Source organism: Macaca thibetana, chromosome 14 (assembly GCF_024542745.1).
Source record: "Macaca thibetana thibetana isolate TM-01 chromosome 14, ASM2454274v1, whole genome shotgun sequence".
Lineage (NCBI taxonomy): Eukaryota > Metazoa > Chordata > Mammalia > Primates > Cercopithecidae > Macaca > Macaca thibetana.
The window spans coordinates 45,278,874-46,432,306 of record NC_065591.1 but is presented as its reverse complement, the minus strand read 5'-3'; the positions used below and the strand labels follow the sequence as shown (position 1 = coordinate 46,432,306).

General features: G+C 43.5%; 7 protein-coding genes, 1 non-coding gene and 1 pseudogene across 22 annotated transcripts; 2 read left to right on the top strand and 7 right to left on the bottom strand.

Moving 5' to 3' along the window:
- Window positions 1–19,851: 19,851 nt before the first annotated feature.
- On the bottom strand, window positions 19,852–25,792 carry MRGPRX2 (MAS related GPR family member X2). The gene is made up of 2 exons (XM_050755457.1): window positions 25,694–25,792; window positions 19,852–21,819 (listed from the first exon to the last, which is right to left on the bottom strand). The coding sequence occupies exon 2, from the start codon at window positions 21,792–21,794 to the stop codon at window positions 20,802–20,804; it is 993 nt and encodes a 330-aa protein (XP_050611414.1). The 5' UTR covers window positions 21,795–21,819; window positions 25,694–25,792; the 3' UTR covers window positions 19,852–20,801.
- Window positions 25,793–78,915: 53,123 nt separating this feature from the next.
- ZDHHC13 (zinc finger DHHC-type palmitoyltransferase 13) lies at window positions 78,916–132,129 on the top strand. 3 transcript variants are annotated; one of them, XM_050755392.1, is made up of 17 exons: window positions 78,916–79,058; window positions 97,863–98,008; window positions 101,403–101,525; window positions 102,819–102,896; window positions 104,444–104,588; window positions 105,989–106,053; window positions 107,396–107,558; window positions 107,797–107,922; window positions 111,019–111,152; window positions 114,167–114,269; window positions 119,073–119,195; window positions 120,060–120,122; window positions 120,812–120,905; window positions 122,038–122,121; window positions 126,181–126,338; window positions 128,812–128,909; window positions 131,534–132,129. In XM_050755392.1, the coding sequence occupies exons 1-17, from the start codon at window positions 79,032–79,034 to the stop codon at window positions 131,670–131,672; spliced, it is 1,869 nt and encodes a 622-aa protein (XP_050611349.1). In that variant the 5' UTR covers window positions 78,916–79,031; the 3' UTR covers window positions 131,673–132,129. The 3 variants fall into 3 exon arrangements, with proteins under 3 accessions (XP_050611349.1, XP_050611351.1, XP_050611350.1); XM_050755394.1 differs by having other exon boundaries at window positions 78,922–79,058; window positions 97,868–98,008; XM_050755393.1 differs by lacking the exon at window positions 78,916–79,058 and adding an exon at window positions 79,356–87,196.
- A 5,988-nt stretch (window positions 132,130–138,117) lies between these two features.
- CSRP3 (cysteine and glycine rich protein 3) lies at window positions 138,118–158,379 on the bottom strand. Of its 2 annotated transcripts, XM_050755484.1 has the most exons (6): window positions 158,262–158,378; window positions 148,306–148,445; window positions 144,179–144,347; window positions 141,962–142,094; window positions 140,697–140,790; window positions 138,118–138,459 (listed from the first exon to the last, which is right to left on the bottom strand). In XM_050755484.1, exons 2-6 carry the CDS (start codon window positions 148,415–148,417, stop codon window positions 138,383–138,385), a joined length of 585 nt encoding a protein of 194 aa, XP_050611441.1. In that variant the 5' UTR covers window positions 148,418–148,445; window positions 158,262–158,378; the 3' UTR covers window positions 138,118–138,382. The 2 variants fall into 2 exon arrangements, with proteins under 2 accessions (XP_050611441.1, XP_050611442.1); XM_050755485.1 differs by lacking the exon at window positions 144,179–144,347 and having other exon boundaries at window positions 158,262–158,379.
- Window positions 158,380–178,868: 20,489 nt separating this feature from the next.
- On the bottom strand, window positions 178,869–196,155 carry E2F8 (E2F transcription factor 8). Of its 3 annotated transcripts, none has more exons than XM_050755378.1 (13): window positions 195,993–196,155; window positions 194,594–194,717; window positions 192,357–192,635; window positions 191,820–191,976; window positions 189,246–189,560; window positions 188,862–189,023; window positions 187,027–187,164; window positions 185,415–185,618; window positions 185,029–185,116; window positions 184,240–184,774; window positions 180,518–180,650; window positions 180,007–180,401; window positions 178,869–179,628 (listed from the first exon to the last, which is right to left on the bottom strand). In XM_050755378.1, exons 2-13 carry the CDS (start codon window positions 194,606–194,608, stop codon window positions 179,446–179,448), a joined length of 2,604 nt encoding a protein of 867 aa, XP_050611335.1. In that variant the 5' UTR covers window positions 194,609–194,717; window positions 195,993–196,155; the 3' UTR covers window positions 178,869–179,445. The 3 variants fall into 3 exon arrangements, with proteins under 3 accessions (XP_050611335.1, XP_050611334.1, XP_050611336.1); XM_050755377.1 differs by lacking the exon at window positions 195,993–196,155 and adding an exon at window positions 195,035–195,471; XM_050755379.1 differs by lacking the exon at window positions 178,869–179,628 and having other exon boundaries at window positions 180,027–180,330; window positions 195,993–196,086.
- Window positions 196,156–228,717: 32,562 nt separating this feature from the next.
- Window positions 228,718–229,817, bottom strand: LOC126934693 (proliferating cell nuclear antigen-like; annotated as a pseudogene).
- Window positions 229,818–299,663: 69,846 nt separating this feature from the next.
- NAV2 (neuron navigator 2) lies at window positions 299,664–1,066,291 on the top strand. Of its 10 annotated transcripts, XM_050755343.1 has the most exons (41): window positions 657,596–658,651; window positions 778,233–778,350; window positions 788,146–788,198; window positions 812,042–812,114; window positions 822,611–822,869; window positions 827,363–827,431; window positions 835,524–835,684; window positions 876,209–877,310; window positions 882,702–882,814; window positions 888,792–888,900; window positions 891,064–891,453; window positions 927,668–927,790; window positions 980,337–980,475; window positions 988,351–988,642; window positions 989,334–990,036; window positions 993,090–993,557; window positions 994,193–994,258; window positions 995,647–995,691; window positions 998,434–998,594; window positions 1,000,124–1,000,312; window positions 1,000,865–1,000,958; window positions 1,002,704–1,002,708; window positions 1,006,317–1,006,369; window positions 1,012,847–1,012,870; window positions 1,012,985–1,013,059; window positions 1,022,054–1,022,137; window positions 1,022,499–1,022,610; window positions 1,024,595–1,024,740; window positions 1,027,526–1,027,698; window positions 1,035,681–1,035,834; window positions 1,037,010–1,037,172; window positions 1,037,904–1,038,004; window positions 1,040,439–1,040,534; window positions 1,042,346–1,042,514; window positions 1,046,069–1,046,304; window positions 1,048,407–1,048,561; window positions 1,048,799–1,048,870; window positions 1,050,665–1,050,861; window positions 1,052,398–1,052,516; window positions 1,059,215–1,059,418; window positions 1,062,820–1,066,291. In XM_050755343.1, exons 1-41 carry the CDS (start codon window positions 658,385–658,387, stop codon window positions 1,062,943–1,062,945), a joined length of 7,458 nt encoding a protein of 2,485 aa, XP_050611300.1. In that variant the 5' UTR covers window positions 657,596–658,384; the 3' UTR covers window positions 1,062,946–1,066,291. The 10 variants fall into 10 exon arrangements, 9 of the variants coding, with proteins under 9 accessions (XP_050611295.1, XP_050611297.1, XP_050611292.1 ...); XM_050755338.1 differs by lacking the exons at window positions 657,596–658,651; window positions 1,000,865–1,000,958; window positions 1,002,704–1,002,708 and adding exons at window positions 299,664–299,746; window positions 304,824–305,478; XM_050755340.1 differs by lacking the exons at window positions 657,596–658,651; window positions 827,363–827,431; window positions 1,000,865–1,000,958; window positions 1,002,704–1,002,708 and adding exons at window positions 299,664–299,746; window positions 304,824–305,478.
- LOC126936710 (small nucleolar RNA SNORA1) lies at window positions 545,114–545,248 on the bottom strand. The gene has a single exon (XR_007719530.1). It is a non-coding gene; the product is annotated as a small nucleolar RNA SNORA1 (small nucleolar RNA).
- LOC126934688 (uncharacterized) lies at window positions 655,613–658,143 on the bottom strand. The gene has a single exon (XM_050755473.1). It carries the CDS (start codon window positions 658,141–658,143, stop codon window positions 657,286–657,288), a length of 858 nt encoding a protein of 285 aa, XP_050611430.1. The 3' UTR covers window positions 655,613–657,285.
- Window positions 1,066,292–1,101,307: 35,016 nt separating the features above from the next.
- DBX1 (developing brain homeobox 1) lies at window positions 1,101,308–1,105,631 on the bottom strand. Its single transcript, XM_050755452.1, has 4 exons — window positions 1,105,113–1,105,631; window positions 1,104,344–1,104,445; window positions 1,102,197–1,102,399; window positions 1,101,308–1,101,729 (listed from the first exon to the last, which is right to left on the bottom strand). Exons 1-4 carry the CDS (start codon window positions 1,105,477–1,105,479, stop codon window positions 1,101,367–1,101,369), a joined length of 1,035 nt encoding a protein of 344 aa, XP_050611409.1. The 5' UTR covers window positions 1,105,480–1,105,631; the 3' UTR covers window positions 1,101,308–1,101,366.
- Between the last annotated feature and the right edge of the window lie 47,802 nt (window positions 1,105,632–1,153,433).

The following is a 1,153,433-nucleotide window of genomic DNA, read 5'->3' as shown; positions in this document are numbered from 1 at the left end:
GTCCTAAATTCGTATGTGCCTAACAGCATAGCAACAAAATATCTGTGGCAAAAAAACTGATAGGAAAGTAAGGGAAAATAGATAAGTCCACTATTAGCATTGGAGCCTTAACACCTCTCTTTCAGTAATTGAGAGATCCAGTAGGCAGGAAATTATTAAGTATATATACAATTGAATTGAACAGCACCATCAATCAACTGGATCTTGTTGACTTCCAACAGATTGATCCAATAACAGTAGAATGCATAGTCTCAAGTTTACATGGAACATTCAAGATAAATCATATCCTGGGCCATGAAACATACCTTAACAAAATTAAAGAATATAAATCATACAGCATGTGTTTTCATACAATAATACAATTAACCCAGAGATCAATAGCAGAAAGACAGAAAATCCTCACATTTGGAGGATTTGAGATTAAACAACACACTTCTAAAAATCACATGGGTGGCTGGGCGCAGTGACTCATGCCTGTAATCCCAGCACTTTGGGAGGCTGAGGTGGGTGAACCACCTGAGATCAGGAGTTTAAGACCACCCTGGCCAATATGGTGAAACCCCGTCTCTACTAAAAATACAAAAATTAGCTGGGCATGGTGGTGTGCACCTGTAATCCCAGCTACTTGGGAAGCTGAGGCAGGAGAATCGCTTGAACTCAGGAGACAGAGGTTGCAGTGAGCCAAGATTGCACCACTGTACTCCAGCCTGGCGGACAGAGTGACACTCTGTCTCAAAAAATAAAAATTAAAATTAAAAAAATCACATGGGTTGAAGAAGTCTCAATAAAAATTTTAAAATATTATCAACTACATAAAAATAAAACATCAAAATGTGTGGAATGCAGCAAAAGCAGTTAATGAGTAAAATTGATAGCAGTGAAATCATGTAATTACAAAAAAAGAAAGAACTAAAATCAATTATCTAAGCTTCTACCTTAGGAAATTTAAAAAAAAAAAAGAGCAAATTAACTGCAAAGTAAACAGATAAAGAAAAAACAGATCAGAAATTAGTGAAATTAAAAATAGGAAATTGATAGAGAAAATCAATGTAACCAAAAGTTTTTCTTTGAAAATATAAATAAGATTGATATACCTTTGGCCAGCATAACCAAAGGGAAAAAAAGACACAGATTATTAATATCAGAAAGGAAAGAGGAGAGTATCACAGGTGATCCCATGGACATTAAAAGGACAATAAAGGAATACGATGAATAACTTTATGCCCACAAATTGGATAACTTGGATGAGATATAATTCATGAAACATGTATCTACTAAAATTCACACAGAAGAAATAGATACCGTGAGTAGACCTATATCTACTTTTAAAATTGACTCAATAATAAACAACCTCCCAAAACATAAAGCCCCAGGTCCAGATGTTTTCACTGCTCAATTCTATCAAATATTGAAAGAAGAAATGATACTATTCTCTACAATCTCTCCCAGAAAATAGAAACAGAGTAAGTATTTCCTGTCTCATTCTGTGAGGCCAGCATTACCTGAATACCAAAACCCAAAAGAGACATTACTAGAAAGAGCATCTGGCTTTTCATCTTTATGTGTGATGTTAGTTGCTGATTAATCATGTTTTAAAATGTTTTCCTTACTTTATTATGCTTTGACATCTCAAAACCATACTGACCTGGGAGATACTGCCCCTCCCCAGGTTAGGTAATTCTTAGGTATAGAAAACTACTCCCATGAGAGCATTATTTTTATTTGTAAACCAACCAATCCTAAGCCTGTATCCCCAACCATCTCCTTTAAGAAGCTCCCACCCTTGAAGACAATATTCTCCTGCCTTAATCAACCAAGTCCAGATATTGGACAACATTACTAAAACTAAAATATTTGCTCTGCAAAAGACACTACACTCTTAACAGAATGAAAACGTAAGCCATGAACTGGAGGAAAATGTTTGCAAAATATATATCTGAAAAGGACTAGTATCCAGATATACAAATAACATTTAAAATTCAACAATAAGAAAATAGACAACACAATTTAAAATGGGCAAAAGATCTCAATAGACTTATTACCAAAGAAGTTACAAAGATGGCAAATAAGCATGTGAAAAAATGCATACTATGATATGTCATTAGAGAGTTATAAACAAATGAGATACTACTACATACCTATTAGTGTTTGAACCTGAAATTTGAAACACTGACAACACTAAATTCTGGGGAAGATGTGGCACAAGAGGCATTCTTACACATAGCTGGTTGGAATACAAAATAGTAAAGCCACTTAGGAAAACAGTCTACAAGTTTTTAATAAAGACAAAGTTAGGCTTGTTATAAGATCTAGCAATCATGCTCCTAGATATTTATTCAAATGAGTTGAAAATTTATATCCACACAAAACTTACACAAAAATGTTTATGGCAACTTTAGTCATAATTACTAAAATTTGGGAGCAATCGAGATATCATTTAATAGTGAATAGAAAAACTGTGGAATATTTATAATGAAGTATTATTCATCAATAGAAGCTATCAAGCTATGAAAACATAAGGAAGCACTTTAAATGCCTATTGCTAAGTGAAAGAAGTTAGTTTGAAAGAGCTACATACTGTGTAATTCCAGCTATGTGACATCTAGAAAAGGCAAAACTATGGAAATAGTAAATAGAACAATGATTGCCAGTGGTTTGAGGATGGCGTGGTGGGGAAGAATGAATAAGTGGAGTAAAAGTTGTTTTTAGGGCAGTGAAACTATTATGTACATTACTGTAATAGTAGATGCACGACATTCTGGATTTGTCAAAACCCATCAAACTGTACAACATAAAGAATAACCCATAATGTAAACTATGGATTTTAATTTATAGTAATACATCAGTCTTGGTTTATCAATGTTAACAAATATACCACACTAATTCAATCTGTTAAACATAGAAGAATGTATGGGAGTGGGGATAGGAAGAGGGAGTTTATGGAAACCATTTGTATTTTCTATGCGTTTTTTGAAAACCTAAAAGTACTATAAAAAATATTGCATTAAAAATAAAGGGTGGCCAGGTGCAGTGGCTCACTGCTGTAATTCCAGCACTTTGAGGCCAAGGTGGCCAGATCACTTGAGCTCAGGAGTTTGAGACCAGCCTGGGCAATGAGGTGAGACCCCATCTCTACAAAAAAAATAGAAAAATTAACCTGGTGTGGTAGTATGCACCTGTAATCCCAGTAATCCCAACTACTTGGGAGGCTGAGGTAGGAGGATGGTTTGAGCCCAGGAGGCAGAGGTTGCATTGAGCCAAGATTGTGCCACTGCACTACAGCCTGGGCCACAGAGCTGGACCTTTTGAAAAAAAAACAAAACAAAAGACGTCATCAACAACATGCAACATGTTGGAATAGGAGGCTCTTGACTATCTCTCCTCCCACTGACATACTGAGTAAACACCTACGTATGGATCAGTTCAGTCCAAGAGAAAGATAGAATTTAGTTGAAAGACTGCTACACATCAGAATACTGAGGAAATTCCCACATCAAATTTGATAGGAGAAGCAGAGATACACTTGTACACTAGCCCCACCTTGAGCACAGCACCTTACGATCCGGAATGAATCTCCAACTCTTAGCTTCTTTCTGAGGGGCCTGGGGTTGTACCACACATATGATATACAACTTTTACAGTTCCTGTCTAAGGACTTGGCCTTTAAATCTCCTTGCTTGAGGAACAGTATGGAGAAAGATTTTCCTCAAACACAAAAAACAAAGCAGGGCTTTGAACCATGAAAACATTCCCAGCACCTGTAGTCCCCAGGACCAACACATTTTCCAAAATCCCCTAGAAAGAGTTGACTTCACACTTTTCTGGTAGTTCCCTGTGGTTCTGGCCTCTAACAAGCTAGTATCTTGGGGGTTATATAGCAAATAAAGAATAAACCTACTCCAGCCTAAATGGCAAGGATGGCAACTTGCACCTTCTTCCCTGGCTTGCTTCAGTGATAATTCCCTGCAATTTCTCATTGCAAGGAGACAGAGGGAATATCACCATGGCCTAAGGGGAAAGTGGGCACTCCCCACACCTTCTTCCCTGGATTACTCCAGCAATAATTCCAGCCCTGCAATCTCTCTGTGGAAAGAGAGACTCCGCCAACAAGAATGGGAAGGACAGGACTGCCTGTGCTTTCTTCCTCAGCTTGCTCCAGAAATATATCCCTGCAATCTCTCATTGGAAGAAGGCTAGCGAACCTCCCCATGCCTAAAAAGGAAAGTCGGCACCCCTTGTGTCTTCTTCCTTGGCTTACTTCAGCAATAACTGCAATTCAGAAGTCTCTCTCTGAAAGGAGGGTGGGAGCCTTCTGCTTGCTTAACCAGGAGAGTGGGCACTCCCTATGCCTTCTTCTCCAGCTTGCTTCAGTGATAACTTCCAGCCCTACAGTCTCTTCCTAGAAAGAAGTCGGAGGTCTCCGCCAGCAGGAACAAGAGAGATGGCACTTTCCTTGCTTGCTCCAGCAAAATATCTAGATGTTCAGACTATCTCTGGTAGTATTTTCTGTGTGCATTGAGTGCCCCAAGTTTTATAGCTCCTAACCGAGGGACTGGATCCTAAATCACCTGGCTCTGGGAGTTGATGAGGCTCACACTCAGTGTCCTAGACCACAGAGAACAAAAAGGTATTTTCTAAACTACAAACATTCAGCATCTGTCTCCCCATGTTCAAAGTGAGCATTTTGAACAAGAGTATTGGCATCTGCCACAGATCCTCTTTTTGGTGTACAGCAGAACAAGTGGAAGGTAAACTCTGGCACTCAGCTTCTCCACAGGAAAGAAGGAACTGGAACACGCATCTAACACTCCAACTTCTCCAGCTGCATCCTGAGGGACTGGATTTTAACCCACCTATCTCAAGGCAATAGAACCATTGGTACTCTGCAGTCTCTTGGGGCCACTAAGAACGAAGAGTGTGTTAGACAATCCCAAACAGTTTAGAGGCACTTAGAATCTCTGGCAGAGCTTACTGGGGAGGAACATATACATGAGACCAGTTTAACAAGTCTAAAGAAGGTTATTGTCTTATCTAATGTGCAGACACCAGCATAAAAAGTAAAGGAAAATGAAGAAACATGAAAATAGGTTCCAAATAAAAGAACAAGATAAATCTCCAAAAGCCAACCCCAATGAAATAGAGATATATTCTTTACCCGGCAGGGAATTCCAAAGAGCAATTATAAAGATGTTTACTGAGGTAGGGAGAGCAATGAATGAACAAATAGAAAATTTCAACAAGAAGAAAACCTAAAAAGGTGCCAAACAGAAATCAAGCTAAACAATACAATAACCAAATTCGAAACTTCGACACAAGGATTCAATAACAGACTACATCAAGCAGAAGAAAAGATTAACAAACTTGAAGGCTGGTACTTATAAATCATCCAATATGAGGGGCAGAAAGGAAAAAAATGAAAAAGTCACTTGTTATGTACAAGGGAACATGTGAGACTATCAGTGGATTTTTCAGCAGAAACTTTGCAGGCCAGAAGGAAGTAGGATGATATATTTAAAAAACGTAAAGAAAAAAAATACCCCTGTCAATAAAAAATACTACACTTAGCAATTCTGTCATTAGAAAATGAAGAGGAGGTAAAAACTTCCTGAGGCAAACAAAAGCTGAGGGAATTTATCACCATGAGAACTACCTTATAAGAAATGTTGGGTGGAACTGAGATGGCTGAATCGAGGCAGCTCCTCTCTGCTTCTCCCACCAAGAAGGACAAAAACTGGGAGTGAACGCTGCATCTTCAATTGAGGTACCAATGTTCTCTTATTGGGACTGACTGGATGGTTGGTGTAACCCACGGAGGGCCAGCAAAAACAGGGTGGAGCAAGATCCTACCCAGGAGCTGCAGGTGGCAAAGGGAACTCATTCCCTCAGCCAAGGGAGATAGTGAGGGACTGTGCTTCCCCTCCCTGAAAACCAGGCTTTTCCCATGGATCCTGGCAACCTGCAGATTAGTAGGTCCCCTCCTGAGCCCCCGCTACCAGAGCCTTGGGTCCCAAGCATAAAGCTGTGAAGAATCATGGTGGCTAATTGGGTGGGCGGCGCTTTGAGCGGATACTGAGACACTGGAGTGTTTGCATACTCTGGCTCTGGGAACTCCCGTGAGGCAGGAGATCTCTGTTCACTCTCTTGGGGAGGGGGTTGAAGCCAGGGAGTCAAATGGCCTCACTCCCACGGAGGTCCACAAGCTAAAACCCACTGGTTTGGCATCACTGCCGGCCAGTGCACCTAGCTAGAAACTGCCTAAGAAGACTGAGGTACCGAGGGGAAGGGTGGCCACCATCATTGCAGCTCCAGTCAGCCACTTTCTTTTGCCTGCGAGATAGGGAGGGACCTGGATTCACTCCTTCTCGCTGGGAGGGGATTCCCTGTGGGAATCTCAGCATCCCCAGCCAGGGGTTTATGGATAGAACACTGATACCCCTGAGAAGAGCCCCTAAGAGGAGGAGGAGCAGCTGCGTACTCTGGATAAGCGATCTTTGTCTTTTCTGCCTGCTGGCTCTGAAGAGCCAGGGAAGCCCAGGTGAGGGAGATTTCCCCACAGGGCAGCATGCCCGCCCTGCCAAGGGGCAGATAGACTGTTTATTTAAGTGGGTCTCTGAACCTCCTCCTTCAGACTGAGTGAGACCTCCCAATAGGAGTCTCAGATACCTTATACAAGAGCCTTCCTGCCTGCATCAGGCCAGTGCCCCTCTGGGACAGAGCTCCCAGAGGAAGGAACAGGCTGCCATATTTGCTGGCCTGCAGCCTCTGCTGGCGATATCTCCAGGGCAGGAGGGACTCAGGTGAATAGGGGCTGGAGTACACCCCAAGCAAACCACAGCAACCCTACAAGAATAGAGGCCTGACTGCTAAAAGAAAAACAAATGGAATGCAACAACATCATGAAAAATAAACCACAAAAAACCATCCAAAAGTCAGCAGCCTCAAAGATTAAAGGTAGATAACCCAAGAAGATGAGAAAGAATAAATGCAAAAATGCTAAAAACTCAAAAAGCCAGAGTGCCTCTTCTCCTGCAAAAGATCACAACATGTCTCCAGCAAGGGCACAGAACTGGGCTGAGGCTGAGACGGATGAATTGACAGAAGTAGGCTTTGGAAGATGGGTAATAACAAACTTCACCAAGCTAAAGGATTGTGTTCTAACCCACTGCAAAGAAGCTAAGAACCATAATAAAACATTATAGGAGCTGTTAACCAGAATAACCAGTTTAGAGAGGAACATATATGACCTGATGGAGCTGAAAAGCACAAGAACTTCATAATGCAAACACAAGTATCAATAGCCAAATAGACCAAGTGAAAGAAAGGATATCAGAGCTTGAAGACTGTCTTGCTTAAATAAGGCAGGCAGACAAGATTAGAGAAAAAAGAATGAAAAGGAATGAACAAAACCTCCAAGAACTATGGGATTATGTTAAAAGACCAAACCTCTGACTGATAGGGGTACCTGAAAGAGATGGGGAGAATGGAACCAAGTTGGAAAACATATTTCAGGATATCATTCAGGAGAACTTCCTTAACTTAGCAAGACAGGCCAATAGTCAAAATCAGGAAATCCAGAGAACCCCAGTAAAATACACCATGGGAAGATCAACCCCAAGACACATAATCATCAGATATCCAAGGCCAAAATGAACGAAAAAAATGTTAAGGGCAGCCAAAGAGAAGGGTCAGGTCACCTACAAAGGGAGCCCATCAGACTAACAGCAGACCTTCAAGCAGGAACTCTGCAAGCCAGAAGAGATTGGGGCCAATTTTCAACATTCTTAAAGAAAAGAATTTCCAACCTAGAATTTCATATCTGGCCAAACTAAGCTTCATAAGTGAAGGAAACAAAATTTTTTTAGATAAGCAAATGCTGAGGGAATTCAGCATCACCAGGCCTGCCCTGCAAGAGCCCCTGAAGGAAGCACTAAATATGCAAAGGAAAAACCATTACCAGCCACTGCAAAAAATACACTGAAATACACAGACCACTGACACTATGAAGCAAATATGTAAACAAATCTGCAAAATAACCAACTAGCATCATAATGTCAGGATCAAATTCACACATAACAATATTGACCTTAAATGTAAATGGGCTAAATGCCCCAATTAAAAGACATGGAGTAACAAGCTGGGTAAAGTAAAAATCCATCAGTGTGCTGTATTCAAGAGACCCATCTCATATGCAAAGACACACATAGACTCAAAATAAAAGTATAGAAGAAAATTTACCTAGCAAATGGGAAGCAGAAAAAAGCAGGAGATGCAATCCTAGTTTCTGATAAAATAGACTTTAAACCAACAAAAATCAAACAAGACAAAGAAGGGCATTACCTATTGATAAAGGGGTCAATTCAACAAGAATAGCTAACTATCCTAAATATATATGCAACCAATACCTACACCCAGATTCATAAAACAGCTTGTTAGAGACCTACAAAGAGAGACTCTCACACATCAATAGTGGGAGATCTTAACACCCCAATATCAATATTAGACAGATCATCAAGACAGAAAATTAACAAAGATATTCAGGACTTGAATTCAGCTCTGGATCAAGTAGACCTGATAGATACCTATAGATCTTTCCACCCCAAAGCAACAGAATATACATTCTTCTCAGTGCCACATGTCACTTACTCTTAAATTGATCACATAATTGAAAGTAAATCACACTTCAGCAAATGCAAAAGAACTAAAATCATAACAGTCTCTCAGACCACAGCGCAATCAAATTAGAACTCAAGAGTAAGAAAATAACTCAAAACCACACAACTACATGGAAATTGAACAATCTGCTTTTGAATGACTACTGGGTAAGTAATGAAATTAAGGCAGAAATCAGTTCTTTGAAATCAGTGAAAACAAAGAGATAACATGCCAGAATCTCTGGGATACAGCTAAAGCAGTCTTGAGAGGGAAGTTTATAGCACTAAATGCCCACATCAAAAAGCTAGAAAGATCTCAAATTGACACCCTAGTGTTACAACTGAAAGAACTAGAGAACCAAGAGCAAACAAACCCCAAGGCTAGCAGAAGACAAGAAATAACCAAGATCAGAGTGGAACTGAGGGAGATAGAGACTTAAAAAATCCTTCAAAAAAATCAATCCAGGAGCTGTTTTTTGGAAAATGTTAATAAAATAGACCACTATTTTATTAATAAATAGGCCACTAGCTAGACTAATGAAGAAAAGAAAGAAGAATCAAATACATACCCTAAAAATGGTAAAGAAGATATCACCACTTACCCCCAAAATATGCAAACAACTATTACAGAATTCTATAAACAGCTCTATGCAAATAAAGGAGAAAATCTAGAAGAAATGGATAAATTCCTGGACACATATACCCTCCCAAGAGTGAACCCAGAAGAAGTTGAATCCCTGAATAGAGCGATAACAAGTTCCAAAATTGAAGCAGTAATAAATGGCCTACCAACCAAAAAAAGCCAATAACCAGATAGATTTACAGCTGAATTCTGTCAGAAATACAAACAGGGGCTGATTCCATTTCTTCTGAAATTATTCCAAACAACTGAAAAGGAGAGACTCCTCCCTAACGCATTCTATGAGGCCAGCATTATCCTTCTACCAAAACTAGTGGAGATACAAAAAAAAGAAAAAAGAAAAGAAAAGAAAACTTCAGGCCAATATCCCTGATGAACATCAATGCAAAAATTCTCAATAAAATACTGGCAAACCAAATCCAGCAGCACATCAAAAAGCTTATCCACCACAATCAAGTTGCCTTCATTCCTGGGATGCAAGGCTGGTTCAACATATGCAAATCAATAAGCATAATCCATCACGTAAACAGATCTAAAGACAAAAACCACATGACTATCTCAATAGACAAAGAAAAGGCCTTTGATAAAATTCAACACCTCTTCATGTTAAAAACTCTCAATAAACGAGGTATTGAAGGAACATACCTCAAAATAATAAGAGCCATTTATGACAAAACCAAAACCAATATTATACTGAATGAACAAAAGCTAGAAGCATTCCCCTTGAAAACCAGCACAAGACAAGGATACCTTCTGTCACCACTCTGATTCAACATAGTTTTGGAAGTTCTGGCCAGAGCAATAGGGCAAGAGAAAGAAATAAAGGGTATTTAAATACGAAAGGATGAAGTCAAATTGTCTTTGTTTGCAGATAACATGATCCTATATCTAGAAAACCCCATTGTCTCAGCCCCAAAGCTCCTTAAGCCAATTAGCAACTTTAGCAAAGTCTCAAAATACAAAATCAATGTGCAGAAGTCACAAGCATTTGTATACAGCAACAACACGCAAGCAGAGAGCCAAATCATGAATGAACTCCCATTCATAATTGCTACAGAGAGAATAAAATACCTCGGAATACAGCTAACAAGAGAAGTGAAGGACCTCTTTAAAGAGAACTACAAACCACAGCTCAAGGAAACCAGAGAGCACATAAACAAATGGAAAAGTATTACATGTTCATTTATAGGAAGAATTAATATTGTGAAAATGGCCATACTGCTCAAAGTAATTTATAGATTCAATGCTATTCCCATCAAACTACCATTGACATTCTTCACATAATTAGAAAAAACTATATTAAAATTCATATGGAGCCAAAAAAGAGCTTGTAAAGCTAAGACAATCCTAAGAAAAAAGAACAAAGCTGGAGGCATCATGCTACTGACTTAAACTATACTATAAGGCTACAATAACCAAAACAGCATGGTATTGGTACAAAAACAGACACATAGGCCAATAGAACAGAACAGAGAACTCAGAAATAAGATCGCACATCCACAACCATCTGATCTTCAACAAACCTGACAAAAACAAGCAATGAGGAAAAGATTCCCTATCTAATAAATAGTGCTGGGAGAACTTACTATCCATTTGTAGAAAATTGAAACTGAGACCCTTCCTCCCACCTTATACAAAAATTAACTAAAGATGGGTTAAGACTTAAATGTAAAACCTAGAAGTATAAAAACCCTAGAAGAAAATCTAGGCAATACCATTCAGGATTTTGGCAAGGATAAAGATGATAAAATCACTAAAAGCAATTGCAACAAAAGTAAAAATTGACAAATGGGATCTAATTAAAGAGCTTTTGCACAGCAAAGAAACTATCATCAGAGTGATATGCAAACCTGCAGAGTCAGAGAAAAACTTTGCAGTCTATCCATCCAACAAAGGTCTAATATCCAGAGTCTACAAGGGGCTCAAATTTGCAAGAAAAAAACCCAACAACCCCATTAAAAAGTAGGCAAAGGACATGAACAGACACTTGTTAAAAGAATACATTCATACATCCAACAAACGTGAAAAAAGTTCAACATCACTGATTATTAGGGAAATGCAAATCAAAACCGCAGTGAGATACCATCTCACACCAGTCAGAACGGCCATTATTAAAGTCAAGAAACAACAGATACTTGATATCAAAAACATAAATTGTGTGGTAGGAGTAAAAGTGTAGACATTGTGCAAATGATCAAAGTTAAGTAGTTATCAGGTTAAAATAAAATAACCTCTTATTAGTTAAGATGTTTTATGTAAGTCTCATGGTAACCAGTAAAGCAAAAATCTTTACTAGATACAAAAAAAGATATAAAGAAATAATTCAAAGTATACAACTACAGAAAATCATCAGACTACAAAGGAAGACAGCAAGAAAGAAAAAGAGAAACAAAGAATTTATAAATTAAAAAATTAACAAAATGGAAGCAATAAGTCCTTATGAATAATTACTTTGAATGTAAATGGATTAAATTATTCAATTAAAATGGCTAGAATGGCTGAATGGATTTTTTTTTTTTTTTTAAAGATCAAACCATATGCTACCCATGAGAGACTCACTTTACCTTTAAGGACATACATATACTGAAAATAAGGGATGGAAAAAATATTCCATGCAAATGGAAACCAAAAGAGAGCAGGGGGTTGCTATACTTACATCAAACAAAATATACTTTAAGTCAAAAACTTGTTTTTACTTAAAAACAAGTTTGTTTAATAATGCTCAAGTGGTCAATCCATCAAGAGGATATAACAGTTGTAGATAATGTATATTCAACATCAGCTCACCTAAATATATAAAGCAAAGTAAAAGATCTTATTGGAAACATAGACTGTAATATAATAATAGAAAACTGCAATACCGTACTTTCAACACTGGACAGATCAAACGGACAGAAAATCATTAAGGAAACAGAAGACTTGAACTACACTTTAGGCCAAATGGACCTAACAGTAATTTACAGAACATTTCATCCAACAGCAGCAGAATATACTTTCCTCTGGAGCATACCAGGAATGTTCTCCCAGGATAAATGATGTATGTTAAGCTGCAAAGAAAATCTTAGTAAATTAAAGAAGATTGAAATCATGTCAAATATCTTTTCCAATTACAATGGCATGAAACTAGAAATCTGTAACAGGAAGTACCTTGGAAAATTCATAAATATGTGGAAATTAATGGGCTTCTGAATGGTCAATGAATCAAAAGAAAAAAGGAAAATTTAAAATATCTTGAGGCAAATGAAAATGAAAACACAATATTGCAAAACTTATGGGATACAGCAAAAGTACTCTTGAGAGAAAATTTTATAGAAATAAATACCTATCAAAAAAGAAGAATGACCTCAAATGAACAAGCTAATGTTATACCTCAAATAACTAAAACAAGAAGAAAGTAAACTCCAACTTAGCAAAAGGAATCATATAACAAAGATCAGTGCAGAAATAAATAGACTACAAAACAATAGAAAATACAAAAAACTAAAGTTTTTTGAAAAGATAAGCAAAATTGTTATATTGTTACCAAGACTAAAAGAAAAAAGGAAACAATAATCAAAATAAGTCACAAATAAAAGAGTAGACATTACAACAGATACCACAAAAATATAAAAGATCAGAGATGACCATAAACAATGATACATCAACACATTGAATAACCTAAAATAAATGGGTGTATTTCTAGAAACATACATCTACCAAGACTGAATCATGAAGACAGAAAAATCTGAACAAACCAATAATGAATAAGAAAATTGAATCAGTAATCACCTAAACCTCTCAACAAAGCCCAAAGACTTCACTACTAAATTCTACCCACTATTTGAAGAACTAACACTAATCTTTCTTAAACTCTTCCAAGAAATTAAAGATGAGAAAATACTTCCAAACTCATTTTACAAGGCCTGCATTACTCGGATATAATAGCCAGACAAGGACAGTACAGGAAAACAAAACTACAAGCCAATATTTCTGATGGACATAGATTGAAAAATTCTCAGTAAAATACTAGCAAAGCAAACTCAGCAACATATTAAAGAGATCATTCACCATGATCAAGTGAGATTTCTCCCTAGGATGCAAGGATGCTTCAACATATGCAAATTTATAAATGTGATACCATATTAACAAAATGAAGGCCAAAACCTCACAATTACCTGAATAGATGCAGAAAAAGTTTTTATGAAATTCAATATCTGTTCATGATTAAAATTCCCAGTCAGATAGGTATAGAAGGAATGCACCTCAACATGATAAAGTACATATATGACAAGCCCACAGCTAACATCAAACTCAATGGTAAAAAATTGAAAGCTTGTCCTCTAAGAACAGGAACAAGACAATGATTTCTTTCTTGCCACTTCTATTCCATATGGTACTGGAAGTCCTAGCCAGAGCAGTTAGGCAAGAAAAAGAAATAAAAAGTATCTAAATAGGAAAGGAAAAAGTGAAATTGTCTGTTTGCTAATGAAATGTAGAAAACCCTAAGGATTCCCCCAAAACTGGCTAGAACTGATTCAAAATCAAAGTTTCAGGTTACAAAATCAACATACAAAAATGAGTAGCAATGCTATGCACTAATAACGAAGTATCTGAAAAATAAGAAAACAGTTTCCATTTACAATAGCATCAAAATTAAAATAATTAGAAATACATTTAACCAAGGAGGTAAAATTTTGTACATGGAAAACTCTGAAACACTGATGAAAGAAACTGAAAATACATAAATGGAATGATATCTCATGTTCATGGATTAGAAGAATTAATATTGTTAAAATGTCCGTGCTTGTAGATCACCCAAAGTGATCTACAAATTCAATGCAATCTCTATCAAAATTCCAATGTTATTTGTTACATAAACAGAAAAAAATAACCTTAAAATTCTTATGAAACCACAAAAGCCCCAAATAGCCCAAGAAATCTTGAGAAAAAGAACAAAGCTGAAGGTATCAGACCCTCTGACTTCAAAATATATTATAAAGCTATTGTAATAAAAACAGCATGGTACTGGCATAAAAATAGACACATCAACCAATGAAACAGGATAGAAATCCCAGAAATAAACCCAAGTATTCACAGTCAATTGATTTTCAATAAAAGTATGAAGAATATACAATGGGGAAAAATAGTCTTTTCAATAAATTGTTTGGGAATACTGGATATCCACATGCAGAAGATAAAATTAGACACTTATCTCTCACCACATACAAAAATTAAAATAGATTAAAGACTTATATATAAGACCTGACACTGTAAAACTACTGGAAGAAAACATAGGAGAAAGTTTCGTGACATTGGTCTGGACAATAATTTATTGGATATGACCCAAAAAACACAGACAACAAAAGCAAAAATATACAAATGAGATTACATCATACCAAAAGCTATTGCATAACAAAGGAAACAATTAACAGAGTGAAAAGACAACCCATGAAATGGAAGCAAATATATGCAAACCTCTCTCTATTGCAGAGTAGGATAACTAGAGTATTGTATATACAATAATGTATTGTATATTTTAAAATAACTAGAAGATACATTTTTGAATGTTTTCATCACAAATGTGTTTAAGGTGATGGATATGTCAATTATCCTGATTTGATCATTACACAATTTGTTTAAGTATTGAAACATGATGTTGTATCTCATAAATGTGTACAATTATTATGTGTTAATCGTATGTTGAAAAAAAAAATATTTACAAACCATGCATATGATAAGGGCTTCTTAGCCAAAATGTATAAGGAACTCAAACATCTCCTTGGCAAGAAAATGTATAACTATAAAAATGGGCAAAGGGCCTGAACAGGCATTTCTCAAAACAGGACATACAAATAGCCAACAGATATATTTAAAAATGCTCAACATCTCTGATCATCAGGGAAATGCAAATTAAAACCGCAATAAGATGTCACCTCACATCTGTTAGAATGGCTATTATAAAAAAGATGAAACATAACAAGTGTTGGCAAGTATGTGGAGAAAAAAGAACCCTCGCATACTGTTGGTGGGAGTGTAAATTAGTATAACCATTTCGGAAAATGAAATGGAGGTTTCTCAAAATACTAAAAATGGAATTACCATATGATCCAGCAATCCCACTTCTGAGTTTATATCCAAAGGAATTGAAATCAATATGTTGAAGAGATATCAGCAACCTCATGTTTATTTCAGCATTATTTACAATAGCTAATATATGAAAGCAACCTAAGCATTTGTTAATGAAGGAATAGAAAAATAAAATGTAGTATATACAGTGGAATACTATACAGCCTTAAAAAGAAAGAAGTTTTGTCATTTGGACAACATAGATGAAACTGGAGGATATTATCCTAAGTGAAATAAGGCAGGCACAAAAAAATAAATACTGGGCTAGGCGCGGTGGCTCACGCCTGTAATCCTAGCACTTTAGGAGGCTGAGGCCGGCGGATCACGAGGACAGGAGATTGAGACCATCCTGGAGAACACAGTGAAACCCCGTCTCTACCAAAAATACAAAAAAATTAGCCGGGCATGGTGGCGGGCGCCTGTAGTCCCAGCTTCTAGGGAGGCTGAGGCAGGAGAATGGCGTGAACCCAGGAGGCGGTGGAGCTTGCAGTGAGTGGAGATCGCACCACTGCACTCCAGCCTGGACGACAGAGCCAGACTCCATCTCAAAAAACAAAAAAAAAAAAACCAAAAAAAAACAAATACTGTATCATCCCACTTACATGTGAAATGTAAAAACATCAGTCTCAGAGTAGAGGCTAGAGAGGGACAGAGAAATGGAAAAGGGAAGATGATTATCAAAGGGTACAAAGTTGCAGTTAAACTGGAGAAATAAGTTTTTGTGATCCATTGCATTACATTGTCACCACAATTGATAACAATGAATTGTGTATTTCAACATTGCTATAAGAATAGATTTTTTGCTATTCTTATCAAACTACCAATGACATTCTTCATAGAACTAGAAAAAACTGTTTAAAAATTCATGTAGAACCAAAAAAGAGCCAGAATAGCCAAGGCAATCCTAAGCAAAAAGAACAAAGCTGGAGGAATCACATTACCTGACTTCAAACTATACTACAAGGTTACAGTAACCAAAACAGCATGATACTGGTACAAAAACAAGCACATAGACCAATGGAACAGAATAGACAGCCCAGAAATAAGGCCATACATCTACAACCCATCTGATCTTTGACAAAGCTGACCAAAACAAGTGATGGGGAAAAGACTTCCTATTCAATGAATGGTGCTGGGATTACTGACTAGCCATATGCAAAATATTGAAGCTGGACCCCTTTCTTATACCACATACAAAAATCAACTCAAGATGAATTAAAGACTTAAGTGTAAAACACAAAACTATAAAAACGCTGGACCTAGGAACGGGCAAAGATTTCATGACAAAGACACCAAAAGCAATTGCAACAAAAGCAACAATTTACAAATGGAAACTAATTAAGCTTTTGCACAGGAAAAGAAACTATTAACAGTAAACAGACAACCTACAAAATGGGAGACAATATTTGCAAATTATCTGACAAAGGTCTAATATCCAGTTTCTGTTAAAAACTTAGACAAGTTTACAAGAGAGAAATAACCTCATTAAAAGTGGGCAAAGGACACTTACAGATACTTCTCAAAAGAAGACATACATGCTGCCAACAAACATATGAAAAAAGCTCAATATCACTGATCATTAAGGAAATTCAAATCAAAACCATAATGGGATACCATCTCACACCAGTCAGGATGGCTACTATTAAAAAGTCAAAACAGAACAAATGCTAGCGAGGTTGCAGAGAAACGAAAATACTTGTACACTGTTGGTGGGAATGTAAATTAGTTCAATCATTGTGGAAAGCAATATGGTGATTCCTCAAAGAGCTAAAAGCAGAACTACCATTCAGCTGAGCAGTCCCATTACTGGGTATATACCCAGGGGAATATAAAGCATTGTATCATAAAGACACATGCATGTAAATGTTCACTGCAGCACTATTCACAACAGCAAAGGCATAGAATTATCCTAAGTGCCCATCAATGACATTGAATAAAGAAAATGTGGTACATATACACCATGGAATACTATGCAGCCATAAAAAGAATGAGGTCATGTCTTTTGTGGGAACGTGAATTAAGCTGGAGGCTATCATCCTTAGCAAATGAACACAGGAACATATAACCAAATATCACATGTTCTCACTTACAAGTGAAAACTAAATGATGAGAACTTATGAACATAAAGAAGAAAACAAGAGATATCAGGGTCTACTTGATGGGAAGTGGGAGGTGGGAGGGGAGCAGAAAAGATAACTATTGGGTACCCGGCTTAATACCTGGGTGATGAAATAATTTATACAGCAAATCCCCATGACACATGTTTACCGATGTACCAAATGTTCACAGGTACCCCCAAACCTAAAATAAAAGTTTTAAAAAATGAGGAACATATGCACCATGGAATACTATTCAACCATAAAAAAGAATGAGATCATGTCTTTTGTGGGAACATGGATGGAGCTGGAGACTATTATCCTCAGCAAACTAATTCAGGAACAGAAAACCAAATGCCACATGTTCTCACTTATAAATGGGAGCTAAATGATGAGAACTCACAACACAAAGAAAGGAACAACAACACTGGGGTCTACTCGAGGGCACTGGGTGGAAGGAGGGAGAGGATCAGAAAAGATAGCTATTGGATACTGAGCTTAATACCTTGGTGTTGAAATAATCTGTACAATAAAGCCCCACAACATGAGTTTATCTATGTAACAAACCTTCACATGTACCCCCCGAACCTAAAATAAAAGGTTTTTTTTCTTTTTTAAAGAAGAAGAAGAGATTCATCCATGTGCAGTGGCTTATGCCTATAATCCCAGCACTTTGAGAGGCTGAGGCAGGTGGAGCACTTGAGGCCAGGAGTTCAAGACCAGCCAGGTCAACAAGGTGAAACCCCATCTCTAAAAATTTTTAAAAATTAGCCGGGCATGGTAGGGCACACCTGTAATCCCAGCTACTTGGGAGGCTGAGGCATGAGAATCACTTGAACCCAGGAGGCAGAAGTTGCAGTGAACCAAGATTGTGCCACCGCATTCCAGCCTAGGTGACAGAGTTGAGACTATGTCTCAAAAAAAAAAAAAAAAAAAGATGTTAAATTTTATTTTTATTTTTATTTTAAGTTATGGGGTACATGTGCAGGATATGCAGGTTTGTTATATAGATAAATGTGTGCCATGGTGGTTTGTGTACCTATCAACCCATCACCTAGGTATTAAGCCCAGCATGCATTACTTAGTTTTCCTAATGCTCTCCCTCCCCCCACCCCACTCCACCCCCCAACAGACCCCAGTGTGTGTTCTTCACCTCCCTGTATTCACGTATTCTCATTGTTCAGTTCCCACTTATAAGTGAGAACATGCAGTGTTTGGTTTAAAGAATAGATTTTTAACCTTCACATTACACACACACAAATAAGTTGGTAAGGTGATGGATATGTTAATTAGTTTGATTTAGTCTTTCTACAAGGTATAAATAGATCAAAACATCACATAGTGCCCCATAAATACATGTAATTGTTAATTAAAAATAAATAAATATGTAAAAATGAATAGGCAAACCACCAGCTGGATAAGTATAATACACATAACCACCAAAGAAATCATTCAGCATATGAAAAAATGTATACAAATTAATAATGAAAAACACAAATACTTAATAAAAATAGGCAAAACTTAAGCAGACACTGCCAAAAAAAAGAGTAGCTAAAAACACATAAAAGATGCTCAATTTAATAAGTCATTATGGAAATTAAAACACAATTAGATACTACTTAACACTCATTACAATGACTAAAATTCAAGCACTGGCAAAACCATGTTTGTTGGGAGCATGTGGAGCAACTGGAGCTCTCATACATTGCTGGTGAGTATGTGAAATGGTATAACCATTTTAGAAAATAGCTTGATAATTTCTTATAGAGTTAAACATACATCTTTCCATCATTCTGCAATTTCATTCCAGGTTGTCTATACAAGAGAAATGAAAACATATATCTACAAAAAGACTTGAATAAGAATGCTTACAGCAGCTTTATTTAAAATAGCCAAAAAATTCATAAAACATCACACGTGTCTGTCAATATGAAAATAGCTACACCATAGTACACTCACACAATTAAATAGTACTCAGCTTTATGAAAGGAACAAACTACTGATATATGAGATGCAATAACATAGGTAAATCTTGAAAATATTATGTTGAGTGTAAGAGCCAGAAACAAAAAATACACGTATTATGATTCTAAAAAGATACAGTTAAAGGTCAGGCAAAACTAATACTTGTTGATGGAAATAGAAACAATGGTTGCCTCTAGGGGCAGGAGGAATGACTGGGAGGAGCACAGGGGAACTTTCAGAGATAATGAAAATATTTTGTCTTGAATAAAGTTTGGGTCACATAGGTGTATTCATTTAACAAAACTCATTAAGCTGTACATTTATGATCTGTGCATATCATTCTCTTAATAATACCTCAATTAAAAATAATAAAAACTTATTAAAAGATGCAGCATTTACAATTAGTATTTGATTTTGTGGAACACATAACTTTTAAAAATATGTGCAATTTAATTAATAAAATATATGCTCTGAGCTCTTTGGAATAAAAGGTAAATCTGACATAGAGCCTGTCCTCCAAGAACATAGAGTCTATAAGACCATTGGAAACTTCCAGGACGAATTAGAGAGCCCCCGGAGAGGGAGGATTAGGGCGAAGGCAAAGGGGAAGGGATGGGAAGAAGTGTAGCTGGGATTTTAAGGGATGGCATGTGAAAGGAAACCACAGGAAGACAGTCTACCTCAAACTTTAAATATGTGTTGACATTGATTTATCTAATTATAAAACTTAATTTCATGTTTGCAAAATTCAAAAGCAATAAATTTAGACAGTTACTCAGATCTGGTAAAAAAAACTTTTCAGAGGTTTAAAATAAAAATTAACCAGTTTGTTCATTTATTAAGCCATTTATTCAACAAAGATTTATTAAGCTAGGGGCATATTCTAAGGTCTACCAAAATGAAAGACAGCTGCTCTTTTGGAGCTAGATTTAAATTTAATTCTAATTTTGTTGAGACAGGAATTGTATGGAAGAGAAAAAGAAACTTATTAAATATATAACATTCTTTGAGTCCCTATCAAGTGCAGTGACCAAAGAAATGTAGACCTTTTCTGCATTGCTTTCAGCCTTCTGTCAAAGGTAGGATTCATTAAAAGTGGGAACAGTTCTGGACCCCAGAGTTGGCAAAGCTCTCATGGGGATGTGGTGGAGGCCGGTGAGTAAGGCAGTTCCATAGACACTGCACTTAGTGTTTGTTTCGTAGGCACAGTCTCACTTAATCCTCACAAGGACTATCTTAACTGTTTTAAGATCAGGGCTGAGAAAGTTTAGCAAATCAGACAGACAGGGGCAAAGTTGCCTCTCAAAGCCACATATATCTGATGGAAGTAGAGGCTGTCCATCTCTACACCAGACTGCTTCTGGACATCTCCAGGGTGCCCTGACTGAAGCATCCTTCACTGTGATCCACCTCAGCAGTGTCCTGCAGAGCCCTCTGGAGAGCCAGCTTGAGGATCGGCTGCCGGAGCCGCCACTGCTTCCTAAAGGAGCCCACGAAGAAGTAAATGATAGGGTTGGCACTGCTGTTAAAAGACGACAGGACAACTGAAATTGGATGAATATGACAAAATAACACATCAGAATTCTTCCAGATCCATAATATTAGGAACCACTGAATGCCGAAGGGCAGGCCGCAGAGGAGGAAGATCAGCACGGTGAGCAGGATGGTCAGGTACAGCCTGGTCAGTGGCAGACTCCGGGAGCCACAGAGGATCCTGACCAGCAGGGCCAGGCTGGATCCACAGAGAACCACAAATAAAAACATCAGCCACGCTGCTGTGATGAAATCAAATGTCTGACACCAACCAGAGTCATCATCACTAAATAAGAAGCCACAGAACTTCCCTTCCAAGATGCTCAGCAGCAGGGACAGGGCCCAGAGCAGGACACACATGACCGCTGACAGGTGTCTGGGGCGGCGGCAGCGGTACCAGATGGGCCACAGGACGGACAGGCAGCGCTCGGTGCTGATGGCGCTTAGCATGCTCAGGCCTGCAAGGTAGGCACAGGTCATCACAGTGGTGAAGAAGCTAGGGAAATTGATGGAGATGGAACCGAAGAAGTTAATGAGGTATGCCAGGCAATTTGTCATCTGGAAGCAGAGGAAGAGGAAGTCGGCCCCGGCCAGGCTGAGGACGTAGACCGAGAAGGCGTTTCTGCGCATGCGGAAGCCCAGGAGCCAGAGCACAAACGCGTTTCCTACCAGCCCTACCAGGGCAATGAAGAGGATCAGGAAGACCGAGATCATGGTCTCCTTGCCACAAAGCAGAGGAAGGGCTTGATCATTTCCATTCATTGTTGTACTTTCGGTTCCCCAGGCCGGGGTGGTTGGATCCATGCTCAGAAAACCTCCACTGGCGCCCCTGGGAACAAAAACAAGACTTGAACACCTGCTGCATGTTCACTGATTGTCATGACCAGCCTGTTATGTAGTAATTACCTCCCCTGTTTTACAGGAGAGGAAATCAGAGGCTTGAAGAGATTAAGTCATTTATTAAAGGCCAGGGAGTTCTAGCACCTGGATTCAAACTCATTTCTTGCTGACTCTAAATCCTGGGCTCTTTCTATTACAAGATAGATCCTCTACTGATATGGAAATATTCCAAGGCCCAAACACCCGCACTCACTGTCACCATGTCATGTCTCCTAGAGGCAGGAGGAGAAAAGTCTAGGCAGAATATGTGGGACAGCAAGAGACAGGACTTAGAGTTCAGCATCCTTTTTATCCTGGCATACAGATTTCCTCTCAGGGGCCAGAAGAAATGACCCAGGCCATGACCCATGGCCACCCATAATGACTGAGAGGGGTTCATTAACAGTTAGAATGGAGATCATGATTTAGGGTCATAAAGGAGATGTGACTTCTTGCTAGGACAGGTCTGAGGATGGCCAGGCCTGTCAGGCTAGAAATGGCTCAGTGGGTCAGCTTTATGAAAACAGGAAGAATTTTTCTCTTATCCATTTCTGTGTCCTCAGTGCCTAGTTCAATGTGAAGGCATAGTGGAGAGTCAAGAAGTTTTTACCACATATGAATGAATGAATGAATGAATGAATGAATGAATGAATGAATGCATGGGGAGCCAAGAGTAGTTGAAAATTTGGGCTAAATGGAACACCAACATTTTAAAATGAAATTAGTCACTAAAAAACACACATGTAAAGAAATGAAGAAAACATCACTCCTCATGTTTCCTTCTGGGAAAGCTCTGGTGTATTTGAAGGGATTGCTTCTGCCTGCACAGACAGTGAATAATGGCCACTGTCATATCTTCAGTCCAGGAAGGGCTAGTATATGGCTTTTGCTCAGCACCCAAAAGAGTTTTAACTTCCAGTTTATGGAAAGGATTCAGGGTTTATCTGAATTTTTCTGTATCTTGGAGGAAAAGGGGGCAGTTTGGGAAAAGGAGAGAGAGGCGGCAATTCAGAGTGTCTAGTGTCTAGAGGTGACTAGAGGGTGTTGAGGTATGAATACATGTAAGGGAGGGGACCCATTATTTCCCCCAGATGATTTTGAGCTTTCTTTGCGAATTAAAGCACTTGTGAAAAAGGATCATTTGGGGAAGGGAGTGGGAAATTAGGAAAAAAGAACCACGTTTACACTGTGCAGGGCTTTGGGGGAAAAGCCAGCTGCCTATGTCAATTACACTTGGGAAGGAGCCCTTACTCACAGTGGGGTGCACAATAGCAGCTGGCTGAGTGCTCCTCAGGTATAGCCTCTTTAAATCCTCTTCAGAGCCCGGAGAAGTCAGTACTATTATTAGTCCCATTTTACAGATAAGTAGATTAAAGCACAAATATATTGAGTACTATGCTCCAGGTCTCACAAACAAGTGGTAGAGCCTGCATTTGAACCCACAGATCTGTGTCAGAGGGCTTGTTCTTAACCAGCCTTGCAGCCCCATTGCAAGGGTTCAGTGCCGACTACACATGAAGAAAGGAGAAAAGCAACAAATAATGCTCATATCAAATCCAAAATGGAATGTCAAAATTGCAGTTTTTTAAAGCCTAGATTAAGCAACTTTAAGAAACAGGAAGATAAATTAATCAAATAAGGAGATGAGAATAGAAGCCAACTGAAAATAAGCAACTGAGAACAAGCAACTGAATGCAAGAGCTCTTTCTTGCTTCAGAAAAACAGCTGTCAATCACTCCACACTGCAGAAAACTCTCATGGGTTGGAGGCCTCAAAGGGGAAAGTGAATGAGTCCTCCATGGGGGTACAGGATTGGCATCAAGGACTGAATGCATCCATCACATGCTGTCTTAGTTCCTGTAGGCCTGGTTGGCCAGATGAGGATATGGAGGAAAACCACTTCTGTTGTTGTCCCTCAGTGCAGGTTGGCCTTTTTATTTGTGGCACTGAACACAGTCTGCACCTGTATTTTTAAGTGTATGTCTGTTTTTTCTTTTATCTCCCTCATTAAACTCAACATTTTTGTTGTGGTTGTTCACTATTGCATCTCCAGCCTCCAGCACATGTCCCTTGGAGGCCATCGATTGTAATATGCTCTTGTAACAAAGAAAGAAAGACAGGCTTAATGTGTACAAAACCGTTTTCTGAATCCCATGGTGAAAAGCAGGTCCAATACCAACTCCAGTCTCCTGGGGCCCTGTCCTGGGTTTATTTCTGTTCCATGCCTACATCATTCACTATTTGTGAGGCAGTCTTGAGAAAAATCTCCATTTGAGCACAGATGCTAAAAGAGAATCAGGGGCTATAGAGACTGCTAGTTGCCCCAAAAGCCATTCTCCTTTTCTCACACATAATAATTCTGAGTCTTAAATCAGAAAAAAGTCCATTTCTCAGCTTCCCTTTATGCTGATGGCACCACGTAACCATATGTGATGGTCAAGGGGAGGTGAGAGAAAGTGATATAACCAGCTCCTCCTGTACTCTTTCTTTCTTTCTCTTCTCTCAGGCTGGAATGCTGCTGCGTTTGGGAGCCAGGTAGGACCACAAGGGTAAGTGTATCTCTTTAGGGATGGGGAAATAGAAATTGGAAGGAGCCTTGATGTTTGATGTCTTGGAGTCATCAGCCCAAATCTAATAAACATTCTTTTTGATTATCACTATAATAGGTTTCTTTTTAAATAAGCCAAAATCATAAACTTAAATTACTTATACCTGTGTATTTATACCTGGGAGTACCTATGTATTCCCAATCCCTTTTTTTCCAACCACATTCCATTCTCAAGGCATTTATGATGATGGTGAGAGACTAGTCCAAAGAAGTGACACTAGATGGGAAGGTCAAACAATTAAAAAAAAAAGGGAGGTGATAGAATGAGAAATTGATTCAATCACATTAATAGAGAAAGTCTCAGGAAATACAAACTGAGAAGAGGCTATGGGAAGAAATGGATTTTTCCTATTTGCCGTTAGGATCTCATGTCCACCCTTCTCTACCTGCCTTTGCATCCTGGGAGGAGACATGTCTGTGCCTCATCAATGGGCTACCTGGCACTCAGGCTCCAAAGGGACACCTTGACAGGAGATTGAAGGGTGATTTTTAAAAAATGTCCTGGCTCTCTCCCTGCTCCATGAAGGGCTGTGAGTTGGCAGTGGCGGTGTTCTTCTACCTAAGGACATAGGCCTGTCTGGTGGCCCGTTTCCGCAGCTACAGTTACAGTTACAGCTACAGCTACCACTACAGTACATTCTGAGTTCTCAGAACCTCTCTTTCTCCTTATCACTTCACACCTAGCAATGGTAACAGCCCTCCACTATCACTTGCCTTTGAGGGCTTCAACATTCTTTAAATATTTCCTTAATCCCTATTCACACCTTTGTAAACAGTCTCTTCACTAAACTCTTCTAAACTACCCTGTTAGAGTGTGTGATGTGTGTTTTCTGCTGAGACAATGACAGATATGAAGAAAAAAACCTTTTGAATAACAAGAAAATCGGTGCAACCTGAGGTTATTAATAACAATTTAGCTTAGGGAAGAAATGCCTTCATCCTACCCTGCCCCTAAATTAAAATTAGCAAATTTTTTCTCTCCATAGTTGCAGATTTGAATGGTTGAAGAAAAGGGGAGAATATAGGTAGATAGAACAGAAGTGGGACGAATCTCTGCCTGACCCCATTCGGATCTCCCACCATCTAAGCTGCCAGCATCCAAAGCTCCCTCAAAGGCGCTTCCTGTCTCCTTTTCCTGATGAATTCATCAGGATGTGGACCAAGGTAAAAACCAAAACTGCCTTTGAAAGAAGATGGTTCTTGAACAAACTCTTACCTTAACACCCTTCTTTCTACTGGAGTTGGTGAGTTGAGAAGTGCTTTCCTGGGACTGGCAAACAGCTGAGGATGGGGAGATGCCTGCAGGAGCTGGAGTGAAAACTGATGACTAAGTAAAGCTTATCAAGACGCTCAACAACCCTGTGATTTCCTGTGCAGAGGGTGCTGGAAAATAAGAGTACGACACATGAAACCACATGAGATGTTTCTCAGCATTTGCCCTGACTCCAATCACTTCTCTTGGTTTTTCCCCTACCCTCTCTGGCCCCACTCCCTGCAAGGAATCACCATCCTGAAGTCTTTTGTTGCCCACAAGGAGCCTCTGCAGGAAGCAGATGAATCAAGCAACATGAGCTTTCATAGCTAAAGAATAGTCTGCCCTCTTCTGGTTGGCATTCAAGGCCCTGGGGCTCACTTGATCTTTTAAAATCAGGTTTATTTCAAATGACACTAAGGTGTATAAAATGAAATGTAAAGTCTCTCCAAGTCTCATTCCCCAAAAGCAACCACTGCATACTGTTGCCATTCTTTTTTTTTTTTTTAAAAAAGCTTTGCATAATAAAACAATGTTTCTATTTTTGATTTATCAATGTTAACAACTGGATATATTGAGTCTCCTTATAAATATAGGGGACTTAGCACATCACATGCACCATCTGTCACGTTTCTCCCTCTACATCATGATATTTATTAGCTAGATTATTTTTAGATCATCTAGAGCCAACCAATATTTTCAGCCTTATCTCCTATGACTTCCTTTCATGTGCCTATGCTGCAGCCAAATTGAGTTATAAGTAACAATTATGAAGCATTTAAGACAATCAGAAGAAACTATTCACTCATTTATTGATTCATTCAACACTGTTTATTGTTTGCCTATGATATGCCAGGTACCGTTGCAGGCAATGAAGACACAATGATGAACACCATACAAGATCATGCCCCTTTGCATTCCAGAGCAGCTGGGTGACCTCAGACAGGGAACATGTGTTGATTGAAGAGAGTTCTGAGACTCAGCATTTTCTTGTATTATACTCTGGTGCAGTGGGCAAAGCATGCATTTGTCCCCAGAAATCTGCTCTCCTCACGAGTAACACCAGGACCTTAGTAAGCTTTAACCTCTGTTACCGTCTAACCTACTGTGCTCTATTATTTTATTTTGATTCTGTTTCCCTCCAACAAATGATACACTTATTATTGTTTTAAATAGTCAATGTTTGTACAGGTTTATCCACATAATCACCAATGCTTTTGCTCATCCTCCCATTTTACATCTCATATCTTCCATTTCTCAAAACACATTCTTCAGGAGTTCCTCTTGTGAGAGTCTCTGCATGGTAAATGCCTCCTTTTATCTGTCTGAAAATGTTATTGTTTCACCCTCATCTTCTAAAGATGGTTTTTCCACTCATGACATTGTAGGGTGATAGTTACTTTCTTCCAGCACACTGAATATCCACCTTCCGACTGCCAGTGTTACTGCTGTGGCCATCAGTATGGTTACTGTTGCAGCCATCAGTCAGGTTGCCATTCACTTGTGGTGATCTGCTTTTTTTTTCTCTAAGAGCTTTTATTTTTCTCAGCTATGGTACAGTCTCACCAAAATGTATCTAGTGACTCTTTTTCAAATCTTGTTTGGGATTTGTGGAGTTTCTGAGATTTTACAATTATCATTTAACATTTTTAGACAATTTAATGCTATAATCTCTTAAAATATTACATAATGGTGAAGAACACAAGACCAGGCTACTTGGCATTTCTCCTATGGGACCTTAGCCAAATTTTCTAACTCTTGTGTTTGTTTCCTCATCGGTAAAATGGGATAACATTATTAGTCTATAGGTTTGCTGTGAAGATGAATAATTTAATGTATATAAATGATTTACAATAGGAGCACATAGTAAGTACTATATAATTATTACCTCTTATGATCACTTTTAGTATTATCTCTTTCTGGAAGTCTAATTCAACATATGTTAGACCTCTTCTTCTATCATCCTTATTTCTTAACCTCTTCCTTATGTCTCATCTCTTTGTCTCTAAGGCTGCTTTCTGGGTAATTTCTTCAGATATATCTTACAGTTAACTAGATTCTTTCCATTCTGTCTAATCATCTGTTTAATCTATCCACTGAAGTTTAAATCCAATTTTTATATTACTGATTTCTAGAAGTTCTATTTGATGTTTTAAAAATTATACTTTAAGTTCTGGGATACATGTGCAGACATGCAGGTTTGTTACCTATGTATATACACGCCATGGTGGTTTGCGACACCCATCAACCCGTTATCTACATTAAGTATTTCTCCTAATGCTATCCCTCTCCTCGCTCCCCACTCCACAACAGGCATGGGTGTGTGATGTTCCCCTCCCTGTATCCATATGTTCCCATTGTTCAGCTACCACATGAGTGAGTACATGCGGTGTTTGGTTTTCTGTTACTGTGTTAGTTTGCTGAAAATGGTGCTTTCCAGTTTCATCCATGTCTCTGCAAAGAACATGAACTCAGCCTTTTTTATGGCTGCATAGTATTCCATGGTGTATATGTACCACATTTTCTTTATCCAATCTATCATTGATGGGCATTTGGGTTGGTTCCAGGTCTTTGCTATTGTGAATAGTGCTGCAACAAACATACGTGTGCATGTGCCTTTATAGTAGAATGATTTATAATCCTTTGGGTATACACCCAGTAATGGGATTGCTGGGTCAAATGATATTTCTGGTTCTAGATCCTTGAGGAACCGCCAATGTCTTCCACAATGGTTGAACTAGTTTACAGTCCCACCAGCAGTGTAAAAGCATTCCTATTTCTCTACATCCTCTCCAGCACCTGTTGTTTCCTGACTTTTTAATGATAGCCATTCTAACTGGTGTGAGGTAGTATTTCATTGGGTTTTAATTTGCATTTCTCTAATGATCAGTGATGATGAGCATTTTTTCATGTTTGTTGGCTGCATAAATGTCTTCTTTTGAGAAGTGTCTGTTCATATTCTTCACCCACTTTTTGATGGGTTGTTAATTTTTTCCTTGTAAATTTGTTTAAGTTTCTTGTAAATTCTGGATATTAGCCCTTTGTCAGATGGATAGACTGCAAAAATTTTCTCCCATTCCTTAGGTTGCCTGTTCACTCTGATGATAGTTTCTTTTGCTGTGCAGAAGCTCTTTAGTTTAATTAGATCCCATTTGTCAATTTTGGCTTTTGTTGCATTGCTTTTGGTGTTTTAGTCATGAAGTCTTTGTGCATGCCTATGTCCTGAATGGTATTGTCTAGGTTTTCTTCTAGGTTTTTTATGGTTTTAGGTCTTACGTTTAAGCCTTTAATCCATTTTGAGTTAATTTTTGTATAAGGTGTAAGGAAGGGGTCCAGTTTCAGTTTTCTGCATATGGCTAGCTGGTTTCCCCAACACCATTTATTAAATAGGGAATCGTTTCCCCATTGCTTGTTTTTGTCAGGTTTGTCAAAGATCAGATGGTTGTACATGTGTGGCATTATTTCTGAGGTCTCTGTTCTGTTCCACTGGTCTATATATCTATTTTAGTACCAGTACCATGTTGTTGTGGTTACTGTAGCCTTGTAATATAGTTTGAGGTCAGGTAGCATGATGTCTCCAGCTTTGTTCTTTTTGCTTAGGATTGTCTTGGCTATACAAGCTCTTTTTTGTTTCCATATGAAATTTAAAGTGCTTTTATCTACTTCTGTGAAGAAAGTCAATGGTAGCTTGATGTGGATAGCAGTAAATCTATAAATTGCTTTGGGCAGTATGGACATTTTCACAATATTTATTCTTCCTATCCATGAGCCTGGAATTTTTTCCATTTTTTTGTGTCCTCTCTTATTTCCTTGGGCAGTGGCTTGTAGTTCTCCTTGAAGAGGTCCTTCACATCTTTTGTAAGTTGTATTCCTAGGTATTTTATTCTCTTTATAGCAATTGTAAATGGGAGTTAGCTCATGATTTGGCTCTCTGTCTGTTATTGGTGTATAGGAATGCTTGTGATTTTTGCACATTGATTTTGTATCCTGAGACTTGTAGAAGTTGCTTATCGGCTTAAGGAGATTTTGGGCTGAGACGATGGGGTTTTCTAAACATATAATCATGTCATCTGTAAACAGAGACAATTTGACTTCCTTTCCTCCTATTTGAATACCCCTTATTTCTTTCTCTTGTCTGATTTCCCTGGGCAGAACTTCCAATACTGTGTTGAATAGGAGTGATGAGAGAGGGTATCCTTGTCTTGTGGCATTTTTTAAAGGGAATGCTTCCAGCTTTTCCCATTCAGTGTGATATTTGCTGTGGGTTTGTCAAAAATAGCTCTTATGATTTTGAGATACGTCCCATCAATACCTCGTTTATTGAGACTTTTTAGCATGAAGGGGTGTTGAATTTTATCAAAGGCCTTTTCTGCATCTATTGAGATAATCGTGGTTTTTGCCACTGGTTCTACTTATGCAATGGATTACATTTACTGATTTGTGTATGTTGAGCCAGCTTCACATCCCAGGGATGAAGCCAAGTTGATCATGGTGGATAAGTTTTTGGACGTGCTGCTGTATTCGGTTTGCCAGTGTTTTATTGAGGATTTTCACTTCGATGTTCATCAGGGATATTGGCCTGAAATTTTCTTTTTCTTTTTTTTTTTTTTTTTTTTGTCTCTGCAAGGTTTTGGTATCAGGATAAGGCTGGCCTCATAAAATGAATTAGGGAGGAGTCCCTCTTTTTCAGAATAGTTTCAGAAGGAATGGTTTTAGCTCCTCTTTGTACCTCTGGTAGAATTTGGCTGTGAATCTGTCTAGTCCTGGGCTTTTTTTGGTTGGTAGGCTATTAATTACTGCCTCAATTTCAGAAGTTGTTATTGGTTTATTCAGGGATTCAGCTTCTTCCTGGTTTAGTCTTGGGAGGGTGTATGTGTCCAGGAATTTATGCACTTCTTCCAGATTTTCTAGTTTATTTGCATAGAGGTGTTAATAGTACTGTCTGATGGCAGTTTGTATTTCTGTGGGCTCAGTGGTGATATTATTATGTCTTTTTGATTATTCTCTTTTTTCTTCTTTATTAGTCTTGCTAGTGGGCTATGTATTTTGTTAATCTTTTCCCAAAACCAGCTCCTGGATTTATTGATTTTTTGAAGGGTTTTTCATGTCTCTATCTCCTTCACTTCTGCTCTGATCTTAATTATTTCTTGTCTTCTGCTAGCTTTTCAATTTGTTTGCTTTTGCTTTTCTAGTTCTTGCAATTGTGATGTTAGGGTGTCGATTTTAGATCTTTCGTGCTTTCTCCTGTGGGCATTTAGTGCTATAAATTTATCTCTAAACACTGCTTTAGCTGTGTCCCAGAGAATCTGGTATGTTCTGTCTTTGTTCTTATTGGTTTCAAATAACTTATTTATTTCTGCCTTAATTTTGTTATTTACCCAGTAGTCATTCAGGAGCAAGTTGTTCAGTTTCCATGTAGTTGTGTGGTTCTGAGTGAGTTTTTAAATCATGAGTTCTAATTTGATTGCACTGCAGTTTGAGAGACAGTTATTATTTCCGTTCTTTTGCATTTGTTGAAGAGTGTTTTACTTCCAATTATGTGGTCAATTTTAGAATAAGTGCAATGTGGTACTGAGAAGAATGTATATTCTGTTGATTTGGGGTGGAGAGTTCTGGAGATGTCTATTAGGTCCATTTGGTCCGGAGCTGAGTTCAAGTCCTGAATATCTTTGTTAATTTTCTGTCTCGTTGATCTGTCTATTACTGACAGTGGGGTGTTAAGGTCTCCCACTATTATTGTGTGGGAGTCTAAGTCTCCTTATAGGTCTCTAAGAACTTGCTTTATGAATCTGGGTGCTCCCATATTGGGTGCATACGTATTTAGGATAGTGAGCTCTTCTTGTTGCATTGATCCCTTTACCATTATGTAATGGCCTTCTTTGTCTCTTTTGATCATTGTTGGTTTAAAGTCTGTTTTATTAGCGACTAGGATTGCAATCCCTCTTTTTTTTTTTTTTTTTGCTTTCCATTTGCTTGGTAAATATTCCTCCGCCCCTTTATTTTGAGCCTATGTGTGTCTTTGCACATGAGATGGGTCTCCTGAATATAGCACACCGATTGTTCTTAACTCTTTATCTAATTTACCAGTCTGTGTCTTTTAACTGGGGGCATTTAGCGCATTTACATTTAAGTATAATCTATTTGATATTTTGTTTTTCAACTTTCTTAGTCATTTTTTCATTTCTTGATGCTGGTTTGTATTGTCAATTCTTTCTTTTATGTCTTTAATCCTATTAAGCATGGCAATATTATAATTATCTGGTAATTCTAGTGCTAAAGTCTATGTGTGTCTGACTTTACTGTCTGTGATTTCTTCTGGCACTTTCATGTGGTGCTTTATTTTTATAGGTTTGTGATTTTTGACTGTGAGTTGCCACTTTCCTTGGGAGTTTATTTGTGGAAATTCTTTAAGGCCTGAATTGTAGCTGAGTTCGTTTAGAGAGAGCTTGTGTTTTCTTTTTCTGGTTGACTGGAGGAACTCCGCAGTGTGCTTTCATATATCAGGTTGGACTCAGAAACCCCATTTGTCTTTTGAAATTTTAGGTAGACCACAGGTTGTATGAATTTGGATCACACTGTGATACTGACTTATGGTTATAAATTCTCAAGAAAAGCTTTATGTTTTGTTTTGGTTTGGTTTTTGTTTTGTTTTGTTTTGTTTTTGTCCCAGAGCCAAGTGTGCATCAGGCAGTTTCTTGGCAGTTGTATTTCTCATGAATGAGAATACACTAAAGTTTCGGTCTTTTGAAGTCCTGCATTTTCATGAGGTTTTCCTGTTAAACTTCCCACCATGAGTTGTTCTAAACTCTTTCATTCCTTTTAGGCTTGTAGCCATAATACGAAATGAGAATCTCCTTCTGAGAGGAAAAGATAACCATTTAGGAAATGAAGTGATCAGGTCTGTGCTTCAGAAAAGTCTTATCAGACTGCTTAGTGTACAAGATACAGAATATAGATGAAAGCATAAATCACTGGTTATACTTCTACACAGAAACAGCTGCATAAATACTTTAGTATATGCATACAAAATATACAATTGATATTGTTTTATAATATGTGGTTTATTTCTAATTTGGTAATTAATGATTGTGGGACCTCCAACATAAATGACAACTCTTTTGATCTCAGTTCCCCATCTGTAACATGGGATGCCTTACAGTTGTGATGAATCTGAAACTAAGAGAACCCTGGAGCCTATGGAGGTTTCTCTCATCCAAGTGCCAAAGGTAGTAGAGACCTCAAATAGGCCTCTCTCTGAGGCCAAACTTGGGTTCCAGGATGACTCTCATCTTTTAGATCCTTAGTGACTTCCAGAGTTTTCATAACTGTGATGAAGTCATCAACCTAGGCCCCTCTCCATGGCTTACAATGTGATATTTCAATATATGTATACAATGTATAATGATCAAATCGGGTTTATTAACATATCCATCACCACAAACATTTACCATTTCTTTGTATTGGGAATATCCAAAATATACTCTTCTAGCTATTTAAAAATATACAGTAAATTGTCATTAATTATAATCACCCTACAATGCCATAGAACTCTAGAACTTATTTCTCCTATGTAGCTGTAATTTTGTATCTGTTAACCACAATTAGGCTATCTACCTCTCCATCCTTCCCAGCTTCTAGTAACCTCTATTCTACTCTCTATTTCTATGACATCAACTTTTTTAGCTTTCACATGTGTGAGAACATATGGTATCTGTCCTTCTGTTCCTGAATTATTCCACTTAAAATAATATCCTCCAGACTTATCCACGTTGCTGCAAATGACAAGATTCGTTCTTTCTTGTGGCTGAATAGTACTCCCTTGTGTCTATGTACCACATTGTCTTTATCCATTTGTCTGTTGATGGACAGTTTGAGTCTGTGTCTTGGCTATTGTGAATAGTACTGCACTAAGCATGAGAGTGCAGACATCTCTCAACATACTGATTTCCTTCCCTTCGGGTATAAATCCAGTAGTGGGATTGCTGGATCATGTGGTAGTTTGATTTGTAGCTTTCTGAGGAAGCGCCATACTATTTTCCATAATGGCTGCACTAATTTCCATTCTCACCAACTGTGTATAAGAGTTCTCTTTCTCTGCATCCCCACCAGCATTTATTTACTTTTTGTCTTTTTGATAATAATCATTCTAACTGTATTAAGATGATATTGTAGTTTTGATTTGCATTTCTCTGACGATTAGTGATTTTGAGCATGTTTTTTCATATACCTGTTGTCTATTCCTGTGTATTCTTTTAAGAGACGTCTATTCAGCTCATTTGCTCATTTTTAAATTGGATTGTTGGTGGGTGTTTTTGTTTGGTTGGTTGGTTTTTGCTTTTGAATTGTTTGAGTTCCTTGTATATTCCAGATAGTACTCCCTTGTTGAATAAATAGTTTGCAAATGTTTTCTCCCATTCTGCTAGTTGTCTCTTCACTCTGATGATTGTTTCCTTCAATGTGCAGGAATTTTGTAGTTTGATACAATCCTATTTGTCTAGTTCTGCTTTTGATTCATGTGCTTTTGAGGTCCTCTTCACAAAGTCTTTGCCCACACAATGTTCTAATATAGTGTTTTTGTTTTCTTCCAATAGTTTTGTAGTTTCAGGTCTTGTATTTGAGTCATTAATTCACTCAGAGTTGACTTTTGTATATAAGAGATAGGGATCTAGTTTAATTCTTCTGCATATGGATATCCAATGTTTCCAGCACCATACTATTAATATTTGTTCTCTTAATGGTGTTCCATAAGTCTTATAGGCTTTCTTCACTATTTTTCATTCTTTTTTTTTTTTCTCAGACTGGATAATTTCAAAAGATCTATCTTTGAATTTAGAGTTCTTTCTTCTGCTTGATCAAGTCTGTTGTTCAATTTCTCTATTATATTATTTATTTTATTCATTGAATTATTCAGCTTCAGGATTTGTTTATTTTTGAAAATAATATCTACCTTTTGTTAAATTTCTCATTCATATTATGAATTGTTTTCCTGATTTTGCTAAACTGTCTATCTGCATTTTTTTGTATCTCACTGAGTTTCCTTAAAATCATTATTTTGAACTCCTTTTCCAGAAATTTTTAAATTTCATTTTTGGCAGGGTCTGTTACTAGAGAGTTATTGTATTCCTTTAGTGGTGTCATATTTCCTTGCTTGTTTATGTTTCTTCTGTCTCTGCATGATGTTTCTTGTATCTGTGCATCCTATGGAACATTTATCTCTTCCAAACTTCTAGAATCGTCTTTGTAGAGAAAGACTTTCACCAGCAGTTTGGTCTTAGTGTGCTGGTTGGTAAGGACAATTCTGTTTTTGGGTAAGTTGAGTGATATAATCTCTATGCAGCTTCCTCAGCTGTATTCATTATTGGCTCATTGAATAACTGTGGGTGCCTCAGTGACTTAGGTTGTAGAAGTTCGTGGCGGTGGCAGTAGTGGTGGAGGCTGTTAAAGTCTTCATGGGCGAGGGCTTTTGGGGTTCTCTTATTCTTATTTCCCCCACTATGTGGAGACTTAACTGAGAGAATCCCTCTTAGTATCAGGTCAGACATGGCCTACATGCAGCTGCAGTGGTACTAGCTTCCAGGTGAAGGTGCTTAGAGCATTTGTGGGGCTGGGGTCCTAGACTCAGGGTACCACAAACCTATTGTGTCACCTGGGTCTTGTGGTGCAGATTTGCTGTCTGTGTTTATTGGATGTAGGTTGTCCAGAGAGCCATGATATGGGACACTGAGGCACCATTAGCAGTTTGGGCTCGGGGCTGGGTTGTAGCTGCAATTCTACTTCTGGGGGCCAGGGCAAAGAACTGATCTGACTCAGGAGAAGAAGGAGGGCTCTAGAGGTTTGGGCCCCAGAAGCAGAATATGGCTGCAATTCAGGAACCTGAGACAATAGGGCTTGGTGGCAACTCAGGCATCAGGGATGCAGAACCATGTGGTGACTCTAGATCCTGGGGATGGTGAGGTGTGTTTTAGATTCTGTGAGGCCAGGTACAATGGCAGCAAGGACCCTAAAATGGCAGATCACAACTGTGGTCTTGGCCCTGCGGGGCAAGGAGCAGCACAGCAAAGACTCCACTTCCTGGGGAGTGAGGTCTGACTCTTAACTTTTTGCAATACTCATTGTGTGACCTTTAAGAAGCTCCTTAACTTTCCTGGATCTCTATTACTCATTCCTAAAATAGGACTATTCCTGTAGTTCTCCAAGGGTGTTTTGAGGGTCATTTGGTTAACTTTTGAATGCTTCATAAATGAAGGTATTGATTAGTCCTGAGTCTTCTGCATAATAACTCTTTGATATTGAATAAGCCGTTTTCCCTCTCAGATCCCCAATTTTGAAATCTGTTAAATGAGTATAAGATATGCCTTATAGAAGTATTGAATTAAATTGTAAATTAAACAATATACTGCAACTGGTACAATGCCTAGCTTATAGATGCTCGATAAATAGTATCTTATTCTAGTTCAAATTTCACTGTCGTTTCGAGTTAAATTTAGAGCTTCAACTTCGTCAATATTTTACTGTTATAAACTTTAGTGAGGAATTTTTTTAGGGATTCTGAAGCCGGGAGCAACAAAGAGCAAGCTCTTAACATTTTGGCTTCTGGTTACTGAAATATTTAACATCGCATCGGATTCAGAAGGGATAGAAATGTAACATTACCACATTACGCCACTAGGTGGTAGTCAAGGATCATTGCTTTGTTAGTATGAGTTAACCCTTGACTGGCCAGCAGGGGGCGCATGTCAATGACATCGCTGGAAAAAGCCTGGGATCTCAAGCCCACGAGTATTTGTGCGTGGTGTGTGTGCATGCGCGCAAGAGGGAATGGGGAGGGAGGGCAAAGACAGAGGGAGGGGACAAGAGGATGAATCCAAGTGAGAAGAATGCTCTGTGAAGTTTGGGAACCGGTCTCTACCCATTTCTTTTTTCTCTTTTCTCTTCTTCTCTTTTTTTTTTTTTGACAACGTTTCCCCCTGCACCCAGGCTGAAGTGCAGTGGCAGGATCACAGCTCGTATCTCCAAACTCCTGGGCTCAAGCTGTCCTCCCACCTCAGCCTCCCAAGTAGCCAAGATTACCCATCCCAATTTAAAGTAGAACAATGAAGGGGATCCATGTAATTTTTTGCAACCTGAGCATTCATGGATGGCAGCATGTACAGCAGCTGCTGCGAGCATCTATTAAATCAACCACTGAAATGCTGGTCTCAAATCCTGATCTACTAAGTCTATGAATCCTAGTTAGGGTTACTAATTTAATCTTATTAACTGTCACGTTGCTTAGCCTCACCAGTCAGTCCTTGGCTTCCTCATCAGTAAGGTGGCTGTTGTGAGGTATTTAGGGTGCACACAGGAGTGATTAGCACATGCTTAAAGCTCTGTGACGTCAGAACGTGCTTTCTGTCATCGTCAGGACCATCGTTATTATTTCACCGACTTTCCCAGTCTTCCACAGGGTCTCTGAAACTTGCTCCTAAAATCCCAGTCCTCAAGGCTAGCAGGGTCTAAAACTGCTCAGCACACGCCTGCCACGTTAGGCTTTGGGGCAGGGCAGTAGCCTGCGGACAGCAGATGGAAGCACTGGGTAAAGACGTGGTGCCTGCACCTGCTGCTATGCGATGCAGGGAGGGATGCCCCAGGTTCCCTTCTGTTCCTGCTTCTCTGTTAGAGTGGATACCTCATGTGACCATGGGCTGGAGACTGGAAAGCCCTATAATGATGGAAAGGGTTATTACCTCTGGTATAATTCTCTCATTTCTTGGGAAACAAAAAGAGTAAGACTTACTGCCCATTAGGTCTCAGTAACAACAACTTATCTCCACGTCTTTCTGACTTTCAGGGAGCCCTAGTGACCTTCATGTCACCCTCTTCTCCCCAGGTTCCTTCAGGCCTGGCTGCCATCTGGAAAGGCCAGTCCGTCTGGTTTTCCCAGGCTTCCCTGCCAGTATTTGACCAGGGTGGATCCGGGAGAGGCTGTGGGGACCAGCTGCCAGGGGTGGGCAGGGTGTGTCTGACCCCGCGGTAGAGGGTTGGGCAGCCGGGGAAGAGGGCAGAGGGTGGAGCTCTGAGTCAGTGAAAACTTGGATCCAGTGAAGGCCTATAGCTCAGGAGGCTGAGGGCGACTCCCTGAAGGCTGGGCTGGTCTCAGGCTTTGCTTGTTGGATTGAGGAGACCTGTGGGGCCTCTGTGTCCAGCCCAACTTTAGAAAATCAGTGTGGGGGAGCCAAGCTCACCCCAATCCATAGATAACTGCAGTTTGGAGTTATGCTTTGAGAGAGTGAAGGGAAGGGCTTGTGTTCAGAATATAAGGATCCAAACAGTGCGAGCCGTTTCTCACATTCCCCTCAAGTGCTAACCTGCTCAGCCTCCAAGCCCATGTTTCACAGGCCTCCGTGCTCTGCACTCCTCTCTCCTCTCTGCCTTCTGGAGTCCCCTTTACCTGTCAGGCCCCAGAAGGCTCCCCTTTTGGGGTGTAACCCAGCTCCTAGGGCACTCCCCTCATCTGAAGTCTGTAGCTGCTGCAGCTGTCTCCTCTGTTCCTCTAGGCTGAAAGCTCCCTGAGAGCAGGGCCTATGTTATTCATTCATGGATTCACTCATCCATTTCTTCAATGAATATTGACTGTGCACTCCTTGTTACTTGATAGGCCTTGTTTTAGGTGCTGGAACTGGCACACTGAGTGAGGTCTGAAATTCAGCTCCTGACTCCTGGCCCAGTGCTCCTCCCAACAGATTCCCATCCCCACCTACCTCACCCAGAGCCCAGCCTCCTGGAGGTAGGTCAGGGAAGCAGTGTCCAGAGCCCCACCTTCCCCTCAGAGTCCTGATAGGATATTGCCTGCAGCATTTTCCAGCAGGCACAAAGGGCTGAGAGGTACATCTTTGCAGTTTCCTTCTTCCCCTAGGACATTCTGCGAACCAGAGGGATATGCATTACCCTTTCCTTCCTTTTGCAGGGTCGCGACAGAGACCAGGGCCACACTTACTGAGCCTAGGGGGAACCCTGGTTCAGACACTGCAGGCTACATGACCTCAGATGACTCCTGTAACCCCTTTAAGCCTTGGTTTTCTCATCTCTAAAAAGGTGATAGCGATACAGGAACTAGAAATAAATTATTTAGGCAGATAGTGAGGGTAAGAGAGTCCTCAGTAAGGTTTCCTTTTAATAAAAAGCAGCCCCTAACTCATTTCTTTTCTAACAGAAAGCAGCCTGAAAAATCAAGCCATAAGCATAGATAAGCAAGCTAAAAGCTTACATAGGTAAATACTGGTAGCTGTGCCAATAGAAAAGGGGTATCTGGAAGCCAGGTATATTCAACATGGAGGTTTCCTCTTCCCTTTTCTTTGTCACCACATGTGCAGTAAAAAGCACACCACATGGCACCAGCCAGGGAGAAACCCCATCTGCATAATAAAAGATTAGGATGGGATGACCAGCTTCTTTGCATGCTATGCAAACAGCACACCTGGTTCAGCCAATCTCTCATGCCCTATGTCAGTCAGACACTCCCTCCTCAAGCTCATCTATAAAATGCCCCCATGCATTTCACCATGGGACTGGAAGACCCACCCCGGAGCCCCTCTCTCTGCAGGACAGAGGTTTTCTCTTTTCTCTTTCTTTGGCCTATTAAACCTCTCTCTTAAACTCACTCCTTGTGTGTGTCCGCGTCCTCGATTTCCTTGGCATGAGGCAATGAACCTTGGGTATTGCCCCAGACAAATGACACCGCTTCGATACCAAGAGTATCTTCTCCCTAAAGTGTTTTGAGAATTCTTCAATTCTGTGCCTTCAGTAAATGGTAGCTCCTGTCCTCCCTGCCCCCACCCCACAAGCCTGAGGACTGAAGTCAACTCTCATCCATGGCAAATCAGGCTCCAACTTAGCAGACTCGGAGCTATAGAAAGTCCCATCTCCCTCTTTTGGCACTCAGCCCTAGCGAGAGTAACAACAACGATAATAGTTATTATAACAATGTTGATCTTTTTGATAGCACTTGCTTTGTACCAGGCACTGTTGTAAGCACTTTACATTTACTAACTCATTTACTCTTTGGTACAATCATATGAAGTGGTATCATTATCATCCCTCTTTTTCAGATAATGAAACCTAGAGAGATTAAGCAACTTGCCCAAGATCACACAGCTGATAAGTAGCCATTAGAAATCAAGAGACGTGGCTGGGCACGGTGGTTCATGCCTGTAATCCCAGCACTTTGGAAGGCCAAGGCAATCGCTTCTCGGCCTTTTGGCTAAGATCAAGTGTGGAAGACCAAGGCAGGCGGATCACCTGAGGTCAGGAGTTCGAGACCAGCCTGGGCAACATGGTGAAACCCCGTCTCTACTTAAAAATACAAAAATTAGCCAGGCATGGTGGCGCGTGCCTGTAATCCCAGCTACTCAGGAGGCTGAGGCAGGAGAATTGCTTGAACCTGGCAGGCAGAGGTTGCAGTGAGCCAAGATCGCACCATTGCACTCCAGCCTAGGTGACAGAGCGAAATTCTGTCTCAAACAAACGAACAAACAAAACAAAACAACAACAAAACACGAAATAAAGATCTATTCTGGACAGTTGTCAGGCTACATTTGCATACAGTTGGTTGCCACATCAATGGCCAAGGTAAAAAGGTGAGTTGAGAATATACAAACTGGGGCATAAATGATGTGAACACAGCTAAGGACTTTCCCAGGACACTTGGACACCAGGCCTCTGCCGACTCACTCTCTTTTTGTGCCCACTGAGTTGTGCTGCCTGGCACCTGAAGGGGGCGCATCAATGTTCTGGAGAAGGAAAAGGGTGGCAGGAGAGTGACTGGTCTCTGCTCCCTCCTTGGGGCACACAGGGCTTCCAGAAATTCTCCCAAATGTGCCTGAGCCCACAAAGGTGCTCTAAAGTAAAAACCACAGAGCTCACTCACACCCCAGGAGTGTTCCCAAATACATTCCCCCATGAAAATTTTCTCTAATACATTTAACTCTACCCGCCCCCCTTCTCAATTGCTGATAACAATTTAAAATGCTATTTTCCATTCTGCCTCTGTTCTCATTTGTAGAACAGGGGAAGCCAGAGAAACATGGGCTGAGGGAAAATTCATGAGGACTCAGCTACCCGGGAGGTGTTTCTCAAGAGCTGCCAGCGACGTTGGCTCAGTCAGGGCTCTTGGTGACACGGAGACAGAGCCAGGAGGGCAGGGCTCATGTCTGTTATGTCTTGCTTCATTCTTAGGTTCTGTGTAAGAGTCCATTTGGAAACAGTTTCTGTGCTAAAAACAGAATTTGAGGGCTGTTGGGCTAGATAATCCCTAGATTCCATCTTGACTTCTACCTCCTAGGGCTCATTCATTCATTTGTCAAATATCATGCAAATGCCAGGAGCTCTGCAGACACTGAGGATCCAGCGGTGAATAAGAGTTAAGTCCCTGCCCTCGTGGACCTCAAATCCCATGTGAAAAAAGATGAAAAATAAGAAAATAATGAATAAATGGAATAATGGCACATTATCATAGCTGCCACAAAGGAAATCAATAGGACAAGGTGATGGAGAGTCACTTGGGGTCTCCTTTGGATAGAGTGGTCAAGGAAGGATTCCCTGAAAAGTTTAAGCTGAGCCCAGGAAGATGAAAAGGAACCAGATTTGTCAAAAACCAAGGAAAAAACTTTCCTGGTGTAGGGAACTACGAGTGCAAATGCCCTGAGGCAGGAAAGGGATTAGAGTTTACTGTGGCTGGAGCAGAGGGAGGGAGAAGCCAGACCTAAGAGGAGGTTTATTCTAAGTGCAAAGCCATCGAAGAGTTCTAAGCAAGGAAGAGACACTATGATTTTCTCATTTACATTAAGCAGATCACTTTTCTGTGGAGAGGAGAATGCCTTGCAAGGGGCAAGGAGATCCACTAGGAAGCTATTGCAGAAGAGGGTGATAACTCAGGCTGGGAGTGGCTAGGGGGATGAGGGAAGTGGATGGTTTGAGGCAGAGCCAACTGGATTTGCTGAAGAACTGGCTGTGGGAGGTGGGTGCAGGGCTGAGAAGTAAATTTCCTGAAAGTGTAAAACAGACCCTGTTTTCCCACTTGGATGAGATAGGTGCTCCCAGAGGTGCCTCACCCTCCATCCTCACTCACTGGATACTTCTGTTTGCTTTTGCCACTTGCCACACTGGCTTCTCTGTGCTGGACACCCTGAACTCACTCCTATCTCGAGGCTTTGGCACTGCCTGGGCTGGTTGCCCTGACCTTCCCGTGGTTGGTAACTTCTTGACACTCGAGGCTCAGCTCAGTCATCTCCTCTCCCCTGAGCCAGCTGGCCTTTCTTGAACACATAACTTGTAGCCTGACCCACATCCTCCTCTACGCATTCCATTACATTACCTTGTTTTATGCTCTTTACTTTCATGATCTGGAAAGATCTTGTTCATTTATCTGCTTGGGATTGTCCCCATCTGCTTCCACTAGAATGTAAATTCCACGGGCAGGCGGCCCCTTGTCTGTCTCATTCAGCAGCTCTGAAGGGCAAGGCTGGCTGGGGGTGCAGTGCTAGGCCTCGCCCACAAGAGGGCGCCCACAAAGTTCCTTTTCTGCTTTTTTCTATAAAATCTCCCTAGGAGTAAAATGATCAGAAAACAGACTCAAATTGCACTCTTTACCTAGCTAGGTACACATGCTCTCATTTTCTTTTGTAGGATTTTAATGTTTTGCTTGAGAGTTTAAAAAATGTTTTTCTGTGGAACTTCAGATGTTCCCCTGAGACAAGGAAAGGGGGGATACATAGGGACTCTGTTCCCCTTGGGTACCTCTCCATCCTGTGCTATGCTCAGTCTGGCTTTTGCGCGAAAGAACTTGTACTTACGTCTCCACTAACTGTAGCCAGTGATCTCCAAACAATTGGGACATAAATTAACATTTCCTTGATCCTAAGACCATACTTGGCAATGACCCAAAGATTTCTCAACCAACTGGGTAACTCTGAGAATGTTTCAGTTCAGTTTGATGAAAACAGGTGAGGGTTTAACATATGCAATAATAAAGAACAGACAGTGCTGGTTGGTTATTAATCATTGCTCTAATTGGAGGTAGCTTGAATTAGTGGAAAGAGCACTGGGCCATGCCAGAAGATGTGGGTGTGAGTCTTCTTTTGAATCTTGGCTCTGTCCATTTCTAGCTGAATGACTATAACTCTGTGAGCCTGTCTCCTTCATTTGTGAGGATGACCAAGCTTCCATAGACATAAAAGTTATTTTGTAAAGAAGCATGCAGATGGTGGTGGTAGCACGTGGCGTGTTTATAACAATTGCTGCTAGCACGGTCATATTTGAGACCCCCCACACATGGGCTGAAGGTGCCCCATGAAATGTGGAGTTGAGAGGGGAGGTGAGGAGTGTCTGAATGTGTCACCTAGGTAAGGAGGAGGGCCAGAAGTTGGTGCCTGGAGCTGGAAAAGGGATCCAGGGAATCCCAGAGCTAGGAAAAGCAGCACAAGAAGGAATGGGTCAGGCAAAAACGATGATTCTGGAAGAATATTTATGACTGTTTCCTGCTGCTGGCACAGGATGCATTTAATAGCTAGGCGTGGACTGGATATTTTCTAAATTTTTGTCTAATAGGAAGTGTGTTGGCTTTCACAGAGGAAGCTTGGGATACTTATTCATCATTAGTAGGCACTTGGATTGTTTTTCAAATCTGCCTGGTCATTTTTATATTCTCTTGCTCTTGACTCATTTTTTATTCTTTCTTTCTTGAATTAGTGGAAAGAGCACTGGGCCATGCCAGAAGATGTGGGTGTGAGTCTTCTTTTGAGTCTTTCTTTAATATGTTTCTTTAAACATATTAAACGTAATTGTTCTATAGTCTATATTTTTCTCAATATCTGAAGTGTTTGTGGCCCTGGTTCTATAATTTGCTGTTTCCGCTGCCACTGGCTCATGGTGGTCTGTTTCCTTGCATGCATCATTTTGATTGTGAGCCTCTAGTTTTTGGAATCTTATGACAATTCTCTAAGGCTTGGCTTGAGAGTACATTTCTGCAGGGAAGTTTCCTGATTGCTTCTGTCAGGCATCAGGACATACTGATAATAGAACAGAGTCCACTTTATTTTTTTCTTTTTCAAGGTCCACTTAAATTCAATTGATCATCTTGAGGGTTTTAAGACCATGTGTAAATTAGTGTCATTTCAGAATCCCTAGTTACGCAATGGTCAACCAGTAGCACTAAAACGTCAGGGCACTATTTTCTCCCCCAACTACCCTAAATCAAGGTGGACACAGACACTTTTCCTTGCTGCTTAGTTATACTGTGCAGGTTTTATGTTTTGTTCATTTTATTTTTCATCAATCAGCCTTTTTCTCAGAGAGTATAGCTCTTTCTGAGTCCTGGCTTTATGCAGAGGGCTCTCCAATATGACTCCCTGCATGGATACAAGGATTAGTGCAGTGTCACCCCTTCATTCCTAGTAAAGTTCTGTGTGTATCAGGTCTAGGCCACCAGACTGTACAGAATTCCCCAGAGTGTGTGATAGTTTCTTTCCATTTATTCACTTGGGCCTGACTTCACTTCTGGCCTTAGGTTCCTCTTCCTTTATATGTTAGATCCTCGCAACAATCCCCAAAGGTATTTGTTTTAAAGAAAGTACACTAAGGATCAGAGATGTTGAGTAAATTTCCAAAAGTCACAAAGCTAATGAGTTGTTAAGCTGAGATTTGAATTCAAGCCTTCTGATGCCTCAAGGTGTATATTTTCAGCTACATCCATCTCTTTAACTTGGAGGACTTAGTCTTGTGAAGGGTTGTCTCAGGGTTGATGCATTACCAGTGGTGGTGGAGAGGGCTGTACATGGCCCTGTGGCTCCAGAGGACGGACCCTTGAGCAGTGGGTGAGAATTACACAGAGATAAATGGAGGCTGGAGATCTGGAGCAGCTTCCAGCAAGTGTCTGACAATGAGAGGGAGTGAGTTCCCCATCGCTGGGGGTGTGAGATGACCATCTCTTCAGAAGGCCCCAAGAAACCCCTGCCTGGAGTGGCTGCAGAGAGCAACCTCTGCGTTTCCTTTGGCTCTGATAGCCTTAGCCACTGTCGTTCTCTTGGTCAGCCCTGGACATCCCTGGAGAGGATGACTCAGCCATCCATTTTAAACAGGGTGGTTCAGAAGAATACGTTCCTGGTTATTCGAGTTTCTAGGGAGTCCTTGAGAAAGGCTCGGTTGATGAGGAAATCGTTGGGAGTGATTAACAACTCTTGGATCAGCTCCTTCCTCCTTTGCCAGCCTCACCCAGCAGCCTTTCACAGGGGCCTGTTTTCTTCTAAACACACAGAATGAAAGAATGTGACACATCAGGTTTTAATCTTGGATCTCAGCCCAGAAAAAAATTTGAAACCTGAAACAAGTGAAACCCATTAATTTACAATTAAATTTCAAAGGGCTGTTCCCCTAAAATGCCCTCTTCCAACCAAATAATTTGAGCTCAGAGCTGTAAATTATGTGATGTGTTTTGTCACCAGCCTGCAAAGTGTGCTGGGCTAGTAGCCAGCCTGGGGCTTCCAGCTATCTCCTCCTTCAGACTGAAAATCTTCTAAACCATGAATGGTACCAGTAATGATTCCCATTTGTACAGAAGTTGCAATTGACAGAGCACTTCTGTGTTACTCATATTTGAGCCTCCACAGACTCCATGTGGGATAAGGCATTACATAGATGAGGAACACAAGTCTTGGGGAGATGGAAAGGTTGAGGGACTTGAGCAAGGCACACAGTTTCTAAGGAGCAGATCCACAACCTGAATCCAGATTTCTTGATTCTCTTTTCCAAGAAGATAATTTAACTACTTTCATCAGTGCAGCCTCCTCAGAATAATTAAATCTTATACAGGAGAAGAGTTTAATGTGTATAACTGGAAACAAAAATGCTTCAGTGGATCCTCTTAGGCTACAACCATTCCCAATCTCCCTCCATCACTCCTCCACTGTATCCCAGCAGAAAACTCTTTTAGGGCTCTGCTCTGGTTATAACAATGTGCATTCCTCTTCTCACAAGTGACAACAGTGTTGCGTGGTGGCTAAGTGCACAGGGCCAAGTCCTGCCTCCTCTTCAGCTGTGGCCTTGGACAAGTTAGCTAACCAACCTGAAGCTCAACTTCACACTGCTGACCGTGAGGGGATGTGGTGAGGACTAAATGACATAAAGTGCTGGAGAGCTTAGCACGGTCTGCATCATGTAAGTGCCCCATAAGTGCAGATTGAACATAGCTATACAAAACAAGACTGTAGGTCAAACCCTAGGACTGCAAAGACTCCATTCATTCCAGCAGCTTTGACTGAACACATGCTTTGTGCCAGATGCTTCCGTGCCATTACTCATTGACTCCTCACAACAACCCTATGAGGCAGGTGTTATTATTCCCATTATACATCTAGAGAAACTGAGGCTTACTTGCCAGCTACTTTGCTTTCATCTGTGTCAGAGCTGGGATTTGAATTCAACTCTGTGTGACTCTTGTTCCAGTACTCTACTGTGCAGTATGCAGAGATTTGGATAGCGTGTATAGATTAGGAGTGGTGACAGGAACCCCTAAATTGGGGTGTCTAGGGACTGGACCTGAGCTGTGGCTCTCCCACGCTTGCTCTGCAGTTTTAAGCCAGACGCATCAGTTCTCTGGGCCTTGGTGGCTTCATCCGTAATGCAAAGAGGTTGGAAAGATCATCTCAAAGATCTTTTCCAGCTCTGGCCTGCTAAGAAGCTCCTCAGACTTCAGAAAAGACTCAGGGATATGATGCTGGAACAGAGGAAGCATATCAGTGGCCCCTGAAGTTTCAAATCAGTTTTGCCTTTTGAACTCATGCGTTTCTGCATGAATTCAGAATCTGCCAGAGGAAAACTCTCTAATTATCCTATGGAGATTAGCCCAGCTAGTAATTACCCACATTATTTTTAATTGTATTTTATAAGGTACCTTTCATCCAAGATCTCAAAGGGCTTCTCAAATGTTCATTAGCTGAGCCCCACCTCCTCCCTGTGTGGATATGAAAGACAGAGACTGATTTTAATGTCAGAAAGAAGATGTGGCAGGGAGAGAAAAAGGGACTGAGATCCTGGGAGTAATTTTACCTCTGAGTTTAAGGGAGTGAAGAGCAGAAATATGCCAGAGAAATGCTCACCTTTGGAAGGAGTTCATGGGATATTTAGTCAAGAGCAGATGGGTCAGGAAATGGTCCTCCTTTTTAAAAAATCAACTCTGCCAGGCATGGTGGCTCACACCTGTAATCTCAGCACTTTGGGCAGCTGAGGCAGGAGGAACGCTTCAGCCCAAGAGTTCATGCGATCAACTGGAACTCCTCTTTTGTTTTGTTCTGTAGAGATGAGGTCTCACTACTATGTTGCCTAGGACATAGTGAGACTTCATCTCTATAAAACAAAACAAAAACAAAAACAAAAAATTAGCCAGATGTGGTGGCATGTGCCTATAGTCCCAGCTATTTGAGAGGCTGAGGCGGAAGGATCACTTGAGTCCAGGAGTTAGAGGCTGCTATGAGCCATGATGATGCCACTGCACTCCAGCCTGGGCAACAGAGTAAGACCCTAACAACAAAACAAAGCAAAACAAAACAAAAAAACCCAAAAACAAACAAACAAAAACTTGTGTCTGTAAGTGCTTAAGAGAGGGTCATTTTGTTTATTGCAGTTCAATTCCATTGGATCATTGGCCTTATTTCACTTTAGACTTATTCATCATCAGCTCTCCTTTGAGCAGTCACCAGCATTCAGACCTGTGCTACATAATGTGAAGGATGTAAGTGAAGCAAGATTGCAGATTTGGGCACATTGGTGTAAGCAGCAAATGCCACAGGAACCTCCCAGGAGAGCCCAAATAGGCTTCCTTAAATATATGACTGAAGTCAAGGCCAAGATGTTCAGCATGTGGCCAATGGTTGCCACAATATTTCCCTGGAAGTAGGTAGAGAAAAAGTAAATTTGGGCACATATGCTAAGTCCAGGAACCCGACTGACAAATGACATCTGAAGATCATTTTGAGTAGCTCATCATGGGGCCACTCCTCTCCTTCACTCCCAACTTCCCTCCATCAAGGACCTAGGGTACTGTTACTAAGTTCCCATCATTCTTGTTCCAATGAGTGGATAGAGGGTGTCACTATGGAGTCCAACAAGCTTCACTCGGGTTGGATGAGGAGCCAGCAGTCTTCTCACCTAGTCTGTGAGTTCCTGAAAGATAGGACTCTGCCTATCTACTCACCATTCTTTCCGCAGCACACTAGCCGTGTGCAGAAGGACAGATGTTCAGGACATATTTGCTGGCTAAAGGAAGGGATCATGAAGCTGCCACCCTATTTCTGGCCTTGCAAGGTGGTCTGAAATAGCCCGAGGAGGATCCTTTCCTTCCTCAGCTTGGAGATGTCTAGATCCAAAGGACAGCCAGGGCCACACAGCTCCAGTGACTTCAGAAGCCAAAGATGGAAGTCATTGCTAAACTAGGTCCCAGTGACGCAGTGACTGAGGTGGTGTGGAAGGCAAGGCAGGTGCTGTGAGGTAGCAAAGAGGAAGACTGTCCTGGATATTGGGTCCTTTAGCAGGAAGGTTGGGACCAGTGGGGTAGGACTTTCAACTATTTCACTGTTGGGGGCACTAAGGACCCTAGTTCTCTTGTTGGTGCTCTTGGGATAAAATGGCCTAGAGGGATATGGGTGACAGAGAGAAAGATGCGTCATGGTCTTGCCCCTGAAGAGCCAGTAGTTTTATTTTGGAGATTAGACTCACACAGAGAGCAGTTAGAGCACAATGCAAGAAGGATATTTGTCTCTGACTAAACTGGGAGTTCCCTGTGTGGAGAGAGAGGGTCTTATTCATTGCAGTATTTCTTGTTGGGCCTAACAAAGGCCTGGGCACTTTTTCTGCTCCAAATACACCTAATGGTTAGTTGTCAGGTTGCGTGACCTGAAAAGTTAAATGGCATAAGTCAGAAAGTCAGCATTTGAAAGCCAAATGTTGGCGAAGGCTTGGAGAAGGAGGAAGAGCCACAGATGGGTGCTGAATAAGGGACAAGTGAAAAGCATAAGCCTCACTTTGTCAAAAAACTTTCACATCACAAGAAATCTATGCAGTGAGGACTGCTGTGGGAGGGAGTTGAGAGGCTCCAAGTGGCAAAGGAACTGCCTTGTAGTCACCCAGCAAGAGGACTTCTGAGGTTTTTGCCTGCCCAGCATCCATTCCTTTCTCTTCTGGGAATGCCATCCTGTCTTCACTCTGAATCTATGCGTTTCATTGTACAAGACATCACCTCTGGACTTTGTGGGTGGGTCCAGGGCAGACCTGACCAGTTGGAGAACTGTACCCTCTGCCACAGGGTTTGTTCAAATTGCCACAGGATTTGTTCAGGGATGAGCAAATGACTTAAGCTGGGCCAATGAGAACCCTCTCAAGAACTTTTTCTAGGACTCTTGGGGGAAAGACACTCCTTTGGAGGTTGCAAAGCTGGAAGAATGTAAGGCTGGAGCTGCTGGTGGTAAATCTGGCCACTGGATGGGGAAAGACTATGTAAGGATGATGTTAACATGAAAGAAATCAGAGCTGCAAGACAAAGAGAGACCTTTGTAAACTCATGATAATTTTTCAGATATATTAGTCAATACATTTCTTTTTTATTTGCCTGTTTGCTACTTTAAGTTTCTGTAACTTGTAACTGAAAAAATCTTTGCTTATATGTTTAGCTGATAAATGATGTTGCAAACCAGATCCTGGGTCTCCTAGTTCTTTGTCAAGCTCCCTCCTGATGATTTTACCCATTCATCATCCATCCATCCATCCATCCATCTTTCACCCACTCATCCATCCATTCTAGTCATCCATCCATTTACTAAATTATCCTTCCACTTATCCATCCTTCCATTTATTCATTCATCATCCATCCATCCATCTTATATACATTTAATGTATATAGAAGTTGCTCAATGCACATTTTTGTATGAATTAATGAATAACTAATTTGTCATGATTTAATGGCAAAGATACATCTACCTGCCTTTTAATCCTATGTGGAAATTGGTTGACAAAGGGCAAACCAAGTTATAAACTCAGAACTTGGAACTCAGTCAGGAAATCAGTCTCCCAAGGCAATACTGAATTTCATCAATGTCACCAGCACACAGCCAGACATGAGCCTTCCTTTGCCAACATGATTTGGTCATGCTGATGCCACAGACCAAACAGGAGGGTCTGAAATGTCACTGACAAACATGTGGGTTTTCCTGTTGGAGGTCATGCCAATACTGTGAGCTGTCTAGTGACATGAGTAAGAATTGCCAAGGAGGACTTACTACCTATTTTGCTCTTTGTATCTCAGTGGCCACATTAGGCACAGAGCTGCCCAAGAACCACAGAGATGAGAGCCAACTCTTTCAGGATGACTCTGTAACACTTCAATCAGAGCATGTAGAAATAAACCAGTCATCTATTTCAAACTCCTGTGTTTCCAAGGAAAACTGCAGCTCCCAAAGAAAAAGGGATATGGCCAAGGGCACATAAAGAATTACAAGGAGAGACTAGATCTGAACTCCTGACTTCCAACCTAGTGCTTTTCCTACTATGCTACTCTCCATCCTTGGACCACATTCCCAAACAGGTGGAGTACATCTCAAATGGTTCATTTCCTCTTTGGAAATGTGGTCCAGGGTAAGCTGCAGGCACTAGACTATATTTCAAAGATGTTCTTCACATTGCTGTCATCTGCTTGTGAACCACATGCCACAGTAAGGATGCATGAACATCGAGGTCATAGGATTGGTAAGATGGGACCTCAAGAGTCACCCTTCCCAATTTCTTTCTGATGTTTGGATTTCCTCTATAGCACCCAGCGATCTGCTTGTTAGATTTATAGGTGACAGAGATGAGGGGGGGAAAACTGTGCTCTTGGTCCCCTTTGTCTCCTGACTCCTCCAGGATGTTAATCCATCAGTTACCTCCTCTCTCCCTCTATAAAATTTTCTGCCTTTTCCTCCTTCAGTCTTTCCTCTTGGTTAACAAATATTGTGGGTCTTCTTCTCTTCTTTTTCATTTTATTTTATTTATTGAAATTTTCAATTCAGAGGTACACGTGCAGGTTTGTTACATATGTACATTGCGTGATGCTGAGGTTTGGGCCTCTAATGATCTCATCGCCGAAGCAGCAAACATAATACCTGATAGGTAGTTTTTCAATCCTTATTCCTCTTTCTCCCTTCCCCCTTTTGGTATCCCCAGTGTCTACTGTTTCCATATTTGTGCCTGTGTGTACCCAATGTTTAGCTCCCACTTATAAGTGAGAACATACATTATTTGGTTTTCTATTTCTGTGATAATTCACTTAGGATAATGACCTCCAGCTGCATCCATGTTGTGCAAAGGACATGACGTTATTTTTTTTTATGGCTGTATAGTATTTCAGGTGTGTATGTACCAAATTTTCTTTATCCAATTCACCATTGATGGGCACCTGGGTTGATTCCATGTCTTTGCTATTCCGAATAGTACTGTGATAAACACACAGGTATCCTCTTAAAGAAAATAAATTGATAAACAATAATTCTTTTGATTTTACATGTGCCCAGTTACCTTCTCATCACTCTCATTGTTTCCAACAAATTTTTTGAAATAGTCATTTATGCCTGTTGTCCCCTTCCTTATGATCTACCTGTTCCTTAACTTTTGGTATCTTCTTTTCTCTCAAGGGTCACTAATGACCTCCCCATTGTGAAATCTTTTTGCCTTTTGTGTGTGTCTGTGTGAGACAGAGTCTCACTCTCACCCATCTTGTGAGATCTGTGTGTGATCTCGGCTCACTGCAACTTCAGCCTCCCGGGTTCAAGCAATTCTCCTAACTTAGATTCCCAAGTAGTCAGGATTACAGGCATGTGCCACCACGCCCAGCTATTTTTTATATTATCAGTAGAAACAGGCTTTCACCATGTTGGCCAGGCTGGTCTCGAACTCCTAACCTCAAGTGATCCTCCCTCCTTGGCCTCCCAAAATACTGGGATTACAGGTGTGAGCCACTGTGACCAGCCCTTTTTGTCTTTTTTTAGCCTTAAATTTTCTCGTTGCCTTTGTATCTTTTCAGATGTTGATCACCCAGTACTCAATCTCCCTTGATAGGTGGTTACCCCAATTCTCTTTCTTTGCCTTGGGTTTTGCTTTTTATTACATCTCTGTGTTCACTTCCTTGGATCATTTGTTTTAAGGCTCTTCCAGAGACCCTGTCTATCCATTGATAGATTTGTCTATTCTGTTCTTAACTGATCGTGAGGTACTGTGCCAGGAACCGGAGATTTAGAGTGAATCACACGTCATTCTTGACCTCAGTGAGCTTACCTTCTATTGACAGAGACAGCTAAGTTCATCCCAATACCAGGTGATGCTATATGCTGGACCAGTTACTTCATAGATTCAAAGAAATGCAGAAATGGGAGCTGAAAGGGACATAGAAGAGATCTCTAATCCAGGTGTCAATTTTACAGAAGAGGAAATTGAGGCACAGAGAGAGGGCATCAGTTGCATGTGGGCCTACAAAGAGTTGGTGAGGAGGTAAGAAAAGACCTGAAGTCTCTTCAAATAAATTCTTCAGAGAATGGCCAATGATTACTTTTCTAGTGAAATAAGAAGGGATTGGGATGCAAAAAAGTATCTGGAGTTTGCTCTGACTTACAAATACATTTCACTGAGTTCTTTCTGTAACCCAAGACCCACCATCAGACCCGTGTCTTCCTCCAAATACTCCAGCAAGAGGTCATGTGGTACAGATCCCAGAATTGGGCCTTTTTTTATCGAAAGGAAGAGGAACAATACTTACTCAACATGTAATCTGGGGCAAGGAAATTAAGGCCCTAAAGTTAGGTGACTCACATCAATTTTAAAGCAAAACCAGGACTGGAACTCAGATTTCCTGTTCATTGCCTCTTGTTCCTTTCATGAGGTCAAGAGCCATGAACTGACTGTGTGTGCTGGAATGCTGGGCTACCATCTGCCCAGGGAAGAGGCTGTGAGCCTGCTGAGTGTGGTGGCCCCCCTGAAGATGCTATGTGTGCATTTGGATAAGAACCTGCCCCAATCCTTACCCCTAGACAGAGCCAGTATCATGGGCATGCAACCTGTGATGTTGCATGGGACCACATGCTTAGAAGGACCCTGTGGTTGGCTTAATGTTGCCATCTTAAAATTCTTGATGATTTGTAAAAAATGAGGTCCTGCAAATTATGTAGACATTTCTGCTCCCAGATTCTAGCTTTTATTATTGCCATTTAAAGCACTTTCCAGGTCTTATACCTGAATAGTTCAATCCTCTCTGCCCATATCCCTCTAGGAAGGGCAATTGGAAAGATCACCTGAAAGTGAGCTAATGCTAGGCCAGCCAGGTTGCTGTCTGGATTCCCTGGACTACTTCCTGGAAGGGTTTTAGCCTTCCCATGTTACCGGAAAGGGGTCTCAGTCCAGACCCCAAGAGAGGATTCTTGGATTTTGCACAAGAAAACATTTGAGGTGAATCCATAAAGTGAAAGCAAGTTTATTAAGAAAGTAAAGGAATAGAAAATGGCTACTTCATAGGCAGAGCAGTGGCAGAGCCCACTCAGCTTGTTATACTTATTGTTACTTCTTGATTATATGCTAAACAAGGGATGGATTATTTATGAGTTTTCCAGGAAAGGAGTGGGCAATTCCCAGAACTGAGGGTTCACCCGCTTTTTAGACCATAAGGTAACTTCCTGATGTTGCCATGGCATTTATAAACTGTCGTGGTGCTGGTGGCAGTGTCTTTTAGCATGCTAATGTATTGTAATTAGCATATAATGAGCAGTGAGGACAACCAGAGGTCACTTTTATCACCATCTTTGTTTTGGTGCATTTTGGCCAGCTTCTTCACTGCATCCTGTTATATCAGCAAGGTCTTTATGAGCTGTATCCCGTGCTGACCTGCTGTGTCATCCTGTGACTATGAATGCCTTAACCTCCTGGAAATGCAGCCCAGTAGGTCTCAGCCTTATTTTACCCAGCCCCTTTCAAATGGAGTCACTCTAGTTCAAACGCCTCTGGCACATAGACATTATGAAACTCTGGACCAGGGTGTAGAGTGTAGAATTCATCTATTTAGCTTCACCAGACCAAAAACCAAGCCATCTATCACTTCACTCCTTTTCTTTGGTTCAAGAGCTCTTGGTGGCTCCCAGCTATAGGACAGTCCAGCCTCCAAAACTGTTGTTCCAATATGGTTTCAATCTACCTTTGCAGCATTTTCTCTCAGTACTCACATATAGAGTCTCTTCTCTGACCACAGTTTCTTCTTTTCTTTTCCCAGGTCCACCTTAGACATTGTGACTTCTGCACAAGGAAAAAGCTTTCCTTTTCCATTGTGGTGCACCATCCCCATCCTTCTCACCAGCTGATATTCCTCCTGTCCTTCAAGGCCCTGCTGTGTTCTCATTTCCTCTGGAAAGGGCCTTCTGTGACCACCCCTTCTATATCCTCTCCCCCAACAAGACTGCACACTTATTGAAGACAGAGCCAGTGTCCCACCTCCATACCTGCCCCTTCAAGCCACACATCCAGCAATGTTCAGTGAATAGTTTCTAGTGCCTTCTCACTGGAGGGGAAAAGGCAAGAACCCCATTTCCTTGTGAGGCTTGATTACATGCTTCCAGACCCAGCTCACCTGCTGTTGGAGGATGAGTCAGGGAGGGCCTTGTCAAACCTGTTTCCCCAGCTAAGACTCTGGGTTCAGGCCTGTCTCCATTGCTTAGGGGACAGTGGGGGATGATGTTTGGCTGAAACATTCAGAGAAGGGAGGCAGGTTCCCTAATAAGGCCAAAAGTATGTGTGGATGCTAGGATTAGAATTTCCAGGCTCCAAGAAGGACAATTACTATTCTCTGGCTCATCAGATTTTATCCAGTTTGGACTTCACATAATTACATTAAAAGTAGGAGGTAGAAGGGGTATCAGGAAGAGGAGGGAGAGGAAAGTCATGCTAAATGGGAAGTGGCTATAGGAACTTGGAGTTAGTGAGTTGAAGAAAAGAAAGCTTGAGAGAAGGGAGAATCCTTTAATGTCTTAGACAAGGTGATCCATGTCTTTAAGACTGTTGAAGGCTGCCTGGACTAGCAGAGGTGAATCAGTTCTGTGTGGTCTCTCAGGACCGAAGTTGGTCCAAGGCAGCAAAGTTACAGGAAACAGAGTTTTGTTCAAGAAGGGCTGTCAAACCTGGAAGAGTAACAAGAAGGAAGGAATGAGTTGGCTCTTCCTCATTAGGAATGTCCAAGTGAAGGTTCCAATCACAATGGTTCCTGCAACACAGCCCTCAATTCCGTTTCTCTGCATGATTCCCTCACTTCATTTCTCAAAGCCATCTTTAAAACTGTGTCTTCCTCCTTAAATCTCAGATTCTACCCCATTTTAAATGCATCAACCATGTTCCACCACCACGGCCCCCATTCTGGTTCTGTCATCTCTGGCAACAGTCTCTAACAGTCTAACCAGTGCTCCAGCCTGCCACCTAGAATCCCACCAATCTGCCTCTATGCTTCCAGAATGAGATTACTAAAATACAAATCTGGATCAGTTACACACCTGCTCAAAACCTCCAGTGGATTCTGGATGTCCTTATGAAGTGGATGAATTCCTTACAGTGACCTTCAAGGTCCTTCATGGCCTGACCTGGCCAGCCTATCCCATGCCCTTTTCCTTTCACCTTACACACCAGCTATACTGGAGACTCTAGATCACATGCCCACCATGCTCACACTCACCTCTGAGCCTATGTGTGCTGTTTCTCCCTGCCTGGAAGACTATTTCTTACCACTCCCCCCACCCCACCCACTCCACTCTACCTAGCTCTTTGCTATTTATCTATTAGGTCTTAAGTTCAGTGTCACTTCTTCTGGGAAGCATTCCTGGATTTCCAAAGTCTGAGTTATGTGTCCTTGTAGTATATTCCCTCAGCAACCTATCACTAACTTTTGGTGTACAGTATTATATGTGCCATATTATTACCTGTACTCCACCCTTCCTCTCCCACTAGAGGGCAGGGACCATGTCTGTTTCGTTCACTCTCATCTTCATTGCCTAGTTTCTGACACGTAGTAACTACTCAACATATATTTGTTGAATAAAAGATTGTTCTTCTTTGCAGAGAGGCTGTATAAGTGACTCCTGCTTTGGGCCCTTTCTACCTCCAGGTCCCTGAGGCTAAGGACACCTGAGGTAAGACACACCTTTTCCTACCTTAAATGATATGTTACCATGTGTAACAGGAATTTCCCATGTTCACTTCCTGCTTCAGAGATTCGCTCCAGGCTATGATGCAAGGGGCAGTAGGAGCTTCCTCGAGGATCCAGTATGAATCCTGTGTTTGGTTGAACAATATGATTACAGAAGAAAGACTCACTGGTGAAATATTTGGTTTCCATAGCATGAAGCTCATTCTAGATACACATGGGAAGGTAATTAATTTCCTGCAAGGGGCTGGACAGACGTCCTGCCTCCCTGTATGTCACCTTACTTCTGTGATTCCTATAGAACCTGGTGTTACCTCATTTGGCAGAAACAACGAACAGAACATCAACAGCCAACAAAATGCACCTTTACCTGCCCCTCACACTTTGTACACGAACTCAAAATGGATCACAGATCTAAATGTAAAATGTAAAACCGTAAAACTTTTAGAGGAGACCATAGGTGAAAATGTTTGTGATCTAATGTTAGGAGAAGAGTTCTTAGACATGGCACTAAAAGAACAATCCAAAAAATAATTTTAAAAAATTAATTCACTGAACTTCTAAAAACCTTTGCTCTGTGAGTCAGTTAAGAGAACTAAATGAAAAGTACCAACTGAGAGAAAATATTTACAAATTACATATCTGACAAAGGACTTGTTTTCAGAAGAAATAATTCTCTAAACTCAACAATCAAATTAGAAAATGAACAGAAGACTTGGACACTTCACTAAAAAAGTGGCTATAGTTTTTCTGTATATGGTGGCTGCCACCATACACAGATGGCAAAATAAACACATGAAAGGTGTTCAACTTCACCAGTTTTTATGGAAAACTAGTGATGATGCTATATACCCATCAAAATGGTCAAAATAAAAAAAACGAATAAAACAAATGCTGGCAAGAATGCAGAAACTTGATCTTGTATATGTTTTTGGTAGGCATGTAAAATGGTACAGTCACTCTGGAAATCTGGCAATTTATTTAAAACTTAAACATGAATGTACTATTAGGTTGGTGCAAAAGTAATTGTGGTTTTGCATTAAAAGCAATGGCAAAACCACAATTACTTTTGCACCAGGCTAATATATGACCCGTCAATCAAAATCCTGAGCATTTCTGTCCACACAAAAACCTGTATGCAAATGTTCATAGCTGCTTTATTTGTAATAACCAAAAACTGGAAACGACCCAAGTGTCCTCCAATGGGTGAAGGTTCAACAAACTGGTACATCCATACCATGGAACCAGAAGTAAAAACGGAATGAATTATTGATACGATGAAACAAGTTGGATGGATCCTAAGAGTATTGTGCTGAGTGGAAAAAGCCGATCTCAAAAAATTAGATATTAAAAAGATTTCATGTATAAGATAGTCTCAAAATTATAGAGATGGAAAAGAGATACGGTGTTGCCAGGGGTGTGGGAAGAGGAAGGGGCTGTGACTGTAAAGTGGCAGCACCAGAGAGATTCTTTGTGGTGATGGACAGTTCTGTGTCTTGACTATGGTGGTGGTTCTACCAACCTATACATGTGTAGATATATAAAACACATGAGTGCATTCAGCAGCTGCTGAAACTGTATTGTGCCAATTGATTGGTGATGCATTACACCTGTAGGGAGATGGGTCCATGGGACTTCTCGATACTCTTTTTATAATTTCTCGTGAGCATAAAATTATTTTAAAATAAAACCTTTAAAAAGTAGTCTGGGATAAAGGCGGTGAAGGAAGCTCTTACTTATTATATGTTTAACTTGTGCTGGGTGTCTTAAGTGTTTTCATTTATTCAGTGCATTTATTGAGTGCCTTCTGTATACCAAGTGCTATACCTAAGAATACAAAAGTAAGCAAAATGTTACCACCTTTTTGATATTTACAGTCTATCTCAGAAAGGTTAAGTAGCTTGTTGAAAATCACACACCAGTAAGTGAAGAAGTTGAATTCAAACCTACACAAAGCCAATGCTACCTCTAGAATTTAAGTACCATGTGGCCCTGTGGCCCTCCTCCCCCTGTTCTCTTTGAGCCCCTGCTAACTCCATGTCCCCAGAATGTCCTAGAGCAATTAGTAATCCTTTTCCTAAGGCCAAGATTTTGACCCTGTCAGAGTTTTTGTTTCATTTTTGTTTTTTTTCTGTCAGATTGTCCCAGCGTTTTTGTCACTGAAGCAGAAGGCATCAAGGAAAGGCGTTGGAACAAGAAGTGATTTTTGGTCAGGCACCGTGACATGAGCCTGTAGCCCCAGCTACTTGGGAGGCTGAAGCAGGAAGACCTCTTTTGCCTAAGAGTTTGAGTCCAGCCTGGGCAACATGGCAAGACCCCTTCTCCAAAAAGCAACAACAAAAGCCTGATTTTTGTTTCCATTTGTTTCTTTACATAAGACTTTGGACAGCTTTATTAAAATTTTAAAATTGCTTGTTATAGTTAAAAGTTGGTTTTCAACAAATATTTCTATTGTTAAGTCAAGAATGAATACTTATTTTAAAGCTTCCATGAAAGGAAAGTTATATTTGTAAAACATAAAGACATTCTTGGCATTTCGCTGCAATCTCTGTGGAATGAGAGTAATTAGAGGTACTCAGAGGAGTTCCTCTTCGTTTTGTATGGGGATTGTGGTCTGTCTGACTCATGGTCCCGACAGCTTGTGCTGTCAACTGGGAGGTGTCTATCTCTCCTCCCTTGAGAGTTAACCTGCTCCAGTCCTATACCCTCTTCCCATAGTAATCACGTGTGTTGCAATGTCTATGTGCAGACGTCACCTGACCCTCAGGATGGGGTGGAACCAAGGAGCCAAACTCATGATCACTATTAGTATGTGTAACAAAATAATCCAAACAGTGCCAGTCGTCAAGGAAAGATAGACAGTGCCTCTCCAGAGCACCCTTAAAGCATCAGCACACCATTCCTTTAATCCTGAAGTTTCTCTTTCTGTTTTCCCTTCCCCAAACGGCAATGGCTTTGTGTTTTCTGATTATAAAAGTAATAGACACACTTATTTTCTTAAAGCATATAAAGATATAGAAAAGAGAGTAAAAATCAACCAGAATCTCACTATATCCTTCCAGATATTTCACTATTATGTTTCCCTTTTCCAGACCTATAATGTATCTGTAAGTACAGAGGCCAATATTTAGCAGGTTAAGCAAAAAGTTAGTTTAAATAAGAAATGATGATAATAATAAAATAGAAGTGTACTTTAAATATTTTATTTTAACTTAAAATACGTCAATGTTTTAATACACTCTTTAATATAGACTCAGTCTGCTGAAGGGAGTTCACCTTTGTATTTCTTACAAAGATATCATAATATTTTGTTTTCAAGTTCTTGTTTTGGCTTCTTTCAATAAGAAAGAGAACTTAAAAACATTTGTGAAGCACTCTGAGAGGGGAAACTTGAATTTTTATTATCTTACCTCCATCCTTTTTGGCCACCTTACCTACTACCCACAAGATAATAGCTATTGAGTTTAGTTCTTCAAAACATTCAACTTAGTTTTTTTTAAATAGCTTTTTTGCTCTTATCTCCTTTTTTCAGTGTATATAATATTTAACTATGTAATTACAGTAGCAAGTAAATTGGCATAAGGAGAACTTCACAGAGAACTATACAACTGACTCCTACTAAGCGCACAAGCTCCCTGCTGGGAGCAAAAGTGGGTAGGTGCGAAAGCTCACAGCCTTCCCTCCAGAGCCGTCCATGGGCCTAAGCATCAGACTTTCCAGGTGGAATGGAGAAGACTGACTCAACTGTTGAGTCAACTAAGTGGTTGGAGGTCAATTAGGAGAGTTCACATCTATATAAATACATATACACCCAAAATAATTTATTTACAAAAGATGGGATTGCATGTTACATGTAGCCCATTTTTGTTTATTATGTTATTGACATAACCATGACTATAACTGACATAATCACTTTAAATGATTGCATATATTCCATTGTGTGAATATGGCATCTTTACCTAGTCTCCAACTAAGATCTGTTAGACTTTTTGTTTTGTTTTGTGCTTGTTTGTATTTTTATATACTTGTTGGATTATTTCCTCAGGATAAATTTCTAGTAGTGGAGCTGCTGCATTAAAAGTTATTCATGTTACAGCCAGGCACAGTGACTCATGCCTATAACCCCAGCACTTTGGGAGGCTGAGGCGGGTGGATCACTTGAGATCAGGAGTTCGAGACCAGCCTTGTCAACATGGTGAAACCCCATCTCTGTGAAACATACAAAAATTATCCAGGCTTAGTGGTGCATACCTGTAACTGCAGATACTCAGGAGGCTGAGGCAGGATAATCACTTGAACCTAGGGGGTGGAGGTAGCAGTGAGCCGAGATCGTGCCACTGCATTCCACCCTGGGTGACAGAGCAAGACCCTGTCTCAAACAACAAAAAAGAAGTTAATCATAGTATTAAGATTTTTGTTGCACATTGCTACCAATTCCCCAAGAAAATGTGTCCTAATTTACATACCTCCAGTAATAAAACCCCCAAATTTTCCTGTTAACCTCATGGCTGTTCCCCTCCTTGCCCAGCTTCCTGGTGAGTAATAAGGACTCTCCGTGGCAAAGGTTTGGAGGGTAAAGTGAGGGCCCCCCCAATAGAGGTGCTAAATGGGCTGAACTGTGCTACTTAAATGGTAAACTCATTAGAGACAGAAAATACTGGGAGTGGGGAAGGAGTGGAGTGAGACTTACCTCTTTCTTTCCTGGAATCTCAGTGCAGCATGGTGTGGCAGAGAGGGCCAAGGATGAAATTCAAAGAGACCTGGGTGTGATGGATGGCTCTGTCATTTATATATAAATTACCTTCGGGCAAGTCATTTAACTTCTTGGAGCCTCAGTTTCTTCACCTATAAAATAAAGTTATCCTCTGTTAGAGCATTTATCCCAGTTGGCCTCACATTACAGCAATACATGTTCTAGCCTGACCCTCAGCATGGAATTGTTGTCTTAATGTGGGGAAGAAGCTGACCTTGGACTTTGTTCTTACAACCTGGGTCTTGTCTAGTTCCTAACAACAAGTCCTTGATTGCTATTACAGTTTGGGTTTCTGCCTTGCGCTTGATAACCACATTGCCCAAATTGTCCTATCAAGTGGGTCTAGAATCACAGCTGGAGACTGTGCTCTTCCACCAATGGCAGGGAAAGAACAAGTGACGAACACCTGTTCTGTATCCAGCATGGTCCTAGAAACATTATATGTACCGTTTTTACTTTGCACTTAAGAGCAAGAGCTATGACAACAGACAGGGAAATGGAGAGAATTATGTCCTAGTATGAAGGTACTATGTTGACAAGATGGTGGTTAAAATTGTGTTGACAAGATGGTGATTAAAATGGAAGCACACCGTATGAAAGCATGACTGAGACACAGAGGTGTTAACCAAAGGGCAGAGCCTCTCAAAAGTGTATCTTCCTCCACAAATGATAACTCCTTTGATCATGCAGTCTCAATTCACACTGCATTCTCTGAATGCCAGTGGTTCCTTGCCACATCAGTTATGGTCCCTGGTAAGCGCACAACTTCCAATCTTATCTATCCTCTTTGGTCCCTATCCCTTAGAAACTTGTGCATCAGTGGAAGTCATCTTCCTGATCTCTCAAAAACCTGGAGTTTGAGGGAGTGGTTCTTGCACACTTTCTTCCTGGCCTTCCCCAGCTCCCTTCAGTATCCTTTTTCCAAATATGATAGCACTAGAGCAGGCAAGCAAGTCTGAGACCTAGTGAGTGTCCAGTCAAGGGATGGGATGTGAGTCTCCCCTTTTTAGTAGTCATCAAATATTTCTATTAGTTATTGCCTACAACCTCGAGAGGCAGAGGGGGCAAGTGTTCTACTCCCTTCTCATTTCACAGAGAAGGAAGCTGAGTCTCAGAACATGTCAAGATCACACAGCTGGTCTGTAGCAGGACCAAGCTTGCAACCAGATCCCAGTAAAAGCAGCCAAGCCAGAGTCATTTCAGGCACCAAAATGTTGAGGGAGTATCTTCTGACTTCAAAGGCAGGAATGAAAAGAGGAGACACTTTGAAATCTGGGAGGGGAATTTATAGTATTCACTTAGAGTCTTTTTGGCAAGAGTCCATAAAATACCTGTGGAAACAGGGATGGAGTTGCCCCTGTTCCTATCCTAAGTTGTCCCTGTTCCTGCACATGCATTTGAAATGCATATATAAAGTGTACTGAGGTTTAGAGTTGGGGAAATACACTTCCTATCAGGGAAGACTTTCTAGAGGGGTGCATTTTCAATAATCCTCAAAGGATCAATACAAAATTGAACAGACAGAGTTGAGGGTGCCTGGATACCTGGCAAGTGTATAGTCCTGACATCAGGTCGACACATACTAGATGGCTATTATGAGCAAGGCAAGATAGTAGTGCACAATTTACATGCTTAGTGATGTGATTTTTAAGCTATCCTTACTGAATATTTAGATTATGTTTGCTTATGTTATTTTATTGGGTGAATAAAGGGAAGAATTACCATCTAGCAGGGGTGTCCAAGGGAGAGAATACAGTCATGGGTTCTTAGTTTCTGTTTCTGGTTGAGTCAGTAAAGCCCCTTCTTCAGTCCTCTTTTCTGCTTATCACTAGACACAGAAAATAAAAACTATGGCTTCAGGCTGCTAAAAGCCTAAAACAAAACAAAACAGAACAACAACAACAACAACAACAACAACAAAATAAGGTAGGTTGGACAAGCTTGATAAAGTTCAGACCTAGCCTCACTCACCACTCTGAACCTGACCTTCACAATCTCCTTGCAATAGAAGCCCTCTAACTTTCTAAGCAGAGGTCTCCCAGACAGTCTCCCCATGAATTCCTGTTGGGAACATAGCTTCTTTATTTAGCTGTCTGCTTTAGGATTCATAAAGTGTTTTCCATCCATTATGTCATTTGATCCTCACACTGTCCCTAAGAGATAGATGTGCTTGTACTATTCTTATTTACAAATGAGGAGACTAAGAGTTCAAGATAGGGGTGTCAAATAGGGTTAAATTCACAATTACTTCCTGAAACACTATATTAAGGATTCTGGAGTCAAGTCCAGGGGTTTAGCAAAAGTTAGTGCTGTGACCAATTAGCAATGTCTTCCTTAGGCACAGAAAAGGAGGAGAATGGCACGCATGCTGGCAAGTTAAGGGACTCAGGTTTTCTGATTCCCTGCCCAAGGTCTTTTTCTCACTGCTTGTTCCTCACAGAAGGCTTGTGGGAGGAGGCACGGCTATGTAGATCAAGGTGAGGACATGGCACAGAGTAAATGCTCAGTGTGGTGGAGTAAAAAATGGCCCTCCAAAATACATCCATGTTCTAATCCTGGAATCTGAGCATTGCTTTATATGGCAAAAGAAAGGGGATGAGTCTTTGCGGATGTGGTTAAATTAAGATTCTTGAGGTGGGGACGTGATTCTGGATTAACCAAGTGGGCCCTAAATACAATCATGTGTATACATAGAAGAAGGAGGCAGAGAGGGATTTCACACACAGAAAGGCCGATTTGATTTGAAAATGGAGCAGAGGGATTTGGAGATGCATCCATACGCTAAGGAATATGGACAGCCTCTAACTAAAAGTAGGAAAAGACAAGGAACAGAGTTACTCCAGAGCTTTTGGCAGGTGCACAACCCTGCTGACACCTTGATCTTGGCCCAGTGCTACTGATATCCGACTTCTGGATGCCAGAACTGTGAGATAGTATATTTCTCTTGTTTTAAGTCACCAACTTTGTGGTCATTTGTTACAGCAGCCACAAGAAACTAATACACTCTGTAAATATTAATTTTCCCTCCTTTCACAATCTTTCTGAGTTCCATAAAACACACACTCATACACAAACATATTGTATTAGGCCATTCTTGCATTGCTACAAAGAAATACCTAAGACTGGGTGATTTGCAAAGAAAAGAGGTTTAATTGGCTTATAGTTCTGTGGGCTGTACAGGAAGCTGGCATCTGCTTGGCTTCTAGCAAGACCTCAGGAAGCTTACAGTCATGGCATAGGGCAAAGGGGGAGCAGGCATATTGCACAGCAAAAATAGGAGCAAGCAAGAGAGTGGGGGCAGGGTGCACACACTTATAAATAACCAGATCTTGCGAAAGCTCACTCAACACTATGAAGACAGCATCAAGCCATGAAGAATCTGTCCCCATGACCCAAACACCTTCCACCAGGCCCCATCTCCAGCACTGGGGATTACAATTCAACATGAGATTTGGGTGGGGACAAATATCTACACTATCACACCTTATATAACAAATAATATGTATTTCCATATATATTCCATTAATGATAAGAAAAACCTCTATGATGAGTCGATATGTTTTAAGTAGAAACCAATGCTTACTAAGAATGTGCTTAGATGCTTGCTATATGAAGATGTTTACTCTACATGGGTACTAATTAAGAATCAATCTGTCTGTTCCATTTCCTCCAAGTACAGTTATTTGTCCAATGCTTTCTTCAGTTCATTTTCAAGCCAACGGATAGAATAGCAGCATCATGAACAAATGTGAGCCTTTCATTCTAAGAGAAAGGCTTTGTCTCCATATCCTGGAGGAGGTTTTTTGTTTATTCATTTGCTTGTTTTCATTTTGAAGGTGTCAGGGCTGCAGTTTTCTTCCTCTAGGAAGAAGCTGGTAAATAAGCAGAAGTTTAGTGTGCCATAAAATTAGTACACAGGCAGAACAGTCCAAGGCCAACAAACTGAAAGCAATAAATCATGTAACCTCAGCTCATTGCCTATGGAGCCTGAGTTAGAAAAGAAAATCCATTATGAAAAATGACATTCTTAATAATGATATCTTATTCATGGATGGATGGATGGATGTTGGGGAAGCTATGAAATGTGGCTTCAGAGAGGCTTGGAATGTTAATATCTGAGGATTCAGGAGATGGCTGTCGTAGATAATCACAATACAAATATTAGATTGTGAGTCACTGGGCCACTTGGAAAAAAATATTCTACACACGCATTACTCAGTAGAAAACACCCGTTGCAAAAAGTCACAGAAGACATGGAGCTGTCAGAAAAAAAATCATTGTCAGAAGAGCTTCAGTGAAGATTTTTACCAGTCTAGACATGCTCGATAGCTAGTAGTTCTTGGTGCTCTATTTGAACTGGAAGATATGTTAAAATGTATTTAACCCAACTCTTCCTCATCCCCCACCCCACTTCACAGATGAGGAGACTGAGGCTCAGAGAACCTCAGTTCAGCAGTGTGTAATGAATTAGTGTGCGGTAGAAACTTTACTCCTGGACCCATGCCTCTTCCCATTCACCATGCTGCCTCCTAGAACATCCCTCAACACACACACACACACACACACACACACACACACACACACACACACACACCTGCTCACCTTGTCAGAGCCAGTATGGGCCTTATCTCCAGCCTTCCTTGTGTACTTGCTGAATCAAGTTAATCTATACCAGGTATTTATTGTGTGGAATTGAGAAATCTAGCCACTTTACACTTGGCTGGATAAGAAAAAAGTGCCATTTAGAGTGTGTTTATCTGGTTTATTAGACTCTACCCATTACTCTTGGGAAACAAGCTTCAAGTTGAATTGGGGCACCAGGACATATGGAAATGAAAGGACTTCAGTGGTCCTTTGGTTGAACCAAGTCTTCTCTGGTCTAACGTAACTTCAAATCACTCTTGCCTTTATATACAGAAACCCTAAAGGAACCTCACTTGAGCTGAAGCATCACACACCTTCATTACTACCTCAACCTCAACATGATCAAACTCCTCAGTCCTAAGTAAATGCAATAGTATATCCAATATGTGGGTGGGTATCCTGTTTTTGAGACTGGGTGACTTATTTCAGTAACTGCAAAGTCCTGAAAACAACGATGGCTACTTTTTCAATGTGGTACTGGCAAGTCCTGGGGTAAGTACAGCCGATGAAGTCCCTCAGGTGGGTACAGAGCAAGTGCTTAGCAAGGATCTCATGTAAGCAAATTAACATTTTGGCGGGGGGGGGGTGCAGTATCTCAGCAAGTGGTCACCAGTGTCCTCCCTGCACTAGGTGGTGGGCCTGGTGACGATGCTTATAGTGGAGAGCCTCTACCCTTCTGCAGCTCCAAACTCCCCAATAAATGATCAAGTGGTAGAGGAAGAATGAGCAGCATTAGTGACTTTTTATTTGTTGTTTCATTCATTCAACCGATCCTCCTGGGAATTCTCCTTTCTCCTGGCTTTGCGTTTTTTGTGGAGGGAGTTTGAAGTAACGCTTCTCTCCTCTCCACTCTCTACTTCCCCCTCCCCGTTTTTCTCCCTCACCCCAAAAAGAGGAGAAAAGACTTATAACAGAGTTTGGGAGACAAGCTTTCATACTCAAATCAGCCTTCTGTTTTTCCCTCTGAGATCTGCCTACCTTTTGCTCCATTCCATGCACTCAGATGCTTGCAGTGGTCCAAGACTGCTGGAAAATGTGATTGGGTAAGTCTCCAATTAAGGGGGTGAAGTATTAGAAGCCTATTGGCTAGAAGACCTAAGCCCCTTCCCTGATATCAGTTTTCATCACTAATGAAGTTGGTATTTTTATCTCTTTGTGTCTGACTTGTGTGTGTGTGTATCCTAATGGGTTCTGAATTTGGGTGGAGAAAAGAAGATATTATTTCTTCACCCCCACAACTCCAAAAACAATGAAGCATGTGCTTCATGTAAGAACTGTGCAAGAACAAACATCAGATTGAGCAGAACAGGATCCCATATTTCCACCTCTCATTGAGGGACAAAGAAAAATAGGGTGACCATCTCGCTTCGGTTTTAGCATTGAAAGTCCAGTGTCCCGGCCAGGTGCAGCAGCTCATGCCTGTAATCCTAGCACTTTGGGAAGTTGAGATGGGTGGGTTGTCTGAGCCCAGGAGTTTGAGACCAGCCTGGTCAACATGGAGAAACCCCATCTCTACTAAAAATACCAAAAATTAGCTAAGCATGGTGGCGTGTGCCTGTAATCCCAGCTACTTGGGAGGCTGAGGCATGAGAATTGCTTGAATCCGGGAGGTGGAGATTGCGCCACTGCACTCCAGCCTGGGCGCCAGAGTGAGACTCTGTCTCAAAACAAACAAACAAACAAACAACAACAACAACAAAAAACCCTAGAAAGTTTGGTGTCCCCTGTTTCAGGAAAACTGTGATGGTTGGCCACCTACAAGGTGAAGAGTTCATTACAGAAAAATGCAATAATGTAATAAAGGAGCATGCAGAACCTGAAGGGGGAACAGAGAAGGAAGTCATGACTTCTTGGAGAGATCAGGGAAGCTTCCAGATGAAGTCCTAATTTACCAGGGCAGGGATGCGGGGGTGTAAGTGGGAGAACTGGATTGAGTAGAACTAGTTACTACCCTGGCTAGCTCTCTAGTATACCCAAGAGGTAAAGTTCAAAGAAGGTGGGCACTTTTTTTTTAAGGTCACATGATGAGTTAAGCAACCTGCAAACTAAATCCACACCGCCAATTCCGTAAGCCAAGCCCTATAACTCTCAAGACCCAAAGCCAGTTTTCTAATTAAAGAAATTCCTTCTAATTTGTCAATGGATGACGAAGAAATCATACTTTATTCCTGTTACTCCTTCCAGGAGTATCTCTGACCCCTGGAATTAAAATACCGTAGCCTTGAAAAAACAGAAAAAAAGAAATTCCCCATAGTCAAAGTATGTATATAATCTGTCCCAGGGACTGACTGGTACAGATGTATGAAGCTCACCTCCTTTGCCTCAAGAACTGGCAAACTCTGTGGTTCAGCTGACACTCCAGAGCTTCCAGTGGCATCAGGCTGAGACTAGATTTGGCCTGAAATCACATCCTTGCTTTGGTTGTTTGTTCTCCCTTCCCTGTATTAGTCACGATTTTACAGAGAAACAGAACCAACGTGAAAGACAACAGATGTATTTTCAGAAATTGGTTCATGCAATTGTCAGGACTGGCAAGTCTGAAAGCCGTAGGGTAAGTCAGTGGGCTGGAGGCTGAATATTCAGGTAAGAGTTGATGTTGCAGTCTTGAATATGAAGGCTGGAATTTCTATGGTGCCCTCTGAAGGCAGAATTCATTTCTCTCTGGGAAACTTCAGCCTTTGCTGTTAAAGCTGTCGACTGATTGGATAAGGCTCATCCATACCATATAAAGTATCTGCTTCACTTTAAGTCAACTGGTTTTAAATGTTGACTAAATCTCAACTAGTGTTTGACCAAGCAGCTGGTCACCATAATCTAGCCAACGTGACATAAAATTAACCATCACATTCCCTCACTTCCTAGCAGGTGTTCCTAAGAGCACTCCCTTAATAAGGCATTTGCATAATAATCCTCATCTGGTGCTCGGCTTCTAGGGAGTCTGCACTGAGACAAATAGTGCTTGGTATCCTGGTTTGTACCTTGCTTGCCTATGGGCTTGCTTTTGTATTACTTCTCATTCCCTCTAGAAGCAAGCTGTTGGAGAGTGGATTTTTGTCTGTCTTGCTTACTACTATTCCTCCAGTCCCTAGAATGAGACCTAGCACATTGCACAGGGGGCTGTCTTTTGCCTGATTACTCTCAAATTTCATTTCCACTGCTTTGTTCTGCTATGGGTTTTAAGGAGGCTTGGACACTGGAATTACATTCTCTGGATTCTCTTGGCAACTGGCTTTCAGATAGAAAACCAGTGAGGCCTTCTATAAGCCTAATAAGGCACTGGTGGGAAACTGGAAGACAAGAGGAAGAGAGAAGAGGCTCTTTTCCTGCTTCAGACTTCTGTTAGCAACCTTCCGACAGGCACAGAGCACAGCGGGTGTTTTGGGCACTTCTAGCACCCACCAATGGAGCTACTTCCTCAGAGCCTAAGCAGATCTCCAGTCAACATGCACAGTGCCCTCCATGGTCTTGGCGCCAGCCACCTGTGGTCAATCCACCAGCCCAGGCCTCCTAACACGGTGTAAGCACTTTCTTATGTTAAATTCCCTCTGTTTAAAATATCTAGAGAGATATATGTTCTTATGACTGGAACCTGTGAACCCTGGCTAATATTTAGGCCCTCAATAAATACTTGTTGAATAAGCAAAATTTAGCCCCAAGTTTATATTCTTAGAATTCAAAATAGTTCAAAAGAAAGAAACTTGGCTTTTACAGCATCAATAGATCAAATTATATGAAAGGACTCTTTTTGGCCCTGTTTTGGGCACATGCTCCCCCCAACCTCACCCCTACAGTCCCCCTGGACAAAATGATGGTGTACCTTGAATGGTCAGGCCTGGCTCAGGGACTCAGCCTTATGGCTCATAGCAGGCAGGGTACTGAAATTGACAGTCCCACCTAAACTACTTGGGGTAACGGAGAGGCATTTCCCCAGTGGAAGATGGGCAGACAAAAAAAGAAATTTTCCCACCACAATGAACTTTTAGTCTCGGGGGAAATAGATTAAAAACTTGTCTTAATATAATGTGGTAAAGCACCAGGTGTTCTGGGAGCAGGGGGGAGCATTTATTCTACAAAGTCCTTTCACATACATGAAACAATTTGTTCCTCACAATGCCAACCACTATGAAGTTGGCATCCTCATCCTCACTATGTAGAATCTTTGGCTTCCCATGATCTGTCTTTTCTCTTTTTGACTTCAAGTCCCTCTTCGTCAAGCTCCCTTAGCCAGGCCACCCCAGCCTCAACTTTCTTTTCATTCCCGGATATCTCAACCTCATTCCTTTTTTTTAATGTAGAATTCTTCTGAAGTGATGGCAAATAAGTTGTCCCTGGTCCCATAACAATATTGTCACCTATTAATATATAAAACACCCACCTTAAGGCTAACACCATACCATATGCTTTACACGCATTCTCTCATTTAGTCTTCTTAACAGCCTTACAAAATAGTAGTAGAAATGCAGAAAGATTGTGTGACTAAGCCAAGGCTACTTGGCAAGAGCTGGGATATAAAGCTAGCTCTGTCTGGCTCCCACAACAGCAGCATTTCCTCCACTTGGTTTCCACACAAATTGAGGGATGGTTGAAAGAGCTGGGGATGTTTAACCAGGGGGACAACACACTTAGGGGTACTGTTATCCATTCAAGTATCTAACGGGCTGTGATGTAGAAGAGAGAATTCACTGGAATTTTTGTGGCGCCATAACCAAGAAAAAAGGACGGACTATAAACATAAAAGAGGGATGGTTGGCCTGGCTCAGTGGCTCACTCCTGTAATCCCAGCACTTTGGGAGGCCAAGGTGGGCGGATCATGAGATCAGGAGATCCAGACCATCCTGGCTAACACGGTGAAACCCTATCTCTACTAAAAATACAAAAAAAAATTAGCCGGGTGTGGTGGCAGGTGCCTGTAGTCCCAGCTACTGGGGAGGCTGAGGCAGGAGAATGGCATGAACCTGGGAGGCAGAGCTTGCAGTGAGCTGAGATCGGCCACTGCACTCCAGCCTGGACGACAGAGCAAGACTCCTTCTCAAAAAAAAAAAAAAGTGAGGAATAGTTCTGTTCAATTTAACCAGTATGATAGAAGACAGTGAGTATCCCGCCACTGTGGATATTCAAGGAGATAGTGACAACAGCTTTTAAGGGATGTGGGAAAGTGAGAGAACTCTGACTCAGGGAGCATATTGGGTAGAGGATTTCTAAAGATCCTACAACTATGAAATTACTCCTTGTTTTCTGCTAACCTCATTTCCTGAAGTTAGAATCCTTGCAAGTCTGACTCAAGATTCTGAATCAATTCCAGAGGGTAAACTGATTTTTTTTTTTTTTAAGTTAAGCCCTGTCACAGTGGCTCATGCCTGTAATCCCAGCACTTTGGGAGGCAGATGTGGGAGGATTGCTTGAGCCTAGGAGTTCGAGACCAGCCTGGGCAACATAGTGAGATCCCATCTGTACAAAACGTTGAAAAATTAGCCAGACATGGTGCCTGTAATCCCAGTTACTCAGGAGGCTGAGGCTGGAGGATCACTTGAGCCCGGGAGGTCAAGGCAGCAGTGAGCTGAGACCACTCCACTGCACTCCAGCCTGGGCAACAGAGTGAGACTCTGTCGCAAAGAAAAAAAAAAGTTAAGCCAAAAGGCACATTGGTTGGAAACAAAACAAAACATGTTGATAATATGAATATACCATAGGGACATTTTGTACATTTTTATGTATCTTTAAGCATTTTAATCTGTCTCAGACATTTGCAGAGTTTTTAGTTTCATGTTTATCATTTTTAAAATACTCCGTTTTTATCCAATTAAGATGGCTCCGCTTGTTTGAAAATATTTTTACTGATTTTAATATTCTGCCTCAGACTCTAAGTGAATTACAACAGGAGCTGAGCTTGTGTTTGGCATGTGGGATCAAGCCCTAACAGCACCACCTTGTTTGCCGTATGTGGCCTTGGCCTGTGTGCAGCTCTGAGGCTAGGCTCTTATATGAAATGGGAGATAAAGCGTTCCTCCTTCCTTAGAGGTTGTCCTGGGAGAGCTTGGCCAGTGGGAGTGCTGCATGAAAGAAAGGACCCGGCTGGGGCATGACGTGAAGGGCTGACAAGAGGGCGGAGTGCCCATGCTCTGAGAGGTATCTTGTAGGTATTTCATTCTGTCTCCCTCTACCTCGCCCATGGGTCTATCACCCCTGACTTTGTGCTAAGGGAAAGATGTGGAACTGTTCCTTTCTTTCTGAGCAGGAGTTCAATTGTCCAATAGGACAATCTGCTATAAGTGTCCATAGATGTTTGGAATCGGGATCAAACTAACTTGGCCTTGGAACTGAGGACTCATTTCTTTCTCATCTGTGGTATATGAGGAGCTACTGTGTCCCAAGTTCCATTTTGCAGGTGAGGAAACCAAGACTCAGAGAGGTTCTCTGTCTCGTCAGAGGCCAGGCAGCTGGTCATGCTGTGTAAAGACTTGAAAGCTGGGCCTCCCGATGCCCAGCCCAGTGCTCCTTTCACTGGTCACACAGCTCTTCCTCCACGTGCGACCTCCCGTCAGGCTGGTAGAGGACGAAGCTGAGCCAGGGAAAGGCGGGTTCTTGCCATGGGCCTTCTGTGGGTCTGTAATGTGGCCCAGCTCTGATCACATCTGGAGGCCTGGCCTCTGGTGCCCTCGAGCCAGGTCCCTAGTGACACTGTGTCTTGAAACTCCTTTCTAATCTGCCCCATCCTGGGGACACGCCAGCCTGAGAGCTCTTCCTGTTGGGGTCAAGTGTGGCCCCCACAGCCTCAGGACACTTGAGTTTCTGATATGACTGGTGTTAGCGCCTGTGCCATGAGCACCACCCTTGATCCCCCAGCTTCCCACAGAAAGGGTGACTGGTGGGCCATGCTACTCCTGAACCAATTCTGAGTGGGGACAGGACATGTGAAATTTGAAAATGAGTCATATGACTAACTGAAATTAGGAACCACTATGTCCCAATTCACCTCAAATTTAGTGCTTCCTTCCCTGTTCCTACCCAACCATGTCCTAAGAATGAGTTTTCTGACAATTTTTACCCCTCATCCAACAAGTATTTATAAAGTACCTACCTGTGTATGTTCTGTACTAGGCTCTGGGGATACAATGATGAACAGAAAGAATCCTTAACTCACAAACAAGCTGCAGGCAGAGGCAGAGGAGTAAACAGGCAGTTACAATATAGCAAGACAAGCACCAGGCCAGAGGTGTAGAGGATATCAGTCACCACAGCCCCGGGGATAAAGGGATGTTTTGCACAAGGGGTAACATCCGTTCCTCCTCCTCCTACTCTTCCCACAGAATTCCAATCTATCATTTTATTCGGTGCTCTGCCTCTCCTGCCATCATGCCTATTGCCCTTGCTTACAACAATCCACATGTCCAGAAGTCAGATACATCAGCAACTCAGTAGCACTGGGAATGATCCCAGCGCCTTCAGGTTGGGAAATCCTGATTTTGCCATATTTCATGATCTATACAAAGCACAATGCAAAATTGTTTTATATAGAAACTGAAATGAAAGGTAACCATTTGGCCTCAGATGGTGCCACCTTCTGTATCTTGAACAACTTGCAACACAGCTGGCCAGCTTGGTCCATTACCGTGGACACCACTGTATCACTATAATTAGAGCAGCAGCCAACAAGAGATTAAACCAGCGCTCATTCTCCCGTGAAAGCAGAGCTGAGGGGAATGCAGCTTTTCTCACGAGCACAAATAATTTAGTGTGTAGAGTAGGCTGGTGATGGAAGGAGAACAATTATTTAATGTCACCTGTTGAAACTATAAATAAATTTTGGTGAATGGATCCTTTGTCATTGTATTTCCTGTAAAGTCATGAATATTCCAGAGCTAGGCTCTGGATTAAATTGGTCATAAGGATCAATGCTAAGGCCAAGTCTTCCCTATGATTTCAGTTTTTCTCAATTGCCTTTATAACAGCCAACATTTGTAGAGCACTTACTGTACTGCACATCATATATATATATTTTTTTGTTTAACCCTTTTATTGAATCCTCTATGAAGTGGGTGCGATTACATTTTATAGATGAGAACATGGAAGCTCAAAGTGGTATAGTCTCTTCCTGGGAGGAGGTACAGTCTCTTACTGGGAGGATGCAGACAGTGAACCTCCAAAACCCTTGACCCACCTTGATTCCCCCAAGTGGGCGTATTTGAAAATATCTTTGAAAAAGTAGCTATATGAAGTTTTGAAAGGCCCCGAATCTGTGGCTAGTCCCTGGGCTCTGAACTTAATTTTTGTCAGGGACGATATTGACAAGGAAACATCACTGCCCTTGTCATTGAATGTTTTTGGCTTCAGTTCTTCAATATTCTCTAGCCTGATACTCTCAGCCAATTGCTTAAACTTCCTGAGCCATGTCTACAAAGTGGGATGCTAATCCCTGTTCTGACTACTTCACAAGGCTGTTACAAATCTCAATCTCAGTGGAAGCAAAAGTGTTTTGCAAACTGTATAGAGACAGAAATGAGATTCTTAAATGCAAGTCAACATTTTTGAGCACTTAGCTTGTGTTAGGAACTGTGCTAGATGCTAGAAATGCAAATACAAATGAATGATATATGGTTGTTTACTCATTCAACAACTGAATATTGAGCAGCTCCCATGCGCCATGTACCGTGCTATTCACTGGCAATGCATCTGTGTCTGAGACAGGCCCAGGTTCTGTGCTCATGGCTTATGGTATGCAGAGAAGATAAATGTTCTCAACCTGAACGCAGCAAAGTAATAATGTTCCACAGGTGCTGTGACAGCAGCACTTCAAAGTGCTATGGGGCACCTAACAGGGCATCCTAACCTGGTCTAGGAGTCCAGGAAGGCCTTCCTGGGGAAGTGATACTTAAGTATCTGCTATGAGCACAGAGACTATGGGGAGATGGGTATATAAATCAACAAATACACAACTATGATAGTAGGATATAGAAGGTGGAGAAGGGAGTCTTGCCACATCTGTATCAGAGTCAAGGTAGATTTATTACCCAATTCTGAGTGTTGCTGTCACAGTTTGGACATAGCCATAAAAAATCTCCATTGATATTTAAATGTATCACTGCAAGGAGATGACTAAGACTCAAAATAGTAGCTACTGAAAGTAGTAGGAATACTTCCTGCTTCACCTTCTCCCTCTCTACACCTCTCTTGCACACACACACGCGCACACACACACACACATAGACACAGAGACACACACACACAAACCCCACCATATTAATCTGGTTAATCTGGCAAGTAAAAAATAAAATGCACACCATGGACTCCTAACCCAGAGAGTAACTGTGGTTCTTAAAATATCTCATGACTAGATCTTGGTGATCTGTATATAAAATGAGTTTTTAATTTTTCATTGTTGAAGCTTTTCCATGAGTAGAAGACAAGAGATTGAGCAAGACTCCTAAGTAATCCCTGTCCATCTCCCAATCCCCAGCCCAGAGCATCTGTGAGTTGGGTTACAGTTAGAAAGCTTAGGCTGCCCAAAGGCTGGCAAGAGAGCCATAGGGGGTCAGAAGAGTTGTCCCAGCCCTATATTCACCACTACTTTGGAAAGTGCATTGTTCAAGTCATTTTCCCTCCCTGAGCCTCAGTTTCTCTTTAGGTAAATGAAGTTGGGAAAGTCCTTTTGAGCTGGTTTTATGACTTTCTGAAGAGGACTCTCTACGCCACTTATCTCCCCAGGCTAAAGTGGGTTCCTGTATTATATTCTTGGCACTTTTCCTTTTTAGCACTTGCCATTGTCTCTAGTTCTTTTTATCTATTTATTTATCTCTATCAGTATTTGCCTCCCTTGGACTGAATTCCAGAAGAGCAGAGGCTGTGGTGTTCACCACTTTACTCATATGTTTAGCCTGGACCTGGTGTATGTTCAGAGCTCAACAAACATTCACTACCTAAAGGACAGCAAGCACTCACACCACCCAGCCCTTCTGGCTTGGTACCGCAGAGCATCAGGATTTCATACCTGGTGTTTGTGAGAAGCCCTCTGCTGACAGATGTGTGGGGTTTTGGGACATTCCAAAGGGTTGTTTTGTTGCCGCCATCAAAATTATTACAACCACAAGTCCCTGGTTCAAAAACCACCCCTGTCCTTTCCAAGCGTATGGAAGAAGCGAGGCCAGAATCAAAAGTTTAGTCAGAACAAAGTCAGCTGATGCTCCTATTTTGACAGTGAGGATTAGTAAACCTTAATATGGAATTTTTTAAATCCAATAGTGGTTAAGCATTGTGAAATCAGCACATCTTAGAGTGATTTATAGAGTTGAGCTGCCTTTAATGTCATCTTATAAACCATTTATTTCAATTGGACTCATTTGTTTCTTCATTTATTTCAAAAATGCGTCTTTTTAGCCTTTACCGTGTGCCAGACCTTGTGCAAAACATAATGAGGACAAATGGATGTGCACCAGCAGCCAAGTGGAGGCTGAGTGAAGGAAAGAGGTGGCCAAGTGGAGGAAACAGGATCTACTTAAGAACTGCAAGGCTGACTATAAAAAGTAAATATTTGTGAGCCCATTTGATGAAAGTCTGTCTCTTACTGCTACACACTAGAGTAAACCCCAGGAAGCCACGAAACAGTTTTTTCTGTCTTGCTCAATACTGAATCCCCAGTGCTGAACAGTGCCTGGTCCATAGAAGGAACTCAATCCATGTTTGTAGAATGAGGGAAACAGTGTCACCTAAAAGAGACTTAAAAGTGCTGGGGGAACTGGAAAGGTAAAGTTTAGTCTCAGCTGGGAAATGACATCATCAGAGCTGAGAGGAACTGTAGAGTTTAGTGCTTCCAGCCTCTGTTCTCATCCCTATTTTACAAACAAATAAATTGTCATTAGAGAGGGAAAGTGATTTGCCCAGGGTCGCACAGTGTAATGAGCTGAATTTTGTCCCCCTTAAATTCGTATGTTGAAGTCTTAACCCCCAGTACCTCAGAATGTAACTTTATTTGGAAATAGAGTCTTTAAAGAGGTAACAATGTTAAAATGGGTCATCAGGGTGCCCGCTTATCCAGTATAACTGGTGTCCTTATAAAAAGAGGAAGTGAAGATATGGCTACACACAAAGAAGGAGACCATGTGAAGACACAGGGGAAGATGGCCATCTACAAGCCAAGGAGAGAGGCCTCAGAAAAAACCAACCCTGTCAACACCTTCATCTCAGGCCTTTAGTCTCCAGAACTGTGGAACAAATTTGTTTAAGCCACTCAGTCTGTGGTACTTTGTTATGGCAGTGCTAGGAAACTAATACACACAGAAAGTGATGGCAAATCTTGAATTAGAAGTCAGGTCTGCTGAATCTCTATCCTTGGCCCTTGGCATGACAGCACCCACCTGGTACTGTCAGTGCCCTCCCCAACACCCACTCCCAAGGATGACAATGGCAATGGTGAGAATAGCTAACATATATATTGTGCCTAGTATGTACAGACCCTCCTCTAGGTACTTCACATACATTAGCTCATTTAATTCTCTTGACAGCACCATGAAGTAAGTACTGTACTGTTATTATCTCATTGTTACAGATGAGGAAACCTAAGGAAGGAAACTGAAGGAGGAAATCTTCGTAACCTGCCGAAGGGCATGCAGATACTAAGTGCTGGAGCTGAGATTCCGGCTCAGGCAGTAGGCTCCAGGAGCCTGCTTCTTCTCCCATCATACTATTCTAGTGGGGTATGTCTACCAGCAAAGGTGTCTTCAAAGATGAGAGCTATTGCTGGCAGTTAGAGGCTATCACTGGGTTTGGTTTCATATAGCCATTAGACATGGATATGCTTGATGTGAAATAGTTCACTGGAAGCATAAAACATGAGCGGAGGGAAACCAGGAGCCTGGCTAAAGAGTGGGGTGTTGGGATTTAGTTGCTCCAAAATCTTCCAATGTGTTAGGATATCAGTGCAGAGGCATTGAAACAGATTTTAAGCTTCCCTCAAGTTCTACAACATCTTTTAAATCAGTCTTTGAAAATGAAAGAAACAAACTACTTCAGCCAAAATGCTTGCAGTAAGAAACCTGGGTTTGAATACATTCTTTACTACTTTACTTGCTGAGTGACTAGGGGTTTATGGAATCAGCCTGAACCTCAGTTTCTCCTCCCAGGAGTTGGGGAAAATAACGCCCATCTCGTGGATGAGACATAATGTATGGAAACACTAGCACAGTGACAACAGATTTTAAGTGATGAATAAAGAAAGCTCTTATTAGTTAAGCAAGATGACCAAACCCAAACATTCTTTCTTCTGTGAATCCTCACCCAATGCCTCATCCTAACCTGTTGGAATTAATTGCTTTTTCCTCTGGCTTTCGGTGGAAGTTGCTTGCACTTCTACTTGTCACTCCATTTGTCCGTGTATTAATGACACACCTGTACATCCATCCATCATTCATTAAAATTGTGCTGAGCATTTTCCATGTCCCAGTGCTGTGTTAGACACTGGGAGTTCAGAGATGGATCTGACATGGTTCCTGTCCTCAAAGAGCTTGGGCTTTTGGGGGCAAGCCAGGGCTGATGTACCCGAAGGACACAGACACTAAATCAACAGTAACACATCTACGATTTTATTGTATCATAGCAATATTTTTCATGAGAAAACTCAGCACTTTGTTGGACTTCTAGATATTTATTTTATGATTTAGTATTATTTTTATAAAATAAGGAAATCATAATGTTTTCAGATCGTTTTCAAATTAGCTTCCGGAAGTCTTAATCTGGTTCCACTTGGCAACAGACACATCTAAGGAACCATTACAAAGAACTGTGTTCAGTGCTGGGCTAGAAAAACCCCAGTGTTTACTCGGGGCTGAGGTAGGAGAGCCCCCACTGCCCCATTGGAGCGCCCCAGTTATCCCTAATGCTTGCTTCATAGACCTTCAAGCTGGACAGAGCTTAAAAATGCCAGCTCCTCCAGTGCCCTCCACAAAGGGTCGTGGAGGTCGGGGGAGGTGCCCTTCAAGTGGGAGGCTTTCGCCCACTCCCCGTCCAGCCTGCGCCGTAGAACTCATTTTTTGTTTCATGTGAGGAAGCAGAACCCCAGCCGGTAGAGGTGACTTGCCCAAGATCACACAAATGGAATGGAAAACATTTAAATAGCTAACATCTATTGATTCCTTTTTATATGTGACGCACTGGCTGAGAGGCTTTACATGCGTTTTCTCATTTAATCCTCCTGATAATTCCATGAAGTAGGTACCCTTATTTTCCTCATTTCATAGATGAGAAAACTGAGGTAAAATAAGAGACTTTCACAAGGTCATCTAGCAGTTAAGTAGCCAAGTCCAGATTTGCTCTCAATAGATGGTGGTTGACGTTGGAATAACAGTCTGATCCTGACCCCGGGCGCACATCTGGGGACCGTGGCACCTGGGGCTGGGGCGCTTGGTCCTGGGCTGGGGCTGGGGGAGCGACAGGCACTCGCGGGCTGGAGGTGGAACCTCTGGCGAACTATTCACAGCGGGTTTCCCTGGAGGTGAGAAAGTCCCGCCCCTAGCCGATGGAGCGCTGGGATTGGCTCTCCGGGACCGATTGACGGCTCAGGGCACGAGCGGGGACCGCAGCGGCGGAGGTGAGGGCGCCAGCAGGAAGTGGGAGAAGAGGCAGCCCAAGGCGGGCTGGCGGGCTGGCGGCAGTCGCTACTTGCCTAGTAACCTCAGCCGCTGTGGGTTCCTGGGGAGATGGAGGGGCCGGGGCTGGGCTCGCAGGTGAGTGCGACCGGGCGGCGGCTGTCCTGGGGGCCAGGAGAGCGACTGCAGCTGTGAAGGAAAGGACGGTGTGGGTGAGAGGCCGCTCGGTGAGGGGGTTTCGGGAGCGGCGGGGCCTGCGTCTGGGAAGCGGGAGCCTGGAAACACCAAGAATGATGCTGGAAATTCTCTCTGAGGTGACTGGGAAGGAAAGGCAAGGACTGACGGGTGAGGGCCCGAGCCGGCCCCTCCAGCCTCCATCCCTGGCCAGGGCGCCCCCTGGGGCCGGTACCCGGAGCCTGGCGGGGACATCTGTGGGCCTGGGGAGGGGAGGATGGCCCTTCCCGGGAGAGGTGTCAGGTTACACACCTGATTCGGACCCTGAAGTCGGAGCGGTTCTGTTGATTTCTTTTTCAGCCCTGGCGCCTTGGCACCCGCCTCCACCCCACCCAGTCCAGTTTTCGCTTCTGTTTCCGTATCCTTGCTTACTCCTTGAAAGAATTAAGGCTGCTTGTTTAGGATGGAGGAAAGGGGCGTGGAGAGGGGAGGTACACATGGGGATCTGCAAAATCTCAAAGGACAATATTCCGTGGAGGAGGTGTTGTATAAAAGCCAGACGGAGTTCCAAAGAAGTGAAGCGGGCCGATCGGGGAAGTTACAGGAGGTAGATGTTGGCTCCAAGAGAACGAGATTTTTGTGCTTTTTGCTTATGGCCCTTTCCTAGTGCCTAGAGTACTGACTGGTATATTGTAGACGTTCACTTAATATTTATTGAATAAATGCAGAATTTCCAGATTCAGCCAGTTTTAGTGAGTGCATAAACCGTGCCAGATGCTTTCATATGCATTATTTTATTCCAGAATTGAAGCATCCTTAAGATATTATCCCCATGTACAGATGAGAACACTGAAGCTCTCTTCAGTCGGAACGAGTTAGGCGGTAGATTCTCAGTTTGGGATAATTGGATTAGTTGATCTGTAAAAACATTTTTCAGTCCCGAGAGTGTTCCTCATGCTCTCCCTTTCCCTTCTTTCAGCAAGGTCTTGTATAGGTTTAAGTGAGGGACAAGATGTCTGGGGAGATGTCAAGGTGTTCTTACTGGTTGTTCTTGCATTTTGACAGGAAAATAAATAGTTCTCAGGCAGACTGGATTTTACCAAAGGGTGTTGAATCTTCACATGGAAACAGCGCCTCATTCTTTTTCTCAGAGAGGCTCAAAGAAAAGTTGGTAGAAGTAACTATTATGTCTTAATTACTGCCACTTATTTACAAAAGCCTTCAAGTGCTTAAAGTTCCTCTCTCGTGCTGAAGGGAAAATTAGCCTTGTCCCAGTTCCGTGGCCTATAGAGAGAGAATGATTCGGTGGTTGAATTTAGTAGGGAAAGGTAGAGACATCATTGTTGTTGTTAATAGTAATTGCTCTTGTTAACTTTTTCAATAATGTGAAGAGCTTACCTATATATACTGCTTTGCAGTTTGCAAAATACTTCCCCATTTTTGATCCTCACTATAATCCTTTGAGGTGGGGAGAAATGATTATTCTGATTTTAAAGATGAGAACTGGATTTTAAAGCTCAGAAAACTTGAATCACTTGCTACAAGTCAAATAGCTGCTAAGTGATAGAGCCAAGACTTCATTCATTCATTCAGCAAATGTGTTTTGAATGTCTGCCTGGCACCGTTTTAGGTGCTGTGATAAATTAGTGAACAAAACGGACAAAAACATTACTGTTCTCATTGAATTTGGTTCTTTTGATTCCAAGATCAGTGCTGTTGGATTTTTGCCAGGATTTGCCTATAGGATCAGGTCTCCAGTTTCCTTTCTGACCTCATCTTTTTTTTTTTTTTTTAAGACAGTCTCTGTCACCAGGCTGGAGTGCAGTGGCACGATCTCGGCTCGCTGCAATCTCCGCATCCTGGGTTCAAGAGATTTCCCTGCCTCAGCCTCCTGAGTAGCTGGGACTATAGGCGCGGACCACCACGCCCTACTAATATTTTGTATAGTAATATGGGGTTTCACCATATTGGCCAGGATGGTCTCGATCTCCTGACCTCATGATCCGCCTGCCTCAGCCTCCCAAAGTGCTGGGATTACAGGCGTGAGCCACCACGCCCGGCCTGACCTCATCTTTTACTACTTTCATGCTTGCCCCGTCATCCCCAGCCACACCAGCCTTACTATTTGCTCTGCCTGGAATGCTGTTTCCTTGTGTGCCCACTTGGTTTATTCCCCCACCTCTTTAAAGTCTTGACACAAGTGACACCTCCGTGTGGCGTTCTGTGACCCGCATATTTAAAATTGCAAACTTTTTCCATCATCAGCACTACCAGCAACGCTCCCTGGCCTCCTTCCTTGCTTTAGATTTCTCCTCAGCATTTAACACCATTTAATGTACTTATTGGTCTTGTTTATTGTTTCTTTCTCCTCCACTGAATGTTAGTGCTATAAGGACAGTGATTTTTATCTGTTATGTTCACTGTTGTGTGCCTGGCATCTGGAACAATGCCCAGCACTGGTGAGTACCTGTAAATACTTGTCAATGAATGAACTTGGAAACTAAACTCTGGAACTTCTGTTAATGAGAACTTTAATGACATGAGAACTTTTAATGACTGTCACATATTTCTCTCTCAGTCGCTCCTTCTCTCTCACTCTCTTTTTATTTGATAATCTGGCAGGATAATGACTGTCATTGGAGTTTGAGTGTGGTTTTCTAGATCTTGATTTTGGCTTAAATTAATGCCCACTGTAACTTTAACAATTCTTGTATATAATTTAGAAAAATAATCGCATTTGTGACATCTCTGTGTGAGAAGTATTACACGATCCCTCAGAACTTAAAGATGCTGTAGTTATCTATTGTGTAAGAAACCACCCCAAAACATAGTGGTATGAAACAGCCTTTGTCATGCTCATGGACTCTGTGTGTCAGGGACTTGGACAGACTGCAGCAGGGTTGGTTTGTTTCTGTTCCACCATGTCTGGAGCCTCAGCTGCAAAGACTCATAAGCTGGAGATGACTTGAGAGCCGGTGCTGGTATCTACGAGTCTTCACTTACATCTGGCAGTTAAGTTCCAGTAGAGACACCTACACGTGGCCTGTGCCTGTGCACAGTATAGTGGCTGAGTTCCATTAGTGACCATCTAATGGAAGAGCCAGGAAGAAGAAACTGCCAGTTCCTAAGGCGTGGGCCTGCAAACTGGAACAACATCACTTCAAAATATATTATTAGTGAGGTAGTCACAGAGCTCAGAGTCAAGAGGAAGGGACATAGACCTTTACCTCTTGATGGAGAAGTAGCAAATAATTTTGAGGCTATGTTGTAAAAATTACCACAAATGTATTCATATGTCTGTTAGATAATTTTCATAATATCTTGTTCTGCTTTTCACTCTTCTGTGGAGGACAGTGAGCTAGCTACATATCTCTTTCTTGTCATCCCTCTTTTTTCCCTCTTTAAATTTTTTTCCCCTGTGTATCTTAATTAAAACAACAACAATAAAAAAAAACATATTATTCTACTATCTTGAGGCAGTTGTAGACTGGAATCCTAGGAAGACTAGAGGAAGTAAAATGGAATGGAATCATAGAATACTTGGAGCTGGAAGGCTTTTCAGTATTACCTAGTTGAGAGATTCTTAAACTGGCATATAGGATAAGCTTCAGGGCATTAGTGAATATCTTGGAATTAGTGAACATCTTGAAAAGTTAGTTTACATGTGCAGTTGTGCATTTCTCTTAAGTAGAGAGGCCTTAATTTTGGAAACATTTTCAAAAAGGTCCATGACATTTGGAAGGTTTGAGAACCATTTATCTAGTCTAGCCCTTTAACTTTTCCCATGAATTCAAGACTCAAAAATAATAACTTACTTTCCAAAGGTTCATAGCAAGTTAGCAGAGCCCAGGTGTCAGGGCTCCTGATGCAGTGCATTTTCACTGCTACTCAGCCATGATAGGATCTTGTTTGATTGTTTGCTGCCACTTGGAGTCCACCCATTCTTTAGTTCAAGGTCTGAGGAGTAGTCTGTATTTTACTCTGCTCTGAAAATGGGGAAGGGAGTATATCCGTAAGTAGAATATAAGTTCCTTGAAAACCAAGGACCTTGTCTGTTGTTCATTGCCATATCGCTGTGTCTACAATAGTGCCCAGCACATAGTAGGCATTCAGTAAATGTCTAGAATGAATGAATTATGGAAGGAATTGTGTCTTATTCATCTTTTATCCCCGATTACCTACTTCTGTGATTTGTATAGGTGTGCTTTATATTTCCCTGAATGAATAATTAATGAAAACTCTTGGGAGTTGGCTGGCATTGTAAGAATTTGCTTAGTCTGTTTTGTTACCTTAACATTGTAGGCAGCTATGTAGCAGTTAAACTTCTTTATCCATATAGTGTGTTCATGCAGTACAGTCTTTACCAGTTCCCAAGTCAACAACGACTATTGTAACAGCTTGGCTTAGGACCATGTAACATGAGACTACTTAGAAGGAGCTTTATGGGTGTATTGATCTGTCTCTTTCCTTTTGCAAATGTAGAAATGAGCCAAAAATAGAGTAGATGATTCGCCACTATCATACAGCCAATGTGGCTGTACTAGGAATCTGGTTATTTGGCCTGTGTCATCAGTGCAATCAGGAGAGATTAGGCTGAGAGTATACTGTGGAAGCAGAGACTCAATGTGTCTTCTTCCCCATCTTTTGAGACTGAAGGTTGCCTGTCTCCTTCTCTGCCATGTCCTTGCCCTCCTTTTCCTGACCTTGCTTCACAGAAAACTTGACAGAAAATAAAAATTTCAGCTCTCTTCTGTTTGAACATGGGGATAGGAGCCGGCTGCCAATTTCATGTTGTCATGGATCATGTTATTGTAAGATTTGACAATGTATTTCTAAATTATATTCATTAACTAATAGCTCAGTATATGCTCATGGCAAGATTTGAATTAAAGATAGTGGTTATAAATCTGCATCAATTTAGCCTTTGACAATTTCGAATTTTTTCCGAGGGGGTACTGACTTGTCAGATTGGATTAGATCATCTTTGTTTATACTTCATGTGTCTGATGAAGAGTTCCTGATCTGCTATTTTCTTATTTGCTTGTGCTTATTATTATTATTATTATTGTTATTATCTCAATTCGTGGCTTCTTTGTAGAAATCAGCTTAAGCTACTTGCTCATTTTGGGAGACGTAATTTAGTTAAACTTTAACAATATAATTTGAAAATAATCCAATGTATTTTGTAAAATGCTGAAGGTCCTACTGTCAACTCTCTGTTTGTGGAAGCTTTCTCTGCCCCCAGGTTACCTTGTAAACAGAGTATAAGGAGTGACCTGCTTGGCATACCAATAAATGAGACTGCCATTGTTAAAAATTAGTAAAGCTTTCCTGCCAGCAGAGGTGTGCTAAAAAGAAAAAATAAATTTGGTAAAGCTTTAAAAACTCAAATTTATAAATTTTATTTTTCCTTTTTAAGTAAAAAGATAAAAGGTTATTATAATAGAAGCTTTAACTTTTTCTCATATTACCTAGTGGGTTACTGCATATATGGCCTTCAGTGTACCTTCCTCACTTTGTAGATGATTGACTTCAAACATAAGCTTTGAATATAGTCATTTTTAGGTTTTACTTTGATCTGGATTTGGGTAAACAATGATGACATGAACAAAATATATCTCCTGTTTTCTAGTTTCTTATAATTGCCATTTAATCATATATATCACGTATTGCTTGCTATTATTATTTTACTCTGTCTCTGACATATCTCCCTTATTAGACTTAAATTCCTGGAGGAGAGACACCCATGTCTTCTATGCCCTTAGCATAATTGTACATCATAAATACACAGTAATTAATTGCCTACTAAACAAATGCTCTTAATTGTGGATAATCTTCACATTAAAACATGTAAATCTCCTCAATTTTATACGTGAAAAATGAAGCTGATGTCCTTAATGCCTTAACACAGTATAAGAAGCAACAAATTTGTATCTAGAATGACTCCATTTTCCCTGATGAAAAATCTGTGTATAAACAAAGGGTCAGGGTCGGGTGTGGTGGCTCATGCCTGTAACCTCAGTGCTTTGGGAGGCCAAGGTGGAAGGATAACTTGAGGTCAGGAGTTTAAGACCAGTCTGGGCAACATAACGAGACCTGTCTACAGAAGAATAAAAAAATCAGCAGGGTGTGGTGGTGCTTGCCTATAGTCCTAGCTACGAGGGTGGGTCAGGTGGTAGGATCACTTGAGCCCAGCAGATAGGGCTGTAGTGAGCTTTGATGGTGCCACTGCACTCCAGCCAGGGTGACAGGTAATACCCCGTCTCAAAAACAAAACAAAAAAGGGTTAATCTTTCTAACCTACAAAGAGAAACAGATATGTACAATTCATTAGAAAAATAAGTAGACTATGAAAAGGCAATCCACAAAAGAGAAAATATGGAGAGCCAATATACCTAACAACAACAACAACAACAAACAAAGCACTCAGAGTCATTAGCAACTAGGGGAGTACAAATGAAAAATAGGATGCCATTTTTAGCCATCAGATTGTCAAGGTTGTAAAAAGATTGATAATATTCGGTTCTGGGAAGTTTTGTAGGGAGAAAGAACATGTATATACATTGCTGTTGGAACTGTGAATTGGGGAGAGTATTTGGTCAGAATCTATTTATATTTAAAATGCACGTTTTTTGACTCAACAGTCCTACTTTGGGGAATCAATCCTATAGAATTAGAATGCCCAGGGTATTGATTGGATTGCGTATAGACGTGAAAGGCTGAAATCAACCTGTGTCTCTAACCAAAGGGGAATGGTTGAATGAATTATGCTATATCTATATACAATGGAACAATAGTGAAATATTACTGAACTGTAGGACTGTACATGATATATTGTTACATGAGAAAAGCAAGTTGAAGAATAATGTATATAATGTGATCCTATTTGTTCAGTAAGTATAAGAAGGAAATGATTAAAAATGTGTGTGTATGTGTATATATAGCACAATATTATATATGTTAAAATATATATACATAATGAGGGAAGATGCACCCAACTGTTATACTGGTTATCTCTGGTGGTACAGTATTGGAGAGGAAATAGTCCAGATTGTTAACCCCGTATTCACTTCTGTATTGCTAGATCTTTAAAATTAATTTGTATCATTCTATAGTTTAAAAATCTAGTAAAAATTTTTTTTATATAAAAATACACTGATTTTTTTTTTGTCAATCTTAGCTGTACTTTTTGTTACACCTGTTACTTACTGAAATTCTAGAAATTTTGAGTATAGTTCAACTCTTTTCCTCAACCCTTTGCCTTCTTCCAATTGAATATACTTACCATGACATCAGGAAAAGCATCCTAAAGTAATGTTTTTATTTACATTTCAATCTAACTACCTACATGTTTATTTTTAACTGTGTGTGATTCTGTGTGTGTGTATGTACGGGGGTATTGATTATTTACCAGATAAATCAGAATTTACCTATTCAGAAAAGCAGGTGGACTGAAGAAGAAAAAGACCGGAATTCAAAAACCACCAAATCAGTAGCTGATTTACTTTTTTTCTCTCTGATTTGCCCCCAGCTTTGACTTGAGCCCTGGAAGTAAGCATCAGTGCAGACAGCGAGTGCTCTATGAGAAGCTATCTAGTTAAAGCTCAAGGAGCCGCAAAGGGATTTCCTGGCAGCACAAGCACCAGAAACACTGAGGGAGAACTTTCTTCTCTGAACAGAGGAATTGTGACCCCAAGACAGTAGTTTTTAGACGTGACACCAAAAGTACAATCCATAAAAGAACAAATTGATAAATTGGACTTTTTTAAAATTTAAAACTTCTGCTCTATAAAACAGACTTTTAAGAGATGGGAAGGTAAGGTACAGACCAGGAGAAAATATCTGCAAATCACGTATCTGACAAAAGACTTGTATCTAGAATATATAATATAAAGAACTCTCAAAACTTAACTGTAAGAAAACAAACAGCTCAATTGAAAAATGGACAAAAGACTTGAACAGACACTTCACCAGAGAAGATATACAGATGGCAAATAAGCACGTGAAAAGATGCTCAACTTCATTAGCTGTTAAGGATATACAAATTAAGACCATGATGAGATGCCCCTATACATCTATTAGACTGACAATCCCAAGTGCCAGTGAGAATGCAGAACAATTGTAACTCTCATAGTTGTTAGTGGCAATGCAAGGTGGTATAGCCAGTCTGGAAAATAGATTAGCAATTTCTCATAAATTTAAATATACCTAACATATGGGCAAGCAGTCTTACTCTCAGAGAAATGAAAGCATGTTCTCACAAAAGTTTGTCCATGAATATTTTTAGCAACTCTATTTATGATTGCCAAAAGCTGGAAAACAACCCACGCAGATTGTTTGGATAGATTAACTGATGCACCGATATAGTGGGATACTACACAGCAATAAAAAAGAAGGAATTATTGATAACATACAACAACTTGAGTAAATCTCAGCACCATTGTGCTGAGTGGAGGAAGCCCCTCCTAAAAGGTTGTGTACTGTATAATTCCACTATATGACATTCTGGGAAAGACAGAATTAATGACAACAGATCAGTGGTTGCCAAGACTTGGTTGGGGTTACAGGAGGGTGTGACTATAAAGGATGATAGTGGTGGTTACATGACTCCATACATGTGTTAAAATTCATAGAGCTGTATACCAAAGTTAATTTTACTGTAAATTAACTTTTTAAAAACAGTGCCCTTCAAAATAACCCCTTGAGGGGTTATGGACTCATTTAAGTAAAACTGAAAATTTTAAAACTTTCTTTTAAAAACTTTTGTTTTAGGTTTGGGGTACATGTGCAGGTTTGTTATATACACAAACTTATGTCATGGGGGTTTGTTGTATAGATTATTTCATTACGCAAGTATTAAGCCTAGTACCCAGTAGTTATTTTTTCTGCTCTTCTCCCTCCTCCCACTCTCCACCCTCAAGTATACCCCAGTGTCTGTTGTTCCCTTCTTTTTTTTTTTTTTGCAATGGAGTCTTGGTCTGTCACCCAAGCTGGAGTGCAGTGGTGTGATCTCGGCTCACTGCAACCTCCACCTCCCATGTTCAAGCGATTCTCCTGCTTCAGCCTCCCGAGTAACTGGGACTACAGGCACAAACCACCACCCTGGCTAATTTTTTTTTTTTTTTTTTTTTTAAAGTAGAGATGGGGTTTCACCATGTTGACCAGGCTGTTCTTGAACTCCTTACCTCAAGTGATCTACCTGCCTTGACCTCCCAAAGTGCTGAGATTACAGACATGAGCCACCATGCCCAGCCTGCTGTTCCCTTCTTTGTGTTCATGAGTTCTCATCATTTAGCTCCCAGTGAGAACATGCAGTATTTTGTTTTCTGTTCCTGCATACGGATAATAGCCTCCAGCTCCATTCATATTCCTATAAAAGACATGATCTCATTCTTTTTTATGGCTGCATAGTATTCCATGGTTTATATGTACTACATTTTATTTACCCAGTTTGTCACTGATGGGCATTTATGTTGATTCCATGTCTTAGCTATTGTGAATAGTGCTACAGTCAACATTCACATACATGTGTCTTTATGGTAGAATGATTTGTACTCCTCTGGGTATATACCCAGTAATGGAATTGCTGGGTTGAATGGTAGTTCTGCTTTTAGCTCTTTGAGGAATCGCCATACTGCTTTCCGCAATGGTTGAACTAATTTACGCTCCCATCAACAGTGTATAAGCATTCCTTTGTCTCTGTAACCTTGCCAGCATCTCTTATTTTTTTGACTTTTTAATAATAGCATTCTGACTAGTGTGAAATGGTATCTCATTGTGGTTTTGATTAGCATTTCTCTAATGATCAGTGATGTGATTAAGCTTTTTTTCATATGCTTATTGGCTGCATGTATGTCTTCTTTTGAAAGTGTCTGTTCATGTTCTTTACCTACTTTTTAATGGGGTTTGTTTTTCTCTTGTAAATTTAAGTTCCTTATAGATGCTGGATGTTAGACCTTTGTCGGATGCATAGTTTGCAAATATTGTCTCCCATTTTATAGGATGTCTGTTTACTCTGTTGATAGTTTCTTTTACTGCGCAGAAACTCTTTAGTTTAATTAGATCCCACTTACCAATTTTTGCTTTTGTTGCCATTGCTTTTGGTATCTTTGTTATGAAATCTTTGCCCATTCCTATATCCAGGATAGTATGTCATAGGTTTTTTTCTAGGCTTTTTATAGTTTTGGATTTTACATTTAAATCTTTGATCCATCTTGAGTTGATTTTTGTATATGGTGTAAGGAAGGGGTCCAGCTTCGATTTTTCTGTATATGGCTAGCCAGTAATCCTAGCACCATTTATTGAATAAGGAGTCTTTTCCCCATTGCTTGTTTTTATCAACTTTGTTGAAGATCTGATGGTCATAGGTGTACAGCCTTGTATCTGGGCTCCCTATTCTATTCCATTCGTCTATGTGTCTGTTTTTGTACCGGTATCAAACTGTTTTGGTTACTATAGCGCTATAGTATTGTTTGAAGTCAGGTAATGTAATTCCTCCAGCTTTGTTCCTTTTGCTTAGGATTGCCTTGGCTATTCAGGCTGTTTTTTGGTTCCATATGAATTTTAAAATAGTTTTTTCCTAGTTCTGTGAAGAATGTCTTTGGTAATTTGATAGGGATAACATTAAATCTGTAAATTGCTTTGGGCAGTATAACCATTTTCATGATACTGATTCTTCCTATCCGGGAGCATGGGATGTCTTTTCCTTTGTTTGTGTCTTCTCTGATTTATTTGAGCAGTGCTTTGTAATTCTCATTGTGGAGGTCTTTCACCTCCCTGATTAGCTGTATTCCTAGGTATTTTATTCTTGTTGTGGCAGTTGTGAATGGGATTGCCTTCCTGATTTGGCTCTAGGCTTGATAATTGTTGTATAGGAATGCTAGCGATTTTTGTACGTTGATTTTGTATCCTGAAACTTTGCTGAAGTTGTTTATCAGCTGAAGGAGCTCTTGGGCCAAGACTATAGGGTTTTCTAGATAGAGAATCATGTTATCTGCAAACAGGGATAGTTTGACTTCCTGTCTTCCTATTTGGATGCCCTTTATTTCTTTGTCTTGCCTGATCTGGAGAGGACTGCGAATACTGTGTTGAATAGAAGTGCTGAGAGCAGGCATCCTTGTCTTGTAAAAACTTTATTTAAAATTAAAAATTTCTAAAAGAAATTTAAAAACTGTCTTTTAAAAATGAAATTTAAGAAACTTTCATTCTTAAAACTTTTTGGAACTCTTGGAGAATTTACTTTGACACATTATTTCAAATATCTTCAGTTTTTTATTCTCAATTGTGTATTCATCCTTAGAGAATGATTTTCTTTTTAAACTGGAAACTTCACAGAAATAGGTTTGGTGATAAGGTAGGTGAAAGCTAGGTAACTTTATTGATGGTAAAAAGCAAGATGAGGTTATAAAATAATAAGTCAGTTTTCATTTGTAGCAATTTTCTACGTACAGTTATACATCCCATAATGTTTCGATCAATGCCAGACCACACATACGATGTTGATCAGAGCAGTAGTTTATACCATATAGCCTAAGTGTGTAATAGGCTATACTGCCTAGGTCTTTGTAAATATACATTGTGATATTTGCACAAGAATGAAATGGCCTAAATATTTGTTTCTCAGAATATATCCTCATTGTTAATGAAAGCATGGCTATATTTGATGTGACCCTTCCACTGAACACACCAAAAAATGCAGGATACAGTATAAAAGCATTTAAAGTATTTTACCTTTTTGATGCTAGTGTAAACTTTTTTTTAAAGATGCCTTAGGATTTTCTATGCATATGATCATGTTTTTGCAAGTAAAAATGGATTTACTTCTTTTCTAATCTGTATGCATTTTTATTATTTTTCCTACTTTATTATGCTATCTGGTACTTTAGTACAGTGTTAATTAGAAGTGGTGATAATGAGCATCTTTGCTTTGTTTCCAGTCTTGGAGTAAAAATGGTCTTGTACCATTAAATGTGATGGTAGCTGTAGATTTCTTGTAAATGTTCTTTATCACATTGAGGAGGTTCCCTTCTTTCCCTTGTATTGAAAGATTTTACAAATTTTGTCATATGCTTTGCATAAATAATTTTCATATAAAGAATTTTGTTAAATGCTTTATTCTATGATGAATATATATTTTTTACTGTTGTATATATTTGAATATATATTTTATTCTGTTAATATGAATATTCACCTTATTCATTAATATGGTAGGTTGCATTGATTTATTTTGAAATGTTTAAGCTAGGTTGTGATGTGTAGTCTTTTTTATATATTACTGGATTCACCTTACTAATATTTTGTTTAGGATTTTTGTATCTATGTTCATAAGGGATACTGGGCCTATAGTTTTCTTTACTTGTAATGTCTTTGTTGGTTTTGGTATGGAGTGATTCTACCTCGTAAAATGAGCTGGGAAGCATTCTCTCTTCTGTTTTCTGACGGAGTATTATTTTTTCCCTAGATATTTGATAGGGTTAACCAGTTAAGTTATATGGGCCTGGAATTTTTTATGAGAAAGGTTTTCATTATGAATGAAATTTATTTAATAGATACTATGTTATTTATTACTTTTAAGATCCATTTTGATAATGTGTGTCTTTTAAGGTGTTTGTATATTTCACTTAAGTTGCTAATTTATTGACATAAAGTTGTTCAAAATATTCCCTTTTTATCCTTTCAAAATTTGCAGGCTCTTGTAGTGATGTCTGTTTTTTAAACCTGGTATTTGTCATTGATACTTTTTCATTTTTCTTGATCAATCTGATCAAAGGTTTCTCACTTTTATTGACTTATTCTTTCTAGAGAACCAGATTTTGGCTTCAATGATTTTCTGTATTGTTTCTCTGTTTTATAGTTTCACAAATGCCTTCTATTTTTATATTCTTCTCGTTGTATCCACTTTGAGTATAATTTTCTTTCTCTAGATTATTAACATGAAAGCTTAGATAACTTACTGTAGGCTCATTTTTTTTTTTTTTTTTCCTAATGTAAGCATTTAAAGCTACAAATTCCCTGTAAACACTGCTTAGGCTGCATACTAAGCTCTTTAAACTGTTGTGCTTTTGCTTTCTGGCTTGCCTTATGTCTGATGAGAAGTCTGAGTGTATTCTTATCTTTGGCTCTTTGAACATATATGTCTGTTTCTTCCAGACTTTTTTTTTTTTTTTTGAAAGGGAATCTCGCTCTGTTGCCCGGGCTGGAGTACAGTGGTGCGATATCGGCTCACTGCAACCTCAGCCTCCTGGGCTCAGTGATTCTTCTACCTCAGCCTCCCGGGTAGCTGGGACTGCAGGTGCGCGCCACCATGCCCGGCTGATTTTTTTTTTTTTTTAGAGTCTCGCTCTGTCGCCCAGGCTGAAGTGCAGTGGCGCGATCTCGGCTCACTGCAAGCTCCGCCTCCAGGGTTCACACCATTCTCCCGCCTCAGCCTCTGCAGTAGCTGGGACTACAGGCGCCCACCACCTCGCCCAGCTAGTTTTTTGTATTTTTAGTAGAGATGGGGTTTCACCATATTGGCCAGGCTGGTCTCGAACTCCTTACCTTGTGAACTGCCTGCCTTGGCCTCTCAAAATGTCCAGACTGATTTTAAGATCTCTTTATTACTGGTTTTTAGTGATTTGGTCATGATATGTCTTGGTGTAGGATTTCAGGGCTTATCCTACTTGGGATCCATCAAACTTCTAGTTACTGTGAGTTTATAATTTTCACCAAATTTGGAAGATTTTTGACTATTACTTCTTCAAATATTAAAAAAAAAAAACTTTTTTCCTTTTCTGGAACTCTAGTTATACATCTTCAGTCACCTTCTCTCTGTGCTGCATTTTGGATAGTTTCATTGTTGTTTCTTCAATTTAAATGGCCTTTTCTTCTATACTGTTTAATCTGCTGTTAATCTCATCTGGTGTAATTTGTATTTTAGAGATTGATTTTTTTTCTCTCTCTTTTGAGATAGAGTCTCACTCTGGTGCCAGGCTAAAGTGCAGTGGTGTGATCGTGGCTCACTGCAACTGCCTCCCAGATTCAAGTGATTCTCCTGCCTCAGTCTCCTGAATATCTGGGATTACAGGCATGTGCCACCATGCCCGGCTAATTTTTATATTTTTAATAGAGATGGGGTTTCACCATATTGGTCAGGCTGGTCTTGAACTCCTGACCTCAAGTGATCTGCCCACCTTGGCCTCCCAAAGTGCTGGGATTACAAGGAGGTTGATTTTTATCCGCAGATATTCTAATCAGATCTTTTGTCATATCTTCAATTTCTTTGCTCATTTTGTTAATGTTTTCCTTTAAATACTTATACATACTTATATTAGCTGTTTTAATGTCTTTTTCAGCTAATTTTGTCATCTTTATAGTTTCAAGGTCTGGTTTTCTTCTGGCTGGGGCTATGGATCACATTTTTCTTGCTTCTTGGCATGTTTAGTGAGTTTTGATTTGATAGTGGACTTTGTGAATGCATGTTGATGAGTATCTGGTATTTGATGCCTTTCTTTAAAGACTATTGAATATTGTTTGGCAGGCAGTAAAGTTAATGTTGCTCAATTTGAGTCCTTTGAAGTCTGATTTTAGGCTTCTCTAGAGTGGTTCTGGGGTAGCCTTTATTCCAGATACAGTTCAGCACTACTTCTAAGGTGTGGCCCTCTGATATCTCCACTGAATAACCCAAGGGGTCATCAAAGACTCTCCGCTTTGGCTGATCAGAATTTGAACATCTTCCTGCTACGTATAAACTCCAGTAATTGTTCAGTTTGCAAATCTCCAGTCATTTTTTGCCTATACTTGTCAAGTTTCCCTCTATACATTGCTTGTCCTAGTACTCTGCAAAGACTCAATGGGCCTCCTATACAGATTTTTTGGAGCCCCTTGGAATGTGCCCACAACTGCCAGCTATCTCAGCCTCTCTGATCTCAAATTTCTGTCTCCTCAATTTAGCAAGGCTTCTGGGCTCTAAAACAAAGTGTTTTCGTCTCAGTGCACATGATTGCAAAATTTCTGGGATGATGGGGCTCACCTTGTGTTTTCTTTTTCCTCATATCTTGGCAATCACAGTCTTACTGTTCTCATTGTCCAATGTCTGAATACAGTTTACTTCATATATTTTGTTCACTTTTCTAGGTTTCTTTAATGATTGTAGAGCAACAGAAGCACTCATACCCCGCAGGGGAAAGTTTAACTGTTACAACCATTTTGAAGATGAGTTAAGCCTATCTTCAAAGCCAACAGTTCCACTTCTAGATATATGCTTTTCAGAATTGTTTACATGTATATATATATACCTAGAGACATGTACACGAATGTGCATAGCAATGTATTTTTTTATAATAGCCCCAAACTGGGAACAATCCAAATATCCAGCCATAGTAAAACAGATAAATTAATTGTAGTATGTTACTGTATTGGAATGTTCTACAGCAATGAAAATGAACCTGTTGTAGCTTTCATAACAACATGGATGAGGCTTGTAAGTCTAATGTTAATGAAAACAAATGATAGAGAATACATATGATAGATTCCATTTGTACAAAGATTAAAAAAATGTAAAGCTGAACTGTACTTTTTAGAGTTGCATACATTAGAGATAAAACTATAAAGAAAAGCAAAAAGTGATTATAACTGAAGTCAGGAAACTGTTCTTTTAGTGTGGGGATATGGTGGAGCATAGCATGTGTCCAGGCAGTCTTCTAAGGTGCTGGCCCAGTTCTATATCTTGACTTAGGTAGTGGTTTCATGGAAGTTCATTTTATATTTATTCTTTACTCTTTACAAAAGAAGAAGTCCATATATATATACACATATATGTTTTATATACTTCACTCTATATAATAAATCATAATATTTTCAGATATTCAGAGTATAAAAATATGAGTCTGTTTTATATGGCTCTGAGGACGGTTTCAGAAAGAGAATTCTGAAAACATTTCAAGGTAATGCCATTGGAATAACTAATAATCTCCTGAGGAGACTAATTTGAAGATATGATTTCTGATACATTTATTTAAAAATCAACTTTTTAAAAATTGCAGATAGGTAACTAAATTTGCTTATTAAGCACTAATTCAGGTCAGGTTTGGTGGCTTACACCTGTAATCCCAGCACTTTGGGAAGCAGAGGCAAGAGGATCACTTGAGGTCAGGAGTTCAAGACCAGTCTGGGCCACATAGTAAGACCTTGTCTCTACAAAAATAAAAACTGAAAAATTAACTGGTTATACCAAAGGATTATAAAACATTCTGCTATAAAAACACATGCACATGTATGTTTATTGCAGCACCATTCACAATAGCAAAGACTTGGAACCAACCCAAATGCCCATCAATGATAGACTGGATAAAGAAAATGTGGCACATATTCACCATGGAATACTATGCAGCCATAAAAAAGAATGAGTTTATTTCTTTTGCAGGGACATGGATGAAGCCAGAAACCATCATTCTCAGCAAAGTAACACAGGAACAGAAAACCAAACACTGCGTGTTCTCACTCATAAGTAGGAGTTGAACAGTGAGAATGTATGGACACAGGGAGGGGAACATTACACACTGAGGCCTGTTGGGGTGGGGGGCAAGGGGAGGGATAGCATTAGGAGGAATACGTAATGTAGATAACAGGTTGATGGGTGCAGCAAACCACCATAGCACATGTATACCTATGTAACAAACCTGCACGTTCTGCACATATATCCCAGAACTTAAAGTATAATAAAAAATAAAAAGGAAACAAAATATTAGCTGGGTATGGTGACATGCGCCTGTAGTCTCAGCTACTTAGGAGGCTGAGGCAGGAGGATTGCCTGAGCCCTGGAATTCAAGGCTGCAGTGAGCTATGATCACACTGCTGCACTCTAGCATGGGCAACAGAGGAAGACCCCCGTCCCAATAAATAAATACATTTTTTTAAAAAGTACTAATTCAGGGAGGTTTCTCTTTAAGGTGTCATTTCTTTAGAGAATGCAATATAATGTGTTTTATTAAAGTTGATTCCTTTCACATGAATCTGTTTCTACTTGGAAATCTGAGTAGCCTATGAGATTAGAAGATTGATTATTATATAAATGAGTAGTCAGAGATATAACTGTGATTAGGGTCACACTGTAGAGTCTTTTAAAAATGTATTTAGAATATATGTAAATAATGTGTACATTTGATATAGTTGTGCTTTTAGGAAACAGAAACTTTGAGCATCCCACATCTTTAGCTGAAGGAGTCCTTCTCTCAAGTAAAACTAAGTCTTTGTTTGGGGGTATTAAAGTGATTTAGTGAGCATCATTTGTGCTAAAGATTTTAACTCCCTCCGCCTGCCTGCTCATCCACCAAATATTTTAGCAAAGTTGTCAACAAGTGTCAAAATTGCTCATCTTAATTGATCATCTACCCATCTGCCCTAGAGGTGATAGTGAACCCAGAAGTCCATAGTAATGGAAAGGAGAAATAAAATGCATTCATAATCCACAGAACAGATAATTGATCTTAGATTTTTGTGGGCTTTTTTTTTTCTTTTTTTCCCCAATATTAGCGAATCCTGTATTGGTTTTCTGCTAAGGTGTAAGCTCAGTGTTTGAAATTAGAAACACTCAAATTAGTTTGAATGACAAATCTGAGATAATTGTTTAAGGAAAATTTTTTAGCTTGCCATTTGCTGCTGCTTCTAATGGGTGATCTGAATGTAACATTCGTTGATTCAGCTAATGGGACTATCTTGGCAATCAATCTTTTTACCCTCACCAAATTCTGCAGTCCTGTATTTGTTACCCATTACTGTATAACAAATTGCCACGCATTTAGTGGGTTAAAACAGCACATACTTATTAGCACTATGCTTTAACCAACTGAGCTAGCAGGCCACCATGTAACACCTATTTATTATCTCATAGTTTCTGTTTGTCAGGAATCTAGGCATGGCTTAGCTGGATCCTCTGCTAAGGGTCTCACAGTTGACATCAAGGCTGAGCTTGGGTTCCTCTTTCAAGTTCATTGGTTATTAGCAGAATTCAGTTTCTTGCGGTTGTATGATCAAAGTCTCATTTTCTTACTGGTTGTCGGGACTACTTTCACTCCTGAAGACTGCCCACAGTTCCTTGTCATGTGGCCGTCTCATATCATGGCAGCTTACTTTTTCAAGGCCAGCAGAAGAATCTCTTGCTTCAGTTGGCTAAGACAGAGACTTATATAACATGATCATGGGAGTAATTGTCTCATCACCTTTGCCATATTCCATTGCCTAGAAACAAGTCACAAGTTCTACCTGTGCTCAAGAGGAAGGGATTATATGAGAACTTGATTAATTGGGGGGTTGGGGGATATTCCTAGGGTATGTCCACCACAACTCCAAGAAGTAGAGGCCTGGCAAACTTCTTACCAAGTCAGTAGCAATGGTCCTCTACCCACTACAAGTAACAAGGTCCATCTATGCCTTTTTAGATGACCTTTGTTTTATGAACAAAATATGTAATTTGGGTTTTTGTAATAGTAAGTATCTTTTCTACTGAACAGAATTAAGATAAAGAAAATCTTCCTTAGGATACACTTTTTTTTTTCTTTAATTTTTGAGACAGAATCTCACTCTGTCACCCAGGCTGGAATGCAGTGGTGCGATCTCAGCTCGGTGCAACCTTCGCCACCTGGGTTCAAGTCATTCTCAGGATACACTTCTAAAACTCCAAAAAATTTAATTTATTAATATAGATATTGTTGATAGTAGCAAATGCTTCATTATGTAATTGAGTGTGACATTAATTCTCTCATGCATTGTCAAATGACTCTTACTCTTCAGTGCAGGAATCACAGCCATGGCCCCCACCCTCCAGGATTTGGTCGATATGGCATCTGTGCACATGAAAACAAAGAACTTGCCAATGCAAGAGAAGCTCTTCCTCTCATAGAGGACTCTAGTAACTGTGACATTGTCAAAGCTACTCAGTAAGTCTTCCAAATGCTTTGGTTTATCCTCATGTTCTCTTGAATTAATAGTAATGTATGTGTAGTTCATGGCTCTTCATATGTTTACCTCTCTTACTTTGTAATGGTAGTTAACACCAGCACCAAGTATATTTGTCATAGCAACACCACAGTACTTAGTAAAGCATACCTAAGCTGTTTATGTACCAGGACGTTCCATTAGATTGTGGACAGCTTCTTAGCAAAAGCATGTCTTCATCTTTGTAGCTCCAGTGCTTTTGCACAGTTCCTTCTTGTATGAGATACCTAATAAATGTTCCTTGAATGAATGGATGATTTTAAATGACACTAAGCCAAACTCGTTATTCGAAATACAAATCTAAGTCTTTTAAAATATACTACAACCTGAATAGGTCGATGGAATGAAAAATACCGACTTAAACATTCATAGATGTTTTAAACAATCATTTATTTCTTGAGTACTTTCCATGTGCTTGTGCTGGATTAACTAGAAGAAAGACAGTAAGTGGAAATATGTTCTCTGACCACTTGAAACACATAGTGTATTGTTTTTCTTGCACTGGATATGGAAGTACATTTTGAAAGTTTCCCCTTAAAATCTCCATATGTGGGTATTTGCATTAAGTCAATTATTCCCAACATTTTCACCTTCATGGATCTTATTGATTATTAACATCTATCACACCTCTTGCCATTGAGCATATTTTGAAGTATTTTGTTCATCAGACTGCATCAAATAGTAATCCATTTTTGTAGTAATCAAACATAAATCTGCCCAGCAGATTGCCCATCAAATATAAATCATGCCAATCTAATCAGCCTGAGGGGAACTAATGTTACCATACTAATTTGATATAATTTCTATCAGAACAAAGATGTTTGGAGATTAATTAGCCTATTTGGCCTTAATATAGGCTAATGTATTGTCTATGTTAATTAAAAAATATATTGACAATTATTTGAGTATTCTAATTACCAATTTATATGAACTTAAAAGACTTGGGAACCACTCTTTTAGGTGAATATTATTTGATATTGTTTATCTTTTATTTATACAATGATGAGTGTATTCTTAATGTAAATGTTTGCTTTAATTAGGATGGAAACATTTAAATCTTTCCCTGTTGCCCATGAAACTCTTAAGATAAATGTCAGAAATTAGGCTCTTTTTAAAGGGAATCTCAGTAAAAACTCACATTTTATGTCTTTCCTAAAATTTTCTTCAGGTCCTGGACCTTCTCAGGTGGTTGTGAGGAGACCTGTAGGTAGTATTTGGGAAGGGCATAGAGAGCTAGGGTGTGTGTGTGTGTGTGTGTGTGTGTGTGTGTGTGTGTGTATGTGTGTGTGTGTGTTTTCTAAACCAGCAAAATCTTTATGAATGTATATTCTTATTATGTTTCTCAAATAAAGGGAGTATTTCTTTTCCAGTAAAATGTTAAAGTTGACATTTAAAAGATGGAGAGTGGGCCGGGTGCTGTGACTCACACCTGTAATCCCAGCCCTTTGGGAGGCCGAGGTGGGTGGATCACAAGGTCAGGAGATCGAGCCCATCCTGACCAACATGGTGAAACCCCATCTCTACTAAAAGTACAAAAAATTAGCTGGGCGTGGTGGCAGACGCCTGTAGTCCCAGCTGCTCGGGAAGCTGAGGCAGGAGAATGGCATGAACCCGGGAGGCGGAGGTTGCAGTGAGCTGAGATCAAGCCACTGCACTCCAGCCTGGGCGACAGAGCGAGACTCCATCTCAAAAAAAAAAAAAAAGATGGAGAGTGTAAATATATGTGTGTCATTCTAAAATTTACTCTTTTAAAAATGCCAAAAAGACACACACACACACAAACACACACACATGCATAGTTTGGTAAAGCAGAAATTGTTCCAATTTACAGTGTGAGAAACAGACAATTCTGCTATTTGGTTTGATTTTTTATCCTTGCGAGCTTATTGAAACTTTCAGGTACTTTTAAATAGAAATAAGTTTTAAAGAAAGTGCTAAAGGATCGGTTGGGACTTCATAGAAATATTGCTAATAAGCCAGGTGTGGTAGCTTACGCCTGTAATCCCAGCACTTTGGGAAGCCGAGGTGGGCAGATTACCTGAGGTCAGGAGTTCGAGACCAGCCTCACTAATATGGTGAAACCTCATTTCTACTAAAAATACAAAAATTAGCCTCGTGTCATGGCACACGCCTATAATCCCAGCTACCTGGGAGGATGAGGCAAGCGAATCGCTTCAACCCAGGAGACAGAGGTTGCAGTGAGCTGAGATCGTGCCACTGCACTCCAGCCTGGACAAAAGCAAGACTCCATTTCAAAAAGAAAAAAAAAAAGAAATATTGCTAATAAATGATTTATCTCTTTATTCTCTATGAAATACCTCTTTTTAATGCTATAATAATTTGTCTACGAAATACCTCTTTTCAATGCTATACTATTTAACTGATTAACTAATAGTTAAATATCTTCCAAGCCCGTCATTCCTTTTCTATTCCTATTGCTTCTCTCTTACTTTAGGCTCTCATTGTCTCTCACCCATATTTATTGCAATAACCTCTAAACTGGTATTTCACTCTCTGTCCTTACCCTGCTGTAAGCAGCTTCCATATTGCCTCCAATGCGATCTTTCTTAAAACTCAAAGTCTGAGTGCTTTCTTCTTTAAAACCCTTTATTGGTTTCCCATTGAACTGTAGATAAAGTCTAAACTTCATAGTGTAGCACAGAAGGCCCATGTGGTCTTTGCCTATTGCTTCTAACCTCATGTCTCACCATTCCCTCTCATGCTTTATGCTTTAGCAATGTTACACTGCTTTTATTTCTCTGAACATCCATGTAGTTTCACATTTCTGATTTTTGTACATGCTTCTTCCTCTGCCTGAAATGCCTTTTGTCAGCCTATAAAACATAGCTTAGTTTCATCTCCTTCAGGAAGGGCTAATCATTTGTTCCTCTGCTATACCTATATTCTTTCCATATTTTGTTGTTGAATTTATCCCATTCCAAGTTTACTTTTAGTCTGTATCCTTTGTTGTGAGATTATTGCATAGGCTTGGTTTGATTCAGCAGTAAGATTATTGTCAGGAATCAGCAGGAGGTGTTTCTGACACACAGTGGAGATCAGATGAAACTTATTGAAGGGAGGCAATGTAAGTTTAAAGTTTACTTATGGAAATCAAGTTCAACTCCAAAAAGATTAATCTGATCAGTAAGTAAACCAGGTTTTCTTTTGCTGTTTGGCTTTATACTGTGTCCTCTCTGTGCATGTCTTTGTTAATTATTATATTTCTCTATTGACTGAAAGGCAGTTTGGATAATGAAAAGATACAGTAAAATGAAGAAATTTTGATATTTGAAATGATTTTAATGGTATCAATTACGCTTTTTTTTCTTATTTGAGATACGGGATTTTTGAACGATGTAAAGAGTTGGTAGAAGCAGGATATGATGTCAGGCAACCAGATAAAGAAAATGTGTCACTTCTTCATTGGGCTGCTATTAACAACAGACTGGATCTTGTAAAGTAAGATGGGATATATGTGTGTTAATTGTGAATTTATAATTTTAGACCTCTCCTTCATTTATCTTTTTCTTTAAGTACGAGTATTGAATCATGTGTAATCCTCGTGTGAAAGAACACCTGAAACTTTTCCTGCCACACATGTTGGTTATTATAAAGTTGAAAAGGACCTTAGAGACCATGCCTGGTTGATCCAAAAAGGAAAATTAGAGATAAAGCCAAGGGGGCCAATCATAAAGTTTAGGAAGTAAAAGTGAATACTTTTTTAAAAAGGAAAAGCATAATAAACTTTTTCAGAATAGAATGGGAAGTCTCATCTAGTTTAGAAGAAACATTGAAATATTTTACATGTTAACACCACGAAGAATAGATAGGTAGGAAATATAACCTTTTTTAAAAAACTAAATATGGAATATACTTTTAAGTGGGCATGTATTGGATTGTATAAAATATTTCCCCTTCATAAAGCAGTAATGCCTACCCATTGTTTCTTTCAAACAGCTTAACATGTAAAATGTACATTTGTATGTGAATGTGTGTATATTTTGTGTTTTAGGATTAGATATTTAAAATCTTTAAAGTTTAAGAAATTTATTAAGGTTTAAAATGTTCTAACACACATGAATACTCACAGGCAAACTCCTCTTCTGTGGAAATAAACTGGCGTGGTATTTAGATAGTACGATGTATGAAGCTCAACTTTGAAGTAATGAGACTAATTCCTATAAACCGTAGAAGAAAATCAGTCTCATTACTTTATATGTCCACCTTATACAGTGCCTCTCATCTCTGTCTCCCAAATGCAGGGCAAAACACTCAAAATGTCTAACTTTTCCAAAAGGATTTTAAATTAATTCTTTACTACTTACTTTTAAAATTCAGTCCCACATAGTAATTCTACTTTTAACCTGTTGAAGGTGACATAATTTTACCTTTCTCCTTCCAGTCAAGTAAGAATATCTCCCTGATCCTAAACCTTTTGAATATAAACAATTTCAAGAGTGCTGCAGTAGTTAGACTATGCAGAGAGTAGTTATGATGTGTTTGGTATGTAAGTTATAATGGAATGCCAATTACAGCAGGACTAATTACTTACATCCTAAGAATGTTTCATCAGGGATTTGTCTGATTCTGCCATGTGAACCTTTCGTATTTCTATAGATCTGGGTGTTTTAGGGATATTACTATCATAATTTGTTCTCCAACATATTTTTACTATGAAAAAATTAGTATTTTCTTTTTCAATATGAAGCTTAAGTTTCAAATCTTATTTTCATTTGTGTCTGCTTTTAACAGGTTTTATATTTCAAAAGGTGCTGTTGTAGATCAGTTGGGTGGAGATTTAAATTCAACTCCTCTTCACTGGGCCATCCGGTAAGGTTTCTTTGAATGCTGAAATTAAATAGCCACATGTAACTAGTGGTCACCATATCGAAAATCAGTTATAGACAATTTGAAAGACTGTCTTTTCTTTTTTTTTGCTCCCTTTATTTAAAAATAAATTACAGTTTTAAAGGTTTTGCAGAAAGAATGTTTTTGATATTTAATTTAGAGCTCCATTATAATTATCCAACTCAAATATGTATATTATAGTTTATTTTTTGTAATTAGAATAAATAATTTTCATACTTGATAACATAAATAAAAGTAGTAGTTCAGTGAACTGCAGACTCAATCAGTTCAGGCTTATGACAGATGTCTATTCAGAAACCTACGATTTTATTTCACAGTCAGTTTCCTCTGAAATGTAAAGTATTTCTCTATGTCTCAGGGCCAAATGAGTCACCTCTTTTAAAAGTTGTTGCAGGATTAACAAGAAATTTCGAGTAGGTCAACTTAGAACATTTATGTTGTGTGGTCACTCTCCTCTTTTCTCTGTTGTATATTGGTCATCTGAAACTGAAGTTAATAAGTCTTGAATACTTACCAGTTTCTTTTTTTAATTTAAACTCCACTCTTGGTGGTTGGTGGGGTTGACAGGAATCTGAAACTGAAGTGAAAAATTGTTCATGTAAGTCAAGGAGTTGAATCTTTTCTCCATAGCCAAGAGTTTTGAAGCTCTAGGGTTAATTCATGCCCCTTAAGCTACTGAGGTACAGTACTTTACATGAAAAATGAACCAGAGTCAAGCTTAAGAAAAGCATATGAATATATAGTTCTTAATATTATCACAGTAAACCCACAGTTTATGAATATTATATTTCTGCATATCTGGCTTATGATTTTTTGATTTTTAAAATGACAGGGATGTCTAAGTGGTCTTAGAATCTTCATCGTTAGCATGTCATAAAAAATTATTATTTACATTTGGTAATATAAGGTTTAAGGTAGATTGGGAAGTTATCAAGTTTATCACTTGCACTCAAGAATGATTATCCAGGCTGGGCACAGTAGCTCACGCCTGTAATCCCAGCAGTTTGGGAGGCTGAGGCAGGCAGATCATGAGGTCAGGAGATCAAGACAATCCTGGCTCACATGGTGAAACCCCATCTCTACTAAAAATACAAAAAATTAGCCAGCGTGGTGGCATGCGCCTGTAGTCCCAGCTACTTGGGAAGTTGAGGCAGGAGAACCGTTTGGACCTGGGCGGCAGATGTTGCAGTGAGCCGAGATCTTGCCACTGCACTCCAGCCTGGGTGACAGAGCTAGACTCCGTCTCAAAAAAAAAAAAAAAAACAACAAAAAACAACAACAAAAAAAAACCCAAGAATGATTATTCATATAGTTCTAAGTTTGCAGCATCTAATCTAAGTAAAAAACGTTTGGACAATCACCATTGTTTCAAAAATCTTACTGTCTTACTGTTAGGAAGTATTTTTTATATGTAACCAAAATCCCTCATGTCTTAGGAATATCAGCTTCTCCCTGACTTTTTGCTTTTTCTGCATGCTACAGAATGGCTTTTTGTCTTCTATTTGCAGACAAGGACATTTACCTATGGTCATATTATTACTCCAGCATGGTGCAGACCCCACTCTCATTGATGGAGAGGGATTCAGCAGCATCCACCTGGCAGTATTGTTTCAACACATGCCTATTATAGCATATCTCATCTCAAAGAGACAGGTATATTCTCAAATGTGTCTTACACTCCAGCTTTTATCATCTGGAAAGGTTGAGGAAATTATTAGTAGTAGTCTCTTCTCATTTTTAAGGTGGAGGTTAATGGATATCCAGATATTCAGATATTAGCCTGGGTACATTTAGCTATTGAATACTGCTTTCCAGCTTCGTGGGAGGGAAAAGGACAAGTCATTTAGCTCAGTAACGTATAATAGATGTTTCTGAAACTTGTAAGCTGGTAATAGTTTTTCTTACGAACCCAGTAATTTGCAGAGTTTTTCAAAAACATGACTTCAAAGCCTGTATTTTTCTTCTAGTTGAATATAAAAATGGTAGTCAAATCACTAAATTAACCCATCATTTGCTTTCATTATTTGAGCCCAAATGGGAGGCCAATTTGAATGCATGTTTCTTATTGTTTTCTAAAGTAATTCCATGAAAATTGACTTGCCTTGAGAGGCACAGGTTAAATTATAGGTTATTGTCAGTTTAAATGTCAATTATACTTGCCTGGAATATGTTTTCCGGTAGCAAAGTAGTTTATGTATTAGCAGACTTTCCTGTAAAAGGCATGAAAACGTGTTTGCACAAATGCTGTTAGAATGGTTGTACTCCCTTTAAATAAGCACTTTCTCTCAGACTTAGCTGATTGAAGTAGAATTATAACCTCCTAGGTTTCATTGTTGGAAAAATATAAATATATGAAGAAGAGTCCTGTCTGCTTCTCTTTGGGCCCCTTCCCAAGTCCTAGTCCTCCAAGGCCCATAAGAATCTTCAGAAGCTGAAACTCTTTTTCTTTGGCTTAGCTGAAACCATTGTTGTATACCTTAAACCTAGACTTGTCTTATTAAAAGGATTATATCCTCATGGAAATATGATTTCCTTTTTTTTTTTTTTTCTGTATTCCAGAAAACAGAAAGGAAATTTTCACTGTTTAAAACTTAGTATGTTAAGTCCAGAAAGAAAAGTTTGCCTCAGAAGATAGGGAGTTCACTATTTACTGGAATTGTTTGAGTAGATACTGAATGACTTTGTATAAGAATTGATAATGTGAATTAATGTGTCAACTAAGGTCTCAACTAGGTGACTTTTAAGGCCTCTACCATCTCTTGTATTTAATGGTAGCTATGAATATTTTACTCTTTCCCTTAGCTGTCTGTGTTCACATCAAGTAACACTTTACATTATATATTCAGATTTTCTTTTTAAAAATATTTTGTAGAAATCCATGGATTTTTACCCTATGGAAGTAGAGCAGAGCATTCTTTTTATCAAATGATATTTGAACCCTTCATGTAGAAATAATGGTGGTACTGAATGTATTAAAGAGATATTTCTATTACGAGAACAAATAGACTTTTGAATGTATTTACAGTTATGCTAATTGTCTTCTTTTTGAATAGAGTGTGAATATGACAGATGTAAATGGCCAGACACCTCTCATGTTATCAGCTCACAAAGTAATTGGGTGAGTTTAATTTAATCACCTCAATCTGATTCTGGTTCCAACTATTTCTTTTCTGTGTGTGTAATTTTGAGTATCTCTGTCTATGTGAGATGATAGTACATTGAAGAAAATAGTATTTTCCACACTGAGACTGTGATAATCGACTTTTAAGATAGTTAGAAAAGCAGCATTGAAATACATTTTCTCTTTTCTGATAGCTTTGGCAAAAAGTTTGAAAGCTACTAATAAGAAAAAAATTTCCTTACCTAACAAGTAGATATACCTTGACATATACTTGTTAACATGACTTGTATTTCTTCCTTTGCCTTTAAGAAAAATGGCTATAATTTTAAATGTTCTCGTAATTTAAAATCTGATAAGTCTGCTTTCTGGAAAATATTAAATTTTGAGATTCTCTGACATCAGTCTTGTCTGCTTTGAAAATATAACTGAAAAGAGTCTTTTTGTGTGTTCAGATTAAGCACTTACATATTTAAGTTTTTCTGTGTATTTATTTCTATAAACACATGATTAATGACACTGTATAATTCGACTTCTGGTATTTAAGCAAATACTTGTGACAGTTCTCACTTTAGCAGTTTGTTTCTATGTTGTATTGAATCTCTGATTTTGCTTGTACTTAGGACTTCTCTTCTAGGAACCATGTTAGTTCTAATGCTATTTCCTTTTTGTTCATGGTAGGATTGGAGGTAGAATTTTATTAAAAAGCATTTTGTCTTTGCTGGTAAATCTGAAGTCAGGTATAATCTCTATAAAGATGTTGATGGAATAAATAAAGTAGAATATTGTTTTATTAAAATAATCTCTTCAGTGGTCATGAAGGAAGGAAAGGTATTGGTAAAGTAAAAATATTTTACTGAATTCTGTCTTTTAGTCCATAACTTTCTAAGATTCACAAATATTATAGGACATAATTTATACCTGCTTTATTTAACAGTTGATTTGATAGTATGAAGTTAGCTCCTCAACTAAAACATACATTTAGTCTTTAATTGAATAAATAGCATAGCATTTAATATTGGCTAAAGTTAAATCTATAATTCAGAGACAAGTGTTAGCAAATAGAACAATATGAAAGGAAAAGTTTGAAAAACAGAAGCAGTTATTTCACTGCATTGTTAAAATTGTCTATATAGCATGTCATTTAATAGATGTCTTTTTTTTTTTTTTGGAATCTCCTATTAGTACCTAGAATATAAGTCAGTACAAAGAAGTTTCTCAGTTCTGAATACTTAACTGAATGGTTAATTGATGGCATTATCTTAAAGGATCATAATTTGCATTTACTCCTTAAGTCATCATCTCTGTTAATGCCTCTTGGTATTTTATTATTTTGAGACAGGCCAGAACCAACTGGATTTCTTTTAAAGTTTAATCCTTCTCTCAATGTGGTTGATAAAATACACCAAAACACTCCACTTCACTGGGCAGTTGCAGCAGGAAATGTTAATGCAGTTGATAAGCTTTTGGAAGCTGGTTCTAGCCTGGATATCCAGAATGTTAAGGTATGGCCAGGTATTTATCTCCCTTAGTTTATTATATCTTGAGTTAGAAGACTGATACATTCACATAAAGATGAGCTATATATTTGTTTTCAGTTACCCCAAGATAGATATAAATGATAATAGCTGGCTATCCTTGGAATAGTGTGTTGAGTCTATGATTCTGGTAAGTTTAAAAAAAGTTTAGCACTCATAATATATTAAAAATATTTTTAAACTTTTTACCCCACTCTTTTTTAAGGGAGAAACACCTCTTGATATGGCTCTACAAAACAAAAATCAGCTCATTATTCATATGCTGAAAACGGAAGCCAAAATGAGAACCAACCAAAAGTTCAGACTTTGGAGGTGGCTGCAGAAATGCGAGGTATTTTCATTTGGGGTCTTTTCTGTGGGATAGATGACTTTTTTGTTCATTTGCTTTTGTTTATTTAGGCATCAGAAGAAACCAGAGAGTTGGCTTTTTGCTGCATTATATCTGCTGACTATATCTTTGCCCTGCATCCTGTTGCCCAAAGTTGGAAATTTGGCACTTTCATTGGCTGTTTATTGTTGGTCCTCAACTAGATGCTCTAAAACTGCATGTTACCTTATGAATAGTATTACGTACTTCCACATTTATTTAATGAGTGTATTGAAATGCAAAAGGTTTTGATTTTTAGAGACACAATGGGAAAAACACCATGTTGCAAAGAGTTTTATAGAAGCTTGTAGGAACAGCTTATTCCTTACTAAATTTTTATTTCTCAAAAAGAAAATAATAACAGTTACAATGTTGCCTTAGAATCATGAGGACTTTAAAAATGATAGTGTTGCAAACTTTAGGCATATGATGTCACTTCATAAAAGAAAACACTGGAATTTTGAGAGATTAAACCCAAATTTTATTCATTTTTTTAGCTTAGCAGTTCTGAGTGGTGTTCCTCTAAACTTTAAAATGAACTGAATAATGGAAAATGTTAGAAACTTCAGCTTATTCTCATGAATAACAAAATCTAAGTCATAGAAGTGAATACTATTTAAATTGTTAAAATGGGATATTGGATTGATTCCACTGTCTCTAGTGTTTTCAAATATGATACCATCATCTTATTAATAATAATTAGTAATTATACTTTCATAGTGATTCTAAATTAGGAGATACCATATTCTTATGTAGAGGATCATAATGAATGCTATACTGCTTTTGCATTAGGCATGTGGAGTGGGGAGAGGAAGAAATATTGGTTACTCCTCAGTATCCTTTGCCAGCTCCTCCACTTCTTCCCCATCTCTTGTTGGTAGGGTGCCCCAGGATTTTGTTATTGAACTTCTTTGCTATTTATTCATTCCCTAAATGTCATCTATATGTTGATAACTCCCATATTTGTCTCTCTAGTCTAGACCTTTCCATACTCATATATCAAATTACCTACTTGATTCATCCACTTTGATGTCTAATAGGCATCTTCTGATACCCTCCCCACCCTTCCCCTGACTAAACCAAGCCTTCCCCATCTCAGTAGCTGGTAACTCCGGCATTCCTCTGTCTTCACCTTTTTTTTTTTTTTGTCATACCACATATGCAGTCCATTAGAAAGATGTGTTGACCAGTTCAGCCTTCAGTTTATATCCAGAATCTGACCCCTTCTTACCACTCTACCAGTGCCATATTGGTTCAGCAGATGAATCTAAAATGTAAGTCAAGTCATGTCACTTATCAGCTCACATTCCTATGATGTCTCCTCATTTCTCCCAGAGTAAAAGTAAAGTCTTTATGATGGCCTCTAAGGCCCTTTGTCATCCAGGTTTTTATATACTATAAAATTGACTTAGCATATTTATCTGTCTATCTTCCCCAGCTAGAATTTAAGTGAGAAAAAGATCTTAAATTCATTGATGTGTCCCAAGTGCCTAGAATAGTACCTTGTATATAATATGCCCTCAAGTATTTGTTGAATGAATAGTGCAGCTTGTCTGTAAGAGTGTTATATCTAGGATTTAGAATTTTGAGATCCATATTTAATTCTTATCTCTGTTCTGAGATTATGTTGCTAGGAGATTCTAAATTTACATTAAAAAAAATCTAAACTAGCCCATTTTGTGTCATCATGCCAATTGGAATTGGAAACATTTTAAAGATTTAATGTCATTTGAAATTATCCACTCCTAGATATGACTTAGAGAAGTGAAAATGGAAGAAGAAAGAAGGAAGCCCTGCTTGCTTTCAAGGTTCTCATATCTTGTCATTAAAGACTGCATTGCACAAACACGAGGCCCAGCTTCAATTCAGTCAGACTGTTGTTTCATAGAAGGTTCATTCTTTTAACTTTGCCAAAATAAACCTGAATTAGTAGCATCACGAGGACATATTTTAATCTTTGATCTCCATGTGACATTTGACACTGAGAACATCCCCCTTCTCGAAACTCCCTTCCCTGGATTCCCTGAAACCTTTCTTTCTGCCGATTCTGATCCTGCCTTTCTGGTCGGTTGTTCTTGGTTATTTTTGGCGACTTTGCTTTTTTCCCTTTAAGTGTTTGTTTTGGCTAAGATTCTGCCCCCTTTCTACCTGCACACAGTCTTTGGGATGTTATTCACTCATGGCTTTACCACCTATGTACTGATAAATTTCAAGTCTTCCAGAATGCTAAACCTGCTTTTGACTGCCTGCTGGATGTCTCCTAGATGTCCATAGGCATTTAAAATTCTACATTCTCCAAACATAGCTCATCTTTTCTGCAGACCTATTGCATCTGACCTTCTCCATTAGGGATGGCATGATGCAGTGCCCAGGTTGGAGTTCTTATAGTTCCCTCACTGAGTCTTGTGTATTAATTTCTATGTAGTCCCTTGAACTTGCTTTATGCTTTCCAATATAGAATACTGTTTGCAAGAAGTTATTTTGAAAAATCTTAGCTTTCATTAACAGTTTTCTAAAAGACCACCATTTCTTCTAGAGAAGAAAAGCAAAACAAAATATGTTTAAGCAACATTTTATAAAATGTAGGGCTTTTAAAAGATTGTTTCCCACTTTGGGAGGCTGAGGCGGTGGATCGCCTGAGGTCAGAAGTTCAAGACCAGCCTGGTCAACATGGTGAAACCCCGTCTCTAATAAATATACAAAAATTAGCCAGGCATGGTGATGGGTTCCTGTAATCCCAGATACTCGGGAGGCTGAGGCAGGAGAATTGCTTGAACCGGGGAGTTGCAGTGAGCCATGATCACACCATTGCGCTCCAGCCTGGGCAACAAGAGTAAAATTTCATCTTAGGAAAAAAAAAAAAAAAAGATTGTTTCCAAGATGTACAATCTCTCAAACCTCAGATTTATCAATCAGCAATTTTGGAGGAGAATTTTGTGTTAGTTCTGTTGTTGTATTAATTGTTATTCTATACTTTGGAAGTAGTTCTCATATTACACTATTATTAGATACTTAAGAGGTGAAATCCATAAAGTTCTAAAATTCTGAATCTTTTAATAGCTCTTCCTGCTGCTGATGCTTTCTGTGATTACCATGTGGGCTGTTGGATACATATTGGACTTCAATTCAGATTCTTGGCTTTTAAAAGGATGTCTTCTAGTAACATTGTTTTTTCTGACATCTTTGTTTCCAAGGTGTGTATGTTAATTTTTGCAAGGCTGGTTATTGTGTTTCTGATTTTATTTCTTATTTCTGTTGTTGGTTAGCTGGAGTCATAAATTTTTATCATGCTGTAAATATTATTCACCATATAACAGCATCCTGAGGGTGGACGGGAGGAAAGAGCTTTGGTAGCATATGATTTGGCTGAAAGCAAATTGCTCAACCCAGTAACTTGGTTGACTTGACAGTTGGTGGAAAATAAATATCCTGGGTCACATTTTAATTGTTATTTTTGGTGAATGATGGGGAGATGTTTGTAATCATTTCATAATTATTCAAGATTTTGTAATCGTCTTGAAGCATTTTTGCTCATTTTTCAGAAATTTTGTTTCCTTTTTCTAAATTTATTTTAAGCTAGTTATTTTTGCTGTCAGTCATTTTTAGTTGAATTAAATTTTGGGAGGTTATAAAATAGTAAATACGGTATGGTTTTATTTTTAGGACAATATTTATACATGATTATATATAGTTAATGGTTAAGAGTCAGACTGCTTGAATTCAAGTCAAACTTTACCACATGACAGTCTGACGTTGAACAAGTTGCTATAAAATGAGGGTTAACTGTCGTGATAATGCCTGCCTCATGGTTAACACATATAAATGCATAGAGCTATAGCTGACACATAGTACTCAATAATCATATCACCCCCCCATCTCTTCTTCTCTCTTTCCTTTCTCAATAAAATGGCATCCAGTTCCTCAAATGAATATGGGTGTCATGCTTGGATTACTGTCATTCTCTCCTCACCTCCCATGTCCAACCCATTATCACGTGTTCCCTGCCTGCCTCTCTCCATCTCCACAACTCGCATCCTAGACCAAGTCTCCTCACAGGTCTCCTGACTTCTTATCCCCCTAGAGTTTACCCCCACTTAGCAATCAAGGGAGTCTTTTAAAAAGCAGGTAAGTTCTTTCTTTTCTCCCTGCTTAACGCCCTCTAGTAACTTTTTCTTGTACTCAGAACAAAATCCACACTCCTTGCCTATGGGATATTATGTGATTTATTCCCTCCCCAGCAACTTCCTCTCTTCCCCTTCTCCTCACTGCACTGTACATTCTTTCTCACACATCAGGCTCATTCCCACCTGGGGCCTTGGCCCTTGCTTGGGTCTTTGTCTGAAGTATTCTGACACCTTATCTTTTCATAGCTGGATATGTCATTCAGGCCTCTCAGTTCAGCTGTCACCTGCTTAGTGAGGCCGTTCCCGACTGACGCTGCTGCATCCCTGTTTTATTTTCTTCTAGCACGTAATCACTTCCCTGCAATGTAAAGCCCATAAAAGCAAGAAACTTGTCTCTGCTGTTAAGCATTTTCATTCACTGAATGAAAGAAAAATGTAATGATGTTGATCCATAGAAAAGGATCTGAAAGGAAATATAGGGTTGCTCTTTGCATGTTATGATTATGAGTATTCCTCTGTCTTTCTGTTGATTGCCAACATTCTCTGGCATAAGCATGTCCTGCTTTTGTCATAAGAGCAAATGAAGTATTAGAGGAATCTTACTACTGTATCACCCAAGAGCGGGACAATAGTCTGGAAATGAATTAGAATATAAATGTAATGTGAAAACTCAAATTTCTGAAACATAGCAAAATGCCTAAAATTGTCTGCTATTCAGACAACTTGTAACTTAGAGATATTTATTCACTTTCCACTAATTGGATTAACTCATGCTCTAAATAAATTTTAAGCCAAATCACCAACGATCAGAGTCATCACTCCTTTTTCAGAGAGGAAGCAAGGGCTGGTAATATCTACTCGCCTAGGATAGGAACATTTGAGATTGTGTTTGGTTATTCGTTTATTGTAGTTGAAGCCTACATTATAAAAATGGGCACAATTCAAATGTGAGTCAAATGTATATGACAACTTTATTCATATATCCTTTATCTCTCATATTCCTCTATAGGGTCCCAATTTCATAGAGGAAAGCAACTGTAAACTATTATTATTATAGGGCAGTTGCTTATTGATCCAGGCTGTTAACCTGACACCTGTCAGGAATGGACACACAGTGGTAGAGACTCTTGTAAATTAATAGTTCATTGTATTATGTAATTGGTCAAATACATTTTTTGCTGTAAGATCTCCGACAGACCACACCCTGGAGGTTGCAAGGGCTTAATTTGGCCTATTTTGGCAGCATGTTGAGCATCTAAAGTTTGGACTCTTTAGTTCTTCTCAAATATGAACTTATCATAATTCTGGTTATGATCCTGGTAGCTAATTTTTTTTAACCCTTCATACCTATTGTTAACCATTGTTTTTTCCTTTAAATAAATTTTAAAATATATTCAGGTAAACTATATTCATGCATAAGATGTCTGTAGTGAGTACTTAGTGTAAAAGACATTTTCTTTTGAAACTGCAGTATTTTGGGTAAATTATATGTGGACCTCAAGTTGCCTGTGACCCAAGTGAGATTGTTAATATTCTGAATGCCAGTATCATTTTTAGCCTTTGTGTATCTTTTTATATGAAGTGTCTACTTCTTAAGCTGATTATAGGATGAATGTGCTTTAGATTGTGTGCATCTGTATGCTTCACAAATATCATTCTAGTCTCTGGAAGAAAGCTTGTTAAATGTAAAGGTGAATCTCTATATAAATTTTTGCATTATAGTGTATTTAAAAATATATGCCAAAAAAGAAATAAAAGTCTATGTCTCAATAGAAATACAAAAGATTCATTGAAAATATATATTAAATTGCTGTAGATTAAATATTGTATGAGTTGGTTAGAAGAACTAGAACATACACTTCTTGAGAGTCATCGTGCTTTAGTTTTCTCATGTGTAAAATGGGGGGATAATGTTGCGTAACTCTGTTACCACATGGAAAGTGACACATAGTAAGCACTCAGTACGTGAAAGCTATTACTTTTGCTGCTGATATTATTATCACTACCATTATTATGTAGGGAAATTTAGAACTAAAATTAATACAAGTCATACTAATACCTTATATTTATCTTTTTCCTTTTAGGTTCTTGGTTGGGTATAAGAACCTTATATACTTACCAACAGCCTTTCTGCTAAGTTCCGTTTTTTGGATATTTATGACTTGGTTCATCTTATTTTTTCCTGATATCCTTTAAGCATCAATTTTGATGCATATCTCATTTTGCCTTTAAAAAAGAGTAATGTCACTGTTAGGAATTTAGGTACTAGAAAAGGCCCAGGGAATGCAACTTATATTTGCATTCATTTAATGGTTCTAGATGAAGATGTTTAATGTTGAAAATCTACTTAATTCGAAAAGTAGTCTCAGAGTACATTATGGAAATGGTAAGTATCTAGTATTTATTACTCATAGGAGGGGAACAGTAGAATGTATTATTGTTTTACTTGTACCATAATTTGTTGGATTGTCTTGAGATTCCTTCAAGGTCAGATGTTTCTCATAACTTGGTCAGCAGTTACAGTTAATTTTAATACATTTTCTGAGTACCAAGATGGACTGCATGAAAGGGATATTGGGGAAAATATGGCTTCCTCAGTAATGGTAAAGGTTAGTGGTATTATCTAAGGCAATAATTCTCAATCCACAGTGAAAATAAATTTACTTTGCCACTCAACATATATGTAAAACAAAGACTGTACTCCTAATGTACTTTTTACCCTATGGTGTTATTTCATCCCATTTCCTTTGTAAAAAATTTTAATCACGGCCCATTTAATTCTTTCATGACCCACTAATGAATAGCAGCCTGAGATTAAAACAAAAACAAACAAAAAAAAACTCATTCAGGAAATAGGTTTATTACTTGAGGATCAGGGCCTAGGACCAAGTCCAACTTAGGGGTTTATTGTTCTCTTAGTGTTGACCAAGTCCTGTCACCTAGAAATGGGGAGGGGGTTACTTGGGCTCTAACCATTTATGACTTCAGGTAGGTGGAAGGCATTTTCAATCTTCCCACCTCTTGCCGGACTCCCTTCTTCCCTTCCAAGGAAGCTCTGATAGCCTTGCTTTGCTTATGGAATAGGAGAAGAAAGAATGTTGTAGATGGAAATATACCTTTTAGTATATTCCTTCAAACTTCCACGTTACTTCTCTAGCATTTCCAAAAAGAAAGAACAGAGTGTTTATGGGAGGCATGCGTAAACTGAATTCAAGAATATTTTTTCCATAGGAATAAATGTGAAATGAGTTGGCCATGTGAGTTCTCAAAGTACATATGTCTACATCCATTATAGCGTATTTTTGCTTTAATTCTCCTTTTGATTTTTGAGCATTATCTCTAATATTTTTCAGATTTCTTTAAATGAATGGCATGGTCATTTGGCTTTTTTCAGATTTTATTATCTCTTGTTTGTCTCATAATTACTGATTTGGAGGCAGTTTTTTAAGCACTAGCCTTATTACCACCACTTAATGAAGGCTTGGATGATATTATTATTACGATAGAAAAATACATGATATTATAAGTAGTCATGAGTGCATCAGATAACAGCACAGGACACAACAAAATCACTTGCAGAAGACCCAAGGCTCATAAATTCTAGGGTAATTGACATGATACAGAGGAAGGAAAGACAGCTGATATTTTTATTTACCAATCCATATGGCAGTGGAATAAAACAGTTTTAAAAATGTGTTTTGGGATAAATTTTTGAAATTTGAGAAACATGTCAGATTTTGCACAAAGCTTTTTCTATTGAATTATTTCAAATTTGTAGAATCAAAATTAACAAAAGAGAACTGATTTCCATAGCTAGACAGAATCTTAAGATGTTGGAATCAACAAGTTGGACTATTTTATTTGCTTGTACAACCTAAAGCCATTTGTTCTAGGCAACCATATGAACCTGCTACTTGTGAGGGCATGTAAGTCAGTAGGTGGCATACTTCACCATCAGAACAATGTTGTTCACACTAAATTTTAAATCTTGGAACTGCCTTGTGGATGAACTGAGATGCTGCCCTGGGTTTAAACTAGCTTTGTCTCAGGCTGCCATCTGGATTGAATAAGGGCATCTGCTTCCACAGATACTGGCCTATTGGGGGAAGATGTTCTGGGGCACTATGGAATAAGACAAAAGGATTTTGAGTTTTAGCTGTTTTTCAGACTAGTTATGTACCGTTGGGGCAAGGTACATAATTTCACCAAGCCTTAGTTTTTCTGTAAATTGGAGATAACAGAAACAAACTCATGGTGTGGCTGCAAGGATTACTATAAAGTGCTCACTAGAGTCCCCATGGCAAAATTGGTGTTCTATAAATATACCTAATATTTTGTTATTAGTTATTCTTATGAATAAAATCTAGATGGAAGGCTGCATGTTGAAACTAATTTCAAGGGCAGTTCTAGGTTGGCTTCTAAGATGATCAGTTTCTTTTGGTACCTTTTATAAGTTCAGCAAGTAATGTCTTTGGCTTTTATGAGGGGGGATTGAGTACAATAAAATAGGACCTGATTGATCAATTTGAAGGTAAAATTCAAATCAGGAGATAAATGGTGGATCTCTGAATATTACGTTTGTGATATTGGCTGTAACTGTGTTAAGTTTAAGAGGGATAAATACATGTAAAGTCCCATACTGAGTTTCAGAAAATCAGCTGTACAAGTGCATGTTATGGTGAGCTATGACATAGCTTCTGGTCAAGTGCAAAGGAACCAGGAGCTTTGACTAAATGCTCAGTGTGGCTAGTGATGCCGCTGTCAAGGAAGCGAGTATATTCTCACATAGTATTACAAGGATTTGAGTGTCCAAGCAAAAGACAACAGCAGCTTCTCTGTTCTCTGCACTGGTGTTTGCTCTGTTTTGAATTATATCCTTTTAAAAGAGAGAATGATAAACGGGAGCATGAACAGAGGAACATGACCAGGAAACTGTTAAATAAGGACAGTGTTGCTATTTATCTTGGAAGTATGATCACTATCTTCCAGTTTCAAGTGTTTAGAAGTCTATCATTTGGAAGCCAATGCACTATGAGGAATGGGCACTCAACAAAAATGTATTGAACAAATGAAAGGATAAGCTTATGTAGATTAGATCTAAAAGACAGCTACAGTACAGATCTAAAGGATCTAATGAATGAAAATCAGTTGGTTGAAGTTAGAGAAAGGCAAATTTTAGCTCCGTTTTGAGAGGCTTAACTGTAAAAGTGTTACCAGCTTACTGGGAAGGCTGATGTGTCCGTAAACTATAGTCCAAGGTCTGAGTGCCACAAAAGCATTCTTAAATTCAGGGAAGGGAGAGAATCATTCTCTCTAGGGAATCAGAAAAGATTCCAAGGAAGGAGGGAAAATATGTTAGGTTTTAATGGCAGTTAGGACTTGGACACCCTAAAAGTGTGGTTTTAGAAGAAAATGAGAGGAAGTAGGGGACATTTTAGGTCAGTGAACCACACTGACAAGGGCACCGAAGCAAGGAATGTCTTCAGCTTTTATGTGAGGTGATAGGGTGCAATTCACTTCACTTGGAGAGTGGGGATACGGTGATTCCCCTGCCATTTGTTTTGTAAGTTAACCAAAATAGGAGCCAAAAAGTCAGTCAGTTCAGCATGCAGAATCATTGCATTATGAAACTGAAGGTATTTTTGAGAACTGAATGTATGTATTTTTGAGTCATATGTGTCAATCAGGATTTCATTAAAAAATTGTGATGTGATTCTTTAACAAAGGATCTTACCCTATGTACCTTTAATAGTGTCTTTCTGCAAACATGTTCCTGATGTATAGGGAAATACTTTTATTTGGAATCTCTGAATCAACAGGGTTGTTTCTTTGGATGATTTTATTAATTCATTCTAAGTAAATGTTAAAATTGAATTTTACACAACTTCCCTGGACTCAACTCTTTCTTAAAGCTAGGCCCACCTGCAGATGAACTGTGATAAATTAAGCCAACAAGATTTATTCCTGCCTGTCTTAACCAGATGTGGTTGTGCTGTCTTTGTGGGTTAGAGCAGGGCTTCTTAAAGTTTAATGTGCATGTTGAAGCCCCTGGGGATTAAAACCCAGAGTCTGGTTCTGTAGGTCTAGGGTGGGTCCTGAAGTTCTACTTTTCTAACAGGCTCCCGGGTGAAGTTGTGTCTGCAGGTCTTTGGACAACACTTTGAATAGAAAGGGTTTAGAGTATTTTGTGGTCACTTTTTCCACATTGAAGTTTGGCACAGGATAGCACGGCAGAACCTTGGAAGGTGTAGACAGTTACTTTGTCAATAATTATTTCAATTGGGCAAGGACGGTTGGTTTATTTCTGGTCTTACTTGATTTACTGCTGCGTGTTCATTTGTCATTCCTTGGAGCAAAATTTTACTTATTATACAGATAATTTGTATCACCTTAAAAACATTTCAATGCAGATAACATTTATCCATGAAACGCTTTTATCATAATTTATCCATAATATGTGACTTTCAATCATTTCACAAGGAGAGCAGTTTGTCTCTAAATTAACTCAGCCTAATAAAAGGATTTGTTACTAAACTTTCAGTGGGAAACTTCTGCAAACATGTATCTAATATATAGGGAAATACTTTTATTTGGAATCTCTGAATCAAGAGGGTTGTTTCTTTGAATGATTTTGCTAAAATGATCAAAGAATATTTTTCCAGATGCTCACAGGAGAGCCACAATTACACCATTAGAGATAAATTTATTTGGTCTTAAGTGTTTGTCACTTTTCAGGATGTTCCTCATAAGTTGCAACTATTCCTATCAGTATTTAATATGAGCTTCAACTAATAAGGAAGCATTAATTATTAGCCAAGTAGGAACAAATTCCAGTAGGATTAGAACATAGGATGGGAAGAGGTTTAGGGGCGGGGACATGTGTACATAAGGAAGGTGAAGTTCTTAGGCGCCAATGATGAAATTTGCTTACATGATAATTATATTATTTTTAAAGGAAGTTTGGTTTATTCCTTAACTTGGCTTTAACATTTAGCAGGAGCCCCTTTCTATTTCAGCTTCATTTTCAGCATAGTAGCCTTTCTGTACTTTTTCTATAAGACTTGGGCAACTGATCCAGGCTTCACTAAGGCTTCTGAAGAAGAAAAGAAAGTGGTGAGATTTCTTTGTTACTGATATTTTTAATAGGAGGGTTTGTAAACTTTAGAAAGTTATGTATGCAGATGTGTTGCTTTTTGTTATGGCTGCATGACATGGGGGGTGATATAGCAAAAATTAGATTTCCACTCTTACAGTTTTTTCGTTTATGTATATGAAAGTTTTAATACATATTTTTATTTTCTGTTAAAGTAATACCCCACCAAGACTTTTTCAGATGTGATTCCTTTTAGGAATATGATCTCCTGCTTCCTTGTAATAACATTTTCATAATGGTCATTTAGCTTACATTTCCCCACTTAATAAATGGAGAGTAACTAGTCAGTGACCAGGGAGAGTCCTTCTGCTTATTGGCTGAGGAAACGCCCCTTCTCTTCCTCAAATGTGAAGTTCTCAGATGACATGGCATGTTTTCCATTGCTCATGAATGTTTAGAAGTTGGAGAATGTTGTCTGTTACCTAAAGCCCGTGTTCCTGAAAGACCCAGCCCTTGGTGCTTGTAACTTTCAGTTTTGATGTATACTGGTGGGTTTTTCTTTTTTAATGGGTGTGTATATGTGCATATTTATTTTTCTCTAGCAGATCATAACTGTGAGATGATTGCCATTCACAGAGATGAGGTGATAGGCGGGAGTGATGGGGTGGTATAATTTTTACGCATCCTAATTTATTAGCTGTTGGTTGAAAATGCAACCTTGAAGAGTCACCTCATTTCAAGCACAGAATGATTTGGTGGCAAGTATTCCAAATTGCTTTTCTAACTACTTCAGCTTGGAGCAAGAGCTGTGAGAATGGTATATAACTGTGCATAATACATTTTCCAATAAAAAGTGATAATAGGTCAAACTTCATGTCTTTCAGAATATCATCACCCTTGCAGAAACTGGCTGTCTGGACTTCAGAACATTTTGTACATCATGTCTTGTGAGTTTTTTCTTTATAATTTTTTTCCATAGTGAGAGCAAATTCTTGGTAATGTTGCTCATGTAAGCATTTGTCAGATCTTCATGGTATATTTATACACCTTTGTTTTTACCCATTTCTAATTTTACATTCCTGTCTGAACAGCTTTCTGTCTTGAACATATGGAAGAATGATGTTTATAATCTCTTGAAGTTGTCTCTGGTTACATCTCTCTGTGGATTATCCATTGTGTGTTTTATTTGCTTTTCTCTGTCATGAAGCATATATTAGAACTAACTTCAAATCAGAGGCTCATAATGACCTTAGAAACCACTTAGTGAAACCTCTCATTTTGCAATTGAGGAATCAAGGGAGGAAGTAAATTCTCCCAAATTATTGGTGCCGCTAAAAATGGAACTTGGGTTTCCTTCTCTTAGTTCTGTGCTTATTTTGCTCTGTGGTACTGCCTCATTTCCACTTAGCCAGTGTGAACAGGCTCTGGAATTCAGATCCCACTGAGTGATGTCCTAATCAAAGTAGACATATGGAAGTAAATACTAATAAGGCATTCCACAGCCTCTGTGTGAATTGATGGTCTGTTTAGGATTTGTGCCAATGCCTTTGTGACCTCAAGTTAAAATTTTGCTTGTGATTTGTTACCACTTTGAGACACTGGTTTTTGCTTAGGCCTATCTTGATTGCCCACTTAGATAAGGAAGCCATTAAGGTCACTCCATTGCCACGTATGCAACTCCTGTGTGGCTCGATACGATCAGCACTGCCTGTGGACTGGACGGTGCATAGGTGAGAGATTTAATTTTTCAATTACTACTATGAAGTTAAGCATATGTTTAGTTATGACTCGCAGAAAAAGTGGAAGGGCATCCTAGGGCTCCATTTTCAATATTCCAATAGCAATGAGCCCATACATCATTATTATGCTACAGGTAATATAGTATTTGCACATGCATCATTCTGTTTGGTAGCCACGGACCTGTGAAGTAGACAGAAAAGGTGTTATCTCCAAATTACTTGTAAAAACGCTAGATCATAGAAGTTAAAACACTTAACTTACAGTGACACAACTAGTAATATGTAAACCTAGGTCTCCTGATTCCAGTGGGTGTTGTTCCTTCTGCCGGGTTTTGCTGCTTCAGGAGAAGGTCAGACCATGATGTAGTAGCTGAGGAGCATTTGTGTCATTAGCACTGAAACGCTCCCATCTCCAGCATTGAGAAGGCAGCTTGTGCAAGAGAAGACTTAGTTGCCTGGCCCTTCCCGCTTCCCTTCTGTAGAAGTTTCTCAGATTGTGGGTTGCCAGTCTTCGCATGTCCAGTAGCAACGTGTAAATTTATTGCTGCTCCTCATATTCGTTTTCTGTGTTCCCCCGATTAAGTCAATCCTTGATATTCAGAAGTGGTGCTTTTACAAACGTGTTACATGGGAGGAGGAAAGATGCAGGGTATGATTAGTCCAAAATCCTGCCTGGTTCCCTTCCTTCCATCACAGGATAGGACAGCCTAGAGCAGTGTTTGCTTAGTTAACTGTATTCTATTCCAGAAGTTTTACTTTTACAAACATGTTACATGGAAGGAAGAGACTATATGATTTGTTTAAATTCCTGCCTGCTTCTCTTCCTTCCATCATAGGATAGGCCAGCCTAGAGCAGTGTTTGCTTAGTTAACTTTATTCTATTCCAAAAAAGTATCTTCTTTTAAGTAAGTAATTAATAAATAATAGTTCAGTTAACATAGACAGTTGACTGTGACATATCAGAAATGTGTGGTTTGATTTAATGGTACTTAAAAGCAAAGCAACAGCTTTATTTCTGTTTTACTTTGGTGAAGACTTTTGACAGGAAAGTGGTTAAGGAGGTCTTATGTTGAAAATCAGAAGAAACGAAAATATTAAGTATTTTTTTTTCTTTTTTCTTTAGGTTTTGGCAATCATCACTATTACATATTCTTCTTGTTTTTCCTTTCCATGGTATGTGGCTGGATTATATATGGATCTTTCATCTGTAAGTGTAAATTTTTCTTACAACAAGCACATACACCTACACCCATTTCTACTTTTCCTTGTAAACCGTTGTATATCACATTCTGGCTGGGTGACTATAAACCATACCCCTAATAAGAACAAAGCAAATGCCTCTAAGACTCCCTCAGCTGCAAGAAATACAAGATGAGGTTAGTTCTCAGTACTTTAGGAAAAAAATGTGATAAATTTGAGAAGTGGTCAAAAATAGAAATTCATTTAAGGCAAATACAGATTTGCTCCCCAGTGAAGAGGGAAAGTCAGTTGCTGAAGTAGAAAGTAGGAGGTGATAAGTAAATAAAAAAATGTTTTAAAAAAGTCAGTGGTAGAGAGGTTGGGGGATAGTTGTCCAGTCGTTAAGGAAGAAACCTCTGAAAGCACATGCCATTCGGTAAGTATCAAGTTGAAACTGAGAACTGATGGGAATACTAACAGTTAAAAGGTTGGAAATAGTAACTTGGAAGAAAACATTAGATCACTTATTCTGTGGCCCTGAGGAATGAAAAAAGCTTTCAGTAGCAGTTTAAAAGAGTATATAGGGTCTCACATAGAGAATGACAGCCAGCTGTTTTGAGGTGGTTGACTAAGAAGGACAGGGTTTAAATTGAAGCAAGAAGAATTTTGGCTATCTCTTAAGAATTGCATGATTACATTTTTCAGACCTTGGAAATAGGTTACCTAACTGGAAAAACCTATGATGTTTGTAGTTTATTTATTTGGACTTTAACTGTTTATTATTTATTTGTTTTGAAGGCTTTGGGAGAATTGGGCTCTAAACACAGAGGCTTCACTTCTAATCTGTTTCCATCCACCCTCCTGTTATGTTCTTGGTCAAATCTTAGACTCTACCAGTAGAGTACTGGTTTGTTGCTTGAGCTGAAGTCTGGGGTAATTCCGAAAGACATTAAGAATGTTTTTTTCCCCTAAGCATCCTAAGCCCAGTACACATACACTTTTTTCCTCTCTTTCTCTCTTCTGTGTCTCTGTCTCTCTTTAGTTTAAAATTTTTGTTAGTTTTTGAAAGGCAATTCTTTGTACACTTGCCCCCCCAGCCTCCCAGTTTCCCTCCCTGGAAATATCAAGTATTACAAATTTTGTTTTGTTTGGGGTTTCATTTTTAGAGATTATTAACTAGTATCTATGTGTAATGAGTTAATTTTTGCCTTGCCATAGGCATGGAGGGCTTCAGTTACCTTGTCAGACCCTTTCCTACCTGACGCCTTGGGTGTCTTTGATCAGTAGGCAATGCTTTTGTAGCTAAATATAACTGTCACCATGTTAAATAGGTCTAGTAGAAGGCTGTAATCTCTGAGCTCAGTTCTTGCCAAAGGCCACCAGTAACCCTGAGCATTCTATTTTTATTTTAATTAATTTTAATTTTATTTGTTTGTTTTTTGCTTATTTATTTACATATTTTTTGAGACAGGGTCTCACTCTGTTGCCCAGACTGGAATGCAGCGGCACAATCATGGCTCACTGCAGCCTTAACTTTTTGTGCTCAAGTGATGATCCTCCTACCTTGGCCTCCCAAATAGCTGGGACTACAGGTGCCTGTCACCATGTCCAGTTAATTTTTAAATTTTTTGTGGAGATGGCATCTTCACCATGTTGTCCAGGCTGGTCTCAAGCTCCACGCCTCAAGTGCTTCTCCTGCCTCAGCTTCCCAAAGTGCCGGGATTACAAACATGAAGTACTGCACCTGGCCAGCATTCGATTTTTAAAACTTCTTAGATTATGTCTTATGGTGTAAAAAATAAAAGAGTTTTTGACAGTGCTTGTTTCTATTGAGAAAGCTTCCTTTCAAAGCCTGACAGTAAAGCATATTCCTGGAAAACCTTTGTAAGTTGGCACATGGACCAACTTGTCTCTTGGACTGAATCCTATGGGAGAGGAGCCAGAGTTTACACCTCTCCTGCCTCTCCTCTCTTCTCTCTCTTCACTAAAAATAGTCACCTTTGTTTGCATCTATGACCAGCATAAGACTGTATTGATAAGGACAGAAGCGATTTTTCATCACATTCAATCTTTCCAAGTTAGTTTTTTATTACACATGTTGATTCTTCCCTCCTCTTTGTCTTTTTTCTCTGGCTGTGAACCAATTTTCATATTACATTTTGTTTCATAAGAACAGTCCCACCTTATATTCACTTACAACTGTATAAACTAACTGAGTGTATTTTGTTACCTTTATTCCATTTATATTCCAGCAATATTTCTTTACACTGAATGAGGGTATTGTGTCATTTATTATTATTTCACAGACAAAACATGAACTTGTGCTCCATTTCTCTAATGAGGCCTCACTGTTATCCCACCTCCCTTGTTTATCATTAATGCTGTATTGCTAGAGCCCTGCTCTATACTCTCCTTCTCATGTGATCCAATAGCTGCTACTTCTGTACAGCCTCCATCCATTTCATCTTTTGTAAGGTCTGTTTACAAGGTGGACAGTAAGTGACTCCAAAAGTGTCCTCTTCTACAAGTTACAGAAAGAAATATTGTAGATTACCATCAGGAAGAACTCTGTAACTATCAGAGCCATCTAAAGATGAAAATGATTGACTTGGAATGATATGAGTTCCTTACCATTAGCCATTGGCCAGCTGATAAGAATGTATTAGCACAAATTGAAGTGTTACATTGCATAAGATAATGTATATGACAACTTGCTGTCATATCTTTGATGTTAAATCTGAAAACCAGTATTCTGAAAACTTCAGTGTGAGATCATGCTGTGTTATCAAAAGAACTCCCAGAAGGGAGCAGTAGAAACCCATAAACTGAAAGAAAATAGACATTCTTTCCCACTCAACAGCTGTTTTCTCCACCTACTGTTGGAAATTATATTCTTTTTTGTGATATCAGGTGCATGAGATGCATCTTTCTTTGCTGTCCTAATGAGACGCTCTAGAGAGAGTGTAATTTGCCTTAACTTGTACCTTGATTGCTACTCTGTGATGATTGGTCTTAGAATGCTTCTGGCATATATTCATGAAAGATGGTTGGGAATCAGAGACTTAAAGAGAAAAAAAAAAGTAGACCAAAAAAAAAGTAGATTTTTAGGATTTAAATGTACAGTTGACAGGAAAGTCATGGACTCATTTTCTTCCTGTCCCTGGAGGTCTTCAGAGCATCATTGGAAAAATGTCCAAAACTATTTATCAAATTGTCAGAGGCATTTATGAAACCTCGAGGTGCAAATCGACAGAATTCTCTTTTAAAAATAATTCACCCTTTATGCATGGCCAGGGTGCCTGTAAAAGTCATTGAATTTACATAACCTTGAAGATCTGTTCCCTTGTTTCTGCTGCTTCCTGTGTGTATTTCTCCTTACTGCTGCTCCTAGCTACATGGGTTAGGAGGTTAATATGAAAGGTCATAGTAAAGTTCTTTAATTGGCACACCTGGGGAGAAACTGAGCTGTGACAATCTGAGTTTTGCTCTATATTCTTTTCCCAGGAGTGTCTGTCTTGTGAGTCTCTTCATCTGGCCTTTCTTCCTCTGCAGATTTAGTTATGGTGTCAGTGCAGAAGTATACCCATGCCTAGCTCCCTGCATGCTATTAGATTGTATTCTGATGACATCTAGGTGCTTACGGGATATCTTGTGCCCGCAGCAATGGCCAGTTCATCTGAACCCTTAATAAGAGTTTATATTCAGTCCTGTAATAGACCCATAGTTGCTATAAACATGAATATGGTAGGGAATGTTCTGAACAAATTGTTAACTTCAAGATAGTGTATCTTATGCTGAATGCAGATTTTAGTAAAGATTTTATGGACTCTTTTTGTTATTCCTTCACTGTCAACTACTTATACAGTGTTATCATAGCCTCAATTAACATTAAGCCACCATTTTGTCATCTTTAGTTTTTGAGCTGTCATGTGGAAAATGAAACCTTAAAATTGAATCATGATCTGTGCCATACTTTCTCTTCTCCCTACACAGAACTGCAGTGATTTTATCTTCTTGGAGACTGATAACTAGTTTATTGCCTGTTTTTTTTTTTTTTTTTTTTTTTTTTTTTTTGGTGAATTCACAGATTGGTCCAATCATTGTGCCACAACATTCAAAGAAGATGGATTATGGACTTACCTCAATCAGATTGTGGCCTGTTCCCCTTGGGTTTTATATATCTTGATGCTAGCAACTTTCCATTTCTCATGGTCAACATTTTTATTATTAAATCAACTCTTTCAGGTATTTATTTCTCTTCTTATAATGGCTTTGAGTAAAATTTCCAAAACTTGTAGTGAGATAGACTTGAATTTAAAATCAGAAGATGTACATTCTGTTTTTACCTCTGTCACTGACTCTGTGGGTCTAGCCATGTCATTTAACCACACTTGAATTTCAGGTATTTTGTCTGTAAAATGAGGACAATAATGCCTATCTACTACATTAAACCACAAAATGGTTTAAAGGTTAGCATAATAAATTATTGGAGTTTAACCTAGGAGTTACCTAATCTGACCTCTTTATTTTATAGATAGAAGTATAGAAAGGTAAATTGAATTGCTCAAGGTCACCCAGTGTGTGGCAAAATCAGAACTGGAAACTTGGGTCTTCTGACAGTCCCATTCGAGGGCTTTTTCCATTGTACAGTTAAATTATATGTTGTGTGTAAGCATAGTATAAGCTGTAAACCATCATGCAAACGTGAGAAGATTGTTTTCCCTCAGTTTTTCCAACCCTGTTTGTTACCTTTATTACTATGCAGTGTTTAAATGGATGAGAGTGGAAAGAAATGAAAAATACATCACTAACCGATGGTCATAGTAATTACATTTTCAGAGAAGGCCATGGCCATTAGAAAGTTCAAGCTCCAGGGCAGTAGTCACCTTCAGCTTTCTCCAAAGCTTTAGTCCCTTCCCTGCTGCCTTCCAACCCCTATGAGCCTAACCTAATTCTCATGATTGCTGTGTCCTGCCCACGTGGAATGGGAAGCAGGTGGTCATCAGTCTGAGTCAATTACTGTAAGACCTCAAAAAATTAGAGCATTACTCAACCAAAGCAAAGTGTATTCCACTTTTATGGGAAAGTAATCAATCTCAAAATAATAATGATGATAATAATAACAAGAAGAGAAGGAAGGGAGGGAGGGAAAAAGAAAGAAATAAAAGAGAAGAAAGAAAAGAGAAAAAAGAAAAAGAAAAAAATGTTTAGGGATGAAATTGAATTAATAATATTGACTAAACTGAGGTTTCTGAACATTCCTCTCAATCTCCTATCACTCTGACATCAATAGACTCCGGCAGCAAGAATAGATACTAGCATCTGTGATAATATTATCATTTGTAATACCTAGTATTTATAATGCTTTGAGACATCATTTCTAATTATCTTTCTTTTTTTCTGGAATCTTAGAATAAGTACAAGTATATGAGGTGATAATATCCTTAATTTTTTAGAAAAAGGTCAATAAGGCAAAAAATGGATTCAAAGTTTCAGATAATTTCAAAAGGAAGAATTCAGAACAAAGCTGTTTTCTTAATGAACAAAACAATCCAGTTCTTTGAAAACGTTTGTTTCCTGAGTGCTCCGGGTAGTCGCGGCTTTGACTGTAGCAAGTCAAGCTAAGTGTTTAGGTGTTGGTTAGGAGCATGGGCTTTATTCTCACACTGACCAAGGAGTCAGTACCAGCTCTCCCACTCTAAGCTGTGTGGCCTTGAATCAGTTACTTCATCTCTCTAATCCTCTGCATTAGGTATTTGATTTTATTTATTTATTTATTTATTTATTTATTTATTGAGACAGAGTTTTACTCTTTTGCCCATGCTGGAGTGCAGTGGCAGGATCTCCGCTCACTGCAACCTCCGCCTTACCATTTCAAGTGATTCTCCTGCCTCAGCCTCCCAAGTTGCTGGGATTACAGGTGCCCGCCACTACGCCCGGCTAATTTTTGTGTTTTTAGTAGAGATGGGGTTTCACCACATTGGCCAGGCTGCTCTCGAACTCCTGACCTCATGATCCACCCGCCTCGGCCTCCCAAAGCACTGGGATTACAGGCATGAGCCACCACACCCTGCCGCGTTAGGTATTTTAAATAGATTATCTCAAATCCTTAAAAAATATGATGAGGGTGGTATGGTGAGCTGTTTTACAGATAAGGAACTTGAGGTTTAAATGAGATGACTCTGAATAGTTATGGTTTTTCATGATTTAAGAATTTTTAAGTTTCCTTAATTCTCAGTCTTCCCCACGTTTTTGGAATTAAATGTTCTTTACTTCTGATTAACTTTTTCTTTGACCCTTTTCAAGGAGATACTAAAGAGAACACACAAGTTGAGATAATTGCACTAATACCGATCTTATATTGTTTTATCTAAAAGTTGCACACTGAATGTGCTGAAAATTAAACATTACCATATGCCATAGCTTGAATTAATATAGCAATTATTTCACAACTCTAAGTCAATGTATAGTTCTTTCTTGAAGGTTAATAAAAATTAGACAATTAAACAATTACAAAATGCCCAGCTACTAGATTTATGTGGGAGAGTATAGTTTAAGGCTGCTGCATCTCTGCATCACCATGATCGTTGATTAGAAAGCTGGGGGATATTGTCTTTAGGGGACTACTGAATGTTTGCCAGTGTCCTGTGATGTACTGCTAAGAGTGATGGAGCTACGATGTGGGATTTTTCATGTACCTTCCACCCTTCTTTTTCAGATTGCCTTTCTGGGCCTGACCTCCCATGAGAGAATCAGCCTGCTGAAGCAGAGCAAGCATATGAAACAGACATTGTCCCTCAGGAAGACACCATACAAGTAAATGAGACCTGTTTTGGACACTGAGTCCTGTGGAAGATCCCTAGTCACTGGTTTCCTAAGCTGGTGCCACTGCCCATGGCCTTGTTGCTGTTCTCTAACTTGCCTTCTAGTACAGTTGATCCCCCTTTTCTTAGAGAAGATTTAGTGATGGGGTGAGTGGTAAAGTCGTGAGCCCCAAGGTGGTAAGAATTTGAGAGTTAGTTTACTGGACACAGCACAAATAGTAAGTGACTTTGAAGTTTTGCCAAAGTGGGGAATCTCTCCAGTCAAGCCACATAGTCACGAGGTTGTCTGTTGCTGGCGTGGAGTCGATGTGAGATAATTAAGTGTATGGCTGAGGGAGCCAGCCACAAGGTGCTCTGTAGAAAGTGTTTGCTTGTGTGTTTGCCAGGATTTTCAGCCTGGCTTTCTATCACCAGTAATTCTTCTAGCCCTATGTTGAATGTGCCGACTTGTACCAGGGAGAAGCCAATTTTTCAGGTTTGGATTTGTTCCCCCTGGAGCATTTGGTTGTATGAAACACGTTTTCAGTTGAAAATGAGAGTATGTGTAGAAAGACCTTCGTCTTATGATATGAAAGATCGGACTTTGAAGCTTATCTCCCTGCCACTTATGGCAGGGTCTTGGAAACTGGGAGTGCTGCAGAGGTGACCCAGAGCCCTCTGGGGATTTGAACGTTCACTGCATATCTCATGAGCAGTCTATTTTAAAGCATGCTCTTGGTACAAGATGAAACTGTTAGGCTGTTAGACAAGGGGATCAGAGACTGGAATATGACTACAATGTGTATTTAGGAGATGAGAGAAATTGACTTAATTGGGAAGAGATGGCTCAAGCAGTGGGGAGTGGAGAGGAGTGTAAACTTGTGATGATAGTTTCACATTGACAGTGATAATAAAGTCCCTTTCTTTGTAGCTTAACCAGAGGAATAAATATTTACTCCACTAAACTATGGAAGCCTGTGGTAGAGTTGGAATTTGAAGCTGAGCCTTGAGAGATGTGGGGCAGGGCACAATGGAGTTGGGAGGCAGGAAGGGCATTCCAAGCCCTAGAGAAGAGTCTGAATAGAGGGACACATGAGAGCTCTAGAGCACGTTTGCTGAGTGATGGCAGCATCAACTAGAGGAACTCAACGGAAAACTGAGTCCCGCCCAAACCAAAGATTTTACTTGTTTTCCTCCCCTAAGTTACTTTTACTCCATACGGTAGTCACCCTTTCTCCACGAGGGATATGTTCCAAGAACCCCAATGGATGCCTGAAACTGCAGATAGTACTGAACTCTGTATATACCATGTTATTTAAGTCTGATAACCCAACAGGCAGGTAGTGTAGACAGAGTGGAAACACCAGACAAAGGGATGATTTATGTTCCAGGCGGACAGAGCTGGATGGCGTGAGATTTCATCATGCTCCTCAGAACGGGAGGCAATTTAAAGCTTATTAATTGTTTATTTCTGGAATTTTTCATTTTAATATTTTTGGGCTGCTGTTGACCACAGGTAACTGAAACTGAAACCAAGGGGAAGGGGACACTAACTAGCTTTTGAGGCAGGCCCTATAAATTTCTAGCATGTGTCCCCACTGCCACCCCATCAACTCCACATAGCCCTCTTCCCAGGAAGTTGCCCTCTGAGTAGTGTTGGTCCTTTAATGGCAGCAATACCATCATCCCCATGCAGAACACAATCTTCTAAACGCAGTCATCCCCATGGACAGGTGTGTTTTGATGTGTGTAAGGGATTGGGTTGGGCACTTAAAAGATAGAACATATGCATAAAAATGAGCATTTCTCATAACTGGAATAGATAGTAGTACTTCTGAAATTTAAAGGAGAAAAAATGATGCCTAAGACAGTGTAGTCAGGAAAGCTCCAGTGGAAATGTGGACGTTGGCCTGGGCCTTGAGAACTGGTAGGACTTGAAAGGATAAGGGGGTTCCTGAGCTAAGTGTAGAGCAGTGTTTGTTCCAGGCCCACACAGCTATGATCGTGGGAAAAACAGAACCAGAGTGCACAGGGAGCTAGAACTTGAGGGATACACTGTATAGAGCCTTGAATACAAAGAGGAGGAATGTTTTTTCAGCCTCTAGGCAGAGGAGTGTCTTTAAAGGGTTTTGATTGGGAAGTGAGGCGCTATGACTATATCAGGGTTTTTGGAGGACAACAGTCTGCAATATGCAAGATGAATTAAAAGGAATTGAGACAGATAATTCATTTAGAGAGTTACTTACAAGGTTTAGGGAAAATCCCATCTTGTTGATTAAGTTGTTCTGGCCTATGTGGCCTTTGAGGTAATCAGGTCTGAATTAGGGAAGTAGGAATAGAAAGAAAGAAACTTATTGATGTCAGTGGCCAGTCCATTAAGTGAGGAATCCAAAATGAAGTGATGACGAAAAGCCCAATTAAGTTACTGAGCAGAAGCCAGAAATCTCAAAATACAGATTCAGGTCCAGAAATAGGTTTCAGTTTTAAGGTCCCAGAAGCCCAGGAACTATCTGATTTACCCCTGGATTTCTGCAAGATGTTCAAAGGACATTGTACCTTATAGATTCTCCATGAATGTTTGTCAAGCTACACAGGAAATATAGTAAGACATATTCTCTTTTTTTTTTTTCTTGGCAGCCTTGGATTCATGCAGAACCTGGCAGATTTCTTTCAGTGTGGCTGCTTTGGCTTGGTGAAGCCCTGTGTGGTAGATTGGACGTCGCAGTACACCATGGTCTTTCACCCAGCCAGGGAGAAGGTTCTTCGCTCAGTATGAAGAAAAGCAACCCAAAACTCTCAATCTGATTTGTTTTTGTTTATGTTGATGCCCTATAGTTTGAAAGTAATGTAAAGATTTAGAGTTCACCTAAGTCCAAAGGAAAACACTGGTGGTTTTTTAAAGCCATTGGGTAAAAAAAGTTCTCAATAAAGGCACTACAATTTTTTAGATTTAGAAAGATGGACTTTTCTGATAAATCTTGGCAGACATCTAAAAAAAAACATTTTTCACAAGAAAACGCAAGTTACTTTTTTTGGAAATAATACTCACTGATTATGGATAAAATGGAGTATTTTCAGATGCTATATTGGCTGTTTCAAAATAGTACTATTCTTTAAACTTGTAATTGTTGCTAAGTTATTTGTCTTTGTTGTATCTATAAATATGTAAAAAATATTTAAATAGATGTACCTGTTTTGCTTTCACACTTAATAAAAAAAAATTTTTTTTTGTAGTTGAGACTTGGTTTCTGACACTTAACACTTCTAGAGTCTTAAATTAAGATGTACATAGGACACAAAGAAATTAGTTCACAATTCCAGGAATAAGTTGAGATTATGATTAATACCAGTAAGCAAGATTTAATTTGATTTTTCATCTTACTTAGAAAAGAGAACATAGAAAGTCTTAAATTTTAATTACAACTTAGTAACCTCAAAATATTAGACTGGTATGACTATAATTACTAATTTCCCTTGTTCTACAGGAAATGCTAATTCAACTTTAACTCTAGTATAGTAACTCTAGTATAGTATTTATACACCCCTGGGCATGCCACCTTCCTGCTGAACAACCTTCCTTGAGTTCCTGTTGCTCTTGGGGTAAAAGCAGAAATTCTCATTGTGCCCGACAAAGCCTTGAAGCATATGATCCTGTTTTGTTTAGCATTGTCAGTGGATCACGTTGTACTCTAATCATGTTGGCCTTTCATTTCAAAGATCCATTCTTTCTTCTACCAGAGATAAGAGATGCAGATAAGGAAACTAAAGCCAAAGAAGTTTTTATCTTCTCCAGGGTCACAGAGATACTAAGTGGGGCTGCCACTCTACAGTCCCAATCACCTAGAATATTGCGTGACACATAGTATTTGTTCAAAAAATATTAGAATTTGTTGAACTAATTTCAGGGTTTTAAGCAAGAGAGGAAGCTATCAGAATTGTGTTTGAAGACTGTGCTGCTCAATTGGGATACAGAAGAGCTTTTTCAAGGTATATTCTTTCTCCCTTCTTCTCTCACCAGCTCCTACCAAGTTAGTATTGTGATCCAGATGGTCCAGAGACTTTAGATCAGAGTCACAGGGCCAGGGTGAGTGTCTGGGGCTCACAGTTTAAAATTCAGTTTCTCCATCTCAGACCTTTCACATCAGTCTCTGGGGAGAGAGTGCTGGAATCCTAATGATTCTTACATGTGCACAATACTGTTTGAGAATCATTTACTTAAGGAACCTTACATTCTCCATTCTCTACATTGTGAAAAGTTATTTTTTTAAGTTTGAGAATCACTGTTTAATCGGTATGCAGTTGTAGTGGTAAAGAGACCAGATTCTAGGGACCCTGGGTTTGAATCTTTGACCTGCTAATTACTGCATAAGTTACTTTTAATCCCTTTGGGCAAATGACATAAATCTCTCGAGCTTCAGTTTCCTCATTTGGATTATGTAGATAATAATAGTAAATACTTTGAAATGTCATTATGTGAATTAAATGTGTCAGTGTTTAAAAGTGCTTAGAATTATACTTGGCATATAGTAAATGTTCAATAAATGCTGGCTATTAATTTAGAAGTCTAACAGAAAACTGATTACAGGAAAGATAAGCTAGAGGTAGAGAAATGCACCGAATCCACCCTTCCGTGCTCTGTGTTGTATGTTCTAGGGCTAGAATTCTGCAAGCTACAGTCTCCCTGCAAGACTTCCCACTAAAGTCTGCCAGTAGACTGCAAGGAGGAGCAGAATAGGGACTTATTTCATTCTTGCCAGCTATTCCTCTCAGTGTTGCTCCAGCGGTGGCCCTTCGCCCTGCAATGACATTTGGAACCAGTGTCCAACTCTTCTTCTTCCCAAAACCTACTTCATCGTGCCCTGTTAGAAGCACTAGCAATAACCAGGCAGGGCTCTCTTCTTTGACATCTGACTTCTGCCCCGGGAGACTTCTTCTCTGGGCATCTGAATTATGATAACCCATCTCTTCTCTTCGTTTCCCTAGCCCCAGGAGTGGTAGCTGCCTCTAGCAATTACTATCTCTGTGTTAGGTCAGTGTGTTCCCTTTTTACTTTTTCAAAAATAACAGCACCTGTTTAGCTAATTCACTCTACTATATTCTCTTTATTAAAATAACTAGTGTGGTTTCTGTTTTTCTGGTGAAACTTGACAGATACAGAATATTAGAAATAAGCTGTTATTGATGGTCTAGGCAAGAAGTAATGAAGGCCTGAAGCAAGATGACGACAGTGGCACAGAGGAGACCCAGCAGGCCCAGATCACTGATTGGATGCGGGGAGTAAAAGAGGAGCCAAAGATGGCTTTGAAATGTTGAACCCAATGAATGAGAGGATGAAGATGCTACTCAGAAATAAGGAACACAGTGCGGGGAGACTAGGTGAGGAGTTTGGTGGCTGGGATCTACTGAGTTTGAGGTACTCGCAGGCTCTCCAGTGGGAAAGTCTAGAAGGCAACTGAAAAGAGGCCAGGACATAGATAGGAACCATCTACATAGATGGATAAGATTGTCACAGGGGAGAGGTAGAAAATAAATGAAAATGGAGAGTCACCTTCCTCACATGGAAAGATGTATGCTAAAAAGAGACCAAAGATAAGAACTAATGCGAACGAACAGACTAAAAAGTGAGAGAAAGGAGAAGGGCAGGAGCAAGAGCTTATGGGATATAGATTTAGGGAGCTAGAGAAGGAAGAAGTAACTAAAAGGAGATCGAGTAGGAGGACAACACAGTAGTGTCAGCCAGGCGCATTGCAACTCCTGTAATCCTAGCATTTTGGGAGGCCAAGGTGGGCAGATCACCTGAGGTTGGGAGTTTGAGACCAACCTGACCAACATGGAGAAACCCCATCTCTACTAAAAATTCAAAATGAGCTGGGCGTGGTGGCACATGCCTGTAATCCCAGCTACTTGGGAGGCTGAGGCAGGAGAATCGCTTGAACCCGGGAGGTGGAGGTTGCGGTGAGCCGAGTTTGTGTCATTGCCCTCTATCCTGGGCAACAAGAGGGAAACTCCATCTCAAAAAATAATAATAGTGTCATAGAATCAAGGGAGGATTCATTTCAGAGAGGAAGCAGTCAATTGGCAGGAACTAAGGAGCGGCTTGAGCAGAAGTTGAGAATAGCTGACGAAAGACAAAAGAGTTTGTGATTAAGAGGTTATTAGTAGGGCCAGGCGCGGTGGGGATTGGCAAATCACTTTAGGCCAGGAGTTCGAGATCAGCCTGGCCAACATGGTGGAAACCCCATCTCTACTAAAAATACAAAAATTAGCCAGGCATGGTGGTGCGTGCCTGTAATCCTAGCTACTCAGGAAGCTGAGGCAAGAGAATCACTTGAACCCAGGAGGCAGAGGTTGCAGTGAGCTGAGATCATGCCATTGCACTATAGCCTGGGCAACAGAGCGAGACTCCATCTCAAAAAAAAAAAAAAAAAAAAAAAAAAGAGGTTATTAGTGACCTCAGTTATTAGTGGTGGTTGAGGATGTAGAGTAGGGGCAAGGAAGACTAAAGAATCTAAAAGACTCTTTAAACTCTAGACTAAGTGGAATCTAGTATTACAGTTTGGCTCTGAAAGGAGAAAGAAGGCAGTAGCTTGTGGCATAATAGCAAGGTTTAGTCTGTTTTATTTTAAATCCAAGATAAACCCAATCATGTTTTTCAGGGCCAGGGGAATGTGACTGTTATGCTATTTTGCCATAACTTCATTCCTTTCTTCAAATATCTGTATAGACACATTGGAGACAGCAAATTTGAATCTCTTTCGCAAATATCAGGCAAAATCTTGATCATGCCCCCTGTGACTTAGGATGGATGCTGGCGCCGTGAGAGTGGAATCATTTGGATGTAGCACAGTCTATGTTTCAGGTGTGTAGTAGTCACGGGAGCTCATGCAATAATAAATATCCTCCCAATCTCGGTGACTTCACACAGTGTTTCTTTCTCATGTCATGGTCTGTTTAGCTGTTAACAGGTGTTCTTCCATGCACTGACTCAAGCTGCTTCCCACCTAGTGGCTCCACCATTTCCCAGGGCCTCAGTATCCACTGGACTTCTGCAGACAGACATATGGAAAGAATGGAGACTCTCCTGAAAGGTCATGGAGGCCAGGACTTCATTGGCCAAACTTAGTCGTGTGTCTCAGTGAACAGTAGGGGAGCCTGGGAAATGTAGTGGAACAGCATGCCCAAGAAGCGGAGGGGAAGTACAATTGCTGAACCACAATAAGCTTCTTCCTTTGTTTTGTTTTTTCTAAACTCATTCAATCCAGTATGTAATAAACTTTTAGATTCTAACAGAATTTGCATTTAGCCTGGCCTATACTCTCCCCTATTTCATTCACTCAACAAATGTTTGTTAGGTGTCTACTGTGTGTCAAGCACTGTGAATGACTTGACATGTCACATTCTAACAAGCCGGCAAATGGGAATTCAAAATTTCAATACAATGACATAAGTGTTATGCTAATTACATACTGTCTATGGGAGTGCAGAGGTGGATTAATTCTGCTCGGGTAGTTCAGGAACAATTTGCAGAGGAGATGGCATTTGACCTGTGACTTGCTTAATAGGAGTTCACCAGGCTAAGAAGTTGGATTAGTGGGTAGAGATAGGGGGAGGTTCCCATCTTCCAAGAATTCTAGGCAGAAGGAACAGCATTAGCAAAGGCATGATGGGGTGTGGGTTCTGGGCATATTTGGAAAGCTCCAAGTCTTTGAGTGTAGCTGGAACTTGTGTGGAAGAGATTGTCTGAAGCTAAGTTGAAGGGGTAAGGCCAAGGCCAATTTGTGAAAGTCTTTATGTGATACACTGTTACAGGCTGAACTGTGTCTCTGCAAAATTTATTTGTTGAAGTCCTAACCCCCCAGTACCTCAGAATGTGATGGCTGCATTTGTAGATAGGGTCTTGAAAGAGGTAATTAAAATTAGGCCATTCAGGTGGTCCCTAATCCAATATGACTGGTGTCCTTCTAAGCAGTGGAGATTGGGACACAGACACCCACAGAGTAAAAACCACGTGAAGACAAAGGGAGAAGACAGCCATCCCCAAGCCAAGAAACGAACACTGCTGACACCTTGATCTCAGACTTGAGCCTGCAGAAATGTGAGACGATACATTTCTATTAAGTCACTCAGTCTGTGATACTTTCTTATGGCAACCCTAACAGACTATTACACATCCTGAAAAGAGGGATGGAGGGGATGTATTCTAGAAACATTTGGAGTCAGAATCCAGGAGGCTTGAGAAGTGAGGCAAGGTGGGGTGAGAAAGAGAGCAAAGCTAAGGATGGCTAAAGTTTTTAGCTTCAGATTTCCTGGGTAGATGGACGGTGGGGCGAGTCACTGTGAAATGCAGCAGAGGAGGAGGAGGTTGCATTGTCCTGTGGTCACTTCTCAAATGTATCTTACCCCTCAGCAAACCTGGAAATCCCAAGCATAGTGCCAAGATCGTATACTGTTTTAAAGCTCATGTAGGGCCTTGTCCAAGACACTACATAAACAGCACTGAATAAATGCTCATTTCAAAGAAAGCCTTTCCCAGGGGACTTGGAGTGTGGAAAACCCCACGGTTTAGCCAAGTATTTTATAGTTCTTATCACTAGATTTTCACTTGCTTTCATGTATTCCAAATAATTCTGAATTGCACAGTGCTGGGAGAAGTGCTGTGGTTGTTAAAAGCAGAAGCCCAAGAAGTGCTTGAGCCGCTGAAACTTGCTGAAGAGGCAGAGAAAGACATTTCTAATTGGCTGCATTTCATTTGCGAGGCTGGCAATTTGACGTAGAAGTCTTAAGAAAATTGCTAAACCCCAGGGAATTGTCCTAGAATAAAAGAAAATCATCCTCATGTCATTTATAATACAGAGGCAAATGCCATGCTTTGTTGTCATTTCAGAGTTTTCACAAGATGTGTAACATTACAAAGCCCACGATAGGACAAAAGGATCAACTCTTCAGCAATTTTATTAGTTTTGATTTTCCTTTTAGATTTTGCTATCATGTTCTCTATTTTCTCCCAGACCCCCTGTTTTCTTCTCCATTAGCAGTAACTAGAAAGACACTTGGCTGACAGATTCTGAAAGACTGCTTTCCTTTGCCCATTGTTTCTTCCTTCTCACTCCTTTCTCAGTTGACATTCAAATTTATTACATTCTCTGCAGCTCGTTTTTTGAACTAGCTTTATGTTTTTTGAAAACTTCTATCTCAAATAAAATATCCAGAGCCATACAAGATAGCACTAAAACATTTATTTATTGCCTCTCCCATTCCAAGCATTATAAATAATAAAGCATTTGTTATAGATTAAACTTCACATAATTTTCTTCCAAAGTCCTCTTCTAACATTCAGTAAAGGCCATGATCACTTCTGAGGAGAAACAAATAATGTACAACTAATAATGTACAAGGAGAGGCTATTTGGGGAAAGGTATCCATCTGTGCAGGATTACTTGGCAAGTGTTTTAGGCTTGCAAAAAATCTGAGAAATGTCGCACCTCTTCATTCTTTCTTTTCCACTTGGTGTGTAAGGCCTCCAAACCCAATACCCGTGGGGCCAAAATTTTTGGCATAGCAAACTGTGAATGAAAAGAGGATAAAGGGAGAGACAATGCATTGGTTAGTGCCATTTTTTTCAGGGTCTTCTGTCTGGGCACAGTCCTCTAAGTATTAGAGACATCCTTTTGATAGATTTATGCATAAGTTGGCTGGGCGTGGTGGCTCACACCTGTAATCTCAGCTTTTTGGGAGGCCGAGGCAGGCAGATCACCTGAGGTCAGGAATTTGAGACCAGCCTGACCAACATACAGAAATCCTGTCTCTACTAAAAATACAGAAAATTAGCTGGGCATGGTGGCGTGTACTTGTGATCCCAGCTACTGGGGAGGCTGAGGCAGGAGAATCGCTTGAGCCCGGGAGGCTGAAGTTGCAGTGAGCCAAGATCTCACCACTGCACTCCAGCCTGGATGACAGAGCAAGACTCTGTCTCAAAAATAAAAATAATAATAAAAAAAGATGTATGCATGAGTTAACTTTTTAAAATAAATTGAACAATACTTATCTTAGATCTGTTAATAAAAATTGTTTACACTTCTTGCCACTTTACTAAATGTGTTTGCAGATATTTTCTCATTTGAGTCAGCAACCTCTGGATTGCCTGCCCAGCCTCGTCCCCTGTTGCCTCCCACCTCTGCCTCCTTTCCTACATTCCAGGCATGCAGAACCACTTGCAGTTCCTGAATGAACCATGATGTCCCAGCTTAAGTGTCTTTGTAATCAATGATCCCTCTTCCTGGAATGCCCCCTCCGAAACCCACATTCACCCATCAAGCCTCAGAGGAAGAGGAAGCAAGTCTTGTGAGAAGCTTTCTCCATTACCCCAAGCTGGTTCCTTTCCTCTTTTTAGGTGACTGCATTGTGAATGTTTCTCTACTATAGCTTTTTTTTTTTTTTCACTTTGAAATGCAATTATTCATTTACATGTTAATTTCACTACTGACTTCAGCAATATTTTAGGGTATTATGAGCAATGAAGGCTGAGGACCCCTATGTCTTCTACTGCCAGGAGACGGCAACCATCTGTCAGATAGTGGGCTAGTTCCCATCCTGTGTCATCACAGGAAAAGCTTTGGCAGCTGATATGGTTTGGCTGTGTCCCCACCCAAATCTTATGTTGAATTGTGGCTCCCATAATCTCCACATGTTGTGGGAGGGACCCAGTGGGAGATAATTGAATCATGGGGGCGTGTTGTTCTTGTGATAGTAAGTCTCAAGAGATCTGATGGTTTTATAAAGGGCAGTTCTCCTGCACTTACTCTCTTGCCTGCCGCTGTATAAGATGTGACTTTGCTCCTCCTTTGACTTCTGCCGTGATTGTGAGGCCTCCCCAGCCATGTGGAACTGTGAGTCCATTAAACCTCTTTTTCTTTATAAATTGCCCAGTCTTGAGTATGTCTTTATTAGCAGCATGAGAACAGACTAATACAGCAATCTACAGTTTTGACTTATAAAGTCTTCCCTCTTAACTCCCTTTCCACTGCTCCTCTCACTTCATTCCAACATACTCCTTTGGAGATTCTGGAGACACCATCATTAAGTGATGAAACTCCACTGAGCAACAGAATAGGCCTAGGCTCAGGGGTGGAGGACACCTTGCCTTGGCCCTAGTGCATCCCTTCCTTTGATAGTATCAAGAAGGAGCTAAGCCTCTCCTGTTGCTCCACAACACCAACAGATTATGGAGGCAGCGAGAGGCAGAGCCGCAAGGACCAGGAGGAAAACCAGATCTGTCCCTATGATCACTAAGTAATGTGCAACATCAACAACAGAACTGTTAGTGGGGTTAGGCAGGAGGGAGATAGATATGTCGTGATAAACTCCAGGGAGGCCAAACTGAGTTCACCCTCCTTCAGTCACCCCCTCTGCCACTCAGGTGAACAGAAAGATGGTGTTTCAGTTTTTGGAAGGGGGTGTGGTGTTAGTTGTCCTGGCCTGAGGCCTCTTCCAAGACCAGAAGCAGGGCACTGTTTCCTCCTCTTCCTCACTCCCCCAGGTGCCTAACTTCGCCAACCACTGAGCGTCTGAAAGCATCTGGTCTCTGCCAGGTTCTCCAATGGAGAGGACCAGAGCTGGGTCAGGTGGGAGATTCCCTCCCCTTAGATGGTTTTGCTCCCCATTCTGAGAACCCAACGCTGCCCAGGCTGAGCAGCCATACCTTCTGAAAGACACAGGAAGATCTCCAGGCGTGAAATAATTTCCCCTCCCAAAGGCCCTTTTAGGGAAAACATATTTCAAGAAAGTCTCCAGAATCACTCACCTTTGCAATAAAGTTCCCCATCTTTGTCAGTGACATTTGTGGACTCCAGACTCTTCCCACAGATGGCACAGCGGAAACAGGTCTTATGCCAAGGCTGAGGGGCACAGAAAAGTTGCATATTTAGTGAGGTAGGCAACACATTCTGTTTCCATTTCAAGTCCCTGACTAGCAGCATCCAGAGGAGTGACACATCTTAACCATTTGCTTACCTAATGGGCCCCCATAATTTCTCCAGGGGTTTGGAGAAAATGAGATGCTGTGGCCTTAGCCAGCACTTCTCAGAAGCCTGTAAATGGATTTGTCATGGTGATTTGCATATGTTTTCCTTCAGAATAGACTAAACAGAAAAGGGCTTCCTCAGGCCAAAAAGATCCAAGGAACGGAACTGGTCAGAGAAGGACTTGGGCGGGGGCACTCGGTGATGTTTATGTTGGATATAAAGTTAAAGAAGGAAAAAAATAAATCAGGCAATTGTCCAGGGAATTCAACCTTGTTTTAACCCTCTGGTTTAATTCCTCTGTGTAATTCTGATGGCAGAGTTGCATAATTTAGATGTTCTAGATCTCCATCCTCCTGCACATCTGCATGTCTACCAGGTACAGCCCAGGGCTTCTCCTATGTCTTCAAATGGCCAGTCTTAGGGTGGAGCCTCCCCTTGTGTTTGAAGTTAGATGCTCTCCACGGCCCTTCCTCCCACCATGTGGTATAAACAGAATTTTTCTCTTTCCTTGGGTCTGACTCCTTTGGTGAGTACCCAGGCTTTGGGCCTGAAACTGGAACTTGCAGAGCACGTATGCATGAGTGTCTCAGACATCTGATGACTTTCCTGAGAGCCAGGAGGTTTGTAAGTGAGGATGCTTCTCACTGCTGTGAGGTGTCTGCTATATCCATTGGTTGTGATGGCAGCAACAGGTTGAGTTAGGCAGTGGTGGGTGGGTCTGGGGATGACATCTTTTGCGGGGATTATTGACACTGGAGGGTAGGGGGGCTTTTGCTTTGTATCCCAGAACTTTCAGTTGGGTGCCTTCCATCTAGTAGAATAATGCTTGCTACATCAAACTGTACCAGTTCCAGCTTTCAAGGGGCAATGCTAGATGACAGACAGCCCCAGCCAGGGAAAGTGGCTGAGGATGAGTGGTTTGTAAAGTGGTTATGGGAGCTAGAGAGAATGACAGCTGCTTGCAGTTCCCAAGTTTTCTCTCATTCCTCCTGAATGGCCTGGTGGAGATAAGCAAATTCTGTCTGGCTCGTACAGAAGCTCTTACCTTGCCACCTCCCATAACCTTCTCAGCAGCATAGACTGACTTGCCACATCGAGGGCACTTCTCGGATTCTCCAAACTTCGCAGTGAACTTGGAAGGGTTGCTGGTGGTAGCTGAGCGTGCCGGCTTTGGGGACCTGTTGGAAATAGACAAATGTAATGTAGATTTCCCTTGGCAAACAGTACAAGAGCTGTGTGGCCTGGAGTAAGTGACCTCACTTCTCTGTGCCTTGGACTCTTCATCTGGAAAATGGGGATAATTGTGGTGTCTTCCTCACAGCGTTGTTGAGACGGTTAAATGAGGTGACATGCGTAAAGCACTTTGAACAGTGCTGGCCTGGCATGCAGTAAGGGCTAATAAATGTTAGCTAAGGCCGGGCACGGTGGCTCACACCTGTAATCCCAGCACTTTGGGAGGCCGAGGGGGACAGATCACGAGGTCAGGAGATTGAGACCATCCTGGCTAACATGTTGAAACCCCATCTCTACTAAAAACACGAAAAGTTAGCCGGGCGTGGTGGTGGGCACCTGTAGTCCCAGCTACTCAGGAGGCTGGGGCAGGAGAATGGCGTGAACCCAGGAGGTGGAGCTTGCAGTGAGCCAAGATCACGCCACTGCACTGCAGCCTCGGTGACAGAGCGAGACTCCGTCTCAAAAAAAAAAAAAGTTAGCTAAAATGGGTTTAGAGCTTAGAGCTTTCCTTTTTGTTGTAAAGCACTTGGCAAATGTCCTAGTTATGTTAGCTTGTGTTATTGTTGTTGTTGTGTTGTTATTACTACTATGCTTATGTTTTTCTGGACCATTTGCAAGGCCACTTGCTTCCTTTCTAAAGAGAGTTGTGAAAATTACAGAGGAAGACAGGATCTTGACAGTGGGTGCTAATCAGTTCCTGATGAACCACAGTCCATGAGCTGATGCACTCCTTAACATAAGCGAGGCTGTCGTCCTGCCTCCAAGGGTCACCTGTCCCAGGAGAACAATGTCCAAAATAGAGGCCTAATAATAGCCTCTCATGTGTTCGTATCTTTTGGTGTTTGCTTGTATATTATATCAATTGAGCTGTACCACAACCCTATAAAGTAGGCAGGGTTGGTTGGAGGAGAGTGAGGATCAGAGGGTGACTGCCCAAGGCCAGGCAGCTCATGACTGATGGAACTAGCAGGAAATCCTAGGTCTTCAGACCTTGTTACTCTTTGCGCAGCATCACTAGGAAGCCCTAATATTGAAAAGTGAACTTCAGTTAAGGCGAGGCAGAGAATGCAGTTGGTATCATATTTTCTTCCTTAACAAGAGTCTCCATTTGAGATTGAGTAATAAGAAAAATTAACAAAAGAAGCCTTCTCTCTAAGATGACTAATCACACATCTCTCCACTTTTCCAGGCCCTCCTGTGGCTTCCTGTCTTTTGAAGGGATCAGCTGATTCCTCAGACGGCCTAAGTGCTCTCTGGGGGAGGCCCTCCATGGGACACTTCCTTGGTTGGGCTGGGCCTTTCTGGTCAATCCCAGTGCAGAGCAGAGCCTGGAGGTCAGCTGGCCAGACGGTATTGTCAGCCCAGTGGCCATCAAAATTTCCTCAATTCTGGGCTGGAGGTCAGTGTGATTATCAAGAAAGTGGACCCAGGGGACCAGACCGGTGGATGGAGGTGACCAGAGTGATGCCCCAGCTTCCCTAGGATAATGTGGTGGGAACTCTAGCACTGTACTGGCAACAGGCAGCCAGGGAACCAATCATGATTGATTGTTTACTCTGAGGCACAGCCCATCCCTGCAGACACACTCCTCCTGCCATGTGGGCATTTGTCATCTTACAATCCAAGAGAAGAAATCTTTTCGTGACAGGCACACAAAGAATGGCCATTGCTTCCCTGCCATATTTCTGTGATTTACACAGAAACTCTCAAAGGGGAAGAAAGGAGACTCCATGCAGTTTTGCAAAGGTCAAACAATGGAACATCTGTACATCCTGGGTTTTCTCTTGACATGCAAACCAAGAGCCATGGTGTAAAAGTAATTGCCCTTTAGAAAGGCAGATAATTTAAAGAGAATCTTTGGAGAGATGACACATTGTTCGAACTTGGTCAGACTGAGTATTCCTATTGTTGGCAAGTCAACAATAGAGTCCATTCTCCCACTTCCAGAAAACGTTGCTATGGGAACGAAATGAACTGTCCTGATAATTGGAGACTTTAACAGGCAAGGGGGAGCAGGGCAGTAACTCACTGTTGGAACTGCAGGCCGAGATGCTCGCCCGTGTCCGTGCTGAGACAGCCAGCGCCTTGTCCATACCCGATCCCTTTGGGACCATATCTGCGCCCATAGCACACTTTACAGTAGATCTCCGACTCATGAGCCGCGACTGTCGTGCTGTCAAGAGCCTTCCTGCAGGCCACTGCCAGGAAAAGGAAGGGTCATGGGATTGGAGTTGAAATCCTTCTCCCCTTCCTTGCACTCCCAATGCCATGCTCGGGGCCACAGACCCAGCACGAGGGGCCCCTGAGCCAAGAATACAATGTTGATTCCGACTGGAGCATCTGTCCTGAGTTGTACACTCCAAGACAGTCCCAATCTCACAGATGACGAAATTGGGTTCAATGGTTCCCAGCTGGAAAAGGGTGGAAGCTAGCATTAGAACGAGATATATAGTCTCAGACCTGCTAAGGACTGCATCCCTGAACCTTCCTAAATGACATCAGGGAAGTGTGTGTGTGTGTGTGTTGGCAGTGGGTGGGTTAAGGTAGGAGAGAAACTTATTTTTTTCTTAATCATAAAAGAGTCGGGATTGAGCATTTTCTATACTTACCATGGCCTTTGAAGGACACTGTGATATTCAAGCAGACAATTGCCATTGAGGCTAATTTTGGTCAAATTCTGGAAGCAGAGGAGGTGGGGAAGGGGATAGACTTGCCTTGTTAACTCCTTAGGCTTCTATTGGCTCAAGCTCCTGGTTATTGTATGTTACCTAATGTAAAGTATCCTCAAATATAAGGCAATCACGCCCTCATTTTTCCAAAGAGAGGATTTATAGAAAGATTTATTTTGCAAATTTAAAAAGAAACTTTTAAAAATATAAATAAAAATGTCAAATATCTACTTATAATTTTAATTTAGTAATATAAATCAACAATATATTGATATGGAAAGGTTACTTTTTTCTAATCTCACATAAATTTGGGGAATAATTGTCTTCAGTTCTGTCTTTGCATTTTCAACATCAGCATCTCCCTCACCACCAGAATCATTTCTGGGGGCAGCTGGCCCAGCTTTTCTGAGCAGCTCACCTTCACTTCTGTCCGTACATTTTAAGAGGCAGCCCTGTTTTATACCTGAGTAGGAGGTTGTCGCCTAGAAATTGCATCTCAACAAGAAGGACCTATTAGCATAGCATTAGGGCAGATTTTTAAAAAGATATAGGATTTCCACCATGTAATGACTTGCTGTATTGCTTTGCAACAATGATTCTTAAAGGTTGTTTATAGTGATGCTCAGTGCTTATAATAGTGAGATAATATCCCAGGAATAATAATATGCAGCATTAAATGTATTTGCCTTTAGAAAAAAAAACCAGTTCCATCAAATGATCCCTATAAGCAATCCAGCATTGAATGAGGTTATTTCAGGCTAATATCCCTTCTTCAAATGATATTTTCTTTTAAAAAAAATAAAGTAATTGAATATGGGAGTGGAGGAAGAAGATAAGGTTGTAGATGAGGTAGGATTAGCCAGGGGCTGATGAGTGTGGGGCAAGGGAGTTTATTCTGGTACTTTATTAGACTATTCTGTCAACATTGTAAGTGTTAAAAAATCTGTACCAAAAAAAGTTTAAATCAGCAAATAAAATAATTGGAAGAATGTCTTACAGCAGGAGAGACTTTATAAGGCTTTAAACACAAGGCATATCTTTTTTATGAAGATGAATTTGGGGGAGAATGTCTTATATTGAGACATAGAAGGCATATACTTGTCTCTACCCTTCTTGTTACTGTCAGTTACCATCCTCCACAATAACTGCTTACATATTTGCTGATGGTCTAGACTCTGAGTTCCTTGAGGGCAAGCCTGTTTTGTCTTAATATTCCCAGAATTTAGCACAAGGTCTGGGCCAGAGTTAGTCCTCTGTAAACATTTATTGAGTACATGAATGAATGAATAAATGAATGCATGTGTCAGTGTAAATCAGTGAGTTGTTCACAATTATACAATAGTAAGTTACAGAGCCACAGCTTACCTCAGCTCTTTTGACTCCTAGTCCAGTGCTCATTCCCATCACTCCAAGACTGCCTATACCCTACCGTGCCCTGGCCAATTCTGTAGCCACTCCCTGGCTTCTGATGAGCTTTTGTGAACAGACAAAGGAGAACCGTGCTATCCAATGCTGTGGCCACAGCCACATGCTGTGCTATAAGCACAAAATGCACATCAGATTTCGAACACTTAGTACAAATGCAAAAATCATGTAAAATATCCCACTGATCATTTGTGTATTGAAGTATACATTGAAAGTGCAATGTTTTGGATATATTGAGTTAAATAAAATGTTTTAAGCTTAATTTCGTCTGTTTATTTGTACTATTTTTAAACTATGGTTACTAGAACATTGAAATTTACATATGTTGCTTGCACTATATTTATTTCTTTTGGACAGCAAACTCACTTTCTAGATTTCATAATTAGTCTAGAGATTTAATTGTGAAGATTTATCTAGAAGTCAGGGGAACACTGGCCTGGGCACAATGTAAGGTAGACCCTGCGTCTCTGAACACCATTTCCAGCAGCTGCAGAGTTGCCTGCAGACAGGCGATTATCTTGTGGTAATAAAATAGAAAAGTGTGCTCCTCTCTGGGGCTCTTCTATCCATCATTCCTGAACTGTATGCTGCTCCAATCCTCATCCCATCAACGAGCTCTCAGGAAATATGAAAGGGTTAAAAGGGATGTACCAAAACAATGCTCAAATCTCTTCTACTATGACTCCTTTGAATAAAGCATCTTCCTGCTACCTGGGAAAGACAAGACACCCCCGACTATGGAAAGCTTCCCTACAATTTCCTGTTCCCACTCAGTTACCAAAGTTGATCAAAGGAGAATACAGGCCTAGAAGGCTGGATTTCCAGATCAAGACCCCCCAGTTTTCTCCTTGTAACAACCTGTGCAGTAGGTATAATCATCTTTGCTTTACAAATGGAGAAATTGAGGCTCACCATGGTGAAATGACCTGCCCAAAATCTCAGTGAGTACGTGGCAGAGCCCAGACTCAAACCTGAGTCCCTTTTACTCTAATTCTAGAATTCTTTCTAATATTCCGAATCCTATTTTTTAAAGAATGCTAGCTCTCTTCGGACAAAAGCTCCAACAGATGGAGTCCAGCCCTTGGAGTTCTTTTCAATTGCATGGATGCCTTGCAGCTACCGGGCTGAAGCTTGGGGGTGCTGGTGTGGCAGTGGGGACTATTTGGGGAGGGGGCTTGGCAAATATCCAGCAGAGCTAGCCCTTAAGCCAGACCTCCTGGAGGGAAGCAGAGAAGGTAAGTGGCCATTTCAAAACCAAGGCCAATTTTGTCCCAAACAGGACTAGGTGCCAGGAAACAGTGTAGAATGCAGTCACGTCAAAGAGCACTGGACGTGGAGTCTAAAGGCAGAGGTGCATGTATAAGGCTCTACCGCAGATGCATATGACCTGGGCTTAGATGTGAGAAATGACTTGTGCAAAGTCACATGAGTCAGGCCAGACTCCCAGAGGACCACAAGGTCTCAAGGTTCTCCCCATTTTTGACATTTGTAAGTCAGTTGTCTAGCGGGTAATGGTCAGGATTCTTTTCATGTAGTTACTGGTGCCCAGGCCCTGAAATGCTTCCCTCTCTGACTCTTACATACAGAGTTGGCATGTGTTGCCCCCCTGCCTGACATAGGTTCTCTCTCAGGCAAGACCAGTCACAGCCGGCTTCAGTCACAGCTGACCAGAAGGGGCAACATAGACAGCCAAATCCATCCTGGCTCTAGATAAGTGCTGACTTCCTTTCTCTGCCAAGTCACATGTTGTCAATGTCGCCATGGGGTCAAAGTTTTCCCTACAGAGAGCAGTGACAGGCTAGTTTGTTCTGACTTTGGGCTACGGGAAAATGAATGGCCTCTGAGCTGGGCAAGTAGTCGAAGCAAGGGTGTTCAGGAGAGCACCATCTTTTCTTGGTGGGGCCCAAGAGTTAAATTTCTAACCAGTTCCAAGGTGATGCTGATGCTGCTGGTCCCGGGACCACACTGTGAGAACTACAGACATACAGTGTTTGTGATTCAGTGTGAACTTTGTGATGCTGTCCGGATGCTGAGGGGCCCCCAGGGTGTCCACCCAACTCACTGCAGTGGAAACACGTCTTGTGGAAACTCCTTCCATTGCACTGGATTTCTTCTGCATGGTAGACAGTCTTTTCACAGGCTCCACATTTTGCGCCTCCGCCCCAGTTTGGCATCTTGAAGACTATCTGGTCAAGGTCAAGTCTAAGGGGACATAAAGCAAACACCCTACATTGAAGTGGTCCCAGGAGTGAACCAATCTCTAATAGTGCAGTGGTCTGAAGACCAGGATCCAGCCCAATTTTTTTTTTTAGTGTTTCATTTATTCATTCATTTAGCAAACAGCTACTGTGTACTAGTCATTCAATAAGCTCAGACACTTAAATGGCTTTGGGTAATCACTTTACTACTTGGGAACTCAGTTTCTTCTCCTGTTACATTTCAATAGCATCTATTCCTATGTATTTCACAGGGCTCTTGGAAGGAATGAATAGGCTGATTTCATGCACATAAAAGTATGTACAAATACTGGTTTTTTTTTCATCTCAAGTTTAAAAAATTATCCCATCAGAACTGGGAATCATCTATGAAGATGGTATTTTCTTGTCTAGCTAAGAGCTTTTCAAATCACCTTAGACCTTGCTAAATACGGATTCTGGTTTGGTAGATCTGGGGAGAGGCAGGAAATTCTGCATTTCTAACAGACTCCAGGCAATATTCATGCTGCTGGCAGTGGACTACATTTTGGGTGTCAAATTCTTAGCTTATCTTGCTGAGAGAAAAGTATATTAATAATATATAAAACCTCCTATTCAGAGTTATTCCTCATATCCATACATTCCTTTTAAATAATATAATCGCCTAGGCTCGCAGTGCCTCACGCCTATAATCCCAGCACTTTGGGAGACCAAGGCAGGTGGATCACGTAAGGTCAGGCGTTCGAGACCAGCCTCAACATGGAGAAACCCCGTCTCTACTAAAAATACAAAATTAGCCAGGCGTGGTGGTGCATGCCTGTAATCCCAGCTACTCGGAGGCTGAGGCAGGAGAATTGCTTGAACCTGGGAGGCAGAGGTTGCAGTCAGCCAAGATGGCGCATTGCACTCCAGCCTGGGCAACAAGAGTGAAACTCTGTCTCAAAAAAAAAAAAAAAAAAAGAATATAATTGCCCAGGGTATAAGATATATTGGCACTACACTAGGTCAGTAGTTGGAAACCTGCTTTCTGCTTTCAAGGGTACCCTCCACCTGCTGAGCATATCAGGATGAACTATATAGCTTAACTTTATACCTGTTTTCTCACCTATACAGTTATTCCTTTCCTTGCTGCTTCAGTGTCCTTTAGAAAATCAAATGACATGATGTGCAGGAAGGTCCCACAGAGTTCACAGTGCTCAACAGGAGCAAGACCATGGTGCTGACCTGTCCTCTTGCATTCTTGGAGACATTCAGCTATAAGGAGCTGCTGATAGCCACAGCCGCAGGACTGTCATTGTCTCCTCACCGCAGAATTACATTGAAGAGATATTAACCAAAGAAAACTATTTAAAAAAATAATTGTCCTCTGTATTTTTAGTAGAGATGGGGTTTCGCCATGTTGGCCAGGCTGGTCTCAAACTCGTGACCTCAAGTAATCCACCCGCCTCGGCCTTCCAAAGGGCTGGAATTATAGGCGTGAGCCACCGTGCCCAGCCTAAACAAAAATTTTTAGCCAGGTGTGCTGGTGTGCACCTGTAATCCCAGCTGCTCGAGAGGCTGAGGCAAGAGAATCGCTTGAACCCAGGAGGTGGAGGTTGCAGGGAGCCGAGATTGTGCCACTGCACTCCAGCCTGGGCAACAGAGCGAGACTCCATCTCAAAAAATAAATAAATAAAATAGTAATAATAATTGTCCTCATCTGCATATGTTATTAGTATGAATCCAAGTTTTCAGTTTCCTCAAAGCAGAACTAAAATAAGTCATTGATGTTAAATGAAATTTCTGAAATTCAGCTGCCCAGGGGAGCTGAATTTTCACTGGAATCCTCTGGTTTCTAAGAAGCCTGGTGTGTCAAGTCACGGAGCACTATCCAGCTATTCTGAGTGGCTACTTCTGACCTTCACTTTCCCTTCTGGGAAGCCAGTCACCTTCTTATAATAGTTGGCGATTAACACTAAGCCCTCCTGGGTCAACTGGTCCGGATTGTATCTCACAGTCTCATAACAAAGGCAGTTTTTTGCTAAGAAACAGAAAGTAAATAGCAAACAGACCGCTGAACCTGATACTAGGTCTAGAAGGAATGCTTCTGTCTAAATATTCCCCCAAAGAGCTTTTCCTGCTTAGAAAAACTGTGAGGTTAGCCAGGAACATCCTATCCTTCCTCTCACAGAAGTAGGATCTTCTGCTAATTCAGTAAAATTTTAGAAAAGAACTTTAAAAAAGGAAACATTGTGCTGGGCATGGTGGCTCACGCTTATAATCCCAGGACTTTGGGAGGCCAAGGCAGGAGGATCACTAGCCCAGGAGTTTGAGACCAGCCTGAGCAACATAGTGAGGCCCCTGTCTCTACTCCCCCAAAAATTTACCCTGGTGTGGTGGCATGGTCCTATAATCAATCCTAGCTACTCAGGAGGTTGAGGCAGGAGAATTGCTTGAGCGCAGGAGTTCCAGCCTTCAGCGAGCTATGATCACACCACTCTACTTCAGCCTAAGTGACAGAGTGAGGCCCTGCCTCTAAAATAAATAAATAAGAATTTCTTTAAAAATGGAAGCATGTAGTTTTTCTGTTTCTATAGTTCAGGTTGTTTAGGAAACTAGAAAGAGTAATGGATTTTGAGTTGAAAGGTTTAGAATTAAAACTCACGTTCATTCGTTCATTCATTCATTCATTCACCCTGCATTTACTACCTGCCTATCATGTGTCAAGCACTGCACTAGGTACTCAGTGACAAAAGGGGGAAAACTTATAAAAATGAGTAGTTTGTGACCCCTGGCATTGAGAAGCCCATGTTGTGTGTGAAAAATAGACAAGATTCAGAATGCTGTGTACCAGAGAAGAGTCTTGTGAGACATGCTACAGAAACTCAAATGACGGAGTGGCTCCCCACATTTAGACTGGGGATGAAGGCAGTGAACTGTTGGAGGGTCACAGAAGAGATCACATTCAAATGGGGTTTTGAAGGGTGAATAGGAGTTCACCAGATACAGAAAAGTGGGAAGGAATAATGCTAATGAAATCATGCAGGAAAAAGAGCAAGCAGAAAAGCATAGAGGTCTAAATAGCCTCTAAAAGAGCCCAGATTTGTTTATTTCGGACTCCATTTAAACTATAGACTTTCAGGGCTGGAATAGATTGTTAAGATTGCCAGACCCTCTCATTTATAACCAAAGTGTATTTCAAAAGTAAGCATTTAGGGATATTTTTCTTAGCCAACTTCTTTTTATACAATCCATTCTTCTCTAATTAAAGGTGATACATTTTCTAGAAAAGAATAGACTCACATAATTTTGCTCATGTTCATTTTGATCCTGAGTTTCAGCATGATATAAAATAGAGGAGAAATGTAATAAATTTCCTCCAGGAATATGGCAGTGACACTTGTAAAATTAATGATATAGAAATTTTCAATGAAAACAACCTGAGGTCAAATTTCTCATTTCAGATTTGCAGTGGAGATTTCATTGGCATGTCTTGCAAGTTAATAGGAGACAGAGATACCTCTTGGGGGATAAAAATACATATATATCTGGGCATGCGCGCGTGGGTGTGTGTGTATTCATTGCCTTGGCATACTTTTCAAAATGAGAATAAGATTACAGATAATACCTCCTTCACAAACTAATGTATCCTAGCACTGGTTGTGTTTAAGTGATCATAAATATCTGACATACATGTATCATCAGGACTTGAAATTTAAAATAGAAATCTGTAAGTATTCTATTAATGATGCTCAGTTCCATTTCTGAAGATGGGAATGTAACCATGGAGGCTAAACAGAAGATGTCTCACAGGTCAAAAAGCAGAGGATATTTTAAAGCATCCTGAATCCAGGCCAGGCGCGGTGGCTCGCGTCTGTAATCCCAGGACTTTGGGAGGCTGAAGCGGGTGGATCACAAGGTCAAGAGATCTAGAACATCTTGGCCAACATGGTGAAACCCCATCTCTACTAAAAATACAAAAATCAGCTGGGCGTGGGGGCACGCACCTGTAGTCCCAGCTACTCGGGAGGCTGAGGCAGGAGAATCACTTGAACCCGGGAGGTGGAAGTTGCAGTGAGCTGAGATTGTGCCACTGCACTCCAGCCTGGTGACAGAGTGAGACTCCGTCTAAAAAAAAAAAAAAAAAAAAAAAAAAAAAAAAAAAAAAAAAAAAAAGCATTCCAGAGACATGGATTCTAATCTCGACCTTGAACTCAGGTAAAAAATGTTGATAATAGTGTCTCCTGGACAGGACAATTGTGAAGGTCATGGGCATATGATGGAATTTAAAGCAGTACTGAGAAGTTATTTTTGCCCACTTCGCTTTAGGTTACTCAAATGGCACCGATGTGCTAATTAAGGCGCTGCGATCTGAAATCCCAGTTAGGTCCTGGCTTATGAACATAACCTTTTCAGCTTCCCACATTGCTTTGGAATTCTTGTGTCCCAACACTGCCCTAGACAGTCCCAGAATGCGAGTTTACCCTGGCCAGGTACCAAGGGATGGGCCATTTGTTTACCAGCGTTGCCTGGTACTGGCAAGGGTCATTGAAGGTGGGATACCAATTATAGGCTTGCCCGTCACTCAGCCGTGTTTGTCACCTGGGTCACAATCTCCATCACGCCACCTGGCACGACTCTCCAGGCCAGTCCCTGAGATGACTATGTTGTCACTGACAAATTGTGGGTCAAGATTGAAATGGGGGACAGTCTGGAATTTGCAAGGATGAGAGAGAATGGACAGCCCTGTGACATCAACTTGGAAGAGGCTGGACTCCAGATTTGGATACTCAGATCCCAGTGAGAGATTACCTTGTGCCCACTTTTAAACTAAGGTTTAACCAATACCATACGAGAGATTTTACTAGGAATATGCTTCAGTGGGGCAGTGGGAGAAGCACTGGATCAGGTGCCAGAGGCTGGAGTTCTAGTTCCATTTTGCCTCTTCGAAGCTGTGTGATCTGGGAAAAACCATTCAATCTCTCTGAACTTCAGTGTCCTCACTAGAATGGGGACAATAGTCCTTTTTATTTCACTATTGCTGGGAGGACCGTATTAGTTCAAGTACTGTCAAATCATTCTGTAAATTGTAGAGTAATATAAAATGTAAGAGTCAATTAGGTTCTGCCACAACCTTAAGTTGTCATTCATCAATCTGAAATTTCAAAAGAATAACTGAGCTGTGTATCTTGGGCACATTATTCCTAATCCAACTATTTCTCCCTTCCTCCCCACCTTCTTCCCTCCCTCCGTCCCCCCCTCTCTTCTTTTCTTCCTTCCTTCCTTCATTCCTTCCTTCCCTCCTTTTTCCCTTCCCTCCCTCCCTTCCTCTCTCCCTCTCTTTCTCTCCCTCTTTTCCTCTTTCTTTCTCCCTTCCTTCCTTCCTTCTTTCCTTCCTTCCTTCCTTCCTTCCTTTCTTTCTCCCTTTCTCTCTCTCTCTCTCTCTCTCTCTTTCTTCTTTCACTACCAATTGCAAAACTGAACAATGATGAGTTAGGGCAAAAGTGGTGGGTACATAAAATGAGCACCCAGGAGGGAACTTTAGGCCATGACTTTGGGCAGAGACCTCAAGCCACAGTGCCACAATGCCACCATTTTCAGCTCAGTGCTGGCTCAGTTGGTCATCCTACTAGAGGCTTGATTTCATGCAGTGAGTTAAATTGTCTACACTTGCTGAAGCAAAGATTTTGGATCATAGGAACACATATATGGAATCTAAGTAATATTAATAGTCATTTCTAACTGTGTTATTGAATCTAACATGCCTGAAGCACTGCCCTTGGGTATCGTTTAATCTTCACAACAACCTTCAAGGTAGGTACTATTATAACATTTACTTTACAGATGAGGAAATGGAGGCTTTGGGAAATTACATTAGTTCAAGTTCTTGGGACTGATATGTGTCACATGAGTAGATTGGAACTTACGTTTCTCTGACTCCAAAACCGTGTTCTTACATTAATATTAGTTACCATTTATCATTTACTATTTGTCAGTTGCTTTACATATATTATATTTTAATACTTACAACAGCTGCCCAGAGCAAATTTTATTTCCATTTTTGTGGATAAGAGAACTGAACAGAGAGCTTAAGTAGCTTTTCTAAGATCACACAGCTAGTAACTAGAAGAGCTGCCATTCAACTCCCAGTTAAGCTGGTTCTGTATCTCATGCTCCTGTTTATAACACTGGAGAGAGGACAAGGGTCAGCACTCCACTACCCAGACTTCCCAGCTGATGGGAATTGAGATGTGATGGATCCATTGTCTCTCCATGGGACACGGAGGATACTCAAGGGTGGGACTAACAGGGAAACTGAATTCATTCACTGGAATCAATGACTTTCTGAGTTACGGCTGTTCAACATGGAAAGGGCTTCCTTGGAACTGGAGAGTTCTCCCATGCTATCGATTTTCAGCACAGGTGGGGACGGACATCCAAGTGGCTGCTATACAGTAAAGCCCCTTCAAGGGTCCTTCAAGCCCTGAGACAGATTTAAGGATCTGAAAAGTGACTGAAACCTCACCTTGCAGAAAAGCTGCCCAATGGGGTACCCTCTCAAACCCTCTCCTTTATTCACTCTTAATTTGGGTAAGAAAGATGACATAGCCATAGTGAAATAGCATGGGCCTTGGAAGAACCAAGCTTAAATTCAGAAACACTAACTGTTGAACGTTGGGCAAGTTGGTCAAATTCTCTGACCCAGTGTCCTCAACGCATGTCCTCATGTAAAGACAATATGAGAAAGCTTGTCTGGGAAGGTTGTTTTCAGGTTAAAGAAGATAATAATGGCTGAGACACTATATAGAATTACTTAATACCTAGTAGGAATTGAATAATTGTAGTTACTTGCATCATGACTGTTATTGTTGTTATTACTCTATCTCCAGTTTTCAAGTCCGTTCTGTTAGAATAAACAACTCACTCCCTGCTTGTTCTCCATGGCTCTTCTGGTTCAGACTGTGAATCAGGTTTGTTTTTCAGCCTTCGGAGTGTGCCATGACCCGGGACAGGTGTGCCCAGTTCAGGGTGAGAGTCGGCCGGCCCCCTTGCATTGTTGGATTGGGTTGGAGGCAGCATGCCCAGCCAGGAGCCCTGTGGCCCAGGGAAGCTCATGCCCTTCAGTTCTCGGTGTAGGACATTCAAGGTCAGTGGCTGCTTCCTCCTGAGCTTCTGAACCCAGATATATGACGTCCTCCAGCCAGAGGCCCTTTTACAGAGCCCAGGAAGCACAGGTTGCTCATTGCCAGCATGGAAATAAATCCGACTGTTGGCTCTCACCCCCTTTTAAACTCAGCCATGGTAGACACACATTAAATGAAGGCTGTAGAACATGGGCATCTTACACCTTTTCTGAAATTACATCTGAAGTGTGGCCAACTTTTACTCCCCAAAACTCACTCTTTGTCCTATTTTGACCTCCACAATTTATTTTTAAAGATCACATCATATCCCAGTTTACCTCCTGGCTCTGCCGCTTTCTCGGCCATGTGATGCTGGGCAATTCCTACGCTTTCTTGAACTTTAGTTTCTTCCTCTGAAAAATGAGTTTTGCAGAACTTTTTGTGACCCCTAAGTAAGGCAGTACTTGTTCCACACCTGCCCAGGGCCAGAAGCAACCATCAGCTCATGATCAACCCTTTCCCACCGTAAAGCTCAGAAAAGGCTCCATCCTCCATGCCCTTCAAGATCATTACTGTCTCCCTTCCTGCCATTCTTCACTGGGATGAATAACTGCAGTTTTTCACATTTGCAGGCATCACATTTCTCTTTGACTATGAAGCCCAGCCCTCTGTACAGTATTTATTCACAGATATCTGAACAGCACACTTGTAACTGGAAATCTGCCTGCCTCGGGACTTATATTTCCTGTGTATTATATTCCTAGCTCTGGGTCTTTCCTCTTGTAAAACAAATTAATTATCTTCTAACTCCTGGTCAGCTTCTTACCCACTCTGACCTCTGGACTTTTATCAGCACGCTTGTACTTAGCAGGAAACCCTCCCAAAACCCATTGGGTTTGGCTGTATGCCTTTTCTCAACGGCCTCACGTAATTGTACGGTTATATTAAACTTCACAAAAGTGCTCTCCTGTACTTTATCTCATTCAATTCTTACACATTCCTTTGATAGAGATAGCCTATCCTTAATTTTATTGTTCAGAAAATGGAAACTCAGAGAAGTTAAGTGATATTCAGAGCTATAATTTGAACTGGCTCTATAACCAATTATCTTTATTTTCTTCTTGAAGTTCCCAGGATTTCTGAGTTTGTATTCTATCAAGATTCTGTCTCCAGTTCCTCCAAGGGGATTTTGGCTATTTGACGGCTGAATGCTGCTGCGGCTCCCTCTTCCTTCCCTCCTCTCTTTCTCCCTTCCGCCCTCCCTCCTTCTCTCTTTCCTTCCCTCCTTCTCTCCTTCCCTCCCTCTCTTCCTTGCCCCCTGCCCTGTGTCTCTTCTGTCTGATGGATGACATATGTGTCTGGGCTGCAGAGCACCTGTCTGCCTGAACCCCAGGGACTCAGCTACCTCCTGCCCAATAGCCTGGGCTCATTGCCACCGACCACAAACGACCAAGTTGTTCAGAAAGGGACCAAAGCCAAGTTAGAAGACGCCCTCACATTTTCTGGGTTGTAAAGCAGTTCTACATGCATTGTGATGAATTGGATGTACCCAGCATTGAGATTCAATCCCAGATATAAACTGAGGACACAGGCCATCCCCAATTCCCCACTCTTCTTGCTGTTTATGTTCACCCTTCCCTGCATAGAGCTGCCTCTACCTCCCTCCAGCCCTGACATAGGAGATGATCCATACATGCTTATTGAATTACATTGAGTTGTATAGCAGAGACAAGGTTCCTCAGACCAGTAACTCAAGTCCCCCTTCTTGGAGGAGTCAGCACCTTGGTTAAGGAACAGGGCAGAAGTTAGAGGCAGCAGCTTGGATCTTTCAGCAGCATTTCCACTCAGACCATTGCTTAATACCACTTCTTATTCTCAGTCACACCTATGTCTGTCATTCACTGGGATATTTTAAAAAGTCCTTGACTAAAACCTAGAGGAAACAATGGGAATCCTGACCACTGGCTGAACTGTCCCTCCCATTTAATAGAGCTTTTAATATATTTCAACATAGCAATGTCTTTTTGGGGTCCAGTTTTGATTAATTTCAAATGATTAAAAGCAAATTTGTTGCTGAACATCTTTGGGATACAAAAATCGATTTTAAATCAACAAGCCCAAAATCTCAGTCATTCACCATGACCTTTTGAATAACACAATTCCAGCTAATTTGAGCATGGGAAAGCTGTCTGATATATTGCATCTAGTACAATCGCTTATCGCTTTGTATCTGTGTAGTACTTTACAGTTAGGAAAAACGTCGCCAATTTATATTGATCCTTGCAGAAGGGGAGACCAAGCCCCGGAGGGCAGGAACCTTCTCAAAGTCTGTCATCCACGAATTATGTGGTGGTTGTAGGACTAGAAGGTCAGCAGACTTTGCATTATTTCCTCCCGCTTTCCAGTTGTTTCAACAACGACGACAGGAAACGTAATTCCACCACATAAGTAATTTTATAATGAGAATAACCCCTTACTCATTTATCTGCCTGTGAGGTCCCTTAAGCCCCCCAAATATTAGCCATCCTTGCAGGAATTTTTTACTACCTGCTAGGTCCACACCAGAGTCAAGCACAACTTGAATCTCCTTGCACAGAACCAGACAGGGTGCTGGCGCTTGAGGTGTGAGATGTGCCCTTACTCTATAGGACCCTTTGCAGTCCAAACCAGCCACAGAACCAACCCACCTCCAGCCCGAATGTCTATCTTGCTCCACTCACCTGCCTGTGTAGTTTCCGTTCAGCTCAACTGAGTCTGAGGGGCTCTTGTCCTCTTTAAATATATGAAGGCTGTCACCAGCCTTGGCCTGCTGGGGGAAGGGCAGGAGGGAGGCCGAGGGAGAGGGTGAATGAGACGTGAGTAGCACAACTGCTATCAGAGGCTGAAAATAGCCTGTGACCAAAGCCCTGAGTTTTGTCTCCCCCAACCCCCCAGCCAGCTGTGAGCCTCTTGGAGAACCATATCACTTGGGTTCTATTTTCACTGCCAATTGCTTATGGCACCAAGGGATCAATTTATGAAGTGTGTCATTTCTGATCAAGTGGTTGGAACAGGAACAAGAGCTAGGGGTTTAACACTGAAAATCATTTCTCCAGGCCCCCACCCCACTGACCTTCCTGGAAATCAATGCAAGGTACCTCCAAATGAGTCATGTGCCATATCTGGGAGCCTCTGGAACTCAGAGCCCCAGGTCACCACACTCGTGAAGAGAACTCAGAGCTAAAAATAAGGGTGATGGGTGTCTGAAACGATACTTAGATAATCTCTTCAAAGAAGCTTGGGGAAAAAAAGGTTGGCACATCACTTGGAACCTGTCGCTCCATCTATCCTAGGAAACGAAATTTTCTCTAAAAAGTTTTGAGTTACTTTGTTATTGTCTTTTTCTGTTTAAGAATGTGACACAGCAGTGCATATTTATCATCATCACATTATATTTATAACGTCTCGACATGTCTCTGTAGACCCATATTTTCTTTGGAGGTCTAATTTCTCTTTGCCTGGAATTCATACAGTTTAGATTTGATCAAGCACCAGGGACTGATATAAATTATAGCATTGAAAAGCTGACAAGAGGTTCAGAGATGTGAAGACCAATTCTTCATGTTATAGATGAGGAAACTGAGGCACCGAGCACCTTTCACTCGTGTTGACCCGGATGTTGAGGTAAGGTGCATGTAGAACCCAACCTGGAGGTTTATGATCCAGCCCTCACACCCAATATTAGCCCTTCAGTTACCTGCTCACAAAGCAATTGGTTGAATGACAGAATATTTCACTGTCAAGAAGGTTGTGGCAATTTCACAAAGACAGCTGTGGTATAGGCTCCTATGAGATATCCTCGGTCTGTGTTTTCACTGAATGGCATCTTCATCATAGAGACGAGGCAATCATGAGGATCTTAGAAAGTTAAAGCTACAAAGGACTTTAGAAATCGTCTAGGATAGTGGCTTTTATTTGTTTGTTTGTTTCTTTGTTTAGAGAAAGGATCTCGTTCTGCCACCTAAGCTAGAGTGCAGTGGCATGATCACAGCTCACTGCAGCCTCCACATCCTGGGCTCAAGCAATCCTCCCATCTCAGCCTCCCAAGTAGTTGGGACTACAGTCACACACTAGCACTCCTGGGTAATTTTTTTGTAGGGATGTGGTTTCACCATTTTGCCCAGGCTGGTCTCGAACTTTGGGTTCAAGTGATCTGCCTACGTCTCAACGTGCTGAGATTACAGGCTTGAGCCACTGTACCTGGCCAACCAATAGTAGCTTTAAAATTTTTTTTGTGTGCGTGTTTGCATTAGAATACTTTTTTCTGTAGATAATCTTAAGAGGAACATCAGTATATAAAGCAGATAAAAGAGGAGCTTCCACTCGTAAGTGGGAGTTGAATAATGAGAACACATGGACACAGAGAGGGGAACATCACACTCCAGGGCCTGTTGTGGGGTGGGGGATGGGTGAGGGGAGGGAACTTACAGGATGGATCAATCGGTGCAGAAACCACCATGGCACACGTATACTTATGTAACAAACCTGCACACTCTGCATACGTATCCCATTTTATTGTTTTAGAAGAAAAAAAGGAAAAAATAAAGTTATAATTAAGCATTAAAAAATAAAAGGAGCTTCCTTGCTTGAAATGAATGGTGCACTTTCACCATCATGCCTTGCCCTCTTTGCACACTCTGAACTTGCCTTTACACACCTGCCCACAACATGATGTGTAGTTTTAGTTTTGGATTGAAATTAGTTTTGTTCATTATGGATTAGTACTTACTTAAACCGAATGATAAACTTTAGTGCTTTCTTCACTCAGTTACTGTTTTCTTGTTTGTTTGTTCATTTGGTTTTGCTTTTTGAGATGAGAGTTTCACTCTTGTTACCTAGGCTGGAGTGCAGGGGCACGATCTCAGCTCACTGCAACCTCTGCCTCCGGGGTTCAAGTGATTCTCCTGCCTCGGCCTCCCAAGTAGCTGGAGTTACAGGCACCCACCACCATGCCTGGCTAATTTTTGTATTTTTAGTAGAAATGGGGTTTCACCATGTTGGCCAGGCTGATCTCGAACTCCTGACCTCAGGTGATCCAACCGCCTCAGCCTCCCAATTACTATTATTTACTTTTTGTATCTTACATTTTTAATTCTGTGTGTGTGCATGTGTGTGTGAGGTAAATCATTCTCGATGAATTCACTGAGAAAGTCTGCCGTAAACTTACTGAATTATCACATAATGCAACAAATGCCATTGACAGGCTGGTTTAAACAACAGAAACTTATTTTTGCACAATTCCAGAGTCTGGAAGTTCAAGACCAAGGTGTTGGCAGGGTTGGTTTCTTCTGAATGTAGAAGGCTGTTTTCTCCCTGTATCTGCACGTGGTCTGCCTTGTGTATCTGTGTCCTAATTTCCTCTTCTTAGAAGGACACCAGTCATATTGGATTAGGACCCACCCATATGATTTCATTTTAACTTAATTACCTCTTTAAGAACCCTACCTCCAAATACCGTCCCGTTCTGAGCTACAGGGAGTTAGGACTTCAACATATGAATGTTGGAGGGACACAATTCCGCCCCTCATAGTCTTCATTTTGCTTTCACTTGAATGCTAGTTTGGTTAAATTTGGGAATCTCTATTCAAAATAATTTTCAGTCAGACTTTTGAAAAAATTCTTCAATTATTTTTAGTAACGTACACGACAGTTCTGGTGCCAGTCATATTCATGTTCCTTTATTGACTTGTTTCCTGTAGAAACGTTTAGGATCTTCTCTTGAATTTTATGACAATTTTCTGTGTTAGGGCCTTTTAAATTTTATTTTGCTTGAAATTTAGTGGATGAGTTCAACTTGAAAACTCACTTTTCTTAGCTTTAGGAAATTTCCTTTTATTATTTCTCTCATTAATCCCTCCCTCTATTTAATCTGTTTCCTCTTGCTGAAACTCTCATTAGAAGTTAGAATTTCTTTGTCCTTTTATGTTTATTCAAGGAGAATTCCTTAGCTCAATCTTACATGGAACTAATTTGCATTTCCTCTTCTTACAAGGACACCAGTCATATTGGATTAGGCCCGACCCATATGATTTCATTGTAACTTAATTACCTCTTTAAGAATCCTACCTCCAAATACAGTCCCGTTTTGAGCTACTCAGCTCATCTACTGATTTTAAAATAATTACATTTATAATTTTTAAGGTACCTAATTTTTTCATGTAGCCCATCCTTGCTTTATAAATGACATATCATCTTGTATCTCTCTGAGGATATTCATTATACTAACTTGGGGGAAGTCTTCTTTGTTTGCTCTACTCTACCAATTCTGTTTTCTTGGATATTTGTTCGTTTTTGTGTTGAGTTTGGTGTTTCACCTTCTTAGTGCTGGTTTTTCAACTATATTTAGGATTTTTGGTTATATGTTTACTATGTCATTTGGGACTTTCTGTTTTCCTTTTGGTGGATACCACCTCTGATTAAAGGAGCTTTCCCGCAGGGACTGTGGGGCAGGGATGGAGCCTGCTACCAGGTGTGTGCAGTGGCGGTGTGTCTCCTGTGCGGGCTCTTCCACTCCCTGTGGAAGTCACTGGTTCTGTGGGAAGTTCCCTGGAATTTCTGGCCCCTTAGTCTGGAGCCACACTGGAAAGTGAGGAAAGCTCCTAGCCCTGGACCCATCTTCTTATCCATCAACTTTGTGATAGCCCAGGGTGCCTCCCACTCTGCACATCCTCTGATTCCAAGTTTGGGATGTCCCAGGACAGCTCCTGCCTGGCCGCACGCTGCTACACTGCCTGTGGCCAGGCCTCTCGCTGTTAATCCACAGCTTTCTGCTTTCTCTCTGGAATTCTTCGAAGTTCCTCACTTGTTAATGGACACTTCTTTTCATGGTGTTGTTTTCAGTCTTCTCTCTGATTTATTTTCTTTTAAATCACTTTCTGGAGTTCTCGGGTCTGTTGGCATTCTCCAGCACTGTGCTGTCCAACACAGTAGCCATAACCGCACGTGGCTATTTAAGTTGAAATTATTTAAGATAAGTAGAGTGTAAAAGTCAGTTTCTCAGTCACAGAAGCCACATTCCAAATGCTTAAGAGCCACATGTGACTAGTGCCTCCACAGTGAACAGCATAGCTATAGAATCCTTCCACTGCTTGCAGAAAGGCCTCTTGGACAGCACTGCTCTAGATCTTCTGCATCTGAAAAGTGAAGAAATTCCTAAATCCCTTTTGAGATGCTATAAGGAATAGATGACAGTAAGCCCGTGTTGGGCACACAGCAGGGTGCTCAATCAGTACCAGCTGAACGCCCACTCAATGGTAAGTGAATTGGTGGTGCTGGGACTAGACCCTGCTGTTTCTGCCTCATTGTTCCCAGAATTACCATAAACGAGTGAACCATTGAGAAACAGAGGGCATGAAGGAGACCAGGCAAAAGCGCGAAGCAGGACAGTGAGCGTGACCTGAAAACACATGCCTTAAAACACTACCTTTATACCCCAAATCAGAAAAAGAGAGCTCATTTAGAAACAGTGATTTATTTAATCATCACAAAAACTTTGTCAGGAAGGCATTATTATTCTTCCCATGGTATGAATGAAGAGTGAAATAAATGCAGTCCACGAAAAATGAGCTAAATCTCTCAGGCCACATAGTTAGGTCAACTGGAAGTTCATGGCTATGTTAGGACTAGAATCCACTGCTTCCCCATTCGTATTCCCTAAGATAACTAAAAATTAGTAAGTCATGGGGAAACACACATCACAAAGGTGACGAGGAAATACAAACCCAAATCTAACCCAAAACACTTCCACAATGTGGTTCCAAAATTTGTTTGATCATGGTCCCCTCATAAAAAATTTTTGAGCAATACACACATGCACAAACATACACACAGGTTTCTATAAAACATATTCACAATGATGCACTAAAAAGATAATAAATAGAATACGAGTCTCAATCTTCTGGCTCATACTCTAGCATTATTTCACATGTTTCCTAGGGGGCTCCCCACCTCCTACTCTCAGAACCACTGATCTAAACCATGCCACATAAAAGAGGGAACATTTTGTAAGAGGGACCTGCAGGCTTGGGAATCTTAGCTTCCATCTGCTCATCTAAACCACTCTGAAAAGAAACGTAATTGGACCATAATGTATTCAATGTCAGCCACATTCTTAGAGTAACTAGGACTTTTCACTATTTCTATGCACCAGTGGTCTGATATTTGTCATTGGCTCTTACTTCAAAAAGAGAATTAACTCTAACCTACCATTCAGAGGTTGCTCCTGACCACGCATTCCATCTGTGAAAGGCATGGAAATGGGCAAAGCAACATATAAGTGCATCAAGATGGTTCTTTTTTTCCAAGAAATAAAAACAAATGTCATCTTTACTGAAATGAAGTGAGACTTGATGAAACAAATGGCTCATTTATTTACATCATCCAGATTTTTAAAAACTGGCCTCCTTGTTTTCATGGCCATTCACTGCTTGCTGTGATAACAGTGTTTTCAGCTTAAAAGCACTATGATGTGTTTGATTCTCTTTTGGGTGCAATTTCTCTCCTCTCTGTCCCTTTATCTCTGTTTCTGCCTCTCTCCCAATCAAAGGGAAGATACAGGTGTTATTATCCCCTTTTTATAGATGAAGAACTCTGTTTGAGAAGTTAGGTTACACAGCTAGTATATGGTAAAGTCAAACCTTGAACCCAGATTCTCTGTTCCAGAGTCAATGCTCTGACGGAAATTTTAACTAGTGGAATTGCTCTAGTCAGAATTTGATCTAGTTGGCATTATGTAGATGGGAGAGAGGACACGGTGGGGCTGAGCACCTGCAGAGCCAAAGTACCAGCTCAACTTTATCTTGCACTGAGAGATTAGCAGGGTTTTACAGAAACAGTATGACAGATTCAGAAGAGGCCGTGCCTACGTTTGCTATTCAGCTGTTACAAAGTCTTTAGGAGAAGCCTGGAGCAGCACAAATCCCCGAAGTGGGTATCACAGGGCCAGCAAATCGACATATGTAAATCAAATTGCAGATGTTCGGAGTGGATCAGTGGGATCGTCTTAGGAGGTGTTTCCATGGGCTGTGTAGTCTTTATAACTCTTCACCTGTGTCAACAACAGGCACTTCAATGTCTTTTGAATTCAGTCCTTCCTTTGTTCCTCCGCTTCTTATTGCCTCAGTTCAGATGTATTGCCTAGACTTTTTCAGAAGCCCCCCGCCCAGTTTTCCCACTTCCCTTCCATTTGTTACACCACCACCAAAGTCATCTTTCAAAACCTGGATCTGATGATGGCACCCTTCAGCTTGCAGACCTCTGTTAGTGCCCCGTTACTATGAGATCATGTTAAAAATTTTGACATCATTTTCAAATTTCTTTGTCTTGCTCCAAATTAACTTTCCCACTTCTTCTCCTACCATCCCACTTTCCTTTATCCTATCTACCAGCCTCTTCAGTCTAATCACTGTTCTCCAAAAATAGCCAGTACTTTCATGCCTCTACGCTTTGCTCATGCTCCCTCCTCTGCCTGGAATGTCCTCCGCCTCCTTCACCTCCTCCCTCTGGTGGAATCTTCCTCATCCTTCAATAAACAGCCCAGATGGCCTCTTCAGGGAAAGCCTCCATCCCTAACCTTTCCAGGTAGGATGTGATACTCTGCGCTGGGACCTTAAAACATGCTCTGGTTATGGGGACCTTTGTCTGGTTGTACACGTGTCTTTTTGGATCATCAGGTGGTGAAATCCTCTGTAAAAAAGAGAGCGTCTTATTCACCTTTGGGTCCTCAATGTTAGAACCTAGTAGGCATTTAGAAGTTGAAGTTGAATTTATTCATGTAAATGAATAATTTTGAAAGGTCTTGAAAGGGCTAAATTCCTACTATATCTGAGATAAGCTGCAAGAGATAAAGCACAAATTCAGCAAAAAAAAATTTACTTACTTAAGTCTATAGCCACTCCATCTAAACATAAAGATTGGATGCATTTTTATAATAGCTGGGAGCCTTTTTTTGGCTTTCCCAGTAAGTTTGTGCTGGGTCTATATTGTAATAACACTGGATAGGTTTCTAGTCTTAGCTTTACTATTAATTAGCTGTGTGCCCTCTGACAAGTCAGTTCTCCTTTCTAGTTCCTTACTTATAGAATATTCATGTGAGGCAAATGATTTCTAAGGTGCTTTCTAATTCTGTAATTTGATAATTCTTATTTTCCAGTTAGGAAAACTAAGTCTTTACTTCCCTTTGAGCATGATGGACCTTAACCAACAAACAGTAAACTTTCTACATTGTCATAAAAACATCTTTGTCCTACTATGACCCTATTACCCAAAAATGTGGGTATTAGAAATGATGCAAGGTATTTTATGAGTGAGATCTCCTGCTATGGGGAAAAACAAACACAAAAAAAGGCAGACACAGCTAACAAACAAAAAACTCCTTATTGCTAAAACATCAGAGCTCTACTCCTTTGAAGTTGGAAGGCCTCACATCAGGAGAAGAAAAGAATCTCAGAAAGATTAGTTGATCTTTTGTGTTCACAAAGATGAAGGAGAGAATAAAGTGGTCAAGCCCCCCTGAAAGATGTTTCAGAGCAAAAGGAGATGCTTGCATGTCGAGTTTAAAACTCGGGTCCTCGGGGAAGGCATTCTACAAAGTGACACAGGTCCGAAGAGAATCAGAATCTTCAAGGTGGTGTCCCTTACTCGATGCTGTGACAATTACCCTTTATATAAGAAGAAATCTGAGAGTCCCCCAATATTCTGAAGTGCTATATTCCAATTTCTTAAAGATAGTCTTGATAGGGTGTGGTGTCTCATGCCTGTAATCCCAGCACTTTGGGAGGCGGAGGCGAGTGGATCACCTGAGGTGGGGACTTTGAGACCAGCCTGACCAACATGGAGAAACCCGGTCTCTAGTAAAAATATAAAATTAGCTGGGTGTGGTGGCGCATGCCTGTAATCCTAGCTACTCAGGAGGATGAGGCAGGAGAATCTCTTGAACCCAGGAGGCGGAGGCTGCAGTGTTCAGAGATCATGCCATTGCACTCCAGCCTGGGTGACAAGAGTGAAACTCGGTCTCAAAAAACAAAACAAAACAAAACAAAAACAAAAAGTTGGTCTTTATATTTTAGAGCAATTTTAGGTTCGCAGCAAAATTGAGTGGAAGATACAGAGTTTCCATATCTCCCCTGCCCCCACACATGCATTGCCTCCCCCACTATCAACACCCTGTCAGAGTGGTACATTTGTTGCAATCAGTGAGCCTACAATGTTACATCATTATCTCCCAAAGTCTATAGTTGACATTAGAGTTCACTCCTATGGTTGTTCATTCTGTGGGCTTGGACAAATGTATAATGAGATGTATCCACCATTATATTATCATACAGAATAATTTCACTGCCTTAAAAATCCTTTGTGCTCCATCTATTCATCTCTTCTTCTCCGCTAGCCTCTGTCAACTACTGATCTTTTTACAGTCTCCATAGTTTTGCCTTTTCCAGAGTATCATATAGTTGACACCACATAGGATTGTAGCCTTTTCAGATTGGCTTCTTTCACTTACCAATGTGCATTTAAGGTTCTTCCATGGCTTTTCATGGTTTGAGAGTGCATTTCTTTTTAGCATTGAGTAATATTGCCCTGCCTGGATGTGCCACAGTTTATTTATCTATTCCACTACTGATGGCCATCTTGGTTGCTTTCAAGTTTTGACAATTATGAATAAACTGCCATAAACGTTTGTGTGCAGATTTTCGTGAGAACATAGTTCTTGTGCAGACAATACTCATTTGGGTAAATACCAAAGGGTTTATTTCTGGATTATATGATAAAAGTACATTTAGTTTTGTAAGAAACTGCCAAACTGTCTTCCCACGTGCCTGTACCACTTTGCATTTCCATCAGCAATGAATGAAAGCCCTTGTTGCTCCGCATCCTCACGAGCGTTTGGTGTTGTCAGTGTTTTGAATTTTGGTCATTCTAATACATGTATAGTGGTATCTCATTGTTGTTCTAATTTGCAGTTTCCTAATCACATATGATATTGAGCATTTTTTCATTTTCTTATTTGCTCCCTGTATATGTTTGGTGAGGTGTCTGTTCAGGTCTTTTGACCATTTTTTAAATTGGGTTGTTCATCTTCTTATTCTTCAGTTTTGAGAGTTCTTTTTACATTTTGGATAACAGTCCTTTATCAGATGTGCCTTTTGCATATTTTCATATTTTCTTCCAGTCTGTTGCTTGTCTTCCCATTCTCTTGACAGCATCTCTTGCAGGTTTTTTTGCAGGACACTGCAAAAATGTTCTTCCTTTTAAAAATATACCTTTTCAAGCTAAACTCTACTTTTAAATTGCTTTAGCAGAAATATTAACTATCCAGAAATGTCTTTCCAGTCCACAGGGATAGGATTTGTTTTATTTGTATTTCCTGAACTTATGAAGTAGTAGAAATAGAAGTTAGAAAAATCACCTGTGTTCAAATTTGAGTTATAATTTTGAATGTGCATTTCAAATATTCATTGAGGGAATGTCTTGAGGTGGCAGACCTCAACCCTGTTTCCTAAATTTTGCTATATCTGATGCCATAGGTTAAGGGACTTCAACTAATATCTCATAAACCCATAGGATATGACATTTATTTCTTACTGAGCATACTTACTGTTATGGCAACGTTCGCCAGCTGGAATGTAGACTAAGTAGATGGTGAGATGCTTAGTCTGAGGAACTAAGCGTGTGTGTGTGAGTGAGGAACACTTTCCTGAGAAGATTAGCCGGAACCTAAGAAAGGTTTCTTGTCTCCTAGAAGATGGGAGGATTTTGCCTCATGAGTATTTGTGAGAAAGTGGTTAAGGCAATAAGGAGCTCTGGTCAAAGGATGACATGGTACTGGAAAGGGGCCAAGTATATAGTATGACAACTGTGGATCTTTTTATTGACGTGGACCCTTTTATAGAGGCTGAAATATGGTGCTGGAAGCTGTGTTATAGTTATTGTTGACTTGTTTGGTGATGTTTCTGTATGAATTTCTTCTAGTGAGTTGTCCCCAAATGCTAGAATTTGAAAGTGCAATAAGAAGTTCCAGAAGCTATAGGGCCAGTACACATAGACCACAAAACTTGATAACCATCAGGCCCTATAATATTTTCAGTCTGTAAAGAAAGATTGCATTATGCATACTCTCCTAGACCTGTGAAGGCAGAAATCATGAAATAAGCTTCATTACAAAAATATTCCTAGCATAGGCTAGGAAAATCAAGTATCATGTTCTATTATGGCAATTGGAAGAAATATTGAAAATGAAGTTCATGTTCCAGGGATTGGTAATCTTAAATACATGTCTATGAGAAATAGTCCAAGGGGCCAGGCACATTTATTCAAAGATGAATTGGTGATGGTAGGAATATGAAAACTTTTAGCAAATTTTCAAATATGTGACGAACTGTCATATATATTAGGAGGGAAGAAATTTGTTCCAAGAAAGGGAGAAACTAGGACCAATAGACATTGCAAATAGATAGACCGACATTGTTTCAATGCAAAAGAAAATGAGCGTCTGAGAAGGTAGTGCATCCTTTTTCACTTTACAGCAATTGGAAAATGAAATAATGTTTACAGTCCATGGTGAAAAAGAGTAGCACAATGGTTCCCACCTGCCTAAGGGCTGAGATGATTAATATCTTGCCAACCTGTAAGCCATTCCCAGCACAGTGATTGGGAAGCTCTGCATTGATGGGATTGCTGGTCTCTGAACATAGTAAATTCCCCACCTTAGGAACCCTTCAAGGAGTGTCTGGAAACAACCTGGATGGGGGTGTTGTAATGGCAGTTTTAAAATGCTTTTAAATCTACATACTTTTTATTATAGTTTCGTAAGTTCTGGCAAATGCACAGATTCACATAATCACCATCATGATCAACACACAGAACAGTCCTACCACCACCCCAAAATTATTTTGAGCTACCCTTTTATAGTCACACCTATTCCCATTCCTAAGCTCTTGCAACCACTGATCTGCTCTCTATCCCTATAGTTTTGCCTTTTCCAGAAGGCCATATAAGTGAAATCACACAGTATCTAGCCTTTTGAATAAGGTTCCTTTCACTTAGCTGAGTGCATTTGAGATTCATCCACACAGTTGACTCGCCCATGGTTTGTTTCTTTTTATTGCTGAGTGGTATTCAATTGTATGGTTGTGCCACCACGCCCATTCACTCACCAGCTGAAGAATACTCGGGGGACTTCTGGCTTCTAGCCCAACATTTTAGATGAGATCACTTTAGGCCAGGTGTAGTGGCTCATGCCTGCAATCCCAGCACTTTGGGAGGCCGAGGCGGGCAGATCACGAGGTCAGGAAATCGAGACCATCCTGGCTAACACGGTGAAACCCCGTCTGTACTTAAAAAAAAAAAAAAAACATAGCTGAGTGTGGTGGCTGGCTACTTGGGAGGCTGAAGCAGGAGAATGGCACAAACCCGGGAGGTGGAGCTTGCAGTGAGCTGAGATCCTGCCACTGCACTCCAGTGTGGGCGAGAGAGCGAGATTCTGTCTCAAAAAAAACAAACAAAAAAAAAGTCACTTTATCTTAACAAGTAAAACACTGAACAAACTGAAAACTAACAGTTCTTCTTAGCTCCATGAAATAATTGAAATCACAGGACAAACTGCTCTACCCGATTTGGGCAGACAGTAGATCAAATAGCCCACAATTGATTGGAGCAGAAATTTCAGTGGGAGCCAGTGTTGAGTTAATTTAACCAGTACTTTAGAGCTGGCTTTAAACCAAAAATTACAAGAACATGCTAATAAGCAAAAAACAGAGTTTGAAGAGACAGAGCAAGCATCATCAGTACCAGACTCAGATATGACAGGGATGTTTGAATTATTACAACAGGAATTTTAAACAATTGTGATTAATATATTAAGGAATCTAGCGGAAAAAGTAGATACTATGCAAGAACAGATAGGTCATGAAAGCAGAGAGATGAAAATATTAAGAAAGAATATAAAATAAATGTTAGAAATCAACTTTGTAATGAAAATGAAGAAGGACTTTGATGGGCTTATTAGCCAAATGGACACAGCTGATGAAAGGATCAGTGAGCTTGAGGCTATGTCAATAGAAACTTCCCAAATTGAAAAGCAAAGGAAAAAAAGACTTATGATAAGTGGACCATAATATCCAAGAACTATGGGAAAATTATAAAAGATTTAAAAAACATACAATGAGCACACCAGAGGAGGAGAGAAAAAGAAACAGAAGAAATAGTTGAAGCAATAAAGACTGAAAAGTTCCCAAAATTAATGTCAGACACCAAATTACAAATACAGGAAGCTCAGAGAACACCATGCAGTATAAAGGGCTGTTACTCAGTTTGTTTCCAGTTTGGGGGCAATTATGAATAAATATGCTACAAATATTAATACACAGCATTGTTTTTTGTAAACATAACTCTTCATTTTTGAAGGTAAATATCTGAGTGGAATTTCTGGGTCATATGGTAAGTCTATGGGCAAGTTCGTAAGAAACTCCCCAGTCATGTGTCAAAGTGCCTGTGGGTTCCCACTAACCACATCCAGTTGCTCTGCATCTTCACCAGCATTTGCTGTGATCAGTCTCATTTTGCTGTTTCTTAAGTTTTAGCCATTTTAACAGATGTATAGTGGTATTTCAGTGTGACGTTAATTTGTACTTCTCTAATAAATAATGATGTTGAGCATTTTTTTAATGTGCTTTTTTGCTAACCATACATCTTCTTCAGTAAAGTGACTGTTCAAATCTTTTATCCATCTAAAAAATTGGATTGTTTTCTTATTGTGGAGTTTTGAGGGTTTGTTTTATGTTCTGGAAACAAGTCAAAGATGCTGTTAAAATCATCTGGAGAATGTTGACTTTTGTTTATTTTGGTAGGCAACCAGGCTGGTTAGGTTCATACCACAAGTTGTGTCTTGCCTTCTGAGGGCGGTGGTTCCAATGTCAAAGCCAAGAGGTAAAGAAGGAAAGAAAAACCCAGTAAACTCACTGGCATACATGCTATTCTTCTCTCAGGTAATAGTGTTTGTATTCTGCCCAGAGATTTTAGTTATAATCAGTGGAGGAGATAGGCTGTAATGGGCTTACTTTGTCTTGTCCAGCACTAGTTCTGTAATGACAATTTATATACTGGATAGCGATTCTCCCAGATCATTAGACATCAAACCTGGCAACAAACCAGAATTACCAGAGACACTTTGTTTGCTTATTTACATATTTATTTTTGAGACAGGGTCTTAGTCTGTCACCCAGGCTGGAGTGCCATGGTGTAATCATGGCTCGCTGTTTCCTCTACCTCCTGGACTTAAGTGATCCTCCCACCTCAGCCTTCTGAGTAGTTGTGATTACACGCATGCACCAGCATGCCCAGGTAATTTTTAAAATATTTTTTTGTAGAAATGGGGTCTCACTATGTTGCCCAGGCTGGTCTCAAATTCCTGGGCTCAAGTGATTCTCCTGCATTGGACACACAAAATGCTGGTATTACAGGCGTGAGCCACCATGACTGGCTTCCTGGGAAGCGTGAAATAATATAGATTTAAGGGTTCCACCCTAGACCAATCTCCATTTTAGAAGCCCAATCATCTGTCAAAGATGCTTTCTGGTGTTTCTAATACAGTCAACCTGGGACTGATTTGGGGGCCCAAAGTTAGGGTTAAGCTTGGAAGTTTGTGAACTCCTGGATAGGACGATCTCCAAGGCCCTTTCCAGCCCTGAGATCCTCAGGCTCTATATTATTCAGAATATCCCATTCACAAAGATGCTTGTTAACGAGGCGCCATTCTATTCAGTTCCCTCAAAATTTCAACTGAAGCTATAGATCACATAGGTCATCTTGACAAAAGTCCCAGAGAAGATTAAAAATATGTAACTGATAGCGGCTGGGCGCAGTGGCTCACGCCTGTAATCCCAGCATTTTGGGAGGCTGAGGCAGGCGGATCACGAGGTCAGGAGATCAAGATCATCCTGGTTAACACGGTGAAACCCCATCTCTACTAAAAATACAAAAATTAGCCAGGCATGGTGGTGGGCGCCTGTAGTCCCAGCTACTCGGGAGGCTGAGGCAGGAGAATGGCGTGAACCTGGGAGGCGGAGCTTGCAGTGAGCCGAGAATGCACCACTGCACTCTAGAATGGGTGACAGAGCGAGCCTCCGTCTCAGAACAAAACAAAACAAAACAAAACAAAAACATGTAACTGATAGCAAGATCAAGGTATTAAAACCGACAGGAGAACGGATAGACTCCCCAGTCTGTAAGATTAGTTTCATGGAAATAACAACTTCTTGCAATAATAGCAGCAATAAAATTTAAATCTGCTTTATATAGTGCTTGCCGAGAGGAATATCATGTGTGCTCAAGTCCAAAGATTAGTGGTTTCATTAAGAGCCTCCTTTCCTCCCTAGGATCAGCTCTTTCCCATACATTTCACAAAATTCTTTTGGTTGAGTGCAGGTTCTGCTTGTGTGCTAGGAATCACCAGAGAGTTTGAATTTGCTTTTCGTGAAAATTTATTTCTAAGGACTTCAGAAATCATCTCCTTGGGCTTGCTTCTGTAAGGATGGAAGAGGAAACCAGCCCTGACAGGTTAAGTGCCTTATTAGGGAGTGCCTTATTAGGTTAACTGCCTTATTAGGGAGGCTGAACTGGGGCTTGAAGTCAGATTTTGGCTCCTAGGATGTGCATGTCCTACTTCTCTGAGTTGAGTCAAGTGAGATGTTGGATGCAGAGCCTCTTCGCATGTTAACAACAGGTCAGATAGCTGCAGCTGGCAGTGGCTGAGCTCCATGCAATGCATTTGTAAAGGGTGTTTTCACCTAAGAATGTTTCAGCTCCTGGATTTGCAGCTATGAAAATACTGGCAACTAAAATGGCTCAGAACTTGCAAAGTGCCAACTTGCTGGCACATCCTGTTCTCTGGGCACTGGGAAGTGAATGGCCCTTGGCTCTCTCTGGAAATTTTTTCACCCCATTTCCTCTCAAAAGTGCCACATGGTATGGTAGAGCCAGGGTTTAATCAAGTGAAGCAGAATCTCTATGAGTTATGAAGTAAACGATTTCTTATAGAAATCAGATCTTACACAATTGTGAGAGAAGCTGGGGAGTAAAGGTTGGAAAGGGCTCGTTGGAGGATTGGAGTCACAAACCGGACAATCTGAGAAGCCGACCCTGTCCAGCCACCACGGAGGGACTGTAGGGGAGGAGCTGGTGGTAGAGGCATATATGGGGGATTGGTGCCTCTGCATCGAAGCTTCTGGTGACAGGGCTGGAGCCGCTGCTCATCAGCAGGACCCGCCCTCAGGAGGAGGCGGTGGACAAAACCTGGAGGACAGCCAGGCAGCTGGAGTCAGGGGCACTTTTGTGTCTGTCACTGCATCACATTGCCCTGGCGTTCTGAGAGGAATGGTGGTTGTTTCCTTTCTCTCTCCAACATGGTGTGCAAACTGCTCTTTGGGGCTCAAAATCACAACCGTAACATGAAGGGGTTTTTGTGAAACATTGTTCTGGCTTAAGAAACTTGATACAGAACAAATCACCTCAAGTATAGAGCCTGAAATAGCAACAGCGGTCATGCCTTGGGACTAATGCCACGGAAGCGTTGTTCTCATTTGCCATGAACAATCTGGAATCAGCCTGCTTCACCACAGTCTGAACACGCATGACGGCGCCAGGCGGCCCGAGCTCTGGAGCGCGGGCCTCAGCTCCAGGCACAGCTGCATGCACACGCTGGCGCTGCACAGGGTCTGTCCCTCAAGCTTTCTGATATTAACTTCCACAAAATTGGGCCAATAATAACTATCTCGCAATATTCTTTGGAAGTAGATATAATAGTAGATGCTCAATAAAAATTATTCCTTTTCTCTCCCAAGTGCCACTTGTTCCCCCGGGTCATCTAGGACCTGTCCTGTTAATCTCTCCAGGTAGAAATGACCTGATCAAACTCAAACTTGTTCAACTCGCCTTATTTTGCTGTTGTTCTGTTTTGTTTTGTTTTGTTTTGTTTTAGGCTTTTAGCAGCCTGAAGCCATGCTTTTTCAGGTTCTGTCTCTAGTGATAAGCAGAAAAGAGGGATGGGAAGGGGGCTTTACTGGTTCAACTAGAAATAGAAACTAAGAACCCATGAGTGTATTCTTCCCCTTAGACACTGCTGGAAGTGTTGAATTTTGATAATGAATGTAGATATGTAATTCATATTTCGCATTCCTGGCATTTCGTCGTGGTCCTAGATTGCCAGTATCAACAAGTTCCAGTTTGTGTGGATAGTGAAAAAAACCACTGATTGGCAAGGGAAACATCTGCCATCAATTTATGGCCTTTTCCTGCAGGAGAGGGATGGAGCCCTTCTTAGGCCATTAGACCAAAATCTATTGACTTGGACATGCAAGATCTATTGGTTTAGAAAAGTGAGTTTGGTGACATGAGTTCCCTGGGGATCGTTCAATTTTCCTGGGTCAGAAGAGATAAATTACCATTCTGTAAAGGTATCTTGCCATATAGGAGGGAAGCAAACATATATATATTCATGAATCTTAACATATAAATACATATCTATATATATTCATATAAAGCAAAAGAGATACTATGTATATTTATAGATATATGTACTTAAAGTAATATAAAAAACATATATACATGTACATGTCTGTCTGAGATATAAATAATACTTAGGATAGAGGGGCAAGACAAGTAGAAGCTGATATCAAATTTGGAGTCACACAACCACAGAGAAAAAATAGAACTTGAAAAGGATAATATTCTGAAGCCATTAATTTGAAGAGGATGTAGACCTATACATTAATTAGCCTCTGAAGGCATTATGGTATCATAGGTGGCTTAAACTGTGTTTGTTGAATTTGAATTTAACAAAGCAACAGTGCTCACGAATTTCTGAAATGTGAATAAAAGGTTAAATTATAGTCAAAGTGCAGTTCTCTAGGAAATGGGAAGTTATATTATCATTTTAGAAAGATTTTAATTCATAATAACAAATAAAATTGTTCTTACTCAGGATGAACTTCTAGAAGATTCACACATAGAGGATACTTTTATTAAACAAAGTAGGATGACATAGGCATTGTTTTGCACAGCACAGTGCCGATCATATGGTAAAAACTGGTAAGTACTTGAAAAAGAATTCAGTGTACACAGGGCCTTTTAAAAATGCACTTGATTACTTGACTGCTGGAGGACACTGATAATATATTCCCTACCTACATTTTTCTGCAAAATGTTGACAATCACACCAAGTCCTCATTTAGCCGCTGATTGGATTGAGCTAGTCACTGGCCTGCGTTCACTCAAATGGGATACTAAAATGCAAAACTACTTTTTAAAAAGTTGACTAAGAGATTGATACCTTTTTTCAATCTAAAATAATAACATGTTTCCTTTGAGCTTATCTCTTATTTTAAGCCCTCAAGATATGAAAACTACTACTGATAAATACTGTAAAGAATCCGCAGTGAACTCACATTCTTTTATGTAATTAGTAGGATTGCTCAGATGGCTTATCTGCTTTAAGTTCTGAAAATCTCTTTATCATTTATCTGCAGGAATACTAATCACTTGGGAAGGACAAGGCTGAGAGAACTTGTTTCAGGCGATTAAAAAAATTTTTTTTTCATCAAATTCTATTGCTTGAGTTTCCTGGGTTTCTTGCATCTCTTAATTGAACTACTTCCCTTTCTGGTATCTTGTATTGTACTTTACATCCACTTGAGCATAGGTGAGTTACTTGCATTTTCTAGTGAGATAAGCATTTCTGAAGGCCTTTTCTATTTATTCTCTGGCTGAATTTTGCCAGGCCCAGGGAACAGGGAACAACTAGTCTGAGAACTAGGAAGCCTTTGCTCTGGGTTTCCTTCTGAGATCTGGTAAGAGCCCTTTGGCTACCAGCCACAGAAATGACTGGCAACATTAAGTAAAAGAAATTCTTGGAAGGATAGCAAAGGCCCACAGACTCAGCGGATGTCTGAAAATCAGGTTTGCAGATGGGCCGGTGCCATGGCCACTTCAGAGGCTGGGAAGCAGGAGCTTCAGCAACAGTTGCAGCAAGAACAGACAGTAAGAACAACACTGCTAGGATGAGATGGAACATCCAGTCCCGGGGGACTGGCGCAGGCTGGATGACAAGTCCACTCTTGCTAGACATGGATGGGGTTCCCAATTACAGTCCACTGGGCTCCATCCAACATGGAAAATGTCATTCCTTAGAGGAAATAAGGAGGCAGTTTGGGAAAAGAAACTTTTCCCATTGCATGCTGGCCAGAGGACTTTGTCCACTACGGTGCTACTACCTAGTATCTTTAAAGTTGCTTCCAGCTTTGAAAACAAATGGAGAGTGCTTCTCCCATTAAAGCCGTTGGAATTACCACATCCTAGGGATGTTTCCATCTATGAATGCCTATGAAACCAATGAACAATAATAGGACAAACTGGAAGACTTTTGTGAACAATGGGGGTTTATGTGGCTGTAATAGTTACCTATCACTGTATAACAGTATTACCACAAACTTATATCTTAAAATACATGTTTATTGTCTCATAGTTTCTGTGTGTCAGGAATCCATGCATGGCTTAGTCTGGGTCCTCTGTAGGGTCTTATAAGGCTGCAATCAAAGTGGAGATGGGAGCTGTGGTCTCATCTGAGGCTTGAATGGGGAAGAGCCACTCTGAGCTCACTCAGGTTGTTTGCAGAATTTGTGGCCATATGCAGGACTGATTTCAGTTTTTTGCTGGTTGTTGGCTGCAGCCTGCCTTTTGCTCAAAGGTTGTCCACAGGTCCTTGCCACTTTGGGCCCTCCACAGACATGGCTGCTTTGATTCCTCAAAGCCAGCAAGGGAGAGACTACAGCAAGATGGGCATCACAGTCTTATGACATGTGACCACAAAACCACACACACAATCACAAATCTCATCACCTTTAGTGTATCCTGTTGGTTAGAAGCAAGTTACAAGTCCCAAACACACTCAAGGGGAGGGGAGAACACAAGGGTGTGAACACCAGGAGGTGGGGATCAAGGGGCAACCTCACAAACCTGTCAGAGAAGCAGTACTGGGTGGGACAGTGTCCAGAGCTGCCTGGAAATCTAACACCTCCTTTCTTCCTATGCATCAAATTTCTCCGGGAGGGTAATTCTTCACATGGAGAATTGATGAGGGGAACAAAACAAAACCTTGGTTTCCAATCTCTCTAGCTCAGCCACAGAGGAGGGGGAGGCAGATGTAAAAACTTCCTGAGAGACACAGCAGCTGTCTGTCTTGGTGTTTCTCTCACAGTTCTGTGTAAGCAATTACATCTAGTAGTCTCTACAAAACTATATATTTTGTCTATATCTACCATTTGGCAACTTGCCCTTTCTGTTTATTGCATGGAAATGCTTTATTCATGTGTACATACTATCTTTCCCAACTATAAGCACCTTGAAGGCAGGGGCCATTTCTTGAATCAGAGACCATTCACCTGTTCTCTAAGAAGGATAAAAACAAAGGCAAAGGTACTTTGGAGGAAATAGTTCATATGGGTTCTCTAGAGCTGCTAGGCATGTCTCTAGAAGTAAATGGGCAATGGATAATGAGGTCCAATAGACATGAGCTGAGTACTTGCATATGCTAGCAGTGTGACCATGGACTTGTTGCTTTAATCCCTGTGAGCCTCAGTTGTAGCTCATAGATATGATACATTTAAAATGTGTAACCCTGTCTACATATAGTAAACATGTAGGAAATAGATATTATGATGCTCCTTTAAGACCCTGACCAGGGAAAGCACTTGTCAATTCTCGAGGTGCAGTGCTTCCCATAAGGGGGTCAAAGAGATGCACACTTAACACATTGGAACTTGTTCCTTCTCTTGGAGCTCCTGGGGGTTTGGTACAGTAGTGTTCCAGGTGTGGTGGACATTAGAATCCTTACTCTTGTTTTCACACCCCTGGAGCTGGGCCATCCAAGACGTGTGTTAAGAGAGCGGGTACAGACCCACCTCTGCATAGAGCAGGAAGCGTGGGACAGATGCTGGTCACGTCAGGGCCCCTAGGCACCTTCTTTTCATTTCTAATCTCCTGGAGTGTGGAAGCACATGGGACTTAGCTGGGTGTCCTTGGCCAAGCAACAGCTTCTCCAAAGCCAATTTTACTTCTGCAAAAGTGGAGCAATCTGAAGGGTCAAAATGGGGGACAGAATGTAGAAACATTCTATAAACTTTGCATATCTAATGGCACCCAGGATGGATACTCTTTACTGAGAATTTGCCTCTGTGATTAGGTAAATTTTAATTTTCTCCCAACAGTGCCCTAACTGGCCAAATGAAAATGCTAACTACATTTTAGAAAAGTTTTAATTTGAACAACTTATGATTAAAAATACATTTTATAAATAATTTTTCCATAGACTTGATTGAGGATTGTTGCAAACTTTACAAAAAGATACACTGCAACAACAGATTAAAGAAATTACAAAAAATATAGCTATACCCCTATTTAAAAATACAACATTATACATCACACAGCGTTTTCTTTGTGCAAAATGTTTAAGGGAATGCTGTGTTAGGCATGTCAAACATATTTACTCAGAGGGAAGTAAACTTTAATATAGTTACTTTGCATAATGGTATAGGCACAGCTAAAATAATGGATTTTTTTCCCCCTAGAAGTTAATATATCTTAGAGTTCAACATTTTACTTTTATTTTGTAGGATTGAAAGCTAAACTTAGCTTTATACAAATATATGTGTGTGTGTATATATATATATATGTACGAAAACAAATATCTGATTTCACATTGAGCAAATCCCCAACGTATTTACAGTATTTTCAGAGAATGTGTTCTCCAAATCAGTCTGTGTACATTTCTCTATTAAACAACTCTTTAGAAAATTAAACTAAGCCAACATCTGTTGATTAATGGACATCCTCTGTTGAGACTTCCAGTTTTCGCTGTGGGACAAAGAGAGTTCCTAAGGAGGTTTTATTAGCACCATCAAAATCCATGCAGAATGAGCTGGTTGGCTTGGTGGGTCCACCTGGGGTACGGAAGAAACTTTCGGCCACTAATTGTGACCCTTTGGGTGTCACAGGAACAGGCTGATTGGAAAGAGAAGAATGGACAAAAGACGTCAACCACACAGATACCTAATCCTACCAGACTTGGAAGATTGGGCTGGATGGATATATTGCACGTTGGGAAACTGGCGTATCTGGAAATTGGCGAGGGAAGCTTTGATGAGTTTTACATTCTCAGTTATTTTTGTTAGGGGAGAGACAAAAATCTCATGATAACCCAATAATATGGATGCCTTGGACACTCTTCCCAGGTTCTGGAAGTAACATAGGCCTTCAGTCTCCTGACTCTCCCATCCTTTCCCTCTCCAAAGAGGGAAAGCAAAAGTGAGTATCTTATGACACAGATACTTGGGACTTAATAATTCCAGGAAAAATTAAATTAAGTAGAAAGCCTCTCACCTGTTGTGCCCCTGTCACAGCAACTGATTGTCCATTTGGCTGGCTCTGGCCTGGGACTGGTGAGTCATAGTTGGTGGCCCTTCCTTGCTGAGTGCCTGCATTTTCTGGTACGACATTAACAGCCTCTATTCTTGGAGACACAGGAACGATTCCAGGCCCAGGGCTGGCAGACATCTGCACACTGGGTGAGATGAGTCCCAAGTGCTGCAGGGTGAAGTTTACAATGGCTGAGCTTGGGTTCTGGATGGGAACGGGGTGGCTTGAAGCGAGAGCCGGGCTGTTCCCGACAGGTACGGCTGCCACGGAAGTTGGTGAGACCATTAGCTTCAAAGGTGTTACATGAAAAGAGGGAAAATTAACAGCAGTGAGTTCAGATGATGTCACTGGAATAACACCTGGAAAGAAAAGGGGGAAGATATCTTAAAAGCACAGACATTTATCCAAGAAGTTGACAAGGCTTAAGTGAACTTGAGACCGGCCCACATCTGGTTAGTGTTTTATGTGCACTCACCTGCAATTGGGGAGCTGTAAATCCTGTGGTTTGGGGAAAGAGCACCTGAGTTTTCTTTACTAGACAAAATGGACTCTGCCCCCAGGGATGAGCACTGGGTGAGAGGGATTAGGTATCCTGATGGGAACAAGGTCTAGAAAACAAGGAGGAAGGGTTTATTTTACACACAAATACAGGAAGAAAAACAGCCACGTGCCTCTTTCAGGACTAACATCCCTTGGTGGTTGCCTCATTGGACCAAAGCCTCCAGTGGTGTGGGCTGCAGGCAGGCTGGTCACCTGGCTCCTAGAGGAGAATCCCCTCCCACCCTTTCCAGTGCTTGCCCCGAACAATACAGAACATGTTTCTTAAATGCCACCTGTGGTCTTAGGACACCTCTGGATGCTGGCAGTGACCCTGCTTAGGGGTAAGGATTCATCCAGCACACCACTCTCACACTGATAACCTAACTCCTGCTACTGGACTCCTTGGTATGATGTAGTAGTAACTGATTGTTCTTGAATTATGTAGAATGGTATTTCCCAAAGAGCATTCTGAGGGCCCCTAGGTCCACGGGTTGCAAATAGGCATTACTTGATTCATGGTCAAATATAATTGGAAAATGCTGAATTAAACAAAGTCAAATCGTGTCTTTATTAGAGGATTTCCAAGAGACTTTAATGGTGGCATGCATTAAAAATCTCCAAGTGGGGCACACAGCAGGTAGCATTTCCCAAATTATATGGCAACAATATTTTCAGTAGGCATTTAAGGAGGACTAGTATTTTAAGGCAACTTTAAATGACACTGATTTAGAGAAAAGGGGGCTAAACTATGGGCCATGGGCCAGTTCCCACTCCCTGCCTGTTTTTATAAATAAAGTTTTATTGGAACACAACCATACTCATTCATTTATGTACTGCCTATAGCTGCTTTCCTGCTATAATGGCAGAGTTGAATAGGTGCAACAGAGCCCATATGGCCCTAAAACCCCAAAAATGTCTACTATCTGGCCCTTTAAAGAAAGTTTGCTGGCCCCTGATTTAAAACAGAAATTATATAAGTGAAGATTTCCTTCTAGTACTGCTTGCTCTAATGATAACAAGCAGTCTTAAAATACACAAAGTACACCAGAGTTAAAAAAATTACAAATAAGAGAATTGATTAATTCATATTAGAGACGCACATGCCATTGAGCAAAAGCTTTAGGCAATAAAGTTGTATCACAAATAGAAAAGGCCGAAGGATACGGTTCCATGTACCTCCCAATATGCCTACTAGATCACTGTACTTTACCAAACAGAAAAAGATTACATGGGTGGCTGAACTGCATGAAAAGTCTGCTTTAGCCTCACCATAAGTAGGACTGGCAAAAGCTAAAAACTGCTCTTATAAACTAGGGCCCTCCTTTTATCTTCCTTCAGACCCTTCTTCTCTCTATTGTCAAAACAACAGTTTAATCTAGTTGTTAATAGGTTTTTTCCTTGGGAACAAGGGAATTCAGAATCCACAAAGCTAAAAGTATACCACAAGTTTTTAATTTTGTTTCTTAGGCACTTGGTACCACTCAAAATCTCTACTAGTAGGTGCCTTGAAAACGACTGGAAGAGATTTTTAAGGGGCAAATTTAGGTGCTTCACGAAGAGCTCCTCTCTGTTAGCTTTAGTTATATTCTCTCATGGTACAAATTATTCTGATTGCTGGTTTAACTCTTTCAAGTCTTCAGTAAAACCCATAGTAATAGAATAATAATTTAAAAATTTCCAACCAACTACATTCATTATAAAATCTTTTAACCTATAATGCCAATTCCCCTTTTTTAAAAAAAATTAGAACTATTAAATTGCAGAATGAATCTGACATATTTGAACTTGAACTCTTCTAGCCCATGGTAACCCTCCCACCCCTTCCTCCTATCATGCCATCTTCATTCCTATCATTCACTACCTGATATGTTTGTGTTTTTTTGCATACTTATCTTCTTTCCACCCCTAGAAGTGTAAATTCTCAGTAAAAATTTGTTGAATGAATTAACACATGAATCTCTCATTGTCTTTGTTTTGCTCAGGTCATACTAAAAAGAAATGGTTAAAAGTGGGTTGGGCATGATGGCATATGCCTGTGATCTCAGCACTTTGGGAGGCCAAGGTGGGCGGACTGCTTGAGCTCAGGAGTTTGAGACCAGCCTGAGCAACATGGTGAAACCCTGTCTCCACACAAAAATAAAAAATTAGCCAGACATGACAGCACACCTGTAGTCTAAGCCACTTGAAGGATCACTTAGGCCTTGGAGGTCGAGGCTGGAGTGAGCTAAAATCATGCCACTGAACTCCATTCTGGGTGACAGAGTAAGACCCTGTCTCAAAAGAAAAAAGAAATGGTTAAAGTTTCAGACATATAAAAAAGAAGCAGGAGTGTATGGAAAATCTATCCACTGAAAACCCTAATCCTGAATAACTATGTAAGCAACAGGAGACCATTATTAAATCATACCCGTTGGCCAAAAGAGGTTATGGACCTCCCAGAATATTGAATCAAGCAAAGTCTTGTGATTTCCCCCTTAGTATATACATTAAATACAAAATGATATTATGTAAGATAGTAGATGTTTTGAATGGTTACCATGAGGCCATCCTCAGGGAAGATTTGTCAAACTCTAAGCTTCGTCTTCAATAACAACAGTAACAGATAATACCTTTTAGCTTATACGACGTCTTAAAAGGATCAAACCCTTTTATGTGTATCATCATGGAATAAATTCACTTAACCCCACAAAAACTATAATATGCCCACAGGCAAGTACCCAAAAGCAATTGCCACCAAAGGCAGGTACTGGGTTAGATTTGATCCAGAGCATAGTGCTTTATACCCAGTAGGTGATGAGGAAAAACTGATGGAATAAATTCTTTACAGATGCGGAAAAATAAGACATAGAGAAGTAAAATACCTTGTATTAAGAGCAGGGGCAAAATGACAGATTAACTTTTACTTGTACATTTAGTGGTATTTATTGGATGATACAGTAATGTCTTTCATATATAATTGTCCTAAGGGACAAAAATGAGATACTGTATGTAAAAGTGCCTAATATCTGTTGTGTCTGCTATATGTGGGTAGGCATCCAATAAATATTAATTCCCTCCTGAACTAATCTCCACTTAGGAAAAAAAATTTATCTTGCACGTCGAAATCTCCAGAAACTAATACATGAACTATATCTACAATTTGCCAAGATCAGTTTGATTTTTCTATTTACATAAAATAGAAATTATGATTTAAATTTTACGTAGAAAGTAAAAACGGGGAGCAATTTATCTTCTAGGCAACAGATGCCAGTTACATGACATCAAACAAACATTAGGTAGTGACTCAGAAAGCAGGAGTTACAGGAACCCTGTGCATCCATTCGTTCATTTGGGCTTACGTCTGCTTGTAAATTATTTATGACTTTCATGACAGGTGTTTCCATTCCAGTGTGTGATGGAGAAATGGACTTAAGGACAACCACCCGTGGTACTTTAAAAAGAGAGCAAATAATCCCTTCCTCCAAAGGTTAAAAATGTCCCTGCTGTCATCCCAGCCAGGGGATTAGTTGTTGAGGGCCTCATTTGGATTATGGGATGCTAAGGAACAGTTCCTTGTCTTCTGACAGAATGCTCTTCAGTAAATTTCACAAGTCACCAATCTTCCTGTAATAGACTAGGGAATTCCTAAAGCTTTGTGCAGTTCAAGGCTGTACTTACTGTGGAGACATTTTCAAGTCCTTTTAGTTCCTCTCTAAATTTCTTTTTGGAACCACTGTCCTCGAGCATGCTTGCCCTCTTTGAGCCTCTTTCTCCAGCCAGCTCCCTGGTTCGGCTCTTTGCCCCTTGCCTCTCTGGTGCTGGCAGTAAGCTTCCAGGCCTGGTAGAGGCACTGGCCTTTGAGGTATCATTGGCTGCCTTCTCAGTGGTGGCATCTGTGGAGTCTTTTGTTCCAGCAGCTTTAGAAGAGTGGGTGGTACAGACTGTGGGGCTCAGGCCTTGGGGTGGCGTCACACTTTGGTGGGCTTGAGCAGGCTGCAGGTAGATGGCATAGGATGGGCCTGAAGGGGCCTGAGGTAGGATCAGGGGCACTGCTGATGACAATGGGCTGGGGATCAGGGGAACCACTCCCAGGGGCTGGATGAGGGATGGTGCTGTTAGCTCCATCTCAGCATTCGCTGGGGGGTCCAGAGGGGCTACTGGTTTGCAGGGTCCAGATCTTGCCAGCTGTACTTTCACTTTCTGTCTGGATTCACTAAAAGACAAGATTTAATACACAACATGATGGATATACATTTTCTCTGAACTGTTCTACAGCTTTAAGCCTCACACTGAAGACATGCTTTTATGGAACATGCAGATAATTTCTGTAATGAGTGAATATGAGATACAGAAAAGATTAGCTCTCCAGTTTTCAAGGCTAGTGCTTCTTTTCACATAAAATAAGTAATCCTAATAATGCAACGTAAAAGTAATTCATCCTGTTATTAAAGAGCATTGCCAACCTACCTCGATTGCTCTTCTAACTGCATTTTACAAATAGCTGCGAGCTGAGCCATTTTACTTGGGAAGGGTGTAGAATTCTGAGAACTCTCAGCTGGTAAAATAGAAAGGAAGAGAGCATCAGTCAAAGCTAAAGAATAAATGTTCACACAGATGAAACCTCACTGAAGTCAGAGGAACAGAAATTTGCATCTCCCCTCAAAGTTGCATAGCAATTAAACAATAAGCCCCATAAATGACTTTTTAAATTTATACATTAGTTAGGCTTCAAGAGGGTTTGGGTATATAGATATTGAAATAATTCTCTGACATCGCAAGGATCAAGTAAGCTAAACAAATTGAGATAAAAGGGAATTCTTCCTAGCAGATCCCTGACATTCCTGAAAACATACCTTTGTTGGTCTTGATAGGGCTACTGGGAGCAGAATTTATCTTTCTCCGATCACTTTCTATACTCTTTACCAATTTGATAAGAGATGGGTGTCGAGTAAAGTTTGGTTTCCCACGTGTGGAAAAGAGATTTTTGGCACAGTTCTCTTTTGAAGACCGTCTCACCTCCAAATCAGAGGGAGTAAAAGGAATGACTGGGCTGGAGCCTGAAACAGAAAACATCTGTGTATTAAAACCTGGATGGCTCAGTTTCCCTTTGGGATATGAAATAAAACAATTTTAGGAATAAAAGTGGCAAGTTACAGAGCACCGACCACGTGCCTATCACTGTTCTAAGGGCTTTACAGAGAAAACCTTGTCTTATTAAATGAATTCCGAGACACAGTATTTCCTATATTAGCATTTCTGAAACTGCACTATATCTTATAACCAGTGGTGTGCTAGAGGGTAGTTATTAGCAATTTTTCTTTCTTAGTGATATAGAAAGAATTGTGCATCTTACAATCAGTGGAGTCTTAGATCTGATGAAATAAGGGTGATCCTCACAGCTCCATGAGGTAACTGTTCCTCAAGAAATGCAGCCCCGTGTCAGTGATGAGAGCTCTGACCCACAGAGACATTAACCTACTGGCTCAAAGTCTCTCAACTGGGAGCATGTGGGCCTGGGATATGAACCTGGTCAGTATGGCCCCAGAACTTTCACTCCAAATTCCTGCACCAAAGGACCTCTCTCTGAGATTATACCAAAATCACAGTAACTCCACTGAGGTGCCATTGTTCTTCCCATTTCACCAATGAGAAAACTAAGCCTCGAAGAAGTAACTTGCCTCAGGCTGCAAAGCCAGAGTGGCAGAGCTGGGAATGGAACCTAAGTTTCCCTCTGTCTCCATGGCCCACGTTCTTGTCATTTTCAATGATTCTGGGCGGGGATCTTTGGTAGAATGCAAAATGTCAGCATCGCAGAGTTAAGATGAAGACTAGAAATATCTACTTTGATACCAGAGTGAACTCATTTCATATTCTCAATGGGCACAGGTTCTGTTGTGGTCACTGTGCCACATAGCAGCAATAGTGTTTTATGCTTTGTGGTGCTTTCAACTTTCCGAATCCTTTCACATACAGACTCTACTTCTTGAACACAGGGAGGGAGGTTGTTATGGATCTTGGTTTGCTGATGGAGCCAGTAGCCAAACTTTCTATACTGCCATTCATCTTAAATCATCTTTTCAATCATATATATCTTTTCCATGTGGGGCTGTGAGTAGGAAGGGGAAGGGAAAATATCTCCCAATGTGCATTAATTCAAAATAATGAAGCAGGATAAAGAAAATGTGGTACATATACACCATGGAATACTATGCAGCCATAAAAAGGAATGAGATCATGTCCTCTGTGGGACATGGATGGAGCTGGAAGCATCATCCTCAGCAAACTAACATAGGAACAGAAAATCAAACACCGCATGTTCTCACTCATAAGTGGGAGTTGAACAATGAGAACACATGGACACAGGGAGGGGAACATCACACACTGGAAATTAAAAATTAAAAACACACACACACATACACACACACACAAATAATAAAGCAAAAGGTGAAAGAAAAAAATACATACCACTGGTATTTGGACTGATTTCTGGGCCGGTCCATTTAAAAGCTGGTTTTCGGCCTCTTTCCTCTGTAACATGAACTTTCTTGATAAGCTCCAGGCTACTCAGAACATTAGCTATATCATACAACCTCCTAATTTTTGCTGGGAAAAAAAGTATATATACCACTTAATGGAATAATGAAAAGATCAAAGAATTTTTCTTCAGAAAGACTTCATGTATATTCTAGGAGCTGTCTTAACCATCAATGTCAGACAGAGAAACATCTGCCTCCTTTTAAGTTCTGGTGATACAGCTTTAATTACCATAAAAAAGTTTTAAATATTTAAAAGACTCAGTTACTGCTAGTACTCAATGCTGAAATGACAATAGGATATGCTGACAAAGAAAAAATGACTTGATGAGATCACCCTATCTGAAACTATGTTACAGACTATTTCAAAAATAAAAAGTCACCGTTCCTGGGTATCTTCTAATGAGGATTCAGAAGAACTTTATGAACAGAGAAATAAAAGTATCAGTGACAAATGTCTTGCTTTTCTGCTTGCAATAGTTTATAACAAAATGTATTTGCTATAGCAGCATGGAAAATTCTGTACCCCATCAACATGTGTAATTTTTAAAATATTGTCTTTATGTAATATGCAAAACATAGATCTGTGAATTTGACAAATCTCACATTATCTTAAAGAGTTTTGTTACAAAAAGTCTGTTTTTACTGCCATCCTGATAGTACAAATTACAAATCAAGTCTCCTTCCTAGCCATACCAGAAGGTTCTGACTTCCCTGGGGATTCAGTAACTTACACCTCTGCAGCTCCTGGAATAGTTTTCAAGGTTATGACTAACCAGTGAAACAAAGATGAAAACTATCTGGTGACTCACAAAAGGCAAGTAACCCCTCAGTAGTATCAGGATGTGTTTTCTGAAACTGCAGATCTCCCAAGCCAAGTGCCCCTCCCCATCCTCTGAGCACTTCTTTCCACACCCTTCCTGCAAAGTCTGGTGTAATGGTGAGGGCGTAGCTCTTTTGTTAGGAATCCAGTCTACAGTCCCTTCTGAATTTTGAGCAGATAATCTAGCTAAAACCATTCCTTCAAAATGGCAGGCTACCTGTGCTGCAGGTCACTTCTGGGGACAAGTTTATGAGTCATTTATAAACCCTCTATATCAGCATCAGTGGAAGGAGACCTGGAGTCCAGATCCACTTTACAATTTACTCTCATTTAGAGCTTACACAGAATAGATTCTTCCAGTGTTTACTTTTAATGAGAACAGTGTTACAATATCAAATGAAGCAATGTGTCAAATAAGAGTAGTGATACTTGGCCGGGCATGGTGGCTCATGCCTGTAATTCCAGCACTTTGGGAGGCTGAGGTGGGTGGATGACCAGGTCAAGAGATTGAGACCCTACTGGCCAACATGGTGAAACTCTGTCTCTACTAAAAACATAAAAATTAGCTGGGCATGGTGGCGCGTGCCTGTGGTCCCAGCTACTCTGGATGCTGTGGCAGGAGAATCGCTGGAACCCAGGAGGTGGAGGTTGCAGTGAGCCAAGGCCGTGCCACTGCACTCCAGCCTGGCAAAAGAGCAAGACCCCGTCTCAAAAAAAACCAAAAACCAAAAAATAAACAAAAAAAAGAGTAGTGATACCTACGTATCATAACGAGTTAGCTAAATCAATATTATCATGGCTTCTGGGAAGAAGTGAAGATATAAAAACATAATTAGAAAAGATCTGTTTATGCACCTATGTTTCCTAATTTGGAAATGAGTTTACGACTGAGATTTTATTGTTTAAGAATAGGTTCAAAAATCCATGGCAGTCATGACACTTACTTTTAAACTTGCTTTTATCCAAATCTTCCACATGGTCCTCCCCAATTAAAATCTTGGCAGCAACTTCTAGGCTTACTATCTGAGGCGTTGACACCAAAAACAGCATCACAAATTTCTGGCTCATTACCCTTAAAGACTTGTCTTTGCGGCTGTTTACGGACGCTTTAGAGAAGGATGAGGATTAGAGAATTAAAATTCATAAAGGGACAAGTGACTTCTAAAGTAACAAGGCTAAAAATACCACCACCTGATCATACAGCTGACAACTGCGGCATTTGAACGTTAAAGGCAGCAGTAGCTTTAGAGCCGTGTTCTCCACAGGACCTTTTCCTTAGACAGAGGACAAATGCCATGCAGCCTGGGGTTTTCACTACCATCTCTCACCTGCCCGAAATTCCACTCCAGGGAGTTCCACGAAACACACGTCTGGGTGTCCATTTGGGCCAGTGTTTGATTTGATGATATGATCCTCTATACTGTAACTCTTAATAAAGTCAAACTCTTGCTCATATTCTTTCTTTTTGATCATCATAATCTGCTCGGCATACTTATTCTCCTCCCCGACGCTCTTCAAGGTGCCAAGGGTTTGGTTGAGGTTGTGTCGCCCGTGCCAAGTGTACCTGTTTTTGGCGAGGCGGCTCACCATATGTAAACTCTCTAGGACGTTCACGATATCGTAAATGCGACGACGTTCAACATCTACAAAGAACGTGCAATTGTGTGTTACAGATTTTTGTAACTTGTTTAGAATTGAATAGCGTTTTCTTCCATGGTTTATTTGTCAGTAGGTCCCGGATAACATCACTTTCCTAATTGTACTGTAAGTGTACATACTCAACAAATACTGTGAAGGTGAGAAAGACATGTCTTTGCTTTCCAAGGGTACAAATCATATGAATTAGAAAGGCAATAATTAATGAGGGCCTAAGATGTGTTACACAGCTTTAGGAAGTTTTCACCCTAAACTTGTGAAGTAGGTATTATGATCTTCACTTTAAAAAGGATGAGAAAGGCTGGGCGCGGTGGCTCACGCCTATAATCCCAGCACTTTGGGAGGCCAAGGCGGGCGGATCACGAGGTCAGGAGATGGAGACTATCCTGGCTAACACGGTGAAACCCCGTCTCTACTAAAAATACAAAAAAATTAGCCGGGCGTGGTGGCGGGCGCCTGTAGTCCCAGCTACTCGGGAGTCTGAGGCAGGAGAATGGCATGAACCCAGGAGGCGGTGCTTGCAGTGAGCGGAGATCCCACCACTGCGCTCCAGCCTGGGCGACAGAGCGAGACTCCATCTCAAGGAAAAAAAAAAAAAGAATGAGAAAACAGAGGCTCAGACCAGCTAAGTAGCTCACCCTCACCCGCAAAGAGCTAGCAAGTAGCAAACCAAGTCTTTAAAACTCTACATCTCACACTTTCCAACCCCTTCCAATACCTACAGGCACACACACACCCATCTATAATGATCATACGATAGAAACAAAATGCTGAGATTTCAGAAACGTACAAAAACCATGATGTAGTTTTTAAAAACTCACATAAAAATAAAATATCCCGTTTTGGGTCTAATTTTGCTTACTTTCTGGCTACCATTAACAATGTGATATTAGTAATTCTGTGACTCTCATCTATCTATTTAAATTGGGTTTTCAATATTCTGTAATGGTACAATTCTCTTCGTTCAAGAAACTTAATTTCAATTTAAATATTTGATGAGATCAGCCTTTCTGGAAAAGTGATCAATAAAACACTATTTTAATAAGGGTGGATCCTACTGACCTCTTGCTGTTCCTGGAATCTGTCAGATATGCACTTGCTTTGTACTAGCTGTTCCTTCTGCCTGGAACCCTTCTCCCTGATATCCTTACAGCTCCCTACCTTGCTTCTTTCAAGTCCTTGCTCAGATGTCACCTTCTCAAGGAAGCCTGATCTGACCACTTATGGCAAAGCACCTCCCCAGCACTCCTGATCCCTTGAGCCTGATCTACAATTTATTTTTTCCACTATGCGTGTTACCTTCTAGCATGTATTATCCTTCCTTACTTCCTATATCCTTTACTCAGTATCTATTGCCCCACTAGAATATAGGTTCTAAGAGAGAAGAGATTTTGCCCTTTTTGTTTATGGATGTATCCCAGGCTCCTACAACATTGCCTGACACATAGTAGTAGGAGATTAATAGATATTTGCTGAACTTCCTACCCAGCTACCATTAAGCATATATGAAGAGTAGATGAATCTAAATGGCATATTCTTAAAATGTGAAATACAGTTGATATTTACAAACATGTATTAGAAGGGCAACTTTTCTTCACGGGGTGATTGCTTTGTATTAAAACGTGTTATCTTGCACAGCACATCTCTTCACAGGTTTAGATTAAGATACCCACATGACTCCAAAGGTACCCCAAATTTGTCACAGGCCCCTTTTTAGCTCCAAATAGATTCAGGTCTTTGAACAGAAGATAAAAAGGGGCAGGAAGGATAACTTGTGCCCAACACAAAACATTCAGAAAACTAGTCCTCAGAATAGTGCTGGAGGTCCAGGAGTGCACAGGTCCTGTTCCCACTCACAGAAGCTGATCCTCAGCGTCAACTAGGAAGATAACCATTCATCAGCCTGATTCTTCAAGAACAGGAAGGCAGAGCAATGAGGCAAAAGTTCACAGTTGTAACTTTGTAAAACAAGTCATAAGACAATATTGCCTTTCTTTAAAGCTTCAGAGAAAACTGCAGTCAGAAGCAACCTTCATTGTGATTTTTTTGCCTCCAAGATTTGCTGAAATTTGCAACTACTTGCCTTCATTCTTAAATTAGAAGAGGGCTTTAGGGATAGAAAATTTCCATGTCGCCTTATTTGTGTCCTTTACAAACACTGGCTAGATGAGCCGGGGTCTGAAGGAGTTAAGTCCATAAAGCCACTTTAATTATTAATTCTTTCAGTGAGTTCTTTGCATACTTACTAAGTTCCTCTGCCACTTCGTCAAGGCAGATGTCATTATTCACAGCAGGGTTGGGATAATTAGGATATCGTGCTAAGAACTTATGACACAATAATCCTAAACTTTTCTCTTTTCGACTTGGCTGGCATTTCTCAAATTCATCTCCAGATAAGTGTTCCTACAAAGGAAAAGGTAAACACTGTCTTATTCTAAAATAAAGTTTGACAGATTTATTAGGGGCAACTGTGCTCGATGACTAACACCAACTTACACACGCTTAGCTTCAACAGCTGCAAAGTCTGGGTGGGAAAAAAGGTTGGTGGCGGGGTGGGGGAGTACAAAACACTTGGCAAACCTGAAAGGAAAGCCTGAAACGAAAATAATGCAAAGATTCAGAATTCCCAGTGCTATATTTCTTGGGGTTCAAACCTTTCTGGTGCTCTGAAGGAAGTTAATAACAGACTTCAGGTGGTGATGCTTTAAATTGCTGGCACTTCTCCAATAGCTACAAGCCCCCCCAACAAATTTCCCAGTCTCCAACCAGTCGTGAAAACCTACGTGTATATAGTCTTTGGCCTCAGGTAATCCACTTCTGTTGTCAAACAACCCCCTTTTCTGATCTCTGTTGCGGATCTCAGGGCTCACAGCACTGATGAGCATTTTCAGGTTGGCTGTCGGTGTCCACGGCTCTCCCTGGGAGCCTTCTTTGGGCTTGGTGGGTGTGGTTAAAGGGCCAAAGTCAGGCTGGATCTCTGTCAACACGATATTTGCTGTGGTGGATTCTTTCAAAGGTGTTTTCATTAGTCCCCTTTTATGTGGCTCACAAAAGAGATTTTCCTGGTTTAAAAAATGTAAATAATTAAATCCATGGTAAAACAGGATTTATCAGACAGCTTGGATTCCAGAAATTGCATAATGAATAGAATCATGCCAAGGAAAAAATGTCTAATGAGATTGTAGAGTTGAGGAAATTAATAACTGTATTCTAATGGTCATGTGATGTGTATTGTCCATTCTAATAATTACACTTCCCATTTTTAATTTTGCAATAAGGCCTAAATGTTTTCACCTTTTGTTTCAACCACTGAAAAAACAACTTTAGTTAGGACTTATAATTGTATTTTGAAATAGTTTTAGATTTAAAGAGTAGCAAAGACAGTATAGAGTTCCCAAATGCCCTTCACTCAGCTTCCCCTAATTGGACTGACAATGTTAAATGATCTCAAACTCCTAGAAATGACTTTTGTTTACTCATGGTACTGTAATAAGTAAAGGCCTACAGGGCAGAAATTCTTATCCACCTAGCATAATGGCTGCATGAAATGGGTGCTAAATAAAATACCACTGAAGAGTCAGAGAGACAAGGAGACAAGGGTGAGGGATAGCATATGGTCAGATTTATCAGGGAAATCCAGAGTGTCCAACAGCAGGATTTCTGACCAGAAAAGTCTGCTCTTTGAACACACACTCCCTCACTTTACAGATAGAGAAAATGGAGCCCAGAAAAGTAAAATTATTAGGTTGGTGCAAAAGTAATTGTGGCTTTTGCTATTGAAAGTAGTGGCAAAAACAGCAATTACGTTTGTACCAACCTAACAGCTACCTAAGACCACAAAGCTAGATCCTGGCAGAGGCAAGATAGCCACTGAGACACAAGAGAAAATTAACAGCAGTTCATAAATAAGGCTAATGGAGACTATGTTCCTTCCAGTTTTGGACACCAGGGACTTCACACACTACTCTCATCTTTATCTATTTTAAAGAAAATGCTTGGAAGAGCAATAAGTAAAAAAATAGGCAGACCAAATAACCAAGAACATGGATTAATGGGACTTGCTGTGACATCTTGGGTTTATCAAGCTCTTTTCTGTTTGTATGTTCATGGAATCCTGCATTCCTAGCTTGCAGAAGAGAAGATGTAGGCTGAGAGAGGTCACACAGGACTGGAACCTGGATATTCTCACTCCGAGTATGGTGCTCTTCTTACATAGAAGTCAGTGTGGTGGACCCAACAGGAGCTCCTTGCAGTATGTGCGTCTGAGATGTGCTGATCTGAGAATAGGCTTTTTCTTTGCCTCACATTATCAGAAGCAATAGTAATTCTCTTATTTGACTAACATCTAAAACTACTAAGAAATGTGCATGTTTAAGTTCACTTTTTTTTAACCTATCAGTAGTTGGACACCCCCCAAAGACAATTCTTTTGTAATTTTACAAAATATTTGCCCCCTAAACAGAGCATTTTGCAGAGCCCATAAATAAGCTGCCAATTTGGTAAAAAATTATCTTAAAAAGAAATTCAGTCTCCAATCATGTCAAACCTCCTTTCTGAATTTCAGTTGTTCAAGAATCCTCAGAAATGTTGTAATGAAACTAATGAATTCTTGAAGAGGGGTAGGTTTGCCCCTTTACAATCTTTCCAGTTTTTAATGATTTGGTAGCTGTCTCCAAGACATACATATAGAAAATATATTTTTAAGAATAATAAAATTTGTCAGTTTCATTACATTTCTGAGGATTCTTGAACAACTGGAATTCAGAAAGGGCATTTGACATGATTGGAGACTGAATTAAGATAATTTTCATTTTTTAAACTATATTAATTAAATTAGTATATATTTTAAACTAGATATTTTTGAAACTATAAGATAAGGTTCATTTTTTCCAGGTTATTACAGAGGCTAACCAAGGATGTGGCATTAATAAGATCTATTGGATAGGGAAAAATTATGGAGTTAAATCCGGATGATACTGAATTTAAAATTGCAGTGATGAATATTGAAGTTATAAAGTACCTTTTCGTTCTCCATTCTGTAAATTCCTCATACATTTAGAGTTTAAAAATGAAAAATCTGGAGTTCCTCCCCAAATCCCGATGGTTCAAGTAGTCCAATCAATTGGACTAAAAGTTTTAATATCCTTAAAGAAAAAAGGAAATAGAAAAAGTTAGAGAAAAACAAGAACCAAAAGATCTGTTGAAAATTCCTTCACGGACAACAGGCTACGGAAACAAAGACTAACGAAAAATGACAAACTATATTTACATTTTATTCTCGACCAGCGATCGCCCCACTGGGCGTAGAACGCCAACAAATGCCAGTAAATTCCTTCAGCAAACGGATCGGCTGTCCTAAGACTTCAAGCAACCCACAGAATTTCTAGTGACAGCCCTCTCCCATCTGTAGAAAAGGCGGGCCATTCTCTGGACCCCAGCAAATACTTTAGCAAGCACCCACCTGTTCGCAGATCTGGGCTCCGGACTGAGCGCACAAGCCCAGGTCCCAGCTGAGCGCACGCGATCCCAAGTAACTGGGTACAAGTCTGCATCTAGATGCCTGGATTTCTCCCCTTACACACACGTGCACAGGCTCAGCAGTAAAGTCATGGGAGGTTGCTTGACAGGAAAGTTCCAAATTCAGTCCCAAAGCTCCAAGCATACAGCTGGGCATTTAAAGAGAGTCTTATAATTAAGACTTTTTTTTAATTTTAAAAAGAGCTTTCTTAAAGATACAAAGCACTATTTAGTCCCTATTCGGGTGGCCAGTTCACACCACGGCGTTAGACTCCACCTTGGAAGGCGGCATTTGCCCAATAAGGCAAGCAGGTACAGTCCCCGGGCAGCCACTAGCTCCGTGCACTTCCCCCTCCTCTGGGCCAAAGGCCCCTCCCCCAGGCCCTGTCTGCCCGCCGCCCGCCCGACAGTTCCCGGACAGCATCATCGTGGTTTCCAGGACAACAATTTCCGACCAACCAGAGGGCCGGAGGCGGGCCTGCGATTGGCCGACGGCGCCAGGGGCGGGGCCGGACCTTCCGCCTTCGATTTAAAAATTTGGCGCGGAAAGTCGGACCGTGGCCGGCGCCTCCCTTTAGCTGCGCGGGGCCTGAGCGCGGGCAAACCCGCGCCCGGAACCACGGCATCCCCGCCCCTCCCCCTCGCTCGCCCCCGCCCCTCTGCGCGGGAGCTCAGCTCCTCCCTCACGGCCCCCAGCGGAGCGGGAGGCGGGAAACGGCCGCCGCTGCGGCCGCCGCCACTGCCACCAGCCCGAGCCTTCTCCCGATGCCGCGTCGCCCGGGCGCCGCGCCGCCCCTCTGCGTCCCGCTGACCTGTCAATCCACCTCACGGCGGGAGCCGGCCGGGGCTGAGCCGGGACTCCTCAGCACCGCTGCCCCTCTCAGGCCCGGGAGTCCGCGTACCTGGCAGTCAGTCAGTCTTTCCGCAGCGCCGAGGTGGGTGCCGGAGAGAGACTCCGGGACCGGGACTGGCGGGCCGGCTGGCGGGCAGAGGGAGCGTGACCGTCCAGGAGCAGCCAAGCCCCCGATTTGAAATTAACCCGCTCCCGGCGCGAGCCGATCCCGCGGGCGGGGAGGGCCGCTCCCCTCCCCCACGCCCGCTAGCTCCGGCCCCGGCCCCCGCGCGCCAATCCGAGCCTCCCGACCGTAGCCGCCGGCGAATCGGTGCAGGCGCCGCCCTCCGCTCCCGCCTCTACGGCAGAGTTGGGGGAAAAGTTCAGCAACTTTTTTTTTTCCTTTTTTTTTTTTTTTTTTTTTTACATACACCCCCTCCCCTTGCTCAAAGTTGGGGAATAAAATTTGGCCCGCCCGGGGCTCGCGGGCTGGGCCGCAGGCGCCCTGCGATTCCCCGCATGGGGCTATCTCACCCCTGCCCAGCTCCAGGCCGGCTCACCTGCCCTCGGACTGCAGCTGGACCTCTCCCCCTTGCACCCCTCGCATGCATGGTTGTGCTGCTCACCGTCTGCCCCGTGCCTTGCAGAAATTGGTGTGAGGAGGGAGAAGCTTGACTACTGGTGCCTAAGCTCCGTGGGCGCGGGGCCTTGGCCCCGCTGTGAGAACTCAGGTGTAGGAGGAGAGGAGGAAGGCGGAAAACCCGCCAAGCCTGTCCCAGCCGTCTTTCCTCTCGGTCTCCCATCCACTCCTCCCTTTCTCTTCCCTGTTGTCTTTCCCTCTTTTTCCGGTCTCCGAGCCTAAGGCAGCTTTAGCCTGGTTCCCTGTGGAGCCCTAGCAGGGTGGGGAGACACTTCGATCCTCCGTCCTCACTTTGCAGAACGGGACACCGAGGCCCGGGGCGGCGGCGCTGCCTCGGCTGCACCTGGATCATTTGCGCCCGCGTTGGCTCCCTTTGCTCTCCTCTGCCTTAGACTTTTCTGCGGATGGGTGCTGAGTGTTGCCCAGCCGCGCCGAGATCTGGGAGCCGGTCTCTGGATCTGGACTCGGTTTGTCTCTTCCTCCTCTGTAATCGCGCGTGTTTAAGCTCCAGCAGGGCCCGGGGCCACGCTCCCCCACTCCCACCACTAAGTTGGGGATCAGTGACTCTCCCATTGCTGACTAGCAGGGCGAGGCATTTTTATTTTCTGCGGAACGCGATGAGGGCGGGGATGCTATGATATTTAGGCTGGGGTCGCAGCGCAGCAGCTGCCAGCCATAGGGCCAAGGGTCTCCGTGTCGAGCGAAGGCTCATCCCCCCACCCCGAAACTCGACCGCAGACTTGCGGGGTGACCGCCCTGGAATGTTGGCGCCGTCGTGTACCTGTCCCCACTTCGTCGACAGCTGAGGTGCAGATCTTGCTTAAGAAGGCGCTTCGACCTGAAAGCGGGCCTTTCAGGTACTGTGCAGAGGGTCAGCTGCCTGTAGCTTGCAGATTTAAAATAAAGCAGAGGTCACTATACAGGGTTCCACCGTTGCTAGCACTGAGCAGCTGGTTCTTACCAAGCCCAGGAACCCCTTTTTTGGAGCAAGGCTGGGTTCTAAATGTATCAACAAAAAGTGGGGATTTGGTGCTTCTGCTTTAGCCACTAGCTGTTGGCCAGATTGTCATCTCCCCCAACCCCCTGAACGGTCAGCACTCCTAAGAGTGCATAGGTTCAGCTATGCCCAATGTACCCGAAGTTATTACAGCCCCGGAGTCCTGTGGGCCATAAATCCCCTTTAAAATTGTTTAGAAGCAGTCTGCCTCATGCACCTGTGTTCAGAGATAGTGACTAATTCGTTCAAATCTGTCATCTACAGGGCCATTCATGCTGCAGATGTCTGAGTGACAATTACCTGTAAGGCACATCATTCAGGGAGCAGCCACCTCTGGTGACACTTGACAGATGGCCTCTCATTTCATACTCAGCACAGGTGTGAAAGCATGGGGTATGACTCTGAGAGGGAAGCAGGGTTTTAAAGTGACAACCCCAAGGTCTCACTGTAAGTAACAGGGCTGGAATTTGAAGCCAAGGCTGTTTAACGCCTCAGAACTTTCCACTGAAAGCTGTGTTCACCACTGTGCGGGGTGCTCATCCTTACTTGCTTCATAGGATAGTTGTGTCCCATTTTATAGAGAAGAAAACTGAGGCACAAAAGGGTTAAACTGATGACCAAGTTAGCTACAGAGCAAGAATTAGAATCCAAGTCTACCTGCTCCAAGTTCATACATCCCATTCCACTGCCTCTGAAAGATCCTATGAGAGCAATGTTAGTGCCAACTGAGGCTAGCCCTTAACCATTTCAACCCCTCCCTAAACACACAAAAAAACAGGAAGGTGAGAATGTAATTCTTGCTTACTGATAGTTGTCATGTCTTACTGAAGGAAGTGAAATTATAGTCAAACTCATTGAGTATGTCGAAAAATGGTTTTATTAAGAGTGAAGTGATACAGTTTTGAAGTCTTAACAACCCTTTCATGTAATGAAAGGTAACGAAGAAAGAAAGGTGAAACAGTTCTACTCGTTGCTGTGTAGAGTATCAGTTTGAAATGCAGCATGAATGTAAAGGAGAGAAAAGACTACTGAAAACTTTTATGTTTACTGCATAACCAAGAAGGAAGGATCAGGACATAAGCTTGAAATCTTTTTTTTTAAATTTTCCCATCAAATATGTTTTCCACTTATTAGTTACATAATCCAAGGGAATATTTGTGTATTTGTTTCTGGCCTTTTGTTCATCATGTTGTGTAATCTGTGTCTCACTGAAGTTAGACTAGTTTTTCTGCTCTGTGATGCCGCCCTTCTGGATTGCACAACTTGGAGGGCTGATATGTTGTGTAACACATTCAGCATTAAATAAAGTATTATGGAAAAAGATATCAAAGGTAAGGGGGAAAGATAGGTATCACTGAGGCGCCTACATTCAAAGGTAACATTTGGGATTCCTGAAGTGTGTCCCTTTTCATAATCACCAAAAAGACAGGCAAGACCTTCCCCTTCTGAGCAGGGAAGGATGAAGGGCTAAGGAATGAGCTCTAGCTAATGGGTTTCTTGACCTTTTTTGTCTCTTGCTGCCCCACCTCCTAGGTGCTTGTATCACCAGCTCTGCTTCCTGACCTAGTGGGGCAATTTGGGTTTGTGCTTTTTCTGCAGTACGTGTTGGCATAGATACCACGAAACAGCTGTCTGGAGCTTAAAACTGCACAAATCCCTATGTGCTGGGTTGGATGTGGCTGCTTACAACTAGATCTTAGCTATTCCTGGTCCTTGTACTGAGCCTGCAAATGAATCATGCTGGGTCCAGTCTGGGCAGGGTTAAAGAGGATGGATACAAGCAAAGCACCCAGGAAGCGGGCATGCCTGGAACTGGCTTGTGCTGACTGTGGAGCTAGACTAGGTCAGAGTATGTCCCAGGCAGCAGCAGGGCTGTGTGTGAAATCCCCTGAGACTCTCCTGTGACCTCCTGTGGGAAATTCCTGATGGGCCCTGATCTATCCTGACGAGCCCTATATAGACATTTGCAGCCCGGGACTCAGCTGCAGCAGTGACAGTTGCTGCCATTTATTGAGCAATTACTGCTTCTGATTTTTTTTTTTTTTTGAGACAGAGTCTTGCTCTATCACCCAGGCTGGAGTGCAGTGGCATGATCTCGGCTCACTGCAACCTCTGCCTCCCGGGTTCAAGCGATTCTCCTGTCTCAGCCTCTCAAGTAACTGGGACTACAGGCACGCGCCACCACACCTGGCTAAGGTTTGTATTTTTAGTAGAGACGGGGTTTCACCATATTGGCTAGGCTGGTCTCGAATTCCTGATCTCATGATCCGGCCGCCTTGGCCTCCCAAAGTGCTAGGATTACAGGCATGAGCCACTGCGCCTGCCAGCTTCTAAAATTTTAAAATACTTTGGGGATAATACAACACAAAATACTGAGAGTCCTCATGTGAAGCTGGAGTCTGAGTTCTGTTCTCATTTTATTATTGCATATATAATCTTAAAATTGTCATAATGTCGTGTAATCCAGTGCTTATCAGTGGGTTGGAAAAACCTGCTTTTCCAGGTTCTAGGACATTAAAGAAGTATATGTAGAGATTCCTAGGAATAGGGTTCAGGGATTTATTACCTAAAATATAGCCCCCTTGGAGCCGGGTGTGGTGGCTCATGCTTGTAATCCCAGCACTTTGGGAGGCTGAGGCGGGTGGATCACTTGAGGTCAGGAGTTTGAGACCAGCCTGGACACATGGTGAAACACTGTCTGTACTAAAAATACAAAAATTAGCTGGGCATGGCGGTGGGTGCCTGTAATTCCGGCTACTTGGGAGGCTGAGGCAGGAGAATTGCTTGAACCCGGGTGGTGGAGGTTGCAGTGAGCCAAGATTGCACCACTGCGCTCCAGCCTGGGCCACTGAGCAAGACTGTCTCAAAAAAAAAAAAAAAAGGCCGGGCGCGGTGGCTCAAGCCTGTAATCCCAGCACTTTGGGAGGCCGAGACGGGCGGATCACGAGGTCAGGAGATCGAGACCATCCTGGCTAACACAGTGAAACCCCGTCTCTACTAAAAAATACAAAAAAATAGCCGGGTGAGGTGGCGGGCGCCTGTAGTCCCAGCTACTCGGGAGGCTGAGGCAGGAGAATGGCGCAAACCCGGGAGGCGGAGCTTGCAGTGAGCTGAGATCCGGCCACAGCACTCCAGCCTGGGCGACAGCGCGAGACTCCCTCTCAAAAAAAAAAAAAAAAAAAAAAAAAAAAAAGTCCCATTCAATGCAGGAATCCTATAACCTTCCTGATCAATTAATGATTGCTGCTCTTTGCTTAAAGCTGGTAGTGAAAGGTAACTGTGCTGATCCCCTCCAGGCAGATTTATCACATCCTGTTCTTGATCATCCCCCTATATAGGCACCTCTGTTATGGATGCTTCCCACCTACACCACTGTGAGCTCCTTAAGGCAGGAAGAGGGACTTCTTCACCTCTTGGTCTTTCCAGTGCCCAGCCAGGTGCCTGACCCAAAGCAGGGGCCTGATAGATGTTGGTTGATGGAGTAAAATTCTACTCTGGAATGTTATCCCAGCAACCTCAGATGATACCTTGTCTTTTAATTTCTTTATCTTCAGTACTGAGTTCAGTGCCTGACACACACTTGGTGTTCCACAATGCTAGGAAAATGAGCTCATAATTACCTCTCCCTTTTAAATGTCAGGTTTTTTACTTTAGCTAGGTTCTTTGGTTTTATGTATTTACTCACTGAAAAGTAGTATACTGAGTGCTATACTATGCCCCTAAACCCTGAATTAGGTGCTAGGTATACACAGTGAGTGAAAGAGATAAAGTCCTTGCCCTTTTGGAGTTTATATTCAAGCAGTAGAAAGTGTCTGGTGCAAAGTGTTAACTTTTACTGTATTTTCTTTTTCCCTGTAAGTGTGAGATTCCTCTGCCATTCCTCAGTTCAATAAATGTGACTTTTTTTTTTTAAATAAATGTTCTACCTCTATAGTACTTTTTAAAAGTTTCTGTAGGTATTTTTCTTCCCTAGGAACCCAAGTTTTCTTTTCTTCTCCTTTCAGCCCATATGTATGGGTAACTTGCTCCAAGCCTAGGGACTCTGCTAGGCCCCAGCTACAGGACACGATGGCTGCCCTTGGGATCCCAGCAATAAAGCCATCTCTTCACTTACTTCCACTTCCCCTCTCTCTTTATCCCTCTTCTGCAGAGATGTGGACTTCATCTGGACAAATTGTGTGCTTCTCTGAGTTCTTTAAGATTATGGCCTCTTGGTCACTGGAGGATGCCCTATTTCTCCTGGAATGATACTGAAGTCAGCATAAGTGGGTTCCTTACACCTCAGTGGCCCTCAGTCATTGTGAATTCAGGTACTGGGAAGACAGAGCAGGCTCTTAATCAGCTGTGTCAGGCTGGGGGCATCTCCCATGTAAGGTTCTAGGCAATCACCAAACATTCTAATAATCCACTCCTCCCTGAAATCTGAAATCTACCTGATTACTTCCAACTTCTTGGCACTAATGAATACCCCTTAAAGTTACGGTTTCCAGGATATGATTTGACCTAATATGCTTCATGATACTCAGATATATTATGGTAGAGTTTTATTGCTTATTGTACTGCTTCATTGTATAATACGGAGACAGAATAAGACCTACACAAATTGATTTTGTTGACAAAAATACTTAAGATTTTCCAAAAGAATTAGATAGCTCTCCTCTTAGCCTTAATCAAAAATGTTTAGGCCAGGTGTGGTGGCTCACGCCTGTAATCCCAGCACTTTGGGAGGCCGAGGTGGGCGGATCACAAGGTCAAGAGATCGAGACCATCCTGGCTAACATGGTGAAACCCCATCTCTACTAAAAATACAAAAAAATAAGCCGGACGTGGTGGCGGGCGCCTGTAGTCCCAGCTACTCAGGAGGCTGAGGCAGGAGAATGGCATGAACCCGGGAGGCGGAGGTTGCACTGAGCCAAGATTGCACCACTGCACTCCAGCCTGGGTGACAGAGCGAGACTCCATCTCAAAAAAAAAAAAAAAAAAAAGTTTAATAAAAGCTCACAGCAGTTATCAATATGGAAATTGACTAGAGTATGTTAATCCACCTGTGGTTATCGTTATTAATGAATTGCATTTGAATTTGCCCACAAAATGTATAGTTCTATATACTCTTTTACAATAGTGCTAACATGGAACATAGTCCGTGATTGATCATATGCTCAGCCATAAAGCGAGTCTCCATAAATTTAAAAAAAAAAATCAAAACCATACCGACCATACTGTCAGCCACAGTGGAATAAAAATAAAAATCAATACCAAGATGATCTTTCAGAAACCACACAATAACATGAAAATTAAACAACTTACTCCTGAATGAGTTTTGGGTAAACAATGAAATTATGGCAGAATTTTAAAAATCTCTTGGAAATATGTGAAAACAGAAATACAGCATACCAAAATCTCTGGGTTGCAGCAAAAGCAGAGTTAAGAAGAAAGGTTATAGCACTGAGCACCTACCTCAAAAAGTTAGATCTCAATGATCTAACGTTACACCTAGAAGAACCAGAAAAATAAGAACAAATGAATCTCAAAGTTAGCAGAAGAAGAGACATAATTAAAATCAAAGTGGAACTGAATGAAATTGAGGCCCCAAATCCATATAAAGAATTAACAAAAACCAAGTTGGTTATTTGATCAGTAGACCACTAGATTAACAAAGAAAGAAGATCCAAATAAGCACAATGAGAAACAACAAAGATGACACTATGATTGATCCCACATAAATACAAAAGATCCTCAGAGACTACTGTGAATATACCTCTATGCACACAAACTAGAAAATCTACAGGAAATGGATAAATTCCTGGAAATGCACAATCTCCCAAGGTTAAATCAGGAAGGAATTTAAACACTGACTAGATCAATATTTAGTTCCAAAATTGAATTAGTAATAAAAAGCCCTACCAATCATAAAAATCCCTGGACCAGATGGATTCACAGCCTAATTCTACCAGACGTACAAAGAAGAGTTGGTACCAGTTCTACTGAAACTATTCCTAAAAATCAAGGTGGAGGGACTCTTCCCTAACTCATTCTACAAAGCCAGCATCACCCTGATACCAAAACCTGGCAAAGACACAACAAAAAAAGAGAACTACATGCCAATATCCCTGATGAACATAGATGCAAAAATCTTCAATAAAATACTAGCAAACTGAATTCAACAGCACAGCAAAAAGTGGATTCACCATGAACAAGTAGACTTCATTCCTGGGATGCAAGATTGGTTCAACATGTACAAATCAATAAATGTGACTCACCACATACGCAGAATTAAAAGCAAAAATCATGTGATTATCTCAATAGACACAGAAAAAGCTTTTGATAAATCCAACATCACTTCATGATAAAAACCATCAAGAAGCTAGTCCTCGATGGAACATACCTAAAAATAATAAGAGCCATCTATGACAAACCCATAGCCAACATCATGAAAACTGGAAGCATTCCTCTTGAGAACTGGAACAAGACAAGGATGCCATGCCTGCTCTCATCACTCCTATTCAACATAGTACTAGAGGTGCTAGCCAGAACAGTCAAGCAAGAGGAAGAAATAAAAGTCATCTGAATAGGAAAATAATAAGTCAAACTATCTCTTCATGGACTATATGATTCTATACCTAGAAAACCCTAAAGACTCTGCCAAAAGGCTCCTGGAACTGTAAACAGCAAAGTTTTAGGATACAAAATCAATGTGCAAAAATCAGTAGCATTTCTATCACCAATAACATTCAAGCTGAGAGCAAAATAAAGAACTCAATCCCATTTACAATAGATACACACACAAATACCTAGGAATACATCTAACCAAGGAGATGAAAGAATCTCTACAAGGAGGACTACAAAACACTGCTCAAGAAATCAGAGATGACACAAACAAATGAAAACATTCCATGTTCATGACTTGGACGAATCAGTATAATTAAAATGGCCAAACTGCCCAAAGCAATCTACAGATTCAATGATATTCATATCAAACTACCAACATCATTTTTCACAGAATTGGAAAAAAAATTCTACAATTCATATGGAACCAATAAAGAGCCCAAATAGCCAAAGTGATCTTACGAAAAAAGAACAAAGCCAGAGACATCACATTACCCAACTTCAAACTATATTATAAAGCTACAGTAACCCAAACAACATAATAGTGGTACAAAAACAGACACATAGACCAATAGAACAGACTAGAGAATTCAGAAGTAAAGCCACACACCTACAGCCATCTAATCTTTAACAAAGTTGACAAATAAGCAATGAGGGAAGGACTCCCTATTCAATAAATGGTACTGGGATAGCTGGCTACCTATATGCAGAAGGATGAAACGGAACCCCTGCCTTTCAAGATATATAAAAATTAACTCAAGTTGGATTAAAGATTTAAATGTAAGACCTCAAACTAAGAATCCCAGAAGAAAACCTAGGGAACACCCCTCTGGACATCAGCCTTAGGAAAGAATTTATGACTAAGTCCCCAAAAGCAATTACAATTAAAAAAAAATTGACAAGTGAGACCTAATTAAACCAAAGAGCTTCTGCACAGCAACAGAAACTATCAACAGGGTAAACAGACAACCTAGAGAATGGGAAAAAAATTTCAAATTATGCATCCAGCAAAGGTCTAATACCCAGAATCTATAAAGAACTTAAATAATTGAACAAGCAAAAACCAAAAAAAACCCATTAAAAGATGGACAAAAGACATGAACACATCTCAAAAGAAGACATACAAGCAGCCAACAAACATATGAAAAAATGCTCCACATCACTAATCAGAGAAATACAAATCAAAACCACAATAAGATACCATCTCACACCAGTCTGAATGGCTGTTATTAAAACGTTAAAAAACAACAGAGGTTGTTGAGGCTGTGGAGAAAGGGAATGCTTATACATTGTTGGTGGGAATGTAGATTAGTTCAGTCACTGTGGATACCAGTTTGGAGATTTCTCAAAGAACTCAGAACTACCATTCGACCCAGAAATCCCATCACTCGGTATATATCCAAGAGAAAACAAATTGTTCTACCAAAAAGACACATGTACTTGCATGTTCATCAAAGCACTATTTAGAATAGCAAAGACATGGAATTAACCTAGGTGCCCATCAGCAGTAGATTGGATAAAGAAAATGTGGTACATATATACCATGGAATACTACACAGCCATAAGAAAGAATGAAATCATGTCCTTTGAAGCAACATAGGTGCCGCTATAGGCCACTATACTAAGTGAATTACCATAGGAACAGAAAACTAAATAACACATGTTCTCACTTACATGTGGGAGCTAAACTTTGGGTACTCATGGACATAAATATGGCAACAGTAGAAACGGGACTACTAATGAGAAGAGGGAGGGAGGGGGACAAAGGTTGAAAAATAAACAGTTGGGTACTATACCCACTACCTGAGTGATGGTATCATTCGTACTCCAAACCTTGGCATCCTGCAATATACCCAGGTAACACACTTGCACATGTATCCCCTGAATCTAAAATGGAAGTTGAAAAAAAATTGGAGCAAGCATTTTTATTTAAAAAATTAGATAAAATAGTGCTAAGCTTTGTTACAGATTCAATCTTTGAGATAACAATTTAAAATCATTTTAAAGTTGATTTGAAGAATACAAAATGACATTACTTATAAATTATTTTTCCTTCTTTTAATTTTAGAGACAGAGTCTTGCCCTGTCTCCCAGGCTGGAGTGCAGTGGTGTGATTATAGCTCACTGCAGCCTTGAACTCCTGGTCTCAAGCAGTTCTCCTGCCTGGGCCTCCTAAAGTGCTGGGATTACAGGCATGAGCTACCACCACTCCTGGCCTAAGATGGCCGCTTTTAAAGAAACTCAGGGTCTGAAGGACACAGAAGTATCTTCTAGTTTGTAATCTTTCCTTGAGATAGGATAAGATGTGGATGAAAATTAGAACTTTGTGGTGAAACAGACCTTGGTTGGTTCAAAGGCCATCTCATCATTATAGCTGTGCATCCTTAGGCATATCACTTAACCTCTCTGAACCTCCTTTCCCCCCACTCCCTAAAATTGGAATTAAAATATACATCCTCATAGGCTTTCATGAGGATTAGATGAGATAATCAATGCAAAGTACTTAGCACAATATTTAGCACATGGCAAGTACTTAATAGCTATTATTATATATTGTTATATATAATATAATCCAAAACCAATCCAGAGAAATGCGTATCTGTCTTTGTGTTTATTTTTGCTTTCTTAATCACGTCATAGAGATTCCCAATAGCTAGACTGTGTCTAAGAACCTTTGGCCAGGAAATTGTTTCTTCTCAGCAGCAGAAACTGTGTCCTCCACGCCTTCCCTGACCTTCCACTGCTCCAGCTGCAGGTGCAGCTATATTCAGTGCTCACCTGAGGGAATGCCCAGTGTTGTTGGAATCCTTACAACTAGAAACCTGCTTTGTTTTTTTTTTTTTTTTTTTTTTTTTTTTTTTTTTTTTTAAAGGAGAAATGGCTTGAGAAAGACATGTTGAAGAGGAAAAAATACGTTAAGGTAACATGTTCTTACCTGTTACTAGAATTAGTCAATGCATCATAATTTAAGGGTTTGTGTCTAGTTTATTGGCTCTATTAGTAAATATCACCTCTCTTGTGCTTCACTTTCCTGTCTCTTTGCTCCCAGCACAGAGATTTCTAAATTGCTCGAAGTACAGGCCCAGGCATAGAATTAGATTTGGTTAACACTTGGCAACTGGCTTAGAATCTGAAGACTCTAACTCTAGTCCCTGGTTCTGACACCTACTAACTCTGCAACTTTAGGGAAGCCACTTACCTCTCTGAGTCTCAGTTTCCTCCTCTGTGAAATGGGCCGGTAATATCTATGGCATAAAGACTTCATTGATTGTATGGGACCAACTGAGGCTACATGTGTAAAAATATTGTTTGAAAATGTTAATTGCTATTTGATTACAAGGACATAGTCTTATCAATATGATCAAATCTCTTGCTAGCTTATTGGTTTTCATAGTAGGAGATGTCACTTGCTGTGTGATCTTGGACAAGTCACTGAACTCCTCTGAGCTGCACTTGTCTCCCCGGTGACATGGGAGGTGTAGAATTGATTACTTAAATTTCCTGAAATTGTACAAGTCTATGCTGATGCCGAGCTTTCCTTGAAAACTGGAAAAAGCACAGGCTTTGAAGTCCGATGGACTGGGGTTAATCCTCTGCTTCTCAGCTTGCTTTCTTTTTGTCTCTCTGTACCCATAAAGGATTGTCTCAGAATGTTCTGGGTATTTTTGAAAAGTAACAGCAGCTTGACTGAAAGGCAATTTTGTCTGTAATAAGACATCAGCTGTGAGCACAGTTCTGCGGTGGCAGAAAACAGATCAGGCAGAGATTCAGGTCCATACTTTCCAAACTCCAGTGGCCCATTTGGTAGAACCAGTTTACATTTGTATGTTGAATTTTTGTTGACTAAATAACAGTGATCCAAGAGCTGAGATGGTTTTTTGGTCCCACTAGGGAGGGTTGTATTGCTGTCAAGGTGTGGATAAAGCATTTCAGGCAGGCCTGCCCCTGGAACCTGGCCCAGTAGTGTGCAGCTGTGTCAATAGGCCTTTGAAGTCCACACACACCAGCCGACTGGTCAGCAGCCCCTGGGATGGTCTGTACAACCTTCGTCACAGGAAATTGGGAAAGGCATGTGGAAGCTAGCATTGCTGGAAGGGGAGGAGAAGAAAACTATTGGGCTCTTTATGAAAACATGGGAGAAATTTACCCAAATTCACAGGCTGAGCCCATCAGCAGGGTCTGGGATTGTTGATCACTGCTCTTCTCTTTCTGGCTGCGGATCAGTGTGATGAGCTGGTTTATCTTTATTCTGACCTGAATATGTGTCAGCTAGCGCTTCCGTGAGGCCTCAGCATAGTGATAGTATACTGGTGGCGCTGATGGTGCTGCAAGATTCACAAAGAGCTTCTGAATCATTAAAATGTGAACAAACCCTGTTCAGGAGAATTGTAATGCAAAATATTTTTCATTTTTATTTGTTCATTTCTGGTATTCTACATTTTGGGGCACTGGTCTCTTCCCCTGCCCCAGGATTTTCCCCATGTGCAGGTGCTTTTTCATCACATGATCTCATTTAATCTTCACAACATCCCTGAGGTATGTTGTCTTCAATCCCTCTTTGGCAAAAGAGGAAATGGAAGCTCTGGGTGGTTAAAACTTGCTGAAGATAACACAGCTTAGCAGGAAACCCTGAGCTGTCTGACTCTCAAGCCTGTGTTGAGAAATCCTGCCCTGTGCTGCCTCTCACTGCATAGATCCTATCTGGATAAAGTGCTGGGTAACCAGGAATCAGAACCTCTGGAGGACGAGTTGGACTTCTTTTCTGTCCCTGCTGCCTGAGTTCAAACTCTCAACATCCTCTCCTCCTCTTCCCTGTTATTGCTGTGTACCAATGCTCTGTCAATGAGTCTTGTCACTTTGGCCCACTGTCCCTGCTTGCACCCCTGCCTTTCTTTTCATTCTTACCCTCGTTGCCACACACCTGGGGCACTGCCGTAGCTGGCAGCTCCCTTTGTCACCAGTCTTTCCCTTTTCCATCTTTTCCACTCACCCTGCCAGACTCATTTGCTTTAACACTGCTTTGTCCTATTTCATTTTAAACATCCCAAGGACTCATGAGATGAAGTCAAGACTCAGTGCTTAACCTGAAACACCCCACAGTGCCCCTAGGTGGACCCCAAAGCTTCTACATTAGTCGCTTTTCCACACTGCTGATAAAGACAGATTCGAGACTGGGCAATTTACGAAAGAAAGAGGTTTATTGGACTTATGGTTCCATATGGCTGGGGAGACCTCACAATCATGGTGGAAGGCAAGGAGGAGCAAGTCATGTCTTACGTGGATGGCAGCAGCAAAAGCGAGTTTGTGCAGAGGAACTCCTGTTTTTAAAACCATCAGATCTTGTGAGACCCATTCACTATCACGAGAACAGCATGGGAAAGACCCACCCCTTTAATTCAATCACCTCCCACCAGTTCCTCCAACGACATGTGGGAATTATAGGAATTGTGGGAGTTACAATTCAAGATGAGATTTGTGTGGGGACACAGCCAAAACGTATCAGCTCCTTTCCAGCCTTGCCCATCACTTCCTGCAATAACTTGATGTTGCCTGGAATTTTCTGACTTCAGCATCTTTGGTCATGAGGTATCTTCTGCCAAGAATGTGACACACCTTCCCACCCAACCTCCCCTCTGCTAAAAATCTCATTATGGTCTGGCTGAAGTGGCCTGTCTTTAATGAAGCTTTCTCCAGTCACCTTGCAGGAATGATTCCCCCCTTGGAACACTTTGAAACACTTAAACAGTACTTCTCGTATGTTGCTTCACTGTAATTATTTGTGTGCCAACATTTCCTCCCTATATACCAATGTGATTATGGAACCCATGTGTGTGTATCCCCCACTGTGGTCATTAGCATAGTGCCTTATATGTAGTGGGCCCTTTGTTGGATGAATACACTAATGAACAGTGAAAAGCAAATAGTAAGAAATAAGTCATTTATTGTTTCCCATGTGTCAGACAGTATTCTTAGTGCTATTCAAAGTAATAATTCCTTTAATTCTTGCAATAACCCTAAGAAGTAGATGATATAGAGATGAAGAAGCGAAGGCATGGTGAGCTGAGCTAGTCAAAGAATTAGTGATTGACCCAGGATTCAAATCTGAGCAATCTGCCTCCAGGACCTAGACTTCCACTGTAGGTACCTTTCCAGGACTCTTTTTCCTCTACCTAGACGGTCCTGGCAGGCTAATAGGTGTACTCCTATAAGAGCTGCCTTGTGGGCTTATGGATTTCTCATTCGTGGCAGGTTCCTGAGGGCCTGAGAATGGTTAGCATCCAGCATTTCTTCCTTAGGCCAGTACACGAAGTCTTGCTCACCTTGGCAATGTGCATCAGGCAAAATGGTGAGAGAATGGAAACACCTCCAAGTGCTGAGGTTCCGCAGATGACAGGTGCTGTGTGAAAATGAAGCATGTTTTTCATGTTCTATAAAACATGGCAACTTCATTACACCATAGTCAGAGTATGGGCCCAGGACTCCTATAACACTCCACCTTTGGCATGAGGTGATTACTTGGTTAATAATCCTTGTCGGCCTAGTGCACATACCCTGTGTTTATCACTCCCATCTTATAATTAACTTTTATATTTTCCTTAACTTTACAACTCAATCTGTGCACCAGAGTGCCTGCAAACCCATATTTATCTAATTTAGCAAACATTTGCATGCACTGCAATTAGACTCACATGTTGTGTGATCAACGTCCTTTGCTAATTGCATAATTCCTTTTGAGTTTAATCATCATATGGCATTCTTTTTTTAAAATGTCTATGTGGTTTGCTGTTGATTGTGAGCTGCATGTGAAATCTCAGGCTGAGGCACCTGCAATCACAGAACCAAAGATATTCGAGAGCCAAAGACAAGGGAGGAACTGGGTTCCTTATTGACAGGTGAAGAAATGGAGGCTCAAGGAAGTTAAGGGACTTGCCTATCCAAATAGCTCATTATTAAGAGTTCCTGAAGATGTGAAGGGATAAACACATCTGCAAAGAATATCTCCCAAACCATCCCAGTGTGGAAATTCCATGAATAATTGAAGTCAGTCCTGACTTAGCATGGAGCTTGAGTCTGGACACAATTAGTCTGGGCCTAAAAGAAATCAGGTTATAGGCAAGGACAAATCTGAGAATATTCTGGAATTATAACCCTTAGCAATTGTTTTTCAGCTTTGGTCTGCATGTTGCCAGCAGACGTTTTGGTATAAGGAAAGCTGGCTAAGCTCTTTTCCTTTTCTTCTGCCTCTTAAAATTATTTTGTTTGTTTGTTTGTTTTATTGTAAATCTAGATTAGAAGAGAGTAGAGGGTTCAACCAGGAATTAGGGATTGGTCTAGAAAGAATCAGAATATTAGAGCTGAAAGTCTATTTAGCTTGTTTTATAATAAAGTTCAGAAGGGCGTGTCCCAAATCACAGAGTTGGTTGCTCACAGGTTTGGGACTTGAGCCCCTGTCTCTTTAGTTGATGTCCAGGTTTTTCTTACTACAGTGCTCTATAAATCAAGAGACTTAAGTGGACAAAGTGCTCCTTGTCCTCTCCTTCCCTCATGCAGCACCTTTACACAGTGGCTTGGATGCCCAGTGCTAAGCAAGGGTGTATGGATGCAGATGCCCAGACCTTGATCTAAGCTAGGATGCAAAAGCAAAGGATGCAAAGGAGAATGGGACCTACCAGGATGAGGAAGGCATCACTTCCCAGTGTGGAGATTTTGAACTCAGAGAGGATTTAAGAGAATGCGATGGAACGTAACACAGTGACTGGCCCATTTTGGGAACTCTACTGATATTTGCCGAATAGACATGTGTACTAGCAAGGGGATGAAGGTAGGGTGATGAGGTCAGAAAGATAAGGACAGACTACTGCCACCTGTAGATTTTTTTTTGCTTGGAAGGCAGAGGAAATCATGAAAGTCCTACCACAATGGACTTTCATCCATTTATCTGCCCAGGAAGAAAGACCTGGTGATTAATGTGGAAGCACCAAGAATCATTGGGGGCTGGAAAATACAGCCCAGCAGTATGCTCAGAAAGAACAGGAGACTGGGTCTTGGCTTCCGCCACGTCTTGTAAACTGGGAAACCTTTCCATTGCTGCTGGCAGCAGTAGAGATTCCCTGCTCTCTGAGCCCACGGCTTGCTTCTACAACAGTACTTGCCATCATCTGTCAGATATATCCTCTGCATCTTTGGCTCTTACGTAACATCTAGAGAGTAGTAAGTGCTCAGTTAATGTAGGTTGAATGGATGAATGAATGGATTGGACACTGTTGAAATGTTCAACTCTCGCCAAGTCTGCAGGGAAAGGTAATGTATGGAATGGCCAAAGTGGTAATAAAAATATTTTAATAGCCTAGATGGATGGACCAATAATATTAAATTTACCTAGAGGAAATGTAACACAAAGTCTATATTTAGCTTTAAAAATGTCAATTACCCAATCAAAGAGTGGGTGAAATATGAAGGAGTGTAGTCCGTATTTTTAAAAAGCCATCAGTGGTAGGTCTTAGTGGACCGTAAGCTCAAGATGAAAAAGTTTGTCATGTAGCTGCTAAAATAGTGTTGAAGTTCATCAGTAGAAGTCTGATCCAGATCAGTGCAAATGACACTACCTGTAGTTTTGTTTATTAAAAAAAATTTTTTTTAGAGATGGGGTCTCACTTTGTTGCCCAGGCTGGAGTGCAGTGGCCATTCACAGGTGTGATCATTGTACACTACATCATTGAACTCCTGGCCTCAAGCAATTCTCCTGCTTCAGCCTCTTGAGTAGCTGGGACTGTGGTTTTTGAGCTGGGTCAGGCCACCTCTGGGGCAGATATTCACTTGGGATTCCTTTTTTTTTTCTTGAGATGGAAGTTTGCTCTTGTTGCCCAGGCTGGAGTGCAATGGTATGCTCTTGGCTCACTGCAACCTCCGCCTCCCAGGTTCAAGCGATTCTCCTACCTCAGCCTCTCAAGTAACTGGGATTACAGGCATGCACCACCACACCCAGCTAATTTTGTATCTTTAGTAGAGACAGGATTTCTCCATGTTGGTCAGGCTGGTCTCGAACTCCCGACCTCAGATGATCCGCCCATCTCGGGCTCCCAGAGTGCTGGGATTACGGGCCTGAGCCACCATGCCTGGCCCACTTGGGCTTCTATTAATAGACCTTCTATTAATGGACCCACATCTTACCCTGGGTCCAGTGCTTTAGTTTACAAAGTGTTTTCCCAGGCATTATCTTGTTACATTGTTCTAATGAGGTGGTTTATATATTGGCAAAAGGCAAGCTGACTTGCTCAAGGTCACCCAGCCAGTGAGTGGCAAATCCTAGTCCTACTAATTCTTGTCTGTATTCTTTCTGCCACATCATGCAGCCTTTATGCAGAACAGAGCCCCCACTGTGCAGCATCTAGAAGTGAGGCCAACATGATGCTTGTCAAATGCTGTCAACAGTGGACACGCTCAGATGGGCACCTCGCAATCAGCCAGACTGACAGTGATGTTTCAGAAACCACTTTTCCTAACTGAGAGGGGCTCTGATGGGCCAGCTCACATTACAAGCACAGTGATCTTGGCCTCTTTCAAAACTGACAGGAGTCAAACACTGAACATCACTGTACCTCTGAATGAGCCCAGGAAAGGACAGATCTCTTTTTGAGACAGGGTTTTGTTCTGTTACCCAGGCTGGAGTGCGGTGGCATGGTCATGACTCATTGCAGCCTTGACCTCCCAGGTAGCTGGGACTACAGGCATGCATCACCATGCCTAGCAATTTTTTTAAAATTTTATTTTTTTATAGAGATGAAGTGTCACTATATTGTCTAGGCTGGTCTCAAACTCCTGGGCTCAAGCAATCTTCATGCCTCAGCCTCCCAAGTGCTGGGATTTCAGGTGTGAGCCACTGCACTCGGTCAGATCCTCATTCTTAACTCCTCATATACTATAGAAAGGATTTGTGAGATGGGGCTGTAAAAGGGGACAGAAGAAAGGGAAAAGAAGTAACATTTTTCAAGTTCCTATTAAGTCCCTGGCTCAAGATATTTTCACATTTATTTAGGTTTCATGTTTTTAATGCTCTACCTGTCTCTAGCCTCACTGCTTACCCTGGTCACCACTTGACTCCTACAATCTCCTAGTATTGGCTGTCATAATATTCACTCACATCCCTATGGTCTTTACCAGAGGCTATCTATGCTTCGAAAAATGTCTTTGAGGTGAGTAGGATAGGGATTATTCTCTTATTTCACAATGAGGTACAAGAATGTCTGTCTGTCTGTCTGTCCGTCTATCTATCTATCTATCTGTCTGTCTGTCTGTCTATCTATCTATCTTTTTTTTTTTTTTTTGAGACAGAGTCTGGCTCTGTGGCCCAGGCTGGAGTGCAGTGGCCGGATCTCAGCTCACTGCAAGCCCCGCCTCCCGGGTTCACGCCATTCTCCTGCCTCAGCCTCCCGAGTAGCTGGGAGTACAGGCGCCCGCCACCTCGCCCGGCTAATTTTTTTTTTTTTTTTGTATTTTAGTAGAGACGGGGTTTCACCGTGTTAGCCAGGATGGTCTCGATCTCCTGACCTCGTGATCCACCCGTCTCGGCCTCCCAAAGTGCTGGGATTACAGGCTTGAGCCACCGCGCCCGGCCTCTATCTATCTATCTATCTATCTATCTATCTATCTATCTATCTATCCATCCATCCACCCACCCACCCATCCACCCACCCACCCATCTACTCATCCATCCATCCATCCACCCATCCATCCTTTTATTCATTGAGCAAATATTTATTAAGATAATTCTATGTTATAGGACGTATACGATGCACTGGGGAAACAAAGATGTCTGGAAAGCTCTTGGAGGAGATGTGTAAACTTATGAGAAAAGGAGGCATCATAGTTGGGGCTTTTAATTAAGGAGGGTGACACAGATAATGGGATGTGTCATGGCAGGCCGTGACCAGTAGGTGGCACTCGGGGTCCCAGAAGGCTCATGAGTTCCTCCAAAGCCAAGCTTTCATTTTCTATTCATTACTGTGCTTAAAATTAAATTCTAAGACATATCATCGAAAAGCTGTATTCAATTTGATTTAAATTCCATTTATTTGCTGTTAATTGTTCCATGCTTTTCTAAAAATGGTCAAATTAAATCTAGTTGTGTCAGGGCTTCTTGGGTAAGTGAAAGTCATGTCCAGGAAATTTAGACTCCTAAATAAGTTAGCACCTCCGCTGATTGGCATTAGGTCCCGAATTCCTCTCTTAGGAAATACTCATGAAAAGTTAATGTTATTGGAAAAACATCTGGAAGGAGACACGCTAAAATGTTAGTTGTGATATCTACCAGTGGCGATAATACAGACGATTTTTAATTTTTTTTTTTTTTTTTTTTTTTTTTGAGAAGGAGTCTCGCTCTGTCACCCAGGCTGAAGTGCAGTGGCACAATCTCGGCTCACTGCAAGCTCCGCCTCCCGGGTTCACGCCATTCTCCTGCCTCAGCCTCCTGAGTAGCTGGGACTACAGGCGCCCGCCATCTCGCCTGGCTGATTTTTTGCAGTTTTAGTAGAGACAGGGTTTCACCATGTTGGCCAGGATGGTCTCGATCTCCTGACCTCGTGATCTGCCCACCTCGGCCTCCCAAAGTGCTGGGATTACAGGCGTGAGCCACCACTCCAGGCCTTATTTTTTTTTTAATATTTGTCTACTTTAGGCATTTTTTTTACAATCAGCATGTATTGTTTGTTTATTTTAAATTTTTCATTAAAGTACAATCTACAACTGGAAAAGTACAGAAGTCTTAAGTGAACACGTAAGTTTTAAGATATATTTATATATACATATAGCCATCACCCCGTTTAAGATACAGAACATTACCAAAACCCCAGAGAGTTCCCTCATGTTCCTTCCCAATGACCCTCACCCCTGAGAAACCACTGTTCTGACTTCTGCCACAAATTGGTTTTGACTGTTTTTGAACTTCATATATATGGACTCATACCAGATGTTTTCTTTTTCGTGTTGAGACTTTTACTCAGTGCTATTTCTTTAGGCCGATGTGTATAAATATATAAAAACTTACCAAGCTGTTCTGTTGTATGTAGCAGCATCTGTTCCTTTTTCATTGATGTGTAGTGTTTCATTGTGTAAATATATTACAAGTAGGTATTTTTATCATCAGAAGAAAAATTTACTAAAAGTAATTAAATATAGACATGGCAACTGCTTCTTTGCTGGAGGCCAGGGAGTCATTTCAATGACAAGATAATCCTCAGGGGATATGGATTTGGACAGCCATGCCGGAATTGGCCTGGCTCAGAAGCACTGGCTCTTTAAGAAAGAAGTAAAAGCTGTGTGGTGTCAGGTGTTCTGACTCAAGAAACATTGACTTCGTTGTTCTGTGGTGGATAGGGCTAGCTCTGGATCTCTGGCTGGGTGTCTGCCTTTAGGGCCAAGTTACTGGAGTTCTCTGTCCTCCCTGAGCCCCAGTTTTCTAATCTGTAAAATGTGTAGGCTTGCCATATTTTGGAGAAAAAATGAAAGAAAAAAATCAAGAGAGCCAGTTAAACTTGAGTTTCAGAAAAACAATGAACAATTTCTCAGTATAAGTATTTCCTGAGCATTGCATGGAACATATTCATACTAAAGAATTACTCATTGTTTATTTGCAATTTAAATGTAACTGCATTTTATCTGGCAATGCTAAAAGCGGGTGTAATACAATATCCTGCTTACACAATAACACGATTTTTTGTGAGAAAGTGTTTGAAAACAGAATAGTATGTACAGATGAAAGAACACAGAGAGGGCTAGAAAGGCAGGGAGGAGAACCACTGTGCTTGGGATTGAGTCCTGTGGGCCCTGATCAAGACAGGAGCCTACCCTCTCTCATCCACCACCAAGACCCCAGTGCCCGGCTCCATGCCCATGCTGGAGAAAGAGACACTGAAACATCATCTGTTGAACAACTGAGTGCATGTGATTTCCATCTCAGGCCCTTAACCTGCTTTTGACCTTAGGTAAGCTATTTAATCATTCTGTGTTTCTTTTATCTTACTGCATTATTCAACTAATCCTTCAAGGTACCAAACTCTTTGCTGGGTAGAGGGACTGATGAACTGAGGTTTCCACCCTCCTGGAGTTTGTATTAATATAAAAAGGGATGAGAGAATGTAAATATGTAAACAAGGAAAAAGATAATTTCTGATGGTAAAAAATGCTGTGATGGAAACAAGGCTGTGTGATAAGAGAGGGTCAGCAATGCTATTTGCATGGTTGGTTGGGGAGGGTCACTCTAAGGAGGTGACCCCCTGAAGAGCCCAGAGGAGGGGCATTCTGGGCAGAGGAAAAACAGGTTTTCTTACCTGAAAATTGAGGGTGAGAGGACCCACTTCTAACAACTGTAAAGGGTCAAATGAAGGAAACTTGACTTGAGACATTTTCAAGTTTCCTACAAGTAAAAGAGATCATGGACTTTTCTCCTGGAGCCTCAACCTCAGTCTCCAGATGACCCAGAAACTCAGGACGACAGTATTTGATTCCTTGGGTGTACTGCAGAGCTCAGTATACTCAAAGAACTGCGTTGTGGGCCAAACTGTTTACCTGTCTGTGGGGAGAATAAGTACAAGCATTGAAGGTGTTTAAAAACTTGGATAGTACCATGACATCCAAACGCATATTGTATTTTGTAACTTTTCCCCCATTTCATTTTTCTGTTATCAATCTATGATAGACTGGGAAGAAGAAGAAGAAAAAAATCCAACTGGTCCTTAACCACAGAAAGTTTAAAAACTGGTATAGTGACTTTCGAGTCAGAAAAAGCTGAGATTTATTACAGTTCAATCTTTTACTGGCTGGTTGACCTTAATTAAGTTGCATAATCTCCCTGTGCCTTGGTTCCTTCTGCAAAATAAGCATAACAGTGCTCACATGTTAAGGCTTTGGAATTTCAATGAGGTAACCTGTGTAAAGCACCCGACACAGTGACTGGTGCAAAAATGTTAATTCCCACTATTATTATTACTAGTATCTTACATTCATTCATTCATTTAACAAATAGTACAGTTTACTGAGTGCCTATTATGTGCTTAGGCCTTCTTCTAGGAATGGGGATACTATAAGAACGATAAAACCTCCCTCTTCCCAGTTTGCATGGGGGAGAAATAATAAATGAACAAGCGAAACAAATGATCTATCAGATGGTGATAATTCCTATGGAGACAAAACAGGGAAGGCAGAGAGGGGAGAGCAAGCCTCACTGAGCAGAGAGGAAAGAGGTAGGGAGGGAGCCCATCAAATGTCTAGAGGGTGTTCTAGGTGGGCAGACAGCAAGTGCAAAAGCCCTGAGGTGGGACCATAGCCTGCCTGGTGTGTTCGGGGAACAGCAAGGAGGCCAGTGTACCACAGTACCACAAACAAATTAGAGAGGTGAAGAGGGGCAGAAATAAGTCAGAGCGGCAGAAGGGGCTTTGTCCTCCTGGCTATCCCTAGAACCGTGGATGTAGCAGACACTTGAGAAGGGCTTGGTTCTTGGTGGAAGCTTTCTCCCTGGACGCCAGGGCCTTGAGTCTTCCCATCACATGTATGGGAAGCATACATGTGATGTTTCCCATCCCCAAATCCAAGGTTGGGGCCTTTAACTCTCCTTGTTGCAATGCTCAGCCCGAACTGAACAGTGGTTCTTACCAGTCGAGCCCGCACTCTAGACTCAGATGGATCTTTTCCAGCTGAAATAAGATCAGTTCAAAAGCTGCTTGTGAAATCAAATCCAGATTTCTGTCACCCGTGCCTTTCAATGTGCACAAGCTTGTTAGGTTCTTAATATATACAGTTGGTCCTCATTTTTCACAGATTCTGAGTCTGTGAATTGATCTGCATGCTGACAGTTATTTGTAACTCCCAAATCAATGCTGGCTGTGCTTTCATGGTCATTCTTGGACATGTACATTGTGGGAGCAAGGGAGGCACCTGTCATGCACATTCGCAGCTGAGGTCCAGCAAGGTGACACTTGCCTTCCTGATTCGGTTATAAACGAGTGTCCTTTTCACAGTTTAGTTGGTACTATGGTTTTGCATTTTTGTGCTTTATGTGGATGATTTTGATGTTGAAAATGACCCCCATCATAGTGTTGATGTGCTGTCTTGTGTTTCTAAGTGCAAGAAGGCTGTGATGTGCCTTATAGAGAAAATATGTATGTTTGAGCACCGTTCAGGCCTGAGTTGTAGCACTGTTGGCTGTGAATTCAGTGTTAATCAACAGAATATAGTATATTAAGTAACGTGTCTTTAAACAGAAACACACATAAAACAAGGTTATGCATTGATTGGTTGATGAAGATGTGACCAGAGGATCACAGGAGCCTAACCCCATGTCTCCCCTAGAAGCAATGGTTCAGAATTCATTAATTCAGTATTACTGGTGACATTATAGAATATAACCACTGTGAATAACAAGAGTCAACTATATGAGGGTAAACTGTTTTCCTGAGAAGTACAATTTATACTGTTATAGCAGGGTCTGGGAATACCAGTTTTACCCCACATCTGCCAGCATTAAAGCGTTAAATATTATCATTAATTTTTTTCTAATTTGATAGGTGAAAAGAGTATGTAGGCTTTTGTTTGTTTGTTTTTTGAGACAGGGTCTTTCTCTGTCACTCAGGCTGGAGTGCAGTGGTGCAATCATGGCTCACTGCAGTCTCGACCTCCTGGGCTCAAGCAGTCCTCCTACGTCAGCCTTCTGAGTAGTTGGGACTACAGGTATGTGCCACCACACCTGGCTAATTGTTGTATTTTTTTTTTTGTGGAGACGGGGTTTCGCCATGTTTCCCAGGCTGGTTTTGAACTCATGGGCTCAAGCAATCCACCTGCCTCAGCCTCCCAAAGCTCTGCAATTACAGGTGCGAGCCACTGCATGCAGCCTAAAAGTATGTAATTCTAATGTGTGTTTTTTGACTGTCAGCAAGGTTGAATGTTTCTCATTGCTGGCTGAAGTTCAGGCTCAGTGCATATAAGACAAATTTCATTGAGTCCCATGTGAGAGGCAGAAAGGATTGAAGTACTTCCAGGTCATCCTGATGGCAAGAAGCCAGCACCAGGGCTGCATATGGCAAGTTATTTTATTGCAGGACTTCCATTAAGTCAAGGGAAACAACAATTGATTGAGTCCCTGGTGTATACAAGCCCTGTGCCAGTCTTCTACATCCAAGCAGGTTACCTTTTCCCTGGGATAACGCAGCCAGCTCCAATATCAGCTCTTCTCCTCATAGTAGTTAGAGCAGAGTTTTTGGGTCAGACTGCCTTGATATGAAAATAAATAGAACCAACTTACGGGCGGTATGATCTTGGGTACTTTCTTAACCAGTGCTCAGTTTCCTCATCTGTAATAATGGAGTTGATGATAATAATACTATCTTACCTCATAGATTTGACATGTGGATAAAATGAGTTAGCACATGAAAATCACCTAGAACAAAGCCCAGCACACTGTAAAACCTCCATGCATGTTGGCTGTTCTTATTAAGTACCAAAAACCATAGTGGGGCATGGAGAATACATAATCCTTGTCCCACACAAGCTTGCCTAGGAGACAAGATTTGCACCCTTGAAATGAAACTCTTTCCATGTTGGCAGGTGTGGCTTAGCAGAAAGAACACCACCTGAGGTGTCAGGAATTCTAGCTCTGCATCCCATTTGCTGATTTCTTGGACTTAAATCACTTTACCTCTTGGAACCGCGGTATATTCACAGGTTAAAAATATACCTAACCCTTAGGATGCATTCTCACCTGTCTTATTTAGTCTTCACAACATTCAAATGACATCCATCTTAATGTTCCCATTACACTGATGAGGAAATTGCAGCTTACAGGCTGAGGTGTCTTATCTGAGATCCTGTAGCTAGTGAGAGGAAGGACTTTGGATCACAGTCCATTGATATTCTTACCACCCCTGATGCCTCTAGTATAAAATGAAGGATTTGGTTTGGAGGCCTGTCTAGCGCCTGCCAGCTACTAGTCTGTGACCATTTAAGAGGAAGAGTGGTGGGTTAGGGGATTTAGCTTACTTAGGAGGTGCATCTTCATGGTTGGTTAAATCTACAAATTCATCTTGATGCTGTCACTTGATGCTTTACTTTTTTTTTTTTTTTTGAGAGAGAGTCTCGCTCTGTCACCCAGGCTGGAGTGCAGTGGCGCGATCTCGGCTCACTGCAACCTCTGCCTCCCGGGTTCAAGTGATTCTCCTGCCTCAGCATCCCGAGTAGCTGAGATTACAGGCATATACCACCACACCCGGCTAATTTTTTTGTATTTTTAGTAGAGACGGGGTTTCACCACGTTAGCCAGGATAGTCTCGATTTCCTGACCTGGTGATCCGCCCACCTCAGCCTCCCAAAGTGCTGGGATTACAGGCGTGAGCCAGCTTTACCTTTTTTGAACGTCACCTCTCTTAGTTTCCCCAGAATGGGTGACTTTCAGCCAGTGTTTCTGCATTGACTTGTTTTCTGGCTGGAGCCTCTTTTGCCTGCCAGTGTGAGCAGGATCAACACATGTGTTCCTCTTCCCTCCTCCTTGCTCCTTCTCTCTGCCGTCGTTTCTGAAGCTGCAGTCAATAAGTCTTGCTCGGGAGTTGTTCTGCAGCTTGAACAGTTAGGCAAGTCTAATCTTTTTGTTTGCAGCCACTTTGGGCAATTGGCTACTGAATATGCTGCCTCTGCTAGCCTTCCCTGCTTGCTGGGAGAATTAAGTTCCCTCCTCCCCAGCTCCTCTGATACTGAGTAGTAGAGCGCACAGTGGCTAACACATCCTCATGACATAATCCCTGCCCTTTGGCAAGGTCAAACATTACTTTGCTCTTTGACACCTGCAGACTAAATGCCATAATTACCTTTTTGTCTTGATAGGAACTGGTATTAGGTTTCGACTTCTTGCTTTTTCCTCAAAATCAAGGCTATTTCGCTGTCATGGGGCTACCCATCCTAAGACAGTAGAATCCAAAATGAACTTTCTTTGCTTATTTGCTGTCATTGCAAGTGGCAGCTCTATGAGAATGGCCTACCCTGCTTGTAGCTGTCACCTCAGCCCATCTCAGGGCGTTGGCTTGTCAGGGGAAGAAGGATTACATGTGGTATTATATTAGGCCATTCTTGTGTTGCTACAAAGAAATACCTGAGACTGGGTAGTTTATAAAAAGAGGTTTAATTGGCTTACTATTCTGAAGGCTGTACAAACATAGTGCCGACATTGCTAGGCTTCTGGGTAGGTCAGGGAGCTTTTACTCATGGCAGAAGGTAAAGTGGAGGCAGGCACATCACATGGTGAAAGCAGGAGCAAGAGAGAGAATAGGTGGGGGCGGTGCGGGGGAGGTTAGGTGCCACACACTTTTAAATGACTATATCTCATGAGAACTCATTATCACAAAGACATCACCAAGCCATAAGGGATCCGCCCCCCAACCCAAACGTCTCCCACCAGGCCCCACCTCCAACATTGGGGATTACAATTCAACATGAGGTTTGTGTGGGAACAAATATCTAAACTATATCAGGTATCAATGGTCCTTTTCTTGCTGAGTCTTTTCTCACTGGTTAGCAATGAAGAAGACAAAGTTAATGGCCTGTGTGTGTGTGTGTGTATGTGTGTGTGTATGCACATGCAGAAATAAATACACTCATTCACTAGTAAACAAATTAGAATCAGAATGCAGTGTCATTTAGTTGGTGAACTTCTACTCTTCTTTTGAGGTCCAGACCAGGGGCCACCTCCCCTGTGAGGCATGAACTGATGCTTAGACTTTTTATGCTTGTCCTGCTCCTGGTGTGGGCATTGACTATAACTGTTAACATCCCTATATGGTAATATATCTCTCTACAGGCTTATCTCTTACTCAACTGTGGACTCCTTGAGATCAGAGACTAAATCTTAAGTATCTTCATTTTTCGATTGTTTGGGAGAAAGCCTAGCACAATAGGAGTTTAATAAATGTTTGTTGAATGAATGAATGAAGTGGTGGGTAGATGCCCCCTGTGTCTGGGTAAGCCATTGTGCCAGTTTAGTCTCTTAGTGGTTACAGCCAAAGCTGAATGTCATCCATCAAATGGATTCTGACTTGCAAACACTGAAAAAGCACATTATGATGAATGTCACTTGCTCAGCCAAGCCCCATTACAAAAGGCCAGTGGACCGCAAATGTAACAGCCTCTAAACCCAAACTGGGCAAACAACTCTCCTGCTTGGAACCTAAACTGAACCGAGTATCTGTCATCTATTGAAATTTCCAACTGAGCTAAAGTTGTTCCCTGCCTCCCTGAATCACCCCCTCCAATGCCTCCTGGCCAAATTTTACTTGGTAAACTAGTTGCAATGGGAATCAAACCTATATTTTATTCCAGAACAAAATAAGAAGTTTAAAAATATTTCCATTCCTGCATAAACCAATACTTCATTTCATTGGCATTCTGCCCTTCTGTGAGTCTGGTTATCTTATGGATCAAATAATGCATCATTTGGCAAATTATGACTGCCATGGAAGTGGGCCGGACTACTCCTTTGTTTTCAGAGGGCAGACCTAAAACCAACTGCCCTTGTCCCTGACACCAGGTTTGGTGTCACCACATGAGGGTGGTTAATTCCTTATCATCTCAGATGCCCCCATCCACAGGGAACTTCACCATGGCATGTTCAGAGCCACTCTCTCGCTCAGTTCCAAAAATAGCCCTGTGAGCTGGGTGGGACCAGGATATTATCCCCATTTTAGAGATAAGGACATGGAGACCCAGAGAGGAGGTCACAGAGGTCACACACACACTTGCCCAAGTGCTAGAGACAGGACTCAAACTTTATTTTGGGGGATTCCAGCTTGATTTCTCTTACCTCAATGACTCAACCATGCCTTCTGAGCACCCAGCCTGCTGCTCAATTGCCTATGTATAATTTGGTTCCCCAAGCATCTTCCCTAAGTGAATGTGTGCAAGTTAAAGAAAACTGTTTAATGGAAAGACTGTTTTGTGCCAGTTCCTCAGTTTTCCTCCTTCCACTGCCAATGCAAGAAAAACCTTGGTTATTTAAAAGTCAGGTTTATTAAGGTGTATTTTACACACAATAAAGTACAATTGCATGGGTTCTGAAAAAAGCATACACTCCTGGAATGATCGACAATCTAGATAAAATATTTTCATCACCCCAAAAATTTTCATTGAGCCCTTTTGCAGCCCTCCTTCCCTACTCACAAGCACACTGTAGGTAAATGAATACCAGCTACTTAATACAGTTAATTGTAATGTCTAGTCACTAGAACTCAGTCCAAGTAATACAAGAAAGAAACCAGTCATTTAATCTACCAAACACAAAATATGCCTTGCAGCATTTACTGGGGATGTTTTAAAGTCTTTCTTTACAACTTCAGGGCCTTTTTGCTTTCTTGGTTGGGTCCAACATACATGGAATTTAAGACATCTTCATCCTTTAAGGGAGTGAAGTCACAAAAAAAGGGTATTTATATTAGAGAATTTTTTTCACAGCCATACTCCTCGGGCCCCATCACACATCTACTGAAACTTCCAAAGCTCTTGTAAAAGACGCCCTAGGCTGAAAAGAAATGTGACCTCTATAGTCTTACAAAGTCCCCAAGACTTTGGGTACATTAGGCTTCTGAAGAGTGTTAACTTTTGCTAACTAACATGACAAAATGATGAAATACATAGGATTTGTTTTACTTTCCCCTGTTTGCTACTTGAGCACAGTTAGAATGAAATAAGCTTGACAGATCCCTCCAGATAACTGGTACCGTACTGTGTTTGAAATATTTTTGACCTTCACCAGGGTGCTCTAGACTAAAAAAGCATTTACATGAAATGGTAGCTTTAGCTGATAATTCAGTAGATACTTGCAACAGTCCTGGTACAAATGAAAGCACTGCCTTGTGACATTTGAAATTCAGGTAACTTTATTTAAATTCAAAAACAATTCTTAAAATTGCATTTAGAGTCAAGACCTTTTTGTATTATAAAAATCACAAGATGTATTTCTAAGTAAGGCAAAACTAGTTCTAGGTTAGCAAGACCAGATTTGACTTTAGACTTACTTTATTCTTTAAACAAGTTATAGAGAATACAAAACCACACAACTACATGGAAACTGAACAACCCACTCCTGAATGACTACTCAGTAAATAATGAAATTAAGGCAGAAATAAATAAGTTCTTTGGAACCAGTGAGAACAAAGAGACAACGTACCAGAATCTCTGGGACACAGCTAAAGCAGTGTTAAAAAGGAAATTTATAGCACTAAATGCCCATATCAGAAAACAGGAAAGATTCAAAATTGACACCCTAACATCACAATGAAAAGAACTAAAGAAGCAGGAGCAAACAAATTCAAAAGCTAACAGAAGGCAAGAAATAACTAAGATCAGAGCAGAACTGAAGGAGATAGGAAAATAGAAAGACATGAAAAACCCTTCAAAAAATCAATGAATCCAAGAGCTGTTTTTTTGAAAAGATTAACAAAATAGATAGACCACTAGCCAGACTAATAAAGAAGAAAAGATAGATGAATCAAATAGACACAATAAAAATTATAAAGGGGATATCACCACTGATCCCACAGAAATACAAACTACCATCAGAGAATACTATAATCACCTCTGTGCAAATAAACTAGAGAACCTAGAAGAAACAGATAAATTCCTGGACACATACACCCTCCCAAGACTAAATCAGGAAGAAGTCGAATCCCTTAATAGACCAATAACAAGTTCTGAAATTCAGGCAGTAATTTATAGCCTACCAACCAAAAAAGTCCAGGACTAGACGGATTCACAGCTGAATTCTACCAGAGGTACAAAGAGGAGCTGGTACCATTCCATCTGAAACTATCCCAAACAATAGAAAAAGAGGGACTCTTCCCTAACCATTTTATGAGGCCAGCATCATCCTGATACCAAAACCTGGCAGAGACACAACAGAAAAAGACAATTTCAAGCCATTATTCCTGGTGAACATTGATGTGAAAATCCTCAATAAAATATAGGCAAATTAAATCCAGCAGCACATTAAAAAGCTTATCCACCATGACCAAGTCGGCTTCATCCCTGGGATGCAAGGCTGGTTCAACCTATGCAAATCAATAAACGTAATCCATCACATAAACAGAACCAATGACAAAAACCACATGATTATGCAGAAAAGGCCTTTGATAAAATTCAACACTCCTTCATGCTGAAAACACTTAATAAACTAGATATTGATGGAACATATCTCAAAATAATAAGAGCTATTTATGACAAATCCACAGCCAATATCATACTGAATGGGCAAAAGCTGGGAGCATTCCCTTTGAAAACTGGCACAAGACAAGGATGCCCTCTCTCACCACTTCTATTCAACATAGTATTGGAAATTCTGGCCAGGGCAATCAGGCAAGAGAAAGAAATAAAGCGTATTCAAATAGGAAGAGAGGAAGTCAAATTGTCTGTTTGCAGATGACATGATTGTATATTTAGAAAACCCCATCGTCTCAGCCCCAAAACTCCTTAAGGTGATAAGCAACTTCAGTAAAGTCTCAGCATACAAAATCAATGTGCAAAAATCACAAGCATTCCTATACACCAATAATAGACAAACAGAGAGCCAAATCATGAGTGAACTCCCATTCACAATTGCTACAAAGAGAATACCTAGGAATACAACTTACAAGGTATGTGAAGGACCTCTTTTAGGAGAACTACAAACCACTGCCCAAGGAAATAAGAGAGGACACAAACAAATGGAAAAAAAATTCCATGCTCATGGATAGGAAGAATCAATATTGCTAAAATGGCCATATTGCCCAAAGTAATTTATAGATTCAATGGTATTCCCATCAATCTACCATTGACTTTCTTCACAGAATTAGAAAAAACTACTTTAACTTTCATATGGAACCAAAAAAGAGCCCATATAGCCAAGACAATTCTAAGCAAAAAGAACAAAGCTGGAGGCATCATGCTGCCTGATTTCACACTATCCTACAAGGCTGCAGTAGCCACAACAGCATGGTACTGGGACCAAAACCAATATATAGACCAATGGAACAGAACAGAGGCCTCAGAAACAACACCGCACATCTACAACCAACTGGTCTTCAACAAACCTGACAAAAACAAGCAATGGGGAAAGGATTCCCTACTTAATAAATGGTGCTGGGAAAACTGGCTAGTCATGTGCAGAAAACAGAAACTGGCCCCTTTCCTTACACCCTCATACAAAAGTTAACTCAAGATGAATTAAAGACTTAAACGTAAAACCCAAAACCATAAAAACCCTAGAAGAAAACCCAGGCAATACCATTCGGAATATAGGCATGGGCAAAGACTTCATGACTAAAACACCCTAAGCAATTGCAACCAAAGCCGAAATTGACAAACGGGATCTAATTAAACTAAAGAGCTTCTGCACAGCAAAATAAACTATTATCAGAGCACACAGGCAACCTACAGAATGGAAGAAAATTTTGCAATCTATCCTTCTGACAAAGGTCTAATATCCAGAATCTACAAGGGACTTAAACAAATTTACAAGAAAAAACAACAACCCCATCAAAAAGTGGGCAAAGGATATGAACAGACACTTCTCAAAAGAAGACATTTATGTGGCCAAAAAACATATGAAAAAAAGCTCATCATCTGTGGTCATTAGAGAAATGCAAATCAAAACCACAGTAAGATACCGTCTCATGCCAGTTAAAATGGCGATCATTAAAAAGTCAGGAAACAACAGATGCTGGAGAGGATATGGAGAAATAGGAAAGCTTTTACACTGTTGGTGGGAGTGTAAATTAGTTCATCCATTGTGGAAGACAATGTGGCAATTCCTCAAGTATCTAGAACCAGAAATACCATTTGACCCAGCAATCCCATTACTAGGTATATACCCAAAGGATTATAAATCATTCTACTATAAAGACACATGCACACATATGTTTATTGCAGCACTGTTTACAATAGCAAAGACTTGGAACCAACCCGAATGCCCACCAATGATAGACTGGATAAAGATAATGTGGCACATATACACCATGGAATACTATGCAGACATAAAAATGGATGAGTTCTTGTCCTTTGCAGGGACATGGATGAAGCTGGAAACCATTATCCTAAGGAAACTAACACGGGAAGAGGAAAGCAAACACCACATGTTCTCACTCATAAGTGGGAGTTGAACAATGAGAATACATGGACACAGGGAGGGGAACATCACACACTGGGGCCTGTTGGGGGGTTGGGGGAAGCAGAGAGAGAGCATTAGGACAAATACCTAATGCTTGCATGGTTTAAAATCTAGATGATGGGTTGATGGGTGCAGCAAACCACCATGCCACATGTATACCTACGTAACAAACCTGCATGTTCTGCACAAGTATCCCAGAACTTAAAGTATGATTTTAAAAAAAGAAATTATAGAGAATAGAGAAAAATAGGTTATTTACAGAAAGTTATACTTACGTATGTACTCAGAAGCATAAATTTGGTGACAGAAAAGACTTTATTGTATACTGGCATGTCAGAAGCAGTTCTGAAAGAGCTTAGTTTTATTTTCTTGAATTTTAAGAATGCCTAAGATCTTTCTTCATTTTCAATATTGGGAGGCAAGTAGTATTTACTTTAAATGTCCCATATTGTCCGGGCACAGTGGCTTATGCCTGTAATCTGAACACTTTGGGAGGCCGAGGAGGATGGATCACCTGAGGTCAGGAGTTCAAGACCAGCCTGACCAATATGGAGAAATCCTGTCTCTACTAAAAATACAAAATTAGTTGGGCGTGGTGGCACATGCCTATAGTCCCAGCTGCTTGGGAGGCTGAGGCAGGAGAATCGCTTGAACTTGGGAGGCGGAGGTTGCAGTGAGCTGAGATCGCGCAAAGCACTCCAACCTGAGTGACAGAGTGAGCCTCAGTTTCAAAAAAAAAAAAAAAAAAGAAAAGTCCCATATTAGCAATGTTATACTCTATAAGGGGTACATCTGCAGACATATCGAGTGTCACTGTAGAAGAGCATGGAATGGCTTTTGTGAAGAAGTTCAGGTACATCAGTGCAAAAGTTAACTGAACTAGTTCTTTCATCTCTATGGTAACAGCTTCCTTCTCTTTATCAACATTACTTATTTGTGACAATTTAATGTTTCTATTTGCAAGTTCTCCAGTTGCAGAAAATTTCACTCCATCTTTTGCACAGGAAATTACTACAGCATCTCCAGTATGACTGAGATCTCGGCATATGCATGCAAATTCACCAGCAGGCATCTTTACTACACAGCTGTACTCTTGTTCTGGAATTCCAAGTTGTTCAGCATCCAAATCCATTAGCTTCATTTTATAATCTGAAACTTTCTCCTGATTTAGTGCTTCAAATACTAGTGGCTAAGGTGTCTGCATTATCTTCAGCTCCTAATGTCATGACATCTTCATTGCCAGCACAGTGTAGTATTTTGAACATACTGGTGAGGTTCATGCCTATGGCCAGGTTGCAGTCGCAGCAGCACGTATTGAAGCCCTTGGAGCAGTGGGTGACTTGCCCCGAGGAGATGCAGGACGAGTCTATGCTGTGCACATTCAGCTGCTTGAGCTAATGTCCCGACAGGCCTCACTGATGAGGTCCTTGAGGGCCTCCAACACATTCTTCAGGATGGAGCCCTGGACCAGGCGTACCTTGAACATGGTGGAGTCACAATGACATGGCTACAGGCAGGTGCAAAGGAAGAAGGTCTAGCCAGTTTTGGCTTTATGAAGCTCAGAGCAAATGGGTAAATGCAGTGAGAAGAGGCTGAGACCTCAAAAGATGATGACAAGTCCACTATGCCTGCAACTGTTTAATCAAGTCTTGGTTTTCTAATGAAGAGCTGGTGTGGGTTCAGGAGCATGAGTGGTGGAATTCACAGATTGCTATCCTCAGAATACCTTCCTGGCAGAAACCCAGGAGCCATGCTGGGATCCACACCCACTCCACCTCCTGCCCCTGCAGTTTCTGCTGGCATCACTGGAGACAGTGGAGACTTGTCCATTACTCTGGCAGGGATTAGACATACCTCCAATGGGTTGTCGCTCCAGAAACCAGAGAGCAAAAGAAGCCTCTGGCTAGGCTGTCACCAGCCCCTGAGTGGATGCATCATGCCCAGGGATTGAGAGTGAGCCATTGAAGCCCCAGGCTGGTGGTAACCAAGTTCCTTGAAGCCTTTACATTGCATATTGCTGAGTGGCACTATTGTAGGCAGGAGAGGAGGGCCAGAGAGGCATAAAGGCTGTCTGCCCCCAAGCTTCTTCCTGGAAGGCCTGCAGGTACCTAAAGTGTCAGAAAAGCCATTAGTGCTTCCTCCCCAGGTGTCCCCAAGTGTCCCCAGTGGTCTGAGAGATGATCTTAGGAGTCACTTGGAGGAATATTGGGTTTTAAATGTAATAGTCATGCATTTTAATGTCTCTTCTATTTATGGCAAGTCATATAGGTTTTCGATTAGTGGTCATAATGGTTTTTTAAAAATAATGTTAAAAAAGTGAATCAGTCTCAAGCCTGTAATCCCAGCACTTTGGGAGGCCGAGATGGGCGGATCACGAGGTCAGGAGATCGAGACCATCCTGGCTAACACGGTAAAACCCAGTCTCTACTAAAAAATACAAAAAAAACTAGCCGGGTGTGGTGTCGGGCACCTGTAGTCCCAGCTATTCGGGAGGCTGAGGCAGGAGAATGGTGTAAACCCGGGAGGCAGAGCTTGCAGTGAGCTGAGATCTGGCCACTGCACTCCAGCCTGGGTGACATAGCAAGACTCCGTCTCAAAAAAAAAAAAAAAAAAAAAAAAAAAAAAAAAAAAAAAAAAAAAAAAAATAGTTTAAAGAAAATTGTTAAGAGAAGCAGCATAGTATAGTAGTTAAGAGAATGAACTCTGAAGACAGATGCATGGTCAGATTTCCAGTACCACACTTACTAGCTGTGGGACAGTGGGTAAATACTTCACTGTGCTGTGGTTTCTTTATCTTTAAGGAATAACAGTAGTACCCACTTCATGAGTTAGTTCATGTAAGCACTTACAACATGTCCCAGCTCACACTAAGCATCACACAGGTAACTGTTAAATAAAATGCAGAAAATCAAGGTGGCAGGGGAGTATAGGGCAAACGTAATGAGGATGGGTCTAGTACAAGAGAAGGTTGTAGGAACGTTTGTCTTCTGCAGTTCTTGCTGTGACAGATGGGTGCCCAGAGCCCAGGGAGCAGAAGGGTTGTATCCAAAGTCATAAACTGACATTGCATGGCAGGGCAGAATGAAATCCCTGCTCACTTGACTTACTATCAACTACAGGGCTGCAGAGGTGGCCCCTTCTATGGAGAAAGACAATTTGTCCCATGGGCCACTCAAAGTGGCAAACATAGTCTTCAACAGAGGTGACACAGACATACCTTGGAGGCAGCCATGCCATTGCTGACCCCTCAGATGGTTGCAGTTTCCCATAGCTCCCTACTTGCTGATGAGATGGCCACGGCCATAAAGCAGTCTTCCAGAGTCTGTCCCAGGTAGATCTCAGGCCTCCATATGCCAGGGCCAGGCCATAGAGGTCATGGCTGGAGCCTCAGGACCTACCACAGAGCTGACCCAGAGAAGCCTCTGAAGGAATGTTTGATGACTCACCAAATGAATGAATGAGTAAATAAATAAACAAATGCTCTTTCATCATCCCCATTACATGGATCAGCTGATCAGCTAAGCAGAGGATATGCTTGTGCCCAAGGGCCCTTTTGGTGCAGTGTGTGTTCTTTCTGTGGGTGAGGCTGTGGAGGTATGTGTCTGCAGAAGGTGCTAGGATAGTCCTGGGTGTGTCACACACGAGGCCATGCCCTACACTTGTGCAGGTTTTCTGTGACCTCTGGGATCTGAAAGATCAGTGTTTGCTAGAGCTGAATAACAGTGAGGTTAGGGGAGTTTGAAGGAGGGAATGGAGGCGTGACATTTCTGGGGCCCAGTCCTGTAGGCAGGTTTAGGGCTTAATGACTATAATCACTTTGGCATGAGCAGCTGACATGGGCTCCTCACTCTATAGTTTACCTAGAGCGCTGCCACTCCAGTTTCATCACTGGCTCCTCAGCACTGCATGAGAGCAGAGCAGTTATTGCAGTTTCTATTTAAAAACAAAGCCTGTTAAATGGCAAAGCTGGATAGAATCAGCTCCTCTGAGCCCATGTCCAGTATGATCTCAAGCCAGGGTGCCTTCGGGTTGTGTATATCCCAGTAACCAATCCTGGCTGTGGCATGGTGCTTAGCACATGATTCTCATCCCCTACCTCCAGGATTGTTTGCCGAAGAGTCAGTGACCAAATGAATAGTGCAAAGGAGAGACAAGAGACCTGGGTCGAGGGCAAAGGGTGTCAGGTCAGGGCTGAAGGGCGCAGGAGGAAGAAAGGGCTGGAAGGAATTCTCTGAAGATGGGCTGCTTCTTTCATGACTACGTTGGCCAGGCCATGTTTTGGCTCAAGCCTTTCCTTGCTTTTAACTTATCAGAAAATTTGTCATTGGTTCCCTAAATATTGAGAATAAATCCAAAGTCCCACCATGGGCCATGAGGTGCCACGTGAGCAGGCTGCCCACTGTCTTCTCTCTTCTACTCTGTAGCCCATGGAATGTCACTCATTGGCTGCCTTTTGCCATTTCTAAAACATTCCAGCATACTCAGGCCTCAGGGCCTTTGCACTTGCTGTTCCCTCTGCCTGATATGCCTTTCCCCCACTATCTACCTCAAATGTACCTCCTCAGAGAGGCCCTCTCTGCCACCTTGCCCCCGTGGTCTTCTTGTTTTTCTCCATAACACTGATCACTCCTTGGCATTTTATTGTATACACATTTCTATCTGTCCACTGGAAATGAAGCATCACAAGGCCAGAGATCTTTGCCTGCTTTGTTCACTGCTGTATGCCCAGTGCCTAGCATGATGACTCACATTTATTAGGCATATTAGATACAAATTAAATGTATTTGAATGAGTTAGTATGGTTTGGAGCTTTTACCTCTCTGAAGCTTCTAGGTGTGCTACTTTCACAGGAAGAGTGATCCTGGCCTAGGATGCTAGTGCCTACAAAGTAGCAGAGCTTGTACTTTATTAGATTCACTATATCCTTACGAAAGAGGAGGCACATTGGATAAGATGCAGCCCCGGTCCCCCAGGCTCTGCCAAAACCAACGTGTCCCAGTCTGAAGCAGATCCTAGTTAAGCTGGATGGTGGACTGGTAGACCAGCATCCCTCTGGCCAGAGCAGACGTGGATGGCAGGACTGGCAAAGATGGGGACTGAGAATGGCTGAGATCAGGACATCAGGGGTCAAAGATCAAGACAGGGATCTGGGGCTGGGACTAGGGCTGGGAAGAGCCAATGGGTCCTTGGTGGGCATTTAGGGGAGCTGGGTAGTTGATATGGTTTGGCTGTGTCCCTACCCAAATTTCATCTTGAATTGTAGCTCCCATAATCCCCATGTGTCATGGGAGGGACCCAGTGGGAGGTAATTGAATCATGGAGGCAGTTTCACCCATACTGTTCTCATGGTAGTGAATAAGTCTCACAAAATCTGATAATTTTATAACGGGAAACCCCTTTCACCTGGCTCTCATTCTGTCTTGCCTGCTGCCATGTATGATGTGCCTTTTGCCTCTGCCATGATTGTGAGGCCTCCCCAGCCACCTGGAACTGTGAGTCCATTAAACTTCTTTTTCTTTACAAATTACCCATCTCAGGTATGTCTTTATCAGCAACATGAAAACGGACTAATAGAGTAGCCAATGTGTCTGGAATGATAATGGGGGGCCAGTTAAGGTGGCTTCTTGTAAGCCGTTGATACTTAGGACTTCTCTGCTGGCCCTACCTGGGCATGAAAGATCCATTTCTTGGCAGGATAAACGACAATATTGTAATATGTAAAGATCCTACATATCTGCTATCTCATAACAACCATGTGTAGTATATTTATTCATTTAGCCGACAAATATGTGTTGATCCTGTGTAAGAACCAGGCACTGTAGATGTTGCCTCAGTCACTGTTTTAGTCCATTTGTGTTGCTATGGACTCAGGTATACCTGAGCCTGGATGATTTATAAAGAAAAGGGGTTTATTTGGCTGACGGTTCTGCAGGCTGTACAAGAAGCATGGAGCTGGCATCTGTTGATGGCTTCTGGTGAGGGTCTCAGGCTGTCTCTACTCACTGCAGAAGGGGAAGGGGAACCGGTGTGTGCAGAGATCATGTGGTGAGACAGGAAGCAAGGGAGGGGAGGGAGGTGGCAGGCTTTTTATAACAATGAGTGCCTCCTGGGAACTAACAGAAAACTCATTACTTCAAGGGGGCACCAAGCCATTCAGGAGGGATCCATCCCCATGACAAAAACACCTCCCATTATGCCCCATCTCCAACACTGGAGATCAAATTTCAACATGAGGTTTGGGGGACAAACATCCAAACTATAGTAGTCACATATAGGCAATCTCTACATTTATAGAGGTAACTAACACTCCTTCAACAAAATAGATGATTGTTTACTAAAATACATCAGTTGCTTTATCATCCGTGCTAAGACTAGTGGTTATTACGTGGTAGATGCTCAATTAATATTTTTGAATTGCTGGATGAATATGTAGGTTAATGACTTCATCCATTTACTGAACAAGGAAGTAACCCAGAAAAATCAGATTTAGAAATCTGGCTCAGGGTGGTTTTACTCTTGAGACCAAATAGTTCTCTCTGATTCTAAGACTTTGAAGGTTTACAGATTTGGTATTAATACATTTCTAAACTGAAAATACCAAAAAATATTGTGGGAAAGTGGTTAAAAGTTGCCAGTTTTTCATTTTTCCAAGTAAGGAGATGGAGAAAGATATTACCAACAATTGTTATTTCATAAAAGGGCATTTAAACACTTCAATTGTGTGAAGGGTGATCCTAGAATTTTAAATCATTGGATACATATTGGTTCTATGAAAAAGTTACTACATTGTTCTAATTTTTTTCCCATTTCACTGAGGATTGGGGTAAACTTCACTAATCCACAGTGAAGAGACAGGTCCGAGCTCACATGGGCATTTGGGAGCCTCTGGCCTGGAGGAACCGGTCACTCAAGTTCTTTCCTCTCTCTTTGTCTCTCTTTTTAGCCCTCTTCCCTTTCTTCTTCTCTTTCTTCTTTCTTTCTCACCTCTTACATACAGACACACTTAGACACACTGAGGCACATTTCAAAATTCCAAAGAGAAGCAGGCCATGCATCAGAGTTAGACCTCAGGTGGAGAAGAAAGACCACCTCTCCTGTTCTGAGCACTGCTTTCCCAACTCTAAAAAGAAAAGGAGAAGGGGGTGGGGGTGAAGGGGAGGAGAATCTTCCCTACCTTCCCATCAACATTCTTTATTATATCTGTTCAAAGTGAAAAAAAAATGGTTTTAAACTCTCAGTGTTAGTTTATGACTCCTATTAATCACATGTAATAACCCTCCCAATTATTAAATTATGGGGACATGTGTTTCCTCAGCCAAACAGAATAATTATTTACTGAAATGAATTAACATATAGAAAAGCCTCAGTTCTATGGAGGTTGAAACTTTGCATAATGAGTTTATCAGCCTTAAAAGCACCAGACGAGGTTTTTTTTTTTTTTTTTTTTTTTTTTGGTGAAATAAATACACTGATTATGGTGAAGCTTATCCGTGCTGGCATCTTGCCATTTGCTATTTCTTTAATAAACACAGGTCGAGTTGTGTATCTGTTTTCAGTTTCATTTATCAAGGCTCCCCTTTGCAATTAACAGCTGTGGTAGAGGTGGGGTGGGGGTAGGGAAGACATGTTCTTACCAGCCTCCTCCTCCAGGTCCCCAAAGTTGCTCATTTGGGGCTCTCTTTGTATTTTAATAGGCTTGCCAATCAGCTGACAGCAGCAGCAGCAGCAGCGATGCACAGATCTGATCTGCGTTGGCAATATACTTATCACTCGGACATGCATCTCCAGGACACCAGCCTTAGCAGGAAGGGGAGCCAATCAAGGGGAAACAATTATGCAAATTTAAAATGTAAACTCTCTGGAGCCCCTGCCACAACCTGGTAAGAGGATGAAGGTCTGCTTTTCATTCCTTTTGCTATTGACAGCAAGCTCTCTTCCCACATATCTTCCAGGGAGATTCCTAAGTCATTTAAGCATCTGCAAAATGGCCCCATGGACATGTGTTGGGAATGAGGATTTATGGGTAATTATATCTAAAAAACTCTTATTTTTCATGGTACTCATGAAGCCACCCAGTCTCCTAAATTTTTTTATCTAGTGATGTAGGGACTGTGTCAAATGTTCACCAAAGAACATTTAGGTCATTCATTCATTCAACAAGCATTTAGTAATGTATATTTCAAAATTGCTGAAAGTAGATTTTAATTGTTCACACTCCTCCCAAAATGAGAAGTATGTGAGGTGATGGACATGTTAACTAGTTGTATTTAATCATTCCATATTGTGTACATATATCAAAACATCAGACTGTATCCCATAAATATATACAATTACTTGTCAATTAAAAATAAAATTTGAAAAAAATACAGGCATGTATTCAAGGGTGCAATACTGGGAGCTTTTGGAGCTTATAGTTTGGTTACTTTGTTTATTCCTTAAAAAACAGATAGCAAACGTCTACTCGGAGTGAGGTACTGGTTTTGGGTGGAGAAAAGACAGATGAAGTTCCTGCAGTCATGGAGCTTGCCTTTGGGGATGGGTGGGTGCAGGAGCATGGCATCAGGCTTCTGATGTGGTTCTCAATAAGAACCATGACTCCTGGCAGTCACAGCCTAGCTCTTGAATGTAGTCTGGACCTAGTGACTTGCTTCTGAGAAATAGAATATGGCAAAAGTGATGGGACGTCACTCCTGATTGGGCTACAAAAGACTGCCTTTTATCTCAACAGCACTCTGTCTCTTGCCCTCTCACTTGCTCTGATGAAGCTTGCTGCCCTGTTGCGAGATGCTCTATGGAGAGGCCTGCATGGCAAAGAACTGAGGGTGGCCTCTGACCAACACCTCATGAGAAACTGAGCCTCACTCCATTGTCCACAGGGGTGAGCTAGGAAGCAGATCTTTCTAGTGGAGCCTTAAGGGCACTTGTAGCCCCAGCCAAAACCTTGATTGCAGCCTGCGAGACTCAAAGCCATAGGCTCTAGCTAGCCACTCCTGGGTTCCTGGCCCATAGAAACTGTGAGATAGTAAATGTTTTTAATGTTAAGTTATTAAGTTTTGGGGCAATTTCTGGCTTAGTCAGGTCTGAGTGCTAAAACAAAATACCATTGACTAGGTGGCTTAAGAACAAATATTTATCTCACATGGTTCTGGAGGCTGGGAACTGGCAGATCCAGTGTCTGGTGAGGGCCCTGTTACTGTCTTATAGATAGCCACCTTCTTACTCTGTCCTCACATGAGCAAAAGACACAGAACTTTAGTGTCTTCTTCTTCGTTTTTTTTTTTTTTTTTTAAGAGGGAGTCTCGCTCCATTGCCCGGAGTCTCGCTCCATTGCCCAGGCTAGAGTGCATGTGATGATCTCATCTCACTTCAGCCTCTGCCTCCTGGGTTCAAGCAATCCTCCCACCTCAGCCTCCTAAGGAGCTGGGATTACTGATGTGCACCACCACACCTGGCTAATTTTTTTTTTGTATTTTTAGTAGAGATGGGTTTCATCATGTTGGCCAGGGTGGATCTCTAACTCCTGACCTCATGTGATCCTCCTGCTTTGGCCTCCCAAAGTACTGGGATTACAGGCATGAGCCACTGAGCCCGGCCATCATTCTCTTCTTACAAGGATATTACTCCTATCATGGAGGTTCTTCCCTTATGACCTCATCTAAATTGAATCACTCCCAAGAGCCCCACCTCGTATTGGGAATTAGGGCTTCCATATATGAATTTTGGGAAGACACAAATAAATAAGCAGTCCATAACAATTTGTTTTATAATAATAGATAATAATATGGTGGCTGGAGGTGGGGAGTGAGATTATAAATTAATAGGCAAAAAGGAAGATATGAGCTGGTGAAAAAGCAGTGCTGAACATGACTGAAAGGTGATAGACATACTGAAGAGTAACATGGTGGCTGCTGAGAATTTGAGTGTCAGGGCAGAACAGACCCTAAAGGTCCTTTGTTCAATACCCTAGATGAAGCCAGTGTGCTCTGTGCATCCCTTCCAACGGGCATCCAGCCTTGGGTCAAATACCCCAAGTGAGGGGGAAATTCACATATATGTTACTCTGTCCCATCTTTGGATGTAAAAAATACTTGCTGCTGGGCTGGAATTTGCATCCCTATGGTTTTGTCTCCCTGGTCCTGGTCTTTCTCTTTGAGGCCGTTTGTCCTCTCTGGTCTTTTGAGCCCCTATACCCTAGACAGTTGTCCAGCGTTTCTTAGTTGGCCCTCGAATTCCCTGACCCAGGTCTCCTTTCTTTCCCAGACTGGTTTCGATCTTTTGATACTGCTTTTGGCCTTTCTGACTCGACTGCCTTTCACACTCCGCTTCCTCTACCCACTGGGTCTCTTCCCACAGTCTCTGTTTGCTCCTATGGTCTGGGGGTCTGTATAGCTTTAGTTAGAAATTCTGCAACTTTGGTCAATGGCCCCTCACAGCATCATGCCAGTCTTCTCTCTCACATAGCAAGCTCTTCTTTTCGCAGAAAATGGTCACCACATGCCAGTTGAGCATTTTCCTCTTCTGGTAAACGTGCTCACCTCTTTGGCGCTTCACCTCCTCCTCCTCCCCAGTGACTTCCTTCCTCCCTTCCCTTCTCTGCCAGCCTCAATTATCACTTCTGCAGAGGACTCCCTGGGGGGTGGCCCTCTCTAGTCAGCTACCTGCTAGACATTGTCCTGTGAGATCCTTACAGCCCCTGGAGCTCAGCGTACCTTCCTTCCTGTCCTCTGACAAATATCCACTGATGCTGACACTGGGTCAGTGTTCCTTCTAGTCGTCGTCCCCTTTCCTCCCCTGCCTGATGAGCCAGAGTCTCCTGTGTCTCCTGGCATTCTATGCTCTAAACTCAGGGACATCCTAGGCTTTTTCTCTTTCCTTCACCATCCATGATTAAATCTGTCATTTGGTTTGCCTTTTTTTTTCCCCCTTCTCAGGGCCTCTTTCATCTGCCCCTTCCTTCTGCCACCCCTGCGGACCAGGTCTTCATCAGTTCACCCCAGACCATAATAATCCGCATCCCCCAAAGAATTTATTACAGGAGACAGTGCTGGAAACTGGAAGTATAGAGACAGGCAAAGCAGATCTGGCATCTGTCCTCGTGGAGCTTGCAGTGAGCTTGTTCATGCATGCATGCATTCACATATTCATTCATTCATTCAAATAATTATTGAACACCTTCCATGTTACTTCGTCTAGTTGTCTCAGATTCCTGATAGTTGGAGGTAACTTTCTAACTTAGTTGTACTGAGGGGGGCAGTTTCCAATAAACAGCTTGACAATTGCTTTGATAATTAGCAGCAGTAACTGAGAAGGACAGCCTGGAATGTCAGGGATACTTTCTCCACCCCACAAAAACCATGAATCTAAGAATTTCTGGGCTGCTGGTCTTATCTACAGGTCTGGCTGATTACCAGATGCCCTGCAGTGACATCTCAGGAAAGGCCAGGACTGGGAAGGCCAACCCCCAGAGCCTGCCTCTACATTCTTGAGACACTGTGGTAGTTCTCCCATCCTAATCCATCTTCTTCCCATCACCTGCAGCAGATCCACGTCAAGCACCTACATCATCCCAGGTAACCTGGTTGTTGGAGATGAGGGTCCTGGCTGCCAAGGCAGGAATTAAGACAAGCAGGCAGTGTCAGAGGGACAGTGTCCAGACAGCTTCCTGCAGGCTCTCAGGGAAGGAGTTCAGGCCAGAGGTGGGAGGAGGCAGTGAGGAATGATGTGGTACAACTGCAGGCTGAAAGGTGAGTGTGTGCATGCTAAGTAGGCTGAGTTCGTGAGTGTGATACCAGCGTTAAGAATATGCTGATTTGGGCCAGATGCAGTGGCTCACGCCTGTAATCCCAGCACTTTGGGAGGCCAAGGTGGGCAGATCGCCTGAGGTCAGGAGTTTGAGACCAGCCTGGTCAACATGGCGAAACCCAGTCTCTACTAAAAATACAAAAACTAGCCGGGTGTGGTGGCTCACACCTGTAGTCCCAGTTACTTGAGAGGCTGAGGCAGGAGAATCACTTGAACCCAGGAGGCAGAGGTTGCAGTGAGCTGAGATCACACCACTGCACACCAGCCTGAGTGACAGAGCAAGACTCTGTCTCAATAAATAAATAAATAAATAAATAAATAAATAAATAAATATAAAAGAATGTGCTGATTTGGGGGATGCCAGAGCCTTTATCACTACCTTTTGTGTCCTTGGGCTAATGAATTAGTTTCTCTGAGTGACATTTGTTTCTTCATCTTAAGTGGGACTAGTAATGCCAGCCTCAGAAGGCTGCTGGAGTTTACAGGAGATAATGTGAGGAATTACCTGGCACAGGTGGTCAATAAATGGTAGCTACTTATTATTAGTATGGTTAGGCTGGTTTCGAGGGTAGGGTCAGGCAGGAAGAACCAGAAAATTGGGGAGGAGCCAGAGTCCTCAGAGGGCATTTAAGTTCAGGCTGGGGAAGCCAAGATCCTTCCACAAATGCTCAGAGCAGGTAGAGGGATGGAAGTAGGGCAAAGCTCAGGTCAGAAGCTGGTGGAAGGTCAGAGAGGTTGGAGAGTCCCTGGGCAGTTGCCAGGATTTTTTCCTGGATTCTCAGCAGCTGCCTTGATCAGCTGTTTCCTGGAGAAGTTGGACAGAGTGGGCAGGAACTGTCACTAGGGCATCAAAATTACTCTTCCCCTGGTTTGGGCCAGAATTGTTTCCAGAACAAAGCAGAGGCTCCAAATGACTGTCAAGTGGCCCCTGGATTAGAGACTGAAAGGCTTGGGGGCAGGGAGCCAGGCAAGCCCATCTAGACCTGGCCCACAAGGTGGGAGGGGATCCCTCCAGGGGGATGCCTCTCTGGGCCCACCTGGAAGCCCTGCACCTCCTGTCTTCCTGGCCAGACTCTTCCAGGTCATGCTCATCTGACCTGTTTCAAGGATGCTTATCTGACAACTCTAGTCCTTAAGGATGACTCCTCTCCCCACATCAGTTTCTCTCTGTTTCTACAGTACCAGGCTAGCTGCTTTATACACATTGTAGCATTTATTCATCAAGACATCCATGTGAGAGATGTTGCACCCATTTTACAGAGACTAAAAGTGAGGCTCACATAGATTAAATAACTTTGTCAGGCTCCTGCAACTGGAAAATGGCAGGGCTGGGATTTATAAACAGATCTGCCTAGTTCTAAAACCCTAAACTTCAAGAGACCAAGATGTTCCACTTACTATGGCTGAGTAACAAATTACTCCAAAATTTAGGAGAAGACAATGTATCAAGCTTATAGATTCTATGGGTCATAAATTCAGACAAGGCACAGCAGGGATGACTTGTTGCTGCTCCATGATGTCTAGGGCCTCAGCCAGAAGACTTGAAGGCTACAGGCTACACCCATCTGAAGGCCTGTCCACTCCCATATCTGGTGACTGAGGCTGGCTTGAGGCTGGGGACCTCAGTTTCTCTCCACATAGTTCTCTCTAAAAGTCCCTCTATATGGACTAGTTTGAGCTTCTTCACAGCATGATGGCACTGCCTCTGCCAACCTGCGAGTGAGGGTCCTTCCAAAAAGAACCAGGTGGAGAGCACCATCTTTTAAGATATAGCTTCAGAAGATGTGCAGCATGTTTTGCTACATTCTGCTTGTCAAGGCAGTCACAAAGGCCCATCCAGACACTGAAGGAGGGGAAATAGACTTCCCTTTTTGATAGAGGATTAACAAGGTTTTGAAAGATGTGTGATCAGAACTATTATGTGGCTGATTACTTTTGGAAAAGTCAATCTGGATGAAGGAACCTGAAGAAACATATCCATTAGATGGTGAGCTCATGAGGACTGACCTTGTCCTAGACTTCTTGGTAACTCTCATAGGCCCAGCACATTAAGACACATATAGTATTTGTTGAATTAAATGAATAAATACAGATTGTCCAAGTCAGGCTGTTTTGAGGATTTTATTATTATTCTTCCAATTTTGCATTTACTGCTTTCTCTTTTACTGTTAAGCTGAAATGTTCCATCTAATGTAGAGGTTCTTTTGCTTCAAGGTTTGTTTCTTCCATCAGAGGTCCAGCAGGATACCATTTTATTATGGGCATTTGCTTCATGTTTTGCAGGAGTCTATAGGAATGCTTTTGAAAAATCTCAAAGACATGTCTTCAAACTTCCTTCAGAGCCTTCAGTTCTTAGGACAACATCACCCTTCTGCTTTGCCCAGCCATGCTCAAAGCATGTTTTTCTCCCCCTTGGAATTTCCAAAGACTCTGCATGAAGGTGACAGGGGATCCTACAACTGTAGTCTAGGGGCTTGTTGTGGAATAAGTATAGGCTTCAATCATAAAGGGAGAATATGGGTAAGACCTGGGTAGTGATCCTTTGCCAATATATGTATTTTTTTGTCTGTCTTTCCTTTTTTCTTTTTTGTAACTTTTCCCCTCCCTCTCTTTCTCCAAAATGCAATCTGGCTTTGTTTGTAGCTCACTACTCCCCAGACTGCTCTCCAGTTCTGTGAAAAATCACAGCCCTGCCTTCATCTTATTGTTCAGTGTGCTGCTGCTGAGAGTTGCTGCAGAAGGAACTCTGATCCGGCAGCTTACCTGGATGGGTAGAGCCAGATGGGGAGTGGGAGGAGGAAGAACATTGGGAAGAACAGCCAATAGATGCTGGGCTTAATACCTAGATGATGGGATGATCTGTGCAGCAAACCACCGGGGCACATGTTTACCTATGTAACAAACCTGCACATCTTGCACATGTACCCCTGAACTTAAAAGTTGAAGATTAAAAATTTAAAACACAACCTTTGGTCATACTTCCAGAACATTTTCTCTCTCTCTCTCTGTCTCTCTGTCTCTCTCTCTCTCTCTCAGTGTGTGTGTGTGAGTTTGTATATACACACATACACAGGTACAAAATATTTTTAACAAAATAAATATGGTTTATACTTTACAAACAGATAACTGGCTTCCTGTGCCTCCCCTGATTTAATTATGAACACATATTTTCATCAATAAACATTCCTCTTTGACAGTGATATGAAGAGTGATTATCCATTTTATGGGTGTAGCATGATTTATTTTACTGATCCCTACTATTTTAGGATGTTTAGGTTTTCTGATTTTCTGTTAGAATCAACAGCATGATGAACATTCCTTCAGCTAAATCTCTTTATCTCTTATTTCCTCAGTATGTATTTCTAAAACAATAATACATTTAGTTAAAGGATATATATACACAACGTGCATATTTATATATGTGTATGTATATGTATATGTATATGTATGTATATATATTAAAGAACTTTTTTTCCTTGAGACAGAGTCTCACTGTGTTACCCAGGCTGGAGTGGAGTGGTGGGGTCTCAGCTCACTGCATCCTCTGCCTCCCGGACTCAAGTGATCCTTTCACCTCAGCCTCCTGAGTAGCTGGGACTATAAGCACTCACCACCAAGCCTGACTAAGTTTTGTATGTTTTGTAGGGACAGGGTTTCACCATGTTTCCCAGGCTGGTCTCCAACTCCTGAACTCAAGCGATCCACCCACCTTGGCCTCGCAAAGTGCTGAGATCACAGGCATGAGCCACTGTGCCCAGCCTAAAGAACATTTTTGAAAAAGCTTAAAAATTGTCTCCCAAAGTTTGTAATTTATGTAATAGCAGCAGTGCTTGGGGATGCTAATAAATCATCATTAACACTTAGTGCTTTCCATGTGACAAACACCCGTAAAGGTTTTACAGACATCATCTCAATCTCTCCACTGACCCTAAGAGAGGACGTTATTATTTCCATTTCATAGATGGGAAAACTGAGGACCAGATGGACAAAGTAACTTGCTCAAGGTCATACAGCCAGGAAATGGCAGATAGGCGATTCAAACCCAGCTCAGACTGACTGCAGAAACCCTCCTCTCCTTTTGCTACCCAGCCTCCCACTTGCACATTCATAAAAACTGGTATCTTAAAAAGTACTTGATTTTTTTTTCACTACCAAACTAGGTGTTCTTACTCTTTTTTTGGCTGCAGTTTCCACAGACTGAAGAGGCTCTAAATGACTAAGAACAGTTTTTGATTAATTAGATTTTTGTTGCCAAAGAATGAATTTGATCCCCCACCCCCTCCCTCTCACTCTAAAAGCACACAACAAAATGATTTTAGCAGCGGGAATAATTACAGAAAACGTGGTATTAACTCAAATGGAATACAAATATTTTAGATTTTTTATTGTGCTCTAAGACCACCAGAGTGGAAAGAAAAGACTGAAATATGCCTCAGCAGACATAAGGAGAGAGCAGACACCAAGCTGAGAACCCCATGGTCACTCTCTGCTTGCACTTTTGATGATCTCAAAGAGAAGCAATCTTGGGATTTGAGCCTGGATCATAGCAGGAGCTGAAGCCTGTTGGAATCACTTGGTAGACTCAGAAGGAAAGGCTAACCTGGCAAAGATGCAGGTGAAGGCAAGGCCCTCCTCCTCTGGTGCCTTCCTTGCCTGGCTGCTGTCCTTTCTCTCTGATGTGCCCTTAACCTCAACCCCATCTGTGTTTCAACTTCAAGGACTGCAGGAGAGACCCTTGATGAAGTGATGGTGGCTCTGCAGGGCAAGCCATACTCACACTAGTGGTCCAGGTTATAGACCTGTAGAAGCTGGAGGACTCCATCAGTTAGTTCTCCTTGACATGGACCTGCCTTGTACTTTCTTTACTTTGTTTTCTTTAGAGTCAGAGTCTGGCTTTGTCACCCAGGCTGGAGTGTAGTGGTGCAATTGTGGCTCATTGCAGCCTTAAACTCCTGGATTCAAGCTATCCCCCCACATCAGCCACCTCAGACTACATCACCCCTGGCTAATTTATTATTTTATTTTTTAAGAGATGGGGTCTTGCTATGTTGCCCAGGCTGGTCTCAAACTCCTTACCTCAAGAAATTCTCCAACTGGCAGTCTTTTTGCCTCAGGGCTCTTTGCTCCTCAGACCCACTAAACCTTTTTCTGCCTCAGGGCTCTTTGCATTTGGGTTCTCAATACCTGGGAGCCTACTCTTTGCCTACATCTTTGCATTTGTACCTACTTCTCTTTACTGTCATGTGAACTCAAAAGTACCTTCCTCAGTCTTCCCTGACCACCCTATCTAAAGTGAGACTCCCCTGCCCCCGCAAGTAACCCACTGCCTTTACTTATCATCTTTATATCACTTACCACTACCAGAAATTTTTTTTTGTTTGCATGTTTACTTGCTTATTACTTCCTCTCCCAAATGTAAACGCTAGGGGTTTTATTTGCTTTTCTACTTGTGATTCTCAAGGCTTAAGCCAGGCCCTGGCTTAAGATATGCAATGCATTTGTTGAATAAACCAATGAGAACAATATTGCCAACTTTATAGTTTTCCTCAGAGGCAGCCTTGAATATTGCAGACACACCATGAGGATCCTTAGACTATACTTTAGAGCAAGGTTCAACAAACTACAGCCCATGGGTCAAATCTGGCCCACCATCTGTTTATATAAAGTTTTATTGGAACACGGTCACGCTGATTTCTTTTTACACAGCATCTATGGCTGCTTTCACCCTGCAACAGCAGAGTTAAGTAGTTGTGACAGAGATCATACAGTCTGCAGAGCTGAAAATATTTACATCTGGCATTTTGTAGGAAAAATCTGTGAAACTTTGCTCTAGAGGGAAGATTCCCTGGATTACCACAGACCTTTGTTTCGTGTGAGTTGATGCCATAATGGTAAGATGCCACATTGCTTTCTCTCACAGAGGCCTCTTTCATGTCAGCGTCTTTAGATAGGCAACTCAATCTTTCTGTTCATGAAAATATTGCCTTGGCAATCTGCTTAATTCAGATGGAAAACTACTCTGACCTGAATTATCCAGAGAGCAGAGATTAGTGTGTTTTCTCTAATTGTTAATTATCAGGATGACACATGGTATGGGCCACTCTGCTTGTCTGTCTTTTTATCTAGAGGAAGGGTTTAGCAAGGCACCTTGGTGGCATGAAAGATAGACTTTAAGTGTAAGATTTTATTGTTTTTATTATTTCCCTTTGCTTAGATCTCTATAAGAATCATGATGTTTCCAAGGCAGCACATGGTTTGGGGAAACTGGAGAGAATACTCCCAATGGAAAGGGATAACATCACGGCTGCCACAACAATGCTATCCAGTGTGCAAATGCCGGATGTTCAGAGGGACCAAGTCATCTTGATTAGAATCGTGGAGGTATGAGTTTCAAAGTGGAATAATCTCATGTTCAATAAATTTGCAAATTCTCTTCACAGTGCAGTGGAAAACGGAACATGCTTAAAACAATTCCAGGGACTTGGCTCCTGGGCTTATTCAGATATGGGAATGATTGTCAGGGACTGGTTTATTGTCTTGCTAGGATGAAGTAGATGCTTTTGAATCTCTTTCTATTGTGCATGTCTGTGGGAACACATGTTTGCTCTTCTGTTTCACCCCAAATATTAAAAAGCTGTTCAAATTGCCAGATCATTTTCTCCAAGATGATGCTTATTTATTTACAAAAATCTTTAAAATTATATTGCAAAGAATGTGTTTATTGTAGAAAAACCAGAACACATAGTTATTTTAATACAAGAAAGCAAAAAAAAAAAAAATCAAACCACCTCTCTGAGATAACTGTTGTTAATATTTTATTATAAGCCCTCCCATACTTTTCCCTATGGACTAAAATAAAAAAATACATATGTGTGTATATATATCCATGTGTGTGTATTAGACATGCATAATACTATACATACTATTCTCTAATCTGCTTTATTTTTCACTGAATAGCATGTTATGAACTTTTTATACTCTACCGAAATTAGAATAGTGTGGTGGTTAACATCATGTGCTCTGAAATCTGGTTGTCTTGTTTGAAATCTTGACTCTATCAATTACTAGCTGTATGACCTTGGGCAAGTTATATAATTGCTATGGTGCATCAGTTTCCTCATCTGTGAAATGAGGATGATAATGATGGAATATACTAACGATATGATAATGATGGAATATACTAACTATAGGTTGTTGTGAGGGTTAAATATGTTAATGCCAAAAAAATTCCATAATACAGTTCCCAGCATATGGGAAGCTCTTGTTAAATGTTAGCTATGATTATCTTTCCATGTTAACTCATGTATTGCCACATCATTATTTTTTTGGCTGCATATGATACTATTGTATTGGTATGGGAACATTCTTTTCTGCTTTTCATTTGGTGTATGGTTGTATATATGTGATTTAATGCTGGTCATGCTTTAATGCTGTTATTTTCTTTCTATCTTTTATTTTAGGTTCAAGGGGGACACGTGCAGGTTTGTTATGTGGGCAAATTGTGTGTCCCAGGGTTTGGTGTACAGATAATTTTGGCCTCCGGGTAATCAGCATAATACCCAATAGGTAGTTTTCCAACCCTCGTGTCCATGTGTACTCAATGTTTAGCTCCCACTTGTAAGTAAGAACATGTGGTATTTAGTTTTCTGTTCCAGTGTTTATTTACTTAGGACAATGACCTCCAGCTCCATCCGTGTTGCTGCAAAGGACATGATCTCATTTTTTTATGGCTGCACAGTATTCCATGGTATATGTTTACCACATTTTCTTTATCAGGTCTACTGTTGACAGGCATCTAGGTTGATTCCGTGTCTTTGCTGTTGTGAATAGTGCTGTGATAAATATACACATGCGTTTGTCTTTATAGTAGAGAGTATACTCCTTTAGGCATATACCCAATAATGGGATTGTTGAGTTGAATAGTAGTTCTATTTTAAGTTCTCTGAGAAATCTCCAGACTGCTTTCCACAGTGACTGAACTAATTTACATTCCCACCAACAGTGTATAAGCCTTCCGTTTTCTGTGCAACCTCACCAGTATCTGTTAGTTTTGACTTCTTAATGATAGCTAGTTTGATTGGTGTGAGATGATATCTCATTATGGTTTTGATTTGCATTTACCAAATTATTAGTGATACTGAGCATTTTTATATGCTTGTTGGCTGCATATATGTCTTGTTTTGAGAAAGCTCTGTTCATATCCTTTGCCCATTTTTATTGGGTTTATTTGTTTTTTTTTCTTGTTTATTTGTTTTATTTATTTATTTATTTTTTATAGATTCTGGATAGTAGACCTTGGACAAATGCGTAGTATGTAGATATTTTCTCCCATTCTGTAGGTTGTCTGTTTACTCTGTTGAGAGTTTCTTTTGGTATACAGAAGCTCTTTAGTTTAATTAGGTCCCATTTGTCAATTTTTGTTTTTGTTGAAATAGCTTTTGCAGTCTTTGTCATGAAGTCTTTGCCTGGGCCAACATCAAGAATGGTTTTTCCTAGATTTTTTTCTTGGGTTTTTATAGTTTTAGGTTTTATGCTTAAATCTTTACTCTATCTTGAGATGATTTTTGTATATGATGAAAGGTAGGGGTCCAGTTTTAAATCTTCTGCACAGCTTGCCAGTTATCCTGGCACCATTTATTGAATAGGGAGTTGTTTTAATCCATTTTCACACTGCTATAAAGAACTACCTTAGACTAGGTAATTTATAAAGGAAAGAGGTTTCATTAATTCACAGTTCCACATGGCTGGGGAGGCCTCAGGAAACTTACAATCATAGAGGAAGGTGAAGGGGAAGCAAGGCATGTCTTACATGGTGGCAGGAGAGAGAGAGTGAAGGAAGCCACACCCTTTTAAACTATCATATCTCTTGAGAACTCACTATCAGGAGAACAGCATGGAGAAAACTGCCTTCATGATCCAATCACCTCGTAACAGGTCCCTCCCTCGACATGTGGGAATGACTATATGAGATGAGATTTGGGTGGGGACAGAGGCAAACCATATCAGGAGTACTTTCCCCATTGCTTGCTTTTGTCAGCTTTGTTAAAGATCAGATGGTTGAGGGTGTGCCACTTTATTTCTGGGTTCCCTAACCCTTTCCATTGCCCTGTGGTCTGCTTTTATACCAGTACCATGCTTTTTTAGTTACAGTGGCCTTGTAGTATAGTTTGAAGTCAGGTAGCATAATGCCTCCAGCTTTATTCTTTTTTTTCCATAGGATTGCTTTAGCCATTTGGGCTCTTTTTTGGTTTCAAATGAATTTCAGATTTTCTTTCTTTCTTTTTTTTAATTAAAAAAATAGAGAGAGGGTCTCGCTCTGTCACCCAGGCAGGAGTGCTGTGGTGTCATCTTGGCTCACTGCAACCTCTGTACCCTGGCTCAAGAGTCCTCCTACCTCAGCCTTCCAAGTAGCTGGAACCACAGGCACGCAGCACCACACCTGGTTATTATTATTATTATTTTTGTATTGTTAGTAGAGATGGGGTCTTGCTATGTAACTCAGGCTGGTCTTGAACTCCTGAGCTCAAGCAGTCTGCCCACCTCAGCTTCCCAAAGTACTGAGATTATAGGTGTGAGCCACTGTGCCTGGCCAGATTGTTTTTTTTCTAATTCTGTGAAATGCTGCATTTTGATATACATGAAATTGGAGTTGTATGGCACATCTGAAGAGACAGCACTGAGGAATCTTTTAGCCCTCTTGCTAGAGAGGTCCTGACGATATTAGTGGGAAGGGAGAGGAAAGGATGGAAGACTTTGTAGCTATGGATCTGAGCAGATAAGAGGTGGTGCAGTGGCTGTGCATGAACTTTACAGGGTCTGGTCTTGGCTCTGCTACTTTCTGAGCATCATATGCAACTTAACCTCTCTACGTCTTAATTTTCACATCTCTAAAATTAAGATTCTTTTTGGTATCTACCTTTTTGGGTTCTTGTAAATTAGATCATTCATGTGAAGAGTTTAGCATTTGTCTGTTACCTGGCAAAGTCTCGATAAATATTAGATATTATTATTTGAAATTGGGGGTTACCATTAAAACATGATGTATTCATGCATGAATATACATTCACGTAGTTTAGCTATGGAACAGTTAGTTGATAAGTTGTACATTTATACCTCTTTTTCCTTCTCTTTCCATTGGTTTCTTGCTACTGTGCCTCAAATTCACACCTACTCTTTAATACTCAGCTTTGTGATTCTGGGATGGGATTCTGCAAACCCCTTTTGCTTTTGCCAAATGGATCCACATTCGATTCTGCTATTAGAAGGTGCTATGTGGAGACTGCTTCCTGGAGGAGAGAAAAGGGATATGCTTCTTCCTGTTTGCTTCCAGTTCCTGCCAGCATCACTCCAGCAATGCTTCTTTGCTTTGGCAGTGGCAGTTCATTTCAGCAGAGCAGCTGGCTCCAGTTTTCATTTTCTTCCACACTCTGAGAACCAATCCCCTTGTCCTTCTTTGGAGATCCCAGCCTTGGCCTGTTGGCATGCCTTCCTCAGAGGTCTGGGCTCCATCTCTGTGAAGGGTTCCTTCATGTCTCTAGGTCCTAGTAGCCCTAGACTCTTCCCTTTGTTCCTCCAGCCATGGTGGCATAGCCACTTTGTACTTATGTCTGTGAAACTTCAGCATTATCCTCTCAGCCATCTCAGTTCTCCAATGCCTGGTGAACAATAATTTACACTAAATTATCTCTGTTAAAATTTCTGATGTTGTTTTTGTTTCCTGAGTGGAAACTTCACCTTCCCTAAATGAACCAGTTGAGAATCAGTTGAGAAGGGAAGATTCATTTCATGAGTAAATGTGTCAATGTTACTCTGAAGGAAGAGGGCTGGGAGTCTAGTCTTTATCCTGATTGTATAATTCTACTTATTGTAGAAGTACCAGAGCCAGCAGACCACCTGGTCCCTGAAGATGCCCTGGAGGCATGGCTTGGGGGGACTGTGCTTTGTGGGCTATGGCTGCTTCCAAGAATGCAGGCAGGGATGAGACCTCAATATGAGTGTCCACATTTGGGAAGCAGAATAATCCTTTAAGACAGACCAAGAGGAGAAGGAGGATGGAAGGAGAGAGGCCTGGAAGAGAAAGGACTACTGTGTTATCAGAGGCAGAATGCAGGGTAAAAAATGGGTCAGCAAAAGCCAGCAGAGGGTGGGGTGTGGAGAGGGAGAGAATCACGGAGACTATTAGTCTTGGTAATAGGACAGTTTCAGCCTTTCATTGTTTACTGATAATAAAAAAGGCCTGCACAATAGGTTGGTCAACACCACTTTCCTGCTTCATTGGTTTCCAAAGAGATTTGATGCTTCCCTGCTGAGAGATTATTTCTAGGAGCCTGTTTCAGGTCACTCACCATAACCTCCTCACTCAGTGATCAGCTGTGTTTGTCTCCCTGTCTGTCTGTCTGTCTCTGTCCATTTGTGTGTCTGTTTCTTTCTTTCTCTGTCTCTGTCTCTCTCTCTTTCTCTCTCTCTCTCCTCTCTCCTCTCTCTCTCTCTCTCACACACACACACACACACACACACACACACACACACACGCTTCTTTATCTACTAGGAGCATTGGAAATCCTGCCCCAGCAGTGGTCCTGCCCAGAGCAGATCTGACCAGCGAGGCTTCAAGAGAGCAGTGGATGAGGCTGCCATTGCCTTCTGACCCTCAGCTCTCTGGATGCACACATGGCCAGGATGCCTTTATTGAGTTCAAAGAGCCAGGTGGTGCTGCTGATGGGGAGAAGGCAGAGTGACTCTGGGTGGGAAGAGGTGAATGGCTCTTACCACCAGGCAACCTGGTGTGGGGTTTTATGAGCTGAAGCAGAGAAGCTCCTGCCCCTGGCTTAAAAATTAACTATCCTGGCTGAAAACAAAATATTCCCTTTGTTTCTTCAGAGAAGATTCAACAGGAAGGACAAAAGCGTCTAATGTCTCCATTGAGATTTTTTAAAAATAAACTTTTTATTTTGGAATAATTTCACTTTTACAGAAAGTTTACAAATTAATACGAAGAGTTCTCATGTTCCCCTCTCCTAGTTTTTCCTGTTGTTAACATCTGACATCACCATAGTACGTTCAGAAAAACTAAGGAACAAACATTGGCATGTTACTCTTGTTAAACTCTGTAATCTTTATTCAGGTTTCACTAGCTTTTCCATGAATGTCCCTTTTTCTGTTCCAGGATTTCATCCAGCATATCAGGTTACATTTAGTTGTTGTGTCTCCTTAGTTATACTTTTTCAGTCTTTCCTTATTTTGGTACTTTGATAATTTTGAGAAGTATTGGTCAGGTACTTTATATAGTGTCCCTCCATTTGGGTTTGCAAAGTGTTTTTTTCATGATTAGACTGCGGTTATGGGTTTCTGGGAGGAAGACCATCAAGGTCAAGTGTCCTCTCATCACAGCCTGTGGGATGTACCCAGGTGCTGTCCACATGATTTACCTGTGGTTCCACCATGATTTGAAGGCAGAGGGCAGGCTCTGAGAAGCCTCCTACAGGATGAGGGTCTTGATTCAGGGTCCTTCCCTCTGGATACACTAGACCATGGATTGCTGATCAAGAAGGACCCTGCAAAGCTGGAGATGGGTTGGAGGGGGGCAGTGGTGCACATCGGAAGAGCCACAGACTAGAAGCCAGGTCTGTCCGGCACTAGTCCTGACTTCACTGCTTCTGAACTGTGTGATGTTGAGTGAAAGTCTTTAACCTTCCTGGCCTCAGTTTCCTCATTCACCAATCAGTATGTATCCCCTTCCCCTCCCTTCCTTCTAGGGTTGGCAACTGGATCAGATGGCATATTAGGTATGAAAAGACTTTAAAAAGTATAAAAGACAGTACATAGATGGGAAGTCAGTCTTTGAAGCCTGCTTTGGATTTTCCAGCATTTCAGCTCCAGCAGGAGGAGAAAGATTTCCTTTCTATTTACTGATCTCTGTTAGCAAGCAAACACATACAGGTCATATGGGTGTTTGTGTGTGTGTGTGTGTGTGTGTGTATCTTTTAACTTTTTTTAAAGTCTGATTTATTGATATATATTTACTTACGTAAAATTCATCCTTCTTATGTGTACAGTTCTGAGTTTTGACAAAAAATACAATCATGTAATCCTCACCACAATTAAGATAGAGAACACGATACATAGAATGCTTCCATGACCTCTTCACCCCCAAATTCCCTCACACTCCTGTCATCAACCCATTCCCTATTCTCAGCCCCTGGCAATATTGACCTGGTTTTTGTTCCTATTTTCTACAACATCATATGAATTGAATCATGTTGCCTTTATTTATTTATTTAGTTTTGGTTTTAAAAACAACAGCATTGAGATATAACTGATATACAATAAAATGTACATACAAAAGTATACAACACATAAGTCTTGGTTACGTATACATTTGTGATATCATCCCCACAATCAGGACAGTGAACATATACCCATCACCCTAAAAGTGTTCTCAACTTCTGCTGTCACTGCTTTTCAGCAAACTGATGGTTCTCTGCATGCACCCTGAGACACAGTGCTCACTCCCACTGTCACGCCCTCCTTCAGGCAGCTTTCCTTCCCTTAAGCTACCACCTGGCCCTTTTGATCTCTCCAAATCCTGCCCATCCTTTAATTCTACGCTTTAGCCCTCCCCACCACCCAATGTCTAAAGGGTCCTTTAAAGTTATCCTTTGAGAATAATTCAGCCCACACTTGCTACTTCCTTTTTTGCTCCTAATGTACTTATAGACAACCTCTCACTGTGGTCTTTCTTTATGTAACAGTGTTTGTATCTTACTGTCCTAAGGTAAGTGGCCCAGTGTTTAGCAGTGTGGTCTCTTGGATTGGATAGTTAGGTTCATACAGTTAACCTTAGGCTCCTGTTTAACCTCTCTCTGTGTCATTTTCCTTATCTGTAAAATTAGGAAGACAATATGGTATCTACCACAAAGGGTCTTGTGAGGATTAATTGGGTTTATCCGCAAAAAGCACTTAGAAAAGAATCTTTTTATACAGTAAGCACTTAATAAATGTCTACTATCATCATCCGTACCATTATCGTTGAAAGCCTTTTTTTTTTCTTTTTTTTTTTGAGACAGAATCTCGCTCTGTCACCTAGGCTGGAGTGCAGTGGTGTGATCTCTGCTCACTGCAACCTCCGCCTCCCGGGTTCTTGCCATTCTCCTGCCTCAGCCTCCCGAGTAGCTGGGACTACAGGCGCCCGCCACCACACCTAGCTAATTTTTTTTTTGTATTTTTAGTAGAGACGGGATTTCACCGTGTTAGCCAGGATGGTCTCGATCTCCTGACCTTGTGATCCACCCGCCTTGGCCTCCCAAAGTGCTGGGATTACAGGCGTGAGCCACCGCGCCCAGCCCGTTGAAAGTCTTTTAGCGGCAAAACCTGTAACTCTCACTGTGCTCACAGTAGTGGGCTTGTGGATGGAGTTCTGATATTTGTTGGGCTTTTGTTAAAGGGACCATTTCAGTGAATCAGAAAGTTCCTGTGACCACTTAACATATTACACGTTTGCTTGTGTACTGCTGTTAGATGATATGAAAACAAATCAAATTCCCAAACCAAAAAGCTGCACTCTTTTTTCTGGGTAAATACAGCCATGACATGTCTATTTCCATGGTTTAGAATATCACCAGTGGGAATCTACTGTGGAAAATTGAGTACAACACTATCATCATATGATTTGTTTTGCTCATATTTGGATGTGCCATTGGCTGTGGAGCCAGACAGTGAACTCCACACAAAGAGGGGCCTGTGAAAATGCAGAGAAGGCAAGAAAAGATCCAGACATTTAGTGAACATCTACTTCAGTGGTGTGTCAGACTCAGTTGCATCAGCTTGTAAGAGATGATTGTTAAATTTGCAGGAGTTTTGTAAGTCAGTTATTAAACACCATCATTATAAAAAAATACTTTAATTAAATTATATTAAAGACAAAGGCAATAAATCATTATACTCAAGTTGAATACAAATACTCAACTAATTATTTCACTATTAACTATATTTTTGAGGCTACTTAATATTTATTGCATCTGTGCAGTGAAAATACTATTTAATCATATGCTATTTCCCATCTCTTGTGTTTGGTGATGTCAAACTGATAGCTTGAAAGTGGCCATGGGAGGAGTATTTACACCACAGATATTGGTAAATGCTTCAAATCAGGGCCTTTGATTCTTAGATGGTTGGTTGTTAAACATTTACTAGCACATCACTGATATTATATACCAGGCATGGCAGTTGAACGTTTTTAGTTCAGGAAACAGAGGATCACTGAAGCTATTTCAGCTAAAGTGAAGAGAGGCTTATGGCAAGGGTGTTTATTAAGAGGAACGGGATATAGAATATCATGGAGATTCAAGAACAGGCTCTACCCCAAGGCCTTATTTTCAAGAATGTCATATAAATTAAATCATGTTGCCTTTATTTTTTCCATTTTAAAAATAGCATTATTAAGGTATAATTGATACAGGATCACTCCAGTGGCCTCAGAACATGGCCTTGGGGTCTGTGGTCTGGTTCATTGCTGTTCTCACAGTGCCTGCTTCTTTCTGTCCTGGTCTCAGCGGGCTTCTTTTTCTTTTACTCTGCATTGTTTCTCTATTATAGCTTCTACTTCCTTCGTTTGTCCCATATCTTTGGCTTGTATTGTATTGATGAATCATAGCCATTACAGCACTTCATTATCTGCTCCCATTGAAGGCTGTGTTATTCTCTTCATTTGGTTGCTTTATTTCTGAGAGAGAAAATCTAATTGATCCAACTCATTTTTTTTTTCTTGCAGGGCAGCATCAGATGGTAGCTGGTTTGTGGTTTACCTGGCCTTTGGTTAGATAACTGTACCTGATCTCTATGGCTAGGAAGGAAGGTAGGGTCACGTACTACAAATTTTGACCTTGTACATGAGGAATATAAAGACAAATGAGCCACCACCAGAATGACTAAAATTAAAAAGACTGACAAGGTTGGTGAGGATATGACACATTGCTCCAAATTTCAAACACTGCTAATGAAAATGAAAATCTGTACAGCATAAGTACAGGCCTACCTCAGAGATATTGGAGTGTTCAGTTCCAGACCACTGCAATAAAGTGAATATCACAATGAAGTGAGTCACACAATTGTTTTGGTTTCCCAGTGCATATAAAAGTTATGTTTACACAATACTGTTGTCTGCTAAGTGTGCAATAGCATTATGTCTAAAATATTCACTTAATTTAAAAATACTTCATTGATGAAAAATGCTAACAATCATCTGAACCATCAATGAGTTGTAATCATTTTGCTGGTGGAGGTTTTGCCTTGACATTGATGGCTGCTGACTTGATCAGGGTGGTGGTTGCTGTAGGCTGGGGTGGCTGTGGTGATTTCTTGACTCTTTCAAAAAAGATTTCTCTGTAGCACGTGGTGCTGTTTGGTAGCATTTTACCCACAGTAGACTTTTTTCAAAATTAGAGTCAATCCTCTCAAACTTCGCTATTGCTTTATCAACTAAGCTCACATAATATTCTGAATCATTTATTGGAATTTCAAAACTATTCACAGCATCTTCACCAAGAATAGATTCCATCTCAAGGAACTACTTTCTTTGCACATCCATAAGAAGCAACTCCTCATCTGTTCAAGTTTTGTCATAAAGTTGCAATAATTCAGTCATATCTTCAGAATCTACTTCTAATTCTCTTGCCATTTTCACCACATCTGCAGTTAACTCCTTCACTGCAGTCTTGAACTCCAAAGTCAATGATCTTAAAGTCATCCATGAGGGTTGCAATCAACTTCTTTCAAACTTCCACTAATGTTAATATTTTGACCTCTTTTCATGGACCAAGAATGTTCCTGTAGACATCTAGAATCCTTTCCAGAAGGTTTTCAATTAACTTTGTCCAGATCTATCAGAGGAATCACTATACATGGCAGCTATAGCCTTATGAAATACATTTCTGAAATGATACTTGAAAGTTCAAATTTACTCCTTCGTCCATAAGCTGCAGAATGGATGCTGTCTTAGCAGGCATGAAAACAACATTTATTTTCTTGTACATCTCCATCAGGGCTCTTGGGTGACCAGGTGCCTTGTCAATGAACAATAATATTTTGAAAGGAATCTTCTTTTCTGAGCAGTAGGTCTCATCAGTGGCCTTAAAGTATTCAGTAAACCATGCTATAAACAGGTGTGCTGTCATCTAGACTTTGCTGTTTCGTTTATAGAGCACAGGCAGAGTAGACTGAGCATAATTCTTAAGCGCCCTATGATTTTTGGAATGGTAAATAAGCATTAAAGCCACCAGCTGCATTAGCCTCTCAAAAGAGAGTCAGCCTGTCCTTTGAAGCGTTGAAGCCAGACATTGACTTCTCTCTAGCCATGAAAGTCCTAGATGGCATCTTCTAACTGAAGCCTGTTTAGTCTGCACTGAAAATCTGTTGTTTAGTGTAGTCACCTTCATCAATCATTTTACCTACATCTTCTAGATAACTTGCTGCAGCTTCTCCATCAGTACTTGCTGCTTCACCTTGCACTTTTATATTACGGAGATGGCTTCATTCCCTAAACCTCATGAACCAATCTCTGCTAGTTTCAAACTTTTCCTCTGCAGCTTCCTCACCTCACTTCGTCTTCATTAAATTGAAGAGAGTTAGAGCCTTGCTCTGGATTAGGCTTTCACCTAAGACACTGTTGTGATTGGTTTGTCTTTCCAGACCACTAGAACATTCTCCATATCACAAAAGGCTGTTTCACTTTCTTATCATTCATGTGTTCACTGGAGTAGCACTTGAAATTTCCTTCAAGAACTTTCCCTTTGCATTCACAACTTGGCTGTTTGGTTCAGGAGGCCTAGTTTTTGGCATATCTCAGATTTTGACAGGTCTTCTTCACTAAGCTTAATCATTTCTAGCTTAAAGGGAGAGATGTGTGACTTTTCCTTTTACTTGCCACTTAGAGGCTATTGTAGAGTTATTAATTGGGCTGTGTTCAATATTGTTGTGTCTCAGGAAATACAGAGGCCTGAGGAGATAGAGAGAGACGGGGGAACAGCTGGTTGGTGGAGCAGTCAGCACACACACAACATTTATTGATTATCTTCACATTTTTGTGTGGGTGTGGTTGTGGTACCCTAAAACAAATACAACAGCAACATCAAAGGTCACTGATCCCAGACCACCTTAACAGGTATAATAGTAATGAAGAACTTTGAAATATTGCAAGGATTACCAAAATGTGACCCCGAGACATGAAGTGAGCCCGTGCTGTTGGGAAAATGGTCCCAATAGTCTTGCTTGATGCAAAGTTGCCACAAACCTTCAATTTGTAAAATATGCGATAACTGCAAAGTACAATAAAATGTAGCACAATAAAACAAGATATGCCCATAGTTAAATTCTACAGATAACTATTCAGCATTATCTACTAAATCTGGTTGTATACCTGCCCCGTGATTCTATTCCTATAAATATCCAAAAGAAATGAGTGCTTTCTTCCATGGCAGGATAAGTGCAAGAATTTTCCTAGCAGCACTAGTTGTAATAGTTCCAAACTGGAAACTCCCCAGAGTCCATCCAGTAAAATGATGGATAAATGTCAAAAACAGTATGCTGAGTGAGAGAGGCCATATTCAAAAGAATGTATATATATTCAAGAGCAGGCATGAATAGAATAGAAGTCACTCTTACAGGAGGTATTGACTGGAAGGGGGCATGAAAGAAGCTTCTGGAGTTCGAGAAATTCTTTATCTCTTGACTTGGGTGATAGTTGCTCAGAAGTAAACACTTGTAAATAGTCTTTGATATATACTTAAGATATGGGCACTTTACTGTATATCAGTGTGCTAGTCCATTTTTGCATCACTGTAATGGGACACCTGAGACCAGGTAATTTATAAAGAAAGAGGTTTAATTGGCTCACGGTTCTACAGGCTATACAGGAAGCATGGTGCTGGCATCTGCTTCTGGGAAGGCCTCAGGAAGCTGACAGTCATGGCAGAAGGTGAAGGGGGAGCAGGCATATCACATGGCCAGAGAGGGAGCGAGAGAGAGAGAGAGAGAAAGAAGGGGGAGGTCCCAGGCTCTTTTAAACAACCAGATCTCATATGAACTAACTGAGCGAGAACTTGCTCATCACCAAGGGGATGGTGCTAAGCCATTCGTGAAGGATGTGCCCCCATGATATAATCATCTCCCACCAGGCTCCCACTCCAATATTGGGGGTCACATTTCAACATGAGATTCAAAGGGGACAAACATCCAAACCACAGCAGTAAGTCAAACTCAATAAAAAGTAAATTACAATAAAAAGAAGAACCAATTATGATTATTGTCCCCAAGAAGTTTATAGCCTTCTAGTAGGGGTGATTGACATCGAGAACACAGAAGTATAGTTGAGAAAGGTAAGTGCTCATTAAAAGATGTATAAAGTGTCATGTCATGTGACCTCAAAGGTTGGAGCAACTCATTCTGCCTCTAAAAAATAAATAAATTCTTATTTATTAAGTCTCTAGTATATGCCAGGTGCTTTAAATTACCTCATACTCTTCTTACAGTATATGAAAGGAAATGTAACTGGGCTTTTGAGTGATACTTTTGAGTGTGGCAAAGTAATGAAAATAATTGTATCAGAATTGTGGAACCGTTTATGATAAAACCCTTTTGTAACTGTGATTTGTTTCTGGAGGCTGCTGCAACAAATTAACATGAGCTTGGTGGCTTAATGCAAGAGAAATGTATTCTGTCAGGGTTCTGGAGGCCAGACTTCCAGACTCCAGCAGGTCTAATCTTTGCCTTTGTTGTCATTTTGCTTCCTCTGCATGTCCTGTATTCTATGTATCTGTCTTATAAGGATTCTTGTGATGGCATTTAGGGCCTACCCAGATAATCTAGAATTATCTCCTCATCTCAAGGTCTTTAACTTAATCACACATGCAAGGACCCTTTCCCCAAATAAGCTGATGAGCACAGATTCTAGGGATTTGTGGTAGATATTGGTCTACCATGAATAGTTTAATAGATTAAAAATATGAGCATGTTTATTTTAAAATGAGTACGTGTTTGCCAGGCGAAGAGGGAAGGGAAGCCTCTTACAGAGAAGAATTCCTGAAATGGGTTCCATGAGGATTATAATATATTTCGCTGTGTACTTGCTCTTGGCCTCAGACCCCTTGTTTATAGGAGTAACGTGTTCATGCATGCATGCAGGCACACATGTAGATTTGGTTTCAGCTGAATTTTGGACTAGTCTTCAATTTCCTGGAGCTCTCCTGAAGCCACCTTGTAGCCCACCATTTTCAAACCACAATATGCCTCTCCAAAGGAAATGTGTTTTGAACTACTATGTGTGTCCTGGACCTTGTTTAGCTACAATCCCTTTTCAAACAAAAGCACATTATGTATAACTGATAGAAGGGCAGCTGCCTTGGCTAAAGCCTGAAGCCCCCTTCCTCTCTCTTAATGTCCTAGTCCCTTCTCCAAAGTGCCCATTTGAAAACCATTATTGTCTTAGATCAGGGGTTGGCAAACATTTCCAGCCATGAGCCAGATAGTAAATATTTAGGGCTTTCCAGTTCATATAGTCTCTGTTGCAACTACTCAATTCTGCTGTTGTAGTACAAAAAGCAGCTATAAACAATACAAAAATGTGGCTTAAGCCTGTAATCCCAGCACTTTGGGAGGCCGAGACGGGCGGATCACAAGGTCAGGAGATCGAGACCATCCTGACTAACACGGTGAAACCCCGTCTCTACTAAAAAATACAAAAAACTAGCCGGGCGAGGTGGCGGGCGCCTGTAGTCCCAGCTACTCGGGAGGCTGAGGCAGGAGAATGGCGGGAACCCGGGAGGCGGAGCTTGCAGTGAGCTGAGATCCGGCCACAGCACTCCAGCCTGGGTGACAGAGCAAGACTCCGTCTCAAAAAAAAAAAAAAAAAAAAAAAAAAAAAAAAGAATGGGCATGGCTGAGTTCCAGTAAAACTTTATGGACAGTGAACTTTGAATTTCATATACATTTCACATCATGAAATTTTTTTTTGATTTTTTTTCAACCATTTAAAGATGTAAAAACTATTCTTAGCTTGAGGGCTGTACAAAAACAGACAGTGGGCTGGATTCAGTCTGCAGGCTATAGTTTGCCAGTTCCTTTCTTGGGTAATGGCATCTGACCTGTGGAACTTTTAAGATTTAAAATCTCAGCACTTCAGGATTGGAAAGGGCCTCAAAGGCTACTAGTCCTTAGTTCCCACCATAACATCCGATTGCTATCCAGTGCTTCAGAGATTGTCATCCAATGCCTCCTTGGTTGCCTACAGCTGCAGGGAACACCACCTCCTGAGCCAGCTCACTCTGCAACCGCCAGGCTGTGCCGATTGCTAGAGTTCTTCCCATGCAGAGCAGCACCTGTCTCCAGTGACAACATCTACAGGATACAGTCAGAACAGTGAAGCACAATATTAACACATCAGGTTAATTTCATGCTCTACTTGTCCTAGGCTGATATTAACGAAAATTAAATTTTGTGCTAATCAGCCTTAGCGTTCAGCATGCACAACACAAATTTGTGATTTCTGGCAAGGGTGGTTAAATCATATTTATACTATTTGTGCGGTGCCCGAATAACAGGGAAATACTATTACTAACAATTAAACTTCCAGGTTGACAGATGTCCCCCTGAGCAGACATAGCTGAGTGCAAATGGATATTTTTTTCTTAGCAAGTTGAAGGCAGAAAGGACATGAACCAGGGAGCTGCAGTTAATTTTCAATTTCCTCCTTCCCTTTGGATGGCTCATTTTGGATGTTTGACCAATGCAAATGATTTTACTCTGTGCCCTGCTTCTGTTTCCTCCTTTTTTCTAGCTTTGAAAAGTAAAATTTCTATAAGCAAGATGGAATTTTTTTTGTTTCCAGGAATCTCTGGGACACCTAAATAGCATTCTTCCTAGTTGCAGGTAGCTTATTGTGTGAGGGCAGTTGACTAGGAATTTAAAGAGGGGTGGTACTCCTTAGTGATTTGCAGAGCTGGAGAAATAAGAGTTGGAAGGGTGAAACTAGTCTGACTCCACGTGTATTTTCCTCTGCGAGAGAGAGATGCTTGCCCTACCTTGTGGTCAGAGCCTCTTGCGTTTTCTGTCTGCTTTCCTTGTGATTAGTCAGTTGCTAGCAGATGGGCTGTGCAAATGCAGTCTCATAGGTTTTATTTCCTGGAGAAGGGAAGAGCCACTCAGTCCCCTGGCTCCAGGTGGATCTCTCTCCACAGTCCCCCATGCTTCATCTTCATCCACAAAGAGGCACCAGGGGAATTGAAAGTCCGTGGGATCTTGGGCACATATTTGATCTAAGACCCACCAAGTATCCTCAGAGTCAGGCTCTTGCGGGGATCTTTCACTCTGAAGAGGCGTGTGTTCTTCTGGTTACTAGGCCGCAGCATCAGTTCTGGGCATAGGGACAGGTAAGGCCTTATGTGTCTTCTGTCTGTAGGGTGACCAACTGTCCCAATTTGCCTGGAACTGAGGGGTTTTCTGGGATGTGGGACTTTTAGTGCTGAAACGGAAACAGTCCCAGGCTGAGTGAGACTGTTAGTAACCCCACCTGTAAGGACTGATGGGACAAGACACGCGGTCCTAGGCCATGGTCTGGTAAGTTGCTAATGGTTCCCTAGGATGTTTTGGTGATTGCTTCCAGATTTTGGTGAATCCACCTCATGAGTCTCTCAGATCCCAGATCTGTTCCTTTCTTCTTAATTATCCATGTGCTCAATTCTCTCCCACAGGAGCTGAAGAATTCACATTTGGGCTGATGGGCCTGGGGTAGGGAAGACCAACAGACCACATGCTTCTTGTCTCTTCTACTCCCTGATCCTGTGATAGGCAGGGCTAAGTGATCGTCTGCTCCTCTCACCCTCCAGCCTCCAAGTGGGCCACTTTTCAAGCATGGAATTCTAGGTGGGTGCTTCCAATAACTTGGCACAATAGATAATACTTATTTGCTGTCAGGCTGAGACATTGCTCCAGAAGCAGATATGACCCAAGGGACCATTGTAGATAGAAATCCATGTGCAGAAAGTAAGGCTTAGCCAGTGAAGTTCCTCAGGCATCAGGCCAGGCAGAGAGTCTGAGGATTGCAGAATCCAGGAGCTATATATGTAGGGTAAGGCTAGCTGAATCTGGATTGGCCTAGGACAGAGCCTGGTTTCCAGGAGGCTATTCATAGTGGATGCTGACCCTGCACAAAGAGGACATGTAAACTGGCTTCAAGGTGCTTGGTCAGGCAGGACATCTGGTATTAACTAGATTCGAGCCTATGCCCTTTCTTTCCTAGGTGCCCTGGCTAAGCAACCAGCCAAGGGGCAGCCAAACAAGCCCCTCTGCCCACTCCTCACTCTTCCTACTCTCACCTGAGTGGGTCCAGTCTCATGACAATAAAGGAATGATACTCACATGCATAGGATGCTACTGTGGGTATGTCCAGGTCTGGAGCATGGGGGCGAGTCAGCCAGCTCAGACTGGTAAGGCAATACTGGTTGCTAAAAGAGTAAAGTGCTGTAACATTGGTTGGTTAAAGAGCCAGTACCCTGATCCCCTGGAGGTCCCCACCCCTCCCACTCCACCTGTTGCCTTGGCCACCTGCCCTTTCGTTCCAAGACTTGCTCTTTACCATCTAGCAATTGAAGGGGTCATGCCTGGCACAGAGGCAACTCCAGGACTCCTCTGTTGGTTCTGATTTAGAATATCAGCACTCCAGTATGATGTGCTGTTCCTAAAGCCCTGGTTGTAACTCTTCCTTTTTTCTCCTACCCAGGAAGGCACATCAGAATACCTGTGATGAGTATTAAATATTTCGTGTTTGTATATAGAGCCATTTTTACATTCAACCCTTTATTAATAGTAGCAAATAATAATATAAACTGACACATTTGTAGTGTTCTAGACGCTTAACATATGTTAACTTGTTTAATCCTCGTAGCAGCCCTATGAACTAAGTACTACTATTATACCCATTTTACAGATGAGGAGACTGAGTTATGGATAAGTTATCTAATTATGTAATTTGCCTAAGCTAACACTGTGAGTTAGCAATAAGTAGAAGTCTCCCAGGGTCCTCCCATGCCCACACAAAGCATGAAAAGCAATAGAATGTGGTCTTGTGCATGAGGACACGGAGACTCAGCAGGCCGTGGGTCAAGGTAACTAGAGCAGCCCTTTATGCGAACTAATGCCTAGAGACCAGGCAGGCCAGGACGGCTCTGTGGATGACAAGGGGACAGGTGATGATCAAGAACATATTTCCCCTCCCTCCTCCATGCATTGACAACCTCAAACAGAATAAAAGAAAACCACCACCACAAGGGATGAGAGGTAGTGAAACACCGGACTAAATAATATCTTATTAAATTGACCGAGATTAGATTTCTCCCAGGTGTTATACAAAAATCCAGAAGGTCACATTTCTTGCAACCATTTCTGCTTAACTTTCCTTTCTCTACTGGGTTCTGGGAAGTAAACTTCAGTCAGATTTGTCACCTGCCCAGGCTTTACCCAGGAAGTGAGCCTCAGTCTCATCTGTTCTCAAATGCCCAACTTATCCTGCCCTGGGGCCTGGCTGGACCAGGGGTTGGGGATGGACAGTGTGCAGGCTTCCTCCTCAGGGGTCTCCCTGCCTTGGAGATCATTGCTTTGCTTGTCCCTCCTCCTCTCACAACAACACTTGCAATTCTTATTTCGTCTGGGGAGTGATAAGGAGCGGTTCAGACTGGTCACAGTTTCTTACAGGTCTGTTGTTTACAGCATCAACTTCATGCCCAGGTTGCTTCCAGGACTCAGGCATCTGAAGCTCAAAAGCCCAGGTCTTGGAGCTCAAGAGTCCGGAAAGGTTTTGCAGCCTTAAATACCAAGTGTTAAGCTCTACAACTCTGCTCTCTTCTGCTGTAATCACCCAATCAGGAGGCAACAGGTGCCTCATGGTCCAGTTTAGCAGCTCCAAGGGAATAACAAGAGATACTGGAGGAAAATACATAACTTAATATCATCCAAGTACCCACTTATTTGCCATTCTCAGGTGAGTCAGCCTGGGCAATACTCCTGCCTACCAGCAATCTTTTCTGCTCCCTCAAGAAAATACCAGCACACCCTATGGCTCAGTGATGCTTTTTAAGTCCCAATTTTATAGATTTTCTAAATAAAATAGCTAATACAGTCAACCCTTCATATTCATGGGTTCTGTACCCTCGAATTCGACCAACCAAGGATTGAAACTACTTGAAGGAAAAGAACAATAAAACAATAATAATAATACAAATAAAAGCCAGTAAAAATTTAACAACTATTTACGTAGCATTTACATTGTATTAGGTATTATAAATAATCTTGAGATAATTTAACGCATATGAGAGCATATGCATAGGTTATATGCAAATAGTATGTCATTTTATTTAAGGGAGTTAAGCGTCCACAGATATGGGTTTCTGCAGGGAGCCCTGGAACCCTGTGGATACCGAGGAACGATTGTATATTTTGAGAACTGAAGCCCAGTGCTGCCCTATTGTAGCTATGAAGTATCCAGGCCACTTGGAGAAAGCTGACACAAGAGCAGGCACACAGCACGAAGCTTTGATTCGCATCCTCTCTCTGGCTGCAGGCCTCAGCTCTTGTGCACCAACTCTGACCAATGACTACGACTGGCTGCTAGAAGTACAGCTGTAGTGAGAAGGATTCTGAGGCTGGGTCTTCACTCAGCAGCAAAGAAATGAAGTAATTGTTTAGTAATGCCTGATATAGGCCTGAGAATCGGGAAAAGGATAATCCTCCTGCCAGGTTTTTGCAGAACTTTCTCAAATTCATTTTCTTTAGAGATACAGTAAGGACCCCCCCCCCCCCCCATCCCACCCCCACCCAAATGGGTAAAAAGCAAAGACTGGTTGCCATTTTTTTGTCAAAGCCTCAGATCACAGGGGCACCTGAGCCATTAGTATCCCAATGGCAGAGCAGGACAGGCTCAGGGATGTGTGTCTACAAATCTCTAGTTTTTTGTTTGCTAATTGTCTTCTTTAAACTGCTTACAGTTTCTCTTCTCTCACTCTCATTTCCACAGGAGGTGTAACACTGGACGAGCGGGCAACTGGCTCTTCAGGCTTGGAACCAACAGGGGGCAGCAGAGAGCAGAGAAGAATTGGTAGGCTTGGGCTGACCCAGACCTAGGAAAACTTCCAAACTTCTTTCCTCAAAACCGAATCCATGTGGACTCACTCTTGAGACTATTGTCCCCACAAGTGGTGTGGTCCGAGGGCACAACAAGAAAGGATGGAGGGAGACTTTATTTGGGGTTCAGGTGGAGAAAAGCCTGTGCTGGATGCCAGGCTGCTCTGAGAACAGGAAGGCAGATAATAATGCTAACAGCAACAGTTACAATTACCCAGCCCCTGTAGGGTGCCAGGCCCTCTGTCAAGGTGCTTTCATTCTCTCAAAGACTGCTTGAGGTGGGGAAACTCCCAGTTTACAGATGAGAAAACAGGATCCCAGAGTGGTTAAATAGCTTGTCCATGATCACATGACTAAGGGAGGGGCAAACCACATTTTAGACCTGTTCTGCCCTCTGTGTTATGGTGCCCTTCCAGGAAGGAGGAAGAAAGGTGCACCTGGAGTTAGAACATCCTTGGGGGTGTCCTGGACCCAAGGGAAGGCAAATGGTCCTTCTGGTACCGACTACTGTCTCCTGATGGCCACGAGTCTCCTGCTAGATTTAGCTAGTTCACTGGCTCACAGGTCTATGCACCATCATCGGCAGAGCCAGGGTAAGGTAGCTAGCCTCGAACAACACCAGAAAAAGGCAAAAAGAAAGATAACAGAAACTTGTATGGAACTTTCAAGTACTCACTACGGAAGTCATTGATTTATCTGCCTACTGTGAGAGGTAATTATGTCACACTGGAAGGTCACATTAGAACGCCCCTCACCTCCATTAGCCTCAGCTCTACCCTGGGCTCAGAGATCAATCCTGGCCTTATTTAGGGAAGCACATCCAAGCATATTTGAAACTTTTGGGATGGGCTTGGGGATATTGGCACCAGGGGCATCTTGCTGTCAGTACCATCCTGATTCTAAGAACTCCACTAATGCCACATTCCTCAACCCAAGCCTGGATCTAGGACTCAGGGTGCTGCCTCACTAAATGCTTTATCTCTTGGGTCACTGCAGACCAGGGCCCTGCCTTCTTTAGCCAGTGCCTGTTTCCCTCATCTGGCAGTAGGACAGCAGTCTACCAAAAGAGTCACATGTTCACATCCCAGCTTAGGTCCAAGTTGTGAGCCAACTGCTTAATGTAATCACTTTTTTGGTATTGCTTTTTTTCTCTAAAAAATATATATGTTTTCTGATCCTAAATATAATATTTTCTGAGCCAGGTGCAGTGGCACACACCTGAGCTACTCAAGGAAGCTGAGGCAGGAGGATCCCTTGAGCCTAGGAGTTTGAGGTTACAGTGAACTATGATTGGGTCACTGTACTCCAGCCTAGACAGCATAGCAAGACCCCATCTCTTAAAAAATTGTTAGAAAATACATTAAAGCATAAAGGATAAAAAATTTCCCGTATCTTTCGTTCTGGATTCATTTTTCTCGACTGCACTTATTACTATCTAACACTGTCCTTTACTTAGGTTTTTATTGTCTCCTTCTCTAGAATGGGAGCTTGACAAGATGAGGGATTTCATGTTTTGTTCACTGCAAGTTCCTTAATTCCCAGAACAATACCTGGCACATTTACAGAATGAATGAATGAATTCATAATGCCATGACATCAGATGTAATTTTATTTAATATTACAGAGGGAGCATTTTTCAATGTCAGTAACTTTTTTTCAAAAGCATCATTTTAAATGGCTGATAATAATCTGGGGTATGGACATCCAAGCATGTCTTGGTATGCCTGCAGTTTTGGATACTGAAAGATTACACAGATTACTTTGATTCCCCATTTATCAAGCTACAGCAGGGCCAGGCTCACTTTGTTGTTTGATTTCTTAGTTTCTTGTTCCTGGTTGAATGAACAGATGAGACTGGTAAATTATGGAGAATTTCTGTCACTGCCGTCTCTAGCCTCGGCATAGCACTGTAGCTCCTCTCTCCAAATTTCTGGGTGATCCAGCCAGCTGGGCTCTATGTGCTGAAGGATAGGCTGCCCAGCGTAAGCAGAATTGGTAACAGGATGCTGTTATGGTACCCACCTGTGTGGCCTTGGGTGTGGGGAACTTACCTTTGTTCCTCTCCTCCTCTAGAAAATCAGTTACATTTCTCTTGCCGTCCTCCCAAGGATGATTTCCTGGGAAGCAAATTAAAAAGCTGAGAAAAGCCTTTAAAAATTACTCAGAAATCTATCACGTCACCCTTTCACCTCCAGTTCAAGTTTAAGAACAGCCCTTTAAAGAAGAAAAAAGTAAGCACTAAAGTCAGGAACATTTTCAATCAGGCTCAAAGAATGCAGGAACTGTGGGGCCAGGTTTCATCTAAAATGCATTTTAGAGTTCACTTGGTGAGATATTCCCCTGAAAAAGCACAGGGACTTGATTCCCCAGCACTGTCCTGCCTCTGGATCTTTGCTCAAGCTGTTCTCTCTGGAGTGCCCTTCACCTCCATGTCTGCTTGATGAAGATTTGCTGCCTCTAGGACCCCTCTTCCAAGAAGCTTTCTGGAACCTTCTCCAAGTCAGAATTATGCTTTTTCTCAGACATTGCACATGGCTTTTGCCCTTCACTGCTGACTGCTTTGCATCAGGGTTCTTTTGGTCTTAGAGCTCTGTAGCTGATTTATTAAAGGTGTAGGCTGCCTACGATGGTGGTTTCCTGCCATGGCTGCACATTAGAACCACCTGGGGAGCCTTGACTCACCTGGCCAAGTGGAAACCAGCATCAGTATATTTCGAGAGCTCCCCAGGTTGTTCTAATGTGCAACCAGGAGGCAGAGCCGTGCACCGAGACCTCCTCCCATCTTATGCGTGGAATTTTTCTTGCATCTGTTCTTGCAACTCACAGGCCCCTTCCCCTCATGACCTGGAAGAAGAGATGAGTTTCCACTAAGACAAGACCTTAGCTCTGACTTGACGTTTTAAGCAGGAGATGTAAAACCTAACTCACAATGTCCGCGGGGTCCTGAATTTCTGTTCCAACCCTTTCAGCCAACTGGCAGCTTGGACTGGAGTTAGTGACAGATGTCTTCTGAGCAGGACGTACAGGTAAGCATATGAGTCCACAAGCTGCCCAGAGAGCCAGGAAGCATCTTGCATCTAAAAGGCTTAGGGTTCATGCTTGCATATGGGCCCTATGAGATGAATATATTGAGCTGTTATGGGCTCAGTGAGCTCCTTCTAGGAATTCAGGGTCATTACATCACTGTAGATCAACAACAAATCTTTCAGCTTCCACAGCAAATGGGCATCTCTGTGTCTGTTGTAGGCTTGCTTAGTCCTAGGTCCTTGTTGAAGAAGTCACAGAACTTGGACTGGTGACATTTTGAGCATATCATTTCTCAGTTATTACCTTCTGTGGCTTCCTACAGCCTGAGCCAAAGAGCCTAAACCCCGCTTGAACCTGGCATTGAAGGCCTCCTACAAACAGAACCTCAACCTACCTTGTCCAGACCTAAAATGATTATTGGAGATCTCTTAGCCCAACAGTTGTTACCTGGGGTCCTTTGGGGGAGGGTGGATGGTGGCGGAAACATCCCTGACATTTTGTGCCAAATATGTATGCATTCTTTTCCCCAAGGAACACAAATCTATAACTTTCAAGTTACCAGAGGGATTTGTAATCCCCCAACCTGGGGGTTAAAGAATCACTGGTATCCTCTAAGTCCTTTGTTTTACAGAGGAAGGAACTGAAGCCTGGAGAAGCAGTGGCTTGCCCAAGGTCACACAGAGCGGGTCTATAGCTGCAGGCCTCCAGGCATCCAGTTGCCCATACCAAGCACCCCTGCATCTGTCGCTGAAGTTCTCAGCTTCCTCAGTGATGTCTGCGGACTGATCATCAGAGCAGTGTGCTGCTGGGTCAGGGCCAGCAGGAGCCTCCACAGGCTTCGGGCCTCTGTGGCCTAGCCTGGATGACACAGGCTGTTCTGGCATCTTCTCTCACCTGGTCCTTCTTGGGTCCCTGGGCATTTGTTCATGCAGTGGTCCATCGAAGTGGGACGATTTCCTCCAAGGAGACCCTTCTGGTCCAACTGTGGCGTGGGTCTCATGCATGCATTTTCTCTTTTTTTTTTTAGTAGGAGAAAAGGCATACAAATTTATTTAATATGTATACATGGAAGCCCTCACAATGAAGTCCCCGTGCATGTGTTTTCTAACACACTGTTTACCTTCTCTGTCCTTTGGCCTGTAATTCACCTTAATTTAGGAGGTCAGATAGGGCTTTCAGGTATTTTTTGTTTTTTAACTAAATACTTTTTTTTCTTAGTGTTTTGGACTTTATTAGGTTACCATCTTTTGATCACTAGGAATTTTAAAAACTTGATGTTTCATTCCATTTGCAACTCCAGTATCCATTGATGATTGTCACATTACAGACAGAAACACCAAGTCATAAAGTCCTGGTAACTGTCTTTGCTATACTATTTTGACGGTTAAATAATATAAGGCATACTAACATGTGATAAATGGGCACCAATTGAATGGTAACATTTTATTGTTGGTGTTATTGTGATGGGTTTAATTCCTGCAGAGATTTTGCAAACTCCTTGAGGTCAGGAATTATGCCTTAAACTTGCATTGCCCCAACTGCGAGCAGCACAACGCTGGGCATTTCAAAGCCCATAAATCACAGTGTGCCGATCTTAAACAGGCTTTACACCAGGTAAAGACTGGGGAGGAGACGCCTGGGAGAAAATTATGCAGGGAAGGATTTCAGCTGGTCAAACCCAGTGTTGTGTCTGCTCCAAAAAGAGTGTGAAAGAGCAACTTGTTGGCAAGTGGCCTTCCTTTGTGAGGAGCAGAGCTCATTTTTTCTCAGTCCCAGAGGCAAAATCAGACTTGGCTTAAGGCCGTGCTGCTGGGCTGTGACTCTGTGTGATCTAAAGAGAGTGGGGAGCCAAAGTCCCAGTCAGGGCTGGCCCTCTGTGGCCACCAGCAGCCACCAGCTGTGCCTCCACTGTGATCCCCAGCATGGAGCCTTTGAACAGACCCTGAGTTATGTGGCATATACAGTGGATGAGGCTGGAAGCCTGGACATCTGGTGATTTCTGACCTTGAGCCCGAGACCTAGGAGGCCTCTTCTCTATAGAGTCCAGAGGTAGGACCTATGGCCAGTGGCACTGACTCCTCACCTGTAGCCAGGACCAGGACCAGACTCCTTGGCTGTGCATTCAACATTCTAAAACATGCTTCTCTTTGCTCTCCTCTCTCTGGCCCATCTCCCTTGGGAGATGGGCACTGGGAGGACCCCACATTTATACCACATCCCTACCAGTTCTGTGCCCTCCAACGCTCCTCACCATTTCCTGCTCCTTTTTGGAGACATTCCTCTCACTCTTCTCTGGGCCAAATCCACCCTTCTCTTCCAGTTCTTCCCACTAACTCTCTTACAAGCTTGACAGTTGTAAAGCAGGTCTGCGGGGAAGGTGAAGGTGAATTTGGGGTTAAACCTCCCTGTAACAATCATGGATTTTGGTGTCAGACACACTTGGGATCAAAATCCAGTTCTGCCACTCACTGCTGAGTGACCTGGGGCGGGAACTTCATCTTTTGTAGGCCCAGTTTTATCTGTAAAATCGTGGTAATAGCTGTCCCATGGTATTGTGGAGAGAATTAAGAGATGCTGAATATGAATAACATCTCAGGCCCGTAGCCAGTCCCTAGTAAATAGAAGCCATTCAAATGCCAAGCCTTCAGATCATGGGTGCTTCTCAAATGTCTACATGGCCAGGCCCCCAATCTGCTCGCGACACCCAAGGGTGAAGCATGTTATTGGCTTCCCGGGGTTTCCTGGTACGATATCATGGAGGCATCTGGGGATTGTGGTGTGATGCTCAGCCAAGAGGCTGCCCTCTGCACCCCCACTTCAGGGAGGTGGGGAAGGGGAGCAGTGTGTGTGGCAGAGATGGCATTGATTGAGAACTGGCATACCTGGCTTCCCTGCCAGTGCTGCCATGTTCCAGTGTCTAACCTGTAGATGTTGGCTGAATGCGAGGAAATTACATACTCTGTGAGCCTCAGTTCTCTGATCTACACAAAAGGGGAGTAGTACCTTTTGGGGTTGGTGTGGACACTGTATGAAGGAGCTGGAATACTGCAGCTATTAGGAGCCATATTTTAGAACCAAACTGCCTGGGTTCACATCCCAGCTCTGCAACTTACTGGCTCTACAGTTTTAAACAAGTTACATCACCTTTTAGTTAGACTTACTCTTCTAAAAAGTAAGGACAATGTTAGTGTCTATCTGACAGTGTTGTCAAATATGTTTTCATATATGAAATACTGAAAACATTGTTTGGCAGTAGGTAAGTACTTGATAAATGTTATCTTCTCTTTTATGATGATGAGAGTGCCTGTTACAGTGTCTGGCATGTCTTAGGGTGCCCAGTAATGAATTTCCTTTCATTCTTCTTCCTGAATCTAAGGGAGTATGGTGCCTGAGACTCCACCATTATTTTTTATTTCCTAGAGTTTGACAATAATATGGAAATGCCCTAATTTGGAGATAATCATACTCTGTGTATTGTTCAATTCACAGTTATATGATAATTGGCTGTTCTGTGCCAGGTGCCAGGCTGAAGCATTCTCATCAGTGATGTGAACTTGAATGGCATGTGATCTCTGCCTTGGGATCACAGTTTTGTGGGGGGTTTATTTATTTGTGCATTTATTCATTTTCACATTTGTTTGGAGCCTATACCACAAATGTACAGAGTACAACAGGTGTTATGATGAGGTCTGAAGGTACACAGGAAAGGGCAGAGAAGTTTTTCTTTAAGGTGATATTTGAGCCAACCTTGAAGTCTATGCCAAAGATGGTCAAACCAGGGCATGGGAATGAGTAATGATGGGGGTGAGAAGGACTTGCCAAACAGCATCAAATTTGGAACAAAAGACTGTTGGTTTGAAAGTGTGCATCGTTTCTTCCATTGTCACTCATCAAGCAGGCAGCATGTGCTGGCACAGTGCTAGGGGCTAAAAATAGAGGGGCATAAGACCCACTCTCTGCTCTCCCAATGCTCATAGTCTGACGGGGGCGCACCTTGTTGTCCAGGCCGGAAGGTTGTACATCTTCCTGTGATCATCCTGCTCCCTCCCCAAGCCTATCAATCACCAAAGCCAGATGGTTACTCAATGTTGATCACTAAGGGTATATATGGGTGATGTAGTTTGAATGTTTGTTCCCATCCAAATCTCATGTTGAAATGTAATCCCAAGTACTGGAGGTGGGGCCTAGTGGGAGGTGATTGGATCATGGGGATGGATTTCTTATGAATGGTTTAGCACCATTCCCCCTTGGTGCTTGTCTTTGCGATAGTGAACTCTTGTGAGATCTGGTTGTTTAAAAGTGTGTGGCACCTCGCTCTCTCTCTCTTGCTCTGCTTCCACCATGTGAAGTGCCTGGTCCTGCTTTGCCTTCCCTTCTGCCATGATTGTAAGCTTGCTGAGGCCTCCCAAGAAACTGATGCTGGAGCTGTGCTTCCTGTACAGCCTGCAGAACTGTGAGCCAATTAAACCTCTTTCTTTATAAATAGCCCAGTCTCAGGCATTTCTTTAGAGCAATGCAAGAATGGCCTAATGCAATGGGAATGATTAGGAAATTTAGGGTGAGCATTAGGTGTGGGAGGTAGGAAGCAGGGTGTCATTGTGTAGACAGAAGAGTCAAATTTAAAGACTTGGGGTGTTGTCTAGCTTCACTCAGAGAATCTGACCACAGCCTTCATCCCCAGGCTGCACAAAGTGTGAACACTATGCTCTGTTGGGGGTTGCTGATGCCATTCCTGGGCCTGAAGGGGATCATCTGTCGGTTACCCTGCACTCAGCCTGTGGACCCAAAGAGAGGCCCACCTTAAAACCCATCTCTTCTATATCATCACACCTGGCTTTGGAGAGGAACTCAAGTAATGGTCTCTGTAGTAGTTAATGAAATCCATGTCAGCCATCAGTCTTGACAAGGATAGGTCTTCATTTAGGATTAACAAAAAGCAAAGAACAAATCAGAACTTTGAGGAGAATCAGGAGCTCAAGGGAAGGTGATCAGGCTGAGAATTCAGAGTGACTATTTCTGTCTGAAACAGGGCTAATGTAGGAAATGGAAGAAAAAGTTTAATGAATATTCTCAGAGGTATTTTAAAAGACACTTAATCGAAAAAATAAGAGAAAGTTTACACAAAATAGAGGAAATCAGGCAACAGAAAAGGATCCTGAGAACAAAATAGAAAAAAGAAATGGAGACAGTAACTTTTAGAAGGGGCATATAGCTAAAAATAAGATTAGTGAATTAGAAGACAACTTAGAGAAATTTCCCAGATTGCAGAGCAAAAATACAAAGATAGAAATTATGAGAATAAATGATAAACTTATAAGATAGAGTTTAGTAGGTCCAAGAACCACAAAATAAATATACTGAAGTAGAGAACAGAGTGCATAAAGGAGAGACAATAATCAAGGAAACATAAAATGTTTTTTTCTTGTAACAGAAGAGATGTGAATTTAGACTAAAAGTCTCACTTTTATCAAGGTATGAACCGATATACATCTGAAATTTTGGAATTCTAACCAAGAGAAAAATCCTGCAATCTTTTACAAAGGAAAAATAAGCCAGTTACAAAGGAAAGAGGGTCATGCTGTTATTGGATTTTTAATCCGCAACACTAAATGCTACAATATGAAGGAACAATGTTTATACAGTTTAGCGGGGAAAAAATAGATACCCTATAATTCTGTAATCATTTTAATGATTCTTCTTATGTGAAGACAAAATAAACAAATATTCAAGACCCAGTCTCAGCAAGTATGCTACTCATGTAACTTTAAAAAAATAACTCCTTAAGGAAGTTCTTCAGCCAACTAAAAAAATAATTACCACAAGATACCCAACAAAGAGGAAGATAAAGCTACATGAAACTTGTGAGCAACAAAATCAACGAAGCATATCTATGGTCTGATGCAGAAGTGGAGAGAGCCGATTATGGAAAAAGACAGCCAGGGCTCCAATCCTTACTCTAGTTCTGTTGTGGTTGGAGATGTTTGGTCCCTTGTGATGGTTAAAAAACCAGGCAATGGCTAGATCCTGACCTCTTCTCATGCAATTGAGGACACATGTGCTACTCAGAAACAGAAGAGGGAATCAAAGCATAACCGTATTAATACTTGTACATGTGCTTGGCACAAGACAGGGCCTTTGGCAAAAGCTGAATTGTAGAGTCTGGCTTAGATTCAGAAGTGGGGTTTTTCCACTTCTCTCTCCAGTTTAAATCGAAATCTTGAGAATAGCAAGCTCAGCTGTGCTGAAAGTTGGAGAGGTCTCTCTCTCTTTCTCTCTCTCTCTCTCTCTCTCTCTCTGTCTCAATCTGCAGAATAGATCATGTCTTTTTTTTTTTTTTTTCAAATACAGAGAAGGTAGAGAGAAAGAAAGCTATGGCCTAATTTTTTTTTTTTTTCCCTGAAGACAAGAAGCCCTAATTGGAGGTAAGAAGGAGAAATGAGCACTCTATAGTTATTGACCTTTAAAGAAAAGTAACTTTATAAAAAAAAATTCCCCACTGAAAATTTTGGGCTCTGACCCATCAGGTTACCAATTCACAGTCCCTTCGGTAATGGCGAGGCAATCAAGGGAGCAGGCAGAGTTGGGAGTCATGGCACAGGGGCTGAAGGGTCCTCTTGCTCTATACCCCCCTCCTTTTGTTCTGTCTTAATCCACTGGTCTTAGCAGTCAAGCCCAAAGTCAGCCTCCAGGGGTGAGGCTGTTCTTATCAGGAGGGTCCTGATCTCACCTTTGTGAGGCTGCTCACCTGAAGTCTCCTACTGCTCCTTTCTGTCCTCCTCAGACCAGGTGTGCAGTGTAGCCTCTGACATGGGCAATAGGAAAGCATTTCTTTTTTCATAATTTAAAAAATTGTAAGAGTACATAGTAGGCATATATATATTTATGGGGTACATGAGATGTTTTGATACAGGCATGCAATGTGAAATAAACACATCATGGGGAATGGGGTATCCATCCCCTCACGCATTTATCAGAAAAGCATTTCTTAACTCTAGGTCACTCTATCTTAGAAACACTCCAGGTAATCCTACATTATCAAAAAATTGCTCTTACATTCAATTTCCATCTCAAATTATGCCTAGCCATGTTGTATATGCTAATACAAAATGTGTACAACAAACCCACATAATCTGAAACATTCCAAATTTGAATGTAAACTCTCATGATTCCATTGAGAAATTAAATTTCAAGATGAAATTCCCTTTGCTTGTAAAATTCTAGAGGAAAAATGCCCACAATGTCTTCCTGTGTGCTTCCTTTTTATGCTTATTCTCAGCTAGAGAAGTCCCACCCAGATACTTGGGTGCAGTCTGGGTTTCTTTTGTTACTTTAGCCTCTGTTATCTTTTACTGTAATGATTGAGCACCTCTTTAGCGCCTTCAATATTAAATTCACCAAACCTAAAATCTCCCATGTGTTGCAGTTTTCTTTTCTAGTTCCAGAATATCGTCAGGGCCTCTAAAATAAGGAATAGATTGACTTGGCTGAGGGATTCACCATCAGCTTCAGATACACCTATACATTCTGTTACTTTATCCAAGGTATCCTTTTAATAAACCACCTAATTCATGAGGATCTATGATTTTCACTATCATATTTTCCAGCATTCAAGAGCACTGGCCCCAAATAGATACACATGATTATAAATGTAGTTGCAAAAGAATTCTGTATAAAATATTAGCAAATCAAATCCAGAAAAGTATTAAAAGTACAACATACCATGACAGAGTAAAGTTTTGTTCCAGGAAAGCAGATATTGCTTAACATTAGGAAGTCTGTTAATGAATTCATTTTACTAATAGGTTAAAGGAGAAAAACCATATGACTTTCTCTTTGAGTGCTGAAACAGATTTTACTAAATTCAACATCTTTTTCTAATTAAAGGTTTTAGTAAGTTTTGAAGAGAAGGAGGGTTTTAAAATATAAAGAGCATAAGAAGGGAGCAAACATCACATTTAATAGTATAATAACAGAGGCCTCACTAGTAAAGATAAGAAAAGTATAAGGACACCTACTAACCCTGGGATTAATCAAGGTGGTGTTGGAGTCTTAGCCAAAGCAGTAAGATAAGATAAAGAAATGAGAGATACAAATATTGGAGGGAAAGAGCCAAAATTATAATTATTTGAGGATGATAAAATTGTTTGGCTGAACTAAGAAGACTGACTTTTAAGAATTTGTACTTAAGGTACTGAATACAGAATAGCAACCTTCCTATATATTAGCATTACCTAGTTAGGTAACCAATGGAGAAAAGGTGCTTATAACAAAAATATCTATAAAATATATAAGAATAATCATAGCTGGAAAATAGAAGAACCAGAAGGAAACTTCGGAGAGTATCTTTCATAAGCTTGGTATAGAGAAAACCCTTCTTAGCATATAACAGACTCTATAATATGATACAAAAGACTGACAGATTTGACTAGCTAAGAATTGTGAATGTCTGTACAACAAAGACACCATAAAGAAAGTTCGAAGTTGAGTGACAGACCTAGAGAAAATATTTGCAACTTGTGTAACAGAGAAAATATTTCTATCCAGAATACAAAAGACTTCTACCAATCAATCCAACAAGTTCTAAAAACCTGATAGAAATGGTCAAAAAGTATTGGATTAGCTAAGGATATGTTTGCTGATGTAACAGACAAGCTGCCAAATCTCATTTGAAATCCAAAAATAGTTGTTCATTATCACCTGGCAGCTCTCCTCCAACCAGTGATTCAGGAACCCAGGCATTGCATCTTACACACTTAGCTTCCAAGGTCAAAGTGTTCAAACTGAAGATACAGCATGGACCTTGCTCTAAATGGTGCTTGTATTTCAGTAGGGGGAGACAGATTCAAGAAAAAATAATTTAAAGAGCAAGAAAATTTCAGAGAGTGGTGAGTGCTAAAGGTGAGGAACCTTACGGTGATTAGCAAAAGTCTCTCCGAGGAGGTGATATTTGAGCTGTGACATTAAGAATCAGAACCAGCCATGTGAGAATCTTAGGAAATAGCCTTTTAGGCAGTGGAATAGCAATAAAAAAGGCTTTGTGGTGGGAATGAATTTGACTTATCTGAGGTGCCCAGAAAATGTTGGTTTGGAGGAGTGAGGAGAGTGGTAGTATCAGATATGGGGGACTTCCATGTTATGTAGGACCTTATAGACAAAGCAAAGGAATTTGATTTTTATCCTGTGTGCAATGAGAAACCAAGATGTCACAGTTTCAGTTGTATCTACATATTGATGCCAAATCAATACTTCATGTTAAAAACTCTCAACAAACTAAGTATTAAAGGAACATACCTCAAAATAGTAAGAGCCATCTATGACAAACCCACAGCTAACATCATACTAAATAAGCAAAAGCTGGAATCATTCCCCTTGAAAACCGGCACTAGACAAGGATGTCCTCTCTCACCATTCCTATTCAACATAGTATTCAATGTCCTGGCCAGAGCAATAAGGCAAGAGAAAGAAATAAAGCACATCCAAAAAGGAAGAGAGGAAGTAAAACTATCCCTGTTGGCAAATGACGTGACTCTATAAGTACAAAACCCCATACTTTCAGCCCAAAAGTTCCTTAAGCTGATAACTTCAGTAACATATTCAGATTACAAAATAAATGTACAAAAATCACTAGCATTCCTATACACCAACAGCTATTAAGCTGATAGCCAAATCAGAAACACAATCTCATTCACAATTGCCACAAAAGAATAAAATACCTAGGAATACAGCTAACCAAGGAGGCAAAAAATCTCTTCAATAACTGTAAAACACTGCTAAAAGAAATCAGAGATGACAAACAAATGGATAAACATTGCAATGCTCATGGATAGGAAGAATCAATATTGTTAAAATGGCCATACTGCCCAAAATAATTTACAAATTCAATACTAATCCTATCAAACTATCAATGACATTCTTCACAGAACTAGAAAAAACTATTTTAAAATTCGTATGGAACCAAAAAAGAGCCCCAATAGCCAAAGCAATCCTAAGCAAAAAGAACAAAGCTGGAGACAACATATTACGTGACTTCAAACTATACTGCAGGGCTACAGTAACCAAAACAGCATGGTACTGGTACAAAACAGATGCACAGACCAATGGAAGAGAATAGGGAACCCAGAAATAAGGCTGCACACCCTCAACCATTTATCTTTGGCAAAGCTAACAAAAACAAGCAATGGAGAGAGGACTCCTTATTCAATAAATGGTTTTGGGATAACTGACTAGCCATGTGCAGGAGATTGAACCTGGACCATTTTCTCACACCATATACAAAATTCAACTCAAGATGGATTAAAGACTTAAATGTAAAACCCAAAACCACAAGAACCCTGGAAGACAACCTAGGCAATACCATTCTGGACATGAGAACAGGCAAAGATTTCATGACAGGTGCCAAAAGCAAATGCAACAAAGCAGAAATTGACAAATGAGATCTAATTTTAGTTACTAAAGGGCTTCTGCACAGCAAAATAAACTATCAGAGTAAACAGACAACCTACAGAATAGAAGAAAATATTTTCAAACTATGCATCTGGTTTAATATCCAGCATCTATAAGGAACTTAAACCAATCTACAAGAAAAAAACAAACGTGGTAAAAAGTGGGCAAAAGGCATGAACAGACACTTTTCAAAAGAAGACATACATGTGGCCAACAAGCATATGAAAAAAAGCTCAGCACCACTGATCATTAAAGAAATGCAAATCAAAACCACAATGAGATACCATCTCACACCAGTCTGAATGGCTATTAGTCAATAGTAAAAAAATAACAGGTGCTGGGGAGGTTGTGGAGAAAAAGGAACACTTATACACTGTGGGTGCAAGTGTAAATTAGTTCAACAATTGTGGAAAATAGAATGGCAATTCCTCAAAGACCTAAAAACAGAACCACCATTCAGCCCATCAATCCTATTACTGGGTATATACCCAAAGGAATATAAATAATTCTATCATAAAGACACATGCAGGCATTGCAGCAATATTCACAATAGCAAAGACATGGAATTGACTTACATGCCCATCAGTGGTAGACTGGATAAAGAAAATGTGCTACATATACACCATGGAGTACTATATAGCCATAAAAATGAATGAGATCATGTCCTTTGCAGGTATGTGGATGGAGCTGGAGGCCATTATCCTTAGCAAAGTAATGCAAGAACAGAAAACCAAATACCACATGTTCTAACTTATAAGTGGGAGCTAAATAATGAGAACACATGGACACATAGAGGGGAACAACAGACACTGAGGGTGGAGGGTGCAAGGAAGGAGAGGATCAAGAAAAAGTAACTATGGATACTAGGCTTAATACCTGGGTGATGAAATAATCTGTATAACAGACCCCCATGACACAAGTTTACCTATGTAACAAACCTGCACGTGTACCGCTGAACTTAAACAAAAGGAAAAAAACAAGACACAGTGAAGAGAGCTTTTGAAAATGCTTTCTGGAAGGCCTTTTTGAACAAATTTGTGCTAGTTCTCCACCTCCTCTTCAGGCTGAACTTTGCTGACTGAAGTCGTTTGACAAGATTTCAGCAGAGCGGAGTGTGTAAATGTTATGCAGAATGAATTACAGGTCTGTAGACATTCATTTCATTACTCTACTTTCTATTAGCAAAGTTCACTTTATGGAGCAGTCCAAAATGATTTATCTAATGCCAGCTTCTTCAGGAATGTTTCAAATCCTGAGCTATAAATGGTTGTTGAAATTATTAAGAGATGTCCATTTTAGCCACTAGGAGGTCTAGTTGTGATTTTGGAATGTGTCTTCAATTTCTTTTTAAAATGCAAACCAGACCATCCAATAGAGCACCTAACACAGTACCCAGCACACAGCCCAGGCTCAGTGCTGATGAAGGAATGCAAATGTCAGTTGTCAGAGTCCTCTCTCCCCAGGCCTGCTTTGGATATGCTCCAGCAGAATGGGGCTGTGTCCCTGATACCTACAACAGCTCTTGGCACATGGTAGGTACACAATCAATATCTCTGAATGACTGAGTGGATGAATGATGAGATTCCTGCACTTCAACCACATTTTCACACACAATGGAGCCATCCATCCATGTGGAACCCTTGGTTTGACAACACTGCTTTGGAAAAGTGGACCAAGGATAAGGACTGTTGTCATGGCAATCTGGCACTGCCCATACCTCCAGCCTCTATTCACATCCTCTTCCACCCTCAACCCAGTACTGTGGCCACTGGCAACTTCTCCCAGGCCTTCTTCTCGAGGCTTTTACAAGTGCTGTTCCTCTATGGTGAAAGGCTTCATCTATACCCACCCTTGCCTTGCCTCGCTGATTGGCAAGTTAACTCTTGCTTATCCTTCAGGTTCCAGCTCAGATGTGGCCTCTTCCAGGGTATTTCTCTGACTGTACCCTCTCCCTTCACTGACTCCATAAGGTTTCCCTGTCATGTGCTCTTATGTACTGTTTTTCTCAGTGATTATCAATGTTTATAATTTTGTTCTGTAATTATTTTAAGGCAGCATTGTGTAGTGATTAAGAGCAGGAACAAATGCCTGCAGGGTTGAAACTTCATCTCTGCTATGTGCAAAATTAACTTGGGCAAGGTATTTCACCTTTCTTTATTCACTTCCTCGTTGGTAGACAGGAGACACCACTACCCACTTTTAGGGTACTTGTGACAATTAAATAAGCTAATACATGCAAATGCCACTTTGAGTTGACCTTTTTTATTTGACGAGTATGTGTCTCCTGTACTAGCCTGTAAGCCCCATGAGGATAGAGTCGGCGTTTTACTAGTCATTGTATTCTCATATTTAGTGGTGTCTCGTCTCTGGTAGGCACTCAATAAATTTTTGTGAAAGAAATGAATGAAAAATCATAAACTTTTTTTCAACAAGAAGGTGCAAGACTAGAGGAGGAGGCCTGCTGCAAAGGATGCAGAAAGGCCCATGCCTCCACCCTCAGTCTGGCTGTCATTGCTAACGTCACTAAGCCATGGTGGCCAGGCAATTGCAAGCACTTTCAAAGCCAACTGAGCACCTACTGTGTGACAAACTCTCAACAGCATCCAGTCCTGGTCCTGTAGGTCCTCGCAGAATAAAAATTTCCTCAAACATATATATGCGGCTCTAATGAGATGTGTTAAAATAGAGCAGTATTTTTCAACTTTTGTATGAAAGCTGCAGGACTTGTTAGAACATAGGCTGCTGGCCCCACCCTTAGTAATTCTAATATTGAAGTAGCTCTGGGTTGAGGTTCAAGAATTTGCATTTCTAACAAGTTCTACCTGCAGAAATAGGGGCATGTTCTTGACATGAATGGGGAAGCAGCATGATTAAATTTGACTCTAGGAGAGTGGTCACAGAGGTGGTGACATTTGAACTGGGCCTAGAAGGATGAGAAGGATTTTGCAGGATAAGGACACAGGTTCCCCACAGGGCATAAGCAAGACAGAGAGAGATGAGAGCATGTGTTTGGCAAATTATCTTATGTGGGAAGAGGCAGAGGCTGCCAAGCCTGCAACATTGCAAGGTCATTCATCCCTTATTCTTGGTCAGCATGGGGAGAGGTAGCCTGGGGAGAAGATGAACCCAGGAGAGGACAGGATAGGCAGGAAGTGCTTAAGCTCTTCAGCTTTGTAGTTAGACAGACCTAGACTTGAATCTTGACCTCATCACTTACCACCTGCAGGACTTTCAACAAGTAATTTACTTTTCTCGGTCTCAATTTTCTCACCTATGAAATGGGGCTAGAATAACTGTTTCATAAAGTAACTGTGGATTAAATTAGCAAATAGATGTAAATTAATTGGCTTTAGGTTTGACCCATAGAGGATACTCTGTAACGGGAGCTATCATCAGTATTAGTCATTAGTATTGGTAGTCTAATGCAGAAGCGACCACACTGAAGATATTTATCCATCTGCCTTCCCCACCAGGCTGGGTTCCCTGGGCATGGTCTGTGACACCTCATCTGGGTTCCCCCACTTCCCGCAGAGCCAGAGCCTGGTGAAGTTCAGATGCTCAAGAGATGTGACTCAGGCAGGGATCTCTGCTCCCATGCAGGGCTCTGGTGGTCTGGGAGCAGTGTCAGGGAGCCAGCAGACAACTAGGAAGAGAAGCAGGATGAGGAAGCCAGAGAAGCTGGAGGAGGCTTCTGCCTATGCCCCAGCATGACCTCAAACAGTTGGCCCAGCCCCAGGAAACTGTAAACCTAAGCCCAACTTTAGGCTGCATGGACCTCTCCCAAGGGAAGAGGGCTTGCCATGGTGCAGCAAATACAGCACTGAGCAAGACAGACAGTGTCTTGCATTCATGGAGGTCAGGAAAGCTGAAGTAGATGAGAAATCAGGCAGCTTTTCAAGGAGCTCATGGGTAATTATACTAGGACATGTGGGATGGGAGCACCTGCCCTTGAGAACACTCTTCCTGGCAGAAGGGCCTAGTTCACTTTTGGTGATTTTGGGATAAAAAACAAGGCACATAAGGTCCTGCTCTTTCTTTCTGCCATTCTGCAGAGAGTGAGCTTGTCCATGGCAAGCTCCATCTGGCTCTGCCCCTCCTGCCCTACCTCTTAGGTGACCCTGCTTCCTAGTCTGCATGTCGCACCCAGCAGCCTTCTTGCCCACAGATATCAGCCACATGTTCTAATATCAACTGTATTGGACATAAAGGTGAGATTTTGTTCTCCCATCTGCCTTGCTTTTTTTCTTTTTCTCTTATTCTGTTATTGCATCAGAACTAACATGGAGTAGAAGGGTACTATTTCGTAGTGCCTCAAACTCTCCAACAAAGGGAGTTAGAAAGTAGGAAGTGCTGTTTTAGATAAGGGAGGTGAGAAAGACCTCTATGATGAAGTGACATTTTGGTGGGGAGATCTGAAAGAAGTGAGAGAGAAAGCCGTGTGGGAGAAGAGCACTCCGGGGAGAGGGAGCAGCCTGTGCAAAGGCCTTGAGGCAGGCATTTGCTTAGTATGTGTGTGGAACAGCAAGGATGGCAATGTGGCTGGAGCATAGTGAAAGCAGAGGGGACAATTCTCAAGGATTCTTGACTTTCTGTGCCAGGCAGTTATTTGTCTAGATTGGATAATGGGCATAGTACAGCTCATAGAAGGAATAAATGCTTCATTCTGGAAGCCCACAAACTATTGTTTTGAGCAACCTGCAAGTTTCCCCACCCCTGCTTGGTGCCAGGACTCCCCTTTGAGAGCCAAGAGCTGGAGAGATGTGCCAGAAACACAGACTGAAAGATGCATGAAATCCCTTGGGAGAGACTGGCTGTAAGGCAAGATCCACAAGACAGAAAGCAGAGATGACCCTCAAGTTGAAAACTTGAACCTAGCTGTGTGATTGATTACCAGGAGACCACCCTGATTTTGTTCTTTAATTACGGTGTTTATTTGATGCATCATATTGGGCCTGAAACGTTAATACCAGCCGGTGCTGTTCATTGTTACAATGTCCTAATTAAGCTTTGATTTATATGCTAATTTTATTCCAAGTGTGTTCAAAAGGGGAAAAGTTATTAGACTTTATTTTGAGATTACATTTTAATCCTGAGGTCTGCTGGAGAGCACCGTGTTTATTCTGTTGGCTTTTGTTTCCGGGATGTTGGTGGCAATTGTGATTATTTCCTCAGAGGGGAAGGATGATGAAGTGGTAAGGAGCTGTTTAGAGTCAGTGGGGCTTCTGCTAATTGGAATTATGTAACCTCTTGCCTTTGCCTTGACAGCTTTGCAATGAGGCTTGCCTTGACTGCCCAGCTGCTTAGGAGGGACAACTAAGCAGCTGCCTTAGGGATGTCACAGGGAATATTTGGAAGGAAGGCCATTGCATGAGGGAGTGATTGGATTTTGGAATGTGAGGGGAAATTGGGCTTTTACTACAGGAGTCCCTGAAATTTGTAACAGTCACGCAAAAACCAGCAAGGGAAGCAGCTGGTCTTTGCTACAGAAAGGATGTGTTTTGTTTGTTTTTATACTGTTATTTTTCCTAAGTGGATGTCACTTGAAATTTCCTGTTCATGGATTAAAAAGTCTTATGAAGCAAATTATCTCTGGATCTTAGAAGGTTCACGTGGCTTCATAAATACTCTGAAATAGTATGAAAAATAGGGTATGCATCTGCATGTGTGCATCGTGCTTGAGTGTGTTGTCTGAGGACCAGTTCAAAGTTTCCATCCAAGAGTACTGGCCCTTCAAAATGTTAAGAATCACAGGACTGGGGAACATCCAGCTTGGATCTGTAATTTAATTTCCTGAGACTGGATATGTGGTCTGAAAACACAAATTAAAAACCAGCAGTTCCTTTCCCTCTACCCATCCAAATCGTAGCTCCCCGGGTCCACAATGGTGCCCAACTTGAGAGGGCCGTGGGGGCAGGTTGAATTGTGAGGGATGCTCACCTGAGCTCAGAGGCATGGGCAAGGACCCATTATCTTTCCTCTGAGTGATCTGAGAGTCCTATTTGTCCCAACTTCTGAGGGAAGAGCAGAGTTGCTTATAAAATAGATGAGAACTTCTAGGTAAACACTCAGAGACATACATTGTTCAAAATCCTTTGTAAACTGGAGCGTATGTACTTCCCATGTCAGTCTCAGTAAAGGGTTCTCCACTGGGCCTCCAGCTTTTCTGATTGGGATTTATTTATTTTTTAATTTATTTTCCCTTCTCCCTTCTCTCTGCCAACTAACAATGAACAGAAGAAAGGTTTAACAGGAGCATATTCGTTTCACTTTCTCCTTTTGTGACTACTGCAGGGTCTGTGGCTCAATGTATATTGCATTTGACATATTTAGTTTAGTCTAAGAAATCAAACTTAGGGATTGCAGTTCCATAAAATTATAGCGCCTAATATTGATCAAGCACTTATGTGCTAAACATCTTATCAGCATTATCTCATTTACTACTCTCAAATCTTCTAGGGTACATTCTATTATCAACCATATTACACACATGGGGAGACTAAGGCCCAGAGAGGTTCAGGGCTGCTTTGGAGTCATATATCTAGTACGTGGTTAACTGGGATCCAACTTGGGTCTGCAAGGCTCTGAGTCTATAGTCAGAACCACTATACTGGACTGTTTCCTCTTGGATTCAATTACTCCTTTTTTTTTTGTTTTGTTTTGAGGCAGGGTCTCGCTCTGTCACTCAGGCTGCAACGCAGTGGCATGATCATAGCTCACTGCAGCCTCAACCTCCTGGGCTCAAGCGATCCTCCTGCCTCCACCTCCTGAGTAGCTAGGACTACAGTCATCTGCCACCATGCCCAACTAGTTCTTTTACTTTGTGTGAGTGTGTGTGTGTGTAGATATGATCTCACACTGGGCTCAAGTGATCCTCCCACCTTGGTCTCCCAAAGTGCTGAAATTACAAGTGTGAGCCACCATGCCCGATGAAGGATCCTATTACTTCTTAAGTGTCTCCTTTTCAAAATTTTCTGCAGAGGCCATTCACCCATCCCCCTGGGTATGAGGACATGGAGAATGGGTCAACCCCTCTAGTCCAGGCTTATATTTTTCAGAAGGGTACCAAGAACCGATTTGTGAAAGAGCAGAACAATGCCATCTAACCTCAGAAGGGAGGTGACCCCCAAGTGGTCAAACTGCCCTCATTTTCTCAGGGTGCCTTGGCTCTGCTCCGGTTCTCAGTCCTGTGTCATCTGTGTCATCTAAGCCTTCCATCTGACCTAGCTGAATTATGATGTGGCTTCAGAAAATTTCTAACACCTGCTTCTGATACATGTATCTTAGCACCTTTGCTATTCTTTGCTGCTTGCCTGTATTTTTAGCTTTACACTTCAGGTTCTGTCAGCTTTACCACAGAATTAAAATGCCCCTGTTCACTTGTGCTGCTCCAGAGGAAGAATATTTGCCATTTTCCATGATAATGGCCCTGGGATGGAGAAGATGTGTGCTTTACTAAGGCTTCTAGATGACCCATAAGAGTTATAGTGAAAACATATTTTAAAAAGGATAACATATTTTTAAAAATCAAGTATTATCTTCCCACCTTATCATAAGGAATTATTCTCCTATTCCTTTTCTTATCTGTCCACCTGCATATAAATTTTACTTAGTCAAAATGATGGCATGCATTTATTTTGTTTGTATTTTATGTTGTGAGTAGGAATTTCACCAGCTACATATTCAAGTGTGCAAAGATGACCATTCTATTTTTCTATAACTTTAACTCTATTTCGAACTCCCTTTACACCTGATAGTAAAAAACAAAGAAACAAAAAACTCACTGATCAGTTCCATGGAAACGAAACCAACGAAAGGTTTCCCAGGTTTTTGTGAGGGCGCGTTCAGTTAATTGAGGGTGTTCTGCCTCCCTTCTTCCTGTTGGGATTGTGATAAATTCCCAGGGGCCTTATAGGGCATCAAGACCTCAGTTGTGACTGAGGAGCCTTCTGATTCTGATTAGTCAAAGTCCAGTTAAGATAAACATAACCAAACATGCAATAGGAAATTGAATACATGGATATAGAAGGGCTGAGATGCCAGACAGGGGACAGGATTAGCTATCGGGAAAACTACTATCACCACGAGGGATAGAGGGACATGAAGAGATGGTAGGGTTGCAGGGCCCAGAAGCCAGGACCCTCGGGCTAGAACCAGGGCAGAGGCTGCCTGGCTGGAGCTATAGGACCTTGTAGGGAGGGTTTATTTGGCGGGAGCTAGAATCACAAAAGAGACACAGCCACCTGTGGTGGTGGAACTTTACTCAAGGAAGGTGGAGTGAGAGCAGGAGAAGCACCCTGACCTCTCCTGCTTCTACACTTCAGCCTCCCCACTGCAAGTAGACTTGCTTCTACTCCAATGCATGAAATCATGCTGGGGTAGGGGCTATGGGGACTATCTTTCTGAGCTACCCTAAAGAAGTGAGTCATGGGTCTCCTTGACTCTCAAATTCCCCCAACCATGTTTTTAAAAATAATTTTTGCTCTTTCCAGGGACTGGCCTTGGGGATGGAGGGAAGGGTAATATGGGTGAAGGCATGGGGCCTCGTTCTCAGAGAACCCACCAATGCCTAACACTTGCACTTTATTTCCAAGTCTTTAAGGAATTACAAGGAAAAAATAATAAAACTTAAGCTAGCATCTCAAAATTTTATTTGGCTACCATAGTGATAAGTGTTAAAAGGACCTTAATCATTCATTTTTGGACATTTAGTTGGTTTTCAGCATTTGACTGCTAATCTGATGGTGGGTGTGCTTAAGGAGGCGGCAGAAAATTCCCACCTGATTCTGTACTTGTGTCCCTGATCCTGCACCTTTTTCCCCCACTGACCCCTCATGAACCTTGGAGGCAGCATGAAGAGGGGCTTTGGGTACTTCAGCCCTATTCATGGCAAAGAGCTGGGCCTTCTCCTTGTCTTCCATTTTGTGCTTTTTCTCTCTACTTCCTGGTCTTGACTTTTCATCTGCTCCTCCCCAAATCCTGGCTAGAGATGTGGCCTCTCCTTCTCAACCCTGGTCCTTGTCTTGCACTATCTCTTTGGTTCTTGTCCTCTGGCTATACCATTTTTGACCATCTCAGTTATCTCCTCAGAGGGAGTAAGGACATAACAGATGTGCTTTAATTCCTAAGACTCATCTTTCAATCCTAAACCACAAACTGTATCTCCAAGGTTTATTTTTCAAATTATGTTTAATTTAAATTAATTTTAAAAGGAATATCTGATTGGTTTAGAAGATGTAGAAAACACAGAAAAACAAATGGACAAAATGAAAGTTACCCCCAGTTCTACCACTCAAAGATAACTGCCACAAATTCCACGAGGGGAAAGGACTTGGCTTATCTTGTTCATTTTGGTAACCCCAGGGCCCAGGTACATAGTAAGTAAGCTAAGTAAATATTGCTAAATTAAACAATAACCTTTTGGAAATTTTTTCCATTCATATACATTTTTATGCAAGTGGAACAATATTCTACCTACCATTTTGTAACCTATTTTTCTGTGTAGCAATGTATCATTAGCATTTCCCAAATCAATAAATGTTCTTCCACATTATTTTAATAGTAGCATGGTATTTGGTTATAAAAGCAGACCATAATGAATGTAAATGGTACCTTAATGTTATATATTTAGGTTTTTATTTTCTAAATTTTTATTCTCCCAAACAGACTTTATATATTTTTTTTTTTTTTTTTTTTTTTTTTGAGACGGAGTCTCGCTCTGTCGCCCAGGCTGGAGTGCAGTGGCCGGATCTCAGCTCACTGCAAGCTCCGCCTCCTGGGTTCACGCCATTCTCCTGCCTCGGCCTCCCGAGTAGCTGGGACTACAGGCGCCCGCCACCTCGCCCGGCTAGTTTTTTGTATTTTTTTTAGTAGAGACGGGGTTTCACCGTGTTAGCCAGAATGGTCTCGATCTCCTGACCTCGTGATCCGCCCGTCTCGGCCTCCCAAAGTGCTGGGATTACAGGCTTGAGCCACCGCGCCCGGCCTGACTTTATATTCTTGTACATATATGGGTGCACAACTGTTCAAGTCAAAGGGCACATACGCACATTTTCAAGGTGTTCCATGCATCTTACTTTCTAGTAGGTATACACATTTCTAGCACAATGAATTATACTAGAATGTTCAATCCATGAAGCAAGGATTTCGTTCATTTATTTCCTGTACCATAGTGAATCTAGCCTAGAGCAATGCCTAGCACAGAGTAGGTTCTTAATAAATATTTGTTGAATTTGTTTCCTTTTTCCCTCACCAGTTATGTTTAACGCTACTTTAAAACTTTTTTTTTTTTCAGTCTGATAGCTAAAATAATGGTCTCTATATTTACAAATTGTAAACTTATCACACCCTCTGGCCCCAAAATGCTTAGTATGCCTGCTGGGATTGGACCTAAATATTTAAAAACTGTTCTCAGAACCAAAGCTAAACAGAAACAAGGTCTCGTGGAGCCAGAATCTCTGGGTTCAAAGATTCCCTGGCATTCGGCATGCTATCACCTGTACCCACTTACACATCGCTTAGAGCCAAGCATCCCATCCCCATGGGAGATTTCTGCAGATAAAGGAAGGCAATAAGATTCATGGTAACAGCATTCATACTGACATTTTTCTCCATGAAGAATACATCTTTGGCTTTTTTTTTCTTTTTGTTTTTTTTATACAAAGCTTACCTACTGACCCAGAAAAAAAGAGTTTTTTTTTTTTTTTTTTTTTTTTTTTTAAATTTTCTCTGAGGATTTAGATGATATAGGCTTCTGTTAGCCAACCCCATGGGAGAAGACAATGGCATCATCAGACTTCAAAGATGTCTTGAACAGTGCTCCCTGGGGCTCTGTGGGTGCACTGCTCTGTGTGTGTGTGTGTGTGTGTATGCATGTGTGTGTGGCTGCAGTCAGGGAGTGCCAGTCAGGAAGTAGCCAGAAATCCCTCCAAAAGAGTCTAAGTGGGAGTTTTCTTCTGTGTGTCCTTGCTCAGCTTAGCCTGCTGGGCTTTGAGTAATTAGGAGGCCACTGGACACACTGTGAGATGAAAGGAAGTTGCATTGACTTCCAGGCCACTTTCATCTGATGCCACAGGGAAAAAAAAAAAAATAGAATGGGTCCCCGATTCAATGGAGAAACAAGACACTGGAAATGCAAATATTCCCAATGTGCTGTGCAAAGGAGCCAAGCCAGTGTCCCCACACCTGTCTTCCCAGGGAAGGTTGTGATCCACACACAGGAAGCTTGGGTGGGCGGGCCTCATCATCAAAGCAAAAAGCCTTCCCTTTGAAGAATTCACAGAAACAAAATGTCAATGAAGAGTCACACACCCAAGAAACAAACACTATTCAGATGGAGTAACAAGCTTTTACTTGTGGAGCACACTCTTAATTTATCAGAGCACCTTTCCCCTGGTATTGTAATCATCTTACAAACAATCCCTCGACAACAGCAAGGACAGATGGCATCTCTATCTTTAGAAAATAAACTTTTAGATAATTTAAACTTGAGGCTCAAAGAAGTTTTAGTTTTTTACCCAGATCCTAGAAATAGTAAATGGAAGAGCTGGAGCTTAAACCAGTCAGTGCAGAAAGTCTCTTTGTGGCTTCACTAGATAAAACAGCAGCAGTAGCAGCTGTGGCAATATTTATTCCTTTTTTCAACATCCATGTTCAAGATATCTTCTCAGTGATATCTGAGCTAGAGTTTAGAGAAGATTTCAACAGTGGTTAAGATCAAGGCCTCAAGAGTCAGACCGCTTGAATTCGAATCCCAGCTTCACCCCTAACTAGCTGTATGACCTTGGAAAAGTCACTTAATTTCTCTGTGCTTATTTCCTTTTCTGAAAAATACGGATAATAATAGTATCTGTCTTATGAGATAACTGTGAGGATTAAATGAATTATTGTATCTAAAGAATGTAGAACAGTGCCTGGGACAATAAGTGGTATGGAGGTGCTGGCTAAGATGACCACTGGGCCTGCCTGTTGTTGCATGCGGCACACAGCACCTCTGCACCTTCCACCTTAGTACACAGCTAAGGCTGGCCTGCCTTAGCCCCACTGCATTAGTGCCTCTGCTTTGATTAAATACCCAGTCTCTCCTACTTGTGGCCTGCCTTAGCCCCACTGCATTAGTGGCTCTGCTTTGATTAAATGCACCCAGTCTCTCCTACCTGTGGCCTGCCTTAGTCCCACTGCATTAGTGGCCCTGCTTTGATTAAATGCACCCAATCTCTCCTACCTGCCCTAGAGGTGAGCACTTGACAAAGAGACAGGAGATAACCCATAGGGTGGCTTGCTATGTTGAAACAACCTGGGCAATCAGACCCTCCTCTGATGCCTGAACTAGGCTACCCAATTAGCAGTGAGAACTGAGGATGAGAGAGTGGGTGGAGTCTGAGAGATACAGCATCTGTCCTTTTATTTCCATCTCCACATCTCTACGTAAGCCACCATTGTCTCTTGCCAGGTGACTTCAGTGACCCAGTTGGTCCCCCTGCTCCCTGTTTTATAATTTAGTCTAAAAAATGCAGCCAAAGCAAACTTCTGAAAATTTATTCACTTAAAATTCTCCAGGTGCTTCCCATTGCATTTGGAACAGACTTCTCTGACTCAATCATGTAATACTGTTTCATTATTTGCCACTTTCTAGCCACACTGGTCTCTTGACTGCATTGAACACATTGTGGTCTCAGGGTCTTCACACTTGCTCTTTGTTCTTTCTTCCCCCACACCTTCACTTGGCCAGTTCCTCCAGGTCTAGTCTAAATTGTCACCTCCTCAGAGAGGCCTTCCCTGGTCACCCTATGAAATGGTGCTCTCCCCAACCTCAGTTACTATCATATCATCCTATGTTTCTTCTTTTGTGGCAGTCATCATTACTATCTAAGATTATCCAGGTCGTATATTTGTTTCTGTGTTTAATGACTGGCTCCATTGCTAGAATACAAATTCCTTGATGGAAGGAAGCTCACCTGTCATGTTCACTGTGGCATTTCCAGTAGTGAGGATAGTGCACTTGATAAATATTTGTTGGATTTGTTTTATGACTTCAGTTTCAACTCCATTTCCAGTACATATATGCCCCCCTTCTTTTCTTAAGATACCTTGAAAACCAAAACAGCCTACTGAAATAAACTTAGAGCTTGAATCTTGTTACCCGTTCCAACCTCCCTGGGAAGTTCCATTCCAAGGCTCTTCCTCCACGTGTGACTCCTCCACAGCCTAACTGACGTGCTCATGCCACCCGTGGGTGCTTCACTGCAGGCCTGTTTTTATAGCATCCTCCCATGTTTGCAGAGATGCCAGCTCCTAGGGGCGAGAAGAACAGAGCCAGCCCACCCTCTGCTTCCACCCCTTGCCAACTGACAATAAGCTCCCTCCCAGCCACTGTCTATTTCAGACAACGCTGCATTGTCCCAACTCATCATCACTTGGGTAAATGGGCTCCTTCCTTCTATTCTAGCCACTCAACCATGGTGGTGCTGAGTAAAGGGTATTAACAGAAATGTTTGAGGAGAACCTGCCAGGAGTAGGAGCAAGAGAGAACCAGAGTGTCCCAGCCAGTTCAATTCTGCCCTTCCCTCCTCCCCACCACAGCCATTCTGCAGATGAAGATACGGAAATCCAGAGAGGAACTAGAAGTGACTTTCACTAAGCCACCCTTCAGTGAAGTTGCAGAAGGGTGGCAACATAAAATAAGGACTGCAGGCTGCCCGAGAAACAGGTGCAAGATAGGTGGGATGATGACTTTTCTTCAAATACAAATCTCTAATTTTGCTGTTATTGGCATTTATTATTTTCAGAGTGAAACTTCAGCTGATTCCCAAAGATCTAGAATAAGAGTCATATTTAGTAGGATAATAACAAACTGGTTTTGTAAAAGTCTATGGAACAGATCCATCCATTCTTCATGATGTACCACTCTGAGTACAAGTTATGCCTGGCTTACTCTCCAATGTGTCTCTAGTGCCAAAACAGTTCCTGGGACAAATTTGTTGGATGAATGAGCCCTGAGTCCCTACTTTGAAAACTTACTATCTGTCCAGATCTTGCTAAGCATTAAAAGGAATAAAAAAGGAGAAATAGATACAGTCTGTTCTCTCCTTCAGCTTTTGATCTGGTTGAAAAAGAACTGCTGCAAACTAGCTTTGTGACCAAAGGCAAGTTACTCAATCTCTCTGATGCTGTTTCTTCCTCTTATCTCCCATGTAAAATAAAGATAACATTACCTATCCTATAGAGTTATTGTGAAGATTAAATTAAGTCAAGTATTTAAAGCAACTGGCATGTTTTAGAGTTGTTCAATAAATTGAAGTTTACAGTTCTCTCAGTGTAAAATATTAGCTATCTATAATTTAAGTTATTTTTGACAATTGAACTTTTTTGGTAGCTCTGGGCTTGTCCCTTAAATTCCATTTAGTCAATTTATTTGAAAAGTTTTCTAGTACACTGAATTTTTTTTCCTGCTCTATAAAACTTGGTTGAATTCAGAGTCAGCATTATGATGGATTCATGTAGTTTAATGAATGGAAGAGGTGTGTAAGATTGATTGTCCATTCACTAAATGGTCCCAGATCGCCCAGATCTTTTGTTTTGTGTTTCGTAGGTCCATTGGTCTCCTCTCTTGCTGTCAGATTGTTGTCTCTTAATTCTTACAGTTGTCAGTTTTCCCAATTAGGTAGGGACCTAATTTGTTGTGGGCTTGAAAATGAATTAACTGGACCCATTTAAAGTGTGAGTAAACCAAGAGCATCAGACCCTGAATGAGGACCTGGGAAGGCTATGGCCTTTACTACAAACCTTGGCATCATCTGTTTTGACTTCTCAGAGATTTCCTGATTCTTTGTGTCTTCTCATCAACGATGTATTAGACAGACATGAAAGTTCTTGGTATATGTAGGCACTCAATAAAATTTATTAAATACATGAATGAAGAAACAAGAAAACGTAATCATATGTATTTAATATACCATAAACTCCAGTGGTATGTGTGAGAATAAGGGTGAGGTGAGAGAATATAGAGTGAGGTTAGTTTGGCATTTTGGAAGAGACTAATTGAGCTAAGTTTTAAAGGAAGAGAAAGATGTTGGGTGAGGATAAAGTTGATATCATGAAGGGGTATAGGAAAGAGAAAGAGTGGATGTTCCCCTGTCCTTGCTATTCTGACAGGCTTGTTTCTTCCCAGGATGATGAGAGCAAGGTATTTCTGAAGGATTCACTAATCCATCCATCCAAACATTTAATGAGCATCTCATGTGCTTGGTTCATTTCCAGTATTGGGGCATAGGAAAAGAAACAAGAAATGACTTCTGCATTGAAGGAGCTCTCCTTGTAACCCAAGTAAAAAAAAAAAATCTAGATATACATGATTTGTTTCCCTCAACCTTCAATCCATTAGAAAGCCTTATTGATTCTGACTCCAAAGTATTCCTCAACTCCATCCATTTGCTACCATCCTGGTCCAGTGGATTCTTGCCTGGACTATGTAATCACCTCCTAAGTGAACTCCCCACTTCCATCCTTGTCAATTCTCCATGAAGCAAAGAGAGTCACCTATTTAATCTTATCAGGTCACTTCCAAACACAGAACACTCCCATGCTTCTAGCAGCACTTGGAATAAAATCTAGTTGCATTTCAGTGGGCTCAGGCTCTATATGAGCTGGCTCTGCCTACTGTCCAAATCCCTCCTGCACTGCTCTTCCCCTCAGTCACTATGCTACAATTTTATTGACCATGTTTTTGCTCCATGAGCACAGCAAGCTTGTAGTGCTGCCATCTGCCTCATGGCCTTTGCACTAGCAGCTGCCTCTTCTGGAATGTTCTTTTCCTTGATCCTGCATGACTGGATCCTTCTCACCATTCAATCATAGTTTAAATTTCTTCTTCTCAAAGAAGTCACCTGCAACTACCCAAATGAAGGTAGCACCTTGTCATTCTCATACCATCTTATTTTTATTCTCTGAATAGCTCTAATTATTCTCTCAAATTATCTGGGTTAAATATTTATTTATTTCCCATCTTCTCCCACTATTACCATGAGAGGTGGGACCTTCCCTACCTGGTTCATTACTCTATCTCAGAATGTTTATTAAGTAAAACAATTTATTGCAGGATCGAGTGAATGATGATTGAATGAATGAGTAGACGGGAGATGAATATGAAGAGAGATGATTACAGTATGACATGGCAAATGCCGTTAAAGAGATGTGAACAAAGAACTATGGGATTCCAGAGCAGAAGGAAACCAATTCTGACAAGGATTTGGAGGGAAAATTCTTAGATTTTGATACCCAAAGGTAATGAAAATTCACCAGTCCAAAAAGAAAAAAAAAAAAAAGTTGAAAATGCATCTCCTTTCCTGGTCTGCTGGTCAACTGACTCTGTGTCCAATTCAGAGAGTGCTAAAGACATGAGAGAACATTTTTGTACTTAAGATTTCACCTCTGTGATGCCCACCCAACTCATGTGCGACAGTGTCTAAGCTGAATCTGCTACTGTGTCTGCTTACCAGAATTCTAAGACTGGTTACTTCTTCCTCAAGTCTTCTCATGATTGGATGGAAGATTTTCTTTAAATTAGAGAAGGAAAGGACATGCTTTAATTTCCTAAAGTGTTTCACATATACTTGCTTTAGATATTCCCTAGCTCTGAAGGAGGGCAACATGGATATTCTTGTTTTGAAGACAAGAAAACTGAGGAGCAGCAGGGGCTCAGTTTTAGGAGTCAGAAGCTACACTGAGTAAGTACTTTTGCCTGTCCTCTTTTTATTGTGTGCTACAAATGTCTGACATTGCTTAGCCATTCTAAAATCCCTTTCTTCTTTTCCACCATTGATTGACCTCCTGACTTGTCCCAAAGGTCAACAACCAATCAGATTCTCTCATGAAAATTTCAACTAAGTTCCAGAGGCTATGAGCAAATTCTGTTAGGTGTTTGCACTGAAAGATCCTGATGTAGACACCTGGACTGGCAGTCATATTAGGCCATGAGGAAGGTGAGTAAACAGAGAAGGAGATAAGGTGCATTCCCCCCAGAAGCCATAGGGGGAGTTTCTGCAGTTCCTAGGCTTGTGGTTCCATTCCCTGGGAGACCTGGTTATAATCTGGTTCCTGTTTTTCAATATCTGAAATTGATGTAACCCTATCTTTAGGTGCTACGGTCAGGTTTGGGGTTAGGATACTACATGGGTAATTGGCTATAATTTTAAAAAATAGGTCATCCTTTATTGAGGCAAAAATGGTGTCACAGTTGGCAATAGGTGTTAAGGTCTTTGTCACTGCAGCTCTCACTTGGGATCACAATCTGTGTGTGTGTGTGAGAGAGAGAGGTGGGGGAGGGAGAGGGAGGGAGAAACAGAGAGAGAGAGAGAGAGAGAGAGAGAAAATTAGAGAGAGAGAAACAGAGGTCAGAATCTCCATGGACAAGACTCTGCTCTCCTGGATCCTAGCATGTAGATGGGGACTAAGGCAAGTGGCATAATGGCAGGAGAGAAAGGTAGCTGTTTTAAAAAAATGTTCCCCAGATTGCCCACCCCTAGTAGGTGAAAGATTATTGCATAGAGTGTTGGGTTGAAGCCATCTATAAAAATAAGACAACACCCACCAGTACTGGGCTTGGGGAAACATATGCATGTGTACCAGTGGCTTCCAGGCTCATGATCACACTACAAATTTGGCCACCTGGTTGTGTCTGCTCCTTGGATTTGCCTGGCAAATCATCATCATTCCAGGAAGGGGATGTATTATTCAGGGCTCTCCAGAGAAATAGAACCAATGGAATAAACACATATATAGAACTCCTTCTTCCTCAGAACATCCATCTTTTTCTTAAGGCTTTCAATGGATTGGATGAGGCCCACCCACATTAGGAAGGATAATCTGCTTTACTCAAAGTCTACTGATTTAAATGTTAATTATATCTAACGGAATACTTTCCCCAAAACATCTAGACTGATGTCTGACAAAAAAACAAAAACAAAGACAAAAAACCACTGGATACTATAGCCTAGCCAAGCTGACACATAAAATTAACCATCACAGAGGCAAAGTGGGCATATTGACAGAAGTCTTTGTCTGTAAGGTACATTATTGTTTACAAAGTTTGTGCTCATCCATGATCACATCAAATCCTTATAACATCTCTATGAAGAGGAATATTAGTTTCCCTATTTTATAGATGAGGAAATCTAGGTTCAGAGACAAGATTACATTGCTGATGATGGTGAAGAGGGGATTTCAGCCCAAGTTGTCTAACTCAGGTCTCCCTTCTTTTAACTATATCACACTCCTTATGACTGGGTTCATGGTGTCACTTCCCTACCATGCCCCTGCTGGTTTTCTTCCTTGCATGAGCTCAGAGAGACTTTCTTGCAAGCGTCTCTGAGCTGACTGGCTCAGAAAGAGCATGGGTTTTATTTTGTGGCTCTGTCTTGTAAGCAGTCTCAATGGGCCCCTCTGGGACAGGGCCCAGGAGTGTAATATATGTGGATGTTTCTGAGTGAGCATGAGCTTCCACCCCAGCTGCCATTCCCTCTCCTCTGCCATCCCCTCATCCTACAGCTGGGCCCCCTTCCTGCAACCAGACCTGGAGAGTGACGGTTGGAGCTGGCGGAGATCCAGCTGGTTACTATCTGGTCCTCATCAATCCCTCCTGCTCTGATGCCAGACAAATGTACCTCCCTTCCTGAGCCCCAATATCTTCCTGCCTCCCAAATAGGGGCCCAGCAACAGCATTGGCCTTCTGCTTTGGTTTGTGTCTTAGGCTCCTGTTCTAACGGGATGTCTGTGTACATAACACCCTGATAATGCTGGACCCACCTGGTCTTCACCAGACGGTGGTATAGAAAGATCTGCTGGGGCTATGGACAGACCCTGCAGCCTGGTGGCACCTGGAGACTTTGGAAAGACTAGGACTCTCTCCTGCCAAGACCAATAGGACTCCTTGCTTTCTCACCTTGGGCACCCTGTGTGATGGGGCAAGTTTTGATTGGGTGATAGGATTGGAGGGGGAGTGGAAAGAGAGGAATGTCCATGCTAGTGCCTCTCCAGACATGTCTGGCTTCACCTTTTACTCCATGTTTTTGGACCTGACCTCAACTTAGGAGAGAAGATAAGTTTTTTTTCAACAGTTCAAGTCTTATTTGCTGTACTGGGTTCCTAAGATCCTGTCATGTGGGTACGTATGTACCAGGTCACTCCATGAAAGAGAGATAAGGAACATGGGGAGCACAAGCCTCCCAGATTGCAAAATGGCCCTGGGTAAGACAAGAAGAATGAATAACTGTTCGGAGATGCATAACCTTGGGGATAGGATGCGTTGCCCTCTAGGTTACAGAAGGTCTGGCTGTTAGGTGGCCCAGAGAGCCTTGTTCTACATGTCTAAGAAGCAGAGACGGGTCTTGGCATGGAGGCAGGTTTCAGTTTGGTGTTGGAAAGAGCTCTACAACCCGGAAGGCAATAAGCACTGTCTTGAGAGCTTCAGAGAGCTCCATCGAGAGAGGTGTTTGGACACAGGCTGGACAGCTCCCTGATGGGATCCTGTCCAGGGGATTCCTGGATTTAGTGGGAAGCTGAACCAGGTGCCCGGAGGCATCTTCTAACTCAGGTTGTCCAACGATGCAGGTCTTCATTAAAGTATCAGGTGCGTCTGTCCCACAGAAGAATGGCGCTAGCAGGCAGGATTGGCATGTCTCTGCCTGGCAGGCCTGCCATCGAATAGCAGCAGCTCCGGAGAGACCCTCTCTCTTTCTCTGGTCCCCTAGCCTGGGAAAGGGCTCAGGACCCTGGAAGGGGACCGGGGTGGCGAGGCCGCCGATTGGCAGCGAGGCGCCATGTGAACTGCACTGGTTGGCTGGTGGGAGGGAGGAGGAGGCGGTTTCCCGGGTAACGGGAGGGCAAGGAGCGGCTGCAGCGGCAGCGGCCGCGGCTGAGAAGCGCGGGCCGGAGTGCGGTGCTAGACCGGCTGGAGGAGGCGGCTCCGCGAAGCCGGTGTGGGCGCAGGTAGGAACCCCTACGCTGCCTCCCCCAGGTCGGGTCGGGCTGGACTGCCCGGTGGCGGGACCAGCCTGGGAAAGTTTGCGGTGCAACTGGATGGGCAAGGAGGAGAGGACTTGGGGATGCTCTGTGCTGAGCTCCGGGGTCCAGAGCAGGGCGGAGACTGCCGTTGGGGAGAGGGCCGGCCCCTCATTGAGAGGCTCGGGGGCCACACCTCTGCTTCGGGACTCTGACCAAGTGCCAGGGCCTCTCAAGCCGCCTGGCCGCAGCATAGATACCGGGCCAGCGGACTCACAGCTACCCCTGCACGATGACGGCCGGCGGGCCCTTGTTCACAGATGCGCTGGGAAACTCTTCCCCAGCAGATGCCGGGCGGGCGCGCGGCGCAGTGCTCCGAGGCTGCTCTGCGAGCTCGGGGGGCGCACTTTCCCGGTCTCCAGCGACACTGCGCACGCCCCCATCCGGAGTGGGTGTGTGTCCCTCTGGGCGTACGTGCTTGAGGCTGTGCCACCTCCTGTGCGTGTTCTTGTGTTTCTGACTGTCTTGTTTGCGTGTCTCTGTGGGTTCCCCTCTGCGCGATTGTGTCTCTGGGTGTATCCCCGCGTGTGGGTCTGTGTTTGCTGTTGGCATGGGTGTCTGTGAACGCCCTCTCCAGGTGCTTGTATCTGAGTACCGCTGTTTGTGGATCCTTCTGTCGGCGTCTCTGTGTTTTCGATCTATGTGCGTCCTCCTCTCTGTGTGCTAGTCTCTAGGTGTATTTATGAGCATGTGTGTTTTCTGTCTGCGCCTGTGTTTTCTAGCTATGTCTGTATCCGAATGTAGGTCCAGTACCTGTCTGCGCGGGTCCCTCTGTGGGGATGTGCTTCCTCGTCTGTGATCTGAGCTTCTGTGGGTATCTGTATATATGGATGTGCGTCTGTAAGTCTGTGTGTGTGTCTGTCTGCATGTCTGCGAGTGTCTGCTGTGCTTTTGTGGGTCTGTGTCTCTTCGCTGTGCCTGTCCGTCCATATGTGTGTATGTGTTAGTGGGCGCGGTGTAGGTAGATCGGGTCCGACCCACGCCGGGGGCAACTAGGCCAGGCCTGCGGTTCCCCTGGCTCTTGCTCTCCCACGCTCCGGTTAGCTGCGGGCGGCGGGCTAGGACGCGGGCGGGGAGGGGGCGCCCGAGCACTAGGAGCCGCGGTGCCTCCCGGGTGTGCGCTCCGCTGAGCCGGCTCCTTTCTTGCCTGCAAAGGGACTCAGGCGGTGGCGGTGGCAGCCCGCGTCGCCCAGCTGGGGCCCTAGTGACTTATTTTTGTGTGTGATCCTTTCTTTTCTTCAGGGAAGAGGCGGTAGCACGCTCCGCTAGCTCGCAGTGCGCAGATAAAGGCGCCAGGGTTGGCGGCTGGGTCAGCCCTGCCTCCCCTGCGGCTTAGCAGAAGTGGCCGCCTCGCGGGCTCCCTTTGGGAGCAAAAAAGCCCCTAGATTAGAAACTCAGCCCAGAAACTACCATGCCTCCTTGGTTCTCTTTCATACCTCTTACGTAACTTATTTATTGATTGATTAATGAAAAGCTAGATTTCCAAGAAGCTCTTCTGTTTCCCCTATTGACACCAAGGGCTAATTAAAAGTGTGATGTTGGTGATGAGTGTTAATTAGACCATTGGAAAGACCCCTCTTTTAGATGCACCCTTCTTTTAGAAGCTTAACTCCAGGTATAAGATGAAACAGGTCAGACCCCCTAACCCTCCAACCTTTAATCCAGATTTAAAAACCAGTTTCCCCAGTACCGGCAGCCACTGGAGAGAGGGACAGGAGTGAGGAAAAGGCCAAAGGGGAATTACCTGATTTTGAAAAATTTGGAAAAATCTAAGGATATTTTACCAAAGCTGGGCTCACAATTCCAATACCCACCACAGAAGGAGTCAGTTATACCTAAGAAGGCCTGGCCTGTGACTTGTCTGGCACCTGGAATCCTAAATTGGCATTTAACAGGGAATAAAGTTTTACTGCAGGAAGGGACTTCAGCGGGTCCCTCTGAAGGATGCCTCTACGTCTAAGACTAGGAAGTTTTTCCTGTACCATCTATGTACTAGGCTATATCTCCAAACCTGTCTTTAATCTCTGCCCCCCCCCACCCCTGGGGGATTGCTCAGAGGAAGAAGGATTTGGGCAGATGTAGAATAGGAGTTTGAAGCCTTTGGAGGCTGTTTGTACCAGGCAGGAAAAAGTCTTGGCAGTGCGTTCAGAAGATCTTCAGTAAGACTGGGCTTGTCGTCTGAACTTTGAGGAGAAGCCAGGGCTTGCCCTCAATGCTCCCCACTCATCTTATGGTGCAGTTTGGCCAGGCCTTCTCTTTTTTCTCCTTTCCCTTGCAGCTGCTCCTGGCTGACTTATGACACAGAGAGGAGAAGCGGCTGATACATTGCTGCATTTAGGGATCAATCCAGCAAGCGTGTTCATTTCTCAACAATTCAGTTAAATGTTCCCTGACTGAGTCCTTTCTTTCAGCTCATTTTCATTCAAGTGTATTTAAACATCCTGAGATTTCCCTGGCAGTAAGAAACCAGAGCTTTTACATCAGGGCATACTCTCTTGAAGTCTCCTCTGCTCAGTCAGGAAATAGACTGGATGTGGCAGCTAGCTAGCTGACAACAGCATCCTTGCTTCTCCTCTTTCTCCTGTGACTCTCTCCTCTCTGGCTCCAGCATAAGGACAGCAACAGCCCCAGAACTGGTGGAGACTGACTCCTAGAAAAAAACAAAAGGCTCACAGGAGGTGTTGAACATCCTCCCACTTCCTGCTGGTTGGGAGGTATTTCTGTGGTGAGAGCGTCTGTCCCCATGTGCACTTGGGGCGTGTGCGCCGGCTGGTGTGATGGGATATGACAGGGTCTCACCCAGGAGAGAGCTCCAGCACAGGGGCCTGGCGCAGAGTGCAGAGCTGTTCTCAGATACAGAGAAAGTCCAGAGCTGTTAATGAGGCAGCCCCAATGGAGAAGGCCTTCCAAGCAGGAGACCCTTTTTGGCACCTGGCTTTTTTTTCTTTTATTATTATTCATGAGGAGGGCTAGTAGCTATGAAAAGTATAGATTCTGAACTCAGCCTGCTTGTGAAAAGCCAAACAACAGTACTTCTTCCAGAGCAGCATGGATATGAGCAGGAACTTTGAAGTCAGACCTAGGTTCAAATTTTAGACCCATACTTCCTTGCTGTGTAACTCTAGACAAGTTACTTACCTCTCTTATCTTCAGTTGTCTCATCTCGAATACAAAGCTAAACTTCTCTATTTGAAGCAAAAGAAGTGACACACACAAGACTTTAACAGAGATTTGCTGAATAAATGAATATATGAAGCAGTAGCTAGCACTCAGCATATAGCAAACATTCAGTACATGTTAGCAATTATCATTTGATCACCTCTTCTGTGTCAATAGGTGATCTCGATCTTTCCAATTTTGTGTGGTATCATTCTCCTCACTTTAAAGATGAGAAAACTGAGATTCAGAGAGGTTAAGTTACTGACTCAGGGTCACACAAGAAGCTGCAGCGTTGAGATTCGAACCTAGGTCTGCCTGAGTCTTTTAGTTTGAGGTTTCAGTTGGATTCAGAAAAGGGTAATGCTTATAGCCAGTTTATCAGAGTTTACTTGCATTGTGGTCTGGAACTAAAAAGAATGATTCTGAGGTTTCACCTTTGCAAGGGATCCCTTGAAGGGGCTGTGGAGAGAGCAGTGGTGAGCAACAAGAGGGTGTCTACTTTTCTCTAAAAACTCAGCTACTTCCTGGGTCAGCAGAGGGCTTCAGTCATTTTGTCTATAATGTCAGCCACTCTTGGATATACAAGATAACCTTCTGAACATTCTGCTCCTCACTGATTTTTACCAAATTCAGAACATCTGTGACTTGGGAATTCACTTGCAGAAATCTGTTCTGGCTGAGTGTTTCATATGTGTGGGAGAAGCCTTCAATTAAGAGGGATGTACCTGTGAAGTCACATCCCCTCTGCAGCTTCTCTCCCAAGCATCTGCTAGTACTTCTCCTCCTCCTCCTCCTCCTCCCTCCTCCTCCTCCTCCTCCTCCTCCCGCTTACAAGCCCTCTGTGGCGGAGTCTCATGTCCGCCTCTTAACCTGCTTTGGCACTGAGCTGTGCGGAAGCCTTTTGTGATAGGGGATGGCTTCGGCCTTATTCCAAAGTAGCCACCAGTCAGGACAGCTGCAAGGGAGGGTCTGTGGGTTTCTGTCTAATGCCGCTGCGGCCGGATCTGGCCACAGCTTTCCCGGAGGCTGGCATGGCCTGAATTGTGGAATGGCTAGTTCGTTCATTACAAATGCTGGCAAGACTAGTGCCTTTTAGTAAAGAGCTCCCCACCCCCCATTCCTTTCCTTCCTGATGGTGCTGGTGCTGTGGGAGGAGGCATTCATGATTACTTGTTGATGCATCTTCACAGGATTCTCAGATATGTCCCCACCTCTTGGACTGTTGATGGGAGAGTGTACCAAGTATCAATATTTTTCTTGGTGCAGAGGTCCCTTCCTTTCTCCTCCCTCCCTGTCCCTCTGAGCTTCTGTGACGTCAGCCAGGAGGTGACTGAGTGTCTGCTCTATCTGCAGGTTCCCAGGCAGGGAATGCAGCTCTGTAGTCAGTTGCTTTTCGTCCCTGAGACAATCTCTGCTGCTCTTTCTCACCCTCCCTGAGGACCCTGGTGTCTTGCCTGCCATACACTGCCTCCTGCAGCTGTAATTGGGGGGAAAATGTTGATGCTTTGTGCTTCACAGACCATTGCTTCCCTGTCTCTTCATACTTTGGTGCCTTATTCCTCTGATGATGATGATGATGATGATGATGATGATGCCCCCCATGGAAGTTTGAAAGATAACTCATTTCCAGCTCCGGTGTGCTTATTTCCAGAACACAAGAAGTGGGGAGCCTGTGAGGCCCCTGGAGGTTGCTTGTCTATTAATGTGCTCAGAGGAGCTTGGAAAAAGATCATCGGCTGCTGCTTGGTTCAGGCCTCACTATGTGGCTCCAGATGGTGGGAAAGACAGCTCAAATCTGTACTTTTCTACAAAAGACAAATCTGACTGTTGAACGTTTTCTCCTCAGGTATGGGTCTTACACCATGAAGGAAGACGACAGCCCAGGAGGGGAGCCACCACTGTGATGAACGCTTGCAGGAGCCATGAGGGGCGGCTTTCCGCGCAGTGTTTGCAGTGATTTATGGGAGTCAGGGGCTGCCAGAGAGGGATGTGGATGTTATCAGCTTGGTGGATTAAATGCCCATTTACATTGTTATTGACATATAAATTATCTATGCCAAGGAGACAGTGAAGGAAAGGGTTTCTGGGGCAGTAATGTGGTGTGTGCCTCAGGATATGGACTTGTCTTTGCCCAAATTTGTCCTCTGGGCTCTCATGAAGCGAGTCTCAGACCTAAAGTAAAACCCCAAGACTTAGCTCTCATGATGCCGGCAGCAGTCACCCTCATTGCAAAGGCAGCGGTGCCGAGTGAGGTTCCCGAGTGGATTTTAAGAAGACAGGAAGACCTTTGAAGAGGTGGTGCTAATTTCCCTGGTTGGTGGGAACTCTGTCTGGCGGTTGCATGCATCACTTTTGTGTGGGTTATTTTGTTCCTCTGTGGATTTGGAAGCATCGCTGAAGGAGAGAGAGGATTTTATTTCTGGGAAATGGAATCAGTTTCTGAGTCCAGCCAACAGCAGAAGAGAAAGCCCGTTACCCACGGACTGGAAGATCAAAAGAGGGTAAGTGGCAGAACTTTGTTGGTTGATTGGATTATGGTGCTGGAATTGCTAAGTATGATTCAGAGAGCATAGGTGGTCATCATTGAGTATGCTTGTCTGTCTTTCTCTCCAGAAGGAGGTAGCATGGTGGCTTGAGGTTTGCTATGTCTTGATGCTGGGTGTCTTGACTTACTGGTAGGCAAGAAGAAAGATAAAGAAAAGGGAAAAAAATTCAGTCCTGGCAGCCAAAAAGGCAAAGATTTATAACTGTTAACTGAGGAAGTTAACAAAAAATGTTGGTGTTCTCAAAGTCCAATACGAGTTTCTTTGTACTGAAGCCCCCTTCGGGATTCACACACTCTTAGCACCTTTTGGAAATGTTGCTCCTGACAGTGGAGGTTTTGTTTGAATTATTCTCTGTGTGGTTGGCTGGCTCTTGTGTTTATGGATCAAAAACATATTCTACTGCACTCTTTGGCCCTATCTGTGAGAATGTCACAGCCGTTTAAAATGGCCTGTTGAGTATAGGTCATTTGCTGTCATTGGCCTGAAAGCTGCAGTCACCCAGGACCTGTCTACCAGTTAAAGTTCAACTTGTCTTTAAAAGGCAGACGCGTTGGGGAGTAGCATAGAGTGGTTGGTTGTCTAGGAAGAAAGTTGAAGCTGTATCTTCTCACTCTTGGGGCGTAGCTAGGACCGGGGGGTGGCAAGGGTTAAATACAGCTCTAGCAGAGTCCAAGCTTGTGTTAAACTGAAAATAATTTCTGATATTTCCTTTGAAATGTTGTAGATGGTAACAAAAAAAAAAAAAAAAAAAAAAAAAAAAAAAGACTTCTGGTGTTCTTTCAGAGTGTTCAGAGTGGTGTGGATATCCCTCTCCACCTGAGTCTCAAAGATTGACTCTTCCCAGTGTGAAATACACATGGAGATGAAAATTGTCCTTCTGACTCTTCCCTATAATTTTATATGCCTCTGTGTGTGTGTGTGTGTGTGTGTGTGTATAAAAAAGGATTTTGGATCGCATTTTCTCTGAACTTCCAAGGATAAAAATAAACAGAAATAAACATTTATAAACATAAATATTGACTCCATTCCTAACAAAAAATTCAATTTCCGAACCTGCCATCACTATAATTTGGGAAGAATGCCCATTATCTTGGGAACCTAGATAAGTGGGATTTGTTTTGTGATGTATGATTTATTAAGTGTATAACCTACTAGACCTGTCTACTCCTATTTCTACAGAAGCTCTCTGAGAGATTGGAGAAAAATCAATAATAGCTGTGAACAGAACCCAGGATTGACTGCATTTGACTAAGTATTAGCCAAGTTTGATATCCAGACACTTAGCGGAGGAACATTTGGGACCTCTGACACTGTAGACAATTTTAATTGGGCTGGTACAGCAAGATAATATGCAATTATGATGGCTTCTTTTTGGCTAGGTGTAGATGTCTGCATTTCCCATCTGTTCTTGGCTCTGGCTGCGTTGGGTCCACATGTACTATGGAGCCTGTGGAAGTAGAATATAACCCCAAGTGAGGCTCTGTGGCAGCTGGGGTAACATCAATTGGTCATGCTCAGCTGACATTCATTTTAACTTGAACTCTAGCCGTCATGGCGATTATTAAATTTATAATGATATATGTAAGATCCATTTTAATGACTCTCCATGCTTGGGTGAGCTCTCACTTGCGCTGGCAAAATAAGGCTTAATAGAGTATTACATTTCATCTTCTACTGAATTTTCTGGGCTGTGGTTGAAACTTTGCTTAGAAAGAATTAGATTGTTTTTCCTGATAGGCATTGTGATCGAGTTCCACATTGCTCAGAGTACAGTTTCTGGGCTTCTAGAAATACCGCCACTGCAGTAGCTTCTGTTGGCGGCAGCAGCTTCTGTTGGTGTGTGAATGTGTGTGTTTGTGGGTAAACATACACCCCATTTGCGTCAAGTGTGAAGCTAAACAAGCCTCTCAGCGTGCAGCCTGGAATGTCTTGTCCACGAAGCTGAAAGGCGACTCTACAGTGTTTTGGCTCATATACTTCGGGTGAGCTGAAAAATCCTCTTTGGGGGGATTGGCTGAAAATCCAACAAAGGCACAATCGAGGCATCTGCTGGAGAGCTGGGAAGTCTCCACCAGCATGCTTAAGTTACCAAGCATTCATTGGCACCAGATCCCCCTGGCATTTCTGTCTGTGTGTAAGGGGTGTTTAGGGAAAGACAATTGTGGGATAAGTCAAGAGACAAGGCAGAGGGCTAGCTAGATTCAATTTTGCTGTATTTCCCAATAAAGCCACTTCTCACGCACCTGGTTGTAGCTTGGTGATTGTTTGGGGGTTTCATATGGATGAAATGGCTAGTTTAGGGCCAACTAGGATCTGGAATTTTGTGGGTACATGTATATACCTTCTGCAGTGAAAAGTGTCATGGACTATAGAACTAGAGACCTGGGTTCAAATGCCAGTGGTGCTCTGTGCTAGCTGTGCAACCCTGGGAAACCTACATAACCTCTCTGATTTTTAGAGTCTACATTTTCAGCATAGGACAATAGGGATTTTATTATAGGGATATTATTAAGATTAAATGGAATAAAGCTGGGAAGGACTTTGGCCCTTGGTAAATATTTAAGAAATGATCTACATATCCTTGGTATAGATTACAATGTGGGCTTTCTTCTTTTCCTTTTGTTCTTAGCAGGCTGCATGTGATTTTGTTTTAAATCTTTAAAAAAAAACTCAAGTAATATATGCACATCACAAATTTGAACATCATAGAGGAATACAGAATATAAATAAATTTCTCATTTCTCTAATTCTATCTAGCAGTGACTGCTATTAACAGTTTGGTACATATTATTCTTGACTTTTTTTGGTTTGTGTTTCTTAATAAAGTGGATTCATGCTATACATATTTTTAGGAAATTTGCTTTATCATTTAAAATAATGTGGGTGTCTGTCTGAGTCATTACATACACACCCAACTCATGCCTTTTAGTCACTGGATAGAGTTGCACTGTAGAAGTGCCAACATTTATATAACCAATCCCTTATAGATGTACATTTAGGATGTTTTCAGGTTTGGTTTGGGCTCTGTTTTTTGATAGTACATAATTCCAGTATTCATCTATTCAACAAGTATTTATGAAGTGCCTCCTTGTGCCAGGCACCTTTCTAAGAGCTAAATATAAACCAGACATACAAAGCCACTTTTTTCTTGAAGCCTATGTTTTAGATCAGCGCTCTCCAATAGAACTTCGTGCAATGATGAGAAATGTTCTATTCATGCACTGTACAAATCAGTAGCTACTAGCCATATCTGGCTACAGAGCACTTGAAATGTCACTAGTGTGGCAAAAGTTTAAATTTTATTGAGTTATAATTAGTTGAAACTTCAATAGCTGCATGTGGCTAGTGGCCACTGTGGTAGACAGTGCCTTTCTGAAAAATCAACAACAGGCAAATAACTACACCATCTATTTCCAGACACTGGCCTATGCTCTAAAGAAAATAAAGAGGGCGAAGTTGGTGTAGTGAGTGAGAGAGGTACACATTTCATATTTATGATTATTCTTGAATTTCCCTTTTAATTGATGCATAACTCAGAGTCAGTAAAATGTGTGCTTTTAAAGCTTACAAATCAATGAAGATGAATTTTTCTACCTTGTACACACCTATGCAGCCACAGATACATAAGATATCAAGATCTAGACCTCTTTTCTTGCCCCAAGAGGATGAACTTTAGTGGGGTGTAAGGGGATGCCTCCCTCAGGAGGTGTCTTCTGAGCAGAGACCTTAGTGGCTGGCCGTGGGAAGATCAGGAGGCAGCCCTCAGATGTGAATGTGCCCACTTGTCCCTTGTGCCAGGAGAGGTTATCATTCAGAGCTCTCAAAGCCCCTCCCTATTCCTTTGAAGACTTATCTGGGTTCCACATATAGATGGCAGCTCTCTATGCATCCCTAGCTCTTGTCAGATTCAAATTCTGTGCTGAAGTGAGGAAAAAGCTGGGGACGCAGGGGGCTTCTGCAGAGAGAAATTCAGTGAGGTAAGTATTGTTCAGTGCTCTAAGAACCTACTTAACTAGCATAGATGGGAGAAGTAAAATTTCCCTGACAGACACTTATTGATCAGTCAAGGGAATGACTTCTTGATTGATTTTTCCCTACTCTTCTTTAGAAGTTTGTCCTTCACAGACAGAGGTTTCCCACAGAGGATGAACACTGTAAAATAAGAATTGTTTTTTTTTTTTTTTTTTTTTTTTTTTAAGATGCTTGATGACTGAGTAGTGACAAAGACGGTTCAGTTTGAATATTCTCCTAGCTGTCAGCTTCTCAGCATGAAAGCATCCTGGAGCCAGTTTTTAAAAATGACTTTGGAGAGTGTGAACTCAGGCTTAGTGTAATTAAAATTTCCAGGGTTGGCTGAACTGCTCTGGATCTGCTAAACCCTGCCCTTCAAAGGGCAATATATTGTCATATTTACCCCGTCAGCCTCTTGTCTTCATTTTTATTAATGGCATTCGCAACTTCCTCGTCACTTGGGTTTGCAACTCAGAATTGTTTGATCTTCTCCCACCTCACAGGCCCACCACCTTTTCATTCAGTCATCAGCCCTACTTTTTCTGTGCCACATGTATCTGGTGCCTGTCTGTGCTTATTTCAGTTTCACTGCTACCACCATAGTTTCAGGTCTGGGAATTCTTGCCCAGGTGGTGGTATAGCCTTCTGGCTGGCTTTCTTGTTTCCATTTCTTCTTCTTAAGTTTATTCTCCATTCCTGGCTAGACTACTTGTCCCAGAGTCCAGCTCTTGTCATCCTACTCAGTGGTTTCCCACTGTGTCTTCCTTCAGAAGGAGCCATCCTCTCTAGCCCTTGGCAATTTACATTGTCACTGACTTCTAGGGTATAATGGATGAAAGCTAGAATCTCACTGGAGTCTCATTGACCTCAGTGTTAAACCTGGAGGCATTCTATACACTCCTGGAGCTGTTTCCCCAGTGGTATTTACATGTACATAGGTTACAAGGTGCTCAGCACTGTGCCTGTCACATAAGTATTCAGTAAGTGGGGATTACTGTGATTACTATATTCTCCGATTCTCTTACCCAAAACTTCTCTTCTTGTAAAGCTCTGATTGCTCTTTCCTGAACAGACCTTACATTTCCGCCTAGTTCTGAGTCTTTGTTTATGTGTCATGCCCACCCACCCAGAAGGCCCTCACTCCCAGACTCCTCATTTATCCTCCATGTAGAATGGATCCTTCTCCTGTTTCTATACCTTGCTTAAGTGCAGCCTGGGTAGGAGTTCACCACATTCTCCTTATGTCCCAGACATTTTCCCACATGTCACATCTCTGAACCAGATGGTTGGCTCCTTGAGGAGGTCTTCTCCATCTTTTCATCCCTAGCATGCAATAGGCTCCCAGTAAATATTGGTTGAATGAATGAATGTTGCTTATAGGATTGAGATTCCTCTTTCCCTGTGGTCATGAGGTGAATCTGATCCTCTTAGATTTAATATGTTGTCTACTCATAGAGAGAGAAGGGAGAAATAAGATTCGAGGGGACATTCAGGAGTTCTCTCCAGTCATCAAAACATTCAATGAAGGAAGTCTAGACTGGGTCTGGTGAGTAGAAAAAGGCATATTGAAGTCACGATTTGAAGGAAGAAGCAAGAGGATTTGCGTTAGTGACTAGACCTAGCAGATGGAGGCGGATGAATCTCAGATGTTGCCAATCTTCAATGCATTGCATTGGTGTCTGACGGGGACTGGCAGCCCTCTGGATGGAGCAACTTGAAGTAATGACACCTTCTAATGCTTCTCATGCTAGAAGTGCCTTTGCACTTGGTTTGTGCCAGTGGAAACAGGGCAATTGTTATTCCTTTTAGATGTAGAAGGAAAACAAGTGCTTTAAAGTAATTTTTCCAAGTACAAGTGGTTAGATTTAGTGAAGTTTTTGGAAAGGATTAAAAACATTAGATCAATGGGGTAAAGACAGGGAAAGTAACTAACTTACATTGAGCAATCCCTGTGTGCCACGGAGGAACGAGCACTCCTTTTACTTTAACTCATTTAGATACCCCAAACCCATGATGCAGGTATTATTAACCTGTTTTACATATGTAAAATCTGTGATTCAGGGACTTCTTTAGGGTTCCACAACTTATGTTGTCTGCTAGACTCCAGGACCCCACTGAAATTTTACCTTGCCAGTAATTAAAAATTATTTTCCCAACTTCTTTGCATCCATGCATAAGTATGTACACACACACACACACACACACACACTCCCACTCTCAATGTGGCTGTTATTAGGACTGCTTTCCAGGGAATAAAATGGCCTTCTTCAATCAGTAGTGGAATTTCTAGCCTCACTGCTACCACCCTAGTTTAAGGTCCAGGAATTCTTGCCTGGATGGTGGCATAGCTTCCTGGCTGGCTCCCTTGTTTCCATTTCTCTTTCTTCAGTCCTGCATGGTACCTGTAGCTGAGCTACTTTAGAGGGATTTTCCTTGGCCATAGTGATATGAGCTCTGGGGTGCTAAAGGTGTGGTTAGGGGTCTGGATTAATGGATACTCACATGTTAGGTGAGGATGAGGCTTCAGCCCCAGCTCCCCAGATGAACTGAAATGCTTGTTTCCTGGCCTGGGCCAGTGTTTGTTGTTGCTCCTTTGGAGCTGGAGGTAGCAGCAGTTACAACTGATCTGCCTTCTGAGAGGTCGCTGCCTGTAGGGCCCACCTGTCTTCCTGGCATGGACGAAGGGAATGTTAAGCAAGAGCTCAGGATGGACAGGGAGGACCTACCACAGCACATTTCACACATCACTGAAGAAGAATGGAGAGAGACTGTAGCCAGATGCAACTCCATTCAGTAAGCTTTGAGACCTGACTCAGGGATAGGGTCAGGGGAGAGGATGGCAAAGGGGTCAGACCAATTCCCTGCCTTCATCTCAATGAAGAGAATGTGAGATAGCACGATTAGTCTTCATTCATTTATTCATTCATCCTACTTTATTTATTGAATACCTACTGTGTGCCAGCCAGCCACAGCATGAGGCACTGGGATCATGATGATGAGCTTAGATATTGTCTCCTGTCTCTGGGCACTTCCAGTGTCTTGGGGGAGGCAATTCGATCAGCAGTGACTGTGATATTAGGTAAGCATCTTTCTGCTTTGGAGAGGTCAGAGAGGGCTTCTCTGGAGAAGGGGGAACTTGAGCTCTGCCTATAAGGGGCCAAATGAAAGGCACACTGAAGAGAGGACTAAATAAGCAGCTCATACGGGAACCATGTTACTTTGGCTTTGCAGCTGTATCCCAAACTGGCTTCCAGAAACCAAACCACTGAATGTGTTCCTTTTAGACTTAATTTTATCCTATTGGTCTGTACTATGTCATTATGTGTTCCTTTCTTAAACTATCCGAAGTATGGTTTTAAACTGGAGGGAGAAAGAGCGGCAATATCACCTAGGTTGTCTAGTATTTTTTAATCACATAACTTTGACACTTTATTATGTGGGATAATTTATTTAACCTTTCTAGCCTCTCCATGTTCATTATGAAAATTGGGATGCTAATAATAAAACCTTTGGTGAGGATTATGAGATATAATGCACTTGACGATTCAACACAGTACTTAGCACATAAGTATTAAATGATATCTATTATAATTCTTATCATATGTTTCCCTTGCATTATTTCACAAAAATCCCTGTAAGAGGCCTATTTAAGGAGTAAAATGGGGATAGGGGATGGGTGGCTGCTACGACTGCATTTGAGTTTCCTTTTGGTTAACTGAAGGTCACATAAAATTCCTTCTGATTTAAACTTGTGTTATGCACATTTTTCTAAAGGAAAGTGTACTTTTCTGTTTTAGTAGTACAGTCAGTGGAGACAACAAAATCTTCCTTTATGTAGCAATCCTGTAATAACTACTTTGACTTCGTCTTTCCACACATTAAATTACAATGCACAGGACCCTGGCATGTAGGGATTAGGTTAAACCTTTTTATGTGTGTCTAAGACACCCCTTACAAGTCGCATTTTTACTTGAAAAATTTTTCGAATTTCATTTGATACACTCTGTGGCATCCCCTATAACCTCAGCACCAGGAAAAAAAACCTGGTTACCTAGAGGTGAGTTACAATTAATCAAGGTTTTCCAAAACCCATCCTAGGTTAGTTTGCTTCTAAAGCTTAGATCAGATTCTTCTATGCCTGGGGTTTGAATCACAATAATGACATCTCTGACTCCCATCCTTAGGGCATTAATTTTTAATCTTCTTTCTCGTTGGGATAATTAGAAAGAGAGGGATGTGGGGGCTGGGAAGAGAAATGAGAGGAGATGCGGATGGCAGAGCAGGAGTGGATGTTTTTTACAATGCAGCTTCTTCCAAAGATGAGGAACAATACTGCAGCCTTGCATGTACATTCTGAGTTCATTTGTGGGGAGGAAGCAGAGGCAAAGATGGGACTGGGACAGGTGGCTGAAGAAGCCAAGTCAGGGTGATTCCTGACATAGGAACTGGAGGTCATTTGGGGAATGAGCCAGAGCCGTGTAACTGCATATGTTAGAGAGGAAAGTTAAGAACTGGGCTTGGGTGTACAGGGGATTTCTTCCTTAAGCTGAGTAAGTAAAGATAAAGTTACCCAAAGCTGTGTCCATTTCCAGCATCTATGTTCCCTTGAATCTCTAGGGTCACAGTGAGACTTGAGGGACAGCAAGATCCTATATCCTTCATCTCTTGTGAAGCCATCATAGAGGTACCAATCTGGATACCTGGGAACACTGTAACTTTACATTCAGAATCCAAGTCTTTGTCTGCTTCTTAGGTGAGTAAGGTTCTTTCAGATCCCCTCTTCCCACCTCTTACACAGAGGTGTTGATTCTAAATTTCAGTCAAAATATTTCTCCTTGTTTCTACTGTTATAATTTAAAAATGCAATAAATAAAAATCCTTTATGATATGAGAAAATCATCATGAGAAGCTAAAAACTAGGACAAAGGATTGTTCTTAGATACCCTTTGCATCTCACGTGTATAAGTCTGTATTTAATTGTTTGCTGAAAGTCTCTCTTTTTTACTAGCCATTCAGTTTCATGTTTGTTTCTGTATTCAGAGCACATATTACAGTGTTCGGCACACAGTAGATGATTAGGAAATACTTGTTGAATGAATGAGTGACAGTCAACATTCCAAATGAGAGGGTAAAAGGGAGAGTTAGGACTCTCCTTTGACTCTTTGAGTTAGATTCTTTGTGGTAGTAGTTCCTTAGAAAGGAGATTGTCTTTGATTTGGGATGGGAGAAACGGTGTCTGGCAGCACTGCTTAGAGGTAAAAGTTCTGCATTTGTGAGTCTTTTTGTGTGTGGAGATTCATAACTGTGAAGACCCAGTTTTATTATTGTGAATCTATTATCCCTGTCACCCCCACTGTAGAGACATGCCTTTTCCCTTTGAATTTCCATGGTCCATGGTGACAGGTGACCTGGAAGGTCATTTCATTGATGTCTGTGTCGGCTGATCATTTAGAGGTAAGATAAGAGGCAAGAACTGTGGCTCAGATGTACCCAAAAGGGGATGTACTGAATAAATCAGTGCAAAATATGCCCTTACATGTTGCAGCACAATGGGGCAAATTGTGAGAGCAAGTAATGAGGAGTCTCCGTTTCTGAGGGCAGAGTCAGTGTCCTGTTGAAGCCCATGGAATGTTCTGAAATAGAAACAAATGATGTCACCAGTGATTTAGAAATGCTTACCCAGAAGAGAAGGTGGAATGGTGTTATTCTTTCCAAAAAATAGAATGACATTCAAGAGAAACAGCTTTGAGCAAACAGATGCTAATTAAGGTTGTTCCTTTGAGTGTCAGTCAGGCTTCAGGAAATCAGGGGCTCAAGATGCCGCCATGGGTGCCTCTTTGGCTGTCAAGTCACTTCTCTGCCTGTCTTGGTTCAGCAGGTCCTTTCTCTGCTTCCCAGTACTCTTCATCCACTGCTTCTCATGGTTTCTTTCTCTTCCCTCTTCCCTTCAAGGCTGATCCTCATTGCCCCCACCCACCATCACTACTCGTCTCTTTCAATATCACTGTCTACTGAGAACTTCCCACTGGGTTTCTTAGTTCAGAGTTATGAGCTGATCTGATTGGCTTATCCCATCTTGTTGTGCCTAGAAATTGACAAAGACTCTTTCCTTGACTAAACTTCATTTAGGCTCTTCTGAGCTGTCTCTTCAGCCAAATCTCAGCGTTGGCCCCCATCCTGTCTTTGGCCTGCCAGCCTGGTCTTAGCAAGAACTATGCTAAGTCAATTATTAGCACAATCTTCCCACTCTTGAGACCTGATCAAGTTCCTCATTCCCTACCTTTGATGTATGTGTCCTTGACCTATCAGTAGCAAGCATCCTGTTAGGTCAGTTTAGCAAGAAGCCCCCTATCCTTGACATGTCCTTTTGGTAATTTCCCACCCACTGATCGCCTATCACTCTGCCCATAGGCTATAAATCCTCAGCTGTCTTTGCTGTATTTGGAGTTGAGCTCAATCTCTCTTCCCTATTAAAATTTTTGCTTTTATTGCAATAGTCTTACATAAAGTCTCTTTGACTATTTTAACAAGTGTCAGAAATATATATTTATTTAAACAAAGCAAGTCCATAGAGATAGATCAGCCACCCAAGTTCTTTGTCTGTCCCTTGGCCAGTCAATTATCGCTAGAATAGGGACAGGGTCACATGGTATACAGCCTAACCTTTGAGGGTGGATCACTCCAGAAGGAGGTATGAGTGGACAGGCAGTGATTGATATCTCTAATCTATTGGGCAAAATCTGGTAGAATGGGGAGGAAGAAGAAGGCTGGAGAACAGGAGGTACTCTTTGAGGTAGATGATCAGGAGAGTGATGGAATCATCTGTTGAATGTTTGTCTTTCCCGTTGAACTGCCCCATCCTCACAAAGCTCAGTCCAATGGAGCAAACAAGCATCAAGTGGATACTTAAATAAATGTCTACTTAGGTCCCACAAACTGGCAGATGGAATATACCAGAGAAGATGGAATTCTTGACAATGGAAAACAGGAAGCATAATGATGAGGTGGAAAAAACTGTGACAACTGGAATGATCTGGGTTTCAGTCCTGGCCTCGGAAAGTCCTGGCTTGTTAATCTTGGGAAAATTTCGTAACCTCGCTAAACTGGTTTAGATACTATGAAATGAGGATGGCAATAGTTTCTACCTCGTAGGGTTATATTACGTTAGATAACATGAGTAAAGTACTTAGCACAGCACCTGGTGTATTTTGTTGGTGCTGACTAAAAGTGAGCTCTTTTTTATGTCTCTCAGCTTCTGCTAAGCATTTTGTTATTGAGGTTTTAGTGGGTCTACTTTGGGACTACAATTTCTTGTCCATAGAAATCTGAGAAAAAGTCACACTTTACAGTGGACTTCGGTTCCAATCCCAGCATGTCACCTCTTGAGTGACAGGCATGACTGGGTATCACATCTTATCCTTGGGTCTCAGTTTGCTCCTGGACTGCTGTGAGATTCATTGACTTCTTGGTCTATCTAGCCTTTTGTGGGCATTTGGTATCTAGGTTGCTTTTGGGGATGGGGGGATCCTTCTGCATGGAAGGTAGGCTAATCCTGGCTCTGAAGTGTCTTCCTCCCTGGATGCCATCCCTAGTCCTGAGGTCATTACATGAAGCCCAGGGAGCCAGCTTCCTCTGCCATCTGAGATCAAGGCAGCTTGAAAACATGAGTGTGGGATATGTGAGCTCTCTTTTGTTGTGGCCATCAATTACTGGCAGGGCCTGCCATAGGACAGCAAAGAGAGAAACGGCAAATAAGCAGTTTGCATTTGTAGAACAACACGAAGCCCTTTGCCTACGGTAATTGAAAAAAAAATCTAATTCCTGCTTGTGTCCCTGGAGTATCTTCCCATTTGGATTCCTACAGAGTCTCCAAATCTTGTCAACACAATTGAGATGGTGGAAGGAATTTGCCTGCTGGAGCTGGATTAAGAGGAGAATCCCTAGGCTCCCATAATGATGCCCAAATATCATGGATTTCAGCTAGATTAGGGGGATAAGGTAGAGGGGATGGAGAGGAGGTGAGTGAGGACAGTGGCTCTGGATGGGGAGGGGGATGAGTTGGAGAGGGAGATGAATTAGCAATTGGTAAGGCCCTATGATGCAGGTGCAGGAATACACTGTTACTTTAACCTCACTTGAATAGCATGCACAAGAGAGTGCTATTGTTCCCACTTTACAGATAGGAAAGTAAAGACTCAGAGAAGTTAGGTAACTTTCTCATGAGTCCAGCAGCTAGAAGTAGTAGACCAGGTCTTGAAGCCAGTTCTGTGTGACTCCAAAGCCTGTGCCATTCTCCATCACAACCATTATTAGACATTAACATCCCACTGATCTAATTTCTACCATATTATTACCACCTTATGTGTTTTTTTTTTTCTTTGAGACGGAGTCTCGCTCTGTCGCCCAGGCTGGAGTGCAGTGGCCAGATCTCAGCTCACTGCAAGCTCCGCCTCCCGGGTTTGCGCCATTCTCCTGCCTCAGCCTCCCGAGTAGCTGGGACTACAGGCGCCCGCCACCTCGCCCGGCTAGTTTTTTGTATTGTTTTTAGTAGAGACGGGGTTTCACCGCGTTAGCCAGGATGGTCTCGATCTCCCGACCAAGTGATCCGCCCGTCTCGGCCTCCCAAAGTGCTGGGATTACAGGCTTGAGCCACCGCGCCCGGCCCACCTTATGTGTTTTTAAACCGACTCATTTTTTTTTTTAAAAAATTGAGCTTTGTCACAAGGATAACATCAATGAGACCTTGGGTTTTGATGAGCTACTTACTTTTCTAATACCTATTGAAATAAAACCATGATCATTAGATTTTTTAAAAGTTCATCAATGTACCACCTAAAATAATGTTGTATACCACCAGGAGTACACACACCTGTTTGGAAAGCAAGCACTGCTCTGCAGCATAAATAATAATATAATAGCTATAGATAATCTGTAATTATTGGGGACTTGCCATCTGCCATTGTCATAGTGAGAAGAACACAGGTTCTGTAGTTACCTGGTTTTGCGATTGAAATCTACGATTTCTTGGACATGTGACTCTGAGAAACTTAGTTGTCTTCTCTGTGCCTCAGTTTCTTCATCTATAACCGAGGATAATAATAGTATTATTATCATTTAGAGCCACTTTGAGAATTAAACATGTTAATAACATTTAGAAACATGCCTGGCACCTACTGAGTCAGTATTAGTTGTTATTTGTTTATCAGTTAATTCATTTGATCATCCAGTCATTCAACAATTAGTTACTGTTTGAACGTGTTTTGTATATCAGACACTGTTCTATTATCTTTACAACAATCTGATGATGAAGGGTTTTTTAAATTGTACTTTAAATTCTGGGGTACATGTGCAGAATGTGCAGTTTTGTTACATAGATATACACATGCCATGGTGGTTTGCTGGTCCCATCAACCTGTCACCCACATCAGTTATTTCTCCTAATGTTATTCCTCCCCTAGCCTCCCACCCCCCAACAGGCCCTGGTGTGTGATGTTCCCCTCCCTATGTCCATGTGTTCTTATTGTTCAACTCCCACTGTGAGTGAGAACATGTGGTGTTTGGTTTTTTGTTCCTGTGTGAGTTTGCTGAGAATATGGTTTCCAGCTTCATCCATGTCCCTGCAAAGGAGATGAACTCACCCATTTTTATGGCTGTATAGTATTCCATGGTGTTCATGTGCCACATTTTCTTTATCCAGTTTATTATTGATAAACATTTGGGTTGGTTCTGAAGGTATTATTATCATCATCCTCATTTTACAGGTGAGAAAACTTAGGTTGAATAATTTTCCCTGATGTCCCCCAGCTAATTCATGATGAAACTGAAATTCAAACCCAGGTATGTCTGAAGCTCTGCTATTGTGATTCATTTCTGTCCACGGAATACTTCTGATACCAAATGTGGGTTGTTCTTTTCCTACACCAATCAATTCTCTGACTGCGTGTCCTACGATTCAATTCAATTCTGACACTATCTGGCTGGAATTAGCATCAGAGCCCACAGGTTAAGGGCTCAGTCCCACAAGACTGCCTCAACTTCAGATGCCAATTGCACATCCAGGCCACCTGTACCTCTCACTGTCTAGCTATAAATCAGAAAGTTCCCAAGACTTTCTTTTCAGGTTTGATGATTTGCTAGAATAGCTCACAGAACTCAGGAAAACAGTTTGTTTATTATTACCGGCTTATAAAGGATATAACTTGGAAAATGGCAAATGGAAGAGATGCACGGGGCAAGGTGTGTGGGAAGGGGCATTGAGCTTCCAGGCCTCTCCAGGGGATCCACTCTCCCAGCACTTCCCTGTGTTCTTCAACATGGAAGCTCTCTGAATCCCATGATTATGGATTTTTATGGAAGTTTTGCAATACAGGCATGATTAACTCAATCTCCAGCCCCTCTCCCCCTCCCCAGAGGGTGGGGCTGAAAGTTCTAACCCTAATCACATAGTTGATTCCTCTGGCAGCAGCCCCCATCCTGAACCTTTCCAGAAGTCCACCAAGGAGTCACCTCCTTAACATAAACTCAGGTATGCTTGAAAAGTGCTTGTCTTGAATAACAAAAGGTGCTCCTTTCACTCCTATCACTCAGGAAATTCCAAGGGTTTCAGAAGCTGTGTGCCAGGAATCAGTGATGAGGACTACATATATATTTCTTATTATATTGCAGTATCACAGAAGCCGTAGCTGGTTCTCTTATCTGCTCTGCCATTGCTACTACCCTAGGAAAGGAAGCTCTCCTTCCTGACAGAGGGATGCTTGCTTATTTATTTCCCAGATATGTGGCCAGGCTTCCTCTTGAACCAGCTGATCCTTGCCTGGTGATCTGAAAGCAGCCAGTGTCACCCCATCTGTCTCTGTCTTCCAATTTTGATCCTAGTCATATGGGAATGGGTCTTCAGCTCTTGCTAGCCTGTTCTGGCATGTTTGTGTCCCCTGAATTGTCTACCCAGAGCCCCTGCAATGTCTGCTTAGAGCCCTTGAACACAGTGGGTCATCACTATTGGAGTACGGGACTGCATGAGGGATGCAGGGACCTGGAGCAGACAGACGCCACGGTAACAGTACAACACCCACATTCACACATGAACATCTAGTTCTGCAAATCTAAGGAGTTAAGCATCTGTTTTCCACTGTATAAAATAGGTATTTGCTTTACAGAAGATGTCATCACGGAATTCTTTTAGTTAGAGAACTTTACAAAAAACTGTCACCTCCTGTTATTTTTCACAGATTTGTTTACTATGCAAAGCTAGGTTTACCCATACAATATTTCGGTATTTTTTTGTTCACCTTCTATAGGAAGATCTCTGGGAAAAATTTTTATTAACCTGAGCTTTCTTTTGAGGGCAAGAAATTCACCTCCCTCTTTTGGAAAGAATGAGTGAGAAATGATCCCATCTGAGGTTCTTTCCCAGGTATGCTTAGGGCCCAAGTTTCACAGATATAGATGATAGAGTCCAGAGAAGACAATAGCTTGTGTTTGGGCAAATCTCAGTAAGACTGGCTGTCCTAGTGGAAACAGACATGAAATCTGTTCACCTTCATCTCATTCTTTCCAGTTTTCTCCAACCATCTACCCTAAGTCACTATTCAAGGTTCATCTCACATTTCTATCCATTTGAAACCTTCTCCATCGCTTTCCTCTTATTCTTTCTTCTCTCATTCCTTTCAGCTCTCTCCCTGTGTTCCTACCTGGTACATCATTTCACTGAATCACCTGTGGCTTAAGAGCATGCACTGTGGTCAAAATGATGGAAGTCCTGGTTCAGTGGCCTTCCGAAAGTCACTTCACCTCGGTGTGCCTCAGCTTCCTTCTTTGTTAAATGGGGGAATCAACAGCTGTTATAACCTGGGCTTAGTATGAGGATCAAATGAGAAAATACAAGCACTTAGCAAGTATCCACTAGACAGTAAATATTCAGTAAATGCTGACCAGAAGCAGTGATAGTGGTAATTACAACAATTTTGTTCCCTATTAGACTCTAAGATGCTAGAGGGTAGAGATTGAATCTCAAATTTGTTTTCTACCCTTCAGAGTCATAGCATAAATACTGTGTATTTAAAGAGGCTTTGTATTTTATGTTTTCCCTTCTGTCTGCTTTATTAGAATTGGATTTAAATACACTTAGTGTTTTGCTGATATTTAGACCCATTTTATAGAGTGCATACGTCAGTGATTAAGTAGTTTGTTCATAAGTGTTTATCTTCCTAGAGCAATAAGCATCCAGACAAACACTTGTGCTTTTAAAACTCCTGCTCTTGGCCAACTCGCTGAATGAGTGAAAGCCCAAAGGGAGAGCCACCTTTGCTCTTTTAGTAAGAAGTGAAAGCAGGCCTGATTATTGAAGGGGCCAGAGAGGAAGCATTAGAAACAGCTCTGAGAATGGGGAATTCTTGTGGGAGATGTCAGTAACCCAAATTATCTCTCATTTCAGCAGCCACTAAGAAAAGCCCCACCTGGCCCCTTCCCCTGGAGGGGTGACCTCTCCCCTGAGCCAGCATGATGGGCCCAGCTGGGGTAAGGAGTGAGCAGTCATTAGGGGTCAGGTTACCAGTAAGCATGATGTCAGGGTGGCTCCTAGCTCCTAAGAGCCCCATGCTAGCCAGAGAGAAGAGGCAGTAGCTGTACCCACAGACTGTGCCCCTCTGTGGAGCCCTGCTAGGCCTGGAGTTCTAGATGGATGGCCGGAGGGTGTAGATGCTTCTTCTCACCTTTGGAAGGGCCAGGGCTGCTTTTCCTGCTTCCTGCTTGCTTCTTCTGGCCGGGTTGTCTTTCTGTAGCTTTCCTTGGGATGCCAGTTTGCAGAGGAGGGGTACCAGGAGCCCCTGGGTGAGCAAGAATGTGGGTGGATGAGTTGAAGAAAGGTTTCAGATCCCTAGGATGGATCTGCCAGAGCTGTCAGTGCTGGATCAGAGGCAGAGAGTGATTCTGGGAAGAGCTGGGTCTGGAATTAAACAGACCCCAGAAGAAATCCTGGATCCAAATCTTACAGTGGAACCATATGCAAATCACCTCTCCCTGAGCCTCAGTTTCCTCATCTGTAAAATGAGGAAAATAGCACTTTTCAGGGATTTTTTTTTTTCTGTTTAGGAGAGAGCACCAAGGCTGTCTGAGAGACCCTGAGAGAACATTGAGAATGTGCATAGAGAGAGCTGGACACATGGCAGCCACTTGCTGTCCCTTCTCCATCCTCCCACTCCCAAGTATTAAATAGACAACTAGCTAGAGTATACTAGCTGCAGTTTAGGAGCTGCTAGGGTGTTCTAATAATGTATCTCTTCATTTTTTGTTTGGTGACTGTTGAGAGCAGTTTTTCTTAAGTCTGAAGAATTATCTTTGGTATTTGGGTCATTAATCCAGAGTCATCATTATGCAGACAAGGACACTGAGGCCCAGAATTGTCATCACTAGGGTAAGAGAACCAGTACAAGGCTCTCAATCTGGGTCATGCAGCAACATTTGTAATGTCCTGGTCTCTTAATGTTCTCACAGCCTCTGAGCATTTGATTCACAGATCCCTCTGCCAAGAACAACCATCACATTGATTGTGCAGACCTATTTGTCCACCTTTAAGATTCAGATTGGAGTTGCCTCTTCTGAGAAGCCTTCTCTGCCTCCCACCTCCGCACTGGGTTGGAAGCCTTTCCTCTGACTTCCAAGGCCCCTTGAGCTGACTTCTGTAGTGGCACTTCTCACATTGTATTGAGGAAAGCTGTTTCCCTGTCTGTTTCCCCTACCTGACAATGAGCTTTTCAAGGATTCAAGTCAAGTCTTACTCATGTTCATATTTCTGGTTTTATGTCTGGGACATTGTAGGTACTCCAAGAATTATTCATCCAAACAACGAATAAGTGAATGAGCAAATACCAAGAGTATAAAGTGCTCATGGTGGTGGGTTTTCCAGAGAGCTCTCACTGGCTCTCTAGATCCCCCCCTCCATCTGCTCTCGGAGCCATCTCTGCCTCCCACTGGGATAGTCTCCTTGCCAGTGGCCCAGAGTGCAGCTATTCCTTGCTTGAGTTGTATGTCCATCCTTGTGGGCCCTAAGGACTAGAAAGCCTCTTAAGTTAGGTCCAGAGAAGCCCAATATTTAGGGTCTGTATTTAAGACAGCTCTTGCAGCTTTCTCATGGCTCTATCCTTGGCTGACATCCTCACAAGGACTGAGTTCCCAGAAGATGCGTTAATGGAGACATCATTATATTGTACCCCAGAGCTAGAATAAATAACTCTTATGTGCATTCATTCATTCACTCACACATTCATTCAAGGCATTCCTCCATCCATTAGGGCATATAATCACAAAGTGACTGTCTACAACTTTATCACTCACGTGTCTCCCGTGTCATTCAGAATAGGCAATTAGATTTTCCCAAAGGCCAGATTTGGGGGTCAGAAGGGCAGGCTGATGGAGCATCGACAAGTACTCTGATGTTAGCTTCAAAATATGCAGTAGAATCCTGAAATAATGTGAAATAATATGTCTCTCCCACTCCTTCTGCTTCATATTCATCCACCCTCAATGTCCAGTAGCAGGTTTAGAGCCACAACTGCTATTTTTTCCTCTCCCCAGGCAAAGAACAGACTACCAGCCAGACCAAGAGGCCCTACAGGATTTGAAGTCCTTAGAATAGTGGCTACATTAAGTTTGCTTTTGGGTAGAAACAAACAAGCAAGCTTCCTCCTGGCCTCCCTGTTAGTCTCTAGGTGAAGTGAAGAAAACTGATGGAATGTTAAAGGGGCCAAGCTTCCTCCCATCTACTGCAGCAGGACTGTATAATAAGAAACTGGACCTGAGATGTGTATGGCCTTGGAAGAGCCATTTCACTACTGTGAGCCTCAGTTTTCTCATCTCTGTGATGAGGCTAGTGATCCCAGCCCTTTATCCCTTATAAGGTTGTTATGAGGATTCGATGAGGTCATATTTGTGAAAGTAAAAAGAACACTAACAGCTAATGTTCACTGGGTACTTATTACATATCAGGAACTGTTACAGTTTATATTTTGTAACTAAAGGAACTGAGGCTAAGATAAGTTAAAAGTCAAAGTCAATCCCAGCACTTTGGGAGGCCGAGGCGGGTGGATCATGAGGTCAGGAGATCGAGACCATCCTGGCTAACACAGTGAAACCCTGTCTCTACTAAAAAGACAAAAAAATTAGCTGGGTGTGGTGGTGGGTGCCTGTAGTCCCAGCTACTTGGGAGGCTGAGGCAGGAGAATGGCGTGAGCCCAGGAGGCAGAGCTTGCAGTGAGCCGAGATCGGGCCACTGCACTCCAGCCTGGGCAACAGAGCGAGACTCCGTCTCAAAAAAAAAAAAAAAAAAAAAAAAAGTCAAAGTCACACAGCAAATAAGTGGTAGAGCATGTATTTGTTGTCTGACTCCAAAGCCTAAGTAAGCTTTTAATCATGATACCATATATTTTTTTCAGATTTTAGCTGTGCAACTTTGGACAAGCTACCTCCCTCTCAGGTCTTCATTGGTGCCATCTGAAAATGAGAGATGGCTCAGATTAACGTTCAAGTCCCTTTTAGCTCCAAATTTCTGGTTTATTTTAACAGAGTATACAGACACACACCATAACTCTTTCTTTCTTCAAGTTTGGTCTTCTTTGAGCATGGAATTACTTGACTATTTGCAGGCTCTAGCTGAGAAAGTGTGCTGGAGAAGCAAGCAGATTGTAACGCACATCTAAATAGCAGAGCCGAGCTTCCTAAGTGGGAAATGGATGTTGTAATACAAAGGCAGTTAGCAGGGTCCTTGGAGGTTTCAGCAGGATGTAATTATGGTTCTTTAAAAAGAGGCTCGCATATGTTTTTGAGCAAACTTAACAGATGCCCGGATGTCATGTCTATATTCTTTAGGGAGTCTAGGATGACTAATTTTCTACAGCAACTTTGCATACCACATTGGAACGACCCATTGCAAATCAATTCCTAGGGTGCAACTTAATGAACGCTTTTATTGATGATTCAGGTTAATAATCTAAAAATGACCACATTTTTAGATTATTAATCTTTATAAAATGTGGTCTTTATAAAATGACCACAACTTCATTTCTGCCTGGTCTACTCTGTGTTTGATAAACAAGATAGATAGTTCTCTCCATAGTTATCACTTAGTGTGATTTCTTTTTAAAAAGAAATCTTTAACCAGGCCTGTTCATGGAGACTGAGGGTTTTAATGCTGTGTGGTTCGTTTCTAGTGCAATACCCTTTGCAAACTTTTGTGACTTCCTTAGAGATTTTCTTTGAGCTAGGTGCCCTAGGGAATCTTCTAGATGGTTCACTAACATTTTATTGTAGAATTAAATGCACATTGATTCTACAGAATCAATGCTCAGTTAAGGCAGTTTGGGGGTCATTTCCTTACCCCAGCACACTGTATCTGAAAAAGCCTCTTGGAAACCCATGCCCTCCTGAGGTTGTTGCGAGTATCGAGCTAGTGCATCAGGAAATCGAAAGATAACAAGTCTAGTTTCCTTTGGTAGGCACCTTGACATCTCTTTTCTTGCTGGAGCTTTAACCAGTCTGATACATTTCCAATCAAGTCTTTTGAATCAAGTGGCTCTAAGAGCTGGTACAGGCTTCTGGGTTCACTTCTCTGTACTAGCTGCCTTGGAGCTAAGAAGTTTTCCTCTTAATAATGAAGAGTTGAAGATGGTTGAATACAGAAACTTTGCATGTGTTTGGTTTGGAGGGAATATCAGCCTCCATAATTTCATAGCCATCGATTTCCCCTTCTCCCTGACACGCTCTTTCATTGGCCCGTTGCCCACATCCTGTAATTGTGCCAGTCACCCCTGCGACCTTTCCTTTGCTGAGCTCAATTAATAATGTACTCAACACATTTCCCTGTTGCATCAAATACCAATTTGGCCTGAATGAGTGAAAGAATGGTTAATGAGGAAATGGTTAAGTCTTTCTTGTTGGACAAGCCTTTACATTGAGCCGGTCTTGGGAGATGGGGAAAGAGAGGAAGCTGCATTGTACTATTTGCTCAGCAAGTTTTTCTCAAATTCTGCAGCAGAGACTGGTTCTAATTACCTAGGTCCAGCTATTGTGCAGGTGAGAGTGTGTCATCTGATACGAAAGACTCTGAGCATCAAAGGCCTCATATGACACAGTTTTTGGCACATGGTTGTCCACTCCTCAGATGTTTCTGCTAAATATTTTAGACCATGTGGAGGACAATTACAACATGGAATGGAATGTTTATTTAGGAAAGGAGGAAGCAAGGAGAATAGTCCTCCCTTTCCTCTGATACTTCATGTCCTAAAATGGCCTAGGAATGCGCTCAGAGAAGGACTGGCCAGCCTGGACTGTGTAACTTATCAGAGGATAACATGGCGCCTGTGCTGTGCTTGCAGGCTCCCCACCGTGCACAGATACGACATTTGCAGTTGCTTTGAAGGCCAGCTTTGTTGACAGCTAATGTTAAGAGGACATGCACCAGGAGATATGGCTTCCAACCTTGTGTAACAGCAGCCAGCTGGGCTCTCCAATTCTGAATTTTGGGAAGATTCCATGGCTTCATGGGAAGAGGACATTTTCTTGATCATTTGCTCCTGAGCTGCCTGTAGCCTCATATGTAGAATGTCAGAGGTGGAGTTTCTTTTAAGACCTTCTAGTCCAATTCCCATTTTTTTTAGCCAGAGAAGCTAAGGTCTCAGATGGCAAGAGACTTAATGTCACACAGCAAGTTAGCCTCTGTAATCATTGCTGTTGCTGGAAAAGGATTGCGGAAAAGTGAAACAGCCAAAATAACCAAGCTTTATTGAGAATTTACTCTGTGCCAGACCCCATGTTAAGAATTTTACATGCATTATTTCATTTAATCCTCAGGAAAATTCTGGAAGGTAGATACTGTTTATTATCTTGAGTTTTTCCATGGGGCAATACCATTTGGAGAGAATAAGTATGGAGGAGCCAGCACTCAAATCCTTACCGTAGGAGGCCAGAGTCTGCATTCTGAATCACCATGTTCTTCCTGTTCCCATCTGATTCTAGTTTAACCCTCCCTCATTTTACAGGTTAACTCTAACCCCAAAAAGGGAAGCAACTTGCCTGAGAAAATAGTGGAAAATATTGTTATGGTGACTGAAAGCAGTTAACGTTTATTTACTACTTACTGAGTGCTTACCAGGGATTGTGCTGTGTGCTTTTCATTCACTTGTTTGTTACCACAATTCTAGAAGAATGTAGGTAGTACTAGGTGAAGTAACTGATGGCTAGGGAGCTTAAGAATAACTTATGCCATATTTTGTAGTTATTAAGTCGGGATTCAAGAGCAAGCCATCCAACTCCAAAATTTGACTTCCCTAATTCTGCTCTGCCAGGCCAGCATCTTGGAATCAACTATGCCTACCTTTTTCTGTATCACGGTTTTTTTTTTTTTTTTTTTTTTTTTTTTTTTTTTTTTTTTTGAGACAGAGTCTCACTCTGTTGCTCAGGCTGGAGCTAGAGTGCAGTGGTGCAATCTCGGCTTACTACAACTTCCACCTCCTGGTTTCAAGTGATTCTCCTGCCTCAGCCTCCTGAGTAGCTGGAATTACAGGCGCCCACCACCACGTCCCGCTAATTTTTGTATTTTTTAGTAGAGACGGGGTTTTACCATGTTGGCCAGGCTGGTCTGGAACCCCTGATCTCAGTTGATCCACCCGCCTCAGCCTCCCGAAGTGTTGGGATTACAGGCATGAGCCACCACACCTGGCCTATTTTTCTGTATCACATTTAATCCTCATACTAACCCTGTTGGTAAGGAATTGGAAAACTTGGATATAATTCTAGCTTTGATACTAAAGGCATCATGTTTCTCTTGGGGGCAAGTCACTTCCCCCTCTGAATGCCTCAGTTTCTTCACTTGTAGAAGAGGGGTATCATCCTTTTACACTACAGCATCTTGTGAGACGGTGAATGTGCACTTGATTCGCTAGCTGGAAAGTGCTGAATAGAGATTCTTCTGATGCCTTCAATCAGGTCCCTCTATCCTTTGAAACCTGGGAGCTTTCTCTGCTGCCCCATCCACTGGGCTCAGCACCGGAGGGTCTGCATTTGTTGTGAATTAGATGACAGCTGGGCTTGTATTTTCTTCAGATGGAGCTTGGCCTGGGTATTAAATAGCTGTCAGTAAGACCGCTTTTCTAACTGGCGCAGAGAAACAACAGAGCTGGGCTGGCAGTCCTCCCTCCAAATGTCTAGGGGTGCTTGCAGAGGGGAGCAGTGGGGTATCCAACACTAAGTCCCCATCCCTTTGTGCTTGAAGGATAGCACATAGAAAACATTGGCCCCAAACGGAAAGGCTGACCCCTGATCCAAAATCCTACCTTACTTCTATGTGACTGTGGAGAGAGCAGGCCTGAGAGATATTAGTAATAAGTAAAGCTGAGAAACAGCGGCGGAAACCAGGTTTCAGGACCTCCTGGCCCCATCAACACTACGCTCTAATTATCTCACAGCATTTGGCCACTTGGGCTGTTGGAGTTTCTAGGAAAAATTCATTTTAACCTTAACCAGTATTATTGTATTTCTTTTTATCCAGATGGGAGAATATTGTTTCTTTCTCCAGTCTTCACTGATTTCTCATTTTTAAATCCTGCAGAACTTTATTCTCTTTGAAACCTATGAGGGGCAACTAACATTTTTGGGAGTCGACTTGTTGTTGGACACTTTTACAGGCACCATCCCATACCATTCCCACAGAAACAGATCATCTTTCCATGTGAAATTCACACTCTTTCTTTTTCTCCCAGGTTAATGAGGTCTCCTCTCCTGGCTCCTTCTCTGAATGTCAAGTGCCCTAGGGCTCAGAACTTAGTCCTTTCTTCTATTCTCTGGGATTTTGTAGGTGATCTTATTTAAGCTTTTGGCCTTACCTTCCATCTCTAGGCTAACTCTCCAATTTATGACTCCAGATCCAACTATTCACCTGTGCTCCAGACTCATGTCCCCCACCTGGAAGTCTGAGAGGCACTCCAAGGTCTGGCCTCCACCTGCCTCTCCACTCTCTTCTCTTGCACTCTCCCTTTGGCCACAATGACCTTCTTGCTGCTCCTTGAACCTGCCAACAATTCCCACCTCAAGGTCTTTGCACCTGCTTTTCTCTCTGACTGGAAAACAGTTCCCCCAGTATTCTCATGGCTGTAGCATTCTTCCTTCAGGTCACCTCCCCTAAAAGACCTCCTCTGATCACATCATCCAAACTAGTCCCTCCTGCAGGACCCCATCTTCCACGCTCTAGCCTCTTACCCTGCCTGTTTTGTTTTTGTCATAGCACTTGTCTTACCTAAAATGATATTGCATGCTTATTATATACCTGTTCATTGATTGTCTCTCCCCTTAGACATAAAATTCACAAAGGCAAAAGCATTATCTTCATGATCGCCGCTATAGCCCTGAACCTAGTGGCTGCATGTGGCCTGGGGTCAATGAATATTTGTTACATGTTGAATGAAAGAAAATATAACAGGTAGGTATCACCTCCCCAATTTTATAAATGAGTCAGTGGAGGCTGAAAGATGTAATATACCCCACGTTACCTGCTTTTTTCCTCCTCAGAAAAGGGGGAAATCATTTAGTCAAAGTAACCTGTATGAAAACAAGGCATTGAGTTATTTTTATAATAATTTATAACTTAAAAATAACAGTAACTCTTTCTTAATTGTCCAGATAGCAAAACTCAGTATGTGCATTTAATAGCAATTATAATAATGTTATCATGACCATAATTTACCACACATATCACCAGTCTTGTTTTCTTTTTCTCCAAAACACATGCTTTTCTGACTTCACGCATAATCTTGCTTTGTTGTTATTCATTACGTATAAATGAACTTGGCACCCATACTTCTTTGTCAGCCCCAGCAGATGATAATTTATCTAGGAATCTGAATACCTGACACATCCAAAGAGAATTTTTCTGAAAAGGTGTTTTTTTTTTTTTTTAAATCAGCTATTAAAAGACTCCCCCATGTAACTTTCCTCACTGAAGGATGATTTGTGATAGCGCCTGGCACTTGGTCGCAGGGTGAGCTATCAGTGAGTTGACTGGATGGTCACATGGCACCATGGTGCATTCTCTAGCAACACATATGACACATAGTTGAGACATCCTCAGTTGCTCACATACTTTTGCAGAAACTAATTGTTTTGAAACTTTATGTTATACATAAGTATATTTTACATATCCTTTAAAAAATCTGCACAATAGGAAGAAATACCAAGAGAACTCAAACATGAGTTAATGAGCAAGATCAACTCTTCTTTTTTGTTGTGTTAAGAAATCATCTGTCCTTTTAATTCTAAGAAGCCTTTACTGGAAATATCATGAATTCAGGGGAGATCAGCATGTGGACATTGAGGGTATATAATGTTCTCCCCCTTTGTTCTCCAACTGTTTGGCCCATCTGGCAATTTGACTCCTGTTGTATTACTCAATGCCTCTCCTAGGTTTTTCTTCTCTTTGGATTGGAGCCTGTCTCTGTCTTTCCCTATCAAGGCCTTGCCCCATCCCCTTTCAGATTCTCAGTGTTTTAGGTGCACAGAAACTGATTTTGATTGTAGCTATCCCTTTTGATTGGATACTGCCTCTGACAAGATGTTCCCACTTGGCTCACCCAGCTTCCCAGTCAAGACATGGAGTCTGATGTCCTTCTCTCTAGCCACATTGGAAGCTCCTTCTGGACAATAATGATCTTATATTTCTGTGTTCCTTCCAAATTCTAGCCCAAGGCTAATTAAAATTAGTAAATACTCATTTGTCCAACTTCTTGGTTTGTGGCAGCCAATTGTTCTTTCCATGATCCCTTTAGCTTGGAGTAGTTACAGTATCACAAATCTGGGTAAAAACCCTTTCTTCCATGAGGTTATGGTGGAAGACCTCTGCAGAAGCACTAGTTCCCTGCTGCAGACACTCAGAAGCAGATGTGTTTAAATTTATCCCTGAAGATGGCTGGGCACAGGCCAGGGAACAGGAGACCAGTCAGTGAGAGCAGGCACCGTGTTGGTGCTCCCTTCTCCTCCATTCTAGCAAAATTCTTTGGGGGCCTATTCTTTCCTAGTGCTTGAATTTCAATATGTACCCTCTCCCCCACAAACTCAGCTCTTACTCTACATCAGTCTAAATTTACTGGTCTCCCAGCCTCTCCTTCCTATTAAATTAGATATTAGAGAGATCCATCAAGCCAGCGCTGCTCGAGGGTACAGTTTAGAGTCCCTGTGCCTAAACTGCTGATGCTGTGGCTTGGATGGACCTAAATTTATCTACAGAATTACATGAAACCCTCTTGTTTTCACTTGTGCAGGTGTTCAGGTCCCGTCATACTACCTAATAAAACACTGAACTCCCCTGGAAGCTCTCAGCAAAATAATCCCATGATATTATCACTTGGCATTCCTACAGCTCTTTATTTTTTATCTTCTGGTGGTGATGGTGGGGGGTGTGTGTTTATGATCATTTTATTAGCCTTTCCACACAAGATTCGTTTTTTATTAAAAACAAAAACGTCATTATAAATATCTTGGTAGAGAGGTAGAAAAGGGATTTTGAAAGAGACTAGGCAAAAGGATTAAAGATCTACAGGTTTAAACTGTTGCTAAAATAAACACTCACAATACAGCCATGAACTTTTTTCTTAAAGGTAGCCTTCATTAATTATCTTTCCAATGGGAAGTAACAGCCCAGACCTTAAAAGCCAGATATGTTGCAGGGAAAAGGCAAGTTTATGGAGATGATGTTAAGAAAAATCTTGTGTTTAAAAAGTCTTGTTTTCTATTTTCTGTTGTTATTTCCTGCTCAACATTTTTTCTTAGTTGTGCGTTTCTGGTTATATAATCTGGATCTTGTTAAGGCAACATTAAAGTGGATTTTAAAAAAACAAAAACAAAAAACACTTGCTGGTGAAGCGTCCTAATTGGTAAATACAGATGATAGGTGCATGATATTTGGGAGTTTACAAAGCACCTTTATAACAATAATCACGTTTAAATCTCATGACAACCTTGAGACAGGTACACTTAGAAACCCCTGTTGCAGAGGAGGAGGTGAGGGCACAGAGGGGACGAGGGACTCACCTGCTGTTATACTGCTGGTGAGCAGTGGAGCCTGGACTTGAACCCAAGTTCTCTTATTTCTGTTTCCAGTTCTTTCTATAATCACACACTATTTCCCAAAGAAACAGCCTTGTTCATTCCTTCAATCAACTGTCTGTCTATATCCATCCATCTAAAACTTTATGAAAGATCTACTATATACCAGATACTGGCTAGAACCCTCAGCTTGGTAGGGAAGACAGCAAGTGAAGGGATAATAATAGTAAACTGTGACAAGTGCTCAGACATTAGCACTGGGGCTCTGGAAAAACAAAGAATGGACACTTAGCCTGAGGTGGAAGGGAAGCTCAGAGTCAGGGAAGGCTTCCTGGAGGAAGCAGTGCTGGAGCAAAGTCTTGATGTGTGTGGTATTTAACAAGCACGTATTTCCCTGGGTTGTACCAGTTTCCTAGGCACTACTTATTGGCCACTTCTATGTCACTCTTAGTTGAGCTCAGTTGTCAAGAAAGTAGTGGGGCAGAGGTAGCTAAAGAGAGAAAGGCATTCCCAGTGAAGGAACTTTGAGTGATAAGGTGGCCCAGACAAGGCTGTAAAACATGGCATGCGGAAAGTGCCCCAGACAAGCATCAGGAGACCCGGTTCTGATTCCCAACAATCTCTGTCCTTTTTCTAGGCCTTGTTTTCTCATCAGCAATATGAAAGGATTAGATCTTTAAAAAGTTAAAAGGGTGGATTGCATTGCCCCAAGGAAGCAGCAAGAATAGGGCAAATAGGAATGTTGTCAGGGAGCATGGAAGGGTGCTGTCTATGCTGTCTATGTCTTCTTGTAGTTTCACGCTGAGTACTTGCTATGGGGACTGGCCATGCCTTCTCATAACCTCTGCACTAGCTCTTTCTTCTGCCTGGAAAGCTTTGACCATCTTGTCCATCTGCTAGCCTCTATCTCCTGCCCTGCTCTCTTCCTGTTCCCAGGCAGATTCAGGGCTCCTTCTCAGCTCCTGCAGAGCCCCAGGGCTACAGCATGTTTATCCCCCTCACTGTGTTTGGATATTTGCATGCCTCTCTCTCCCCTTGACCACGGGCTCCTTGGGGGAGAGATTGCAATTCTTATTTCCATGTTCCCAGCATGCAGCACTGTGCTGAGCGTGACACATATGTGAATATATGAGGGGGGATTGTGGACTTGGCTTCATCATAGGTCTTCAAGCTGAAGGAGATTTCCAAAAGATGTCTTTGGTATTCAGAACAAAATATGTTCATGCCCATTTTACAGACAGGACTCTCAAGGCCCTGGGAGGTTAGAATATGTACTGGGGAGGATAACTCAGGTCTCCTGCTTCCCAGGGCAATGGTACTGCCATTCCATGAAAATTCCCAGGAATCCAATTTCATTTCATTCCTTTAGGAAAACAGAGGGGCCTTTTTGTTGGAATAAGCTGAAGGAGATGGGAGTGGGATATAACAGCTCAACTTGACTCTGGGAGTGATATGAAGTGTGGGAAGGTTCATTTGGGTTACAGCCTTTTGAATAGATTAAGGAGGCAAGGCTGGGAGGAGGCAGGTGGAAGATCAGAGGAGACAGCATTTGACAAGGCGGAGCTGTCCGGGATCTGAACAAACAGCTCCTCTCCGGAGAGACAGGAGCAGGGCTTCTCAGAGCGTATGTATGAGACAAGCTCCATGTGCAGTGAAGTGATGCGTACCGCAAACACATTTCTCCCATCCGCTTCGGCTGTCACAGCCCCGGCCCCCCTGCACAAGTCATTTGTCTTCTGGCTTCCAAGTTGCAATGGACTCTTTCAGGCAAGCAGAAAACAAGGACTGGCCTTTTGGGGGTGCCGGCTTCATTTTCACGTCTAGTCTTCACCACCTTGGGGTATCGCTTTCGTTTTCTTTATTAACCCCCTCCCCTGAGTTTATTCCTTGGCAACATGCCCCTGGCTCGGTGTGGCCTATGATGCATCCTCCTGATGAGAGGCACCTTATCGGCTCCCTGGCAGATGTGGGGAGGTGGCGCAGGGTGCACGCAATGAATCGCTGATAGATGCCACTCACGGAATCAGCGCACACCTTTAATAAAGAGTGGTGCCTCACTATTTATGGTGATAGGGCCCGTCGTGATAACAGCATCTCCTTCAGATTGGCTTTTGAAATGGCAGATGGAGAGCTGAGTGGGGGTGGGGTAGGGAGTCGCTCACGGAGGAGATGCTCCCTGTCGTGAAACTGACGTCATGTCTGCCAGCACTCTAGGTGTCAAGCTGAGGACAGGTTGGGCGCCTTCTTTGATTGTCTCCTCTGAAAGAATAGCTGATCAGCATACACATGCCAGTGCTGCTAAGGGCGTGCGGCAGCTTCTGAGGATCCATCAGGTCCACAGGGCAGGTCATGCACTGGCACCCTACTCTGAGAGCAGGGGCTTTGTTGTTTTCTTCCAGTTGTCCCACCCCGGGCTCGGTGCTGGGCATGTGGAGAAATTAAGTGTGTCTGCGGAGGCCCATGACCTGAGTTCAAGCCCTGGCTTCATCCCTCGTTCCCTGTGTGGTTTTGGGCAAATTACTCAACCTCTCTTGAATCTCTTCCCCAGTGTGTGCAGGGGCAGGGCAGAGAAGTTTCCTGGAAAGGCTGCTGCCAAAGCTGAGTCTTGAAGGAGGAGGAGGAGGACTGTCTGGAGGACTATTGTGGGCAAGTGAGGTTGGCTCCATAGATCCACAGGGCTGGTGGTGAGGAGATTGGAAACTTGCAGTGTGGCTCAGGGTCAGACAGACTGGGTGGGGCATGAGCAGGGGGCAAGGACACTGAGGCCCTGGTGACTGGGTGTGGGGCCACTAAGGGAATTAATAAGGTGGAAAAGCCAGAGGGGTCAGAGAGAGAACTATTAATATTGAGAGAATAAGAGCAAGGCCTATTACTTGGAAGCAAGGGGGTGGTTGAGAAGGGATGCTGTGAAGCAATGACAGAGGTAGAGACAATTTCAAGTGACATTCAGAAGACATTCACATCCGTACATCATACTTACTTCACTGGAAAATGTCCATCTTCTGTCCATTTCCTAGTTATGTTCTGAAGCAGACACCTGAGTGGCTGCTATGAAGGAAGGGGCAGAGAAATGGGAGGAGAGAAAGTGACAGCCTCCTCAGATTACTGACACCTGCCAGGCTTGGCCACATCCGCTGCCCTGACTCTTGCCTCCTCCGGCATCTTCCTGGTCCTGTTGTGTCTCTGGTGAGCTGACCAGAGCTTCACGTGGGCTTCTCCCAGGTCTTTTTCTATTTCACGTCAGACTGCCGCTTTATTTGACATTCCTCTGAGACTGCCTTGCATTCTCCTTTTTTCCACTTTGCTATCTGCAGGCAGAACCCAGCCACGCAATTCTCTGCTCACCTGCCAACAGTGTCTTCCCAGGAAGCATTTCTACTCCCGTCAGCACCAATAATTTAATAAGCTCTTCCAAATCACCAAACACCATTCCAAAAAACAGATTTAATTAGCATCTTGGTTAGCTTTAGTATATATAGTTATAGACATGTATAACAAAGTTATATAGTTAATATCATTTGCTATACTTGCAAAAGGGATAAATACGGCCATGATGGTTTTTTACCTTCCAGGCTCCTGCACAACACATCCCTTTTATCTAATCTTCTTCATCCCCTTATTGCTGCCATGTTACTTGCAATTAACCATGTAAGTGGAATCTTTTTATGCAAAGAAATAAAACTAATAGTGTATATCTTCTCTCTACTGTGGCAACAGTCTACTCAGCCTTAATGAGATTTGAATACAACACAGTGATGTTGATACCCGTCAACTTGTTACAGTGGGATTCTCTCCATATTGAATTTCCTTAGGCCACTGCTGTTCCCTTGCATTAGATATTTCATTCCTGTGGTTTTGGAAGTCTGAAAGACACTAGCTAGAAATTGTGCTGGTCTGGGAAAATCATGGCATGCTTGAACTATCTCTGGAATTTCCATGTCCTGTGATCTAAAGGGCTGCTCAGGAAGTGGAGTGCTTCTGAGTAGGTTACCATGAGGCGTGTGGGTGTGCAGGAGGGAAGAGCTCCCATCTCCAGGGATCTTCCATGACATTCTCCATGACAGCAGGCCAACAGGAAGCGGCAGAACCTTCATGACAAAGCGTTGGAGGTCAGTGTGCTCTGAGGCATTATGAATCATCCCATGGTGTGACGTGGAGGAAGGTACACCCTCTGTCTGGATGGCAGAATCGGTGGAATAGATTTTCTGCATAAATTATAAATACAAAGCCAATCATGCTGCTTCTCTGCTATGGTCTTCCACTAACTCCTTGTCACCTTTGCAAAATGCCCAAGTTCTTTAGCAGAACAAAGAACCACTTGTGTAAAGTGGCCAACTGTCCTGCTTTGCCTGGGATTTAGGGTTTTCCTGGGACATGGGACTCTCAGTGCCAAAACCAGGAAAATCTGGGCAAACCGGGCTGAGTTGTCCACCCTATAACCATTACCTAGGTCCTCAACTACCCCACTGCAGCCCCACCTCTTTCCACATGCGGAACAATAAGCACTAGTGGTTCTCAATGGGTTGTAGTGGTTTCCACTGTTTCTCGCCTCTTTGCCTATGCCTGTGGTCTCTCTGCTTCCTAGAAGCCTTCCCTGGCTTCCCTATCTTTGCCTAACTGATTCTCCTCATCCTTTGACATTCGGCCAGGCATCACCTCATCTAGGAAGCCTTCACTGACGCCCTCAAGTTGGGGGAGTTTCTCTCCTCTGCTCCTCTACTATCACAGTTATCACTCTACACCTTCGCTGTCAATTTCCTTGTCTCTCTACTCACTGGACTTGGAGCTTTGTGAAGGCAGGACTATGCTTTATTAGACTTGGTACTCCTGGACCCTAGCACAGTAACTGGACATAGACGTTCATTAAACACTTAATTTAAGGATTTATTTGATTACATAAATATTGAAGTGAATGAATGAATGAAGTCGTAGATGGTAAAATACAGTCCAGGTGCTGGGGATCTTTCAAAACCTGGGTGCCTGTGTTCTCTCTGCAAGCATGTGGAGCAGTTTACAAAACATAGGGAGACCCTGACTCTTTCCAGAAATGAGACAGGAAGTGTGGTAGCTCAGGGCCACCAAGCGGGCTGCCCAGGGAAGAGGGCGTGGACAGTGAGGAGGGGATATTTGATGAAGGTGGTGGCAGGCTAGGGCTCTGAAGCAAGCTGGTGTCCTGGGAGCTGGGATGGGGAGAGGAACAGGTCAACGCTGGGTATAAGTGGACCAGATAGAAACAACATCAGGACAAATGTGGTAATTTGGTTTTTTGGTGCCAAAGAGATATTCTTAACTAAGATGCCTTCACAAATGGAGGCTGGAGCCAGAGAAAGAGAGGTGGGAGATACGGGAAGGCAACCAGGACCCAGAACTAATGAGGTTCCTTTTAGAGGGGCGCTTCCTGAGTTTCTGAGGGCAAGAGGGGTTGTGAAGGCACCAGACAGGACCTGGGAAAATCAAAGCAGCTCTGGGCAGTATGTCTTATGCCAACCTGCTGGGTGGTGGCCAGAGCTAGTCTGCAGGCTGCTCAGTGGGGCCATCACCACCTGGGCCCCAGGTGGGAATGCTGCTGGAAAGAGAAGACCCCTGGACTTCCAGGGGGCTGCCTTGTGTGCTGGAATCTCTGTCTGCAGGATGAATATTTCAGAAAGGCAGCTGGGAAAGGCAGTGCCTTTTTAATCTAAGCTGAATGGCGCCTGAGGGGGAAGGGCGCAGTGTCCTCGGGAGTGGAATAATGTGCTGCAACACCATGTTCCCTGTGTACAATGGGACAGGAGGTGAGCGTGGGAGACAGCTTTGGCTATAGAATTCTTTTTCTTTCGGCCCATGCTGAATGAGAGCCCAGAATTGTTGCCAGTGACCTTCGACAGCAACACAGGGTGAGGCAATTGTGCCGACTGGCAAACCTTGATGAATTGGAACTTGTCGGGGAGTCAAGCAGCGTCTGCCGTTCATAGAGCAGCTCGCTCCAGCCAGATGCTCCGGCAGCCCACTTACAGGCTGTGCTTTCCACACATGACTTTGCTTCGTGGCAACAACAGCTCTGTGGGAAGTAATTGTCTCCCCCACTTTGCAGAGGAGGAAACGGTGGCCCAAAGTCTAATGACTGAAAAGCGCAATGCCTGGCACATCATCCCAACAATAGTAGCTGAAACTTAGATGAGGTTTGCTCTGTGTTATACATTGTTCTAAGTGATTCTATAGGTAGAGCCCATTTCATCCTTATAACCACCTCGTATAGCTTCCATTATTCACCCCATTTTATAGATGAGGATGCTGAGGTACAGAGAGATTAAGTGGCTTGCCCAAGATTGCATAGCTAATACATGACAGAGCCAGAACTTGAACCTAGGGAGTTTGACTCCAAAGTTGGAGTGTTTGATCATTTACTATACACTTTGTATATAGATAGCACTCAATAACTGTTAGCTGCTATTACTCTTGTTACCTCCAAAGGCATATAGCTTGTGAGGCCAGAGCTGGGATTGGATACAGGATGTCTGACTCCAGGGTATCTGCGTTGAACTTCTACATTAGGCTGATTGAGGGATTTGTGGATTTTTCTTGTTAACTGAGGCTTAGGAAGAAATCCCATTTGCCTTCAATCCTGTGACAGACACTGCTGTAGTGTACTAGCATCTGTATTCTCTCTGTCCTGGCTCACAGCCCCACCACATATCCCTGCTTCCTTTGCAGTTACCTGTGGCCATGTCAATGAATTCTAGTCAACAAAATATGAACAGAAGAAATGTCCACCCCTTCCAGGCTTGGACCCTCTTCCCAAATAATCTCATGATACCAGAGGACTTAAAGGAGAGTCATAAGGTGGCAGTAGTCTGAGTACTTGAATAGCTACGTGGAGCAAAGCCCTTCAATTTGCCCCCAGCATTAAACTATGATGCAAGCAAGAGATCTTCTTTTATTGGGTGAAGTCAATAAGTTATTTATATTGTTACAGCAGTTTCTCCCACCCCTGCTCCCAACAATATAGACCCTTTTTAAAAAGCCCTTGAGAAATGCCTTAGTCTGCATCTCTACCACAGTAAACAGAAGCTGAGAGAATCAAGTTTTGAAACAGCACAGACTTCGGCGTCACACACAACTGAGTTCTGGTCCCAGGTTACCATTTCATAACTGTGTGCCTCAGCCTCTCTGAACTCCACAGACCTCCTATGTGAAATCAAGATAACACTACCCTTGCTGGTATTGCAAGGCATCAGAAGTAATTCAGCCAAAGCCCCCACATAGTACCTGCTGTATATTTGCTCAATAAGTGTTAAAGCTTTTTCCTTTCAATGAGAGAGTAGTTGGACAACATGCGTCAAAACCTAAATGTTTGTGTTCCTGTTAACCCAGCAATTCCACTTCCAGGAATTTAGTCTAAGAAAATAATCTTGGATGCTCAAAGATTTAGCTCTTAAAATGTTTATCCTCATGTTGGATTTAAGTGAAAAGTTGGAAACAAGGTAAATTTTCAGCAATAGGGAATTGGCTAAATAAACCGTGGTGCATCTATTTAATTGAGAACTGTTCAGCCATTAAACATTATGTAATAGAAGACTGTGAAATAACATGAAAAAATATTCAGAGTAGAATATTCAAAGTAGAAGAAGCAAATTACATAACAGTGTATATTCCATGAACCCATTTTTAAAAATGGAAACAAAAACATATATATGCAGAAAGAAGAAACTAAAAGGATACATCTTAAAATATAAAATGTTTATCTCTATGGAGTAGTGTTTGTATATTTTTCTTCTTTGCTTATTTGTAGTTCCACATTTTCTATAGTAAACAGATATTACTTTGGTAAAGAGAATAAAATGAGTTTTAAAAAGTTAATTTTTTGGGCTTGCCTGCATTAGCTGTGACCTTGAACATCCTTTATCATCTTTATCATTGTGCAGATGTTGACTTGGACAGTGTGAGAGACAAAGACAAATGTGAGTTGACTCAGGATATCTGTGGAACTATCTAGGATAGGGTTGGATTGCTGTCATTTGTGGCTTAATTGGGTGCTGGTTGTTGGATTTTTACTGCTATGGGTGTTATTTGCATGGACTCATGTGCACATGGATCTCTCCACCCCTCGCCTTCCTTGCAAAAGTGCTGCTTCTAGTGTGAATCCAGTCCTGGATAGGACCATGTATCCTGCACACTCTGCAGGTGCCCAGTGAATATGAGCTTCTCTGGACTGACTGAGGACCACATGATGAACACTGGAAACTCTCAGCCTTCATACAACAAGGCATCTGGTATGGAACTGTTCAATGCAGCCTTCTCTGGCTGATACACTCACCACGGACCTCCTTAACCCTGAGCTGGGACCCTAATGGATGTGCATGAGTTTGTCTCCAAGCTTGTAAAAAATGTGCTTTTGCAAGAATGAGTGAATCACAGACTGAAATAATATATTTACAATGCATACATCTGACAAAGGATTCACATCCAGAACATATAAAGATTTCCTAGAAATGCACAATAAAAAGACAACTCAAAAAAATGGGAAAAGACTTGAACAAGCACTTCACAAGAGATATGAGAATGACTATTAAACACACAAAAAAGAGTTCCACACCGATGATAATAAGGAAAATGCAATTTTAAACCACTATAAGATACCATTTTATACTCATTAGAATGGCTAAAATACGAGTCTAACAAGTCCCATAATTGATAAGGATATGGAGCAAATGGGATCTCAGTTCAGTGCTACTGTAAAATCAGTTTAAATTCCTGTTTATGTTAAACTCTGTTCAAAATGATTTGATGTGATAAAATAGTTTTGGATAAATATGTTTATTCAGTCATACACTTGTCCAACAGTTATATATTTAGAGTTCATGATGAGTATAACAAAGTTAAAGCCTTCAAGAACCGTAAGACAGTTCACAAAATGAAGCCTTGTTAAGTTAGCCACCATATAGCTAGTGCTATTTATCGTAGTTTCTTGATTCTCAGACATACGTATTATCTTACAACAAATTTCAAAATACACCTGACAACTGCAAAAAATGTTTTTGCACCAAGGATTGAAGTCTTTAGATGCCTGTGTTTGTCTGTCTTTTTTTTTTTTTTCACAACTTAGACCTTTCTTCATCAGGAAAGATGATTTTTAACCTCTTGCCTTTGCCTCTGCATTTAAGTTCTTTGAAAAGAAGTGTATATTAATGCACGTGGTAATAATTATCTCATTCTATCTGTAAACTGTTTATTTCTCAACTGCTTTTTCAATATAGCTCCATTTTTGACCCCTCAATGTAAAAACAATTATCTTAAATTAATGCAGTCTTAAATTGTACATTGACATGGCTTTGTTTACTTGCCCAAAAGCATGAATGTAAGGCAAAGATAAATGCATTTAACAATCTTTCGGATGCCCAGCATTGAACCAGACACAGAAGGAACAGCTCTGATGTGAAAAACTGATATCATTTTATAATGAGAGGGATTCTGGTTTTGAAGTCAGAGAACTGGGTTGCACTATTGCTCTGTGATGTCTTATGTGATCTCGGGCACATTCCTTTAATTTTCTAAGACTCTGTTTTTTCCTGGATGGAATGGGTATGATACGATCCATCTCATATGGTTCATTTAAATGGATAAGGTATAAACATCCTGGCATGTAATAGGTGCTCAGTGAATGCCTGTTGAATCTGAATCTCAATGGAGACATAAGATGCACTCCAACAGATTCTCAGAGACAGCGGGAGACAGTGGGGAGCCTGTATTATCAAGTTCACATTTGGACTGGTACAACTTTTAGTGTAACTTCTACCCAAGGATTTTTCAGCAGCTTTCATTGAGCCATAGTATAACATCAGGAAATGTGTCAATAACTTTGACTTTGGTTTCGTAGAGAGAAAATGTGAGTTGGCAAAACTAAAGTGAGTTTTTGAAGCAAGCTCCAAAACAAGCCCCTTATCTCTGTGACTTGAAAAGGCAATGGGTAAAGGGTGAAAAAAGTGGGAGCGGAGACATGATATTCAGAAATAATTTCCTGGAAAACAATAAAGCATGGGAGGGGCTCAGGGTAAAAACAGGTGGAGGTGACACCTGCTCAATGGAAGGACAGTGGGGTCTTTCTTTGGGGTAAAGTATAGGCAAAGGCATGGGATGGGTGCTGGGAGCTGCTTATCAAGGCTACACAGGTGGTTACTGCCTGATCCAGGACAAGAACTCACATTTCATCCTCCAAGTATCCTTTTTCATTCCATTTCAAAATTTTCTTTGATAATATCATTTTCTTGGTCTATCATTTACTAAGTGTGCTCACACACACACTTGCACTCACACACACTCTCTATATGCACATACACAAGACAGTTCATTGGTTTACGATAATCATTTAAAATTTTCCATATCCTGCTGGGTAGGTTTTAAGCATCTGTGATCCCGATCAGCTAATTGCTCAGGGAGCATGGTGGCGGGAGGAGGAGTAGCAGTGGAAGGACATCCCAGAGCTTTCTCTCTCTGAGGTTAGAGGATGACAGCTCTAAAGAAAATGAGGTAGTTAGGATGCAACAGCATTCCAAGGAGAAAGGGCTGCATAAGGACTGGAAGCGTGGAAGTTTCAGACACTGCCTGTAGTTCAGGCTGCTGTAGCATGTGCTGGGAGGTGGGTGGTGCAGGAGAGAAGCTGCTGAGTCTCACCACCCATTTCCTCCAGGGGACATTTTCTTTCCCTTCCCAGTTCTGCCAGCCAAGTGGAACGGAGAAGTATTTTCTTCCTCAAGCAAAGAGACAGGAAAGGATTGAGTAGCTGGTGGGTACTGAGTGAGGCTGCCCAGTTCATGGGCAGCACTGAGGACTTGACCCAGACAGTCCGGGACTGGAAATAGAGGACTGGAGCCGTTTTAATGCCAGTGAAGATGGTTAAAACTGGTTCAGAGGAACAACTCTGAAGTCATTTGTTTTCTTTAAGTCTTCCTCTTTGCTGTAATTTGATTTAAATAGAGTTCTTTGATTTTCAGCCTAATTTAAAAGTAGCATTTACAGAAAAAAAAAAAAAGCTTAATGTAGAGGAAAAACTTGCAAACATGTGGTTCCCTTCTATGAATCTTTGACATGATTCACCCACTTTTTCTCTTATGCATCTCCTCTGTCAGTGAGCCAACCTCCAGCAATGACACTGCCTGTGAGCTTGTTAGAAACGTAGAGTACCAGGATCCTCCCCAAGACCTCCAGAATTGGAACGTGCATGTTAACAAGATCCTCAGGTGATTTGAATGCACATGCTATGATAATCATAGAAAGTATAACTAATTTCCTAGGAGGTGAGACCTTGAAAATTCCAAGAAAGAAACGTCAGACTTTGGGATGGAAGGAACGGGGTCAAGGGATTTTAGAAACAATGTGCAAATCTTTATATGTTTTAGAATACTTTATGAAACTGTGGATTATCCAGTGCATTATTGGAGTTTTTCAGGATAATGGGCATTTGTGACTCTCCTTGCAAACCCATCGCTCATCTCTGAAAAAACTTTGCAAAAGCCCGACTGTCCCAGCTGTTCCCAGTCCCAGAAAAAGAAGCTTTATCTCAGATGTCTTGAGTCCTGCTTCCTCACAGTGGAGCCTCATTGGAGATGCTTAAAATTTGCCTGCTGATCCTCTTTCTTATTCTAAAGATTTTAATTGCTAGAAATTAAAAACACCCATGTAATACATATTGCATCTGAGAATCTGTTTTTCTAAACTTCCTGTACTATAATCTTCACAGAAAGATTGAACTATAAGATGAATGGGGATTTTGGCTGGGAGGAAGTCTGAGAGGGAATAGGTGTGGTGGTGGATTTTGGTGGATTTGGAGAAGGTGCTTGACCCCGAATGCTGCTTTCCTAGAGACTTACGAAATAAACGTTAGCAGTGTAGGTGCACTGGGCAAGATAATATCTGTGCAATCTTATTCTGTTGTAGGTATCACCCCTAAAATTCACAATAGCCATAGTTTATCAAATACCTACTGTACACTATGGACTTTGGATACATTGTCTATAATCCCTACAACAGTCCCATCAGGCAGATGGTGTTCTCCCCATTTATAGATGAAGAGACTGAGGTTCAGAAAGGTTAAGTACCTATCCAAGGCCACAGCACTAGCTGTGATGCCGGAATTTGAGTCCAGACTCTTTTAACTTCAGAGTTAATGATCTCCCTACTCGGTCTTCAATAGTCCACTATGAGCCAGGCTCATTTTTGGCATAACATTCTGGTTTTTTACCAGCCTCCTCTCTCCAGCTATGCTTTGTGATCTAGCTCACAGCTGTCCCCATATCAATACTCATTTCCCTGATGCCTCCACTGATGGAAGCAAAAGTCATAAACTTGTCTCTCTGTGAACCACTGGAGGGTGAGCAGTGACTGGCTTGCTGTCCATCCTGTCTGCTAGCAGTCAATCCACCAGCTTGTCAATTCACCAACATTGGATAAATAGCTGCTATGCACAAGGCAGGGCTCTAGGCCACAGGGAGGTAGAAGCCTTTAAGATAGGGACTTTAGTCTTATGGAGACAAGCAAATAAATACATTTACCCCTTACCTGCATGTGCTAAGTTGCATATTGGAAGCACAGTGCACTTTCCCAATGTGTCTTATATTTCAGAGGCTGCTGCAGTATATCAGACAGGACACAGAATTTGGACACAAAGTGCCTGGCGTTGAATCTTATTCTTGAATCTTATTCTCCTACTCACCAGATTTGTGATGCTGAATAGATCCTTTTCCTTCTTTGAGTCTCACAATCCTCATCTGGACCATGAAGATCAAGGACAGCCATCACACAACCACTCACAAGGAGTTGTGCCTCACTGTGTTGTCCCTCACAACTCACTGTGTTGTGCCTCACAAGGGTTAAATGCCACAATTTGTGTGAATGGCCGGTGCAATGTATGTGTCGCACACAGTGGGTGCTTTAAAAATGTTTGTGGAACTATGAGTCTATGGTGCTTTACTATTTTAAATCTTGCTGTTCCCAGACATCTCATCTGTGTTCCTGTGGCTGGCCTAGGTCTCTTGAACTTTCCTGAAATTCTCCTGCCCAGCCCACATTGCTAAGCTTTGCACGGTGAAGGACTGGCCAAGTTCCTACATTGCTTCTCAGCTGTCAGCTGGTCAGACCAGTAAAACTGTGACCTCAGTTCGGAGGCAGAATCCCTCTGCCCTCTATTCATGGCCCAGACGGCTCTGTGACCCTAGCCATGTGATATTTTTGTTATTTGGCTAGAGTTTTGTAATCTGCACCATTTGTGCAAACATTCCAGGAAGGAATTGTTTGTGTAGGCTCATAAATTTGTGGATGGTTTACATGTGAAGCCTGATTGCATGATAATCTCCAGGGGCACAGTGTCAATTCCAGGGTCCTCACCATGGTCATTGCTTTATTTTTGGGCCCAGCTGTGTGAGTGCTGGTGGACTGATGCTGTGATGATTCTGTTCTGGTCTCCTTGGACTTGTTTTCCATGCCCTCTCTGTGGCCTTTTGTGATGGATGGTCCTGGGTCCACAGTTTTCTGTTTCTCAAGTTTTTCCAAGCAGAGATCACCATATCCTTACCTCAGTTTTTGAAGCCCAGTGGATGACTCCCAGATCTGCCCTGAAAGCCTAATCCTGCTTCCCTGCCAGAAAAATAATAATAAATATGAATTTGGTCCTTTTGCAAACATTCATTGAGCTCCTACTATGTGCTAGCCCTGGGGATTCAGGGAAATTCAAGGGTGAACAATATAGACGAAGACCCTGGACGGAAGCAACAAACAAGTAAGATAAATAAATAAGTCATAAAGTTTCACTTGGGGGGAAAGAAACATCAAACCAAATGGTCAGGGAATAGGGCGATTGGGTTGATGGATTGTCTCATAACTGAGGACTAATGAGAAACCCCTCTGGTTTGCCTGCCATGAGGAAAGTAAAGTAGGGTAAGTGGTGAAGGGGAGGGGAGGGAAATGGTCAGAGAAGGCTTCTCTTGGGACTTGACCTCTGAGCAGACCCTATATGCTGAGAAAGAACTGGAAGATCAGGGGAAGAGGAAGCCAAATGTACCAAGAGGCCCTGAGATGGGAGTGGGTTTGGTGAGTGTTAGGAATGACTACCATTTATTGTCCAATAACTACTTGCCAGGCACTGTGCCTAGTTCTTAAATGCAGTATCTAATTGATCCTATGAGGTCAGTGATAACACTATCCCTTCCAATTACTCAAGAGATAGGAGCTACTCTAATTCATTCCTGTCTTAAGAATGAAGAAGCTGAGAGGCAGAAAGGATCATTTGCCCGTAGGTATCCCAGGCCAAGTAAATGGGGAGCCCAGCATTTCATGGGGGTCACTGTACCCCAAGGCTTTCATTCTGTAGTGATAATTGCTCACACTGCCTCCTGCTGCCCTGGTCTCATTTTGATTAAACCTCACTCCTGGTCTTCACTACCACTCACCTCCAAGGAGGCACCCCTTCCCTGTCAGAGCCCCTCTGAGCTGCCTCTGGCCTGTCCCCCTGCTTCACCCTTAGCTTCCAGTCAGTTCTTTCTTAGTGTCTCACCTCTGTTCCTTCCCAGCTGCTGTTTCACCTGTTTCCAAAGCCCACAGCCTGGTTTCTACCACCCTGTCCACACACCTTTGACAGAAAAATTGTCCTCACATATGATTTCATCATCACCCTTGCGTTAAACCCCCAGTGAGTTCTGATGCTCTGAATTTCAAAGGAGATCAAGTATTTTAAACCTTATCAACGACATTGAGAATAATGTCCCCTTACATTGGAGGAGGATATTGACGTGGGCAAGACATTCACTGTTAGTGTCCCTGGAAGTAGCAGGAACAGTGGGGTATGATTTTAAATTTGGGTGTTGCTAATGGCATTGCTGTAAGAAAGTAATAAGTCTTTTAATGCCTGTTAGTATGGTTTGGGGCAGTGGGGGAGGGCAGGAATGGGGTGGGGAGTGGATTTTATACTGTGTGTTATAACAAACACTGGAGTTAAATCTCAAGTGTGACTTTTCTTTTTGAGTTTATTCTTCTCCAGTGTGTCTAGAATACTGACTAATACTTAGGACAGTGCCATGCACATGGAAGATGCTAATACTCATTCCCCCACTATGTCTCCACCCAGCAGCTCAACCCACAGCGACTAACCAGCTCTCCTGCATATGTGTTTATTTTAATGTGACCATCCTTGAGAAAATTATACTTAAATGAAGCTAAAAAATAAATAATGATTACAAATCATGGTAAGGGAAGGAATACATTAAACTCCTGACTAGAAGGCCTACAGAATGGAGAGTTTGGATTAGTGGTTTCTAGGAACTGAGGATTATTCAGACTCTCCTTTAACTTTGATGATGGAGAATCAGACTTGGAAAGCAGTATGGAAGAGTGGGTATGGGCATACACTTTGCCAGCTGCATTCAAGTCCTGACTGTGCTCGTTGCAAGCTGTTTGAGGCATGACTTAATCAATCCAAGCCTTGATTTTCTCATCTGTAAAATAGATAGAATAACAGTTTGTTCCAGGCATTTATTGCTATATAACAAACCACTCCAACAGAATGACTTAACTCAATGACATTTATTTTGGTCAGGAATCTACAATTTGAGCAGGGCTCAGCAGGGGTATTTTTTTTTTCCTGCTTTTTGCTCCATTCAGCATCAACTGGGGTGACTTGAAGCTGGAATTATCTGAAGGTTCTCTTACTAACATACCTGGTGGTTGATGCTGGCAGTCAGCTGGGCTACATGTGGCCTGTATGTGTGGCCTGGCTTTCCTTACAATGTGGTTCCTGGATCCAAGAGGGGGCATCCTGAGAGCATGAGCAAGTCAGGCAGAAAATGTACTGCCTTTTGTGACCTAGCCTCAGAAGTCACTCAGCATCACTTCTCCAGCATTCTGTTCAATGTGAGTGAGTCTGGAAGCCTGGCCCATATAAAGGGGAGGGATATTAGACTCTTGATGGGAAGGGTGGTAAATAATTTGCAGCCATACTTAAAACTACCACATAGTTCCTACCTGGTCAGGGCTGTAGTGAGGTTCAAGTGTGATCTTGCAGTAAATCCAGGCACAGTGCTGGGCACACAGTTACAAGAACAGCCTTAGGAAGTATGTTATCTTTCTCATTTACTATTGAAGTGACTGAGACTCTGAGGTGATATGTGACTTTCTCAGATTCCCAGTGAGTGCCAGAGCAGGGATTTGAACTTGTTTATGGCCTCCCTATGGGTATTCCAGAGGCTAGCAAACAGTAGTGATGTCACTCAGCATTGTTGGTGCGTTGTTCCCTGGTGAAATATGCTATGCCACTGGTCACAGGCAGAGATCTGTGAATTGGATGATCTAACCTCTGCAGCCTAAAGTCATACTTCCCCCTTTCCCAGACTGTCCATACCTCTTTTCTCTTTGAAAGAGGGCTTATGGGTTGATTACCTGGGGACTGTAATATTTTGCTTTGCACTGCCCATCCTGCCATGGGAATGACACAGTAAGACCATCAGTTTCATTATTCTCATGCTGTTGGCCAGAAGGCCTCTGATAAAGGTGCCAGACAGGCTGTATGCCATTGAGCCCAGTGCCTCCTGCACCTTGGGAGGCTTCTAAAATCTGCTGGCTTGCTCTGGAAGCTTCTGTCCTCTACTTCAGCTGTTAAGTAAATTGGTCTGATCTGTAGCTTTAAAACACTTCCATCCCATTCCACTTGCTGCGCTCCACTGATTTAGAGGGGAAGCTGCGGATTCCTTTGTCTGTTACACAAGGCTTATAAAATATGAGCTATATCTGTACTATGAAATTGTGTGACAATAAAAAATATATTTTTTGGAAACAAACAAACCTTGACAAAATGTGTTTTAATTTTGCAACAGAAATCATATCAGCTGTCAAATTAAAATTTATTTTTTTCTCCTTGAAATGAAAAGTACCTTTTGTAGACAAAAATGTAAGGAAGAAGGCAATGTAATTGGACATACCTCTAGGCTTTTTAATTGGGATTTTCTTCTTTTTTCTCTCTCCTCTGTGCCTGGTTATTTTTCTTTCCCAGTAGGAAATTGCTTGCCTTAAATTTGAAATGTACTGACTGCAGAGACTTTTGGCTCCATATTATTACTTCTGTTCCTAAAAGAGATTTTATAACTTAAGGTTTTTTTTTTGGTCAAATCTCAGTTGTAAAAGTGTGAAACTCACGTAGACTGTTGTATCAGAAACTTCTCTTTCCATTTGGAAACTGTGAACCTGAAGCGTTTTCAGAGGCAGCAATGTTGAAGACCTGCTTTACTTGGGGAAGGGAGTGAAATGAGAAGTCAAAGGAAACATCATAGGTCTCTTCTGGAAGCTAAACTCTGAGCCATTCAGCATGGTTTCATTCCCATGGATCGCTTCATATCCAGGAAAGTCACTGATTCTCCTTAGCATCCTGCATGCTTTGCCCAATGGTGCCTCATGATTTTACTGTTTAGGGATAACTTTGGGTCCTGGGAAGGACGGTATTTCCCAGTTTCTTTCTATTTCTCTTTAAGGTATAGATAGTACTTTTATAACGGGGGGAAAAAACCCTTTGATTTAAAAAGGAAAACCAAAACTCCAAAAGAGACTGTTTCCAGGGTTGTTGGGCATTCGTTCATTCATTTATTTCTTTAGCCAATATTTTCTGGACACTTACTATATTCCAGGCATACCCATGCTAGACTCTGGGTGCATAGTGGTCAATGTAAGGAGCCAAGACTCTGGGCACACAGTGGTCAATGTGAGGAGCCATGGCTCCTGTATTCTCAGAGCTTAGAGTCTTGTGGGAGTGACAGCAGTAATGACAGGGCCTCACAGACATGGCATGTTCAAACAGGGATATAGTGACATGTCTTGCGGGGAAGGAAAGTCCCAGGCAAGAAGGTGAGACAAAGCTTTCCTGAGCTGAAATCTGCAGGCAGAGTGAAGTTGATGAGTGAAACAGGAGGGAAGAGTACCTCAGGCAGAGGAAACAGTGTGGGCAAAAGCCCAGTGGGGTGGGGAGTGGTGGCATAAGGACCTGAAAGAGGCGCAAATGTGGCTGGGATTGAGGCCTCACCACACCACACAGGGCTGTAGCGCATGTTCAGTAAGGATGTCCTTATCTAAGAATGAACCAAGGAATGGCTGAATGTAACCTGCAGTGTGTGTGGTTGACCAGTACATAATCCCATAAAGCCCAAAATGCAGGAAGCCACTGAGCTGCTAAGTCTCACTCATCAGAGGTCTTTTTCAATCTGTGAAATGGGAACATTAGCAGTTCCAATGACCTTCCAGGTGTGGACAGCTTTGGGTTCACACAATATCTTGAAATCTTCTGGTGCTGTGGTTTGGGACAAATGAGGAAGAGTGAGGCTGTGTTCCCATGGACACACCTGTGAGCATGTGCCCATGTGCATGTGTGAGTCCAGGACTACACCTGAGTGGGTGCACGCATGCTGCACGTGTGAGTGCATTCACATTCCTGTTCATCAGTCCGCAGATATTTGTCAGGAAGAGAAGGCCCCTCAGTTGGGCCCACACATGTGCTACCTTGGATAGCACTTGTCCCTCTTTGCCCTTACGTTTGTTCAGTGTGCATTTTGAAGGCCTCCTCTGTGCAGAGTGCTTGGGATGTAGAGAGGACTCTTGTTTCTGAAAAAACTGCCCTAGCCAGAGCCTAGTCTGTGGAGAATGCCCAGACAGGGTTGAGACCACCACTCTGCAGGGCAGTACCTGTATCTTGCCTTTGTTCAGAAGCAGGTGCATCTGCCCAGGTCCTGACCAAGGAGACATCATCTTTGCAGGAGTCTGAGCCATGATGGTGGCTGACAGACCTTCCCACCACTGTCCTCAGGGCAGAGGAAGCTTTTGGAGTGGACAGTGGCTGAGCCACTGAACTTGCTACTGGTTTCTGGATGTCTCTTGGGAGCAAACCAAGCACACTGATGGCTCTGGGATTGATTTCAGCCTCTGTCCTTGCCACTGGGCCTCTTCCTGCCTCCCTTCCTCATGGTCTCTCTTCCTTTTTCCCCCTCTCCTCTGCCCCTTTACCTGCTGACCCCCTTTACTAGGGCTATGTGTAGACACGTTCCTTCAATTATAAGAGGTTCTCTCTGATTACCAGAGCTATCTAAAAGTAGACAGGATGCTATTCCTGTAGCAGAACTGAGTCTCTGTCCCAGCCTTGCACTTCCTTACGGAGCATAATCTAGGAGAGTTTTGAATTGGCCTCAGGCAGGACTTGGGAATTTGCTCATCTTAACAATGGGTGATAATGCCTCCCTCCTGGAAATTTGTGAGCATTCACTGGGATAATGCATATGAAGTACCTAGAGCCCTGCTCAGCACGTCCCAATAAATCCCTAATAAATGATGATAGTTGTTGTGAATAACCAGTCTCAGCAGTTAAGAATAAGAAAATACAGAGGAGAAAGGATATCTTTAAATCAGCAAAACAACGGGCTTTTAGTAAGCACCTACTACTACCACTGACGAACATTTGAGCACTTTGTAGCCAGTAGCTGTCTGTACTATTATCCGAGATGGCATGGTGAGGAAGTAAGGAGGTAGGATTCAAACCCAAGCAGGGTCCCAACGTGGAATGTGAGACCGTGACTCAGCCCAGTGTCGTGTCTTAGGTTGGCGTTTGAACTGTGACTCACATACAACCCATGAGGGTGTCTACACAGTGTGCATTTTCTGTGAAGAGGTAGCACATTATTCAGAATGCCCTATCTGTGTCCTTCTACTCTTGTCCGGGGCTTCCCTATGGTGGCCACCCTACTAGATCCATGAAGTCCGTTGCATCTCCAGAAGGGAGCATCCACTCTTTCCATCCCCTGGCACCTCACTGGGTGGGGAGGTCTCCACGGTATGCTGGTTCTAGGGCTCTGCTCTCTGCTGGTGCATTCCTTCTTAGCTGTTCACTGATAAAGAGAACTTGGTGAACACTGATGGAGTGGCCCATGGGGCCTCCAGTTCATGTTTGGAGTGGGATCCAGATATTTGTGTGGCAGCGGATACTATGGAATTTGATGCTTATTTAAATGCCCCCAGAGCTCTCTAGTAATACAGAATTTTCATTTTCCAAAAGAATCCAAAAATACATGCTACCAGGCAAGTCATCCTTCATGACTGCTACATTTGGACTTAGATATGGTGGATTCCCTTAAAGTGAGGCTCACATGTATTCACTGGAAGCCACTTACTCTTTTTATGGGGACCACTGGGGACTGAGGGTGTAATGAATGTGTCTCTCCCTTGCAGTTCCCTCTGGCTCCAGCCCTGGATGAAGCTTGTAAGGGACAGGTGGCCCTGAGCCTGTTCTTCAGATACCATTGATAGAACCAGGGGTGGTTGGCATGGCCAGGAGAGAACCCAGAGGGCTATGGGGACTCTTCTTAGATGCTTGGAGGTCCCCATAAAAAGAGGGAACTGACATGTTTAGGGGTGTCAAAAGGGTTAAACTAGGGCTATGGGTAGGTGTTTTCCTTCAATTATAAGAGGGTTTCTCTGATCACTAGAACTATCTAAAAGCGGACAGGATGCTTCCAGAGGTAATGATCTCTCTCAGTTTGGAGGGACACGAGTCAGGTCTGGGTGACCACTTAGCAGAGCTACTGTGGAGAGAATTAGATTCTCTGGGAGTGTGTGTGTGTGTGTGTGTGTGTGTGTGTGTGTGTGTGTGTGTGTAGGGAATACTGCCCTCGTGTCTGCCTCCTGAAAGGGAGCTGTAAACACCTCCCATAGCTTATCAAACTGTTACAGTGGTTACCTCTGGTACATGTGTTTATGGATAAGCTGGGTAGGGGAGGAGGCACATCATCTTTACATTTCATTATTATTTTTGCATGTATATTTAATTTGAATTTGTCACAACAAGCAAGTATTGGTTTTATAATAAAAAATAGATTAAAATTTCACCTTGAATAAAAATGACCTCTAAATTATATGTCACAGAGAAAAGATCAGTGCTTAAGAGACCTGGAGTCAAGCTTCAGCTTAGCTGCTCTCTTGCCACGTGGCTGGGTGAGGTATGTCTCCACTCTGGGTCTGAGTTTTCCCGTCTGTAAACCGGGAGGACTGGACTGTATATGCTAAGCATGAGCCCATACAGCTCTGAGACTGACTGGGCTGCAGTGGGGGAGGGGAAAAGAGAAAAGGAGAAAGGGCAGCAGCAGTGCCTCTATGTGATGGGAACAGGGATAGTAGCTGGCATTGCTGTACTCCAGAAGCCTTGATGCCAAGAGGGATGGCTTTTGGAGAAACAGGCTGGGGAGATGGCACTGCTGGCTTCCACCGTGCATTAGGCCATTCTTGCATTGCTATAAAGAGATGCCTGAGACTGGGTAATTTATAAGAAAAGAGGTTTAATTGACTCAATACTACGGGCTATATAGCAAGCATAACTGGCATCTGCTTCTGGGGAGGCCTCTAAGGAAGCTGACAATCATGGTGGAAGGCAAAGTGGGAGCTTGAATGTCACATGGGGAAAGCAGGAGCAAGAGAGAGAAAGCAAGGTGCCATACAGTTTTAGACATCCAGATGTTAGAGAACGTACTCACTATTGCTAGGAGAGCAACGAGAGGATGGTGCGAATGCTTTCATGAGCAATCAACACTCTTGATCCAATCACCTCCCACCAGGCCCCACCTCCAATACTGGGGATTACATTTCAACATGAGATTTGGGCAGGGACACAGATCTGCACTACATCACCCTGCATCGGCCTGTCTCTGTCCCTTTAAACATAGCTGGCTTTCCCATGTACCATGCTTCTGCCACCACAGAGAACCTGTGGTATCAGCCCCGCTTACACTTGTTGGTCCACCAAGCCCCTGCTATGTTCCATTCACCCTCTCTGCTGTCAGGACTTCTGACCCCTGCGTTCATTCTCCAACCTTCTGGGTGTCCTTTCCTAATTTCCTGAACCTCAGTTTCCCTTCTGACTCTCAGTTCTTGCTCAGCCCCTTAATTATGACTTCACCCATCATTTGGGATTAAGAAGCATTCGTTAATCTCCCGCTCCCAAGCAGCAGCCTGCCCTGCTGGGAATCTGGGCCCCTCCTTCCCCCTACAGACACACTCACAGCTGGTGGGTGCACAGTATTTTTGGACGCAGCCTCAGCTCCTGGCAAACACCTTTCCTGAACTCAGGGTCACTGTTGCTTAAGTCGCAGCTGGAGGCTGGCTTCAGAGCACATTGATTTTTCCCAGGGCTTTAATAACCCTCTGCTTCAGTTTGCCTATTGGCTCTTTTGTAATGCATCAGCCTCATAAAATGGTCACTTTCGGTTAAAAGATCTTATTACTGCAAAAAGAGATGTTGAATCACACTTTCAAGGTCGCTGGTGAAATGTGATCTTTGAGACTTGTTGGCCCTGTTCCAGGGCACGAGAAAGTGGATATTAAGAAGATAAATTAAAAGTCAAAACACAGTTCTGTTTTCCCCTGTGTCTTAGGCTGAGTGTCTGTGATGAATTTTGCAAGAAAAAATCAGAACCCACGCTGCACTCCCTGCCACCTTCAGAAGTCAGATTCTAACCTGGAGAGTCAGCAGCTCTTTATTTCAGCTCTGACACTACTAGTATGCTAATCTCCCCGGGTAGTAATGCAGGCGGCTTCCTTCTCTCCTACAAGTCAGAGATTGGATTTACTCCTTAGCCCATATTTTGTAATTCTGTGCAGCTCAGCAAATCCTTACTGATCAGTTTTCTCTGTACAGGCCCAGTGTAGGTGGACAGGGGGCATAGAGAAACTGGACAAGGATCCTGCCTTCAGATCCCACAAGCCTACAGTGTGGGAGCAGTGGACAGATGGGGGTCAGAGCCCCCTCATGCCCTCAGTACTGCAGGGTTAAGATGGCAGGCCCTGTGCTAAGTGCTTAATGTGTATTATGTCATTGATCCTCAACTGTAGTTGCTATGATCAACTTCATTTATGGTGAGAAAACTGAGGCTTAGAGAGATTAAAATGCCCAGGGCTGGTGGTGAAGCTGAGACTGAAACTGGGTAGGCCTGCCTGACTCTGAAGTTAGCTAACCCTTTACCACATATAGGGTGCTGCCCCTCCTGGCACCTAGATCGTTGGGGGGTTCTCTGATGGGATGGCTCTAGGAGTATGGAAGAGAAGCCCCTTACCCAGCCTGGGGTCAAATGGGCTTCAGGAATAGATTGCTGGAAGTGACGATGCTTCAGCTAGGTCTGAAAGACTGAGCAGGAGTTATTCATAGTTAAAGGCAGGTGGGAGGAGACTATGAGAATATGGGAAAGAATGAAGAGGGAACAGCAGTTATTATAAAGAGCAGAGTGCCTTCGGGAAGCCATAAGTCTTTCAGGGAGTTGTGGGGACTGGGAGTGTGTAGGAAAGTGTGTCTGGGGGTAGGCCGGAAAAAGACTGAACACTTCCTTACAGCAGAGACAAACCCTATAAGTTAGGGTTCAATTCAGTAAGAGCTTTGGAAAATCCGACGGGATGTGAGACGTAAGGAGTCACAAGGAAAAGAAAGATACATTATCTTCATCAATGGAGTGGGGCTCCATCTCCCTGCTATGTTCCAGGTAGAGCCTCTGGTGGTGGGCTTTGCCAGCTGTGAAGGTCCTAACTGGATGATAAGGAGGCATTACCCTGGCTTTCCCATCTGTTCCAGCTGGTACCTTCCTTCAATCTCCTGGAGTCACATCAGTCCCTCTTAGCAGCCAGCTTGTGTGTTGTCCACCATAGTGCCAGGAAAACAACACAAGAAATGAAACCAGGTGGACTGAGTCTTAGCATCCACCCTGGCTAATTGTATGGTAGTGAGTAGGTCATTCACCTGCCTAAGTCTCCTTCCTTAAATGTAGAATGGGGATAATGACTCTTAACTCGCATGTCATTAGAAGGTAAGAATTAGAATTAGAAAAAGGTGCCCTTCTTCAAGACACTACTGTCATCTTCTAGCCTATGATGTGAGCAGTGATCCCTAGGGCCATGTAGGATGCACATTATCTATTGCATAAACGATAGCTGCTGCTATTATAATCATTATCATCATCTTGATGGAAAATGGCTCCAAGCTGACCTTTTGGTGGGTTAGTTGGACCAGACTGATGTCTGATTAATTCAGATTTCATCACAGAAGGGCAGTTCTAATCTGACCAGCTAGTATGTAATTGTGGCAACTGGTGGGGGTGAGCCAGGAGTCTTGTCTTCTTATTGGAGCTTCTTTAGCATTTGGTGTCAAAAGCTGAAGGTCATCAAAACATTGGCTCCCTCTAAATTATTGTGCTGCTAAAATAACTCCTACCACAGAGCAGACTGTCTCCAGCCATGGGAGATCAAAATAGAGCCTAATGGATTTAGGAAACAATCAATGCTATCAGTGCTTCTAGAGACGTTTGTGGGTTGTAGCCCATAAAATATTAATTCTTTCTGTTTGTCTTTAAGAATATATTTTATATGTTAATGCATTATTGAAAGATACTTATAATGTTAAGTGACTTAAAACGAAAGCATTGAATGACCAAATTTCTTTTTCTTTGGGATATTCATGTAAAATATAAAGACAAAACCAAATACCACTGACTATGCCCGCAGCCACGAGTTGCCAGCCTTGGAATCCAACTGTACCCCTGTAAAATGAAGCTGTCTTATTGGTGTTGATAGGCAAATAAATAACTTATGTATGGCATTTCCCACCTAATAAAATGTTTCACTGTTGGATTTACTGGGCACATTTATGAAATCACAACTGTGCAGCCAAGCTTTATTTGGCCTTAGACATTAGAGCCGGGGAGGGATATGTCTGGATCTTCAATGTAGAGAATGATGCAGTTGAAGGAGGAATGATCACAAATCAAAGGAAGAAAGGGTAATCCAGAAGATGCAGGGAAGACTATTTAAAATCGACTCAGGATTCACCCACTCTGCAGGGAGCACTACGTATACATTTACATTCTTCTGAACATGAGCATGGCATATTCCATACAAAAGCACACAAGATATGTTTCTTGGTATATTTCATGGAACACTAAGTTCTAGAAGGAATAATTTACTGCACTCCTTTGGGGCCACAGACCACTCTGAAAATTTAATTTAAATTGCAGTGCCACACTTAAGAAACATGTCACATTCACATGTACACAAATGTCTTCACGTGATTTCTAAGTGTCCCTCATTCCCTACATAAGACATTGGACTCTGGTCTAGTCCAGTAGTCTTATTTTTAACTCAAGAATACTGAAGTCCAAAGGGGTAGTGGCCCACCCAGGGTCACACAGCTCCTGACACATCATCCTAAGGTCACCTCTCTATATGGCAGGAGAAGCTGTTCTCTTAGCAATGTACTGAGGAGCATGGACTCTGGAGCAAAGACCACCTGGTTCAAATCTAGGTTTGCTACTTACTAGTGGTTTGACCTTTAGCAAGTTACTTATCTTTCTGTGCCTAAATTTCCTCATGTGTAAAATGAGGATAACAATAGCACCCACTGCATAGAGTCCTGGTGATTATAAACGGGCTGATACATGCAGAGCTCAGGGCTTTGAAACAGTGAACACTTTGTAAGTATTAGTTTCTATCACTGTATGTCTAGCGCAAGGTCCCCTGCTATATGCTTTTGTAGCTCTTTGTGTATTTCCTTCACAGTCTGGATTTTTACCCCTTCATTACACTTATTATGTGATTTATATAGCTTTTGAAATTTTTCCATTTATTTGTTTACTTATTTTTGATCTATTTGAGTGTAAATAGATACTGCTTTATCCCCAGTACCTGGAACAACCCCTGGCACATAGTAGACAATCAATAGACATTTACTGGATAACAAAATGAATGCAGAATGAATAGTCCTTGTTATGATCTGTCCGTGTGTACTCTTGTGATTAAGTAGCATCTGTCTCCATGTGAGCATTGTTCACTGTAGTTACCTCTGTCTCAGCACAGTGCTTGGCACATTGTGGGTTCTGAACAAATACCTGTGAATTGGATGTATGAGTAAGGAGCAGGAGAGAGTAAGAATAACAGAAAGAACACAGAAGAAGGAAAAGGAGGAGAAAAAAGAATATTACTTAAGGTTCAACATTTATCCCTCATTCATTCATTACTAATGCAATCGGGAGTGGTGGTTAAGAGTCCAGACTCTAGAGCTGGGTGCAAACTCCAGCTCAGCCACATACGTTGTGTGAATTTGGGGCAACTTATTTAACCTCTCTGTGATTCTGCTTCCAAATCTGAAATATGGGTTGTTAAAAGGTGATGAATTAATCTCTGCCAAGTGCTTAGAATAGTGACAGGCGAATAGCAAGTGCCCAATAGATGTCAAGTATGATGATCATTTGTTTGTTGAACCAGTAGCCATTTATGAAGTATCTACTATGTGCCAGGCCCTCGCTGGGCATTTCAGATACATAGCAAAATCAACACACTTTTCTGGAGTGGAGGTCAGCATGCCCCAGGGGAGACAGCAAAACATACCAACAATGACACTCTAGTGCAATAACAGGAGCTGGCAAGGGGCATAGAATTGGCACTCTCACCAGGTCTGGGTTCAAAGTAGGAAGACACGTGGAATTTCCTAGAGAAGGGGGCTTTAAACAAAAGTGGCAGGTTAGCCTAGCGAGAGGAATGGGAGGAAGAGCATCCCATGTAAAAGGAACAACATGTTCAAAGATAGGGAGGCATGTAGCAGCACACAATGTGGGGATCAGCAAACAGAATGAGATGCCATTTGTTCACTTAATTCATTCTATCAATATTCATTGAGAGGCAACAATGTGTGTGGTAGGCACTGTTATGTGCACAGAGATAGTGCAGAGAACAAAACGGGCAAAGTCCTTGGTGTCATGAAGCCTCTGTTCTAGTGTGGGAAGGCATGGATGTCATGTGCCAGGTGACCACAAGTTTGTGCTACGGGGAAAATAAAACAGAGGAAGGGATATCGAGTGTGGGGTTAGGGGAAGGGGTGTTATTTTAGACAGTGTGGCCAGGGAAGACCTCTCTGCTAAGTGACATTTGTGCAGAGCCCGAGGGAAGTGAAGACTCCCTTGCGTATGTGGTTCTTTAAGGGGACCCTGGTCCAGATAGAGAAACAGTCGTGTGCAAAGGCCATGAGGTAGGAGCATCCTGGGAAATGGTGAAGAGGAGAGTCTGAGGAGTGAGTGAGGGGACAGTGAGAGAAGGTCAGGCAAAGGTGGGGGCAGATTCTGTTGGCCTTGTGAAAATAAGGTGGAGGCCTCGAGTACAGGGTGCGAGATGGAGAGGTCGGGGGCCCAATTGCTCAGGGCCCTGGCATAATCTTTGCCAAGGGAGCAGGCTTTCTTCATGGAGGGGGAGATCATGGAAAGATTTCAATTGTGAATGATGTGATCACATTGTATTTGAGGTTGAGAGTTTCTTGGAGTTCATTGGAGCCAAGTGAGGAGCTCCCGGGTCGCTCAGGTGAGAGAGGAGGAAGGCCTGAACTTGGCAAGGGAGCAGAGCTGAATGCACATCAGAATCTTCGACTACTGGTGAGTTCTCCTCTCTCCAGCACCTCTGCAGTGCCTCATTGTGAATAAGCATCTCCTCCTGAATTGAACTGTGGGTGGGAAAGACCAGAATTCATTGGTCCATGAGGCCAATAGTGAGAAATCAACCTTCAGCTTTCTGTGGATGCTTTTATAGATATAGTTTTTGCAGCTTTAACCCGAGGTTCTGAACAGTGAGTCTTTCTTTTTAAATATGGTATACTGCATTGCAAATCAGATTATTTTTTAAAAAATTAATGACATCTGTCATTTAAAAAAATTGTAAATGCACCTCTGTCTCTGCTCTCAGAAAACACTAACTCTTAATTTTTATGCTAAATCGAGTGATCACAACCCAAGAGCTCAGCAATTTTGCACTTAAACATTTACTCTCTGATTTATTTCCTTCCAATGAATTCATGATTAAATTTTAAACTCACACTCCTATTCAGCAGAGAATCATAGAATGGAAGGTAAAACAACTTTTTTTTTTTTCTTTTTTTAAGTGTTAATCTGGAAGGGCTGTCTGTCTGGTCTTCAAAGCCCCACTGCCAAGTGGCTGGTTGCCTTCCCTCCTCTCTCTGTGCTCTCTGTCTGAAGTTCCAGTTATACCAGGCAGTGGACAAGGACTGTGGACCAAGGACAGAAGCAAAAGGCAGCTAACTTTCATAAATATTTTGTCCCTGGTCCGTGGAAGTCAGGAATTAATATTAACTGTCTTAGAAAAGCCCAGAATCCTGGTGCCTCTCAGCGCTCATGAATAAGAAAAGGAAAACTCATTCACAAGTACATGAAGGCTGCTGGTCTTTGACCGCCAGGCATACACTCTGCCAAGTGAGTGGGCTCTCTTCATGGATGGGGAGATCATGCAAAGGAACAAGATCATTATTTCTCCAAACAAATAGGGAAGCAGATGTTTGGGAGGTGCCTGCCAGCTATTGATTGTTTTTCACCCAAATTCTGACATTGGACTGGCTCCCTCCCCTTCTCCTTTCCCACCTGGGTCTCTCGTCTTCCCCACCATGATAAATGATCCCTTCCCTTCTGTAGCAGTTGCTTCTGTTCTCCACTGAGTTCTTTCCACAGTCAGGGCTGTATTTATCTTAATACGAAGGAGTAATGTGAGGCTGCTGAAAGGTGTGTGTGTCCTGAGAATCCCTCCTTCTGTATACTGTTAGAAAACCATCCGTCTCCCCTGCATACTCATGAGGTGCTTGAAAACACTATGCTGTTGAAAGACAGCTTGACACCGAGAGATTCAGACAGGCTTAGATTGAAAGCAGTATTGTTACTTCCTGACTTTTACATTGGATTGGGTTATTAAATCTTTCCAGGTCTCAGTCCCCTCGTCTGTAAAATGGGATTGACAGTAATTGCTTTGTAATATCTGTGAATGTGCCCAGCACAGAGTGGGATCAGGGAACATGATTGTTCTCATTTTCTCTACTCTTATTAGGCCTTTGGGTAAAAGCATTGTGTCTCCAAAAAGACCCCTGCAAAAAGGCCGAAGTGTTATCTAGGAGGGATGCCACAGTCATCACCCATAACTGTCTTGATTTGGATTGCTAATTTGGTAAACAAGACAGGGTCACAGGGACAAAGTAGGAGAAGCATGGCATTGGTGGGTGGGGAGGGGAGGGATAATGTAATTTGATGCTGGGTACAAAGAAATAAATATCAAGAAAGAGCTATGAGGTGCCTGGTAGGTAGGGAGAGGTGGAGCGTATTGTTTACTTCTGTGGTCAACCCAGGCTGGCTTGGCTTTTGTATTCTCCCCCCAGGTTACAGCTGGCAGGAAACTTGTGCCACCTGGCAGCCTGCTAGGCTGGAGGGAGAACACACTGTGGACTCATCCTGAGTTTAAATCTGAGCATGGCCACCTACTAGCTAGGTGAGCTTGGACAGGTGGCTCTATTTTTTCTGACCCACAGTTTCCTCATCTGCTAAATGAGGGTCCTGTCTAATAGGATGTGGGGAGATTAAACAACATGAATGGGGAAGCACCGTGCAGAACGGCAAGATGCTAAGCAAACTGTGCAGGACAGCATCTTCCAGAAGAGGAAAAGAGAAGATGGAAACAGCAGGTGACTTGGCCTACAGTCATGGGGTAGACAGAACCGAAGCCATTGTTCTCTCTCCTCCAGGCTGGGCTGCTCAGAGGCTTGCTGATACTTCTCTGGTATCCCTGCCCCCCAGCAAAGTTATACGTTCCCTTGAGATGGGCTCATGTCCCTGGGAGACTCATCCTCTTTCCCCTCATCCAGCCTTCTTTTTTCTCAATTAACTAAGCTTATCGTTCTCTTGGAATCTCTGTCATCACACAGGCTGGTAGAGGACCTGGGCCTCCCTGCCCCATCTCCGTATAGCCAATAGGGTCTGCTTAGTTTCTTACCCTTGAAACTCACCCATGAACGCAGCAGCATATATTCATGATTGTTTAAGGAAATTCCTTAATATCACTTCTTCTCCTGTCTGCTCCTGATTCTCTCTTATCTCTCTGACTCCAAACTTCTGGGCCATACATCAAATTCCATGCCCACTTCTACTCCCCTATTTTGGGGTAACTTCCAAACTCTCTTTCAGGGATTGTGTTTGGGACCTGTATGGCTTTTAACTTTGTTAACTCATTTAATCTCTCCTTCCTGGTGCCAGATGGAGGCTCATTTGGATGGAAGCAGGGAGGAGATGGGGGTCCTGACCCTACTTGGCAGGATGTGTGTGTGGCCCACTTAGGACTGCTGCCTCCTGCCAGTGCAAAGATTCTTTCTCCTTGTTTACTCATCCATTTCGTAAATAGTTTTGAGCATCGACTGTGTTTCAGGAATTTTGCAGGGTACTGGAAAGACCACAAACAAGAGTTAGAGTCTAGAGGCAGGGACCAAGGCATCAGCAATACAGCTAAACAGAGCCATGCTGAGAGAGGCTGGCAAGGAGCACCAAATTCCAACTTAATGGTGATCAGGGAAGACTTCCTGGAGGAAGCCAATCTCAGCTGAGACATAAAGGATGACAGAGCTAGAGGATGGCATGTGCAAAGGCCTGCAGATATAGCCCGAGGGTGGAATACGGTTGGGAGCAGAGTTAGGTGGTGTAAACAGGCGCAAGAACATAGGAGGGTTTGTAAGCATGCCAAGGAGTTTGACATTCACCATTGGACAATGGGATTTGCATTTTGGAGATAATCTCTGTGGCCGCTGTGTGGAGACTGGAGCCAGACACTGAGGCCCCGTGGTCACAGGTGACTTCAGCCTTTGGAACTTGTATTCTTTAGAGAATTCCCCACCCACCCATAGCCCCTGCATGCCCCTCTTCCAACTTGCTACCTTAAAAAGCAATCGCCAGCCTTCTTTCCCTTCCACACTCGGCATTTTGTGTGTCCCAGGCTTTGTCCAATCAACATCGTCTGGCTTAGCGCCGCTCCCGTTCTCTGGCTGGGGCATGATAATGTGTGTTGTCCTTTGTTTCATTGTTCAAATATGTGTCTGCGATGTGGTTGGGACTGATAAGTAAAGAAAATTGTGTAGCTTAACAGCAGACATTTCATGACCTCAGGAGCCCCCCAAGATGCGTACTCCCAGCAAATTGTCGGCAAGCCCATTTATCACCGTGCTGACCTGGGACTTTGTGCACATTTCCCTATGAAAACAGCCCCGCGCCGTCAGTTCCCATCTGCCCCAATGCCACTGTAATGAAGCGAGCTTTAACTAACCCTGGTACCCACTGAGCGGCCCCATCACAAATGGCTTTCGAGATGCAGACACCTGCACGTGGGATGCATCCTCTTTCTAATGGTGGATTTGTGTGGAAATCCAATACACCATTGAAGCTTTATTTATTTTTGGCTTAGGTAATTGGAGAGCATTAATTATTTATATTCCATTTTGCAAGTGGGCAGAGAAAGGGCAGGAAACGGGGAGGTTGGGAGGGGAACAGCGGACCCATTGAGATCATGGAAAGGAGCTAAAATGTTCTGGACTTTGATTACATTTGGGTAACTGTGTGCAGTCACTCCAAATAATTTTTGCTAGAAATATTGTATGTGGTTTCCCATAAACTGTTTTGTGTCTCCATCAAGGCAAAATGAAGATGCATCATTGTTTCGGAATCCGCTTGGCAGTTCAGGTCCTGCTACCTCAAAACTCTTTACCCTCCATCCTCACAACTTTAGTGACAAAAGGAAAGTGCAAACCTTTGATATGTACTTACTGCCTTCCAGGTTCTGTGCTGAGATCACAATAAATGTTGCACTCACTTGAACCTCCCAACAACCTTGTAAATTGTCTGTTGAATTATTATCCCTATTTTACAGATGAGGAAACTGAGGCTGAAAGAGATTAAGAATGCTGCCCAAGGTCATTGCCAGTGAATGGCAGAGCTGGAATTTGGGCCTGGGCCTGGCTGATGCAGACTCTGCAGCCTCTTTTTGTGTGTGTGTGTGTGTGGGGGGGGATGTTAATATTCCAAACTGAAGACAGCCCCCCCACCCTGCCCCGAGAGCTCAGGAGTCCCACTGGGGTTAAGCCACATGGTAGGATCAGGATGGGGAAGTGGATAGAGTTCCCTCTTTCATACTTGGCTTTCTTTATGAGCTGTGAAGCTAAAGGTTACCCTGTTAATTAAATGGGGGGTGGGGGGAAGGGGGCTGCTGGAGGATCAGTGGCAAAGTGATTCCAATTAAGTCCTTAATGAGTATATTAAGCCATGTAAATCACATGCCTTTTTTTTCCCCTTTGGGAACATCAGCTTCCCTTGGGGAGCAAATCATTGGCCCACCCCGTGTCAGCCAAGCCTTTGGGAAACTAGAAAGATGGTGGATTTATTCTGAAAATGCAAAAGTCTAAATGATGCTTGAGGGTTTAAAAAAGAGAAAGAAAGAAAGAAAAGAATCCTTTCCTCAGTCACTGGTGTTTTATGTGATTTTCAGATTTAACAAAACATGGAGACTAATTTAAGTATTGCTTTTCTGATCTTTCATTAACCGAACTTGATTTCTTTTTGAACCTTCTCATCACTCCCAGTCACTCTCTAAGCACTCAGCCTTGTTCTTGGGTGGTGGGTGGAGTCTTGAAGCTCTCACTTCTCCTTCCATCTCTTGGATTTAGATAGCCCTTGGCTGCTTGGAGGGGCCTTGGCAAGGTTGAGAGGGAAAGAAGGAATGCAGTACTAGGGGCCTGTCCTTTGTAAGGGGAATGGTGAAGTATGTCAGCAGAAGGACTCCACGACTGTCTGGTCTGAGTGGCCTTTCTGTAGTTCATTCCTTCGGCAAATATCCACAGAGCTCCCGTGATGCTGCAGGTACTGTGCCCCAGGATTCACCTTCACTCTTTAATTTAGTTCTCTCCAAAACTCTTGGAGGCTGACTTATGGCCCTGTCTCCATTCTAAAGATGAAGAAACTGAGACTCAGAGTGGGTGGCTACTCACTTCAGGTCACACGAATCGTCTGTTGTAGAGCTGGTATTTGAACCCAGGTCTTGTTTGATACCAAAGTTTGGGATTTTTAATCTACCCACCCAGAATTGGAGAGAAATGACTGAGTACTCTGGGCTGAGACAGGGGTCTCAGGATTCAGTGGGAAGGAGTGGGAGCCCTGGCCCCAGACTAGGGGCTAGGAACTTCTCTGGGAAGCTCTCCTGGTCTACTGTAACCAGGAGACAGGACCCCACTAGGTGAGACCCCACTAGGCGAGGCCCCATGATATCCACAGCTTCTCCTTGCCAATCCTTTGTGGAGCTGCTTTTCCACCCTACCCATTTCCTGCCCTGCTTCAAGGGGGCAGACAGAGGGGGTCCTCCCCGAGTAATGGGGACCTTTCTGAGAGCTATGGAACACGCAGGGGCAGGCTTAGCTGCTTTATAAAGGTGGCAAACTTTTTGTTTCACTTCCTTATCTGGGCCCTTTCCTTCCTTTCATCTTCCCTTTCATATGGAATTTCATTCTGACTCTCTGCTGGTTTCCATCTAAGCCCTGCCTGATTATATATTCAACACATGCTTAAATAATGTTAAGTGTACCCTGCACTATTCTAAGCACTTTACAAATACGAATTCATTTAATCTCCATACCAACTCTACTAATAGCAGTTATTATCCCTATTTTACAAATAAGGACACTGAGGCATGGAGAGGTTCACTAACTTATCCAGGGCCACACAGTCATTATCTGGCTAAGCTGGGATTTGAACCCAGGGGATTTGGCTCTAGCATCTGTACTCCTGGACACTACATTGTGCTGAGGCTTCTGATGACTCCCGTTATAGGATATTCTCATTTTTTTCTTTATGTTAAAATGAAAAGCATGCAAAACATAACTAATGAAGGTATAATAGATAGAATGACATGCCATAGGAGATAGGGACTCTGTGTGTCCTTCATGAGATTCATCCCTGCAGCCGGTGTTTCCAGAGGTAATGTCGGGAAGAAGAAGGGCAGACAGGTGTAAATACTTGTTTGCAGTTTTGAGCCTCTATTCTCAAGGCTCAGCTTGGGTTCCAGGATCAATTGTTCATTTTTTGTTTGTTTGTTTGTCATTGAAGGGAATCACGGATGTGTGCACAGAGAGCAGCTTGACATCAAATCTTTCCTCTGAAATCAAATCTTTCAGCTCGTCTGAAATACAGGGAACCCATGTTGTTGGGGCTAGAGGGACCCTGGGACACCTCTGTCACATGGGAAAGGCTCCCCTATCTCCTTTTCTTTTGGTTTCCTCCAGGGCATTGGCATAGCAATTGGCACACACGGGCATGCCAGTCACCTGGAGGCCTTTTTCAAACCCAGGTTGCATGACCCCACCCCCAGAGTTTCTGATTCATTATAGCTAGGTGAAGCCTGAGAATCTGCCACAACAAGGTCCCAGGTGATGCTGCTGCTCCGGGGACTACCACTGCATTAGCAGCAGGAGGTACTTCAGTTCTGACCACCTTGTCAGCTAATTTTGACCTCCTGAAGTTATTGAAAGCCACTGGGTTATGGGGAGTTTAAAGGATCTTCTAAGTACCCAGACTATGTTCTCTACACCCACGCCACCAATAGCATTTCCTTCCCCTTCTCACTTGTGTTTACGGGCTTTCTCCATTATTACAAGACCCTGGAGACACAGAGGACCTGGAGTCATTTATTTATTGTGACTGGAGTATCTTTCTTCCACATCCTGTAAATCTCTTCTAGCTATCCTTCATCTGGTTGTGTCCCATTTATTATTTATCAAGAGGCTGCTATCTCAGTCTCAAGGTGCCTTGATAATGTTCTAAGGGATAGGGATTGGGGAGAGGGTATGTGGAGACTGTTCCCTTCCACCTGGGTGAGGAGAGGGCCAGAGATGTGACTTAATCAAGAGCGTAGCCATGCTGTTGGATCTGCCCTGCTTGGTGCATCTTCATTTTGTGAAGCATCTGCACAACTGGCATCTCGTTTTAGGTATGGCATCTATGAAGTAGAAAGGGCATGTATTTGCTATCAAGATTGTAAAGATGAAGAAATTGAGGCTGAAAGTGGTGAAGTCATCTGCCCAAGGTCACACAGCTTATGCTATAGACTAGAGCTTGGAAAGAAAACCAGGGGTCTTCCGAGCTGGCTGCAGGAGGTTTTTTCATATCCCAGTGGCACCTGGAACACCAGAGAGACAGAACCATTCACTCCGCTGGAAAGGGGGCTGAAGCCAGGTAGGCAAGTGGTCTAGCTCAGCAGCTCCCACCCCCATGGAACCCAGCAAGCTAAATTCACTGGCTTGAAATTCTTGCTGTCAGCATAGCAGTCTGAAGTTGACCTGGGACTCTCAAGCTTGGTGGGAGGAGGGGTGTCTGCCATTACTGAGGCTTGAGTAGGCAGTTTTCTCCTAACAGTGTAAACAAGGCTACCGGGAAGTTCAAACTGGGCGGAGCCCAATGTAGCTCAGCAAAGGCGCTGTAGCCAGACTGCCTCTCTAGGTTCCTCCTCTCTGGGCAGGACATCTCTGAAAGAAAGGCAGCAGCCCCAGTCAGGGACTTAGAGATAAAACTCCCATCTCTCTGGGACAGAGCGCCTGGGGGAAGGGGTGGCTGTGGGCATAGCTTCAGCAGACTTAAACATCTGCTGAAACGTCTCCCTGAAGAGAGCAGTGTATATCCCAGCACAGCACTCGAGCTCTGCTAAGAGACAAACTGCCTCATCAAGTGGGTCACTGACCCCTGTGCCTCTTGACTGGGAGACACCTCCCAGCAGGGGTTGACAGACACCTCATACAAGAGAGCGCCAGCTGGCATCTGGCAGGTGCCCCTCTCTGATGAAGCTTCCAGAGGAAGAAACAGGCAGCAAACTTTGCTGTTCTGCAGCCTCTGCTGGTGATACCCTGGCAAAGAGGGTCTGGAGTGGACCTCCAACAAACTCCAGCAGACCTGCAGCAGAGGGGCCTGTTAGAAGGCAAGTTAACAAACGGAAAGGAATAGCATCAACATTAACAAAAAGGACGTCCACACAAAAACCCCATCTGAAGGTCACCAACATCAAAGACCAAAGGTAGGTAAATCCATGAAGATGAGGAGAAACCAGCACAAAAAGGCTGAAAATTCCAAAAACAAGAATACCTCTTCCCCTACAAAGAATCACGACTCCTCACCAGCAAGGGAACAAAACTGGATGGAGAATGAGTTTGACAAATTGACAGAAGTAGGCCCTCAGAAAGTGGGTAATAACAAACTCCTCCCAGCTAAATGAGCATGTTCTAATCCAATGCAAGGAAGCTAAGAACCTTGAAAAAAGGTTACAGGAATTGGTAACTAGAATAACCAGTTTAGAGAACATAAATGACCGGGTGGAGCTGAAAAACACAGCACGAGAATTTCGTGAAGCATGCACAAGTATCAATAGCCAAATCAATCAAGTGGAAGAAAGGATATCAGAGATTGAGGATCAGCTTTATGAAATAAAGCATGAAGACAAGATTAGAGAAAAAAGAATGAAAAGGAATGAACAAAGCCTCCAAGAAATACGGGACTATGTGAAAAGACCAAACCTATGTTTGATTGGTGTACCTGAAAGTGTCGGGGAGAATGAAACCAAGTTGGTAAACACTCTTCAGGATATTATCCAGGAGAACTTCCCCATCCTATCAAAACAGGCCAGCATTCAAATTCAGGAAATACAGAGAACACCACAAAAATACTCCTCGAGAAGAGCAACCCCAAAACACATAATCATCAGATTCACCAAGGTTGAAACGAAGGAAAAAATGTTAAGGGCAGCGAGAGAGAAAGGTTGGGTTACCCACAAAGGGAAGCTCATCAGACTAACAGCAGATCTCTCTGTAGAAACCCTACAAGCCAGAAGAGAGTGGGGGCCGATATTCAATATTTTTAAAGAAAAGAATTTTCAACCCAGAATATCATATCCAGCCAAACTAAGCCTCATAAGCGAATGAGAAATAAAATCCATTACAGACAAGCAAATGCTGATTTTGTCACCACCAGGCCTGCTTTATAAGATCTCCTGAAGGAAGCACTAAATATGGAAAGGAAAAACCAGTACTAGCCACTGCAAAAACAGACCAAATTGTAAAGACCATTGACGCTATGAAGAAACTGCATCAACTAACAGGCAAAATAGCCAGCTAGCATCATAATGGCAGGATCAATTTCACACATAACAGTATTAACCTTAAATGTAAATGGGCTAAATGCCCCAATTAAAAGACACAGACTGGCAAATTGGATAAAGAGTCAAGATCCATCGGTGTACTGTATTTGTATTCAGGAGACCCATCTCACATACAAAGAAACACATAGGCTCAAAATAAAGGGACGGAAGAATATTTACCAAGCAAATGGAAAGCAAAAACAAAAAACAACCAACCAAACATACAAACAAAACAGGGGTTGCAATCCTGGTTCTCTGATAAAACAGACTTTAAACCAACAAAGAGCAAAAAAGAGAAAGAAGGGTGTTACATAATGGTAAAGGGATCAATGCAACAAGAAGAGCTAATTATCCTAAATATGTATGTACCCAATACAGGAGCACCCAGATTTATAAAGCAAGATCTTAGAGACCTACAAAGAGACTTAGACTTCTACACAATAATAGTGGGAGACTTTAACACCCCACCGTCAATATTAGACAGATCAATGAGACAGAAAATTAATAAGGATATGCAGGACTTGAACTTAGCTGTGGACCAAGCAGACCTAATAGACGTCGACAAAACTCTCCACCCCAAATCAACAGAATATATAGTCTTCTCAGCACCACATCTCACTTATTCTAAAACTGACCACATAATTGGAAGTAAAACACTCCTCAGCAAATGCAAAAGAATGGAAATCGTAAAAGACAGTCTCTCAGATGACAGTGCAATCAAATTAGAACACAGGATTAAGAAACTCACTCAAAACCGCACAACTACATGGAAACTGAACAACCTGCTCCTGAATGACTACTGGGTAAATAATGAAATTAAGGCAAAAATAAATAAGTTACATGAAACCAGTAAGAACAAAGACAGTGTACTAGAAGCTCTGGGATACAGCTAAAGCAGTGTTTAGAGGGAAATTTATAGCACTAAATGCCCACAGGAGAAAGCATGAAGGATCTAAAATCGACACCCTAACATCACAATTAAAAGAACTAGAGAAACAAGAGCAAACAAATTCAAAAACTAGCAGAAGACAAGAAATAACTAAGATCAGAGCAGAACTGAAGGAGATAGAGACATGAAAAACCCTTCAAAAAATCAATGAATCCAGAAGCTGTTTTTTTGAGAAGATTAACAAATAGATAGACTGCTAGCCATACTAATCAAAAAAAAAAAAAAAAAAAGAGAGAAGACTCAAATAGACACAATAAAAAATGATAAGAGGATATCACTACTGATCTCACAGAAATACAAACTACCATCAGAGAATACTATAAATACCTCTATGCAAATAAACCAGAAAATCTAGGAGAAACAGATAAATTTCTGGACGCATACACTCTCCCAGGGTAAAGCAGGAAGAAGTCAAATCCCTGAATAGACCAATAACAAGCTCTGAAATTGAGGCAGTAATTAATAGCCTACCAACCAAAAAAAGCCCAGGACCCAATGATTCACAGACAAATTCTACGAGAGGTACAAAGAGGAGCTGGTACCATTCCTTCTGAAACTATTCCAAACAATAGAAAAAGAGGGACTCCTCCCTAACTCATTTTATGAGGCCAGCATTATCCTGATACCAAAACCTGGCAGAGACACAGCAAAAAAAGAAAATTTCAAGTAAATATCCCCGATGAACATCGATGCGAAAATCCTCAATAAAATACTGGCAAACTGAATCCAGTAGCACATCAAAAAGCTTATCCACCATGATCAAGTCGGCTTCATCCCTGGGATACAAGGCTGGTTCAACATACAAAAATCAATAAGCATAATTCATCACTTAAACAGAACCAATGACAAAAACCACATGATTATCTCAATAGATGCAGAAAAGGTCTTTGATAAAATTCACCACCACTTCATGCTAAAAACTCTCAATAAACTAAGTATTGATGGAACATAGCTCAAAATCATAAGAGCTATTTATGAGAAAACCACAGCCAATATCATATTGAATGGGCAAAAGCTGGGAGCATTCCCTTTGAAAACCAGCACAAGATAAGGATGCCCTCTCCCACCACTCCTATTCAACATAGTATTGGAAGTTCTGTCCAGGGAAATCAGGCAAGAGAAAGAAATAAAGAGTATTCAAATAGAAAGTGAGGAAACCAAGTTGTCTCTCTTTGCAGATGACATGATTGCATATTTAGAAAACCCCATCGTCTCAGTTCAAAATCTCCTTAAGCTGATAAACAACTTCAGCAAAGTCTCAAGATACAAAATCAATGTGCAAAAATCACAAGCATTCCTGTACATCAATAATAGACAAACAGAGAGCCAAATCATGAGTGAACTCCCATTCACAATTGCTACAAAGAGAATAAAATACCTAGGAATACAACTTACAAGGTATGTGAAGGACCTCTTCAAGGAGAACTACAAACCACTGCTCAAGGAAATAAGAGAGGACAAACCAAATGGAAAAACATTCCATGCTCATGGATAGGAAGAATCAATATTGTTAAAATGGCCATACTGCCCAAAGTAATTTATAGACTTTATGCTATCTCCATCAAGCTACCACTGAATTTCTTCACAGAATTAGAAAAAACTACTTTAAATTTCATATGGAACCAAAAAAGAGCCCATATAGCCAAGACAATCCTAAACAAAAAGAACAAAGCTGGAGGCATCACACTACCTGACTTCAAACTATACCACAAGGCTACAGTAACCAAAACAGCATGGTGCTGGTACCAAAACAGATATATAGACCAATGGAACAGAACGGGCCTCAGAAATAATGCCACATATCTACAACCACCTGATCTTTGACAAAGCTGACAAAAACAAGCAATGGGGAAAGGATTCCCTATTTAATAAATGGTGTTGAAAAAACTGGCTAGCCATATACAGAAAACTGAAACTGTACCCCTTCCTTACACCTTATACAAACATTAACTCAAGGTGTTTTAAAGACTTAAACGTAAGACCTAAAACCATAAAAACTCTAGAAGAAAACCTAGGCAATACCATTCAGAATATACACGTGGGCAAAGACTTCATGACTAAAACACCAAAAGCAATGGCAACAATAGCCAAAATTGACCAATGGGATCTAATTAAACTAAAGAGCTTCTGCACAGCAAAAAAAACTATCATCAGAGTTAACAGGCAACCTACAGAATGGGATAAGATTTTTGCAATCTATCCATCTGACAAAGGGCGAATATCCAGAATCTACAAGGAACTTAAACAAATTTACCAGAAAAAAACACGACCCCATCAAAAAGTGGGCAAAGAATATGAACAGACACTTCTCAAAAGAAGACATTTATGTGGCCAACAAACATATGAAAAAAAGCTCATCATCACTGATCATTAGAGAAATGCAAATCAAAATCACAATGAGATACCATCCCATGCCAATTAGAATGGTGATCATTAAAGAGTCAGGAAATAACAGATGCTGGAGAGGATGTGGAGAAATAGGAACGCTTTTACACTGTTGGTGGGAGTGTAAATTAATTCAATAATTATGAAAGGCAGTGTGGTGATTCCTCAAGGATCTAGAACCAGAAATACCATTTGAGCCAACAATCCATTACTGGGTTACAATCCGAAAGGATTGTAAATCGTTGTACTATAAAGTCACATGCACGAGTATGTTTATTGCAGCACTGTTCACAATAGCAAAGACTTGGAACCAACCCAAATGCCCATTAATGATAGACTAGATAAAGAAAATGTGGCACGTATATACCATGGAATACTGGGTAAATAATGCAACACTATGCAGCCATAAAAAAGGATGAGTTCATGCCCTTTTCAGGGACATGGATGAAGCTGGAACCCATCATTCTCAGGAAACTAACACAGGAACAAAAAAACAAAGACCATATGTTCTCACTCATAGTGGGAGTTGAACAACGAGAACACATGGGCATGGGGAGGGGAACATCACACACCGGGGCCTATCAGGGGGTCGGGGGGCAGGGAAGGGATAGCATTAAGAGAAATACCTAATGTAGATGATGGGTTGGTAGGTCCAGCAAACCACCATGGCACGTGTATACCTATGTAACAAGCCTGCACATTCTGCACATGTATCTCAGAACTTAAAGTATGAAAAACTACAAAACAAACGGGTGTCTTCTCTATGACTTTCTGACTTTCTGGCATCGAGATCAGTACTTTCCATCAAGCAAATAGTCTACCACTCAATCAACCTCTCAATCCATCAGTATTCATTGAGAGCCTCCTGTTTGACAGGCTGCATGATAGGGGCTGAGAATGAGCTATGAACAAGTTCTACATTGCATCTGCTTTCAGGAAGCCTACACTGAGAGAAGAATTACTAAATGGGATGAGCATTTCCAGAGGGGAACACGCAGATGGTGTGAGGCTTACAGCCCAGGGATGCCTCCTCACCTTGGGCTTGGATGAGTGTTCACTGAAAACATGTTATCTAAGCTGAAACTCTTATTCAAGGATGAACAGAATTTGGGAGATGAAGGACAGGAAAAGGCATTCCAGACAGAGGGATCAGCATGTGTAATCACATCCTACCAGCATATGATGGTAGTAGAGCATAGGGGCACATTTAGGAAACTGAAAGACCTGTGGATCTGAAGCAAAATAAGCCAAGGGGAGAATGGATTGAGACGGAGTTGGAAAAAGAGGCAGCAGCCAGATCATGGAAAGTTTGGCAGATGAACAAAATGGCTTGGGGCATTTTTCTAAGGGTCATCCAAAGCCATTGAAGGGCTTGTGGTGGCGGGGTGTTGTGATCAGATTTGCATGTGCTATATAGCTGGGTGGCCAGAGTGGAGTCAGGGAGACCAGTTAGGAGGCTGTAGTGGGAGTCCAGGTAGGAGGATTAAGGGGTCACCTCTGGTAGTGGCAGTAAGGAGTGATAGCAGGGCATGGATCCCAGACATAGATGACTTATATGCTTAGTTAAGGGTATTTGGGAGGTAAGGCAGGAGGCAAGGATAACAGTAGTGAGTGCAGTAATAGGGGCTCAAGGAGGGTATACAGACCTGAATACATCTGATAAGATGTATGTCTTGAGTCTGGGAGCTGAGCCCGGAGATTCAACGGTCAGTGGCACTTGGAAGCTGGCACTGTGCTGGAGTTTGGGTGCCTTCCCTTTCTTTCACGGCCCCTGCCTGCAAGTAGTTCACCTTCTATGAACTGTATTTTGCTCATCTTTGTTGTTGAAATGCAAATGCTGTTTCACAATTATTTGCTTTTTCAAAAATATAACTTTTTTACTATCTTTAGAGGAGAGACACTGCAGGTGAGCCTCATCAAAAGCACTTGCAGAAATCCATCGTGAGCCAATTAGAAAACTTAGGAAACATGTCTGATATGAAGGAATCTCATGAATATGATTCTCCTGGCAATGCAGGCAGAACTTTTTTCCAGCAGTGTGCATGCCTCCGGACAGCTGAGGAGGAGGTTGCTGCAGCAATCGACTGCTCCTCCCTTTCTGCGCTCTGCTTGGCATGAGAAACGAACTGTGGCAGGTGGGGCTTTGAGACCCACTTCTCAGTCTAATGTGAAGATGTGGGGAATGATAGAAATGCATATTCCAAATTCTTTTCATTTCCTTTTAGACAGGATTGAGCAAGGATCTTCCATTTGTTTACACACTTGGTGAGTGAGTAAACCACCCACACACTTAGAAACAAATCAGTCCACCATAATGAAACTGGAAGGAACATCAGAGATCCTGCAGTTCAATGGACGCTGCTGAGAAATGGGGAGTAAGTGAATTAAGAATCAATATAAACTCAGTGAAAGGAAACTGAACTGGAATCAGAAGAAGGTAGGCCTGAAGTTTGCATCAGGTATTTACTTGGAAAGTTAGGTAAGCTCTTGAGAGTAATTCCTTCCTTGCCTGCCTTCGTCAGTTTGCTGTGAGGGTGAGATGAATGAATGAGCAAAGCCCTGGGTCAGGGCTTTGTAAATACCAGTGGCAGTTCTTTCCTAATGGCATTGCATCAGTAGCTGGAGAGCAAGCAGTAAGGTGAGGTCTTCTGAGTCAGTCTACTATGCCCATGTCACTGTCTTTAAAAGTTATGTTGACCTATGGGCAACATAACTTTTGTTGTGTTTCTCCCATGTCACCGTCTTTAGAAATGATGTTAACCTATGGGCTGTTGTGCAGTTAGGAAAAAAACAAAATATGGGTGACCTATACACACAGTAGAATGGCTAATTAAAAATATTTTAAAATGCCAGGTGTTGGCAAAGATATGGAACAACTAAAAGTTGCACTCACTGTTGGTGGGAGGGAAAATTGGTGTGACCAACACGAAAAACTGTCAGTATCCACTAAACCTAAACATGTCTATACTATGACTGAGCTATTCCATTCCTACGTACACACCCAAAAGAAATGAAGGCAAAAGTCATGTACTAGAATGTCCATAGCAACATTACTTAGCCAAAATCTGAGTAGGACTCATATACTCATTAAAGGTAGAATGAAGTCTGTATATACAGTGGACTGCTACGCATCAATGAGAACAAACTAAGCTACATGCAACAGTATGGGTGAATCTTGCAGACATAATGTTGAACAAAAGAAGCCAGATGCAAGACTCCATATGTATGATTTCACTTCTATAAAGTTCAAAATACCCACAACCAATGTCACGTATTAGGAATTAAGATAGTGTTTACCCTTGGGGCAAGAGAGTGACCATAATAGAATGGAGCATGAGGGATCTTCTAGGATGAAGTTGATGTTTTGTTTCTTTTTCTGGGTGCTGTTCAGTATTTGAAAATTCATTGAGCTGTACACTTATGAATTATGCATTGTCCTGTCTTCTGTTATGCTTCAATTAAAAGCTAAGTTAACAAGGAAAACAAAACAAAACTCAAGGGTGACCTCCACAGCATGGCAGGGTGCAAGGTGGTTCCTGCCCTCCTCCCCACAGCGTGCCATAACTAGATCTCTGAGGATGCTGCTGCCTCTGAAGGCATTGAGCAGCTGCTCTCTCTAGCCTTGTACTGTGGGATGCCTGGCCTTGGCTTTGATGCTGTGGCTGCTGGTGGAGGGGTCATAGTCAATGGACCTGCCTTTCCCTTCTCTCCACCTCTTCATGTTCACCTGCCCCAAGCCCTCCAGCCCTCTCAGCTGCATCCCAGCTGGAAGCCATGCTTCCCTGGGTCCTCAGAGCTCAACAATGCCTCCTTTGCCCACCTGCTGCAGTCCAGGTTCCCATCACACAGCTGTCTCTGTACTAGCCCAGCATCCATCACAGAGGACTAGAGTGTGCAGCTGGGAGATGACCTGGCTCTAAGGTGCGCATGCTCATGTGTGTTCCCGCTGAGGGAAGGGCAGAGAATCACAGAGCATTTCCCCCACAGAAGGCTCACATGCTCCAAGGTGTCACTTGGATGAACAGTTTATAATTTAATTGTTATCAATTTATTTTTTTGCATATAAGGAAAGAATATAATCAGTGTACTAAACCCTTGATATTATGTATATTATTGCTTAGGAGGATGTTACATTTTTAAAAAATTAGTTGATTTAAATTTGATTTAAAGACAAACATTAAGTATTAGTATATGTGATATGAGGATGTGGCAAAAATCATGGAGGTGGAAATTTGGAAAACTGAGGCTGCAAATGGTGGGAGAAACAACATAATGATCCGAATTCCTAACACTGATGACTTGAGAGCCCATAAAGTGCCTTAAGAGAGAGGCTTTCTTTTTTTTTTTTTTTTTTTTTGCCCAGCATGAGAAGTTAAGATAATGACCATTAACCCTTATTACAAATGAAGGAGCAGAGTCCCTGAGGGGCAGTGGTGAGAATACAGGGCTTCAAAGCCAGACCAACCTGGAATCACATCCTGACTCCTCATTTTCTTGCTGTGTGACACTGTACAAGTCACCTAGTCTCTCTGAGCAACAACTTTCTTACCTGTAACGAAAACCTTTATACCTGCATCATGGGGTTGTTATAAGGCTTAAAAGAGATGTTCAAGCCCAAGAGCCTGTCAGTTTCCTACCCTAGAGAGAGGAGGGGATTTGCATAAGGTCACACACAGAGACAGAGCCAGGCCTGGAACCCAAGACTCACTGCTCCCAGCCCATACTCTTTCTCTGAGGAGCCATCCCTCATGCTGCTCTGTGAGTCCTTGTTCCAGTGACACAGTGCTGGCTTGGAGGGCGGGGAGTGGGTGGAAATCAGGCCTTGTTATGCGGTGGTTTACTCTCATCTCTGCTGGGCTGATCCAGCTTCTGATGGTGAGAGAACCAGTGCTTTTAAGAGGCCTTCATGCGTGATCCCATGGAACAGTGAGTTCAGTCTAATCAGCCTCATAGGTGACCTGCCAGTGGGGAGGCTCCCAGTACCCTGAAGAGCAATTAGGGGCTGATAGAAAGGGAAGGAATGCCCCTGTGATGCCAAACCTAGCAGAGCATGGCTGGTCTGCACAGGATTGTGGGTTGGGTAGGAGCTAGAGAGCCTGATTCCTGTCCCAACAGGAAGCCGCCCAAAAGGCCCTTCTGGGGCTGAGCATACAGGAGAGGCCTTCCTCTCTGTTGATCTGCACGCTGGCCAGAAACTGCTAGGTCTGGAGTCCAGCCTGTTCTGCATGGCAGCAATTACACAGAAGATTACATTGGAATGGTCTGGCCTTGTAGGAATTACCCAGATAGTTACAGTGCCTGTGAAAGTCTTCCCTTTTCATTCCTGTTCTCTCCATGACTCTCTCTTCCTATGCCTGCTCTTTCTCTCCATCCCTCTCCCCTTCTGCCATTCACTGATCCATTGATTCAAGAGGCATGTGGCACATCAGGGGCTTGAGGCACACAGGCCTGAGTGTGAGCTTGTCTTCTCCTTTTAATATCAGGTGGATGAAACTTCCTCTCTCTTGGCCATTGTTGTGAGACTAAAAGGGTCAAAAATTGTGGTCAACTTACTCAACCCTTCTGAGCCTCAGTTTTCCTATCTGTGATTTCACCTGTTTCACAAGGTTATAATATTTAAATTACAATATATGCAGGATATTTACCTCAGTGCCTGACACACAGTAAATACTCATTTGTATTTTTTAAAAGATGGGATATAGGCAACTTCATATGGTTTATCTATTATTTTGGTAGCCTCAGCAAAGCTGCCATACCAAATCTCTTTGAGCTTTTGTATCTTTAACCTCCATAGAGCTGTCGTATAGATTAAATGAGCTAATATGTGTAAAGTGCTAGTGGTAAGCACCCAACCACTGGTGGCTATTTTTGTTCATTCATTCATTCTACAGATGGTCATGGACTAAGAACCGTATGCTAGGCTATGTGTAAGGTGCTGGGAGTACAGAGGTGGGTCAAACAGCTCTCACCTTCAAGAATTTACTGTCCTGTAGACTTCAGAGGCAAGAGGCTTGAGAATATTTTGTTTCGGGGAAATCAGTGAAGCTTCCAAACTGCTGGACTGAAACTTAGCATCTTGTCTTAAGTAGGGAGAGCATTTATTGAGCGTCTACTCTGTACCATGTACAGCACACAATTATTTCATTGAGCTCTTGACATTCCTCTAAGGCAAGTATGACATTCCTCTAAGGCAAGTAAGAGGAAACAGTGGCTCCGAGATTGAAAGTGGCTTGCCAATGTCTATCTAACTGGGGTTCATTATCTTTTACTCTGCACGGCTACTCCAGGGAGCAGAGAGGTAGAAATCAGCTTGACCTGACTGGCAGGAGTTTCTTCTCACTGAGTCACCCATGAGTTGGTAGAGATATTTGGGGTCAGGGGAGACTTCTGACAGGTTTAGCCTTCTTGCCTGGGATGGGCCATCTGTGATTGAGAAATAACTAGGAAGTTCTCTAGGAGCTGAGGCATGAGCTGAGAATCATAGAATAATAGTATGAAATCTCTTTAGATCCAGGCCCACTCCCCAAATATGACATGTTAATGAAGGATCCCAGAAAGCCACAGGGTCCCCACTTCCTTTGAAAGGGAGTTAACTGAAATGGAGTTGTATGCTGCACTGCGATAAACTAATGCTCTTAGAATTTTAGCTATTCTTTGTATGAGCTGCTTTGGCAGGGAAATTAAATATGCGGAATTTCGAGCTCTGGCCTTATTCAATTTTTAATTAATTTTCGTGTAATAAGCTGTAAGCACATTAATATCAATGAGATACTTTCTGCACTGTGGCTAATATACAGCTTTAAGGAGCCATGGGTATTGTTTTCCCCTTTATTTGTGTTGAATAAAGATTACTAGTTCTCTAAGTATTATTTGCTGGTTCCTAGAGGCATGGGAAGGCTGTAAGAGAGGAATTAAATATTCCTAGAAGGTTGGGCTGAAATGCTGTCACAGATATTTCTTTGAGGGCCAAGAGAAGAGTACTATGTGTGGCATTCATCAAAGATTTGATGTCAGAAATTAAGGGTTCCTCCACATTCTAAGAAGTGGTCAAATTAGGGATCCATACCAAATAAGCCATAGAATTTGGAATAGGATTAGTTCAGTGTTTTTTGTTTGTTTGTTTTGAGATGGAGTCTCGCTCTGTCTCCCAGGCTGGAATGCAGTGGCACAATCTCAGCTCACTGCAACCTCCACCTCCTGGGTTCAAGCGATTCTCCTGCCTCAGCTTCCTGAGTAGCTGGGATTACAGGTGCATGCCACCACATCTGCCTAATTTTCTTTTTTGTATTTTTAGTAGAGACAGGGTTTCGCCATGTTGGCCAGGCTGGTTTCTAACTCCTGACCTCAAGTGATCTACCTACCTTGGCCTCCAAAAGTGCCAGGATTATAGGCATAAGCCACTGTGCCTGGCCTTAGTTTGGTGTTCTTATAAGAAGATCTAAGCAAGAATTTAAAAATAAAAATATTTAAAGTATTTAGGTTAAATTGGAGTAATTTTGCTATATCCCATAATATGTAGATATTATGGGATTTCATTTATTTATCCATTCAGTCAGTCATTCTGTGGTAACCTGAGCATATACTATGCATGAGGCATTTTACTAAGCATTATTTCGTACACATTTGTGGAATACAACCTTGTGTCTAGGAGACTACCGGCTATTTTGGAATAATAAGGCAAAGCGGAAAGGCTTATTATAGAGGTGCCAATTAATGCTAGAACAGATCAGTGAAGAGATTATTTATAGAAGAAGGTTAAGAAAGTGACTTTTGAACTGGACCTTTAAGGATGAATAGAATTGAGTCTCATGCAGAAGAAAAGAAATGTTATTCTTGGAGAAGAGCAGAGCAAATCCATATTCAAGAAGAGTGTAGATAGGGTCACCAAATCCAAGGAAAATGACAAACGTGCTTTTCCATGGACGTTAATCATGCTCTTCCCTTCTTCATGAATGCATTTTCCTTTTTCCAACTGGATAGGTACTCTGTGCCCTGCTGGTCTCTCTTTCGTTCCATCTAGAGACAGCCTGCACTAATTCAACTGGCTTGTCTTACATGCGTGGGAACTGAGACCCAGAGAATTAGAGGGGCATGTAGCCAGTGGTTACAGTCTGGACTAGAACCATATCCTCTGTTTATTTTAGATGGTCCTGCTCCATTATGTCACAGAATAGAGGCCAAGAAACATTATACAATGGAAAGGTTCAGTGCAACTTCCATTAAGTACTAAACTTGGGGACAGGCATGATTCTGGATAATGGAGGATTATCCAGAAAACCATTTTAACCCTTCTTAGTTCTGAGCTGTTTTTCATACGTGAGTGGGTAGAATATAAGACTCGTATTAAATCCCTTTTTGGTTATTGAGGATATTACAGGACCCCAGGCCTGTAATTCTGAACATCAATTCCCAAGCCTCTTTATTGTTGATGTCAAGCCCAATATATCTGCTAAAAGTTATCATCCAAAGCCCTGCGGTGAGATTGTTTTCTTATCTTTTGCCTTGTTTCAATGACAGAGAGAAAGAGGGAAGTAGATGGTATTTGAGTTACTGAGAGTTCTGATTTAGCAAGGCTTGATTCACTGAAGTCGCTCTGTTTCAGAGAAATGCACCATTTGGACAACTCTAGCTCAGTGATTCTGAGTTGTGGTGAAAGGAGACACGAGTTTGGGTTTGGGGAGGTTCTGGGAATGTGGGTCTCAGCAAAATTTGACAGCTTCCTGCCTGGTCTCTTCAGTGCTCCTAACGCCCCAAGAAACCAGCTTGCCTCACAGCTCTAGATGTAAAGAGTTGTTTCTTCCCCAAAGAAGGGGTCAGATGGGCACAGGGAGTTTCCAGGATGGGGAAGTGCAGCTGGCAGTCTCCAGAGGAACTCAGCTTCCCCAGGGCATTTAATGGCTTTCTTCCCATCCCTCTTCTCTGGGAATTTCTGCCATCACAACCTGATACTCCTTGAAGGACTCCATGAAGAAATAAACTAGGGATGCTCCTTGGTTACAAAAAAAAAAAAAAAAAAAAAAAATTCGCCTTTTTGCTCTAGTCACTGATTTACAAACATATTCCCTTGCCAAGCACAACAACATCTACCCACAGTGGTTCTACTAACCAGGAGGGACCGGTCAGCAGGAATCCTAGTGTCTCTCATAGGAAACTTGCCAAGAGAGGAATATGCTTTGGGGTGTGGGGAGAGGGAAACCAAATAGGCCATAGCCAGTGAGAACCTCTTTTCAGGCTTAGAGTAAACAGTCCTATCATTTTTTTTTTTTTAGTTGGAGGGCGGGGTTTTCATTAATTTATGGAGTCCTCCCAGAACTGTTCTACTGGCAGGAAATTTATGTCTCTCTTGAGGACCTATCTGACTCTCAGCCCTACCACACTGCCCAGGGACCTAATGATTTATGCAGTGTGAAGAATCTTCATACTTTCTCCTCTCATCAGAGGGAGCAATGGCATTTGATGAGTTCAGTGCTGCTATTTGCTTCACATAGAACATCCATTTAAGACTGGTCTTGGCACCTCTCTCACTGGAGAAGAGGATTAAAGAAAAACACAAATTAAATCCCTGGCATAGCACCCTGTTACAGAGTGACTGAGACTTCTTAGCAGCTGACCAGGACACTCTTAGCTTCCAGATTTCTTTTGACTCAATCAATGAAAAACGACCTATATCAAAATAAGCTTCTCCTCCAAGGGAACCCAAGCTGTGGCTCCTTTGTTCAGATCCCCCCTGCACACATCTGTCAAAGAAATCAAGTCATGTGGCTACTCTGAGTCTCTTTCCTCCCCTGCAGAAAGAGGATGGCAATGCTCTTGCACTTGATGTGGGCTATAAATGAGATAATGCATATAAAGCTCTATGCACCTCCTGGCGCACAGCAGGATTGCAATTGTGCTGGTCCTTCTTCTTCCTGCTGCTTCTCCCTTTCTTTCTTTTAATAAGAAATAGAAGAGCACATGCAGCTAGGATTACTGAGGAGACACCTGTTATTTTTAACCTGAAGCTTTGCCTAGTTATAGGAGGGCAGCATGTTAAGTGTCAAATAGAACCCAGGCAAAATTGTCATTTTCATCTTCAGAATCCAGGTAGGAAACTCCCAAGGGAATCTAACCTCTGGGACACATGACTTGAAGTCAGATGGCTTCCTGTCTATGGCACAAACAGTTGTTGTTGTTGTTGTTTTTAATTTCTGGGATGGGGGTCAAGGGTGGGGGAATTGCAGTCTCCCACGGCCATGCCAACAGTGTATCATCAAGATTTAGGGTATTTACTCTTCTAACATGTGAAAGATGGCATTTTGATATAATTTAACTTTTTATTTTTTAAATTATGAGTGAAGCTGAACATCTTTTGTACTCAAAAGCCACTTATATTTCACTGTCTGTGATCTGTCCGTTCATTGCATGCAGTTGTTTCTTATTGGGTTGTTGACTATGTACTTACTGATTTTTTTTTTTTTTTTTTTGAGACGGAGTCTCGCTCTGCCGCCCAGGCTGGAGCGCAGTGGTGCGATCTCAGCTCACTGCAAGCTCCGCCTCCTGGGTTCACGCCATTCTCCTGCCTTAGCCTCCCGAGTAGCTGGGACTACATGCACCAGCCACCTCGCCCGGCTAGATTTTTTTTTGTATTTTTTAGTAGAGACGGGCTTTCACCGTGTTAGCCAGGATGGTCTCGATCTCCTGACCTCGTGATCTGCCCGTCTCGGCCTCCCAAAGTGCTGGGATTACAGGCTTGAGCCACCACACCCGGCCTTACTGATTTCTTAAACTTTTTATATATTGGGGAGCTAATCCCCTTCTGATATGAATTTGAATCTGCATCCCCCCCCCAAGTTTGTTTTTTGTGTTTTTTATTGTGTTTGGGGTATTTATTTAATGTAGGCAAATTAATCATTTCCTTTGGAACTTCTGGATTCTGGGTCCAAATTAGAAAGACCGTCTTTACAGGTTGTAAAAGGATTCTCCAATGATTTCTTCTGCTATTATAATGGGTTTTAAAAATACATTTAAATCTTTGAGACCTTTCACGTTTTCAAGAAAACCCAGAAGTCAGGGTTTTTGTTGTTGTTGTTGTTGTTGTTAAATATCCCAATTTTTAATATTGGCAACTAATTTAAAACACAAATACACACATACCATTTCCCAATTTGTTTAAAAGCCTCTGCTCTTTGTCTGTCAGTGTCTGTGGCTTGGAAGGGGTAGTCTAGTGGCCTATCTCAGCACTGGGCTTTGAGAGACACTGGACATTTTGTCAGCTGCAAAGGGTGACTGAACCAATTAATGTGGGAAATCACTGCGAATTAGCTCCTTGACTCATTCAAGCTAGTGTACCATCTTGGCTGTGTTTAATTGGTTTTGCATCCAAAGAGGTAAGTGCTTATCCCTGCTATTACTTATACTGAACTCAGATTTGGATTACCTGAATTTAAAAAAAAATGCAGCTTGTGTTCTTCCTTCTGTCTTTTGAGATCACTGGTCAATGGTGATACTTGAATGTGAAATTTGATACATTGAGCAGGAATTAAACCTTGAACTCTATTAGTTTTGCTCTTTTTGGGGAAGTACCTTAGCAGTCATCTTTCCTCTATGCCACCTAGTCATCTTCCTGTCATAAAAATTTCTCAGCAGCGAATCAGGGTGGGAAGAGAAGGGCTGATCAGTAGGACTGTTAACTTGTGAAATGAGCAGAGGTGTGCAAGCTGATTGTGGGAAACTTCTTTCCCATGTGATTCTTTCTTCATCCATATCAGGAAAGCTGTTGCCTAAGAGCCCTGATGTGTGTGCATTATAATAATGTACATGGAGGCAAAGGTAAGGTTAGAAAGGACTTCCTCCTAGCCCCACTACACAGCCAAGGAATTCAAAACTGGATACCCCTGAAACAGAGAGGTCACCTGGGGAGAAGGGGAAAAGGGAAGACCCTAAATGGACCTCCATCCTTTTCTACCCAATTGCATAAGCTCAGTAAGCCCTCTGTGAAGCCTTTCTGGAATCCCCCAGGTGCACGCAGTCTTCTGCCTCTCTTGCCGGATTGGGAGCTCAGTGAGTCCAGAGGTGGTGGTTTCCAGGTCTGTATCCAGCTCTAATCATAGTTCCTGGAGCAGGGCTGGTACTCTGTGAATTGAAAACTTGTGCCAATGCATTTACTTATTGGGCAGCTCCTGGCACCGCCAAGGGGGCCAGGCCCAAGTTTAAAGGTCGGTCTCCAGTCACTTTTCAGTTAACCAATCAATAAAACCTCACTGGGCTATTATGGGAGTGTCCATACACTTGGTAGAAGAAAAAAGACCCCTGGGGATCAGGATATTTTGGTCTCAATGTTGATTCTGCCAGTCACCCAGTGGGTGACCTTAGGCAGCAGGACACCAGCCTCTCTGAACCTCAGTTTCATCTTCTCTAATAGGAGGAAGTTAGACCACAGCTCTCCACAGTCTCTTCATCTTTGCTGTTCTTCAAGTCCGTTGATTTAAGATTGCAGGGAGGGGCCTCTGCTCAGTGATGGCAAATAGAGGAAGAAGGGAGCACTGTTGGCTGGGCACTCCCAAGTGTCCCAAGCCGGACACTTTAAAGATTGACATAACATTTTCATTTTAGTTCTCAAAACACTTCTAGGAGGTGGGCATTGTGCTCTCCATTCCCCCCATTGGCAGATGATGAGGAATCTAAGGTTTGGGAAGATTAAGTCCTGAGACCATGCAACCAGTTTCTTGAGTGGCCTGAAGTCAGCAGGATTTCATCAGGAATGCACATTGTCTTTTCCCACCAGAGCCTCCAGACTAACTTCGCTGTCACTTGGTGAAACATCATTTCCAGTCCCTTTTAGCTATTAGAAAAAAAGTGGCAGCAGCCTCATCTTGAGTAATAAAGTCTAGCTCAACATAAATGGAAACTTCAATTTCACATTCAGTTTACAAATTTTGTCCCTTCCATCAGCTCAAACCTGGTCTAGCGCTCAGGGAGCAATGGTGGGCATGAGGGGACCCTGGCTGGCCTTTCACTCTTCAGTTCCACTTCTTACCCACCCGTCCCCTTACCGCCACCCCTCTCAGTTCTGGCTCCCTAGGGCCGAGCAAGGGAAGGAAGGAATGGGGCAGAGGCCTCTTCATACAGCTGATGCTCTTTGCACTTCTCGCTTGGACATCCAATCACTTTTGCTGGGGCAGTTTCCTAGAGTCAGCTCTTCCATGGAGTATCTGGCAGGCTTTCTGAGAGCCTCTGAATGTGGTCTCTTCCCCCAAAGCTGACCCCTTTGGTTTCTTCTCCCCTTCTTCAGTCCCCTCTCGCATAGCCTTCTCAGGCTGGGTCCTCTTGAGACAGTTCAAGCCCAGCGACCCTCACTGGCATTCCCTGTCCCATAAGCACAGTGCACCCTTGCCCTGCCAGGAGGGGAGTGAGCAGTGAGCCCAGCTGCTGATGCCATCTGCTCTCCTGGCCATCACTGCAGCTTCAGCTCGTGGGCAGCAACGTTTATTTTACACACACTTTCAAACTCCTGGAGACAGATCAAGTTCTCAAGAACTTTCTCACTTTGGCCTGCTTCACTAACACCAGGGGGTTGTTTTTGCAAGTTTCTGGAGCTCTGCACACATCCAGTTAAGAAGATACGATGCCAGTCTCCCCTGCTGTGTGGATCAGTTGACAGCTGAGGATAGAGAGCATCACCTTTCTTGTCCCTTCCAATCCACCTATAGATGTCCTTGGAAAGGTCTGCTCCTCCGAGAAGCTCCAGCCTCCTCTGTACAGCTTCTCACCCAGGGAGGGTGTTTCCAGGCTAGCTTTGCTGTCTTCCAGTAAGTGCCGCCAATGTGTCAAGCAGCCCTCTAGAACATGGACTACTTGCCACCAATTATCTTTAGCCTGAGGCTTTAGCCAAGATTTAGACACAATAGAAAAAAAACTCCCTACATGGCCTGCTAAGCCTTTACAATGTAAATCTGCCTTATTTTAGCTTGTTAAAGGCAACATAGGCAGGTGTAGAGGCATCTCATCCCTGCCTGGAAGCTGCCCACAGCTAGTTTCCACTGCTCTCCCTAGCCCTGGTCTGATGGTACCAGGGATAAACAGTGCATCCCTTCAAGCCGTGCTGAGTTGCTGCTGGTTAAAGCCTGAAGTGGGAATCGGCACAGCAGGCTGTTGTTTCCTGGAGCAAGGAGGTAAGCAGTCATTCTTCCAGTTCTTTGCTGCGTTTAACGACTGCTGGAGCTGGAAGCGTGACAGGGCACTGCAGTGTACCCATCTTAGTGTGCCCCAGGAGGAGGTCCTGGGGGTGGGTAAACATGCTATGCTGAGAAACGAGACCAACCACTGAGCACAGAAGCCGCAAAAAGACCCCGTCTTTATGGTTTTCAAATTTTATTTCTGTTTCAGAAAATATTGTTCCAAGAAACTCTTACCTGGAATTCTGTTGTGCTGGAACAGTTTTTCTGGCCAAAGTGAGGTTGGGGCTGGATGCTGACTTCAACCTTCTTGGTCTCCTTCCTCTCCTTGTGGTTCTGATAGGGCTGTAAGGAACCTTTGGTTTACAGAGCAGACAGTAACAAACAAACAAACAAACAAACGCCTGGTGTCAAAAGATAGAATGTAGATTAAGAGCAAATTTGCAGGACTGAGACTTTCCGTAGAGTCTCTTAAGATGAAATATAATAAGCCAAGATTTGCACATATAGGTGCAAAGGTGCAAGGTAGAGAGTGCTGGCTTAGCAGCAGCTAGGAAAAACACAGTTTTTGGATTTTTCCATAACACACATCACATTTTCCAACACACATCACAGTGTGATCTGGTTGTCAAAAGCATTGATAAGACTGGGTGCGGTGGTTCATGCCTGTAATCCTAGCACTTTGGGAGGCCAAGGCTGGCTTATCAGCTGAGGTCAGGAGTTCGAGACCAGCCTGGCCAACAGGGTGAAACCCCATCTGTATTAAAAATACAAAAATTAGCTGTGTGTGGCAGCACAGGCCTGTAATCCCAGCTACTCGGGAGGCTGAGGCAGGAGAATTGCTTGACCTCGGGAAGTGGATGTTGCAGTGAGCTGAGATCACACCACTGCACTCCAGCCTGGGCATCAAGAGCAAAACTCCGTCTCAAAAAAAAAACCAAAAACGTTGATAAACGTGAATTCACATTCTGTGAATGTGATGAAAACCCAGAATCCTTCTGTAGAAATTGCCACTTTCCTCTCCTGTGGCCCACCCCTGTCATCATTGTTAATTGATGTTTATTGATTAGGGGAGGGCATTTGAACTAACCCACAGCCTGGCCAGCAGCTGCTATGACAAACTGTGGCTGAAACATTTCATGACTGAGTTGGTGGTGATTAAGGGAAAAGATCATATTCTCTCCCTGTGGAAGTGTTGAATTTAAGTCATAGAGAGTATGTTGGGAAAAAAACCCACAAATGACACACTCACAAGAAGGCAGGCAGAAGCCAAGAGGCGTCATGGACAATGAGGAGGTGAAAGCCAGAATGAAGCAGCCACTGAGAAGACATGCAGGGCAAGGCAGTGGGAGAGTGGGTGGTATTGAGAGCAGCAGAAGTCAACCAGGAAGGAGCTGGGCCCCCCAAGCTACAGCTAGGGTGTCCCTGTAGTTGAGACTGCACTGAATTCTAGATTTCCCTGCAGGTTTCAAAGCATGTTCCAGTACTAATCCATTCCAGGGTTTCTGTGAGGCCCAGGTTCTTGTGTTCTTTATCCTCATTTGAATCTCTCCAATAACTCTTATGGCAGCTGAGGAGAGCTGCTGCTGTCCTCTGAGGCAATTCTGACTTTTCAAAATGCCTCAAACCCAATCACAAGAGTCCAGCTCACCCAGAACTGCAGTGTCCTGAAGGCACTGATGTTAACCCCCTTCCTTTCCATATTGCTCAAACTTGTGGCCAGCTCCTGTCACTTCAGTTTTCACTGGACATTGACAAGCTGGAGTATGTTCTGACAAAGAGTCCTGGGAGTTATGCTGTAGAAAGAGAGGACTTTGGGGCAGAGATAAGGAAAAGATAAGAGGTCAGACTTCAATTCTGTCTTCAAATGCCTGAAGGGCCAATATGTAGAGATGGGACTATATTTTGGGAGGATGCCTCTAAAGGGCAGATACGGGACTGAAAAATGGAATGTTTGTGGAGGTCAGTTTCAACTTTCTAACTGGAAGTGCTCTTTAACACTAGAATGTGTTACTTCATTAAGCGGTGAGCTCCCCATCAAAGAGGGCAAGCAAGAACAGGATACTCCACCTGGAATGCTCTAGAGGAAATTTCTGCATTTGATGGGGCACCAACAAGGTAAAGCCCAAGGGCCCCTGCAAGCATGAGATCCTTGGCTTTATTTTGTGCCTTTTAATAGGAAACAGAGAGCTGGTCCTGTTGACCTCCCTAAAGGGAGGAAACGGAACTTGTTGACTATTGCTTTTTAAGACTGAATTTGGAAGCAGGCAAAAACAAATCTATTTTCAGAGCAGCAAATGCCAGCACAATTTATATCAAAACCCCCATCTGCTCAACTGAAAGGCGGTGGTATGGACCAAGCATTTTGTGAGCCAGCAACAGGCTTGCTTGTTGAAGAATGTTAGCTCCACAGGGACTCTCCGATTAGGCCTCTGAAGCTAACTGGGGACTTTATATTAACTTCTTGCAGTTGTGACCACCGTTGGCAAATTGCATTTCTCCCAATTCAAAGGCAGATCATTGCTTTTCAAAAGATCTCACATCCAATTGAATGTTTAAAGTATTACATGCACAAGTAAAATCTGTATTAGAGAAATGTCTCAAAAACCAGAAATATATTAGAGTAAATAATGCTGGCTGCTGTAAGGGATGAGCCTCAAAATCTCAATGGCTTAACACTTCAGCATCTGGCCAATAGGCGAAGGAAGAGAGCAAGAAGTATCATGCAGGAAGTGTAGGTGCCAGGCTTGGAAGTAATGATTATTTTGCACACACTCTATTGGTGCAAACAAATCATATGGCCTCTGTTGGATGAAAGGAGACTGGAAAACAGGCCAAAAAAGAGATATTGGTGAACACCAGCAGTCTGTTATAAGAAACAGAAGATATGGTGTCTCAAGAGATGGATACTACAAATTTATCCATGAAATTGGAGCAAGGCATCAGATTTTACACATAGTAGATGCTCAGTGGCTGATGATGTAGACATTAAAGATATTAAGGCATCTTGGTCCCTGGAGGGAGAAAGTGGCACTGGGGTTCATTTCTGTGTGATTAGGTGATGGAGAACTGAAGCATTTTTAAAAGCAGAATTCATATGTCAGGAAAAGGAGAATGAAGAAGTTGGAGAGCAAGAAAGGAAGTGAGGAGTTTTTCAGTGTAGCCTTGAGAAGAACAAAGGAGCTGAGTTGCCACCAGAAGCATGGAATCTAGAGCCGGACTGGACATGAAGTTACCAAGAATGAATACACAGTGATGTATCCCCAGCTTTGGGGCACATTTCTTTTTTAGCTCCTTTAGAAAATAAGTATTTTAACAGCTCCTAAGGCATTTTCCTCTTTTGCAAAATCAAATTACTCTGAACTGGGAGGTGGGGTCAACACCTTGGCTTTGTTATAAATGAGACTTCAAATATCACAAAGATGTTCATTAACCTTATACATGGAAATATCAATTGTCATGTGAATCTCTCATATTTTTATGGTCAAAAGAAGCACAGGAAAAAAGCAAAAGATTGTGGATTTTTTTTTTTTTTGGCCAAGATCTTTTTAGCAAAGATTAAAAACATTCTTTATTTTCTCAAAATATGTCTCAACTTCTCACACTGATATCCAGTTCTTCGAAACCTTTTTCTTTCCTTTTTAAGTGATAAATAATTGCATATATTTATGGGGTTTTCAGTACATATGGTGTTTCAGTACATATATACATTGTGGCATGATCAAATTAGACTAATTTAGCATATCCATCATCTCAAATATCTATCATTTCTTTGTGGTGAAGGCATTTAAAATCCTATTTTTAGACTATTTTGAAATGTACAATACATTATTATTAATTATAGTCACCATGCTGTGCAGTAGGTCATCAGAACGTATTCCTCCTATCTAACTGAAACTATATCCTCTAACCTATGTCTTCGCTTTCTGTGTCCACCCTTCCCATCCCACCACCAGCTTCTGGTAACCACCATTCTACTCTTTCTTCTATGAGTCTGGCTTTTTTGGATTCCGTATATAAGCGAGACCATATCATATTTGTCTCTCTGTGCCGGGCTTATTTCACTTGGCATAATGTCCTCTAGGTTCATCCATGTTGTCACAAATGGCAAATGTTTCTGTTTTTTTAATGGCTGAGTAATATTCCATTGTGTATACATACCACATTTAAAAAATCTATTCATCTGTTGATGGGCATTTCAGTTGTTTCCATATCTTGGCTATTGTGAATAGTGCTGCAGTGAATATGGGAGTGCAGACATCTCTTTGACATATTGATTTCAATTCCTTTGAGTATATGCCCAGAAGTGGATTGCTGGGTCATGTAGTAATTCTGTTTTTAGTTTTTCGAAGGGCTTCCATACTGTTTTCCAAAATGGCTATACTGATTTACAGTACCACTGACAATGTACAAGGATTCTCTTTCTTCTATAGTCTCACCAACACTTGTCTTCTTTGTTTTTTTGATAATAGCCAGGCTAACAGGAGTGAGATGATAGCTCATTGTGGTTTTAAGTTTCATTTTGCTGATGATTGAGATGTTGAGCATTCTTCCTTTATCTTTGGCCATTTGTATGTCTTCATTTCAGAAAGTATTCAATTCCTTTGCCTATTTTTTAATAGGGTTATCTGTGTTCTTGTTATTGAGAAGTTTGAGTTCTTTGTCTATTTTGGATATTAGCTCTTTATCCAATGTATGATTTTCAAATATTTTCTTCCAGTCTCTGTGTTGCCTCTTCATTCTATTAATTGCTTCCTCTGCTGTGCAGCTTTTTAGTGTGATGCGAACCCATTTGTTTATTTTTGCTTTCATTGCCTATGATTTTGGGGTCACATCCAAGAAATCATTGCCCAGACAAGTGTCATAGAGCTTTTCTCCTATGTTTGCCTCTAGTAATTTTATACTTCCAGGTTTTACATTTAAGTGTTTAAGTCTAACCCATTTTGACTTGATTTTTGTATGTGGCATAAGTCAAGAATTTAATTTCATTATTCTGCATGTAGATGTCCAGTTATCCCAAAATTGTTTATTTAAGAGACTGTTCTTTCCCCCATTGTGTGTTCTTGGCATCTTTGTTGAAAATCAGTTGATCATAGATGTGTGAATTTATTTCTGGGCTCTGTAGCCTATTCTATTTGTCTGTGTGTTTTTATGCCAGTAACATGCTGTTTTGATTACTGTAGCTTTGTAATACCTTTTGAAATTCTGTAGTGTGATGCCACCAAGCTTTGTTTTTTTTTTTTTTTTAATTTGGTCAGTATTGTTTGGCTATTGGGGGTCTTTCACGGTTCCACTGAATTTTAGGGTTGTTTTTCCTATTTCTGTGAAAAATGACATTGGAATTTTGATAGGGATTTCATTGAATCTATAGATTGCTTTGGGTAGTATGGACATTTTAACAATACTAATTATTCGACTTCATGAACATGAGTTAGAAGGCATGGAAACACCTTTCCATTTATTTGTATCATCTTCAATTTCTTTATCAATATTTTATGGTTTTCAGTATACAAGAGCTTTTGTTTCCTTGGTTAAATCTTATTTTTTTTGATGTGTTATAAATAGGATTGTTTTCATAATTTCTTTTTCAAATAGTTCATTGTTAGTGTATAGAAATGCTACTGCTGTCTGTATATTGATTTTATATCCTGTAACTTTACTAAGTTCTTTTATAAGTTATAACACTTTTTTGGTGGAGTCTAAAGGATTTTCTCTACATAAGATCATGTAGTTAGCAGAGAGAGTTTCACTTCTTCCTTTCCTATTTGGATGCCTTTTCTTTCTTTTTCTTGCCTAATTACTAAAATGAGGTAGGCAAGACTGTGAAAGCAGCAGTGCATTTCTAGATAATGTGATCTGTCACAAAGGAAACTGACCACTCATGAGATAAAGCTACTACTATCATCAACTCATTTAACTGGAAGGTTCCAGGTTCACTAGTTTCTGATTACTTAAGGCTAACCAGAAAAATACTTTTTTCCAATCCTTGGAAAACTTTCAACTCAAAACCCACTATCTTCCGAAACATACATGGTAAGCACAATCAAACCTCTGCTTGATGACTGAGGATTTCACAGTGTCTTGGGGTCATCCTTTAAATATTTATTCCTATCAGATCAAACCTGTATCCAAGTGTTAATATATAAAATTTGTTTCCAACAGCACCCCACACTCTGCTTCTCCTTTATCTTTTCCATTCCCTTCCTTCTGTCCTCTTGTCTTTCTTTGCACCATTATTTTCCAGCAAAATTAACTCTGGAAAATATTGGGGACAATAGTCTTTTATACCTTTGGCTGAATTCCTTCTTTAGCAGTTAAAGCTCACAAATGGGTCAAATATCCAAATGTCTATTTGCAAAAAGGTTATTGCATTTCATCAAATCTCAAAAACCATTGATTGTAACATTCACTATGATTTTATGTACCACTCAGAAAAAAAAAAGTTACTGCCAATTAAACTGTGACATGATGCATTCTCATCACTTAGAATTTTTCTACCCATTATAAAGTTTTCTTATACTTAACTAGACATAACTTTCTATCATATCACTATTGTGCATGCATAAAAAAGACACAGGCAAAATATTGAATAAGTATTGAATAAGTATTCCTTAAGCATCTTCAATTAGAGGCTGAGTTTTCAGAATCACTTCTGAGTCATTGACATGTGTATTTTCCTATATCATATCACTCTCTGTGCCAGCATAATCATTGGTGATTTAATGTTTCTGGAACGAATTCTTAAAAGATTGAAAAGCCTTTACTGGGGCTAGGTTCCAAGCCATCTCCTTGGCAATGATACAAAGTGCTTCTACTTTTAACTCTGGTCTCACCTGACTTCTGATTCACCACCACCCATCCCTTGTCTTACAGTCATTTGATTCTCAGGGTTAAAAAGAGGAGTTCCCTGTGGCCTCATCATTGTGCTTTAATGTGCACCAAGGTACTCTCCATGGACTGTCTTGTCCATCCTTAACAACAACCCCATGAGTACTATTGTTATCCCAGTCTATAGGTGAAGAAGCTGAGGCTTCCGAAGATTAAGTAGCAGTCATCAACCACTATATGTGGCAAGACAGGGAGCAGGGGAAGCACAAGTTTGGATGCAAGCAGCCCTATTCTCAAATCTTCTCTTCAGCCCTTGTAAGCTGTGCAGTCCTGGGGAAATTATTCTGTATCTCAGAGTCTGTTTTACCAGCTACTATGATCTGTTTTTACTCATAACACTTCTGACACCAAATGTGAGGATTTTCCACAACAGCAACCAAATTTCAAACTCTCCAGACACCAACCATTCCAACAATTCCATTCAATTCTGACTCTAACTAACTACCCAGTGACATTGACCAATCGGCTATAAATTAGGATTTTCCATACCTCCTTCCTTGGGTTTGATAATTTGCTAGAATGGCTCACAGAACTCAGTAAAGCATTTTATTTACATTGACTGGTTTATTATAAAGGGTACAGATTAATAGTCCAAAGGAGAGGTGCATAAGGTGAGGTCTGGAAAGATCCTGATTGCAGGAGTCTCCATTCTGTAAAATTAGAGTGCGTCACCCTCCTGGCATGTGGATGCATTCACGAAACCAGAGGCTCTCTAAACCCAAAGCTGTCTAAACTTAGAAGTTTAGAGATTTTTTTTTTTTTTTTTTGGTAGAGGTTTCATTAAGTGGCATGATTGATTAAATCATTGGCCGTTAGTGATTAGCTCAATCGCCAGCCACTCCCTGCTTCCTGGAAGTGGGGAGTGGAGAGGGCCGATTGCTCCAATCCTCTAATCGCATGGTTGGTTCCTCTGGCAGCCAGCCCCCATCATGAAGTTTTCTAGGGTCCCACAAAGGCTCACCTCATTATCATAAACTCAGGTGTGGTTGGAAGGGGCTTGTATGAATAGCAAAAGATGCTCTTTTTCACTCCTATGGCTCGGGAAGTTCCAAGGGTTTTAGAAACTCGCTGCCAGGAACCCAAGACAAAGACCAAATAGATATTTCTTATTATATCACAATATCACACCAGCTAAGTGGCAGTGATACACACTGGGGTCTATTGGAGGGTGGAGGGTTGGAGGAGAGAGAGGATCAGAAAAAAATAACTGGTACGTACTAGGCTTAATACCTGGATGATGCAATAATTTGCACAACAATCCTCCTGAAATGAGATTACCCTGGATCATCCAGGTGAGCACCACATAATCACACTGGTCCTTAGAAAAGGGATATAGGAAAAGTCAGTCATTTTACTTATGTAACAAACCTGCACATGTACCCCCGAACTTAAAAGTTAAAAAAAAAAAAAAACAGTGTCAGTGATAATACTGACCTCACAAACAGGTTGTGAGCTGTGGATGGGATAATCTATGTAATAGGCCCAACATGATACCTGTGTTTACTTTCTATGTCCCAATGTGGTCATTCACATATTTGGCTCCTTAATCATTCATACATGACATGATCAAGAAATACATTTTTATGAATGAACACTGTGACTGATGCAATTTCCTAGGTAACTGAGGGTTAATTAGAAATCCTCTTTTGTTTCAAACCTTGTTAAAAATCCTTAGAACATGTCAGAATTCATTTTTCTTACATGCGCTGAGCATGATTTAATCTTCCATTCATTCCAAACATCAGTCCTCATTACCCAGAGCTGCAGGTATAGCCAAGGATGATGTGGGATATTGAGAGTAACATGCAAATTGGTTTAAAAAATTAATTACAAGTGAAATTTTTTAAAGTGACTTACCTTTTTGCTCAGACCTTCAGCAAAACGCCCATATATTTGAAGTTATATAATTAAAAGCTAGATAATAGAAGCATTCTTTCTTTATGTTCAATTGCCACTCAAGTGTTTAGTCGATCATTCATGTAAAAAATAATCATTCGGGGCCTACTATGTGCCCGGCAAAGGGCTGGTGTACCAGATAGACATGGTTGCTGTCTGCATGAAGCTACTGGCTAGTGGGGAGGACAGACAATTAGCAGGGGATATACTGGATGCTATGGGAAGCCATGGCAAGAATCCCAACTCAGTCTCAAGTTGTCAGTCTTGGGTCTAGTAAGGGTGGTGGTGGTGGTGATAGTCAGGACAGGGAAGGCACTCTGAAGGAAGTGATGGTTAAACCAAGTGCTTCAGGATGAGTTGGAGTTAGGCAAAGGGAAAGGTTGTAACCTGTACAAGGGTGCAACTAGTATTGTCCAAGCTGCTGGGGTCAGTATGGTTGGAATAGAGGGTGGGTCTGGGAAGTTGGGAACAGAGTGAGGAGAGGGGCTAGGTTATGCTCCTGGCTGATTGTCTCATGGGAGGCTTATATAACTCTAGTCATTCACTCTTGCATTGGACATTTATTTGGTACCAAGGATGCTGAAAGTACTGACTGTGTTAGGTTAAGTGCAGTCAAGTATGGTAAGGGGGTGAGAGATGGGCACAGAATACCAAGCCATGGCTGTCTTGATAACTGTTGAACCTGACTGCCCAGCCTACACACCTCCAGGCATTGACTAGGCATTCGGTGAACTCTAGGTGACTGACTAACTGAATTAATGAATGGAGACTTGGTTTAACCTTCACCCCCTCCCCCAACAACTGTTCCCATTATTTTCTTTGTGCAGGATAAACATCTTGAAACACCTCTGCCCCATCGCTAAGTAGGCCAGTCTTCCACAATGTCTAGAAACCAGTACAGAAAAAATGTAGTTTGACCTTGCTGTCATCGTTTGCAGTGTAATGAGGAAAACAGGCATTAAATAACTAACCATACAAATAATTGTGTAATTAAAACTGTGGCACATGATACAAAGAAGATGTACAGGATGATGGAAGGGCACATAAAGGAGAAAGCCCAGGAAGGCTTTATTGAGATATTGACATTTAACTAGGTTTAGAAGGGGCAAAAGGAGGTGGGAAGAATGTCTCAGGCAGGGGGAGGAATACAATGCAAAGGCCTTGGCAGGACAAAAGGCCGGTGTGACTGGACCCTGGGGATCAGCTAGGAGAATGGCTGGAGATGGGTCTGGAGCTTGGAGGAGATTCCTCTGCAAGGTCTCTCAGCCATGTTGGAGATTTTGGTCTTTGACTTAAGAGTCCTAGTGAGATATTGAAATGTTTTAAACATAAGAGACACGTGATCAAATCACACTGGCTGCTGTGAGGAGAACAGATTAGAGAGGTACAAGAAAGGACACTGGGACACACACACACACCCACACACCCTTCAACCGGCCGACAATACCTTGTGTACAGATAGCGGTAGGAGCATGAAACTGAGATCTGATTAAGAGAGGACCAAAGTCATTGCACATCATTTCTTCCTAGTCTTTTCGAAACGACCCACTCTTTCATCCTGTGTTATGGTGGGCACTCGTAAGTGGGTTGCTACTTGTTATTTATTTTTTAACCAATTTTGTGAAACAACAGACATGGTGCTTCTCTTGTGGTTGTTATTCTCAAAGAGAGGATGTTGGTTGCAGCAGAAAATTTATCAGAGCTCATTTTCTTCCTTGGCTTCAGCAGGGAGCCAGGGGCTGGGGGTGCTAAGTTGTGCAGGAGTGGAATCTACCCTTCTGTCAGCCGCTGGCTTGAAAGCAAGCATTAGCACATATTCAATTTGGTCTGGGAGCTCTCCTCTGGACACCGAACCTGGTCCTTATCTCATTTTTCCCATTAATAATGAGCTGTTAAATCACATTGCTCATGCCATTTGCAAGATAGCAATGTGCGGTTTAATTGTGGCCGCTCTGATCCCCCATCATCTCAATCCTCCTCCTAATGGCTTGGCAGGCAGGGCAGGGCTGCCTGGGAACCACTAGCTCAGCCCTGCCATTTCCTGGTCTAGCAATTTCCAGTTTTAGAAACAGAGACTGCTGTGGCGGAAGTGGAGTGGAGCTCTGAGTGTCAGGGCCCTGGGGAGGTGAGACTGCATGTACTCACACCTGCATTCTCCCTCGTCCCCATCATCCCAGAGGCCCTCTCAGAAATCCTAATGGTTGAGGAAAGGGGGCTGGCCTGGCAAGAGGCTGGGCCTCCATTCCTGTTTCTCCTGCTCATTGCCTGAGCCTTTCAAACCGTCCCCGCTCCTATCTGGTTTTCGCTGGCGGCACAGGCAAGTTGCTGACTTCTTGGGATAAGACTGGCTGATACACAAGGATAATTAAGTCTATGGGTTTGGAATCACTCAAAAGCAAAGGTGAAATGACTCAACACAGGGGAGGGCTTTCCCCAGAGAAGTGACTCATGCGCTGGTGATGGATATGGCTAGAAAGGAGGTACATTTCTCAAATGTGAGAAGTGACCTTTCTCTGCTGTTGCTGGAGAGCCCAGGTGTGGGAGAGCTGGCCAGGATCAGAGGGCAGGGCTCGGGTGGCCTGCAGAAGCCTGCAGTGATGTTGGGAGATGGTGGCATCATAGGAAGGGTCCAGGACTCTGGTCCTACCCTGCCACCAACTGGCTGTGTAAACTTAAACAAGTCCCCCTTTGGGTGCCTTGGCCCTAGAGTCCCAACCTTTACAACAAGTTTGACAATGGGCTATATAAAAAGTTTCATTCTCTCCCTTCCAGTAGCTTCAAGTGTGTGTTTGTTCCCCTTGACTAAAGCAGCTTAGAAGTGGATTGTTCTGTGTTTTTGGTGTTTTGATATCAGCTGCCCCTTCCACCATCGGGAGAAAAGTGGTCCCTTTTAGGATGAGATTTCAGATGCAGTCCTGCCCAAAGAGGTCCCCCTACTGACCCATCAAGGTGTCTGAAATGCCCACATTTAGATCTAGCTGGAGAGGGAGGCCAGGTAACATAGTAAAAAGAGACTGATACTTCCCATTTCCACTAGCTGGATCTAGCTCTGTGGCTTTTTTTTTAAAAAAGGGGGGATCTAGCCCTCTTTATTGTCTCTGGGCCTCTGACTTTTTTTAGATAAGAGAGAAAGGGAGATGGAGGGAAGTCACATGTACCAGGTACCATATTAGGCTCTAAATAGAGCAACTATATCATTTAATCTTTCCAATAATTTACAAGGTAGGTGATGTTATTATCCCCATAGTGCAGGTGAGAAATACTGAGGCAGAAAGAGAGATTAAGTCACTTGCCCATTCTCTGTTGTAGACTCAACTTCTTAGCTATGTCACATGTCCTTGTGTCAACAATGTCTTTGTGGTACAAAGCCCAAGTCATTCTGCCTTACCACGCTATGCATCTTCAAGACTTTTTCCAGATCTTAGTTTGCTCAGTCTCATCTCAATTTCTTCAGGAAGCAACACAAGGGAAACGACGACTTGATTATCTAGCTCTATATTCACCTCCTTCACTTCACTTTCCCAGACTAAGGTAATGAAAGTGGAACCAAGTAGCCTCGTTTGAAGCACAGGATCAGGGATCTTAGTTCTCTTGGCTAGGAAACTCCTCCCTCCCACCACCAGAGAATCATAGCTGTGGGCTCCTAGATGCCTCCATGTTTTTAAGGATTGGGGAGGAACAATTTAATACTAATTTTGCATCCTTTCTTCCTTCCCTCCCAGTTCTTTTTTCGTGTATGTTCTGTGACATTAACCAAGGCCCAGCCGGCACAGAGAACAAGGCCAGGGGTTGTTTGGGTTTAAATGAAAGTTGACACACTCGAGGTTTATCTGCTTCAATGGGCAGCTCTCCAGAGAATGGAGTTTTTGGACATGTTGGGGAGTTTTCTGCCTCTTAATGAGCTGCTTCTAGCCTGCCAGGTGATAGCAGGGGGTTAACAATTGCTTTAGGGGATTCGATAACAAGAGTGAGGACTGCATCTAAGACAGTGTGCCTGCCTGCCTGCCTGCCTGCCACCAGAGTCATCATTAATGCAAACAGCTGAACCGCTGAACTGCTCGGGGTGCCTCAAATGTGGGATCCAGAGCCTGGTGGGGAGGGAGAACCAGATCATTGTAAAGGTCATTGTCCTTTTGAATATGACCATCCCATTACAGACTGGAGGTCCCATGACCCCCAAACAACTGTGTGGAAGAGATGCTGATGTAGCCTGGGAGCAGTGAAAGGGGAGCCAGCATCAGCCTTGTCTCTCCAGTGCCATGAAAATCCTCCAGGCACCTGTGATTCCACTTCTCTCCAAGGAAAGGAAACAGTAGTGAGGAAAAGAACATAGCACGAGGAAGTGAGGTTACTGTGCTGCCTGCTGGACCAAAAGGGAGTTCTGTGTATCCCCTCCCCAGAATCAAGAAGACTTTGCCCCACTCATGACTTGGGATACTGAGAGCCACTGTTGCTCAGAGGCCTGTGGTAAAAGTTGTTTATCTGTTTTCTATTCCTAACCCGAATCCTTTTCCAAATGAACAAAGCTAGTTGGAAACATGATACTGCCAGTCTCTTCTAGATTACTTCAGGCATCTCTGAAATTGAGTGGGCTTGATTCTTTTCGAGATAGATTCTCCATCAGTCTGTCCTATGAACCCAAATAATCACTGGCATTTGCACCTTGCTTTGTGAAGCATTTCCACTCACCCTCATCTGAACCGGTTGTGTGGGGTGAAGGTTCAGAGCCTGGGCTCTGGGATTTGGTGGAGTTGGTTTGATTCCAGCTCTACCACTTCCCAGCTGAGCCACCAGGACAAATATGCTTAACCTCAGCTTCCCACTGTGTAAAGTGGGGATAGTAATTCTCAGTTCACAGAGGTTTGGGGGAAGGCGAGACGATGCATTTAAAGCCCTTAGCTCACGGTCTAGCATTCAGTTAGCTGCTATAGTTATTACCCTGGATTCTCACAACACTATGAAGTAGGCGGGGTCAATATCAAGCACTCCTGACTTAGAATGTAAGCCTGCCTCATGGACAGAGACCGTATCTCTTTCACTTACCAACAGAATAAGTCACAGAAGGTCCCTTTCTGGACCAGGTAGAACTGGGTTGACTTGTAAGACATGCTGCTTGTGGAGAAGTGCTGCTTCTGTCTTCCTTAGCCTTGAAGTTCAATCAGCGGGTCCTTCTGCTGAATTCTTGCAGTGAGATATGAGGGATGAGGCACAGGGACCCCCACCTCCATGCTCACCCCCAGCCCCCGATGAGCTGCTCAGAACACACAAATCCAGACCTTCCCACCTTCCTCTCTCTCCTCTGACCAAACATGCACCCTGGTTTAGCTTGAGCTGTTGCCCACCACAAATAGTTAAAAGAAGAAGGGTGCTGTCATGGCTCAGCCCTGCCCTCAAGGGGCACACAGCCTGGTGGGGGAGGCAGACATGGAAACAGACTATAATAATTAGGCAGCTACAAAAGCACTCCACTATGTGCCCCTACCCCACCTCCCATCACACTTCCTCTGAATTCTTCATTCACCCTCAGTCAGGCACAAGGTGGGGGCCAGCCCCGGGAGGTGGTGGTCCCTGCCTGAGGAGGTGCAGGTAGGTGGGCTCAGTATAAAAGTGCTTTCCCTGGACAGCAGCCCTCCCCGTGGGGTTGGTACCAATGCATTCTGCCTGTGGCTGTTACTTCTCAGCTCCCACCTTTCAAACCAGCCGAGGTTTCAAACCTGAGTGTTACCTCAGCGCTCTCAGCAGGCTTGGCTGTCTCATTGCATGGATTGGAATATAAGCATTATTCTCAGCAGCAACATCAGAATTGGTCGATTACCAGGACATCCTGGGAGGTCTGGCTCCTCCCAATCCCAAGTTCCTCCTATCCTGGGATCCTGGCACGTGGTTCTTCATGGGGAGACCATTTGCTATTTTGTCGGACATTTTGTTTTACGAGGTCTGGGCTATAAGTATTCATTATGTGAACTTGAGTAAGTTCTCTAACCTATCTGATTCTCAGTTTTTTCATCTGTAAAATGGGATTACATTCCTTACTTCATATTATGAGCACTGAATGCAATAATATATGTAGGGCATGCTGGATATTGCCTAACATACAGTTAGCACTCAGTAAATGCCATCCGTTTTGTCTTTTGTTCACATAGTGATTAGTTTTACAAAAAAAGACTCTTTGGCAATGAAGTTATGGTCTGTGAAGGAGGGAGAGAGGAGAGCCAGAAAGTCAATCTGCTCTCTAAGAGTGATTGCTAAGGAAATAGAGCTGTTTAGAGTGTAGTTATTTATTCGTAAAATAAACCACCCAGGATTCTACACAGTGTGAGACTATTTTTTTTTAAACTGTGAAATGCAATTTGTATAGCATGATCTATGGATTATTAAATTCACTTAGCCTTGAGCAAGCCCTGAAATTGAGCGATTATTTTTGGTTCTCCACACTCCCTCCCTTCCAGCCGCAGCTCTGGGTCTGTTAAGCCATCATGAACCTGGCCTCCAGTTTGGGGAGCCTGACCCAGCTGGGTTCTGAGCTGAGGAAAGACAAGTGTGGCCTTGTCCACAGTGATATAAGTGATGTAGAGGGCTCTTGAAACACTCCTCAAGAGAAGTTTCTGATGAATGTGGAGGCCTGGTTTGAAATGTAGGAGCTAAGCCTGGGAGGCAGAGTTTGCAGTGAGCCGAGATCCTGCCACTGCACTCCAGCCTGGGCGACAGAGCGAGACTCCGTCTCAAAAAAAAGAAAGAACAAGAAAGAAATGTGGGAGCTGAGAAGGAACAGCCACAGGCAGAATGCAGAATGCATTGGTACCACCCCCACAGGGAGGGCTGCTGTGCTCAGGGAAAGCACTTCTATGCTAAGCCTGCCCACACCTCCTCAGGCAGGGACCACCACCTCCCAGGGCTGGCCCCCACCTTGTGCCTGACTGAGAGCAAAGGAAGAATTCAGGGTGTGTGTATGTTGTGCGGTCCAAGGGTAGGGGCACAGGGTGGGGTGCTTTTGTAACTCCCTAATTATTATAGTCTGTTTCCATGTCTGCCTCCCCCACCAGGCTGTGTGCCCCTTGAGGGCCATGACAGCACCTTCTATGTCCACAGTGCCTGGCCCAGAGCAAGTCAATGGCTGTGCTAAAAAAAAACAACTGTGGACTCTGGTGACGCCCCCGGCCCTTCCTTCTGCAAATTTCTCTGGTGCTCTGCCCTCCACCCTGAAGATCTGTGGCTTCATTCGGTTATGGTGAGAACTAACCAGACATCCATAGCAAAGGGCAACAAAGAGACTTTCACTTTTCCAGGGAAAGACTTGACAGGAAGGGATGCTGATCTGAAAATTGTGTTATTTTCAATTCACCACTGAGACCTCATTTTAAAAAATGAACTGCCTGAGTGTTTGGAACAGGGGAAAAGACCTTCTGGGACAACAGTGACAGCCTGAACAAGGAATTTGGAAATCCATGTACCACTATACAGTGGAGCTGCAGGGGTGAGCAGCCACATGGGTATACATGGATTTTTAAAATCTTCCTTCTGAGCACATGGGGAGTGGCTCAGCACCTAATTTCCCTGCACAGTGTATGATTTGACTCCTCAGTGGTGACAGGTCACTTAAAATCAGTAGCATTCCAACCTGCAGGGCCACCTATTCCCTTCCCCTCTCATTTTTCTCTTTGTCAGTGTCTAAAGAACAGCTCCTTAAGCCATGGAGTGCTGGATGAAAACCATTTGGTAGCAGGAAAATGGCTAGGTCTATCCTTTTCTCACCGGAACCAGCCTAGGCAAATCACTGGTGCTAAGCCCTGAAGTCATTTGTTAAAACCTGTAGCATAAATGGCAAAAAAATTTTCCAAATCCATTAACGGCTTATTCAAAACAGCACATAATTCAGAACCTTTGCTATTTCCCATTTGACAAAAATGCCCTATTAATAAAAATATCAGAAACCACATATTTGTAGTTTCATTTTGACTTTTAAATTAACGTCTGGTCTCCTGAGTTTTAAATTAACAAGATTTCCCTGCATAACCTAAACAACTTTGTCGTTCACAACTAAATCAAGCAGCTGGGTTGGCTGAATCAGTTTGGTTTGGCAGGGATATGTCTGTGTACAGTTTTCACCAAGTGGCGTGGATTTTCTTCCCTGCAGAACAGGGTTGTACACATGACAGTCTTGTGCTTGGTGTTTCTGAAGCCTCCTCATTGAAGCCACCTGAGCATTATGGTGCCAACTGGTGGGTGATCATGTGGGTCTGCTGGGTGAGGTGGAGGTGTGTAGGAACTTTTGAATGAGGTATAGAGTTACGGTTAGGGAGGATGAAACAACTTGGAAGCTTTTGATCAGACCGGCCACTTAGTAAATAACCACCCAGTAGGGATTTCTCTGATTACCCTCCCATAATATACTGGCATAGAGAGCGTTTGCTATCCCCAGGTTAACTCCACCTTGGGTCACATAGTATGGAAGAAGCTGACGGGACAGAGGGACGTAGCTTTGCCCCTTGTTCATATCTGCATCCCTCCATCTCCCTCTTGTTCTAAAACCGAGTCCCAAGCCTGCTGCGTATTGTCTCCACCTCCTCTTATTTCTCTGCCCCTCCTCATTCTCTTCTTTCATGACTCCCAGATATTCTTAGAGATTTACTTGTATCCCCCAAGCAGAACAGAATTCGTCACACCACAGAAAAGGAAGCAGATCGCACCGTAATAGATTCATTGTCCATCTATACCTCTCCCCAAATGGTGCACATTCTCTCTCCTTCCTTCCCTGCATCCTTTTCTTCTTTGCAACAGATATTTACCGAGGACCTACTATTATTCAGCTCTGTGCTGGGCTCTAAAAAAACAGCAGTGGAGCTTACTGTCTAAAGCTGGAGAGAGAGATTTTAAAAATCAAGTTTGCAAATACTGAAATAATGACTGGTGACTTGGGTATTGCAAATGAGAAGTGTAGGATGCTAGGAGGACAAGTCACAGTGAGACCTGGACTGGAGATTTGAAAGGCCTGCCTGTCCTGAGGATGTTTCAGCTGGGACTGAACAAAAGTCTGAGTTTCCTAGCCAGAAATAGGGGAAGAGGGAGCGTTCTAGAGGAAGGAACAACCTCACAGCTCATGCAAAGGCCCTGAGGCAGAAAGATGTTAAGCAAATGTAAGGACCTGGAAATAGAAGAAGCTAGCTGGAGTCTAGAGAGTGACAAAGCAACAGCAGCTGTCCACTGAGGTGGGCAAGTACAGATCAGCAGGGTCTTGTAGGCCAGACCAAAGGTGGGTGTCTTTATCCTAAGTGAGAGAGGAGACATTGAAAAGGATCAACAAGAAACGTGTCTTTACCATGAAGTATCATCATAACTATGGTATCAGTTGTTTCATCCTCACTACGTGGTTCACATCATTACCCTGTGACTATGCAACACCTGGTCAGTTCTATTAGGTTAAAAATGTGTGTGTGTGTGTGTGTGTGTGTGTGTGTGTGTAAAGATTAATATTTCTTCTTCTTCATTTCCTTTCCAGTCTTTTCACCTAAGGGGATAACATTCCCAAGATCAGTTGAACTAAAGGCAAATTTAAGAGATTGCTTTTAAAAAATTAATTTAAGAATCAAATAGTTACGGAACAACTGCCATGTGCCAGGTATCGGGCTGGGTCCTGACATATGGAGGTGAATGAGGAAGATAAAGACATAACTGACAGATTGGGAAGATGACCATAAACAAATGACCAAATTGAAAGGCTCCATGCCCTCTCCATCTTCCAAAAAGACCTCTAAGACAGGTTCCTTGTCTAGCCACTACCCATTCTCCTCCATAGCCCACTATCTGGGTGAGAAATGCTCCTCTCTCTTCCACAGTCCTGTCAGATGCTCCTCGATTTACAGTTGGGTTACATCCCAATAAACCCATTGCAAGTTGAAAACATCCTGAGTAAAAAATACATTAATACACCTAAGCTGCTGAATATCATAGCTTAGCCTTGCCTACTTTAAATGTGCTCAGAACACTTACATTAGCCTACATTTGGGCAAAATTATCTAACACAAAGCCTATTTTATTATAAGGTGTGAATATCTCATGCAATTTTTTTGAATACTGTATTCAAAGTGAAAAACAATGTATGGGTACTCAAAGTACTGTTTCTAGTGAATGTTTATTGCTTTTGTATAATCATATAATCAAGCCATTGTAAGTCAGGGATCCTCTGTATTTCTACTTTCATAATAACAATAAGATAACTAACACTTAAATAGTGCAATCCACAACAAACCTTTGCTATATCCCCATTTCACAGATATTGAAATTGAGGCTCAGAGAAGTTAAGTAATCCCCTCAAGATCACATGAACCCAAAGTCACATGGCTGGTAAGTGCGAGTTAGGGTTTGAACCCAGGCAATCTGACTCCAGAGACTGGGATCATAACTGGGATCGCTACACAACATTGCTCATATTCAATTGTCCACTGCTCTGAGTTCCCGTCTCAATTTAGACAGCAGACACCATGTGCTTTTTGTGCCTTCTAGATCCCCAGTGCTTAGCACTGTGCCTGGCTCATCACAGGTGTTCAAAAGAAACAAGTGGATCCCAGTTGAGTACAAATGAGGCAAAGCAAAACACTGGGCAAGATATGGGGCCCAAGGAAGGAGAAAGCCTTTCAGGATTGGAGGTACCAAGAAAGGATGCATGTCCTTAAGAACGGCTATTTTTGGGACCCTGACAAAGTGCTACCGGGCAGCAAGATTTAGATCAATTCAGGAAAATTAATCTTTAACCTTAAACTGATGTTAGAAATGTATTTAAGGGATCCCTGACTATGCTAACAGTTTTTGGAATGTGAATTTCTTCCCTAGACACCTTCTGGAGCCCCCATGGGCTGTCTGGATCAGCCTGAAATGTATGTCTTCTATGTGGCCTTGCCCAAACTGCCCCATCTGCTCCTGAACCTGCAGGGGTTTGGAGAGCAGTCTAACCTGGCCTTGGAGCGGGGTCCAGGTCTCTCTGCACAATACTCAGGGCCCCCACAGCTCTCTCCTCCTTTCGAAATCCTTCCAGCCATGAATCTAAACCCTTCACTGATAAATCCTTTATCCTTTTAAATGACTCTGTTAGGTTTTGTCTCCCGCTCAAGGCCAGAGTCAACCCTTTAGAAAAAGGAGGAGAGAGGCCATCCGGAGCCATCCATTGGTCTTCCTGTCACTATTGTGCCTTAATTGAATGCCTTTATGTTGGGGGAGGCCATTACGATCATTTTTCCTTATTAATTGCCCATCCATTTTTGCCTCTGAATAGCCTTCCTGGGCAATTTTGGACACCATCCGCTGCCACCGCCTTGGACATAGGTTCTGCTCACGGAGATATGCTGGCTCCAGTGAAACAAGGGTTACCGGACTCTGAGTCTGCAGCTTAAAGTGAACACGCGCCGTCCCTGGAGGCCTTGTGATTCAGAGCACTGAGAGATGAAGGCTGGGTCAGACTGCAAGTCCCAAGTTAGAGCACGGGGAAGCTGGAAGAAGGGCTGTGTCTCTAAATGGTTAGGTTTCAGTAGCTCAGGGTTGTTTTGATGGTACTGGGGCCTGCGGTGTCTGCAGAGGGAAAGCAGTCTGCCTGACCTCATAGGGTTGGGGGCCACAGTCAGCTGCAAATAGCTGCCTCAATGCTGGCTGAAAAAGCAAGTCCCCAAGGGGAGCTAAGAGGACACAGCCTCTCTGTGGCTTCTATTGAAGGAGGATGGATGTTTTCTTCAGACCCATCACCCTGAGCATTGGAGGTTAATGTTAATTGACATTTACTGTGTGCTGGGCCTGGGGCTTTAGATGAAGTGTCCCGGACTGGAAGATCCCTGAGGACAGGGATCCTGTGTGTTTGCAAGTTTGTTCATTCTGAGCATTTTTATTGACTGCTAACTGTTTGCCAGCACTGTACTGAGCTGGGAGGCAAGACACACCAAGTCCTTCTGTCATAGAGCCTCCAGGAAGGTGGGCCAGGCTAGTGATGGAACAGACCAGAGACTGTAACCATGAATTAACGGGACACGTAACTGAAAATAAAGGAGGTCAATGGCTAAAGATAATATTTCCAAGGAAAGGGCAATTGATCTGAGAAGGAGCTAGCCAGGAGAAGGTTGGGAGATGGGAGAACCTTTCAGAAAGAGAGAACAGCATGTACAAAGGTCCTAAGATAAGACAAACCTTAGTGTCTTCAGGGAGTGAAAAGAAGGTCCTGTGGCTAAAACAGTGGTTCTCACTATGGGTCTCTGGGCCAGTGGCTTCGGCATCACCTGAGAACAGGTTAGAAATTCAAATTCTCAGGCCCCACCCCAGATTTACTGAGTCACAGACTCTGGGGGTGGGGGGTGGGCAGCAAGCCTTCCAGGTAATTCAGATGTACCTGAGAGCTGGAGAACCACTGGGCTTGAGCAAGAGGCAGAGTGACTTAAAAGACCCAGAGAACTATATAGGTCTTGGTAGGGCCAGGCTGGGTCAGGTAACTGCCATAGCGAGATTACATTCTAAGTGCAATTGGAAGGCACCAAAAGAGTTTCAGCACTTGGGTGATACGATGTAATATTTATTTGCAAAAATGTTTATAGCTGCTATGTGGAAAAGTGATGGGGTGGAGTATATAATGGAAGGTTGGAGACCAGCTTAGAGGCTGTTTACCATATCCATAGCACCTAGAACCACAAGTAGTATATAGTAGGTGCTCAGTAGATATTTACTGACAGAATCATCACATTTTAGGCCATTATATGCTCTCATAGCACCCTGTAAATTCCATTCATAGTATTTGCTACATATGAAATTGAATGAATTGTGCATAATTGTTGGTATCTCTCTCCCATTCTGCTGTAATTTCTACAAGGCAAGAATAGCTACTAGATATAATGCCTGGCACTTGGGGCCTCAATGAATATTTGTTGAATGAATAATTGAATATAACCACAGCATCTCTATGAATAGGCACTATTATTATTCCATTTTACATGACAAGAGGTAAGTAAATTCTCAGGATCCCAGAGCTAGGAAGTGTAGTGTAGGAGCTAGAATCAGAACTCATGCTCTTCAAAACTATGATAATTCCTCCCTCCTTTGTACGTTTACCTCTGTGCTATTTAAGAAAAATCATCAGTAGAATTTCAGGGTAATGTCTGTGCTGGTGAAACAGTCCCAGGAATGGCTCTTGAGCAACACACCAGAACCCACTGCATCAAAAGGCTGCGGATATTTGGGGGCCTGCCCGGTTGCCATGGTGTTTGACCTATAGAAGGCAGAGGCATCCTTCCTCCCCAGCTGTGGCTAAAGCCTGACTGTGCATATTCATGGTGGAGCCAGCCCTGCAGAGGGGGAGGGAAGGAGGCCAAGCCAGGCCGCACTAGCTGCTTCTGCTCTTCAGGGTTTGAGCACCAAGGAGGTATAACGATGTCATCTAAGCAACGTGGATTGCTCCTACCAGCTCCTCCAAGACAGGTGAGGACTCAGCTCTAAAAACATAACCAGAAGCCCCTGCTTTTACCAATGGAAAGAGGAAAGTGAAAGAGCATGCATTTAAAGGATACTTGTGATATACCCGGAGTTCCTGGGATATTCCCTCATGTGATCTTGAAGCAGCCATCTAAAGGATACTGACTATGGGCAGGTGCCATGACAGATGCACAGTCACTGTTTTGTTGACTTCTCAAACTCCCTCATGAAATAATGACTAGTAATAAGTAATGTCTATTGTGTGAAACAACCTTGCAGAGTAGCTATTATTATCCCTATTTCACAGATAAAGGGTGATGGGCCTGAAGAAAATGTCCATCCCCCTTAAATAGGAGCCACAGAGAGGCTGTGTTCTCACAGCTCCTCCCAATACCTGCTTTCTTTCTTGACCAGCATAGAGGCAGCTGTTTACAGCTGGCTTTGGTCCCCAACTCTGCAAGGCCCGGTGGACTGCTTTCCCTTTGCAGATGCTACTGACCCCAGCATCATCAAGTCAACCCCAAGTCACTGAAGCTTAACTTTTTGGAGGCTTGGAGAACAAATAAATAACACGTCTGACCTCCCAGGTAAAAGTGTTAGAGGTGGGATTTGAACCCATGTCGTCTGACCCCAGAGCTCATGCTCTCTACCCCATTCTCGCTCTCCCCTTGGTGCAGTTTCCTGTTATGGCTAGATTGCTCCTTCCCAGGACTAGATTCTCCTGGACAGATGCTGTCATCTGCTTAACAGGCTGATGTGAGGGAGGCAAACAGGAGATGAACCCAGATCCCTTTAGACTAGAAGTCCTGTGGTGACATACTTGGACATGCCCTTTGCTTCCCACCTCTTAGGACTCAGCTGTTCTGTAAAATATGGTCAAGGCAGGGTGGGAGTAGTTAACCTATTAGGTCTTTTCATTTATTTTTAAATACTTATTGAGTTATCATTATTTACTAGACCCTGCTCAAGGCTCAGAGATACAGCGATAAATGAGACAGACAACATCTCTACTCTCATAGAGTTTATACTCTAAATGGAGAAGAAAAACAACAGCAAAATTTAAAAGGAAGAAAACAGCAGCAATGTCATTGTAAGGAAGTAGTGATAAATACTGTGAAGAAATCAAAATAGAGTAATACGAGAGGAAATGCAGGGTTGATGTACTTGGCTAATTCACATTGGGTGATCAGGGAACACGTCTCTAGCAAGGTAGCTTGTAGGCAAGAAGGAGCCAGTTGTATGAAGACCGTGGGACCTGCATGTCATGCAGAGGGGACAGCAAGTGTAGATGCTGTGAGGCAGGATCCAGTCTAGGGAGGATGAGAAAGAGAACAATGGTCAGGGCTGGGAAGAGGGATGGAGGAGGGGCAAAGCCAGACCGTGGGGGGCCTTATTGACCATAGTAAGGAGTTTAGGTTGAATTTTAATTAGGATGAGAAGCCATTTGAGAGAGTTAAGCAGGAATTATACCCTCTGATTTGCATTTTCTAAAAGGTCACTTGGGCTGCCACATGAAGTGAAGGGTGAATTCACTTGAATGCCACATGAAGTGAAGGGTGAATTGTAGGCAGTGGGAGAGGGGAAGAACAGGAAGACCTGTCATCCCTGCAGGAGATGCCAGCCTGGGGTGTCACCAGCAAAGCAGAGAAAAGGAGAGATTTTGTAACAAGTTTTGGGGCACCACTGTCCTGGGAAGAGGGGAGAACAGAGATGTATGTGACCAAGCCCCCACCCTGAAGGGTCTTGCAGACCAGTTGCAAACTCATGTTTTGCCCCCAAGAAATAATTATAAAGAATTGAAGAGAATGAGGCACAGGAGTGGGTTGCTGGGGCATGCACGGAATAGGGCACAAGGAGTTAGAGAAGAAAGATGGTAGGGAGTCCTCCCTTCCAAGCCCAGTTGCCATTCCTTGCCTTTCTTATGGCCTCACAATCCCTATCTGGTCCCCCTCCTATGATGGTTTGACAGCAGGCATGGACCCTATGTACCAGGCATCCTGCTTTCACCAGTCTGCAAGCCCAGACAGACAACAGCATCTGGGAAATGGCAGTCTCACTGGTGGAGGAGGTCCTGAAGACTTCTTTGGGCCTGGTGCCCATACCTGCCATCCTCCTGAAGCAAGCGGATGAGAGGTCAGCCCAGTGACAGCCACACTGTAGCAGGGAGTAGGCAGTGCTTGTGCTGGGTGACTAGCCAGCCGTGGCTGCTCCCAGAGGCCCTTCCCACAGATGTCTGATCTAATGGAGAGGAAGGATTAGGTGTGGGATCCTTTACTTGCACACAGAAGGATTCACCAAAGCCTTCCTGTGCCTAAGTCACACATTCATGTGAAATATGATACAGTCTAGCCATGCACATGCCTTGGGAAATTGCCCGGGAACGTTCCATGGCTCTCTGTCTCCTACAAATGAATTGTGATAATAGCTAAGATTTAGATTGCACCTACTATGTGTCAGGCACTTGTCTAAGTGCTTCATCTTTGTTAACTTATTTAGTCCTCATGATGACTGCTTTATATAGAAAAGGAAACTGAGGCACAGAGAGGTGAAGACTCCAAGTCCCGGAGCTTGTGAGAGGTGGAGTCAGGATTTGAACCCAAAAAAGCCTTGCTCCTGAGCCCATATTTTTAACCAGTTCTCTACACATGTGAAGAATAATGCTCAGACTCCTGTCCTAGCATGGGGTACCCCTTGGTCCCTAATACCACCTTTCTAGTCACACCTCCTACCTCTCTGAGGCAGTCCTTCACGGTGGTTGAGGTCAAATGCTGAGATGGATGAGCGTGGATTCAAATCCTAATCTGCCACCAACTACCTGTGAGACTGTGCAGGCTATTGTTGCAGAGACAGCATGAGCCATGGCAGGGTCTTGAGTGTGTGTGAGCACAGGTGGTGATGTGGTGCTTGGGGCTGGGGGGAATAAAAGGAGATGAGCATGGGAAGGTGGGCTGGGGTCCTTGTTGCTCAGGCCTGGAAGATGCTAAAGGCATGGAAGAGCTACATCAGTTGTAACTTCTGGTTATAAGGAAATTTCCAGTTGTAAGTCATAGAAAGCCCAATCTATACGGGCTTATGCATAAAGAAATGCCTTAGCTTGTGTCATTGAATTGACCAGGAGTAGCTCTCTTTTCAGGCCAGGCTAGGTCCAGGGGCAACACACTATGCTTTTAAGACCTTGTCTTTTTGCATCTTTCCTCTCTGTGAATTGCATTCTTAGATCGTAGTGGCAAAGTGGTGACAAAGTGGCTGCCAACACCCTTATGCTCAAAATCTTAAGTCTCCCAGAACAGAGAAAGTTTCTGCCTGAGCCAGAGGCCTGGTATTAGCTCTGAGTGGATTGAACAGGCTTCACTCAGGTTATTTCCTTATACCTAACCCACTCACTGTGGCCTGGGGAAGGTAGTCATCTGATCAGCAAGGCCTGGTCATGAACTCACTCCGAGGTAGACTGAGTGGAGGACAGTCATCTCTATTACCAAGAGAAGAGCTAAAGGATGGCAGCAAGTAGGACAGATGTCTCCATAGAGCCATCTAAGATGTTCAGTGAATGGAGTGGGATAATCAACCAGTATTCTAGAGAGAAAGCTATGATGATTGTGTGGAGGAGAGTTTGAGCCAGGAGGATATAGGGGGTGTCTACTTGTGCTGGAAAAGATGCGTTGGGTATAAATACTGGAAAAGCCTTCTGGAGTCAGACTCAGAAGCCAGGGTAAGGAATTTAGGCTTTTCTCTAGGCCTTGGGAGCCATAAAATGTTTTTGAGCAAGAAAATGCTATAGCATGAGTTGTGTCTTAGGATGATTAATACTGCAGGAACAGTTAGGGTGGATTGGAATTGGGGAGAAGATGCCCTTCCAAGATTCTTAACAGCATGGTGCAGTGGATAAAGCAAGACATTTAGACTTGGAAAGATTTGGATTAAAAATCCTTGCTCTGCCACTTTTTAATTGTGTAACTCTGGGCAAGATACTTAACCTTTCTTTGCCTCAGTTTTCTCATCTGGAAAATGGGATAACAATCTGAAAGGAATAGTGTGATTTAGAAAGTTTCTTTAGAACACTTAGCATGGTGTTTCACACATAGTCAATATTCAACAAATACTAATTTCTTCCCTTTTTCCTTTCTCTTCTTGTGATCCAGGGACCTGATTCCACTGAAAAGTTTGAGGAAGTAGGTGCTGACTTAGAAAGAATGTGGGGTTGGGCTTTGAAGTCAGAGATCTGGGTCAAATCCAGCTTCCTTATTTACCAGTTCTGTGATTTTGGACAACTTAATTGACCTCTCTGAGTCTCTTTTCACATTTGAAAAATTTCCTTTACAATCCTACTTTACCTAACAAATAAAATACTCAGCATGTTGCCTACCTGGCACATAGTGGGTGACCCCCAAATAGTAGTTATTAGACTTCATCATTTAAAAAATTCCTTTGGTAGCTTCTTTCCTTGTGCTTCCCAGGTGAACAAACTATCGCAAGGACAGAAAACCAAACACCACATGTTCTCACTCATAGGTGGGAATTGAACAATGAGAACACTTGAACACAGGGTGGAGAACATCACACATCGGGGCATGTTGTGGGGTGGGGGAGGGGGGAGGGATAGCATTAGGAGATATACCTAATGTAAATGATGAGTTCATGGGTGCAGCACAACAACATGCCAAGTGTATACATATGCAACAAACCTGCATGTTGTGCACATGTACCCTAGAACTTAAAGTATTTTTTAAACATTCCTTTGGGTTGGAGGGAATCCAGGACGAACTTCCTAGATAAGTAAAGATCTCATCTGACAGCCCTGGGGTAGAGGTTTTCCTTTGCCTGCTGGGTGGGGTCCTGTACACTCATCCCCTTCTACATGCAACAGAGGGAGTTGAAACATAGAGCATGCTTCTGGTGGGATTCATACTTCCAGCTCCTTAGAATTAAACTCAGGTCTGATTTTCCAGGAGGGGACTATTAGCACTGCAGCAGCTTCCGTCTACAGAGTTCAGGTGCTGCAGTTGTAATTTGTAACCAGCACCTTCCCATTTGGCTCTTTTGTGGCCATATGGTCCCCTTAGTGGAGATCTGTTTTGTTGGCAACTGCAGTGCTGAGTAAATGCCACGGAAAAGTTGAAATTTACCCACCGGAGCTCTGTGCACCGTGGAGATTCCCTTCTCAGCCCCCACAGAATGATCATTTCAGACCCCACCTCCCCTCTCCCTGGTCCATTGCCAACACTCCTCCACAGGGGTTTTTATAGTGCTACGATTATTTTATTGCCAAGAATCAGAGTAATTATAACTTTCGGAGGGATTTCCTAGGAAAAAAATGAACTTGGGTTTATGCATAAGCACATGTGAAAGATGAGGTTTGGGACTTGTGCTTTTTATGTGGTTTCAGGCATTAACATGAGTTTCATTTCACTTAAAATGCTTAATAAGTTTCTACCCACTGTGTAATTTGTTAATAAGGATGATGATGGTGATAGCTACCGTTAATTGAGAGCCTGGTATGCAACAACCAGTAGGCCAGGTATTTTATAAACATCTCTTCTGATCAGCTCAACTTGGAAGGGACTGTTTAGATCATGTTTCTTTTCCAGTCATAGCTTGAGATCCATTAGTGGGTCATGAAATCAATGTAATGGGTCAAAACTAGCATTTTAAAAATGAAACAGGACAAAATTGCATGGAACAAAATGGAGTAGCAAGTATCACAGAGTATTTCGAGAAGAAAGAAGAATGTTTTATGAACCTTCTATCTCTGTTATGAACTGATGTGTGTGTGTGTGGAAACTAGACTATGCTGGAGTGCAGTGGCGCGATCTCCGCTCACTGCAACCTCCGCCTCCCAGGTTCCAGCAATTCTCCTGCCTCAGCCTCCCGAGTAGCTGAGATTACAGGCACCCACCTTCATGCCTGACTAATTTTTTTGTATTTTTAGTAGAGACGCAGTTTCACCACGTTGGCCAGGCTGGTCTGGAACTCCTGACCTCAGGTGATCCACCCGCCATGACCTCCTGAAGTGCTGAGATTATAGGTGTGAGCCACCGCGCCCAGCCAACAAATAAATTTCTTAATATGAGTTGTGCTGAAAGGTTTGAAAGCCACTGGCCTATTGAGTGGTTCTCAAACTTCATCATGTATCATAATCACCTGAAGGGCCTGTTAAAACATAGAATACTAGACTGTATCCCCAGAGTGTCTGATTCAACAGGTCTGGGTAGGGCCTAAAATTTTGCATGTCTAACAAACTTCCAGGAAGTACAACTACTCCTAATTCCATACCACACTGGAAAACCACTGGCTGAATTATTCCTATCTCATAGGTGGGCAAGCTGAGATTCAGAGAGAGAATGAAATTCACTCAGGGTTCACAGCTGGCATAATTAAGAGCTAGGATTCAGACACAACATGCCACCAAAAGTGTAAACTATGCTATGCTCACTTTGGTTTTAGAGATAATCTATCTTCAGTGAGTGAATCTGGCAATAATTCCTCTCTCTGTGTTTCATATATGCTTTTGTATTTCATCTCCAAGTCACATATAGACTGCCTGAGATAAAAGAAGCACTGGAGCTTACAAGTCCAAAGCTCATAATATTTGGGTGAGTACCTAACACCCAGAATGCGGTAGTGATGACCACGCTTGAGTAGCACAGATTTGAGGAAGAGCATCCTTAGCCTCCATCAGTCTTTGATAGACTCCCAGTCTCACTCTGTCTACTCCTTCTTTTGTTCTCCTCTCTATAGACACCTGAGTCTTAGTTCGAGTCTTGATACGTGCATGCTAAGGTTCAGAAAGATCCTGAAGCCAAGAGAAAGCCCCACTGCCCAGAAATTTTCCCTGTATCAGCTCTGTTTCCAGGTGGGCCTCCACAGAGTCCAAAATTCGGCACTTTCTGGGTTGAGGTATTCAGTATAGTATTCAGAGGATACTTCTTTTCTTCTAGAGCAACTGAGCTGAAAGAACAACAGCTATGGGATTAGACAGAGCTAGGTCAAATCCTGTGTCCATTACTATGTAATTCTGAGCCATTTACCAAATTATTTTCCAAGTCTGGATTTGTTGTCTTTTATGTAAGACTCCAAATATCTATAACTTCATAGAAATATTTTGAGGATTAATAACATAAATAAAACAGCATGGTGTTAGCTTGCTATTTAATGGGCCCTAAATAAGTAATAGATGTTATCTTCTTCATCCACTCACAAATATTTATCAAAGACCTACTGTGTTTCAGGCATAGTGCAGTGTCTATGAAAGACACAAAGTTGCCTTCGAGCAGCTCACAATTTATTGCTAAACTGGCATACCTGTCTCCACTCTAATCCCATCCCAGTGTCAGACATGGTTAATCAATTGTCGTATCATTTCACACTGACCTCAGTATGCAACTTTAGCCTCCTTCTCCATAGAGCAATTCAGACAGAACTGCCAGGCAGATGGAGTGAGCAGACTCCTAACTTCTTTGCTTTCCTTAATTTGGTGAGTGAGACCCAGAAATGGACAATTACTTTGGTGAGTGGCCAATGCCATGACAGGGGAAAGCAGAGGTCCCCAAGAGCTGTGTGAGGGCTGCTTAATTTTCTGGAGAGGGTGTGATGTCTAAAGCTTCCAGGAAAAGCTGAGTCTGGAAGGACAAATAGTAGTTAATTAGGTTCAGAGGTGAGCTGGTGATGAGGGAAAAGGGCAATCCAGTCAGGGAATACAAGGTTTTGGAGGCGAGAGGGAACAGGGAACACTTGGGTGAACTGGAAGGAGGACAGAGTGTGGGGGCAGGGGCTGGGGAGAGCTGACACAGAGGTAGTAGGGAAGGGCTGGGCTGGGGGTCCTTCCTGGCCATGTTGAAGTCAGGGGACCCTCACCATGCCCCAGGGAGCAGGCAGGTGAGTGTCAGCCATGCTGTACCCGGAAAGAAGGTTGAACCGATACAGATTAACCTGAAGAAAAGAAGCCAATAGGCAAGAAATGTTTCTCCTCTGTGTGAAAACACTTGAATCCAGCGAAAAGCTTTAAGGGATAATGGAGGCATTTCTCTATTTCATACGGTGGTAATCCAGGTCCCTCAGGATCAAGCACAGAACCCGATTAGTGCTGGGCCAGAGCAGCCCAGAGCACCTGTTTCCATCACGAGCTGACTGCAGGCTACACTCTAATGGGATTGTTTGTTTAAAAAAATGCCATCCCTGCTTTAAAAGCCTGTCCTTCTCCCTGAGCCCGAGCTCTGTTGCTATTGTGAGGGGCTGGGGGCCCAGAAAAATAGCTAATGCCACACTCTTGGGGGTCATTGGCTTTGAATTTCAGCTTCAGAAGTTTCTCGTTAATAAGCTTTAGAGTTGCAAGCATATGAAAGAATTGAGAGGGGATATAGGCTAGATCCTGCTGATGAGAGCAGAATGAAGGCAACAGGCAGCATCCCTCTAAGAGAGGGCCTGGCATTCAGACTCGTCCTACTCCCGGGTAACCTTGGGCAAGTCCCTTCTCCTCTTTAGGCCTCAGTTTTCTCATCTGCAGAATGGAGAAGTAGGAATCACACTATCCAAATTTCCTTCCACCCATAATATTTCTTGTTTAGACAGTGGTTGCTCATGTGATGTGGTTCATAGGGATTTCAATGAGCAAATTTGTCAGGCTCTGTCTGTTCTCATCTGTCAGAGGGATGTGCCTTGTTAACATGCCTCATCCAAATTTGCTGCTGTGATTGGAGACAAGCTGGGGCAAAAAGGTTAGGCCTTCCCGGCAGGCTCACACTTGGAAATGGGCTGCATCCCTACAGTTTGCATTTAGGACTTTTGTGTTAGACTCAGAATGCACTTTTTAGGGAGTATTTAATTTGAAGATAACTTTCATGGCCAACGCACAAAAACCCTGTTTAGTCTTTAATGGAATTAAAATAATATTAGTCGTATAGAACCAAGCTTATAATATTACTGCTTTTATGGGCTAGCCTGGAGTTGGGCACTTTCGTGAGCTAGCCTGGAATAGCACTGTTTTGAAGGGGCTCCTATACAGTTGTCCTATTTCTATGGATTGTTCTGAGACAGTGTTGATTATTGACAAGCTAACTTAAAAGTGGAGCTATTTTACAGGGGAGCCTGGGAAACCATCTGTGAAGAGACACTTTCCACTTTCCTTAGGTAAGAGGTCACCAGGAGTGTCATTGCTCCTGAGGTTGTGTTGGCGTGGATGGGAAGGGTTCAGGGTGCTCCTGATTGGCCAGAGAAAAAATAGCCCCCTACTAGAGGAGAGGAGAGGACTGCTTGGCCATGGTGGCCACGGAGATGTTATCATTTCTGTTTCAAGATTTTCCCGTTATCTCTAGGTAGAGCAGAATCACAGATCTTAACTTTTTCTTTTATAAAATAGCTTCTTTGTATTAAATAACCATTATTGTCCCAACAGATTTTAATTTTTATTAAATAAATGAAATTTAATTAGTTCAAAGAAAACCTCTATAATTTCCAATTCATTATGAAAGCCTAAGTAAAAATATCTGGCCCTTTTGTGTGTTGGAAAGTTATAGAAACAGGAACTTGAGAGAAAGTCCCCTGAATAGGGCTTTTGAGAAAGTGACCAGACCAAATTTGTAGCTGAACTGTAAGGATGGAAGTTGAGATAGCATAAGGCATAGTCATTTGAGGATCCACTATGGGCTGCAGCTTATTCTTATTATCCCACTTGATCCTCAAAACTATCCCATAATGTAGGCATTTTTAATATCCTTTTTACAGTTGGGGAAACTGAGGTGTAGCTAACCAGTAGCGGAGCCACAGTTCAAATTCAGCTGTCTGATTCCTTTGCTCTAATATTTTAGGATTAGAAATGATCTGTGTCCTAAGGCATGAACTCAGAAGGGAATCAGTAGAGAGGAATTAAGCAGTTAAAGTGCTGGATCAGAGAGCACCAACTGTTTCCCATAAAGTGTGACACTTTCTAGAGAGATGTAGGGGTCTAGAAATATACATGAATGTGTTTCATTAAAATGCAGTTCACAGCACAGAGTTCATTTAGTTGAATTTCTTGTTTCCACGAGAGAGTGATGATGATGATAATGTTGGTGCTGTGTGTGTTTGCTATATTATTTAAATTTTTATAGCGATGTGCCAGATGGGAAGACAGGCAGCATTTATAAAAGCCTTGTCTCTGTGTTGGGTGACAGGCCAAGGGAATGGGTTAGATATTTCATTTGTCTGTATTGGTGGGATTTCCCCTCCTGTGACCTCGATGCGGAAAATCCATTTGCACCTGTCCACAATCCCTTATTTTTGCTACCAAATGCCCCAGTCATGCCTGTCCCTGAGACGTGGCTGGCAGCTACACTCTTGGGAGAGATCATTTCTAGTTTGGGGGTGAAGGCTGCAATTTCTCTTGGCTTTTGTTTCGGAAAGTCTGTGAACAAGGTAGGAGGTGTGCAGGTGCCAAAGCCAGCTGCTGCTCAGAGCAGATGAGCCTTTCTTGGAAATTGTCCCAGACAATGAATTGCTTGCGTGATGCAGAGAGATGCTCTAGAAAATTGTCCATTCACTGAGACCACTCTTCGACTCTTGAATGTACTGACACTTGCTTATTCTACAGCTCTACGTAGCTAAGGAAGGAGCCACACACAAGGGCTCTGAAGAAGCCACGGGATGAACCCGGAGGAGTCTGGCAGTTGGGACAGGTCATGGACACACGCAAGGAGGGGCAAGGTTGGTGTACAGGAACAGGTCACTGGGCAGATGCTCCCTGTCTCCTGCTTTAGTTATACAAGTGTTAGCACTAATTGTTACAGAGAACTTAGAAAACACAGAAAGTTACAAAGAAGAAAATAAATTCACTATGAGTCTTGCTACAAAAATAGGATTTTTAAATGTATTTCTCTAATTCTGAGAACTCTCTCTCTCTCTCTCTATCAGCCATGATTCATTCTTTCTCTCTTGCTCTCTCTTCTGTCTCTCTCTCTCTAAACAGATGCGCGTGCGCGCGCGCGCGCGCGCGCACACACACACACACACACACAGAGAAAGAGAGAGAGAGATCTATAATCCAAATTGGGATCACATTACATGTATACGTATAGTTCTCTAGCTTGATTTTTCTTCTTAACAGTATAGCATCCACTTTCCCCTATGATGTTACATTTTCTTCAGAATTAACATTTTTAATATGTCAGGTACGATATTTAAATTTTTAGAAAAGTCGTAACTTGGCTAGTCTATAAGGCATATTTCTTCTGCGAGTATAATTTAATGAATCTATCATCTATTGTCAGATATTTAGGCTATTTTTAGTTTCTTCAAAATAATAATATTTTAATGAGCATCTTTGAACACAAATCTTGGTGATAATTTCTCATTATTTCCAAGAGAAGATTTTTAGAAGTGAGTTAAAAACCATGAACTTAAAACAAGAAAACCACTTGTGATGTTTGTAACTGACTTGCTTTCTGGGTACCTTTCCACTGGAGGTGAAATAACTTATTTTATCACACCCGGGATGGACAGATGCTTTTCCATAGGGGGCTGAACACTGAATTTAGAGTAATCAGTTAAAGGTAACTGATGCCCAGTGTTGCCAAAAACATCCGGGCAGTGTTTTGCTGCTTGCGAGGATCTGCGGATCTCTCAGATCTGGGGCGAATCAGAATGGCATCTTGCTGCCAGGATCAGCATCCTGTCTTTGGAGGGGGTTGTCTAAGGGCAGGTGAGAAAATACTGGGAGAGAGATGAACTCCCTGTCCTTAGTTCTGAGAAGAGCTGCAGAAGATCTTGCCTGGTTCCAGCCAGAAAGAGCTTTCAGTCTAGCAATGGAGGCTGGGCTTAATCTGCACTGAAGAAGTGGGCTACAGAGAAAGGCATGAAGAAATGTGCTTCGTAGCCATGGAAGCATGAGGCTCAGAGAAGGGAGAGGCCACATGGGTGAGAATCAACAGGAAAATCTTCCAGTGGAAGGTGGGCATGAGGAAGGGAGGCTGGGGTGGGCAGAAGGATCTGATGAGGGTAATGGTACATGGAAGGCAATTAGCATGTGCTGAGACTGTCCTAGGGAGAGGCTGTGGTCTTAGTGGTAGAGCATGGAGGTTCTTGAGTCAGACAAACTTGCCTTCCATCCCCAATTCCACTACTCACTTGCTGCTTGATCTTGGGCAAGTTAGCCAATGCACTTGAACTTTAGTTTTCTCATCTGTAAAAATAGTTTTTAAATGCCTAGAGTTGTGTATTAGTTTCTGAGAGCTGCTGTAACACAGTGCCACAAACTGGGAGACTTAAAGCAACAGAAATTTATAGTCTCACAGTTCTGGTGCTAGAAGTTCAAAACCAAGGTGTTGGGCAGGGCTATGCCACCCTGAAGGCTCTAGGGGAGGGTCTTTCCTTGCCTCTTCCAGTTCCTGGAAGGCATTCCTTGGCTTGTGACATCATCACTCCAATCTCTGCCTCCATTTTCTCCCCAGGTGTCTCTGTGTCTTCCTGTGGCATTCTCCTTTCTGTGTCCTCTTCTTATAAGGACATCACTCATTAAGGCCCTCTCTACTCTAATGTGACCTCATCTTAACTAATCACATCTGTAATAACCTTATTTCCAAATAAGGTCACATTCTGGGGATTAGGACTTCAATATATCTTTTGGGATGACAAATTCAACTCATAACAGGAGGATTAAATTGAAATAAAATTCATTGTCCAGTGTCAGCATGTAGTAAATCAAAATTTGGAAGCTTTTATTATTATTACTGCATAGTGAGGCCCTTCTCTGATGTTACTGTATTTTGAGGTAGCTTTTTGTTCCTTATTTTGTAGAAGGGAAAATTGAGGTACAAAGGGGTTATATGAAATATAGATCAAATAATGGCTTAAGTGAAGATATTCTAGAGACAAAGAACTGAGGTTTGAGTCCCTGTGGAGCTGTAAAATGGAGATAACCAAACTTAACTCATAGGATTATCATGAGTTCTTGGGAGGTACTCATGATTAATGTCATGATTAAATTAGATAATTCATGGAATGCATGTAGCATAGTAGCTGGCATGTGGAAAGTATTCAGAAACTGCAGTCCTGTGGCATTGCTAAAGTGGCAGAGCTGGAAGCAAACCCTATACAAGTGTGATGTCAAAGTTCCTTTCCAAGGAACCCACTGCCTCCCAAAGATCAGTGGCTGTTCCTCTTGCTCCAGTTCTGGCACCAGGAGCATCCATGTGTGAATGTAAGTCATGAATAAGCTGAGTCAGAGCTCCAGGGTGAAGCAGAGTGGTAGAGAAGCCATCTCTTTAGGCTGTGATCTGCACACTTTCCCATTAACTCTATGGGGAGAAGTGGAGAATAGCAAGGGGCTTATACGGTTGACCTCTAGGTTCCAGAGGATTTCGTACTTTCTGCCTTTCCTGCACAACTGGGTGGGAAAAGCTAACATTCCTAGAGCCCAGTTCCACTGACCCTACTAATCAAACCATCGGATCAACCAGAGCCATTTTCCCCATGTGGTTAGTGGCATTGGTTTCAGCCCTCACCCTCCTGCATATTCTGGCTCTAGCATTCCATTGTGGTCTCTCACCTCACTTCCCCAGGTGCACTCTCACTTGCTTGTAAGATCCTGGCAGCCTTTTCCTTGGAAAATCTGGCAGGAGTTTGAAAGGGCAGGCAAAAAGAAGGAAAAAACCACTGAAGTTCAAGCATCATTTTTTAACTGGGCTATGATATTTTCAGGCTATTCTGTATGTCCTATCTGTTCTACATCTTTTTACTGGACTCCTTTCAGTTATTGTGTTTGCTATATTGAAATTTCTCACCTAAGCAGCTTTGGCTGGCTACCAAAGCCCCACAAGAACCCCTCACTTTGATCCTCTGTCTTCTTGGAAGGAAGAAAGAATACAAAATAAGACAGCCACCTCTGCCTTTTCATTAACACTAAGAAAGGAAGGTATCAGATGGCCTGGAGATAGCTTGACAGTGGCCACAGGCCATGTCAGGCAGTCCTTGTGTTGGTTCCTGGGAGCTTGCTTCTGCAAAGACTCCCTGCTCCACTGGGGCTGAGGTAGGGGTGGAAGACCCAGAAGAGCCAGTGAATTAGTGCTAGAAGAGCCACGGGGCTTCAAGGAGCTGTTGGCTTCCTTGATCACTCATGTAGGTGTTTAGACCATTCCCTAGACAGACTCCAGATGATTTTTCATGACTCCAGTAACATCCCTGTACTATAAGCTCCTTGGAATCTTATAAGGCTAGATCAGGATTCCAGTAGGAAGCAGATGGAACACTGGAAAGGGTGATTGGAGAGGACTTAATCAAGGGACAATTTACCAAGGCATGTGCAGGTATATCAATCAATGTTATACTGCTATAAAATAATACCTGAGACTGGGCAATTTAGAAAGAATAGAGACTTATTTCTTACAGTTGTGGAAGCTGGGAAGTCCAATATCAAGAAGACGGCATCTTGTGAGGGCCTTCTTGCTGAATTATCCCATGGCAAAGGAGAGAGAGAGAGCCAAACTCGCTTTTATAACAAACCTGTTCTTGTGATAATAGACCTATGCTCATGACAATGACAATAACCCATCATGACCCTAAAGACCTAACCACCTCTTAAAAGTCCCATCTCCCAACACTGTTACATATGGGATTAAGTTTCCAACACAGGACCTTGAGGGACATATTCAAACCATTGCAGCAGGGTTAGACAGGAAGAGGAATGAGACAAGCCTAGGAGGGAGGGAGATAGGGGATAACCACTCAATCTCCCTTCTCTTCCTCCTCTTGTCAGTGTCCCTGATTGACCAAGTGGGCAAGGGAGCTCAGATAGTGTAGTCTGTAGAGCCAGCCTCCCAAGCCACAGAGCAGGGCAAAGTGTCTAGAAGGGATCTGGTGGGGCAAAGAGATAAAATCAGCCACCTCCAAATCTCTGTTTTTAATGAAAGACCATTTGGTGTCCCCCAGACTTACAGTAGTATTCTAGCACTTTCATTGAAGTTTGCTTTCCGTGCCTTTCCACAAATGACCCCTAGCACTCCTGGCCACATCCTCGTGTTACCAGTGGCCTTTTGAATACTGCACTAAGGTAGAGATGGGGCTCCATGTCAACCATACACACCAAGGAGGCAGTTGGTTCCTTTGTGCAGGTCACTTAAACTTCCCAAGTCTCCATTTATTCATCTGTGAGTTGGAAACAGTAATACCCACATTAGCAGGTGGTTGAGATGAGAACAGGCTTATAATGCCCTTAGCCAGTGTCCAGCACATACTCATTGCCCAACATATAGCAGTATTAATAAGAAGCAACAGCAATAACTATTTCTTGAGTGCTTCCTCTGTGCCGGATATCTGGTATGTACTTCAGGACTGCCTGGGGATTTCGTTCTCAGTGGTGAAGGAGATGCTATTACCATCACAGTCTTACCAGTGCAGGATCTGAGGGTAAGCAAGGTTAGGCAGCTGTCCATAATCATGCAGAGAGTAAACGATAGAGCTGACTCAGGCTCTATGCTTGCAACCATTACCTTCCATTACCTCTCAATACTGATTACATTGCCATCCTTATCCTTACTAGGTGTTCATTTTTTATTTTCAACCAGCAAACAGTAAGTATGAAGAAGGCAGTGCTTAACCCAATATGTAAATCTAGTGGAGTTGCGGGCCCTACTGCACCTCACCTGGCACCCATGTGACTGCCAGAGCCACCAGAGCCTTGGCCGCTCCCATTGGCTTCACCCCACTGCTATTCCCACAGATCCTGCTCTCAGATCCTCCCTCCTGCCTGGGCCTTCACTGAATATCACAGTTAGGCCTGCCAGATTCCCCCAAACTTCAGATCTGTTGAAATGCGAAACAGATCAAGGGATAACGAGTATGTTGCTTTTAAACTTAATTATGTATCTCTTACTTCCTTAGTCCTGCTCTTAGCTTTATTACTCCTATCTGTGTTATTGAGCAGGTATACTTTCATCTCTGGGTCTCAGTTTGTTCATCTGTAGAATGGGAGATTAGACTGTGTTCTCTGCAATCCCTTTCAGTTCGAATTCTCTTACAGCAAGCTGGAGGTGTAGAAAGGAACGTGGGGCAGAGAGGTCCTATGGTATAGAGGATAAGCACATAGATTCCAAAGCAAGGTTCTTGGTTTAAGTCCTAGCTTCAAATTCTACCTGCTCTGTGATGTTGGACAATTATTTCACCACTCTATGGTCAGGTTCCTCATCTGTAAAGTGGGGATAGAATATTTACCTTATAGAGTTGTCCTGAGAATTCAGTAATTGATGCATGTAAAGTGCCTAGAACGATACCAATAATAGATGTGTCATGTAAATATAAGCCATTAATATTATTATGAGTAACAATGCTGTTATTATTGAGCCTGGAGTAATATACTCCTAATATAGGTCAGGTGTAGCAGCCTCACGCTGTCAGGCTGGGCAAATTCCTTAATCACTTTGGGTCCTAATTTCCTCTTGTGTAGTCACAGTTATGTCTCACCGATTGTCAAGAAGATTAAATGGGATGATATTCGTAAACTCCTGGCCCATAGCAGGCCTCAGGAAGTGTTGTTACCTTCCTCCCTTGATGCTGTTTCCCCAAGGCTTGTTTCCTGGTTGATTTAGGCAGTGCTGTTCAACTGAGCGGTAGTTGCCGGTAAGATGAAGCACTGCCCGAAGTTTCAATGGTAAAACCATCATTTACTCAGCAGAGGCAGCCAAGCCTGGTGCTGTCTACTCACCAATAGGATTCCCCAGCAGCTTGGCTGTGCAGTGCGTAAAAGAACCACAATTAACTGGAGGCCTGCCAGGTCTGGGTGAAGAGCCCATCCTTTGTACTGCAGACCAGCAAGCACCGTTTGCCAGATGAGAAGACAGAGGACCCATGGCAACTTCCCAAGGCTCCTGAGAGAGCATCCATACCGGGAATGGATGGAGCCCAGGTTCCAGAGTTCAGAGCTCTGACTCAGACCCATACAGCTTCTTTAGTCATTGCCTGATTTTCCCAGCCATGTTTTCTGGCGGCCAGAGCCAACTGAAGCCAGGAGCTATGTGGCTTAGTCAGGTCTACTTGGGTCTATTTCCTGCCAAGTTAAGCTTGCTTCTTTCTATGTGTCTGACCAAACCCTTATCTGCTGCTAGAACTCTTGAAGATAGGTCAGACATAGGCTCAGGCTTTAGATGATACAAATGGCTCAGAACAAAGTCATTTCCATGCTCATACTCTGCAGGTGGGGGTGGGGGGAGAGGCTTGGTAGTATCATAACTATTAAATTTATTTAAAAGTGCATATCCAATGACCTCATAATTCGTAAGTCAACATATACTTTCGGCTTTTTTTTTTTTTTTCAGAGAAACTCCAAGTAAAATTGATTTAAATGACACTGAAGTTCACTTTCCTCTCCTGCAAAAGTAAAATGATTTGGGATCACACCCCTTCCCTTTAAGGTACAAACTGGAAGTTTTTCACCTTTCTGCCCATGTTCTGTCAATCAGAACCCAGTGTCATGCATATAGCTGTGAGGGAGGATTGGAAATGGAGTTGCTATTCTGGTGGCCACACTGGAAGTGGGTGCATGGGATGCTGTGGTGCCTCACCCAGGTCCCCACTTAAGGACTGATAGGCCTATCCCCCAGCTGCTGAGAGCACTGATGACTGATACCTCTGTCCCTTTCTGATTATTTCTCAGAGCCACAGAAAAGTGTCTCACCCAAGATTATACCTGCTTCCCGGAGTAGACCATTTTTACCAATAATTGCCTTATGGCCTCCTTGGCTGAATTTGAGACAACTCTGAAGGGTCGTTCCAGCTCCAGAGGTCCTTGTCAGGTTCACTGGGGCCTGCAGGCCCACTACTCCTTCTTTTCAGTCCTGGACACTTCCTTATACATGGCCTTCTCTAGAGCACTCTCCAATAAACTGATCCTCATTGCTCTGTGCCAGAGATAATTTCAGGGAACCCAAACTAAGAAATTGGGGTTCTAGCCTATGGAAGAAGTAGAAGGGTATGAGAACCAGCAGTCCTTTTTGCCTACAGCCATCCCACTTCTCATGTTAGCTCTGAAGAAATACTTGTAAATGTGTCCAAAGAAGCAATGCAAGGCCAGCCCAGTGGCATCGTTTGTGAGAGTGAGAACAATAAGATGCTAAGTGAACCACAGTGAGGCTGTACTTTGGAGCATGTTAGAAAGACTGAGAAAGTTCTAGATCTGCTGCATTCTATATTCTCCAAGTGTTGAGTGTAATAAAGAAAGTGTGAAAGATATGTACACTATGATACAATTTTATTAGAAAGCATCAAACAATACACGTATGTGTAGCCATAGAAAATGTATGGTTTGTAAACACTTAGGGAACAACAGAAGGCTACTGTGGGTGCTGATGATAGCAGCTGCCTTTAGAGAGGACAGGAGAGCATGTGAGGCTTGTAGGTGTAGCAATGGAGTGAAAGAGTGGATGAGGGTCATCTATGGAGCTGTAAGCGTTATCTGTAATGCTATATAAAAAGAATATATTCATGGATTATTTGCACAGTTTAAAATCTATATTAAAAAAGAAAATAGAAATCCATTTTTGCTCACAGGACTAAAAATCAAAGTCATCTCCAGAGAACAGATGAAAAAAGCCAGCTTTGCTGTCCAAAGAGAATGCTTTACTTTTATTTCCAGGAGGTCTTGAGATCTAAGGCAAATCACTGTGCCTCTCTACGCCTCAGTTTCCCCATCTGTGAAGTGGCAGTAGCAAGCCCTGTCTCATCTGCTGCAAGGCTGAGACTCGGTAAGCTTTACAAAGCTGACAGCCTGGTGCCCAGTACTCCATAGTGGTGGTGGGTGGTGGGGAATGAGTTGGTCAAATGAACAACTGTCTCATTCAGGATGCCCAGCCAGCTGCTTAGACAACTTTCCACTGCGCCCTGGGTCAGCAGCCACAGAGAAGGGGAGGTCTCTCCACTCCCTGGTCGCAGCCTGCATCTGGGGAAAGCCGGAAGGCTGAGGACAGATGATTCCGGACCATTCCAGGTGTTCTGGGATTGATTCTGTGTTTCTGATATATGAGCAACGGTGTGTGTAGCTGCTGGGGATGTTTTGTGTTACGTCAAAGGATTTGGGTGGTTTTTCTGTCCTCTTCTTTCTCAGAATGAAGAGGACAAAGCCTTTCTTTTCAGTGAAGCCCAGCAGACCAGAAAGGCTTTGAAATCATGAAATGCAAATACTGCTGCCTTTGAGCCACATGGAAGGCGGAGCTGCAGAATTAAATTAACATGGCCCATAAATAGAGAGGTTAAAAAAATGGGAGGCCAAGTGTTCAGAGGCTTTTGTCCAGAAGAGAAATAATCACAGGACAATGGTCTATTTTGTTTGGATTACAGGCTGGTATCACATTAGCTCAAACCTGGCAATATTTATGTTGAAAACTGCTGCTTGTGGAGTGCTGCTGTCCCAGTTTATCTCTCTGGGGAATCCCTGGAGGCAAAGCAAACTAGGAAGGGAACCTCCACCTCCTGCTGACCTGCCTGGTTCTGCCCACCACTGCCAGAGAGTGCCTAGTATTTGGCCATCCATGGAGAGAAAAACGTTGCACAGAGAAAATGAGGATGTGTAGACAAAAGTCAGCCTGAAAAAAAATTGTCGTTCAGGAGATGTGCCATAAAAATCGGTCTGTCCTGCTTTTCTTGAGAAATCAGAAGAATCAAGAACTTTTGTCGTGCATGTTCATGTGGTAAGAGCCATGAAGTGGCTGCCCCTTGGCCGCAGGTATTCCTGTTAGCCTCAGTCTTCACTATGACCTTTTCTCCCTGAAGTCGAGTATCAGTTGCCCTTAAGAGCATGCATTCTTTTTTTTTTTTTTTTTTTTAAATAATTAATTAATTAATTAATTTGAGGTGGAGTCTCACTCTGTTGCCAGGCTGGAGTGCAGTGGCGGGAACTCGGGTCACTGCAACCTCCGCCTCCCGGATTCAAGCAATTCTCCTGCCTCAGCCTCCTGAGTAGCTGGGACTACAGGCACGCACCACCACGTCCAGCTAATTTTTGTATTTTTAGTAGATACAGGGTTTCGCCATGTTGGCCAAGATGGTCTTGATCTCTTGACCTTGTGATCCGCCTGCCTCAGCCTCCCAAAGTGCTAGGATTACAGGCGTGAACCACCATACCCGGCCCATTCTTACACTATTGTTTCTCTTATAGTCAAAAATAGTTCTCTAAACCCACAACATTATTAAGATGTAAGATAATGCAAGCTAGACCATCGAGAGGCTTTTTTTTTTTTTTTTTTCCTTATAGCCAGCCTGCCTTACTCCTATGGGTATTTGTATTGCCAACCACTGGGCTACTGCTGGAACCTCTAGGCCTTGATTCTGATTTCAGTTCTTTACCAACTGATCTGATCGTAAGCAGCCATTCCCGTACTCTCTTCCACTTTGGGTCCCAGTGCCCTCACATGTGAAAAAAAGTCAGGGGGACAGTTTTTCCCCCTGAACTATGTTCTGAGTAACATTAGCTCTGTGGAACATGATAGGATCCATGATCCAATACACCGGTAATCTCATATTAGACAAAACAAGTCAATCCCTGTGTGCAGGACTTTCCAAGCTGATGCACATCTGTTTCCCAAATGAATTTACTAGGGAAGCCTGTTTCTTGGAGCCTCTTGGGACACTAGAACTCTCTTGCTTAGATTTGGAGAATCAAAGGTTGATGTCCAAATTCCTGCTAGCAGGAAAGCTCAGTGCCCAGGATGATCCTCCAAGTACTTAGCCCTGGACCAGCAGCCCCAGTTACTACCACCTTCCTATGTGGTTTCCTTCTCCCACCCTCCACTATCCCTCTCCTCTTCGTGGCTCCCTCAGGTGCCAGATGGAAGGCTTAAAGGAGAGGGGTTATCACTGCCCCACCCTCCATCATATTGCATTCCCAAGGGGTCCTTTTCCCCCACACCTGGTCACAAGGAGATAAATATGGCCAGTCTTGGGTCAAGCTAAATGACTTTTTTGGATAAGACTATCAAAACCCTTTTCAAGGTAAAGTCAGGTTCTCAGGCAGCTCTCTAGCAAAGCTGACAGATAAGCATTGATGAGGGTATTGCTAAGAAAAAAATTGCAAACCCTATAAAACCTGTCATATTTATGGGCCTTTTATGTCCAACTCTGCTCTTCTCTGTTTTCTGCAATTTTTGCCACTTACATTACACCAAAAACTCCTGGAAGGCAGGGAGCTGCACTGATTTTATTTGCATTATTTATTATATTTTGTGCATTCAAACAGTTAATCAGCAAGGATTTATTGAGTGGGATTACTGCCCTCTGAGGTATAAGTTCCTATCTTACAGTCATACAAGTAACAAAATCGCCAGTGTGACAGAGTGGAGAATTGTGAATTTTGCTTTCAAACAGAACTGGGTCTATGTGGTCTATATGGCCTTGATCACATCACTTCTTTCTGGGTCTCAGTTTTCTCATCTCTAAAAAGGAGACCATATTGGGAAATTTACAACCTTCATGAGGGTCCCCAGCATAGAGCCTGACACATAGCAAGCAGTCCATGGAAATTTACCGTTATTGTGATGGCTGAAGGTTTACCTGAGACTTCCTTTCATGTGCATCATCTCATTTTATCTTCATGGCCTCTCCCTGAGCTCAGTGAGGTTAGGATTATGAACATCTTTTACAGGTGAGGAAACATAAGTTTAGAGAGATTAGGGCATTGCCTGAAGTTTCTCAGCCAAAAAGCGGGGAGCCAGGACTTAAAGTTTGAGCTGGAATTAAATTCTATACCCTGGGTGGCCTTCAGAATATAGCATTAGATCCCAAAAGACAATGCTTTGCCAAATGCAATGCCATTCAATGCAAAGGCTAACTTGCTGCTATCATGGTAAATTCAGCAGGTATTGCTGTAAGCAAGGATCTTTGCTAGAAAGATATCCTAGGGCCTTCAAAATGCTCAATGAACCCTTATAAGGGTAATAAGCTATATACATTAAAAAATGTTTTATTGGGCAGAAAATGGTCAGAGTCAATTAGAGAAAGTGGGTAGGTCCCAGGGGAGAGATAGTAGGTCACAGGAGTAAGACCTCCTTTTGGCAGGCATGGTGGAGGTGAGATTCAAATATGGGCAGCAGAAGAGAAGGGCGGAGAAAATTGCACAAGCAAAGTTCTACATCGGCAAAGTAAAGGGGAGTCCTGGTCACTGAGGGTGACTGTACAGTAAGACCCAGAGCCTGGTGCCTGCAAGAATTGCTGATGGAAGGTTTTAAATGTGAGAGGATGAGGTGAGGGGAGTTGACAGGAGAGAACATCAAAGCAACGGACAGAGCAGGCCAGTTTGGAGCTCACTGAAAAGAAAAACAACAAGGAGCTTGCAGACTAAAGCAGAAGGAAAAGTGAGAAATGGGGAGGATATTCGCTAATTAATTAATTCTTCAAATATTGTAATCAGCCCATTAAAATTTGTTGAGACCTACAATGTGTCTGTGAGTACTTGCTTCTGCAAATACAAAGATAAGTGCAACAAGGAGATTGTGCCCAATCTAAGCCATGACTGCATGTGCACACACATGCTTCTTAGCCGCATCTCCAATTTCTCCTGGCTTCCATCAACTTTACCTGGCATCTCTCTGCTGTCCCAAGGCAAGTCCCCTTCACTTGTCAGGTCAAAAACTCTGATGAAAATACAATGTCTAGTTTAGAAACGAGGCTTTCTCCCAATGAGATAATTAAAAGGAGGCTTTGCCAGGCATCCGAGGAATTATTTTTCATTACATAAGACAGGTGCACATTTTTAGCATAGTTCTCAGCTTCCAGAGGTCTCCCCTGATGTCGGCAGCCTGGGCAGATTCTACAGAGGTGGAGTAGACGTTTTCACGGGGTTGCCCCAGCCAGCTGGGTGGGGTTGAGTCTGGGGGGTGGCGGTGAGTTGAGCTGCAGTTCATTTGGTGGCCCAGTCACTGTGTCAGGTATAATTAACCAAGCTGAAAGGAATCTAAAGAAACTTCTCTGACAGGGAGGTCAGGGAAGATGAACTCTGATGGGAAATTAATGATGAGAGTCTGGAAGCTCCGCAAGGGGCTTTGCCACCGTGGCTGTCTCTGGTGGCATATTAGGAGCTGGTTTTCCCCCTCCTCACCTCCTAACAGAATTCAAGCACCAAAAGGGGCCTTTTTGGAGATTGCTTCTTTTGGGTGTTTAAATAATGCTCCACTGCTGGATAATAATGTTAATAATAAGCTGTCATTGGCAACCATGAGCAGTTATTGAGCACCATGTGCCAGATGCCGTGCTGAGTGCTTTATGTATATCCTTTCCATAAACCGTCCTGTTAATTCCCACCACTCAGGAGGGCAAGTGCTATATGCCAGGTGCTGTGACAGAGCTTAAGTCGTTTACCCAAAGATTCAGAATCACTAAATGGCAGAACTGGGATTCGGAACTAAGCTCCTGCCTCTATGTTAGTTGGCCTGTTTGTAGGTCTTTCATAGAAGAGATATTAGCTAATTAATGAATTCATCAAGTATTGTAATCAGCCCATTAAAATTTGTTGAGCAACTACAATGTGTTCATGAGTACTTGCTTCTGCAAATACGAAGTGCAAGAAGGAGATAGTGCCCAATCTAAGCCTTGACCAACCAAGACAAAAGCCTTGATCTTGCCTGCTACGCTGACCCCTACGCTGTGCATGTGCACACACACGCTTCTCAGCCCCATCTCTAGCTGAAAAAGAAGGCCGAGGCTAGAGGGCTGATGGTCTAGGGCAGATTGGCAAACGGTGGTCCATCTGCAGATTGGCAAACTGGTTGTAAAAAAAATTGGGGGGAAAACATAGTCACTCCTTTTCATATACATATTGTCTATGGCTGCTTTTATGCTAGGACAGTGGAACTGAATAATTACAAGAGACTGTGTAGCCTGCCAAGCCTAAAATATTTACTATCTGGCCCTGGACAGAAAAAAGCGTTGTCCATTCTCATTTAAGGAAACCCAGAGTTAAACAAAATTAAGCAGGTTTCTTTGCTGCATGACTTCTCAGAGCCCTTAACCTGCTAATATGTACTCTGAGGCTCCCAGAGGATGTAGTGTGCAGTGTATCCTGATATACTTTACCAGGAACCCCTTTTTCTTGAGGCATCTTTGGGGCAAGCTTTGGGGGACATTACCCATTTGTTTGTTCAAGGAGGAAACGGGCTTAGAGAGGAAAAGTGACCCTAGGGCATGTAGCTCGTGTGTGACTGACCAGGACTGGATCTGGATTCCAGAGGCTTCCCAAGGTGGTGTTTGCCATTTGCCAACTTCAGTCAGAGGGATGGATGCCCCTTCTTCTGAGGGGTATCAGTGGTGGGGGCTGGTGCAGCCTTTTCTTTATTCAGTTGCCTGTTTACAATGGTGTTCAGCAATTCTGTCTTTATGGGGCTTGTTCTTCAAATCCAAGAAGAGAAGGGAAAATCATCATACTAATCATGAATGTCAGTTTTAATCAGCATCATCTGACATTATGATAATTGAATTTCCACCTTTCACTGCATACATTAAATATGTGGCTTTATCTCCTCATGCAGAATTGATTTGCCATAATTCTCTCCTTTGGCCCTTGTCATGTAAATTGTGGCATTTCTCCCCCATTGACTGCAGAAGCCAAGATGAGAGGTGAGGGTCCAGCCTCCCAGACCAGCTGCTGCTGGGCGTTTTGTCTGTCTGTCTTTCTTTTCCCACTCACGTGTTCCCTCTCCGAACTTTCTCTTTTGGGGCTGCTTACTGGCCAATCGTGCCTTCTGCAGATAGAGCCTGAAGGGGAGGAATAGAGGGATGATGATGTGGGGCCGAGCAGATGGCCTTCATGAGACGTCAGCCATAAGGATCTGCAGCACCTGCAGCCCAGACAGGCGACTGCTGGGCAGGTTTTAAGGGACAGACCCTAGGGCCATTTGTAACCCATGTCCACTACTGAATCAAATCACCAGTATCTACAAGAATGACATACATTCAAATACTCCCCACAGGACCCTGAATAATCTCTACCTCCTGGTACCTGTACTGGATGGATAGGGACAATGGTGGCTTCTGGCTGGTAGAAAAGCCAAGGGCCTGAGGAGCACCTGGCCCCTCAGGCCTGGGCTTGTGAACTGTGGCCTGGAAACCAGCCCCAACGGCTCTGCCAAAAGAATGTTTATGGAAGAGCTTTCAATCACTCAGTGAAACCCCAGGTGAGGACATCTATACCACTGTTCTGTAAAAGATCCTGAGCCTCATTTTTGTCTTGCAACTATTTTCTGCTAAATATCCAAGCAGTGGTTAAGAGATGACATGCTGAAGGTAGAAAGACTTGGGTTCAAGTACTGGCTCTTCCACTTATTAATTGGGTGATGCAGGGCAAAATACTTAAGCCCTCTAAACCTCTGCTCTTCCATCTGCAAAATAGGATAAATAGTAGCCATGTCCATAAGGTTGTTTGGAAGATTAAATGAAATAATCCATGTAATGCATCTGGGGCAGTGCCCAGCACATAGTAAACAGTCTGTATGTAGAGGCTGCTCTTCGGATTGTTAAACATTCCATGCCGGCTGTGCCTTGAGGTACACAAAAAATACACTCTGTAGTTGAGCGTATTGATATGTCATGCATACCAAGGTGCTTAAACGCCACTAGATATCTACAATGTGTCTCGTGGTTGGCCCACAAAGATGGGCAGGGACAAGATGGAATCTATCCCTTACTGCACGCTTGTTGGACCTCAGGCACTTTAATATTAAAGGGTCAGTTAAGATGACTTTCCTACTGTCATCCACAGCAAGCCCCTTCATGTTACTTTCAAAGACAGAATCCCAGGCAAATAAATAGGAGGTCTGACTCAGCTGGAAGATTCTTAGTGCTTTTCACAGAGAAGGATAATAACTTCATGTGTTTGTAATTTTAAATTTATAACCCATTTATTGAAAGTCTGCTGTGGGTAAGCATTATGCCCAGAACTTTACATTTAATATAATCTAACTAAATTACATTTTCACAACAACCTAAGAAGGCAAGTACCATGATTATTACCATTTTATAGATAGTGAAACTGAAGCTCATCTACATTCCCTAGGAAAAGGAAGACGTCAGCTCCAGGATCAAGTCCAAGATGAATTCCCTCCGTGGACCGTTGCTGCCCCTGTGTTGAGCCTCTAGTAAGGAGAATGTGCTGCTGAATTAGTCTCTTGTTACCTGAGCTCTCTACAGTGAAACTCAACTCTCCTGGACCATAATGAATGTTCTATAGGACCCCAGGGTTATTGTTGCCTGTGGAATTGGAAAAAGGCAGCTTTCCACAAATCAAGCCGGGGCTGACTCAATGTTTGAGGACATGTGTGAATTCACTGTAAATGGAGAGGGCATGTTGCTGTTGATGACTGGGAAAGATAGAGTCTTAGGGAAGTTAGTGTGAGCCACTCTGACCACACCAGAACTGCCCTCCCCAGTAGTCTCTGCAAATCAAGGCTGTTGTCATGGACTGAGCAAGGTCCAGAGAGGCTGAGAAGTCATCTGGAGCTGGTCAGATGGGCAGTGGCATGGAAGAGAATGCATATCAGGACCACCTGAGCAATGCCTAGCAGACCTTAGTATTGTTTAAGACATGGGTAAATGGGTATTCTCTAAGGCAGTTGGGATCAATTTCAGCCTGTCCCTAAGTGCCAGTGTGCTGGAGAGCTTTGGGGACTCCACAGACACACACATGCACATGTGTATATGTGCATGTGTATATAGGTTGTGGGGAGTTGTTCATAGGGAAGGCTGAGGCAAGGCAGCAGCTTACATTCCCACCATGCCTCTCTTGGCTGTTGCACACCATTGCCTGCCCACACCCCATGTCTTAAAATGAATAGCAATTTCCATTTATTGAGCCAAGCTTGCCACTTGTCAGACAGAGTGTTAAGTCCTTTAGCCTGCTCGCTAATTAAACAAGATCCTCAAAACAATTTGTTGTAGGCAAGTAAGTACTATGAGTATATAGTAGTCCCCCCTTATCCATGGTTTCAGTTACCTGTGGTCAACCACAGTCTGAAAATATTAAATGAAAAATTCTAGAAATGAACAATCCTTAAGTTTTCAATTGCATGTCATTCTGCCCAGAACATGAATCCTCCATTTGCCCAGTGTATTTTTGCTGTAGACACCACCCACCCATTGGTCACTTGGTAGCTATCTTAGTTATCACATTAACTGTCATGGTATTGTTGTGCTTCTGTTCAAGTAACCGTTATTGCACTTAATAATGACCCCAAAGCACAAGGGTAGTGATGCTGGAAATTTGGATGTGCCAAAGAGAATGCTTGAAGTGCTGTGCTACCTTTAAGTTAAAAGGTGAAAGTTCTTAACTTAATAAGAAAAGAAAAAAGGTCATATGCTGAGGTTGCTAAGAAGGAGGAAATTGTGAAGAAGAAAAAAAATGCATGCTAGTTTTGCTGTCCCACCTTATACTGCAAAAGTTATGGCTACAGTGCGTGATAATTGCTTCATTAAGATGGAAAAGGTATTAAGTTTGTTGACGGATGACATAAACAGAAACATGTTCTGATTAACAGCCATCAGGTTCTGTACTATCCACAGTTTCAGGCATCCACTGTGGGTCTAGAAATGCATCCCACATGGTTAACGGGGGACTACTGTTCTTGTCTTTCAAAAGACAAAACTTAGCCACACAGAGATAAAGTGACATGCCCAGGAAGCAGCAGAGCCGGAATGAAAACTGAAGTTTCTTGATTCTAGAACCCAAATTTTAACTCAACAGGCCTTATCCACAGGGCCCCACCCCTCTGGAGTGTCACAGACCATTGGAAGGTGTGCTCCATGTGCCTTCTTGCTAACTAAAGTACCACCTCTTCTGCCTCTTGAGTTCTGCTACACTGATCTCCATCTCCTCCATGCTCTGCATGACTTTGGATTTGTGACTGATCACACACACACACACAAACACACTCACACACTCACACTCACATAGAGTCTCAGAGTTTTCCAAGACCCCTAAGGAATGAGTTTATTAACTAAAGTCTGAGTCTTTCTTCTGCACTGTGCTGCCTCCTATCTTGAGAGGTTGGAAGGTACTTTGGGGTCAGTGACCTCTGCAGCATCCTCAGATACTGGTTCAACTGTTTCTTATACATCTCTAATGACAGGGAGGTCACCTCCTCCAAGGGAGCTGGTTCCACTATTTCAAAGTTCTGGCTGTTAGAAAGCATCTCTCCTTAGGAATCATATAGTTCCCTGGAAAACAGTCCCCAAAAGAGCAACTTAGCCAACTGATACTTCCTGTGCCTAGAGGAAGGGACACTGGCTCTTGACCCTGAGAGGCCTTTGCCTAGACCTTGAGATCTGTTCTCCTAGACCTTGGGATGACAGCATCCTATTCTCAGGGTTGGACCCCTCTTGGAGAAAGTTCCAACTTCTGGTATTCTTTCTTTTTTTTATTTTTCTTTCTTTCTTTTTTTTCTTTTTTTTTCTTTTTTTTTTTTTTTTTTTTTTTTTGAGATGGAGTCTCCCTCTGTCACCCAGGCTGGAGTGCAGTGGCGCAATCTCAGCTCACTGCAAGTTCCACCTCCCGGCTTCACACCATTCTACGGCCTCAGCCTCCCAAATAGCTGGGACTACAGGTGCCTGCCACCACGCCTGGCTAATTTTTTGTATTTTTAGGAGAGATGGGGTTTCACCATGTTAGCCAGGATGGTCTCGATCTCCTGACCTCGTGATCGGCCTGCCTCAGCCTCCCAAAGTGCTGGGATTACAGGCGTGAGCTACCGTGCCTGGCCTGGCATTCTTTATTTCCCAGGAGGAGGCAGCAATAGGCTTTGTCCACCTTGACCCAAGGTCAGGAGAAATTCCCGTGTCTTGGGATACCTTCAGTCCTTCCTGTGCACTAGAGGCCCAGGCTACAGACTCAGTTATTCTATTCCCCACCTTGGCCTTGCCCTAGTATGTATCACAAGAAACTCCTGGAGACTCCTGGAGCTGTTGTAGTGCAAAGGTCCTTATCTAGGGGCCTAAGAGCTTTACTTTGCCATAACTTGCTGTGTGTCCTTAGGCAAGTTGCTTTCCCTGCCTGGTGATGTCTCCTTATCCATAAAGTGTAAGTGTGGTGTGTGGAGGGGTCAAGATATGGTGTTATCCAAGGCTCTGTCTAGTCCTGACTTTTCATCCCCAGAACCCTTTGACTTGAGATATCCATCTGGGTTTCAGGTCCAAGTGGGAGGTGAGACAATAGAGAATCATAAAGAATGGGTTGCTTCATCTCTACCCTCTCTTCTAGCCTGGGACCAGACTACCAGGAAGTTACCAACACACAGGTCTTGACTGAGGGACATTTAAAGGCCCATCCACTCCCAAATACCTTCACTGACCTTGTTAATTCAACAACTGCAATCACCCCTTTGGGGAGACATGGTCTCCAGAAATCAATTGTGAACATTTAAATATGGCACCTGGGAAGTCAATTCAACAAACTCATTCCCACCCATTAATACCCATTAGGTTAAAGTTTCTTCCCATGGAAAATATTCCTGGAAGGATAGTAAGAAGTAGGATGAGTTTTTATATGGGAGGATCTATTAAGGAATTTTTAAAAGAAAAAAAAGAGACCAAGAACTAGTGTGGGGAGACCAGGGGATGGATCCAAGTTATAGCGCACAGAGTGTCCAGGGGTGGGATACTATGGAATGAAGATGCCATGGAACAAACATTACTTGTTCCTCAATTGTGCCATTGCCAGGCTTGTGTTATTACAGTGTGCAGGGCAAGCTTGAGCCTGACTGCAGGGCAGGAGAAAGAAGGCTGGGCAGAAATGAATGCAAGAGCCTCCTCCACCATGTGCCCTCCACCTGATGCCAGTAGAGAAGTTTGGCACTGCTCTTGAGGTTTGCTCCTCTCAATAGGGTGAGCTTGGCAGCCCTTCAGGAATGAGATACAGCAAAAGCATCACCCCACAGTAGCCCTGCAAAACAGGTGCAAAACATCCTTCCTCTGATGTTTGTCCAGTATAGCCTCTGGACTGCAAAGCCAACCAAGCAAAGGTGGGTGGTAGCCGAGTAACCGTGGGTGGAATTGAGGCTGGCTGCCCAGGAACAGGAAGGGCTTAGGTGCATCCATTTATAATCTCTTCCTGGGACCCTGTGCCTCCAAAGCCACTAGGTGATGGCCTTCCTCATCATTTTTTCAATCCTTCAGGCCTTTGGTCTTTCTGGTACTTCTGCCTTAGTCAATGATATGGTTTGGCTATGTCCCCACCCAAATCTCATCTTGAACATATTGAACTGTAGTTTTCATAATCTCCACATGTCATGGAGGGATCCATTGGGAGGTAATCATGGGGGTGGTTACCCTCATGCTGTTCTCATGATAGTAAGTGAGTTCTCATGAGAACTGATGGTTTTATAAGGGGCTTTTATCCCTTTTGCTCAGCACTTCTCTCTCATGCTGCCATGTGAAGAAGGACGTGTTTGCTTTCCCTTCCACCATGATTGTAAGTTTCCTGAGGCCTCCCCAACCATGTGGAACTGTGAGTCAATTAAACCTCTTTCCTTTATGAATTACCCAGTCTTGGGCAGTTCTTTATAGCAGCGTGAGAATGGACTAATACAGTCACCCTCTCCATCTTTCATCCTTCAAGACTCAGCTCAGGCATCATCTTCTCTCTGAAGCCTCCTATGAATGAGTGAATGAAGGAATTAATGGGTAGTTCCTCAGATGTAGAACAATCCTCCATCCATTGGAACACCTTCTGGGATCCTTCAGTTAGCACCAAAAGAGCTCCTGCAAGCCCCACAGGATGCCCAGGGAAAGTTGAAACCAAGTAAGTGTTTTCTCTTGGACTTGAGAGAATGATAAGGATAGGAGTGGACCCCCTCTACCCATAGAGGCTCTGGGGCTAAAGACCAAAGAATAGGGTTCAGGCACGTTACCTGGGTAAGTGGCTTTCCCTCACTGGGCCTCTTTATCTAGAAAATACCTAGAGGACATTGAGGTCCCTTCCAGCTGTCCTGCTCTCTGAGCCTGGGTCTGAAGCAGAGACAGGGTGCAACCAGTAGAACTGACTTAACAATTTTAGAATGTAAAGACTCGTCACTTGCAAGGTCACCTGGAAGTGGATCTGTTGATTCAGAGCTGAAAGGCATTCCTGTTAAGGAAAAGTAACAGCTTCTGAAAATGGGAAAAGGAGATGATATTCTGTAATAAGCAACATTTGATATGTTTCCAATGATCCTTGCCTCTAGTATTCACCCCTCGGGTAATCCTCTCCCATATTGCCTTGCTTCTAACAAATAGAACATGGCAACAGAGATGGGATGTCACTTCCATATTAGGTTGCAAAAGGCTGTGACTTCTATCCAGCTGAACTCTTTCTATAGACTTCTTTGACTGCTTGCTTTGCTGAAGTCAGCAGCCATGTTACATAGGTCCATGTGGCAAGAACTGAGGACAACCTCTGGCCAACAGCCAGTGAGAAACTAAGACCCTTAGTGCAACAGCCTGCGAGGAACTGATTCATGCCAACGACCATGCGAGTGAGCTGGGAAGTGAATTTTTCCCGTTAAACTTTGACAGGGTTTAGATGCATCCACTTATAATCTCCCTCTGGGACCCTGTGCCTCAGAAACCATGACTGTAGCCCCAGCCAGTACCTTGATTTCAGCGTGTAAGAGACCCCAAAGTAGAGGACCCAGTTAAACTCTCTTTGGATTACTGACAGACACAAATTGTTGTTGTTTCAAGCCACAAAGTTTTGAGATAATTTGTTGCACATCAAGAGATAGCTAATGCATACTTCTAGAGTTTAGGGGAGTCATGGATTTAAGAAGCCAGTGATATCCTAAAAATTAGGAAGTACCTTCCCCACCTCCCCCAGCTTCAGGAAGGCAAGATAAATATCACATGCTGTCACTAAGTGATCCCAGACATGGCACTGCCACTCTTTCTCCCACAATTTCTCCATGTGTAAAATAAAGGGGTTGGGTTGGTGAATCAGAACTGCAAGATTTCTGGGACCAACGCCCTCCTCCACCTTAGCAATTTTGCTTTTTGTATCCATTGATTGAAAAGATGCAAAATGACAAGAAGCTACTCTAAATACAGTGATGTTATAACTAACTTTATTAATCCCAATAACACTTTAGTGCATTTGAGACTGTCATCCTTTATACTCATTCAATGTGCAGGCATTGCTTAGCAGGAATGGCTATGGATAGAGAGTGTTCTCATTGAGAACAACTGAGGCAGTACATTTTGACTTATGCTTAATCACATGGCACAAATGTATAGATGGTAATATAAAGGTGAGGGTGGGAAAGCTGGAGTCAGATGGCCCCGGGTTAGCATCTCACTTCTGTCCTTCTCAGATGTGTGCCCTACGGAGAGTGATTTCATAAATCATCAGTTGCTTTACCTCTAAATTGGGGATCGTAATACTTATTCCACAGCATTGTTAGAAATATTAAATTCAATAATGCATAGAAAAGTAGCAGCTAGTTATTGCTCGATAATGGCATCTAATAATAACAAATAATAAATTCCACCTTTGCATTATTATTGACATAATTACATACAAATACATGTACAAATACAAATAATGTACAAATGAATGACCAAGTGTGGCCATTTATTGACTACTTACTATGGGCAAGGCATGAGTCCGAACTCTTCATGCAGTATTTCAGATGCCTGCTGACAGTTCTTCCAGTCTAGAGGGTGACCCTGTCTGTCCTCCTTTCTTGGGGGTAAAGCAGACAGTTTTCTCCCCGAGGATGCTTTGAGTCACTTGGACAGACGGTGACTCAAAGGACATTTTGAATCTGCTCTCAGGGGTCTACTATTCAGTCGATGCTGGCCTGGGCCCAGAACTCAGCATCTCTTCTACTGTCTGAGGGTCTGTTTCTCCATGGACAGAGAAAGCAGTGTCCAGAAGGTTCCCTTTCTCTCACAGGAGAGGCGATGAGACTGTCTCAGCTGAGGGAGGGTCTCTGGTACTGTGAAGATACAAGGTCCCACTATCCCTTTCCCAAAGGTCTACACCTTAGTTGAAGCCCCACCTGCAAATAAATCAAACTCTGAGACCCAACATTGTTGTCTTAAGCTCCTATGGGAGTGAGAAGGGAAGAAGAAGGGCATCGTGAAAATTGTGGTGCCTTTCTACCTCTGCTGTCACTTCTAATAATATGTTTCTTAGAAAATAAAGGAACATTGTCCTATGATGTGGGAAGGCAGAGACTCTAGTTTCACACAGAGTGGTGCTTAATTCCAGTTTCACTATTTACAGGCAGATTTGAGTAACTTTTATCACTTCCTACATCTCAGTTCTCCATCCATGAAATGAAGGTCACAGTCTGTGACTTACAGGAGCACATCGTGTGAGGCAAAACAACAGCTTAGATGTCAGAAGTTAAAATAAATTGCACGGAGTTGGTGCTCAGCATATGCTAGAGAATCACCTGGGCCTGATTCTCAGCTCTCTAACTGTAAGATCAGAGATGACATCTGAGAACTGTCTTGTGGAGTGTTGGGATATACTAGGTACTGAGTCCATCTAACTATTGTTATGATATTTCTAATAAAGATAGATGCTTCTCCCCTAAACTGTTTCCTGACTTCCATTGTTCCATGAGAGGAACACTGTCACAGGATCCACAGGAGGCTGGAATATACATTCTTTATTCCACAGTCCCAGAACCCCAATATTTAGCTGGACACATATTCCCACCCAGGTAAACACTGCAAAGGCATACATTGCAGATATCGTGGGTTCAGTTCCAGACCAATACAACAGTAAGTCACATGAACTTTTTATTTTTCCAGTACATATAGAAGTTATATTTATGCTATATTGTAGTCTATTAAGTATGCAATAGCATTATGTCTTGAAACAATGTATATATCTTATGTAAAATACTTTATTGCCAAAAAGTGCTAATGACTATCTGAGCCTTTAGTGAGTCACAATCTTTTTGCTAGTGGAGGGTCTTGCCTCAATGTTGATGGATGCTAACTGATTAGGGTGGCAGTTACTGAAGGTTGACGTGGCTGTGGCAATTTCTTAAAATAAGTCAACAATGAAGTTTGCCACATCCATGGACCCTTCCTTTCACGAAAGATTTCTCTGTAGCATATGATGCTATTTGATAGCATTTTACCCACAGTAGAAATTATTTCATATTGAACTCAATCCTTTGAAGCCCTGCTGCTGTTTTATTAAATAAGCTTATATAATATTCTAAATCCTTTGTTGGAATTTCAATAACGTTCTCAGCATCTTCACCAGGAGCAGATTCTATCTTAAGGAACCATTTTCTTTGCACGTCCGTAAGAAGCAACTTCTCATTCATTTAAGTTTATTATGAGATTGCAGCAATTCAGTCACATCTTCAGGATCCACTTCTAATTCTAGTTATCTTGCTATTTACGCCACATCTGTAGTTACTTCTTCCACTGAGGTCTTGAATCTCTCAAAGCCATCCATGAAGATTGGAATCAATTTCTTCCAAACTTCCATTAATGTTGATACTTTGGCCTTCTCCCGTGAATCATGAATGTTCTTAATGGCATCTAGGGTAGTGGATCTTTTCCAGAGGGTTTTCAATTTACTTTGCTCAGCTCCATGTCCGAAATTGTAATCCATGGCAGCTATAGCCTTTTGAAATGTATTTTTGAAATAATAAGACTTCAAAGTTGAAATTATTCCTTGATCCCTGGATAGCAGAAGGGATGCTATGTTAACAGGCAGGAAAACAGCATTAATCTCCTTGTATACCTCCATCAGAGCTTTTGCAAACTGCCTTGTCAATGAGCAATAATATCTTGAAAAGAATATATTTTTCTGAGGAGTAGGTCTCAACAGTGGGCTTAAAATATTTAGTAAACCATGCTGTAAATGAATGGACTCTAACCCAGGCTTTGTCATTCCATTTATTGAGCACAAGCAGTAGATGTAGTGTAATCCTTAAGGGCCCTAGGATTTTCAGGATGGTAAATGAGCGTTGGCTTCAACTTCAAGTTACTAGCTACATGAACTCTTCACAAGAGAGTCAGCTTGTCCTTTGAAGATTTGAAGTCAGCCATTGAGTCTCCTCTCTAGCTATGAAAGTCCTACATGGCATCTTCTTCCAACAGAATGCTGTTTCATATTCACTGAAAATCAGTTGTTTCGTGTAGCCACCTTCATCAATGATCTTAGCTAGATCTTCTGGATAACTTGTTGCAGCTTCCCCATCAACACTTTCTGCTTCACCTTGTATTTTTATGTTATGGAGGTGGCTGTTTTCCTTAAACCTCATGAACCAACCTCTCCTAGCTTCAAACTTTTCCTCTGCAGCTTCCTCATCTCTCTCAGCCTTCATAGAATTGAAGAGATTTAGGGCATGTCTTTAAATTAGGCTTTGGCTTAAGGGAATGTTGTGGATGATTTGATCTTCTGTCCAGACAATTAGAACTTTCTCCATATTAGCAATAAGGCTGTTTTGCTTTCTTATCACTTGTGTGTTCACTGGAATAACACTTTTAACTTCCTTCAAAAGCTTTTTCTTTGCATTCAAAATTTGGCTGTTTGGTGCAAAAGGCCTAGCTTTTAGCTTATCTGGGCTTTCATCATGCCTTCCTCACTAAGCTTAATAGTTTCTAGTTTTTGATTTAAAGTGAGAGATGTGTGACTCTTCCTTTCACTTGAACACTTAGAGGCCATTGTAGGGTTATTAGTTGGCCTAATTTCAGTATTATTGTGTCTCAGGGAATAGGGAGACCCAAAGAGAGAGAGAGAGAGAGAAACAGAGAGAGAGAGAGAGAGAGAGAGAAATGGGGAAAGGGCCATTCAGTGGAGAAGTCAAAACATAGACAACATTGATTGATTAAGTTTGCCATCTAATCTTGGGCACAGTTTATGGTACCCCCAAACAGTAGTAACATCACAGATCACGGATCTTGGGTCACCGTAATACAATAATAATGAAAATGCTTGAAATATTATGAGAATTACCAAACTGTGGCACAGAGGCATGAAGTGAGCACATGCTATTGGGAAAACAGCACCAGTGGATTTGCTAGACATAGGATTGCCACAACCTTTCAATTTGTTAAAACAAACAAACAAAACCCTCAATACCTGTGAGGCAAATTAAAACAATGCACAATGAAACAAGGTATGCCACTATTTCTCAGCTTCCCTCGTAGCCAAATGTGGATATTTCCCTAAATTTACTGTGTTAAATATCAGCATGTGTCTGAAAGAGAGGGAGCACACCTTCTTCGTCTCCTCTTCCATCTGGCTGCTTGAAATTTGGGATGTGATGACTGTAGTTCTAGCAGCCATCTTGTACTATGAGGATAACAACCATATTCTAGGGAAATCAGAGGGTAAGCTGAAAGGGACTGGCTTCTTCTTTACGTGGCACAATATCAACTCTGCCAACCTCCCAACTTCTTATATAAAAATAAACATCTGTCTCATTTAAACGATTGCTATTTTGACTTTCTCTGTTCTATTTAGCAAAAGCAAATCCCAATAGACATAAAGGCTCTCCTTTATAAAAACTTTATCTTTCAGGATTTTATCCAAAGGCTATAATAAGACAAATGCTTAAAGTCACATGGACAAAGATATTCAATACTTGTATTATTACAAAAGCAAATGGATGCCTATATTTTCACCGAGGGAAGAGAGGTTAGATGTGACACGGTACATCCTAAGTCAGTGGCTGAGAGTTCCGGAGGTGAAACTTGGGGCTGGACCGGATTCTAATTCTCACCTCAGCTCCTTAATGTCTCTGTAACTGGAGCACCTTCTACTTTACCTCTCTGAGCCACAGTTTTCTTATGTACAATGTAGGCTGATAATAATAGTCCAGGTCGATAATGTTGCTATATGGGTAAAATGAAAGAATGTACATAAAGCACTTTGCACAGTGCCCAGCTCAGGTTAATCACTGGGTGGAGGCTGGCAATCCTTCTCTCCTCCTCTGCCCCCTCCCCTCTCTCCTCCTCCTAATTGGTTCTTCCCTCCCCCCATTATCCTTCTCCTCCAATAGAATGCTATACGGGAATTAAAGGTATCTGCACCACGACCACCACAATGAAGGTGATTAAAGGCATTTTAGTGGAAATTTAAAATCATATTACATACATATTTATACAGCATGATCTCATAAGTATGTAGGAATCTATTGAAAAAGTTAGGAGAGAAACACGCCAATAGCGTTTATCTGTAAGAGGTGGATTTTAGTGATTTTCCCTTCCTCTTAAAGCCTTTCTGTAATGTCTATGATGTATCCATGAGCATGAAATATTGTTAAAATTTATAATAAAACATGACTTGTCATTACCCTATTATAAAAAAGCTCAGCATCCCTGAGCTATACCAATCCCTGAAGAGGCCAGTTCTGCAGGGCATTTGTGAACAGAAAGCACGCCCCACCGCCCCACCGCCGGCCACTGGCTGACACAGCCCCCGGGGACTGCCACCGGATGGAGCCTTCAGGGTGGTGCATGTGGCAGGTGGGATTGGAGAGACAGATATCCCTTTAGAGCTGCCTGGGACAGTTGCTGCATTCCCTGCCATCCCTCCTGACCATTCCCTTCTAGCATCTTCTCTGACCTGGAGGAAGTGCCCTGAACTTGATGAATGCCAGCCAGAGAGTGGAGTTCAGTTCTCTATTTGCTGTAAGAAAAATTATTTTGCCTCCTTAAAAAGAAAAGCAGGAAAGAAAGCAATATAGCAGACCGGTAGCTGCCTATGCTTAATGTGCTGTGTATTTTACAAATCCTCTTAGCAGGAGAACTGTTTGATCTCCCCTCTGGCTGGCTCTGTAGCTGTGGAGATGACTGACACTGGCCTGATCCCTGCAGACCAAACTGAACTCTGCAGAGCAGTGGCCCTGGGACACAGGACCCCAACAGATGCACGAGTGACTGACCCAGGTGCTGTGATGTGTGACCCTCCTGGAGAAGGGACAGACCTTCTTGGAACAGAAGACAAGACAGCTGAAAGAAGTGGCAAGAGGGCCATGGATGGGCCAGTTAGGTCACTGTGGGTGAGAGCAAACACTGGCTGGGGCTTCCTGTCACAAATAGTTATGCATTTAATTGTCCAGGGACTCAGGATCTCTTAAGTTCTCTGAATTCTTGGCTCACAAGTGACAATACTTTGACACATAAATTCTTTTTTTCCCCCTTGGCCCCAAATCATTCTTCTTTGAGCTGCCACTTACTAGTATTTACTACACACTAATGAATATGTGCTCTTTGCTAGGAAATGCTGATATGCCATTTAATCCTCACACTTCCCGGTAAAGTTGTCCCCATTTTACAGATGAAGAAACTAAGATGCAGAATTAATGCCACACAGATCATTGTAACTGAGCCAAGGGTTAAGCCTATATGTGTCTGGTGCAAAACTTGTGATCTAAATGCAGATGTTCTCAATGCGGGTCATGCAGCAGGGTCATCTGTGGAGTTTTTTAATTATAAGGATACGAAGACCCCACCCCGGGTTTCCTGAGTCTCTGGAGGATGTAATACTGATGTGAAACCTAGTTGAAAACCACTGGATGACCTACATTCCTGAACACTTGCCCTGCACAGCCTGCCCTACAGGAGGAAGGTTGCTGAGTGTAGAATGAGAGCCCACATGGCTGGTCTTTGGGGATCCACTAGCCTCCTCCCCGCATTCTGAGTTAGCCTCCAGCAGCTGACCCCCTGGGCTGTTGTGGTGCTGTGGGCTTCTGATTAGGACTAGTGCAACCCATTCTTTCCTCTGCCCCTGCTGGGACTGATCTCTGTCCTCAGAGGAGAATCCTGACAGGAACAGGTCAGTAATCCCCTGACAGGAAAACTCACTCCTGCTTGAAGCAGGCAAGCCTTAGGGCCTGGGTCTCCAGAGGACCCATGGATAACTTGTGGATTGCACAGTTTGGAGGGGACACTTATCAGCCCCTTAGGTCACGGCATGAACTCAGCTGTCACCTCAGCCTGTGACAGCTGAGTTCCCTTGGGAAAACTCTTTTCATTTATGTGTTTGTTCTTTCCTTATCTCACATTGGCGGTTTTCTTCATTCAATTCAGCAAGCAAGCACCAAACTCTCCATTAGGAACGGGACATCCAGAAGTGAAGTAGTCCCTGCCCCTGCCATCTGGATACACAGACTTTAATGGGAGTGACAGGCTGTAAACAGACCACTGTAGTGTGGTGTGTTTCCTGCAATGAGAGGGAAGCAAACCTGGCTGTGAGCAGAGAGCCCTCAATAAACCCTGGTAAAGGGAAAGCTGCCCAGAGGTGGTGACACTGGCTGGTGACATACAGCTTACTTAGTACATTGCCTAACACCTCTAGGTTGCAGAACTTACAGAAAATACTTAGAAATGAGCTGTCATTCATTTATTCTGTTATCCATCCATTCATTCAGCAAGCATTTATTGAGCATCTACTGTGTTCCAGGATTTATTCTAGGCACAGGTGTATCTGCTTTCTTAAAGCCTAAATGCATGGATGAGAGAGAGAATATAAATGAAAAAATTATATATATATTTAACTTTATATTATATATAAATATACATGTTTTTATGTGTAATTTTATATATTATATATCATAATAAAACTTATAGAGAAAAATAAATCAGAGAAGAACAGATTGCTAAGGGAGAACAAGTGGCAGATGTTGCTGTCTAGGCTTCTCTGACAAAGTGATGTTTAAGCAGGTGTGGGGGTCAGTGAGAGGGGGAGAGGAGACAGGGAAAGAGGACAGAAGATGCGGGGGCAGGTCTAAGGGAGGCATGTTGGATTTGGGGATCACATCATCCCACCTCCCATCTGACACAGTGGATACAGCTGAGGCCCAAAGAGTGCAGGAGGCTTCCAGAAAGGAAGAAGCAGAAAAGTAGGCATCTCTCTATAAACTAGGAGTAGAGACAGTGAAAACAGGAGCTCTAACATTAGGTGAGATTCAAGTCACAGAGTGACTATTTTTCTTTTTATTTATTTATTTGTTTATTTTTGATTAGACTTTATGTTCTAGGGTACATGGGCACAACGTGCAGGTTTGCTACATATGTATACATGTGCCATCTTGGTGTGCTGCACCCATTAACTCATCATTTACATTAGATGTATCTCCTAAGGCTATCCCTCCCTCCTCCCCCGACCCCACAACAAGCCCCAGTGTGTGATGTTCCCCTTCCTGTGTCCAAGTGATCTCATTATTCAGTTCCCACCTATGAGTGAGAACATGCAGTGTTTGGTTTTCTGTTCTTGTGATAGTTTGCTGAGAGTAATGGTTTCTGGCTGCATCCATGTCCCCACAAAGGACACAAACTCATCCTTTTTTGTGGCTACATAGTATTCCGTGGTGTATATGTGCCACATTTTCTTAATCCAGTCTGTCACTGATGGACATTTGGGTTGATTCCAAGTCTTTGCTATTGTGAATAGTGCCGCAATAAACATACATGTGCATGTGTCTTTATAACAGCATGATTTATTATCCTTTGGGTATATACCCAGTAATGGGATGGCTGGGTCAAATGTTATTTCTAGTTCTAGATCCTTGAGGAATCGCCACACTGTCTTCCACAATGGTTGAACTAGTTTACAGTCCTACCAACAGTGTAAAAATGTTCCTATTTCTCCACATCCTCTCCAGCAACTGTTGTTTCCTGATTTTTTAGTGATCCCCATTCTAACTGGTGTGAGATGGTATCTCATTGTGGTTTTGATTTGCATTTCTCTGATGGCTAGTGATGATGGACATTTTTTCATGTGTCTGTTGGCTGCATAAATGTCTTCTTTTGAGAAGTGTCTGTTCATATCCTTTGCCCACTTTTTGATGGGGTTGTTTGTTTTTTTCTTGTAAATTTGAGTCCTTTGTAGGTTCTGGATATTAGCCCTTTGTCAGATGAGTAGATTGCAAAAATTTTCTCCCATTCTGTAGGTTGCCTGTTGACTCTGATGGTAGTTTCTTTTTCTGTGCAGAAGCTTTTTAGTTTAATTAGATCCCATTTGTCAATTTTGGCTTTTGTTGCCATTGCTTTTGGTGTTTTAGTCATGAAGTCCTTGCCCGTGCCTATGTCCTGAATGGTATTGCCTAGTTTTTCTTCTAGGGTTTTTATGGTTTTAGGTCTAACATTTAAGTCTTTAATCATCTTGAATTAATTTTTGTATAAGGTGTAAGGAAGGGATCCAGTTTCAGCTTTCTACTTATGCCTAGCCAGTTTTCCCAGCACCATTCATTAAATAGGGAATCCTTTCCCTATTTCTTGTTTTTGTCAGGCTTGTCAAAGATCAGATGGCTGTAGATGTGTGGTATTATTTCTGAGTGCTCTGTTCTGTTCCATTGGTCTATATCTCTGTTTTGGTACCAGTATCATGCTGTTTTTGTTACTGTAGCCTTATAGTATAGTTTGAAGTCAGGTAGCGTGATGCCTCCAGCTTTGTTCTTTTGGCTTAGGACTGTCTTGGCAATGCAGGTTCTTTTTTGGTTCCATATGAACTTTAAAGTAGTTTTTTCCAATTCTGTGAAGAAAGTCATTGGTAGCTTAATGGGGATGGCATTGAATCTATAAATTACCTTGGGCAGTATGGCCATTTTCACGATATTGGTTCTTCCTATCCGTGAGCACGGAATGTTCTTCCATTTGTTTGTGTCCTCTTTTATTTCATTGAGTAGTGGTTTGTAGTTTTCCTTGAAGAGGTCCTTCACCTCCCTTGTAAGTTGGATTCCTAGGTATTTTATTCTCTTTGAAGCAATTGTGAATGGGAGTTCACTCATGATTTGACTCTCTGTTTGTCTGTTATTGGTGTATAAGAATGCTTGTGATTTTTGCACATTGATTTTGTATCCTGAGACTTTGCTGAAGTTGCTTATCAGCTTAAGGAGATTTTGGGCTGAGATGATGGGGTTTTCTAAATATACAATCATGTCATCTGCAAACAGGGACAATTTGACTTTCTCTTTTCCTAATTGAATACCCTTTATTTCTATGATATTGGCTGTGGGTTTGTCATAAATACCTCTTATTATTTTGAGATACATTCCATCAATACCAAATTTATTGAGAGTTTTTAGCATGAAGGGCTGTTGAATTTTGTCAAAGGCCCTTTCTCCATCTATTGAGACAATCATGTGGTTTTTGTCTTTGGTTCTGTTTACATGCTGGAATACGTTTATTGATTTGCATATGTTGAACCAGCCTTGCATCCCAGGGATGAAGCCCACTTGATCATAGTGGATAAGCTTTTTGATGCGCTGCTGCATTCGGTTTGCCAGTATTTTATTGAGGATTCTGCATCAATGTTCATCAGGGATATTCGTCTAAAATTCTCTTTTTTTGTTGTATCTCTGCCAGGCTTTGGTATCAGGATGATGTTGGCCTCATAAAACGAGTTAGGGAGCATTCCCTCTTTTTCTATTGGTTGGAATAGTTTCAGAAGGAATGGTACCCACTCCTCTTTGCCCCTCTGGTAGAATTCGGCTGTGAATCTCTCTGGTTCTGGACTTTTTTTGGTTGGTAGGCTATTAATTATTGCCTCAATTTCAGAGCTTTTTATTGGTCTATTCAGGGATTCCACTTCTTCCTGGTTTAGTCTTGGGAGAGTGTGTGTGTCTAGGAATTTATCCATTTCTTCTAGATTTTCTAGTTTATTTGTGTAGAGGTGTTTATAGTATTCTCTGATGGTAGTTTGTATTTCTGTGGGATCAGTGGTGATATCCCTTTTATCATTTTTATTGCAACTATTTGATTCTGCTCTCTTTTCTTCTTTATTAGTCTTGCTAGCAGTCTATCAATTTTGTTGATCTTTTCAAAAAAAAAAAAAAAACAGCTCCTGGATTCATTGATTTTTTGAAGGGCTTTTTGTGTCTCTATCTCCTTCAGTTCTGCTCTGATCTTAGTTATTTCTTGCCTTCTGCTAGCTTTTGAATTTGTTTGCTCTTGCTTCTCTAGTTGTTTTAATTGTGATGTTAGGGTGTCAATTTTAGATCTTTCCTGCTTTCCCTTGTGGGCATTTAGTGCTATAAATTTCACTCTACACAATACACAATGCTTTAAATGTGTCCCAGAAATTCTAGTATGTTGTATCTTTGTTCTCATTGGTTTCATAGAACATCTTTATTTATGCCTTCATTTCGTTATGTACCCAGTAGTCATTCAGGAGCAGGTTATTCAGTTTCCATGTAGTTGGGTGGGTTTTGAGTGAGTTTCTTAATCCTGAGCTCTAGTTTGATTGCACTGTAGTCTGAGAGACAGTTTGTTATAATTTCTGTTCTTTTACATTTGCTGAGGAGTGCTTTACTTCCAACTATGTGGTCAATTTTGGAATAAGTGTGATGTGGCACTGAGAATAATGTATATTCTGTTGATTTGGGGTGGCGAGTTCTGTAGATGTCTATTAGGTCTGCTTGGTGCAGAGCTGAGTTCAATTCCTGGATATCCTTGTTAACTTTCTATCTCATTGATCTGCCTAAAGTTGACAGTGGGGTGTTAAAGTCTCCCATTATTATTGTGTGGGAGTCTCAGTCTATTTGTAAGTCTCTAAGGACTTGCTTTATGAATCTGGGTGCTCCCGTATTGGGTGCATATATATTTAGGATAGTTAGCTCTTCTTGTTGAATTGATCTATTTACCATTATGTAATGGCCTTCTTTGTCTCTTTTGATCTTTGTTAGTTTAAAGTCTGTTTTATCAGAGACTAGGATTGCAACCCCTGCCTTTTTTTGTTTTCCATTTGCTTGGTAGATCTTCCTCCATCCCTTTATTTTGAGCCTATGTGTGTCTCTGCACGTAAGATGGGTCACCTGAATACAGCACATTGATAGGTCTTGACTCTTTATCCAATTTACCAGTCTGTGTCTTTTCATTGGAGCATTTAGCCCATTTACATTTAAGGTTACTATTGTTATGTGTAATTTGATCCTGTCATTATGATGTTAGCTGGTTATTTTGCTCGTTAGTTCATGCAGTTTCTTCCTCGCATCGATGGTCATTACAATTTGGCATGTTTTTGCAGTGGCTGGTACCAGTTGTTCCTTTCCATGTTTAGTGCTTCCTTCAGGATCTCTTGTAGGGCAGGCCTGGTGGTGACAAAGTCTCTCAGCATTTGCTTGTCTGTAAAGGATTTTATTTCTCCTTCACTTATGAAGCTTAGTTTGGCTGGATATGAAATTCTGGGTTGAAAATTCTTTTCTTTAAGAATGTTGAATATTAGCCTCCACTCTCTTCTGACTTGTAGAGTTTCTGCCAAGAGATTTGCTGTTAGTCTGATGGGCTTCCCTTTGTGGGTAACCCGACCTTTCTCTCTGGCTGTCCTTAACATTTTTTCCTTCATTTCAACTTTGGTGAATCTGACAATTATGTGTCTTGGGATTGCTCTTCTCGAGGAGTATCTTTGTGGCATTCTCTGTATTTCCTGAATTTGAATGTTGGCCTGCCTTTCTAGGTTGGGGAAATTCTCCTGGATGATATCCTGTAGAGTGTTTTCCAACTTGGTTCCATTCTCCCGGTCACTTTCAGGCACACCAATCAGACATAGATTTGGTCTTTTCACATAGTCCCATATTCTTGCAGGCTTTGTTTCTTTCATTTTACTCTTTTTTTCTCTAAACTAGTCTTCTTGCTTCATTGCATTCATTTGATTTTCGATTACTGATACCCTTTCTTCCAGTTGATTGAATCAGTTACTGAAGCTTGTGCATTAGTCACGTACTTCTTGTGCCATGGTTTTCAGCTCCATCAGGTCATTTAAGGACTTCTCTGCATTGGTTATTCTAGTTAGCCATTCGACTAATCTTTTTTCAAGGTTTTTAGCTTCTTTTTGATGGGTTTGAACTTCCTTGTTTAGCTGGGAAAAGTTTGATTGTCTGAAGCCTTCTTCTCTCAACTCGTTAAAGTCATTTTCCATCCAGCTTTGTTCCATTGCTGGTGAAGAGCTGTTTTCCTTTGGAGGGGGAGAGGTGCTCTGATTTTTAGAATTTTCCACTTTTCGGCTCTGTTTTTTCCCCATCTTTGTGGTTTTATCTACCTTTGGTCTTTGATGATGGTGATGTACAGATGGGGTTTTGGTATGGATGTCCTTTCTGTTTGTTATTTTTCCTTCTAACGGTCAGGACCCTCAGCTACAGGTCTGTTGGAGTTTGCTCGAGGTCCACTCCAGACCCTGTTTGCCTGGATATCAGCAGCAGAGGCTGCAGAACAGCAAATATTGCTGAACAGCAAGTGGTACTGCCTGATCATTCCTCTGGAAGCTTCATCTCAGAGGGGTACCAGGCCATGTGAAGTGTCAGTCTGCCCCTACTGGGGGATGCCTCCCAGTTAGGCTACTTGGGAGTCAGGGACCCACTTGAGCAGGCAGTCTGTCCCTTCTCAGATCTCAAACTCCATGCTGGGAGAACCACTGCTCTCTTCAAAGCTCAGTTGGAAATGCAGAAATCACCTGTCTTCTGCATCACTCATGCTGGGAGTTGTAGACTGGAGCTGTTCCTATTCGACCATCTTGGAACCCTCTAGCTTTCCATTTTAACATCATGTAGCAGTGAGAAGCAGCCATAGTTTTGGACTGACCAAATTCCAATAGCCTCTCAGCATCAGAGGTGGACTACTCCCTTTGAAGCAGATTCTTAAACTATTAATAGTTTATTGTTATGTGTGAACTTGATCCTGTCATTATGATGTTAGCTGGTTATTTTGCTTGTTAGTTGATGCAGTTTCTTCCTAACATCGATGGTCTTTATATTTTGGCATGTTTTTGCAATGGCTGGTACCGGTTGTTCCTTTCCATGTTTAGTGCTTCTTTCAGGAGCTTTTGTAGGGCAGGCCTGGTGGTGACAAAATCTCTCAGCATTTGCTTGTCTGTAGAGGACTTTATTTCTCCTTCACTTATGAAATTTAGTTTGGCTGGATATGAAATTCTGGGTTGAAAATTCTTTGCTTTAGAATGTTGAATATTGGCCCCCGCTCTCTTCTGGCTTGTAGAGTTTCTGCCAAGAGATTTGCTGTTAGTCTGATGGGCTTCCCTTTGTGGGTAACCCAACCTTTCTCTCTGGCTGCCCTTAACATTTTTTCCTTCATTTCAACTTTGGTGAATGTAACAATTATATGTCTTGGAGTTGCTCTCCTGTAGGAGTATCTTTGTGGCATTCTCTGTATTTCCTGAATTTGAATGTTGGCCTGCCTTTCTAGGTTGGGGAAATTCTCCTGGATGATATCCTGTAGAGTGTTTTCTAACTTGGCTCCATTCTCCTCATCACTTTCAGATACACCAATCAGACATAGATTTGGTCTTTTCACAAAGTCCCATATTTCTTGGAGGCTTTGTTCATCTTTTTTTTTTTTACTCTTTTTTCTCTAAACTTCTCTTCTCACTTCATTTCATTCATTTGATCTTCAATCACTGATACCCTTTATTCCAGTTGATCGAGTCGGTTAGAAGCTTGTGCATTTGTCACATAGTTCTTGTGTCATGGTTTTCATCTCTATCAGGTTGTTTAAGGACTTCTCTATGTTGGTTATTCTCGTCAGCCGTTCATCAAATCTTTTTCCAAGGTTTTTAGTTTCTTTGTGCTGGGTTCGTAATTCCTCCTTTAGCTCGGAGAAGTTTGATTGTCTGAAGCCTTCTTCTCTCAGTTCATCAAAGTCATTCTCCATCCAGCTTTGCTCCATTGCTGGCGAGGAGCTGCGTTCCTTTAGAGGGGGAGAGGCGCTCTGATTTTTAGAATTTCCAGCTTTTCTGCACTGCTTTTTCCCCATCTTTGTGGTTTTATCTACCTTTGGTCTTTGATAATGGCGACATACAAATGGGGTTTTGGTGTGGATGTCCTTTCTGTTTGTTATTTTTCCTTCTAATGGTCAGGACCCTCAGCTGCAGGTCTGTTGGAGTTTGCTCGAGGTCTACTCCAGACCCTGTTTGCCTGGGTATCAGCAGTGGAGGCTGCAGAAGAGTGAATATTGCTGAACAGCAAAAGTTGCTGTCTGATTGTTCCTCTGGAAGCCTCGTCTCAGAGGTGTACCCAGCTGTGTGAGGTGTGAGGTGTCAGTCTGCCCCTAGTGAGGGATGTCTCCCAGTTAGGCTACTTGAGAGTCAGGGACCCACTTGAGCAGGCAGTCTGTCCATTCTCAGATCTCACACTCCATGCTGGGAGGACTACTACTCTCTTCAAAGTTGTTAGACAGGGACATTTACATATGCAGAGGTTTCTGCTGCCTTTTGTTTGGCTATGCCCTGTCCCCAGAGGTGGAGTCCACAGAGGCAGGCAGGCTTCCTTGAGCTGGGGTGGGCTCCACCCAGTTCGAGCTTCCCAGAGGCTTTGTTTACCTACTTAAGCCTCAGCAATGGCGGGTGCCCCTCCCCCAGCCTCACTGCCACCTTGCAGTTAGATCTCAGACTGCTGTGCTAGCAATGAGGGAGGCTCTGTGGTCGTGGGACCCTCTGAGCCAGGCACGGGATATAATCTCCTGGTGTGCCGTTTGCTAAGACCCTTGGTAAAATGCAGTATTAGGGTAGGAGTGACCCGATTTTCCAGGTGTTGTGTGTCACAGTTTCCCTTGGTTAGGAAAGGGAATTCTCTTCCCCCTTGTGCTTCCCGGGTGAGGCGATGCCTTGCCCTGCTTCAGCTCTCGCTCATTGCGCCACACCCACTGTCCTGCACTCACTGTCTGACATGCCCCAGTGAGATGAACCTGGTACCTCAGTTGGAAACGCAAAAATCACCTGTCTTCTGTGTCACTTACGCTGGGAGCTGGAGGCTGGAGCTGTTCCTATTCGGCCATCTTCGCGCCACCTCATGACTATTTTTCTTAGGATGCTTTTCTCTGATTAAAAAAGCCTCTCCAAAGATTAAAAAATGTATATGTAATGATTAGTTATCTGTTGCTTTGTAATAAATTACCCTCAAAACTTCATGGCTTAAAACAATAAACATGTATTATCTCTCCATTGTTTTGGGTCAGGAACCCAGGAGCAGCCTAGCTGGGTGGTTCCAGCTCAAGGTCCCTCATGAGGTTGCAGTCAAGATGTTCGCTGGGGCTGCATTCATCTGGAGGCTCGACTGGGGCTGGAGGACCTGTTTCTGAGACGATTTACCCACATGCCTGGCAAGTTAGTGCTGATTGCAAGAGAAGGCCTCAGTTCCTTGTCAGGGCTGCTTGAGTATGCTAACAACATGGTAACTGACTTCCCCCAAAGCAAGTGCTTCAAGAAAGAACAAGGCAGATGCCTCAGTGTATTTCATGATCTAGCTGCCAAAGTCACACAACACATCAGGTTGGCAGCATCCTGTTTGTTACCCAGGTTAGTCCTGTTCAGGGTGAACAGTGCTACACAAGGGCCTGAATATTAGGTGGCAAGGATCATTGAGGGCCATCTTAGAGGCTGGCTATCATAATGCTATCGAATGAACAAGTTATTTTAAAATGACATGAAATTAGCATGATTCCAAAAAGTTTGCAATGTGATCACTAAAAAATAAAAACAAAAACAAAACAAACAAACAAAAACAGTTTTCTTCACTATTTTTGCTTAAGGCTAGGTTGGCTCCCAATGACAAGGGAATAGCATTGAGTTCATCCAGACCTGGGGTTACCCTGGACTTTTACCATTTGTGTGTGGATACGTTACCTCATCCTTCTATGCCTTGGATCCCTCATCTGTCAAGTGCAGAGTATAATAGCCACCATCCTGTTTGCTCTTAGAATTAAAGACAGTACACATGCCAGCAGGTACCCATTCTAAAGTGCAGAACTTAAGGGGTTGAACCCTAGTGTTACCACATATTGGCTGTTTTACTTTGAGCAAGTTTCTTCACGTCTCTGTGCATCTCTTTCTGCTTCTGTAAAATGGCAGTAATGATAGTCTTGGCCTCACAGGTTGTTATGAGGATTGAATGAGTTTTTGGAAAAACTCATTTTTGGAAAGTGCTTAGACTGTGCCCAGAACATTGTAAGTGCCATATAAGAATTTGTGAAGTAAAGCATAGTCTGGTATATAGTAGGTGCTCAATAACGGGTAGCTCCCTCTACCCTTTATCTGGGATTTGGCCCCTTGACAGAGATTGAAGATGCCAGAACATGATGGAAAAAATGGTTAATTCCCCTGGTGAGTGGGAGTCTTTAGAATGTGAGTGTGGGAGCCTCCTTAGAGTGGTCTAGTGTGTTTGTTATTCCTTGGCTTTTCATAGCCTGAGATTACCCAGGCTCTCTTCCTATTTTTAGTATATTGTCCCTACTCTTCCATGGTTAGACAAACAGCTGCAGGCCTTGACCTCAGGGTCCATATGGTTCTGAGCTTTCAGGAATCATTAATTATGAGGTGGGAGTGAATAAATTTTGCTAACCTACAGGTGAGCCCGCCACCTGAATTTGTGACCCTAAAGCCACAGACAGAAAATGAAATTCCCTTTTGGAATGTCTCAGTTAACCCAGCTCTGTGCTTCCAAGCACACATCAACTAGCAGAAAGTCCTCTGCTCCATCAAGGTGTTAAGTCAGGGATTGTCAGGTTTGGGAATGCAAAATATTAAAAGTGGCTTGGAACAGCAGACTGTAAGAAGAAAGGTGCTAATGCTTATTGCTTGCAGCTTCTGAGCCAGGCACTATCAGAGCTCATTTTGTGCTCACAATAATTCTGAGGTCGTTTTGTCATCATCCTAATTTCACACATAAGGAAACTGATGCACTGAGAAGTTAAGTGACTTGCACAAGGACATGCACTTAGGAAGTGATAGAGTCAGGATTCAGACACAGCAGCCTGGCTCCAGACTCCAGGCTCTGAGCACTCTGCGTGCTGCCCTGATGGCTCTAGTCTCTCTGGGCTATCCCTATTCACCATGTGGCTCCTCCAGAGAGGAGAACAACAGATCTAGGCAGCACCCACGATCTTATTACACATGGGCCACTGATGTGGTCAAATCATTCTATTTCTCCCTACCTTGGTTTCCTCATCTACCACACCAGAAGGTTGGTCTGCGAAAGAGGGAGGTCACAGTCTTTAGAAAATTGGCAGACTTAGGTTTGAACTGTGGTGTTTTTGGCCAGGTCCCCTGAGGAAACTCTCTGAGCCTCAGTATGGTTTTCTTGAGCAGAAGATGATTAAGGCATCTCTGGAAAGGTGCAGTTAGAACTCAGTGAAAAAATATATACATTAAGTGTTGACATACAGAAGGTATTCAATAAATGTTTTCTTCCTTTTCCCATCCACCCCCATAACTGTCTTGTAACTTAATTTTTTAAAACTCACAAATCCATTTGTTTATTGAAAAATATTTATTCCTACCTGTTCATTCCCATATTTTATTCTGTTACATTCTTTCATCTATCCATCTGCCTGCCCATCTATCCATCTGTTCACTCATCCACATATTTACTCACTCAGATATTTATTGAGCTACTATTGTCTGCTGTGTTCCAAAGATGGAAAGCTAAGGTCCTTGCTCTGAAGTGGATTCTTCTTCTCAAGAATCTGGGTTCTGCATATGCTATTGGATGTCACATCACAATCAGAAGTACAAAGCTTTGTTCAGCCAGGTTTAATTCACTAGGTTGACAGCTCTGTTATAAGCTTTTCTCCCAAGATTTTTTTCTCACTGAATAGCAAAGTACTATGGTTAAATCATTAGTTTAAACTTCTCACCATGTTCAAGTCTGTGTTGTTGAAATTCAGTCCACAGTCAACATCTGTCTATAGCTCATTCATTTTATGCGAGCCATACAGCCCAACCAACCTGTTCATACGACCTCTGGGCTATTATATTTCTTAAAAGGCAGAGCCAGTACACCAGGCGGGCACAGCTGCCTTTGCCACCTGTGTGGGCTGATTTACCCTGAAGTTCTAACCTCACCTAATTGGCCTAAATGGTGAGCAATTAATGACGTGGAACCTTTTTGAAACCACTATAAATAAAAGGCCAAGAACCTAAGATTGAAGTGAACCAGAGGTTACAGTAATGATAATAAATTGCTCCTGCTAGAGGGTTGTTGTTATTGTTGTTGTTGTTGTTTTTAAAGGAGTTACTTAGCATCTCTTAACCATGCTGACCACACACAGCAGTCAAGGTGGGAAAGGGCAGGGATTCTGTTTGCAGTTGGTGAAATCTGACAGATACTCCAAGGGAGAAATGTTGTGAGTCATTTCTAAGGAGAGGTGAACAGTGCCTGGCACAGAGGCACTTAAATATTTGTTGAGTCAGTGAAGGAATGCTTTCCAGAGTGTAGCAGAATGAATCTGGGGTTTGGAATGAGATAGATGTATCTCTGTATCTTGAACTTGGGCATGTAGACAGCTTAACCTTGCTGAGTCTTGGTTTCCCTATTAAATAGGGATAAGCATAACACCCACCTTTCAGGGTTATTGTGTAGAGTAAATGTGATAATATAAGGTTCACAGCTATATCGTCAGTGCCTGGCCCAGGCCTGGCAGGTTATAGGAGCACATCAAATGTTGCTCTTTTGCCCCTTAGGCACTCATCTCAGGCAATCCATTAGAATATAAATTCCCTGCATAGGGTAGATTATATTTATCTCCTATCCCTTAGATGAGTTCCTAGCATACAGTAGGCCCTTAATAAATTTTAAATAAAGCAAATTTCCTTTGCTTTTCTCTGTAGTAAATTGACTCTATCAGTGGCCCTGATTCTATACACACACACACACACACACACACACACACACAACTGCGCGCGCACACACACACACACATCCTCCCCATGCCCTTTTGCCACATCACTTTGCATTTTCTTTTGCTAAAGAACCACTTGGTTCTAAGTCTGGCCAAGTAACATGTCTTAGCCAATGGTATTTTAGGAGATATATGCAGAGACTTACAAAGACCTTGGCACATTTCCACTGTTGCTCCTATTCCATGGCCATGAGAAGCTGCTCAGGCTGGTCTGGTGGAGGGTGAGAGGCATGTGGAGAAGGGACCAGTCATCCAACAGCCATTTGACCGTGTCATAAGCGTGAGCTGAGCCACAGCCAGCAGTGTCCAGCCACACCCACCCAAGATCACAGAGCTACAGACTCATAAGTGAAATAAATGCTTCTTGTTTTTAGATACAGACTTTCAGGGTAGTTTGTAACATACTGTTAGTGTGGCAATAAAAAGCTGATATATCCATTCCCATCCCCAATTACTATCCAAGATAGAGCTTGAAAAGTGTCCTGAAGAAATGATTAAGCACCCTCTTGTCTTTTTTTAAATTTACTTTTATCACCTCTGAAAAATATTTGGTCAGGAGGAAGATGGTATTAGTTGCTTAAATTATGTTTAAGAATTATGAACTAGAAAGTTCCAGCCATCCCTCCTGGGCTATCCCTTGAACAAAGTATAATTGACTGGAATAACAATACTAATAATATTAAAATCTTATCTCTGCAATGCCCTTTGAGACTTATAAAACTTTCAGATGCTTTATCTAATTTGCTCTGATTCCCTGAGGAATGCTAGTTCTGATGGGTAAGGTTGCTCAGGCTGGGTCACACAGCTAGTGAGTGGCAAAGATCTTTCCATACAAAGTATACTAATTTTCAATGGCTGCTGTAATACACTACTACAAATATAGTGGCTTGAATCAACAGAACCTTATTATTTTATATTTTCATAGGTTAGAAGTCTGACAGGGTCTCACTGGGCTAAAATCAAGGCATTGGAAGGGCTGTGTTTCTTTCTCGGTGTTCTAGGGGCAAATTCTGTGTCCTTGACTTTTCCAACTCCTAGGGGGTGCCCACATTCCTTGGTTCATGGCTCCTTTTCCATCTTCAAAGCCAGCAACTTTGCCTCTCTCTGAGCATTCATCTGTAATCACATCTCTCTGTGACTGTCTACAGTGGGGAAAGTTTCTCCACTTTTATGGATTCACATGATTAGATTATGCTCACCTGGATAATACACAATATTCTCCCCATCTCAAGGTCCTTAATCTTAATTACATTTGCACAGTCCCTTTTGAGTGTAATATATTCACAGGTTCCAGCAACTAAGGTGTGGATATCTTTGCAGGACCACTATTCTCTCTATATACATGAAGTCATCTACATTTCTAGTAACTCATCTAATTAGGATTCGGTTGGCTACTGACCTGCCTCCCTTTCTTCTTTCTTTTTTTTTCTTTTTCTTTCTGGACGATGGTACAGTAGCTATAATTCCACAACTCCTCTGGTTGTAAAACCTCAGAGTTTGGTCAAGCAGGAAGAAATGCTAAACACATTCCCAAAAACAGACCTTGAGGCAGAGTTGCCCTTGAGTACGTTGAGCCCAAAAGATTTTATATTCCTATAAAATCACTTATTGCTAGCTACAGACATGTTTCTGATTAAAATGGTCTAAAAGTTGTGTTCTTATAGCACATATTGCTTACTCATTTCTCTTAGTGTAAAGATACTAGATACTGTAGGAAAAATGGATTTATTTTATGGTAGGGTAGCAGCAGCAGAAATTACTTCATGCAAATGAAACTTGGCAGTGTGACTTCATGAATAAGAAACGAGCCGGCGCCTCCTCTTCCCACAGGCAATATTGCGCTCTGGGAAATTAATTGTGGCATTCTTTGGGTGGCCCTGGCTTCTCTGTTGGGGTTTCAGGCAGACAAAAAGATGCTGCACCCAATTGGATACAAAGCATTTATATCCTTTTTAGCTTTGCTCCATGTTGTAAGTGAACAATCGATGGTTCTCAAGTCTCCTAAAAGCTTCTCAAGACCTTTTAGAAATTACTCATGGTGGAAGCCATATGAGGCACTGAGCCACACATAGTGGCCGTGAATTCAGATCATCTCTATTAGAAGAGATCTAATAAATGGAAGAGATCTAAGATACCCTAGGTTTTTTGATTAACAATATGCCTCAGTAATTAAGCACATGGTCTCAGGAACAAAAATATCTGGGTTCAAATCCCTGCTCTGCTTCCCTCCAGCTATATGACCTTTGGCAAATTACTTAATCATTCTGTGCCTCAGTTTCCCTATTGATAATTTAGAGATTATAATAGCACTTACCTCATAGGATTGTTCTGAGGATTAAATAAGTAAATGGACATACAGCACTTAGAACACAGCCAAAGAACTCTACTGACACCAGGCTACAGAAGTGCCAGATAATGTTACCTTAGTTAAAACTAAAGGCGAGTATGCTTTGCTGATGATGGCTATAGGTTTTCATAGTGCAATTAAGATGAAGTAGAAAAATGGGGCTAAGAATAAGAAGTCTTGGAGTCCAGGCTCACTTGTTGCCCAGCTATCTAGGCAAGTCATTTACCTCGTTCTACCTCTATTTTCCCATCTGTTGGATGGGACAAAGGTTGTTTCAGTTATCTCTTACTGTATAACAAATCACCCCAAAATTTAGTAGTTTAAGATAACATTTTATTATGATATAACTTTGTGGTCAGAAATTCAGGCAGGCTTTCAAGCCATCCCTCCAGCAAAGCAACTTACATATGAGTTGGGACTATTGGCTGGAACACCTACATGCAGCCACATTAACATGGTGGCTTCAGGGTTTGGAGTTCATTGCTCCCAGAGACAGTATTTCAAATAGCGGAGAATACAAACTGCCAGCTTCATAAGTCCTGGCTCTGGAAACTGGCAGTGTCCATATTGTGTTAGTTGAAGTAGGCATGGAACCTACCAGAATTCAAGGAGATGGGAGCTGGACTTTGTCTCTGGATTGGAAGACTGTCATGTAATTTTCTTTCTTCAGTTTCCAACATGATTTTGATCTTATGATCATGATGTGTGGACACAAAGTACTGTGTAAACATGGTCCTGGTTAAAGTGAGTTATATAATGCCTTTTTGAATAGACCTCTTTTTAGAGCAATTTTGGGTTTACAGTAAAATGGAGCAGAAGTTAACAGAGATTTCCCACATACCCCTTGCCCCCCACACATATATAGCCTCCTCCATTATCAATATCTATCACCAAAGTAGCACATTTGTTATAACTGATTAACCTACATTGGCACATCATAATCACCCAAAGTCCATAGTTTACATTAGGTTCACTCTTGCTGTTGTTCCCAGTATGGGTTTGGGCAAATGTATAATGATAAGTATCCACCATTATGGTATCATACACAGTAGTTTCACTGCCCTAAAAATCTTCTGTGCTCTGCTTATTCATCTTACCCCAAGGAAACACTGATTATTTTACTGTCGCCATAGTCTGGCCTTCTCCAGAGCGTCATGTGGCTGGAATCATACAATTTGTAGCTTTTTCAGATTGGCTTCCTTCACTTAGTAATATGTGTCTGAGTTTCCTCCATGTTTTTCACGGCTTGATAGCTCATTTCCTTTTAGTGCTGAACGACATTCCATAGTCTGAACGTACGATAATGGATACACTCACCTACTGAAGGATGTCTTGGTTGCTTACAAGTTTTGGCAATTGTGGATAAAGCTACAATAAATATCCATGTACAGGTTTTTGTATGGACATAATTTTCAAGTCTTTGAGGTGAATGTCAATGAATATAATGATTGGAAATTAAAAATTTCTTCTCTGTGAAAGACACTGTAAAGAGAATGAAAAGACAAGCTACAGAAGTGGGGAAAACAATTGCAAAAGACAATTTGATAGAGGACTGTTATCAAAAATATACGAAGAACTCTTAAAACTCAGCAATAAGGAAACAAACAACCTGATTAAAAAGTGGGCCAAAGACCTTAACAGACACCTCACCAAGATATATGGATGGCAAATAAGCATATTAAAAGAAGTTCCAAATCTTATGTCATCAGGCAAATGCAAATTAAAATGACAATGAGACACTACTATACATCTATTATAATGGCCAAAATCCAGAAGACTGACAACACGGAGTGCTGGTGAGGATGTGGAGAAACAGGAATCCTCACATCGCTGGTGGAACTGCAAAATGAAATATCCACTTGGGAAGACAGTTTGGCAGTTTGGTACAAAACTAAACGTGCTTCTGCCATATGATCCATGTAGTATCTTCTTCAAAGATCTCTTTTAGGCTCATGATGGTGACATTAAGATCTTTCAAGGCTTCAATCTTACTGTCATAGAAATCTGGAGTTTCCAATCTGTCAAAGACTCCAAGCCTGATGGAGCAGGGAAACTTAATCCTTTATTCATGTCAGAGTTATGTAAACATGGAATGTGCTGCTTTGGGGAGGGAGGGAGGTTCCTGTTAGGAGGCATATTCAAGTCCAAGCTGAGTGACCAGTCTTGAGGATTTTCAGAGCAGTCCAGTGTGAAAGGTGGAGCTATCCTATCTGAGAGGTGTGCTTCAGGGATGAGAGTTTATGAAACTCTGATTTCTGGGGAAGGCCCGTAGGTCTTGTTTTCCCCTACCAAAGTGCTGGGAATTAGGACAGTTTATAGTAACCAACAGTGCTTTCTGATCCAACCAAGTGGGGTCTGGGGCTGAAGCAAAGCCTGCCTTTAGGGATATCCCCTTACCCTGGCATGTAAGGCAGGAAAAAGTAATCCACATTTTTGAGCAGCTTCTGTGTGTGGGCCCTGTGCTAAGCATGTTATTTGTAAGCCTGGTCCCAATTCAGTCCTCACATCTGGCTTGAAACATGATGTTATTCCTCTAATTTTCAGACGAGGAACTTCAGGCACAGAGAGGCTAAATGACTCGTCCATGGTCCACTGATAGAAAGTGATGGAGTTCGAGATTGAAACCCAGACCTTTTGGAGTCCAAAACTTAGCCTCTTCCCACCTCCCCATTTTCTCACCCCTCAGTGGAATACACTGTGCTAGCTGCGCTTCCGTCTGTCACAAATGGCAGAAGCATAATTAGAATAGGATTAGGCCACAAGAGACATTTAATGGAGGTTACTGTGTGAGCACACAGAGCAGCTGAACCTTGGGGAGGGTGGAAGAGCAGTTAAGCTTTGGAATGTAGAAAGCCACATACCTGAGACTGCCATTAGGACATTCTCTGTAGCTCCTGCCTCTGTTTCTCTCTGCATATTGGTGGAATTCTTCTCTCACGCTGAAGATTGACATTATCCATATAACAGAAAGGATGGCCACTGACCACTCCCAGGATTTCTTAGAGCTGTAGACACTGGGTACGTGGTTTTGGAGAGAGTATGTAGAAAGAAGCCGAGATGGAATCACTCAGTCCTGAGTTTAAAAATCCCAAGAGAGGAAGAGATTCATTGGGTCAACTTGGGCCAAGTGTCACTACTGAACAATTAACCATGCCTTAAGGTGGGGTGGGGTCGGGTCATACAGATGGAATGGGGAGAGCGAGAAGATGGAATGGGGAGAGAGAGAAGGAGAGTCTGTGCTGGCCAGCAAGCTGGAATGGCCACTGCATCTCTCAGGTAGGGGCCATTTCTACAGCTGTGGGAGAGCAGAGAACCAAAAATCACATTTACAGCAAAGCAGGTGGCCGATTTCCACATCCAGCCTAAATGAAGTTCAACCACACCCTGGGCTGAGTGGGAAGGCTGCCCTTCCTATGTGTATGTTAGGCTAGCTTCTCTAGAAGATAAAGCCTGGGGCAAAAATTAAAACTGAGATGTTTCATTTGGAAGATGCAAATTCATGTCAGCAAAGGTGAGACACAAGGAAGTAAGGCAAAGAAGGATGTGAAGCCACATTAAGTGGTGTGTTTCCTTGATGGCTATTATGTCAGAAACAGCCATGGAGACACCCAGAAGGTCACTGCACAAGAGCGCTCAGCATGACATGTGGGACTTGGGTGGATGAGCTGCAAGGACAGACTATCATGAAGCAGTCCATGGAGAGAGGAAGAAAGAATGTATGTGTCCTGCTCCCTCTCAACTCCTATTTTCCACTGGTCAAAGTTTTCCTAGTGGGAGTTAACTCTTCTGCACTTCAGGATTGTATCACCCAGTCCTGATGGCAGCCTCTCAGGAGACCAGTTCCCACCCCATGCTGGAGAGTGTTTTCATCCAAGTCTGGAAGAGGTAAGAGGAGCCAGAAACTATAGGCATGGGGCTAGGAAGGGCCCATACTCCAGGACTTGTAGCCAGTCTTCCCTAAATGGCAGAACTGCCTGAGATCAAGTCAGGCAGGGCAGCAACCTAGGCAGGGTGAGTGGCAGAATGTTCTGGAAGCAGGTGACATCAAGAGCCTTTGAGAAGGCTCATCAGATTTTGTTTGATGCACTGTGTGACCTTAGACAAGTCACTGAATCTCTCTGAGTCTCAGTGTCCTCAACTGTGAAATGGGGCTGATCGTACCTATCTATCTCCCAGATCAGAAATAATATTTGTCCCAGTTGAGTGTTGTGCCTGGCACCTAGCACGCACTCAATACAGAGGAGCCGTATTTGTAGAGTTCAGAGTTCTGACTCAGTTCTGGTGGCATTAGCATAGCTGGATTTCCTGAGGAAAGGCCATTGAGTTTCAGTCGGGTAGAGCTCTTGAGCTAGAATGTGGGGTGCCTTGGGAGCTCTGAAAGGAAGGAGAAAAGAAAGAGAAAATGCCACCCAGAAAGGAACTTCACAGTATCTGTCCATTGCTTTGTCCTCACCCAAAACTGGCTATATAATTTGAGGAGCTCACTGATAAATGGACATGTGGAGCCCCTTGTTCAAAAATCATTAAGAATTTCAAGATGGTGCCAGCAGAGTATTGAACCAAGCACAGAGCATGAGGCCCTGTGTGATTGCAGAGGTCACACACCCATAATGCCTGCCTTCCACTTACACGTTGCCAGAGTGCAGTATGTGGCGCCAGAGCTTGGCAATGTTCTATTCTCCCCAGCAACCTCTCTCCCTACCTGCACCAGGCTTGATGGGGTCTTGGAAACGTCCAAGGAGGGAAAGGGATGTTGGAGCTGATTGAAAATACCTCTACCTGAGCTCCAAGTGGTGTCATGAACAAGTACATACATAATATAGCAGTTAAGTGCAAATTTGGAATGTGTATGTATGTATAAAGTTGCTGTTGCATGGTTCTAGTAGTTACAGGAGTGTTGCCATGGTGATTGGCAGGGCCAGCTGTTGTTTCATTTCCCCCAAAGAAGTGTATGGTAGTAATAGACCCCTGGAGAGTCCTCCTGGGACAAGGAATGATGTTAAAAAAAATCTGCCAATTAATGAACAGGTAGTATAAACTGACTTCATACTCATTTGTTGTAATTAACAGGATTTTACAGGCTTTTGATGAGAAGTGGTTAATTTGGTATAGAAATGTGGAGGGTGGACTACTTTTGGAGCCTGGGTTTGCATCTGCACTGTGTCACTAAATAGCTGCATCACTTAACTCCTCTGAGCCTGTCTTCTTATTTAGAAAATGGGGATCATTACACCAAATTTGGAGGAGCATTCAAAAGAAAGGATATGAAATGCTTAGCTCAGTTTCTGGAGCATTGTAGATGGATACTACATGGTTGCTATGATGCTGAGATATTAATGAAATCATCATCATTATAATCATCATAAAGCTTCCATTTATTGAACGTTTCCACCTATATGTCCCTATGTTGTGTACGTTATCTCATTTAATCTTTATAACAACCCTATCAGTAAGTCCACTGTTATCCTCATGTTATAGATCAGGACACAGAGGTTAAGAGATTTGCCTGAGGTCACACAGCTAGTAAATGACAATGTCAGGATTCAAATTCAGGCAGTCTAACTCCAGAGCCCCGGCTTTTAACCCTTATACACAGTGCCCCTGGGATGAGGATTAATAAAGACATGAAGCCTAAGAGACATGCATTTCTGGCTTTCAATTGGCTCTGAAAGATTGGTCCTTGATGAAATGGAAACTTTGCTCCCTTTTGTAGCAAGGGCAGTGGTGGGGTGGGATGAAGGAGGGAGATTGTTGTAATAAGCACGTCTGATGGGGGCTGCTCTGTGGACCAGCCTTGCTCTGTCTCAGGGGTTCAGCCTTCTCTTCCTGAGGCTGTCCTGCTGATTCCTCTGGAGTTGCAGCAACTCCTACCCTGGCCTGATCCATGGGTCAGAATCAGGGTCAGGATGAGTCAAGGCTGAATCATTGACTACTCACTCTAATGGCCCTTCCTCCCCAGGGCTCTGTTGATGCCGACCTTTGTCCTCTTCCAAACTAAAGAAAAACAAGTAAGCATACAAGCACAAAACCAGCCCATTGGACTTCTTGCTAATCCTATTTGGTTATTTAAGTGTGGCAGGTACCTTCTCTCCTCAGGGCCTTTGCACATGTTTCTACTCTCTCCTCCCAGGCTTCTCTTTGCAGTTCTCATTCTCAGTCCCATTTACTGTTGGACGAGTTCCTAATCACCCTTCATATCTACATGTAAATGTTACTTCTTCAGGGAAGCCTTCCCTGATTATCTTCCACTCCAGACTCCAAGTTCCCCTTCATGTACTCCTACAGTCACCTGTCTGCCTTTTGTAGCACTTAATCAGAATTTTAATTAAATGATTATGAGTATAATGATTTAAGATTTGTCTCTCTCAATAAATGTTTTATTCACTATTGAATCCCCAAATGCTTATAACAATGGCTGACTCTGAATTTGTTAAATAAATGAACTAGCAAGTAAAACCTCCAAAATCTCACCATCCACCCTGGGGGAAAATCTTATGCTTTGCAAGGTGAGCCCTTCATAACTTTCCTAGCTTCCTTAATATTGTGGTCCTACTAAGTGTTCAGGAGAAAGCAAACAAAACAAAATTATTACATAACTCAGTAGTTTGAGAAGGAAGAGCAGAAAGTAAAATTTTCAGTGTCCTCTTCTGTAAAATGGGGTTGGGGATGAGTGAGCGAGGCAACCCTTAAGGTCTGTGCCAACTCACTTTCCTTTGGAGGTTTTGTCCCCTATTGTTTATTTGTGTGTGTGTGTGTGTGTGTGCGTGTGCGTGTGCATGTGCGCATGCAAGTGCACAAAATCATCTTGGACAGGAGCTATGTCATTAGCTTGAATGCTTGGGCCTCAAACCCTCAAAGGAGGCACCTTGGATAATTACATTATGGAGTTTGAGCAGGGGTGTGTGTGTCCTGTGCACCCTGGGAAGGCTGTAATGTCTTGCTCAGCTTTTACTCTATTCCATAGAAAGGATTATAAAGGGATTAGATGCAAATGCACTTAAGATTTGGCTGATTTAGGCTTGTATTCCCGCACTGATGGTTGGGATATTTATTCAACCTGATATTGCAAGATGTTTTTCCTAGGTGAGAGCAGGCACTGCGATAAATGATAATGCAATCAGTAGCAGCAGGCAAGATGAGAAGATAATCATTTGCCTCACCTTCCTTTTGCTGGTTTTTTAGATTTCATCAATGTTTCCCCCTTTAAGCCTTAGAATCACTGCCCCTAAAACTCTAAGGAGAAAATGAAATTTTATTCTAATGCTCTGGGCAGTTGAGCCCCTGACATTTGCTAGAATTCCTTTAATCTTGCCCAAAACATTCAACTGGGAAGGAAATGGGAAAAAAATGTTATGAGCTGGGTTTAGCAGGCAGGGACCCACCTTCAAGAATGGGTCTGAGGTCTTTTCTCATTCCTGGGGTCATTCTTTTACTGGGCATTAGCATTTTCCAGGAGGATCTATCAAATGTTTCAGTTATTTGACTTTTGCAGGTGCAAACAGACTGTTAGGTGAGACTGGAAAACTAGAAGCTATTATGCAAGTTGGAGAAATACCAGAAGAACATTTTAAATGGAAAACAGGGATCAAGAGAGGTTATGCAAAGGAGAATGTGGGAGAAAGAAACACAGGAGTGGTTGTGGATCTGTGAGGGGATGAGGGAAACCATCTTAGGAGATACAGTAACAAATCTATAGCTCTCTGTTCTAAGCACATTATGTGTGTGAACTCATTAACCCTCACCGTTACACTATGAGTTTGGTACTATTTTTATGTCTATTTTAAACATGAGGAAGCTGGGGTCCAGAGAGGTTGTGGACGCTGTCCTAAAGCCTACATGAGAGTCAGTGCTCTGTACTGATTTGTTGTCTCCTTCTTTGATAACAGCAGTAATCATTACAACCATGACAGCATTAATCACAGTGGCTGCAATTCACTGTTTACCATTAGCCAGGCTCTGTGCTGAGTCCTTATGTCAGGCTATCCTAGCAGATGCCTCACAGGTTGTAAATATTTTTATTCCAAATTGTACAGGTGAGGAAACAGGTGAGAGGAGGTTAATTAGGTTGGCAGAGATGGCACAACAGAGCCAGCGCTTAACCCAGGACTGCCCCAGTCCGAAGTCCATTGGTCATGGTGCCCTGTGTATTGTGGCAGGGCCAGCACTTTTTGGGCAACAGCTTACCCAGCCCAGGGCTGATCATTTTGTATTTTTCATCTAGGGACACTGGAAAGTGGTCAGCTCTTCTCTTCTTGCTTCTCATGGCTGGGTCTCTTGCGTTATCCTTGGCAGCTGTGTAATAGGCACACAGACCAATGAACGCAGAGGAATAGAGGCAAGGAAGGGGAGTACTTAGAATTATGAGGTTTTCACTTTTATTTATAAACTCAAAAAGGGCTGGAATTACACGATATTTATTTGCATACAGCTTTGTGATGTACAATGTGTGTTCGCATGCTCTATCTTTTTAAATCCCCATGTAAGGCAGTGAGATAGACTTGATTTATTAGTCTTGGTTTTAGGCTGAGGAAGAAGTCCAGGAGGTTCAAGTGACTCATCAGGATCACACAGCCAGAAAGTAGCAAAGTCTGTTCCTGACTCCAAGTCAGTAGGTTTTGTCAGTCTGTGGTTGTCGTTGGAGAGAACAGTTAGGAGACTCATGGACTAACACAAAAGGAATGAATGGGAGAGCAGGCAAAGGTTTGAACCTGCCTTGTTATCCCATAGGACAGGTAGCCCCACTGGCACCATGGCTCCGGCAGGCAGACAAACCCCAGGATGCTTAAACTGGGATCCAGGGAGGCTTATGTGAAATGTCCAAAATAGACCAGTTTATGGAGACAGAGAGTAGATCAGTGGTTGCCTAACGTTGGAGAGGGGTGGGAGGGGGAAAGGGAGTGACTGCTAATGAATACAGAGTTTTCTGGGGTGAAAGGTGATTAACTCTTCTAAGACTGATCATGATGGTGGTCGCACAGTTCTGTAAATATGCAAAAAAACCATCAAAATTGTAGCAGGGAGGGCTAGTGCGTGAGGAACTCCAGGTTGGGAAGCAGGAGCTATTTCCTACAGGCTTTCTGGTCCATAAAGCCTCTGGAAGCAGACGCTGTTTACTTCTCACCGAGCAGTAATTGCTGTTTCTCTGCCAGTCTCCATCGCCCTTCTTTCTGTTCTGGCCTGGCAGGTGGTGCTGTAGGGAGAAGCCAGAATAAAAGAACCTCTCGTTGCCCAGGCCTGGGTTCCTGGTGGTGACTCCCTTGGGCCTGCACCACTGATGGAACCCTGCCAAGCTCTGCAGCCTCCCCCAAGCCCCAGGCCCTGTGATCCAGCATGGCCACCAGCCTTTCCCTTCTGACCCAGGATACATGAAGCCCAGCCTGAAGAGCAAACGCCTGTGCAAAGACTGCTTGCCAAATAAGAATGGACATAGCCAGTAACAACACATTCTGGGGGCTGTGGCCAGAATTCTGCACATTGCCCTCTGGGTCCCCGCCTAATGCCTTTTTTACCCCAGCCCAGTCTTTGACAGTGCTTTGCATGGACAGGTTCCAAAGGAAATAGATAAACTCTCTGTTTCCCTTCCCATGAGGAAACCACTTCATTCCCTGGAGAGCTGTCTACCTAGGAGGCTCTGTTAGGACCGTGAGGGGTGGAAAGAGGGGAGTGTCTGAGCAACTCTGAGAGCTGGGGGCTGCAGGGAGGATGGCAGTTTGTCTTCAGGGAAAACAGCCTTGCATGGGCTGTAAAGTGAAACTTACAGCTGGCAGCTTGCTTTCGTGGGAAGATTCTGGGTACAGAGGCTGGGGCTTAATTAGAGACAGAGACTAAAACTGGCCCCCAGGAGAAGAGACTGAGCAAGGTGGGCCGTAATGGTAAATGCCTCTGAGGTGCCAACTGCCAATGGCCCATATGTCTGGGGAGAACCAGAGAGGGAGGCTACATGGCGGGGAGGGAGGCAGGGAAAAAATTAAAAAGGAAGGGTCCCATCCCCTGCTGATAGGCTAAAACCACAAGGTAACTGTTCTGCATTCACATTTTATTTTAGGATCTTAGAATGAAAGCTCAATTAACTAGAATGGGGCAAAATGACAAATTTGAATTGTTGAATAACTCAGGACCAGGTGGAAGCCACTTTTCTGTTTCAACCTTTGCCAGGAAAAAAGAAAATGTTTGAAAATACCTTGGTCTCCTTCTCCTTGTCAGTGCTGGAGAGGGTTTCCCAGCAGTGTGTGTTCATACTGACATGCCACACAGCCCTTCACAGGCATGCCACCCGACTGAGCAGATCAGCACATGATATTGCATTTTGCAATAATTGAATACTTGTGCTGTGACGCTGGCTTGGATGATGCTGCAAAGAGAGGGATCCAACCTGTAAAGAAGTAAAATAGTGAATCCCTTTGATTTTCTTGAGATATGTGAGAACTTTGCTTTGGAAATATGCAGGGGAGCCCAAGAAGGATGACACATAATTCTACCTACACAGAGACCCAGGCTGGGGTGGGGGCGGTGTGGAGGTGACTAGAACCTTGTGATTTCTGCGGATGCATTTCTGGACCATGCATGACAAGTGTGATGACCCGCCATTTTTATAGAAAGGGTGAGACTTGCTTCAGCTGCAGCAATGATGATGTTATTCTTACTGACTTGTTTGGTGGTGTTTCACGTTTCTTTATCTCTTCCAGTGTGTCATCCACAGTTTTTGCATTCAAAGGGGTGTTATTCTCAAGCAGAAAAAGTTGAGACCCACAGGTGTTGAAAAGCAGGTAGAATGTGGAATAACCCCAATCTTTGCAGTGGCCATTTGCATGGAAAACTGTAGAGTAGTGCTACTTTGGGAAGCCCTGCTGGTTACACAGTCAGATCCCAGGGTGATGGCACCGTGGTGTGGCTGCCACACTCCTTCCATTGTGCATCAGCAGCAGGGCATTTCCGTGGAGGGGACAGGGTGGTGTCCTGGGCTAGGGTGTGGCCTAAGGGGATCTAGTGGTGTAGATAGTCATGGGCCCTGTCGCCATGAAGCACACAGATGCTTGGCACACTATGTAAATCTCTCCCTTTCGATGCTTCCATTAATTTTGTTTCTTTTGTGGACCAACTATTATGGGTTGACTTGGGTCCTCCAAAAAGCTATGTTGAAGTCCTAACCCCTAATTCCTCAGAATGTGACCTTATTTGGAAATAAAGTCATCACAGGTGTAATTAGTTAAAATGAGGTCATTTGAGTGGAGTAAGCCCTTAATCCAATATGACTGGTGTCTTTATAAGAAAAGGACAGAGACACACACGGGATGGGCAACTCTGTGCAATGAAGAGGCAGAGATTGGAGTGATGCAGCTGTACACAAAGGATGCCAAGGCTTGACAGCCACTACCAGAAGCTAGGAAGACGCAACGAAGAATTCTACCCCAACCTCCAGAGGGAGCACGGACCTGCTCACACCTGGATTCTGGACTTCTAGCCTCCAGAAATGTGAAACAGTAAATGTCTGTTCCTTTAAGCCATCCAGTTTGTGGCAGCCCTAGGAGACTAATATCCCAGTCTCTACCCTGCCCCAGCATTTCAGCCTGATCCATATATTTTCTTTTAAAATGCTCAGGTTTGCACCAAAGTTAGCATCTAGGCCTGCAGGCTGGGGGCTATTCTGCCTCCTCATGATGCTTTCGCACGGCTCTGCTCCAGTGTGCATTGTGTTTGTCTTGGAGGGTGCCTCTAGCAGGAAAATCTTAATGTTCTCATTTTCAAGCTTGGAGGGAGACCGTTGTTCTCAGTACTAAAACAACAATTCTGTTTACCCAGGGTTTAAGTAACATTTTCTCACCAGATCCTCTCAACACACATTCTGCAGCTCTTTAACATTGCGGTTTTTCTGACCTTATTTTTACAGACATTTTAGGTGAAAATATTTATCAATCCCCGATCCAACTCTCCCCGTTAGGTCGCAGGATTCTCCACACAGCCTAGAAGCTGCTGGAATGACCAGAGTACACTTTCTCCACATCTCAGAGAGACCAACTCATTAGCTGTTTTTATTACTGACATTTTATTTGAAGGTACGTTTGACATTTAACCTTAGGAGATGGTCCCTAAATCCATTATGCATTTACTGCCTCAGTGGGACTCACAAAGGAGAGAATTCTGGGTGGCAGGCCAGGCTCTGGGAGAAACTTCCAGCGCCAGGCCAGTCCCCAACATTGATTCACTTCATGTTCTCTGGAAGTCTCCTGCCCACAGCAGCTGCTCCTTCAAAGAGGGAAACGCTTTGGACTCATGAGTTGAACCGGAAGGGATGGCTGCAGCCCAGGTAGGCCCAGGCTGTGCTCTGGGCTGAAGTGGGGGCATGAGGAGGAGCTTTGGGGGCCTCTGAGCTGTTCAGTTCTACTCATCCACACTTCATTTTAAAATGGTGCAAGGTGACTGGGAGTTTGGAAATCTAGGTTATCAAGCTAGCTGAATGTATGACTTTGTAAAGTAAGAAGTTAAGAGCATGACCTTTGGGGTTTGGCTACCAGCTCTGAACATGACTAGCCATGTGAATCTGGGCAAATTATATAACCTGTATAAGCTTCAGTCTCCTCATCTGTAGAATGGATGGAGTGGTAGAGGGAGATATTCTTAACCTCACACAGCCAGTGTGGAGAATAAAAATTATCATATTTATAAAGCACATAGCACAATGTCTGGTACACAGGAGTAAATGAAAGCAGGCATTATTTTTCTGGGCAACTCACTGTGTATCTCTGGACCTCTCTTTTTCCATCTATAAAATGGGAGCTCACAGCACTTACAGCTCAAATGTTATATTCTATGAGGGAACTTGCAGCCTCTCTGTCCTCTACATCAACCATGTATTGTCTCTGCTTCTGTCTTTTACTTTTCCGTCATTTTATTTTTAACTGTATTTTTTCGTAATCATGAACACAATTTTTAAAGCACAAACATAGAAAAAGAAATTTAAAAGTCTACAATTTCAGAACCCAGAGAACATTTTCCAGTATCACTTTCCGGTTTCTACATATCCTTTTTTCACTTTGTAATTTCATGTGAACATCTTCCCAGATGCTAATTGCTCTTCGGCAGCATCTTAAATAGTTTGACAACCCAGAGTACAAAGGCCTTGAAAATTATTTGACAAAATGTATATTATGAATACTAAAATAGTTTTCAGTTTCTCCCTGATACAAATGACACTGTAAGGAGGTTACTGTGATTCAGGAAGTGATGCTGGAGGCTTGGGTCAGGTGGAAGCAGGGGGATGGTGGGAAGTGGTAGGACTGTGGTTGCTCTGAAGGTAGAGCTGGGAGGATTTGTTGGTTGATGGGATGAGGCATGTGAGTGACAGAAAGGAATCAAGGTTGACTCCAAGGGTTTCAGCCTGAGCAACTAGAAGAATGGGCTTGCCATTGACTGAGACGGGAAAGGCTGCACATGCAGCAGGTTTGGGAGAGAATAGCAGGAATTTGGTTTTAAAGTGTTACTGTGGAGAGGTCTTTATATGTGCAAGTGGAGATGTCAAATAGGCAGGTGGAGATATGAGCGTGGAATTCAGGAAGATATCGTGGCTGGAGATATAAATTAGGATGTCATCAATGTGTAGAGATGGACTTAAAGACTTGAGATCAAATGAGATCTCTAAGAGACTCCAAGAGCTGCAGAACTCAGAACAGCTTCTACCACATCATGGGGATCTTTTGTCTTTCTGCTGCAAGTACATGATGACTTAGGCCCCTTTTTTCTTAAGCCAGTGGTGTGGTATTCAAGTTTAAGCCCCACTATACCAAATGAACTGCCACCTTTCCTAACCACTCCCACCCCCAAAGTCCAGAACCGCCACCCTCACTAACAACACCTTGGGCAGGAAATCACAGAAGCCTTTCTCAGCTGAGGATAAAAGAGGCTTAAGTTGTGAACACTTTTAAGACTGATTTATTTACAGCCTATAGGATTGTGCTAATTTGTGCACCTTGCTTAATTCTTCACCACAACTCATTTCTTTGTTACAAGCAGAATGAGCCACCTCTACTTTCCCTGTTTCATTTCCCTTTGGCTGATGTTGTGGGACGGGAGCATGAGGGTCCAGGGGAGATGACAGAATGCACTCGCAATTTTGGCTGGCTCTATTTTGGTCTCTCTGACTGTTCAACAACCTCTGCAGAGAAAGAGTAGGAGAAATGAGGACTGCAATAAAGCCAAGGGGCTCCCTGCTGGACTGCTGTTTCCATCCCGATGAGGACCTGAGGTTCCAAAGGCTGGGCAACAGACCAAGGTCACTATATACAACATACCCAAGTATTCATGTCAGCAGTGGGGTTTTATGAAATTTCAGTGAACAAACAAGAAAGAGATAATGGTAGATGAAGCTATTAACAGAGTTAAAAAGATGAAATTTCAGCTGGGCATGGTGGCTCACACCTATCATTACAGCATTTTGGGGGGCTGAGGTGGGAGGATCAACTGAGCCCAGGAGTTCATGAACAGACCAGGCAACATAGCAAGACCCTCTCTCTACAAAAAAAAAAAAAAAAAAAAAAAAAAAGAAATGGGTTTTGCAGAAGAGAAAGGATATGGATTGGTGAGAAAGTAGTAGAAGGAATCACTGCTAACTCCCTTCTTCTGGCCTGCACAGTCCACTTTCTTGGTTTCTCATGCCTCTGATATGATCACTTTGGAGCCACAGTTTGCAAAACCTCACAGCCACCCTGCTGAAAGCCTGGAGGTTGTGCATGTGAGCATGCCCTGACGTGGTGTTCCTCCTTTGTGGGGTTTGTCTCTCTAAGTCTTTCTGCCTCTGATTCTGAACTCTCACACATCCTTCAGTGGAATCACCAAACCTCTAGAGTTTTGATTTCTTCAGCTTTTAAATGAGGATGATGATACCTCCTTGCAGAACTTTTGAGAGGATTAAGTAAAACTGCCCACAAATTGCCCATCTGTACCTGGCACTTAGTTCAGTATCATGCACCCCAGACTGACACCAGTCCTGCCTCTCAGGAAGTGGCCAAATTATTTTTAGCCCTGCAAGGAGGAGGTGGTTGAGCATCAAAGGTTCAGGAGTCATTCCAGAATTTCAGGATAAGCCCCCAGAGGTAGGCTAGGCTCTTGGCCAGGCTTATCCGGCACCAGTGACACACCAAACAGCCAGAGGAGGCTCCTAAAGGAGTGGTTCTCAGTCAGCGTTCTGTGGTTCCCACCCTGGTGTGCCCTAAGACCCTTTGTAGGTAAGAAAGCCCATTAGGATCAATGGGTGAAAATAATCTTGTTATAGCTGAGGATAACTACTGATAGAGACATGTCTGCAAAACTGAACATGGACTGAGCCATAGCACTGGGGAACAACTTTGCATTATGATGGAGGTGTAGAATCGTGTCCAGCCTGTGCCATAGAAAGATAATATGTTTGCTAGGAGCAATAGAACTGTGCTTTGTCAAAATACAAGAGGGCATAGCTGGGGCAGTAAACAATTCCTCTCAAGCAACAGCACAGAGCTGAAGAGGGACAAAGAAGTAGGGTGAATAGAGTGGGCTATTGACTTCTTCCTTCTGGGCTTCAATTTCTTCATTTGGGCATGGAAAGATTAATGGATGTTCAACTTTCCTGGGTAACAGACTTCTAGGGGAATCTCATCAAAGCTTCATTCATTCAGTCATTCAACCATCCATTTATTCAACACATATTTTGTTATGCATCTATGATGTTCCAGACCCACGCTAAATGTTGAGATTCACAGGGAGTAAAGGGGAAACAGCCTACCCTTACCTTGGCTCAATTGACTTTGATTCTGTTATTTAACATTCAGCCCAGGAAGCTCTCCTGACCCACCCCTTCTCTGTGGTTAGATCAGGTACCTCTATTCCATGCTGAGTGCAGCTGCACACCTGCCATCTGTCTGTGCACAGACTGGACGTTACTCCACCTCCAACCAGATGTAGAGTTGTTTTCCACACTGCGCTGCAGTCCGTGGTCTGCCTTACAGCTTGGCTGTGTCAGTAGATGTCCTCAGTTAGAACAAAACACCCTGCCTTTTGTTGGGCTTTTCCTTCACAGCTGTAATTAAATAATCATGTAATTAGTTCATTCACTTGATCATTCAGCAAACATTTATTAGTTGTTTAACATTCTTCTCATCTGATAAATGAAAGCAGAGGTCACATCTGACTTATTCACTCCTGTGTTCCTGGCGTGATGTGTAAGAGCTAACAGAGTATAACGATAAGAATTGCCCTGGACAGGGTGTTTGCGCCCCTACTCAAAATTCCTATGCTGAAATCTTAACCCTCAATGTGATGGGATTAGGAGGTGGGGCCTTTGAGAGGTAATTAGATCATGAGGGTGGAGCCCTCATGAATGGGATTCACATCCTTATAAAAGGGACCCCATAGAGCTCCCTCACCTTTTCAGCTGTATGAGGAAACGAAAACGATGAGATGAGAGTCTGCCACCCAGAAGAGGGCCCTCACCAGAACCTGGCCAGTCTGGCACCCTGATCTGAGACTTCCAGCTTCTAGAACTGTGAAAATAAGTATCTGTTGTTTATAAGCCACCCAGTCTATGGTACTTTGTTATAGCAGCCTGAAGTAAGCAATATTAACAACAATAAGAAGAAGAACAACCACTCAACTTTATTAATTCATTCCCCAAATCTTCATGGAACACCTGCCTTCTGCCACCAAATACCAACTGGGTCTCTTGGGGCAGGCTTCCCAGGTGCCTGGATAAAATGATGAACAAGGCAAGCGCACAGTTCTTCCTTCGTGCAGGCTGGGCTCTTGTAAGGTGCTTATTGTGTGCCAGGTGCTGTCCTAACTCTTTATGCCTATTTAACCTTGACATTTCCTTTTAACCTGTGTGCTTTCATTATCACTATTTTATGGGTGGAGAACTGAGGCACAAAGCAGTAAGTCCCTTGCTGAAGGCCACAGAGCTGGGAGATGGTAGAGCCAGGGTTTGAACCCTGATGATGTAGTTGTAGCTGCCTCTGCCACCTAACAGTGCGTGCTCTATAACTAGCTGCTGAGTGAATGAAGGAATGAGAGAATACCCCTTTTCCAGGTTTGACATTCGGGAAGTCTGCCCCTGCCTTAGCTGAGATTCAGCCCAACACGTCAACACACCATGTTACCCCTCCCATCTCATTAAAGCAGATCCCCCAGGCTGAGGCTGGCTGGCTGGAGTACTGACCTGGAGGAGAATGTCCTTTAGCAAAGAGCTCCACGGAGAAAGTGAGGCAAACTGTGTGATCACCAGAGTAGTGTTGATTCCACAAACACCAACTGGGCCTCTCAGGGAGATCTTGGCCCTTCTCTGGGAATGCTGAGGCTGGAATCTGTGAAGCACTTTTGAGAATTCAGCTGCAGCGTGAACCTGCTAATTAGGGTTGTGTTTATTTTGTACTACATAAAGCAGATTAGATTAACTGAGCAAGACGGAAGCATTTTGAGGGATAACGCTTTCTCTCTGGCCCAGGCTTTCTTTAACTTTACTGTTAGGGCCTGAGGGCTCTGAGGTCCTTTCTTTGCTGGACCAAAGGAGACAGAGGGTTTCCTGGCAGGGCGCCCAGAGCTCGACTCTCCTCCACGCTCAGGCAGCGGCTGACCACAGGGACCACTGGAAGGATATGACTGCCTCTAATCCTCTTATTGCGATGCACTTGTAAACAAACACTCTCGGGCATTTTACCAGACAACAGCCCAGGAGCTGACACCAGCTCATTTTCAGGCACGCACGACCAGCTACAGATGAATTTTAAAATGCTGCTGAAAACTAGAAAAGTATTAAACGACTTGCCAGGGCGGAAGGGAGAAGCCATGGGATGCCCTGCCAACCCCAAGGCAAAATTCTCCCCATAGCCTGTGGGGCCCACCCGATTGTCTATGCCTCCCTGTCCCATACCACATTGTATCCGATTGTCTCTGCCTCCCCAACCTGTACCTCACTGTGTATTTAAGCCATGCTGCCTGCTTTCCATTCAGTGACAGCTCCTTTCTGCCCCAGGCTCTATGCAAATGCTGTTCCCCCTTTCCCTCCTTCCTCCTTTCCCATCCTCTAGGGCCTGCTCCCCTACTTTACCCTATCTTTGGAGACCCTAAGCTAAGGCTTCTCATAGATGGCATGAGCTCCCCAGGAACAATCAAAAACAGCTCAGATTTCAGGAGGCAGAAACAGGAAGATGCACTTTGCCAAGTGAGAGCCCTATGGTGTGTCTCCAGGTACCTCTGGGTACCAGGTGCTCTGCTGGTCTCAGTCCCAAGCTGGCACTCACAGAAGGCAGGGGCATGGGCCATGGGAGAGCAGAGGCCACTGCTGGCTGCCATTACCATTTCATTACTCATCTGCTAATTGTGGCAAATGGGGATTTTACAGCTCCCCTGGCCCGCGCTGTGGACTACGAGTGGTTTGATGGAGAGGGAATGGAAGACCAGCCTTGGAATTTTTTTAAGAAGGCCCATGTGCCTGCCTACCTGGTTCATTTGGACCCTGCAAGCCTGCATTTGGGTCCAACAGCCATTTGGCCAGGAGGCAGGGCATGGTGATGGGCCTGGGAACCCAAACACTCCAAGCTGAACCCTGCCTCTCTCCATCAGGATAGAAGTCTTCCACTTGGGCCATTCATAGTGGGTAGCCAGTGGTTGCCACTGGGTTTAGAAGAGTGATTGAGTCACGTGCTACTGCTGGGCAGACCCTCTGAGAGGAGGCTGAGGGGGCTGTGAGGAGACACCAGGCTTCCTCTTGGAGACCATGGACCCAGAGGCCAGTTTCCAAGTCCTAGGTAGCTGTGAGCCACAGCAGCAGAGAGCCAAGCTTTGAGGAGCACAGGCTCTAGAATCCACGGCCAAATCGGAGCTGGCTCTGTAAGTGATGGGACATTCAGTTTCTGAGTTATGGGTAAGATGAAATTAGATAATGTACGTAAATGCTTAGCAATAAAGGATCCAGTTATCGGGGAGGGAAAAGAAAATTCTCACGCCCTGTGCAGCGCACAGTTTCATTCTTGACCTATCTTATGTGTTAGTGGGGATATTTGAGGAGCCCCTGATCCTATCTGCAGCTCTGTAATAATAACCAATAATTATATCTGACATCAGTGAGCACTTATTGAAGTCCAAGGGCTTCAGTCTTTTGTGTCTGATCTTCACAACCACCCTACACATAGGCCCTCTGAGATCCATTTTCCAGATGAGGAAGCAGGAATCAGGGGGAATAAGTAACGTGCCAATGGTCGCTCCAGCAGAGACGCAAACCCAGGACTGTCCCTCTGCGTGGCTTCGAACCAGGGGTCCTCTGGACCCTTCCTTTCTCTTTGGCCACTATCATTCGATCACTTTTGTGAAGAACTGTAGCCAACTACTCTCTCTCCCACCCTCTTCTCTGAGAGGCAGAATTTGGCAGGGGCTAAAACTGGGGTTTTGGAATTTAGGCAGATGGGTTTGGATCCAGCTCAGTGGCCTACTAGCTGCATGGCTTGGACAGTCATTTGCCCTTTTTGGGCCACATTTTTATGTTTGTAAAGTGAGGATAAGGCCTGCTACATAGAGAGGTCACAAGACAGTAAATGAGCTCAAGGACCTGCTGGTGCCCGACATACACCAGATCCCACTTGTCTTCCTCAAGGGCAGCTGTGCCACTTGGAAGCCACCACACAGCCTCCCTCTTCTGCAGAACAGCAAGAGGGTAGGAGGCAGGCTCAAAATGAAGCCACAGTGCACCCCTCACAAAGGCATTCCCTTCCCTCCACTGTCTCCAAGCCCACCACTGGAGGAGGAGTCCACTGCCTTATTTTTTTATTTTTTTATTTTTATTTTTGATAGAGAGAGAAGTGGTCCAGGGAGCATCTGCTTCTGTGTTTACAGGAGTGTGGCCTCCAGAGGTTTCTGATTTTTGGTGAGAAACAGCTTAGAGGATGCGGCCCCACATCTTCAAGAGGCTCACAGAGTCAGCAGTAAGGGGCCAGCAGCAGTGACCCCACCTTCTTCCCTCCTCACCAGCTGGGGTTATCCAGAGTGCCCCTGGCCCCCGCTGGAGCCCATGAGGCCCTCCTTAGCCTCCTCACCACTGGAGTGCCACTGGTGTGTGTCCAGCCTTCAGACAGTCACTCTCACCCCCACTGGCACCTTGTGGCCAGCATCTGAAGTATTGGACATGCCTTTCTTCACTGTGACACAATTTTTCTGCATAGGAGAAAAATCATGGCACTTCTGAGTAAGGGAGTTGCTGTGTTATTCTGCAGAAGAGAACAAACTCTGTCCAAGCTATTATTTCACGTCTGTTCTTAAGAACTGTCACTGTAATTCCCCAATGTCAACAGAATCCTGATGGCATGCCTGCCTGGAGCTCAGCGTCCTGCACGTATCAGCCCCAACCTACCTCCGGGGTCTTACCTGCAGGTATTATTATTGGGAATAATGATGGCTGCTGATTAAAATAATCATATCATCCACAGTTGAGGACTCACAAGGTGTAAGGCCATCTCCTAAGCACGCGACACATTATCTCACTGAGTTCTCATCGGAGAATGTATCCAGAGGAAGTAGGTGTTAGGTCTCATTTTGCAGTGAGAAATCTGAAGCCAGGAGGGGGTACCTCGCTTGTCCCTGGGCTCCCAGACTTCAAAGCTGAAGCTTGTGCCACTCTTGTCGACTATCACTCCAGACTCAAAGCCCCATCTCCTCCACACAAACTCCCTTCTCCAGTGAAAACTGCCTACTGCCCGGTCCTCCTGTGTGCCTTCCACATGCCTTCCCCATGCTTGTCAGGCTGTTCCGTTGACCAGGAAGACCTTGGGGACCAGCAAGGTGAAATGGACGGGGCACAGGCTCTGGAGTCAGGAACAGTGCATCCTTCCTGTTCCACTTCCTAGCTCCCAAACTATTTAAGCTTTCTGGGCCTCAGTTTCCTTACTTGGAAAATGGGAAGATGTCATGTCCTCATTGATTTGGAGAGGTAACATACACAAAACATCTGGGTGGTGGCACTGACTTACCTGTCTGAAGTTCTGCCTGAAGTTAGAGGCCTCCCTCTAGAGCGAGGCCTTCTCTGACTAACTCAGTCTGGTGACATTTCTTCTTCCGAGCCACTCTTCTTTCTCCTCTAGGAAGTCCATGTGCCATAAGGGCAAGGGCCCTCACATTGACTTAATGCCATCACTTGCACATTGCAAGAGCTTGATCAAGGTTTGCAAAGCAATTGCTCTTCAGGACTTGTCACCATCTGCACCCCACCTTCTTCTCCAGCATCCTCACTCTCCCCAGTATCTTCACTCTTCACCTCCCATCGCCCACTCTGAGCCTCCTGTATCTGACTCCCTGTGTCCCCAGACACTGAGGTTCTCTCTTACCTCCTGGCCTCTCTGTGTATAATGTCTTCCTTCACTTCTTTCCCTGGGTAACTTCTGGTCTTCCTTTAAGATTTAGCCCAGGTGTTTTCTCCTCCTCCACGAAGTCTTCCAGATACCCCAGGCTGGTTAGATACTCCTCCTCTCTGTTCCCACAGCCTCTGACTTCTCTCTTAGCACTTGTCAACCTGTATTTGTCCTGTTTGTTCACCTCTCTATCTCCCCTGGTAGGATATGATCCCCTGAGGGTAGGGACCCTGTTGTTGTCGTCTCTGGAGTCCTGGCATTTGACATGGTGGCCATCACAAAGCCAGTATTTGTTGAATAGATGGATGACTGGAGGAATGAGCACCTGGCTGAAAAATTCTGCACATCTGCCACTTGGAGTATCTGCCGATTGGGTTATGCAATGTCTGTGTGCGTGATGTCACTTGGCCACCTTTACCTTTGTGTCCAAGAGACTGTGCCAGCTTGTAAGGGAATGGGACACAGTACTACAGAGCTGTGTGTAAATCTGCATGTGCGTTTTGTGCCTCCAGTTCAAACCTTGTTCATTAGCACAGCAATTAACAGCAGAGCCTAATGACAGATGGCCCATCTCTGCACCTGAAGCCCTGGCTCCTTGGCAGGCTTGGAGCAGGGCAGGCACGTCTGGCATGGTTGATGTTTTCATTGATCTAGTGAGTTCAGCTCCCAGAGCTGCCGGCTATGGAGACAGTGAGCTGACGTCAGTGCTGGCATTGGTTGGGGGCTGGGCCTAAAAGGGCCAGGCTTGTAACAGACTCTCGGAAAGCTTGTTGAAATTTGGGGACTTGATTGTTTTTATCTTTTTTTAAAAGATATTAATTTCACATTGGGAAGTCCGAGCACCCCACTCTCAAATTTTCTTAAGCTCCAAGGACTTACCTAGGAGATGATGTCTCTTTCCTGCTAATTCTTTACAAGTTACTGGGCTTTCTACAATTGTTATTTAGGATTGTGATATCCAGGCTCTTTGGCTTCAGCTAACAGACACTCACAGCTTAGTGTCTGGAGTGGTATAAGATCAGTGTTGTGTAAACACAATTAAATTCAGCAAGTTTGGAGACGTGGGGTGTTTTTCTTCCTGTTAGTCCTGGGTTTGAATTGACTTCCTGGTTATTACCCTGTGAATGACATTCATTTTTCCATGAAAGAAATATCAAATTGGTGTTCAAATAGTTGTCTGGGTCATAAATTCAAGCTAAAGTGCAGCTTCCTAAGCCAGAGTGGATTTCACAGAACTGGAGTTTGTTAGAGCTAGAAAGGATCTTTCTGTCCAACCTGTACCATTGACAGATGGGGAAACTGGGACCCAGAGAAGTGCATTGATTTGCCCAAGGACACACAGCAAGCAGGTGGCAGAGCTGAAGTCACGCATTGGTCTCCAGTGGCCTCTTTCCTACAACATGTTTCAGCTCATCAGAAATGCTCAGGCTTTGCCGTGTGCCAACCCCAAACCACTCTAGCATGAATTTCTTAAGTAGTGTTGGATATGCTTCCTTCAGCCGGACATCAAACTTGTTCTGAGTGAAATAGAAGAGGGGGTTCAGGCGGAGGAAGTGAGGACTGCGGTCTGTCGTTAGAGATGTGGAAACCACACATCTTGTTTAGAAAGGTGTTGACAAGTCTGTGTGCCCAGGGAGCCATGCAGGGGAAGAAGGTTAGAAGGCTGGGGAGTCCCCAAGGTAGGAAGCAACTTCAATAAGAACCTGCCCATCTTTGCAAAGCGGGCACTTCTCTCAGTGAGGGGGTTGCAGGCAAAACTGCGGGGATAGTCTTGTTCCCACAGAAGAAGTGGTTGGAGAAATACCCATCACATCATGAAACAATGCCCTCATTCTGCATTTTCTTATCTAGGAGACAAAAAATGCCTCCTGGAGATAACCTACCTGCCCTCCCTTCCTTTAAGGAAGTTTAACCTTTCTCCCTCATTGATATGGAATCCCAGGTATTTATCTGATGATCTGCTGAGATTGGTAGTTCAGAAAAACCAGTCTTCAGGCTTATGGGCAGCTGGACGAGTATCCTAGGGTGGAGGCCCAGGTCTCGGGGATAGGTCCCACCTCTCCTGATAATGTTCCCCACCTCCCTGTCAGGAGGTGCAAAGGTTTGGGTGGGCATTGTGAAATGTTGCCCCAGAAGAAGGGTACCTTCTCTGTCAGCATCATGCTAAGAGGTCCACACATGGCCCTACTGCCACAGTGTCACCAAGGCAGACCTGTCCTTTCTGCTTTGTCTTTTAAAAAAATCACCCCAGGGCCATTATAGCTCCTCCTGGATCCTGATTCACTGTGTATTTTAATCAAGCATAACTCTTAGAATAGCAGAACACGATTTCATTTTTGTCTCTCAGTGTTTTCTTCTTCCCTGCAGTGAAAACTCAAAGAGGTACCACAATGTTTTCACCCTCTGTCAGGTAATATCTTGCATAACTTGAAGTCACAAAACACAGTCTCAGTGTTAATTCCAACTCTGCATTTGAAATGGAGTTCAATCTTCTCCCCTTCTATTTCTAAAGTCAGCTTCAGAGCCAGCCTCGTTTCAGGGGAATGAATATGATTGGCTTCTTCTCCCTTTCTCTGTTCATTTTTCACCCGTTGTTTACTGACTGCACACTCCAGGATTGGATAAAGAAGAAGGGGAAAAGAGAGGGAAGGACAGTTTCCACTTGCCTGGTGTGCTTGTGCTTATTGGCAGACCCTTAAAACCCACTCTGCAGTAGAAGTCTTTCTTGCTTTCTCAGAGTTCCCAGGATGGCTGGGGATGCTCTCCTGCAGTCCCCTGACCTGGCTGATTGCACTTGATCCTGAAGCCACCACTGGCTTGGCAGCCCCTTAGGAAATCTGAAGTTCATTCCAGCTTTCTGCTGAGGTCCATTACTTCCCTGGGCCAACTCTTTCTGTTACGCAAAGTCCATATCTGGAAAATACCATTTTTGTACCCACAAACCCTGGGAGTAAGGTAGTGGAAACTCTTCCTCACCCCAGCTTTCCTTCTCAGGCCAACATTCCTGTGGAAGTCCCAGGTCCCTGGGGTTCATGGGCTCCTTGGCTGCTGCTGGGGAGGGAGAGTTGGTTTATTTCTCCATGCTATGGCATATTTCTCCACCCCCCGCCCCCACCATCTCTATTGTTTATCTCTCTTGATATGGTTTGGCTGTGTCCCCACCCAAATCTCATCTTGAATTGTAGCTCCCATAATTCCTACGTGTTGTGGGAGGGACCCTGGGGGAGACAACTGAATCATGAGGGCAGTTTCCCCCATACTGTTCTCGTGGTAATGTATCGGTCTCACGAGATCTGATGGTTTTATAAAGGGTTTCCCCTTTTGCTTGGCTCTCATTCTCTGTAGTCTGCTGCCATGTAAGCCATACCTTTTGCCTTCTGACACGATTATGAGGCCTCCCCAGCCATGTGGAACTGTGAGTCCATTAAACCCCTGTTTCCTTATAAATTACCCGGTTTCAGGTGTGTCTTTGTCAGCAGCATGAAAATGGACTAATACATTTCTCTTTCTCTCTCTCCATCTTTTATTATCTCTCAGCCAATAGCCACACTCCCTTGCTTTTAACTTTCCCAAGTCTGTATCAGGTCCAACGAGCTTCAACTTTCCAGTAGACAGACATCAGACTCTCCAGCCCATTGAAACTGCTTTTCCTAGTCCCTTCTGACTGGTCAAGCCCACCTCCCACCAGCACGCCTACACAGGGGAGTTCTGCAGACCTCCCTGCCACTTCTCTGTGGGGTTGAGGGTATAGCCAAGTCACAAGGAGATAGCTCCCTGCCCTGACACACACACACATGCAATCCTGGGAATCAAGTTACAATTGTTTCTCTTAACAAATGGTAGGGACATGGCAGTGGGGAAGTTTTCTCAGAGCTTTGTGAAATCAAGCCACGTTCCCCGCTCTGTGGTATGTGGCAAGCATGAAGGATTAATAATTTTTGTACCGAGGAAACAGCACACTCCCAATGCCTCTTCTCCTACCCCAATGTCATGTTTTTAATCTAGGAGGGGGCCACGGAGGGACAAAGGGGAAAGAAAAATGGTAGCAGAAATGGAGGTGGTTTGAGGAGATCTTTTGCATCAATCTGCTGTAAATCAGCCCTCATGGACTCTGGGCAGTTCTTTTCATGACCTTCTGGTATTTGCCTTCCCTCATCCCCTGCAATTTTTAGTGGTAAGGAGCGTTTTGCAGTTTAGGGACACTGCTGAGGGAACAGTGCGCTACATCTCTTTGTTATTTTTCATTCTTTCCTGAGACAGCAGGTGAGTCCACTTCTCATACACACTGTCTGACTTCCAAAGACCTGAAACTCCATGATCCCACACTCCCAAAGCAGGGATGGACTCCGGCAGGTGCACAGAGGCGGCTGGAAGGCATTTGCCAGCTCCCTTCCAAAATGAAGCTAGTTTTCCTTTAGCCTTCAAGCTGCCAAGCAAGAAGTCTATAAAACAGTGGTTCCCAGATCGTTGAATTCCCAAAAATATTTTTTAAGAATGGGAAGGCCGGGCACGGTGGCTTAAGTCTGTAAACCCAGCACTTTGGGAGGCTGAGGCAGGCAGATCACAAGGTCAAGAGATCGAAACCATCCTGGCCAACATGGTGAAACCCTGTCTCTACTGAAAATACAGAAATTAGCCTGGTGTGGTGGTACACACCTGTAATCCCAGCTACTCAGGAGACTGAGGCAGGAGAATCACCTGAACCCAGGAGGCAGAGGTTGCAGTTAGCCGAGATCATGCCACTGCACTCCAGCCTGGTGACAGAGTGAAACTCCATCTCAAAAAATAAAAGAATGGGAAGAAACTTATTTTGCCAAGAAAAAAATATTAAAGAAAAAGAAACCTAAAAAATGAACATCCAGCACCATTATTTTATAAAAGAAAATTTTATAAAAGAAAATTGGTGCGTGCACACACACACACACACACACACACACACACACACACACACACACACACACACACTCTCCAAGTCAGAAAGAACTTAATCTCAGAGAAAACACTGAAAAATTCTTAGATTTGTGTATAAAAACTCCCAATATTGTCTTTATTTTTCTCATGTTATTGGTGCCCCAAGAAAATTTCACTGTAGTCTGTTCCTTGGATTAGCTCTTGGAAAGCAGGAGCTAAAGTTACTGAGTTAGTCATAAGGTTAAGAAACATTTAGATATACAAGCAGCTACATCTCATTACATTGACTAACACTAACATTTAACACCATTGCATGGTTGTCTAGTTCTTGCTGGGTGGTAGATTTAGTGCTGGGGGTACAGCTGCTCCCTGAGAAAGTGTGTACTTGAGTGAAAGGATATGGAAGTGTCACCTCCTCTGGGAGACCCCCCCCCGATACCACCCCAATTACAGTGGCAGTTGAGACCCGCCCTGCCCCATCCCCAGTAATTCTCTAACATGTCACCTTTTTCTTTTTCTTTGGAGCCCTTACCTTAATGGAAATTACCTTGTTTATGTCTTTATGTCTTTTGGGGCCTGTCTCCCCAACTAGGATATAAGTCCCAGGGGTGCAGGAACTTTTCTGCCCTAGTGTCCACTGGAGCACCAGGACCGGAGGTCCAGGGTTCCCCTTCGTGGCTGATGTGGGGTAGAAGTTGCAGAGGGAGTAGGACAGGGCACCCCCTTGTCCTGAGCCCCTCACACAGTAACCTCTTCAAATCACTCAGTGACCGGTGAAGAGACCAGCAGGCATCCTGGCCTGCATAGGTGTTCTAACTTCTGAAGTAGTTAGGTTCCAGTCAGAAAGATAATTTAGAGTGGAACACAAAGCATCGTTTTTCTTTACAGAAAGAAAACAAAACATCTTTTTTACTACCATGTACCTTCTCCTCTAGGGGTGTGGGAGGTTGTTGGATGGTCATGGGATATTTCTAACGGAAAAATCAGCATTTGTCTATCTCCCTTCCCCCAGTGGAAACCATCGGCCCGACAAAGCACACCGGTGGCAGCTGGAGGGTCAGAAGTCCCCTGACCAAGTCACCATTGTCACCACTGGAAGTGGTGAGGAAGATCACTTGCAGGCAGGACCATAGCCTGGCATTAGCATTCTGGTGACCCCTGCAAGGAGGCGGTGTGGGGACGGCCTCTGTGTGGGGTGTGATGTGATTGTTTCTCAGGAGGTAGCTGTAGTTACAGGACAGCCTTTGCAAGCTCCTACCACTGTGTGTATCCACAGGCAGGCAGGCTGGCATGAAGCTCAAAGCAGCACCCTGGGCATCAGGAGCCAGGGACTGAGCTCTGTCAGGTTAGATGGTAATAATACAAGGTAGCATTTGCTTAGAATTGACTGTGCCCTATGTGCTTTACACGCATATCATGCACACCAGAAGGGCTCACAGCAATTGTTTGAAATAGATGTGGTCATTATTTCCTCTTCATGCCTGAGAACACTGAAGCTCAGAGGGGTTAAATGGCATGCCCAGGGTCACCCTGCTGATGGATGGAATCACGTGGACTCGAATCCAAGTCTTCCTGCCCCCAAAGCATGGACACCACTGTGCTTCTGCTCTGAGTTCACCTTCCATAGAAATGTGCTGTGGTTTTGTGACAAGCTCCAGAGCTCCGTGGCTAAATGTAGAGGTTGGAACAACAGTAATAAAGTAATAAACAATAAAAAACCAAGCACCTGCTATATGTCAGGGACTGTGCAGGCAGTGTTTGCACATTAACTCAAAACAGCCCTGAAAGGTAGGCCTTATTCTTCCAATTATACAGATTAGAAACAGGCTGAGAGTTTAAATGAATATCCCAAGTCCCACAGCCCTGAAGTAGTAGATTCAGAATTTGAACTCAGGTTAGTTTGACTTCAAAGTCATTGCTCCCTTGAAAGCTTTATCCTGTGAAAACTGATTCACTCAACAAATATTTATGTATACTTCATTACCAACTAGTATTTATTTATTAAATATCAATATATATTGTTTCAACAAATATTTATACTATTCAGCCAACAAAGATTATTATTATTTCTACATATTCATGTATTTATTGGCTGATATATAGTAGGTACTGAAGAAATATATAGACTGTTCTAGAAAGTAGGAATCAGGGGTTAAACATGAGAAATAAAATCTTTGACTTCATGGGGCTCACTTTCTGGTAGGGGATATAGAAGATAGACATGGAAAGAAAAAAATATATGTAATAGAACCTAATTATAAGTTACTTTAAAAATGAACCAGAGTAAGGAGGCAGGGAGGGATTTGGGCAGGGAGCTAGGGCTGTTTCAATCACAGGCTCACTCTGGTTGCTGCTCTGAGCCAAGACTGTAGTTAGTCAGAGAAGCAGGGGGCCAGTTAGGAGGTAATGGAGATAATCTAGATAAGAAACAAGAAGTTCTTGCCTCAGGATGGTGGTAGCAGATTGGTAGGAAATGATTGGACTCAGAATTTATTTTTAAGTCAGCCAGCAGAATTTGTTGACAGATTGGATGTAGATTACAAGAGAAAGAAAGGAGTCTATGGTAACTCCAAGATTTTGGCCTGAACAACTGGAGGGATGGGATTGCCAGTTGCTGAGATGGGGAAGACTGAAAGATTGGGAATTCAATTATACTCATTTGTGTTTGAAATGTCTATCACTAGTCCAAGGGACATGTTGAAAAGCCATTGTGATTTTTGAGTTTGAAATTCAAAGGTGTGTTCTAGGGGTAAATATGTCCAATATGTAATCAAATCAAAGAGACCACTGACTATAAGATCATTGTTTTATTTACTACCAGGAAAAAGCACTGTCCATTAAGCTAGGATACATTGCAACGTCAGAGATATTAAAATGTGGAAAAAATGTGTGGTTTAGAATCAATGGGATTTAGTAAGTTTGGGAGTTTCCAGTATATGGATGGTATTAACGGCTGTGAGAGTTGAGGAAATCACCAAGTGAGTGATAGAGGATAAAGAGAAAGAAAAAAAAAATAGGTTGGTGCAAAAGTAATTGTGGTGTTTGCCACTAAAAGCATTGGAAAGTAATGGAAGTATAAGGACTGAGCACTAGGACAGCAAATTTTTTAGCAGGGAGACTCACGGCCCATTTCTAGCCCAGTGGAAAGCTGGGCAGTGAAAGGTCTTTTCTGGAATAGGAACCACTGTGGAGCTGCTGTGCAGGGCTTTGGTCTGGGGATTCAGGACTCATAGATGGCCAAAATTATAACACGGGGCATCACCCAGCACTAGCTGTGTGGCATTGACCAGAAAGGCCAAGCTTTTCAGCCCCCCTGGTTCACTGCTGGCCTGTTTTCTCATCAGTAATATGTGAGTATAATGTCTCCTCTACCATCTCAAAACCCAGAAAACAAGTCCATCTGTTTCTTTCTCTGGGCCTCAGCATCTGCATCTATAAAATGAAGAGGCTGGACAGGGTGATTTCTAATTCCTCTTCCAGCTCAGGCATAATAATAATACTAGCAGCAGTACTTTGACCATCTACTAGGTGATTTATATTAATATAATCACTAATCATCATAAACAGTCATGTAAATATTATGATTCCCATTTCACTAATGAGGCAACTGAGGTCAACAAAGGAGCAGGCTACTCACGGTGGTGGAGCCAGGCTGCAGACTAGAGTATTTCAGGCCAATGGCTTAAAGCCCCCTGTCTGACTACTAGCATTGATGTGTAATTCGTGAGCTAAACTTACTAGCATGTAGCTGGAGCCCAAGGGCAACCCCTTCTTATGATACAAGGGAACTTCAAAGGGTTGTCTCACATACAAGGGGAACATAGTTTGTCTCTGGAGATCCTCTACTTTCATGGGAATGGAATGTCCCTGCAAAAAGGTCAACAGAAAGGAAGGCAACTGATGTTGGAGTGTAGAGGTAACTCATCCCCAATGCTGTGGACTCTGGGTTTAGTGCTCTTTGACCATATTATTTGCAAGTCAAGGACCAGTGTCCACACAGATTGGTACTGAATGGGATTCCCTTGGTAAGGTTGTTGTGAGAACGTTTCCTGAGCAAGAGGTGGAAGAAGGGGAAAAGTGGGTTGGAGTGAGTTTCAGTGATGGGAGAAAGCTGGTTGTCAGCCTAGGCCTAATCAAGGAGCTGAGTAGAGTCAGATGCATCAACATTTCAACCAGGAATGTAGTGTAGATCGGGGTTTCTTAACCTCAGCACAATTGACATTTGGAGCCAGATATATCTTTGTGATGGAGGACTGCCCTGTGTATTGTGGGCTATTTAGCAGCATCCCTGGCCTCTACCCACTAGATGCCATTAGCAACAACTCCCCATGCCCAGCTGAGACAACCAAAAATACCTTCAGTCATTGTGAAATGTTCTTTGGGAGCAAAATTGTATCCGCCCCCTTCTTCAAGGCTGACAAACATTGGTGTAAACAATTCTCTTTCCCTCCTACAAAGACCATCAGCTGACCATGTCCACGCATGTCCCAGCTGTCAGACTGGGTGTTCCTGGGCATTTTCCTCCCTCTGGCATCCTCCTGCAGGGCTGGGTAATACCCGAATGAAACCAGGTTCTTCCTGTCTTTTCAGTAATTGTCCTCCTGGAAATATCACATACTGAAACCTTCTCTGAGACATGTACTTTCTCTACCCCCACCTCCTCTGTTTCTGTCTGTCTCTTTCTCTCCCTTCTGGGAACTATCTTATCCACAGACACACTGAATTGTTTTTATCTCAGGACATTTGCACTTGCTGTCCCACACCACCCATGTGGCTCCTCTTCATTTGGGTCTCTATTTATACAGCCCCATGTCATAGGCCACCTTGCTTATCATTCCAGTTACTCCTTACTGCATCTCTCTGCTTGAGTGCCTGCAGAGTGTTGGCCAGCCTCTGGTAGCATCTTGTTTATTTGCTTATTTGTTTATTGCTTGTCTCCCCCATTAGACTGTGGGCTCTCAGAGGGCAGGGACCTGATCCAGTGGGACCTGGTCCTGTTTGTCCCCTGCTGTAGTCACAGTGCAGACTTCAGTGTATGGTTGTAATCATGGTAACCATCAGCTTTGGTGAACACATGCTGAACACCTACTTAACAGCACCAGGCTCTGTGCTAGGAGTCAAGTTGAATAGCACAGCCCCTGCTTCCTGTGAGCTCAGTGTCTCATGGAAGGAGAGCAATAAAAGAGGTGAGATAGAGAAGTGAAGGAGCACAGAGAAAGGAACAAGCGAACCTGTCTTGCAGATGAGGAAAGATATTCAGTTTGAGGAAAGGAGGATCACACAGTATCTGCAGATGCAGGAAGACACAGGGGATCATGAATGGCTCCCAGCAGGGAAGGAGCAATGGCATGGAACTTGGAGCTGCAGGGCTCCCTGTACAATGTCTGAAGCAGCAGAAAATGAGGGAGGTGGCATAGAGGAGGCAAACAGAGACCTTGCATTCCATACCAGGAAACAGACCTTATCCTATAGCAAAAAGGAACCAAGAGGCAATGTAGACTAGTAGTTAAGATGTGAGCTTTGAAGTTAATTTCAGACCTTGTTTCAAATCTTCACTCTGCCACTTGTGCACTGCATGACTAGCCCAGCAGTTTCACATCTCTTAACTTCAGTTTTATCATTTTGGAAATGTGGTTAGTATTTCCATTGTAGGGCTGTTTTGAGTGCAAAAGAAGTCCTTAGCACAGTGCGTGGGACATAATAAGTGCTTAACAAATCATTGCTTTTCCTATTGATGTGGTTAACAAGGAGCCAGTAGAGATTTTCCAAGCAAATGAAGGACATGATAGATTTGCATTTTAGCAAGATTGTATAGGCAGGGCTGTGGAGAGTGGCTGGCAGTGGCTCTGGGGAGAGCAGGTGAGACAGGAACCAGGAAAAACAGGCAGCTGTTGGAATGGAAAGGGAGGCAGAGAAGGGGGTTTGAATCCTGGGACTTGGCGCAGCTACTGTGGAAACCTTGGTAGCAGGAGATGCACCCATACTTTGCCCTCTGAGTAAGGCTGCAGGGGAGTAGAAGAGGAGTCCCCAAGCCCAACAAGTAATAGCAGCCCAGAGGAGGCCCAGGTGGGGAACTACAGCTCAGCCTGACCTGGGTTCACTCACCAGCTCATAGCCTTTGCACCTGGGAAGATGCAGCCAGCTTTGCATTTCAGGCCGTCCTCGTGGTGAGAAGGGGTGGCTTGCCATTTGTACCGGGTGATATACTTTTAATTAAAATGGTAATTATTTGAGCATTCCTTAAAGTTTTACTTTGGGAATTTGCCTTCTTGAAAGCTCTGCCTTAATTAGTATTCTATTTATCCCTTATTAATAAATTATCTCTCAGCAGTTTCTTCCACCTCCTTTGATCACAGGGTCTCATCATTCCTGAGCTGAACTCCATTCCCTGTTGGCCTTTTGGGTTCAGTGGGCCCAATCAGGCCTGATTCAGGGGTTTGAGAATTAAGGTTCTCAATGAACTCCCAACAGCATGGGGATCCATCTTCTTGCGGTCCAGCTGAGCCCCAGGAAAGCACACAATAGATGTGCCTCCCAGGGATGAGTATGGGGACCTTCTGGGTGTAGATCTTTTGCTGAAGCTTCTAGAACAGGTTAGACAGGGCAAAGGCAATGGCCACAGATACATCAGGACCCAGTATCATAACTAGGAAAATAGAAGCAGAAGAGCCAATGGGTCAGCTCATAGGCTTCAACCCAGGCTCAGAGGGGGTTAAGTTACTTGATTAGAGTCACAGAGCCAGGTAGCGGAAGATTAGAAAGCCACAATTTACTTGGCAATGTTACATGCCAAGTCTTATGTTGAGTGCTTCACATACATGGTCCCTGTTAATCTTCCAAGCCATCTAATGAGGTGTAAGCAGTTTTGTCTCCAGTTTCCAGAAGAGGAAGCCAAGCCTTAGTGAAGTAAATCAACTTTCCTAGAGCTATCCAGCTAGTCAGAGGCCCAGCTGACATTTGGTCAAGCTCTGTTGATTTCGAAGGTGTCTCTCTGTCGACTGCACTGTGCTGGCTGAATTAGGACCGAGGTGTCCCCACTTGAACCCCACTGCACTTTTTTCTAAACCCCATGTGGAAGGTGCATTAGATCCTTGCTACTGATTGTGGTCCAGGGACCAGTTGTACCAGTTCACTGAAGTGCATGTTAAAAATGCAGAGTCTCAGGCCCCACCCCCCACCAAGAATCACAATCTGCACTTTGACAAGACTCCCCACCATGTGCCAATACCCATTAAAGTTTGAAAAACAAACTGGAGATTTGATATTTGTTCAGCACTTACTACTAATGCTTACAAGCCTTCCAAGATCAATGTTATTCCTATTGAATTGATAAGGAGAAGTTAAGTGACTTGTCCCAGATCAAATACCCAACCAGTGGGCAGACTCCAAATGTGGCCCCTCCTCTTCTCCCTGACCTGGAGTTCTAGAAGCCGAAGTCTAAGGTTATCCACTAGTCCCAGGTTTGTGTCCTCGGGCTTCAGGAAATGATAATGGGGGCTGGAAGCCATTCTTAGCATTCCCAAAAGCGCAGCTGGTATATTCTACTTGATCACAGTCAGACTAGAGGGACATGAACTTGGACACAAACATCTTTTCCATTGACAAGAATTACAGTAGACCAGCATGGTAACTGGTTATTCACTGAAGAGCAGGAGTTCAGATTGGCAATTATATATGCTTTTGATTAATAAAAAATAGAGACATTAATTAATTGCCTTTGAAAAATTCAACTTGTTTAAGAGACAATGTCCTTGTGAGGTCTATGGTGGGAAGGAAATTATAAAAAGCGTCCCTGGGGATCTAGTAACACTTCTTCACTTGTGTTGAAAAAGAAATTGAGGAGAACTGCAAGAGAATGTTGATGTAGGCACTACCATATGTGATATTTTATTTAATTCTCAGAAACCCTATAATAACTTTTCTAGAGCTATCCAGCTCTAGGTCAATAACAACAACTAGTAACAATAATAATAACAACAGCACCCAACACGAATAAACTGCCCAGTGTGCCAGGTAGTGTTCTAAGCCAACCTCACAACACTCTCACAAGGAAAGTCTAATATTATTATCTCCATTTTACAGCTGAGGAAACTGAGACTCAGAGAAATCAAGTAATTTGCCCAAAGCATCCTACAAAATAAATGATGAAGCCTGGATTCAAACCCAAGTCTCCCAAGACCCCTTTCTTTTCTCAGCACCATGCCCTTCATGCTGCATGGATTTGATTTGCTGAGCAGCTGAAGCTGACATTCAGTTTCACTTTATTATTTCAGTGACAGGCTTTAGAATTGGCTATCAGCAGCCACCAAGTGGACTGTGTTCTTTTGCTTCTGCTCTTAAGTGTATTCTAGATATGGTCACCTTTACTATCCACTTCCAGACTGGCTTTCCTTAGTTCTAGACACAAACTCACAGGTATATCTGATCTAGTCTAAGTGCTTTTTAAGTAAAATAGAACTGGATTCCCGTCCCTGCTCTGCTACTTTATTGTGACTTGGGCAAATTACTTGATATTTTTAAGTCTCAGTTTGTTTATCAGTAAAATGGAAATAATAATAGCACCTGCCTCATAGGATGTCCTGAGGATTAAGAGGTGAAATACTTGTGAAGGACTGGCCTAGGTGATGCATTTTGCAGGGAAAGCACCTGAGTTCCAAAGAAATGAGGAACTTACCAAGGTCACATGACTGCTATGAGAAGGAGAGTCTGGAACCCAGACCTGGGTTCCTTACTCACAGTTTCTTCTGCAGCACCTATGCTCTGCAGCATGTCTGAGAAGAAAATGCCAGACAGAAAGCAGCTCAGTCCAATAGACCTCTTGGTTTGCTTTTTCTGGTTCCTATATCTTTAAATATCATTGATCTTGGAAGGATCCTGGTGAGGTCCAATAACCCAGCCAAGCTGTGACACATCTCTAGAGTGGCCTGGCCCAGGTGGCTATTGTCATCATTGAGCTTGACCTTGGCCTCTTCCCTGAGCTGTCAATCTGTGGAAGCTCACTGTTCTATTCTAGCACACTCCTCTGTTTCCTTTTTCTTTTCTTTTTTTTGAGACAGGGTCTTGCTCTGACACCCATGCTGGAGTACAGTGGGGCAGTCATGACTCACTGCAGCCTGGACCTCGTAGGCACACGCAAGCCTCCTACCTCAGCCTCCTGAGTAGCTGGGACTACAGGTGCACACCGCCACACCTGGCTAACTTTTGGGGTTTTGTTGTTGTTGTTTTTTGCTAAGATAGAAGTCTCACTATGTTTTCCAGGCTAATCTTGAACTCCTAGGCTCAAGCAATCCTCCCACCTTAGGCTCCCAAACTGCTGAGATTACAGGCCTGAGCTGCCAGGCCCAGACTTATTTTTCAATTATAACTTTCTTATTTTTTTATGCTTTCGTGTCATAATCTATGTGTTTGTGTTTTATATATGTATCTTTTTAAATTGAACTTTTAAATCTTGAAATAATTGTGGATTCACATACTATTGTAAGAAATAATATGGAGAGATTTTGTGTATTACCCAGTTAGCTCCAATGGGTAACATCTTGCAAAAATTTAGTGCAATATCACAACTAGGATAATGACTCTCTCTCTCTCTCTCTATATATATATATATATATACACATATATATATATATATCGTTCAATACAGTATTTCCAATACTTAGAACAGAGCCTGGCATATAGTAGGTACTTGGTAAATGTTTGCTAACTGTATGGTTAAAAATGTAATGCAAAAGCCCTGTGTCATTTCTCATTCCTCTCCCCTTCCCCTGAACTGTAAATGGCTCTGTGATGCCCAGACAGCCTTTCCTCTGCAAAGTCACAGGTTTCTCTAATTCTACATACTGAGTCTCATTAAGATCAGTTACAGCAATGGTCTTCAAATTGGGGGTAGATGAAGATTGTCCAAGGGGTGTGCAGGCATGAATAGTTGAAGGGAATCAGTTTCCAGATCTCAACTTGTTGTCTACTGGTTTTCAAAACTGATCTACCCAAGAAGAAGATCTATTCAAGAAGGTTTCACAGAGGCCCTTCTCCCACTTGGCAAAAAGTAGATCCCTCTCCCATCCCGAATCTTGCTAGATGTTTTACCCTGGGGTTTCAAACCATCTGAGGTGTCAAAAAAGGGGGATAAATGGAAATGTTGGTTTAGAGTAAGCCACCTTTAAAGATCAGCTAAGGGCCTTAAACACACAGAGCTTCCAGTCTTTACGTGAATTGTGCATAATTCTGTTATAGGCAAAGCTTGGCACTAGAAATGTGGTCTTTGGGCTTGTGTTGGGATGCTCTGATAACAGAACAGAGAAAGCATTATAGGTTAGTGATGCCAGTTCTTCTCAACATGCTTGGAATGTTTCTCAGGACTATCATCTTTTCCAAACTATATTTTGCAAAGTCCACAGATATAAATGTAATGCAAGAGCCCTGTGTCATTTCTCATTCCTCTCCCCTTCCCCTGAACTATAAATGACTCTGTGATGCCCAGGCAGCCTTTCCTCTGCCAAGTCACAGGTTTCTCTAATTCTATGTACTGAGCCTCATTAAGATCAGTTAGCACAATGGTCTTCAAACTGGGGGTAGATGAAGACTGTCCAAGGGGTGAGCAGGCATGAATAATTGAAGGGAATCAATTTCCAGATCTCAACTTGTTTTTCTACTCATTTCCAACATTGATCTACCCAAGAAAAAGATCTATCCAAGAAGGTTTCACAGAGGTCCTTCTCCCACTTGATAAAAAGTAGATCTCTCCCCCATCCCAAATCTTGTGGTGTGCTTTCTCCAATTAGGGTAGCTCAGGCTTGTTTTTTTCTAATCACATTGTGAAATATTTATTCTAATTATATTTAATATTAATCTTATTTCATTGTAAAATGTATACAATTTTTCACTCCCTGTTAACACAAAGTAAACTTAGGTACATACATCATGGCAAGTTTTAGAGAGTCATTTAACAATGTGCAAAGGAGTCCAAATGTTTTTCAATGTTCTTTTTCTTAGGGGATGGGGGCAAAAAGATTGAAGGCCACTGAGACAGCACAGCCATTTGGAAAGCCATTATCAGCTGCCATTTTGATTCAAGATCGAATGTCATGGGCATTTTGAAGCCTTTTCATTGCATCCTGAATTTGATGCAATCAGTCCTACTCCCTGAAAAGTTATCAAGAAGCAGGCAGGCTACAAATGCTCAGGGTTGAATAGTTCTCTTGAAAGAGGCCTCACTGTGTTCAGCTGATAATCAAACGAATGGCTGCATTGAGATAGGTCGCGGAGGGGGACCCATTGCTTCCCCATCTCTTATTCAAGCTTGGGCTCTGTTTCTGTCCCGATAGGAGCACATAATCCCATCAGTGCCAATGGGAGTTATGTGCCTGCTTTACTGGAGACAATAGGCTGACTGAGAGGGACAATTGTTCCCAGCAACTGAGGGGGTAAACACGATTGGCTATTCCCAGCCACCATCCCTGAAGGGCCAGACTGAGCCCCAAAAGCCCTTTCTTTGTTAGCTTGCAGAGCCAGGGGGCCCCGCCTGCCTTCATCTCCTGCAGTGGCTGCCACCACCCACCTTCAGTGGCAACTTGTCCCTGAGCTTCCCCTAATGTCCCACCAAGACTGGTTGCCATCAAGGTCTTCTAGCTCCTCTCCTCCTTGCTCCTCCCTCTTTCTAAACACAAGCCCAAGGATCTTTCTCTATTTCCTTCTTCACAACAAAATTATCACAGCATCAGCAAGAATAATTGCAACCATTTATTCTCCACTTACTATTTCCTAGGCACTAAACATTTTATATACATTTGTGCATTTAACTACAAGTACTCATGGTGACTCTGCAAGGTAACTATAATCATTCCCATTAAATGCAGCAAAATGCAGCATAAAGTAAGTCACACACCTGGTAAGTTGCAGAATCCAGATTTAACACTCCAACCCTCCCCGTCCCCTGCAGGGGCTATTAGGCTCCAAAGTCCATGCTCCAAGTTCTACTATTTTCCCAAAGTGTGTTTCCTTCAAGATACTCTGAGACAAAGCTTGGAAAATGCTGTAGCTGCCCCCCTGACCCAATCCCTTTCTTGGAGATTCCCAATGCACTTTAGTTTATTTTTTAAAAGCTCTGACCAGGCGTGGTTGTTCATGCCTGTAATTATAGTTCTTTGGGAAGCCAAGGTGGAAGGATCACAAGGTGGGAGGCAAGTTGCAATGAGCTGTGATTGTGCCTCTGCACTCCAGCCAGGGTTGCAGAGCAAAACCGTGTTTCTTAAAAGAAAGAAAAGAAAAGAAGAGAAGGGAAGGGGAGGGAAGGGAAGAGAAGAGAAGACAAGAGAGGAGAATACAAGAGAAGAGAAGGGAAGGGGAGGGAAGGGAAGAGAAGAGAAGACGAGAGAAGAGAATACAAGAGAAGAGAAGAGAGGAGAGGAGAGGAGAGGAGAGGAGAGGAGAGAAGAGAAGAGAGAGAAGAGAAGAGAAGAGAAGAGAAGAGAAGAGAAAGGAGAGGAGAGGAGAGGAGAGAAGAGAAGAGAAGAGAAGAGAAGAGAAGAGAAGAGAAGAGAAGAGAAAACAATTCTGGTAAATCCTGCAGGAAAGAAACCTGTTAATGTTGCTTAAGTTGGTACTTCTCAAGTATTTGTCTTTTTAAATGTTTGCATAAAACACCTTAAACTTTGTTAAATGCTAAACTGTATTATTATTGAGGAGGAGAGATGCTACCTAGAGGAACTTATACATCTGATTGGTTCTTGCATTCACTGCTGCTAGAACCAGAAGTGGAGGCAGATGAGTTGACCATTGATCTGGATTTGGGGTGGTGGCAAGGGAATCATAACAACAGCACATGGCTCCATCTTCCAACATCTACTCTCCCACCTTTTCTACCAAAAATGTGACTTGCTTTCCCATGGCAGGGGAGAAGACAAATTGTTCTAGAAGACAGGAAAGGAGAGATAGAATGGCTGTGTTGAAATGATTGTCCTGGGATGGAGCTGAAATTCAGGGGGTGAGAGTTTTAATATAGATGAAGGCATTGGGCCACGTGGCCCATCTTTGAGAACTGCCAGCAGATGGTTGGCAAATGACAGCCCATGTGACTCTGGCTGTCTCTGGGGTCTTCCACAGCAGCAGGGTGAGGCCAGGACTCCTCCACTGTGCCCGTGGTCTCCTCCCACACAGGGATGTACTCACAGCTGAGGCCCCTTCTCTTTTTGTCCCACTTGAGAGAAGGGACAGGGCCTCGGGCGTCAGGCAGAGCATCGGCCCAGGCTGATGTGGGACATACCAAAATGACATGTCATAGGGATTTGTGGGCCTCGCTGGAGCCATTTCCTCCAGGGGGTCATTTTATTTAGTTCCAATTGGACCCTGTGATTGGTCTCAGCCCTGGGCCACCTGGTGTCCTGGCTCCATATGGCAATGACTAGGAAGATGCCATTTTTCAATTGAAATATGCTTTGCCTTACTGTGGATCAGTCTGTAATTGCCTTTGGCTGAAAAGGGGCTTTGATGTTTAAAACTAAGCTAGAAAGTAATTTTTCCACTTTTGATTTGCTGCGCTGATGGGTCAGTGTCTTCTCTACTAATTCAAACTGAGAGTCACAGCACGGAAAAGACAGTTAGAGTCTTAGAGGTTGGCAAAGCCCACCATTGACCTCGTATGGGAATCCCTTCCACCCACCCTTAACAGATGGTCTTTTAGCCTCTGGCCCAGCACAGCCACAGATGGAGACCTCACTCTCTCACTCTGTAGACCTGACTGCTGTTGTCCAATTCTTGTCAAGTTTGATCCCATATGGAGCTAATAACAGGTACCCTTTAAGGAACACTCACCACCTGCCAGACACTATGCTAGGCATCTTCCATGCGTATCTTATTTAATCTTCATAATAACCCTCTAGGGTAGATACAATAATACAATTATCCCCATTTTTCAGAATGAGTAAAACAAGTCATAGAGGGTTTAAGGAACTTGTTCATGTCCCCAAGGCAGTAAGTGATGGAGTCGGTGAATTGAGGAAGGATCACTCCAGAGCCCGAGGTCATAAGCACTTTGCTCTGCTACCTAGAGTAAGAATAGCTAACATTGGTGGAGTATTTACTAGGGGTCAGGTTCTGTACTGAGGGGGGCTCCATATATACTGTCTTATTTCATTGTAACAAGTCATGAAGTGGTTTTTACTATGCTCATTTTAAAGATAAGGACCCCAAACGCCCAGAAGTTTTAATTTAGCCAAGGTCATCAGCAGAGCTGTTACTCTAACCCAGGTCATTTTGTCTCTAAACACATACTCAATTAATATCTCTAAGTGCTGCCTATAAAATATTCTACAGGTGAGAAACTGAGATTCAGGAAACATGGAAGTTTGTCAAAGGTCTTGAGCTAGAAGGCAAGAGCCAGGAGGTCTGCCTGACTCAGACTGTGAGCACCTCCTTGCTCTCCTGTTCACCTGAACCCCTGCCCCTTCCTGCGTACCTCTCCTGCCACCAGGGCCACAGGGGAGAAGGCAGGTTCCTTGATTAGGGATGAAGCCCGTTTTCCTTTAATAAGGTTTCCATGTCACTGGTTGAGCATGGGTCTAATCACCTAAGTTTGAGAACTGCCTGATTAGAGAAAGTTTATTATCTTTTCCAAATTCTGAGATTCTAAGAGTTCCTTCATCCATCCTTGGTCGTCTTTAGGATAGGGTCATAAAAAGCAACATAAATTTGAAGGTCAGAAAGACCTGGGTTCAAATCCTTGCTCTGCCATTTCCGATATGGGTGACTTACAGCAAATTGATTAACCTCTTAGAAGCTCAGTTTCCTTGTCTAGAAAGTAGAGATAAAAATGACTGCCTGGTATGGTAGTCAATCTTCCTCTTTTGGAAGTCTGGGCTTCCTGCTGAAAGTCCTTTCAAAATATATCTATGAAGTTTCAGGAACTATAGCTTGAACTGTCGATGATGTGTGCTGCCAACCAACGTTAACAGTAATCATTGCTATCATCAGTGAAATGTCACTGGGCTTTTCGTGTTTGTTTGCATGGTCCCATATCTATTCTTTTTCTCTTATCACAACAAATCTCACCTTATCCCACTGACACAGCCTCTCCTCCTTGTCTTTCTCTTTTGGGAAAGGTTCAGAATGGCATAGGGGTTAAAAAACATGCAATTTGGAGTCAGATATTTTGCCACTTTCAGCTGTGTAACTTTATCCAAGATAGCTACCCTCTCTGAGCTTGGCTTCCTTTGTCTATAAAAAAGGAATGAAAATACTTACCTCCCTTCATAGGATCATTCAGGGTTAAATGAGATACTTATAGTAGGTGTTCAAATGTTACTTCTCTTTCTGTTCCTTGTCCTCTGTTGTCTCACTTGGCTAACTCTGAGGCTGACCTCTCAGTTGCATCAAATACTATTTATCACCTCCTCCTCTTCCTCTTACAGCTCCCTAAGTATTTCTAGAGTGGCCATGCTCTCAGTTTGAGCTGAGGATAATCCATCAATTATTACAATGAATGTGAGCGTACTCTGTAGCCTTATGAAAAGTATTGTTCAAATATAAGCTACTTATTTTGCTCTTCCTAGCCAAAGCTTGCGAATATATACTTACTACAACAACATGATTTGCACTGTATTTATTCAAATAATATTATTGAGCATCTTAAGGGTTTGTGGTTCTTAACACTGTGCTTGGCACATAGTAAGTGCTCAATAAATCTTTGATTGCTAAAAAATTATTGAGCATATGAATGAATATTTTTTCAAAGCAGCAATGATGTTGGCAGAGTTGACTTCCATCAAAAGCAAGTCATTGAAGGAGCTTGAGAACAAGATGCACTTTGGTCCTAGACCCTCTGACTCTAATCTTGAGTTCTTTTCACTATGAATCTTTCCAATACCAGCAGAATGGGATCCATGCTGTAAGACAGATGCAGGTTTCAAGGGTGACAGTGTAGACTGAGGCCACCATAAAGGTCAAGTTCAAATCTCACACCCCCAAGGCTTACTGGTCAGTACCCCGGTTAACAGAGTTTGACCTCTAGAGATCTGAGTAGGCATCAAGGCTTGAGCTTCTGCCTCCTGGATTCTGCCTCCCTAGAGTCCATATTCCACACATGGGAAATTAAAGTCAGGCAGGGATTAGCTGGGGCATGTTCCATCCTTAAACACCCATCTATGTTGACAGCTTGAAGTGGGGGAGATAATTCATCCCCTGGAAGAAACAGGGTGTACTGTGCAGCCTCTTCCCCGTTCCTCACCCCCTGGCTGCTTACCTGGCCACCTTATCCTGCTAGAGACGGTGAGCAGAAAGCATGGAAAGTAAGGAGGGAATTAGGGACACAGAAGAACGAGCCCCAGCTTTGGAGCCAGCTAGGGCTGGAGGTGAGCCTGTCCCTGCCACTCGCTAGCTGTTAAAATCACGGGCAAATCTTCCAAACTCTCTGTCAGCCTAATTTCCTTGAGAGAGAGTAAAGCAAAGGAACGGGAATCATAGTACCTGCCTCACCAAAATGCTGCTAGGGTGTCTTGGCTCCACACATGTGGGACACCTAGCACATGGTTGGGTTGAAGTACATGTCCCACTCTCCACCTCTCTACCCTGCTTTCAGCCCCAGAGACAGCAAAGCAAATGTGCATTGGACTTGAAAAGTTGCCTTAACCAAAGACCCTTTCCCTCCCATGAAGTTGCTCTGGCCTTGCAATTCTCATTCATTTCTTGTGTACCTGCTGCACACCACAGCCCTCCATACCAATGTGAGCATTTATTATTGGGCACTCACAGGAGGGCCAAGCCGCTACCCAGACCTAACTGGCAACTGCTATAAGCTTCATAAGGTGGGCAGATTTGTGTCTCCACACTGCCTCCAGGGGAGCTTGGTTTGGGCCGAGCAGCCAACTGAATTATTCATGACGTGTGTGCTCTCTGTCTTTTTTCCTCCAAGCCTCTTTGGTTTAGAGACTGACATTTGTCTGGATGTGGCCTACAAGGACGGCTCCCTTCCTGTGGGAAGATTGTCAGGTGGATGGTGAAAGGAAGAAGGTATGGGGCAGTGGGGTCCCTTTGAGGTGGAAAGCTTGCCTGGAAGCCTCATTCACTTAAGGGGCTGGCATGGTGCAACTGGGAGTCAGTTTCTCACCAGACAATGTAGCTTGGAGTGAGTAGACCAAATCAGGAAAGCGGTAGTGCATTTTATTTCCTGGAGGGTACTAAACACTTCGTGAAATATTAAGAAAACTAAGCACCAGGGAAATCACCTAAGACGAGCTTGTCCAACCCGTGGCCCAGGGCGGGTTTAAATGCAGCCCAACACAAATTCTTAAACTTTCTGAAAACACTTTGATAATTCTTTTGCAATTTTTTTTTTTTTTAGCTCATCAGCTATTGTTAGTATACTTTATGTGTGGCCCAAGACAATTTTTCTTCTTCCAATGTGGCCCAGGGAAGCCAAAAGATTGGACACCCCTGACCTAAGAATCTTCAGCCTCTTAAGCTGAACTTTTTTGGTGTTTGTATTGTATTGTATAGTTGTTTGTATTATGTGCAGTTATAACTGCAGAGTCTATAATCTAATCTAAATGAAAGCAGAGCTGCTCCAAGTGGGTTAGGGTAGGGGGTTCCCTTCCTCCACTGATGAAATTTCCCTCAGGTGCTTCCAGGAAACCATAGAATTCCATGGAGCTGTTTTAAAACCAAGCAGAGTCATTCTCCAGGAAGCCACACCAAACGGTGCTCAAGTAGGCATGGGAAACAAGTATGTAGATATTTTCTTGAAAAGACATCTCCTCCCCATAAGGGCTTGATTTGGGGTCTCGAACAAGGCCTGATGGATTTCTGAAGAGCAAATGGCAGAGGAAGCTTGAACCGTAGCTCAGAGACTCCCTCTCTCAACCCTGGCTGCTTTGTAACTGAGACCTTGCTGAGGGCGAGACTGACTGGTGGGGGTCCAGTGGTATCTGTGACCAGTGGAGGCCCCATGGTGGGCCCTGCTGGGGCCCTGGGTGTGGGGCCCGGATGGCAGAGGCTGAGTTGCTGCGGGAAGGTAGGAAGCAGCCTGGCAGCTGAGTAGTGCGGCCGCCTCCACTGCCCCTTCGCAGAATCCTCAGCTCTCCAAAGCCACCTGCAGGGTGGGGCGGCTCCATGAAGAATGGAGGGCTGTGTACAGAAGGAAGGACTGGTCACCATGGCAACCACCCTCTGATGTCCAAACTCCAGTGTTAATCACCCTAGGCTTTTTGGGGGTGTTTTCTATTATTTAAACTGCCTTGGGGAATGGAAGAAGAGATTTTATTTCCCAGGTTTTGAGCACACTTTCCCTCATGCTCTCTCTCTTAAGTTTCCCTAAAAGTAAATGTAACCATTTTAGTGTTTTTACTTTCCACTTTTCTCTTTTTTCTCCGTCTCTCTCCTCTTAAGATGTGAAGCTACCTTCCTAATACACAGCATTTTCTAACCCCCAGCTGCAAACATTTTCTCACGCATAAAATAAGGAAGCTCTAGGATTCTTCCAGCAAGACAACTTCTATCTCATTTTTTTACATCAGGGTCTAGGAGATGATCAGTGGGGGTTTAGGTCACTATTGACACCTGGATTCTGGAAGCTCAGATGTAGCTCTCTTTACCTGTCTTCAGAATGGCAGCATAGAAGCAGAGGGGGAGCACAGGAACTGTGTCCGCTATCTTTGAAGATTGACATAGTGGGAGGTCCCTGCCTACCCACATCCAACAGCAGCCTCCCCTGCCCTGCACACGGCAACAACTGCTGCCCCAGACATTGATGATCCCACTGTAACTCTGGAGGCCAACTCTCCAGGCAATGGAAAGCAGTTGTTCATTGAAGTAGCCGGGGCTGCTGTGGAGCAATCTGCAGAGCCCAGCGGAGGGCCAGGAGCACACCCAGCAGACGAGAGCTTTAAAGATGCTGGAAACACTTGGGTTCCTCTTACCCACCCCCAAATGTAATGCCAATCAAAGCAGGATTTAACTATGAAACACAAACTGCTGACACCAAAATAGCTTTCTTCTGGTTTTTCTAATTGCAAACTCTGGATCACTTCATTGAAGCTGATTTTTTTCCCCTTTCTTCCTTCTCCCACTACTGCTCTTTTCAGTCCCCCCCTTGGCTGCAGGTGCCTGAAGTACATCCTCATGCTGCACACTGTGTAATCAGGCAGAGAGGGGGCTGCTGGCTTCCAACTGCAGATTTGATCTTCTCTACCTCTGTTTTGGTCTCTCTAGTTTTTCTTTCATCTTCTCTTTCCTTGGGACTCTTTACTAATAGAAGGGAGTGGGGGCTGACTGGCCTAGGGGACAAGAAGGACCCCCTCTTTTCCATTCTCCTGAGCTCTAAGACTTGTACTTTCAGGGAAGTCATAATAATGACAATGATAGTGGTAGAATAGTGGTAATAATAATAATATATTATTATAGAATTATATATATATAGTATATATATTATAGAATTACATAATAATTCTATAATAATAATAGAATAATAATAGTAATTAAGTAATTAAGGTAGAATATAATAATAATTAAGGATCTGAGAACTCACTTTCACTATAAGAAATGGGCTGGATTTTTTAGATGTTTCTGGGTTCCAATTCCATGCTAATTAAAACAAAGCAATTGCAGTCTGGATAGTAAATGTTTCAATGTCTGGAACTTGGCGGGCCCACAGAAATGTTTGAAGGATGGGTAAAGGTGATTTACAGATGGGAAATCCCAGTCTGCAAGAGGTTAAATAACCTGCCACAAATCACCTAGCTGGTGAATAACAGGGTTGAATTCAGACTCAGGGGGCCTGACTCTGCAGTTGCCATCTTTCCTCCTTAAATATCTTCGTTCGTAGGGTAGGTTTAGCAATGATGTCTGTTGCATGACAATTTCATGGCTGTCAGTAATGCGTATCTCCAAAGAGCAGTTCACAGATTAACATAAAAGAAAGAAACTGAAAGAAAGAGTATAACAATGAAAGCAAAATCCTGAAACAGCAAAGATGTGAGTAGTCAAAGGAAAATCAGACGAAGAGAGAATTCGGTTATTACCCTTCACTTTGCAAACATTTCCACAGCCCTTACAGTGTGTCAGGCCTTATTCTAAGAGACCTGTGCTTATATACCCTAGGAGGGAGAGCCTGTGCTTACCTCCATTTCGCAGGTGCAGTAGCTGAGGCAGAGAGATGTCAAGTCATTTGCCCAAGGTCTCACTGATGGTTAGTGGAAAGTGGATGGTTTATAAGCCATGTGACCAGCCCACAACCAAAGAGTGTGCCCCTGACTAATGTCCTGCCATCCACGAGTAATAGTAAATTTAGAAACATTCTCAAGGTGAGTGTTTAAACTTGTAAACTTTTCAAAGATATTAAGTAGAGGTGATGGATTCTCCTCATTCCCTCCTTTTTGTCCGAGCTGGGGTTACAGATAAGAAAGGTAAGAGTGAATCTCTTCCAGATTATTGCTTTTCAGAGGGAGACGGGCTTGAAGATCATCTAGACTCCAAACAGGTAAATGTCTCAGCTTTGGGGACCAAGAGTCATTCTCTTTTTCACTGTAACAGGATGTAAAGAAGGACATTTCTTATTGTCTTGGAATGTGGCTGAGGTTCCAAAGCTGAAGCTGAGTGTCCACACATTCTAAAAATAGGGGCTGAGCCATTCTCATCAGACTGGCCAAGAGGTGACCAAGAGCAGCCCTGGGGCTCCTACCTCTAGCATGAAGAAAATAAATCTGGGATGGTTAAGAAAGGTGATCCTCCTGGAGCCACTCAGGAGGCTGCCTTCACGAAGAGAGGGTGGCATCCTATTCCCAGCTGGTGGCTTACTTGTCCCTGTGGGAACTCAGAGTGCCCCTCCCCCACCTTGTGCTTTCTCTTGGGGGATGGAAGGACAAGCATCCTCAGGAGCTTGGGGCTTCACCTGATGCAGAGAGACACTGGCTGGAAGGAGATAGGAGAAGCCTCTGACTACAGAGTAAGGAGGGCAGGTACCATGAGAGAGCACCACCCTTCTGCCAATCGTGTGGCAAGTGGTCAGCTAATGGGAGCCAGGCTAAGCCATCTCAAAAGGACCCAGCTCAGAAGGCTGCCTGCCTGCCAGGGTGAGGGGACTCCTGCAGCAGAATTCCACAGGAGTGCTGTGCTGCAGGGCAGCTCAGAGGACGTATCATGAGAGGTCTCACTCATGATACAGCGTGGAGGCCCCAGTGGACATCACCCAAGAAACCAAGCTGCACCATGAACATTAGGTCATCTGCCCCACCAAGGGCACCATAGACCGGATGACAAGAACGTTAGTCTGGTAAGAATCTGCTTTTTCCTGATAGCCACTCCCCATGCCCTGCCCTCAGCTCTGCAGGGGCCCATTAACAGGAAAGCAAAAGAAGGGGAGATGGAGCAGGGAAAGCAAAATAGGGGAGCCAGCCTCCCCTGGCTTCTGCTGGCCTAGAGCCCCATGGTTTGTACCTCAGCCAGGGAGGGAGGACATATGTGGAGGTGGATGGGAAATTCAAGTTTTGATTTAGATTGCACTGGACTTTTTATTGTCTGAAAATGAGATTGTTCTAATACCTGGAGGCAGCCAGAAAAACTCTGGGACCTGCTTGAGATATTGTCTAGAAATGAAAAAGGGAAATTTGATAAAACAATATCTAAAGGAAGAGAATAAAAGTATTTCTGATGCTCATTTAATAAAATGGCCACATGAAGAAAATCAGCTGAGAAACTCCACATTTCCTTCCAGAGCTCCTCAATGCCCCATCTTCTAAGGAATGAGAAGTTAAAGGGAATGCACGTTTATTAAGCACATACTGTGTACAGGACTGTGTTAGGACCCTAATACTTGAAACTTCACAAAATCTCCCCAGTAATTCCATGAGTCTGGGATTGACAATTTCCATTTCATAGATGAGGCAACTGAGGCCCACAGAGGTCAAGGGACTTGCTTAAGGGCAGATTGATACAGGGTGGATTCTGGAGCAGAGATTGGAGCTCAATAGTCTGTAAGCAGCATTGCAAGCAGCATTGTACAAGGAAAGGGACTATGTATGTGTATTCACTGCCACCTCTTCAGACGCTCAACAAATGTTTGCTAATGGATGACCACAATGCTGTGGCTTCCCACGTGGGCCCTGCGATATTGCCCCCTCCCATCGAGGTAGGAGGCAGGACTCAACTCCTGAGATGGGGCTCAGACGCTGGACCAAATTGAGGACTAGCTAAAACAGAGATGGGGTGGGAGCAGCTTTCCATAAAACACGCCCACCTGTGTGCCATGTCAGTTTACCATTGCTATGGCAACACCCGAATTACTGCCCCTTTCCATGTCAATGACCCAGCAAGCCAAAAGTTACCACCCCTTCCCTAGAAATTTCTGCATAAACCACCCCGTAATCTACATATAATGAGAAGTAGGTATAAAGATGACTGCAAAACTGCTCTGATGGGCTACTCCCGGCACACTGCCCATGCGGTAGCCCTGCTCTGCAGGAGCTGTCGCTGACTGTTGGAGCTGTGACACTGCCACTTCAAATGAGCTGTCTTCTTCTACCCCACCACTGGCTCATCCTTGCATGCTGTCCTGGGGGAAGCCAAGAACCCTTGCAAGCTAAGCCCAACTTGGGGGTTTGCCTGCCGCGCAGCACCATCACTTTCTTTACTGTAATTTATGCAAGAACATGTGCAGGTTGGCAGGCTCACTTGTCATTGAGATCAAATTCCATATCTACGCAAACAAGACTGTAAGTACAGAGGGGTCAGTACCACGTATTTTCTTCTTAAAGTCCCTCCAGTCATCTCTGTGAGGAGGGGATCTGCCAACCAGGCTGAGCCTCAGAGAGGTCAAGGGACATCTCCTGGTTTCCACAGCAAGTCCTCCTTGCTGAGTGGCGGACCCAGGTGGCTGCTCCCCAGCCTGAGCCTGCTGGCAGGCCTCTCCCTGACCCGCTTCCACCCCTCCCTCCTGGCCTCACAGCCCACCAGGTGTGTGCCCTGTCAGCTCCCTCTGCGTTATGTTGCAGAACATTGGAACTGGCAAAGCTGACGGAGGTTATACACCGCGTGGTTCAGAATAGTAGCTTAAGCAGATGTCTTGTCAAAACAGAATAAGAAACTGTGAAGAAATAGTCTGTGAAACCGGCCACGTCCTGTTTCCTCTCATTTCTGCGGTAAAATAGCAGTGGGGCAAAAGTGGTTAGTTCTTTCAGAACACTGCATTTCATGTGTGGAGCATACCAACTTCTGAATGGTTATCCTGGATGGGATTTATTTGCCTTCCTTTTCCTAGCCTTTCTTTCCTCTTTACTCTGCTCTCTTCCCCTCCCTCTCCTCTCTCTCTCTCTCTCCCAACGTCTCCTCTCCTTTCAAGAGAACATTGGCTCCCTGACTGCAACCCTGGGGTCTTGGGGCTTCTGAGGCCTGCAGGCTCCCTTCCCTTTGTCTGAGGAGGACGGGGGAGGTAGTGAATTATTGATGAGACCTGCGCTCTATGGATGCCCAGGGCTGAGCCTGGGGTGGCCTGGGCGCCTGGAGAAGGCAGCAAGACTGGTCAGTTTGGGAGACAGGGCAGAACCTCTTGGGGTAGAGGTGGCAGCGAGGGGCAGGGGAAAGAGCTCATTGCCTTTTGGCTTTCTTTGCCTCTTTGCAGTGCCTGGGGCTGGGAAGAGCAAGAGCTGGAGTCACTGGGAATCCGTGGACAGATGGAGCCACCAGAGGGGAGGCGTGTGAGGCGTCTGCAGGGAATTCACAGTTTACAGTCATTGAGTGTTCAGCCTCCCCACTCTGCCGCTCTCCACTTCTCTGAATCAATTCCCAGAAACCTAGGGGCTGTTCCACTGGGGCTCAGGGGTGTGGAGCCCAGGGCCTGCCCTGCTAGGCCCCGTGGTCACGGGCACAGGAGCCACCCCCTTCCCTCCTCCTCACGTTTCTCCCATCCCACCCAGACCGAGCAGAAGCTCCCCAGCCTGAATCCCATTTGGGTCAAAGAACACAAGAAAAACTCCATTTGTCACAAGGCCATGGAACAACGTTAAGTGGAACCACTCTGTGACATGAAGGACGGCAGGACTGTAAATTATTCAGCCTCACAGACATTATAGGCATTTTGGAGAGAAAGTGAAAAAAAGATTATTTCAGCGCTGTAGTGTAAAAGAGCTGAACTGCATTCATTGGTCGGCGTGCTGTGAGGATTTTCTGCCTTAAAGTAGTTCTCTCCGAGGGGCTGTTTCCTGGGCAGCAGTTCCACCCACCGAGGAATTTGCTTACTTCTTCAGCGTTAACATTGCATTGTGAGAGAGTGTGTGTCAGTGTGTGTGTGTGGTGGAGGGGGGACTGGGTGGGGGTGCTGAGACCATCCTTAAGGCAGGGAAATGAACGTGTAAGCTGAAATTCCTTTTCTTGTCCTCTGCAATTGTGGAGTGAAAAGGAAGGCAGGTTTTGCAGCCTTGCCTTCAGTCTCAGCGTGGCTGTGTAACATGCTCTCCATGGATACATTTGTGCAGGAAAATGTCCCTTGGTGAGGAGAGACATTCCTGGTCCCTTGCAAGAGCCGGACCCAGAAGGACTCTTGGGAGGGCAGCGCTCTTTCAATGCATAGCCCCATCTCCAACCCAGATGGGCCTTCAAGCCAGAACCTTTGTCTAGAAAGCCCAAAAATTCCTGAAAATATAGAACTGGAGATACAGGAGGTCAACAGCCCCACCCCTAATCTTGGGCTTCTCACTTGTTAATTTCATTGTCTTGAGCAGGGCTCTCTGAAGTCAGGGGAAATGTGCAGATTCTGTTCCTGTGGTTCGTCCCAGCTCCTTTTGGAAGGAGGAAGAGAGATATAGGAGTCTACCCCTGCTTTAGTCCTTCCTCCCTCTTGGGGCTGCCCAGCCAGGCCTCAGAGCTTTCATCTGAGCACCAATATACAGTAATGCAGACCACACACACACACACATACACACACACACACCCCCCTCTCTCCCCTCCCCATCACCCCAGGATGAGCCAGGGAAGGCACTGACCAGCCAATTTTCAATGCCTAGGAAATGGGAGCTTGGGCTGCTGGTGGCCTCAGCCTGGTTTGCATCTTCACCTCTGGGAAGTATTGTTTGTTACAAACTGATATATTTAACAGAAGAACACATGCAAATATGCCTTGGCATTGCAAATGGAATCCAGCCCTCTGCTGCAGAGCAGGTCTGGCCATTCCCTTTCTGGGGAGACACACCACAGCCCAGGGCTCCAGGGATCCAGACTGAGGAGAGGTACAGAGGCAGCACCCGCCTCTCTGTGCCAGCCGGGAAGTCATCAGATGGTGGAGGCCCAAAATGGGTGGCAAACCCCTCGTAGACTTTTAGCAGAATTGTGCTGCCCTCTGCTGGCGAATTTGAGTGGACTCAAAGGGCTTCACTCCCAGTAGAAAAAGGCTGGTTTCTGTTCCCCTGGCAATCAGAGAAGGGCACAGAGCATTTCATACTGAAAAGCTGTGAGAGTTCTCTGTCCTTCTTTGTTTTTGAATTTCTGTGCTCTAAGCCAGGAGGCAACACAGAATAAAGGTGGCCAGAGGGAACTAATGCTGGGTTAGAGCCTTCTAAGGGCCTGAAACCGTGCTATGACATCGATGTGCAGGCATGTACTTTATTCAGAAAGCAACTCTGATAATTAGAATTTAGAATTTTAATTTGACAAATGAGGAGAGTGTGGCTCAGAGAGGTAAATCAATTGTCCTAAAGCCACACAGCTAGCCAACAGCAGAGTCAGGATTGAGTTTGGGCTGTCTGATGCCAATGCCCACACTAGGCCAACCTTACAGTTTATGATTTGTCTCTGGATGTTGGAGAGCGGGAAGTGCCTAACCCTTTGGGAGAGACACCAGGCTCCGTTGCCCAGCTCCTCCCCACTCATGGGGTAGGCTTTTTTTAGAAAATGGGTTTCCCTGAACCCAAAGCTGGTAGAGGCAGCCTCAAGGCATGGAAACACTGCTGGTCTGGCTTTGTGTTCTAGCTCTGCTGTTTGTGGGCTTTGTGACTTTCAGGCCACTTGTCCTCCAGGGTTCTGTTTCTCGCCTATAAAATGAGGTGAGGATGAGTTAGATGGGTGTTTATGGTGGTGGTATTTTTGCCAGCAAGGACATTTCTTAAAAATGGTTTTCTATCCACTTTGGGAGGCCGAGGCAGGCAGATCACCTGAGGTCGGGAGTTCGAGACCAGCCTGACCAATATGGAGAAACCCTGTCTCTACTAAAAATACAAAATTAGCCAGGCATGGTGGCTACTCAGGAGGCTAAGGCAGGAGAATCACTTGAACCTGGGAGGTGGAGGTTGCAGTGAGCTGAGATCGTGCCATTGCACTCCAGCCTGGGCAACAAGAGCGAAACTCCATTAAAAAATAAAATAAATAAATTTTTCAAAATGGAATTTCTATCTCATGAACACCATGTTTTGAAAAAAAATCTTATCTACCAATGTATGTTGTAATAATTTCTTTCTTTTCAGTTTTGAGTAAACAAGATATATGACTATCTTAGGTTGAGTTCCCCGATAAACGTCTGAGACAGGGATCAATGTACAGGAAATTGGGGCATGTCCTGGTAATGACATCAATGAGGTGGGGAAGCAGAAGCTGGCAGAGGGAGAGGTGGAACCATGAACCATGCACGACAAAGGCCTCAGCTGGTCCCTGGGCAGGTCTGGGGCTGGGATGAGCTGTAGAATGGTCCCCACTGGGGAAGGTGGGCCAGGCCTGTGTGCTCCCACATGGATCAGGCAAGGGCTATCACTTTAGGCAAGGCAGCTCTTTCATCCAGTGCAATTCCTGGGGACGGACTAGCCATGAACTAACAGCAGCCAACACTCCCAGACCTGGGGGGCTCTGGGCAGCTCACCACAGCATCCACTCCAATCACTGTGTATTCATAAGAAGCAACAAACAGCAGTGAATTCCAACCCGTACAAGTTTTACATGGAAGGCCTTATTGAAGGTCAATGTTCAAGTTTTATTAGGTGTTTTGGAAGTAAACATTGCTCCCATTTTTACCTTCCCAGATTTTTGCCTTCCCAGGTCCTAAAGGTTCGGGGGCTCTAGGTTGAAAATGTGGCTCCTTCTTTCTAGCATTCTCTGAGGGTGTGGGGTTTGTATGTCCTGGAAACCCCCAGAAGATGCCACTACCAGGGAGCAATAGTGAATTTCTTGGCAATAGTGAATTCCTCTTTTCACATGGTGCCCGGAAGAGGATGTACCTTCCTCGGGCCCAGCCAGCCCCAGCCCCAGCCCCAGCCCCAGCCTGAGTGCACAGCTTGGTAGCAGAGCCTGACTAGAGTTCAGCCCGTGCTTATCACCTGGCTGGACACCCTTGAGTGGGTCACAGCCTGTGCACCTGTCCCTGCAGACCCTGCCCTCCCATTTATCTTTCTCCTCCTCAGCTTCCCTTCCCTCCTTTCAAAGGCTTTGCTCATCTTTGATCCTCCTGATTCCATGTGCTTGCAGCTCCCCGGGGACCAGGAAGGGTGTCAGAGCTTTGAAAATGTTCACTCTGCCACTGCTGGGAATCTTGCCTAAGGAAATAATCTGAAATACAGGAGATCCTTTATGAGAGAAGATACTCATCCTAATGTAATTTGTAAAAGTGACAGATTCAAGCCATTCTAAATGGCAAACCACAGGGGAATGTGAATTATAGTGCATCAACAAAACGGACTATCATGCCACCATTAAAAATTATGTGTGTAAGAAACAATGTGAAAACATGTTTATGGTTAGCAACACAGGCTACAAAATTATACTATACAACCTGACTGTAACAATATGAAGGAAGTAAACAGTTAAAGGGTGGCAGGAAAATCTGAACTGCTCATGGGCTTGGCTGGAAGAACCACAGCAGGGATCTCTTAACCCTTTTTGTGCCACAGACACCTTTGGCAGCTTGATGAGCCTATGGCCTTACCAGCATGTTTTTAAATGCCTGAAATATAAACTGTAGAGTTTCAAAGAAAACCAATAATATTGAAATACAGATATCAAAATATGAAAACAATTTTTCAATATATGTGCTTCTTTTTAGTACCTTAAGTAACAAGATCTAGCAGAAGATCGAATAATTACTATACCTAGAAAGTAGTGATGAATTCAAGTAATATTTTAAATTACATGCAATAGCTAAAATGTGGTATAAAAATGTCTAAGTTCCTGTCAGTGACAAAACTGTCTGTATAGCTAAAATTACTATTATTTGATGCCATAATTCATAATAAATGACCATGCTGTATTTTGGTTAGATCATGAAATAAAAAACGTCATTTTTCTGATCCAAGTTCATGTACTCTCTGAACCTCTTCCTAGTCTTCTAGGGGATTTAAGGACCCTGATTTTAAAATCCCTGTATCAGAGTTCTTTACTTCTTTCTCTGTACTCTTTCTAATTCCAAAATTTTACGTAATAGACATGCATTGCTTCTATCATGTAAAATAATCAAGGAATTTTAAAATTAAATAAGCAAATGAACAAAGAAAATATAATTCAGGCTTATTAGATCACTTGATGATAAGGCACTAAGTGCTCTCAGATGCCATATCATTTAATCTGCAGGGTAAATTCCACAAGAGATATGCTATTAATGTAGCCATTTGGCAAATGAAAACATTGATGCCAACGGAGGTTAAGAGACTTGTCCAAGCTCACACAGTCAGCAAATGATGGAGCCAGAATTTGAACCAAGGTGTATCATTCAAACCCAGACTCTTACCTGTTAGATCCACTGAGCCTGGCAATCTATGGCTTATGATGAGTAAGTTGAATGTTTTGTTTGTAGAACTGATTTATTTTAGCCACTGTGAAGTAATCTCTTCACATGAATGTTTCTCCTGCTGAAGTATATCTGCCCTTGATTAAATCTTGTCTAGGCAATTCATGGACAGCCAATGGTACTGTGGGCTCTGAATGAAAAAGCTGGAACTTCTGGTTGCCACAAGTCTGCTGATGGCTTAGGCAGGGACATTCTGTTTCCCAGGGGCGCTATCAGTGCTCCTGTGGTCATGTAGACACACTTCTACTTGAGCTTCAGGTGGGATGCTTCCCTATAAGCAGTGAATGCGAAAAGCCTTGGCTAAAATGGGACCCACACTGAACACAGAACAGAACTGGGGCTGCACTTCCAGTTGAGAAGCATGGGGTGGGATCAAGAGGTGACTGAAGGGATGACAGATTCTCAAGCTGCATTCCTGCAGTCAGGATGTGCCCAGACGGAAGGCTTGGACTGTCAGTGGCCACGTGGGGGCAGCATCGAGCCAGATGACAGAGGGCGCTTGGTCTGGTGGGTATCATGTGAGCCCATGTGGAGCCTCCTCTTTGGAAGACTGGGTGCTCCTGTGGGACCAACGTTGGGGAAGGACAATATCTTTAATAACCCTGAGAGGTACTGCTCTTTTTATGAGGGAGCAGTATAATGTAGTGCTTATAAACGTGGGCTCTGATAGCCTATGTGTATTTAAAACCTGCTCTGTTATTTATTAGGTGGCTTACTTAAGTTTTCTGTGCCTCAGTTTCTCCATGGGGTTGATATGAGGACTAAATGAATACACACTAGGCACTTTTTCAGTTATCTATTGCTGCAAAACAAACTAACCCGAAACAACTATGTGTTTGCTCATGATTCTGCAATTAGGGCAGGGCTCCGTGGGACAGCAACTCGCTCCCTCATGTGATGTTGTCTGGGCAGTTCCAGTAGGGCTGGATGAGCCAAGAGGGATTCCTCAAATGCATGGCACCTCAGCTAAAGGCTGGCAGGGCCTCTCTCTCCAGCAGGGCAGTCAGAATGGTCTTACATGACGTTGTGCCAAACCCCTACTCACCTCAATAGGGAAGTCACCGAGTTCAAGAGGTTGAAAAAGAGACCCAGAGCCAACAAGCAAGACATGGGGTTTGACTAGGGGCTTATATACAGGGGAGAGAATCCAGTGGCAGCGGGCTGGACAGTCAAACCACCTTCCTATAGCCCAATGGCATCAGGCTAGGCAGAAAAGCCACAGCTGCTTGTGAACAGTGTGCAATTTGTAGAGCATTTTCACTTAACACCCTCCCAGAATGACCTGCACTTGGCAACCTTCACTTAACCCAAAACCTGGGGCCTCAATCCCCTGTACAGCCTGTGTTCCATAGGACAGGTCGAGGGCTCTGATGTTTTTTCATAGACAAGGAATAAACGCCTGTGTTGGCCATCCCTGGATTCCCTGTCTTGGAACACACATTAAAGTCCCACACAGGTGCCATACAGGGTTATTCTCAGGGTATGTTTATGTTATTGCTGTCAAGTGCGTTTGCCCTACACATGGCGGCCCAGGACTCCAAGAGAACAAAAGGCAGTTACCAGCCTCTTACCGTCTCGCCTAGAAGCTGGCACAGCAGTCACTTCTACCACATTCCATAAGTCAAAGCAAGTTACAAAGCCAGCCCAGATTCAAGGAAAAGAGACACAGGCCTCTTCTCTTGATGAGATGCGTGACTTGCACATGCGAGAATGGGAGGAATTATTAGTGGCCATCTTGCAAACCACCTACCACAGGTACTTACAGTAGTGCCTGGCACACAGAAAGTCCTCCATACATGGAAGCCACCTTCACAGCAGAGGAGACTGAGGTGCCTCAGCTACAGAGATTGTTCCTAAGATCACATGGTAGGTAAGGACAGAGCTGGAATTGAAGCCCAGGTCTTTCTGAATTAAAGGCCCATTCTCATATGGCACCATCATGGTAAGCTCTGTGCCCTTGGCCAAGTCATTTAACCCCCTGAGCCTTGTTTTCCTCGTATGATGTCAGGTGGATATAGTAAAGACAACGACCAAATAGAATTATGGCACAGACTAAATAAGGAAATGTCCAATAAAGCATTTTCTCACCTATAAAGCATTATGGGAGCATGAATTATTTTGAGATTTTAATTTGAACTTCATTTATTCAGAATATGTCTCCTGCTGGTATAATCTGGATTCATGCTTCCCTTTCTTGGCACTAGGGTGGCTGAGGGTGGATGGCAGGAAGGGTCACATGCTTATCCCCACAGGCAATAGCCATTTTCAAGCCTTCAAGAAGCATCCATTGATGTGAATGTTAATGACAAGCCATTCTCATCTGTGCAGTAAGGAAACTCCCAGGAACCTTGTTACAGGAAAGGAGCCTGGGGATGGGTACTGCTTCCTTCGGAAGCTTCTGGCGCTCTCCCTTTCCCAGGACTGGTGTGGTTTTCATGGTCTCCCCCTGGTGAGTGTCTCCAGAGCCCCCTTCTCAGTAAGCCGCCTGATCCCTTCTCCCCCTGGGGGCAGATAGATGGACAGCCCAGAGTGCTGCCTGGTGTACCTGGAATCCCGACTTCTCTAGCTGAGTCTGCCTTAGCCATTCGCCTCACGTGCCTGCTTCGCTCTAGCTGCAGGAACCAGAAGCTGTGCTTTTATTAAATTTGATCCTCATCAGAATTGCATTTGGTGTTTTTCCAAGTTATGACTTTCTAATTAGCTTTTTGTTGAAGCTGTTTTTCATTGCTTTGCTCAGAATCAGTGGTAAAAGAGACTCCATTTTCTTGATGTTGTGGCCTCCTTTGGTGATTTCTCCACTTAAAAAAAAGAAAAAAGGCCAGGCGCGGTGGTTCACGCCTGTAATCCCAGCACTTTCAGAGGCTGAGGCGGGCAGATCATGAGGTCAGGAGATCGAGACCACCCTGGCTAACATGGTGAAACTCCGTCTCTACTAAAGATACAAAAAATTAGCTGGGCGTGGTAGCAGGCACCTGTAGTCCCAGCTACTCGGGAGGCTGAGGCAGGAGAATGGCGTGAACCCTGCAGGCGGAGCTTGCAGTGAGCCGAGATCGCGCCACTGCACTCCAGCCTGGGCGACAGAGCGAGACTCCGTCTCAAAAAAGAAAAAAAAAAAAAAAGTAAGGATGTGCTTCCTGAGAAATCTGATAACTAATCACAAGCTTTAGGCAAACCCTGAGATTCCCAGGTTATCAGCTGTTGAGACATCTGCTTCCTGCCTGAGAGAAAACAAGTTCTCGTTGGGGTGCGGGGCACTGGGGTGGCTTTGCAATCAAACTTCCTGGATTCAAGTCTTGGTTCTGCTACTTGCCAGCTGTGTGACCTTCAGCACTTTAATCGGGGTCTCTGAGCCTCAATGTCTTCACCTTTATAAGGAGCAATGTGCCTCAGAGGTCTGCTGTGAAGCACCACTGAGGTCATACCTGCAAAAGCCTTGACATGGCGTATGCCTTCAACAACATTGCAGCTATTATCACATTTGATAAACAACATGCTGTGAATATAAGTTTATAGAAAACTCTAAAGCACTGAGAAAATATTAGCTTTATTACTATACAAATATTGGTTTATGACTATTAAGAACAATTAGCTGTATGGCCTTAGGTAAGCTACTCCAGCTTTCTGAGTGTCTGGTCTAGATAATGGGTTGCACATTCAGGTGACTTCAGGAACTACAGCTATACTGGGAATGAATAAAGTATATCAGATAGAAGAAATGCTCATGTCAGCACACATTAAGTGGGCAAGAGGAAAGTGCATCAACAGCAAGATCCCAAAGATAAATAAGTTTCAGAAACTCTGGGTTAAACAAAATTGAACAGGCTTATTTCTGCAGGACTCTTCCAAGAGTTTTAAGTGCCTGGGTGCATAGTGAATTTCAAAGGGCAGGAAAGGATATATGTGCAGTGTTTTCCAAACTTCCCTGACCTCAGACTCTCTTTCCCTTAAGACCAGTGTTCTTCTGAATACACCTGGCAAATTCTTGGTGGAGGACCTCAATCATCCCTTCCGATTCTGAATTTCAGCTTGGGTCTCTAAGGTCAGAAAGAGGCATTTTTGATAGAAGATAAAAGACAGAATGTGTGTGGGGTCTTCTTCCTTTGATTGTTCACTTTCACCAAAATGATGACTAATTCTGTTCACATGATGGTACTGCTCAGTGTGGTCAGCTGTGAGTGAAGCCGGATGTCTGAGTGTAGCGTCTCCTAACCAGCCACGGAGAGTCGGGCGGGAAACCAGGGAAGAGGGGCAGTGCTGGGCCCACCTGTTATTTTGGGAAAATCAGGAAATTGGCCCTTGTGTTTGCTAGCCTCAACCTTCACATACATATATGAAGTTCAGAAATCCAAGGGTTATAGCAAAGGCCATTTGAACTTGACCTTGCTTTCATCAGCTATTTAATATAATCAGTAAATTTCTCCTGCAAATCCGTGAACATTGTGTAAGCATCTACTATTACTAGATATCAGTAAGTTAATTATCTTCATCACTCTGTTTAATTTAGATATGTGTTTGGGGAGTCCCTGAGATCTAAGTTAAATTGCCTGAATCCCAAATTCCATAGCCCGTGGCTATCTGAAGCCCTTCCTAAGATTCTGCTTATACCACTTGGCATTGAATTCCTTGAATGGGACCTCTGCCCTGCACTCAGTTTTAACCCCCTTGAGGCTCAGAGAGGTTAAGTGACTTGGCCAAAGCTCCACAGCCTGCAAGTCTAGCTCAGTTAGGGTTGCCGCTGGGCCCTGGCTAAGAGATCCTGCCCCACTTGCCCCAGACTACCATCCCTGGGGATGACAAAGGGAGTTCCTAGAGATGGGGGCTGAGGTCTCCAACATTTTTCCACTTCAGGCTTTTCTTCCCTCCTGCCATTGATGGGCGTGGGTGCCACCCCATCCAGAGATGCAGGCACTAAGTCTCTGGGGGTGAGGGCTTCGTGCCTCCACACTGCATTCATTTAATCTTCCAACCATTTCCTTGGCAGTGGTAATATACCCATTTTACAGATACCCTTATAGGGGTTAGCTAGTGAAAATAACAAAAACCACCACAACCATCCACAGTTACAGAACTCTGACTGTGCCAACTGTTATCTATATTGTCTCATTTAGCCTCACAACATCCATATATAGAAAGATGGCACCTGCCTGTGAGGTGGATCATGACAGAATCAAGTTATTATGCCAGACCACCAACCTTTTGGGGCAAATCTGCTCTTAGATGGTGGAAAGTCTTGTAGACAAGCAGAGTAGCCCCTGAGGCCTCAGGCTTTTGGGGCATCTCTGGGGGCTCCAGGCATCCTTTAGGGCAGGATAAGATCTTTACAATAACTACTCTCTTTGAGACATGGGTTGGGTCTTCACTTAATGTTTTTGACTCTTCATATTTTTTTTTCAATTTCAAGTTTTGACAGCCCTGGAGCTTAGGCACTAAATCAGCAACAGAATAGGATTCTAAGATGTTTGATTAGGGATTAGACCTCTGACACATGGTTTGCCCAGAGCTGGCTGATCTAATACATCTCAGAATCCAGGAAGAAAGGGACCATGTACCACAAAGCCTAATGCCTCATTTGCGAAGAGAAAAATGAAGGCCCTGTGCTGGTAGGGATTTACCCAGCACTAAAGCAATAGTTCTCGGTCAGAGCCCAGGTTTTATGTCTCCTAGTCTATAGATCTGCATCAGTAGCACCTACAAGACAGGGTTGCTTCATAACCAAGTTTCATTCAGAGCCAACCATATGTATTAGTGGTGTGATCAGTGGGATGTCAAGGAATCTCTGTCTATCTATCTAATCCCACGAGTTTTCTGTGGGTCCTAAAATAATGTCACCTTCGAACCGTGGAGTGGGCCCTGCCAAGACACCTCACCTACCTAGAGAAGATATTAAATACATTACCAGCAGAGCCCTTATTAACTTAACATCTGGACCTATCAGAAAGCAGACGCTGGGACACTGGATAGCTCAATTTGATTGCTATGAGAGCTCTCGGGAAACCAAAGAAATACAAAGGTTTGGATTGTGGACAGATAGAATTTTCAAAATTTAGAGATCCAAAATCTTCTCATTGCTTAGATGGACAAACCAAGACCAGGGATAAGAAGTGAATTTCCCAAGCCTGCCCAATAGTCAGGACCACACCCTCCCTACCAGCTCTCCATTACTTCCCTAGTCTCTCTCTCCAGATGCAGCTCTACCAGTCATACTGGTAGAGTTTGGTGCCAGGACTCAGGAGTCGGAGCTCCATTACAGTTAGGCTAGATCTTTGTGAATATTGAGGCTGAGAGTGAAATTTAGTCATGGTCTCCTTTTGATGCAGAGGGACCTTTATAGACCAGAGTTGATTTTTGTCTGTAACAACTGTAAAGTAAAATGAACATCCTGGTTGCTATTTGAGCCCTTGGATCAGGATGCACCTGGTGGGCTGCAGTAAATCTTGAAGTAGCATCCATTAATCAGCTACACCAGAATTTATCAATGTGCTTGTTAAAATGCTGAGTCCTGGGCTTTACCCAAGACCCATTGAATCCTGGGTCTATGGGGCATTTTAACATGTATCCCAAGCAGTGCACATGCCCCCAAAAGTTGGAGAACCACTACTACAATGGAAGATCTGGAGTTAAACTTGCCTCGGTTCAAATCTGGGCTCTGCCAGTTACCAGATGTATGAACTTCAGCATGCGTGAGCTTCAGGCTCCTCCTGTAACATGAAGAGAATAGGAATAACTACCTCACAGGGTTATTGACAGAGTTAAGGGAGGTAAAGCAGGAAAAATGCTTAGCATGGGGCCTGGAACCTTGCAAGTAAATATTAAGCAAATCAATTAATTAAAGCAAAGTAAATATATTTAATAAACTAAATATTGAAGAAATAAATATTAGCTGCTACTGTAATATCGTTCTTTAGAGACATTCCCTGTCTTCAGCTGTTCACACGGAGGCCAGCTGCAGCCTCTGCAATCAGGAGCCCTTGGGGCCGCAGGAGCCGGTCCCCACCAGAACCCTCCACCTCTACCCCTCCAGGGAAGATGAGCGGCTGTAAGAAGCCTGACCTACCCATTCTGTGGCCGGGGCCTTGGGGAGTGCAGTGACAATGGCCACCAGAAGGGGGCAGCATAAGCACATTTCAGGGCACAGCCTGAGTGATCCTTGAGGGTGGGGCACTCTCTGGGGGAATGGGCTGAGGCTGGGATCAGCCTTTCTTCTCGAATTTTCCCCCCAGTGTGGACAGGAATATCTGGTGATGCTCACAAGACAGAATTCTGCTTTTCCTCTAATTGCTCAAAAAATGAGACCCTGCGCTGGCTGACACTAGCTCTTCCTTGAAGCTTCAGGAAGCGGCTCATTAGCTGTTAATTTTATTTTCACCACCCAGTCGGGCCCTGGCAGGCCCTCGGCAGAGTGCTGGCTGCCGGGCCTTTCTAAGGAGACTCTTGGCAGAGCTCTGATCTGGGCGTCGTGTTCTTTTTCCATTTGGAGGAGCAACTGCGTGAGGTGCCTCACCAGACTAAGCGAGAGGGGCTGAGGGGTGGGGTGGGGCGTGAGTGTCCGGACCTGCCCTCTAATCCGGAGCCAAAAGTCAGTTCCCTTCGTGCGGTCCCCTAGAAATCAGGGGGCGGGGAGGTCCGCCGCTGCTTGAGTGCCTACCCTGTGCTATTCTGTACCTCCCACCGGGCTCTCCAGGAGCATGTCACAGAGGGTAAGCCTGAGGCTCAAAGAGGTCGGGTGACTTGCTCAGAACCACACGGCCAGTGAGCAGCAAAACTAATAATCACACTGGGCCAGGCGTGGTGGCTCAGCCTGTAGTCCCAGCACTTTGGGAGGCAGAATCAGAGGATCACCTGAGGTCAGGAGTTCGAGACCACCCTGGTCAACATGGTGAAACCCTACCTCTACTAAAAAATACAAAGATTAGCCTGGCGTGATGGCAGATGCCTGTAATCCCAGCTACTCGGGAGGCTGAGGCAGGAGAATCACTTGAACCGAGAGGCAGAGGTTGCAGTGAGCCAAGATCAAGCCACTGTACTCAGTCTGGATGACAGAGTAAGACCCTGCCTGCCCCCTCTCCAGAAAAAGGTAATAATGGCACGACCGCCTAGTCTGTGCCCAGTATGTTGCCAGGCTCCATGGCTGTCCTTTTACATATGTTTACGCCTACATCAACCAAATCTGTAAAGCCCAGTGGCTGAGTTTAAAGCCCATGCTTTTCTTTCTACTCCACACTGCCTGGAAACCCCTGGAAGTCCTCTTCTCCTGTTTCCCTAATCTTTCAAATCATTCAGATTCCCATTTGTTCCACAATTAAAGGTCCCCTCCTCCCTCTTCATCCAAGAGTCCTTTGGCGAGAGCTTTGGTAGTGGCTTGATCACATTCTGAATTTGAGATTTGCCTGTAATGAGCAGTTTTTTGCTAGGCTCTGCTCCTAGGAGTCCAGGAGTCAGGACATCTGAGGAAGGGCTACATTCATCACTGATCTCTCCCTTAACCACCCCTTTCATAGTTATTTGGAATAAGCTCAAATTTCATTGATTTTCCTACAGTGATAAATTGACAGCCTTCCTTTTTTTTTCCCACAGAAATCAATGCCAGTAAAATGACTGCTACAGCCTACTCCCTGCTTTGAATACACCATTAAAATAAACCATGTCTGTGTGCAAACATGTGTGCACCCAATGAGATGTGCTTTTCAAAGACACTGTCATGCAGTGTACACAACACTGTGCAGACATTTCAATTTTCCTCCCGGCTGTCTCGCCATCCAAAGACGAAATGTTCAATGTGGCCTGGCATCCAGTGGCAGCTGGAGGAAAAGAACTTGCAACTTCGTGTTTCTCCTCCGGAGCTCTGGGCTTGCTCTCATTTGCACTGGTGAATTGTAATGTCAGCCGCCTATGGAGAGACCGCAGGACACTGGGCTGCAGCATGAAAAGCTATCCAAGGAAATTTTTTTTTTTTTTTTGGTGGGACAGGGTCTCGCTCTGTCACCCAAGCTGGAGTGCAGTGGCATCATCGCAGCTCACTACAGCCTAAAACTCTGGGGCTCAAGCGATCCTGTCACCTTCAAGCCTTCCGAGTAACTGGGACTACAGGTGCACACCAACACACCTGGCTATTTTTTTTTTTTTTTTTTTTTTTAAGAACAGGGTTTCACCATGTTGCCCAGGCTGTCTCAAACTCCGGTCTCAAGCGATCCAGCCTCCTCAGCCTTCCAAAGTGCTGGGATTACAGGCGTGAGCCACTATTCCCAACCCAAGGTGGTCATTTTAAAGTGCAGCTGTTACAGGCAAGCAAATGACCTCCAGTCTGTAAAGATCTCACTTGAGTCAAAAGGAGACCATGGCTAAATTCCACTTTTAACTTCAATGTGATCCATAAACTTGAGGGGTTTTGCAAACACCATTTGGCTCAGTTACTGAGATTCTTTGTGTCATTTTGGCAGCCACCCCTGTGCCTGAGAAAGGGAGCTCAGGCCGCTGGTTGGAGTTGCTTGTGGATTCAGATATTCCAGAACTGCTGGTTATGTAGGAAGTTCATGCTGTAGAGAGGAAGATGAGTATGAGACACAGAATCCACATTTATGAAACACCAGACATTATCCTGGGCACACTCCATCCTCACAGCCATGTTGTGAAGATACTTACATATGCTCTGTCCGGCATCCAGGGAAACTCAGGTCTGGAGAGGCATGATAACTGGCCCATGGTTACCGAGAATCTGAAAGACACACCCACAAAGGCCTAACTCAAACCCATGTATTTTTACCATTGCCAGTGAGACAGAATCTTCCATATATTATGTTTATTTGTTTGCATTTATTTGTTTTATGAAAAAGGTCTACACTTTCTGCAGCTGTCACTTTTGCCGGCAATGAGGATGCCTTTCTGGATGATGGAGGGCTGTTTCTGTAATATTTATCCCTGCAAAGTAAATATTTCTGTCTCCACCATGTTCCAGAATTTCCCTGTTGACAGCTTCATAGATTCTTCTTTTTCTTCTCTCTTGAACATCCAGCTATTGCCGGGGACAGGATGACCGGGTGCAACTGGTTCTTTTCACTTTTGACTGTGGACTTCTTGCAGCCAAAGGAAGAAAGACTGGCCGGTGATCCACACTGGGCGAGGATTGGAGGCCAGGGCTGTGAAGGGGAAGTGTAGATTGCATCCTAAGTGGTGATCCCAGGGGAAGACCCACCCACTAGAGAGCAAAGCAGAGGCTTTCCACACAACGTTTGGGACCAATGTATATGGTTCCCTGAAGTCATCTTGCAGATTTATTTCTGTAATGTTCTCATATTTATTCCCTCCTCTCTTTTCCCATCAGCACTGCCCAGGGAGGTTGAGTGATTTGCTCCAGGTCACACAACTAGTAAGTGGCTGAGCAGGTCATTAATTCTAGGCTTTCTGCCTCCCTGGCTTGTGAGCTTAACCATTGCACTGTAGCTCTAAGACCCTTGGTGAGCCAGGCCCCCCTTTGTCCCCAGCCTCGGCCCTCAGATATCTCACTATGGCCCTTTAACCTCCAGCCCTGGAGCTTAATTCGGTACCTCTGATAGACCACGCTCTTCCTTGTATTTAGATCTTTTCACAGGCTGTTCTGCAGTCTGGAACTCATTTCCTCACTTTACCCTCTCTTTCAAAAAGAAAATCCTTCAGGAACCTACTCACAATCATGCTCAGCTTAAAGTTCCTCCTTCTGAGGGGTCTCCCATCACTGACCTTCTCCCCAGGCTGCACACACCCTGCCTCATGCCCAGTTAGGGGCTCTGTGCACCCCCACATCCTAATACCCATCACACTAGAGTGTAACTTCATATTTCGCATTCTGTCGCCCTCTGGCTGTGCACTCTCTGAGGGCAGGTGTTTGTTCACAGCTGTGCCCCTGCAACTGATGCCTGGCTCACAGTAGGTGCTCAGTCAATGTTGAATGGATGAAACGTGAATGAACAAGTCAGAGAACCAGTGCCTGTGCCCATTTGCCCTGTTGTTCCCTGGCACATTCTTCTCCATGCTTTGGCACAAGTCACAGCTCACATTCTTCCTTTGAGTATCACTCTGTGAAGCCTAGGAGGCCACCAGGGCTGTCTTTGGGGGCTCAGAGATCTCTAGGCTCAGACAAGGATGCCCAGTAAAAGTAGTTTTCATAGAAATGAGCTCCAGTACCAGGATCCTGAGAGAGGCTCTAGACGTGAGAGACTTGGGTTGTGTGAAAGCTGGGAGGCTTCACACTCGAGGAAGGACCTGGAGCAGGCACAGTTAGAGGTAAGGGTGTGTCTGGAGACCAGTTCTGGACTGTGATTGTGAGTTCTGGATGCCCGAGCTGTACAGATGGATCTTTACAGTGGCAATAGCCAACTTGACCCAGAAGTCCAGAGCATAAGAGGCTCACTCCTGGAACACTGTTTGTGTCAGACCCTGCTAAGCACTTCACAGACTTGATCTCATTGACTTCTTATGAAAACACCTCCCAGGTAGGTCTAGTCCCTGGTTTTGAGTCCCCCGGTGAAGGAAGGGGAGCAAAGATGGTGAGCACTTGCCCAAGGTCTTAGTTACATGAAGCTGAGCCAGGTCTCAGAACCCAGGTCTGTGCTGCTAACGTCACCTCCCCATTCACGTAGGCCACACTCTGGGAATGCAAAGGTGAGGTCTCTCTAATTCTAATCTCAGTGGATCTGATTAGGAGTTGTTGGGCCAAAGTCATTAACTTTCATTTCAGATGTACTGCCCTGGGTCTCCTATGCATCTTCTCTGTGACAGGCAGCACTGGAAGAAAGCAAGGCTCTGTCTCACCCAGCACACGCTTTTCAGGTGCTGAGCACAGCTTGCTTGAGCCCAGCAGTTCAGAGAAGTCAAACGAATTCAGCCTCTGCATGGTCATGGAACTTGTTATCCTGGGTGAGGGAATGATGGATGATTTTTCTTCAAGTTCTGTACTTTTTAAATTTATAAAAACAAAGCATTTATAGTCAAGGAAAAAAGTTGTAAATAATAAATAAATTAGCAAACACACCTGCAAGATGTCAAGGAGCTGTATCCCTCCCTGCCCTTGTTCATGCATTTCTGTTAGTCTGGAATGTCCTTCCCTTCCTTGTCAATGCATTAATGTCTTACTTATTTTGCAGGGTCCAGCTCAAATGCAGCCTCTTCTTGATCCCATCTCAAGCTGATTCCTTGTCTATTGTCTCTCTTCCTCACTAGAGTGTAAACCCCATGAAGGCAAAGGACCTTGTCTGTCTTTTCACTGTCTTATCCCCAAGATCTAAAAGGGTGTCTAGCACGTAAGAAAAACCCATAAAAGTTTTTTTCAGTGAATAAATGAATATACCCACATTCAATTCCTAATATCCATCTCTGTCTATCCCATCCTGCCTTCTGCCTCAAACTATGGCAGCTGTTTCTCTCTCTCTCTTCTACACTGGCCTACTTGAAAAACTTATTTCTGTGGCCCCCATAGCACAGAGCTTAGTACATAATAGACCTCAGTAAATAAATGTTTGCTGTCAACTTCAAGGCAAGGAATCAGGATGCAAAGGGCTACATCTCACCCCCTTCTCTGGGGAATGAGCTGCATTGTCAGGAACTGATTACAGTTTGATGCTCCCTGGGGAAGGAGAACTGCCCCTAACCACCCAGGATGGGGAGTTATGAGATGAAATAGCTTATGGAGGTTGTCCCAGTGCCCCAGAGTTGCTGCTTTATAAGGAAGGAGAATACAAAAGCACAACAAAATCTACTAAAGCTAAATTTTGAAAGGTAAAGATGACTTTCCCCTTGGATTCAACCAAGTGGCTGCTCTCACCTAAGCGTTCTTCCCAGGCAGCAGAATTACTCCTTGTAGCTATCAGGGGGAACATCTGCATTTCTTCCATCCTTCCCTTCAAACTTTGAGACCAGCATTTTGTTTGTGGAATCACTACCTATATTGTTGGAGATGAGGGGATAATGGACAACAGGAGGCAGATCTGGAGAGGCTGAATGATGGGCATCTTGGGCTCCAGAGCTGAAGACGCAGATTCAAACCCTGCCTCTGCTCTGCCTGGCTGTGTGTCATTAGGCAGGTAACTTAAATATCCTGACCCTTAGTCTCTAAGATGGGAATGGTGATGATAATGGAATTCACCCAGAGGATGTCAAGAAAATTAGATATAAAACACTTAACACAAAACTTGTAGGATAAAACCTAGAGGTAAATCTTCATGACCTTGGATTTGGCAATGGATTGTTAGATACGACCACAAAACCACCAGCTACAGTAGGAAAAATGGATAGGTTGGACTTCATCAAAATTAAAAACTTTTCTGCACTGAAGGACAGCTTCAGACTGGGAGAAAATATTTGCAAATCATATATCTGATAAGTCTAGTATTCAGAATATATAAAAAGCTCAATGATAAAAAAAAAGACCTGATTAAAATAAATAAACCAATTAAAAAGTGAGCAAAGGACTTGATTAGACATTTCTCCAAAGAAGATACACAAATAGCCCAGAAGCACATGGAAAGATGCTTAACATCGTTAGTCATTAGGGAAAAGCAAGTCAAAATCACCATGAAATACCACTTCACACACTAGGATGGCTACAATTTTTTAAAAATTGAAAATAACAAGTGTTTCTAAGGATATGAGGAAATTAGAACCTTCCTATAATGCTGGTGGGAATGTAAAATGGTGCAACCACTGCAGAAAACAGTTGTTGGTATTTCAAAAAGCTAAACATAGAATTACCATATGAACCAGGAATTTTACTTCTAGGAGTACACCCAAAAGAATTGAAAACAAGTGTTTAAAAAATGTGGGCATGAATGTTCATAGCAGCAGTATTCATTGTAGCCAAAAAGTGCAAACAACCCAAATGTCTATCAACAGATTAATGGATAAACAAAGTATGGTATATCCATACAATGGAATATTATTCAGCAATAAAAAGAAGTGAAGTACTGATAAATGCCACAACATGGATGAGCTCTGAAAACATTATGCTAAGTGAAAGAAGCCAGGCATAAAGTCATATATTATACTATTTCATTTCTATGAAATCCAGCATAGGCAAATCCGTGAGAAACAAAAGTAGGTTAGTTGTTGCCAGGGGCAAAGGAGAGGGCAGGAATGGCAACTGACTCCTTAATGGACATGAGGTTCCTTTTGGGATGATGAAAATGTCTTGGAACCACTTAGAAGTGATAGCTACACAGCATTATGAAAGTACTAAGTGTCACTGAATAGTATACTTTAAAAAACGTTTCGGCTGGGCACAGTGGCTCACGCCTGTAATCCCAGCACTTTGAGAGGCCAAGATGGGTAGATCACCTGATGTCAGGAGTTCAAGACCAGCCTGGCCACATGGTGAAACCCCATCTTTACTAAAATTACAAGAATTAGCCAGGAGTGGTGGCGTGTGCCTGTAATCCCAGCTACTCAGAAGGCTGAGGCAGGAGAATCACTTGCACCCAGGAGGCGGAGGTTGCAGTGAGCTGAGATCGCACCATTGCACTCCAGCCTGAGCAACAAGAGTGAGACTCCGTCTCAAAAAAGAAAAAAAAAAAAAAGCTTAATTTTATGTTATGTCAATTTTACTTTCATTAAAAAGAAACATGTAGCTCAGAAAAGCAGTCAGTAAATGGTGCCTTTACAACTACCTATTATGATTATATTCCCTTCCCACTGGAGATCAGCTTTTCCCAAAGGCTGAATGGTAAGATATGTTAGGAGGTCCCACAACAGGAAGTGCAGAGATGGAAGGATGAAGGAGGAGCGGGGAGACTGTGGCAGGTTTGGTCTTTACCATCCCTCTAAGCACTCACTGTGTTAGGGACATCCTGTGTGGATGAGTAGACTGGCAGGTAGAACCATCTGCCCCCTGCTGCCTGGGGCAGGACCGCAGGACAACACTGGCAGACACAGGGGTGCAGATGGGAAGATGCTTTTTTGGCACAAGCCATGGACTTAGATAGTATAGCCTGCGCCTCCCACTGCCTGGCAACACAGCCAGCTCACCCAGGCTGCTGTCTTCTGGGTGTCAGTTGCACAGTTGAACACTCCTGACAATGTGCTCCATGGCTTCAGTCAGGGTTCAGGGTCCGTGTCTCCAAACTCTAAGATCAGGGACTGGAAGAGGCCTGAAAGCCCTCCATCCCTTCTTATTTGGCAGATGGGGAAACTGAGTCTTGGGGATGTGGCATCAGCTTGCCATATTCCTTGCTCAGCCACCCTTCTCTGCAATAGAGACTGGAATTTTGGTCATCCCTTTGCTGTAGTACTCTATCTGCAACCTTTTGGTTTTAATAGTTTATAGTTTGACAAAACGACTTGACCTGGGGCAAAAGATTAAACAGGAAGCTCGGGAGTGTTCATTTTGGGGAAACAGCATGGCTTTTGAGGAAGAGCAAGAAAGCTTGGACAGCCCAGGGCAACCCCATCTTGTTAATAATAATAATGACTTCCATGTTTTTAAGGTAGTTACATGGTGGTCAGCACATAGATGCCAGAACCAGTCTGTCTGAGTTTGAACTCTAACTCTCCACTCATAAGCTGCATGACTTTGGTTAAAAGGCTTAATCTCTCTATGCCTCATTTTCTTCATCTGTAAAATGGGAATCATAATGGTATATATAAAAGCTTCCAGAATTTTGCCCAGCACATGGTAGGGACTTGATAAACGACAGTGATTATAATTCCTATTGCTGATATTAATTAGTATAATTACCTGGGGAAACCTATATGAATATGCTGACATTTGCCAAGGACCACTTTCCAGAAGCAACAAACTGCAGAACCAACAGGGTCAACAGCATGCCTTTTGAAAAACTGGCCACAAATTGCATTTTTACAAAATCTAATTTTCTCATTAACCTCTTATTTGGGAAATGCTTTGTCTTTGAAATCATGTGAGGACTCCGTCTTGGCTTGGCAGGTACTCCTCTGGCTTTCAGGCGTGAGCTTGCTGTTTCCTTTGCCTGGAACATTCTTACCTCCCACCTCCACCCAGACATCTGTGTGGCTATCTTTAGCACTTCCAGCACTTCCTTTCCCAGAAGTCACCTTCTCAGTGAGCCCATCCCTGGGCACCCTGCTCAAAATCTCAGCTACCCTGCCCCTACACTTCATACCTGTCTTCTCAGCTTTGCCTTTTTCTTCTTGGCACCTTGTCTGACATACCATAGTATTTATTTTGTTGGTTACCCACTCCCAACTGGAAGGTCTTTGAGGTCAGGGATTTTGACCATTTTGTTCATGACGTTTCTCCAGCGCTCAGCACACATCTGAGCTCACAGTATGGACTCAATGACTGTGGCATGTATTAGTATATAGGTGGGAAGGAGGATTTCCTGGTGGGTTCTGATATTAGAATTCATCTGGTACAGCTGAGCTTCACTGAGCTGCTACCCTGTGCCAGCTGTGGGCAGTGCCTGACATCTGCCATTTCACTTCATCTTCACAGAAGCCTTATGAACGGGAAAGCTAGGGCTTAGAGAGATTAAGAAACTGATCTGGTCACCAGCTTATAGGTGGTAGAGCCTGAGGACTGTGCTTTCTTGTCCTAGACAGAAAGTGCCGTCTTTGCCCTCCCCTGTACGCAGCCTGTCAGGGAGGCCTCCCTGGGTGGTTTCTGAGCTGGCTGCTTTGCAGGGCTAGAAGACCCATCCCTCCTCACCTGTCTGTGTCTGTGGGCGGCTCTTGGCAAGGGCGCTGTGTCAGGCGGCCCAAGTGCTTTCAGCACTTGGGGGTGGCAAGCCAATTAACTGGCCTGCTTGGTGGATGACTGGGGATTGTCTGAAGTCTGCCTAGAACCATGGCCTGGGGCAGGGCTCCTTCCAGCAACTTCCCTGGAGAGCTGGCTGCAGGGCAGGGCCAAACCAGCCATCATGATAGGGTGAAGGACATTTTCTATCAAAAGAGGATGTTGGACAAGAGTTGGAAAGACCCAAGTTCTGATCCTGGCTTTGCCACTAGCTAGTTGTATAAAACCGAACAAGTTCCTGAGCATTCCTAGTTCTCCCTGCTTACGAAATGTCAGCAGTGATCATGCTTACCTCCCAAACTTATTGGGAAAATATATGCAATGTGATTAGCCCAGGTGCAAGAATAAATGTTAGATATTTTTATTATCTATAGCCCCCCTCATCTGTAAAATGAGAAGTTTCATTCAGTAACCACAGGCGTGGCACACAGTAGGTGCTCAATAAATGTTAATTCCCTCTCTTGTCCCTTATTCTTCCTTTAGCATCAGATTCCTGGCCTATGTTGTCCCTGGGGCTCCAACACTCCTGGCCCTGGCCTAGAGGTTTTCTGTGGGCTCATGGCTAATGAGCTATCTTCTCAGGGCAGTGGGGCTAAGTGCTGGGGTGGCCATTCTGGAGCCATTGTATTAGAAACCCCCTCTTTTTCCTTCTTTACTTCCTTCCTTCCATCCAATTTATTTTTATTGATCAACTATTAAGTGCCAAACATAGTGAATATAGCTGTGAGCAAGACAAGGTTCCTGCTACCGTGGAGCATAGGTCCAGTTAGAATTAGGTAGAGAGAAAGGAAATGAACAACCATGCAAGAAAATAAACCCTTTAAAAAGTAGAAAATAGAATGGTAGAATAGAAAGTGACGAGTGTGGGGAGAATAGCAAAGCCACCTTAGATGGAGAGTCAGGGAAGTCATCACAAAGGAAACAACATTTGAAGCAGGACTTGAAAGGTCAGAACAGGTCAACCATACTCAATTGGGCGAAAGGGTTTCCTGCTGAGGGAACAGCACAGGCGAAGGTCGTGAGGAGGGATGGAGCTTAGCTGGTGCCCCTGTACTTCCTAATGGGAAGTGCCCAGTAAAGACACAGCTTTGCACTTTCAGTCCAGGCAAAGCAATCAGCCCGCATCTTCAAGGGTTGGCTGCACTTAAGATCTGGGGTGCTGTCAGGATGTTCTTTTTGCAGTTAATTTGCTGCAACTGGCAGAAGTTGATCATGTCCACATTCCTCAAGGCCCCTGCCAAAGCTGGCCCTTCTCACAGATGCTGGTTTAAATTAGAGGGGTTGTTTGTGGAAGACTAGATTTAGCAGTGATTAACCCCAAACTGGTCCTATTGCCTTGCCCTCCTGATGGGCAGGTGGAAGCATGCTGGGCAAGGCTGGCATCTAGCACAAGCGGTAGATGCTTGCTCTTGCCATCGCAATGAGAAAGAAGCCCATCAGCTCTCCTCCTAAGCCTGCCTGGGCTCCTACAGCAGCCAGAATGCCAGTCAGACCCACTGTTTTCCCATCCAAGGTACTCCACACCTGGCCCTAGCCTTGCTCCTGCCTCTTCCTTGCTGTGCACACTCCTGCTCCACCCCACACCTTTGCCTGCCTTGTCTCTGTGCCCTCAGGAGAAGCTCTACTCATTTTTCCAGACTGTGCTCAGATTCTACCCCCCTATACAAGTTCCTCCTTGGACAACCCTGGGGAAATTCACCTTTTCTTCCCCATTCTTCTAGTTTCTCTTTGCACATAAGCCCTTTAAGGCATCGGTCATCATCTTTATTGTGTTAGGAAGACTGAGTTCCAATGAAAGTGGGAGCTCCTGATGGCCAGGGATCCATGTCATTCATCTCTGCAGCTACAGGGCCTAGCGTGAGCTTTGGCATCTCATTCATTCAGTCATTCATTCAGCAAATGTGTTTTGAAGGTCATTGTAGCAGGCACTACGAGAGGTAAGGGAGTCACAGCCGTGGACAAGGTGTGTTCCCTGGTTTTAAGTTGCTCCTAGCAAAGAGGCCATTGTAACACAGAGGGCTGAGCAGATTATGGTGTGGACTCTAATAAGAGATGCCCAGTGGAGCCTGGGGTGGTTCAGGATGGCTTCTTTAAGTCATACAGAATGAGGAATCTGAGGCTCAAAGGAGTGAAATGACTGGCCCAAGATCTCACATCTAGTATATGATGGAGAAAGTGCTCAAATCCAGGCCTAAGTGCCTTTTGCACACAGCCATTTGTGGAATGGGTCCTCCTCTGTCTACACTCCCCATTCCAAGCTAGCACACTCCTTTCTGATCCTCAGCCACAAAATAAACAGGTGAGGGATCAGACCCACTTGGCCAGAGACTGGGCAGCCTTGCCACATTCTGATGCAAAAACCTGTTTTCAAGCTACTTCAAACTTTTGAAGGTTCTTGAAGTCATAGAGAGGCTCTCAGCTGAATCCAACGCAAGTGAACAGATTTCCCATCTGCAGAGTATTTTGAAACAGCTTGCTTCTTACTAATGTTTTATTTGTTTGTTTTTCTATTATAAAAATAATGCATACTAATTGTAGAGAATTTGGGGAGAAAGACAAATCACCCATAATTCCACCACCCAGAAATAACCATTGTTACTATTTTGGTATATTGAGATAGTTATTTGGGGATATTACTTAGAAATTGCTATAATATATAATTGCTGTTTATTAATTTATGCAAATACATGAATATGATTTAGCTCGTTGTAAAACTTACACATTCCAGTGCCTGGAAATTTCAAAGATCTGCTGCTCCCAAAGAGAGCTCTTAAACCTAACTCTGTATGGTCCTTTTCATGTGAATAACATATATCTGTTTCCGTCCCTGTCTTCTCTACCAGTCTGTGTGCTTCAGAAGGGAACCCTGAGCCTTTCTCATCATTCCCTCTTTAGTACACAGTGCATAGCAGACACGCAGCACTGGATGGAATGGATGCATCTGTGGCCCGGGAAGGTGTCCTGGGGTCCTTCCATTTGGCTGTCTTAGGGTGAGTCGTGCTGGGTATATATTTCTAAGGACAGTTTCCCCTTCTCTACTGTGTTCACTAAGGAATTAAAGTATCTTACAGCAGGAATTTGTCTTTTTCATCAAGGAATCCCTGGGTGCCAGGAAGTGCCTTGCACAAAGAAAGCCCTCAATCCATGTTTATAAAAGGCTGAATGACCTGAATAATGCCACTGTTTGGTAAATAGTGTGCATGGATTATCACCACAGCCATATGACGTGGGTCTAACCGTATCTTTATTTATCACATGAGGAAACTGAGGCTCAGAGAGGTTAAGCAGCTTGTCCAATGTCGGTGTGTTGCTAACTGGCAAAAGCCGAATGTGTGGTCAGCCTCCATCAGTGTTCTGTTTGCTTCCTTCATGGTGCTGCTTTTCAGATACCTGTCCTCAGATACCCACCTGGCGAAGGAACCTGTTGGCTCGCACCCCTTCACTTTTCTAAGGCTGGGTGAAATACCACAAAGGTGGGGCCACTGACAGGGAAGATCTGCCACAAGGGCGCAGCCATCCGTGTGAGCCACCTGGCCTCTGGGCCCTGACCCGGCTCCTCCTGGGCCCCCTAGATGCGCAGTGTAGCCACTTCTCCCTCTGTGTCCTTCACCACCTATCTTTTTCACAGCTCTGTTTCCCCTCTTGTCAGCAGATCTCTCAACAAAATGTTTTCCATCACTGCTGCCTATTTTTAGCCCCTTTATCAGAGTTATTTCCTTTGGTAAATAGCTTCCTGGCATAGGGTGAGCAGCCTAACTCGGGTGCCAGCAAGCGCTGTGTGGATGGGGGTGTGGGATGGGTGGGCATCTGGGGTGAGAGGGAAGAATAGAGGAGCCATGGACCAGGCCCCACCTTTAGGGGCTACTTTCTGTTCCAATGGTGGCAGCAGCAGCAGGAGCAAGATGCTCATTCATTCCATTTCAATTCGTTAAAACCATTCTTTGAGAAGGCAGCATGTGCACAGGCCTCGGAAGCAGACAATCAGCGACAGGCGCCCAAAATAGACTCAAAATCAGCAGCATTTTGTTTTGCTCAAGGCTTTTCATGCCTGCAAGGGGAGGAAAGAAAGGATCCAGAGCATTTTCTGCTTCCAAACACCATCTATTTTACAATAAGACAAATGACTCGTATTCCTATTAAATCCAGCAGCGTCCCCTCCCCACCACCCCTTCTCTGAAGCCCTCGCCAGCATTTCCTTTTGTGGCTGTAAGAGAAGCAAATAGCAGTTCACGCATCTCCAGTGCAGAGTGCCTCTGCCTCCTCCAGCTCTGCCTGCGAGCTGGGCTTTTACAAGCTGAGATTTTCATAAATTAATGCTGCGTGTGCTGCTGTAGCTGCTGTAACGGCTTTCCAGAAGGTGCCGTGAGCCAGGCCCTGCTGGAGAGAAATGAGCCAGTGATTTGCTAGTGGAAGGCTCTTGGCCCCAGTCAGAGGTTAAGCCAGGCAGTTGCAGACGTCCTGGGCTGCTCTCTGAGTGCAGCCTGATGTCATTGAGCCTTTAGAAGGGACATCGACTTAGGAGATTCCCTGGTGATCAAGGAGGCCACTTATGCAGGGGGCGAGTCCCAGTGGGAGAGCGGGATGCCTAGACTCCAGTCCTGGCCCTGCCCTGTGGTGACATTGTGACATTATCCAGCCACCATCCCCTGGAGATCAGTTCTTCCTAGTATATACTCTGAGTACACTAACACCTCCCATTTGTAGTACTTACAAAATGGGAATCTAACACTTATGTGTGAAATATGTTGACCATCTAGGTCAGGGGTCTGCATACTTAGGCTCGTGTGCCAAATCTGGCCATAGCATTGATAATACATTATCTATGACTGTTTTTTGCACTACAGGGCAGGGTTGAGTAGTTGCCATGCAGAGTGGATGGCCCTAAAACCTAAAATATCTACCCTCTGGCTCTCGACAGGAAAAGTTTGCTGCCTTTGGTCTAAGTAGTGAGTCCCAGGAGAGCAGAAACCCCTCTGAGAGGTTTAGGGACACATTCACACACCCAAGATTACTCAGCTAGTAAGTGGCCTAAATGTCAATGTGTGTGTGTGTGTGTGTAAGTTTCCACATCCAGGACTATCAGGGAAGTGATCAGTGGAATGTATACAGGTAGAGCCAGAATTTGACAAAAAAGAAATCCCTCCCAAAAATAAAAGCTATATGATGAGTATGTAGGTGGGTAAGCTCAGTGCCTGACTTAGTGTTTCTGAGCAAGGAATCCAGGCAGACTCTCCACCACCTCTGAGCTGTGTGGCCTTGGGAAATTTTTTAACCTCTCTAAGCCTCAGTTGTCTCAATTGTCAAATGGATATGATAAGACTTATTTTGCAGGACTATTATGAGAATTCAGCATGATAATTTAAGTACATGCTTAACATGGTTTCTGGCAAATATTAGGGGTTCTCTCCCAGGCCTGGTTCCCTTCAGTGGTTCCCACTGCTAATGACAAGGCCTTCCTTGGTCTTCATCTATCTGCCCTTCATAACACAGCTCAAGCAGCTGGACAGACAGGAAGAAAGGGCCCTGACAGTCATGGGTGGCAACTGAGTATAGAGGTTGAAGTGTTTTAGAATCACTAGACCTAAGTTCAAATCTTGACCCTACTATTCACTGAGCCAGATCACCTTGAGTATGTTGATTTACCTTTCCAAGCCTTGCTTTTCTCTTCTGGAAGATGGGAAGGAAATACACACTTTGTTGTAAGGCAATAATAAAGAGTAAGTGCAATGATATGTGTTAGGCATTTAGAACAGACCCTGGAACTCAGTAAGGGTAAATAGTAAGCACCCAATAAATGTTAGTTGTTATTCCCCTCCTACATGACCTGGTCTAGGTAGATTCTAGCTTTTCTGGAATTTTCATGTGAATGATTGGCGTTGAGCATCTCTAGACCCCTCTTGGATCCTACCTTGGAGACAGGAGTCTCTGAGAAGGCTGTCTCACTTAAGTGGAAAGTACTATAAAACCCAGAGGTCCAGCACATTAAACCAGCCCAGCTATGATCCTGGCATGGGGACCAAACAATATCTTTGAAAATATGTGTTTTCCTAGATAAAACCTCTAATTGGACAATTGTATCTTTTGGCCTTATGCAGACTTTATGACTTTGAAAGCTCTTAAACGGAAAGCTCTATGAATGGGATATATTTATTTCTGTGGCACTCTGACTCATGCTGTTGACCTGACCGGGGGGTGGGGCTTCCAGGACTTGCTAATTTCCCTTTGCCAGGTGGTTGTTACTGTGCCTGCACCCTTGGAGAGCCACAGCCAGTTGTCACTGAAACCCAGACAAAGGGCTTCTGGCTGCCTAAAAGATTGTCCTGTACCCAGATTGATTTCCCAGGAAAAGAACATGGTGCTTGGGAATTTCTCTGGGAAGCATCACATTTTTCTTTAAAAGACTGAAAGTTCATTTTATCAGGGCTTTTTAGTCCTCATAGAAAACTCTTACAGTCTGGGTTAAAAGCACCTGACTTCAAGGCTGGATTCATGGCTGATGAACACTTCCTTTGGGTACCCAATTCCAAGAACTCTTCTGAAAGTAAGCAACAGAGCTACAAAGACATTTCCAGACTAAAATCACAATGACACTGACTGCACACAGAAAATGTGCTAATTAGGATAACACAAGCTTCCATAACAAGAAGGTACCACAATGTATAAAGGCACAAACACAATAGAAATTTAGTTCTCATTCACATTTTAGTCCAAGGCTAACATTTCTGGTCAGTGGATAGCTCTTCTGCACCCAATGATTCAGGAATCCAGGCTCGTTCCATCTTAAGGTTCCACTGTACTAAGCAAGAGAGAGTATAGATTATGGAGGCCAATTAGCTTCAGTAAGGGAAATGTGCCAAAATTGAGGCCATAAAAAATTAAATGTGATATGCAAATAGAGTGCCATTAGGTCTAGTACCTGGTCAACCATGAGGGCTGTCACTATCTTCATCTGCAAATCTCCTGCCCTTAGATCAGTGTCTAGCATATAATAGGTGCTTAGTAAATGTTTGTGAAAGAAATGAATGAATGAATATCCCACCAGTTCTATTCCTTTCTTCCCTGACTTGGGTCACCTGACAGAAAGGCCAAATTCCTGGTCAAGTATTTCAGGCCATTTCAAAGGTACATCTGTTGGGCCCAGAGTCCAGTGGTTGGTCAAATGTTCCTCCTCCTGCTCCCACAAAATCCTGAATTACTCATCCATTTTACAAATTGCTTTTATTAAAGAGAAATTTAAAATTATATAAATTTGGGAGTATCCAAAACAATCTGGTATATGGGTGTTTTGCCCAAGGATCTCTGATTAGAGGTTCCCTTAGAGGGCATCTAGGCCCAGAGCTGCAAAAATGACCCAGTTCATGAGCCAACCCACTTGGCAGTGGCTTCCTGGAGATGAATTCTGAAGGCAAGCATGCTGTGATTGATTAGTAATGTCTACCATAGGCAGAGAAAAGGAAAATGATAAGCAAAGTCCTGTGTAACCTGCTAGACCCTATCAAGTCTAAGATCCTCATATGTATAAGGCTGAGGTTCAAAGAGAAGAAGTGGTACACAACTACCACTGGAGACATAGGTTGGAGGGCCTAGGAGGTCATTGGAGGCAGAATGAAAAAGGATAGAAAATGGTGGAAGTTCTGCTGGAAAATTCTCTTACAAATAGAGAATTTGAGAGAGCTCACTGCTAGGAACTAGCCAACGATTGTAGCTACCTCTAAGAAAAAAGAAAGGAGTCAGAGCATGGGGTGTGATGTGGTTTGGAATCTTGCTGGGCTTGGTCAGCCTCATTTGTGCCAGGTTGTGGGGGGGGAAAAGAAGCCTGCTGTCCTTGCCCATGTTTCTTTCCACGTATCATAAGGTAGTTTCGTGAACCCAATGGGCCATAGGTAGATGGCAGGGACTCTCCTAGGCCTCTGGGATGCCTCCCATAGAGATTTGGGCACAGAGGGCACCGTCCAGTCCCAGAGCACCATGACTCACCATACCTGGTGCTTCCTCTGTGCCTCCTCTGTGCTGGCTGCTGGGGGTCCAGAGACATTGAATCATGGCCCTCAACCCAGGTGAGCTCACAGTCTAGAAAGAGACAGAGAAGTCCTCTGTTTCTTGGATCCTAAGATGATATCGGTTACAAAACAGTTTATCAGTTTAATGACAGAATTTTAGGAAGACAAAAAAGCAAACAAAAAAACAACCGACCAACCAACCAAACAAAAAAAATCTCCCAGCTTAACCAGAGGCAGATTGTAGGAGCTATCCTGATTTTACCAAAGGAAAAATGGGACCACCTACATGATTTTTAATCAAAGAAATAAATTCAATCAGTGGTTACAATACAGAGTGATCTGTGCTGTGATGTGGAGAGTGCTGGGGAAGGTGTGGTTGATTCTGCCTTGGAAGGGAGGTCAGGAAGGTCAGGGCCCTGGATAAAGGACATTTGAGGAGGAGTATGCCAGGCTGACAAAACAGGAAAGGGATTCCCAGCAGTGGGAATGACATGGTCAAAGGAACAGGGCATATCCATATCCACAATAGCAAGAGCATGTGTAGGTGATCCTGGATAGACAGACAGACAGACAGCGTGAAAATGGCGAAGGGCCTCTACGTATCTAGAGCAGCCATTGGGAAGTGAGGCTCTGGCCAAGAGAGAGCCACAGCAGCTGTCAGAACAGGGGCCCAGAAGCTGATCAGCCATCACAGCTCCATCTCCTTCAGCTGCTCCCAGTGTGGGAGCACAGATGCTTGATAACCAAGGGATGGTCTATTTAAAGCCACCTGTAAGTTGGTTCGAGAAGGCACACTGTAGGGTAGAGAAGGAGAGAGGGAAGGAGAATGTCAGGAGGAAGAAGCATGCTCAGGAGGCAGGATTCCAGCCTGGGCTCAGCCCTGAGCTCACCGCAGGGCCTGGGGCAAGTTCCTGCCTCTCTCTGTGCCTCAGTTTCCTCAGTCTCAGTCTCACGCAGTGGTGAATTGTGCAGGCTCAGGAACCAGGTGTGTGGGTCCCAAGCTATGCTTCCTCACTTGTGATCTGCAAGCATTGGTCAAATTACTTAACCACTGTGCTGACGTTTTCTCCTCTGTAAAACTGAGATAATAATAGTACCTACCTTTTAGAGTTGCTGCAAGGATTAGATGAGGTAATGCATGTAAAGCATTTATAGCGGTGCCTGGCACACACTAAACACTCAAAATCAGCTATTTTTAAAATTATGATATGATGATGGTGTTGGACTAGCTTAGTGGGTTTTAAACCTTAAACCTTGGAACCTTTCTCCTAACATATTTGGAACTTCAGTGGGTGAAAAAGGTCACATTGAGCTCTTTTGGTTGGAAGGTGGAGACTCTGAGCCTTGCCACTTTAGCATCCCCCTTACCCAGGCCTGCCTCCCAGCTCCCCGCACCCCAGGCACCTCTGCAGAACCTTTAAGCTCCAGGAAACCCAGATTGAAAGCAATTATCCCAGAGGATCTCTGAGGTCCTTTTCAGTTGCTCCTTTTAATCCAATTCTTGCTTCAGACGCTTGAGTTTATATCTGGAAGAGCTTTCTTTGATAGCTCAAAATCCATTTTCCAAAAGCATCAACTGAACCAGGCCCTGGGGGACAGTGTGGTAAAGGCAAACCAAGGCAGATATGGAGAGGTGAGGAAGGTATTTGAGTAACAATCCTGACTGCAAAAACCCACAAACAACCAAATACCACCATTATGGTTTTTACTTTAAGTCAATACATTTTTATTTAAGGAATTTTACATGTGATTCATTCCACTGTCCATCAGGGTCACCTTAGTTCTTCCAAATCTTGAGTCAAGATTTATCTTCAAGATAGGCCTGTCTAGAGATTCATGCTTAATCCACAGTCGTTCTGTCCATCTTAGTTGGGCTTCTTTTATCTCCACTTGAATACAGACATACTGGAAATACTTTAAAAACTTCCTACCCAGAATCTTTAGGGTCTAGTTCTTCAAATAATTCACTTTAGGGCCCTAGCAGTTGAATTGTGGAAAGCATATTGCTATTTTGGCTAATGAGCACAAATGTATTATTCTTTAATATTTTTCTAATGTTGAAGTTGTGTTGCATCCCATTTTCACTCGTGACCTTAGCAGAAATGTTACAGGTCTCATTGTCACCACTGTGATGTGTTTGCTGTGATGGAAACATAGCTTGTTTCTCAATGTAGCCCCATTAACAATCTCGGGATGGCATGATCAACAGTGCCTATTCTCCTTGAGAATGGGGCATCACCTTCACAGTTGTTAGGATAAGCTATGCAGATGTGACTGCCTTCTTTCGTCACAGTCCAGGATAGTTTCTCATTCTTTTTTCTCGAGATGGTCAGGCGCTGTCATTGCCCTGTGTGCAGTGTGTCATGGGTGTCTCTTCTCTACTTAGGAACTGTCTTATTTCCTCACCTCTAATCTGAGAATAGCAGATGACCAAAAAATCAATATTGGATCTATCAAAGGGAACTGAGTATGGGCACCCCTATGTGGCCTGCTTCAAGCTGGATTCAATGATGACCCAAACAGATGTAGATCCTGACCGTGCGGATGTTATTGTCTAGGGGGAAAGATCAATTAGTGTAAGTGTGATAGGGATCAGGACTTGAAAGATAAAATTCCAACATCCAGAACAACCATTGTGGGACCCTATAATCCACAAAAAGTAGGGATTTGCCTTCAGGATCTACTAGGGCTGAGCCTTGGTAGGACCCTGAGAAATTTCATCTTGAGGTCCTGAAATGGAAGATCTCTTTGCTTCCTGGGACCCCAAGACTCACTGCAGAGTTCTGCCTGGCTTTTCAGCATATACAGAAGGCTGGCTGCTTGTTGTGTACACTGTTAGAATTGCACATGCACTTTAGACATTGGCCATTCAGCTTCCAAGGCAGGCTATGGAGGCCACAATGAGCGAAAGCTAAGGAAACAAGTCCAATCCACAGTTAAGTCCTGACACCTATCACACTTATTGATCTTTCCTCCCAGAATAGCATCTGCATGGCCAGCATCCACATATGTTTGGATCATCATTGAATCTAGCTTGAAGTAGGCCACATAGAGGTGCCCATATTCATCCCTTTGATTGATTCAGTATTGATTTGTTGCTCATTCAGTGCCCATCTTCATTGACTATCCTCTGCTTGTCCTTCATCTGCATCTTCCTCTGATCACATGCCAGCTGCTTCAGCCACCTCGGGCTTGTCACTGTTCTCTAAGCACTCCCACTGCTTAATGATCAGGTTCTCTTTGCCTGGAATATCCTTTCCTGCATCACTGCCTTCTCCCACACCAACTAAGCTCCTACTCAATCCTCAAAACAATTCCAAATGCCACCTCCTCTAGGAAGCCTTCCTAGATCACCTCAGAATTTTTTATTCCTCCATTTCCTGTCCTCCCATAGAACTTACACAGTATGTGACATTTCACTTGAATATGAATTATATTTTTGTCATTGCTCCCATATGTTATAAAGCTTGATGTGGGCAAAGATTTTTATCTTACTGGTCTTCATACTTGAATGTTTGGGGGAAGTCCATGAACTTGGCCTTTTTAATTCCTAGGTCTTTCTGGGTATGCAAACTTAGACTATCTAATATGTCTGAGTTTCACTATTTCCACCTGTAAAATGGGCATTTTTTAAAAACTTGTGATAACAAGTTTATTGTGGGCATTAACTAAGATGACTTGTATGAAGTAATAATGAAAATAAAATAATAGTAATGACAGCTGATATTGACTAAGTGTTCATTTAGCCACTGCTCTGCTCTTTACAAGTAGGTCATTTAAAACATTTTTTAAAATTTTGAAATAATGATAGATTTGCAGGAAGTTGCAAAGATGGTACTGAGAGATCCCATGTAAAGATAGAACTGAGAGATCCCTTTCACCTGGTTTTCTCCAATGTTTACACGTTACATAACTATAGGACAGTTTCAGAACCAGGCAACTGACTGTGTGAGTATTGTTCTGTGTCCTTTTCTCACTTGTGTAAATTTGTGAGAATCTTACACAATCACCACCACAATCAAGATACAGAACTCCCCCATCTCCACAAAGATCTCCCTTGTTCAGCCCCTTCAGAGTCATACCCACCCCTCTCCCTTCCGCCACCCCCAGCCCCTGACAACCAACTATTAATATGTTTTCTATCTGCAAAATGTTGTCATTTCAACAATGTTATCTAAGTGGAATGGCAAAGTATGTGACCTTTTAAGATTGGCTTTGAGATCCATTCAGGTTGTCTGTCTATAGTTCATTCCTCTGTTCCTGGTGAGTTCTGTTCCGTGGATATGCCACCAATATACCACTGATATACACTGATACATGACTGACAGACCATGGTTTAACCAGGAAAAGTATCTGGGTTGTTTCCAGTTTTTGGCTTTGACGTATAAAGCAGCTATAAATATTTGTGTATAGATTTTTATTTGAATATAAGTCTTCATCTCACCAGGATAAATGTTTGGGGGTGCCATTGTTGAGTTACATGTTTAGTATATGTTTAGTGTTTTAAGAAGGAAGTAAAACTGTTTCTGAGAGTGGCTGTACCATTTTACATTCCCACCAGCAATGTATGAGTGATTCAGTGTCTCTACATCTTTGCTGGAATTTGGTGTTGCCACTATTTTAATTTTATCTGTTCTAAAAGGTATGTAGTGACATCTTATCATGGTCTGGCTTTCCATCTCCCTGATAGCTAGTGATGTTGAACATCTTTTCACTGCTTATTGGCCATCTGTATATTCTTTTCAGTAAAATGTCTCTACATGTCATTTACCCATCTTCTGGCTGGATTGTTTGTTTTTTAATGTGGAGTTTTGAGTATTTTTTATATATGCTAGATATGGGTCCTTTGCCAGCTATGGGATTTGCACAATTAGTTCAATTAATCCTCATAACAACTCATGAAGAAGATACTAGGATTATCCCAATTTAATAGATGAGGAAGTTGGGGCACTGAGAGGTTAGCACTGCGTGTGGCACACAGCAGGTTTCCAGGGACACATCACAGTGAGTTTCATGCAGATGGAGCTCAGACCAAAGGTATAGTACCTCAAGGTACTTTGGTGGAATGGTGGGGCTGTTGGAGATAAGGAAGAGGAGCTGAAAGTGAAGGCCAGCAATGAGTAGAGGGACTTCATACCAGGCCATCAGCCCATTTAACAGGTTGAGGAGTTGAGGCAAAAGCACTAGAACAGATTGCTATCTGTCTGTTTCATTAAGTTTCTGTAAGTTTCATTAAGTCTGTGAAAATTGTGTCTCTTTTCAACTGCATCCTACCTTTTTCCTGTGCTGCAAAGTTTGATGGTAGCTGGCTGGTTTCTACTTCAGGGCCTTTTTTTTTTTTTTTTTTTAAGAAGGGATTTCTCCTGTGCGTTCTCTTTCCGGGGCACATGGAAGCAGGCTGCTGCTGCTGTCATGGAAAGCACAGGAACAGGAGTCAGGATACCAGGTGCTGGTCCCAGCATGGTAGTGAACAGTGTGGGAATTGAATGCAAATCATTTCTCTGGGTTTTCTATCTCCATATCTGTAAAATAGGAGTGACAACAGCAGCTAGCTGGCAGGGTGATTGTATAGATTAAACAGAGAGGAGAGGAGGAGAACAGGGGCGTTGGTAACACTCATGGGTTCAGAGTGGAACTCTTTCCTGTCTAACCATGTAAACCTGAGCAGTGTGCTTAACTTTTCTAAGCCTGTTTTCTTATCTGAAAAACAGGGATAATCACAGTTTCTACTTTATGGGCTTGGTGTGAGGATTAAATGAGATATTGCACATAAAGCACTTGCATAGATCCTCTCTCAAGATGAACATGATTAATAATAACTAACATCTATCAAGCACTTACTTTGTGTCAGAATCTGCTTAAGTTCATCAAAATTAGGATTAGACACCAAGACAAGGACTTAGGTGCAAGTTTATATGGGAGGGGATCCCAGGAAGCAATGTGAGAGAGCAGGGAAGTGAGCTGGGGAGGAGTCATTTTGGTGGGCAGTGGGGGCTCAGTCCCACTGGGCACCCTCTTAGAGACTGAGAAATGCACCTCAGAATCTCCACTGTGGTGTTTATCCACCATCTTCCAGTCCTCATTCGTGGAGGGTCACTCCTGGGGCATTCATTCCACCACACCTTTGACCTGCCCTGTGCTTGCGCTAAGCCTATAACCATGATGAGGAAGCATCCTCAGGAGAAAGACTCAGGAAGGCATTGGCACATACAAGGAACTGAACTATCTGTATGGGGCTTTGGGGTTGGCTGAGGGGAAATTGATGAATGCTAGTGGTGTCTGCTACACCACTTTAAGCACTTTATAATATTAACTCATTTACTTCATGTAACAACACTATGAAATGTTCTGTTATTATCCCCATTTTATAGATGAGGCAACTGAGACACAGAGGGGTTTTACAACTTGACCAAGGTTCTCCAGTCAGTCTGATTTCAGAGCCTGCATTCTTTTTTTATTTTTTATTTTTTTTGAGACAGGATCTCACTCCGTTGCCCAGGCTGGAGTGCAATGGCACGACCATGACTCACTGCAGCCTCAACCACCCGAGTTCAAGTGATTCTCCCACCACAGAGCCTCCCGAGTAGCTGGGACCACAGACACACACCACCATGACGGCTAATTAAAAAGAAAATTTTTTTTTAGTGATGGGGTCTCACTATGTTGCCCAGGCTGGTCTCAAACACCTGGACTCAAGCAGTCCCCGTGCCTTGGTCTCCCAAAGTGCTGGGATTACAGGCATGAGCCACTATGACTGGCTGGAGCCTGCATTCTTTCGAGAAGTTGTGACCATAATTCTCAGTAAAAAAATATATTTTATATCACAATTCAGCTCCCAAACACACGGACACTAAATAAATTAAAGAGTCCTAAAACAATACTCATCTGTACCACGTGCAATACACTCTGAAATTTTCTGTTTTTTTTTTTTTTTTTTTTATCACGTTATTTTAAAAATGGTATTAGTCACCCACTAAATTGTTTTCATAACCCAGTAATGGGCTGCAACTCACGGTTTTGGAAAAAGACAGTGCTCTAAAATTCTATTTTATAGGACAATGTTGATGTCATAAGGCTGGCACGGGGAATGATATGGGGTAGGTGCCCAGGGAAGGTTGGTTTCTTTGTGTGCCCTTTTTGGCAAACCAGAGCCTATGAGCTGCTACCTTCTAGGCTTGCATCCAGAGGCCTGGCTGGACCTAGCACGTTTCTTAAATCCTAGACTTGCCCCAGTGGAATCTGCTTAGCCTCCTCCCTGGGGATGGGCACCATCTTGGGCTGTGACCTTCAATTCACCGGCTCCCCAGAAGCCAGCTCCTCCTTGGGAGGTGAGGTTATACTCTGTCCCCACAACATTGTCATTTCCTTCCCCTGAGTCTCTCTGTGTGAGGATTGTTCCCCTAATCAGGATGGAGACGCAGTTCATTACAAGCTGGTGAGGCAACGGCTCTGTGCTCCAGGCCCGAGACAGGCTGTCTGGGAGCTTGGCCAGCCTCCCACTGCCCCGGACACCAGGGCAGTGGCCTCCGAGCAGAACCAGCTCTCTGGGTTTGTCTGCCCCCTTCCCAAGGGACACAGGCAGACACACTGTTTGCTGAGACTTCCACAGCTTTCATTATTATAAAACCTCTGTCATGCTCAGACAATGAGTTTCAGCAAATGATAGCACTACTTCCGAGAGCGTCTGTAGAGCACCTAGAATAACAACTGGCCTTTATTGAGTTTTTACCATGCACCAAGCCCTGGGCTAAACACCTCACCTGCAGGCTGTTCGTCTTTACAGCAGACCCAGTAGGTAGGTATAACTAATCTCCACTCTACAGATGCAGGAACAGAGGCACAGAATGTTTTGGTAGCTAAACAACTCATCAGGAGGTTAGAAGGTGGCCACACCTAGCTGGCCCCACTGACTCCACCGACTGCCTCTCTTTGCTGTGTTGCGTACAAGAATGTGACTCCAAGTTTTTCCTTCCTTCTGGATCCACGTCTGGCTTCACTCTGCTCAGCAGTCAGGTGAGTTTCCATAGGCGACTTTGTCTCTCTGAGCCAAGTTTCCTCATCTGTAAAACAGTGCCTAGTGGTACCTCCTTCTTCAGGCTGTTAGGAAGAGTAAATGAAATAATGTATATAAATGCATCTCCCGGAGATCCTAACACGTAAGAAGTGCTCAATAAATCTATGTATGAAAGAGTCGATTCAGCTGTTTTCCCACTGACTTGACAGTATCCCGCAGCCATTTCCCAGAGGCATGATGTCACCACCCAGAGGATAATAGCAGCCAATCTAGAAACCTCCATGTGTTCCTGGGCTTCTCATACTTGTGCCTTGTCTTGCCCCACTGCCCCATCTCACTGACTTCCCTGGGGCAGAAATCTCCAATATGACTAATATCTCTTGGAGGGCTATGAAGAAGCCATTTATTTCCTCCAACAACAGACCCCTCCACCCAGGACGAGGAGAATAGCCATGTGGTGGCTGCAGAGCCTGGTGCCGAAATTCTCGTTAGCTGCAGTTTAATTACTGCCTGCCGTATAGGTTTTTAATAACAGTAAGTCCCAATTAGTTTCTTGTTACTTCAGAAATAATTACTGATGGTGGACCTTTGTCTCTGTTTTAATTCCAGCTTCATTCCCAAGCTGCGGAAGTCTAAACAAGTGGGCAATTTTAGCTGGAGGAGGTGGGGAGGATTGGGGATGCGTGAGGAAGGTCTGCAGAACTGCGAGTTTCACTGGGGTGCGTGTGTTTGCCTGCGATGAGTGGAGGAATGGCCGTGGCCATTTCTCACCTCTATAAAGAAAATCCTGGGCCCCTGTCTTGAGCTAAGGACAGGGATGGGGCCCTGCTCTCAAGGGCAGGTGGGTCTGGGACGTAGCATTCTCTGCACAGAGAGACCGCAGGGGAACTGGCCTCCAGTTATGAACCATGCCAATGGCACGCCCTTCCGCTGCCCTGGGGGCCAGGCCCCAGCTACTGACCAGTTCAGAGGCAGATGCCACCGCCCCCGACAGTGACAGGCACAGCCAGATGGAAGAGCAGCTTTCGGGAGCGGGGAGAGGGGAGGGGGTGTGCCATCTCTTCCGCAAGGGCAGTGCCCCAGCCTCAGCCACACTTCTGATCTGCAGTCCAATAGACCTTTCTAGCATGCCAAAGAGAACCTGGGGGTGCCAGGGGGTCCTCAGAGCTCACCCTGCACCTGTGGCACCCACAGCGAACAGCCGTCCGTGAGCCGAGGAAACTGTACACAGGTAAGATGGTCACTGAGCTTTGTTTGAAGTGGGATAGTCTCCTAGCTTCAGGGAATTCTCTTTCAGTCTGACCTGCTTTTATGCTGCTTTGTCTTTTTAACTTTTATCCTATTGTACCTGGGAAGCTATTGTAATGCTGATGAGTTATTGTCTGCTGAAGTTATGTAGTGATCAGAGCTAACGTGTGTTGGGCATGTCAGACCCTCTTCTAGGTGAGGTATATGTATTTATTCATTTAATCCTCACAGAAAATGCTCTGAGGTTAGTATAATTATTATTATCAGCCCTCTTTTGCAGATGAGGAAACGGAAGCACACAGAAAGATTAAGGAATTTGCCTGAGGTCACCCAGTCCATATGTGGCAGAGCTAGGGAGATTCCTTCCCAAGGAGTTTGACTCCACTGCCAAGCTTCTGACCAGCCTCTTATGGGAAGGACTTGACCCATTAGAGAACGGGATGCTTCACAATGCATATATCCCCTGTGATGTTTTTTTAGTTGGCTCTGCATAATACATTCTTTTATGGCCTCTGTGTGTGTGTGTGTTTGGTGATTCTTGTGTTGATTTTTGGTTCCAACTGTGTTCTCTGAAAGCTTCTCTTCATTTGAAATGTCTGGGTCTGGCCAAATGCTCTGTACTTAGTGTTTGTGCAGTTTCCATGATGGATGAAATGGCAGGGGCACTTCTGAGCCCAGCCTAGGACTGTGGCCCAGGCCACCCACGTTTAGAGGTGACAAAGCCCTCTGTGCCATCATACTGGCCAGCCTTGGTCCTTTTCAATGTGTCCTGTCCCTCTTTCCTCATGACCAACTTGTCAAGGGAAGATGTCGCACTGCTGAGCCAGTAGTTTGCTTTTTTTCTCACCATGTTCTTTGGTTTCTTTCCCCCTGAGAATCCTTTCCAGTGGAATTGCAAATGGCTTGGCTGGAAAAACCTGCTGAAAATCCATCCTTTCTCATGTTTTCCCTCTTACCTCCTGTTCGTTTCATCCATTCGGCCAAACTGTGAGGTTGTCTTATTGTTAATAATCTGGGCTACTCTGTGTTTGGAGGTTCATTTGGAAAATTGTGTCCAGCAGGCAGAAATGCTCCACTTCATCTCAGACACAAAGGCATTCTTTGAAGGTACAAAGGGTTCAGTATTAAATAAGTAAGCAAACAAGCCTGGCCTTTGAGGAGAGAAGTGTGGAAGGGGTAGGGAGAAAGAGAAAACTGCCTCATCAAACTGTACCTCGGTTTATTTAGACAAGGGGAGCTTATTTGTGTTTATTTTATGCTCACATCCTAGGGTTTCAAGGAATGCTCCTGTAATCTACTCCAGAGGCATCAGGGCTCTTGCCAGAATCTCTTGATGGCCAATCTTTTTGAAGTGTCAGGTGAAATGCGGGTGAAGGGACTATTCAGTTTGAGAAACAGCACGAGGGAGGCTGATCCATTTTTCTAGTTACTGGGAACGTTTCCCTTCACTATGAGGGCTGATGCTCTTCTGGCAGTATCTGCCCAGAAAAATCTCAAGCCTCAATGGGTATATCCCTTCCTTTTCTCTCTCTCCAAACTAAATTGCATCCCTGTCTTAGTCTGGGTCCTCCAACACAGACTGTGAGGTAAGGATTTCAGTGCAAGTAGTTTATTTGGGAAGCGATTCCAGGAAGCACTGTGAGGGAGTGGGAAGTGAGACAGCGAGGAGAAAGCCAGTAAAAGGTGTGCTAATGGGTGGGTTACTGTAATGGGCAGCTGGGCTCAGTCCCACAGGGGGCCTCCGAAGGACTATGCTGGACCTACCTCAGAATTGTCCCATGGAGGAACAAAGAAGCTGGGGTGTTTATGCACCAACTCATCTGCCTCATTCGGTGTGGTTTTCTCCTGGGACGTGAGAACCCCAGCACTTCTGGCCTGCCCTGTTTGATGCACAAGAATCTCTCAGAGACAGGATGTCCCTAGGCAGAGGGACATGCCCACTGTCTGTGGATGACCTCTAGGCTAAACCAAGGGAATGTGACAGGATGTCAACAGCATCTGCTAAAGCAACCAACTGCTCTAACATTGTGTGCATTGGACAAAATTGTAACAGTTGCCAATATTTACCTATAACCTCTAGCCAGTTACATGTGTATTAATCTTATTGATCCCCCAAAACGTTTGAATAGGGGCTGCTGTCATCATCTACAGTACAGTGTTGTGGCTAAGAAGATGGACTCTGGAGCAAGAATAACTGGGTTCAAATCTCACCTCCTCTGCTGAATAGTTGTGTGACTTGGGCAGGTTTCTTAGCTTCCTTGAGCCTCAACTTCCATACCTGCAAAATGGAGATAACAATAGTAGCTACTTTGTAGGATTGTTTTTGAAGATCAGATAAGTTAATACACACAAAAGCAATTATAATAGTAGGCATATACTAGGTATTCAATAAACACTAGCTGGTGTTATCCTACAGATGAAGGAATTGAAGCTCAAAGAGGTTCTTAGCTGAAAGTTTTGTAGCCACCAAATGGTGGAGGCAAGATCTTAACTCAGGCTTTCTGTGGCAGCATCACTTTTTCTACTATACCATGCGATTTTGTAATCATTAATACATGAGAAAGCACTTTCTAAACTGTAAAGTGCTCCACAGAAGCTTTGCTTGTATTACTAGTTCTGCTCCTTGGAACAGCAGATACAGTCTTGTTCTCTCAAGAGCTTCAGCCTGGTCTTTGAATTCTGCTGTCATCTCTGTACACCTGGCTCTGGGCACAGTGTCTGACTGGGTGTCAGCTAGGTGGATGAGTTATCCAAAGCTCCAGGACTGGCCCAGTGATCCCTTCCTTCAGAGCTCCTGCCTGCAAACTTCTGCTCAAAGTCAGGCCCTATCTCTGTCACATGCCCCAATTGCTGCTGCTTCCTCCTCCCTACCACCCCTACACCCTACTTGGAACATCCTCCCTGCTCCACCATGCCTTGTGCCTGGTCCAGTGATCATCTCCCACACCACCACTTCTACAATTTCCCCTTTCCTTGCCTCCACACTAGGCCTCCGGCCTCCCCTCCTGGACTCAGAGCAGCCCTCTACTTTGTCCTTTTTGGATGGTGCTCTTGGGTATATGTGTCAGTCTGGGCTTCCTACCATGACCATAAGTTTCTTGTGGGCAAAACTGAGTGACATTTTTTCCTTTATTCATTTATTTATCCATTGTGGTCTCAGACATGGTACCCCATCTGGTAATGGGGAAATGGGAACAGGCAGAACAAGATTGATCCATGGTCGAAGAGCTCAGTTTGGGGGAAAACTGGCATGCAAACATTGCTATCAGTGACAGTGAATCTTGGTGGGGACACAGATCTGAGGTGCCCATAGACTAGGATCCTCTCTCCATGCGATGGGGTCAAAGATGAAGTGACATTAAAGCTCGGTTTTTAGATTAGGGATGATTTGGTTGCAAGGAAGAGAAACTTGCTCAAGCCAGGTCATGGAAAAGTGGGAGTGGGAACCTTTTAGAAACAAAGAGCAGGAGCTTCTCCTCCAGGAACTAGAGAATCATCAGAGCTTCCAATGTCTGTCCTGCTCCTCTCTGCACGGCTTCCTTTCTGCACATAATCCTATACTGCCCAGCTGTGAACCTAGATGACCTGCCCCATCAGTGCCCCCTGGTCCTGTTCTCCCAGGTTCCAATCCCTGTGATTGGCACAGCTTGGGCTAAGTGTTCATCCCCAGTCCAATCAGCTTTGGCCAGGAAATCAGGGACGTCAAGTATGAAAAGGACACACGATCCCCCAGTGGGGGTGGGAGGAAAGGAGTGCATCTCTACAAGTTCTTTTTTTTAATTATTATTATTTTGAGATGGAGTCTCACTCTGTTCTCTAGGCTGGAATGCAGTGGCATGAACTCAGCTCACTACAACCTCCGCCTCCTGGGTTCAAGTGATTTTCCTGCCTCAGCCTCCCGAGTAGCTGGGACTACAGGTGCACGCCACCATGCCCAGCTAATTTTTGTATTTTTGGTAGAGATGGGGTTTCACCATGTTGGCCAGGCTGGTCTCGAGCTCCTGACCTTGTGATCTGCCTGCTTCAGCCTCCCAAAGTGCTAGGATGACAGGCATGAGCCACCACGCCCCGCCGCTTCTCTGCAAGTCTTGAAGGGAGAGTATATTAGTTTCCTGGGGCTAATAACAGGTTACCACAAACATGGTGACTTAAGACAACAGAAATTTATTCTCTCACAGTTCTGGAGGCCAGAAATCTAAAAATCAAGGCATGTGCAGAGCCATACTTTCTTGGCAGACTCTAGAGGAAAGTCCTTCCTTGCCTCTTCTAGCTCTGGTGGCTCCAGGTGTCTCGTGGCTGTGGCAGCATCATTCCAATCTCTGCCTGTCTTCGCCTGGCCCCCGCCTCTCTGTCTTCTCCCCTTCTCTTCTCTTCTGAGGATATTTGTTATTGGATTTAGGGGCCACCCTAATCCAGGATAATCTCATCTCATGATCATTAACTTTACACCTGCAAAGATCCTTTTTCCAAATTTGTTCGTTTTTATGGATTCCAGGTGGACATATCATTTAGGGGGCCACCATTCAACCCACTACAGTGAGAGTCTGACATATAGAGAAAGGGAGGAAGGGCATTCCAAGTTGAGGGACCAGCATGAGCAAAGGATAATTACTCAGGGAGCAATGACATATTTCTGCTCCAGGGGCAGAGGGTTAACTGATGGCAACAGAGAGGGCTGAGGTTACGTACGACCAGACCACAAAAGGACTTCCATGTCACATAGTAGCTTTGCCTTGTGGGCAGCAGGGGAGTCCACTGGCAGTTCTTGAGTGACAGAGGAGCATTATAAAATTTAAAATTTGTATTGTAAGCAGATTCTTCTGGCTGCAGCATGGAGCTGTGTTAGAGGGGGACAGAAATGGAGGGAGGGAGATATTCATAGTTGTAAACACCTACTATGTGCCAGGCATGTTTCCAGAGACTAGAAATAGAGCAAAAGAGGGCCGGGCACAGTGGTTCATGTCTGTAATCCCAGCACTTTGGGAGGCCGAGGCAGGTGGATCACAAGGTCAGGAGATCCAGACAATCCTGGCTAACACAGTGAAACCCCATATCTACTAAACATACAAAAAATTACCCTGGCATGGTGGCATGCAGCTGTAGTCCCAGTTACTTGGGAAGTGGAGGCAGGAGAATCACTTGAACCCAGGAGGCAGAGGTTGCAGTGAGCCAAGATCACGCCACTGCACTCCAGCCTGGGTGACAGAGCAAGACTCAATCTCAAAAAAAAATAGAAAAAGAAATAGTGCAAAAGAGAAAAGGGACTAGGCTGCTGCTATATTACAGCAGCATATCTAAAGCAGGGAGAGAGGAAAAAAAGCAGAGGAACAAAGGTGTATGATGTTAACTGGTAATAAGGGCTCAAAAGGAAATTCAAGCAAAGAAAGGGGTATAGTAAGTGATGGAAGGTGTCATATAGGAGGTTCAAGGACGGCCTTTCTGATGAGGTGACATTTGAGTAGAGCCTGAAGGAAGGGAGGGAGCTATAAGGTTTCTGAGGGAAGAGTGTTCTGGGCAGAGGGAATGACATGTGCAAAGGCCCTGAGGCAGGAGCATGCTGGGCATGTTCAAGAACAGCAAGGAAGAGTTTGTGTCTGGGGGAGAGGGAGCAAGGGGAAGAGAAGTAGGCAATAGCATCAGAGAGGCAGTGGGGCTGTATCATATAGGACTTTCTAGGGCCCAGAAGAACTTTGGATTTTACTGTGAGTGAGATAGGGGGCTTTGGAGGGTTTTAAGCAGAGGAGAAACATCGTGTGACTTAAATGTTTTTAAAGAATTACTCTAGAGGCTGTGAGAAGAAGACATTGTGGGCCTGGAGGTGAGGGTAGGAGGAGGCTACTGCAACAGGATGAAAGATGACAGTGGCTTGGACTGGGGGGTCAGTGGTGGTGCGTTTAAACATGGCCAGATGCTAAATATATGCTCAAACTAGAGTTGATAGGATTTGTTAATGGATGGCATATATAGTGTGAAAAGGAGGAGTCAAAAATCACTCCAAGGATTGGAACCCAAGCAACAGGAAGGATGGAGTTGTCATTTATGGGGATGGGGAACTGCAAGAGGAGCAGTTAGGATTGAGAGTTTGGGGACATATTAGATATTGGTGACTTGGGATGCATTAAATCATTGAATCTTGCTTTGTGCCAGGCAATGCTCTAACTACTTCATGGCTATTAACTCCTTTGACACTTGTAGCAGCCTCATGAGATGGGCACTTGTATCCCCCTATTTTACAGGTGAAGAAACTAAGGCACTGAAGTTGTTTGATATGGTTTGGCTGTGTCCCCACTCATCTTGAATTGTAGCTCCCACAATTCCCATGTGTTGTGAGAGGAGCCTGATGGGAGGATTGAATTATGGGGGTGGGTCTTTCCTGCACTGTTCTCATGATAGTGAATGGATCTCATGAGATCTGATGGTTTTAAAAATGGGAGTTTCCCTGCACAAGCTCTCTCTTTGCCTGCTGCCATCCATGTAAGACATGACTTGGTCCTCCTTGCCTTCCGCCATGATTGTAAGGCCTCCTCAGTCATGTGGAACTGTAAGTCCATTAAACCTCTTTTTCTTCCCAGTCTTGGGTATATCTTTATCTGCCACGTGAAAACGGACTAATACATTGGTTAACTTACCGAAGGCCTCTAGTTGGTGAGTTGCAGAGCTGGGATTGAGCCCAGATAGCCTGTGTCCAGGGCTCACATTCTAGCCATTACACTGGACTGCTGCCTGTTTTTTGAAAGGTCCAGGGGAGAAGTTGGGGCAAGGGATATTTACTTAGGAAAGAAAAAATACCTACAGCTGATTCTGATGTGTCTCACCTGCCCCTTCAACCCCCAAACTCATCTAGAGCTTTTGGTTTTGGGGGAGAAGCACTTGATCATCTGGCCCAGCACCACCTAAGATCCTCTCTCAAGGAGAGTAAAGGAAGACAGACTCCTCTGCACTGATCCTAAGTGTATTTACCGTTTCCTCTTGTCTTTTTGTGAAATGCAAGCTTTGCTTCTATCTATTTTAAAAACATATACTGCAGGAAAATAATGGCTCAGTGGAAACGTTTAAGTTTCTGGGCCCCAAACCATTGCTAAATACTATTTTTTTTAAAAAAGAAAGTCATGAAAAGCTGCATAGGCTCTACTTAGCTGAGGCCTGTGCAAGGGAGCATGTGAGGATGGAAGGGTTAGTGGGGAGGAGAGTAGACATAGGACTCCACAAAGCCTTCCTGGCATAGGCAGCAGCACTGCTTCCTTGACCTCCTTTGTTTGCCTAGAAAGGACTCTTTCTCAATGCAGCCTTTTTCTAAGGGCTTCTAGCAAGGTCCTTGAAAAATGGGTCATTTCTTTTCATCAGATTTGGGATTTGGAAGGTCCTGGTACTCCAGGCCCTGGACAGGATTTGGGCGTGGGTTGTGTTGTTTCCCTGGGACATCCTATTAACATGCAGTCCGATGCAACCTGCTGCTCGTCTTGGAGTCGATGAGGAGAGAGGAATAGTGGATTACTCCAGGAAATCCAGGGGCCTGTGGAATCATACCATTTCAGACGGAGGCAAAAGATTAATCGGGATTAGTGAGGGGTCTGCATTCAAGACTGGTTTTGAATTATATAATTTTATCTGTTTAAGTTCCACTTAAGTGCTCAGAATTACTCAGAGGCAGTTAAGCAGAGATCCCTAGGGGGAGCTTGCTTTGTTGCAGAGTTAGGAATAATCTGTGACTGTCTTCTTGGCAGCACAAGCCAAACTCCTTTATTTGGCTGTCAAGACTCTGCAAAGCCTGAGCCTACTTACTGGTTTATTTCAAATGTATTGGATATTGGATACTATTACATGTCAGGTAGTTTGCTGGATGTTTTCACATTTGTTGCTTTATTTAACCTTCACCCCAATCCTGAGGCTTAAATGTTACACTACCCATTTATACATAAAGAAACCGAGGCTCAGAGGCGTCAGCTTGCCCCAGGTGTTAAAGCTGCTGAGAGTAAGAGCTTTGACTCAGTGTCCAGTGCTCCTTGCTGACCTCACTTCTCCATTTTCCACTTTTTCCTCCCTTAACCGCCCTCTCCTCACCTGCCCCTCCCAACTGCTTCAGCTAAACTCTGCCTAGTCCCAGCTCCTTGCCTTTGCTCTTGCCGCTGTTCCAAGCAGGCACTCAATGTTAGTCTCATCCAAATCTCCAAGCTCTGTCCTGTTCCCTGTTAATTCTTCAAAGTACCCACAGAGGGGGACCCCAAAGGTCACTTGGAAGTGGAAGCACTCTAAATTACCTCTGCCAAGAGATATGACACCCAGAACATCATGGAAGCATATAGAAAAGTCTCCTCCAAGACCCTCATCTTGTTTCTATATTATCCTTTATTTTTTATTTTTCTTTAGCCTGTTATCAGGCTAATTGCAATCCCAAAGGCAGGCCACCAGCATGGCCTTACCTGAGATCTTAGAAATTCAGAGACTCAGGCCCCACTCCAGATCCATTGACTCACAATCTGCATTGTAACAGGATCTCCAAGTGATTCTCCAACACTCTGAAGTTGGAGATGCATTGTTCCGGCTGGCATGCACCTTCCACACCATATGGGTCAGCTCTCAGGACAGGGAAGAAAGAGAAGGGTCTGCTCACAGCTGGGCTCTGATCTGCCTGCTCTGTAACCACACTGGTTACAGAGCTGCTCTCAGTTTGTGTCCCTGGGGAGTTTGAAGAAGGTGCAGTGGAGATGGCTCCTACCATCCTTTCCAGTTGGATCTTCTGCTCTTACTGTACGTAGGCTCATGCAGGTGGCTATCACCCTCAATCCTAACTTCTTTCTCAGATTTTCCACCATCTGCCCTTGAAATGGGGAGCCCTCTTGGCTCAGAGGAAAACCAGAATGATTGGTCCCTAGCTGCCCTATTCTTGCTCTACTAGGCCTGGGGACCAGCTCTGTTCCACCTTGCCATTATGAGCTCTGGGGAAGGCAGCTCACTGGTGAGCAGAAGAGGCACTGCCTTTCTAAGTGGAGCTAGGATAGCTGTCATCTGAGGTTGCAGCTGGAAGACGGGCCAGTTCCACTTAAATGTATCTGACTGCTACTTAACCCAACACTGCAGGCTTCCTGCCACATCAGCTGATTGTACTCCTTGCCCCAAAGGAAGGAGTAAGCAGTTACTTCTTGCACACTGTCTCCACTCATGGCTCGGCTCTTTTCATTGTCAGTCTTAAAGTCTTTAATGAATGGGTATGGCTGGGCTGAGAATGCTTTTGAGGGACAGGGAAGTAAACAGACTCATGGAGCAGGATTTGAGATGGGAACTCAGATTACAGACTTCATAATCACAGCTTGGAAGAGAAGCGTCATGTGTAAAGGGAACCAAGAAGAAAAATATGTCATGTCCTTTCGAAACATTTCAGCAAAGATTCTTCAAACAAGATAACTGACCACAGAACCCTAGTCTTGCTTCTTTATTATTCTTACTATTATGCTAGATCAGGAGGCTAAATGCAGTCCCAAGAGCTACTGTGTATTGATGGCTTACTTTGATCCAGGGACTGTGCTGTGCACATCAATGCATTATCTCAGTGCAAAACCAGAACCTCTCCCAATTCTCCCATTTTACAGCTGAAGAAAAAACAATAACAACCCTGGTTACCCATCAATAGCAGGCAATTTTCAAATTCAGCTCTGACCTCAAAGACTTCTCTGCACTAGCATGCTCTGCATTCCAGCAGAGCAAATGGGCTGCTTGGGGGCTGTTCAGAGCTCTGTTGTTCAAATAAACAGAACTCATGCTTTCACTGCATGAACATAGGTGTGTTCATAAGTGGTAAGATGTTGTTCAGACCACTGCCTCCTTCCTTGGGTGTCAGATCCTCTCATCTGCCATCATGTCCTCTCATGTCCAGATGCCAGCTGAAGCTCAGCAGATGCCACTATGAAAAGAAAGCACAAGAAAAGCAAATCCACTGCCTTGCAGTGCTTATTAGTGCATGAACACAATGATGCCCTTGATGTTTTTCAGAGGAAGGGGTTTGCAGCCCAAGTCCACTTTGGGATGTGAACTTATCTCCACACAAAGGTTCAATTGAAATGACAGTGTTTATTTATTTTGGGGAAACTTGTCCTGTGTCAACCATGATCTGGAGGAGAAAAGATAGCCATATGCCATACGGGTGAGTCCCACACACTCACACACAAGTACTCCCATAAAACCTAGTTGTACTGACATTACAAAACGGAAATACTTCTGTAAGAAACAGGTTTCCTTCCCTTTCTTTTGGAGCCAGCTCTATTGGTTCCCTATTGCTACTGCAACAAATTACCACTAACTTTATGACTTGAAGCAATACAAATTAATGACTTTCTGGAGGTACGAGTTGAAAATCTAGGTGTCAGCAGGGCTGCGTTCCTCCTGGAGGCTCTAGAGGGAGAATCGATCTCCTTGTCTTCCGCAGTTTCTAGAGGCTGCGCACGCTCCTTGGCTGGCAGCCCGCAGCTGCAATCACTGGCATCACTATGACCTCTGCTTTCATGGTCTCATTTCCTTCTCTCATTCTTCTGTCTTCTTTTCCCATCTTTAAGGGCCCTTGTGATTACGTTGGGCCCACCTGAATAATCCAAGATCATCTCCCTATTTTAAGATCCTTAATTTAATCTCATCTGCAAAATTACTTTTGTCATAAATGTACCTATTCACAGGTTCAGGGGATTGGGTCACAGACATCTCTAGGTGGCATGATTCTGCCTAGTACACCAGTGCAGGCCTTTTTGAAAGCAAATAACACTGTGAGATGTGTTAATTAAAGATAAGCTGCAGGCATATTTTAGCCATCTATCTTACTACTAGAAAGACAGTAACCAATTCCAAATATAAAAATTGAAACAAAACTTGAAATTGAGAGTTGAAAATTGAAAAAGAGAGGAAGGAGGGGAGGAAGAAAAAGGAATACAAAATACATCAAGAATGAGTCTGTAGAAACACAATGAACACCTTCCACAGAGGGGAGAGAGAGAGGTAGAGATGGAAGAAGAGCAGGTGAAGGGAGGTGAAGGAAAGGAAAAGTATTACATGTAAGGGAACAGCATAGGCAAAGGTCTAAAGGCAAGATGGAGCCATCACCAGTTCATTCATCCTGGTGCTGTGGTTGGTTAGTCTTTCCTGGAGACACTAAGTGCCTTGAAGACAGGAATCATGTGTACCCCAAGGGCTTGGCAGAGAAGACTAACCACTGCATGCCTCACCCAGCCTTAACTGGGGAGGGAGGAGGTTATTACCATTAAATATCTAGAATCAATTGAACAAATGATTATTGGCCGTGCAAGCCTCTGTGTTCTCAAAGTTTCTACTCTACACTCAAAGCTTGAGAGAAAGGTAGAAAGAGTTGCTCAGTGGGTCCATATTGGCTCTAGTGCCAAGACTGGACCTCTGTTTAAGTCAAGCATCACTGAAATCTACCAGGAATAACAGCTGACCATAACTGAGCCCTTACTACATGCAGAGGTCAACTAATCCTCTGAATAGTTTTGCAGGCTAGGAGCAAGTATAATCCCAATTTTACAATGAGAACACTAAGCTAGGGGCTCTCCATCAGATGCCCAAAACCAGTACTGTTAGGTGCTAATTGAAGTGCTGCCATTCCTTGGGCAGAAAGAATGTTAGAAAGAGTCAATCTTTCATTTGATAGCAATCATATCCCCAGGATCATGGGTGGGGGTGACAGAGAATGGTTGAACTCCCAGTTTGGGAGCTCAGCTCAGTTCCTGAAATAAATACCCTCCTTATTTCATCTGCATTAGTTTAATTCAATCATTTTTTTTTCTTTTATGATTCAACTTGATTCCAAAAAAGGATCTGAGGAGACTTAAAACATATAAGTTAACAAAAGACAATAACCTATATGTGGATGAGGAAGTCAGAATAAAGAGGAAAATAAAGAGATGGGGAAATCAGATTTTGCCTAAGGCAATGGGTGCCATGGGCTCATTCTTGCTACGTAGATGTGGGCTACAGTTGCAGCTCTGAGCTTTCTATACAATGAATTCCCTTTGAAGTCTCAGAAATCTCTTACTGCTTTATAATGCAGGTAGAGCAGAAACAACTTCTCACAGGTAACGTGCAATAGAGCTTGAAGAGCTTTGTCACAGCCTGTTAATATTTGGTTCTCATATGACCATCAGTCTTAGGGAGGAAGCCTAGAGGTCAATCAGCTTCAGAGCAGCAGAATGTGGGCACTTGTTCCATTTCCAGCAAATGGATGGATGGATAAGTGGATGGATGGATGGATGGATGGATGGATGGATGGATGGATGGAGCAGTGGATGGATGGATGGATGGATGGATGGATGGATGGATGGATGTGGATGAATCGGTGGGTGGGTGGATGGATGGATGCATTCTTGCCTAAATGCCTGGACACTTAGCACCTCCGTGTCTTTCTCCAGGCTCAGCCCAGCCCCTTCCTGGGTGAGAGGGACTGTATTAGTCTGTTTTCATGCTGCTGATAAAGACATACCCAAGACTGGGAAGAAAAAGAGGTTTAATTGGACTTACAGTTCCACATGGCTAGGGAAGCCTCAGAATCATGGTGGAAGGTGAAAGGTGCTTCTTACAGGGTGGCAGCAAGAAAGAATGAGAAAGAAGCAAAAGCAGAAACCCCTAATAAACTCAGTTTATTAGGGGTGATCTAGTGAGACTTATTCACTATCACGAGAATAGCATGGGAAAGACTAGCCCCATGATTCCATTACCTACCCCTGGGTCCCTCCCACAACACACGGGAATTCTGCAAGATACATTTCAAGTTGATATTTTGGTGGGGACACAGCCAAACCATATCATTCCACCCCTGGCCCCTCCAAATTTCATGTCCTCACATTTCAAGAAACCAATCGTTCCTTCCCAACAGTCCCCCAAAGTCTTAACTCATTTCAGCATTAATCCAACAGTCCACAATCCAACGTCTCATCTGAGACAAGGCAAGTCCCTTCTGCCTATAAGCCTGTAAAATCAAAAGCAAGCTAGTTACTTCCTAGATACAATAGGGGTGCAGGTATTGGGTAAATACAGTCATTGCAAATGGGAGAAACTGGCCAAAATGAAGGGGTTACAGGGCCCGTGCAAGTCCAAAATCCAGTGGGGCAGTCAAATTTTAAAGCTCCAAAATGATCTTTTTTGACTCCAGGTTTCACATCCAGGTCACTCTGATGCAAGAGTTGGATTCCAATGGTCTTGGGCAGCTCTACCTCTGTGGCTTTGTAGGGTACAGCCTCCCTCCCAGCTGCTTTCATGGGCTGACGTTGAGTGTCTGTGGCTTTTCTAGGCACATGGTACAAGCTGTCGGTCGATCTACCATTCTGGGGTCTGGAGAATGGTGGCCCTCTTCTCACAGCTACACTAGGCAGTGCCCCAGTAGGGACTCTGTATGGGGGATCCCATCCCACATTTTCCTTTTGCACTGCCCTAGCAGAGGTTCTCCATGAGGGCACAGCCCCTGTAGCAAACTTTTGCCTGGACATCCAGGCATTTCCTTACATCTTCTGAAATCTAGATGGAGGTTCTCAAACCTCAATTATTGACTTCTATGCACCCACAGGCTCAACACTACATGGAAACTGCCAAGGCTCGGAGCTTCTACCCTCTGAAGCCATGGCCCAAGCTCTACATTGGACCCTTTCAGCCATGGCTGGAGCAGCTGGAACACAGTGTGCCAAGTCACTAGACTGCACACAGCACAGGAACCCTGGGCCTGGCCCATGAAAGCATTTTTTCCTCCTGGGCCTCTGGGCCTGTGATGGGAGGGGCTGCCGTGAAGGTCTTTGGCATGGCCTGGAGACATTTTCCCCATGGTCTTGGGGATTAATAGTAGGCTTCTTGCTACTTATCCCAATTTCTGCAGCCAGCTTGAATTTCTCCCCAGACAATGGGTCTTTCTTTTCTATCACATAGTCAGGCTGCAAATTTTCCAAACTTTTATGCTCTGCTTCCCTTATAAAATGGAATACCTTTAACAGTACCCAAGTCACCTCTTGAACGCTTTGCTGCTTAGAAATTTCTTCCGCCAGATACCCTAAATCATCTGTCTCAAGTTCAAAGTTCCACAAATCTCTAGGGCAGGGGTAAAATGCCACCAGTCTCTTTGCTAAAACATAACAAGAGTCACCTTTACTTCAGTTCCCAACAAGTTCCTCATCTCCATCTGAGACCACCTCATTATTGTCCATAAGACTATCAGCATTTTGGGCAAAACCATTCAAATGTGGGGAAGGTTCTAAACTTCCCCACATTTTCCTGTTTTCTGAGCCCTCCAAACTGTTTGAACATCTGTCTGTTACCAAGTTCCAAAGGGCTTCTACATTTTCGGGTGTCTTTTCAGCAACACCGCATTCTACTGGTACCAATTTACTGTATTAGTCTGTTTTCACACTGCTGATAAAGACATACCCGAAACTGGGGAGAAAAAGAGGTTTAATTGGACTTATAGTTCCACATGGCTGGGGAGGCCTCAGAATCATGCCGGAAGGCAAAAGGTGCTTCTTACATGACAGCGGCAAGAGAGAATGAGGAAGAAGCAAAAGCAGAAACCTCTGATAAACCCATCAGATCTCGTGAGACTTATTCACTGTCACAAGAATAGCATGGGAAAGACTGGCCCCCATGATTTCAATTACCTCCCCATGAGTCTCTCCTACAACACTTGAGAATTCAGGGAGATGCAATTCAAGCGGAGATTTTGGTGGGGACAAACCACACCAGGGACCCATCTGGCAAATTTCCACAACCGACTAGGGTCTACCCAGTGTTTGAGCTGAGGACATGGAGGGAGTATGAGGCTTTAGGGAAAAAAATCATGTTTTTGTCTTGCTTTTATTATCATTCTAAATATGCTTTCCTATTTCCTTTCCCTACCACCACCACTGCATCAGGCAGTCCTTGGGTATGGACAGATCTCAGGAGGGGCTGTCCTTGCCCCCAGGCTGGAAAGGTCTTGTGTTTGCTAGGTAGTTGAGGAAGCAGCCATCTCATGCCCTAATCAGACTGTTGAAATGATGTCTTGATGATATGGGAGAGGGTCTGAGCAGTTTGGGGGATCTGAACTTGGCTTCTATGGCCAATCCTTTCCAGGACTTGCAGGGCTTGCTACAACTCTCCCAACCCAGGTTTCACTGAGTCTAAAACAACTTTTCATCGTGGGCAAGAACCAAGCAGCCAGAGTTGGAATCTGCTTTTAATTAGCTATATGACCTTTGGCAAGTTAGTTTACCTGTCTGTGCCCCAGTTTCATCCATAATAACGTTACGTAGCTCAAAGGTTTCAAGGAGGATTATATGACATAATTCATGTGAAGTGCTTACTACAATGCCTAACCAATTGTAAGCAACTCAGTAAATGTAAAATGGATAAAACCTAAATAAAAACCTAAAACCTAAAGCCTCATCTACTTTCACAGGTTTGCTGTAAAATGCAAATGAGTTATTCATTCATGCAATAAATAATGTTTTAGCACTTTCTATATGCCCAACCTAAGAGTAGGACTGAAGGGTGAGCTCCCTTCCTTCAGGGCCCCTCTTATGAAAAAGCTTCGAGAACCGCAGGGTGCTGTACAGATAAAGAGGGTTGTGGTCTTTCCCATGGTGGAGCCTCTGGTGCAGAAGGCCTTAAAACAAGGCTGGCATCACAACTTTCTTAAAATGAAGTTGATGCAGAAGCCCAGTTGATAAAGCAAATAAAATCTGGTGGGGGTTGCAGAAGAGATAACCCAGGAGGCTGGGTTCTGCTGGCTCTGTTCCTCTCCACTCCAGCCCAGTTCCTAGCGGCCCATGAGACACCTCCTGGAAACCCCTTGGCTGCTCATAACAGAGACAAAATCCTCAGATGCGATGGTAGTGTGTGCCTTTCTTTTGGCTCTACCACACCCTTTCTTTCCTTCTTTCTCTCTCTCTCTCTCTCTTTTTAATTAATAAATTTTATAGTATAGAGCAGTTTTAGGTTTACAGCAAAATTGAGCAGAAGTACAGAGAATTCCCATGTAGCCCCTGGCCCTGCACATACAGCATCCTCTGCTATTAATATCACCAGTGTGTGGTACATTTGTTACATTCAACAAACCTACATTGACACTTCGTGGTTATCACCCAATGTCCTTAGTTCACAGTAGGGCTCATTCTTGATGTCCTGCTGTCTTTTCGACATACACATCTGGTCACTGGAGGACAGAGGGACCCAGTTTTATGGGCCAATGGCATAAGTCATGCTGGTGGAGGCGTTTTCTCTGTAGCTGTGACTTTCCTGTTCTGCTCAGGGCCTCTGTCAGGAATTTCCCCTAGAACTTCATAGAGTGAATGGTCATGCCCTCCAGGTCACAATGAGGATTGTGATGAGGACTTTCCTTCTTTAATCCCTATGTGCCTTCTGTTTTCTGGATCTTTTCCTTAAAGATCTCTCTAGCCACCATAAACTTTCATTTTTACTTCCCAACATGGTACTCTTCTTTATGACTCTGTCCCACCCCCAGTGCTATTACTTCATGCTCAAAATTATGCCCAAGAGAGGAGCCATGATGGAGTCAACAGATGGCTGCCTGCCCCAAACTGAGGGAAGCTCAGAATGGGTATTTTATACTCATTGCCTGAAAGTCTGGGCTTACTAGTGCCTACTCACCTGCTCAGGCTGACTTCCAACAATAACAAATATGTGTACTAAATATAAAAATGTATATATAATATACTAAAATATGTAAAAATATACTGTATATACCATATATATGATATATATATATATATAATGACCAGAGTTTTTAGCACTTAAATGGATTTACGTTCATATTCAAACTCCTCTATTTACAAATGCTTTGACTTGGGAAAACTTGCTGAACTCCTCTGAGCCTCTATTTCCTTATTTGTAAAACGGGGATGATAATAGTACGTCCTCATATGGTTGTTGTAAAAGCCAAGTAAGATATACGTAATGTCTTAGGCAATGTTTAACAGAGTATACATACATACATACATATGTATATACACATGTATGAAATGCATTTTTAGTAACAATAATAAACGCAAAACAGTGGTGAGGCACTCAGTGCTACACATTCATTATATACATATACACATATATGAAATGCATTTTTAGTAATAATATTTCTGAGCCATAATGAATCAGCTCTAAAAGGGGAAGCATTGAAGATGGCAATGAAATGATTCATGTCCCTTTATTACCAGAGGTATTGTGAACTTAATCATAGCAGCCTCCCTTTATTGAGGGCATGTGATGTGTTAGCACCCTGCTCCTGCTTCAAATTCTCATTGCATTGAATCTTAGCAAAGCAACCACATAGGGTAGGTTTGTTTTATTTTTCAGAAAACTGAAACAGTAAGCCCATCAGCTCCCTCTGTGTCCAATGCTGGGGGGATCCTGACCTGTACCCAACCCCCACCCCTAACTCTGTAAGCAGAGCGCTGCCTCCCCATCATCATGCTCTCAGAGCTGTTTGTTTTCATGATCCCCACTTTATCTGACAGCCCACACACAGCCACACAACTCAGGGGCATTTCTCCAGGCTGCAGAATTTTTACAAGCAGCACACAGTGGAAACATTCACAGGTTTGTTTTTTTTTTTCCCCCTTTTTTCCAAAATAGAGCCCCATCGACTGTGTGAATGTGTATTCACATTTAGGCCTACATGTCCCTCTTGGAGTCCAGAAGTCTAGGGCATACCATGCTGAGTATTTCTGTGTTTGTAATTTAATGTGGGCCCACCTCTCATTATCAGTGTTCAGAGATAACCATTTTTGCCTTTGACTGTGTGTGTGTGTGTGTGTGTGTGTGTGTGTGTGTGTGTGTGTGAGATTTGTGGCTCTGGGCTGGTCTCCCCTATGTGTGTGTATTGCAGCCTGTTTGTAAGCCTGGGTACGTGCCCGCCTCTCTCCCAAGGGTGTCCATAGACACACGTAAACTATCCTTCACTTCTGTTGCTAAGACTCTCCTAGGACACTTTGCCCCCGCGGAGCAGGGAGAGTTGGGAGAGGGAATGTTTAGTCTGGAAGGCAGTCAGGCAGGCAGCTGGAGACTCCCTGTGGAGCACCCAGGCTGGCGAGCTGGCCCTCAGAGTTGCTCCATGTGCCCTGATGATGGGGAGGACAGGTCTGTCCCGCATGCCCTGGGACCAAGGTACACGATGCTTCTGCTTGGGCAACACTAGGCCCAGGATGGCTCCTCTGGCGTAAGTGCTGAGAGGGCTCTCAGCAAACCCCAGCCCTTTCAAGATGGGTTCCTTTTTCCTTTCCCTGGTTCTTTTCAGTCCTCAGAATAGGTTTTTATGCTGAATCAAGGCTGAGGGGTTATCATAGAGATGTAGAAAGAGCATGAGGCTTTGGTGTCAGGCAGACCTAAGATAGAATTCTGCCTTTGCCTTGTACTCATCATTTAATACTGAGACAGGGAAAATTACTTACCCTCTGAGCCCCAGTCTCCTCATCTATAACATGGGTCTCGTAACATTACATTGCAGGCTCATTTGGGGGCCTAAATGATAAAATCTGTGTCAAGTACCTAGCTTGTTCTCTCCTTTTTTTTCCCCCTATTTTCTCCCTAGAAGTCTCTAGGTAATACAGATTTCTGACTGGAGCAGCAGGGCAACACCACGTGTTTCTTTTCTTTCTAGGAAAAGAGCTATTTATTTTTGATGACCTAGTTGAGAGGCAGCAGGGTCAGGGAAAGGATGTAGCTTTGAAAATGGCTTCTTTTAGCTTCCTATAACTTGAGGTTAATTTCTCATGCCCTAGTTAGGTGGGTGTTAGGAGGATGTTGGCAGCTGGAGTAGGGGTAGGGTGGAATTTCTGCAGAAAGCATACACCTGCCTTCCCAACAGGTTTATGAGCCGGTAACCAGCCCTCTGGGGCTACATCAGCTATTAACTGGCTGGTAATGGGGAGATAACAGGCTGCTGGCTGCTGTGCTTTGAGGATTCTGTACTAAAGAAGACAGACAGAGACCTGCCCTCAAGGGACTTCCACACATGAATCAAGAAAATCCACATTAGCTCATTTCCAGGCAGTAAATGCTATGAAGAAGATTTAAGATGGTAGTCGTGATAAGAAGTGCATGGTAAAGTGTGAGGGTGCCACTTAAGTAAGGTTGTCCTAGGAATGGCCTCCCCGAAGAGACAGCTTTGGTTGAAACCTGAATGAAAAGAAGCAGGAAAACAATGATCTGGGAGGGAGTACGTTTTAGCTTCTCCTACCCCTGCCTTCAGATTACAAATCCATGTCCTTATGGTGGCTAAGTCTCTACACAATCTGACTTCCTCTCCTGTCACTCCTCTCAGGTCATGCTGCTCCAGTCACAATGGCACACACCTACCTCAGGGCCTTTGCACTTGCCACTTGCAGCACCCAGAACACTCTTTCTACAGATATCCCCATGAATCACTCACTTGCTCCTTCAAGCCTTGCCTAAAAGTCCCCCATGGGCTCTGGATTCTCCATTACCTTATGCTATTTTTCCCTTAGTCATCATCTTCTCACATACTCCGTAATTTACTTATCTATTTTTTGTTGTCTTTCTTTCCTCCCTAGACTATAAGACCCATAAGGCAGATACTTTTGTTTGATTTTATTCTTTGATGTAAATAAATACCTAGAATGGTGCCTCAAACATAGTAGGTCCTTAAATATTTGTTGCATGGATGGATGGATGGATGGATGGATGGATGGATGGATGGATGGATGGATTGCTGGCGGGCTGGCTGGCTGGCTAGCTGGATGGATGGATGAGCAGACGGATGGATGGAGTGCTTGATGGATTGCTGGATGGATGGATGGATTGCTGGCTGGCTGACTGGATGGATGGATGGATAGATGGATGGATGGATAGCTGGATGGCTACATGGCTGGCTGGATAGATGGCATGGATGGATGGATGGATGGATGGATGGATGGATGGATGGATGGATGGATTAATGGATGGATGGATGGATGGATGAATGGATGGATGGATGGATGGATGGGTCCCTGGTGACTCAAGGCTCATCACTGTCATCAGGAGAAGCAATGGGAACAGTCTGAGTCTCTACCATGGGCCTAGCCCTGTGCTAAGCTGTGGTGGTGGGGAGCCATAGATTTGACATGCAGATCGGGCCAGATAAAGAAAAATAAGCTGAAAAATCTAGAGTCAGGTTGGGGACATGAGGGCTCTGAGGGGAGATATATAGATGCTTCTGAGAACCATAGGAAATCTAAGAAGGAAAGATTTGGGGAGGGGGTACAGGGAAAGAGATAAGTGGAATAAGAAGGAAGATGGCCTCTCTGGGACCCAGAGACGAGAGACCCACTTTGGCTAGAGCTAAGGGGTAGGGATGGCAGAAAAGAAAGTAAACCTCCCCCCATCCCCTGACACCTGCCCACATTCTTATAACATGCTCTCAAGTGTCCATCCACAAAAGAACATTGGCGTTTCCACAGACCTGAGTTCATATCCTACTTCTGCCCCTTACTCACTGTGTGTTCTTAGGCAAATTACTTAACATCTCTGTGGCCTGCCTCTGATCCTACGCTAAATATTCTCTACCTCGCAGGAATATTATAGGGCTCAAATGTGATCATTTTTGTGTGTGTGTTTTTCAAAATATTTTAACATTTATTTAAAAATTTTAATTGACAAATAATCATTGTACATATTCATGAAGTACATGGTGATGTTTTGATACATATAGTGTATAGTGATCACATTGGGCTAATCAGCATATTCATAATCTCAAACATTTATCATTTCCTTGTGTTGGGAATGTTTGAGATCCTCCTCCTAGCTAACCGAAACTATATATTATTGTTAACTATAGCCATCCCACAGTGGTATAGAACACTAGACCTTATTTTTCTTATTTAGCTGTGATTTTGTATCCTTTAACAAATCTCTCCCTATCTTTCCCTTCCTCCAACCCTTCTTAGTCTCTAGTATCCTCTGTTCTAATTTTTACTTCAATGAGAACAACTTTTTTTAGTTTCTACATATTGGTGAGAAAATGCAGTGTTTAGCTTATTTCTCTCGACATAATGTCCTCCAGTTCCATCCATGTTGCTATGAATGACAGAATTTCATTTCTTTTTTATGGCTGAATAGTATTCCATGTTGTATATATACCACATTTTTTTAATTCATTCATCTGCTGCTGGACTAGGTTGATTCCATAACTTAGCTATCATCGACTGTGCTGCAATAAACATGGAGGTGCAGCTATTTATTCAATATACTAATTTCCTTTCTTTTGGTGAAATGCCCAGTAGCGGGATTCCTGAATTATATGGTGGTTCTATTTGTAGTTTTTTGAGGAACTTCCATACTGTTCTCCATAGCAGATGTGCTAGTTTTCATTCCCACCAAAAATGTATGAGTTCCCTTTTTTCTGTATCTTTGCCAGCATTTGTTCTTTTTGATAATAGCCATCCTAACTGGGGTGAGATGACACCCCACTGTGGTTTTGATGTGCATTTCCCTGATGACTAGTGGTGTTGAACATTTTTTTTCATGTATTTCTTGGACATTTGTGTATCTTCTTTTGAGAAATGTCTGTCCAGATCATTTGCCTTTTTTTTTTTTTTCCTGTGGAGATGTTTGAGTTCCTTGTATATTCTGGATATTGATCCCTTGTCAGATGAGTAGTTCGTGACCATTTTCTCCCATTCTATAGGTTGTATTTTTACTTTGTTGATTGTTTCCCTTGCTGTGCAGAAGCTTTGCTGTTTGATATAATCCCATTTGTTTATTTTTGCTTTAGTTGCCTGTGCTTTTGAGGTCTTATTCATAAAATCTTCTCCAAGACCAATGTCCTGAAGCATTCCCCTTATATTTTCTTTGAGTAGTTTTACAGTTTTGGGTCTTACATTTAGGTATTTGGCCATTTTGAGTTGATTTCAGTATAGGATGAGCAATGGAGGTCTGTTTTCATTCTTTTATATATCCAGTTTTCCCAATACTATTTATTGAAGAGGCTGTCCTTTCCTCAGCGAGTGTTCTTAGCGTCTTTGTCAAAAATCATGTGGATTAATTTTTATGTGGATTAATTTCTGGGTTCTCTATTCCATTCCACTGGCCTATATGTCTGTATTTATGCCAGTACCCTGTGGTTTTGGTTGCTTCAGCTTTATAGTATATTTTGAAGTTTGGTAATGTGATGTCTCCAGCTTTGTTCTTTTTGTTCATGATTATTTTAGTTATTTGGGGTCTTTTGTGGTTCCACACAAATTTTAGAACTTTTTTTTTCCTATTTCTGTGAAGAATGTCATTGGTATTTTGATAGGAATTCCATTGAATCTGTAGACTGCTTTGGGTAGTATTGTCATTTTAAGAATATTAATGCTTCCGATCCATGAGTATGGGATGTCTTTCCAGTTGTTTGCATCTTCTTAAATTTCTTTCATCACTGTTTTGTAGTTTTCCATAGAGGTATTTTACTGCTTCTGTTAACTTTATTCCTGGGTATTTTATTTTACATTTTTAATAACATAGGTTTTAGTGTCAGATCCAAATTCAAATTCTGGTTCCAACTTTTATGAGCTGTGTGTCCCTAGTAAAGTGATTTAAGCTTCTCTGACTCTGTTTTCTTAATTTTAAAATGGGAATAATACCAACCTCATAACATAGTTATGGAGATTAAGTGAGACCATAAATGGAAAGTGTACCCAACATGACATGAAAGCACTTGGCGTATGGTCCGGCACATAGTTTGCCCTCAGGTACTAAAGTGGTGTTTGAAGAAGGAGAGGCAGGCTGAGGTGTGTATAATCAGTTGAAGGTCAAGAGATCCATGTGGGCCGGGCGCAGTGGCTCACGCCTATAATCCTAGCACTTTAGAAGGCTGAGGTCAGGGGTTTGAGACCAGCCTAGCCAACATGGTGAAACCCCGTCTCTACTAAAAATACAAAAATTAGCAGGGCGTGGTAGCGTGTGCCTGTAATCCCGGGTACTTAGGAGGCTGAGGCAGGAGAATCACTTGAACCCAGGAGGCAGAGATTGCAGTGAGCCAAGATTGTGCCACTGCACTCCAGCCTGGACGACAAAGCGAGACTCTGTCTCAAAAAAAAAAAAAAAAAAAAAAAGAGAGAGAGAGAGATCCATGTGCCTGCTGGGCTGGACAAAGGGGTCGGTTGGCTTTGCAGTTGTGTAGGCCATGGAAGTGGAAGGTTTTTCATGTATGAAATTCTCTGGTCACAGCCAGAGAAGCTGCAATTTTGACCTTGTCTGTCCCAGCAAAGAGGACCAATTTGTGTAAAGTCTAGTGTGCCATAGACCTTTAAGTGAGACCTTTTTGAAATTGGGAAGGTTAGTCACAATTGTCATGTAGGTCCTTTGCCACAGTTACAGCCTGCTCAGCTCTAGGGCTTCTTAGGGGACGTCTTAGGCAGAAGGAAACTGGTGAGAGAACATTCCCCGCTCTGGACCTCAGTCTCCCATCTATGCACTGAGGGCGATGGACAAGATGGGAGGGTTGGGTCCTGCCTACAAAGTGAGAGCATTGGCTCCAGAGACAGGGAACCTAGTTCTAATTCCAAGTATACCTCTCACTGGCTGTGCCACCTTGGACAAGTTCCTCAACCTGAGCCTTAGTTTCCTTGTCTTCAAAAAAGAAAAAAAAAGAAGAAGAAGAAGAAGAGAGAGATAATGATAATATCTAGTAGCCCAGGCCACAAGGAGGCATAAACGAATATATTCATGTGAAATGCTCCGTGTAGGGCTGGCATGTGGCAAACACCCAATAGATGATGGCTACTTTAATCACCACTGGGGAGAATCTCCTGTTGCTGACACTGTTGGAGCCGGTATGTCTCCCTCCCACTCTGGCCCCAGGGTTTGGCTCCCTGGATGCTCCCCATCCGGTCAGGAAGCGCCTCACAGCCTGAGGCAGCAAAGGAGTTGGACTTGTCTGGCGGGAGAGGAGCCAGTGGACATTATGTTCCTTCCCAGGAATGGGTAAGGGAGAATGTTCCTGGGCGAGGAGCAAGGCTCTGGGGCAAGCACACCCGGGAACATCCACTCCCACTTCCCCACTGCCCAGAGCCAAGCATAGTGCAGGGCCCTGCAAGGAAGAAGACACCAGAGCAGAGGTGCCAGCCTGCCTCGGGCCCCTGGCAGTCAGGGCACACTCGTACAGAGTACATATTCTCATACATCAACAGATATCCCCACACCCCATACACACATGGTGAGTGACACAGATATATATTCAAAAGCCTCTCTGAAATGTACTCACACATCCATGCTCATGTGGCCATGCACTCATCTACATTCATGTGTACACATGTAACTCACAGATCCTGAAGTCCAGGTTCCTACACACGTACTCACACATACACAAGGAAACTCACTTATTCCTAAACACTTACCCATATTCACAAATACAGTTGCCTACACAATCACACAGGTGTCGACACTCATGAACACATATATAAAAATGTATACCAGAAACATGCACATATAATTATACTCAAAGAACCAGGTACACCAAGGTCCCCTACCCTCCTTGCCTTCTGGAATCATTGATTACCATAATATCCAAATAAAATGGTTCAAGCTCTATCCCAGCTACTCTGATAGGTGCTCCCTCCCTGGTACTCTCATGGAGTTCACCTGCCAAGGTGCATTTGCCATCCTGACCTTGCTGCAAGCACCTGAGCCTACAACTCTATCTCCTATGCCCATCTTTGTTCCAAAATTCCCATTGACACAAGGTTCTTGAAGCTACCAGGCTTTCACTGAAAATTTAAGAGTGGGCAGAAAACAGCCCTATGTTTCTAAAATGTGGTGGCCATTCATTGTCTCCATAGAGTGCAGCCTCCCGCTCTGCTTCAGGGTCTCCATCCTCACTTCCTTGTCACAACCCTCTCTCCCACCCTTTCTGAGCCCTTGCCCCAACCCCACTCACCAGCCTTTACCCATCAAGCCTCTGGAGCTCCCAGAGAACAAGACCCAAATATCATTTTAAGCAGAGCCATTCAGTCCTCTCTTGTATTTCTCCTGTTCCTTCTGGATCAGGGACCAAAGGGGCCCATTAGGCTCTTTCCTAGACTAATAATAATAATAATAATAAAGCTATGTAAGAAAAACTCTCTGGAAAGGAATTGTGCCTCTCTCCTAAAAGGCAGAAGTGGCTTCAGACAGTATTTGATGTCAATGACATTTTTCTTAAACACACACACACACACACACACACACACTTTGCCTCTCTCTCTTCTCTCTCTCTCTCTCTCTCTCTCTCTCACACACACACACACACACACACACACACAGAGCTTAGGAGAATTAATTTCCTGTTTCCTACTCTCCTCCCACTCCCCCTCCCGTCTTTGGACAGTTGCTGGAAACTAAGAGGCTGGACCCTCAAGTAGGTCCTAGACGGCGACAGGGGTAGGGTGGGGAGAACAGACCTTGTTAGGAAAGGAGTCAGGGAAGGATCTGAATGGGCCTCAGTTTTGAAGGGCACCAATGTATTTGCTAAATCACATCCTGCCCTTTCCTGCCTCTCAACCTCTTCTCCCACAGTGCCTCATCCTGGAATGGCCCCATCAACCCTCCAACTCTGGCTAAGTCCTCCCTTCCCAAAGTCTTAGCCTCTGTCAGTCCCAAGTGACTCTCTCACTGTAATAATCCTCATCAGCTGTTATGTGCTCCTCTACCAAAATTCTCTACCCTCTGATTTATGGGGCAGCCCCTGGGGCCCCTACGTGTTTCCCCAACTCTATTGTGAACTTCTGGGGAATGCAACCCGTGTTCCCCCAACTCTGAGTCCCCCATATAACCAGTATACACAGTCTGGCACAAAGAATGCTCAATAAATTATATATCATTAGTTTCATCTCTCTATCTAGACTCATTAAAATCTGTGTCATCAATATCTCCATCATCAATATCTACCTACATAAAGCCTGCCTGGCTTAGCCCCAGATCCTCAACTTGAGCAAGAAGAAGCTGATTTCTGCTTCTGCCTTTACTACTTCTTGGTTTTCTGACACTGAGAAGGTCATTTAGCTTCTTTAGATCTTTGTTTTCTCATGTGCAAGATAAAGGAGTTGAACAAAGACAGTGGTTTTCAAACTGGATTTCAAGGAACCCTAGGGTTCCAAGAAGATGTGATGGTGAGAAGAGCAAGGCAAGAGGGAAAAAAGGAAATTGTTAATGGGCAGGGCTCCCACTTCTACCCAAATTGCTCCTTCTTGCTATGTTTTGTCTTCCATGCTTCCACACAAGACGTTTAATCAAAGGGTTCTGGCGGGGCACAGTGGCTCACACCTCTAACCCCAATACTTTGGGAGGCCAAGGCAGATGGATCACTTGAGGTCAGGAGTTTAAGACCAGCCTGGGAAACATGGTGAAACAGAAAATACAAAAATTAGCCAGACGTGGTGGTGCATGCCTATAGTCCCAGCTACTTGGGAGGCTGAGGTGAGAGGTTTGCTTGAGCCTGGGAGGCCAAGGCTGCAGTGAGCCGAGATTACACCACTGCACTCCAGCCTGGGTAACAGAGTGAGACCCTGTTTCAAAAGACACACACACACACACACACACACACACACACACACACAGAGCAAAACAAAGGGTCCTGTTGCTTAAAAAAAAAAAAAGAATAAAAAAGAAAAAAAGAAATTTGGTAAAACACCAGCTTAAAAGCAGTGTTAGCAGCGTGTTTGTGGGCCTTTCCAGCTTTGCCAAAACAAGATTCTCACCCCTATAAAATGCCCATGTAAGACAGAAAGCAAAACAAGGGTTTCTTTATGAATTTAGGGCTATCTTTCCTTTTGTAGCTAGAGCCACTGACTACCTGTCCCCTTCCTACAAAGACTAGTGTGCTCACATTACCTCCCCTGGCCTCTGCTTTCTCATCTAGCAAATGGGAACTCTCACAGCACTTCACTCTCAGGGTTTTAAGGCGAGACTTGCGTTCAAAGCTAATGAAAGCAAACTCCCGGCACTGAGTGTGGCACCGAGAAGGCACCCTCTGAGTGGTGGCTGTGGTGAACACCAGCTTCCCAGGAGATGGATGCCTCCGTAGGCATCATGCCTGGCTCGTGGCTGGGGTTTGCAATCCGAGGGCGAGGATTGCTCAGTGATTAGGAGCCTGTGTGCTGTCAGACATCTAATTAGCCATCGTCTTCCCAGAAGACGGCTCAGTTGGGCAATTTTTATTTCCATATTTGACATTCTATCAGCAAGAGAGACCCACGCCAATCTTTCACCAGCCTCATTGTTTGTTTGCATTACAGCTGTGGAATTACCCACTTCTTACTTTTCCATGATTCCCACCTGCTAGGGAACATGCCTGTTGGCAGGCATGGTGGGGGTGTGGCAAATAGCTATTACATGTTGCTTCAAAGGCCCATCTTCAAGACCCACACACCAAGGACAGCTGTATTGGTTGGATTTCCTGCCTGGCACAGGGATCAGTGAGAGCACACCCCCATTTCCATCTATTTATAGAGACGGTTTGGTGCGGTGCAAAGAATATTGGGTTTGGATCAAACAGGATTGGTCTTTTTTCTAGCAATTTAATTTACCTCTCTGAGCCTTGGCTTCCTTATCAGTTAAATCAAGACCCTGAATAATTCACATCATGAGGCTGTTGCAAGGCTCTATGCTTCCATACATATTTATTGGGTTTGTGCAAGTGAAATAATGTTCATGTCTGCACTTTGCAAACTGAAAGCGTTATCTAGGTGAGAGTTATTCCACAATTGCAGACAGTCTTTGATTATTCAACAAGCTTTTATCAAGTTTAGATTATCCAGACTCATTATTATGAGATTATTAAACTACCCAACCTCTTCCTGCCTGCTGTTGCCTGTTTTGTGGTTTTCATTGTGGTCAGTTGAAAGAGACTGATTCCTTGGAGCAAACTCAGCAGGGAAAGATGTATCTCCTAAAGCTATTATTGATGGCAGTTGTTCCTGTCTCATCGGAATATGCCTTCGACCTTTCTCTTACTTAGAAAACTACTCAGTGCTCTCCACTGGGCTAGAAACCATGGATGTTATAAAAGAAATATAAGCCTGAGTTTCCGAATTCTACATGCTCCATCTAACTAGGAGAGCAAAAATCCACACAGAAGTTAGCAAGCAGCTTTTATGTGCAAGGCACTGTACCCACATGCATTTTATCCCAAGCCTTTAAGAAGATGTTATTAGTCCTACCTCACAGACAAAGAAACTGAAGCCCAAAGAGTTTCTCACTTTCCAAGCTCACACAACTAGTCAGGGTGGAGCCTGAAGATGCTGTCTCCTTTTGACACTGTACTACGACTGTCTATTTTGTCTCTTCCTCCTCTACATTCTAAGCTCCTGGGGGCGGGAGCTGTGTCTGTTCATCACAGTGCCTGGCTGAGGCCCCTAAGAAGACAGCAACCACTGAGATAGCTCATTCCGTGTCTCCCCCAGCTCCTCCCCATCTCTCCCAACTAATCTCTCCTCCTAGCCACATCCCAGGACTTTTGCCTTCCCGATCTCCCTGCCAGCAATTCAGGGGCCTCTTCTTGGCTGCCAGGTTGTTGAGGCAAGTGAAGGCTTGACCTGGGCCTGGGGCACCTGGCTAAGCTCCTGGTTTTGTCTCCCCAGACAGAGAGGGAGGTCCCTGGCATTCAGGACACTGTGTCCTTACCTGCCAACGGGGCTAAGAGGTGCTCAGCCCGCCAAGAGGCCGCGCTGCTCACAGCTGCCAGTGGAGACACAGCCCAGGAGGCCTGGTCAGTGGTTGCCTGGGGATTGAGAAATGTGTTGGCTCCAGCCTGGCTGCCTCATCTGAGAAATCAGGGGAACCTGACCCAACAGCCCAGCGTTTGTTTCTGCAGTGTCTGGGGCAGCCGTGCAAATCAGGCCTGCCTCATGGACCTCGGGCCCAGGGAAAAGCAGCCTGTTCCTTCACTCTCCCCGTGTTCATGAACTGCTGCCAGGGGAAGCATTTTGAGTGTTTGCTCAGGCCAAGACTGATGTGTAGGCCTCCTATCTGTGCAGGGTCTAGGCACTGGGTGTCATGGAGAAATGGGGCAGGTCTGGCTTCAGCCTTTGTTCCGTGAAGTGCAGTGGGAGGACCCCTGTTAGAAAGTAGGCCTAGGTTGGATTCCAAGCTCTGCTACTTACCAGCTGTGTGACCTTGGACAAGTCACTTAACTTCCCTGAGCTGCCTCTTTATCTGACAAATGGGGATCATAACAGCAAACTTAATACGACTGGCATAGGATGGACTTATGAAATAATACATTTAAACAGCCCAGCACATAGAAAATATTTCATAAAGGTATGTTCCTTCCTTCTCTCACACTGTGCCAAGGCTTCCTAACTTTTTCTTGCCCCTCTCACCTGTGTCCACAACATGCTGACAGGCCAGAGCTCTGGCTTTTACACTGACCACTGTGCAGCAGGTTTGCTGCATAGATTTCCCTGCACTGGGCCTGGGCTACTGCACTTGGTTGCCACCACACTCCTCTCATACCCCCATTGTCCTCAGCACACACATGTGAGGGAGGTGGCATTGAGTAAATGTGTAGGTTATCATCAAGGAACAGCCCATCCTAAATCATGAGAACTTACTAATGCAAAGAAGGAAACAACAGACACTGGGGTCTGCTTGAAGGTAGAGGGTGGGTAAGATGGAGGGTGGGAGGAGGGAGGGGAGTAGAAAAAATAACTATTGGGTATTGGGCTTAATTTCTGGGTGATTAAATAATCTGTACAATAAACCCCCATGATACGAGTTTGCCTGTGTAACAAACCTTCACATGTACCTCCAAACCTAAAAGTTTTTTTTTTAATTGTGTAAAAAGAAAAGGGACAACCCATCACAAATATATGTATTAACTGACTTCATGAATTCATCCATCCATTCATTCATTCCTTCAAAAAAACATTTACTCAACTGCTACTCTCGGAAGGGACACATATTCCGGACCCCAGGGATACAGAGGTGAGCAAGACACAGCCCCTGTCCAGTGTCTAGGAAGTGGGGGAAATGGACAAGGGAAGAGGCAATTAAACATTTCACAGGGTAGGTACATTAGTCGAAGAGAAGGACAGAATTCTGGGGCACTGCAGCAATGAGGCTCCTAACTCAACCTGGGAAACCAAGGTAGGCTTCCCAGAAAAAGTGATACCAGACAGTTGGAGGATAATTAGGAATTATCTAGGCAGAAAATAAGGGGGAAAATGTTGTAGAAGAGATAGCACAGCTTTCAAAGACCTATTGGTTACAAGAACACGCCCATGTATTTGTTAGAGTACACTAACTGCTGTAATAAACATCTCCAAAATTTCAGTGATTTCAAACAATAAAAGTTTGTTTCTTGCTCATGAAGTGGTCCTGTGCTGGTGCTCCTGATTTCACGTGTGACTCTGCATCCTTTGGATCCTTAGAATCTATCGCTTCTAGCCATGTCCCCAGGAGGAAAAGGAAATCGCTTTTGGTGAATACATAGCAGTATCTCAGGAAGTGATATAAGATGTGCTTGTACTGGTAAGCAAGACCAGAGTGTACAGGCAATATATGCTAAGCTAGGGAGTTTGGATTTTATCCTGAAAGTAATGCAGAATCATCAGAATTTTTTGAACACAGCAATGCATAATCAGATTTGCTTTTTAGACCAATTACTCCAGCTGCAGTGTGGACGACAGATTATGGAAAGAGAGGCTAGATGCAGTAGCACCAATCAGAATGGTATTATAGTAATGTAGGCTTTCTTAGTCAGTCTAGTTTTACTATAGCAGAATGCCTGAGGATTGGTAATTTACAAAGAAAAGGTTTATTTGGCTTATGATTCTGGTGGCTGGAAAGTCCAAGATTGGGCAGCTGCATCTGGTAAGGGCTTCATACTGTTTCCACTCATGGCAGAAAGTGGAAGCAGGGCAGATGTGTTCAAAGAGATCATATAGCAAGACAGGAGGGAATAGACAGTCTGGAAAGAAAAACTTGTATTTATAACAACCTGCCCTCTGGTAACTAACGCAGTCCCATGAGAGTGAGAACTCACTTACTTCTGCTGGGAGGGCATTAATTTATTCATGAGGATAAACTCCCATGACCCAAACACCTCCCACTAGACCTATCTCTCAACACTGTTTCATTGGCAATTAAACTTCAGCATGAGTTTTGGTGGGGACAAACCACATCCAAACCATAGCACAAGCCATCTTACCTTAAGGATAGGTGAGCAGTGGGTATTGGAAGGAAGAGGAGGGCATTAAAAGTCCTAAAAGGTAATCTGAGTTATCAATTGGAATTTGCATTGCAGTGAAGCTAGAATAGCTTTTAGGGCCATGTCTAGTTCAATGGCTAATTGACCATTATGCTCATGAAATTACAATAAAAAGAGAGCAACTTATTTAAGAACTCTGTTTTCATAAGCCTGAATCTCACCTATTAGAGGACTGGTCAATAGATTTGGCCAGTGCATTTTGTTAGCTTTTGGAGAAATCATAGGCATGTCTGTTGTTCTCTTAACATCTGAGTCTTTTATTCTGTTTCCCACTCTGTTCTCCATGTATGTTTCTTATGCCGTTGTCTCCCCCTAGAGAAGCAAGGACTTCATCCTGAATATCAGTGGGTAGAGAGAGATTTCCTTATCCCTAAAAAGGGGCTCTTGGTCTGTGGCTCACTATACTGAAACCACCTTCTGGAAGGCCCTACCTGTAACTCAAGGGCTCATCACCCTGGAAGGGACCCAGGAGACTGCAGACTTACTTTATACCAGGAGAGAGAAGAGATTCAAGTCTGTGCATGCAATTCTCTTGGAATTAAGGAGATGAGTTCTGCAGTCTTTAAGTCTTCTTTCACTTACTGTGAAGGATGCTAAAACTTCAGACTCACACTTTTCAGGTTGATATACAAGACCTGATCAGTCCAGAATCTACTCGGTATAGAGCCACACCTCATGAAATGTGATAATGAGTTTCCTCTTAAAAGAAAGGAGCTTCAGTGCTGAAAATTAAAAATATTCAAATGGGCCAGATGTGATTCCAGTGTAGCTCAGCAGTTCTAACTTAAGGCTTCTATAAAGCAACCAGTAAAATACCTCTGGGCCTTCTTTTTATGCTTCATCCAAGAAAACAAGTTTTCCATGGTCTTGGGAAGCCTCACTACCTCTCATGTGCAGAACATAAACTTGCCACAGCCTGGGATCTTGGGATGGTCCCTATCCCAACAGAAAGTTTCAAAGTACCTTCCTGGAAAAGGTAGGTAGTGGCTACCCTGGCTGGTTTCTGTGACTGATACCTGGCCCATTGAGTTGGGATTTGGCCTCCTGGCCACATCCCACTTCTGCCTGGTTGGGCCTCTGGTCTCTGTATTCCCTTCCCGAGCTGCTGGTCTCGCCTCCACCTTCAATCTTTGTGCACCTCCCTTCAGCCCCTGCTTACCTCTGAGCTCATGAATCCCTGACATATTTCTTCCTCTCAACCCATCTTACCAATGTTGACACACACAAGGTGGTTTGGGATCTGTATCAGTCCATTCTTGCATTGCTATAAAGAAATAACTGAGGCTGGCTAATTTATAAAGAAAAGAGGTTTAATTGGCTTGCAGTTCTGCAGGCGGTACAGGAAGCATGGCACCAGCATCTGCTTCTGTGGAGGCCTCAGGGAGCTTTTACTCATGCAGAAGGCAAAGGGGGAGCAGGCATCTCATGTGGCAAGAATTGGAGCAAGGGGGTGGAGGATGTCACACACTTAAAAGACCAGATCTCATGTGAACTCATTTATCACTGAGGGGATGGCCCAAGCCATTCATGAAGGATCTGCCTCCATGATGCAAACACCTCCCACCAGGCCCCACCTCCAACATTAGGGATTACCTTCCAACATGAGATTGGGCGAGGACAATATCCAAACTATATCAGGATTCTTCATAGCAAGTGGGCATTTTGTTCTCTTAATTTCCAGGTACCTTCTTAGGGTAGGCTGGTGAGTTGGCTTTTATTTCAGATACAGATTTCTGATCAATTATTGAGTACTTACTATGTGCTAAATACTCGACATATGTTATCTTAAATACTCAGGGTTACCTTGGGAGGTATATGTTGATACACCACTTGTAATGGACACATAATTGTCTGCCTTGAACCCCCACTTGTAGAAACTTCTTACACAAATCTTTATGGTTTCAGTGGTTTCAGCAGGAGCTTGTAGATTTCTTTTTTTTTTTTTTTTTTTTTTTTTTGAGACAGAATCTCGCTGTGTCGCCCAGGCTGGAGTGCAGTGGCGCGATCTCGGCTCACTTCAAGCTCCGCCTCCCGGGTTCACGCCATTCTCCTGCCTCAGCCTCCCGAGTAGCTGGGACCACAGGCGCCCACCACCACGCCCAGCTAATTTTTTGTATTTTTAGTAGAGATGGGGTTTCACCGTGTTGGCCAGGATGGTCTCGATCTCCTGACCTTGTGATCTGCCTGTCTCAGCCTCCCAAGGTGCTGGGATTACAGGTGTGAGCCACCGCGCCTGGCGAGCTACTAGATTTCTACATGATCCTACTTCTTGGGCACACACGATTGATCCAGGAGTGAGCACCTGACAAAGACAGGGCAAATCATTCCTTTTGATACTGGGAAGTTTGGTACTGGGCATAAAAGAAGAAAATGAGATTCATTCTCTGTGTCTGAACAGTAGTAAGTAAAACCCAGAGACCTTTATAACCATGCTTCCCACCACATGAATTACAAAAGCAACTTTTGTGCTTGAGAAAGCAGAACTTTCTGGAAGCAATAATGTGAAGGAGTAAGACAGATGTGGTGGATTAAGACAGACCTGAGTTGCAAGCCTCATTTTGCCAGTTACTAACCATGTGATTTGGACTGACAGTACTATCTAACAGTTGTTGAATTTTTGTGACGTACCAGGTACTGTTCCAAAGCTTTATATGCAAGGTCTTAGATGCATTAACTCATTTTATTATCACAATGACAGCATAAAGTATTTTCTATTATCATCCTCATTATTTTACCTGTGAAGAAACTAAGGTCCTGCAAAGTTAGAAATGAGCCCAAATGTACACAGGTGGTTGGGTGCATCTCTTGAGCCTTAATTTCTCTCAAGAAGTAGAGAGAGTACACTTTGGGAGGCCGAGCAGGCAGATCACAAGGTCAGGAGTTCAAGACCAGCCTGACCAATATGGTGAAACTCTGTGTCTACTAAAAATACAAAAATTAGCTGGGCATGGTGGTGTACACCTGTAATCCCAGCTACTCAGGAGGCTGAGGCAGGAGAATCACTTGAACCGGGGAGGCAGAGGTTGCAGTGAGCTGAGATTGTGCCACTGCACTCCAGCCTGGGTGACAGAGCAAGACTCTATCTCAAATAATAATAATAATAATAATAATAATAATAATAATAATAAATAAGTAGAGAGAGTATTGGCTCTTGTGCAGAATAGAATTGACATAGCAGACTTAAGACTGCTATCCTTAGAAAGTCCTGATCACAAGATTGGCCCTTGACTAGCATCTAAGAACTGGGATTTCTGGAGGGTTTTCATCATTCCCCAATAAGGATAGCTCACTATGCTGAAAATGTTTGCTCAAACAATCTGGCTTACACTTGAGGACCCCTGACGTAGTCCACTTCAGATTTGTTGTTTGAAGCTGAAGATGAAATAGATTCACTACTTTGAGGAGGGTTTGGTCACTGGGCATGCTTATGAAATGGTTAGACCCTCTATGACTGCTCCTATGTGGAAGGCACAGTCTGCATAGCCCCAAGTGGGGGTCCCTGGACCCTCTCCTCCACCACTATCACCATAACTATTTTTAAGTTCACAATAGTTACACTTTAGGTCTGGCATTATATATGGAATGGCAAAATATTTTGAGATATTTTAGCAACAAAGGATGTATTTATTTCAAGAGGTTTTCCAGTTTTTAATAAGGTTGTGCGTGGGGAGACACTTTCCGTTGCTGTATTTATTTTATTTTATTTTATTTATTTATTTTTTTGAGACAGTGTCTCGCTCTGTCGCCCAGGTTGGAGTGCAGTGGCGCAATCTCGGCTCACTGCAAGCTCTGCCTCCCAGGTTCACACCATTCTCCTGCCTCAGCCTCCCAAGTAGCTGGGACTACAGGCACCCGCCAACATGCCCTGCTAATTTTTTGTAGTTTTAGTAGAGACAGAGTTACAACATGTTGGCCAGGATGGTGTCGATCTCCTGACTTTGTGATCCGCCTGCCTTGGCCTCCCAAATTGCTGGGATTACAGGCGTGAGCCACCGCGCCCGGCCCTGTTGCTGTATTTTTAGGATGATTATCTGGGAAACCAACCACATAGGCCCACTGATGTGGAGGTAGAAAAAATAATCCTATTGCCGATAGCGCTGTGAGTGGTCATCTACTTTCTTCGACAGAAGGGGAAGCAGAGGATCAGAGAAAAGCAACGTCCTGAGTGTCTCACAGGCAGCCCCCGCAGAGTGAGGGATGGGGCCAGGGTTTGTGTGCAGCGTTCTCCCACCGCTACACACTGCCTGGCCTTGTGATGGGGAGATGGAGTGGGAAGTAGAGAAGATGTGGGAATCCCCCCACCAGGAACTGGCAGCAGGGTGTAAACATTCAGTTCCATCTGAGGCCTGGTTGGCAGCCAAGGAAGGGATGGCTCATTCAAATTCAGCATGGGTGAAGGGAAGATGGGAAGGAGACTAACCCGGCTCCTGCTCACTTGTTAAAGTCAGTTTGTGTATGTAAGTGAAGCCAGCTCTGTGACTATCCATGAAGAAAGAAGAAACCTACTAAGCAGATAATTGAATTCAAAAACAGCCGTTTGGGCTTTAAAATATCTATATGTTTCAGGGCAAAGTGGGGCTCGAGGCTTAAGTTATCCAAATAATAAATTCCATCTCATAACTTACCTGGAGTGGCATTTCTCAAAGCAGAGCTATTAATAGTAGATATTCTGGGAAGAAAGGCTGTTTTGGCCTTAGGTTGGGCCATGTACTGGTCAACCAAGTTGATGGGTATCTTCACTGCAGGACTTCTCAGAGCCTGCTCATGTGTACCGTGAAACTCTGAGGGAAGATTATACTGTGGTATGATATTTTATATATATGTACACACACAAATACATATAATATATAAAAATACATATGATATATATTACATATAAATAAATACACACATATAAATGCATTATAATATATACTACTATATCTTATAGTATACAGGATTTTCCAGATTTACTCACTTGAAGATCTTTTTTTCCTATGCCATGTCTCAGGGGACCATTATTTCAGGGCTGACATTGGGAAAAACAGTTCTGTATGGTGTTATCCATCTTTTATGCCAGAGAGAACATTTTAGGACAAGAGAGGTGGTTCTAGGAGGAGAAAGATAAGGCTAAAAGGATGGAGGTTAGCCAGTCCAGTGTTCTGGGCCCAATGACTGGGCTGTGAGCTAAGAGATGCAAATGTTTGTCTCAGGAGAGATGATAGCTGACTTCTTATTCTCTGGAGATTCTTCAAACCTGGACATGCTAAAATCCAAGACTTACAACAGGTATCATACTTGGGAAGGACATTGATGTCAAGCTAAGGATGGCCTCAGCAACTGTAGACACCAGGGATGTTTAACCTGGGGACCCAGGACACCATTAGCACTGTACTTCCCCAAAGTCCCCACCTAGGGAAAGGGGCAGTTTTTCCTCCTAACCTCTAGGGAGAAACACAACCAGGATCAGAGCATCAGTGTTTTGGAGAGGCAGAGTTGAGCACCACCCAAAAGAAAGCTTTCCAGACACTGTTGCTCTCCATTGTACCCTGGGTAGACAGGCCCCTGTAGTAGCTGGCTGACCATCCCATGCCCACCTGGGAGGGGCAGAGGTAAGTTTAAACCCTGGATGAAGTATGATTTCAAAGACCTTTTCCAGCCCTGGGAAGTTTGACTCTACATAGTTTGACTTTTTGATAATATTGACCAATGACAGCATTTTCTAATTCCCTTACCCTCTATATTCAATCCAGCAACAATGTCTGCCTACCAAATAAGTCTTAAACCAATCCATATCCCTTCACCTCCACTGCTACTCCCTTAGTCCAAGCGGCCATCACTTTATGCCTGGAATACTGCAGGAGACTCTTAGCTGGTCTCACTGTCTCTGCTCTTGCTATCTTTTAACCCATCCTCCTCAGCAGCCAATGAGTTAAAACCCTTGGAATAAGGGCAAATACCTCACTGTGACCTGCCAGGCCTCCCTGAGCTGGCCTGAGTCTGACTGTCCAATCTCCTCTCCTTCCACCCCCATTTTTGCTTACTACACCCCCACAAACAGCGAGTGCTCACGTTCCGGTGTTTGCACTGGATGCTTCTTCCCACTGCTCTTCCTATGGTGACTCTTTCTCATCCTTCAGGCGTTGGCTCAAATGCACCTGGCCCCGCCCAAGAAGCTCCTGTGCTCACCCTATCCACATCAACACAGCCTCTATTGCCATAGCTTCTACCCACTCTCTTTCAGAGCCCTTTGTCGATTTCCTTCCTGGCGCTTAAAACAATCTGAAATATAATTTTTATTTATTTATACTTTGATCCATCTCTGCCATCCCTCCCATTTCCACCTAAAATTCAGGCTTCCTAAGGGCAGAGCCTTTATTTTGTTCACAATATATTCCTAATACCTAGAACAGTGATTGGCATATAGTAGGTACTGAATAGATATTGGTTGAATTAGTTAATTAATGACAGGCTGCTCTGTTTGTTGCGAGATGGAAAGTTGAAAGCCTTAGATGAAGATTCCTCTCTGGGGGATCCCACTGGACATCCCTATGCCCTGTCTCTACTTTCCCACAGCGGCACTGTACCCATAATGACTTCCCCATCTGCACCTACCCTTGGAGTCCCAGCCAGCCCCACCCAGGCACAAGCCAGGGAGGAGGCCTGTTCAATAAGTTCCAGGGTGTTTCATCAGACCTGCACAAGAAGACAAAGCCATTTCCTAAGTGTGAGAATTGCTCACTACAGTGTTAGGAAATCTTCCTCCCTGGAGAGCTTTTTAAATAGAGTCTCGTTTTTCTGAGGTTATTTTGAGCAAACTTCCATCTGGAGATGGAGAATGAAACAAACCAGGAACTTAGATGACCTCAGGAGTTCCTCCCTGATCCTGGCTGAAGGATTCTTGTCAGACCTGCAGTTCCACTGCTGGATTCTCTCTGTCTCCTAAATCATCTGCTTTGACTTCTTCCTCTCCACCTGGGCTCTCTGGATGTGCCAAGGCGCTGTGCATGGAGTCAACGGCTTTGATTAAGCAGCTTTGATCTCTGTTGAGCATCTCAGAATAATATCTTTGCTCTCAGCATCTGTGCCAATTCCCGAAATAGTTTAGCTCAGCCAAGCAGGAGGGGGGCTGGATTGCAAAGTGTATTATATGAGAAATTTAAAAAGAAAAGGCAGCTGCAAACAGTCAGGGGTGTGTGTGTGTTAATGTGGGCACCCATGGCCCCTGGGAAATGATTACCATGCTATCAGCATGCACCAACCCTGTATTCACATGGCTGCCTGCTGTGAGAAAGTGGGGCGCTTGCAGCAGTCAAACCCTTGCGTCAGGTGGTAGTCCTGTTGGAGAAACAAAAACATCAAAGGCCTTGCTTCTATTTACTTGACTTTTGCTTATTTTCACTAAGAGATTTTGAGATGTGTGCCAGGGCACGTTCTGCATGGTTGTCTGTCTGGTGTGGACTTGGGTATGTGCACACAGGGGGAATCACCATGGTTTTGAGGTGTTGATTCTATACACAATTATATGTATGTGCCACAGGATGGATGTATTTGCTCTTCTAAATACATGTGTTATATTTGAGCACATACATACCAGGAAGTTGGCATTTAATCATCTCCATGTAGTTAAATGCATAAGTGTCTTGGGTTAGTAAGTAGGTACCCCTGTGTGTATGTGTATGTGATACCTCTGTGTGCATATGCATGCACACACACACACACACACACACACACACACAGAGCAGCCTTTCCGTGAGCTGTGTTGCCCTGGAGGGGGATGGGGTATGTACACAGCAGAAGCATGTATGGGTATATTTGCATGGAGGTGAATTCCAGAAAGAGATGCTGGGGAAAAGGTGTTTCATGTCAGGATTTTGAACTGTAAGTCATTATTTTCTCCACTTTGATGCCCAACCCCTGGGAACCTTGTCCTTGTCCATAGGCCCTCTGGATGTACAAGTGGAAGAAAAATGTCTCTATTTGGGACCCTTCGTTCCTCCAGAGGAAGCTTTTTTTTTTTGGTCCTGGCTGTTGCTGCGAGAAGCCTTTGTTCCTATGGTGGCCCCAGGCCGGTGGATATGAATTGATGCATCTCCTCTAATCCTCTGTGGTAAAGGCCTTTTGACTGAAGTTAAAGGAAGTGGGAACCAGGACGGCAGACTGTGGTCTAAGATTGCTCGTGATCCAACCATTCCTGTGGGTTCCTTTGCTCTGAGGATCCCTCAGCTGTGGATCACAGGGCAGCTGCAGAAGCCAGGCTCTTGCTGAGACTGGGAGAGTAAAGCCTGGAAAGAAGTGGTCGATTTTCTGGGGTCACTACAGGGCCTGAGTCTGCAGGAAGAGATTCAGAACTGGCTGGGGTGTGGACCTCAGCTTGCTGAACCTCAAGTAAAGGGGGAAGTAGGCAGCAGAGATGAGACCTGAAAATCAGGATAGATGGGCCAGCAGGCCAGGGCAGAAAAACCAGAGCACAAAGGTAGTAACCGGTTTATGGCATTATCTATAGCCCAGGTAGGGCTTTGACTGAAGGTTGCATCTGGTATTTTACACCAGTTGCTTGGTCGTGGTTGCCTGGAGCACTGTATTGAAAAGAATTCATAGGCCAATGAATTCTTATGGGAAAAGAAGGTGGATGTATTAGTTTTCTTTTTGCTGCTATAACAAATTATGAAAATTTTGTGGCTTAAAAAGACACAAACTTATTCTCTCACAATTCTGGAGGTTGGAAGTCCAGTACGGGTTTCACCAGGCTGAAATCAAGGTGACAGAAGGTCTGCATTCCTTCTGGAGGCTCTAAAAAGGAATTCACTTCCTTGCCCTTTACAGATTCTAGAGGCTGGTCCTATTCCTCAGCTTGTGGCCCCTTCCTCCATCTTTGAGGCCAGCAAAGACCAGTTTGAGCCTCCCTCATGCTGCATCACTCTGACACGGACTCTCCTGCCTCCTGCTCTCACTCTAAGGACCACCGGGATTACATTGGGTGCATCTGGATAGTCCAGGAGCATCTCCCTATCTCAGTATCCTTAAATTATTCACATGCGCAAAGTCCTTTTTACCGTGTCAGATAACATTTTCACAGATTTATGGGATTCGGATGTGAACATCTTTGGGGGCCATAATTCCATCTACCACCATAGGGATAAATTAGTAATGTCTGCCCAGGCCCTGGTATAGGTTTGGGGTGATAAGGATGCCAGATATTCACCATCCCTAGTCTGGCAACTAACAACATGTAGAGTTAGAAAAGGGATATCAACAAGGTGAAAAGGGAAGAAATGGAAACTAAAACTTACTAAGCTTTTACTATAGGCCAGGTATTTGCTATATGATTCAAAAGCATGTCTCATTTATTAGGTTGGTGCAAAAGTAATTGCAGTTTTTGCCATTACTTTTAATGGTAATGACAAAAACTATTACTGCAATTGCTTTTGCACAAACCTAATAATTATCACCACAACTCTGATTGGATGAGGTGGAAACTAGTATTTTACAGCTGAGAAAAACTGAAGCCCAGAGAGATTAAGTGACTCTTCCAAAGTCACCCAGTGGTAAATGACAAAGCAGAAATTCAAAACCAAGTCTAACTCCAAAACTACACCATTGCTGGGGCCGAGAACATGGGTAGCTTCTCTCATGCCCTGTGATATCATTAAAGGTCACATTGGCTGCCAGGGGCAGGGATACCTCATCGGCTTGATGACAAAGCCTGGCACTGAGCTTCTCTTAGAACCTGCACCCACCTTGCAGATTATCCCCTGGCTTTGCAAATGGGGTTGAATGAGAGGCCAGGACTGGGGGCTTCAGCCCCAGCAGCAGAAATGCTAATGGCCTCTCGAGCAAATGCCAGAAAACCAGAAAATGCACACCCAGCATCTCTGAGCGTGACTTTATACCAACATGCTTCGTGTTCTAATTGCTCCTCCTTACCAACTTTGAGGGGCTGCAGAATGGAGCCCACTGAGAAAAAAAATGTGGGTGTCGGGGGAGAGCTCTGTTTCTTTTCATACAAATATTCTTATCAGCATTTCAGGCCTGTTTGAAATGGGGCAGAGAAGGTTTGGCAGGCAGGCTGCCTCCTTCTTTTTGTCTTTTGTATAGGCAAGCTCTGGGCAGCCACACATGGCTCATGACCACATCTGAGCTGAGGGTGTGTGGTGGTGTGTACCAGGGGCTGAAAACTACTGGAAGTCAGAGGGCAGGAGGAAGAGTGGATTCAGCAGAGTTAGGGTACAGGGTCTGGGGAGCTTCCCAGGGTGTGGTGATGTTGGGGTATACTTCAGGGTGAGGGTGCTGGCCAGAGACAGATAACCATACAACAATTTTCAAATAGTGTCTATACTCCAGGCACTGAGCTAGATGCTTTAAATATAAAACCTTTCATCTTATCAACAACATTGTGAGGTAGGCATTATAGATCTCTCCAATTTACAGATATAGAATATGAGGCTCAGAGAAGTTAAGTAACTTGCACAAAATCACACAGCTTGCATGTGGCAGAGCCTAGACTTGAACTCAGATATGACTTATATTACAGCCCATCTCTCTTCAGGCACTACAGGAGGACAACCCCCTCCCATACTGCCGGCCTCCAGATTTTCTGAAGGATCTGCCGCAGGCAGGTGTCAGGAGTATCAGAAAATGCCAGCCCTTCCTGCCACAAGCAGAGGTGGAGTAAGAGACGGCACTTTTTCTCTGCGTCTCTGGCTTGAGCTGCTAGAACTTGCCATTCTGGAGCCTGCGGTCAAGATTGTCCAGATAGATTTCCCTTGGTGAGCTGCCCTCAGCACTTAGAAAACCACAAGCCTGAGGGGATGCGGCTGAGCACACACATGCCTGCATATTGCATCCACTGTTACAGATCTCCCAGGCTGATGGGTTTCCAGAAGACATGGAAATGCTGGCTCTGTTCATCAGTTGATGTCACCATGGAAGACTGTGGAACAGTCCTCAGATCATACCTAGGGTTATAGCTGCCCTTTGCTCCCCAAAATGTCCCTGCCTTCCTGATCTTCCCAAGCCTGGAAATGCACAAGCCCACTTGCAATACAAAATGAGCGTCTGCTGGATGGTCAGTATCTGCCCACCTCCCTCCAGCACCAACATCATCCCTCATCCTCAGTATAACTCTGTGAGGCAGATGCATGACCCCTTTCTAGAGATGAGGAGACCGAGGCTTGGGAAGGCCCCAGGACATGTCAAGCTTCTGCAGCAAGCAGATGGGAGTAGCAGTATTTGCATCTGGATCTTTCAGCTCTTGAACCTGGACTTGGACACCCACAACTTGCTGTGTCTGTAGCCAGTCACCTTTAGGCTGTGAGCCCTGACCAAGGATGGATGTGGAGTAGATGGAGAAAGTCAAGGCTTCTGACCCACACTTTTGTCTGATGTAAGCAGGAGAGAAGAGGTGGACTCTGGGCAAGAGGGCAAAGGTTCTGGCTCTTTCTCCTAACTGTGTCTGCTTCAGAGGTTTAAAAGTAAGCAGTCATTGAGCTCCTATTGTATGCCAGGTATGATGTTAGAACTTTTACATTAATCCTCCCAACTGTTGTGAGTCAGATAACATTAGTCTTATTTTACAAAAAAATGACAACACTGAGCCTTAGACATTTTAGTTGCTTCCCGACGTCGATGTGGGACAGGCTTCTCTGTAGGGGAGGGTGGCCTGATATGCTGTGGTATGCTGGAATCGGCTTATACTTGCACACAAGAGCCAGCTGTTAATTTTTCAGGAATGTTGTGAGCTACTTGTGAAAAGCAGTCATTGTTAAAAATTAAATTTTATAATCTAACAATTAAAACAGTATATTAAAAGCAAAGGTAATAAATACCCAAAACTCATCATTTCTTTCCTACTCTCTATGCTCTCGAAGTTATTTTAGGTCTATTGTTTCCAGATGGTGGAAACACTATATAAAATACTATGTAATGATTTGCTATACACATCTCTTCCCCTGCCACATTCAGTGGTGCCACAGCAGTAGCTTGACATCAGCCATGATGGGAATATTTACACCACAGCAATTGCAGATGTGCTAAATGAGAGCCGGTTTTGTTTTTCCTCGAGAGTCAGCTAATAAACATTTACCTGCACATCACTGCCTAATAGGCCTCAAGCATATCACGTTTCAGAATGGGCCCCTGTAGCTCAGAGGGAGTGGCCAAGGGTCATGAGTCTTAGAAGCCCAATCCACACTGGGATGGCTCTTCGGTTCATTGGGTGCTGGCGTTAGTTCCACCATTGCTGCTGATCTGTGAGTGAAAACAGCCCTGGAGAGTGGTTGGTGATGGGGCCCCCTGAGAGATTACAGGGGTGGGATTTTTCCACTCTGCGATGGTTAACATTCAGGATAACAAAAGTAATGTCAAACATCTATCTGTCCTTTGAAAATTATGCCCTGGCAGTAACACAATTAAATACTTGTGCAGTTATTAGCCAGGTGTAGAGGAATCAGAGAATACAGATATGCCAATAAGAAATAAAAATTGTCTAAATTTCTGCCACCTAGAAACGATTAATGTTAATATTTTTATGTGTTTCCTACCTGATCTATTTCTATGCTAATTATGGACATTTTTAGTAGATTGTATTACACTTGATGTTTTGTAATTAGGTTTTCTTCACTCAACATTATAAGCATCTTTCTGTGTTAATTTTTATCCATAAAAATTTGTTTTAGTGGCTCTATAATATTCTATCATGTGGACTTACAACTCCAGATTTGGGGCATTTAGGCTAATTCTAGTGTTTCTGTAGTATAAACTCTGCTATGAGGAACATTCTTGTCACTAAATCCTTGTAATTCTCCTCAGGATAAATTCTCTAGAGTAAGATTGCTGTGTCAAGGGATATAGAACAGTGCAATATTTGCATCTGGTTAGTGGGCTAACATTCCCACCATTCCACCACTTAATTTGAGCTACAAAAGCTCTAGGGGGCTTTCATAATAAGATTATTACTCCTGTGTTTCAAATGACCTGGAAAGAATATATTATAAAGAACACCGTCCTGCTTCACTCAGCCTTCTGTCACAGAATACCTAGACTGAATGGCATATAAACAACAAACATTTGTTTCTCACAGTTCTAGAGGCTGGAAGATCATGATCAAGATGTGGCAGATTTGGTGTTTTGTGAAAGCCTGCTTCCTGGTTCACAGATGGCTGTCTTGTCATTGTATTCTCACAGCGAGAGTGGAGGGGTCTCTCTGGGGCCTCTTTTATAAGGGCACTGATCCCATTCACAAGGGCCCTGCCTTCATGACCTAATCACCTCCCAAAGACCCCAGCTCCAAATCCCATAACACTGGGGATTAGTTTTCAACGTATGAATTTGGGGGAATATAACATTCAGACTATCATAAACACATAACCAAGTAATAAGAAAACAAACAGTGCAATTAAAAATTGAACAAAATATTTGAACAGGCACAAAAGACGTATGAATGGTAAATAAGCACATGAAAAGACCCTCAGTATCATTGATAGCCAGGGAAATGCAAAGAAAACGATAGTGAGATACCCGCACACTCCCATTTGAATGCCAAAACACAGAAGTGTGACAAATAGCAAGTACTGGCAACGATGTGAAGCAACTGAAACCTTTTTCTATTGCTGGCAGGAATGTAAAGTGATTTCACCACTTTAGAAAACGGCAGTTCTTATACAGTTAAGCATATATTTACCATATGTTATGGATTGACTTGTCTTCCCCAAAAAAGATATATTGAAGTCCTAACCTCTGGCACCTGTGAATTTGACCTTATTTGGATACAGGGTCTTTTCAGATAGAATCAAGTTAAGATGAGATCATTAAGTTGGGCCCTAATCTAATATGACTGGTACCCTTATAAGAGAAAAATCTGGAGACAGACACCTGCAGAGGAGAATGCCATGTGAAGACACAGACACAGAGGGAAGGTGGCCCTGTGGAGACAGAGGCGGGTATGGGAATTAGGCTGCCACAAGCCAAGGGCTGGAATGAGGGCTGTCAGAAGCTGGAAGAGGCAAGGAATAAACCTCCCCAAGAGGCTTCGGAAAGAGCGTGGCCCTGCTAACACTTTGATTTGGACTTATAGCCTCTAGAACTGTAAGACAATAAATTCCTGTTGTTTCGAGCCGCCCAATTGTGATACTTTGTTATGGCAGCCCAAGAAAACGAAAACGCCACCCACTCTGTGACCCAGAAATTCCACGCCTAGGTATTTAACCAAAAGAAACGAAAACCTAGAGCTACACAAAAGGCTTGTTTACGTAGGATCATAGCAGCTTTATTCATAGTAGCACCAAACTGGAAACAAGCCAAATATCCAATGACAAGTAAATGGATAGGCAAATTGTGGTGTATTCATACAGTGGAATACTACCCAGCAATTAAAAGGAATGAACTTCTGACACGTGCACAACATGAATGAATCTGAAAAACATGCTGAGAGATAGAGGCCAAACAAAAAAGACTATATACAGAATGATTCCATCTGTATGAAATTCCATAAAAGGCAAACTTAATCTTTAATGATGGAAAGCAGAAAGTAGAACTTTTGGGGTGATAGAAATGTATATATCTGATTGCGCTGGTGGTTACAGAAGTATCTCGTTTATAAAAACTCATTTAAACATAAAATGGGTGTTTTATTGTATGTAAATGATTTCTTAATTAAGTTAGCCTAAAGAGAGAGAGCTATTTGCCTGCCCATAGTCACACAGCTCTGATGGCCAAGCCAGAACCTGAATCCCATTATCTAAGTCTCAGCTCAAGGTAGCTCTTGGGAAAAAAAACCCACCCCACTAGGTCTGTAAAAAGCCATTAGGTTTGTGCAGACCCTCTTGACACACTTCAAGAGCCTTTTCCTGGAAAGCATTCTTCACAGCTAATCTCCAGGGAGAACATCTTTTCTCAAGGGTTCTGTAAGAGCAGAGAGATTAAATAAGAGCCTAACTCAAGCATTTTCAACCTGCCAGGCCCCAAGGTGGAGAAGAGAGGTCTGGGTACACTTCCCTTGGGACACACGGATGGAGAATTTCAGAACCTGTGATGCACAGGAAACATATAATGTGCCATGTCTATAAGACATGCTTGTTGGAATGTTCTTCACTGCACACCCCAACAGGCCACATGGCTGCAGAGGTGCCCCTATCAATGAGTGGTCAGGCCACGCCTTGGGTTGGCAGTGTTACCCAGAGGTCAAGATTTCCCTTTCAGCATGGGCGTGTGGAACCTCAGTTTCCTCATTTTAAAGGAAGCACATGACACCCGCTTTGAGATTTCATTGTGAGAAGTAAGTGGGATGATGTATGTGAAGCACTTAGCACCATGTGGCATGAGGTAAAAGCTCAATGCATGGAAACTTGTTTTATAATTTGAATTATTGCCAATCTTGACTCATTTAAGAGCCTGTGGAGGATCTGAGTGGAAAACTGAGGCTGAGTAGACCAGTTTAGCCATCCACCTTAGCCCTCATAGCAAAGACAGGGCAGATGGCAGCCTTGACAGACGGCATCTGTTTCTAAAACCATTTCCGGCAGGATGAGTCATAAAGCATAATAGGATATGCTTTTTCTTTAAACCTGAAGGATGAGTATTTAGTTACACCAGATCTTTGAGGACGTTGAGTGCCAGCGTAAGAAGGCTGCACTGCATTCTGTGGGTAATGGTGGACCATAGAACATCCTGGAGCAAGGAGTGACCTTATTTCATAATAACCTGGATGCACAGTGATTAATCCAAGATATTAACCAATTAAATGAAGTCTATTAGAAAAAAATGCCATTTGTACCCGTACAATCCCAGCTAACAGAAGCCTTCATTCAGAATCTTCCCCAGGGTCAGGGGCTTTCAAGGAGTGCTTGGAGGAATCTTGGTTTATTACAAGTGTCCTCAGGACCAACTTCATTCCAGGGCTGCTCCGGTCTGAAGCCAGCAGAGCTGACATGAAGGGTGGGTTCTTGTGGGGTCTTGGGTCAAGGCAGCCTCCATCCCAGCCCCTCTGCAGAGGTGCTGAGGACATGGGCCAGGGGTCAGCTGTGAGAGTTGCCCAGTTAGATATTTCTCTGAATAAACTGTGATATGCAGTGAGGAATCAAGGCTTCCCCCAGACCCTAGCATCCTTGATTGTCTAGGCTTAGGTTTGTGGACAAAGAACTATTGGTTTTCCCCTCTTTCCCTCCCCGCCCCCACCACCACCCTTTTCTCCCTTAGCTTTGCAAGTAACACACACATAAAGCAATCACTAGCACAGAAGGATGTGTGGTAAAAAGCACAAGTGTTGATTTAACCTCCATGGCTGCCCTGAGTCGGCTTCCCCACTGCCCAGAGGCTGTCACCAGTTTGGTGTGTAGCTTATGCATTTACGTGCAGCTATGTCCATAAATGACTACAGAGCATTTTTAGCATAAATGGAACCATCCCATACATAGCATTCTCCACCTTGCTTTTTTACTTGGCAGCTTTCCATGGCAGCACATAAATTTGCTTCTTTCTCTTTAATGGATGCAAAGCATTTCATAGTTTGCATGGACAACAATTTATTTAACCAGTTTCCTGTTGATGGGTGTTTAGGTTGTCTCCACTTTTTCTGAGGCCATGAAGCATTGCTTTTTATTTGCCAAAGTTCCAGGGAAGGCAGAGATTGTCCAGCCACAGGCACCAACTATGAACAGTGCAGCTTCTCAGTAGCTGTCCTTTCTCCATTCCCTTCTTGAGGCTCCCCATTCAGCTCAGCCTCTCCTGCTCTTGGCCTTAATAGCATGTGACACTTGGCACAAGAGCCACTGAGCAACAGAGGAGCTTCGTTCTATCTCTGATGTGACTGTGTTTCTTTAAGTGCTCTTGTTAATGTTTCATGATGGATGGCGGTGAAACATGTGAAATGTACCAGCCTGAGTTCTTAAAGTATCTGCTCACACTGACTTAATGTATTCATTTATTCAGCGTGACAGTGAAAGTAAAAAAGTACTGTGAATGCATAGACAAGCTTCAGAGGGAGAGTAAGGAGGACAAGAGGAAGAGAACTAACATTTATTAAACCTCTTCTAAGTGCCAGGCATTTTACATTTGTGAGCTCATAAATACTCCTTACTGTACCCAGGAAGTTGCTAATACTATTCCCATTTTGCAGATAAGAAAACTCAGGTGATGAAACTTATCCAAAGACATGTAGACAGGCAGAGCCTGGCATCAAAACCTCATGCTGTTTCTGTCCAATTCTGCTGCCCTGGTTGCTGTGTTATTGGAAGATATCAGAGATGGTTAGGCATGACAACAATAGCTAACATTTATTGGGTGCTTACTATGTGCCAGGAACCATCCTAAGTTCATCCTGTATATGAACACACTTGTAAGGATGTGAGGTAGTGAACCACTGCTATACCCATTTTACAGATGAGGAACACAAAGCTTAGAGAGCTTAAGTAATTTTCCCATGGTAACGCATCCCAGCTGGCAGAGTTGGACTTTGAACCTGAGAAGACTGATGCCTGAGCTACTGGGCAGAGCCACTCCACCTCCCACACTCCCCTGGATGATCAGACAGGATAGACTCTTAGGGGTGACCAGAAAGATCAAAGAGCAGCCTCACACTCCTCCAAACCACTGGTTGGAGAAGGAAGATTGTCCAGCTGATACCTTGGTTTTCAGAGACAAGCCTCTGCTGGGGGATTGGGAGGAGGTCATTTTCAGAACATTTGACTTGAGAAAACCTTTCTGTGCAGGAGCTCAGCAGTGTCCGCTGTCTTGCTGTGCCATGGTTATCTCACAGCACAGCTTCAAGCTAAGTTGCCATCTAAATAGCAAACAGAAATGATGAACTGCAGAGCACTGAGGAGTGGCATGCAGAGACCACCATTACCAGGAAGAAGAGCTGCAGGAGGCGCTCTGGGGTCAATTCTCAATAGCAAAGGCCCATCCCTTGTTACGAGGGCCTCTACCTTACTGGTTTGTGTGGTGCGTCATGCTTTACTGGACTCTCCAGCCCAGCATTCATCTGGCAGAGGGGCCAGCAAATGCAGAGCCCCTGAGGCTGGAGGCAGCTTGGTGTGTGTGAGGAGCAGAAGGAAAGCCATTGTGGTGAAATGCTGTGAGTGAGGGGGGAGAGGCACAGACAGGAGATTGGGGAAGGAGCACAGCCCAGATCATGCCCAGGCTTGAAGGTCATGTTAAAATGTTGGATTTCACTCCATGTTTGAAGGGAAAGCATTTGTTTTAATCTGATCTCTCTCGTTGCTGACAGGTGAATAAATAGGCAAAAAGTGGAGGCAGGGGGACTTGGTAGAGGGTGAACCTGGGGACCCAGCCACACCCACATCAACTGAGATCATGGCCCCAGCCCAGGCCCAGTGACTTGGAATCTGCATCCCCCCGGACTCCCCTGAGACGTAATGCTCTAGGGGGAGGCAACGGTTACTTGGACTAAGATGGTTACCATGGAGGAACGAAGAAGCAATTGGATTCAGGATATATTTTACAGATGGAGCTGGCAGTGTTTACTTGTAATTTGGATTCTGTATGTGAGGGGAAAAATGAATCAAAGATATCACCTAGGCTTTCCACCTGAGCACCTGGGAGAATGCAGGAGCCATTTACTCAAGTGGATACACTGCGGGAGGGAAAGGCCTGCAGAGGGAATTGGGAGAACCAAGAGTTCCCCCCTGATTGTAATGCATTTGAGATGTCTTCTAGATGTCCAAGTGGTGCTGTTGAGTGGGAATTTAGCTCTACAGACTCAGAGCTGAGGGGAGAGGTTGAGGCTGGGGGTGTATTAAAATCCATGGGAATGCCTAGAAAGTATGGATAGAGATGAGTAAGACCAGTGGCTCAACCTAGCCCTCCGCTATTTAGATCTGAAAAAAGCAGGAGAGTCCAGGGTAGATCAGGAAGGCTACCATGATTGCCACTCCTTTCTGAGCATACAGTTTGTGCCAGGTACATACATGTTTTGTTTGTTTGTACTTCCCAATACAATTGAGCAGTTGGAACTTATTTTATACATTTACTATTTTAAAAAACCACCCTGTGGTTCAGAGAGGGTAGGTATCATTTGAGGATTTGAGCTCAAGTTAATTTTCAATGCCCATACTCTTTTGATTATGCCTCATCCAGAGGCAGATGGCCAAGTTGGCTGTGTATATGAGGGAAATACGCCCATATCTGAGTTGTTGCGCGTTTCCCACCATGCTGGTGCTTCCCACTTCCTTCAGCTTTCTGAAATCACTCCTTCTCTGTATTCTGAGAGGGTGAGGAACATGTGGGTTAGTGATAACAGGCAGGGTAGACCAGATGGGGAGGGCCTTGAGGGAAAGGCTGTGCTAATGTCCCTCACCCTCCAAGCAAAGATCATCTGCTCCTCTGCGGCTCCAGACCCCTATGCGGGCAGAAAGTGGGTCAGGGAGGCATGAAGAAGAGCTCAGAGTCTTGAGAGGATGAGACAAGCAACAGGTCCAAACAAGGATCCCTCACCAGGAAGGGGAGCCCAAGGTGACCACGGATAGGAGCAGCACATCAGAGCAGGGACAGAGGCATGGGGTGATAGAGACTCAGGTGTTAGATCTGAGAACAGTAGGGGACATGAGCTGGGGAACACAGGTATTATTAACAATAATAATAGATCAGGTATTATTAACAATAAAAGCTACTATTTATCAAGCACATACTATGTAACAGACACTGTTCTCTGGACTTCTGTTTGCATTATAGTCATTTAATCACACACAGTAATAGATTTTACCCTGTGCTAAATAAGCATTCTACATTTATAAACTTACTTAATTTTTCACAGCAATCCTATGATGTAGGAACAATTATAATCCCATTTCACAACTTAAGAAACTGAAGCACAGAGAGGTTAAGTAACCTGCCTAGGATCACACAGTGAATAAGTGACAGAGCCAGCATTGGAGTCAGGCTGCCTGACTCCAGAGTTTAGACTTTTAGCTATTATTCTATAGTGAGCACTTAGCACATAGAAACACATTCAATCATCACAACAGCCATGTAGATACTATTATTTTCTCTATTTTACAGATAAGTAAAGTGAATCTTAGGAGGCTATGTGATTTGTTCAAGGTCACAGAGTTGGAAGGCAGGGGAACTAAAATGCTGACCGGGTCTTTGCATGGTACCAGTGTTCAAACTTTTAACCACCAGCCATAGCATCAGACCCATGCCACCTGGTGGAAGGTAGAGGTGGCAAAGAGAATGCTTTATGCTGAGCCCTTTGAATGTGGAAGCCAGGCTCCTTAAATCCTCTTACTGAGGGTAAGATTGGCTCTAGATCTGGGTGAACCCCAGCAGTATCCCCGTGCAGGCTCTCACTGGCTCATGAGAACTAATTGCTTGTGTCACTTCCTAATTCTGCATTCACTGGCACCACATTGATTGCCTGAAATCAGCTATGGTAGGAGTATTTACACCATGGAAATCAGAAAATTCTAAAAGCAGGAGTTATTTTTCCATGAGAGCCAATATTCCAGTACACGACTGATTAGACTTAAGCTGACATTTAGAATCAAGGGTGCTCAGCTGGAGGCACAGGAAAATTATAGAGTCACGAAGCCAGGTGCCCCTCTCCACTAGTCCTGGGGAAAACAAAATCAGCAAAACATTTGACAAACACAAGGTTAGCAGCCAAAGGATGCTCTGTCTTTGTACCATGAGGCCCTGGGAGTACTTCAGTGAGTTAAATAGATGTATTGCTGACTTTGGGAAGCTTATAGTCCAAGAGGGAAGATGGATAATATAAAGCAAACTAAAGAAATTTAAGTGTACAATTTCAAGTTGTAATATTATGAAGGACACAGAGAAGAATCTAATTGTATAAGGTGTAAGGGAGGTGACTGTAAAGAATTGGCATTTACACGGGAGACCTCTGGTATGAAAAGGAGCCAGCAAGACTGAGGTAGGCAGAAGAACTTGGTGAAGACTTAGTGTTGGCAACAGGGTGGGCAAATGCTGGAGGCCAGTTCAGATGGAGTACGTGGTGGGCAAGAAGCATAAGCTATGGCCAAATGGTGTAGGGCCTTGTGGGACACAGTAAGGAGTTTGGTGCAATGGGAAGGCATTGAAGAAGGGTCTTAAGTGGGAGTTAGCGTGCTGGGGGGTGATGTGCTCTAATTTATGATATTAAAAGATGACTTTGGCTGATGTATGGAAAGTAGGCAGACAGGAGAGTGGTCAGAGCAGAAGTATGGAAATAGCAGGAATTCAGGCAAGAGATGATGGTGGCCTGGGCTATATCGGGACACACTGGAGATATAAATAGGAAGCAGAATCAACAGGACAAGCTAAGGGATTGACATGGGCTGCAAGGTTAGAGAGACGGTGGACTCAAGGATGATTCATTAGTCTAGATCTCAGTTTCCTTGAGACATTAGAGACAAGAGGCTCAAACCAGAATTCCTGAGTTTCAATCCTGACCCTGCCATCTACTAGCAGTATAGCCTTGGGCAAGCGATTCAATCCCTGAGAGCCTCAGTTTCTCCATCAGTAAAATGGAGATCATATTAATTTCTACTTCACAGGGTTGTTGTGATGTTTCAATGAGTTACTGTCTATGGAGTGCTTAGCATAATATCTGAACATAGTGAGCACTACACAAAAGAACTATTATTATTATTATTATTGCTATTAATACTAGCCTATTGATCATTTCTCTGCCTTACCATTAAGAGATTGAGCCTTTCCAGGCAAACAACTCTTGTTTGGAAAGAAAATGTTCTGGAGAAGAGTACCCCAGGCATCCTTCTTTCACTGTTTGTGTTCCTTTCCCCAGCATGAGTTTGGCAGGCAAAGCTGTTCAAAGTAAACACAGGTTCAGTGCTGCAGAAAATATCAGGTTTGGTAGCACGGCAAAACCTGGACCAAAGGAAACAGGCTTGCTTTATGTCGACCTCACTTGGCCACTGCATCCCAGGGGCTGCCCCAGCAGGGCTGGTGCTTTCTGGCAGACAGGTCCTGGATCTGAGAGCTCTTCACCCGTCTGGTTCCTTTTCTCGTGTGGCTCAGGATGAGTCACCACTGTCACTCACCACTTCCTGGCCTGGACATTATGGTTCATATGTTCCTGAACTCGACACCCAGGCAACAACAAGAGATGGAGTCCAGAAGTGGTACTGGGCAATGTCAGGAGAAATTAGAGGTCCACAGGGCACTAGGGAGGAGGAGAAGCCGCCTGGGAAGTGTGTCAGATCCCAACAAAAGTCAGGATAACCTAACTGCTTCTGGTTTCAGGCATCTAGACTCAGCATTCCTCAACCCTCCTGATCCCATGTCCCGCCAGTCGAGAAAATGTGGACACGATATAACAAAAGTAATAGGTAGCTCTGTTTGCTTTCATGATATAAAATTATAATATTGAATATAATTTCTAAACATTTGTCTGCTACTCCAAGGTTCTGAAATGAGCCTGAGGGTAGCATGCCCCCAACTGAGAATGGAGAATTGTCCTTCTAACTATAGTAGTACTAGTAATCATAATAGCACTTTTCTGTGCAAATGCCCTAAAATTGAGGGAAAATGGGGCTTTTGTTTGGTGTCACTCTTTTTTTAATCGTGGTAGAAATATACATGACATTTACCATTTTAATCATTTTTTTAAGTGTGCAGTTCAGTGGCATCAAGTACATTCACGTTGTTGTGCAACCATCTCTACCATCTATCCCTAGAACTTTTTCATCTTCCCAAACTGATCTACCCCTGAAATAATAACCTTCCACCCTGTCACACCAGCTCCCAGCCCCTGGCAACCACTATTCCACTTTCTGTCTCTATGAATTTGGTACTCTAGGTACCTCCCATGAATGGAATCCTATAGTGTTTTCTCTTTTGTGTCTGGCTCACTTCACTTAACACAATGTCTTTAAGGCTCATCTATGTTGTAGCATGTGTCAGAATTTTTTTCCTTCTTAAAGCTGAAAAATATCCTACTGTCTGGATATACCACATTTGTGTATCCATTCTTTCTTCCATGGATACTTGGGTTGCTTCTATGTTTTGGCTATTGTCACAGTGCCACTGTTGACACTAGGTTTGAAGAGGTGATTCAAAGTCAAAAACATCATAACAATAAAAGACCTGGGTATTTTCTGTTTGTACAGTATTTAAACTTGTCAAAGCGCTTCGAAACTAAGATGTAAAGGGGAAAAAATAAGTGTTTGAAGACCAGACAGGCTTGGATTGTAATCCTGGCTTTGTAGCCTCACTAGTTGTGTGCTCTGGGATAAGTTCCTTAAATATGCTGTATCTCAGTGTCCTTAATGTGTGAAGGAGTTGAGGACATTGTGCCCAGTGTGGACAGTTATTATGATATTCAATAAGAGGACAAGTGTGAAAATGTTGAACAGAGTCTAACATTTAATACTCAATGGATTTCATGTTATTTCTTTGTATCCATTCAATTCAAATGAGAATCTATAGTTAGGTAGGATATTTATCTCATGTAACAAGGAAACTAATGAGACTAATTGCTACTCAATTAATTAATGGCGGAAGTCAGATTGGAACCCAGGTCTCCTGAATTTGAGGTGAGGAATGATCAGGCATCAAGTCACATTTAATGTATATGTCCACCCCAATGAATTGCTGGTGGCTGCCTGGAATGCAGTGGGAAAGTGCTGGGTTTGATTAGCAATGTCTGCCATAGTTGTGGGAATGGGAAGTGGAGGTACAGCAGCCACATGTCTGCTACCTCTGGCTTAAATTATAGTATCATTTAAATTCTTTTTAAAAATGTCTGAAGAGGAAGATCATCTTCTGTGTGTGGTTTTAAACATGTTTATTACAAAATTAACAGAAAAAAAGGTCAAATGAATATGAGACTTCTAGTTTACCTACCATCAAAGACCAGAAGGTTGTTATCCAAAGTGAGTAAGAAAGATATTATGATTGTAGCTGATCGCACAGCAGAAGTCTGTTTGCTGTGGTCAGCGTCACTCTGAGTATCAGACTAAAGCAGCTGCCTTCTCAAGGTGGCCTTGCTGCCTGCCCATCAGTGGGGTGAGGCAGGAGGTGGAAACACCTGATAGAAACTGGTTGGCGAGGTTAATTGCATATAAGACCAGATCCCTGCATCCTCAGGGAGAGAATAGCAATTGTTACTTCTCCCTACCTTTCAGCCTTTCAGACTCCATGTGGGCCCCATGCCCCATGTGTTCTTCCATTCCTGCTAACCACCATGTGTCAGGCACCTGGAGGAGTGACTGTGTGGCCCCAGTGGCACCAGGCAGGCCTGCCTGTGAGCCTTCTTTCCATTCAGCTGCTTCCTTAAGATGAAGCTCTGCCCACTGGCTCAGGAATTCCTATAGCAGGACATAGGCTTCCTACAGTAGCACCTCCCTGTCTCACCCATGCCTGACACACTGAAGCTTCAGGTCCAGTGCCAGGTGGACCATGCCTTTTGGCTACCTTTTCTGGGCTGAATGCCCTCCTCTTGCCACTCCATATCCTCATTTCTTGTACCTGGGACCCAGATGATGCCTGCTAGGGTCTTCCTGACTCACAGAGGACCTACAGTTAGCTTGAGTGCCACATTCCATGCCTCGTGGAGGTCCAAAGCCCTCCCAGGTTTCAGTCAATTCCTGTTTGGGGAGTGGTAAGGGTAAGCCATTTGCCCAGTGCCCTGAGATCCCACACTTTTCCTCTGTTGTTGACTGACCCTTTTCCCCCAACCAGCCCATGTTGACTCTGTTCTCATCACACCTGCTCACCTGGAAACCCAATATCTCTCACACGAGACGAGGTGTATGTGTGTGGAGTGTACTAAAGATTTGCTGAGAGAGACAGGGGATATATATTTTAGAAATGTATGTAATTTCATATTAAATATTACACATGGTGTGTGTAATAAATGAAAATAACACAGGCTGATGTTTATAGGGTGCTTATTATATGGTGGGCATTGTGCTGAGTATTTTGTATACATTATCTGATTTTACTGTCCCCACAACCCCATGAATTAGATACTACCATTATGTCCTATTTGCAAATAAAGCAGAGGCTTAGAGAAGATAAGAAACTTCTGAGGTTACACAGTCAGGAAGTAGCAGGGCTAAAGAATTGAACTCAGGCAGTCTGACTCCAGGGCCTGTAATCCAAACACTGTTCCTGTGGTCCCCCGTCCCCAACCCCCACTGGTATGGACTTTTCATTGTCTGCTCCATTACCATATAGCACCCAGCCTCACACCATCCTAGTGGCATATTCTCTTTTTCCAGCTCCCATTGGTTATCCTCCTTCCTTCTTCATTTTATCTCCTGCCTTCCAGATGACCATAGAAACTACAATATTTTCTCCCTCTATTATTCAAAACAATTCAAGTCTCCCCAGCTCTTTGCTTCCAGCCTCTGCTTCCATCTTGGATTCCATCAAAGTTCTCAGCAGAAGGAACAAAAGAGCCTCACATACAATAACATCCATATATCTTTGATGTTAGGTGTATGGACTCATCTTCTAATACATGTTTTCTGCTATGGGGCAGGGAGGACAACCGTGTAGCATGTGACTACCACTCCCCACTCCCATACCCATGGCAGGCACCGCTAAGTACCAACAACATTCCTTCCTGCCGAGCCCAGACCACAGCTTCAGAATCCACAGCACAGAGCACCAGAAGGCCACTATCAACTTATCTGTTCTGTTATGTGATAGGAAATCTTTCTTTCCTCTCAAAGGATGAGGCCACAGCTATACAGGTAGGGAACCAGACTTCCCTTGAAGCCATAAGGCAAAACCCAACTTCAATCATTAAAGGACACCAGAACTTGATAGATGGGCCTTAGACTGAAATTGATTTCTTTCTCTGAGCCTCCCTCTTTTTTAGTTTAGGCTCGTTTGATCGAAGCCTCCTTTGGGCGAGAGGAAAAAGTCAACCCTTCATCACCTGGATACAGATCCTATAGCTGGGCATGCAGGCATGGATGGGGTCTTTTGCAGATGCCAGACTGAAGGTGATCTAGATTTGCCAGTTTTCTAGTCCTGCCTGTGCTTCCCTGTTGCTATCCCTGGGCTTTTAGTCATCACGTTTCATGTCCCAGCCTCGTTATGACTGGTCAGCAGAATATTAATGGAGAGGTCATGAGTCCAAGCTTAATTTAGAGCCATTTATATGATAAGCACCAAGCCAATATGGTAGTAACAGGATTGACCGCAGACATAAGTCTCCCAAAAAAGGAATTGAGTCTGCCACCTATACAGTTTCCAGCAAGTCTTGTAAAGGGGTAGGTTACAGAGCTCTGAATCTCAGTAGAAACTGACAGTCAGATACTACCCAATTATTGGGCCTCAGCCTACCTGCCTTTGACCCATTAGCTATATTTTGAGGGCTTTACAATACCAGGAAGCCTTTACCGTGGTGGAGAATGTTGAGTTCCACCTCCCAAAGGAAGGAGAGGAAATGGAGAACATATATTGAACACCTACTATGTGTTTGCAATGGGCTAGACATATTTATATTCATTCTCACATTCCGTCCTCAGAGCAGGGTGTGAGAGAGAGGTTTAGCTATATCTCTTCACAGAAGAAAATCCAAGAGCTCAGAGAAATTAAGTAATTTGCTCATGTCACACAGCTGATGGGTAAGTAGCAGACCTGGCATTCAGACCTAAGTCGTGTGAAACTCAAAAGCCAAGAATCGTATCACTTATGTTGCATTTCCTGTGGGGGTTGAAGAGGGAGAGGTAGTCCCAGGTTTAAGAGGCTGAGCTAAAGGGCTGGACAGAGAGGGAGCCATTGTGTAGCCTGATGCCAAATAAAGAGAACAGACATTGTCACTCAAATCCAAGAAGCAAGAGCCATGCCTGCAACCTCTGTGGGAACAGCAACTTTAACCCTGTGGCTCCTGAAGCTCTCTAGGCTGCAGCCAACTGGCCAAGATCCTCTTTCACTCCCACAGTTCCCTGGACCTAGCACTCCTTTCAGGTCTATGGAGCCGATGCTGTTTCCGAGGCAGCTGAGCTGAGAAGCAGATGGTGCATGGATGAGGGGGCGGTTGCCTGACATCCCTTCTGGAGCTCCTGACAGCTCATGAGCCTCTCCTCCTCCCCATGGAAGCTCTGCTCAGGAAGCTTAACCCAGGAGAAGCCTTGTGGCTTATTTTTTCTAAGGAACTGGCTCTTCTGTAAAATGGGGATATTAATATTTATCTGGGAGAGCTGTTGCTAGTATTAAACTCAATACATGTAAAAGCCCTAAGAGACTATAGATGCTCAGCTGGGCATTACTATTATTATCCCTTGATTTCAAAATAGACATTTGAGGACAAGCCTATCTCAAACTTTTCACCATCAAAAGTATTTATAATCTTCTCTTGGAAGAGCAGAAAAGCATGATGGGCTCAAGTTAATAGTGAAACATTTGGCACAGTGTTCTTATCACTCTTCTTATAAAGAACTTTTTCAATCAACCAAAGTATAAGTAAATATGATACTTATGATTGATTACAACTATAATTGAAAGTTATTTCATTGTTGGATTATGAATCACAACATAATTTCAAAGAATGCAGAATCATCATCTTCTTCTTCATCATCGTCATCACTATCATTATCCCATCTTCATCACAACCACTTTCCATCCAGGCAATTGGACCTTTCTCATTATTAGTCTCAAATCACCCACATGCCTACAAGTAAGATATTATAAATCCCCTTCTACAAGTAAAATAAAACTGAGCTTTCAAGAGGTTAAACAGCTATGCAAGTTCAAATAACAAAGAATCAGTGTAAGAATTTGAATCTGTTCTCTCTGACGTTAAAATCACATGCTCTTCCCACTCTATTCACCAGCTTTCAATATTTAATGTAGTTTCTTCACTGGCCAGACCAACCAGGATTCTGATTCAGTTGCTTTAAGGTGGAGCACAACACATATAATGGAATCCAGATGCACATTCAGCAATATTTGGGATGGCATAGAAAGGTCACATTATGCCTTTGCAGAAACCAGTCTTTCCTCCTGTCATCACAGTACCTACCCAGCCAGGTGTTCTCAGTAACGCCCCCTCCAGCAGCCGTAGGCAGCAGAAAATAACCACCACTCAGTACTGCTATCATTGAGGGAGATCTGGGGTGGTGGCTTCAAGTGTGGGTGGCCTGAACTCTGGATGTTTTCTTCTCCCCTGTAGCCTAGTAGGCTCCCAGTCAGATTGCAGAGCTTGGGGATATCATGATGGGGGCTTGGTGGACACTGATGGCTAGGGCTGAGATGATGCCCTTTCTCCGTCTTTACCTCCTCCTTAATATACTTCTTTCAGTTTCTAGACTATGCTCAGGACCTTCATACATGTTGCTCTTGAATGTCCTTCTTGCTCATTCCATCCGTGTACCTCCACCTCCACCTTCATCTTCTTCTAGCTCAATGAGATTCCACCTGGCCTCTCATGATAGAATCACTTAAGGAGCTTTTAAAAATACTGCTGTTTAGGTATCACCCCAGACTAACTGAATCAGATTTTCTGGGGGTAAGACTCTGACACCACTATTTTTATATAATTCTCCAGGTTATTTTCATATGCAAACAGTTTGAAAACTGCTGATTCTAGTTAATTCCCACTTGATTTAAATGCTGCTTTCTCCAGAAGGCCCTCCCCAACCTCCCTCCCACCATAATCCAACTCCCCCAACCCCCAGAATAGACCCAGCCCCTCTCTGTGTGTTCCCATTGTCAGTCTCCTCCAAGAAGCTGCTAGCTGTGTGGACATAGCAATACTGTCCCCATTGTCCCTGGGTTCTCAGAGCCAGGGCCTTGCACAGAGGACATGCTCATTCTTATTTGCTGAGTGATAGAATAAAGTCAAACAGATTTGTAGAAGTTGAACAATTATGCACTGGTGCCTGCTCTATGCTAGACCCCGTTGTAGGCTCTGGGGATTGAAAGCTCAGTAAGGCATGGTCCTTGACCTTGAGATGCTCAGAGTCAGCAGGGAAGACCGACATGGACAAATAATTACAATGTGGTATCTGACTGTGGGCACAGGTGGAAGGCTGGCAATTTCTTCAGTCCAATCCAGATGGCCAATACCTGTGGGTGTGCTTTGGGGGCACCAGGAGGTGGGGAAAGAGAGTGAAGAGGAGGAGACAATTCAGTTGGTGTATTGTGGGGCCCAGGGCTTGGACTGGGGTGTGCTGGAGGAGGAACCATCCAGGATCCCCTATGCCCAGCGCAGGTCCTAGAACGTAATAATAGGTGCTTATTAAGAGCTTATTGAGTGAGTGAATGAATAAGCGATAGAATGAGACAAGTCAATGCATTATCTCTGAGGAACTGGAGAACTCACTGGGCAAGCATCATTGTGTATTTTGTAGACTTCTTTACTATGAGATTAGCTAGAAGCATACAGCTTGTAAAGCAGTGGTCCGTGGGTTTTAGGCCCAGAACAGTGTCATGGTGAAAAGAAGACAGTTCAGAAGCCAAAAGGAATTTCAACATAACTCAAGTCCTTTATTTGTATTCCTTAAACACCATGAAAGGGACTTAAAACCCGCAGTCACACATCTCAAGGTGTTTGTTTCCTTGTGTTTTAGCACTCTCATCCACGGCCCTTATACTTCTAAGCTCTCTTGGAGCCTGTCTTAGCTAAATTCCCCCAAACTCCCCCAGCCCAGACCCACAGGCCCATCCCACCTATTCTCCCCCTCTATTCTCAGGTCAAGAGGATGACACTGGCAGGACCCTCCTGGGAACAGAGAGGACAGAGGAAGGAGAAAATCTGAGTAGGCAGAGCAGGAGGGGAAATATTACAAAAGAGAATATTTTTTGGTCCCATGACATGTAAGATTTGCATTTCACATATGAAACATTGTTTCCATCAATTGCCTCAAAAAGTATCCCTGCGGCTGGGCATGGTAGCTCACACCTGTAATCTCAGCACTTTGAGAGGCCAAGGCCAATGGATCACCTGAGGTCAGGAGTTCCAGACCAGTCAACATGGTGAAACCTCACCTCTACTAAAAATCCAAAAATTCACCTGGCGTGGTGGCTCACACCTGTAATCCCAGCTACTCGGGAGGCTGACGCATGAGAATCTCTTGAACCTGGGAGGTGGAGGTTGCAGTGAGCCGAGATCACGAAATTGCACTCCAGCCTGGGCACCAGAATGAGACTTGGTTGCAAAAAAAAAAAAGTAGCCCTACGTTCCACAGTCCAGTGATTTGAAGTGTGTTTGTAGCTCAATGATGATCTTGCATCATCTCAATCCAGGGTGGGGCCCCCTCTTCCTGTCCCTCCCCATTCAGGCCCTTGACTCATCCTTTGTTTCAAGGCTAGGTTGAAGACAGGGATGCTGAGCCACCTTGCCCTGGTGTCCAATCTGTGGCTGCTCAGAATTCATGCTCTTTCCCATCAGCTCATCTGCTTGCCAAAATCAGAAGTTAGGCTGCAGGCTCCCTGGCTGTCTCCCTTAGGGTATTAGTTAGTCTGCTGTCTAGGCAAAATGCAGGTAACAGACAATAATCTTCTATTTCATGCTTGTTGAGTGTTTCTGTATACACGACAGGCCTATGGAAGACAATCAAGAAACATTGGATTTTCATTTCTTGTCCATTCTCTTGGGATGCCAGCAAAATGAAGGACAAGCAGACAGGTGAATGGACAAATCAATGTCAATGGCTGGACAAGTGATGGCCATATATGGCCATTAGAGAGATGGATAGCTCTAGCAGGTGCACCAGATACAAAGAGACAGTGCAGCCAGCGCCTATGATTTGTTGAGCTATTCCTCAGTGCCAGAAGCTACACCGGGCCTTTTTTTATGAAAGGCCGTTTAATTGCAAAAGATATCTGCAAGATGGGCTTCACTGCCCACTCCCCACAGGCTCCAGCCATGTTGGACACCTATATTCACTGTCACTCCAGTGTTCTCATCTACTCCATTTCGTCTCACTATATACTTTCCTATTCCGAAGCCTCAGATGACCTTTCTCATTCCTTTCTTCCTTCCTTCACTGAATCACTAAAAGTGACTCTACCATGTACCTGCTATATGGAGTTGGGCAAGTGACTTACCCTCTCTGTGCTCAATTTTAACATCACTGAAGTGCGGATGACAATAGCACCTCTCTCGTGGTCTGGGGATGATTAAATGAGTTGGGATGTGTAAAGCACAGTGCCTTGTGCACAGTGTGCTCTGTTTTAGTGCTAACTGTATAGATTACCCACCAAAGGTCAGGCATTTGGTGCCATGAAGCTCTCCATCCTCCGCCAGTGAGATCCTGCTTGCAACAAAGCTCAGCACTAGTGAGCCTTTGAGCCAGAAGCACCTGGCTGAGTGGTTTGAGCTTGGTAAGACGGTCCTACCCTATCCAGTTCCCTTTCCTCTTAGTAAATTCCAAGTTCCTTTCAGTGCCCTTTTAAGGCCAAGTGCCAATGAGTGAGACCCATTTGCCCATGGTGACCCATGGTGGAGTGGGGCTCCTTCCCCCCTTGTCCTGGGTGATGCCCAGTGGGTCAGATTTTAAATCCCACTTGGGATCTAGGTCTCAAGATTTTCGAAAATGTGAATATAATCATACGCCCTGCATACAGACACCAACATACTCAGGAAAAAGCCCTAATGCTTTCAGTTTGCCACAAAGTCCCATGTGATCCAGCTCCTGCCTTGACTAGCTCATGGACTGCGGTCCCTCCTCATCATGCGCACTCTGCAAGCTATGATCCAGCCTCTCTGAGCCTCAGTCCCTCAAATATGCCCCACACACACTGTGTTGCCTCTGCTAGAACATGCTGTTGCCTCTGCCTGGAACCTGCATACTCCTTGCCACTCAACAATGACCTCGCCACTCACCCACCCATCCATGACATCTGTGCTTAGGCCTCAGCTCCTTTAGCAAGACTTCCTTGACTCCCGGAGTCTGGGTTTGCTGCCTCCTCACCTAACTCTGATCTCCCTGGTCCATTACAGCCTTGTTGGATTTCCTAGGAGCTCCACAAGGAAAAGGCCAAGCCACTCCTCCTCACTGCTGCATCTCCAGGGTCTCCCACTGAGTTTACAAACAGTACAGGCTCAACAGATACTTGCCAAGGAAGTGTCTACCTTTGCAGTGCTCAGGGAGCCCCGTGGAGAGGGGACAGTGCATGTTCTTTGGTCACGTTCCAAGGAAAAGGCTGCAGCCACCCTGTGGCTCCTCAACTGAGGCCGCGGAGGGTGTCTGAAGTCCTCAGAGGCCAAGCCAGGAGAAGAGGGCTGCTGACCAAGCATCTCTCTGACTCACTGAGCAGAGGAGGGAGGAGGCGGGTGCTAATTGCTTGGTCCCTCCACACCCAAAGGAAGGCCCAGGCTTTGAAGCGGTAGCTGGGTCACATAGAAGGCAGGAACAACCATTTAGGTGATGCTGCAGCTTGTGGGCACCTCTGAGCCCACAGGAAATTATTAATAAAGACATAACAACCGTGGAGCCCTTTGTGTGGATAAATAATGACACCCTGTCTTCCCCAGTGGCCTAACCTAAGCACTCTGCAGCCACAATCTAGTTCATCCGGCCCCTTGGAATGCCAGCGCAGCTAAGGGAGGAGCCCCTTGGGTCCACCCAGCTCCCCAGCCCCTCTCCTCAAAGCCCCCGCTGTGCCGAGAGTCTGGAGACTCCATCTAGTCTGAGGATGGCAAATAGGTTACACCTCCGGGGTGCACTCCAAGTGCATAGAGCGGGCTGGAGCTTGGGCTGACAGGCATTTTGAAGCTACATCTGAGCCTATCATAAAAGAAGATGGTGATCAATTAGCACTGCTTGCCATGTATCTCTGATCTAGTTCTTGGGATTTCCCTTGTTTTGTACTGTTTGCTTTTGTTCTTGTCTCACCAACTACTTGCTTGTGCTTTAAAACACTCATGACATTTAGCAATTCCAAGCACACATGCACACATGTATCCCTCCATAATTTATGGTGTGATTTCTCAGGTTATCGGCCTCTTTACATAGAGCTTCTTATTTCATGTAGTTTTTATGTCCTGTCCTTCAGCTGGGAATATGTCTTGTTGATGGTGACTCTGAAAACCCTACTGGCCCTTTGAACTCAGCTTGCTGCCACCACTGATTGGCATGATGTGCTCCCTCCCCTGTTCCTCATGGCTCCTGTCTTTCTCCTGCATCCAGAGAAGCTCCTTGTTGTCAGACTGAACCCCACTTGTCCCCTTAGCTCCTCTGCCCCCGCTGTTCCCTGCACAAGACCGAGTTTCAACAGTTTAGAGCAGGGGTTGGCAAATTGTTTCCGTAAAGGGCCAGGTCATAAATGTTTCAGGCTTTGCAGGGCCATGTACTGTCTCTGCTGCATATTCTTGTTTTTGCTTTATTTGTTTGCAAATGTAAAAACCCTTTACAAATGTAAAAACCATTCTTAGCTTAGGGGCCACAGGAAAACAGGCCAAGGGCCAGATCTGACCCATGGGCTGTAATTTGCCACCTCCTGGTTTAGGTAAAGAAACCTTTAGGAGCTCCTCCTGCATGCTTAGCACTGGTCTACATGTGGGGAATTCAAAGATGTGTAAAGTTTGATCCATGTCCGCAGAGAATGCCCTGTCTAGAGGGAGAGACATTCACAGGCATGCCATTAGAATAGTGATGGGTGCCACCAAGCACTGTGGGAATGTAGACTTCTTGGGGATGATTTCCGAATTGAGTAAGAATGAGAAATGAGATGGAAGAAAGGAGGAATGAGATTAGGCTGAGGGAACAGCAAGCCAGGGGAAGGAGCAAGGACCAGCACTACATCTCCTGGGAACTCAGAGTGGAGTTGCCGAACATGCTTCCAGGCACATAGCAAAATGCAGTGCACAGCCTCACAAGTCCCCAGCCCAACACCAGGTCCTGAGTCCATGCTCAAGAAATATTTGGGATTTGTGTGGTTGTTTAATTTTTCTCCATTTTTTACTCTTATAAAGTTCTTTGTAGAGAACTTTTTAAAAAAATTCTTGTAATATTCTTTGCGGAGCCTGAATGTGCATTCAACCCTTAGCAGTGAGGGAGGTCTACGTGGGTATCGCTGCTGGTCAAAGTGGCATTGTGATTCATTTTTCCTTGGCCTGGGTTCTATTCCTGGCTCTGGTTGAGTAAGTTACTCTACTTCTCCAAGTGTTAATTTTCCACCCATAAAGGGGGTATCATTATAGGATCTTCCTCTTGGGGATATCCTCAGGAGCCAGTGAGGCCCCTGTAAATGCTCTGCAAATGGTGGCCAATGAGACTTCTTTTCATCTGCTTGACCCAAGGGATGGAGGGCAGGAGGGATATGCTGAGGGTAATTGACACAGACCCAGCAGCAGAGAGAGGACATGGGGAAGGGGCCTAAGAGATGATGCAAGCTGGCCCCTCCAGCACCAACCAGCTCAGGCTCAAGACAGGCCCATGGGCAGGTTGAGTGCCCTCTGTGTCAGAAACAGTGGGAATCAGGGGTCAGGGAACCATGCAGCTCCTAGCTAGCAGCTTATGGTACCTTTTAAGCTAGAGGATTTAGGTCTTAAGGATGCAGGCAGAGGAATAGGGAAGAGTCCCCATGGGGCAGAATATAGATTTGTGAGTGTTTGTGTGTTTGTTTGCTCCTGGCCTCTCTTCAAAAGTAATTTGAGACAGGTTGTAACAAGTTACATGTATACAACATGGTTGATATAATAGAAAGAAAAGAAATAGCCATTACCCAAGAACTGTATTAAACATTGAATTTGGCTCTGAACCTCTGAGCAGCCTAGGCAAGGGAGGGAAAGAAAAGAGAAAAGGACTGATACTGAGCATATGCTGAGGACCATTACTACAGAAGGAATTTCCACACAGCAACCCTGTAATGATACTTATTACTATTTCCATTTATAGAACCAGAATGCTAGAGAGGCTACATTGAGTTTTATAAATATATTCAGATATGTCTGTGTTTATTGAGCATCTGCTATATGCCAGGCACTGTGCTGGGTGCCTTATGCACAGAATTTTAATTCTTCTACCAATCTTAAGAAATAGATCATATTATTATCCTCATTTGACAGATGAGGAAACAAATGAAGAACAGAAAGGTGAAGTTATTTACTTAAGGTCAAACAGCCAGCAGGTGCCCAAGCCAAAATTCAAACCCAGAGAAGTTTGATTCCAAACCTCTCCTCTCACCACCCTGTGAGCCCAGCTTCTCTGATAACAGGTTTCCTTGGCACTATATTCTACAATAATTTTCTCACATTGAGGTGTTAATTGGGGAGGAATAGAAGACATTAAGTGGCACATTAGTCAGTTTTACAAGAATCCTGGCAGTGGTTTTAAATAGAGGGCTGAAATTTTGTGTGCCTTGTCTTCTGATTTTGTTTAAACACCACATGCACCAAAGCTTGCAACTTTCTGCTCTTGGGGCCTGTTCCCTCTCTTCCATGATGGGTTAAATCTGGGCACAGTAGTGAATATGAGTGACCAGGGCTCAGGGGCAAGGTCCCAGGATCCTTTCCAGCCAGGGTGAGGAACAGCTATTGGAAACAACAGACCCAGGATGACTTGAATTTACCACCTGCCCTTCTTTTTCCTGCCCCTTCTCCATGCTGTGTTTTTATGACACTTCAGTGTGCTGCTTCTTGGGGCCAGGCGCCTCCTCCAAGTTGAGCCAGCCTTTTATGGCCATGGAGCTAATTAAGTAACAGCAACTCAGGGGCACTTGGAAAGCAGCGTGGGCCGTAGTCAGTCCTGGGCTGTGCAGCCAAGTGCCTCTGGCCTGGGATGCGGAAGGAGCTTTTGGCCAAGCATCAGACTATTCCTCTGCCCTCTCTCCTGCTGGCCCCAGCTCACCTTCTCAGTTACCTCTGCATCAGGAACTCTTGAAGCCACTGGCTCCCTGAGCTGCCTGGAAATTTCCCGAGACTGGCCTGAGAATAACTGTGCCCCAATTATTATTTTCATTTCCACTCCAGGGTACTTTTTTGCACAAGAGGGACGGGAGGGCGCACTCTCAGAAAGAGTGCAAGTCCTTCTGGGTGCCAGCCTTTGGGCCAGAGGGCCACTCTTGACAGGCAGGAGTGGCTGCAGCTCCCAAGTAGCAATTTTTCTCAATGGAAGGTTATAAGCAACGAGCCCCAAAGGTCAAATTTCCCAAGAGGAAAAGGGTATATGCCACTGCTTTCTTCTCCCAGTGTTGCAGTGAGCAGTTTGTTCTCAAGTGTTGTCATGGGCCAGGCTTAACTCCTTCAAACAAAAGGTGGGGGCAAGTCCAGAAAGGAATCTCAATGGCCTTGTGTGAACAGCTGGAAGTTTCTGTGAGTGAGGTCACCTAGAGAGCAGGTTTTCCTGAGCCTCAGGCTTCCTGGGCACTTCTCTGCCTGGAACATAAGGTTTTCCACCTCAGCCTCCACCCACAAGACACTTCCCTCCTTCAGACTTCACTACTTCTTTCCCGGCCTCTTGTTTGACCGCTGAAATGTACTCCCTGTCCACAGTAAGAGGCAGCAGCTATTAGGAGGGCAAAGGGCCACCTCCCTGGGTTCAAATCTAGCACAGAATTTAGCTAAGCCTTGGTTTCCTCATCTGCAAAATGGGGAAATAGTTGCACCACTTTATGGAGTTTGGGTGAGAATCAAAGTAGGGAATCCATGCAAAGAGCTCAGTAAGGTGCCTAGCAGGGAGTTTAAGAGCCTGGGTGCTTCTAATCCATCCCCCTCAGGACCTCCAAAGACCTCGTGGCCACATCCTTCATGCACACCACAGCTTCCTCCTCTTGCCTCAACAGAGAGAAACATCCAGGATCCTTAGCATGGTATAAAAAGCCCTGTTCAACTTGGTCCTAACCTTTATTTCCATTCCATCTCTCATTAAACTCACCTCTCTAGCTTTCCCCAACTCTACGCCATGGACGTACACTTAAACTCTAATCATATGTTTCAAAAATGCCCTGGAGTCTTTGTAGGCATTATTCCTTTTTCCAAGTCTGCCCTCCCTCGCTTATTTGATAAACTCCCAGTTATTTTTCAAGGCTTAACTTAAGGGCTCCCTTCTCAGAGATGCCTTCCCTGCCCACCAGGACACATACATGCATGCTCACACACACATGCGTACACTCCCTGTAAAGAGTGGACACCCACTGCCTGTGTCCAACTATATGAGGCATCAGTCTGTAGTTGCTCTTCTGTCTCCTTCACTCTCTGTGAGCTCCTGGAGAGCAGGGACCATATCATATGCCTCCTGGCACAGGATATAGCAAATAGGTGTTCAATAAATACCTGTGGAATGAATGCTTGCATCACTGACTGAGAAATGTGTGGTAGGAAGCTTCCTTCTATCTGCCAATAAATCAGGGCTGCTCTGTACCGTGTGTGGGTTGTGGAGTGTACCAACCTGCACGGCCAGTCCCGGGGCCCAAGTGTGTTTTATCTCTACTCCCTCCACTGAGTAAGTCCCGGAGTTGCTCCAGTCCACCGAAACTAATTAATATTTGTACAGCAATTTCTGAGTGCTTACTCTGTACCATGCATTTGATGTATATTATTTCAATTAATCCTTACAACAACCCCTAGGGCAGATATGATTGTTATACCCATTTTACAGATGTGGGAGGCTCTGGCTGGGAGTGAGGAAGGTGACCTTCCCACTAAGGCCCTTTGGTGCCAAATCCTGTGCCCCTTCCACCCACCCTGAGAGCCTTGTTCTGGCACATCAGAAGGCATCAGTCTTCATTCCTCAGCTGTTTGATTTCTCTCAGTTAGCTTCTTCCCTGTCCCCTCCTCCTCGATCCCACTCTGCTCCAGTCTGGCCTCATAATAATAATACTTTAGGTTGCAGGATCTCTTGGCTCCCAGCACATATATTTGAAAAGGAGCAGGCACTGGAGTATGGAGATCTGGAGTTCATAACTGGCTCTCCCACCTTCCAGCTGTGTGTCTGTGAGCAAGAGTCTTAGTTCCTCTGTGCTTCCATATTCTCATTTGCAAAATGAAGATAATACTACCAATCCTAGTGATTTGCTTTGAGTATTTACAACCTAGCACAACGCTTGGTGCGTGGTAAATATTGAAGTCAGTGTTTCCCTCCTTACCTCTCCCTGAAAAAAAAAAAAAATTTTTAGAAAGCAATTTCTATGGCATTACGCTCAAGGAAACCATAGCAACCAGTTTCCTGTAGCTTGGTTTCCGGCCTTCCCTAGCTGTACAATACTGCTGGGACACAGCCTTTGTTATTCCGATACCCCAGGGAAGATGTGGACGTCATGCACTCTACGGGGTGGAGGCATCTGCTGGGTAGAATTGCCCAGTGTGCTGGTGGTGTCATTGCTGTTGGCACTTTGGCTCTCAGAGAACCAGGCTGTCCCGGGCCTGGGTTAGGCCACGAGGAGGCTGTGGTTTCCCACTGGCGACTCCATTCATCTTCTAAGGGTTGCCTCATTGTGTGTCAGGCCAGAGCAGCTGGCCCTCTCTTTTTATGGGGATAAAAGCAGCATTTGGTTGGGTCTGCAGAGCTTCCTGACTCTCCTTAGATCATTAAGACATTTCCTAGGACGTGAAGGTCACAAGAGTACCATGTGATTGTGTGTGCGTGTGTGAGTTTGTGCCTGTTAACCACACCAGGAGTGAAGGCACTGCTTCTCAAGGGCAGAATCAAGACTGCCAGCCACAGAAAAAGGCTATCAACTTGGCCTTGTGAAGTGGAGAACTCCTTGTCCATACTGGCCTCTGAGGCAAGCTGCAGTTGGGTCCAGACTGTGGTGATACTAACCCCAGCCTGTGCTGCCACTTGCCACTCTGCACAAAGACTCTCCCCATATGCCTGGCGTAATCAAACCTGGATTGCTGCAGTCTGGCTGTGGAGTGATTTCCAGACAAGCCATTTGGGCAAGAGCAACTTGACTGCATCACGAAGCATGACTGAATTTTGGCCGAGCCCAGGGTGACAGCTTGCAGAGGTGCCTGGCTGTGGGAAGAAGGGCAGTGAGTGGGCAAAGGCAGCACCTGGCCATGGTCTGGGTGCCTCCCAAGCCCAATGTCTCCTACTGGGCATGTGATCAGGGCTTGATAATCAGTTTATCCTCTCATGTTACAGAGAAGGAGACTGAGGCCCAGAGAGGGATGGGCTTTGCCCAATATCACACAGCTTGTCAGTCATAGAATTATAGCATTTTCAAGACAGAATGACTCCTAAAAATTATCTGTCCCAAACTCTTCAATTGATAAATGACAAAAATTAGGTTCAGGGCAGGAAAGGAACTTTTTCAGGGTTACAGAGAAGGAGAGAAGACCCACAGCCCTGACTGCCTGAGTTTCTAATTGATCTACAGAGGCCAGCAAACTACGGCCCCCAGGCCAAATCAGCTGGCCACATTTCTGTAAATACAGTTTCATTGGAACACAGTCATGACCATCGTTTCTGTATTGTCCATGACTGCCTTCATGCTACAAGGGCAAGACTGAGTGGTTGCAACAAAGACCATATGGCCTGCAAAGCCTAAAATATTTACTATCTGGCCTTTTATAGAAAAAGTTTGCCAACCCTGGTCTAACCTACTGAGGTTTTTCCAAATGCCTGGAAACTGCTGGCCACAATCCCAGTATCCTTCTCCCTTTGAGGAGAAGAGAATCCATCCCTATTGTCAGGTTGGGGACTGGCCAGAGACCCCTCTCCACAGGGAGAGGCTGTTCCCCAGGAATAGGAGGGAGGGGATGCTGACCAAGAAGAAAGCCTCCTTCAGAGGGGAGTTGAGTCCCAACTCACACTTGGAGAGAGCTCAAGATAATAAGGATGATAAGAAGAAAACCAATTGCTAACTTTTGTGATTGTGTGCCAGGTTCTGTTCTAAGGTCCTTTTGTGTAGGATTGAACCTTCCCAACAACCTAGCACAATGGGTACAATTAGTATTCTCATTTTGTACATGAGAAATGAAATGTGGAAAGATTAAATAACTTGCCTAGCCTAGTAAGTGGTGGGACCGGAATAGGAACCCAGGCAGGCTTACTCTGGAGCCCATGCCTGTCATCTTGCTGTAGGACCTGGATGAAATGGGTGTCTCACCTACACTGGGAAGGGTCAAGAGCTTAACCCCGTTACTTTCCTCCTTTGTCTTTTCATCAGCTGTTCAGTGACTTCCTGTTGCGTGCGAGTCACAGTGGAGCTGTGCTAGGCTCTGTGACGGGAGAGCAAGAAACATCACATATAGAACCTGCGTTTGAGGAGCCCACAGATGGGAAGGCAGCAGCTGTGTGATCAATTGCTATCTAGGGTAGAAATTGGCAGTGTCAAAAGAGAAGCACGGGGAAAATGCCAGGTGAATCAAGGGGCATCATCTTCCAGGTTACCACATAGCCATTCAAATATTGAGGATCGGGGCTCAGAATGCTAATGCCTGGATTGGCCAGGCAGCTGATGTGAACAGAGAAGCAGATCTTATTTGTGTAAGACAGCAAGGAGAGGTGGGGCCCATGCAGAATGGATGAGCACATTCCCCAGTGCTAGGTGTTCAAATTCAGAATTTCCTACCACCTCCATGAGTCAAACCTACCTCTCTCAGGCCAGATCAGCTGTGGCATCTGTGTTATGTTTATCAACATAGAAAGACTAATATTTATCAACATAGAAAGATTTCCTATGTTGTTAAATGTGTAAAGCAAATTACAAAGCAGTCAGATTAACATGTTTTGGGTTTTTAAAAATGTGTATGTCTCCATACATAGAGATATATGGAGAAAAGGTTGAAAGGAATTACTCCAAAATTTTAACAAGATTTTGAGGCTGGCCAGGTGCAGCAGCTCACACCTGTAATCCAAGCACTTTGGGAGGCCAAGGCAGGTGGATCACCTGAGGTCAGGAGTTCGAGACCAGCCTGGCCAACATGGTGAAACCCCATCTCCACTAAAAATACAAAATTTATCTGGGCATGGTGGCACACGCCTGTAGTCTCAGCTACTCTGGAGGCTGAGCCAGGAGAATCACTTGAACCCGGGTGATGGTGGTTGCAGTGAGCCAAGATCATGCCACAGCACTCCAGCCTGGGCAACAGAGCAAGACTCCATCTCAAAAAAACAAAAACACAAAAAGATTTTGGGGCTATTATTTTACCCCTTTGTCTTTTCTTTATTTCCCTCCCTTTTGGTATAATAAACTCACATTACCTGCCTCAGATTTTGTTTCCATTTCTGTTTAGAAGAGAGAGATTATTCTATATCCTTCCCCTGTCTACCCCACCATCTCTTGACTCATTCCTGCTCTTCAAGATTCATCTCAAACATCACCTCCTTTAGGGAACCCTGGTTCCTAGGGTGGTTTGGGGCACCCCAGCAGTGCTCTGTGCTCCCCCTATCACAGCCCTTCCTTTTTGGTGGTTCTTGTTGTTACCTGTGTACTCCTGTACCTGGTACTGAAACAAACACTAGGTGTGAGCTTCCTGAGGGCAGGGACTGTGTCTAAGCTATCTTTGGATTTCCAGTATCTAACATAGAATTTAACACATAATATGTGCTCCATAAATACCTGAGGAATGAGGGACTGAATTTAGTGCTGAAGGCAGGAGGAAGGGCCCCTGGATGGGAGCCCTACCTATTGGGCACAAGAGAGTCCAGGAGGGTTGGGGGCCAAGGCACCTGGAGCGAGGTGCAAGGACAGGACATCCTGGGCACAGTGGGCCATCCCATTCGGCTGGAGGGTGGGGTTCTTGAATGAGAATAGAGAGAAATCAGATGAGAAAAGAGGAGGGCTTCAGAAAGGGGGCTGGAACTTCAGGCTTGGGGGTTTGGATGTTATTCCAGCGCCCAGGACAAGCCTGGCTCCTCATAAAAGATAGCTCTGGCCCCGGCACATCATTCTTTTCATCCCCCACCCCCCTCTTCAGAGCGTTTTCCTGCCTTTTTGGCACCGAATGCAGTGCTGGCTTCTGTCCTGAGCAGCGTGATCTGCCGCCCATGAGTCAGGGGCTCGGCCATTCCTAAGTGACTAAGGCTGTCACCTCCTGCCAGTTTCCCGTAACCGCCTGAGTAAAGACTCAGTCTGAATCACTGTTTATTGTTTTTAAGGGTTTTTTCCCCTCCTCTCCAGTTTTTAAATATCAACCACCCAGCCAGGCCAGTAGGGCTGAATGAGTGCTGGGGAACTGTAGGACGCACCCCTCACCCGCACACACAAGAGGGACGCGGAACCCCATTCTGCTTAGGGAAGCAAGGAGGCCGTGGCTATGGAGCCAGACAGACCTGTATTTGAATCCTGCCTCCATCCCTACCTGCTGTGCTCCCTTGGGAAAATCACTTCACCTCTCTGAACCTTAGTTTACTTATCTGTAAAATGGGGATAATAATGCCTATGTAAGAGAGTTCCTGTGAGAATGAGAGCTAAAATTTATACGGGGACTGGCATATGGCAAGCATTCCAGAAATGATAATTATTAAAAAACACGGCTCTTCTGCTCAGGAATGAGCTCATGTGAGAGAAAGATAGGGGTCTTATGTCTTCTTTGCACCTGTCATTTCAGTAAAGCCAAATAATCAAGGGCTTCCCAAAGCCTATGCTTTAGGAATTTATTTCAGACTACTGATGAATCACTTAGTTCTATTATGAATAGCCAACATTTATGCAGCACTTAGCAGGTGCCAGGCACTGTTCTAAGCGTTTTACATTAAGTAATTAATTTAATCATCACAAACCCCTTTGGGGTAGGTATTATCATTATCCCCACTTACAGATAGAGACATAAACTGAGGTGCAGAAGTTAACCAACTTACTAATGAGAGACAGAGCCAGGCGTTGAACTCAAATGATCTAGCTTCTGGGGACAACGTCATGCCTGGCAGTGAGATTCTCTCAGGGACGTCCTCTGACCTGGCAGTCCTTCTTCATATGTTTTGCCCTAACTGGATCATTATCAAATAGTGACAATGTGCAAGGCATTGAACTATCATCAATTTTCAATCTAATTTCACAGCAGTTATAAAAGATGGATTTGCTTGTCCTCATTTTATATATAGGGAAGTTGAGGTTTTGAATAGTGAGGAAACACCCAAAGTCAGTTAGTGATACAGTTAGCGTTTGAACCCAGGTCTCTGCAGTTTAAGGGTAATTGCACCACTCTGTGTGAAATGGCTAGCTGAGTTGAGATCAGATTTATCTTCTAGAAGCCTATTGACTTGATTATTTGGCATTAATGGCATGGCCCACTGGTCTGCCTAAGTCCCTCTAAAGAGGTGACCAGTCTGATGGGATTTAGCAATGGGTTTGCCCCTTGGGATGAGTCGTTGGTCCTCCACACCAATGGCCTGCAATTCTGGGAAGATCTGGCCAGCCTTCGGCAAGTCTGGGATCAGAGTACAGGAATTCTCTCTACACGGAACATGTATTCAGTGCCCAGAAACTCTCACCAATGCATAGTAAGCATGTCCTCCAGACCAGGTGGCTAGGAAGCCACTGTGGGAGTCTGAGACCTGTGGGCACATCTGAATGGAATTTCTGTGGGATGTACGTGTCAGGTGTCTGGAAGCCTCAGGAGGCTGTGTGGTGGTTTCATATAGAAATTAGGACACCTCCACCTGAGAAAATATATCTAGCAGAGAATAGATAGATATCCAGAATGTTAAGATAGCTCGTGTTAGCCACATGGCTCTGATCAAGCAGCTGAAAGATAGCAAGCCATGGAGTGGGCTTCACTCTGCAGGATTCCAGGTCTGCTCACCACCAACAGAGCATCCGGCACAGCACCTGGACTCACTCCCCTAGACAGCCCCTTACCCACATACAACATACTCACCCCATGGTACACCCTACACATTGCTCTGTTGACTTACGTAGATTGAGGAGTGGGAATCTGGAGAGGGAGGAAAGAGAGAAAGAAGGCGCTGATGATGATTCCATGCTAATAATAACTGCTTCCATGTGTTTTCTATGTGCTAAGAACTGGGTTAAACTTTTTACACACATATATTATCTCATAATCCAATTGTTATCCCACTTAACAAATGAGAACACTGAGCCTTAGAGAAGTTCATAAACTACCCAGAAAGGAAATGTGTACTGTGGAAATTAGCACTGTGGTCAATGTGCCAAGCACACTGTGAAGTGCTTTATATACATAGCCCCATTAACCTCTGCGAGGGCTTATGAGGCTGGTATTGTGTCAGTCCATTTGTGTTGCCACAAGGAAATACCTGAGGCTAGGCAGGTTATAAAGAAAAGAGCTTCAATTGGCTCATGGTTCTGAAGGCTATACAAGCATGGCACCAGCATCTGCTTTTGGCGAGGGCCTCAGGAAGCTTACAATGATAGCAGAAGGGATAGGGGGAGGGCTGCATATCACATATGAGAGAGGGAACATGAGAGAGAAGGCAGACATGTCACACACTTTTAAATAACCAGATCTTGCATGAACTGAGTAAGAACACACCATCAGGAGTATGACGCTAAGCCATTCATGAAGGATCTGCCCCCATGACAAAACACCTCCCACCAGGCCCCATCTCCGACACTCATTTCAATATGAGATTTGTGGGGGACAAACATCCAAAACATGTCGTATTCATTCTGCCCATTTTTCAGATGAAAAACAGTGAGGTTCAGAGAAGTGAAGCATTTTCCAAGGTTGCAGAGCTAGGATGAGGGAGGACTAGATTCAAACCTTTGTTAATCTGTGGATTGTCAACTGTGCCACCCTGGTTCTGGCTAGAAGTTAGAGGATCTGGGTTTCAGTGACTGCTTTGGTTCATATAGATAAAATGGGGGCATTTGTATTAAACAATCTTTAAAGTTCCTTATAGTGCTAATATTTTGTGTTTCTCTGGGGAAGGAAGAGTAGCCCGGAGTTTGGGAAGTTATCAGTGGCCTCGTTCTGGGACCCATGTAAGCCTGTTTGAATGGGGAGGGCCAAGAGAGAGAGTAGTTTTTCATTTCCTCTAAGCAGAGCGTCAGGGCTTGTGGGTGGAGCAGAAAGCCTCATGGCAGCAGCTTAGGAAGGCGGGGTCAGCGATGTGTTTTCTTAAAAGAGAAAAGGTTGAGTTGGGTCACCTTCTGTTTTAGCTGCTTGTGTCCTAGCAAGGACTGGATTTTTATGGGTCATAATTTGGTACAGATAAAAACATATTGTACTGAGCTCAGCCAAATCCCCTATGCTGGCGTTTCTGGTAGAGTTCTCAGCCAGGACACTGAGCCCATCCAAGAGGCCTGTGGGGAGAAGAGTCAGGCGAGGCCTGGATGTTCTCTTGGAGCACCTTGGCAGGGATTTGGATAGCACTGTGGTCCCCACTGCCTGCCTCAGTGGAGCAGAGTTGTGCAGGGCATCAAGAAAGGCTGGCTTCCATTCGGGTCTGTGTGAGTTAGCTCTGCCCCTTTCTGGCTGAGTGACCAGGACATGAGCAAGTCATTCAGCCCCTGGGGTTGCAACCTTTACTCCACAAACCAGCACAAGGACAAGGCCACATTTCACCAACGCCCAGAGGAGGGAGAAAAACCAGGCTATTAAATTGGACCTCCAACAATATAATTTTATTAAGTTTTAAAAAATGACCTTTATTCTGATTAAATTGTCTGCCACAATTGTTTGCATTAAAATATCTTTTCTTTTGCCAAAACGGGATGATAAGTTTAGATGTAGCATTTTTTAATTTTTGAAATTCCTTCCTAAGATAATTGAAGTTAACAACCCATGTATACTCCCCCAATTGTTTTAACTTGATTGTGAAATCCAAAAACTGGAAATCACTGACAGAACTTCTCTAAAAATTAGTGTCTTCATCTGTGAAGTGGGGATAACTAGCTCTATTTTCCTCAAAGGGTATTGTGTTGGAAAAAATGAGGTAATACATAAAGTGTCTGTTCCTGAATTCAATTTAAATAGAATTATACGTCCTTTTCATGCCAACTGTTATATCCTAGGTCTACATGCTGGACTTCAGCCCTTGTCACAATGTCCTCCCATCATTTCTGGGAGCTTTCCCAGGGTATTGACTCATATGTCGATGCCCAGCAGGAGGTATCTGCCCTGCTGGCACAGTTGGCACCACTGCTGGCTGTCTCTGAGACCCCAGTGATGAAGGTGAAGCTCTTGATTTGATCTAAAGGTCAGTCGTGGTGGCCCACAACTCTCAGAAGAGGGGCAGCCACTCAGACATACCCCTTAGTCTGGAGCACCCAAGCATTACCTAAATGCTGAATGTCACCAAACTTGGTGCTTTTTGAGCGGCTACTGCCTCCACCATGGTAAACAGTGGCGGCCAAGCTCCTCTCCAAGGGCAGGGCCAATGGCACTCACCCACTTCCAGATCACTCAAGGCCCCCCCACACTTCAAGCCCAGTGCCAGCCCCACAGACACCAGAGTGGGGAATATATTTCTCCCTCATCCAGTCCTGAGGCTCATCATATTCCCAGCCCTTCTAGGATGGTTGACTATGGGAATACCCATTTTCTTCAAGGGTAGAGTTCTTCTCACCCCTCCTCCAAGAGTGCTCAAGAGCCCTTGGTTCGCACATTGCCCAGAGTTGGGTCATTATAACCCATGGCCCCTCAGCACAGTGCCTGGCACATTGTAGGTGCTCAGTGAGTGCCGATTTCCCATCCAAGTCCTTCGCTCCATAAAAGCATATGGTCAGGCAGGGCTAGGACCTGGAAATCCTTCCCTCATTCTAGCTGTAGTTAATGTGGGTTTGGGGCAGGATATGAGCAAGACGCAAATGCTGACCTCAACCCTGACCCTCAGAGGAGGCCCTGCCATGATCTCAACCTGGGCCAGCCTCCAGCAAATCCCATACCTTCTTTCAGAAGGCCCTGCAGACCACTTAGCTAGGCATGTTTGGGTGGTTTGTCCAGTCCTCTCAGTTCAGAAGCTCTGCCATCTGCCTTTAAATCACCTTAATTTCCAGCCAAATGGGTTTTCCTCTCATTTCAAAATGCCTATGATATCATCCATCAGTGGGGAGCAGTTGAAGAAGAAGCCTTGAAGATTTCCAGAACCCAGCAGTAGAGGTTGGGAAAGCAGGTTTCAAGCAGCCCTTACTAGAATCAGGCCCTGTGGCCACATCCCCTTCCCAATATCTACTCAAGCAGGCCTGCAGGTATGACCAGGCTGAGGAATCAAGTTCTGCCGACTCCAAGATATTGTTAAGGAAGAGGAGGAAGGGTAACAGATCCAGGGTTCCCATGCACGTACATTCCTTCATTCTGCAAAGATGAATTTAGTGCTCATTAAGAGTCTATCAGTTTATTTGGGGTTGAAAGATTTTCACACAAACTAGTGAAACAGCCATGTGAGGCACGGGGATGATTGCAAGTGCAACAGGGATTGCAGCTGGAGACTTGGAAACTGGACCTAGCTCTGACTCTTTTTAAGTTGCTGAGTGATATTGGGTAAGCCTCCCTCCCTCTCTAATCCTCCATTTCTCTTTCTGATAAATGAAGGTGCACCAGTCTCAAAGGGCCCCTGTTGCTCTGGTCCTGGGAGTGGTATGAGGTTGCAGGAGCCTCCCACACTCTGCACTAAGTGGTGCCTTTGGACTTGGACTGACTCTCAGGGCTCAGGTGTTTTCTAAAAGGCAAATCTCATCATTTGACTTCCCAACTTAAAACCCTCCAGATGCTTCTCACGTCTCATAAAGTCCAGAATTCTCAGCATGCTCAGGAGATCTTGCACGCTCACACTCACCTCTTCTCATACTGCTTCCCAAGCTCCCTAGGTGACAGCCTATTCTCAAGGCCCCCATGTTCATGTCCTGACCCACCCCAGGGTCTTCTCCTTGGCTCCTCTCTGCCCCCTTCACTTCATTTAGGTGGCTCCTACTCAGCCTTCTAGTCCTTATGGCGACATCACTGCCTCCACAACCATGTCACTTGCTTCATACCACAGATAGTTAGGTCCCTGTGATATGTTCCCTTGCTTCTCCTTTGAATAACCCATCTCTCAGAATCACCCTTCTCCCTCTCCACCTACCCCCCTCCCATACTGGGAGCTCCAGGAAGGTGGAGTCCTTCTTATTTCCCAGTTGTCCCCAGCACTGGGCCTGACCACAAAGCAGGTACTCTGTGTTTACTAAACAAGAGTCTCACATTTCCCTCAATCTGCCCATTGTGTGGTCTCAGGGGTGGCTCACAGTGAGGTACTCCAGGTCATAGGGGTTGCCTATTCATTTCTCCTCAACCTGGGGGTTCACCTTATCAGATGAATGACACTGCATTCATCACAATCTCCTCTCATTTAAAGGGGTTGTGAACAAAACAAGTTCACATTGTCTGGTGCTTGGATGAGTAAAGCATGGCTGCATGGGCCTGCCTAAGTGGGAAGGACCCCAGTGTGGGAAAAAGCAGCATGTTATCATGGAGAGAGCTCCATAGTCCTAGACAGGAGGAGCCTGGATTATCACTGTTACATCCTGGCTCTGACCTTCAATAAGATACTCTCTTCTCTATCTGGGTCTTAGTTTCCTCACATAAAGTGTGGGGGTTAGACTCAATTATAACATTTAGTCTCTAATGGATACTTAGTTTTTGCCAGGCCCAGGGCTAAACCCTTCATATGCAGTACGGGTTATTCCCACAGTAACCGTATGGGGCGGGCACTATTATTAGCCCCATTTTACGGATAAGGAAACCGAAGATTAGAAAGTTTATATAACTTTCCCAAGGTCACATGGCTAGGAAGTGGCAGAGGTAGGGTTTGAACACACTGAGCTCTTAACCACTTTGCCTCCCCTCCAAGGACCTGCTGACTCTGTTATTCTAGGAACATGAATCTGTTATTCTAGGCTCAGAAGGTCAGTATGAGATCTAAAATCAATATGTTCTCAATACGGCATTCTCCCTGGAACAGGGAGACAGTGCAGGCTGTCAGCCCAGCATCTCTGAAACATTGGTAGCCCTGGGAGCCATACAGCAGCTCTCTGCTGCGTTGACACTTGAGAGCCAGAAAAGAACTAGAAATATTTATTATCCAGATAGTCAATCTCCAGGTTACAGCCTTCCCTCTTGGCCATAACCTGGTTCTGTGCTTGTTTTTACATTTAAATTTTCATTGAAATATTACATGCATCCAGAAAAAAGCAAATATTATAATGAATTATCTCAAAGTGAATACACCTGTGTAACCACCATCCAGGTCAAGACATAGAACGTTACCGGCATCCTATTAGACCCCCTCCTAATCATTATCTCCCAGGTCCTGTGTGTTTTGATCTGAGAATATTCCCTGGAGCTATGGAGAAAGGCTGGAATAAGAAGTTGATTTTCAAATTATCCTTTCATCTCCAGGGAAATTGTAAATCTGCAGGAGGGATGTGGAGGAGGGGAGGAATTGAACACAAGATGTACTAAACCCTCAGATATGGCAAATGGCTGCAGGTTCCAGAGAAAAGGGATGTGTGTATGTATGTGTGTGCACATGTGCGTGCATGTGCATATGTGTGTGCGTGCGTGTGTGTGTGTGTGAACTTTGTTGGCAGGAGGGAGGCCCAGGGTGACTGGCAAGTGTGGGATCACAGAAAATGAGTGCCTCAACCTCTTGAGTTAGGTCAGGTCTCATTGAGAAAGAAGGTCATGCTTAGGGAAGTGTCAGAGATTCATCTAGAGAGCCCCTGTGCCCTAGCGCTGCCCTCATCCTCCATCCAGGTGAAGTTGCTACAGACTCTAGCACTGCACTCATGCCTGCTAGGGGATCTGTCTTCTGGATTCTTCAGAGATCATAGAATGGGATGAAAGAGGGGAGGCGACCCAAAAAACACCCCCAATTTGGGGAAGGTCTACCTGGAGTTGGCTCATTATCAAGCTCAAGTGTTCCTACACGAGCAGCAAAGAATCCCAATTACTGCCTTGAATTGCCTGATCATGAAGCCCCTGAAAACTCTTGGAGGAGAGTTTATTGGCCTTATATTTGTTGTACGTAAAGGAACAGAAGACTCTGTAAAGGAGAAAGTGAAATGCTTAGGCAAGCTCAGAGTCAGAGCTAGACCTTGACCTGTGTAATCTTATCCATTCCAACAAATGCCTTGGGCACCATGAATGTTCATCCCCTAACCCCACTGGATGAGAGGCTGTGGTTCTCAGACTATGCCGTGGTAACAGAGGTACACAGACCACAGGGAAAACCTGCAGCAAGCATCTTCTTGGGCATCACGTTTACTTTACATTTTAAGAAAAAATATATGAGAAGTAAAAATATTTTTAAAGCAAAACAAGGAGAATTATTAAGTAGAATGACAATATTCATATGCTCTTTTCAGATTTCAAAGACAAGCTCTGCTATCAGGAAGCTTTGGGTGGTCCCTTTGTACCAGTCACTCAGGGGATACACATCAGCTCTCTCCTACTGAGAGAGCTTTTGTGGGCAAGTCTGAGAGATTTTGAACACAGGAGTAATCAAAATATATTATATAGTGTGGGGATAGAGTTAGTATCAGGCTTTACCTCTGAGAGGAAAGTGGGACTATGAGTATGGGCATCGTATGCCCCAGTTAGCCTCGGATAGTCCTGGGTTGTGCCTTTCATCCAGGCACAATTATTAATAGCATCCCCTTCCACTGCACAAAGAGCAGTGGATGAAAAAATCGTATGGTCATCCTAGCTATGAAAAATTGTATTATTTTTTCAGAGAGTAGAGGAGGAAGACTGTAAGCACATTCCCTGGCTGAAGTAACTCAGTATAAGAAGAGTTCTGCATATCTCCACAAAGAGCTCCTGGAGGCACTGGGAATCTAAAAGGAGGGAGGATCCCAATGTGGCCCTTCTCAGTGTTCCATTCTTGGCTGCCCTGGTCAAGGCAAAGTTGCTCCAGACAAAGGCTGTGTGACAATGCTGGAACAGAGTTATGAAAGCCAGGCTGAACCAAACCTCAGCCAGTCCCTGGAGCAGCCAGAGGTGGAAAATTTGTAGAGAGAGTGCAAATTATAGTCAAGAGAGTCAGCATGCCAAACCCAAAATAATTTATCAGCTCCAAGGGATATGTGCAAAGACATCAACAAGAGATGAGACAAGAAACCTAGAACCAGTAATGCAAGGAAAAGTTGGGGAAGAGGATTGCAAGGTATGGACGTGGGAACAGGACTCAAGGCAAAGATGTCACTGGGGGCCAAGAGCTGGCTACAAGGCTGGCAACAGCCCGGTTGGGTCTGAGGCATCTGCCAGGAGGACGGTTCTCCCCAGGCTGCATTCATAATCAGCCAGCTAAATGCCTTTTGGTTTCTGATTTGGGTGGCATTGCTGTGATTACTTTATAAGTAGTTCTTTTTACAGAAAATTTTATTCATAAGAGAAGAGAGGAATCTTTAAAAAGGAAAGGACTTATTTTAGCATTAACCCTTTTCAGATTATTTCACAAGGAGATGAATTCTGCTAATCAGCTTGCCTGTTCACTGGCATCAGCCTTGCCAAAGCGTGTGTGTGCAGGGTATTGGTGTCACTGTAGCACATGGACAGAATATCTTTCCCACGAGACTTTCATTATGAGGGTGCTGAGTTGAAATAGAGAGATTGCCATGGTTGCCAGATGCACGATACTATCATATGAGAATCAAACAAATGCTGCAGAAAGAACCTAGAGTTTGGCCTTATGTGTTGACTTGATTCATTTACATCTATTTTATTTTACTTTTTATTTTTTGAGACAGAGTTTCGCTCCTGTTGCCCAGGCTGGAGTGCAATGGTGCAATCTAGGCTCACTGCAACCTCCGCCTCCTGGATTTAAGTGATTCTCCTGCCTCAGCCTCCTGAGTAGCTGGGATTGCACCACCATGGCTGGTTAATTTTGTATTTTTAGTAGAGACAGGGTTTCACCGTGTTGGTCAGGCTGCTCTCGAGCTCCTGACCTTAGGTGATCCGCCCACCTCCGCCTCCCAAAGTGCTGGGATTACAAGCATAAGTCACCGTGCCCAGCCCATTTACATCTATTTTAATATTTTCCTTTCTTCACGCTTACGTTTACCACCTTATAGTTTTAGGTCACTCCTCTCCTCATCAGACATACCTCCATGGCCAAAATCTGGTGGTTTCTGAATGTTAACCAATAGCCAACCATATGATCTTGGACCACTTACTTGGCCTCTCTGTGCTTTAATTTCTTCATATATTAAAAAGTCATGGTGAGCCCTACCTTTTAGGGTCACTGTGAATGTTACAGGAGACAATACATGTAAAGCATTTAGAATCAGAATCAACACATAGTGAGTGCTCAAAAATGTTAATTAATTAAAATAAAGTTTGGGGGATCCAAAGGAGGCAGTGACAATGGAGGCGTATGTGTTGGTTCCCCACCATATGTAATCACTCTGAATGGGACTGATGCAAAAGCCAAAGTAAAAACAAAACAAAACCCTCCTTAGAATTTTCTAGAAATCTTGGTGAAAGGAGCTGGTTTTAGTCCCACCAGCTGGTGCAAGAGAAAGCTCCTTCACAAACTTTGAAGGTCTTCTAGTCCAGGTTCTTCATTTGCAGGATGGGGGACTGGCCCCAGAGAGGGGCCAGTGACTTACCCAAAGTCACACAGCAATTTCAAGGCAGAGGCAGGAATAGAACCCAGATCCCCGATTTTCAGCGCACACAAGAGGTTTTCTCTCTCAAAGTCTGTTTGGCCACATCCCTCGAAGCTAACCTGGTTGTCAGCAGTAAAGCCAAGTGCCTAGGGAATGAGCTACTCCAGAGTTTCTGAACTTTATTGTATAAGTGAATCACCTGGGGATCTTGTTAAAAATGTAGGCTTTGCTACAGTAGAGCTGGAGAGTGGCCTGGGAATCTGCATTCTTGACAAACTCCCAGGTGCTACTGCTACTGTTTCAGGGATCACACTTAGATAACCAGGCTCTAGGCCAGCGTTATCCAATAGAAATAGAAGACAAGCCATGTATGTAGTTTTCAATGTTCTAGTAGCCACATTAAAAAAGAGAGAAAAAAAAAAGATGACATTCATTTTAGCAAATGAAATCATTTAACCCAATATATCCAAAATATTCCCATTTCAACCTATAATCAATACAAAAATTATTAATGAGATTTCTCACTTTCTTTTTTTCCTTCCAAAATCTTCTAAATACCATGTGCATTTTGGAGCGACAGCACAACTCAATTCAGACTTGCCACGTTTCAAGTCCGCAGTTGTCACACGTGGCTTCTAACTGCAGTGTAGTTCCAGGCAGTTTCTCAGTGGGTCTCAGCCCCACTCCCTGACCATACCATCTTAACGTGACCACCTTCTTGGTTCTTTCTTGGGTTTTTCCCACTGCGGCATGCCCACTTAGCCCACTCCTGCACCCTTGTCATGGCTGGGGACTGTCCGCTCCAGCCTAGGCTGTGAAGAACAGCAGTCCCTACTCTCACCCAGCCTCAGCTTCCTGGAGGAAGACAAGGGCAAAGAAGCCCAAAATCCATCTTACATCATTCATTTCTTGGCCACACTAGAATTATCTGGGCCAAAAGACCCCTCCCTGGCTGGCACTATGGTGTCGAAATGCACAGCTAAATGCTTGAAGGCCTGTGTGTTCTGCCTTCAATTAGGAGACAGGAGCTGACAACACTTTCCACATGGCTCAGGCCCTGCCACTGTCTGGCCAGGTGGTTTGAAGGGTTTTGCATGAGGCCAGCCATTGACCATGAGAGACACAGTCTGTGATTCCATGGCTGAGTGCCAGCGTGACATCTGTGGGCCCTCTGTGATTTCAGGGGCGGCTCTTCTCCTGCCAAAAAGACATCAATGGGATCCATCTGACAGTTTTGGTTGAGCATGCAGACTCACTGGGAGAAAGCTCCACAACGGCTGAGGGCCTCGCCACAGGGGTTGCGGGTGTTTGAACTAGAACGAAGTCCACAAACATCTTCCCCAATCTGTGACTTGCATGTGTCTCACCAGGCACTTCTGTTCATACGTACCACCTGGAAACCCACGTCCGAGAAGCTGGGTCATTTGTATGTTGAAGCACCAACCAAATGTATGCTTTTGCTTGCTTTTGTCTGGGAAAGCTTGTAGCTTGATACTACCTAATGCTAAACATATGACTATCTGGAAACATCTAAGTATGCTGTGGTCTATATAAAAAACATCCACATCTATAAGGATGTCCTCATTAATGGTATTTTCTGGTAAAGCAAAAATCATTCCTTGTTGGAGTCCTTGTTGTTGCAAATCCTTCTAATCTTGGACAGAGTTTTTTCTATCTTAGTAAGTAGAATCTAATGAGCAAAATCAAATCTTATCTAATGCCTCAGTATCCTTAATTGCCTCCACAAGCATTTTCCATATTGATCATACAGGCAATTATACTTCATTCATTCAATCAGCAAATATGCATTGAGTACCTGTCATGTGCCAGGCATTGTTCTAGACTCAGGGGATACAGCAGAAAAAAAATCCTCACTCTTATGGAGCTAATATTCAAGTGTGTGCATGTGTATTGAGGTGAGGGGAGATGGGGATGGGCAGTAAACAAGCAGATAGCATATACATTATACTAGCTGGTAGGTGTTATGTGTGCTGTTGTACATTTGATAGGCTCCAAACCAAGGGAACAGGGCAACCAAAGCTGCTCCCCAATCAGGACAGGTTTTGCTGCCTGCCCAGGCTCTAAAGGAAACCTGACCAAGACCTTCTCTCCAAACTCATAACCTCCTATCTAACCAATGGCTGGCACTTGCCAATTAAGCAGATCATTTGGTGCCCTCCTGCCCTTTTTTTTCAGATTAATCTTGTTTCCTTCACGTATCTGCTACCAGCCCACTTCTGCCAGGGCCCTTGGTTTCCTCTGTGTTTGAGGTGGTGCCTCTGTGTGTGACTCTCACCCTCCACAGGATCCCCTCGTGATGGGATGGGAGGGGATGCTGTGTTTCGAGTGAGATAGCTGATGGCTTGTTTGTAACATAGACTTTTCCCATTGTCATGAGGTTGGGGCAGCAATAGCTAGAGGAAATACAAACAACAATTTTCCATGCCCTATTTCTGTCTCCATCAACCAGGAGTGCCATGCTGACACAAATACAGTGTTCATTTGTTCAGTGTTTGAAGCTGAAATGTACCATAAATATACCATAGCCCTTCAAAGGGTGGGTTCACAATGGTCTGCTTTAAGAGGCCACCAAAGTCATCTTTTGAGGAAAATAAAACAAAAATATATATACAAAACATTGCCCTTGGGGGAATTGAAAACATTTTTCCTATTTATGATCTGGTCCTTTTCCACTTGACAAATACTGACTGCTGTTTCCCACCCACACCCCTGCCCTCCCTACTGTTTTAGGTGGAGCCGAGATTCACATGGTTTTCTGGTTAAATAACAAGTGTGTCTGTCCCAGTCTCAGCCTAATAGAGCCCACACACCAGCAACTGGGGTAACATTTGAGGCCAGCACTGTTCTAGGAAGGATAAAACATGGAAGACTCTGGGTTGAGAACCCACTAGAGCAGACTATGGTCTTCTTTAGAAAGATTTCTTCATTGTAGCTGGAGGAAGAATGTTAGGAGATTGGACTGTAAAATATCATTAGGCCAATCTATAGGAAATCACCATTTTTGAGCCAAAGTAGTTGTTATAGACAATTTCATTTGGTTCCATCTAAAAATAAACAGCTGCCATTTATTGATTATTGCCTGTAGTGAGCTAAGCAATTTACATGAATGATGTCATTTGATCTTCCCAATAACCCAACAGGGTGGTATCTCAGGTTGGATTCCTCAGAGGCAGACTCTAAGATGAGGATTTGTGATTTATTAAAGAAGGGCTCCCAGGACAAACCAGTAAAGGAGAGGAGAGTAGGACAGGGACAGGGATACAGCCAAGCAAGGATGAGGTTTCAGGCAGAGTCCCAGCCTCAGCTGCACACTGCGGGGAGTTCTGGAGCTTAAGTTACACCCACTGCAAGGCAAATGAGCTGGGTTTTCATATACCCACAGGCTGCCCAGGGAGTCAACCCTCAGACACAACCAGCTCTCTGCATGCATAGGTGAAGGGGCAGGCCTCTGAGCAAGCTCGCGGGTGATGATCATTAGAAGCAAAGCACAGGGAAGCCAGGGGAGGGGAGGGCCCCTGAACAGGGACCTATGGTACTCTGGGCAGAGCATCTTCAGGGTCCACTGGAGGTAGGTATTAGTTTTATCCTATTTTACACATAAAGAAACCGAGACTTGGAAGGATGAAAGTAATGCACCTCTGATCATAAAGAGATGGGGCTAGAACTCTATTATCCTGAACTGGCCATTCTGTAGAACTCCCAATGTTACTTCCAATGACCTTAGTCACTGGGGTCAGCTGGTGGTGTCTGGCCCCTCTTTTCCTTAGAATGAAATTTTAGAGCCAAATTGGCTCATGCAGATAGACTAGGGGTGTGTGGACCACCCAAAGGACCAACAGCTATAGCTTATCTAAGTCCATTTGGCAGCAAGCTGGGACTTCTTGTCACATTAGCTCTCCCTTGTACCTCTCTAGGTTGGAAAAAAAGCCTTTCTTGGGCCCAGTTAGATGGGATCTGCTGACATATTCCTCCACTGTCCCTGGAGCCTGTTTTCCCTTTCAAGGTTCCCTTGGCAGAGGCAGGTGCGACCTGATACTGTCTACCTCAGTGGCCAGCAGCAAAGTGCTATCCAGTGCCACTGCCTGAGAGAGCTGCTACTGCTTGGCTTGGATCAGGGAAGATACTCCCAGTATCCCAGGCCAAGGGACACACCGGCATCAGAACACCTGATGAGGGGATCACCTCCCACTGCTGCCTCTTTGCTCACTCCCCTGGCCAGTTGCAGTCAGTTACCTTATTTTATATACCTATCTTATTTGGCAACTCAAGGTGGCCTTCAGGGAGTTGAGTCAGAGCTCTCTGGTCCAAAACATGACATAGTGGGAAAGACACAGACTTTGGAGTCTACAATCCGAGTTCAAAACCCAGTTCAGTCACTTAATAATAGAAGTGGTTATTTAACTTCTTTGTACTTCAGTTTTGTCATCTGTAAACAGGGAATGACAGTATCTAGCACAGAGTGGACTTTGAGGAATATTTGCTCCCAGCCTTTTTTTTTTTTTTTCTAGATTTTGCCTTACCTGGCATTGTTACCTGTCACATGACCTATCCTGACTTCAGGTCATTATATGCATTTTAATACAGCCTAGCTGTCCTTGGATTGATTGGGTGCAGGGTGCAAGCTGGAAAATGTGTTCCTTATTGTCATAAAGAGTTTTGTCCCTTCTGGTTTACCATTTGAGTTCTGTCTAAAGACATTGGATGGGCGGGGCATGGTGGCTTACGCCTGTAATCCCAGCACTTTGGGAGGCTGAAGTGGGCCGATCACCTGAGGTCAGGAGTTCAGTACCAGCCTGGCCAACATGGTGAAACCCCATCTCTACTAAAAATACAAAAATTAGCCAGGCATGGTGGTGCGTGCCTATAATCCCAGCTACTCAGGAGGCTGAGGCAGGAGAATCACTTGAACTTGGGAGACGAAGGTTGCAATAAGCCGGAATCATACCAGTGTACTCTAGCCTGGACAATAGAATGAGACTTCATCTCAAAAAGTAAAATAAAATAAAATAAAGACACTAGATGGCCGGTTTTTTTGGGGGGGGGGTTTTGTTTGTTTTTTTTTTTTTTTGGTAATCCTAACTAAGACCTTGTTCATGTTCACTGAATCCCATTCTACTCCATATGCTAATGGTTCATTGCATGAGGCTTGCTAGGACATAGCACAGGAGAAAAAGCAAAATGCTACGACACTGAGATGCTGAATCATGCCCCCATAACCTTCTCCTCCATACATAGAAATGCTCTCCTAGTTTTTTCGGCAGCCTACTTGAACATCAATCACATCAGGAGAAAAAAAAAAAAAACTGGCTTGCCACCGACGCCATTGTGCTAAGAATAATTTCTGTCCCAGCAGTACAGCTGGTCAGAAACACTTCCCAGTGTTTCCATCTGGAATTAGGTGTGAGGATTCAGGAAGTGCATTTGTCCATTTCAAGTCTGAACCTGGCATGGGCCTTGAAACTTGGAAGCTTGACAAAAACCCAAGAACCCTAGAGTAAATGTCCAAACACTGAGCTGCCCAAAAATCTGTCTCATATTGAAGTCTTCTCTTTTGTGTGTTGCATGACTCTCATTTAGTCTATTGTTCCTAGTTTTCCAGGAGTCAGTATTAAATATCAACCGTATTTACTAAGGCAGGGCTTAGTTCAGCTCAGCATCTCACAGTGGAGTCCTCAGCCAGCATGACATCTTGATGATCAGGATCATAGTTTACTGGTTCGGGTTTGAAATTGGTTCTTGATGATAGTGGCTAGCTGGCTGGCTTCAGAGAAAGGATTGTTTACATTTTAGTCTTCCACATAAATAGAATTATTCATCTACTCAAAAACTATTCCCAAGATGCTGACGTTGCAGCAGGCATTTTGCTCCCTAAGCACTAAGGACTTTAAGTACAAAAAGACACCTTCTCCACCCTCTTGGAGATGACAGTTTGATTCAGTGGTTCCCTAACCCTGGGCTGCACAGTAGAATCACCTAGGGAGCTTCTTAAAAGTAGTGTTAAGATACGATTTTCCTCTTTAATCCTCACAATAATCCTACAGTATAGATAGTGCTATTGTACATATTTCAAAGACAAGAAAACTGAGGCACAGATTGGTTGAGTCACTTGCCCAAGGTTACACAGCGTTGTGGAACTAGAATAGGACCACAGGAGGTGTGCCTTCAGAGAGCTGTGCTTACCTCAGTACTATTCTGGAATACTATGCAGCCATAAAAAAGAACAAAATCATGCCCTTTGCAGCAAATGGGTGGACCTGGAGGTCATTATCCGAAGAAACCTAATGTAAGAATAGAAAACCAAATATCGCATGTTCTCACTTATAAGAGGGAGTTAAGCATTGAATACACATGGTGGTAAAGATGGGAACAATATACACTAGGGATCACTAGACACGAGAGGGAGGGAGATGGGCATGGGCTGAAGAAACACCTGTTGGGTTCTATGCTTTTGGCCTGGGTGATGGGATTGTTGGGACCCCAAGCCTCAATGTCACGCAGTTTACCCATGTAACAAATCTGCACATATATCCTTTAATCTATAATAAAATTTGAAATTAAAAAAAAAAGGAACTGTCCTGCCTCTTACTGAATGGGGCAATGCAGGAAGAGGCAAGATAGTTCTTTTTTTTAATTTCAAATTTTATTATAGAGGAAACATTAAAGGGCATGGCATGTTCTGGAGATGGCTGGTGCAGGCAGCAAAAGAAAAACTAGGGAGGGAGGCAAGGGTGGGGCAGGAGGGGTCTTGGGGACCCAGACTGGGACACTGGGTTTTATTCAGGTGGTTGGAATAGTTACCACCTGTAACAACTAGACTGTGAAGGCATTTGCTGGGGGGCTCAGGATAGATTTCTACACAACAAAAAGTGGGTCAGTGTCTTCAGAAGAGAGCAGGGAAGGTGCAGATGTTTGTGATAGCAATTGGCTCTGACAGCAGCTCCGTGCTGAGTGGGGAGGAATGTGAGAAGGGCCTCCTGCTCCTTTACCCCACTGAACTCTTGCTTTGACACGTTATCGTAACTCTGGGGTCAGTCCTAGAGCAGCTGGCTCTGTGCCCTCTTTCCCTGGAAGCTGCCTTGCCTACCCGGCACCTGTGCCCACTCTGATCATCAAGCCCACCAGAATATTCACTACACTGTTGCTCAGAACCCACTCATCACAGCACAGGGCTGAGTGCTGATAGGGCTGCCATGGAGGAGCTGTAAACCCACATCCCTGCTCATTGTATAATCCAGGAGAGAACAGGGTGTAATCATTACAAACATGAGCCGGGGTTTGAATTCCAACTCCATCACTTACCACGTGATTCTGAGCAAGCCCCTTGACCTCTAGGAAGCTCACTTTTCTCATCTGCAAAATGAGGTGGCCATCTTTACCTTGCAGCTTTTGTTTTAAGCACTAGGGATATAATTCACAAGGGACCGAGTAAATGTGTCAGAGGCCTTCAGTAAATGGCAGCTATTATTATGCCTGCTTAACTGCCATCACTGAATTCTAGAACCCCATGGGCTCAGAGAGCCCTGGTGGAGAGCCATTGAATGAGCCCCTTATTTTGCATATGAGAAAGTTAAGCTTGAAGAGGGCAGTGGCTTTCCCAAGGTCACCTGTACTGTGAAGAGCACAACCAGGAGCTGGAGCTACCTGTGAGAGGCCTCCTGGCTCCAACCATGGAGCAGAGGTGAAAAGTTCAGCTCCAGCTTGGCCACAGCCACCCACAGCCTTTGCTCTGATTTTCTCCCTCCACAATGGCACAGACACAACCTTTCTGGAAGGGTTTGTGTGGACGAGTAAGCTGTCATTCCAAAGTGCTGAAAAGTACTCCACAGGTGCCAAATCATGACTCTCCATGGATTTCAACACCTCAGTTGGCATGCCTTCCCACCAGATGCAAGCTTCATGTGGACAGTGCTCACGTGTGTGTGTGCATGTGAGAGAGAGAGTGTGTGTGTGCGTGTGTGTGTATGTGTGTGTGTAGGCGGGTAAGAAAAAGGAGAAGGAGGGAGAAGACCACTTAGAGGATTCCAGACTTTCTGAAGTCCTTTCCCATACCTGAACTCCAGGACATTGTGACTTAGCCCCCTTCCTTATGAAGAAGACCACTGCTACCTACTTTCGCAGTTGTTCCAGACCCTACTTACAGCCACCTGCTAGAGGAAGGCATGAGGAAGGGCAACTGGCCTAGGGCCCCCACTCTGTGGCCCACAGTGAATCAGTGACACTATTGCTGAAATCTTCAGCAAACAAGAAGCACAGTCAGGAATTCTGTGCCAGGTTGCCGATGGCAAATGGAGTGTCTTAGAAAAGCATGGGGTTTAGAACCAGACAATTAAGAATTTGGCTGGTTCTTCCTATCTGTGTGACCTTGGGCAAATTACCACTTGTGTACCTCAGTTTCTTCATCTGTAAAAGAGGGGAAAATATTACTTCCAAGCATTGTTTGAAGAAATTAAATGGGATGAAGACCCTGGTGCGTAACTGTTTAGTTCTTACCCCAAATGCTGCCACCAGCCCCAGTGGCTTCCCGTGCCTGGGTTACCACGGCACCTGTGCTGATCCTGGTATGTTGATTTTACTTATGGATTTTGAACAGTCAGAAAGATACCATTATGAGAGGTGGTCACTGAAAGCAAAGCCTGTTTTCCAAGAAAAGGCATCTCACTTGGAAATGATTGCCTTGGGCACCTCATATATTTGGGACAAAATCAGCTATGGTGATGAGGGGTAGGGATCTGCTTTTATCCCATACGTAATACTCCATAGCAGAAGAGTAGTGCAGCGCCTTGAATAGATGACTTGGAGAAAACAGACACTCAGTCTGACCATGTATTTCCTTATGAACCAAGTTAGTTAGGCAAGAGGCCAGATGTGGACAGATGTGGTCCAGGACTGCCATGAGAAAGGTTGAGCCCCTCTGTGCCTCTCCTAGCCTGCAGAACTGCAAGGAAAGTGTCTACAGAGAGCTTCCATCACATACTCTCTAGCTTCCTTTTCCTGCCTGCTCCATTCTGGATGCCCCAGTTCTGCACATACAGATCTCTTCCCCAAGATGCTGGAGGATCCCTGTGAGCCAGAGGGACAGGAATCCCCAGTGGGCTCACAGCCTCAGATTCTGGGCCTTCACTTAGTGTCTTAGCAATGGAAATCTCCACACATTCAGATATACCCATGGCAAGGGATCATGCAGTGGCCCTAAGGTAGGTGGGAGAGGAACTGTGGCTTGAATACTTAATGTGTGCCAGAAAATATGGTAATCATAATGGTAGCAGTGGCCATGTGTTAGTCACTGGTTTAGTGTTTTATCTATATTCATTTAATCATTCCAACAACCCTATGAGGAAAGGACTGTTACAAACCCTGTTTTACAGATGAGAAACCTGAAGCACAGAGAGATTAAGTAACTTGTCCAAAGCCACACTGCTAGTAAGTGGCACAGTTCAGACCCATGCAGTCACATGTATGCAGTCAAATTCCAAAGTCATCCTTTTAACCGCTAAGCTCCACTGCCTCTCTTTAATCTTCCCCCTAAATCCAGGAGGTGGGCCTTATCACCAACAGAGGTAAGGAACTGAGGCTCAGGGTGGTTAAGTGACTGGGCCAAGATCACACAATCAACCAAGCATGCACATCTATGAGACTCTACTTCACTAAACAGCTTCCAAAAGAGCAACCAAAACCCTGACATTATCTCTTACCCTATACAAAGAAGTGTGGGGTTGGGGACCCAGTTTTTTACCCCTCAATGCCCATACCTCCACCCCAAGCACACTGGCAGACAGGAGCAAAAGCCCTATTCTTTCCTGGTCACCCTCTTTGCCTTTCAGATCCTGGCCCCAAACATCTAAAGGGGTCTAAGATTCCTTACCTGCTAACATAGCACTTGCCTCACTTAGTAATTATACATTCAGTGATGTGGTTATATACAATTTCCCTGGAAAGGAAGGAAGCTCCACAAAAAAAGAATTTTGATTCTTACTAACATTTTATCACCAGTGACTGGCATGTTGCCCAGCATTTGGTAGCAATATAAAACACTATTTGAATGAATGAATGAGTATAGCACTTATAAGGTTCTAGACTTACACCTGGTCCTCTGTCTCCATTATCTCAAATCCTCACAACAACTTTGTGAAATAGTTGTCATCATTCCCATTTTACTGTTGAAGAAACTGGGGATCAGAGAAGTGAGAAGACCTTTGGCTCAATCAGTCAATAAGGAGTGAAGCCAGGCACCACAGTGAAGTCTGCCATATCCAGCCTCCGTGTTCTCCTTCACCCCACTTAGAAAGGAACCTGGTAATAAACTATCTAAGGGGTTGGGGGTTGGCGGGGGGTCTGCCAGAGTTTCTCCTGTAGGGAAAGCAGAAGAAAATGGGGTCGTGGAGACCAGACAGGACTGAAAGTCAAGAATAAAGGATCAAAGGCAAGGAAAGCGCTCAAATGGTCACGGTCATGGGAGGGGATTCTAGAAGCCTGCCTTTGATAACTCAGCAGGAAATCAGGCTTGTCAGCCAGCCGCCTTTGAAAACTGGATTCTGCATCCCCAAATCAGCCCTTCGTGGTCCCCGTTGGGAAGGATAAGACCCTAACAAGCAAATGATTCTGAATGGGAGTTAATTCAACATTTGATGTTTGAAAAGATGGACTTTGTGGAAATGAAGCCAGGATGATGATGATGCTTAATAGTTTTCACTGCAACCTTAGGGAGACTAACTTTGTTTGGTTCATATTTGAGGCACTTCCAGACTGCCTTGAAAAGAAAATTCTGATAAATGTGTGTGAATGTCTAAAATTCTTGTGCAATGTGGAGCTTCAAGAAAGTTGCCAGGCAATTTTTTTGAAAGCAATTTAATAGTGTCTTGCCCCACTGTTTATAAAACAATATCTTTCTAAGCCAAAAAATAAGAGACAATTCCTGTGTATTTTGTTTTTTTCCACCCGTGAAGCTCTGAGGTTTTATTTGCCTTGGATTTGGAGAGGGAACGGAAATCAATGCAGCTGTTTATGGTCTCAAATCTTCACACAGCTTCAAATGCTCTCAGGGCCCAAAAGATCCTCATGGGTGTCTCTGTTTTGTTGACAGCTTTTCGACCATCCTTGAGCTCAGCCAAGGGGTAGTGTTAACTAGAATTCCCTTTTACATGTGCCCTGCAGGGTTCATTTCTGGCATCCCATTTTCCTCTCCGTCTTCTCTCTGCCCGAAGAAGACTGTCTTGAGGCCACCAACATCATTGGTTGTAGAGGCAAGTTGATAGATCAGTCAGAAAAGAATTGATTTCCTAGTCCTTCTGCTCAGGGGTGGTCTTGGCACTTCTGTACAGAATGATTCTGTGGGAGCCACTTCCCTGGAAGGAAGGGAGAGTAGACGGAATTTCTGGGGTAATGGTTTCTAGTTGTGTCAGAAGGGAGCCCACTTGTCAGTGACTTTGTTATACAGATAACCTCCCTTTAACTAGAACTGGATTTTTACTTTTTGGTTGCTAACATATATTTTGTTTATTAGTTTGGAAGAAGGAGCTCAATTATCCTGCCTGAAAAAGGAGAGGGCAGAGATTTCTGCACTTCCATATCACCAACATTTGCACAGGGCTTGGTTCACAGCAGGGCTTAATAAGTGTCCTTTGAGGCCGAGCACACACACCTGAAATCACAGTACTTTGCGAGGCCAAGGCGACCAGATTGCTTGAGCCCAGGAGTTAAGAGACCAGCCTGGGCAACATGGTGAAACCCTGTCTCTATGAAAAATACAAAAATTAGCTGGCACAGTGGTGCATGCCTGTAGTCCTAACCACATGGGAGGCTGAGGCAGGAGAACTGCTTGAGTCTGGAAGAAGGAGGTTGCAGTGAGCCGGGATGGTGCCACCGCACTTCAGCCTGAGTGATAGAGCAGGACTCTGTCTCAAAATAATAATAATAATAATAATAATAATAATAATAATGATGTGTCCCTTGAATAAATAAAAGGTTAAAACAAATGAGGAAATTTATTTGAAAAATAAAGGAAATCCCATGGAAAAGTAAGTTAAAACCACTCATAATTCCAACTTTTAAAAATAATGATATAAAATAAGAAATCAATAGTCCCTAATTTACCCCTCAGAAAGAACTGCTGTTAACAATTTGACATGATTCCTTCCTTCTTTTTCCTTATCTTTATAAACATATTTATTTGTACATATGTACACACACGTAAATATATTAGCAAAATAATTTTAACAGTAGGCTAACATATATAAATAATAAAGAAAATAATATTTTTTAAATTACAAAATGCACACCAAAGCTCTAATTTTTTAAAAATTATCCACTGTTGAGGTTTTTTTAGGCCAACACATCCTTTTATTAGCACAGACCTTCATGAGTTAACTCTGCTCCAAATCCTCCTCTCAGAGTCCTAAACCCTGGGCACTGGGCCTCTTCCTGGAGGTCAGACATTGACCAGGAGCGCCTCTTCCATCTGAGGCTCACCAGGCTCCATGCCTGGGGCAGAGTCAGAGGGTAGGCATGAAGGCTTCCAGGATGACAGCAGTAACCAAAAGAGGAAATGTGTTGAGAGAGCCGTGGGGAGGTGGGGAGCATCACAGCTCAGTGCCTGGTGGCCCTGCAGGAGCAACGGGTAGAGTAACGAGTAAGGGTCAGGCTGCCTGATGCTACCCGCAGTGCTGGAGTTGAGGTGGCATTTGGGGGATTATCTGGCTGTATTTGGGCTGCATGGGCAGCTGGACTGGCTGAGTGTTTCTGTCAACAAGGAAATCTCACTCAGAAAGTAATAGAAGGCCTGGATTTTTCCAGATTGGCTGTTAACATAGATTGAAATTATCCAGATTATTGCCTCAGTAATCCCCCACTGAAAAGTGTTGTGAGAGCAAAGCCTTTGTAGCATTTCATAAAACCGTGTTTTTCAATTCTTCTGTACCCAGAGAGCTTTCTCAACATTCTACTGCCTGTGCCCCACTCCCAGAATCTGATTTCATTGGTCCAGGGTGGGACCTGGACAGCCTTAGTGTGTGGACTTCCCAGGTGACTCTAATGTAAAGCCAAGGATGCAAAGCAAAGGGGAGGACCATTAATTCAGAGGAACTTCATTGCTTGTTTCAAATGCAGACTCACAGCCTCAGAATTCTAGGTCTGGTTTTTTTTGGGGGGGTGGGGAGGGTGGGAGGGTGGGAGCGGGTATGTATCTTTAACAAGCAGCCTGGGTGATTTTTAGGCTTCTTGTTTAAGGAGTACTGGTCCAAGTTGTCTTTGCCTCCAGATGAACATAGCAGGCAGCCCTGTCTCAGAGCATGAATATCATGCAAAGACCACCCCTGTAACTGGTGATCTTTCCTTGCCTTATTATTAAGACCACTGTCATCAGCAAACTGGGTGACTACCAAACCTTTCCACCCATTTCCTCAACTTAAAATGGACTCATTCTGCCACCACAGAGGAGTGCTGTGGGTATTCATTTAAATGCTATATATAAGGCAGATCTTAACCATATCAGAAACAGGGAGTTACATTATCATTTCCATGCTTATCATTATGATGGCTACTCCTTTGATAGCATACTCTCTAGTGTCCAGAGTCCAGGCACTGGAGTCAAGCCCTGCTCTTCTACTTAATTGGCAGTGGGATCTTAAGTAAGATACTCAAACCTCTCTGGGCCTCATTTTTCTCTTTTGTAAAATAAAAATGAGAATAACTATCTACCTCATGAAATTGTTGTGACCATGAGAGATCATGTATGTAAAATGCTTACCTTAGTCCCTGGCACATAAGAAGAATAGCTTCATAAATTACAGTTCTCATCAACATCATCATTATTATTGGGTCAACTTTGGTTGCCTACTCATATGTGTGGGAAGAATAGATAATACAAAACAAGAAATAATTTTTAAATATCAATTTGAAACTGAATTAACTAGACCTCAATTGGTCGAAATAAATAAATAAATAAATAAATAAATCTTCTGTAATAGTGAAAACGTGGGTGGAGAATTAAACGTAGCAAGCAGACAGACAAACAAACAAACAAAACTTGCATGTCAGATCCAGCCTAGAATCTGAACATACTCATCTCAGTCTCATCTTTACTTTTTGCAGGTAAAGCCCTAGGTGGTGCTCACTCCAAAATACCAGCTAGAGCTAACTGTTTGGACTGGAGAATCCAGACATTTTGATTTCCCTCTCCCTATTTGACCTCTTTGCCCACACATATAATTGATACTCATCTTTTATTTACAGTTTTCCTGGTCCCAGCTCCTTGTCAGAAGACATTCTTAATTAAATTTGCCTGGTCATTCTATCTCACATGCAACAGGAAATCCAATTCCCTGTCTGTCTAGGATTCTGCAAATCACTGAATGAGGAGCAAGGGTGATGGGGAAGAGGCACAATTTCATTCTCGTGGCCATCCCTGACTGCATTTCTGCTCCCATTAAACTTAGGATCTCACTCTTTCCTATCTCTTTTCTCTGATCTCTTCCTTCTGTGCCAAAACAACCCCAAATTCAAAACTCAACTCTTTAAAAAAAATAAAATTAAATTAATGTTCCCTCACCTAAAGAAAAATCAAGTCACTCCAAGTATTTGGTATCACAGCAGGCTTTGTTGCTATTTTGGGAAAATAAATGGGTTTTACTTGGGCACTTTTGTCTGTGTTTTTTGTCCTCCTCAGTAGGCTCTTCACACTGCTCTGGCTACTCCATTTTTTGGGAGCCCTTCATATTGCACTGCTCCCAGGAAATGGAATTTTTCTCACTTATTATAGACGACAATATAGCATGACCCCTGAACTCTAGGCTGAACTTCACATATCCAAATGCTCACTAATGTATCTGTAAGACCATATACTCAGAGGACCTCTTGAGCAGCTTAGAACTGGCAGACTTTGAAATCTCAGACTTGCCACTAATAAATATTAGTGCCTGAGTATGGAAGGAAGTGATATATGATTTATATTTCCACTGATATGATTAATTTACACAGCCTTCTCCCACCTATAGAAGGTGAAAGTAGTCACAGTCTAAGTTTTAAATAAGAATCCTTTTCTTCTATTACATTATACTTAGCCATTGTTTTATTGAATATAGCATTTCCTCTAATCCTTTGTGGGATGAGGCAAGATGTAAACAAAGGAATGTTTCCTAGACTTAACTTATAGAAGTAGGAGAGTGGAACATACCTCTTAGAGTTTCAACACTAAGGGTAAAAGCAAAAAAATTCTACTACTTAAGGTTTTTTGTTAGAAAATCAAATTAATCATCATAGCTGATAACCCCACAAATAGTTGACCCTCCTTCGTGACTGGTTTATCATTGTATATTTCGTGCTCTCTCTATTGGAGTATTGGTTATATTGTTTGTCATTCATTTATTTCCCTGTTTGGTTTCCCTACTAGATTGTGAGTTGTTTCTGTTTTTCAGTTGTGAGAAAGGACAATTCTCAGGCTGAGAAACAGCAGCTACATCCTTCTTTGAAACTTGAGAGCAGAGAGCAATAACTTATCCTTATCTGCTCTCCATCATAATGCCCAAAGTCAGGCACATAGATGGCTTGCAAACAATTTATTCCTTCTATTAATTATTGAGCCACTGATTAATCAATGGTTTGCTACCTGCAGTCATGCATTGCTTAATAATAGGGTTATGTTCTGAGAAATGAGTCTTTAGACTTTTTTGTTGTTGTACAGACATCATAGAGTACATTTTCACAAACCTAGATGGGATAGCCTACTACACACTTAGGCTATATTCTATAGCCTATTGCTTCTAGGCTACAAGCCTGTATAGCATGTTGATGTACTAATTACAATAGGCAATTGTAGCACAATGGTATTTGTGTATCTAAACATAGAAAAGGTACAGTAAAAATATAGTATAAAAGATTTTTTTAAATGGTGTACTTAGATAGGGCATTTACCATGAATGGAACTTGTAGGACTGGAAGTTGCTCTGGGTAAGTCAGTGAGTGAGTGGTGAGAGAATGTAAGGGCCTAGGACATTACTGTATACTACTGCAGAATTTATTAACATTGTACACTTAGGCTACACTAAATTTATTAAAAATATTTTTTTCTTCAATAAGTTAACCTTAGTTAACTGTAACTTTTTTACTTTATAAACTTTTAAATTTTTTGACTTTTTGACTCTTGAAATAACACTTAGCTTAAAACACAAACACATTGTACAGTTATACAAAAATATTTTCTTTATATCTTTATAAGCTTTTTTCTATTAGTTTTTTTTTAACTTTTTCAACTTCTTAAAATTAAAAATGAAGACATGAACAGACACATTAGCCTAGGCCTAAACAGGGCCAATATCACTGTTTTCCACCTCCACATATTGTCCCTCTGGAAGGTCTTCATGGGCAAAAACACATATGGAGCTGTCATCTCCTATGCTAACAATGCCTTCTGGAATACCTCCTGAAGGACCTGTCTGAGACTGTTTTACAGTTAATGTTTTTAGGTAGAAAGAATACAGTCTAACATAACAATGAATAGTATAGTAAATACCTGAACCCATAACATAGTAATTTGTTATCAAGTATTTATCATCTACTATATAAAGTATTAGGCACTGTACATGGTAATGTACAGTGTAATGTGTCACATTACAATGTTATGACTGCTACTATGTTACTAGGCAATAGTAATTTTTCAGCTTCCTTATAATCTTACAGGACCACCATCATTATATGCAGTCAGTCATTGACCAAAACACCATTATGCAGTGCGTGACTGTATTTATTTGACATTTAGTGTGTGTCATTGACTCAAATGCCTGTAAACACACACACACACACATACATACCCCTCACACTCTAGCCTCTGCAAGTAGGGGAACCCTCAGCCTTTGGTTCTCAGAAAAAAAGCCCCAGAGGCTACCATTGTGCATACTGATTTGCACACAGACCCATCTGGAAGAAAGTTTGAGATTGGAAGTGGGTCACTGATAGGATGAGTAGATGAGCAGACTTTCTAAAGAGATATCTTAAGGTTCTTACCTCAATTCTTTGCAGTATGAGATGGGTGACCTCTCAACTCAGCCACTACTAAAAGGTGAGCCTTTGTGCCATCTCTGAGATGTCTCATAAGTTGCCAACCCATTTGTAGAAAATTAAGGAAAAGTGCATTTTTTTACTCCCAAATAAACTCATATTTTGCTTTTTATATTATTCAAGAAACTTTGCAACGTTTCCCCTCATCATGTGTAATCTAGGGTCTCCAAAAGGCTGTAGACTTTTCCCCCCGAGATCCCTGCATGTTTTGGTGACAGGCTGGGGCTTAGATGTTCCAGGCTCTTCACGGGACTGTCTTCTTGGGAGGTCAGGCCAACAGGGGTCTTTAACTAAGATGAAGGATGGGTTGATGGAACTGGTCACTCGCAGGTCAGCTCTGAAGCCCAATTCACACTCAACTCATCACAAGTGGCTGATGTTGAGGATCAGAGAGGGGCTCAGCTGGCACTTCCTGATCTGAGGATGGCTCTTGGAACCAGGGAACTGTCCAGTCTCTTAGGATGATTCAGTGGTCCTGAGAGCTTTGATAATATGTTTCAGTTTGGCCCACAACTGACATTTGTGTGACTGTGCAAGTTCCAAGCCAGAAGAAAAATAAAGAATGGTGTCAAAGTTGGAATTTAAAATGGTGGGTCATTTCAGCTTGGCATACTTGTCCATAGTGCATATAGTAAAAAAAGTTATTTTAAAACCTGGATAGTATTTTCTTTCCAGAGCAGCTTGCCATTCTCTGAATCAGTGCCATTCTCTGAACCAGTGACTTCCAGTTAGTTACCAATGCTTGCAAAACATTGATTTGAAATAACTTTTTTCATGTTAATACAATATCAATGTGGAAGGAGTAAACTTATAGGCCATTTTTATAATTTGAGATTATCTTATTTAAGTAAGAAATTTATAATTATCTCATTTATCCTAGGGGAAAAAATAGCTTTCCCTTGCCCCCCGCCACCACCCTTGTCTGGTTAGTATGATAAATTATTTTGCTTTAAATAAGAAAAATGAAAGTTTATAGAAAATATATAAAAGGAGACAGGGCCGGGCGTGGTGGCTCACGCCTGTAATCGCAGCACTTGGGAGGCCGAGGTGGGCGGATCACTAGGTCAGGAGGTCGAGCCCATCCTGGCTAACATGGTGAAACCCCGTCTCTACTAAAAATACAAAAAATTAGCTGGGCGTGGTTGCGTGTGCCATAGTCCCAGCTACTCGGGAGGCTGAGGCAGGAGAATAGGGTGTACCCAGGAGGCGGAGCTTGCAGTGATCTGAGATCGCGCCACTGCACTCCAGCCCCGGCGACAGAGCAAGACTCCGTCTCAAAAAAAAAAAAAAAATTATATATATATGTATGTATATGTGTGTGTGTGTGTGTGTATATATATATATATAAAAGAGCTAAATCTTTGGGAGGCCGAGGTGGGCGGATCACCTGAGGTCAGGAGTTCGAGACCAGTTTGACCAATATGATGAAACCCCGTCTCTACTAAAAATACAAAAATTAGCCGGGTGTGGTGGCATGCGCCTGTAATCCCAGCTACTGGGAGGCGGAGGTTGCAGTGAGCCAAGATTGCACCATTGCACTCCAGCCTTCAGCCTCCAGTCTGGGAAATTAGAGCAAAACTCCGTCAAAAAAAAAAAAAAAGAGAGAGAGAGAGAGATAAATAATGTTCCAGGAAAAAGCAAATAGAATTACTAAAGGGAAGAAGAGGCAGGAAAAGAAAGAAATTTGGAAACAGACTAAAAGATTCACTTGTCCTCAAGTGAAAGATCTTTCATCAAGAAAAATGAAGAATTATCAGACTTTCGTTATATAAACCACACAGGGTTAAGGGAAATGCTCATGTTTACCAATCCTAGAACATTAGAAATACTTTAAAAGAAATACTGTTTTTCATATTTGTGCATATTTGAGGGTCTCAGAACCCCAAAATAACCTTGGCAGTAAATACAATTTAAACAGGAAACCAAAGATGGCAAATACATAACATGTATTGCACTATTTCCAATTCTATACCCATAGCAGACATTATCAAGTCATCAGGCGGCTGTTTCCAACTAGATGGATGCACTCTGAGATCCTTTTCAGTAGATGACCCTTAAGACGAAACCCTCCTGCTGTCTGTGGTTTAACCTTGCTACTCAAAGCATGATCTTTAGAACACCAGCATGGGCATCACATGATAACTTATTCAGAAAGCAGAATCTCAGCCCCGTTCTAGACCAAGTGAATCTGAATCTGTATTTTAGCAAGATCCCCAGTGATTCTTATGCATATTAAGGTTTAAGAAGTTCTGGAGGTGCACTGAAAGCATGATATATTCATTAGGGCAGAAGATCTCAAGCTTTAGTACGCATCATAATCACTAGGTTGAACACTGTTGAAATACAGATTGCTGGGCCCCATCCCCAGAGCTTTTGATTCAATAGGTCTAGGGTGGGGTTTTCAAACAAGTTTCCAGGTAATTCTCCTGCAGCTCCAGGGACCACACTTTGAGAACCACTGCATTAGGGCCATGGGAATACTTTGGAATATCTCCCTGATCTTTAGAAGCTGAAGATTGTGGTATCTTTCCACAACTCTTGGTACACTGGTTGGAACTAGAATTCAGGGCATGCAGAAGAGTCCCAAGGTTAATAGCATAATATTTCATATGTCCTTTTGTTCCCAAATCTAAAAGACAATCTCTCCTTCTTGAGGGTTGATGCTAGCATCATTCAATCATTCATTCAATAAAAATTTGGGGTAGCTATTCTGTCCAGCTTTATGCTCCATACTGAGAAGATCTAAAGAAAGTTAAAACACAGCTCCTAATTCCAAGAAGTGTATTCTCTAAGAAGAAAACAAATGCATGAAACAATAAATAACAGGATAAATAATGGTAGACAACAGTAAGGGAGGTGGCATCAGATGGCAAAGGGCAAAGTGTTAAGTAAATAGCATGAATCATGTGTGACTTGATTTCAGAGAGAGAGAAGATAACTGAAACAGACATAGACAGGGCCATACATTTCAGCCTAACTAGAGTAGAAAGTTGCTACCTAGAATGGCTAAGAAGGTGCCTTCTCATTTCTTAATACTTCAGAGGTTAAGACTTTGATGTTTCCTCTGGTCTGAGATCTTTGTCACTTTGGGCCACTATAACAAAAATGCCATAAACAGGATGGCTTAAACAACAAACATTTATTTCTTGCACTACCAGAGCCTGGAAGTCTGAGACTAGGATGCCAACATGGTATCAGGTTCTTGGTAAGGGCCCTCTTACTGGTCTACAGAAGACTGCCTTCCGTGTCCTCACAAGGCAGAAAGCAAGCATCTCTCTCCTGTCTCTTCTAATAAGGGTGCTAATCTCATCATGAGGGCTCCACTGTCTTCACCTTATTACCTCCTAAAGTTCCCCACCTCCTAATACCATCACATGGGGGATTAGGGGTTTAACATGAATTCCAGGGGGACATATTCAGTTAATAGCATCTGAGTTATTCTAAATCAATGCTAGCAGCACTGAAGATCAGGCTATAGGGCAGGCACAAAGTGAAAACCTGTATCCTGGAAACAAAGAAAAAAGACAAATAGTTTATTAACAGAGATGACTTTGGGGGAAAGCAGCAGTAATTCAACAACAGGGAAAATAAAACCCAGCTTTTATTGGTCTCCTACATTGCCAGGTACTTGTGCTAAATGACTGTCATGCACCAACCATCTCATTTAATCCAAACAGCAGCTCATTAGGTAAATGTAGTCAAACCTCCACCTTACTACATGTGAAAACAGAAGCTTTATAAGGATGCATGTAAGCTTAAAGAACTTGCCCAATTCTAATCCAAGCAGTTCTACGGGATGGGAGGCTCCTCATTCATAAATCGCGAAGTCTGACCTGCCTGATCATCTCTCAGTTTCCTTCTTACTCTCATACACTTTGAGTCAGCGAGGAAACCACAGAGCAACCCAAACAGCGAATTCGAGTCGATGAACCTGTTGGGGCCAGTGCGTCCCAGGCGCGGACAGGGAGGAGCTCCATGAAACGCAGCAAGGTTTGGCCAGAGCCTGCCGGGGTCATGAAGCCTCTCCCGGCTTCCTCAGGCCACTCTAATTACAGAGTCTGTGGTAGGTTGCGTGGAGGAGCTGTCTCGGGGCGGGAAGCTTCCCTGCGTATTGTATTTGCCTATAAATACTTCAAATAGTTAAGTGAAATGTGCAGCCTTTGAAAACTGGAGAGGAAGCCGTTGGGAGGCCCCCCGCCCGGCCCGCCTGGAAGAGCAGGCAGAGAAATGGCTGGCGCGCTCTTAACGCGGGAGACGAGCTTCGGCCCTGCCCAAGCCAGATGGGGGCAGCGAGGCTGCGGGCGTGACTCCGGAAGACTCAAACCGTTAAGGTGACCGGAGCAATTTGAAAAAGGAAACAAACTTCCCTAGAGCCGTGCCCGCGTGGCTCTGGGGCGGGCGATTGCGTTCGAAAGGGCATTTTTCAAAATGAGGGTTTTAGGGACGCGGGGGTGTGGGCCCCCGGGAGGCGCGCGGCCGGAGCAGTGCCGCAGAGCGGCCACCAGCCCGCTTTGTACTCGCTGCCAAGCGCGGCCCCAGAGTTTCGGCGGCGGCCAGAGTTGAGGCCACGCCCTCTTTGCAGTGAGAGCCGCGGCCACTGATTGGTGCACCGTGGACCAATGGGCGCGCCGGGGCGGCCCCGGCTGTCAGCGCGCGCCGCAGCCGCGCCGGCCGCAGCCTGTCCTCCCCTGTGCTGAGCCCCGCAGCCAGCGCAGCCTTCCCGGGAAGCGCGGCGGCCGCTCCCGAGCGCAGCCCTGCCCGGCCCGCCAGCCGCGCGTCCCAGCGCCCGCGCCCCACGGCCACAGCCTTGCTGCGCTCTAGCGCACGGAGCATGTGCAGACCCGCAGGCGCTAAGGTGCTCTCAGTACGGGGGCCTTCTGGGCAGCGGTGACTGTCACGCCAAGAGAGACCTTTCGGGGGCTCTCGCCGCACCTCTGCTGCGTCGCGGGTGACACTGCGGTGCTCGCGAGCAGGGCAGCAGCTGCCTCTCGGTGGAGACGTCTTGGGACCAGTGCGCCCTTCTCTCCTTCTTTCGCTGCTCTCTCCTTTCCTTCCTTGGCTGCTAGCTCTTTCCCTCACCGGCTCAGACCCGTAGCCTCCGGAGCGGGACTCGTGGGTTGCCGCCGCCTCTGTCTCTTCCAAAGGGGCCTCCTCACTTCGGAGATGCAGTGACAAGTTAATATGGGCGTCCAAGCCTCTGTTTCCCAGGAGGAAATTTGCAAGAGGCGGCAGCCCCTGAGCGCCCAGAGCTCTTGAAAGGCCACCCAGGAGAGGTGTGAGACCCGGCTGCAGCATCCGTCCAGGTGGGACCCGCTGAGCGCCGTGGCCAGTCCCCCATTCCCATCCCGGCACCCCAAAGGCGCGCTCGCCCGATTGCCTCGAGTTCCCCGACCTGGGGATTTTTTTTTCAGCCGCTGGTGGTGGGCGCCTCGTGGGCTAAGGCCCGGCGCCTGCTCTGCTACCCGCGCTGCCTTTAGCGGTCGCCCCCGCCGCCGCTGCCAGGGACGTGCTGGGAAAGCCCAAGCCCCGGGAGAAGATGCCGGCCATCCTGGTCGCCTCCAAAATGAAGTCGGGACTGCCCAAACCCGTGCACAGCGCCGCGCCCATCCTGCACGTGCCCCCGGCCCGGGCCGGCCCCCAGCCCTGCTACCTGAAGTTGGGAAGCAAGGTGGAGGTGAGCAAGACCACCTATCCTAGCCAGATCCCCCTGAAATCGCAGGTGCTGCAGGGGCTGCAGGAGCCAGCGGGGGAGGGGCTCCCGCTGCGGAAGAGCGGCTCGGTGGAAAACGGGTTCGATACCCAGGTGAGAGGTGCCATGTGCCGGGGTACTGTTCTGGGAGGATGGATGAATATTTCTTTCGGGGTGGTGTGGGAGAAAGGGCTGGATGGGAGAAAGGGCTACCATGTGGTCAGGGAAGGGAACCATTGCCCTTAGGCCGGCAGGTTGGGGGATGTGCGAGGAGAGTGGGCCGGCCGGTGGGTGTGGCGCGGGTGCCCCAGGTTTGCCTAAAGAGCTCTTCGAGACCTGGGATGGCGGGCACGTCTGCAGCATCTTCCTGGGGAGGAGGAAAGGTCGGGATGTTCTCAAAAAACGTGTGCTGGAAATGTGAGGTCCTGCATGTTGAGGTCTTGGCCCCAAGAAGCCAGTATCCGCATCAGTAGCTCTGTGTCTGTCTGGCGGTTCCGCAGAGATTCTGTTCCGGACAAGGAACGATCTGAGGCCCCACTGGGTTCGACGCTCCCTAGCCTGGCTGTAAGATCCAGGAAAAGGAGGTTGGGAGTGGCAGTGAACCTGCTTTACCCTTGGCTTGAAGATGACCTGTCCCTGCCCCATCCTGAGGGGTGACGTGGTTCCAGGCAAGGTGCTGGGACTGCAGTACTAGTGCACCAGCCGAGGCCGGCAGCTGGAGACTCCTAGCGTCTTGGCTGGCTGTTGCGGTGGGGGTGGGGATGGGGGTGGGGGTGTGGGTGGCTGCCTTAGAATGGCGGCCGAAGCTAAGCCCCTCCTTCTTGGGTGGTAGATCCTGGTGTTGGTTGCCCGAGTGACGGGGGGTGGGGATGGGAGATGGCTTGAAGAGAATTAGTGACTCCTACCTTTCCAGACAGAGCCTGCATCACTCCATTCGGCTGGGTGACAAGCCCTGGCCGTGCAATCTCTTTTACAGAAATTAGCAAGGGCCAATCAGGTTCTCTTGGCCCTCCCCGCTCCATTTCCCCCTTCTTCTGGTAGGAGGGGGCTATATTTTCTTGGCAGTCAGTCAGCAGGGACTTTTGGGGACAGGCCGACCTGACGGATGTGACTGTCCGGTCAGGAGAGGCGGGAAGCCAGAGGGGAGGTGGTTTGGGGCCGGTGTCAGGAAAATGGCAACAGACCAGCTGACCTTTTTGGCGCATACTTCCCTGCTGACACCGTCTCCACCTTCTCCTGGAGCTTTCTCTGATCAGAGGCTAGAGCTCAACACATTCCTAGGCTTTCTGATGGGGGAACTGGAGCTGGAAGCTAATTGTAAGCAGACTTTTGGAACTCTGGGCTGGAGAAGGCCCTCAAAGCAGATTAAGCTCCCACACCAGGCTGATAAGCATGCCCCTTGCTGCTGCACTTGCTAAACATTTTTGGAAGCTGACAGGTTTGAGTGATGGTGTGTGGGAGGAAGGCAAGATTTCCTCCAGTGCTCCGGGGGCCTGCCTCTGTGAGGGTTTTGTGCTCTGCTCTTCTTCTGTTGTTAGGTACAGGATTTGTCCAGTGGGCTCTCCAATGGGGGTGAGCAGCAGGGTACACTTCTGCACGGGGTTTCCCTTCATCCGTGGAGGTGGGGTTTATGAGATGTAATGGGCAGTCGGTGGGAGGTCAGTACAGTGACTCGGAACTGGAGGTGACACATACCCTCAAGCCTGATGAGGAGCACCTGAGGAATGAGAGGGAAAGTCCATGCTGGGATTGTTCATATCCAGGCAGCTGTTCTGCCTTTGCCCGTTTGACCCTTCATTTAACAAACATTGTCAGAGGACTGGCAGTGCATAGGCTCTGGAAAGGTGATTCATCACCCTCTCCGTGAAAAAAAAAGTTCTTCAGCTTCTCCCTGAGGGGCTGGAACAGTCCACTTCCCTCAAGACTTTGCTTCCCTCTTTTGCCCTTGGTCCATAATCCCCCCATTTCACCTCTCTCGCCCACAATGGGCCCTTGTGTACTGAAGGTGAGCACAGTTTGGATGGACTGCTAAGGAAATTGGCCACTTCCAGTGGACTACCCTGATTTTTACCTGCCTGACCTCCTTTGCCAGTGCCCAGGGGTTCTGGGGGGTCTTCCCTGTGGCAGATCCCTGTCTGCTCAGCTGACATCAAAGTGATTTTGGCCAGTGGGATTTTACCTTCTGTGTCAGGTCTTCTAACAGTCTGCCTGATACGGTGCCCATTCTCCCTCCAAAAGAGTCTCTTGGTTATGGCATGAGGACTGTGTCTGACTGGCCATGTGGTAGTTTCCAGGTCCCAAATCTGGTATATATTATTAGAAGATACTCAGGAAGCAATGAATTAAATAGCAAATGCTCTCTTGGGGCCTCTGACTCCCCTTTTATTCAGGGGATTTTTGGCAGGAGGTTGGGTTGTGTAGTGGCTGATAATACAGGTTTTAAAGTCAGATGGGTATCAGTGGTGTCCTGTGTTTGTCATAAACTAGTTAGGTGACCACCTTCATTAACTTCTTTGGGCTTTAGTGTTCTCATCTATTTAAAAATGAGCATTAACAACCACTAGAATCATAAGCATTAAAAATAATGTGAAGTGTTCAGTGCAGTGTCTGGCAAATAAGGAATACTTAATAAAAGTAGCTATTTATATTGCTAACCTAAGAGATAGGGCATGCTGAACCAAGATTTAATAGTCCCTAAGTGAGAAAAGATATGGCTTATTCTGTCAAGCCCCTGGAAAGGTATCAATCTGTTCCAAGGATTTGTAGAACATCTATCACCTTCCTAGTACAGTACCAGGCAGAATGGGAAGATGAGGGAAGGGCATAACCACTTTCTGAGTGCCTGATGGGTGAGGCTCTTTACATATAATCTCATTTCATCTTTACAGAAACACTTAAATCAGGTCTGATACATCCGTTTTCTATGATAATGACAATATAACAATATAGTAACAATAATAACAATGGTAATAATGGCCAAATCCTTATATGTCACTTCCTATGTGCCAGGAATTGTTCTAAGGACTTAACATTAAAAACTAATTTTATTCTTATCACAACCAAATGAGATAAGTGTTATTATCCCCATTTTACACATATGGAAACTGAGGTGAAGACCAGTTTGGTAACTTTGTGAGTAGCAGAGGTAGAATTAGAACTTGGCCAGTCTGGCACTAGATCCCATGCCTTTAACCATGATGTTGTCCAGGGAGAACCACAGAGACTGTCTTAGAACTTGCAGGCCCTGATTTATAAGACCACTGCTGTAACCACTGAGCTAGATCAGGCTTAGCAAGGTACAGCCACTTGCTCCAGGTCATCTAGGGTGGCAGGGCAGGGAGTCCAGCAAGGTTGGTCTGGCTTTGAGGCCTGCGGGCTTCCCACTCTTCATTGCTGTCTTTTTTCCATCATGCTCTGGCAGATCTATGAGGCAAATAGGACATGGCCTGAGTATTGAGGATTTTATAATCTAGTTGGGAGGCATAACTGATGTACATAGGGCAACCAGGCACAACACAGGGAGGCCTCAGAGGCATGCTTGGGGCTGAGTATCCAAGGTGCTCACAGGAAAGGCCAAGATGGCTGGAGAAGTCCAGAGAGCCTCTGGAGGAGACAGAAGATGAGCTGGGTTTTGGAGATGGGAAGGAGTGACTGGTGGAGAGGAGAGGAGGTCAGAATGAGTGTGATAGTGGAGAATGAAGAGCAAGGTCATGCAGTGGTACTGAGCAGTTGATATTGCTTCATGCAACAAGTCATTGCTCCAGATCTGGCATCTTCCTTTTCAAAAGGTGATGAAGAGAAAGAACAAAGGCTTTGCAGCTGAAGGATTAGATTTGCATGTTGGCTTCCTGGTGGATCATCATTCTGAATGTGCAAGGTAGTTATGAGAAGATGCGGAGAGGGTGTCCATTAAGGATCTGATTCAGATTCATAACAGATCATTGGGAAATGATGGTGATTATTATTATTAGCTTGGGGTTCAGAATATTCAACATGGTAGTTACAGGGGAAAGGAGGCTATTCTGATACCTTGTTTTAGTATGCAGCAACTCTCTTCAGCCAGTGACGTCCCATTGCCCCTAAGCCTGCTCTTCATCTCCATCAAGTGTGAAAAGACCTAACTTAGCCAGCAAGTAGCTGTTAGGTACAGCCCTACTGTCACCCACCCTTCCTCCAGGCCCCTTACCTTGAATCTCTCCCATAAACCTACAGCTGGTTCTCTCCCGCCACCCACCTCTCCCAGTGGAGGAAACTGTGTTCTGCAGCAGCAGCACACCTCCCCTGAATTACCTTCCTGGGACTGAGATACCTGTGCCTTCCCCCAAGTATGAACATTTATAGCATCTGCTCTGTTAACATGTGAATAAATTAGGACCATGTGCAGAGAGTTGTTTTAAAGACATGCCCTATGTTTGTTCAGAAACTCTCTCTGGCTGACCTTCAGATAAGGAACATGCCTGAGCTATTTGAGGAGACGTTAGCCTATTTTTAAGAAGCAGTTGCAAGGAAAAAAAGAAAAAATATATACATATATAAAATACTTTGATATTTCCTGTTTTTAGAAGCTGGTGTTCAAGTTGCACCTAGTTTCTTTAAAGAAGTAATTAGAAGTGATTGAAATTCTCTGTGGGTGTTTTAGATGTTGAAAAAGAAAGCACAGAGGAGGCCCCTGGGAAGAGAGCACAGCTACAAGCTTACAACCTGTGGCAACTTTGCTCCATTGTGTTTTTATTAGAATCCTTGCTCCATCATCAAAGTTGATTATGGATTTGATTAGTGCATTTTTCTGCTATTGTATTACTCCCTTTCTTCTCTTTCTCAGTTCTTGGAGGGGAATGTATAGCATGGTTATCTGCCAACATGCAAGAATGTTTATGGTTCACATATTATTGCTTACTCCATGGGTTAATTTTCTAAAGACACTTTAAGGGTGGTACTGGTGGCTTATTCAGGGTAACATTACGTGTATATATATCTGTATATAAATACATCTACTTCTGGATATGTGTATATATGCATATATACACACACATACACAAATATATACACATGGAACAGCTTAAAGTATTGAGCACATATAAGCACACACACACATCAAAGGGGAGGCTGGAGGAGTTACAGCCCAAATTCTAGCTTTCAGAATAGCTAGGTTTGCTTTCCATTTCTCATTCTGCCTTCCTCTGTGACCAAGATCTGAAGCACCAAATCTGGGTCCCATATTATTTACTTATAAGATATAAGAGATGTAGCCTTCAGAGAGGTGTTTTCATGAGGCCCTAGTGAAACTCTTGGAACCATTCTGAAAAAGCCAAACCACCCAGTGAGATTTTGGCTTAAGGTCAGAAATTCTTATTTCTCAGAATCCGCCTCAGCAGCAGGGAAGGGAACATTTATGGAGCATCTGCTATGTGCCAGGTAGTCTGCAGAGCTCTTTATATAGATATTATTTAATGTGAGGCACAAGAAGCTGGATAAAGGGAAAAACGATCTATGCATTTTGTGTAAGGAAGCAGAGGCCAAGGGAGGTTATCACTTGGAGGCAGTTTTATGTGGTAAATTAGACTTTATTGAGAGGTCAGAGTTTGCATCTAGGCTTTGGGCAAATTACAGAACATTCCTAAACTTCAGTTTTGTCATCTTTGAAGCAGAAATGGTGATGCTTATAGGTTGAGGGTGAGGGTTCAGTGAGATATTACAGGTAGGTTCCTGAACATAGTGTATGGCACATACTAAGCAAGGAATATATAGTATTGCCTATTTTTGTTACCCAAGGTCAGATCCAAGTTTGGAAACTATGTCTGCCTCATTCCAAGCCCATGTTCTTTCCACCCTACCTCTCTGCCTCCCAAGTACACAGCTGATTACATGAAAAGACAGATGGCTTGCACCATGAAAGCTGGAAAGCATAGCAGGGCTTTGGTTAGATGAATGGGGAACAAGAGTGAATTAATAACAATGTCATCCAAAGAAGTCATATCTCGAGTTGTTAATTGAAACTTTCACAGGTTGGTCTCAGACATGCCATCTTTGTAACAGTAACCAAGCTGAGGGATCTGCTACAAACCAAACTTGTGGGAAGCTTCCTTTGTACAACCAGTCTGAACTGGCACTGTGGAGGTGGTTGAGTGGAGCCAGTCAATCTGAGGGCCTAGCCCAGGACAGGACCAAGAATGGGACATTCTCATTGACTGGGCTTCTTAATGGTTCCTTATTGTTCTGAGGGCAGAAGGAAAGCCCTTTTTTCTCCCAGCAGGCATGGTTGTAATGAGAGCTGGACCTTGTGATCAGTTGGCCATTAAGGTGCCCCAAGGCATGGCCAGCTGCCCAGTGGTGCTTTACCAATAACCACAGGCCAAATTCAATGGCTATTCTGTCTCTTGGTCACATTTTTCAAAGAGATGGACAATGTGTTCCTAGAATGGCTTGGGCAGAATGGGCCATGTGATTTTGGGAACAAAACTTAGCTAGGCTTTTTGTGCTTTAATCTACACAAGACAATAGTGAGTAACACAAAGGTTTTTGCAGGAACCCCCATTCGCCCACACAGAACCAGAGAATGACTCATGGCTTAGTGCCCCCTTTCCCAGGGAATACAATCCTCTCTTGTGTTTTGCAAACAATGGGCCCCCAGCCTCAGAATATTTTGCCACTTCTTCCAAGTGAAACCTCAACACCTTCAGTGAATTTTGGGTTATTCCAATCCCTCCATTCATCTTGGTGGGAGAGAGGATAGGGTAGAAATGGGGTCTTAGTCGAGATAATTATGATCCCATTTTCAGAGGTATTTGGAGGCCTTTGAACAAAATTAGTTACTCATGGCAATGTGACACTTTTAAAAATAATTGGCCGGGCGCGGTGGCTCAAGCCTGTAATCCCAGCACTTTGGGAGGCCGAGACGGGCGGATCACGAGGTCAGGAGATCGAGACCATCCTGGCTAACACGGTGAAACCCCGTCTCTACTAAAAAATACAAAAAACTAGCCGGGCGAGGTGGCGGGCGCCTGTAGTCCCAGCTACTCGGGAGGCTGAGGCAGGAGAATGGTCTAAACCCGGGAGGCGGAGCTTGCAGTGAGCTGAGATCCGGCCACTGCACCCCAGCCTGGGCGACAGAGCAAGACTCGGTCTCAAAAAAAAAAAAAAAAAAAAATTATAATTCTAGTCATGGATATCGATTGAGCACAACCTCTGTATCAGCATAATACATAGCACCAGATATGTATCATTCATTTAATCCTCAAAACATCCCATGAGGTAGATGCTACTTCCTGAAGAGAACTGGAAATGACCACTCTAGGACTTCGCAACTTTGGTTCTAATTCTGTCTCTTTAGTCACCTTGCTACATGACCTTCAACAAATCACATTTTCTTTCTGAGCGTCATAACCTCACCTATAAAATGGAGAGGATAATACCTGCTGTACCTTCTTTGGAGTTACTATGAAGATTAACACAGGTAATTATGGTGAACAAGGCACCTGTTTAAGCATCTTACACTTTAGGTAGCCCTTGAGGAAACCAGGGCTGACAGAGGTGAAGCTACTTTTCCAAGGAGCACAGCTGGTAGGTAGACTCAAATATTTGAATGCTTATCTGTTTGACCTTTGAAGTCAACCTTCTTAAATAGCAAGTGTGAAAGCACTTTGAAAAAATATCTGAAAAAAATGCTGTTACTACCGAGTCTAAGTAAATCACTTTCAAATTTCCTTTAGCTTGGTAATACATATGCCATTTGACTCCTCCCCCTGCTCCAGAGTTTGGAAATATTGAAAATATTCTTTCAATGTTAAATAAATATTAGTTGCTTAATCATATTGGTTGAACCCTTTTGGGATGTTTAAAATTTCAAGTCCTCTGAGGCCACAAGACCCACTACATGTCATTGTTGAGTGTTAACTGGCCAGGCTGATTCTAGACAGAGGAAGGAGAAAATGAAGAATTTGATTCAAAATCACTTGTTGGCATGAGGAAGCAATCAGATAAGTTTAGATTATGAATCACTTTTTAAGACAACAGGCCGGGGATCTTCAAAAGTGTCAGTCTCATGAAAGACATAAAAAGTTTTAAAGCAGGTGAAGGGCTATTCTAGAAAAAGAGTACCAAAGCTATGACAACCAAATCCGATGAGAGATTCTTGAGTAGATCCTGGATGAGTAAAACCATAAATACTACAAAGGTCATTTGGGAGAAAACTGGAGATATTCGATTGTAGATTGCGTGTTAGATAGTATTATTCTATCCATTTTAATGGTATTGGGATTATGTAAGGAAATGTCCTTTTTCTTGGGAGCTATATGCTGAAATATTAGAAGGGAAGTATCTTGATGTCAGCAAGTAACTCTCAATTAGGAAAAAACAAGGTGAGAATATCTGCAGAAAGAAGAAGAAAGAAAATGAAAATGTTAACTGGTGAATCTAGGCAAAGATATATGTGCACGTCTTTCAACTTTTCTGTAGGTTTGAAATTTTTAAAACCAAAACTTTGGGAAACAAAGCAAAGTCCTGCCTGAATAGTATTTGTCACCGATGCCCTTGATATTTATGAGAACATAAATGAAATTGGAGTGTGTGTGTGTGTGTGTGTGTGTGTGTGTACTCACAATAGCCTGGCCAAATTTGTTTCATGAGGTTTAGGTTCTGGACTCTTTATCTTCTTTCTGGTATAGTGTGAAAACTTTGGCTTCATTCCTTGCTCTTTCATGAGAATGGTTGCTGACATTTTGTGGAAATAAATCACAAGATCCAGTTTCATTTGGTAATCTTTTATGAGAATCTAAGGTGTTTCCAAGATTGCAAATACAAAAGAAATTTTTTAAATGAAGTAATTTTTTAAAAAAATTTGAAACCTCTGACTGAGCCCTACTGGTCTAGGCACTGAGAAGATAAGGAGTATGATTGGAAACAAGCTTTTCTCTTTTGCCCGACTGAATCCTCCCACTCTTTATCCATACAAATTCAGGTTTAGTATTATTTCCTCCAGGAAGCCTTCCGCCACCACCATGGTCCTAATACAGTGTCTCTTCTACATGTTCCATAGCCTGGCCAGTAGCCTCTCAGCTTGGACTGTGATTGCTTATTTTGCTGGACCATGACTTCCATGAGGGCTGTGTCTCTCCTGATTCCTGCTGGCACAGGGTCTATACATAATAGGTTTTTAGTTAATATTTGCAGAAGAAAAGAAGGGTAGGGGGAGATAAAAGAAAGCATTGGAAAACAGGAGTAAATAGAAATTGAACTTGAGTTGTGGATGGATCTTTTTTTTTTTTTTTGAGACGGAGTCTCGCTCTGTCGCCCAGGCTGGAGTGCAGTGGCCAGATCTCAGCTCACTGCAATCTCCGCCTCCCGGGTTCCCGCCATTCTCCTGCCTCAGCCTCCCGAGTAGCTGGGACCACAGGCACCGCCACCTCGCCCGGCTAATTTTTTTTGTGTGTTTTTAGTAGAGACAGGGTTTTGCCGTGTTAGCCAGGATGGTCTCGGCCTCCCAAAGTGCTGGGATTACAGGCTTGAGCCACCGCGCCCGGCCGAGTTGTGGATGGATCTTGCAGAACTCCCTCTTAGGATGTGAACTGAGAAGGTCATGTGATGGTGGGTGGCCAAGTGTAGGAGACAGAGACACAGAGTGGGCAACCTGAACACTGTCTGGAGCCAGCATCAAAGCTCTCCAACACCAGGTCTTAGGGAAACTTGCCTGGTCTGGCTGAGTAGAGGGCGGAGGCAGATTCCTTTGCACAAGGCTGTTTATGATATCCAAACTCTCTGGCTGCTGCGATGGAAGAAGAGCTGTCAGGATGTGATAATGGCACTGCAGCAGACTGGAGGGGTTGAGAGGGAGAGAACACCATGGGCTTTGGCAAGTTTGGGCAGATTCCTGCCCCCATCCCCAACCACCCCTGCCTTGGATGGAGGACCTGAGAAGGGTTCTGAGGGGGTTTTGGTTGGTTAGGAAAGGGAGAAGGTTTAGAAAAGCCTAGGATAGGACAGAGTTTCCAGGAATGATGATCATAGCAACCATTTATGTGCCATTTCCTTACATAATCTCATTTAATCCTCAAACGAACTTTCTGAGCTGATATTATTGAACCTATTTTACCAGTAAGAAGAAAAATAGGAGTCAGTGAGAGGACTAGCCTTAGAGGAGTTCTGGGACTTTTTTGGGTCACACAGCTGGTATCGACAGTGGTAGGATTTGAACTGAGGTCTTTCTGATTCCCAAACCTGTGCTTTTAACCACTGCCTTCTTTTGCCAGTAATCGAAGGAGGCCTGAATCCCATATGAGCTACTGCTTTAGATAATCAAACCTCCAGACCCTCCTCTGCTTGGAGCCTGCTCCCTGCTTCCCTGGTCTCGGCCCTTCTTGCTGCTTCCCCCTCATTGGGGCCTTCTGTGCCTGTGCCAGCTTGTTGCCAGAGGCTCTGTGTTTATAGGATGAGGAGCCCCATTTGGCCTTTGCCCACATCCTGCTGCAATCTGGGCAGGATCTCCTTGTCCTACTGCTGTGGCTGCTGTCCCCCAGGTGACCCCCGTGCTGCCGGCCCAGCAGGGTTCATGTGCCTAACAGCTGGCAGGACCTCGTTCCTGTCCTCCTGCCACATGCTGGCTGCAGCTCAGCAGACAGTCCCCATTTCATGCTGATTTGCTTTGATTCTTTTCAGACCTGGGAGTGACGCATGTTTACTTCAGAATGTGTGGGCCACAAGTGTGCCAGAGCTGTCAGACCTTCTGGTGTGCAAGCTTTGATCGTTAGAAGACAAGCCTTGAAGGAAAAAAACCTCCATTTAGGTGACAAAACCAGATTTAGAATAACCTGGATTACTTGGGATATCTGCTTAGTGATCTGTGCCTTTAAGTACTAGAGACTTAGGACATCTGAGCCAGAGGAGACCTATGAGGCCATCTGCACAATGTTCCTACAGCTCCATTGTGCAGATGAAGAAACCATGACCCAGAGAGGGGTGTGACTTGCCTCCAGTTACCCAGCTCCAAAGGGCAGAGCAAAAACCAGAACCCAAGCCTTCTGACTCTAGGCCAGTATTCCTTTCATCTCAGTTAGTAATCAGATATTCTGCTCTGAAAGGCCTGACAGCTTAAAGATTGGAACCAGCCCTATGCTATATATTTTTTCCCCTCCTTCTACCAAGTAGTTAAGATGAGTATCTTTTTATAAGAGACTGGGTGTCTCTCTGTCATCTAGGCTGGAGTGGAGTGACCATAGCTCACTGCAGCCACAAACTCCTGGGCTCAAGGGATCTTCCTGCCTCAGCCTCCCAACTAGCTGGCATTACAGGTGTGAGCCACCACACCTGGCCCAGAATGAGTGTTCTTAATTGCTTCATATTAGGAAGCTTTTGCACTTGGCTCAGAGAACCAGAAAAATAGGGCCTCTTTGTGGATGGTATAAGTGTGGCAATAGGCTACCATAGTGTCCACCTCCCATAGTCCAGACACTTTACATACATTATCCCCGTTAAGCCTCACAAGGGGACTGGGGGCATTTCATCCCCTTCTATGTGTGAGGCTCAGAGGAGGTCAGTAACTTGACCAAGACCATATGGAGCCAGTACTGGGACTGTCTAATTTCAAGTCCATGCTCTTTCTACCCAGCCTCTTAGACCCTTGCTAGCTGGAAGCCAGAGAGACCTGGGTTAAGTTCCTACTTCTCCATTTATTTACCAGGAACTTCACCTTCCTAATGCTAGGGTGAAGCTGGGGGCACAGTAGGCGCTTAAGAAATAGTTGTTGAACTGCAGCTTGGACAGGTCTGCCCTGTCAAGCCTCAATTTCCCTGGGTAGTTATAGCATTTCAACATATCGTGCAAGCTAAAGCAGTTCATGTATGTAAAAGTGTGAGGCAGATAAGATCACTGTTATTTACTGAGCACTTAATATGTGCTTGATATTCTAAGCATTTTATGTGGATTTTCCCATTTAATTGTTACAATAGCAGTAACTACTGAGGTGGATACTTTTGTGATTGTTTCCATTGTACAGATGAACTGGGGCAGGTAAAGCATAAGCAACTTGCCCAAGGCCACACACCCAGTGAGTGGAGGTGCCAGGTCTGAATCTCAGGCAGTGACTACAGAGCTTGCCTCCTTCCCCACAGCATGGTCCTCCCTCAGTGCTGCTGCCCACTAAACCCAAGTCTAGTTGAGGGTGGGGAAGAGAGACACATGCAACTAAGGACACAGAAAGGGAAAGCAACTTGTTTAAGATCCCCCAGCAAGTGAGAGGTCATCAAACCCAGCAAAGACTTACCGTCTAAAGTAACATGGGGCCCTGTTCTTTCAAAAGTGTTCCCTCTTTAACGGAGAAGGACACAATGTAGTTGTGGCTGTGGCTGTGGCTGCAGTGAGCTATGGTCACTCCACTCCAGCCTAGGTGACAGAGAGACACCCAGTCTCTTAAAAAAAGATACTCATTTTAACTACTTTAAATTACTCCTAAACTAGAGATGGTCACCAGGAATCCCGACTGCCTGGTGGACTCCATGGCTTTCCTCTTTGGTCCTTGCTTCTCACTCATTTGGAATCATTCCTTCTCTGGATTGCAGAGCAGAAACCAGTATAAATGTGACCTAGTCTCTAGAAATGTTTACCTGGCTAAAAATATGCCAGCTTTGTCATATTTTTAGCCACATTTAGATTTGAAGTATATGAATTGCCCACACCCATGTATTAGGCATGAACTATTGGTACATTTTGTAACAGGACCTGCTAGTTTTCCATTCCAAAGAACTGGAATTCAGTCAGAAATTTGTCATTTGCAAATACCAACTCTTGCTACATTCCATTGCTGTTTTTAAGAGTGTCTCGTCACCTGGATTGGGAGGAAGCAGGCCATGGGCGAGGCCAGGCTGGCTGGGCTGCCTTGGTGCATTCCCCGGGTCTGGTGGCTTCTAATCGACCTCTGCCTGGCTCTGCTGAGGCCCTCACCGTTCTGTGGTGTGTTGCCTTTGGATTAGCATAAGGGCAGACAGGATGCTTATTTTAGAACTGGAAGGAGAGGAGATATATCAATAAAAGAAATGGGAAAGGAAAAATCCCTTCAGTGGTTTAAAAATATCTCTTCCTTAACTGGCTAGATTATTTTGTTTCTTAAAAACAGCTAGTAATTTTCTCCTCTGAAACAGCATTGGAAAGAGAGGCATGTCAGACTAAAAAAGGAGGGGGCTGCAATGGTGGCCTGTAGGTTTCACTCTCCTGTCCTGTTCCTATAGGATAAGTTATTTTCCCCAATCTCCGAAAGCCTCCCTATTGACTCTGGAACCTTAGAACTATATCACAAAGACTCTGGTTTTTTACCCCTTCATTTTAAAGATGAGGATGCCACGCCTCAGGGCCTTTGCACTTGCTGCTCTTCCTACGTGGAATGTCTTCCCCAGATGCCAACAGCACTCACTCCCTCAGCTCCAGTTCTTTGCTTGGATGTTACCTTATCAGAGAGGTGCCTTTCCTGAGTTTAGAACTGACTCTAAGCTGCCCACAGTAGAATGTGGGAATCAGCGTTGCCAACAGGCAAGATTTCACTTTGTTTTCAGTTTTTCTTTTCTTTTTTTTTTTTTCTTTTCTGCCCACTTTTTGTGATCTAAACACTTGCTAACAAAAGTATGGTCTGTGGCCTGTTTGTAATGGCATCACCTGAAAGCTTGTTAGAAATGCAGAATCCCAGGCCTTGCCCCAGACCTGCTGAATCAACATCTGTATTTTAATAAGATCCCAGATTATATATAAAGAAATGAAAGTTTAAGAAGCAGAAGAGCATTATGCCCTCAACCCCTTCAGAAGAAGAATCTAAGAGAAACCCCATCCCACAAAGTAGTGTCGCCACCTCTGTCTAGAGGCACAGGCCCAAACTGCCTCAAATAACCCTACCCTATGGTTGAAGATGCGAGGGATGGACGGAGTCACCCTAGAAAAGGACCTCATAAGACAGACTTCCAGAATGCGTGGCTACTCTGTTTCTTACATCTCTCTGATGTTGCTTAGGGTAATTCACCTGCACGCTGGGCTTTGTAGCTAATGTTTGGTCACCATGACCAGAGACTGTTATCTACTTGGTAGCTGCAGAGGGAAGGGAGACCCAGTCTTTAACCTGGGAGTGCAGCAGTAATTAGAGGGCCTTGACTCCCCACTCTGCCAGGTGTGCCTGGGCTGGTTGAGATAGCACCTTTCAGAAGCTAGAGGCAGTTCCATCCAGCCCGTCTCACAAATGGCTGTGAATGCCTCTCTGGATCCTTCAGCAAAGGCTGGTCAGCTATTCCCACATTCTGAACAGAAACCAACTCCCACAGTCCTTTGCTGTTTGGAAATCTTCCAGTTCTTGAGTCCCCCAAATCACACTGCATCATTCTAGCACGTGGTTATGTAGGAGGCAGGATGCATCCCAGGGCACCAGTGGGAGGGGCTCACTCCCTCTCCATTCCCTTGTCTAATGCTCAGGGAAGCCCTCTCAATGGGCAGGTGCTGTGCAAATGTAATCTGCCTGTGGAGGCATTTCTTTCAATCACCCTGCAATTGTGCATTGATGTGGGGAAAGCCCATGGATGAGAGTAGAGCAGAATAACTGAGCTCCTGAATTAGGCTGCTTGATGAAATTATTGTCTAATGCTGAAGTTGGAGCTTTTTCCCTTGTTCTGTATAAATCAGGGCTATTTTAAAGCTGTCGCATGATCACTGGTGCCATAGAAACTGCCTGACCTTGTGCACACCTGTGTCTCAGTCAGGCATGGGCCACCGCAGGTAGAGGAAGAGGACTTGGTGAGAGAGGTGCAGCTTCACTCCAGAGTCTACAGGAGGAAGGAGGGTACTGGAGGATGTTGTGGGGCACTTTTTGACTTCTCCTAGCTTTGTCCAACTCTCCTAGCTTTGTCTCACTTAACTCCATTGAAACCACCTGGAGAAGTGACCACCCTGGCCACTCTGGAGTCCAGATCTGGTCCTGAGCAGGGACAGGGAAGCTGTCGTATGACTGAGAGATGATGTTTTGGCACCAAGAAGGTTTCTGTGTGTGTGCACGCATGTGTTTGTGTTTGTATGCACATGTGTCCAAGATGCTCCTTGAGAGGTTGTAGAAAGTCCACTTTGGCCACTGGCATCACTATAGCATATGAGACAGTATGGTGAGCCTGAAAGAGCACTGTTCTTAGAGTCAAAAACTAAGTTCTCTTTCTAGACCCTCATTTAGCAAGCTTCATGACTCTGGGCACATATTCAGTGGTTCTTCACCAGCTGCGTGTAGAATTGTCCAAATAATCTACCAGCCCTGATGTCTCCCATAGATTCGGGCCTGGAGTAGCACTTTGGCGTCTGTATTTCTTAGGGCTCTGTAGGAGATTCTGATGTACACTCTGGGGTGAGATCTGAATTTGAGACTAGCCCCCCCCAGAGAAGTCAGGATAGTGAAGTGGAAAAGAGCAAGTGGTCATTGCCACACAGACCAGGGTTTGGATTTCAGCTCTGTCCACGTACAGCAGCATGGCCTTAGGCAAGCTGCTAAACCCTGCCTCTGCTTCCTCATCTGCACCACAGACACCATAGCAATGACCTCACAGGGCTGCTCTCAGCACTAAATGTGATCATGTGGATGAGGCATGTGGCAAATGCCTGGCATGTGAGTGCAACATAAATGTTATATCTTGGGTGTGAGTATGTCTGTGTGTGTTTTCTGCTGTACTGTTATATATGGATAGAATCCTCTCAAGAAAAGTCCAAGGCAGAACTCAATCAAGAAATGAGATGGCAGTGCTCTATTATATTTGTGTAATTTGGTAATAAGGAAACCAATTAATTCATTCTTTCAGATAGTTATTAATAGCAAGGAACATATGCAGAGAAAGGTCCTATGGGGCAAGAGAGATGCCAAGAGTGCATCCCTCCCTTCATGACAGTGGTTCTTAAACTTCAGTGTGCTCAGCATTACCCAGGGAGCTTGTTAAGTGTGCAGAATCATGGGCCAGAGCATCAGAGAGTCTGATTTTGCAGATCTGGGGTGAGGCCCAAGAATTCATATCTTTGAAAAATATGACCAAGTGAGTATGCATAAGATAGTCTGTAGCCTTCACTCTGACAAAGACTGGTCTAGAGTAGAAGATGGAATTGGAAGACTGAGGGAAGGAGGGAACTGGGTGACTTGGAGCAGGCAGGAATGGGATCCTAGAAGATCAGAGAAGCTGAGGTTTGAACGCATGCAAGATCCCGAGAAAACAGGGCAGCATACTTTGGATTTGGTCTGATGAACAGACGGTGGAGAGCTCTGGTGAACAGGAAGCTCTGGCTCTTCTCCCTGCTGCCATTGGCAGGGGTTGCCAGGTTGGGTAGGCATCACACTGGGAATGTCAGCCACTAGGAAGGGTTTACTGAGACTCCTGGTGAAATATAATGAACCCGAAGCATGTGTCTGTTTGTCCTCTGTTTAAGGCCCAAGATGGCTGCCTTTAAGTTGCCTAACAGTGCCCATAGAGTTGAGCTTCTTTTTATCTATTTCCTTATTCAGAAACCAGGGCTTGAAGCAGCCTGCAGTGGTAGATCTGAAAGTATAAAGTAGCTCTGGGATGCTTAGGACACCAGGGTGGACTAGCAGAAAGGGCACGAGAGATGGTAGGAGATGTTGAGTGCCATTTCTCCTTATTAGGGGCTGTGTTGGCTGAGAGGGGCCTCAGCTGAATCTCAGGTCTGCAGGGGGCCCATGTTCCATGATAAAGCCTGAACCAAGACATCCCTGTAACAGTGGCCTTTGGATCTGCAACCTATGGGAGAGCAAATTTTGGGAGGTCTTCACCGGATCAGGAAGAGCTATAAATAAGAAGGGAGAGGGGAAGGGGACATTTATTCAGCACCTACTATGTGCCAGGCTCCACACTCCATGTTTACATGATATTTGTAATCTAGCCTTCACCTTAGGAGGTAGATTAGCTCTAGTTTTACAGATGAAGAAAAAGAGGCCCAGAGAGGTGAAGCAACTCACAGTTTCACACAGCCAGGATTTGGTAAAGCCTGGGCTTGAACTTGCATCTATCTGGCTTCTCTCATGAATCTTCCACAGTTCTACAGTGAATGTGTTGGGGACCTTGATTCTTGCTCCTCAGGTGCAGGTGGCTCGGAAGCCCAGTTCCCCTCAGCAGGGTGGGGGGTTCAGTGTGGGCAGAGTTCCCTGGAGTCCCGTGACTTGTGGGGCATTTCTGTGCCCTCTGTCAACAATCCAGCCTTCAGTAATGTTGTACTGCTGCCGGCTGCTCTCACCACATCCATACCCCCCACCCACACAGGCGAAGGTTTTGACCAAGGGCACCCTGGAAGGGGAGGAGAAAGTGCCTTCCAGAAGGGCTTGTTACAAAGCCCCTGAATGGCCCCATTGAGGCTCCAGGGCCGGACGACAATGGGCCTGTTGGGGCCCCCGGTCTGCTGAGGTGAGAGGGCTGGGGCCGGGCAGGCAGTGCTGGCTCAGAGGCCAGACACTGACTTCCAGGGCTGGGAGCCAGCGCTTCTGACGTGCTCCGAAATGCCAGCTTTGCTTAATGGGGAGCAGCTGGGGCGGGCTCCACATACCTCCCTATGCCAGGAAGGCAGCGTGAACCCAGTTCCTCAGGCCACAGCCGTTCTTTTCCTTCTCCCTGCCTGGCACTGCTCCCCCTTCCTGGGCCAGGCCCTGCTCGCCGGACACCAGGATCATAGTCAGCTCCTTCTAGGGTCCCCTTGGTCCTCAGGGGCATTCTTTCCAGCCTGATCGGATAAATAACACCCCTTCCCCGAGAGTCTAGCCTGCCTACAGGTGCAGCTGCCAGATGATATGCAGCATGCCCAGTGACATTTGAATTTTAAATAAATGATGAAAAAATTTTAATTACGTTTAAATATGTAATAAATGACAAAGTCTGAACCAAGATATGAGTTCATTTTGTATGTCATGGAACACACTTAAACCAAAAAATTATTTGCTGTTTATCTGAAATTCAGATTTAACTGGGCATCCTCTATTTTTATGTGCTAGATCTGATGACCCTACCCAAGGGAGCCATGATGGATACCCATGTGGGGTTACTAGGACTTAGCTAGGTTTTCCTTGATGCCAACAGGGTGGGGGATAGGGAGAAGGAGGCCTCTCTGTGCCCACTCTCCACCTCCCATTTCCCATACATAAAACGCTGGATGCCACACTTAGTAGGTCTTACTAACTGGCAAGCATTGCCCCCATGTTACCCACACCACCCTCCCTTCTAGGAGCTGCAGCTTTCTCCTGAGCTCCCACAGTGGGAAGGGAAGCTTTGGTATACAATTGCAGTTGGTGACTATTTACCAAGCACCTGCCTATCACGCTGGGCTGAACCCTGGCAATTTAATGAGAATGAGACAGATGTAGGTTTTGCTCTCAAAAGAGCTTACAGGCTAGTAGCAGACAGAGGCATTTAAACAAAAGAGCAACTGTAATTCAGTGAACCATAAACACTGTGGGTAGATGGCAGGGGTTGGGGGTATAGTTATTGAGGGAGGTATCTCAGAAATTCCAGGAGAGCATCTCACTCACACCTGTAGGATCAGGAGAGAGGTCTTGGAGTCAGGGGATTTGAGAGGAAATCCTGGGCCATGTCATTGAGTTGAGCAGCTATGTGGACCTGGGCCGATTATTTAACCTCTTGAGCCTTGGTTTTCCTTATCTAGAAAGTGGGAACAATTTTCCTTGCTTTAGGGTCCAATGTGAGTTTCCAAGTAAAATGATTAATGTGAACATGTATTGCTAACCGCAGGGTCCTAGATCAAACAAATGTGTGTGTTTGTGTGTATTTGTGGGGTCGGAGCTAGGAGTTGAAGGATAGGGAAAATACAGAGGGGTTAGGAATTACTGGGCTCCATCCCTGCTTTGTGGCTTGTATAATATTTTGCTGTTTGCAAAGGATAATGATTAAGAGTATGGGCTGGTAGGCCGAGGTGGGTAGATCACCTGAGGTCAGGAGTTTGAGACCAGCCTGGCCAACATGGTGAAACCCCATCTCTACTAAAAAAAAATACAAAAATTAACCAGGCATGGTGATGCGTGCTTGTAGTCCCTGCTACTTGGGAGGCTGAGGCAGGAGAATCGCTTGAACCCAGGAGGCAGAGGTTGCAGTGAGGCAAGATCATGCCACTGTACTCCAGCCTGGGTGACAGAGTGAGACTCCGTCTCAAGAAAAAAAAAAAAAGATTATGGGCTGGAAATTCAAACAGGCCTGGGTTTCAGCTCCATCTCTACTGTGTGACCTCAAGTAAGTACTTAACCTCTTTTTGTGCCTTAGTTTTCTCCTCTGTAAAATGGAGCCTCACAGGCGTGGTTAAAAGGATGAAAAGTAGACCATTCATATAAAGTGCTTAGCATGGAGTCTGCCACATAGCAAGTGCCCAGAAGTGGGCAGCTATTGAGAGGGTCTTAGTTGAGTAGCATAACAACCTTGTGAGGTAGTAATTACCAGGTGGAGAATGAAGTTCAGAGAGGTTAGGTAACCAGCCCAAGGAGGCACAGCCAGAGAGGTGACTCTGGGAGAATATACCCCTGGCTTCTTATGAGGCCTTTGGTCACCCAGCCTTCAAGGAACTCTGCTTCTAGCTTTTGGTTGGACACCTCCCTGGGGACTAGCTGGACTCTGGGACTCCTTGCCCAGTTATGGTCTGGTTCAGATACGTAGGTGTTTCCTGAAGATCTCAGCATGCCTGTGTGTGCCAGGCCCAGCCTCTGCAGGGTCAGGGAGAAAGAGCATCCTTTAGGAATCTGAGGACTTATATGCCTCACACCAACTATTCTTCCTTTGCTGGATTTGAAGTCTGAGATATGGGCCTCCTTTTTATTATCCTCTTATTCCTTTGTGTTAATCAATGCCCACACAATTATGCAGTTGGCATGGATGCTAGTTTTATTGTCTTGAATACAAAAGCAGCTTTGAAAATGGCGTATTTCTAGGGAGCAGCTAGGGGTGAGCCTCTCACTGGAGAAGGCAAACTTTAGCCAATCATTTCCCCTTCCAGTGGGAACAGCAGCAGGTGGATTAAATTGCTCCATTAGGCAATCTTTTGTTTCTAATAGAATAATCATAAAAAACCCTTGATGACTGAAGGTCAGGGAAGGGAGCTAGACGTGGCTGAGCATTTGCTGTATGCTCAGCTCTGTGTTGGAGGTTCTTTCCCAACATCAAGTTCAGTTGTCTCTGTCACTCTGTGTTTATGTTTTAGACCCATTTTTCAGATGAGTAAGATGAGATAGAGAGGTTGGCTGATTTGATCTAAGTCACATGGCTGGTAAATGATAGCTCCAGGTTTTGAGCTCAAGTCTGTTTAGTTCTGGAGTCCATGCCTTGCTATCACCCATGTGCCTAGGTCTATGTGCTTTAAGGGAGACCGAAACAGTGGAAGGCATGTGCTTGCCTTCAGGTTCTGCTAAGAACCCAAGATGCTTCACTTGCTGCACAATGGGCTTTAAGGCACCTGCACCATTAGTTCCTGACTTGCGAACATGGGACTGAGACTTCTAGGGGAAATGGGGTAGGAGCTGATTTCTGATCTCACATGTACTTAAAGGAGAGAAAGGATTTAGATATATGGAGAGAGGAAAGAGGGTTTTTCAAGGACAGGAAGCTATCATGGGATTCGAAGTAGGGGAAAGCAGGCTGAAAATAGTGTATAAGAGATTCATATCAGGACGTGGAAGAGGATGAAGACTGGAGGCCTATCTGGAGACTGTTGGCAATCCTGGTACTGCTACGGATGATGGTAATGGGAGGCTGATGGTGGTAGTTGTGATAGTGATAGTGATGGTGGTGGTCAACATGTATTGAATGCTTAATATTTGCCAGATACTAGTCTAAGAATTTTACAAACATGAACTTGTTTAATGGTCACAACAATCTTATAGGAAGGGTACTATAATTACCCCATTTTTAGATGAGGAAATGAAGGCATAGAGAGGCATAAGAGGCTGGAGAATGATAAACAGATGTAAGAGCCATTGAAGGAAGAACTAGGGCAGAATCTGGTGACCATGTTGAGAAAGGGATAAAGAAATAGAGTCTACAATGAGTTCAAGATAACCTGTTGATCTTTTATAGGAGCCAACTTCCTGGTGGTAGTTATTGGTGAAGTTATGACCTGACCAGCAAAGACAAGCTTTCAATTTACTAAATGCCTCTGTTAAAATGGAAATGTGATATTTGAGAGGATGAATATAATGAACCATTGCCAGATATAACCCTCTTAACATGAGTGAGGTCATCAGCTTCAGTGCAAGGGGAATGGGTTAAGTGAAGGGACACTGGATGGGCTGGTTTTGAGAAGGCCTGTGCCAGCCAGTTCCTTCCTTTAGGGTGTGCTGTCCTAAACATAACCACCCCGGGTCTCTTCTCCTGCAATCGCTTCCCCTTCATTCCTACTCACCCTAAATGTTATGTAAAGCAGTTCATGCTCAAGCATTCGTTGCCAACACTGGATTAAGATCTCCCTCCTTCCAGGTCGTACACTGGCATTTTAACAGAGACTTTTAGAAACTCAGCTAATGAAGGTGGGGATGTGAGTGATCCTGGGGTTGGGAAGGGATGGGAAATGTTCATGCATCCCTCCCCTAGCTCCCAACAGACATAAAATGGAAAAGGCTGGGGTCTCTACCTAGGCTTCACACCAGCAGTACCTGGACTCCAAATTTCTAGACCCAGATTCGAACAAAGTCATGAAACACATTCTCTTAGCCAAGTATTCCATGGAGGGCTGGGTCAAGCCTGTGAGCCTCCACTCAGGCTGGCAGTAAAAAGCAGCCCTGGGCCCTCCAGCCTGCCTAGGTAGCATGTAGTTATTACAAGCATGGACTCTCCAGATGGCCAAGCTAGAGTTGAAGCCTAGCCTCAGATTTGTTTGCTGTGTGACCTTAAACAAGTCATTTCATTTCTTGACTCTTAGTTTTCTCATTTGTAAATGAGGATAATAGTATTGAGTGGAGTAAATCAGAGAAGGTCTGTAAGGTGCTGAGCCCAGGACATATCACATAGTAGGTACTCACTAAATACAAGCTGCAGTTTTCGTGCCAGGCCCACTGTGAACAACTCCAGAAGACTTAAAGCTTCTCCATGGGCTTTGGGATGAAGCCTGGGACCAGGCAGCTTGGTGTTCCCAGTTGCAGGATGGCAGTGAGCTTAGCATGGGCCCCTGCTCCGTTTTCCTGGTTCTCTCTGCCAGAAAAATGGGTGGTACTGGAGAGTCTGCATTTCCCTGGAGCAGCCTTCTTCCCTTGACATCCTAGGCAGGGCCTTTGTAGAATTCCTTTTCAGCCCCCAAAGGCCTCGCTTGGAGCAAGTCACTTGCTTGGAATTATACAGCCAAATCAGAGCCACGACTTGAACTCCATTCTGAACCAAGGAGTTTGAAACCAGTCCTCCTGCATGATGCATGACATTTTAATAACCTGCCGACAGCCCAGGAGGTTTGCAGTTTCTCTGAGCCCAAGGGACCAGAGCCATCTGGTGGGTGCTTTTTCAAGGGAGCTGGTGTGACTGTTTCAGGGTAAAATGCAGAGAAATAGCATCACTTTTTTTTTTCCTGTGGTAAAAATAACATGCAAGGATGGGAAGAACAAATGGAGGTTGGGAGGATGACATTGTGGGGAGGAAGGAGCTAGAATGCTGGGGGCTGTCTACCTGGTGCCATGTGCTGCCATCTGCCCAGTATGGAGGCAACATCAGCCTGACCTGCCAGCACCTGCCTGGCTACCAGCATCAGCTTTCAGGAATAAAAAGATCTTTTTCAAAAAGCCTTTGTCCCCCAAGGAAGCTCAAGGGGCACAGTGAGGTCCGTGGAGGGTTGTGACAGTTCAAAACATGCTGTCCATTTATAGTATGCAGCAGTGACCCTGTATCTCACCCTCTCTATAGCAACCAGCTCCAGACACAAACTGGGCATGGCTTTTGATCATGAAGCATGTTTTTACAAACAAAAAAATACTGAAAGTAGTTGGTGAGGCTGAGATTATGTTAATTTATGCAGTTTCCACTGCTGCTAGGATTAAAAATAGCTTTCTTTCAAGAAAACTAGAACTACTTACTGTCAGTTTGCCTTCTAGGCCCTCTTGCTGGGCTCCAGGACTGGTGGGCTGGACACAGGGCATGGATTATGAGATCCTCCTTGGCAGTCCCAGGTTCTGGAGCTTTGCTGAAGGGGAAGATAAAGAGACTTTATCTTCCGTGGTAAGGACTCTTACAAAGTCTTTACTGCATGTTTCATAAAACTGAATATGCTGAGCCCTAATGAAAGCTGTTGTCAGCATTAAATACCCAGGGAAAGACATGGAGGCCTTTTAAAAAACTGCCACAATACTCCTGCACTGAAGTGCTCACACTTTGCTCCACAGGGGAGAGGGAGTGGAACTTGGCTAGTGTCATCCACCATCATAAAAGGCAAACCCAGGATTTAAACTCAGGTCTGGTGCCTCGAAAGCCCAGGAACTATGACATCTCTTCCCCCAACTCTGCTATTCTACTTGTGGATTATGGCTACCCATGGTGCTCATTTTAATCAGATTTCATCAATGTAAACATTAGTGGTGGGGTCTTCCTTTAGAGTTAGTATAGCCACAGCCGCCTCCCCTAGGTTCTGCAGGACACCTGGCAAACCTTTTGTGAGGGGACCTTACCAGGGGGAAACAAAACAAAACAAAACTTATTGCCAAACATTAATATGCCAGCCCCATTTTGGCGGGCCAGTCTCGCACAATCTCATGAAAGAACTGCACTGCCAACCAGGAGGGGCAGTCCTCTTGCTCTCCTAGAATTGCCTGCTAGCCATGGAGCCCAAGGTGACACCACGGGGGTAATTCCTGAAGATCCTTGGGATATCTGGTTGACACCATAAGTGGACAGAAGTTTAGAGACTGCTCTGAAGGGACAGCTGAGGGCAGGGACTCCCATGACTCTGGGTCAGAGCAAGGGACAGCCTGGTGAATCCCAGCCACTGGAAAGAGACTTAGAGAATTTCAAAGAAGACACTCCAAAGAAAGAGGACAAAGAGAGCATGGAAACCAGCAAATATGAGTGAAAGAGAAGGGAGTGAATCTACATATTATACACCGTCCATATACCAGGTACAGTTCTATGCATGGTGGGGGAGTTACAGGTTGCACAAGAAGGACAGAACCCATACTTTCACGGATCTTATAGCCTGATTGGGAAAATTAGGCATTATAATCACATCATGGCAGGGAGAAGGGATGGGGAAGAGGAGATGGGGAAAGGGCCCAGCTGTCACACAGATAATTCCAAGGCAAAGTAATATGGTAGAAGGTGGTATAACCTGGCAATTGCAATCACAGACTTGGGATCAAAGAAACTGGATCCAAGAACCATCCTTGCTCCTTCCCAGTTCCATGTCTCTAGGCAAGGCGTTTATACTCTGAGCTCAGTTTCCTCATGTGAAAAATGGAGATGAGTTCTTACCCCACAGGGTACTTGAGAGGGTTAAATGAAATAGTGCATGGAAGGCACTTAGCAGGAGGTCTGACACACATATCATGCCCAGTGAATGGTGGCTATTACTAGTTATTATCTGATTTCTGAGATCTAAGCAGATCCAGTGCAGCTGGTCCGGGTGGGGGAGCTGAGATAAGTAGGTGCTCTGACAGCCCAATCCATGGCTGATGGTGAAACCACTGACAATCTGACAGCAAAGGAAGAGGGGACCAAAAAATCTAGCATCTCAGCAGCTCTTAGAGCAATTAGTGATGGTTATAATGTGAATTTCTGTTTGATGTCCTCTTCTTTTTGAGAAGATGTGAATATGTAATGTAGAACTTTATGGATGAAAAGGTAAAATAAAACTTTGGGTGCTTTGAACTTGAAGATTATCTGGAAAATTCACTGACAGGGGAGGCCTCCTTCCCCAACACGGGATGCAGAAAGAGCTGTCGTGGGCTTATGGAGAGGTTGACACCTCCAGGACCATCTGCTCTGCAGAGAGTTCCCTGAGGGGGCCAGTGACATGCCCCAGAGTCGGGTCCCTTTCCTCCCTTGGTGCCAGGTATGCTTTCCCTGCCATGTGGCACCGGCCTAGGCAGGGAAGGGGCCTCTAGACACATGTCTGCTGAGGACCCAGCAGGAGCCTGTCAGCCTTGCCCAGACTGGATTTCCAGTTCTGTAGATGTAGATCATAAATGTGGGTGACAGATGTGGTAGAGGCACATCCAGGAGATGAAAAGATATCTCCATCTGCTTGGTTCTGGAGAAAATACGGAGACCAGAAGTGGATGGCGGCTTTTCCTAATGGGGAACTGTGGCTGAGTTTTCCTGGGGTGAAGCAGTATTTACAACCAACCCAGACCCTGCCCCCAGTATCCTGACACCAGGTTTGGTTGATCAAGTTGGTAGAGGGGGCTTGTTTGCTAGGGTATCCTGGGGAGAATGGTTCCTGGCCATTGTGAGGAGAGCTCAGTCTCTGTCATGTAAAGGAAACCACACAGGTTTTAGTGTTTGGGCTTTGTGACTGCTCTTTAAAGGTGTTTTAATGACAGCAGAGATGAAAGGTAAGTCTTCTGCTGCTCTGATGTGTGACTGCCTGTCCAAGCTGCCCACAGCAGTGCGGAGGTTTGCGCTGGAGCTCAGAACCTCCCTTGGAGCTCAGTAAACTGGAGTTAGTAAACCGTCCCCTGGTTCACGTATTGGTACCTGCTGGGAGAAGAGGCAGAAGCTGGAGAGAATACACAACTAATATCAGAAAGAAAAATGGAATTAGAAACATATACAAATCACCAGCCTGGGTAACATGGCAAAACCCCGTCACTACAAAAAATACAAAAATTAGCTGGGCGTAGTGGCGCACACCTGTGGTCTCAGCTACTCAGAAGGCTGAGGTGGGAGGATCACTTGAGCCCAGGGAGGTTGAGGCTGCAGTGAACCATGATTGTGCCATTGGACTTCGGTCTGGGTGACAGAGTGAGACCTTCTCTCAAAAAAAGAAAAGACACATAGACAACTCTTATACACTTCCCTCGTAATCCTCCCAGCTTGGTCAGTAAAATTTAAAATCATTTATTGAACATTCATGTATACCAGATTCTGTGTTAGTCTCTTCACATTCTAAGTTAATCATCATAGCAACCTAGAGCATTCTCATTTCATTTGCATTTTTGTGATGGGAAATGAGTAAAGAGAGGGCTAGATGCCCAAGGTCACACAGGAAATGACAGAGCAGAGATATAAACTCAGGTCTGTCCCCCTTAATTATTACTTCAGAGGTCACGCTGAGGACCCTGAATCCCCCTGTTTTGAGGGTCATTGGCAAATTTTTAAGCTGGGGGGTGCAGCTGATGGCCCTCAGACTGAATCAGGTCTGTGGAGACATTTGCTTATCTGGCACATTGTTTTAGAAAATTTTTAAAAATGATTTTAGATACTGTTCTCTGTTCGCCACAGTCTCCACCATGCTCGTATGTCTTATACCTGGCCAGCTTCTTGGCCCCTATGGGAATTTGAGTTTATAATCCCTAACTAAACCTCTCTTTTGCTGGAGTCAGTGATGGAAACAGAGGGGATTGGCGGTGTCCTAAGGAAAAAATGCTTTATTTTCCCCTCTGAAGAAGGAAGCAGTGGCTGGCAGCTCCAGACTCCGGCCAAGCTGGGAGGAGGAACTTCTAAGAGGGCCCTGGTGTTTGCTTTTAGGCTCAGAATCCAGCTTTCATGAATTTAAATTTCACAGTGGATCTGAAGAGGACAGTGGAGAGGAAACTGTATGATCCTGTCCTTGGAGAGGGAAAGGAACATCCTCTCTGTTTATTGGTACTCCAAGCAGACTCCCCCTGGAGGGCAGCCACTGGGAGCTTGATGGGGAATCCTTTGTACTGCGTACTTTGGAGGCGTCTACTAGAAACAGAGTACCCTGTGACATGCTGGGAGGCATCTCCGGACAGTAAAACATACAAGGAACAGACCCAGGGCAAACTGTACTAATTCATGATGGGCCCTGAAGTGTGAAGGGGTTTGTTCAAAAGAAGTAGGCAGGTGGCATTCCAGCTAGAGGCGACATTAAGGGCAAAGACATGGGGATCAAAGAACACAGGAGACATATTCAGGGAAGATTTACTGATATTTTGCAGAGGGGAAGAGTGCAATGCAGGAATTGAACCAGAGACAATACTTCCTTTGGTAGCCCAGTCAGCAATAATAGCAAACATTTATTGAGTGCTTACTGTATCTCGGGCATGTTATGACCGTGTGACATATATTGTTTTCTGCAATCCTCACAAAAAGCCTATAAGGTAGACACTATTACTGTTGTTATCATCTACATTTGCAGATGAGGAAGCAGATGCAAAGAGCTCACAGCCACATTCCAGGTCACCCAGCTAGTAACCGAGGTATTACAGTCTTAGAGCCCAAGAGCCCATACTCGTAACCTCTTCTCTCTGCTGCTTCCAATAGCAGCCAACAGTCTGGGTGACTTCTCAGTGGAAGGGATGTGAGATTGTAGCAAGAGATCAAGTGAGAGGAGTTTAGATCCTGTAATGGCACCATTTTCAAAGATGGGAATGTAACCTTTTCTGACATCAAGGCTCTCCTGAATGGCCTTAGCCTCCCCCTTACAGTTTTTATTTTTTAATTTTTAATTGTATAAATTTAAGGCATACAACCTGTTTTGATATACTTGTACGCAGTGAAATGATTACTACAGGGAAGCAGTTTCACATTTCCATCATCTCATATAAGTACCTTTGTGTGTGTGGTAAGAGCACTTAAAACCTACTCTCTTAGAAAAAATTTTCAGCATACAATACAATATTAACTATAGTCCTCATGCTGCACTTTAGATCTCTAGATTTCTTTATCCTACAGAACTGCAACTTTGTCCCCTTTGATCTATATCTCCCCATTCTTTCTCTTACTTCCCTCCCCCACCTCAGGTAACAAGTGTTCTACTCTCTGCTTCTATGAGTCTGGCTTTCTTGCTTTCTGCCTTTTTTTTTTTTTTTTTTTTTTTTAAAGATTCCACATATAAGAGAGATCATGTGGTATTTTTCTTTCTGTGTCTGGGCTTATTTCATTTAGCATAATGTCCTCCAGTTTCATCCATGTTGATGCAAATGGTATGATTTCCTTCTTTTTAAAAGTTGAATAATATTTCATTGTGTATGTATGTATTGTGTGTGTGTGTGTGTATATATATATATATATATATATATAACAATTTCTTTATCCATTTATCCATTGATAGACATTTATGTTGTTTCCATATCTTAGCAATTACAAATAACGCTGCAGTGAATAGGGGAGTGCAGATACGTCTATGAGGTGCTGATTTCATTCCCTTTGGATATATACCCAGAAGAGGGATTGCTGGGTCATATGGCAGTTCTACTTTTAATTTCTTGAGGAATCTCCATGCTATTTTTCATAATGCCCGCTTTCCCAAAAACAGTGTTCAGGGGTTACCTTTTCTCCACATCCTTGCCAACACTTGTTATCTTTTGACTTTTTTGGATGATAGCCATCCTAACAGGTGTAAGGTAATATCTGTATCTCACTGTGGTTTTCATCTGCCTTTTCCTGATGATGAGTGATGTTGAGCACCTTGTCATACACCTGTTCTCCCCTTCACTCCTCCTAAGCCCCTTATACTCCAGCCAAACCAAACATTTTTGGAAGACCATGGACTCAGCGGTCATTGGGACTTGGGGTCAAATACTGGCTCTACCACTTCCTACCTCCTGTAACTTTGGGTGAGTTATTTCACCTCTTTCAGTCTCAGTTTCCTCATCTGTAAACAAGGGTGATAAAAGTACTTGCCTCATACATTCTTTGTGAGAATTAAAGGAGATAAGTGCAAGGCACTTAACACAGAGTCTGGCACATAGTTAGTGCCCAATAAACAGCTACTTTAAGGCCAGAATAAATTTCACACATAGTCATCACCTAGGTCTGGGATTGGCAAGGGTGTGCGTATGGTTTGCATGGAGGACTCATGGACTGCCTGCTACCCACTATGTGAGGTGCTCCAGGTAAGAGCTGGTGGCTGGCAGTTCATGCCTCCTTGTTCTGCTTGGTGCCTATGTGGATGAGGCACTGGTGCCAGGGAGGTTACAGGGCTGGTTCCCCTGTACCTGGGCACAGCCTGGTATCAGCTCTGCCCCTCTCTACATAGTGGGAGCAGGAATCCTTCAGTCCTGATGCACAGATCGACAGGAAATCTAAAAGCCACCTCTGCCCTTGTCCAAGCCAGTCCACATGTGGATTAGAAGCTGCAACTCTGGACTGCTGAACTTGGGAGGCACAGACAGGCAGACAGGCCCATGTTCCTGTCCACTTTGGTGGCTGTCCTGGCAAGCGGTGGCTACTATTGCCACCTGGTGGCGTTTCACAGCAACACATGCATGGAGATTTCTGCAGTGTCTTACTAACGATGTCAGAGTTTAAGCATCCTGGGAATTGAAGGTCCACTTCTATCTGCTCACAGTGCGGAAGGCAAAACCAAGATGAGAGAAGGGAAAACAGTGAGGTTTAGGAGAAAGAGCACTGTGAGAGTTGTGCGGCCTTGGTTCAAATTCTGCTCCCCCTATTTGGGATTTTGGACAAATGACAACTTATGTGACCTTGTTTCTTATCTAAAATGTGGTGGAGATCCTCAACATTTACTCATAAGGCCACTGTGAGGCTCCTATGAAGGGCTTTATAAACTGCAAAGGACCCTACAAGTGGAGAGGTGGTGGTTATAGTTGTTGCAGCTGCCAAGTGAGGCCTGTACTTCTGAACTTGTGAGTCAGGGGTCTGGCCTAGCATAACCAACCACTACCCAAGCCTAGCAACAAGACAGATGGTGGAAGGAATGGATATGAGCTCCTCCCTCTTTGCTGGCCCAGGATATCTCCAGGGTGGGTGAAGCACTGGGGTCTTCCCCCCCTGCTATGAGTTCCTGGTGCTTTCTCCCTCCTGGGTCTTGCCTGCAATCTGCTCACACATGGGTAGCTTCAGTTGGGAATGCCTAGTGCCTGCAGTTCTCAGTTCTAGGCATGAGGAGCTTGTGTCTGGGTTTCCCCAAAGGACAACATTCTGGGTCTCAATGAAGGACAAGATGCAGAACTCCAAGGTGAGGCCACAAAAAAGTGCTGGACTAAGCCTAGAGCTACTTCTCCAGCCCCAGGAATGTGATGATATGTGGAACTGGACACAAAGCATTAGCTCATCCCTTCTGATGATAGACAAAGAGCCTAGCGCTCAGAGTTGGGCATTCATCCTGGCAGCTTCTCACTGTCCTGCCCAGGCAGCTGTCTGGACTGGTCCAGCCCAAAGAGCCTGGAGTGTCTACTTACTCCACTGGCATGGAAGGTTTGGGTCAGGCCAGGGTCATCCTTATCCTCAGGCCCTGATGCTAAGCCCTTCTCACAGGTACTCGGAGGAGGAGTCCTATTTGGGTTGTAATATGCTTCCCCTCCACTGGCCTCAGATATAGTTGGTTTTACTGAGCACCTAATATGTACTAGATAAGGTACAAGATGTTTTCACAGAGATTATCTCATCTCTTCTTCAAAGAAGCCCTGGAAGGGTGGTGTGATTGTTCCCATACTACAGATGAAGAAACTGAGGCTTACAGAGGTTCAGTCACTTAGTGAAGTGGGAGCTTGGTTTTAAACCCAAACTTCTGCCTCTAGGGCTTGTCTTTGTGTAGTTTAAGAGTGAAACACTTTCCAGAAAGAGACCTGGAGTGAAGGCCTATTCTAGGGATGAGTTGCAGGCCTTCACTGAGCAGAGTAGAAGATGCCAATGTCACATTTTGCCAGAGACCCACTGAAATACTCCCCAGTGCCAGCTGTTGGCTGTCACTTCTTCCATCTCCCTATCCTAAATACCTCCAGAAGGTTTAGTTCTGACACCACTCATGTGGGGGCCCATTTAGAGAGACAGTGATTTAGAGAATGGGGCTGAGGATGGAGGAAGGAGCACCACCAGTTGTGGTGGACCCGCAATTAGTTCTCTGCTTATGGTTTCAATCAATACTTTTAATTTAAAAGGTAATATCTGTGGATGGTTTTCTTTTTAAAAGATTTGTGGCATGGATATAAAAGGAATAGAAAACACTCATGTTTTCTCCAACCAACCTCACCCCACTGTCCCAGAAATCACCTCTTAGAACAGGTTCTTGTGCATCATTCCAGAAAATTTGTACAAAAACTATTATATTCAAATATATCTATCCTTTCTTTGCTCCAGTTAGAATTTCACCAACCTCACCGTCCTACAGAGGTCTTCTTTCATGCATCATCGTCTCTTAGGCATCTCCTGACATAGATGTCAAATGCCTTCTCTTAACTCTGCACTGCAGACTATTATATGGCCATTGTCCTCCTGGTAGGCATTTTGGTTATTCTGATTTTTTGCCATCATGAACAATGTGCTGATTACACCTCTATCTTTGCAGTTTCCCGTATAGGACTGTAAGATAGATGGACTCCTGAAAGCATAATTATTGGATCAAAGTACATGCTTTTTAGATTTTACTAAATATTCCCTATCGCCCTCTAGCAGGGTTGTACTCTCACCAGCAGTAGGAGTAGAAATGATCTCCACCTGGAAGATGAATCCAGTAGTCACGTGGGACAGTTGCTCAGAAGGCATGATTTCAGAGGCACCCAGAAATGGCTCATGACCCTGTCCCCCTCAGGAATCTCCCCTTTCGGCCTGTCACGGTGTCTGGAATTCTCATTCATTCCTTGACCTGTGGCATTGTCTTCAGAAAGCTCAGGTGTTTATTTTATGACTGCATTTGCAAAAGACAAATATAATCCAGGCTGAATTTTATCCATTTCATCCTTCTAGTTTAAAAAACAAATTACATTTCCATGGGCCCCTAAAAGTATCTTGGCTCCTAAGCATTGTGCCTACTGTGCCTAATGGGTAAGTTGACCCTTGATTTGGTCCCCAGAGTAGCCCTCCACACACCTGCTTCCCTACATGTTGTCACCCTTCCTGCCCCTGGCTTTTGACACTGGAAAGGTGTAAAATACAGTCCGTCTTGGGGGTAGCTGGCTATCACATAAAGCAGTGGTCCCCAGTCTTTCTGGCACCAAAGACCAGTTTTGTGGAAGACAATTTTTCCATGGGCAGAGGTGCAGGATGTGGTTTCAGGATGAAACTTTTGCACCTCAGATCATCAGGCATTAGATTCTCATAAGGAGTGTGCAACCTAGATCCCTCGCATGTGCAGTTCACAATAGGGTTCACGCTTCTGTGAGAATCTAATGCCACCACTGATCTGACAGGCGGAGCTCAGGTGGTAACGCTCACTTGCCCCCCACTCACCTCCTGCTGTGCAGCCCAATTCCTAACAGGCCATACAATGGTACTGGTCCATGGTTCAAGGTCTGGGGACCCCTGACATAAAGCACTGGGCAACATTTGGATGGGATCAGGGCTGACAGTATTCACTAACGGCTGCAGAATCCTGCAGTTTCCAAAGCATTTTTATCAACCTGATTTTCTTAAAATATTATGCCCATTTTACAGATTAGGGAAATGAAGACACTAAAACAGAGAAGAGAAGTGATTTGTTCAAAACACACAGCTAGTGAGAAATAGAATCATAGGGTCAGGTCAAATGCAGCCTCGGTCCACTTCACAGCTTCTAGCACAGTTAGCGCTGCTGACCAGGTTCTGCTGGATCTCATGATAGATCTTTGTCCCTGAACATCTCATATGTGTGGCTTTGCAGAAGACACGCTGACAGTGTCACATCCTGACAGGTGCACAAGTGAAGCTCAACATATTTGGGTGGCATATGGCAGCTAATTGCAGCCGTGGTTCCCAAATCTCTCCCCAAGTAACTGGCTTTAGTATGTGTTTGTATGTTTTTTTAAACTAGAGTAAATTTGATTGTCACACATGCCTCTAATCTTATTTTAATGTAAGGAGAGCATGATTGGAAATTCAGAATTAGACAGCCCAGCATTAATTACCTCTCAACTACACTTTTTATTTATGGAGCGTGTTTACTATCATTAACAACGAGAATGCTAGAAGGGCATGGAAGGAGGATTGATCAAAAGAAGGTGGATTAAATAAGTAGTTACGGACAGCACAATTTAAAATGGATTTATTCCTTTTTAATTTAAATTGTATCTGATTTCTGCATTCTGATTCTTCTAACCCCTTTGCCAGATGCCCCCATGTTCTCTTTTTGAATCTTGCTCTCATTCACCACGTATTGCCTCATCCACAGTGTCAATCAGAGTACCCCTAAAATTGGTACTTCTGATTGCACGGGGCTGCAAGAGTCTCTCATCATGTCCCTCCTGCCTTAAAAAAAAAAAAATCATGAAGATTATCACTGTCTACCTTTTACTGAAAACTCATTATGTCTCAAGTACTTTCTCACCATTCACTATTTTACCTCCTAATAACACTATTAGGAGGTGTAGGAATAATTATACCTAATTTATAACTGTGAAACCTGAGGCTCAGAGAGGTTGAATCAGTAGTTTGAAGTCACACAGCACAGATATAGGACTCAAATTCATTACATTCTGTCGGCACTGACTATGCCATTCTCACACAGGACAATAGTCAGAAAGGGCTGAATAAAGCATATCGCCAAGCAACCAGGAGTGGAAGGGACCTAGAACTAGGGCTGAGCCTCAATGCTTGGGCCACTCAGCATTCAATTTGCCCTTGCAGGGGAGGCAAATCTGCTTTTGTCCCATTCCTGGCCTTCTCTGCTCCCTCTGACTATCTTCAGGCAGTGGCATTGATCTGGTTTCAAGCTATTTTGGCTTTTCAAACTAAAAACTAAGCTGAGTTGGGCTACACTATTTACTGAATGCTTTCCCTTGGCAGTTATTTCCCTTCCAGGAAAGAGCTAGTGTGTGCCATTTTCTCCCCTGACAGTGATCCCATCTGGAAACCAGGAGCTTCCGGCCCAGGTAGAGACCTGGAAGACTTGGCCAGGCTGCTAGGCCTCTGTCTGCTGCCCCTGGGAAGCCTGCTAACCCAGTAGGGAGATTGTATGCAGCCCAGGAAACCTGAGCACATGGACAGTTGAGCATGGCATTAGTGGGATATGCTGGGCGTGTAATGAGACCTTGTCCAGGCTTTGTGGGGCAGGCTCTGATGTGAAGTGAGGCAGCTCTGAGGCTGTGGGCAGTGCTGACCAATGGACTGGTAGAGGCAGAGAGATTGAATTTCCTTCAAAGCAAGTCACATTCAATTCCCCCAACTTGTTCAGAGGCCCTTATAGATGACTGCATGTGCCCTGGGATCTTCACATCCCAGGAGACAGTGAGGCAGACCTGTTTACCCACATTTTACAAATGAGGTAACCAAGGGTTGCAGAGTTCAGTTAAGCCACTCTTATTTATCAAGCATCTTACTGTGACCTGGACCCCACCTCCAAGGAGTGTGAGAGAGGGAAAAAGAAATGTACCCAGGCCACTGGAAGTGTCACAATCTAGGTTGGATTTGAATCCTCCCTCTGCTGCTTCTCACTATTTAATCTTTTTTGAATCTCATTTTCCTTACCTGTAAACTAGTTATAATATGTATACCACAAACTCCTCAGGGACAAGGACCAAGCTTGTATTGTTCTCCACCTAATCCCTGGCTCCTAGCATGGTGCCTGGCACAGAGTAAGGAATGCATATCTGTTACATGAATGAGTAGACATTGTCATGAATATTAAATGTAATGATGTGGGTAAAATGCTTACTTCAAGGGTTCATGGGAAGCACTCAATGACTTGTAGTGTTAATACTCTGTTAGGAATAGGGGGCGGGGAAGGTGCAGGCAGCACCACTTCACAGAGAGGTGCAGACCGAAGAGAAACAGGCTTGCAAGACAATGAGCATATCTCTCAGCCAGGTTTCCAAAGCAGATGATGCTGCTGAAAGGTAAAGATGTGAGTGACCGTGATTAAGGATATTGACAGGCAGAGATAGGGGATAACTTGCGCAAACCATAAGTCTGGTGACTGGCAAAAGCCAGGGTTGAAACTCGGAGCTTCTAACCCTCAGTTGGTGGTGTTTCTGGGCCATTCAGAGGTCTTCTTGTACCCTTTAAAGTTTTACCAGCAGATTGTTTAAGCATCCGCTGTATGAAGCTCTTAGAATTTCAAATGGACTCTTATTTTTAGAAGCAGAATCCCACTGAGCATTTGACAGTGATTGATTCGTTTCCTAGTTTGTTTTTTAATAAGCTTAAAGGCTACTGTTGATAACTGTTTATAGACAGTTAATGTGGTACTTGCAGTTCCTGATTTCTTAGGCCTGGGACTCACTGCGCCTTCAAGATGCTGAAACCAAGGTGTGAGAAGTAGGTGGGGGCATCTCCCTCCTAGATTTTCCTCACCTCTTCAAGGCTCTCGTTCACAACTCCAGCCACTGGTTGCTGCAACGTTGTTCCCAGTTTGACTAAAATGTCGTTATTTTTTATGATGACTTTATTCTTTCCATCATAAGCTGGATGGTTAGGAGCTAGAGGCAGCCAGTAATTAAGCTCACCTGTCAGAGTTTAGCTTCAGTCAGAATGAAATACGTCCTTTAACTCCCCTTTCATTTCCCTGGATGTCAAGGCGTCTGAATTAAGCTCCTTATGGGAACAATATCTGACCCAAAAATGTTAGAACAGGGATTACCGAGATGGAAATTCGGTTAAGTTACCTACTTGTCATGACTTAGAAGGGTGGTGAATTCTCAGGCTGCTTGAGAAAACTACTCATTTGTGAGGAGAATTGAGTTCCAAACCATAATAGCTAGTGGAAGCAATTTCTGGGATCACGGCATTCAGACTTGATATTCATTTGTCCCCCTGAGAAGGAATTCAGGCCAGAGACTCTCACGAATAAAAGTGCAAAGTCCACAAAAATCTCCGGTGCTGTTTGTCATCTGTGGAGAGGCCTGCCTCATGTCTGTGGCTTTGAGGGAGCAGAGCGTTCAAATACTTTGTTTCTGCTGGTGGGCCATTGGAGCCAATGGCTAGATGAAGCGTTGTTCTTGACTCTTGAAAATTATACTCTGATGTACTTCAAAGGGATTCTAATGAGGACACTGGAGGCGCAAAGAATTCAGCTTTGCAAATTCAGTTCTCAATTCCATGAAGTTTGGCACTGCTTGATTTCTCTAACGAACCTCTTCACTCTGCCTTGCCTGTGTCCGGGTGAGGATTGTCTTAGAGCGCATTGATCATTTTCACCTTCATTTTCCGTTTTGGCTTCTGGTATGCTCATCTCACCCCCAGTTTTATCAACAGCTCCTCTGAATTCTTTTCTCTCTTCACATGCAAGGTTTGGCAGAAATGTTCGTTTCTAAGATGTTGATTAAAGACATTTTCTGAAAATCTATCGGTCTCGAACCTTCTCATTAACACACATCTTTTGCTCTCACCACTGCCATGTGTCTCATTTTCTCCCCAGGTGTTTTTCTTTCATACCCTTGACCTTTCAAACAATGCTTTGGCCTTTGCCAGTAAAGAACTCACTCAGGCTTGCTGTTCCAGACTCTGAAAACATCTGCCACCTCTGTCCAGGTAGCTTTTAATATTAGTGAGATATGGCTAACTCTTTCCCACCTTCCTGCTGCCTTGGGAGCCCTCACCCACTCTGTTGATGCCGCTTCCAGAGCATTCCCCGAAGTAGGAAGTTATAGAATGTCCAGTGTGGAAGGGGCTTTATACTGAGTTCTATCTCTCACTTCAGATAGAGTAACTGAAGACCAGAGAAGGAAAACAACTTGCACAGTCACAAAAGGAGGTAGAGACAGAGTCAGAATAGGGTCCCAGGCTCCTCTTGGCCCTTTGCCTTTGAGAATTCATGTCTATACACAAATGCCACACAGGAATTTAGGATCCTTATTGAGTCAGCATTGCTGCTCTCATTTATGGAGCATTAGCCATATACTATACACTGTGCTAAGTGCTTTTTATATATGCTTCATCTGATTCCCACCAGGTACTCTATAAGGTGAAATCCATTTTGCAGATGAAGAAACTGAGGCAATGGTATGCTGAGGCTGGCTGGTGCTAGCTCTTGAGAGCCAGTTTTGTGCATCTCTTCCCAATTTCACATTCAGTGATATCATGTTGCTAGCTAAAAATAGACTATAGCAAGAGTATTTACACCATGGAAATTGGCAAATGCTACAAATCAGAGCATTCTTTATCCCCTTTCCTCCCAAAGAAGATCCAGTTTACCAGCACACCACTCGGCTTACATATTAGCTAAGTAGCTTACCCAAGGGCACACAGCAGGGAGGTGACAGAGCTGGGACTTTTATCCAGGGCTCTGACTTCAGAGTCTGAGCTCTTAGCCAATACTCATACTGCTAGTCAACAAGGCCAGGTTTTCAATGACTCGTTTCTTCTGACTGAAGATGATGAGTAGGAGAAAGCAGCTTCCTGGGGTCTGGTACATAGGATGGTAGCAAGGTGTGGGGTACCCATATCTATAGAGACCATACCCAGTCAGCTAGAGAAGGATGCCCGTAGAAGTTTTCCCAGGTCTCACTCCACTCCAACCACATCAGCTTCCTTACTGTTTCCTGAGTTTTTCAAGCATGCTTCCAGCTCAGCGCCGTTATTGTTGTTGTTCCCGCAGTCTTAAATGCTTTTCCACTGATAAACATGAGCTTGCTCCTTTACTTCTTTAGTATGTGTGCTCTTTCTTGACCAGCCCATCTAAGCTAGCACCCCAATATTCTCTACTCTCTTCCTTTATTCGCATAGCATGTATCACTACCTGCTTTCAGAGCATGTATTTGCTTTTTGTCCTTGTCTTTCAGTGGAATGCAAGCCCTGTAAAGGTTGGAGCTGTCCCTGTTCACTGTTGTAGCTTCAGAGTAGAGAACAGAGAGGAATTAGATAGGAAAATGAGTGAATCTCAGCTGTATTCTACTCCACATGCCACCTTTCTTAGACTTGACCTAGGTGGTCAACTACTAGTTCACACATTCACCAGTAAAGGCAAAGGGCTTTCTCCCTGGCTCTGTGATCTTGTAGGATCTTCAAAGCCTAAAACCATCTTCTTTCCACCTTGGAGCCTCTTCTTTCATGTTCTCACTATCCCTCTGAAAATAGGCCAACAGTCATATCTGTCAGTGCTAATTTGCAGACAGATAATAGATCAAACATTTTTAAAAGGAACCTTTGGCCCAAAGAACTAATTACATCCCCACCTTGGAAGGTGACTGTCCCTGTGTCATTTAAACTGTTTAAGAGAATGGTGGAGGCTGAGTGTGACCTTTGGCAAAGCCCATACAAGGGTTCTCAAGGAACAGCCAGAAATGGGAGAAGCTGCAATGAGCCCTGGGCTGGGTACTTGTGCACTTATTCTCACCTGGAGAGCCACACTGATGTTGTTTCCTGCATTTCCTGGGTCATGTCCAGCAGTAAATACATAGTCAGTCTTACATACCCATGCCCATATACATACACTCACCCTCCTTTCTCATTTCAAAAATCTTATAGAAAATGTCAACCATAGGGATGGGAAAAGGATAACTAATAATCACCTGCAATCCCAACCCTGAGATAAAAATTGTGAATATTTTGATCAATTTCCTTTTAGTCATTTTTTCCTACTAATTAACATCTGTGTATTTTGTGACCCATATTTTTAAAAACTTAATACATCATGAACACCTTTTCATGTCATTAAATATTTTTATACACAGTCACTTTTAGTAGCCAGAAAGTAGTTGTATGAAGGTACCATAATTTGTATAACTCATTCTTGACCATTGGACATTTATGTTGTTTCCAGTTGTATATTATCACAGATAATACTGTGAGGGAATTTCTCATTGGTAAGTATTATAGACAAACAGTGATTATTCTCATGGTTATTCACTTCAATTATTGTAAACTCAATGCCATGGACTGAGTTGTGTTCTCCTAAATTCATATGTTGAAGCCTTAATCCCCGATCTGATGGTATTTGGAGGTGGGGCCTTTGGGAGGTAATGAGGTTGAGATGAGGTCATGAGGGTGAAGCCCCAATGATGGCATTATTGCTCTTATGAGGAGATGAAGGTGTTAGACTCACTCTTTCAACCATGTGAAAATACAGTGAGAAGACAACTGCCTGTGAATCAGGAGGAATGCCGGATTACCAAGAACCTAACCATGCTGGCACCAGATCTCAGACTTCCAGCCTCCAGAACTGTGAGGAATGAATGTTTCTTGTTCAAGCCACCCAGTCTATGGTATTCTGTTATAGCAGCCCAAGCTGAGTAAGACACTCCCCACTTCATGAGTCCTTCACATGTACTTATTAGAATGGTACCTTTATCTTGGCCATGATTTTGCCTCTGGGCCTTTGCATATTCCGTTCCCTCTGTTTGGATAGCCCTTCCCCCTCAAGCCTCTTTATCTTATTTCTACAGATTTTTTCCTACCACCCCCACCCAAGCGTACATTTTCTTATATTTTGATATCTCTGAAATGAGGTTGAATTGAAGAGTCACTGGGCGTATTTGTGGTAGTAAGTTATAGACTGGAGACACAGAATTCCTCTTCATTGTCTAAGGCTCAGCCCAGGCAGTCCCTCCTTGGGTTTAGGTTCTCTTCTCTGGGTTGCAATAACCTCCAGGCTACTCTGTCATTGCACTAGTCAGATTGTACTGTACTTGCCTGCTCATTGGTCTCCTTCTGCACAAGGGACCTCCTTGAGAACAGCAAATGTGTCTTTCATTCCTTTATCCCCAGCTCCCAGCAGCCCAGGCTCCAAGATAGGTGCTGAAGTCAGGACAGGTGGGGGTGGACCCAGCCTCTGATTATCTTCTGTCCTCTCCACTAATAGGCAAATTGAATTATTTCCTCGTTCCAGGCCCATGGGGCAAAGCATCTCACCTGTCCCAGCTTTGAGGTTAATGCCCATTTTAGGCCATGATTGGTGTATTTATTTGCTCAGAGGGAGGGTGGGGAGAAAGCTTGGTGGGTGGAGGTTTTGGTAATTCATGCCCACATGACTATAAGACAGCTTCCAGGAAACCACGTTACCAGCGTAGCAATTGTTTTCACTGCATTTCAGAATGACATTCAAGAGTCAAGAGAAATGCTTGAATTTCAACTTTACAAAAGGGCCCGCTAGAGATATCGCCTTTCCCCTCTGTCCCTTTTGCTTAGTCCAGGATACAATGACCATGAAAAAAGTTGGCCATTTGAGCTTTTCAATGCCCCTCCCCCTAACTTTTCCCCTTTCCCTACCTCTTTCTGGGCCTTTCTCTTTTTTCTGAGTTGATCTTCCCTTATCTTTCTCTGCATGACTTTTAACTTTGCTTTTTATTAATTAACTCCAGAAGGAATAAGGTGCCTGTTACATGGGAACACGCTGCACAAAGTTAGGAGAAGGGAAGATCATCCTTTCTGGCTGGGAAGGTGGGTGAAGGCTTTGTGCAGGAGGCAGCTGATTCTTGAAGGCTGGATAGGATTCAAATGGATGAAGAAGTGGTGGAGGAAGAGGATAAGTCATTCCAAGCTTAGGCAGGAGCAAGACATGGTCAGGAAGATGAGGGCTGAGGCTGAAGTGAACATTTATTTATAATGTTTATAGATGACCTGCAGTAAGCTGGCCACACTCTTATGTGAGTAAACCAGATGTCACTCAGGTCCCTGGTTCTCCAGCTCATGTGTCTGCATGGGCTTTCTTCATTTTTACCCCATGACAACAACCCAGACTCTAAACTCAATACATTTCCAAGTTTGAACCAAAAGAATCCATGATTATAAAAATGTTGGTACCCAATTTAGATTTGACTGCATATTTTGTAGAGGACATGGAGCATTGAGCTTATCTTGTATACTTCACTACAAACAACTAAAAATATCCATTAGAGGTTTCCATTTTCCCAGAGAACTCCCCTTAGCCTATGGCGGTATGGAGGAGTGTTGCTATCTCCTTCCCTCACTTGCTTCCTTGCTGGCCCTTTTCTCTCCTGGATTCTTTCCTATGAACTTTACATTCCTCACCCTTTGTTAGCCAACTCTTGCCACCATCACCCACAATGTGCACACTACAGATCCATTGTGTTAATCAACAGGATCAATGATCCAGATCATTGTGTCCAGATCATGGCCCTTGGGATCCACTCTTCTGCAAGAGGTTGGTTTAGCTGTATTTTCCAGACAAATGCAATGTCTTCCCCAAGAAAATTCTGGTGGCGAATATAGTCTCCCTGTTGTTACGTGCACATTTTCACATTCAACTCACTACAACAGTCCTTCTATTATCTTCATTTTACAGAGTAGACAACTAAAAATAAGAGAATTGGTTTGCCCAATGTCACACAGCAGCCAAAATGGTGGAGGTGAGATCTGAACTCTGTCTTTCTGTTTTTTTAAATGTATAAGAGCTACTTCTCATGCATGGACTGTGAGGAAGGTGATTTTGATGGAAGAAAGGCTAGACATGTAGGTTGTGACCTGTATTTGTTTCCTAGGCCTACCATAAGAAAATATCATGAACTGGTGGCTTAAACCAACAGAAATGTATTATCTCACAGCTCTAGAGGCTGAAAGTTCAAAATCAGGTTGTTGGCAGGATTGGTTCCTTCTAGAGGCTCTGGGGAAGGACTCACTCTCTTAGGTTCTAAGGTTGCTGGCATTTCTTGGCAATCCTTGGTTTGTAGTTGCATCACTCCAATCTTTGGCTTCATATTTACATGGTGTTCTTCTCTTCATGTCTCCTGTGTGTTCACGTGGCCTTGTTATAAAGACACCAGTCATTGGCTTTACAACCCAGTGTAGTGCTAAACTCCTATTCGTCTCAAGAGGGAAGGCACCAGGTTCTAGAGGCCAAAGAAGAGACCCAGAGCCAGCAAATGCGACATGGAGTTTTATTAGGGACTTACCTACAGGGCAGAGAATCTGGTGGCAGCAGTCTGGACAGGACAACCCCCTTACATATAGAAATGGTCCAGTGGCAGCAGGCTGGACAAGATAACTGCACAGCCTAGTGGTGGCTGGCTGGGCAGGAAAATCACAACTGCTTTCAAACAGCATGTAGTTTATACAGCATTTTCACTTAACAGCCTCCCCTTAATGACCTCCGCATGGCAACTTTCATTTCACCTAGAACTCAGAACTCAACTTTCATTTCACCTAGAACTAATCTCCTGTACAGCCCATGTTCTATGGGACGGAATGGGGGCTCAGATGTTCCTCATGGGCAAGGAATGAATCTGTGGGTTGGTTACATCTGGATTCCCTGGCTCAGAACACACATTCAGGTGTGTCTGCCAGACAAGGTCATTCTAAGGGTATGCTTAAATTATTGCTATAAGGGGCACTTACCCTACACCCACCCTAATCCAGGATAAACTCATTTTAACTAATTAAATCTGTAAAGATCATATTTTTAAATTAGGTTATATTCTGAGGTTCCAGGAGGACAAGAATTTTTGGCAAGACATTATTCAGCCCAGTACAGGACCAGTTCATGAAGAGTCTAGAAGGTATTACCAAGAAATTTGGACTGTGGACAGGGGGTAGTCATGAAGGGTGACTGAGGAAAAGAATAACCCGAGTCAACCTGAAACCCCCAGGAATCTGACTGGCTCCTTGTTCTTTCTTCCTTGCCCAGTTCCCTGTGCCTTGTTGCTTTATTAAGGAATTAAACAGGGTGGGCTTCCATCAGCAGATGAGTGTTTTTTGAGAGTGGCAGCCTTTTCTTCCTTTTGGAAACTTTGCATTTGCCTCTGTTGTGCCTTGGACTAATCAGTATGCCGCGTGAAACTATTTAAAGCCTGATGCATTAGTCACAACAAATCTGCTCCTGCTGGGAGTTGAAAAGACTGATCAGGGCGCCAGTTTCTTTTTGGTGAGCACAGTTTTTTTTCCCCTTACTTCATTTGCATCCAGCCCCTTGGATTTCTCGGACTTCCTGAATCCCCCCTGGTACAGAGACAGCTGCCAAGGCCTGGTCAGGCCACCTTTGAAAACCTTTCTGAGGACAGAGGCTGAGACCAGGCCAGGGACCGAAACCTGAGGGGGCTGCTGGGCTGGGCTGATCCATGGGGAAGACCCTGATGCCCAGAGAACACACTGTGCCAGCTGGAAACAGTTGAAAAAGCCTGCGGTGACCACTTCAGCGCCCTGCTCTGACCTATTCCCAGCTAATGTGGGGCTATTTTAATGTTGTTTTGAAGCTGAGAGAGCAGCAGAACCTTGGGCCTGCTCTCCTGGTGGAAACCACAAGCTTCATCTGCCTTTGTGGTGTTGCCAAACCCTTGACTGTCCTATAAGGGAGCAGGCTTGGGAGAAACACAGTTGGCCTCAACAAGTGTGTGGGGGCCTAGGGCTCCTGTTTATTTTCAGCAGGAATACTCAAGCAGCATGGCACAGTTTCTCCATACTACCTCATAAGGTGTCCTCAGATTCTGGGGCTGTGGGTTTCACAAGAGAGCAAGCCTGGGGTGGTGACAAGAGGAGAGTTTGAATTTCTGAATTAAAGGCTTTTGCTCCTCTGCCTCGGGTTAACTGTGTGACCTTGGGCAAGTTGTTTGACCTCTCTGAACACCAGTTTTATCAGCTATAAAGTAGAGTGGGTAATTCCTCTTCATCATAAGATTCAGCAGCATGAACTAAGAGGATTTATGGGAAAGTGCTTCCTAGGCTGCATGGTGTGTGATGGGAAGGTATAAGGGACATGAATAGCCCCGTATCTGGGGCACAGTAACAACTTACACTTATTGAGGGTATGGTATGTCCTAGATATTGTTCTGGGTACTTTTCATGGATTGTCCTATTTAATCCACACAAAAGCCTTAAGAGACACTGTTATAATCTCTATTTTATAGATGAGGAAACTGTGGCTTAGAGAATTTATTTGCTGAAGATCAAATAGCTAATTAATTGCCAAAGCCAAAATCAGACTCTGGAGCCTGCAGTCTTACCCCCAGTCTCTTGGTGCTACCTCTCTCAGTGTCACCATTATCATTACCATCATCATTGCCCAGTTATTGGAACCTAGTCTTCAACAAACCCCAAAAATATTATACATTGTCTCTAATCCTCACAGCAGCATCATAATATTAACTCATCATAATATTTACATTGTGGTGTAAATATTATCCCCTCCACTTCATAGATGAGGAAGGTTGAGAATAAAGGGTTTTGTTCACTCCATTTATTGAGCACCTACATCTCTATTTGAGGCACTAGGACACAAAGATGAACAAAATAGGAGGGGTCCTGCCCTCGTAGAATGTATATTTTAGTGTGAAGGAACCAGGTGATGTAATACATAAACACAGTAATTTCAAGTAATACTAAAGGCAGCGAAGAAAATAATGTAATGTGACAAGTGATGGTTCAGGGAAGGCCTCTCTGAGGAGGGGCTGTGTGAGATGAGACTTGAGTGGTAAAAAGGAGCGCATGAAATGTATGAGTAATACAGAGGGGCTGGAGGAGCTGGAGCCAGCAAAGGGTGGTGGTGGGTCAGAGGAGCAGGAGGCAGCAACTGTGATGAAAGTGGGGTGACTTCGTTATAAGAGGCAGTGCTGGGGACCAGGAATCCATTCCCACCAATGTGTAGAAGGAGACATGATGGCCGAGGACAGGCCCAGGCCTTGCAGGGAAGGGTGAGCTGAGCTGGTGGGCAGCCCCAGTGGTGGGTGAACTGAGCAGGTTGCAGGGGAGCAGGGCTCAGGCTTGGGGCCCAGTGGAGCCCTCTACTATTTTGCTGCAGTGCAGTCAATTGACCTGAGGGATTGTGGGTTTCGTCTGCGCCAGCTCTGGCTGGTTGTGGCGCTGGTGCATGGGGGATTGATGAGGCTGGCAATTGCCTTGTGACTAGACTCAGCTGGCTGCCAGAGAGGGAGCCAAGACCTCACCAGGGAGGCAGAGCAACTGCTTCTGCCCTCTTTTCCACAACCCCCAGGAGGTCATTGATCTTAATTAATTACCCCCTCTGAGGATTTTGGAGGAACCCTCCCGTCTACAGAGAATTACTAGTGGATATTCTGAAGAACCTAATAAGATCCCCTACTCCCCAACTTCTTTCTTGAGAGAAAGAAGGTGCTTTTGTGCAGTTGATTTTTTTTTTTGAGATCTTTTTTTTGAGACCGAGTCTGGCTCTGTCGCCCAGGCTGGAGTGCAGTGGCCGGATCTCAGGTCACTGCAAGCTCCGCCTCCCGGGTTTACGCCATTCTCCTGCCTCAGCCTCCCAAGTAGCTGGGACTACAGGCGCCTGCCACCTCGCCCGGCTAGTTTTTTGTATTTTTTTAGTAGAGACGGGGTTTCACCGTGTTCGCCAGGATGGTCTCGATTTCCTGACCACGTGATCCGCCCGTCTCGGCCTCCCAAAGTGCCGGGATTACAGGCTTGAGCCACCGCGCCCGGCCGGACACCCTAACTTACAAGGAGAAACTACGGCTCAGGTATTATTTGAATTTAGTGTTATGAAAAATAGTTGGTGAAAGTTTTTCTGGGAAAAGAACCAAACAAATGCACTTTTCCTGACTTAGTAAACAGAATAAATCGACTGCTTGGTCAAAGAGAGGTCAGGAACAGCATGGAGCGGGGCCTCTGGTGCTGGGTACTCCTGAGGTTGGCTCCCACATCAGGTACTACTTACTAGCTATATTTTCTTGGGCAAGTTGCTTCATGTCTCTAATTTCTCAGTTTACTGTTTGTAATATATAAATAATAATGATACTAACCTCATGGGTTTTTTTAATGTGAACTGAAAAATAATATATACAAAGTGCTCATCACATCCTGAAGAATCATTATTCAATGAATGATTGCTGATGTTGCCGTTCGAGGCGCAGGTGCAGAAGACACAGATGAGTGGTGTTGTGGAGCATGTGGAAATGCTGGGGGTGGGGAGCAAGGTGGTCTACAGATGGCACTGCCATTATCTTGAGCTCAGCCCTCCACAGCATCCTTCAAAGCTGATTTTTTTTGTGTGTAAATTTCCAAATACAGAGGTGTTATCCTGTCCATTTGCCTCCATTTTCCGAAAGAGGCAAATGGATAGGATAACACCTATGTATTTGAAAAAGAAAAATATTCCCAGTTAAGTGAGAGTTCCTGCAGATGAATTAGGGTTTAAAACAGAACTGTATCCTCATTTCATTTCAAGGGCAGCCCAGCATATCTGCTAGGGTGAGCTTTGACATTGCTCCTCCGAGAGACAGGCTGGAGCATGAGACCCTCTGTCTAACCCAGCCATTCTAAGACCCTGTCCTTTACCTCATTCTCAGGCCCACTCCCAACCCAACTCCAGGGCAATCCAGTAGGTTTATAAGATGACAATTGATCTTATCATCTTATCAGCATCATATTATGGTTTAGTTGAAATAATACTGGACAGTGATTCCATTAACAGTTATTTCCCTCCTGGCTTTAGGGGAGAATGCAGGCATGTTGCAGGAAAACAGAAGAGCCATGCACAGCAACCATCGACTCACAGGCTCTGAGAAATGACCATTCACTGGTGACGAAGCACTGACTTGTCCCTTTGGTGGGCTCTTCAGGGGCCTGGCTGGGTCTTACTATGCCACGCTTCTTTCCCCTCTGTAGAATGCAGTCCCTATCTTCATGTTATGCAAACAGCATCTTTTCAAAATAAAATTTAGAGGAGTAAGAGAGAAGAATCTACTGCCCTTTCTGAGAAGAAATTTAGCTAGGAGAACCAAATGTTGTCCAATACACTGGGTTAAAAAGAACCAGTTATGAACTACAAGTGCAGATGACTTCGACCCTGAGCTCTATAGGGAAAACTAGCGAGAAAAAATAGTAACAAATCAGCAGCACAAGCAATATTTGCTTGTGAGTTCTTCCAGTCACGGGCGTGAATAAGTAATTCTGTCCTGGGATCCTATCACCTTTGCTTTGTGCCCCAAGGTATAGAGTTTGGAAAAATACCAGTGCTGGTGGTTCTTCTGTTTTGGGGAATAAAGAAAAGGAATTCCCCATGGGGGTGCTGTACTGCAGCTTACCTGAGCCTTTTTTTGAGATGGAGGCCAGAATGAGTCTGAAGCAGCTGGTGGGGAATCCACCCACAGGGACCACTCGGACCAGGCCAAGGCTGAAGTCAAGGTTGCTGTGGATGTCCAAAATGCCCAAGGAGAGGGCAGTCTGAGGCCTTTTGTCTTGGGGGAGTTATTCACTCATTTATCTTCTTTTTATTGAGTACCTACCAGGTACCAGGCACTGTTCTAAACAGTGTAGTGCAAGAATGGCAAGAGTTCTATTCTATGGAATTTACATTATTGTGGAGAGATGTGGACAAAACACGAATAAACAAATGCAAAAATAAGTTTATTTCAGTGAGTGACAATACTATGAAGAAAGTAAAGTAGAATGATACGCTCAGGAGTGACAGGGGCAACTTTGGATGAGGGACTCAAGGAAGACCCTGAGCCCTCTGAGCACTCTGAGGCAGCAGCATGAAAACTGAACAATCCACCAGGTAAAGACCAGAGAGCCTGATCAGGCAGCACAATAGCCAACACAAAGGGTCCAGGTGAGGACATCCATGGCTTTTCAATCAACACAACAATGGCCAGTGTCACTGGAGCCTCATGAGTTAGTGGCTGTTTCAGATTTACACCCAGCTACTGTAACCCCAACCGTGATGTCCACTCACGTAGCCATTTCCTAGGGGAGAGGGAGGAAGGGATGTCTAGAACTGCTTTGAGGACTAGCAGAAATTTCTGATTAAAGGACTAATCCTACCCTCATCCTCATCTCCACATTTAACCTACCATTGAGTTCTGTTGGTTCATGCTCCTGGTTTTCTCCTGAGTAAGTCCATTTCTTTTCATGTTCATTACCTTCACCCTGGTCCAAACCATCTGCATCTTTCCTCTGGTCTACTGAACTTTGCCCATTCTCCACATTGTAGTTAGAATGGTCTTGTAAAACCTCAAATCTGGCTGGGTGCAGTGGCTCACGCCTGTAATCCTAGCACTTTGGGAGGCCAAGGGGGGCAGATCACCTGAGGTCAGGAGTTTAAGACTATCCTGGCTAACATGGTGAAACCTCGTCTCTACGAAAAATACAAAAATTAGCCAGGCGTGGTGGCACGTGCCTGTAATCCCAGCTACCTGGGAGGCTGAGGCAGGAGAGTCACTGAAACCCGGGAGGCAGAGGCTGCAGTGAGCCAAGATTGCGCCACTGCACTCCAGCCTGGGAAACAGAATGAGACTCCATCTCAAAACAAACAAACAAACAAACAAATGAAACAAACCCTCAAATCTGATCATGTCAGACAAACCCACACACACATGCCAAATACTTCATGATTCCCCGTTGTTGTCAGCATAAAGATCCAAATCCCTACAATGATATGCAAAGCCCACTCTATGCAAATCCCCAAGTTCTTCTCCGGCATGTTTCCAGACATTTGTGGCTTCATTTTCCATGGCCACACAGGCTTTCTTCCAGTTGTTGCAATATGCTATATTAGTTCTGGCCTCAGGGCCTTTGCAGAAGCCTTGATGGCTTCTAATCTTCTGTTCTTCATGCACCTTGGCCTCAGCAATCTCTACTTGGGTCTCAGCATAGCTGTTACTTCAGCAGGGAAGTCTTCTTTTTTTTTTTTTTTTTTTTTTTTTTTGAGACAAAGTCTCACTCTGTTGCCAGGCTGGAGGTGGTGGTGTGATCTTGGCTTATTACAGCCTCCACCTCCTGGGTTCAAGCAATTCTCCTGCCTCAGCCTCCTGAGTAGCTGGGATTACAGGCGCACACCAACACGCCCAGCTAATTTTTGTATTTTTAGTAGAGACGGGGTTTCCCCATGTTGGCCAGGATGGTCTCAATCTCTTGACCTTGCAATCCACCTGCCTCGGCTTCCCAAAGTGCTAGGATTACACGCATGAGTCACCACGCCCAGCCAGGGAAGTCTTTTTTATTCCTCAACATCAATCTACTACATAGGGCCTTTTGGTTACCTGTCCCCAATAGCACTTCATATTTTCCTTCATACTTCTTAGCACACTTGTATTTACCTGTAATGTCTTCTTCCTGCACATGTCCATAAGCTCCAGGAGGGCAGGAACCTTGTCTGTCTGGTTCACTACTTTGTCCTCAGCACTTAAAAAGTATCTGGAGCACAGTAGATATGTGATATGTATTTGTTGGAGCAATGAAGGAATGAATGCTCACAAAGATCTTGGATCTTAAATGTTCCACTTGAATATGCTACTTGCTTTCAACAAAATGAAATAACAGGAGACTGTCTGTATTTTCTGTTCCATTTCTCTACCCTATAGAGATGGTGATTGATATCTGGAGTTTAAGAATAAGCATAGCATGCAAGAATTCTGGCAGATGAACAACCTGCTTAGAAAGTCTGTTCTTGCCTTTGACTATCAGAACAGTGTTATTTTCTTTGGCTCAAAGGAATCTAAGACTGTGTGTACTCAGGGAAATGGTGTAGACCCACGGTGTGGAGTCAGGGCCAGGGGTGAGACTCAAATAATAATCAAGTGAAAGAGGGTTGTGTGAAGCCTGGGGGCGACATTGCCTTTCTCAGTGGCTGCGGAATTAGAACATTCTCCCTTGTGTCAATGTGGAAGTGAATGAATTAGGGTCCGTTTTATGCTGTGCCTGGAAAAATACCAATGCCGTACTCGCATAGTTTCTGAAAGCAAACCCCAAATGCCACTGTCTCAGCTCCATGGGAGACTGTTAAGGAAAAAAAGAGGCAACATTCACAGACTATGGGAAATATCACTGAAGTGGAAAAAGATTAGAGCTATGATTTTTTTTAATACCTTTTTTGAAGTTACACACCCCTTTGGAAATGTAACAAAAGCTATGAACCCTCCTTCCCCTTCACTGCCCTGCCCACTGCAAAACGTATGGCCATATAACATCTCTCTATCCATGGAGACCCCTCATGTTAAAAATCCCAGTTAGTGGGTCTGACTGGAAATTGAGCAGAAGTAAGCTAATAAGAGATGGCCAGGAATCACCAGTTAGACAATATTAAGTCTAAAGAATAAAATAGAAGTAGTGCTCTGTAATTAGATTTTTTTCCATTCCTGAAGTTCTTCACTTTTTAGAACAAGTGGATTGGCACAGGATGAACATGTGCCTTAGTGAAATGATCAGACCTCTAGGGTCTTAGAGGAAGCATTCCTGGGGGAAATCAAGGTGACCAGCCACTCTCAGCACCTTCCTGGATTCCAGCCTCCACAGTGATACATCCTCTAAAATGTAAGCACCACAAGACTGAGGTTTTAGTCTGTCTTGTTCACTGCTGGTCTCCAGGGTGTCTACCTCAGTGCTTAGCACTTAGTAGCTAGCTGCTCAATAAATATATGTGGAATTATGAATCAATTAGTCAATCTTGGATTGTCCCAGTTCCCAAAGCTCTTCTACTTTTGTTCTGAGTTTATCAGGTTCCTTACTTTTTATTTATTTTTTCAAGAACTAGTTCTTGAGTACTTCTTTGCCTTGCAATAGATCCTAATTGTTCTTAGGCAGAGAACAATGCCTAGTTGAAGATCTCCCGTTATACCTGAATTTAAATCTTGGTATTGCTGCTTGGAGGTGATGAAAGCCTCAGTTTCCTCAACTGTAGGTGAAGTGCAAAAATTAAATAAGGTCATGCAGTTAAAGCACTTAGTGTGGTGCTTGCCACACAGCTGTGTGTTGCTTTAATAAATATCAGGCATTTTTATTACCTGACTCTGCCATATAGTTCATAGCTTCCTTTGGGATCCTCTTCAATTTCTTTCTTTTTTAAAAATTTTATTTTAAGGTCAGGGGTACATGTGTAGGTTTGTTTGTTGCATAAGTAAACTTGTGTCATGGGGGTTTGTTGTACAGATTGTTTCACCACCCAGGTATTAAGCCTAGTACCCATTAGTTATTTTTCCTGATACTGTCTGTCCTCCCACCTTCTACCCACAGTTCTGAACCCAGAAACTAATTGTTGTTATTGATACAGCAAGTAAGTATAGCCTTCAGACAGTCCCAGCATGTTCAACCATGGCTGTATTTAAGGGTTAGAAACATTATGAATTTTCCCTTTCTTTCTATTTTTTTCAGATTTATAATTTTAACTAATAAGCATGTATTTTATAATTAAACACTGTATAAGAAAAAGCATCGTAATGAAAACATGTGTTTATTTAATTGTACCAAATTCAGAGGTAAGAAACAAGAAAATTTTATTGTCCCTGGTCTGTAGAAACAATTCCAGACAACTGGGAGAACTCAATTTGTCCATTATGTCCCCAAATAAAAATGCTTCAACACAAACACCAAAACAGGAAGGGCATATTCCCAAGTAGACAGAGATGTATTGTGCACACTAACAGATGGGGTGTTAAGAAACTTGAACCCCAGGCTTTGCTTTCTTATCAGTAAAATAGGAGAGACAAATGGAATATTTTTTCCTTACAGGTTGTTGGGAGAATGAATATGAAATACTTCCCATGTAAAAGTAAGCCTTCAGTACATTCTATTTTCTTTTCTTTTCTCACATAGCATCAGTGACATCATCATTCTTTATGTCATATGTGTGCATCTTGCATGGATGTGTATATAAATGTCTCCATTTGATGTCTAATCATCTCAAACTGGTCATGCCTAACCTGGAACTCTTGATTTCTCAAGCTCATCTCACAGACTGTTTCTCCCTTAGTCTTCTGTGTCTTTGTCAGTGGCACCAACACTTGCCCAATTGTTCAAACTAAAAACTTAAGAGTCATCCTTCACTCCTTTCTTTCCCTCACACTCATATTCAGTTGCACATCTTCGCCAATCTATTTCAAAATTGATCCCTCTTCACCACACTCACTGCTACCCTCCCAGACAACACTACCCTCCTCTCATTCCTGTGCAAGTGTCCTGGATCTGACCCCTCTGCCACCACCCTGGACCCTGCAGTCATCTCTCCATGGTGTAGCCAGAATATAGGCATTGACATATTTACATGAGGTTGTTCCACTTGTTTGCTTAGGACCCTCCAGTGACTTTTATTTCCAATGACTTCTGATAACACCGGAAATAACATTTAATGGCTTACTATTCTGTAGGTCTCTATATGAGGGATAAACAAACTTTTTTCTGTAAAAAGCCAGACAGTAAATATTTTAGGGTTTGTGGGCCAAATAGGAGTCTATCACATCATCATCTTCTTTTCCTCCTCCTCCTTCTTCCTCATCCTTCCTCCTCCTCCTCCTCATCCTGTCCTCCTCATCCTTTCCCCTCCCTCCCTCCCTCCCTCCCTTCCTTCTCTCCCTCCCTCCCTCCTTCCCTCCCTCCCTCCCCCCTCCTCCATCTTCTTCCTCTTCCCGTTCCCCTCCCCCTCCCTCTGTCTCCTTCTCCTTCCAACCCTTTAAAAATGGAAAAACTGAAACTTGTCCTTAACTGATGGGCTTACAAAAACAGGCTGAGGACTGGATCTGGCCCTGGGTGGCAGTTTGCTGACTCTTGCTTTATACAAGCTGGCCTGACCCTTCTCTCCTGCTCACATCTTCTTGCCCACTGCCTTGCTCACTGTGCTCTAGCCTCAGTAGCTTGCTGGCTGTTTGGGGGCACACTGGTCACATTCTGCTCCGGGCTGGCACACTCCTGTTCCCTCTCCCCACAACGTTGCCTCTTCAGGTCTTCCATGTGGCTTGCTTCCTGCCTTTGTTTAAGCCTCTGCTTCAGAAGCTCTCCTTGGAGAAGCCTCTCTGAGCAGCCCCTCCAAAATGCTCTCCCCCCTCCACACCAGGGACATGCTATCCCTCAGAGGCCTGTCTCCCTAGGACTTACTATACCTTCACTTGCTTGTTTGTTGCCAATGCCAGCCTAGCATCACCTCTTCCAGGGCAGGTGCCAGCTTTGTCTGTCTCATTCTTCAATCTCCCTCCGTATCACCCAGAATAGAACCTGGCACTTAGTGGTCATTCAAAAAAATATTTGCTGGATACATTAATAAATATAAGGACAATTCTACCATGTGGCCAGCTGGTTTTCAACCCTTGCAGTGCTACTCATATGCAACAAGGCCCTCTTTTTAAATCCTCAGCCCTGTTGGCTCTGTGTAATGCAAAGAGGAATCAGATGAAGGTACCAAACAGTGCTCGGGGTGCCTATGGACTGTGAGAGGCCAGTTCTATATGCTGTCATGGTCTGAAGGATGAATCCAAGTGTGAACATGGCAATGGCAGTAGAGGGGAGCTTAGCCAGGCTTTGATGTGAGGGGAACTGTCCAGCTCTCAGGAAGCTGATGTCATTAGAGCATCCCTGGACAATAAGTGCTGAGTGGAGTCAATGCTGATGTCTCTTAAGGAGGGAGTGAAGTAGATCTCAGAGCCAGAAGAGTGCCGAGATAAACTGTCCTTCCCAGGAACACACAGCAGAGCCAGCCTGAAAGCCAGTTGGTGTGGATAGGGACTGGATGGTGCTTATCAATCCTGGATGGATCATGGTGTGAAAAGCTGGGAGTTCTGGAGCCACTTCATGGAGCATGGTGCCTCTCAGCTCCAGGTGTGAACCCTTCTACCCTGGGGTCTCCTTCTATAGGCTGCTTGGGATTGGCAACCAGAGGGATGCATCTGGAGCAGCCAGCTACACCTTCCTTCCACCTCCTTCTCCCACCCTGCTTTGCTATAGTCCAGAGGCCTCAGGAGAAATGAGCTTGGATTTGGGTCACTGCAAAAGAGAGCCTGGGCCCATTCCTAGGGCAATCATAAAAGGTTCCTTGAGGGGTGGACTGCAGGGGATGATCCTGTGGAAGGCTCCAGGAGTACTTAGTACGCTACACCCTTGAGTTTTGGCTCATAGTCAGACAATGAGTCTTGGCTGAACCTGAGGTCCCAGGATGGGATGGACTGGGCAGTGCGCCAGGCTATAAACTGACTCATGCACCAGGCAGGGACTGGACCAGCCTTGGCCCAGGAACCAGGTCAGGGAATGAAAAGATATAAGAATCTCTTCCTCGGACTTCCCTTAGGATAGAAATTGGGGTGTATAGATCAGGGTAGCCTGTACATATCCAGATTTGGGAATTTTATGTCCTAGATCATGAGTGTAGCTCTTGATTTTAGTAAATAAGACAGCTATATATAACAGGAGGGAAAATGCAGTGATTGTACATGTCAAACTTCATCACAGCCATGTCTCAGGAGCCCAAGGCAGGAGGTCAGATGGTCTGGGATCTAATCATGGGTCTGCACTGTGACCTTGAACCAGTCACTTGACCTTTCTGGGCTTTAGTGTTTTCTCCTACACAATTATAATGGTAAACCCTGATGTTGTCACCTCACTGAATTATTAGGATCAAATGAGAGAATAATGAAAGTCCTTGCAAAGTTAAAAATGCTCTAGCCGTGTATAACTTGATCCCTAGTCAAGTTATATAAAGCAATAATACCAATAGGAACAATAAACATTCAATGATCACTGATCATTTGCCAGGCACTGTGCCCCGTGTTCACATGCATATCTCACATGGTCCCCACAGCAATCTTGAGAGACAGTCATCATTATAATCCACATGTGCAGATGAGAGAGCAGGACATGAAAAATTTAAATAATTTGCCCCAAGTCACATAGCTTTCCAGGGAAGACCAGATCTTGAATTCAAGCAGCTTGTCTCTGGAGGATGCACTCAGACCCTGAGGGCCTGTAGTGCAGATCTCCAGGCTTCCAGCCCAGCCCCCTAGGCTTCCTTTGGGAAGATAACCACGAGTCTGTCCAGTGAAAACAGACCCATGTCTATCTCTTCTCTGCAGACGGGCTTGATCCCTGCCAACTGCAGAGAAGCTGCGGAGCCTGAGCAGAGCCTGATGTTTACCAGCTCTAAGAGCTAAGGGTTCCAGCTGGGATGGCAAATCCTCAGCAATCCTGGGAAACAGAGAGAGATGCCAGGGCACAGGGTCTCCTCCAGGTTATGAAGAGCAGACGCATGTGGTTGGAACTTCTTCATCCAGGATGGGCGTCCTGCACGCATGTTGAGTGGCTCTCAGAAAAACATTTCCTTGAGAAAGCAGAGACAGGGAGGCAATCTCTGAAGGGCAGGCTGTTTTTTTCCGTGTTCTCATCAGGAAGGAGAGAAGAAAAAGCAGTCAGCACTTCCTCTCTGCAGCCCTTTCTCTGCTTCACAGCAGCACAGCCCCATGGTGCTGTTTGCTCTGCTTGCCTAATATCAGTCAGTGAAGTAGAGTTTGATGAGTTCAGTCAACAGAAGGTAGCTGATAAGGGCTTCTGAGCACCCCTCCGAGAATGCCTGAGGAGCCTTTTCAAGGATGGACTGGTGTGGCCAAAGGACGGAAAAGAGGTAGAAGAAGTATTGAAAGAACCATGGCCTTTGTCCTGGCCTAGAGAAGATTCAGGAAGCCTTAGCACTTGTCCTCAAATATCCAAAGGGCTGTCTTGAGGCAGGCTAGTTCTGTGTGAACTCCATGGGGTAGAGGAGGGATGGCAGGGACTAGTCTAAGGAAAAATGCAGAAAGGCACAGAAGCTTAGGTCCCAGGCTATGCAGTCTGACAGGCCTGTGTTGCAATTCCAGCCACGCTATTTATAAGCTGTGTGACAATTAGCAATTTGTTTCATACTTGTATACCTCCATTGTACTGTAAAATGCTGGTGGTACCATATTCAAAGGTTTATTGTGAGGACTGAAGATGGTGATTTATATAAAGCACTTAGATAGTGCCTAGGACAGGTATGTAAATAATAAATGCTAGCAATTTTTATCAGAAAAAGTGGTAAAAACTTTGGACACCTCGCCCCCACCTCCATAGGACAGTGGAGTCTGAGCAGAGAAAGGAGTTCCCCTCCAATTTTGCCCCCATGTGAAGGGCCAATCCCATTGTTGTTCTTACCTATCTGCTCCTTGCCGGAAGGTTGGAGATTTATCATCAGTAGAGCCGTTCTTCAAATCTTGGCTTTGTGTCAGGAGCCAGCTACACGTTCTGAGTGACTGGCTTTTGGGTTGTGACTCTGCAGGAGGCTGCCTGATAGAAGCCAGATTCTGTATAGCAGGGGTCCTCAGCCCACAGGCCATGGACTGGTACCAGTATATGGACTGTTAGGAACCTAGCCGCACAGGAGAAGGTAAGCATCAGGTGAGTGAGCGAAGTTTCATCTGTACTTACAGTCGCTCCCCATTGCTCACCTTACTGCCTGAGCTCTGCCTCAGGTCAGATCAGTAGCAGCATCAGGTTTTCATAGGAGCATGCAACCTAGATCCCTCATGTGCATAGTTCACAATAGGGTTCTTATTACAAGTATCTAATGCCTGATGATCTGTCACTGTCTCCCATCACCCCCAGATGGGACCATTTAGTTGCAGGAGAACAAGCTCAGGGCTCCCACTGATTCTACATTATGATGAGTTGTATAATTATTTCATTATATATTATAATGTAATAGAAATAAAGTGCACAATAAATGTAATGCACTTGAATGATCCCAAAACCATCCCCTGCCCCCCGGGTCCATGGAAAACTTGTCCTCCACAAAACTGATCCCTGGTGCCAAAAACGTTGGGCACCACAGGTGTATAGGACACAAGGACTAGGGTGGAAGTGTCGAAGGTCTCTAGTCATGGTTCTGTTGGAGCCCCAGGGCCTCTTCCTCTCCCCACTTGTATCCTGTAGTCCTTGGGTTGATCTTTGTAATGGTAGAAACTCAGGCTTAAGTCTCGTGGTGCAGTCTCAAGATTAAGTAGGGAAATCTAGAGGTGGCTTCAGGTGGCATCTGAGGGTTGCTTTGAATGTTGCTGCGATGGGGAGCTTTCTGGGAAGATACAAGCCAGATTCCGCCTCATGGGAGACATATCCTGAATTAGATTCCTCGGCATAGTACCTTGAGAAATGCTCTACCCACAGGGTTCTGTAGTCAAATAAATTTGGAAAATACTCCATTTCTAATTTTCTTCCTGGAGATCCTGAATGCTCACTCTCATATTTACACTCCTAGAAGTCTTGCAGTTAAGACGCATATGTAAGGTTGTTGAAACAGCTAAACTTTGTTTCACACCAATTAATTTTGGGAAATTGGTTTTTAGGAATTCACAGTTTTCCAAGTGCTTTCACATGTAGTATCTCACCCGATTTTCAAGACAACCTTGAGAGATAAGCATGGTCATACCCATTTTACAGAAGAGAAGGTTGAGATGGAGAGAGGTTTATAATTTGCCCCAGGTCACAGAGCTATTTAAAACACTATCTATGATTGCATGGACTGAGAAAGAATTTGGTACATTCAATGAGAAATTTACTAGTAATAACACTAATCATCAAAAACAAACAAACAAACAAAAAAGACAAGAAAAAAACCCCACTAACTAGGAATGCCACATGTTATTTGTCAAAACCTTTCAGTTAGTTTACCTACTATTTTTGTTCTAAGGGAAACAAAAGAGTTAACTGAAAGGTTTTGTACAGTTGACTATATTTATATATATTTATATTATGAATTTATTGATGACTCTTAGGTTCTCATTATGATTATGAGGTTACCACACAGTGAGACAGAACAGCACAGGTTAAGAATGTGGATTTTGTAGCCAAACAGGGTTTAAATCCACGCTGTATCACTTACTAGCTGTGTGACCTTAAGCTAGCTATTTAACTTGTTTGTTCCTGTTTTCCCGTCTGTAAAATGTAATTTTCAAACCTATATTGTTACATCCTATGATAAGTCAGTAAGATATACTTTTATGTATATAGTACCAGGCACCATTCTGAGAAGTACATGGAAGTATTAGCTATAGTTGCTGCTACCATTGCTTTTGCTAATAATAACATTATTGTGTAAAGTCCACTTGTCTTGGGAACCTATAAGGAGGGTATTTGGATAGGAGCTAATAGGTCTAAGGCCTAGTGTGAACCTCTCATTAAGCAGCTGTGCAACTTTGGACAGCTCATTCAACCTCTTTGTGCTTCAGTGTCCTTCTCAGGAAAATGGGACCATGCCAGCCATTCAGCTTAGTTCACAGAGCGGTTCTAAGAATAATTGCCAGGATAACTGATGTGAAAGTGTTTTTGAAAAACATAAAACCAGGTTATCATGAGTTCTTGATGTTGGCATTTCATTGGAATATGACCAGGAAGGAAGCTGTGGAAAGGAACTGAGTTTGCTCTGGAGGACCTCCCTACTGGTTCTGCTCTACAATCTGAGAAATGCCCAGAACTGCTGAGGTCAATCAACAGCAGCAGTAATTACGACCAATGCAATGTCATGGACCTGCACAGAAGCCAAAAGCAAGTCATTAGCAGCAGCTGAAGTTTTCCTTTGCTAAACAATGGCACCTTCATTTTGGGATTTCTCAGGTTGTCTCTCTGGACTTTTGGATAGAGGGTGATTGCAAATACACTCTGTTTCTGCTGATGCACCTGTCCTCCCTCAACTCATGTTTGTGGACCAGACCCAGAGTGCCAGTATCCACCCCCACCCCAGTGGTGCTCACTGGAGACACCCTCTCCTGGGCTGGGTGAAGGAGGAAGCCCTGGAGTAGATTGTGTCTACCGTTGTGCGTGTGTGCTTGTAAACAACCATCTCCTGGGAGGATTAGGATGCCTAACAAAAATGGAGTTAGTTTACCTACTGTTTTTGTTCTAAGGGAAAGGTTTCCCAAGCCTCCCATCAGGTAATAATTTTTTAACCCACTTCAAGGCTATTTGTTTTCCTTTAATTGTTCAATCAGGTAGCATTTAGCAACCACATTCCTTACAGCAAAAGGGTTATTAGGGAGGCACTCAGTTCCTCAATAGTTCCCAGGAAACATAGACCACAGCCCTTTGGGAAAGACACTGCTTCTTAAATTGCTAACCTTAATTCCTAGTGACCAGAACTGGCCAAGAATGAAAGGGCTGATCCCACAGGGAAAATAAAGTAAACAAAACCACACCAACCCTCACCCTCACCAAACCACAACCACCGAAAACAAAACAAAACAAAAAACCAACAAACCAATGCAACCCAGTGAGAGTTTGAAGGCAACTCCTTTCTAAACTGTTTCTCTGAATCATTCAAATACAAAACCAGAACAGAGGACAAAAGTTAGAAGCCATTGAACTTTTAAAAGTGCTTTAACAATAGCTATCCATATTTCTGTGCCCACAGTTCTGTGGCAGGAATTTTTTTTAAGTTAAAAAAAATTTTTGTTTCACCTTAATGAACCCCTAACCCACCTGAGTAGACTAGGTATGCCTAAAATTAGTCTTTAAGGTACTTCCCAAAATGATCACAGGTCCCCATGCCCTGACCCTAGAGGTGCAGCTCCTGGGAGGGTGGGAGGAGGGAGGTCGAGCAGCACGGAGGCCCCTCAAAGGGGGTGAGAGGTCTCCCAAAGATTGCACAATTTCAACCCTTATCTGCTGCATTGAGGCAGTGGGTGGGGAGGGGGTTGGAGAAGGAGTCCTCAGGCCCGGATGTTGAACAGAGCAAATAAATGCCAGGGGCACCTGGCAACCCTTGGATTTGTGGGAATCATATGTCTGCTCTTGGGATATGTGCCCTGGGTTACTTGGGACCAGTTTGTCTGCTTGAATAAGTAAAAAACCACTTACCCTGGAGCTTTCAAATTAGTCTTCAATTATTCATTCATTCATCCTGAAACTTATTTTTTACCCTGAGTGCCTTCTATGTTTCACAGTGTTTTGAGGGCTATGGAGAGAAATGACACATAATCTTCGCTCTCCAAAAGCTCTCCTTCTGGTAATATTTAAAAGAAAATGTCAAGTACATATCCAGATTCCTAGCAAACAAGTGAATCTTTAGCCTGGTGAGGGCATCATGAATTTCTGATTTCTTCCTGAGGTCTCACCCAAGATGCCTTTGTGCCTAGTATTTCTGGCTTCCTGTTTCAGTGCAGTTTATTTTCATTACATTTTTGATGGTACAGTGGAAACGGGTCTATATAGGGGACTCAGATTCTTCTGGAAAATTAGGGAGTAGGATGGGATGATCTTTAAATTCCCTATAGCCCTGACACTGAATCTGTTAATTCTATTAATTATACCAATGATAAGCCAAGTACTATTCTGAGTATACAAAGATGAATAAAATAGAGTACCTGTTCCTAAGCAACTTATAATCCAGTTGTAATAATATTAATGTCATTGCTGACATCCGTAACAATGAATGAAATGTACCCCTCCCCTACTATAAGAGGAATTATACTGTTATAAAGACCATAGAGCAGATAGAAGCAAAGTACTAAGAGTATATACACACTTCCCATGAGTGGAAAGGATCTGAGAATTCACTAGCAGTTAGTTTTGCTCTGAGTCTTGACAGATCAACATGATATCAACTGGTAGAGAATGGAAGGAAAAACATTCCATGCTGAGGGAACAGCCTGAGCAAAGGCATGGAGGTGTGACCATGCATGACCTACTCCAGAAGAGTAGGCAGCCCACAGGGACTTTGGGAGGGGTGATAGGAGACACTACACCTAGAAATTCTTGACCCTCACTTGACCCCCACCATTAGAAGGAAGAAAGTATCTGAGTTGTGGGGGGAGCCAGGAAGTGACAAATTAAACCCTGTCAAGGGAACATAATAAATGCAGTGGCATTTAGTATATGCAATGCAGAGATCCCTTTACATAATTCTTTATCTCAAGAAAAAAGAAAAGGGAAGAGAGGAGGGAGAGAAATCCTTTGCTAGCCCAACCCAGCCCTTTCTGGGGGCGTATTCATTCATTCGTAGGCTTGTCAGTGTGACATTGTGTCTGCCCTCCTGAAAGCCATACGTCTTACTTTCAAACCCTCCAACAGCCTTCAACCCCCTGCAGACCCCAGTGTTCCAAGGCTGACCTTTTGGTAGGAGGCTTACTCCCCTCCAAGGCTGGTGGAGGGGAGATGGCACCTCTTGTGCTCAGGCCTTCCTTGTTGCTGACTTGTGGACAGGAGTCCTTTCTTCTCTAGGAAGGATTAGTACTTTTCTTAAATTCGACTCTCAAGTTCTGAAAAGCCTACCAGCTGCGTACTTCCACAAGCCTTTTATTTTAATTTTTATATATCTTCTTCTTTTCTTTCCAAGGTCTCTGGGTACCCCCAGAGAAGGAAGGAGACTTGAAGTCTTTAAGCTACTTGCAAAAATGTCTGCACACAGTTTGCCTTCATTATGCCAGAGATGGCATTTCTGGGGTTTCATTTCCTGCATGTAATATGACAGTAATGCAGACAACTGCAGATATAGGGGACCAGGCAGGGAGGCCTGAGTTTTACTCCTGTTTGGTGGCTTTCAAGTCAGATGAAGAGGACCAATCACTCTCCCTCTCTAAGCCTTTATCTGCAAAATAGGAAAAAGGATCCTTTTCAGTATTGCTGTGATGAGTAAGTGAAAGGTGTCCTGTACCATGCTCAATAAATAGCCACTACTATGGCTAGGATTTTCATGTGACAGGCAATGTGAAGCTCTTCTGTGGTATTTTTATATTCAAGCCCAGCTATTTGGAAGCAAAATGGGCTTGCTCTGACAAGCTATCTAGCTCATTCCCTCCTCCCCATGGGGTGCCACACTGCTTCTGACCCTTCTTTTGTCATTCTAAGACCATGTAAAAGCTGACATCCCCCCATCGGCCTTGCCTCATGCGTGGGTAGAGTGGCGTCAGCCCACATCATGCATGGGAGCAGTCTAGAGAGCCTACTTTGTCTGAAGTTCTCCCAGCCGGCCCCCACCTTGTCTGAGCTTTTTCCCATTAGTCATCGCTTTGGCTGAAAGAGTGGAAGACCCCTGTTAAACTGAAGTACGTTATCTGGGAAACACATTAAGCCATTAACAGCTGGACACAAATTAGTTTATCAGACAGGGGCTGGGCTTGCAGAATTTAGGAGTGAGAAGGAACTTTATAGATCACCAGTTTCTTAGTGAAGAAAAGAAGGTCCACTGATGAGTAGCTCTTGCTCAAGGAAACACCAGTGGCACCTTTTGGGATGCCAGGCTTCAACCCTGCCTCCTGGCCTGATCTCCTCTTCATTCTGCCTTGATGAGCAAGATGGGCAGTCCAACTTTCATTCAGGAGATATTTGTCATGTGGCTGCCATAGCTGGGCAGGTGCTGAAAATTCAGAGAAGCATGGGAGGCAGACATGGGAGTGTTGAGTGATTGAACAATGTGGGACAGGCCTCTTGGATGGTGGGATGGGAAAGGTCTGGAACAGAGGACACCACTCAGTGACAGGCAGATCCAGACTCTGAGTGGTCAGCCCCACCAGGGGCTCCACAGTACCAGAACACTGGGGCCCTACCTCGTGGCTACCATGAGAGTTCAAGAATGGTCATGCTTAGGGAAATAGGCTAAGCTAGCAGTGAGGAGCTACCTGCCAGGGACAACACTGAATTGTCAGGCCCAGGGGATGGGTCAGAAAGCCATGAACTGAATAAAGAGGCCAACAGCTGGAAGGAACCAGACCGCACTTCAGGGCAGACCTTCACAAGCATTGTTCCAGGTGGTCAACACAGACTGATCTCTTTCCACTACTTCACATCAAAGGTCTTGGTGGAAGAGTATGGAAATGGAAGGAAGGAGAAAGGTGGTAGGAGAGGTTTGGTGGATGAGGAGGTTTTAAGAAGCTATTTCTGTCTCTGCAAATCTACAAGGTCCTGACACCTGTGAACTCACAGCCATTACCCTTTGGAACCACCCATACCATCATGCTGGTGACATCAGTCATCTTTTCCACTCACCTCTTCTTCTTTGGGTGCTCATACCCATCTCCAGCATGATTTCAACAGACATGTAATTGGTCTCCCTTCCTCCAGCCTCTATCTGTTTAAAGCTATCTTCTTGCTGTTCTTAGGTCTTCTTAAAATGGGAGCTTGGACAAATCATCCCCCTGATTTATAAGAATTAAGAACAGAGTCTCCTTTACAGCAATCTTGCTTGTCCCAGCCTACCAAATAACCCCATGTGAGGTGAACACACAGAACCTGCCATGAACTTTCACCCCTCTACGCCCTTGCACATGCTATTCCACCTTCCTGAGATGCTTCTCTCCTCTTGTCAAACCTGCCAGAAGCAGGTCAGCATCACCTCTGTGAAGTCCTTCCATGCTCCCCAGCCTTGTGCATTGTTCTTTTCTTTTTTCTTTTTGCAGAGTTTGCAGAGGTCTTACTTTGTTGCTCAGGCTGGAGTACAGTGGAACCATCGTAGCTCATTGTAGCCTCAAACTCCTGGGCACAAATGATCCTCCCACCTTAGCCTTCCAAGTAGCTGGGACTAAGGCATGTACAGTCACGCCTGGCTAATTTTTTAAATTTTTTGTCTAGACAAGGTCTCACTATGTTGTTCAGTCTGGTCTTGAACTCCTAGACTCAGCAATCCTCACACCTTGGCCTCCCAAAGTGCCAGTATTACAGGTGTGAGCTACTGCACTCAGCCAGTTTTTTTCTTTATGACCCAGCTGTACACTATACACCCTCTTTTGTAGCACCTGTTTCATTACATTGCAACTGTTGGTGTATTTGTCCATTTTCTTACTAGACTGTGTGTGTGCATGGTAGGGACACACACACAGACACATACCCCAGACAAGGAATCCTCCCTGACTCTCAACACCCTGGGCAAAGCTGGGTAAATGTATCATGGTAGATGCTCAAGGAGTGTTTGCTAAATGAGCTAGAATACCTATGACCTAAGGTGTGTGAGATCTGAAGGGAAAGGTCACAGGCTTTATTGTCTTTAATTAAAGCTGAGGCTGGTACATTCTGTATCTCCCTCCACACCATCCCATCTCTCCTTGTACCATGAGTAGTATTTTTTCACCTTTTTCCAGCAAAGATTAAAAACTAGGAGCTCATTCAGTGACTTTCTGCAGATGTATAGTTCATAAATGCTGTGGCTATCCTAGAAAGTATAATGAACCTAATGATGTTTTTCCAGAAAATGTATAAATCCCTGATCTTGCAGCATTTTCACACAATCAGGATTTTGGATTCTTCTTCCACCCACTCAACTCCAAGGAACTCTTGGCCTTAAAAAACTGTGATAGAGATATCTTGTGTTTTGCTCTCTTAGCCAATAAGATTTGTCAAGCTTTATTTTTGGGGGAAAAAAACCGTTATTTTAGGATTTGTTTTCCAATTATATAAATATATTTTAATACAGAATATGCTTTTTCAAATGACATATGCTCTCTCATTTCTGATATGTTGTCCTAGTCTGTGCCCCTTCCCTTGAGACAGCAAATATTGCTGCCTCTGTTTCATTCTTCAGAAATACGTGTAGAGATGTACATAGAAGGGCCTCTTGTAGTCATTCAGTCTAAGTTAGGGCCTGAGGCAGGATGTGGAATCTGCTGCCTGGGTCTGGCTCAGTCCTAGCTGTAGAGGAAGCTGCATGGACTTACACTAGGACAATCATCAACAGTCTTTCATTTGGGAAACATTTACTGAGCTCCCACTATGGGCCACACACTGTTCTGGGCACTGGGGAACAGCAGGGAAACAAGACAGAAAAGGTTGTTGGAATTTGTAGTCTAGTGGGACAAGGGAGAAAAGAAACAAGAATACAGGTTAGCTAAGTTAACTGAGAGGCAAAACAATGGCGACGAGACAACAGTAATGGAGTGGAAAAGAGTGTGGGAATGAGAAGGTTCGACATTAGGAGTCAGAAGTCCCCCTGAAGAGGTGACATTAGACACGAGACCATGGGCAAGTCTAGGGGGAAACAGTGCTCCAGGGAGAGGGACTATCATGTGCAGAGGTCCTGAGGTAGGAACGATTTGGATGTGTTTGAGATAAAGAAAGATGGCCACTGTTGCTGCAACATAGCCGGCCAGGGACAGAGGGTGGGAGACCAGGTTGCAGGTCATAGAAGAGAGCTGGGATTTTTAAACTCTGAAAGGAAATCAAGTCCTGAAAGGTTTAGGCAGGGTGACAGGTTGATCTAATTGGCATGTTTTAAAGATTAGGATGAAAAAGATTAGGACCAATTTTATCACCTTTCCTCATTATGAACAGTTTTGACTACGGAAATGAATACATAATAAGGCAATCCATGATTTCTCATTATAACTCTCTACCAGTCGGGGAGAGCCAGGATTCCCATCCTAGGATGTCATGGCTGCCCAAATCAGAAACAAGCTCCAAGGTCTGGGTGGATAGTGCCATCTTGCCTTGGGGAGCTGAAGGATTCTTGAGCCTTTTCAGGATACCGAAAGTTGCTGGGGACCCCTGGAGGGTCACTGCCAGATAAGAGGAGGCTGGACCCAGGACAAGAGTTGGGCAGAAAGGTGGGGAGATCCCAGTCCTCAAAGGAAGGCACCCGGGGCCTGTGGCAGGTGGAGCAGGCAGAAGAGGAAACAAAGGCCACAGGCTGCCTCCTCTGTCGCTGCCTGACCCCTCCTCCTCTCCAGAGGGCCTTGAATGGCCTTTCTCCAGCAGCGGCCAGACCAGGTGTGTTTGGAAATACCTAAACTCTGTCCTTCACGTGGCAGGAAATAAATGTTGCTGGGGACGCAGCGTGTGGGCTGGGGTGGGTGTGTGTGTGTGTGTGTGTGTGTGTGTGTGTGTGTGTGTGTGTGTGTGTGTGAGATTAGGGTTGCGGGGGTCAGAAATGCATCCATCCTGCAGCCATAGTTCCAGCTGCTCCAGGGGGAGGCGGCTCTGCCAACTTGCGTGAGTTCGGTGCAGAAAGAAAATGCGGATGGAGATGAGCGCGCATAGTGAGGCGCCCGCTGATGTCTGGGCTAAGAACTCATGGGGACCCGGGAGCCACGAACTCCACAGCCCCTTCCCCCTGCCTCACCCCTACCCATCTTCTGCCCAAGGCTCTCCCTACTACCCACGCCCTCCCCGAAATAGTTAAGTATCCTCCCACCAACTCCGACCATCTTTTCCCCCTTCACGCCCACCCGCGGCAGTGGCGAAAGGCCCACTGAAGCGCCGGGGGCCACGCGGAGCGCCCCGCGGGCCAGCTAGGGGGCGGGGATCTCACCAGCCTCAGACCCCCCCCTCCGCCCCCGGCCGCCGCGGCCCCAGCGGCCTCCGCGCTGCGAAGAGCGGGCGCTTGGACACAGGGGGAGTTGTTTGATTTGGCGGAGGCGGGGAGGCCGGCGGGGAGCGAGCGAGGGAGGCACGAGAGCCGGGCAGCGCGGGCGGGCGCCGGGCTCCTGGGTAGGGTCCCCGCGCGCAGCAGCTGCCCCGGGGCGGGGGCGAGGCGGCTGCGGGCGCCGGGGATGCCTGGAGGGGCCGCGGCCAAGAGACCCGGGACTGGACGGCCAGACCTGCCGGGCGCGCGGGCAGGTGCTTCGGCTTTTTTTTTTTTCCCCCTCCTCCTTTTTCCTCTGCCCCTTCCTTCCTCGCCCTGAAGTAAGATGAGCGTGATGCTGTGGCGCTGGGAACAGAATAACACCACCATGAAGCTGGTAAGGGTGGATTGCAGACCGCACCCCCTGGGCTCTGCTCTACTTTTTAATCCCCCACCCCACCCCCCATCCCCTTTAGGAACTGGCCCGGATGGTGGAAAGCCCCTGAAATGCATTCCGCACTTGGTATTTCCCTTATTGTTTTGAAGCTAGATCTCAGGGGAGGTGTGTGTGTTTAAACCAGGAAAGTCGATGTGTGTATGTCTGTGGTTGTGAGTCATTGAAGGGAGGTGGGACTGGGCTGCATTATCTCTCCGTCCCTTCCACCTACGAATTCCTGGAGCTCTCTTGGGTTGCACACGCTGGGATTGTCTCCTACGAGCAGGTCTGCGCCCTCACAGTCTGTCCCGGGACAGCGTGGTCCGCCTTCCCCGAGCCCTCATTGTGTCTTGATACTTTGGGGTGCACATGGCTATTGATCTCTATTGCGGTTTGGCTTGTCTGTGGGGAATACATGAACCCCGAGTGAGTGAGTATGCCCCGCGTCCTCCTCCCGCCTCTCACAATGCCTTAGTTCTCTTTCAAGCTTGCAAAGAACCATCCAGGGTGCAGGTACTTTTTCCCTCCTCCGTTTTCAAAAATAACCGCCTATCACTCCCCGGAGAGCTGAGAATAGCAGGATTTTCCTTGCTGCCCAAAGAAGCCTGAGTTGTTTCTCCATCCCAAAGAGGAAATGTGATCGGAAATCTCTGGGTTTTGCTTTTGTGAATTGTTTTTTTATCGGATAGTTTCAACTGGCGGGGACCATAATTCCCCCATTAAAGTCAGCCAGTGCTGTGGCCAAGTCGCTTAACCCCCTTGGATGTCAGTTTCCTTCTCAGTAAAATGGGGCAAGTTCCCACCTGGTAGAACTAGTGCCTGGATAAGAAATCGTATTTGTAGATTGCCTGGCATATAAAAAGGACTCAATAAGAAATAGGTGTGATTAATAAACTGGAATGTATGCTTGCTGGTGTGAGGTCTTTAAAGATGCTACCAAAAAAAAAAAAAAAAAAAAAAAAAAAAAAAAAAAGAGAGAGAGAGAGAGAAAGTCACAGCAGCTGCATTGGATACCAAGATGCTAGATCAACCAAAGCTAGGTCTTCATATAATGAACTTATTTGTTGGAAAAATGGCACCTTGCTTTTCGTACTTCTTGTGTTATGTTTGGCCTGCCTAACTTTAAGCTACTATTTTACAACTTCGTTTAATGTGCTGTAACATTAGCAGACGTTATGCACCTTTGCTGTACTATGTCATGATTCCAGCTCCCTAATCCTTTCCTGGAATCTTTCTCCAACCAGACTGCTGTGGAAGAGGCCAGAGTTTCACATAATTTCTCTCCAAGCCATACCTGAGATGCCACTCTAACAGGCAGCATAGGAAAGCTGGGTTCTGATCTGAACTGCATAGGGTCAGATTGCCAAACCTAAATGCTTTCTTAAAAAGAAAAAAAAGAATGATTTGCCAGGCAGGGAGAACGTGGAGCCTCCCAGGGGATGGCTTCTGGAGCTTGGTGGCAGGTGGCCGTGGTAAGGGCTGGGATGTCTTCTCCACTCCGATATTGCTGCCCATTTAGTCTATGGAGGGAGCTTTCCTCAACCCGGGTCAGAGGTCAGCCTTTATTGGGTCTGTCTGAATCTTTAGACCTGTCTCGCTTTTCAAATTAACTGTGAGGACCACCCAAGGTAGTTATGGTCCACCAAAGTACCCTTTCCCCATGAGGTGGAGGAGGGGCTAGAGGAGCTCAAGCAACTGGGAAGCCCTGAGGGTGTTGCAGTTTCTGTCCCGTGTATCCCACTGCCCCAGAGCCCAGGCAGGAAGAGGCATGACTGGGTCTTGGCATCCAGATAGCCTCAGATATCCTCAATGATGAGCCTCAGCTTTTCTGTGAATGCTAGGAACCATTGATACATCATTAGCTGAAATATCATTAGTTTGTTTTTTGTTCATGCACTTATTGATTGATCAATTTACCCTTTATTTGTTGTGTATTTTGTGCAGAGCACAGCCTTGGTGCCTGTGTTCATCATGAAAGATTTTGCTTGCAGATGATTCTTGCTTTGAATTCCAGCCTTGCCACTTACTAATTCCTGAATCAGTTTTCCTGTTTTGTAAAAGGCTGTTTTACAACTCTCTTTCCCCAGGTTGTGAAAAGATGAAATGACATAGGAACATGATCCAGCATAGAGTCTGAAGCATGATTGTCTATTAAATGGGAACTATCATTATTTTCTTCAATGGTAAATGAGACATAATCTCTGTCCCCACTCTACGTTGTACTGTTGGGTGAATGGTTGTTCTTATGGGCTCTGGGAAAACAAACCTTTCTTACCTTTGAATCATTAGTGGCCCTCAGCAGGAAGGACCTCCCTGGGAACATCTTGGAAGTCAATTGTGTGTGAATAACTGCTCCAGAATGGGGCCTGGGGCCAGAGGTGGGTGCCTGAACTTTTATCATTGATGCACTTCAATAAACATGAAATCAGTTAACCCACAGATTGAAAATCAATTGTTTTGTTTGAATAGTAAAATTAAAGGTCTTGTTTCATGTTCTATTTTAAGGCTAATTGGATCAAAAATAAGGCCCAGAGTAATTAGAGGCAAAACTTGCATCTTTATATGTTATCTCTGCAGGGGAATGTCAGAAATGCACCTGCCCACCTAGGAGAGAAGGCAGTAGCTGGTAGATCCTACATCTGTCCAAATCCCATCTGACAGGGTCACAGGCCTTTGATGAAAGTGAGAGGAGGTGACTGCCCAGGCCCAAAGCACCCACTGGGAGGGGATAAGCTTGGGGCACAGCCACAGAGCATACCGTGGGTGGTTCTGACATTCTTACCACCTTCCCTCCCCACCCTAGTTCCCTTCTTTTAGATTCTTTGGACTTAGGCAGAGCAAGGAGAAACAATAAGGACACTTCTGGAGCAGCTGGTATTATTTGAGGAGTGGTAGAGCCCAAGAATGGCAAGAGGAAGGGCACTGAGAGAGGCCCCTCTGGCAGCCTGTGCTAATGCACGGAGTGCGGGTAGTCCAGTCAGAGAGACCTGCAGCCAGAGCTCTGCACAGGAGCCACTGCCCTGTGACATGGGCCAGTTGCTTCACCTGTTTGACCTTTGGTTTTCTCATTGTAAGTGGAGACTGTAGCACCTCACAGAATTACAGTAAAAAATGGGGAAAAAATGTATCCAGATTTGAGCTTAGGGTTCTGCAGTTAGTTATTGGGCAGTGAATGGTTGCTCTTATGTTGACAAGATGAACCAGTAGTGTGTGCATTTCTCCACGCACAGAGAAAAGACTCAACAGAAACATTCCCAAAAGTCAATAGTGCCAAGCTCTTGTGGGGGAAGTTACCAGGACTAGTTTTGTTGTTGTTGTTGTTGTTTTGGCTTATTTTTTATTTTTTGTTTATACTTTTCCTTATTTTCTAAATTTTGTACAATGCTCATATGTTACATTTATCATCAAGGAAAGATTTTTTAAAATTACTGCTAAAATCATATTAATAGCTAATGTGCTGAACCTTTACTTTGAGCTTTATGTGCATGATTCTATTTCATCTTCTCTACAATCCTCTGAAATAAAAACTGTTATTATCTCCATTATTCAGATAAGGAAATTAAGGCTCAGAGAGTTAAATGACTTGCCTAAGATTCCAGAGCTCGTAACTTTAAAAGGGCTGCTTTGTCTGATGGCAAAGGCTGTGCCTTGAACTGCTGTATCAGATACCCTGGATGCCTCCTAGTGCGCTGCAGAGCCTGCTGCTGAGGTGGGTCTGCGTGAGTGTGCAGTATAGACGCCTGTGCTCACTGCTGCAGTTCTCTCTGTGAGGGGCCTCTCTGTTCACTGCAATCCCCTCTTAGCCCCTTTGATCAGGGACATCCTGGGAGGGAGGTGGAGAAGAAAGTGGGGATGGGTTGAGTCATCACCCTTCAGCGTCTTGGAAAACACTTATGGGGGCTCTTCCTCAAAATGAAGGAGAACATGGCTCTGTATGAAGAATAATTGAGAATAATGATGATGAGGGAATGTGCCCCAGACCTTTGACCTTTCCCCAGAGAGGCATTGGTCAAAGACCCCCTGGGCCTGTCCGCAGCCTGGCTAACAAGCAGATTAAAAGAGGTCAGTGGGTTAAAGGGCTCTGTCTGCCTCCCTGTAGTTATATTGCTCCCTCCCAAAGGCCAGGATGCTGTGCGCCCTGCAGAGCTCCTGGGCTTCCAGGTGCTGTGTTTAAAAGACAAATGCTCCTTTAGCTTTTTTTTTTAATCCCTAACTTTACGGAGGCTTAATTGCCAAATAAAAATTGTATATATTTAAGCTGTACAATGTGATGATTTGATATATGCGTACATTATGAAATGATTCCCACTATCAAACTAATTAACACATCCATCAGCTTGCTTCAGCTCTTTACATGTATAGACTGATTCTCATCTTAACAACTTCTGTTTTTTTTCCTAACTAAAGCTCGTTAACACTCACATGAAAGTATTTTACCACCTTTGGCTAGAAAATAACAGTCATTTCCACTCTTAGGGACTTCTAGGACTTTCCCCTGCTTTCCACTAATTGTAACTGGCATAGATTTGACCATCTCCCAGGTACTGAAATCATGTCCATTTTCTACTAATTCCCCAAAATCTCAAGGGCAAGGAATTCCATTCTTTCCTTGAGAAAGCAGGTTGGAATATACAGGAATATTTCCATATGCATTTCAACTATGGGTAATGAACCATCATAGCCTTGATGTACTTTTCTGAATTGAAACCAAAGCATGTAAGGAAGGTTTTGACTTTGGTTAGTTACTAGGAAAATAAAGAAGGGAATATTGGGAGGAGAGGAGAGAAAGCCTCTGAAATTAGTAAGTGACTTCCTCTTAATGACATTTTGAGGTAACACATTTTCTTTCATTTGTGTGTTAATAGAGAAGTAGAGATTTATAATTGGTCCCTTTGGTGACCTGCCAGTGCTTACATTACTTATGCAATTGTTTTTGTGTGAAGCCAGGAAAAAAAATTGTTTTGTTTCTGGCTCCTGTAATATAATGCCAACCACCCAGAAGGCATGTGCTTTTCTTCAGGGTCGCTAAGAAAAGCATGAAGCTTTTCTTCAGGGTCGCTAAGACTCTCCAGGACACATGGACCAGGCTGCCATCATCTATCTAGCTGCCAGCCCAGAGATCTGGGCTGGGTGACCCAGGTGCTGTTCCCAAGGGTTGTTCTTTTTGATTCAGAGATTGTTACAGAAATGCTCGCTCTGATATAAGAGCAGCAGCCAGGGAGGTGGAAAGGCAGTGGAAGAGCCTGACCTCCCACTAAGAATGGGTGTTAGAGTGAAGGGTTAGAACGAGTTGACAGATACCGTTTAAACAGGGTAACAAGAAGGTGTGATGGAGATATTTGGGTGGGCTAGGATGTAGTAGAGGATTGCCCTTGTGACCAAAAATAATATGTCTGGTTGTAACACTGTGGAGTGGGAGAAGGGTAAGCACCTGCATTGTACATTATCTTTGTCATAGTGAGAGATGAGCTGTGTGCTCACCGGGAACATGATAGGACCTGTGGCACAAATGAATCTATAAGAAAGCAAGGCACTTTAAGTGGGATTTACCAGCTCCAGTATGTTTCCTGGGCTTAAGAAGGTGTGTATGTCTGTAGAGGGTCCAGGGGCGAGTTTTGTTTCATAGCTGTAGCTTTGCCTATTTTTCTGGCATTGTTCCTGATGTGAAGTTTCAGGATTCAAGACTACTGATTTCTCGTTCCAATCTTTGTGGGATCCAGTCCACTAGTGGATGAAGTCCAACTCCTAAAACACTTAGCAGTGTTTTAGGTCTTCTTCAGCAGAGCTTCCACATAGAAGCTGTTAGTTCCAATCAGCGTGTTTGGCCCGGTGATTTTCCAGTTTCACGCTTCTTCCATCTCTCCATATTATCACCCCATCCTTTGAAACTCATATTGTGTCCCCCTTTTTTAAGAAACTCTCCCTGACTTCTTAAAAGGGAGGGCTTTAAAACCCTGACAGGCAGTAGTGTGAACCCTCCTCTGATTCTCTAAATCCTTGAGCTGCTGGTGGATGTGGTACCTTTGCTATCAGACTTTGAACAGTGGCTTTATGCATAGATACTGGGGACAGTCAACCCCCCTTCCCTCCTAGATCTGCCAATGATCTGCGTGACCTGGGGAGAATATTGCTTTATTTCTCTAAGCCCCAGTTTCTTCATCTGTAAAATTATGATGATAATCATTCCAAATTCAAGATTGTTAGGGTTGTTTGAGAAGATACATGTATTTAGAGCAGCATCCAAGCACACAGTAAATGCTCAATAAATGTTAGCCATTGTTATAATGATGATGATCATGATGTTACCTTAATTCATCCAACACATTTATGAAACATCTTCTAGGAACTAGGAAATACATGAGTAAACAAAAAAGTTTTGTACCTATATTTTACTGGAAGAAAGAGATGATAAGCAAAACATGTTACTTTTTATGGTGATGAATGCTATTATATTAAGAAAAATATAGCAGGGTGAGAAGGATGGGGAGGAATGGTGGAGGTTACCTGTAATGTAGGATGGTTAAGAGGGGCTTTATTGGCTGGGCGTGGTGGCTCATGCCTGTAATCCCAGCACTTTGGGAGGTTGAGGTGGGCAGATCACCTGAGGTCGAGAGTTCAAGACCAGCCTGACCAACATGGAGAAACCTCATTTCTACTAAAAATACAAAATTAGCTGGGCATGGTGGTGCATGCCTGTGATCCCAGCTACTCAGGAGGCTGAGGCAGGAGAACCACTTGAACCCAGGAGGCGAAGGTTGCGGTGAGCCGAGATGGCGCCATTGCACTCCAGCCTGGGCAACAAAAGCAAAACTCCATCTCAAAAAAAAAAAAAAAAAAAAAAAAGAAAGAAAAAGAGGGGCTTTATTGCAAAAGTGACATGAATATTGTGTAATAATAATAGTAATTATTATTATTATTATTGACACTCCTCAGGCATTATACCAGGTGACTATATAGTTTATGATGCAAACCAAGATACTTCTGAGAGTGAAAGGGAGTAGTAATGATAATTGCATTCCCTTTGATAATTGAGATGCAGTTGTAAGTTGGTCCTGTCTCGGGCAGAGTAAGTTGCACTTATAGTTGCACTTAATCACTCCAAGTGTGAGAGATAGTATGCTGTCAGGCAGACCTACATTCAAATCCCGGGTTCCACCACTGTCTGTGAGAGCTTGGAATAATCATTTAACCTCTCTGTAGCTCAGTTTCCTCATGTATTATGCACACCTAATGGGGATTTTGTGAGAATTAAATGAGATAATGCAAGTAAAGCACTCAGTACAGGACCTGACACCTCATAAACAGTCAACAGAAACTCATCATCATCATCATCATCAGATCAACAGCAAGAATCACTCTTTTTCATATCTCTGTGCTTGGGAAGGGGTTGAGGATATTCAAGGTGGATTAATGTTAGGGTTGGAAATTTACCTGAGCAGTGGACTTGGGAGATGAGCCGACTTGATCTTCCAAGTAGTTGCCTCCATTCATTTTTACAGAATGTAAGACTCACACAGTGTTTACATTTTACCGATCGGGTAGGGGACTTCATGCTGGGGCAGCCACAGGAAGAGTTTGGAAAGTAGAGTCCAGGACTAAGAATCTTGGAATGTTAGTTCAAGAAGAGGCCCCATGACAAGTGGCCCGGTACGATCTACTTCACAGTAGAGGAAGGAAGGACCCAGAGAGCTGAAATGACTTGCCCAGGGCCTCATGGCCTGCAGCCTGTTTCAATGCATCTGTCCTTAACCATCCTGCTGATGGGTGAAGCAAAGACTATAAAGAGTGAGAAGAGAGAGCACTTAGAATTCCACCTGGAAAAGCCATGTTTCTTTGGAAATGGGCCACAGATGACGTAACCCTGCCATATCCCATTACCTGGTACTTGGCTAATCTTTGCATGAAACTTGTTTTGGTGAAACTCGAGCCTGGAGAAGCCAACTAAAGTATATTACTTTCTCAATGTTGAATGCCTCCTAGACTTGGGATAACATTTAATCTAAAGAGTAAGGTGATATTTCCTGAGATAGCAATGAGTTCATGTTTTGAAATTCAATGAGCTGAGTTTATTGCGTCAGTTGGCTTTTTTTTTTTTTTTTTTTTTTGAAGTACTAACTGCAGTAGTAAATGTTCTATCCAAGGAGTAATGTCTGGCCACTGTATGGGAGGAGTGGGAGCTATAGGCATGGTAGTTTTCAGTCCTTAGAAGTTGTCTCACTCTCTCTTGTTAGGTACTATTCCAGATTTAAGTGTATTTTGGCTTAAGGGGACCCTTATTTGAATACATAGATTTCCAACCCCAGACAACTTGGGAACAAAAAGGTTTCTTTTATATTATGTTTCCTGAATACATGCTACATGCTTTCTGCCCTTTCTCCTTCCCAAGATGCTTATCACTCAGTAAGGATGACTGTACACCTACCTTACACCAGGCAAGCAGGGAAAAGTTTCTGTTCATAGACCTTCTTAGATAGCCAAGTTGGTCAAAAAAGAATAAAAGGGCAGAGTTAGGAATTTGGAGTTTATTGCATTATCTTCCTTACTTAATTCCCAGAAGTGTTTTAGATTATAAAAATGTGGAGATTAATGTACAATTGAAATAGACTTCTTCAAAGAGGCAATTGGCGTTTCAAGGCCATCTACAGTGCAGTTCCAGGATGTTTCAGCTGCTAAGCCTATTATGTCTTCACAGTGGCAGTGTGGTTAGAGTCCATTATTCCATGCCACCACCTTACTCTTAGCTTATCTTGACCCTCTGCAGACACCTGCTATAGCATTAGCACTGGGAGGTCAGCACTTTAGTCTCCATCATTATTGTATCCCCAGAAACAACACAACTCCTGGCACACACTAAGTGTTCAATTAATGGAACAATGCTACAGTTACCATTTCAGTGTTTCGACATAATGCAAAGTTGAATCACATAAAATGTGGGGTTGTTTACTATAAGGTCATTGAGATTGCATACAGCTTCATCTGTGCCTTTAAACACAGTCACCCCACCGGTAAGTTGGGGCCCCATAAGAGTACTGATTTTTGCAGGTCAGATTAGATACAGCTTCTCCTGTGGGAGAGTGACTTGGGTGTGGAGAAGGAAGCCAGAAATACTGATGGAGCTTTCTTTGGGGAATCCAAGTGGGAACCTGGGAGAGAGGGAAAAGGAGAGGAGTTCCCTTCTTTCCCTACGTAGCTCCCTGCTGTCCAGTTTACAACATACTGGCTAGGGAGGCTGGACTAGAAGGAAAGCACTTCTACAAATTACCCAGCAAGAACTGTGTGCTAAGCTGGGTGTGGTAGCGTGCACCTGTAGCCTCAGCTACTGGGGCGGTGGAGAGGGGTAGGTGCTGAGGATGTTTTGAGGCCAAGGAGTTGAAGGCTGTTGTGTACTATATTTGTGCCTGTGAATAGCCACTGAACTCCTGCCTGGACAACATAACAAGACCCCATATTGTTTAAAAAGTTATAAACAAAAGAAGAAGAAGAAGAAGAACTGTATGATAGCCACTCTGGATGCCAGATTGCTGCATTTATTTATTTATTTATTTATTTATTTATTTATTTATTTATTTTGAGGTAATGTCTTGTTCTGGCACCCAGGCTGGAGTGCAGTGGCACCATCATAGCTCACTGCAACCTCAAACTCCTGCGCTCAGGGGATCCTCATGCCTCAGCCTTCTGAGTTCCTGAGACTATAGGTACACACCAATACGTCTGGATAACTTTTATTTTATCTTTTATTTATTTTTTTTATTTTTATTTTTTGGAGATAGTGTCTCAGCATGTTGCTTGGGCTGGTCTTGAATTCCTGGAGAAAAGGGATCCTTCTGCCTCAGCCTCCCAAAGTGTTGGGATTACAGATGTGAACCACTGCACTGGGTAGAATACTACATTCTAAAGCAGGATGTAGAAATCATCCAAAGGTTGTAGATTAAGCACTGTTGGAGATCAGAGGGCGGCCACTTGTGTGATGCATTGATTTTAGAATCAAAAAGAACTTGGTGCAAATCATTGTGACCCTGGGCAAGTTGTTTAATTTGTCTGAGCTTCCATTTCTCTATCTGGAAGATTGGTGGAGTCCTTTTCTCACAGGTATGTCAGATATCTTTAAGAGGTGTGTATGTGATAGCATATAGTAAACTTAGAGAGGTGCTGGAAAAGTCACCTCCTCTGAATTCAGACGCAGGAAGGATGGTTGTCCTTCGGGAAGCCTTCCAAATCTAGGACTTGGAGCTGGGCTGAAAGAATAGGCAAAATTTAGAGTGGGAGAAAGGGAGGGTCATAAATAAGGTGACTGGCAAGTGTAAAGAGCCATACTTTCTTGATTTTATGAAATTTCTTTCATAATTTAGCTAGCAGGAGAGGCTCATGAGTAGCTAGCTTTTCCTGGCTCAGAGAGAGCACATGCACTCTCTCCTGTTCGAAAGAACCTAGATGGCAGTCCCACATGTTACTTTCTCCATTCTAAGCAGTGTGGTTCCAAGTCCAATTTAGCGTGAATATTTCAAATGTAATATGTCCCAGATGTACAGCTAAGTAACCCCTCAAACTTTCCCCCACCTCAGTCTTCCCACTTCTGAAAGTCGGGATTTCTCAGCCTCAGCACTTTTGACAGTTGGGGCCAGATGACCGTTTGTTATAAGGGGCTCTTTTGTGTACTGCAGGATGTTTAGCAGCATCTCTGGCTTCTACCCATTCTAAAATGTTTAGTAGCAACCCTCAGTCATGACAATGAAAAATGTCTCCAGAAGTTTCCAGATGTCCCCAAGGGGGGGAATTGCTGCTGGTTGAGAACCGCTGTAGTAAACGGTCCCACTAGTTAACCAGCTGCACAAGCCAGAGCTTGAGGCGTCATCCTTGAGTCCTCCTGTTCTGCATTCCTTCATTCTAATAGCAAATACTTCTGTTTGAACCTCCCCAATAGATCTAAAGTCCAACGACTTCTCATTTCATAGATGAGGACACCTTCACCCTTCACGTAGAGAACTGCCATAATCTCCTAACTGGTCTCGTAGTTTCACTGTTGCCTGCTTCCAGTTTGTTCTCCATATAGCACCAGAGAGGTGTCAAAAAAGAAATGTCACTGTGCCAGTCTGCTGCTTTAAGCACATGTCAGTCTGCTCCCTTTCCTCTCTCTCGTACCTCCTTTGGTTGCTCACCAGGCCCCAGCTGCACCATTCTTCCTCTGGTTCCTTGAACTCACCAAGCTCATTCTCACTTGGGGGAGTTTGCCCATGGCATTCCCTTGCCCTGGAATGCTCTTCTCTCTTCTTTTTACTTGACTGGCTCTTATCCCTCAGGACTGTACCTAAGTGGAGCTCCTTCATAAAGACGTTCCCTGATCCCTCTGTCTCATGTAGGTACCCCCTGCAAAATCTGAGTCCCTCATTTTATCCCTTCATAACAGCTATCCCGGTTAGTAACTGGCTGTCTTCTTGAAATATTGCTGGCTCTTGTGAGGGCAAGAATCCTGCTACAATGCTTTTAATGCAGCCCCACTGCCAGGCATAAGATAGGTGCTCAGTAAATATTCATTTATTTGACTAAATCAACAAATGAATCTCTTCATCTTTCTTGAGGAAGAGAGATACCATTTCTCTAGTTTAAAATTGGTAACAGCAGACCTCTGGAATTATTCTTCCAATAAAATCAGTAAGAAGCTAGTTTTCTTCTTTAGCTTCTCAGTACTGTTAGTAAGCTGCCTACTAAAGAGTAGATGCCCAAGACATCACTGTTGAATGGATGAACGGTTCATACTTATGTGATACTTTATGAATGCTAAATAATGAAAATAAACAGATTTTAAGCAAGTAATCAAAATCCCAAGATCTATCCTTTGACCTTCTCAAACTTTCAGGGAGGGAAGGTTTGATTCTCCTCTTCCACTCCCAAGTCTAAAAGACTGATCCTATTTTTGGCTGTTATTGTTATTGTAGCTTATAGAAGTAACCGGAATGCATACATGGCATACTGCATGGCCCATAGTACATATTCAGTAAACATTTGTTGACTTGAATCAAAGCACTTAGGAAAAAGAGAAGAGAATTAGACTGGTTGGTGTACAGAGAAGGTATATTCAGGTCTTATCATGAAAATGAAATCAGTCAGCAGGTCTTGATTAGAGACAGACAAATTTCATATCCTGTGAGAATTTATTGTCCAGTGGAGGAGGTGACCTTGGAAAACAGGATAGCATATAATTGTGCTAAATAGCATGGCAGTTTTGAGTATCTTTGTAGTTGTTTTGAATTAGTGCTGGGGCTTCCTCCCCCTTTCTGGACCAGACTCAGCTATAAGCAGCACGGAGAAGTAATGAAGATTTTTTACATTCTCAGACTGCTTTCTGGGAATCCTGCAAAGTCCTGACTTCTTCTCTGATTACCCTTCTCATGGCTGAGTTCAAGAGCATTTTGAAACCCGGACTTTGAATCTGGGAAAATGCTTTATGACCATTTTTATGACCTCAAAGCAACCCGCTAAGGCAAGTTATTTCCCTCTCTTTGCCAAGGGGGGAAAAACAAGGGCCTGGTAAATTGCCCAGGATTTCCCAGCCTCAGATGCTCACTTGTGGGCGGCTCTCATGCAACCGGTTGCATGCTCTCTCTTCCATTAAACGTGCTTTGGCCGTTTGAGGAAGGGCCTTGTCAGTAACCTCAGCCCACATTTTCATGGATTTCCTGGTCTTCCTCTGGAAGGAGGAAAGCCCAATTCAGAGAACCATATACTGTTAGAACTGCAAGTTTTCAAGACAGAGTTGTAGTCCAAACCAATCCTTTTATACTTGGGCCAACTGACATCCAGAAAGGGAAAGTGATTTGCTTAAGGTCACAGCCCAAAATCTCTGACTTCCAGCCCAGGGCGTTTTTTATTCCAACACAGTGTCTCTTATTAGAAGAGTGTTTGTTCTTAGAGACAGGGTAGTACAGTAAGCACAGAAAGGGCTCAGCAATTCCTTACACAGCGTAAGGGATGTGTAAATGTTGCTTTCATTGTTGTGAAGCTGCTGCTTGTTTGCTGTGTGACCCAGGACAAGTTATTTGATATCTCTGAGCCTATGACTCCTCCTCTGTAGGAATAACTCTGGTTCACCAGAATTGTTAACAGATTAGAGATTATGTGTATGAGGCACCTACCTGCCTGTTTAGTAGGCTGTGAGTAAATGGTCACATCCTTTACTGCCCCCCAAGGTGTGAGGCAACCAGTACATCACGCAACACCAAGTCGATGCTAACAGTTGTTCCTTTCTGTTTGCAAAAGGGAGGAATATTAGGGCTGGATCTGCTGCCACTTCCAGGGAAGACCTGTAGCTTCAATTACTTTTCACTTAAAAAGAATATTGCATGTTTTGTTTTTAATTTGTTAGCATTTATTGGGCACTTGCTAGGTGGCAATCACTGTTCTGTGCTTTACACATATTGTATAATTTATCTGCACAACAGTCCCTGTGATGTAAGTATTATTGTTAGCCTAATATGATACATAAGGAAACTAAGTCTCAGAAGATGATAATTTACCCAGAGTTCATTAGTAAGAGGGAGAGCCACAATTTCAAACTCAGAAAAATCTGGCTTGAAAACTATATCCTTAACCATTCTCGGCCAGGAACTGTGCCAGGCCCTGGTTGCAGACAAGTCCTGCCCAAGTGGACATCACTGACGTCAAGGACAGCAGAGGAGGATGAAGCACCTTCCCAGGTTAACCATTACCCCCTCACCAGCTGCCAAATGGCAAGAGGGCACAGCGTTGGAACCGCATCTTTGAGCTCCTCCCCTTCCCTATCCAGCCCGCCCCTTGTGCTGCACCCACCAATCTGCTGGGGCCTCTGAACAGGTCAAGCCCGCCAAGTTCCTTTCCTTTCCTGGCCCAGGTGTGGAGCCCCTGGGGAGCACATGCTGGCAGGACAGGAAGAAGCTGTGCCTGAGAGCTGTTCAAAGGAGCATTTTAATCTGCACATGAGAGAGGCCTCATCCCATTGCTGTTGGTAAATACACTTGGTAGCAGAGTTGAGGTGCTGCAGAGTTCTTTCCTCCCTAAAAGAGTTAATTCCATGTGAGAACATCTGTGACTGGTTGCCTTTCTCAAGCTTGGTAAGCACTTGGGGCAAGCCGAGTGTTTGGGTTGGAGTCTCAGGCCATAACCATCCAGAGAGCGGGCACTCAGTCTCCCCAGAAGAAAGCCTGGCGGGAAAGGAAGGCAGCTAGGTGTGGGGAAAGCACAGGACTCATTCAAATTTCAGCTTCACCAAGCACTGCTTACATGACTCTCGGCCTTCATTTACTCCCCTCTAGTATGGAGATGGTCATTCCTCTCCACTAAGATGATTTTTAGAGGGGCTATATGGTAGACATGTGTGAGCCTAGGTGCTAACAGAGTGCCTGGCCGCAGGAGATGCTTTGCAAGTGTTCCGTTTCTTCCACCAGCTCTGTGCAGCACCAGTGCTGAGCCCTCATGAGAGGACTGTCCTGGGCATGGTGGGGGAGAGGAGGGTGATTGTTGTGCACATGTGTGACAGTTTATATGCCTTTATATACATGCGTGGCAATTGATATACCAAAGTGGTGGTGGGAGGTGATTAAATGTAGAGACTGACAGGAGACCCTCCTTTCTGCATGTCTCTCCAACACACATATACTTGGGTCCAGGTCCCAGGCTTTAGGAGCTCTGTGCCAGTGACATTCCTCCCTGTCATGGGTCCCTTTGCCTCTCCCTTCTCCCATAATGTCTTCTGGAAGTCAAAACTCTCACTGCCAGGGGGATTTTGTTCTAAGTAGTGGGGCATTGCCCCCTCCTCCTGCCCTCTGAAGGGTTTGGCCAGCCCATTGGCTCCTCGTGCCAAGCCTGACCCCCTGGTCTGCTGCAGGGGAGAGCACTCTCTGTAAATGAGAAAGGTTTTCCTGAGCCCACTGAAGATCCGTGTCCTAAATGTATGCACCTCAGGCTTCCAGAGGGAAAGAGAAAAGCTCTACTCCTCCCTGCTGCTGTGACTCTGCTGCTCTTTGAGGAAGCTGGGAGGCAAAGGCCTTCTCTGCAAACCTGCCAGCAATTACAGAACTCACTCAGCCTCTGCCTGGATACAGGCTCTGGTTTCTGTCTCCCTTTGGGACATCTCTTCTGCTTTATTTGAAACTTCCGGCTTCATTAATAGGTACCCTTAATACTCTTATCTCAGCGTGCCTTCTGGGTTTACTGAAGCATCATGCCAGAGCACATTCTTCCTTGGAAGTTACAGTTTGTTCTGGGGGAGGTTTTAGGTGCTTAACTTTGAGACTTGGGTTGTGAGGGATGGGGGATGGAGGGAAGGCAGTGGAAGACAGGGAGCGCCTGACAGCTCAGTTTTGAGTGAGCCATTAAAAAAGAAGAAGAAGAAAGAAAGAGGCTTGGTGCAGTGGCTCATGCCTGTAATCCCAACACTTTGGGAGGCCGAGGTGGGTGGATCACCTGAGGTCAGGAGTTCGAGACCAGCCTGGCCAACATGGGGAAACCCTATCTCTACTAAACATACAAAAATTAGCTGGGCGTGGTGGTGGGAGCCTGTAATCCCAGCTACTCAGGAGGCTGAGGCAGGAGAATTGCTTGAACCCAGGAGGCAGAAGTAGCAGTGAGCCAAGATCACGTCATTGCACTCCAGCCTGGCAATAAGTGACACTCTGTCTCAAAAAAAAAAAAAAAAAAAAAAAGAAAGAAAGAAAGAAAGAAAGGTTGGATGGTTAGAGGTGCTTCCCTGGATTTGTCTCAGTGCATGTATCACAACAGCTGATTATTGTCAAGTTTGAAGATACTTTTGTTTTCCACCTCTGATTTAGAGTTATTGGATATGTATATAATCGTCTTAACTTTTATGATGATTGAATTTAGAAAAGCCAATCAAATCAGCTAAAATTCCAGCCAAGTTATAATGTATTCACTGGGGAAGTATTGATTCAGTGCCAAAGCTTGCCCAGCACTAGCACTCTTTGTGAATTGGTTTTCTTCACTTCCTTCCGTCTGTGCTGCCGTCACCTGACCCGGGCCTCTTGCACCTGGACTGTTCCAGTAGCCTGGGCTTCCTGCTTCTGCTCCCAACCCTGCTTCTCTGTTTGTTCTCCCTATAGGTGGCCAGAGTGACCTATAGAAAACTTAAATCGGATTGTGTTGTGCCCTGTTTTAACCTTTCCCTGGCTACCCAAGGAAACATAGAATAAAATCCGATCCCCCTGTCCTGGCCTGGAGTGCCCCGTATCATCTGGCCCCTGTCTTCCTCCTGACATCATCCCAAGTTTCCTCAGCCAAAGGTGCCCACCTCAGGGCCTTTGTCTTGGCTGTTCTCCTTTTCCAGAATATTCTTACCTGGCTCTTCACATGATGCTTCCTTCTTCCTTTTATCCTCAGAGAGGCCACCAGGACCCCCAACAGTGTCCACTTCAGTCTCTACCTCATGTCCACCACACACTTCCTTCAGGGTGCATCACACACCAAAATCGCCTCGTTTAGGGGTATGTGTACTTGTTTATCATCTGCCTCACTCCGCTTGTAGATAAGCCCCATGACATAGGGACATGTCTGCATTTTTTTCTACTGAATTTCTGGTATTTCACAGAATATCTGGTTCAAAGGTAGGGCCTAATAAATATTCATCAAATGAATGAATGACAAATGACTTGAGCAGGGTCCTTTGAAAAGTAACGCCTGTGCTCGGCGTTGTAAGGAGTCTTCCTTCTCACTCCACCTAAGCCAGCGACGGTTCCTCCTCTCCCTGAACTGTTGTTAGGGTCCCACAGTCCATATATCGTTGTCACATTGGTTATAATGCGTCATCTTTCTCACATCCTCTCTGAGATCCCACTCTTGTGGATAGATTTCCAGTCTCTTACATCTTTATAGCTGCTGAAGAACCCAACTCAGATCTTACAAAACCGTTTTGAGTCAATATGGTATTTACAGTGAATATAACAACTATTTTCCCCAGAAGACCTTTTCTCTTCTCAAACATTCTAGGATATATTTTGTGACATCTGAGCTAAAAATGACCATGGTAGGTCCACAGAGAATGTGGCTTCATTCTGTCCTGTTAGCAGTGAGTTACTTCCTTGGCTTTGTTCCTGATCTTTCCTGTTATGCCCCCTTGTAATGGGTTTGGGCGGAGAGACCTAAGTGCTAGTAGCATTTTTATGGGATGACTAGAGAGAAAATGCCAACCTCCTTTCCCTCACATAATTGTGAATTTGTATCCTTGAGGTAAACTTACCTCTGCAGCCATGGCTCTGTGGCTTTTCCCAGTTAATATTCATTTATTTGAATAATTTATTGCAAATCTTTCCTCTCCCTCAACTCTAGGAATGTATGTATCTCGAAAACAGAATTGAAAGAAAACAATTGCAATAAAGACAACCATTGAAATTAATGATTTAATTTAAAAGGCCTAGTGGCGTCTTTCTGCTGTACTCAGTACCTTATGGAGTAGGCATACTCAGTAGCTTCCTTTCCCAGGTACAGGAGTGCAGGCAAACAAGGCTGAATAACCTGTCCAGTGCCACAGTCTGTGCAAGGCTATTGAAATTCCTGACTCTTTCTAACAGTTTCCTGTAAGACCAAACTATTCCCAAGGGCCTGAGAAGAGAAATGGGACAGAAGTTATTTAAAATGAATTGTGAACATTCTTAGAGCCATCTCATACTGCTGTCCTGATAAGCCAAATAGATTAGATATTTGGAATTCCCCAGAACATTTATTTGTAAGATTTGATTTAAGTCAATGTCACCCAAGCTTATCATTCTTATGGCATATTTAGAATTTTTGCCTTATTTGTCTATCACTTATGCCCCTTATTTACTTGTTTCCTTCAAACTGACTACCTAATCTGTATAAATTTAAATAAAGAGGAAACAATATTCTAGTGGTAAATGCAGAAGCAGTATTGGGCAAAATAGAAAGTAATCATAAATATAAATATATAGCTATTAAGATGTTCACCAGTGTACAGTCTGAAATCTTACAGATTATACCATGAGTGGTTCATCTACTGCAGTTTGTGAAACAGAGTTTTATAAAGTAAGTCTAACTCTTATTGACCAGAGAGAAAGGAAGACAGGGGAATGGGAATGCAAACTAAAGCTCACAGAATGGTCAGAAAGTTTTAGTCTAACACTTCGTGCTAAATTTGCCTCCTCATGTTGATTGGAACGTGTGATGAAGATTTGTCTCAGTGACAGATCTGCTTTTGTCCTTCCAGTTTGCCATGGGACAAATTGTGGTTATTTCTTTGCCCAGCAAAAGGTTTTGTAGATACTTTGAGCCCTGCTTGGCCATAGGCATGGTTAGGCAATATATACTTTCATTTATTAGTTCCACAGACTGTAGTGGCTTTGAGAAACCCATTTTGGTTTAGCTGGCTCCTGAATGAAAATGAATCTGGGTTCCTTATGGACTCATGTAGTGAGCAGCTGCTAAGAGTAGGGCCAAGCACTGAACTGCATATACATAGTATGTAGTTACTGAGCTTAAGGAGCTAAATAGCAAATTAGGGAATTCATCAGTGGGGGGATAGTCCAGGAACTAGGAACCATTCTTCGTACCTCAAACAAGAAGGTATTTCATACAGGGAGTTGGATACTTATAGAATTTCTAGAAGAAAAGAAATGAGAAGTTACGAAGAACAGAAGTTAGATCTAGGGGTGCTCATCTATAGTAGTTTGACCTTGAAACCAAGAGTTCAACCAGACCCTCCTAATGTGTATTACAACAAGAATGAGGGCCTGTGCCACACTCCTCATGCAGGTGCACCTCATTGACAGAACTCAAATTAAACAAACCTGTCTGCTGGCATGAGGACTTGAAAATCCTCAACCTTCTTTATTGTGAACCCTTTCTTGGTGCCATACATTGTACTGAAAATGTTTTACATGCAGTAATTTAGTTCTTCATCTGAATGTTATTTCTTCCCATTTTAGCCTCAGAGAACCTAAGTAATCTTCCTCCCTGACAAGGTCACACAGCTATTAGGCAGCTGAGCCATGATGCTAAACAAAGGTCAGGCTGGTCCTGAAACCGGTGTGCCCAGTTGCTAAGCCATACCACCTCTCTGTGGAGGGAAGGCTGGTGGAGATAAGTTGGTAGCATTGCACTACTCCATCTCTGACTGTTTCTCATCCAAACCTTACTACCACATGCCCCTACACACCCTGAGCAGAATTCTGCAAGATCTAGATTAAGCCAATTCTATTCTCTTCTTCCTGTGGCCTTGCTGGTACTTGCTGCTTATTACCATGTAGTTGAGATTTGCACACTTTCTCTGATTAGGTAGTCTCCCCATGGCTCTATTGTCTCTTGGCACTCGGCATCCATTTTGGCCCCCACTTTTCTTCTCCTCCATCCCCTGCCAACTCCATATTGCAGAAACCAGGTGAGGCTGAGGCAGGGATATGATGAGTCCTGAGTGCCAGGCTAAGGATGCTGAACTTTATCTCAAATGGTATGAGGGGTCACTGGCAGTTTGAGAGCCAGAGAGTGATGTGATGGAGGCATGTAGAGGATCGAGCAGGAGAATGTGGGCCTGGTTGGCATGAGAAAAGGCCAGAATCAGAGAGCAGCTAGGAGACAAGAGCAGTAGATGAGTGCCCCCACTTCCCCTCCCCACCTCCTGGTCTTTATTGGCTTTTCAAAGAGCATGAACTGTTTCCCTAGCAATTCCTGAATCTCAGGTGGTTTTAGGCTCTTGGTTTGGCCACCAGTGGTTTTTATTGTCTATTGGCATTTGCCATCCATTTCAGCTGCAATTATGTTCTCCACCTCCTCCCATCCCCATATTGCACAGTTCAGAAGGCTAAGAGTAGGTTCTTTCTGAAAAGCATTTTTCTTTCACTCATGGAGAGTTTTGATCTTAGACTATTTCCAAGGCTCAACTTGTAAATGCCACTCATTCTCTCTTTTTCTTTTCTGTGCTGTTTTTTAATGCCTTGACCATGATGTGGAAGATTTGATTGGCCTTCTGACCTGAGACACTCTGGTCATGACAGTGAGTGGGAGCGAGCCAGCTTCTGTGGACACAGACAATGAGATGTGGCGGCTCTGGTTGGAAGGAGCCAGTTCTTGGACAATGGATGGATTTTTGAATTCAGAAATATCTGCTTTGAATCCCTACTCTGCCAGTTTGTGTTGGGAGCTTATAGAACATGGGCATCTTTCTTAGCTTCCCTGGGCACCAGTTTTCCTTTCTGTACAGGAGGGATAACAGTGTCCCTCCTCAGGTGGTCCTGAGGACTCAATAAAGTCACCGGTATAAAGCTTTCACCCTGGTGGGCATGCATATGGTATGAGTTCTGGAAATACTTTTCACCTTTCCTTTTCAGCTTGTTGGGATCTGTGGGAGATGGTTCTGACCAGCTTAAATCAGTTGATGTCTGATGATGTAACCTCCAGGGCTTTTCTTTCCTAGTGGCCATGGAGTGATCCCCTCCCTCTGGTCTCTAGTAAAGGCCTCAGCATAGATAGACACACATTCCAGACCCACCCAGAGGAAGGCCAGTGAGCCAGTCCAGATCACAGTTGTCTCCCAGTGAATTGAAGTCCACACCAAACACCAGCTGATGGTTCATCTAGCAGATGCAGTGTACCTACTCAGTCCAGTTAAAATGTGGCTCTTCCTTCTAGTAATAGACAGAAGTGCACTCCCTTCTCACCAAGAGAAGTGCTCAGACATGACTGCTTGACTGCTCCAACTTCTCTGCCAGTGCAGAGAGCTTGAAGCTTTTGCAGTTCTCCAAGCATCTGGCCCATCTTATCTAGATGACATTTGGAATTTTAATCTTCTAGTTATGGGTTTTCATAAATCTAGTTTGAAATCATCACTGCCAATCTCCTCTGCTGTGGGAAAATGGCTTTAAAAAGATGTGGGGAGGGGATGATTCGTGCATGAATGAGGATGACTAGAAATGACACTAGTTGTTGGAAGGGAGGCTGGCCACGGGGAGCCCTCATGCTTGTTTCTGACTGGATAAAGTACTGTTTTAGTTTAACTCGACTTTGGAAGCCTGAGTTGGTATTTTGGGGATCTACAACTGATACTGTGTCAAATACCGTGTCAGATGCTTTACATGGATTATGTCATAGATGCCTTCACATGTACCCATTTTACAGATAGAGAAAAAGCAAGGTTCTGATATGTTAAGTAACTTGCCTGGCATTACCAAGTGGATGGTAGAGATTTTAAAATCTAGGTTTAACTAACTTCAAAGCCTATAGTTTTCCTGGCAATGCCTGACTTCGACCTATGAATCTATGGACTCCTGGAAACAAAATCCCTAAATTTACAGAACTGAAATAACAGGACTACCCCAGTTAGTATTCTTGTAACCCTTTTAGCACACATCCCCTCCACTCTGCTCAGAGGAAGTGCACGAGGTGGTTAAGGAGGAGAGGTGAGCACAGGCTGGGTCCTGCAAGACCATGCCAAGGTGTCAGGAGCTGGGACTTTATCTTGAGGTTAGCAGGATGATATTGAAAGTCCTAACAGAAGAGTGGCATGAAGCAACTTCAGCAACCATTGAGGTCCGACACTAGCAGATGTGCCTTTTCCTGCTGATTGATTGAAAGCATTCTTATGCCCACATGAATTCCAAGAGACCCTACTGCTTCACCTGCAAGAACTCCAGGGATTCTGGGCCCACAGGTGGGGAACTACCAGCATAGAACATTTTCATAGGACTTAGAAAGGTAAGGAAGAGTGAGGAGGGCATTCCAGATTACAGACCTTCACTGAGTTAGTTCTACAAATGCTCAGTGTTGTGTCCGTGTCACCAAAACCCTACTAAAAAGTAACAACCCTAGGTGAATAGATAGAACTATCCAGTGGATCTTAGTGTGGGCAGACAGTGTGAGATTTGGAATCAGTTGCCCTGTACAATGAACCCGGTATCTCCCAAATTAGGTGCGGGGCTGCAACTGGCCAGGACGCCTGTTATAGTGCTGTGGGATGGGGGCGGGGAGGGTGTGGGGTGAAGAACTGCTGCTTCAGAAGCTCCTGGGCAACCCTTGAGCTTCAGAAAGTCTGTCACCTGCCTCTGCCAGGACAGCCCAGCATTTACTTGTTTTTCCTGCAGAGCATGTGCAAACCGTTAAGGGAATAGAGTCCCAAGTGCAATAGAGATAGTGAGGTCAGGTGTGCGGGTGCTTTTTGGAACCCACCCCCCCACACCCACTCTGTTCTTTCCTGTCTTTGCCTCCCACTTGCTATATTCCGCATATATTGGTGGGGAGAGCAGAGCCCTGAGAGACTCTACTTTATATGGACTTAAGTGACTTTCTTCAGTTAGGAGGCTGGAACATGCTCCTTTTCACAAGAGTAATTTGATGGAGAAATTATTTTAACTGTCCCTGGGTTTGAGCCCAGGGCTGCAAACTTGAATAGGAAAATGCATCTTGGCAGTTTCCTGGAGCTCAAGGGAGCCCCTCATCTTCTATTAAATTGACACACTTTGTTTGATTAATGCAGGTATGACATTAGTGATGGTTTCACAGTGCTTCTCCCAACCTCTCCTATCCATCGTCCCCACTGCACCTCTGTCCTCCCCACTAGCTAGACTGACGCTCCTCCCTGCACACTGGAGTTTGCTGTCCTCGCTGGCAGTTCTGTATGGGGAGAGTGGGGCTGGGCCCACTTCTGACAAGTCTGGGCTTTGTGGGGTTCTCTGGATATTCTAGCACTTGGGGAGCAGCCCACAGTCTCACACAGAGAGAGGATTCCAGTTGACTTCCAGGAGACCAGGCAAGGCTGTCCCCTCCTGGGAACATGTATGGGCTTCATAGAAGTTTTCAAGTCTCTCATGGTTTGAGAAGCAAGAAAAACTTCCATTCTCTTCAACATATCAAATGTAAAATAATTCTTCTTCCCATTTCTAAGTAGACACCCTAGGACCTGCTCAAAAAAATCCCTCTCTTGACCAATCATGTTACTCTGAAAATCCAGCTTCTAAAGGAATCTTAAACCAAATTATCTTGAAATGCAAGCTTAGTGTGCTCCAACTTGATAGCTTGACGATTATTTGTTTTTCTAAAAAGAGAGAAAAAAAGGAGAGTGGGTGTGTGGGGGTGTGTGTGTGTATATGTTTGTATGCATGTGTGTATAGATACATATGTGTATATGTGTGTATCTTTTGGGAACTTTTGTGTTTTCATTGCACCATGATTAAAATGTGAAGGTGTATGGAAGCAACATTGGGCTCTCCAAACACCTGGGATGCTAGTCTGGTCTCTAGCCTTGGGTCATTTATTTAAGCTTCAGAAAATTTCCCCATCCTAGACAAGGCGTGAGGCCAAATGAACAGTAGGTCTTACCTCAGGACCCAGATGTATTCTTTAATTAGTTCCTGATAAGTTTCCTCATGGGGTTGTTAGGACTGAACATTTCAAAAGCACAAAAGATAACTTTATTTTTTTAGGGAGGTTTTGTATTTTAACCCCTGAAGTAACCGTATAGTTTATTTTTCGTTGTCTGATTACAATCTCCCAACTTGCTGACAGTTCGCCTTTGAAATGAGTCAGCTTTGATCAGGGATGTGGCAGCCAGACAGGTCATTTTTTCTGTCTGTGACTTAGTCCAACCAGTTTGGCAACAGCAGGACCCCATCCCAGTTTAGGGAATGGAAAATGGTAGACACAAAGTCAGTCTGTGGTGATGCGGCCTGCCCCCTGCCTGTGGGCAGCAGATTGCCCCTCTCCTCTTTGAACTGACTAACTGGGTCTCCCAAAAGGCAGAGTCCTTTGCCAGCCCTCTGCTGTCCTCCTCAGGCACCTCTCCCTTTGCTGTGTCCTCTCCAAGCCCAGCATTGCTAAATGATACAAAATGTGTCCTCACTGCCTCCCACTTTCCTTTTCCTCTTCCCTCTTTGAGGCTTACGTCTCCCTGGATCTTTTTCTTTTCAGTAGAGCAAGGCAGTTTCGGCCTCCACCTGAAAGTGGAAGTACAGGGTCAGGCACATGGACCTCCAAGCCCTGAGGATCGTGAGCCAGGCTAACGCCACAGGGGACTACTTTCGGAGGATGTGGCTGAGCTGGAATATGCCCCCATCTTCTGGAGGCATGGTGACAAAGAAGGGCAGCCTCTGGCTGAGTCTGAGTTCAAATCCAGGCACCATCATTTACTAGCTCTGTAACTTTGGGCAAGTTACATCACCTGTGAGCTCCTATTTCTTCAAAATGTGAAATTAAGAGGATAATAGTCCTGAACTCCCAGGGTTGTTGTGAGGATTCAATGATAACTGCATATAAAGCATGTAGTATGGTGTGTGCCACACAGTATGTGCTTAATGAGAGCTAAAATCATTGCTTTTATTTTAATAATTATCATTGCCGACCTTATCCATCATCACCTTTGTCCAGAGGAGAATAGCCAGGGTGGTGAGAGAACCAAAGCTTTGTTCTATGAAGAGTATTTATTTGAAACTCTTTTATGATATTATGACTCACGCAAGAGACACTATGCCACCTTTTATCTCCAAAGGGCTAGAAGGATTAATCACTGGGGTTCTTCACCAAACTGGGACCAAAATTCAATTCAGTTGGAGGTAGAGTTTTCTGAGATTAGTGCCAAATGGCTCTCATAGGAGGTCAGAAGGTTTTTACCACTGGCAGTTTAGGGAAACTTGGCATGGAGCTTGTGCAAGGGATTCATGCATCAAAGAGGAGTGGGATTGGGCTAGGGGGCTTGGCTGGCCTCTTCCATTCACAGAATTCTCTGATTCTGGGTTCCAGGAGGGCCTGTGCTCTTTTTTCTAAAGAAAGACTACCTAGAGGAACATGCCACACTGTATAGTAACTTCATGTGATTGCTGTGCCTCCCCCAGCCACCTGTGATCTGTGAACTGGCCTCTTATTCTTGCAACTTTTACATAAGTTAATGTCCATGCTCTTAATTTTGGTTTTGGATGAGTTATTTAGATACTTAAAGCAATTAGGCCTTATAGTGCCAGTATTGGTTAAGAATAGTACATCACCAAGGCAGGAGAATCACTTAAGGCCAGGAGTTCGAGGCTGCAGTGAGCTGTGCTCATGACACTGCACTCCAGCCTGGGTGACAGAGTGAGACCCTGTCTCTCAAAAAAAAAAAAAAAAAAAAAAAAATTACATAAATGTTTTTTCATCCTGGAGAATGGTTTTGTGGGGATGAGAGAGTCAATGGGGACAGGCAATTTGCAGGACCTCTGCTCTCCCACACAAATCAGCCTTCTAGGAAAACCTCAGATGCACAAATTTAGAATACATTTTCTTTCCCAAGAAGCCATTAACCCTAACTAGGAAGACAGACAGAGGGGAGCAGCTGCTTCCTCTCTGTTATAAACAGCCATTTTGATCACAGAGAAGGGCCTCCTTTCCATTCGTTTCCAGGTTTGTCGTGTTCTTGCGCAGAGACAGTTGTGTGTTCCAGGCTGGGGTTTATTTTTATCGGCAATACAGATGTTTCTGCTCTTGTGCAAAATTTCATTAAAGTTCAACCAGTGGTTTACTGTGGCAGGAGGCTGCCAAGGTTAATATTTCTGCAGTGCATTCCCTTCTGTTCATTCTTGGCACCAAAATATTCCCAGGTGGGCATGTTGTGCTGGTGCTGGATATCAAAACTACACAACAGAATCTCCAGTGCATCTGTTGAACTCAGATGGAGTCTCTGATCACACAGAGCACATCAGCTTTGTCTTGAAAATGTAGGCAGGGAGATGCTCCCTCTGGTGAGTATCTGCTCACCCTTTAATGCCCTTTAGCAGAGAATGCCTCACACTGCAGAGGCTGCCTTAGGGGCCAAGAAAGCATTTGGCAGCATGAAATGCTACATCCTTCCACTTTTTCCACGAAATGGTGGGAACAGAGCTTCAGATATGTGTCCAAATCCTGTCCGTGGCTTAGGCAAGTTACTTACCTCTATAGAGTGTCAGTGTCCTCATCTGCAAAATGGAATTAGTCATCCCTGCCTCATAGGATATTGTGAGGCTTCATTGAGATGCTGCATATAATTAATTGAGATAGAGCAGAATGCCCTGGGGCAGGGAAGGTGCTTGTGAGAGGAAACTCTTAAATGAGCCCTTGGGGATTCCCCCAATGGTAGAGGATAATGTATAGTCCAGGAAAGCCCCTCATTCTTCACCCTGCTTTTGCAATGGAAAAATTCTGCATGCAGCAGAACCAGTTCTTCTACCTGAGAGCTTGAAAAAGGCAAGTTAAAAGTAATAGCAATCTGACTTGTTTGACGTGTGTTTCCTCTGCCTCGCCCCATCTGTGGCTTATCAAATTGGAAAGTGGTCAAACAAACATGGCCCTTGTCTAGGAACAATTGACAAGGGTAGAGTAGAGCTTGAAAGGGGTGTGGCTAGGATGAAAGGTGAGACAAATGTGATATGGTATAAGGTGATCTGTGGCCAGTTTGCTTAATGACTTTTACTACTGACTTTCTGAATCCAGGTCTACTCATTAGGTCAATGAGAAGAGCCAGACCTCATGCACTTAAGAGAGCGGGTGTGTGTGTGTGTGTGTGTGTGTCCTTCATGTCTCTGGAGATTTGTTAGGGTCATCTGGTTGAAAATAGATAATGTTCATACTCATTTTATAGGTCTCCATTGAAGAAGGGAATATGGAAAAAAATTATTCGTTTTCAATTACAACTTCACCAAGTGTATGTCTAGTTATCTAGGATTATTTTAATCAGTACTCTTTGTAAGCCATCCCTCTCACATACCTCAGTGCAGTGGCAATTGCAATTTCCAGCCCCAAGTCTTGCAAGATATGTAAGTGCTGAATGAATCATCAACAAGAGACAGTCTTTTTTAGTCCATTTGAAATTCAGGGTGGATCTTATTTTAATCTTGAGAAGGTCAGTTATCAGTGGTTGAATCTGTGGATGGTCTTGTGGGAGGAGCATTCTGTTAATCAGCGTATTGTGATAACCAGGACATTCCATCTCCTGGCTGTGTTCAATGACAATGACATAGTGGATAATGTGTTCCTTTGGTGGTTTCTTTGTAATCCATCAAATCTGTCCATTTTTCTATCTGTTCTTCCATCCATCTATTTATCCATCCATCCATCTGATAAACATTTATTGGCACTTGAGTTGACATGAAACTTACAAGGGGATTTGGAGACAATGATCATAGATCCTGCTGTTAGAGACTTTAACATGTGAAATAGGGGATAAGACATGTAAGGAACTGGATGAAAAGGCCAAGGAAAAGTTTGGGATGAAGAGTGGCTTTCTAACCCAGTGCTTTCTGAGAAACCCGTAGGATCCCAGTTTATGAAGACTGTGCATTCCCACTGCAGGAGTAAAGGCCCAGAGGCTGGAAAGAGTTGGTTCTTTATGAGGAATCACCAGTAGTTGAATTGGGCTGAAGTGAAAGGGAGGAGTGGGAAATCAGGGCACCTGCTTAAGTGGCAGTTCTTGAAAGTCAAGTTAAGGAAGTAGGACTTGGTTCTGTAGGTGCTTGGGAATGGTTTCAAGGCAGGGGTGGCCAAGGGAAGACTTTCTGGCCCTCATTTGAATCTGGATGCATACTGACAGATTCTGACAGGTCTTCCAATTTTTAAAGATTAAGTGTGAGCTGAGAGATGAGGCAGTCTCAATGATGAGTGATGGCTGATTCAGCAAAGCCAGGCATATGTAGCACTACTTACATTCTCTTCCCTCATGGCTTCTTTTTTCAGACCTCTTCTTATTTTTAGTTTTTGTCACTTTTATTAACAGTTTCTCCACTGTCACAGGCATTCCTCTAAGACCTACTCTCCAGCCTCACCTCTCAGTCCTCTAGGAATGAGAATTTGGAGATGGGGGTTCAGTGTCCATGACTTCTTCTATCTTTGGAATCTGTCCCTTGGCTATAAATAAGGCTGTTGCTTAGTGCCAGTATTGATGGTATTTGCAGCTGTCCTCTGGGAGATGGACTCAGACGAATAACCTATTTTCAAGAGGACATGGCCATTAGGTGACAGCTATTTATGGTTCCTATTGACTAGGGCCAAACCTGAACTGTCACTGACATTAAAATTTCATGAGCTGTGAGCTGCCTTTCCTTATCAGGCTGTCTCTTTCCATTTATTTGAAATATCTAACCATGTTTATCTAGGTTCTTCAAAAGATAATCTTGAGGAACGCTTGTGTTGTGGCTGCTGGGACTTTACCAAATGTACTTCTCATCCCCACAACGTCCTTCTAAACCAGAGCATTCACATCTCCATTTCACAGAAGAGAACACTGAGGGTCAAAAGGTTAAACTGCTATCCCAGAGTCACCAGGTCAGTTCATAAGTGACAGAGCCAGAATTCAAACCGACTTCTGCCTAGAATCAAAGCCTGGATAATTTCCATGAAACCATGCGTGTCTGATTTCTGAACCTGGAATTTCACTACAGAGGTTTTTATTTATTTATTTTGTCCCCTGATAGCTCAGTCACTTGGAGTTAAGTAGTTGATTGAACATGCAATTTTTAAAGCTCATTCATGCTGCATTTGCTTTAGTGTAGTAACCAGTGTTCCATCTTTATAGAGTTTCTTTCCCACACTCTTATATGAAAATAAACAAGGCCCTAAAATGTCAGGCAAGATTCCTTCTGGCTTTATAACCTAATGTATTTTATAGATGGCTGAATTCTCCAGTGAATGTTTCATTGGAAAATATTCCTTTCCTGACTTCTGTTTCTCCATCAAAGGGATATTACATTGTAAGTGATAACTATTTCTTAGTGGCCTTGACATTGCAGTTCTGTGTAGGAAATTATCCTGCATCAGTCACTTCTGTTGTCATCAGATCCCTTTCATCTCAAGTACCTGCATTTCTTCAACTTAAAATTTGGAACATGATCAGGCCTGGGGCCAGGGAGAGAACCTCTTGATCTCTCATATCAGTGTTGATTCTTAGAAAGAAGAAGGTATGATGATTAATAACCTGGTCTTTGAAAGCAGAAAACCTTGGTCGAATGTCAACTTTGCTTCTTGTTAACTACTAGACCTTGGGCAGATCGTGTCTCTGAATCTCAGTTGTTTTATTTTTAAAGTGGAGATTCATTTCTAAAGAGGGGATGGGGAATTTCTTTTGGTAATCTCATAGAGGCTTTGTATGCTGATGCTTTGATGAATTAGAAAAAACAATGCTAGAGACCCTCCTTTTGGGGGAACACTTAAGCCTCGCTGTCCCACTCACCATATAATACAGATTTTCTAAATATTAAGAAGTAACTTGGGTGTCAATGAAATGCCCCTCTTTCCTCTTTCAGAGATAATTATCTATATATCTCTATGTAGAGTGTGGTATGATAGCTAACCCTGCCTGGGCATCAGAATCCTCTTGAGATCCTTGAAGGGAAAAGAAAAATGGTCATCCAAACCTACTGACTCACATGCTTCAAATATGGGACCCAGGCATCTGTGTTTCTTAAAAGCTCCCCCATGGACTCTGATGCACAGCTAGAATTGAGACTACTTATGTAACCAGCATATGGGGCAAATGTGATGTATGGATTGTGGACAAAGCCCATGGAGTTTCCCTGCCATGGGGGTAAAGGCGTCAGCAACCCATGGCCTTTCTGTTCATTCATAGAAAGTCCGATGGTCATGATAATTTGCAAAGATAGTTTCATATGACAAATTAGAATATCCCTTCCACAATACAAACCAAAGCTCTAAATTGGAATTCTGGTCAGGACCCTGAAGAAGGAGAGTGAAAGCAGCTGGCCTCCTCCACCCTCACCTTCCTGCTCCACCCCCAGGGAGCTACACAGAAGACAAAGATGCTTATTTAGATGCTGCCTTCTTGAGCTGGTTTCCTGCTCTGCTAAAAGCTGGGCCTTTCTTTTTTGGGGCACATTTAGGGTCCCTTCTTAGAACCCAAAATGCACCTCTGTGCACACTCTCTCCAATGAGACTTTTGAATTCCTTGCCCCAGTGGTGGGGGCTGCAGGCCAATCCCAGCCTGGAACCATCCTCTGGTGCTACCACTGAACCATTAGCCATGCTCTTCTCTCTCCCTCTAGATTCTCAGGGCAGGAGTCAGGCCTCAGGCCACAGCATCCCTAACTGCAGGGATATCCACCGCAGGCTCCCCAGTGACCCTGCTGAAGTTCTCACCCACCCACTAGGTTTGAGTGGGTGAGCAAAGGATGTGCTCATAGCAGTGTTCTCCAATGATAACCTCCTCTCAAAAAATTATCTCTCTACACGTTCACCTGTTTTTCTATCCTCCGTCTGATACAGCAGGAAAAGTTGTGAAACTGGCTCTTTGATATTCCTTGAAATTCTGCATTTTGCATATTTGTCCTGCGCTTGCTTACTTTGGTAACCACTAACTGTGGTATTGGTGCCTCAGCTTAAGCCAACTTAGGAGTGGCCACTCTGTCATGGTGAATTACCTGCATAGTGGCAGGTGGCTGTCGGGTGAGATGAGCTTGGTATTGGGACCTGGCTATAAGTCCTTAAACAAGTGTTTTAACTTCTCTGAAAAATGGGACTAGTCACAGAAACTAACTCTAAGATTGTGAGGATTAAATGTGGCAAACACATATAAAGGGCTTAGTGTGTGGCACATAGGAAGTGCTAAGTGGTACCCATTGTCCAGCCTCAGTTCCACTAAAACTCCGGCCATCTTAGCTGCCCTCCTTAAAACTTCATTCACTGAGGGGCACCAGCTGGAGAGGGGTTGCATCGCCACTCCATGGGGGAACACTCCTCTGGCTCAGTCAGCTCCTGCCTAGGAGCTGTCAGAAGCCGCCAAGGAAAGGTCCCATTGAGAACTGAACACAAAAGTGGGGTCACAAGAGCTAACTGAATTAAGCAAGTTATCAGGCAGTAGAAAATGCAGTTAGATATGCATCCATGAAGCAGATGGCCTGCACAAAATGATTAAATTAGTTTTATTAAGTTTGGAGAAATTAATTTGTCACTTTATTATTTTTTCTTTTATTTATTAAAAAAAGAAGAGATGTGAGTTTGTTATCTCTGGCAAAAGAGATTTGTAGCAAGTTTATCTGCTAGTGGAAAACAAGAGTTACACTAGGACCTTAAAAAACAATTGTCTTTTTATTGTCTATTAATAGTCAGTACAATTATGTAGAATGTGGCCCAGAGAATAGAAATGCTGCCACCTATTGCTGGTAAAACCTGGCTTATGTTACCAGTCATATGGGGGATTTTTTTTGCCCTTAGAAATAAATCTTCACATCATGGGTTATTGAATATTTAGTTCATTTTGGAGACATTTTTATGCTACTGGTGATCTTAGGATCTGATTTTTTCTAGTTTATTGATTATTAATTACAGTGTCTCACATCAAGTAAACTTGAGGGAACCTCCAGCATTTTTGAGTCCTTCTTTTAATGGTGAGGAAGAACCAAATGCAGAATCTTTATCTAAGAACAAATGGGAGCTTTTGAGTTAGAGCTCAGCGTTGTTAACTGGAGATTCCCAATACTTATTGTTTGGACACAAATAGTTCTTTCATGGCCCTTTTGAATGGATCAAAGCAAAACCTGGAGTTTTGAATGGCTTCTTTTTTGTTAAGTCCTTTTATCCTGAACAGTTACTAATGAGTATTCTAGGAAATTCATGCATGCAGGAAGAATTTCTTGTACATAATAACTAGGGTATAAACTTTATATTCACATACCCTTGTATGTTGTTTGTGTGTTTACACACACATGAGAGTTTCTGAAATTTTCTGATCTCAAATCAAACATCAGGCTAGCATTCTGCTCATGAAATGGCTAAATCCACGTGTTATCCATGGAGGATTAAGCATTGGGTTTTCAAACCTGGTTTCACACCGTAGTCAACTATGGAGTTTTGTAATTGTTCTTTTTTAAAAAATAAACTTTAAGACTAGATTTAATTTTACAGAAAAGTTGATAGTACAGAAAGTTGCCATATACCCCACCCATTATTAATAACTAATATTCACATAGCATATTTGCCACAGTTAGTGAACCCATGAACCCACATTGAAATATTATCAACTAAAGTCCATACTCTATTCTGATTTCCTTAGTTTTTACCTAATGACCTTTATCTGTTTCAGGATCCCATCGAGGACACTACATTTGATTTAGCTGACATGCGTCCTTAGGCTTCTCTGGGCTTGACAGCTTCTCAGACTTGCCTTGTTTTTGATGCTCCTAATGGTTTTGAGAAGTTATAGTTAGGTATTTTTGTAGAATGGACCTCCTCACTATTGCCCCCAAACTGGGGTTTGTCTGATGCATTTCCCCTAATTAGACTGAAGTTGTAGGTTTTGGAGAGGAAGACCACAGAGGTAAAGTGACATTTTTCATCCCATCCTATCAGGGTCATGCTATCAACATGACTTGCTAATGTTTATGTTAACCTCGATCACCTGGCTGAGATAGTGTTTGTCTGGTATCTTCACTGTAAAGTTACTCTTTCCCTCTTTTCCATGTTTTACTCTTTGTGCAGCCCACACTTAACCTTGAGAGCAGAACATCTACATACTTTATTTGAAATTCTATTTACATGGAAGATTTTTCTATTCTATTTATTTAGTCAGTCATTTCTTTATAGCAGTATCAACCCATGGGTATTTCTTTCACATTTTGAGTTATAATCCAGTACTACTTTATTTTGTTGCTCACATTATTTTGGGCTTGGTCAGCTTTGGCCGTTCATTGGGAGCTTTTTCAGTTGGTTCCTGTGTCACTTTGACATACGCCATCATTGTGTTTTGGAGTGGGGATACATGCCTACATTTTGGCACTATACTATGCTCCAGGCTTATTTTAAATACTTCCTGCCCCAGTCCAGGAATCACTTCTCCAAGGATCCCTGGTTCTTTTGATTGGAGAATGCTATTAGAAACCAAGATCAGGGGCTAGATCTGCTTGTTGCTACTGGGCTGTTGTTATTTTTAGAACTTTTTAGCTGAAAGAACAAGGATATGTACACATATTTACAAATATCCTATCTAGATTCCTTTACACTGACATACTATATGGATCAGTATGTAATTTATACTGATAAACTATACTATAGTTTAGTTTATAAACTGAGAGTGGTTTTTAGTTTCTCTAGAGTCTTCAACTCTAATCCATTACCACGTGGCTCATCCTAGCCTTCCATCTTTGTTCATCTGTAAGCTTTCACTCCAACAGTGAGAACATCCTGTGAAGCTTGTTAATAAACACACCTGGGCCTGGGCCTTATGGCCTGAGGTTGAGGTAGATGCCCACCTGGGGTTTTGGCATCTGTATTTTAATAAGCTTTACACAGATCAAACTCTCCCAATATAGGCTCTCATGATGCCATGTATTTCTCCTTTGTTCCATTTGTCACAGTTGCCCTTTGGCGTCTTTTTATAATATCTTTATTTGGCATCCTTATTTGATTAATATCTGTCAACTCCCTCAAGACAATAAGCTCTGTGTCAGTTTTGCTCATCATTCTGTCCTCAGAAAGGGTACATTGTAAGTATTTATTAAATATTTGTTGAATGAATGGGTGGAATGACACACAGCAACACTGAGGAGGAAGAGAAAATGTGTATGATTTATCGAACTCTTCCTACATGCTAAACGGCTGTCTAGTTGCTTTCTAAATATTGTCCAGTTCAGGGACTTGAATCAGGTCCGGCTGACATCAGAATCCACACCCTTTCTGTTGTGGAGTTCCTGCTGGTAGGAAACCTCTTGTCTTCTGCTTTGTATGTCATGGGCTCTCCTACTGGCCTGGATGGAGCTGTGTGGGTGGCCCAGGAGGAGGTCAGAGGGGGAGAAATGGCAGCACCCATTTAGAGTGTCACCCAGGCCCCATTAGGAAATTGACTCCAATTTGGTTTGGGAAGGGGGGTGTTTTTTCCTGCCTTTTCATGCTCACAATGAAGGTGACATTGATTTACAAGTCAGTTGGTTGGAGCAGGGAAGGGAGGCTTCTATGGGTGGAAAAGATCAATTAAATGATTATCCCAGCTGCCACACACTAATGCCTTTCTTACTGAGTTTCAGAATCAGGAAGCAGAAGGTTACCACATTTAGCCTTTTACAGGAAATCTAATTGCCAACCTTGTGGTGCCAAGGTTTATTAGATTGGGAAGAGTTGCTCTTAGCGGCTGGCAGTTTCTGGCATGACAGAAAGCTTTCCACTGGCCACCTGGAATTGTAAATGACTGCCTCCTCTTCCTTTTTGCCTGCTTTTGCTAAAGTTTTATGCATATAGCCTTTTGTGATTTTTATCTTTTTGTGATTTTTATCTGGATTCTAGGGGAATGGGACTTAAGCTTGGCGAGCAGTCAAAAAAACATTTATTCAATTCCTACTATGCACTATGCCCTGGTCTAGTGGCTGAGAACTGCAGTGGTGAGCAAAACAGATTCACGTTGTCTTTAGAATCCTTTGTCTGGAATGGTCTTCCTATGGCTTAGTGGTTCCCAGACTGTGGTGTGCATGAGGACCACCAGAATGCTTGTTCAAACCTAGTCTGCTGATTAGTTTTTCCATCACCTTTCCATGGTCCTGTTCACATTGAAAAAAGGCGATCTCAAGAGCAGACCAGAATTCAGTCCAGCAAGCAACTCTTGCACAAATTGCACTGCTAAGCTGCCGCCCGCGCAATTTCTGATTCAGTAGGCCTGGAGTGGGCCTGATAATCTGCTTTTCTGATGAGTTCCCAGGCCATGCTAATGCTGCTGGTCTGGGAGAACCACTCCCTGAGCCTTTGCAGGGTTGTTCTCTTCTTATCAGTTGGGTCTCTAATCAAATATTACCTCCTTAGAGAGGCCATTCTTGATTTCCCTACCACACTATCCTTCTACTCCTGTTCATTCACTCTCTAATGCGTCTTCATAGCACTTATTATTCTCTAATATTAGTTTGCTTATTTTTTATTGCCATTTTGTCTCTCCTACCCCTCATCCTCAATAGAATAAAACCTCATGAGAGCACTTCCTTAGACACTGTTGAATCCTCTGAGTTTATCAGAGTACCAGAATATATGATCAATAAATACCTGAATGAATGAAATAATTGCAAGTGTAATGAGTCACATGAAGGAAAGACCTAGGATGCCTTGGCAGTATAACAGGTAGACCTAAGGTGGAGCAAAGACATTGCATTTCATCCTACTTGGAGCAGTTTCTAGCCTAATTTAAACACTGCATACCAGAGTTTTGTCTTCAAGGTTACAGGCTGTGGGGTTTGTTTGCGATCATAGCAGGCCACTCTGGATTTGTTTAGTTTTTCCATCGCCTTTCCATGGTCCTGTCCACAATGAAAAAAGTCAATCTTAAGAGCAGATCAGAATTCAGTCCAGCAAGCAACTCTTGCACAAACTGCATCATGAAGTTGACAGGCCCCTATCTCTGAGCTTGGCAGGAGGCGAGGCCTGAAATGTACTTCTTCTAATAACCTTCCTCCTGAAGCCTATACTCATTCCCTTGTTGGAATCTGGAATCCGGCACCCATGCCAATGTCTCAGTAGCCTTTTCATAATCTCTACGAAGTTGAATGAAGGCTCAAACTCTTCTTTGCAGGAGTGAGACCTTCCAGTGAAACATGCAGATTCCTCTTCTGCACTGGCCTTTTAGAGAAATGTAAGGGCAGGCACTGTTTTTTCTTTTCAACAGAGTCAAGCAAAAGATGAGGCACGTGGAGGCACCATGCGACTAAAAGCTCTGAGGATGATTGTCAAAACCCCACTGGAGGAGTTGGAAAGCATGTAAGGTTTTGCTCTTGTGTGGCCTCAGCAGCCAATGCCTGGTTCAAGTGAAGTTTGCACAGTCCCTTGGCCTAGAGCTTCATGCCCAGCTTTTGCCAAGCATGGGCCGAGGGGGGGAACGATTCCCCAGGTTTGTTTGCCTGGAGCAGCCAAAGAAGTGGTGATTTATTTCCCCTGAGTGTGTCATGAAAATGTAAGCACCGAGAGTTGGATTATTTTGGAGGGTGAGAATTTGATGGGGGAGATGGAGATGGAAGAATTGCAGCAGTTTGGAGTCAGGGCTGGGGGCCAGAGGGCCGCCCAGTGGGTTGGGGTAACATAAGCTGCCGCTATTCAGGAGGTGGCCTGTGTAAGAAAATCTGACCACAGCGGGTGCGTGACTTCAGCTAAAATTAACCTTGGAGGCTTCACACGCTTCCACAGTGCTTTGAACTAGACACCCCCAGAGAGGGCACGGGACGTTGACTGCTGAGGACCGTGCTGCTGCTGTGGGTTGAGCCATGCCTATAAGCATCAACTTATGGGTTCCCACTCGGGGTCAAAGTCGGGATTCCTGTGACCATTATAAAGTGGTAAGCAACCTCCAGGGATGTTGGCAGAGTCTCTGGGGAGAGACGATGAAGTTTATTTGAATTGGGCTTGTGTTTAGAGATGGTTTCAATTTATTTTCTATGCAGAGCAGAGACCACGAGCCCTCCAAGCAGGACTTTCATCTGTGGAAAGCTAGAAGAGCTAGCTGCCACCTTTCTGCTGCTTTTTTGTTTCATACGTCCGCCCAGGGTGAGGGCTGGTTGGTGTATTTTTAGAGCAGGTAGAGAAAGATCTGTCTGGACATTGTTGGTGGCCTGAGAAAATACAACTGCATAAACCAAAGGCCAAGCTGAGGAAGCTGAAATTGGGAAGGTCCTGGATGTCAACAGGTGTGGCAGGTTGCGGTTGTTTTCTTAATTGTGGGCCTCAGCAGGTGCAAAAGAGTTGGAGGAGAGGTCAGGGAGTATTCCAGAGGGCTTCATTGAAGGAGGGATTTACCTGGGGGAAACTGGAAACAATTTCCTGTTCAGTGAGACCCAGGGATGTCCTGGGAAGGGCCCACTGCCCTCTCCCTCCCCTGGCCAGGGCGACCTGAATGGGATCTTTCAAGCTGGAAGGCGTCTGCACCCATGGCTTTCTACTTGCTGCCGAGAATCCATTTGGGAGCATGCATTCACAGAGCAAAAAGGCAAGATGCACTTTTCTTCCTTTATGCCTCCTTAACCTTCAGACAGTTACTGTAACTCAGGGGCTAATGGCAGTCCTGGTGCCTGCAGCCATGTGGCGCTCTGGTTTTACAATCAGAATGGTCACTTTTTTGTTTGTTTTTAGAGAGCAGATCTCACTGTGTTGCCCAGGCTGGTCTTGAACTCCTGAGCTTAAGCAATCCTCCTGCCTCAGCCTTCTGGAGCAGCTGGGACTCCAGACTTGAGCCACCATGCCCAGGCAGAATGGTCACTTTGATGTGGTCAGAGGCCATGGCTTTATGACAGAGAGAGAACCTTCTTAGCCTATTCTTCTTGCAAAAATGCTGTAGTTTACCCTCCCCTCCTAAAACTTACCCTTCTCCCCCACATATCTAACCCAACTTCCTAGGCAACATTAGCATTATTAGGTGGTTTGGCAGGGGCTTATTTTCTAGGAAAGAGTGTGCTTCTCTCATCTGCTTAATGATTACTGTATACAGCTGACCCTGGAGTGATCTGTTATAAAAACGTTTAAACCCCCAAAGCATTTGCTTTGGGGAGCAGATATTCTGTGTGGCCCTTTATGTACAAAGATATGAATGATGTGGGTGTGAAAGGTGTAGGGAAAAAATCCCTGCATGAAGATATGTTTTCACACAGTTTTGAGGTCATTTTCAATGTGAGCCACTTTACTGAGTCCTCTATTTGATATCCTCTTGTTCCTTCATCCTCTGGGTGTGTGGCTCATTAAAGGTGGAAGGCTGCTGGGATATTGGACATGTGTGTCGTTTGCCCTAGATGTCTAACACTACCCAGGCGAAGCACAATTAATGGGGATGTCCCTGGGTCATCATTATTATTTTTAACTCCTGGGGTCCAGGCTCACTGCCCTGTGGAAGAGATTTCTTTTGAGGTAGAATGTTAAAAATAGACATTTCAATAGGAGGCAGCTATGGGATGTGGTTCTGAAGTGGGATGAACACATCTTATATGCCTGCATGGGAATTTCCATCCCCTGCTGGACCTGGCTGGATAGACACAGAATTCAAATTCCCATCTTCATAGGAACGCAAGGCTCCTTCCAGTTCCATCCTAGAACTTCCTCTTCATCGTGGTCATCTGAAAGACCTGGTCTGATTTTTGTAACTGCCTTGCGGCATAAAGATGACTGGACTGAGTTGGAATACCTGGTCTGTCATACAGATGCTAACCTTGTCCTGCTGGTATCTCACTGGCTTCATCCATTCTATGGGGAGAATGCAAGCTGCCGCCGCCCATGTTTCCCAGGATTGTGGTGAGGCTCAGATTGGATTGTGTTTATGAAAGAGCTTTATAAACTGTAAGCACTGCAGATGGGAGGCAGAGACAGCACTGTTGTTAGGACTTTATTATTCTTCTTGAGATGAATCAATCAGGGCCTTCTTCCAGGACTTTGGAGAATAAATAATATCTTTGTGCAAATTGTTCTTTTGTGCTCTGGGCCAGGTTTTCCCCTGGGCAGGGGAGACACCCCTTCTTTCCTAGGTGCCAGCTTGGTGTTTGGTAGTCTTCCTAGTAAACACCTAGTATAATAAAAATAATAAACACAAAAAATCCGAGATGCCTCCAGGCCTGAGAGCTCTGACATCTGGGCTGGAGAAGGGCCCCGGGGCACAACGGTCATTTCCACTGTGGCCAAGTCTCTTGGCCATGGAGTTGCTGAGAAAGGAATGAGGCTCCTAAATGGGGAATGAGCAGGCGAGCACGTTCCTGAGGCCGGGCAGCACCAGCCACTGCTGGGAATTGCCTGCCTTCCAGAGTTTTTTAAAGCCTTTGCTACACAACTTTCCCACAAATGACACAACAGTCTTTGCCAGGTTCTGTGCCTCTCTGCCCAAAGGGCTGGAGGGCCGTGGCCATTTATGAGAATGTCAGATCTTCTCTAGTCCCTCTGTACTTTCCTTCACCCCTTCATCCCTCTGCCCCTTACCCCTCCCTGAGTACTTCTGCAAGTGTGCTCATAGGTGCTTCACATTTTTTTCCTCATTCAATTCTTCATCTAATTTGGTGCAGTAGATGCGATTACAATCTCCACTTCACAGATGAAGAAACTGAGTTTGAAGAGTTTAAGGGACTTGCCTGGACTTGGATACATTAGTAGAAAATTCAGGGAAGTTTATGGTTCATAGAGTAACATCAGCACAGAATATCTGCTCTCCTAAGCAAATGCTTCCAGGGTTTAAACATTTTACAATTGATCATTCCAAGGTCAGTGCTTTATGGTCCATTGTTTATGGTTGGCATCATTATGTAAAAATATGTAAATATACATATAATATTTATACACAAAATATAATTTTCAGGCCCTTCCACCTCCCTCTTTCTCCAGGTGAAACCAGAGGAGGCTCCCATCACCTTTTTTTTTTTTTCCCCTCTGTGCCTTCGGTCACAGCCCCTTATGCAGAAAAAGGGACTCTACCTGGGGACCTCTCTGGATCTACTTCTCCCAGATAAATCAGTCTGCTGTGTAATCTTTCAGGAAACCTGACCCCTCTTCTCCTAGGGGAAATCCTTAAACTACCTACCACCCCACTGCTCAGGTTTCTTGGGTAAGAAACATTCTCAAATAATCACCATGAGTGCACACGGTTTGCCTTGGGTGTTAGGAATTTTAATAAGCAATGTACCCCTTATATAGCCACTCACCTGCAGTGGTCTGAATGGCCCTAAGAAAACAAAAACAAAACAACCAAACAAAAATCCTTTACCATTAAAAAAAAAAAAAAAAAAAAAAATCTCTCCCGGGCTTTCCAGAGTGATTACATAGACTCACATCAGTCTCCTGGGGTTAAAGCATTGAGGATCCCATTGGAAATGTAAATGCTTTTTGGGAACCGTGACTCACCTTTCTCTGCCAGAGCTGCGTGCCTGGGACCTAGCAAGCCCTGATGGAATGGAGTATGGGTCAGGTGAGTTTTGAGCAGAGATAATTAGTTAGGTCCAGTGTCTGGAAATGGGGGAACACCTGGAGCGGGGCTTTTGGGACACCTCAGTGGGTGAAGAGGTCCGAGTTGGGGGAGGGAAGGACTGGGCAAATTGAGGATGGGGCCAGTGCCAAAACCAAAGACACTCATGTGAAAGGAGGGATGGGGTGGCCAAGAGGGCCTTTGAGTCAGCAGTCCTTGAACAGGTGCTCTGTAACAAGCACACTGAGAGGTGCTGCAAAGGGAAACCTTGAGCTCACGCTCTACCCACTTGGCCCTGTAAATAAACCCGGGTCACTCTCTTAATGGGGAGTAACTGAATCTGGGCTCCACCTCACTTGCTGCTGTCCCTTCACCTACTAGGAAGCAGAACTTGGCACCTCTTGTCCTTTCTGAGAAGGATTCCACTTGCCCTAGAAAGCACCAGTAACAACACAGATCACATTGGAGATCTCCAAGGGGAGAGTTCAGATCGTATTCAGTCTCACTAAAGGCCTATCGATCTCATCTACAAGCCTTCTCGCCCACCCAGATAGCCTCTCTGTGCCCCACAGGCTTCCCAGCTCCAGATCTTACCTCTCTCCTTAAATTCCCTTTTTTTCATGCAAAGCATTTTAGCACAGTCTACTGTCCCCTAAATTTGCATACTCGTACCCGTCATTCTACAAAACAAAGAGATTTCCAGTTTGGGGGAGGGTGATGGGTAAGGAGGGAAAATAATAACTCATATGTTTTTTTTCCTGTCCTGCCTGTGTGTATCTAGTGATGTTTTTTTCTCCATCTCATCTGTGTATACTCAGTGATGTTTAACAGTTGGCCCTCCAAGGAAAAAAGCCTGATAGGTAGTACTTGCCAATTACCATGGTGTAAATCCTTCTACCAAGACTGATTTTGATTTACCAACTCTGAGCTGGGAAGAGATGTACAGTAGTGCATTATTATATAGTATTTCCCTCATACAGATATAATAGGTGTAAATAATCTCATGACCATAAACAATAGTACAACACAGTAAAATAATTAGAAAGTGATATGTTTTAAATATTTACTATCACCTTAAAAATATAATTTTAAGTTTATATAATTTAATTATTAAAATAATGGCTGTAGTTAACAATCAGCTCCAAAATTTACTGGAGATGTTACAACCAACTCTCTTGAACCAGTCCATGCCTGCCCTGGCATACCACTGTATATGTGTTTATACCTTTGAAAATAGCACTTTAGTATCCACAGTCGGGTGGGTCCTACTACCAAGCTACTGAAATTGTCTCATGGCAGTGTTACTTACCAGCACCTGCTGTGGGCCTTTTGCTATGACTGGCCTAAAAGCAACATGAAATATGTTGGTTTCATGGACTTTATAATCTAGGCAGTGAAGGGGAACATACTCATTCATCTGTCCCACCCATTCGTCCATTTGTCTATTCAGGCATCCCCCACCATTTAATCATTCATCTCTTTTTTTCCACCCACTCGTCCACACTTCCATCCATCTGAACATTCACAGATCTTCCTCCCTACCTTCCTCCATCCATTTTGCCTTTCTTCCATTCATCCATCTACCAACCCACCAGTAAATCAATGAGTGCTTGTTTATCATGCTCCTGTAGTGAGTCAGGTGTTGTGCTCGTGTTTTAAATATATATATATAAAACTTGTTCTCTACTCTATAGGAGCTCCTGATTGAGAGAGATGTGAGTAGTTAAAACAGCCAGGATAAAGGCTGATGCAAACTGCTTTCGGAGGTGAGAAGAAGAAATGAGTAATTCTGTTAGGAGTAGGAAAGGAGGTTGGGAATGGCTTTACGGGGACTGACATTTACTTTGCTTTTCAGGTTTCAAGTGGGCATTTCCTAGGTGGTGGGGGAAGGGCACCCTAGGCAGAGAGGGCAGCGTGTGAAAAGGCACAGAGGCCGGGGAGCCGGTCCCACAGGGTTGTTTTAATTGCCTTCTCTGAACTCCCAGTTCACACAGAAGCCTGGCAGGCAGGATTGGCTTCTAGGAGAAGGGGGCGTTCTGCTAAGTGGAGGGGACAAGGGAGGCACATGGGACCTGAGAACCTGCCCACAGGGGCTGAGGATTAGAGTAGCATGGAACTGTCATGTGAGGGATGCCACCAGCTGATGCACTTGAAGGCATTTTTTAGGGACATGGAGATGATGGAAATAACAGAAGGAAACTAACAGTAAAGGCACCATCTATGTGCTAAGCACTTTACAAACCTTGAGTCCTCACAATAGACATAGCCGTCTTTACAATAGAGTATTATCCCATTTTACATATGTGAAAACTGAGGCTCAGAGAGTGGTAGATTGCCCAAAGCCACAAAGCCTCGGCGTAATCTGTGTCCAAACATGTGCAGAGTTCTGCAGATCTAAGCTCTCATTCTATCTCCTCAACAATCCTGAGACGTTAAGCAACCTGTCGGACGTCACCCAGGACTCCAAGGTCTTGGCTGGGCATGGTAAGGCCGGAAGTCCTAGGGAGCCTGTGCCTAGAAGGTGGAGCTGAGGTGTTTGGCTGGATGAGGGCAGCGGACAGTTCCTTTATCTACAGTCCGCAGGTGAGGGGAGCTGTGGAGGTTTGAACAACTAGATGGAGGCTATGACTTAAAAGATCAGTTTGTGACCAGAGAGAGGTTTTACAGTTGCCCGGGTTCTCTCTACCCCCTTAGGTGTGTCTGCCCTGCCAGGCAGTGGCACTGATTGATGTCTGCTGTCAATAAGTGTGCTTGTAGCTGCTCCCAAGCCTTTCTGCAAGGGCCTGATTCCCATCATACCAGAGGAAGCACTTGGAAGGAGAATGCATCTAATTAGTCAGTAACTAATGAATGAAAAAAAAAAACACTTGAAAAATTCCTAGTGGGGCTCTGACATTTGGCTTTCTGGCAGCTAGTAGACATTGTGGTTAAAAGTTGTTCAGATCTAGGTTCTAAGGTTGGAGAGGGTGGGAGGAAGTGCTGTAGAAAGGGACTCAATTTTGTTCTGAAGTGACCAGTAAGAATTCCAGTTTTCAGCCTCATTTGGACTTATTTGATTTTCCAGGGAGTTTCTAGGGAGACCTGGAGACATATTTTGCCATGGTGAGAGGTGGTAGCTGTGAGGCTGGTCAGCTTGAGTCAGATGGAGCTTCACCTTTTATTAGCTGTGTGATCCCGTGCACCTTAACCTCCTAGAGCCTGTTTTCCAGTATGTAAAATGGGGCTGATCATCCATTCAACAGCTGTTTAGTGAACACCTACTATGTGACAAGGACTGCTCTGAATGTTTCGTCCTGGCCTATTGGAGCTGTTACTCCAGTGAGTGAGAGAATGTAGATGAGATTACAGGTACAAAACACCTGGCACGCAGTAGGCAGAGAAGTACAGACTTCATAGTACATAGAGGGTAGTGATCAAATGAGGAAATGAATAGGAAAGTACTTTCTATCATGTGAAATGTGGTACGGGGCATTGCCTGTCCAGGAAACAGTTCAAGAAAGGAAGACTATAGGTACTGAGTGTGGGTTATCCTGACGTGTGGATGAAGCAGGCACCTATACCCTCTTCCTTAAAATATCACCTGTTCCTCCCAGCACGTTCACCAGCCTGGTTTATTTTTTCTTTTAAGGCATAGTTTCAAAACCTCTGGATGTACTGTGCACACCCACCTGTGGCTTGTTCATGTTCCCAACAGACAATGCCACCATTGTGTGGCTGTGGTGCCATTCCCAGGCATGACCCAGTGTCTGCTGCTGCATGGGGTCCCAGACCAGCCTTGCACACCACAGACTGGAAGAACTGGGGAACTTTGCCCCTGAGTGTTTCCCTACTTGGATATAGTCCTGCAATGCTAACTCCTGTTATATTGGCATTTTTGTTTTTGCTACAGTGAGATTGTTGTGAAACTATGTTTGCTTTGTGCTTTGGTGACATGGGAAAGTGTCAGCTCCCCTCTTGGGTCTGTTAGCCCTGAGTGACAAGTGGCCAGCCCTGTTCCCAGGGACAGGGGGAACACTGTGATGGTTATTATGCAATATGCCTTTCCCTCTCTCTGCTTTTTCCACACTGCTGTAGCACTTGACCTTCTGTGGCTAGTGGTTTCTGTGTGGGCCCCTCAGTAACAGTGTAGCATCATTAGGAGCCAGTTATTGCTTTCAAACCCTGAGTACTTGTCACGTAACATTGGGAAAGTCACTTTACCTCTTTGAGCCTCAGTTTCCTCATCTGTAAGATGGGGAAAATAATATCTCCCTCACAGGTGGGTTGGAAACTGAAGGAATCCATTGTTGGTAAAGTGTTCACATTGCATGGCATCATCTTCATGGTAATTATAATCACAGCTAACCTGTTGAGCCCTTGCCATGTGCCAGGCATTGATAGATTATCTCATTTCAATCTCACAGTAACCAGAATGGGTGATCCATTTTACAGACGAGAAAACTGAGTCTCAGATAGTTTTAGTAACTTGCCCAGAATTACTCTATCAGGAAATGGTTAGAGCATGTTTGGAACTAAATTATCTGACTCTAAGAAGTGTTCTCTTAATTGTTTCACCACAGACATTTGGCAGATGGTAGTTATTATCCTACATAAGACTGGAGCAAGCATTGCCCCCTGCACAGGTAGATGCTCAGACAATGTTTACTTCATGCACCAAGGCACACTTGCAGCTCTAAGCTACTTAACTTGATATTCAGAGGCAAAGTTAAGAGTAGGGATAGTCCCGGGATGTGGAAAAAGATGAAAATCCTAATTAATGAGAAGCTGTGCCACTCTCGCTGGTCACTTGCTCTGTGTGACTATCCCTTTGAAACAAAGGCTTCCACATGGGCAGGTATTAAGGTTTATGTTTGTTTGGTGGTTGTGGAGACAAGTAGGTTACTGCAGATAAAAAGTGAAGAAACTGACAGATGGCTCTTCCCCTCCTGCAGCTGCCTTCTTCTGGGTCCAGACAGCGATTTATACCCCTTGGTATAATGTTCATGTTAACCATATTACAAAACGTATGTCAAGAGCAAGCGCTGGCAGTACAATTCCTCATATGCTCAAATGGGGAATAGAGAACCCATTCACATCTCAGTGCTCCTGGACCCCAGCTTTCTAGGAATCTTACCTGGCTCAAGATCAGCTGAGAACCAAAGAGCCCTCCCTGCTCTACCTAGGAGCAGCTCAAAGGGGTGTCACAAAATCCTTCTGCTTATGTGTTTTCCTTGAGGGAAAAGTTCCAGTGTGGCTCTTGCTTAAACAGTACGTGCTCTTACTTTATACAGAGTTTTGTTTGTTTGAGACAGGGCCTCACTCTGTTACTCAAGTTGAGTGTGGCGGCGATCACGGCTCACTGTAGTCTTAACCTCCTGGGCTGAAGTGATCCTCCTGCCTCAGCCTCCTGAGTAGATGGAACCACAGGCACATGCTGCCACACTTGGCTAATTTACTTTATTTTGAGATGGAGTTTCACTCTTGTCACCCAGGCTGGAGTGCAGTGGGGAGATCTTGGCTCACTGCAAACACTGCCTCCCAGCTTCAAGTGATTCTCCTGCCTCAGCCTCCCAAGTAACTGGGACTACAGGTGCCTACCACCATGCCTGGCTAATTTTTGTATTTTTAGTAGAGAAGGGGTTTCACCATGTTGGCCGGGCTGGTCTCAACCTCCTGACCTCAGGTGATCTGCCCACCTTGGCCTCCCAAAGTGTTAGAATTACAGGCGTGAGCCAGCTAGAGACAGGGTTTCACCATGTTGTCTAGGTTGGTCTTGAACTCCTGGGCTCAAGCTGTCTGACTGCTTCAGCCTCCCAAAGTGCTGGAATTACAGGTGTGAACCACTGTGTGCAGCTTATACAGTTTCTAAAGACTCTGGGGTCTCTTAAGGAAGGTCCAGCAACTTAGTAGGTCCTAAGGACATATCCATGTAAACATCAAAACACTAACATTCATAGTGATGTCTCTGGGGCTGGGGCCTGTTGGGGGCTGGGGGGCAGGATAACATTAGAAATACGTAATGTTGATGACGGGTTGATGGGTGCAGCAAACCACCATGGCACATGTATACCTAGGTAACAAACCTGCACGTTCAGCACACGTACCCCAGAACTTAAAAGTATTTTTAAAAAGACAAAAGAAAAAGCGCAATTGTGTTAATTAAAAATCAGGGATCATTATAATCTGTTTGGAAAAAAATCCCAGCAGAATAGTTTAAAATGTGTGGCTCTCAGAAGTGTGAACCTTTGGCAATCTAGAATGACTTATTCCTCCAAAACTTAGTGTTATTCATTTGAATATTAATAATCGTTGTTTATTTGCTACATACTATGTGCCAGACACTGAGTTAACCACTTATATGATCTCATTTAATCTGTAAAGCAACTGTATATCACCACTGCACCAGTTCAGAAGGACACTGACGTTCAGAAGAGACATGACTCCCCAAGGGTCATCTAGCTTGTAAGGCAAAGCCAGAGTTCAACCCTGATCCACACCCACACCTGAGACTGTAAACACTTGCCTTTATGATTTTGTGGTTGTGGAAAGCCCACAAATGTCTCAAATAATACATCAGAAGATGGCAAGGATGGGGATAGAAGGATGGTCATTGCCCTAGAGGTTGGGCATGTGGGACACTGCGGGGACATTGGGCAGAACCGGACTTTTCTGAGAAACCGGGGAGCAGAAACCCCTGTTGTGCTGTACAGCCTTGGGCAAAAGATTTGCTTCTCTGTGCTCTACCTGTTTCTCCAGTGTGTAGGGCTGGGGATACCATTTCACCTATTTGACTATTGTAAGGCAGTGTTTTTTAATCCCAAGGTGGGAACTACATCAAAAGGATACACTAAACCGTTATAGAGAGAGGGAAGTAGAAAAAGCCACCAGCTAATTTTGGTTTCCTCACCCCATGCAGCTAAAAGGTTATGTGGACATGTGGCTGATACCTGTGGGGTGGGTATCATACTCCTTGCTAGATGCTGCAGATGCAGAAATGAATGGGTCACCAGCTTTGCTCTTGATAACAAATGGTGCATTTCGATTTTCTTAAAATTGTGAACAATTAAATAAACAGTGACATTCTTTGTGGTGTTCAAGGACAGGATGAACATGCTACTATTGTTGCAAAATCATTTTCATACTCCAGAGCATTCAGAACTACACCATTTAACTACAGACTGCTCAGTCTTAGAAATGACATTGTGTTGGCTAGGTGTGTTGGCTCATGCCTGTAATCCCAGCACTTTTGGGAGGCCGAGGTGGGCAGATCACTTGAGGCCAGGAGTTTGAGACCAGACAGGCCAACATGGTGAAACCCTGTCTCTATTAAAAATACAAAATTTAGCTGGGCGTGGTGGTGCACACCTTTAATCCCAGCTACTTGGGAAGCTGTGGCAGGAGAATCACTTGAACCCGGGAGATGGAGGTTGCAGTGAGCCAAGATTGCACACCTGTACTCCAGCCTGGGAGACAGAGTCAGACTCTGTCTCAAAAAATAAAAATAAAAATAAAAAATAAAAAAGATTGCATTATATTGATGACATTACCAAAGTCTAGAGTGAGGCTTCTTGAATTGGGGCCAAACAGTAGCATTCCCCTTACAATTAATCCACTGGAAATGCCTCAGATGCTAAACGACTGATTTTCTTTAATCATTAGTCTCCACATTGGCATTTCCTTCTAAGAAATACAGTTTGCTCTGTTTCTTCTGGAGCTGCTAAACTGATGCCATCTGCCTCTGGATCCATCAGGCTGCCTGGCATATCCATCTGCATTTATAGTTTGGTTGCTAAGGCTCCATTCTAGCACTTTCAGTGCAGTTGTTTTGCAGAATTTTTCTTGGGTTTTTTAGTGCTATCTTGCTTCATTTCAGGGCTAATTGCAGTATAAACTTAGCAGTGTTATTATCCCCTTTGGTTTAACATGGTACAATTATTATCAGTTTTTGTTATTACAACTAATGACTGGGTTCTTTACTTGAATTGATCTGTCAAAATGTTCCCTTTTGGATTTCAGCCTGTTTGATGTGGAATGATGTGGAGTTATAAGCAAACAAATGACGCACTCCTTGAAATTCTGTCAGGGGTAATAAAGTGAATCAAAATGAATTCACTGTTTAGCTGTCTAAGCTTTCCTTCCCCTTTTATCTTGTCAAGCCTTTGACAGCAGCTTCTCTCCCTCACACAGCAGTTCTGGAGCACTGAGTTTCTGATTAGAAGGGATGGGCAGAGGGTTACCTCTGCGAGATGGAGTGATTGGAGCAAGAGGATGGCTGGATTCCTTCTTGGGTACTAGTGTCAAAGGATCCTAGAGCCTTTCTCTTGGAATGACTCGATGATTTAGGATTGGAATTGGGGATGGGGATGGTGGTTTTGTTATTTCCTGCTGTTCTTTGCTGGTTCTTTGTCCTACCAGTTTCTACTGAAACTTCGCAGCTATCCACCTGGGGGCAAACCAGGATGAAGAATCAATGGGCTCCTGGGGAAAAAGCAACAGCAGCCCTCAATTTTCCATCATCTTAGGGAATGAAAGGCTTTGGAGAAAACAGTTCTGGATAGCTGAGGCTTAGACAGGAAGCCTACATGCTTTACGCCCTTACTCAAAATCTTGAGCCCTTACTCAAAACACACATTGCTCCATTTTTGCTGAATTGCTGGACGTGATGAAATCTATCTTTGATGACTAAAGAAATTATAAGTTTATTTTTCAAGGGTACCCCTTGGAAGAATGATTTTCCTTGCATGAGCTACTGAAACAGCAAGTGAAGGAGATGGGGCTGAATTTATGTCTGTGATTAGCATGGCCCATGAACACTGATTTAAAAAATAAATCTAGGTGTTTTCTTATGATTCACTTCAAAAAGTTGAGAGCTGGGGACAGGGAGGGAAGGGAGGGGAAACTCCAGATAATTAATGATCCTTGTTAAATGGTTTCTGATTAATGAGCCTGAGCTATGGAGTGATTTATTTTCCCTGCTCCCTGCTCTTTTTAATCAATAAAGAGATTCTGGTTGGAGGATTTGCTGAGAGCCCACATTATGTAAGTCTCAAGTGTAATCAGTTTCCCAAGATTTGCCCTTTTCCTCCATGTTCAGCTCTACCTGGCAACCACTTACTAGCCTCCTGCCGTGGGCCAGCCCCTGTGAGGCACTACCAGGAGTGCAGAGATGGGCAAGTGGGAGTGGAAAGGTGGTGCCAGCATACACGTTATCTACATCTGCTATATCACAGGCAGCTGAGGTTTGGGTGAGGAAATTAAGAGGGACTTGATGGGGGATGGGCATTAGAATTGAGCTGGACTAGACGGCCTCAAGCAACAGAGGTACCTGGGCCGAGGGGATAGGCTGAGTTCAGAGAGAGGGAAGTGTGGGGCGTGTCTGGTTTTCCTGAGGGTTATTGTATTATTACTACTGAGCATGTGGTATGTGTAAATGTATCATCTCATTTGGTCCTTATAGACTGGCAGACTTTCTGTGAAGAGCTGGAAGTCAGTAGTTGAGGTTTTGTGGGCCACAGGTCTCTCGGTCACAACTGCTTAGCTTTGCTTTGTAGCAAGAAAGCAACCAGAGACCACAAATGGATGAGTCTGTGTCCTGATACCTGTCCCGAGATTGTTGACCACCTATTTGTTTACATACATAGGTGGTCAGCTAGAATTGGCCTGGGTTGCAGTTTGCCAGCCCCTGCCTTTTAATATGCTTGATGTAATCCCTGTTTTATGGAGGATAAAACCGAAGAACAGAAAGATTAGTAGAAACTAACATTGCCCGGGGCCAAGGGCCCGCTTGACTAGGTCAGATACCAAAGGCTCCATTCTTCCACACACGCTGCCTCCCCTTCAAAGGTTGGAGGACATTCTGGGGTAGAACAGACGGATGATAAGTCTGCCTTGACTCAAGAGTGAAGAGTGTCCCTTTAATTCAGTGGGAAGTGGGGAGCCACTGATGATTTTTTGAACAGACAATTAGATTAGAGCTGTGCCCTATGAAAGTTCATTTGGCATTGGTGTGTAGGTAAATTAAAGTTGAGAGAAGAGCTCTTGTTTCAGAATGATAAGTTTACTTTGGCAGAGCTGTTTCGAACCACTCTATCCTGTAGAGGTTCTTGTGAGTGTACCTGATACTTGTGTGGCCTCACCATGGCTCTGCAATCGCAGTGTGTGTGTATGTGTACTTGTTAAAATAAGTTTAACCTCGGCTTCTTGCTGGGTTATGCAAACTCACAAAGAAGCCGAGTTGTAGAGACAGTACGTCTACTTTAAAGAACCTTAATCATCTAAGAAGGGATGAGTTGAGGCACCGGCATCTCATCCCATTCAGCTGTGCCCTTGTTGATGTTCACGTCTCACTCAGCTGATGTTTTAGATGCACATGACTTTAAACTTCATGGTGCCTCCCACGTAGCTGAGGAAATCCCTCTGGGGTTTGAGAGAGCAGTGTGGTGCATCCCCTAGTTAAGGAAGGAAGACTTGCTTTATATACCAGCCTGGCCAGTTTCTGACTTGTTTTTCTTTTACACTCTGCCATACTTTGTGATTCCAGGTAGGGGATGTTCCAGACTCTTGAAATTTGGCTGTGAGAAGGGGAAGAAATCTTTGAGTCATTTGTATCCTGGAGATTCAGGGTGGAGGTTGTGACTGATTTTGTTATGGCCCATTTCATGAAGCTGTTAATAAAATTTTTTATTATTAACTCTTATTTACTGAACACTTAGAATGTGCCGGATTCTGTGACCTTTGTATATATGAGCCCATTTCATCTTCATAATACCAATGATGTAGGTATTATTATCTTGCAAATGACAACACTTAGGCCAGAGGGCTCAGAGGGAATTGGTAGCATAGAAACTAAGATTAAAGCAACTCTGTCAATTCCAGACCATGCCTCTTTATTGCCCTTCTCCCCAGTTGCCTTCACTTCCTGAGCCCCCATGTGGGTCAGGCCAGGCACTTCCATACAGTGCCACTCTGAGTCTTCACATCAACCTTCTGAAGCAGGCCTTATTGTACTCATTTTACAGGTGAGTAAACTGAAACCCAGAAAAGTAGAGTCACTTATCCAAAGGCATTCAGATAGCAAGGAAATTATCTAGGTTTGGGTTTTGATTACTTTTAAAATCTGGGACCGGGCACGGTGGCTCACACCTGTAATCCTAGCACTTTGGGAGGCTGAGATGAGCAGATCACGAGGCCAGGAGTTAGAGACCAGCCTGGCCAACATGGTGAAACCCCATCTCTACTAAAAATACAAAAATTAGCCAGGCGTGGTGGCATGCACCTGTAATCCCAGTTACTTGGGAGGCTGAGGCAGGAGAATTGCTTGGACCTGGGAGGCAGGGGTTGCTGTGAGCTGAGATCATGCCACTGCACTCCAGCCTGGGCGACAGAATGAGACTCTGTCTTGGGAAGAAATAAAATAAATTCTTTCACTGAGAACATAATAGAGGCATGAACCTAGAGTCAGTAGGAGGATGCCACGGAAGGGATAAATAACTCAATTAACATTCATATTTGTATTCAGGGAGGCATTGTAGAATGTTGAAAGGATTATAAAATAGGTTAGCCTGGGCTCAAATTCTGGCTGTGCCACTTGTGACCTTGGACAGGTTATTTACCTTTCTGCTCTTCAGTTTTCTATTCTGAAAAGTGAACACAATAATAACCTCTGCCACATAGAATGAGGATTGAGTGAGTTAACGTGTGTAAAATGTTTATGTCAGTGCCTGGCGTGTAGTAGGCACTGTATGTTAGGTGGATTTATTAAGCTCCTTCTCTGCATAAGGCACGCTTTCAAATGTGCTCTTTTAGATACTTGGCATACGTCATTAAACAAAACAGACCCAAATCCCTACTGTTGTGGAGCCTACAGAACCAGGACTGGAACCCATGTCTGCCTCTTTTCCTTTTAATGTTTATTTTCCTTCCTCTCTCCCTCTTAATAATTTTCTTTAATGATCTTTTACATTTCAAATTTCAAGTTGGCCATTGTCATTACAAAGGTGATGGTCTACTTCCTGAGCTTTCTTTGTGCTTATAAAATTGAAAATACTCTTGCTTTACTGGGTTGTTGGTCTCTGACAACTGGAGAGTCACAGGGAAGGAGACTAGCATGGATTTAAGGATTGGATCCTTGGACTGTGTTGTGAAATAGAAGTACACCGTGGGTGTGCCTCTGCAGTGGAAGACAGAGCTTCTAGGTGGGTGGGTGGTGGACAGGTGCTACAGCTGTCATCTCTTCATGAACCAGATGATGCAGCTCCACCTCATCCCTTCCTGTTATGAGGCCCTCATGGTCCCCAGGTGGAGTAGCCAGAGATGCTGCCTCCTTAGAAGGTCTCTGCTTGGCAAACCTGACCCCGGCTCCTGTTCCCATTCCAGGAGTGTTGGGGGAGGGGGCCATGACCATTGTGTGAGATTACACTGGGAAAGGCATGTGGAAGAACAGGATGGAGGGTGAAGATAAGACCATATGCTGCTCTGGGAGTCACATGGATCCTCAGAGCAGGCCTACTGGTTGAGGTAGAATGATCACCTTCATTTTGGTGGAGACATCATGGGATTAGTACTTGAGCCTGTTGCTACTAACCAGTTGAGGCAGGACATTCTCTTTTTTCCAGTCATTTGTTCCTATCCCTCTGAAAAAAAAGAGGTGCTGATACCCTAAGGCCTATGTGTTCATGTATACACTCTTCTGCAAACTCACAAATCCATGCATGGAACTTGGCACTCAAAATCAGTGAGAAGGTTTTTTGTTTTGTTTGTTTTTGGCTTTGATGGTTGGGGAGAAAATTTTCAGGCAAGAGTTTTCTTGTGCTTGTTGGCCTGTTTGGAAAGAAAATATTCTTCTGTCCTGACCATTCTGTGACCAGGAAGAGCAGGTCAGATATGTTCCCCAAGGGGGTCTGCTCTCCTGATTCCATGGGTCAGCCAGTCTTTGCCTTCTAAAATGCTGCACACAACAGTGTTGTGTTTAAATATGTTGGAATTTGCTGGGTTTTGTTCACAGAATCCCAACAGTGAAAATGATGCCTGGCTTTTAAATTAAACCGATTAAATTTGAGATTATTGTGAGGCCATAAATAACTTCACTCACACAAGAGTAATTGAAGGGGCTCTGTTTTCATACTTGGCTTCTTTTCAAGGGACCCAGGCTCCTGAGAACTCAGAATAGCTCAATAGCCCTCCTTACCCTGAAATGGCCCATTAAGAGATGCCTGTTGGGTGGTAACCTCCCCATACGTTTTCTCAATAAAGAGAAAAAGATGGGAAGGGGTGGGGGAGACTTTGCTTGCATCTAGAGTCGCAGCCTCTCAAAGCTGCAGCCTCTCAAAGCCGTCTGGAGCAGACTGTTTAGTTCTGTGTCCCCTGTCTCATTCAGGCCTCTGCATGTTTTGAAGCTTTCTTTAGTTTTTCCCTGAATCTTGACGGCAGTTCTCTCAATAGGCTAAGGCCCAGCTATGGTTAGCTGAATGCGTGATCAGCACAATGCACTGAATTTTAATGGTGCTGGCTGGCCCTGAAAGCTTGCCAAAGGGACAGTGGCCACTGTGCCGGCCCGAGCAGCTGTCTCAGATTCTGAGAGGGGATCCGACTGGCTTCCTAAAGTTGCCTATTTGCTTTTCTTGCAGATCTACACAGACTGGGCCAATCATTATCTAGCCAAATCTGGCCACAAGCGTCTCATCAAGGATCTCCAGCAAGATGTGACAGATGGCGTCCTCCTGGCCCAGATTATCCAGGTTGTGGGTAAGAGCAGATTTTACCTTGTGGGTAATGAGTTACAGTGGAGCCATCCCAAAAGGCTGGGGTGAGGGGAACAGAACACTGAAATCTCTCAGAAGGCAGCTTTCTGTCTCACGTCTTGACAATTTATTTGATTCGTGTTTTGACTCAGGTTGTGTGAGTACCAGCATTGATTTTATGCTTTTCCTGTTAAGGTCACATACACAGAAATATCATCTTGATTCTCTTAGAAGAAAGGCTGGCCAAGGCCAGAGGGAAATGCTGGTGGTTTGGGGAAGAGGTGTTCTGCCCCACTTCTTGCCTCCCATTATCTTTCTGGTTCTCTCATTTCCCCCTTTGTATGGTACTTTTGTGGATTACTCTGGAAATATTTCCCAAAAAAAAAGTAACATGGGGCTGGTTTAATCTTGCCAACTCTACTTGGGTCTGACAAATCAAAGGCTAAGACTCCAGAGAGGGTTAGATGGTCCTGGTTAATACTAGGGGACGGGAACTTGAGCAGTGGAATTTTTCATGCCTTGGCCATGTGCTGGGAGGAGAGAGTTCCTCCAGTGAAGGCATGTGGGTGGATACTGGCCACAGCTCTGCCTTGGGCTTTAAGGCAACCACCCCGTGGGCCTGCCTGAGAGCCCACAGCAGATTGAGGAGGCTTGGAGGTCAATTGGACAGCATTAGCCTGATTATTGTCGCTGGTAGCCTTGACTAAGGGAGAAGATGCAAGGAGAGGACAGGGCCCAGCCTCTCTGGCGTGTTGTTGTTGAAAAGTTGCTTACCCTTCAAGTGTGAGAAGTAGTCTTTCATAGTTGGAGCTCTGCTTAAATCGGTGGAATATGTACCTGAAAACACAGAAGGTTGGCCTTAGCTGAAACATTTGGACTACTGCTGCCATTCAAAGAGAAAGGAGTTTGTTTTCCCTGCTGTCTTATTATTTATTTCTTAAGACTACCCACCATTGATTCTCCTCTTCTCCTTTTTCCTCCTCTCCCTGTATTAGTTTTCTGTTGCTGTATAACAAATTATCGCAAACTTAGCCACTTAAAACAACACGTATTTATATCTCACAGCTTTTGTGCATCAGAACTCTGGGCATAACTTAGCTGGGTGCCTCTGCAAGGCTTCAGCCAAGCTGTTGCCCAGGGTTGCATTCTCATCTGGAGGCTTGACTGGGGAAGGGTTTGCTTCTATGTTCACTCAGTTTGTTGGCAGAACTAATTTTCTTGCAATTATAAGACTGTGGGTCCTGGCTTCTTGGTGGCTGTCAGCTGGAGGCCACCATCACCTCCTAGAAGCTGCTCTCAGCTCCTTGCCACATAGGCCTCCCAATATCTGCTTGCTTCCTCAATGCCAGCATGGGAGAAAGCTTCTGAAACAAGTCTGCTAACAAGGTAGAATCTTACCTAACCTAACATAATTGTGGGAATGGCATCTTATCAGCTTTGCCATAGTCTGTTGGTTAGAAGCAAGTCACAGGTCCCTACACTCAAAGGGGATGGGATGATACAAGGGCATGAATACCAAAGTGCAGGCATCATTGGGGGTCTCTGTAAAGTCTGCCTGCCACATTCCTTTTTCCAATTCTTCCTCTTCCTCCTACTCTTCATCATTATTGTCCAAAGCTCTTTAAAAATTTCTCTCATTTTCTCAAAACCCTTTTGAAGTAAGTGGTGTTCTCTCCATTTTACAGATGCAGAAATTGAGGCCCAGTGAGGCTTAGTAGTCCAAAGTCACCTGACTAGTTTCCGTGGGAATTCTAACCCAGCCAGTCTGCTTCTAACGCTTCTGTTCTTTGTTCTACTATATTATATCACTTTTTACTCCAGAGATGCTGAACTTAGTGCAGGGCTTTGTCCTCTTTCACTTTAGTAACCACTTATTGAGCACCAACATGTTCCAGCACTGTACTCCTTGCTAAGAATAAAGAACAAATGTGTGGAAGGCCAAGAACCTCAGAGGAAGGGGTGCCATTTTTTTTTGGTAGGGTCTTCATGGAAATACAACTTGCACCTGAACTGGGTTTTGAAGCCCACATCAGCAGAATCACATTATGCATGTGGGCCTACTTTGACTGAGTTTTGCAGCTGTGGAGAGTTTTTCTACCTGAAACCTTCCCAGGTTTTGGCACAGGCAGCAGGAGAGGGAGTATAAAAAGGATCATACTGAGAGGTCTTGCATTCATTCCAGCTCCATTCCTCCTGATTGTGGGATCAGCTCTGCTGCCTGTTTCTCCATCTTTAAAATGCAGATATCCATACTTGTCTTGTCTGATCTTATAGCCATCTTATGAAATTCAAGTTAGGTATCAAATATGACATATATTTGAAATCTATGACATGTTCCTGGATAGCACTTGGCAGCAGCTACCTAGAAAGGTATGTATAGAAGGATGATGAGGTCTCAATATCTGTGTCAGTATATTGTGATAGGTTAGTCATGTCTGCCTTGGGCTCAGAAGAGGCAAATGGGAGTATGTATGTTGTGCATTTTCTAAACATAGTGCTATGAAAATGTAAGTTAGCAGTTTTATCGTTGTTCAGGAGGATGCTTCCCTGAATCTATTCAGATGAGATGAACTTCCCTAGATAGTGGCGTCTTTAGGCCTAGGGTACTGGTTTGCAGTTCCAGAGACCCAAGTTAGCACCACTTGTTCAGGCCACAACTGAGGCCACTAAATTGCTTCCCTAAACCCTCAAGCACAGGATCGCTCTGTCCAGAGACTCCTCAAGTAAGGCTGGATATCAGCATGTGACTCTCTCGCCAGACTGGTTGTGCTGGGGCTTGGAAACTCTGCTCTATATGTAGAGAACAGACTAAAAGGAGGATTGAGAAGACAGCAATCATAGGCATCTCCTGTGTGACTTCTTTCCTCAGTTGTCTATCAGCCAGCTCAGAGCATTTACTCTTAGATTGTCTTATGAACGCAGGTCTCCTGGTGAAAGAGGGGGAGAAGCATCTTCTAACTCGGATGTTGAACTACTGGCCATTTGAACACTTTGCCTTTCAAGTCCATGCTTTCCCCCATACATACCCATTAAAAGAAAATGTAAAAAGATATATTTGTATGTGTACACATATTTAATATACATATATGTATATGTAGAGAGAGAGATCCATATCTATGTATCTACAAAAAATTTTCCCAGAATTGGAATCTTGGTGACTTTCATCTTATGCTGGACAGAATTCTAGTGGCTGCACTTGTTCTTTGACTGGCAAGCTCCTACTCATTCTTTCTTTTTTTTTTTTTTTTTTTTTTTGAGACAGAGTCTCGCTCAGCCGCCCAGGCTGGAGTGCAGTGGCGTGATCTCGGCTCACTGCAAGCTCTGCCTCTTTGGTTCACACCGTTCTCCTGCCTCAGCCTCCCGAGTAGCTGGGACTACAGGTGCCCGCCACCATGCCCGGCTAATTTTTTTGTATTTTTAGTAGAGACGGGGTTTCACCATGTTAACCAGGATGGTCTCGATCTCCTGACATCATGATCCACCCGTCTCGGCCTCCCAGAGTGCTGGGATTGCAGGCGTGAGCCACCACGCCTGGCCTCCCCTTGTCAGCATTTAGTACTCCCCTAAACATTCCTCTGAATTCTATATCACACCGTTCTACTTTCTAGGGATCTGCCACAGCTCTCAACTGTCAGGTTTGGAAGGGGCCTTTAAAAGCCCCAATCTGATGAATGAATTGCTTCTGTAAAAAGTAGTCAACAACCTCTATTAATTACTTCCTGTGATGGGCAGCTTACTACTTTTTCAGGCACTAGTTCTAATGGTGGAGAGTTGGAATCCTTCAAAAGCTCTTGTCTGAGATTCAGGCTGCTATAACAAAATACTAGACTGAGTGGCATATAAACAAAAGACATTTATTTCTTATGATTCTGGAGGCTGGAAGTCAAAGGTCAAGGTGCTGGCAGATTCTGTGTCTTGGGAGGGCCCACTTCCTCATTTGCAGACAGCCATCTTTTCACATGGAAGGAAGGCATGATCAAGCTCTCTTGGGCCTGTTTTATAAGGGAACTAATCCTGTTCATGAGATCTTTACCCTCATGACCTAATTATTTCCCAAAGGCCCCATCTCCAAACACCATTACGTTAGGGATTAAACCTGAATAGAGAATTTTGGGAGGACACAAACATTCAGACCACAGCAGCTCTTCTTTTATTAAGTCCTCCCCTTGGTAGTGTCTCTTCCCTGTAGGGCTACAAAGAACAATCCAATCTGGGGACAGTGTGAGCATCAAAATCAATTGAGGACAACAGTGGATTATAGCCACTAAATAAAATAGGAATCCACACGCCTATAATAATAAATAGATACATTTAAAAATAGATCTATCGATGGAGGAGAAGAGAGGGCTGGACTCTACAGGAGAACGCTGACTGATAAAGGTAGAGGGAGTTGCAACCATCTGGTAGATGGGAGTTAAGGCAAGAATCATCAACAGATGCTGAAATCTAGAAGGGAAAATTTGAGGAGGAGCAGGATTTTTGCATAGTCTCAAAATATCTCTCTATTGATTGCTTATTAGCTGCAAGGGGAAACAAAGTAAGTACTAATTGGAGTATCCAGGTCACATCATGACTAGGTGATGAAAATTACATCACTGGTGAGAGACAGATGGACGTCATGTGCTTCCTGAGGTCATACCCTGAGAAGAACACAGCATCACTTACGTTGTATTCCAGTCAGGGATGGAAAACCTGAAACTAATCATGAGGAATCTCAGACAAACCCAAATTGTGGAACATTCTATTAAAAAAAAAAAAAAACTGGGCCATATTGTTCAAAAATGTGAATGCTGTGGAAGACAAAGGCTGAGAAACTGTTCCAGGATGAAGGAGACTAAAGAGATGTGACAACTAAAAGCACTATATAATCCTGAACTGCATCCTGTGCAGGGCAATAACATGGTCTAAAGGACATTTTTTAGTCAATTGGCAAAACTGGAATGTTGGAATTAAATCAATGTTAAATTGTCAGAATTTATAGCTGTACCATGGAAGACAATATCCTAGTTCTTTGGAAATAAACACTAAGCATAAGAAGCAAAGTGCATGATCCACGTGGCTTACTCTGAAATGACTCAGAAGAAAGATATGTGTGCCTTACAGATAAAGAGGGGGAGGGTAGGAGAGGGAGAAAGGAAAGGAGAATGGATCAGGTATATGAGAATTCTCTATACTATTCCTGTAACTTTTCTGTAAGTTTGAAGTTATATCAAAATGAAAAGTTCAAAAGAAAACATCTAAATCAAGGCCCATCAAAATTTGCAGGCAGCAAGATTGTGCCTTTTAAGAGACAGCCCCTTTCTAGGCCCGGGAGGAGTGTAGTGATGATGGCATGGTTAAGGACCCACTCCATCATGGGTCGGGTGCTAAGACCCGATCTGGGACGGAGTGGGGATGGTGGGAAGGTGGCAATCACAGAAAGGTTCCTCAAGGAGCTTGCCTATAAGCCAAGACTTCAGACTTTATTAAGAGTGAGACAGGCAAAGCAGTCAGGGAGGGCATTCCCAGCAGAGAAAATAGTGTGTAGAGAGGAGAGCCAGAGGGCCAGCAAGGCAAAGTTGGGCAGGGCCACCAGGTATAAGGCAACAAATTCTGGGCTTTAGCCTAAGAACAAGGGCTGGTGGTTGAAGAGTTGATTTTTCAGGCTGGGAAGGGACATCAGATGCGTAACTTCAAGGAAAATCTTAAATGTTTTTTGTTTTTGTTTTATTTTGAGACAGTCTCACTCTGTCACCCAGGCTGGAGTGCAGTGGTATGATCTCGGCTCACTGAGGCCTCCGCCTCCTGGGTTCAAGCAATTCTCCCACCTCAGCCTCCCAAGTAGTTGGGATTACAGGCATGCACCACCATGCCTGGCTACTTTTTGTGTTTTTAGTAGAGATAGGGTTTTGCCATATTGGCTAGGCTGGTCTGGAACTCCTGGTCTCAAGTGATCTGCCTGCCTCGGCCTCCCAAAGTGCTGGGATTATAGGTGTGAGCCACAAGCCTGGCCTTAAATGCTTTTTACATGCCCTGTTCTTAAGTCTTCATCTATCCCAGACACCCTTGGAGCTGGGCCTCCTAGATAGTGGGATTGTTTGGGACTTTTCCGCCATCATCTTCCGTAAGGCAGAAAGTGGGCCTTTTGCTACTGCTCTTTAGGAGCCTTCCTTTGGTGGCTAAGGTTGGATCTGTGTGTTCAGCCTCTTGTTAGTGTGATTATCTTCTTGAGTCATGAGCTTCCCCAAGTTGACAATTGCCTGCCAGCCCATCACAGTGGCATCTCTGTAAATTATTAAGAAGGTTTATGAGGCCAGGATAAACAGCATGAATCAAGAGAGAGACAGGCCTCCCTCCTTTGCTTACGTTGCTGTCACTCAGGGAGGATGCCAGAAGAGTTTGGAGCAAGGGGAGCAGGGAGGGAGAGAGAAGGGGTAGGAGAAAAATGGATAAGAGTTGAGAGAGGAAGGAAAAGATGAACAAAGGAGGATTGGAGAAAAGGGGAGCAAAGGGAGAGAGAGAATTTCTTCTTAGAAGTGGGAAGACCTGATAGCAGCTTCTTTTCCACCACCATTTGGGCTGCCTCTGCATACAACCAGGAAATTCAGACAACATGTAGGACTATCCCTTCTTTCTGCTGATATTCTACTACCATTATGTGACCCTGGGTAAGTCATTTGCCTTTCTGGGGAGCCAGTTTTTGTCTCTTCCCATTGGCAGGATTGTTAACTGCCAGGGATGGTAAGTGCATTGATGCACAAGCTATACTGAAATGCTCTGAATCCTTTAATGAAGTCTTTTGAAAAGTAATAAGCTTGATGCCACTGTTCTTATTTTAAAAGTGCACTGATGCTTTCCAGTCACTAACTTGTCACTTTGCATGCAGGCAGGTTACTGCATTAGTGGGGCAAAGAAAGTCTTGAATACGCTGGGATAAATAAATTACTATTGGCACTTAAAGATGCCAGTTTTAATCACAGATGAGGACTTTGGGGATAAGTGCCTTTGTTTCTTTGATTATCTGCTTTTGGGATGCTGCCAAGGACCCCTTGCCCTGAGTTAATAAATTCAGCTTCGAAGACCAAGCTCTTCCTTCTTACCAGCAGAATCAGAGCTGCTATTAGCACTCTAATTATTTATGACAACCATAGGAATTCCTGGGAATTTAAGTAAAGGAGAAGTGTTTCAAGTATATGAAACTGGAAACTAGGAGGCCCAAAACTCGTTTTGTAGTTTTATTAATTATTTATTTTGAGATTGGATTAGTCATTTGATTCATCTCTTCCCATATACTCTTTACAGTGGTTGTAATTAGGCTCTACCCCATCAGTTTATTTTGACTTTTGTAAAATGGAAGTATTATGCTTGTAAGAGCCATGATATTTAAATTCAAAGAGCACCTGACTGGGTTTAGGTGACAGACCATGAAAAGGAATTAGAAGAGAAATTAGACCAAGCCCTTTGGTTTCATTATTCAGGTGGCATATAAAGAATCTTTAAAATGTCCCAAATGACTTCTTAGGATCACAGTTATCCATTCTTTACTGTAATGAGCTCTAATGGCCTAATGCTGAAGTAAGTATTGATCAGAATCCAATGACTTATGACTTTGGCCATCACAAGTATCCAGTTGGAAGACACCTTGATTGGCCTTGATTCTCAAAAGCCGCATATTTATTCTTTCCAGTGCTGAGTGTCAAAATCCAAGGTCAGAGCTCATGCCTGCCATAATTTCCCATGTATGAAAGAGTGCCATTTGTCAAGTGTTTGGTTTTTTTGGTCTTTAGTATGTACATCTGTATTACAAGTGGAAGGATAGCTGCCTGAAAATAGGCAGCTATTCTTGATTCATCTCAATGCTCAAGAATCAAGATTTCTTGATTCATTGAGATATTCAAAGACTTATTTCTTAGTTCCATTCAACAAGTATTTATTGTGTGGCTCCTGTGTGCCAGACACTGTGCTAAGCTCTGAGGTGATGGTAGGAAACGAAGCACATAAGAATCTCTGTTCTTATGAAGTTTACATGCTAGTGATATATTCTGGCTCATTATATTTTCTAATAAACAGAAGAACAAACACCCATAAGTGATTCCATTCAGTGGTCGCCTTGTTTGTGGTTTTCATGGCACCTCTTTTGGGAGCAAGGCTTTCTACAATGCCTATCCTAGTGTTCTTATATTAAGAGGAGTTGAGAAAATGCAATTAGATCTCTGAAGATTGGGATTTTCCCAGGTGGGTCATAAACCTTAACATCTATTACTTCTGGCAAGTTCTAAAAAAAGGTGTAGATTAGACTGAATATACACTAGCCAGTCTGTTTTATGGTGATCAGATTTTTAAACAATTTTCTGCCACTCGCTTGCTTCTTAATTTTCACTTTTCTCTCAAGATAGAAATAGTAGAGAAAAAATAAATTCAATTTGAGATAATGGTTCAGATTTCTAAAATCTTGGAGGCTTGGGACACTGTTATTCTATTATCTTTTTTAGACAGTTTCCAGTGGCTTTTCTCTTCATGGAAGTTTTAGGTATCATATTTATTAAAATATGACATGATTTTATTTGGGGAATTCAATTTTGTGAGCAGTTATTAAGCTCTAAGGATACAGATGTGAAACATAAACTATACACGTCTGCCAGGGTCTCACAGCATAGTTGGGGGAAACAAGAAAAGGAGGAGTTATGTCCTGGATGATTAAGAACAAAACAGAGACAGGTACAGGGTGCTGTGAGAACAGAGGCCTGAGTATAATACATATTACTGGGTTAATGATTCTACCATTTAGAAAATACTTACTACGTGTTGGGCACCATGCTGAGCATTTTACTGACATCATCTAATTCTCATTGCTTCTCTGGTGAAGCAGGTAGTAGTAACTGTGTTTTACAGATGAGGCAACTGTGACCCAAAGAGGTTGAGTGACATGCCTGATGTCACACGCTAAAAAACTCTGCAGCTGGAATTCACGCTAACATATCTTTGCCTCCAAAGCCAGTGCTCTAACCACTATGCTTACTGACCTTCTTGTGCTGCTGTATTCTCAAACACAGTCTCTCCATAGATATCTTGGACTGTGTCGTGCCAGGGACTCCTCCATACTTATGACGAACTGCATTCACCCTGGGAAGCTGGGCCAATCCTCCTTTGTATTAGTACTTGATTTCCTGTGAATGCCATGCAGCCTTTTTTTTTTATCACTTCTCTGAGTAGCTGGGTGATACGACTTCACACATGTGTGTCCCTTGATGTAATTTGGACTTACTGTGTGGCATTAGTCAAGTCACATAGTGAGAAAGTGATAAAGTCTCACTTTCTCATTTTCCCCATTTGCCACTGCTGTGGGAATAGTTATTAGGACAAACAAAAGCAATATTAGTCTGGCCAAAGATGGAGTGAGATGCTTTCATTTGTGGCTTTTGTCCCTGGGAGCTGAGTTGTAGCTGGACTGATCCACTCTGAACTATTCTGTCTTTTGTGACAGTTGTGTTTGCCTTTCCAAGAGCCTAAAGTACAATCACAGCTCACTCTCTTTCCCAGTCTCCAAGCATTTCCACGATGCCCCATCACTCCAAGATTGTCATCGATGCAGTTGTCTCTGTTTTAGATGACGACCTTGCCCCAGCTGTCCCTGGAGGACGGCAGCTCGATGAGTAAGTCCTGAAGCTTGCTAGATGTGTCTCAGTATTTCACATGCCTGCACTGACTGGACAAACCCTGGTATGGGCCTTAGGACTTGGTTGCCTCAAGTGTCCTGAACATCACTACTGAAAGTGTCTCTCTGGTGATTTATTTTTCTGACTTGTGTTTCCTTTTTCAGCAAATGAAAAGATTGAAGACATCAATGGCTGTCCGAAGAACAGATCCCAAATGGTAAGTGGTGCATAGGTAGCAAATGTTTGAGTTCTGTCAGTAAGCCCTGCCTCTAAATGATATTGGCCATCTTGAAAACATTCATACCAGATGCTTTACTCCAGGGGATTATATTAATAAACTCACAGCTATTTCCAAATAGCCGTGTTCTGCTTTTCTGACATTTGTTGGCATTTATTGAAAAATGGCTGTGATTTTTATGTAGATTGTGAGACAGTTAAAGTGAAATATTGTCCTTGCTCTTAGACACAAATTATGCAGAACTGGTACAAACATATACATGTTTAGTACTTGAAATGTTATGACTCGTTCTGCTTCCTCAAAGACCCACATCAATATGTGTTTGTGTGTGGAGCTGAGGCATGGATGAGGTGATGGTATCTTACTAATCAGAAACTGGAGCATGTGGTCAGATTGCCTTTAAAGGTTAGAATGATGTGAAATCAGAACTGTGACAGGAAATGTGAAATGTGCAGTCACATCTGAAGCTTTTCAACATAACCTTTGCAAGTGATATTCTCTCTGGCATGATGCATTTAAGCTCTGATATTAAAGCTTTATACATAACCCCCAAAACTAATCTTTTAAAAATCTGTTCTTTTTCTTATTGCATGTCCTGCACATAATCTTTGAATTAAAATTTATGGTTATTGTTGAGTTCAGAAAACATCAACTTAGTTTTTCACTTCAAAACACATTTCAAGCATGAATATTTACAAAAAAAATGTATGTTTTCAGTGTCTGTTAAGATAACACTAATAACCTATTTAAAACATGAAGGTGGCAACTTAAGGACAACTATTTTTTGCTGGACATTCGCTTCCAGAAATCTAAAAAAAAAAAAAAAAAAAAAGGCATAATTTGCTTCTCTAACCCCATCCTACCTCCTTTGAGTAGGCACAGTTTGATAGGTCTCATATCAGAATAAACCAAAATGATTGGCATTCCTTGGGTTTACTGTTTAGTTTTCTGAATTGTTATCCCAATGACTTGGGCAAACAGGCAGCCTTTTCAGCTGGCTTTGTTTTTCGTGCACAAAAACATTTTTTTAATAAAGATGTCAGTGTATGTATGGAAGGGGAGTCATTTTCCAGTTTATATTCTGAAAAAGTTTTTGTTGTTGTTGTTCCACTGAAGGTTTTCTTTCTTTTTGATCCAAAGACCAACCACTCCTTACATAGGAAAGTCCCCAGGCTGACATCTCATGGCTACTTTGACTTTTGGAAAAACTGGGCTGCTATTTTTGCTGCAGCTACTGCAGCTGTCTAGGGTATTAATAATTGAGAAAATTTGGATGATAGAAGACTTAATTTTAGTGCAGGCATGCTACACATGTAGTCCTATCTTCATATGAAACAGATGCATTATTTCCCTCCAGGATAGGTACTGATGCAATTGCCCCAGCCCATTATAATGTGCATGTAGAACGGGTGTGTGGAAATCGTCAACCTTTTATTCTATTTGGTGCACCTGTATTCTAAGCACCTTCTGTTGGAGGTTTTGCTTGTTGTTAGAGTCTACTTCCAAGCTTATACAGATTGAGTAGCCCTAATCTGAAATATTTGGGACCAGAAATGTTTTGGATTTTGGAATATTTGCATTGTATTTACAGCATCCCAAATCCGAAAATCCAAAGTGTTTCACTGAGCACTTTCCTTGAGCCTCATATCATGCTCAAAAAGCTTCGGGTTTTGGAGTATTTCAGATTTTAGATTTTTAGATTTGAGATGCTCAACATGTAATATTGTCACTTCACATTCCTCTTTGCAAATTTATATGCAAATAAGTTACTTATAAATACTACCATAGCACCAATGCAGTGTTGCAGTTTCTCCATAACTCTTTCAGCCATGCCAGTGCTATATTGTTTTGTTTTTGTTTTTGTGTGTGTGAACTGTGTGTGTGTGTGTTTTTTTTTTTTTTTTTAGAATACAAGAATATAAAATCCTATAATTGTCTGTGATAATTAGTTCCAGCTTAGGGGTGGGGAGGCAGACACAGTCTTGTGGTAAGCCTAGCAGAGAATAGTTCAGCGTACAGGATGTGAGTCCAGGAAAATGTAAGAACCTCTGCCACAGTTATTCTATTCTGTAGGAAATAAGTAGGATGATGGTAAGGACAATAGGATCATTGTTCTTGCCCCTACATCACGAAACAATGACAAGTTCATAAAGCAGAACTCACTAGATCACACAGGAAGTTCTTTTGATAGACAGGCATGGGTGATTTTCTGGCTAATAGGACACCTGTGTGCACACAAGCATATTTTGCTCAAGTATAATTTGACAATATGGTATAGGGTGTGAGCCACCATTTCTAGATTCCTAGGTGGTTAACCTTCTAATTAGACTTTATATGGGTGGCCAATAATAAACATTGGTTGTTTGCTAAATATTGCCTGTTTGGAGGATACCAAAGGAGGAGATATGTAGAAAGCATGGCAGAAGGAAGATGACACACAATGAGATGAGAACTTGGGAAGTGTATCCTGTTAGGAGGGTAACGGGCTCTGCCAGAAAAAAAGAAAGTCAGCATAGAGTTAATGTGGTCACTCCCTAAGAAAACAGATAGAGCACCTTTAGGGTCCTTTAATAATGGAGACAAAAGCAGTTTTTTTTCAGAGCAGGAATGGAGTGGGTGCTATTTCAGTTTTCAGTGGGTCAGTTCGTATCCTCAGCTAAAGGGTAGGTTAGGAGCATGAGCTTTGTAGGAGGAGCAAGCCCTGGAAGAGGGCACCTTTTTCTCCCTCCCTTCACTCTTCCTAACCCACTAGGCTGTCCAGCTGCTCTGTTCTCTGCCCTAACTCCTGCGGTCTTCCCAGAGGATAGGGAAGTGAAAGCAGACATTTGTGGAATATGGCTTAGAGGATTCCAGGGGCAGCAGTGCGTAATCATAATGGGCTTGGCATTGTGTACTTTTAGACTGTCAATCTGCAAGCAGTCACAGAGTGCCTGCTAATGCCAGGTGCTGGGCTAGGCCAAGCTGAATACACAGGTGACCAAGATGTGATCCCTGCCCTCAAAGAACTCAGATGAGTGGGCAAGAGACCAGAGAACAATTAGAACAATAGACTACTGCAGCTGCGCCCACAGACATCTGTGCATGGCACAGTGGGGACCTATTCTACCCCCAGGACAAGGAAGGTTCCAACATAGCTTCTAAAGGGTTAGTCTTGAAAGGTCAGAGAGTTCACCACAAGAGACGATGGGTGGAAGAGGATTTCAAGCGGAGACAGCCAGGCATGGAACCCGTTTCTGGAGAATGGGTTTACCTGAGGATATCATGGATCCCACAGAGGAAGGTTTTACAAACAATCATTCATTGATGGTACCAAATTGCCACAAACTGTGTCTGGTGAGGCTCTTCTAGCCCCTCGGCAACATCAACTCCTCGTCCTGCTGTGCCTAGGGTGAAAGGAGGGGCATGGAAGAGCCCAGAGTACAACAGACTCATAGGCACAGAGGTCTTTTCAGACCTGGGATAAGCCTTCTGTATGCTTTATCACACAGATTCCTACATCTGGGAGAGAAACCTCAGAACAGAGTTTTCTAAAGCAAAAAATTCAAGGTCATCAATTCCTGTGGACAGAAGTTCAGCCATGAAATTTGGGAAACGGAAACACAACCCAGTTGGAAGCAGCTGTTAATATTTTTATAGCAGCACTAATGTGCATCTACACAGTTCTTTAAGGCTTATGAGCCCATGACACATTCAGTCCTCCTGACTGCTGTGGGCTGGTGTAACACTCACACCTTTTGGGTGAGAAACTGAGATGCTGTTTCCGGGACGCAAGCCTGATGCTTTTCCATCAGCATTTGTAACCCTCAGTGCCGCCCTCCTCTTGGCCTTCATCAAATGGCACCAGGACTGTATCCTAAAGGCAGAGAGGCACAGCAGTGGCTTCCCTTTCCTGGAGCAAGCCCAGCCTTGGCTTGTTTTTAAGGAGCCCTTTGCCCTGTTTCAGTCTGACCCAGATGCTTTTGGGGCCAAATTCTTGGAGATGGAGCTTTAGAAACAACACTCCCACCCCCATTCCCTCTCCCCCACCAAATTCATCCCCTTGGCCCTTAAGTAAGTGTGTGTGTGTGCGTCAGAGCTGGTTAAAATGTTTTGTCTATTTAACATTGCCATGGCAACCAAGGGGCATCTCTTTGGCTTTCAAGTGGTGTGTTCAGCAGAGTTATGTGTTAGTGTGGAAGGAAAAACATTGCTTGGAGGTTAGCCAGCGGGTGCTGGGGCGGACCTGCTTCCCAATTTGAACTCACTATACTCAAGACATTGGGGGCATTGGCTCACTTTGGAGCCTGGGAATAACCAGTGGCAGGGGGTGGTTTTCTTTTTTCGTCATAATTATTTTAAGCAGCTTGCCTTTCTGTTGTTGATGAGGAGAAGTGCAAAGTTAGGGAGGCTTGCTTGCCTTTTCAGCAAAAAAGCCCCAGGCCTGCTTTCCCCTTTAGCTGATCTTGGGCCTGGGGTCACCTGAGCCCAGAGCTTCCTCTGGGCTCTTCAAGGAGTCCTCCTGCCTTCTTCCCTCAGTGCATCTAGACTGAGGGCCAGCCTGAACTTGGGGACCAGCCAGGCCAGGTTTCCAATTCCTTTTCTGCTATTCTGCAGCCTTGAGCTAATTACTTAATTCTTTGAAGCCTCATATTTCCTTTTGTATGAAGTGGGGTTGATAATAATACATACCTCATAAAGTTTTCATGAAGACTAATGAGGCAATGAAAATGATAATAATGGATAATAATAATTAAAGTGATAAAATACAACCAAAGCTTACAGCGTTTGCCTTGTGCTAAGCACCATGCTAAGTGCTTTACAAATACAGCATGTCCCCTTAGTTCATCCTCCCAATAGCCCTTTGATGCTGGTGATCTTATTATCCCTATTCTCCTGGCATATAATCAGCACTCAGTATATGGCAGTTGCTATGACAATGAAGATTTCTTTCAGTGGCCATTCATGTTTTGGGAGACATGGAACCCTTTGGAAATCTGAGAACCCTTCAGAAATCTTCTAGCTCTCTCCTCCCCAGATTGCACTTACCCCAGAATTTTGCATACAACCTGAGCAGATCATGAACCCCAGAGGCCAGCTCATGTATGCCCTGGGGCTCCATAGACCCCAGGTTTGGTGCCCCTGCTGCGTAGGGCACAGCTCTGCTTCTTGCCCTGTCCTTTCAGGGAGCTCTATGGAAAATGCCCACACTGGAGTTCCTAAGACAGTAGGAATCTACACTTAGGCACAGAGAAGGGCCAGGTAGTGATTTTCTAACTTCTATTCCATAAGCAGAACCCCTCATTTTCCCAAATAAAAGCTATGGAACCCCATATATGAGCGATAAAAGCTGCTATAAGTAGGGATAGGTAGCCCAGGACAAGGCCACCTCCTTTGCAGGAGGCCAGCACCTGGGGAGATGCAGTGGGATGGAGCCTAGGAAGGAACTTGGCAGCATCAGGTTTCTGCTCTGCTCCTGGCTCCAGCCCTCCTTTCTCTGGTCCTCCTCAGTCTCTTTTCTGTGAAAAGACACAGTCGGATTAGGTCTCACTTACCTCTGACCTCTGCAAGGCATCACAGCTGAGAGCAAGGGCTGGGAAGGCCAACTGCTTGTAACCCAGGCATGTCCCTTAGGCTGTAAGGGAACCAGTTCCTATAACAGAGGTAGTAACAGTACCTGCCCCACAGGGTTGTTTTAAGGCTTCCATGGGACAATCTACATGAAGTGCTGGCACGTTGCTGGCCACAGAGTTGCTGGCCTCAGTAGATGTTAGCTCTTTTGATGATTTTTCAAGGGACTTAAGTATTTGTTAAAAAAAAAGCAGACATGCCTCGGGAACAGCCAACCCTGCTTTTGGGTGGGGGCTTGTTTAGTGGGGTTTGAATTCATCTGTATACCTACATCTCTCTGAATGATAGCACTGGACTCAAAGGAAACCCCTGAGAGATCTCATGTCACAGAGCAGGGTGGTCAGTCTCACTCAGTCCCATCATAAGTAGCCCTGGATAATCCACTTGGCCTTGGCACTTGACTTCCTTCTATGAGAAATGTGGAAGAGAACAACACCTCGCAGGGTTGCCATGAGATTTTAATGAGCTAACATTTACTGAGTACTCGCTATGTACCAGACTATGTGCTGAGAGCCTACTTAATCACTCAGGACAGCCCTATGATAAAGACGCAGTTATTGTCTATATGTTGTACATGGGGACTGAGGATTTAAAAGGTTGCTCTTGGTCCCAGATTATTTACCTAGGCAGAGGCAGAGTTGGAGCTCGAACCCAAGTCTATTTTCAGAGATATGGTGTTTACCTCTGTGACAGAGAAGGGGTATCAAAAATAGTCTCCACCTCACCAAGCCTTGTTCTCCTTAATTTTCATCTGCCGATACAGCAGAACCGGTTAGGCTTAGCTGAGAGTTAGCAAAAAGGGAGGAGACGGAATATTTCTGGAAAGGGCCTGAGTTGACCTGCTGATGGGAACATGAAAGCTGAAATGGGCAGGTGGCCCCTTGTGAAAGGCAGCTCCTTGAGTTGGCCTCGAAGAGCCCTGGCGCCAGGTACCTCTGGCTACATTCTCTCCAGAGTCTCCTGGGCCAGGAGAAGGCCATCTGCAGTGGGATCAGGTTTCCAGACCCAGTGACCTCGAGCCCTCCCAACAGCTGCCAGAAAGCCGGCCACATGCCTGGGGAGTGTCTGAGATCCTTGGGCAGCTGAGTTGCCTCTTCCCTGGGCCCTGGGCCTATTTTTACACGGCCCTAAGGGTACACACATGTTGCAGAACCAAGAAGGAATGAAGAAAAGTCCATAGGCCACTTAGAATTTAAAGCAAAGTAGCAAGAGCTCAGGGCCAAGATCAGCAGGAAGCATGCACTGCTTCCCGCCCAGGGCGGCACATACACGCTATCACTTTTATGTGTTGGCCATTGTTCATTGTCTTTCAAAGGTGGCAACAACCTCCACGTCTGTCTCTCTCTTCAGTCATGCCTGTGTAAAACTCTCACTGCGTTCCCATTTCCCTCTCCATACTCTTGAGCACAGAATAGAAGATCCTTCAAGATCTGATTACCATCCTCTCCTACCACTTGGCCACTCAAACTCTATGCCCCAGCAAGACCAGACACCTTGCAGTATGCCAAAGAGGCCATGTATTCTCATGCCTTTGTACTTTGATAATGTACAAAGTACTTATTTACAGACAAAGTACTGTCCAGTCTGCTAGGAGTGACCTCCCGCTTGCCCCTTCCTGGGCAGTGTGACCTTTAATATTCAGGTCACTTGTTTCCTCAAGGTGTTGACATAATGAGGTGCCTATCATCTTTTGTGTCCCCAAGTGTCCTGTGCCTGCCTTTAGCATAACACACTCTCTTGTGGTTGTCTGTTTACTCATCTTCTTGAAGGAGATACCATGTCTTTCACTTGAGTATCCTAAGCATCTGTCATTTTGGTGAATGGCATGTGGTCAGCATTTAGTAAATACAGGATGGGTAGATGGACAGACAGAAAGACCAAGGAGGGAGCTGACCTGAATGTGTGTGTGTGTGACTAGAGGATTGTAACATACCATTATTCTGATTTCATTATCTACAGCTGAGCAGTGCTTTGAGCACTCAGTATTAATTTGGAAGTTCTTTATAGGATTTAAAAAATAGATATGTAGCACTGTTCTAGAAGTGTCTTTCCCTAATTCTTTTCTTCCTCAGTTTATCCAGAGGACCCAAATAGAACGCTGTAATTACTCTCAGGAATTGTGGTTAATTTTTAGTTTGTTGAGTTTTTTGTGTTGCTTGAGGTGAGCATATTTAAGCACCCTCACAACCACCAGTTTATTAATGTTGATAACAAAAACAATGATAAGGTACTGTTCTAAGTGCCTTACATGTTTTAACTCATTTTATTCTCATAACAGTCGTATAGAATGAGGAATATATTTTATCCATTCCATTAAAAAGAATAGAGAACTTAGACCTTGATGCCACTTGATGTGCTCTGCCAGGGGCCAACTGTGGGTTGTGATAAAGAACCTCTCATTCTTTCCCCTCACACTGTAGCGCCTTTGTCCCTGACTTTCCACCATGCTTTTATTTAATAAAGTACAGCAAACACTTAGAGTAGGTACTGGTTTAGATATTTCATCTGTATTGACTGATTTTATCTTCCTAAACCTCTATGAGAGCATATATAATTATTATTGTCATTTGACAGATGAGGGAACAGAGAGCAGTTGAGTAACTTGCCCAAGGTCACACAGCTAGTAAGTGGCAAGCTGGGGTTTGTTTGCTGGAAGGCTGACTTGAGAGTCTACTCCCTTAACTGTTATACTATTCTACATGTAAAGAAATTGATTAAAGGAGAAAAAAAAGACTCACTATGACATGGAAAGGCAAACATTCCATTTGTAACCCTAGCCCCTCATCTAGGCATAGGCAGAGGCTCAGGATGCGACATTCTATTGTGGGAAGGAGATGTGAGATAAGAAGAATAAGCATGGGCTCTGGGATCAGGCAGACCTGGGTTCCACACACGGGGCATGTGTGCTGGGCAAGTTAATTTAATTTCTCTGAGTCTGTCTTCTCATCTGGAAAAGGATAATGATGGAAGCTACCTTCTAGGGTTGTTGTGGGGGGTTATAAAAGGCACTTGGTTTCATCTTGGCTCACAGTGAGTGCACATGAGAAGGTCATTCCCTGCCCTGTTTACAAGTCACATATTTTCTAACTATGGTACATCAAAAGATTTCTTCATATTCAAAAAGTACGCCCTCAGTGGGGTAGCTGAATAATGTCAACCCATCCCCAACAATGTTCACATCCTAATCCCCAGAACCTGTGAATATATTATCTTACCTGATGAGACACTTTGCAAATGTGATTAAGTATTTTGAGATGGGATAATGATCCTGGATTATCTGGGCAGGCCCAATGTGATTACAAGGATTCTTGTAAGGAAGGTGAGAGAGGTGACAATGGAAGTTAAGTTGGAGAGAGAGATTGGAAGTTGCTAAGTTGCAGGCTTTAAAGGTGGAAGAAGGGGCCATGAGCAAGGAATGCAGGTGACCTCCACAAGCTGGAAAAGGAAAAGGAAACAGATTCTCCTCTAGAGCTTCCAGAATGGATGCAGCCCTGCCAAATCCTAGGTTTTAGCCCACTGAGACTGATTTTGGACTTCTGACCTCCAGAACTGTAAGATAATACATTTGTATTGTTTTAAGCCATTAAGTTTGTGGTTCATTTATTGCAGCAGCAATAAGAAACTAATACACTGGGATTCATGCAAAATAACTCTTCCTATATCAGAGAGTAAGCTATTTGGATTTTACAGCATAGGCTCATTTTGCTGTAAATGTGGGTTCCTTGGATTTCTGAGTTTACTGGAAGGTGCTTCTATGGTTAGAACCCTTCAGAATGGAGCTTGCTGCATCAGTCCATTCAGAGCACATCAATAGGGAAGCATGTGGAGGACAGAGACCCACAGCTTTTTATTTCTAGCACTGTGTCCACATCGTGGGCTGATAGACATACTGAACTGTCATGAGAGAGGCAAGTGCATCTCATCTCAGTAATTAGAAGTGAATATTGCATCTTCTGGACCTCTTTGCCAACGTAAACTCACAAGTAGGTACTTTGTCCCCACAACTAACATATGTTTGTCTTGTTAATTAACATAACATTTAAGCAAATGTTAGGAATTTACCACATTTTATATGCTATTTAATAACATCAAAGCTTTGAAATGTGAATAGTTTTTTTTTTTAAATCTTTTTCAGTTCAGTAAAAATATCCATATTCTCAGCACCTGGCATAGGCCTAGGTATGTTAGAAGTGCTCAGCGAATGTTTCTCAGATGAGAAAGCTAAATAAGTGGTCCAACAATCCAGGAGTTTCAGAGAGAATGGAGTGATGTGACACATCACATTTTAATATTTTGAATGCACTATGTAAGTTTAAGTGCTCTCAAGAAATGTGAGATTCAGTTTCTTCACTCACAATTTTATATTTTAACTCAGTTATAAAGGTAAATAAAAAGACACCAAAATAACAGATTATTTACATTAATAAGGGAAATGGTGTTTGGGTTGGTAAAACCTCCGATAGTAGTGTTCAAGCTTTATGTGTGAGAAGCACCTGGAGAGATTATTAAAACAGATTGCCGGACCCCACCCCCAGAGTTTCTGATTTGGTATGCCTAGGGAGGAGCTGGGGAATTTGCATTTTTGACAGTCTCCCCAGGTTACTGCTCTGTGACCCACCACACTTTGCCAAGCATGACACATTGTCTCTGAGTTAAGTAACAAAGCCTCTTTGCTTGGATATGACTGAGCAAACATGCATTTAACTATATATTAGTTTGTAAAGTTGTTTGCAGTTTTAAAAGTTAATATGAGGGAATCCTTTTGCTTTTTTGGAAAGGTTAGGATGCCTTTAAGCTGGTCCAACCCGTGGCCCACAGGCCGCCTGCGGCCCAGGATGGCTTTGAATGCACCTCAACACAAAATTGTAAACTCTCTTAAAACATCATGCGATCTTTGTTTTTGCGACTTTTTTAAAGCTCATCAGCTATTGTTAGTGTATTTTACGTGTGACCCAAGACAATTCTTCTTTTTGCAGTGTGGCCCAGGGAAGTCAAAAGTGTAGGCATTCCTGCTTTGTACATTCTTTTTTCTTAGAACTATTGTAAGTTCCAAATTGATATGATCTGAACTGTGCACATGGTCATGATCTGATTGGAGTTTGAGATGCCTTCTCTACCCCCTTCCAGCTCACTTAACCTCTGTAACTTTTTTTTTCCACTGAATGTTTGGGGTGATAATTCTTTAGTATAGTGGGCTTAAATGCCTGTGTCCCCACTAGACATTAACTTCTTTGAGGACAGGAGTCGCATCTGTCCATTTGCTCACACTGCTTAGCAATCTCTTAGATGCTCACTCAGTGCATGTTTAATGAAGAAATTTCCAACACACCTGCATTGGGACTGAGGTGTTGTGAGTGGCAACATGGTGTACTCAGGAAGGTTAAAGAATGTAGCAAATGTGAGGCTGACCGAGGTTGGGGCTGGGGGAAGGGAAACATGGCTACATATCTGAGCTGAAAGAGAAATTGGATGGTGATTTATAACTGTGTGGATTGTGGTTTATATAAAAGCCATCTGGGCCTCATGCTTGGATCCACCTCCCTGCATATGTCTTCATGGAGTTCTTATGTTTCAGCCTAGCATCAAAGGGGTGTTTTTTTGTATATGTGTTGTTTTTAAAAAAATTTTGCCATGAAGTGGAACTTAGCAAGGAATTCCTGTTTGCACTTTGTAAGGTATGATTAGCCTATGGCATCTGCATGTTGGGAACTGGTCAGGTCAGTGGACAAATGCCAGTGTGCTCACTTCAGAGAGTAGAGAATGGTGGCCAAAAGGCTAAGTTGAGGTGCTTCTAAAACAAAAACTGAACAGATGCCAACAGTTAGATAAAAATCAATATATTTCATTAAAGTTGATCTTTTGTGGATTGGCATGCAACAGGCAAAAAATTGACTATAACTGGGTAGCAGCTGCCCCCTTTAGGTAGGTGTGGGCTGTTGGTCACAATCTCCACCATTCCCTATTGTCTTATACCTAACCCCTTTTACTCATTTGTTACCAGCCTATCCCCCTGCACACATTTGAGGTTTTTGATCCCTAAATGATTGTATTCTCATAAGTTTCCTGAGCTTCCTCAGGAATCCTAAGCACTGGCATATGGTAGCTTGAGAGATCTCTGTTTTGGGAGCATTTTGATTTGGAAATAAGGCCTATAAATGTTTATATTGATTTAAATTATTCTTGCTCCTGAAGATTTAAAATACTACAGAAGAAGCTAAATGTCTTCCCTAAGGAAGTTACTTCTTCCTCTGTGAAGTGTCCTGTTTAAAATGTAAAGGTTAGATTTGGTTTGGAGGGACTGATTACTTATTGCCTTGTTGTACTGCTGAAGTCAGAGGGCAGGAAAAATGACCAAGAAAGGTGGTGATGTTTCTCCTCAGCTCTGGCAAAGCACTTGCTGTTTGGTTGTTAATGCCCCATGTTTGCACAGGGCTTCGTAGCTTACAAAACATTTCCTATTGTGTTCAAATTCTAACTCTGCTATTTAACAGCTGTGACTTAGGAAGGCTGTTAAACACCCTGTGCCTCCATCTCCCCATCTGAAAAATGATAATAATATCTTTCTTATCTAGTGTGGGTTAAAAAAATAAAAATTAACTGAAATAATAATGTATGAGACAGAATTTAGCCCAGTGCTTCATGTTTCGTAAGAATGCAAATATTAGTTTCTGGCAAGGTCTCTGTACGGCTTTCAAGAAAGGAATAATTATCCCCATTTTACTAAAGGAAAAACTGAAGCTTAGGGAAATTAAGTACCTTGCCCAAAGGTGGCCAAGGATCCCTGAGAAATCCAAGATTCCCTGGACTTTCCATCTGGTCATCTGAAATCCTTAATTCCCCTTTCTACCCTTGAAATCTCCTCTTAGTAATAGCTCCAATAATGATGAAACTTTGAGATGAGTTGACTTTTCCTATTTCAGTAGCTTTCATGGGTGAGAGGGCTCCCACAGTGGTGGGAACATGGTACCAGTTACACAAAGTTGGATGTCAGGGGAGAACCTGTCCACAATTTAATCTCATATACTTTCCCCTGAAGGAATATGAAGCAAGAAGAAAGGGGCATGCATTCCAGGTTTCCACTAAGGGACTACTCGTGCATACCTTTAGTGGGAGGTTTTCTGAAGTGAGTCAACTTGGCATTAAAGTATTCCTCAGGCCCCCTTCTGTTTCTCCAAGGAGATTGTACAGAGGAAACCCTAACCAGACCAAAGGGCCTTTCATGGTTAGCCTTTGGATAGGGTATTTCTTCCAACTTGGTCTTTTCATCTACATACATTGCATAACCAGTCTTGTGAGACTCCTTTGAGAAGGATTTGCCAAGATTTGATTTGAGTTTCAGAATTTATTGGTTGCCTCCTTTTATGAATGATTATCAAGTGCTCTCTCTTTATGATTACCCAGCAGTTTAATTTTAGCCCTTGGGGTGGGTGGAGGGAGCCTTCCTGATATGTGGATATATAGATAGAACCATATGGAATGACCAATATTTAACCATTTTTTACCTACAAAAATGGCAATTTTATCTAGTTCAACCAAAGATTTGGCAAGGATGTAAATAGTAACAGAGATTAGCATTCTATGACGACCTAAAAATTATCACTTTTTCTTCACAGGTGCATTAGGTATCTTGTGGCCTTGGAAAGCTCAGGGATATCCTGTAATGGAATCTTTCCTTGTCTAATTTGCTCTCCTCTTTCAGTGGATTTTGGTCATGCCTCTGACATTGTGGCTGTGGCAGTAGGCAGTATGCAGAGTGGAGAATTAGTTATTATATGCTTAATTATTTTTAATTTCATAATTCCTAATCGGCTGGCATGTAGCTCTTTGCCTTTATCACAGACTTTAGAATTTGAAACTATTGGCCAAATCGTTTCTTAGTATAAAATGTTTTGTGTATTCCTTGCAAAATTCCCCCAAATTATATATTCACAGTCATCAGTGATCTAGCATTCAGGTGCAACTCCTTAGCCATGCCTACAACTAGCTTTTGAAATAAAACATAGATTGAGGTAATGTATGTGGAAGTTTCTAGTATTGTGCCTGATATGTAATAATCACCCACTGATTGCTAGCAGAATTTGAAATTAGAGTGGAAACAATGGTGATTTGGGGTTAGATTTCTCATAGACATTAACACAATAGGGTGTACTATAAAGGCAGAGAATAGCAGACCATGGCCTTCATTCTAGCCATCATCAGAGTAGGTAAGCAAAGTCCTGCAGGATTCTGAATTGAGTATTAATGCATTCAAAGGTATTTGCTTGGCTTCGTTTCCTGCTTATGGATGCCACCAGGACAGGTCTTACATTTAAGTACATACTATCCTTGGAATTTCAGGAAATGCATGGATTGACTGTTCGTGAACAACCAGAAGAACCATAAGCTGCCGATAGTGGTAAATTGGCTGAAGCACAAAGCACAAAGCTGACTTACACAGGCTGGTGTGAGGGAACTGGTACCAAGCTGAGGAGTGAGTTTCACTCTTGGCCTTCCTCTACAGATTTTTCCATTACCATATTCCTTTATATCTACTTATTTTGTGGGTATAACGATGTGGTCTAGTGATCTTCCAAAACTGAAGATTCACTGCACTCTAGAGACATATCTACTCCTGAATTTCAAGGATCTGCTGTCTTATTTAATTTTGCATTTATATTCTGCTACCTCTTGAAGATTCTATGGTGGCTTATGGGTTTAAGCATGTAATATGGCAAAGGTACCAAAAAAACAATCCAGACCTTTTTAAAAGAGCATAGTGAGTAAGTGTCAGGCTTTTGAGTAGGTGCCTTGATAAGAATAAGTTGTCCCTTAACATATTTGTGACTGTATGTTTAGTGGAGTGATTGTTTACTTAAAGTCAACTCTTGCCCAGGAGACTAGCTGCTCCTTGAGGGAAGGACCACACTGTCTTGTCTGCCTGCATTTTCTGCCCATTGAATAGGACTGAGAAGAGAATAGATGCTCAGTCTGTATTTTCAAGGAATGAACGAGACTGTCAGATTCCAGGTAATTGCACTGGGTGACATCTCCAAGTGTCTGTAATCCCATTCTCTCTACCTCTGTTGTGTGTCTTGGGGGACTGGAAGTCAGGAATTTTTTCTTAAAGTTTGAGTCCACGTTTATTTCCTCCTCTGTGGGTAAAACCAATGTTTTCTGCAAAAACTATTTGGTTTTTAAAAAGTAAAATTGATATATGTATACATTGTATAATGATTTCCACAGTCAAAATAATTGATACTTCTAGTACCAGGCATGCTGTACCTTAGATCTCTAGAACTTGTTCTTTTTAAAACTGGAAGTTGATACCTTTTGACTACCATCTTTCCATTTCCCTCATCCACCAGCCACTGGTAAACCACTGTTCTGCTCTCTGCTTCCATGAATTCAACTTTTTATAATCTCACATATAAACAAGATCACGCAGGATTTGTCTTTCTGTACCTAGATTATTTCACCTAGCATCATGTCCTTCAGGCCCATCCATGTTGTTGCAAATGGCAGGATTTCCCTCCTTTATTATGGCTGAATAATATTTTATAATATACCACATTTTCTGTATTCATTTATCCTTTGATGCATTGCACACTTAGATTATTTTCCTAACCTGGTAATTGTGAATAGTGCTGCAGTGAACATGAGTCCCCAAATTAAAAGGAGCTGAGCAAGGCAATAAAGCAGGAGGAGAAGCAGTCTGACATGGGGACTCATAAGCTGTGTCCAGCCCCTGATTCCCACATTCTGAAGCTTTCCTGTTTCAAAGCCACCATGAGAGCTTGAACTGGCTTGCTGTAAACGTTAATGCTTGAATGGCCAAATATCTCTTTGAAATACCAATTTACTTTCCTTTTGACAGTGGTAGTTCTTATGGTAGTTCTATTTTTAAGTTTTTGAGGAACTTCCATACTGTTTTTCGTAATGGACTGTTGACTCTCCTTAATGAAAACTATTTGCCTAAAAGGTCTTAGGCTTTCTCATGTAACTCAATAGAAGAGACTTGGACCACAAAGTCTTTTGGATAGATAGTTGTGGTTCTGGCAGGGTAAAAATGAATGCTAGTGACAAATTATGTATTCGTAGAAAGGCTGTACTAGTGTCACATAATTTAACAAGTCTCAGAGTGTCTCACACTTCGAAATGATCTTTCACTTTCAGGAAATGCCACTGGTATGAAAATTCTGCCATTATGAAATTACATGAAGAATGAGCCCTTTTAGAGCTCTAAATATGTGAAGTTCCAGATCATTGACATATATCCACCCACCCAATCCTCTCAGTAATGGTGGGAGATAGATATCAGCATTTCATGTTACAGATGACAAATCTAAGGCTTGAAGCAGTTAATAATTTTCTCAGAGTCTTGTGGGCATCTGTCAGGGAGCCAGAACCGGGGTAGGAGGAGTCCAAAGTCATGTTCTTTTAAACAGATATTGTCACCTAATAATTGTGGGCAAGAGGTAATGTGGGAAGCCAATGGCAGTCCCTTCGGTCGTGATGTGAATTTGTTTATCAGCAACTTTTCAAGAAAGAGTTGTGGAGAAGTAAGCATGACATCAGGTTATGGAGAGGGCCCAGATTCCTGGAGAGCTGTGCTTGAAAGGAAAGCCGGGAGGAGGAAACGGAAAGCAGATAAGCCTGTTCGATTCTCTGTTTCACCAGGGGCCAACCCAAGACACAGCTTTGGAATGTCCTGTCCTTAGAACTATTGCCCAGGGCCACTCATGCCTAAAATTACAACACAGTAACAAAAACTACCAGTTGTTGGGCACATATTAAACATCACAAATATATCCTCTTGTCTAATGACAACCACCACCCTGGGGGGTAGGTGTTATAATGCCCATTTTATAGATCAGGACACTGGGGTAACTTGCTGAACATCATAATTTAGTAAATGCCAGAAACAAGATTTGAATCCAGACTTGTCAGAACCTAAAGCCTGTATTACATCCTCTAAATATCACTCCTTAGCCCTAATCATTCCCCTTTTGTGTTTGTGTCCAGCTTCTAGCTTGAAGTCCTTGACTTGGAGCAGTGATTCCTTTTGGAAGTGCTAGGAAGTTTTAAGGAGAGTTACTCTGAAATTGTAGCAGGAGAAAGGATATACAGAATGGGATATTGATTGAATGTACACAAAGGTATCCTTGGGCCTTTCTGACAACACTGGTCACCAGTGGAATTTTTCCTCTCGTAGGGTCTACCATCTCTAAAAGAGAACAGAGTTCAACCATAAGAGTTTCTTATGGGAACCTCCAGAGTAAGGATAGACTTCTAGAACTTTAGCTACAACTCCCCTCCCAGGTTTCTTTCTTTGTTTCATGGGAAAAATTGAGAAGTCAGAAAATAATAGGAAAATTATTCTAGGCACTTGGAAGCAAAGTGGAAAAAGATAGTCACTGGAGGAATTTGAGAATCTTGCTTTCAATTTTTTCTCTAGAGATAATTTTCTTTGTATCCATATGGACTTGCCCATTTGCTGTAAAGCAGAGAGACTCTTAAAAAGTTTTTTAAAAAGGGAATTTTTGACAACATCTTGGAAAGCTGAAGTTATAAATATTATAAACAGTATGGTGGATAACACTGCCAAATTAAAAGGAGCTGGGCAAGGCAATAAAGCAGGAGGAGAAGCAGTCTGACATGGGGACTCATAAGCTGTGTCCAGCCCCTGATTCCCACATTCTTAAGCTTTCCTGTTTCAAAGCCACCATGAGAGCTTGAGCTGGCTTGCTGTAAAGGTTAATACTTGAATGGTCAAAGCTGGGACAGAGTCATGGAGCCCCTCTTATGACTGGACAAAGTTGGCTTTCTTTATAAATCAGCCTGTGTGGCTTACACAAGGGCAGGCCCTGATGCTCCCGAATATTTCCATGCCCAGGAGAACTGGAAGCACCACCATGTGTTTCCCTCATTTCTGAGGTCCCCTTCTAAAATTAAAAGTATAGTGTCAGGACGCCGCAAACTCTGCCCTATTGGGTTGTGCATCTCCAGGACCACACTATGCTCCATGAGACATGCGATCTTGTGAGTTTGCTAGGCCCCCCACACTGATACAGGTGGACAAAAAAAAGAAAAAAAAGAAGGTGGGTAAATCATGTGTAAAGTTGTGGCCTCTAGGAGTATAGAGGAAAGAGACAGATAACACTGCAAGACAGACATTTAGGAAGGCATTTCCCCAAAGTTCGTTTTGCTTTTTGGCTTTGTTTCATTGTTTTCTTCTTCTTTTTTCCCTTTGGAAAGAGACAGAGGAAGGGGTATTAGAAGGATATGGAGACCTCTTAGATACGGAACAGACATTTCCAGTACATGTGACCACAGATGTTGATATTTGCCTCCCATCCCTCCCCTTCTTTGTGACCAGCCCAGAAGCCTCTGGAACCCTACCTTGAGGCCCCTGTTTGACCCATCCCTAACATGAAATAATCCATCCTCCAGCTTTCAGATAGGAAGGACTTGGCTGGGTTGCTACTGCCATGGTAATGGGGCAGGTCGAGGTACTGACAAGACTTCCCAAGGAATGAAGAGACCCTTGCCTTTGCTCCTTCTCTATGTCAACTCCTTTGTGTGGTCAACATGCCCCAATGTGGCCCTGTTTGCCCTTGCTCAAGGGACCTCTCATTGCCCTTCTCCCTTGCCCACCATGCTCCAGCCATTATGACTTTTTTTGGGTTCCCAGAATGTGGTATATTGGATCCTGTATGGAGTCTTTTAGCTTTGGATTCCCTAGGCTTGGTAAGTTCTTATTCTCCCCACTGTTGGTGCCTGGCTAATTCCTTAGGTCTCAGCACAAATTTCCCTTCATTCCTTCAGTCAACAAATATTCTTGAGTAGATCTATTATGTGCTGCACCCTATCCTAGGTGCTTGGGGCTACATCAGTGAACAAAGCAGACAAAAAACCCTATCTGTGGACCTACATGCTGCCACTTCCTTAAGATATTCTTGTCTGTTACCCTCCCCCTGGCCCTGCTGCACCCAGAGGCTAGATTAGGTCTTCCTTCCTGCATACACGTTCCCAACACTCTTCTCTTTCATGGTAACCATAACAGCTTGTCATCATGTACTTATTTGTGCATTCTTTATTTAATGCTGGTTTCCCTATGTTAGACTGTAGGTTCTACAATGTTGGGGATTATGTCTGTCTTATTCACCACTATATACTCAACACCAGCACATTGGTTGACACCCAGTAGGTGCTGAGTAAATAGGGGTGAAGGAATAGATAAATGAATGGATGACAATTATTTTTGATGGCAAATAGCAATATCAGGTATGAGGGTCCCACCCACTTCTGGGAGGAAGTTGTTTGAGTTGACATATGAGTTTTATGAAGAAGCTACACTGTGCTTCCAGAGTCACCAGAACTTGCAGGTTCTCACTTAGCCTTGCCTGGGGTCTAAAGCTCCTACTGCCTAAGCTTTAGGCATTTCATGATTTACAAAAATGGTTGTGACCATGCCTGACTTTAATGCAGCAGCTATTTGCCTCTCCTTCCAGACTGGAGATTTCCCAAGGGGCTTGGTGAGAAACTGTTATACCGTAAGAACTACGGTTCCATTTATTTGGTATGCCCAGAATGTCATCTTCCCCTAGGCTGTGGTAGCACCCATAGAGATGGTCTTCGTTTGCATTAATCATTTTCATGCGCTTTGCACTCAGCTACACTGGTATTCAGAGAAAAATGCTGCCATGACAACTGCCACAACAGATGGTATTTGATCAGTCTCTAAGCTACCAGGGAGATATATAGCAGTGCTTCCGAGGTTTGCATATTTTGCGTTATCAGGAGACCCAAGTCCAGCCTTAATCATGATTGAAATGCAAAGTTTTCCATTTGTTTCTTATCTCCTGATTCTCTTTCCAGTTGTTTGGCATTTGTTTTGATTTTTCTAACTCCCTAGCTCTCCTGGGTGGGGAAATACTTCAGGATATGGGAGACAAAGGCTGCAACACACATAGACCATGGAAGTTGCCCTGCAAGTCTAAACTTCAGAGACTGCTGAAAAACTATTCAACTTTGGGATGGCAGTCTCAGCAGAGATTGGCAAAAAGGCTTAATTGCAGCCTCTCTCATGGATGTTCAGGCACTGCACAAGGTGGAGGCCACATTTGGCTCCAAACAAAGGGAATTCTGGGGAGGTGCATCCTGGTCTGCCCCTTTTCTCTACCTCTATCCTTCATCCAGCACCTCTCTGCTCCCGGAGTCTCCAAGCCACGTGGTGGTCCCTCTTCTGGGGAAACCCAGAAGAGGGAATGCTGCAAATTCCAGCAACTCAGTCCCAGAGCTCTTGGACCCATTTCTATGGCAACAACTGCAATAGCTTCTCACCCAGTCCCCAGCCCCCTTCAAAAAGAATGTCAGACTTCATACAGATATTTTTCAGCTCATTTTGGAAAGTAGTTTATATTGGCCACTACGTGCTAATGAACAAGTTTGGTCTTATTTACATACTTTGCTGTTTAAGAGTCTTTTCTTTCACCTGCCTCCCAACTTTAATCGGATCCTTATCTCATGCTGTGTGTCTGGATCACACATGAGTCTTGTTGAAGATGGGCACGAGAACATCATTGTGCTGTAATGACTACTGGGGTGCTGCTGCTGGGGCCGTTCCCTCTTGAGATGTGGTAGGAGTTGGCAATTTCAACAGTACTCGAAGATGGATTGTGTTTACCTGTACAGTATTTAGAAGAAAACCTTAAGGTGAATTTTAATCACAAGAAGGACTGGATCAAAGAAACAATCTCCCTTTCTGATCTCCTTCCAAATGAAGCCAGGAGGTTGGAAGCCACATCTGACCCCATTCTGCTTCCCAGCCTCACTCTCTTCCTGGGGTGCAGATGAAAGAGCGTGGGTCTCGGCCGCCTTGTCAGCAGTGATTTTTAACCTTAATGGAATCTTATTAAACAGTGGATTTGAGACTTGAGGAATGTTTTTTGAACTCCTTCTGTGAACAGAGAAATCATAGTAGAAAGGTAAAATTCAAGGCACTTGATGGACTTACGAATGATCTTTTAAATAATGACCATGTTCTTTGTTTTAACATTTTCTGGAGTGCAGACCAGCCATCTGCTTTTGGCTCCCTGTATTTCTTCTCTTTAGAAGAAAACACTGGTGCCCTTAGGCTTTTTCTGTTCACCTAATAAAGGAAGATCCTAATGCTTCTCTTGTTTATGTGCTCTGATTCTTCCTGAGACAGACAGGAATCAAGGTGTGTGTTGAATGGCTCTGTGGACCCTAGAGGAGGATTATCTAAATGCAGGCTCCTATGTATGATGGACAGGAGGACTTCCTGGTTTCTCACCCAGCTCTGTCATTTACGTTGACCTGTGTAATCTTGGTCAAAAATCTGACTTCCTTACCTCACTTTCTGTATCACATAATACTTGCTAAAACCAACACCATCCAAAGAATTGAGTGCCATGCTGGCGCAGAGCAGACATCTACACAACAATGTTGACTGAATGAATGCTTGAAAGAATCCTGCAACTCAGGGCCTCTCAATCTCAGCACTGTTGACATTTTGGACTGGACAGTTCTTTGTTGTGAGAAGCTGTCCTGTGCACTGTAGTATGTTTAGCAACATCTTGGCCTTTATCCGTAAGATGCTAATAGTACCCTGCCCCCGTTGTGACAGCCCCAAATGCTGCGTTGTTGACAAATTGGTCCTTCACCTCCACCCTCCATCCCTAGCCAGTGGAGAGCTACTGATCAAAATTATGAAATTCTGTGAAAAAAATGACAGGACTTTAAAAAGTTAACAAAGAAGAAGTATTCGGGTAACTTATTTATAATTATCCTTTTAATAGCATCGGACATTAAAAGAAAGTCCAGCAGATGGCTGAATTGAAATGTATCAAGGCTAGCCTTGCAAACAGACACTATCATGTACTTTAAATGATGCTGTATGTGTTGAATGTTCCATAAATATAAGTAATGTACTTTATGCTTCTTGGAATGTGAGCTCTGTAGAAATAGTGTTGTAGTAGAACAGTGCTTTTCTTGAATATGTTGGCAGTTGTCTTTATTTTTTTATTCAGTGCCATATTGCTGGACTATTGCTGAAAAAACTTAACCTACCTCGTCAGCCCACCTCCATGACACTTCCCAGGATAAATATCAAGTGTACTATTTTTGAATTTGCAATTAGAGATTCAGGGATGGTGAGCTTTTTCTTTTTCTCACTTTCCATGGGAACAAAATTGCCAAAGCCTCACTTACTAGCCATGTGCAAGATATTATATAAAAGGAGTAGGAGAGAATGATAGGAAAAGGCAAGCAGTAGAAGAGGGATTTTATAATTTTATTATGATTTAAATACTAGTGTCTCTTTTGGGGGGCAACAAATCCTTTTGAGTGGATTTGGTATATTACCACTGTGTACAACAGTAGAAATAAGCACTGATAATTAACATTTTTTCTCAAAAGCAGGATTTCATGGTATGGTGAAGTGGCATTCAGAGGCACAACTGTTATTACACTTACAAATGAGAGCAGATTGCTCCAAGACATCACACTCAGGGTACTCCCAGCCAGTCTTTCCTTTACTTTCCCCTCCCCTATTCCCTCTAAGCCAATAGCACCTGGTTGTCTGCATTTATGTAAATGCAGGCTCCTGTGTATGACAGGGAGGAGGAGCTCCTGATTTCTCACCCAGCTCTGCCATTGACATTGACCTGTGTAATCTTGGTCAGAAATCTGACCTTCTTACCTCACTTTCTCCATCATGTAATACTTGCTAAAACCAACACCATCAAAAGTGGTCATCCCTGGGGCTGGACAGGGGACAGGAAAGATGAAAAGAAAGCTTACCTTTCCTCCATGTATATGAGAAAGGACTTTCTGCAATGATGGCAGGCATAACGCATAGCATCAACATTTAGTTCGCAGGAAGTTGCATTCTGCACCTTTTTCTAGAGATGAGAAAATGTCTTCCAGATGAGGACCCTTGAAGTGTGAGATGGAGGTTGGAAAGGAGATGGGAACCTGTGCTAAAAATGCAAGGATGGAGTAACTTCAAGCTCAGGGTCGAGTAGAGTCTATAATACGGGTGCAGTTTTATTCAGGTGTCCCATAGCTTAATTTAAAGTCCTTGGAAGATGTAAAGACTGGGAGTAGATAAGTCATAAAATGCCAAATGTCAGTAGGTGGGTGGATGTGATCTTCAGGAAGACTGCCTTGGAGCTAGACTCTACTCAAATTAGAGCTCTTAAATGTAGAGACTTTACATTTTCTGTGGCTATGAAGGAGCATTGGGAAATTGCTTGGGGTTGAAGAAACAGGAAGGGTCACATGTATACTGTGGAAGGCTATCATTTATTAGTTCAAAATAAATTCCATGGGTTAAGTACTGATTTGAGTTCATAGGAATGTTGATGGAACCTGGGAAGTAATGAGGGGTGGGGTGATGGTGGAGGGGAATGAGTGGGGTCCCCATTGTTAAATGCAAATTGTGTGAAATTTAAAGATCTCTGTGCTAAGTCTAAAGAAATTTCTTTTACTTATGGTACCCATTGACATTAATCAAGCCAGAACATTTTCCTTTAAACCAAAAAATAATTAGCCCTGACAACTGAAGTCAAATTAGCCTGTTGGGAATGACCTAATTGTTCTTTTGGGAAGGCTGGACACTGGCTTGCCCTTGGCTGTGGCGTCAGCCCTGGCAAACCTGGGAGATCTCACAGATTCTGGTGGGTCCCTTCTTGTCACAGAAAGCACAAAAGACAGAGGGGTTCAGGAGGTCACAGCCGTCCCCAGTCATCTGCAATGCCTCCCATCTGGAAAATTTTGTGTGTAAATGCTACCCAGATTCCTGCTAAAACTCCCATTCACCGTTTGTACGTTTGACTGCCTGCCTCTTTGGTGGCTGGCAATTTCTCCCAGCTGCTGGTAGATGGGTGTGTCCACTAACCTTTTCCCCACCTCCATTTTTCTGGCAACTGCTCAAGTTTTCAGGATTGCACTCGTGACCAAGATGAGAGCTCCCATTCCGCCCTGGTTATTTTTGGCAGCTGTGAGCAATGCAAGGCCTCGACTTTTGGCACTATGTGGTTGTGATATTAGGTAAACTTTTCCTGTGCAAGTATAGACAAAGAGTCCTATCTTGCGTTCATTCATCCATCGGCCGTTTTTACAGCATTCTGTTTTCCCATTGTTCCTAATAAGAGATGGCTCTGGAGAGCGTGAACATTTATTAAATGTATATTGTTGTTTTTCCCCCCTAGATTGAAAACATAGATGCCTGCTTGAATTTCCTGGCAGCTAAGGGAATAAACATCCAGGGGCTGTCTGCAGAAGGTGAGTCAGAGCGCTTGTTATGAAGCTGCCTCATAATTAGAAATGCCCACCTGTTACTTATGAATGATATTAACACAATTAAGACAAGGGATGTTGGTGGGCTCCTCTGGTTTTGTTTTCCTTTAGGTTCCTCAATGGTTGCCTAGACTTGAGGATGCCAACGTTATTACTCACCAAAGACTCACTCCAAGAAGGTAGATTCAACCATACCAGCTGCCTCTGCAAGACCCTGAGAGGGTAGTGAAGGGAAAGCTGTCCTATTCGAGAAAGACTTGCTTAAACAATGCTGGTTTGATTCACCTGTCTAGTAATTCAGTTAACTATCAAGTCAGGCCTTATCTATGGGAGAGAGCATGCTTCACCACAGAACATATTTCAGCTGTACAGTTTCCAGGGAGAAATGCTTAATCCTTATCTCTAACTTTTATTAGAGGAAGCAGCACTTTTTCTTGCTCTTATAAAATGCATGTGATTTATTAATGCAACGCTATATTTTTACATCGTGATTAGTTTTTAATTAATTTAAATTTGGTGACTAATTAGCACATTAGTTCACCAGCGTTTTGCTATTAAATTAGTTATTGGTCTGGAGATGGCTGGTTTGAATTCTCAGCCACCTCAGACAACATCTTAGCCTGAAACTTTCACGCTCTCTCCTGTTTGTAAATACAAGCAGCTGCCAGCTCAGAGCTGCCATAGGCCCAGGCATCCTCCCAAGCTCATTAGGCTGCACCTGCCTCAGTTTTCCCAGAACAGGTAAAGCAGTTTGGGCTTCAGACGATAGCGCCTTTCCCTAGTGAGACTGCTTTTTGAAAGGATGCCTGTTAGCATGGACTCTGGTGGTCAGGGTGGGGCAGAGGAGAACAATGAGAAAGGAAACAGCCAAATGGAGCAGGTAAGTTTGCAGGCATGATGGATTCCGTCTGGGACCTGTTCCTTGCCTTTGCTCTGCTACACGGTGAAAGCTTGGTTTTCCTGGCTGCGTTTCCGAGTGGTAGTCTCTTCTGGTATTGGGGGTGGGCAGTATAAATGGCCATGATTAGTGCCTAGTGGGTGTGTTGTGTCTCATTGGGACCGTAGGAATTCCCAATTGATGAATTGTAGGAACTCTGATGTGCTGGACCTGTTCCCAGTCAGGCATGGACACACTGCTTCCAGAGGTCACAGAAGCAGTCGTCGTGTGGTCAGTCCTCATTCCAGAGGATTCCCCAGCCCTGGGGTATGGACCCTCATCCATGGGGATAAGATCAGGGCTGGCTGACATGTGGAATATGCTTTGCTGTGGAGCGGGGGTTTGCTGGGAGTAGGCAGATGCAAATTCCCATTCAGAGGAGCACATGATTTCCTCCTGGTACGGAGTTCTTATGCTGGCTGGTAGGTGGCAGGGCATGCTCCTCCTAGTTTCTGGGAGTGATTAAACTCCTGGCACAGGCCTGTGTCCCCCAGCAGAGCACAAGCAGGGACTTTTACAAGGTGTGCTTGGCAGCAAGTGGCAGTAGGGCCTCTTGGGTATGCAGACTCTGCAGGCCTGCTTCATCCTGCCTGGCTGGGAGTGACCCCTGGCCACTCAGCTATCTACCCATTGTCCTGACTTCTGCCTCATTTGTTCTCCCCGTCTGCCCCATCCTCTCTGTACCCCAAGGCATAGAGAATCTATGCAATAAGTATTTGTTGAATGAACAAGTACCAACTATGCTTTGAAGGTTTTTATCTGTATTGGCTTCAGTTCTCACAACTAAAGTTGGAGTTTATGACAGCCTCAGTTTATAGATGAAGAAACTTTGGCTTAAAGAGGTTATGAGTGACATCCCTGAAGCATGTAGCTAGAGAGTGGCAGAGCCAGGATTTGCACCCAGTTCTGTGTGATTTCAGAGCTCATGATCATGGCATCTTCTGGGAGAGCAGGTGGATAAAATCTAGGTATGCCTTGTAAAGGTAAAATAAATGAGGTTTAAACTCTTGGTTACCTGGAACATGGTTTCAGAAGATGTTATAGCTCATGGAGGCACGTCATGCAGAGAGATACTCAGCCGTCTGCCCCTTTTTAACATTGGGATGACTCTTGGAGGCTCTGAGCATGGGAAGAGCATACCGTAGCCAGTGGTATCAAGCCATCATGGTATAACCATGAAGGAGTTTTATGGTATTTCAGTGACTACCTTAACTGTGCTATGTTGAATCCCCATCCTTCCTGCTGGGTCAAGACTCACTTAATGATATTTTGGCCAGAATGTATAGCTCTTTAGTCATCTTCAAGTTATCACAATTACTTGATGCCCATATTTATGACTCAGTCATGGTCATTTTTAAACTTCAATCTCATTTTAAACTTCAGTCTCAAACGTCAAGACTCTACTCAAAGCTCTTTACCCTCATTCCTTCCAGTACAAATGGCTTTAGGAGTTTGAAGAGAGATGGCGGCATGCTGACTTGACTTTCTCTCCTTTCCCCTTCCCATGTTCTTGTGCCTGAGCCTCCAGAATTGAGGCAGCACAGAGGAAGCAGAGCTCTGCTGCTAGGGAAGGTGCTGTCCTCAGTATACATCACTGCCACTGTCTCAGCTGGTAGTCTCAGCAGGCCCTTCTGACCTGGACTCACTCCCATGTAGCTCCCAGGGCACTGGTGGTCTTCTGTGAGACTTGGCCAGATCTTTTACCTCAGTCTTATGATCCCTCCAATACCTACCATAGGACTAGCAGGAACGTGTGGGCTCCATTTTCCACTTGCAGTGGGTGGAATTGCAAGGCCTCCTGTCACCTGGCAGCAGTCCCCCACCAGACAGTCTCTCTCCAGTTCTTTTCCCCACGCAGGTGGCCAAGAGGCAGATCAGCCAAGTCTCTTCTAAGCGGATGTCCAATTTGGGACTGGAATGCCAGGACCCTCCTTCTTACCAGCACCCCCACTTTGAGCGATCCTCAGAGCTACTACTCCCTTGACTTCAAGGGGCCCAAGGACTCTGCTACCTTGCCTCCTTGGTGAGGGGAGGAAAATATCCTTTCTCCATCATCATCAAACATTGTCTCCCCAAAATGACATTCTGTCATCTAGATCTTCTTATATTTTTTGGAGGTTGGGGAGTGATGAAGGTATTAGTGGTAAAAGTGTGAACTGCTGCATTCCTTTGGGAAAGTGGCCCCAACGTCTGCCACATTCTCAAACTTACAACAAGCAAGGGTACTTAGAGCCTTTAATCCTCAAATTTGGCCTTATTCACAATTTCAGGGTACAGGCAATATCTCATTTGACATCATGTTAAATTACAGGAATAGATTTATTGAGAACTTATCACGTCAGTCGCTGAGCTAAATGCTGTGCATGTTTATATCTTATTTAGTATCCCCAGCAACCTTATGGGGTCAGTATTAGTATTATCCCCATCCTACGGATGAGCAAACCAAGGCCCAAAGAGATTAAGCTACACAGTAAAAAAAAAAAAAAAAAAAAAAAAAAAGGAGAGCCACAAGATCAGCAGTGGCTAAACTACCCACATCTGCTGATTCAAAGGCCTGATGTGTGCTAATGCACATTACTGCGTATGTTTCTATCCACCTGCGTAACTACTAGCAAAGCAGTGTGGTGTATTAAAAAGTAATGTGGATTTAATGCTTTTTGTTTTCCTTTTGAAGATGACTGAGTGCCCTGAGGCTCCTTCTCTGATGAAAAAAACATCAGCAGTTGGAAGGCCTCATAGATACATCTCCACCCTTGCCCAGTCTAAAGCTGGGTTTGCATTCAGGAGGGTGTATGCACCTGTCCTCAAAGCATTTCAGCAGCTCAGGCCTGCCTCGACCTGCCTGCTAGAGAGCCACAGGGAGCCTTTGTTCTAGGGCACAGACAGCGGATGCTTGGGGGCAGAGGCTGCAGGCTCAAGTGAGCCCCATGGAGGTGCTGCTGGTTTGGGGAACTTCCCTGGACTAGACCTCCCTGCCCCATCAGTTTTCCTGAAGATTGAACCGATCTATTTGCTCTTGGAGATGTGCCAGAGTCCTATGAGCTTGGGCCTCCCTTTGCCCTGCGGTGATGTTCAAGATCCTCCATCAACCCTTCCCCAAGACACACCACCTGTCACAGCCATCTGTAAACCCGTCCCTGTGAGGAAGGATGGCCTTTATCTCTGGCCGTTTTGAGAACACCTGGGGTTTGTGCTATCTGGCCCTGAGCCCATCCTCCTGCAATGGAGAAGCGGAGGTTGGGGAGTAAGGCATATTCTATCTAGTTCAGCAAATGTTTCCTGGGCACATCCTGTATGCCAGGCCCAGTGCTAGGCACTGGAGTACATCCGTAATCAAGTCAGTCATATTAAACTAACCTTGATTCCAGTTAATAAAAGAGAGCTGTGTTAGTGGTAAGCACAGGATCCAGTGGTAACCAAAGAAAGGCAAATCAACTTTTCCTGGGGCTCTCAGTGGGGCTACACAGAAGTGGTGATGATTCCCTCCAGATTTCTTGGGATGAATAGGCATTTGCCAGACAGAAAAGGAAGGTGAAAGGAAACCTGAACAGAAGATCAGGCATAGGTAATATTAATATGATGGGGGGAAACCTTACAGACATTGTATACACAAAAGTAGGAACATCCTTCCAGGTGGAAGGAGTGTATGCTTTGAAGTGAAACCAGTTGCTGATTTGATTAGCTCAGTCCTGGGTTTGCTGCCCTGAGGACCAGAGATCTAGGTACTGAGTTTGCTCCTCCTCTCATCCCAAGCTAGAAAGCAGGAGGTCTTTCTGGACCTGTAGGGTGAAAGCAGCAGGTGGAATGTTTCCATTTCCTCCTACCTATATTACCTGAGTATGGCATTGACTGGGACTTTCAGTTTCTGTTTCTTAGCAGAAGAGGCACCATAGGCTCTGCTCCCACCCTCTCATCCCACTTCTCCTATGGGTAGAGTCATTGGCAGACTTGGAGAGCAGCAAGAACACAGAGGGCTGACGAGTGGAGGGGCAAGTTAAGTGGTGGATACCAGTTATATAGCTGGCCCAGCTGCAGGGACAATGCTGCAGGCTCCACAGTCCTTAATCAGCTGGGTGAACCTCACACAACCGTGGCTCAAGGGAATTGAAGAAGAGTTCTGCAGCTCTGTGGTCTGCACAGCCCCCCCTTTGGCTTTTCATCCCTTATACCCTACAAAGCAGGTTTCTTTGTATTAGATTATTTCAGCGCTTGTGCCATTGTAAACCAAGCCTGAAGTTTCTCTTTAAAAATGTTGAAAGAAAATAACTCCTATTTATCTTACTCTTCATTCCTGGCATTACCCACAGCATCTATGCAGATTAGGACCAGCCAATGGGAAGAAAGCGATTAGTCAGAACCCAAAGAAAGTGGAGTCAAGGCAATACTAATGCAAATAGAAATTGGAATATGAGAATATGGCCTATGCAATTTGCTTTTCTGTTGCCACAAGAGTGGCCACAGGAAGAGAAAGAACAGGGCTCCAGTTTGGGTTTAGCCACAACTGGCTAGTGTCTCCTTGGGCAAGTCAGTTCTCTCTAAATCTACATGTTTTTCCTTCTCTAGAAGTCCAGAGGGCGAGGTTAATCAGACACAAAATAGTAACTCCTTTTCCAAAGCCTTGGGGAATGTCATGAGGGAAACATTCTTGTGGGGCTTTGGGGTTTTTTTTAGGCTTCCTGTGGAACTGGCTTACCAAGGCTCGTGGAACAGACAAATACCATTTGGAAATATGGAAAGAATATAATTCTAGCTATTTTGGATACTGTCTGTTATAGACCACCCAAGGTAGAAACTGTGTGGCTGTCAGCACATTCAGCTCTCTTGAGTTTTTGTAATCAGAAAAGAAAATTAAACAGTTATAATGTCCATCAATTGGTGAATGGATAAACAAAATATGGTGTATCTATATTATGGGAATATAAAAACTGACAAATGCTCTAACGTGGATGAACCTTAAAACATTATGTTAAGTAAAAGAAGCCAGATGCAGGCCCAGCGCGATGACTTACGCCTGTAATCCCAGCACTTTGGAAGGCCGAGGTGGGTGGATCACCTGAGGTCAGGAGTTCAAGACCAGCCTGGCCAATGTGGTGAAACTCCATCTCTACTAAAAACACAAAATTAGCCAGGTGTGGTGGCATGCACCTATAATCCCAGCTACTTGGGAGACTGATGCAGGAGAATCACTTGAACCCAGAAGGCAGAAGTTGCAGTGAGCTGGGATCACGCCACTGCACTGCAGCCTGGACGACAAAGTGAGACTCTGTCTCAAAACAAACAAACAAACAAAACCAGATGCAAAAAACTATATACAGATGCTCCTCAACTTACCCTGATAAACCCACCATAAGTTGAAAATAAATGCATTTAATACATCTAACCTACTGAACATCATAGCTCAGCCTAGCCTACCTTAAATGTGCTCAGAACACTTGAACACTTACATTAGCCTATAGTTGGGCAAAATCACCTAACACACAGCCTATTTTATAATAAGGTGTTGAATATCTTATGTAATTTATTGAATACTGTACTGAAAGTGAAAAACAGAATGGATGTATGGGTACTTGAAGTACAGTTTCTACTGAATGTCTGTTGCTTTCACACTATGGTGAAGGTGAAAAATTGTAAGTAAAACCATCGCAAGTTGGGGACCATCTGTATTGCATGATTCTATTTATGTGAAATATCCAGAAAAGGCAAATCTGTCAAAACAGAAAGCAGATCAGTGGTTGCCTGGGAGTGGGTTTGGGGATTGATTGTAAATGAGCACAAGGAATCTTTTTAGGATGATAGAAATACTTTCTAAATCTAGAATTTGCTAAATTTACTAAATATCATTAAATTGTTCACTTAATTTTATGAAATTACACCTCAGTAAAACTGTTTTAAAAACCAGAAAGATTACCATTGCATTTTCTCTAATGTTAGATCATTCGTGATTTTCCTTTCTGGTCACCAGTGACTGTGGCATACAGGGATGAGCAGAGAGAATGGACCACTTCTCAGGCTTCCTTTGGGTGAAGAGCTCTGTAGTGGGTCCTGAGGAGGCTACAGGTAGAATGGCCACATTTTCTCAGCCAAAAAGGGAAGTACAGAGTTGGGCAGTATCCTAGGTGCACTCATTTTCTCATTTATTGTTTATTTTATTTTATTTGTTATTTATTTATTTTGAGATGGAGTCTTGCTCTGTCACCCAGCCTGGAGTGCTGTGTCGCAGTCTCGGCTCACTGCAACCTCCGCCTCCCGGGTTCAAGTGATTCTCCTGCCTCAGCCTCCCGAGTATATGGGACTACAGATGCCCACCACCATACCTGGCTAATTTTTTGTATTTTTAGTAGAGTCGGGGTTTCACCATGTTAGCCGGGCTGATCTCGATCTCTTGACCTTGTGATCTGCCTGCCTAAGCCTCCCAAAGTGCTGGGATTACAGGAGTGAACCACCGTGCCCGGCCTCATTTTCTCATTTAATCTTCAATTAATTCTCATAACAATCCTACAGGAAAGGTACAGTAGGACATATGCTCATTTTAAAGAAGAAAACCGGGGCTCAGAGAGATTGAATCCTGTAAAATCTCAAAGTGTATAAATAATGGAGTGTAGAGATTTAACCACAAGTTTTTCTGGCTCCAAAAATGAGAGATCTTTGTTATAAAAATGCTGCCTCCTAAGAGGAAGTATATTTATTGGAGGAACACTATAGTCTCTGACAAATGAAAAAAAATGTTTTAGGGAACAATGGCCATTCTGATGAGTAAACGACTAAATGACCATGGTAGGTAGAGAATACAACAGGACTGGCTCTGTTTGTCTGCACTGGGATTGGGCTGGTAGGTTATGGAGGGTGCTGATGTGAACATGCCTACTTTTTGCAGTGGATGACCCCGATCCTCTGGCTACGCTGAATTGTTAGTTCCTCTCCTCTTGTTTTTTCTTGGTGTGGTTAAAAAAAAAATGCATCATGGAATATTTGACATCCCAGAAAAATAAAGAATACTCAAATGCCTACCAGCTAGCTTAATAAATAAAACAGGATGGCTATACAAGTAAGCCAAGTTACAACAGTGTTAGAAAACTGGACCCTGAGTCGGAAAACCTAGATTCAAATCCCAGCTCCAGTGTTTATTACCTTGGACAAGTCATAAAACCTTTCTGAGCTTCTGTTTCCCCTTATGTGAAAGAAGGATAATCCTACTCACTTCCCATGTTGTAAGGATTAAATGAGATCATGCACATAAAGAGCTTAGCCTGATACACACTGGTTAATAATAGCTCTTATTGTTATAAACTGTATGACTTGATAACTGTAAAAGGCACTAAAAATAAATCTTACATAGATTTCATCTATCCCCATAATTAACAGTACTTTCTCCCTTCAGTGAATTCAGTTTTGAGGGGAAATTGTTTTCTTAACTTAATAGGCACTAACTTGTGTGTCAGCCCTTGCTTGGCTTACCTTGATTCTGTCCCTAGCTCTTGTCACTGCCCAGTTGGGTGACTATAGATATGTCACTTCACCTTGTGGGCCTTTGTTTTCCCATAAGTAAAGTGAGTAGCTAGCTGAATTATTTCATCCAAGCCTCACACTCTGTGATTCTCATGTACCACTGAGAACATTTGGAATCAGAAGTAGAACATGCTACAGGTGTGTGCCTCTCCTTTGGTTTCCTTAGTGTGGAGAAGGAAGCATGGCTGAAGGATTAAAGCTGAATTACCAAAAGAGACTGAAGGGCTGGCCCACCCCTTGGGCGTTTCTCTGCTTAACACATCACACAGAGTGGTTTATACGCAGTGACTTTGCATCCTGACTTGCCACATCAGTCCTGGCTACCAACTGTGGTCTGGTATAATTAAGAGCTCCCCACTCCCTGACTTTCATTCTCAAAAGAATCATAGTTAACACAATAGATTAAAAGGTCACCATAGTAAAAACTGTCATTTATAAGGTATGAAGCTGGAACTGTATGAGACTTTCATTCAGGATTCTGAGGTTATAGTCATATAATAACCAAGACGAGTGAAGGACTTCACTGTTTAAAGTGCGCTTTTGCCTAAATGCTCCCATTTGTTCTGCAAAACAACCTCGTGCAATGGGGCAAAGTGGTGTCCGTATTGCCTTTCTACTGAGGCCCAGAGAGATTAAGTGACTTGCCTGGGGTTGCACAACTAGTAAGCGATAAGAATACAGATTGGAACTCATGGCTTAGGTTTTCCAAATGCTGTGCTCCTGTCTGCTTTGTCCTGTGATAGAATCTGCTAGCTCCCAGAGTAGGGTGTGAAGGCTGGATTCTAGAAGTTTGTATTGTCAGTTTCTTCAGAGCCTGGAGAATGGGATGCTCCAAAAGGAAGTAATTCAGCCTGACCTAATCAGCAGATCACGTCGGGCCAAGGCACTGGCAGGGCACACTTCCTCTTCTGCATGGAATGGAGCTTGCTTCTGAAAGGACTCCATTCATACTTTCTGCCCCTCAACTAAGCCTTGGAGGAAACTCTTGTTCCTTCACTAGCAGCCTCTTTCCCAGCCCGGGGCTAACCTGTAAGTGTACATTACCTACCCTTCTAACAAGGCCTTTGAAGCTTTCTTGCTTCACATCTGTCTTTCCTCCCTTGCCAGTTAAGAAAAACCCATTCTAGAGTGATAGGAAAGCAGAGAGTGCTGAGTATGTTTGCCCCCAAGGTTCCTTCTCCTCTGTCCCTCATGCTTAGTGGCCCCCGAACTTCACTCTTAGGGTCTGCTCAGACTCTGGCCATCTGCATCTAGTGTTAACTGCATAGAAAGGAGGGATCTCCCAAGGAGAAGCCCCTCGTGAGCCATGGCCTTTGCCTGTGAATAAATATTTTATTCTCCTCTGCAACTCTTTATGCATGCCTTGAGGCAAATGTATTTTAACATTGAAAAATACTGTCTGGAATAAAAACAAACATTTATTCCCACTCTGTTCTAATTTCTTTTAATGTAGGGAATATTTTGTATGAGTCCATTATGGAAGCAAGTCCTTCTAGCCTGTCCTATACCCACCCCAAATTAGAGTTATTTGTTCAGCAGATGAGGGACACAGAGCCACATATTTGAGAGTAGAACGACTGGGGAAAGCAGAGCACGCAGATCATGGAGTGGGACAGCAGCCACTTGGCACACTCATTGTGGCTTGAAGCTTAGAACATGGACTTGGCAGAAGCCAAGTGCACTGTGAAGACCCATGAGCTTCCCCCAGTGCCAGAGTTCCTCCATCCCCTGCCTGTAGAACAAGCACAGTCTTGCTCGAGACGCTTGCTTTTTCAGCGGTGTCCTTACTGAGAATTTCCTCTTGGCACCTACCAGACATCTAGTTGCAACTTGCCTCCTGTATCCACTCTAATTCTAATGGCGAGAATAAGCTAATTTCTTTGTGGTATAGGCTGATTTTAATTGACTGTGATACCAATGAAGTGTTCAGGAAGCCTGTCATATCCTAAAGAAATCAAACTCACGTGCAGGCTGAAACAGCCCGTTGAACAGGAAGAAGAGCTCCCCATCTGACCAGAGTCTCTTTATTGTCTTGCAGAGATCAGGAATGGAAACCTCAAGGCCATTCTAGGCCTCTTCTTCAGCCTCTCCCGATACAAGCAGCAGCAGCAGCAGCCCCAGAAGCAGCACCTCTCCTCACCTCTGCCGCCCGCCGTGTCCCAGGTGGCCGGGGCCCCCTCCCAGTGCCAGGCTGGCACCCCTCAGCAGCAGGTGCCAGCCGCTCCCCAAGCCCTGTGCCAGCCTCACCAGCCAGCGCCACATCAGCAGTCAAAAGCACAAGCTGAAATGCAGTCCAGGTGGGGGCTCCTTGCCAACTGATGGTTCTGTTTCTTAGGCATCTTCCTCCACACCAACCAGTCTCTAGGCTATCCTGTATGGGTTTTTCATTTGTGCTTCTTCAATGCTGAGAGCTACTGGTGGTTAGTGGGAAATTAGCATGGCCTTGAAATGGATACAGTGAGGAGCCCTTCTTGTGTCTGGCGGAGATGTATACTTTTATAGGTCAGAATTGCCAGCAGCCAAAGCTAATTAGCTGCTCCTGCTATTACTCTGGCCTATTACACACATGCTTGTAGGCAATAAACAGCCCCTAAAATAGACTTCAAACCCCTTTTGTGTGTCTGCCTACAAGCCGAATGTTCAGTGTTATACATGAGAGTAGTTTTACTTAGTGGAGGTAAAAGTTCTATTCCAGTGGATGCCTCTGCTTTGCCAGAACAGAAATATAGAGGGCACTGAAGAAAGGTGGCAAGGGAAGGAGGCAGCCATCCCTGAGTGGGGCAGCATCGCCTAATGGGAGCAATTACCATTAAATGTGACTGTTGTGTTGAACTGCCATGAGGAGAGTCCCCACAATGCAGGAGTGATCGGCAGGGTTAGGGCCTGGATTTTGTTCCCAGGGGGACTGACGTTTGCCAGTCATATTCACCAGGTACAAGCCAATTGTCACTGTAGTTACCATCTACTGTGCTACAATGGAAATAACATCACTTTGTAAAACTTTTGTCTTAATGGCAGAAAAAAAAGGAAGACTTTAGAAACTAGAGAGTTCTTGACTCGAGGTCAAGTTCTACAGAAAAGTTCATACTGTTTTCTTTTAAGCCACAAGACTTCAGCTATAAGCCCTAAATGTCACTGATCCGATTGATTGCTTGATTTCATCCAGTGTGTGCTGAAGTGTAATGGCCTTTCCTTTTCATTCCCCCAAAGCACCAGCATTAATAATCATAAGGCTTCTCACACACCTTGATGTACCTTTTATTACCCATTGTAGTTAGGCAGAGCACAAAGCTGCTCAAACACCGCTGCTGCCTTATAGACAGTTACAGCCTTCTTTTTTCCCCATGAGAAGTGCTATTTCCCAATTGTGATGGTGTTAAAACCAGCAGTGATGGGTGTAATGTAAATCAGGCCCCGTAATTAATTATCTAATTATATCCAGTTTGCATTATGGAAATTTGTGGGGTGGGAGAGATGCCTGGACTAGCAATGAGGAACAGACAGCCTAGCAGCCAGTTGCCGAACCCTTTCCCTGGAGAACTGCCTGAGTGGGAGTCACTCCCAGTCAGAGCTTCCCTGATGGACATGGATGATTTAAATGATCAGGGCGTCATTTCCCAGACTGCATTCTGCCGAGTGCTTATTCCCTGGGATGTTAACTTGGGTCATATTGCAGGAGATGAGTTCTGTTGGGGGGGAAATATTGGGAGATAATTTGGGTTAAATTGTTATATGGCTGTCATTGTAGGTCTACTCAGATCCTTGAACCTGCCAATATGCATTTGTTTATTTAATTGATATTAAGCCTCCCATGTGCCAGACACTGTTCTAGGCACTTGGGAGTCAAAAATGAATGAGATTGCCAAGGTGCCTGCTCTCCTATGCTCCTGGAGGAGGCAGGCAAACAAGCACATGAACAGGGAAGGAAGCTGTCAGATAGTGGTGAGTATTATAATAAGACGATGGGATTCAGAGGGGCTGGGTTGCTAATTTAGGTTTGGTTGATAGAAAGGTCTCTCTCAGCACATGAATGGTAAGCTTGGTATGTTGGAAGAGCATAAACAAGGTTATTACAGCTTAGTAGGGGAGGAGAGGGACCAGTGATAAGGTGGTTTGGAAGGAGAGAGGGCCGCTACCATTTATGTGGATGACAGTGTGACCTGTGGTCCCTGGAGTTGTGCATTGCTGTGGTACTCCGGCCCCATCATAGAGTACCAGTTAAACTGGATAGGGTTTGGACTCCATTCTAAGGGTGACAGGAAGCCATGGGAAAGTCTTAAAGTAGTAGGAAGACTTGATCTGATTGGCAGGTCAAAAAATCCACCTTTGCTCCTCTTTGGAGAATGAGATTGTGGAGGAACAAGAATGGAAGGAAGGACCCCAGTTGAGAGGACTTTGCAATCCTATAGATAAGTTGGGTCAAGGTAATACAAGCAGAAATGGAGATGGACCAATTCTGAATCCTTAGGCAGTTGAACCAAGAGGCATGCAAACAGATTAACTCTCTGGAGTGACAGAAAGAGAGGAATCACAGATAAAGCCTAGATTCCTGGTTTGAAAAGTTAAGTAAAGTAAGTGGTGGTATTATTCTTTGAGATGAGGAAGCCGGGGAGAGCAGGTATGCATTATAAATGTTCAGACAGGCGGTGACACAGAAAGGAGCATTCTACAAACTTGGCCACAGCACTCTTCTTATTTTATAGAGCATCTCACTGCATAGGGTTCCAAGGAACATGCATTGGGAAATACTGGTTTATGCCACTGAGCTTTGCTAGCTGGAGGCATCCATTTCCATGGTAGGCATTTGTTTTCTTAAAATAACCAGATATTCCAGTCAGAGCACCCATCTCCTAGTACGCCAAGACATCCTACTGCTAACGAGTGCTTTACCTAAAGAAGAGCCAAACTTACTCGAGTCAGGTTTTTACATTCATTTATTCCAGCTACAAAGTGTCCTGACATAATGGCCCACCACCTACAGTGGTGACATGGACTGGGCTTTGGAGTTGCTGTATGTTCTTACCCCTTCATCTTGCCCAGGTTGGGTTACTTCTGCAGAAGGCTGGTTTTTTTTTTGTTTTGTTTTGTTTGTTTTTTTTTTTTGAGACGGAGTCTCGCTCTGTCTCCCAGGCTGGAGTGCAGTGGCGCGATCTCGGCTCACTGCAAGCTCCACCTCCCGGGTTCCCACCATTCTCCTTCCTCAGCCTCCCGAGTAGCTGGGACTACAGGCGCCTGCCACCATGCCCAACTAATTTTTTTGTATTTTTAGTAGAAATGGGGTTTCACCATGTTAACCAGGATGGTCTCGATCTCCTGAGCTCGTGATCTGCCCGTCTCGGCCTCCCAAAGTGCTGGGATTACAGGCGTGAGCCACCACGCCCAGCCAGAAGGCTGGTTTTATTCACTATATCCTGATACTTTCTAATTTTATTTCCAAAGGATAATCTTGTTCTCAAGGTCTAGGGATATGCTATCCCATGCTAACACTCTGGCTATAAATTTAAGAATGATAAAATTACATCAGTGTCTCGGTCTCCAAATTCTGTATTTGATAACCAAAATTCCAAGGGTAGTGGTTTGGACCCTTGATTATGAATGTCAAATGTTGATGCAAACCCCCCACATGCCAGGTTTGTTTTGTTTTTTCCGTTAGAACTCTGCCTAAAAACAATTTTGAAGCTACCTAGTTTCAGCACCCCTCGGGGGTAGCAAATACTAAAGCTTGGACAACTTTCCGTGAAGTTTGCTAGTAAAGAAGCTATGGAAGTTGGCAAAGAAAATCTGAGAATTTGTTTGCTCCACTGGCATGAAGGAATCAAAGCAAATCCTCCATAACAGCCTCAGAGAGGCTCACTTTGCCTCCTCACCTTAGCTCATCTCACAACTGACATGGTAGCCAAGAACTTAATCCACATTTCAGCCTGTGAAATTCCCCCCAGTCTAGAGTCCAGGAGAGGAGCATAGTCTCCAGGAATTGCTTTTTTTCCCCATCTGTGTCTACACAGATAATCAGTATTCAGTTGTTAATAACCAGAAAATGACTTTATATTTTTCTCCATTCTCCTCTGTCTCTTCACTGCCTAAGACTAGTAAAACCAATAAATTATTTCTTACCTCAGATCCTTTTATGAATGTGGTAGAGGATGTATGGATGCAAGAAAGATAAATATTTATTTCATAAAGCAGTAAATAAGTTTAACTTTTTCTTTTATAAAGCCTAACTAAAATTCTTCATGTCTACCAATTTGTAGTACAAGAAAAACAATTTAGTGAGTTTGACAAGCATTAAACGGTCATTTCTATAGCATTAAAAGCAAAAATTTCCAAGATCAGCAACATCTGGGTATAGATTTGCAAACATCTATGCCCTTGTTTTGGGTCACCTTTATGGGATCCTGAGGACATTCATCTGAAAATCACCCCAGTAGAACAAGCATGTGAAATAGAAACATCTCAATACTTTAGAAAGGCATAAAGTTGGTTTACTTGTCAAGGACCCCGTATTTTGAGAATAAGGCCTTAAGAAAGACATTTGATGTTTAAAGAAACACACACATGGATGCATACACACAAGCATTCTTAGATAATCTTAACAGCAGTTTCTTCACATTGGAAATCTATCAAATCAGTAAAGTGAGACCTAGAAATAAAGCTGCGTGTCATAGAAAACAGTGAGCAGGGGGAAAGAAAGCAATATCCCCATTGTTAGAAGACTCTTTGGATTTGTGTGTCTAATGTATCTTCTCTCTCCTCACTCAGCTCTTCTACTTTTTTCTTTCCTATCATGCAGTGCATCATCCAAGGACTCATCTCAAAGCAAAATCATCCGCTTCACTCTGGGTCAGAAAAAGATCTCTAGGTTAGACTTTCTCTGTGTCCTGCAAAGCATGGTTTAATCCCAACCCACTGTTCCATTGTTCCCTCTGCTCTGGCTGAGTTTCCCTTTGGTCCTCTCCCCGTTTCATGTTTGCAGTTCAAGAAAACTAAACGTGCTTTGGCTAATGGTCCCATGGTGCAGAGCTTTGAAAGTGGCCATGGGATTGTTGCAAGTGTGTGCGGGGGGAGTGACAGAGTGCAAGTGAGATTGAGGCGTACATGACGTTTCACATTTTCTTGACTTTTGGCTTTGACTGCTTTGTCATCAGAATCCATTCTGATTTAGGTAAAGGTGAGTTTCTACATAGTTTTTATAGTGGTTTTATGATGAGTTTGCTCCCTGCTTTGTCCTGGCCCTAATCCCACCTCACCTGCATCTCATTTATGTGTGTTGTGCTTTGTGGTGTTGTTAAAATTACTAATGTGGGTTTGGTTTTCTCTTGAGTTATAAAGACCTGAGCATGAATCCATATTGGGCAGAGGAGACAAAACAGCAAGGCAGCTATGTCTCATTTTTGTTTCTGGATGCTCTTAGGTGCCATGGAGACCACCTCAGTTCCCTGAAAATAAAAAATATCCTTGCTCACGAGCTAGTTCTCTTAATTCAGACTTTAACCTGTCTGCTGCCTCCTAGAAGGACCCATCCTGTGGTATGGGAAAAGCCAGTTACATCACGTTGCATCATTGCTTCTACTGTTATTTTAAAGTTATCAACAGCTAACATTTATTGAATGCAGTAGTTCAAATGCGTCATCTTATATCATCCTCATGCCACGCTTCATGAGGTAGGTCATATTATTATCCCCATTTCACAGATGAGGAAACTAAAATTTAGAAAGTTAGGTCATCATGCCCAAGGCCACACACATAAAAAATGGACGAACCAGGATTTGAACACAAGTGGTCTAACTCAGAACTCTCACTATAACCACAGTGCTACACTCTCTTCCCCCGCCTCTCCCGCCCCCGCTTCAATTCTGGTATCTCTGTGGTTGTTGAGGCTGCTTTTTAAAATCTTGTGTTTCAACCACTACTCTTGGCTTTTTCTCTCACACTGTACTTGTGGCATCCTAACAGAAATTGCTGCTGGGGTAGAATCTCCTCCTTATTATGACTGGTATTTATTTATTTATTTGTTTGTTTGTTTGTTTATTTATTTATTTATTTGAGATGGAGTCTTGCTCTGTCACCCAGGCTGGAGAGCAGTGGTGCAATTTCGGCTCACTGCAAGCCCCGCCTCCCGGGTTCATGCCATTCTTCTGCCTCAGCCTCCGGAGTAGCTGGGACTATAGGCGCCCACCACCACACCCGGCTAATTTTTTGTGTTTTTAGTAGAGACGGGGTTTCACCATGTTAGCCAGGATGGTCTTGATCTCCTGACCTCATGATCTACCCACCTTGGCCTCCCAAAGTGCTGGGATTACAGGCGTGAGCCACTGCACCCGGCTGACTGGTATTTATTTTTCATTGAATTCTTATTTAAGGGGAAAGGGAAATCCATACTCATGTCTGTCTTCATTTCTCACAAATACATACTGAATAACTGCTCACTTGCTGTCCCAGTATATTAGCCTCTAGGTGCCTTTCCTTAGCCAGAGTTTGCTTTTTTTTTTTTTTTTTTTTTTTTTTTTTTTTTTTTTTTTTTTAAGACAGGGTCTCACTCACTCTGTTGCCCAGGCTGGAGTGCAGTGGCGCTATCATGGCTCGCTGCAGCCTTGACTTCCTGGGCTCAAGCAATCCTCCCACATAGCTAGGACTATAGGCACATGCCTCCACACCTAGCTACTTTTTTTTTTTTTTTTTGTATGGGTGGGAGGTGGGGTCTCTCAGTGTTACCCAGGCTGGTCTCCAACTAACGGGCTCAAGCAATCCTCCCGCCTTGGCCTCCCAGGGCACTGGGATTACAGGTGTGAGCTGCTGAGCTGCCGAGCCTAGAGTTTGGTTTTCTAAAGTGCTTACACTTGGGGACAACCAGGTCAGGCTCTCCCTGGCTGGCGAGGGAGAAACCGCATGACACTGTGCTTCTCCATAGAGCAAGTCAGCGTGTTACCTAGACTCAGTGGAGGCGACAGTAGGGAACCTAAGTTTGTCACCGCTTCTGGTAGCCATGCAGAAAGTGGCTGCTTTCCCTGACAACACCAGGCCCAAGTCAGAGCGGACACCCACTGCTCTGGCAAACTGGTCCTTTCCCAGTTAATTTGAATGTCACACAAATGCACATACATAGGAAAGGAAAGGGGAGTGATGAGCTGGGAGGAAACCTGAAATTTAGTGCCTGTTCCCACGATATGCTCACTCCTGCAAGATAAAGAAAACAGGAGCTAGCTGGGGAAATATCTAATTGGAAGCACATGCCCATCCCGTGAATGATTTGTTATCAGTCCCAGATGATGGAAGGAGGCAGTGGGAAGAGAGGAAGCACTGGAAGATGAGGGCGTGTCAACCCTGTCCTGAGGCTGGGCTGGGCACAGTGCTTCTGGGTTTACCCTAAGCCAAGATCTGACTTTCCCTTAGTGTCACATCCCCCACTTAGAGTTTCTTCGAGATATGTTTTCGTCTCTGCTGAGGCCAACGAAGGGATGCTTCTTTGTTTCAAATGAAGCGTTCAGAGGTTCTTCCTTGCCTTCTCCATATTCCCCTTTCCCCACCCCCAGCCTTACGCAGGATCCTGTGAAGAATTTTAGCTGATCAAGCACCACGAAGTGCAGCAGTAAAGTTTGGTTGCCAAAAGAAGCAGTCCTACTCCTTCTGGCAGAGTAGGCCACCTCCCCTGGAGCTCTGGAAACAGGTCTTTTGTTGGAGACCAAGCATTGATGGAACACCTGCCAGAGCCCAACACTTTGATGGGCACCAGGGGTATTGAGAAGAATGGGAAGCCTCACCTTTGAATCTGGATGTGGGGAAGGGGCATATGGAGGGAATCGATATGAGGGTGAAAGCTCTCCATGGACTTCTGCCTTTGACCACTCTTATTGCCCCCTCCCCCCCCCCCCGGCCTCCCTGGTGAGACCAGGGAAACTTATTTTACCTGCAGGAGGCAGAGAAACATAGTGGCTATGAGGTGCGGTTAAACCTAAGCGAAGGCCCATCCTTACCACTTGCTGATGGTGTTACCTGGGCAAACGATTTGATCTCTATGAGCCTAGGTTTCCTTATTGGCCAAATGGGGTAGTCTTGCCTTGCTCACAGCATTATGAGGCTTAAATAAAGTCATTTTATTAATAATTATAAATTAATTAATAAAGTCATTCCTTGTTCCTGACATATAATCAGTTCAAGTTTGGCAGTGTTGGGTTCATCTGGGCCAGGGAAGGCAACCAGAATGCCTCTAGAAAGTCCCGCAGAATTGATCTGTATGCAACTATCTTGTGGAAAAGAGGCAGTGGGGTTAGCAGTTTGGTCCTCTCTGCCCAGCTGCTGGACTGAAAAGCAGATGCCATGGAAATGAGAGAGATTTAGTATTTAATCATCTCGCCTGGCAAAAAGCATCTCTGATTATGACCGCGCCCCCCCACTCCCCAAACCCCGGCATGTGCACACAAGCTGCCATCCTTCCTGGGAGGGGCCATCCTCTGCCTCCAGCCTTTGAAGTGGTTTTGAGGGGAAGAACTGCTTTTTGCCATCAGCACGTACATCACGTGGAGCAGAGGAGCCGGGATGCACTCGTAGGTTATGTGCTGGGAATGACAGTTTTACTGCCCTGCTTAATTGGCTCTGCACACGTTGGAGAAATTGACCATGGCTCTAACAACAGCAGGATTGTTCCCCCACCTCTTACACCACTTCCCTTAAGCTTAATATTTTAAAAACCCAACATGTATATGTTTCAAAGAACCCGTCTGTGTTCTCTGTTATTTGTAACTGTGTTTGGACATACAGTGATTAGGAGAGGTCAAGTTCCTCTTGAGAAGGAGCTATTGGGACTTTCTTGTGCTGTAGGGGACACAAGATTGACCTGCCACGCTCCCCTCTTGCCACACTGCCTCAGTGAGGCAGCAGGCAGCATCTGTTGTGATACCTGCAGCTGTTCCACAGGCGCCAAGACCTAGCTCTTCAGCAAACAGGTATTCTAATGCTCCAGATGGCAGATGCTTCCAGACTGGAGGTTGATAGACATTCCCATGGTACACAAGGATGTTAACAATAATGAATTTCAAAATGTTACCCAGAGGCCTCAGGTCTGCACCACTGGTAAACAAGAAGATATTCTGCTTTTCAACTCTACCTGTGCTCTTAGCCTTCTTAATTAACACCATACCCCTGGAGGGCAGGACAAAGTCCAAGCTCCATAGTGTAGCATACAAGGTCTTCCCTGCCCTGCCCTGCTTGCTTCTCTAGCCTCATTTCCTCCCACTCTGTCCCCCAAGTCCCAGCACACACCAGCGCTTTCTTTCCCCTGTACTTTCTACAGGCTTTCCTTTGGAGTGCATGCTCTGCCCCCTGCTTTCCCATCTCCCATTCAGCATGCTGGACTTGCTCTGGGGTCTTCTATGCACTAGCTTTCCTGATCATCTCACCAACCTCCGAGACTTTCATTTCCTTCTCTGAATACCTTCTGAACGTCACGTATTTTATCAATACATGTGTAATCTAGATGTCAGCTGGGGTCGACAAGCCCTTTGAGATCTCGGTAAGATTGAGCATTCTAGCTCTGCCTCTTTCAGTTTGTAGAGAGTCCAGTGGCCTCCCAGGTTTGCTCGGGTATCTCAGGTTCTCGTGGTCACCTTTGGCTTTGAAATCCTGCCCTTGAACTCCAGTACTTGTAAGTTCAGTCTGAATTAGTTCAGTTTGTGGATGGGCTCATCATCCCAAGAGATGTTTTGGTTCCCTCCTGGGTGAGTCCAGGCTTAGCTTTTTTTTCTTTCTTCCCACCTGCCACACAGTCATTACGGCCTTTGTTTGTGAACCAAATATTGTTGAAAATGTCAGACCGACGGGGCTTACTTTGGAGCAAGCAACGATCTGAGCCCATTTACAACAGAACCTAAGTGTTAAACTACAGAGTTAACATAGATTCTCTCTGAATGGTGGGAAAAAGTACATGATCTCCATCCAGTTTTCTGATTTGATCAAGTTCAGGGAGCGAGCCGTCCTGTCTAAGGTGCAGAGGCGATAGTGGTCAGGGGTGGACAGGAGCTGGCTTGAGCTTTGTGGTGGCTTTTGATGGCTATATGCAAGCCATTCTCCCTTTACCCTGTCAGCTGTCCTCGTAGTCCTCAAGAACTCCTTCTCCATGTTCCAGAAGGCTTGGCACAATGCTGCAGCCATTTGAACGATGTGCTGCTCCTATCAAAAGAGCAGCTAGCCACTGACTCAGTGAAAAGAATCTCACCATGACAACCCAAGGGAAACCCAGAACTGTCTTAGTCCAAAACCAGGGATGTTTCATTCCAGAGAGTGGAGCCCACAGATACCCCAAGTGTAAGATCTCAGTCAGCCACAGATATTTGGATTGAGTAGTTTCTCTTCTGGAATGTTCCTAGGGAAATGACGAGCCCTGCCTGCCAAAGCCTATCTTGCCTCTTTGAAAATGTTCATCTCGGACTCTTGTATATTGATTTTTGTCCAGTTCTCTCTGATACTTTAACCTAGACTCATCTGTTTTCTTCTTGATTTATCCAATTATTTCTTGTGCCATAGCATGTTTCTTTTATGCCAATGTCCAGTCCCTTCATGAACCTGTGTTCAGTGGAGAAGAAGAGAAAGGAAACTACCATACGGTGGCCAGACATTAAGCCATTTCAGATTTACAGCTGTACCCAATGGTATACTTGTTAACCATTGGGTATAACTGTAAATCATTATTCATCATTATTCCAAAGTTACAGGTAAGGAATATGAATCTCAGAGAAGTTATGAGACTGCTCCAGGGTCTTGTGTATGGAAAAACCTGTATTCTATCCATTACACCATGCTGCCTCACAGAGGACCAGACTGTCTACCTGATTCAAGGTTGTATCTTTCCCATCCTATGCTTTGATTGCTTCCCTCTATCCTGTCCTAAAAATCTGCTGTGGTTCAGCCTAGGGTCAGCAAAGTGGGGGCTCTCCAGCAACTCTGAAAGGAATGCATCTTTCCCCTCTTCATTGCTTTTTGCTTCCCTGCCCTTTGCAAATTCCACACTTTGGTAGAATACTGTGACTTGCATTCCCCTACACCACTTAATACCATTGCTGTGACATCATCTTGGAACAAGTCCATAATCCTTTCCTAGGCCTATCTGTGGGCATAATGATTCCCGAAGCCTATGTCTGGTTTAAAAAGTCCAGCCCAAGGGAGGTCCAGATCTTCACCTGCAGAAGCTCTTCTATTGGATGTGAGTAATCAGATAGCACTGACTTGAAGGACTTGCAGAACATTGTTTGCATTGGAAGCAGAACCAAGAGGTACTAAGATCCCCCTGCTGGACCTCCTATGCCAGATGTGCTAGCCACATCTGGTCCCCAAACACAGGCACTGACACTGCTAGTATTTTGTACTCCATTCTGTGTCTGTCTTTGTGGAGTGAATGTCCTCTCCAAACAAGATGGGGTAAATTAACTAAGGGACAAATCCTTGCAGTGCAGTGGGAAGTAATTCTCACTGCAACATGTTGGGGGAAGAGCTAACCCCCTTCTTTCTCTCCCAGCTCCCAGTCAGGGAATTGGGCCAGCTTCTTTTTAACTATATAAATTTTACAGTCCCCTCACACCAGCTCATGTTCTCTGTTTACTCTACAACCATCTTTCTTGCCCAGCCAACAAGAAAAAGTTTAAAGTGATTGCCTGCTTATATCTAAAATGCTTCCAGACTGTAGACTTCTTTGGTGCTTACAGATTTGCATGGAAAGAGAAGGCTGAAAGTTTATGGCTTGAAAATTCAGACTTATCACTAGATCTAATGCTAGTCAGTTGAGGTTCCAGTGGCTTTTAAACACAGCTAAGTGGATTTCAGCTGAAAGATATAACTAAACATTTCATCATTTATTCATCTTTCAACTTTAATTATTGGAAACAGCCTGCTTAGTAATTCCCTGGACCAAAATTCTGATTTGAGGAGTCTTACCATTAACTCTTTGGTGAATGGGCCATAATATCTTTAGACACATTATGGATGGTGACTTTATTTCCCAAGCCACCCAAAATGAGGTGTTTTATTTAAAGGGAGAATGTTGTGTGTTTGTCTTTAGGCTAACAAATTCCTACCAGTTTTACAGGAAAAATGTGTGATGTTTTCCATCTACCGTGCAGATAAGTTGTACTTCAGCCTCAAAATAATGCCTGTGGAGACAGGTCGTCAGGCGTTGAAGGGAAATGTATTTGTGGGCAAGTGTTTCCAACCAACCTTAAGTTTTTATTGCAAATATGTTGGGTTCTGAGTAGTAGTAATTCACCTTCTCACCATTATAAATTGTCCTTTTCTTGATACTTACAACCCCAGATTATGGCAAACAATTTTATACCTATCAGAAGAGATGCACACCAAGGTTATCAGTTTAGAATCCTCTGAGGCCTTTATGTTCCATGTTTGATAGAAATGACTGACTTGACCCTATTAAAAAGTGAAAATGCTTATCTCAGAGGGGGGATAAAAAGTGAACTTTGTTTTTGTTTGTTTGTTTGGTTTTTTGTTTTGTTTTGAGTCAGGGTCTCACTCTGTCACCCAGGCTGGAGTGCAGTGGCACAATCTTAGCTCACTGCAAACTCCGCCTCCCAGGTTCAAGCAATTCTTCTGCCTCAGCTTCCCAAGTAGTTGGGATTACAGGTGCCCACCACCATGCCTGAATAATTTTTGCATTTTTAGCAGAGATGGGGTTTTGCCATGTTGAACTTTGTATTTTTAATCCACAAACATATTTCTTCATCAAAATTTTTCTCTCTGCTCAAAGGAAAACTTCATGTTTTGCCATTGGACTTTGCTGGGATCATTACTTGCCTACATGTTTGTAATGGTTCCACCAAATTCTGTGACTGGTAAACCTCCACACAATGTCTTGGATAGTTTATTTTACCTCCTGCATGGTTGCAGTTCCTTCTTCCCACACACTGTTACCCTCCTGAGACTGAATGCATAATCCTGTTGCTTTTGCATTTTAGACTTCCAGGTCCTACCGCGAGGGTATCCGCTGCAGGCAGCGAGGCCAAAACACGTGGAGGGTCAACTACTGCTAACAACCGACGCAGCCAGAGCTTTAACAACTATGATAAATCCAAACCAGTCACCTCTCCGCCCCCACCGCCAAGCAGCCACGAGAAAGGTGAGTCACCTTCTTGAGGAGCCTTTTTGGCATTTTCCTTCAGAGCACGTCTACCTAGTTCCTTTGGGTGAATTAGGTTGGGTCGTGGGGAGGGGTTGCATTTGTGGTGAAAATGGGTTACAAGGACATATTTGGCAGGCAGGAACTTTTTAGCCAGAGGTATTAATAAAGTGGGGGAAATATTATTATAGTCACTAGCAAAAATAATTTGCTATCTTTGTTTGGGTGGGGCCCCATAAACACTTGGCTATGGATAGAAGCGATATAGCATTTGGAATTTGAAAATACATTTTCATGGAATATGTTTTATATATTAAGTAATTTTTCAGAAATATAAGCTTCTTGGAGCATGCATTTTGTGAACTATGATAAGCTTTTTTATCCATCAGAAATAATGTGAGGGGAGTTAGGAACAAGAGGTTTTTACCCTTTGAAAAAGTCAGGAATGTGGATTGGCTCATTGAAGATCTTGGCTACATATAAGGAGTGGACAGCATTGCTCTAGGAGTTGTGATGATGTAACTTTTGCCATAAAAGGATATGGATTTTTTTTTACTATACACAGTACTGAGTTTTTAGGATGGAGAAAAATAGTGAATAGTCCCGTGGGGGTCCTCCCCAGAAGGTAGTAAAACAAACCTTTGCTTGTTTCAGCCTCTATCTCTTGAGACATTGGAGAAACTGAGGTAGATTATTCAAAGATTATTCAAAAAGAGGTAGAGCCTTCCTTCATTCCTTCTAGGAAAGTAGTCTAGACTAGACATCTTTAGGAAATATGTCTAGGTCTCCTGGAAGCATTTCCTACCTGGTGGTGTAGAAGATTCTTAGGGCTGTCTGGATGGTGTTTCTTGATTTCCCTGAGGTCCAGGAAAGCTGCCCTTCACTCCCTAAAGTGCCCCAGGAGCATGGGCAGCCCTCCTACTGTGAATGAGCTGGGAACCGCCGCCATCTTCTCCTCTAACTCAACATCACTTGATTCAGTGGAACTGAGTTCCCCCAAGTGTTTGCTAATCACTATATCTTTTCCTCCCCACATATGAAGGAAATGTAAAGAGGGCTGACAGATGTGTATGGAAAAAGATTTTCCAGCCAAGGCACTGGGAACTCTGCAAATGGCACTAACGCTATCAACAGGATGTCTTAACCCATCAAAACTTTGTCATCCAGCCCTTAGTTTCTGCCTCAAGCAACCATTTTTACTCTTCTTCTCTCTCTCCTTTCCCCCTTCTTTCCCCTCTTCTCTCCCACTTTCCTTTTCTTCACCATACCCGTGTGTTTTTTAAGTGTGCTTAGATTACAAAAATAATATATGCTTGTAAAATGGTACAAGTATCAGATAAAAGTTCTCCTGTCTATTTTCCTTAGAGTACAAATATATACCATTCTATATATATCCATCTAGAACTTTCACAATGCATTTATATATGTATATATTTATGTATGTATGTATATGTATGTAATAGAAAGGTTTGTGTTTTTACATTGATGTGTAAAAGCTACTTTATGAGTACCTACCATGTGTCTTATTTTATCCCTATTTTACAAAAGATGAAACTAAAGCAAAGAAAGGTTAAGTACTTGCTGAAGTCCTATCAGAGATAGTGAGAGATGGAGTTGGATTTGAACCCAGGCACTTCGGTTTCAGAACCATGATTAATACCATGCTTTCCCTGGAATTGGGAAGCAAATGCTTGAAGCTTTGCCAGTTGAGGGCTGGTTGGCCGGCACATGAGGAGAAAGTTGGGAAGGTGTTAGGAAAAGCCTGTGCTGGGCCTCTCCTCGCGGGCCAATCTGCCCTTGCCCCATGCTCCTTTGGGAAGAAGCTATCATAAAAGAGTCTGAAAGATGGATGTGAGACCCAAGTTCAAAAAATTGAGAAAATAAAGGTAAAAGTTCCTAGTGGATGGGACAGGTGTAGAAGGATACTGTGTTCTACAGCCGCCTACGCGTGTGCCCACCAATGCTAGGACGGCAACTGACCTGCCCCTGCCCTGGGCAAAGGCTCCCACATCTGCTCTGAGCAGCCTGAGAATGAGGCCCCTTAAAGGACCATGGTGCAAATTCTAGTAGAGGCAGTGCCCCAGGGAAAGACTTTAGTGTCAGATGAAAGAAAGGGAAGTCATATTTATTTATTTAGAGATGGAGTTTTGCTCTTGTTGCCCAGGCTGGAGTGCAGTGGTGTGATCTTGGCTCACCACAACCTCCACCTCCCGGGTTCAAGCAATTCACCTGCCTCAGCCTCCCTAGTAGCTGGGATTACAGGCATGTGCCACCACGCCCGGCTAAGTTTGTCTTTTTAGTAGAGATGGGGTTTCACCATGTTGGTCAGGATGGTCTCGAACTCCCGACCTCAGGTAATCTGCCCGTCTCTGCCTCCCAATGTGTTGGGATTACAGGCATGAGCCACTGTGCCTGGCCATCATATTTATTTATTAAGTGCATATTATATGCTGGGAACTTTGATTTTCTTTTTCTTTTCTTTTTTTTTTTTTTTGAGATGGAGTCTCACTTTGTCAATCAGGCTGGGGTGCAATGGCACAGTGTTAGCTCAGCCTCCCAAGTGGCTGGGATTACAAGTGTGCAACACCACGCCCTGCTAATATTTGTATTTTTAGTAGAGATAGGGTTTCACCATGTTGGCCAGACTGGTCTCTAACTCCTGACCTCAAGTGATCTGCCCGCCTTGGCCTGCCAAAGTGCTGAGATTGCAGGTGTGAGCCACTGTGCCTGGCCTGATTTTCAGTATGGTACCTGATCTTTATAAATGTTCTGTGAAGTAAATACTGTTAACTCAATTTTACAGGCAGAGAGAATGAGGTTAATAGAGATTAAGTAACTTGCCCTCACTGGTAACTAAGCACTGGAATTGTATCCAGGTTCCACTCCGGGATTCAAACTCTGGCTTCGTCCTGTCCTTAGGGAGGTCTGTTATGAGGATAAGGTGGGGTGGTACATGTGAGAGTGTTATGTGAGCTATGACACTGGAAAACTCCTGTGAGGATTCACAATGATAAAAACAACTGATGGTGGTCCCAGTCTGTAGCAGGGTGCATTTATTCTCTCCCCTACCCTGGGCTGTCCCAGGTTTTTTTTTTATACTAACTTTTTCAACCATCCTGAGATAAAAAGGCCGTGGAAGTTTACTTTCAGAAACTGCTGCATTTCCTTCACCTTTTTCCTTGGTTTCTGTGTTCTCCCTTGAACCTGACCTGTTGATTGCAGCTCCTGAGGTAGCCAGCCCACATGCAGAGTGAAATAACTACCTGGATAAGACACAACAGGTACCTGGGCGAGGTCACCTCTTGTCCTTCACCTTAAGAAGTTCCACCTCGGGGAGGGATACTCTTGCGAACAGATGAACCACAGTTTGTTGTGGTGGGTGCTGTGTAGCTGAGGCGTGGACTGTTTTCAGGTGAGGTAAACTCCGTGCTGTAATCCCATCACCCCTGTTCCTTCATCCTTCCTGTAAGTGAGTCAGACCCTGACTGGCTCGGGTTCTGGCATTGCACTCTCAGGTGAGCCGATTCATAGACTACTTTTTCAGACAGTAGTGGCAAAATACCTATAACATAAAATTAACCCTCTTAACCATTTTAATCAATAATGTTAAGTATATTCACATTGTGGTACAGCCAATCCCTGGAACCTTTTCATCTTGCAAAATTGAAACTCAGTACCCGTTAAACAATAACTCTCCATCACCACCTCCCACCAGCAGCCCCTGGCAACCACTTTCTGTTTCTATGAGTGAGAACTCTAGATATCTCATGCAAATGAAATCACACAGCATTTTTCTTTTTGTGTACGGGACACAGCTTCTGAAGAATTAAATAATTACTTATAAAGCACTTTAGAATACTGCTTGGAAAATAATAAACACTGAGAAAATTTTATCTTCAAAATATGATAGTATATGCATAAAAATATGGAATAATATAAATAATGGGCATATTTCACTTAGCATAATGTCCCCAAGGGTCATCCATGTCATAGCCTGCAATTCATAGACTTTAATGTGTGACCCCATTGACCTAAGAATTTCACTCTGAAGAATTGCTCTAATGACATCAGTAACTTCAATTAGAAATTCATTATTCTGTCAACAAGTGACAAAAATATTTCAACATTTAGTCCCATTTTTTAAAAAATATTAAGAGGAATTAAAAATTGTAACAGGCAACTTTTCAAAACCCATAGAGCACTTTATACTTTGTAGGGAAATCCTAAAGGATTTATCTTAAAATCATGCCCCCTCCTGCCATCATCACTGAATTTAGTTCTGGTTACACAGAACAACCCACTGAGATGTGAAGCTGAAGAAAAGAGATAATATATAATACTTCTTAGCTAGAAAAGGCCTAGAGACTCACATGAAATTCATTCACTTGTTCCATAAGGTGGTGGCCAAGTGCACAGTTGATGTGTAAAAAACAAAAATATTCCCAGACAGCAACATAACCTACTAGTTTTCCCAAAGACTGATGTCAGATTTTGCCTGTGAGGTTTGAAGGAAAGTCTGCAGAGCCTTTAGGAAAACCTGCAAGTTGTTTGTTGTATCATCATTGCCATCATGGTTAGATTTGCCTTTGATTTCCTTTTCTCTCTCCTGCAAGCAGCAATGAGCCACATCTGTGCCTGACCTGTGGTACATGTGAGCAGATTTGCCAGTGAAAAGTCAGTGTCCAGAGATGGTCAGGACACAGGAAGACTACTCACTTCTGCTGGCTCCAAGTGGCCCTAGGGCTCCAGACCAGAATCACAGATTTTCAGGGACAAAGAAATAGCTGTCTTTTAAAATATTTGTGATATTACCTGTTTTATCTTCCTTTCCTCTCACATCCTTTGAATGAATTAACACTGCCTGGGATCTAGTACATTTCTAAAGTATTTGGTCCCTCTTACGAATTTGAAACATTTGGTATTCCTAGACTGACTTATGTGCATATAGAAGATACTCTCTTCTGAATAATATGGTTTTCTTCATTTTACAGAAAGCACATCTTTATTTTCATTACAAAAATAATGGGAAAATATTCAAATAACACAGAAATGTCTTAAAAGACAACCCTACATAGCCCCACCTCCTAGATTAGCCACCGTTTATCCCTTTGTTTATATTATTCCATATTTTTATGCATGTATGATCACATTTTGATAGATGAAATTTTCTTAGTGTTTGTTATTTTCCAAATAGTATTCTAAAGTGCTTTATAAATAATTGTTCTTCAGAAGCTCTGTACCCATACACACATTGATATTACTTTCAAAATCTTTTAAGTGAAATCGCCAAGTACATGGACAGCCTTTCTCGTCTATGCATATAGGTCATTCTTTGTTCCTAATAGTCACATAATTTTCCATTGTATGGATTTACCACAATATTGTTTAATCACTTTCATTTATGTTGTTTCCAATTTTTTGATGTTTAAAATAGTACTGAAATTAATATCCTTGTATTTTTTTTTACATGTACATAACCATTTCAGTGGAATTGCTGTAACAAAGGGTATGCACGTTGTATAGTTTCCTTAATACTTCCAAATTTTGCTCCCAAAAGATTACACCTATTTATATTCCCATCAACAAGATATGAGAGGGCTACTTTCTCTACATACTTGATAGCACTTTTATCACTGTCTTCGGCAAAAAATACTTTCGTTCTTTTGAAATGAGGCAAATTATTTTAAGAAGCTGAAATAACAAGACCATTTGATAAAAATTGGCCTTGTTTACTGACACTGCTTTGACAACCAGTTGCCTTAACATAGTACAAAAAGCACTTGAGTTTGAGATCAAACTTTCTACTCTCAAGATACTTCAGCCTCAGTTTCCCCTCTGTGAGTCTGAGGTCCTCCATCACCAAACCACTGTGAGGTGTGAATGAATTCTTTAGTTGGCACTGGCTATTGCGCCTCATCTGATGGGAGCGCCATCTGTTCTTTCTGGTGGGTTTCCTCCTCTGGTCTTCGTTCCGTGTCACTCCCTTCCTCTTTGTTCACTCCTTGTCATGAGCAGAAGAAAAGAGCCAGACATAGCTCGAGACAGAGTTTTATAACCTTCAGCACTATGTCATGTCTGAGCAACTTTGGGGCCATTGATTTAGAATCTCTATAAACATGTCACTTTATGGTTGGCAAACCAAGTTATTTATCTGAGCTAGTGATTAGGAGATGTAACCATGGAAAAGTTGCCCATGTCCTGCTATTAACCAGGATTCTGACATAAAATTGCAGGTTAACCTAGATGAAATTAATTCAGTCGTCCAAGTCACGCAGACATAAATACGGTTGGGGTGGCCTGTTTCAGGTTACTTTCTTCATTTGTTCATTTCATCATCATTTATAGAGCACTTACTATCTGTCTGGCACTGGACCGATTGTTGTGGCAGGCAGAATTGAGACGCAGACTCTGCTTCCCAGGGACTCACAGTCTTAGGGAGGAATGACGCTCACATGTTCTATAATAGAGAGATGCTCAAAGTTTTGAAGAAAAAGATGAACGTAGCCAGGAAGACTCCGGGAGGACTTCCGAGAAGTAATATCATTTGTATTGATTTCCATTTCAAAATTTTTGCTTAGAGAAAAGGAAAAGAAGGCTGGGAAGGAATGACTTGTCCTACATTTCCTGATCTGGGTGTTAATCTGACAGCAAATATGTTGGGTTCACTGTGTTATTCAACTCATATTCTATGGAGGGCCCGTAGAGCGTAAACTTCTGCAAGATCGTTTCTGTGATGGATTAGGGCCTCCCTTGGTCATCAAGAGACCTTTGTCATTGCTGGAGCTATTATCCCAGGCCAGGGAGAGCTTAGGTGTTGGTTGGTTAGAGAGGGTGATAGCCATCTCTTTTTGGGAATCAGCTGTGATGTTCTTATGACCTTCTAGCTAGAACCCATAGTTGTCAAAGGGCTTAGAAAGCCAACCTAGAGGTGCGAACCAAGGTAGCATCATTGAATTTAAAGAATTCTCTGGGATATTGCCTGGAATGGAACTCAATGACCAGTGAGACCACCTGTTGAGGCTACGTAGGCAGGATGGATTAGATGCTGCCAAATTTAGGGACTTCACAGATCACTGGAGGAATAAACAAGAAGTTGTACCAAGGTCTTGGGGCCAGTGTTCAGTTTTCTCAGGAGAGCAGTTTTGGGGACTTGCAGTCAAAGAGAAAGCAAGTACTGTGAAGGCAGATCACTGCGTTTGAGTATTGGCTCTGCCGCTTCCCAGAAGTATGACTCTGGGCAAATGTCATGGTCACCAATGCATCTGCTCAGGATGACCCTCAAAAGACCATCACAGGCCGTGCTTAGCACCATTCTAGTGCTGTACCCCTTCACCCCCAGGTAACAGCTCAGGTGTGAGGGAATAATATTTGAATAGGGCAGGTGCACAAGTCCGTCCAGCTTAAAAGTCACATACCCCAAGGGAGTATGTAACAGCCCCATAAGTATAAATTCTAGGGTTCCCACAAGGATTAGGCCCAACCAATTGTCACAGAACTCAGAGAAACTCAAAATGATGGTGTCCCCAAGAGGTATTTATACCTCATTTATGGTTTTTCCCGTCCAGATGTATCATTTTTACCATAAGCAATGTTGCTTAGTAATGGGCATTCTATCTTTATCACATTTCCAGGGCAACAGTTAGCAGGTTAACCCAAGGTCAAATTCTCATCTAAAAGAGGAAAAGGTTTTGTTAATCCTTTTCCAACAGGAAGTTATCTCACCTCTGAGATTCAGTTGATTTATCTTTGAAGTGGCAGCAGGCTTCTGTAGCCCTAATGATGGGAGAAAGTTAGATGTGAAGCATTCTTTCTCATTTTTTGCATAACCCAATTAAAACTCTAGACTGTTGTCTCTCAAGGTGTGATTCATGGTCCATCTCATCATCCCTTGAGGTAATTGCTAAAAAGACAAATCCCCAGGCATTACAAACTGAGTCCTTCTAATTCATATATTTGAATAAGAGCCTAGAAGTTTATGTTTCACACCCATGAGATCTTAAGGCACTGGAGCTTGAGAACCCTAGTGTTAGCAGGACTTCTTGGTTACCTTTAGAAAAGAACCCCACCGGCCGGGCATGATGACTCACACCTGTGATCCCAGCACTTTGGGAGGCTGAGGCAGGAGGATTACTTGAGATCAGGAGTTTGAGACCATCCTGGTCAACACAGCAAAACCCTGTCTCTACTAAAAATACAAAAATTAGCCGGGCGTGGTGGCACACACCTGTAGTCCCAGTTACTCGGGAGGCTGAGGCAGGAGAATTGCTTGAACCCAGGAAGCAGAGGTTGCAGTGAGCCGACATCACACCACTGCACTCCATCCTAGGCAACAGAGCGAGAAAAGAGAACACTCCCTTTTAATTGCCCTTTAATTCTCAGCAACTACTTTGTAGTACATTGTTATGGGGAATGGAGGTAATATAGTAAGACACCCAGACAAAGGCCTAGCACATAGCAGGAGGTGAATAAATGGGGAATCATTTAAATATATGTATACCTTTTATCATATACATATTTAAATTTATTCTCAGAGCCAGCAACATATACTGGGTAGACTTAGCTACTTGCATAGGTCTTATTTTCTTTTGGCTTTGTGCTATTGCCTCACTAACCTTTAGCAAAGTTCTTCCTTGCATTTTTCATTTTTACAATTTCATTGCTGTCTTGTTTCTGCTGAGCTAATAGATTCTTCCTTAGACTGGAGAAATTAAAAAGAAAGTGTCCCTTTGGGGGTCTAAATATGGGAGCAGAGGGAATACAAGACAAGGAGGTGCTCTGAGGGAGAAGTTGACTCACCTTTCCCTAGCTGGAGAATCACCTTTTTGCTCTTTGTCTCCTTGGCACTTGCAGAGCTTGGTGGTACTTCATGTGGAGGAGAGCACTGTCCTGTTCAGAGGAAGGGCGAGCACTATTATAAGCTGCCTTAGAGAGGGACCTGACTGATGTGCCCAACTGCCCTTATTCCACCCTAGCTTTTGTCCTTAACCTCAAGCATTACAATCAAACATCAAGGTGAAAGAAATTGTATCTGGTGCAGTCTGTTTCTCCCACTTTGGGAGTCATTTTCTTGATCTGTGTAATTTAAAAGAGCCTTCAGAAGAGGAGACACAAAAATCCCTCTAATGTGTGAAACTAATCACCTTTAATGCTGAAGCCATCCTTTTTTCACAGAGAAGAAGAATGTCACCATGTTTGTTTTTCTCTAAAAATGGATACATTTCAAAACCAATGTGTGAACTTATGGTTCTGCTATATATCCTTTCTCTGAAATACAATAAACCTGGCTTTTTGTAACAGAGGGAGTAGAGAAAAAGAAAATAAATCATTTGGAAAGATGAAAGATCTATTTGATTAGTCTTGTCTCAGGAATAGAAAATGATTGGTTGATGTTCATCTGATCTTCAGATGATAAATCTCAGCATTTCTCTTACTTCCATCTGTTACGTGGAAAGCATCACACATTCATGAATTCAATTTCATTTCAAGGATCATTGGGAGGGGGAAGTATTTACATTTCTGGGTGCTCTCATAATACTCATTTTTTATCAAGGTCTCATCTGCAGTCAGGGCTTAGTTTAGTCATTCCTTAGTTTAAGGTCCTCTTTAAAAAGTTTGTTTCCTCCAAGTTTAGGTATTTGACAGTGTTCATCAGCACAAGAAGATACATACATTTTGGGATAAGTGAAGTTAACATTTCTGTGAGCATATGTAGCCCATGTTCACAATGTGAAGGTCAAGCATGGAGTGCTGGTCAGAATGAGGAGAGAGACCCTGAACGGTAAAGCCTGGCAGCTCATATAGCTGCAACTACTTACTGAGGAGTTTCTTGTGAATGTGTACTTGGCTGCCTCTCTGGGCCGAGGACATGACATCCTGACTCTCACAAATAAAGTGCTTGTTTCTTAGCTGCAGCTTGCCTTTGTGATTCCATCAATGTGTGCATTTCATTAGGATACCAGTGTGTAGCCCCCGTGCCAGGGAGCCATCTTCTCCTGATGAAGGTGTCAGTGGGTTGCACTGAGAATATTTGAGACAATGCTCACGGTATATCTACTTGGTGATGAGAGTGACACATGGGCCATTTGCAGGTGTCACGCCCTGTGGATGAATGGTCATGCTACACAGTGGTTTGTGCCAAGGCCCCGTGGGACACAGTTCACATTCTTAGTGTCCTAGGAGTTCCTACCATGATTCCTTAGCAATGGTTATGCTAGTTCTTATGATGGCAAGGCTCCCCAAACTTTGTGGACAATGCACAGATAACAACTGCTGATGGAAATCAATAACCTGGCCTGCTTCCTTTGTAAGAGCAAAGATAAAGAAGGCCTCTTAACATCTAATGCTCCCTTCTCCTTTTTCAGAGTTGGAGAATCACAGCATTCTTCTGAAATGTGGAGTGGGAGATCTAAATGTGGAGTGGGGAAGCTATAATTACATAGCTTGGAAAAAGCAAAGTTAAAGAAAAATAAGTCCTTTGGCTCCAGGACAGCCTAGGACTGTAAGTCTCTGCTGCCCCCTACTGCCCAGGTTTTGTGTGTGGCTCCTAGAGTTTCTAGCCTGGCGTTCTCAGGCACTGTGCTTGGGAGGATAATGACTTGCAGACTGTCTAAATGCTTTCTTCCAGACAGGGCCTCCCCACATTTGTTTCCTCAATTTAGGAGAATGTATGTGAAGTGGAGAAAACCCACAGTGTGGGTGTGATCAGGTTCGTGTGGCCTAGTGGAAAAACTTTCTCTTGAGTGGTGAGGAACTGACAGCAGGCCTGAGCTAAAATTGGTCTTCACAAAGCCGTCCACCCACTCACATGGGCAGGCAGCCAGCTGGTGGATTCAAGGATCAGATTTAGCCCTAAGGAGAAGGATCTTTGAAGGCACTAGTTGATTTTTGCTGCAAAAAGGTTATGCTAGATTTGGTTCCATTTTTAGGAGGCAAATAATTCTAAACCAGACTGTATAGTGTGGAATAAATGATTCTCTCCTTTCTTTATTATACATTCATGTACTTGGAATCCAGTCCTTCATATATTCATGTGTCAGAGGTTATTTATTGAATGTCTTCTATGTACCAGGCATTATGCCAGCCACTGAGTATTCAAAAGTGAAAAACCAGATAATTTCTGCCTGCATGGAACTTAAAGTCTGACGGAAGAGGCAGTAAACAAAAGCAAACAGTATCATTACATTTTGTAGTGACTGCTCTTAAAAAAAAAAAAAAAAAAAAAAAGGCGGGTAATAGGAATGAACTTAATTCTCTGGATTAGGTAGAAACTTAATTCTCTGGACTAGGTACAACTTCTTCAGGGTGAGACCCATAGCCAAAGTTTGCAGGGGTCCGTTGTGCCCACAATCCCCATTCTCCCACACAATGGTTGGAAATAAAAGATGTTTTTGAAAACAGTTTTATGGAGCGAAACCAGTTCCCTTGCACAAATGAAGATCTATATCCTGAACTAGCTTTTTCCTTCTCTCTCTGGCCATAGGGAGTAGAAGTAAAAAAAAATTACAGGGAGGCAAACTTTGGCTCCATATGTGCATTGTAAAAAGAACTTTTCACATTTGTCTTCTCACAGTTGAATAGGCTCTCTTGAGAGTAGTGAGTATCCTGACCCCAGAGGTATTCAATAGAGGCTTCATCATCACTTGCTAGGGATGCTACAGGTGAGGTTTCTTATAATAGCAGGTAGGTTGGAATAGATTTTCTCTAAGATTGCTTGCAAATCTAGCATTTGATTACCCCAGGCAAGGGTAGAGTTGGTGTGATTCATTCTGGAAGAGTCTCTTCCACCTCAGTAATTTCACACATATCCCCACAGTTTATTAGAGTTCCCAAAACCCCACCTTTGGATTGGTTCTCTTAAAAGCCTTCATTCATTCCAAAAATGCACTTTATTTTTGAGGGTGCCACTTGCACTCTAGGATTCATTTGTATGCTGGGAAAAGTCTGCATCTTATGTGGATATGCCTGTGTGCGTTTGTGATGACTTCTTTTACTCCATTCACATACTTGGGAAGATTTTTCCCTTAACTTCACTTAAATTGTCTTGAACTTGCCAAGTTCATGCTCGGAGGCCATCAGAGAGTTCACGGTCGGGGATGGGTGCCACACAGAGGAAATCGTGGCTACTTCGTCAGAAGTTGCATATGTGGTTTCCACCATTTAACACTTGGATCATTCCTTGCCCTGATTTAAGAGCCAGATAGGAATGTTCATGCAATTTTTTAAAAAAATCTGTTTCAGTGACATGCTGTAGGGGGCAGTATTCATTAAGAAAAACCAGGGAGAGAGTCCAGGAAGAGCCAGTAATTTCGACCTTGTAGGGAAGAAACTGCGCCCTATTTTTAACTATTTCTGTATACTAGAGAGTCATTCATTCTGTCCGGTTGTTCATGCATGAATGAGGTTCTGACTTTCAGTAATGAACCTTCTTAGGGGGCTTAATTTGGCTTATGTTAAATTAATTAATTTGGCTTATGTTACATTCATCTGGCTCGGAGTGAAAACCAGTGAATACCTGTGAGGGAGAGGGACTTTTCCATATAGGACATACGTGCTAGGGCAAGGATTCTTACCTAAGTCACCTGACTCCAAGCTTTTGCTCTTTTAGCCACAATTTGAACCATTTCAGGCTCATACCTTCCAACACAAATAGTGTTTGTCTCCCCCAGAACATCTTCAAACCTGTTACTGCCTAGGAAATAGTTAATACTAAAACTTGAGGGGGCGAACCTTTTTTTGGACCCTCTCACCTTGATAAGTTTGGTGAAACAGGTGCCTTACTCACCCCTATCTTCCCAGCCCCTCAAAATGAATGGTTTCAAATCACAGCCTTGTATGATTTCTTACATGCCCAACGCTGATGGGACAGTCTTGCTAAGGTACACCAGCTTCAGGGGGTCTCGGCTGGGCCTGCTCCTATGTCTGAGGGCATCTGGCATGTTGACTACATGCTGGCTGATCTGTAATGGCCTCAGATGAGACAACTCAGATTTCTCTACATGGTCTTTCATCCCCCAGCAGGCTGGTCTAAGCTATTTTTCTGGTGGTAGGTGAGTTCTAAGGCAGAGAGTTGAAATGTGCAAGGCCCTTTGAGGCCTAAGCTCTGAAAGAGGACACCAGTTTTTGTCTTCATTCTGTTGGCCAAACCTAGTCATGTGACCTGTCCAAATTCTTGCGATTGGGAAACAGATTCCACCTACTGAAGGAGGAGCTGCAAAGTCACATTGCAAAGCATACATGGCACAGAAAGGGGTGAACACTAGGGGCTGTTTCTGTAATCAATCTACCACAATAAACAGGTTGCACCCAGTGAATTTATATTGATGGATCGGTTTCAGTTGTCAAGGTAATAGTCTGTTTCCACTGTAGTTGCATGAAAATGAGAATGCACTGAGCTCATTTAAGATGTACTAAGACATACTTGCAGTTTCCTATAAGTTATGGGGGCATGTAGCTCTAAGAACTCATGGGGGAGAGCAGCCAAAGCATCCTTGGTTACCCCAGTCCCATAGAAGGTGTCTCTAAGAAGCAGATGCTTTATGAGGCCCCTGTGGCCGAGGGAAGAAGGTAGGAACCAGCTGTTAAAGTAGAACTCTGCAAAACAGGTCTGACTCCACTTGAGCCTGTTCTCCGAGCCCATTCTCCAGCCTTTGGGATTCTTGGTATTCACAGGCCTACACTTCTCTGCTTTCTCTTTCCCACACCAACTGGCAAAAGTTGTGTGATGAAGATGATCCGAATGCCAGACTTGGGCTCAGGACACCTGGGGTCTGGTCCCAGCAACTCTGCTTGATGACTGTGTGGCTTTGATGGGTCATTTAACACCTCTGAACTTGACATTCCTCAGCTCTAAAATGGAAATGAGGATAGCACCAACCACGTAAAGTTATTGTATGGTTTCCATGAGATGAAACATATGGGAAAATACCCTGAATTGTGTATATAAGGTTTGTTGAATCAATGATTTCATACATGTCCAAAAGTCAGAAATGACTATGAAGGAGAAAATAACCACAGCAGCTGACTGAGAACCTCAGAGAGCCAGTTCTCCACTCCTGGTCTGTTGCTTCAGATCAAAAGTCTGAAGCACCCATGTAGCCACCTCTTCTTGCTCAGCCTCCTGTCTCCCTGATCAACCATGATGAAAGGTGTTTTTGAAAACCAAGGGACCAAGAAACACAGAATGACCTTCACTGAAAGGACAACTTTTAGTAAATGCACACTTGACATAGTTTGGTAAATATCCACCCTGTTATCTTTTGCTCCTGATATCTTAGAAATGTCACTTATTGATTGTTGAAATCTCCCCACTGCCACTCCTAGGGGGAGGGGGAGTTTGAGATGGAAGTATTGATTGAAACTAGCAAACACTGAAAGAAGCATTTGTTAGGTTGTCCTTTCCTTTTTTTATAAATTGGTTAAAGTAGATGAAAGAAGATACATCTTTTGGCAGAGTTTTAAATGAAAGGAAATTAGCCAATTATACTCCTATAAAACAACATTTGAAAGTCAGAATTGAAGATTTTTCCACAGTGTTTTGGAACAAAGTACTCTGACAGGTGAAGGATCAAAGGACTTTTCTCTGAATATGATTTTATTTTTCCTTTTGTTTTTTATCATCCTTCAGTCTGGGCACTCTGATTGTCTTAATGCATCCAGACCCACAATTTGCAACTTGCTGCCCCATTGCTGGGGGCTGGTGACTACAGTGTCTTTGGACAGATTAGAGGAAAGACATTGTAGCTGAACTCACAGGCAGCCCCCAGCAAAGGAGCAGGGAGCTTTCTGTGTTCCCTTCAGTCTGAGTGTGCCAAGATGCCCTGGCTCTGGCCTTGAGGTGTTAGTCAGCATTAGCGCTTATGATCTTGGCAACCAGAATGGCCACTGCTGGTCGGAAACTGATCAGAACTGTTCAGTCTCATTAAGGAGCCCCTCAGATCACCTTCTGACATGTAACGCTTCAGAAATCATCAAACGGCTAAGGTAGAGGCTGGCTTCCTTGAAGTCTTTCCAAAGGCTTTGGCATATCTGCCTTTTGGATGAGCTTAACTAAACAGAGAGCTTTTGAGGTCCAGGGTGGGTGTGGGAGCTCTCAGGGCACTGGAAGTAGCATTGTGGTGGGGTGGGAGGAGGGTATACTGAGCTTTTCTTGGCCCACCCGTTCACTCCCTCCTTCCTCCCTTAACCTCTTCCTCATCCTCACTGGTAACTCTCCAACACCAGGAGGAGGAGACATTTCACAGAGTGCTGCTCTGTATTTAATGAATAAATAAGTGCCTCTATCCTCTGCAGCACTGTCCAACAGTACTTTCTGCAATGATGGAAATAACTTACACTCTGTGCTGTCTAATATGGTAGCCACTAGTGCTACATGTGACTGTTAACAATTGACATGTGGTTAGTGTGGATGAATAATCGAATTTTTAATGTAGTAAATTTTAATTCATTTAAATGGCCACATTTGCTAGTGGATATGGTATTTGACAGCACAGCTCTGGAAAATTATTCACTGAGCAGTCAGTGAGTCTGCCGCTGAAGTCTGTCATTAAAAAAATGTCATTCTAGACACAAAAGGCCAAATATTGTATGATCCCATTTATATGAAATCTCCAGAGTAGGCAAATCTATAGAGACAAAAAATAGATTAGTGGTTGCTAGGGCTGTGGGGTGGGGGTAGAGGAGGGATGAGGAGTGGCTAGAGTTTCTTTTTGATATGATGAAAATGTTTTAAAATTAGATTGTGGTGATGGTTGGAGAACTTCATGAGTATGAGGATACTAAAAACCATTGAATCACTCTAAATACATGAATTTCATGGCGTGTGAATTATATGTCAATAGAGTGGTTTAAAAATGGCTTTCTGTTCATGCCATATTCAAGTAGATATTATAACTCTAGCTCTTCTATGCCAAAATATTAGTGGTTAAATGTCTCCCCTTCCTTGGACCTCAGTAAAAAAATAAGGGTATTTCCCTTCAATAAAAAAAGGGTATTGATTTTGCCTCAAGGATACTAAAGGAGAGAATTTCTGGTCTTCGTTTCCCTGTATATATTTAACTTTAATCCAGTTCATATGGGATGGAACTGTATGTACCCCCTCCTTCTGGGACCCCAATTCTAGACAGTGCCCCATTCCAGGAGTACCCCAGGCAGTAAACAGAGCATTGACACAGGTAACTGGCCACCCTGCTCTGGGCATTCCCTGTGGAACCACAGCATAGATTGAAGGCCTTTGGTGCTGGCCTAGGAATTTTAAGTAATGCCTGAGACATTTATCTTTCTGCCTCTGATCCAGATAAAAACAGATTGTAACTCTGAGTTGTCAATTGATGCTAATGCATAGAAACAGCTTGCCATACCCTTAGTGAGCAAAGACTCTGGCCAGGGAAGAGGTGAGGAGTTGGGGGTAGGAGGAGATTCCTGGCTGTGGAATCTCTGGGAAGCACATTTCTTCAGAAGCAAGCTTGTTCTTTTTCTTCTCCCACTTCTCAGCTGCTCTTTTTGAAATCAAAAGCCTGCTATAGGGTTGCAAATTAGTGACATCAGAAGAAGTAATAGTTGCCTTCATGTTCCTTCTCCTCCTCTTCATCACTATCCTAAAGCCTTCCATGTGTGTCAACAACAGATGTTACAAATGCCTGCCTTATAAATAACTTTATAAGGTTATAAAGTTATATAATAACTTATATAACTGCTTATAATATAGGTGAGGAGATGGACTGTGAATAGAAAGGCAGCCCTGAAACAGTAACAACAAAGAAAATGGTAACAGTAGCTGCCCATTGTGGGGTGATTGAGTTATTATGTGCCTGGAGGTGTGTTAGGTACTTTGCATACATAGTCTCATTTAATCCCTCACATCACTATTAGGAAGTGTCAGTAGTAACATCTCCTATAGATAAACTGAAGCTCAGAGTGGTTAAATAATGGGCCTACATGATGCAGCTAAGGGCCAGAGTTGAGATTTGAACCAGAATCTGCATCACTGCAAAGCTAGTATTTTGCTTTTAACCCTCATGCTATCATACAAGCTAGTTTCTACTAAATTTACTAGTCATTGAGCCCCTCTTTTACGTTAAATGCTGTACAAATTGCTGGAGGTGCAACTGTGAACAAAACCAGCCAATGACAGATGAGTGGTCCAGGCAGTCAGAGTCATGGAAATTCAGAGAAGAAAGTGGAATCTTAGGGACTAGGAGAAGGTAGACAAGGTGAGTTCATATAGAATTGGAACTTAAAGGAAGAGTATGAAGTTCTTGAAAGTATATAGGGACACTCTAAATCAGAGGGGCTCTGGAGTTTGTTTTCTGACATATCAGCATGTTAAGAGAAAAACAAAAATAACCAGCTGGGCGTGGTGGTTCTCGCCCGTAATCCTAGCACTTTGGGAGGCCAAGGCAGGCTGATTTCCTGAGCTCAGGAGTTGAGACCAGCTTGGGCTACATGGTGAAACTCTGTCTACTAAATACAAAAAATTAGCCAGGTATGGTGGTATGCGCCTGTAATCCCAGCTACTCAGGAGGCTGAGGCAGAAGAATTGCTCGAACCTGAGAGGCGGAGGTTGCAGTGGGCTGAGATAGTGCCACTGCACTCCAGCCTGGGTGACAGAGTGAGACTGTCTCCAAAACAAATAAAATTAAATTTAAAAAAACCAAACGCCACATGTAAAAAGATTGTGATAATTTGAACTCATTTTTCTTAGGACAATGATCACTCCTCCCCCCGCAATGCCCTTAAGTGTAAGGTAATGCTTAATCCCTGTCTCATTGGCTTTTACAGTGTCATCATTTTGCAAGCACATGGTGTTTTTTTTGTTTTTTTTTTGTTGTTGTTTTTTTGGTCTTGATTTCATTTAGGGCAAGGACAGGGCTCAGCAAATATTTGTGAGCTGGAAGTGAACTGTAGCCAACTCTATTGGCTATATGGTGCCTGAAATCCCAGCATGTGCCAGATGGTGTGCTTGGAATAGGGACAGGACACATAGCACAGAAACAGACACTTGTAATATCCTGTGATAAGTACCTATAGGACATTTATATCTGGAAGGAGCATCCTATCCAATCTTGGAGGAGTCAGGAAGGTATCCTGGAAGAAGTGAGGTCTAAGCTGAAAACTGTATTAGCTATGTAGAATAAGGAAAGAGTATTCTAGACAGAACAGCGTGTGCAAACTCTAGCTGGTAAAAGGGGGCATGGCTTGATAGAGGAAAGTCAAGTGTGTGCATATGTGTAGGTGTCTGAATGAAGTAGGCAAAATGACTTTCTCAATTCTAACCAGCAAATTGGTGCTAGACTCCAAATTTTATGAGGGCAGGGAGCATGCCTGTCATGTTCAATAAATCCTTGTTGAAGAATTGAGAGGATGGTGGTCAAAAAGGGATCAGAACCCAGGCTTTCTGAATCTCTTTCATGTTTTACCCTGTCACCTCACTCTAAGAATTCTTTGTCAGTTCGAAATTGACCTCAGACAGTAGATGACCTAGAATGCCCACCCAAGCCAGTCAGGGCAGAAATCAATTTCTTGGTGGGGGACAGAGCTGCAGCAAAGGCTGAGACTCCAAACTTCTGTCCAAGGAGCTTTGCTAATAACTTGGTTGGCTTACATGAAAGGGAGAGCACATCTTGATCCAGTGATCGGTTTATTTGTGGACATGGGGAAACCTGATAGAGCTCTGTGGTGACGAAGTTCTGGGCCACCTAAATCCTAGTAGGTTTCAGCATCTGTTAGCAAAAGGCAGCTCTCAACCTTTGAGAGTGCAAGTGGTAACATCTGCAGCCACTCTGGCGATTCTAACTGGCAAAAATGATGGATTGCAGGCATTTCATCATTGAATTTCTACTGGGTTACATCCTGACTTAATCTTTTGGTGCTTACATTCTAATTTTTAAGCAAAATGTCTGTGTTTGGTAGTAGTTCTTCAACTTTATCTCATTAAATAAAGTTTAGTGAACTGCCAAAGACAAGATGAGCTAGGGCCAATGTTTTTGAAATAGAAAAAATGGAAATGGAATTTACATCTGGACTCTAGGACATTTTGCTGCTTCGCTTGCAGAATAAGAGCAAAAAAGTGATTCTTGTATGATTCTGTATCTCTTGCAAAAGTCCTCTTTGCTTTCAGACACCCACAGCTTTGAGCAAATGTTTACATTCCACTTAAACACATTTGGACTTTAGTGTCTGTGCTGCTGATTACCAAAATGTTAAATAAATGAAACAGAAAAGAAAACTTGTTTCAATGTAATGTTTTAGAATGCCTGACGCCCCTTACCCAGCCCTGTGAGACTGGTCACTGTTGATCTTTGTGTCCCCATAACCTGGCACGAGATAGAGATGCATTAAATGAAGGAATGCATTCTTTAGAGTTCGCGTCAAATGCTCATTGTCATAAAGACCGTCTGTCAGTTTAACTAGAAACCCTCGCCCTTGGGACCATGTCCTTATAGGCATTGTTTCTTCTTCTAACCCTGGTGTGAATTTCCCAGAGACCCAGACTGTGCCTTATTTCTCTTTATACCCAGCTAACCCCTCTAAGGAACATCACTGTATGTATACATTTGGCTCATCCAGTGTGTTTGCTTACAGACTGACTTCCCTAAGCTGAAAACTTAACTGCAATTCGGAGAGAAACTAGATTGATCAGAACATTTTAGTGCTTTGTGTTACTAAAGGCAGGGATAGGGCATGTAATCTGAGTTGTCCAGGGAAACCCATGCATTCCTGGCTGCTGTTTTAAGACTCTCCTCCTAATAAACTGATATCCTTCAGGTTTATTTGGTTTAACTCCTGCTCTGGCAGTTTGGCTTGTTTCTGTGCATCAGAGTCGTCATGAAAGCTGCTCCTCCAGGATTCCAGCTGGACAGCTGCAGAATCGCTGGCATTTTTCTTTCCTTGACTCTGTATTGACAGCAGGTTTGAATCACTCTGTCCTGTTTTGTGTAATATAACCAGGTCAGAAATCATTTGAAAAACAATTAGGGTGCCTAATTTGATCTCATTTTCAGCGAAAGGGAGGCATTGCCTGGTACATTTTGTATTTTTTGTGTTTGGGGCTTTATTAAGAACATAAAAGGACCTCCCTCTTCTGCCCTTCTATTTCCTGCTGATTAACATGAGAGTGTGGGGGAGCCTTTCCCAGTCTGTAACATCCCATCAGTCCCATATCCTTGTATGTTGTCTTGTAGAAACCTGTCTGCTCATTCCTTCACTGCTGGCCACTCCAGTTGGTCTTATCTTCCTGTCAGCTGGGTTTCTGGCTAGCTTTCTTAAGCTCACACCAATCCCTGGCAGAGCTCCTCTTCATACAGAGAGAGGCAGAAATCCTGCAAATTGTAAACTAGCAAAATGTACAAATTTAGCCAGAACTGCCTATGTGTGCCGCTGCCCGGTTATAAACCAAATTCGTGCCGTGCCTTTCCCTAAGAGGATGAGACTTCGAAGCACAGAGAGGAAGGAGGGAGGCTGTCAAAACTCTAATTCCAGATCTACTAATTCAGAGAGTGACCTTGAGTAGTAACCATGCTCTCTGGGCCTTAGATTCCTCCATCGCGCTAGCTGACCTCAGCGCTTCCTTTTAGTTCTATGTACTTTGATCACATGATAGTTACCTGATGGCTGGCGACTAGCTCTAAGCCTTTCTTATCCCGGTGCCTACCTTAGTCTCCTATAGGGACCGCATAGTCTCCAAAAACTACTACAACTCTGGATAAAACCTTGTCTTGGCAAAACCTAAGCGAAGGCTTGATCCATGGAAACTGCCTTTAACCTAGACATCAGCTGTGGGCTCCCCGAGTCAGTGTTATTGCTGGAGTCGGCTTCTACTAGCACATCAGAGTGAATTTTTTAATTTTCAGGAGTTTTGCAAGCCTGTTGATGTTGTGCTGGTAGCTTGAAATCTGCCATAGCAGGAGTATCTACACCACAGGAATCGGCAAACACTGTGAATCAGAACATTTTTTTTTTCCTTTCGGAATCAATTGTTAGTCATTTGCCAACCTATGCTGCATTAAATGTGAGTTGGAGAACTCACATATGGAAGACCCAGTGTCCTTTTCAATCTTTTTGGAAATGTTTCCTTTGCTTATTTTGTTTTGTTGGGATAAAGGTGGTGTCACATTACTGTTGGTCACTATTTTTGCCTAGTCTGTTCTGCCGAAATACTTGAACTTACAGGTCATTGATCTTCATTCTCTGTGTAATATCCCTCTCTTACCCACTGGAATCACCCCACATCATTCTCAGAAAAGTGAGACAGGCTTTGGGCATTGCAGACTATTCCTGAAAGTTTAAGGCTGTGGAGGGGTTATACGATTGCAATACAAACTGCTGAAAATTTAATATTGTTGTTCCTGTTCTTAAAAGTTCTTCAGCTCCCTTGCCACTTAGAATTTCTCCATGGCCACCTTTTGTTTTGTTCTTAATATTCCAGCCTTCTGCTTTATTGTTCAGCCTTGCCTCCCTTCTCCTCTCCTTTCTACTTTTCTCCTCTTTTTTTATACAGAGAAGTTTATCTCTGTTTTCTTATCTCCTTTCAGAGCATACCCTTAGAGCTTTATCTTCCACACTTGGAGTAACCTGTCCAAGGTTAGTTAAAGTTGGTGCACAGCTTTGCTGCACTAATCCGGTGCATTCATGTGGTGCATATTTGTGGAGTCCTGACTTTTTCCAGCCACTGTGCTTTCAAGGAACTCAGTTGATCATGGAGTACACCAGGAGCTGGGTTTTCAGTGGGGCATGGGGGAGAAATCCCCTGTCAGAAGTTATCTGATTTTCATAAAGGGGAAAATGACTTCTGTTGAGAAGAGGGAAATTGTAGCCAGGTAAAATTCTTAACATAAAATTTGGAACACTGAATCACCATTTCTCCTCTCTCTTTAATTATTTGAAGACTCTTCACCATGGCCTATAAGACTCCATGAGCTGACCTCATTTTTTGCTGTCCCCTCCCTTCTTACTGGAAGCTTCTGCCATATCAAATAGTATGTGTTTTCATGCAAAGGCCATATTCTCTTATAATCAGCCTCTGTCACTGCAGCTCTCCATTTGAAGAGGTCCACTTTCCTCATCCTTCTTCCCACCAAGTTTCTGACTCATCTTTTTTTTTAGGTTAGATTTTGTTTCCTCTAGAAATCTTTCCCTGACCTCTGGAGACTGAGTTTGAAGCCCCTTCTCTGAGTTCTCCTGCACCCTATTCTACTCTCTAGTTGTCCTCCTCAGGTTCCATGGTTATCTTGTTGGTCCTTCATGAGCACAGGTGAGCTACTTGAGGTCAGGGACTGAACCTCATTTTCTTCTCTCTCCATTGCCATTGTAGGACTTGGCATACAGAGACATTAAAGTATTTGTGTTAAGTACTTTAATATTTGTTGGTATAGTGAATAAATGAGTGAGCTATAGAGTGATTATTTACAGCTCAGACTCTGGAGCCACACAGATGTATACCTGTCATCTGACACTGGACAAGCTACTTAGTCTCTTCAAGCCTCGGTTTCCTCATCTGTAAAATGGGGATATAGCAGTACCTACTTCATAGGGTTATTGTGAGGAGTAAATTAGGTGATGCAAGTACAGTACTTAGCATAGTGCCTTTTATACAATATATACTTAATAAGTTATTAAACTGTTAATGATTAAAATCATGAAGAGCAAATGAAAGGGAAATAAACTAGTGTTTTTGATATATGTACCAAAAACCAATAACATCCACCATTTAACTGGAAGATAAATTATCCTATTCCCAAATATCTTCCAAAGCTATACCTGTGATTTTCAGTACCAGATACTAATGTTCAGCAGTGCAGCCCAAAGCATCACAGAGTTTTCAATTAGACCCAAGTTTACTAAGAAAGGGAAATAGAATAACATGCTTTTGAGGAAAAAAATAAAATCAGTGCACATTAAAACATAAAAGTTGCTGTTGCTGTTAACTGGCTTAAATAGAAAATGTGGCTAACTAGAACATCTTTTTTCAGTTTAAAGGATTTCTAATTAGTGTCTTTGCAGTAACAACTGTGTTAAATTGATCTAATCATGTCTGTCTAACCTTCATGCATGCATTCACCCACTTTATCAAACAAAATTTATTCTGTATCACATACTGGAGATAGATGAATGAAACAGAGCCCCAGGCTTCAAGGACTTAATATTCTGGAGCAAGTGATGGCAGACTTTCTCTCAAATGGCCGGACAATAAATATTTTGGACTTCGAGGGCCATAGGGTCTCTGGTGCAGCTATTCAACTCTTCCACTGTAGTGAGAAAGCTGCTATAAACAATATGTAAATGAATGAGTGTGGCTGTGTTCCGATCAGATTTTATTTACAAAAATAGGTGGGGAGCTGGATTTGGCCTTCAGGCCCAGGCTTACCAGCCTCCATCCTAGAGTGAGTTAAGTCTGTACCAGTCTACTAATAAGTACAGAAGGCCAAGATCTGTGAAGGACAGAGAATGGGGAGATGAGAACACAATGGGTTAGGAAATGAGTTATGGAACTGGGGGTACTTTGAGAAGTAAAGGAAAACAACTAGGGCCGGGAGGAAGAAATGCATGACTCCCTTGATGCAGAAGCAGGCAATGCTGGTGTAACGAAGAGATCAGGTGTCCTGGATCAGCCCTGCCCAGCCTAGATGCTTCGAGGACCTACCTGCCCTCTAGAGATCTGATTGAATAATATGGAACCTGCCTCAGGATTTCTGTGAGTTCCCATGAGGTGCTGCCTGCAGCATCTCTGTGAAGGTGGTCTCTACTCCACCCCAACATTTTGTACACAGAAGCCCACCTCCTTGCTGGTTTCCAAGAGATATGCATTCACAGCAAGCATTTCATATTTTTAGTAACTTTTGTGACAGTAGATTGTTGAGGGAGGGGGTATCACAGGGAGGGAAATATTGCACACCCCATGTTCCCTAGCAATTTTCTGCCTTCTGTAAGGCAGTTGCTGTTCTCCTAGGGCCTCAGTTTCTGGCCCAGGTGGTTTGTCAAGGAATTATCCTACCAGAGACAACTCTCCCCTATAACTGAAATGTCATTGCCCCCTTACCTTCACAGATAGTGGCTTCCAAGCAATATTCTGTATCCCCCTCTCATCTCACATCTACCTCATTTCATAGCTTTGGTCTCACACGGCTGTTTTTGTTTTTGTTTTTGTTTGAGACGGAGTCTCACTCTGTAACACCCAGGCTGGAGTGCAGTGGCATGATGTCGGCTCACTGCAACCTCTGCCTCCCAGGTTCAAGTGATTCTCGTGCCTCAGCCTCTGTGTAGCTGGGATTACAGGTACCCGCCACTACGCCTGGCTAATTTTTGTATTTTTAGTAGAGACAGGGTTTCGCCATGTTGGCCAAGACAAGCTGGTCTCGAACTCCTGACCTCAGGTGACCCGCCCACCTTGGCCTCCAAAAGTGCTGGGATTACAAACATGAGCCACTGCACCTGGCCAGGTTTGTTAATTTTTACAAAGGATAATGAGACTGAGGCAACAGACTGTAACCCCCACTGGACAGACCTGGATTTGAATCCCACCTCTACATTCTCCAACTTTTTGATATCAGGCCAATGACTTAACCTCTCTGAGCCTGAATTTACTGTTCTGTAAAATAGGCTTAATAATGCCCTCTTCGGGGAGAGAACCTGGGTCCATGAAGCCCAGTGCACCTCAGTGTGGAGCTAATGCTGGTTGTCTTTTCCTGCCTTCATCTTCTCCTTTAAGTCCCAAATTGAGAGGATAACATTGCATTTGGGTCTGCCATTCATTTACATCTTTAGTACAAAATGTGACTCTTGCTGGAGAAAGTTTAGCCATTTGTCTCAAACTACTGGTATCTGGATTGACAGCTGGGAGTGGTTAGGTCAATAGTCAGTTTGATATTATTTGAAACCATCAACTTTGCTTCTGGCTTGTCAGCCAAATTTGGGGAAAAAATGAGAGTTGAGTCTGCATGCCTGTTTTTTTCCATCATGGACTGGGAGGTGACTTGTAAGCATTCTTCATTGTGGAAATAAATTCAGTACGTGCAACTGAATGAAAAAAGTATATGCGTGCTGGGTGAGCAGAGAAGAACAACATTCTGGTTGAGTTATATGTCCCATTTTTCATTATGCTTGGGTGGAATAGATATGCCCCTGGAATTTCTGGTTATGATTAGTATCATGAATGTATTTGGCTGACCATATTTTGCCCTGATCAAGTGCAGAATCTATATATTTTGTCCTCCTGAGTTTGATTTTAATCACTAGGCATGGACCCCAGGACATTCTATTTCCCTTTCCTACTTTGTAAAGGGTTTAGTTCTAGAAGTTTCATGCAGTCATTCCATGGCTTGAATGAATTCTTGACTCCCACTTGCCCTCAGACTGAGTTAGGCAACCCCTTTTGTGACCCACAGGCCTGTAAACCAATCATCACGACAGCTTCTTGCTTTGTTCTTCCTTCTGCTTTATGCTCTGTTTCATCCCCAAGACCTGGAACCCCTTGAAAGTATGGACCATGTATGCATTGGTATATCCCTAACACCTGGGAAAGTACCTGGAGCAGAAGAAATGTCAAAAGAAAAATAAAAGTTGGAAGGATGGGATGAGATAGGGTGATTGGAGAAAAAAACATGCAACGTTGTGGTTATTTTCGGATTCCGAGGAGAAATGTGGCCAAATAACTTTGAGCCCAGTCATATCCCTGGTTCCTGTACATCCAGAATTCATTATTCAAGATGACAAAGATTCTCTGAAACAAAATTTAATAAGCTTGAGCATGTTTAAGTTGGAATTAAAACCTCCAAGCTGGTCTGTGAGTGAGCCTGGTTTCCATGTTCTATCTCGTAGCCGTGCACGTGGGTGAGAAGCTCCTTGAGTCCTTGTTCACCAAGGTTCATATGAAGAGCTCTTTGAGCCTTATGGAAACAGAGTAGATGTTGCCAAGAGTGACTGAGTCACCACTTCAGACAGTGAGAACTGTGTGTTTACTGGGCTGCTTCCAGCCAGCCTGGTGAAGTTGATGGGGCACACAGGCCAATGCCTGTCAGGCACAGGGCCCTGGCTCAGAGTGGGAATATGGCAGAGGTCAGCTTGGGTGGGGCCGTGGGAGCCATGTATGAAACCATGGCACTGGAAGGACAGTTCTCTCTTTCTCTATAGGGTTGGGTTAGAGACCTGGTCCCATCTTGCTTATAAAAGAGAATAACGCCACCAAAATTTGGTATAGCTGTATCTTGCTTTAAGAAAGCCCAGTATTAGTAGGGAAGCATAAGAATTAATCTCAGCATTTTGCAGTTTGCAGTGTGCTTTCACATCATTGCCCTTTTGCTGCTCTTGAGGAGGGAAGAAAGCTTTAGTCACCATCTCCATTTAATAAAGTTCATTGATTAAGAAGAGCATGGGACCAGACACGGTGGCTCACGCCTGTAATCCCAGGACTTTGGGAGGCCAAGACAGGAGGATTACTTGAGCCCAGGGGTTTGAGACCAGCCTGGACAACATAGTGAGACCCCATCTCTACAAAAAATAAAAAAGTTAGCCAGGCATGGTACCATGTACCTGTGGTTCCAGTTACGTGGGAGGCTGAGGCAAGAGAATTGCTTGAGCCCAGGAGGTGAGGCTGTAGTACGCCATGTTTGCACTACTGCACTCCATCCTGGGCAACAGAGCAAGACCCTGTCTCAAAAAAAAAAAAAATAAGAAGAGCATGGACTTTATTGTTCAAATTCTTACTCTACCACTTACAAGCCATGACTTGGGCAAGTTGCTAATGTCTCCGAGCTGCAGTAAATCCACTGCCTAAGATACTTGCATGAATTAATGAAATAATTAAATAAACCTGTTAAATGAAATTATTATTATTTATTTATTTGAGATGGAGTCTCACTCTGTCACCCAGACTGGAGTGCAGTGGCTCAATCTCAGCTCACTGCAACCTCCCCCTCCCAGGTTCACGCGATTCCCCTGCCTCAGCCTCCTAACTGGGATTACAGGCGTGTACCACCATGCCTAGCTAATTTTTTTGTGTTTTTAGTCAAGATGGGGTTTCACCATGTTAGCCAGGATGGTCTTGATCTCCTGACCTCGTGACCTACCCACCTTGGCCTCCCAAAGTGCTGGGATTACAGGCATGAGTCACTGCGCCCAGCTAAATGAAATTATTTAAAACACTTAGTACAGTGCCTGGTACATAGGTGGCATTCAAAAAGTACTAGTTATTAGTGTTAATTTTATTTTTACTTATGAATAAACTGGAGCTTAGCTAGACTCAAGATTACCAAGCTTTTAAGTTGGACTTGAACCCATTCACAAAGTTCGATGACTGCATAATTCTAAGGGTAGTCTGAATAGCACAGAACAGAATAAGATGATTATCTTGGCATTCTTTCCACTTCATTATAGTTATCTGATTTTTAAAGGTAACTTAGCCTTAGAAGTAATTGTTAGGATTCCTCTAAATGGGTGCTTCATTTGCAAAACCTCAATCTACCATTGACTTGTCACAGCCAGACCTATTACATAAAATAAAACAGACACGTGGAGGAAATTACTTCCTGATTTAGATGAGTAAAGCTGGTGAGAAGTCTCTGGAGGCATTTTCTATCTCAGTATATTTCATTTTTTCAGAAGAAATCTGTTTTCCCATTAAGAAGACAACTGTCAGGTGAAAAGGCCCAGAAATCTGGTAGGGCTGTGTGTGGATCAGTCACATCCGTGAAGCCCTGAAATTGTTTGATCTATCTGATACTAAGTGTCTGCATTCTTGGCAGAATCAGGATAAATGACTCCTTTTCTTCTTCTGTTCCTGCACATTTGGCATAATACACTCATAGACAGTGAATAATAGTCCAATTCAGCTCTCAGTTTCTGCATTGATTCCCCCAGAGAAATATAATAAGCTCGTTCTTTGGTTGGCTCCTGATTTTGATTGACAGAAAAAATAACAGCAGAAAGATTACATTTTGCCAGCATCCTAAATTTCGAAGAACAAAAAACATATTTAAATGACTGCTAAACTGTCTGACGTTCCTATTTTTAAAAAGAACCTCCTGGAGGGAACATTCTCTTTTTCTTCAGGGAAGGAGTTAAAGGTCAACAAACTTTGTTGTAAAGTTTCTAAAAGCTGTTGACAGAAGACTTGATGAAAATACTATATCTTGTTCCCAGAGAAAAGCACATATTTTGAGAGTCCAGTTTATTGTCCCTTCTCAAGGTGGGGTAGACTAGAGGTGCAGCTTACATATGTGAACTTTGAATAAAGTTACCTGGCTCTAATCTGTTTGATCTTGGGTAACTTACTAAACCCCTATGCCTCAGTTGTCCTCACTGGTAAAATGGGATCATTATTACCTACCTCATTGGATTTATAGCACGAATAAAAGAAGTTAAAAACAATAAAAATGCTTAGCACTGTGCCTGGCACAAAGTGCATGCTCTGAAATATTGACTGTTATCCTTCTAAATGTGTGTTGTTAGTAATATTGCTATGAGTATATATATGTGTGTGTATATATATACATATATATGTATATAAATATATTTCATATATAAATATGTGATATATTTATATACATATATATGTATATAAATATATTTCGTATATAAATGTGTATATATACATATATGTATATAAATGTGTGTGTATATATACATATATATGTATATAAATATATATGTATATAAACATATTTTGCCATGGAAAATTTTTGTCCAGTAAAATCTTAGAGAGCTGCTCTGGTAGAAGTGGAGCAGAGAATATATAAAAACAGGCTGACTCAATTCCCCTTTTCCACAATTGCTATAAATACTCTCTGACCTCACCCTCCTCAACTGTTCCCAAGATTGCTCCAGGGAACCCCAGGGCTCCCCCCAACACCTACTGCTGTAATGGGTCCTCGGTCTCTCACTGTCCAAACACTCTTGTTCAGAATGGTCCTCAGTTATGGATTGCTCTGGCAGGTGTTGCTTTAACTTTTTTTTTTTTCTTCTTTGCCGTCCTGTGTCTTTGGGCAGAAAAACTAAAGGGAAAGGAAAGCCACCTTGTTCAGAAGAGTTCTTCTACTGTTGCCTTCTCCTTCGCTGTCTCTTCTCTAAAGCCGAGGGTCTCTGTCATTTTGGCCACTCTTCCTTGAGCATGGTTTAGGGTCATCCTCGTCCTTTAGGGCAAACTAGAGTTTCTCAGTGTGTGTTGTAAGATTTGAACTCTATGAACACCTGGTTTTTGAACTTCAGTATCTATTACAGTCACCTGGGGAGCTAGTTAAAACCCCTGTTTCTTGGGTCCCTTCCCAGAGATACTGTAATTTGGTATGTTTAGGGTAGTGCCAGGGAAGCTATGTTACTTAACAAATTCCAGAATCCCAAGTTTAGTAGCAGCTGTGGCATTTACTGAATGTGAGACCTTGGAGAAGTGATTACCTGCCCACGGTTCTGTTGCCCGCTTTGAGAAAAGAATGTCTTAAAGTAGCTGATCTCCAAGAAGCCTTTCCAGGTCCAAAATTCTAAGATTTCACCATTCTAGCTGTGGTCTGGGCTATGTGCAGCAAAGCAAGATCCTCACCCTTCTTGTTCTGAATGTCATTCCTGTGTTAATATGACCCAAGATCCCATGGATTTTCATGGCAGCCACATCTCTGTAGTGAGTCACAGTGAACCTAACTGTTGATAGAAATCTTTTTAGGCATACTGCTGCCTGGTAATAACCTACTTCCTATTTTCATATAGCTTTTGGCCTCCATGCAGAGTAAATAAAAGAAAGCAGGTACACCTCATGGGTGTTTAATGCTCGAATGCATGAAAGAATCCCTCATTTTACCAGACTGTAGCATCATGGGGGGAAATAAGGGCACATCTTCTTCCTTCTCCCTTTTCTAGCTCTCCTAGTAAGTGGCCAGTGGACATCTGTCTTTTCTGATTTAGCTTGTAAGCCCATTTTATGCCCCCTTCATTAGGACAGTGTTTGCCAAAATGCATCCCATGGCAGGCTTTTTCCTTAAACTATCCCATAAAATCAGTTCCCTGGCAAAAATACATTTAAGAATCACACTATCATCCCATTATCCTTTAGGATATTCCCAGTGCAAATAGGCACGTTAAAGGCTCCGAGAAGTCCTGTAGACAAAAAAACTATTTGACTACTATTTAGACCTCCGTTTTCTAAACTTACCTGACCATGGAATCTCTTCTGTCTTTTACTGCCTATTTGTATTGTTCAGTGGAAGCCATTCTGGTTTAACACTGATTTGGAGGCTCCTATTTGGGGCTGCCCATCCTTGCCCCAGTAGAAAGCAGAAAGATTGGGCTGGGCTCCTAGAGGAAGGGGCCTACAGAATTCCTTAACTAACTTTATCTTAGAAGGAAGTATTTACAATAGTGTACAGCCATTGCACTCAGCCAAAAAGCTGCTGGTTGTGAACAATGACCTCTTGAAAGAATGGGATTTGCCCCCTGTAAAGTGTGTATAATCTGTCTGTGAAATTTCATACACTCTTGGAAAAAGGGAGATGGTTTTCTACAGCCAATTTTGTGCTTTCTTATAGCCATATATGGTACAAGATAGAGAAATTGCCTGACCAATTAAAGCAAAAGTTTTCTCCTGGGGATTTTGAACAAATAAGTTCAAGAGAGGGAAAGGATGTGTTTTGAGGGTGATGTGGCTTTAAGAACTGAAAGATAAAGAATAGGCATGTCTTATATTTTTAAAGGTATCTTCCTTCAGATACCAGCAAATTATCTGTCTCCTTATCCAGCTGAGTGGGAGGATTTTCAAAATGTGTATAGAATACATTTGATGTAAAGGGTGTGTGTGTGAGAGAGAGGGAGAGATTTTAAGAATTTATTCTCTTTTTAAGGTGTTATCATAAGGTCAAACATAAGCCCAGCTGCATATGAATATTTCCAGCAAGTTAACCTTTGTTTAGCTTTACCAATTCTTTATAACATGAAGTGGGATTTGAGAACATACCTTGTAAAACTGTTTGGAGAAAATGTAGTGAAAACTACTTTGGAAAGGGATAATTCTTAAAAACAAACAAACAAAACAAAACTGGTTTTTAGCTACCAGCAGAGAAACGAATTACCTCATTACCCATGGTTTCATTTGGTTTTATCCAAAATAAGCCACTGAAGAAAAAGGATTACCTTGTCATACATTAAAGAGAAACACAACTGTAATTGCTGCAGCTGGCGAGGGCCTTTTCTGCTTCCTCTGGGGTGAAAAAGTCACTGAGGAAAACTGGGAAATGTGTGGTTCATGTAGGACAGCGAAGGGTTCTGTCTATTAGGATAATGTGCTTTTACATTCTGCATATTTATTTTTGATCAAACTGTCACAAGATACTGGAGTATTCATACATGACATTTTAAGTGACCCAGTAGAGAAAAATCTCCACCATGCATAGAAGAAAAAACGATTAAAAGCATCACCAAGATTTGTAGTCATTGAGTTCAGTTAGTTTTAGAAAGAACTGACATGGTTAGTCAAGAGAGGCACAAGTCAGGGGCACCTGATTTTAATTTTGAGCCCTATGGAGAGATCTGGTGTGGATAATAGTTTTTGTTTCTTTATTGATTTTTCCAGCCACCATTTCAGGGGACCCAATAAGACTTCAGGCATTCTTGGAAGTAGGCTAAGTCAGGTGCATCTACTAACCACAATGCAGGATAACAAGTGTCAGGGACACTTATTTTTTAAATAGTAGGCATTCCAACGGGCATGAAATGGTATTTGTTGTGGTTTTGATTTCCTTTCCCGAATGACTAGTGATGTTTAATATCTTTCCATGTTTTTATTGGCCATTTGCATATCTTCTTTTGAGAAATATTCAAGTTTTTTGCCCATTTTAAAATCAGGTTGATGGTTTTTGTTGAGTTATAAGAGTTCTTTATATATTCTGGATATCAGTCACTTATCAGATATGCGATTTATAAATATTTCATCCTATTCCGTAGGTTGCCTTTTTACTCTACTGATAGTGTCCTTTGATGCACAGAAATTTTAAATTTCCATGAATGCAACTATTTTTTCTTTGGTTCCCTGTGCTTTTGGTGTCGTATCCAAGAAATTATTGAAAAATCCAAAGTCATGAGGTTTTGCCCTATGTTTTCCTTTAGGAGTTTTATAGTTTTAGTTTTTATGTATAGGTTTTAGATCCATTTCGAGTTAATCTTTGCATATGGTTTAAGGTAAGAATCCAGGCCAGGTGTGGTGGCTCATGCCTGTAATCCCAGCACTTTGGGAGACTGAGGCAGGTAGATCACGAGGTCAGGGGTTTGAGACCAACTAGGCCAATGTGGTGAAACCTTGTCTTTACTAGAAATACAAAAATTAGCCAGGCGTGGTGGTGCATGCCTATAATCCCACTACTTGGGAGGCTGAGGCAAGAGAATTGCTCGAACCCGGGAGGTGGAGATTGCAGCAAGCTGAGATCGCGCCACTACACTCCACGCCTAGGCAACAGAGTAAGACTCTGTCTCAAAAAAAAAAAAGAATCCAACTTTGGTTTTCTTTTCCATGAGAATATCAGGTTTTCCCACCACCATTTATTGAAAAGACCATTCTTTCCCCTATTGAATAGTTGTGGAACTCTTACCAAAAATTATTTGACCATATATGCAAAGGTTTATTTCTGAGCTATCTTGTCTAGTCCACTGGTGTATATGTCTGTCTTTATGATAGTACCACACTTTTTTAAAAATTATTTTAACTTTGTAGTGGGTTTTGAAATCAGAAAGTGTGAGGCCTCCAACTTTGTTCTTTTTCAAGATTGTTTTGAATTTTTGGGTCCCTTGAGATTCCAGTGAATTTTAGGATAGATTTCTCTGTGTCTGGAAAAAAAAAAAAAAGTCACTGGAATTTTGATAGGAATTGCGTTAAAAAAACAACCTTTAAAAAACGTTTGATTATATAGATCCTCATCCTTATTCTAGCTTAGACTTTCTAGAAGCGTATGGAATTATAGATACAATAAGATCCTTGGAGCATGTGGATCTAAAGCCCAGCTTTCTCTCCCTCCATGACCTCTCACTTTCCTGACTCCATTCCTTGTTTGTCCTCATGCCCCGCTTTCCTTCTTTACTTCTCTCTGTACCTCCAGGGATCCTCTCCAAGAAGGAGTTGGAGAGAAGACTGTGTTTAAGCTATATCCTTAATATTAGACATTGACACAGTGCCGCTGAGAAGGCTCCTCCAGCCACAGAACCCTGCAGAACCTCTAAGTGGATCGAGACAGGTTCACCTGCCCTTCTGTGGTCTGGTGGCTACCAGATTGTCAAGAACTGACCAGGGGGCCGGGTGCGGTGGCTCAAGCCTGTAATCCCAGCACTTTGGGAGGCCGAGACGGGTGGATCACGAGGTCAGGAGATCGAGACCATCCTGGCTAACAGGGTGAAACCCCGTCTCTACTAAAAAATACAAAAAACTAGCCGGGCGTAGTCCCAGCTACTCAGGAGGCTGAGGCAGGAGAATGGCGTAAACCTGGGAGGCGGAGCTTGCAGTGAGCTGAGATCCGGCCACTGCACTCCAGCCTGGGCGACAGAGCGAGACTCCGTCTCAAAAAAAAAAAAAAAAAAAAAAAAAAAAAGAAGAACTGACCAGGGTGACTCTGAAAACAGTCTCTAGCTCATGTGACTGGAGTCAATACACTTAAAAAATAAAAATAAAAATAAAACTTGTTTCAATTATACTAACCAATTTGAATACTCAAGATTGACACCTTGATGAATTATAGGAAATTGCAAACATTTTCCCACACCCAATTATAAGGCCTGTTCTCCAAAGACTTGGGAGAGGATTTAGGCTAGAAACCTCCCCAGGGCAGATTTAAAAATCACAGTAGCGGTGACAGGAGCTGAGCTCAACAGGACACTCTCCCTGAGTGCCTGTTGGCATCAGGACCAGACCACCAACGTCTCCCTAACTGAAAAGCTGGGGACAGGAGAGACCTGGGGCCAGTGTCCGCCCTCACTGAAGGAGAGAAGAAGAAGTGGTTTATTTATCTGCTTTGAACAGTATTTTCATTTAGAAAGCATTTTGGTTCCTGTCAGGGAAGATTAAGGCTGGTTGCCAGAAAAACCAAACCAAACTTTTTCCCTCCCCACCGGAGGATTAATGCTCTCTCTAAACTCCAAGAAAAAAAAGTTCCTTTTCTTCAAAGGCATCCTGTCTGCGGTGTTTCAAATGAGACTTTTCCTTCTTGCAGTGGTTTGTCAGTTGGTGGTGGACCAATCCTGTAAGCTGGTCTTTTAGAACTGAGGTGTTCCAACTGCAGGGCACAGCCCACTAGTGGGGCATAAGACCTGTTTAAGCGCCAGGAACGGTGGCTCATGCCTGTAATCCCAGCACTTTGGGAGGCCAAGCTGGGAGGATCACCTGCAGTCAGGAGTTCCAGACCAGCCTGGCCAACATGGTGAAACCCCATCTCTACTAAAAATACAAAAATTAGCCGGGCATGGTGTCAGGCACCTGTAATCCCAGCTACTCGGGAGGCTGAGGCAGCAGAATTGCCTGCACCCGGGTGGTGGAGATTGCAGTGAGTTGAGTTTGCACCAATGCATTCCAGCCTGGGCAACAAGAGTGAAACTCTGTCTCAAAATAAAATCATAAAATAAAATAAATAGGCCGGGCGCGGTGGCTCAAGCCTGTAATCCCAGCACTTTGGGAGGCCGAGACGGGCGGATCACGAGGTCAGGAGATCGAGACCATCCTGGCTAACACGGTGAAACCCCGTCTCTACTAAGAAATACAAAAAACTAGCCGGGCGAGGTGGCAGGCGCCTGTAGTCCCAGCTACTCCGAGAATGGCGTGAACCCAGGAGGCGGAGCTTGCAGTGAGCTGAGATCTGGCCACTGCACTCCAGCCTGGGCTACAGAGCGAGACTCCGTCTCAAAAAAAAATAAATAAAATAAAAATAAAATAAATAAAATAGCCAGGTGTGGTGGTATGTGCCTGTGGTTCCAGCAGTGAGCCGAGATCGCACCAGTGCACTCCAGCCTGGGCAACAGAGCAAAACTACGTCTTAAAAAAAAAAAAAAGACCTGTTTAAGGGCTCTCCAATCAGCATTTTAGAACAGACTACAGTAGCATATATCAGAGTTTATTGTACATAATAAGAGTGTATCTTGATATTTTTCAGTTTAACATGTGGAGAAGTGGCTGTTTATTGGATGGCAATATATCATTCTTACCATGTTTTTACTATGTGGTCAAAAATTGTCACAGCTACTATTTTAAAATTATCTTTGGCTCAACAAGGCCTGGTCATGTTGCCAGAACTGGCAAAATATCACATACTAGACAAATATGTAGAAATAAATAAAGATCTAAAAACTAACCATTTCAGGTTCGTTTTGAACCTAATCCTTATTTGAGCCTTCTGGTTTGATTTCTATTTGGTTGATTACGTGTTTCAGAAGAACACATTTAATATGAGTGTATCTTGATTTAATGTAACAGTGTTTCTCCCACTTCAGTCTTTCACAAACTTTCTGCATGATTTTTGCCAAATCTGTGAGCCGCTTGTGTTTTCTATTTCATATTTTCCTTGAACGAGCTCAAATTTTAAATCTATATTTAATATCCATGAAACTGTTAATTTATATATGGCTAGTTATGATTTTCTAATACATCTAATAAGCAATGAAAATATGACTTTTAAAATATAAAAATACTCATGTGCCATCCAAAACAATCTCATCCACTTCAGTGGCCCACATGTCATCATTTGGGGGATACAGATGTTCAAAACATTCTTTTATGCTTTTCTTTTTCCCCCTTAGGTTCTTTTGCTTTAACAAAGGTTCAGATATTTGAGGAAAATAACAAAAGTTGTTAGTTATCAGGGAAATAAGTGCTTTTCATTTTGAAGAACTCATCCCACCCCCTTCCCCCAAACTGGTTTTCATAGGATACTAGCATTTCTGAATTCACAAGCAGCTCATCTAATGTTGACCATACCTTGACCCAGCCAGTTTTCTCCATCAAGATTGGAAATCACCCAGCTGCAGAGGGCCTCTCAGAGGCTTGCCCAGATTTGAATAGAAACAAGGCTAAAAGAACACTAGAGAAATAGCTCATCCTCTTTCTAACAAATGGGGCAACTGAAGCCAAGAGAGGCAAAATGGCATATCTAGGATCATGCCATTAGTTGGGGACAAAGTTCGAGGTCCAGCCTACCCACCCGCACCTCCTCTTTGTTTAGCTTACTGTCTGAGAATCCTGTTGAGGAAAGCTTCATGGTAGGAGTCATAGGACCCCAGGATTAGAAATGGACAAAGAAGGCCAGGTGCGGTGGCTCACACCTGTAATCCCAGCACTTTGGGAGGCTGAGGTGGGTAGATCTCTTGAGCTCAGGAGTCCGAGACCAGCTTGGGCAACATGGTGAAACTCCATCTCTACAAACACACACACACACACACACACACACACACACACACACACACACACACACACACACACACACACACAAATTATCCAGGTGTTGGTGGCACTCGTCTGTAAGGCTGAAGCTGGAGAATCACTTGAGCCCGGGAAGTGGAGGTTGCAGTGAGCCGAGATCAAGCCGCTGCACTCCAGCCTGGGTGACAGAGTGAGATTCCATCTCAAAAAACAAAAAAGAAAGAAAGAAAAGAAAAATGGACAGAGAGAGGAACAGGCCCCAAACAGCCACTTAGCCAAGCTCTGAGATCACTGGTGTGATATCCTAGGAATGATAGAAATGTATCAAGTTACTTTGTACAAGACCACTCATGACTTGACATACCCTTCACGACATAGGGGACTTCTGACTGTGACATGAGTATAGAATATTGATGACCTGGTCCTCAGATGCCCTAATGCCCCCTTTCTAGCCCCACTCAAGACTTCTGCTCTAGAAACCAAATTCAGAATCATACCCAGGTGCTACCTTTTGTAGTTGTAATGAGTAGCCTTGAAATGCCCCATGGCTTAATAACCAGAGGAGCCCAGACTCAATACCACATAGAAATTCTGATTCTCTGAGTTTTAATCTGAATTTTTTCCTGAGTGTAGGCTGAAGAGTTTTAATAAAACCCTAAAGACTCATCACATATCCCACATCTCTGTGGCCTTAAATATGACTTGCAAATGTCAAAATTATCAACCAGCAATTCAGAAGCCAGTTGCTAAGTATCTTTATGCTCCAGCAGGTTTTAGGACACAAAGATGAGTCAGGGAGGGGAGTCTCTGTCCTGGAGGAAATCCCAGACCAGAGGAATAACAGACCTTTAGCAGAAGCACCACGTAATAACACAAGGATCACTTCTCCAGGAAGTTTTCTCAAACTCTTCAGGGAGAATTACTAGAGGCTACTAATTCTCCGCTTCTCATAGCACCTCATAGAGCCCTCTACCACTTTTTCTACTGTTTTCGTGGTTTGTTTTGAAGTCCATTGCACCCTGAGACAGTGAGTTCCTAGAGGGCAGGAGCTTTATTCAACTCTGTGTTCCCAGAGCGTTGTATAAAGTAGCTGGTCCTCCAAAATCATCCTATGGAAGAGGTATGGACAGAATCCTAGTGAAGCACACAGTAGGGGAAAATGCCTTGTGATATAAACCAGGCCTGAGGGTCTCAGATGGCTGTTTCACCAAGACAAGCCAAGTATCTGTTTTCTTCTTGGTCAGTTATTAGCTACATAGTTGGTTGATTTCTAGCTGTGATTGTTAGTGTTAAAAAAAAAAATAGAAATGATAGTAGAGACATCCATTTCTGAACAAGCCTCAGAGTAGTTCCAAGCAGCAAGATCACATTGATCCAGACACAGATGGGGACTATGCCTAAAACTTCTTTAGGAAAGAGGAACATACCTTTGAACATGATCTTGTAGTTCCTATAAGGACAGTGTTACAACCTGCCCCTAAATCCCCCATCCTTTTCTTTAGCACTAATTTTTAACAAATAATATAGTTTATTTAATTCAATTTATTACCTGCTCCTTCTTGCTAAAATGTGAACTCTATAAAGGCAGAGATTTCTGGTTTTTCATAGACGGATCCCAAGTACCTAAAACAGTATCTGACACATATTAGGAGCTCATTGAATGAATAGATAGATATGAATGAATATATTGGATGAATGAATGAAAACTTTACATCTGCCCCAGATCTGAGTTCAGGTGAAGGGAAAGACAGTTTTCCTAGGAGGAGTGGTACTCAGGATTGGTGGATTCACTATTATTTCAGCCAGAGAGCCATCCTCTGTGATGTAGGCTGCTTTCTTTCAAATGGCAGGGTTGGTTTGTACCCCACCATGGATGTCATGAACATACATAAGCTAGTAGAAAGGGCAGTTCCTAAAAGTGCTCTTGATGTTTAAGTGGCTGTTTACGTGTATTTTTCATCAAAGGAGGTAGGTATGATACCATGTCAGGAGACCTGAGTTCAAATCCCAGATCTCTGCATTTCTGGCTGTGTAATTTAGAATTATTCTTTAGCCCTACCTAAGTCTCAGTTTCCTCACTCTTAAAATAGGCACAGGAACCCCTTTTCACAATGTGCTGAGCACTGAGCCTCCTGACACCGAGCAGGCCACCGATGGGCAGCGTCAAGCCCGTAGCAACCTTCTAACAGGCCGGCAGTGTGGGTGGGTTCTCTGAGCCTGATTCCAAGCCAGTCTCTGGCTCTCCCCAGGAAAAGATCCAACAACACCCCTTGAGTTTTGTTAGGGAGGATTGTGAGGCACCCTCCCTCCAAACCCAAATCCCTAGTAAGTCAGGAAGATATATGTGTTTTAAAACATTGGGAGGTCTGCTTTGGATCACCCTGGAGCTGTGGCTTCCCCGAGCAGCTGAGAGTGAAAGGAAGCAGTTCCTCTGCTGTGAGCTCTCACGGCACGGTGCTCACGCCCCACACAGGGGCTGCCTTCACTCGGCTTTAGCAGCCGTTGACTTTTAAATCATAATAAGCCGCTCTATATACAGTTTACTCTGTTGCTAGAAGGCAGTGGAACATAGGTATTGAAAAAAAAAAAAAGGCAGAAGAAGCAGCCGTTAATCCCGCCAGGCTTCTGGGCACTGGAATAGTTGTGGATGACAAAAGTTAATTAGAAACATGAGCAGTTTAACCGAAAACACTTGTGACAATTGGAAGGGCAGCCTCTCCGGTTGGAGGATTTTTCCTAGGGAATCATTGCAGGAGAAAGTGGCTGCTGCTAGGTAAGTCATGTCATTGTGACTTTGCAGATGCAGAGGTGCTTTTGGGGGGGCTGAAGGGGTGTGTCCTGTCTGCTGTGCACACTGGGCATGGGGTATGGGTGGGTGTGGGCACAGGGCCCAGTAGGGACGTGCCTTGCCTGGCACTTTCTCTCCAACAGCTGTCCTTCCTTGAGAGAGAGGCTGCATCATCCCGGGCACTGATGGAAGAAGGGTGCTGCAGTTTCCATTTCTGTCACATTGGCCACCTTGGTGACTAGCCGTTAGTTTGGAGCCTGCCCTCACTAGAACGATTCTGGCTCCAGTTTGGAAATATTTTGAGGCTTTTCTGAGAAAAGAGTCTGGCCAGGGAAATACTCACTGAGAGCCAAGGGGAAGCCTCGACTTTCAGATAACCTGTGTATTTTCTTGCCCACAGTGGAGCCATGTGCGTAGATTACACTCTAGAGAGAGAGAAAAAAAAAAAGTTTTTTTGTTTTTAAGTCAAACCTGAACCATGTTTGCAACATTTTTTGTTGTTTTTTTTTTGTTTGTTTTTTGTTTTTGTTTTTTTTGTTTTGAGACAGAGTCTCACTCTTTTTGCCCAGGCTGGAGTGCTGTGGCGTGATCTTAGCTCACTGCAAGCTCTGCTTCCCAGGTTCAAGCACTTCTCTTGCCTCAGCCTCCCGAGTAGCTGGGATTACGGGCATGCTCTACCACGCCCAGCTGATTTTTGTATTTTTAGAAGAGATTGGGTTTCACCATGTTGACCAGGCTGGTCTTGAATTCCTGACCTCAGGTAATCTGCCCGCCTTGGCCTTCCAAAGTATTGGGATTACAGGTGTGAGCCAGTGCACTCAGCCATTTGCAGCTTTTTAAAAGTGCCAGCATAGGAAAAACTTACATGCTTTAATAGGCATTAACAACTTTTGTGTGTAATTATTCTTTTTTAAAGATTCTACATGGTTTCTCCTCCTTTTCTGCTTTTGTAATTGTTGTATTTTAGTGTCTCTGATACATTGTTTGCTTAAAGTTGGATAATTCTTGATTCTTTCCCATAATTGGGAAACAGACTATGGGATGAATAATTGAAAACGGTAGGTATTTCCTACTCTTTCCTGCACTGGCTATATTAATGGTGCAGGTATCTGTTAAGATTTGTTAAGACCCTCATACATTTGCGTGGCACATGCCACCAAAATGTGGTGGGGTCAGGGGGATGTGAACTGTGCCATATGGAAAGCAGGAGGAAGTCAAGCCAGGAATTAAAACCTAACCACAGATAATCCACAAAGTGGGCAATGGAGCTATACAGCATTTGGGTTGGGAGTGATTGGTTGTGTGGCCATGGCTGACCCTCCCTGATCTTCAGTGCAGGTCAACAGGTGTGACTCAGGCCTCCTCTCTTCTGTCTCTGCAGAGCCTTTGGCAAGCTCAGCCTCCTCCCACCCCGGAATGAGTGACAATGCACCTGCTTCTTTGGAGAGCGGCAGCAGCTCCACCCCTACGAATTATAGCACCTCCTCGGCCATCCCGCAGCCCGGTGCAGCCACCAAGCCTTGGCGCAGCAAATCCCTCAGCGTGAAGCACAGTGCCACGGTATCCATGCTCTCAGTCAAGTCTCCTGGGCCTGAGGCTCCCAGGCCCACACCTGAAGCCATGAAGCCAGCCTCCAACAATCAGAAGTCCATGCTGGAAAAGCTGAAACTTTTCAACAGTAAAGGGGGCTCAAAGGCAGGTGAGGGCCCGGGGTCCCGGGACACAAGCTGTGAGCGGCTGGAGACTCTGCCCAGCTTCGAAGAGAGCGAGGAGCTGGAGGCCACCAGTCGCATGCTCACCACTGTGGGCCCTGCTTCCAGCAGCCCTAAGATTGCACTCAAGGGCATTGCCCAGAGGACTTTTAGCCGGGCGCTGACCAACAAGAAGAGTTCTCCGAAAGGCAATGAGAAAGAGAAGGAGAAACAACAGCGGGAGAAGGATAAGGAGAAAAGCAAGGACCTTGCCAAGAGAGCCTCTGTGACGGAGAGGCTGGACCTTAAGGAGGAGCCAAAAGAAGACCCCAGTGGAGCAGCCTTGCCCGAGATGCCAAAAAAGTCCTCCAAGATCGCCAGCTTCATCCCCAAAGGGGGGAAGCTCAACAGTGCCAAGAAGGAGCCCATGGCCCCTTCCCACAGTGGAATACCAAAACCAGGAATGAAGAGCATGCCCGGGAAATCCCCAAGTGCCCCAGCGCCTTCCAAGGAAGGGGAGCGGAGCCGGAGTGGGAAGCCGAGTTCAGGGCTCCCCCAGCAGAAGCCCCAGCTGGACGGCAGACACTCCAGTTCCTCTTCCAGCCTGGCGTCCTCAGAAGGAAAAGGCCCAGGAGGGACCACCCTGAACCACAGCATCAGCAGCCAGACCGTCAGTGGGTCTATCGGGACCACCCAGACCACAGGAAGCAATACCGTCAGTGTTCAGCTACCTCAGCCCCAGCAGCAATACAACCATCCCAACACTGCCACGGTCGCACCTTTCCTGTACAGGTAGGAGCTGCCGCCCACCTGTGCTGCCTGGGACGTTGGGTAAAAGATCCTATCTAGTGGATTGCAGGTCTGTGAGGGCAGGAGCTAGACTGTGCTCCAGGAATATGTAAGTCAATAGCTAAGAAACCATGTGATAAGCTCCTAAGAGAAGCAGACACAATGTGCTCTAGGGAGCAGTTCATACAGCACAGGTTGGGGGAGGAACAGAGAAAGCTGAAGAAGGGAAGTAAAATGTGAGCTGATCCCAGGACACATAGGAATATGGGGACCCCAGGCCTTGTAGCAGCAGCTTCCCTAAGCAGAAAGCACGAAGGCCTAAATATGAGGGTGGGGGCGGTTTGGTGTCACCCAACAGGCCCTAGCATTAGTCCTAACACATCCCAACATATTTAAAAAATAAATAAAATAATAAACACCTGGCTCAATAACTAAGATTTCTTATAGCAGAGATTGCCTTGAACATTCAGATCCTCACAGTCCCTGCTGCATGCTGGGGCTTTCTGAAGGGAGAGGGACATGGGGGAGAAAGTAATGGTAGGGAAGGGGCCGGTTCTAGAAGAACAGAAGAGCTCATGTTCTGAGGAGATAAGCCTGGGTGTCTGTGGTGATGGATGGATCCTTCTGTCCTTATCTGTCCCCCAGCCCCTTTCTCTTTGATGGCACATCCTCAGGACCATGAGAGACTGTGTGGAGCCAGTCCACACTGTGGTGCTGCTGCTCTGTGTGATTCTGGCCAGCGACACAGCTTGTTGCTCAGGCTACAACACGCCTCTTACTGAATGCGGCACGCGGGCTCCAGGGGCCGTGTCATACACGTGGATGAGTCCACTCCAGGCAGATGGAAGCTCCCCAGCCCCTGCCCTTAAAGTTCTTATAATTCCCAGAGCTTTCACTGACAGTGCCCAACTCTGTCCTGTGCTGGAGATGAGCAGTGCATTTGGCCACACTGCACAATTGGATAACTAATACTCGTACACACAAAAGAGGATTAATGATCAAGTGTCACATTCTAGACACATGTTTTATGGTTGTAACTCAAGTGCATACAGATGCACAACTGTACACTCACACTCATACCGCCATACGTGTGGACACACATTAAAAGTCACATAGAAGTATGAACACAAGTATACATTCATACATGAAATGCAAAGGCACATATGCATACATGTATTTATATACCTGTTCAGGTGCATAGGTGCATGCCCAGACTCTCAGCTTGCTATGTTTGTATGATTCCCCAAAGAATGTGATATTCCCTCTTTCCTCCTGAGCTGTGTTCTAGTGGGCTCTGTTACAGTTCCTGCCAATAGCTGGTGGAGGGACTGGCTTAAGTGCTTTCAAAGGAAAGCCAGCCAGCACTAGGCCAGCAAAAGAATGTCAGGCATTGTGCTCCTTCCTTTTATTCTGCTTGCATTCTCCTTCAGTGAGGGTCGTGCTGATCTTTTTAATTGGGAGAAGGTCTCACTTTATTGAATCAAGTCATCAGCTCAGCTCACAATCCTGAGAAGAGCACCAGGGCTTAGATAATGACTCAGCTGGTCTACACACACGGCTTTTGTTTTGTTTTTGTTTTTTGTGGTTTTTTTTTTTTTTGAGATGGAGTATCACTCTATCGCCAAGGCTGGAGTGCAGTGGCACCATCTCGGCTCACTGCAACCTCCACTTCCCAGGTTCAAACAATTCTCATGCCTCAGCTGGGGCTACAGGTGCATGCCACCACACCCGGCTAATTTTTTTTTTTTTAATTTTAATAGAGAAAGGATTTCACCATGTTGCCCAGGCTGGTCTTGAACTCCTGAGCTCAGTGCTAGGATGACAGCCATGAGCCACTGCGCCCAGCCATGAACTGCTTTTAATACAATTGTTCTCTGAAGTATGGAGGCAACTGAATAGCTCCACATGAAATTTTTATAATTCCAGTAGCGTTATTAGTCTTGAGGTAATACATATTCAAGATTCACAGATTCTGTATTTGCATTTTCAAAATTAAAATATGACAGTCTTTGATCACCATCAATCCCATTCCTTCTTTTTTTGTTGTTCGCTATAATTTGAAAGATTATAAAACATATAACCTCTTTTTATTTCAAGGTTTTCTATCAGAAGAAAAGTCTTAATGATAAAGAGCAAAAGTCTGACAAAGAGGAGGAAGAGGAAAATGTCTAGGATGTGGATCTGGATCTGACTAGCCCCGTTTTTATGTTAATACCCGCTCTGGGTAACGTCCTTCTGTCCCCTCTGAGGTGCCTTCATCTTTAGGGGAGTCTGGGAAGTGACGCTGGAACCAAGAGCACCAGGATAGAAATCAGGACACCTGGGCCTTGTCCTTTATCAGCCCTTCGTTCCTTCTGAGGTCTTGGGTACCAGCTGAAGGAACAGTTATTGATCGAGTGTGGGCAGAGAGTCTGCTAAGGGCTTTCTACCTCTTAGCTCACTTCATTCTTCCCACACCTCCATGAGCTAGCAGCTTAGGGGTAAATTACACAATTTGCCCCAAGTCACAGAATTAGACTAGAGGAGCTCATGTTTAAAACCAAGTGTGGACTGGGCATAGTGGCTCACACCTGAAATCCCAGCACTTTGGAAGGTCAAGGTGGGTGGATCACTTGAGGTCAGGAGTTCAAGACCAGCCTGGCCAACATGGTGAAACCCTATCTCTACTAAAAATACAAAAATTAGCCTGGCGAGGTGGCACACACCAGTAGTCCCAACTACTCAGGACGCTGAGGCATGAGAATCCCTTGAACCTGGGAAGCGGAGGTTGCAGTGAGCCATGATCATGCCATTGCACACCAGCCTGGGCAACAGAACGAGACTCTGTCTCAAAAACAAACAAACAAAAAGCCAAGTCTATCTAACTAGTGAGACCAGGCTCTTAACCACCAGTCTTGACTCTAAATCACTTTATCTTCATTGTCTTCATCTGGAAAGTGAGAAGTTTGGATTAGATTAGATTCTATAAATTAGTTTATTCTCCTTTTCTGCTCTAACATTCTCTCCCTCAAGCTTATGGTCCACTATATATAACTTATAATTGCTCCCCCCAGCAAAACCTCTCCATGTTAAAGTTGTTACCAAGGAGTAAAGGGAAGATGGGTCATTTTTTAAAAAATCACTCAGAATGAATTATATTTATCAATTCAGAAGTACAGTAGACCCCTCTATCACTTTATAGTTTACTAAGAGTTGTGTGTCACATACCTTTGATTTTTATAGAACCAAAGGAGGTTGCTATTATTATCCCCATTGTACAGATGAGGATGCTGAGATTCAAAGAGGTGAAGTGACTTAACTCAAATTTGCATGCTAACAAGTTACAGATCTTAGACCTGGAGCTAGTCAAATATTTAGACTTCCAAGTCTAATGTTCCTTCTAGTACCTAGCATCTTCTGAGACTTAAACATTTCTTATTTATCCAGTCAACACGCCCTTCTTGTGTTGCCTGTGCAGCATATGAACTTGAACTAACCTTTGCCTCTGGAGAGCTCTCAATCTAATTGAGGAAAGATTTACTTATTAGATCACATTTTAGCCAACAGGAGAATAAGGAGAGTGCTATAGGATCACATTTTAGCCAACAGGAGAATAAGGAGAGTGCTATAGGATCACATTTTAGCCAACAAGAGAATAAGGAGAGTGCTATAGGAACTCCTGGCAAGGAGTCAAGGAAGGCTGTCAGGCAAAGATGACATGGAAGCTGCATCTTAAAGACAGATTAGGAGTGAACTAAGGAAGGAGGAGAAGGGCCTTTAGGCAGAGAGGTTGCAGTTACTACAAAGATAAACCTGTTAAAGGCATGTGGACAGAAGCCACATGTGGGCGGAGCATAGTAGAGCTGTATGTAAAGGGTTAGAAAGGCAGGTGATGGGGCTGGAAATAAAGGAAGAAGGTGGCCATCGTCTACCACAATAAGGAGTTTAGACCTTGTTCTGTGGGTAATGGAAACCACTGAAGACGGTGATGTCATCACGTAAGTTTTACAGAAGTCAGTGAAGAATCGTGTGGGGAGTAGACCAAACTTAGGAAGAGTGTAGAATGGAGATCACAGATTCAGCTGCCTAATTGGCCTCTAAATGGTCATCTAGATGGGTGGCTCAGGGTGAGCAAGGCTGTGGCAGAGGGAGCCACACCTCTTTAGAGGGTGCAGCCACCACTTGGCACCAGCAGGTGGCGATCTACAATAACAAAGGCTCTGTCTTTCCCAGGCTTTATTGTTTTTACTGGACGAAGGCAGAAATCTAGATATTTATTGTGAAATATCCCAATTTTTAAATGTTGAACTAATTTTAAAACTTTAAAATATTATGCAGACCAGTAGGAATAAATTGGGCTGGTTTCCATACTGGGCTGCCATTTGCAACCTCTAGGTGTGAGGTACCTGTTTCAAAGCACTCTTAAGGCCTCAGTAGAAATGAAGAGGGCTTGGACCCTGGCTGGAGGTGAAAGGAGCACAGGCATTATGAAATCCTTTAAAGGCAAATATAACAGAATTGAGAACAATGGCCTCAGTAGGAAGAAGAAAGGAGGGAAGAACGGTTGGATGACTTGAGGTTTATCAGTACATCCCCCATCGTCCATTCTCACTCTTGGCAAACGTTTTCCTCACAGATAGTAAAATCGGTTGAATTAGTTCAGGATGCCAGTGCGTTAATAATGTTACATGCAGGGTCATGCATCTGAATGTAATTATGCATTTACATGCCATGCCTGAATGAGCAGAGGTAGCTGTGACAAGAAAACATTGCATGAAGCCGTTGCTTCAATTTGCTTGACAAATAAGGGCATGGAGAGGGTTTGGGGAAGTACAGATTTCAGTCGAGTGTTGAAATAATGATCAAGGAGACCTTTCATGTCAGAAGAACTGAGCTCTGAATCAGAGACCTGGAGGGCAAACACACCTGCTTGGCACCCACTTCCAACTGGTTTTATGGTCACCTTTATAGAGAAAACCATGTCAGGATGATTTTGGGGTGGGGGTGCTGTTAATAGAGTCATCTTTATGTTTGACTTGTTGGCGTTGCTGGTTACTTAGAAGTTGTTCTTTGGCATAGGTTAAATTATCCAAACCACTCAGTACCCTCCAGCGTGTGTCTGGCTAGACCTAGCATCCTGAGGGAGGTTCAGAGAAGCATTCCCCAGTGAGGGATTACAGACTCTCCATCCGGGCAATGAGAAGTTTATCTTTTACAGTTCGGTGGCTCTCTCTGTTCTTAGGACATTGCTCCACATACGGCTAATGAATTATTTAGCGTCAGTCCGCTCGTCGGCTCTGTTCTGAAGCTTCTTGCTATAGGAGGTAATGGTGAGGGCTGTGGTTAGACCACAGTGGTCCAGACGTGGTAGTTGCCTCTCATGACAAGTATGTCTGCTTTGGTTTGTGTGTGAAGGTCTCAGACGGACACTGAAGGGAATGTTACCGCCGAGTCAGGCTCAACGGGTGTGAGCATGGAGCCCAGCCACTTCACCAAGACTGGACAGCCTGCTCTGGAAGAACTCACTGGTGAGTATGGAGCCCCAGAAATCTGTGTCTGTTGGTGATGAGGCCTTCCATGCAATACTTGCTGGAACAGCATGAACCCAGCTTGATTACAAGTTGCGTTATGGTTGCATTGACTTTGAGCTAAACAAACTTTCTTTCTTTTTTGTTTCCTATTATTTTTCTTCTTCTTTTTCTTCCCTTTACTCTCCCTCTTACAGTTTCTTCCCTCCTCCCCAGAATTGTAAACAAATCTCTTACTGGTGTGCAAATCCTGTTTTTAAGATATATTCAATTTTATTCATTTAGGGGCTCTGGACTCCACTGATACTTAACTTTGAATCTTCTTGTTTGCTCTTCAGATAAAGTTGCTTTTCAACAAGATGTAGAATAGTGGATTTCGTTCCTGTATAGAAGCACTGATTTAAAATGTGTTCTTAGAGTCCTACATGAATTGGGGGGAAAAATTGTAACATGCTTCTTTTTACCAGAAACAAAAAAAGAAATGTAAATTTTATTTAATTGTAACATAGACAATGATGATTACAGGAACATTATACTGTATGACAGCATAAAATCCACAGTCGTTGTATAGTTAATTCTATAAGCATTTATTTATGGACACTATACTGTCACATTCTTAATTAAAGAAGAAAAGTCACACCTTAATTAGTATTCTTACTACAGTGGATTCCAAGCTGCCATCTTCTCTGTCTCTTTTCCCCATTCCCCAACTCTGTGTCCCATGCTCCAGCAACTTCTAGTCAGGGAAGTGAGTGGTAAGCCATTGATTTATTAGTGGCTGTGTCACTCTTCTCATATCTTACCACTTCCGCAGTCGAGTTAAAAACTGAATCCATGCTTAAAATCTATTTATTAAACTGAATATCCCTGACTACAGCATTTTAATAGCCACATTACAGCTGTGGAATTGCTCTGTAGCCCAATGATTGAACCTTACCCATCTCGCAATTAGCCCCAACAATTAATTTCAGAGGATCTGGGTGATCTATTTCCTTCTGATTCCACTGGCTGGGCACAGAGACGGTGCAGAGATTCTTCAAGCCATTTGTAAGCAATCCATCTTAGAATGATTCGGGCCCCACATTTGGGATTGATTTTGTTTCCTTCTCTTCGAGGTTTGTAGCTTTCTTGCATGTGAGTACATGGATAGCATAGGAAAAGGACCAGCAATGAGAAGGGTGTGGAGTTCAGATGACTGCTCAAGTCTCCATGTACATTCCAGATTGTGTTCTGATGTGCAGACATCAAAAGAACGAGGCCAACGCTTCAGATCCCAGCATGGTTCAGATATGTGGCCCGTGGAGTGGTGTGGATTCCTGTCAGACATTGAGTCTCAGCAAAATCCACATTGGAAAAGCAAAAGCAGGAGCCAGAGAATATTCCAAATATTACTTAGATTTCAGAGTGACATTGCAGTATGTGATCTTCCCCTAATTTTTCTTTTTATCTCCATGTCTCCACTGTACCGAGCCTTAAGAACTCAGAAACCCTGAGATACTGTCAGTTGGCTTTGGGGAAGAGACTTGTGCAGCCAGTAGTGCTTGACTATTCACTCTTTGGTGTCAAATCAAATGGGGTTGGTCGCTAATGAAAATTCCTTATCAGGGTGACATGTCTTTATATTCAAGCAGTAGAAATCATACTTGTGACTATGTTGAATTTTTTTATGGAGAGACTGAATAATAAATAGCATGACGTTGAATTTAACTTACCCACAGCCAATCCTTTGAAATGACAGTGAATGGTAGGACTATTTAGAAATGGACATTTATAACTATTTGATCAATCGCTTGGTTCTTCCCCTTACTTATGCAAATGGGTGGGTTTTCCTATGGTATGTGATCATGTGCAGAGCATTATAGTTGAAAAATGCATCTTGGATGATAGAATTGAAGGAATCACACACACCTGCTTATTATCCTGCTCATGAATTCCTTCTAAACCTTGCTGGTGACTATCTTTCAGCCTCTGCTTGAATATTTCTTGGACAAAATGTTGTTCCTTCATAAGGCAGCCCTTTATTTTTTTGCTGTTGTTGACGGCTTCATCAGTTAATGGAGTTCTTTATTCTTACATTTCCAATCACTGGATATAATTCAGCCTTCTGAAGCCCTAGACAGTTTTCATTCTTTTTCATGTTGTAACATATCCCTTAAGGTTTCTTTATTTCCAAGTAAAAATCCTGGATTTTTTCCATGGTCCTTTTATAACACCTTGATATCCTCCAAACTCAGTCATATTTGGTCGCAATGTGATGCTCTCCCAATCATGACTAGTGGCTTGAGCATCGTTGGCAAAGTCCAGATCGCTACAGGTAGACACTAAATTTTTAAGACCTCTCCGAATCTATGAGCTGAAAGCTCCCAGCTGTTTCCACTGGAACTCAATTGTGTTTTTATTGTGTTCAGGCTGTGAGTTAGTGGGTAAATCCTACATTCAGGTCATTGTCAGAGGAGGCATAATTGGCAGTTCCGAATGTGATCACCTAAGCATGTCAGGTGGGTTACTGTTTTGTGTTCTTACATTACCCTTGGGGTCTGATGTAGCACCCTGGAGGAGGGCAAATATTTCCCAGCAGGACCCACAAGAGGGAAACAGGACACTCACATTTCCTGAACCCTCATTTTGTGCTATGTGCCATCTCATCTGACTCTCACACTAACCCTTCTAGCAAAGGGTTTTTATGTCCATTTTACAAATGAGATCTAGGGTCAAGTGGTTAATACACAGCACTGCCACAATTCAAATATTTATCTGTGGAAATGTGAAGTCCATGCTTTTCCTTCAACTGCACACTGACCAAATATGTGTTGCATAATAAACATTTCTTAGACCTCTATAAATTGTGTGGGGGTTACCAAAAGGAGAGATGAGACACCATCCCCAACTCAAAGATCTTTGACTTTCTGTCTGGGTGCAGTGGCTATACCTGTAATCCCAGCACTTTGGGAGGCCAAGGCGAGAGGATTGCTTGAGACCAGGAGTTTGCGACTAGCCCGGGCAACATAGAAGACTCCATCTCTGCAAAGAAAACAAATTAGCCAGGCATTGCGGTGCATCCCTGTAGCCCTAGCTACATGGGAGGGTGAGGTGGGAGGATTGCTTGAGCCCAGGAGTTTGAGGCTGCATTGAGCTATGATCATGGCACTGCACTCCAGCCTGAGGAACAGAGCAAGACTCTGTCTCTAAAAAATAAAACAAAATAGTTGAATTTCTAATGGAGGGTTAAAACCATTAATAGAGTGATGGATAAATAAATATGGTTACTATATTTTGTGTGTGTGGTTAAGGTAATTAGTTGAGGTAATTTGTAAACCTATGCCTAGATGTAGCCTCATAATCGATGTTTTCTAAAGGGCCTAGAGCTAACCTAAGAATATTTTTTAGCAGGCTTATATACATAAAATGTGGCCAAATTGGCAGTAAAAGATTTCACTGATAGCCCAGAAGGTAGATGCAGTTACATTCCTCCAAAGTCATTAGGGGAAGGTATAATAGACATTCATCTTTGCTTTTGTTTAAAAACACATACATATATATGTATTTTAAAGCACTGGGAGGGAAATGCAAGTTTGGCCACTTTTCAGATAAGAGAAAAATGCCTTCCAAATTTCCTTGGGTTAAAAGGTGGAAGGAGAAATTGGAAAGCACTTGCATTTTCAAGTAAATTTCCTCCATGAAATCATGGGTATATCATTTACTCCATCCCAGCCTCCAGGCACCACCATGCCAAGAACAACCTAAGGAAGTTGTCATCTATCTCAGAAGAAAAGTTAATTCTATTACATTTCTTAGCTGCCCAGTCCCCTGTTAATGACAATTGTTGGAAGTTCAACCTGTTGTCTGATGTCAATTGTACTTGCTGCTGCTTCGTGTCTAATGTAAATTCCACTTGTGCTATGTTCTAGATGGAGATTTCTTTGAAAATATTGCTCAACACTTGAAAATAGTCCTAGGCTTTTAAAGACCCATGTTTGTGCTTCTTCAGTCTTCTCAGCTGTCCCTAAAATTACTCTGAGGGAGAAAATGTATAATTCTATTAATCATTATTATAGTTATTGCCCCTCTCCTCCTCCCATTGTAAGGCTAAAATGAATGGAACTAGGCCATGTGCGGTGGCTCACTATAATCCCATACACCTATATGTATGGGATCAGGCCATGTGCGGTGGGATCACCTATAATCCCAGGACTTTGGGAGGCCAAGGCAGGAGGATCACCTGAGGTCAGGAGTTCGAGACCAGCCTGGCCAACATGGTGAAACCCCGTCTCTACTTAAAAAAAAAAAAAAAAAATTAGCCAGGTGTGGTGGCAGGCGCCTGTAATCCCAGCTACTCAGAAGGCTGAGGCAGAAGAATCACTTGAACCCAGGAGGTGGATGTTGCAGTAAGCTGAGATCGTGCCACTGCACTCTAGCCTGGGCAACAGAGCGAGACACTGTCTCAAAAAAATAGAAAGAAATGGAATTGCCAGAGAACCCAAAACAAGACTGCGCTGTGTCCTAGCTTGTGTGTGGCATGTTTCTCATGGTACACTAGTGCCAGCTCGCTCAAATGCTGCTCAGCCAAGTGTCTTCTGGAAAGTTTTGCCCAGGGAATGGAAGGCTGTGGTCCTAACAAAGAGGAACCCAGCTGTCTGTTTCTTTTCTTTTCTTTCCATTTTTCTTTTCTTTTCTTTCTTTTCTTTTCCTTCCCTTTCCCTTTTCCTTTCTCCTTTTCTTTCTCCTTTCCCTTCCCTTTCTTTCCTTTCTTCTTTTCTTTCTTTCCTTTCTTTTCTGTCTGACTGACTGGCTTTCTGTCTGTCTTTTCTTGCTTGCTTGCTTGCTTGCTTGCTTTCTTGCCTTCTTGCCTTCTTGCCTTCTTGTCTTTCTTTCTCTTCTTTCTTTCCTCCTTTCCTTCTTTCCTTTCTTCCCTCCCCTTCCTTTCTCCCTTTCTCCCTTCCTCCCTTCCTCCCTTCCTCCCTTCCTCCCTTCCTCCCTTCCTCCCTTCACTCTCTGTTACCCTGGCTGGATTGCAATGGCACAATCTTGGCTGACTGCAACCTCTGCCTCCTAAACTAAAGACATCGTCCAACCTTAGACTCCAGAGTAGCTGGCACTACAGGTGTATGTCATCAGACGGGGTTTTGCCATGTTGTGCAGGCTGGTCTTGAACTCCTGGGCCCAAGCGATCCACCTGCTTTGGCTTCCCAAATGCTCGGATTATAGGCGTGAGCCACTGCGCCCGGCCCCCAGCTGTTTCTTGAAGGCTCCCTGCTCTAGAGCACCAGCTGGCTTGTGTTGAGTGCTTATGGTGAGCACTGTGCTAAGGGAAATCCCGGCTTGATCCCAGTTTGTCCCCACAAATGTCCTTTGAGGTCAGTACTACCACTGTGTTCCTTTTAGAAAAGTGAAATCTGAAGGACAGAGAGGACCAGCACCTTCCCCACAGTCACACGGCCAGTAAGTAGAGGAGCTTGAATTTGAGGTGACATAATACATCTAACAATGAAGAAAGCAATCTTTCTCTGTATAAGTATTTGTGATTAACAGGTGCAGATCTTCTAGCTACTGCAAGCTATCCTTGCAAAGTAGGGCCTAAGATAGCTGCATATATCACCAATAGGTGAACAAACAAAATGCTCTACTCATTTTTGCATGGGCAGAAAATGACTACCTGGTCGGACCTAACCTGAGCGTGTCTCTGCTGGAGACACTGTGGAAATGTGTTTACATCTCAGACTAGGCACTTGGCTTCTCCCACACACTAGACTTCACCTATTTAAGGAGGCACCTGAAGGAAGAATCTCCTTGGACTTCACACTTCCTTTGGGTTTCCATTCACACTTCCATTCAATCATTCATTCATTCTCAAATCCTTATTAAGCGCCCACAGCGAGGCACATACTGAGTATAGTTATGGTCACAGACATGGATGCTGCCCTTATGAAGCTCAGGGTTGGTCAGAGAATTAAACTAATCTTAACCCTCGTCTTTCCAGGGGAAGATCCTGAGGCTCGGCGGCTGCGGACAGTGAAGAACATCGCTGATCTGCGGCAGAATTTGGAGGAAACCATGTCCAGTTTAAGGGGAACTCAGGTTACACACAGGTATCTGCAGTGTGAATTACTTTACTGAACTAGCTGGTATGTTAATTTTCTACTGTGTTTGTTCATACCATTAGCAAAGCGATTTGGTTATAATGGATCAATAGCCTCGCTTTCCAAATGTGCCGGAATTCACAAAGAATGCCATACAACATGCAGAAGAGAATTATAGGAAACAAAAATTAGTATAGACAGATTTTTCCCAAAAGCAGAAGGTTGCTAAATCCATTCAACAAATGATACTGTAGACCAGCTCTATTTAAATTTCACTTTACTTGCATTTTCTAAAACTATCTGGTGCTGTTGAAATGAGCAGGTGAACTGTATTTGACCTGTGTGATAAACTGAATAACTTGAATTCCTACCCACTCTTCTGATATGCAGCACTCTGTAATATTGTTAGTCATGCACGTGCATAAAACATGTAAGGAAATATTTATAAAAACTTATGATCGTGTTTAAACTCTGATTTAGTTGGATGAAATCTAGGATTATATTGGAAACATTTATCAGGTACTTTCATTGTTGAACAAGAAGTTGAAGAGGATGCAACCCTGGGATGTCCTTTGTGATTTGGGCAGGAGGAGGTTTTATAGTATGTGGAAGTCAAGGAAAGTTCTCGTTGTCCCCACTGAGCTTCCACAGAGTCTCCTTTGCTTCTCCAATTTCAGTTTCTTTGATAAGTGGCTATGGCAAGGAAACCACGGGGCTTCCACTGTCAGCAGTTTTGGCAGATTGGGGTTAACCACTGTGGGTTCCATCTCCAATAGGACTGAGGCCCAAAACAAGGGGTCCAATCCGAGAAAAATAAGGCCACTTCCAAGATCAGAGGAAAACAAAAACAGCTTAAGGGAGCAAATTGGCTCTTCCAGAGGAAAGTAAACTCGGGGGTTTGGGGGTGGTACCGTCTTAAACCTTTAGATATCTGAATGAAGGGAGTCAGATATTGGATCTCGTGACTCTACCATTAGTGTGAAACATCCGTCTTTCCACCGTCGTCACTGACACTGACTTAATGTTGGCATAGCAGTTTCACGGTGGGATGGTAATTATGACAGGAGGGAAGACTTCAGTGGTTTCTTCTGCAGGGAAGAATCTCACTCTCTTTGCTCAGTGAGGAAATTGCAGTTTTCCTGTGAAAGTATAGATGATAGTTTTGACTAGGCTGCAAGAAACTGCGGTGCTGTGAAGACAGTGGAAGACGGACTCTGCCAAGAGATTGAGCTCATCCTTGGGCAGATTCTGGTCCGTGTAACTTGATTGAAGAGGGAACTCAAGCCCAGGCATTTACCAATCTTTCCAGACTTTTTGGATGAAATCTGTGATTTACAGCAAAAGTCTGGGGGAAGTGAACCTCAGAGGGTTACAAAAAGAACTGTGTCCACTGCTCAGTTGGGAGGGAGCTGAGGATGTAAAATGTGGTATCAGGAACTCCTGGTGGGTGGAGAATCCCACCCTTAGGAAAAGAGGGCTGTGATACGACATCCTAGAATGAATGGGCAAGCAGGAACCTTCATGCCCCGTCCTAATCAGCTCAGCATTTTCTAGTATTTTCTTTCCCAGAATGGAAAGAAAATTCTTTTTTTGGGTGGGGGAGGGGGATGGAGTCTCACTCTCTGTCGCCAGGCTGGAGTGCTGTGACGCAATCTCAGCTCACTGCAACCTCCGCCTCCTGGGTTCAAGTGATTCTCCTGCCTCAACCTCCCGAGTAGCTGGGACTACAGGCCTGTGCCACCATGCCCAGCTAATTTTTGCATTTTTAGTAGAGATGGAGTTTCACCATGTTGGCCAGGATGGTCTTGATCTCTTGACTTCATGATCCACCCACCTCGGCCTCCCAAAGTGCTGGGATGACAGGTGTGAGCCACTGCATCCGGCCTGGAAAGAAAATTCTAGCAGTTAAGGTCATTTAATTAAAGGAATTTGTTTCTTGTACCATGTTTTAGCAGGGAAAGTCTCCAGTAGGCTTTTCAGAATGTTATGTAGATGTGCGGCTTTCCTTTTTCATTTTGAGCAGGGGAAGCACACCAGGTGGTACATGGGGCCAGCTGTTTTATCCTATTTTATATATGAGGATTATTTCATAATTCTAAATAATTAAAGAACATATAAACTGTGAAGGATACTAGGTACCTTTGAGTCTAATCAGGTTGGTTTTGTTTCTAGCACATTGGAAACCACGTTTGACACCAATGTCACCACGGAGATGAGTGGCCGCAGCATACTCAGCTTGACAGGGAGGCCCACACCTCTGTCCTGGAGACTGGGCCAGTCCAGCCCTCGGCTCCAAGCAGGAGATGCCCCCTCAATGGGCAACGGGTACCCCCCTCGAGCCAACGCCAGCCGGTTCATCAACACTGAGTCAGGTCGCTACGTGTACTCCGCCCCTCTGAGAAGGCAGCTGGCCTCCCGGGGCAGCAGCATCTGCCACGTGGACGTCTCAGACAAGGCGGGAGATGAGATGGACCTGGAAGGCATCAGCATGGATGCCCCCGGCTACATGAGCGATGGGGACGTTCTGAGCAAGAACATCCGGACCGATGACATTACAAGCGGGTAAGTACCCAGGGCCGCCCTTTTTCCCAGAGAGAAAGCAAGCTTGGCACCTGGCTTCCCTTTTGTAGGGCTCTGTTTGAGTCTTCCGGAGGAGGTCAAACTTTCTGCTATCCATATCAAAGGCTGTGTGGCATGGAGGGAGATGCTGCTGGGCTGTGAGTCTGAAGGCCTGGGTAGTCCAGGCTTGGCCAGTAACTCACAAACAGCAGAGTGACACCCGAAAACAAACCATGTCGCGTTAGTCCCTTAAACCAAACCTTGCACTAAGGATGGAATCCTTGCAGGTTACACGACCTCCCTAGGCCTATGAGATTTGGCCTGTACCTACCTTTTAGATCTCATCTTCCTCTCTCCTACCTGTTTCCCTGCTGCAGCTGTCCCTCTCAGTCCTCAATCTTGTCAAACTCTTTTCCACCTCACAGCCTTGCACGCTGTTTCTCAGCCTGGATTCTGCTTCCCAGATCTTTGTGTGGTAGGTCCTTCTTGCTGCTCAGCTGACACCTCCTTGGAGGGGCCCTCCTTGACCGTGCAATTTGAAGTAGGTGTGTGTATGCCCTAGGCATCTCCACCACTCTGTGGCAGGCTCCTTTGGAAGCTTATCACTATTTGAAATTAGCCTGATTATGTGTATATCCTTTATTGCCTCCCAGCCCTCTCCTACTTGCAGCAATAAGCACCACAAAGCAAGGACTTGTCTTGTTCGTTCACCGCAGGATCCCCAGTGTGTTGTGTATAATAGGAGCTCATAAATATTGCTAAGTCAATGAACATGTGAATCAGTGAATGAACAAACCCAGCCTCCCTGTTTCTCTGTGTGCTCACATATGAAGTAAAGCGGGTGATGAGATGATGTCTAAGGAAACATTTAGGTGGAGCCTGCCATGACTGTATAGCACGAGGCCTGGCCGGCAACTTGTTCATGCTCCCCTCTCAGATCACCCTGCAGACTTAAGGTGCAGTGAGTTATTTCAGTCGCCTGAGACTTCTTCCTTCATCTGTTAACGTGACTTGCCCAGAAGTTCTCCAAGATCTTTTCCACCTCGAATGTTCTAGCTGTTAAAGTTACAGATAAGAAAAAGCAGAAATAGCCGGGCGCGGTGGCTCAAGCCTGTAATCCCAGCACTTTGGGAGGCCGAGACGGGTGGATCACGAGGTCAGGAGATCGAGACCATCCTGGCTAACACAGTGAAACCCCGTCTCTACTAAAAATACAAAAAAAACTTAGCCGGGCGAGGTGGCAGGCGCCTGTAGTCCCAGCTACTCGGGAGGCTGAGGCAGGAGAATGGCGTGAACCCGGGAGGCGGAGCTTGCAGTGAGCTGAGATCCGGCCACTGCACTCCAGCCTGGGTGACAGAGCGAGACTCCGTCTCAAAAAAAAAAAAAAAAAAAAAAAAAAGAAAAAGCAGAAATACTAATTGTGCCACTCATTTCCATGAAAGTAATGATCAAGAACCCGATGGGTGAGTCAGTATTTTTATAATTTAAATAATAGCTAACTCTCCTATATGCCAAATACAGTGCTAGATGCTTTACTTTTATACTCTCTTGTTCTATCTCCACAGCAATCCTTTGAGGTAGATGATATCACAATCCCCATTTTAGAGATGAGGAAAGTGAAGTCCAGGAAGGTTAAATAACTTGCCCAAGGGCTTGCAGCTATTAGAGACAGAGCATAATAGTGTATCATCTTGCCAACATTTTATTGCTGTATTGAAATATTACAACTACTAGAGTTTATTTCAAAATTAATTTTCCTCCGTTCTACCTCTGTGACTAGAAATGTTCTTTTATTTCATTAAAAGCTGAGGCATAGAGGTGCTTTGGTTTTCAACCTGTCACTTTTAGAACTATCTTGGGTAGGGAAATCTTTGAAAATAGGATCCACCAAACCTTTTGCAGAGGAAAAGGAAAATTTCACCTTCACCCTCTGAAGGTTCACTGGAAAATCAACTCACAAGAGGCAGATTCGTTAGAGAAAGGACATACAAATTTACTTAATATATATACACAGAAGCCTTCAGAGTAAATACCCAAAGATATAGGGAAAATTGTCCAATTTTATGCTTAGGTTCTACAAAGTATGGACAGCTGTGTAGAAATATGATTGGGCAAAAAGGGTATGATCTAATGCTAGTAGATAAAGTGGGGAATCCCGGGAAGGTCTGTCTGTCTAGATTCTTCTTGGCCCTTCTGAGCAGCATTCCTGCCTTCTGGGTATGGGGCAGAGCCCTCTCTGTAATGGAGGTTTCTACAATCAAACAAGGTGGCTCAGATAATTTCCTTATGCCCAGGATTCACACAGAAAGAAAGAGGGGAAATTAGAGTAATGGTTTGGAGGTTTTATGGCTGGCTTTGGGGCAAAAGGGTTCTGATTTCTATGGCCCACCTGGGGGCAGAGGGATTCTAGTTTCTATGGCTGGCCTCAGGGGAAATAGGATTGAGAGACCAGAGGGCAGGAAAAGGTCAGAGAAAAACTTTCGCTTCTGAAGCCTTTATTTTGTAGTGTTTTCTGAGCCCCAACACCTTACAGTACAACAAATTTTTGCTACCTGGAATAGCTGGCGCAATTAACGGACTGAGAAATTAAATGACCTGGTCAACTTAGAGCATCATTTTTTTTTCTAGTCTTCTACAAACATGAAAAACAATAGCATACACCTATTAACTACAACTGAATTGCGCATAATGTAATCTTTGTATTATTGTTTAGAAGACTTTTGGTATCTAGCATGGACTCAGATTTATTATTATCAATTCCCATTTTCATATACTACCAAAAAAAAATCTGGCTAGTTTTGCAGTTTTTGTATCCTGTAATAAAGAGTTGAGTTTATTGTCAAACCAGTCTTAATTATAAAAAGATGGCCAGTGAATTTATTTTGCTGTAGTGTTGATTATGTCCACAAGGTGGAGACATTGAAACACTCTAACCTGAAGCTTAGCGCTAGCGGAGTGAGAAACTCCTGGTTTCTTTAACCATCCAAACCAGAGCCTTTACCTTTGCGTAAAATCACCAATGTTTACATTTCAGTTCCAGCTTTGCCAAGCTTACGTTTTAGCATGTGTGATAGCACTTAGAGCAAGTGTAGATAAAAAGTTCAGAAATGTAAGCAAAGCACCTGATTACTGAAACTGGAGAACTTTGGTCTGGTTTCTCTTCCTGTTCCTTTTAATGTAGAAATGTACCCTCAGCATGAGGAGAGGTAGCCCAGATGGTACCTAATGCTCCTTCTAGTTGTAGCATTCTAAAACACTTGTTAAGCATGTCTCCACTCTGTGGAAATGCATGTGAATTTCTGCTGTGAGGCTAAGTTACCAGTTCGTGTTTACATGCAGAGTTCAGGGCAAGACAGTTAATGTCTTTTCTACTCATATCATTTTCTTTCTATAAACTGGCAAGATTATAAATATTGAAAGGCTGGTTATTCTGTGCTTCAGAATCTGCTGAATAAGGCACTGTTGAGGCAACTGAAGTAGTGAAAGGGAAATAGGCTGAGATATCTTATTGGACAGACCAGGGCTTAAACCCTGCCCAACCTCTTGCCAGCTCTATGACGTTAGGCATGTCATTTAACTTCCCTGAGCTTTGAAGCACTACAATTAATATGGTTTTTAAACCTTCAGCTGGATTTCTCTTTGCAGTTGTATCTGATAAAGACCAAAATCCCAGTCAGGGTCTAGATGCCTTATCGCCCTCAAACATCCAGGCGCTTGGAAACAATGAAATGATTAAAGCTTTTGTCCAGATGTTTATTTGGCTTAGTAGAAACATAGCCTTGATGTATGAGTAATATATCAATCCATACAGAGGCTCTTTGAGGAAAGTTCTTGTAAAAGTTTATGACAAGTTTATTTAGAAAATCTGATATGGAAGTAAATTCTGGTTTCTAAAAACCTAAGAACTCTGTTTTTAAAGTGATGCTGTACCTTGGCTTGGCATAACAGCTATTTTTTGATGCCCCTATTCATTTTTCTGTATTGGTGTGTGCATGTGCACGTGTGTATATCCTTCAGTTCTCCCTATGGTAGGGCTGAAATTACTTCATTACCATATTACCATGTAGTTTAGCTAAGAAATTAAGAGCAAATGCCTTTTACACTTTGTGTGTGTGTGTGTGTGTGTGTGTGTGTGTGTGTGTGTGTGTCTCAAATCCTTATATTGTGCCTGGTATATACCAGGCATGTCTAAGTACTTTACAGGTTGTTATTTGATCTCACTCGATCCTTTTATTGGATTGATAAATTGGGCATTGGCTATAGCGGGGAGGAAATTAAAATAACAGATGAGATTTCTCTTACTAGGTTCTGATCTGTGAAGTCAATCTTCTACTCATATTCTAAAATTCAAAGTGCCATATGGTACAGAATAAAATTAAAGGGGCAGACTCCATGTCCATATGTTTGAAATGATTTTTTTTTTCTTTTCAAAGGAGGCGCTGAGTTGTACAATGTTCCAAAGTATAAATATATATCCCTTTATGGACAAAAATTGACCCTTTAAATATAACATCAGAAGTTTCTCCCTCTCAGAACCTTTGATGACTTCCCATTGCCTGTGGGAACAGATCTGAACGCCTTAACTAACTGTGGAGGCCCTTCATGGCCTTTGCCTCACCTGCCTTCGCTGACTTACCCCCGACCACATTTCCCTTCACACACTCCAGACTTCCCACTGCTCTAGGCCACCTGCCACCACCAAAGGCTGGTTCCTGCATTTGCAAAGCCCTGTCTCTGGTTCCTGCATTTGCAAAGCCCTCCCTCTTGGGACATGCTGCTTTCTTCCTGGAATTCCTTTCCCCTCATGCCCATCTGACTAATCCTGAAGAAAACATCTCCCCCGTGATGTCCTCTGGGACTCCCCCAGTCAGAGTTAGCTCTGACTCACATGTTTCTGATGGTCTTGGTTCACACCTACCCTTATGTATAAGCGTTTCACTTTGCATGGGAAATGTTTGAGAGGCACTGAATGGTATTGAGGAAAGAGTATGATCTTAAAAGGCAAGCAGAATTGAGATTTAATCCTGGCTCTGCCAAGTGAACTGGAACAAGTTCTTAACATTTGAATATTAGAGACGGAGCTTGAAAAGAATAGGCAAGAATCTGAGATGCATAAGAAATGGTGTGCGTGCGTGCGTGTGTGTGTGTGTGTGTGTGTGTGTGTGTGTGTGTGTCTTTCTCCACTAAACTTGGAATTCCTAGCAGTCAGACAGCACTCATTATTTTTCTAAACCCAGAGACTGGGACATAGCAGGTATTTAATATTTTGAGAATGGTCTGTTCATTCTTGATGCCTACCCTGACAGGACCTTATGCTTATATAACTCGCTACCACACGCTATGAAGCTCAATGGTTCTATTTACAGAACACTTGGAGAAAGCCAACTTAGCCTGTGGTGTCCATCTAGTGGCTGATAGAGGATGTGATGCTGCAGTTTCAATTGCTTTTCACTGTGAGTCATTGTGTTGGTTTAAAGCTCCTTCCTGGCTGGTGATATTTAGGGCTAAGTATGTTGGTTTTTGAGAATGAGGTTGATCAATAGCCTAGTGTGGAGAGAAACCAGGGTGTAAGCATTTCATCTTCCACAGTGGCTTTTTAGGGGCTGCTGTTTTCCCTCTTTGGTGGTAGGAATTACTCCGTCGACAAATATGGGCACAGATGCCTGCTGGGAGACTCTGTTCTTCAGAAATTGAGGAACTCATTTGTGCTGAATTAATTAAAGTCATCCCTCAGTGTCCATGAGGGATTGGTTTCAGGACCCCCAGAAAATACCAAAATCTGTGGATGCTCAAGTTTTTCATGTAAAATTGCATAGTATTTGCATATAACCTATGTATATCCTCCTATATACTTTAAATCATCTCTAGATTACCTGTAATATCTAATACAATGTAAATGCTATATGGATAGTTGTTATGCTTTATTTTTGTTTGTATTATTTGTTCATAAGAGGGTGCTTCATGCTCTCATGCATCATTAGCATGTATAATGCCCTGTATCTTTTCCTTTTTTTTTTTTTTTTTTTTTGTTTTTGGAGACGGAGTCTCGCTCTGTCGCCCAGGCTGGAGTGCAGTGGCCGGATCTCAGCTGGCTGCAAGCTCTGCCTCCTGGGTTTACGCCATTCTCCTGCCTCAGCCTCCCGAGTAGCTGGGACTACAGGCGCCCACCACCACGCCCAGCTAATTTTTTGTATTTTTAGTAGAGACGGGGTTTCACCGTGTTAGTCAGGATGGTCTTGATCTCCTGACCTCATGATCCGCCCACCTCAGCCTCTGAAAGTCCTGGGATTACAGACGTGAGCCACCGTGCCCAGCCTATCTTTTCCTTTATTGCCTGTCAGTCATCTCTCTGATTCCATCCAAGCAGAGGTAGTGACTTTTCTGTACGCTTCGTTGATACTTGCTGTATCTGTATTAGCACTGGTAGCACTACATCAGAATTGATTTATTAGTGTTTGTATGTATGTGTGTGTGTATACGTGTGTATGTGTGTATATGTATGCGTGTGCATGTGTGTATATATATATTTTTATATATATCTATATATATGAGATAGGAAAGACAAAACCTAAACCTGTTGTAAGTTCTAAAGGTTAAGGTCAAATCTGTCTTGAGTGCTCCTGTATCTTCATTGGCTGGCACAGTGCCTGCCTGTTCTATAGTAAGTAGTCAATAAATATTTGTTGGCTGGGCACAGTGGCTCACATCTGCAATCCCAGCACTTTGGGAGGCTGAGATGGGAGGATCATTTGAGCCTAGGAGTTCAAGACCAGCCTATGCAACATAGTGAGACCTGTTGCTACAAAAAATTTAAAAGCTGTTCGTGGTGGCATGTTCCTGTGGTCCCAGCTGAGGTGGAAGGGTCACTTGAGTCCAGGAGGTTGAGGGTGCAGCGAGGTGTCATTACACCATTGCACTCCAACCTGGGTGACAGAGAAAGACCTTGTCTCAAAAAAAAAGTCAAGCGAATGCTACAACTAACTTTAAGAATGGCAAGGCCAACCATATTTCTCTAAATGAATTTGTGCCTATGATTGTAGCCCCACTGAGTTTGAGGACCTAGTCACATGTCTTTCTTCTTCTGGGCCCTGTCATTTTGGACTGCCTCTAACCCTGTGAGCTTGACATTATCAGTACAAGAGAAACAGAACTAGGAACACTTGCCATGTGGACTGATGGAAGATAGACATGCCCCTGTTCATCTCTTCCTTCCTTCACTGAACATTATGGGACAAATGTGTGAGGTGTTTCTCACCAAGTCAGCATAGAACATAGCAGGCAGCACCCTGAGTCAAAGGGGGTAGATTAATAGCATGAAAGGCTCTTTCTTATCTGGTGAATCTCTCCAGACCAGACCTGGAGTGACCTTGATAGGCTGTTGTTTCTGGCGGACTGAGAGGAGAGAAAGCCAGAGTACTCCTTACAGCCTAACGCACCCTGGAGCCAAGATAAATGAATTTAGGAGAGGCTGTCCTGAAAGGCACTGATTCATGGCAGGTTCCAGCAGGGTGTGGCAGGCATCTTGAGATTTGGAAAGGATAGGTTCTTGTTTCTCTAGGCTGATCCCACTGAAATGATCTTGGCTTTTGGTGTTCTTGGAAGGCTTGGGAAGTTCAGGTTGCCAGCCAGCCAGTGGGCTGGTCTCAGTGGGATTAGGAAGATTGAGCTGTCAAGGAAAGGTAAAGACTCAGCTGTGTGGACAGACCCATCTATAGGGCTTGGTGCCAATGAATGGAAACTCTCTCTTCACAACACTCAGACACGAAATGTGTGGGTTGCTTTCCCCACACAACCAATTCTCCTACCCCAGCTGACTGTCCTATAATTCAGTTCAATTTGGACACCATCTACCTGGAGTTAGCCTAGGCCCCACAGGTTAAGGGCTCAGTTCCACAAGACTGCCACGCTCCCCCCACTGCCCTGCACACACAAACACACACTCTCTCTCTTTCTCTCTCTCTCTGTCTCCCTGTCTCTCTCCAGATGCCAATCACAAGTCCTAGGTCCCAAGGTTACCCATGCTTCTGTCCAACTTGGCTGAAAATCAGGAGTTCCCAGGACCTCCCTCACATTCAGTAATGTGCTAGAATGGCTCACAGAACCCAGGGGAACACTTTTATTTACTGTGGCTGGTGTGTTTTAAAGCATATGCTAAGGATACAAATGAACAGCCAGATGAAGAGGTGCATAGTGCAAGGTGTGGGGGTGGTGCGGAGCTTCCATGCCCTCTCCATGAGTGCCATCATCCCAGCACCCCTGTGTGTCCACCAACCTGGAAGCTCGCTGAGTCCCATAGTTGAATGTTTTTTGGAGACTCTATTATATAGCCATGACTAGTTAAATCATTGGCCATTAGCAATTAAGTCCATCTCCAGCCCTTCCTTACTGTCTTGGAGGTCAGAAGGCAGGAATGAAAGTTCCGATGCTCTAATCACATGGTTGGTTTGTCTCGCAACCAGCTTCTATCCTCCAAGAGTCACCACAGTAGCAGAAGCCCAGGTATGTTTGAAAGGGGTTTGCTATGAATAACAAAAGATGCTCCTCTTACCCCTATCAAGAAATTCCAAAGACTTAGGAGCTCTGTGCCAGACATGAGGAGCAGAGACCAAATATATATTTCTCATTATGTCACCGCAAGTCACTTGCCGCTAATGCACTGCCCTCCTCTTAAAACAGACAAACTTAAAAGATGCAACGAGGCTCCAAGGTGAAGGTACAGGCCCAGAGTAGCCCAATAGGTTGGTGATGGGGCTGGGCCGGATCCAGTCTAGGGGTCTTTCCGTGCCTCTCTGCTTCCCTCGGTGTCTATTTCTGACAGCTCTTAATAGTGTATGAATTCATAGAAATCATAAATACTTTTCCCTGTCTGGTATTTTCCTTGGTGTTAAATATCCCAGGCAAATACAATGGTCCCTGTTTTCCTGAGCAGCTCTCTAGGTAGAGTAAGCAGCACAGAGTCATGCAGAGGGCAAGATTAATTTCCCCAAGTGCTGCAGAACAAATGACAGCTTTCCCTGCGTGGTTGTGATGTCGTCTGACATGGCTGGTTTGGCGGATGAATGGCTCTGGCTACCAAGATCAGTCATCCCTGATGGCTGGGGCAGCATCAACTGAACACCTCTTCTCCCTCCACGGTGGACCCATTTGATGTACTGAGTACAGGAAATCTACTAGCCCTTATTGGCATCTGGGTAGGCAGTCTCATCAGAGGAGAAAGAATAACTGAGCTGCCAGCCCGCTGGAGGAGGAGAAATTCTCCAGCACTCCCATGCGCACTCTGTCCACTGCTGGTGACGACACACTTAGCAGGCTGAGACATGGATTAAAAAGAGATTTACTGGGGGACAGCCCCATGGAGAAATGAAGTGTGGTCCAGCTTTGACGTGGGCAGCCCACACTGCCACAGATGTCTAATGGCAAATGCTGGCTTAGTAATTTATGGGGAAGAGAGAGAAAAAATAAATAAATGGGTGTCTTGTCTTCTCAGGAAACTAGGGTTGGGCCTCGATTTCCTGGGAATTTCCTATCTAGCTTTGAGGCTTGAATCCCTTCCTGCCTCCCTCCCACCCCTGCATCCTGTGGGAAGGAAGAAGAAGAAGGGAACAAAAGTGGGTGCTTTGGGAGAAGGAAGTCTCAGGCCCTTCTTGAGAGGCCTCCAAAGGGGCTGCTCCCCACCTGCCACCCACCTTTACAGATGTCCTCCTCCTCCCGTAGCTTTCCAAAGCATAGGCTCTTCTGGCCTTGGACACTGGAAACCTTTCCTTTGGCCTACCTTCTGGGAAGGCTCCAGGCAAAAAGCAGTAAAATCCCCTGTAAAAAGTGTGTATTGAGTTTGTTATATGCTAGAGACTACGCTAAAAGCACTGAGGCCGAGGGAAATGAATAAGACCAGGTCGCCAAGATCCTAATGCTGTGAAGGGAAGATCATGCAACAGGGCACTGTGTAGGTCAGCATAAGAGTGGTGAGCAAAGGAGGCCAGTGAGGAAGCGATGGCTCGTGTTGAAACACCAACACCCATACCATGAGGTGAGGGTCGGTGGGAAGTGTGGGCTATGGAGTTTGACCTGCAGTCCAGGCTGGTTCTACCACTTGGTTAGCTGTGTGTCCTTGAGCAGCCTATTTAATTCCGCTGTGCGCATCTCATAGGTTTGATGTGAGGTTCCAGTGAGATCATGGTGTGCACCGTCAGCCCAGTGCCTGGCCTGCATGCTGTAAGCACTCAGCAGGGTTCGCTGCCATATTGTCCACCACTGTCACTACCAGCAGCAGTGGTAGCACCTTGAGGACACGTGAGCTGGGCCTCGCAGGATAAACAAGGGCCCAGGCAGACCAGTGGCATGAGGACATACAGGCATTGTCGTGTTATTATGAGGTTGGTGCCTGGGTGGGTTGCAGATTCAAGATGGAGGTCGGGGGGCAGTGGGCTCAGGTTAGAAGCTATTCCAGAGACCACGCAGCAGAGGCACAGGGCTGGGTAAGGCCAGGGCCAGGGAAACAGATGCACAATGAGCTTAAAGACACTTTTTACATTCAACTCAGCCTGACGCGGGGGCCAGTTAGACAGGGGACGCAAAGGAGACAGAGAAGATAAGGAGGGCTTCCAAGCTCCGGCCTGTGTTGTAACTGCTGGGAGATAGTTGGTGTCTATCCTCAGACCCTTTGTCATTTCCTAGCCTTCCCTCTTGCATGTTAGCACCATCCTGTGCCCCCAGATTATCTCAGGCCTTCCAGGCAACCCCCAGACCAGGGCTGGCTGAATGTTTAAGGAGAGTGCAGAATATGATTTCAGGAGCCTTAGGAAAACCCAGTCCCACAGCCTGCCAACTCTTGCCCCCAGAGGAGCTGAGGGCCCAGTGGGGAAGACCACCTTGCATGTCAATAGTTCATTCTAACCCAAGGCAGATGGTGGTGAATGTTACCATGAAGAGGCAAAATGTGGGGGTTCCAAAGTGGATCTGAAACTAGAGCAGGTCCTGTGGGGACCTTGTATGTTCTCACTTTCTCCTTCTGGGAAGCCCACTGTGCTCAGCTGCCAATGAGAATAATAATACCTGGAGTTGTGACAGTTGAACGAGGTGACACAGGCAAAGTGCTAGCCCAGTGCCTGCGGCATGGCAGACCCTTCCAAACTGTCCTCATAATGAGGATGTTTCCTAGATTCGATCTGATATAACCAAATTCAGTGTGTGGTGCAGGATAAAAGTCCTCAACATATTTCATACTCTTCCCCCCATGAGTCCTCCCCAAACCACAGTGGGTAAGAAGCTAGTGAGACCTCTCCTTAGACATAAGACCATAACTGATGTTCATGTGGGCAGCATGAACATGATACCCTCCAGCCGACAGCTACCGGGCTGGGCGAAGAGAAGCCCGCTGTGACTAATCATGCTTAGCAAGGCGCTCCTTCTCCCCCCTCACCATCTGGACCGTCTGCTGTCTTGTTGGAACAGACCTTCTGCCCTTCTGGGGCTCTTCACCGGTAAGCAGCATCAACAAAACACAGTCAGCATTTGGGCGTTACTCAGACTGGCCCAGGTGTTTAACTAAGGGAAATTCCACCTTAAGTCCATTAATCATCACAACCGAGACTCTGCATGTTAGTTGAATCAAGTTGGCAAGTATTTAATAAGTGTCTAGTCAGTTCCAGGCCCCTGACTGTGCCCTGGGGCTTGATGGACAAGAGGAGGAGTCAGTGATTTGTTCTCAAAGCTGGACCATTTGATACTCTACTTTCTGTGCCAACTTTTGATCATTCAGGGTTCTTACCAGGGGGCCTATGAGCTCACTCTTAGTGAAGTGTGCTTACATGTGCAGGAAAAACATATTCCATCCTACTCTGGAGCTCCGGGTGGCTTATGGGAGCTGACATGTATGGCATCCCTTCTGTGTGCTAGGTATCTTATCTAACTACCACACTCTGGCTTTATATTGTTTTTATTAATAAAGAAAATGAAGACCCTAGAGGGTAATTGTTACTTAATTGTCTTAAGCCCATGGAAGAGTTGAAAAAGATGGCCCACCATTTTACTGACATTTTCCCTTTATATCCTGGAATCCCAGTGTGACTTTGGTGCTTTTGTTGCTTTGCTGTAGTTGCTGCTGTTCTGCATCCTCTAGGGCCACCCTTTTTTAAAATTTAATTAATTAATTAATTAATTAATTTTGAGACAAAATCTTGCTCTGTTGTCCAGGCTGGAGTGCAATAGCACAATCTCAGCTCACTGCAGCCTCCACCTCCTGCATTCAAGTGATTCTCCGGCCTCAGCCTCCCGAGCAGCTGGGATTAGAGGCGCATGCCACCATGCCCAGCTAATTTTTGTATTTTTAGTAGATGGGATTTCACCGTGTTGGCCAGCCTGTTCTCAAACTCCTGACCTCAAGTGATCCACCTGCCTTGGGCCTCCCAAAGTGCTGGGATTACGGGTGTGAGCCACCACGCCCAGCCCAGGCCACCCTCTCTGCTGGAGAGCCGTGGTCTGTAGGCATCTTCTCTCTCTACTCAGTACTATGCAAATGGACCTGGAAGACAGACACCTGGGGGCTCACAGACAGTCCCTGAGCACCCCTGTTTTTCCTGCTAAGCCTTTGCATAGTTCTCATCTAGAAAACCCAATCCATATTTCTTTTCTTTTTTTTTTTAATTTTAGTATTTTTCTTCTTTTTATATAGTGATGGGGTATCACTATGTTGCCCAGGCTGGTCTTGAACTCCTGGGCTCAAGCAGTCCTCCCACCTTGACCTCCCAAAGTGCTGAGATTATAGGTGTGAGTCACTGTGCCTGGCCTGTATTTATTTTTATCTTAAGCATGTAGATCACTCAAGTTGAAAATACCCTTCCCAGTATTTTTCAAGGGCCGGCAGCTACAGAGTGGCTCAACAGATTTATGATGGGAAGGTTGGAGAATACGAAGTTCGAGTTGAGGTGAATATGAAAAGAAACATTTGGACGAGGTTGGGAGTATTTTGGCCCTGAGACAGTCAGCCCATGTTGAAAGACTCAAAACAGAAGGCCATGTGTGCCTGTGCTTACATCAAGATAAGAAGCTTAAGTTTTGTTGGGACCTCATGAACCTCTCATCATGCTGTTCTGGAAGAAATGTACAATGAAAGAAACTTTAGAGTTGGAGGCAGAAGACCCAACTTCATATTTCTTGATTGGCAGCTGTGACCATAGGGAAATTACTTCCTTTCCTGAGCCTCTGTTCCCCATGTGTTAAACTGCGGTACACCTCTCAGGTGTGTGAGGAGGAGTAGAGGAGATGGTGTTTGTAAAGTGTTTGGCACAGATAGCCTGGTGGCTCCTTTAGCCCTATTGGAGTTATTACATCTGTTTGCCTTTTTAGTCTTTTATTTTATTTAGGACATTTACTAAGATGATGTCAGGCACAACATCTTATTCTTGAGCACAATGACCAAATAGATCCTGGCTGGGTCAGAGTTGGTCTGTGAATTAGTCAAGGTTCTCCAGATAAACAAAACAGTAGGGTGTGTGTAGGTTTGTGTGAGTATGGGTGTATGCGTGTGTAGAGGAATTGGTCATGTCATTGAGCAAGTCCAAAATCTTCAGGTGCCCTTGTTGCAGGCCAAGAGGGGATTCTACCTTTAGACTGCCTTTAGACTTGAGCTGTGACATCAACTCCTCCCTGGGTCTCTCAGCCTATTGGCCTGCCTACTGGCTGAGAGACCCAGAGAAGAGTCAGGGTTGCAATCCAAATCTAAAGGCAGTCTGGACGTAGAATCCCCTCTTGCTCAGAGGACATCAGTCTTTCAAAGCCTTCAACTGATTGGATGAGACCCACCTACATTATGGAGGATGATCTGCTTTACTCAAAGTCTACTGATTTAGCTGTCAGTCTCATCTAAAATATTCCTTTGCAGCAATATCTGGACTCTAGCGTTTGACCAAATATCTGGGTATTGTGCCCCAGTGAAGTTGACACATAAAATCAGCCATCCTAGCCTGTAAGCAGGCCTTGCCATATGATCAGTGGGAATGAGTCATCTGAGGGAGGAGGCAGCTCACCTGTGGCCCAGGGTCAAAGAGAGCAACACATCAGCTTGAATAAACATCTGCAAGGGCTCAGAGCTAATGCACCCTACTTGGGATATCACCACAAATCAAGACTGTATGCCTGCCTTGGAAGAATCATTGCATCCCTTCCTGTATCCCCCGGGTCCTGGTAAGAAATCTCCCTGAGAAATGGAGGTTTTGTCCTTTCCTCTGAATCCTGAAATAACTGCAGAGTGAGACAGACACACTGGCATGGACACCTCCAGAGAGATGATGGTTTTTGAGACCCAGAAGTGAAATAAGATTCCGAGCCTAAGGAGAGGCCCCAAGTTTGTCTCCAGAGCCTTCTACCTATAAATCAAGCCCACATTCACTTCTTGATCTTGGGAACAGTGGGAGACAGGGTCTGTGGTTATCTCCACTGCATCACTGGAGTCTTGTATCCCTTTCCCAGAGCTTTGTGCTTGTAATCATCCAGTCATCTGTTTCGAAATTAGAAATCTCACATACTTGAGCAGTGAAGTTTAAAGGGTGAAGTCAACTCAAGTTGTCAGAAACATGGGACAAAATAAATGTGGTGTTGGCTCTATAGAGAAGGGGGAAGGCCACAGAGGACTCAATAGCGCCTGCTAACCCATGACTTGCTGCCAGTCCTGCTGTGGTGGCACTGTAATTCATAATCGCTAACTGCTTTGGAGACTTTATTATGTGCTAGGCACTGTGTTGAGCTCTTTACATGCTTTTCTCACTTACTCTTTCCATTGGTTCTTTGCAGTAGAGACTGTTTCTCGTCCCACTTTTACAATCAAGGGGACGAAGCTCTGAGAGGTAAAGTTACTTGGCCAGGCCACATAGACAGTAACTGGTGGAAGCAAGCATTCAGCCAGGCTGATTCAAAGCCCGGGCTCCCAAGCACCCTATAGGATGGTGGTTTACTATAGCTAGACCCCACACTCGGAATATCTGAATATATGGAAGGCAAGACCAAAAAGGAAGAGCATGCACCTTCTGAACGTCGGAAGCCCTAGATACTCCCAGTGCCATTTGAAGGAGCTATGAAGGGACCTGAAATTACCATTTGGAAGGGTAAGGCACAGAGGAGTGAGTTACGTAGGAACTTAAAAAAATAGTTGGAGAATGCTTGTGCAAGGACCATGGAGGCTGTGGCAGGGGCAGAGGCAGATACTTCTCTTTGCCTCGAAAGCAATATTATGTGTTTAATTTCAATTAAATGTCACAGGTCTTTACTGTGGCATGAGAAACACTTGTGTCAACATTCCCCAGTGCTTATGCAGAAAGTGAATGGGGGCAAAACTGGTTCTGTGTGTGCTGGAAATGAAAACTGATGAGGTGCTCAGAGGCAGGAAGGTTCAGATCAAGAGCCAATTCTGCACGGTGATTTACCAAAGCGCCTTACCGCAATGTGGCTTCCTGTTGTTAAATCTCATAAAAGTGGGCATTTCAGTCACCTACGGTTTCTAGACGTAGTACCCGAATTTCTCTGAGGAAATTCCACTCCCTCAGACCCTCACCCACGGCAAACCCAAACAAAACCCACAATTACAAGCTCAGCGCCACCCTGAGACCTCAGAATCGTGCACGGCAAGTTAGAGCTTTATTAATCGAGTGACTTTTGCCTTACTCTGTGGGAGTTGTTAATTAAAACCACTCAACCATTGAGAGAGACGGAGAGAGACAGAGATTGAGGACAGCTAACAGACTGGATTTTCTCACTCCTTTGCAAGCTGGTGTAGCTATTTTAGAAACTGACACGGACTTTACAGTTGGCTAAACCATGCACCAGATTTGTATGTGAGGCTCCTTGGGAACAGCTTTCATTTAATGCCCTGCAGCCAGGCCCTCCGGGTACAAAGAACCTGCCTAGCCTCTAACCAAGTATATAGAACAGTTAATAACAATGACCATTGTAATAATATTAACACGACCAGCTGCTGTTTATTGAGCACTTTTAAATGCCAGACACTGTGCTTTATATACATTATCTCTTTTCATTCTCAATTTTTTTTTTTTTTTTTTTTTTAATGAGACAGGAGCTTAAGAGCTCTGTTGTGCAAGCTGGAGTGCATTAGCATGATCATAGCTCACTGAAACCTCGAATTCCTGGGCTCAAGCAATCCTTCTGCCTCAGCCTCTTGAGTAACTAGGGCTATAGGCACGTATCACCACACCCAGCTAATTTTTTTTAAAACATTTTTTGTAGAAATGATGTCTTGCTATGTTGTCCAGGCTGGTATCAAACTCCTAGCCTTAAGCGATCCTCCTGTCTCAGCCTCCCAAAATGTTGGGATTACAGGCATGAGCCACTACAGCTGGCCTCTTTCTACTTTTTTTTTTTCTTTTTTTTTTTTTTTGAGATGGAGCTTCACTCTTGTTTCCCAGGCTGGAGTGCAATGGTGCAATCTCGGCTCACCACAACCTCCGCCTCCCAGGTTCAAGGGATTCTCCTGCCTCAGCCTCCTGAGTAGCTGGGATTACAGGCATATGCCACCATGCCTGGCTAGTTTTGTATTTTTAGTAGAGACGAGGCTTCTCCATGTTGGTCAGGCTGGTCTCGAACTCCTGACTTAAGGTGATCCACCTGCCTCAGCCTTCTAACGTGCTAGGTTTACAGGTGTGAGCCACTGGACCTGGCCTCCTACTTTAATCTCTATGTTCTAGGAACTCCTCTTCCCATTCTCCTGATGAGGACACAGGGATTTGGGGGGTACACTGGTAACTTGCCCAAGGTTGCAGAGGTGGTGAGCTAGGGAGCTGGGACTCAAACTTGGACAACCTGACTTCAGAACCTGAATTCAACCACTCATTTCAGTACTTTCACTGACACTGTGTACACATGACTAAAATGTAATCGCTCTTCTTCCCCCCAAATCTGTTTTTCTTCTGTTTCCACCATCCATTTTTTTTTCCCCACAACCAGAACCCAGAATCTTAGACTCTTTCATTCCCTTATTCGTGGAATGCCAGTCACTGAGTTTGATGGATTCCATTTCTTGAGTGTCTCTTACTATGGTTTTTCTCTCATCTTGCCGCTCATATTTCTCACCCAGATGATGACAATTCATCCTTTCACCAGTTTCCTTTCCTTTGATCCCAGTGCCCATCCCAACAAACCCATTCCACACATTGGTGAGAGAGCTCTTCCTAGAGCACAAATCTGATTATATTTTCTGCTTACATTCCTCAGTGGCTCTTCACTGCCTGTTCAGTAAACTCTGTTTTAGTTACTGTTTCTGTAAAACAAATTACTCTGTAATTTAGCTTCTTGAAACTACCATGTCATTATGTTCACGGGGTCTCTGCACCAGGAATTGGGACAAGATACGGCAGAGATGGCATGTGTCTGGTCTGCCATGTCTGGAGCCTCGGCTTGGAAAACACCAGGGCTAGCATTGACTTGATAACTGAAGGCTAGAGTTACTCCAAAGTTTGTTCACTCCCACGTCTCACTCCTGGGCTGGGATGACTTGAAGGTTAAGATGACTGCAGCCTCTCCACATGGCTTGGCTTCCTGGGGATTGGCAAACTTCTTACATGGAGCTCAGGGCTCAAGGGCAAAGGGTACAGTGAACAATGCAGAAGCTGCCTCACCTTTTATCATCTAGCCTTGGAAGGCGGAGACTGTCCCTTCTGCCATACTGTATTGGTCAAAGCAGTCATGAGCCCTCCAGATTCGAGAGGAAGGTGCATCCTTCCTGTCAGTGGGAGGATGGCAGGGTCACCTTGCATGTGGGATCAGAGATGTTGCTGTGATCATCTGTGGCAAATACAGTTCACAACAATATATCCCCATACCACCCAGCGTGATATGCAAGGCCCTCCCCCCATAGTCTCACATTAGAGTGTCTGTTCCGTGGAGACACAAGCCTTGTCTTTCTTGGACATTGTGTATCCCTGGTGCCTAGCACAGAGCATGGCTCATCATGGGCTCTCCTTTTGCATTTGAGACGCTAACAAATGATCGACTTACCCAGCCTCATTTCTTCATTTCCTGCCATCTCCTTCATCCCCTCCCTGACCACCCATCCTCTCCCCTCTCCAACTGCCATCCTGTTCCTGCCACTCTGAACCACAGACATTTTCCTTGATACGGATACCATGCTCTTGTAACTGAGCCTTTGCATGAGTCTGCTCTGTCCATAAACTCCTCCCCATCAATTACCACCCACCTGCCACAGTCCTTCAAGAGTCTACTGCAGCTAGGAAGCCTCCACTGATGCACGTTGATGGACATTAATAGTCTCCTTCCTCTGAGTTTCCAAACACCTGGTAACACCTCCCAGATGGCTTCTCTTAGGTTCTGTGGGCTTGTTTGTCACCCAGGCCAGAATATCCTTGAACAGAGGCATTGTGTCTTTTTACTCTCTCACATTTCCAACTTCTTCTACCAGACCTGTTGTGTATGCTTGGTAATATGAGTGAAATGAAAAGAGAGAGAAAGGGGGTGATAGAAGGAGCAGTTCTGCTGCTGCTATTAATAATACAGCTCATGTTCATTGAGTACTTTTCACGCGGCAGGTACTTTTCAGGCATTATCTCATTGAATTCTTGTAGAAATCCTGGAAGGCCTACAACATGCGATTGTCCCCATCTTACAGATGTGGAAACAGGATGAGAGAAGTCACTTGTCCAAGGTCATACAGCTACTAAAGGGTGCGACCAGTTTCAAGAAGCTTGAGAACCAAGCCTGTTCTCTTGGTGCTGCCACCTGCTGCCCTTTAGGCTCTGTAGACCTGAGGATTTTCTTACCTTTCCTTAGAGCTCTACAAAGCCTAACTTTCAACTGGATTCATAGGATAAGAATATGGGAGGCAACAGATTTTCTGCTAGCTAGACAATATCAAGCTCTGTTTTATTCTTGGTGCTAGGTTTTAAGGGGTTCAGAATGAGGCAGAGGTTCTTTTAGGAATGGATAACAAGGAAGGTACAGGATTCAAACCCCAAAACATAATAGAAATGTTTGTAGAAAGTACAAATATTGGCTTGGCATGGAAAGTACTTAGAAAAGCAGTAGGTTCCAGTGGACCAGACTTGAACCATAGATAGAAGTTAGACTTAGGTTTTGTATTGCCTAGACACCAAGTGACCATTAATCAACATAAGGAAAAATGTGCCCAAAATTACACCTGTCAAAACTAGAGGCAGTTGTACAAGGACATGAGCCCTGTCACTCACTGTACCTGGGAATATTCACTCAGAATCTGGAAAACTGTGTAACCCAGATATTACAGAAGGGGTTCCTGCATGAGGTGAGAAGGAGTCAGAGAGCTGATCTCTCAAAGGTCTTTCAGTTGTATAATTCAGGGTGTCCAGATTCCCATAGGAATCATTAGGGCTCAATTATAGACAGAGCAGACTGGGTATTGTATTCTGGAGATAAGGGTCTCCTTGGAATGCCAGGTTTCCATAGGTCATGCCAGCCTGGGGGCAATAGCAGAGGCACCAAAGATGTTTCTTCTGAAAAATGTTTAACCCATGCCTCCTTCTAATAAATACAAAAAGTGTGCACATCTCCCTGCTACCCCAGGTTCTGATCTGGAAGATAAGGAAGTGGACTGTGGCTGCAGTCCAGATAAGAGAGTATGAGGACCACTGGAAACACAGTGTCTGCACACCGGCTGAGACGTTCATGACCTTTACTACCTAGAGTTTGTATGGTGAAAACAATAAGGTTTTTGTTTGTTTTTTTTTTGAGACAGAGTTTCACTCTTGTTGCCCAGGCTGGAGTGCAATGGCACGATCTCGGCTCACTGCAACCTCTGCCTCCCAGGTTCAAGCTATTCTTCTGCCTCAGCCTCCCGAGTAGCTGGGATTATAGGCACCCGGCTAATTTTTTGTATTTTTTTAGTAGAGATGGGGTTTCACCATGTTGGCCAGGCTACCTCATGCCCAGGTTACCTCCAGAGCTCTCAAACTCCTGACCTCAGGTGATCCACCCACCTTGGCCTCCCAGAATGCTGGAATTATAGGCATGAGCCACTGTACCCAGCCTTAACAATAGGTCTTTAAAGTGTAAAAATGTTTTACTATTGAATGTGCTTTCTCAATATGCAGAGCCTAGGGAATTCTGCTTTGCCTTCAGTTCCATTTGAATTATGACTTTAGCTTATCTGTCTACCTTCTTGTGGAAGCGGAAGTGTTTGAACAAGTTAAAGAGTGAAAAAAGGTACCCCATTATTTGTTCTGTGTAGTAGTATCAGGCAGCCACTATGACCAGCTCCTGGTGCACTGATAGAAGGTAATTTGAGTGTCCTATAGGCAACTGGCCATAGCTTGCTTTCTACTCTGAAGGTCATTGGCCTGTGTTTCGGCGACTTCTCAACCTGTCTTTCCCTCCAGAGTGCTCCGACTGCTGCTAGGGTGCCCCTGCCACACCCTGTTCACACCTGCCGTGGCTTCTCCTTGTCCGCAGGCTGACTGGGTTGTCTGGGTGCTTGGTTCCTTGACTTCTGAGTGTCTCATGCCCAGGTTACCTCCAGAGCTCCAGCAGCTGCCTTCCTACAGGGAGAAGCGTGTTCATCCACACAGTTTGTGCAACACCCTGTCCCTCTTGTGAACACACCTGTGGCACTGTCCTGACCTATACATGTTGAAATTCTAAAAGAGAAACACAGTTCTTTTGCCTTTCAAACTGAGCTCCCCACTATACTGCTTTCACTTTTCTAAGAATCAGATACAATGGGGAAATGAAACTCGCTTCAGCTCAAGTTCAGGATGCCACAGAGTGTGGCAGTAACATTGTTCCCAATACGGTGGACTCTCTGCTGGAGCCATGCTCTCCCTTAAATGAGACCTGGAAGGCCCACATCTTCCTGAAAGTCATTTTTGGACCCTTTCTGTATCAAAGTCTACTATTGATAGTATTTGACTTATTTCTAAAGCAGATGCAAGGATGCATCTCATTTCTCTTTGTATTCTCCAGATGCTTAACACATAAAATATACATACACTATTCCTCCTTTTTCCACAGGAGATATGTTCCAAGACCCTCAGTGGGTGCCTGAAACTGCAGATTGTGCTTAACTCTATATAAACTATGGGGGTTTTTTGTATACAGACATACCTGTGATAAAGTTTAATTTATAAATTCAACACAGTAAGAAATTAACAACAGTTGACCGGGCGCAGTGGCTCACGCCTGTAATCCCAGCACTTTGGGAGACCAAGGCAGGCAGATCACAAGGTCAGGAGGTGGAGACCATCCTGGCTAACACGGTGAAACCCTGTCTTTACCAAAAATACAAAAGCAAAATTAGCCGGGCGCAGTGGTGGGCACCTGTAGTCCCAGCTACTCGGGAGGCTGAGGCGGGAGAATGGTGTGAACCCAGGAGGTGGAGCTTGCAGTGAGCCAAGATCGCACCACTGCCTTCCAGCCTGGGCGACAGAGCGAGACTCTGTCTCAAAAAAATAAAATAAATTAACAACAGTAACTAACAATAAAATAGAACTGTTGTTATAATATGCTCTAATAAAAGTTATGTGAATGTGGTCTCTCTCTCTCTCTCAAAACATCTTATTGTAACATACTCACCAAATGTCAGACCACAGTTGACTGTGGATGACTAAAACCATGGAATGTGAAACCACAGATAAGGGAGGACTACAGTGAAAGCAGTTCTTTGTTTTTATTGAGACAGAGTCTTGCTCTGTTGCCCCGGGTGGAGTGCAGTGGCATGATCTTGGCTCACTGCAACCTCCACCTCCTGAGTTTAAGTGATTCTCCTGTCTCACCCTCCCAAGTAACTGGGATTACAGGCGTGCACCACCACATATGGTTAATGTTTGTATTTTTGGTAGAGGATTTTCACAATGTTGTCCAGGCTGGTCTTGAACTCCTGGCCTCAAGTGATCCACCTGCCTCGGCCTCCCAAAGTGCTGGGATTACAGACACTGTGCCCACTCCAACAATTTAATTGTTGATTGTTATTTATTCTTTCTTCAGTACATCAAGAAACACTTGGTAGGCACCTATTTTGAGAGTTGAAGGCACGTTATGGGGACTGCGGATTTTGAAGCAAAAATATTGGTTCTAAAATAATAATAATAGAGCTACCTTTATTGAACTTGTTGGGTGAAGTCTGGAGCACAAGAAACACAAACCAACAGTTATAATAAATGTGAAATAAAGGAGCCAAGTTTCCATTTTATCATAAAAGATAGAAAAAGGGATTTACTGAACATACAAATACATTTAAATGAAAAAAAACCTTTGTGAATACTTTCTGCTTGTGTTGCCTTGGACAAATCACTCCAATTCTCTGAGTCTTCATTTTGCATCTGAAAAACCGTTAAACCAAATAATCTTTGAAATCCCCCCAGATCTAATATTCTGTAGTTCCGTGAAACTACCTATCATGGATGTTTTTCTTAATGCTCTGTTGCACTGAAAGTGAGGTTTTAGAGTGAACACCTTCTCAGTGTGGTGTCCTCAAGTGGGAGGTGGAGGAGATGAACTAAAAGACATCCTGTAATTTAACATTAATATGTTAGATGAGGCAGAACATCATGGTGTGGGAACGCTACATGCCCTGGTGAAGATAGCACAAGTGTTTTAGTCATTGAAAGCACATCATCTGGTTTCGGGGAGTTTGTGTCATGTCTGGCCCCACAGGCACGTTTTTGAGTAGGACGCACTTTTGTCAACCTTAGTAGAAAAGGACGTTTTTCCATTGCTCACCATGAGAGGGACAGGGGGGTATTTGGTATGTGCCCAGCTGAAGAGGTTAGAGTGGTTGTTCTCTTTTCCTGTGGCCCGTGGTTTGCATAGGGTGCCTTTTCACTGTAGGATTTTATCTTAAGACTTTCTACCATGGTCTGCCTGCTTTTTAGGGGGCAAGCGGATGGGGTGATGGGTTTGGGACCCATTTTGCAGAGTATAAAAAAGGCGTTTTACACCCCAAAGAGAGAGCTGTGAGATTTCCCTTTCCTTGCTCAGAGCATGGGTGGGCCCCCCTGTAACATCCCAGCCACAGCCTTGTTTGCCCCATGTAAATGTATCATATGCAACTTTTGTGGATGTACAACACACTTTTGGATAGTTTCTGTTAATACAGAAATCTGGTACTTTAATTGGTTCAAAATCTGAACTCTCCAGGAAGAAAATGACTGGTTTCCATCCTCACATATTTTAACTCAATGTTTTTCAAACTTTTTTCTTTTTTGAGACAGAGTCTCAACTCTGTCACCCAGGCTGGAGTGCAGTGGCACGATCTTGGCTCATGCAACCTCCTTCTCCTGGGTTCAAGCAATTCTCCTGTCTCAGCTTCCCAAGTAGCTGGGATTACCAGCACGTGCCACCACGTCCAGCTAATTTTTGTAATTTTAGTAGAAACGGGGTTTCACCAAGTTGGCTAGGCTAGTCTTGAACTCCTGACCTCAGGTGATCTGCCCGCCTTGGCCTCCCAAAGTGCTGGGATTACAGGCATGAGCCGCCGTGCCTGGCCCAAACTTTTTTCTTTTTAAATGTCATACCCCCTCCTGAAAGATCTCACACCGTGATTGGGGGTTAAGGAGGTGCAGAGCTGGAGGGTAAAATTAGATGTGGCTTTTCAGAATCACTGTATCTTTAGTAGCTCCACAACAACTCAAATTTTGTCAAACTTTACAGAATGCATTATCAGAAACATTGGGCCTTGAACATACTTTTCAAATTCCTGCTCCCTCCCTAGAGATAGGATCATTCCTACAGACAACCAGTGTTCTCAGCGGCCTGTGTGCAGTTTCTGAAGGTGACATCTGGATGAGTGACCAGGGCCAGCATTTCATGTTGTCAGCTGTCATGTCTACTGTTCTTGTGGACTCAATGGCAGGTAATTTGAGCATCCCATAGTCACCTAGTTTTGCTTAATCCTCTACCCTTGAAGGCCAAAGGTCTATATATCTATTTCCTTGGTATTGATGGTTTATTTTTTGAATCCCATTTAGAATAAGTGCCCAGAATAATCATTGTCTTGATGAAAATATCACCTGGTAGAAACTTAGCATAGAAAACCACACACCGAGTTCACTTTACATGTTGGGTCCTTCGTATTTGTACATGCATGTCTGTGTGAACTACCTGATCTCCCTCACCCAACCCAACATTGCCTGGCAGACACCTTCAAGATGCTATGCGAGGTTTTCTTTCTCTAAGGAGCCTTTTCTGGTGTCTCTCTTTGAACCCCATGCAAATATTTACACATCTGCTTGCCCCAAGCCGACACTAAGCCCCTCAAGGTCAAGGACTGAGTCTGATTCTTATATCCCCAATACCCAGGCTAGTGCCTGCCTCTCGATTGGTGCTACATAAATGTTTGTTGCACAAATGCTACCACCTTAAACATAGGCCTCCTCTGGGCAAAGTCCTACCTGTGACTCTACGTGAGCCCTTCCTACAGCTTCTCCACAGTGCTTCCAGAAATCTAGTTGTTTGCTGAGCTTGAGTGACGTTCCCAAGGCCTGCTTTTTGCCTTTATCTACAGCGGGGATTGTCTCACAATTACAAATTAGTCACCTTCTCATTCTGTCTCTTCTCAGTACACTGTGGCATTCTTTCAGCTGCAGTCTGGAAAAGACAAGGTGAAACTTGCAGGAACCTAAGTCAAAGTGCCAGCTGATTTCTCCCCAGTTTGGTAGACTTTGGTTGTTACCTGGGAATGTCTGCATGAACCCAGAAGAGAAACAGACACTAGATGTCAGATTCCCACCCCTATAGGCTCTAGTCATCTTCCAAAGGGAACATACAATCCTCAAAGCCAGCATAAATTCTGCTGACTTAATGTGAAAAGTGAGCCTGTGTCTCAGAGCACTCTGAGGCTTGGGGAGCCATAACAAATCACAGGAACGGTAAGACTTAGCAGCCCACAGATGATGATTGGCAGGTGTGTTTCAGCGTACCAGAAGTGCTCAGGAGAATGCATTTTCCAAAAGATACACAAAGCTTGCTAGTATGTTTTACCACCATGCAGAAATTTTCCACTTGATCAATCTCTCTGCTAGGAGTTTGGTGAAAGCAAGACCCAAGCAGTGATGAGATTGAGTCTATGTGCTAAAATTCAGGGTACCATGTGAATTGTAGCAATGCTATGAGCCACTGCTGGATTGGTTTATAGCAAACAGACAAGTCTTGCAATGTAGAAACCGTTGCAGAATACGTTGAAGGATCTACTCAGCCAGGATCCACTTCTGTCAGATTGTGTCGGCAATGTGGAAGGCTTTTCCAGAGGAAGAGCATCTGATTATGATGCCACGCTGAACTACCTGTGTGTTGTCCATAATGTTTTGAATTCAGCATGTCTAATACTGCTCGCTCTTGCCACTTGCCAGCCATGTGAGTTTCCAACAGTCGGACTGTCCTGAGGCTGGTAGGCATTTAACTACAAGACCATGAGTCACTCGATATTTTAGAAGAAATTTAAAGTAGTAACAGCTTTTATCAAGCCTTGATTAGAGATGGAGGAAACATTGTGGATTAGCTTCAACCTAGGTTAATGTGGACATTGTCCCCTAACGCAGAGGGGGCCAAGAGTAGTTACTAAGGGGATTTGAAGTTTAAATTACTGTTACAGTGTAGCCACATTATAGTCAACTAATTCTTAGGGAAACTGAATCCAATCTAACTTACAGTTCTTTCACCCAGGTCTCATGATTTAAGGCACCATTTCTCACAGTTTTAGCCTGACTACCTGCAAGAGAATTACTTGCATGTCTGTTAAAAATGTAGGCTTGGGGGAAACAATGAATAGGTGGAGCATGGGGCATTTTTAAGGTGGTAGAATTATATTCTGTGATACTGTAATGGTGGGTAGGTGACATTCTGTATCAAAACCAGTAGAGCTATAAGACATAGAGTGAACCCTAATGTGACTTCAGTTAATAATAATGTATTAATATTGGTTCATCAATTGCAACAATGAACCATACTAATACAAAATATTAATAATAGCCCCGGAGCAGTGGCTCACATCTGTAATCCAAACACTTTGGAAGCTGAGGTGGGAAGATGGCTTGAGCCTAGTTCAAGACGAGCCTGAGCAACATGGCAAGACTCCATCTCTACAAAAAGTTTAAAAATTAGGGTATGGTGGCCTGCACCTATAGTCCCAGCTACTCGGGAGGCTGACACAGGAGGATCCCTTGAGCCCAGGACTTTAGGACGGCAGTGTACACTCTACCCTGGGTTACAAAGCAAGACCCTGTTTCTGAGAAAACAAAATGTACATAATAATAGAGCAAAGTGTTGGGGGAAAGAGGGGATATAAAGGAACTCTGTAATTTCTGTACAGTGTTAGAGAAAGTGTCTCTTAAAAAGTGAAGTCTGTGTTGTTGTTGTTGTTGTTGTTGTTGTTGTTGTTGTTGCAAGATTTGGGCCTCACTAAATACATCTTGCATGTATGAAGTCGAGGCATTGGAATAAGCATTTTGGTCAGGCTTTCCAGAGGATTTAGGTGTATTCCGAGGTTTGAGAATTCCTGGATATCAGTCCATCTCCTTTCACTATCTGTTTTATTCCAAGAAAGAGCTTAAAGGGGATTTGTCTAGAGAACTGTCTCCTGTGTGTTAGGATGTGTTTCATCTTCCAGAAGTGGACAAAAAGCTTCCTGCTAATGCTAGAAATATTTGCTACAATTCCACACTGACAGTTGAACCACAATAAAGACAATTCAGGCAAGACAAGTTTCAGACACAGGGACTGTCAATTTTTGAATGCATGCAACCTTTTTTCAGAAGTGTGCCCTGCCTGCATCCATTTCAAACAAGTGTAGCCATGGATTATAATTAAAATTTTACATATGTCTATTGGTTTAAGGGTGATAAGTACACTATTGTTATAATCCTTGACTCTTTGTGCATTGAAGTATGTATTTTATTAGGGCTACTATGGGCCTTTTTAATTAAAACGCTTCTGGAGTTTATATATGTATAGATCTTTTTATTTTTATTTGTTTATTTATTTATTTATTTTTTGAGATGGAGCCTCATTCTGTTCCCCAGGCTGGAGTGCAGTGGTGCGATCTTGGCTCACTGCAAGCTCCGCCTCCCGGGTTCACGCCATTCTCTTGCCTCAGCCTCCCGAGTAGCTGGGACCACAGGCGCCCGCCACCATGCCCGGCTAATTTTTTGTATTTTTAGTAGAGACGGGGTTTCACCGTGTTAGCCAGGATGGTCTTGATCTCCTGGCCTTGTGATCCGCCTGCCTCTTCCTTCCAAAGTGCTGGGATTACAGGCATGAGCCACCGCGCCCAGCCTAGATCTTTTTAAACCAAAATGCTCTGGGAATTAGTATTAGAGGAAATTTTATTAGACTTGTGGAAAGTCACATTGCATTTTGCAAAAGACACACAAACCTTGGTAGCCTGTTTTACCACCACACAGAAATTCTCCACTTGATCAATCTCTCTGCTAGGAGTTTGGTGAAAGCAAGACCCAAGCAGTGGTGAGATTGAGTCTATGTGCTAAAACTCAGGGTAACATCAATTGTAGCAATGCCATGAGCCACTGCTGAATTGGTTTATAACAAACAGACAAGTCTTGCAACGTAGAAATCATTGCAGAGTATGCTGAAGCATATACTCAGCCAGGATCTACTTCTGCCCTGTTTTAGCAAAGTCACTGCTAAGGTGGGGCCTGGAGGTCTGTGAGCCAACTCATGCTGGATGTGAATTTTGCACATGTGTGAGATGGGGTCCATAGTTTTCACTAGTTTCTCCCAAGGGGTTCATAACTTAAGAAAGTTTAGGAATTTCTGATTTAGACTGGATTTGGTTGTAGTTGTTTTTAAAATATATGTGTGCCATGTTATTGAAATATTGCATATGCTGTATAGTGTACGAAAACATAGGAATCAGAAATATCTTGATGAGAAATAAATATACATAGAAGCACTTGCATTTTCACTCCTGGGTCATCTGTGCTCCCCACTACGGAGACCACTGCCTGGGTCCAGTGCTTCTTTTTCTTTAGTGTGCGCACAGATCACCTGGGGAGTTTATGGAAATGCTGAGTCTGATTTAGAAGGTCTGGGATACTGCTTTTTAAACAGCTTCCAGGTGCTATTGAAACTGCTGCTCCCTGGCCCGTATTTCAAGCAGCAGGTAGATGGTGAGGCATGTGTTGAGTTGAGCTGCAGACAGTGACTCCCACACTATGTCTTCTGTCTCTCTCTCTCTCAAGCAGTCCTCAGCACCGGCTTTAGGAAGCACAAATGACAAAAGTCTATGCCACCAGTTTTCCCTGGTGAGGCTGGCAGGGGGCCCCTGGGACCTTTTGACTCCTCTTTAACTCAGGCCTGCCTTTTCCCGCTGCTGCCGCTGTCCCAATGGCCTGCTAGATCTGAGCCCTTGTTTGATTAGCTTAGCAACATCTTTGCAGTACTCCCCAATGAGGTGTGCTCTGTTGACTGGGGCTAGCCAGAGTCAGCTCCAGACCTCCTGAGTGAGTTCACTTCTGCAGCAGCCTTGACTTCCTGCTCTACCGTGACCAGAAGATTGATCTGGGTTTTCCCAGTTATCTGGCTCACTTTGCAGCGGAGAAGCAGGGGCTAGTTAGTGCCCCTTCAACTGTGCGTTCTCCTGGGGGATGGCTTGTGGCCATTGAAGAAACTTCACAGCAGTGCCGTCTATTTGCCATGGTCACGTCACCCTATGCTCTGAACCGAGGTGGTGTGTGTTGTGGCCACAGGAGACTGCTCCAGGCTTGAATGAGCTAAGGGAAGATATTACTCACGATGTACGTTGAACTCCCAAATCCTCCTACAAAGAAAAAGTTGTTATCAACTTGGTGACATCCTGAAGAGCTGACAGTCCTGGAGGACAGTAGGAAATCAGGTAAAGGGTGCCCCAATTTTGCATCAAACAGAAAGGTAGGAAACTGGTTGGATTATCTAAGTCACATTTCCCATTGGCCTCTGCCAGCAGTTGTTGGAAGCATTTCCCCAAAGGCATGAAGGACGAAGATGTGTGGGTCTATGTTAGAAGAATTGCCCACTAAGTCATAAAAATGAAAGAGTCATTTCTTACCCCTCTTCTGCTTCACATCCCCTTGTTTCTAAATTGTGTGGATTATGCAGTCTGTCTTATTTATAGTTAAAGTCCTGCTGCCCCAGGGAACCCCAACCGAGTAAAGGCATTCTCACCTTGGGCTTTCTCTCCAAAGGTTGCTGTTGGTTTTGTTTCATCTTGTGTCAGTTTGGAGTGATCCATAATCAGGAAGAGGCGACACTGTGAATTTCACTTGAATTTCACCTTTATTTGATTTTAAAATATGTAAGAATATGCTGTGAGTAAGATGTTAGAGTCATGCAACATGTCTCTGAACTTGTCATGGGGGACAAAGGGTTTTTGATGAATGAAATATGCTACACCTGCCTCAACATTTATGCCTAAAAACTCATTGAGGACAAAGTGGTTTCCATGTGTTTCCTTAGCAAAATTTTAAGCCAAGTTCACTAAATTTTAGTGCTGCAGTTTTATAATTCTCACTGAGAAACTGAGCCCATTTTTTTCCAGTCATATTTTTGCATTTCAGATGCATTCTCTTCTTCCTTAAGCCAATGTGGCCACCGCTTTTCTTTTCATAAAGATCAGCTTTTTTCTTTCTTCCTTTTTTTTTTTTTTTTTTTTTAAAGACAGAGTCTCATTCTGTAGCCCAGGCTGGAGTTGCAGGGGCATGATCTCGGCTCACTGCAACCTCTGCTAACCAGCTTCAAGTGATTCTCCTGCCTCAGCCTCCCGAGTTGCTGAGATTACAGGCACCTGCCACCGTACCCGGCTAATTTTTGTATTTTTTTTTTTTTTTTTAGTAGAAATGGGGTTTCACCATATTGGTCAGGCTGGTCTTGAACTCCTGACCTCATGATCCACCCACCTCGGCCTCCCAAATGCTGGGATTACAGGCATGAGCCACCATCCAGCCTGTCAGCTTTTTTCAAAAGGATGCAGGCAGCTTTGTTAGACTCGTTGGCTGGTGCGTCCTCCTATGACCTGTAGTGAAGTTGATTCATCTGACTTCTCAGAGGCCCTAAACTAAAGGGATTCTTTTCCAGGTCTGTCCAGAAACTCAATTTACATCCTAATAAACTTAGAGAATGAATGTCACACCGTATTATAACCAAGTAGAGGGTCCTGTGAAAGCGTATGATGTTTGGTGATTTGGATGTTGGTGACATGCTCAACGATAAGGGCTTTTCATCAGCCCCCATCATTTTTTTCAACCTTATGCAACAAAGTATGTGTTGATATATATGTCTGGATATTTATATTGTTATTGGCAAGGAATATTACACACACATTTGTAATTATTCCATGTTTCTGTGTCCACATTTTCCACGTTTCAACCAAAAGTGTGTCCAAAAAATAGACAGGCTGACATGTCTTTGAAGAAAAGTAATTACATAGGATTGATTTGTTTTCTGTTTGTTCTTTCATTTCTTGCATCTGAGAGGTGTGTTTTTTTTATGTCATGCTCTATTAGAAAAGCACTCGACTAGAGCAAGTTGGTACATGTTTCTTTCCTTCTCTGTCCCCTCTCTCCTCGCACAGTTCTTGACAGAGGTGATTTCTGGTGAGATTAGTGACAGTCAGTTTGTATTACTTATGCAGGCCATGTTGAACTGTGAACTTTGGAAATGAGAAGCCACCTTTTGCCGCTTCTGAAGGTGACTCACAAAGCCAGTTTCACTTGGTTCCACACTGTTGCATCATTACATTTAAAGAAAGGGAAGAAATCTATTTACTAAATGTTGGACTTGAAGTGTAGAGTATTTGTTCTAACAGGTCCTATTAGATTCCACAGCTTTTTCGTAGCTAGTGTCAGTTACCAACCTATTCTGTAGAGAAAGTTCCTTTTGTAAAAGGCATGTTGCCTTCACAGGTCTGTCTTGATTGGAGGGATGGTAAGGTCTACCCTTCAAGTCTGGCCAGCTCCCGGAGGTCTGGGATGACTCAGACAGGACTAGGAAATGGTGTGTTCTGAAAAATCTGTAGAAGAAAATACGAGAAAATGCCCACCAAAAATTGAATACAAAATGATAGAAGAATCGAAAAGTCGACGTTCTCTTTGAAACAGAAGCCAGAGCCTGTTACTCATTAGTACCTTCATGTATCCCCCCATCTTACAGGCAAAGGTCTGGCATCCAAGGTGTTCAAAACCATCCCCCAGGTCCCATGCAGCCCAGTTCCTGGCTGTGATCCCTGTGTTCCAGCAACAATGAACTACTTACCCTTCTCTGCACATACCTTCCCCTCTTCCATTTCTCTCTGCTTTTGCATATGTTATCCATGTGTGTTGATGGATCCTCTTTTGGCTGGCAAACTCCTCTGCACCCTTTAGGGCCGACTTAAACAGCGCTCCTCTGCGATACTTTCTCTTGTGTGTTCCCAAAGCGAGTCATGCAGTCATCTGTTATACCACTTTTATGTAGCAGTAGAGCTATTTGCATGTCTTAGTCCCCAGTAGGTTTTGAGCTTCACCAGAGCAGGAACTAGGTCTTGCCATTCCTGTAAGCATCTAATAATTAGGAAGTGCTCCCTACATGCCAGGCATTGGGCTTTCTAAACATATGCACTGTCTCATTTAACCTGCCACAATCCTATGAGGGAACTTAAGCTAGAAGAAATTGCACTGAAATGTGACAAAGTTGGGATTTGAATTCACCTGCCTGCACTGGGATCTTAACCACAGTTCTGTTTTCCTCATCTGAACAATAGAGATGATAATATACTTGATAAGATGATTTTGAAGGTTGAACGCCATGATTTATGTGAAGCACTTAACACAGTACCCAGTGAGCATTCAGTTCCATCAGTACTTACTAACAATGATGTATACTAGGTCCTTCAGCCAGCAAGGGGCAGAGAAGGCATTTGAACAACTTGGGTCTAACAACAGAGTCATGTTCCTTAACCCTGATGCTCATGGGCCACCCTAAGGAAGCAAGAAAAACACCCCACAGTCACCTTGTCCCTTTAACAAAGGCTCTTACTCTTTCCATCCAGGGGTCTCTGGGGAAGCTTTAGAAGGTGGATGTGGAGAGCCGCCTCCATCCACCTACTGCTGCAGAACTCGGAAGGGTAACGAGGGGGATGGTTCAGTAGCTTGGCAACTCAGTCAGGAGCCCACTCAGAAGACATTAGGATGTTACCAGCACCTCATTAGGCTCTAGCACTAATTGTTTATCTCTCTAAGGAGAAGCAAAGTGTGGCATGGTTGTTCTGAGATTCAGTTGTTGAATCAGCTGGTTCCTTTGCTTGTGTCCTCAGGCAAGTCATTTCTTCACCCAGTATGAGCCTCTTGTAAAAGCTCCTAAAGAGGCCGGTGAGGCCGTGAGTCCCCTGGCTCCCCGAACCTTCAGAAACACAAGCTTTCTTAACACCCCTGGGCAAAAGCCAGTGTTTCAGATAAGCACACCCATGGCTGCTTCATCTGTGAATTATGCTTTCTTAAGGGCTTCACTTTGTTAAGGCAGTCTATATTAATGTATACAATAGCCAATTCCTATACAAATTTTGGTCCAGCAAACCCAAATTTGTATATTTTTCATTGACTGTATAATACAGGAGTTATTTTTAAATATATGCAGAGCTGTTTGTAAATCATCGTAATTGGAGGATAATAATTTAGAAATATTTTAAATTAGTTTCTTGAGTGTGAGGCTGGCTCTAACCACAGCTCTGTCTCTGGTGCTGTGCCGTCTCCCAGGGAGAAACATGCAACATAATTTATTTTAAAGAATATTTTTGTTAAAAAAACAATTGAACACGTTCACTTATCTCTAGAAGAAGAGGTAGTAAGTTCCCCATTTTCCTTATCACCCTGCCTGCCCTCCCTCTACATGCGCACAGTAAGTGAAATAGACTTGCAGTCTTGAAACTAGATCATTGTCAGACTAGTTGCATTCAGCTCCCTGACTTTCAGTTCTTCCTGCAGTTTGAGAGGGCAGAAGATCCTGATTTAGCTTTGCCTTTCCCCTCCCCTCTGCCGAAACAAAGTCAGAATTCCCAGCAACAAGCCCAGTTCACACGTTCAGTTCCATTTCAGTCCCATTTCTCAGAGGCTTTCCCGCTTTTTGGGGTTGTCATTTTCTGACACATCCACGTTGCACCCAGGTGTAGCTGGGCTGGGGCTGCAATATGTCTCAGCATTCTGTGTCTGGAATGCTTACCAGGCCCCACAGTCTGGCCTTAGCAGGAAGCCAGGGTTCTGTATGTGTGGGCCTTGTCTATATGCCTGTGTGTGTGTAATTACCCAACCGTGTGTGTTGTTTCACCAGCAATAAAAATCCAGCAGGGAAATGAATGCTAAAATTAGTTTGTTTGTCCTTTGACAAGATCTCCCCAGTTGAAAGAATTTTGTTTATCTAACTGGCTGGACAGACTTTGCTAAAATCAAAATTAACTGCCTTGCTTAATGGTGCAATAGATTGTATTGTGAAGAGCTTCCACTGAGTTCTCCTTGAAAGGACATGTGATCTGGAAAGTCCAGCCTCTGGCAAAGTTATGACATTTTGGTGTAGGTGTTTTTTCCTCCTTGTGCTAGTTGTAGGATGGATGCCCATAACCCATTACTCTACCCTGAGTCACTCTATCTGTTGGAGGGTTGCTGGCTGGATGGATGGATAGATGGATGATGGGTAGATTGGCAGATCGACAGTTTAATTTGCTTGCCATATATCTTAAATGTAAGTTTGTTAATGCTTAAGAGGAAAGAAAACCTGTAATCAGTGTTCTTGCAAAAAAAATTTGCACAGCCCTATGGCTGTGTCTTTGGGCTTCATTCATTCATGTGTTCATTCATTCAACAAAAACAGTATTTAATAAGCATGTAGCATGTACTAAGCTCATGCATAAGATATAGATTTGAGCCGGGCGCGGTGGCTCAAGCCTGTAATCCCAGCACTTTGGGAGGCCGAGATGGGCACATCACGAGGTCAGGAGATCGAGACCATCCTGGCTAACACGGTGAAACCCCATCTCTACTAAAAAATACAAAAAACTAGCCGGGCGAGGTGGCGGGCGTCTGTAGTCCCAGCTACTCGGGAGGCTGAGGCAGGAGAATGGCGTAAACCTGGGAGGCGGAGCTTGCAGTGAGCTGAGATCCGGCCACTACACTCCAGCCTGGGCGAGAGAGCGACACTCCGTCTCAAAAAAAAAAAAAAAGATATAGATTTGAACAAAATAAGAATCTCTGCCTGCAAAGAACTTACTGTTTAGTGTGAAAGACATGCATTGAAGGGTAATTAGACAAATAATTATTTAACTATAGCTGCAATTGTTTTTTATATTTTTATTGAGATTTAAATCGTGTATCATAAAATTCACCATCTTATTTATTTATTTTTGGGGGTTTCTTTTTTGTTTTGTTTTGTTTTGAGATGGAATCTCACTCTGTCACCCAGGCTGGAGTGCAGTGGCACCATCTCGGCTCACTGCAACCTCCACCTCCTGGGTTCAAGCGATTCTTCTGCTTCAGCCTCCCAAGTAGCTGGGACTACAGGTGCATGCCACCATGCGCGGCTAAAAATTCACCATTTTAAAGCATACAATTTGATGGTTTTTAGTATATTCACAGAGTGGTTTTTAAAATGATAAAGTTGAGTGAAAACTTCAGTCTCTTCTGTTGCATTTTCAGTACAAGCACAAACACTTGGTCTGATTCACTCCAACAGATTTTTCATTCTGTTGACATTGTGACCTCAGTGATCATCAATGTCATAAAGGGAGGAGGAGGGAACATTGGAGGTGTTGAATTTAGACACAATAGGTTAGAAGCTTCCTGGGTTCCTCTTACCCATTCTGTAAGATGCTTTTCTCATGAGACAACTCCAGTGAGAATTTTCTTCTCTGCCCCTTACTTGAACTTCCTGGTCTGGACAATCTTGTTTGCATCTCATAATTCTGTTCTTGAAAAATATATCCCCAAAAGATCCCCAGCTACAGGTAGAAGAAATTCAAGGATTGGGAACCCTCGGGGTCGACTCCATATACGCAAAAGTTAAAATGTCAAGTGCAATAAAACTTTCCATGTTCAGCTGACCCTGTTTCGGAAAAATAATGACTCATTAGTCCTCTTACTATATATTACTTGATTTGGAATGTAAAATGCTTGCATTTTCAGATAGCTTGCAGGGCGATCTGATGGGGCCCATAAGGGATTGAAGGAATCCAAGTTTGGTTTCTGGCTCTGCCCAAGTTTTGCTTTGCCTTCCTGTTCTCCTCTGAAGATGAGGGAAATGACACAGCCAGCCTCCTTTATGGGGGCTGTGAGGAAGCCAAGGTAGATATAAGGTACAGCTGCCTTGGACTGAGCTACCTCCTACTAGTGGCTAGGCTTTTAGGAACTTGTCTGGTTGGTAGACAATCAGCCATCTGTACAGAAAGTTCCAGACATCCTCCCTCCCAAGAACAGCACTGATTTCATCAGAAGACAGCTTTGTAGCATTACCAAAAAAAGAATAAATTAGCATTAGTGTTCTTCACAGAGTTTTGTGACAACCCCCTTAAAACATCAGTATCAAGGGTGAAATTCACTCCATGATCATGACAACCATAATGTCTTTCACTTATATAGTCTTACACAAATTGCAGTGTACTTTCATGTTCCTTATCTCACTAATCCTCATGCCCATGTTGTGATATTCCCACATATCACAGGCTGTGATAGTCCTATAGTTTGGGTGAAAAACTCACCCTCCAGGGAAGTGACTTGCCTGTGATGGCAAAGGTCACTCATCTATCCTCTATCCTTTCTTTCCACCCTCTCAAAGCCTTGCCTGTTTTTTCCACTGCACTGTTCTGTAATATTGCCTATGATTTGCTAATGATTTGTCAGTTCCATTTCCATTACTCAGGTAAAACACCTGCTTGTATAATCAATGACATTAAAAAGAATGTCATGAATCCATCTGACAGTTAATTTTATTCACTAGTTCCCTTCTGCTTCGTAGGTGCCTGTGAGTTTGGGTTAATTAAGCTGAGTTCGTTCTCTTTTTTTACGTTTTCGTTAGCAAGCTGGTGATCCTATAGGTTGGATCACCAGCTGAGTTATCCATGGGCTGTGATCAGTGCCAGAACCTCAGGGAATCCTCAGTTACTTCCCCCTTAGAGGACTTGGTGGCTGTGCAGGGGGCTGTGCAGGGCTTCTGGATATGAATGCAGGCCTGGAAGCCACTTGCTTTTGACATTCATGTGCATTATCCTCTTCTCCTTTTAAAGATACATGACTGATGGTGGACTTGGCCTCTACACCCGTCGCCTGAACCGGCTCCCTGATGGGATGGCTGTGGTACGGGAGACGCTGCAACGAAATACCTCCCTGGGCCTCGGAGACGCTGACAGGTAAGCTTCCTCCACGTGAGGCTGGTCAGATGCAGAGGTGATCCCAGGGTGGCCTGAGAAATGAGGGTTATGATATTGGGAGAGTGAATGGAGACTTCTTTAACCCACAGAGATGAGGGGAGGCCTGGAATCTATACCTGGGGTTAGAAACAGGCACAGTAGGTAGGAAAGGGCTGCCGAGGATTCTTGAGTCCTGCTTCTGTGTAGGGTGGTGCTTCTGACAGCAATAACATAGGGAGTTCAGGCTTGGGTGGTTTTTGTTATTGTTTTGCTTGTTGCTACTGTGTCTTTGTCAATTCAGCAGGCCCTAGGGATGTGCTTTACTTCCTCTCTCATTAGCCAGCTTTCTAGGTATTGCACCTTGTGGCACAGAAGGTCTGTGTGCAGAAAGGATCTCTCCTAGCCTTGGCTGAGTCACCTTCACCAAAAAGCCTCCTGTTGCAAGGTATTAGGAGGCAACGCTTAAGGACATGGGTTTATACACCACATGCTAAGTAGTTGCCATCATAGAGGTTGATCAGGCATCACCGCCACTGCTGTCAGAGAAGAAAAGAGCTTCAGAAAATACTATGATAACAAAAGAGGACTATTTGGCCTCCAAGTTCTAGCCTTACTCTGACAAACTGATTCTATGACCCAGAGCAACCTATGAAGGTGAGGAGTTTGGACTGTATGATTTCTATTATCCCTTCCAGTTCTAATGTGCTATAATTCTGGATTTCAGTGCAGATTTCAAATACCCTTAATGATCTGGCTGTTTAAGGATTTGCTGGAACACTTGACCTCTTTCCACATCTGGGTTGATGAGACGTAACATGGAATTTAGATGCAAGTGTTGTAAAATGACCATAGACTTTTTGGGTACTAACCCTTTTATGTCAGAAAGCCGAATAGTAGCACAAGAACAGCTTCCTGCTGTTCCCAGGGCATGCTTTTTACAAAGAGCTAAGTGAATTCTGTAATTGTCTGGCTTTAGAGAAATAGGGCAGCACACCAAAGGGACAAATACTAAAATCACACCCAGAGATGGAATTTGCCGAAGAAGAATCTTCATGTTCTCTCAGAGAAGGCTGGGAAACACTGAATGAGTTGTTAGGAACTTGGGATCTGGCCCAGTCTCTACCACTAACTTGAATATGTCCTCCTTAGAGTCCCCCCAGTACCCAGGCTTGTAATTTATATCAGGCATGTCAAAAGGCCTTCCACTAGGGTTTTAGCTCAAGTCAGGTTTTTTCCTGTAATTAACAAAGAAAGGAATGGGTTTGAGAATTCCATAGAAACATGAACCATTTGAGAACTGTTCTTTCTTTTTTCTTTTTTTCTCCTTCTCCCTTTTTTTTTTTTTTTTTGAGACAGTCTCACTCTGTCACCCAGGCTGGAGTGCAGAGGCATGATCCCGGCTTACTACAACCTCCATCTCCCGGGTTCAAGCAATTCACCGCCCTCAGCCTCCCAAGTAGGTGGGATTACAGGTGTGCACCACCGTGCCCAGCTAATTTTGAATTTTTAGTAAAGATGGGGTTTCACCATGTTGTCCAGGCTGGTCTCAAGCTCTCAAATTCAGGTGATCCACCTGCCTCGGCATCCCAAAGTGCTGGGATTACAGGCGTGAGCCACTGCACCCAGCCTGAGAACTGCTGTTTCTAAGGTGAAACTAAACTCTCTGTAACTAAAATCTTTATAGTAAATAATAACAGGAAAAATCAGTTACTACAACACCCCCACTGGAGATTTCACAATTTGCCAAATTATTTTGCTTATTTGTATTCTTCTCTCCGTTGTTTAGTAAATCTATCTGCATAAAATACAGGCCTCACAAGATACAGTTTTCCTTGTAGCAGAAGAATCTCCGCTAGAAAGTTTAATTTAATGCTTCATTGTAGGATTAATGGAATTATGATAGATCACAGCTGAGCTTGTTTCTGCTTCTGGAGATAGAGGATCTGAGGGTGGGGTTGAAAAGATAGGTAGCACTTGTTAGGTTGTTTTAGTTCAGCCTGTATAGTTAAACCAGATGGACAACAATGTCCTTTGGTTCTCTCCAGAATGGAATGCTCCGATATGATCATTTGTTTAAAACTGAATGAGAGGCCGGGCGCGGTGGCTCAAGCCTGTAATCCCAGCACTTTGGGAGGCCGAGGCGGGTGGATCACGAGGTCAGGAGATCGAGACCATCCTGGCTAACCCGGTGAAACCCCGTCTCTACTAAAAAATACAAAAAACTAGCCGGGCGAGGTGGCGGGCGCCTGTAGTCCCAGCTGCTCGGGAGGCTGAGGTAGGAGAATGGCGTAAACCCGGGAGACGGAGCTTGCAGTGAGCTGAGATCCGGCCACTGCACTCCAGCCTGGGCGACAGAGCGAGACTCCGTCTCAAAAAAAAAAAAAAAAAAAAATTAAAACTGAATGAGGCCAGGCATGGTGGCTCATGCCTGTAATCTCAGCACTTTGAGAGGCCGAGGCGGGGAGATCACCTGAGGTCAGGAGTTTGAGACTAGTCTGGCCCATATGGTGAAACCCTGTCTCTACTAAAAATACAAAAATTAGCCGGTTGTGGTGATGCACACATATAATCCCTGCTACTCGGGAGGTGGAGGCATGAGAATTGCTTGAACCCAGAGGCGGAGGTTGCAATGAGCCAAGACTGTGCCATTGCAGCCACTGCATTCCAACCTGGGCAACAGAGTGAGACTGTCTCAAAACAAAAAACAAACTGAATGAAAACTGACAAAGTTTTAAAGAAAATACTCAGATGGCTTTTTAAAGACATAGGATTTGTAAATGACTACAAATTTATCCTTGTTTTACATAAGTTCTGGCCTATAGGCAAAGAGATATTTTCCATTATTCTAGAATATGCTAAATTTTTATAATTTCCAAAGTTAACTGTGAGCTGACCATAGTAATATTTCATCTTTGGCTAAGTTGAAATGGTACATTTGTTTCTATAAAATTCTTCATGTAAATCACAAATTTAGTTTTATGTAGTTACAAAATCTATATTCTAAATGAGTGTTTCCCAAAGTGGGAGGCTATCATGGTGGTATAGGAGATAATTTTAGATGGCAGATAGGAAAATACTCCTTTTTAACAATTACATTTTAATTTTAATATTTTTTTAAAACTTACAACTAACACATCAAACCTGTGATTTTACAAATGCTGCTTAAGGTAAGGATAGTGTAGACTTGAGACAATTTAATGTGAAATATCGAGGAAGAATATTACACAGATGATATGTAGTTACATCAGAAAACAAAGGTAGTATGCAAGTGGCTGCAATTTGGATAATACTGTTCTTGTCCCTGTAATTGGAAATATGTTCTTTAAACAACTTAAATTATATAACTGACCCGAATTCTTTCCTTTAAACCTGAAAATCGAAGGTCCTGGAGCTAAGGTTTTTCCAGGAAGTTCTGTATAAAAAGATAGCCCAGTCCTTTTTCGATTCACACAGAAGCAATAGACCACATGAGTTCTACAAGGGAAAGAGGAAAAGTACTGAGCGGTTAAACCTGGTTAGACCTCAGCAAACGAAAGAAAGGCAGATCACTGTTAGTAACCATAGCCAAGCAGCTGGGGAGAACAGCTCTTCCAGGGAAAGACCTTAAGGGATGCTGGCCTACCAGGCAGACCTTGCCTGTTTGCAGCAGAATGTGACTGGGGTAGCTTCAGGGTTATTAAAAGTAACTGATAGGAATGGATGCCTTCAGAGCCTGGGAGATAGAGACCATGTCAGTTGGTGAGTCTGGTATGTTACCAGCCAGCTTCTAAGAAAAGAAGATAGTAAAGTGTACCCTTGATCTCTTGTCACTCTTTAGGGCTGCCACCCCTGGGCTCCAGGTTTTCCCTGATAGTGATCAGTGTCTACTTCCAGCAGACTAGAGCCAGGTGGCTGAGAAGAGAGGATCAAAAGGGACAAATGGAGGGGCTTATTACACATCATAGGCTCCAGATAACAGACAGATAAAAGGAGCTTTGGCATGGAGGTCTCCAAACTGGCAGACTGGGAAGAAGAAATGTGGGAAGGAGGGCCAAGAGACTAGGCTAACAGACAGTCAAATGGCTCATTGAAATCCTGCCAGTTCCTACATGCACTGCTGTCCTTTCAGAACCCATCAAAAATTCCCAAACTTCAGCAAGTTGAGAGCTTTGAAAGCATAAAGATCAGCTCTGGGAAAGTTTCCACTTCTAAGTTCCTTTCTTGGTGACTGCAAAACCACACCGTCCTCCTCATCCTTTTCTTTACCCACCTGTGTTTTAGCACACAACGGGCTGAGCACATAATTCGGGTCAGTTATTTAGATGCTCCTCTTGAATGTCATCCCAAGATCACATAAATGCCATTGACAGCACAAGGAGGACAGAAATCAGGCTTGGTGTGACATTAGATCAGGAGGAGGACTTTGGAACTACTTGGTAACTTTCTTCTAAGCCATTAGAACACTTACTGAACTTCAGTGCTTTTTATTAATTTAGGCAATAAGGCCATATTACTTCAAACCTTCTAAAGACAAAAAAAACAAATGCTGTGTGGTGAAGAGTCAGCCTGAGACTCGAACAAAATGAAAATCGCCCTCCACCTTTGTGCCAGGAAACCAAGCAGAAAAGAGAGACTTTTTTTTTCCTTCTTCTTATAAGTTTTTCATTACCCTTCAAATTATGAATGTTTTAAGTATTGAGATTGCTGTTTCAGTGGAAGATTCAGAGTCACTGTACAGACTTTTCAGGCTGCATCCAGGCCCTTGGCACTCAGAGATGTCTCAGTTTCAGCTTGAATTGCAAGGCCTCTCTCAAGGAGAGTCTCATGGTGTGAGAATGTAACTATGCAACCTGGTATTTGAGCAGCCTGCCAAGCTGAGCCCTCCTTCCTTGCTGGGAGTGTCACAAGAACTCCAAGAGCCCAGGACACTGCTTGGCTTTGTGATTCATATGGAACAAAGCAGGCCTTCTGGCACCAAGCAGTGCATTCATGGATTCAGGTCTGATCTGGAGGAAAGAGTTTAATCCAGGCCAGAGGTCCCCAGCTGGCAGATGCAATTGGCGCCCTTACCAGGCGGTAGGTCCCCAATAAGTTATTTCTGAGGCATAGTCCCTACTGAGAGCCACATAAGAGAAGCAGCAAAAACGGGAAGAGACTGCTCCCCTCACGCTTCGTTCTAAGCCTGTGGTAGGTGTAATAATCATCCCCAAAGATGGCCACATTCTAATCTCCAGAATCCGTGGATATGTTAAGTTTCATGCTGAGGGGAATCAAGACTGCCAATCAGCTGGCAGTTAGGGAGATTACTCTGGCTTATTCAGGCAGGTCCAACATAATCACAAGGTCCTCAAAAGTGAAAGAGGGAGGCCAAAAGAAGGAGGTCAGAGTGATGTGATGTGAGAAGGACTCATCCTGCCATTGCCAGCTTTGAAGATGGAGGAAGAAGGCTACAGCCCAAGAATGCAGGCGGCCTCTATGTAGGGGAAAAGCCATAGGAACAGATGCTCCTAGAGTCTCCAAAAAGGAATGTAGCCCTGCACATACCCATGATTTTAGCCTGCGAGACCCATGTCAGCTTCTGACTCACAGAACTGTGAGCTAGTCAGTTTTTGTTGTTTTTAGCTACTAAGTTTATATTAACTTGTTATGGCAATAGAAAACTGACGTAAAGTTATGTCAGCAATAGAAAACTGATATAAACTTATATCAGAAGGTAATAAACCCAGTAATAGTTGCCATTTCCTGATGGGTTGCTCTATGCCAGGAACTGTGCTCTATGCCAGCACCTTACAAATACTGTGTCATTTACACCTGACCCTTTGGGAGGAGAGATGATCCTGGCTTCATAGATTTGAAGCAGTGGTGCTCAGAGAGGGTCAGTAAACTTGCCCAGGGTTACACACCTAATGAGTGTCCAAGCTGGGATTCAAACCCAGGCCTGTCTGACAACCCCCCAATCCTCCAATCACCTAACATACTGCTTCTTTTAGGGAGCTCTCCTTGTAGATTTTCCCTAATTTTGAGTCCTTACCATGGTATTGTCTCTTTAAATGAGCCCTTAGCCACTGAAAATACAAGCAATGCCCAAACGGCTGGAAAGGTGAACTCTATCCTTCAGAGACAATGCAAAATGATTTGCATTAGGAGGAAAAAGAGAATATTTCTTGACTTGTCTCCCTCCCAGACCTGTTACACATGGACCGTGCGAGTGGGTTTGCCCTCACCCCTTTTCTCATCACTGTTCTCAGACTTCAAGGAAAAGGTCGCTTCTTACACAAAGCTAGGCCAGTTGCCTCCTTGGTCTTCTTGCAAGTTTAGAAGAGGGATGCCTATTCGTGAATTCTGACTTATTGCAATGTTTGTGGTGTTAGTTGAGGGAGGAGTCTACAATGTCAAGATCGCAGGGCAGGGGTGATGCTTCCCTTTAGTGAGCTAGGAATTCCGAGGCCACCAGATCTGCAGAGATTCTGCAGTCATTCAAAAACTTTTCTCTCCTGGTCTTGGCTAACCACTATATGGCCCCTTAAGCAATTGCTGGAGGTTCTCTACCCAGAGCTTGGGGATCTGTAGGGCCTCCAGAGGCTGGGACTATGGTTTAAGAAGGGCACCCTAAAATACCTTCCCCCTCTGCCCACTACCTCCCCTCTCTACTTTTTATGTACGGTCAGTTCCTAATCTTCCCACCATCATCAAGTAAAGCAAAGGTGATCTCTCCTCTTTGACCACTAATCTCACTTCATACTTCATACAATCTCTAGCTGCCAGTATGTGAGCCTTATCTCCCCTACATACATGTAGTAGAGGTGAGAGAATGTAGATCTGTGCTGCCTACTGTAATGGCCACCACTATTTAAAATTAATGAAAATTAACTAAAAGTTTGGTTTCTTAATCACACTAGCCTCATTTCCAGTACTCAAAAGTCCCATGTGGCCAGTGCCCTCCTAGACACAGAGCATTTCCCACACTGTAGAAAACTCTTTTGGACAGCATTAATACAAACCATGGCAGTTATATTGCCAAGGCAGCTATAAAGAAAAGATGTGAGTTTTGTTGTAAACATGCCCCAATTCCAGTCCTCACTCTCCATGTCACTTAACTCCCCTGAGTTTCGGTTTTTGTCTCTGGAATGAGGGCAGTATTCATACTGTCTCACGGGACTGTTGTGAGGATCAAATGAGGTGAATGAGGGTGGTGAAAGTGCTTTTGCGAAGCACTTAAGATAACTATTTTATTTTTATTTTATTTCTTGGTACAATGTTTCACTCCCATCACCCAGGCTGGAGTGCAATGGCATGATCTTGACTGACTGCAACCTCTGCCCCAGCTCAAGTAATTTTCCTGTCTCAGCCTCCCAAGTAGCTGGGATTACAGGTGCATGCCACTGCACCTGGCTAATTTTTGCATTTTTGTAGAGACAGGGTTTCACCATGTTGCCCAGGCTGGTCTCAAACTCCTGAGCTCAAGTAATCTGCCCACCTCGGCCTCCCAAACTGCTGGGATTACAGGTGTGAGCCACTGTGCCCAGCCTCTCAGATAAATACTCTAATTCTTAGGTCCTGCAAACTACTTAGGGCAATCTAGGCTCTACCTCTTTGCAACTCACTTTTCTTTATATTTAATTAATTAGCTCATAATTAACCCCTCTTATTTCTATAACAGCTTATAATAACTGCATATAATAAGAGAACAATTATAAAATAAATGAGTATAGCATTAGGACCGTGGGGAAATGTAAGTTTGAATATGATGTGCAACAAAAGGGAAAAATAGAGAACACGGATTGATGAAACATAAGGTCTCACATGGTTGCATTTTTTAGTAGTTCAGCATTGAGCTTCCTACTGGGCCAAGTGAGGATGAACTTGTCCTTGCTTTTCCCTCCTTCCTTCATGACTTCTCTCATATTATTGTGTCTTCACCTTTTCTTGCTAGGGTCAATCAGTTGACCCTCTCTCTGACTCTCTCTCTCTTGTTCTTTACCTCTCACTCCCAGCCCTTCCCCCTCTCTTCCTCTTTCATTTTCCTTGCCTTCTCCTTTTGTCTGCCTTATAACTTTCTGTTATACCATTAGTGCCCCTGAGCATTTTTCATTCCTGCATTCAAGGGTTATACCCGTTGTCTTGGGACGAGAAGATGCTTCTAGCACAGTGGCCAACATTAATGATCTTCACAGGTTTCTTTCCATCCTCTTTCCTCTTCTCCTAGTTGTGTATAACAACTAGAAACAAAGTAAGAGAGAGTGAAAGTCATTTTCCTTTTAAAGCTCATAAAAGGAGCCTTAGAGGCAAAGGCCTATTTCCTCAATAGCAGGGTAATAATAACTACATTGGTCTTGCCCAAGAGGCTCTTTTATGCTAGTGCCACTGGCTGCGGGATCAGTGACTGGAGCCCCAAGTGCTGAACAAGGGATGGTGCTGATGGGAAGTAAACCATCTGTACCTTAAACCACAAAGGAATTCTACCAGGGGACTGTAAAGAGAGGAGAAGGAGTAGTCTGCAGAGTATCATTCTTGTGCATGCAGTGTTTCCACTTTAAAAAGGAAAGAGCCATATGGTGACCTCATGAGACTCTCCCATTCCCTAGTGTTGCCCAACTTCATAACTTTGTTCCATAACTTTTTTACACTATAGTAAAAGCACACCTGAGGGTCAGAGAGAGTATAGTCATGCCCTTGAAGTACATTTTTTTTTTTTTGAGATGGAGTCTCGCTCTGTTGCCCAGGCTGGAGTGCAGTGGCACGATCTCGGCTCACTGTAACCTCTGCCTCCCGGATTCAAGCGATTCTCCTGCCTCAGCCTCCTGAGTAGCTGGGATTACAGGTGCACATCACCATGCCCAGCTAATTTTTGTTTTTTTGTTTTTTTAGTAGAGACAGGGTTTCGCAATGTTGGCCAGGCTGGTCTCGAACTCTCAGGTGATCCACCTACTTGGCCTCCCAAAGTGCTGAGATTACAGACATGAGCCATCGCACCCAGCCTAAAGTACATTTTCTATAAATGGAACTGTTCAACAGTTGTTTAAAGGTGTTTTTTTAAACTTAATCATTGTTCGAAGTGTGGAGGAAAAGATGTCTAGCAATATGAAAGCAAGAATGAGAGGCCAAAGAGAAAGGTCAAGATGGGTCACCTTTCTCTATGCCAACTCCCCTGGTAACCCAAAGCATAGGCCCCACCCCCGAATCAGAATCTGACTATATCTGTGCCCTGCAACAGAAAATAACTTCATGTGTTTTAATCTAGGTACCTGTGAACGTTTTTGTATGAGTCAGGATAGCATAGGTTATACTGCATAACAAACAATTCTCAAAAAACCCTATTTGGCCCTAACAGGTCAGTGGAAGGCTATGTTGTACATCATTCTCACTCTGGGATCCAGAGTGTCAGAGGAACTACCATTTAGAGCACTGACAGTCTTCATTGCAAGGAGAAAACATGGTGAACCACACGCAGTTTCTTAAAGCTTCTGTCTGGAAATGACCCACATAACTTTTCCTCATTATTGGCCAAAGGAAGTCACATGGCTACACTTAATTCAAAGGTGAAGGGAAGTACAGTTATACCATGTGCCTGCAAAGAGAACAGAAAATATGTAGTGCACTGCACTAATGACTATCATGCTTTTATCACGTGCAAGTGAGTGCCTGTGCTTGATGTTTCCCCCTCCCCCGGTTATTTAACCAATGCCATATCATGCAGTTCATCACGTATTTACTGCATGCCTATCAGATGCCAGGCATTATGCCACCCAGTCTGATCACATGGCTTCTGGTAGCTCCTCTGGGTGGGGAAGAGTGAGCAGGTGTAATTGTCTTCTTGGTTGATGAAGGAACATAATAGTTGAGTTGGTTAAGGAATTTTTTTCAATGCTATGAGTCAGTTGTATTTCAACAAAGTATTTGGACCATGTTTTAATATATAATGGCTCATAGAAAATGCTGGTGATTGTTTAGAATTTACTGAGCACCTATTATGTGCCAGACTCTTGGGATCCAAAGATGAGTGGGATGTAGTCCCTGTACTCAAGAAGCTTACAATCAAGTAGAGAGAGAAAGACCTAAACAAGCCATTGTAACGTGATGTGCCAAGTGCTATAGAGACTTTGACCATGTGCCTTGGGGATAGAGAGGACCAGAAGCATCTCTGGGGACTACATATGGTCCTATACTGGGAACTTGCTGTTATCCTAATAAAATGCAGGCAATTTCCTTTTCCTGCCAGTGATGATGTGAAAGATCCTTTAGAAACATTACCCAAGTGTCCAGTAGTCCTGCTTATCTCATCATCCATTTGGGATTTTTGCTTTGTTTCCCTAAGTATCTTTTGTCATGTTGAAAGGTCAGCCTAGGGCTAGGTGTGGTGGCTCATGCCTGTAATCCCAGCACTTTGGGAGACCGAGGCGGGCAGATCACCTGAGGTCAAGAGTTCGAGGCTAGCCTGGCCAACATGGCAAAACCCCGTCTCTGCTAAAAATACAAAAATTAGCCAGGCATGGTGGTGGGCACCTGTAATCCCAGCTTCGCAGCAGGCTGAGACAGGAGAATCGCTTGAATCAGGAGTTGGAGGCTGCAGTGAGCCAAGATCGCGCTATTGCACTCCAGCCTGGGCGACAAGAGCAAAAACCTCTGTCTAAAAAAAAAGAAAGAAAGAAAGATCAACCTAGCAATGATTTCTGTTATTGAAATGTAAGCTCTGATTGAAATAAGCCCAGAATATAGACACTTACAGTGGCCTATGGAAAAGGGTCCCTGGTTTCACTATAACCTTTGCATTTGTCATGCTGGACAGCTGTGACACCCAGAGTTGTAGTGAACCAGTGTTTCTATCCAAGGTTACTTTGTATATAAATGTGTTTTCCCAAGGTTGCCTCTCCTCAGCCAGTTCACACCAAATAGAAGCTTTCAATGTCAAGGTTGGGTTTGTTCAGAATCATCAATTGTAGCCCTGTCACTTTGCCAATGAGGAAATTGAGATTGTTAGCAGCCCAGTGACTACTCTCTGTCCTCTAGCCTTCAGGAGTAAGGTCATCTCCATGGGTTTGGAAAGGGAACTCTAAGTAACTCTGATGAAAGCACACATTATTTATTTGGTGATGATTATGAATGCAATCCAGGCAATAAGGGAAGGAGTGCAGTAGGAACCAAAAGACCTTGTCCTATACCTGGCTCTGCCACCAGTGAATTACCTTGGGCAAGGTGCTTCCCCTCTCTGCACCTCCATTTGTTCATTTGTGTGGTCAGCCCGGCTGAGCTTTAAGGTCCTCGAGCTCCTGTAAGTCAGTGTTCTTGTTTATTACTTGAAGGGCAGAGTTAACAGAATGACTCATGGGTATAGCTCATCCATGCAGGGCAGGGACTCTGTGAACTGTTTGTCTGTGATGGTGATGAGGACATGTGTCTCGTTTGATGGTATTTCAGTTAGGAGTGAGGTTCTTGCCCAAGGCCTCTTATGTGTACAACTCCAGCAGGCTGAGTGGCTTCTTGTAGCTGGCATGCTGAGGGGCCCCCTCTTCTGCAGGCAGCAGACCTCTTCCAGAGAGGAGAAGGCCTTAAGGTGTCCATCCTCACTGTACTTCAAAGCTAAGCCTAGGCTAAGCTGTGATGCACTTCGAAGTGTTTGAGAGAAGTGGATAGCAGTTGTTGCTGATGGCAGGTACAGAAGAATGTCTGGGCCTGCAGAGCCAGAATGAAATCTTCCCAAGGAGAAGTACAAAGAGGACAGCTGCAGTGGAGAGTGGACTTTTCTGATGCTTTGGAGAAAATCTGCTATTATACATTGCAATGGATTTTGTTCTAATTGGAGCTTCACCAAAATTATATTCAGAGATGACACTCATGAAATTGTAGTCTTATTTTCCTTGAGATAACAAAATTCCAAGTAGCTGAATTATATTTATTTTGCTGGATGCTTTGACTCAGGATTTAATCAGACTTGGATGTACTTTGGTCCCTAAATCAGCACTAACAGGGGGGGTGCTGCCTGTCCTGAGCAGGGCAGTGGTCAGCCTGGAGAATGGGCAATGTCGGGTCATTTGGAGGGACTCTCCTATACTGTGATTTTTCATGCAGTTGACAGGCTTTGCATGGTACTCCAGCGTGCCAGAGGACAAAACAGCACTTGGAACGAGTTGTAAGTTACACAAGGAAAGGATAGGTTTACAAATAAGGAAAATGAGGCTCAGAAAGGTGACATTTCTTCCCCAAAGCCACAATGCTATAAGGGGCAAAGTTAGAATTTGAATTAAAGTCTCTCTGGCCACAAAACTTTTGCTTTTTATCATGCCTCCCTCTTTGTTTAAAGAGTCAGTTGTTATCCTTCCAAAAAGCGAACCTTGTTTAGACCTACGTGAGTAATAGGTGAGCATCCCCTAGGGCCTGGCACCAACTGAGGTGCTTGCAAGGGCCACTGCATCTGGATTTCTGACCTTTAAGACAGTTCCCCTTCCATATATCATTTTCCCCATCTGGAAGGCTCAGCAAAAAGAAAGCCCAAGATTGTGGCTCAGGCTCAGGCCAAGCTCTGCTATTGCTGACGGAATTCTATCCTTTACTTAAGAAGATCTTAGGGATGCTTGAAGCTGTGAGTATAATATTTTTCTCTTAAGGGCATTTAACGGTTTTATTGCCAGAACCCCCAGCAGAGGCTTCAGAGTTGCCATTGTCTTGTTGATCACACCAGTTGACCTTCAGAGTCTGTCTTCCATTGCCTCCTCTAGGAGCAGCCTCTGCTGTAGAGCCCTGTGGCTGTTTTGCATCTCAGTAATGCAGGAAGAAGAGGCTGGCCTTGTGTGTTTCAGCTGCAGTCCTGTTATTTTCCCTCGTCTGCTGTGCTCTTTGATTTATCTCCCTCATTAATCTGTGGTGCTCAGTACTGTAAAATTGCCTGAAACGAGATCTGAAGAGAGACCCTGACATTTTGAGGGATGTTGCAGGATTGTGTGGAGATTATATGGGGACAGAGGGAAATGAGGTGGCTGCATGGCTCAGTGGGCTCAAACCTCCAACTTGAGGATTTCTACTGGTACCTCTTCCTTCAGCTGACCCTGAGGTTTGGAGAGAGAGACTCAGAAGCCTATGGTTTCTGTACTGGCACAATAAGGCATGAAAAAAATTCTCCCTGGCCGCTTATTTGAGTTGCCTGGACATTGCTTGTGGGCAACCTATGAGTATGCAGTAGTTGAAGCCCTAGAGAAGATGTGAACAGAACCACAGGCCATTGTAGTCTGGGTGGGAGTCTGTCATGTCACCTCCTATAGGGTGCAAAGGTGGACACTAGAAGGTAAGTGCAGGAACCACTTTGGGTGCCCTACAACTAACCGGAAGCTAGTGGAGCACTATGTGGGGAAATGATGGTGGACCTCCAGGGCCCCTCCAACTTGTGGAAGAGTTTTGTGGAGAGAATAGGCTCATTTTTCCATTGTCAATGTGGTAGCAACTCATGAGAGCTCTGGGTACACCAGAAACAGAGGTTCCTTGGGAGGCTGCTTAAACTCCACCGTAGGACTCTTGACAGTTTGGGATCTGTGGTTCTAGTCTGAGTTTCATCATCAAAAACAACAACTTTCATTCACTGAGCACTGGGTATGTTCTAGGTATTCTCCTAGGCTCCTGGGTACTCTACATATTAGCTTTAACCTCCCAGAGGACTCACTACAACAGGAATTAACCACATTTCACAAATAAGGAATCCTGGCTCAGTGTTATATGACTTGCTCAGGGTTACATAGGCAGAGAGTGGCAGAGCTTGAATTCTAACCCAGTGCTGTCTGGCTCTAAAGCCAGTGTTGTATCAGAGACACCAGGCTGCCCCAGTAGCTATTGTAATCTTAACATATACATCAAATCCCCTCTGCCCCTGCCTGAAACACTCCCTTAGTGCCTTTCCATTGCACCTGGAATAAACGCCAGACTCCTTGCCATGGCCTCCAAGGTGGTGTGTGTTCTGGCCCCTGTGCGCCTCTCCAGCCTCACCTCATCACGCTTTCCCTTCCCGACTCCTGCCTTCTTCCAGTCCCCTGGACGTGCCAGATCTTCTCTTTTGTCAGAAGCTTTGCGCATACTGTCCCCTCTGTCTAGACTGTGCTTCCCACCCCTCCTTTTCTCCTTATAAGCCTGGCTCATTCTCTTCCTTCAGGTCTCAACTCAAACTTCACCACTTAGAGAGGCTGCTACCGACCGTTCGATCTAAAGAAAATTTCAGCTGTTCGTTTCTTTTTGGAAACTGTTTATTTGACATCTTTTACTTTCATTTGTGTTCATTTTTATCTATTTGCCTGTTATGGCTTTCCCGCTAGACTGGAAGTATCAATAAGTGAGAAACTAGGTCAACTCTGTTTGCAGGTGAATCCCCTCTCCCAGCACAGTGCCTGTCCAGAGAGGGTGCTCATTACGTATGCCATGAAGGAATAAATGACTGCCGGGCACTGTGATGCAGGGCTGATGTGCAAAATGTTTAAAACCAATGTGCTTCTAGTGCCAACCAACCAGAATAGGGCACTAGCCAATAATCAGAACAGGGCTGTGACCCATTAGAAAGGGGCATCAGTCAGCTGTAAGCCACTCATGGCTGGCATAAATCAACCCTGCTGTTGTGGCACATGGTGAACCCTCCCACTCAGTCCTCAGCCAGTCCTCAAAGAGAGATAACCATGGCCCAACTTGCCTTCAATAAAATGGGGTTATTGATGTTCAGGAACTTTTCCTGTGGGAGACTGAATGGTTTAACCCAGCCTACTATTGCTTTGGAAAAATGTGGGGGTTTTTTGGATGGAGTTTCACTCTTGTCACCCAGGCTGGAGTGCTATGGCACAATCTCGGTCCCTGCGCACCTCTCCAGCCTCACTTCATCACGCTTTCCCTCCCCGACTCCTGCCTTCATCCAGTCCCCTGGACATGCCAGATCTTCTCTTTCATCAGAAGCTTTGCACAAGTACACTCACTGCAACCTCAGCCTCCTGGATTCAAGCGATTCTCCTGCCTCAGCCTCCCCAGTAGCTGGGATTACAGGCACCCGCCACCATGCCGGGCTAATTTTTTGTACTTTTAGTAGAGATGGGGTTTCACCATGTTGACCGGGCTGGTCTCAAACTCCTGACCTCAGGTGATTAGCCCTCCTTGGCCTCCCAAAGTGCTGGGATTATAAGCGTGAGCCACCGCGCTAGGCCAGGAAAAATTATTTTAACCTATGTGACGCTCTTACAAGTTCAGACGCCGACTTTGCTGCTACATAGAGGTCAGTTAACCATCCTGAGCCCCCATGTCTTCATCGGGCTGCTGTTAAGATTAAATGAGACAGTGCCATGCACGAGGTTAGCTTAGTGCCTGGCCCAGTCAGTGCCATTGATCAATGGCAGCAATTTTTATTTAGTCATGATCAGAATGCTGATTTCACAGATGAGGAAAGTGAGGCACAGAAAGGCCAAAATGCATAAATCTGCCAGGATATACATGTGGATTCTCTTAGCCCCAGGTCCAGCACTGTGGTCACTGGCCTGTGTCACCTCCTTGGTGCAATGTCCCCTTCTCTTTGTGATCTGCTTTGGGAGGTCTCACTCAGCTCTTATTCCCTGGCTTCTTCTGTCCTTTGGGGACTCTGGCAATGAATAAAAGGCAGAAGATATTTAAGACCTGAGACCCCGATGGATAACTGGCAAAACCTGAAGTAGTTAACACGCTCCACATCCTGGCAGGAGGTCTCAATCTTTGGAACTGGCAGACTAACCACTGTGTAACAACATCAGAGGTGCAAACCTGTTAAAATCCCCAGCAAAGATCTTGAAACAGAACATGAAAGGGTTTATGACCCTGTGGATTTGAACTTCTCATAGAGCCAAGCTGTAATTCCAGCTCTGCTTTTGGAAGTAAAGATCAGAACCATAATTTGAGGAGGGCCTCAGAGCATGCACTTATTATGTTTCAGGCCACAAGCTGTGGGATGAAGCTGCCTGGGGGAGGGCCTGGGGTACGGACCAGGAAGGGGTGTGGAGGGTGGTGTGGGGAGAGTAAAGCAGGGTGTCTAGCTGAGGCAATTAAATGTACTTGCTTCTCAGTCTAAACAAAGGGCCCAAGGAAACCTCCCAGAGGGCTGCGTTCTTAATGATCTGGAATAAAGGGGTAGTGAGCAAAGCCAGCAAGCTGGGGTAGCTAATGGGAGCCCTGGCCTTGAATGTCCCTGCAGGAAGTCAGCTAGGGAGGCCTCTGTACACAAGCAGCACTTGTCATGCTAATGACCCAGCCTCTCTGGTGCCACAGAGGTCAGCTCAGAGACTTCAGGTTTGAGCTCCACTGGAGAGCTGGGACAAATGCTTCCTCTCCCTCCCTCATCCACTGCTCTGTAGCACGTCCTCGTGTGCTGCGGTTCCTGGCACTGTCTCTCTGCTCTCACTGCCACTGTCCTGCTGTGCCCGTCCTGTTACCCAGCACGTCATCCCCAGCACAGCCACAGTGATCCTCCTGAAATGCAGATCTGACCCTGTGTCCCACCTGCCTGCTGAAAAACCTTTGGGGCTCCGTGTCACATACAGGATAAAGCGCAAACCTCAGAGATGACCCTCCAGCCTTGGCCCCTGCTATCACACCTGCCTCATCCCCAACGTCTAAGGCAGCTGCACCAAACTCTTGGCAGTCTCTAGCATGCTCCGGGGTGTTGTAAACCTCTGTGCCTTTGCCCCCTGGAATGCCCTCTCCTGACCCTTATTTGCCAGGCTAACACATCCTCTTTCTGCATTCAGCTCCAGTGCCCACTCCTAGGCATCTCAGGCTTAGTAAGTCCCTTCCTCAGGGCTCCCAAAGGACCCCGTGCAATCCTTTATTTTAAGTCTAACCAATCTTGACCTTTTTTGTCCTATTTTCCCTGTTGCTTGGCCTCAAGACAGGGATTCTCTTATTTATCACTGGGTTTCCAGGACCCAAAAATATGGTGTCTGCCACATAGTAGGCCCTCATTCAGCGCTTATTGAAAGGAACTCCAGTTTTAGATGGATGAATTATCTCTCTCCATCCAGAGGCCTTGGTGTTTTCACTATGCACGCTGTTGTTTTTCTCACTCTCAGGACTATCTCAGCCCTCAGCACAGTGGGTGACACAGAGCAGGTCTTCAATAAACATCAGGGCAAGCCTCCCTGAGATGATGTGGGGGTGTGGCTGTCCCACCTGTTTTCATCCATTCAGGCTGCTGTAACAAAGTAGCATACATTGTGTGGCCATAAGCAACAGGCACTTCTTTCTCACAGTTCTAGAAGCTGGAAGTCCGAGGCCAGGATGCCGGCATGGTCAAGTTCTGATGAAGGCCCTCTTCTGGGTTGCAGAAATTCTGACTTCTGCTCGTACGTTCACATGGCAGAAAGAGGGCAAGCTAGGTCTCTGCGATCCTTTGTATTAGGCACTCACCTCACTCACAAGGGCTCTGACTTCATGGCTAATCACCTCCCAAAGACTCCACCTCTAAACACTACCATATTGGGGGTTAGATTTCAACATGAATTTGGGGCATGGGAAGGGGAATTCAGTCCCTACCACCTTTCATCAGGCATAATACTTGCTGGGGACTCCTTGTGTAAGAGGTGCTTTGGGGACACAGGGGCCTGGAGTGGAGCCTTTTTCAAAGATCCCAAAGCCCTCTCTGTATCTCAAAGATCAGGTCATGAGCAACTAAAGGAAGAGACAGCGCAGGCAAGGAGATGTCAGTGCGTTCAGATTCGAGAGGGCAGAACGAGAGCACTGTAGCCTGGGTCAGACGGAAGGCTTCCTGGAGGTGATAGGCTTTTAGCTGGACCTTGGGAAACAGGTGGGAGTTACAGGTGGTGAGGAAGAGAAACGGCAGTCCAGGTTTGGTGGAAAGGAAGATAGAATGTGCGGGAGGGATGGAGAAAAGAGACGGAGCCTGGGAAGTTTTGTTCCCTGGGAAATCCTATCTTTGAAGGCCAACCACTTTTTTTCTAGGCCAGTAGGTGCTCCACTCTGATACTCAAAGCCACTGTAATAGCTGCCTCCAGTAGCTATTCCCAGTGCCCCGGGAAGCTTCCGTGTCAGGGGTCAGCCTTGTGTTCTTGGAGAGAAGCCTTCCAAAAACAGACTCTGATAGGCTGAGGCAAATAGCTGACTTATTCATAGATGCCCTGTGGCTCACAGTATTAGAACTGGCCGCCTCCTAATGATTAAACACTACACAAACACCAAGTGACCAGGGTACCCCACCATAAATGGGCTGTAAACCAGAGTGGACAGTGGCTGTTCCACCAACTGGGAGAAAGCAAAGCTACAGAAATGCTTTCTGTCCTAAGCAACTAGCCCTCCAGGCAGAGCCCAGAAAACAAACCCAGACCTTTCCTGCACCCTGGGAGGGAAGTCAGAGAGGGGAAAGGTGGGATTCTGAGGTCACTGAAAGTGGAAAATAACAAGCACCTCCCCTCCCCTGTGCTAGGTGCTCTAAACATGCTGGACATTAACTTACATCACAACCTGGTGAGAGCTAGCAATTGATCAGGATGGATTCAGATGACATCTGTATTGAGGGTCTATTTTATCTGCATATCCATTTATGAGGGAAAACTATTGCCACTACCCTTAAGTTAGTTGATACAGCTGATTCAGAGAGACCAGGTCTTTTGTCTGGAATCACACAGCAAGCAAGTGACTAGAAACAGAACCAGAATCCAGGTCCTCTGACCCTGCAATACAAGCCCTCTTCATTATCTGAAATGATTCTACTGAGCGACTCCCAGGGGTAAACAACTCAGTCTGCCAAGTGTGGAACACTGCCTCTCTTGTTCTACCCACACCCACTTCCCTCCATCTCTAAGTTAGTTCTACTTGAGTTCAGCAGGTAAAAGAATCACCCCTGCTCTGGTCTGTTGCCTCTCCAGGAAGGAGGCAACTGGACCCTATTGATGGGAAAAGTGAGAGATTCACACCCACCTACCTGCGTACTTCCCACTGTTCTGGACAGGCCAGACCAGGGCTGTGGGCATGGAGCAGACCCTCACCAGCCTCTAAGAGCTGGGGATGAGAACAAAGCCATTCCTTGTTGCTAGCCTGGATTATTAGGATCTGCTGCTCTTATTCTTCAGGAAGAAAAACAGCCATTCTGTTCATTGGATTTAGATTTTCTAGCTTCCGGTTTTGTCAAATTGCTACTAATACTATCTATTTCTAGTTGCTACTAGAACTCTTGTGAGTTCAGGAATATTTGAGAAGAAAACATCTTAGGAAAATTGCGTCCAGTCTGAGTAAGCCTGTTCACTTCACTTGCTGGTGAACTCCTGAAAATTGGTTCCCAAACACCAGGGGTCTTAAAACTCCAGAGATGGAGACACCTCCACACCATCCAGAAGCTCACCTGGAATTCCTAGCAGCAGATGTTATTACACTGGTCCTACGTTCCCCTCCGTATCTTTTTTTTTTTTTTTTTTTTTTTTTTTTTTTTGAGATGGAGTCTCCCTCTGTCCCCCAGGCTGGAGTGCAGTGGCCGGATCTCAGCTCACTGCAAGCTCCGCCTCCCGGGTTTATGCCATTCTCCTGCCTCAGCCTCCCGAGTAGCTGGGACTACAGGCGCCCGCCACCTCGCCCAGCTAGTTTTTTTGTATATTTTAGTAGAGACGGGGTTTCACCGGGTTAACCAGGATGATCTCGATCTCCTGACCTCATGATCCGCCATCTCGGCCTCCCAAAGTGCTGGGATTACAGGCTTGAGCCACCGCACCCGGCCCGTATCACCTTAAAAGGCTTAATTTGCTTCTTTTGTACGTTCACCAGAACAGTTAGAATTGTGATGCCGAAAGGTGGTAAGCTTGCCAGGCTAAAATGTCCTCAGGAGGAACCTTTAATTTCAGAACTCGTGTTTCTTGTGTAATCCACACCGTTTTTGTGCTTCATTTTCCCTTTCTGTCAAGTGGGCATGTGAAGTCCTGATCTGTCCTCTCCCCACTGCCGTCAGTCAATACTGGCAAGGAACTTACAGCACCCCTAGGAACCAAGGGGCATTGCAAATGCAGGGCTCTGGCCAGAGAAGCCTGGCTTCTCTCTGCTGCCACTGAAGAAGTGACCACCTGGTGCTAATGGAACATAAAGCAGTGGGCTCTGATGCTGGGTGGTTTTGGTATTCTGATCAGGTTACAGTGACTTTTTTCAGAACCTCCTTCCAAGAGGGGCTCAGTCCTGCCATTCTCATAAATTCCCTCTCCCTCCCAGTGCCTTAGTGTAACTTAAGGGGGTGCTGAAAGAAGATAGCATCTAAATCCACTGGGTTGCTTTTCACATTACAAGCATTAAGCCCTCATCATGGACTGCACTGGCCATGGCTGTTATTCCAGACACCACCAGATGTGCTTTAGGGAGTCAGGGTTTCTCCTCTGCCATTCCTTTTTTCCAGTGCTTCTTTTGATGCAAGACTTTGAACCCAAGGCAGTATAGCACAGTGGTTAAGAGCAAAAACTCCGGAATAGGGTTCAACTCAAATCCCAGCTCAGCCACTTGCTAACCAGTAAATGACTTAGAGTAGATTAATGCAGATAGTAAGAAGTGCTTCTTGGTGGCGTTGTGAGGCTTACTTGTGATAATCTCAATAAATGATAGCTTTTATTTGGAATGAAGTTTCAGCTCCAAGGCAGAGCAAGAACGGAAGTGTCTTCTGATTCATTCTCACTAACCCACAAGCTCTCTGACAATAAAGACCCTCTCTGTCTGTCTTAATACTTTAAAGCCAAGGCCTGAGAAGAAATTGCCACATGATAAAAGTTCAATAAATGTTTGAGAACAATTTCAATCCCAAGTGATTCTGCTGAGTTTTAATCATATATGTGTAAATATATATATATATATATAGTTGGTGGTGGTGGTGGTGTTGAGATGCAGTCTTGCTCTGTCACCCAGACTGGAGTATAGTGGCGCGATCTCAGCTCACTGCAGCCTCTGCCTCCTGGGTTCAAGCAATTCTCCTCTCTCAACTTCCTGAGTAGCTGGGACTACAGGTGCCTGCATCACACCCGGCTAATTTTTGTATTTTTAGTAGAGATGGGGTTTCACCATGTTGGCCAGGCTGGTCTTGAACTCCTGACCTCAGGCGATCCATCTGCCTCGGCTTCCCAAAGTGCTGGGATTACAGGCGTGAGCCACTGCGCCCGGCTTAATCATTCTTTAAAAAAAAAAAAAGAGGGAGAAATGAGTCCTATCTATAATAAGAGAGATTTTCAATAAGGAGAGGAATACAGAGACAGGGAATCAGCATTTCTGCGTACCTCATTGTGCCAGGCAGTGAGCTGAATGCTCAAAGTATTTCACCTCACTTCCTCCTGCAGAACTCCTGCAAGCTGCTGTGTCCTTCACGTTTCATGCCAGAAAACTGAAATGAGGCTCAGAGAAGTGAACTTGCCTGAGGTCGGATAGCTGGGTAAGCTAGAATAATAGCAGTAGTAGTAATAGCAGCAGCAGCAGCTAACATGTATGTAGCATGTACTGTGAGCCAAACACTTTACCTAAATTGACTCATTTAATCCTCATGACAACCCAATGAGATTTCATCATTTTAAAGATGAGGGAACCAGCTGACTGCAATGGCTCATGCCTATAATCCCAGCATTTGAGAGGCCGAGGCAGGTGGATCACCTGAGGTCAGGAGTTCGAGACCCTGTTACTCCCTGTTCCTGGGAATATTCACTCAGAATCTGGAAAACTGTGTATCCCAGATAATACAGAAGGGGTTCCTGTGGGAGGTGAGGAGACAGAGGTGATCTTTCAAAGGTCTTTCAGTCGTATGATTCAGGGTGTCCAGACTCCCATAGGGAATCATTAGGGCTCGATTATAAACAGAGCAGACTGGGTATTGTATTCTGGAGATAAGGGTCTCCTTGGAATGCCAGGTTTCCACAGGTCATGCCAGCCTGGGGGCAATAGCAGAGGCACCAAAGATGTTTCTTCTGAAAAATGTTTAACCCATGCCTCCTTCTAATAAATATAAAAATTGTGGCCAGGCACAGTGGCTCACACCTATAATCCCAGCACTTTGGGAGGCTGAGGCGGGTGGATCATGAGGCCAAGAGATCAAGACTATCCTGACCAACATGGTGAAACCCTCTCTCTACAAAAAATACAAAAATTAGCCAGACCTGGTGGCAGGTGCCTATAATCCCAGCTACTTGGGAGGCTGAGGCAGGAGAATCGCTGGAACCCAGGAGGCAGAGGTTGCAGTGAGCCAAGATCGTGCCATTGCACTCCAGCCTGGGCAACAAGAGCAAAACTCCATCTCAAATAAATAAATAAATAAGCCAGGAATAGTGGCACATGCCGGCAGTCAGGTGGCTGCCTAGTCAGGTGTCTGAGATGGGAGGATCACTTGAGCCTGGGAGGTTGAGGCTGCAGTGAGTTGTAATCATACCACTGCATTCCAGCCTGGGCAACAAAGCAAGACCCTATCTCAAAAAGAAAAAAAAAAGAGGACCAAGGTACAAAAATGCAAAATAATTTGCACATAGTTAGAGGTAGAGCTGAGACCGGACCCTGGTTTCCAAAGATCATTTTCTTCTTTTTTTTTTGTTTTCCTTTGGAGACAGTGTCTCACTCTGTCAACCAGGCTGGAGTACAGTGGCACAATCTCAGCTCACTGCAACCTCTGCCTCCCAGACTCAAGCAATCCTCCCACCTCAGCCTCCAGAGTAGTTGGGACTACAGGTGTGCACCACCATGCCTGGCTAATCTTTGTATTTTTTTGTAGAGACAGGGTTTCACCATGTCATCCAGTCTGGTCTTGAACTTCTGGATTCCACAGCCTTGACCTCTCAAAAGTGTTAGGATTACAGGCTTGAGCCACCGCGCCAGCCCATTTTTGGTAAGGGTTTTATAGGTATAGTAAGGACTCTATAGGATTTTCTGAAACAGAAGAATTAGGTGATTAAGTAAAATGGTGCACTGCTTTCCCTAAAAGTTTTGAAAAGGAGACTCCCTGTTCATATACCCAGGATGTGTGAACAGAATTTTTCCTGGAGGTGCAGGGCAATTTTGAGAGGACCCTTGAGTGGCCTTGGGGCTTTGCCTCATCTCTCCACATTGATTGGGTGGGCAGTATTATTTTCACTGGAGAAACTGATCTGCTTTTCTGTGGAGTGAAATGACAGGTTAGAAAGGCTCTCAAAGTCTAAATTTAGCCAGCACAGTGTATTCATGTGCTGTGCACCCGGGTCACCAGAAGAAGATAGATTTGACAGGTTGGCTGGGGGACAAAAGCCAGCCCTTGAAGAAATTAGTTCTCCTGTGAAAGGTAAGTCAGACTAATTATTTGTCTCCATTGAGCCTGGTGTGTGAGCCCATTGATCAGCAGCTGCAGTTGGAGAATGGAGTGGTGGTACCAGGAGGCACAACTGCCAGCGCTCTGGGGCTTCAGCTATAATCATCTTCCAAGACCAGCCCGCGGCACAGTAACTGCCTGCTATCCCCAGCCACATACTTTAGATCCTTTGCTTTGTGGTGCTGTTTTGGATTTGTAAAAATGTTTTATATTCACAAAAACAAAAAATGTTTTTATAGAAGAGAACATTATCATACTTTACCCCTTGCAGAAATCTTGTGAGATTGGTCATTGAGAGAGCCTTGTTTTGTCGAACAAAGTTGCAGAAACCAAATATTTCAGAACTCTCAGCCTGTGTATTTTAAGTTTAAATCAGGCCAGGCGCGGTGGCTCGTGCCTGTAATCCCAGCACTTTGGGAGGCCAAGGTGGGCAGATCACCTGAGGTCAGGAGTTCAAGACCAGCCTGGCCAACATGGTGAAACCCCATCTCTACCAAAAACACAAAAATTAGCCAAGTGTGGTGGCGTGTGCCTGTAATCCCAGCTACTCAGGAGGTTGAGGCAGGAGAATACGGGAGGTGGAGGTTGCAGTGAGCCAAGATCGCACCACTGCACTCCAGCCTAGGTGAAAAAGTGAGACTGCCTCAAAAAAAAAAAAAAAAAGTTTAAATCAGTGTATGTGTATGAATGCCTGTTGTCTTCTCTGTCTTTCCTCTATCACTTTGACTCTTTTCAGCTACTTCTTGAGGTCCAAAACCTTCCAGAGAGCTTTTCCTGCCCGTTAACAGCCAGAGACTTCAGGGATGCAAACAAGCATGCTTGCCATCAGCATCTTAAGCTTGACCCTTAGGATAGAGGCTCAGATGAAAGTCATTCACACCAAAGCTGTGTCCAGGCAACAGCCAACAGACTTTGGAAAAGGACTTAACCAGTATGAGAGATGACTAAATTTAGACTTGTGTATTTCTTTTTCTGTTGCTAGTGTCTTTGATCCTCTTGGCAGTTGAAAATGGAAGTTCCTCAGACCTTTTTTTTTTTTCCCCGCCTGCTTGTTTTGCTAGATAAACCGTTTGCACAGAGTGGTGTAGGTACTTGCACATGCTTAATTTCCCTGGCATCTGATAAATGTTTTGAAATAGGATAATGCTGGAAATGTTACTTTAAAGTGCTTTGCTTAAATAGAATTGATTATTTTCCTCGACTGCTGTATTGTTGCTGCTTTTTTTTTTTAAATGAATAAGATCACTGTAACTACTTTTCCTTCTTATCAGTCCCATCCTGTTCAACCATCACTTCCTGTAGTGCTTACCGGCAAATGAGACTTCCCCTCCCCACATGGCTACACAGGCGTCAGTGAGACCTCCCTGACCTTGGGGTAGGAATTTGGAATTCCTAGTCTGTAACGGGAGAGAGGAAGTTACAAAAAAAAACAGCGCATTTTGGATGTTGGAGGTCTGAGGTTTAACCTTGGGTCTACCCCTAAACTCTGTGACCTCAAGCAAGGTGCTTTCCCCCTGAGCTTACTTACTCAAATTTGGATTTGAGCCAAATGGCCCCTAATTTTCTTTTCAGCTCTGAGTGTCTAGAGTGACCTCAGTTTACTAGATAACCAGCCCTGTATGAAATTTGAGATTTGACTATCCAAAATGAAATGCATGGAGGCAGGTGCTCGTTGAACTCAATGGTGTCTGAATGAGGCTCTAGAACCTGTGACAAATGAGCTGTGAGATAATGTTGTGATTTACAGCTTTCCATGGGGTGGACATCATAATTTTTAAAATGTTGACTTTATCAGAGAAATTAGATAAAATGCAAACAACGTCGTGAGATTTCTGAGTTAGAAAGCAGAGCTGGAGTAATTTTCCTTTGGTGTGTCTGCATCTCTGCTACCCATGGCTTTTCCAAAAGCAGTGAATGCCTGTCTATGAGCTTCCGATCCCCCTTGGATAAAGTTCAAATGTTACCGGGCTTACTATGAGATCTGGCCCTGCTATTCTTCCCCTCCTCCTCTTCAACCACACTGAATTACTTGCTTCCCCCAGGCCCCAAACCATCCTTTTTCTTGCCTTTCAACCTTTGCAGAGACGTTCTCTTCACCCTTACCCCATCCCTTCAGGGCTCACGTTAAATGTCACCTCCTCCAGGAAGCCTTCTCTACCCCATCCAGGAAGCCTTCTCTACCCCACGCGGAAGACCAGATTGGGTGTCCCTCCTATTTGCTCCAATGATAGCCTGAATTTTTCCTTATCATAGCACCAAATACATCATATTATAAATGTCCGCTACTAGCCTGTCATCTCATCTATACTCTAAGCATCTTGAGGGCAAGAACCTGTCTTGTTCACCAGTGTTTCCTCATTACCCAAGCCAAATGAGGAAACTGCTCAGACAGGTAGACTAGCTCCAGTCTGTATAGCTCAGCTTCTTAGTGAAGCCAGAATTCACTCCCAAGCCCGCTTCTCTCAAACCCCACCCCCTTCCATTCTGTAAGACTTCTCATCCTGACCCATCTTCCCCCTAATTGTGAAGATGTCTTTTTTCTTGAGATACCTTCTATGATCTCATAAGAAGGACTGGGGGAAAATGGAATTTGTTTTGCCGACCTTTGATTTAGAGACTCATTTATAAGATTGTCTGCCCCTGTGGATCAAGACTGCAAACGAGAACACTTAGGTTGATTGGCTTGAATAGCACTGTGTCTGCTGTGCAAATAGGGGCTTAATAATTGTAAGTCTCCTTTTCTCCCTGGAGTTTGACATACTGTCCCATCCAGATGCATTCGTGAGATAAGCGTGACAGCCCCCCACTACTTTTTTTTTAATTTGTGAATTTTGAAATTCAAACACGCCTCTCTGCCTCTTGGATTCCAACAGCTTTAAATGTCCTTGGATTTTTTAGAAAGGACCCAAGTCTATAATATATGTACAGCTGTGGCTCTTATCAAAATGTAGACATGCCTCTCATTACTGCTAATTGCAGTTCTACCACCGGGTGATCTGGGCTCAAACCTCCTAGTTCTGTGACTGGTTATCTATTTTATAGCATTGGCTACTTAGGATACATTACAGTGTCTTCCAGGCAGCTGCTCTTTAGGTAAATTAATACCTGGGGGTCTTTTTCCTTCTCTAGGAAACTTTAAGTACTGTAACAGGCTTTCATTTAAGCCTGTGCAAGGCTTATTTCACCAGATTGCTATTTAGAAGTTCTAACAAAACACCTTTATGAATAGTGACTGTAATACCCTTAATCCGCTAAACTTCCTGACATTTTAAACTAAGTGGATAGCTAGGAATGAAATCAGGCTTTCCCATCTCTCTAGTCTCTTCCTCTCCCCAGCCCTGCCTATGCATCTTCAGGATCAAGGTGCTGGGGTGCAAATTCTTTCTTGCTGTTAGGCCATCAAACTAGCAAAGACCAGGAAACACAACGTGCTTTCTCCAGACTCCAGGTTTAGTAATTACCTGGCCTGACCCACGGCTTTTTTAAAAAATGAGTTTTGGTGAGGTTTCTGTTTCTGATAAAAGATTGGGATTTAAAAATATTAAATGTGATTTTCTTTGGTTTTTCTTTAGTCCATGTTTAATTTTGGAAAAAATATTGAAAATGCAGAGAAGCAAGCAATAGAGATAAGAGAAAAAGGTTGTAATGTTGTATGACACAGAGAAATCTATCATTAACACTGTGGTGCTTTCCAGGTGTTTTTTAATCATGTAAGCACTTAGACATTTTGTTTTTTGAAAGACCAAACATGTCTTGAATACTTGCTTGCTATGAGTCACACACTAGTCTAAATTCTTTACATGTATTGATTCATTTGGTGTTTACAACACCTCTGGGAGTAAGAACTCATTGTACAGGTGATGAAACAGACACACATCGCTTAAGCAACGTGTCCAAAGTCACACAGCTAAAAGTGACAGAGCCAGGATTTGTAGCTAGACAGTGTGACTCTATAGTCTTTGATTTTAATTACATTATACAGCCTCTAAAAGATGAGAGATGTTTTATAATCTAATTTTGTAATTTTATAGTATAGCATGAGCATCTTTCTTTATCAGGATTCATTAACATCATTCTTAATGGTCACACACAATATTCCATTCTATGGAGGAGCCATAATTTGATTAACTCTCTTCCTACTGGTGGATATTTAGGGTGTTTCACTTCTTTTGTTCTTATAAACAAAAATGCAAAGACCATTCTTGGACCTAATGTATGCACACTAGTGTGGGCTGCCAATAAACCTCGTATTCTATATTTTTCTTATAATTCTGACATTTGTGTGTGCAGATGATACCCTTGATGCACTACAGAGGAGCACAGTCTCGAGTATCTTCTGGCACTGGTGATGGGGCTACCCTGAACCATTCACATACTTCTTCTATCCATACTCCATTGTTCCTGGTACGGTGTTTGGAAGAAAGTTGGCTGAAGAATGGAGTTTCTGTCTAGGTCCTGCTAGCTCCCTGCAGCTGAACCTACAAATGTAGCATCAGTTTGCATTGTGCTCTGAATTGAATGAGAACATTTATCTTTCTCTCTAAACTTAAGCAAAAATATAGAACTTGAAACCATTAGATTGGTGCAAAAGTAATTGTGGTTTTTGCCGTTACTCTTAATTGTGAAAACTGCAATTACTTTTGCACCAACTTAATACCATGTTGGTGCCTACTAATAGAATCACCCACTTATGGCTGGGCACAGTGGCTCAAGCCTATAATCCCAGAACTTTGGGAGGCCAGTGCAGGTGGATCACCTGAGTCAGGAGTTCAAGACTAGCCTGGCCAACGTGGCAAAAACCAATCTTGACTAAAAATACAAAAATTAGCTGGGCACAGTGGCACATGCCTGTAATCCAGCTACTCGGGAGGCTGAGGCAGAAGAATCACTTGAACCCAGGAGGCAGAGGTTGCAGTGAGCCGATATTGCGCCACTTCACTCCAGCCTGGGCAACAAAGTAAGACTCCATCTCAAAAACAAAACAAAACAAAACAAAAAAAGAAAGGGGGGAAAAGGGTGACCAGGGGATAGGGTTGTTGTCAATACACTCTTAATACTCAAACCAGTGAAGTGGCTGTCTGTAAAGTCAAGAAAATCATCCCCAATATGCCAATTACCAGTCTCAAGGCAAAAATCCAGAGGTGATAAAGAGTAGTTTTAAGCATGGGCTTTGAAATCAGAAGCCTGAGGGCTTACCAGCAGTGTGGCCTTGGGCGTCTTACTTAACCCACTGCTCCCCAATTTTTTCATATAAACTTGGGATGATTATACCTACTGCATAGGGAATGTCAGAAGGATGAAATAAGACCAGAAAATTCAGCACAGTAACCATCATGATAAGAACTCGATAAATGGGAGCTTAAGAAAGCCCTAGAAGGACACCGATTTATGAATAACGTGGACCTGGGTCCAGATTTTGGCTTTAGCATTTTTTAGCTATGTGACCTTGAGCAAGTTACTTAACCTCTCTGAGCTGTAGATCATCTGTACATGAGGGATAATAAAATGTATCATACTGGGATATTGTGAGTTTTGATACCAATGTTGTATACAAAGTTAGTAGAGTCTCTGGCATGCTGTTGGTTTTCAGAACCAATAGCAAAATTTGTAAGCACTTTCTGTGTGCCAGTCACTCGATTTAACTTCTCTTCTTCCATTCAAAGCAGTTTTTCTCTTAGAGACTAATGATCAAATGGAAGGAGTTTAATTCTTAACCAGTCTATAACTTTTTCAGCTAGCCTTTCCGCTAGGCAAATACCTAGAATGAGTTGGGCTCTTTGCCAAACTTTTTTTTTTTTTTTCCCTTTCATTGTAGACAAGATTGTGGTTCAGAGGTTGGGAAAGGTTTTGTGAACCTATTTTATAGTCCCTATAAACTCAGAAGGGAAACAATGAAATACCAAAGCTAAGGTATAGAACAGGTTTTCTTACAAGAGAAACTACGACCTCATGGGGCTGTAGGAAGGGTCCTGTGGGAAAAGGTATTTACAGCATTTCATACAATGCCTGGCCCCTGGAAAGTCTGCAGTAAATTCAGGGTCTGTCCCCAGTAGGGGACAGATGGATCATGAGTCAAAATCACAAGGCAAATGAATTTTCTTTTGAGAAGGAATTCAGTGGGAGATCTAGGGATATAGTTTTACAAAACATTCATACTTGGAAGGTTCTTAGAGGACCTCTGGGGTGGCAGCCTGCTCAGTGAGCAGGAGAGTAATCTGAGAGCCACAATCAGGAAGTGATTTGGCCAAAGTCAATGTGGTGACAGATGCGGGGGCTCAGCCCCAAGCTTCTATTCTGTTACAGTGTTCTCTCCTCTGCCCTGCAGTGTGCCCTACAACATGAGTGCTGCATGACCGGGGCCAGTGGGAAAACTTTGGGTGCAGGAAGTGGAGTGAGATCAGAGTCCCCAACTGTTGGCTTAAGTCACAGTCTGCCTAGGGGCTGCTGGTGATGAGCACCTATAAGTTTCCTCTCCAATCCCTTCCTTCTCCCCAATTACACTTCCCTCTCCTCACCCCAGCCACCTGTCCCTCTCCCTCATTATCTCACCCTGTGGTAGACACACTCAAGGATGTCCTTGGAGCCGGACTCCCATTGGAAAAAGCCAAAGAGTAGCATTGAAACATTTTTTTCATTCCCCATTCATCTTAATAGAGATAATAGTGCAGCTGCAAAAATAAACATTTGAATTCTCTCTGTGCCCCTACAGCACCCTTAATAAAATATAGATCCTCAAAGCCAGTCATGTTCTTTTAAGTCTCCTTTAATTTTCTGTTTTTTAAAAGACCAAAGCCAGGTGTACTTGCTCACATCTGTAATATTCCAGCACTTTTGGAGGCTGAGGCGAGAGAATTGCTTGAGGCCAGGAGTTCGAAACCCAACTGGGCAACAAAGCAAGACCCTGTCTCTTCAAAAATATTAAAAACTTCGTCAAGCATAGGCCAGGGGCGATGGCTCACGCCTGTATTCCCAGCCCTTTGGGAGGCCAAGGCAGGTGGATCACCTGAGGTGAGGAGTTCAAGACCAGCCTGGCCAACATGGCAAAACCCCATCTCTACTAAAAATACAAAAATTAGCTGGGTGTGGTGGTACACACCTGTAGTCCCAGCTACTTGGGAGGCTGAGGCAGGAGACTTACTTGAACCCGGGAGGCAGAGGTTACAGTTTGCCGAGATCACGCCACCGTACTCCAGCCTGGGTGACACAGCGAGACTTCATCTCAAAAATAAATAAATAAAAATAAAAATAAAAATTAGAGGCATGATGGCACATGCCTGTAGTCCCAGCTACTGGGGAGCCTGGAGCAGGAGGATTGCTTGAGCCCAGGAGTTTAAAGTTTCAACGAGCTTTAACATTTTAAAGTGATTGTGTCACTGCACTCCTGCTGGGTGACAGTGAGACCCTGTCTCAAAAAAAAGTAGTTAATTAATAAAGACCCAATTGCATGGATTTGCTTCTTTGGTTTTTTTCCTGTTTTCCTCTAAATAACTAGAGTTATGATCATGACCAAAGAGGCAGGATAGCCTCACTTCAGACTGTTCCCTGAAATACATGTCGAGCCTTGCCATCTGCTGCTACTCCTTATGGCCTTGGAGACAATGACACAGAAATTTTCGTGGCTGTTGTTCTTTTTTTTTTCTTTAGAGACGGAGTCTCACTCTGTCTCCCAGGCTGGAGTGCAGTGGCGCGATCTCGGCTCACTGCAAGCTCTGCTTCCTGGGTTCACGCCATCCTCCTGCCTCAGCCTCCCGAGTAGCTGGGACTACAGGCGCCCGCCACCTCGCCCGGCTAGTTTTTTTTTTTTTTTTTTTTTTTGTATTTTTGGTAGAGACGGGGTTTCACCGTGTTAGCCAGGATGGTCTCGGTATCCTGACCTCATGATCCGTCCACCTCGGCCTCCCAAAGTGCTGGTATTACAGGTGTGAACAACCGCACCCGGCTGTGGCTGTTGTTCTTAGCCGGGGGTCTGTGGGATGGGGTTTTATGGGGTAATCTAGGTTTTGCTATTTAGAAAGCTACATCTAGGGACAAGTTTCAAAATTTTCACCAAAATTGTCAACTTTCAGCATTGCACAGCATTCCTATACAGGCAGCCCCAGTACAGATTTTTCTGACTTTGTGGACAACAATTTCCTTCTCTTCTTCCCTATAATATGTCCTCATGGTTTACTATTTTTTTTCTTTCATGGCATGTATCATGGATTGCGGTTAAATGTATTTGTTTTTTATTTGACTGCTCGATACCCCCACATATACCCAATTATAAGCTCCATGAGGGGGTAGAGAGAGACATCTTCTCTTTGACATACCACTGTTTCCCCAGCACAATGCCTGGCACACACAAGTCAATATCCAGCTGATATTTTAAAGAGAACAATCACTGCAAATATAGGAGGAGCGTCTATAGTGTGGAATTTGGTAAATGACTGTATCTCAATTGGACCAAACCCAAAAGTATTAGAAGGAGCTGAAGGACTGTGGGATAACCTGTGAATGGCCCTGGGCCCACTACGTGTCTTAGTGTCATCTGTTGGCATGGTGACCTGGAGGTGTTCACTCCTCTAATGCCGTGTCATGGAAATCAAACAGGATTTGGCTCCAGTCTGTCGCTTGGCAGTTGTATGACTACAAGCAAATCATCCAAATTCTCTGAGCCTCGGTTTCTTTTTCATAACATAGGGATAATAACGCATGTTAGAACAGTTCTTAGAATTAAATGAGATGAGATGTGTAGGCAGTAAAGCTTATAAAGTTTAATTATCGTTATTGTTGAGAGTAACTTTGACCTCTTATGTCCTTTACTGGAAATGCTGCCATTTTGCAGTTGATGTAGCCAATTGGCACCCTTCCAGAAAAGACATCCCTGATGTTGGACTGAGGGTGGAAAGTCTGGATTTGTGAGTTGAGGCTGAAGATGCTGGTACCCGCATGGTCCTGTTCCTTAGCTGTGTTTAAGGTTTTGTTAACAAGCCACTGGTTTCAGATTAAGAATGGGAAGGGCATAAGGATGGATAACAGATTGGATACTCTTCTGCTGAATGAAAACTTTTGTTTAGAGATTAAGGAATATGTGTGCATTTACATGTGAGTAATCACAAATGTGGACTCCAGACAATCTCAACAATTATCCAACAAAAGGTAACAGAAACTACAACTCTATAAGATTAAATATTTGAAACTGAAAGTCAGCTCATTCTGTTTTTGTGATATAATTGGAGCACAGTATCACCACTTCACTGGAAACAGTAGGGAGGAAGGGATCCACAATCTGGGTGAATGGAAAGAGCGAGGTCCTGCTTCCCCGGACCCAGTGGAAGCAGAGATTCTGCATAAGAACATGAACAGGGCCAGGTGCAGTGACCCACACCTATAATCCCAGCACTTTGGGAGGGCAAAGCAGACAGATTGCCTGACGTCAGGAGTTTGAGACCAGCCTGGCCCATGTGGCGAAACCCTGTCTCTACTAAAATGCAAAAAAAAATTAGCCAGGTGCGGTGACGCACACCTGTAGTGCTAGCTACTCTGGAGGCTGAGGCATGAGAATTGCATGAACCTGGGAGGTGGAGGTTGCAGTGAACTGAGATTGTGCCACTGCACTTCAGCCTAAATGACAGAGCAAGACTCTGTCTCCAAAAAATAAAAATAGGCCAGGTGTGGTGGCTCGCGCCTGTAATCCCAGCACTTTGAGAGGCTGAGGCGGATGGATCACCTGAGGTTGGGAGTTCAAACCAGCCTGACCAACATGGAGAAACCCCGTCTCTACTGAAAATACAAAATTAGCTGGGTGTGGTGGCACATGCCTATAATCCCAGCTACTAAGGAGGCTAAGGCAGGAGAATTGCTTAAACCTGGGAGGCAGAGGTTGCAGTGAGCCGAGATTCTGCCATTGAACTCCAGCCTGGGCAACAAGAGTGAAACTCCATCTCAAAAAAAACAAAAACAAAACAAAGCAAAAAAAACAAATAAAATAAAAATTAGAAAATAAAATAAAAGAGGCCGGGCGCGGTGGCTCAAGCCTGTAATCCCAGCACTTTGGGAGGCCGAGACGGGCGGATCACGAGGTCAGGGGATCGAGACCATCCTGGCTAACACGGTGAAACCCTGTCTCTACTAAAAAATACAAAAAAAAAAAAACTAGCCGGGTGAGGTGGCGGGTGCCTGTAGTCCCAGCTACTCAGGAGGCTGAGGCAGGAGAATGGCGTGAACCCGGGAGGCGGAGCTTGCAGTGAGCTGAGATCCGGCTACAGCACTCCAGCCTGGGTGACAGAGCGAGACTCCGTCTCAAAAAAAAAAAAAAAAAAAAAAAAGAAAATAAAATAAAAGAAAAAGAACATTAACAGGAAGGGAGGCCCTCTGCTTATCCTTTAGGTCCTATTTCCCAGAAAAGCATAGAGAAAGTGGAAAAGGAAAGGGGGAGATGCAGAGGCACACTGACTACCTCTCAAAGCTCTTTATTGACACTTTTCTAGGATCAGTTGTTATTAATGGGTTTGAGAGTTCTTCAGAGGATAGACTTTCTTTTCCACTGATGTCCTCACACCCATTTACTAAGCTTCAAACATGGTTGCCACCTTTCAGCTCCTCCAGCACACCCAGCCTCTCCCTCTGATGGTCTTTGCACTTGATGTGTCCCCCATCCATTCACCAACCCCTTCATCTGGAACACCTGGCTTTCTCCTTCTGATGGCTGGTTGGTGCCCTCTCATCTTTCATGTCTTCCTTTAAATGCCACTTCCTGAGAATGGCCTTTCCTGACCATGCTATTTAAAGTAAGTGCTTCCTGTGTGACTCCCTTTCACAGCACCCTGTTTATTTCTGTCATCACTTTCCCCGTAACATCCATAATGATTTTGCTTGTTTGTCTCTTCCATGTAAAGAGCTCTCAGGACTGGGGCGTTTCCTTTTCCTCTGCCTTATATTCCCAGTGTCCAGTCTGGTATCTGGCAAAGGTTTTGAATGCTGTTCACTTTCTACCCCAAAGCTGCCTAGTTTCGTATAATTCTTGTTGAAAATCATAAACTCCCTAGTATTAACTGCTATACTTCAAAATCTTTGCTAAAAACTCCCCTTCCCACTGCCTGTTGCAGATTACACCCAGTAAAATTCCACATCAGGCAATGAGATGTGTGTCACATCTTTTAATGTGTCCCATACACACAGATCCTCTTTTAAACCTTTATGTTTTCCTTCTTGTTCATTCATCCAGGAGAGCTTTCCTTCCTCCCTCCCTCCCTCCCTTCCCTTTCTCTTTGTTCTGTTACTAGCAAGCAAGAAGAAAGCAACTGAATTGAGTATAATACTGATTCCCAAATTAGGAAACAAAATCACTATAAAAGTGAAACTGCCAGGTGTGGTGGCTTACCTGCAATCCCAGCACTTTGGGAGACCAAGGCAGGCAGATCACTTGAGATCAGGAATTCGAGACCAGCCTGGCCAACATGATGAAACTCAGTCTCTACTAAAAATACAAAAATTAGCCAGGAATGGTGGTGCATACCTGTAGTCCCAGCTGTTCAGGAGGCTGAGGCATGAGAATCGCTTGAACCCAGGAGGCGGAGGTTGCAGTGAGCTGAGATCAGCCCACTGCACTCCAGCCTGGGCAACAGAGCAAGACTCCAGCTCACACACACACACACACACACACACACACACACACACAAAGTGAAACTAAAGTATTATAAAACTCAGAAGCAGCTGCCCTTAACCTGTGCTTTATGGACAGGATTCAGGGGATCAGTGAGTCCCTGGAAATATTGTGTAAAATATTGTTTGTATATCTTTTTTCTTATGGAGAGACAGACTTAAGTTTCTGTCAGGTTCTCAAGTGGGTCTGTGACCAAATGAAACCATTGAACTAAAGTCCTTGGAAGTACTTCACAGTCCCCAGGAGACAGCATAGAATAATCAGTTCCATTTTGTCCTCCTATGCTTGGTTGATCCAGGACCACATCAGCAGTGATCTAGGCACTGGGAGGATATGGCTCAGAACAAAAGCAAACAGCACACCTGTGCTCAAGGAGCTGACTGTGTTGAGAGAAAGACAGACTGTTGAAAGACAATGTGTTGACTGATTGACGCCATGAGGAAAATCATATGGTGGAATGTAATTGGGCCAGGGTCTAAGAGGAAATCCCTGAGGAGGTGCCATTCCAACCAACATCTGACCCATGAGAAACGGGCAGCCGAGGGGGAGACATGGGCAGGAGCATTCCAGAAAGGAGGCACAGTGCGAGGACCTAGGAAGTGGGAAGAAGCTTGGTGCATTTGTGAGTCCCGTCTTTGGACGGAATGAAGAGGAGGAGCCAGATCACATGAGGGCTTCTAGGCCGAGGGAACAAGTTTGAATTTTATTCTAACTTCCCTGGGAAGCTGTCAGTGGGCTTTAAGCAGCAATGTGACAGAATCTGCTGTACACTGGAGAAAGATTGCTGTCGCTGGGGTGTGCAGGATGGAGCCTAGCAGGGCATGAGGGAAGGTGGAGCGACCCGGGAGGTGACTGTTGCAGGAAAGAGATGATGGCAGCTTGGTCCAAGGTTATCTTACTGCAGATGTTCAGTAGTGATTGGGTTCAAGGTATATTTGGGGGCTTTAGGCAAAAGGACTTCTTAATGGATTACATCGGAGGCAAGAAGGAAGGAGGAAATTAGGATGGTTAATGGAGAGTCATACTTTGAGATATGGAAGACTTTGGGAATGGGGGTGCAGACACATTGGAAGTTGGGAGCAGTAGTTTTGAGTAAGGTAAATGTGATTTCAGATGTGTTGGGTACACAAAGCGGCCAGACTACAGATTACAGACTTTAGAGTTGTCTGCCTGCACCTAGTATTTGAAACCATGGATGAGATCACCCAGGAAAATAAGTTAGTTAGAAGTGGTAGTTATAACTTACTTAGAAGTTAGTGAGAAGTTATAGTTAGAGAAGAGGAGGGGTCCAGGGATGGAGGCCCTTGAGTTCTGGAGAGGTGAAGAGGAAGGTGAGCTTAGGAGACCCAGAGCACAGTTAGGAAGGTAGGAACCAGGTGCAGATGACGGTATGGAAACCCGGGATGAGGCCCACTCAAGAAGCGAGAATCTGTCGATGCTACCTGCTGCTGAAAACTCAAGTAGGGTAAGGATAGAGAGTTGACCGTTGGCTTTGGCAAGGAGGAAGCCATCGATGTTCTCAGGGAAAACAGAAAGTGGTCTCAGTGGAGTAGTGGGAACAAACATCTTGCCTGGTGGGTTGAAGGATCATGGAGCATGAGAAGTACATGAAACAACTCAAATTACTGCTTTGAGGTGTTTTCCTGTAATATGGAGCAGAGACCGGCATGATTGTGGAGGAGAATATGGGCACGAGGTTAAAAAAAAAAAAAAAAAAAAAAAAAAAGGTTTTGGGTTTTGTTGTATTTGATGAAATTAGTAATACATTTTTCAGCCTGCAGGGAAAAGCCAGGAAAGAGGGTTGAATATATTGGAGGAAAAGGAGCAAAGTGTCTTCACTAGCACTGGTTTCATAAAATACTCATTAGAAATAAGTGAACATCTTTTTAGATTCATCTTTGTGGTTTTCTGTTTTGTCTAATTATGTACTGTATTCCAAGAATAAAGTTTTCTTCTACTTTTTGATACCTGAGTCGAGTTCATCAGCTACATTTTGGTTTTATAGATGGCTCTGTGAGTAACCTGGAAACCTTAACATCACTGATAACATTGTTTCTAGGGAGAAAAGTGTTATGAGTTCTGGAAGCCCTTTGGAATTTGGCCTGTTTAGAAGCAAGGGTCAAAAATGACAGAGCAAGCCTGACTCTTTGAAAAGCGCCAAAGGGCATCTACCCTCATGGAGCTGGTTTACTTTCCCTTTTCCTCTCCCGTTGCCTGGGTCTCCCTTATCCCTGCTAATTATTATCTTTCAAACCATGAGAAAACCCTGACTCAATTAGAACCTGTAGCTGCAAATAATTCAGAGCCTTTCACATGAAAGGTGTGATCCTTTTAACCACAGAAAGAAAACTAAGACCTCCTTAAAGCACTATGTCTCCTGCAATAAACTCGCCCCTGTAAAAATCATGTATAATCAAAATGATATGTTTAGTGTTGTACATTTACATGAACTTTTATAAAAAGGAGAAACTCCATCTGTTAACCCTCCAGTGTATCCTCTCTCCCTTAGAGTAAAAGACAAGCTGCTTACGCTGACTTTCAGGGCCCCACTCAGGCACTCTCCTCTCTCCCTGTACCCTTGGACTCTTTGGCCTAACCCCCTCCTCACCCCACTTTGGTTCACCACTCACTGCTCCAGCCACTCATTCTTGGAATGCATTACAAGTCGTATACTATCTCAGGGCCTTTGCACGGACCATTTCCTCTTGGAAGTCCCTTATCCCCAGATATAAAACCAAAATGTATTCAGATACCCAGCTCCCATACTTCTTTTAGATTTGTAATAAAAACCATGCCCTCAGCAGACCTGCCATAGCCACCCCATGTAAAATTTCCAACACCCCCCCTCCACAAATCACATCTTCTTCTTTACAATACGTTCTCTTGATCATTTATTGCTAATGTACCGTAAAATTTACATTTTGTCTCACTTATTTTATAGTTCTACCATTGAAGCTAAGTTCTGTTACAGTCGAGATTTTTTGGTCTATTTTATTGACTACTTGTATCGTCAGCACTTAGAACAGCACTTGGCAAATTGCAGATGCTCTATAAATATGTTAGTTGATGAATGAATAAATGAATAGATCAACATTTCCTAGCTTACCTTGATGACAAATCAGAATGTTTACCTATTATATTTGCCTAGAGCAAGGAATCAATGGAAACTTTTTAGAGTGTGTGTGTGTGTGCATCTGTGCCCATGTGCCTATGTGTCTCCAAACCACACAATCACCATCCCATTCCCAAGTTAACTCGGGATGTTGGACAGATTCTCAAAGAAGTAATATCGTAAAGATAGTCAGTTCCAGGGACAGCATAGAAGGTAAGGGGTGGTTTGAAGCATCCTTGTCAGCCAGAGCTTGGGTCTATCCCAACTTTTTTGTCTTAATAAGTCTGGACACTACCCCTTCCCTCAAACTCACCCACTGCCCACCCCCACCTCTGCTTCCCACTCCCCACGGCAGATGCCTCAGCAGTATTTCAAGTGGAGGAGGGCCCTGAAGGATCAGATGTGAATGATTAACTTTGATTGGGACTTCGAGATTACAATCTTTTTTTCATTCACCTGGGAATCACCACCAGACCCTCCTCTACTCTTTGAGCAGATCTTTTATTCCCTCCCTTTTCAGTGGGGGGAGGAATGGCTCTTCATTCCATTTTGAAAGCTTCTGTTTGCTGAGCAAATGCTGACCACACAGAGACCTCACTTGGAGCCAGTTACTGCTTCCTTCCCTAACCATCCCCCAGGGCCACAACCCCCACTCCCCACTTCCACTGGAGAGGCCACCCTGGCCAGGGGGAGAGCCTTTCTTGGGGAAAGTCTTTTAAAGCTGCCAGGAACCAACTGGTAGGATTTTTGGAGAGGGAGTCAGGGTTTGGGAGAACATCTTAATCCTTCGTTTTCAAATAAAGCTTGTGGCTATAACATAAGTTTGCTTTTGAGTTCTCAGTAGTAATACAGTTGTTCATTGTTCATAGCATCTGTTTACATAGTTCTTTCTGAGTGCCTTGATTACAGGTTTTAATAGGGATTAGTCGGTGCAACCCCTTCCCATCCCAGAGCTGGGACTCTCTCCCACCCACCTCCCCTTCCAGCCTCTGTACCATAATGTTTAATATAGCCATGCCTAGACTGAGATTCTTTTTCTTTTGAAATAAGTAGCCTGAGGAATTAATGCATATTTTTGTTGGCACTGCATCAAAATTGACATCACCGGAAATAATGTATGTGCGTCGTCGTTAACTGTACAAACAGGTATCATTTCCTTTTTAGGTTCAGAAATTCTCTCCGTAGGCTAATCATTTCAATCAAATGCTTTGCCTTCAGACGTCAATGGAATGAGCTAAGAAATGTTATAGTCAATGATTTTTGCATCATTAAAAGTAGCACTTAGGGCTGGAAAGACTTCCTGCAACGTTTTTGTGCAGTCTGTGAGGATTTAAAGTAGTTTTTCACTCTCAGATTTTCTTCAATTTGACCTGCTGTTGCAAACTCCCCTGGGACCACATGGAGGGCCCTTCCATTCAGTGCTTTACGGTAATGGTTTCAGAGTTTGGTGTTAGCTTTTGCTTTGCTGAAACTTTTCACAGCTGACTTGATACCAGCACTCAGGCCTGACCTCTCGATCCTTCAGCACTTCAGAGGTTAATTTTGTTGGGGGATCAGATTTCTTTCCTGGCCTGGGGAATGGTGATCCCTGCTAGCTAGTCCTTTAGTTACGGAGTTGCTGGGTGCCTGGGATTCCCTGGCCCAGTGTGGGCTGGCTCAGCTGGCTAAAGGACTTGCCATCCCGTGAGATTCATTCAGTTTCTTTGTCCGCTGTTCTCCAAGGGCCACAATGTAGTGAAATGCTCTGGCCTAGGAACCTTACAAGGTAGGGTGATTTTCTAAAATTTCTGGGGCCAGGGGGCGGTTGTGGTACATGTACTGCCTTGTCTTCCTTGGCCGGTATTGAAAAGCCTGGTGGAGCAGCCAGTGGTGCAGCTGCCTAAATCACCGTGAGCTCTGTGGTGCTGTGTGGTGGTGTGTGTGTGTTGGGGGGGTGCGGCGGGGGACAAGGTTACTGGTCAGGAAATTCACCTTCTCTCCTCTTCCACCCCCATTCATTCTAACCTTGATGGTTTCAGAGGAAACTGGGGCATTACCCAAATGTCCTGGATCCACCTAGACATTTGGGTAATGTCAATATTTTCCAAACCGTCTTACCAAATTAGGCTGCTGAGCCTGAAAATCTGGGTGTTGATCACCCAGCTGTCTGAAGTCGTTATTCCAGACTTTTCAGCTGGTGGGGGCAGTATGGAGGGGTGAGCTGGGGAAAGGCAGTGTGGCCCCAGGCAAGGGCTGCTTGTGGTTCAGAGGGCCCTGATTAAAAAGACTTGCAGTTGGAAGTTTTGTTTGGAATTTAAGGAGCCTGGTGAACTTGTGGTTGTGTTTACTAGTATAGCAAATTACTCTGTGTGTGTGTGTGTGTGTGTGTGTGTGTGTGTGTGTGTGTGTGTAAACTAGGCTCCAGAAGAGATGGCATGGCAGATTTAAGCATAAGGACTTTTCTTGCTACCTTATGACCTATAGAGCTGCCCAGGGAAGCACATTTCTGTTTTTTAAGCCAGACAAGGGGAGAAGAAAACAATGTTCATGACCACCTACCACATGCCAAGCATCTAGCAGACATTGTGTCATTCAATTTCATTGCAAAGCCAGGAAGATTACATTCAATTTTGAAAATCAGCAGTGGGAACTAAGAGAGGTTAAGTAACTTGATGAAGGTTACACAGCTGATAAGAGGAAAAGCTGGGACTGGAACCCAGGTTCACTCTACCATCATGCCTTCCTGGGTGGGCTTGGCATCTGAGCTTAGAATAGTTTTACCTGTAATTTTAAATATGACTTCAGCTGGATGAAGGGCGCACTTTGTTGTGGAGGACTCACCCAAATACACAGGATGCTAGCAGCACGGCCTGCCTGGGCTTCTCAGATGCAGCTTGTTTCTGGAAAGAAGAGAGCTGTGTATTAAGAAGCAGCCCTGCTTTGGCAGTAGGACCTAGCTGGGAGTTCTGTGATCTTGAGGCTCCTGGACTGCTGGATGGATCAGGCTGGAGCTTTAGTTTGTACCTGGTTCAGGAGGACTTGATCCCAAGTGAAGGTCAAATCAGGAAAGGCCAGTGACCTTGGAGATGGCCTTGGGCTGCTGAGGCTGTGCCCTGGAACTCTGGGTCTACTTCTTAAGACGCTGAATTTATGGAGTCTTGAAGGGAGAAGATCTACACCCAGCATATTAATGCTGACCGAAGCTATTGGCACTAGCTGTTCACATGTGTGCTGGAGGTGCCTAATTAGCTAAAGCCGAGCTTCTCTTGGTCTGTAGAAGTCTTGACCTGAGGTCCCTTCCCTCTCCACTTCCCCCAAGAAAGAGAAAGCTTAAGGGCAGGCCCTTGACAAACTGCAAAATGAGGCCAGCCTGTTTTTGGGAGATAGCCGCCTCTCTTGGCTGCCCTGGGGCAACTGTGGTTCTGTTTTGTGCGTTCACGTTTTCCCACATCCCTAAGATATATTGGGAGCTTAGTGGAGGGTTGGAGGGAGGGAGACTATGGGGGTGTTGAACTCCCGTCCCATTCTACTTAAAGACAGCTGGCCAATGCTCTGTCTGGGATTTGTCCCCCATCCCCTTTCCTTTAATTTCTTCGAGATGTTTTAAAAGTAGCTTGATTGCATTAACGTGTCCTGCATATTTTGAATAACAGTTGGAAGTTCTGAGTTCTTTTATGACCATGATCTATTTAAAAGTATCTTTACCTCTGTTCTTAACATTGAGTCAATGTGATTTTTAAAAGCTTGGGTTTCAGAATCAGGCAGATCTGGGTTCGAATCCAGCTCTGTTTGTTAACCCTGGCACCTTGGGCAGGTCACATAGCCTCTCTAAGCTTCAGTTTCCACATCTATGAAAAGGGGGCATTAGTAGTTTGTGCCTGATAAGAAAGTGGAGAGGTGTTTGTGGGATGGTGCTTAGCATGGTGCCTGGAACCTATTATTAAAATTTTTCACCTTGTATAAATGTTTACTGTTATTTTCGTTTGCTATAATATGCTGAATTCTGTTGATGTTCAGGGGAAATATATCTTCTGGTAAACAGAAAACTAGGATGAGTTTGTTGATATTCTTGGCAAAAGCCAGCCGGCAGTGGCCCAAGGGTAAGCAGCCCTCTCCGGAGGAGCCTTGAAGGAGAGAGGGCTTTGTGTAGCTGAGGTCAGCAGACACGCTGGTGCCTAGTGTAACAATGAGGGTCTAAGGCATCCGGACCAAAGCTCCGGTCTCTCTAACCCAACCAAGCTCCTGAAGCCAAAGGGAAAAATTTCATGCTTACTCAGGGGACCACCTACTTGTCAAGGAATGAGTTACCAAAATGGGACAAAGGTGCTGTGGGCTGAAACTCAAGCCTGATGGCTGCTAAATCCCCTTGGAGCCCATTTTATGGGGTTTGTGTTTTCCTCCCTCCACCTCAAATCACTGGCCTTGCACCTGGCACCGTCTGTAGAAGCTGCTTCTCCCCTAGGACACTATCCATTTATGGCAGTAAGAAGCAAGTTCTTACACTAGAACTTTATCATCAATTTCAGGATGTAGGCCTGCATCTCCTTCCTGCAGTCCTTGCAGCTTCCCTGGATCCTATACTGCAACTGACATGCAGGGAGAGCTGTACACAGGCTACCTGATATGGTCCCAACAAAATGATTATGGTAACTGGATGTTGTTAGCACTGTGCCACCCAGGAGGTAAAGGTGCCCTGATAAGGAGATGGCAGAGCCAGAATTCAAACACAGACCTATTTTACTTTTTTCTGCAGAGCTGTGGTCCCTCCGTTTGGAGCCTCCTGGGATTAGTGGTACTAGATGAGACTGAATTTACTAGGGTTAGTGGCTACATTCTGTCCTTGCATTAATTCAAGCTTAGGCTCTGATCATTTTGCACCAGAACTGCGAACTATGTAGGCTGGTCCCAGAGCTGGAATCCAGAGAGAGGTGGCTTGCTTATAGTGGTGGGTTTTTTTGTTTTTTTTGAGACAGTCTCCCTCTGTCACCCAGGCTGGAGTGCAGTGGTGTGATCTCGGCTCACTGCAAGCTCCGCCTCCCGGGTTCACACCATTCTCCTGCCTCAGCCTCCTGAGTAGCTGGGACTACAGGCGCCTACCACCATGCCTGGCTAATTTTTTGTATTTTTAGTAGAGACAGGGTTTTACCGTGTCAGCCAGGATGGTCTCGATCTCCTGACCTCATGATTCTCCCACCTTGGCCTCCCACAGTGCTGGGATTACAGGCATGAACCACCGTGCCTGGCTGGCTGGCTTATAGTTTTAACTCAAGTAACTGTATCTTCTTTGGTGTGGGAAACTTTGAAGTCCCTCAGAGTCTAATGAACACATGATGAGTGTTCATTAAAATGTATAAAATGAATGAATAAATGGGATGATTGAACACTCATGTATCTGTATTTAAATCCCAGCCTCAACATTTCTTAGTTGTATGACCCATGGGACTATTTTCTCCAATCCTCAATTGCCTCATCTGTAAAATGGGTATAGTGATAATATTTATCTAATGGTACCTGGCAGGAAACATGTTACATACAACAGAGCCTCACACATAGCAAGCCGTTAATAAGTGTTGGTGATTATTTTTATCAGAGTTTGGAGGATTAACTGAAATAAAGTATGTAGTACAGTTAGCACAGGGGCTCACAACTGTGAATGTCATTAAGGTTGGCTATTATTATCACTTCCACATAGACTACAAAAGGTAGGACTCTGCAGGAGCCCTGCTTCATTCTTTGAAGGTGGATTTTCTTAATAGGCCCCAGCAGTAGTTAGAGGAGGTGATGCTCCCGAGCAAACCTCCTGGGGAGGAAATAGTTAACATACCTGTTTGGTGGGAAATGTAGGTAGCCAAACCCTTCCTCTTCCCCAGGGGTTACTACTAAGCCTACAGTTAGGCTTGCTCACTCATCCACACCAAAGGATCTCATTCCGCTCGGGCCCTGGGGTTTCACGGGAACAATTGCCTTGAACAATAGCCAGAAAACAAGTTCCACCAGTCTGGACTCTTTTGCAACTGAATGCAGCTGTCTGGCAGGGGGCATGGGCCAGCCCTGTAAATGGACTCTGCCTTGATTCTGGAGCAGAACTGGAAAATTGAGCAGGTAAGGCCTGGATGCAGCTGGTCACAGCTCCACAGTGTGAGCTTAGTCACCTGGAAAGAGGCAGACAGAGGGGCGGGGGCTGGCCCAGACTGTTTCCAAGGACTGTAAGGGCCTCCTGGAAGCGACCCAGCCTTTGGAGTTTGGGGAGGATTAGGATCCTTGCTTTGTGAAGACTGCTTTTCAGAACCATAGTTAGAGAACCTCATCTCTGCTAACCGGCTGTGATTTTATTAGTGAGTAGAGAGGAACTAAAATATATCTACAATCTGATTTTTTTACAGCATCATTTAGCATGTCTTTCCCTTGAATAAACAACATTATCTCACAGGGAGTTCATTTGAAAGGTGTAATGATCCTCCCTCCAGATCCTTCAATAACTCCTCCTCTCAGAGTCTTTTGCTGAAAGCAAGGGTGTGTATATCCTAGTGGAAAAATCTGTTTAATCATCCCTGGAACTTTGGGATTCTATTTTGCTTTTTTGCTTCATGAGAGATGAAATTGTAAACATAATATCACATTAATTCAGGACCATTACAGATTCTTGCTCCTTTTAGATACCTCTCTGGAAGAGCTTGATATTAAAAATGTGTCTATATTAAATGTAGTTTCTCAGGGGTCCCAGTGAAGTCTGGTTTACTTTCTCAGTTCTGTGGAATTCTCACTCCTTATAACAGTGGAGCAAAATAGATGTGTGAAGCTGAAATAATTTGTGCTTCTTTCACCTGCATTTTTCATAGCAAATCACTTGTGTTGGGGTTGTTAAAATTGTGCTTTAAGCCCTCTGAGTGGCATTTGGATTCCTGACACAGTGATGTCAGCATCCCTTCTAAGACTGAAACTGAATCTCCTGGTTTAATGGGCCCTTCCATGTCTGAATGGATTTTCTGGTCACTTTTGTAGAGGCTTTTCCCTTCACATCTGTATTTCTCCAAGAGGTAGTAGAGAAACAGCTGAAGCGGTGAGAGACTTGATTCTGGTTAAAATGCTGCATGTTGGCCAAAATGGGGTCTGTTCTTGATACACTTGGTGGCTGCGGGCAGATGGAGGTTCTTTTTAATTAAGCTAGTTAACAGATTTCAAAGCTGATCTGTATGTACTGTAGCTATGTGCTGCAATCTATAAGATACTCACTAACCGTGCCATCTTTCCGATGAACTGGAAGGCTGCTTGCAGTCATTCTACTGTGGTTTGAGTCTCATCCTTCTGATGAACTCTGCATCCTAAGACTCCTTTCCATCCAGGGGAAAATGGGAGTGGAATAATATACATAGTGTGCCTACTACAGTGCCTGGCATATTTGGTAACGCTGTCAATGGTGGCTTTATGTATTAGGCAAGATTGTGTCCTCTTTCTTTGGATAAATAGCATGGTCTGGTGCAGACACTCTATTGTGAGTTGAGTTGTAACACCTCTGTACCAGAGTTTGCAAACTCAAATTGCAGGACCAAGCAGGTAGCACATGTAAACTGAAAGGCTCCCATGGGGATCCTATCAAATGAGAGAACATACTTCTGTCTAAAAAGGGCTGCTAACTACTCAGGGCTAGCTAAAAATAATAATCTGAGAGGTGAAATCAGCAATGAAAAAGCCCAGACATTAGAAAATGGAGTTACCTGTTTGGCGGCTTTTACTGAACGAGGGGAGACCATTCAGTGTGGAGACCTCCAGTATGCCCACTTGCCTTTGTACCAACTTTTCTCTGAGCATAAATGTAAAGGATGTCCATTGGAAAGGAACCTTTGGGATGGCTTAGTCCAGCTACTCCATTATAAAGAAGAGAAGACTGGGGCCTGGAGAGGATGTGTCTTGTCTGAACCTTCATGGGTGATAGTTCTGTGGAACCCTGGGGCTAAGGCCTGGCTCTCCATGCTCCTGGCCCTTGCTGTGTCCATGCCTTGAAGAAAGCAGCATTGCTAAAACTGTTGGTGGGCCTGGGCTTTGGAATGCTGCCAGAAGAGCTCCTTGTGCTCCAACTTGGCTGGTGGCTTTAGGAGATTTGGGAGGCTATAGAAATGATGTTTGGAACCAGTGTTGTTTCCACTTGGTGCCCTTTGCTCATCTCCCTGTTTTATGTTTTCATTTATGTCTAAGCTATGTTGTCTATTATGTCTACTGGGTTTATGGTCAAGGCAGGGAAAACTCTGAATTATCGCTTTATCCCCACCGCCTTGCACAGTGCCTAGCACACAGGGGCAGTGGCTCAATGAATGAGATGAACAAATGAATTCAAAGCCCCTGGCTAAGAGTCTAAAAATGTTGAGTTTATGAGAAGAAACAGAAAATGTTCCATGAAATTCTTTCCACCTACACATTGGCTAAAAATAGGTGAAGGTTATTTTAAAATCTGATCACTTATAACTCCAGTTACGTTCTTATCTCTGACTTGATCAATGTAGGACATTTCATTAGTAGAGAAAAAGGTACATGGCTGTGATCTGGCTAGGAAATAATGCTTTTGTGTTGATTGTTCTGATGAATCAGTGGAAGTATCTTCTAGCCATTTCTCTAGCTGTTTCAGCCAAAGAAGTTAGGCATATCTGTTATAGGTTGTCTTAAAATTATTAAAAAACCAAAAAGATAGGGAAACCAGCCAAGCTCTGTTTCCCATATTCCTGTTAGTTTCCAGGAGGAGGCCCTGGGGTTCTTTTGCTTATTTCTCAAGGTTGTCAAACACAACGCTCTCTCCACCAACATTTTCAGAGCAATGTTGGAACTGCTTTGAAAGTTTTATGGTGTAGAGTGAAGGTGAACTGGAGTGGCAAAAACTGGTGAGGAGAGAAGATGCCACCTTGGGTTCATTTATTCTTCTAGTCATTCATATAAAAATCATTGATTCATTCAAAAAATGAAATCTGCTTTAATACTTTTTAAAATATCTTATTTTTAAGAGTGCTTTTGTGCCCAAAAAATAACTTCTTAGAGTTAACTAGGATTTAACATTTAATTGAAGTTTTAGGTTTTTTATCTAGATTTTCTTACAAATTTCATCTATAAAACAAGTATTTTTTTCACAAATTAAGATCATTTTCACTTGTTATCAGTTAGTACTTTATTAATTCAGGCAACAGATTACACTTACCTGCAAAATTAGTACTGTTTGAAAGCTTGGATAATTAAATTTTAGTAAATATTTTAGACTGCATTCGTAAAGTTAACATACGTGGTTTCCTTAAGCTCTTCAGATGTCTGACAGGGTAGATTTACCAACCAAACAAGCAAAATCTTTCTAAGCACTTAAGCAACTCTTGCAAATCAAATAAATTAAAGTTATAAATGTCATAAATTATTATCATAAACATTTCAATTCTTTTTACAACCTTAATCCAATTCTTAAACATTTCAGCTTAAAAGTCTCAAGTAAAAAATCAATAGTCATTTAAAATTGAAATCACAAGACTGTTTTGTCAGATCCTGTTATATGCTGTGTATTCTTTTACATGTTAAAAATACATACAGATTAACCCAATGATCACAAAGCCTTAATCTTAATATTATGATTCACTTCATCATTCTTTTTCATCTTTTTAAATGTTTCCCAGATTTAAAATCACACAATATGAAATGAGGGTAGTCGGTTTATCATCTCAGGTGGGCTCAGCGCCATCATATGGTTTTTCTCCATCAGCTTCAGGACCAGGACACAGGAATGGTCAAATCCTCCTCCAGGAATGATGGTTCCAGAATCATAGTTGAGTACACTGTAGTTCTTTCTGCTGTGTGATCGGGGTCCCCAAGCCACCTCTCTGGAATTTCATTTCACCACATAGTAAACATGAATTCTCTAGGTTCCTTTCAAGTTGCTATCTTAATCAGTTTTTGTAACTGCTTTCAACATTTATTGCCCGATTTGGGTCAGTGGACTTTTGTGCCTCATTCCAGGTTGTACCTAATTTCCTTTGCCACTTGATTAGATTCAACCAGTGTCCTTACTGCCTGAGTGAATTCTGCATGCTTTCCACATTTTTCCCGTCTGACTCTCAGCCACATGTCTGGAGTTATTTTACAAACAAATTACGCTTCCCCATTAGTTAGCATGAGTATGCCAAGTGACAAAAAGCAAAAGAAAGGAATTTACTATTTCTCATGGCTGGCTCTCCCAGGGGTGCTTCTGGCTTTCAGTACGGCTGGATAAGGGCGCTCAAGCAATGTCAAAGGCACACTTCCATCCCTCTCAGCTCTGCTTCCCTCTGTGCCGGTTTCCTTCTCAGGCAAGTGAGAATCAAGTAGCCAGTGGCAGCTCTAGGCTGTATTGCATTTTTCTTCATTTTTGCTTTTTTTGTATGTGTGCTTCATTCTTCTCAGCGTTTCCTGTGTAGTCATATAAGTTTGGGGAATGCTCCTTTAGGCAAAGTTATAGTGATCTTTACTGGACTTCACAGCTGTTAAAATGCTGAGGTACTGTTTACAGTGTGAATCTCCAGGAAAGCAGGAGATTCCACATTCCCTTCTTAGGGCAACATTCTTATCACAGAGCATCTGGTGGAACTGGTTTCCCTCAGAATACATCTGCAAACTCACTGGCCTAATCTTGGTGGCTCATGATCGTTTGTACCCCGAATGGGAAAAGGACAAGTTAGAACTAAGCGACTTTATGTCAAGATGAACTTGCTAGTATCCCAGAGATCCGAAAGCAAAGGAGACGTGGCTGGTTTTCCAGCTGCAGGGGCAGCTTCGGTTTCTGACCACAGACAGCTCTGGCAAATATCGAAGCTGCCCTTGCTCATCATGGCCTTCCCTCGCGTCACTCCCTTCATCCGCATCATAAGTGACCCCCACTCTCACCCATGGATTAGATCCCTGGCTTCCCCTCTTCTGGGTGGCTCAGTTACAAAGGCTTCCTGTGAACTCAGGGTAAGCCCAACAGTCCTCCAGGCACTGACATGGGAAGAATCCTGTGTATCAAGGGCCACATGCCCCTCTGGAATATTATCTTGGTGTTGAAAGGACACAGGGGAAGAACGGTTACAATTTCAAAGCACAAAATCTGGGACTTGGATTCACGAGCATCTGTTACAACTGCTCTCCTTCCTCCCTGCCAGCCACGGTCCTCTCCCACCATTCCCCTTTCTTCTTCATCAAATTATGAGAAATTTTAGATACATTAAATTCCTAACCCCAAAGAGCAGGTGCAAGAAAAGACCCATTTAATCACTAGAACAAATTTGAGTCCTTTTCCATCTGTGATGCCACGCTTGCCCCATCAGATCCTCCTGTGGTTACCAGCCTAGGCGAAGCAGGCACGGAAGCTGTGACCCTGCAAAGAATCAGTGGGCAGGGAGCCAGGCTTAGAATCCTCTACTGGTGGCAAGTTTGCACCAGAAACTTGCTCTGTCTCGCCTCTGCACGTTGAGTTCATCAGGAGGTATTTAAGGAGCATGGACTATGTCTCTGGAGATGGAAGGGACGTGGCCCACCGAATGAACTTGACATTGCTGCCACATTGCCCATCAGTCCTCACGGCCTCGGTTTCTTCATTGTGAAACACCCTAAGAGTGACTATGAGAGTATGCGCAAATGTTGAATAGTTTGGCATGTGGCACAGGCTCAGTGAACAGCCGTTGTTGCTACAGAAGGCAGCATGACAAGACTAGAAGGAGCGCATATTCTGCAATTAGATATTTTGCTTTTTAAACCCAGTTCCAACACCGAATGGCATCGGTCAGTGTACTTACTCTTTCTGCCTCTCTTCCTTCATTTGTAAAATGGACAGGATGATACCTACCTTGCAGGTATGATATGAGGACTGGAGAAATCTATGACAATAGATTTAAAGTACCCAGCACAATGCCTGATCCATGATAAGCACTTAGTTGTTATCGCTAAGCAGGCCCTTGCATATATTTGGAAGATAGGACAACCCTTGGTATAGAGAATAGCTAGAAAACTGCCTAAGAGTGTATAGAAGCAAATACAAATGTGTGACACTATGTAGGAATTCAAAGTAGGAGATGATGTGGGTGGGCTGGAGTATTTGGAGAAAACCTTAAAGAAAGAATTTGGAACAGGATGGAGGGCTGGGCACAAGAAGTAGAATTACAGGAGTGAAGTGTGCAGAGTTCCAGAGCTGCTGGACCCTTGTGGATTCATCCACAATAAGCCCCTTTTGAGCCCTCGTTCTCCCTGCCTCATCTTCCCTCCTTGGGACCACCCTCACATTCCCCCACATTTCTATGCAATGTTCCAGATTGGATTTTGGAAGCCAAATAGTGTTGAAGGAGAAGGTGATGAAAACAGGTTTTTAATAAGCCTTTGTCTTCCTGCCTGATCAGCAGAGCTCAGGATGTACAGGCAGGTATCTTCCAAGCTGCTGGAATGAACTAGAACTTTGGGGTTATGTGTGCGTGTGGCAGATGTGCTCTTGGCTTTCAAATCTCAGCCACTCAGCATTTCCCAGGTTCCACGCTGCCACTTTGTAGGGCTTTCAGCAAGACAGTGGAAGACTGAGTGCTAGAATAATGAGGTTAAGTCAATGGTTTGGTATCAGACCTGCCACTCCTGCTGAGTGGCCTTGAACCAGGCTGCCTGGCCTCCCAAGCCTGGCTTCCTCCTGAGAAAGTGGGCTGTGTCACATCTGGTGTGTGCTGAGAATTGACATAATACAAAACCGTCTGCAGTCACAGTAAAGAGGGTAGTTGGTTCTGGAATCAGAATGGCTGGATCAGGATCCACTCTGCCTCTTCCTAGCCCTCTGACCTTGTACAGGGTATCTATTTTTTTCTAAGCCTCACTTTCTCTACCTGTGCAATAGAAAAACAATAATACTTACCCTTTCCCCCTATAGGTCAATTAGAGTAGTGTCACACTGATCTTGGAAGCTTGCTTTATTGTCTACTCGACTTCTCACTTCTATGAGTTTTGATCAGCAAGTTTTGTTGTTGTTGTTGTTGTCGTTGTTTTGAGACAGAGTCTTACTCTGTTGCCCAGGCTGGAGTGCAGTGGTATGATCTCAGCTCACTGCAATCTCTGCCTTCCAGGTTCAAGCAATCATCCTGCCTCAGCTTCCCAAGTAGCTGGGATTATAGACATGTGCCACCATACCTGGCTAATTTTGTTGTACTTTTAGTAGAGATGGTGTTTCCCCATGTTGGCCAGGCTGGTCTCGAACTCCTGACCTCAGGTGATTCACCCACCTTGGCCTCCCAAAGTGCTGGGATTACAGGTGTGAGCCACCATGCCCAGCCCTCGATTAGCAAGTATTTATTGACCACTTGCTACGTATCTGCTACCCGATAGCAAACAAATGAGTAAATGCCAAAGGGTGACATGACAGAGTGTGACAGGCTTGATGGGTAGTGAGGTTGTTTTTCTGAGAAGGTAATACTTCAGCTGAGATCTGAAAGATGAGAGGAGGCAGGGACAAGCATTCAGAAAGAGGGAGAAGCAGCACAAAGCCTCGAAGAGAGCAGCCTTGGCTTGAAAGGAACAGAAGTGCATGTGATCAGAGCCAATCGCAGTGGAGAGGGGTACAAAACAGGACTGGGGTAGGAGGCAAGCTCAGAGGGTCTTGAGGGGCCATATAGAGAGTTTGGACTCTTAATTATCTGAGAAGCAACTCACGGGTATTAAGCAGTAGAGTGACAGGATATTCTGACTGCTGCGGGGGGGATGGACAATTAGGGAGCAGAAGCAGACCACAGAGACCACCTGGCCTTTTAGCAGTAACCCAGGCACCGTCGACAGCACCATGAACTACAGGGTGGCAGCGGGGGCAGAGAACTGCACGTTTGGATATGTTTTGGAAGCAAGGTGATAGGACCGGGTGCTAGATTAAACGTGGTGGTGGTATTGGCAGGTGGGAAGATGGTAAAGAAGAAAAAAGAAAGAAAGAACCATTGCTAGGAGATTGGACTTAGGCAGCTTGGGACTGACCTCATTCGGTTGGAGGGTTGGGAAATGAAGAACATCTATTTTAGATGTCTTTGGGGATATTATTAGAGTTAGAGCTGCTAACCAAGTTGACAGGTTTCTCCTGACTGTTGCCACTCTCCTTCCCTCGGCGTTTCATTCTGGGAGTGAAGTCTGCAGAAGTCATACAGCAGCTCTGCCCTCTGACCCCGACAGGTGCCTGCTCCGGAGTTCTTCCCTGCATGCTTTTAGCTCTAGTCTCCAGACTCACTGCCCCTACTCTGCCACTAGGCCTGGGAAGGAACAAATTGGTTTCCATAAAGTTCCCAGGATGAAGTTGAGGATGGGGTAGGACATGGGTAGTGTCTGTAGCCACCTCTGCTATGGAAGCACTTAGTTTGCGGAAGGTACCTGTCAGCCTCTTCACCCAGCTTCCAATCCCAGACAGCAACAACTGACATGGAGATGAGTCACATCTGAGGCAAAAGAGCTTTGTCCAGGGCTTCGTGGCAAAGATTGGATCTTTTCGGGGATAGTGTGTGTTTGTCTGTCATCAGCCTGAACTGGAACAGCCTGAGGTTTTGGTGCTCAGGATGTGTGTTTGTCTTGGCAGCTGGGACGACAGCAGCTCCGTCAGCAGTGGCATCAGCGACACCATAGACAACCTCAGCACTGATGACATCAACACCAGCTCCTCCATCAGCTCTTATGCCAACACACCTGCCTCCTCTCGAAAAAACCTGGATGTGCAGGTGAGGAACACAGGCCCTCCCAGGCTCCTCCAGCAGCCCCTGGCAGCAGGGAACCTCGGGCTTGTGGGATAAGAGGGCCATCTGGGGCAAGCAGAATCTCCAAGTTGATGAGATGAGGCCCAGCCTCCTGCTGCCTCTGCTCTCACCTCCTGACCCTGACCTCTGTCCACAAGGGAGGGGTCAGGCAGGGGGTGGTGGACACGGGAGCAGGGAGCCTTCACCACCCTCACTGTGTGGGCTTGTGAAATCACTCTTCCTCCCTGGACCTTGGTCTCATAATTTGTTTAAAAACAACAGAAAAGGATGTTGGACTTTAGCAGTTTTCGGCCCGGAGTGTGTGTCTCTTATTTGCCGCAGCGAGCCACTGCTATCCGGGGGCACGTCTCATCCCTCTAGGAGGATGGGGTGGAAATGAAGATTGAGAACCCCGGACCGGAAGGCCAGGATATCCTGACCTGTGGTTGAGAACTCTCAGTCTCTGGGTTACATTCCCCTGCTGACGTGTTTTATTTGGCCCACAGTATTACCCTTCTTTTAAACTAGATTCCCTTTCAAATTTTTAGAATTACATTATTTCACATGAAAATGTCTTTCTGGTTGCTCTTGAGAAAAACAACGATATTGCTTCCTTGAGCCTACATTCTCCATGTGGTGGCAATCAACAGATGTCCCAGTATCCAACCCCCTTAGACCAGCCACTGCTGCTCCAGTGTGCACAGCTGCTACCTGCTCGCCAGCTGTAATCCTTAAATTACCTGCCTGACCCCAAGGCACTGGAGTTTTCCATTCCTACTTTAAGCCTTCAGATTTCACATTTCAAATGTGGTATAGTTTCATGTGGACGTGTTCACTGACCCTCAGACCATTCCTTCATGATTGGCAAGAGGTGGTTCTGAAAGGCCCATTTTACTAGTGGAAAACTAAAGTGCCATCCTCACAGCTTGTCCCCAGTTTGGGACTGACCAGCAAGAGGACTGGCCAGCTGTGGTGGCAGTGGCGTAGTAGGCTGGAATTTTTTTCATGATTGATCCCTCCCACTTGTAGGTACCCCTCCCCCGTCTTTGGCGAACCCTTGGGAAAATCTGTTTGGGACAAAGTCTCAGAGCAACCTTGCGGGGGGCAAAACCAGCACTGCCCCGTCTTTCACTCCCTTTCATAGCCTCTTCCTTTCTCAACTGTGCTTTACTTTGTACAGATAGGAGCTGATTTGGAAATCGATTTTCTTTTAAAGGTGTCTCTTTGACAACAGGGCTAAAAAAAAGGATGTATCAGAGTGGGGGAGTAATTCTGTCCCACAGAAATGGAAACGTTTACTGCCTGATGAAATACATTCGGTGTTGCCCCTGGGATTCCCAGTTACTTCTTGCATTCTTCTTTTGAGCCAGACTTTCTGATTATTGTTCAGAAACCCAACCTAGTGATGGTGGGTCGTGGTGGTTGTTTTGAGAAACAAAAACTCCCCATATGACTAGAAAGGGGGTCATGAGTAACGCTCTGTATCTTAATCTGAGCAGTGGTTATGTAAGTATGTTAATTTTCTAAAATGTATTCAAGCTATGTATTTAAGATTTGTGTACTTTACTGTACAAAAAGTAAACAAACAAAACCTAAGCCACACTTCCCAAACTGATCACTGTTTGATCAGTGATTAGATGCAAGTCAGAAGTGCCGAGCCAGGCTATGTTCCTGCCACCTACCATACGCCAATTGTTTACAATAGACACCAGTTTTCCTTTTCTTGTGAACACTAATTTTTTTTTTCCTGAGGCTCATTGTATATTCAAGATAAGAACAACCAGACTGTCCTTAGATACTAAGGAGGGAACCAAGGAATTGCTCACCTGCATCTATGTATTCAGGAGGCAGGCTATTTATTAGAGAGAGAGAGATCTGTGAGCTTCCCTTTTTGACTTACAAGGTAGGAGAGGCTTGCTCCTGAGATGCAGCTGGAGCCAGTAAAACACTGTATTGGAAGAATGTCCTTGTCTTTGTTCCCTTCCTGCAAAGCTGGAGTTGAAATCTCTGGTTCCACACTGATAAACACCTCGGATTTGTACATGATTTCCTAGCTGATACAGTTGAATTTGGCTAATGCCAAGGCCTCAGCTCTTTAGACCAGCTTTTTGCTTTCATCTTGTAAATGTCACATCAGAAAAGGTTGCAGCATTCTGCACAAACATGCCTTTTGATCAAGATCAGAAGTTATTTTAAGGAATGTAAATGGTTTACTATTCATTGGGTAGGTTTGTTTTTCCTATAAAACTACCTGAGTTTAAAATATTGAAATGAAAACTAAAAAAAGTAGGTCTTAGAGTAAACTAAATACAGATTACACCAATAGTTACTAAGATTTCTAATGCAATGGTTTCTTTAAATGGATTTTTAGTGACATTCCCTTTGTTCCTGTCCAGGGAGCATCTCAAAATATTTGAATCAGCATAATTCACAGGCTCCCACCCTCCTCCCTCATATCACACTGAGGAATGCTAAGGGCCATTACTCCTGTCTGAGCAGCATCAGGCAATGGGAAGATGTGTGTTGCACCCTTCCCAAGAGCTGCGCCTTCTGTGCTCTGCCTCATTTGGGTTCCTGTCACATATTGGTTTACCCTGGAACAGGGGGGCAGCACACAGTCTGCCAGGCAAGACATGGAGAGGCAGGGAGAAGTGGCTCAGTGTGTCCAGCAAATTGAGGACAGGTTGCCTGCCTAGGTTTTTGCTGTTTGAAAAGCCTCTGAGAAATAACTAAAGCATCCCAGGAACAGAGAAGTTATTGTCTGGAAAACCTAAGAAACAGCCTCATGTAGCTGATGGAAAGAAGAGGAGACGGATCATTGGGAATGGAGATTCCCTTTGTCTGTGAGGGACTCCGCTATCACTGGGGACATTGAGGAGCAATGGAGAATGCCTCCTACAGAGCACAGGTGCCCAGGTGCCCAGCTGTCCAGCATCAGCTCCTGTGCCCACTGTTTCCTCGGGACCAGGCAGAGAATCCCCTGCTTCAGGCCCAAGAGCCTCTTGAGCAAATCCTCCAGGAGAGCTGGTGAGTCTGGTTGGCCAAGCCGATTGCAGTGTCAGGGAGTAGGTGCAGACTTGGAAGCCAGATGATCTTGAGTTGTATCCTCACTCTTTGACATCCTTGGATGAACTAATCACTCTCTCCAAGCCTCTGCCTCCTCATCCATAACATGGTGCTAATTAGATGCATCTCCGAGGGTGAGCGTGAAAATAACAGGGAAATGCTTTATCAGCACATGCTTCTCTAGGTGCCTGAGACTGGATGGTTGCTCAGAAGTTACTTTCTTTCCTTCCTCCTTCCCTCCATTTCTCTTATCTCTCCCTCCCTTCCCCCCTCCTCTCCTTCCCTTCCTCCCTTCGCAGCCCCTGCCACCTGGGTTGCTGTTCCTCTGCCTCCAGACTCCATTCATGTCAGTAACTAAAGGTTGACTATGTTCTTAATGTATTTTGTTTGTGGTCTCAAAGCAACTCATCTTATTTGGCAGTATTTTATTTTGAGGACAGATGTTGGTGGCAAAGGGTTTTAACAAACACAGGCGACTCCCTCACATATTCATCTGTGCATTCAGTATTTTCTCTCAGTTCTGTGGAAGTCACCGTCCCAGGTGCTGAGGAGCAAAGATGCACACATCAAGATTTTCTCTCATTTTCAATGCCTGTGAAATCTTTAATAACATATGGGGAGGAAAAAGATAATTCCATGTCAGTTTATTTTTTGCTACTCAGGGAAATAAAATTCTGAATTATGTGGCAAAGATTCCTGTCTTGTGTGGCCTTGAATGACCCTAGAGCTCTCTAGATATTGGCATGGATGTAGGGATGGGGTTTGGCTGGGGGTAAGGAGGGGTGCCCCTTTCTGCTCACCCGCTGGGTAAGTTACTTTTCCTCTTCAGCCCTGTATTTTCCTGATGTGTAAAATGTGGATAATAACAGAGCCTGAGAGGATAAGATGAGTTCAGGATGTATGGGGAGGGACACAGTGCCTGGCAGGATGACTGGCAGGCGATGGTGTTGATGCTGATAATTATCTGTATGGTCACTGAGGCTCAAACTTGAGCCAGCTCAGCATCTAGATCTGCAGGGGATACGGCACAGGGAGGGAATATCCCTGCCTTCCAAAGGCCTGTGGCCGAGTAGCAGAAGAGACAAGTACCTGTTCTCCCTAATTCTAGACAAAAGCGGGATAAATGATGAAGATAGACAACAGAGTGCTGGGGATTTTCAGAGGCAGGAAAGTTGGTAATGAAAAGAACCACTGTTTATTGAGTCCTCCCACACTGAGTTCATTGAGTCCACCATCAATGCTGTAAGAGACCTATTTATTATCATCCGTGTTTTATACATGAGGTAATAAGTTCAGATAAGTGAGGCAATGTCCTCCAAGGCCATGCATAGCAAATGAGTGGCAGCACCCAGCACTTGAACCCAGATCTGTCAGACCCAAAGCCCACACTCTTCCCCCACATCATGCTCCTCAGGCCTCACCTCTTGCTCTCAGAAGATCGGCCTCACTTCTGAAGTTCCTTGTGCATGGTTTCTTTCCTCACCTTCCCACATGGATATCAAATGACTATATCGACTTCCAAGAACAGGCAGAAGATAACCCTTCAGAAAGGAGGTCCATTGAGATGGGAACAACTGGCAGAGGCACGGAGGGGAAGGCAGGATAGAACTCTTCGTACATCCCAATGTGGATGTCCTGCTGGCTGGCCCCGCTGTTGTGAGCTCTGGGAACAGAGAGGCTGCGACTTCCTCATTTTCAATCCTAAGGAGTGTCACCTTATAGTCTGGCACATAGATCATGAAGGATTCAGAGTAGAGCTGGGAAGGTGACCACCCTGGACCTAGCTAGGGGGATGTGATGGCTGGATGATTGTTCTTTCCAGAGAGAGAAAGTCAAGCCACATTCCCAGGCCAGGGGCATGTGCGCTCTCCCTGCCACTGATGGAATTGGAGTTGTATGGGTCCCACCCAGAGACTAGGCTAGAGCTGCTCTAGAAGCTCTGGGGTTGGGGAGTCTGCCCGTATGGAAGGAGAATCTTCTGGGTATAGATATTAGGTGCTACTGAGTATGCACAAATGTATCATATACCTGGACTTATCCTCAAGGAGGGCAGTGTGACATGGTGGTTAAAATGTGAGCTTTGCAGTTAGGCTCCCTGAAATCCCTGCATCTCTACTTCCTCACTGTGTGATCTTGGGAAATTTTCTTTTCACTCTGTGCCTCAGTTTTGTCATGTGAAATTGAGACTATTAGCTGTAATTTCCTCATAGGTTTTTGATAAGGATTAAATTTAATGATACATATCAAGCACTTTAGCTTAGTGCCTGGGACATAGTAAGTACTTAATAAATTGTAGTTGTTAATGCTACTAGTATTAGCACCATTACAATTTGATTGGGGGGGAAATAAGTATAGGAACATTAAAAGAATAAATAATGCAGTAACCCAGGATGTGGCATGTGCTAAATTTTCAGTACCTCTTAGAGCATATTAGAATATGTTAAAATGTACTTGAATGTAAGCTCAATGAGGTTAATGATTTATACTTACCCATTGCAGTATTCCTAGTGCGAATCAGCTTTCCTGGCATGTAGTGGCACCCAATAAATATTTGTGAAGTGAATGTTCCAAAGCCAAGTTATTTTCTGCCTCAGGGCCTTTACACATGTGGTTCCCTCTCCCTGGTATGCTCTGCCCCAAACCCTTCTTTTACTAAGTAAGTTTCTTCTCTTTCTTTAGGGTACTTCTTTTTGAGCTGATCACTCTCGCCTGCCCACCTCATTGTCATCTAAATTAGGTCAACATCTATATTTCTTTCTCAGACTCTTTGTCCTTTTCCTTATAATAGTCTTCGTAATCTACAATTACACCCTTGTTGGTATTTATTTATTCAATCTCTGCTGCGTTTAACTGAATCGTAAGCTCCACCATGGGTGGGAAATCAGTCTTACCCCCAGATTCTCTGACCCTCCGTGGTGCCTGGCAGACAGCAAGCATGGAGTAAATTCTGGTTGGATTAATGTACTGAAAGTGTTTAGAGGAAGGAAACTGACCTGCGGTAGTTGGGACAAAGAATGGGCAACTTTAATTTCTGTGAGACTGAGATAAAGGTATAAGAGTACTTGGTACTTAACCCTTTCTGATTAAATAGAGGCTGAGATCAGATAAGATAATTTTGTTAATGTCTGTTGTGGCCTGAAAAGCCTGTGTTCCTTGGCTGGTTCCTTGGCTCACTCATTCGCTCTTCAAGCTTTGAGTGAGCTCCTGCCCTGGGCCCACATGTAGGAACTCCCCTCTCTCTGTCCCTTGCCACAGCTGAATGATGAGCTTCTCATAGTCAGGAAGTGTGTGCTTGTCCTCCTCATATCTCTGATGACTAATACTTAGCTAGAAAAAAACAAATGAAAGAACTCATAAGGTGTCTGTAATGGACAAGTGGAATTCATAAGGGGAGAAGGCGTTGGGGTGGTGTGGGGGAGGCAGTTGAACTTGGGCTGCCTATCTGTTTTTAGCTTTTATCCCATTCAGCCATTGTATTCCATGGAGGAAGGCATTTGTTCCATTCTTGGATGACAGACGTTAGGCAGATTCTTGCCAGGTGTTCATTTTAATTTCCTATCTTGCCTACTCTCGGTAGTTAAGCATTGCAAATACGGGACTGGTATCTTAGTATACCCACCCTGAAAGCGCTTCTGACCTCCCTTCCCCATTTACTGCGCTGACATCCTCCAACTGGCCTCAAACCCCAGGAGGCCTCCAAAGCATTCTGGTCAGCTTTATGCCTTTTAGCTGCAGGAGATCATTAACGTCACACTTCTGTCCCCTTCTGGGTTTCATGGCCAGCAGGTCAGGGCTCTTCCAAAGAAAGCTGGCTAATTATATCCCTTGTCAGAACAAAATCCCACAAGGGGAGCAAAGCAGTGGTGTATAAATAATGCTGGGATCGGAGCAGGCACCATTGGCTCTCCACATTTGGGGGAAGTACCATTTGAGGATGTGCTTCCCCTCTGCTCCTGGCTCTCCCTGATTTGAGTAGAACCAGCAGCCACCCTTGCTCACTTACTCCCTTGCTTGGTGTGTTAGATCCAAAGATCTCACTGCGGTGGAGTGATGGGAAGAAGGCAGAACAAAGGGAAACGGGCCAGGAGACTGGATGCTGGTTAGAGATCAGCATCCAGAGTTGGAGAGGCTTGTTCAAGTGGCAGAAAATAGGTGGTGGCTGAATTCCCACTGCATCTCCATCTGCTCTGCCCCTTCCCCTTGATAGGGCGCTTTCCTTCTTTTTTCCTGGGCCCCTTTTCCTCTCTTCCCTGACTCCTTTCTTTTGCTTTTCTTTTTGTCTTTTTTGAGACAGAGTCTAGCTCTGTCACCCAGGCTGGGGTACAGTAGTGCAATCATGGCTCACTGCAGCCTCCACCTCCCTGGGGTGATCCTCCCACCTCAGCCACCGGAGTAGCTAGAACTATAGGTGTGTGCCACCACACTCAGCTACTTTTTCTATTTTTTGTAGAGACAGGGTTTTGCATGTTGCCCAGGCTGGTCTTAAACTCGTGGGATCAAGCGATCCTCCCACCTCAGCCTCCCAAAATGTTGGGATTATAGGCATGAGCCACTGTGCCCGGCCACCTCATTCCATTCTAAGGATACATTGATATTATTTACTTTCCTCGGATCAAAAAAAAAAAAAATCAGGCTTTCTGACAAGATAACCAGAGTACAAAAGTCCAAACATCTTTAAAGTAATGATTATTTTTCCCTTAACTACTCCAGTGTTTTGGCATTTTTGCCTTTGGAGTGAGGGGCTCCCCAGCCTGGGACTTGGGAAGGACTAATTCAGAGAGTCTCTGTCCACAGACTGATGCTGAGAAGCACTCACAGGTGGAGAGGAATTCACTGTGGTCTGGTGATGATGTCAAGAAATCAGACGGAGGCTCAGACAGCGGCATAAAAATGGAGCCAGGTTCCAAGTGGAGGCGGAATCCTTCTGACGTGTCTGACGAGTCCGACAAAAGCACGTCCGGCAAGAAGAATCCTGTCATCTCCCAGACAGGCTCATGGCGGCGAGGCATGACAGCTCAGGTGGGCATCACCATGCCGAGGACGAAGCCGTCAGCACCAGCAGGCGCACTGAAGACCCCAGGAACTGGTAAGAGGCCGGAGCTGTCTTGGCCCTACAGTTGTCATTTGGAAAACCAAAGCCATAGTTAACTCTAGCAAGGACTTGACATTATATATTTTGTCTCAGGATTTATACTCTGCTAACAACAAGCTTCCATAAACTTTCACATCCCTACCTTTTTCTAAGTGGAAGTAAGTATGGGAGCCTCTTAAGCTCTGAAGACGGTTCGGCTGCTGAGACGTATTGAATTGGTTTAACTAGACACTGGGTGAGTTAATGCAGCCAGTTCAGGCTACTAAACAGCATGGATTTATGAGCTGTGGGTATGGTGAGTTGACGTTGTTCCTGACTTAGGGGATATTTATAAACAAGGGCAGGGGTATCCCCCTGGACATGTTAGGGACAGCCCTTTAATGGACAGAGGGTGAAAGGTCAGAAAAGGCAGGGGGTTATTTCCCCCCAGACATATCAGTGATTGGCTGGCTTTGCTTTATCCCGGGTAAATTTAGACTGCTTTGCAAATGAGTAAAATTATTGACATTTCCTAAAAGGTTCACAGTACATTAGGAGACTATATTATTTTTATAAAAAGCTCTTTCCTCTGCCTCCCCAAGGGAAAAGTGAACCAGCTCTTCAGAGGAGGGGGGCATCTTAAACAGACGAGATGGATGAGCTGGGCTCTTGGCTTGCAGGCTAATCTTGCTGATCTCTCTCTTAGGAAAAACAGACGATGCAAAGGTGTCTGAGAAAGGACGGCTTTCTCCTAAAGCCTCCCAGGTGAAGCGCTCCCCATCAGATGCAGGCCGGAGCAGTGGTGACGAATCCAAAAAGCCCCTCCCCAGCAGCTCTAGGACACCCACTGCCAATGCCAACAGCTTTGGGTTCAAGAAGCAGAGTGGTTCCGCCGCCGGTCTGGCCATGATCACAGCCAGTGGGGCCACTGTCACCAGCAGGTCAGCCACACTGGGCAAAATCCCAAAGTCGTCTACACTCATCAGTCGGTCTGCTGGTCGGAAGTCAAGCATGGACGGGGCTCAGAATCAGGATGACGGGTATCTGGCCCTCAGCTCCCGGACAAACCTTCAGTACCGGAGTTTGCCGAGGCCCAGTAAGTCCACCAGCCGGAATGGGGCTGGGAACAGGTCTAGCACCAGCAGCATAGATTCCAACATCAGCAGCAAGTCCGCAGGCCTGCCAGTGCCCAAACTGAGGGAGCCTTCCAAAACAGCCCTAGGCAGCTCTCTACCAGGTCTGGTCAACCAAACAGATAAGGAGAAAGGCATCTCATCCGACAACGAGAGTGTGGCTTCCTGTAACTCGGTGAAAGTGAACCCGGCAGCCCAGCCTGTGTCCAGCCCGGCTCAGGCTGGTCTCCAGCCTGGAGCCAAGTACCCAGATGTGGCCTCTCCCACACTCCGCAGGTAAGTGAGTACATTAATGGTGCTGAGCAGAACCAGAATACAGGGAATGGATTTAGTAATTTCCTGTTTCTTAGTTGAAGCACCCTCTGTTTTTCTCCACTTTAGTCCTCCGGTAAAGCTGTTTAGGCAGATCCTGCCGACGGTTTTGCAGTTGACTATTTTCCCATGTTGGGATGAAAAAGTTAGGCCTCTGGAATCAATCATCTTGGAATCAAATCTTAGTTCCATTTTAATTAGCTGCCATATAACCTTTCTTAACAATTCTGCCTTAGTTTCCTCACCTGTAAAATGGGGATGATGATACCTTTTTGTCAGGGTTTTTGTAAAGATACATCTTTGTAGTCATGTCTGGTCGTAGTATGCACTCAATAGAAGATAGCTACCACTGGGCACAGTGGCTCACGTCTGTAATCCCAGCACTTTGGGAGGCTGAGGCAGGCGGTTCACGAGGTCAGGAGTTCGAGACCAGCCTGGCCAATATGGTGAAACCCCATCTCTACTAAAAATACAAAAAAAGTAGCCGGGCATGGTGGTGTGCACCTGTAGTCCCAGCTACTCAGGAGGCTGAGGCAGAAGAATCACTTGAACCCGGGAGGCAGAGGTTGCAGTGAGCCAAGATCATACCACTGCACTCTAGCCTGGCGACGAGTGAGACTCCATCTCAAAAAAAAAGAAAAGAAAAAAAAAGTTAGCTACCATCTTGATACACCCTTGGACCTGGGTGGGTAGCTCAGGGGAGCAGATACTTTTTTTTCTTGTGTTAATAATTCTGCAGCTGAGATTCCTCATTATGGCAAGCAGTGATCTTGACCAGCTCCTTCCTTTACTCACAAACCCCAGTGTCCCCACATACACTTTTACACTACTCCAGAATTCCAAGTCAGTCTGAAATTTTAACTTCTCCCTCCCTACCACATACACACACACACACACACACACACACACACACACACCTCTTAAAGAAGAAATGTTTCTGAAAAAGAGAAATTGATTTCCTCTTACCTTAAATAGACATCATTTCCCCACATTTTCACACTGGGTGGAAGCTCTAGACATAAAAAAATTATTCACTCGTTTTAAGTTTCTTTTAAATTTATTCAACTTTTGCCTGTTTGTATTATCTTATTATAATATCCATTGGACCATTCTCAAACTACAACTGCTAGGTTACAGTTCATCCTACTTTCCCAGGAAATTTCTTATAAGAAAGAATAAGTCCCAAGGAAAGAAAATCAAGCAGTGAGAAAATAAAAATTATATGCACACGTACATATTTGGGGATGAACAGGAATGTTTGAAAAGACTTCAGAAGAAGCATTCTACATGAAAGGTATAATGAAGCAGTTCACTGTTCTTTGTCCAGACTTGATTATTAGAGTTTCAGTAATGATTTTTTTTTCCGGGGGTAAGTCTCTTGGGCTGTTCTTTGTTGTTTTAACAGATTGCCTTGTAAATGAAAATTTTCTCTGTTTCTTGCCTCAAGTATTATATGTAATATTCACTCGTTGGTATTATAGATTTCCTTTACTAACTACAAAGGCATTTTACTAGACCCTTAGGCTAGTATAATAGAATGCTTGAAAATGCATGCAGCTCCTAGGGCTCTACATTGAACACCTTTCGGCCAATTCCTGGTAAATTACATTTATTCCTAAATCGTTGAGGTATTCACAGTTCTCTTGATGTGTATTAGTATGGAGAAGAAAAATCTTTGGTGAAATGTGATAGATAACTCTCTTCAAATGATTTGAAGGACTAACAGACCGAAGATTAGACTTTTGTATAGAGTCATGCATAGCAGGATGAGGAGCAATATGCAAAAGTCAGAAAAAAAAAAGTGGATGAGATTAGGGTTTTCCAATAATTGGAAGTGCTTGGCAATGGAGCAAGTTGCCCTTTGAAGTAACGAGATCCCTGTCATCACTGGAAGTATGTAAGCATTCTAAAGCCAAGATTCTACATTAGGATATTTCATTCCCTGATTGTCACCAGACACAAAGTGCTTCCCTTCTGCCACCGCCACACACTGTAGTAAGGATTGATTGATTGATTGTCTTTACAATACTTGAGATTTATAGGACTGTTTGGAGAGGACAGAGATCAAACTGTCACCACTTTGAGCACCCAAGGCAACCTGCGTATCAGAAATATGTAGTAGTTTTGTCACTTGTGAGATACTTACTCCACACAGGTTTTAGTGAGTGTAATAGAGCCCACATTACTAGAATGTGGACAATTCTCTGACTTTAAGATAATTTCAACATTCTACCAGAGAGCTCTCTGCCAGTGGAAGAGGGGGCATTTATGTCATTCCTTATAGTCTGATGGCACATTTTTGGCCACGAGCAGGGGAGGTGACATAGAATGACATTTCTATGTGTCTGTCACAGAGACACAGTTCACACCCAGTTGTCTGGTCTGATGTCTTGTGAACCCAACAAGATTTCCATGTATGTCACTGGATAAGTAAGCTCTCTGGCTTCAAAATATACATCTTTCCAGTTGCGCTTTCTATTGTGGATAAATCTCTGAAGATACTTTTCCCAGGCCCCTCCAGATCTAGATTCATGCTCTTGATTCTATGTATTGTGCTCAGAGGTCAAGAAACCAAATCCCTTAGAGTTGAGCTGTCATAAACTGTGTGCCTGCTTTATGCCTGGGGCCGTGGAGACAGAGATGATGAAGGCAACCATCTTCCTGGGCCAGGGCAATTTTCTAGTTAGTCTATTTATTGAAAGAAAGAGAAGCAAGATCTTGGCCCAGTGTAATGTGAATAGGCCTGTAGAAAATTATTACCCATGGCTCTTTGGCTCAGATGGAGTCGGAGTCTCCGCTGCAGCTTAGAACTTGAAGACGGCAGCCTGTGATAAACTAGTATCTAGGCCCACTTTATGGCCAACCTTTCCCTGAAGTACCTTTAGCCATTTCAGTAGGAATGGCTGTGCTTCCTTCCCCAGGAATTCTCACCAACTCCTCTGCTCTACCCTTCTTTAATAGTCCGGTGCCCCTTGGCACTGCGTGTTCAACTTGCACAACCCTTTGTCTCTTCACAGACTCTTTGGTGGGAAGGCTACCAAGCAAGTGCCCATCGCCACAGCTGAAAACATGAAAAATTCGGTGGTCATCTCCAATCCTCATGCCACCATGACTCAGCAAGGTAACCTAGACTCCCCGTCAGGCAGTGGTGTCCTGAGCAGCGGGAGCAGCAGTCCTCTCTACAGCAAGAATGTGGACCTCAACCAGTCTCCGCTAGCCTCCAGCCCCAGCTCAGCCCACTCGGCCCCTTCCAACAGCCTCACCTGGGGCACCAACGCCAGCAGCTCCTCCGCAGTTAGCAAGGATGGCCTGGGCTTTCAGTCTGTCAGCAGCCTCCACACCAGCTGTGAGTCCATCGACATCTCCCTCAGCAGTGGAGGGGGCCCCAGCCACAATTCTTCCACTGGCCTCATCACCTCCTCCAAGGACGACTCCTTGACTCCCTTTGTCAGAACCAACAGTGTGAAGACCACACTGTCAGAAAGGTTGGTGCTGTGCCTCTGGCTGCCTTTCTCAGAAAGACACCCTTCCAAAAGTAAAAAGATTAGCTGAGGAATCCCAAATGTCGAATAGCCTTTGCCTGTGAGATTTCTCTTTCTAATTACTGCTGTGTTTCATGGGGAAGCCAGTTTGGGATGGAATCAAGCTTGGCTCTGCTCCCTGTTATCTTCTCTGTGGTTATTCTTGGTGCTTGGAGCTGCTCAGTCTCTCGGGGGCAGATTTATGCTACCATTTGAAATGGCATTCAGCTTTTGAAATCCTTCAGTTTTATCCTGTTCGTTCATCAACAGCTTCTTTTCCCTCCCCTTGTAATTGTGCAAGCAGAGCGGGTGACTGGGTGCAGCCATGGAGCGTGGAGTAGGACGCTCTTTAGACAGCTGGGTAGATTTGTTGTCATCGTGGCAAACACCCTCCTCCTGGACTGATAGGAAATCAGGAAATTAAAAGTGTTCTCAGAGTCCTGGATTTCACTGCAGCAGGGATAAAGGTGTCCAGTTTCTACATATAGGGAAGAAAGCGAGGATCAGCATGGGGAATGAGAAAAATGTATATAACAACACATCTCCTTTCCTCCAAGCTAATGTTCCTTCTCTTGTTTTCTACCTGCCTGGACTTCTAGCCCTCTCTCTTCCCCTGCTGCTAGCCCTAAGTTCTGCAGAAGTACTCTGCCCAGGAAACAGGACAGGTAATGACATTGCAGGCCGGGGACCCACCGAGCCTCTAGGTTCTTCTGCCCATTCGTTGTCAAGCCAGATGTCTTGTGCGAGGCTGTTGGCCTAAGGCCCCTGCTTGTGTTTGTGGTTCTAGTGTACTCTGTGACACATGGACATGCCAGTGAGAGTCTATTCCACTGTCTGCTAAAGCCCAGGGAGAGGTGGAGTTGGGCTGGCCCCTTCATTCCCGTTTTGGGAAGGCAACCTCAAACCCTGCCACTTGATCTGGGGCAGCAGAAGCTCTCGCTTGCATCTCTTGTGGCCTCCTGTGGCATGTTCCTGCTTTTCAGCTTCCTTCCCATTCCTTTTGCCACCCCCACCCCCAAGCCCAGAATTGACTTGCCACCCACTGTGTAGCTTGGCCCTCACCTTTGTCTGCCCCTCCCCATGCAGCTGCCTCTTTTCCCTTTCAGAATCCTTTGCTGAAGTTTGGCTCATTATGTCTTGCAGACTGCTGTGTTCTGTGTGCCCATTTCCTGCGATGATAATGAAAAAGAATGTGTAGAGTGTTAAGACTTTACGAATGTACACGCTTGCGTTTGCCCCCAGCTGTGGGTGGGCCTCAGAGATGGATACTGACCTTAATGTTGTGGGGGAGTGATGGCTTGGCCAAACAAAACAAGCAGATGTTGTCTCCTGCCAGGAAAAAAAAAAAACAAAAAAAACCTTCACCCCATTGACAGTGAAAACTTTGTTTTTGTCAGCTCACGAACCAAGCCTTTAAACCGTTGGTCTTTAGAGATCCAAATGCTTTGACTTTATCAGCCAGCAAGTTGTAACATGCCCCACCCAGGACTCAGCTCCTAGCTATGCCTGGGCCGCAGAAATAGAGAGGGACCTGGAATTCACTTCGTTACAGATGAATTCCAAATATGCAGACTGCTGGCCTCTTGAAACCTCCGGCAAGTCCCTTCTCCCACTTGAAGTCATTGCCAGTGGCATTTAGTGGGTGGGCCAGAGTTAGGGGTGCAGGGAAGTGGGCATCCCCCTCTCCGAGAAGCCGTGTTGGTGCAGAGTGCTCCTGGGCAGCAGAAGGCACAGGACCTCTGCTTTGAGGTGGGGCAACCCCTGAGTTTTGCTTTGAATCTGTGGAAAAGGAGGAGCAATTGGGGTTAAGGGACTCAGGCTTCCTGGTAACCTGGGGTAAAGTATGCGCTGGTGTCAGCTCAGGCTGAGGACTGGGTTTCTTTTGTTTTCCACGGATGCGGATGTGTTGCATTGCATGCCTAGCTGGATAAGGCACTTCCTGGTGATGTGCGCCTCTCTCTCCAGGGCCCTTCAGCCTCCTCCCTAGCTTTCCCTCTTCCTGCCTTCTGTGTGCTGCTGTGAAGTTCTTATTTTTGTTTTAACTTTCCTACAGTGACCCGCACCTTGATAGGAACACTTTGCCTAAGAAAGGACTCAGGTATCTGTGTTTCCCCCCTTGCATCTGTGCCATCTGTTGTGGCTTTGGAGCTTGGCTGTGTGACTCCTTCATGGCTGGTGGGGGTTTGGACTGGGCCGGGGTCCCCGCTTTGACCACCACAGCAGGACCTTTTGGATGACGGCTCCCCTTGCACCCTCTCGTTCTCACTCTCCATTTGTCAGCTTACTTGCTTGAACAAGGGCTGTGCTTTTTCAGGCTTACTGTGGTAAAACCATCTCATGAAAAACATCCCTGGGCAAGCCCAGGGAGCAGTCATTGCTACTTCTGGGGCCAATGGGTTTAATTTCTGAGCACCTCACCATGACCATTCTGTTCATATGGCTGTCTTCCAAGAGAAAGGACATGACTTATAGCATACTGATTTGTAAGCTGGGACAAGAGCGCAAAAGGAAAGGAGTATTTTCCCCCCATTTGAAAATATTTAACTTTTCTGCCCATACAAAATTGCTAGACAGATAGTTTGCACTTGTCTAAATATTCTCATGGAAAATTGGTCCACTTTCAATGCCCAACAAGACCTGGGTGTGATCATTTTTTGGTGGATAATAAAGAAAAGACTCCCAGGAAGGACTGTCTTTCCATTCCTGGTAAGTGGTGGCTCAGGTTCATTTTCGATGCTAGTCCTGGCAAAACAAGATGCTATAAGTCACCATTGCTCACACCATCTATATCACTTTGCCAATCAGAGAAACTTCAGTTTGCTAATGCCTTCCCCGTGATCTTGCTGTCTGATGGTTGCAGCCGTCATTTCTCCTGCTTTCTAAACACCACGTGCCTTGTAGCATCAGCTTCACCCTGCACTAAGCATTAAGTGCTTTCGCATAAAATGGAACTTGGAATGAAATGTTTCATTGCTGTCATGTATGTCTGTAGTTAATAACCTGCAGCTCTTAAGACTGAGAGCATTCTGAACAGTAATGTGAGGTAGGTATCAATGCTTCCTTTCAATGGGAGCCTCTGAGTAAAGCCAATGCTAAGAATCTAAGAAGGAAAGTATTAAAATCTCCCAACAGTCGTCCTGCAGGAGGGAGTTGAGCAGTGTGGCCTTAGAGGGGGCCTTGGCAAGGCCTTTTGTACTTACCAGTTTCAGTCGTGCCTATGAGCTGCTTGTCAGCAACCATGCCAGGTGCTTAACTCATGGCCACTCTCACTGTGAGTTTGACTTTGATGCCCCACTGGTGCCCTGAGAGGAAGCTAACTTCTAAATGTTAACATTTTGAAATGGTGGGTATACTTCTGTAGCAGATCTAGCCTATCAAAATTATGTAGCTCTGGTTTTTTAAAAATTCAGAATAGAGATACATGACAGGCTATTTTCAGGCAATTGATGTGTCCTGGAAAGTTGCATGTCTGTCAGATATAGTAAAAACATTAAGGAAGAAGCATTTCTGTGCTCCCTCTCACTCTGACTCTTCCTTGTCTAGCCCACCCACTCCATACACATGAACATCCAGCACGAACACACTGGCAACATCTTTCCTTAAGCCCAAAGAATCCCTCTGTTGACATAATTAGTAGTCACTCCATAATACATAAGTCCGAGGATACCCTGGCCACTTGGCACTCAGAAATTTCAGATGCAGGCCAGATGCAGTGGCTCATGCCTGTAATCCCAGCACTTTGGGAGGCCAAGGTAGGTGGATCACTTGAGGTCAGGAGTTCGAGACCAGCCTGGCCAACATGACAAAACCCTGTCTCTACTAAAAATACAAAAAATTAGCTGGGCATGGTGGCACATGCCTATAGTCCCAGCTGCTCGGGAGGCTGAGGTGGGAGAATCACTTGAACCCAAGAGGCAGTGGTTGCAGTGAGCTAAGATTGTGCCACCTCGCTCCAGCCTGGGCAATAGAGCAAAACTATATCTCGAAAAAAAAAAAAAAAAAGAAAGAAAAAAATTTCAGATGCTACTTATGGGCATAATGAAAAGAGCATGCATTTTAACAATCAAACATGGATTGAAATCTCAACTCTGTGACTACTAGCAGGGTCCTTACCTTCCCTGAATGTAAAATGGGAATAATGGCATCTATGTTGCTGAGTAGATCTGAGGCTTTGATAAAGATAATGTGCATGAAGACACCTAACACGTTATAGGTGTTCAATAAATCATCACCATATACATTTCAGAATAAATAAGGGTGGACCACGTAACTTCTGAAGACCCTCTCCTATAAAACCCAATGATTTGGGGTTGCTTTTATGAAGATTTGTTTATGCTCTATTACAGCAACTACTATAAACATTAATGTCTTCAAACCTTGCTTTGTATGTCTGCTTTTTCATATGCTGTGATTCATGGTCATTTATTTGTGCTATAGAATGGCAGATGCCATGAGTTGTCTAATTAAAACTCCCTCAAAGCACTAACAGCAACTCATTTTGTTGCTTCAGTCCTGTCAAGGTGGGGGCTTTGACATGACACTGTCATGAAGCAACATGTTACAGATACGCCCAGTGACGGCTCTTCTGAGCATTTACCAATCTTCTTCTCTTTATGTGTTCCCTCCAAACTAAAAGGAATAGTCATTTTCCCCAAACACAGGCAAATAGAAAAAAGGTTTTGAGAAACTTCGTAAGTTTCCGGGTGTGTAGTGATCTGATTTTCAAAAAATCATCTTTGGATATATGTTTTCTTTTTAATATATTTACCATCAACTCCACAGAGTTCATTTTAATAAGCGTTGTTCATAGTTAATTCTGGCTTGATTTCTGTCTGTTCAGGTATACTCCCACCTCCCAGCTTCGCACGCAAGAAGATGCAAAAGAATGGTTACGGTCCCACTCTGCAGGAGGCCTGCAGGACACCGCTTCCAATTCCCCCTTTTCCTCTGGCTCCAGCGTGACTTCTCCCTCTGGTACAAGATTCAACTTTTCCCAGCTTGGTGAGTAGCCGCTTGTCATTAGCTGTATTGATCAGCTCCATAGGACAGTGTTTATCTTATATATAATATATATTTTTATTTCAATAGTTTTTGGGGAACAGGTAGTTTTTGGTTACATGGATAAGTTCTTTAGTGGTGATTTCTGAGATTTTGGTGCACCCATCACTTGAGTTATCTTATATTGTGAAACAGCCATATAGTCACATCCTGCTCAGTGTCTGATTAGCTCTCGGCAATATAGTTTGATTACAGGAGATTGATAGCAAAATAAATAGAGAAAATAGTAAAGTTTTTGATACTCTAATCAATAATTTTCTTTATTTGGTTGATATTGGTAGGGCTATGGCAAAGAACATGTTATTGCATTCTTAAAAAGAATACATTCTCTTTCTAAGACCTCTGAAGAAATAGATTTTATTGCATATCCCATGTTAGGTCATCCTCATTACTTTATTAAGTTGGAAATAAAAGTTAAGTTTTGATTGAATAGGTATTCTTAACAATGCCTACTTCTGACATAATGCTTAGACTGGCACAGTGGGGAAAGAAAAAGAATTCATGTCACAGTCCCTGCTGACATGTCAATGGAATTCTTTTTCAGGAAGACAAACACATCAATGCACACCTGTATAGTAGGGTAAAAGAGAACAATCCAAAGCTTTATATGAAACTGTGTAAAAGCTGAATATAATTAGATAGCAAGTATTAGACACATTTAGAAAAAGGAAAGATTAGTGCTGGCTGGAGTTACAGGCAGAGGTTATGTTAAGGTGGCAGGGTAGGAGCTGAGCCTTGAAGGACTGATAGCGGGTGAGAAATCTTTTCTAATCTCTTCTCACTCTTTAGAGAGGCAGCCTTTTCTGAATATAGTGAATAACAAATTCAGAGTCTTTAAGGATAGAGGTGGCTTGTAGTCAAGTGAGGTTTAACTCTTCATTTCTGATTGACTAAATGAGTACCTCTGAAAATATTGCACATGACTCAAATGGACAGGATTTTCATAAGAAAGCTAGTTTTAGCTGAGACAAATGTACCTTCCTTGCATTAAAACTCTTTATACACCATTATTAAATGTCCCCCATCTGAGGCAATGGGACCTGTGTTCATACTGTTCTTTCCCAGCCGTAACTCTTTGAGGCAAGAGATTCTTGTCATGCACAAATGCTTCCCATCTGATCAAAAGCCTGGTTGGGCTATTTTGGGCTTTTGGCTTTAGAGAAAATCATTCCAGATGAGCCTGAGGAGTAATTAGCTCATGCCTGGAAGGTGACACTGGCCTGTCTGAACATGCCAAGTTGGAAAGCTGAGGCCCAGAGCCTTGCTTTGGAGCTGACCCGCCTTTCCACTCTTATTTTTAGCTCCCAGTGTGTAACTCAAATGCTGATGGGACTACCTTTTAGAAAACAGACAGGAGAAGAGTTGGCAGGAACACATATGGCTGACAATAAGCAGTCTTCTCTTTGTCCCCAGCCAGGATTTGAACAGAGACATGAATGTCTAACCTTTTCATTCTATTCCTTTTATTCCAGCGAGTCCCACCACTGTCACCCAGATGAGCTTGTCCAACCCGACCATGCTGAGGACCCACAGCCTCTCCAATGCTGATGGGCAGTATGATCCATACACTGACAGCCGCTTCCGGAATAGCTCCATGTCCCTGGATGAGAAGAGCAGAACCATGAGCCGTTCGGGCTCATTCCGGGATGGGTTTGAAGAAGGTAAGGAAGGAAACTTACCATCTCCCAGGTTACTCACTGTAGTTAAGGGTCCTCTATGCTAAGTTCACTTCATTAACCTGAGCTCCCACCTGTAAGTGCTCCCACCTCTCCCACCTACTCTGGCGGTCAGGGATGGGGATCTCTGAAGAGTAAGGTCTGGCCTGACCCTTAATTAACCTTCCAGGCCTTTAAGGAAGAGGCTGCTTAAAAATCTCTGGTGAACCATAGAGCTGACTGAGTTCCACTTTAGGCTTCTCCCTCCTGGACTTGGGCCACAGCTTCTTGGCATGCGCCTCTACCTTGAGGCTCAGCCACCGGCTCACCATCTTGGCAGAGAGAACTACTGCAGAGTTCATTTCCCTGTGTTGACACACCCATGTAGTTCTGGGGGCCGGGCGGCCATGCCTCTCTGCTCTGCTCCAGAATTTTTCATCCCTTTTCTCAAGCACTGGGTTTTTACATGTATTGTTTTCAGTTATGCCCTTTTCTTTCTTTGGTTGCTAACTGTGAATATTTGGGGTTGGATTTTTATGTTTGGTTCATTTTCATCAGAATCATGGGAGAAAAGTTCTGTGGACAACTTTGTCAGCCGTTTTCACAGCTCACTTCATTTCTCTCTTCCTTTATTCCATCACCCAAGGTATGAGTTAGGGGAGTAAACAGTCAAAATTCTATGGAAGATATCACCCCCACCCCATGAAGATGGGGCTGATAGGACATTGGCAGCAAGGCTCATCAACCGAGGATTAAGAATAGGAGTCAGACTAGCAGAGTTTAAATTCCAGCTCCACTGCTTTTTAGGGATATGATTTGGAGCAAGTTGCTTCACCTCTCTATGCCTCTGTTTTTTCACGGATAAAATAGGAGTGAGTAATAATAGTATTCAGCTCATGGAATTACGAGAATTAAATGAGATAATACATATAAATGTTAACACAATAATGTTATTACATGTCATGGCCTGTAATAACACAGCCATAAAGCTATAATAACATAGCTGTAAAAACACAGCTTCAGCATTGACTTCCTGGCAGCTCAAAGTCCCCTGCCAGAGAATGGGGAATCTTGGAGCAAATGGAGCCTAGTCTGAGGACTATACATCTAGTTGTCCCTTTGTTGCCATTGACAAAACAGAATGCGGAGGGTAAGTTAGAGGTGCTTCCCAGTCCCCATATGAGTAGGGAAAAAGGGCCAGCATCCTCCTAGCATGAAAGAACAAACAAACCTGTAATTGTTTAGGAAGTTTCAAGTCAAAAGGGAGAGAAACACAAGACACAGGATTCTGTTTTTGCCTAATGTTCTTTTTAACAGAAGTTTTAAAGAATGTAATTTACAGAGCAATTGCCCCCTGGTTTATTTTCTTGGTAACTTAATACTTTCCACCCTGATTTATGTATCATTTGCATACCATGACATTCAGTGAACAGGTACAAGTCTGTAAATCCATATATGGGAAGCTGCTAGGACGAAGGATTAAGGAGGGGAGAAGCCTGAGTCACTGAAGGGCATTTGTGAGATTTAAGTGCTACAAATTAATGCTATAACTGCTCAGAACAGTGATAGTAGAGAATATATTGTGATCCTAAGGTGAAGGAAGAGGCAGTTTGTCTCGAACTTCCTTCTAGTCAGTGTACTGGCCAAGCATCGCCTCGGAGCATTCCCCAACCTCCCCGGGAAGGATTTGCATATGGAGTTTGTCCTGCACTGTATTTCTCTTCTCTACCATGTGCGTTCCTGAGTGAACCACGTCCAATACTGAAACTTGTCCAAACAAGCACACTTCACCTCATAAAGGTCCAGGACCATTACAGTATCGTCATCAGATAGCTTTTATTTATTCCATCTGGAATCAAGCTGGTGGACAGCACAACTGTGGAATATCTGGAATGTCAAAATGACATTGATAAAAAGTGCTTGCCCACAAGCAGTGTCTAGACTTTTGTAAACCTAATGATTCATGGTGACATGGAACTGAAGCACAGAGGTAAAAGTCAAATTTTAGGGGAATGGGTAGGGTCTGCTGTCAATACACTGTGAATATGTAACATTATCATCTTTTGGAAGATAGGGCATCAGATTGATTTTATTCCTTCTAAGGATATTACATTCAAAAACAAAATGGGGCTTGTGTAATTAGGTTTTTAATTCCTTTCGATGAAATTCTTTTTCTTTTGAATTTATTAACTCCCAGTGTTGCAGGAGCAGTTGGAAGAAAATTGACATTTCATGTTTGGACCAAACAGAACTTCTTGTAATAATCAGTTAGGTGTATTATACGCCATAAAGCAGAATAGAAATTTAGGAAGAAGTAGTGCAAGTATTTATGTGAGGTTTTTGTGCAATTTAATTAGCACTTTCCACTTTGAAATTTTAGGAATTATAAATATGTAGATTAGGTACAGACATGGCCCAGATGCAGCCTTTCTAAGGTATTTCAGGTAAATTGCTTTCTATCAGATGCATTATGCGATCTTAAAGTCAACTTTAATAGCATACATTTAAGGGGATGCTTGAGGCATTTTTAAAATGGATACTAGAGGAAAAAAAAATCCCATGACTTCACCAATCATCACTAAGATCTAATGCAATGAAAAACACAGAAACCCTCCTCTATCAGTTTATATGGAATCCCCAGGAGCAGAGAAGCTTATTAACCAAGAAAGCTTGTATTGCAGCTTACTTGTGTTTCTAGCCCCTGAATTGCAGAAGTGGTTCAAATCCTGGCACCTCTACTGTTAGCAATGTGACTCTGAGAAAGGACTTGACCTGCTCAGCCTGTTTCCTATTCACCGAAATGTGAAAAATAATTGTACATGCTTTGGAAAATTGAAGTGAAGATTAAGTGAGATAAATCTTGGAAAGCATTTAACAAATAACTTTGAAAGGGGAGTATTGTAAGTGCTCACTCAATGGTAGCTATTGTTATAATTGTCACATTATAGCCTTCTCTCCAAGGGCCATTATCATCCTCATTTTTTTTAATGGCCAAATTGAGGCAAAAGTGACTTGAAGACTTTATGCAGCCACAATGATGCCTTAAGCCTCTTGATTCCAGTCCCTCTTTCTTTCCACTCAATCCTACCTTGATATTTGACTCAGCTGGGTTTTTAAAAAAAAAAAAAAAAAAAAAAAAAAAAAGCCTGTGCGAGGCGAGCTCTGATCTTTCAGGGCAGTCCATTAGCCATCAGAACTGCATTTCATTCTTCTGACTCTTTCCACAGTACCCAATTGTGGAATGAGAAATAGATCATGATGCCTAGATCCACATTCTCTTTCTGCTCCTGACTAGCTATGTGTCTGGCCACATCACTTAACCATTCTGAGATTTAATGTACTCTGTTGTTGATTAAAGGTGGAAAAGTCCTGCCTAGTCTGGGATTGTTACCTGCAGATTCTCTGTGAGAGTCAGAGGCACTTGATTGCTTTATTGGCTGAAATATGCCTAGTTGTTTCATTCTATCTAGTGTTTTCACTCCTACTAAAGCATCTTTCTTCTCAAACATTCCTAGCTTGTGCCCACGTGTAGATTGCATGAAAGGACTAGGACACCATTCTAAAAGACACCAAAAGGCTCTTTTGAAAAAAACAAACGAATGGAAAAGAAAATCAGAAACCGTTAAAACAGATCACTTGAAGGCAGAGCGATCTCCTGACTTCTATCAGCAGATCCTGTTCTTGAATTGCTGTGTGACCTTAAGCAAGTCATTTAACCTCTCCGAGTTTCAGATTTCTCAATGGCAGAAATGGCCTAGATATTCTCTGTGGTTCCTTGTAGCTGAAAAAATGTGGAGGTATAGCTATAGGGAGGAAAACTACATAGGCTGCTTTAGCTGTTTAGCCTCTGTAACTCCCATAGACATTTTGTTGTCCAAAAATAACCACATTACATAACCCAGGCTCTGACTTGGCTCAAGTCCCTTGAGGGAGGCCCAACTGCAATGGTACAGGTAAGCCACATTCAGTTTTGGGTTGACTCTGAAAATTAAGGAATCTGTCTCTTTGGAATGCAGTCTTGCTGTTGCTAATTACAAAGTGAGAGGAGTTAATTATTGAGAAAAATAATTACCTCTACCTTAAGCCAGCCAGATGTGATCTTCTCTGCCTGTGGCCCCATGCTTGCACTGAGTTGTTGCTAAAACTGTGTCAGTAAGTTTATATGTGTGAGATGTAGAAATAGAAAAGAAAAAACTTCCATTTTCCAGCAGCCAGAGACCATATAGCAGCCCTGTGCTGGTCTCTGGCAGGCCAATCATGCAAGTGTGCATAGCTATGTGTTACCCACATCTCTTCACCCAGCTTTACCTCCAACATAATTCCTCCACTACTGTCTGTGTCATAAGCTGAATTAACTTACCTCAGTGGAACATTAGGCCACTAAGTTGGAACATTAAGGCCTATGTTAATGTGTGGACATATTAACACTGAAAGCCATTATTGGCCATTAACACCTTAACCTGATTTTTTATGGGCATGAGTCAGGTTAGTCATGGATGAAGAAAGCATGGAAGAAAAGATCTAGAATGCAGGGCATTGCTAAGGAGGGTGGATGTATGTGATGATAGAGGGACAGCTTAGAGCATTAGGGAGCTGCTAAGAGAGAAGAGAGCTGGAATAGCAAGCCAAGAGTTACGTGGGCTCAGAGGGAGGAGGAAGCCCACCCAGGTGGCAGTCAGGGGAATGAGGAAAGGTCCCATAGAGAAGATGTCATTTGAGCAGATCTGTTTGGGATAGACAGTATTTAGATGCAGCCTAAATGAAGAGAACTGCATGGGCAGAGACACTGAGGCAGGAAAGTACTGTCTAGGGCAAGCTTGGGAGAGCAGTGCAGGATTCATAGTGTGACAAGAACATATAAGGGAAGAAGGAGAGGTCAGGGATGATTTACTGGAAAGATGACAGAGAGGAGCCTGAGTGTTAGGCTGAGCTACTTATCAGCTATCTTGTTGGCATGTAGCTTCTGCTGACTGCTAATCCAAGGTGAGTTCACTTCGTGGGTGGTAGATGAATACCATTTAGTAGACGTGGAAGTTACCCCCGTGCCTCCCACTTTAGACTACAGGTCATAACTCGGTGTGGGAGTCGAGCCATTCCACCCATGGCCAGGAAAGCTGTGCCCAGTTAAAAGTCCTATGATGCCTTAGCAGGAATATTTCTTTTCTTCAAACAAGTTGTTCAGAAGTTACCAAGAAAATAAAGAACCTGCTTCCCACAAAAGAAGGCAGTTAGAATACCCAAGTCCTAGAAAAGACTATGCTGTTAAATTAGAACAAATAATAAGATGCCTCCACTGGCTGGGGGCAGGAGGGGTGCTAAGGACATACAAGTTGGTTCTAGTCAAAAGTACCAGTTTGAAACAGAAAAGAAGACACTACTTGCTTGTCACTTTGTAGACATGGTAGAAATCAAATAAAGAATCTATATTTCGATGAATATGTTTTCTAAACAAATATTCTGCTATATGGTCATCTAGAATAAACTTACTGTGGCCAACAGCCTCTTAGGTTCAAAATAATCAGCTCATTTTTTTTGCATATACAACTGACAGATGCCAACAGGGTAAAAAAAAAAAGTATGTGGAACACAGTCTTAACCCTAAAGGAATACATTAGAAAAAAGAGTGAAGCAAAATATGCTGGAACGGTAACAGATTGCCTCCGGGCAATGCAATTGTGAGTCACTGCAGGTTGTGACAGTGAATATGCTTCTTAACACTTCTCTGTACTTGAAAATTTTTGTTCAGTAATCATATATTATTTTGACAGTTAAGAGAAAAAGTATTCAGAAGGTTGAAGGAAAAAATGCGGTAATAGAAAAGTGACATCCTTAGCAAACTCATACTTAATTGTCACTGACCTATCACCAAACCAGGAAAGGTTGGGTCCAGATGAGATTAAGTCATTCCAAGCCTGGAGTGTCCTATATTGCTGATTGTTTCCTCCTCTTTCCCCTTTTTGGTACCATAACAGCCATCTATCAATTCACCCTTTTTTTTTTCTTTTAATAGTTCATGGATCCTCACTCTCCTTGGTTTCCAGTACGTCGTCAATTTATTCTACAGTGAGTATAAATCAATGCTGTGTGGCTGTGATCATGAGATCATGAGGCTGGGGTTCCTTTATCAAATGTGTCAAGAATAAAATATATGCATCTATCCTACGGAAAGCATTTCCATTATAAGGGGATCAATTAATTAGGGAACAAGATTTAAAATTCACAGACAGCTATTAATTATATTATACCAACCCCAAAATCCAGAACTGGCTGCCTTGTTAAAGTGGCATTGTGCTTTAGGTGATAACTATTTAGAATGTGTGAGAAGCCTTGGCCACCTGCTGAGGGACTTGGAAAAGAAAGGCCTTGAGCAATTTCTTAACACTTTGTCTGCCTCAGTTTTTGTTTCTTTCTTTCTTCCTTTCTTCCTTTCTTCCTTTCTTCCCTCCTTCCTTCCTTCCTTCCTTCCTTCTTTCCTTCCTTTCTTCCTTTCTTCCTTCCTTCCTTCCTTCCTTCCTTCCTTCCTTCCTTCCTTCCTTCCTTCCTTCCTTCCTTCCTTCCTTCCTTTCTTTCTTTCTTTCTTTCTTCCTTTCTTTCTTTCTTTTCTTTCTTTTCTTTCTTTTCTTTCTTTCTTTCCAGAGTCTTTGCCCAGGCTGGAGTGCAGTGGTGTGATCTTAGCTCACAGCAACCTCCACCTCCTGAGTTCAAGTGATTCTCCTGCCTCAGCTTCCTGAGTAGCTGGGACTACAGGCACGTGTCACTATGCCCAGCTAATTTTTGTATTTTTAGTAGAGACAGAGTTTCGACATATTGGCCAGGCTGGTCTCAACCTCCTGACCTTGTGATCTACCCACCCTGGCCTCCCAAAGTGCCAGGATTATAGGAGTGAGCCATTGTGCCTGACCAGCCTCAGTTTCTTTATCTGTAAAGTAGAAATAATAGCAGTCCCTACCTTATAGAGGTGTAATGAGGATTAAATGTTATGAAAATTACATTTCACTACAATATAAACTCTTTCTAGACAAGCACATTTTTGTTTTTATTCCTAGTGCCTAGAATTGTACCTAGCACATAATAGGTATTTTTAAAGTAGGTTTGAAAGAAATGGGAAAATGAATCTAAAACAATGAATATTGTACACACAGCTCAGAGCAAGCACTCCTAAATGCTAGATGTCATCCATGAGAAAGGTTTACTGAATGAAAGCCAAATATAATCAAATACATTTGGATCTTCAGTACTACTAGATTTATTCAGTAGTACTTACTTTTTATAGCTGTACACTATTTATTTTATTTTATTTTAGACAGACTCTCGCTCTGTCACCCAGGCTGGAGTACAGTGGCACAATCTTGGCTCACTGCAACCTCTGCCTCCTGGGTTCAAACAATTCTCCTGCCTCAGCCTCCTGAGTAGCTGGAATTACAGGCATGCACCACCACACCTGGCTAATTTTTTTTACGTTTTTAGTAGAGACAGGATTTCACCATATCAGCCAGGCTGGTCTCGAACTTCTGACCTCAAGTGATCCACCCATCTCAGCCTCCCAGAGTGTTAGGATTACAGGCGTGAGCCACCACACATGGCCAGAGCTGTATGCTATTTACTTTAAAAATAGTAATTTGGGAATGTCTACAGGAAAAAAAAAAAAAAAAAAAAAAAAAATCTCTTTGTTAGTTGTGAATTGGAAATTCTTTAGCCCTTAATCCCATGGAAGCAAATGTTTTAATAATTTAGATTTTGATAATGCCCAGTTTCTGGTCTATATAGCAGGATACACTGTGTATAGCTCCTGGAAAATAAGAGGCCACCCCAGAATCAAGTTAAAGATACCAAGGCCTAACTGTTCTTTCTTAGGCCTGTAGTGAGCAAATGAACTTCAGTGATTGCTGATATGGTCTGTTTTGAAGGACCTAGAAACTCTTGCTTCTACTCTTCCTAACCACCTCACCCCTCCAACTCTAAAATTCCTCTTTCCTCAGCTAGTCATCTTGTTTGAAATTTCATCACCAAGTCCTAGCTTTCCTTTTAAAGGCTTTATACAGAAAAACCTTGGAGAGAGGTTTTTTAAGCCATGATCTACTAAGAAAGCATAGAGATCGTCTTTCCACTGTCAGCCAGTAGATAAACTATGTCCTTTCTTCTAGAATGAAACTGTGGGATATGGGTACCAAGGTTGGTACTTTTAAACCTAAATTCATTTCTTCAACAGTATTTTCTGGCACCATAGATATGCCTGGCTCTAGACTAACACCTAGGATATAATTTAGGAGAGAAAGGAGCCTGCTACTGAAGGAGGAAGCCGTAGGCACCAGAGGGACACGGGACTCTAGCTTCACAGGACTGGTGCAGAGAAGCTGTAGCGGATAGTTCAGTGCCCAGCCCCGTGTTTCCCCTGTGGCATTCCCAGGGGTTCTTGCCAACACAGAGGGGAGTGGGCCTTTCAGAAAAGTAAAACCTGGGAGACTGGCCAGCATTAACCAGCCTTGGAAGGAAAGAGCATAAGCTTCTCAACCTGTGTGTCTTCAGATCTAGGAAACTGTCACATGCAGTTCCTGGGGGCAGCCCCTTCATGCCAACCACTAGAATTCCTTCCAGTAAAAAACTCTCTTTTAGTAGCTATTGTTCTGGGTATGGGGACATGAAGATAGTGTTTTCATGAAATTTGAAATTGTCTTTTCTGAGCTGATATAAATTCAACAAATTAGCAAAGACCTAATAATAATACTTTTTAATTCCATTTTTTATCTGGATAACAAGAGCCCTGAGGTGTAATCATAGAGTTCGTCTCACCATGTGACTTTGGACAAATCACCTAGTTATTCAGAGTGTCTCCCCAGTTTTGCCCTTGGCATCAGGAAACGGAGCAAGGTGATCTTCTGAGGCCCCTACAATCTCTGACATTCCATGAGTCATGGAATCAAAGGCTTCCATTTACTGTCCTCACATATGCCTTCTCTGAGAATATAGGTTACTTTTGCAGACTTAAAAAAAATAGCCTATCAGTTGAATGTTTTTATGCTGGTGCAGCCTACTAATTTCAAGAACAACTGCAAGTCTGGCCAGACTGCTACCACCCAGCACTGAGGTGTGGTCCCTTATCTATTATTACCTTCTTGGTGATAATGAAATTCTGAAATACATGCTCCAGGCACCTTTGTAAATGTTAAGGTGAATAAAATTCTTGTTTGTTGTCTGAAAAGAGATCTTTGAAATGTTAAGTTGCCACAGACCCAGACCAAGGAACCTGCTTAATAGCTGAGAGTTTTAAAGGCTCTTACTGGATGACAGTAGGTTCTTTCCTTGAAATCTCTATAATGAATATTCAAGAATGCTCATTCTGCATGAAATTTGCCTGCAATTTTAATTATCAGTGAAAGAAAAGATTACAGAGTGCTAAATGATTGCCATGGAAAAGTTATGGCTAGCTCTTAGAGTAGAGAAAATCTCAAAGGCCACCTCTGGCCTTAGACTTGCTTTCTTGTTTGGTAGGGAATACTTGAGCTCCCAGGAGAGCTGCTGGATGGATGGAGGCTAGCAGCTTCACATAGTGTTACCAGATCTGCAGAACTGCAGCAACAGGGACAAGATACAAAGCACATGCTTTCTCTAGGCTGCTGTTGATAATGGGGGCCCAACCCCAGAGACAGGTGGGCACAGTGACAGACAGTGGCAGAGGCATGGGGAAGGGCTATTAGGGCCTGTCTATGGAAGTGTTTCAAAGTAGGACTGGTCCTATGTTTGATGGTTAAGCCTGCTAACAGGCCTCTACCAGCCTTCCAAATGTTAGATAGTGGTGACATTCTCACCATTAACTTGTACCCTTTGGATTGAACATGGGGCTTCTTTCTGGAAATCCCCCATGAGAATGTAGCTATAGTAAAAGTGCAGGAGAATGTGCATAGGCTCTGGAGCCAGACTACTTTAGATCCAGTCTCAACTCTGCCACTTACCAGCTGTGACCCTAGGCAAATTACTGAACCTTCCTGTGCCTCAGTTTCCTCATACACAAAACAGAAAGCAATAGTATTAGTACCTCCTCAAAGAGTTGTTATAAGGATTAGATGAATAATGAATGTAAAGTGCTTGGAACAGTCTCTGGCACATGATAAGCATTCAGTAAATACTAGCTGTTATTACCAGAATGCAGGCAACACAAGGTCAGGGACTTGGTCGTGTTCACAGCTTTATCTTAGGTTCTTAAAAACAGTGCCTGGCACACAGTAGGAAATCAGTAAATATTTGATAGGTGTGATAGTGAGGATGGATGGACAGACAGACAAAGATGAATGAATATTACCTGGGAGGGAAGAGTGAGCTCTGAGGACATCTTCCAACCTTCTCCTGAAAGCATTTCTTAGATAAGGAGGTTGCTCAGTGTGACTTTATACAAGACACTTAACCTCTCTGAACCTCAGAAGGAATACAAACAAACCTACCTAATGGAGTTTCTGCAAGGATTAAATGACTTGGCTCCATGTATTTAAAAATTGGTTGCTACTATTAGGAGCCAACCTAGAGGAGGGGGCTTGTGGGCAGGATAAGGAGGGAGGACAATGGGGAGCACAGGGTGAAGGGAGATCAGACAGGAAGCAGCTGCCCACCTATTCCAGCTGATGGATGTGCTCTGTGAGTTCTAATGAATCATACCCACATTGTATTGTGAACTAATGGAGACGTTGACATCAGGGTCAGATGCTGATTTTTTAAAAATAATGGGCTTATCCCTAGTAAAATTGGATTAGGACACTTAGGGAGGACCCCAAAGACAGAATAGAGTTCTTACTGATGTTCACTCACCTACCTGGTTCCCAAGTCACTCTTCCCTCCCTGGGGAAATTAGAGCAATGGGTAGAGAGAAGGTCGAACACTCAACATTTCCAAGAAGGAGGAGGGATCCTCTTTATGAGCCCCTGTGGGAACTAGAGGAGAGGGAAAGAAAGGTTCCTCCTGCAGTGGGTTCCCCAATTCATGTGGGCTCCCACTATGGGAGGAGAGAGGGTCTTATAGTTTCTGGCTAGCAGGTACCTGTGTCACCACAGACACAGAGCCAGCATGGAAGGGACAAAGAGGGAAGCCAGTAAGAGGGGCAACAGAGCTCACCCTTACTCCACAGGGGTCACAGGTAATTGGGGTCCTTGAAATGGGACAGCATGAGGATGAAGGCCACATTTATCCCCACAACCTGTGGAGTTACTGGGCTGGCTAATAGGGGCTCCCAAACCCCCCTCACTTTGAGGTCTTTCTACCCTGGTGCTCCCACTGCAGTGTCCTAGGGAAGTGAGAGGAGGGCAGAAAATGGGGCAGAATTAACCCAGGAGCAGTCTTCTTTGCTCCCTAGAGTAAACTAAGGCTCAAGCTGGGAATACCATGGCAAAAACTCCAGGCGAATGACTAATGTGGGAGACTGACTTAGTTTCCTAGTTGAAAGAAGATAGCCTTTTGAAGTTGGTTTCCATTTTAACGGCGTGCTGTGGTCAGGCAGGTTGCTTTCTGTCTGGCTTGAACACATTTATCAATGGGCTCAGACTGGGTGGTGAACTCCTGGGCAGCAAGCCTTGCCTCAGAAGCACCTTAGTACCTTTTGATACCTCAGGCTCTGCCTTCTGAGCTTCAGTCTTCACCTGATCACAGCTGTGCATCAGAGCTCCTATACAGACAGGGCTGATGGGGATGGCGGATGGAGCACCTCTGCCTCTACTCTGATCCTCTATCTGAAGTTGCCAGAGTTGCCAGAGAAAATACAAAGCACTCAATATGAAATTTAGATTAACAACTAAATTTTTTTAGTATAAATATGTCCCTAATATTGCATGGGACATATTAGACCCTTTATTTTATTTTATATTTTATTTTGTTTTATTTTTTGAGACGGGAGCCTCTGTTGCCCAGGCCAGAGTGCAGCAGTGAGATCTCGGCTCACTGCAATCTCCACCTCCTGGGTTCAAGCCATTCTCCTGCCTCAGCCTCCCGAGTAGCTGGGATTACGGGTGCATGCCATCACACCCGGCTAATTTTTTGTGTGTGTTTTTAGTAGAGATGGGTTTCACCATATTGGCCAGGCTGGTCTTCAACTCCTGACCTCAAGTGATCCACCAACCTCAGCCTCCCAAAGTACTGGGATGTCAGGTATGAGCTACTGTGCCCAGCCCTAGACTTTTTTTTTTTTTTTAAGCTATTCAGATTTAACAAGGCCTCCTGTATTTTTATTTACTACATCTGACTCATGGCCTTCTCCTCACATATCTTCTCCTGAGCACCTTACCTATCCCCATCCCCTGGGGAGCAGGGTGGCTCCTCACCACCAAAATGTGGCGTGGTGTTCTCATTCTTCCTAATTTTTAAAAATCATAAGCTGTTTGTATTTGGCCTTTCTGATGGGTCCATTTAACTGAACCAGTTTTTCCAGAGAAATACACCAGAAAAGAGACGAATAAATCTTCCAGACGGCTGCAACTATCTGAATACGGTGTTCCCGATGGGCTGGACATCACTATTCTTTGTTCCTTAACTGGTCTAATTTCCTTTATGTTTTCTTTGCAGCCAGAAGAAAAATGCCAGTCAGAGGTAAGGAACAGCTTTCTGGTTGGACTTCCTCTTTAACTATTGTCAATCATTTGACCCTGCTCACCTTGGAAATGGACTCCCAAAGCATGTAACCCTCTCCCTTGCCATCTTCAGATTCGCAAACTGCGGCGGGAACTGGATGCCTCCCAGGAGAAAGTTTCAGCTTTGACCACCCAGCTGACAGCAAATGTAAGTACAGACATAGGGCAGTAGCATCGGGACAGGAAGCACCATCCTTGCCTTCTGAACAGCCTCAAGTCCTCCTGTGCTGAACAAATAGAAGTAGCACATTCTAAAGAAAAAGACACAGGCTTTAGCATCATGGGTGTGAATGTCAGTTTGGACACTTACTGGCTCTGTGACTTTGGGTAAGTTCTTGAATCTCAGCCTGCATGTCCTCATCTGTGTAACGAGGTTGATAGTATTTACCTCTCAGTATTGGCCCATGGTCAATGCTTGCAATATACGAAGTGCTTATTAAAATGTTAATTTATCTTCCTCTTTCTGAAAATTTTGATTTTAAGGGTGGGAAAAAAAGCAAAAAGGAAAGAAGCGGGAAGAAAAGAAATGTAGGGCTTCCCAATATGTAGGTAGCTGCTCTGTCATTGTAATACACACAATTATGTGTTTAGGAGATGCTGCCAACCAGCATTCAACTCAACAACTGTTTGAGTACCAGCTATGCCCCGGGCACCATGGGTTCAACAGCAGAGCAAGCACAGTGACTGACATCTTAACATTCAGTCTCTGGGACAGCAGAGAAACAAAACAAACAATTTTGCTATAACATGATAACTGTTAAGATAAAGGGAGGAGGTGGTAGTGGGAATATCTAGGGGGAGCACCTAGCTCACTCTTGGTGAGGGATGAAAAAGGGGACAGCTCATCAGATACTGAAAATAAGAAAAAATTTTTTAAAGGGGGACAGGAAGGACTTCCTGGAGGACGTGACATCTAATGGATGCTATGTAGGGGAGAATGCATAGGGATGACAGCATTCTAACCAAAGAGAATTATTTGCAGAAAGGTTAAGGAGAAAGATCTTGGTGTATTTCAAACTCTCAATAGGTTGGTGTAATTAGTGTCTGTGGCTTGGATGTGGAGGAGAGGTAAGGGTGGAGAGGGGACACAAGCAGGTAGTAAGAAGGCATCGAAGAAAGCCAAGAGTCAGATCACAGGGTCTGAGCTGTTGGTGAGCATCCGGGCTTCCTCCTGAAGTTAGTAGAGACCTCTCAGTGAGTTTTAAGTAAGCAGTGGGTGGGCTGGTTTGCACTTTAGACAGAGGATCAGAGTAGAGGCAGAGGTGCTCTGTCTGCCATCCCCATCAGCCCCGTCTGTATAGGAGCTCTGATGCACAGCTGTGATCAGGTGAAGACTGAAGCTCAGAAGGCAGAGCCTGAGGTATCAAAAGGTACTAAGGTGCTTCTGAGGCAAGGCTTGCTGCCCAGGAGTTCACCACCCAGTCTGAGCCCATTGATAAATGTGTTCAAGCCAGACAGAAAGCAACCTGCCTGACCACAGCATGCCGTTAAAATGGAAACCAACTTCAAAAGGCTATCTTCCTTCAACTAGGAAACTGAGTCAGTCTCCCACATTAGTCATTTGCCTGGAGTTTTTGCCATGGTATTCCCAGCTTGAGCCTTAGTTTACTCAGGGGAACCATTTCTCTTTAAGGGTGGCATGTGGCATACCTAGTACAGTACTTGATCTTAGTTATCAGCTCAGTAACTGGTAGCTGCCCCCATTAATATGTAGTCTCCCAAGTTCTCTTTCTTTTCTGGAAATCTTTGATTTTTTAAAGAAAAACCCCTAACATGCGAGACCGCAATGTGTTTCGTAACCTTTTATTTTCTTTACCTCTTCTACCACCAGTAATGCTATCAAAAGAACTCTAAAAACTGACGTGAGAACTTAATTCTGAGGCATAGGTCCTATTCAGAAAAACAGTATTCTATAGGTAGGTTCTATTCCACAGACAGATTCTTCATCTGGATAACCAGGTGTGTAGATTTGGATCCAGAACAAACTCTAGACCCAGCAAGTCAGGGTCTTCTGGGTGTAATCCAAACGTGTGGTCTGACAGCAAACCCTGTCAATCCACAGTGATTCTGAGCTACTCTCCTAGTTTAAGAGTTACAGATGCCAATTGTTGCCTTTACTAGTCAACAAATAGTAGTTAACTTACTTTCCAGTGAACTTGGGTTAATCGCTCCAGTGACCTCGTGCTGCCACAGGAGCCTTACCTTGGGCTGTTTGGAACTCTGCTTTCTGTTCTAAAAGAGTCAGAGTGAGATCCCTTATATTATTCCAGGAGAGTGTTTTGTTCCTCATAAAAGGCACTGAATCCAGTATTGTTTTAAAGTAAATATTTAGTCTTACCGCACACTGATGGAAGGGTGAACATGTTTTATTGTCTGCCATCTTTCTCGCAAACCAAGCTGTGTTTGTTTTTCTAGGACAAACTACTCAAAGCCACCTTATCTGAGTGTTTTTATACCACTTGTGTTTGTTTTCCCTGGGAATGTGAGCATGGCACTTGATGAGTAGGCTGTTGTGTGTGGCTCTGAACCAGGCTTGGAACTGCCTCCACAGCTTGTATTTTCATAGTTGTGCTAATGACACAAAGGCAACCCTTTTGCTTAACAGAAAAATGGGATCCTCTGGATCGCTAGAGCAAATGTGTTTTCTTTTTAAGCTTGCAAAAACACCTTCTCAATAGCAGTCTTCATGGAGTCAGGTTTAAAAAAATTTTTTTTTTATTATACTTTAAGTTCTGGGATACATGTGCAGAATGTGCAGGTTTGTTACAATAGGTATACACGTGCCATGGTGGTATGCTGCACCCATCAACCCGTCATCTATATTAGGTATTTCTCCTAATACTATCCCTCCCCTAAGTCCCCGCCCCAACCCCCTGACAGGCCCTGGTGTGTGATGTTCCCCTCCATGTATTCATGTGTTCTCATTGTTCAACTCCCACTTATGAGTGAGAACATCCAGTGTTTGGTTTTCTGTTCTTGTGTTAGTTTGCTGAGAATGATGGTTTCCAGCTTCATCCATGTCCCTGAAAAGGACATGAACTCATCCTTTTTTTATGACTGTATAGTATTCCATGGTGTATATGTGCCACATTTCTGTATCCACTTTATCATTAATGGACATTTGGGTTGTTTCCAAGTTTTTACTATTGTGAACAGTGCCACAGTAAACATACATGTGCATGTGTCTTTAGTAAAATGATTTAAAATCCTTTGGGTATATACCCAGTAATGGGATCACTGGGTCAAATGGTATTTCTAGTTCTAGATACTTGAGGAATTGCCACACTGTCTTACATAATGGTTGAACTAATTTACACTCTCACCAACAGTATAAAAGCGTTCCTATTTCTCCACATCCTCTCCAGCATCTGTTGTTTCCTGACTTTTTAATGACTGTCATTCTAACTGACATGAGATGGTATCTCATGTGGTTTTGATTTGCGTTTCTCCATATGTTTGTTGGCTACGTGTCTTCTTTTGAGAAGTGTCTGTTCATATCCTTCGCCCACTTTTTGATGGGGTTGTTTGTTTTTTCTTGTAAATTTGTTTAAGTTCTTTGTAAATTGTTTAAGTTCTGGATATTAGCTCTTTGTCAGGTGGATAGATTGCAAAAATTTTCTTCCATTTTGTAGGTTGCCTGTTCACTCTGATTATAGTTTCTTTTGCTGTGCAGAAGCTCTTTAATTAGATCCCTTTTGTCTATTTTGGCTTTTGTTGCCATTGCTTTTGATGTTTTAGTCATGAAGTCTTTGCCCATGCCTATGTCCTGAATGATATTGGGTAGGTTTTCTTCTAAGGTTTTTATGGTTTTAGATTTTAGGTTTAATTCTTTAATCTATCTTGAGTTAATTTTTGTATGAGGTGTAAGGAAGGGATCCAGTTTCAGCTTTCTGCCTATGGCTAGCCAGTTTTCCCAACACCATTTGTTAAATAGGGAATCCTTTCCCAATTGCTTGTTTTTGTCAGGTTTTGTCAAAGATCAGATGGTTGTAGATGTGTGCATTATTTCTGAGGCCTCTGTTCTGTCCCATTGGTCTATATATCTGTTTTGGTACCAGTAAGATGCTGTTTTTGTTGCTGTAGCCTTGTAGTATAGTTTGAAGTCAGTGTAATGCCTCTAGCTTTGTTCTTTTTGCTTAAGATTGTCTTGGCTATGCAGGCTCTTTTTTGGTTTCATATGAAATTTAAAATAGTTTTTTTACAATTCTGTGAAGAAAGTTGTTGGTAGCTTGATGGGGATAACATTGAATCTATAAATTACTTTGGGCAGTATGGCCATTTTCATGATAGTGATTCTTCCTATCCATGAGCATGGAATGTTTTTCCATTTGTTTGTGTCCTTTTTTATTTCCTTGAGCAGTGATTTGTAGTTCTTCTTGAAGAGATCCTTCTCATCCCTTGTAAGTTGTATTCCTAGGTATTTTATTCTCTTTGTAGCAGTTGTGAATGGGAGTTCACTCATGATTTGGCTCTCTGTTTGTCTGTGTATAGGCATACTTGTGATTTTTGCACACTGATTTTGTATCGTGAGACTTTGCTAAAGTTGTTTATCAGGTTAAGGAGATTTTGGGCTGAGATGATCTGGTTTTGTAAATATACAATCATGTCATCTGCAAACAGAGACAATTTGACTGCCTCTTTTCCCAATTGAATACCCTTTATTTCCTTCTCTTGCCTGATTGCCTTGGCCAGAACTTCCAATACTGTGTTGAATAGGAGTGGTGAGAGAGGGCATCCTTGTCTTGTGCCAGTTTTCAAAGGGAGTGCTTCCATTTTTGCCCATTCAGTGTGATATTGGCTGTGGGTTTGTCATAAATAGCTCTTATTATTTTCAGGTAAATTCCATCAATACCTTGTTTATTAAGAGTTTTTAGCATGAAGGGCTGTTGAATTTTGTCAAGGGCTTATTCTGCATCTATTGAGATAATCGTGTGGTTTTTGTCATTGGTTCTGTTTATGTGATGGATTACATTTATCGATTTGCGTATGTTGAACCAGCCTTGCGTCCTAGGGATGAAGCCAACTTGATCTTGGTGGATAAGCTTTTTGATGTGCTGCTGGATTCGGTTTGCCAGTATGTTACTGAGGATTTTCACATTGATGTTCATCAAGGATATTGACCTGAAATTTTCTTTTTTTGTTTTGTCTCTCCAGATTTTGGTATCAGGATGATGCTGGCCTCATAAAATGAGTTAGAGAGGATTCCCTCTTTTTCTATTATTTGGAATAGTTTCGGAAGGAATAGTACCAGATCCTCTTTGTACCTCTGGTAACATTTGACTGTGAAGCCATCTAGTTCTGGACTTTTTTGTGGTTGGTAGGCTATTAATTCCTGCCTCAATGTCAGAACTTCTTATTGGTCTATTCAGGGATTCAACTTCTTCCTGGTTTAGTCTTGGGAGGGTGTATGTGTCTAGGAATTTATCCATTTCTTCTAGATTTTCTAGTTTATGTAGAGGTGTTTATAGTATTCTCTGATGGTAGTTTGTATTTCTGTGGGTTCGGTGGTGATATCCCCTTATCATTTCTTATTGCATCTTATTTGATTCTTCTCTCTTTTCTTCTTTATTAGTCTAGCTAGTGATCTATCTATTTTGTTGATCTTTTCAAAAAACCAGCTCCTGGATTCATTGATTTTTTTGAAGAGTTTTTTGCGTCTCTGTCTCCTTCAGCTCTGCTCTGATCTTAGTTATTTCTTGTCTTCTGCTAGCTTTTGAATTTGTTTGCCCTTGCTTCTCTAGTTCTTTCAATTGTGATGTTAGGGTGTCAATTTTAGATCTTTCCTGCTTTCTCTTGTGGGCATTTAGTGCTATAAATTTCCCTCTACATACTGCTTTAAATGTGTCCCAGATATTCTAGTATGTTGTGTCTTTGTTCTCATTGGTTTCAAAGAACATCTTTATTTCTGCCTTAATTTCTTTATGTACCCAGTAGTCATTCAGGAGCAGGTTGTTCAGTTTCCATGTAGTTGTGTGGTTTTGAGTGAGTTTCTTATTCCTGAGTTCTAATTTGATTGCACTGTGGTCTGAGAGACTGTTATGATTTCTGTTCTTTTGCATTTGCTGAGGAGTGTTTTACTTCCAATTATGTGGTCAATTTTAGAATAAGTGCAATGTGGTGCTGAGAAGAATGTATTTTCTGTTGATGTGGGGTGAAGAATTCTGTAGATGTCTATTAGGTCTGCTTGGTCCAGAATTGAGCTCAAGTCCTGGATATCCTTGTTAATTTTCTGTTTCGTTGATCTGTCTTATATTGACAGTGGGGTATTAAAGTCTCCCACTATTATTGTGTAGGAGTCTAAGTCTCTTTGTAGGTCTCTACAGACTTGCTTTATGAATCTGGTGCTCCTGTGTTGGGTGCATATATATTTAGGATAGTGAGCTCTTCTTGTTGCATTGATCTCTTTACCATTATGTAATGGCCTTCTTTGTCTCTTTTGATCTTTGTTGGTTTAAAGTCTGTTTTATCAGAGACTAGGATTGCAACTCTGCTTTTTTATTATTATTATTGGGGCATTTAGCCTGTTTACAATAGGAATGCCCATAACTGGAGTCATGGATGACAATCAGATGCAGAACTGAAATCAATGGAAATCCAGTCATTTACACTTAGCTTTGCCATTCATTTGCAATGAGGTTAGCAAATGTTCTTTTAGACATCCAGGCCCTGGCCTGTTTCCTTTGTCAACTATGTGACTGTCTTAAATTGATTGGCTTTGGTTTTGCCACACTTTCCAGGGCAAAATAAAGCATATCTCTTTATTTTACAATGCAGAGGCACTGTCTCCATGTTTTTGTTTTTTGTTTTGTTTTGTTTTGTTTTTTGAGACAGAGTCTCATCCCGTTTTGTCACCCAGGCTGGAGTGCAGTGGTGAGATCTCAGCTCACTGCAAGCTCTGCTTCCCAGGTTCACGCCATTCTCCTGTCTCACCCTCCCGAGTAGCTGGGACTACAGGCGCCCACCACCATGCCCAGCTAGTTTCTTTTCTTTTTTTTTTTTTTTTTTTTTTTTTGGGGGTGTTTTTAGTAGAGACAGGGTTTCACCATGTTAGCCAGGATAGTCTCGATTTCCTGACCTCAGGATCCGCCCGCTTTGGCCTCACAAAGTGCTGGGATTACAGGCGTGAGCCACCATGCCTGGCCTGTCTCCATTTTTAATAGAGAGAGGGAGTGCAATCAGAGAGAAGCTAACTATTCCACTTAACATTTCTGCTACAAATAGAAATGCTCCCTGCCAGCGGTTGATTCTAGAGATGTCTTAGCCTCCGCCATCCCTCTTTGATGAAGTCTAATAACAGGCCTCTCTTTACCCCTCACATCTTTCCTTAGATTGAAATGTCACTGTGCCTCCTCACAGTGCACAGCAATAGCTTCTGATGCTTATCCAGCGTTGATACCTCACTGTGTGCGTCAGTCATCTCCTCCTCTCAAATTTCACAGCATGATCAAATTTCACCTCTGCCATGCATCCTCTGCCCTTCTCATCCCTCTTGTAGCCCACTGTGTTTCTACTCCCCGTCTCTACCCCTGTGTTCTCAGGTACTTTCACTCCTCTCATAGTTTGTCACTTTCTCATTCCCAAACCTCCTTATTTCCCCACAAGTGTCCATGCGTTCCTGTGTTTTGCACTACCTGAACAGTTCATAGACCATTTTCACCGGTCTTGTTTCATCTAGGTGAAAATAACCCTGGGGGGAAAATAGATATTGGTACCATTTCATAGATGAAGCTGAGGCTAGTAGGATTAGGCGATTTGCTCAGTGTTATGGGTATTCAGAAGGAACTACAGGGAGAGCTGAAGACCTCTAACTCTAAATCCTGTTCCCTTCCCCTGTCCTATACACTTCCTCCTTCATCTAAGTGCTTTTCTTTTCAGTCCTTTAATCACTCATCCAACATACATGATTGAGTGGCTGTTTTTGTACCAGCAGTGTGGATACAGTAAGGAGCAAGATAGACATGGTGTCAGCCCTCATCAAGTGCACTATCTGGTGATCCTTCTCATCTGCTGCCCAAATGCCTCTCACTCTTGGACATGCCACTATTCCATTATACAAGTAGAGATTGGAGATTAGAAGATCCTAGCTGCCTAGTGGATTCTTCAGTCTATTGCTGTAAATTTCTTAGCATGACTGTTTGAAAAAACTCCATTCTGTATTTTTGGTTTTAATAACATTACCAGGATTCTTATTCAATCAACTAATATATCACCTACTACTCTGTGTCACAGGCAAAAGCTTAGTGTTGGGGCACAGAGTTACCTCTTACCCTTGAAGAGAGTTGCAGAGGAAGTGGCAGTCAGGAAAATGCCACATTTTCCGATTCATAAACTTACTCTTTTTTCGTATTTTAACATCTCTGAAAATTAGATGCTATTTTACTTATAACTGGAAGCATTTTTAAAAATTCTTAGAAATTATTTCTAAGATGTAATGGTACATCTTATGTCATATTCTAACAGAAGTGTATAAAACTACATGAAAGCCTATGGGAAAGTGGTAACCCCCTGGAGGAACTGGGAAACATTTCTCCAAGGAGGTAGCAGATGGGCCTTTCAGTGGCTTTTTATTAACCAGGATTATAACAAGCAAACTATGCCAACCATTTTGTTTGTTCATTCTACTAACATGCTTAATATGAGCCTCTACTGTGAGCTTAGCACTTGGTGAACAGAAGATCATCCTGTTCAGAAGGATGTAGTACAGAAGGCAGACATACATTACCAATTACAAGACTGCATGTATTTTTAATTGTGATATCTCAAAGTATATATCAGAAGTACAATTTGCCTGTGAGAGTGCATATGAGGGTGTCTTGAAGCTACAAGCCGAGAACTTTTTAGACAGACAGGTAAAAATTATTAGGCAAGGAATGGGAGAAAGGATTGAGAGGAAGAGCATTTCAGGTAGACGGGAAAAGATGTACAAGGGCCCTAAGGTGGGAAGGAGCACAGGGTGTTTGAGCAAGTAGAATACTGAAGTGACTGGATCCCAAAGAGTGGTGAGGAGTGGGATTCAAGAGGAGGCTGAAGAAGTAGCCTAGATCAAGTGGACCCACAGGATTTTCATCTTTAAGAGCCAGGCACCTTCTAAGCACTCTTGACTTGCAAGGTAGTATAACTGAGACTGTGTCTTCCCCTCCAGGCTCACCTTGTGGCAGCCTTTGAACAGAGTCTTGGTAACATGACAATCAGGCTCCAGAGTCTGACCATGACAGCCGAGCAGAAGGTAAGGCAGAAAGGATACTTTTACCCTCCCTACTTGGAGTTAACAACATACTTGAAAATACTGTTCTTTCATTTCAGATTCTTGTATGGATGTTAATGTACTTCTTGAACTGTTAAAGTTTAATTGTAAGGAGTCCAAGCTGTTGAGTGAAAATATGACAGATTGAGTGATAATGGCATCAGTGATAGATCTTGTAGTTATAATCCTCTTCTTATGTGTTTGTTCATGCGTGTTGATCCATCTGAAAGGTTTTGTTGAGCTACTCCATTCCCTCCCCTCCTGTGTTGAAGCTAAGTTGTACTTCAGTTCAACTCTGTACAGAATTATTTTAGACTGACCGATAATTTTTTCTGTTCCCTAGGATTCAGAACTGAATGAGTTAAGAAAAACCATTGAGCTGCTAAAGAAACAGAACGCAGCTGCCCAGGCTGCCATTAATGGAGTAATTAACACACCTGAGCTCAACTGCAAAGGTAAAATAAGGGAAACAGCCTTTAGCCAGAAGACCTGCCTGCCCTTAGGCGCCCTCCCCTGACATCTTATGATGCAACCTCCTTACTAGAAGACAGTGTCTGCATAATTTAGCTCCATGTCAGGCGGGCAGGACCTGGAAGGCAAACACCTTTAATCAAGTCACTTCTGGCCTCTATGAAGATGGCTATGGTAGTTCATCCTCTTATCTGATATATCTGAAAAATGGAAGAAAACATGTTTCTATTGGCAGAGCGTTAAAGTGTTTTACAACCCTTAATTTCACTAGCACTTTAATATTTACATGCTGATATATGGGGTAAGCTGAACTGAGTTCCTACCTTATTTGCCCAAGAAAAGATTTCTTTTTTTTTTCTGAGACAGAGTCTTGCTCTGTCACCCAGGCTGAAGCGCAGTGGTGCAATCTTGGCTCACTGCAACCTCTGCTTCCCAGGTTCAAGCAATTCTCTTGCCTCAGCCTACCAAGTTACTGGGATTACAGACATGTGCCACCATGCCTGGCTAATTTATGTATTCTTAGTAGAGACAGGTCTTGCCATGTTGGCTGGGCTGGTCTTTAACTCCTGGCCTCAAGGGATCAGCCCACCTCGGCCTCCCAAAGTGCTGGGATTACAAGCATGAGCCACCATGCCCAGCCCAGGAAAACATTTCTAAGTGAATTATTTTGTCCTTGTGTATCTTGGGGTAATATAGGAGTGCAGGTGAGTTAGCTCTCATAATAATAATAACAGTAATAGTAATCATAGAAGTAATATGGAGAGCTAGGATTTATGGAACACTTACTATGTTCTAAGTGCAGTGCTAAGTGTTTCAGTGATTTCATTATCTGGTTTTCTTTCTACAACAATCTTGTGAGTGTGATTCTGTTCTTCCCTCATTGTTCTGATGAGGACACTAGTGTTCATAGATGAGAGTCACTTTCTTTTTCTTTTCTTGAAACGGAGTCTCACTCTGTTGCCCAGGCTGGAGTGCAATGGCATAATCTCTGCTCACTGTAACCTCTGCCTCCCGCGTTCAAGTGATTCTCCTGCCTCAGCCTCCTGAGTAGCTGGGACTACAGGCATGTGCCACCACGCCTGGCTAGTTTTTGTATTTTTAGTAGAGATAGGGTTTCACCATGTTGGCCAGGCTGGTCTCGAACTTCTGACGTCAAGTGATCTGCCTGCCTTGGCTTCCTAAAGTGCTGGGATTACAGGCATTGAGCCACTATACCTGGCCTAGAGTCATTTTTTGAGGTCAGGGATTAGGGAGAAACTGAAGTGGAGCTAGAACCTGATGAGTCGGTTTGCCCCTACAACCAGTGTTCTCAAAGACCAGCCTTTAGGTGTAGTTCTGTCCCCATGAGAGAAACTATCTGCAGACTTTATGTCAGATATCATACATTTTCAATGTCTGTGTTATTTCGTGTATTGGGCCTCCTGAAAAAGTGATAATAGCTTTGAAATGGGAAGGATTTACAAATCAGTTGGCTGGACAGAGTCAAGGAAAAAGAATATCCAGATGGAGGAATATCCAGACAGAGTCAAGGAAAAAGAATACCCACGTGGAAGGGCCCTAGATGAGGCAGGCATAGCACTTCCAAAGGGCTGCAAGAAGGCCGCTGTGACAGGATCCCAGAGAGCAGGAGAGGGAGGGGGCTAGCAATGAAGGTGCCGACTGCTCAATTCGCAAGCACATTTCCACACCTATCTAAAGCTTAAGAGCTGGTGTTGGGGAAATTCTCCCTACACCTCCCTTGACTTCTGTTTTGTAAAGTGGGGAGAGATAGACCTCATTTAACCAAAGAGGGCAATGCAGTCACCTATTCAAGGATCTTAGAAACAACTGTAGGGAACAGAGTTGATGTCTATGTGGAAAACACCTAGTAGTCCTCAGGTGGGTGGGTTTTGCTTAAAGGGCAAAATCCTGAGATAAAGAATAGGGCTCAGATTGGCAGCTGCTGATACACCCTGCCTTGGTCTCCAGGAAATGGCACTGCCCAGTCTGCAGACCTCCGCATCCGCAGGCAGCACTCCTCAGACAGCGTCTCTAGCATCAACAGCGCCACCAGCCACTCCAGCGTGGGCAGCAACATAGAGAGTGACTCAAAGAAGAAGAAGAGGAAGAACTGGGTGAGTGCACACCCACTCTCCTGGGGACTGACGGACAGAGTCAGTTGCAGAACTGGCTGCTGCATCCCCCCCCAGATAAAGTCCAGCCCAGCTACTATCTGTGGAAGGTAGCCCTTTGGGAGTAGATCCCAGGAAATGTTTTGTGGATGGGTTTTTACTAAAATCAGTATTATACTCAGCAAAACACTAGCATCTACAACATCCCTACCACCTTGTATTTTTTTTTCTCTTTCATGAGACTTTTCATAAAGTACTCATCTTTCATTTCATGTATGTGTCATTTCCTCCTCATTATATGTTGGCCACAAAGTTTCAGGTACTACAGCAAAGTTATTCTTAAATGGTTTCTTCATAGGTCCAAAGTATTTTTTTGAGCATATTGCTAGTTATCCCATCTTTAGCCGTAAGTCTTTATCTATTTATTTACAAAAATGCCAAGGGATAGTCTCAAACCAACCCTCTCTTTGAAAGCTTTTTGACCATGTCCTATAAAGAAAAGTTTACTAATGTCAGTGTTAGAAGTTAGCAAGTAGTTCTAAATCAGGGGTTGTACCTCAAATAGCAAGTTACAGAATCAGTCTCTATTATAGTGTTTCTCCATGTATTCATAATCCCAATGAGTTATTTGAATTTCTCTACAGTGGTGCCTTGAGTGGTTCTTTCCACTCTCCTGGAAAAATTCCACCCCCACTCTCCATCCAGTTTTTTAGTTCTTCTTTAAGGCTACAGAACTCTGACTGAGATTTGCTATCCCTTGTCTTCAGTGCAAGAATATTCCAAGTTGATCTGGAGTTGACCAGTGGTCCCTGGTCCCCATTTGTGCTGACAGCATCCTGTTTCACTAGTAACTTCAGTGTCCTCATTCATTCCGTACACTTCTCATTCATTTTGTGTTATCTTGGATGGGTGGCGAGGTCTAGTGATACAGATGTCAGGGATTTAGTAATTTTGGTTGTCAATGACTTGCATTGGAAGCAAGCCAAAAAGCCAGTTTAGTGTGACCCTCTCATTATTCTGATTAAATTTTCTTGTTTAAGTTACTAATGGCTTTTAGTCAACTTATTTGTTATGACTAAACACAGATAGGATTTATTCATATTGCTGTCTCTAATATGCAATTGATAAACATGGTCTGCTTTGATTTTCAAAGTGACAAGAGAGATATTTTCTGTGACAAATAGTGGTTATTCCATTTTCTTCAAGAAATAAAGCTTGCTTATGTTGCTTTAAGACAACTCCTGGTTATCAGTCAAATCAGGGAAGATGGATAGTTGGCATCCTCAGCTAATCCCAAAGCTTAACTCTGTCTGATCTTCGGAATCTCCTCTTCCACCTGGCTTTTCACCAGAGGTAGAGGCAAGGATTTCAGTTGGTGGCTTGTGTCCCTAATCCTTCTGTTTCTGTGACTGCTCTCTGGAAATATGATCAGAAGTAGGAAATGGGAGAGAAATGGATCTAGATTTGCCTACAAGCTGGACATGCGGTTTATTATAGGTGAAACCTGTTGATGGGAGAAAAATCTCATCAATTTTTAGAATGGCCTGTTTCCTGAATTTTTCAATGGCTAAGAAAACCCCTGGAATGTATCTTCACCAGGAAAAAAGACTTTAGGAAAAGGAAATTACTTTTAAAAGGGCTTTTTTCAAGATGAAACATTAGTTTTTGGCCTAGAAAAATCTGATTATGGCGTTCAGAAAGGACATTGCATTTTAATTCTTTATGTTCTCATTAAAATGTTTAGGTCTCCATTTCCTGCAACAGAGGAGGGGGAAAAGAATTTTCAGATCCATCTCGTGATTTGGGGAAACTGTAATATACTAGTTCCTTTTCCCCCTATATGGTTAATATATTTCTTTAAAATAACCATTTTCTGAGTAACAAGTGAGACGGCTAATTTGCTGCTTATTCGATTATCTTCTTATATACACAAATAGCAGAAACTCTTAAGTGGATAGGTTAAGGAGCTATGCAGCCATCCAGGGCCAGTGTAACAGTGAAGCTAGAATTGCTCAAAAAAGAAGACATTCTCTCCAAAAAGTTAAGGCACAGAGAGGTGACTGACAAGAGAAAAGAAGAGAATGAGAAGCACAGGAAGGTGGGAGGCAGCCATTTCAGCCAGACAGGGCAAAGCTGGAAGAACTGGAATTGTAGAGGACTCCCCAACCTGCTATTCCCTTTCAGAAGGAAGGAACATGACCCCAATGCTTTTAAAGATTTGTGCTCCTACTGGAAACCTCCCCTGTGTGTGGTGTTTATTATTAGCCTTGTTGTGTCTGAAAGTCCGAAGCTTTCCCTGTCACTGGCTTTCTCTGTTAAAAAATTGTCTTTTTTCCTCCCCCTTCCCCATTTTTGCTTGCGTTTTCTCTGGCAGGTCAATGAGGTAAGCAAGACCGACTTTAATATCAGATACCAAGCTAACCCATCCATTGATACGACTAACCTCATCCACATCCCTCACCGTGTCCGAGCATCCTGCTTTGTTGCTGTGTAACCTCATCTTCCCAACATCCATCTGCTGAGCCAGGCTCTGTCTTGCTGTTGGCATCTAGTCTTGAACCAAGAGTAGGCATGGAATGTTACCCACAGGTGCAGTCCCTCAAGCTGGCAACACCAGATAACTCTTCTTCCCTTAATGCACTGATTCAAAAGAGCTCTTGGGAACTTCTTCCATTGGTGGGGGAAAAACATGGGAGAATTAATCGCTTTTTTGTGTGCATGTCTCTGTTTTGCCAAGGCCTAAGCATTGGTTGCCCCCGTTGCGAGACTGACAGTCTTATATATTCAGTTACGCAGCTCCTTCAAGCAAGCTTTCGGGAAGAAGAAGTCCCCCAAATCTGCGTCCTCTCATTCAGACATTGAGGAGATGACGGATTCTTCTTTGCCTTCCTCACCAAAGTTACCACACAACGGGTCCACAGGTTCCACCCCACTGCTGAGGAATTCTCACTCCAACTCTCTGTAAGTCTGTCTGTCTAGTCAGATAACATCTTTGGCCCCTGAGAACCCTCTCCAATAGGAATGGCTAGGAGTCCTGTTATGACACATCTGCTCCTTGGGATCCTTTATGCTTTGCTTTAATAGGACTGTGCATGTTCTTTCAATGCTTTAGGCCTGGGAAAGTTGAAAGAGAAAGGAAACTTAGGTTTTCGTTCTGGTGATGTCAATGTCTGTAACTAGCTGGTTGGCCTTAAGCAAGTTACTTAAGTTCTCTTTGTTTCCATACCTTTATGGAAGGTCAATTTGGGATACTGGTTTCTGTGTTTGTATCCCAGCCCTAAGAATTGAACAAGATAAATTGATATAAGGAGCTTGCTTCCTGCAGCAGTAAGAAAGGCTGGCCCTGCCCAGTAGGGCTGAATTTCTTTTGAGACCATGGTATACCAGGTCTAGAATTAAAGAACTAGAGCACAGGTAGTCTGCAAGGAAAGTTATCAGCGAGATGAGACAGTGCCTGGGAGAAGAGGGAAGTCATGGCCAGGGTCAGGACAGCCACTGAGATAGGGTTAGAGAAAGAAGTTTGGTTGTATAAATTTCAGTTTCCTCACTAGTAAAAATAGGGTTCATTATATCTACTTCACTGGATTCTTGGGAGGGTCAAGTTAAATACTATGCATGAAGGACCTTTTCCATCCTGTTCCTTCTTTCTTCATTCTCAGGGGGCCAGGTCTGTGGAGCTGACCCTAAGTCCACTTAACCAGCCAGCCCACTGAAGATAGCATAAGTGTCCTAAGGCCCTGCCTTAGCGGCTTACCAGAAGGGTAGAGGGAATACAGGCAAAATCAGCCTATTCAGAGGCCAGGTCTTTGTAGCACACCAACTGCATGGAAGTGGAAGAGAGGAAACAGAGGATAGTAGGGTTATGACCTTTTTTTTGTTTTGTTTTTGTTTTTGAGATGGAGTCTTGCTCTGTTGCCCAGGCTGGAGTGCAGTGGCGTGATCTCGGCTCACTGCAACTTCTGCTGCCTGGGTTCAAGCAATTCTCCTGTCTCAGCCTTCCGAGTAGCTGGGACTACAGGTGCATGCCACCACGCCTGGCTAATTTTTGTAGTTTTAGTGGAGACGAGATTTCACCATATTGGTCAATCTGGTCTCGAACTCCTGACCTCAGGTGATCCACCTGCCTCGGCCTCCCAAAGTGCTGGGATTACAGGCATGAGCCACCACACCCAACCGGGGTTATGACTTTTAAGCAACCTCACCCATTATTGAAACATGGCCCTGTCAGGGTCTCTACTTTACTGAGTTAGATGATCAATTCCTGTTTTTTTGGGGAGCACCCTAGTAAGAGGTAGCCACAGGGATGTGTACTTCCTACTGTTATGGGTGAGGGTAAAATTGAATGGAGGAAGGAAAAAGGACACTGAGGGACTGGACTTCGGTTTATCCCTGTAGTGCCCAGCCCAGTGGTCTGTGTTATTTTGAGTGAAGAATTAGACAAATGACTGAGAGGGTGTGTCCTCCTCCATCTGCAGAGTGCCTAAGGAAGGAGTAAAGAACAAGTTGCCTGTGACTGTCACACATGCCATCATCCCAAAGCATCCCAACTCAGTTGTCTCCTGACCAGGAGAAAAAGGAATTCATCATGTCTTCTTTATTTATTGGTTTAAACTTTTTATATAGCAACCTGAGCAGAGCACTATTCCAGATGTTCTGAAGAGACCAAAAAGATATTAACCAAGCCAAGTGCAGTTACTCTCACCTGTAATCCCAGCGCTTTGGGAGGCCAAGAAGGGAGGATTGCTTGAGGCCAAGAGTTGGCAACCAGCCTGGTCAACATAGTGAGACTCTGTCTCTACAGAAAAAGTTTTTTTAATCAGTCAGGCATGGTGTTGCATGCTTGTAGTCCCAGCTACTTGGGAGGCTGAGGTAGGAGGGTCACTTGAGCCCAGGAATTTGAGGCTGCAGTGAACTCTGATCACCCTGCACTCCAGCCTGGGTGACAGAGTGAGACCATGTCTCTATTTAAAAGAAAAAAAAAAAAGTTGAACAGATTCTCCACCCCTGAGAAGAGTAAATACTAGTGGAGACATGACATAGTATAGTTCATTCCACTCCTGAACTTTCACTCTGAAGGCCCCATTCTCAGTTGTGGTTACGACAGAGTACAAGACAAAGTTCCTACTCATGGACCCTGTATACCAAGAGAGGAGATGAATGTTAAACAAATAAATCCTGAATAAACTAGGAAAATTAGAGAGTTCTAAGGGCTAATGCTGTGAATTAAAACAGTGCTGAGATACAGAGTGCCTTGGCAGCAACTTTAGATGGGGTGGTCAGGAAAGAGCCCTCTGAGTAGGTGACATTTCAGCTGAATCTGCATGCCGGGGGAGCCACTGGGTTAGTTTCAGCGGGTAACATTAGCTGCTGTAACAAACTCAGCCCGACGCTCAGCAGCTTTACATATGACTGTGTATTTCTTGCTCACTCCAAACCCAATGCAGATAGTCCTAGTCGGCAGGTGGCCTGTCCTCTAGTGATGTAGACAATAAGGCCCCCGCCATCCACAGGGCCCAGTCCTCTGCTCAGTGTTCTGTGTCCAGCCAGTGGGCGTGGGGGTGTGGGGAGTACAGAGGAGCCTGCAGGAGGGTTTTTAAGGACCAGGCCTGGAAGAGGCTTACGTCACCTCTTCCCACAGTCCACTGACCAGGACTCAAAGCCATGCCACCTGCAGGGGAGGAAGTGAAGGAGGAAATGGGCTTTCGTGAACACACAGCAGCCTCTGCCCCCGCAGCCTCCCAGTGAGCAGGGCAGTCTTCCTGACCCAGGAAATAAATAACACAAGGAGCCTAATGTAGAAACAGGTTTGAGTGTCTGAAGAGAGAGAGGGATGGACAGTGTGACTTCCCACATATGCGAAGAGGCCACAGACATAGTGAGGGCCTAGAACATGCAAGGCTTTGAAGTGAATTCGCATCCGATTTCATGTATAATAGGTGGGTGTGGTGGAGTTTGAAACAGGAATATGAGATAATCTGAATTTACAAAGATCAGTCTCTGTTCCGTATGTAAGGAATATGGGGAAGGGAGATCACTAGGGCCTCCTAGCCACACTGGCCCACTGTTCTTTGAACATTCCAATCACACTCTCCACCTCAAGTCCTGTGCCCTTCCTGTGTCCTCTGCCTGGTACACTCTTCCCGCAGATATTTATTTCCTTAGGTCTCTGCTCAGTGTGACTTAATGAATAAGGCCTTGCCCATTCACTTGCATAAACCAACATTCCGCCACGACCCAGTGCTCCCCATGGTCCCTTTGCCCTTGCTTCATTTTTCCCCATTGCACATGTTGCCCCCGGACACCTGACATAGAGGTTTTCCTTGATTATTTGTTCTCTGTCCCCAACCCCAACCCCAGATCTACAGTAGAAGCTCCGTGGAGGTAGGTACTCTGTTGGTTTTGCAAGCACTCAAATATTTGGTGGAATGAAGGAGCGACTGATGACAGTGGTGAGTCCTGGATGGATTTAGGATATATTCTTGAAGAAAAGTTAACAGCGTATGGTGATAGATCAGATGTGAGTGCAAGGGAAAGAGGAGAGCCATCCTGGGATATTCCTAGATTTACAGCTTGAGTACCTGAGATGAGTGGGAGACACAGATGAGGGCAGAGTGAGGAGTCGGAGCACTACTTTGGTTACATTAAATTCGAGATGCCCAGCAGACATCCATATCCAGGTCAACCAGCCTGGACTTCCTAGAGGTATAGATTTGGGTGACACAGACTCGTTGGTGGTGTTGAAAGCTGGATAACTGGAAGAGTTCTCCAAGGGGTTGAATGAAGACAAAGATGATCAGAGGGCACGAGGACAAGAGGTCAAGAGGACTGAGCTCTAGTGCACTCCGATATTTTAAGTTCAGAAAGAGGGAGTTAAAGACGCCGGCCAGCAAGGTGGGAGGAAACCCGGGAGCAGAGAGGAGAAATGGTTGCTGGAGGGAGTAGGAACAGGGCCAGATGCTGCTGGGCGGCCAAGTAAGATGAGCAGAGAGAGGCGGCGATGCACTCAGCTGTGCAGGACCACGACAGAACTATCCTCCAAGCCATTTTCCCCAGAGGAATCGGGCGGGGTTGACTCCTGGCTCCCCAGCCCTTTTCTTACATTCCACAGCATCCGTGCACACTGGAGATGTTTGTTTTTGGTCTCGTTTTCCAAAGGGTAGGCTGAGAGCAAATGCTTATTTCCAACCTTGAAGGGTTTGTAAGAATGTGCAAATCTAGATGTGAGAGGGAGTTCAAAGACAAAAGCAAAGGCAGAGGAGTTGGGCTTAGGAAATTCCCCAATCTGTGGGCGAAAGGAATGGTAGTTGTGGTAAGGCAACGTTTTCCCACACTCGAGGCATTTTAAAATTAGGTATGCCACCAGCCCTGACTGTGGACAAGACAGTGGAAAAAGGCTTGAATCACAGTTAAGGGACTGAGTAGGAAAAAACACACATGAGATTGCTTCGGTAAGCAGTATATGAAGTGGACAAGCATGTATTGAGCGCCTAGTGGGTATAGTTCAGGAACACAGGCTCTAGAGCTAAGCAGTCCTGCCAGGTTTGAACCTGCCTCTATCATTTTTAAATAGTGCAGTCTTGGACCTGTTTGTCTCCATGTCTCTGCCTCCCCATTTTAAAACTGGAGATAATTACAGTACCTCTTCATGGAGTGAGTAATGTACAAAGGAAATGGAATAATATACTTCAAATGCCTAGCCCATTTGTTTAGGTATTCCATAAGCATTTGTTAGGTACCCATTATGTCAATGTGATCAGATGCCAGAAATGATGCAGAGAATAACTCTGGTCCCCAAGGAGCTGGCAGCCAAGCAGAGGTAACATGTTAAGTGAAATGAAATTATCAGTGATATAGCCTAAGTCTAGTCAGGGAAGGACCTAGGGGAAAAGGCTCTGTCTTGGGCATTAGGATTAGGGACTAAAGCTTAGTTAAGGCTGCTGCAAAACAATGTGTTTTCTTTCTTTTTTTTTTTTTTTTTTTTGAGACAGAGTTTCGCTCTTGCATCCCAGGCTGGAGTGCAGTGGTGCGATCTTGGCTCACTGCAACCTCCACCTCTCAAGTTCAAGCAATTCTCCTGCCTCAGCCTCCCGAGTAGCTGGGATTACAAGTCCCTGCCACCACAGCTACACCACCCAGCTAATTTGTGTATTTTTAGTAGAGACAGGGTTTCACCATGTTCGCCAGGCTTGTCATGTTCGCCAGGCTTGTCTCGAACTCCTAACCTCAGGTGATCCACCTGCCTCAGCCTCCCAAAGTGCTGGGATTATAGGCATGAGTCACCACGCCCGGCCAAGAATGTGTTTTCAACATCATGTCTACATTATAGGACATCTCATGAGGCCTCATTGTGTGTTTCTGAGAGCTGGTTGATTCTGGAGGAGCACAGGGGACAAAGTCCTCCCAACACAGACTTTCTTCATTTCAGTTTGCTGCCATTTGTATAGTCAAGGGTTTGAGCCAAGCTCTGCAAAGTAACCCATGTGATATGTTCCACAAAGTGAGTGCCAAGAAGGTATTTTCTCTCTTGCTGAGCGCTTTCTGGGAAAAGGGTGCCGATCGGGTGAAGATGACTTGAGCAAGGTGCCTTGTCGTGGACTGCTGGACAGACCAGCCTCACATGGTGTGAGCCAGAACAGACTGTTCTCTGCAGTGAATCTGAGCCTTCAAGATTTGTGTAGGACATGATTTGGCTAAGACAGGAGATAACAGTGGAATTTTGTTCAGACTTTACACTCCATTTAAACCAAGAAATATAGTCTTCTCAAGATAGAACCAGTTTTTGCAAGCTCCTCCTGCAAACCTCCCAAGGCAAAAAAAAAAAAAAAAAAGAAAGAAAAAAACCATGGTTCTATTAGTAAACCTCACAAACCACAGTCTATTCAAAGTACAGAGAGCTGAGAAAGAAAGGATGTTGCAAATTCTAAAGACATTTCTCTCTCACCCTTTTCATCCTAAATCTATTGGCTTTAGTCTCTCAAAAGTGTGAGATGGAAATAATTAGATCATTTTCAGGAGTTCTTTCGGATTAGATTTTGAAGCTAAAAATCTTCCTTGGTGACTGGTAACTTTTAAAAACGTAAGGTGGTTTTACTGTGTCTCTCAAATCAAAAGAGTTCAGGTTCAGGTCAAGAAAAGAGCAACAGGCCGGGCGCGGTGGCTCACGCCTGTAATCCTAGCACTTTGGTAGGCCGAGGCGGGCGGATCACAAGGTCAGGAGATCGAGACCACGGTGAAACACCGTCTCTACTAAAAATACAAAAAATTAGCCCGGCGCGGTAGTGGGCGCCTGTAGTCCCAGCTACTCAGGAGGCTGAGGCAGGAGAATGGCGTGAATCTGGGAGGCGGAGCTTGCAGTGAGCCGAGATCGCGCCACTGCACTCCAGCCTGGGGGACACAGCAAGACTCCGTCTCAAAAAAAAAAAAAAAAAAGAAAAAAGCAACAAAAACATTTGACTATTCAAGTGTTAAATTTTTCTTCCAGTTCTTTCTTCCCCTGAAATATAATTTCATCTCTTTTAACAATTTTATAAATCATTTTCCTTTGGGAAATAAAAGTTCCACACCCTCACCCAGTTTTACAGGTCAGGTTTTGTTTGGCCCCAAACCCATCGCTTGGGTCTTGGAGAGCAGACTCGTGTGATCATTTATTTCTGGAGAGACCACATGCTCATCATCTCCTTTAGACATAATCGGCTTCAGCTTTGTAACTTTATGAACTTGAGAATGGGGGTGTTTGGGGTTGTTTTTCTGTCTTTAGTCCAAGAAATGTCAAAGCTTTCTATTCTGGATCACCCAGTAACCCAGATGCTAAGATCTATGAAACTCACAGAACTATTTTTTTAAGAGAACTATCTTTCTTAACGCTGCAATTCATCATGACTTTTATGATCTTCTACTTTGTGCCAATTTGCCAGGTGTTTGGAGAGCAAACCTAAGTAATTAAGGAGCCTAGCCTAGAAGAACCACCACTTCAGAAAGAGGAACTCAACAGGGTCCCATGGTGACCTTGACCTGGTGTGCAGCAGAGAAAAGAAGACAATTAGCCAGGCTGTTGCAGAGTTTTCAGATACAACTTTGGCTTGCATATCACACCATCCCGTCTGTTCTCTAACTCCCTGAAGAGGTTTCCCTTCTTGCCCTGAGTGTGTTAAGCAGTGTGGGGGCTGAGGGAACTAAAAAAGGTTGATCTGTCTAGATATTTTTAGGGGAGTGAGTTTTCAGAATGTGATCAGGAACAGATTAACACCTTCCATGCATATCTTTAGGTTTCATCCCCATTTTGGCAAATAAAAATCACCCCTCAGTTGTTTAACAAAGGAATTTCTAATCTTTAAAACAGATAGCTGACCCTGCTTCTCTGAGTCAGTTTGGAACTCAAGGGCACGTGGTGTCATGGAAGCTCAGCTGTGTACACATGGTGGGGGAGGGGGTATCAAACTGGAAGGTTACTACTCCCTTTTGCCAGCTCCTGCTTCTCCCTGTATTACTGGAATTTTGCTGAAAGGCACACCAAAGCCATTCTGATTGCCCGAGCTCAGCAAAGAAAGAATGTAGAGAATGAAATCTTGTCTCTAAAAAAAAATAAAAATAAAATTTAAAAAGTGAAACCGCAAAAGGCAGGAAAAGAGTGAAAGAAAAAAATATGAACAAAGAAAAAGGACAACAAATTGAAAATAATATGGTAAATGTTAATCCAACTATATTAACAATGATTTTAAACATCGGTGGTCTAAATAAACCAATTTAAAGAAGAAAAAAAAAAAAGAATGTAGAGAAGGAATAAAGTCTGTTTTCAGGTGTTTTTGGTATTATCACCTCCAGGAAGCACCAGGCAGCTGCTTATTCATAGTTACTGCTAAACAAACCTGATGATTGACGTGCACCAGTGGTCAATAGGAGACTAAAAGGAGCTGCTTTCATCAGTAACATTCCTCTTTCCCTAGGATTTCAGAATGCACGGATAGTGAAGCTGAGACCGTCATGCAGCTCCGAAATGAGTTGAGAGACAAGGAGATGAAGCTGACGGACATCCGCTTAGAAGCTCTCAGTTCTGCCCACCAGCTAGACCAGCTCCGGGAGGCCATGAACAGGATGCAGGTGAGAGCCCAGTAGCATGGGCTGAGCTCAAGGCTGTCTATGAAGGAGCTCCCAGAGGCTGCTCTCCACTAAGCCCTAAGGGCTACATCAGAATCTGGTGGCAGCCCTCGCTTTCCCAGCCTCTATCTCTTTTCATTCCCTCCCACACATTGCTCAAAGACCAATCTTTTGGAAGAATAAGAGTACCCATGCCCTTCCTTTACATAATGCTTTTAGTGACTCCCCTGGTGCCTGTGGCATGTGGTGCAGTCTCCTTCACCTGGCCTTCAAGGCCTTCTACAGGGTCCTTTCCACTGTTAATCCACACCACCCTCCCCAGCTCCTCTTCCCAGAATCTACTCACCAACCAGATGGAGTCGCTGACTGCCATCTTTGCATCCCTCTTTCATATCGTTCCCTCCACTGGGAATATTCCTCTGCACGTCCAAGTTAGACCCTTCCCTTAATGCTCGGCCTGATGCCTGTCCAAGTCTTGCAGCTGGAGAGTTAGTGCCCTCATCTGAATCTTCTTGTAGATTTGTTCTTACAGCCCCTCCCACTTTCTGCCATGGAGTGAAGACATTTGGGTCTTCTGGGCTTTTTGCATACCTTTCTCTGGACATAGCACCAATGCCTTGCACATTGTAGGTTCTTCATGAATATTCATAGAATGAAAGATACCTCTGGAGTCTGCCAGGACCTTAATGGAGTCAGTTTTCCCAAAGGAAGTTCCCTGAAACACTCATTCCGTGAGAAGCTCCATGAAAGGAGAACTCCTTGATCAAATATATTTGGAAAATTCTGCACACCATATGCCTCTGTTCGATTCATGGCGTAGAGGAACTCATTAAACGTTCTGAGAAGTCCTGCAGGAAAGAAGCCTGTAAAAGTCAGAGTTGCACAAACCTCTTAGATCATAAGACTCTTTTTTACTTAATCCTCAAGCAGCAGACTCTGGGAAGCATTTCAGAGGTCTTTTCAAAGGCCTGTTCTCTGAGTGGATGGACCTCCCCCGCCAGCATGTCTCGTGTCTACAGCAGGGGCAGCAAACACTGCTGAATCTCTCTGAGGGTGTTGTTCACCTTGGGTGGGAGACCAGCCTGGTTTCTGCGGGGAACTTTCAGATCCTTCCTTCAGAAAAATCTTGTTCACATTACTTCTGCCTACTAAGTGAGCTTCCCCATTACTCTTTGCAGAGTGAAATAGAGAAGCTGAAAGCCGAGAATGATCGGCTGAAGTCAGAGTCTCAAGGCAGTGGCTGCAGCCGGGCTCCTTCCCAAGTGTCCATCTCTGCCTCCCCAAGGCAGTCCATGGGCCTCTCCCAGCACAGCTTGAACCTCACTGAGTCAACCAGCCTGGGTGAGTGGCCTACAGGGTTTGGGGGCGGGACTGGACCTAGAGCTGGCACCCTGATCTCTAAGTGAGAACCCCAAAATAAGCAGACCAACAGATCAAACGGAGAGGCAACAGGCGTGTGTGCACTTGGGGTGTGTATGTGTCTGGGTGTGAGTCTGCTACCAACATGAACCCAGCCGTTAGACTGCTCTCATGCTTTGCTCCAGCACCCCAAATTCTCCAAGCCCTGAGCTTGGATCCCCTCGCCCACCATGCTGAGTTCTGTTTGATCCATTTTAAGAGGCTGACCTGCAAGCTGAATGCTGTACACAAACCCCATAGTAGCAGGTCCCAGTCGGGGCAGTGGCTTGGTCTATGATCTTCCTGTCTTCAGGATGGATTCCAGGCTGGCACAACCATCAGTGAACACAATCTAGGTTTTCTTTGTAAGCATATTAAGGCTGATGCTTTTATTTTGTATCCATGATGCTGCTGTTGCTGTTGTTTTGGTTGAGTCTCTCCCTCGCACTTCCATCCGGCAAGGTGCATTGTCAGCCTGCTGGTTCCTTGGTTGGTCCACCATTGGTTTCTGTGACTGCATTCTCCATTTTGCCCTCTCCTCTTCCCCTACCCGCCCACCCCCTGCACCCTGACACCTGTTTGTCCCACTGCTGTGCCAACCAGCAACGGGGGTGTCAGGAAGCTGGCTTTGCTGTCCCCATGTGCCTAAGGCTGTTGATGTTTTCCATTCGCAGACATGTTGCTGGATGACACTGGTGAATGCTCGGCTCGGAAGGAAGGAGGCAGGCATGTTAAGATAGTTGTCAGCTTTCAGGAGGAAATGAAGTGGAAGGAGGTTAGTTGGATCCCTTTCCCTGCTCTGCCTGTCCCTCCCCCAGGTAGAACTACCTAGCTTAGTGATCTAATTGTAAAACCTGTATCACCTCAGAGCCTAAGGTGATTTGGAAATACTACTAACGCTTCTCTTAACTAACCATAATTAATCCCTTGCAGCATTTTGACACAAGTAAAGTGTGTGAATGGCATTTCCCTTTCTCGTATGCTTGAAAGTCTAATAAAGAATACTAAAAATGGTCCCACGTTTCACTTCCATGTAATTAACTAAACGCTAACATCCATTGGAAAGGGCCTTTCTGAATGTAATGTATTCCCAAAGCACTTCAGAGGCAGCTATGCACATTTAGCATGTAAGGTACAGAAATAAGCTGACCACATGCAGCAGACCAAGAGCACCAGTTTTATCGGTCATCAGTCATCAAGAGTAGACATCTTGGTAGACATCAAGAGATGGAGATGCCAAGCCCTGGGAGCTTGCAGGTGGCCGAAGATAGAGCTGGTGGGGCATCCTGACTCACCAAGGCTGGAGAATCTGAGTTTTCCTAGTATGGTTTCTGTTCACTTCCAAAGTCTATACCACTGCCAGAGACTCTTTTGGGGTGGGGGCTAGAGTTGACATTGAAAGTTGAATTTTAGCCAGTGATTAAAGCCCAGTGATGCTTTGAATGACTATTTCTCGAATAAATGTGGAAAGGCCTCATGAGTCACCATTTCAATTTCCCTTGTGTTTTTTGTTTGTTATTTCTTAGTATTTCTAGCCAACATGCTATTGTAGTTTCAGACAGCTAGCGAACCCGCAGAACAAAGCTTGTACAGCCAGAACTTTCTTAGGGGATTCCACTTTGTGGCTGGCTTGCTAGCCTCACAATAGGGGGTAAGCTCAGGATTTTGGCACTTCCATTAGCGTCATCTAGCCTTGAAAGATACAATAGATAGTTCCATTTTCAAAACGTAGCTAGTAGAGTGATGGACTATCAGGAGAAACTCATTCTTTTTTTTTTTTTTTTTTTGGAGGCAGAGTCTTGCTCTGTCACCTAGAATGCAGTGGTGTGATCTTGACTCACTGCAGCCTCCGCCTCCAGGGTTCAAGCGATTCTTCTGCCTCAGCCTCCCGAGTAGCTGGGACTACAGGTGCCCACCACCACACCCGGCTAGTTTTTTTGTATTTTTAGTAGAGACGGGGTTTCACCATATTGACCAGGCTGGTCTCGAACTTCTGACCTTGTGATCCACCCGCCTTGGCGTCCCAAAGTGCTGGGATTACAGGTGTGAACCACCATGCCCTGCTGGGACACTCAGTCTTATAGTAAATGCAGGTGTACCTTGTGGACTGTTTATTCTAGTGATTGTCAATATGAACAGATAGAGCATACATTTTACAAAAGTTTACAAGTCACCTTCAAAAGTTATATTATTCTGCATCACTACAGTGTCCAGGTGAGGTTGGTTGACCAGGGATTATTATCCTCATTGTATAATTAAGAAACTCAAGACCCCAAGCGTTACTTATTTGAGGCCAGGGACAAGTGGTTGGGTCAGATCATCTCACTGCAAGACTGGTGCTCTTTTCTCTGCTGATTTTGCTTAGCTGCCATATGTCACCTCCCCCACCCCTGCCCAACCACACTCCTGACTCTGCGTCCTTATGAGCATGTAAGGTATTTAAAACCCAATAGAATGGCATGTTCTATCAGCTTTTCTTTTATCAGTGTGATCTCATTAGCTGCCACTATGCAAAGCCCTGTGAACAGAGGTGCAAAAGAGTTAGAAAAAGATTGAGAGTATTCTTCCCAGAGTTTTATTAGTTTTCTGAGTTGCACGTTTTGAGTTTTAACAAGAAGAAAAACAGTAAATGTTATTTAAAAACAAGAAAGAAGAAAAAATAGAAACACATTTTGTCCTGGCAATGTTTAAGATCTAGTAAGGAGATAAACTTGATATGCAAAAATAAGACAGAAATACCTAAAACTAAATATAAATTAGTACCGGATATATCATTATATAAGTTATGTACAGAATTGCCGAAGCAGTTTAAGCTCTGAGCCTGATGGGGTTAATCACTGAAGTCTTCCTGGAAGAGGTGAGTTTGTAAGCAAGGTTTGAAAAGACAAAGATGCTAGACAGGTGTGGAGGGTTCTGGAAAAGGAATATGTGATTTATGCCCGGTCTGACACATTTACTTAGCAGAAGGTTCCATATTCCAGAGAGGAAATCCTCTCTTCCTGACTCTTGGTCTGCTGTTTTAGCAGTAAAGCAGGGAAAGGTATTAAGACTATTACTTCCACCTAAGTTATACCTGGTATTAATACAAATAGGCCTTTTATTCCCCTTTCAAACCATTGGCGGAGTTCTAAGGCAACCTGAGTCCTCTGCTGAACTGAGTCAGAAAAGATCCACCTGGTTTTCACCTGTGTACATTTCCTTACCCTTAGGATTCCAGACCACACCTCTTTCTTATTGGCTGCATTGGAGTTAGTGGCAAGACGAAGTGGGATGTGCTCGATGGGGTGGTTAGACGGCTGTTCAAAGTAAGTGTTTCAAGATGGCGGCTACAGCAAAATACCTAACACGGGCATCCGGGCCTGGGGAGGCAAAGAGAGGTTGATGTCTTGAGCTTGGCCATTTCTCAGACCTGTGCCCTTCCCTACATCTTTATGTTGCTGGAACTTGTTCCCTGGCCCTCAAGGGAATGGAAGGACGATGGTAAGTACAGACTGGTGATCGGCAAAATTCTTTCCATCTGCCCTTTGCAGTGGTGGGCCAGCTAGTGAGTGTGATTTGAGCAACTCTTTGATCCTCTCACAGTGAATTGCTAATGTCCAACTCTTCACCTTAGAATTGTGTCTTAGGACATATGTTTTGGAGTATGTAATCTGTGGCCAGGGCTTAGACATCAGATTTCTAGCCTTCATTTCGGGGGATTTGATCTGATTTGCCTGGTATGCTGTGCCACCGCTTCAGAGTCTTTGGTTTGTTTGATGAGTGACATTAATGTCTGATCGATGGCCAGGCTCAAGGATGTTGCCATACTTATTTCTCTATTCTTTTTAATCACATCATTAGATTGGGTGTTTGCCACAGGATAAATAACTAATGAGTACCAAGGTGAACCTTGAAACACATGGTGATTTGAAGGAAGCTTTTGGTACATTTTTTCTATTGTCCTGAAGTAAGTCAACAATTATAAGTGCTCATTAATCATATTCCCTGAGTAGTAATAGTAGCCCACGTTTTTTGTGCCAGAGACTATGCCAAGCCCCTTATATTACCCCATTTAAAGGTGAAGAAAGTGAGGGTCAGGTTGGGCTTTTCAAGGTCATGGATCTAGAATTAGACCACGTTGGTCTAGGTTAGTTGGTCTGACTTCAACTCCTAACTTAACTATTACGTTGGTGCAAAAGTGATTGCACCAACATAGTTACTTTTGCAACAACCTAATAGTACACTGTAGTTTCTTTCTAATAGCTAGATCCAAGTAGCCTCATATGGAGAAAATTCTGTTTTTTGACTGGAGATTGTTCCCCATCCTGGTAAGCCAGCCTGTAGAAATGAGACCAGAGAAGACGTATGAATGGCTTAGGATGGACCGATTCTCCTACCTAGGCCAAAAACATATCTCTGGTGATGGGCAGTTGGGACATCCTTGGATTAGAATACCAGTTTGGGCTGAAAAGAGGCACATTGGCATCATAGTAAGTGAGGAAATGAGACCATGTAAGGCCTATTACTGGGATTCCACCGAAGTCCTTGTGCAGTCACCTCCTAGTACATGGACCTTAGTTCTACATTTACTAACCTAAAACCTTTTGTTCACTCAACTAAGAGGGAACACTTTCCAAATTAAACACACATTTTCCTTCTCAAAGATCTAGAGCTGACTTTTGCAAGCAGCCTGCATTTTAATCTCTTTGTATGATCTTTGAGCCAAAAGAAGGGAATGGAAGAGAGATTTCCTGTCAAAATTACTTTTTCGTGAATTTTCCAGCACCATTCACAGGCCCTGATGTCTTCAAGATTTCAGCCGAACTTAGGAAAGCAGCCTGGCTTTTCCGTGCTTGGTTCATCCAGACTAAACGTTCACAACCTTGTTAGGGTTTTGTTTTGTTTTGTTTTGTTTTTCCACTCCTAACCAAATAAATCTGTATTTTAAGAGGCCTGTGGTACTTGGGCATTATCCCCTTAGAAAGTCAGTTCTTCTCCCCCTCATCCCACAGCTCAATTTCAACTCAGACATCTGAGAAAGAAGAGAAGATGATCATAAATCACCCAATGAAAACATGAGTCATGGGCAGATTTTAGCCACATCTTTGATGGAGTCTTTATTTTTTATTTTTTCCAGGAATACATCATTCATGTCGACCCAGTGAGTCAGCTAGGGCTGAATTCAGACAGTGTTCTTGGCTACAGCATTGGAGAAATCAAGCGCAGCAACACTTCCGAAACACCGGAGCTGCTTCCTTGTGGCTATCTGGTTGGAGAGAACACAACCATCTCAGTGACTGTGAAAGGTAATTGAGCTGGTTGCAGAGGTTGGAGCTTTCAGGAATTACAGTTTTCATTTTGTGACTTGGCAGAGGCACTTGTGGCCACAGTTTTGTTTGTGCATATGTTTGTGGGCTGCTTTTCTCCCTTCCAACAGTTACTCTACACAAGTTGAACCGTCTTTTGCTTTTTCAACCACCTTAGGAAACAAAATCATTTTAGTTTATTGCTGCAATTATCTAACAAAAGATCCCATTAGCCTTATGACTCTGAGATGATGGAATCTTAATAACCCTGTTGCAATAGGGCTTTACCAATACTGATGAATTACTCTTGCCAGCAAGCTTTGGACACAATCCCATTCTACAGATGGGAAAACCACGACTTGCTATAGGCTGCAGGAGTCACTCTGAGCATCCTGATGAAACTGCTAAAGCTTGTGCCCACGCATGGTGCTGCTAGAGCTTCCGGTTTCTCATTACCTAGCGATATTAAGCCCCAGGCCAGTGCATTCCCTAGAACTCTAGGCCCACAAAGTTCACTCAGGAAAAAAAAGCTTCACTGCCAAGCAATTCTGGAAAGCTACATCGTTATCCGCATTTGTGTTTGGGGGACAGGAGTGTACTGGTACATCAAAGGCTCTGTCATTCAGTGTCCTAACTCCTGCTGTTAAAAAGCCTGTTTAGGCTGGGCGCGGTGGCTCACGCCTGTAATCCCAGCACTTTGGGAGGCCGAGGCAGGCGGATCACCTGAGGTCGGGAGTTCGAGACCAGCCTGATCAACATGAAGAAACCCTGTCTCTACTAAAAATACAAAAAATTGCCCAGGCATGGTGGCACATGTCTATAATCCCAGCTACTAGGGAGGCCGAGGCCAGAGAATCACTTGAACGTGGGAGGCGGAGGTTGCGGTGAGCCGAGATCATGCCATTGCACTCTAGCCTGGGCAACAGGAGTGAAACTCCATCTCAAAAAAAAAAAAAAAAAAAAAAAAAAAAAAAAAGGCTGTCTAATCCAATCTGTCCCAAATTTATTTGATTGTAAAACCGCATCATTTCCTATATGTTATGGATCACCTGAATATAGACTTTCATAAATATCGTACTAGGCTCATTCTTTGTGTTGTCCCATTTCTTTCTTCCCTGAAAGGCCCTCCTCTTGACTGCAGTTTTGCAGTTGTTTGACACAAGATGTATTTCTTGGTTGGTAGAGTTTCCAGAAGCACCCCACCATTTTCCATCAGCAGGAATTAAGATCTTGCTCTGCAGGTGGCAAGTGGTACATACTGCTTGAGCCTCACACAGCCTTCTCCTGCTGGCAAGTGAAATGCCACAATTGTGCCCTTGGGCTATAAGTGACAGAAACAGACTCAAAAGTAGCTACAGGTAAAAAGGAAATGTATGGGCTCATGGCCCTGGGCAATGCAGGAGCATACCTCAAGCACAGCTGGATCCAGGTGCTCAGACAGTGAATCAGGACAAGGCCTGCCTCAGCGTTGCCCGTCACGGCTGTGCTTATTTATTGAACTCTTTGCACGTGGTTGATGAAAGGGCCCCTCGTAGCCCAATTCCTTCTTCTAGCTTAGGAACCTGAAGGAAAGAGGGATTTGGGGAAAAATGTAACAGATAATTCCTAGGGATGACTCTGGCCCACTATAAGTCAAAGGCCCGTCACTGAATTGGTCATTGTGACTAGGGAGAGGATTTGTCCGAGCCTGCTCACAAGCCTGTCCCTTTGGGTGGATGGAGGAGCTGGATTGGTTCCACTTGAACCACCAGGAATGAGCTCCCCATGGGAAAGAAGAGTTCTACCATGAGGGGAAGCAGGAAGGAGTACCAGACACACTGGAACGATCGTCCTCAACAAGAACCCTTTCAGGAGAGCCTTTTATGTCCTGGGTTCAAATTGCATTTCATCCCTCCTGCCAAGCGTGCCTTGTTCACTTGCTGGTTTTACAGGTGAGCATTACAAGGGACTGAGGGGTAAAAGGAATGGCCTATTGCTGAGACCAGGCCAAGCCTCTCTAGAAAGTAACAAGACCACTTGCCTCTATGGAGCGTGCCACCCCACTGCAGACCCTGATCCGTCGCTGCTGCCAACACATCAAGTTTCAGCACCTCAAGGGATCAGCTCGGTTTATTTTTCAGTGATACCTGACTCTTCTCTTTCCTAAAGTACTTAAAACTTATGACTTCAAGGCACTAAAAACCACTCAAAGATTTGAGCTGAAAGAGTTGTCTGAGCTGCAGTGATTCACTTCAGTGGTACCAGGGGAAGGGGGTTCAACTTTGCATTTCCTGAAGTGAGCTCATCGGCAAAATAGTCACTCCCTGTGGGGTTTACGGCAGAAGACTGAAACAGAGCAGTATATATGTACAGAGAGGGTGTTCTAGTGGGTTTTTCCTGTGTTTATTAATATTAAATGTAGAGACCCTGCACTCCATACTTTGCATTGAGGTTTGAGCAAGTGTACGCTACATCAAGCTCAGTAGCAGGAAAATGTTAGACTTGTCCCTAGCAGATAAGGTATCTGGGGGCCTTTGTCATGTTCATTCTGGAAGAGTCACTGCATTTAGGGGTTACGTGATTGCGGGAAGACTGGAAACAAACATATAGATGCTTTGGGGGTATCTGCTAGCAGTGACTGAGTATGTAGAAGGAATTTGCTATTACAAAACAGTAAATACTCTTCAGTTTACTTTTCATTAATTCTGCTGGTTTCTTGAGAGTGGCTTTTAAACAATGACCTGAGGTTCTGGACAGCCAACCTTGGATGGATCTTCTCTTAGAGACAGTATCCAAAAGATACCTCTTGTGAAGCCAACCACCTTGATTGATGACATTGTCCCAGATAGGAAAGGGAAAGGATAAGTTTCCACTTGATGTTGTTGAGGACCAAGAGTCCCAGCTAACAATATTTCAGGCTTTCAGGCTAGGTCTGCCAGTATTCACATTCCAGAATCAAATGATCCCGCCTTGCATTCTTCTTCCTTTTAAAAACAAAAGTGCTGTTGCCTTCATGGCACGTCTTAGTGTGGATAGCAGTGGTACCTGGCATGTGGGAGGGAGCAGGGTGAAGAGGCAACCTCAGGGTTGTGATAGACAGGACTCAGGTTTGGTTTGGGCAGATGCCATAGGTATAGTATACATAGCATATGTATAGTAAATATATATATATGTATATATGTGTATGTGTGTGTGTGTATAGTAGAGGTGTGCGTGTGTGTGTGTGTGTGTAGTAAGTATAGTAAATCCAGACAGGCAAAAAGAGCCCAGAGCCTTATGAATTCTGCAGAGGACAGATGGGGACTGAGAGCCCAAATGTTCAAGGTGAGTTTGAGTCTGGGAAGGTAGCCAAGACAGGAGGCAGAAGCATGTGGCATTGATGAACAGGGAGGTGACTTCCTAGAGCAGCAGCACTTTGCTGTCAGCTTCCAGTGTCCCTGGGTGTGCAGGAATCTCAGGTGAGTAGACTGCCGAGGAAAGGAATAACCTCAGGTCTTGGCAGTCCCAGTTAGGCAAGCACAGAGAGCTACCTTTTCTACAGGACTTCAGACGCTTCCTGTCTCTCCCAAATGCAGGGCTCGCAGAAAACAGCCTGGACTCACTGGTGTTTGAGTCCTTGATTCCCAAGCCCATCCTGCAGCGCTACGTCTCCCTCCTGATAGAGCACCGTCGGATCATTCTCTCTGGCCCCAGCGGCACTGGGAAAACCTACCTGGCCAACCGGCTGTCTGAGTATATGGTGCTTCGAGAGGGACGGGAGTTGACAGACGGGGTTATCGCCACTTTTAACGTGGACCATAAGTCCAGCAAGGTGAGGAGGTCATTCTGAGTCTGCTGTATTTTTAGGCCCTTTCGAAACTGATGATATCATCAGGCTAGTGTCTGATGGGAAAGCAATATTTCCTATCAGCTCTCCTTGGATGGTTTTAGAAAGCCCAGTGAAGGAGATCCAGAGGGGGCTAGCAGAAAGGAAGGCTCCACTCCGATCCTCCCAGTAGGAAGTTCCATCTGTGGTTAAGCCGATCGAGCTCATTTATGATGCTCAGTCCTGGTAGTTCTTTAATGTTATGCAAGATACATCTGTTGCAGTTTACCAAGAAGTTATGTGTGTACTGGGTGTTACTGATTTTCCAAAGTAAAATATGTTTGGAACAATAATGACACCATTAACAAAAATCACAATAATAAAAACAATAGAAGCCCACATTTATGGACTGCTTGCCCCATCGCCAGCAAACACCTTCTCGCAGCAATACCTTCAAGGGAGTAGTTGTCACCATCCCCATCTTGCAGAGAAGGAAACAGAGGCTTGAAGCAGATTGGTCCTGCGCCTAAAACCACTCAGATGGTACTAAGTGGTAGAACTGAAGCTCAAGTCAAAGTCTTGGACTCTAGAGCCCTGTGGCCAGCAAATAGGTTGGATCCTGCTTCACAGTGAGCAATGGAAACCAGTGTGAATGGAGCCCGACCTGGGCCCTGCTGAGAGTTGGAAAGTGCTTTCTCAGACCGGTTCATTCATGCATTAGTGAGCACTGATGGATAATTGACTCTAGCTGGCCCTGTGCAAAGGGGCCTGAGGATCAAAGGTGGATTGGAAATGACTCCTTGGCCTTAAGGATCACCTGGTATGCCTGAAGACACAGGTTCCTAGACCTCGCTTGATGGTCTATTTCCCTAGGTTGTAGATGGCTGCACCATCTACAAGCTCCCCAAGTAACTTGATGTAGGTGCAGGACAAGAGAGATGTACCCAGAGCCCTTCTGTTGAGAGCCTTTGTGTGAGTTAGGGAACTTCTCCTGGGACCAGTAAGTGAAGGCTCTGCAGGTATGGGGAGCCACCTGCCTGGGGCCCAGAGATCACGGTGAAGAGGGACTAAAAGAACCAGTCACTTTAAAAGGTGGGCTTTTTCTACTGCTAACAAGTCATATTTTGACTTAAAATGGAGGCCCAGGGTGGGTGGGTGCTGGTAGGAGAGGGAGAAGATGTTAGCCCCTGAGCAAGCAGGCTGGCATCTAAGACAGGCCAGTGTGGTGAAGATACTGACTGGAGCAGGAACCCAGGTCTGACCCATGCCCACTGCTTACCCACTGTGCACTCTCAGGCCAGGCACCCGATCGTACCATGCCTCAGCTTCTCCATCTGTAAAATGGAGGTAATCATACTACTCACTTCTAGGTTACTGTGGGACTACAGAAGTTCCGGTGTGTAAGGCTCTTAAAGCCCTGCCTGTCTCTAAGTGATGCCAGCTATCATGATGATGACAGTAATGGCAGGCAGCCATCGTAGGTTCTCTGCCAGCTCCTTACCTTGCCATTTCAGCCTTTTCCACAGATGCACCATTATTCTTCCTCTTCCATTTTTGACATGCATCCCTTACCCCAGGCATGCAGGGCTGTGTTCTAGTCCCTGCTAAGCCAATGCCCCACCCATTCGCCAAGGTTAAATCCAAAGCCTGCCCTTTCAGCAGGATTTCCCCAAGCCCGGTGCATGTAGACTCATCTCCCCTGTGCTGTGTGTTGTGTCTGCCACAGCACTTCTCAGCCTGACTTAAGTGTGTGTCTGGCTCCTCTGCTGCTCTGATGTGTAGAGGGCTTCTGTGTATATAGCTCTCAGGCCACATACATACAGAGCACAGTGCTGTGCTTTTACCCCAGGCTCAAGGTTTTCAGTCACTGGGTGAATACTGACTGTAAGGCAGGACCCAGTCCTAACTCATCCCATGCCCACTCTGCATCCCCTGAGCACCAAGCCAATGCCCTGTAATAGGCAGACACCCGGAATGTGTTCACAGCGCAGCATCATGAAGGGCCTTTCCGCCTCCACTGGCCTGGGTGAGGCAAAGACCCTGAGCAGTGTGTCTTCACTGAGTACATTCACCAACTTGTTCTCCTTCGGCCTTCCTGGCCACCATAGGAATTGCGCCAGTACCTGTCCAACCTTGCTGACCAGTGCAACAGTGAGAACAATGCTGTGGACATGCCCCTCGTCATCATCCTGGACAACCTACACCACGTGAGCTCTCTGGGCGAGATCTTCAACGGGCTGCTCAACTGCAAGTACCACAAATGGTAAAGGCTGGTTCTGGACCTCATAGCCCCCGGGAGAGAGTGCTGCCACCTTATGGGGCACTGTGCACACAGGCGGCCCAGGGCCGGTGTGGGAGTGAAGCCGTGCACACACACAGGGTTGGGAGGGGGAGGCGGCTAGCTGTCCACCGGCCTAGAAGCACAGGGCCGCGGGCCTCTGTGACCACCTTGTTCTCTAGCTTGGCTTGAACTCACAGCTTTCTTTTATTTTACCCACAGCCCTTACATAATTGGCACAATGAACCAGGCTACCTCTTCGACTCCCAACCTGCAGCTTCACCATAACTTCAGGTCAGTTTTCCCTTCCCTTGTCCAGTTACCCTATGGAATCACAAAGAGGGAAAGCAAGATGGCGCGAGTAGAGATGCCTGCGTTGAGTATGCGTTGTACGCTACTTAAGCATTTTTCTCAGCTTAATCCATTTAATTTTAACTTCAGCCTCAAGTAATTACATTTACCACTCTCCGTTTACAAATGGGGAAACTGAGGCCCAGAGACTTCAGTGACTTGGGTGAGGTCACACACTGGTCAGTGGCAGAGTGGAACTTGCACTCAAGTCTCTGCCTCTGAGTCCTGCTGTCACAGGGTCAAAGGGGCAGCTCTGGAAGGGACTGCAGGTGACCCTGCTGCCCTCTTGTTACCAGTGGCGTCTCTCTGTCCCAAGTGAACATGAGCAATGGCAGCTTTTACCTAAAACGTCCCCACCTAGCTGGGCCTGTGGGCCCTCGAGTCCCAGCTGCTGTGACTCCCTGCCAGCTCGTCTTCCCTGCCCTGCTGCCACAGCACCATGCTGGTGCTCTCTCACGGCCAGGGTGTGGGAGGGACTGTTCTCCTCGGTTGTGCTAGGTTGCATTACTGTCTGATTGACATCGCCAAACACCCCTTCCCCGTATAATGAATCTCAGTTGACTTCACCTCTCCTGCCTGGGTCCTTAGAGGTGGATGTGAAGCTGTCTCCTGGGCTGGGACCCCCGGCTCATTTCCACTGGCCATTCTGCAGGTATCTCTGAGGGAGATCTATTGAAAGTGGGTCTGAATGTAATTACTAGAGAAATGTTGACTCCTCCAGCACCCTGAGAGCATGGCTCACCTCTGCATTTAGGCTGTCCTGGTCTTGTTCATGCTTTCCCCTAACTATCCCTGAAGTCCATCGTCCTCCTCTTCCCCCCATCACTGCCCCATCATCACCCAGCACACCATTGCCATCACCTAGTCAGTACGTCTGCTTGCAGCCTCCCCCCTGCACCCTGTAGCCAATCCTCTACACTGTGGCAGCCAGACCAGAGTGAGCATTCTAGAGTGCACATCTGACCATAGAACTCTCGTGCTTAAAGTCCTTCAGTAACTCCAGCTCCCTATGGCCTGCAGAATGAAATCCAGACTCCGTGGGTTGGCAGGTCAAGTCTGAACTTCAGTCACACTAAACTTCTGGTAGTTTCTGCAAACACCCATGCTGTTTCCCATGCCTTTGCGAAAGCTGCAGCATCACCCCACTCCTGACCCTAACACCTGCTCCTGCCTTTCCTTATGTTGCTGCCCATTAACTGTCCAGTCTCAGCCCAGACATCCCCTCCTCTCAGGAGCCCTCCCTGATTCCCTTAGGCTTCATCATATTTCATTTCTCTCTTTGCCTGTCTGCCTCCTCCACCAGACTGTGAGCTCCTGGGGACCAGGACTGTGTCTTAGTCACAGTGATAGTTCCATAGCATAGCACGGAGTTCCACACCAAGCACAAGAGGCAGTTTATCTCAGTGGGTACAGCCTAGCCGCTGGAGCCAGGCTTCTTGGTTCCCATCTTAGCTCTTCAATTAACTAGCTGTTTGATCCTGGAAAAGTTACATGACCTGTCTGTTCCTTAGCATTTCTGTCTGTAAAATGGAGGTGGTGATAATATCTATGTTAGAGGGTTGCTATGAGGAACTGTGAGTTAATACATAGTTACAATGTTTAGAACTGTTCGGTGTATCGCTAATCCAATTTGTTGCATTAGCATATACACCTTCTGTTTCTAACATGCTTTGGTTCCTGAGGTCAGCCATCATTTGGATCACTATCATCTTGAAAAGTGTTTCTGACTTCCTCCAGATGGGTGCTTTGTGCCAACCACACGGAGCCTGTGAAGGGTTTCCTTGGCCGGTTCCTGAGGAGGAAGCTCATGGAAACAGAGATCAGTGGGCGGGTGCGCAATATGGAGCTGGTAAAAATCATCGACTGGATTCCCAAGGTCTGGCATCACCTCAACCGCTTCCTGGAGGCTCACAGTTCCTCGGACGTCACCATCGGTGGGTGGGAGACTGGGTTGAGGGGGTGGGCTGGCATCCTCAGGTGCCCATTCTCTGGGCCCTGGCCAGGACAGCACTTTGCAGGCAAAGTCAGCAGAAGCTGGACTGTCCATAAAGATAGAAAGGGGGCAGAGGGACAGTCACAGTCCAGGCAGACCCCAGATTGCTAGTGGTCTGCAGAAGAGAGATGTGTCCATCCTGGCCCGATGTAGAAACTGCTAGCCCACTAAAGAGCTCCCACCTCAAGGTTCCCCCAGGCTGAAGCTACCCTCAGGATTGGCTTTGCTTGAAAAATGAAGTTTTACCAGCATTTCTGAAAGCTGGACATTTAGAACAGAGAAAAAAAGATCACTAACCATCCCACCATCTTGACATAATTTTCATTATTCGAACTAAGATTTCTGTCCTTGTTCATATATACATACATATATATATATATATATGTTTACACTTTATGTAGTGGCAATCATAGCATACATATAACATGTTCCTTTTGGCCAAGCATGGTGGCTCCTGCCTGTTATCTCAGTACTTTGTGAGGCCAAGGCAGATGGATCATCTCAGGTTAAGAGTTCGAGACCAGCCTGGCCGACATGGTGAAACCGCGTCTCTACTCTAAAACTACAAAAAATTAGCTGGGTTTGGTGGCATGCACCTGTAATCCCAGCTACTCAAGAGGCTGAGGCAGGAGAATCGCGTGAACCCAGGAGGTGGAAGCTGCAGTGAGCCGAGATTGCACCGTTGCATTCCAGCCTGGGGAACAGAGCTAGACTCCAAAAAAAAAAAAAAAATCCTTTTTCATGTAGCACTATCTCATGAGCATTCTCTGTTGCTACTCAGTTGTTGTTTTGTTTTTGTTTTTGTTTTTTGAGACAGAGTTTTGCTCTTGTTGCTCAGGCTGGAGTGCAATGGCGTGATCTCAGCTCACAGCAACCTCTGCCTCCCAGGTTCAAGCAATTCTCCTGCCTCAGCCTCCCGAGTAGCTGGGATTACAGGTGCCTGCCACCACACCCGGCTAATTTTTTTGTATTTTTTAGTAGAGAAGGGGTTTCTTCATGTTGGCTAGGCTGATCTCGAACTTCTGACCTCAGGTGATCCACCAGCCTCAGCCTCCCAAAGTGCTGGGATTACAGGCATGAGCCACCATGCCCAGCCAATTACTCAGTTTTTAAAATTATTTTTAAAGGCTACAAAATGATCAAATGCAGATGTACCCTCATTTGCTTAACTGTTTCTGTTCTTTTGGACTTGTAGTCATGGGCTTCTATTTTTAAAAATCAAGATTAGTAATGCCACAGTGAGCATCTTCCCCATCAAGCCTTTCCTGGAGGAGGGAGACCCCCAGGTGGAATCAGGGATCAGAGTGTCCTTCTCTGTGCCCACCATCCAGGGCTAGTGTGTCTGTGTACAGGCCTCAGCCCTGCCGTCAGAACGTCCAGGGTCCCTCCTGTGAAGGGTGCTCGGACCATGGCTTCACCCGATGCCCCGTCACCCACGCCCATTTGAGTGCTAATGTATTTTCACTGTGGTCTCCAGGCCCCCGGCTCTTCCTGTCATGCCCCATCGATGTGGACGGCTCGAGAGTGTGGTTCACCGACTTGTGGAACTACTCCATTATCCCCTATCTCCTGGAAGCTGTCAGAGAAGGACTCCAGGTGAGAAGACACCCCTGCTGGCTTCCTCGAAGCTGAAGGGGACTGTTCTGGTGACCAGATGAGTTGTCTTTATCTCCTCCTCCAGGAATCTGACTAACATGGGGTGACAACCCCTCGCCTGGGAAGTCATCAGTCTAGCACAGTGTAAGGACACCTGGCTGCAAGTCCTGGCTCTGCCACCCATTAGCGCTGTGACCCCAGGCCAGCTGGTTAGCCTGTCTGTGCCTCAGAGCCCTCATTGATATTCTGCCACCAAGAGTTTGTTGCAAGGATGAAACAAAAGTGCTCAGCATCGTGAGTGCATGAGAAGTAGAACCATATACATGTGTAGTGCTGCACAGTTTGCAAAATATTCTCCTATCTGCCTTTTGGGTTAAGCCTTGGATTAGTCGTGGAACTTGGACAGAAATTTGGTTTTTTACTCCATTTTTAAGAGAAAAAAATGAGGCTCAAAGAGAATAAATGATGTGCTTAAGGTTACAAAAGGGAAACTTGAAAGGTCTGTGATTTGAATCCATGCCTTCTGGATCAAATTCCAGGTTCTTAGCCCTGAGGCTGGTGGCACTCTTTCCCTGACATCAGCACCCCTACCCTCTTAGGTAACTTCGGGGCCCATAAGGCTGCCAGTTCCTCCTGCCTGGCAGCAGTTGGAAGGCACAAATTCTTTTTTTTTTTTTTTTTTTTTTTTTTAGACAGAGCCTTGTTCTGTCACCCAGACTGGAGTACAGTGGCACAGTCTCAGCTCACTGCAACCTCCACCTCCTGGGTTCAAGCAGTTCTCATACCTCAGCCTCCCAAGTAGCTGGGATTACAGGCATGTGCTACCAGCCCGGAAAGCACAAATTCTTACTTCTCACTTAACCCAGGGTTTAAATGGAAGCTTACCATTAATTTGGAACTTGGGATAGTTTTATTGTTGAGCCTGGAGGCAGCTCAACAAGGCTGCCTAAGAAGTTCTGTAGGCTTTTAATACTCGCAGTGCATAATTAGCAGACATCACGTGTGGCTGAATAATCCAGAAACCAGTTTGGTAGCCAGGTTTCCAAGAGCTTCTTTGTTTCCTTGGTACTGGACAATGGGAGACACCAGATGCTATCGTAGGCCTGTGGAGGGCGCAGGGACCGGTGTGCATCCGCAGGCACGTGGGTGACAAATGCAAGTTAATGGCTTCAGTCAGTGTTTGTCATTTCTCTATATTGGGCTGAACTGAGAAATATTGAACTATTTTCTGTCTATGATTAATAGCAGCAATGATGGTCTTCAGAGGCATTCGGGACAAGGGGAGCTTGAAAAGGAAAATATTTTGCCTCTTGTGATGCATTTCATTAAACTGGAGCATACGCGTTGCAAATTCAAGTCAGCATATTTAATACAAGTGTATTGTGAAAGCAGGAAAAAAGCAAGAAATTAGGCAACCTTTGGCCAGCCCCAAATCATTAGTTAACAGTGCTCTGTCAACTGTTGCTTTCATACAAGAAGGTATGAATGACTTTAGATCTTTGCAGTGGAATCTCCCTAGGTAGGTAAAGTCACTGGCCTGGATTAAATTGACCACAATTTAGTCCTGAATCAAATAGTTTTGTTAGTACCACAGACCCAAACAACCACCCAGTCATTTCTACTTTGGGGCCAGTAGAAGCGTCTCCTACCTGCTGGATTCTTGCAGTCTGTCTCATTTCAGAGGCCTCTCTCCTCTGTTCTCATTGGTGGCTTCCAGGGAGTGTGATACGCCCAGCACCTCTGGGAAACCCAAGCTGCTTAAGAAAAGCAAAGAGAATTGCAGGCGGATGAGGTGGACTGTTTGCCCCTAATTCCACCTCACTTTCTCCCATGTGCTTCATCTTTGCTCTAAATATTGTCTTCTGGTATAGGAAGGGGAGTGAACCTCAGAGTCACTGGGAAGAACTCATGGGCTCTGCTGAATAAAGGCCTCCTCTGCCCTGGGAGGCATTAACCCGGAAGTAGGGAGCCTGTCTGTGCTCCAGCCTTGAGCTGCACTTGAGCAAGCTCCTCATTGGTTACCAGTGGATGGCGGTGCCAAGGCTCTGCCCCTTTGGACCAGAACCTAAAAGAAGGCTTTCTGGGCATGGCTGGAAAGGAACTCCCCTTCCCACCTAGGAGAGGTTGCTGATGGAGCTGATCATAGAGGAACATTAGGTGCCTTCCCAACATGAGAAAGTGAGGCCCCAGCAATCTGGGGCAGGAAGCAGAGACATGTTCCAATCTCAAGACTCACCAGTTCAGTGTGAGGCAGGAAAAGTCATCACTGCTTTGTGCTTTGAGGTCATTTGAAGGTTAGTCTTTCAAGAGTACAGAGCTGCAAAGGGAGGCGGCCAGAGTTTGCATCCCACTAAGTGGCTCAAAAGTGAGTCACTATGCCCCAAACCTGTGACCTCGCCATCCTTATGAACCCAGGAGACCATACAGACTCTGTGGATTCCTGGGGAAGCTTGCTGTGTTCTTCATGCCTCTGGTTTTGAAGGAACGTTTGGTGATGTTTTTTTGAGGGCCTGCTACTTGCCAGGCACTATTAGGGGCCTGACGTGCATGATCTCATTTAGTTCTGACAGCCCAGTGAGTCTCTTACAGATGAGGAAACTGAGGCTCACGGACGTTCTTGCCCGTTACCAAGTCCCCTCAGTGGGGTATGATGGAGGGAGCGTTGGTGCCCAGGACTAGCTGACCCCTGGCTACTTCTGTTATTTTCAGCTATCCTGAGGACCCCCATCACTCCACTGAAAAGCCTCAGGTGGCTTGCGGAACCAAATACTGAATTTTATAGAGTGGAGTTCCCCTTATTATTTCATTTGACAAAAGGATTCCTTTATTTTTAAAAAATTAAAATTCCATACTCTCCTTTGTGTTACTTTGAGTACACGCCTACTCTAAGGTCACCTGCCCCTCACCTAACCCGGGTGAGTGGCCATGAAGTGAGCATGTTGCAGTTCAGAGTGAGTAATCCCTTGGCCCAGGTTCTAGTCTGAGAAGAGGTGGAGTCCCTCGAAGGGGTTCTGACAGGGCTGCCGCGCACCAGGAGCTGGGATGCAGGGCTGCCCATGGTAGTATGGATTTGGTGGGAACATAAGGAGACCTGCTGTCTTCAAGGGATGAGGATAACTTCCAGGCAGCCCCTCCCACAGGTACACCCGTGCCAGGAGGAGACATGATATCGCCCTCTAGTGAGCATAAGGTAGCACTGCAAGGGTGTGTATGTGCAGATGCACTTGTGGAACTCCTTGGAGGAGCTTCCTGAATGTGCAGCTGATGCATTCTTCTGTGATGTGCACACGCTCCCAGGAGCCCCCTGCATCCCACAGTCAGAGGGCTCACAGTGGCCCAGGTTTTAGTTTTCAACGTCTCAGCTCCCTGTTGTCCTGCTTCCATTTTTCCTGACCCAGTAGGGATGCCAGATTTCTTCCCCTGCCTTAGGGAAAGTGAATGTCCTCCCCTCTGTGTCTGTCTGTCCAACTGTCTCTGCTGCTACCCTCAGGGCCTGCAGTGGAGCTGAGGAGCTTTATGATGTTTCCATTGCTTGCCATGGTTCTTACCCAGCCATTCATCACCCAGACTTGAACATGTCCAGTGACAAGTGAGGAGGCTTGTAAAAATATTTTCTGTTCTTGCAGATGATGTTAGCGTGTACCTAATGTGCATTTGTCTTATGACTCAGTCCTCAGCCCTGCTTCCCTTTGGAGCTGTCATTGGAAACACTTGCCAAAGTGTCTAAAGTCTACAGGGTAACTCAAAAGACCTCTCTGTGCCTAGGGCAGGTCTGGTTCCTGCAGGGAACAGGAACAGTGCAGGGTGAGTGCGGGGCCATTTATCAGATTATCCAGCCTCCTCTGAAACCCCAGACAGGTCTCCTGTCTCTTGGCCTTGGGTTCTCCATCTATAAATTGACAAGTTTGGACTAGAAGAGTGTTTTTTTCAGGCTGGTTTTTATGAAGCCCCCAATCTACTCAGTTGAGGACCAGAGATGAAGAGCAAATGTTTGAAAACCACAGTGCCAGGTAATCTCTGAGGACAGGTTCAGCTCCAGGAGTTCTAGCCTCTGTGATTCTGCAGCCCTGAGCATGTCCTCATCCAGGCTGTAGGGTGGAGACAGAAGCAGTAGCCGTCATAAAAGCAGTAGCTGTGAGGGTTTGGTTCAGCCTCATGTGAGGTCTGGCTTGGGAAATGCAGCCCAGTTTCCACAGGGAAAGACCTCAGAGGGAGAAACTTCTCAAAACTGCACAAATGGTTCTAGTCTGGAGCAGCCTTCTTCTGCTCCAAATATCCCACTTTTGTGTTCTCTTCTGCCCTGAGACACATGCCCACGTACACACAAATGCATGCCCCTCACACGATTCCTTCCTGCTCACGCAATAATTGCCTTGCAAATGCCAGAGTGAGTTCCTAGGCCTGAGACTCACTCCTGCTAAGGAAGACTTAGCAACAGACTGGGCCAGAACATGGGACGGGAGGAGTGCTGGTGTCTGGGAAGGCAATGAGTCATAGGAGGCCACGTGACTTAAGCAGAGGGGGTGATATCCACAAATGCAGAGAGATGGGCCCGTCTGAGAAGCGGCTGGATGGCCAGCTTCCCTGACAGAAATCATACCTAGAGGTCCCAGTTGGCACAGACGGTCACGGAAGCATGGGCACCGCTAGCGGGGACAATGAGCCAGCAGGCTGGTACACTGATATCTGGCCAACAGCCTGCTCTGCGTCTCCCTGCTCTGGGTCTGGCTGAGTCACGTGGCTCTGACTGATAGAGTTGTTCCAGGTGGTGTCAGTCAGGAGGGGTGGAGAGGAAAAAGGCCTGGCAAAGGAAGTTGAAGTTCTAGGTTCAAATCGGGTCCTGCCCGACAACCTTTCTCAGCGGGCTCTGCTCTTTGGGCCTTGACTGGCCCATCTGGTAAATGAGGGGGTGGGGCTAGGTGGCCCCAGCTCCTTCCCCTTGGAAAGAAGTGGTTTTGTTGGTTCAGAGCTCAGCTTTGCACTGTTGTCAGCACCTTGCTCTCCGTACCCTCTCCACTGCAGAATTCCCGGGAGGGCAGGGGGAGCAGACAGCCAGCCAGCCATGGCCACCCTAGAGACACACTACAGCCGTGGTGGCCCACAGGACTCTTTAGTTTCTGTGCCTCAAGGCCCCCTGCAGAGTCCTCTTTGCAGAACTACAGGCGACACTGCCCTGGCTGTGAGCGTGTCCTGCCACATGGACCAAGTGGGCCAAACTGGTGGGCCGTGGAATTGAACACACTTAGTTTCCAATTCTGGCTTCTCTCCTCCCTGGGCCTGTTTCCTCATCTGTAAATCACGGGCAGTAGTACTTCCTCTTGGAGTTGCCTGGTGGTTAAGCAAGGTATTTATAAAGCATTTCTCACAGTACCTGGCACACAGTCAGCTGCAAGATGTGCTGGTGTTAAAGGAGAAAGATACAAAGCCTATACCTAGCTGTGTAATATGCAGAGCCTCACATTGGGAAGGGGTCCAGTCTAGGTTTCTGTTCTTTAAGGAATGTATGTATTTCTTCAAATTGCTAGTAATGGTCACTAAAATGATTTTACCATTAGATAATTGAGGCTTAACAAAAGGAGCTTGGAGGCATGGTGTTGATCTTACTATAAAATTAAGTGATAATATAGTTTACTGTTTTAAGAGCCAATTAGCTATTATGGAATTTTGAGAAACACATGACAAGGGAGAAGTCCTCATAATTTCACTGCTTATGTGCAGCGTCTTTTAGCAATTTGCTGTTTTGAAAAGGAGCAGTGCTTCTATATAGGGGCTGTGAGAGTCAGACCCATTTCAAGAAATGGGGTTTTATTGAGCCAGGACCAGCCCAGCACAGTGGCTCACACCTATAATCCCAGACCTTTGGAAGACCAAGGCATGAGGATTGTTTGAGCCCAGAAGTTTGAGACCAGTCTGGGCAACAGAGAGAGATCCCATCTCTTTAAAAAAAAAAAAAAAAAAGTTTTAAAAATTAGCCAGACATGGTGGCACGCAAACAGTCTCAGCTACTTGGGAGGCTGAGGCAGGAGGATCACTTGAGCCTGGGAGATTGAGGCCACAGGGAGAGTGATCATGCCACTGTGCTCCAGCCTGAGCAACATTGCACAACCTTGTCTCAATACAAAATAAAAATAAATATTGAGCCAGGGCCACTGTGACCTCTGCCTGCAGTGTTGATGCCCAGCACCCAAGGTATGTAGGTGGTATTCTTTGGGTAGATGCACCTAGTGGAGTACTAGAGCTGGCTCTTAAAAGCTGGTAGCACCTCTTTCCAACTCCACATCCAGTGACATCATGTCAGTGATTTGAAATCGGTCATGGTGGGATTGTACCATGGAAGTCAGCAAATGCTTCAAATCAGGTCATTGTTTTTCCCCCAGAGCCAGTTTTCCAAATTGGATTACCAAGGCTCAGAGTTTAGGGTCACACGGTGAGTCAGTGGCAGAGCTGAAACATGAACCCAGATCGCCCTGACTCCAAAGCCTGTGCTCTAGACCACTGGGTCATGCTACCTTCAGCCTTAGCACCTCGAGCCATCTGCATCTTGGATGACTTCCTGAGGATGGAATTCTAGAAGTGGAATTACTCCATCAGGGAAGGCATGATGCTGGGTTTGGGGAGTTTTTCAGAAAGCTGCAAAACTGGGGCTCCAAGAGAGATCTCGGCCACTTCCAGACTGTTCCTTCTTTGCCTGTTTTCAGCTCTATGGAAGGCGTGCCCCCTGGGAGGATCCTGCTAAGTGGGTGATGGACACATATCCATGGGCAGCCAGCCCGCAACAACATGAGTGGCCTCCCCTGTTGCAGTTACGGCCTGAGGATGTCGGCTTCGATGGCTACTCCATGCCTCGGGAAGGATCGACAAGCAAGCAGGTGCCCCCCAGTGATGCTGAAGGCGATCCGCTGGTGAGTCCTCAGCTGCCAGAACAGTTCAGCATTCGTTGAGCACTGACTGTGTGTTGGGTATGATGCAGGGCCTCTGGAAATACAAAGGTGACTAAACCCAGCCTTGCTTTGGAAGGCTGGACTCAAATGACTGGGCCATTTGGAAAATGACCCCAAGATTAGGGCCATTTTTGCCAATATTTTCTTCCATGATTTGTGTTTATCCCTAAAGACTTTTCCTCTAAAATTTTTTCTGGTTCTAGATAAAAGGTTAAGAATTGATTTTTCCCCTTAAATGTTCTTATACCTACTGTCTCTGTACAACTCTTTGCCCTCTGATTTGGGATGCCACCTCTATTACCTACTATCCTATTACTTTGATCTCTCCTACCAATAACAGAGCAGAGGAAGAGATTGCTGAGGACCAGAAGCCCAAGGCAAATGATCAGGAGAGTAGACAGGGAGAGGTCTGAGGGCAGGAGGGACTCACAGAGGGGAGGGGGCCTGAATATGAGTCCCATGGTCATTGCGATAAGCTCAGTCTTTAACACTGTTTAAGCTTCTTATTTATTTGGCTGTTGCTAAAACAACAAAGGCCCTTTAGGAAGCACCCAGGCTGGAGTGGCTCACGCCTGTAGTCCAAGCACTTTGGGAGGCCGAGGCAGGCAGATCACGAGGTTGGGAGATCAAGACCATCCTGGCTAACACAGTGAAACCCTGTCTGTACTAAAAATACAAAAAAATTAGCCAGGCATGGTGGCGTGCACCTGTAGTCCCAGCTACTTGGGAGGCTGAGGCAGGAGAATGGCGTGAATCTGGGAGGTGAGCTTGCAGTGAGCCGAGATTGTGCCACTGTACTCCAGCCTGGGCGACAGAGCGAGACACTGTCTCAACAACAGCAACAACAACAACAACGAAGCACCGGGCTGGGTGCAGTGACTCATGCCTGTAGTCCCAGTGCTTTTGGTGGCTGAGTTGGGTGGATTGCTTGAGCTCATGAGCTCGAAAACAGCCTGGGCAACGTAACAAAACCTCTTCTCTACAAAAAATACAAAAATTAACTGGGCGTGGTGGCACACGCCTATAGTCCCAGCTACTCAGGAGACTGAGGTGGGAGGAGGGCTTGAGCCCGGGAGGCAGAGTTTGCAGTGAGCCAAGATCGTGCCACTGCACTCCAACCTGGTTGATAGAACCAGACCTTGTCTCAGACAAACAAACAAACAAACAAAAGAAACACCTGGGCCAATCACAGTAGCATTTCTAATTAATTGTAGTACTCTACCAATATAAGACCCATGCAAAGTCATACTGCTAAATTAGACCTAACAAGTCAAAAGCCCATTAAAATACAGAGGAAGCAAATATACCAAAACTTCCCATGGTTAAAGGACGATTATCATGCCTTAAATTTAGGCCCAAGCTTTCTTGGCAGGCATAGCTAAAAGAAAACATAACAGAGAATATTATTTGCATTACCTAAAAGAAAATATAAGACATGTAGCAGGATTAAAAGACAACTGATTTACTGTTCTATTCCTAGCAGCTAATTAAGTCCCTAGATGATAACAATAATAATAATAATAATAATAGGCAATTCAGGTTGTCTGCCATCCTGCTGTTTGGTGGGATGTAGCTGTGGTTCTGTTGAAGATTTTAGTGGGAACTGTATTTTTTAAGGATTTATTATTTGTATTGCCATGTACAACCTAGTTTGCAATATTTATAACAGTAGTCTTACAAAGGAAAGAGGCATACTTTAAACAGCCATTTGCAATGTTAACCATTGCCGAAAGCCAAGGTCACGGAGGTATTTTTGTGGAAGCAAACTCATGAGGTCTTAACTTACATAGAAAATATAATTTAGTATATCTAGAGGAAAGAATGGCCAGCCCATCCCTAAACAATCTTTTCTGAGCCAGTAACATTTGTATCACTGGTTGGACACAGAAGGTGTGTAGGTAAGACTCAGGATTCTTGGAAGAATTCTCCTTCCAACCCCAGGCCCCCAGAAGTGAGCTGTACCAGTCCAGTCACTTCTATTATCAAGTTAGATATTTGATATTTGTCCCAGTTCTCTTTCTGCCCAGGGCCATGTGTCTCTATTATCATAGCTCTCTTATGTGTTAATCCTTCTCACTCACGAGACTGAGACCTTCATGAGAACAGGATTTATTTGTTTTTGTTCCAGAACCATATACTGTGGACATACTGGGAGTGTTTAATGAGTGAATAAGTAATCCCAGTTGCCAAGGATTGTCCATTATACTTCAGCTCTGCCTCTTCCCTGGTTATGGCTGTGCAGATGGACACCAGGTGATGGTGCTTCTGCAGCCTGGCACATCTGGGTAGACTCTGCAAAGCATCCCGAGGGGCAGCTGGATTGTACACCCAGCTGCACCGCATCTTGGCCTTAGCTCAGGCCCCATATTCCTGACTTACTTGCTATATAAAATATACAATACATACACACAATTTACAGTTATAAATAAAAGTAGCCTTTATTCCCTCTCCCCACTCCCAAACAAGTGACCCGTAAAACGTAAACAAGGGCAGATTCAAGAACGCTGTCGCTAAACTCTTTTCTTTAAGTTACATGGTGATGACAACAGATGACATTTATTAAGCACTTACTATATGCCAGGCCATCCCCTCTTCTAAGGGTTTAATACACATTATATCATTTTATTGCCTACTTCAACCCTATGAGAAGTGTTGCCATTCTCCCCATTCCATAGATGACGAACTGGTGGCTCAGATACCTTAGGTAACTTGCCCAGAGAATCCTGAACCACAAGCGAGGGCTCTTTGCACTCGGATGCTTTGCTTGTAACTGGCACTTCCCCTCACCTCCCTGCCAAGGCTTCCACAGGAGCTGGAGCACAGTTGGCTCCAGTCTGACCTGGCCAGAGCAAGGAAAAGAGACGGGTTTGATGCCTGTCGAAGCGGGAGGGGGTCCGTGTCCTTCAGATGTTGGTGACGCTGACGCCAAGTTCCAGGAGCCGGGACGCTCAGCCACACCTTCATCCAGGCCGAGGGCTATGCCTGAAAGGTGTGCCCCTCCTAAATAAAAAATAAATATAATATGTATAGAGAGCATCATTTTGTTTTTCAGTGCTCTACATATATTAACTCAATCCACTCCATAACGTTATAGGGCAGGTACTATTATTATTCACATTTGACCAGTAAAGAAACAAGTATGAAGAGGTTAAGTAACGTGTTCAAAGTCATGCAGCTAGTAATTGGTGAAGTTGGGATTTGAACCCTGGAAGCCTGGCCCAAAGTCCATGTTCTTGTCCACTGCCTCCACTGTGGACTGTTATCCCAGGTGAGTCTGAAGGAGGTGGCATGACCTTCTAGGGGTCCAGGGTGGGCAGCCAACTAGACAGAAAGCAGCTCATGCTTCCCCACTCTTCCCCTAGATGAACATGCTGATGAGGCTGCAGGAGGCAGCCAACTACTCCAGCCCCCAGAGCTATGACAGCGACTCCAACAGTAACAGCCATCACGATGACATCTTGGACTCCTCTTTGGAGTCCACTCTGTGACAGGGGCCCGGAGCCCAGCGCCCTCCTCTTCTCCTCGCCCCGTTCCACCTGCATCCCCAACATCATCCTGAAGTTGACTTCCTGAGCCAGCCCCCAGCCGCAGCCCTGAAGCTGCGGGAACACCGAGACCCCTCATCCTTCAGCCTCGACCTGGGTGCAGGCATCCTGGGCCAGCTGCCTGCGGACCGCTTCCTTCCACAGCGAGAACTGCACTACCTTCGGTTGTACTTTAATTATTGTTTTGCCTTGTTGCTGTGACCTCCCTAAGACACTGAAGATACTTCTCGGGAAAGGATCATCGCCGTTGAAATGAAAAGAGAGACAAAAAAAAAAAAAAAAAAAGTAGAACCCACATGAAGCTCTGAAACCAAACAGCATCCTGACATAAGCTTCCCAGAGACAGAAGAGACTGGAGCAAAGTTGGAAACACAGAGAAGCACGGCTTCCCCTCAGCACCGACCCTCCAGACTGGGTTTCAGAGCCACACCACCCACCCTCCCACACAGTCGGCCACAGGGAGAACTGGTGCTAACCAGGGTGCTTGCTTTGGTCACGTTCAACGCACTACAGAGCTACGACACAGGGAAACCTTAGGAGAAAATAAACCATGCTTTCATGTTTTTTAAATGGTGCTTTCCTTACTCGAGAGGTATTTTGCCTGTTCCAATCCAACCACCCCATTCAGGTCCATCAGCCTCTGATTAATCCGTGAGAGAGTGAAGGAGTGAGAGTGTGAGCGAGTGGATGTGGCTGTCAGTGCAGAATGGCATGCGTCTGTTTCCTTCTGATATATGAATGAATCAGGTGGTGTTTTTTTTTTTGTTTTTTTTGTTTTTTCCTGCAAACACTGTGTATAGTGAGACTTGTTCTACTTTGGAGAACAGATTACCTTTTGAAAATGAGGTTGAGTTTCTTCCTTTCTGATGCATTGATTTTTGAAGATTTTTTCCCCCTTCCCCTCTTGGTCAGAATCAATCCTTTGGTGAAAGTAAGAACCGCAGGAGTTGAGTTTCGGTTTGGTCCTGCTCAGTTTTGGTTTTTAGTTGTCCATCCTCACAGTCCTACACACTCGCCTCCTCCTGCTAGGGCTGGGGTCATCTGTGTCCTTTAAAATGGATGAGGACCCAGTCCTCGACATGTGGGTGAGCCATGGACCTTGCCTTCCCTTCTCATCCTTGAGGGTTTAGAACACACACCAACACCTCCAGCGCCCCCGCCCCAGCTTCCAGTGGAGTGATGAGGTCACCCCGCAAAAGACTTGCACTTTCCTCAGAACCAACATGATGCAGCTCAACAAGGGTGAGTGTCACCCCCTCCCAGAAGCCCCGTCTGGACGAGCCTTGCCTGACCTCTTCGGTGCTGACCTTCCCAAAGTGATGCCTTACTGGTTTTGTACTAACTGTGTTCATTTTACATAAGTGTCGTGCCTGCCCGGGGTTTGTTTTTTTGTCATTGTTTCCCCCATTGAAACAAACAGGGCTAAAGAGTCATCTGTTCATTAGGAGAACTCAAGTTGCTGTGACTTTTCTCATCCGAAAGACTCATTCGTGTGGATGCATGACCATGGGAAAAAGAAAAAAAAAAAAGATCCATTTTTTAGGTTCTTATCAGTCTCCAGCTGACAACCCAACTGGACAGGGATCTGTCTGGTACAGGAGAAGGCAAAAGCTTCTACAATCTACATGACCTTGCTGATACTTGCTCTAATAGAAACCCAGTCTGCTGTGTCTTCAACATACTGGTATTTTCGTTACAAAGTATGATACATTTTTGAGTTGTTTGTTTCTGTTTTATAAAGAGAATCTTTATTGGACACCAGTGAAGGTGTTTCTGTTTTAATGATCAGGGTTTTTATTCCATCTTTTGCATTTCTGTTTCTGAAGATTTGTCTCTTGGCATCTTTTTTTAGTTTCTTACCGTAAGAGTTTGACCCGAAACTGCTCACTTCGTATTGGATGACACCATGTTCTTCCTCTTTAAAAAGAAAAGGGGAATGTGTCCCACTAGTGAAAGGAAAACTTTTCAACACTGTCCCTGCTTTAATCTCAGCAAACTCAGACTATTCTGCTTAGCCTTCATTAGTCATCTGGGAATGAGTGTGTCTTGTTCTGTTTTTGTTTTTAATAAAACTTTCAAACCATATATTTAGCCTGTGACCAGGGGGGCCAAACCTTAAGATTTCTGGTAAACCTGAAGGGTGGCCCTCCTTAGACAATTTATCTCCCAGCAATGACCCTACACTCGCGTACTGTGAATTTGGGAGGAGGTAAAGTTGACTTCTCCTTGTGGGCAGTTTTCCAATCACCTTGTGAGTAGACACCTGCCAATATTGTTTAAAACCTTTTTTTAATATGACATCCTCCCTTGTCATTCTCTTCTCCCCTCTCCCACAGACTTCCCTCCCACTGGGTCCAGGTTCAGAACCAAGACTTCTGTACCTGGTGCTGCCTGATTGGTGAACATTGACTTCAAGTAGCATAGCCCTTGTGTGACTCACAACTCAGTGTCCTTCCTAAAGTTTCGGGAAGCAGGGTTGTCTAATATGCACATTTCTTACTTTGGTCATATTTTTACTTTAGTGCCACTCACCTTTGACAAAGTGACTTTGTACTCATTTAGGGCTCTATTGGAAATGCTTCCATTTTGCCTTTTCTACAGTTAGGGCAATTTTGAAATGTATAAATTCTATGCAACATTTATGTTGAGTTACCAATGGAAGCCAAAAGTTCTCTTCCCAAACTGCCAAGAATGATACAGGCCATAAGTGAAATGGGAATACCTTTTAAGTTTCATTAGGGGTGGGGTGGGAGTGGGACAGGAACAAGACTTGCCTAGATCTTTGTTGTATCTTGGGGACTTTTACTTTGTTGTTTGATGCTTAAACTTCAAAATTCTCTGTATTCAAATTTGATTGTGGCGAATCTACTTCAAAAAGGAAAAATAATCCAACTTTGTGGATATTAAATGGAAGGTTTGCTGTTTTGATCTAGTTGTTTCCAGTGGAGCAGTTTATGAAATATGTTCTATAAGATGTACATTTTTTCATTGTAACATAGAAATTGTAAATAATTGATTAAAGTGCTGCATTTTGATGAATTTTTTCTAGCCATTTTTAAAGAGAAAACTAGGAATTGAGTATTTTGTGTACGGTATGTTTCCATCCTCCCTCCCCTTCCTCCTCCTCTCCTCTCTCTCTCCTCACCTATTTAATTTTCATTTGTCATGAGGTTTTTGGATTTGCCAATGATCTGCTGGACATCATGCCCCATGTCATAGAGAAGAAAGCTGATGATTGTACCAGTCTTAAATTATTCATGATTCAATAAAATTGATGCTTATTTATTCAGATTAGTGGTTTGGCTTGTCTGTGCTAGAGCAAGTCCTCATAAGAGTTTAATTTCATGCGAAGAGCAAGTCAGTCTTATCTGGATGCAGCAAATGCAGGGAAAACCCAAAACCTTTGCAAACCCGTCTTGGCTAATATGCCATCCATATCCCGACTCTTCTCAGTTTCTCAGGTCTTTTTGCCACTCCTGTGGAACTTGTTAGAACTGTAGAATTTCAGATCCTCTCAGACTTTATGAATCATCAGGGATCTGGTGGATCCTCAATTTCTAACAAACTCCTAGGCAATACCAGTGCTCTAGTGCCTGGACCACACATTGAGTGGCAAGCAACATCAGTGTCCAGCCAGCCCCCTAAGTCGACCCCTTGGCATGAAAAGGATTTTTTTTAATGTATTGAGTGCCTACTAATTTCCAAATGCTTTCCCAAATACTCAATATAATGCAAAATGATGCCAGAGAGGTATTCTTACTCCCATTTTACAAGTAAAAAAAACGGAAAATGATGTGCCAAGGAACCTATAGCCAAGAAGTGAGTTGAAGTTTCAGCCCCATCTTCTGACAGTCCTGCCTTGCCGGGCTGCCTTCTAATCTTGGGGGCCTCCTGCCACATCGCAGCTCACATCCATAACAGACATAGGGAGTGGGAGATGACCTTACATCTCAGCATTCACTTTAAATAGCAACAACAAAAAAGGCGCGGTTTGGAGTCCTGTGGGTTCGCAGTGAAATTGATCCCACATGGTTGGCTCAACTGCTCATGACATGAAGTGTCTCACTCTTAACATACAACAGTGGCCCAACCAGGGAGGAGGTAAAGAATCCAGATATTTAGCATAGGCAGTTTTAATCCCTGTCAAAAAAATAATACAGGAGGGGTAGTACAATGGTTTGACAACTAGATGTCCTGAATTCCAAAATTCCACGTCAAACATTCTATCCCATTGCTCCATGATATATTCTGAGGTTACCTAGGAAGTATGACCAGCATACATAAAGGGCATGGTGGACAGATGGCTTTTTAAAGAGAAGGGAAGAGCCAGGTGTGGTGGCGCACGCCTGTATTCCCAACACTGGGAGGCCAAGGCAGGTGGATTACCTGAGCCCAGGAGTTTGAGACCAGCCTGGGCAACATGGCGAAACCCCGTCTCTACAAAAAATACTAAAAATTAGCCGGCATGGTGGCACGTACCTGTAGTCCCAGCTACTCAGGAGGCCGAGGCACGAGAATCGCTTGAACCAAGGAGGCAGAGGTTGCAGTGAGCCAAGAATCACATCACTGTACTCCAGCCTGGGCAACAGAGCGAGACTCTGTCAAAAAAAAAGGCGGGGGGAAAGACAGGAACTGCATTTACGTACTCACTGGGTACCAGATATACAGAAAATTTCACTCTATCACATATAATTACAGCAACTCTAAGAGGTAGGTGTAATTACCTCTATTTTACAGGTAAGAATACTGAGGCTGAGTAATGTTAAATTAATACATAGTAGAAATGGAATTCTTGGTATATCTGATTCAAAACCCATGCCTTTTCTGCTACGCTAAGCTACACTCAGCTTAGGTTGGGCTTTGATGGAGGATTACACATCCCTTCTGCATTAGCTCTTTATTGCTTGTGTAACAAATTAACCCCAAATTTGGCAGCTTACAGCAGAACATTTTCTAACAGCTTCTGTGGATCAGGGGTTCAGGTATGTCTTGTTGAGTACTGTGCCTCAGGGTTTCCCACAGAGCTGTAGTCAACGTGTCTGAAATAAAATTTGCAAGGAAAAAAAATATTTAAAAGCAAGAACTACATAAAGCATCATATTTAACGGTAAGATGTTCAATGTTTTTCCTTGCAGATTAAGAAACAGATAAAGATGTTTCTTACCACCACTGAATATCGTGGTAGAGATCCTAGTCAATACAGAGAAACAAGAAAAATAAGTTATGAGGATTGGAAAAGGAAGAAATTCAACAGTCTTTATTCACAGGTAACACTTTGTACTTAGATTATGCAACAGAATTCACTGGTAAGTTATTAGAAATAATAAGATAACTAAGTTTTCAAAGTCAGTACACAAAAATCAGTTGAACATCTATATGCAGCCAGAAGTTTTAAATTTTTAAGAATGCCAATCTAGGCCGGGCGCAGTGGCTCAGGCCTGTAATCCCAGCACTTTGGGAGGCCAAGGTGGGTGGATCATGAGGTCAGGAGATCGAGACCATCCTGGCTAACACGGTGAAACCCCGTGTCTACTAAAAAATAGAAAAAATTAGCCAGGTGTGGTGGCGGGCACCTGTAGTCCCAGCTACTTGGGAGGCTGAGGCCGGAGAATGGCGTGAACCTGGGAAGCAGAGCTTGCAGTGAGCTGAGATCTCACCACTGCACTCAGCCTGGGTGACAGAGCAAGACTCCATCTCAAAAAAAAAAAACCAATTTAAGAGTGAAAATATCAAATACCTCAGAATAAATGCAATATAAAGTGTTCAAGACTTCTATAAAGAAATCTATTAACCATTGTTGAGAGAAATTAAACCCCAAATAAAAGTAGGAAAATATTACGCTTATGCGTTAGAATACATGTTGTGAACACATCAATCCCTGCAAGATGGACTATAGATCTGATGCAATCTCATTTAAAAGCTCAACAGCATTTTTATCGAATTGACAAAATGATTCTAAAACTTACATGGAAATGCAACAGGTGAAGCACAGCCAATGAAGAAGAACAAGAAGAGACAAATTTTTCTACCAAAAATCAAGACTTATTATAAAGGTCGTTAAGACCTTATGGTATTGGTATAAGAATTGACAAATAGTTAAAAAGAACAGGATAGACATCCCTGAAGTAAACCCAACACACACTTGCTTTGCTATATGGAATCATGAATAATGTCTCAGAAGCAAAGAAAATGTGACAAAGAACACATGACAATGGGATCCACTGGTTTTTACTCCAAAGCTGAAGGTTGGACTGACCTCTTAAAGGTCAGGAAAGACATTTTGTGTTAGAGCACTGTCATCTAGGAAACAGTATAAATTTTCAACTGTCAGCCATTATTTGTTGTTTGTTGGTTTTTGTTTTTGAGATTGGGTCTTACTCTGTCACCCAGGCTTGAGTGCAGCGGCGTGATTATAGCTCACTGCAGCCTCCACCTCCTGGGCTCAATCGATCCTCCTGCCCTAGCCTCCTGAGTAGCTGGGACCACACTAAACCCAGCTTTTTTTTTTTTTTTTTTTTTTTTTTGAGATGGAGTCTCACTCTGTCGCCCAGGCTGGAGTGCAGTGATGCAATCTTGGCTCACTGCAACCTCCACCTCCCAGGTTCAAGTGATTCTTTTGGCTCAACCTCCCAAGTAGCTGGGATTACAGGTGCATGCCACCACACCCAGCTAATTTTTTTGCATTTGTAGTAGAGATGGGGTTTTGCTATGTTGGCCAGGTTGGTCTGGAACTACTGTCCTCAAGTGATCCACCTGCCTCGGCCTCCCAAATTGCTGGGATGACAGGCGTGAGCCACCATGACTGGTCCCAGCTAATTTTTAAAAAATATTTGTGTAGAGATGGGGTCTCACTATGTTGCCCTGGCTGGTGTCAAACTCCTGGCCTCAAGTGATCCTCCAGCCTCAGCCTCCCAAAGTGCTGAGGTTACAGATGTGAGCCACTGTGCCTGTGGTAATTTATTGTTGAATGCCCAATAGCTGGAATACATGTGTCTGGCGTATAACAGATGGGTTGTAGCAGACATCAATAATTCCTTAATTTGGTCTGGGCCCAGTGGCTCACACCTGTAATCCCAGCACTTTAGGAGGCCGAGATCACGAGGTCAGCAGTTCAAGACCAGCCTGGCCAACATGATGAAACCCTGTCTCTACTAAAAATACAAAAATTAGCCAGGCATGGTAGCAGTCTTCTGTAATCCCAGCTACTCAGGAGGCTGAGGCAGGAGAATCGCTTGAACCCGGGAGGTGGAGGTTGCAGTGAGCCGAGACCGCACCATTGTACTCCAGCCTGGGTAACAGAGTGAGACTGTCTCCAAAAAAAAAAAAACCCTTAATTTGTACTCCTTCAGCCTGACTTCACCCGAATTTCCAGTGGACAACTCCCCAGTGGACAACTCCTGACACGCTCACAGTGGCCCATCTCAAGCACCTGTGTCTCTCAGCTTCTCTACCTGGGACCTTTCTCCAGTGCCGCAGAAGCTTGTCCAGCCCCCGGCCAGAGCAGCCCACAAGAGCTAGGGACTTAGTGGCCCAGGGGCAGCCTATGCCCAGCTTTCTTACCCTTCTGTGGGACAAGTGGGAGGCATGGGAGGCACCTTCCACCAGGTGCATTAGAGGATCTCCAATGGGACTGAAACCCATGTTGCCCACAGTCTTAATGAAGGAAACTCGATGGGAATTTCTCCCTTCCTTCTCACGTTTTGCCTACTCCCTCCCTCAGAGCTGGAATGATGATGAGTTGAGTCAGGCACCGAGGACACAGCCCTGGGAGTCCTTTTTAAATTTTGCACCCACTGGCCTCACTTGCCTCAGGAGAGCCTAGTCTTGGGCCCTACCCTCAGCCGTGCTTCCTGGCACCACAGCACAAATGATCTGCACTCAACTCCTTTCTCAGGATCTGCTAAGACAACTCGGCAATTCCTCTTAGTTATTGTTATGGGTTAAGCTGCGTCCCCCAAAAGGCCAGGTTGAAGTCCTAAACCCCAGCACAGAATGTGGCCTTATTTAGGGACAGAGTGGTTGCAGGTGTAATTAATTAAGATGGGGTTTCACTAGAGTAGGGTAGGCCTTTCATCTAATCTGACTAGTTTCCTCATAAGAAGACAATGTGAAGATCCAAGAGACAAATGCCATGGGAAAACGGAGGCACAGAAAGGAGTCAGGTAGAAGCAAGGATTCTACCCGAGTCTCAGAGGGAACATAGCCCTGCTGACACCCTGACTTCAGACCTCCGTCATCCAAAACCTCGAGAGAATAAGCTTCCATTGTTTGAAGTCACCTTGGGGGTGGTACTTAGTTATGGTAGCCCTAGGAAACTAGCACAGTCATTTATCCAACAGAAAAGCAGACATATATGGGCCAAGAAACATAGACACAAATGTTCACAGCAGCACTATTCATAATTACAAAAACTGGGAAGAACCCACATGTCTACTGACAGTAGAAGGACAAATGAAATAATGATCCGTCACTATCACCCCACAGTGAAAATGTGTGTGGATGAATGTTGAGTAAATGTTGAGTGAAAACCGCCAGACACAAACTGATGCCAAATGTATGATTCCATGCCTATGAAGTTCACAATAGCCTTCAGGAGTGAGTGCAGGCTCAGGTCATAGAAATACAAAGGAAAGCAAGAAGGGAGGGGCAGCAGTTGGGAGGGGTGGAAAGGTGCTTTGGGGTGCTGGCACCGTGTCCTCCTTCTTGACTTGGGTGGTGCTATGGTATGAGTGTTTGTATCCCTCCAAAATTCATACAGTGAAACCTAAATCCCAATGTGTTAATATAAGGAAATGGGCCCTTACGGGGTGATGGGGTCATGAGGAATCCGCTGTCATGAATGAGATTAGTGCCCTTAAAAAAGAAGCCACACTGGCTAACACGGTGAAACCCCGTCTCTACTAAAAAAATACAAAAAACTAGCCGGGCGACGTGGTGGGCGCCTGTAGTCCCAGCTACTCGGGAGGCTGAGGCAGGAGAATGGCGTAAACCCGGGAGGCGGAGCTTGCAGTGAGCTGAGATCTGGCCACTGCACTCCAGCCTGGGCAGCAGAGCGAGACTCCATCTCAAAAAAAAAAAAAAAAAAAAGAAGCCACAGAGCTAGATAGTCCCTTCCACTGTGTGAGGACACAGAGCACAGAAGCCATCTATGAACCAGACAGCAATCCCTCACCAGACGCCAGGTCTGCTGGTGCCTTGATTATGGGATTCCCGGCCTCCGGATCTGGAAGAAAAAATTTTCTGTTGTTTAAAAGCCACCCAGTTTATGGTAGTTCTGTTATGGCATCCTTAACAGACCAAGACAGGTGGTGGTGACACAAGCGTTTGCTTTGTTGTAGACCTTTGAGCTACATGTGTTTTGTGCACCAGAAGGTTTTTAGAAAGTAAACACGACCCCAGGCTGTCCACCTGGCCACCGAACCCAGTGAAAGCTGCAGTGCAGCTGAGACAGCTGCCCCTGAGCCCTGGCTTTGGCCTCCGCCCCATCACTAACTCACTGCTTGAATTCTCAGCAGTAGTTCAGTTCCTGAATCCATAAATCGAGGACACTGTCTGTGTCCACCTTGATACTAACCGATGTGTGAGCTTCGACAAGTTAATGCCACCCCCCATGCCTGAGTTTCCTCTTAAGTACCCACTCTGTCATGCAGGATTGAGGAAGGTGATGCATCACGTGTGCCAGACTCCATGAAACACTGACTCCATCTTCTTCATCCTCCCAGCTCTGACTGCTTGCCGGCGCAGTCTCTGCAGGAGTCAGAGGATGGAGCTGCAGAGCCTCTGAGGGCAGAATTAGGCCCAATAGGGGAGGATGCAGAGAGGCACATCAGGACCCCATACAAAGGAAAACGTCCTAAGGGCCACAGGAATAGGCTGCTTTAATGGGATACTGAGCGCCCCATCACCACTGGAGTACACACAGAGGCTGGAGAACGACCTGACCGAAGCAGCAGACGAATCCTCGCCCTGGGTGACACGTGAGTCCAGGTGTCTTGGGAGCTTTGTTCACCTGGAAGGATTGCCTTGGGCAGAGGAGATCGTGGAAAGGGTGTTGAGGTATGGAGACCTGAGTTACTTAGGCTACCCTAGCTGCTACTCTCAGAGAAGTCCTATCCACTCTCAGGGACATAGTCTTCCTCTCTAATGAGGGCTTGGACTAGTTCAATGGTTCCTTAATGTGGCTCATCACCAGTGACACAGAACCTCCCCTATTGCTGCTGGATCAGAATATCCTGGGGTGGGGAATCAGGAATACGGTCTTCCCCCAACTCATATTCCAGGGCCGCAATTAGGGGCAGCGCTTTCCACCTCACAGTGGCCACAAGAGGGCAGCAAAGCCCAAGCAATGCCATCCTCAGGCAGGCTCTGCCTTTCTTGGTGGACCTGCAAAACAGTAAATTCATCTCTCTCTCAGGTAGAGTATTTTTAAAAGGATTGGACCCCGGTGTGGTTGGTAGCTCACACCTATAATCCCAGCACTTTAGGAGGCCAAGGCCAGTGGATCACCTGAGGTCAGAAGTTTGAGACCGGCCTGGCCATCACGGCAAAACCCCATCTCTACTAAAAATACAAAAATTAGCCAGGTATGGTGGTGGTGCCTATAATCCCAGCTACTGGGGAGGCTGAGGCAAGAGAATCACTTGAAGCCAGGAGGCAGAGATTGCAGTGAGCCAAGATTGGCCACTCCACTCCAGCCTAGGCGACAGAGCGAGACTCTGTCTCAAAATAAAATCAAAAGGACTCTCAGAAGGTTGAGCATACTATGTTTCCCTCTACCTCATGCTTGGAGAATGAAGCTACATTCTCTATAAAGGGGATAGGAAAAGGAATTGATGTGTGTCAGGCATCTTCTTAAGCCAAGCAGCCTGCCTTCATGAACCATGTGATCTGCATAACTATTGCGTGAGGTTGGTATCAATATCCTTTCTCTCCTGATTGGTCAAGGGACTTGGGCAAGGTCTTGCTAATGAGAGACAGAGTAAGGACTTGAACCCAGGCCCTGCCAGAAAGTATGGAGTCTTGCTCCTACACCAGCCTGCACCCCTACCAGCCACCGCTGACTATGCATTCACATCCATGACCTCACTGGCATTCCGCCTTGGCCCTGCAGGTGAGGCCCGGAAGGTATTATTACACTTAGGAAAGGAAACTGTCTCAGAATGGACCTTGAGCTAATGATGCTGCCAGAATAAGAATCCAGGTGCTCTAACTTCCCTTCCCAGGCAACTAGGGGAGCAGTTAGGCCCACAGGCTCTGGAGTCAAATCAAGGCTCCACTGTTTCCAAGCTGCAACCCTGGGCAAATGGTGCAGCTCTCTCTGAGCTCAGCTTGCTCATCTGTAAAAGAGAAATGACAATACTGACCTGCAGTTGACGCTATAAGTGTTCTTCTCAGTGTAGGGTTGGAAAGGTATGGTACCTTTCTTCACCCACCATAAGACTGACGAATGACACTCGTACAACAAAAGACAAATTAACAAGATAAAAGCATAACAAATTTACTTAAAGTGTTATGTGACACAGGAGCTTTCAGAATAAAGACCTAAAGACTCAAGAGAAAACTGTCTATTTTTAGCCTTAGACCCCATGAAGAATGCACAGCCATGTAGAAATATGATTGGACGATTGGACAGAGAGGGTATGATCTAATGCTAATAGGCTGAGTGGGGAAACCCAGCAAGGCCTGGCTGTTCAGATTCTTCTCGGCCTCTCCGTGTGGCGTTCCTTCCTCCCTGGTTTGGGGCAAGGTCCCTTCTGGAATAAGAGTCTTATTATCTGCTATCAAACAAGGTAGGTCAGAGAATTTCTTTATGGATAGCTCTTACATAGAAAGGCAGGGGAAAGTGAAAGTCATACTTCTAGGTTTTATGGCTGGCTTTGGGGAAAAGGAATTCTAGTTTTTATGGCCTGACTTGGAGGAGAAAGGTTAGCAGAAGAAAAAGGAAAAAGAAAAAAGGAAAAAGGACAGAAAGAGACTTTGTTTATGAAACCCTTTCAGTGTCATTCAGTTCAAAGCACTCAGCATGCCAAGACACCACACTTCGGGATATCGTTTTCTGAACCCTGACATTAGCCATCCAGTCTTCCTAAGTGAACTGCAATCGTTTTCACAGCTGTTTTTAAAAGGTCACTGTGTTTGTTTTATGCTGCAATAACAGAATACCTGAGACTGGGTAATTTATAATGAACAGATATTTATTTCTTGTGGAGGGTGAGAAGTCTATGGTCAAGGCGCCTGAATTCTGGGCAAGGACCTTCTTGCCGTGTCATCCCATGGCCGAAGGCAGAAAGGTAAGAAAGAGAAAAAGGGGGTGAGGCGACTCAACTCATCCTTTTACAAGGGACCCACTTTTGCAAAAACTAACCCACAACCCACCCCTTCAATAACAGCATTAAGCCACCTGTGAGGGCAGAGCCACCATGACCTAATCACCTCTCCAAGGTCCCACCTCCCAACGCTGTTGCCTTGGGGATTGCATTTCCAACACACAGACTTTGAGGGACATAGTCAAGCCATACCTGTTGCCCAGATCTTGCCAGGCTGGAATTTATTTCTGGCCTCCTGTCTAGTAAGGACCAAGGTAGTTACCTGTGATGGGATTGCTGCTAGGGGACCTGGGTTTCAGTGTAGACATTTCCATGAACTTGCTGCATTACCTGTGGGGACTCACTCCCCATCTGTGGGCTCAGGACAGTCAGGTGTGAAGCAAAGGCAACGTGTCAGTGAGCCCTCCCTCACTGCTGACCCGTCCCCTCACTTCCTTCACTTTTCTTTGCTCTGTATCCCAAGTGAGCGCTGGACCTGCCTCAGGCACCACTGCGATGGAGAAACTTTGGGTTCAGTTACACCTTCTGAGCCTCTTGGCTCTGGTCACTTTTTCAGTGGAACACTTCTTCTTCGTTTTATTTTTTTAAGAGAAAGGGGCTAGGCATAGTGGCTGACACCTGTAATCCCAGCACTTGGGGAGGCCAAAGCGGGTGGATCACCCAAGGTCAGGAGTTCCAGACCAGCCTGGCCAACACAATGAAACCCTGTCTCTACTAAAAATACAAAAAAAAAAAAAAACAAATTAGCCAGACATGTTGGCAGCTACCTGTAATCCCAGCTACTTGGGAGACTGAGGCAGGAGAATCATTTGAACCTGGGAGGTGGAGCATGCAGTAAGCTGAGATCGTGCCACTGCACTCCAGCCTGGGTGACAAAGTGAGACTCCGTCTCAGAAAGAAAAGAAAAAGAGAAAGGGTCTCACTCTCTGTCACCCAGGCTTCAGTGCAATGGCCCAATCTCGGCTCACTGCAGCCTCAAAGTCCTAGGCTCAAGCCATCCTCCCACCTCAGCCTCCCAAGGTGCTGGGATTACAGGCATGAACCTCTGGGCAAAGCTTTGTGATTCTTAATACTTTTGGAATAAGGAGCCCTGCATTTTCATCTGCATCGGGCCCTGCAGATTATTACGCAGTAGGTCCTGGTGTGGATTCGTGTGCCTGGGTTGTGTGCCCATTCGTTGAGCTAGGGTACGGGGATCATCAGCTACACCCAGACCACACAGACCCAGAAGCGTGGGACAGGGATGCTAAAGAAAAACTGAAGAGCGTTACCAGAAGCAGGAATGGTTGTGGCGTCGGCAAAATTGAACACCATGTGCGTACAGACACCGATGTGGGAAAGTTCTGAGTATTTGAGGGAAAACCCAAAATCACGCCGTCGGAGCTCTTCCTGGCCTGGAACAGCACCGCGGCATGTGTGGCTCCGTGGAGGGCGTGGCGCACCGTGCAGCCTTACTCGCAGCGTGGAGAGGTCCAGTTCCCAAATGGCAGCGTCAGGCAAGCTGCCTCCAATCCCCCTCCCTCGGACAACCAGAAAGAAACAAACACCCAGCGCCCAGATCCACACCAGCAGCAACCCAGAGCTCGAGTCTGAGGATGAGACGGTTCCAGGGCCACAGAAAAGAGGAAAACCTCCGGGCAGATGGTGGGGGAAGGAGACCTCCAGGTTCAGGCCGCCTCCGCCCACCCACATTCGGCCTGGCACCGATCCTGCGGAGTCTCTCCCCAACGCACGGTTTCTACACTGGAACGACTGAAGCTGAGGGGGTGCGCCAACTCCCCCACCTTCGCGGGTCCCCTGGCAGGAGACCTGTCCTTGCCTTACCGCCGGGGTGTGGCTGTGACTGAAGGAAGCGGCATCCCTGAGCAGAGTCGGAGACAGAGAGGCGGGGACACTCCCAGCCCGGAAACTCTGCCCTGCAACTCGGCCAAAGGAGACGCCGCATCGGAGCGACTGTTCCGCAGCACCATGCTGTAGGAGGTACATTCCTCTGATGCCCTGGGCGCAAACCCCTAGCCAGCCTTCCCACACTGCCAGGATAACCCTTTTGAGACTTCCCCTATTTGGGACAGGCCGCACTCCCACCTTTTACTGGAGACGAAGCGAACCTGGGTTTAGGGCGCCACCTAGAGCCGAAAAAAGGAAGCGACCTGGCCGCGAAGCTTCTCTAGGCAAGGATGTCCCGTAGAAACCCGAACAAGCCAGACAGAGAAAACTGGAGTAAATAACTAATCCTTCATTGTAAAGACACAGACGCACAGACGTACACCCACAAAAAACACCAGCAAGCAGGAGACTATGACCTACGCAAAAGGAGAAAGCAAAAATCCAGTGACTGGCCCTAACGACATGGCGATTGGTGAACTCCCTGACCAAGAATTCAACATAGCGGTTTTAAGGAAACTCAGCGATTTCCGAGATAGCACACAAAAGCAATTCAGAAACTTATCAAAGTTAACAAAATATTCACGTAATTTTAAAAACCAAACACATCTTGAAACTGAGACGTTCATTTGCTGAATCGCTGAAATTCATTTGCTGAAGAACTCTACAGACGCTCAACAGCAGAGGGAACCAAGCAGAGGAAAGAATCAGTGAGCTTGAAGACTGGCTATTAGAAAATATAGCCAGAGGGAAAAAAAGAAGAAAATAACTGAAAGAAATAAAGACCACCAACAAGATCTACAAAAGTAACTCAAAAGACCAAATCTAAGATCTACAAAAGTAACTCAAAAGACCAAATCTAAGATCTACAAAAGTAACTCAAAAGACCAAATCTAAGAATTGTTGATGTTCAAGAGGGAGCTGAGGCCGAGCTTTTGGCTCATTCCTGTAATCCCAGCACTTTGGGAGGCATAGGTGGGAGGATTGCTTGTGGCCAGGAGTTTGAGACCAGCCTGGACAACATAGCGAGACCTCATCTCTACTAAAAATTAAAAAAGTATTAGCTGGGCACACTGATGTGCACCTGTAGTCCCAGCTACTCAAGAGGCTGAGACTGGAAGACCGCTTGAGCCTGAGAGATGAAGGCTGCAGTGAGCCGTGATTGTGCCACTGCATTCCAGCATGGGTGACAGAGTGAGACCCTGTCTCAAAAAAACAAAACCAAAACAGTAGGAACTGAGCAAGAGCAAGGGGCAGAAAGCTTATTCAAAGAACTAATAATATAGTAATACCCAACCTGTCGCGGCACTCCTTTCCTGTGCCAGGCACGGTGCTAAGCAACTAATATGTACTATCTCATTTAATCCTCTCAGCGACTCTACGGCAAGAGTATTATTAATGGTGCTTCATGAAAGGAAAAACTCAAGGAAATATCTCTTCTTCCTATAGCGTGAGAGCCAGCTAAGGAGTGCAAGCCACCCCCCAAGCATGGGGTGAGAAGTGTCCTCTCTGTTCTCCCAGCAGTCCTGTGCTTCCCTGTTACAGAGTACCCACCACTCTGCTGTGATGGCCGTGACCCTGCATCTCTTCCATGTGAAATGAGAGCTGGAGGCATGGCTCACTGCATGATACAGTTCTAGTCCCTAGAACAGAACTAGGCTCCTATGAGGAAATGCAATAAGAACAGCGAACAAAGAAAGAGAGAGGTAGAAGGAAGCTCAGAAGTTTAAAGGACTCAGTCTGGCAGAAAAAGAAAGAGGAGATGAGGAGGGAGTGAGATGAAGGGAAGCTGAATGCAAGGAAGTTCAGAGGGGAAACTCTACAGAATGTACATGGAAAATAAAGTTAATCAGCAGGGATGAAAAGATATCTTAAACGTCAATACCAACAGGAAAAAGACCTAACTGTATATCAAATTGAACTTTAAATAATTTAGTGGAATATAATTTTAATGGAATACAATCTTGTGCTTTGCTTTGTAAATGTGTCGATGGTCGTGGTATTGATGTAGTAATTCCAGCACTATTTTGTGACTAAGGAAGGTTATAGCAAATATATTGTTTGGGGGAATAATAATTCTCATTCACTAAGAGAGAAGGGAGGAAATATATGGAATGGGAACAAACGAAGAACACCACACTGCTGTATTCAATTAAAGATTACCAGTAAGACCTTCCCTCTTGCTCCACATAGATAGATAGAGAGATGATAGCTATAAATCTGTTCTCTGAAAGAGCATAGAAGCAACGATATTATAGTACAAATGATCGCAGCCACCACACCATGATTTCTAAATGTCATTCTCTAATTTTAAAAACCTGAACTTCTTGGAGAAGTGACTGATTCCAGGTATTTGACAGAAAAATTACAAGGCAAGCCTGAACATCTTGTATCACAAAACATGGAGGTGTGAAAACAGACAAACAAACAAAAACAGTGGAGAACACGGGATCCAGCTTAAAGGGGCTTCCCCGGCCAGATCCGAGAGACCTGAGCATCAAGGAGAACAATGGCGGCTATGTATCATAAGATAATTGAATAAAACAAAAATCCACAAGTCACTGTGACAAGTAAAGGCTAAAGGTGCTTCCATGCCAAACCATACTGCTCAGCCACAGGCCACTTTCTTTTGCCAGGCAGGCATAAAGAGGACCATTTGAAAAGAGTTGGCGAGATGAAGGAAAGGCAAGGTACAGGCCTGCATAATATTACAGAGATTTCATTATGAGAGAGGAGGTGTTGCCAAATGAGAATATATTTATCTTCCTTATTATGGGTTAGACAAGGGCTTAAAAACTGGTAGCTTAATGTCCTGCTATGACTCACAGATATTTTTACTCACAAATTTAATTGGGAAATTACAGTTAAATTCCAGATTTCTGGATTCTCTTAAAAACCAGGCAATCTGGTCTTCATTCCAACCTGAAAACAATCAGCTAACATGAGCAGAAATTGTCCTGTTCACTGGGGCCTGCATCCTTGGGCTCACCAGAGCTCCCAGTAGTCCAGGCTCCCTTCACTAATTGTTGTCATCTGCCAGGCCCCTGGAGTCATTATCCTTTATGACCACTAGTTTGTTTATGTTTCTGACTTACGAGCTATAAAACTGAAATAACCACTAGTTTAAACTTCACTGCCTCTGAGAATTAGTGTCTGTCATTAGGATAGAGGGGTGTGTGTGTGTGTGTGTGTGTGTGTGTGTGTCAGCTTGATGAAATTTCATTCAACATCTACTAACAAGACAGTTGGGAGAATGACGAGATGAACTCCCACTTGTGAAGACTAGATTTGGAAGCACTGTTCCTGGACTTCACTAAAGAATTTAGGACATGAGGACAGGTGCAATGGCTCACGCCTATAATCCCAGCACTTTGAGAGGCCAAGGCAGGTGGATCACTTGAAATCAGGAGTTTAAGACCAGCCTGGCCAACATAGTGAAAATCCGCCTCTACTAAAAATACAAAAATTAGACAAGTGTGGTGGCACATGCCTGTAATCCCAGCTACACAGGAGGCTGAGGCAGGAGAATAGCTTGAACCCAGGAGGCAGAAGTTGCAGTGAGCCAAGATTGCACCACTGGACTCCAGCCTGGGTGACAGAGCGAGACTCTATCTCAAAAAAAAAAAAAAAAAAAAAAGAATTTGGGACATCAAAAGTCTCCCTGGACTCGGAGCACCCAACCACCCCACTTGTCTTGTGGATACCTCTTCTTTACCTTCCATTCCATGTGAACTTGGGCAGGGGGGTAATAATTGAAACAGGAGGGGAGATACAACTGGAATTAGAATGTTCCCTATGGGAAAGGAGTCAAGTTTTCCAAAAAGTTGATGGAAGGCTTCAAGCTGGTTAATGCCTTAAGAAGGCTCTTTTGAAAGGGGGCCAAATATAATGATGGGATGGGTTTGAGGAGCAAAATTGGCTAATTGTGTAAAGAATTTGTCTTAGATGTCTCAGAAGAGGCATCTGGTGGTTGTTTATGCAACAGCCACCCTACCCTTTTGACTAATAGTACCCAAGGTTTGTTCAAGCATCAGTGTGCCCAGCGACAAAGAATCCGTGATTGGTCTGATTATGGTAGCTCCATAGCTTGTGATTAATCTATACATGGCAAGAATCCAGTTGTGTCCAATGAGAGACATAAGGAGGATTCTGGGAAGGACTTTCCTCCAAAATAAAAGAGATTCATGCAAGAAGTTCCCTTTGCCATTGTCCCTTTTGCTTCCCATTTTGGATGCTGTCATATGAAGAAGTGATGGTTGGAGCTGCAGCAGCCACCTTGCCACCACAAAGCAACCAGCTCCAAAGCCAAAATGCCAAGGAAGGTTGAGTAGGAGAATATAGGAACAAGGCAGTATGGGAAACATGACCTGGTCCATTTTGACTCCTCCATTCATGCCTATAGAGAGGTGGCAGTATCCTATTAAGAAATGGGGTCCCAGATTCCAGAGTGGTCATGAGCGAAGAAGTTAGTGGTGGCTCTCAGGGCGGTTGGTAGTGGTAGGAGAACTATTATGGCTCCAAGGAATATTGGCAAGCAGAAAACTTGGAAAGAATGTAAAAAGAAAACCTTTCTTTTCCCAGTGGGAACTGACCTTGAAAGGTGGTAGGGGCTGATTATGAGAGGTTGTAAGAAAGCACAAAATCAATCTCTACAGTAATGAGCATGGAATGGTCTACCTGCAGAATATGATAAGCTATGTCACAGAACCTGAGTTGCAGTCATGATCCCGTGATGAAGACACAATGCCACCAACTATAGGCCTTCGCATCCTATGTGAGCTACTTGGTGACAGGTGGGTCTATGTTCGTTTCTCCTCCTATTTCAAGATAAGGTTGGGTGCCGTGGCTCGTGCCTGTAATCCCAGCACTTTGGGAGGCCGAGGCAGGTAGATCACCTGAGGTCAGGTGTTCAAGACCAGCCTGGCCAACATGGTAAAACCCTGTCTTTACCAGAAATACAAAAATTAGCTGGGCATGGTGGCAGACGCCTGTAATTCTAGCTACTCAGGAGGCTGAGGCAGGAGAATCACTTGAACCAGGGAGGCAGAGGTGGCAGTGAGCTGAGATTGCACCACTGCCCTCCAGCCTGGGTGACAGAGCAAGACTCCATCTCAAAAATAAATAAATAAATAAATAAATAAATAAATAAATAAATAAATGTGGGAACTTCTTCAATGCTAATTGATGGATCAAAATATGGTCATGGAGTGCCAATTAAACAATCTGATCTATTTTTCTCCCTGTCTTGGACCACTACCAATATGCTACTATTTTATTTATGGAGACACTGAGGTCTAAAAAGTTACATAACTCAGACAAGGCATACACAGCAGTGAATGACAGACCTAAGATGTGAACTAAGACGTTTCTGTCTTCTTCTCTCATATAAAACTGCCTCTTTGACAATACCTTTCAACTTACAAGTTAGTCCAAAATCAAAGAAGTTTGGATCCAACTGCCTCCTGCTGCTCTTCTCAGTCAGGTCACATGAATCTTCGTCATGGAAGTATTAATAGGCAGTGCTTTAACTGACTTCGGTAACATGACTTGAACATAGTGGATTCTTAATGAATGACTTGTGGGTGTAACTCAGACTAAATTGCCAAAAATTGAGGCACAATAGAAGGACAGAGTAGGGATGGTTTTTTTGTTTTTTTGTTTTTCCAAATCATGCCCTTCTTTTTGTACTTCAAGTATTTCCTGAATACCTAAGTGCCATCTACCATAAAGCAGCTCACTGTTAGAGGTGGCACAGACTAGAAAGTGCAGAGCCTCTGGAGCAAGACTGCTTAGGTCTGAAGCTCTGCTTGACAGTTGCCAGTTGTGTGACCTCCTGCAAGCAAACGCCTCAACACTTTGTGCCTCTGTTTTACAGTCAGTATAAATAAATATATTAAATAGAACCTACCTTGTAGGATTGTTATGAGGAATAACGTGGAAAGTAAATACATGTAGTTTGTGTAGACTAGTACCTAGTATGCAGTAAATGTTATGTAAATGTTATTATTCTGTCTACTTGTAACTTAGCCTTGAGTAAGAGAGTCCCATCTTCGCATCCCAGTTCCCTTCTCCAGACTGGAATCCAAAGCCCAGGGTCTATCTCCCCTCTGCTCTCCTTTACCAAAACCCACTTCTTCTTCCTCCCACATCCCCTCTGCAAGGAAATATCATTTTTCCCAAATGCCCACTTGCTTTTTGCCCCCATTCAGTGCCTATCCCCAAGTCCACCCCAAGGTCCATGTCCCCTGAGAAGGCTTCTCCCCCTAGGTCACTTCTACCCCTTGTCTTTTGCCTAAGCTCCAAATTGCACACTGTTACCGCCCGGTCCTGCCTGCCTGTTGGCTGGCCTGTTCTGTGTGGCTGCCATCACACAGACTTTGTGTCAAAGACCGTGCATCACATCACACAGACTTTCAGCCACGGCATGGAGCGCAAGGGACGGGAGTATATCTTATGCATTTTCCTGCACCCCCTCCCATATGCATGCACACACACACTATCATACCTGTGTATGTAATCAGTGCTCCGTAGAGACTGCTGGATGTCTGACTACACCATCCACTCACTCACTTCTCTTCTCATTTTCGTGTCCCCACCCAGTCTGAATCACCAAACTCTGCTTCCCTACTGATTTATCTTGCATCAGCCCAGTATCTGTAGACTTAAAATAAGACAAAGGCAAAAACAAATCAAGAACTTCCCTTAACAACACGTACCTTCTCAGCCACTGTTTCATTGCTCTGCTTCCTTTTATAGCTAACGTGCTTGAAAAACTTGTCTATATTTGGCTTTCAGATTTTTTTGACTATGACCCACAGTAGGAAATATATTTTTATAAAGCAGCCGAACGCACACATACGCTATCACACAAGCACACACACCCAAACACAGGCACCTGCACACACATAGTCACACAAACATACATATGAAATGGAAACAAATATTTTATAAAACATTACTCATGGAATGCATGCTAAGACTTTTCTATTCAGTTCTATACCATGTTATACTATTTAATTATTTTAAAAAAACACTAACCTAGATTTTGTCCGCCTCCTTTTCTCCTATTAAATTTTTTGGCATTAAGAAATGTTTAAATATGTTAAAGGTCAAAGGGTAGTATAATCAACTTTATTCTTACTACTTACAATTTACAAATGTTAACTGCCATATTTCCTTCAGGTGAAAACCTGGCAAAATTCAAGTCCCCTGTATGACCTCCACCTCACTCTATTTCCCTTTGTCCCTCTTTCCAGGCAAGAATTGGATATGTATCCTGTGTGCATTCTTCACTTTTACTAAATCTTTGTATATCTACTAGATATATTTTTCCAATTTGAAAATTTTATATTTTACATTTTGGTTTTTAGTCTATTTCGAGTAAATGTTTGCATGTGATATGAGCTCAGGATCAGAAGTACACATGATTTTGAAGAGCCAATTATCTCAGCATCCTTGATTGAAGTGTATGTTTTCTCTCCATTGATCAGAAATGGCTTCCCTATCAACGGCAAGCTTTCATATATATTTAGTTCTGTTTCTGGTACATTTTATGGCTCAATTCACTTCCATTTGGCTTATACCTCCATCTCACAAGGAAAACTGGTCTTGTCAGGGTCTCTAGTGACTTCTACCTAGTTAAGTAGTTTCTATTCATCTTCATTGCCATTTTAGAAATTTCAGGGGAGTTGGCATCCTGCTTTTTGAAATGTTCTCTCCTCTTTGCTTCTATGAGGACTTACTCTCCTGGTCTTCTGCCCACCTTTAAGGCAGCATCCTTTCCATCACCTTCACTAGTGCCTTCTACTGTATCCAGTCCTGTCACCAGTTCCCCCTCCTCCTCCTCCTGCTTCTTCCACCCTTCTTTATCTTTAAAAAAGTAAGTAAATAATGCATGAACACATTCCTAAAGTGGATAAATGAAGGAGGGCACAGCTATAAGAGGAAACATGAAGCATCTTTTCATCTCTGCCTCTCCCATTTCCCCACAGAGGCACTGTAGACAGCTGGAGAAATGGGGCACAGAATGGGAGCTTCCTCCAGTATCCATTCTCCTCTTCATCTTCTGTAATCAAACTGCCCAGAAGGGATCTGACGTTTCCCTCCCTTGCAGTTCTGTGTAGTCCTGTGACTGAGTTCTGGCTCAGGGTTGAGAAGGGAAATTGGTATGTGTAGCTTCAAGGACATTCCCTCAAAGGAAAGGACATGCTCTTCTCCCTCTCTTTTCTCCTTTCTACTGTTGGATTCCCAGAGCCAGAGCAACCACCCGGAACCATAAAGTAGGAGCTGTGTGTTGAGGGAGAGAGGGGAGGATTGAGAAAGGCATAGACACTGATGATCTTGGAGCCACCATTCCAGTCCATACTTGTACACAGGTGATAAATGTGCAGCTTTTGTAAACTATTATCATTTGAGATTTTCTCTCATACCCAAAATATATCTAACTAAATGCTAATATATATTTTATTTTTCATAAAAAGTCCATATGTGATTTCGTGGCTTTTTTATTTTCTATTTTATTACCAACAGCATATTCCTCCATTTGCCTCACTTCTCACACTTAATTAATTCCTACAATCTGTTGATTTTACCTTTAACGTTTCAGCCTCTCTGCACCCTCATTGCCATTCCCCCTATCCAAGCTACCATAATTTTTAACTGATGCCAACTGGTCATTCCACTTCAACTTTTGCCCATAGATAGAACTAGCTTATTCTTCAATTCATTCTCTGCATAGTGTTCAGGATGATTTTTTAAAAACACAAATCAATTTATATCAATCCATGCTTAAAACCCTTCTGTACTTTCCCATCCCATATAGAATGAAATGTAAGTCTTTTATGGGCCCACAAAAGTCCACAGGATTTACTCTGTGTTCATCTCGTTGGATCCATTTTGGTCCAGGCTATCTCTCTCTTTGACCACGTTATATCTATTTCCTTTCAAGCCTTTTCCACCTCTTCCTGCCCTCCACAGACTTGGTGATAAGCAGCCTGGAACACCAATATGGTTTGGCTGTGTCCTTGCCCAAACCTTACCTTGAATTGCAATAATCCCCACATGTCAAGGGTGGGGCCAGGTGGAGATAATTGAATCATGGGGGCAGTTTCCCCCTTACTATTCTCATGGTAGTGAATAAGTTTCACAAGATCTGATAGTTTTATAAATGGGAGTTCCCCTGCAGAAGCTCTCTTGCTGCCATGTAAGACGTGACTTTGTTCCTCCTTTGCCTTCTGCCATGATTGTGAGGCCTCCCCAGCCTTGTGAAACTGTGAGTCAATTAAACCTCTTTCCTTTATAAATTACCCAGTCTTGGGTATGTCTTTATTAGCAGCGTAAGAACAGACTAATACAAACACCCTTTCTACAATACGTGCCCCACTGGCTCTTTCAGATATCTGCTAAAATGTCACCTTCTTAAAGAGGCTCCTCTGGCCAGCTTTGCATCCTACTTATTTCTCTCATAGCCCTTCTCACAATTTATAATTATGTATGCCCTTATTTTATTCTCCTACTGGGCTGTAAGCTCCCCAAGAGAAAGGTGTCAGTTTATCTCAGGAATCACTCTATCCTCAGGAAAAATAATGTATCTAGACACAGAGAAAGCATGCGATAAATACTTGCTAAAGGAAATTGCCCTGACCTAGAGTTAAGAAACTTTGATTCAAGTACCATCTTCACTGCCAGATGCAGTGGCTGACGCCTGTAATCCTAACACTTTGGAAGGCCGAGGTAGGCGGATCGCCCAGTGTCAGGAGTTCAAGGCCAGCCCGGCGAACATAGTAAAACCCTGTCTCTACCAAAAGTACAAAAAAATTAGCTGGGCATGGTGGTGGGCACCTGTAATCTCAGCTATTTAGGAGGCTGAGGCAGGAGAATCGCTTGAACCTGGGAGGCAGAGTGTGCAGTGGGCCGAGATCGCACCGCTGCACTCCAGCCTGGACAACAGAGTGAGACTCTGTCTCAAAACAAACAAACAAACAAACAAACAAACAAAAAACCATCTTCACCACTAACAGGCCGTGCTGTGTTAGGAAAATCAGTCAACCTATGGGAACCTATATGGAACATGCAGATAATAAGACCTACCCTGATTATCCTCATGAGGTTATGAAAATCAAGTGTGATGTTGCCAGGTAAAATTTTAAAACTCTGAACAAATGTGAAGCAGGGAAATTTACTATTGAAGCAAGGGAAACTTATATGAGAACTTAGCTTACCCAGTTTTAGAGGAACCTGCTTCTTTAAATATGTGTAAGTGGAATGGGCTTCTATAAAATAGTCTGTCCAAAGCCTTATCAATCATAACCATTTATCCCTGGTCATATTCCCTGTAGCCATAGCTTTAAAGGAAGCATTTTCTTGGAATATAAACCTTGGCACTACTTATGTCATCAAACCCAGGAAATGGGTCCTTTTAACTTGAGAATGAAGAGTTTAGTGGCAGTTGCTAGTTGAAATGAAAGTTTTTGCTCAGAACAATCCAGTTCAGCTCTTTTGCCCCTTGATCTGCTTTGCTTAGTTTGTTACTGATTGCTGGGATGTTATATTTACAGAAAAGTTTAGTAAAATGTAGGGGGTGGCCTGTCCTTTCACATTGGGATGCCTATGTGGTGTAAATAATCCTCTTTCAATCACAGTCTAAACATGGTTCTAAAACAAGATGTTTGTGCCAAAAGGAATTCCAAGAGGCATTACCCTGATGGTTGAGGGGTGTGGGGGAGCAGGGGTGAGTGAGTTAAATAATAGAATCATCAGCCCCACTGAGCTTGAGCCATTTGGAGGTGGGGTACACTTTTGTTGCTTTGGATTACCAAAGAATGAATTGAAACTTCACTTTTTCTTTTATTAAACACCTTATGCTAATAGTATTTTTGTCATTTACACTATAAAGAATGTGGTCTCATTTTGTTCTTAGCAACCTCTATGCAAACACATTTGGACTCTTTTTATATAAACTTCTTATATGGGGATAATTGTAGATTTACATAAAAGCTGCAAAGACGGTTCAGAGTGTTCCTGTGTCCCCATCACCCAACTTCTCTAATATTAACATCTTATGTTAGTATGGTACATCTGTCATCATTGATGAACCAATATTGATGCATCATTATTCACAAAAGTCATTTCTTTATTGAGATTGTGCTAGTTTTTGCCTAATGCCCTAATGTCCTTCTTTCTGTTCTAGGATCTGGATAGGCTACTACTTTGCATTAGATTGGGCTTCGTTTTGCATTGGCATCAAAAAGTCATATTTTTTTTTCTTTTAAAGTAAAACCATCATGTTAAAATTAAGGAAATGTTTTTCTTTTTGGAGGGTGTAAAGTTACAGACTTATTTACATTTCTGCCAGGTATATAGTCAATTAATACGGTGTTTTAAAACTTGGATTGTGCAACTCCAGCTAAAGACACTTCTTAAAGGAAAGAGAGTGAATATCTACCAAAAGGACCCCTTGTAGAGGCTGAAGTTGGTGGGGAGAAGTGGTAGTGATTTGAATTCTGCAGTGTCTCTGCCCTTAGTGGAAAGAATGTACTTGAATCTCACCTCTGCTGTCTGGTTAATTGAGGGAAAGTTACTTAGCCTCAGTTTCCCATTCTGTCACATGCAGATATTGATCCTTTCACGCAGGGCTGTGGTAAAGGTTAGATGCAAAGGAAATAAAAGCACTAGCATTATACCCAGCACACTATGGTGTGTTAAGTAGCCATTACTGTTATTCATTTACACTTCAGTAAGGGAAAGAGGCATTTTAGAAATGTTTTACTTGTTTCAGTTTATTGCCTTTGAGCGAAAACATCTCCTACAACAGCGGTCCCCAACCTTTTTGGCACCAGGGACTGGTTTTGTGGAAGACAATTTTTCCATGGACGGGGGGTAAGGGATGGTTTCAGGATGATTCAAGTACATTATATTTATTGTGCATTTTATTTCTATTATTATTATATTGTAATATATAATAAAATAATTATACAACTCACCATAATGTAGAATCAGTGGGAGCCTGAGCTTATTTTCTGGCAGCTAGATGGTCCCATGTGGAGGTAATGGGAGGCAGTGACAGACCATCAGGCATTAGATTCTCATAAGGAGCACGCAACCTAGGTCCCTTGCTTGTACAGTTTACAATAGGGTTCGTGCTTCTATGAAAATCTAATGTCGACACTGATCTTGCAGGAGGTGGAACTCAGGAGGTAATGCAAACAATGGGGAGTGGAAGTAAATACAGATGAAACTTCACTCATTTGCCCACGTTCACCTCCTGCTGTGCAGCCTGGTTCCTAATAGGCCACAGACCAGTACCAGTTCGTGGCCCTGGGGTTAGGGACCCCTGTCCTACAACATCACTGTCCACAAAACACATGCGAACAATATCCTTCTCTCTGCTCTTTCTTATGTCTTTCTTGAAACAATATGGTTTATGGTTTCCCCATCCTACCCTATAAAAATTATATCATCCTTCAGGGCGATAGGCAAATTTCACCACAAAGCCTTCCTTGATGCCTTCAGTGTTGGTGAGAGGGGAAGGGTTTTGGAGTCAGGGATAACCAAAAAGATCTCTGAATCTATTTTCTCATCTGTAAATGGAATTTAAAATAGTCATCATGGCCGGGCGCGGTGGCTCAAGCCTGTAATCCCAGCACTTTGGGAGGCCGAGACGGGCGGATCACGAGGTCAGGAGATCGAGACCATCCTGGCTAACACGGTGAAACCCCGTCTCTACTAAAAAATACAAAAAACTAGCCGGGCGAGGTGGCGGGCGCCTGTAGTCCCAGCTACTCGGGAGGCTGAGGCAGGAGAATGGTCTAAACCTGGGAGGCGGAGCTTGCAGTGAGCTGAGATCCGGCCACCGCACCCCAGCCTGGGCGACAGAGCAAGACTCTGTCTCAAAAAAAAAAAAAAAAAAAAATAGTCATCATGTGGAATAAAGAAAATAATGTATGTAAAATGCAAATTACTGCATCTAGCATATAGTATGTTCCTCCAATAATAATAATAGCTAATGTTTTAGATAGTAGAATGAGAAATGGAAAGAAGCAGAAAATCTGTTCAGGGCATGCATGCAGAGGCAGGTCTTGGCAGCTGATTCATTGTATTGTGTGGAGGAGAAAGGGAGGGGTCAGGAATGGCACTGGGTCTCTAAATTTTTGAACAAGAGAAATAAAGGCATTCATAGTTAGGGGCAAGAGTCATTTTTTATTTGTATGAATGTGTTGTTGCAACTAGAGGACATGCCACTTGGTACTGATCATATGGAATTTAACAAGTTTTGGGGACACTCAAGGGCTGATGTCCAGAGACTATTGACCATCTGGGTCTGGAGCTGGGAATGTCAGCAGCGGAATGTAGTTGAGTCACCCGGCACCAAAGTATGTTAGTGGTGATGAATTTGTAGGGGACTGCAGCAACCTCAATTCTTGCCTCCTCAGAAAAAGGAATTCGACTGAGAGCATAAGGCAGTGTGAGAGACTGAGGCAAGTTTTAGAGGAGAAGTGAAAGTTTATTAGGAAGCTTAGGCGCAGGAATGAAAGGCAGGAAAGTACACTTGCGAGAAGGCCAAGCAGGCGACTTCAAAGGTCAAGTGCACTGTTTGACCTTTGGCTTGGGGTTTTATACGTTGGCATAATTCTGATGTCTTGCATCCCTTCTCCCCTGATTCTTCCCTTGGGGTAGGCTATCCCCATGTGCAGTGGCCCACCAGCACTTGGCAGGGCCACATGCACAGTGTGTTTGTTGGAGTTGTACACATGCTCACTTGAGGCGTTCTTCCCTTGCCAGTCTAGCATTCCTAGAGGAAGGCCATACACCAGTTAAACTCCGCCATTTTGCGTCTTAATGCATATGCTTGAGCCCACTCACCCAACTCCTGTGATCTTATCAGAAAGCTGCAGATGACCAGTTTTGGGTTTTTTCTGTCTCTTGGGAGACTGCCTTTCTCTGGTGCTGGCTATGATCAATTATTTTAGAGAGTTTAACACCACCTGACCATCACCTGATGGTCACTTCACATTCCTGATGGGTTGTGGGGAGCCCCTCTTCTGTCCTGCTTATGTCTGACTAGCTACCTACCATAACAAGAAGAGAGAACTTTGAGTGGCAGATTGGGGTTCTGCATCATACAGGTGCTAATTGAAACTGGAGAGGAGCAGATCACCCAGGTAGCTTGTAGAGAAAGAAGGAGCAAGGACTAAAGATAGAACATTGAGGTACATTAACATTTAAGAAAAAGACAGAGATTGAGGAGTCCAAGGATGAGGCTTAGACACCTTGAGGTATATTTCAGGTAAGGGATGGTTAACGTTGGTGAGAAGTTGCCAGTGAGAAAGACAGGCTGAACGTGGGTAGAGAAGGGGTTATAGAAAGGAAGACTTGCGAGAAGGGAGAGTGGCTAGAAAACCTGTAAAAGGCACAGGTGTGGTTGCAGTTGAGTTTTTAGGTGGGGTGGTAGGAACTTGGCCTAATAGATTTCTCCCATCTCTCACTACAATAAAGTAGTTTATATGTGTAGAGAAGTGGTTCTTATAGTGGGATGTGAGGATCCCTGTAAGTCCCTAAGACCCTTCTGCAATTGTATGGTGGAGTTTTCCAGAGGCTACATGTGTGATAATATCCCCCTCTCCCCCTCTGATGGCTGCAAATGGAATGTTTGCTTGTATTTTCTTGTGTTTCCTAGAATTTTCTAAGGAAGTAGATGTAGATTTGTATGCATTTCTAGGAATTAACTCCATTGTTTCCCTCAGCACTTCTACTGTGCTCTTATCTGCCTTCTTGTTATACCTGCTACAACACCTATAACCTTGTTATTCAACCAATTGTTATTTTAAAATTCCCAAGTTTCCTTTGAGTCTATGCAGAGACACAAGAAGTGCACTTTGTTGTCTTGTTTAGCAATAATACAGTATTTTAAAAATTCTTTGAAAACGTTCTACACTTCAAGGTTTTACCAAACACTGCTATAATTTTAGAATTTTACGTTTTATTTCAAAGTGAAAGAAAATTCATTTGTCATATACAGTTGGCCCTCCGTATCCATGGGTTTTGCATCCATGAATTCAACTAACTGTGGATCAAAAATACTTGAAAAGAAATGGTTTGTACTCAACACGTACAGACTTTTTCTCTTATCATTATTCCCTAAACAATACAGGATGACAAGGCTGGGCACGGTGGCTCATGCCTGTAATCCCAGCACTTTGGGAGGCTAAGGTGGGAGGGTTTCTTGAGCCCAGGAGTTTGAGACCAGCCTGGGCTGGTGAGACCCCATCTCTACAAAAAAATAAACAAAAAAATTAGCCTGGCGTGATGGCATGTGCCTGTAATCCCAGCTACTAGGGAGGCTAATGTGGGAGGATCACTTAAGACTGGGAGGTGGAGGCTGCAGTGATCTGAGATCATGCCACCACACTCCAGCCTGCGAAAGAGAGCAAGACTCTATCTCAAAAAAAAAAAAAAAAAAAAAAAAAAAAAAAAAAAAAAAAAAAAAGCATAACAACTATTTGCATAGCATTTACATTGTATTGGGTATTGTAAGTAATCCAGAGATGATATAAAATATACAGGAGGAGCCGGGCACGGTGGCTCAGGCCTGTAATCCCAGCACTTTGGGAGGCTGAGACGGGCGGATCACAAGGTCAGGAGATCGAGACCATCCTGGCTAACACGGTGAAACCCCGTCTCTACCAAAAATACAAAAAAAAAAACTAGCCGGGCGAGGTGGCGGGCGCCTGTGGTCCCAGCTACTCCGGAGGCTGAGGCAGGAGAATGGCGTAAACCCGGGAGGCGGAGCTTGCAGTGAGCTGAGATCCGGCCACTGCACTCCAGCCTGGGCGACAGAGCCAGACTCAGTCTCAAAAAAATATATATATATATATATATACAGGAGGATGTGCAGAGGTTATATGCAAATACTACACCATTTTATACCATGGACTTGAGCATCTGTGAATTTTGGTATCTGAAGGAGGTACCAGGCCCAATCCCCCATGGATACCAAGGGATGACTGTATCTTTCTCATATTTAAGGATGAATTGTTGGCTTTTAAAAAGGAGATTAGCAGCCCAGGCGCAGTGTCTCACACCTGTAACCCCAGCACTTTGGGAGGTTGAAGTGGGTGGATCAAGAGGTCAAGAAATACAGGCCATCCTGGCCAACATGGTGAAACCCCATCTCTACTAGAAATACAAAAATTAGCCGGGCATGGTGGCATGAACCTGTGGTCCCAGCTACTAGGGAGGCTGACACAGAAGAATCGCTTGAACCTGGGAGGTGGAGGTTGCAGTGAGCCAAGATTGCACCACTGCACTCCAGCTTGACGCCAAAGCAAGACTCCGTCTAAAAAAAAAAAAAAAGGAAATTAGACTCATTTTCTCATTCCACAGCTGTACTATATACTTCTAAAAATACTAAGAAAAATTGAAAATGATGTATCAGAGCTTTTCTGAGCCGGAGAAATATATAAAATATACATGGAACGGAGAAATATACAAAACAAAACAAAACAAAACAAAACCTGAATGTAACTAATTAAGAAAGAAATTATGTCAAAAGTTACCTTTTCCCTCAGCTTTATTGATGCTAATGATTTATCTTTATTGTTTTACACAAGAGACCATTCTTAGAAATTGTTATTCTTCCAATTAAGTTTTACTATCAGTTTGAGGGCAGCCATTTGGAATTTGAATAAAGGAATCGAAGTGAACTTTTAAAACATAGACATGACACACTCTTTAAAAACTAAAAAACTGTTCGTTACACCTCTTCTCACCTGGGCACAGTGGCTCATGCCTGTAATTCCAGCACTTTGGGAGGCCAAGATGAGTGGATTACCTGAGGTCAGGAGTTTGAGACCAGCCTGGTCCACATGGTGAAACCCCGTCTCTACTAAAAATACAAAATTAGCTGGAAGTGGTGGTGCATGCCTGTAATTCCTGCTACTTGGGAGGCTGAGGCAGGAGAATTGCTTGAACTCAGGAAGGGGAGATTGCAGTGAGCCAAGATCTGCCATTGCACTCCAGCCTAGGCCACAAGAGTAAAACTCTGTCTCAAAAATAAATAAATAAATGAAACCTGTTTGTTACACCTTTTCTGACTAGAAACGAAAAGGTCACTAAAGCATCTTACAAAATAAGTTATTATTTACATTGACTAGGAAAGTGCACTGAATAGGTAAAAGACTAATAAAGCCCTGTGCAGTTACATTAATTAACACCTACTGGATAGTCAGCTAAAGGAATCACAACAATGCCATTTTCTAGTGGTATAACAGCTCGAAAAAGACTGAGTTAATAAATCACCTGAAAAATTACACTTTTGCTTTGAAAATGGCCAAATATACAGAAGTACCTGGACCTTTTATTCTGCTTGTATTCATTTAGTACTTGCACTAACTAATTAACAAACAGCTTCTTTTATATGAATGCCTAACAACAAGTACAAGTGTTGCTGAAATATTTAAAGTGTTGAATGCCTTTTTAAATCTCATGGCTTTTTGTGGAACAACCGTGTTGAGATTTTTGTGGATAGTGTAAAACCAATGGTCAATAAAACTGCTAGCCTACCTTAAAAGAAATAAAGGGAGTAGCACCAACCCACACTAGTGGTCATTACATTCTCTATGATCCCCCACTCATCCCAACACCCAGCCAATTTCACTTAAGAGTGTGCTCAATAAAGCAGGAAACTTTATTGGTGTTATTAAATCTCAACCCTAGAGTATATAATATGCAACCCTTTCAATATTCTATATAATGAAATGAAAAGTATGCATAAAATATTTCTGCTAGGCTGGGTGCCATGGCTCATACCTGTAATCTCAGCACTTTGAGAGACCGAGGTGAGTGGATAACCTGAGGTCAGGAGTTCGAGACTAGGCTGGCCAACATGGTGAAACCCCATCTCTACTAAAAATACAAAAAATTAGCTGGGCGTGGTGGCATGTGCCTGTGATCCCAGCTACTCAGGATGCTGAGGGAGGAGAATCGCTTGAACCTGGGAGGCGGAGGTTGCAGTGAGCCAAGATCATGACACTATACTCCAGCCTGGGCGAGAGAGTGAGACTCCATCTCAATCAATCAATCAATCAATCAATCAATCAATATTTCTGCTGTGTACTGAAGTGTGATGGTTGTTTCAAAGAAAAACGCTCATACAAATGTTAGAACCAGCCATGTTTCTCATGGAACTCCATTTTTACTTGAAAATATGACTGACAGACAAACCATGCTCAGAGTTGGGTATCTCAAAGATATTTTCTCAAAAATAAAGTAAGCCTGTCCATGGAGAAAACAACTGATAATATTTTTCTCAATAATAAAATTAGAGCTTTTAGATAAAAATTTGCGTCTTGGAAGCTTGTATCTGCTACCATAAGCTTGACAGCTTCTCAATACTTATTTTGATGATGAGATGGGTGGTGATATTAACAAATGTGATGTTTGATGATGTATGAAAAGGGTTAATATTTAGAATATCTTCATGAGTTAATGAACCAATATTTTCCATATGACCAATGCATCATGTTACAAAATCATACATGGGTAAAATACCCATTCTAAGTGGAAGACAGACCAATGGATCTTAATGTAATGGAGTTTAAAAGTTCATTAATATGATTTTAGATTACATATCGCAGCTAACCATTCAATAACTACCACTTGTCAAGTCTTGTTGTTCTAAGAACAACCACAATTATCTAAAAAGACTATACAAATACTCCTCCTTTTTCAACTGCGTATCTGTATAAAGCTGAATTTTCTTCATATCGCAACAAATGACAGAAACATATAAGAGAATCCAGCTGTTTTCTATAAAGTGAGTCATTAAGGAGATTTGTGGCCAGACGCTGTGGCACATGCCTGTACTCCCAGCACTTTGGGAGGCTGAGGCAAGTGGATTACTTGAGTCCAGGAGCTCCAGACCAGCCTGGGCAACATGTCAAAACCCTGTTTCTAAAAAAAATACAAAAATTAGCCCAGCATAGTGGCGTGTGCCTATGGACCCAGCTACTCAGGAGAGTAGGGTGGGAGGATTGCCTGAGCCTGGGAATGTTGAGGCTACAGTGAGCTGAAATCGTGCCACTGTACTCCAGCCTGGGAAACAAAGTGTGACACTGTCTCAAAAAAAAAAAACAAAAAAAACCCCACAAAGATTTGCAAAAATGTACGACAGTGCCACTCTTCTTTTTTTTTTTTTGAGACAGAGTCTTGCTGTGTTGCCCAGACTGGAGTTCAATGGCACAGTCTAGGCTCACTGCAACATCTGCCTCCTGGGTTCAAGCATTTCTCCTGCCTCAGCCTCCTGACTAGCTGGGACTACAGGTGTGTGCCACCACACCCGGCTAATTTTTGTATTTTTTAGTAGAGATGGGGTTTCACCACGTTGGCCAGGCTACTCTCAAACCCCTGACCTTGTGATCCACCCACCTTGGCCTCCCAAAGTGCTGGGATTACAGGCATGAGTCACTGCACCCGGCCCTACTCTTCTAACTTTTTTTGTTTTATAATGTATGTGTCATAAAATGTAATATTTTATTGATATTTAGTGGATTTGTTTTAATTAGTAAAATATTTAAAATTTATCTCGATCTTAATTTCTTGTACAATAAATATCAGTAGATAAAACCTATAAAAACAAAAAAAACCTTAAGACTTCAATAATTTTTAAGAATATAAAGGAGTTGTAACACTAAAGTTTGAGAATCACAGGTTTGGACCATAGGAAGGAGATCTGGTGGTGGGATAGGGCATTTAGAAGCATGAGAAAGTTTTAATAACCATTGATGATTTATTTTTTTCACATAACTGCACAACATTAAAAGACATAAAGCTCTATTAGAGAGTTTCCACTGGTTGAGTTTCAGTTAAATGTGTTTTTAATCAGTTTAGTCAAGGGAGTAGGATTGTTATTATCTGAATTTGAATTATGACTGGGTGACCACAGGAATATCACCAAAACTCCTAGCCTCAATTTTTGCATCTGTAACATGCCTCTACCTTAGAAGGATTACTGTGAGGTTAAAACTCATGTAAATTTTGCTACAGTGTGTTTTGTGGATCAACCACATTAGCAATGCGGGTACCCAGAGCTCTGAACCATGATCTGCATTTCAAGGAGACCCTCAAGTGGTCCTTATGCACAGAGTAGTGCTGGTGTAAGACACCCAGGAGACTGCCTGCCTGTCACATTGTAGGTGCTCAATAAAAATCTCCTTTTTTTTTTTTCTTTTACCATTTATTTCTTATTCTTTAGCTTATACATGTAACTATTTCAGTCTTTTTGGACCAAAGTTATTGGTTTGATTTTTTAAAAATACATCAGACCTGTTAATTTAATCCCTTTTTCTTATCAGCCAAAGTAATCCTTACATTCATTTGAAAAGTTTCAAACTTCCAGACCTGCAGTCTAGATTCTAGAGTGTCTCTTTTCTCCTTTTTTATTTAAAAAAAAAAAAATGTTTAAGCCAGCAACTCTGACAATGAGCCCCATCTGGTTGGTGTGCGTGGAGACCCACTGCCTATATAACTAGAAGATCTGTCCCTCCTTTTATAATAATTTATTTATCCACTCAACACATATCAAATAACCAATATGTGTATGGGACTGTGAATGACATTAGGGGAACAGTGTAAAATGAACATGTTCCTCACCCTTGTGATGGAAGAAACACTAAAGGAATGAACCAAAACACAGCATTTATAGTTCTCAAGAACACTTTGTGAATATATAAGTAATATATGCTTTTAAACAAAAATCTCAAGTATTGGCTGGGCATGGCGGCTCATGCCTATAATCCCAGCACTTTGGGAGGCCAAAGCAGGCAGATCACCTGAGGTCAGCAGTTCAAGACCAACCTGGCCAATATGGTGAAACCCTGTCTTTACTAAAAATACAAAAATAAGCCGGGCATGGTGGCACGGGCCTGTAGTCCTAGCTACTTGGGAGGCTGAGGCAGGAGAATCACTTGAACCTGGGAGGCAGAGGTTGCAGTGAGCCGAGATCATGCCACTACATTCCAGCCTGGGCAACAGAGTGAGACTCTATCTCAAAAACAAAAAACAAAACCGAAAAGCAAACAAACCAAAAAACTCAAGTATTTTTTCCTTTTCTACATTTTATTGATTTTAAAAAGCACTGTATGTATATCTTCAGTGCTTTGACTTCTACATTGTCTTATAATATTGCTTATCTCACATTTTTCACTTGCCTGCCATAATGCTGATGGTTGCTAGATTTTCAATTCTTCTAGCATGTGAGTTATTTTTCTAATAAAACAAATTTTTAATTTAGCATTGTGGTAAAAAAAAATGCACATAACGTAAAATGTACTACCTTAATCATTTTTTAGTGTGCAGTTGAGTAGTGCTAACTATATTCACATTGCTGTGCAACAAATCTCTAGAACTTTTTCATCTTGTAAGAGTGAAACTCTATATTCATTGAACAACAAACAACTTTCTATTTCCCCCTCCTCCAGCCCCTGGAACCACAATTCTACTGTTTCTCTGTGTTGACTACTTTAGATACTTCATATGAGTGGAATCATGCACAGTTTGTCTTTTTGTAACTGGTTTATTTCACTTCATGTAATGTCTTCAAGGTTCACCCACGTTGTAGCATGTGACAGGATGTCTTTCTTTTTTAAGGCCGAATAATATTCCATTGTATGTATATATCACATTGTATGTATCCATTCATCCACCCACTCGTGGACCTTTGGATTGTTTCCACCTCCTGGCTATTGTGAATAATACTGCAATGAACATGGTTATGCCTTCAGAGTGCTTTGACTCCAGATGTAGACACTAATGTGCACCTGTGCCTGAATGTGATTCTTGACTATAAGAAAGAATTTTTGAGCTGGCAGAAAGGGAAAGGTAGGCCAGGTCAGGCTTACGGTCAGGCTCTCATGTTGGACATCCAGGCAACAGCAGAGAGATAGAAAACAGCCTGAATCCTTCAGAGTCCTATCTGAAAGGAAAGCACTAACTTGGGTTGAATGCTGACCATGCTGAACACTTTTGTGTCTGTTGATGGGGAAATGCGGGAGGTTTTTTGAATTATGATTATGAAAGAACAATTATTTTCTTCAACTTCACAACATCGTGTATAACAATAATGAAAAGTGATCACCAACATCAGGAACAAGCCCAGCAGGGCGTCTTAGCATGGAGGTGGTTTGAGTTATTTGAAAATAGGGTTAATATAAAATAGAATATATTCAAATTTCAAATATAATACAAACTACCATGAGTTTGGATTAGGATTGCAAAGAAACATGGGTGTGTGTGGCTGATGCGGCAGAGACCAAACTCTCAAGGGCACAAAAGTCCCTGCCAGGATCTAACCTGATGTTCTTTACTCCCTAGCTTGCTGGTTAAAGAAATCATTCCTGCTGAAAACTAGTCTTTAAAGAACTTTTGTTTCATATGCAGACCCCAGAGTCAATATCTGGGCTCCCATGTCAGGCCTGTAGATGACATTCCTGAAAAAATCAGGTCATACACAGAAGGAATGAGTCAAGACCAGTTCTGAAGCTTCCCTGAGGACCAGGAAAAATGCCTTCAAGGAGGAAAAGAAAAACTATTACAAACTTGAGCCACGTAGACTGACTTGCATGAATTTCTCCTAGCCCATCATTTCAGTCCTTAGAGGAGAGGAGGTGGCTTATTGCAAATTCAACTTTTGGTATCACTCTGGAGCTCCTTTACTTGTAACATAGCAAATATGGTTACTTTAAGATACAGGAAAACAGAAAAGGCACTGGCCTGAGAGTCAGATGGTTTCTAGTTCCAGCATGGCTACTTACTAGCTGGGTGGCTTTGGACAAGTGGCTGCACCTCTTGAACTTCAGCTTACCTCCTGTGAAACCCAGCCTTGGGGCTAGAATAGCTCCATTCCTTTCAGCTCTACCATTCTGTGAATTAATGACATCAGTTGACCATTGATTTCATCCATTCTACTTTTTATTTGGCATTTGTTCATTTGATACATATATACATATATAAAAATCTGTACATGGTAAAAATACAAAATAAGTATTTCTTTATAAGTTATACAATTAAACAGCTACCTTTTTAAAGTTTAAAAGCCATTGCAAAAAAAAAAAAAGAGTGAGAAATCTGGTCTGTCCTTTAAAGTCATTCACAATCTCCTTGGTATAAAATATCCATACAACACATGTGTACAAAATAGTGTACAGTTCATAAGAGCTGTGCAAAGACAGCAAAGTTCGGTTAAAAAAAATCAAAGAGGCTGTGTAGGTCTCTCTGTCCACACCGTGCCCATTTCCCAGGAGGTTTGCAGCTCAGCAACACCTCCCTAGGAATAACAAAAGGGCACAAGGTAGAGTGTGTGGTGTGTATACCGTGGATACAGAAAAGAAAAAGAAAAAGCTTTAAAACACACATACAAGAATAGAGACTGCTCCTTCTCCCCCTTTAGAGAACTCACTTCTTTCCCCAGAGAGCTTTTGGAAGGTGACAGAGAAGACTCAATATGTATGTTGTGCCTTGGACCAGAAGGCACTAATATATATATACTGTTTTTGTTTTTGTTTTTTCCTTTTTGAAAATCTTGAGCTTTCTAAGAGAACACCTATGGGGAGACAGGAGTGGGGTGGGGGGTGGAGATGAGAGACTGGAGTGGAATAGGAGCCCCTTGCTACCTATTAGGGGAGGTGGAGGGATCTAGACAGTCAAGGTTGTTGGAGTTAGTTATATGATTTGGTGTTTTCACTCCTAACTCGGTTTCCTCCTCCATAAACAAATTTCCTACCATATAGGGTGGTTGCTGCTAACGACCAGCAGGGCCTGTCTCACAGTAAGGTCCAGGCCATGGGACGTAGGACACCCCACTGTTTAAAACAGTTTGCAATAAACAAAATAGAATGGAGCCCTTGCTGAAAAGTTAAGGCTGGGACCAAAACTTAAAGTTAACTTACGTGGGGAGGACTATTGGGAGTTGTTTTTTTTTTTTGGGGGGGAAGGAAATGTCTCTTTGGGGCTACCGCAGGGCCGGTGGCGCCCTCAACGAGGTGATGGTTCTACAGTCGAGAGAGGCAGCATCTGGGCACGGGCAAAAGTGAACGCGCAGACTGGACCCCACCTCTTCAATTTCAAAGCACTTAAAAACAGTACTCTGGAGTGCCAGCGGCTTCTAGGACACGGTGATTTCCTCCTCTTCTTCTCCCTCCTCTTCCTCCTCGGAGTCTGAGAAGTCCGAAGGTTTCCCAGGACTGCTCGAGTGCGCGGGCGAGGGGGGCAGCGGCTCTGGCAGCCGTGGGTCCCGCAGGTGCGGGGGGTCGGGGGACGCGTGGTAGGCCAGGCGGTGGCGGGGGCTGCCCGGACCCTCCTCCTCCTCCTCTTCGTCCCCAGGACCCTTCTGGCCCACGTCGCTGAGGTCCGGGTGCGGATTGAGCTTGGTGGGCAGGGTCTGCTCGCGGCAGCCCCCGCTAGACAAGAGTTCGCGCTCTTTGGAGTTCCGCCATTTCATGCGTCGGTTCTGGAACCAGATTTTCACCTAGGATGTCCCGGCAGGCAAGAGGAAGGGAGAAGCAGCGGTCATATCTGGGGCCCCGGGGGACGCACCGGGCGGGGAGTGGAGTGGGGAGCAGGCTCTGTCCTTCCGGCTGTGTCCGCTCCCCACCCCCAGAAATGAGTACAGGTGGATCCCCGCATTGACTCCGCCCCCGCATCAGCGCGCGGTTTCCTTTGCCCCACCTGCTGCCATCCTGCCCCGAAGGGCGGGGTTGGGGGACCGCTGAGCCTGGGAGAGAAGGAGGGAAGTGGGAGTGGGGAGAGAAGAGTTCTATCCTGCGGAGCTTCGAGGGTAGTGGCCCGTGTACTCACTCCTTCTCTAGGCCTCGGTTTTCCCATCTGTACAGTGGGACCTAAGCGGTTTCCGAACCCTTGCAATTGACAGGTGTGCCTGGGAGGGGTGAAGGGCGGGGGCAGGGGGGGGTGGTGCTGTGGAGGAACTGCGCTCACCTGCGAGTCTTTCAGGCCCAGCTTGGCCGCCAGCTTCTTGCGGTCGGGCTTGCTGATGTACTTCTGCTTCTGGAACATCTTCTCTAGCGCCTTGCGCTGCACGTCGGAAAAGACTGCTCGACGCAGCATGCCCCGCCGAGGCTTCCCGCGCGCCGCCAGCGGCCAGGAGAAGGTCCCGGGGATGGGCACGACGCTGGAGGACGCTGCAGGGTGGGGGGAGGTGGCGAGTGAGTGGGCGTACGCCCCCCATCCCCAACACGGCTCTCCCTGGCTTTTCGCTCTGATCCCTTCATCTCTTTAAAGCGCTCCTTTTTCTCCCTCTGGAGAATAGGCCACGAACCTACAAACCTGCGAGAGTGAAAAGCGCTTTCCGCCCAAATAACTTTCCCTTTCAACCGTGCAAACCCGGATTAGGTAAAACCACGGAAACACAGAAAATAGCCCCCACAATAGCCTGTTTCATTTTTCCATTCAGTGGACCCAGGGAAACAAACCTGCGTACATCAGCTAAAACAGCAATAGAAAAAATAAATTACAAAAATAAAAATAAAATATCCAACCGAGGCCACTGGGTTTCTCCCCTAAGCTTTTATCATTTCAGTGGCTTTTGCATTCTTTAGATGAAAATGAGGTGCTTTACTATTTTGATAAAGAGGGAAAAATCCGATTTAGATTTTTTTGAAAAATCCAATAAGTATTCATCTTTTTAATATTAATCCTTCCTCCCCTCCCCCACGAAACGTAAAGAATTCGGCCCGAATACATGAAAAGTGGCAGCTAATTAGCACATTGACTGCTTCCCAATGGGTATTGGTATGATAAAAGGGGGGAGAGTTTCGCTTTAAGCGAAAGAAAAAAACAAAACAAAAAGAAACAGAGACTCTAATGAAGCGTGAATGGTAATTGTGTAGTAATGAACTAACAGAAAAAGACTGAGGACAAGCAGCGAAAGCCATATATTACTGGGACAAAAGAGATTTACACTTTCAAACTAAACACAACTGCAGGCCAAGACCATTGGGAGAATACTGATGGCAGAGGCTTCTCTTCCCCGAATCGTTTTCATTAAATGGACATGAAAAGCTATTTATAAAGCTCGGGTTGTTTTTGTTAGAGCATTGAGATGAGGGAGAAAGGGAGCAAATTCCATTATTAGCAGCAGTGTGAATGGTGGTGGTGGTGGTGGTGGTGGTGCTGGGGGGGGGGGGGTTGGCGAATTCTCTCTCCCCCTTTAAAAAATCAATTGCTTGTTTCTTTTACTGATATTTGGGAATGCTGTCGTGATTTTACCCATCCCCCGCAGGCCATACCCAGTTTTTCTTCTCTTTATAGGGACTCTTCTGCCTCCCTTTTAGTTTTGATCAGTGGCAGAGTTTTAGAGCCATAGTTTGAATCATCAGTGAGGTTACAGGAAGAAAACCTGGTGGAAGCTGTTTAAGGTATTGCTCCTTTAGCCTGGGAGACAATTATGGGCTTTCTTCCAACTGCTTCTTATTTTTCAAGATCAACGTTGTTTTATAAGACAGAGTGAGAAAGGAGTACGAGAAGGGGTTTGGAAATCAGGCTGGAAATAGAAAGTTGGGATTGGGGGAGGATCTAGTCCCCCTCCCACTGGGCAGCCCTAGGCATCCCACACAAGAGGGCACCCCATGTGGTCTTGTGAAAAGCCCGAAGACCTGAATGAGTCTTAAAGAGAAATTAGCCCCGGCTGGTAGGTGTCTCTCGGCGGCGTGGAGGGACTAGGGCCGGTCTGTGTGTGGCTGCCCGGAGGAGCTGACCAATTGGTCATGGTGCTGAAACCTTTGTGGGGAATCGTGGCCAAGTGCACTGACTCTGTGGGAAAACGGCGGCGTGAAGGGATGCCAACAGCTCCTCGCCGGGAAGGGAACCGCCTCAAATTGGGACCATGACAATTCCTGCTAATTTGTAGAGCAGGGAATTGGTGCAAAGTGTCAAGCAGTCACTGCTTGTGCTAAATAGGGCATCAAATTGGCGAGACGGATTCATGAATGTTGTACGCCTCGCAACCTCTGAACCAGAGCATAACCCCGAGGGGTGGACGGAGAAATATGGCTTCGGAGCAGGGAGCAATGGGCCGGGGCTGGGGCGCCGCCCTGCCTCGCGCAAAGAAGGGGGACAAGACCTACCTGGGAAATAAGAAGATCTGATGAAAGGCTGAAAGGACCCTTCGAAGTAGGGAAATGCGAAGGTCTTGGGAGGGACGCTCTGGAGCAAGGCTGGGGATGTTTCTGGCGGGCAGGGGAGGGGGGCAGAAAGGAGAGAGGGAGACAGAAAGAATCTGATTACGTACTTGCCTATTGTATAGCACACTGAACGCACGATATAATTAGCCCTTCATCTGGTTTCAAAGACATTTTTCTTATATGTTGACAGGGTAAAATAAATCTTCCCAACATTGTCTTATCTGTAAAACTCTTTTCTTTGCCCCCAACATAATTCTCTGCGCAGTCCCACTCTACCCCAATCTCCATCCTGGGCACTAACGAGATAGGTAGGACTGAGTGGGGATGAAAGAAACTGGAGATTTATAATATTAGCTAATCCAATAAACATATCATATTGAGTTAAAAAAAAAAAAAAAAAAAAAAAAAAAACTCTCCTAGAAGCTCAAAGGCAGAAACGCAGACGTCCAGGGGCGTGCGCTCAGCGTTACTGCACCAGATGAGACTGCGTGTGCTCCAGTTCATTCCGAGGATGGGGAGAGCCTGGAGGCTTTTCTTCCCCGGAATTGACTGGACTATTCTCATATTGCCTGACGTAGGGTCTCAGAGTTCGTGCGTATGTGTGTGCACCGATATGTGTGTGGGGGCCCGCTCGCTAGAGGAAACTGAGGCCAGGAGGACTCCGCGCATGCCTGGTACCTGAACGGGCCCTCAGGGTTCTGCCCTCGCTTACCTGTTCTGGGCCCCGAGGAGAGGATGGCGTTCACTCCAAACTTCAGAAACGTGGTCTCGCTGGCGGGCGAGACGGCAGTCGGCGAAGAGCCGCCCCGCCGGCTCCCGGGACCCGGGGAGCCCAGATCCGAGGCCCCCGTGTCGGTGAGGGCCGTGGGGGCCCCCTGCCTGGGCGGCGACATGCTGGAGGTGGGCACGCTGCGGGGCAGGTAGGCGGGGGGTCGGCTGATGCGGATCAGATCCTCCACCAGGAAGCTGGAGTGGCCAGAAAATGCCGACTGCAAGGACTGGGGCAGCGTCAAGGTGGGCGTGGGCCGCAGGAGGCTAGGGTACCCGGCGGGGGGCGCGAGGAGGCCGGGGAACATCATGGTAGGCGCGGGGCGGGCGAAATAACCCTTCTTTCAGTGGCCGGAGGGTAAACACCTCGCTTCCCGCCCCTCCCGCCCCCGCAGTGTCCTCTCTCTTGGGCTTAGCAAACGTCTCCAAGTAACAATCCCACTTGGGCGTCTGCGAGTCCTCCGTGGTCCTCCCGTCGAGGTGATGGTTTTATAGTGGCCCGCCCGCTAAAGCACTTTGAAAAGTGACAGCTCTGACAATGAAGTTCAACAAAGTTCTCCACTCGAGCTTCATTCGCCGGAGGCTCTGGACGCTCTGATTGGCGCAGGGGTGCAATTTATGATTGGATTAGTCTTCATAAGCATGGCCCGCACAATGGGCCGGCAACAAAGGCCCGCGCGCATCAATTCTGCATATCGACCGCCTCTTTGCAATACAGTGCGCCCCCAAAGCTCTCGCGGAAGGTTTTTGTTCCGAAGCAACACCCGGGCTAATTAAATGCCTATTTAGAAGTTTCAGATGACATCTTGCCTCATAGAAAAGGAATTATTTAAAGAACGCACTAAATTTATTTGCAGCTCCCCCGCTAAGCCTGGAAAATAAATCAATAAATATTCATAGAAATACATCTTCAGGCTATCAGCAAAGTTACCCTCCCTCTTATGGGGGTGGGGCAATGAAAAGTTTCAAGTCAGTGGACATAAAAATATACTCCCTTTCCGGTCTCTAACCCTATCCGTTAATCCAGCTGAAGCGTAAAGCAGATGTAGGGGTGAGTGAAATCAGTGTTAGAAGTCCCATTCTGACGACTCAGGGAGACTTGGAAGTGGATGCTTTGGGACCACTGGATGTGTGTCCGTAAGAGTGGGGGAGAGGTCTGGAGTTATTTCATCTCGGGAGACGGGTTGAGTTTGAGCGTTGGTGGATACCTGAACAGTAAAACGAGTCTCCTTCAAATTCCCGGCAACTTGGAAAACGATTTTCTCTAGGAGTTTCTGCAAGGGGCTCTCCGCACCTCACCTTGAGGGAGGAGCGGAGGAGAGCTGCCCTGGGCTGCGGGGCAGCAGGATTCCGCTTGAAAACAGCTCAGGCTGACCGGAAACTGCCTCCGGCAAGGGTAACCAATGGCTGTGAGTGCTATGCTGGCCGTTCTCCAACCACAGAGAGCTCTCGGCATTTTAAGTTGAAACTCACAGCCCTGACATTTTAAGTCATAGCAGCGAACCCTACCACTTGCGGGGCGCTTAACTTGGCCCAAGATTTGGCAGCTTCTTAATTAACTACAACGCACAAACACGTGAAAACCAGAGGGAAGGGATGCGGTTCCCAAGAATGTTGGTCTACCTCAGGAAAGCCTCCTCTGAATGTGGGGCTTCAAACAAGAATCTTCCTGGAGACAGTCCCTTCGCTTTCCTCTGGTTGGGGCTGAGGTGGCACTAAGACTCGATTCCCCCCATTTCTCTGTTCGGCGAGATAACAGATGTGTTAAATGTCCCATTCATCTCTTTAGTGTGGCTGAACCTCCCCAAAGAGAAGTGTGCAGCCCCGCCAGGCCGCCCTGATCCTATTAACCATGAACTAACTGTCACCTTCAGCTGGTTTTCCTTTTTGCTTTTTAACACAAAGCTTTCTGAAAAATCTTATTAACCAGCTTTATTTCTCTCGATGGTTTTGTTCGGGGTGTTTTGTGTTGATGATCTCCATGTCGCTGCTTTAACCATTCAATAAAAGTGCATCTGCGATTTATATCACATTAAACCAGAAACGGAGCCCGCTAAAACTCTCCCTTGATTCAAATTAAAAAGTTATTTAGGGCCCGGCTCCAGAGGCGAATTAATGCTAGAAGATGACGTAAGTACGGAGTTTCTGAGCCCAAGACTGCTCACGCTCATGGGCAGAGGGAGAAAACCAATCAGGAAAGAAACAACTTTTAAATAAGGGGCTATTTAAATATGGGAAGCGCCTCCCTGGAAACGGAAAAGGGAGATCTGTCGAAGAACGTCAGAAGTTCCTCTTTTTGAAGTTTGCAATAACATATGTGAGAAAAGTATAAGCTATCTGAACTCCTGCACTTTAACCTTGCCACGAGAAAGCTTCCCACTGCAATAAGACTGGCTCTCTCCCTTCCTCTCCCGTCCTTTTTTCCTCAGGCCCACCTCCCTCCTTTTCCCACTCCCTTTCCCTCTGCCCCCCACCCCTTTTTCTCTCCGCGTCTTAAGGACTTGGGCAATTGCCAATTCCCAGAAGGACGCTCCGGGGGCTTCAGGACGTTTGATTCCCTACCGGTGAAGCGCTTGTCCAAGTCTTCCGGATGATCAGAATAGTCTATATTTGCCAAAATCAACTTGGATTTTGTTTTTTTGGAGGGGGGGAACGGTAAGAACTTGAAGTCAGCGTGAGCCCTTCCCACCTCCTCCTTCCCTGTTGGGGCGTTTGCCGGGGTGTAGTTTCCTGCCCGTTGACAGGCTTCATGCCACCCCCTAGCCCCCGCCCCAAGCCCCCGCCATTCTGCCTCACTATAGACTGACTGCTACTAACTTTTCGGGTTTTAAAAATCTACCCTGCCATTTTTTGGAGGGTGGATCAACCCCTTGCTGCGATCCACGTGGACCCTGTTTCCTGGGGTCGGTCTCCACAGCCTCCTAAAGAATTCCTAAAGCGCCAAAGAGGAAAAGTGAGGGCGGGGGCGAGGGCGCGAGGGCTGGCCGCCCGTGAAAAGGCAAAATAAATCCTAGGGAAGCAAGAAATTGGACGAAAGGATCTTACTTTAAGTGATCTCCTTGAACGCGTCTTTTCAAACTCCGCGATAGCCTAAGGGGTTGCGCGGCGCGGCGCGGCGCGGCGGCTGCTGCTAAGACCTGTGACTAATGCCATTTGACCTGAGCCCGTGGGGTTTCGTGCGTCCTGCCATTCATTGTTATGTCGTTATCTTCAAGTTTATTTCGGAGAAATCACTCGCAGTGTTTGTCTCAAGGCTGAGCTTTCTGTCTATTTCTCTTTCAAGGGAAAAGAAGACGGGAGGGGAAAAGAGAGAATCGGAGGCCCTGGTTTGGGGTTTAAGGTCCTTGCCTACGCTGCGGGGGAGGCCGCAGCAGATCCGGCTGGGGTTCCCCGGGCCTAGGTGGCCAAAGCTGCCGAAACCTCCCTTGGATAGTAGAAAGAGCGTGTCGGAACGCACTCTGGGGGTTCCTTTCCCCCATCGCAGGGGAGAGCGAGCATGTTGCTGCCCTGGGCGCAGTGCAGTCCTAGCAGCAGCGCGGCCCTCTCCAGTGCTGGCCGTGCCTCGAATTCTTGGATAAGCGAAGGCCAGCAAGCGAGGCGAAACGGACACTACAAAGTAGAGAGTGGAGTGAGCTTCCCCGCCCTCTGAAAAGATGGCAAGTGTCCGTTTCGGGAAGGCTGCAACGCTAAGGTCACCCTTCGCAGGCTTCGGACCCCCAGGCCTCCACGCTCCCTGCCGTAGCAGCCAACAGAGTGAGAGCACATTTTGGAAGATTGGCCGGACGCCGGGCGGTGACAGGGAAAAGCGCCCGACGCCTGGCTTTGGGGTGGGGGGGTGAGGGGGTGGGGGCAGGGAGCTAACGGGCCAGGCGAAGGAGGAGGGCTGCGAGGCTCGGACTGAAAGAGCTTTCCTACCGCCCCAGTCCCTCTTTGCAAGCCTCTCTATTAAGACAGCTCTAAGGGGTTCACCTTCAGAATAGGCCACTAGGAGCTACCGCTGCCCCAGCTCTTTCTAGTGTCTCCCCCCTCACCCCCCATCCCTTTCACACGCACTCCCCTCTTTTTCCTTGAAAATCCTTCTATTGTGCCAATCAAGCAGATGGTTTGCAGGAAATATAGCTTGGCCTCGCTGACCGAAACTAATTTTAACTAGCTTTCCAAGCCCGAAACGTTTGTTTTGCTCTTACAAAATAGCCCCCAAAACAGCTGGCAAGGGTGAATTAAACCCATTAAAGACACATTTATAAGAAATTATATTCACATAGATTGCCTGAACCCCCTTGTGCTGCCTAAGAGAGGAGATGAGCGCATTTAAATGAAAATGTCGCCGGACGCTCCCCTCCTTAACATAGCCTGAAAGTCTCAAAACATTTTACTAAATAGATTAACTTGACTATTGTCTTGCATCACATTTATCAGCTTCATTAAGTGAATAGCTGAACAAATATATTACGCATGCATGAAAAGCTCTTTTTCAAGGAGCCTCATTGTATCCTCAGCCCTGACAGGTGGTTAACTGTGTGTTGTTTTTGTGTGTGTGTGTGTGGGTTTTTTTGGTGTTTTCTTTTACTTTTTTTTTATTATTATATTTTTTTAACCCGAAGAAAGGGGATCTCTGTAGGGTGGCACAGGGCTTGCAGTGCGGACTTGGAGAAAGTTTACTTTAACTACCTTCTTGGACAACCCTCTGCCCCAGCAATATTAAAACCATGTTGGGCCAAAGATATATGAGACCGTTCAAAATAATCAAAATTAAATTTTGGTAAGCCCAGCCTTGAGTGCTTTCTCTCTCTATCATTATCTCTGCCCCCTTGTCTGGGAAATTAATTTCATACTGCTCCATTTTAAAGCTTTTTAAACATAGCCATTGTTTCTCCTTGTTTAACCAGCTTTTCACAGACTGCAGGATTAAATATTCTTCTTTTTAAAAAAAGAAAATAATAATAAAGACAGAGTCTCATTTTGTTGTCCAGGCTGGTCTCCAACTCCTGGCCTCAAGTGATCCTCCAGCATCTAAATATTCTTTTAACTCACATTTGGATGCATTTCACTTTACTGTATGTCTTTAGAAAACGTTCTTGTCTCCTGGGCCTCGGTGTCCCTATGGGTAAAACAAGGGGTTGCCCTAGAAAGCTCTCTAAGGGCCCTTTCAAATCTGATTTCCTGAGGTTTAAAAACCCTCAACTCTTTGTTGCGTTGTGAAGGGGCCCAGCAACTCCCAGTCCCTGAGCCCAGTGTGATGACAGGAAGGACAGCACCTCCAGGTTCTAGGGTGCTGCCTTGGTGGAGGGGAGGAAAGTGGAGTACTCTAGAGGCCTAAGGCAAATCTGCCAGCTGGGGAGGACTGCACACACTGGGTTCTCATTCCTGGGGTCTCAGGATACACTGGGTACCAAGAGCAAAAGCCTGGAGGTCACGCCACCCTCACATTCTGGTCCACATCCCTCCCTTCAAAAAGGCTGCCCTGCCTACTGCTCCTCTCCAGTTCTTGGTGAGAAGTGGGAGGGGATCTTCCCTGGCCCACTCACCTTGTCCTGGGCCTCACTTTTTAGCTGCTTTGGTTACTGGTGGAGTGCCACAATGAGCCCCTTCCACGCCATGCTCCATCATCTTTTCCCTCTCTTGCCTTTTCTGCCTTCCCCTAACCCCAAGCTGGAACTATTGATGTTCTCTCCTGGAATTTTCTGGTTAAAGAGGCTTGGATGAAGGTGAAATTGGTGCTGGGTGGGAAAGGGTATAGAATCTTTCTCTGAACGGGCTGCTTTTGTCCAAGGCAAGAGGAGCAGAACTGTGCTGTGAATGAAGGTTGTCTTATGATGTACATAAGTTATCTCTGCTTAAAAAAACAAAAGTTAGCCTGGTGCAGTGGCACACACCTGTAATCCCAGCACTCTGGGGTGCCGAAACACTTGATTCCAGGAGTTTGAGACCAGCCTGGGCAACATATTGAGACTCTGTCTCTAAAAAAAAAATTTTTTTTTAATTTCTTTTTAAAAGCTGTTTTGGAGCAGCCTCCAGAAGAATAAGAAGAGCTTGTTGGGTGTGGTGATGACTTGCAATCCTTTCCCAAGTGATTAATCTTCCCTGATGGTTTGATGAGATTCTTAGGGAGGGGGCTGAAGATAGTTGTGTTTCTTTCGGAAGAACTTCCTTCAGTCAGATAAGGGAATTTCAGAGCAAGCCACTCACTCCCTGTACTTCAGAAGGAGAAGTGGGAGAGGCAGAAGAAGGTCAGTGAGAGACTTTGTGTCTGAGGCTTATTTCTGAGGACTTTCAGTCTCCTTTGTTCAAAGCACTCAGCATGCCAAAGCGCCATATTTTGGGCTATTGTTTTCTGAGTACCAGCAGAAGGAAAAGAAATTATGTTTAGAATCAGGACCCGTAAACTGGAGGAGTGCGGGAGAAACATCCTTGCCTCTAAACATCAAAGCTCATTTTGTCTCCGTTTGAGATTTAGAGATTTGCCCTGTTGGGACAAAGAGGTAGACACCCATGGGAGGATTGGAGGCAAAGCTACTAGTTCTTCATAATGTAGTGAAAGTTAGTTTTAAAAATTATTTTTTCTTCTAACAGGTGGGGAGTCTTGATTTGGCCAAAGGAGGGACTTATCAGAGGGGCTGTTTTGAACCATGAGCCAGTGCTTGAGAGGGAAATATTCTGGATTGTGTGAGCCTCTAAATTGCTGGAGAGTTATTTGCCTGGGGCTGAGGCTTAGATTTTAATGCAGTAAAGAGAGAAGGAGAAATCTCCAGGGACTTTTGCCTGCTCTACAGTTCTACTTAGTCAGTGTAGGGAAGGGAGAGGGAGGCATAAGAGAATGTGACATTCTCTTACATTGGTAAGAAATGAGGAAAATAGCTTTATTTATGGTATTACTATACTACACAAAGGCCTCAAGACCAAATGCCGGCTTCCATCTGCAGAAAGAAATAAGACAATCGCCTGCCTGCTTACCTTTATCTACCATCAACCTCCCCTCCCACTGCAGAGAGAAAAGAGATGGTCATCAGACAGAGAGGTTCCTTTCTGCCAGCTTACCCTCCATTCTATTCACATCCCTGCAGAGAAGCCCCCTCCTGCCTCCTTGGTAACTGTGCTGGTTGGTTATTTTTTGTTTACCCTTCTAAACCCCACTGTCTACTCTTTCTCCCTCCTGCTTTGCCCTGAGAGGCTGGCCTCTAGGCCATGCATTGACACGGGATACCTTGCTGGCTAGATTCTTCTAGCTGATTCCTATCAATGGAAAGCACTAGCACCAACTCAAGGGCAGAAGAGGTATTTATTCCTCCCACTCCCTTCTTGCCTAGTTGCATTTCTGGGAGGGACTGTAGCTACAGCTTCCAAGATCACTGGACTCTGGCAACATTGTCCTTTCAACCTTCTGCCCTTTCACACCTATGGACATAATGGGATATAATGGCTTCCCACTGTTGCTGGTCTTTAAGTACATTAATATCCTTTGTTTATTTCCTTTACCCACTCACACCTCTACAAACAGTCTCTTGCATATGCACTAGAAAATCTGCTGCTGGAATCCTGACTGATACAAGGACCTTGTTCTCCATTATTCTTTCTATATATAGCTTCATATTTTCTCTATATTAGCTTTAATATTCCCTTCATCACTGGTTCTTTCAAATTGTGTTCATTTTCAAAAGGACTCTCCATTGACCTTATGTCTGTCTGTAACTACCTCTTCTTAGAAATGTCCTGTAACTCCTGTGAGGCCTACAGATGGAGGCTTACCTTCTGTGAGGACTACACATGGAATCCCACCCTACTTTACTACTCACCCTACATTGTGAAGGGCCACACACCCCGAAGTGTTGACACCTGGTCTGAATATCTGAAATCCATCCCCAAGCCCCACAAACAGCCATTCCTGGGCTATGCCTTAGATTTGGTGATAGGCATACCAGTGATGTGATCCACCCCTTGGGCAGAGAGACCTGGGAGGGGTTTGTGCAGTCTTTGAAAATGAGCTTGGTTCTATTTGGGCAAAGAATTCCTGGGCCTAAAAGGGAATATATAGGCTCTAGGTGAACATGTGTCTCTGTGGCCCCATGGATTCCTGCCCCATGGAGATGCATAGGGCTGTAGAGAACCCAGACTGGGGACCTATCTTAAGCACATGCCCCAAGCAAGGTCCCTGTTTGGTCTAAGCATGATACTTCTTTCATAACCAAAATTTTTGGAAGTGATGTCCGCCTTGGCTTATTTCATTTAACATAATGTCCTCCCAGTTCATTCATATTGTTACAAATAACAAAATTTAATTCCTTTCTATGGTTGAATAGTATTCCACTGTGTATATGTACCACGTTTTATCCATTCATATGCTTATGGACACTCAGGTTGATTCCATTTCTAGGCTATTATGAATAATGCTGCAATAAATATGACAATGCAGATATCTCTTCAACAAACTGATTTCATTTCCTTTGGATGTATACCCAGTAGTGGGAGTGCTGGATCATACAGTAGTTCTATTTTAAATTTTTGAAGAATCTATATACTGTTTTTCATGTCTATACTAATTTACATTCCCACCAAAAGTGTGTGAGACATTCATTTTCTGCACATTCTCACCAACACGTGTCATCTTTTATCTTTTTGATAGTAGCCATTCTAACAGATGTGAGATGGTATCTCATTGGGGCTTTAATTTGCATTTCCCTGATGATTAGTGATGTTGAACAGTTTTTTTATATTCCTGTTGGTCATTTGTATGTCTTCTTTTGAGAAATGTCTATTCAGATCCTTTGCCCATGTAAAAACTTGAGCTGTTTTCTTGCTATAGAATTATTTGCATTCCTTATGTATTTTGGATATTAACTTCTTAGCAGATGTGTAGTTTACAAATATTTTCTCTTATTCTGTAGGTTTTGTCTTCACTCTGTTGGCCCTTTCCTTTGCAATGCAGAAACTTTTTTAGTTTGATGCAGCCCCATTTGTCTAATTTTACTTTCGTTGCCTGTGCTTTTTGGTCATATTCAAAATAACTATTGCCCAGACCAATGTCATGAAGCTTTTCCCCTATGTTTTCTTCTAGTAGTTTCACAGTTTCAGGTCTTACATTTAAATCTTCAATCTGTTTTGAGTAGATTTTTGTATATGGTGTGAGATAACAGTCTAATTTTATTCTTCTGCATGTGGATATTCAGTTTTCCCAGAACTCTTTATTGATGAGACTATTCTTTCCCCATTACATGTTCTTGGCATCTTTGCCAAAAATCAGTTGGTGCTAAACATGTGGGTTTGTTTCTGGGCTCTCAATTATGTTCCATTGGTCTGTGTGTCTGTGTTTATGCCAGTACCATGCTGTTCTGGTTACTATAGCATTGTAGTATGTTTTGAAATCAGGTCATATCATGCTTGCAGAAGTTATTTTGGATAGCATTGACTAGGGTTCCTGAATATGGGAAACTGAAGCCAAAAACCTGAGGCTGCTGGCCTGCAGAAATGGAAACCTAGAACGATATGACTGCTGTATTCAGATACTAAAAGGCTGCCAAGAGAAAGTAAGTAATGTGTTCCCTGTTACTAGAAGGAGCCAAGGAATAGCATACTTTACAGCAAGTAGGGAGATTTTAAAACATACATTAGATCTTATCACTCTACCCTTTCTTTCAGTCAACAAATATTTAGTGACACCCTAGCATATGCCAGCAGGTGCTATTCCAAGTGCTGGGAATGCTGGAGTAACAAGACATACACAGTTCCTGCCATCCTGGGCCTTCCTATTCCACGGAGAATGAAGTGGAAGCAGGTCCTGCTGGCCCCTTCATCCTCCCCTCCTTACCCATACTCCTGCCATCCCCATCTCCTCTCTCCTCTAAGGTGCCAGGTTTCTTCTTACTACTCTAGTTTTGCATGTGCTTTTTCTTCTGCCTTCTTAATTTGTTTAACTCTTGTTCATCTTTCAAATTACAACTTAAATACTACTTTCTCATCATTCAGTTTTAATCACCTTATATTTTTTCTTCTTGGGATGATATATATATATATATAAAGCATTGCCACTTACTAACTGTGTGACCTTGGGTCTGGTTACTCAGCCTTCCTGTTCCTTAGTTTCTCCAACTGCTTTATCTAAAATAGGTATAATAATACCTACCATAAAAGATTGTAAAAAATACATATTCCCTATAACAGTGACCAGCCTATATTTAGATTCATGAGAAGTTTAATGCCTTTACCCCTCAAGAAACAAAATATTCTAACTCCTAATTCTACACCAGATTTCCTTTTAGATATTGGTGAAGATTTTTGTTTTGTTTTGTTTGTTTTTTGAGACGGAGTCTCACTTTGTTGCCCAGGCTGGAGTACCGTGGTGCAATCTCGGCTCAATGCAACCTCTGCCTCCTGGGTTCAAGCAATTCTCCTGCCTCAGTTACCAAGTAGCTGGGACTACAGGTGCGTGACACCATACCCAGCTAAGTTTTTGTATTTTTATTAGAGATGCGGTTTCACTATGTTGGCCTAGCTGGTCTGGAACTGCTGACCTCAAGTGGTGATCCACCTATCTTGGCCTCCCAAAGTGCTAGGATTATAGCCATGAGCCACCACATTCGGCCTGGTGAAGAATACTTAAACCAATAATAACAACAGGAACTTTTTTAGTTTGATGCAGCCCCATTTGTCTAATTTTACTTTCGTTGCCTGTGCTTTTTGGTCATATTCAAAATAACTATTGCCCAGACCAATGTCATGAAGCTTTTCCCCTATGTTTTCTTCTAGTAGTTTCACAGTTTCAGATAGTGATATAGTGATATATGCCTTTTCTTACTATGTGTCTGGTACTTTGTTAAATATTTTCCATGCATTATTTAAAATAATCCTCAAAAGAATCTTATGAAGTAGATACTATTGTTATTCCTACTTATTTAAAGGAGAGGACACAGAAACTGAGGGAAAGTTAATAATATTAACTGTGGTAGCATTATATCATGTTAACTTGACTAGGTTGAACTACACTTTTCAGGATTCCCTCCCTATGTGATTCCAGTTAGGGTAGGCCACAAAAGAAAACCTGAGAAATTTGGAGAGTGAAAGAAAAGCGATAGCCCTGTTGTAGCCACTTCACTGGCATGAGGCAGCAGCTGGCCCTGCAAGTGCTCTGTGCTCCCCAGTTTCCTTGACTCCAGGGCCAGTTGTGCGTGTTTAGCTGTATGAAGAAGGGCTTGCGCTTTGGTAGGACTTCCACACTCACAAGAACAGGGGCAGCAGGGACTGATCAGCACGGGTTTTAGTCTGTTCTCATGGGCTTCCAGCTCATGCTGGTGGTTCTATCCTGCTCTTGATCTCCCCTTACTTTTTGTCCAACATTCCTTCTCGACTGCCTGCCCCTTGCGCTCCAGCATTAGACATGAAGGTGACAGCCTTATGGAGGATGCTTAGTTGGCTCTCACAATTGTATCAGGTTAAACTCCTGTAAAACATCTATATACATATATATGGATATGGATATATAATATATATGCTACATATGTATTCTATAATACATAGATTATATATAGGCTACATATGTATGATATATATGAGGTATATCTGACGTAGTATTATGTAAGAGATATATGTATGCATATATTTTATTGGTTCTGAACCTCTCATTGAATCCAGACTCGTGCAGTGCCCAAGGACACACAGAGAGTAAAAGCCAGAGCTGAGGCTTGGAACTCAGTACTCTGCCCCAGAACCAATGTTCATAACCATTATTCTATACCAACCCAGAACCACTCTCTAAGAAAGTCTTGGGATTTTGGAGGTTGATGAGAGTTGTCTGTGGTTTCAATTCTAATCTGGGGCCCTCTTCTTCTGCCTTGAAGTACTAACAGGGATTAAAATGTCATTATACTCATAAGCCTAGCCAAACTGACACCCAGAAGGCATTCAGCAACAAAGTTTCACTGGCTTATAAAAATCAGGAGTTCCACTACTAGTACTACTACTACTATCAGTACTACTACTACCAAGGATGTGACCACATATTTAGCACTTACAGAATTCCAGGTACTGTTCTAAGTGCTTAGATATCAACTCATTTAATCTTTACAACAGTCTAAATAAGTGGATGCAGCATTTCTGGCACCCACTTACTCACAGAAGTAGTTACTAGATTTTTAAAAAGTGAACTTTGTGAGGGCAGGGGACCAAGCATGTGGGGGAGAGCTCGGATTCCTGCTCTGATGAAGGGAAATTAAATACGAATTCCAGTTCTACCTTGGCTCCAGTTTGAAGTACATATATCTCAAGTGTCTAGGACATATCTATCAGTCAGGATGCCTTTGACTGCAAGTGGCAAAAGACCCATCCAAAAATAGAATAAACTCTAAAGGAAAATTATTATTTCCCAAAACAAGAAAGCCAGAGGGAAGGTAATCCCAGAAGGAAGAATCCCAGGCAGACAGAGAAGGGATGGCAGATCAGAGTTCATTAATTCATCAGCTTATTGATAGCACTAAAGACTCAGGTTCTTCCCTTCTCTGCTCAGCCATCTTTAATGTTTGAATTGCCCTCTTTGGCTGGTTCCCGATTGGTCCCTGATGGTTCCCTTACCTCCAGGCATCACAAGCCAGTGACAATGTTCAGCAGAAGAGGAATGAGCCAATTTATTATATTCTCCTTCCTTTTATCAGCAGGGAAAATCTTTTCCAGAAGCCCAACCTAAGGATTGCTTTTAGTGCTAATTGACCAGTCACTGGCAAGGAAAATTGAATCACCATTATTTGATTAAACAGATCAAGGTTCACCTCCCTGGGGCTAGTGAAGGGCCCAACTTCCTGTAAACACGTGCATGTTATTAAGGAAAAGGGGGATTGGGGAAAGGACTGGTTATGGCAAGGTATTTTTTAACATCATGTGGAGCCATGTGGTATATTGTAGGATGTGTAGTGGCATCACTGGCTTCTACCCACTAGATACCAGTAGCACATCTCTCAAACACCTCATCACGATGGTCAGAAATGTCTCCAGTGATATGGTTTGGCTGTGTCCCCACTCAAATCTCATCTTCATTGTAGTTCCCACAATCCCCACCTGTTGTGGGAGGGACCTGGTGAGAGGTAATTTAATCCTGGGGGTGGTTACCCTCATGCTGTTCTCGTGATAGTGAGTTCTCACGAGGTTTGGTAGTTTTATAAGGTGCTGCCCCGCCCCACTGACTGTCATTCTTCTCTCTCCTGTCATCATCTGAAGAAGGACATGTTTGCTTTCCCCTCCACCATGATTGTAAGTTACCTGAGGCCTCCCCAGCCATGCTGAACTGAAAGTCAATTAAACCTCTTTCCTTTATTAGTTACCCATTCTCGAGTATATCTTTATTAGGAGCATGAGAATGGACTAATACATCCAGAAACTGCCAAATGTTCCCGGGGGCGTGAGGTTGGGGGGCCGCTATTTAACCCATTTGAGGACGACTTGGTTAGAGGATAGCAGGTCCTGCACTTCTGGCTCCAGGCAGGCTGTGAGCTGGGAAGGGACTGAAGAATGAGAAGGTGACCACAAAGGGTCAGTTATGGAAACCTAGAAAGCAAGGGCCAGTCAGGGTAGCTTGGGAGTGTTTGTCACCAGAAGAAGGCAACAGGAGGCTGAGTCCTGTAGGCTGATGCGCTAAGTCTCCTAGATGTTTCCTGTTGAGAATCAGGACTGAATAGGGCTGAGCTTGCTGGAGAAGATTCCCATGGCCCTCAATTGTAGGTAAAGGAGGGATGTGACAGGAGAGGGATTTTAACCAGAATGGTCATCCTGAACACTCCTGAGCATATGTCACGGCACGTACATCTAGCCATCAGTAGATACTGAATGAGAGTTTGTTAAATAAATGATGAAAACACAGAACAAAGGAAGGGAAAAACGGAGTTGCACTTATTTTATTTTATTTTTTTTCTGAGACAGTTTTGCTCTGTTGCCCAGGCTGGAGTGCAGTAGTGCAATCCTGATGCAATGCAGCCTTGACCTCCCAGGCTCGAGCAATCTCTGATGTCAGCCTCCTGAGTAGCTGGAAATACAGGTGCGTGTCACCGTGCCCAGCTAATTATTCTTGTATTTTTTGTAGAGATGGGGTTTTGCCATGTTGCCCAGGCTGGTGTCAAATTGCTGAGCTCAAGCGATCTGCCTGCCTCAACCTCCCAAAGTGCTGGGGTTACAGGTGTGAGCCACCACACCCAGCCTGAGTTGCATTTATTTTTGAGTAAAAATGTGGTATCAAACAACATTCCTGAATAGCCACTAAACCTGTAATTGCTGGATATCAAGCAACACATTTTAGACATTTGCCGAAAAGCATCAGGGTTAGGGTGAGAGGAAAGGGAGTGTGGCCCTTTTAGCAAAAATTAATTGTTACAGTTTAATGTGTTTGCTCAATGCCTCTTTTACTTTTAAATGGAAGTCTACTTTTTGTGAAAATAGAGATATCCTCTGGAATAACAGAAAGCAAAAGCAAACTGCAAAAAAATACCAAATGGCATTTGGCAAAAAAAAAACAATTTTTCTTGTATTTAGCTGAATGAGTGTTTACGAATTTTAATTCTTAATACTTATTTTGCTTTCTTATTTTTTAAAAGTGAATAGTTTCCTAATATGCATATGTAGTTAAAACATGTTTCAAAGGCTTTCTCAAATTCAGAGCCTCTAGAGGGATTGTGGTTAGAAAAGAAATTTCTGCCTTCATCAATTCAGAAAGACAAGCTTTGCCTGCGGGGTCATGCCCCTCTATTTTAGGTTGTGTTAAAAGGGGGCACCGAAATATTCAAACTATTTTACTACAAAGCTAACAAACATACCGACGGCCCCAGTTTCTACTCATGTGTAACTTCTGACCCTTTCTCAAAAAAGCAAGTACTATGATTACTAGGCATTGCTTTTTAAAAATAAAGCTTGCGTTGTTTTCTTCCTCTCATTTGCATTTTCATCATAGAACAGTTCACAAATCCATGTTTTTTTTTTTTTCTGCCACCATTCAAGATATTTTGCTATCAGTTATGTGTAATCAATCGCATAAAGCATGAAGAGACCGAGGCTGCTGTTCATATGTTGCCTGTTAATCTAATTACTGAGGTGGGGGCTCCCGAAATAGAGCTGCCCACATAGAAAAGCTGTCCCCCCACCTGGTGGATTGTTTAGCCAAGCTTTTTAAATGTGCAGAGTTTAAAAAAGAAGGGGGACAGGAGGAGGCACGGGTAAAGAAATAAATCTTTTTTTTTTTTTTTTTTAAGTTTCTATGCAGAGCAACGGAAAGAATTTAGTGGTTGTCAACATGAGTTTAGTACGAAGGTATGGTTTAAAACGTAGGTTCATTTTGACTGAGCTTCAGGTCACGCAAGTCCAGGGAAACCTGTGCTGCTATTTGTTTTTTGTGTGTTTTAAAAAGAGTTCATAAGACGTTAAGGGAGGGAGATGAAGCGGAGGGGGCGTCCCAGGGGGATGACGTCTATTAAAGGGTGGATACTTCAGGGGTGTTATTTCCAGAGGCTCTTAGTGACTGATTGTGTGAAAGGGTAGCTCTGAATGAGCTCCAGCCTGGCTTGATTTTGAACTGGTTTTAATCCTTGATTCCTACAAACAAAATAAAATACCTTGTCGAATAGAGCCCATTGAGTGCGGATGATGGGTTAGGAGTGGGGGTAAGAGATGGCAGCGTGGATGCTTGTTTATCGAGGAGGAGTTGTCCGTTGTTCCTGGAGCCGGTGAAAGGAAAGACGCCAGAATCTGATGGCTGGGGTAGCATTGATGTGAGGTAACGGGGTAATCGGATTGAAAGGGAGCCATAGTATTTATGTCAGTTCACATTTGTCAAAGGAATAATATGAGGTGCTACCTAGCTGAGGCATTGGCCTGGGGGTTCAGTTAGCAAGCATCCAGGCCTCATTGGATTCAAATATAAATTAATTCTCACAGGAGCATTGCCTGATTAATCTATTTGCATAATAGTAGAAAAACTGCAGAGTGGTTACTTTTTTTTTTTTCTTCTGCAGGGATTTGGACAAAAAAAGGTTTAAATTCATTTGAAAGAAGAGGGTGTGAGAAGTCAGAGAAGCAAAAGCCCCCCTCTGGGGCTCCCAGAGCTGTTTTCTGGACCAAGAAGAGTTGGAGTTGAGGGAAGCCCCATTGGCTCAAGAAGTTTAACTCTTCCTAGGAAAAATCACCTTTTTCTGAAGCATTAGGAGTCTTAGGTCTTGGCTCAGATGGTGGGGTCTGGTTCAGCAGAGGCTCAGGACATCGGCCCAGAGTGAAATATCCCCCTAGGTTTAGGTTCTGGTCAAAGGACATCATAGTTTCAAAAATATAGAGGTTCAGTTGTGATGTACTCAGGTTCGCTGGGTGTTTCTGAAAATAATTTCAAGTCTATTTGCTATTTCATTGAGAAATAAGTAATTGGGCTTATAAAACTCAGGACATTCATGACCTATTTTGACTCAGTGCGTTCAATCAATGAGAACCGGCTGAGCACAGCCTGGTGCTGCTGGTGTGTGTGGTGAGTATGACAATGAAATCTGTGTCTTATTTTTAAAAACCATGTTATAAAAACAGGATGGTTGGAAGAGGACTAACAGTTCCTGAGTTTCACATTTTTGATACCAAAGTTATTTTTTCTGTAAAAATTTTAATAACAGAATTTTGAAATATAGCTATAAACATTACTTAGCAAATCCAGCCTTGATTACTTCCAGTCTTTGCTCAAGAAGAAAGACCTTTCTTTTCATAGTACTATAGGCACTGTCTTCAGTATTTCTTACACATTCTTATGACTTTCATTCCTTTATCATTTCTTTATCACTGTTGTGATAAAGAAAGCACCAAAGCCATTTAGATGCAACAGCCACGTTGGCTCAAAATGCTTCTATTTTCACCAGTTCCAGATGGAGAAACCTTACAAACAACAGCAAGGCAAATCCTATTTTATAACTGATCACATGGTTAATTCCAAATTTTATTTTGAAAACTTCCTGCTGTAGTAGAAATGCCAATGGTAGGTGCTTGACAAATGTTCATTTCATTTTCTTTTATTGACTACACCCAGAATGACAATGAGATGTCCTTGTTGCTTAGGAAAATCAAGGAATAAGAGCCTAATACCAGCAGAGAAGAAAAGGTCTATTTCATGCAGTTCCACGGCTTTAGGAGTGCCCACCTAGCTGAGGACCCCCTTTCTTTGAGCTCTGCGTTTCCTCATCCCCTATTAAATAAGGGTGAACCTCCAATAGCTTCTTTTCTTAACCCTTTCAGCAGTAATGCTAATTTTGTGTTGAAATTAGCCCTCATTTAATGCAAGTCCTGTTCTCTAATTAGTTGGTCATGGTATACTCAATACTTCTTTTATATTTACTCTGAAAGAGAGTCACCAACTTTTATGCAAAAGATTATACTACCTACTGAGAGAGAGAAGCTAATTCACTCTCATTCCCTCCAACATCTTATTACCTATCAGGGAAACAAGAGAAATACTTTCCCACACTCATACCCACATATTCCCAACAGCTGAGCATTAGTGGGAAGCTATTATGCCTGGGGGCCAAAATGATTGTGGTAATCAGATAGTGAAATAGATCAGATAAGGAGAAGTCATTGGGGCCAAATGAGTGCATCACCTAGCAAGCACCAGAATGCAAAGAATGGCGAGCGGCCCATCCTTGCTGCTGCTCAGGCTGGAAGCATGGAAGCTGGAGCACCCTGTTTGGTTTGGCTGTGTGTGGGCCTCAGGGCAGCTGTGATGCTGCACTCAGTCATGGGTAACCGTGAGAGATGCTGAATGAAGTGGATGAGTTCTCATGACAGCAAGGAGTCTCAGGGAAGGAAATGAGACTCATTTCACATGACCCTAAGCAAGTAGAACTGGGACTGCTAGAGGAACACTGATTTGGCTGAATACAAATATGACTATTTTAATGGTTCATTTGCCAGTTTATTTAATCTCCATATAGAAAAGTGACCTTTGAAGACATAAGTTACATCAAAACATGGCCCTGCTTGAAATCTATCAGAGACTTCCTCCCTGTGACCTGCAGTGCCCAGCCTCATCTGTCCCCTTCCTACCTGGTCAGCTTCTTACCCCATCCCCTCCCCGTTCACTAAGCTCAAACTGCCTTGGCCTTCGGATCCTTGAACCAGCAGAGCGATTTTGTGCTTCAGAGTTCATGCGAAGGTTTTTCTCAGTCCTGGCTCGTTCCTACCCATCCCTGACACTTTAAGATACAGCTTTAAGATACAGATTTTTGCAGGCTTTCCTCTCAAAATACATCTGCAAATCTGATCACTATTCACCAGCTTCACTGCTGTCTGCTGGTCCTTGCCCCCGTTAATGCAATGGTCTCTCTGCTTCTAACCTTGTGCTCAGCACAGAAGCCAGAGGGACCCATTGACAATGCAAGTCAGATCTTGTCATATCTCTGCTCAGAACCCTCCAATGCATCTCATCTCAGAATAAAAGCCAAAGTCCTCCCAAAAGCCCATAGGTACTCCATGACCTTGCCCTGCCTCCCTTACCACCTATTATATTTCAGACTTCATCTCCTATTGGTCTTCTCCCTCTCTCTCTCTGCTCCAGACACACTGATCTCCTTGTGACTCTTTAACTTGGCAGGTGTACTCTCATCTTAGGGCCTTTGCCTGGCTGTTCCTTCTGTCTGGAATGCTCATTTTCCAGATATTTACATGGTTCACCCTTCACATTCCTCAAGTCTATGCTCCAATCTTACCATATTAATGAAGCCCTCTCTGAACACCCTATTTAAAATAGAATCCTCCCAACTCCAATAATCCTTAAGGTAGAGGCTTGGAAAGAGTTTGACCCATTCAGGGACTTGTGATCGTTCTGGTATGGCTGCAACACTGGGCTAAGAGTGTGGGAAGTAGATGGTCATTTTGGATAAATTGGCTGCTATCAAATTGTTGGACATGTTCAAAGTTAAATCAAATCCTTTGGACATTAGCCTACAGAAACAAAGAACCATTGGAAACTGTCAAACGGGAGAGTCCTGATGAAGCAATTGTTTCGGCAAGTTAATCAGCTGGTGGGGAATAAACCAGGCAAACGGGATGTCTCCTGATAAAGACCAGAGCTAAGTCCAGGGTCCTTGCAAAAGCATATTCAGAGATTTCCACACCACTGAAATTTATTTAATTCACTACATGCCAGTTGTGGATGGATCTATTACCTAAAAGACACTCAGAGGCATGTAAAAAACAAGACAACAAGACCTCTGCCTTTCCAGAGATTACAGTACTGAGATTCTGAGAAATAAGGAGTCCTCGCTTGATGACTGAGTTTATTATCTCAGGAACACAGCCTCTGAGATTCTCTGAGCTTTCCTTTTTGCTGGGCACCACCGTCACATGGTCTCCTTACCTGCACATACATCCCCACAAAGTGTGCTCCTCAGACATCTTACTGATGAAGAAAACTTTCAATGACTGTTGTTTCTAAAGTAATTTTTTTTTCACTATTTATTATTCACATAGGTGAACTTGGGTCTGTAGGGCAAGCCCTTCATGGACTGATTGATTATTTCCTCCCAGGCACATAATTTTCTCTGATTTGTGTCTAGCCTCCAGGTGATGCTGATGCCTAGAAATAGGGTTTGCAGTGGGAAGAAATTGATGGATTAAAAATCACTAGGCCAAGGTGAAGGTGGTAGTTCCAGCTGTTCTCTTAACTGACTGTGACCTTGGGCAGTCACTTAACCTTTGTCCCTGATTTTATTATCTATAAAGTAGAGAAAATTAATATATCCACCTTTCCCAAAGGGATATTGTTGGGGAGAAATTAGTGGATTTTTAAGGACCTAAACGTATATGACATATATAAATATCAGTTATCATTAGTATTGTGTCACTACCACCACAGTAACTGCTAAAATAACTGATACACTTTGTCCTACTTCTTCCTCCTCTCTCTTCCTCTTTTTCCCTCCTCTTCCTCCTGCTGTTATTTTCAGTATTCTTACTCATTAGGTGTCCTGGTAGTTATTGTTATTTTTTTTCCACAACTAGAACTAAAGAGTGGAGAAATAAATATCAGGTCATGCCCATATCCCTAATGACCAATATTATTTTTTCCATGTGAGAAAAGTTTCTTGGTGGGTCGCTTACGGTTTGTCTCCCAAAATTGTCATATTGTACACAAATCACCTTGTATGAGATGGCTATGGCTGAGCACTACACATTAACTAACCAATCCATTCTCAATAGGGGGTCGACTTTACCCTCTATGGGATATTTGGCAACGTCTGGAGATGTTTTTGGTTGTCACAAATAATTTTTTTTGGTTGAAGAATAATTTACACATATATAATGAAATGCACAGATCTTGTTACATTTTGATTACTTTTAGCAAGTGCAAACATTTGTGTATCCCAGATTTCTATCACTACATAGACCATCTCTTTCACCCTAGAAAGTTCTCTTATGCCCCTTTCCAGTCTGTTCCCACCCCACCCCTAAAGCCAACCACTGTCTGATTTCTTTTCACCATAGATTATTATGCTCATTGATTTTAAATATTAAAAATCTAATAACTAGGCATGGTAGTTGGTAGGGTTGGTTAGATTAGAGATAGCTAGACCCTAGGAACCAGAGAGCTGAACTGCAAGAATGGGGCTTGAGATATGAAGGAAAAGTCACATGCAAAGAGCAGAGAAGCAACTAGCTGGTATCAGAGGGATGCTGCAGCAAGCAGCTGACCAAGATGCCGCCAGGAGGGCAGGTGAGAGACAAAGGAGTGCCCGTGGCAAGGAGTGGCTCCCTGGCTGTGGAAATGAAGGCTCCAGAGCTTAGAAAGAGCTATGGGAAGACTTGGGCAGAGCCAGGCTGCATGAATAGGAGCACAAGTGGAGAACTTGGCAGGGGGAGTATGTTAGTCTCCTAGGCATTCCATAAGATATTACTACAAACTTGGTGGCTTGAAACTCACGGTTCTAGAGGCCAGAAGTCTAAACTCAAGGTGTTAGAGGGCTGTACTCCTTTTGGAGGCTCTAAGAGGAAAATATGTTCTTTGCCTCTTCCAACTTTGGTGGCTGCCAGCATTCCCTGGCTTCCTTGGCTTGTGGCCATATCACTCCCATCTCTGCCTCTGTGTCTTCACACTGCCTTCTCCTCCTCCTCTTCTTCTTCTTTTTTTTTTTTTTCTGGAGACAGAGTCTTACTCTGTCACTCAGGCTGGAGTGCAGTGTGCAATTTTGGCTCACTGGACCTCCGCCTCCTGGGTTCAAGCAATTCTCATGCCACAGCCTCCCAAGTACAGGGATTACAGGCATGCACCATCATGCCCAGCTAATTTTTGTATTTTTAGTAGAGATGAGGGTTCACCATGTTTGCCAGGCTAGTCTCGAACTCCTGACCTCAAGTGATCTGCCCACCTTGACCTCCCAAAGTGCTGGGATTACAGACGTGGGCCACCACTCCTGGCCAGCCTTCTCCTCTTCTGTCTGTTTTCCTTTGTATGTTTGTTGTAAGGACACTTGCCATTGGATTTAGGGCCCACCTAGATATTCTAGGATGATCTCATTTCAAGAGCCTTCACTTAATTACATCTGTAAATGCCTTAACTAAATAAAGTAACATAGGTTCAACGATTTGATGCGGATATCTTTTGGGAGGCCATTTGTGGGCCTACCATAGGGAGCAAAGTCAAGAGACAAGTTTCTACAACTGGGTTGTGAGGTTAAAAGGGAATCCTCTGCAGGGCTGGCTGATGGCCAGGCTGGGAGTCCACAGATCTTGGTTCCTTTACATTTCTCTAGTCTACAGTTGGGATTAGCTGCAGAGAATGAAGGACATTGATATTTATTGAGCATCTGATATAGCCAGGCATACTAAGTGCTTCATCATTAGCTTCCTTTAATCCTAACAAAGACTCTGTAAGATAGCTCTGCCTTTCCCCCTGCCTCAAATTTGTATTTTGAAAATTGTCAAACTACAGAAAAGTTTGAAAAAAAATAAGTACAATAAACACCTGCATATCCTTAACTTGGGTTCACTAATTGTTACCATTTTTTGACATCTGTTCTCTGCATGTGTTTGTGTATATTTGGGAAGGTGGAGATCTAACCACTTGAAAGTAAGTTACAGATATCATGACAACTCAACCCTTAACTATATCAGCATCATCACCTGATATGAAAAATGAGAGATAGTCACTCTTATTTGACATATGAGAAAATGGAATCTCAGCAATGTTAAGTAGATTCCTCAGAGTCTCAGAACTAAAAGCACAAGGCCAATATTTGAGCATAAGTCTGTCCAACTCCCAAACTCATGCTCTTTCTACACTATCATTTTTGTTAATCATTCATTCAACAGTTTTAGTGGGGCAGGGTGAGATAGGGGTCCTATGAACGGAAAATACATTGGTTGAATAAAGCATGCAAGGCAGAAAAACAATAGACAGGTAAACAGATAAGTTACTGAGATCATTTCAGGGCTTTATGATGAAAGAATGACTGGTGGGAGAATAGGAATGTTGAGCCTGAAAGAGTAAAAAAAAAAATGTAGCATATGGCATCTGCCTTACAGAAGGTTGCAACGGAGCAGGATTCTTAGAAATGAGGACTGGGACTCTGAGCAGTGAGGAAACCTGTCTTCTATCCTTTCTCAAGAAGCTTCAGGAAGATGTGTTTTACCAAAAGAGGTTGTAAACCAAGAAAGAAGACATAGGCTTCTGGAAATAAGAGCTCCAACCCAGGAGAGAAGCAAAGGCAAGTCTAGGGACAGAAGGACTAGAGGGTGCAAAGAGGAGCAGGAAAATGGAAAGTTTCTGAGGAAAACACAGCTGGCAGTCACCTGTATTAAAAAATGATTCTATGACACTTGGTAAGCACGGTAAGACAGACTGATTCAAGGGAAATAGGTGTAGGAACCACTTTATTCAAGTGGTTTATTCACTTTATTCACAATAGGTGTAGAAACCACCAAGATAGAATTTGCAGTGGGAAAGGAAGATTGCACTCAACTCCAAACACAGCATGGGCAAGTGGGAACTTCCAGCCAAAAAGCAGGGTAGTGGTCAGTGGATGAAAAGCTACTGACAGGAAACATCAGGGATTGACATAGTTTGAATATATGTCCGTGTCAAACCTCAGGTGAAATTGTAATCCCCAAAATTTGGAGGTGGGCTCTGGTGGGAGGTATTTGGATCAGCGGGCAGATCCCTCACGAATGGCTTACCACCATCCCCTTGGTGATGAGTGAGTTCTTGCAAGATCTAGTTGTTTAAAAGTATGTGGCATCTCACATTCACTCTCTCTTGCTCCTGCTTTTGTAATATGACGTGCCTCCTCCTACTTAGCCTTTTGCCATGAGTAAAAGCTCCCTTAGGCCTCCCCAGAAGCTGAAGGTGCTTCCTGTACAGTCTGCAGAACCAGGAGCCAATTTAACCTGTTTTCTTTGTGAATTACCCAGTCTCAGGTATTTCTTTATAGCAATGCAAGAATGGCCTAACACAGGGGAAAGGACAGATTCTGGCTAAACAAACCTAATAAACTTCTTCCAAAAGGTAGGCCAGGATGATCGGGTATCAAGGGTGGAGGATTCTGGTTAAACTAATTCATCGGGATTCTTGCTGAAATTGAACAATGCAGAGAGAAATATGTAAGGAGGCCTACTTTGAAGTTCAGGGGAGCTTAAGTAGAGTTTGGCCAAAGAGAGAATCTTTGTCACCTGTTGCATTTGACCATGTGGAAAAGAGAACAGTATTCCGAGGTGTTTTATAATTTTGGCCGGGCGCAGTGGCTCACACCTGTAATCCCAGCACTTTGGGAAGCTGAAACAGTGAATCACTTGAGGTCAGAAGTTCAAGACCAGCCTGGCCAACATGGTGAAACCCCATCTCTACTAAAAATACAAAAAATTAGCTGGGCGTGGTGGTGCATGCCCGTAATCCAGCTACTTGGGAGTCTGAGGCAGGAGAATTGCTTGAACCCAGAAGGCGAAGGCTGCAGTAAGCTGAGATCACGCCACTGTACTACAGCCTGGGAGACAGAGCAAGACTCCATCTCAAAATACTAAACTAAAATAAAAAATAATAATAAAATTGTGATGTAGAGTTTTAGAACAACTAACGATAGTTACATAGAGAGCTATGTAAATAAAAAAGAAGAAACTATTCACTTCAGGAAAAAGAAAAAGTTACATAATAGGCCGGGCATGGTGGCTCACACCTGTAATCTCTGCCCTTTGGGAGGCCAAGGCGGGTGGATCACCTGAGGTCAGGAGTTCGAGAGCAGCCTGGCCAACATGGTGAAACCCCATCTCTACTAAAAATACAAAAAATTAGCCAGGCGTGGTGGTGCACACCTGTAATCCCAGCTACTCGGGAGGCTGAGGCAGGAGAATTGCTTGAACCCAGAAGGCAGAGGTTGTAGTGAGCCAAGATCGTGCCACTGCACTCCAGCCTGGGCCACAGAGCAAGACTCCACCTAAAAAAAAAAAAATAGTTACACAATAAAGGAAATGTAACCATAGTATAATACCAGCTCATCAATAAACAGTATTTGCACAGTTATAGTAAACATGTGATGGCGATTTCACCTAAAATAGTGACATAACTATTTAGGAGAATGGGTGGGGGTATTGAGCAAGTCTCCTGTTTTCTTTGCTGTTGTTTCCAGTGCTTTAATCAGACCCAGAGAATCCCAAATTGGCATTCTTTGAAGTTAAAGACTTTTGGCTCCACCCAAGTTAGGATGTCAAGTGAGAGGAAAACCATTACTAAGAGAGTTATAGGGTTGCGTTTTTGTTTGTGTGTGTGTGTGTGTGTATGTGTGTGTGTTTGGAAGCAAAGAAGGGCATATAAATAGTAAGCATTCAGTATTATTTAGAGTATATCAAGTTTTAGATTTATGAGTATATAATTGAGCGATCCTAATATAACTTGAGTCTTCCAAAAATTTTCTCATTTTGATAGAATTCCCTACAAATTTAGAAATGTTCGTACTTAGATTAGGTTTATTTAATAAAGTTGGGGCCAGGTGTGGTGGCTCACACTGGCAATCCCAGCACTTCAGGAGGTCAAGTTGGGTGAATCACCTGAGGTCAGGAGTTTGAGACTAGCCTGACCAACATGGAGAAACCCCAGCTCTACTAAAAATACAAAAATTAGCTGAGTGTGGTAGCGTGCACCTGTAGTCCCAGCTATCGGGAGGCTTAGGCAGGATAATCAATTGAACCTGGGAGGCAGAGGTTGCAGTGAGCCGAGATTGTGCCACTGCACTCCAGCCTGGGTGACAAGAGCAAAACTCTGTCTCTAAATAAATAAATAAAAGTAATAAAGTTGGATTGAATTGTATTAAACTATTCGGTCTCACTTACCTATCATAGTTTGAGCATGCTATATAATGATATAAGAATGCAAAAATGTGGTTTCTATTAATCTGGGTAAATAAATAGAACAAATACAACCATCTACCTCTAGGCCAGCACTGTCTCTTACCTGTGCAACTGCAACAGCCTCTACCTGGTTTCTCCCCAACCTCTTTCATACAGATAAAGCCATTTTTTATTCGTCGATTGACAGAGGGGTCTTTAAGAAATAAAGATCTCTTGTCACTCTTCTGTTTAAAAACCCTCAATGGCTCGTTGAATTTGGATAAAATCCAAATGCCTTAACTTGGCCTGCAAATGTTCACGCTGTGGCCCCTGGCAATCTCTACAGACCTTGCTTTTCATCTCTTTTCCCCACACCCTGGCTGCATGGGCTATAATTTAAAACCTTTAATTCCTCTCAGAATATTTGTCAGGCATTGTCTCTCCATCATTGGGCTGTCATATACGTTGTTCTCTCTGCCTGGGATGCTCTACCGTCTCTGCCTCTCCCTACAACACAAGATCTTAGCACTAGATGCTTCAGTGCCATTTCCTCTAGGAAACCTTCCCTAACCGCAACAAACAGAAAACTCAGGTCCTATGGCACTTGACATTTCTCCCTTCTAACACCCACCACATTCAAACTCACAAGTTCATTGAGTGCATTCCTCCCGGGTTGTAGCTCCACGATGGAAGGGAAAATGTCTAAGGTCAATATCGATAATCACTTTATTTCAAGAGTCCAACACCATGTCTGAAACATCACCATAGTACAAGATGGATGGATGTTTTCACCACAACTGAATGTTAGACCTGTTTCCATCCTCATAGAAAATAATTATTTTTTATGATGTCTAAATTTTTTTCCATTGTAAATATTTACTCATTCATTTGTGACTGAATGGAGGTTTGTTTGAATGCAATCACAAGAATGGCTCCTAGTCACAGGTTGGGTCTCCAAGACAGCAAGGGCCACAGAGTGCAGAGTTTTAGATCCTGTGTATAAGACCAGGCACCACAGAGCTCTCCAGTGTCACCTTCCCTCATCATTGCCCTTGCTTTCTAAGGTTTTGCTATACTGGACTTTCCCCCATTTTCCACAATGCTCTTAACCTCAGCCTGGGATGCTGCAGATGTGATTTATAGTTCACAGTTAGAAGATCTGGTCAACGATGTGTTTATTGATTATTAGACAGCTGCTACACAGGTTAGTCTGAAAACATCAGGAAATTTTTTATGCTGGTAACAATGGGAGAATAATTATAATGTTCTCAGGGTATTTTTAATTATAAGCAACAAAATTTAATCATTGCCTCAGATCTGCCTATGAGTTTACTTAAAAAAAAAGAAGACAACTTTTCACAATTGTTTACTGGCACCCGATGGCAACCAAGTATAACCTACTTTGGCACTTAAACATGGTTAGATATAAAGACTTCTGCCCAGAAGGAGTAGATGACCACGTGGAATGTATTATTTCCTAGACAGAAGCACATCAATGTGTGATCTTAAAGTGATCCTTTTCACAATGAAAGAGTTGCTGAAATGAAAACTACAGGGAGGATATTTTCCCCCAAAGATTAACTCTTTTCCTAACTGCCTTTTTATTTCCAACGTAGTCTCATCTCAGTGGCTATTTTGAGGGTTTCTCACATAAGAATCATTTTACTGAGTTTTATCCAGATGAGAAGTCTATAACTGAGATTGTAATCCTTCTAAGTGAATGGAAATTTCAAGTGTAGCTCATCAGTAATAGCTGTTCAGGATGAAAACTGTCATGGTCTTGTTGACAGAAAAATAACTGAGCTACTATGAAAGAAACTCAGAGCAGTTTGCTCAAGTGAATTGGAAAAGTCGGTGTCCTTTCTTTTTAACTTTGAAATGTTTTACCTGGCTTTGGTGAGCAATTCTAATTCCTGTCATTTAAGTTGGAATTTTGTTGTTGTTGTTATGAATAAACACATGAGAAAGAGATTTATGTAGAAGATCGTGGTTTTACTATTTTATTACTGGACACCATAATAAAACAGATCTGAAAATTGTGAATGACAGTGCTAATCAGAATACCTTTTACATAGTGCCTATCTCCGAGGAATCGTTTTTCCCTCCTGTCAGAGGACCCAGTAATCTGTCTTTGGCTAAAGAGAGAGAATTTTTTTTTTTAATGTCCAAGCTGCCAATAGCCTAAACAATTGCCAGCAGAGAAACCAGGCTGTTTTCTTTCAAAAGCCTGTACAGAACTATTTTGGAAACAGTTCAGCTACTGGGTAAGTGAGTCAAAGGGCTGCTAGGAAGTGTGTGCTGTAGCACACATTTCACTCTCTGCAAACATTCTTTTCTGATGGTGCATCTGAGTGCTGAGATTGTCTCTCCCTGGGGCCTTCCTGTTCCATCTGCTCCACCTTACTGGTCCCCCTGCAAAAACAGCAAAGGATGCCATCCCTGCACTGGGTATATAACTGAACTGATTATCCTAGATTTGGTGCTATTAATTTTTAATAACTTCAGCAAGAAGTAATTGGGCAGAATTTCTCTAATTTCAGAGAAGGCCAGCTTGAGGCTTTGAAAAAGGTCCTGCTTTCTTACTTCTTTCTCTAATGTGCCATCCCGATTCCAACAGAGGCCTTTTGGTCTTAGGGTCGTGCTTGGGCATTTGCCTTTTTGGGGACTAAGAGGAAATTGGCCAGGCATGGTGGCTCACACCTGTCATCCCAACACTGGGAGGCCGAGGTGGGCAGATCACTTGAGGTCAGGAGTTCAAGACCAGCCTGGCCAAATTGGTGAAACCCTGTCTTTACTAAAAACATAAAAATTAGCCGGGCATGGTGGCATGTGTCTGTAATCCTAGCTACTGAGGAGGCTGAGGCATGAGAATTGCTTGAACCTGGGAGGCGGTGGTTGCAGTGAGCCGAGATCATGCTACTGCACTCCAGCCTGGGCAACACAGCGAGACTCTGTCTCAAAAAAGTAATTAACAGAGGAGTTTGCATTATTTGCTGTCAGTCTGGGAGTAATTAGCTGAGGCTCTACACTTAGTATTACACAGAGATTAATCAAACAGGGAGAAGACATAGCCCTTCAAGAGCCTGTTACTTGAGTGGAGAAACACATGGTTCAACCAAACCTGTATAATGGTCTTTTGGAGATGGCAGGAAGGTAGCTCTGTGCCTAACACAATCCAGGCAATTGTCTTGGGTTGAAGGCCCTCAGTGGGTGTGCAGAAAACCTACATTCAAGCCCTGACTCTGCAACTTCTGTCTTATGATTGGGCAAAGATCTGCTTTTGTGCCTGTCTACCCCTCTGGCTGCATTTCAAAGCAAGCCCCTCCTCACTCTCTACACTCCAGCTATACCCTTCTCCCTCCACCACAGGACCTTTGCATGGACTGGTCCCTTTGCCTGGCATGCTCTCCTGCCTGTCCTTACTCCTACTCTTTCTTCAGGTGTCATTTAAGATATAATTTCCATCGAGAATCATTCCCTGACTCCATCTATATGGGGGTCTTCCTATCATGATGTTGATCACGAAGGTCATCAATGTATTTTATGATTACAGTATTTGTGTTTTATTTTTCTCTCCACTAGATCAAGTAGAGATTATGTCTGTTTTGCTTATTATTGTTCCCCTTGGAACATGTTGCCCGGCAGAAAGTAGATGTTCAATATATATTTATTGAGTGAATGACTAAAGCTGTCACATACATGCCCTGAGCTTCAGTTTCCTATAAAACAGGGATCATAAAGCCTATGATTTGATTGTTTTATGGGAGAAATGAGGTCCTGTGCTTAAAAGTGTCTTGGACGGCCAAGTGCGGTGGCTCACACTTGTATTCCCAGTACTTTGGGAGGCCGAGGTGGGCAGATCACGAGGTCAGGAGATCGACGATCTTGGCTAACATGGAGAAACCCTGTCTCTACAAAAACACACACACACAAAAATTAGCCAGGCATGGTGGCATGCACCTGTAGTCCCAGCTTCTCGGGAGGCTGAGGCAGGAGAATAGCTTGAACCCTGGAGACAGAGGTTGCAGTGACCCGAGATTGCGCCACTGTGCTCCAGCCTGGGCGACAGAGCCAGACTCCATCTCAAAACAACAACAGCAACAACAAAAAACATGTCTTGGACAGTAACTGCATTTAATAGGTGTAAGTATTGCTTATTTGAATAAATACAGAGCTTAATAGTACTCTTTAAATCTGTGAGCCAGCACTTAAGTGAAAGACCCAAGTGTTAACAGCATCATTTGTATGATGCTTTAAACTTAATAAAACTGTTTGCTACACGTGGAGTAGAAGATTGTGTTTTCCAAAGATAGCTCCACCAATACATACATCCCATCCCATACCCTCTTCTTATAATATCATTGCTGTTCCTCCTGCAGAGGGGTGGCGGGGTGGGGGAGTCTCTCTTCCCTCCCCTTGAATCCTGGGGGGGGCTTGTGACTGCTCTAACCAAGGGAAATGGCAGAAGTGATGCTATCTGACTTCTGAGGCTAGGTCATAAGAGTGGTATAGCTTTGACTTGGCACTCTGCCTATCTCAGGTGCTCGCCCTTTAATCTGCCACCACCATGCCACCATGTCATGAGGAGGCGGTAACAGACTTACCATCAACTCCCAGACATGGGAAGGAGCGAGCCTGTTTTTTTTTTTTTTTTTTTTTTTTTTTGAGATGGAGTCTTGCTGTGTCACCCTGGCTGGAGTGCAGTGGCACGATCTTGGCTCACCACAACCTCTGCCTCCCAGGTTTAAGCAATTCTCCCACCTCAGCCTCCCAAGTAGCTGTGATTACAGGCACATGCCACTATGCCCAGCTCATTTTTGTATTTTTAGTAGAGATGGAGTTTCGCCATGTTGGCCAGGCTTGTCTTGAATTTCTGACCACAGGTGATCTTCCCGTCTTGGCCTCCTAAAGTGCTGGGATTACAGGGGTGAGCCACTGTGCCCTGCCCAGGCCTAGCATTTGAGAAGCCCTAGCTGGTATTAGGTGGAGTGGAAACAAGTTGTCCCCCACTGATCCCTGTTCAGATTGTAGATTTCTAAACAAAATAGATGCTGTTATAGTTTTAAGCCACTAGGTTTTGTAGTCATTGTTATGCTGCAATAGATAACCAGAACACAGGGTAATCCCAGCCCCTGCTGGCCCATGCAGTAATCAAGGTGGGCATTACCATTTATTCTCATTTTTCAGATGAGGGAGCTGAAACTCACAGCAGTTAAGTGACCTCCCCAAGGTCACATAGCCAGTGGGTGGTAAAATCCAAGCATCTGGATTTCTAGGATTTGTCTTCCCTATACCCTCTACAAAGTGCTGAATCTCTTACATGAGCCTCAGCAGCAAAGGAGGTTACTAACCTCCTAGGGAATCCTGTCTCCTGTTTAATTGGACTTGGGAAGCTTGGGGCTCCCCTCTCTTTAAGCTTGGGCTCTTTCAGATGTTCCAGTGTCCTGGCCACACACTTCAGAAACAGGAAGAAGAAAACTGCAGCAGATTATAGCCTTAGATAGCACTTGAATTTTTTAAGATGCTAACCATCCCTCATGCCATAAAAGTGCTACATTAAGGCTTGGCAGATGTCATTTACACACATACCAGACAGACAGAGAGGTTCAGAGAAATACATAAATCAATTAGAGGTGGTTCCATGCCTCTTAACTCCAGACACGAGTAGCATTTTTCAAAAGGTTTCTGTACCATCCCTCTCCCTACACACACACACTTAAACTTGTTTCACCATTTTTCATCACAAGGAACTAATTAGAAAATCAACTCCCATGGGACAGCAGCTCCGATTACCCCTGACTAGAGAAATCGTATTGCCATTTTATAGGCCTAATACTTTTATGAGTTGTTGAGATAGTACAGAAATTGAGCATAGCACATGATCCATAGTAAACCCTCAACAGGGCAGGCATATCTCACAGGTTCCTTGTGATTACAATATAAAATCCAAACTCCTCTGCAATGGGCATACACAAAGCTCTGTGTGATTGGGTCCCCTTCTTTCTACTCAGCAATGTCTTCTACCACATGCTCCTTGCACATTAAACTCTAGCAACAATGAGTGTGCCCTCATCCACCCCTCTAGCTTTTGCTCATGGCCTTCACATATGCCTGGGATGACTGTATTCTGCTGGTCTGCTTGACAAATGTCTTTCAAATCTCAAGAGCTATCTTTTCTGAGAAGCCTTCCTTGACTCTCCCAAGCTAACTCAGAGAGTCAAGTCCTGCACTGAAGGAATTTTATTTTCTATTCTAACTGGATGCACTAAAATCAAAGACAGAGACCTCCCCCAAACCCAACAGTTTCACTCCGCAGTCCTAAATGCTGTGCCTAATTCAAAGAAGACACTTAAAAGATTTATTGAATGAATAAATTCTCTCATTTAATCCTTATGGCTGCTCCATAAAGTGGGTACTTGTATAATCCCGCTTTACAGGTACTGAAACTGAGCTCAGAAAAGTTAAGGGACTTAGACTACCATAGCTAAGTCGGGGAGCCTGATATCAAATCCAGGAATGTTTACTGCCAAAGCCCTTGCTCTTTCTGTCATGCCATACTGTGACTGCCTCTCCATTCGGTGATGATTGGATTAACTTCAGGTGATGCAACAAGAAAGTCCTCCATAGACCAAGGCCACCCCAGAACTCTGTGCACTGCTTTCAAGAAGTCCCCCACCTGCTCTGTGAGTCAGCACAGCTCAGAGTGCACCTTTCAGATAGGCTGGTGTGATTAAGGAGGTTCAATGACTTTTGTCCCTTGTGTGATTATTGTTGTTTGAAAGTAAAGACGGTTTCCTGATCTTATGGTCTGTTAATTTCATGTCTGAAACTTTCTAGACTAGTTTTAGGACTTGGGCTGCACCTGGTTCTCATCAAAGTTTTTATGTCCCTATTAACCCCATCTCCCTTTTCAGATTAGCCTGTGTTTGAAGCTTTGATTAATTTTATTCTGCGCTGATGGGGGATTCTAAGCTCTGTGCTTCTTCAAAACAAGCCCTGCTGGGCCTGTCGGCTATATGGCTCCAGTGGAAATGATCTTCTGCCACATAGCTATAAAAAGTCGAGTGGCAGAAGGAAATTAACCTACTATTTCCACAAAGGGATATGCTCAGAATTGCCAACAATATTTATGTGGGCATTGTGCTCCTAGATACACTTGGATGGCAGTGAATTGTCAGTTACTATGACAAAATGACGGAAGAAATCAATCTGCCAAGTATGAATAGCTCTCAATGGGCTTCGAGGTTCTCAGGTTAAGGGACCCACAAAGCTGACAGGGGTTGGGCCTCATATCGATATGACCTCCATTGGAGAGCATATAAATTAGCTGAGATGTAGGCAAAGAGGTCTGTTCCCCAACATCTCCCCCTCCCTAAGCGGAGCATTTTCCAATATTCATATGGAAATGAAAGACCATTTCAGAAGGCCTGGAAGTCCAGCAATGTTAATAACATTCAAATCAGGCCTTTTCTCCAGAACAAACTCAAGCCCTTTCTAAAACACACACCGCTCTGTTCCAGAGAGGAGGCATGCATTTCACCTTTTCATGCAACCTTTCTTCCTCCTCATTGGTTCTTTCCCCAGATAAATTATATTAGATTGCACAAAAAGTACTACAAGTGGACAAATCAAGTACCCTTTCCACTCTATCTTTCTACATAGATAGAGATAGATAGATAGATAGATAGATAGATAGATAGATAGATAGATAGGTAGATTCCCTCCTTATAGGAAGTGATTTCGGATTCCTCTCCATTGGATTCTAGACCATCCCTGCAGCCTCTCCATTTCAAAGTGATTTTTAAATAAAAGTTTTTTGTGGGTGAACACTGCTTCAAAATAAGTTCCTATTATTAATAAAAAGAAAGATAAAGCCATTCATTCGGGACATCTAAATAACTCATAAAGACTTGGATTCTAGAGCAAGTCATTTAAGAGGAAACAAATGTTGAAAGCCCTAAGATGCTTAATTTTATTTTGATTATCATTGCTATCTGTGCTGTAATTTTAAGGTGACTCATGTAAATGCTTTATATCAAGCTTGTCCAACCTGAGGCTCACAGGCTGCATGCGGCCCAGGACTGCTTTGAATGCGGCCCAACACGAATTCGTAAAGTTTCATAAAACATTTTGAGATTTTTTTTGCAATTTTTAAATTTTTTTTAATTATTTTTATTTTTTTGCTCATCAGCTATCATTAGTGTTAGTGTGTTTTATGTGTGGCCAAGACAATTTTTCTTCCAATGTGGCCTAGGGAAGCCAAAAGATTGGACACCCCTGCTTTATTATGTAAGCAAACCATAAAATTAAGTTTGGGAAAATTTAATATTCTTTACAAAGAAACATTAAAGAAATTATTATCAGAAAAGAAAATATTTCAACTCTTTTTACAAAAAGTCCAAAATTTCTTTTTTGGTTCTATTTCTTACTACCAGCTCTCTTTCAGTTATGTCTCATATATCTAAAATAAACTATGAGGCCAGGCGCGGTGGCTCATGCCTGTAATCCCTGCACTTTGGGAGGCTGAGGTGGGAGGATCACTTGAGGTCAGGAGTTCAAGACCAGCCTGTCAACATGGTGAAACCCCATCTCTACTAAAAATACAAAAATGAGCTGGGCATGGTGGCACGTGCCTGTAGTCCTAGCTACTTGGGAAGCTGAGGCAGAAGAATCACTTGAACCTGGGAGGTGGAGGCTATGGTGAGTTGAGATCACACTATTGCACTCCAGCTCATGCGACAGAACAAGACTCTGTCTCAAAAAAAAAAAAAAAAAAAAAAAAAAAAGCCTGGTCATGTCCCAAGAATAACCACATAGTAGCTAAGGAATCTGGGCTGAACCCCACCCAATTCCAGTAACTGTGTCACAGCAAATGACACTGAGAATTCAGAGATGTCAAGTTGGTCATCTTTGTAGTTGTTAAAACACACGAACTCTTCTTTGAAAAGTTATTATGGAGGCCAGGCGCAGTGGCTCAAGCCTGTAATCCCAGCACTTTGGGAGGCCGAGACGGGCGGATCATGATTGAGACCATCCTGGCTAACACGGTGAAACCCCGTCTCTACAAAAAAATACAAAAAACTAGCCGGGCGAGGTGGCGGTCGTCTGTAGTCCCAGCTACTCGGAGGCTGAGGCAAGAGAATGGCGTAAACCCGGGCGGCGGAGCTTGCAGTGAGCTGAGATCCGGCCACTGCATTCCAGCCTGGGCAACAGCACCAGACTCCGTCTCAAAAAAAAAAAAAAAAAAAAAAAAAAGTTATTATGGAGGATAAAAGAAAAAACTCTACCGAATTGCAAACAGTGTATAATTCAGTATTGAATGTTGTATTAGGACTTAGAAGCAGATTTGACTTAGGCAGATTAAGTCAGGAAAAACGTAATGAAAGATGCATAATTCAGTCTGGGCCTTGAAAAATAGGTCCAAATGTAATTTCATGAAAAAAGAAAGCCAAAGGACATAAAAGATAATTCATAAAAGGCAAAAATGTAAAGAAACATGTTAAAATATTCAACCTAATAATGAAACAACTTCAAATAAAATATGCTTCCCTCCCCCAACCCCATTCAGTTGGTAGAAAAAAATTTTTAAATATCATTACCCAGCAGTGAAAAGATCATTTTGTGTGGTATTCATGGGAAAGTAAATGAATACAACCATTTTGGAAGACAATGTGGCAATATGTATCAATAACTTAAAAAATATTATTTAATATTGATTAAATAATCAGAGATGTCCACAAAAATGTAATATAGTTGTATAACATGGAGCTACTTATAATAGCAAAAAACAGAATTACTAGATGCCCAACTCTAGAGAATTGGTTTAATAAATTATGATATATACACGTAACATTAGGAAGAATATTTTCAAATACTTTTTAATGGAATAGAAAAATTTATCTGATATAATAAGTGGCTAAAAAGGCAGATAACACATTATATATAAGATTTAATTCTACTTAAAATGTACCTATGCGTGTGTATTATATATGTAGATTACATGTACATTATCAAAAAAAATCAACTATCTCTGAGTGGTGAGACTATGGATGATTTTTTTATTTTATAATTTTTGTACATGTTCTAAATTTTCTATATGAACAATAAATATTATTATTTGTTACTTTGTATGTATTGTAGTTGTCTACTTATTCTTACTAACAGAGAAGTAGTGATGCTATTGCTTTCCTTTGTAGAAAATCAATCCCATCTTCTAGGATATCTTCACCTTTGTTGCTATCATCCCATTTGATCAATGATTTATTCTTGGTACTCTAGAAATCTTTCCCAAATGCCAAATTGAGTTAGGAAGCATACATCCTCTTGTTGGATTTTTTTTCTTTTCTTGAGACAGGGTCTCACTATGTTGCCCAGCCTGGGGCGTAGTAGCGCCATCATAGCTTATTGTAACCTGCAACTCCTGGGCTCAAACGATCCTCCTGCCTCAGTCTCCTGAGCAGCTGAGAAATCAGGCCCACACCACAATGCCCGGCTAATTTTTTATTTTTATTTTTGTAGAGTCAGGGTCTTGCTATGTTTTTGATCAATTTTATGCAATGTTTTCTCCTCCTTTCATCTGTATTACCTGTTTTGCAAGTCATTGCAAAATTTCCAGATAGCTCTAATCTTTCTGGTGACTACAGAGGCAGTCAAGAATGGCACTTAATTAAGAGCATGACCTCGAGTCTCATTGTCCATGTTCTGTAAAACCTTGGGGTGGGTCCTGGAACCAATCCCCCAAGTATCCTGAGGAGTGACTATGTGTCCCTCTTGCTCTCCATTTGAACTTAGTCCACAGAATCAGCTTCTATTAAACATCAAATTTTTTAATCTATGAAAATGTTCATCTTTCTCTCTACAATTCTGGGAAAACTAAGGAGATTCACTCTTTTTGGAGAAGTGATAATTTGATAAGTGGTTGCAACTTTACCCTAAATGTGGTAATATTTGGTATTTTTCTTTCTCATGTCTTCCTACAAAAAAAGTAAAACTGAAATAAAGCCTCTTTCATTGCAGTTGACACAGGTGATTATGAATGACTTCAGAAATAAACCCCAGTGTCATACGAGGCTAATGACTTAGAGCCCACTCTGCATGACATATACTGTTTATAGTTTTTGAATATTTGAGGGATCTGGTTTGGGAAGCAATGACAAGAAAACCAGATTTCTGCAGTAAAATAAAATAAGAAAGAAGTCAATGGCATTGAATCCTACAAGTCTTCCAAGCAAGAAGCCAGGGTAAGAGATACGTAGTTCAGCAAAGGTTTCAAATCCTTTTGAACATTTATAGCCTCTAATCCTTAAAACAGGTCTGCTTTCTTGTTCAAATTCATCAAAGATCCAAAACAGCTGGGTAAAATATGGAATAATATAAGGTTACTGTTAACTTGTTTACATTCAGATCAAATCTTAGTCTTTTTTTTTTTTTTTCTCTGGCCTTTTCTGTTTATTTGCTTCAAAGATTTTCAGGAGCAGTGATGTGAATTATTCTACATGTGCTGGAGAGATTTTGGTCTTTAAAAGATGCAAGATGCCTCTAACTTTGTGAGCATGAAAAGACTACCCTGAGCAGGGTTTTCAGATTTGGTGAGTCTGAAAGTAGTGACTCATATGGGTTATTATTTCCACAAAGACAAAAGACTTGACTAATTGGACGAGGTGGGTAGCACAACAGGTGGTTTGTATCAAGTCTTCTCTTTGCTTTCCAAAAAGCAGAGAAAATGCTCAGGTGAGAAATCTTACTCCAGCTTGTAAGCAAAGCTCACAAATTAATTTTCAAGTTGCTGAGTTTTGAAGGAGTATTAGTATTTTTAGTGTTAGAAGTTAAAGTTCAAGTATCACCATAATCTACAACTTTGTTTCCTTTTCTATCTTGGCTTAACTGAAATCTGTAAGCCATTGTATTAATCTTTTTTTCCCCCGCCACAATTTTCCCTTCTTTAAAACTTCTGGAAAGAGCATCAACATCAAACGAAAACGTTTCCACAAAGAGCCACATTAAATTGACTTGTGTAAATAATACATTACTCACAATTTCATTTAAATATAAAATATTTAAATTTGATATCTTATTTTCTCTTGACAAAGATGTGAATTTGGCACAGATTTATTTAATGGAGGGGCTAAAATACTTTCATATTTTCTAAGTGACTTTTTTTTCCCCACTGCTCAAGAGATAGCCCTACGTTTTGTATCTCATCATTTTTTTTTTTTTTTAACAAGACAAAAAGTCAAGTGTCTTTAATAACATATGTTGAAGACTGCTCAGGGCAGTCTCTTCATGCTCACAAAGTCAAAGGCATCTTGCCTCTTTGAAAGCCTAAAATCTCTCCAGCACGTGCAGAATAATTCACATCACTGCTCCTGAAAACCTTTGAAGCAAATAAACAGAAAAGGCCAGAAAAAAAAAAAAAAAAAAAAAAAGATTAAGATTTGATCTGAATTTAAACAAGGATTTTCAGGCCAGGCACAGTGGCTCACGCCTGTAATCCCAGCACTTTGGGAGGCCGAGGCGGGCGGATCACCTGAGTTCAGGAGTTTGAGACCAGCTTGGCCAACATGGCAAAATGCCATTTCTACTAAAAATAATACAAAAATTAGCTGGGCATAGTGGCGCGTGCCTGTAGTCCCAGCTACTCAGGAAGCTGAGGGAGGAGAATCGCTTGAACCTGGGAGGTGAAGGTTGCAGTGAGCGGAGATCGTGCCACTGCACTCCAGCCTGGATGACAGAGTGAGACTCCATCTCAAAACAAACAAAACAACAACAACAACAAAAGTGATTTTAAATTCTAGGACATATTTATATTAATGACATTTGCCCCTACCCTTTTCTTGTTTACAGAGAAGAAATGCACCCAACCTCCTCAGTTTTGTAGTTGACTGATAAAAGAAAAACTTCAGCTGAATTAAATTTAAAGAAGTTTAATTGAGCAACGAACGATTCGTGAATCAAGCAGCTTTCCCAGCCAGAGTAGGCTCAGAGACTCCCGCACAGCCACATGGGAGAAGATTTATGGACAGAAAAAGGAACGTGAGGCACAGAAACAGCTGGATTGGTTACAGGTTGGCATTTGCCTTATTTCAACATATTCAAACAATTGGTTACATTTGATTGGCCAAAACTCAGTGATTGGCACAAGTGTAGGCTATGATCTGTTTACACCTCCACTTGTTACAGTTCACGATGTACAGAAAACCTTTAGGTCGAACTTAAAATACGTACGGAGGCAGCTTTAGGCTAAACTTGATTTAACATTACTCTGGAGAATTGTTAATTTGAGTATATCATGAATATAGCCATTTTGTGTATAAGAAAGCTATGCCTGGTTTTACAGAAACCTAGTTCAAGAAAAATCAGAAATATAAAACAGACTAATAAGGAAGTGCTTACTTTTATTAGAAAATTATTCACCTTACAGGATAATTTGCACCAGAGTTCATCTTATCTGTGTGCATTTGAAATATGATTTTGTATTAAAAGTGTCTACTTATTACTGTCTTAAATTTTATTGCATTTGTCTAATTATCCAGATAATTATGGTTTTTAAGAAAGATATGCTTTCACCTGAACTACCCAAAACCTGAGAAATAATGTTATTTATAGAACATTAGAACTGGAAGGGAACAGAGAAACACTTTAATCAAGCTGTAGGTAGATTTGTTTTTTAAATGTTGAGCTTGCAGTTAGAATGTAGATGCGGGAAAGTTGATCAGCATTATCATCACTTATTAATTTATTCTAGCTCTCATTTTGTAAGCATGTGTGTGTGCATGTGTGTATTTGGTGTAAGAAGTTGGCTAAAATTTCCCAGCCTAAAAATGGTCAAAGGAGTATTTTCTCGATCTGCAGTCAAATGCTCTGCCCCTGAGCTATACCTTCTCCTTAAAGGAATATTTTCTACTACCCCTTCATTCACTGAGTAGCAAATAAAAAGAAAGGAATCTTAAAGTCTTTACATGTGATTTTTATTTGAAAAATATATGACATATGACCCACATCTATGTACTAATTTTAAATGCTATCTGGTCTTTGTTATTATTTGTCTTAACAAAACAAAACAAAATCGTGCCGTTGTCAGAGGCGTGTGAACCACAGCAGCTACATCTTAAATAGGAGCTGGGTAAAATGAGGCTGAGACCTACTGGGCTGCAATGCCGGATGGTTAAGACATTCTAAGTCACAGGTTGAGACAGGCAGTCAGCACAAAATACAGGTCATGAAGACCTTGCTGACAAAACAGGTTGCAGTAAAGAAGCCAGCTAAAACCCATCAAAACCCAAATGTCGACGAGAGTGACATCTGGTTTTCCTCACTGCTACACTCCCAACAGCACCATGACAGTTTACAAATGCCATGGCAACGTCAGGAAGTTACCCTATGTGGTCTAAAAAGGGGAGGTGTGAATTATCCACCCCTTGTTTAACATATCATCCAGAAATAACCATAAAAAGGGCAACCTGCAGCCCTCAGGGCTGCTCTGCCTGTGGAGTAGCCATTATTTTATTCCTTTACTTTCCGAACAAACTTGCTTTCACTTTGCACTGCAGACTCGCACTGAATTCTTTCTTATGTGAGATCTAAGAACCCTCTCTTGGGGTCTGGATCGAGATCTCTGTCCTGTAGCATATTTCTGGTGACCATGAAGGGACTATAGTGCAGAAGCCCTGACCCCACGGCTACCTTTCGGTAAGTGTTGGGGTCCTGTAATATCTTTCTGGCGACCAAGGAAGCTACTATATTGTGGAAACCCCCGACCCAAAGGCTAACTTTTGGTAAGTAGTGGGATCTGGTAACGTCTTTCTAGGGAACCACAGAAGGGACAATACTAAGGAGACCCCTCCCCAAAACCCGGCCCAAAGGAAATAGATGGCAGCACTGACTGGACGACTTTGGGTAAGTGGTGGGGTACCCGGGTTAAGAATGGGATTGGGTTAGAGGTCCAACTTAGGGGAGTTAGGGTCTCTTCTAAGACAGAGTGGGTTAGAGGCTCCTCTTAATAAAAGGCAAGGATGCTTGACTTTAGGTTAGAGGCCCAACTTAGGAGGTTTAGAGTCCCTTCTAAGATTTAGGGAGTTAGAGGCCTCTCTCAGTAAAGTCTCTGTTTACTGAGAGGCTGTAAGAACAGGTTCGGCACTATGGGATGTTAACTGCTGTTCTCTTTGGATTAATCTGCCTTGCACACTTTGCTGATGGCTGTGGGTGACAGGGTTAGGCATGTACAGGATCCTGGGACATAGGAACCTTTTTCCTCCCTCAAAGGGGAAACTTGAGAGCTAATAGGATGGTTGGAAAATATCCCTTTGCTACCGAGAAACAGCTGCCTGAACTTTTCAGTGTTGCTGCAATGGGTGGGTCTTTCTCGCCTCCCTGAGCATTTCGCCTTCCCCACCCTGCCACAGGCAATGTTTTTCCCTCTCTCCTTTCTCTTTCTTATCTTTTCTATTACTCAGGGCAACCATCTTGCCCAGAGACCACGTGTCGAAACTCCAAGTCGGAGATCGGATTAAAGATGACAGGGCTCATCTGGGGGCAAATTTAAGCCTTGCCAGTTTGATATTGGGTGCTAAGCAGAGTGGCTAATGTCTATATTTTATCACATGTATTTTAGTCTGGCCAGAATGAAAAAAATTAATTTTCCTTTATGATGCTGCTTGGCCCCCAGGGCGATGGTGCCACAAACCAGATTACTAGGGCCGTTCAGAGAAAGGGAACCCAGAAGTCTGGCATGCTACCAAAGGGTAAGGATTTCTTACCAGTCAGATTTCTGGCTTCCCTCTCTTTCTGTGCAAATGGTTAAATGAATGGAAAAACAAAACAAAACAAAAAACAGTGCTTATCTCCTCTGTAAAGTTTTGATTAATGTGAAAAAGAATTCTAAGGCTAATCTTAAACTGTTGTATTTTGTACTATGAATTCGTTTTTCTGTAGAATAAAACATGGGCTTAGAATATCTGTAACCCCATGTTTCAAGACGACCCAACAAGCTGGTCAGTAACAAACTTGGCTGCAGGTCCCTGAAACAAACAAAAAAAACTGGATGAAGTCTCCACCTTGTTTCATGTCCTTGGGAGCTTGACCTTTTAACCACATGGTGGTACCTTCTCTTGGTCTCCACCTTCCAGGGAACAGGAATTTTAGGGTTCATGTCATAGTCAACTCTAAACATCATATTAAACAGTTAAAAGACTTTACAACCTCAAAATTAACTACTCTAGACTTCTGGGGAAGAAAATGGAGACTGCCCCCTCCTGTAACTCAGTAACTCAGGTTTTACACTTTCACAATGGTGGTCTGGGTTCAATTCCTCACCTAGGAAGTAAATAATTTCTGGCTTAATATCTACATGACCTTGTCTATTCTCTTCTCTGTGGACTGTCTTAAATTTTCCTTTCTCTATGCACCTAGGAGGTTACCTTTGGTAAAGTTCAGAAGCTAGACATATTGGCTGCTTGGCATGGCTAAAGTCAGGTAATAAGAGATCTGAAAGGATTTCTTTCTTTAAAGAGCGTTATAGTTAAAAGTCAACTTAGCGAAAAGTAGATTAACAAGCTATAGATATATTTAAAAGGCCTTTATGTTTTTCTCTTCTTGAAACTTGTTTTTCTGGAAAAAGATCTTTTCTTTTGTTGGCTGAATTATTTTTCTCCTTTTTTGTCTGTCTTGCCACTCTTAATGCACATACGAGAGGCCCTAAGATAACTTCTGTTAACCTGGGACTCCTTGGGAAAAGCAGAGGAGGCACCACAGACCTCGTTTTGGGAAAAAAAAATCTGTCTTCCTCATGAAACCCCAGGAATTAAAAACAGATAGATCCCTCTCAAAGTCAAAGACTCTGTTCTGTTTTACATTGTGTTATCTGACAGTTTTGAATTTTGGGGGTATCAGAAATTACTTCACATTATGAGAGAGTTTGATGTGTAATAACTAAGTGGGAAATATACGTTAAGGGATGGCTAATAGTAATTATGGAGGGATACTTGACTCTTTGCATACTTGGATCAGAGAAACTTGCTCTCGGCCACCTAGAAGATGAGGAAACATCCCCAGCCCCACGGGAGATGAGGCTCCCATGAGGGATGGGCTGATTGCCAAATGGGCTGATTGGCTTTGGGTTGTTTTACAATTAAATGCAGAGCAGAAGCACTACACTGTCTTCTCCCATAGTATTTCCCTCCTTTTGGGGATCCAGGAACCAGTATAAAATGATACCCTTAACTTTGGGGATCTGTCTTTGCCTTCAGCTGCTTATTTGGCCCTAGAAATGGATGCTTTTCTGGCCCTGTTCTTCCAAGGGCTCCACCCTGAAGCCAGTAATCCAATGAAGAAACTGACCAATGAAAAATCTTACAAGTGCTGAATCTTCTGTCTGTGTATTTATATGTGGCATATGTTTATATATAAAAGAGCTCTAATTAATTGGCCTAGAAAAAAAATGAACAATTAAATAAAATATTTTGTCAGAAAAATAGAACTTTTAATGCCTTTTTGTTCACGTGATTTTAGTAATCTTTTGGAAATAAAGACAATTTTAAAGATTATTGGTAAAGTAAAATGTCTTCAAAATGTAGACATTTGGTCTAAATTAAGGACAGATATCAGATTTACTAACTACTTTAAGGTCAAACTGTTTTTTTGACTTTTGAAAATTGTTCAATTTACCTCCCTTAAAGCCATTAGATTCTAGATAAGGCCTGGGGACATGTGGAGTTAGCCACACCCCTAACTATACTACAGAGTCAGCTCTTACCTACACTTCTGCCTGGTGTCCTAGACTAGACTCCACACCTACTACACAATTAAAATTGCTTACTAACCAGGGTTTTCACCAAAGTAAAAGTTGCTAAGAGTTAACATTACAACATGTAATTAAAACTACTAAAGAAACAATTTTATATGCAAGGTGTATAAAGAAAGTAAAATGTGCTTTTGGTGAAAGATTATAAGAAGTCATGGGAATGTGGATTTTTCCAGCCTAAAGTACTAAAGGATTGTTTTAAGTGGAAAAAAAAAAAATCTAAAACTTAAACAGGTTGTGAAAGGTTCATAAAAAATAATTGTAGGAGATTCTGTGTGTGAACATATTAGCTAAAGTTAAAGGAGTATTATTCAATTTTTCCATAGATTAAACATTGGAATAAAAGCACAATGGATTTTTCTTAGAGCACTGATTGGATCTTTCACAAATAATGTAAAGGGTTATAGGAGGTTTATAAGAATCTTATGGTTAAACATTAAAATTAGGTAAATATGTCTGTAAAGTTTTATTAAAAATTGGGTTTAACATTAATAGTACATTAATGTAAAGGTGAAATTTCACTTATTTGGTATAAAAATTATACAGGAAGCATTATCAAATATGAAATAGTATTTTGCTTTCTTTGGACTATATTTGCATAAATGTGTTATTATTATATGTTCCAAAATTATGAGAAACTGCAATAATTCTAAGGTAACTTAGTGTATGTTATTAATAATTATAATTGTTTTGTAAAATTTTGTGTGCTACAGAAGTAACCAAATTTCCTTATGAACTGTGGCTTTAATAGTGGCTGTCCTAAAACTTTTTATCATCCACAGACAATTGTAGTCTTGTTTTAATCCTCTTTAGAAGGTGGTTTATAATCAACTCTAGAACTCGAACAGATGTTCCTAAATAAAGGTTTCTAATAACTTTGGATATTGTAACATTAGAATATAGTAAACAAGTTTCAGAACTCTCATGAAGAACTGGAATGTTCATGAATATCAAATAGAACAGGAGTTAGTGGAATTAACTGAACCAATAAAAAACTGAAGTAATCTTTTTAACTTTGCTTAAAACACTATTAATCCTTTGTTTTGTTTTTCAGAGTCAAGGAAACTTTTACCCTATTTACAGCTTGTAACAATTGAGTAAAGTATACTACTGTGAACAAAATTTAGAACATATTTGTTTCTTTCTACCTGATTTCTGCAGAGTTTAGAAACTAGCTGTGAGTATTCTCATGGAAATATAGTTATTTACGTAAGTACAAGAAGAATCTGCTTTCTTTTGTAACAGGACACAATTGGAGAAATTGGTTAATTTTACCAAGACTTTGACCAGAATGGTATACTTTCCTTTAAGGAATCAAACTTAACTTGTAAAGGCCTGTGGGGAACTGGCCTCATACCTTCCCTACACAGTCCCTGTATAGGGTTTCTGACCTATTTTAAGTAAAGAATGTCACTTTCTCACAGGTCCAGGAGCCCCAAGTTATCTTGGGACCTCAGAAGGAGAAGAATGTACCCAATTCATAGGTATCTGAGGGTACAAACCCATGGCAGGACTTGACTTTAAAAAAATCTTATCTGGGATTCCTTATGAAACAGTTTCATCAAAGCCAATTAAAAAGCCTATGTGAAAAATAATTCTTCTTATTATACTTTATACAAACAATCAGGCCAAGAATAATAAAATAAATCAGTCTTATCATGATTTGTCTTTAAGAAAAATGAGAAACTGGAGAGAGAGAAATATGTTTTAAAAGCTATGTTATACTTTCTAGTCTCATCAATTGTTTTTAAGTTTGTTTCTACAATTTAGGCTAACCCTACTTACTCCTGCAAACCAACTAGGGCTCCCTGACTACTACACAGAAGAAACAAGAGGGACGGGTAATGTAAAAATCTGGATCAGTATTCTAATTCCGGACATATTAGAATCAAGTAACAACCCCATACCAACTTAGTTCCAACAGCTGCCCAGTTTGTGAAAAGTCTTCTAATTTAATTTTCTTAGAATAACTTTACTTATTTTACATTACTCTTGTGGATTATATTAGTGTTCTACTCTTTGTGTAGAAATAGAGTACAAACTTACTGAATGTTTTCTTAAATTAAACACTTATTAATATTCCAGATATCACCTTTTGTGAAAACTCAAGAGTTGTGAATAGACCTTACCATACTGATACTTTCTTTTTTTCTTTTTTTGAGTTGGAGTCTTACTCTGTTACCCAGACTGGAGTGCAGTGGCACAATCTTGGCTCACTGCAACCTCCACCTCCTGGGTTCAAGCAGTTCTCCCTGCCTCAGCCTCCTGAGTAGCTGGGATTACAGGCTGCTGCCACCACACCCAGCTAATTTTTGTATTTTTAGTAGAGACAGTGTTTCACCATGTTGGCCAGGCTGGTCTCAAACTCCTGACTTCTGGTGATCCACCTGCCTCGGCCTCCCAAAGTGCTAGGATTACAGGCGTGAGCCACCGCACCCAGCCATCATAGTGATGCTTTCTGTTTGAACTCTTCTTTACCCTGATGCAAGAAACCCTGATAGTGAGACAGGAATATCATCACTCCTATTCAGCCTAAAGAAGTTACAGAAGATGGATCTTCCTCTCTCTACAACCCTTAAGATTAATGATTCTCTTATAAAAGGGAGAGAGGAAATGTCAGAGGAGTATGAACCAGAGCAATTCCATTTTAAATAGGAGCTGGGTAAAATGAGGCTGAAACTTCCTGGGCTGCATTCCCAGACAGTTAAGGCATTCTAAGTCACATAATGAGATAGGAGGTCAGCACAAAATACAGGTCATGAAGACCTTGCCAATAAAAGGTCTTTAGTAGTAAAGGAGCTGGCTTTAAAGGAGCTGGCTAAAAGGCTGCAGTAAAGGAGCTGGCTAAAACCCACCAAAACCCAAAGGGCGACAAGAGTGACCTCTGGTTGTCCTCACTGCTACACTCCCAGCACGCCAATGCAGTTTACAAACGCCATGGCAAGTCATGAAGTTTCCCTATATGGTCTAAAAAGGGGAGGCATAAATAATCCACCCCTTGTTTAACATATCATCATCCAGAAATAACCATAAAAATGGGCAATCGGCAGCCATCAGGACTGCTCTATCTATGGAGTAGCCCTTCTTTTATTCCTATACTTTCTTAATAAACTTGCTTTCACTTCACACTGCAGACTTGCCCTGAATTCTTTCTCACATGAGATCCAAGAACCCCTTCTTGGGGTCTGGATTGGGACCCCTTTCCTGCAACACAGTCACCCTCACTCTACTCCCTTCTCATCGCTGTATCTTTAAACTTCTAAATCGAGATACCTTTTAAATCTATCCCAGTGTCTCTCACTGTCCTGAAGACAAACACACCTCAAGCCATGCACACCAAAAAGAACTGGTAGGAGAAGGAGAAAGGAGGTTCGTTGTTGTTGTTGTTTGAGGGAGAGTCTTACTCTGTCACCCAGGCTGGAGTGGATCTCCGCTCACTGCAACCTCCACCTCCTGGTGCAAGCGATTTTCATGTCTCAGCCTCCTGAGTAGCTGGGATTACAGGCATTTGCCCCCGCACCAGGTTAATTTTTGTGTTTTAGTAGAGACGGGGTTTCACCATGTTAGCCAGGCTGGTCTCGAACTCCTGATCTCAGATGATCCACCCGCCTTGGCCTTCCAAAGTGCTGGGATTACAGGCGTGAACAACCAGGCCCGGCCAGAAAGGAGGTTTTTTTACCAACAAATTTTTAAAAGAAACGTAACAAAGCAAAGAATTTTGCCATGGACAGTGGCAAAGTATCTGCTGTGCTGTTTCTGACCCTCCATAAAAATCATGTTCAGAAATGGTAAAAAGGCTAACGAAGGTCAAACAAGAAGAGACAGAATCAGGGCGAAGGGGGCACATTCCGGGTTTTCTGGATGTTGGGAAGGAACCGCCGGAGGTGCTTTAGAAGTGGCCCGAGCCCGCCCCTGCACGCAGCTCGCACAGAAAGCGCCTGGACGCTCCCTTGGGACCTTTTGAACTCTGGCCGCTCGACCAAAACACCCTTTTGAAAAGGTGGTATTCACTGGGCTGTCAGAATTCAGGAACACCAAATTAAGGCTAATAAAACCGTGTTGGGCTCAGAACTGAGCGCCTTGGTTTTAATCCCGACGCTTTGGATTAATACCAGGGGCGAATTTCAAACATTCAGGGCAGCTCTTTGGAAGAAATAAAGAAGATAGGAACGTCATACAGATTTATTACAGATTTATTAAACAATTTGTGTTTGTTTATGCTGGAAGAGCTGGGGGGTGGTGGTTTTTGCCAAGAGCACCCCTACCAGTTAGGAAAGTGCGAAGGGAGTCATTGCGAAGGCAGCCAAAGACCGAAACAGTGCCCTGCAAGTTTTTCCCAAGTCCCCTTGGGAAAGGCGAGCCTGAGAAGGAGAGGCGCTTTTCACCAAAACGTATTTTGCAGAGGGCGGGAGGGAGCTTCCCGCTTCCCGCTTCCCGCTTCCCGCTTCCCGCTCCCCGCTTCCCGCTCCCCGCTCCCGGAGTCGCCTGGAGCCTGTGCCCAAAGGTAGGCATGGTGGAGCTGTTGGAATTCGGTTCCCAGCAACCAGCCAGGGTCTTGTGAAGAACCCTTTAGCCGTCAGAAGTTCTCCCCAAAGGGTGCTTGGAGAGGGCTGGCCTTTGAGTGGGGTTTATGTTGCAATTGTTCTTTTCAGCCCAATGTGAAAACAAAGGGCATAATTGGGCCTACTGGCCTGCGGGTTGTCGGTGCGTTTCAGACTCTGGGCTAGGAAATCATCCACCCCTGTCGCATTCTCACTCCAGACGCCCCAGTTTTGAGGCGCAATGGTGTCCTTGGCCTGATCATACTCTTCCTTTTAGGCCCTTGGCCTAGAGGCCAGACCCGGGGTCTGCAGAGTCGCTGGCACTTTCTGCCCGCGAGCCCCACCACTGGGTTGCTGCTTTTGCGCCGGTTGCTTCAGGCCGGCCGCCCTTCTTATTTCAGCACAAAAGGTTTGAGGTGCATTGCTTTCTTTGGCGTAAAACCCTTGCCGGGTCAGAGTGAAATCTCTGCTTTTTTTCAGGAGCATTGCAACACAAAAGGTTTAAGGGGGGAAATTGTTAAAAGGAAGCCCTTTTCTCTTTAGGCTGAATGCAGTGGGGAGATTAAAACTTTCATTGGATTTTGTTGTATTCATGGTGGTGGGGCCGTGAATAGGGCTGGGCAAAGCC

What these genes read in the sequence shown, in the direction of transcription:
- NAV2 (XM_050755343.1), top strand. Translation starts at nt 658,385, where the DNA reads ATGCCGGCCATCCTGGTCGCCTCCAAAATGAAGTCGGGACTGCCCAAA. An exon ending in CAAGCTGAAATGCAGTCCAG is followed by an intron (nt 822,870 to 827,362) that starts GTGGGGGCTCCT and finishes CCTATCATGCAG; the next exon opens with TGCATCATCCAAGGACTCAT. An exon ending in GAAAAAACCTGGATGTGCAG is followed by an intron (nt 980,476 to 988,350) that starts GTGAGGAACACA and finishes CTCTGTCCACAG; the next exon opens with ACTGATGCTGAGAAGCACTC.
- E2F8 (XM_050755378.1), bottom strand. An exon ending in AATCAGTCCAAATACCAGTG is followed by an intron (nt 185,619 to 187,026) that starts GTATGTATTTTT and finishes TTTCTGTTTCAG; the next exon opens with GCTCCAGCCCAGTCATTCCT. An exon ending in CAGTTAGAAGAGCAATCGAG is followed by an intron (nt 184,775 to 185,028) that starts GTAGGTTGGCAA and finishes CTTGTCTTTTAG; the next exon opens with TGAATCCAGACAGAAAGTGA.
- CSRP3 (XM_050755484.1), bottom strand. Translation starts at nt 148,417, where the DNA reads ATGCCAAACTGGGGCGGAGGCGCAAAATGTGGAGCCTGTGAAAAGACT. An exon ending in CAAGACGTGTTTCCACTGCA is followed by an intron (nt 144,348 to 148,305) that starts GTGAGTTGGGTG and finishes TTTTCCTGGCAG; the next exon opens with TGGCCTGCAGGAAGGCTCTT. An exon ending in CTCGGCCTGCAGTTCCAACA is followed by an intron (nt 142,095 to 144,178) that starts GTGAGTTACTGC and finishes TATTTCCAACAG; the next exon opens with GTCCCCAAAGCCGGCACGCT.
- MRGPRX2 (XM_050755457.1), bottom strand. Translation starts at nt 21,794, where the DNA reads ATGGATCCAACCACCCCGGCCTGGGGAACCGAAAGTACAACAATGAAT.
- ZDHHC13 (XM_050755392.1), top strand. Translation starts at nt 79,032, where the DNA reads ATGGAGGGGCCGGGGCTGGGCTCGCAG. An exon ending in GACATTGTCAAAGCTACTCA is followed by an intron (nt 98,009 to 101,402) that starts GTAAGTCTTCCA and finishes TTCTTATTTGAG; the next exon opens with ATACGGGATTTTTGAACGAT. An exon ending in TCATCTTATTTTTTCCTGAT is followed by an intron (nt 114,270 to 119,072) that starts ATCCTTTAAGCA and finishes TGGCTTTAACAT; the next exon opens with TTAGCAGGAGCCCCTTTCTA.
- LOC126934688 (XM_050755473.1), bottom strand. Translation starts at nt 658,143, where the DNA reads ATGCTGCAGCCGGGTCTCACACCTCTCCTGGGTGGCCTTTCAAGAGCT.
- DBX1 (XM_050755452.1), bottom strand. Translation starts at nt 1,105,479, where the DNA reads ATGATGTTCCCCGGCCTCCTCGCGCCCCCCGCCGGGTACCCTAGCCTC. An exon ending in CAGATCTTCTTATTTCCCAG is followed by an intron (nt 1,102,400 to 1,104,343) that starts GTAGGTCTTGTC and finishes CCCACCCTGCAG; the next exon opens with CGTCCTCCAGCGTCGTGCCC. An exon ending in TGGGCCTGAAAGACTCGCAG is followed by an intron (nt 1,101,730 to 1,102,196) that starts GTGAGCGCAGTT and finishes GGGACATCCTAG; the next exon opens with GTGAAAATCTGGTTCCAGAA.